Here is a 1,107,387-nt window from a genome sequence, read left to right as displayed (position 1 = left end):
CATTGGGTGAAGAAACATTTTCTCCGATTTGTTTTAAATTTACTACACTGCAGTTTCATCGCATGCTCCCTAGTCCTAGTATTTTTGGAAAGCGTGAACAGACGCTTCACATCCACCTGTTCCACTCCACTCATTTTTAATGCCTCTATCATGTCTCCCCTCAGCCGTCTCTTCTCCAAGCTAAAAAGTCCTAACCTCCTTAATCTTTCCTCATTCCAATTTCCAATTCCGCTATATCTTTCTTGAGATGTGGCGACCAGAATTGAACACAATACTCAAGGTGCGGTCGCACCATGGAGCGATATAACGGCATTATAACATCCTCACACCCGTTTTCCATGCCTTTCCTAATAATACCCAACATTCTGTTCGCTTTCCGAGCTGCAGCAGCACACTGAGCAGAAGGTTTGTGTATTATCGACGACGACGACACCCAGATCCCTTTCTTGGTCTGTAACTCCTAACGTGGAACCTTGCTTGACATAGCTATAATTCGGGTTCTTTTTTCCCACATGCTTCACCTTGCACTTGCTCACATTAAACATTATCTGCCATTTAGCCGCCCAGTCTCCCAGTCTCGTAAGGGCCTTCTGTAATTTTTCACAATCCTGTCGTGAGTTAACGACTTTGAATAACTTTGTGTCATCAGCAAATTTAATTACCTCGCTAGTTACTCCCATCTCTAAATCATTTATAAAAATATTAAAAAGCAGCAGTCCTAGCACAGACGCCTGAGGAACCCCACTAACTACCCTTCTCCATTGTGAATACTGCCCATTTAACCCCACTCTCTGTTTCCTATCCTTCAACCAGTTTTTAATCCACAATAGGACTTTTCCTCCTATCCCATGACCCTCCAATTTCCTCTGTAGCCTTTCATGAGGTACCTTGTCAAACACCTTTTGAAAATCCAGATACACAATATCAACTGGCTCCCCTATGTCCACATGTTTGTTTACTCCTACAAAGAATTGAAGTAAATTGGTCAGGCAATATTTCCCCACACAAAAGCTGTGCTGACTCGGTCTCAGTAATCCATGTCCTTGGATGTGCTCTGCAATTGCCTCTACCATTTTCCCCGGCACCGACGTCAGACTCACCGGTCTATAATTTCCCGGATCTCCCCTGGGATGATTATTTCTGTTGGTGAGCGGTTATATGAGTGTGCCTGATGCAAAGAGCTCCTAGTACTCAGAGAACGGATCCGTTCTTTTGAGGCTAGAGTAGCAGACTTGGCGAAGCTGAGGGAGACAGAGAGGTACATAGAAGAGACCTACAGGGACGTTGTAGAGAAATCCCACCTCCAGTCTGGTAGCCCCTGTGCTACCTTGGAGGAGGGAGGTCTCCTAGAAGGAGAGCATCACCCTGGTGAAGTAGGAAGTACTCCTGTAGCCAGGACCTGCCCACCAGGGGATGTACTATCCTCTCGCACTGAGGATATATCGGAGGGAAGGGTTAGGACAGCTGTTGTAGTTGGTGATATAGATAGCTGGGTGGCTGGTGGACGTGAGGATCGCCTGGTGACTTGCCTGTCTAGTGTGAAGGTGGCGGACCTCACGCGTCATCTAGATAGGATTTTAGCTAGTGCTGGGGAGGAGCTGGCTGTCTTGGTACATATGGGTATCAATAATATAAGAAAATGTGAGAGAGAGGTTCTGGAAGCCAAATTTAGGTTCTTAGGTAGAAAGCTCAAATCCAGAACCTCTAGGGTAGCATTTTCTGAAGTGCTATCCGTTCCACATGCAGGGCCCCAGAGACAGGCGGAGCTCCAGAGTCTCAATGGGTGGATGAGACGATGGTGCAGGGAGGAGGGTTTTAGATTTGTTAGGAATTGGGCAACATTCTGGGACAGGGGGAGCCTGTTCCGAAAGGATGGGCTCCACCTTAACCAGGGTGGGCCAGGCAGCTGGCATTGGCATTTAAAAAGGAGATAGAGCAGCTTTTGAACTAGAAACTGGGGGAAGGCCGACAGTTGCTCAAAAGCACATGGTTCGGAATAAGGTATTTTTCAAAGATATCACCAAAACAGGGAAGATAGGGTATCCTGATAGTGAGGTTGCAAAAGAGATCATAGTAGATCAGATGCCCTTAAATAAAAATCAGACAAAAGATTGCATATTAATACTGTCAGGTTCCGAGCATGATGTAAATATGAACGACAAATATTGTTGGAAATGTCTATATGCGAATGCCAGAAGCCTAAGAAATAAGATGGGAGAGTTAGAATATATTGCACTAAATGAAAAATTAGATATAATAGGCATCTCAAAAACCTGGTGGAAGGAGGATAACCAGTGGGACACTGTCATACCGAGGTACAAATTATATTGTAGTGATAGAGTGGATCGAATTGGTGGAGGGGTAGCACTGTATGTTAAGGAGGGCCTTGAATCAAGTAGATTGAAAATTCTGCAAGAAAGAAAACACATCTTAGAATCCCTATGGATTTATTTATTTATTGCACTTGTATCCCACATTTTCCCACCTATTTGCAGGCTCAATGTAGCTTACAAAGACCTGTTATGGCAACGCCATTCCAAGGTAGAAGATACAATTGGTGTAACAAAAAGATTAAGGATGACAAAAAAGAACTGAGCAGACAGTTGTAGAAAAGACTTTCAGAATAAGGGTGGAGTGTTGAAGTGTTATAACTAAGCTATGGATTCTCGTGGTAGGCCTTGCTGAAGAGAGGTTTTCAGAGATTTGCGAAAGTTAGTTATTTCGTTAATTATTTTCAATTTAGTTGGTAGTGCATTCCACAGCTGTGTGCTCATGTAGGAAAAGCTGGTCGCATGTGTTAGTCTGTATTTTAATCCTTTACAGCTGGGGAAGTGTAGATTAATAAATGTGTGGGCAGATCTTTTAGCATTTCTGGGAGGCAGGTCCACGAAGTCTAGCATGTAGGCCGGGGCATCTCCGTAAATGATTTTATGAACAATCGTGCAGATCTTGAACACGAAAACGTTTTTTAAGTGGGAGCCAGTGTAGTTTCTCTCTTAGGGGTTTTGCACTTTCATATTTTGTTCTTCCAAATATGAGTCTGGCTGCGATATTCTGGGCTTTTTGAAGTTTCTTGTTCTTTGCAGCCAGCGTAGAGTGCGTTGCAATAGTCTAGGTGACTTAGTACCATTGACTGTACCAGGTTGCGAAATATGGATCTTGGGAAGAAAGGTTTTACTCTTTTGAGTTTCCACATGGAGTGGAACATCTTCTGTATTGTATTCTTCACGTGGTTTTCGAGTGTGAGATTTCGATCAACGGTAACTCCAAGAATTTTCAGAGTGTTTGAGACGGGAAGGGAAAAGTTTGGTATGGTTATGGTACTGAACTTACTTGTATTATGTTGTGAGTATAAGACATTGTGCTTTTTCTGCGTTAAGTTTTAGCTGAAATGCATCCGCCCAGGAGTGCATGATTTGGAAGCTTTGGTTGATATTGTTGGTGATTTCCTTTAGATCATGTTTGAACGGGATGGATGTAGATCGTGACATCATCTGCATATATGTATGGATTGAGGTTTTGTTTGGCTAGTAGCTTGGCTAAGGGTATCATCATTAGGTTGAAGAGAGTTGGTGAGAGGGGGGATCCTTGGGGGACTTCACATTCAGGTGTCCATGGGGCTGATATGGCCGTGTTAGCTGTTACTTGGTATGATCTTGTGGTCATGAATCCTCAAAACCAGTTAAGAACGTTGCCTCCAACTCCAAAGTACTCTAGGATATGTAGTAATATTCCATGGTTGACCATGTCGAAGGCACTGGACATGTCGAATTGTAAGAGAAGTATGTTGTTGCCAGTTGCAATTGTTTAATGAATAAATTTAAACAAAGTCACTAGTACTGTTTCAGTGCTATGGTTCAACCAAAATCCTGATTGAGACTCGTGAAGAATTGAGTATTTATTTAGGTAGTTAGTGAGCTGTTTCATCACTACGCTCTCCATAAGTTTGGTTATCAGTGGGACAGATGCTATTGGGCGATAGTTGGTTAAGTCGTTTGTACTTTTCTTTGCGCCTTTAGGTAAAGGAGTAAGTAGAATGTTCCCTTTATCATTTGGGAAGAGACCATTTTGTAGCATGTAGTTCAGGTGTCTCACGAGGTCTGTTTTGAGTTGTTGAGGTGCAGATCTTATAAGGTTGGTAGGGCAGATGTCTAATTTGCATTGTGACTTGGCGTATCTTCCAAGCGATTGGGAGATGTTATCGATCGAGAGTGTGTCAAAGTTGGTCCATGATCGGTCTGCTGGATGTTCCCCAGATATTGGATCTAAACACTCAAGGAGGTTTACATAATCAGTTGTGTTGATAGGTATCATAAGTCGTAGCTTTATAATTTTCTCTTTGAAGTAGTTTGCACGATTTTGTGCTGATGGGGTGTCTTTGTTGTTAGAAGTAACCGGTGTGGTATTTAGTAGTTTGTTTACGAGTTGGAAGAGTTTGTGTGTCCTTGTAACCTGGTCCAATTTTAGTCTTATAATATGATCTTTTAGTTTGCCTGATGGTGTATTTGTATTTTCTTTGTAGTTGTTTCCAGTCGTTGAGTGCAGAGTTGGCTTTTTTTCTTATTCCGTGCTTGTTCTAATCTTCTGACTTGTGTTTTTAATTCTTTCAATTGAAATTCCATGTGTAAAGGGGAAAAGGATAGTGATAGGAGTGTACTACCGTCTGCCTGGCCAGTATGAACAGATGGATGCAGAAAGGTTAAAGGAAATTAGGGACGCAAACAAACTGGGCAACACAATAATAATGGGTGATTTCAATTATCCCGATATTGACTGGGTAAATGTAACAGGGCATGCTAGGGAGGTAAAATTCCTTGACGAAATCAAGGACTGCTTTATGGAGCAGCTGGTACAGGAGCCGACGAGAGAAGGACAAATTCTAGACCTAGTCCTTAGTGAAGCGCATGAACTGGGGCAGGAGGTAATGGAGCTGGGGCCGCTTGATAACAGTGATCATAATATGATCGGATTTATTAGCTTTGAAGTAAGTATACATAGGTAACCAAATACGTTAGCGTTAACTTTAGAAAATGAGTCTATGACAAAATGAGAAGAATGGTGAAGAAAAAACTTAGAGGAGCAGCTGCGAGGGTCAAAAATTTACATCAGGCATGGATGCTGTTCAAACACCATCCTGGAAGCCCAGGCCAAATATATTCCATGTATTAAAAAAGGAGGACGGAAGACCAAACGACAGCTGGCATGGTTAAAAAGTGAGGTAAAAGAAGCCATTAGAGCTAAAAGAAAATCCTTCACAAAATGGAAGAAGGAACCGACTGAAAATAATAAGAAACAGCATATACAATGTCAAGTCAAATGCAAAGCGCTGATAAGGAAGGCTAAGAGGGACTTTGAAAAAAAGATTGTGTTGGAGGCAAAAACACAGTAAAAAATATTTAGGTATATTAAAAGCAGGAAGCTGGCAAAGAATCGGTTGGACCGCTAGATGACCAAGGGGTAAAAGGGGCGATCAGGGAAGACAAAGCCATAGCGGAGAGATTAAATGAATTTTTTGCTTCGGTTTGCACTGAGGAAGATTTGGATGAGATACCAGTGCCAGAAATGGTATTCGAAGCTGACGAGTCGAAAAACTGAATGAATTCTCTATAAACCTGGATGATGTAATGGGCAGTTCTACAAATTGAAGAGTAGCAAATCTCCTGGACCGGACCCTAGAGTACTGATAGAAGTGAAAAATGAACTTGTGGAGCTATTGTTAGTAATATATAATTTATCCTTAAAATCGAGTGTGATACCGGAAGATTGGAGGGTGGCCAACGTAACGCCGATTTTTAAAAAAGGTTCCAGAGGAGATCCGGGAAATTATAGAACGGTGAGTCGGACGTCGGTGCCAGGCAAAATGGTAGAGACTATTTTATAAAGAACAAAATTACAGAGCATATTCAAAAGCATGGATTAATGAGACAAAGCCAACATGGATTTAGGGAAGGGAAATCTTGCCTCACCAATCTACTACATTTCTTTGAAGGGGTGAACAAACGTGGATAAAGGTGAGCCAGTTGTTATTTTGTATCTGGATTTTTTAGAAGGCATTTCACAAAGTACCTCATGAAAGAATCCAAAGGAAATTGGAGAGTGATGGGATGGGAGGTACTCTCCTATTGTGAAGTAAAAACTGGTTAAAAGAGAGAAAACAGAGAATAGGGTTAAATGGTCAGTATTCTCAATGGAGAAGGGTAGATAGTGGGGCTCCCCAGGGGTCTGTGTTGGGACCGCTGCTTTTTAACATATAAATGACCTACAGATAGGAGTAACTAGTGAGGTAATTAAATTTGCTGACGACACAAAGTTATTCAAAGTCATTAACTCGCGGGAGGATTGTGAAAAATTACAAGAGGACCTTATGAGACTGGAAGACTGGGCATTTAAATGGCAGATGACGTTTAATGTGAGCAAGTGCAAAGTAATGCATGTGTGAAAGAGGAACACAAATTATAGCTATGTAATGCAAGGTTCCATGTTAGGAGTCACCGACCAAGAAAGGGATCTAGGTGTCGTAGTTGGAACCTTCTGCTCAGTGTGCTACAGCGGCTAAGAAAGCAAATAGGTATTTTTCGGAAAAGAAAAATGAGGACGTTATAATGCCTTTGTATCGATCTATGGTGCGACTGCACCTCGAATATTGTTTTCAATTCTGGTCACCGCAACTGAAAAAAGATATAGTGGAATTAGAAAAGGTGCAGAGAAGGGCGAAAGGGGATGGGGATGGGGATGGGGATGGCTCCCCTCTGAGGAAAGACTAAAGCAGCTAGGGCTCTTCAGCTTGGAGAAAAGATAGCTGAGGGGAGATATGATAGAGGTCTATAAAATAATGAGTGGAGTGCAAAAGGTAGACATGAAGCATCTGTTTACTCTTTCCAAAAATACTAGGACTAGGGGGCATTCAATAAAGCTTAAAAAGGTTTGGACGGCTTCCTAAAGGAAAAGTCCATAGACCATTATTAAAATGGACTTGAGGAATATCCACTGCTTATTTCTGGGATATAACAAAATATTTAAACACACATGAATACAAGTGTATTGCTTCTTCAGCTTATTGAGAGTGGAGTAGTCTCATATGTAACACACGATAAAGATTATTTGATTTTTCACCCAATGACTGGGTGTATTATCTGTGTGTATTGTCTAATCATTGACTAAACCTCCACCACCCTTTGCTAATCTTATATATGAAGATATATTTCTATTTATCAATATGCTATCATCTAATTTTATGCAGCACTTAGCTTGAACAAGTTGGTGCTCTTAAAACCCCGACAGGTCCCCGTTTCGTGGCTACTTTTTCAAGGGGGAGTCACCAGTTCTAAAACCAAAAACAAGATGCAGCACAAAGTTACTTACAAAATTGTTCTAAAAGGCATATTAGTTGTATAATTACTTGTATTCTAAATAAAAATGCTGATGGCTTACCAAGTAACTGTCTCAAGTGCAACTGCAGCATAACTCTGTCTCTCTCAAAAATGGCCAGGGCGTCTTTTTGTTAGTGCTCAGCCGTGCCAGCTGATTATGAAGCTAACTTCAAAATAAAAGTCCTTAACAAAGACTTCTAACTAAATAAAAGCCCTGTCTGAGACTAGTGTAGAAAACTGCCACTGTTGATATTCATCTTGTATGTCTCGAGCGAACACTCCTTAATTGACCATTTGTTTGTGGCAAAAGTTTTAACATATCAAAAGATTTTTCTATATATTAGGAAATGGAGAAAATTGAAAAACATTGAAAAAAATTATGTTAAACTTAATGCCTATTGATAACTCTAGAACTGATATGGGTATGTTCAAAAACCAGTGTGCGTGTTTATTGTGAACCATCCAACCAGAGACAAGAACTGAATTGCTCACTTCTTATATCAAAAGGGGAATATTGTGTTAGAAAAAACAACTCCACTGTGTGTAAGTGTTCAAACCCCTTGGTTCTATAGTATCCAATGTAAAAATCCAAAAGGTTTCACGCTGTAAAATTTTTCTGTTTAAATCACCTCCTCTAGTGGAGGGAATCACTTGTTCAATCACCATACATTTAAGATCTTCGATGGTATGATTTTGCGATGTCCAATGTTGTACCATAGGTGCTCCAAAATTTTGTGCAGTAATTCGTGAACGGTGTTCAATCAGTCTCTCATGTAATGACCTCATTGATTTCCCAATATAGTATTTGTCGCATGGACATTTGATGTAGTAAATGATGCCCGTGGATCGGCATGTAGTTCTGCACTTTAATTTATAACTCCTGCCGTTACAGACGAAATCTGTCCCTTCAATGGTTGTGGGGCATGTTTTGCAACGAGGTTTCATGCATTTAAAATGGCCAAAGTTGCCTGCGTTGTCAATGGGAACCATAGGTAAAACCGCTGGACTTAAAATTTCTTTCAGATTTTTGGAACGTGAGAATGCCGTCCTGATGTTGTAATTTGTGAACACTGGGTGTGCTTTAATGATGTCCCAATGATTAGACAATACACACAGATAATACACCCAGTCATTGGGTGAAAAATCAAATAATCTTTATCGTGTGTTACATATGAGACTACTCCACTAAAGAAAAAGAAAAAAAAAAAAAGGGGGTTTTAAGAGCACCAACTTGTTCAAGCTAAGTGCTGCATAAAATTAGATGATAGCATATTGATAAATAGAAATATATCTTCATATATAAGATTAGCAAAGGGTGGTGGAGGTTTAGTCAATGATTAGACAATACACACAGATAATACACCCAGTCATTGGGTGAAAAATCAAATAATCTTTATCGTGTGTTACATATGAGACTACTCCACTCTCAATAAGCTGAAGAAGCAATACACTTGTATTCATGTGTGTTTAAATATTTTGTTATATTTTGATGCTCGACAGAGCACAGGCACAATTGTTTATTTCTGGGATAAGCAGCATAAAATGTTTTGTACTTTTTTGGGATCTTGCCAGGTACTTGTGACCTGGATTGGCTACTGTTGGAAACGGGATGCTGGGCTTGATGTACCTTTGGTCTGGCCTTGTATGGCAGCACTTATCTGTTGCAAAGGTGGTTTTTGATGGAAGAGAACTGCTAAGTAATCAGAAGGCTGGGCTTGATGGGACTTATTGTCATCTGTAAGTTGTGCCTGGTCACTAAAGCTGTCTCATGTGTCTTACCTGTCTATGTGCTCTGAACAGAGGAATGGGAAAGAATGAGTTATTGATCCTGGGTGCATTGACTTCTAAACTGAAAGCCTATTGGGGGTACAGTGGCAATACCAGGCTGTATTTACAGACTAGTAAAAAAGCCCCGTTTCTGATGCAAATGAAACGGGGGCTAGCAAGGTTTTCTTCAGAGTGTGCATGTGGGAGTGTGTGTGTCCCTGCCCTCTCTCCCTTCCCCTGTGCTGTCTGTCCCCTCCCCCCTCCGAGTCGAGTCCTTCAGTGTTAAGTTTCCTGCTGTCCTGTGTTTGTGTTACAGAGAGAGTGAGGGTGTCCCACTCCCCTCCCCCCTCTGAGTTCTTCACTGTTACAGAGAGAGCGATTTCGTGCTGTGCTGTTTTCCTTCACTGTTTGTGTTACAGAGATAGTGAGGGCTTCTGCCCTCTCGCCCCTCCCCCCTCTGAGTCCTTCACTGTTACAGAGAGAGCGATTTGATTTCCTGCTTTGCTGTGTTTTCCTTCACTGTTTGTGTTACAGAGAGAGCGAGGGCGGGGCAGACACTCGTGGGGAAACCGGATATCTCTCTCCCTTCACACTTCCGGCTGGAGGCTTCATTTAGAACGTTGGTGGTGCCTTTTATATATAGAGATTGTTGTGCTTCAGGCCAGATCTCCTGTGAAGGCTTAGTTGTAAGCAAGGGACGACTTGAGAACCTACACACCCCCTAGGAAGGGGAGAACTTACCTCTATCACCAGACCATTGCTGAAGTATACTCCCTCTAAAATTCCCAGCTTGGCATGACTTGGTGGTATTTGTCCTCTCAGCAGCTTAGATGGACTTCCCAGGATTTTTTAATTTTTTTAGGTTATGTTGGGTTTATGATGTTAGGAAAGTTTATGATCTTTGGAAATAAGAAGAGACCTTCCAAGGGACTGCATGAAATCTTTGCCTTTGCTTCTAAAGTTAGCAGCCTCAGACCATGAATGTTTAAAAAAAAAAAAGAGAAGTCTGAAAACAAAACAATTCTTATAGTTGAACATCAGTATGTTGGTATTACACTGTGACTGAGGGCCAGATGCACTAAACTTTACGAGGCAATAACAAGCCATTAACAAGCTAGTAGTAAACCCTGGCATGCACTAAATACTTTTTTCCGACGACGGTAGCAGCTAACTCAAACGGAATGTAGATGAGCAAATTGTGTAGAAACCCTATAGAAATGAGATGCACTAAGCTTTTCCGCTTGCCCTAACGCTGGAAAACGCCGGGAAAGCTAACGAGAGGTCTGTACCTCTCATTGGGGCTGTGCGGGCTTCGAAAACTTATAAAATGTAAAAAAAAAAATTGGGAGGGGGCAAAAACGCTCATCAGGAGCGTCCTTTATGGACGTTCTTCACTGTAGGTATTGTTAAAAAAATCGTAGGCATCCGCTGCACCTATGGTACACCACTCGCCCCACCCCCTGAGGTCGTCACCGCCGCCACTCCCCCCCCCCCCCCCCCCTCAGTCTGCCACCGGGCCCTCGCAGCGCCTCTCACCTCCGTGTGAAGGCGCTGCACCGGCAACAACAGCTGATGCCTCTTCGGACTTCACTCCTTTGCTCCTGGCCCGCCCTCGTCTGACGTAAGTAACCTACCAGCCGATTATCCGACAGTTTTACGAAGGGTTAGAGAATGCAAGTGAGCTGCAACGAGCAGCTCATTTGCATTCCCTTTCCTTCATGCATAGCCGTTCCCTACCAATTTGCTATGGAATTTGTTAGGGAAAGGCTCTAACAATGACTTTAGTGCATCCCCCTGTGAGAGTTAGACCCCCACCTCTGCTACTGCCTGCGACTATAGGTAATGCCCCTCCTCCCATGCCTGTGCTTCATATTGACTGGGATTGAGTAAAACCTCCCATATGACTGTTGTAGGAAAAACTTTTCATAGTCTGCCCTTTTTCACTATGTTTGTGCTGGTTCCTGTGTTATGCCAGTGTGTACCCAAGGTCTGGTTCTGTCCTGTAAGCTGAGCTGACAGCACAGAGGCTGCACTAAGCACAGTGTGTGCAGAGGATAGGGGGTGCACAGACCAATGACACAGAGACTTCAAACAGATTTATTACGTTCAGTGACACAGATATGAGAAAGCAACAAGATGTGCACAAGCTGATAAAATATACTTCTTATATATGTTAGCTTTTGTTTTCCAAATATAATCTATTTCTCATTAGGCAAAGTTTGAACAATCTAGTGTACATGTGCAAAGACCGTAAATGCATCTTCTTTTAGGAGGTGTGTTTTCACAGTCACCTCATTCCCTGCATGGTGTCGGAGCTTCTCCCTGTAGAGTGCAAAGCTGTTTCCCCTACACCTCCTCCAGAGCAGGTTATTTGTTAACTGTGAAAACAGCTGTAATGAGGCTTTTTTTTTCACAGTAGCCCCATTTACAGCTCCAGCCAGGAAGCCAAGTGAGGTAAAGAATCCACTTCCTTTTGCATAGATCCAGCTCATGTTCTGGGTAATCTTCAGAATTGTATTTAGTTAATCAGATTGGACTCCACCTCCCCACTGTCCTGTCTCCTAAGGGCTGGCTGATTTTAGGAATTGAAACAGATTCTATGGCTTTACTTCCTGCTCTGCTGAGCTGCGGATACTGAAGATTAAAGATACAAGCTGGACACTTTTCCCCTGTACTACATCAGTGGCAGGTGACTTGGGGTGAGATACTCCACAGAGTTTAACTAGTGCCAGGATGGAAAAGTAAAAAGAGCAATTTCACATACTCTTCTCCCATACCATCAGAAACTCCAGGTGTCTCCCTCAGCCATACCAAGACCAATGTCTCTTTACCTTCCCAGAGCTGGCTCAGATGTTCAAGCTGTCAAGAACTTATGGAAGAAATAAATATCATTTACAATTCATGGGCAGACCAGCTGTAGTCCTCTGTAGCATGTAGTGATGTCATGGTTGTGTGCTTCGGCAGTTGATCCTACGTATAGAGTGCAAGGCCACTGTGCAGCAGCCACGCAGCAAAGAGCTAATGTTATAGATAGGCTGATCTTGTCTGCGCTGTGTGCGGCACAACCAGGCCACTGTAGGTACAACTGGTACCACCACTGCCAGAAGGTCGACAATGAAATGGCGACTCCAATAGGTCTTCGGTGCTGTGCTGGTAGCTTCAGGCCTCACTTCTGCACTTTCTTCCTCCATGGTGCATATGACACTGTCTGGTGAATGTGTGCCAGAGGCAGGCAGCCAGAGGGAGTCATGGTGATTCTTGAAAGTCTCTTGGGGATTTTGGTCACTTATCTCTGCAGAGTTTGTATCGGTATTTGCTGCTGTAAGGTTTTGATTATGGGTGTTGCTGGTGAGACCCACTTCCTCCATTTCTGAGACCCACTTGGCGCTAGTGTTGTTCAAGGTACAGGCCTGAGATTTCTGGACCTTCTGCATAATGTTGCAAGGATTGGGGTGGTACTGCACACACTCTGTTTGCACAGCCTGCTCTGCCATGCAGCTGGCCTGCACCGCAACCTCTGCACAGCTTGGGACCTCAGCACTGCTTCTCTGCAGCTTCTCAGATGTAGAACTGGTGGGAAGCTGGGGACCATGAAGGGACTCATCCTCCAAGTAGCATTCTGTTCCCAGAATCAGTGCACTGCTCCGAGCCAAGAAGTCTGTCTGGTTCAAAGTGTTGTCTGCAGCCACAAAGAAACCGCTGTCTGCTGTGTCCTCTGCTGAGACGCTCTGCGAGTCTCCAGTACTTCGCTCCGTGGTGGTGTGCTCACTCAGTTTTGTGTAGGTGGAGCTACGTGTAAGGGAGCGGGCTGGGGAGCCTCCCACAGATTCTGCTGCTCCCTCATCCCTCAGAGTCCCATTCTGGGCTATTTCCATGCTATGCAGGAGGGTCTCCAGCTTCCGATTCTGGATGTTAATGTCCACAAAGTATTTCTGGATGCCCATGTCCTTCTCTGGAAGGTTGTTCTTCACAGTATCAATGACTTGTTTCAGCTGTTTGATCTCCTTGCGTGCCTCCTTCAGTGCCAGTTGAGCCTCTACACGGTGACACTCTTCTTCAATCCAGTCCTCTTGCATACGTGACAGCTGACTCCGTAACTCTTCAATTTCCATATCCCTACAGAAAGATAACAGATAAAGATAAAGATCATAAATTGAAGAACCCAGTGACTTAAATCATAATGTCTGTCTGAAACACTAATAAAACATGAAGAAAAGACCTCATACACCCAAACGCTTACTATTATTTCAACATCTTACACTGGGGTTGTGTATCTCATTGGTCAGAAAAACCTCGTGATTGTTTGATTTTTTAATATTATTTTAATATATTTTTTAAAGATTTTATGCAACATTTCCATCTCAAATGAATTAGAATCAATCACTTAACTGACACCCAACGGTGGCCAGACACATTTCATTTTAATGGCTTCCTGGGGGGTGGGGGTGTTGTGCCTCAAAAGCTTGATAACAACCAGAGGTTTTATTTTTTCAAATGAAGACCTGCGATTAAGCTTACTGCTGATTCACAACCCCTGAGGAAGTCCTTAAAGTGAAATGGGTCTGGCCACAGTTGGGTGTCAGTTAAGTGCTCAACTCTTTAATTCATTTGAGATGGAAATGTTGCTCAAAAGGAGTATACTGTATTGAATGCTGCATTGAAGATTGTGTATTTAAATCAAATCAAGGACTGAATTTTAAAGATAAGTAAATAGACCAGATTTTTTTCTAAAAAAATATTAATGAAAGAAAATAGAAATGAAAATCAAATACTCATGAGGTTTTTCTGACCGATGATGTGATACATGCGTAAGACCCTGAAATAATAGTATGTGTTTGGGTGTTTGAAACACTTTAATAAAACACGAGGAAAAGACTTCAAACAGACGTTATGACATTATGATTTAAGTCACTGGGTTCTTACATTTATGAACTTTTGATAGACATATTTAGAATCACAGTTCCTTCAATTTATTTGACAGTGTTTTAAAAAAAAAAAAAAATTTGCAAATAAGGCTAGGCCCAATTTTCTCACTAGGTGAAGCAGGTAGTTGTAAAGGGGTGCTGGACTGTAAGAGGCACCAGCCAGTCCTCTGTCCTAGCACCACTTTCTCACAGGCCATTAGTATTGCTGGCCTGCCTTGTGCTTTAAACATGGACTTTTGGGACAGCATGAGGTAGTCTTCTAAGGACATATGTGTTTCTCCCCACCCCCATCCTGTATCTTTGGGCCTTGACTGTTCGAAAGAGAAATGCGGCCCTAGTCAGCATCTGTATTTTTCCTTTCCTTATAGATGACTTAAAGTGCATACATAATCTGCATAACAATCCAGTCCTCAAACAGTTTGTCTGTAGGCCTCAAGGTCCATTCTTATTGAAAATCTGCCCTTCTCTGGGCATAGCTAGCACAGCCTTGGTGCTGGATACAGTGGCAGAAACCTCAGAGTAGGTTACTTTGCTTCTCCCTCTGGATTTCTATCCCTATCCTTCCTTGAGGGGCTCTGTTCTGTCAGTGTTGCTGTTCTCCTGCTTATGCCTCCCAGGTCTGTCCTTGATTCTCACCCTGCTGCCTTCTCTGCGCCCTCCTAATCCCATCATACCATAACACTGCTTCCATTCCTGGTAATTAGTCCCTCACCTCACTGTTGCCACTTCCCCTGTTTCAGTCCAGCCTCTCCCTCATCTATACTGTCATCACTTTCCTACCTCCTCCATCCATCACTGCTTAGAGCCAGGGTATTAGAGCAGTAGAGCTTCACCTGCCACTGTACCTTCCGTTCCTTGGTGAGCCCTATCCCTTATCATTCCATATACAACTCTTATTAACCCCCCCCCCCCCTCATTCTGTGTCTCATCCCTCTTGGAAATCAATCTTGGGCACCCCTTCACACTTCTGCTTCCCCATTCATAGACACCAGGATCCTTGGTCCCCTGCCCACACACATATACACACAGCCTATCTCACCCTTCTCGTCAACACAAACCACACTAGCCTGCCTCCCAGCAATGCTATGCACCTTGACCTTCAGCCCTTCAACAATCCCACTGTGACACTTAGACCCTCCCCGTACCTAACACATGCCAACTCTGTTACATTTATTTCCCACATGCTGCATTCGGCACCTAACTCTTACCGTTCAGTAAATCCAGACTGCCCCAATTTGACCGCCCCTATCGGACTGTCCGTTCACTTGTCTCTTAGATTGTAAGCTCCTTGAGCAGGGACCGTCCCTCTATGTTAAATTGTACAGCGCTGCGTAACCCTAGTAGCACTTTAGAAATGTTAAGTAGTAGTAGTAGTAGTAGTAATAGAACATGGACAGCAGATAAAAACCAAAATGGCCCATTCAGCCTACTTGCTTACTGAATGTGTAAGAATAATAGAGGAAATGGTGGGGAGAGTAAAAGGCAGTGGAGGGGTGAGAGGTAGTGTCCATTATGTAGGGGTAAAAGACAGTGTTGGGGAAGGGATGGAACTTGATATATCGCCTTTCTGTGGTTTCAAGTCAAAGCAGTTTAAATATTGTATAGATAATTATTTTGTACATAGAGCAATGGAGAATTAAGTGACTTGCCTAGAGTCACAAAGCGCTGTAAAGAGACCTGAACCTGATTCCCTTGGTTCTCGGTCCACTGCACTAACCATTAAGCTACTCCTCCACTCCAGTTGGTAAAAGGCAGTGGGGTGTGCAGGAGTAATGATGGTGCTGGGGATATATAAGGCTGTATAATGGTGGATGTGGTGAGCTTCAATGGGGTGTGGAAGTAATGATGGGAGTAGACAAAAGTGTGGGGTAAATAGGATTAATGATTGGGAGGTAAAATTATAGTGTGTGAGGTGTGTAGGAATAATGCTGGGGGGGAGGGGATAACAGACCGGGGTGTGTAGGAATAATGCTGGGGGGGGGGATAACAGACCGGGGTGTGTAGGAGTAACGTGGGGGGGGGGGGGGTAACAGACCGGGGTGTAGTGGAGTAACGGGGGTGTGTAGGAGTAACGCGGGGGGGGGGGTAACAGAGCAGGGTGTGTAAAAGTAATGGGGCCTAACAGACAGGTGTGCAAGAATGCTGGGGGGGTAACGGGGGTGTAGAAGTAATGCTGGGGGCTAACAGACGGGTGTGTAGCTGGGGGGTAACAGATGTGTGTAGAAGTAATGCTGGAGGGTAACAGATGAGTGTGTAGGAGTAATGCTGGGCGAACAGACGGGTGTGTTGAAGTAATGGGGTGTGTGCAGGAGTAATGGTGGAGGTAACAGTGGGGTGTGCAGGAGTAATGGGGGGGATTACAGACCCAGGTCTGTAGGAGTAATGGGGGGGTTAACAGACCCAGGTCTGTAGGAGTAATGGGGAGATGGGGGGGTGCTAATAGACCCAGGAGTATAAGGTTAATGGGGGGGCTAATAGAACCGGGAGTGTAGGATTAATGGGGGGGCTAATAGAACCTGTAGGAGTAATGGGGGAGGCTAATAGACCTGGGAGTGTAGGAGTAATGGGGGAGGCTAACAACTTCTGAAATTGTCATCAAAGCCCCACTCCTGCCCATTCAAATCTGTCCAGCTACAATCAAGGCACAGACTGTAGAATTTTGCCCAGCACTGGCTTTGCTTCCTAATTACTGGCGTTGCCATTAATCACTGTTAAACGTCTTTGGAATCATGCCTTCTAAAGAGGATTCCTTTGTGTTTATCCCACACATTTTTGAATTTTGTTACCATTTTTTCTCCACCACCTCCCATGGGTATACATTCCTGGTATCTATCATGTACTTCCTGACATTCTTGAGTCGGCCTCCCTGCAGCCTCAGTTCATTTCCTCTAGTTCTACCACCTTCCTGTCTCTGGAAAAGGTTTGTTTGTAGATTAATACCGTCCAAATATTTGAATGTCTGTATCATGTCACCCCTGTCTTTCCTTTCCTCCAAGGTATACATGCTCAGGTCATTAAGTCTCTCCTCATATGTCTTGTGACACAAACACCATACCATTTTTCGTTGCTTTTCTCTGAACTGCTTCAAGTCTTTTTACATCCTTAGTAAGATCGGCCTCCAAAACTGAGCACAGTACTCCACGTGGGGCCTCACCAATGACTTGTACAGGAGCATCAACACCTCCTTTCTTCTGCTGGTTATAACCCTCTCTCCTCTCTAAGCAGCCTAGCCTCTTTCTGGCTGAGGCCACCGCCTTGACTTGTTTCATCACCTTGAGATCCTCAGACACCATGACCCCAAGGTCCCCTGTCCTGAGCTGTGCTTATCAATCTCTCTCCTCCTATCTGGTACATCTCCTTTGGATTTCTGCAGCCAAAGTGCATCACTCCGCACTTCTTGGTGTTAAATTTTAACTAATCAAATAACAGGTACAGAATATAATGTTACACAACCATACATACTATTAAACAAAATATAAAGAGTGATTTTGAAAAGTGCTCAGTTCACATGTGCAGTCACCATTAAAATGAGACTAACTGAAGAACAACCATCATCACACTAATCACATTCTCCATCACTATGCAAGGTGCAGAAAAACTGCTCTAACAAACCTTTTAACATTATAGCTTCTAAATAATACTAATGATAACCCACACCTATACATTTATGATCACATTAATACATCACACTGCCATAAAAATGTCACTTACCTATATATTGTAGATGATGCAGATGGATAATTGTGAATGCGCTTCAGTCCCCCATCAAAAATTCAACTTCACAACTGTACAAAGTAACATCAGTCAGACTCCAAAATCCATATTCACAAAATTGAAAATGCTCAATCAAAAATGATGCCACTCCTTTATTTCCTCAACTCGGGCTGAGTTTCACAAATTCTTCTTGAGGAGGAAAAGATATAAAACCTATAAAATTGTATGCTAAGGAGGGCCTTGAATCAAATAGATTGACAATTCTGCAGGAAACAAAACATATCTTAGAATCCCTATGGACTGAAATTTTATGTGTAAAGGGGGAAAAAAGTATAGTGATAGGAGTGTACTACCGTCTGCCTGGCCAGGATGAACAGACGGATGTAGAAATGTTAAAGGAAATTAGGGACGCTAACAAACTGGGCAACACAATAATAGGTGATTTCAATTACCCCGATATTGACTGGGTAAATGTAACAGGGCATGCTAGGGAGATAAAATTCCTTGACGAAATCAAGGACTGCTTTATGGAGCAGCTGGTACAGGAGCTGACAAGAAAAGGAAAAATTCTAGACCTAGTCCTTAGTGGAGCGCACGATCTGGTGCGGGAGGTAATGGTGATGGGGCTGCTTGATAACAGTGATCATAATATGATGAGATTTGATGTTAGCTTTGGAGTAAGTATATGCAGGAAATCCAATACGTTAGCATTTAACTTTCAAAAAGTAGACTATGATAAAATGAGAAGAACGGTGAAAATAAAACTTAGAGGAGCGGCTGTGAGGGTCAAAAATTCACATTGGGTGTGGATGCTGTTCAAAAGTACCATCCTGGAAGCCTAGGCCAAATATATTCCAAGTATTAAAAAATGAGGACAGCTAGCATGGTTAAAAAGTGAGGTGAAGGAAGGTATTAGAGCTAAAAGAAAATCCTTCAGAAAATAGAAGAAGGAACCAACAGAAAATAATAAGAAACAGTATAAGGAATGTCAAGTCAAATGCAAAGCGCTGATAAGGAAGGCAAAGAGGGACTTTGAAAACAAGATTGCGTTGGAGGCAAAAACATATAGTAAAATTTTTTTTAGGTATATTAAAAGCAAGAAGCCGGCAAAAGAGTCGGTTGGAACGCTAGATGACTAAGGGGTAAAAGGGACAATCGGGGAAGACAAAGCTATAGCGGAGAGATTAAATTAATTTATTTTATTTGTTACATTTGTATCCCACATTTTCCCACCTATTTGCAGGCTCAATGTTGCTTACATTGTGCCAGAGTGGTGATCACCATTTCCGGATTGAGAAATACAAAGTGATATTGCATTAGAGTTCATAAATGATAAGGTAGATTACAAAGTAGTGTTGCATTAAAGTTCATAAATGATGAGTAGATTATAGAGTAAGTTAGACAATCAAATATAGAAAGTTCATTTCTTGCATGAGAAGTAAAGTGGTGGTGAGTAATGCATAACGTTCATTAGTGGCAGCGTAAATGAAGCAGTCAAGTGTAGAGAGTTCGGTTTTTTTCTAGTTTTGGTGGAGTTTCATTGTCTAGTATTTAGGATGGATCATTGTGGTATGCTTTTTTGAACAGGTTGGTTTTCAGTAATTTTCGGAAGATTGTTAGGTCGTGCCTTGTTTTTATAACCTTTGGTAGTGCGTTCCATAGTTGCACGCTTATGTAGAAGAAGCTGGATGCATATGATAATTTGTATTTAAATCCTTTGCAACTGGGGTAGTGTAGATTTAAGAATGTGTGTGCTGACCTTTTTGTGTTCCTGGTTGGCAGGTCTATGAGGTCTGACATATAGATCGGGACTTCACCGTGAACGATTTTATGGACCAGGGTGCAAATTTTGAACGCAATTCGCTCTTTTAGTGGGAGCCAGTGTAGTTTTTCTCTTAGGGGTTTGGCACTTTCGTATTTTGTTTTTCCAAATATGAGTCTGGCTGCTATGTTTTGGGCAGTTTGGAGTTTCTTAATGATTTCTTCTTTGCATCCGGCATAGATGGCATTGCAGTAATCTAGGTGGCTTAGCACCATTGATTGTACCAGGCTGCGGAATATTTCCCTTGGGAAGAAAGGTTTTACTCTTTTGAGTTTCCACATTGAGTGGAACATTTTCTTTGTTGTGTTTTTCGCATGGCTTTCTAGTGTGAGATTTCGGTCTATTGTAACTCCGAGAATTTTCAGGCTGTCCAAAACAGGAAGGATGTAGTCTGGGGTGTTTATGGTGGTGGGTTTGTTCGTGTTATATTGTGAGGAGAAGATGAGACATTGTGTTTTTTCTGCATTGAGCTTTAGTTGGAATGCATCCGCCCATTATTTGGAGGCTGTGTTTGATTTCATTTGTGATTTCTGTTAGATCATATTTGAACAGGATGTAGATCATGACATCGTCTGCATAGATGTAAAGATTGAGGCCTTGGTTGGATAGTGATTTGGCCAGAGCTGTCATCATTAGGTTAAAAAGAGTTGGTGAGAGCGGTGATCCTTGTGGTACTCCACATTCAGATTTCCATGGTGATGTATTTGAGTTTGATATCACTTGGTATGTTCTTGCGGTTAGGAAGCCATTGATCCATCTAAGTACGCTTCCTCCAATCCCGAAGTATTCTAGGATGTTCAATAGTATTTTGTGGCTGACCATGTCGAATTGTAGGAGAAGTACACTATTGCCAGTTGCAATTGTTTGTTTGAATTTGGTTAGGAGAGTGATTAGTACTGTTTCAGTGCTGTGGTTGGATCGAAATCCTGATTGTGATTCATGTAGTATTGAGAATTTGTTTAAATAATCGGTAAGATTGCTTGGTTACCATACTTTCCATTAGTTTGACTGCCAGGGGGATAAATTCTTTGCTTCGGTCTTCACTGAGGAAAATCTGGGACAGATACCGGTGCCAGAAATGGTATTCAAAATTGACAAGTCGGAGAAACTGAATGAAATCTCTATAAACCTGGAAGATTTAATGGGGCAATTTGACAAACTGAAGAGCAGCAAATCTCCTGGACTGGATAGTATTCATCCCAGAGTACTGATAGAATTGAAAAATGGACTTGCGGAGCTATTGTTAGTAATATGTAATTTATCTTTAAAATTGAGCGTGGTACCAGAAAATTGGAGGGTGGCCAATGTAACGCCAATTTTTAAAAAAAAGGTTCCAGAGGAGATCCGGGAAATTATAGATCGGTGAGCCTGAAGTCGGTGCCGGGCAAAATGGTAGAGACTATTATAAAGATCAAAATTACAGAGCATATTCAAAAGCATGGATTAATGAGACAAGAGTGGTGATAGGGAAGAAGCTGGAAACTACAGGCCGGTAAGCCTCACTTCGATTATTGGAAAAATAATGGAAGCGATGCTGAAGGAAAGGATAGTGAATTTCCTGGAAGCCAATAAGTTGCAAGATCCGAGACAACATGGTTTTACCAAAGGGAAATCGTGCCAAACGAATCTCATTGAGTTCTTTGATTGGGTGACAGGAGAATTGAATCAGGGACGAGCTATGGACGTAATCTACTTAGATTTCAGCAAAGCTTTTGACACGGTTCCCCACAGGAGGCTCTTAAATAAACTGGAAGGGCTGAAGATAGGACCCGAAGTGGTGAACTGGATTAGGAACTGGTTGACGGACAGAAGCCAGAGGGTGGTGGTGAATGGAATTCGCTCGGAGGAGGGAAAGGTGAGTAGTGGTGTGCCTCAGGGATCGGTGCTGGGACCGATTCTGTTCAATATATTTGTGAGTGACATTGCCGAAGGGTTAGAAGGTAAAGTTTGCCTATTTGCGGATGATACTAAGATCTGCAACAGAGTGGACACCTGGGAGGGAGTGGAAAACATGAAAAAGGATCTGAGGAAGCTAGAAGAATGGTCTAAGGTTTGGCAATTAAAATTCAATGTGAAGAAATGCAAAGTGATGCACTTAGGGAATAGAAACCCTCGGGAGATGTTTGTGTTAGGCGGGGAGATTCTGATAGGTACGGACGGGGAGAGGGATCTTGGGGTGATAGTATCTGAGGATCTGAAGGCGACGAAACAGTGTGACAAGGCGGTGGCCATAGCTAGAAGGTTGTTAGGCTGTAAAGAGAGAGGTGTGACCAGCAGAAGAAAGGAGGTGTTGATGCCCCTGTATAAGTCGTTGGTGAGGCCCCACCTAGAGTATTGTGTTCAGTTTTGGAGGCCATACCTTGCGAAGGATGTAAAAAGAATTGAAGCGGTGCAAAGAAAAGCTACGAGAATGGTAAGGGATTTGCGTTACAAGACGTATGAGGAGAGACTTGATGACCTGAACATGTATACTATGGAAGAAAGGAGAAACAGGGGTGATATGATACAGACGTTCAAATATTTGAAAAGTATTAATCTGCAAACGAACCTTTTCCGGAGGTGCGAAGGCAGTAGAACGAGAGGACATGAAATGAGATTGAAGGGGGGCAGACTCAAGAAAAATGCCAGGAAGTATTTTTTTCACGGAGAAAGTAGTGGATGCTTGGAATGCCCTCCCGCGGGAGGTGGTGGAAATGAAAACGGTAACAGAATTCAAACACGCGTAGGATAAACATAAAGGAATCCTATTCAGAAGGAATGGATCCTAAGGAGCTTAGCCGAGATTGGGTGGCAGAGCCAGCCGGTGGTGGGAGGCGAGGATAGTGCTGGGCAGACTTATAAGGTTTGTGCCAGAGCCAGTGGTGGGAGGCGGGGCTGGTGGTTGGGAGGCGGGGATAGTGCTGGACAGACTTATACGGTCTGTGCCCTGAAGAGGACAGGTACAAATCAAAGTAGGGTATACACAAAAAGTAGCACATATGAGTTTGTCTTGTTGGGCAGACTGGATGGACCATGCAGGTCTTTTTCTGCCGTCATTTACTATGTTACTAAAGCCAACATGGATTTAGTGAAGGGAAATCTTGCTTCACCAATCTATTACATTTCTTTGGAGGGGTGAACAAACATGTGGATAAAGATGAGCCAGTTGATATAGTGTATCTGGATTTTCAGAAGGCGTTTGACAAAGTACCTCATGAAAGACTCCAGAGGAAACTGGAGAGTCATGGGATAGGAGGTAGTGTCCTATTGTGGATTAAAAACATTTTAAAAGATAGCAAACAGAGAGAAGGGTTAAATGGTCAGTATTCTCAATGGAGACGTGTAGTTAGTGGGGTTCCCCAGGGGTCTATGCTGGGACTGCTGCTTTTTAACATATTTATAAATGATCTAGAGATGGGAGTAATTAGTGAGGTAATTCAATTTGCTGATGACACAAAGTTATTCATAGCTGTTAAATCGTGGGAGAATTGTGAAAAATTACAAGAGGACCTTACTTGACTGGGAGACCAGGCATCTAAATGGCGATGTTTAATGTGAGCAAGTGCCAAGTGATGAATGTGGGAAAGAGGAACCCAAATTATAGCTACGTAATGCAAGGTTCCACGTTAGGAGTCACTAATCAAGAAAGGGATCAAAGTGTCGTCGTTGATGATACGTTGAAACCTTCTGCTCAGTGTGCTGCGACGGCTAAGAAAGCAAATAGAATGTTATGTATTATTAGAAAAGGAATTGAAAACAAAAATGAGAACATTATAATGCCTTTGAATGACTCCATGGTGCTACTGCACCTCAAATATTGTGTTCAGTTCTGGTCACCGCATCTCAAAAAAGATATAGTGGAATTAGAAAAGGTGCAAAGAAGGGCGACGAAAGTGATAAAGGGGATGGGATGAATTCCCTATGAGGAAAGGCTAAAGCGTCTAGGGCTCTTCAGCTTGGAGAAGACACGGCTGAGGGGAGATATAATAGAGATATATAAAATAATGAGTGGAGTGGAACGGGTAGATGTGAAGCGTCTGTCTTTCCAAAAATACTAGGAGTAGGGGGCATGCAATGAAGCTTCAAAGTAGTAAATTTTAAAATGAATCTGAGAAAAATTTTCACTCAACGTGTAATTAAACTCTGGAAATCGTTGCCAGAGAATGTGATAACGGCAGTTAGCTTAGCGGGATTTAAAAAAAGGTTTGGATGGCTTCCTAATGGAAAAATCCATAAGCCATTATTAAAATGGACTTGGGGAAAAATCCACTGCTTATTTCTGGGATAAGCAGCATAAAATGATTTGTACTTTTTTGTGATCTTGCCAGGTATTTGTGATCTGGATTGGGCACTGTTGGCAACAGGGTGCTGGGCTTGATGGACCTTTGGTCTGTCCCAGTATGACAATACTTATGTACTTAAAATACACAGTGAATAGGAATACTGATCGCCTACATCCACTATTCACACTCAACATTCACCTAATTAAATCTATGTATAATTATATTAAATACTCTTAACAAGCTGCTCACCTTAGGGTACTTCAAAAGTCCGCGCGTCACCAGCGGTACAAAACTGACAAAAAATACTGAGCATATAAATTCCCTTTCACAACATAAAACGTAATCACATCCAGCCTGCTTTAAACTGTCTCATCCATACACAATCCTCCAAAAATCCACTCCTCACTGCTATTGGTCCCATTCAGCCTCCCTAGTTGGACCACTAGGGTATACCGTATTTCACCTAAACATAACCTGCTGTTCTTTATGGAGCAATATCTGTGAAATATTGCCCTCTTATTCCAAAGTTATTTACAAAAGCACAACAAGCCTTAGATCTTCAAGTTCATGACTGTTACTACTCCAATGAGTTGTGAGAGGAGCTTCCTATTTGCAGGTAAGAATATTAATGTTCTGCAATGCGTTGCTTGATACAGTGGTGTGTTTGGCCAATGTAGTATGGTCTACATGGGCACCGAATGCAATAAACCACACACTTGCTGTTACAATCCATCCTATTATTTAAATTAAATCTTATGGAGGTCACGTGATGTGCTGGGAGCGGTAACAGCATAGAGGCTGAGCTCCGGGTCCCCGCTCCTCACATTTCACGTTAATTACCTGAATACAGCTGCAAAACCGGAATCTAAACTAAGATCCAGACTTTCGGAGTGTGCATGGAACATTTCTTGCTCCCCATGCCAGCTGGAACGTCCAAACGAAGTGTAAAGGTGGAGAAGGGGAAGCTCTCACCCTCTCCCGCGGAGCCCAAGATGGCAGATGGCGGGCGGGAAGTGCGTGATGAATTTTCAGAACGGCAGCTCACCCAGTTGACCACGGCGGTAGTGGCGGCTTTGGAACCGAGATTTCAATCGCTGGCGAATCAGCTGGGGAAGATGGACGCGAACATGGCGGAGCTATCAAAGCGCACCCACGAACTAGAACAAAGGGTATCTACCCTGGAGGACACGTGCAATGTTAACCAGCCGCGAATGGCGGAAATGGAACAGCAGCTCAGGACACAGGCCGAGAAAATGGAAGACCTTGAAAATAGAGCGCGGCGCTCAAACTTGAGGCTGGTCGATATTCCCGAGTCGATTGCCGAGAAAAGCCTGGGTCCTCTCCTAGAAAAATGGTTGCAGCAAGAATTCGCCCTTTCGGACAGCAGTGGGGGTTTCTGCATTGAGAGAGCCCACAGGCTTGGGAGATTACAAGTAGAGAAGCAGAAACCCCGTGTGGTCATCATTAAAATCCATAACTTCATCCACAAAGAAGAGATCATGCAAGGATTTAAATCAAAAAGGGACACTTTACAATATGATGGAAAGCGGATTTTAATTTTTCCCGATTATTCTGCAGACCTGCAGGAAAAGAGAAGATGGTTTCATCCAGCATGTTCTGCCTTAGCGGAGAAGAAAATTTGTTTTGCTCTGACATACCCAGCAATTCTTAAAATTCAGAAAGACGGGAAGTGGAGCTCCTTTACCTCTGAGAAATTGGCTATGGACTATATAAACAGAGAGCTGGGCCAACAAGAGGAGGCTCCATGAAATATGATCTGGGTATGTGACTAACTGGATTTTATTTTTGCTGGGACACAGTGCTCTAAATAACTTGTGGAGACGAAATTGAATATTGGAATTTAGAGGACGGTTTCAATTGAGTTTTGAAAGTTGCAGTAAGCAGTAGGGTTAAAGGGGAGCGGGGACCCCTGCAGAGATGTGACCTCGGTGACGACAAGTTGGCGTCACTCTCTAGCAGCTATGATAGGGGGTTTAATGGGGGGGAAGGGAAGGGTTCAGAACAGGTTACGTTGGTACAGGGAAAGGGGTTAGGGGCGGGCAGCTGGTCGGGTGGGATTGTGGGCTGTTCTAGTTATGAATATGGGATAGGTTTTCTAAGATAACAGTAAAAAGGAGCAGTTGGGTGCCGGGGAAGGACTGGGGCCCTGGCACTGATTTATTTGCAGAAAGGGTACCACTGATGGATTATTTTGTGTGTTGGCTCTTCTAACTATAAAATAATTACATGGAATGTGGGGGGAATTTCCTCCCCAATAAAACAGAGGAAGATCCTAACACATTTGAAGAGGCTAGGAGTGGACATAGCCTGCATACAGGAGACTAGGCTCTCTGATGAAGAACATCAGAAATTACAGAGAGCCTGGGTGGGGCAAATGGATTATGTGTCATCTGGTAAGAGAAAGGGGGGAGTGGCGATTTTATACCGCAAACACCTGGTCTGTACATCTGAGGCCATACTACGTGATGATAATGGGCGCTATCTGTTAGTCAAACTAAATCTACAGGGGTCTGAAATATTCTTGTTATCTGTATATGCTCTACTCCAGATTTCTTTTCAGAGCTATTGCGGGTCCTGTTACCTTATAGGGATAAGAGGTTAATAATTGCTGGGGATATGAATACACTGATGAACCCAAACATGGCCTGTACAGGTAGACGGAATGAAGGGGCGGAGGGTTATGGGGACCGAGGGATCCTTCCGTCATTCGCCACTGATCTTGGGATGGTGGATGTTTGGAGGTCCCTGTTCCCAGAGGTAAGGGACTACACTCACAGATCTCGGGCCCATGGGACCTGGGCCCGTTTAGATTATCTGTTTATATCTGGCCCGCTTTTTTCCAATGTAACAGCAGCTGGCATAGAGCAGGAACTGATTTCGGACCACTCCCCAGTGTGGTTTCAGTTGTCAGACCAAACAGAAAGTCGGACAGCTAGGACGTGGAGATTCCCAAACTATTTAATTAAAGATGTGGATTTCACGAAGTTTTTGCACCAAAAATGGGAGGAATTTTCCTTGCACAATCAACAGCATAAATCTGACCCGATTTTGTTTTGGTGCACAGCAAAAGCTGTAATGAGGGGGGAAGTTATCTCCTATGTAGCGGCGAGGCGGCGGAAAGTAGCAGCTAGTATTATTAATCTGTCGGATCGGCTGGGGGGGGCTAAGCGCACATACTTAAACTCCCCGACTCAAGTTAACAGAGACAATTATGAGGCTCTCCAGGCCACCTTAAATTCGTTAATACACGAGCAGACCCAAAGAGGCCTAATATATCAAAAGTACAGATTGCATAAACACGGCAATAGACAAGGGAGAGTATTGGCGAAACTAGTCCGGCCATGGGCGGGGAACCATACTATCACGGCCTTGAGGAATAAGGTGGGAGAGCTAAGGAATAAAACAACTGACATTTTGCAAATTGTACAGACACATTTTCGGGACCTCTATAATTCAACTAGTTCGTCCCCACAGCAAGCAGTAGAGGCACTCTTAACCAGGGCAGGGATGCCAAAGTTAACACCAGAGGCTCGGGAGCACTTAGCTCAGCCCTTACAACCGAGAGAGCTCCAGAGGGCTATTGGTGGCTTGAAACATAATTCGGCGCCTGGGATTGACGGTTTTTCTGGAGAGTTTTATAAAGCATTACAACTGCCTCTGATTCCGACATTGTTAGATTACTTTCATGAAGTGACAGAGGGAGGGGAGTTCCCGAAACATGAAAACACGGCTCTAATCACGTTGTTACTAAAGCCAGGGAAGGTGGCGTCGGACCCCGATTCCTACCGCCCTATATCGCTCATCAATGTGGATATTAAACTACTTGCCAAGATTTTGGCTAATAGACTGGCAGAACACATTCCAGTTTTGGTAGGCTCCGCACAGGTGGGATTCGTACCCAAACGTCATTCGGTTTTACATGTTCGAAGGATCCTTCTTGCCATGGCTCATTGTAAAAGTAATAATGATCCCCTTATGCTAGTGAGTTTAGACGCCTCCAAGGCATTTGATCATGTCAATTGGGGATATCTGCTACAGTTACTGGAGTGGGTGGGGCTACCGGGAGAGGCCATACAGATCATTCGGGTGCTTTATACAGGACTGGGCGCACAGATCATAGCAAATGGAAATCGATCGGAATGGTTCCCAGTCAAGCGAGGAACGAGGCAGGGGTGTCCTCTGTCCCCGTTCCTCTTTGATCTCTCGTTGGAGCCCTTGATACGGCTTTTGAATGGATCTGGGGAGATTAAGGGAGTGCAGATGGAAGGGGAGGAGGTCAAAACATTAGCTTATGCGGACGATATTTTTCTGGTTTTGCGTGACCCCAGGCCCTCACTGCAATGTACCCTAGAAGTTTTGAAAGAATATGGTGAGTTATCGGGATTTTCTTTAAACCTACAGAAGTCTTGCGCCCTAGCAGTAGATGATACTATACGTGAGAGGTGGCAAGGAATCTTTCCGCTGCAATGGGCAGATCAGGCTTTAAAATATTTAGGAATAATGATCCCACGGGACATGACCTCCCTGTACAGAATTAATGTTGGCCCACTGATGGAAAGTACGAAACATAGATTGTCCCTGTGGCAGACCTTGCCATTATCTCTATGGGGGCGTATTGCTCTCTTTAATATGCTTCTAGCCCCGAGATGGCTTTATCTCTTTCAGCAATTACCTTTGTACTTGAAGGGAAAGGATGAGAAAGCCCTAGATAGACAGATTCAGGGGTTTTTGTGGAAAGGGAAGCGCCCTAGACTGCCGATGACAGTGATTACAACCCCGAGGGAACAGGGGGGGATGGGACTTCTGAGTGTACGGAACCTATCGATTGCCAGTGCGATGCGTCATATCAATGATTGGTATCGGGGTACCCAGGAGTTTTCTGTCACTGAGGTTGAGACTTCTATCTTTCCTCAGATACACTTTAGTTATTTGTTACATTCGGGTAACCGATTACCTACATTAGCATTTCAGAAGCACCCCCTGTTGCATTCACTTAGAAATACATGGCGGTGGGTGTGTAGGAAACATCATTTCACGGCAAAAACCACTCCTTTGCTATCTATTAATAATAATCCTGATTTTCCACCGGGACAGGGTAACAGCATCTTTAGACACTGGGCAACGCGGGGTATCCTTTATTTGTCACATGTAGTTAGTGAAGAGGGGAAAATAAAACCTCTTCCAACATTGGTGGAGGAATTCGGTATACAGGGGAGACATTATTTTGAATATTTTCAGTTGAAGCATTATATAACATCCTTGTTGTGGACCGACCTAACAAAGGATGTAATAGACACTCTGACAGAGACATACTCACTAGATGCTCAGTTATCGGTTCCTCTCAGGTTCCATCACCAGCAATTAAAAGATTCTACCTCTGAAATAGATTATGTGCGCTTGGCCCGAGATTGGTCAATAGATCTGGAAGCTGCAATCACGACCGACATATGCAAGGATTTTATCAAAAAATTATACCGGTTGCAATTGTCGGTCATACAGTGTGAGAGACTATACAGATTTTTATTAAGAACATATATGCCACCTAAGAGGGCTGCACGTGTGATGGAGTCCTGTGATGGGACCTAGATGTGGTGGAGGGGAGGCAAGTTTAGGTCACATGTTCTGGTTGTGCCCCTTAGTAATGGAGTTCTGGGGGGAGATCACTCAAGCATTACAGCAAATGTGGGGGTGCACTGTGGTCCGTGATCCCCTCCTATTGTTTTATAAGTACAAACTTTCGGGATCACCACCTCAGGGGTTCAAGCGTTTTGTGTGTTTGGCGACATTATATGGGATCTCCACCATTTTAAAGTTCTGGCTGTCTGACTTGAAGCCTCCACTGGCCTACTGGAGAACACAGTTACTTTATCAAATGAAACTTGAAAGATGTAGTGTTCACTCACTGGATACTGAATCGGGTGAGAAATTTCGCATACAATGGGAACCTTTGTGGCTGACCTTGCCTTCCAGAGGCCGCAGCTATATTCTGAACATCTGAACAGCTCATAGGTGGGAAGGGGGGACAGTTACATGGGAATGAGTGTTCTATTGTTTGTACAAATTTTAAGGTTAAGATGTATTCCTAGATAAAGCCAACAATATTTTGTTAATTAGTTGGGGAAGGGGCGGGAGAAGGGTAGTTCCGGAAAATGTTAAATGAGATGATGTGCAGACAAGTGCAGATTTTGCTCAAGGTGGTGCTATTGATATTTACATTGTACTTGAAGACTGTATTATTTCCTGTTTGTGCGATGTCATCAATAAAAATTATTAAATAATAATAATAAATTAAATCTTATATTTGAGTGGGGAAGCATGACATTTGACCATTCCCAGGCATTCTGACAGTAGCTGCAGCATTCACATTTAAAAATGGCCTCCAGATGCCTCTAAATGCGCTGACTTGTTTGGAAGCATCTCCCCAATATTCCTACTCGTATAAGCAAACCTAGGAGGTTCACGCTACTGTGGATGAACAATCAGGACACACCAATATTTCTGAACAATGACCCGCACATTAGCTGCAGAAGATGAACAAGGTATTACACATGCTACCAGGTTCTCCACCACTTGCCTCCAAGGAGTCAACCACTCTGTGTGCATGCAGGGCTCGTTTGTATGCTTTTTTAACAGCCACTGAATATCCCCGCTGAATAAAATGATTATACATATACACTGCTTGAGCTTTGAACTGACCTGTGGTGGTGAAGTCGTTTAAGCATAAAAATTGTCCCTCAGGAATATTATTTCTCAAACTTCATTTTTCCTATAAATGTTAGTAGATAACACCCCTTGAGATGAACAAGACACCATAATGTCCAAAAAATTGAAAATATTGCTTTGAAACTTTAGATGAAAATTGTACATGAGGGTCAACTCCACTAATATAGGTCACAAACTCATCAAGTGACTGGTGTGACCCCTGCCATATTATGATGACGACATATCTTTATACTGACAATTATGCACAAACTTATCCTCAACTAGAGTCATGTATAAACAGGCAATAGAGGACGTCACAGTGGCTCCCATTGCGACTCCCTTTACTTATAGATAATATTGACATTCAAACTTTAAATAATTATGGTATTTTTAAATTATGTTGTTCCCTTCTATGTTGGTCCATCAATTTAATATGATCAGTCCAAATTTTAATCAAAATTAGAGGCTTCCTCGCTAGATTTAACAGCCACCTTCTTTTGTTCTATTTTGTTTCTGTATAATGGTCTGAAGGACATCTATAGTAAGGAGCATCAGGTCAAGAGAACATTGAGATATCACTTTATTCCATTTTTCAACATACTCTGTGTTCCCCAGAAATTGCGGCTCCTTAAAAAGTTGACCATTGGGGACTTCCGGTGGAGCTGCCGGTCAAGATGGCTGCCGCATGCTAAGCTCCACAAAGTCACGGTCAGGGACTCTGAAAAACCCGCTGTTTCCAACCCCATTAAGACACAGCTCGATGACAAACACCGGGGCAGGAAACGGGAAGGCGATCCGACCCCCGAAAACATAGCAGCAGCGAAATCGGAGCGGCAAGAATCGGCAGCAGCGGGTCACCCCTCCCCCACTCCATGAGGCGAACGGCCGGCACCTGAGAGATACTGGTTCAGAGCGAGTGGACAGCAAAATAAGGTCGGAAGACAGGGGCAGTACGAGCACTGAATAAGCAGGCTGACAGAGTGAGTCCCTTCTGGTACAAGTGGAAATCGGCAAAGGATGGCAGACCAGCAACTGGGGGAGTAAACAATGGGAGAGTGGGAGCTGCTGCAGGCAGGAAGGGCAGAGAAGGTCGGAGAGACTAACAGAGAGAAATGAATGCAACAGAGACTTTATAATCCCATATCAGCAGAGATAAGAGCTGGTACAGCTGAGCCATACTGTTCTAGTACTAGCAACAGAAGCCGGAGAAAGCAGGGCAAGCCTGTATTAAGAGAGCAGCCTGGAGATTTAAAGAGACAGGCGCACCCTTTTTTTTTTCCTTTTAATTCATCTAACCCCAGTCTAGGAAGAGAGAGGGAGGTCTACAGCACTTTAAGTCCCTGCAGGAAGGTTGAATCGGCGGATCTGAACTTGCCTCATAAAGCATTGAGGAAGAAGGAGTGCTTGGGATGGTATTAGGATCCAAAACAGGCACCTCAAAAGCGCTACTTTATTATACTGTGTATGGTGACCCGAGGATCTAGAAAAGAGCCGGAAAAACCCAAAGGAGAAGGCTCAAAGATGGCGGAGAAAAGCTCACCGCCATCGGTGAGTTCCGCATGGGCCTCAGAAATTGACGGAAGTTAAGATGGCGGTGGAAGAAACTATGAGTCACCAACTTCAACAGATAATAGACAAGTTGGATAGCATGGACCAACGGTTCACAACCTTCACAAAAGACTTTCAAGAGGTCCAGCAGAGACTGGGAGAAGTGGAAACAACGAAGATAAAGTGGACGACTTAGAAAACCGCTCTCGACGGAATAACATCAGACTGGTAGGAATACCAGAAACCATAAAGGAGGGAGACCTGAGAGAATTTCTAGAACCCTGGCTTGCTAAGATATTACACAATGCAAGCACAGCAGGACCTCTCAAGACAGAGCGGGCACATTGTCTGGGGCCCAGGAAAGCTCCCAATGACCGACCGATAAAATGGAGATACTCACAGCTCTCAGGAAAGGAGCAGCACTCGAGATTGAGGGCCACAAGATATTATGCTTTCAAGATTATTCCACTAAAGTCTCTCTTCAGCGCAAACAATATTCACAGGTCTGTGGGAGACTGCACAAACTACAAATCCGTTTTGGCCTATTATATCCAGCGAAATTACGTATCCAGCATAATGGAGCTGTGAAGTTCTATGATACTGTGGAGGCGGCCCAAGCGTTTGTAGACCAGATGGAGAGAGACAGACCGAGTCCTTCTGAAAACAAGTAGACTATGTTGGTGTGATGCGAGTCATGAGTAACTGTGAGAACGATGATAGAAGAGATGAAAATATCTTATGTTGATATTGAGTTAATTATCTCTGAAATGGTTAATGTTGCACTTGCTGTTATGGATGTTATAATTCACAAAGGGGGGGGGGGGGGGAAGACACAAACTTAGGAACACTTGTTAAAGGAGTCCCCAATCGGAGACATGGAGGTTGAGCACCTTAGGTGCCCAGTAGGAGTAGGGGGGAAACAGGTTGGGAGGGGCAGGGATGGGATCAGGGGGGGATACAGAAAGAAGACATAACTTCATGGTCAGGAAGGAGAAGAAGGACATAAGTAATTGGGTACGGGGAACTATGGGAACACTGCCACATAGAATGCTAATAAGAAGAAAGCGAGGGGGGTACTGGCTGGGATGCCCCCATTGCTTATTAAATGCAGGTATCAACTTGATGTACAATATGAAAAATGATTCTAGGTAATGGCATTTAAGATAGTGACTTGGAACGTGGGTGACATCTCGCCGATCAAAAGACAGAAGATACTCCAGACACTCCATAAACAAAAAGTAGGAATAGCCTTACTCCAAGAGACACATTTGAATGCTAAAGAACATGCAAAACTAAGCAAGTGGTGGGTGGGAGCTTATGAGTCCCCGGCACAGGGCAAAAAAGCGGGAGTTATAATATTAATCAAGAAAGGGATTCAAGTCCATACTGATAAGATTGTGGCAGACACAGAGGGCAGATATGTACTAGTGCATTTTACGATAGAGCAACAACCAATAGTCTTGTGTAATGTGTATGCCCCCAACATGTATAATAAAGCCTTTTATAAAAAACTTATGCAACATCTAACAAGTTTTGAAGGAATTCCCATGCTGATAGGAGGGGACTTTAATGCAGTGGCTGATTCAAAATTGGATAGGTCGCATGGGAGGAACAGAGGGTCGGGTCGGATTCGAGAGGAATAACTATGTTAAGTGAGGTCCTTGATTTAGTGGATGTGTGGCGGACTGTGCACCCATTGGAACGGGATTATACCCATTTGTCTCGCGCACATGCTACCCTGTCACGTATAGACTATATCTTACTTTCATGCACTTTATTCGCGAAGATTCGGGAGGCAGAAATAGGTCCCATAAAAATATCCGATCATGCGATAGTACATGCCATCTTGGACCCTCCCGGACCCGAGTCTGGCCAAGTTCAATGGAGATTTCCTACTCGTTTGTATAACGATAAAATATTTTTGGGATATATAACCCAAAAATATAAGCATTTTCAAGAAATTAATCAGGAGCACAGGGGGCACCACAATTCTATATTGGGATACAGCAAAAGCTGTACTACGGGAAGAGATCATAGCATACACGAGTCACCAAAACAAGGTAAGGGAGAGGGAGTTGCTCAGATTGGAAAAAGAAGTAACGAGTAAGGAAGGCATATGGGCGCCATCATAATTTGCAACTAAAAGCCCAAATATTAGACATGCAGCAGGCCTTAAATGAAAGGCTTCATCAAAAGACCCAAAAGAACTATGCTTATTATAGATATCAACTCTATAAATATGCAAACAAAAACAGCAGGATGCTAGCACGGCTGTCAAATCCTAAGCAGGGGCCCAATAAAATAGACGCTCTGTATGCCTCTAGCGGGGCACTGGAGAATAAGGATGCTCAAATCAATAAAATCATGTTAGAAAATGGAAGAAGGAACCGTCTGAAAGTAACAAGAAGCAGCATACGGAGTGTCAAAGCAAATGCAAGGTGCAGATAAAGAAGGCCAAGAGGGATTAACAAAAAAAGATAGCATTAGAGGCAAAAAAAAATAGTAAAAATTTTTTTTGGTATATTAAAAGCAGGAAGCCGGCAAAAGAATCGGTTGGGCCGCTGGATGACCGAGGGGTAAAAGGGGCGATCAAGGAAGACAAAGACGTAGCGGAGAGACTGAATGAATTCTTTGCTTCGGTCTTCACCGAGGAAGATTTGGGTGGGATACCGGTGTCGGAAATGGTATTTCAAGCGGACGAGTCGGAGAAACTTACTGACTTCACGGTAAACCTGGAGGACGTAATGGGGCAGTTCGTCAAACTGAAGAGTAGCAAATCTCCTGGACCGGATGGTATTCATCCTAGAGTACTGATATAACTGAAAAATGAGCTTGCGGAGCTACTGCTAGAGATATGCAACTTATCCTTAAAATCGAGCGTGGTACCGGAAGATTGGAGGGTGGCCAATGTAACGCCCATTTTTAAAAAAGGCTCCAGGGGAGATCCGGGAAATTATAGACCGGTGAGTCTGACGTCGGTGCCAGGGAAAATGGTAGAGGCTATTATTAAAAACAAAATTACAGAGCACATCCGAGGACATGGATTACTGAGACCGAGTCAGCACGGCTTTTGTGTGGGGAAATCTTGCCTGACCAATTTACTTCAATTCTTTGAAGGAGTAAACAAACATGTGGACAAAGGGGAGCCGGTTGATATTGTGTATCTGGATTTTCAAAAGGCGTTTGACAAGGTACCTCATGAAAGGCTACAGAGGAAATTGGAGGGTCATGGGATAGGAGGAAATGTCCTATTGTGGATTAAAAACTGGTTGAAGGATAGGAAACAGAGAGTGGGGTTAAATGGGCAGTATTCACAATGGAGAAGGGTAGTTAGTGGGGTTCCTCAGGGGTCTGTGCTAGGACCGCTGCTTTTTAATATATTTATAAATGATTTAGAGATGGGAGCAACTAGCGAGGTAATTAAATTTGCTGATGACACAAAGTTATTCAAAGTCATTAACTCGCGACAGGATTGTGAAAAATTACAAGAGGACCTTACGAGACTGGGAGACTGGGCAGCTAAATGGCAGATGACGTTTAATGTGAGCAAGTGCAAGGTGATGCATGTGGGAACAAAGAACCCGAATTATAGCTACGTCATGCAAGGTTCCACGTTAGGAGTTACGGACCAAGAAAGGGATCTGGGTGTCGTCGTCGATAACACGCTGAAACCTTCTGCTCAGTGTGCTGCTGCGGCTAGGAAAGCGAATAGAATGTTGGGTATTATTAGGAAAGGTATGGAAAACAGGTGTGAAGATGTTATAATGCCGTTGTATCACTCCATGGTGCAACCGCACCTTGAGTATTGTGTTCAATTCTGGTCGCCACATCTCAAGAAAGATATAGTAGAATTGGAAAAGGTGCAGCGAAGGGCGACTAAAATGATAGCGGGGATGGGACAACTTCCCTATGAAGAAAGACTAAGGAGGCTAGGGCTATTCAGCTTGGAGAAGAGACGGCTGAGGGGAGACATGATAGAGGTATATAAAATAATGAGTGGAGTGGAACAGGTGGATGTGAAGCGTCTGTTCACGCTTTCCAAAAATACTAGGACTAGGGGGCATGCGATGAAACTACAGTGTAGTAAATTTAAAACAAATCGGAGAAAATGTTTCTTCACCCAACATGTAATTAAACTCTGGAATTCATTGCCGGAAAATGTGGTGAAGGCGGTTAGCTTAGCAGAGTTTAAAAAGGGGTTGGACGGTTTCCTAAAGGACAAGTCCATAAACCGCTACTAAACGGACTTGGAAAAATCCAAAATCCCAGGAATAACATGTATAAAATGTTTGTACGTTTGGGAAGCTTGCCAGGTGCCCTTGGCCTGGATTGGCCGCTGTCGTGGACAAGATGCTGGGCTCGATGGACCCTTGGTCTTTTCCCAGTATGGCATTACTTATGTACACGAGTATGTACTCACCCCCTAATCCACCGCCACTGGAAAGCAAGATGTATCTAAGTGGACAAGATATTGTCCGAGTAGAACCGGAGAGTCTAGCCATGTTAAATGCTACCATAACAGCAGACGAAGTATCATGGGCAATACGACAAGGACCCCTGGGAAAGGCCCCAGGCCCCGATGGTTATAGAGGGGAATTCTATAAAATGCTTAAAGAGGAGGTGGTACAACCACTAACAGACATGTTTAATGCCATTGTGCAGGAACAACAAATGCCCCCATCCTTAAGGCTTGCACAAATTATAGTATTACCAAAGCCGGGACGAGATACGAAGAAGCCAGAATCTTATAGGCCGATTTCACTTTTAAATTATGAAGCCAAATTATATGCAAAAGTCCTAGCGAACTGCCTAGCCTGAATACTGCCAGACATTATTGAGGAATCTCAAGTAGGCTTTGTGCAAGCCAGAAACATTACAAAAAATGTTAGGAAGATACTTACAACACTGGAGGTAGTCTCCAATCAGGCAATACCATCTGTGTTAGTCAGCTTCGATGCCGAAAGGGCATTCGACAGAGTGGTATGGGACTTTTTATTTGGGACATTAGAAGCCTATGGAATAAGTGGGTTTTTTCAGGAGGCAATACGGGCGTTATACTATCTTCCCCAGGCCCAGATGTGGGTTAATGGAATACTATCTGCCCCCTTCTCCATACACCGGGGCACCAGACAGGGATGCCCGCTGTCACCCCTATTGTTTGTATTAACATTAGACCCCTTAATCAGAGACGTTCAAAGGTCACCTGATATACGGGGGGGTCAAAGTAGGCGCAGATATGTTCAAGATCGCAGCATTTGCTGATGACTTACTAGCCCATCTAACTTATCCAGGAACCTCGCTGCCAGCTCTATTAGAATGTATGGCAGAATATGGAGATTTTTCTGGTTTTAAGTTAAACCTGGAGAAGTCATAGGCATTGCAAGGTGAGGCGAACCATGAAGAGAGTTGGCAGGGACACGTCCCATTGAAATGGGCAGATGGGTCCTTTCGTTACCTGGGTGTACAGTTGTCTATGGATACCTCAAAATTGTACCAACTGAACATAGAGAAGTTGCTGCAGGATACAGGATGCTCTCTTGAACAGTGGAGCCATCTACCCTTGTCTCTCATAGGTAGAATCAATTTGTTTAAAATGCTCATATTCCCAAGATGGCTCTACATATTACAAGTTATGCCAATATACTTATTAAGCAGGGATATACGAAAATTATATAGAATTTGTAGGAAATTCCTTTGGGGCGGGAAGAAGTCCAAATTGCGTCTAGAATACCTCTATGACAACTGGGCACAGGGAGGCTTGGGACTCCCCAATATACGAAGATATAACCAGGCCTGTCTTATGCGCCACCTTCGAGATTGGCTGTTAGATACCAATCACTTCACCCCGATTAGATGGGAGCGGGCATTGTATAAGCCTTGGCATGTAAACTTTCTTTTGCAAGCCAATTAAAATAGCCTACCGTTAGCATGTAAGAAAAGCTTTTTGCTATGACCTTTAAGACAAGTTTGGCAATACCTAATGGAAGCTTGGAATCAGAACCCAAATGTTAGTGAGCAGTTGCCAATTCGAGGAAACTGGGACTTCCAACCTGGAATGGAAGCAGGGATCTTTAAAAATTGGTCGGAAAAGGGAATCACATTAGTTGAACACTTAGTCATTGAGGATGGAAAGTTATACACATTTCAAGACCTGCAACAGAGGCTTTCCCTTGCCAACAAAGACTATTATGCTTATAGACAATTACATCACTATTGGTTTAGTTTAGACCAAGAGGCCTTGGGAACAAAACTGGGTGAAAAGCTCTGAGACTTCTTAAAGGGGGATGAATATGACTAGGTTTCGATATCTAGTTTACATAAAGCGCTGCTACTGCTTTGCCGCCGCCCCCCCCCCCCCCCCCCCCCCCCCCGTAATTATGAAGCACTTAAAGAGGCATGGAACAAAGAATTGGGTTATGAATTGAAGGGAGTAAATTTTGCAAAATTGATAACAGATATCCCAAAGCAGGTGGAGGGGGGGCAGAGTTGCAGGAGAGTCAATACAGGATAATACACAGGGGATACATGACACAAACACAAGCAGCAACAGCAGGGTGGACACCTGACGCTCAATGTCCTAAATGTAACAGGGGACGGAATACGTTTATGCATGCATTTTGGAGTTGTGATAGAATGAAAATATTTTGGAAGACGGTGCATAAATATTTTGAAAACATTACTGATCAAAGAATAATCCCATCGTGGAGAGGAGTACTTTTAAATAGAAGGGCAGCTTATGGGATCTCCAATAGGAATTTGGAACTATTATTTTGCAAAGCACATGCTGTGGGGAAGAAATGTATACTCAGGCATTGGATGCAGGAGGAACCGCCCTCCTTTTGGTATTGGAGGAATAAATTTCATGAGCTGATGCTCTGGGAGGCCAGGGAAGCTCAGGACACTCCAAAGAAAAGAAAGCGGTTTGTTTCTATTTGGAATAAATATTTGCAAAGTATTTCCCATAAAGCGAGAAGTGCAGTGTTAAATAAATTTTCTACACAATAAAGAAGGAGAAGGAAGAGTCATGAGGGAGAGGGAGTCTCAGGGTATCTTTGGGGGAGGGGGAGGGGGTGAGTCTGGACAGGGAATACAATAGACAGAGAGGATAATGGTACATAGAGCTTTAAGAAGCACCAATAAGGCAGTGTACCTTTACCAACACATTAAATATAGGAAAATGAAGAGGATGGCTATGACTAGACCATGAAGGGATTACGAATGAGCATGGAGTATTTAAAAAGAAGGGGGGGGGGAAGGGGATGAGTGGGAGGGGAGAGGGGAATAATAGTAACGGGGTTCAATCACGGAATAACGTAAGGTGTTACTATTGGAAATTACGGTTTGAGTTTAATGTAACATGCTGACTATATTTCTTTCAGTATGCATGGCAAAAGTGAAGGTAGTAAGGGGGGAGGGGGGATACGAGAGGGTACTGTTACAAAAACTGATGATAGCAACTTAAGATTAATGTACATAAGACCGACAGTTTTACAACTTATGTATGCACTCTAATGGATGTGTTACCAGGTGAAATCATCAATAAAAAATGTTGACACACACAAAAAAAAGTTGACCATTGGGAACACGTTCTACATTGCAGTACTCAACTATTGCTGTAGAGTGTATCAAAGCCTTATTTCGTTTTTGAATTCTGGGCCAATCTCGGAATTGTAACTACCAGACTTCTGACCATTCTTCTAGCTTTTGGAGATCTCTATTCATGGTTTCTACTCCCTCATTGGTACCCACTCTGTTGGCTATCTTTGTGTCATCCACAAAATGTTCCTTGTAATTCTTCAGCAATATCTCTCACAAATATATTAAACAGAATTGGTCCCAGTACTGACCCTTGAGGCACTCCACTACTCACCTTCCTTTCCTCCGAGTGGATTCCATTTACCACCACCCTCAGATGCCTATCGGTCAACCTGTTTCTAATCCAGTTCACTATGGTTCCTAAGTTCAGCCCTTTCAGCTTATTCATAAGTCTTCTGTGATGGGATGATTGGCTGGTCAAGAGCACCTTGCAGGAGGAAGCTACAGAGTCAATGTGCCTAACTATTTGGGTATTGGCGTTACTAGGGTTCGCCATAAACTACTCCAAGTCCCACCTTCTTCTGGTTCAGCGATTGGAGTACATAGGACTCCTAATCAATACATTACAGGCTCAGGCTTTTCTTCCACAAGCAAGAGCAGAGACCTTGACAACTCTCACCTTTCAGGTCCGAAGCAGCAAGCAGGTCACAGCTTGGCAAATGTTGAGATTGATGGGCCACATGGTCTCAACAGTGCATGCCACTCCTTCGGCACGTGCCCATTTGAGAGAGGCCCAGTGGACCCTAGCTTCCCAGTGGTCTCAGGTGGCTGGGAATTTAGCAGATGTAATCCCAGATTCCTCCAGACTTCTCTGGTGGACAATTTGAACAAATTTGACTATGGGACTATCATTCCAAATTGCAACTCCTCAGAAGGTGCTAACAATGGATGCATCAAACCTAGGATGTGGATGGGCTTCACACCCAAGGGACTTGTTCTGCTAAGGAAACAGAACTCCGTATCAAACTCCTCGAGCTGGAGGACATTAATTAGTACTCTACAGGCTTGGCTACAGAACCAAATTATTCTCATTCAAATGGACAACCAGGTTGTAGTGTTCTATGTGAATAAGTGTGTGTGTGGGGGGGGGGGGGGTGCTTGTGAAACAATTAGCTACTTATCTGTCCCATCATGAAATTCTGTATGATTTTCAGAAGCAGCTATAGCACAGAGACAGTACTGGGCGACATTAACAGCGGAAGTTAGGCAAGAGGTTAGTCTAGGTAAGAGAGTCCTCCTAATGCAATTTGATATGTCAAGTGCTTTTGATCTGGTGGATCACGAGGTTTTGTTATCCATCTTGGACTATTATGGTATTGATGGTACAGTTTTAGAGTGGTTTAGGGGATGTTATAGGGATGAAGGGAGTGACATCTGAAAAATGGAACCCGATTTTGTGGGATTCCTCAAGGTTCCCCCATATCACTGATTTTGTTTAATCTGATGATGGTTCCACTGGGACATAAGCTTTCTAGACATAATTTTTGACCATTAATCTGTGCTGATGGTATTACAATGTTTATCTCTTTTGAGGGTGAGCTCTTGAGTATAGTTACTTTCATCAAGCAAGGTTTAGATATACTAGAGGAATGGGCTGCAACATTCAAATTAAAATTGAATTAGGAGAAAGCTAAGTTTTTGGTATTCAGCACTCCTGTTAACCCCATTAATGATAAAGATTTAGACATTGAAGGAATGATCTTTCCCTTGGAGGCCAAATGAAAATGTCAGGGATGATTTTTGATAATTATTTTATATTTGAATTTCAGGCTCAGGAGCTAGCGCGTAGTCTTAAAGATACATTGGAAGCTGAGATGTATAAAGCCAATTTGTCATAAATGTTCAAATTGATTGCTCAGACTCTGGTAATATCCCATGTGGACTATTGTAGTGTAGTCTATAAAGGCTGTGGAAAGAAGATAAGAGAATTCAGACTTTACTAAACAACAGCTTGTCTGATTTTCAAAGTACCAAAATTTGAGAGGGCTGCTCCACTGTTAGTATAACTACCCTGGTTACCAATGAGTGAAAGTGTTATGTTTAAACTGTATTCCTTGGTTTTTAAAGTTCCTCGTTATATGGTGTCTCTTATCAGGAATTCTAATCCTGAGTCTAGAGCATTTTTATTGCTCCATTATCCTAACCCCAAAAGGATTAAATATAAAAATTATTTAGTTAGTACTTTTGCATACCAGGCTGCCACATGCTGGAATAGACTCCCTTGTAATATCAGAGGTCAGGCTAATTATGTCATATTTCAAAAATTACTGAAATCTTTTTTAATTTTTTATTTAGAGGTTACCTGATTTAATGATTGTTATGCTCAGTTTTGATTTTTAATGTGATTTTTTTGTATTAATTTCATATATTTTTATTTTTCTATTGTAATATTCCTGGGTATGCCCAGTCTCTCTCTCGTAAAGCCACATTGAACTCAGGAGGTATATGTGGGATATAAGTGTCATGTACTACTACTACTATTAGCATTTATATAGCGCTACCAGACGCACGCAGCGCTGAACAATTGACCTAGAGAGACAGTCCCTGCTTACAATCTAGGTAAAACAGACAGACAAGACACTACGGGCAAGGGAATTACAGGGTAAAGAGGAACAGGGAGGAGGACAAATGGGTAGTGGCTAGGAGCCAAAGGCAGCAGTGAAAAGGTGAGCCTTCAGCATAGATTTAAAAACAGGTAAAGATGGAGCTAGACGTATGGGCTCGGTAAGGCGGTTCCAGGCATAAGGTGCAGCAAGATAAAAGGAGCGAAGTCTGGAGTTAGCGGTGGAGGAGAAGGGGGACGACAAGAGAGACTTGCTCAGAGAGTGGAGCTCACGGGGAGGAATGTAGGGAGAAATGAGAGAGGAGAGGTAATGAGGGGTCATAGAGTGGATGCATTTAAAAGTCAGTAAGAGAAGTTTGAACTATATACGGAAGCGGACAGGGAGCCAGTGAAGTGACTTGAGAAGTGGGCTAGTGTGGGCATAACGATTCTGATGGAAAATAAGTCGAGCTGCAGAATTCTGGACAGATTGGAGAGGAGAAAGATGATTGAGTGGAAGACCAGTGAGAAATAATGTAATGTAACATACAGCATCCTACCCCTTGTGTCAGGAAGCAGTGAGAATGTAACAGTGGGCCTCCCCTTCACAGAATGGTCCTCTGAGCGTTATACCTAGCAGGAAAGGACAACTGCTTGAAGGTCTGATTGAGCAGGGTTTTGCAACCGCGCGAGTGGTCTCTCAAGATGGATGTAGCCTACAAGATCTTCCGACAGTGGGGCACCCCCTCGGTGGATCTTTTTGCCACTCATCTCAACAACAAGTTCCCCAGTTCTGTCCCAGGCTCAGATCAAATGGCAGACTAGTGTCGGATGCCTTTCTCCTACATTGGGGGGGGGGGGGGGGTCTTTTATATGCATATCCTCCAATATCTCTCATAGAGAAGACGTTGCTAAAACTCAAGCAAGACCAGGGAACTAGGATCCTAATCACCCCTTATTGGCCAAGGAATATCTGGTTTCCTCTTCTTCTGGAGTTGTCAGCTGAAGATCCGTGGAGATTGGAATATTTTTTTCAACCTTCATCACGCAACAAGCAATCCCAGTCTCCAATCCCTGCCCTTCACAGCTTGGATACTGAAAGCATAGAATTCAAATCCTTAGATTTGCCAGAGGATGTCTCCCACATCTTCCTGGCTTCCAGGACAAGCTGTCTGGTGTAAGGGCAAGACCCTGGATCCCTTGCCCTACACAAAAGCTGTTTGAATACCTTCTGCAGCTCTTTGAGTATGGTTTGAAAACCAACTCTGTAAGGGTTCATCTAAGTGTAATTATGCTTATCACTAGGTAGGAGGTAAGCCCCTCTCTGTACAGCCTCTAGTTTTTCACTTCATGAGAGGTTTGCTATTGATAAAGCTCCCTGTCAGACCGCCAGCTGTGTCATGAGATCTCAACATTGTTCTCACCCAGCTGATGAAAGCTCCTTTTGAGCCACTTGATTCCTGTCAACCAAAGTATTTGACCTGGAAGCTGTGTTTTTAGTGGCAGTCACCTCAGCTTGCAGAGTTGGTGAGCTTCAGGCCCTAGCAGCTGATCCACCTTACACTAAATTTCACCACAATTGAGTAGTTTGCACACACCCTAAGTTCCTTCCCAAGTTAGTGCTAGAGTTCTATCTTAGTCAATCATTCTGCCAACTTTTTTCTTGAAACCACATACCCATCCTGGCGTATCTGTACTGCATACCTTAGATTGCGAATGAGCCTTAGCCTTCTCTCTGCAGCGGACTAAAGCCCATAGACAGTCCACCCAGCTTTTTGTTTATTTTGAGCCAAACAGGATAGGGGTTGCCATTGGCAAATGCACAATTTCTAATTCACCAACAGATTGCATCTCCTTTACTTATGCCCAGGCTTGACTAACTCTAGAGGGTCATGTCAAGGTTCATAATGCCACAGCCATGGCTATGTCGGTAGCCCACTTGAGGTCAGCCTCCAGAGAGGACATTTCAAAGTTGAAACGTGGTCATGTTCACACATTCACATCTTAATACTGCCTTGAGCAGGATACCCAATGTGACAGCTATTTTGGGCAGGCAGTCCTGAAAAATATGTCTAGAATCCAACTCCTCTCCCACCCCTCCAGGCCAGTTTTCTTCAGTTAAAGGCTGCACCTTCACAACTAGTATGTAAATAGTTTCAGGTTGAATTTGAGGCCTTGACGTTTTGAGTCTGTTATTCTAGCATTATTGTTTTCAGTAAGCCTGGTAGATAGAGATTCCCAGCTGTCAGAATACAACTGGCCTGCTTGTCCTCAGACAAGCAAAGTTACTCACCTGTAGCAGGTGTCCTCTGAGGACAGCAAGCCCAGTGTATGGCAGCGGCCAAAAAAGCAACAGGATACTAGGAATTATTAGGAAAGGGATGCAAAATAAGACCAAGAATATTATAATGCCTCTATATCACTTCATGGTGTGACCTAACCTTGAGTATTGCATTCAATTCTGGTCACCATATCTCAAGAAAGATATAGCGCAATTAGAAAAGGTGGAAAGAAGAGCAACCAAAATGATAAAGGGGATGGCACTCCTCTCATATAAGGGAAGGCTAAAGAGGTTAGGGCTCTTCAGCTTGGAAAAAAAATAGCTGAGGGGGTGATATGATTGAGGTCTATACAATCCTAAGTGGTGTAAAACAGGTAAAAGTGGATCAATTTTTTTTCATTCTTTCAAAAAGTACAAAAACCAGGACACACTTAATTAAATTAAAAGTAGCACATATGAGTTTATCTTGTTGTTGGGCAGGTCTTTTCCGTCATCTACTATGTTGCTATGTATGTATGTGGAAATACTTTTAAAACAAATAGGAAGAAATATTTTTTTCACTCAAAGAATAGTTAAGCTCTGGAACTCGCTGTCGGAGGATGCGGTAGCAGCTGTTAGCGTATCTGGGTTTAAAAAAGGTTTGAACAAGTTCCTGGAGGAAAAGTCCATAGTCTGTTATTGAGATAGATATGGGGGGAAGCCACTGCTTGTCCTGGGATTGGTTGCATAGAATGTTGCTACTAATTGGGTTTCTGCCAGGAACTTGTGATCTAGATTTGCCACTGCTCAAAGCAAGATACTGGATAGATGGACCATTGGTCTGACCCAGTATGGCTATTCTTATGCTATGTTCTTATGTTAACTGTGCCAGAAATAAGCCCATGCATGTTTGCCCTTGAAGTCTGCTCCAGCCTCTTCCAGTTCCAAAGCGGCCCTGGTCAGACAATCGTCATGGACTTCATTACCGACCTTCCTCTTCCTCAGGGGTGTACTTCACCCCTATGAGCTCCTTACCCTTTGCTACCAACTTGGTCCAGTTCTTTGTTAAAGAAGTCTTCCGCTCCAACAGACTACCTGAAAGTATCGTCAGTGACTGTGGGGTCCAGTTCTCCTCCACTTTGGTGGAAATTATGTGAGAATTTTGGTGTCCAATTGCATTTTTCGTCGGCATATCATTTCCAGTCCACATGGCCAGAGAAAGGGTAATCAGACCCTCAAAAGTTTTCTCTGGGCTTATATCAATGAGCGTCAACCACCGAGGTGGAGGAACAGGAAACACTACGAGCCTAGCACAAGTGATCAAGGAGTAGTGTGAATCAATGGCACTTCCAAAAACATGAGGGAGTTGAAGATATGTCATACACAGAACTTATTCATGCAGTATGCCTTGAAAACTCGACACGGTGCAGTTTCTGTGCTAACTGCACCTGCCTCAGGATTCTAAAAGCAATATGCAACAAAAATATGAACATTCAGAATTAAATTGTAAAACTCAGAAAAAGTATATATAGAATACATGAAAACAAGATATATGCCATATTTAAACATAAAAAAACATACTTTTAAATAATATCAAAGCACTAATGACAAATAAAACAGCGTACTGGTGTTAAAATCTAATAGTAAAAAATTAAATAATTGAACAAATAAGTTGTGGATGGAATAAAAAAATAAATGAATAAGCAAGGCTACGAGAGAGAACATGTAAAATTCAACATAAAATATCCAATTCTAAGTGAAAACTATCATACATATAGGATATGTTAATACAATTTAACTGAGTGAATACAATGAAAGAGAGAAAATTCCAAAGAATTTAAATACAGACAAATATAGCAAGAATGCTATTAATTGTGCAAAATGGGTTCCAAAACAACACAGTGCATGGCTTAAATGCAAAAATCTCATGTGCCGTCTGATACTATTGCATATATATATATATATATATATATATGTGTGTGTGTGTGTGTGTGTATGTCATAAATACAGAGAACGCGGGAACTGTGACACCATGAATGAATTCAAATGTGTCTATGATTGGAGAGTGAACTGGGGAAACAGAGAAAAACTGTTCCAAAGAAAAAAGGTACCTGAATTTAAATGGTAGTAGAAATGCTGTGTATGTTCAAGGGATTTTGAGTAAAGGCTTATATGTGAGAATATACAAGGTTTGTGGTGCAATGAAAAAAATCGTGACAATGAGCAAATCTTTGTGTAAATGTGGTAATGAAACAAAAAGTGAATGGAGAAAAGAGACTGAAATGCAAAAGAGTGAAATCTACTTGGGAACCACTCTAAAACCTATCGGAAGGATTGCAGTAAAACAAGTAATTGAAGAAATAGGTGCATGGAAACAAAAACATTAGATTTACGAACGGAAAAGCTGTATGATGTGCAAAAGCATTAAAATATCTTGCCCACAGAAATAACGCATGGCTAAAAAAAAAAAATTTGCAGCAATCAGCATTAGGAGTTGTGATCAAAAGAGTGAATTACAATCTTACAAAAAGACACAGACCAGACGAAAGAACGCAAGACATGCCTTGTAGTGCACAGTGCAAGAAGACCATCAATCAGTAATCTGAATTTACAAATGAAAAAGCCATGTATGTGACGTGCAAGAGATTAAATATAATTACTCTGTGAACACGCGTAGGTAAAAAAGTTGCAGTGATCTGCCTAGAGTTTGTGACAGAGTGAATGACAATCCTATAAGGAGAGACATGGACAGACTAAACAGTGTAAAATGCAGTAGCAGTGCTAAAAAAGACAAGGCAGTTGGATATATCTTCTAAACGCAGTTGTAGAGATAAGCTGTCAAAAAGTTCAGCTTCATTAAAAAGCAGTATGTCTGCGTGTATGTGGGAGAAGGTATATATCATGGCATCACTCTCTTGTTTGACTCCAAAAATGACATGCAGGTTTCTCCTGCACGGTGATGTAAAAAAAAAAAAGAGTGAGGACACAGAAAATGAAAGGAAACCCAGAAGGCAAAAGGGATGAGGACAAGGGATACCAACAAAAGGAAATGACCACTGCAAGGAAGACTTGGTGAAATGTGCCATTTTACATATGAAAAGTGGGAGGGACTAATAAAGTGCATAAGACAGTGTCAAGGGCGTGAGGATGCTAAGAAGAAAGGAGAGTACTTAATACAGATGTAGATAAATTTACATTTCTTTTGAGATGATAGAACGAGTAAACATTGATAACAACATTTTGTTAAGAAACATGGATCTCGAGGCAATTTTATTAAGTGAATTCAAGCAGTGAAGAGCTGAATGTGGATCTCTAAAAGATGCGGTATGTAAAAGAACATTGTAAAAGGGATAGGAGCATTCTATCTATCTAGGTTCCAAAATTGCTCTACTATCTGAGTGAATGGTAACCAAAAGGTGTTTGTTCATTTCCTTAAAAAAAAATTACTAGGAATGTACTATTCTAGGCAAAGTATAGTGTAGCTAAATAGCCAGCTTAAACCATCCCCACATAGAAGTTTTACCAGTAGACTCTCAATTCTTAAGCGAATCTTCTTTATTGTAGCACTCATAACAAAGAAAATCTAACTTACAGCTCAGTTGCTTAGAAGAGAATTGTTGCCTTCTGCACAAAGTCTGTATCTAGCCACCCCAGAGGCAAGGAGATGACCAGAACCTCAGCCCAGCTGAGAGGAAAAGCTGTAACACTCGAAGGAGAATAAGGGGAGGAAACTCAGAGTAAATACAAGGGGAATAACTTGGGGATATGGTGAAAACTCTTGATGGAATTACAGTTTAGTTGTAGATGTAGCCCAGGATGACTTTACTGTCTGCGTAGAATTTGACAGCATCTGTTGGAATGTCCATTTCATTGAGTATTATTTCTGCTGTCTCTACTGCTAGCACTGCTCCACACAATTGTAAGCATGGAATGGTATTATTGGGTTGTGGTGCTAACTTGGCTTTGCCAAAAATTAATCCTACATGAGACCACCCATCTGTGTCTGTAGCCTTCACGTAGGCCACTGCAGCTATAGATTTTTCAGAAGCATCTGAGAAGATGCAGATTTCTTTGTGAGAGGCAGTACTGAGTGCTGTAGGGTTGCAAGTGTGTGAAATGTATAGTTCAACAGTCTTTAGAGAATCTTTCCATTTCTCCCATTCTTGTTGCACTTCTGGTGGTAATGGAACATCCCACTCATCAGTACTTTGGGAAAGTTCTCTCTGTAGGTATCTTACTTAAATGGTGACTGAGCCACAAACCCAGTGAGTTGTACAGACTATTGCTGTAGACAAGACACGTCCACGTGTATATAGTTTCTCTTGGGAGTGAGAAAGGTAAAAATGTCTCTCTTAGATCCCAATGCAATCCAAGGCTGCTCTGAAGTGGAGGAGTATTCTTTAAATCTTTGGCATGATCCTCTACAGGAAATGCTGTCATTACGTCTGGACTGTTAGAGGTGATTTTATGAAGTCTCAAATTGGCCTCTGCCAGTATAGCTTGTGTTCTCTTTAGCAAGTCAGTGGCTAAGAACAAACCATCGTCTATATAAAAGTCTCTCTCAATAAAGTAGCATCCATGCCATATTCTCTTTCACCTTCTTGGGCTGTCCTGTCTGTAGGTTGCTACTGCAGGTGATGGACTGTTAGTTACCAAAGACATGAACTCTCATTCTGTATTCTAAAATCTCCTGGTTGATGTCATTGTCACAGTACCACAGGAATCTCAAGTAGTTTCTATAGTCTGGGTGCATGACAAAGGAATAGAACATTTGCTGGATATCTGCTGTTATGGCAATAGGGTCCTTTCTGAAACAAATCAAGACACCTAATAGGCTGTTAATCATGTCCTGCCCAGAAAGCAGGACATTGTTGAGTGAGGTTCCTTGAAACAGCATTGGAATCAAACACAATCCTGATCTGGCCTTGTTTTTGTGGGTGATACACTCCAAAGGTAGGTAAATACCAGCATTCCTCATTGTCTTTTAATGGTGGAGCTGACTCTGCATGGCCATTATCCAGGATGTTCTGCATGAATGTTATATAGTGTTATTTTCTCTCTGGTTTCCTTCTCATAGTCTGTTGTGATGAAGTGAGACAAGAGAGGGCTTGCTCTCTGTTGTTAGGTAGTCATGTTCTGAGTGTCCAGAATGGTAGTGAAGCCATCCAGCTATTGGACGTATCCATGTAGAATTCCATATCCATAATTCTCACGAACTCTGTCTTCTACTGAAAGAGTTGGTTTGTCGTTATCCTTGGTGAATTGGAACACCAAGTTCCTGAGATGTTATTCTAAATCTGGTGGAGAGGTCTCCTGACAAATGGTTGAGCAGGGGTCTGGTTCTTCCCAGCTGTAAATCTCATTCACGTGCAGATGGTTAAGACAAGACTTGAACAAGGTGGTGTGCCCCTTTTCCAAGACGCACTTTTTGTAGACATTTACATTTGGTCTCCTCAGTCTGTTAGGCCATAGGCACCTATCACCCATCTCAGGGTGAGTCAGTAGGCGTATGGGGCGTCAAGAGTACCTGCACATAACCCTTGATCAATGTTGGTGCATCTCTTCCCAACAAGAGTAAGATCTTGGTATTTGGATCCAAAAGGCTGCAGATATTCCGCTATAGGTTGGAGATGATGATGGTGTTGCACAACCTGTGGTGTAGGAATTTCTTCTCTGTTATCAGGTATCTGATTACTTTCAATAAAAGTTGGTAGATGGGTACCATCCATTGCTACCATCACACATCCACTTGCTCTTCTCCCCTCCTCTGTGTCCTCCCTGTATAGATCTTTTTTTTTTTTAATAATTCACTTTTTATTAAATTTTGTTTTATACAACAGCATAATAATAACACTACATATCAAACTGTGAACGCTTAGAAAAACAGCCAATACAACTATAACAATAAGAAAACAAGAAGAAAGAATAACAAAAACTTCTCAATAGTGTCAATAGATCCTTTGGAAGAAAAAAATGTATGATAGGAACCCCCCCCCCCCCCCCCCCCCCCCCCCATAAAAAAGGGGAAGGGGGAGAGGAATTATCTGCTAGAAGCATACAGATAGCAACATAACTAATAAAAACATCAGTGAAAAATGGCATGTTAAGTCGAGGAGAATCCTCAGGTGATAGTCTAAGGCAAGAAATGTTATTAAAGGTGTCCATCGCCTCTCCCACTGCTTCAGATGACCTGCAGTATGCTCAAAACCTCTCACCCTCAATAATATGGTGCAGTTTAGTAATCCATTCTAGCACTGTGGGAGGATCTGGTTGCTTCCAACACACTGCTAGGACCAGGTTCGGGCCGTCAAAATTAGGAAAGATGTGTTCTATCCAGAACCTGAATTGTGTCATCAATCTGTATATGCAGCATGGCTATCTCATAACTACGAACCTAGTTAATAGAAGATATACGGTTATCAACCAACCAAACTGTGTCCCATAGGTGTTGAATCTTAGCGCAGTCCCACCACATATGATGAAACGTACCCAGTGCTCCATACTATTTCCAACGTAGAGAGAGCCTCAGAACTAAACTTTTGCAGTTTGTAGGGAGTGATGTATGCTGTACTTAGTAGCTTGTATTGTGAGTCGATGTGAAACTTCAGTAGCCACCGCCTGATGGCCAAAATAATTTTCCCCCACTGGTCTTCTGAGAATGACAGAGCCACCTCAGCTTTCCCATTGTTGGTAAAATGAGTCTTTAGGACTACTTCATCGAATTAGTAGCGCTTGATAAAAGCCAGAAATAAGTGACTTCCATAACGTGAATTCTATAGGATGCAACTTCCGAGTAGAAGCAGCCCGATTAGAGTATAGAAAATGGAGAAGCTGATTGAGGGCAAAAGGGTTCGGGGCACCAAGCAGCACTCCATGATTTAAGCCCTTGTGAGTAGGGACCCATCTTGTAGAAAGTAGATCACTCGTATAAGCCCATTGGCCTGTAACCAGTCAAACCGAGTACCACAGCTCTGAATCGGAGAAAATAGGGAGGAAGTTTGAATGTCCATCAAAGGAGAAAGTTCTGGTCAAATACTGCAATACTTAGTAATCCGGTTCTAGACCTGCACAGTTGACCCCAGGAATAGAATAGCCTGAAAGAAGGTGAAACGTGCAGGATACTTCCATAAAAGGAATAATACTGATGTGCTGAGGCAATACCGATATTAAGATCTTCTTTAATAATGTCCAGAACCTTGGAGTAGTGAGCCTTATAGAGGTGGGGAGACATGAAGAGGGAGAGTAACCCCCAAGTATCGCATGCCTTGGAATTGCCACACAAAAGTTACCAGAGTCTATAGGCACTGAGCATCCACATCTGAGAGGTTAGTCGGCATCAGCACAGACTTAGATATATTCAGTTTATACCCTGAAACAAAACTATATTGTTGGCATAAAGACATAAAAGAAGGGAGTTCAGCAAGTTAGTCAACATCAACATGGCATCATCTGTATACAGAGCAATTTTATGACTCACTGGACCAATGGTGATCCCCTCAGTGATTCTCAGCGCCCAAGCAAACGGCTCAAGGGATATCGCGAAAAGCAGAGACAAGAGAGGGCATCCCTGCCTGGTACCCATATGCAAACTGGAAGTCAAGGTGCCATTAATGCGGAGCTGAACTGTGGGAGCACTGTAAAGAGCCTGAATAACTCTAAGAAAATTAGAGCCACAATGTAGTCGCTGTAAAACTAGAAGTATCTTCATTCAACTCTGTCTAATGCCAAAAAGGCCGCTGGAATGTGCATTCAGGTAGTGTAAAACGTTAATCACTCTGCGGATGCTGTCGATCGTGGCATGCCCTCCTATGAACCCCATTTGATCTCTGTGTATAACGGTGGGTAATAGAGGAGTCAGAAGGTTCGCACAGATCTTAGCTAAAATTTTCGCGTCCGTGTTTATTAATGAAATTGGTCTGTCAGTTCCCACATTGTGTAGAATCTTTTCTGGCTTGGGTAAAACAGTGATCACCACCTGAGAAAAAGATGCAGGCCCCTGACCTGAACAGACTATCTGATTAAACACCTTGGTAAGAAGGGGCACCAACAGTAAAGTGAATGTTTTAGAGAATTCAGGGGGAAACCTGTCAAGACCGGGTGCCCTACCTGCCGGGAGACCACAGATCACCCCATAGACTTTGTTTTCCATGATAACCTCCTCTAATGTGTTTATTGTTCATCCAAGAACGACTCTGCAATATTAGTTTGTAGATAGTCAGATATTTCCCAATCAGAGGCAGTCACTCAGACGAGTATAGGGTATGATAGAATTCAACAAATTGTTCTCAATATTTATTTATTGCATTTGTATCCCACATTTTCCCACCTATTTGCGGGTTCAGTGTGGCTTACAATACATTGTGAGTCATGGAATTACATTGTACAATATGGTTATGGTTATATTGAGAAGAGTTATGGGAAGACAGTCGAAGTCATACATGTTTTGGGAAACAAGTCAAAGTCAAACATAGTTTGGGAATGGAACAGTAGAATGTAGCAATGGGGAAGTGATCGGCGATAGAACAATGGCGAGAGAACATTAGGGTATAACAGTTCCATCTGTGGTAGGGTTTTAAGTGTGGTGAGATTAAGGGGAACAGAGATCAGAAGAGAGTGTATTGCCCTATCTCTGTTAGTGCGTAAGGACTTCATATGTTTTGATTCTTGCCATAGCTTTTCTCGAAGAGGTGAGTTTTCAGTAGTTTGCGGAAGTGGGTTAATTCATAAATCATTTTCAGGTTGCGTGGTAGTGTATTCCAGAATTTCGTGCTTGTGTAAGAGGAGGTTGAGGCATGCAGTGCTTTGTATTTAGGCCTTTGCACTTAGGGAAGTGGAGAGTGAGGAAAGTTCGGGATGATCTTTTGGCATTTCTGGGTGGCAGGTCTATTAAGTCAGACATGTATGCAGGGGCCTCACCATGAATGATCTTGTGGACCAAGGTACATACTTTAAAGGTGATACGTTCTCTGAGTGGGAGCCAGTGCAGTTCTCACGTAAGGGTTTTGCACTTTCGTATTTTGGTTTTCCGAAGATGAGTCTGGCTGCTGTATTCTGGGCTGTTTGAAGTTTCCTCAGTATTTGTTCTTTGCAGCCTGCGTATAGTGAGTTGCAGTAGTCCAGATGACTGAGTACGAGTGACTGCACTAGGCTGCGGAAGACAGATCTTGGAAAGAATGGTTTTATTCTTTTCAGTTTCCACATGGAGTAGAACATCTTTTGGTTGTGTTGTTCGTGTGAGTTTCGAGTGTTAGGTGGCGGTCGATAGTGACTCCAAGGAGTTTTAGAGTTTCTGAGATTGGCAGATTTAGTTTAGGTGTGGTAATAGCGGTGAATTTCTTCGTGTTGTATTGGGAGGTAAGTATGAGGCATTGAGTTTTTTCTGCGTTCAGTTTCAATCGGAATGCATCTGCCCAGGTATTCATGATGTGTAGACTTTGGTTGTTTTCATTGGAGATTTCATTAATGTCTTGTTTGAAAGGGATAAATATCGTTACATCATCTGCGTATATGTAAGGGTTGTGGTTTGATAGAAGTTTTGCCAGGGGAATCATCATTAGGTTGAAAATAGTTGGCGATAGGGGAGATCCCTGCGGTACTCCGCATTCAGGTGTCCATGTAGCAGATGTGGTTAAATTTGATGTAACCTGATATGAGCGTGAGGTTAGGAATCCTTTGAACCAGTTTAGGATGTTGCCTCCTATGCCAAAATATTCGAGTATGTGTAGTAGGATTTCGTGATCGACCATATCAAAGGCACTTGACATGTCAAATTGTAAGAGGAGTATGTTGGTGCTGGTTGCAATCATTTGTTTAAATTTGGTCATCAGGGGTAATTAGTACTGTTTCTCTGTACTGTGGTTTGACCGGAATCCTGATGAGCATCATGTAGTATTGAGAACTTGTTGAGATAGTTTGTGAGTTGTTTGGTTACCATCCTTCGGTTATTTTGGTTATTAGTGGTATAGATGCTACTGGTCTATAGTTAGTTATGTCGCTTGTGTTTTCTTGTGTCTTTGGGTATTGGGGTGAGTAAAATTTTTCCTTTTTCCTTTGGGAAAAGTCCATTTTGTAGCATGAAGTTCACATGGTTTGTTAGGTCTGTTATAAATTGTTGAGGAGCTGAGGTTGTTTGGACAGATGTCTAGTTTGCATTGGGATTTGGCGAAGTTTTTGAGTGTTTTAGAGATGGAGTCTTCTGATATTAATTCGAATTTGGTCCAGATTCTATCTGCTGGATATATTCCGTCTTCAGGGTCTAGGCAGTTTAGGAGTGTGGCGTATTTGATAGGGCTGGTGGGTATTTGAGTCCGTATTGTATAATTTTCTCCTTGAAGTATTTCGTGGGTCGTCGACCCCTGGTGTATCTTTGTTGTTGTTTGTAACTGGTGTGGTGTCCAGTAGTTTATTTACAAGGTAGAAAGAGTTGTGTGTGTCTCTGTAGTTTGGGCCAATCATTGTTTTGTAGTGTAGTCCTTTTAGTCTGTTTTATGGTATATTTGTATGTCCTCCGGAGTGATTTCCAGGTGTTCAATGTGTGTTCATCTTCTTTTTGTTCCATGCACGTTCTAACTTTCTCCACTTGTGTTTATGAGTTCTTTCAACTTCTCGGTGAACCATGAGTTTGACCTTTTTCCTATGTGATGTCCTGGTTTGCATTGGGGCAATTGTGTCTAATGTTGTCTTACATATGTCGTCCCATTCTTGGAGGAATTGAATGGTGTCAGTGTTTGTTGACCATTCATTTTGGTAGACTTGTTGCCAGAATGCTGTGGGTCTATTTTTCCTCTCATATGTATGTTGTTCGTTCCTGTTTATTGGCTGCGTTCGTGCGTATTTTCGCCAGTGGAGGGAGATATATGCTTTATGGGTGGTCTGTCCATGGTGTGGGTGTCCATTTTGTGTCTGTGAGTAGGAGAGTAGAGTCTGGGTCGAATTGTGTGTGTAATAATGTCTAGTGTGTGTCCTTTTTCGGGTGTTGGTTGAGTGTTGGGGGTGCTGTAAGTCCCAGAGTTTTAAGAATTCTTTGCATTCTTGTTGTCCTGTTGAGGTGTCGTCTTCAAAGGTGTAGGTTGATATCTCCTATTATGAGGATGTTTGAGGCAGAGACACATGTGTTTGAGATGAAGTCCATGAGTAGCGTTTGGGAGTCTCTTCCATTTTCCTGGTGGGTCTGTAGAATAGGATTGTGCTAAGGTGTCCTTGTAGTGTCGGATGAGTGATTCTTGTCGAGGCGATTTCGAGTTGTGGTGGTGAACTCCGGATTTGTGAATTATGGCTATTCCGCCCCCTCTTTTTTCCGTTTCTTGCCCAGTGGGTGATTCTGTATTCTGGTGGGCATATTTCTATGATGGCGGGGTCTGTTGGGCTGTGGAACCAAGTTTCCATGATGAATAGAAGGTCTAGATTCTCTGTGGTGATCCAGTCTATTATGTCTATTGAGTTTCTTACTGCTGATCTAGCATTGATGTATCCTATTCGGATAGAGCGGTATGGTTCTGTAGGGAGGTTGGATGTAGTTATTTTTATTAATTGTCTGTTTCTTCGGTGGTTGAATTTGTCATTGTTGCTCTTTTTTTTTTCCTCTTTCTGTTGGTAATCATATGTGAGGATTTTTCCTATTGGTTGGTTGTTGAATTTTTGGTCTGGTGAGTTGTTCATAGGTTGTATATAGAGTTGATGAATTGCAGTTGGGTTGTTTTCGATGTGGGTGGCCCATGCGTGGTAAATTATGGGAATGAGATATGTTTTATCAGTAGTTTGTTAGTGTTCATGTTAGTAGTGTGATGTACTTAGAAACAGTTATGGTGAGGTATTGAGAGTAATGCACTTAGAAACGGTTATGAGCAAGCGTTAGAAGCAGTGCAGTTGGGGACATATAGGTTGGCCAGATTCTGGGTTTGCTTACTACAGTTATTGTGGCAAGCATAGTAGCAATATGAGCCATACAATCAGAGTGTCTATGCATGCAATTATCTTAGTAGTTTTTCTACAATATTGCATTAAACAAACAGGTGGAGAGCGCTAAACTGCGCAGGCATGCAATTGTCACCGGGGCATGCAAGCTATCACCTGGAGTAGCAGTGCAGTCAAGGTAGTTGTGCTAATCAGATTTTTAGGAGTTTCTTGTTACACTGTTTCTGCAGACAAAGTAGCAATACAGTTAGGCATTTATACTTGCTACTTATCATAGAATTCTTTGCTACAATGTTACAACAATAATCGTTTGTTCTTGTAATGTATCACTGTATGAGATGATTTCTTTTTACTTTGCATTTAGATGAGAGCTGCTAGTTTGCCTTGTGTTTAAAGCAAAGCGAGGCAATGGCATTTTTACCTTGTTAAAGGGCAGAGTTAGAGAATAACACTTAGATTAATTAGATTTGGCGGTGCTCATGCTGCAATAAAGGCATTTAGATCATTAAGCATACAGAGGAGCTTTTAACCTTGTTATAGGTCTGCAATAGAAGCATTCAGAATCATTAAAACATAAGCATAGTGACACTGGCGGAGTACTCATGCTGCAATAGAGGGATTTAAATCATTAATGCATACAGAGGAGCTTTTTAACTTGTTTTAGAGCTGCAATAGGAGCATTCAGATTATTAAAACATAAGGACATACAGAGGCAGCTTCCAAATCGGAGCTCTTGTGCTCCTTCAGTCTCTAATTAATTACTATCGGATGTTCATCGGCGGCTTTAGGGCCCGGAATCAGCCGGGGCTCACCTGCCTACCCGTCTGCTTCTGGATATCGTACCAATCTGGGTTGTTGCCGTTCGCTGGCTCGAGCCTCTCTAGCGTCGTTCCTCTGGTCTCATCAACAGAATCCCTCAGGTCGAGCGCTCGTTCACATGCTGCGTTCTTCTCCGGCCGGCCCCTGTTGCTTCTCTGATCCCGTTGGGGCTGCCAGGCCTTTATCAGTGATCGCGGTGGTCCCTCCGCAGCTGTGCTATTCGGGAATCGTGGACTTCGGTTATCGAGCGGCTCTCCACGTGGGAGCCCCGTGTCGTCTATTCTCCTAGTCCGGGTGTCCTTTCGGCGCTCTTTCGCTCGGCCACTCACTGCCTGGAATGTCGGGAGGTCAGGACGGTTTTGGGCAGACCAGCCTCAGCCGGCAATGTTTCCCTCGGTACCACGTTGCCGGAGCGGGGGGCCGTTTGAGTTGGGCAGAGAAATCTCGCTGTTTCCTCCTGGACAGCCGTGGAGGTTGTAGGATGCGGCCCCCGAATCACCCCTGATGTCCTCTCCGTCACTGGCCTCTCCGACTGCTCCTCAAGCTGCTCTTTTCGTCCTCCTCGCTCCGTCCCCCTGATCTCTTGCACCAACTGCAATATCAGACAGTAATCGTTCTGAATATAGGCGACTGGTGTCCAGTGTGCAGGGGTGATCGTGGTCAGGTGAACAGATCGGGGGTTTTTGAGTGCCGTCGGCCAATCCCTAGGGTCGGGTCGGGATGCAACGTGGTCTTGGGTTGTTCACAAGCGCCGGGATGGTCCCACCGATTCTCCCCTGGTGTTCCCGCGACCAGTCAGGTGATCAAGCGCCGGCATTCTGCTTCGCAGCCTCATTCGCTTTGGTCTCCGGTTAGAGCAGGTCAGGCGTGACCGGTCTCGGGCTGGTCCACTGGGTAAGATGGAGCTCGGAGTTAGGACCTCACTCCGTCCGGCCCTCTTCGTCTCTGTCCCCCGTCGGGTCTCGTTGCTCTCTTGTCCCTTAGTACCTGGTCAATGGACGGTCTAAGGGGTAGAGGCGTTCGCAGACCTCTCCGGGACTTCAGTGCGGCCCAGTCGATATTGTTTGCTCACTTTAGGCGTCAGTCGTGTGGATGGAGCCGATCACTGGAGTGTCGCGTGGAGTGGGCCGGTTACTGAGTATCCTCCTGCGTTCCCGCTTGGAAAAGAGGTTATCTTGCCTCTCTTCTGCTTTGAGGATCGCTTATTCGGGTTTTGGCTGGGTTTCGTCTGTAGTTAAATGAGCCCGGATCCCTAAATGCAGTCGAAGTTAAGACTTCGACACGCTTCTTGGTCCGATGTCGTTATCGGAGGGTCAGAGCTCCTCCAGGTAGGTCTTACCTCGGCGCCATCTTACTGCTTTGGAGTGAACCAGGTTCCCTGCCCCATCTCAAATTTGAGCAATAACTGTCTGAGACACCTTCTGCCGCATCTGCGCAGCAAAAAGTTTATCAATTTCACCCCCTTGACATAGTATTTCTGATTGGTTCTTCTGTAAGTGGCAGCTAACTCCTCATCAAAATATTCATGATACCGACATTTACAATACTGTAACTTTAAAGTGGCTGCAGTTGTTTGGGAACCCTTATGATTGTCTTCTGACAGCCTCGGCTCATGTAAAATAATAGTAAGTGTTTGGGCCTTACGTTTTTAAAAAAAAATAGGAACCATACTGAATAAATTTGCCCCTTATTACTGCTTTGATGGAATCCCATATTGTAAAGGCATCCAAATCTGGAGTATCATTAAAAGCCAAATACTCCTGGAGGGTTTCCATGACAGATTGCAAAAATTGAGAATGTCCTAAGACCAAAATATTCATCCTCCACGGTGTGGGACCCGGGGCACTAAGCTTGGATCCCTGCAGGGAAAGCCACATGGGTGCATGGTCTGAGAGAGTAATAGGGTCAATATTACACCTGGAGAGCTTATGGAAAAGCTGAGGTGAGCATAAGAAATAGTCAATTCTGGAATAGGAATTTCTAATTCTGGGGTTCTGCTGCCTCCAGACATCTACCAAAGAATGAGACTGAATTAATTGCTGGAGACCCTCACTACGTTGTCTCATGTTCCAGCGAGGCAGACCCGCCTGCCCAGATCAATCCCATGTTTCAGATATTGCTAAACTGAAATCCCCCCTAGAATTATAAGCAAGGTCGTCCATACAGCTACGCGCCCCAGTAATGTTTTTTAAAAAGTCAAAGTTGTCCACTGTTGGGGGAATAGGCGCAGATTACATAGCATTTAAAAGTACCCAATGCTACCTCTACCGCTACACCCCGCCCTAAATCATCCCTCCAGGAGCGCAACACCCTACCCTTAAACTGCTTATGAATCATAATTAGCACCCCAGTGCTATTGGTAGTCACAAAAGAATGAAAAACTTTACCCGTCCAGAGTACCCTGAGTTGTCCACTGTCCCGGGCCAGCAGGTGAGTCTCATGTATTTTTTATTTATGTTACGTTTGTACCCCACACTTTTTCCCACTCATGGCAGGCTCAATGCAGCAGGCAATAGAGGGTTAAGTGACTTGCCCAGAGTCACAAGGAGCTGCCTGTGCTGGGAATTGAACTCAGTTCCCCAGGACCAAAGTCCACCACCCTAACCACTAGGCCACTCCTCCAGCCTGAGAAAGATATCAGATGCCATATTACCTAGTTCCTTCAGAACTCCATTTATGTATACCCTGCATGCCTCTAACATTATAAGAAATCAAGGTAAAAAGAGCATCTCCTATAACAATATGAATTATGCGTATGACCAGATGGAAAGTAAAAAAACACAACAGGAACGTTAAGGAAACAAGAGGGTCCTAAGTAAAATTTAAAAATAAGGTCACAGAAAATACAGATACATACGAGAGGGTTTTATAATAGGGAAAGAACAACAACAAGCAAACAATGTTGTTATGCACTAGCTGGGTCAACAGAATCGGGAAGCAGATGAGGGCAGCCAACATCGTGGGAGCCCTCATCGCCACAGTGAACCATCAGTTCCCCCGATCTGCAAAAGATAAAACTACCCGGACTGACCAGCCAAAGAAGCAATATCAAATCACACTCTCCGACTAACGTACGGGATCACGGATCCAGAGAACTAGAATCCAAAAGAATTTTAAAAGAAAAAAAAAACCCCAGAATCCAAGAGATGGGTTGGAAGATACTCAACAATAAGTAGAGACTAAAAAAAAAAAAAGATTTTTAAAATGACGGGAAGACCCCTCAAGAATATTGCAGGGAAGAACTTCCCGGCCCATGCAAGAGAAAAAGGGGAGAAAAAAATCCTCCCCTACCGCCCTATGATAAGGACGAGAGAAAGGAAAAATAGTGCAAAGGAAGGGAAGTAGCACAGTACTTCACTTTGCCACATTCAAACTATAGAATGAGATTCCCTTGCCATATCCATGCCAAACACTGTGGAAAATTGCAGGAATCACATTCAAAAGTGAACAACATTGTAAGCAATAGGAAACAGCACCCACTAGTAAGGAAAAATAACTGGTTAATCGAGTCTATGTACTGATTGCTGAGGATCTGAGCTGGCAAACGCTTTTATCACTTTTTGCACCATTAGAGTGTTTTGCCATCACAGTTTATCCAAGTGGCACGGTGGACTCCGCCTGCGTTGGTTCCCTTCGCTGAGAATGTTGGAATGGGGGATCATCCAGAAAACGTACAGTTAAGAATTTCTTGGCCTCCACTGGATCCGAAAAAAAGGTTTTCCCCTATCCACTGAATGCTTAATTTAGCCAGGTAGCGCACGGCCATGGGTATGCTGTGCTTATATAAGCATTGTTCGATATCCTTGTAAGCCATGCGTTCCAATCTACTTCTAGACTAAAGTCTGGGAAGAGCAGTAGACGATGATTTTGCCATAGCAGGGACGTTTGCTTTCTAGTCCAGGACATCAGCAATTCCCTATGGCGAAAGTTAAAAATCTTCACCAGGATGGGTCTTGTTGTTTAGAGTTCTTTTGCGCAGGTTGCACGTAGGCACTCTGTGAGCCCGCTCTATTGTGAAATCCACTGGAAATGCCTCCTAGTTTGTGTTTTTAATTTTTTCAGTTCTTCATTATACCATGGTATAGAGTTTTGTCTTCGTGATGTTCTTGTTTGCAGTGGTGCTATGTCGTCTAATATGCTTCTGCATCTGTTATCTCAATCTATGAAGTAGTGTATCGAGTCCGTTTGTGTTGACTATTCGTTGTTGTATCCCACTTGAATTGTTTGGTAGGTGTCAGCTATGTACCTGTGGTTGGGTCTATGCTGGGGTTTGTCTGGAGTCAAGCATGAAGTGTGGATGGTCAGGTGGCTCTTGCCTAATCACAGGGTGTTTTGTTGGGTGTAACTGCTCAGCTTTTGTCTGAGCCCAGTTCCTGGGTAGTGCAGAGTCTGTGGTTGAAAGGAAGCGTTTCCCTTGGTATGCTTTCCTGGAGCGAGAGCTCATGGTAGTGTATCCATTTGTGTGTGAGCGTGCTGGATCACTGTGGTGGCTTCTCACTTGCTTCTTTTGGGTGAATTAGACTCTGGTGTAAAGGAACATGTTGTTTAGATCTTATGACTCTTCTGAGTTGGATTGTGACTGTATGCTTTTGTGAGCCAGGGTATGAACCTTCACATATTCTGTTGTTTGCTGGTCAGAACCTTCGTCGATGATGTGGCTAAGCTGACTCTCTCTGCCATCCTGCCTTGTGACTTCAAGTGCTGTTACTTGGGCTTTGAGGACAGCTGCTTTTTCCTCTTGTTGCAGAATTTCCAGACATGCATCTCTTTCTTACAGCATCATCTCCAAATTAATGCCCAGTTCGGCCTTCTTTGGCAGCCATTCTAATCTTCTGCAGCTTCAGGGCTGCTTCTTGTTTACTATAAAGAACCTTTGCCCTAGCAGCCACTGCATCTATTTATTTAAGAGCAATACAGCCTGTAGCATACCTGCTGGAATGACTTGTCCAGTGTGATTTTAGGGACCTAGAACTTCTAGAATTTCTAGATCTGTGTCTGGAGTTACCTGAATGTTGACTGATTTTCCCCTACAGGGGTAGCATGTACCTCTGTGCCTTTCATTTCTACTTTAGTTTCATACATCGCTCTGGCTTTTGTAGGCATTTGTAGTCTTCTGGATCTTTCTGACCCCTTTGTCCTCAAAAAGAGGACATGTCCGGGTAAAACCAGACATATGGTCACCTTAACATTGCACAGTTCTTCTGCAGAACTATTTTTCACTTGAGATCACACATTTGAAGCTTTTAAGCAATGCATTTGTGAGCTCTGCTCTTTCACACTGAGGAATGCTTATAATTACTCTGTATGCACATGTCCACTAAAGCCTTTGTCAGTAGAATCCACTGAGTGACCAGGATTTTTCAACCTCCCCCCCTCCAAGATTTTTACTGTAGTGTCCAAGATTTTTCACTGTACGGTTCTAGGCAAAATATAGTGTAGCTATACAGCCAGCTTAAACCATGCCCAAGTAGAAGCTTTACCAGTAGACTCTCAAGCAAATCTTCTTTATTGTAACATTCATAATAAACAAAGAAAATCCAACTTTACAGTTAAGTTGCTTAGAAGAGAATTGTTGCCTTCTGCATATAGTTTGTATCTAGCCACCGCAGAGGCAAGGAGATGGCCAGAACCTCAGCCCAGTTGGGAGGAAAAGCTGTAATACTTGAAGGAGAATAAAGGGAGGAAACTCAGGGTAAATAAAAGGGGAAATGGTGAAAATTCTTGATGGAATGACAGTTGATTAAGGAGGGATCAGCCCTAGAACAGCGGCTGATCAAGAAGCATACTAGCAAGACTGGGCTTTCTCACATAGCCCACAGGGGCAGAGAGAAAGGACTGGCCCTAGCTCAGAGCTAATGGCCAATAGGGAAAGCTCACAAGAAGCCAACCACAGGATACTCCAAACTATAGAAATAGCAGCCCTAAAACAGTGATATCTATACACAACAATGCAATTGAATACAGATAATACGTTAAATATACATAACAATGCATCCTGCCTCCATGAATATAGGGGCAGAACAATGGGAAACTTTGACTCTATGTCTTAAAAAAATTCCTAAATGTACATTAGTGAAGGGTAAACTCTAAAATATTGTGAATAGATATTAACGTAAAAGTAAATCTGTGTCCTAAAAGTTTCTTTATGTGCATCAGTGAAGAGTAAGATCGAAAACTCTTGTCTGAAAAAATGTATGATTCTTCAGTGATCTGGCATTATTGATGCTAGTTTTGTCGCAGGAATATTCTGTAGTCTATGTCCAGATTCAGACCTAAAAGGAGTGAGAATCTGGAAATTGTAGATTAGTTTTTGTTCATGAAGGAATGTGTTTGCATTCTTTATGAGCCAGTTTCCCTTGAAAACTTTAAAAATGAAGGAATTTTAAATCATCCACCAGATCCAACTGACTTCCAATGGCCTACTAGGAGGGCTGATTCATTGCTTCTTTCAATATTGCTGCGGTGTTCAATTATCCTGGTTTTAATAATCCTCTTGGTCTTCCCTATATGGTATGGTCACTGTATGATATAGATGACGTTGGCAGTGTTGCAACTGGATGTATGAAACAGCCTGTAATTCTTATTAGTATGCGGGTGTGTGAAGGAAGCTATCTCCAGTACGTGTCTGTACACGCTGCAAGGTCCACATTTCAAGTGTTCCAAAAAGATCTCTTCTGGATTGGAAGTGAGCAGATCTGGAAGACAGGATGGTACAAGTTTTTCTCTACTCTTGAATATGCTACTATTAACCGTTTGTCTTTGAAACAGTCATGCCCTTCAAAGATTTTACAAGAGTTATATTGACGATATCTTCTTAATATGGAAAGGTGATATTACCTTCTTGGAAAGTTTTCTTTACATGACTAAATACCAGAAATGACCATCTAAAGTTCAAAATGCAATATGACCGACAGGTGATCAAGTTTTTGAACTTTACTCATCACAAAAGAATTGTATCAATTTAATATGTCTCTTTACAGAAAACCCACGGATCACAACATTTTTCTACATTACACCAGCTATCACCACCACAATCTGAAAAAGAATCTCTCATTATGCCAGTTTCTTCTCCTCAGAAGGATCTGTTCAGGTTTTGTGGACTTCAACAAGCAAGTAGCCACCATGTTCCAAAGATTTGCAAGCAGAGGATACACGAAGCAACATATAGCACAAGACTGGGAAGATTTACTTGACACCAGAAGAAAGGAAGATACCCCAGACATTGTGTGCATCCTCAGTTTTTCCCATCTGGCAAGTCAAATCCAAACGTGCATATGGCGCCATTGGCATATCCTTGAAGGGCATGACCATTTCAAAAACAAATGGTTAATAGCATTTTCAAGAGAGAAAACTTTTAGAGAAAAACTTGTATCATTCTGTCTTCCAGAACTGCCCACTTCCAATCCAGAATAGATCTTTCTGGGACACTTGAAATGTGGGTCCTGCAGCATTTGCAAACATGCACTGGAGATAGTTTCCTTCACACATCCACGTAATGTGACGTTTGTGAGCCCCTGGCCCAGAGGTGGCCGCATGAGAATCACCCAACCACCTCTGGGTAGACAGAGTCCCCTCAGAACTAAGAGTACTCCCAAGAACTGGACTGGACCACAAGTGGAGATGAACTGAGGCAGCTTTATTAGTAGCAAACAACACAAGGCTAAAAGGGTAGCTAAATGGCACAGAAAGGAAAACAGGCAGCCTAGCTATACAGTCTAACCTAGCTAAAGCAAGGCAAACATAAACTAAGGTAAAGTAGAACAGCCTAGCTATATAGGGAAATCAAATATAAGCAGCCTAGCTGCGCACCTCAATACTAGCGGACACGATGCAAAGCATAAAGTATACAGTAAAGGTAAAGTAGAACAGCCTAGCTGTATAGGGAAATCAAACATAAGCAGCCTAGCTGCACATCTCAATACAAGCAGAGCAATGCAAACATATGACATACAGTAGAACACAATAGACTAGGCAAAGGGCCCTCCCTAGTGGGACAAAGACAAACAGGTAATACTTGGCTGACAGAGGTAAGACCGTTATAGGTTAAGAAAAGGGTTCATCCTGTCAGTACACTCAGATGAGCAGCAGAACAACCGTATCAAGCTCCCTCAAAAACAGAGTGGAGCAGAAGCAAAACAAAGGGAAAAGTCTCTTAAGGACCTGCACCGCAGGTAGAGGCAAGAACGGGCCACACCGCTCACTGAAGACCAAGGATTTCACCTAAGACAAGCATATAGTCACTGAGGCACCCTAGCTGAATGCTCCCAAGGCAGGCAAGATAAAGCAAAAAAAAAGCCTGAGCCGATGATCACAAGGTAAGCAAGGTGAAGAAGCCAAACCTGAGCTGATGCTCCCAAAGCAGAAAACTAAATGGCCCAGCACAGCAACCAAGGGAAAGGAACACGAGGACCCCTCCATGCTCCAACCACCGCTCCCTTGTCCAGAGATGCCTAGAGACGTGGCCTCAGCCACTGACCTGCAGCACTCCCCGTCATCCAGCCCACACAGTCCCAAACACAGTACAAAGCCACTCGCTGCATACAGCAACCAAGGACTCAGCGACCAAGGAAACTCAGCTGAGGCATGGAAGGCACTGGACTCACAGGCTTGGCAGGCAGGCTTCACTGGACGAAAGCAAAACTTTTACTCCTTAGGACTACAGGCTTCACAGGAACTCAGCATAAGGAGAAAACTATAGCAAAGCTTTACCTCTCAGGACTACCTGGCTTGAAGGCAGGCTTACTACTACTACTACTACCACTGGAACACAGCATAAGGAGAAAGCTGTAGCAAAGCTTTACCTCTCAGGACTACCTGGCTTGAAGGCAGACTTACTATTACTACTACCACTGGAACACAGCATAAGGAGAAAGCTGTAGCAAAGCTTTACCTCTCAGGACTACCTGGCTTGAAGGCAGACTTCCACTGGAACATAGCATAAGGAGAAAGCTGTAGGCAAAGCTTCAGGCCACAGCCTCGCAAAGAAACAGTAGTTGGAACTAGCAGAGCTCTGGGCCCCATCAAGGATAGTTGCCAGAACATCAGAAGCCAGCTTAAGAAGTGCTCAGTGCTGATGACATCACCTGCTTGGCCTCCACCACTCTACAGTGACCCCACAGGTCACTGACTAGAACTACAGGTCATTTTAGTAGGTTTAAAAGGAGGAACAGTGCACTGACAAGCAAGGCACGGACGTCGGCGATGATGACCATGACATGTACCAATAAGAATTACAGGCTCTTTCATACATCCAATTGCAACACTGCCAACATCATCTATATCATACAGTGTCCATGCCATCTATTATATATAAGGAAGACCAAGAGGATGACTAAAACCAGGAAATTAAATACCACAGCAATATCAACAGAAGCAATGAATCAGCCCCTCTGGTAGGCCATTGGAAGTCAATTGGACATACTGTGGACGATTTGAAATTATTCTTTTTAAAAGTTCTCAAGGGAAACTGGCGCATAAAGATTGAAAGGCAAAATATAAATAATGCAATAAATATTGTAAGCCACATTGAGCCTGCAAAGAGGTGGGAAATGTGGGATACAAATGCAATAAATAAATAAATATAAACATCTACAGTATCCAGACCCTCACTCCTTTAGGTCTGAATCTGGACATAGACTACAGACCTTTCCTCTGATAGAACTAGCAACAATGCCAGACCACTGAAGAATCATACATTTTTACACAAGAGATTTTAGATCTTACTCTTCACTGATGCACATTTAGAAACTTTTAGGACACAGATTTAAAGATTATTTTTACATTAGTATCTGTTCAGAATGTTTTTGATTTTACCATTCACTGATGCACATTTAGGATTTTTTTTAGAGCACAGATTCAGATTCCCATAGTATTTGTTCACTTTTAAAAAAACCCAACCAACCAAAAAAAAAAACCCAAACTACTTTTGTTTACCACTCACTCAGATATTGGTGCAATTTTGGAACCTAGATAGGTTGCTCCTATCCCTTTTGCAATGTTTTTACATATCACATCCTTTATAAATCCACATTCATCTCCCCACTGTCTGAAGCCACTTTATAAAATCGTCTCTTATTATAAATACTAGCCTTTGAGCCCGTAAAAACGGGCTATTATAGGAAGGGGGGGGTTGAAAGGCCCGCCCCCGCCGCCGAGTTCGCTGCTGCCCCTCCCCCTCCGAATTCGCGCCCCCCCCTCCCGAGCCGTCACCACCCACCTTCCACCCGGCCGGGCCCTCGCTCCGCTATTGAAACAGGGAGGGTCCGGGAAAGCAGCACTGAGCTCTGCTGAGCTGCTGACGTCGGCCTTCCTTCTTCTTCTCTGCCTGTCCCGCCCTCGTGTGACGTAACGTCGTCGAGGGCGGGACAGAGGCAGAGAAGAAGAAGGAAGGGCGATGTCGGCAGCTCAGCAGAGCTCAGTGCTGCGTTCCTGGACCCTCGCTGTTTCAATAGTGGAGCGAGGGCCCGACCGGGTAGAAGGTGGGTGGTGGGGGGAGCGTTAGACGGCGGTTTCCCTCCCTCAGAAATAAGCAGTACAGACCCTCTCTGTTCCGTCCCCGTCATCACGTATTGATGCGGGGGCGGGGCAGAGAAGGTCTCTACTGCGCATTTGCGAGTACGACACTCACCTTTTATATATATTGATATCCAGGGCTTTTTTATGTGCCAGTATGCACCGGTACAGCGTACCGGCACCTTTTCCCCCTTGCAGCTGGCCTGCACCCTTCCTGTCGCACCCCTCTTTCCCGCAACCCTCCTTTTCTTTAGAGACTCGGCAGCGATTAGGAGAGGCTGCTGGCATCGGGGCTTTCCCTCTGCGAGTCTCGCCTATGCGGAAACAGGAAGTTGAAACAAAGTAGGCAGGACTCACAGAGGGAGGCCCCCGACGCCGGCAGCCTCTCTTAATCACTGCACTGGCTGATGCTGGGGTCCGGACTCGCAGGTAGCGGGAGGAGGATGGACAGAGAGAGCAAGAATCGCTGGACATGGATAGCAGGGGAGGACAGTGGGGGAGAAAAGAATCACTGGACATGGATGGCAGGGGAGGATGGGGGAAGGAAAACTGCTGGACATGGATGAGAGGGGAGGGCAGGGGAGAGAGGATAATCGCTGGACATGGATGGCAGGAGATAGAGGAGAATCGCTGGACAGGGAGGGGAGGGCAGGGGAGAGAGGAGACATGCTGGATATGGATGGGAGGAGAGGGGAGGGCAGGGTAGAGAGAATCGCTGGGCATGTATGGGAGGGCAAGGAAGAGACAAGGAATGCTGGAAATGGATGGAAAGGAGAGCAACAGAGAGAAGAGAATTGCTGGACATGGATGGTTGGAGGGGAGGGCAAGGGAGAGAATTGCTGGACATGGATGGAGGGATGGACAGGGGAGAGGAGAAATGCTGGACTTGGATGAAGGAGAGGGAGAGAGAATTATTGCTTGATATGGATACAGGGGAGGGAAGAGAGAGGGGAAATGCTGGGCGTGGATGGAGGGGAAGAAAGAGAAAAGAAGAAGATGCACATGGATGGAGATGAGGGAAAGGGAAGAGAGGAGAAAAAATGCACATGAATGGAGAAAATAGGCAAAAGCTGGATCCACGTTATACCTCCTCTAGTCAATTCCACGGAGAACCCAGCTTTTACTTATGGATGTAGGGCAACAAATGAAGAAGAAAGGAGGAAAGTAAATAAATAAATGGAAAGGAAGTCCTGGAAATGGAATTAAGAGAACAGATAGAGAGCAGCAGAATCAGAGACTGGGACCAACATGATCAGAAAAACAAAGTCACCAGACAACAAAGGTAGAAAAAAATCATTTTATTTTCATTTTAGTGTTTGGAATATGTCCAATTTGAGAATTTACATCTGCTGTCTTACTTTGCACTGGGTATACAGGAGCTGTAACAGCTTACAGAAATTATTTAGAATGAAAAATCACAAGTTATTTTTTTTCTTCTATACTGGTATAATATTTTCAGTGATGCCTGTTTATATGCACCATGGCTGGTATAAGGAGTGTGGCTAATGGTGTAGCTTTCATAGGGGTGGAGCCATAGGTGGTGACCCCGCCCATAATGAGTACTGTACCTTTTATCCTACCAAAAAGCACTGGATATATCATTTCAGATGTGTGTTTCTTAACAAAAATTTTTAAGAAGAGACAAGTGCTAAATGCGTTAATTTATTTGTTTATGTATCAATGTTTACTCGTTCTATCATATCGTTTATCGTTTATTCATTTACTAGACCGTCACTTATTACAAAGGTAAATTAGTATTTACTCTCCTTTCTTTTAAGCATCCTCACTCCCCTGACACTCTTATGCACTTTTAGTCCCTCCTGTTTTCCATATGCCAATTTTTAGCATTCCATGTGCTGGACCTGAACCAAAATACTGCTAAGTGATTTCTGATTATTTTATTCTAATTTCTCAATGTTCTGGCTATAGGTTTAGCTACCTGATATATCTATTCTCTTGAATGTATTGCTTAATTAATTTGTCCTGTGAATCTGTATTGTGGTGCACTTCTCTGTCTTCTAAGCCTGCCCCCCCCCCAAAAAAAAAAAAAAAACCAACAACAACAAAAAACTCTTTCCTGCCTAGCTCTGATAGTAGAGAGGATAGGTTTGTCCTACACCCTGCTAACTCTTGTTGTAGCATTCTAACTTTGTGGACAGGTTCTGCCAGTCCTATGCAAAAAAAAAAAAGCAGCCTTAGTCTCCCAACTGGTTATAAATTTGCATTTTACATTGATGAAACTGCTATAATTATTGGGAATATTTAGATTTACTGAAGGAAAGTTATATTCTAGTGGAATTTGATGGTTGAATCAACTGAATTTGTTTTATCAGACTTTATCATCACTTGTCACACCTAGAGAACATTTGATACACTACTTTCTGACTCACTGGGACTTACAGTCCCACCCACCCTCCCCATACCCCACCCACTCCAGGGTTTTCCAGTCATATATAGACAAGCCAAAACTCATTAACTTTACTCCTCAGTCATACACAGGCAATCTTGCAGACTGTTAACCCTATCATAGTACACCTGTTCATACCCATTTCAACCAATCATGATGACTTTTGTTCTCTGTAATAATTGTGGTGCTTTAGTTCCAAGGCAAACCATCTGGAGACTTAAGGCTTGTCCTATCTGTCTTCAGACAGAACCCACGAGGGAGGGAGCGACGCTGGCTCTGGTGCTCATAAATGGGGATAGTGTGTCAAATGTCCGAGTGGGTGCCCACCTGGGCAGCAGTGACCATCAAACAATTTGGTTTGATATAACAGCTGAAGTGGAGGGCAGCCACTCAAAACTCAAAGTCCTGGATTTGAAGCATGCTGACTTTAGTAAAATGGGGGAATACCTGAGGAAGGAGCTGATGGGCTGGGAGGACATACGAGAAGTGGAAGGGCAGTGGTCCAGGCTGAAAGAAGCTATAAATATGGCCACAAACCTTTATGTAAGGACAGTAAATAAAAGCAAGAGAAAAAGGAAACCAATATGGTTCTCCAAGCAAGTGGCTGAGAAAATAAAGGCTAAAGAGTTGTCGTTCATAAAATACAGAAAAACTCAAGAAGAGGAACACAGAGAGGAATACCGTATGGAACTGAAAGCCAAGAGAGAGATACGTCTGGCAAAAGCGCAAGCAGAACAAATGGCTAGAAATGTAAGGGAGGGGGCGACAAAAATTTCTTGAGGTGAAAGGAGGAAGACTAAAAATGGAATTGTGTAACTGAAAGATGCTGCAAAACCGCTATGGGGGTAATGATAAAGAAAAAGCAAATTCACTAAACCAATACTTTTGTTCTGTTTTCACTGAAGAAAATCCTGGAGAAGGACCACAATTGACTGGCAAAAGTACATATTAGAACGGCGCGGATATAGCACCATTCACAGAAGAGAGTGTTTATGAACAACTTGAAAATCTAAAGGTGGACAAAGCCATGGGACCAGACGGGATCCACCCCAGGATATTGAGAGAGCTTAGAAAGGTTCTGGCGGGTCCTCTTAAAGATTTGTTTAATAAATCCTTGGAGACGGAGGAGATTCCATGGGATTGGAGAAGAGTGGATGTGGCCCCTCTTCACAAAAGTGGTGATAGGGAAGAAGCTGGAAACTACAGGCCGGTAAGCCTCACTTCGGTTTTTGGAAAAGTAATGGAAGCGATGCTGAAGGAAAGGATAGTGAATTCCCTGGAATCCAATACGTTGCAAGATCCGAGACAACATGGTTTTACCAAAGCTAAATTGTGCCAAACGAATCTCATTGAATTCTTTGACTGGGTGACCAGAGAATTGAATCAAGGACATTCTACAGATGTAATCTACTTAGATTTCAGCAAAGCCTTTGACTCGGTCCCCCACAGGAGGCTCTTGAATAAACTTGACAGGCTGAAGATAGGACCCAACGTGGTGAACTGGATTAGGAACTGGTTGACGGACAGACGCCAGAGGGTGGTGGTTAATGAAATTCACTCGGATGAGGGAAAGACGAGTAGTGGAGTGCCTCAGGGATCGGTGCTGGGGCCAATTATGTTCAATATATTTGTGAGTGACATTGCCGAAGGGTTAGAAGGTAAAGTGCTTTTTTGCGGATGATACCAAGATTTGTAACAGAGTGGACACCCCGGAGAGAGTGGAAAACATGAAAAAGGATCTGAAGAAGCTAGGAGAATGGTCTAATGTTTGGCAATTAAATTTCAATGCAAAGAAATGCAAAGTGATGCACTTAGGGAGTACAAATCCATGGGAGACGTATGTGTTAGGCGGTGAAAGTCTGATATGTAAAGACAGGGAGAGGGATCTTGGGGTGATAGTATCTGAGGATCTGAAGGCGACAAAACAGTGTGACAAAGCAGTGGCTGTAGCCAGAAGGATGCTAAGCTGTATAGAGAAAGGTGGTGTTGATGGCGCTGTACAAGTCGTTGGTGAGGCCCCACCTGGAGTATTGTGCTAGTTTTGGAGGCCGTATCTTGCAAAGGATGTAAAAAGTATTGAAGCGGTGCAAAGAAAAGCTACAAAAATGGTATGGGATTTGCATTATAAGACGTATGAGAGACTTGATGACCTGAACATGTATACCCTGGAGGAAAGGAGAAACGGGTGATATGATACAGACGTTCAGATATTTGAAGGGTATTAATCTGCAAACAAACCTTTTCCAGAGAAGGGAAGGCGGTAGAACTAGAGGACATGAAATGAGGTTCAAGGAGGGCAGACTCAAGAAAAATGTCAGGAAGTATTTTTTTTACGGAGAGAGTGGTGGATACTTGGAATACCCTCCCGCGGGAGGTGGTGGGGATGAAAACAGTAACGGAATTCAAAAATGCATGGGATAAACATAAAGGAATCCTGTTCAGAAGGAATGGATCCTCAGGAGCTTAGCAGAGATTGGGTGGCAGCACTGTTGGTTGGGAGGCAGGGCTTGTGCCCTGAAAATGGCAGGGACAAATCAAGGTCAAGTATACATACTGTATAAAGTAGCACATATGAGTTTATCTTGCTGGGTAGACTGGATGGACAGTAAAGGTCTTTCTCTGCCATTATCTACTATGTTACTATATGCAAAATGGCTCATTTTACCCAACTTTCCTTGCAATGGACAGCTCCTTTTGTTGGTATCCCTTGTCCTCATCCCCTTTGCCTCCTGGGTTTTTCCTTCACTTTCAGTGTCCTTACATTTTTTGATGTCACCACACAGGAGAAGCTTGCACATCATTTTTGGTGCCAAACAAGAGTGACGCCATATCAGCCTTCTCCTACACACACGGAGACATACTGCTTTTTTTTAATGAAGCTGGACTTTTTGGCCGCTTATCTCTACAACTGCATTTAGAAGGTTTGTCTAACTGCCTTGTCTTTTTTAATATTGCTACCGCATTTTACATTGTTTAGTCTGTCTGTGTCTCTCCTTGTAGGATTGTCCTTCACTCTTTCTGTCATGAACTCTAGGCTGATTGCTGCAACTTTTTTAGCTATGCGTGTTCACAGAGTAATGATATTTAATCTCTTGCACATCACATACACGGCTTTTTCATTTGTAAATTCAGATTACTGATTGATGGTCATCTTACACTGTGCACTACAAGGTATGTCTCTCGTTTCTTTCGTCTGATCTGTGTCTCTCTTTGTAATATTGTAATTCACTCTTTCAATCACAAATCCTAAGCTGATCGCTGCAATTTTTTTAGCTATGCGTTTCTATAGAGGCATGATATATTAATGCTTTTCCGTTCGTAAATTCAGATCACCAATTGATGGTTTTCTCACACTGTGCACCGCAAGGTATGTCTCATGTTTTTGTTTCCGTGTACCTATTTCTTTAATTACTTGTTTTACTGCGATCCTTCCACCGTGTTTATTCGCGGTTCCCACTCAAATAGATTTCACTCTTCTGCATTTGTTTCTTTTCTCTATTCACTTTTTAGTTTTATTACTGCATTTACACAAAGATTTGCTCACTGTCACTGTTTTCTTTTCATTGCAGCACAAGCCTTGTTCATTCTCACATATTATCCTTTGTTCACAGATTTAATTTCCCTTATACACAGCATTTCTACTTAAATTCAGGTACCTTTTTTCTTTGGAACACTTTTTCTTTGTTCTGTTTAGTGACACAGTTCCCCAGTTCTCTGTATTTATGACATGCATATATGTGGTTTTATCATTCTGTATACCAGTCTATGCAATAGTCTCAGATAGCACATGAGCCTTTTGCATTTGTCATGCACTCTGTTGTTTTGGAACCCATTTTGCGTAATTAATAGCATTCTTGCTATATTTGTGTATATTTAAGCTCTTTGGATTTTTCTCCGCTTTCATTGTATTCACTCAGTTACACTGTATTAACATTGTATATGTATGTTTATAGTTTTCACTTAGTAATTTTATGTTGAATTTTACATGTTTTTTTTCTTCTGAGCATGAGTCTTATTTATTTTAAGAAATTTCCACTTATTACTTATTTGTTCAATTATTTACTTCATTTTTTTTAAATATTAGTTTTAAACACCAGTAAGCTCTGTTTTTTTTTTTATAAGCCTTTTAAGTGTTTTGAGTTTTTAAATTATTTAATACTATGCTTTTAATGTTTAAATATGGCATATATCTTGTTTTCATGTATTCTATATATAATTTTCTGCATTTTACGTTTGAATTCTATATGTTCATATTTTTCTCCGAGGACAAGCAGGCTGCTTGTTCTCACTGATGGGTGACGTCCTCGGCAGCCCCTCCAATCGGAATCTTCCTAGCAAAGTCCTTTGCTAGCTCTCGCGCGCCCGCGCGCACCGCGCATGCGCGGCCGTCTTCCCGCCCGAAACCGGCTCGAGCCGGCCAGTCTTCTTTCGTCCGCACTCGGTACGGCTGTGTTTTGGTCGTGTCGAGCCCCGAAGAGTCGACCTCGCGCGTCCGTGTTTTATTGACGTGTTTTTTCTTCGGAAAAGTTTAGTATTATCTGTCGGGAAGTGCTCCGAAACCCCCTTGGGGTTCTTTTTCCCCTTCCCGTATTTCCAGTTTTGCCCCGGTAAGTTTTCTTTCGTCGTCGGGGTAGGCCTCTTTCGGCCTCGGTCGAGATTTTTTCTCCCTTAAAGTTTTTGGTGCTCCGAATTCGTCATTTCGGATTTTGACTTCGCCGGCGTGATTTTTCCGCCCATGAATCGACCCTCTTCGGTCTCGGCCCCGAGGAAGCGACGGATGGATTCTACGTCCTCCTCGTCGGTGCCGGGGAGCTCCGGTGACATGCTTCGGAAGAAATCGAAGAAGCATCGACACCGGTCTCCTCCCCATGTCGGCACCGAGAGTTCTGGGTCGCCGAGGGATTCGGCACCCAGTAGGCATCGGCACCGAGAGGACCGCTCACCCTCTGTTCAGGAGGTGTCGATGCGCTCCACTCTGGACAGCCCGGAACAGCCTCCTCGCCCGGAACAGGTTCTGACGTCGACGCCTGCATCGACCTCTCAGCCTCTCTGCAGCCGCTCTGAACGAGAGCCTCCGGGCCGTTCTCCCAGAGATTCTGGGAGAGCTGTTGCGCCCTACCCCTCCGGTACCAGCGGTGCTTGCGCCTTCGGTACCGTCGAGCATGGCGCTGACTGGCCCATCGCCCGGGGTGAGGTCCCCGACGTCGGTACCGCGTGCGGTGCCGGCTGCGGCCACCTCCCAAGAGGGCTCCCCGACTACGTCGGCGGAGGGAGCTTCGCCGATGCGGGCACGGGAGTCTACCTCTCGACGCCCCCATCGTGGACGTGGTTCCACTGAGTCGAGCCGGGCGAGGTTGCAGACACAAGTTCGTGAGCTTGTGTCTGACACCGAGGGTGAGGCCTCGTGGGAGGACGAAGAAGACCCCAGATATTTCTCTGACGAGGAGTCTGAGGGTCTTCCTTCTGATCCCACTCCCTCTCCTGAAAGGCAGCTTTCTCCTCCTGAGAGTCTGTCTTTCGCTTCCTTTGTCCGGGAGATGTCTACGGCCATCCCCTTCCCGGTGGTTGTGGAGGACGAGCCCAGGGCTGAAATGTTTGAGCTCCTGGACTATCCTTCTCCACCTAAGGAAGCGTCCACTGTTCCCTTGCACCATGTCCTGAAAAAGACATTGCTTGCGAACTGGACCAAGCCATTAAGTAATCCCCACATTCCCAAGAAGATCGAGTCCCAGTACCGGATCCATGGGGACCCAGAGCTGATGCGCACTCAGTTGCCTCATGACTCTGGAGTTGTGGATTTGGCCCTAAAGAAGGCTAAGAGTTCTAGGGAGCATGCTTCGGCGCCCCCGGGCAAAGACCCTAGAACCTTAGACTCCTTTGGGAGGAAGGCCTACCATTCTTCTATGCTCGTGGCCAAGATCCAGTCTTACCAGCTCTACACGAGCATACACATGCGGAACAATGTGCGGCAGTTGGCGGGCTTGGTTGATGCTCTTCCCCCTGAGCAAGCCAAGCCTTTTCAGGAGGTGGTCAGGCAGCTGAAGGCGTGCAGAAAATTCCTGGCCAGAGGAGTTTATGACACTTTTGATGTTGCGTCCAGGGCCGCTGCTCAAGGTGTGGTGATGCGCAGGCTCTCATGGCTGCGTGCCGCCGACCTGGAGAATAGACTCCAGCAGCGGATTGCGGACTCGCCTTGCCGTGCGGACAACATTTTTGGGGAAAAAGTCGAGCAGGTGGTAGAGTCTCTCCACCAGCGGGACACCGCATTCGACAAGTTCTCCCGCCGGCAGCCTTCAGCTTCTACCTCTACAGGTAGACAATTTTTCGGGGGAAGGAAGACTGGTCCCTATGCTTCTGGTAAGCATAGGTACAATCCTCCTTCCCGACAGCCTGCGGCCCAGGCTAAGCCCCAGCGCGCTCGCTCTCGTCAGCAGCGTGCGCCTCAGCAAGGCCCCGCGGCTCCCCAGCAAAAGCAAGGGGCGAGCTTTTGACTGGCTCCAGCAGAGCATAGCCGACATCCCAGTGTCAGTGCCGGGCGACCTGCCGGTCGGGGGGAGGTTGATAGCTTTTCACCAAAGGTGGCCTCTCATAACCTCCGATCAGTGGGTTCTACAAATAGTCCGGCAAGGATACACCCTCAATTTGGCCTCAAAACCTCCAAATTGTCCACCGGGAGCTCAGTCTTACAGCTTCCAGCACAGGCAGGTACTTGCAGAGGAACTCTCCGCCCTTCTCAGCGCCAATGCGGTCGAGCCCGTGCCATCCGGGCAGGAAGGGCTGGGATTCTATTCCAGGTACTTCCTTGTGGAAAAGAAAACAGGGGGGATGCGTCCCATCCTAGACCTAAGGGCCCTGAACAAATATCTCGTAAAAGAAAAGTTCAGGATGCTTTCCCTGGGCACCCTCCTCCCCATGATTCAGCAAAACGATTGGCTATGCTCTCTGGACTTGAAGGATGCCTACATTCACATCCCGATACTGCCAGCTCACAGACAGTATCTGCGATTTCAGCTGGGCACACGCCACTTCCAGTACTGTGTGCTACCCTTTGGGCTCGCCTCTGCGCCCAGGGTGTTCACAAAGTGCCTAGCTGTGGTAGCAGCGGCACTTCGCAGGCTGGGGGTGCATGTGTTCCCATATCTCGACGATTGGCTGGTGAAGAACACATCCGAGGCAGGAGCCCTGCAGTCCATGCAGATGACTATTCGCCTACTGGAGCTACTGGGGTTTGTGATAAATTATCCAAAGTCCCATCTTCTCCCAATGCAGAGACTCGAATTCATAGGAGCTCTGCTGGATTCTCGGACGGCTCGCGCCTATCTCCCAGAGACGAGGGCCAACAACTTGTTGTCCCTCGTCTCGCGGGTGCGAGCGTCCCAGCAGATCACAGCTCGGCAGATGTTGAGATTGCTGGGCCACATGGCCTCCACAGTTCATGTGACTCCCATGGCCCGCCTTCACATGAGATCTGCTCAATGGACCCTAGCCTCCCAGTGGTATCAGGCCGCTGGGGGTCTAGAGGACGTGATCCACCTGTCCACGAGTTTTCTCAAATCCCTATATTGGTGGACGATTTGCTCCAATTTGACTCTGGGACATCCCTTCCAAATTCCTCAGCCACAAAAGGTGCTGACCACGGATGCGTCCCTCCTGGGATGGGGAGCTCATGTCGATGGGCTTCACACCCAAGGAAGCTGGTCCCTCCAGGAACGCGATCTGCAGATCAATCTTCTGGAGTTACGAGCGATCTGGAACGCTCTGAAGGCTTTCAGAGATCGGCTGTCCCACCAAATTATCCAAATTCAGACAGACAACCAGGTTGCCATGTACTATGTCAACAAGCAGGGGGGCACCGGATCTCGCCCCCTGTGTCAGGAAGCCGTCAGCATGTGGCTCTGGGCTCGCCGTCACGACATGGTGCTCCAAGCCACATATCTGGCAGGCGTAAACAACAGTCTGGCCGACAGGTTGAGCAGGATTATGCAACCTCACGAGTGGTCGCTCAACTCCCGTGTGGTACGACAGATCTTCCAGGTGTGGGGCACCCCCTTGGTACATCTCTTCGCATCTCGAGTGAACCACAAAGTCCCTCAGTTCTGTTCCAGGCTGCAGGCCCACGGCAGACTGGCATCGGATGCCTTCCTCCTGGACTGGGGGGAGGGTCTGCTGTATGCTTATCCTCCCATACCTCTGGTGGGGAAGACTTTGTTGAAACTCAAGCAAGACCGAGGCACCATGATTCTGATTGCTCCTTTTTGGCCGCGTCAGATCTGGTTCCCTCTTCTTCTGGAGTTGTCCTCCGAAGAACCGTGGAGATTGGAGTGTTTTCCGACCCTCATCACACAGGACGAAGGGGCGCTCCTGCATCCCAACCTCCAGTCTCTGGCTCTCACGGCCTGGATGTTGAGGGCGTAGACTTTGCCTCTTTGGGTCTGTCGGAGGGTGTCTCCCGCATCTTGCTTGCTTCCAGGAAAGATTCCACTAAGAGGAGTTACTTCTTTCAGTGGAGGAGGTTTGCCGTCTGGTGTGACAGCAAGGCCCTAGATCCTCGCTCTTGTCCTACACAGACCCTGCTTGAATACCTTCTGCACTTGTCTGAGTCGGGTCTCAAGACCAACTCCGTAAGAGTTCACCTTAGTGCGATTAGTGCATACCATTACCGTGTGGAAGGTAAGCCGATCTCAGGACAGCCTTTAGTTGTTCGCTTTATGAGAGGTTTGCTTTTGTCAAAGCCCCCTGTCAAGCCTCCTACAGTGTCATGGGATCTCAATGTCGTTCTCACCCAGCTGATGAAACCTCCTTTTGAGCCACTGAATTCCTGCCATCTGAGGTACTTGACCTGGAAGGTCATTTTCTTGGTGGCAGTTACTTCAGCTCGTAGAGTCAGTGAGCTTCAGGCCCTGGTAGCCCAGGCCCCTTACACCAAATTTCATCATAACAGAGTAGTCCTCCGCACTCACCCTAAGTTCTTGCCAAAGGTCGTGTCGGAGTTCCATCTGAACCAGTCAATTGTCTTGCCAACATTCTTTCCCCGTCCTCATTCCTGCCCTGCTGAACGTCAGCTGCACACATTGGACTGCAAGAGAGCATTGGCCTTCTATCTGGAGCGGACACAGCCCCACAGACAGTCCGCCCAATTGTTTGTTTCTTTTGATCCCAATAGGAGGGGAGTGGCTGTAGGGAAACGCACCATATCCAATTGGCTAGCAGATTGCATTTCCTTCACTTACGCCCAGGCGGGGCTGGCTCTTGAGGGTCATGTCACGGCTCATAATGTTAGAGCCATGGCTGCGTCGGTAGCCCATTTGAAGTCAGCCTCCATTGAAGAGATTTGCAAAGCTGCGACGTGGTCATCTGTCCACACATTCACATCTCATTACTGCCTGCAGCAGGACACCCGACGCGACAGTCGGTTCGGGCAGTCAGTTCTTCAGAACCTGTTTGGGCTTTAGGATCCAACTCCACCCCCCGAGGGCCCTGTTTGTTCTGTTCCAGGCTGCACTCTCAGTTAGTTGGTAAATTTTTTAGGTCAATCTCAGTTATGTCCTCGCCGTTGCGAGGCCCTATTGACCATGGTTCTTGTTTTGAGTGAGCCTGGGGGCTAGGGATACCCCATCAGTGAGAACAAGCAGCCTGCTTGTCCTCGGAGAAAGTGAATGCTACATACCTGTAGAAGGTATTCTCCGAGGACAGCAGGCTGATTGTTCTCACAAACCCGCCCGCCTCCCCGTTGGAGTTGTGTCTTCCCTTGAAGTGTATTGTATTGCTACATACTGGACTGGCCGGCTCGAGCCGGTTTCGGGCGGGAAGACGGCCGCGCATGCGCGGTGCGCGCGGGCGCGCGAGAGCTAGCAAAGGACTTTGCTAGGAAGATTCCGATTGGAGGGGCTGCCGAGGACGTCACCCATCAGTGAGAACAATCAGCCTGCTGTCCTCGGAGAATACCTTCTACAGGTATGTAGCATTCGCTTTATGTATATTGTTTTTAGACTCCTGAGACAGGCATGATTAGCACCAAAATACGGTACCGTGTTGAGTCTTAAAGGTGTAGTGCATGAATATCTGTGTATGACATTTCTTTGACTCCCTTGTGTTTTTGGAAGTGCCATTGGTTCACACTACTCATTGATCACTTGTTCTACGTCAGTGAGATGACTAGGCACCTCTTTTTCCTTGGGCTGAATTCTGTTATGACAATCACATAGTGAATCTACAAGATCTTCTCCCATCTATGTGGTGTATGGACAACAACCCTGGATTCCTGTGCCGGTCCACCTCTCTCTTACCACTCCAGTGGTTCAACAGATAGTCAGAAACATCATGGAATTTGGGGCCAGACCTGGCAACTGCTCACTAAAGCCTCAGCTCCCCACAAGAAACAGGCCAATTGCAAACGACGACTGGCTCCAATATTTCACCCCGGGGAGAAGGTGTGGCTCAGTGCCAAACATCTCAGGTTAAGGTGCCATCCCAGAAGTTCTCACCAAGGTTCACTGAGCCCTTCTTGGTACTACATCAGCTGAACCCAGTCATTTATCGGCTGTGGCTTCCCCTTCTATGTGCATCCATAATGCCTTCCACGTGTCCCTACTTAAGCCAGTCGTTCTGTTGGGAGATGCACCCACACCAGCGGTGGCAGCCGATCCACAATTTAAGGTACCAGATATTCTGGACACTAAGATGATTAGGGGAAGACTACACTATTTTCTTGCTTGGAAGGACTTTGGACCTGAGGATAGTACGTGGGAACCTGCTGTTGATGTTTATGCCCATGCACTTATCAGACGTTTTCATCGCCTCTATCCCTCCAAGCCCAAGGGATTGGTGAGGGGGTGCTGTCACGACCCTCACCTGTTTTCAGAAGTCTTCCATGGTTTCCATCATTTTCCTGTGCCTGAAGAATCTGTTCTACTTACTGGAACTCTGAACTTCCTTTTTATACCCCTGCAAGATGGCACTGACTGATGACATTGCACTCTGGCAAGGTATTTAAGGAAGTGCCCTACACTCAACCACTGCCTCGGCAACAGGCTTTCTGGTGTCTTGCAGACTTCACTGTGCCTTGCCATGCTCCAGCATTCTAGCCCTGTCTTGCCTTGCTCCAGCGTTCCGGCTCTGCCTTACCTTTCTCCAGCGTTCCGGCCCTGCCTTGCCTTGCTCCAGCGTTCTGGCCAACTTGTTCCTGCCCGGCCCTGCTCCAGCGTTCTGGCCAACTTGTTCCTGCCTGGCCTTGCTCCAGCGTTCCGGCCAACGTGTTCCTGGACTTTGTCAAACAACTGTGTCAGCAGCCATTAGTGGGAACCTATGCTATACTTGCACCACACAGATGGAGCCAACTTCGCCATGGCCCAAGGCCTCACTTTCCTTGAATCATGAGAATTAACCATTAGGCTACTTCTTCACTCCAGTGTGTAAAAGGCGGTGTGGAGAAGTAATGGGGGGGGGGGGGGGGGGTTAAGAGGTGGTGTGGAGAAGTAATGGGAGGTTGAGACAGTGTAGGAAGTGAAAGAGTAATGAGGGGCTAAGAGGCAGTGTGGGGTTTGGAGGAGTAATGCGAGGGTAAGAGGCATTGTGGTGGTGTGGAAAGAGAATGGGGATGGGATTTGATATACTGCTTTTCTGCGGTTACAATCAAAGAAGTTTGCATATTATGTACAGGTACTTATTTTGTACCTGGGGCAATGGAGGGTTCTCAGGACACTGCACTAACCATTAGGCTACTCCTCCACTCCAGTGTGTAAAAGGCAGTGTGGGTTGTGGATAAGTAATGGGGTGCTGAGTGGCAGTGCATGGTGTGGAGAAGAGAGGGTATCTGAGGCAGTGTGGGTGTATCTGGGCTGGATAAGGAAGGAGACCATTACCTTATTCACAAGACCTCTCTAGCCTCACAACTTCTCACCTGTCCTGCAGGTGATCCATTGCATCCTTTAGTTGAGCTCTCAAGTGTCTGATACAAACTTCTTTCTGCTGCAGGGGTGTTAGATACTGCTCAGGGGTGGGAGGGTTTATTCCATGGTTATCACTACACAAAGTGTATTTCATGGGACGCCTGCAGAAACAAAACACTAATTAACCCAAACATTACCTTACCCATACAGTCCACCCTGGGACAATCCCCCGTTACCATCCCTGCCTGTACTACCCCCATTGTATGTAACACCTCATTATCTAGGCAAGGGCTTTAGTTAGGTGAGGGTGCTGAATGTTAGTCTGGGTGTGGTCAGTCCTCAGGTGAGGGTACTAGGTGTTACTTGGTCATGGCCAGTGTGGTCACTACTCAGGTGAAAATACTGCATACTATCTGGGTCTGACTGGTATGTTCATTACTCAGGTGGGGGTGGTGGGTGTTATCTGGGAGTAGTAGGTGTCATTCAGGTCATAGTACTGGGTGTTATTGGAGTGTGGTCATTACTCAGGTGAGGGGAACTGCATACTATCTAGGCATGGTGGGTGTGATCATTACTCAGGTGGGGTATTGAAAGTTATCCGGGAGGGGTGGGTGGGTCATTAGGTGAGAGTGGTGTTATCTGGATGAAGAAAGCGGATAACAATGGCAACACAAGTGAGGGTGGCCTTATGTAGGGAGTGTGGTGACTGTTCAAATGATGGTGTTCCATGTGGGGAGGGAGGAGGGCAGTGAGGATGTTAACTGGCTGATTGTGAGAAGGTGGTGCTCTGTGGGAATGTTGAGGGCAAGGCTGCTGTTCTCCGGGTATGCAGTCATTAATTGGGAGAGAGTGGTATTATCTAAGCTTGGTCATTACTGAGGAGAATATTGTGCTACCTAGGTATTATCTGGGCCTGGTCATTTCTCCGGTGAAGGAGGTCTCTGGAATTGGAGGGTTAAGAATGTTGACACTGGGAGTGAGATGAGAATGATATTGTCTTGGATGAGAATGGAATGTTGTTGGGGCTCTGAGAGTAATGTTACCTGAGCTCAGTAATATTGGTATGTAAGTATGATAATATTAGGGGTGTAACTTTACTCAGGAAGTGCTGCCATTAGCTATGCAGTGGGGGTTTGGTCACTGCTGTTCCTTGACTGGTGGGGGGGAGGGGAGGATATATTTACTCAGTCAAGAGTGGTGCAAGCTGGGTTTGTGCAGGGGAAGGTTTAGTCATTTACCCAGGCAACAGTGATGTTTCTTGAATTTGGGGGTACACCTGTTACTCAATAGTGTTACCTGAATCTCATCATTAGTTAAGAAAGGGTGGTATTGCTTCCTCTATTTTTGTATAACAGCCAGTTTTCTATCTAATTTGTGTTTAAATGATTTTATTAAACATTCAAGTAAAGATACCCCCCACCCCCATAGTAATAACAGCTTATGCAATATATTAAACAAATCAAAATATACCATCAAATAGGCATCTAAAATGCACATATTTATAATATTATATCAAATGATGGCATTCTTCCTTCCTAATCCATCCATACCTCTATTTCCCATAATCTCCCTCCTAAGAAACAAAAGATACAATCTAACAGAAGAGGTTTTTATACTGAGTCTTGTGAGACTCAGCCTGCTTACCCAGTACATACCCCCTTCTTCATTCTCCTCTTGCTAAAATTACCCTCCCCTCTATAGAGTTGGTCTAAAGAAAAGGCTTGAATGAACTTATAATTTAGACCTCTAACAGTAATGACCATACTTTGCACTTTAGAGGATAATCTCTGAATATATCTTTCCCATATTAACCAAAATTACTTTTTTTTTCCTACGATGACTCAATATTGCTTCCCTAGCTTCCATTACCATCATGCATGCAGGGCATTCTTGCATTCTTCCAATGCCAAAAAAACAGGGGTGAATGAAATTGGTTTCTGTAAAATTTCTATCTAATTTAAAATGGAATTTATATCTTACTTTTTTCACAAGAAATTCAAGGTGGGTTACACAAGAAGTGAAAACAGTTATAAAAATAAAATAAAATATTGAAAGTACAAAACAAAGCTAACAACACACGTCAAATATGCCTAGCTAGATAATAATCGTCTAACTATACCAATATCAACTGCTCCATAGATCTCCCCCCCCCAAAAAAAAAAAAACCCTAAAAGGGCTATAAAACAATCAATCAAATTCTAGAGCAAATGATCCAACTCAACCCATCTACAAATCACCTTCCAAGTTTTCAGCCCTATTCATAATAATGATTTTGTTCCTGTCTCAATTCTCTGGGAAGATGGTTCCATACAACAGGAGCCAGTCCAACAATATCTTTATTTCTGGCCTTTGTTAATTTGTATTTCTTAATAGATGGAATCTCTAAAAGAAGGTCAGGTTCTGAGCATAAAATCCCTCAAGGGGAGTTTGGGATTACCCATCTAGTCAAATATCCTGGGGAATTCCCCCAATTTTACGTATCATACTCAATAATTTAAATTGGATCCTTTGAGGGACTTGCAGCCAGTGAAGTTTTCTTAAATAGTGGAGATGCTCTAGCGCATTGTTTTGCTCAGAAAATAATCCTTGATACAGCCTATAGGTGGCGGTGTGGTCATTACTTAGATAAGGTTGGTGTTACCTGAGGGTGGGGCTGCTGTCACTGCCCTTGCAGGAGCCTGAGTTACTGCTGCTGCTCAGGGATGAAGTGCCATAGGTGTCTCTCATGGTCACAGGTGGGGAGGGCCGCCTGCAGGCAGGAAGAAGAGCCTGTTTCTCAGATGCAGATGATGAAGGCGACTTAAAGAGTGAGGAAAACCTGCTCCTTCCATCAAATGATCAATTAATGCAAAAACACAAAAAGTACAAAATAAAACTGCGCATGCAATCCATACACAGTACTAAACTGTAAGAAAAACAACAACAAACTCTGGTGCTACACCTTCACCCCAAAAGCAAAGCCTGCCCCCCAAACCATAGAATAGAGGTTGGATCAATCCAATCACATCCACAAACACCAAACAGAGGATGGTGCAGGTGCCCCAGGTACCAGATTTTGGAGCGTTCTTGTTTCACAGCTCTCTGCCTCATTAATATGATCCTCTCTCCCCTCCATCCCACGGGCAGGTGGAGAGCAGATATTCTTACCTGGGACTCCTGCCTCTTCTGCCAGCTTTGATCTGAAGTTTGAACACACAGGACCAGAGAGATGGAATCATACACAGGAAGGGAGAAGAGGATCACATTGAATTTTATTTTAATTATATAAAACATTAAAGGAATCCTTCACAGGCTGATTTCCCTGCAGTCCTCCTAGGGGCAGCCCTGCATACAAGTACAGGTACAGAGCCAAGATGAGAGAATACAATAAAAAGAGGAAAGACACAGAGAGGAACCTCCTATGCAAATATGACTGTGGAGAGAAATAAATTGTTAATATGAGAAACAGTTGCATGCCAGCCCAGTGGATGAGTGGTATTGCTGTATGTTGCTATGCAAAAGACCACCAGGCCCAACTTCTATTTCCTGGTGTTAGCTGCACAGACAAGGTTCACAATCCTTGGTGGGACTAGGCGTTCCAATTATCACTTGACAGTGACACCTAGTGGGTGTACCTAGAACCTACAACTGCAGGATGCTGAGGAAAGGCTTGGTGATTTATAGCTTTCAGTTGAGGACAGTCACTGACTGGACTAAACAAGCTGCAAAGGAAATAATAAACTAGGGGAAAAGACACAGATCATTGCACATGGAAGGCTCATGGCACCAAACAGTTGTGCGTGAAGGCTTATGGCACCAGAGCTCGCCTTGATTTGAACTAAGCAGAAAGAAACCAGTGAGTCAAAACAGGACAAATGAACAGCAGCTAAGGATTGCCTCTATCCTGTGCAATCTTACCTTCGAGACGCAGTAGATGGTCTTCGATTACCAGGCAAGGACATGATACTGCTGGGAACCGTCAGTATCAGGAAAGGATGGGAAGTCCTGATTTGAGAGAGAGAAAAAAAGAATTATGACATCAAACCATTTTCCTCCTCCTAAACCTGAGAAAAGAGTGGACCTTGGCAGTTTCTGCAGTGACATAAGAACCAAGCTAGGAAGAACTAGGGGTCACTGTTCTTGAAGCCTGCATGGTATTCAATAGTAGCACAAACAGAATTCTACATCTCCCATTGCCCCACCAAACACTGAATGAGGAGATGGCACCCCTTATAACTTTTTTGGTTGTTGTATTAGGTATTACCACCCAGAAAATGGTCTTGGAGTCATTGTGGATAATGTTTGGAATCCTTGTTGAGACAGTACGCAGCCAGACACGTACAAAGAAACAACACCAAGACATTATATGAGAATACAGCATGTCCGTCCGTCCCCCCAAATACGGCATGAGGAAATGGCACCACCAATTCCAGATACTGTGTGAGAAGGCAGCAGCCCTCCCCTCAATACACTGTGTAAGAAGACAGCTCCCAGACGAGAAGACAGTGTTCTCCTATTCCAGACATAACCTGTGAGACAAGGCACCTCTCTGAAGGAAAGAAGACATCACCCTCTGAAGGAAAGAAGATATCACCCTTCCCCCCCCCCCTCCCCAATAACAGGCTTTACCTGAGTGAAGATATGGGAGTTGAGCTGGATCAAATATGTCCTCTACTATCCTTGCTATCCTGATGAAACTGCCTCTACTCTGATGCCACTTTCAGGCTTGCAGCTTTAAGAGTGGCCTATCATTGCTGGATTGTTGCTGGTACTGATTTGAAGAGGTCCTATATTCCCCTGAAGCAGTTTGTGTAAAGCGAAACAGGAAATACCCTGTCGGGAGACTGCAATGATAGCATGCCGCTATGTTGAAGAAGGATAAGGTAAGTACATGGCTTTAAAAGACATTTGCCTTGATATAAAGAGAGAGTGAACTTTTGGACACAGTTGAAGCACAGTATATTCTCTTAATTTTTTTTGAGAGCACAGTTTATATTTTTGCTTTTCTGTTTTTATGGAAGTGGAGTTTTTTTTTGTTTTTTTTAGTCACCGATGATGATATATGGTCTATTTTTGTTAAAATACGTTTTTAGAGCAGGTTTAATGAGGTTTTTTTCTCCACTTCTTTGAATTGTTCTAGGAGGTTTTTGAATTGAATAGATTGTGCTTTTCAGTTTTTGAGTGTTTATAGTATAGTAATATTTTGAAGCACTCATTCCCCCATTGTGTGGTGGTTATTTACCATTGATGGTGCAATTGTTGAGCTACCTTCGACAGAGCATCTCAGTGGCCTGCCCCTTTAAGAGCATTGGGGAGGGTAATGAGATGGTTATAAAATTGTTTGAGGACTGTATGAGTTGAACTATCCTTTGTATAATTTGAAGTCCTGTAGTAAAGTAAGAGACATGTGTTGGACTGTGTGGGTTGCGTTATCCTTTGTATAATCTGAAGCCCTGTAATAAAGTAAGAGTAAGGCGTGTGTGGGTTGTGTTATCCTTTGTATAATCTGAAGCCATATTGTAAACTAAGACTAAGATGTGTTGAACTGCCTCAAGAAATTCCTGTATATCTAGGAGTGTCTCTAGGGACACTGTCAGGAATCCATGCCATACAAAACAGCTTCAAGCATGGATTAATGAAACAGTCAACATGGATTAGTCAAGGAAAACCTTGCCTCACCAATCTATTACATTTCTTTAGCAGTGGCCTATCATTGTTGGATTTTTGCTAGTACTGATTTGAAAAGGTCCTATGTTTCCCTGAAGCAGATTGTGTAAAGTGAAATAGAAAGCGCCCTGGATAAAGGTGAGCTGGTCAGTACTGTGTATCTGGATTTTCAAAAGGCATTTGAGAAAGTACCTCATGAAAGACTCCGAGGAAATTAGGAAGTCATGGGATAGGAGGTAATGTCCTATTGTGGATTAAGAATTGGTTAAAAGATAGAAAACAGAGAGTAGGGTAAAATGGTCAGTATTCTCAATGGAGAAGGGTAGCTATTGGGGTTCCCCAGAGGTCTGTGCTGGGACCACTGCTTTTTAACATACTTTATAAATGACTTAGAGCTGGAAATAACTAGTGAGGTAATTACATTTGCTGATGACACAAAGTTATTCAAAGTTGTTAAATCGCAAGAAGATTGTGAAAAATTGTAAGAGGATCTTACGAGACTTGGCATCCCAAATGGCAGATGACGATTAATATAAGCAAGTGCAAAGTGATGCATTTGAGAGAGGAACCCGAATTATAGCTCTGTGATGCAAGGTACCACATTAGGAGTCACCGACCAAGAAAGCGATCTAGGTGTCATCATTGATACGCTGAAACCCTCTGTGGCAGCAGCTAAAAAAACCCCTCTCCTCAGTGCGCATCGGTGGCTAATAAAGCAAATAGAATGCTAGGTATTATTAGGAAAGGAATGGAAAACAAAAATGAGGGCGTAATAATGCCTTTGTATTGCTCCATGGTGCGACCGCACCTCAAATACTGTGTGCAATTCTGGTCACAGCATCTCAAAAAAGATATAGCAGAATTAGAAGAGGTACAGAGAAGGGCAATGAATATGATAAAGGGGATGAGACAACATCCCTATGACGAAAGGCTAAAGCAGCTAGGGCTCTTCAGCTTGGAGAAAAGACGGCTGAGGGGGGAGATATGATAGAGGTCTATAAAAAAAATGAGTGGAGTGGAATGGGTAGAGGTGAATTTTGCCAGAGAATCTGGTAAGAGCAGTTAGCGCAGCAGGATTTTAAAAAAGGTTTGGATAATTTCCTAAAAGTCCATAAGCCATTATTAAGATGGATTTGGGAAAATCCACAGCTTATTGTTAGGATATGCAGCAAAAATGTATTTTACTGTTCTGAGATCTTGCCAGGTACATGTGACCTGGATTGGCCACTGTTGGAAACAGCATACTGGGCTTGATTGGACATTCAGTCTGTCCCAGTATGGCAACACTTATGTTCTTATTTCCTCACTCTTTCAAGTCAGGAGTGAAACCAGTAATTAGTTCTAGATTTGAATTGTTTAATGTTTCCTCACAGGAACACCCCACCAGCGCCATTAGGAACATGCAAAGCCTCTCCAAACCCTCCTACACCAACAACATTAAGCTATTATACGCAGGGGACCTTTTACAAAGGCACACTAGCATTTTTCATGTGCGCTAAAAATAAGCACGCACTAAATGTAGAGATGCCCATATATTTCTATGGGTGTCTCTAGCATTTAGTGCGCGCTAATCATTATATACAATATACTTATATACATTGATACAGTGTATATTGGAAATTGTGAGATATAAATGCCTAAATAAATAAATACTAATTCATGATTTACTGATTATTGACCAAAGCTGGTTGACAAATCTACTATTTGTATTGTTTCTCAATCATGCTTGAAATCATTGATTTATCAGTTATCAGGACCTTTGTTGTCTTCACATTAAGGTGCAGGCCTGTTTTGAGACTATTCCTTGATCTGGATAAGCAGATGTTCAGATTGTTGTCACTTTCAGCCAGTAAGGTGGTATCATTTGCTTGGCAAAGTTGAAGGTCAATGCAAAAGGGGAAGACTGGCAATTGAGTAACACAATAATACAGCTATGGAAGCTCCTCTATTAATAATTAGCTGCCCAGTTAGCGCTATTACAGTATGCATATATTTTCAGTATCATTAGCCTGGAGCATTGGCACACTGTTATTCTATGCTAGTATTTCTCTCTCGTGAAAGTGTTCTGAGCATCAGGGCCTGACTGAAGAATGAACATAGCTTAGGACAACTATCCATAGGGTCTCCACGAGTTGACACTGACTCAGTGGTATTTGATTTAAAAATATAATTCTAGAACATGATCTTAAATTATGCTTGACAGAGGCATGGTTGTCAGATAGGGAAGATCTCAGCATTTACTAGGCTTATCCTAAATGATTTTTGTTATCAAAGTTCCAGTGCTAGTGGTAAAGCTAGAGGGTTAGTTACAATTAATGATGAGAGAATCCAAACTATATAGAGAGGAAAGGTCCCACTCAACTTTCTTTCTGAGAAGTTCTAAGAGAAGACTACATCTCTGTGGGTAAGTGACATTATTTTATCCTGAGCTTGGTAACTTAAAGATTAGGGTTTAAAAGAGGAATTGTAGGATATTGATAAACACAGTTAGAATTTTAAAATAAGAAAACAAAGCAAGCACACTTTATTAGTTAGTCTGCATACCCTTTTCCCCATAGTATTAAAACTTGAAGTTGCTGCCACAGCATTAACAGATAGTCTGTAGAAGGCACAGAAGGGCCCAGTTCAGTCCTCATTCCTACTCACCCCTAGCTCAACTCTTTATTTATAGTCCATTATTCTAATTAAGACAACAAGAGGGGAATTTTCAATTTTCATTAGAGTCTGAATTACATTTAATTAGTTTTTAAGAAGCAAACCCTATCCCTAGTACCTTAAGAAGTTTTAATTAAACAAGTCTATAATACTAAGATGCAGTCAGTACTCCAGCAGCAAGAGGGATGATATCCAGCCTTTTGCACTGAGTGTCACATGTATGATTATCTCCCAGTTGGTGAGATGTCATATGTGTGTGCTCGATGCAAAGAGCTCCTAGCTCTCAGAGAATGAGTCCATTCTCTTGAGGCTAGACTTGGAGGAGCTGAAGGACACACAGAGGTACATAGAGGAGTCCTACAGGGATGACGTAGAGAAGTCCCACCTCCAATCTGGCAGCCCCTGTGCTGCCTTGGAGGAGGGAGGCCTTCTAAAAGGAAAGCATCACCCTGGTGAGGCTGGAAGTAATCCTGTAGACAGGACCAGCACACCAGGGAATGCAATATTCTCTTGCACCAAGGATGTGTCTCCAGGAGCTAGTGCCCAGGTTGGAAGGGTTAGGACAGCTGTTGTAGTTGGTGATTCGGTTGTTAAGCATGTAGATAGCTGGGTAGCTGGTGAATGTGTGAGGATCACATGGTCACTTGTCTGCCTGGTACGAAGGTGGCAGACCTCACACGTCACCTAGATAGGATTTTAGATAGTGCTGGGGAGGAGCTGATTGTCTTACTACAAGTAGGTACCAATGACATAGGCAAATGTGGGAGAGAGGTTCTGGAAGCCAAATTTAGGCTCTTAGGTGGAAAGCTCAAATCCAGAACCTCTAGGGTAGCATTTTCTGAAGTGCTACCCATTCCACACACAGGGCCCAAGAGACAGGCAGAGCTCCAGAGTCTCAATGCGTGGATGAGACGATGGTGCAGGAAGGAGGGTTTTATATTTGTTAGGAACTGGGCAACATTCTGGGGAAGGGGGAGCCTCTTCCGAAAGGATGGGCTCCACCTTAACCACGGTGGACCAGGCTTCTGGCATTGGCATTTAAAAAGGAGATAGAGCAGCTTTAAACTAGAAACGGGGGGGGGGGGGGGGGGGGGGGGGAAGGCCGACAGTCGCTCAAAAGCGCATGGTTTGGAATAAGGTATCTTTTAAAGATATCATCAAAACAGGGAAGATAGGGTATCCCGATAGTGAGATTGCAAAAGAGACCATAGTAAATCAGGTGTCCTTAAATAAAAATCAGACAAAAGATTGCAAATTAATACTGTCAAGTACTGAGCATGTTGTAAATAGGAACAACAAACATAGTTTGAAATGTCTATATGTGAATGCCAGAAGCCTAAGAATAAGATGGGAGAGTTAAGAATATATTGCACTAAATGAAAATTAGTTATAATAGGCATCACTGAGACCTTATGGAAGGAGGATAACCAGTAGGACACAGTCATATCGGGGTACAAATTGTACCATAGTGATAGGGTGGATCGAATTAGTGGAAGGGGTAGCATTGTATGTTAAGGAGGGCCTTGAATTAAATAGATTGAAAATTCTACAGGAAACAAAACACTTCTTAGAATCCCTATGGATTGAAATTCCATGTGTAAAGGGGAAAAGGATAGTGATAGGAGTGTACTACCGTCTGCCTGGCCAGGATGAACAGACGGATGTAGAAATGTTATTGGAAACTAGGGAGGCTAACAAACTGGGCAACACAATAATGATGGGTGATTTCAATTACCCCGATATTGACTGGCTAAATGTCAATCAGGGCATGCTAGGGAGGTAAAACACCTCGACGAAATCAAGGACTGCTTTATGGAGCAGCTGGTTCAAAAGCCGACTAAAGAAGGGAAATTCTAGACCTAGTTCTTAGTGGAGCGCATGATCTGGGCTTGATAACAGTGATCATAACATGATAAGATTTGATATTAGTGTTGGAGTAAGTATACACAGGAAATCCAATACATTAGCGTTTAACTTTCAAAAAGGAGACTATAATAAAATGAGAAGAATAGTGAAAAAAAAGTTTAGATGAGCGGCTGCGAGGGTCAAAAATTTACATCAGGCATGGATGCTGTTCAAAAATACAATCCTGGAAGCCCAGAACAAATATATTCCGTGTATTAAAAAAGGAGGGAGGAAGACCAAATGACAGCCAGCATGATTAAAAAGTGAGGTGAAGGAAGCTATTAGAGCTAAAAGAAAATCCTTCACAAAATGGAAGAAGGAACCGACTGAAAGTAATAAGAAACAGCATAAAGAATGTCAAGTCAAATACAAAGTGTTGATAAGGAAGGCAAAGAGGGACTTTGAAAGAAAGATTGCGTTGGAGGCAAATACAGATAGTAAAAAACTTTTTTGGTATATTAAAAGCAAGAAGCCAGCAAAAGGATCAGTTTGACCGCTAGATGACCAAGGGGTAAAAGGGCGATCAGGGAAGACAAAGGCATGGCAGAGAGATTAAATTAATTCTTTGCGTCGGTCTTCGCTGAGGAAGATTTGGGAGAGATACTGGTACCGGTGCCAGAAATGGTATTCAAAGTTGATGAGTCAGAGAAACTGAATGAAATCTCTATAAACCTGGAAGATGTAATGGTGCAATTTGATTAAGGAGTAGCAAATCTCCTGGACCGAATGGTATTCATCCCAGAGTACTGATAGAATTGAAAAATGAACTGGCGGAACTATTGTTAGTAATATGTAACTTATCTTTAAAGTCCAGTGTGGTACCGGAAGACTGGAGGGTAGCCCATATAATGCCAATATTTTAAAAAGGTTCCAGAGGGGATCCAGGAAATTATAGACCGGTGAGCCTGACGACGTGCCGGGCAAAATGGTACAGACTATTATAAAGAACAAAATTGCACAGCATATTCAAAAGCATGGATTAAGTGAAGGGAAATCTTGCCTCACCAATCTATTACATTTCTTTGACGGGGTGAAGAAACGTGGATAAAGGCGAGCTGGTTGATATTGTGTATCTGGATTTTCAAAAGGCCTTTGACAAAGTACCTCATGAAAGACTCCAGAAGAAATTGGAGAGTCATGGGATAGGAGGTAGTGTCCTATCGTGGATTAAAAACTTTTTAAAAGACAGAAAACAGAGAGTAGGGTTAAATGATCAATATTCTCAATGGAGAAGAGTAGCTAGTGGAGTTCCCCAAAGGTCAGCGCTGGGTCCGTTGCTTTTTAACATATTTATAAATGATCTAGACATGACCTGACAGAAATCACCAATGAAATCAAGCTCAGCTTAAACACCATGGCCTCATGGGCAAATGTATTTCAACTGAAACTCAACAATGAAAAAACACATTATCTCATCCTCTCATCTCAACACAATATGAACAAAACCTCAACTATTAACACCCCAGACCACACCCCTCCCTATCTCAGACAGCCTTAAAATACTCAGCGTTACATTCGACCATAACCTTACACTTGAGAGCCAAGTGAACTCCACAACTAGGAAAATGTTTCACTCAATGTGGAAACTTAAGCGTGTGAAACCATTCTTCCCGAGGGACACATTTCGCAACTTAATACAAACAATGGTACTAAGCCATGCAGACTACTGCAATAGAATTTATGCGGGATGCAGTGAACAACTCGCAAAGAAACTCCAGACCGCTCAAAACACAGCAGCCAGGCTGATATTTGGTAAAACACGATTCGAAAGTGCCAATTCCCTCCGAGAAAAACTGCATTGGCTCCCAATCAAAGAACATATCGCCTTCAAAATCTGCACCCTGGTCCACAAAATTATCTACGGCGAAGCCCCAGGATAAATGACAAACCTCATAGACCTGCCAATCAGAAACACAATCGGATTAGCACGAACATAACTAAACCTCCACTACATGACAGGGGCATAGCCATGGGTGGGCCTGGATGGGCCTGGGCCCACCCATTTTGGGCTCAGGCCCACCCAGCAACAGTGCACCTCATAGACACCCAAACCGCGACTTCAGCTTTCCCTCCTCCCAGCACGCCGCAGGTTTTGTTCCCTCCCTGCTCTCTCCCCTGTCATCCCCATCCAGCAGCGGTGTTAGCGCCACTGCTTCAGCAGTGTTAGCTCCGCTGCTTCAGCGGAGCTGCGCAGTGCCGGGGCCTTCCGCACGCTGCTACGAGTGCTTCCTCTGCGCTGGCCCCGCCTCTTCAGAAAGAGTATCGGAGAAGGTGAGGCCGGCCGGAAGGAAGCACTCGTGTAGCAGCAGCGTGCTGATGGACACGGCTCCGTTGCAGACATGCAGAGCTGGACCGCGGCGCCACCCGGCGGAGATGGAAGGGGAGGAGGCCCTGCGGCACACCGGTGGGTGGCTGGAGGTGGGGAGAGAACAAAACTGCAATGGGTGGCTGGCGGGGAGGGGGGGGGAAAAAAGGTTGCAGCATGTCAACGGGGGGGAGGGGGGAGGAAGAGAAAAAACATACAGCATGCTGGTAAGTGGCTTGAGGGGTCAGGGAGAGAGGGAGAGACAGGAGCACTGTTGGGATCAGGGAGTGAGACAGGGTAGTGCTAGGTGGGGTGGAGGAATAATTGTTCGATGTGGGGAGGGATGGAGAGATGCTGCAAGGGGAAAGAGAGGGAGAATTGTTGGATATTGGGTGGGATGGGGAAAGGGAGGGAAAGGCTGCATAGGAGTGTTGGACATGGAAGTGGAAGGAAAGGAGGGAGAGATGAGAGGGGAATGTTGAACATGGCATTGAGGTGAAGGGAAGGAAGGATAGAGAGATGCTGTGTGGCCGGGGGGGGGGGGGGGGGGGGGGGGGAGAATGGAGAGATAGTTAGACCAGGATCTCAACGGCAGTGAGAGGGAGGAAAAGATTGGAACATTGAAGGTGGAGAGAGGAGAGGAAAGGCGTGATGCACAAGCGGGGGAGGGGAAGAAAGAGGGAAGATGGACAATGGCTGGTAGGGAAGAGAAAGGGAAAATGCTGAACAATGGGGGAGGGGAGAGAGATGGGACAGGAAGATGCTGGTGGTGGGAGGTAAAAGGGATAGGGAGATATCAGACTAGAGGTTGAGGATGGGAGAAAGAGGGAACAGATGCTGGGCTGGAAGGGTAGAGGGAGGGGAGACACTGGGAATGGGTGAAAGCATGGGGGAGAGGCCCAGGGAGTGGAGATGGCAAGGAAATAATGAGAGAACAGTGATTACAGGGGTAGAAATATGGTAATTGTGCATAGATTGAAGATGGAAAGGAATGATAGGCTGGGAAGGAGAGAGATGGGGAATGGGAGAGCTAGTGGGTGAAAGGAAATGGAAATATGATAGATATCTGAAAAGTAAAAAGAAGGAAAAGATTTAGAAAGAGGATGAAATTTGTGTACAGAGGCAGAAAAGAAAAAAAAAAAGAAAGATCAATATTTCAGAGGCAGGTGTAGGGAGGAAATGAAATGACAGGAGAAAAAAGACAAATGGACAGCCACTTGAAGAGTTAGCAGAAGACAGGAAAGCGGGAAAGAGAAATTGGAACCAACATGATGGAAAAATAATTATGCCATCACGGCATAATGTAAGCTACATTGAGCCTGCAAATTGGTGGGAAAATGTGGGATACAAATGCTACAAATAAATATCCAGACAATAAAAGTAGAAAAATCATTTTATTTTGAATGTTTTAAATGGAATATGTTAGTTTTGGGAAATGTGCATAGTGGATGTCCTTTTATTGTGTTAAATAGAAAAGGAAATGCGCTTTTGTTTTTTTGTTTTTCTCCAGTGTTGCAGTGCCTGCTGAGGTTCCCAGTTCAATTTTTTCTACATATTTTTATTTCTAATTTGTGATCCCTTGTTCTGTAATTTGTGAGGGTCTGTCAGTGTGACTGTAAAGGCAGATGAAGAGATTGGAGAGGAGAGGGAATTGGGGGAGGAGTTTCTTTATTTTCTGCCTTGGTCACCAGCCTGGTTAACAGCAGCCCTGACCCTTGCTGTGGCTAGTGGGGATCCCCAAGCCCTGCCAGCCTGAGGATCTCTTCCGGGGCTGGCCGTAGCTGCCTTCTGCCGAGCTTGGCAGATGGGGGCAGCATCCTGGAGCCACTGACAACTAAGCATGTATGGGGTGCTGGCATCAGTGGCTTGAGGAATTGCTACTGCCTGCTGGGCTTGGCGGGGAGGAGTTCTGGCTATCTCTGGTGGAGGTCCCCAGCTGATGGAGACTGGGGATCCTCATCAGCTAAAGTATTTTTATTTTTTGAGTTGGGAAGTGCTTGTTATGACTCTGCCCCGGTGTCATGCTCTCATTCATCTCAGCCCCTGGTGGTCAGACCTGGTGATCGCAATGGACTGTCTGTCCGGACTCTCTGTCTGTTGGTTTTCCAGTTCCAGAAAGTCATGCCGGTACCGGTCCGGATTTTCTAGCCTGCCAGTTGGTATTGAGACTTTTTGGAACTAAGCTGTTTCCGTACCTGGTGACCTTCCTGGCTGTTGGCCTTTATTAACCACCTGGAAGCTTCCCTAGTTTGCCTTGCAACAGAGCTCTTCAGAGGTGTGTCTTCTGCGATTGATTGTTGCTGTGCTTCCTTGCTACTTTTCAGTTTCTGCCTATCTCTGCTTTGAACCTTTGCCTGGACCTGGACTTTGCTTGTCGCCTGCCCTTTGAACCTTGGCCTGGATCTGGACCCTGCCTTTATTTGCCTGCTCCACGGCTCTGCTGGGGTTTGTGGACTATCTTCCTGCTCTCTGCTGTGGCTTCTGTTCTGGTCCTGCCGCTCCAGTCCGGAGGGTACCGGTCTGTCTGGATTCCAACTTGTTCCCAGTGGGTGTTCCTCCTGCCGCTGCCACTCCTCGGCAGTAGCCCAAGGGCTCACTATCCAGTGTTTCGTGTGAAGTGTGAGAGTGCTGGGGGAGAGAGGGTAGAGAAAAAATGTTGTGCCCATCCACTTTGTGCTGAAGCCCACCCAAAATTGGTTGTCTGGCTACGCCACTGCTACCTGAACTGCAAAGGACTCAAATACAAATCAACTTATGCATCCAGCTTCTCCTATATAAGCACACGAGTACTGAACGCACTGCCAAAAGCTGTGAAAACAACCTATGACCAACCACATTTCAGGAAATCACTAAAAACCTACCTGTTTAAAAAGGCATATCCTACTGACCCAACGTAAGTGCCAGAACTCTGCAACACAACAAAACCACAACTCATAATGGCTCCCAATCAAAGAACATATCGCCTTCAAAATCTGCACCCTGGTCCACAAAATTATCCACACAATCCTTCCTCTCTTCTATCCCCACTGTGTCCGAAACTCATGAACCTTATTCGACCACATCACCTTGTATTTGTCATCTACCGGACTTGGCGAACGCCTTTACGGTATTATGTAAGCCACATTGAGCCTGCAAATAAGTGGGGAAAATGTGGGATACAAATGTAACAAATAAAATAAATACACATGAACTTTATTTTTATTTTATTTTAACAGATACATTAGGGAATCGTAGAGGGGAAGAGTTAATTTATGACCAGTACGAGCTTTGGTTTCGTTGTGTTGCAGTGTTCGGGCATTTAAGTTGGATCGGTAGGGTATGCCTTTTTCAACAGATTAGTTTTTAGTGATTTCCTGGAAGTTTAGGTGGTCATATGTTGTTTTCACGGCTTTTGGTAATGCGTTCCATAGTTGTGTGCTTATGTAGGAGAAGCTGGATGCATAAGTTGATTTGTATTTGAGTCCTTTGCAGCTTGGGTAGTGGAGATTTAGAATAGGAGAAATCACATGATTTAGAAGAAATGAAACTTATACAGTATATAAGTGCAGAGTAAAAAGTCTAGCTGAGCAGATTTGGCAAATATCTGCCTGAACGTCTTGCTAGCTGTGTGACAAAACTGCCTACAGAGGGCACAATCACTTTTGTACTGTCTTAGCAATATACCAATAAAAGTTTTACCTTGGTTCCCGCTTATCAGAGTCTGATTGTCTCTCTTATTCCAGCCAAAGAGATTTTTCTCTAAGGCTGACGTGTCTTCCCCCTCCCAAGGGGCAAGGGACAGGAATACAATATCCAGAACACTCTCCTGTGACAGGGTCATTTCTGAATTTTTATCTTTCGGATATGGGATCATATCACTCACTGTCATTCATAATTTTTTTTTTTTGGAAAATCATAGACTATAAAATTGAAATGGGAATAGTCACAATGCCAATGATCTGGTCAGATCATTTTTGATAACAATCAGAAAGAAGAGAAATTATTTCAGTCATTTAGGGATATTAAGCAGATCATTCCTTGGTTGATGTGTCTAGGTGGCTGCCTAGACTATGCTCAGGAAAGTTGTACACAAACACAAAAGCAACACTGGGCCTTCAAGACTGGGACAATTAAAGTTCTTTATTGATGACCCGACACGGGCCGTGTTTCTTCAGGGGTTTGACAAATGCAAGAATAAAAAGCAAGCCCATGATATACATGAACATAATAAATCACTTTGAAACATTAAATTTCTGAATAAAAAATAGAAGAAAAAAACGTATATAGATAATATGAACATTATTGCTAAAAACTAGAATAATGCAAAACTCGCATTGCTTACTAAAATAATAATAAATTTTAACATATTAGAACATAATGGCACCCCACAGATAATTAAAGACAATTAAGAATATGTCACATATTGTATAGATGAATGGATTGTTAGATTATAAATTTAAGATAAGGTATGGATGTTATCCAAGAAAATTACAATGATGCACTACATAAATGTTGAAAAATGTCTATACAGAGTCAATGAAAACATAATGATTGAATGAAATAGGTGACATTTAATAATAAGAGCAAGAGTGTATTTAATTCAATAGGATAGTACTGAGATATAAAAGTATTATTCTCACCAAGGAGGTACACAGTGAGATGTACTTGAAGTTAATTCAATGCCTGTGCAAAGAGATAGAAATACATCTTAAATGATAAAACTAAATAGAGTATGAAAGGTCATAAGTGGTGGCATGCTTAGACCAGTGAGGTAACAATCTTTACTAGTGACCTACGAGTGATGATGTACCTAGTTCATGATGGTATTAAAAGCATTGAAATAAAAGTTAAAAAGTATGCTCACCCCGGTACAAACTGAAAAAGCATTGTGCACCGCCATAATTTAATTGGCATGGATATGTGAAATAACCCCAACGAACGTAAAAAACGCCATACTCCGCAATGAAATTATCGGCTTGAAAAGCGAATACTAGAGTATCTAGTTAATAATCATATTAAAAGCATCGGAAAATATTTGCTGACCCCAGCGTGCGGCTTTTATTTCAAGTACATGAGAAGGCTCTCTATAGAGCTGCGTCTTTGCCACCACAGCGAATGGCGTTCCTTTATACCGCATGCTGGGGTCAGCAGATATTTTCCCGATGCTTTTAATATGATTGTTGTTTTAAATAAATGAGTAAATAAAAATGTTTATTTATTTATGACATTTATATCCCGCATAGCCCGAGTAGAACTCAGGTTCAATGTGGCTTTCATAACAATTAGAAAAGCACAAGCATGCTCAAAATATATTAACAGGAAGTAAAATACATCGTATAATGTTACACCAGTAAAACGTGAGTTAGGAACAGATGTAATTAATACGTGGAGGGGCATAATTGAGGACATCCTCGCAAAACGTCCCGATGGAGGGGCGGGGAAACCCGTATTATCAAAACAAGATGGACGTCCATCTTTTGTTTCGATAATATGGTCGGGGATGCCCAAATCCTGAAATTTAGGTCATCCTTAGAGATGGTCATTTCTGATTTTCAGCGATAATGGAAACCAAGGACACCCATCTCAGAAACGACCAATGCAAGCCCTTTGGTCATGGGAGGAGCCAGCATTTGTAGTGCACTGGTCCCTCTGACATGCCAGGACACCAACCGGGCACTCTAGGGGGCACTGAAGTGGACTTCACAAATTGCTCCCAGGTACATAGCTCCCTTACCTTGTGTGCTGAGCCTCCCAAAACCCACTACCCAGAACTGTACACCACTAGCATAGACCTTACGGGTGAAGGGGGGCACCTACATGTGGGTACAGTGGGTTTCTGGTGGGTTTTGAAAGTGCTCACATTTACCACCACAAGTGTAACAGGTAGGGGGGATGAGCTTGGGTCCGCCTGCCTGAAGTGCACTGCACCCACTAAAACTGCTCCAGGGACCTGCATACTGCTATGATGGACCTGAGTATGACATTTGAGGCTGGCAAAAAATATTTTGAAAGATTTTTTTGAGGGTGGGAGGGGGTTAGTGACCACTGAGGGAGTAAGGGGAGGTCATCCCCGATTCTCTCCGGTGGTCATCTGGTCAGTTCGGGCATCTTTTTGTGCCTTGGTTGTAAAAAAAAAAAAACAGGACCAGGTAAAGTTGTCCAATGCTCGTAGGGATGCCGCTGTTTATTTTTTTCCATTATGGGTCGAGGACGTCCTGTGTTAGGCACGCCCAAGTCCCGCCTTCGCTACGCCTCCAACACGCCCCCCCCAACACGCCCCCCCCCCCCCGTGAACTCTGGTCGTCCCTTGGCTCCTCCCACGACCAAATAGCTTGGATTTGGTCGTTTTGAGATGGGCGTCCTCGGTTTCCATTATCGCTGAAACCAGGGATGACCATCTCAAGAACAACCTAAGGACGGCCACCTCTAAGCTCGACCTAAATTTCATTTTTAGGCGTCCCCGACCGGATTATCGAAACGAAAGATGGACACCCATCTTGTTTCGATAATATGGGTTGCCCCGCCCCTTTATGGGGCCGTCCTGCGAGGACGCCCTCATGACAACTTGGGAGCCCCGTTCGATTATGCCCCTCCTAGAGGCATTAAGTAAGGGTAATTCAGTGAGCCTGTTCATGTATATTGGGGCTGAACCATACAAAATTTTGTGAATGAAGGTACATAGCTTAAATGATATTCTATCTTTTATTGGCAGCCAATGCAAATCATACAGAAGAAGAGTTGCTTTGGTGAAGTGTGGTAGCTTGAATATGAGATGTGCGGCAGTGTTTTGTAGTTTTTTGAGGAGATTCCCTTTAAGTCCTGCATAAATAGAGTTACAGTAATAAAATTTTGTTAGTACTGAGGGATTGAACTAGGGTACGGAAGACTGATTTTGTGAAGCATGGTCATAGTCTCCTCAATTTCCATAATGAATTGACGACACTTGAGACCACATTGGAAATTTAGTTATCTAGAGTGAGGAACTGGTCAATTGTAACTCCTAAGATTTTCATAGTTTGAGTCAAGGGGATATGTGATGTTCTCATGGTAATGATTTAAGATTCATAGCGTGATGAGAATTAGTAACTATTAAGAATTTAGTTTTATCGGTTTTGAGATTTAATTTGAATGCCGAAGATTCTATTAGAGAGATACCTAATCTGATGATATGAGTAATTTCATTTACTTCTTTAGTGAACAGAATATAGATAGTGACACTGTCTGCATAATGAATGTTGGGAGACCATTTTTCTCTAGTAATTGCCTAACGGAATCAACATGATGTTAAATAGGATGGGGGACAATGGAGAGAGCCCTGGGGCACTCCACAAACAGGACCACACTGATGAAATTGTACCTGATTCTTTCACTTGGTACGATCTAGACCTTAGGAAGCCTGAGAACCATTTTAACATAGCTCCACAGATTCCGTAATGGTCAAGGATGTTTAGAAGGAAATTATACGGACAGTGTCAAGCGCTGGACATATGAAATGGAGTATTAATATTTTATTACCAAAGCTAAGTTCTTGTCTACATTTAGCTAGGAGGATGGTGAGAACAGTTTCAGTACTATGAGAAGGTCTAAAACTGGATTGTGAGCTATATAAAATGAGTGAAGTTGGAGATAGTCCATTAGTTGGTGCATGACTCCATTACCTTTACCAATAATGTAGTTAGAGACTAACTTAAGCTGGTTTGGGTACTCTTCGGTATGGGAGTCAAAATAATGTTTGTTTAATTATTTATTTATTTGTTACATTTGTATCCCACATTTCCCCACCTATTTGCAGGCTCAGTGTGGCTTACATAGTACCGGAAAGTCGTTTGGCGTTTCCGGTGTGAACAAATACAATGTGATGTTGTGATAAGATGTAATTTAAATGGCAAAGTCACAGTAATAGTCATAAGGTGGGAAAGTAGCGTTGTGTTCATACATGCGTCGGTTTTCCTTGTGTAGCCACGGTCGGTTCTTTACGTTGGATCGGGAGGGTATGCTTTTTTGAACAGGTGGTTTTTTATATTTTCTGGAATTGCCAGTTCTCTAAAAAGTTCTCTAAATAACAACTGCCGCTTCATAGATATGTTGAGGCCCCGAACATTAAGCAGACCTAATGTTATGTCAGACATCTGTATTTAATCTGAAATAAAAAGAAAAGTAAGCTAAGATCCCCGTTGCCACCATAAGCAGCCCTTCGCTTCCAGGCCTGTCACCCATGTAGGACACTAGTTCTGCATTGTACTCTTTCAAGACTCTGGACACCCTATGCCCCCCCACCCATATCCCCAACACTGAGATCCTCTCGTAAAATATCAGAGAGGTATCCAATAAGGAAGCTGAAGCACTCTCCCCACTCCCCCATGGCTCAACCTTGGCTAAACAAGTAGAAATGAAACCATACTATTTCTAACCAACAGTTAACAATACACAGTATTTATAGCAAATCAGTTGAGAGCAGAACAAGATTTTCAAGCATACAATTTAACCTCCATAATAAACAACTCAGGCTCGGTCAAATAGGCTGTCCATCCGATTTTTGCCACTGTGGGCGTGCAGGCAAAGAGGCCGCCCTGAAATTACCTGGGGCTGCAGGAGTCTCCGTTTGATTTTCTTCAGGCAGTGCCACCCGTGCCTCTTCTATGGATTTAATCTGATGTAGACAACCGTCTTTATAAAAAACTAGGGCAAACGGGTGTCTCCATTTGTATTTGACGCCCAGCTCCCGCAACTTCAAAGTAACCGGTTTCAATTCGGCTCTGCACTTTAAGGTGGCCGAAGCCAAATCTTGATAGACTTCAATTCGGTAGGAGTCCCACTTAAAATTCTGAGCCTTCCGCGCTGCCTGCACCACCTGCTCTTTAAGTTTGAAGCCCTGAAAGCAGGCAATTATATCTTTGGAGAGATTTCCTCGTGCGGAGCCAAGAGCTCTGTGTGAGCTCTCCAGTCAAATCGCTGCTGGATCAATAGCCGTTCCTACCTCTTTTAACAACAAACTAACAATTTGCTGTACCACACTTTCGCAATCTTGATATGTCGGCACCTCAGGCAGCCCTCTGAATCTTAAATTACTTCGGTGGCTCAGATTCTTAAGATCTTCAAGCTTTTCATTAAGTATCCGATAGTTTGTCTGCAATTCATTGAACCTCTGATCCATCAAACTGATTATCTCCGCATGCTCGTCTATCCGGCCGTCTACGTCTTCCAGCCGCGTGCCCAGATCCTGAATCTCACCACGCAGATCTGCTCCAAGAGCCGCTAAATCCAAACGAACCGCTTTAAGATTGGCTTTGATCTCTTGTAGCCAATCTTTAAGTTCAGGAATAATGTTGTTTCCGGGATCACTGGATCACCTGTTGATAGAAACATATCCCTCGGTGAGGATCGCCCCGATTTCTGAGACACTCGCAGGGCCTCTATCATGGCGCCTGAAAATCCTTATTGGGATAAATCCGTCTGCCGGTTCATCTTCCAAGGCAGGGAGTCCAAGAAGCCCAATATGTCGATCACTATATACTCGATTACACCACGGATAGCTGAATTCGTTGGAAAATTAAGGCACTTTTGCCAAAAGGGGAGCGGGAGCTCATTCTTCACTTTCCCCCCAGACTCTGGCTGAGTTCTTTCATGATAAGGTTCACAAGATTAAACTTGAATTCTCAATCAGGTCACCTCCACCTCTCCTTCCCTTAGTCCATTCTCTCAACCCTCCAACTCCTGCCTCCTTTTCTTCCTTTTCTGAAATCACTGAAGAGGAAACTACACATCTTCTTTATCTTCCTCGAAACTACCTGTTCCTCTGATCCTATTCCCACCCATCTACTTAACACTATCTCTCCTACTGTCATCCCGTTTTATCTGTCATATCCTCAATCTTTCACTGTCCACTGTGACTGTTCCTGATGCCTTCAAACATGCCGTAGTCATACCACTCCTTAAAAAACCTTGATTGACCCTACCTGACCTTCCAACTATCGCCCCATCTCCCTCCTCCCTTTCCTATCCAAGATACTTGAACGTGCTGTTCACCGCCGTTGCCTTTACTTTCTTTTATCCCAAGCTATTCTTGATCCACTTCAATCTGGCTTTCGCCCCCTTCATTCAACTGAAACAATGCTTGCTAAAGTCTCCAATGATCTGTTCCTAGCCAGATCCAAAGGTCTCTATTCTATCCTCATCCTTCTCGATCTATCTGCTGCTTTTGACACTGTTGATCACAGCCTGCTCCTTGATACGCTGTCCTCACTTGGATTTCAGGCTCTGTTCTTTCGTGGTTTTTCTTTTTATCTCTCCCAGCGTACCTTTAGTGTATACTCTAGTGGATCCTCTTCTACTTCTATCCCACTGTCAGTTGGTGTACCTCAGAGATCTGTCCTGGGACCTCTTCTCTTCTCCATCTATACTTCTTCCCTTGGTACTCTGATCTCATCCTATGGTTTTCAGTATCATCTTTACGCTGATGACTCCCATATCTACCTCTCCACACCAGAAATCTCAGTCAAAACCCAGGCCAAAGTATCAGCCTGCCTGTCTGACATTGCTGCCTGGATGTCTCAGCGCAATCTGAAACTAAACATGACCAAGACTGAGCTTCTTACCTTTCCCCCTAAACCAACCTCTCCTCCTTCCCCATTCTCTATTTCTGTGGATAACACTCTCATCCTTCCTGTCTCATCAGCTTGTAACCTTGGGGTCATCTTCGACTCCTCCCTCTCCTTCTCTGCACATATTCAACAGACTGCTAAAACCTGTCGTTTCTTTCTCTATAATATCAGCAAAATTCGCCCTTTCCTTTCTGAGCACACTACCAGAACCCTCATCCACACTCTTATCACCTCTCGCTTAGACTATTGCAACTTGCTTCTCACAGGTCTCCCACTTAGCCATCTCTCTCCTCTTCAATCTGTTCAAAACTCTGCTGCACGACTAATATTCCGTCAGGGTCGTTATATTCATATTAGCCCTCTCCTCAAGTCACTTCACTGGCTTCCTATCCGTTTCCGCATACGGTTCAAACTCCTCTTATTGACCTATAAGTTCATTCACTCTGCAGCTCCTCAGTACCTCTCCACTCTCATCTCTCCCTACATTCCTCCCCGGGAACTCCGTTCACTGGGTAAATCTCTCTTATCTGCACCCTTCTCCTCCACCGCTAACTCCAGACTCCGTTCCTTTTATCGTGCTGCACCATATGCCTGGAATAGATTTCCTGAGCCAGTACGTCAAGCTCCATCTCTGGCCGTCTTCAAATCTAAGCTAAAAGCCCACCTTTTTGATGCTGCTTTTAACTCCTAACCCTTATTCACTTGTTCAGAACCCTTATTTATCATCCTCACTTTAATATTCCCTTATCTCGTTTGTCCTGTTTGTCCTAATTAGATTGTAAGCTCTGTCGAGCAGGGACTGTCTCTTCATGTTCAAGTGTACAGTGCTGCATACATCTAGTAGCGCTATAGAAATAAGTAGTAGTAGTAGTAGCCATCTCCCTCGATGACCCTTCGGTGGTTTTCTCAAGTCAGGAGCAGACAGTTTCCTGTCAGTGGTCCACTGCTTATGGAGAAAGCTAATCAGCTAGTTGAAAGTCTTGGACTAACTGAATTCAAAGCCACTGTTGGATGGTTGGAAAGATGGAAGGAGAGGAACAACATAAAATTCAAGAAACAGCATGGTGAAAAACAAGACGCTGATGACTTTGGTGCTGAAAATTGAGTTGTTTCAGTTCTTCCTACCATCTTCAATGAGTTTGCACCTCGTGACATTTTCAATGCTGAAGAAAACGGTCTCTACTGGCGAGCGATTCCTGATGGAACACTTGCATTCAAACAAGCCGAAACTACAGGAGGTAAAACTTCGAAGGACCGACTGACGATCCTCCTTTGCTGCAATATGGATGGGAGTGAGTTGGAACCACTCGTCATTGGAAAAAGCAAACAGCCCCGTTGCTTCAAGAATGTTAAGCGACTTCCTGTGTCATACAAGGCTAATGCAAATTCATGGATGACTAGGGAAATTTGGAAGCAGTGGCTAAAGAAGTTAGACACTAGAATGCGGGCACAAAGGCGTCAGATTTTGTTGCTTTGTGATAATTGTACTGCACACAGTGATGATGTCAGGCTGTCTAACGTCAAGGTGGTCTTCCTGCCACCAAACACTACCTCTCTGATCCAACCTATGGATCAGGGCATAATAGCCAATTTCAAACAACATTATCAGGCTCTTGTGCTATGTCGTCTGATGAGCATTATGGATGACCAGACTCGCAAGGATAAACGTGCTGTTGAACTGGCTTGTAATCTATCACTGTTGGATTCCCTACATATGCAGAAAGAAGCATGGAATCATGTTACACAGGTAACCATTGTGAACTGCTACAAGCGGACAAGCTTTGTTAGGGATGTGGAGAGGGACGAAACAGATGCAGCTGTTGCAAATGCGTCAGATGAACAGGCTATTGACATCCCAGCCGGTGTTACTGAAGAGGAGTTTCATCAATACGTAGCTGTTGATTACGATCTACAAACAAATGACGACAGCACTGATGTCCAGATATGCGCCTACACACAGGCAACAACGGCTGATGATGAAACAGATGATGAAATGAGCAGTGAGGCACATGCTGATGAAATTCAACAACCTCCTGTCACTTTTGCAAGACCGCTGGAGAGTGTCAACACTGTGCGGGCCTATCTGGAGGCCACTGGTTTTCAGTGCTATGACAGTTTTTACCATCTGGCAGACGTAGTCTATGGAACTCATAGACCCAATAGTGTACAGAGGATTATGACTGATTACTTCAAGTAAGCCTAATGTCAGTTAACGGAGACTGTATACTGTATGTATAATAAACAATACTGTACATATGTTTATCAGATGTCAAGCTTCTTTGGGTCATAGCGGTTAGGTGTACGCTCCGGTTAACTGCATGTATTTCTTTGGTCCCAGACCCTTGCACATACACTGTATATATAAAGCTAATGCAACTTTCTTGAGGGTTTTAGATTACTGTTCTTTGGCTGTTGCTATTAGAGGGGAAGGGGGGTACCGAACACGTGATGCTGGATGCTTCTGCTTTGAATGAGGATGCTGTGGACTTAGTACACTCCTGTCACTATCCTTTTCCCCTTAACACATGAAATTTCAATACATAGGGATTCCAAGATGTGTTTTGTGTCCTGCAGAATTTGTAGTCTATTTGATTCAAGGCCCTCCTTAACATACAGTGCTACCCCTCCACCAATTCAATCCAACCTATCACTACAATATAATTTGTACTCTGGTATGGAAGTGTCCCACTAAGGGCTGGTCTTAGCAAGTGCGGGGCCCTATGCAGACCAATTTGGTGGGGCCCCACCCTAGCTCCGCCCCCACCCTAGCTCCACCCCATTGATAAGATTATTCCATTTTTAGAATTTTTTTTAATTTATGAAATTTCAAATAAAGACAAATGAAGCTAAACTTGTACAAAAAAACTGATTGAAATAATAAGCACAATGCTATCATGAAACCTCCCCTCCCCAGAAATTATTCAGTTCAAGTCCACTACAATTAGTAGTTCCAATTCTCATAACAAAGGAGAATAAAGGAAAAATATTAAGAAAAGATCCAGTACTTTCAAATTCCCCTATTACTCTGTAACCCATCAAACCAGAGAGGCAAGTAGCCACATCAGTTACTAAAATAGTTTGAACTGATTGTACCTACTTTATATCAGATTTTGCTACTTCATGATTTCCATTCTGATTTTAGCTTAGTAATCTTTTCTTCCTGTGATTGCAGTCTAGCTTCCAAATGATTAATTCGAGGTGTCATATCATTAATTACTGGAAGCAGTGTTTTAGCTAAATCTGCTATTGCCATCCAAATTTTTATCAGGAGAAATATCTGCAGATCTATGTGAAAATAACCCAGATATGTTAGAAACAGCCTCTTCCAAGCCAGAAGATCTTACTTGCTCAGCTTCTCCAGCAACTAATGTTGTTGGGCCAAATTGCTCTCAGGGAGGCAGACATTTCCAACCCTTGCACTGTCCGCAAGCATCGTTAGATAAGAGTGACACTTCTCCTGATCTCCTGCCTGCATGGAATCCAATTTCGATTTGGCATAAGTGCACAACTGTTGGCGTCAGCAACGATGGCTCACCTCACGTCCTCACCACCTCCGACCAGGCTCCAGCTTTTCCCCCTCAGTGACTCCCGCCCTCGCATCCAGAAACAGGAAATACATCAGAAGGCGGAACATTGAGCGGGAAGCTGGAGCCTGGAGGTGAGACGTCGCCCTGCAACTGTCTGTCGTCGCCATCGGGGGCGGGGCCATTGCTGCCTGGGCTGGCTCGCTGGCATCGCTCAGTTAGTTGCCAGGGTCCGGGGACTCAGGAGCTGACGGTGGGCTCAGCGTGCCCAAGCCGGGGGTGGGCACTGCGCCGGTGGTGGCGGGAGCGGAGCGGCTGAGCCGCGGGAATGGAGATCATCTCAGGCGACTAATGCGAGCAGTGGCGGAGGTCAGAGCGGAGGCATGAGCGAGGCAGAGTTGAGGCGTGCTGCGTGGGGCCCCCTTAGGCGCGGGGCCCTATGCGGCCGCCTTGGTCGCCTCTGCCTAAGACCGGCCCTTGTCCCACTGATTATCCTCCTTCCACCAGGTCTCAGAGATGCCTATTATATCTAATTTTTCATTTAGTGCAATAGATTCCAACTCTCCCATTTCATTTCTTAGGCTTCTGGCATTTGCATATAGTCATTTCAAACTATGTTTGTTGTTCCTATTTACATCTTGTTCAGCAGTTGACCGTGATAATTTGCAGTCTTGAAAATCTGTCTGCTTTTTCTTTAGACACCTGGTCTACTATGGTCTCTATTGCAACCTCGATATCTGGATACCCTGTTTTGTTGATAACTTTGAAAGATACCTTGTTCTGAACCATGTACTTTTGAACGACTGTTGGCCTTCCCTCCGTTTCTAGTTTAAAAAGTGCTGTATAAAATGCCTATGCCTACTCCTTATGCCTATGCCAGCAGCCTGGTCCCACCCTGGTTAAGGTGGATCCTATCATTCTGGAATAGGCTCCCCCTTCCCCAGAATGTTGCCCAGTTCCTAACAAATCTAAAACCCTCCTCCCTGCACCATTGCCTCATCCACGCATTGAGACTCCGGAGCTCTGCCTGTCTCTCTTGGGCCTTGCGCATGGAACAGGCAGCACCTGAAAATTCTACCCTAGAGGTTCTGAATTTGAGCTTTCTACCTAAGAGCCTAAATTTGGTTTCAAGAACCTTCCTCCCACATTTTCCTGTGTCACTGGTACTCACATGTACCAAGACAGCCGGCTGCTCCCCAGTACTATCTAAAATTCTATCTAGCTGATGCGTGAGATCCGCCTCTTTCGCACCAGGCAGTGACTAGGCGATCCTCACATCCACCAGCCACCCAGCTATCTACATGCTTAATAATCGAATCATCAACTACAACAGGCATCCTAACCCTTCCCTCCTGAGCAGAAGCTCCTGGAAAGACATCAGTGCAATGGGATATTGCATCCCCTGGTGGGTTGGTCCAGGCTACAGAATTACTTCCAGCTTTATCAGGGTAATGGTCTCCATTTAGGAGACCTCCCTTCTCCAAGACAGCACATTCTAGAACTCATAAATCTATTTTATATTAGTTTCAGTTGTTTAAACATGGGAGTCTTAGTTCGTCTGGTTGCGCAGACTGGGAGTCCTCGAAGGATGGCTTAATTACATGATAAGGGACGTTTTATTAGATCTGAGAAGAGAATGTGCAGTTTTCAAAGAGTTTTTTGCTGAACTCTATTCCCCTCCTGAAGACTTAGGGCTAGATAATACAACAATCAAAGAACGTATCACTTTCAAAATCTGCACAACTGTCCATAAAATTATCTACGGCAAGGCACCAGGATACATGACAGACCTTATCGACCTGCCAACCAGAAACACCACAAAATCTGCATGATCATACCTAAACCTCCACTACCCAAGCAGCAAAGGACTCAAATACAAATCCACCTATGCATCTAGCTTTTCCTACCTAAGCGCACAATTATGGAATGCGTTACCAAAAGCAGTAAAAACTACGCCCGACCACCTAAATTTTCAGAGAGCACTAAAGACAGACCTGTTCAGCAGAGCATACCCCACCGACCCAACATAAGAATACCTGGACACTTGCGACACATTGTAACCAAAGACCGTAACGGACATTACTGGACTCTTCTTCCCCCTTTCCCTCCCTAAGTTCCCCCCAATTGTACCTACCATACATGTACCTCATTCTACCACACTATCACTTTATATTCATTCATACTATGTATTTGTTCAGATCGGAATCGGCTAACACCGCTAACGGTTATATGTAAGCCACATTGAACCTGCAAAAAGGTGGGAAAATGTGGGATACAAATGTAACAAATAATAATAACTTTTCTGTCAGGTCAAGCATTGCCACATTTAGATGCCTCTGAGTGCTTTGTTAAACGCACCAATATCAGAAGATGAAGCTTGCTGGCCATAATTCATAGCCTGTTACATAAAACTCCCAAGGTAGATGGTTTATCTTCGGAATTTTACAAGGTTTTAGCTCCTGAAGTTGTTCCCAGCCTACCTACTCTGTTTAATTCTTTTGCTCATACAGGGACACTGCCTGATTCACTACATAAAGCCAAACGTATAGTACCCTTAAAACTGGGGAGGGATCCTCATTGAGCGGACTCTTACAGACCCATTTGCTTATACACTATGAAGCTAAGTTGTTTGTTAAGGTTTTGGCAAATCATTTTGCTCTGATCCTTCCCCATGTGTTGGCGGATCCCCAGGTACGGTTTGTGAGGTCTCACTCAGTGGTAAAAAAAATCTGAGGAAAATTTTGGCTTCTCTGGAGGTAGTGAGGCATAAGATCAGGGCATAAGATCTAGAGAGCTACTGCGTAAGCAGGTGGAGACAAGTATGGTGTTTTCCCCGAGAGGGCAAGTACACAGAGTTCACGGAGTAAGCTGAGATGCATTTGGAGAGTTGGTTCTTAGTGCTTCTGGGCACTGGTTGATGACGTCTGCAGCTACCCGAGTTCAACCAAGTATCAACTAGTGAATTTGCTGCAGAGGATAAGTTTGAGTCTACAGGATATGTACATTTTTTCTGGTGGAGAGACGTTTGCAATAGTCTTTTCTCAGAGATTGGAGAGACATTTATCACAGACTGGTTTTTTTTCCGTGACCTTTACAGGTCTGCAGGAACTTGGTAACAGGTTTAAAATGGACTGCCTTGAGGCAAAGTTTAGACATTCTAGCTTCTAAGCATTAAGCAGGAATGCAGAGGTTTTTTTTAGAGGCAGTCTGTATGTGTATTAGCCTAGGCATTAGTTTTGTAAATGTATCCTTCAGCAAGTACCATTATATACTGGCACAAAGAGAAGTATGAGTGAGTGAATGAATGCACGGTAACTAGTATTATGCACTTTGATTAGAGAGGAATAAATATAAATAAATTATTTTTGTTTATAATTTGAAAGCAATTGGTAAATTCTTAGAACTGTTATCATTAGTTAAAGGATTATTATTTGTTTATAACAGGACATTAAACGACACTCCAGATTGAGGGCTATATTTGAAACAGAGATATTGGGAATTTCTTCAGTATAGTATTTCAGTTTTGTTTCTTGGGGGGAGGGGTGAGCGGAAGAAACTGAAAATAAAATTCAGCAATCTCATAGGTAATTGGAAGTGAGGTAGGTTGGGTCTCAAATTATACAAAATGGCATGTCTACTTAGAATTTAGGAGACTGGCTTTATCAGGGGGAAGATTATACTACAAGGAAGGAAAAGGCTTTTTGCCATCCATTACACCTACCTTTTTCTTTACATGCAAAAACAAATTGTCACTTTCAGTTTACTTGCATACTAGTATTCTTGTGCAACTGATTAGAGCAGTATTATTATTATTTGTTACATTTGTATCCCACATTTTCCCACCTTTTGCAGGCTCAATGTGGCTTACATACAGGGCTTTTTTGAGGGGGGGGGGTACTTGGGGATACTGAGTTCCGGCACCTTTTCCACTGTCTGCTAAACTTGACCCATGGTTCTCTATTTTAATGAAAGAGCTCAGGTTCTACATACAAATTCTGCCTTGTCATAAATTCTATGACTGGTTGCAGGGGTCCTGGCTATTGTGGGGTGAGTCCCTCAATGATCACTCCACCCCTGAAGGGTGGCCTGGCATTTGACTACCGGCACCTTTTTTGCTAGACAAAATGCACTGCTTACATATAACCGTTAACGGTGTTAGCCAGTTACGGTTTGAACAAATACATAGTATGAATGAATACAAAGTGATATTGTGGTATAATGAGGTATATGTATGGTAGGAAACAGTATATCCAGTATGGCAGGATATAGCCTGGTTATGGGCCTTTGACCCTCACTGTAGTAGTAGCTTTTTTCCAATACAAGGAAACTTTTGTCAGGCATGGAAAATCCTAGATTGGTAAATTGGGTGAAGAAGGGGTTTACTACTTTAAAACATTTCCTTTTGCCCAACGGAGTTCAAACATGCGTGGGATATGCATAGAGGAATCCTGTGCAGAAGGAATGGATCCTCAGAAGCTTAGCTGAAATTGGGTGGCGGAGCAGGTGGGGGGAAGAGGGGGTGGTGGTTGGGAGGCGAGGATAGGGGAGGGCAGACTTATACGGTCTGTACCAGAGCCGGTGATGGGAGGCGGGACTGGTGGTTGGGAGGCGGGAAATACTGCTGGGCAGACTTATATGGTCTGTGCCCTGAAAAGGACAGGTACAAATTCAAGGTAAGGTATACACATATGAGTTTGTCTTGGGCAGACTGGATGGACCATGCAGGTCTTTTTCTGCCGTCATCTACTATGTTACTATGTGATGTGAGGGAGTTGGTGGGTTTATTTACTGAGGTGCTAGATCTGGCAGATCGGTTTGCTTTTCAGCAGCTTTCCCACTGTTTCTTCCATAGGCGTAGTTTGACTGTTTCATTTGGGGGGGCAAAGGATGGGGCGGAGCATATTAGCATATTCATTTGCATATATACATATGCAAATGAATATGCTAATATGGAGGAAGGAAGGAAGGGAAAAAAAGCTGGCTTTTTTTGGGAATAACCATAATGAATATGTATGAGATATCAAGCCAGCTCTTTCTCCCTTCCTTCTTCCACTCCAGTAGTATTTCCCCACCCCTTTTCCCATACCATGCCAGTGTTGACCTTAGAAATGCATAAGCTGTATATATGTAGATCCTTCAAGAGGTAGTGTGTCATGATTTAGGCTCTACACCCTTTCTGATGTTTTGGTGCCACCTCAGTAAAGCCAACACACAATCTCTCCACTGCAACACACTATACACAAACTTGTGCAAAAACACACTCATAACCTTACTAAACCATAACAGCACTAATTCCAAGGACAGGACGAGCTGCAACCTTATGCGTGAAAAGGCAGAACTGTAATTACACCAGGCTCTAAAACACCAATACACTACCTCGTGAAAAACACATGACACAACAGACATGACACAAGGAACTAGAAAGCAAAAAATATGAAGGCAAAATACTGAACTGGAAAGTTAACTCAAGAAGTCAGACTCAGCATGCAGCAATACCAGAAAAATTGAAACTTACATGCAAAATTTCACAGAAAGCTGACATATTCCAATTAATAAATTCTGAATAAAATACTTTTTTCTACCTTTGTTGTCTGATCATTTAGTTTTTCTATTCGCTTTGGTCCCAGTGTCTTCTGTTTTATGCAGTGTCTTCTTTCCATTTGATATTCCATTTAATAGATTCAAAATAAAATACTATTTTGTACCTTTGTTGTCTGGACATTTTACTGTTCAATCATGCTGGTTCCAGTTTCCTCTTTTCCTGTCTTTCTGCTAATTCTCCTTCAACTGCTTGCTGTCCATTTGTCTCCTCTTCTCTCCTGTCTTATTCCATTCCTTCACTACACCTACCTTTGACACATTATTTCTTTTTTAGCTCTTTCCTCTCTGTTTTGTTTCTTTACTGCCTCTCTGATCACTTAAATTTCACCCTCGTCCTCATCCTTCTCCTTTTTAGTTTTCAGCTATCAAATTCCATTTCTTTCTCTCACCCACTAGCTGCCCCATTCCTCTTCTCAGTCCTTCCTCCAAGCTTTCATTTCCTTTCATCTTTAATCAACTCTCCCTTACCACATTTCTGCCCCCCCCCCCATCACTATCATCCTCTCATTTGTTTCCTTCCCACCTCCCCTTTGTCCTCTCCCAAATAGTTCCACCATTTGCAGCATATTCCTCCCTCCAACCTTCTAGCCCAGCACGCCAGCTCCCTTTCTCCCATTGTAGCCTAATATCTCCCTGTCCCTTCCACACACACACCCACACCCCAGCATCTTCCAGCCCCCACTTCCCTGTGGTCCAGCATTTCTTCCTCTCTCTCTTCCCTCCCTCCAATTGTCCAGCATTTCTCCCTCACTCCCTTCTGTCCCTGGATCCACAATCTCCCTCTTTTTCTCTTTCCCCTCTAGTGTATATCTATCCCTCCCTCTCATCCATCCATCCCCATGTACAATCTCTCTTCCCTCCTTCTTCTCTCTCACTGCCCACATCACTCTCAGTATCTCCCTTCCTTGCACCCTGGGCCCAACATCTATCTCTTTCGTTCTCTTCCTTCCCCATACAGCATCTCTCTCTGTCTCCCTCCCTCCCACTTCCATGTTCCAACATTTCCCCTTTTCTCTTGCTGTCCCTCCCTCCTCCTCCACATCCAGTATTATTTCTCCCTCTCTCTCCCCCATGCATCCCCCCCCCCACCAACATTCCCCACCTCTCTCGCTCACCTCTACCTAGCATTACCCCATCACCTCAACAGTGCTCCTGTGACTGTCTCTCCCTGTCTCCCTGCCACCAGCCAGCATGCTGCCTCGCTCTTCCCCGCCGGCGCTGCCTCGGTCCCTGACTCCCTGCAGCATTTTTGTCTTCACCCGTCCTGTACCCGTCGCTGTCAGCGCTGCCATTCATTCTCACAGGCAACCTCGTTCCCGCTCCCCTTTGCCGCGTCCACTCCTCCGACCGGCTCTCTCTGATGCACTTCCTGTTAAACAGGAAGTGCATCAGAGAGAGCCGGAGGACGCGGCAAAGGGGAGCGGGAACGAGGCTGCCTGTGAGAATGAATGGCAGCGCTGATGGCGACGGGTACAGGACGTGTGAAGACAAAAATGCTGCAGGGAGTCAGAGACCGAGGCAGTGCCGACGGGGAAGACACAATTAAGCCCCGCCAGTTCGCGGGGGGGCAATGCCCCCCCCCTCGCCCCCCCCAATCTACGCCTATGGTTTCTTCTCTGCAAGCTTCTTTAAGTATTGATGTAGACTCTAAATTTATGGAATTGTTTGCTGTGTCTTCTGAAGACCTCATTTGTATATCATTATTGCATAAGCGGCTGTTGAGTGTTTGTCCCAGGAGAGATTTAGGACCCCCTGACGATTCGTTGGAGTGAGGACTTGCAGTTCCATATAGGATCATGGGACTTACTGAGATGTATTCCTTGCATACCCTATTAGGTACAAAGGGCTGAGTTAAGGGATTGTCAATTTTGTGTCCTTTTTAGAGCATTTGTCTCTCAATCAAGGCTTCATATGATGGGACACATAGTTTCTTCTATTTGTTTGAAATGGGAGCAGAGCTGGTTTTAGACCTTCTGATGCCCAGGGTAGAAATTAAGAGGGGGCCCCCTCTGATTCCCTCTCCTCCCTGCCCCCCCTCCCCGGATAGTTATAGGGAGGCTGCATGGTAGGGAGAGAGAGGGATGGGTGAAACTATCCAGAGCAGCAAATGACCACTGGTTTACTTCATGCTTTTCTTTTACATGATTCCAAAACAACAACAACAAAAAATTCTGCTTACCCCAACGGTACCAATTTGCGACTACCTGTTGCACACAGGCAAACTGGCACTGTGCTGACCTGTAACAGTACTTTCCTTGACCTTTAGGCGTCAATGCTGCTAACCACTTGGTGACTCCATCCTCCTTGACTGTCTCTGGATATTTTTCTGGTGAGACTGGTGGTCAGGTGCTGGCTGCAGCTGCTTTGGTCTGTGTGCTTTGTGATGGGAAGCAGCCCAGGAAACAATTCAAGCAGGCTGCAGCACAGTGCAAAAATGCATTCCAAAATCACTGCATCACCCTTTTGATCTTCCCGCTGGGCCTGCTTTGAAATTGAAAGTACTCATTCCCCCACCCCCTCCACAGGCACATTGTAGTTCTATGCCTGGGGGAGTGGATGAGGGAGGCAACGAGTACTTTCAGTTTCATAAACGACCAGCAGGCAGGGTTGCCAGATGGGCGGTTTTCCGAAACCCGCCGCGGGAAACTTTTGCCCGCGGCAGGTTGTGGTTTTTGGACTGGTTTTGTTTTTTTGGGGCGGGTTTTGGGGCGGTTTTTCGGCCAGCGGGGGTGGGGCTAATGGTGACAGAGGCGGGGTTTATGACGTTTTGGGCGGGGTTTGCCAACGTATTTGGCGGGACGATGACGGTGGGGGCGGGGTGATGACGGAAGTGGCAGGGTGATGACGGAAGGGGCGGGGTTGATGACGTCGGGGGTGGGGGTGATGACGGAAGGGGCAGGGTTGATGACGTCGGGGGTGGGGTGTGTGCGGTGTTTGGGCGGGTTTTGGGCTGTTTTGGGTGGGAATTTTTTTTTTTTATATGGCAACCCTGCCAGCAGGCCCAGCAGGGATGCGATACCCTCTCGCACCAAGGATGTGTCTCCATGGGTCTCTGCCTAGGAGGGAAGGGTTAGGTTGGTCATTGTAGTTGCAGACTTGAAGGAAGCTGCACTAAAAAATCGTTAGAGCCCTTCCCTTACCGATTCCCTTAGCGAATCGGTAAGGAACGGGCATGCATTAAGGAAAGGGAATGCAAATGAGCTGCTCATTGTAGCTCACTTGCATTCTCTATTCTATCGGTAAACACTCAGCCAGTTGGCCGGTCAAGCATGTGCAGAGCAACCAAGCGTTATGCTGGCTGCTCTGCGCATGCCATGGACGTCCACTCAAAAAACAACAAAAAAAACTCATTCGATCCATTTCAAAGCCTTTCAAACACTCACCCGATCCGTTTCAAAGCCTTTCAAAAGTCCCAGAAGCATGGTTAGCTCCCCCCAGGCAGCTGCTCAGACTGCCTGCCGGGACGAGCTGCAAAGAAAAAAAAGAAACTCTCCTGCAACTTCTTCGCAGCTCAAACGTCTTTTTTGGCAGTGCTTCACTCAGCTGAGAGACCTGGAAGTCTCTGAGCCAATCATCTCGCGTTTAGCTCGGCTAAACGTGTTGTGATTGGCTCAGGGACTTCCAGGTCTCAGCTGAGTGAAGCACTGCCAAAAAAGACGACTATTAATTAAGGGGGTCAAAATGGACGTTTTTTTTTGGATGGGCACCCATTTTGGCCGCCTACCCCCCCCCCCCCCCCCCCCCCCCCACTTGCAATAATAAAAACGTCTTTTTTGGCAGTGCTTCACTCAGCTGAGGGACCAGGAAGTCTCTGAGCCAATCACAGCGCGTTTAGCTCGGCTGAATGCGTTGTGATTGGCTCAGGGACTTCCAGGTCTCAGCTAAGTGAAGCACTGCCAAAAAAGATGTTTGTATTATTGCAAAGGGAGAAGGCGGCCAAAATGGGTGCCCATCCAAAAAAAAAAAAAACATCCATTTTGGCCCTCTTAATAATAAAAACGTCTTTTTTGGCAGTGCTTCACTCAGCTGAGAGACCTGGAAGTCTCTGAGCCAATCACAGCGCGTCTAGCTTGGCTGAACGCGTTGTGATTGGCTCAGGGACTTCCAGGTCTCTCAGCTGAGTGAAGCATGGCCAAAAAAGACGTTTTTATTATTCTGGGGTCCAAAAAAGAGCCTGCAGCATCAGAGCCTGTTTGATTTCTTTTTTTTTTTTTTTTATAGTGAAGAACGTCCATAAAGGACACTCCTGACGAGCACTTGGGCTGTTTTTCGAGTGGAGCATTCCCATAATGGTCATCCATGACGAGCACTTGGCCGTTTTTGCCCCCCCCCCCCCCGATTTTTTTTTTACATTTTATGAAGTTTTCCAATCCCGCGCAGACCCAACGACAGGTACAGACCTCTCGTTAGATTTTCCACCGTTTTCCAGCGTTAAGGCAATCGGAAAAGGTTAGTGCATCTCATCACAATAGGGGTTTCTACACAATTTGCTCATCTGCATTCCTTTTTCGTTAGCTGCTACCGTCGTCGGAAAAAAGTATTTAGTGCATGCCAGGGTTTACTACTTGCTCGTTAAGGGCTCGTTAAGATTAGTGCATTTGGCCTTGATCATTTAGGCAGCTAAATAGCTGAGTGGCTGGTGGCCATGAGGATCGTTTGGTCACTTTCCTGCCTGGTGTGAAGGTGACAGACCTCATGTGGCACCTAGATAAGATTTTAGAGAGTGCTGGGGAGCAGACTGTTGTCTTGGTACAAGTGGGTACTAATGGCATAGGAAAATTTGGGAAGGAGGTTCTAGAAGCCCAATTTAGGCTCTCAGGGCCTGATGATCAAAACTCTGGCACTGCAAGGAGCAGTTTACCGCCACAGCAGCACTCTAAACTAACTCCCTCATGATTAAAGCTAATAGTGTGCAAATGATATGCACGCTATTAGCTTCCATCATGAGGGAGCAAAATGGGTGGATGACGCATGAGTTCAAAAGTTGTGTGTTAAGCACAACGTTTGACCTCATGCCCAGGACCCAGGTTGTCATCTTCCATAGAAGGGAGAAACTTCCCTTATACGGAAGTTAAGCCATGCCCAGTGCATCCCAGGATGGGCAGGGTGCTGCCATTTTGCGGTGGTGCCCGCTGAGGGGGAGTGCTAATCCCCCCTCCTTCAACTTTGAAGGTACTGGGGAAAGGGAGAAATTCTCTCACCACTAGCCCAGTATAGTACAGACAGAGAGGGTAATACAGTATACAATCAGAGAAACAAAAAGAAAAAAAGCAACACTGGGCCTTCAAGAATGGGACAACAGGAGTACTTTATTAGCCAAAGACCCGACACGGGCCGTGTTTCGGCGCCCAAAAGGCGCCTGCCTCAGGGGTCTATTGATAAAAACATATAAATACATCAATAAAAAGTATATAAATACATCAATAAAAAGAATCATCAATAAAAAAGAAGAAATTGCAAAATAGATAATGACAGCATCGTATTCACTTCAAACAGGGCAAGCTTGCGGGGGAGGGGGGATTTGGGTCAGGTCAACCCCCTCTCACGTGTCCCACTGGACCTGCAGCAGAGGCTGGGGGGAGTGAGAGGCAGGAGGACTGGGGTCCTACTGTACCACCAGAGTTTTATGTTTATGTGTGGGTGTCTGGGGATCCACCAGATCCCCAGGGCCTTACCAATTGGGGGGTTCAGGGGTCCACTGGACTCCAGAGCTGGCAGTAGCCCAGGCTACCTGGCCTGAGCAGGGGGGGGGGGGAGGAAGAAGGAGAGGTAGACGTAACCCTAACACCAGCTCCGAGCTGGCATAGAGTTAAAGCAGTAGGAGCAGTTCTCTGATCCTGGTGGGGGAATATCAATGACTGCTATTCCACCTCCTTTTTTTGTTCTTATTGTGGATTAAAAACTGGTTAAAAGATAGAAAACAGGGTAGGGTTAAATAGTTAGTATTCTCAATGGAGAAGAGTAGATAGTGGGATTCCCAGGGGTGCTTGGACCTCTGCTTTTTAAAATATTTATAAATGATCTAGAGATGGGAATAACTAGTGAGGTAATTAAATTTGCTGATGTCACAAAGTTATTCAAAGTTATTAAAATGCAAGAGGATCTTATAAGACTGGGCATCCACATGGCAGATGACATTTAATGTGAGCAAGTGCATTTGAGAGGGGATGGGGGGGGAGGGAGGTTTAAGCGTTAATGAGATTTATGGAATAAAGCTGTGTAAGGTTATGAATTGAGAGGTGTATATGTTGAAGTACAGCAACTGGAGGATAGTACTAGCAGTTGTAATTATACTAGGAATTCATTGTCTTGGTATATTGTTGGGAAGTCACTGTTAAAGTGTTCATTGTTGAAACCTTATATTGAGGGGGAGGGAGGAGGGTTTAAAAAAAGGGGGGGGGAAAGTTTGATGATTGTACGTAGCCAGATGTCTTATTGGATACGAAAACGTATTCACAATATCAATGTCTCTGGTAACATTGTTTTGTGGATTGCTTGAACAAAGAAAAGAAGCAACAAAGAAGGAGGAAGATAACATCTATGCAGCCTTAACCCTTGTCCCTGAGGAAAGAGATTGAAACCCCGCGGAGTCGGGCAGTTCCAGGGAAAGGCAACTGATAAATGTTTTAACAAGGCAAGACAGTTCTGCCTGGGAGGCAAGAACTCAAAAGATAAGTGCACAGTTTTCACCTAGTATATACTATTTTAAAAGTTACAAGTGATTTTATAGCACTGTGGTGATTGGGATGCATAAAAAAATGAGCATATGTTGCTCTCCCCAAAAAATTGTCAGAGTTACCCAATGAAAGAAGTGCTATGCCACTTTTTAGCAGCATTATTGACTGCAGTTACAGTGGTTTATATCTGAGGGTACTCTATACATATAAATTATAGATCTGCCACATTATACTGGTGTGAACTGTTTTGCTAGCACTTTCTTGAAGTTGGTGGCTAAGAGTCCTGGTTTGTGTATACAAGTTATTGGATACGAAAACATGATTGAAGCCATGCATATTGAGAAAATGTACAGTGATTCATGTTCTGCAATGTCATCAATAAAAACGTTGAAACATAATGTGAGCAAGTGCAAAATGATGCAGGACTATGATAAAATGAGAATTGTCAAAAAGGAATGGAAAACAAAAATGAGATTACCTCCAAAGGAAATGGAATGGCGTCAGTCATTTCCTTAATACAAGATGGGAAAGAAAAGTTCTCCGGCGGAGACTGTCTCCTTTCAGGTGATGGGGAGGGCTCGGAGGGGATCCCGTAAAACTCATCTGAGGAAAAGTATCTGGGATCCTCCTCTGATTCCCATGAGTGCTCCTCCTTGGTGTTGGACAGAATCTCTCTATGGGATGTCAGAGTGAACCTGCCTCGATGCCGAGCAGCCATGTTCTCAAGAGCAGAGTTGAGAAACCAGCTCCTGCTTCAACTCTGGCGAAGCTTGGGTGGCAGTCAATACCGGGGCCGCACCGCAGGCTCAGGGCCAGGCAGGGCCACAACAGAAGGTATAGCACCCCCATTACCAATACACATCGCTGCATAAGGCCATCCAGCAAGGCCCGGCTGCGCTCATTGAGGGCCGACACCAGGAAAAGCTGGGGTGCTGTCTGGGGCTGATACAGGAGCAGGATCTTATTTTTTTTATTTTATTTGTACCCCGCGCTTTTTCCCACTCATGGCAGGCTCAATGCGGCAGGCGATGGAGGGTTAAGTGACTTGCCCAGAGTCACAAGGAGCTGCCTGTGCCGGGAATCGAACTCAGTTCCCCAGGACCAAAGTCCACCACCCTAACCACTAGGCCACTCCTCCACTCTTGGCTGCTTGGACCCAATTAGCACCTCCTGTATGGCGGGAGAATGGTCTTCCCAGCGCCAAAGCTTCTCGGGTGCTGAATCCCTTGACGCCCCGGAGCTCCCAGCACTATATAATCAAGGGTGACTGATGATGGTGGCTCCTGGCCTTCACCCGAAGCACATCACCCAGGCACAAGGACAACGTTGAATCCCCACATCGCCTCTTGGTCGGTGCCGGGGGCCCTGCACAGAAGGAGCCTTCGAGACAGATGGAGACCCACTCGATGCCTCACTGCTCCCAGTGTCTAAAGGTCTCAAAGCAGCCATGCTTACCAAGGCTCCCGATGCCGGTGCGATGCTCGTTGATGCCGACGCCTCCAACCTCGATGTTGAGGAACCAGACCTGGCTCCAAAATTCTGCTCTCATTGAGCCTCTCGGGACACCTGGGTCCTCTTCCTCATAGACAGGAAAACCTCACTGGCCAAATCAAATGACCCAATGGTGCCTGAAAAAGGGGCAAAGGCACAAAAAAAGAAGGGAAGAAACCCCTAGGAGTCGGGGCCTAAAGCCGGCACGTGACATCAAAAAATAAAGGATACTTAAACTTATGCAAAACTTGCTAAGAAAATAAAGGGTGGGGGTTTGTGACGTCATCGCACCAAGATGGCTGCCTGAGTGAAAAGCTCCGGCGGTCCCACGTTATATAGCAATAAAAAGAGCATTTACCATGATGTTTTAACATACCTCGGGAGCGAGGGAAGCAGCGGAACATCCAGTGAGTTGGCGGAGCATGGCCACTCGTGCGCCGAAACAATCGTTAGCAAGTTTCGCTTACACAGGCCTAAGCGCGACGAAAGCGCAAGCCGCTCCCGCAGGGAAAAACATGGCGGAGGAGAGAACCCTTGAGAACTCAGCGGTACAGCAGGCGCTGCAAAGCTCCCAGCCGCTCTTCACGCTCGATGAAACACAGGCAGAGGAGACGGAACCGATGATAGAGATTCGGGACTGGTTGAAAGAGCTTACAGGAGAACTTAAGGCAATGCGTACCGATTTAAACACATTGGGAGCAGACCTTCGCGGTGAAATAGCATCACTTGGTCAACGAGTGGCAGACTCAGAGGACCGATTGGATGAGCAAATGGACATGATACAAGCTATAACTGATCAGAAAGAGGAAGTTAAGAAGAATTTTCAACAACTGTGGGATAAGATGGAGGACACTGAGAACAGGAGTAGGAGGCATAATATCAGGCTACGTGGCATCCCAGAAACTCCTCAATATACAGACTGTGAGCAGATAGTACAACAAGTGGCAAGTACCCTCTTGAAAGAATTGCAGATCATAGTAGAACCCACAGAGATTGCAATTGAACGGGCACACAGGTCCCTGGGAACAACTAGAAACAACCTACTAAGGGACATAATTGCCTGCTTCGTGGACTTTAAAATAAAAGAAAAAGTCATGCAGGCAGCGCATGAGCATCCGGAATTCATGTGGGATACGCATCGCATTCAGCTCTATCAAGATTTGGCAAACATCACGCTACGCCGGCGAGCGGAACTTCGCCCTATCACCCAATATCTTCGCTCACAAAATATCAAATACAGATGGGGGAACCCATTTGCATTGCGGTTCTACAGGGAAGGAAAACTCCATCAGATCAGAAGAGCAGAGGAGGCAGCGCTGATTTTCCCAGACCAGGACTGGAACATCATAAATGAGCCGAGGCCTAAAGTGGATATGGGACGCTTGGCAAGACCCAGATGGCAGAGAGCGATAGCGGGGAAGGGCAGACTGCAGCGCCAGCAGTCCGATACCACACTGAGACGCGGAGACTCGGCAAACACTTGAACTTGGACAAACCAGCCAAGAGAAATGGCTCGGATTGTACCTGGCATAACTAAGACTGGAAGCAGTGAGTGGCAATGTCGGCTGCCTCTTAGTTAAGGCGCCTAGGTGGTTAATAGACTGAGTGAGCATGAGTAAATAGATATGTTTAATGTTGACTTAAGTTTAACAGTTATAATGTTTGATGATTTGGAATTGAAGCATAGCTGGATAACACTTGCAAGTTTAATAGATGGTTAAGCGCACGTTATGGAAGTGGGAGGCGGGATTCTCACGAAGACCCCTAATACACCTACCTTTGATATGGAGGGTGTAATCAGGCTATGTGGCGGGACAGGGGGAGGGTGGGCATTGGTTAACACTGAACAAGAGGGATATGGTCTCCTGATATGCGGTCACATGGGGAGGGTACCCTAAGAAATCTAGATGGACATCATTTTCAGGGCACGATGAGTACACTTGAACTACTTACTATTAACGTGAAAGGGCTTAACTCATCGGCAAAGCATCAGCTCCTCTTTAAGGAGGCACTTCGCCTGCAAGCTGATATTATCTTTGCCCAAGAGACACATCTATTACCCATACACGAAACATTTTGCTTGCATGGTCAATATCGGGAAATCTACTTTGCATCAAATTATGAGGAGAGGGAAAAAAAGGGAGTCTTGATAGCCTTGGCAGGGGGGGATACCCTGGCAGGTTCAGCGAGTGGTACGGGATAAGGGAGGGCGCTATATCTTACTTATCGTACAATTGGGTACAGAGATCTTCACTTTGCTGAATATATATGCCCCTAATGAGAAACAAGGATCTTTCTTTGAGGAACTATCAGAAGTCTTGGCAAAGTATATAGCAGGGGAACTGATAGTAGGTGATGATTTTAATCTCACTCCGCACCCACACATAGATAACTCAACTAAAGAGATTCGATATGTACAAACTGATAGGGCAAAATTACATAAATTCATGAGCTACTGGCAACTCATAGATATCTGGCGGCACTACAACCCGCTATCTCGCAGCTATACGTTCCACTCTGTGGTACACGCCTCGCAGTCACGAATTGACCTCTGCCTGGGGGGGCCAAACTTGATACAGACAATACGAAAGGTGTGTATACAGGGTAGAACTTGGTCTGATCATGCACCTGTTACGCTTACATTGGGCTGTGCAACAACAAGGCGCGCTAGGCCATTATGGCGCATGGATGATAGCTTATTAGTGGACCCAAATACACTAAAACAACTAGAAATGGGTATACAAAATTATATCAGAGACAATGACAAGGGAGACGTGACTGACGACGTATTGTGGGAAGGGCTTAAAGCAGTTCTGAGAGGGCAAATTATATCCCTACAAACCTATAGAGTACGCCAAAAACGAATAAAAACACAACAACTACACTCAGAACTTAGACACTTACAACAAATAGGGACTCAAGGACCACATTTCCCAGATGCAGCTCAACGATGTCATCAGATTCAATTAGAGCTTCGCGACCTTCAATTAGCAGAGGTGGCGGAAGCACTTCAAAGAACACAACAACAATATTATGAATTTGGTAATAAGGCGTCACGCTTATTAGCATATAAATTAAAAAAGCAAAAGATGAAAAACCACATACATATAATAGAAGACAGTACAGGGCAGTGGCTAACTGCAACGGAGGACATTAAATGTACTTTCTGCGCCTTCTATAAACAACTCTATTTAGACGATATCCAGCCCGGACCCCAGGAGATTCACTAATATTTAGATAGGATAGATCTACCTTGCATTACCCCCAACCAAGCTGAGGAACTCTCTGAGCCCATCTCCTTAGAAGAGGTACAGTGGACTATTCACAATCTGCCTAACGGAAAGGCCCCAGGACCCGATGGGTTTACAAACAAATTTTACAAGAGTTTTGGGAAAATTTTAGCACCCTTATTGGTCCAGGTCTTAAATGCCATAGAACATCAAACTGAACTACCATATTCATGGCGTTTAGCCCATATAAGTATTCTCTTGAAACCGGGGAAGAACCCGACGCAGTGCGGATCTTATAGACCCATATCATTGTTGGATACGGACTATAAAATCTTTACGAAAATCATGGCTAGACGATTACAGAGACTCATGCCGGGATTAGTGCGGGAGGACCAAACGGGATTTATAGAGGGAAGACAAACATTCGATAATATTAGAAGGGCACTTCATTTGATACACGAGGCCAATTGCACCCAATGTCCAACTATCTTGCTCTCGCTCGACGCTGAGAAAGCGTTCGATAGAGTACATTGGCCGTACATGTTTGGTGTTTTGCATAAGATGGGGATAACGGGTAGGTATATAACATGGCTGCAACAATTATATGATACACCGCTAGCAGCAATAAATATTAACGGTGAATACTCGGACACCTTTCTATTGGAAAGGGGGACGCGTCAAGGGTGTGCACTGTCCCCCCTATTGTTCGCCCTTACGATGGAACCTTTAGCTCAAGTAATTAGGATGAATGAGAATATTCATGGGATCCGCGTGGGCCAAAAAATACATAAAATCATGCTGTTTGCCGATGACATTCTATTGACACTGACAGACCCCTCTGATTCGCTACATGCCATTGAACATAATCTGAGAGAGTTTGGGCAAATAGCAGGCTTCAAAATAAATATGACAAAATCTGAGATCTTAGGACTCAATGTGGGGGAAGAGGATAGGGGTAACATACAAGCCCATCACCCCTTTAAATGGACAGAACGTTTTCTTCGATATCTGGGAGTCAATTTGACACCTAAACTAGAGGATATTTTCGAGGCAAACTTCCCTGGCAAAGTACAGGAAATAATACAAGATTTAGAGAGATGGGAAGGGATGGAATTATCTTGGATAGGTCGAGTACAAGTGATCAAAATGATAGTATTACCAAAGATTCTGTACCTCTTTATAGCACTACCACTCCCGATCCCCAAAAAATTCTTCCGGCAGCTAAAGCGCAAAACATTTGCTTTCATTTGGAAACACAAGCCTCCGAGGGTGCGAGCAGAAGTACTGTACCAACCCAAAAAAAACGGGGGCATGGGAGTCCCAAATTTTTTTTCGATATTTTCAGGCAGCGCAGCTGAGAATCTTGGCAGCGTGGGTTAATGAAGAAGACAAATCATGGCTTCAAATAGAGAAATATTGGATAGGTCTTAATCGCCCAGCGGCGCTGCTATGGCTTCCCCTCAGACGGGTTAGAGCAATGGCAAAACTGCTGCCCATTGCAATTAGATTTCCCCTAATGACATGGAGTATGCTACGGCAACAAAGTTGCCCACAGAAATTATATTTTCGCAAGATGCATATCATCGGGGCGCCGGGCTTTAGTTGGGAAGAGGGGGATAAAGCGAATGCTACATACCTGTAGAAGGTATTCTCCGAGGACAGCAGGCTGATTGTTCTCACTGATGGGTTGACGTCCTCGGCAGCCCCCTCCATCGGAAAGTTTACTAGCAAAGGCCTTTGCTAGTCCTCGCGCGCCCATGCGCACCGCGCATGCGCGGCCGTCTTCCCGCCCGAAACCGGCTCGAGCCGGCCAGTCCAGTATGTAGCAAGACAATACATTTCAAGGGAAGACACAACTCCAAAGGGGAGGCGGGCGGGTTTGTGAGAACAATCAGCCTGCTGTTCTCGGAGAATACCTTCTACAGGTATGTAGCATTCGCTTTCTCCGAGGACAAGCAGGCTGCTTGTTCTCACTGATGGGGTATCCCTAGCCCCCAGGCTCACTCAAAACAACAACCTTGGTCAATTGGGCCTCGCAACGGCGAGGACATAACTGAGATTGACCTAAAAAATTTACCAACTAACTGAGAGTGCAGCCTGGAACAGAACAAACAGGGCCCTCGGGGGGTGGAGTTGGATCCTAAAGCCCAAACAGGTTCTGAAGAACTGACTGCCCGAACCGACTGTCGCGTCGGGTATCCTGCTGTAGACAGTAATGAGATGTGAATGTGTGGACAGATGACCACGTCGCAGCTTTGCAAATTTCTTCAATGGAGGCTGACTTCAAGTGGGCTACCGACGCAGCCATGGCTCTGACATTATGAGCCGTGACATGACCCTCAAGAGCCAGCCCCGCCTGGGCGTAAGTGAAGGAAATGCAATCTGCTAGCCAATTGGATATGGTGCGTTTTCCTACAGCCACTCCCCTCCTATTGGGATCAAAAGAAACAAACAATTGGGCGGACTGTCTGTGGGGCTGTGTCCGCTCCAGATAGAAGGCCAATGCTCTCTTGCAGTCCAATGTGTGCAGCTGACGTTCAGCAGGGCAGGAATGAGGACGGGGAAAGAATGTTGGCAAGACAATTGACTGATTCAGATGGAACTCCGACACAACCTTTGGCAGGAACTTAGGGTGAGTGCGGAGGACTACTCTGTTGTGATGAAATTTGGTGTAAGGGGCCTGGGCTACCAGGGCCTGAAGCTCACTGACTCTACGAGCTGAAGTAACTGCCACCAAGAAAATGACCTTCCAGGTCAAGTACTTCAGATGGCAGGAATTCAGTGGCTCAAAAGGAGGTTTCATCAGCTGGGTGAGAACGACATTGAGATCCCATGACACTGTAGGAGGCTTGACAGGGGGCTTTGACAAAAGCAAACCTCTCATGAAGCGAACAACTAAAGGCTGTCCTGAGATCGGCTTACCTTCCACACGGTAATGGTATGCACTGATTGCACTAAGGTGAACCCTTACAGAGTTGGTCTTGAGACCAGACTCAGACAAGTGCAGAAGGTATTCAAGCAGGGTCTGTGTAGGACAAGAGCGAGGATCTAGGGCCTTGCTGTCACACCAGACGGCAAACCTCCTCCAATGAAAGAAGTAACTTCTCTTAGTGGAGTCTTTCCTGGAAGCAAGCAAGATGCGGGAGACACCCTCTGACAGACCCAAAGAGGCAAAGTCTACGCCCTCAACATCCAGGCCGTGAGAGCCAGAGACTGGAGGTTGGGATGCAGAAGAGCCCCTTCGTCCTGCGTGATGAGGGTCGGAAAACACTCCAATCTCCACGGTTCTTCGGAGGATAATTCCAGAAGAAGAGGGAACCAGATCTGACGCGGCCAAAAGGGAGCAATCAGAATCATGGTGCCTCGGTCTTGCTTGAGTTTCAACAAAGTCTTCCCCACCAGAGGAATGGGAGGATAAGCATACAGCAGGCCCTCCCCCCAATCCAGGAGGAAGGCATCCGATGCCAGTCTGCCGTGGGCCTGAAGCCTGGAACAGAACTGAGGGACTTTGTGGTTCACTCGAGATGCGAAGAGATCCACCAGGGGGGTGCCCCACTCCTGGAAGATCTGTCGTACCACACGGGAATTGAGCGACCACTCGTGAGGTTGCATAATCCTGCTCAACCTGTCGGCCAGACTGTTGTTTACGCCTGCCAGATATGTGGCTTGGAGCACCACGCCATGCCGGCGAGCCCAGAGCCACATGCTGACGGCTTCCTGACACAGGGGGCGAGATCCGGTGCCCCCCTGCTTGTTGACATAGTACATGGCAACCTGGTTGTCTGTCTGAATTTGGATAATTTGGTGGGACAGCCGATCTCTGAAAGCCTTCAGAGCGTTCCAGACCGCTCGTAACTCCAGAAGATTGATCTGCAGATCGCGTTCCTGGAGGGACCAGCTTCCTTGGGTGTGAAGCCCATCGACATGGGCTCCCCATCCCAGGAGGGACGCATCCGTGGTCAGCACTTTTTGTGGCTGAGGAATTTGGAAGGGACGTCCCAGAGTCAAATTGGACCAAATCGTCCACCAATACAGGGATTTGAGAAAACTCGTGGACAGGTGGATCACGTCCTCTAGACCCCCAGCGGCCTGATACCACTGGGAGGCTAGGGTCCATTGAGCAGATCTCATGTGAAGGCGGGCCATGGGAGTCACATGAACTGTGGAGGCCATGTGGCCCAGCAATCTCAACATCTGCCGAGCTGTGATCTGCTGGGACGCTCGCACCCGTGAGACGAGGGACAACAAGTTGTTGGCTCTCGTCTCTGGGAGATAGGCGCGAGCCGTCCGAGAATCCAGCAGAGCTCCTATGAATTCGAGTCTCTGCATTGGGAGAAGATGGGACTTTGGATAATTTATCACAAACCCCAGTAGCTCCAGGAGGCGAATAGCCATCTGCATGGACTGCAGGGCTCCTGCCTCTGATGTGTTCTTCACCAGCCAATCGTCGAGATATGGGAACACGTGCACCCCCAGCCTGCGAAGTGCCGCTGCTACCACAGCTAGGCACTTTGTGAACACCCTGGGCGCAGAGGCGAGCCCAAAGGGTAGCACACAGTACTGGAAGTGACGTGTGCCCAGCTGAAATCGCAGATACTGTCTGTGAGCTGGCAGTATCGGGATGTGAGTGTAGGCATCCTTCAAGTCCAGAGAGCATAGCCAATCGTTTTGCTGAATCATGGGGAGAAGGGTGCCCAGGGAAAGCATCCTGAACTTTTCTTTTTCGAGATACTTGTTCAGGGCCCTTAGGTCTAGGATGGGACGCATCCCCCCTGTTTTCTTTTCCACAAGGAAGTACCTGGAATAGAATCCCAGCCCTTCTTGCCCAGATGGCACGGGCTCGACCGCCTTGGCGCTGAGAAGGGCGGAGAGTTCCTCTGCAAGTACCTTCTTGTGCTGGAAGCTGTAAGACTGAGCTCCCGGTGGACAATTTGGAGGTGTTGAGGTCAAATTGAGGGTGTACCCCTGCCGGACTATTTGCAGAACCCACTGATCGGAGGTTATGAGAGGCCACCTTTGGTGAAAAGCTTTCAACCTCCCTCCGACTGGCAGGTCGCCCGGCACGGACACTTGGATGTCGGCTATGCTCTGCTGGAGCCAGTCAAAAGCTCGCCCCTTGCTTTTGCTGGGGAGCCGCGGGGCCTTGCTGAGTCGCACGCTGCTGACGAGAGCGAGCGCGCTGGGGCTTAGCCTGGGCCGCAGGCTGTCAGGAAGGAGGATTGTACCTACGCTTGCCAGAAGAGTAGGGAACAGTCTTCCTTCCCCCGAAAAATCGTCTACCTGTAGAGGTAGAAGCTGAAGGCTGCCGGCGGGCGAATTTGTCGAATGCGGTGTCCCGCTGGTGGAGAGACTCTACCACCTGTTCGACTTTTTCACCAAAAATATTGTCCGCACGGCAAGGCGAGTCCGCAATCCGCTGCTGGATTCTATTCTCCAGGTCGGCGGCACGCAGCCATGAGAGCCTGCGCATCACCACACCTTGAGCAGTGGCCCTGGACGCAACATCAAAAGTGTCATAAACTCCTCTGGCCAGGAATTTTCTGCACGCCTTCAGCTGCCTGACCACCTCCTGAAAAGGCTTGGCTTGCTCAGGGGGAAGAGCATCAACCAAGCCCGCCAACTGCCGCACATTGTTCCGCATGTGTATGCTCGTGTAGAGCTGGTAAGACTGGATTTTGGACACGAGCATAGAGGAATGGTAGGCCTTCCTCCCAAAGGAGTCTAAGGTTCTAGCGTCCTTGCTCGGGGGCGCCGAAGCATGTTCCCTAGAACTCTTAGCCTTCTTTAGGGCCAAATCCACAACTCCAGAGTCATGAGGCAACTGAGTGCGCATCAGCTCTGGGTCCCCATGGATCCGGTACTGGGACTCAATCTTCTTGGGAATGTGGGGATTACTTAGTGGCTTGGTCCAGTTCGCAAGCAATGTCTTTTTCAGGACATGGTGCAAGGGAACAGTGGACGCTTCCTTAGGTGGAGAAGGATAGTCCAGGAGCTCAAACATTTCAGCCCTGGGCTCGTCCTCCACAACCACCGGGAAGGGGATGGCCGTAGACATCTCCCGGACAAAGGAAGCAAAAGACAGACTCTCAGGAGGGGAAAGCTGTCTTTCAGGAGAGGGAGTGGGATCGGAAGGAAGACCCTCAGACTCCTCGTCAGAGAAATATCTGGGGTCTTCTTCCTCTTCCCACGAGGCCTCACCCTCGGTGTCAGACACAAGTTCACGAACCTGTGTCTGCAACCTCGCCCTGCTCGACTCTGTGGAACCACGTCCACGATGGGGGCGTCGAGAGGTAGACTCCCTGGCCCGCGTCGGCGAAGCTCCCTCCGCCGACGTAGTCTGGGAGCCTTCCTGGGAGGTGGCCGCGGTCGGCACCGCACGCGGTACCGACGTCGGGGACCTCAACCTGGGCGATGGGCCAGCCGGCGCCATGCTCGACGGTACCGGAGGCGCAAGCACCGCCGGTACCGGAGGGGTAGGGCGCAACAGCTCTCCCAGAATCTCTGGGAGAACGGCCCGGAGGCTCTCGTTCAGAGTGGCTGCAGAAAAAGGCTGAGAGGTCGATGCAGGCGTCGACGTCAGAACCTGTTCCGGGCGAGGAGGCTGTTCCGGGCTGTCCAGAGTGGAGCGCATCGACACCTCCTGAACAGAGGGTGAGCGGTCCTCTCGGTGCCGATGCCTGCTGGGTGCCGAATCCCTCGGCGACCCAGAGCTCTCGGTGCCGAGACGGGGAGGAGACCGGTGTCGATGCTTCTTCGACTTCTTCCGAAGCATGTCACCGGAGCTCCCCGGCACCGACGAGGAGGACGTAGAATCCATCCGTCGCTTCCTCGGGGCCGAGACCGAAGAGGGTCGATCCCGGGGGGGCTGTACCGCAGGAGCCCTCAGGGTGGGAGGAGACCCACCCGAAGGCTCACCGCCACCAGCAGGGGAATGGACAGCCCTCACCTGCACTCCTGACGATGCACCTCCGTCCGACGACATCAGCAGACGAAGTCTCGGTACCACCGACGTCGATGCAGTCGCCCGATGCCTCGGCGCCGATGCAGAGGTCCGATGCCTCGATGCAGTCGATGGAGCGGCAGCCAAGGAAGATGGTCCGGACGCTGACGACGTCGATGCACTCGATGCCTCCGGTGCCGATGCCGACGAAGAGCCCGAGAACAAAACGTTCCACTGGGCTAATCTCGCTACCTGAGTCCGCCTTTGAAGCAGGGAACACAGACTGCAGTTCTGAGGGCGGTGCTCGGCCCCCAGACACTGAAGACACGACGAGTGTCGATCAGTGAGCGAGATTACCCGGGCGCACTGGGTGCACTTCTTGAAGCCGCTGGAAGGCTTCGATGTCATGGGCGGAAAAATCACGCCGGCGAAGTCAAAAGCCGAAATGGCGAAAATTGAAGCACCAAAATTTAAAGGGAGAAAATCTCGACCGAGGCCAAACTAGGCCTACCCCGACAACGAAAGAAAACTTACGGGGCAAAAACTGAGAAAAATACGGGAAGGGCAGAAAACCCGAAAGGGTCTTCCGGAACACTTCCGGAGCGCTTCCCGAACTTTTTTTTTTAATGAAAAAGAGTGAAAAACACGTCGAAACGGACGCGCGAGGTCGACTCTCTGGGGCACGAACGGCGTAACACGACCGTACCGAGCGCGGACGAAAGAAGACTGGCCGGCTCGAGCCGGTTTCGGGCGGGAAGACGGCCGCGCATGCGCGGTGCGCATGGGCGCGCGAGGACTAGCAAAGGCCTTTGCTAGTAAACTTTCCGATGGAGGGGGCTGCCGAGGACGTCAACCCATCAGTGAGAACAAGCAGCCTGCTTGTCCTCGGAGAAAATATATAAGCAATGGGGACAGAGGGGGCTATGACAACTGGGTCAATTATGGGAGGAGGGGGCATTGCGCCCATATAGCGAATTGCAAGAAGAATTTGATCTCCCACCACAACACATGTTTTATTACACTAGACTTAGGGATTATATTTTGCGGAAAGCTAAAGGAGAATTACAATTGATTGAAACAGAACTAGAACGAGCAATGGGTGGAAATAGTCATAAAAGATGTGTCAAGAATATATGCGGCATTGCTATCACATAGAAACCCAATACTGGCTTATACACAGAAGTGGGAACGGGATACAGGGACCACTCATGACATGCAGCATTGGTCACGGGCGATGGGGTTTTTGTTAAAGGGCTCGGTGAATAGCTCCATGATAGAAAACGGATATAAGATTCTGTACCGCTGGTATTTTACTCCACACAGAATAGCGAGAATGTTTCCAGGGGCCTCGAATCAATGCTGGAGGGGATGCCAAGTCAAGGGGGATATGATCCGCATATGGTGGTCCTGCCCAAAGATACAAATGTTCTGGCAGGAGTTGCTTGTATTGATGCAGCAGATCTTGGGCAGCGAGTATCCGAGAACTGTGGATCACTGTTTGTTGCAATTCCGCCCGCCAGGCATAACTGTTGCATTCCATAAGCTGGCTTCTGTGGTCTTGGGAACGGCTAAGATCGCGATTGAAGCGGCCTGGAAACAACTGTTGGCTCCTCCACTTGTTAAGGTTATACATAAAGTGGACTATATGTATCAGATGGCAAAGCTAACAGCACTGAAGAATGGCCGGATGATACAGTTCCACAAGGTATGGGACAAATATAAGACCTGGAGAGCTAAGGCAGGGATTGAACTAGACGCCCCACAGCTAGTGGTACCAGCGTTATAGAATCAATTTATAAGCTCGGGTACACTCAGAACGGCCATATCAATTACATAAGTCATACGCGCAGGAGACCTCTAGGAGAAGGAAGGGGGAGGGGGGAAGGGAAGGGGGGGTGATGATAAGATGTAAAATGTGTTATTGATGTATTATATATGCATACTGTATTCGTATTTAAAATAGAGTTCATTAAAAAAAAAAAAATAAAGGGTGGGTGTTAAAGGTTCAAAAAGAAAAACCCACAATGAAAAATAAGAGAAAGCAGCTGAAAGGCACTCAAAAACTATTAGAACCGGGCATGTGACGAGAGATCAAAAAACACAGCTGCTTCTCATGTGGAAAGAAAAGAACTGAGACCACCGCGTTCACGCGGCAGGCGGAAAGACACGCATGCGCAGTGGCGCGCGGCTTGCGCTTCACAAAGCTCTGATTTCTTTACTTTAGCATAAATGCTGGACTGAGTGACACAGATTGGCGTCTACCCACTTGTAAGAATATTGGAGTCTGCTTGTCCTTGGAGAAAGATATGAGGTCTCTGCTCCAGACCTCGTGAAAAATTAAAGTGTATGAAATGCTGTAGGATTCAGCATAATATTGCAGCTCACCTTGTTTGCAGAAAAGTTATTAAATATGTGAGAGAGTAGGCTGGACACAGGTATTTAATAAGCATAAATTAAAAAAAATAAAAGTCAGCCCACAGGGTTTGGTCTCTCCTGCTTATTGGTACTGGAGACCAACGACCTTCGCATGTGGACTGCCAAGATTTGAAACCCACAGAATCCTAAGCAGAGTTTCATTTGCTAAATTAACAATAAAGAATGCTATAATTTATTAAAAAAAACTCTAAAACAGAGGTTCTCAGCACATTCCTCAGGACATAGCCTGCCAGCCAGGCTTTTAGGATATTCACAATGAATATGCATGAGATAGATTTACATACAATAGAGGCAGTGCAAGCAAATTTCTCTCACGCATATTCATTGTGGATATCATGAAAACCTGACTGGCTTGGTGCGTCCTGAGGACTGGGTTGAATACTCCTGCTCTAAAATAATACTCATGTTTGTTTTCTTTAATCCTTCAATAGATTTGAAACAATGTCCAAGCTTCAGAAACCAATAGAGGAGTAACCTAGGCTGAGAACTGATGGGCAGATGATCAAAAACAAAGGAGGGTGCTAGAGGCCAATAGCGCCTGCATTTGCTCCCGCCCAATGATCCGAGTCAGCGAGCACGTGTAACAACACACTTGCCGGCTCTGAATGTGATGAGCATGCAAATGCATGCTAAACAGGGCATTACCTATTCCTCCCCAATGCTCAGCGGGCAAACAAGGGTCCTACTGCCACAACAAACCCTATGCCAGCTCAGAGATGGTGTTAGGGTTGCAAAGCATTGGGGAGGAATGGAGAGCCCTGCCCAACATTCATCTGAATGCTAGCACTCATCCCACTCAGGATACAGGACCTGACACCCCCTCCCCCGGTGGTCTAGCACCTTCCCCAACCATCCCTGAGCACCCCCAACCCCCCCCCCAGAAGCAAACATAACCCTCCCCCAGACAGAGCACTCAAGGGCTGGGTCTACTGGTCCCCCCAATCCCCCCCCCCCCCCCCGTGTAACCTCGAATGACAGAGGAGGGAGTACCACTCCCCTCCTCCTTCCAGAGTAGCCTCCAAAATGGGGGCACCCTGTCTTGCCCAGCACACCGTCACTTTGGAGGCAGCGCTGGAAGGCAGAGGGAGTGCTACTCCTTTGTCTATCATTTGAGGAATATGGGGGAGGGGGTTCGGGGGACACTAGGGGGAGGGCTAGAGGTCCACCAGACCTGGAGCCCTCTCTGGCTGGGGGGGGGGGGATTGGGGGAGCTGGAGGTCCACTGGACCTCTCGTATCCGGGGTGGGACGAGGGACCGCTTTTTTGTTGTCAGCCCAGACTTGTCAAATAACTTCTGCAAGAATTTGTGCCTTGGGTGCATGCCCAGGCACAATCCTCCCACAGAAGTGCCATGGTAATCGAAGCTAACAGCGCACATAAATTTGCATGGTCTTAGCTTTAAGCATAGGGGCACTATTTTTATTTTAGTTACATTTGTACCCCGCGCTTTCCCACTCATGGCAGGCTCAATGCGGCTTACATATACAGGTACTTATTTGTACCTGGGGCAATGGAGGGTTAAGTGACTTGCCCAGAGTCACAAGGAGCTGTGCCTGAAGTGGGAATCGAACTCAGTTCCCCAGGACCAGAGTCCACCACCCTAACCACTAGACCACTCCTCCACTATTACCCCGTTGTGTTCTGGTGCTATTTGGAACAATGTGGCATTTTTGATCATCAGCCCACGACTCAAGGGTTCAAATTCCGCTGACATTCTTTGTGATCCTGGGCCAGTCCCTTTATTCTCCTTTAGCAGGTACCAATTTAGATTCTAAGACAAGTTCTCTGGCACACACAGCTACCTACTGGAACTTAATTTTAACAGCCCTGCGCTACCATTGAAAACTTTTCCAAATATAAATAAAATTAATTCTCCAAAAAAATCTTATAAAAAATGCAGTGGCAGCACGAAGAAATGTCTGTCTGTCTATGTATATATACACATACATAAACAAGCACAACATATCCTTTACCTCAGGCATACGGAGAGTATCTGGAATGAACGAACTAGATGTCCAAACTGGAAACGGACCTTTACAGCATATCTTTTATAAATGCGGTGTTAAAAGGTTTTTGGTCTTTAGACTGAAAATCTGAAAGATGTGGGGGATGGGGCACTCCCTGCCATCCGATCCCTCTGGGGACATGATTCCCTGACATATATAACTAAAGCAAGATTAACCTCGGCTAAACAATAATAACAAACTGTATTCCTTCGAGGGATTCTGCCCTGGGTACGAACGAAGGGATATTCTAGCTCTGACCTTGGCAGCGAGCCGCACCTTCTCCGTGCACGTTGGGGAGCAGTCTGCAATGAGCCACCTCCTTGCGTCATCCCTGGATTCCGTGATGGTGGGAGCTGCACGAAAAGGACCTGCTAGGGAGAGTCAGTCTGGTGCAGTAGCACCGCGGCACAGCTCAGCAGAGCGCCGAGGAGGAACAGACATATCTGACACTTACCTGGGCTCCTGGCCCTGCAAAGCAGGGGGAGCTTCCCCCTTAGGGAGCTGGTTCTGCCTACAGAGAGCCTCCGTGGTTCAGAGCTGTAAGCTATCTCCTACCCGATTGTGTATCATAGTGTGCTGAGGGATGCTGGGGACCCGCAGCTACTGCGCCTCTGCTGCTTCTCAGGCACCTGCGTAATGCAGGCTCGGGCGCTCTTAAAGCCGTAGACGCAGCATTTTAAGGGGCTTCTTTCAGCAACTCTCCTTAATTTAGTGTCCAATCATGTTCCCATAATAAGCCATATGGGAATAGATTGATGGGAACATTGGACACTAAAGGGTTAGCAATGAAAAACGGAATGCACCCCCCCCCCCCCTTATAATAGGCCGTCCCAGAACATCACAGCCGCAAAGGGACATTAGATTGTCCATTTCCCCCCTACAATATCCTTTAATGTAGGTTAACAAAATACACATCTAAGAAGCTTGCTACATTTAAGCATCATATAGAGTAAACACATTTAAAGTAACAAAACCTATAATTGCTAACAAATTAGCGAATGTTCACAATAACATGCACTAAGGAGGTCATTTTGGAAGCATCTTGTAAATATTAGCTTTAAGAAATCGCTATTTACACCAGTAGATGGTCAGAATGCAGAGACTTTGAAAGGGGAGAGGGATACTCTCTTTTTTCAGCTCGGCTTAGAACAAAGAATTAAACAGGTAATTTTCTTTAATCACTTTTTTAAAATTACATTTTCAGACAGGTCGAGGAGAAATAACCTACGGTTTGTGGACTTCCCCAAAACAATATTGGATTGCCAGCTTGCCTAAGTAATGAAGATATGGTTAAAATCAGAATTGGAACTTACCTTGCGTATTGCATTCAATTCTAGTAGCCGTATCTAAAAAAAAAAAAAATAGTTTAATTAGAAAAGGTTCAAGAAGAGTGACCAAAATGATAAACATTTAAAAGTGAATTGATTTTTCATTCTTTCAAACAGTACAAACACCAGGGGACACTCAATGAAATTACACTGAAATACTTTAAAAACAAATAGGGAGAAATATTTTTTTCCACCAAAAGAAGATCTGGAAAGAGGATGTGGCAACAGTGGTTAGTGTATCTGGGTTAAAAAAAAAAAAAAGGTTTGCACAAGTTTCTGGAGAAAAATTTCATAGTCTGTTATTGAGATGGACATGGGGGAAGCCATTGCTTGCCCCGGGATTGGTAGCATGGAATGTTGCTACTAATTGGGTTTCTGCCAGGTACTTGTGACCTGTATTGGCCACTGTTGGAAGCAGGATACTGGGCTAGATGGACCATTGGTCTGACCCACTATGGCTATTCTTATGTTCTTATTTGGAAACCTTTTGCACAGAGTGCACACGTCGCTTGGGATGCAAACAACCTGGAATGGTGAGACCACTGGTGGTGACTGCAAAGTTGTTGAACATTTTATGGAATTACAGAGCAAGGGAGAGCAAATTGACCTACGACAGGGTATCTATTAGGCTCTTTCAGGATTACTCGGCGGAACTGTTGGAAAAAAGGAGGAAGTTTTCTCCCATATGTCAGTCACTCTCTGAGAAGTAATGTTATTTCATCCTATTGTACCGTGTCATCTTAAAAGTTTATACCAATGGGGTATGGAAGAACTTTGACACTATTTCTGTGGCGCAGGATTCTGTCACTACATTTTAAATAAGTATATAAGTATTGCCATACTGGGTCAGACTGAAGGTCCATTAAGCCCAGCATCCTGTTTCTAACAGTGGCCAATCCAGGTTATAAGTACCTGGCAAGATCCCAAAACAGAATATTTTATGCTGCTTATCCTAGAAATAATCACAAAATATTTTATTTTGCTATATAAGCACTGTTGAAACACGTATTAATTTATTGTAGGACACTTATTTTGAGTTAGTTGACAGCACTATTGGTGGTTGGGGGTAGTCAATGATTATAATACAGTCACTAAAGCTGAGGCTTTAAAGAAGCACAAAAAAAAAGTGCCTGTGTGACAGTATGAGACATCTCCTTATCAAACAATAAATAAGTGTGAGCTGCTCCACTGGCAGTTTGTTGTGTATCTTAGAAATAAGCAGTGGATTTGCCCCAAGTCCATTTTAATAATGACTTACAGACTTTTACATAGTAACATAGTAGATGACGGCAGAAAAAGACCTGCACGGTCCATCCAGTCTGCCCAACAAGATAACTCATATTTGCTGCTTTTTGTGTATACCCTACTTTGATTTGTACCTGTGCTCTTCAGGGCACAGACCGTATAAGTCTGCCCAGCACTATCCCCGCCTCCCAACCACCAGCCCCTCCTCCCAACCACCGGCTCTGGCACAGACTGTATAATCTGCCCAGCACTATCCTCACCTCCCAACCACCAGCCCTGCCTCTCAACCACCGGCTCTGGCACAGACCGTACAAGTCTGTCCAGCACTATCCCCGCCTCCCAACCACCAGTCCCGCTTCCCACCACCGGCTCTGGCACAGACCGTATAAGTCTGCCCAGCACTATCCTCACCTCCCAACCACCAGCCCTGCCTCTCAACCACCGGCTCTGGCACAGACCGTACAAGTCTGTCCAGCACTATCCCCACCTCCCAACCACCAGCCCCGCCTCCTGATCTTGACTAAGCTCCTGAGGATCCATTTCTTCGGCACAGGATTCCTTTATGCTTATCCCACACATGTTTGAATTCTGTTACCGTTTTCATTTCCACCATCTCCCGCGGGAGGGCATTCCAAGCATCCACCACTCTCTCCATGAAAAAATACTTCCTGACATTTTTCTTGAGTCTGCCCCCCTTCAATCTCATTTCATGTCCTCTCATTCTACCATCTTCCCATCTCCGGAAATGGTTCGTTTGTGGATTAATACCTTTCAAATATTTGAACGTCTGTATCATATCACCCCTGTTTCTCCTTTCCTCCAGAGTATACATGTTTAGTTCAGCAAGTCTCTCCTCATACGTCTTGTAATGCAAATCCCATACCATTCTCATAGCTTTTCTTTGCACCGCTTCAATTCTTTTTACATCCTTAACAAGATAAGGCCTCCAAAACTGAACACAATACTCCAGGTGGGGCCTCACCAATGACTTATACAGACTTTTATTTTAGAAAGCTATCCAAACCTTTTTTAAACCCCACTAACTGCTTTTACTACATTCTCTGGCAACGAATTCCAGAGTTTAATTACACGTTGAGTGAAGAAATATTTTCTCCGATTCATTTTAAATTTATTACTTGTAGCTTCATTTCGTGGCCCCTAGTCCTAGTATTTTTGGAAAGAATAAACAAGCGATTCATGTCTACCCGTTCCATTCCACTCATTATTTTATAGACCTCTATCATATCTCCCCTCAGCCGTCTCTTCTCCAAGCTGAAGAGCCCTAGCCGCTTTAGCCTTTCCTCATAGGGAAGTTGTCCCATCCCCTTTATCATTTTCGTCACCCTTCTCTGTATCTTTTCTAATTCCACTATATCTTTTTTGAGATGCAGTGACCAGAATTGCACACAATATTTGAGGTGTGGTCACACCATGGAGTGATACAAATGTACTCATTTTTGTTTTCCATTCCTTTCCTAATAATATCTAACATTCTACTTTCTTAGCCGCCACCACACACTGAACAGAGGGTTTCAACCAATCATCAACAATGATGCCTAGATACCTTTCCTGGTCGGTGACTCCTAAGGTGGAACCTTGTATTACGTAGCTATAATTCAGGTTCCTCTTTCCCATATGCATTACTTTGCACTTGTTCACATTAAATGTTATCTGCCATTTGAATGCCCAGTTTCTCAGTCTCTTAAGGTCCTCTTGTGATTTAACAACTTTGAATAGCTTTGTGTCATCATCAAATTTAATTACCTCACTAATTACACCCATCTATAGATAATTTATAAATATGTTAAAAAGCAGCTGTCCCAGCACAGACCTATGGAGAACCTCACTATCTACCCTTCTCCATTGAGAATACTGACCATTTAACCCTACTCTCTGTTTTCTTTTAACCAGTTTTTAATCCACGATAGAACACTATCTCCTATCCCATGGCTCTCCAATTTCCTCTGGAGTCTTTCATGAGGTACTTTGTCAAATATTTTTTGAAAATTCAGATACACAATATCGACCGGCTCTCGTTTATCCACATATTTCTTCACATCTTCAAAGAAGGGCAGCTACAGAAACCTGATATACCTAGTGATATGTCTCTTATTGGTTCCTTACACCAGATGATTATTTGGTGTGGTTTTATATACTATTTATATACTATTTATATACTATTTTGTTTGTTGTTTACACTTGAGTTCTTATTTTGTTGGTTGATACATATGTGATTACTGTATTCTTTTTTTTTTTATTTATAAGAAGTCTTTATTAATTTGTGAAAAATCCCTGTACATCAAAAACTACAATAAAATAAGTAAAGAATTTTCAGCATATACAACTCTGAAAAACAGAACAATAACCAGACAGAGTCCACTGCTATCAGTAGCTTGAGCAATGACCTCATAATTTTAAAGATATTTTAAAGATACCTCTCTTCCCCCCCCCCCCATATCCCTCCCATCTGCATTTGTAGTCCTTGCAACCTATCACTTTCCCCACATAAAAAAACCCCCCAAAAAAACATATAGGTACAGCAAGACTTCATATAACCTCACCCTTACATGCAGTTGCATTTAAAACCATACCTGTCCAATACAACTTAACATCTCTTCTCTGATTACAAAGATTACCCCTCTACCCCCTCCCTCTCCATTACTCTCATAAGTTACACTTCAAACCCGTGTCCAGTAGCTAAAGAGGGGCATAATCGAACAGAAACGCCTATCTCCATGGGCGTTTATCTCCGAGAACGGGTCCGTGAAGGGGCGGAGTGAACCGTATGTTCCAAAACAAATAGACGCCCATGTTTTATTCGCCAAGGTGTGAGCTGGGCGTTTTTGCTTTTCACCGATAATGGAAAATGAAATCGCCCAGCTCAAAAACGAATAACTCCAAGGCATTTGTTCGTGGGAGGGGCCAGGATTCATAGTGCACTGGTCCCCCTCACATGCCAGGACACCAACCGGGCACCCTAGGGGGCACTTTTACAAAAACAAAAAAAAAGGTCAAAGAGCTCCCAGGTGCATAGCACCCTTCCCTTGGGTGTTGAGCCCCCCAAATCCCCCTCAAAACCCACTGCCCACAAGTCTACACCATTACTATAGCCCTAAGAGGTGAAGGGGGGCACCTACATGTGGGTACAGTGGGTTTGGGGGGTTGGACGACTAATAAGATTAAGCAGCACAATTGTAACAGGTAGGGGGGGGATGGGCCTGGGTCCACCTGCCTGACGTCCACTGCACCCCCTAACAACTGCTCCAGGGACCTGCATACTGCTGCTTGGGAGGAGGGTATGACATTTGAGGGTGAAAATAAAAAGTTGTGAAACATCATTTTGTTGTGGTGGGAGGGGGTTAGTGACCACTGGGGGAGTTAGGGGAGGTCATCCCTGACTCCCTCTGGGGGTCATCTGGTCATTTAGGGCACTTTTTGGGGCCTTATTCGTAAAAAAACAGGGTCCAGGAAAAGTGCCCTAAATTCTAGCTACAAACGCATCCATTATCGGCGAAAGGCGCCCATCTCTGTTCGGGTGATAACCATGCCCCAGTTCCGCCTTCACCACGCCTCCGACACGCCCCCGTCAACTTTGTCCGCATCCGCGACGGAGTGCAGTTGACAGCGTCCAAAGTTCGGCTTTCGATTATACCGCTTTATTTGTTTTTGTGAGAAAAACGCCCATCTCCCGATTTAGGTCGGAACTTGGGCGTTTTTCTCGTTCGATTATAAGCTGGAAAGTCTATCAATAACCCATTTCGTAATTATAAACCTAGAGGAGCCCAAATCTTGTCCCATTTGGCCAATTGCTTTTGCTCCCTAGCCAGTAACTTTTCCTTTTCAGCAATGTACCTGAGTAAAGTTTGCCATTTAGTCATGGAAGGACTGTTACTCTGCTTCCAGGATCGAGCTATTATCAATCTTCCCGCACAAAAACTGTGTTTTGCCAATGCCTTTCCCGCCTCTCCAAGTCCCATAATATTTTTATGAAACAAGTACACTGCAGGATCCCATGGTATATCTGCACCCACCCAGTGTTGCACCCTCCCCTGGATTGATTTCCAAAATGCCCTCACTTTTCGGCACGACCACCATATGTGGCCTAGTGTACCTACTCGACCACAATTTCTCCAACACATCGGGAACACTTTGCTAAACATGTGGTTAAGTCGAACCGGAGTTAGGTACCAGCGATACAGTAGTTTAGTGCCATTTTCCTGAATATTTACCGCTGGGGAAATCGTTACAGACATCCTTTCCATTCTTTGCCATTCCTCCACTGGATAACATACTCCCAACTCCTTTTCCCACTGATCATGATGCTTATAGTTTACGGTAGGAGATCTCGCAGATAAGCATATAACAAGGTGATTAGTCCTGTAGTCCCCTGTTCCCTTACACATATTTCTTCCAAAAAAGTGACCTCCCCAAACAGTTTATCTCGCATGCAAGAAGACGTAAAAAAATGAAGTAATTGAGAATAGGCGTACTGGTCTTTCCTAGGCAGATTATATGTTTCAGCCAACTCTGTAAATGAGACGAACATCTCTCCATTCACTAACTGTCCCCATAGATCTAGACCACACTGTATCCATCTAGGTAAGGCCGATGGAGAGCAGCCCAATGGAAAAATTAAATTATATGCTATAGGTGATAACCTGGAATTATAAACTCTCCTTTTCCGTTCCAGTCTATCCCAACAAAAAAGTGTAAAACGAATACTAGGGCTCACGTCTATTCCCAGGAGTCGATGTTTAGGTGCTATCTATAGCAAGTGTCCGAGCTTCAAAGGGCTGTGAATCAAATATTGTTCCACCCTCACCCATAATTTATGTGGGGCCTCCTGAAACCAGTCTATCGCTGCTTTGACTTGAGCCGCTCTATGATACAGCTTCAGTTTGGGAACCCCCAACCCTCCTTTAGCTTTGCGGGCCATGTATGATACAGTACGATGGATTCTAGGTTTACCTCCCTTCCAAATACATTTTTGTAGCCTGTTTTGTAAAGACTGAAGCAACTGATCACCAAGAGGCAACGGTATTGATTGAAAAAGATATAACTAGGTCACCTCCACCTCTCCTTCCCTTAGTCCATTCTCTCAACCCTCCAACCCCTGCCTCCTTTTCTTCCTTTTCTGAAATCACTGAAGAGGAAACTACACATCTTCTTTCCTCCTCGAAACTAACTACCTGTTCCTCTGATCCTATTCCCACCCATCTACTTAACACTATCTCTCCTACTGTCATCCCTTTGATCTGTCATATCCTCAATCTTTCACTTTCCACTGCGACTGTTCCTGATGCCTTCAAACATGCCATAGTCACTGTAGGATATATTACTTCAACATCACGCCACTTCTTAAAAAACTTTCATTAGACCCTACCTGTCCTTCCAACTATTGCCCCATCTTCCTCCTCCCTTTCCTATCCAAGATACTTGAACATGCTATTCACCGCCGTTGCCTTTACTTTCTTTTATCCCAAGAGATTCTTGATCCACTTCAATCTGGCTTTCGCCCCCTTCATTCAACTGAAACAGCGCTTGCTAAAGTCTCCAATGACCTGTTCCTGGCCAGATCCAAAGGTCTGTATTCTATCCTCATCCTTCTTGATCTATGTGCTGCTTTTGACACTGTTGATCACAAACTACTCCTTGATACGCTGTCCTCACTTGGATTTCAGGGCTCTGTTCTTTCCTGGTTTTCTTCTTATCTCTCCCATCGTACTTTTAGTGTATACTCTGGTGGATCCTTCTCCACTTCTATCCCACTGTCAGTTGGTGTACCTCAGGAATCTGTCCTGGGACCTCTTCTTTTCTCCATCTATACTTCTTCCCTTGGTACTCATGGTTTTCAGTATCGGCTCGTAACCTTGGGGTCATCTTCGACTCCTCTCTCTCCTTCTCTGCACATATTCAGCAGACTGCTAAAACCTGTCGTTTCTTTCTCTATAATATCACCAAAATTCGCCCTTTCCTTTTTTGAGCACACTACCAGAACCCTTATCCACACTCTTATCACCTCTCGCTTAGACTATTGGAACTTGCTTCTCACAGGTCTCCCACTTAGCCATCTCTCTCCTCATCAATCTGTTCAAAATTCTGCTGCACGACTTATATTCTGCCAGTGTTGCTATGCTCATATTAGCCCTCTCCTCAAGTCACTTCACTGGCTTCCTATCCATTTCAGCATACAGTTCAAACTCTTCTTATTGACTTATAAGTGCATTCACTCTGCAGCTCCTCAGTACCTCTCCACTCTCATTCTCCCTACACTCCTCCCCTGGAACTCCGTTCACTGGGTAAATCTCTCTTATCTGCACCCTTCTCCTCCACCGCTAACTCCAGACTCCGCTCCTTTTATCTTGCTGCACCAAATGCCTGACAGACTTCCTGAGCAAGTACGTCAAGCTCCATCTCTGGCCGTCTTCAAATCTAGGCTAAAAGCTCACCTTTTTGATGCTGCTTTTTTTTTTGTACCCCGCAGTTTCCCACTCATGGCAGGCTCAATGCGGCTTACATATTATATACAGGTACTTATTTGTACCTGGGGCAATGGAGGGTTAAGTGACTTGCCCAGAGTCACAAGGAGCTGCCTGTTTCTGAAGTGGGAATCAAACTCAGTTCCCCAGGACCAGAGTCCACCACCCTAACCACTAGGCCACTCCTTTTAACTCCTAATCCTCACTCACTTGTTCAGTACCCTTATTTTATCACCCCACCTTAGTAATTCCCTTATCTCTTATTTGTCCTCTTTAGATTGTAAGCTCTGTCGAGCATGGACTGTCTCTTCATGTTCAAGTGTACAGCACTGCGTAAGTCTAGTAGTACTATAGAAATGATAAGTAGTAGTAGTAGTAAGTAAAAAGGTTCAAGACTTGCAATCCCTGATGTTTGAAGAAATTGCTGCTATTACGGAGACGTGGTTCAACAATTCCCATGAATGAGATGTGACCATACCGGGCTATAATCTTTGTAGGAAGGATAGAGAGGGACAAAGAGGTGGATGAGTGGCGCTGTATGTGAGAGACAATATCAGAGCAGCTGAAATGCAGGGAACCTGGGGAAAGGAAGAAGCTTTGTGGATCGTCCTAGAAAGAGAAGATGGAACCTGTATCCACTCAGGGGTTATCTACAGACCTCCGGCGCAAATGGAGAAGTTAGACAAGTATCTGTTAGAACATACAGTATTTAGAAGATTGGTATGAAAGGGGAGGTGCTACTGTTGGGAGATTTCAGTTTGTCTGACGTGGATTGGAACGTCCTGTCTGTAGAATCGGAAAGAAGTAGGGAGATTGTGGATGCCTGTTAAAGTGCCTTGCTTAGACAAATGGTGACGGAACCCATGAGGGAAGGGTCGATGCTTGCAGGGCCAGTCTTAGCAAGTGCGGGGCCCTGTGCAGACCAATTTGGTCCCGCGGGGACGGAGGCAGTTCCTGCGGGGTTCCCGCGGGGATGGAAGCAGTTCTGCGGGGTTCCCGTGGGGACGGAGGCAGTTTCTGCGGGGTTCCTGTGGGGATGGAACCAGTTCTGTGGGCTTTCCATGGAAGTGTAAGCTGCACCTGCACCAGCCTCTCATCTACCGAATACCAATTTATTTGAGTGCTGTCTCCTCCTCCTCCTCCTCTTCTTCCTTGCTTTAACAGCATAAATGTGGAAAGTCTTCCATTAAGGAGGTGGTAGAGTCACAAATGATGACGGAATTCAAAAAGGCATGCTAACCTTAAATGGCTGCATGTGTGCGGATATGTCAAGTGACACTTAGATGGCGACTCTGGCTGTGATGAACTAGAGCTGATACCTGGCAGACTTGTATGGTCTGTGTCTCATACATGGCAATCTGGTGTAGGATGGGCTGGAAAGGGCTTAGACAGCAACTTCAGTGGCTGGAACATGAGGACAGTGCTGGACAGACTTTTACGGTCTGTGTCCCACAAATGATAACATGAATAGGCTGGAGTGGGCTTCGATGGGAACTCCAGCAGTTGGAACATAAGGATGGGGCCAGATAGACTTCTGTGGTCTTTGTTCCAGAAACACGAAAGAAAGACCATAATCATTTATATAATATCACACTTGTTGATTTGATGAATTGATCATGAGTGTGACTATTGGGCAGAGTGGATGGACCGTTCAGGTCTATTTGCTGTCACTTACTATGTTACTATTAATCCTCTTTGCTCCCAGGCTGGTGCACAGACCTCAGCTCTGACACAGGCACGAGAATCAGTTGTCACCTGACCTACTGGCGTGTGCATGTGGCGACCTCTCAGCACACACTGCCAGTGAATCAGAGACAAATCTTACATGTGCGCACCAGAGTGTTCCAAGTTCCAACTTCCGTTCCTTCCTTGCCTACAGTGCTGTGGCTCAAATCCAGAGAGAGACTGAGGGAGCTGACTGGAACTTTCTTTTAAGTACTATTAAATTCTTACGGGGATGGGTGGGGATGGGTTAAATTCTTGCGGGGACGGGTGGGGACGGGTTGGGATGGGTTAAATTCTTACGGGGATGGGTGGGGATGGGTTAAATTCTTGCGGGGACGGGCGGGGACGGGTTAGATTCCAGCAGGGACAGACGGGGATGGGTAAGATTTCTGTCCCCGTGCAACTCTCTACTTTAGAGTCAGAGACTTATCAATGAGGGATACATACAGTGCTATTTTTTCCTGAGGTCCAGCTTACTTGCCTGCTCCCTTCTGTTCCTGCTGTGCTAGACGGAGGGGGGGGGGGGGCGCCAAATGATAGTCTGCAGGGGGGCACCAGAGACCCTAGGCACGACCCTGAGACAAATGAAGCTAAATTTGTACAGAAAAACTGATTGAAATAATAAGCACAATGCTATCATGAAACCCCCCCTCCCTAGAAATTATTCAGTTCAAGTCCACTACAATTAGTAGTTCCAATTCTCATAATCCCGGGGGGGTCAGAGGTGTGGACACACAATCTCTCTACTGCAAAACACTATACACAAACTTGTGCAAAAACACACTCATAACCTTACCAAACTATAACAGCACTAATTCCAAGGACAGGACAAGCTACAACCTTATGCGTGGAAAGGCAGAACTGTAATTACACCAGGCTCTAAAACACCATTACACTACCTCGTGAAAAAAACAAAAACAAAAAGGGCTGCAAATACTACACGCTAGCAGGATACTGCACCTTGATCACACATGAAAAACACATGACACAACAGATATGAAGGCAAAATACTGAACTGGAAAGTTACCTCAAGAAGTCAGACTCAGCATGCAGCAATACTAGAAAAATTGAAACTTACATGCAAAATATCACAGATGCACATTTCCAAAAGCTAAGGAGGAGATGATCCACCAAGGTGGATGAACACTAACTCCCACGAAAAATCAACAGTTAGAGGGAAGTGGGAAGTGGACCAATGACTCCAGGTGGATGTGGTAAATGACAATGTATGTACCTAGGGAGATTGTTGATATATATATATATATATATATATATATATATATATATATAGCGAATGCTACATACCTGTAGAAGGTATTCTCCGAGGACAGCAGGCTGATTGTTCTCACTGATGGGTGACGTCCACGGCAGCCCCTCCAATCGGAAACTTCACTAGCAAAGGCCTTTGCTAGTCCTCGCGCGCTCATGCGCACCGCCTTCCCGCCCGAACCGGCTCGTGTTCGTCAGTCCCATAAGTAGCAAACAAAGCAAGGGAAGACACAACTCCAAAGGAGAGGCGGGCGGGTTTGTGAGAACAATCAGCCTGCTGTCCTCGGAGAATACCTTCTACAGGTATGTAGCATTCGCTTTCTCCGAGGACAAGCAGGCTGCTTGTTCTCACTGATGGGGTATCCCTAGCCCCCAGGCTCACTCAAAACAACAACCATGGTCAATTGGGCCTCGCAACGGCGAGGACATAACTGAGATTGACCTAAAAAATTTACCAACTAACTGAGAGTGCAGCCTGGAACAGAACAAACAGGGCCCTCGGGGGGTGGAGTTGGATCCTAAAGCCCAAACAGGTTCTGAAGAACTGACTGCCCGAACCGACTGTCGCGTCGGGTATCCTGCTGCAGGCAGTAATGAGATGTGAATGTGTGGACCGATGACCACGTCGCAGCTTTGCAAATTTCTTCAATAGAGGCTGACTTCAAGTGGGCTACCGACGCTGCCATGGCTCTAACATTCTGAGCCGTGACATGACCCTCAAGAGCCAGCCCAGCCTGGGCGTAAGTGAAGGAAATGCAATCTGCTAGCCAATTGGATATGGTGCGTTTCCCCACAGCCACTCCCCTCCTATTGGGATCAAAAGAAACAAACAATTGGGCGGACTGTCTGTTGGGCTGTGTCCGCTCCAGGTAGAAGGCCAATGCTCTCTTGCAGTCCAATGTGTGCAGCTGACGTTCAGCAGGGCAGGAATGAGGACGGGGAAAGAATGTTGGCAAGACAATTGACTGGTTCAGATGGAACTCCGACACAACCTTTGGCAAGAACTTAGGGTGAGTGCGGAGGACTACTCTGTTATGATGAAATTTGGTGTAAGGGGCCTGGGCTACCAGGGCCTGAAGCTCACTGACTCTACGAGCTGAAGTAACTGCCACCAAGAAAATGACCTTCCAGGTCAAGTACTTCAGATGGCAGGAATTCAGTGGCTCAAAAGGAGTTTTCATCAGCTGGGTGAGAACGACATTGAGATCCCATGACACTGTAGGAGGCTTGACAGGGGGCTTTGACAAAAGCAAACCTCTCATGAAGCGAACATCTAAAGGCTGTCCTGAGATCGGCTTACCTTCCACACGGTAATGGTATGCACTGATTGCACTAAGGTGAACTCTTACAGAGTTGGTCTTGAGACCAGACTCAGACAAGTGCAGAAGGTATTCAAGCAGGGTCTGTGTAGGACAAGAGCAAGGATCTAGGGCCTTGCTGTCACACCAGACGGCAAACCTCCTCCACAGAAAGAAGTAACTCCTCTTAGTGGAATCTTTCCTGGAAGCAAGCAAGATACGGGAGACACCCTCTGACAGACCCAAAGAGGCAAAGTCTACGCTCTCAACATCCAGGCCGTGAGAGCCAGGGACCGGAGGTTGGGATGCAGAAGCGCCCCTTCATCCTGCGTGATGAGGGTCGGAAAACACTCCAATCTCCACGGTTCTTCGGAGGACAACTCCAGAAGAAGAGGGAACCAGATCTGACGCGGCCAAAAAGGAGCAATCAGAATCATGGTGCCTCGGTCTTGCTTGAGTTTCAACAAAGTCTTCCCCACCAGAGGTATGGGAGGATAAGCATACAGCAGACCCTCCCCCCAGTTCAGGAGGAAGGCATCCGATGCCAGTCTGCCGTGGGCCTGAAGCCTGGAACAGAACTGAGGGACTTTGTGGTTGGCTCGAGATGCGAAGAGATCTACCAAGGGGGTGCCCCACGCTTGGAAGATCTGGCGCACCACTCGGTAATTGAGCGACCATTCGTGTGGTTGTATAATCCTGCTCAACCTGTCGGCCAGACTGTTGTTTACGCCTGCCAGATATGTAGCCTGGAGCACCATGCCGTGACGGCGAGCCCAGAGCCACATGCTGACGGCTTCCTGACACAGGGGGCGAGATCCGGTGCCCCCCTGCTTGTTGACGTAATACATGGCAACCTGGTTGTCTGTCTGAATTTGGATAATTTGGTGGGACAGCCGATCTCTGAAAGCCTTCAGAGCGTTCCAGATCGCTCGTAACTCCAGAAGATTGATCTGCAGATCGCGTTCCTGGAGGGACCAGCTTCCTTGGGTGTGAAGCCCCTCGACATGAGCTCCCCACTCCAGGAGAGACGCATCCGTGGTCAGCACTTTTTGTGGCTGAGGAATTTGGAAGGGACGTCCCAGAGTCAGATTGGACCAAATCGTCCACCAATACAGGGATTCGAGAAAACTCGTGGACAGGTGGATCACGTCTTCTAGATCCCCAGCAGCCTGAAACCACTGGGAAGCTAGGGTCCATTGAGCAGATCTCATGTGAAGGCGGGCCATGGGAGTCACATGAACTGTGGAGGCCATGTGGCCTAGCAATCTCAACATCTGCCGAGCTGTGACCTGCTGGGACGCTCGCACCCGCGAGACGAGGGACAACAAGTTGTTGGCTCTCGTCTCTGGGAGATAGGCGCGAGCCGTCCGAGAATCCAGCAGAGCTCCTATGAATTCAAGTCTCTGCACTGGGAGAAGATGGGACTTTGGATAATTTATCACAAACCCCAGTAGCTCCAGGAGGCGACTAGTCATCTGCATGGACTGCAGGGCTCCTGCCTCGGATGTGTTCTTCACCAGCCAATCGTCGAGATATGGGAACACGTGTACCCCCATTCTGCGAAGTGCCGCTGCTACTACAGTCAAGCACTTCGTGAACACTCTGGGCGCAGAGGCGAGCCCAAAGGGTAGCACACAGTACTGGAAGTGACGTGTGCCCAGCTGAAATCGCAGATACTGTCTGTGAGCTGGCAGTATCGGGATGTGCGTATAGGCGTCCTTCAAGTCCAGAGAGCATAGCCAATCATTTTGCTGAATCATGGGTAGAAGGGTGCCCAGGGAAAGCATCCTGAACTTTTCTTTGACCAGATATTTGTTCAGGGCCCTTAGGTCTAGGATGGGACGCATCCCCCCTGTTTTCTTTTCCACAAGGAAGTACCTGGAATAGAATCCCAGCCCTTCTTGCCCGGATGGCACGGGCTCGACCGCATTGGCGCTGAGAAGGGCGGAGAGTTCCTCTGCAAGTACCTGCTTGTGCTGGAAGCTGTAGGATTGAGCTCCCGGTGGACAATTTGGAGGTTTTGAAGCCAAATTGAGGGTGTACCCGTGCCGGACTATTTGAAGAACCCACTGATCGGAGGTTATGAGAGGCCACCTTTGGTGAAAAGCTTTTAACCTCCCCCCGACTGGTAGGTCGCCCGGCACTGATACTTGGATGTCGGCTATGCTCTGCTGGAGCCAGTCAAAAGCTCGTTCCTTGCTTTTGCTGGGGAGCCGATGGGCCTTGCTGAGGCGCACGCTGCTGACGAGAGCGAGCGCGCTGGGGCTTAGCCTGGGCCGCAGGCTGTCGAGAAGGAGGATTGTACCTACGCTTGCCAGAAGAGTAGGGAACAGTCTTCCTTCCCCCGAAAAATCTTCTACCTGTAGAGGTAGATGCTGAAGGCTGCCGGCGGGAGAACTTGTCGAATGCGGTGTCCCGCTGGTGGAGCTGCTCTACCACCTGTTCGACTTTCTCTCCAAAAATATTATCCGCACGGCAAGGCGAGTCCGCAATCCGCTGCTGGATTCTATTCTCCAGGTCGGAGGCACGCAGCCATGAGAGTCTGCGCATCACCACACCTTGAGCAGCGGCCCTGGACGCAACATCAAAGGTGTCATACACCCCTCTGGCCAGGAATTTTCTGCATGCCTTCAGCTGCCTGACCACCTCCTGAAAAGGCTTGGCTTGCTCAGGGGGGAGTGCATCCACCAAGCCCGCCAACTGCCGCACATTGTTCCGCATGTGTATGCTCGTGTAGAGCTGGTAGGACTGAATTTTGGCCACGAGCATAGAAGAATGGTAGGTCTTCCTCCCAAAGGAGTCTAAGGTTCTAGAGTCCTTGCCCGGGGGCGCCGAAGCATGCTCCCTAGAACTCTTAGCCTTCTTTAGGGCCAAATCCACAACTCCAGAGTCATGAGGCAACTGTGTGCGCATCAGCTCTGGGTCCCCATGGATCCGGTACTGGGACTCGATCTTCTTGGGAATGTGGGGATTAGTTAGAGGCTTGGTCCAGTTCGCCAGCAATGTCTTTTTTAGGACATGGTGCATGGGTACAGTGGACGCTTCCTTAGGTGGAGAAGGATAGTCCAGGAGCTCAAACATTTCAGCCCTGGGCTCGTCCTCCACAACCACCGGGAAGGGGATGGCCATAGACATCTCCCGGACAAAGGAAGCGAAAGACAGACTCTCGGGGGGAGAAAGCTGTCTCTCAGGAGAGGGAGTGGGATCGGAAGGAAGACCCTCAGACTCCTCGTCAGAGAAATATCTGGTGTCTTCTTCCTCTTCCCACGAGGCCTCACCCTCGGTGTCAGACACAAGTTCACGGACCTGTGTCTGCAACCGTGCCTGACTCAACTCTGTGGAGCCACGTCCACGATGGGGGCGTCGAGAGGTAGACTCCCTCGCCCGCATCGGCGAAGCTGCCTCCGCCGACGTAGTCGGGGAGCCTTCCTGGGAGGCGACGGCAGCTGGTACCGCACGCGGCACCGACGCCGGAGACCTCACCCCGGGCGATGGACCAGCCGGCGCCACGCTCGACGGTACCGGTGGCGCAAGCACCGCCGGTACCGGAGGGGTAGGGCGCAACAGCTCTCCCAGAATCTCTGGGAGAACGGCCCGGAGGCTCTCGTTCAGAGCAGCTGCAGAGAAAGGCATGGAGGTCGATGCAGGCATCGATGTCAGAACCTGTTCCGGGCGTGGAGGCTGTTCCGGGCTGTCCAGAGTGGAGCGCATCGACACCTCCTGAACAGAGGGTGAGCGGTCCTCTCGGTGCCGATGCCTACTGGGTGCCGACTCCCTCGGCGACCCAGAGCTCTCGGTGCCGACACGGGAAGGAGACCGATGACGATGCTTCTTCGACTTCTTGGAACGAAGCATGTCACCGGAGCTTCCCGGCACCGACGAGGAGGACGTAGAATCCAGCCGTCGCTTCCTCGGGGCCGAGGCCAAAGGAGGTCGGTCTCGGGGGGGGGGGGGGGCTGTACCGCAGGAGCCCTCAGGGTAGGGGGAGACCCACCCGAAGGCTCACCGCCACCAGCAGGGGAATGGACAGCCCTCACCTGCACTCCAGACGAAGCACCACCGTCCGACGACATCAGCAGACGAGGTCCCGGTACCAACGACGTCGACGCAGCTGTCCGATGTCTCAGCGCCGATGCAGAGGGCCGATGCCTTGATGCACTCGATGCACTGGCGGCCGAGGATGAAGGTCTGGACGCTGAAGACGTCGATGCACTCGATACCCCCGGTGCCGATGTCGACGAAGAGCCCGAGAACAAAACGTTCCACTGGGCCAATCTCGCTACCTGAGTCCGCTTTTGCAAAAGGGAACACAGACTACAGGCCTGCGGGCGGTGCCCAGCCCCCAAGCACTGAAGACACGACGCGTGCCTGTCAGTGAGCGAAATGACCCGGGCGCACTGGGTGCACTTCTTGAAGCCGCTGGAAGACTTCGATGTCATGGGCGGAAAAATCACGCCGGCGAGATCAAAAGTCGAAATGGCGGAAAAGGCACCACAAAAACAAGGGGAAGAAAACTTCGACCCGAGGCCTAAAAGCGGCCTACCCCGACGACGAAAGAAAACTTACTGGGGCAAAAAAGCTGGAAATATTGGGGGAAAAGAGACCGAAAAGTCCCTTTCCACACACAGAATGTTTTTTTTTTTTTTTTTTTTTAACACGAAGAGAACGCGCGAGGTCGACTTTGCGGGGCACGACACGGCGAAAACACGACCGTACCGAGCGCGGACAAAAGAAGACTGACGAACACGAGCCGGTTCGGGCGGGAAGATGGCCGCGCATGCGCGGTGCGCATGAGTGCGCGAGGACTAGCAAAGGCCTTTGCTAGTGAAGTTTCCGATTGGAGGGGCTGCCGTGGACGTCACCCATCAGTGAGAACAAGCAGCCTGCTTGTCCTCGGAGAAATATATACAGTGGGGGAAATAAGTATTTGATCCCTTGCTGATTTTGTAAGTTTGCCCACTGACAAAGACATGAGCAGTCCATAATTGAAGGGTAGGTTATTGGTAACAGTGAGAGATAGCACATCACAAATTAAATCCGGAAAATCACATTGTGGAAAGTATATGAATTTATTTGCATTCTGCAGAGGGAAATAAGTATTTGATCCCCCACCAACCAGTAAGAGATCTGGCCTCTACAGACCAGGTAGATGCTCCAAATCAACTCGTTACCTGCATGACAGACAGCTGTCGGCAATGGTCACCTGTATGAAAGACACCTGTCCACAGACTCAGTGAATCAGTCAGACTCTAACCTCTACAAAATGGCCAAGAGCAAGGAGCTGTCTAAGGATGTCAGGGACAAGATCATACACCTGCACAAGGCTGGAATGGGCTACAAAACCATCAGTAAGACGCTGGGCGAGAAGGAGACAACTGTTGGTGCCATAGTAAGAAAATGGAAGAAGTACAAAATGACTGTCAATCGACAAAGATCTGGGGCTCCATGCAAAATCTCACCTCGTGGGGTATCCTTGATCATGAGGAAGGTTAGAAATCAGCCTACAACTACAAGGGGGGAACTTGTCAATGATCTCAAGGCAGCTGGGACCACTGTCACCACGAAAACCATTGGTAACACATTACGACATAACGGATTGCAATCCTGCAGTGCCCGCAAGGTCCCCCTGCTCCGGAAGGCACATGTGACGGCCCGTCTGAAGTTTGCCAGTGAACACCTGGATGATGCCGAGAGTGATTGGGAGAAGGTGCTGTGGTCAGATGAGACAAAAATTGAGCTCTTTGGCATGAACTCAACTCGCCGTGTTTGGAGGAAGAAAAATGCTGCCTATGACCCAAAGAACACCGTCCCCACTGTCAAGCATGGAGGTGGAAATGTTATGTTTTGGGGGTGTTTCTCTGCTAAGGGCACAGGACTACTTCACCGCATCAATGGGAGAATGGATGGGGCCATGTACCGTACAATTCTGAGTGACAACCTCCTTCCCTCCGCCAGGGCCTTAAAAATGGGTCGTGGCTGGGTCTTCCAGCACGACAATGACCCAAAACATACAGCCAAGGCAACAAAGGAGTGGCTCAGGAAGAAGCACATTAGGGTCATGGAGTGGCCTAGCCAGTCACCAGACCTTAATCCCATTGAAAACTTATGGAGGGAGCTGAAGCTGCGAGTTGCCAAGCGACAGCCCAGAACTCTTAATGATTTAGAGATGATCTGCAAAGAGGAGTGGACCAAAATTCCTCCTGACATGTGTGCAAACCTCATCATCAACTACAGAAGACGTCTGACCGCTGTGCTTGCCAACAAGGGTTTTGCCACCAAGTATTAGGTCTTGTTTGCCAGAGGGATTAAATACTTATTTCCCTCTGCAGAATGCAAATAAATTCATATACTTTCCACAATGTGATTTTCCGGATTTAATTTGTGATGTGCTATCTCTCACTGTTACCAATAACCTACCCTTCAATTATGGGCTGCTCATGTCTTTGTCAGTGGGCAAACTTACAAAATCAGCAAGGGATCAAATACTTATTTCCCCCACTGTATATATATATATTTACATATCAGTGTATCAATTGATACCCCTTTTGTGTGTGTGTGTATATATATATATATATATATATATATATATATATATATATATATATATATACAGAAAAGGGGGCATGAATTGATGCACTGATATGTAAAAAAATAATAAATGTACCCAAAGAAAAGGCATCCATTGATACATTGGTGTATATATATGAATGTACCCAACATATAATTGGAAAAATATGTGAAATGGCATCAATGTAAAAAGCATGATGAATATGTATACCTAGGGAAATGAAGTACATGAATGCTGATGTACTAATGAATCCTGTATGTGATAACAACATAAAGTACTGAATAGAAAAAACGTGGTAGGGCTGAGTAGAACACATGACTGCACTTGATCTGCTGAAAAATGCTGGAAATGCTGTGTGTGCATAGAAATTATGGTTTAGTAGAACATGACTGCACTTGATCTGCTGAAAAATGCTGGAATAGAGATCATGGTTCAGTGTGTTTGTATAGATAAGAATTATGACATTATCTCATCAAGGGAAGAAAAGTTTAGACCAACCTTAAATGATTCTGGTACTCTGACAGTCTGCAGGTTAAATGGTCTGGAAAAAAAATAAACACTGAGAAAAAAGCCATGCGGGTACAGCAGAGAGCAGGGTAGGAAAAGATAAACAAAGAACGTCTGGATAAAAGAGCATGAGTGTATCGCAGAACAAGGTGTGAAAGATCTAAGTGCAATGAAAGAGATTCGAAGGAATAAATGAAACGGGGCATGAACAGAAGCAAATAAACGAAACAGAGCATGGACAGAAGCAAACAAAAGAAATGGAGCAGCATGGACAGAAGCAAATAAAAGTACCAGTGGCGTGAGTGCTGTTGCAGGCAGGCAGCATCAGTGAAAACGCTGTCTGTCTGATGTCCCACCAGCCTTCCCTTCGCTCGTTCGTTCCCTCAGTGCCATGCCTTCTTCTGACATCATTTCCTTGGGGGCGGGACACTGAGAGGGAACGAAGGAGCGAAAGGAAGGCTGGTGGGACATCAGACAGACAGCGTTTTCACTGACGCTGCCTGCAACGGAGGTAAATTTAAATACCGCCGGAGCGAAGGAGGCTGACTGAGGCACGCCGCACGGGGCCCCCTTAAGCGCGAGGCCCTATGCGGCCGCCTCGGCCTAAGACCAGCCCTGGATGCTGGATCTAGTGCTCACGGAGGAAGTGTTTCCAATATCTGGGTGGGTGCCCACCTATGTAATAGTGATCATTACACAATATGGTTTGATATAAGGGTGAAGGTGGAGTGTGGACGCACAAAACTCAAAGTACTGGATTTCAGACGTACTGATTTTGATAAAATGGGGGAATACTTGAAGAAGGAGCTGTTAGCATGGTAAGGTGTAGAAGATGTGGAAAATCAGTGGTCAAAGCTAAAGGCTGCTATAAATATGACAACTGATCTTTATGCAAGAAAAGTAAACAAAAACAAGAGAACCTATATGGTTCTCCAAACAAGTAGTTGAAAAAAATAAGAGGAAAAGAGGCTCTGTTCAAGAAATACAAAAGAACGCAATGAAAGGATCACGGAAAAGATTATCGAATGAAACTCAAAGAAGCGAAGAGGGAAATACGACTAGCGAAAGCACGAGTGGAAGAAAAAATTACTAAAGATGTAAAGAGAGGTGACAAAACCTTTTTTAGATATATTGGAGAAAGGAGAAAAGATAGGAATGGAATTGCAACACTGAAAGATAATGAGAATGGCTGAGTGGAGAGTGATAAAGATAAAGCGAATGTGCTAAACAATTACTTCTCTTCTTTGTTCACGGAGGAAAATCCTGACGAACGACTGTGGCCGGCTGCCGAGGGAATATCTGGGAATGGAGTGGATACTGCGCTGTTTACAGAAGAAAGAGTTTATAGACAATTTGAGAATCTGAAGGTGGACGAAACTTTGGGTCCAGATGAGATACATCCCAGGATACTGAGGGAGCTCAGAGAGGTTCTGGCGGGACCTCTTAAAGATTTATTTATGAATTGATGCGCTCTTTTATGGCCACTGACAGGTCAGTGGTGACCCATGAACTGCATAGCTAAAAGGCTCAACCTTTCTGTACCATTTGCTGAAAGCTGACTTTTTGCTCAGAACTGCATTTCTCTGTACTTTTGCTGAGAACTGTGAAAGCCGGAAATGCAAGGTCATGCTGGCTTTGAGGAGCACTCTTCCCCCCACCCTGGCAGAACTGGTGCCACTGATTCTAATTCACCAAGGACACAAGGATGAATATACAATTTGAAGGCGAAGAGTGTTGAGGGTTAGATAATACTCTGATAAAGACCTGTGTACTGGGTAAATTCCTATAACGGAATGGCATCTAAAATCTTCTGTATAAGAAACCTTGGACTTAATTGTAAGATGCTGAGTTTCATAAACAATGTTCTGTGTTCTGTAAACATTCAGATAGTATGTACCATTTTATGTAAACAATAAGGTGACACAGAAATTAGCTGATGTAACATAGAATTTAGCTGAACTTGCAAGTTGGGAGGGGGTATTGATGCTCCATCCACTGTATATAAGTGGCTGTTGTATTCTATCTAGTCAGAGGAGGAGATGATCAACAGAGAGTAACTTTTTACAGCAGTGGTCTCTCTCCCTCTCGTAACAAATTACTATTCTCTGATTTCTTTGCTCTTTGTTACTTTATCTAATCATTCTGTCTAATTGCCTAATTACCCAATTCCCTCTAATTCCCTACCTAATTCCCTAATTACTTTACCTAATTCCCTAATTACACTACCTAATTCCCTAATTACTTATCTAACTACCTAATTACTCTAATTACTTTGCCCAATTACTTAGCCTGATTACTTCGTCTGATCACCCTGTCTAATTACTTTGCCCAATTGTTTTATTGCCTAATTAGTTTATTGCCTAATTGCTTTATTGTCTAATTGCTTTATAATCTGATTGCTTTGTTATTATCTATATTGGCTGGTCCATTGTATCTGGGGTGGGTGTAAGGAGGTAGAAACCCTATTTGCCCCATACTTCCGAATGGTATATTTCCTATGGTAAGTGGATATATCAGAGAAATAATTAACACATAATCACAGCCCTCACTGATACTAGGTTGTCAGAGGGGGCCCTAACAGACTCCACTATAAACATTTAATAGATCTTTAGAGACGGGAGAGGTTCCACAGGATTGGAGATGAGCAGATGTGGTCTCTCTTCACAAAAGTAGAGACAGAGAAGAAGTGGGAAACTACAGACCGGTAAGTCTCACGTCGGTGGTAGGAAAAATAATGGAGTCGCTGAAAGAAAGGATAGTTAACTTTCTAGAAGCCGAGAGCCAACGGGTTACAGGACCCAAGGAAACATGACTTTGCCAAAGGAAAATCCTGACAAACAAATCTTATTGACTTCTTTGACTGGGTGACCAAAGAACTGGATGAAGGACATGTGCTAGATGTAATCTACTTGGATTTCAGCAAAGCCTTTGATACGGTCCCCCACAGAAGACTCGTGAATAAACTGAAAGGGTTAAACCTAGGACCGAAAGTGATGAACTGGATAGGAAACTGGTTGACCGACAGGTGGCAGAGGGTGGTGATAAATGGAATCCGCTCAGAGGAAAAGAAGGTAAGCAGTGGAGTTCCTCAAGGTTCGGTGCTGGGGCCTATTCTGTTTAATATATTTGTGGGAGATATTCTGAAGGGTTGGAAGGAAAGGTTTGCCTTTTTTGCGGATAACATGAAAATAGCCAATAGAGTGGATACCCCGGCAGGAGTAGAAACAATGAGAAGGGATCTCCAAACGTTAGAAGAATGGACAAGGGTCTGTCAGTTAAAATTTAACACTATTGTACTCTTAATACCAGTATACTATATTATCTACTTTGTCCAACAGATATAATTTTTTATTAAAGTTTTAAATAATCATTGCTCAGTATAGGTTGATGTGCTCAATTACCATTTAACACGGTACCTAAAGGCAGCACAACAACCCTATATCATCATGACACTGGACCTACCTAACCTTCCTATCTGGTTGATGCAATACAACTTCTTTTGTAACCAGTCGGTGTTGAATAAACATCCACAATATGATCAAGTTGAAACACTTATCTTTGAAATCAGATAGGTTTGGTCCAATGATCTGTCGTGTGCTGCTGCTGGTATCCAAACTAGCTGTGCCTCTATGTTCCATCAGTGCTTTAAAATCAAAATGGTTATTCTCTTTGTTGTTCCCAACGTGCAGCCATGTTTCATCTTGACGGCTTCTTCAGGAGAACATACTTATAAACAAAACTCAAAACTAAATCTCGGTCATCCTGGGAGGTGAATCAAAGACAAGCTCCTCCCTACTACCGCCTCCCAGGATGACCAAGATTTAGTTTTGAGTTTTGTTTTGTAAGATGTGCACAATTATGCATGCATGTACTAAGTTTTACAGTCCTGTTGATGAGAAACACCATAAGCTACTACCTAGAACAGGCTGTGATTCTACATTTGTTGTTTATGTGTTAAGTTGCCCTTGTCACAAATTTTATGTTGGAAAACCAATGAGAAGTTTGAAGATCCAACTCACAGAGCATAAGTCATGTACTGCTTCTTCCAAAACAGGAGCGCTTTTAGTTATGCACTGTAAATTGAGAAATCATGTATTACCGATTTAAGATGTTTTGTGATTAAACATGTTAAGCAATTCTAGCGGGGAGGAGATAGAGATTGCCTGTTGAGGCAAAAAGAGCAGAAGTGGATTAAAAGGCTAGAATCTTTGGAATCAAATGGATTAAAATCTTCCATCGAGTAGACGTCATTTTTGTGAAGGTTTCGATCCATTGAAGTTCCCATAGAAAGAGATTTCACAACAACAGCTGATTGGTAGATTTTGAAGTCAGTGTTCTGGTTTTAAACGAGCACCATTTGTGCTGAAATCGGTGTTTGACAGAGAGGAGCCAAAGAAATAGACTGCAAGAAGTAAGCTTTTTCTTTTTAAGAGCTTTGCTGTTTATTTATTTATTGCACTTGTATCCCACATTTTCCCACCTATTTGCAGGCTCAGTGTGGCTTACAGAGACCTGTTATAGCATAAAACAATTGGTATTACATAGAGGTAGAGGAATACAGGTAGGTTTGAACAAGTCATTATTGGAAAATACATTCTGTGTCATTTTGGTTAGGTATTGTGTTGTCATTAGTTAAGGGTTTTCGTGGTAGGTTTTGCTAAAGAGGTATGTCTTCAGGGATTTGCGGAAATTGGTCAGTTCTTTGATCGTTCTTAGGTTTATTGGAAGAGAGTTCCACATCTGCGTGCTTATATAAGAGAAGCTAGACGCGTGTGTTAGTTTGTATTTTATTCCTTTGCAGTTGGGGAAGTGTAGGTTGAGAAAGGTGCGGGTGGATCTCTTAGCATTTCTGGGTGGCAGGTCTACAAGGCCTAGCATGTAGGTCGGGGCATCTCCGTAAATGATTTTATGAACAATTGTGCAGATTTTGAATGTGGTTCATTCTTTCAATGGTAGCCAGTGTAGTTTCTTTCTTAGGGGTTTAACGCTTTCATATTTTGTTTTCCCAAATATGAGTCTGGCTGCGGTGTTTTGGGCTGTTTGAATTTTTTTGATGGTCTGTTCTTTGCAGCCAGCGAAGAGTGCATTGCAATAATCTAGGTGACTTAGCACCAATGACTGCACCAGTTTCATGAAAATGGCCCTTGGGAAGAAAGGTTTTACTCTTTTGAGTTTCCACATGGCATGGAACACTTTCTTAGTTGTATTCTTCACATGGTTTTCAAGTGTGAGATTTCGATCAATGGTTACTCCCAGGATTTTCAAGTTGTCTGATACGGGAAGGGTAACGTTTGGGGTGGTTATGGTGTTGAATTTGTGTGTATTGTGTTGTGAGGTGGTTATAAGGCATTGTGTTTTTTCTGCGTTGAGTTTCAATTGAAATGAATCCGCCCAGGAGTGCATGATTTGGAAGCTTTGGTTGATTTTGTTAGTAATTTCTTTTAGGTCTTGTTTAAATGGGATGTAGATCGTGACATCGTCTGCATATATATATATGGGTTGAGCTGTTGGTTATTTAATAGCTTGGCTAGGGGTGCCATCATTAGGTTGAAGAGGGTTGGTGAAAGGGGGGATCCTTGTGGTACACCGCATTCAGGTATCCATGGGAATGATGTCTCTGCGTTAGATGTTACTTGGTATGATCTTGATGTCAGGAATCCTTTAAACCAATTGAGAACGTTTCCTTCAATTCCGAAGTATTCCAGGATGTGTAGTAAAATTCCATGGTTGACCATATCGAAGGCACTGGACATATCAAATTGCAAGAGAAGTATATTATTGCCTTTAGCGATTGTTTGTTTAAACTTATTCATTAGAGTCACTAGTACTGTTTCTGTGCTGTAGTTGGATCGAAATCCTGATTGAGATTTGTGTAAAACTGAGTGTTTGTTTAGGTGGTTGGTGAGCTGTTCCGTCACTACTCCTTCCATAAGTTTGGTTATTAGTGGGATGGATGCTACTGGGCGGTAGTTGGTTTATGTCACTTGTGCTTTTCTTTGCATCTTTAGGTAACGGTGTGAGTAGTATATTTCCTCTGTCTTTTGGGAAGAGACCCTTTTGTAGCATGTAATTTAGGTATTCTGTGAGGTCTGTTAAGAATTGTTGAGGAGCGGATCTTATGAGGTTGCTAGGACATGTGTCTAGTTTACAATGTGATTTGGCGTATTTTTTGAGTGATTGGGAGATCTTTTCTGTCGATAGTGAATTAAATTTGGTCCATGATCTATTTGCCGGATATTCCCCGTGTCTTGGGTCTAGACACTCAAGGAGGTTTGCATAGTCAGTTGTGTTGTTGAGTATCATAGTTCATAGCTTTGTGATTTTCTCTTTAAAGTATTTCGCAAGGTTGTTTGCTGATGGGGGATTACTGTTGTTAGTTGTAACCGCCGTGGTATTAAGTAGATTATTTACGAGTTGGAAGAGTTTGTGTGTGTCCTTGTATCCTGGTCCTATTTTAGTTTTATAGTATGATCTTTTGGTCTGTCTGATGGTGTATTTATATTTTCTGTGTAGCTGTTTCCATTCGTTGAGTGCAAGGTTGTCTTTTTTCTTAATCCATGCTCGTTCTAGTTTCCTGACTTGTGTTTTCAGATCTTTTAGCTCTTCATTGAACCAGGGTATTGAGTTCTTTCTGTGCGAGGTCCTGGTTTGGAGTGGTGCTATGTTGTCTAATATGGTTTTACATCGTTTGTCCCAGTCATCAAGAAATTGGGGTGAGTTTGATGGTGTTGTCCAATCATTGTCATATATTTGTTGCCAGAATGTTAGTGGGTCTATTTTTCCTCTCGTGGTATAGGTTGATCTTTCTCGTTTTTGCTGTGAATGTTTTATTCATCATTGCAGTGATAGATTCGCTTTGTAGTGATCGGACCATGGTATAGCTGTCCATTTTGTATTTTTTATTCTTAGATTTTGTTTGTGTGCGAATTTGTATGTAATTATATCTAATGTATGTCCTTTAGTATGGGTGGGTTGCATATTTGGCCAATGAAGTTCCCATAGTTGGAGGAATTCTTTGCATTCCTTAACATTTATTAGATTTGTGTCTTCCAGATGGAGGTTGATGTCCCCTAGTATGAGGAGGTTCTGGGTTGAAACACTTGCATTCGATATGAAGTCCATAAAGTGTGTTTGGCAATCTTGCCAATTGCCTGGTGGTCTATAGAACAGGATAAGGTTTAGGTGGTCCTGAAGGTTTGGGTGGTTGATTCTGATTGATTATTGTATTTTGATGTTTAGTTCACAGTTAGCCTTTCTATTTCACTACAGAATGAAGGCACAGTGAAATGCGTTCCCTTGATAAAGCATGAATGCGAAACAGGACCTGTTGGGAATTAGCAGATAAGTGCCAATTATTTTAAAGTTTAGCATTTTTAGAAATAATATGCTTTGAAGGCTAACCTGATGTGAATGGAAAACTTATATAATTGGGAGAATATAGAAGATTAGTGATGAAGAAATGAAAAATAAAATATAAAAAATAAATTACTTGGAGGTTTTTTCAGGCCTATGATGAAGGACAGTTTGTCAGTGCTAAACTTAATCTGGTATTGACCAGTGAAAACGACAGACCTTTGAGGCCTTTTCCCTCATCTTATATTCTGATCAATTAATGTGGAAATAAATTGTATTGCAGCATTTGTTGATTAGATGCCTTTACATTTCACCATATAGAGCATTTAAAGCTTTACTGTAGCCCCATGGTTGTTGTCCTAAGTGCAAGGCTGACTGAGCACACTTCAGCCATATGTTTAGGCACTGTCCTCCAGTATTGCAGTTGTAGTCAGATATATTGAATTTTATCCATCACCAGTGGTGGTGAAAAGTGGCAATACTTCCCAATGTGATGTCTGGTCAATATCGGATAGCCTATCCTATTCCTAGAGGCCTTAAACCATGCTTGGGAAAAACCATATTAATGGTTCAGGAAACCATCTGAATGCTATGGATAAGTGAAGATTATTTACTTATTGCATTTGTATCCCACATTTTCCCACCTATTTGCAGGCTCAATGTAGCTTACATAGTTTAGTAATGATATAGTCATTCCAGGATATCAGGTACAATTAGTAATATGTAGAGATTAAGTAAGGGGAAGAAGAAGGAAGTGATTGGGCGGGTAAGTTTGGAAGGTGGACTTTCATAACTGAATGGATTGGTGGGGCGGATTGTTGGGCTATAGGTTCTCTTTATAGGCCTTGTTGAAGAAGTATGTCTTCAGAGATTTGCGAAAGTTAGTTATTTCCTCAGTGTAAAAAATGCAACGAAGGCTGCTACATTGGAGAAACAAGTCAGATGCTAAAGAAGAGATTTAATGTACATAGACACCATATGAAAAATGCTAGTACCAATAAAGATGTCACGCCTGTGGGGCAGCACTTTACAAAACCAGAACACTGTACCAGTGATTTCATGGTAAGAATCCTGAAAGGGAACTTTAAAACAATACAGGAACGTAAGACTTTTGAAGTGAGAATGATTAAATATTTTGACACCCACCAGACAGGACTTAACAAAGATCTGGGTTTCTAGCCCATTATAAACCATAAAATTGTACTGCTTTGTTGCCCTCCTGTCTCCATGCATATCTCCCTGTCCCTCATCCACCCGACTCTTCCTGTCTCTCACCTATCCACCCTCATCCTGTTAGACTGTCACTGAAATGCTTTGATGTTTCACTTATATATACTGTCATCTACTAACATTTGCTTATTTCCGATCTGACGAAGAAGGGCAACCTTCGAAAGTTAATTAAGAAATGTATTAAGTTATGTCCAATAAAAAAGGTATCATCTTATTTTCTTTTCCATGTTTTATTTCTAGGAATCATTAGGAAAGGGATGGTAAATAAGACCAAGAATATTATAATGCTTCTGTATCAGTCCATGGTGTGACCTCACGTTAAGTATTACATTCAAATCTGGTTGCCGTATCTAAAAAAAAAAAGATATAGCGCAATTAGAAAAGATTCAAAGAAGAGCAACCAAATGATAAAGGGGAGGGAACTCCTCCCTTATGAAGAAAGGCTAAAGAGGTTAGGGATTTTCAGCTTGGAAGAGCCAGCTGAGAAGAGATACGATTGAGGTCTACAAAATCCTGAGTGGTATAGAATGAATAGAAGTGAATCATTTTTTTACTCATTCAAAATGTACAATGCCTGGGGGACACTCACTGAAGGTATATGGAAATACATTTAAAACAAATAGGAGGAAATATTTTTTTCACTCAAGAAATAGTTAAGCTCTGGAACTCATTGCTGGATGATGTGGTAACAGTGATTAGCATATCTGGGTTTAAATAAGATTTTGATAAGTTCCTTGAGGAAAATTCCATAGTCTGCTATTGAGATAGACATGGGGGAAGCCACTGCTTACCCTGGGATTGGTAGCATGGAATGTAGCTATCTGCCAGGTACTTGTGACCTGGATTGACCACAGTTGGAAGCAGGATACTGGACCAAGAACTCTGTGTATGGAAACCATCGAGGTGAGCACCCCAACCTACCATGTGGTGAGGACTTTGTGATGTGGAAAAGGCTGATATGGAAGTCCCCTTGGTGAAATTTTGGGACACCATCTACCTGTCCCATCCCGGGCCCTTACCTGGGGGCCCACAGCGGGGGGCGAAGACCGACGGAGGCCGCAGGATCCGGGGCGGCGAAGACGAACCGCCGACGGGGCCGGCGCTGCCGCGGGCTGCTCCGAGGCCAGTGAACCGCTGGAGCGAGCACCGGCCTCGGAGAAGGGGATACGCCGGCCAAGATGGCGGCGCCGGCGGCGTCGTCTCCCTCGCTGGAGCGGACCAGCGAGCCAGCCCCGCCTACTCACGCCGGATTGGCGCATTGACAAGGAGACCCACCCGCCGAGCAGGCTGGCCAATCCAGGCCTCCCTTGCCTGCCTAGGCCGGGGGGATTGGCTCCAGCTGCCTGAAGGGGATGGACGGGTGGGGGATTTAAACAACGAAACGGGAAGAGTCCAGTGCTTCCATTTCGTTCGTCAGAAGCCCACACAGTGGATCGGAGTCTGTGTCCTCTTTAGCTAGCCGTCCTTGCTAGCCACCTTCAGAGACTGTGTCCTCTTCAGCTAGCCGTCCTTGCTAGCCACCTTCAGAGACTGTGTCCTCTTCAGCTAGCCGTCCTTGCTAGCCACCTTCAGATACTGTGTCCTCTTCAGCTAGCCGTCCTTGCTAGCCACCTTCAGAGACTGTGTCCTCTTCAGCTAGCCGTCCTTGCTAGCCACCTTCAGAGACTGTGCCCTCTTCAGCTAGCCGTCCTTGCTAGCCACCTTCAGAGACTGTGTCCTCTTCAGCTAGCCGTCCTTGCTAGCCACCTTCAGAGACTGTGTCCTCTTCTGCTAGCCGTCCTTGCTAGCCACCTTCAGAGACTGTGTTCCTTTTCTGCGCTAGCCGTCCTTGCTAGCTGCCCTCTAGAGACTGAGTTGCTGACTACCAGCCAAGCCAACCGTCACCCCGCGGTTCCAGCAGTCCTGCTGGCCGCCTGCAGCTGAGGGCTCAACCCTCGGTGAACGGCGGTCGCCGCGGGTGAAGATTCGGGGTGCGCGGCGGTCCTCGGAGGTCTTACCAGGCCTCAGGGAACCTAAGGGCTCACCAACAACCACAACAGGACAGGAAACGGAAGCCATGAGCTCGCCTACGCAGCCCGATCTACGGGACCTGGCCAAGGTACTTCAGCAGCAGCAGGAGCAGCTGAACGCCCTGTCGGGGGCGCTCCAGAACGTATGCTCTCAACTTTCTACGCTTCAGGTACAGAACCAGGCCGCTGCGGTCCAGGGGGACGCAGCGGCTCCCCGTTCGGGAGGGTTCCGCACGGGACCTCGGTTCCCTGAGCCGGCGCGATATAATGGGGCCCCCGGAGGTTGCTGGGGGTTCCTCAATCAGTGCAACTTGGCCTTCCGGATGCAACCGGAGACATTTGCTTCGGACCAAAGTAAAGTGGGATATATCATGGGCTTATGTGAAGGGAAGGCCCTGGCCTGGGTGGCCCCACTTAACGAGCAACAGGACCCCATCTTGGATGACTATAGTGAATTTCAGCGCCGGTTCCGTATGGTGTTCGACCTTCCTGGGAGACCATCTTCCGTGGCCTCGGAACTGCTGCGAATTCATCAGGGTGAGGGAACGGTGGCCGATTATGCCATTCGTTTCCGGACTTTAGCCACGGAGCTCCGTTGGAACCCGGAGTCCTTAATGGCCATCTTTACGGAAGGGTTACAAGAACGAATCAAGGACGAATTGGCAGGGCGAGAGGTCCCAGGCCAACTGGACGCCCTGATTTCGCTCTGTATCCGCGTAGATACCCGGTTCCAGGAGCGAGCGAGAGCCCGGGCGGAACGGCAGAAGTGGGCACGGGGAACGTCCCGGACTACTAAGGGGCCGTCTCCTCGCCGTGGGAACCGGGACTCCAAGGACAATGGGGAGGAGCCGATGGTGATGGGCCGTCAACGACTGGCCCCTTCCGACAGGAAGAAACGCTTGTGGGACGGACTGTGCCTCTATTGTGGTGAGGCCGGACATTTTATTCGAGCCTGTCCCGCCCGGGCGGGAAACGTCTCCCCCAAGGCACCTTGAGGGGAAGGGTCTTGGGGCATTCCGCTCCCCTACCGGATTCCTTGATCACACTGCCAGTAATTCTGCGGTGGCACGAGACCGCTATCCAGACCCGGGCCCTTGTGGACTCTGGGTCGGGGGGCAACTTCATCGGGTACGAACTGCTACAACAGATGGGCTGGCCCACGCTCCCGCGGCGGCCGGCGCTGCAAATCACCTCCATCCAGGGAACTACATTACCACAGCCGGTCACGGAGATCACCTCCTTTTTGGAATTGCAGGTGGGGGAGGATCACCGGGAGGAAGTTCAATTCCTGGTACTATCCCGGACCATTCATCCAGTGGTTCTAGGATTGCCCTGGCTACGGAGTCATAGCCCTGTTATTGACTGGACCAAGGGAAGTATCCAAGCTTGGGGCAGTTCCTGTCGGGAGAACTGTTGTAAGGGTCGGACCGGCAGCTGCCCCGCATTTACTAGTATGCCCGGGGGGGCGTGGATAGAGCTGGGCTCCCTGCCCATGGACTATAGGGACTTTGCAGATGTGTTTTGTCCAGTGGAGGCGGAAGTTCTACCGCCTCATCGGTCGTTTGACTGTGCCATCAACTTGATGGCAGATACCATGCCACCGCGGGGCCGACTGTATGCTCTGTCCCGAGGGGAGTCCAAGGCTATGCAGGAGTACATCCGGGAGAATCTGCGAAGAGGCTTCATCCGGCCCTCTACGTCCCCGGCCGGGGCCGGATTCTTTTTTGTTACTAAGAAGGATGGCTCCTTGAGGCCCTGTATCGATTATCGGGGGTTAAATGCCATCACGGTAAAGGATCGCTTTCCTCTACCGCTCATTCCCGAACTCTTTGACAGGCTGCAAGGGGCCCAGATGTTTACCAAGTTGGACTTACGGGGGGGCCTACAACTTAGTGCGGATCCGGCGAGGGGACGAATGGAAGACGGCTTTTAACACCCACGAGGGACATTTCGAGTATCGGGTGATGCCATTTGGCCTATGTAATGCCCCTGCGGTGTTTCAGCGACTTATTAATTTTGTGCTCGAGGATTTGCTGAACTCCACGGTAATTGTTTATCTGGACGACATCTTGGTGTTTTCCCAAAACCCCACGGAACATGTGGGTCATGTTCGTGCAGTGCTGCAGCGGTTACGACAATACCGCCTGTTTGCTAAGCTCAGCAAGTGCGCTTTTCATCAGAGGTCGTTACCATTTTTGGGACACATTCTGTTACCCGGGTGGCTACAGATGGAACTGGACAAACTCCGGGCAATTCGAGAATGGCCACAACCGCTGGGATTGAAAGCACTGCAACGTTTTTTAGGATTCGCGAACTACTATCGCCAGTTTATTCCCCAGTATTCACAACTGACGGCGCCGTTGACAGCGCTCACTAGAAAGAACGCGAAGGTCCGGGACTGGCCGCCCGAGGCGCAGGTGGCTTTTCGCCAGGTAAAGGAGGCATTCAACTCAGCGTCCATTTTATTAGCCCCGGATCCAGACAAACCTTTTATTGTGGAAGTGGATGCGTCCGCGTTGGGAGCCGGGGCGGTCCTCTCGCAAGTGAATTCTAAGGGCCGGCGCCAGCCTTGCTCTTTCTTCTCTCGTAGATTCTCCCCGGCGGAGTGTAATTATACAGTAGGGGACAGAGAGCTCTTAGCATTGAAATTAGCCCTGCAGGAATGGAGACATCTGCTGGAGGGAGCGGAACATCGATTCACAGTGATCACTGACCACAAGAATCTACTGTATCTACAAGAGGCTCAACGGCTCAATCCCCGACAAGCCCGGTGGTCATTGTTTTTCGCCAGATTTCATTTTCAATTAGTTTTTCGGGCGGCTGCTCAAAATACTCCTGCGGATTCCCTCTCCAGAGCATTTGAGGTTCCAGAGGAGACTAAGGAGACCCATTCCATGTTGGATCCGGCATGCCTCAGCGCGGCCGTGGGGGAGGTGGCTCCTACGAGAGAACTAGTGCCGGCCGCTGAAAGAGCGAAGGTAATGCAATGGGGGCATTCGTCCAGATGGGCGGGACATTTTGGGTATCAAAAGACTCTGCGTCTCATTACCAGACAGTATCAATGGCCTCAGATGAGGCGGGACATTCTTCAATTTGTCACCACCTGTCCTTTGTGCGCCCGGACCAAACCGGTGATCGGGACCCCCATGGGGAAGCTACAACCACTGTCCGTACCGACGGGGCCCTGGACGGAGCTTTCCATGGATTTTATCACCGACCTCCCCAGTTCCCGGGGACATACGGTGATTTGGGTGGTAATTGACCGTTTTTCCCGAATGTCCCATTTCGTTCCCTTGCCGGGACTTCCTTCGGCGGTCGCATTAGCTCAACTCTTCATTCAACACATTTTTCGACTTCATGGGCTGCCTCTTCGGATTATTAGTGACCGAGGCCCCCAATTCACCTCGCGCTTCTGGAGGGCCTTGTGTATCGCATTGGGGGTGAAAACCCATTTCTCATCAGCATACCATCCCCAAACCAATGGCATGGTCGAGAGGACGAACCAAACATTAAAAGGGTTCCTACGAGCATTTGTCAACAAACGCCAAGATAACTGGGTCTCCCTACTCCCTTGGGCCGAGTTTGCATATAATCACAGTGTCCACTCGGCCTCGGGAGACTCCCCATTCTTCTTGGTGTATGGACGACATCCTCGACTTCCAGCACCGTTCCCGTCTGGATCTCCGACCCCCATGGTTAATGAAACTCTGGCAGATCTGCAAAAAGTCTGGGAAACGGCCCGAGAACAACTGCAGAAGGCAGCCACCAAATACAAGACCTTCGCAGATCGGCATCGGAAAACCGCTCCCGTCTTGCAACCAGGGCAGAAGGTATGGTTAAGTACAAAATACCTCCGGCTTCGGGTGCCCTCCCGTAGATTGGGACCTCGGTACATTGGACCCTTTGCAATCCAATCCCGACTTGGAGCTGTGACTTATCGGTTGCGGCTACCTAGTACCCTGCGGGTGCATAACGCTTTCCATATTTCCTTATTGAACAGTTTTCGAGGGTCTCGATGGCATCCTCAACGGCAGGAAACCGAGGATCTAGACGCAGATCCCGATCCGGAGTTTGAAGTGGACGAAGTCCTGGATGCAAAAAGACAGCGAGGAAAGCTATATTACTTATTGTCCTGGAAAAAGTTTGGCCCCGAAGACAACTCCTGGGAACCCGCTGCGAATGTACATGCTCCAGAATTGGTCAAAGCCTTCCACGCCCGGTATCCTTCCAAACCCGGGCACAGGGAAAAGGGGGCATCCGGGGAGGATACTGTCCCGTCCCGGGCCCTTACCTGGGGGCCCACAGCGGGGGGCGAAGACCGACAGAGGCCGCAGGATCCGGGGCGGCGAAGACGAGCCGCCGACGGGGCCGGCGCTGCCGCGAGCCGCTCCAAGGCCGGCGAACCGCTGGAGCGAGCGCCGGCCTCGGAGAAGGGGATACGCCGGTCAAGATGGCGGCGGCGTCGTCATCTCCCTCGCTGGAGCGGACCAGTGAGCCAGCCCCGCCTACTCGCGCCAGATTGGCGCATTGACAAGGAGACCCCGCCCGCCGAGCAGGCTGGCCAATCCAGGCCTCCCTTGCCTGCCTAGGCCGGGGGGATTGGCTCCAGCTGCCTGAAGGGGATGGACGGGCGGGGGATTTAAACAACGAAACGGGAAGAGTCCAGTGCTTCCGTTTCGTTCGTCAGAAGCCCACACAGTGGATCGGAGTCTGTGTCCTCTTCAGCTAGCCGTCCTTGCTAGCCACTTTCAGAGACTGTGTCCTCTTCAGCTAGCCGTCCTTGCTAGCCACCTCCAGAGACTGTGTCCTCTTCAGCTAGCCGTCCTTGCTAGCCACCTTCAGAGACAGTGTCCTCTTCAGCTAGCCGTCCTTGCTAGCCACCTCCAGAGACTGTGTCCTCTTCAGCTAGCCGTCCTTGCTAGCCACCTTCAGAGACTGTGTCCTCTTCAGCTAGCCGTCCTTGCTAGCCACCTCCAGAGACTGTGTCCTCTTCAGCTAGCCGTCCTTGCTAGCCACCTTCAGAGACTGTGTCCTCTTCAGCTAGCCGTCCTTGCTAGCCACCTCCAGAGACTGTGTCCTCTTCAGCTAGCCGTCCTTGCTAGCCACCTTCAGAGACTGTGTCCTCTTCAGCTAGCCGTCCTTGCTAGCCACCTTCAGAGACTGTGTCCTCTTCTGCTAGCTGTCCTTGCTAGCCACCTTCAGAGACTGTGTCCTCTTCAGCTAGCCGTCCTTGCTAGCCACCTTCAGAGACTGTGTTCCTTTTCTGCGCTAGCCGTCCTTGCTAGCTGCCCTCTAGAGACTGAGTTGCTGACTACCAGCCAAGCCGACCGTCACCCCGCGGTTCCAGCAGTCCTGCTGGCCGCCTGCAGCTGAGGGCTCAACCCTCGGTGAACGGCGGTCGCCGCGGGTGAAGATTCGGGGTGCGCGGCGGTCCTCGGAGGTCTTACCAGGCCTCAGGGAACCTAAGGGCTCACCAGCAACCACAACAGGACACTACCACTGTAGGGGTGATATTTATTTATTTATTTGTTTGTTGCATTTGTATCCCACATTATCCCACCTTTTTTGCAGGCTCAATGTGGCTTACAATACATCATGAATAGTGAGAATACATGAGAAAGTATACATTTAGTATAATAGCTGTGGGGTAACTCAAATACAGGTTGAGAGTAATCCTGTGGCTTGGGACAGTGGGAAAGTGTCTTTTGAGGAATTTAGAAGTGGAGTCAAGCCAATGGATTGTTGAAGGCATCTGACAAAGTAGGTGGAGCATCTGACGAGCAGATACCTGTGTGGATTTGGAAATCTGAGCGGAGAGATGCATTAAGTTGTTTGATCTCAGTTGAGGGAGGAAGGCTCGACCCTGAGTAGCGTCTAGGAGAGCCCCAATGAACTGTAAGGTCTGAACAGGTTGAAGACGCAATTTAGGGTAATTTATCACAAATCTGAGGAGTTTCAGGAACTGTATGGTGGACAGAATTGAAGTCTGTGCCGCCTCTTGGGAGGCTGCCTTGATTAACCAGTCATCGAGGCAGGGGAAGACATGTATGCCCCACTTGTGAAGCATCGCAGCTACCACTATTAGGCATTTTGTGAAGACTCGAGGAGCCAAAGCCAAGCCAAGATGAATAGCAGTGATAATGGAGAGCCCCAAAGCAGAAGTGCAGGAACTTTCTGTGGGCAGGGAGGATAGGTGTGTGAGTGTATGCCTCCTTCAGACCGAGAGAGCAAAACCAGTTATTGAGATGGATCATAGGAAGAAGTCCCAGGGAAACCATGCAAAGTTTTTATTTGAGTAGGAATTTGTTTAAATCTTGCAGGTCAAGGATTGGTTGTACTCCCCCTGTCTTTTGCTATGAAAAAGTACCTGAAGTAAAACCCTTGACCCCTCTCCTGCAGAGCAACTGGTTCTATTGCATTCTGCCGGAGGGCAGAGAGCTCCTCCCGAAGTACTATAATTTGGAAGGAGTTGAAACGAGACTCTTGTAGTGGATGGTTGTGAGGTTTTTTTCCCCAACACAGAGTGTAACCGTGCTGTATGAAACATAGCACTCAATGGTCAGAGGTTATGAGCGGCTACCTCTGTTGAAAGAGGATAAGTCGGCCTCCCACGGTAGGTCGCTTAGTATGGACAACTGAATGATGGCAGTGCTCTCTAGGAAGGAGTCAAAAACTGGGTTCTTGTTTGGATTGAGAAGGAGTCAATTTCTGTCTCTGCTGCTGCCATGGACATGAACGTTGGGGTATAGTCTTTTGAAGTGGAGGAGTCGTGGGAGCATAATGATGCTTAGATGTATAGTAAGTGGAGCGTTGAAATCCTCCTGCAAATTTTCTAGGTGGCAGAAATCTGTGGCCTGGTCTGGATAGAGTTTGAATAGTATCTGTGTGCTTTTCACTTAGGTTGAAATGAACACAAAAGAAAATCACTGGAGGGAGGCTGCCTGCTTCTGAAGCTAAGTGCTCTTTTTTTTTTTAAGTAATATTGATTATTAAGATTTTATAAAAATATTACAAAACTGGACCTATGAAGACTGGACGCCTTGCAGAGCTATTCTGAAAATTATGAGCTACCATATCACAATCTGATGGTCCACAAAACTATATTTAGATCCAGCTGTGTATGTATATCTTCAGTGATTTTGTGTTCATTTTGGAGTAATCTCCTGCAGTGATAAACTTGCCTCTTTACCACATTTATGTTTTAATTAGGTCAGCCATTTCCTCAAATTTGTCACCAAACAAGTTATCTCCATGACAAGAGATACTTGCTAGACGCTCTTGGACAGCAGATTTTAGGTTGGAGCCAGGAAAGACATTGCATTGCTACTCCTAAAGCAGAAATGCAAGAGATATCAAAGGCCTGCCTTGCCAGATATAATGAAGATACATACCTGTAGCAGGTATTCTCCGAGGACAGCAGGCTGATTATTCTCATGACAAGGTGACGTCCATGGCAGCCCCTCAGAACGAAATTCTTCCTAGCAACAAAAGTTTGCTAGAGCCTTCGGGTGCGCGCACCGCGCATGCGCGGCCATCTTCATGCCCGTCGTGTGAGAGTCCCGCTTAGATCAATAACAAAGCAAAGAGGAAAAGACAACTCCTAAGGGGAGGTGGGCGGGTATGTGAGAGCAATCAGCCTGCTGTCCTCGGAGAATACCTGCTACAGGTATGTATCTTCTTTTTCTCCAAGGACAAGCAGGCTGCTTGTTCTCACGACTGGGGTATCCCTAGCCCCCAGGCTCCCTCAAAACAACAAAGAAGGTCAATTGGGCCTCGCAATGGTGAGGACATAAAAGAATCGACCTACGAAGAAACATCTAACTGAGAGTGCAGCCTGGAACAGAACAAAAATGGGCCTAGGGGGTGGAGTTGAATTCTAAACCCCGAACAGATTCTGCAGCACCGACTGCCCAAACCGACTGTCGCGTCGGGTATCCTGCTGAAGGCAGTAGTGAGATGTGAATGTGTGGATTGATGACCACGTCGCAGCCGTGCAAATCTCTTCTATAGTAGCTGACTTCAAGTGGGACACTGACTCTGCTATGGTCCGAACATTATGAGCCGTGACATGATCCTCAAGAGTCAGCCCAACCTGGGCGTAAGTGAAGGAAATGCAATCTGCTAGCCAATAGGAAATGGTGTGTTTCCCCACAGCAACTCCCCTTCTGTTGGGCTTGAAAGAAACAAACATTTGGGTGGACTGTCTGAACAGGCTTGTCCGCTCCACATAGAAGGCCAATGCTCTCTTGCAGTCCAATGTGTGCAACTGATGTTCAGCAAGGCGGGTATGAGGACGTGGAAAAACTGTTGGCAAGATAATTGACTGGTTAAGATGGAACTCCGACACCACCTTCGGCAAGAACTTAGGGTGCGTGCGGAGGACTACTCTATTATGATGAAATTTAGTATAGGGAGCATGGGCTACCAAGGCTTGAAGCTCACTGACTCTACGAGCTGAAGTAACTGCCACCAAGAAAATGACCTTCCATGTCAAGTACTTCAGATGGCAGGAATTCAGTGGCTCAAAAGGAGGTTTAATCAGCTGGGCGAGAACAACGTTGAGATCCCATGACACTGGTGGAGGTTTGATAGGGGGGCTTTGACAAAAGCAAACCTCTCTTGAAGTGCACAATGAAAGGCTGTCCAGAGATAGGCTTACCCTCTACACGATAATGGAAAGCACTAATTGTACTAAGATGAACCCTTACAGAGTTGGTCTTAAGACCAGACTCTGACAAGTGTAGAAGGTATTCAAGCTGGGTCTGTGTAGGACAAGAGGGAGGATCTAGGGCCTTGCTGTCACACCAGACGGCAAACCTCCTCCATTTAAAAGAGTAACACCTCTTCGTGGAATCTTTCCTAGAAGCAAGCAAGACTCGGGAGATACCCTCAGAAAGACCCATGGAGGCGAAGTCTACGCCCTCAACATCCAGGCCGTGAGAGCCAGAGACTGGCAGTTGGGATGCAGAAGCGCCCCCTCGTTCTGAGTGTTGGAAAACACTCCAATCTCCACAGTTCTTCGGAGGACAACTCCAGAAGAAGAGGGAACCAAATCTGGCGCGACCAAAAAGGAGCAATCAGAATCATGGTTCCGCAGTCTTTCTTGAGTTTCAGCAAAGTCTTCCCCATCAGAGGTATGGGAGGATATGCGTACAGAAGGCCCTTCCCCCAATGCAGGAGAAAGTCATCCGACGCTAGTCTGTCGTGGGCCTGAAGTCTGGAACAGAACTGAGGGACCTTGTGATTGAGCTGAGTGGCAAAAAGATCCACCGAGGGGGTGCCCCACACTCAGAAGACCTTGCGAACCACGCCTGAGTTGAGCGAACACTTGTGAGGTTGCATTTTCCTGCTCAATCTGTCAGCCAGACTGTTGTTTACGCCTGCCAGATATGTGGCTTGGAGAAGCATGCCATGCTGGCGCGCCCAAAGCCACATCTGGACAGCTTCCCGACACAGGGGGCGAGATCCAGTGCCCCCCTGCTTGTTGATGTAATACATGGCAACCTGATTGTCTGTCCAAATTTGAATAATTTGATTGGACAACCGATCTCTGTGGACAGTGGACAGCTGGATCACATCCTTAAGATTCCCTGCAGCTTGATACCACTGGTAAGCTAGGGTCCATTGAGCCGATCTCATATGAAGACGAGCCATGGGAGTCACATGAACTGTGGAAGCCATATGGCCGAGAAGCCTCAACATCTGCCGAGCTATGATCTGCTGAGACGCTCTGGCCATGGAAACAAGAGACAGAAGGTTGTCTGCCCTCGCCTCGGGGAGATAGGCATGAGCCGCCTGTGAGTCCAGCAGAGCTCCTATGAATTCTAGTTTTTGAACTGGAAGAAATTGGGACTTTGGATAATTTAGAACAAACCCTAATAGCTCCAGGAGTTGAATAGTCATCTGCATGGACTGTAGAGCTCCTGTCTCAGAGGAATTCTTTACCAGCCAATCGTCGAGGTAAGGGAACACATGCACTCCCTGTCTGCGTAGCGATGCTGCAACCACTGCTAGGCATTTCGTAAACACCCTGGGTGCAGAAGCGAGACCAAAGGGCAGCACACAATACTGGAAGTGTTGTGTTCCCAGACGGAATCGAAGATACTTCCGGTGAGCAGGCAGTATCGGGATGTGTGTATAAGCATCCTTCGTCCAGAGAGCATAGCCAGTCGTTTTCCTGAATCATGGGAAGAAGGGTGCCCAGGGAAAGCATCCTGAACTTTTCTTGGACCAGGAATTTGTTCAGGGCCCTTAGGTCTAGGATGGGACGCATCCCCCCTGTTTTCTTTTGCACAAAGAAGTACCTGGAATAGAATCCCAGCCCTTCTTGCCCTGGTGGAATGGGCTCAACCGCATTGGCGCTGAGAAGGGCGGAGAGTTCCTCTGCAAGTACCTGCCTGTGCTGGAAGCTGAAGGATTGAGCTCCCAGTGGGCAATTTGGAGGTCTGGAGATCAAATTGAGGGAGTACCCTAACCGGACTATTTGAAGAACCCACTGCCGATCGGAGGTTATGAGAGGCCACCTTTGTTGAAAAAACCTTAACCTCCCCCCGACCGGTAGATCATCCGGCACAGGTACTTTTATGGCAGCTATGCTCAACCGGAGCCAGTCAAAAGCCCGTCCCTTGCTTTTGCTGGGGAGCTGCAGGGGCCGACCTGGACGCACGCTGTTGACGCGAACGAGCGTACAGGGGCTGAGCCTGAGAAGGCTGTCGGGAAGGTGGAGTGTACCTACACTTATTGTAAGTATAGGGAACATTCCTCCTTCCCCAGAAAAACCGTCTACCTGTTGAGGAGGATACTGAAGGCTCCCAGTGGGAGAGCTTGTCGAGGGCGGTTTCCCGCTGGTGGAGCTGTTCTACCACCTGCTCGACCTTCTCGCCAAAAATATTATCCCCCCGGCAAGGGATATCCGCAAGCCGCTGCTGGGTCTGATTGTCCAGGTCAGAGGCACGCAGCCATGAGAGTCTGCGCATCACTATACCTTGAGCAGCGGACCTGGATGCAACATCAAAAGTGTCATAAGCACCCCTGGACAGGAATTTACGACACGCCTTCAGCTGCCTGACCACCTCCTGAAAGGGCCTGGCATGCTCCACAGGGAGCTTGTCCACCAAGACTGCCAGTTGCTTCACATTGTTCCGCATATTAATGCTCATGTGGAGCTGGTAGGACTGAATTTTGGACACGAGCATAGATGACTGGTAGGCCTTCCTCCCAAAAGAGTCCAGGGTTCTAGATTCTCATCCCGGGGGTGCCGAGGCAAAATCCCTAGAACTCCTGGCTCTCTTGAGAGCGGAATCCACAACCATAGAGTCGTGAGGTAACTGCGTCTTCATCAAGTCAGGTTCTCCGTGAATCCGATATTGGGACTCAGCTTTTTTGGGAATGGTGGGATTAGTTAATGGTTTCATCCAGTTCCTAAGCAATGTCTCCTTAAGGACATTATGCAAAGGAGCAGTGGACGACTCCTTAGGTGGCGAAGGATAGTGAAGGACCTTGAGCATCTCAGTCCTGGGCTCATCCTCAGTGACCGCAGGGAAGGGAACAGCCACAGACATTTCCCAGACAAATGAAGAGAAAGAAAGACTCTCCAGGGGAGAAAGCTTTCTTTCTGGTGAAGGAGTGGGATCAGAGGGAAGATCTCAAGACTCCTCAGACGAGAAATATCTGGGATCTTCTTCTTCTCCCCACGAGGCATCCTCCTCGGTGTCGGACAAAAGTTCTCGAACTGCAGTCCAAAACCGGGCCCATCTTGACTCCAAGGAACCACATTCTCTATGACGATGTCGAGAGGTCAACTCCCATGCTGATGGCAATGAAGCTCCCTCCATCGACGTCAACAGGGAGTCGACCTGGGTGGCATCGGAGACCTCACCACGGGCGGAGAGCCAGTCAGCGCTTCCATCAACGGTACCGAGGGTGCAAGCACCCCCGGTACTGGTACAGACTGATGCAGCAGCCCTTCCAGAAGGCCTGGAAGGATGGCTCGGAGGTGCTCGTCCAGAGTGTCTGCTGGGAAAGGCTGTGGGACCGGTGCAGGAGTCGGAAGCAGAATCTGCAGAGGGCGAGGAGGCGGTACCAGGCTGTCCAATGACTGAAGCACCAACACCTCTTGAATGGAGGGCGAGCGGTCCTCCCGGCATCAATGCTTCTTGGGTGCCGAACCCTTCAACGCCTTGGAGCTCCCGGTACCGTGTCTGGAAGGAGACCGATGGCGATGCTTCTTAGCCTTCGCTCGAGGCATGGCATCGATACTCCTCGGTACCGAAGAGGAGGACGTGGAATCCACACGCCCCTCAGGGTTGGGTCCAAAAGAGGTTGGTCCCGACGGGCCTGTACAGCATGAGCCGTCGAGACAGGTGGAGACCCATTCGATGGCTCACTGCTCCCAGCGTGTGGTGGTCTCCGGACAGCCATTACCTGTGCTTCTGATGTCAATGCCATCTCCAGTGCCGACATCGATGCCGCCGACCTCGGTATCGCTGTCGACGTTGACGCTGAAGTGCCGGGCAAAGCTCCAAACAGACGGTCCCGCTGAGCTTGTCTCGGTGCCTGTGTCCACTTTTTAAGGCTAAGACACAACTTACATGTGTCTGGGCAATGGTCGGGCCCAAGGCACTGGATACACCACGCGTGGGGATCAGTACCTGAGATTGCCCAGCTGCACTGACCGCACTTCTTGAAGCCGCTGGGAATCCTTGATGTCATGGACGGAAAAATAGCGGCGGCAAAGTCAAAGCTCTCGATGGTGCCAAAAAAGAAGGGCACAAAAATGAGAAAGGATCGCGGGCGGCAACGAAAGAATCTTAAGAAGGGACACAACCTAAAATATAAGGGATACTTTTTTTTTTGGAAAACAGCTCAAAAAGAGTAAAAAAGAAAGAAATGAAGAAAAAAAGGCGGAAAACTCGAGAAAAAATGAAGGCTCTTTCACAGGGGCACAGAGAGAGACCAAAAAATAGCCACTCCCTACCGCGGAAAGAAAAAGACTAAATGGGACTCTCGCACGACGAGTGGGAAAATGGCCGCGCATGCGCGGTGCGCTCACCCGAAGGCTCTAGCAAACTTTTGTTGCTAGGAAGAATTCCGTTCTGAGGGGCTGCTGTGGCAGTCACCCAGTCGTGAGAGCAAGCAGCCTGCTTGTCCTCGGAGAAATACGACAATCTAGAAGTTTCCTGTAAAGCTTGAGGAACTCATCAGCCTTTTCAGGAGGAAAGAAATCTGCAAAGGACAGAGTACTCTATATTACACACTTAAAGTAAATAGTGGAATCAAGTTGATAATCTAATATGTGACTGGTTAGCATCGAGGTCTGAAATGTTCTTCTGCCAAAAGAGACTAATATTCTAGCTTCTCTACCTGGAGAAGCAGAAGCATGAGATCTTGCATTGCGAGTATGTTTCAAAACAGATTCCACAACTGACGCGGTAACTGCATTTTTCAAACCCAGTGCATTCTCTATCCTGTACTTTGGAGCAACTTGAACTGTCAGTGGAGTCGTCCAGTTTTTGATCAGAGTATTCTTCATAATTGTATGAAATAGAACTGTGATTTCTTCTTTAGGAGCAGAATCATAATCTATAACCTCAAAGAGTTCTGAACAAGGTTCTCTGTCTCCAACTTGAAAGGTATGGCTTGGGTCACCTCACGAACAAAACCAGGAAAGGATATACTTTATGGAGTTTATGTCTCTCAAGTGGCAGAGAAGGATCAGATGGAATGCTATGAGACTCCTCAGCTGAGAGGTCCTGTGGGTCCTGTTCTGTCTCCCAGGAGAGGTCTTAATCTTCAAAGTAATCCCCCCATCCCGCTCTCTGTTGGAGTTCCTCAGGGATCTGTCCTTGGACTCCTTCTTTTTTCAATCTACACCTCTTCCCTGGGCTCCCTGATCTCATCTCATGGTTTCCAATATCATCTCTATGCTGATGATACCCAGCTTTATCTCTCCACACCAAACATCACTGCGGAGACCCAGGCTAAAGTATCGGCCTGCTTATCTGACATTGCTGCCTGGATATCCAACCGCCACCTGAAACTGAACATGGCCAAGACCGAGCTTATTGTCTTTCCACTCAAACCCACTTCTCCTCTCCCTCCACTCTCTATCTCAGTTGATAACACCCTCATCCTCCCCGTCTCATCTGCCCGCAACCTCTGAGTCATCTTCGACTCCTCCCTCTCCTTCTCTGCGCATATCCAGCAGATAGCCAAAACCTGTCGCTTCTTCCTCTACACATTAGCAAAAGTCGCCCTTTCCTCTCTGAGCACACCACCCGAACTCTCATCCACTCTCTCATTACCTCTCGTCTTGACTACTGCAACCTACTCCTCACTGGCCTCCCACTTAGCCATCTATGCCCCCTTCAGTCCGTTCAGAACTCTGCTGCATGTCTTATCTTCCGCCTGGACCAATATACTCATATCACCCCTCTCCTCAAGTCACTTCACTGGCTTCCGATCAGATACCGCATACAGTTCAAGCTTCTCCTACTAACCTACAAATGCACTCATCTGCAGCCCCTCCTTACCTCTCTACCCTCATCTCCCCTTACATTCCTACCCTAACCTCCGCTCTCAGGACAAATCCCTCCTCTCAGTACCCTTCTCCACCACCGCCAACTCCAGGCTCCGCCCTTTCTGCCTCGCCTCACCCCATGCGTGGAATAAACTCCCTGAGCCCATACGCCAGGCCCCCTCCCTGCCCATCTTCAAATCCTTGTTCAAAGCCCACCTCTTCAATGTCGCCTTCGGCACCTAACCACTATACCTCTACTCAGGAAATCTAGACTTACCCCAACTTGACATTTCGTCCTTTAGATTGTAAGCTCCTTTGAGCAGGGACTGTCCTTCTTTGTTGCTCTGTACAGCGCTGTGTAACCCTAGTAGCGCTCTAGAAATGTTAAGTAGTAGTAGTAACAAGGTTCTCTGTCTCCAACTTGAAAGGTATGGCTTGGGTCACCTCACGAACAAAACCAGGAAAGGATATACTTTATGGAGTTTATGTCTCTCAAGTGGCAGAGAAGGATCAGATGGAATGCTATAGGACTCTTCAGCTGAGAGGTCCTGTGGGTCCTGTTCTGTCTCCCAGGAGAGGTCTTACTCTTCAAAGTACTGTTCATGGAAAGAGAGTGTCAACTAGAGCATCGGCTCTGCTTCAGAATGTGTTGAGGCAGATGAATCTCTGATTCTGGAGAAAGTTCCTCTGCTGATGTAGACACACGCATTGGTCAGGTTTGTGGTGCTCCTGACAGTTTATGCCGAGCTGGTGTGCGGGACCTCTCCCATGGCTGTCTCTCCAGGGTGGGCTGAGGCTGGCATGAGTACCTTGTAAGCCCGAATAGACTGCATATGAAGTAGCCCTCTTTGAGCATAGCCCGGGTTTCCTCCTGTAGAGTAGGCATCAGTACTGGTTGAGAAAGCGGTGTGGACACAGCCTGAGTTCTAGCCTGTGCAGGTGTAGAAGTTCTGGAATACCTCAAAGAGGGGAGAGGAGGAGAGCAGTCACTGCAGCATGGATGCTTCCTGTGCATTGATGCAGGGGAGGCATTAGCAAGTGCCTGGAAGGAGAACAATGGCGGTGTTTCTTAGGTTTTTTTTACGCTGCAGGTCCCTCAATGCATGTGGCACTGACAAAGAGAACATAGTCCTTATGTGGTCATGGTATTGAGTCCTATGTTGCGTTGGTGCACCCGATGAAGCCGATGCAGGTTCTGCGTTAAGTGTCGAATCTTCTGCCACACTCAATGCTGATGCAGAACCAAAACGTTTTTCTTTCTGGATTCTACGGGCTTTACATATCCATGCTTGCATGTGCAAACAAAGCCACACTGTATGTCCTGGTGCTCCAGACCTAACACACCAATTATGGGGGTCTGTGCCTGAAATGGTCCTATTGTATCAAGGACACTTTTGAAGCCACTCTGCACCCTCAATGACATGGAGAGAAAATTAGCATTTGAAAAATCAAAAGGCTCAGTGGTCTGGGAAGCTTGAGTAGTTCTGTACCTGAAAATGGTCAATGCTTCTCAACCAAAAAAAAGGCTCAGAGGGCCCCAAAGGCCGAAAAAAAAAGAAAAAATTAAAAATAATTTGAAAAATCAATACATAGAACAAAAGTAATAAAGAAAACAAAGAATTATGAGGAAAAATATCCCAAAAAAGGGAAGGCACCAAAAAGGGAAAGTTTGACGTGATAAGGAGAAATTAGAAATCCAATCCCTCTGTTCCGCAGACATGCTAGACTGCTGGTCCTAAGCTTGAGCATCGGGTGAGAAGGCACCCACACAAGCGCAGTGGGAACACTGCCTTAAAGTTTTAAAGTGACAGTGCAGTATGTTAGTGTCCGCACCGGTCTCCGTGGATGACATCACCCTCACATGTGAGAATATTATGCCTGCTTGTCCTTGGAGAAAAGGTGATGATTAAAGTTATTTGGGAAAGACAGGAAAAATGTGTATTTATGTACATATGTGGACAGTATCCTGGTCACATATGCACATTCACAGCACCTAAATGTTGTCTTTCTCCTTATAGAACTACCCCCATTATGCCAACCACCATTGCTTAACAAAAAAAAAAAATAATAATCTTACTGCGGAGACCACGTGATGCATTGAGTGAGACGTGCTTGCATTCTCTCTGAAGTTCCCGCTCCCATAATAACCTTACGTTAAGTCAATATCACGAGCAAACGTCTGAATGATTATGCTAGACCTTTCTTAATGGATAAATATATAACGACATTGACGGAAGACATGGTTAGCAAAAGAAACAAAAAGAGAGCAAGAGAGACCTCGAGCAGCGGTGGAAAAGATGGAGGGCCCAGCGCCGCATAGCAGCCAGTCCTTCTCCGCCGAGCAGCTACTGCAACTGACTGCTGCGGTGGAAAAAGCGATAGAGCCCAAGTTAAATCATCTTTCAGAGCAACTGGCTAATTTTGAAAGTATTTTGGCGGACGCAGGTAAAAGAACGGAAGAGTTAGAGCAACGTGTATCAGTGCTAGAAGATGCCTCTCCCCCAGGCAGTGGAGGTAGCGGAAAAACTGCAAAAACACAGTACAGAAACTCACTGAGAAGGTAGACGACCTTGGAGAATCGGTCACGTAGGCGAACTTGAGGATTATCGGTTTCCCTGTGTCGGTCAGTGAGAATGCACTGGCATCCGTGTTGGAACAGTGGCTTACCTCAGAATTTGCAGTGTCAGACCAGAATGGATCGCTGTGCCTGGAGCGCACTCATCACATGGGCCACCAACAAGATGGCCGCCAGACGCCATGTGCAGTAATATTGAAAGTCCATAATTACACTCATAAAGTTGAAATTCTAAATGGATATAGATTGAAAGGTGGTAAGGTTCAATATGATGGACATCCAGTAAGAATTTTTCAGGACTATTCTGCTTCTCTACAGGAACGAAGGAAGAAATTTACACCACTATGTCGTCATCTCCATGAGAAAGGTGTTAATTTTATGCTTATCTACCCAGGCATGGCCACTGGCGCACCTTTGACATGGTGGAAGCTGCAAAGGACTTTGTCTCCAAGAAAATAGATGGACGGGAAGGTGATAAGTAATGTATGTAGATATCTTGGGTTGTCTGGTTATAGAGTTCTGTAAGCTAACATATGCAACAACTACTACTCTCTTATTTAAATAGCTTGTGTGATGTGATAAGTATCATTACTGTGAGTGGGACCTCAAGCACTAAGTGAGTTTCCATATCCATCTTGCTAAAACAGTGTTATATTCGTCAACCCACAGCTGCCGCATATGAAACCCTCACAGCGACGAAGGTAGCACTTAACAGTCTGTTGCATGAACAAATAACAAGATCCTTCCTATATCGCAAATATAAATTTCATAAGTATGGAGAGAGAACAGGGCGAATACTAATCAGTATAATGAAAAGGAGCAGAAAATCACATTTTATTCCAGTTTTACGTGACAGGAATGGTGTAATTACTAAACAACAGGAGGCAATAGCAGAAATATTTAGGCAGCATTTTAATACTCTATATGCAGAGGAAGGAGCGGATATACCGCCTAAAGAGGCAATATAGAAATATCTGTGTAACGCAGGGATGCCTAGACTCCCCCCCTGAGGCAGTGGAATCTCTTAACTCACCACAGTCAGCGCAGGAATTGCAGAAAGCCATTTGGGCATTAAAACTTTATTCAGCACCTGGAGCAGATGGATTTTCAAGTGAGTTTAACAAAATGTTACAGGCCCAGCTGGTGGGACCATTAATAGATTTTTACGAGGCAGTGATCGAGAGGAATAACTTCCCACTATATGCTAATACTGCACTTATAAGTTTGATACCTAAATCTGGGCGGGAACCTATGCGACCAGAGTCTTATCAGCCAATATCGTTGATTAATGTAGCTGTGAAACTTTTGTCAAGGATCTTGGCAGATTGATTAGCACCCTTAATACCTCAAATAATACAAAAAGAGCAAGTTGGCTTTGTACGAGGCCGTCAATCAGTGCTCAATGTGCGTAAATTAATTCAAACACTGCTTCAGGGATGAGATATGGGAACTCCATATTTAATTGCCAGCTTAGACACGGAATGCGCGTTTGATTAGGTATGGTGGCCTTTCTTATTTCAGATCTTACACTGGGTAGGCTTGCAGGGATGGTATGTGCAGGCGATTATGACATTATACTCATCTCCTAGGGCGACAATTCTGGTAAATGGTATAAAGACAGAGGAATTCCCCATAGGTAGAGGCACCCATCAAGGATGTCCCGTCTCCATTGCTGTTTCTCCTCTCGTTGGAACCTCTCCTATGTACGATACGAATGTAGAAAAAGATACATGGAGCAGAAGTGAATGACCACTCAATCAAAATATTAGCATATGCGGATGATCTTTTAATTTTAAAAGAACCACGAAACTCTTTACCAATGGTAATGCGAGCGATTGGGCAATATGGTGCATTGTCATACTTCCACCTATATTTGACTAAATCAGTGGCACTTCCTTCAGCCGATTCCATCAGGGCGGAATGGAAAGGGAATTTTCCTTTTCATTGGGCCTTTCACCAAATTAAGTATTTAGGAGTTAAGATCACACGGGATTTATCACAGCTATATGAAAAGAATGTGCTACCTTTGTTAAATGAGACTAAGCGAATACTGCTGCTTTGGATGGGGTGCCCACTTTCCATATTGGGCCGTATATCTTGGTTTAATATGATGTTAGACCCCGCTGGCTTTATTTGTTCCAAATGTTACCGCTGTATCTAAAAAAGCGGGAAGAACAATTATTGAATAGAGGAATCCAGGGTTTTATATGGAGGGGGAAACGACCTAGGCTATCCATTGCAATCTTGCAAAAGCCGAGGGCTCGTGGAGGTATGGGATTGCTAAGTATACAATACTTGTCAACAGCCTGCTCTATGAGACACATAAATGGTTGGTTCACACAGATGGACACATTCTCTAATGTACACTTGGAATTTCATATGTCTCCCAGGGCGCACATTAGCTGGCTATTGCACACAATACCAGGAAAGACAGATTCTGCATTGCATCATGATCCACTTTTACTTTCAGCAAGAGCAACCTTGCGATGGCTGTGTAGGCGTCACCATTTCTCCGCTGCAGCCACACCTTATTTAGCACTATTTCATAACCAAGATTTTCTTGCAGGCACCACATCTCCGGTGTTTGCTAGATGGAGACAATCAGGAATAAAATACTTGTTTCAATTACTAGATGAGGAAGGTAAATTGAAACCGTTTCCAGAGCTACGACAAGAACATAAATGGCCACTTACAGACCTTTTTGCATATCTGCAACTACGACATTATGTTCAAACATTAGGTTGGATGTACAGGACACTTTGAATACAGCTCTGACCTTGGGAGCACGAACAGTGGTACTTTTACGCTATCATACCTGTTGAATTCCAGAGGATTTGGATTACAGTCAGTTCGCCCAGGAGTGGACTAAGGAATTGGCAGAGGAAGTAACAGCAGAACAGTTTCAAAATTTATATAGAGACACTCTTCTTTTGCTCGATATTGGGAACTACAGTACAAATTTGCACTGAGGCTATACATCTCACCACTCAAAGCATACCGAGCATCATTTGGCACTACAGGGAACTGCCTAAGGTGTAATCAGAACTCTGCAAATGTAAGGCATATGTTTTGGACGTGTTCATTTATTAATAAATTTTGGTCGCAGATTTTGCAGAGCATATATGGACTGTGGAGTCAATGAGTGATACAGAATCCGTTAATGTTGTTTAACGTATTTCAATACCAGGCACCTGCCCTGGTAGGATTTAAACACTTTTTGCACCAAGCAATTTTAGCTGGAAAAAAAGTTATATTTTGCTGTAGACAATTCTAGTGGTCCAACTCTTGCAATGTGGTGCACACATGATTGACTTACTTAAATTGGAACACTTTGACATCAAGGACATTACTTCCAGAGAAGGCGAATCCTTTCAGCGTATCTGGGAGCATTTCTGGGGTACCCTGCACCCTAAGGCAAGAAGCCAGTTGTTGAATCAGCCATAATTATAACTCTTTTAGACTGATATGTTCCTTGCAGTGATGTTTAATATCGTGCATGATAGCTAAGGGAGGGAGGGAGGAGGGGTGGTTGGGCATAAGTGTGGGGGGGGGGGGGAGGGAGGAGGGGGGCTTTATTGATGTTTTGGGATAGGAATAATTAAAAAAAATGCTTACCTGTTTTGGATGTTGAGACCTTGTTTATTCCTACAAGTCATATTTGTAAATGTTGGCATCAGTTTAATAAAGATGATTTAAACATAACCTTACCGCAACAGCTTAATATGTATCTCACAAAGTAACTCTTAGAGTGGTGATCCCCTTTGGATTGCCCCTCTTGAGCAAACCCATCTCTGGCTACAGGTTGCAGCGATAAAGGGATTTGGTCCCATCTCCACTGACATCAGTAGTGACAACAGCCTCCTGGATCCGTGTCCACTCAAGGCAGACTTTGTAAAAGTGTTCTAGTGTGGCCCTGTCTTTTAAAAGGTGGCTGGCTGATAAGTAGTGGGTTCATTTCATTTTAAAATTTGAAGGTAGCTCTGCCAGCAAACAATCTGTATGTCTAGTATGTTTAGTAGGATATTATGATCTACTACATCGAACGCGCTAGACATATCAAACTGCATTATTAAGATCTTAGACCCTATGCTAATTTATTTTCTGAGATTTGATACTAGGGTAGTAAGGACAGTCTCGGTGCTATAGCATGGTCTGAAACCTGATTGCAATTTGTGTAGTAGGGAGAAATGTGAAAGGTAGTCCATAGTTTGTGTTGCTGCTATTCCTTCCATCACCTTTATCATTAAAGGAATTGAAGGTTACTGGCAAGGCCGCTGAGAGGAGGGGGGCAGGGGGGACAAAATTCCCCGGGCTCGGCACTCCAAGGGGAACCCGGCGCCGGGGTCAGGCCACCGGCGCTGCAGTCCCCGGTCTCACCTACCTGCCTCCACGGCTCCGGGCCCCCTGCATTCGAGGCGGTAGTCACAGATCACCTCCCTTTGGGCCTTCCCTCCCTGTGTCCCGCCCTCGCGGAAACCGGAAGTTACATCAGACGAGGGTGGGACACAGGGAGGGAAGGCCAGAAGAGAGGCGATCTGCGACTGCCACCTTGAATACAGGGGGCCTGGAGCCATGGAGGCAGGCAGGTGAGACCGCGGACTTCAGCGGCGGGGGGAGCGACGGGGCGGAGGCGGGGTGGCCTTGCCCCAGGCCCGGCCTAGTCTTTCGGTGGCCCTGGCTACTGGTCTGTAGTTTGTTACATCACTTATGGTGACTGAATTGTTTTTTGGTATTGGTGTTAGGTTAATAGAACCTTTATTATCAGGGAAAGTGCCATGGAATAGTAGGAAGGAGATATGCTGCTGAAGCAGATTAATGATATATTAGGATTGCGCTATATGTTAAAGAGGGAATTAAGTCAAATAAAATAAATATTCCACATGACACAGATAGCAGCGTGGAATCATTATGGTTAGAAATTCCATGTGTGAAGGGAAGGAGTATTCTTGTAGAGCTATACTACCGTCCGCTGGGACAGAACAAACAGACGGATGAAGAAATGTTTACAGAGATTAGGAAAGCTGGCAAATTGGGCAATGCTATAATAATGGATGATTTCAATTACCCCGATATTGACTGGATAAATGTTACATCAGGGAGTGCCAGGGAGTTAAAATTTCTAGATGTGATAAACGACTGCTTCTTGGAGCAGCCGGTCCAGGAACCGACAAGAGGGGGAGCCATTTTGGATCTGGTCCTTGGTGGCATACAGGGCACAGTGCAAGAGGTGGCAGTGTTGGGTCCCCTGGCAAACAGTGATCATAACATGATCAAGTTTGAGCTACTATCTGGGAAGAACCCGCAAAGGAAATCTACTGTAGCTGCATTTAATTTTTGAAGGGTGACTATAATAAAATGAGCAAAATGATTAAAAAGAAACTAAAAGGATCGGCTGCAAAGGTTAGGACACTAAATCAGGCAAGGACGTTATTCAAAAATACCATCTTGGAAGCCCAGTCCAGATGCATTCCATGTATTTGCAAAGGTGGAGAGAAGAGAAAATGTAAGCCTGCATGGTTAAAAGGTGAAGTAAAAGAGGCCATTACAGCCAAAAGATTGTCCTTCAAAGAATGGAAAAAGGACCCAAATGAAGAAAATAAGAAGCAACATAAGCACTGGCAAGTCCGATGCAAAGCATTAATCAAGAAGGCTAAAAGAGAATATGAAGAGAAACTTGCCGCAGAGGATAAAACTAACAGTAGCAACTTTTTCAGGTACATCAGATGCAGAAAGCCTGCAGGGAATCCGTGGGACCGTTAGATCACGAAGGAGCAAAAGGGGCACTTAGGGAGGACAAGGTCATAGCGGAGAAACTGAATGAATTCTTTGCTTCTGTCTTTACGAAAATGGTTTTCAAGAGTGATGATGCAGAGGAATTGAAAGGAAGACTTACTGCGTCAAATTGACAAATTAAAGAGCAGTATTAACTAAGGTGCGCTGAAAAATTGCCTGTGGTAGTGTAGACGCATGTTTTGGGTACATGCAGAATTATTTTTTAGCACACCTACAAAAAATGCCTTTTTAAAATTTTTGCCGAAAATGGCAAAATGGAAATAGCCATGCGTCCATTTTAGGTCTGAGACCTTACCGCAAGCCACTGACCTAGCGGTAAGGTTTCACGCGGTAACCGGGTGGTAATGGTTTACGCGCATCAATATATTTTTCAGACGCGTGCCAAAATTGAAATTACCTCAAGGGCCATGCGGTAACCGGCCGGTAACTCCAATTTGGTGCGCATTGGGCGTTCGTAGACGCCTGCGCGGCTTAGTAAAAGGGCCCCTAGATTTTCAGGAAGCTTTTGATAACGTTCCTCATGAGAGACTCCTGAAAAAATTAAAGAGTCATGGGATAGGAGGCAAGGTCTAGTGTGGATTAGGAATTGGGTATTGGACAGAAAAGAGAGGGTAGGGTTAAATGGTCATTTCTCTCAATGGAGAGTGGCGTGTCGCAGGGATCTGTACGGAGACCGGTAATATTTAACATATTTATTAAAGATATGGAAATCAGAACGATGAGTGAGGTGATCAAATTTGCAGATGATACAAAACTATTCAAGGTTGTGAACTGGATTAGGAACTGGTTGATGGACAGACGCCAGAGGGTGGTGGTGAATGGAATTCGCTCGGAGGAGGGAAAGGTGAGTAGTGGAGTGCCTCAAGGATCGGTGCTGGGGCTGATTCTGTTCAATATATTTGTGAGTGACATTGCCGAAGGGTTAGAAGGTAAAGTTTGCCTATTTGCGGATGATACTAAGATCTGTAACAGAGTGGACACCCCGGAGGGAGTGGAAAACATGAAAAAGGACCTACGGAAGCTAGAAGAATGGTCTAAGGTTTGGCAATTAAAATTCAATGCGAAGAAATGCAAAGTGATGCACTTAGGGAATAGAAATCCACGGGAGACGTATGTGTTAGGCGGGGAGAGTCTGATAAGTACGGATGGGGAGAGGGATCTTGGGGTGATAATATCTGAGGATTTGAAGGCGATGAAACAGTGTGACAAGGCGGTGGCCGTAGCTAGAAGGTTGTTAGGCTGTATAGAGAGAGGTGTGACCAGCAGAAGAAAGGGGGTGTTGATGCCCCTATATAAATCGTTGGTGAGGCCCCACCTGGAGTATTGTGTTCAGTGTTGGAGGCCATATCTTGCTAAGAATGTAAAAAGAATTGAAGCGGTGCAAAGAAAAGCTACGAGAATGGTACGGGATTTGCGTTACAAGACGTATGAGGAGAGACTTGCTGACCTGAACATGTATACTCTGGAAGAAAGGAGAAACAGGGGTGATATGATACAGACGTTCAAATATTTGAAAGGTATTAATCTGCAAACGAACCTTTTCCGAAGATGCGAAGGCGGTAGAACGAGAGGACATGAAATGAGATTGAAGGGGGGCAGACTCAAGAAAAATGTCAGGAAGTATTTTTTCACAGAGAGAGTAGTGGATGCTTGGAATGCCCTCCCACGGGAGGTGGTGGAAATGAAAACGGTAACGGAATTCAAACATGCATGGGATAAACATAAAGGAATCCTGTTCAGAAGGAATGGATCCTAAGGAACTTAGCCGAGATTGGGTGGCAGAGCCGGTGGCGGGAGGCGGGGATGGTGCTGGGCAGACTTATACGGTCTGTGCCAGAGCTGGTGGTGGGAGGCGGAACTGGTGGTTGGGAGGTGGGGATGGTGCTGGGCAGACTTATACGGTCTGTGCCAGAACCGGTGGTGGGAGGCGAGGCTGGTGGTTGGAAGACAGGGATAGTGCTGGGCAGACTTATACGGACTGTGCCCTGAAAAGGACAGGTACAAATCAAGGTAAGGTATACACAAAAAGTAGCACATATGAGTTTATCTTGTTGGGCAGACTGGATGGACCGTGCAGGTCTTTTTCTGCCGTCATCTACTATGTTACTATGTTAAAACACGTGCGGACTGAAATATTGCAGGAAGACCTTAGGAAATTGGAAAACTGGGCATCCAAATGGCAGATGAAATTTAATGTGGACAAATGAAAGGTGATGCATATTGGAAAGAATAATCTGAACCATAGTTACCTGATGCTATGGACCAACTTGGGGGTCGGCGCTCAAGAAAAAGATCTGGGTGTCATTGTAGATAATACGCTGAAATCTTTTGCTCGCCGTGCGGTGGCAGCAGCCAAAAAGCAAACAGGATGCTAGGAAATATTAGGAAAGGGATGGTGAATAAGACTGCAAATACTATAATGCCTTTATATCGCTCCATGGTGCGTCCGCACCTTGAGTACTGCGTTCAGTTCTAGTCACCGTATCTCAAAAAAGATATAGCGGAATTAGAAAAGGTTCAAAGAAGACTGACTAAAATGATAAAGGGGATGGAACTCCTATTGTATGAGGAAAGGCTAAAGAGGTTAGGGCATGCATATATATCTTCGTGATGTACGTATATAAATAAAATATAAAAGAACTAAAACTGTGGCCTATAGGTAACAGTGTATGGAAAGGAGTATGGTATGTAATGGCCTAAAAAATATATTTAATACAAATCTCAAATCTTTTAAAACTGTAACTAATTAGTTGTGGTACGGTCTACAAAAAAGCGAATGCTACATACCTGTAGAAGGTATTCTCCGAGGACAGCAGGCTGATTGTTCTCACTGATGGGTGACGTCCACGGCAGCCCCTCCAATCGGAATCTTCACTAGCAAAAGCCTTTGCTAGCCCTCGCGCGCCGATGCGCATGCGCGGCCGTCTTCCCGCCCGAACCGGCTCGTGCCGGCCAGTCTCATATGTAGCAAGACAAAGAGAAGGGAAGACACAACTCCAAAGGGGAGGCGGGCGGGTTTGTGAGAACAATCAGCCTGCTGTCCTCGGAGAATACCTTCTACAGGTATGTAGCATTCGCTTTCTCCGAGGACAAGCAGGCTGCTTGTTCTCACTGATGGGGTATCCCTAGCCCCCAGGCTCACTCAAAACAACAACCATGGTCAATTGGACCTCGCAACAGCGAGGACATAACTGAGATTGACCTAAAAAATTTACCAACTAACTGAGAGTGCAGCCTGGAACAGAACAAACATGGGCCTAGGGGGGTGGAGTTGGATTCTAAACCCCGAACAGATTCTGAAGCACTGACTGCCCGAACCGACTGTCGCGTCGGGTATCCTGCTGCAGGCAGTAATGAGATGTGAATGTGTGGACAGATGACCACGTCGCAGCTTTGCAAATCTCTTCAATAGTGGCTGACTTCAAGTGGGCTACCGACGCTGCCATGGCTCTAACATTATGAGCCGTGACATGACCCTCAAGAGCCAGCCCAGCCTGGGTGTAAGTGAAGGAAATGCAATCTGCTAGCCAATTGGATATGGTGCGTTTTCCTACAGCCACTCCCCTCCTGTTGGGATCAAAAGAAACAAACAATTGGGCGGACTGTCTGTTGGGCTGTGTCCGCTCCAGATAGAAGGCCAATGCTTTCTTGCAGTCCAATGTGTGCAGCTGACGTTCAGCAGGGCAGGAATGAGGACGGGGAAAGAATGTTGGCAAGACAATTGACTGGTTCAGATGGAACTCCGACACAACCTTTGGCAAGAACTTAGGGTGAGTGCGGAGGACTACTCTGTTATGATGAAATTTGGTGTAAGGGGCCTGGGCTACCAGGGCCTGCAGCTCACTGACTCTACGAGCTGAAGTAACTGCCACCAAGAAAATGACCTTCCAGGTCAAGTACTTCAGATGGCAGGAATTCAGTGGCTCAAAAGGAGGTTTCATCAGCTGGGTGAGAACGACATTGAGATCCCATGACACTGTAGGAGGCTTGACAGGGGGCTTTGACAAAAGCAAACCTCTCATGAAGCGAACAACTAAAGGCTGTCCTGAGATCGGCTTACCTTCCACACGGTAATGGTATGCACTGATCGCACTAAGGTGAACCCTTACAGAGTTGGTCTTGAGACCGGACTCAGACAAGTGCAGAAGGTATTCAAGCAGGGTCTGTGTAGGACAAGAGCGAGGATCTAGGGCCTTGCTGTCACACCAGACGGCAAACCTCCTCCATAAAAAGAAGTAACTCCTCTTAGTGGAATCTTTCCTGGAAGCAAGCAAGATGCGGGAGACACCCTCTGACAGACCCAAAGAGGCAAAGTCTACGCTCTCAACATCCAGGCCGTGAGAGCCAGGGACCGGAGGTTGGGATGCAGAAGCGCCCCTTCGTCCTGCGTGATGAGGGTCGGAAAACACTCCAATCTCCACGGTTCTTCGGAGGACAACTCCAGAAGAAGAGGGAACCAGATCTGAAGCGGCCAAAAAGGAGCAATCAGAATCATGGTGCCTCGGTCTTGCTTGAGTTTCAACAAAGTCTTCCCCACCAGAGGTATGGGAGGATAAGCATACAGCAGACCCTCCCCCCAGTCCAGGAGGAAGGCATCCGATGCCAGTCTGCCGTGGGCCTGAAGCCTGGAACAGAACTGAGGGACTTTGTGGTTGGCTTGAGATGCGAAGAGATCTACCAAGGGGGTGCCCCACACCTGGAAGATCTGTCGCACTACACGGGAATTGAGCGACCACTCGTGAGGTTGTATAATCCTGCTCAACCTGTCGGCCAGACTGTTGTTTACGCCTGCCAGATATGTGGCTTGGAGCACCATGCTGTGACGGCGAGCCCAAAGCCACATGCTGACGGCTTCCTGACACAGGGGGCGAGATCCGGTGCCCCCCTGCTTGTTGACGTAGTACATGGCAACCTGGTTGTCTGTCTGAATTTGGATAATTTGGTGTGACAGCCGATCTCTGAAAGCCTTCAGAGCGTTCCAGATCGCTCGTAACTCCAGAAGATTGATCTGCAGATCGCGTTCCTGGAGGGACCAGCTTCCTTGGGTGTGAAGCCCATCGACATGAGCTCCCCATCCCAGGAGAGATGCATCCGTGGTCAGCACTTTTTGTGGCTGAGGAATTTGGAAAGGACGTCCCAGAGTCAAATTGGACCAAATTGTCCACCAATACAGGGATTCGAGAAAACTCGTGGACAGGTGGATCACGTCCTCTAGATCCCCAGCAGCCTGAAACCACTGGGAAGCTAGGGTCCATTGAGCAGATCTCATGTGAAGGCGGGCCATGGGAGTCACATGAACTGTGGAGGCCATGTGGCCTAGCAATCTCAACATCTGCCGAGCTGTGATCTGCTGGGACGCTCGCACCCGCGAGACGAGGGACAACAAGTTGTTGGCTCTCACCTCTGGGAGATAGGCGCGAGCCGTCCGAGAATCCAGCAGAGCTCCTATGAATTCGAGTTTCTGCACTGGAAGAAGATGGGACTTTGGGTAATTTATCACAAAACCCAGTAGCTCCAGGAGGCGAATAGTCATCTGCATGGACTGCAGGGCTCCTGCCTCGGATGTGTTCTTCACCAGCCAATCGTCGAGATACGGGAACACGTGTACCCCCAGTCTGCGAAGTGCCGTTGCTACTACAGCCAAGCACTTGGTGAACACTCTGGGCGCAGAGGCGAGCCCAAAGTGTAGCACACAGTACTGGAAGTGACGTGTGCCCAGCTGAAATCGCAGATACTGTCTGTGAGCTGGCAGTATCGGGATGTGCGTGTAGGCGTCCTTCAAGTCCAGAGAGCATAGCCAATCGTTTTCCTGAATCATGGGGAGAAGGGTGCCCAGGGAAAGCATCCTGAACTTTTCTTTGACCAGATATTTGTTCAGGGCCTTTAGGTCTAGGATGGGACGCATCCCCCCTGTTTTCTTTTCCACAAGGAAGTACCTGGAATAGAATCCCAGCCCTTCTTGCCCGGATGGCACGGGCTCGACCGCATTGGCGCTGAGAAGGGCGGAGAGTTCCTCTGCAAGTACCTGCTTGTGCTGGAAGCTGTAAGACTGAGCTCCCGGAGGACAATTTGGAGGTTTTGAGGCCAAATTGAGAGTGTATCCTTGCCAGACTATTTGGAGAACCCACTGATCGGAGGTAATGAGAGGCCACCTTTGGTGAAAAGCTTTCAACCTCCCTCCGACTGGTAGGTCGCCGGGCACTGACACTTGGATGTCGGCTATGCTCTGCTGGAGCCAGTCAAAAGCCCGCCCCTTGCTTTTGCTGGGGAGCAGCGGGGCCTTGCTGAGTCGCACGCTGCTGATGAGAGCGAGCGCGCTGGGGCTTAGCCTGGGCCGCAGGCTGTCGAGAAGGAGGATTGTACCTACGCTTGCCAGAAGAGTAGGGAACAGTCTTCCTTCCCCCGAAAAATCTTCTACCTGTAGAGGTAGAGGCTGAAGGCTGCCGGCGGGAGAACTTGTCGAATGCGGTGTCCCGCTGGTGGAGCTGCTCTACCACCTGTTCGACCTTTTCTCCAAAAATATTATCCGCACGGCAAGGCGAGTCTGCAATCCGCTGCTGGAGTCTATTCTCCAGGTCGGAGGCACGCAGCCATGAGAGTCTGCGCATCACCACACCTTGAGCAGCGGCCCTGGACGCAACATCAAAGGTGTCATACACTCCTCTGGCCAGGAATTTCCTGCACGCCTTCAGCTGCCTGACCACCTCCTGAAAAGGCCTGGCTTGCTCAGGGGGGAGCTTGTCCACCAAGCCCGCCAACTGCCGCACATTGTTCCGCATGTGTATGCTCGTGTAGAGCTGGTAGGACTGGATCTTGGCCACGAGCATAGAAGAATGGTAGGCCTTCCTCCCAAAGGAGTCCAAGGTTCTAGAGTCCTTGCCCGGGGGCGCCGAAGCATGTTCTCTAGAACTCTTGGCCTTCTTTAGGGCCAAATCCACAACTCCAGAGTCATGAGGCAACTGGGTGCGCATCAGCTCTGGGTCCCCATGGATCCGGTACTGGGACTCGATCTTCTTGGGAATGTGGGGATTAGTTAAAGGCTTGGTCCAGTTCGCCAGCAATGTCTTTTTGAGGACATGGTGCATGGGTACTGTGGACGCTTCCTTAGGTGGAGAAGGATAGTCCAGGAGCTCAAACATTTCAGCCCTGGGCTCGTCCTCCACAACCACCGGGAAGGGGATGGCCGTAGACATCTCCCGGACAAAGGAAGCGAAAGACAGGCTCTCAGGAGGAGAAAGCTGCCTTTCAGGAGAGGGAGTGGGATCGGAAGGAAGACCCTCAGACTCCTCGTCAGAGAAATATCTGATGTCTCCTTCGTCTTCCCACGAGGCCTCACCATCGGTGTCAGACACAAGTTCACGGACCTGTGTCTGCAGCCATGCCTGACTCGACTCCGTGGAACCACGGCCACGGTGGAAGCGTTGAGAGGTAGACTCCCTCGCCCGCACCGGCGAAGCTCCCTCTGCCAACGTAGTCGGGGAGCCTTCCTGGGAGGCTACCGCAGTCGGTACCGCAAGCGGCACCGATGTCGGAGACCTCACCCCGGGCACGGGGCCAGCCGGCGCCTCGCTCGACGGTACCGGTGGCGCAAGCACCCCCGGTACCGGAGGGGAAGGGCGCAACAGCTCCCCAGGATCTCTGGGAGAACGGCCCGGAGGCTCTCGTGCAGAGCGGCTGTAGAAAAAGACATGGAAGCCGATGCAGGAGTCGATGTCAGAACCTGTTCCGGGCGTGGAGGCTGTTCCGGGCTGTCCAAAGGGGAGCGCATCGACACCTCTTGAACAGAGGGCGAGCGGTCCTCTCGGTGCCGATGCTTACTGGGTGCCGACTCCCTCGGCGACCCAGAGCTCTCGGTGCCGACACGGGAAGGGGACCGGTGACGATGCTTCTTCGATTTTTTGGAGCGAAGCACGTCACCGGAACTTCCCGGCACCGACGAGGAGGGCGTAGAATCCAGCCGTCTCTTCCTCGGGGCCGAGGCCGAAGAGGGTCGGTCTTGGGGGGGCTGTACCGCAGGAGCCCTCAGGGTAGGGGGAGACCCACCCGAAGGCTCACCGCCACCAGCAGGGGAATGGACAGCCCTCACCTGCACTCCAGACGAAGCACCACCATCCGACGACATCAGCAGACGAGGAGGTCTCGATGCCACCGACACCGACGCAGCCTTCCGATGATGCCCCGATGCAGAGGGCCGATGCCTCGATGCACTCGATGCAATCGGGGGAGAGGATGAAGGTCCAGGCGCTGACGACGTCGATGCAGTCGATACTCCCGGTGCCGATGCCGACAAAGAGCCCGAGAACAAAATGTTCCACTGGGCTAACCTCGCTACCTGAGTCCACTTTTGTAAAAGGGAACACAGAGTACAGGCCTGAGGGCGGTGCCCAGCCCCCAGACACGACGCGTGCCTGTCAGTGAGCGAGATTACCCGGGCGCACTGGGTGCACTTCTTGAAGCCGCTGGAAGACTTCGATGTCATGGGCGGAAAAATCGCGCCGGCGAGATCAAAACTCGAAATGGCGAAAATGGCACCACAAAAATAGGGAGAAGAAAAACTTCGACCGAGGCCTAAATAGGGCCTACCCCGACGATGAAAGAAAACTTACCGGGGCAAAAAACTCGAAGTACGGGGAGGGAGAAAACCAAGAGGACTCCTCCCGACACCCTTTCTTCTTTTTTTTTTTTTTTTAGAGAACAAGTCGAAAAACGACGCGCGAGGTCAACTTTTAGGGGCGCGAACGGCGAAACACGACCGTACCGAGCGCGGACAAAAGAAGACTGGCCGGCACGAGCCGGTTCGGGCGGGAAGACGGCCACGCATGCGCGGTGCGCATCGGCGCGCGAGGGCTAGCAAAGGCTTTTGCTAGTGAAGATTCCGATTGGAGGGGCTGCCGTGGACGTCACCCATCAGTGAGAACAAGCAGCCTGCTTGTCCTCGGAGAATATATTTAATACAAATCTCAAGTCTTTTAAAACTGTAACTAGTCAGTTGTGGTACATATATCTGAAAGGTATAATTAGGTACCTGTAATTTATATATATGTGGCAATTTCTGGAAGCAAAACGGTTCCTCAGAATTGTATATCTATCAAAACGGAAGGGAAACAAATGCAAGAAAGCATACAAGAACACCAGATGACTAATGAGGGAGGCAAAAAAGGGGGGAAATAACCACACACCACGGTAATCTCGCACAAACAACGGCAAACGACAAACTCGTGAGACGCTAATGTGACTAAAGCAATCTGTACAGACAACGGCTAATTAGTGGTGAAATAAAAGAGTGGCTAGTGCCACTGGGTAAACTACATGACATATGGTAATATCATTGTTGTGTTAGTTCTTTTATAGTTTTTTTTTATATGTACATTATGTTGATATCTATGTATAAATATGTTTATATCATTGATGTGCAAGATGCGATTCTGTATATGCAAATGTCATTCTTAGATATTAACAACTTTTTTGATTTTTCCACATTCTATGGATGTACATTATTTATGAGATGCTATCATTAGTTTAAACTTTTTAAATCTGTCTTTCCTACAATGTTAGATTAATTTTAATGTTTGTTGCCAAGCCAATGTTTTATACTGTGTATGTGTTTTGCATTATTTAAGGATTCCTGAGGCAGGTCTGAGTGGCCGAAACACAACTCATGTCGAGTCCAGGTTTTAGCAATAAACTTTTGATGTGAACTCTTTGAGTCCATTAGAGTTTTGTGTCATCATCCTTTTTGTCTCCTTCGCTGTGCCTTTTTGCTTTGCTTGACCTGTGTTCTTCTGTATTTGTCAGTTAAAATCTCCTAAGTTCGATTCCCACTTCAGGCACAGGCAGCTCCTTGTGACTCTGGGCAAGTCACTTAATCCTCCATTGCCCCAGGTACAAATAAGTACCTGTATATGTAAGCCGCATTGAGCCTGCCATGAGTGGGAAAGCGTGGGGTACAAATGTAACAAAAATAAATAAAATGATTAATTTTGAAAATTTAGAACTGGCTTCCAGAATCTGTTCATATAAACATAGAAGAAATTAGAGACCAAGTCCCTGGGGCTCGATAAACAATGAGTAAACAAAAAATATTTGTAGATTCAGACAGAGACACCTTTAAAAAATTGCCAAACCTACCCCCCCCCCCCCACCTAGACTCCCTAGATGAACAAATAATCAAATAGCCTGGAGGGCATAAACTTTTAACAACCAGTGTAGAATAATCAGCTAACCATGGGTGACGTCCACGGCACCCCCTCCAATCAGAATCTTCACTAGCAAAGATGTTTGCTAGCCCTCGCGCGGCTGTCTTCCCGCCTGAACCGGCTCGTGTTCGTCAGTCCCGTATTGTGAAGATGAGGCTCTTGTGAAGATGAAGCTCCCACCTCAGGATACCAGGTCCCTCTTTCACTCAGGGTGAGCTGGTTCTCAGTATGCAGATTTTATGCAAATTAGTCTATTGCCCCTTTCTGCTCAGGGTGACCTGCTTCTCAAAAGGCAAACATAGTCAGGTCTCACCCACAAGATATTTCTCATACAAATCTTTTATTCCCGCTTCCTGGGGCACACCTCTTCCAGCTTAAAACACTTTTACAAGCTTAAACAGTTCTTCCAGCTTAAGCATTTCTTCCTACTCAGTTCAATCTTCCAGCTTAAGCATCTGGACACACAGTCCTTCCTTGTAACATACAGGTCTTATACCTGACACTCTAGGGCCTCCTTACCCCAGCCAGCTTCCTTGCTTTGCACACAGTTCACCACCAGTCCAAAGGGCTCAGCCAGTACTTCTCATGGGGATCCTCCTGCTTCAGCTACCAGCTCTCTTCTTTAGCTGCTAGCTCTCCTCTCTCCCTCACCACTCAGGTGGGGTATTAAGTGGTTAATGGCTAAACAGGACCCAGCCCATAACCTGCTGCACCTGTTTCCTCCTCCAGGACTCTCCTCGGTCCTAGCGACCTCCTGCTATACATCCCCTTACTGACTCACCCAGCCCTTCTCCCTGGACATTTTAGGGGAACAGCGCCCTCTAGGGGCTTAACCAGGGTAGGACAGCCTCTTCCTTCTCACATACCCCCACCCTTAAGATAATTGCTGCTCAACCTCAGCAACTCTTTAAGCCTTTTCCACTGAGGAGCAGCAATTCCTCCAAGAGGGCATACCCTTTTCCAGGCTCATCCCTGTTCTATCCCTGGGCCTCATCACCCCATCTAGGCTCCTCATCCCCCTCTTAGCACATCTCATGGCCCGGGCCCTTCCCCTTCACTAGGCCTTGAGGGGCTCTCACTGCAGCGGGCGCTACCTGACCCTCTTCTCCTGCAGCCCCCTCCTACCCCCTGGGCGCCCGGCAATACCATGATCCCTCTGAAGGAGGGGTCACCTAGCTCACCGAGGTCCCTTATCTTTCTCAGCACCTCCCATGGCTCGGGCCCTACCCTTTCCCTGGGCGCCCACCTATACCATGATCCTTCCGAGAAAGGGGTCACCTGGCGACTGTTTTGGGCTTTTTTACATCTGGTTCTATCTGACCCTTATCCCCTGCAAGTCCCCAAAACCTGGTTCTTAATGTCCAGCTTTAATAGATCCTCTCCAGCGGTAATTGACTCAGGTGAGTGCTCTTGCCTTCTCCTCTCCGGCTTGAACTTTTCTCCGGCTTCTCAGGCCTCCATCCTTCCTGGCCGTCTGATGGGGTGCAGCCTGCAATCACACAAAACAAAATCCAAGTGTGGCCTATTTACTCTCCTGGCCCCCTCACTTGTGCTGCACCTCCCTGTGTGTCCGCCTCCCCCCCAAGGGAGGGTTTTGTGGTCCCCCCCCCTCCTGGGAAGGGGCTTGTGGCCTCCTCCATCCCCTACAGCCACTCCCAAGCCTCCAGTTCTCACTTACGTATCCACTCTCACCTCCCCCCTAGGTACCCTTTACCTGGGGTAGGTGAGCAAAGCGCTTTTGCTAGTGTTGGCCCCCTCGACGTCACACTGGAACACAATAAGCCTGCACAGTTCATTTGAACTTTTTAAAAAATATATATATATACATATATATCCTTCTTGCATCCTTCTTGCAGCCTTTTTCAACCCCACCACATATTTACATATCACTTTTTTGATAATTTCTGTAGTACTGAAGCACTTTGACCCCCCCTTCTTCCTTTTTTAATCACTTCCGGTTTTGCCCACAGCGTTTTTTCGGCATTCTGGGAGATAAGTGACTGTCTGATTGATTGTATGTAAGTTTTCAGCTAAAATCTGTTCTATACACACTTTCAACATTTGATTTGTTGTTACTAATGGTTTCTGCTAGGGAGTAGACATAGTGGGACATATATCTTTTTCACGTGGCATTTGTAGTTCTATCGGCACAGCGTTTTTATTCATACTGAACTTATGAGTGACACAATCAATTAGTGATGCCATTCAGGAGTATTGTGAATTTCTTTTTTCAGTTACACACATTTATAATTATGATATTCTGATTTTGGTCCCAGCGTTTTAGATAAGTGGCGATTTGATTGAGTGAATGTAGATCTTTAGCCAATTTTGCTATCTATTTTGCCATATTTCTGGCGTTTTAGGCAAGCTGGGAGATTTGTGGAGACTTTGCTATATACACTCCTATCGTAAGAATTATCGCTATTCCTGCATGACTACATACTTATGAGTGATACTATTTCATGCAGGCTATTGATCATTGGTTTCAACATCTCTGAGAGAGCCGTTTTTTCAAGATATCAACTGTATATGTGAGTCCTTTTTCTTTTATCTTTCTGCTTTCTTCTTCTTTTTTCCATCTTTCATTATTATTTTTCTTCTTTTCTTTTCCATCCTTCATTATTCATTTAATTATTTTGATACCCCATAATCAATTTTTTATTCCATGAGCTTATGATCATTCTATTTTTAACATAATTGTTTTTCATTTTTTTAGTATATCACAGTTGCTTTTATCATTTTACTCCCCCTTTGGTAGTGGAGAAACATTGAAGAGGTGGGTGTCTTATGCATTTCATTCAGTTTTTGTTTGTATTTACAAGCATAACATAATCATGATAATACTATTTAGAACATTGATTTTTTAATGTGATATTTTACTGTATATATATGTATATTTTGATTTATGTGATATTTTACTATATATATATGTATGTTTTGATTTATCTGTTCTTTTATATACATGTAAATTCTGTGGGATTTAGATTGAATTTTTTAATTCTAATTTCAATTTTAACTTTATATTTGACTATTCATTATATATTATTTTGTTTTGTAGCCCCTGAAGCAGCCCAGTAGGGCGAAACACGGCCTGTGTCGGGCTATTGTATGCATATTCTAATTTATTATTAAAATCATTTTTATCCATCAACGATCTGCTTTGTATATTTTCCATCTTGGAGCTTGCAGATCGTCTGCCCCTTTGTTTCCTTAAACAGGACCCAGCCCATAACCTGCTGCACCTGTTTCCTCCTCCAGGACTCTCCTCGGTCCTAGCGACCTCCTGCTATACATCCCCTTACTGACTCACCCAGCCCTTCTCCCTGGACATTTTAGGGGAACAGCGCCCTCTAGGGGCCTAACCAGGGTAGGACAGCCTCTTCCTTCTCACAGTATGTAGCAAGACAAAGACAAGGGAAAAGACAACTCCAAAGGGGAGGCGGGCGGGTTTGTGAGAACAATCAGCCTGCTGTCCTCGGAGAGTACCTTCTACAGGTATGAAGCATTCGCTTTCTCCGAGGACAAGCAGGCTGCTTGTTCTCACTGATGGGGTATCCCTAGCCCCCAGGCTCACTCAAAACAACAAACATGGTCAATTGGGCCTCGCAACGGCAAGGACATAACTGAGATTGACCTAACATCTTATTCAACTAACTGAGAGTGTAGCCTGGAACAGAATAAAAAATGGGCCTAGGGGGGTGGAGTTGGATTCAAACCCCAAACAGATTCTGAAGCACCGACTGCCCGAACCGACTGTCGCGTCGGGTATCCTGTTGCAGGCAGTAATGAGATGTGAATGTGTGGACAGATGACCACGTCGCAGCTTTGCAGATCTCTTCAATAGTGGCTGACTTCAAGTGGGCCACTGACGCTGCCATGGCTCTAACATTGTGAGCCATGACATGACCCTCAAGAGCCAGCCCAGCCTGGGCGTAAGTGAAGGAAATGCAATCTGCTAGCCAATTGGATATGGTGCATTTCCCCACAGCCACTCCCCCCTCCTGTTGGGATCAAAAGAAACAAACATTTGGGCGGACTGTCTGTTGGGCTGCGTCCGCTCCAGATAGAAGGCCAATGCTCTTTTGCAGTCCAATGTGTGCAGCTGACTTTCAGCAGGGCAGGAATGAGGACGGGGAAAGAATATTGGCAAGATAATTGACTGGTTCAGATGGAACTCCGACACTACCTTTGGCAAGAACTTAGGGTGAGTGCGGAGGACTACTCTATTATGATGAAATTTGGTATAAAGAGCATGAGCTACTAGGGCTTGAAGCTCACTGACTCTACGAGCTGAAGTTACTGTCACCAAGAAAATGACCTTCCAGGTCAAGTACTTCAGATGGCGTGAATTCAGTGGCTCAAAAGGTGGTTTCATCAGCTGGGTGAGAACAACATTGAGATCCCATGACACTGTAGGAGGTTTGATGGGGGGCTTTGACAGAAGCAAACCTCTCATAAAGCAAACAACTAAAGGCTGTCCCGAGATCGGCTTACCTTCCACACGGTAATGGTATGCACTGATTGCGCTAAGGTGAACCCTTACAGAGTTGGTCTTGAGACCAGACTCAGACAAGTGCAGAAGGTAGTCAAGCAGGGTCTGTGTAGGACAAGAGCGAGGATCTAGGGCCTTGCTGTCACACCAGACGGCAAACCTCCTCCATAAAAAGAAGTAACTCCTCTTTAGTGGAGTCTTTCCTGGAAGCAAGCAAGACACTGGAGACACCTTCCGACAGACCCAAAGAGGCATCCAGGTCGTGAGAGCCAGAGACTGGAGGTTGGGATGCAGAAGCGCCCCTTCGTTCTGGGTGATGAGGGTCGGAAAACACTCCACGGTTCTTCGGAGGACAACTCCAGAAGAAGAGGGAACCAGATCTGACGCGGCCAAAAAGGAGCCATCAGAATCATGGTGCCTCGGTCTTGCTTGAGTTTCAACAAAGTCTTCCCCACCAGAGGTATGGGAGGATAAGCATACAGCAGGCCTTCCCCCCAATCCAGGAGGAAGGCATTCGATGCCAGTCGGCCGTGGGCCTGAAGTCTGGAACAGAACTGAGGGACCTTGTGGTTGGCTCGAGATGCGAAGAGATCTACCAAGGGGGTGCCCCACACTTGGAAGATCCGGCGCACTACTCTGGAGTTGAGCGACCACTCGTGAGGTTGCATAATCTTGCTCAGCCTGTCGGCCAGACTGTTGTTTACGCCTGCCAGATATGTGGCTTGGAGAAACATGCCGTAACGGCGAGCCCACAGCCACATGCTGACGGCTTCCTGACACAGGGGGCGAGATCCGGTGCCCCCCTGCTTGTTGATGTAATACATGGCAACCTGGTTGTCTGTCTGAATTTGGATAATTTGGTGGGACAGCCGATCTCTGAAAGCCTTCAGAGCGTTCCAGACCGCTCGTAACTCCAGGAGATTGATCTGTAGACCTTGTTCCTGGAGGGACCAGCTTCCCTGGGTGTGAAGCCCATCGACATGAGCTCCCCACCCCAGGAGAGACGCATCCGTAGTCAGCACTTTTTGCGGCTGAGGAATTTGGAAATGGCGTCCCAGAGTCAAATTGGACCAAATCGTCCACCAGTGCAGGGATTCGAGAAAACTCGTGAACAGGTGGATCACGTCCTCTAGATCCCCAGCAGCCTGAAACCACTGGGAAGCTAGGGTCCATTGAGCAGATCACATGCGAAGATGAGCCATGGGAGTCACATGAACTGTGGAGGCCATGTGGCCGAGCAATCTCAACATCTGCCGAGCTGTGATCTGCTGGGACGCTCGCACCCGCGAGACAAGGGACAACAGATTGTTGGCCCTTGTCTCCGGGAGATAGGCACGAGCCGTCCGAGAATCCAGCAGAGCTCCTATGAATTCGAGTCTCTGTACTGGGAGAAGATGGGACTTTGGATAATTTATCACAAACCCCAGTAGCTCCAGGCATCGAATAGTCATCTGCATGGACTGTAGAGCTCCTGCCTTGGATATGTTCTTCACCAGCCAATCGTTGAGATAAGGGAACACGTGCACCCCAAGCCTGCGGAGCGCTGCTGCTACCACTGCCAGACACTTTGTGAACACCCTGGGCGCGGAGGCGAGCCCAAAAGGTAGCACACAGTACTGGAAGTGACGCGTTCCCAGACGGAATCGGAGAATACTGCCTGTGAGCTGGCAGTATCGGGATATGCGTGTAAGCATCCTTTAAGTCCAGAGAGCATAGCCAATCTTTTTCCTGAATCATGGGAAGAAGGGTGCCCAGGGAAAGCATCCTGAACTTTTCCTTGACCAGATATTTGTTCAGGGCCCTTAGGTCTAGGATGGGACGCATCCCCCCTGTTTTCTTTTCCACAAGGAAGTACCTGGAATAGAATCCCAGCCCTTCTTGCCCGGGTGGAACGGGCTCGACCGCATTGGCGCTGAGAAGGGCAGAGAGTTCCTCTGCAAGTACCTGCTTGTGCTGTAAGCTGAAAGACTGAGCTCCCGGTGGGCAATTTGGAGGCATGGAGGCCAAATTGAGGGCGTATCCTTGCCAGACTATTTGGAGAACCCACTGGTCGGAGGTTATATGAGGCCACCTTTGGCGAAAAACTTTCAACCTCCCCCCAACCGGTAGATCGTCCGGCACGGACACTTTGATATCGGCTATGCTCTGCTGGAGCCAGTCAAAAGCTCGTCCCCTGCTTTTGCTGGGGAGCTGAGGGGCCTTGCTGAGTCGCACGCTGCTGATGAGAGCGAGCGCGCTGGGGCTTAGCCTGGACCACAGGCTGTCGAGAGGGAGGATTGTACCTACGCTTACCAGAAGAGTAGGGAACAGTCCTCCTTCCCCCATAAAAACGCCTACCTGATGAGGTAGGTGCTGAAGGCTGCCGGCGGGAGAATTTGTTGAAAGCGTTATCCCGCTGGTGGAGCTGTTCTACCACCTGTTCGACTTTTTCTCCAAAAATGTTATCCGCACGGCAAGGGGAGTCCACAATCCGCTGCTGGATCCTATTCTCCAGGTCGGAGGCACGCAGCCATGAGAGTCTGCGCATCACCACACCTTGAGCAGCCCCAAGAGGCCAGACACGCGCTGAACACCAGCAATAGGGCAGAGGGGGAAACAAAGGACCAGAGCGGGCCACGCCCACGCAGGGGACTAGCGCAGGACAGGGAAACTAACACAGCAACCCCCCCCCCACACACACCCGGGTAGGAGCCCCAGGCAGACGCCAGAGGTACCAAACACAAAAGGAAGGCAGAAAGCCTTTGCCTCAACCCCACTGTAGACAGAGGCACCCAGAACACAAAGGGTTAAGCTTGTAGAGCCAGCAGAGAGAGAGTGCCATAAATCAACAAACAATCAGAGAGAACGCTTCCCCTCCTGAGAGGGAGTGGGGCCCATCCAAACAAACACACTGGCAGAGGCAGGAATACAGTACACACAGTACACAAAGGGTTAAACTCACTGAGCCAGCAGGCCGGGACACTGGGAAGAGAAATCCTTAAAACAAACAAACAAAGGAGAACGCTCTCACTCAGCCCAGAGCCCGGAGGCTGAGCAATGCCCAGCCCCCACTAAACAAATGAGCAGCTGACCCAGATTACAGAGCTACGCACACACACACACACACAGCAGCAGCTAACCCAGAGGGAAGGAAAAGAATACTCTAAATCAACACAGATCCCTGTCAGAACCTAGAGCACATTCTGAGAGAAACCTATCAGGCTTTCCTGTTACCACCAAATAAGTAACGCAAAAGCAGAGAAACTCTTCAGCTGCAGGCTAAAGTACTATCCCCTGACGTCAGCACAACCCCTGGCAGCCAATCAGAAGAGACGTCCCCCCTCCCCCTCAGCCAAACCGGCAGAATCATAACATCACCCCCCCTTCAAGGGCCCCCCCTACCCCGTCCACGAGGTTTAGGTTTGTGAGGGAAAAGGTGATGGAACCGTCTGACTAGGACTGGCGCGTGGACATGAGTAGCGTCCTCCCAGGAGTTGTCTGCCGGTCCATATCCCTTCCACGCAATGAGATACTGGAGATGTCCCCGGAAGCGCCTTGCATCCAAGACATCCCGGACTTCGTATTCCCCCTGGGAGGCTGAGGTGGCTGGACTAGCAGGCAACGCGGGCAAAGCCCCTTTTCTCAGAATCACAGGCTTCAGCAAGGACACATGAAAGGTGTTATGTACCCGTAATGTAGGTGGTAACTTTAGCTGATAACAGACCCGATTCACTTGCCTCACAATGGGATACGGGCCCACAAATCGAGGTGCAAAGCGGGAGGAGGGAATCTTCAGACGAAGATTACGCGTGGACAACCACACCAAGTCGCCAGGCTGGAAGTGCGGTTCCACTCTGTGAGACCGATCCGCTTGGCGTTTCATACGAGCGGAGGTCACTCGCAGCGCTTTCTGAACTGATGACCAAATTGCTTGGAGCGAGGTCACCGCATCGGCCGCTGCCGGGACATCCAAGTTGGTTTTCAAGGGGGCTGGTATCCGCGGATGTCGTCCATATACGATGTAAAAGGGCGAAGCGCCCGTGGCCGAGCTCACTCGGTTGTTATGAGCGAATTCTGCCCAAGGCAGCAGCTGACTCCAGTTGTTGTGGTGCTCATTGACATACATCCGTAGGAACTGCTTCAAGCATTGGTTCACTCGTTCTGTTTGGCCATTGGATTGTGGGTGATATCCCGACGAAAAGTTCAGCTTTATTTCAAGGGCCCGATTCAGGGCTCTCCAGAACTTTGAGACAAACTGTACTCCTCGATCAGAGGTAATAGATTCTGGCAGACCATGGAAACGAAAAATAGAGCTGATGAAATACTGTGCCAGCTTCACCGCTGAAGGAAGGGTAGGCATGGGTATGAAGTGGGCCATTTTAGAAAACCGGTCCACCACTACCAAGACAACTGTGTGCCCTTCAGAGTTAGGCAGATCCGTAACAAAGTCCATGGCAATGTGGGTCCACGGTCTCTCAGGTACCGGTAAAGGCATCAGCAACCCCTGGGGTCTCCGACGGTCAACCTTATGCTGGGCGCAGTCAGGACACGCAGCCACAAACTCCTGCACATCCCGATCAAGTGAAGGCCACCAATACTGCTGGGAGATGAACCGCTTGGTTCCCAGGATCCCGGGATGTCCTGCCATTCGAGAGGCATGCCCCCATTGGAGTGTCTTTTCTCTCAGCCGGGGTGGCACAAAGGTCATACCTGCAGGTACTGCTAGCGTCATCGCGGGCACAATGACATCAGGTTTAATTACATACTGCAGGGGTTCTTCCTTCAGGTCAGCCTCCATGGACCTGGAGAGGGCATCTGCCTTGATGTTCTTCTCCGCTGGACGATAGGTCAGAATGAAATCAAAACGGGAGAAGAATAGTGCCCACCGGGCCTGGCGAGGATTCAGCCTTCTCGCTTCTCGTAAATAAGTCAGGTTTTTATGGTCTGTGAACACCGTGAAGGGCTCCTGCGTCCCTTCCAGCAGATGACGCCATTCTTCCAGGGCCAATTTAATGGCTAATAGCTCCTGATCCCCGATGGCATAATTCTTCTCGGCAGGGGTATACTTTTTAGAGAAGAATGCACATGGAAGAAGTTTCCCACTGGGGTGGGCCTGGGACAGCACTGCTCCTACGCCAACCGATGATGCATCCACTTCCACGAAAAATTTATTTGTCGGGTTGGGATGGCGCAACACTGGAGCTCCAACAAATGCCTGTTTCAGCTTCTCAAAGGCCTGACACGCCTCAGGCGACCAGTTGCGAGCGTCAGCGTTCTTCTTAGTCAAGGCAGTAAGAGGGGCAGTCAGGGACGAGTAATTCCAAATAAACTGCCTATAGTAGTTTGCAAAACCTAAGAAGCGCTGTAGAGCCTTACGCCCCGTAGGTTGCTGCCAGTGCAGGATGGCTGTCAGCTTACTGGGGTCCATACGCAGCCCGTGGTTAGAAATGATGTACCCCAGGAAGAGCAGTTCGGAGCGATGGAATTCACATTTTTCCAATTTCACATAGAGGTGGTTCTCCCTCAACCGCTGCAATACGGTCTTCAGGTGCTCCTGGTGCTCTTCCTCAGCCCTTGAAAAAATCAAAATATCGTCCAAGTAGACCATCACAAACTTATACAGGAGATCCCTGAAGATGTCATTCATGAAGGCTTGGAAGACGGCTGGAGCATTAGCAAGTCCAAAGGGCATTACCAGATATTCGTAATGCCCGTCGCGGGTGTTAAACGCCGTCTTCCACTCATCCCCCTCCTTGATCCGCACAAGGTTGTAGGCCCCCTGAGATCGAGCTTGGAGAAGATCTGGGCCCCCTGGAGGCGGTCAAACATCTCAGAAATCAAGGGAAGGGGGTATTTGTCCTTCCGCGTGATGGCATTGAGTCCCCTGTAGTCAATACAGGGGCGCAACCCCCCATCCTTCTTCTCCACAAAGAAGAATCCAGCCCCCGCGGGTGATTTAGAGGGCCGGATGAAGCCTCGAGCTAGGTTCTCTCGAATATACTTGGACATGGCTTCCGTCTCTGGCCGGGATAGGGGATATACGCGGCCACGGGGAGGTTCAGTGCCAGGTAGTAGCTCTATGGCACAGTCATAGGAGCGATGAGGAGGCAGAATCTCTGCTTGCTGTTTGGAAAAAACATCTCCAAAGGATCTGTAGGGCCCCGGTAACATAACATTGTCTCGATCCAAAGGAAGCGTCACTGGGGCTGGCGAGACCTTATCCAAACAGACCTTCTGGCAGCCCGGGCCCCACGCCGTCAATTCACCCCGGGCCCAATCAATGCAAGGGTTATGCAGGCGAAGCCAGGGTAATCCCAGGATTATGGCCTCAGTGGCCGACGGAAGGACGTAGAAGGAGATAACTTCTTTGTGTAAGACTCCTACCCGTATACTCCCCGAACCAGTCCCCAAGCCGCTGAGACAGTGATGGACTGAGGTAACTCCATCGTAGGAATTTGATGAACCCGCACCAGGTCCGCGCTGATAAAGTTGCCTCCCGCCCCCGAGTCAACTAGCGCCTCAAAACAAGGGGTATCCTTAATCGCCAGTAGAACTGGCACCAAAACCTGCATCCAAGGGGAGAAGGACTTTGGCCCTGACCCGGTCTCCCTAGCCGGTATCAGGGCTGCTGGTTTCCCGACTTCTTTCTCTTCGGGCACTCACGGACAAAGTGCCCCTTCACTCCACAATGCAGGCACAGCCCCTTAGAGCGTCTCCGCTGTCTCTCCTGGGCCGCCCGGTCAACCTGCATGGGTTCAGACCCATCGGGCACACCCAGCGATGGGGAAGCAGGGCTCTTGTGCGAGCTCCTCGAGTTAGCCCCTGCAACCTGCTGACCAGCGCGACGTTCACAGGCCCGCTCCCTGAACCGGATGTCCACCTGGATGCAGAGACGGATGAGGTCATTCAGATCTGAGGGCAGTTCCCGGCCTGTGAGTTCGTCCTTAATGTTGGCCGAGACCCCATGCCAAAATACCGCAGTCAGGCTTGGGTTATCCCAACCTAGCTCCGCGGCCAAGGTCCGAAACTGGATGGCGTACTCACCCAGAGAGAGTCGCCCCTGATGTAGGTTCAACAGCTGAGTCGCCGCCGAGGAGGGCTTCCCGGGTTCCTCAAAGATGAGCCGAAATTGTTTCAAGAACTCTGCCAAATTATCCAGGAGGGGATCCTTCTTCTCCCATAAGGGCGAGGCCCAGGCCAGAGCGGGGCCTGCCAGTAGAGAGATAATATAAGCCACCTTCGCCCGATCCGAAGGAAAATCCCGGGCCTGCAACTCGAAGACAATTTGGCATTGATTGAGGAACCCCCGGCAGGTCTTACTGTCGCCCTCGTACCTCGGGGGCGTAGCCACCCGAATCCCTCGGCCGCATGCGTGGGAACCTGGCGGAGTAGCTGCTGGCGGGACCTCCGCAGCCCCCGTGACAGTCAGCGTGTCTACCCGTTGAGACAGTGCGTTCACGACTCCCGATACCTGTTGTAGCTGAGCATGCAATTGCTGGAGCAGTTGCTTGGGGGATGGATCGGTCGAGCTCATGGCTTTTGCGTTCTGTAATCCGTTGGGTTGGTCGTGAGCCCTTGGGCCCTGGCCGAGGCCAGCAGGGCGCCGACCCAGGCCAAGGGGAGACCGACCCACCACCGCACACCCCAGCTACACAATACCCCCTAAGCTACCCCTCCCCACAGTCCCTCAGGAAGAAGGGAAATAGGCATACAGGCGGGCCTCGCGGCCGAACCGGAACCCACGCAGACAGAGCCACTCGTGCGAGCCTCACGGCTGAACTGGAACCCAATCACACACAGGGAGGGGTGAAAGAACCCAGAGGGCCCCAAGAGGCCAGACACGCGCTGAACACCAGCAATAGGGCAGAGGGGGAAACAAAGGACCAGAGCGGGCCACGCCCACGCAGGGGACTAGCGCAGGACAGGGAAACTAACACAGCAACCCCCCCCCCCACCCGGGTAGGAGCCCCAGGCAGAAGCCAGAGGAACCAAACACAAAAGGAAGGCAGAAAGCCTTTGCCTCAACCCCACTGTAGACAGAGGCACCCAGAACACAAAGGGTTAAGCTTGTAGAGCCAGCAGAGAGAGAGTGCCATAAATCAACAAACAATCAGAGAGAACGCTTCCCCTCCTGAGAGGGAGTGGGGCCCATCCAAACAAACACACTGGCAGAGGCAGGAATACAGTACACACAGTACACAAAGGGTTAAACTCACTGAGCCAGCAGGCCGGACACTGGGAAGAGAAATCCTTAAAACAAACAAACAAAGGAGAACGCTCTCACTCAGCCCAGAGCCCGGAGGCTGAGCAATGCCCAGCCCCCACTAAACAAATGAGCAGCTGACCCAGATTACAGAGCTACGCACACACACACACACACACACACAGCAGCAGCTAACCCAGAGGGAAGGAAAAGAATACTCTAAATCAACACAGATCCCTGTCAGAACCTAGAGCACGTTCTGAGAGAAACCTATCAGGCTTTCCTGTTACCACCAAATAAGTAACGCAAAAGCAGAGAAACTCTTCAGCTGCAGGCTAAAGTACTATCCCCTGACGTCAGCACAACCCCTGGCAGCCAATCAGAAGAGACGTCCCCCCTCCCCCTCAGCCAAACCGGCAGAATCATAACAATACCCCTCTGGCCAGGAATTTTCTACATGCCTTCAGCTGCCTGACCACCTCCTGAAACGGCTTGGCTTGCTCAGAAGGGAGCTGGTCCACCAAGTCCGCCAGCTTCCGCACATTGTTCCGCATATGGATGCTCGTGTAGAGCTGGTAAGATTGAATCTTGGCCACGAGCATGGAAGAATGGTAGGCCTTCCTCCCAAAGGAGTCTAAGGTTCTGGGGTCTTTGCCCGGGGACGCCGAAGCATGCTCCCTAGAACTCTTAGCCTTCTTCAGGGCCAGATCCACCACACCAGAGTCGTGAGGCAACTGAGTGCGCATCAGCTCTGGGTCCCCATGGATCCGATACTGGGATTCTATCTTTTTGGGAATGTGGGGATTAGTTAGTGGCTTGGTCCAGTTCGCCAGCAATGTCTTTTTCAGGACATGATGCATGGGTACTGTGGACGCTTCCTTAGGTGGAGAAGGATAGTCCAAGAGCGCAAACATTTCAGCCCTTGGCTCATCCTCCACCACCACCGGGAAGGGGATGGCCGTAGACATCTCCCGGACAAAGGCCGAGAAAGACAGACTCTCGGGAGGAGAAAGCTGTCTTTCAGGGGAGGGAGTTGGGTCAGAAGGAAGGCCATCAGACTCCTCGTCAGAGAAATATCTGATGTCCTCCTCTGCCTCCCACGAGGCCTCATCATTGGTATCAGACACAAGTTCACGGACCTGTGTCTGAAGCCGTGTCCGTCTCGACACCGTGGAACCACGGCCACGGTGGGAGCGTCGAGAGGTGGACTCCCTGGCCGGCAGCGGCGAAGCTCCCTCCCCCGACGTTGTCGGGGAGTCCACCTGGGAGGCAGCCGAAACCGGTACCGCAAGCGACACCGGTACCGGGGACCTCACCCCAGGCAAAGGGCCAGCTGTTGCCTCACTCAACGGCACCGGTGGTGCAAGCACCCCCGGTACTGGAGAAGGGCGCAACAGGTCTTCCAGAATGCCAGGAAGAATGGCCCTGAGACTCTCGTGCAGAGCGGCTGTGGAGAAAGACTGAGAAGCCGGTGCAGGCGTCGAGGTCAGAATCTGCTCTGGGCATGGAGGCGGTACCGGGCTGTCCGAGGTAGAGCGCACCGACACCTCCTGAATGGGAGGTGAGCGGTCCTCCCGGTGCCGATGCCTGCTGGGTGCCGACTCCCTCGGTGACCCAGAGCTCCCGGTACCAAGTCGGGAAGGTGACCGGTGACGTTGCTTCTTCGACTTCTTCGAGCGAAGCATGTCACTGGAGCTCCCCGTTAACGATGAGGACGTTGAATCCAGATGTCGCTTCCTCGGGGCAGGGGCCGAAGATGGTCGAACCCGGGGGGGGGGGGCTGTACCGCAGGAGCCCTCAGGGCAGGAGGAGACCTACCCGAAGGCTCACCGCCACCAGCAGGGGAATGGACAGCCCTCACCTGCACTCCAGACGAAGCACCACTGTCCGACGACATCAGCACCAGAGGGGGTCCCGGTACCACCGACGCACTCTTCCGAAGCCTCGGTACTGACGATGCAGGAGGAGGACGCCTCGATGCAGTCGATGTCGATGCGATCTCCGAAGACTTCAGTGCTGCCGACGCCGATGCACCCGACGAATCTCTAGATGCCAATGCCGTCGAAGCGCCGGAGAACAGAACGTTCCACTGGGCTAATCTCGCTACCCGAGTCCTCTTTTGCAAAAGAGCACAAAGACTACAGGCCTGCGGGCGGTGCCCAGCCCCCAGACACTGAAGACACAAGGCGTGCCTATCAGTGAGCGAGATTACCCGGGCGCACTGGGTGCACTTCTTGAAGCCGCTGGAAGGCTTCGATGTCATGGGCGGAAAAATCGCGCCTGTGAAATCAAAATTCGTGATGATGACAAGAGGCACTGAGACAAAAGAGGGAAAAAAACCCTGCGGGCGGCCAACAAGGCCGCTCCTGAAAGCGAAAGAAAACTTACGCTGGGAAAAAGCTAGAAATACGGGAAAAAGGTTCCCTCTCTTTTTTTTTTTTTTTGAAAAACATGAAAGACGCGCGAGGGTCCTCTGAGGGGCACGAAACAGCGGCAAAACACGACCGTTCCGAGTGCGGACAAAAGAAGACTGACGAACATGAGCCGGTTTGGGCGGGAAGATGGACGCGCATGCGTGGTGCGCATCGGCGCGCGAGAGCTAGCAAACGTCTTTGCTAGTGAAGATTCCGATTGGAGGGGGTGCCATGGACGTCACCCATCAGTGAGAACAAGCAGCCTGCTTGTCCTCGGATAATAAAAGCTAAACCAAGATCAGCATCTCCAATAAGATCTCTCAGTAGTTCAGTTTTGTTACATACTGATCTAGAATTAACAGCAAAGAATGGGTAACGTAAAAACTGTTGGTGAATTATCAGAAGTAATAGCAATTTTTCTTCAAATTATTTTTTTGACATCCACGTAATTGTTTCTGGCAAGTTGGTCTGTTGCCAGTTATCACTTCAATAGAATTTCCTGAGAACTGTTGACTAAGGTACTAAAATCTCTTATTGATTTCAACTTACTAAATTTTAAAATAGGAACTTCTGGTGGAATCTAGGGAGGAGTAGACAAAGATGCAAAATTGCAAATATTCCTGCTAGAAAGGACCAAAAGGCCAAGTAAAAGCAACCAAAGCTAGGCCATTTCAAAAATATCCTTTTAAAATAAAGTCCAATAATAAAAGTTAAAAATAAGTCCTGTCATCACTGCTCACATTGCCATGCAAGGGAGCGAGCTAAGGAGCGTGCCTTCGTCTTGTGCCTTAGTCGTTGCGCTGACATCAGCATGCCTTCTCCTTTCAAGAGGAGAAGGGCGGCTGATGTCATAGAAGGGGCGGAGCTTGCTCCAACTCCTGGAATCACTGGGTGCAGATGACAGTAGCACAGACCAGCAAGGCAAACAGTGAAAGTCTCTCGGATAGCAGTTAGAGCAAATGATGATTACAGAAAACCTTCATGGTTCTCCTTTCAAGAGGAGAATGGTGTCTGACATCACAGGAGGGGCAGAGCTTGCTTCTAGGACCAGAATCACTGGGTGCAGATGACAGCAGCACAGACCCCTTCCTCAGCTTATCTTAACCATGTCACTTAGCTTTCTAATTTGCTAGACTGCACATAGGCAGCCGACATGGGGCTTTTTGCCTTCCACCATGCCTGATGCCATCCTTGTGGCTCACCAGCCATTTCTGCTGTTCTGGATGAGGTCTGCCTCTGTTGAGCCCTTGCTGCTGACCAATTGTAATGTTCTCAGGAAGGGCGGTATATGAAATTTTAAATATACCATAAATCATAATTGGACCTCAGTCAGTATCACTGCTGAATGCATCAGTAAGACCATACAAGCCAACTATATGTGTGTGCACATTTGCTTTTACTGCTGCTCTTGGCACCCATTTCTTTCTGCTGTCCACTCCTGAGGCTTATGGTGCATGTGTTCTCTGTTGCTGGACCTGTTACAAAATTACACCCATATTTTTATAAGTCAAGCACAAAACTAAAGCAGCATCAAAAACTATGTTTATAAAAGATTTAATCTTTAAAACAAAAACATATAAAAAAAAAACAAAAACACAACCTATGTACATCTCTGCAGTCTTACATTTTTGTGCATTTCATAACCCAGATAACAAGGAAACAAATGGAAACTCAGATTGTCCCAAGAAATGATGGTGTACATATGTAGGTTTAGACCAAAGAGGTACAACAAAGGAAAATGCATCATTTTATGGGTAATGGTCTAGAAGAAAATGAAATATTCATATAGTCTTACCCTCAGGATAAGTGGGAGTTCGGGGCATTTTGTAAACATGCTTGATCATGGTGGGTGTAATGTAAAGTCTCTTATACAATCCTGGAGATACTATGAAAATATAAGAACCTCATAAAAACTTACAACATACTTTGTAACCAACAAAGCATGAAAAAAATAAAATTATGACGAAGTTTCTCCTAAGTCTGTAAACACAGGAAAGCCCTTCAGATCTATTACTAAACCTAGTATCTTACAAAGAAGAAAATTACAAACTATTAGTAAGCAAGATACAGTTATAAAATGGCTCTTAATAGCCAGACAGCTTCATGACAATTATTGCATCAACTATGGATTATCAGAAAACAGCAGGTTCTTTATTCAACAGTCAGTTGTATGACAAAGAGAATATGTTATGAATTCTATTAAGCAGTAATGGGTATACATTCTAGGCAGTGTATATGGATATGGACATATGGAGATAGCACTCTCAGATGATGTAGAATCTCGGCCCTGGAGTGGCTATGATATCAGCATACGGAGTACTCTGGCTAAGTTCAATAGCTAACTGCTTCTTGAGGACCAGGAAGCTGTAGAACTTGGTTGAAACTTGTTTACGGTTATTATTCCTGCAGAACTTCAATAAACTGATGGAACTCACTCCTGCTTCACGAATATGCTGTGGAGAAAAGAAAAGATAGAGCAGTTATACCAATAAAGTTAACAGAGTTGATTTATTAAGATTAGTTTTCCATTCTGTGTTCTGATGGGAAGAGATTTTTAATCAGTTTGTCCCAATGAAATATTACAAGATCAGTCTGAAAGCACATGATCAATTACGTTGTTCTCAGGTAACATGCAGTCCATTATTACATATTTTATACTAATTAGCACTACTAAAAATATAATTTTGGAGAAAGATTTTACTCTGTAATGAAGACAATATGTAAGGAATCTAGTATAGGTGCATGGTATAAGAGGCTTGAGCAGGCTAAGCCTCCCCAGCTACAACCATGTCTTTCCCCATCTCCTTGCTGTCATCTGCACTGCTGATGCTTTTCAAAACCAGCAGCAGCAGCAGCACAACAAAACTGAACAGGCATGGTGCAGCAGTCTCTATGTGCGCAGCTGCTGGGTCTTCCAGTCCCACCCCCTCTGAGGTTAACTTCCTGTGCTGGAAGTGGAGAAACTGGCAGAATGGCAGCCACGCGTTTGGAGAGAGAGGCTCTGTGCTTTTTAATTTAAATTGTTGCTGCTAGTTCAGTCGGGGAATGTGGGGAGAGGGGGGAGAGAGAAGAGACAGGAGAAAGAGAGAGAGAGAGATGCTAGCTGGAAGGAGGGAAGAAATATGGAAGAAATGTTGGATGGAGAGTGTGAAAAGAGGGGGCATACTGAATGTAAATGCTGGCCGGAAAGGGGGCAAAAACAGAGGGAAACACTGGAGGGGGGAGATGTTGGATCTGGGTGTCATCGTGGATAATACACTGAAACCTTCTGCTCAGTGTGCTGCTGCAGCTAGGAAAGCAAATAGAATGTTGGGTATTATTAGGAAAGGTATGGAGAACAGATGTGAGGATGTTATCATGCCGTTGTTTCGCTCCATGGTGAGACCGCACCTTGAGTATTGTGTTCAATTCTGGTCACTGCAGCTCAAGAAAAATATAGTAGAACTGGAAAAGGTGCAGCGAAGGGCGACAAAAATGATAGTGGGGATGGGACGACTTCCCTATGAGGAAAGACTAAGGAAGCTAGGGCTTTTCAGCTTGGAGAAGAGACGGCTGAGGGGAGACATGATAGAGGTATATAAAATAATGAGTGGAGTGGAACAGGTGGATGTGAAGTGTCTGTTCACACTTTCCAAAAATACTAGGACTAGGGGGCATGCGATGAAACTACAGTGTAGTAAATTTAAAACAAATAGGAGACAATGTTTCTTCACCCAAAGCATAATTAAACTCTGGAATTCATTGCCGGAGAACGTAATGAAGGCGGTTAGCTTGGCAGAGTTTAAAAAGGGGTTGGACGGGTTCCTAAAGAACAAGTCAATAGATCGCTACTAAATGGACTTGGGAAAAATCCACAATTTTGGGAATAACTTGTATAAAATATTTGTACGTTTGGGTAGCTTGCCAGGTGCCCTTGGCCTGGATTGGCCGCTCTCGGGGACAGGATGCTGGGCTCGATGGACCTTTGGTCTTTTCCCAGTATGGCATTACTTATGTACTTATGATGTAAAAGGGAAGAAAAGATAAATGTTGACTGGACGGGGGAGAGAGGAGAAGAAGACACTGGCTGGAAAGGGTGGAGAGAGAGAGGGGGAGATACATAATGGAATGGAGAGTAGGAAGGAGAAATGCTGTCTGAAAAGGGGGTAGAGATGCTGGATAGAAGAGGGATGAGAGGAGAAATTCTGGATGAAAGGGGGTAGGGTAGCTTAACAAATCAAGACGTTCTCAATTTTACCTGCACAGGGAAATCTGTTACTGATTTACTGATGGGTCAGTGTTCTTCTGCTGATAGACCATGTCCCCTCCCGTCCTGCTCACTACTGCAATACTCTACCCACCCCCGTCCCCCACCACCTCACCATCTCTACTGTCCTCCTCCTCCTTCCTAGCTCTCAACCTTCAACATCTCCTTCCTGCCATGAACCCTTCCCCATTCCTCTTAAGCGCATTCCGTCTTCGTCGCCCTACCTCCCCCCACCCTCCTCCGCACCCTCTTGCTCCTTCTCCTGCTATCCGCGGGAGACATCAATCCCAACCCAGGTTCCCCACACCTGTCCTCGTCTCATCCATGCAAACGTTTCCGTGATGTCTCCAATCTCATCTCTATTCCCCTCCTCCCTCCCCTTCTCGTGTGCCCTGTGGAATGCCCGCTCGGTCTGCAACAAACTTTCCTTCACCCATGATCTCTTCATCTCCCGTTCCCTTCAACTGCTCACCCTAACTGAAACCTGGCTCACCCCTGACGACTCTGCCTCAGTTGCGGCCCTATGCCATGGAGGTTATCTTTTCTCCCATTCTCCCCGCCCAGTTGGCCGCAGTGGCGGCGTCGGGTTACTACTTTCGCCCTCCTGCAGTTTTCAACCTCTCCTCCTACCGCAGTCTCACTGCTTCTCATCTTTTTGCAGTTCACTCCATCCGTCTATTCTACCCGCTGCCACTCAGAGTTGCAGTCCTTTACCGCCCCCCTGATAAGTCCCTCTCTTCCTTCCTAACCAACTTCGATGCCTGGTTCTCCGTTTTTCTTGAGCCCTCATCCACTTCCCTCATTCTTGGAGACTTTAACATACACACTGATAACCCATCCGACTCATACGCTTCTCAGTTCCTCACTCTAACTTCCTCCTTCAACCTCCAACTGAGCTCCACCACCCCTACTCACCAATCTGGCCACTGTCTTGACCTCGTCCTCTCCTCTACCTGCTCACCCTCCAATTTCTGCGTCTCAGCTCTTCCTCTCTCTGACCATCACCTGATCACCTTCACACTTCATCACCCTCCCCCTCAGTCCCACCCAACACTAACCACTACTTCCAGGAATCTCCAGGCTGTTGACCCTCCCACCTTATCCTCTAGTATCTCTAATCTCCTCCCTTCCATCATGTCCTCCGAGTCTGTTGACAAGGCTGTCTCCACTTACAATGCCACTCTCTCCTCTGCTCTGGACGCCCTTGCACCATCCATCTCCCGTCCCACAAGGCGTACTAATCCCCAGCCCTGGCTGACCCCTTGCACCCGATAACTTTGCTCCTGTGCCCGATCAGCTGAACGCCTCTGGAGGAAATCTCGCACCCATACTGATTTCATTCACTACAAATTCATGCTTTCCTCCTTCCAGTCCTCCCTATTCCTCGCCAAACAGGACTATTACACCTAGTGGCCTAGTGGTTAGGGTGGTGGACTTTGGTCCTGGGGAGCTGAGGAACTGAGTTTGATTCCTGGCACAGGCAGCTCCTTGTGACTTTGGGCAAGTCACTTAACCCTCCATTGCCTGCCGCATTGAGCCTGCCATGAGTGGGAAAGCGCGGGGTACAAATGTAACAAAAAAAAAATTTTGACTAACTCCCTCAGCTCTAACCCTTGTCATCTCTTTGCCACCCTTAACTCCCTCCTCAAAGTGCCCTCCACTCCCACCCCCCCTCACTCTCTCCTCAATCACTGGCTGACTAATTCCGCGACAAGGTGCATAAGATCAACCTTGAATTCACCACCAAACCAACTCCTCCTCTTCACCCTATATCCCACTCCCTCAACCAACCAACCCAGGCCTCCTTCTCCTCTTTTCCTGCTATCACCAAAGAGGAAACCGCCCATCTTCTTTCCTCCTCAAAATGCACCACCTGTTCCTCAGACCCCATCCCCACCAACTTACTTAACACCATCTCTCCTACTGTCACCCCCCCATCTGTCATATCCTCAACCTCTCTCTCTCCACTGCAACTGTCCCTGACACCTTCAAGCATGCTGTAGTCACACCACTCCTCAAAAAAACATCACTTACCTGTCCCTCCAACTACCGCCCCATTTCCCTCCTACCCTTCCTCTCCAAGATACTTGAATGCGCCATTCACAGCCGTTGCCTTGATTTTCTCTCCTCTCATGCCATCCTCGATCCGCTTCAATCCAGCTTTCGCCCCTACACTAGACAGAAACGGCACTTTCTAAAGTCTGCAATGACCTGTTCCTTGCCAAATCCAAAGATCACTACTCCATCCTCATCCTCCTCGACCTATCCGCCGCTTTTGACACTGTCAATCACAATCTACTTCTTGCCACACTGTCCTCATTTGGGTTCCAGGGCTCTGTCCTCTCCTGGTTCTCCTCTTATCTCTCCCACTGCACCTTCAGAGTACATTCTCATGGCTCTTCCTCCACCCCCATCCCACTCTCTGTTGGAGTTCCTCGAGGATCTGTCCTTGGACCCCTTCTTTTTTCAATCTACACCTCTTCCCTGGGCTCCCTGATCTCATCTCATGGTTTCCAATATCATCTTTATGCTGACGACACCCAGCTTTATCTCTCCACACCAGACATCACTGCGGAAACCCAGGCCAAAGTATCGGCCTGCTTATCTGACATTGCTGCCTGGATGTCCATCCGCCACCTGAAACTGAACATGGCCAAGACCGAACTTCTTGTCTTCCCACCCAAACCCACTTCTCCTCTCCCTCCACTCTCTATCTCAGTTGATAACACCCTCATCGTCCCCGTCTCATCTGCCCGCAACCTCGGAGTCATCTTCGACTCCTCCCTCTCCTTCTCTGCGCATATCCAGCAGATAGCCAAGACCTGTCGCTTCTTCCTCTATAACATTAGCAAAATTCGCCCTTTCCTCTCTGAGCACACCACCCGAACTCTCATCCACTCTCTCATTACCACTTGCCTTGACTACTGCAACCTACACCTCACTGGCCTCCCACTTTGCCATCTATCCCCCCTTCAGTCCATTCAGAACTCTGCTGCACGTCTTATCTTCCGCCTGGACCGATATACTCATATCACCCCTCTCCTCAAATCACTTCACTGGCTTCCGATCAAGTACCGCATACAGTTCAAACTTCTCCTACTAACCTACAAATGCACTCGATCTGCAGCCCCTCCTTACCTCTCTACCCTCATCTCCCCTTACATTCCTACCCGTAACCTCTGCTCTCAAGACAAATCCCTCCTTTCAGTACCCTTCTCCACCACCGCCAACTCCAAGCTCCACCCTTTCTGCCTCGCCTCACCCCATGCGTGGAATAAACTCCCTGAGCCCATACGCCAGGCCCCCTCCCTGCCCATCTGCAAATCCTTACTCAAAGCCCACCTCTTCAATGTCGCCTTCGTCACCTAACCACTATACCTCTATTCAAGAATTCTAGACTGCCCCAACTTGACATTTCGTCCTTGAGATTGTAAGCTCCTTTGAGCAGGGACTGTCCTTTTTGTTAAACTGTACAGCGCTGCGTAACCCTAGTAGCGCTCTAGAAGTGTTAAGTAGTAGTAGTAGTATAGTCAATGTCTTTAAACACTGATCGTCACCGACTAAATTAAGAATCCATATAGATAACATTACATACATATATTACCCTGTTCCAATCTATCAGATGACTAGGAAATCAACTTTAGTAATATGGAGCACTGAGCTGACATGCACCCCAGTTATTTCAGACTATTTAAGTTCCTTTCAGTCAAGTTGGTAAAGTATTAAAAACTGGAAGAATGGCTGTCTTGGCTTAGGAAATGCAATTTGAACAGGGTAAAGGGTTTTGGGATTTGATATTCTGCAATTCTGTGGTACAATCAAAGTGGTTTACATTTATTATATGATGGTACTCTTCTCTGTCCCTAGTGGGCTCACAATCTACATTTTTGTACTTGAGGCAGTGGAGAATTAAATCTAGTTCCTGAAGCTCAGTCCACTGCACTAACTGGGGGGAGAGCTGAGAAAGACTGGACCAGAAGAGAGAGGGGGGACACATGCTTGGACCAACAGAGGGAAGGAGAGAGAGATACCAGACCACAAAGGCAGTGGGTGCAGGAGAAAGGGCAGAGAGAAACTGGACATGGGGAGGGACAGGGACACAGAAGATTTGATGGCCTTGGAGGGAACACAGGGACAGGGACATAAAGGGGCAATGGAGGGCACAAGGACAGAGATAGAGACACAGAGGGGCATACTGTCCAAGACAGAGAGAAGAGATACCGTGGGGGTAGAATAGTGACAGGAACACAAGGGGAGACACTAGACAAGATGAATAGCGACATACAGAAAGATGAATGCTAGACAGAGCGAAGAAGAATTGTCAAAAGGACTGGAGACCTTGGAGAGTTAAGAAAAACAGAGCAAAACAGAATTATGACCAAAGCAATGCTCAGACAACAAAGGTGGAATAAAAGTATTTTGTTCTGAATGTATTAATTGGGAGCAATGGTATTATAGGGAGCCTATCTCAATTTTTCCACCTGGAGCCCATTCAGTCCTAGCTATGCAACTGAAATTACAGATCAAGAAGTATTAAAGCCAAAAACTACAAAACATTGGCAGTTTGAAAACAGCACATCTTGAGGATATGTCAGACCTGTGAGTTCTTGTACCAAGTAGAGCACTGCCGAGCCTGGTACTCGGACCAGGTTCTGCTTGGCGGCCGGACAACCCGGGTTTCACCTGTGCTGACCACCGTTCCCCAGAGGTTCAGCCCCTAGGTGCGGGCGGCCTGCAGGACTTATGAGATGGAGCAGGAAGCGGGGTGATGAACGTGATGGCCAGACAGGCAGCAGGCAAGAGAGTGATCCAGGTACAGGCAGAGTCGGTAGGCAGGCAGCAGGTCAAGAGAGTAATCCAGGTACAGGCAGAGTCAGTAGGCAGGCAGTAGACACGAGAGTAATCCAGGTACAGGCAGAGTCAGTAGGCAGGCAGCAGACATGAGAGTAATCCAGGTACAGGCAAGGTCAGTAGGCAGGCAGCAGACACAAGAGTAATCCATCCAGGTACAGGCAGAGTCAGTAGGCAGGCAGCAGACACAAGAGTAATCCAGCAGAGTCAGTAGGCAGGCAGCAGACACAAGAGTAATCCAGGTACAGGCAAGGTCAGTAGGCAGGCAGCAGACACAAGTGTAATCCAGGTACAGGCAGAGTCAGTAGGCAGGCAGCAGACATGAGAGTAATCCAAGTACAGGCAGAGTCAGTAAGCAGAGTGGAAAACAAAACAGCAGATCAATATAACATCCAAAGATTTTATTAATGATACTTGACACAGGCCATGTAAAAATAGACAAACACATAAAATCATGAATATAAAATAATATATAAAAATAATAACATAATATGTCATGCATCATCAGATTATTAAAATATATGTAAATGATAATAATAAATAATGATAATAATCAAAACACATATATAATTATTATTATTATTAGCATTTGTATAGTGCTACCAGACGCAAGCAGCGCTGAACACCTGACACAGAGAGACAGTCCCTGCTCAATAGAGCTTACAATCTAAAAATACAGACAGACAAGACAATTAAGGGCGAAGGAAGTACTGGGTGAGAAGGAACAAGGGGAGGGCAATTGAGTAGTGGCTAGGAGCCAAAAGCAGTGGTGAAAAGGTGGGTTTTCAGCATAGATTTGAAAACAGGTAGAGATGGAGAAAGACGTACAGGCTCAGGAAGTCTATTCCAGGCATAAGGTGCCACAAGGGAAAAGGAACGAAGTCTGGAGTTAGCAGTGGAGGAGAAGGGGGACGACAAGAGAGATTTGTCCAGTGAGCGGAGTTCACGGGGAGGAATGTAGGGAGAGATGAGAGTGGAGAGGTAATGGGGGGCTGCAGAATGGATGCATTTTTAAAGGTCAGTAAGAGAAGTTTGAACTGTATGCGGAAGCGGACAGGGAGCCAGTGAAGTGACTTGAGGAGTGGGCTAGTGTGGGTATAACAATTTTGGCGGAAGATAAGTCATGCTGCAGAATTTTGGACAGACTGGAGAGGAGAGAGATGGCTGAGTGGAAGACCAGTGAGAAGCAAATTGCAATAATCCAAGTGAGAGGTGACAAGGGTTTGGACAAGGGTTCTGGTAGCGTATTTAGAAAGAAAGGGGTGAATTTTGCTAATGTTGTAGATAAAGAAACAACAGGTTTTGGCGATCTGTTGAATATGCGCAGAGAAGAGGAGAGAGGAATCAAAGATAACTCCAAGGTTACGAGCCGAGGAGACAGGGAGGATGTGAGAGCCATTAACAGAGATAGAGAATGGGGGAAGAGGGGAGGTGGGTTTAGGAGGGAAAATGAGAAGTTCAGTTTTAGTCATGTTTAGCTTCAGATGGCGTTGAGACATCCAAGCAGCAATGTCAGATATAATCAAGAGAACCATTCACCACGTCGCTATACCCACTTACAAATCTAATGAAGAATATATATGTATATGGTAGCTCTTAATTCAATGAACTTATAGCAACATATACATGTAATAATAAAACATGAAATTATAATATGTATATAACAAGCAATCCATCTATAACGGAACATATTCATACAAAAATTATTACAAAAGTTATAAAACATGAACATCTAATATATAAACATATTGTATATAACAGGCTATCCATCTACAACGGAATAAATTAAAAAGTAAATTAAAAAATAGGACACGTACCTAAAATAGAAAACTTCCGATAGGAACAACCGTGTAAAAGAATAAAAATATAGACAGATATGAAAAGATAAAGGTAATCTAAAAATGACTAAATAATAAAAGATAATGAAAAAAGTGAAAAAACACTAACAAAGTTCAAAAAGAGATCAGTAAAAACTGGACAACTATAGAGTCAATTACTCACTTGAAATGTTCATAAAAGAAAAAACAGCACATTCAGAAAGTCCCTAAATTGATGAGACAAGGAGTTACTCTCAAGTGATGTTTTATTATTTAATGCGCCATTTAAAAGACACTAGCTGTCAAATATTGTCTTAATATGTAAAATGACAAAGAGGCATATTTTCAAAGCACTTAGCCTTCCAAAGTTCCATAGGGAAAGTGTCCCGAAGTGGAACCTACAAACGGGAGTCCACTAACATGGACAATACATGTGAATGCAAGGATTTCCTCCAACTATGGGACCTCAACTGGCCTAATATGCAAGCAACCCACGTCAAAGGACATACACTTGACCTCATCACACACAAACTGCCCTCAGATTTAAACCTAATACTAACAGACACAAAATGGACAGACATACCATGGTCAGACCATCACAAATTAAACCTAGCCCTACAATGGCAAAAAAAAGGCTCACACCCAGGGGCGTAGCTACGGGTGGGCCTGGGTGGGCCCAGGCCCACCCAATTCCAGCCCAGGCCCGCCCAGCGCCAGCTCCCATTGCCGGCCACTGCTGCTTTTCCTGATGAGCAGCAGGGCCGGCGCGCGGCGCTACAAAAAGAAGCGCTCAGCTGACTGAGCTGAGCGCCAACGCGTCGCTAAGAACAAGAAAAAATGTTTTTAAAAAAATGCGGCACCGCAGGCAGCCTCGAAGCATTGGCTGCTGGCTCTGTGCAGGCTCCTCCCATCTCTTACATCACTGCCCCTGTAGCGAAGCAGGGGCAGTGACGTAAGAGACGGAAGGAGCCTGCAGAGCCAGCAGCCAATGCTTCGAGGCTGCCTGCAGTGCCGCGTTTTTTTTAAAACATTTTTTCTCGTCGTGTTAGCGACGCGTTGGCGCTCAGCTCAGTCAGCTGAGCGCTTCTTCTTTTTGTAGCGCCGCGCGCCGGCCCTGCTGCTCATCAGGAAAAGCAGCAGTGGCCGGCAATGGGAGCTGGGGCTGGTGGGCCTGAATGGGAGAGGGAAAATGGATGGCAGGATGGGGAGAAAGAGGAAAAATGGAAGGATGGGGAGAGAAAGAGGGAAAACAGATGGGAGGATGGCAGAGAAGAGGGAAAATGGAAGGATGGGGAGAGATAAAGAGGGAAAACAGATGGCAGGATGGGGAGAAAGAGGGAAAATGGAAGGATGGGGAGAGAGAGGGAAAATGGAAGGATGGGGAGAGAAAGAGGGAAAACAGATGGGCGGATGGCAGAGAAAGAGGGAAAACAGATGGGAGGATGGCAGAGAAAGAGGGAAAATGGGAAGGATGGGGAGAGAAAGAGGGAAAACAGATGGGAGGATGGCAGAGAAAGAGGGAAAATGGAAGGATGGGGAGAGAAAGAGGGAAAACAGATGGCAGGATGGGGAGAGAGAGGGAAATGGAAGGATGGGGAGAGAGGGAAAACAGATGGAAGGATGGGGAGAGAAAGAGGGAAAACAGATGGGAGGATGGCAGAGAAAGAGGGAAAATGGAAGGATGGGGAGGAGAAAGAGGGAAAACAGATGGGAGGATGGCAGAGAAAGAGGGAAAACGGAAGGATGGGGAGAGAAAGAGGGAAAACAGATGGGAGGATGGCAGAGAAAGAGGGAAAATGGAAGGATGGGGAGAGAAAGAGGGAAAACAGATGGCAGGATGGGGAGAAAGAGGGAAATGGAAGGATGGGGAGAGAGAGGGAAAATGGAAGGATGGGGAGAGAAAGAGGGAAACAGATGGGAGGATGGCAGAGAAAGAGGGAAAATGGAAGGATGTGGAGAGAAAGAGGGAAAACAGATGGGAGGATGGCAGAGAAAGAGGGAAAATGGAAGGATGTGAAGAGAGAGGGAAAACAGATGGCAGGATGGCAGAGAAAGAGGGAAAACAGATGGGAGGATGGCAGAGAAAGAGGGGAGATGGATGAAAGGATGCAGAGAAAAAGGGGAGAGTGGAAGGATGTGGAGTGAGAAGGGACACTGAACAGAAAAGGGTAGAGAGATAGACACTGGTTAGAAGGAGGGAGAGAGACATTAGATGGAAGGATCAGGAGAGAGGGTAGATGGGTGGAAGGATGGGAGAGAAAGAGGGAAGACGCTGGATGGAAGGGTAGGGAGAAGAGGTGACACTGGATGGAAGGATGCAGAAAGAAAGAGGGGAGACTATTGGAAGGATGGGGAGAGAGAGGGGAGACACTGGAAGGATGGGGAGAGAAAGAGGAGAGCTGCTGCATGGAAAGGGGGAGTAGTGAAAGATTGGAGAATAAGAGGAAGGGACATGGGGAGAACAAGGGTGAGAAAAAGATGAAAAGCCATAAGTAGATGAAGGAAATTAAAGAATGGATAGTAAGAATGAATTAAATCTGGACACAGAGAGAGGCAGAAAAATATTGAAGAAAGCAAAGAAAAAGGAGAGAAAAATGACAAATGGCCAGGAAACCCTGGCAGAAGAGACAAGCGAAAACGAAGGAAAGCAAAATCTAGAGACTGGGAGCAACACAATGAGAAAAAGTAAATGGCCATACAACAAAGGTAAAGAAAATAATTTTATTTTTAATTTAAGATAAAGTAATATGGTGTTAATAAAGTTTCAGAGACCGATACTTCCTTCCTTAGGTCAGGAGAGGATACCGTAACAGCATTATACTGACCTGAGGCAGGAGGTTTTGGCCTCTGAAAGCTCACTGAAAAGGGTGTTAAGGCTATTAAATAAATTGTCTGAAATCTGATGCACTGAAAAGCAGAACTTTACCCTGTGTGACAAATGCATCTGAGTGTGACTACATTTTGCTGGGGGGGGGGGGGGGTAGAGAGAAAATTTTGTGCCCACCCACTTTGGGTTCAGGCCCACCCAAAATTGGCAGTCTGGCTACGCCACTGCTCACACCACAAGCAAGAATGCACAACCTACACCACGAGAGGCCAAACTGACCCTGTAACATTCTGGCAACAGATCTAAAAGAACAAATGGATAGCACAAACAGACTCCAAACACTATCTCCTAAATTGGGACAACAGATGCAGGAGCATACTAGACAAAACTGTACCATTCCAAACAAGAACCTCATGAACACACCTCTCGATACCATGGTTTAACGAAGAACTGAAAAAATTAAAAACACAAGTTAGGAGACTCGAACGAGCATGGAAAAAAAATGAAAGATGAATACACACTTAACGCATGGAAACAAATGCAAAGAAAGTACAAATACACAATAAGACAAACCAAAAGGTCATACTGCAAAACCAAAATAGGGCCAGACTACAAAGACACGCACAAACTTTTCCAACTCGTGAACAAACTACTAGACACCACAACGGTCACCACAACCAATACAGACACCCCATCAGCAGACAACCTTGCTAAATACTTCAATGAAAAAATCATAAAACTACGACTCACATTACCACTTAATACCACCGACCACGAAAAATTCATTGATTGTCTGGACCCATCTCCCGATGAATACCCAGCAGACTGAATCTGGACAAACTTCAATCTACTGACCGATGAAACCATCACCCAAGCAATCAACAGATTCGGCAAATCCCACTGCAAGCTGGACACATGTCCCAACAACCTAATAAAATCCGCCCCTCAACGCTTCATAACAGACCTCACGTCACGTCTAAACTACATGTTACAACAAGGATTCTTTCCTAAGGATAAAGGAAATATACTGCTAACCCCAATACCTAAAGACCCAAAGAAAAAAGCAAATGACATAACCAACTACCGCCCGGTAGCATCCATTCCACTGGCAGTCAAACTAGTGGAAAGTCTAGTAACCAAACAACTTACCAACTACTTAAATAAATTCTCAATATTACATGAATCACAACCAGGATTTCGATCCAACCACAGCACCAAAACAGTACTAATCATTCTCCTAACCAAATTTAAACAAACAATTGCCTGTGGTAATAGTGTACTTCGCCTACAATTCGACATGTCCAGCGCGTTTTATTTATTTATTTATTGCATTTGTATCCCACATTTTCCCACCTATTTGCAGGCTCAATGTGGCTTACAGAGTTTTGTTATGACATGTTCAATCCAGGATGTTAGATACACTTAGTATCTGTACATTTACAATTAGTAATGTGCAGAGATAAAGTAAGGGAATGCATTCCACAGCTGTGTGCTCATGTAGGAGAAGCTGGTGGCGTGTCAGCTTGTATTTTAGTCCTTTACAACTGGGGAAGTGTAGATTGAGAAATTTGCGGGCTGATCTTATGGCGTTTCTGGGAGGCAGGTCCACAAGGTTTAGCATGTAGATTGGGGCGTCTGTGTGGATGATTTTGTGTACAATCGTGCAGATCTTGAACGCAATGCAGTTTCTCTCTTAGGGGTTTTGCACTTTCGTATTTAGTTTTTCCAAATATGAGTCTGGCTGCGGTATTCTGGGCTGTTTGGAGTTTTTTGATAGTCTGTTCTTTGCAGCCAGCGTACAGTGCGTTGCAGTAATCCAGATGACTTATTACCATTGATTGTACCAAGGTCCGGAAGATGTATCTTGGGAAGAAAGGTTTAACTCTTTTGAGTTTCCACATGGAGTGGAACATCTTTTTTGTTGTATTCTTCACGTGCATCGAGTGTGAGGTTTCGATCGATGGTAACTCCAAGAATTTTCAGATTTTGCGAGACGGGAAGAGAACAGTATGGTGTGGTTATGGTGGAGTAATTGTTTGTGTTGTGTTGAGAAGTGAGTACAAGACATTGTGTTTTTTCTGCGTTGAGTTTCAGCTGGAATGCATCTGCCCAGGAGTGCATGATTTGGAGGCTTTGGTTGATCTCGTTGGTGATTTCGTTTAGATCATGTTTGAACGGGATATAAATCGTAACATCGTCTGCGTATATGTAAGGGTTGAGGTTTTGATTGGCTAGAAGTTTGGCTAAAGGTATCATCATTAGGTTGAAGAGAGTTGGTGAGAGGGGGGATCCCTGGGGAACTCCACATACAGGTAGCCATGGAGGTGATATGTCCGCATTCGTTGTTACTTGGTAAGATCTTGTGGTCAAGAATCCTTTAAGCCATTTGAGAACTGTGCCTCCTACTCCAAAGTATTCTAGTATATGTAATAATATTTCATGATTAACCATGTCGAAAGCGCTGGACATGTCGAATTGTAGGAGGAGTATGTTGTTCCCAGTTGCAATGCTTGTTTTGAATGAGTTCATTGTGGACACTAGTACAGTTTCGGTGCTGTGATTTGTTCGGAATCCTGATTGAGACTCATGCAGAATTGAATGTTTATTTAGGTATTCAGTGAGTTGTTTCGTTACTATACCCTCCATGAGTTTGGTTATTAGCGGAATAGATGCTACTGGGTGATAGTTGGTCAAATCCATTGTACTTTTCTTGGCATCTTTTGGCAGCGGAGTAAGTAAGATGTTTCCTTTATCCATGGGAAAGAGGCCATTTTGAAGCCTGTGATTTACATGATTCGTGAGGTCTTTTTTGAATTGTTAGGGGGCGGCTCTTATTAGGCTCGTAGGGCAAATGTCTAATTTGCATTGTGACTTGGCGTATTTTCTGAGCCATTGTGAGAATTAATCTGGTGTTATTTTGTCGAAGTTGGTCCATGATCGATCTGCTGAGCATTCCCCAGGTTTTGGGTCTAGACATTCAAGGATGCTGGTGTAGTCAGTGGTGTTGATAGGTATCATGAGTCGGAGTTTTATAATTTTTTCATTGAAGTATTTTGCAAGGTTGGTTGCTGATGGGGTGTCTATATTATTAGAGGTAACTGGTGTAGTATTTAGGAGTTTGTTTACGAGTGAGAAGAGTTTGTGTGTGTCCTTGTAGTTTGGTCCTATTATTTATTTATTTATTTCTTTTTTAAAATATTTTTATTGATTTCAAAAATATACAACTGCTTAATTCTACAAACCAATTGCAAACAGAGTACATCCATATTTCAGCACAATACAGCATGACCATCTCCTATTATCATTTATATGCCTCCCTCCCTCCCCCCAACCCACCTTCTCTCCCTCCCCCCACCTCAGACACAGTTTAGCTTATTGTCTTACAGTCCTCTCCATTGTTCATACACCCCCCAAATTTTTTGAAACATCTGGAGTTGCCCCTTTCGCATTGCTGTCAATTTCGTCATTTGATACAAGTGGTTTAGTCTACCCTCCACCACCTGTACCGCAGGGGTCTCCTTCTGTTTCCAAGCTTTTGCCAGCGCTAGCTTAGCTGCTCCAAATACCTGTATAGCCAGCTTATGGCATTGTATTGGAGCCTTACTGGGCCGTATATGTAGTAGACAATTCTCAGCCTAGCTGGGGTACTCTATCTTGGTCAACTCTCTCACCATTCTCAGGATTTCTGTCCAATATGTTTGGACCTTAGGGCAGTCCCACCAAATGTGCCAAAATGTTCCTCTCCCCCCACATCCCCTCCAACAGTCCGTGGACATTTGTGGGTATATCTTTTGCAGTCTAACTGGTGTATAGTACCACCAATATAGGATCTTATATCCATTTTCAACCATTGGCTGAGCAATGGAGGGTTTCAGCAGATGCCAATAGCTGCTTGCCCACCAGCCTCCCGTATGATTTGCCTGGAGTTCTGACTCCCATCTCTTGATATAGAAGTCCTGGGGGGAAGAGAGCAGCAACAAGGCCCTATAGAGTCGTGTTATGCCCCCTCTACCCCCTCCTTGTCTCATAGCTTTTTCCATTTCCATCTCAGCTACTTCTAGCTCGTCTCGCTTAAATATAAAGTTCCTAAGGCAGCTATAGTACACTAGGTCTCTTTCCTCCAACCCATATTCGTCCTGCAGCTCCTTGAACGGTCGAAATTCTCCATTTGTCCAGATCTGTCCTAATGTATTAAGCCCTCTCTTCGCCCATATCTGATAGATCTTCTCCTCTCTTCCTAGTGGGAACCCCGGAGCCCCTTGTATCGGCATCTGCAAGAAGTAGATTCTATCTGGGAAGATCCTTTTTCTTAATTGAAGCCATGTGTTTAGTATATGACTAAGGCTCACCGGGACCCTCTCTATCAACGCTAAAATGTCGCTCCCTGGTTTCCACAATATGTCTCCCGTATAGCGTGTTCCCATCCATGCTCGTTCCCAGTGCAGCCACTTTTTGGTATTAGCCAAGACTCTCAGCTGTGCTGCCTGGTAGTACAAATAGAAATTAGGTACCCCCATCCCCCCCCCCCCCCCCCCCCCCCCCCCCCCCCCATTTGGCATTTGGTATAGCATGTTTCTACGGACTCTTGGTGGTCTCTTTTTCCAAATGTATGCAAAGACTTTTTTATTTAATTGTTGAAAGAAGGTCTTGGGGATTGGGATCGGGAGGGCCATAAACAAGTACAACAACTTGGGCAGGATCATCATTTTAACAGCATGTATCCTGCCCACCCACGATATTGTGAGACCTTCCCATCTGTCCAGTTCACCAAAGAGTTCCTTAATCTTCCTAGGAAAGTTCTCCTGGAACAGGGTCTCTAATTTTGGGGTGATCATTATGCCCAAGTATCGTATTGCTTTGTGTGCCCATTGGATTGGATACGAGTCCCGCAGTTCTCGGATCTCCCCCTGGGGCACTGTTAGATTAAGTATTTCGACTTGTTGGCGTTAATTTTAAACCTGAGAGTTCCCCATATTGCAATATCACTTCCATAACCTGCTGTAATGAGTGTTTGGGTTGGGTCAGGGTCAGCAAAACATCATCAGCGAACAGCATGATCTTATGTTCCCGTTTGCCTCTGATCACTCCCCTTATATTACTGTGATCTCTAATTGTTTTTGCTAGGGGTTCTATCGAGAGTGCAAATAATAGGGGGGACACCGCACATCCCTGTCTCGTCCCTCTACCCAGGCTTATCGGGGTAGTACATGACCCATTTATTTTCAATACTGCTAGGGGGTTAATATAGAGCAACTGAAGTCACTTCACAATTCTCCCTGCCAGGCCAATTTGGTTCATGATTTCAAATAGAAATGACCACTCTACACGGTCAAAAGCTTTTTCCACATCGACCGAGAATAAAATTGCCGATTCAGATGCATCAGTGACTTGCTGTATGATATGTATCAGACAGCGGATGTTATCAAACGTCTGTCTGCCCTCTGTAAATCCTGCCTGGTCATTGTGTATCACTCCTGGGAGTATCTTCTGTAGTCGTGTTGCCAACCATTTTAGTTAAAAATTTTGTAAGCAACATTTAAGAGTGATATGGGTCAGTATGAGCCGCATTTGCTCCGGGTTTTTGTCTGGTTTCTGTATCAAAACCACCTCGGCTAATCTCCAAGAGTATGGCAGTTCTTCATAACATGGGCAGGCAGCACGCACTCTCGCCCCCCCTCCCTCATCATTATCCCGTCGCCCCACAGACGATACATGAGATAGGTTTTATCTTTGGGAAAATTTGGCCACAGCTTATTGCAAACACATTAACAACAACACCTCTAGGAAGCACCCGAGCCTTAGGTATGATGCTGTAGATGCTCCGGCCCTCCGCCATGCTCTCCAGCTAGAGGGCCCATGTCCCCATTCAGCATTGCGGCCAGCCATGTTCCGCCTCCAGCGTGGCCGCACCTTCATCGGATTTTGGCACGTTGCTCCAGACCAGTGTTCCACCTGCCATGTAAACCAGCGAGGTGAATAGTCTGCCAGCGGTGAGTGCCCCAGTCTCTTGCTAGAAGGTCCGATCTTCCTTCTGTCGTTGTTCATGCACCTCCCAGTATTCCCAGGCTTGGGTGCCTCGCTGCTGTGACAGCATTCATAATTGGCAAAGCCATGCATAACAGGTAGCAGAGGTAAGTCTATTAAGGCATATCATTGACAATCATCTTCACAATAGACACTCAAACTTAACATGGTAAACTTGCCAACAATCCATATCCTATTGCTATAACATAACAAACTAACCGTTCCCACCCCGCATTGTTTAGTACCCCCTAACTGGTCGGGACAGTCATAATGGGTAACATGGGTACATGTATTAATGCATATAAGTGACAAATCATGTATTAATGCATATAAGTGACAAATCATATTCACAATAAAACCCAAACCTAACCTGGTACAACTCGCTAACAATCGGTACCCTATTGGTATTACATAACACACTACTATTCTCACCTCACATTGCTTATTCTAACATAACAGTAAAATTCTCCTAGTGGCCCCCCTCTGCCCGTCTTGACTACAAAACATGCTTGGGGAGGGTGTGGAGGGAAACTCATGTACCGCCCGCTTCAAAAGACCGCTCAGACCCGCTCGGCAGCCTTTTCTCTTGTGTCTGCAGCCCGCCCGCTGTGACCCCGCCCCCTTCCGGCCCCTCCGCCAATGACGCAGCGGGTCACCCGCTACGTCACCTGGGATGGCAGGGAAGCCGGAAGCAGGGGGCAATTCGGACCAGGGAGCGAGCATGCGGCAGCCGCCATGTTATGTCCGGCTGCTCTGCATTCGCTTCGCTTGCCTCTTTTAACATGGGCAGGCAGCACGCACTCTCGCCCCCCCTCCCTCATCATTATCCCGTCGCCCCACAGACGATACATGAGATAGGTTTTATCTTTGGGAAAATTTGGCCACAGCTTTATTGCAAACACATTAACAACAACACCTCTAGGAAGCACCCGAGCCTTAGGTATGATGCTGTAGATGCTCCGGCCCTCCGCCATGCTCTCCAGCTAGAGGGCCCATGTCCCCATTCAGCATTGCGGCCAGCCATGTTTCCGCCTCCAGCGTGGCCGCACCTTCATCGGATTTTGGCACGTTGCTCCAGACCAGTGTTCCACCTGCCATGTAAACCAGCGAGGTGAATAGTCTGCCAGCGGTGAGTGCCCCAGTCTCTTGCTAGAAGGTCCGATCTTCCTTCTGTCCGTTGTTCATGCACCTCCAGTATTCCCAGGCTCGGGTGCCTCCGCCACAACACGGGGGCCTGACAACATGGCCTCCGGGTCCCCCCTTTTACCCTTTAACAATACCTCTCTAGTGCCTCCTGAAAGTCATTGATCAGAAGGTAATCGGCAGCCTCTGAGAGATGCACTCCATCCGGTAAGAAGTACCCGGGGATGAGGGGTGAAGCCCAATGATGCCATATCTTTGCACCACCGAGTTGCTCCACCCACATGCCAACCTGGCGATTGACTTTGGTGACACTCTGGCCCATAGCCTGGAAGCGCATCCACTCCAACGTGGGATGATGTCCGACCAGAGGATGAGGGTCCCGCACATTGCAATAGAGATTTCGTGTAGATCTCGCTTAATTGTGGCAATCAAGCGGCGGCATGGGGTGTGCCCAATGTCGTTGCCCCCAGGTGAATGAGCAATGTGCCGGGTGGTGGAGCATTATTCAGCAAACGGAGGACAGAGGGGAGAAGCTGCTGCCATCGCATGCCGGGATTCCTATCCATGTCAGTGTAACCCCTTTCTTATCCAGCCCCAGGTGCCGGCCTGGCTTCCCATCATTCATGCGCTTGGCAGCGTTGGCGATATAGGAGTGTCCGATGATCCACACCACCCCTTGGTGCGAGATGGAGACCTGCAAGAGGAAGGAGAATGGTTAACTGGGCTGTGCATGTCGTGGGGGAGGAGGTGGTCTGATATAGGTGCGGAATGCTGCTGACTTCCAGCGGCCCAGCTGCTTGATTGTCTGTGCGGAGAGACCGCACTGGAAGGCCGCAGTTGCCGCCCCTATCCGGAACGAGTGCGTCCCGTAATTGTCGGGGTCCTGTCCTGCTTTCAAGGAGAGCTTGCCGGAAGACGGCCGTGAACTGGAATCTTGTGAGGGGGCTGGCGTCCTGATGCATCAAGAGGGGTGTGCCTGCTGATGGTCTGGCCGATAGGTAAGCAACAAGATTGGCTAGTGGGCAGGTCGGCAGATCCGGGACCCCATTGAGTGTGATGGTGTGTCCCCTGCCCATCTGGTCCGTTTTGGACCTGGCGACCCGCAGGGAGACCGAACCTTGTGCGATGGAAACATCAGCCATCTGCAGGCCCCAGTCGGCGTAGCCTTGGATTGTACCGTCAACTCGCTTAGACGCAGTGCAGCGAAGAACGCTAGAGAGAAGGCCGCCCTGAATAACGCAGTCTCATATGCATTCTTGCACACCCGTTCCAGCGCCAACCACAGGTGATGCAGTAGTTCGCACGTGACAGGCCTTCTGGTGTCTGGACGCCTCGGAGCAAACCGAGCCCATCCCTTCAAGAGCGTCGGATCAGGAAGCTGGCCCGAGGGTTTGCCCCAACCGCGCAGCTTGGAGTAGAAGGCGAAGCCGGTGATGTTCGAGGCGACCGCTGTCCGGAGGAACCCGCTTCGAATGCCTCCGTGATGTACCGGGCCATGAGTTGATCTGGGACTGGTCCTCCTGTCCATCCCTGGCCCTGCAGGTGCTCACAGACTTGGCGAAAAGCTCGCCGGTATGTGTATAGAGTAGTCTTGGCTAACGAGCTGGTGATGAGTAGGTGCATGGAGTTGTTGCTAGCTGCCATAGTTGCTCTGGTACTGGAGTGGGCTGCTTGCTTGCTGATGGTGCCAACTGCTGGAAGAGAGAAAAGTGAAAGCGTGAAAGAGCATCAGCTATTCTGTTATCAACACCGGGTACGTGCTTTGCTCGCGCCGTCAAGTTAAGCTGCAAGCAACGTAGCACGAAGTGGCGGAGAAGCGCTGCAGTGTGGGACAACGCGCCGTTTGCCTGTTTATGATTTCCACTACAGCTGCATTGTCTGACCAAAGGATACACATTTATTAGCCAGGGCAGCGCCCCAGACGTTGACCGCAGCAACAATGGGGAATAGCTCAAGGAAGGTGATGTTCTTGGTGAGGCCACTGTGTGTCCACTGCAATGGCCAAGGGGCAGCGAACCAGTCTCCGTTGAAGTAAGCCCCGCACCCCACAGTCCCGGCGGCATCTGTATAGAGGTTAAGGTCTATGCTGGACGTTGGGGCTGATTGGATTAGGGCTCTCCCGTTGAAGTCTTGTAGAAAGCGCATCCAAACGATGAGGTCCTGCTTCATGGGAAGGGTAATGCGCAGATGATGGTGCTTGCGTGAAATGCCTGCAGTGGCTGCCGCAAGCCTGCGGACAAATACCCTGCCCATTGGGAGAACCCTACAGGCAAAGTTGAGGGAGCCAATGAGGGATTGCATCTGGTAAAGGGTGATCTTGGTTGAATGCAGGGTAGCAAGGATTTTTTGTGCTAACCCCTGCAGCTTGTCCTCCGGGAGTCTGGTAGTACGAGTTACCGAATCAATCTCTATTCCCAAGAAGGTGATGACTGTGCATGGCCCTGTGGTTTTGCTATCGGCTATGGGCACTCCGAATTCCCGGGCACGGTGTAGAAGACCTCCATGAGGTCTCTGCATGTGCTGGAGTTGCGGGCCCGACGAAGAAGAAGTCATCCAGGTAATGGACAATTGATGCTCACGGTCGCCCGTTGGGACACCACCCAATGCAGGAAGGTGCTGAAGGCTTCGAAGAGATTGCAGGAAACTGCGCATCCCATGGGCATGAATCTGTCGAAGTAAAACTGGTTCTCATGGGCGAATCCTAACAGCGGGAAACAATCCGGGTGGACCGGCAGGAGGCGGAAAGCAGATTCGATATCGACCATTTGCCATGAGCGCCTTCGGACCTGCCTCCCGCACTAAGTCCAACGCCGATCGAAAGGACATGTACTGGACAGATGTCACTCCATCAGGTATGGAGTCGTTCACTGATTGCCCGGGAGGGTGTGACAGGTTGTGGATGAGGCGATATTTGCCCTGCTCCTTCTTGGGGACGGCCGTGAGGGGAGAGACAAACATTCTTGGGAAAGGGGGGTGCCAAAATGGGCCCGCCACCCGGCCTGCAGATCGCTCGCCCGCTAGTTTGTCTGAAATGATGCGAGCAAGGCGGGGCCTGGGACGCTCTGGTGGTGCCGAGGGGGAGAATGGTATGTCGCCCCGGAACGGTATAGGGAACCCGTCACGGAAGCCACGCAAAAGTAATGCTGCGGCCTGCCGGTTGGGGTACCTCTCCAACCAGGGCACCATGTCATTCAGCCTGATGGGGGTGGGGCCCTGGTGAATAGCTCAAGGTTTGTGCTGGCCTCCTTGCCTTTGCACTGGTTTTCTTGGGCAACGGCAAGGGGGTGCGGAGCTCCGCATGTGGCACACAGGTGCTTGAATTTGCAGTCGTGGATGTTGCAGGTGCCTTTGTTGTACTTCCAACAGACCTCTCGAGAGAGCGTGGTAGGCCTCCCGTGCCTGTTCCCTGCCACGGGTGCTTTGTGCTGGGGGGCACGCCTATGTGCATTGTGTGGTCGCGTGAGGACATTTCGCAGCCACAGGCCGCCGTCGTCTGTATCCCAAGCCATTCTAGGGTTTGCCTCCATCTTGTCCCTAAAGTGCTCGTCATACGCTAACCAGGCATAACCCTCGTGTTCACGGTAGATGGTTAAAACTGTTTCTAGGTAACAGAGCATGGGATCCATTTGGTCACGCTGCTTCCTGTACACGATGCTCATCATGCGCGCATAGGATATTACCCAGCACGCAAGGTTCCGTGGGAGCTCTCTGTTGTGGTCTGGTAACAGGTCTCCCTTCTTTGCTCGTTTCTTCGCATGTCGCCTGCGTCTGCCCTCCGCCAGCTTAAAAATGTCAAATACCTCCGGCGCATGACCTTCTTTCGGAGGGACTTGGGGACTCTCTGCCAAAGCCGCTCTGTGGGGACACCTTGGGTGAAGGCAGGCGGAGGGGCCGTGTGTAGTGCGTTGGCGGCTCCGGTAGGGGAGACATAGGAAGAAGATGAAGAAGAAGACGAGGAAGAAGAGGAGGAGGAGTCAGAAGATGATGTGGAACTGGAGCGACCAGATCGCCTACGCTTCTTACCTTTCTTCTTCCGTTTGACCTCCCGGTGCTTCCGCACTGCTGGGTAGAGGCTGTTGTCTCGGTCAGATAAGGCGTGACCCTGGGATTTGCTCCGGGGGCCACCTGGTGGCTGCTTGATGCCTTCACTACTTCCTGTGTCGCCTCGCGGCTTGGTGTGCGCCGGGGGCCGTGTCGTACCACATGGGCATCGTCAGTCATGGGTCTGCAGTGGGGTGAAGCTGTCGGTCCCTGCTTGTCTCCCTCAGACTGGGCAGCTGTCGTTGGGAGTCCACGATGAGGTGTATGCCCGCAGGGGGCAAAGCAAGTAGGAGGTGATCTGCAATGGTCGTTCCTGTGCCAGGCTTGAAGCTCGTGCCTGTTGTGCGCTGGGTGGTATCCACAGTGGTGTCGGAGGCTGCAGTATGACGGTGATCTACTCCGTCTACGACGGGAGCGGGATCGTTGGCTCCTGGGCCGTTCGGCTGGCCTGCGACTCCCTGTTGCGCTCCTGGATCTGCTGGATCTCACGACCTGACGCAGGTGGGGGGTCTGCACTCGGGGGTGCTGGTCGGTTCGTCGCGACCCATCTGAACTGCTGCTGGAGACGGACCATCTTCTGCGCCGTGTGTCCCCCGCCCGTCTGCTTGGAGATGTCAAGGCCGAATCCGTGTTGTCCATGCCGTGCAGGTCTGGTAGTTCTGGCGAGGACTGCTCCGCAGGTTGTAGTGGTACAGCGGGCGGTCGACCGCGGGCCTCTATAGCTGCAGGCGCGGATGCCCGTGGCAGGGGCAGGTCAGCCGAATCAATATATCTCTCTGGGCGCCTCCTGCGCCGCGTTGATATGCGAGGAGATGTGGCTGCTGTCTCTGGCAGTCCCTCCTCTGCCCGACTTGGGGGTGGCTGAGTAGCTTGCACACGTCGAGGCATGGTGCAAATAAAAGTCTGATGCTCTACCGATGTGGGCTCCTCTAAAGCAAGTCCCACAGCAATGTGCAAAGCCTGCCAACTGCCCACTTGAACAAAACAAAACAAACAAAAAAGAAAAAAAAGAAAAACGCGAGTCTAAGGTCTAGCACGGGCGCAGGGAGCTGGGCACTCAAGAAAACAAAGCTCTTACTTGCTGACCTGCCTCGGGGCTCGGTTAAAACAAAAGCAAAGTTCTTTGCTTGCTGAGCAGCAGGGAAAAGAAACTTTTTTTCTGCCGACCCTGTCTCGGGGCTTGGTCAGAACAAAAGCAAAGTTCTTTGCCTGCTGAGCAGCAGGGAAAAGAAAACTTTTTTCCCGCCGACCTGCTCTGGGGCTCGGCTGAAAATGAAAGTGAAATTCTGTACTTGCTGAGCTGCTGCGATCAATCGATCTGCTGGTCTCACTCCGGTGCTTTCACTGCAGACTGCACGGTCCTAACCGCACGTGGGGAGACAAAGAAAAAGAAGCTGTGCGCCCGTGCACCAAACTCATGTACCGCCCGCTTCAAAGACCGCTCAGACCCGCTCGGCAGCCTTTTCTCTTGTGTCTGCAGCCCGCCCGCTGTGACCCCGCCCCTTCCGGCCCCTCCGCCAATGACGCAGCGGGTCACCCGCTACGTCACCTGGGATGGCAGGGAAGCCGGAAGCAGGGGGCAATTTGGACCAGGGAGCGAGCATGCGGCAGCCGCCATGTTATGTCCGGCTGCTCTGCATTCGCTTCGCTTGCCTCTTTATATCATCAAAGGAGGCTATCGCTTTCCACAGTAACGGTGCTAGCCACCTGGCAAACAATTTATAGAAATGCGCAAGGAATCCGTCTGGCCCCGGTGCCTTATTATTAGGTAAGTTCGTTATCACCTTCTCCACCTCCTCAAGCGTAATAGGGGTGGATAGGGATTCTACCACAGCTTCCGGAAGCCCCGGGAGTTTTACCCCTTGTAAGTAATGCGCGATGTCCCCCCATGTCGCCCTCTGTTCTGATTTATATAATTGGGTGTAATATTCCTGAAATACTTTTTGTATCTCGTTAGTTTGATTGACTGCCTTACCCAAGGCATCATATATAATCGTTATATAGTTTCTTTGGGCCTGCTTTTTCAATTTATTTGCTAGGAGTCTACTGGCTCGATTTCCGAACTCAAAATGCTCTTGTTGTACTTGCTGTAGCTGCCTTGCTATCTCTGACATCTGTATATCATTAAGTTGGGCTCTGCAGCGTTGCAATTTTTTTTTATCTGTCGGATCCACTTTGTGCTCCTGTTCGCTAAGCTCCAGTTTTATTCTGCTTTCACCCTCTTTCGCTTTCTGCGTTTTGGTTATATGGGCCTGCAGTGCTATGAGTTGCCCTCTTAATACTACTTTCATTCCTTCCCAAACACTCATTGGGTGCACTTCTCCCCTATCATTGAAGTCTATGTACTCCCTGATATATTTTTCGATCTCATCTATATTCTGGGGGGTCTAAGAGTAGTGTTTCATTTAACCTCCAATGCGTTCACCTCTCTCTCTAATTCCTCTTCGCAGAGCCAGGACCACCAAAGAGTGATCTGACCAGCTGCAGGGTTCAATTTTCACCTCATCTGCCCGGGCTCTGATCGTCACATCTCCCATCCAGTAGTCTATTTGCGAGTATGTGTGATGTTTGGGGCATAGTGGGTGTAAGCCCTCAGGGCCATTCTATCCCCCCTAGCATATCGGGCACTTCCCCCCGAGTTGTCCAAATTCGGGTCAATCGTCAGGTTCAAATCTCCCCCTATTAGCAAGTGACCCGTGACATATTTTTGCAAAAGCCTCTCCAAGTTCTGTAGGAATAACTTTTGACCTTCATTGGGTGCATAAACACATAGTAGGGTATAGTAAACATTGTTCAGGGAGACTACCATCAGAATGTATCTGCCCCCTACATCTTTAACCATTGTATGAACCTGCCAGGGCTGGGATCGTGAGAATGCAATTAGGACTCCCCTCGTTTTTTGGACCTCTCTATTAGAGGCACAATGTATGATAGGGTAATGCTTATGTCTCATCAAGTGCTCATGGGTCTTTTTGAGATGCGTCTCTTGTAGGAACAGCACATCTGCTTTCTGATGCATGTCCCTAAATACCTGTGTCCTTTTCTGTGGAGTATTCAGCCCTCTCACATTGACCGTGACACACTTAAGCATTATACAATTATGTTATATGTTCTGTCTCTACATACACTTTATCATGTGCTGAGGCTTCCCTCTGTTCCTTCCTGTTCTCCTCCCCTCCCCCCTTCAAATCTATCCCCTCCCTACCCACCCTGGTTCCCCCCCCCTCCCTCGTCCATGTCCCCTGAACCAGAGCACCTTTGCCAGAACCTGGTCGGTGCTGTTCAAGAGCTATGTGACCCATTGTTCCCCAATCATGCCTTTTGTCCAGTTAGACTATCTTCCTTATCAGTTACCCTGCTAGTAAATAGGACATTTCAACATATTTCCCCTCTCAACATTAACACAACCTTAAGAACCAACATATTCAGCTCAGTATGACCATACATACGTCCATACGTCCCTGTGGCACACGAACCCGCAACTGAGCTATCTGGGTCTCATCTCGCCTTGTTTCCCAGTGGCTTCAGGTGAGGGCGTCCTGCAGATTTCTGGCGCTGGAGACGTTTGTGGCCCACTCTCTGCCACTTTGGATGTGTTCGCGAGGTATCTGGTGGCATGAGTCTCTCTGCTGTGGAGGGCGTTGTTAGCGGGCATTCTCCCTGCAGGATCTCCTGTGCCTCTGCCAGCGATTTGATTTGGTACTGCTTCCCATCCTTATAAAATGCCAGCCCAAATGGGTATCTCCATCGATATCGGATCTCCAATTCTCTTAGCATGGCTGTTACCGGTTTTAAGTCTGCACTTCTCTTTAAGGTAGCTGCAGCCAAGTCCTGATAGATATCCACTGAGTAGGTGTCCCATTTAAAATTTTTTGCCTATCTCGCAGCTGACATGACTCGTTCTTTCAGTTTAAAATCCTGAAAGCAGGCTATTATATCTTTATGTAAATTCCTACGATTGGCCCCTAGGGCTCGATGAGCTCTTTCCAGGATTATTTTTTCTGGTGAGATCGGTTCCTCCGTGGTTGCCAACAAGGAGCTAGCGATTTGCTGAACCACGTACTCACTATTTTGGAATGTCGGGGTCTCAGGCAGGCCACGGAAGCGAAGATTGTGCCTCCTGCTTCTATTTTCCAAATCTTCTAATTTGTCATTAATCAGTTGCTGGCCCAAGCGCTCACCCGCTATTTGCCGCTCTAAGAGCCCAGGGATTCCGGATGTGCTCGTCGATTCGGCCTTCCACCTCCTCGACTCTGTGTCCCAGCTCCGCTATCTCGCCCCTCAGATCTGCTCCCAGGGTCACCAGTTCCACTCTCATCGCCTTTAGATCTGATCGAAATTTCTTGGATCCAGGCACATAATTCTGGCAATCCAGCCACCTGGGGTTCTCCTTGGGTCTGCGTGATAAACATATCTCCTGAAGGCTGCAATTCCGCCCTGAGCTGTTCCTCCGTGGCCTCCTTTTTCTCCGGCTGCCATGTTTTTCTTTGCACGTCGCGTTCGTATGCAAACTGGGTCTGATTCGGTGGATCTGCTCGCTTTTGCATGGTCGTCGTGGGCGCCCTCCATTTTACTGCTTCTCCTGTGGCTGTCGCTGTTTTCTATTCTCAGGTGAGATCGAGGAATCGCTGTTTATTGCTGTGGGTATGCGGGAGCACGGTGGTTAAGCAGCCATGCTCACCGATGACGTCACTTCCTCCATGCAGATGACTATTCCGTCCTATTATTTTTTTTGTAGTACGTTCTTTTAGTTTGTCTGATGGTGTATTGTATTTTCTTTGTAGCTGTTTCCAGTTTTTGAGTGTGTGTTCATCTTTTTTCTTACTCCATGCTCTTTCTAATCTTCTGACCTGTGTTTTTATTTCTTTTAGTTCTTCATTAAACCATGGTATTGAGTTTTTTCTATGTGAGGTTCTGGTTTGAAGTGGTGCTATATTGTCTAGTACTGTTCCGCATCTGTTGCCCCAATCTTGGAGAAATTGGGGCGAGTCTGTAGGTGTGTCCATTCGTCGGTATAGAATTGTTGCCAGAATGTTAATGGGTCTATTTTGCCTCTCGTAGTATCTGTAAGTATTTTGTATCTGTAAGTATGAAGTTAGGTTCTGGTGAGAATTTGTGGGTGATGATATCTAGTGTGTGTCCTTTGTTATGGGTGGGTTGCATGTTTGGCCAGTGAAGCTCCCATAGTTGGAGGAAGTCCTTGCATCACTTACATTGCTTGCCTTAATATCTTCCGGTTAAGATTGATGTCTCCTATTATGAGGAGGTTCTGGCTGGAAACGCAAGTATTTGATATGAAGTCCCTAAAGTGCGTTTGTGAGTCTTTCCAATTGCCCGGGGGTCTGTTAGAATAGGATTAGGTTTAGGTGATCGCGTAGGTTAGGGTGGTTGATTCTGACTGAGGCTATTTCAAGTTGAGGAAGCATAGATACTGCTGTTATTGTGACTGTGAATTGAGATTATACATTATTGCTATGCCTCCTCCTCTTTTTCCTTCTCTTGTCTAGTGGGTAATTTTGTATGCTGGAGGACATAGTTCTAAGATTATTGGGTCTTTAGAATCATGGATCCAAGTTTCGCTAATATGTGGGAAATCAAGATGGTCAGCAGTAATCCAGTCAGTTATTATTGTGGTTTTATTAACTGCTGATCTGGCATTAATGTAACCTATTTGTATTAGTGGTGATGTTCAGTTGGGTTTGGGGTAGTGGTGATTTCTATCAGTTGTCTGTCTTCTTGATATGTGAATTTGTTAAGTTCTTTCTTTCCTTTCTGTTGATGGTGTCCATGGATAGTAGGTTTTTTCGTTGCCTTTTTTGGTTTCCTGGATAGGCATGTTATGTATGGGTAGCGTGTGTAGTTTGTGAATTATGGGACTATTGTTGTCTATGCTAGGGATTGTGAGTGTGTGTTGGGTTAGGGTGATACAATAGATAGTTAGGAGTAGTTTACTGGCGTTCATATCAGTATTAGTTTGTGTGTTAGTTTGTGAATTTAGAGCATTAGAGGGTTCGGTTATCAAATCGTAATATTGTTGCTTTAGGTTTAAAAGCAAATTACAGTTCTGAATGCAATAACAAGAAATTAACAGTTCTAGGTGCAATTATGCTATGAGATGCAAATTACAGGTATTTATAGCAAATTGCAGGTATTTAGAGCAGATTACAGGTATTTAGTCACATCTAAGGCATTTAGAACAGTTAAGGCATTTAGGTATTTAGAGCACGGCTTTTCAACATGCAACGTATCCTATCAGATAATCAAAGCATTTAAGGGAGTCCTATAGAGCATTTGAAGCATTGAAGGAAGGAAGGAAGGAAGGAAAGAAAGAAAGAAAGAAAGAAAGAAAGAAAGAAAGAAAGAAAGAAGGTCCCCCGTTCTGCTACAGAGCAGGGGTCTGGATATAGCAGTCAATTAGTCGGGTTTGGTATCGCTCACGAGTGCAGAAGTGCTCCTCTTGTCCGTCTTCTTTCTCCCCGTCGCTTATTCGTGCGGTGCTCCACTCTCCCCCATGCTGGTCGCCTTCCGCCTCAGTCTTCAGGTTCATCGGCGTCGGAGCTGGGTTTAGCAGGGGAACAGCTGGCCCCGAGATGGTCTCTGATTTGTTTCGTTGGACGGGAGGCAGTTGGCAGCTGTTGGAGGTAGTTGTGGAGGCTGTTCACGAGGTGGGCTCCGGTGGGTGGGTGTTCGTCGGCTGCAGCAGCTCTCCGTGGTGAAAGGTCAGCACTGAAGGTACTCTTCGGGGTCTGGCGGTAATCCTGGTCAAGGCCGTTCGATCTGCACACCCAGGTGCGGCAGGTCTAGTTGGCTTAGCAGATCTTCCGCCTTCTTCTGTGCGGTCTCTTTCCATCCACCGCGTGGTTGCGTGGCCAGCTCACCGCCACACGATCAGGACAGGTAGGTCGGTTCGGCAGCAGGGTGGTCGTCCAGATCCGCAAAACGCGACCACGGCTTGCATCCGTTGTTCTCGGGCCATGGTCGTCCGGACGCCCGTAGCTGTTCGATCCTTCCTTGCCCTTCACGCTTCGCATGGTCAGGCTCGCCGCTGGCCACGCTAGATGCGAGGACCAGGCCAGGTTGTGTCGTTTTGGTAGCTGGGGTGGCCGCCCGAAGCCGCAAACTGCGACTACGGCTCACCTTTGTTTGACATGGTCAGCCACAAAATACTATTGAACATACTAGAATACTTCGTAATTGGAGGAAATGTACTTAGATGGCATCAACGGCTTCCTAACCGCAAGAACATACCAAGTGATATCAAATTCGAATACATCATCACCATGGAAACCTGAATGCGGAGTACCCCAAGGATCACCGTTCTCACCAATCCTTTTTAACCTAATGATGACACCCCTAGCCAAATCGTTATCCAACCAAGGCCTCAATCCTTACATCTACGTAGACGATGTCACGATCTACATCCCGTTCAAACATGATCTAACAGAAATCACATCTGAAATCAAACACAGCCTTCAAATAATGAATTCATGGGCGGATGCATTCCAATTAAAGCTCAACGCAGAAAAAACACAATGTCTCATCCTCTCTTCACAATATAACACGTACAAACCCACCACTATAACACCCAGACTACACCCTAGACCTGTTTCGGACAGCCTGAAAATTCTCGGAGTTACAATTGACTGAAATCTCACACTAGACTGTCATGCAAAAAATGCAACAAAGAAAATGTTCCACTCAATGTGGAAACTCAAAAGAGGTAAAACCTTTCTTCCCAAGGGAAATATTCCGCAGCCTAGTACAATCAATGGTGCTAAGCCACCTAGATTATTGCAATGCCATCTTTGCCGGATGCAAAGAATAAATCATTAAGAAACTTCAAACTGCCCAAAACACAGCAGCCAGACTCATATTCGGAAAAGCGAAATACGAAAGAACCAAACCCCTAAGAGAAAAACTACACTGGCTCCCACTAAAAGAACGAATTGCGTTCAAAGTCTGCACCCTGGTCCACAAAATCATTTACGATGAAGCCTGATCTACATGTCAGACCTCGTAGATTTGCCAACCAGGAACACAAAAAGGTCAGCATGCACATTCCTGAATCTCCATTACCCCAGTTGCAAAGGACTCAAATATAAAATTTATGCATCCAGCTTCTACATAAGCACGCAACTGTGGAACGCACTGCCCAAATGTCATAAAAACAATGAACGACCTAACAATCTTCCGAAAACTACTGAAAACCAGCCTGTTCAAAAAGGCATACCACAACGATCCATCCTAAATACTAGACAACGAAATTCTACCAAAACTAAACAAAGCCGAACTCCCTACACCGGACTACCTCACTTACTCGGACACGTGTAACGTGTTATGCACTACCACTTTATTTCCCATGCCGGAAATGAACTTTATTTATTTATTTATTTGCACATTTATACCCCACTTTTTTCCACAGGGGTGCAGACTCAAAGTGGCTTTCTATATTTGACTGTCTAACCTACTCTATAATTTACTCTATCATCTATGAACTTAAATGCAATACCACCTTGTAATCTACTCTATCATTTATGAATCTTTATGCTATACCACTTTGTATTTCTCAGATCCTGAAATGGTGATCGTCACTACAGCATAATGTAATTTACTCTATCATCTATGAATATTAATGCAATACCACTTTGTATTTATCAGATCCGGAATGGCGTTTGTCACTACGGCAAAATGTAAGCCACATTGAGCCTGCAAATAGGTGGGAAAATGTGGGATACAAATGCAACAAATAAATGATTTCGAAAAAAGAAATTATATGCGACACATCTAAAATCATAGAAACTTATAATAAATACATGTAAAAGGTATGAAGGAGCACATAGTATTCACAAAAAACAAATTACCAAAATACCGTGTCTTCCACAAATCGTCAGTCAATCACTCAGCGAAAAGAATTATTAAAGTGGAACCGGTATATAACAAAGTGCCCCAAGGAGAGAACTACAAACAAAAGCGAATGCTACATACCTGTAGAAGGTATTCTCCGAGGACAGCAGGCTGATTGTTCTCACTGATGGGTGACGTCCACGGCAGCCCCTCCAATCGGAATCTTCACTAGCAAAAGCCTTTGCTAGCCCTTGCGCGCCGCGCATGCGCGGCCGTCTTCCCGCCCGAAACCGGCTCGTGCCGGCCAGTCTCATATGTAGCAAGACAAAGAGAAGGGAGACACAACTCCAAAGGGGAGGCGGGCGGGTTTGTGAGAACTATCAGCCTGCTGTCCTCGGAGAATACCTTCTACAGGTATGTAGCATTCGCTTTCTCCGAGGACAAGCAGGCTCACTCAAAACAACAAACATGGTCAATTGGGCCTCGCAACGGTGAGGACATAACTGAGATTGACCTACAACTTAACAATTAACTGAGAGTGCAGCCTGGAACAGAATAAAAATGGGCCTAGGGGGGTGGAGTTGGATTCTAAACCCCGAACAGATTCTGAAGCACTGACTGCCCGAACCGACTGTCGCGTCGGGTATCCTGCTGCAGGCAGTAATGAGATGTGAATGTGTGGACAGATGACCACGTCGCAGCTTTGCAAATCTCTTCAATAGTGGCTGACTTCAAGTGGGCTACCGACGCTGCCATGGCTCTAACATTATGAGCCGTGACATGACCCTCAAGAGTCAGCCCAGCCTGGGCGTAAGTGAAGGAAATGCAATCTGCTAGCCAATTGGATATGGTGCGTTTCCCCACAGCCACTCCCCTCCTGTTGGGATCAAAAGAAACAAACAATTGGGCGGACTGTCTGTTGGGCTGTGTCCGCTCCAGATAGAAGGCCAATGCTCTCTTGCAGTCCAATGTGTGCAGCTGACGTTCAGCAGGGCAGGAATGAGGACGGGGAAAGAATGTTGGCAAGACAATTGACTGGTTCAGATGGAACTCCGACACAACCTTTGGCAAAACGTAGGGTGAGTGCGGAGGACTACTCTGTTATGATGAAATTTGGTGTAAGGGGCCTGGGCTACCAGGGCCTGAAGCTCACTGACTCTACGAGCTGAAGTAACTGCCACCAAGAAAATGACCTTCCAGGTCAAGTACTTCAGATGGCAGGAATTCAGTGGCTCAAAAGGAGGTTTCATCAGCTGGGTGAGAACGACATTGAGATCCCATGACACTGTAGGAGGTTTGATGGGGGGCTTTGACAAAAGCAAACCTCTCATGAAGCGAACAACTAAAGGCTGTCCTGAGATCGGCTTACCTTCCACACGGTAATGGTATGCACTAATTGCGCTAAGGTGGACCCTTACAGAGTTGGTCTTGAGACCAGACTCAGACAAGTGCAGAAGGTATTCAAGCAGGGTCTGTGTAGGACAAGAGCGAGGATCTAGGGCCTTGCTGTCACACCAGACGGCAAACCTCCTCCATAGAAAGAAGTAACTCCTCTTAGTGGAATCTTTCCTGGAAGCAAGCAAGATGCGGGAGACACCCTCTGACAGACCCAAAGAGGCAAAGTCTACGCTCTCAACATCCAGGCCGTGAGAGCCAGAGACTGGAGGTTGGGATGCAGAAGCGCCCCTTTGTCCTGTGTGAAAAGGGTCGGAAAACACTCCAATCTCCACGGTTCTTCGGAGGACAACTCCAGAAGAAGAGGGAACCAGATCTGACGCGGCCAAAAGGAGCAATCAGAATCATGGTGCCTCTGTCTTGCTTGAGTTTCAACAAAGTCTTCCCCACCAGAGGTATGGGAGGATAAGCATACAGCAGACCCTCCCCCCAGTCCAGGAGGAAGGCATCCGATGCCAGTCTGCCGTGGGCCTGAAGCCTGGAACAGAACTGAGGGACTTTGTGGTTGGCTCGAGATGCAAAGAGATCTACCAAGGGGGTGCCCCACACTTGGAAGATCCGGCGCACCACTCGGGAATTGAGCGACCAACTCGTGAGGTTGCATAATCCTGCTCAACCTGTCGGCCAGACTGTTGTTTACGCCTGCCAGATATGTGGCTTGGAGCACCCATGCCGTGACGGCGAGCCCACAGCCACATGCTGACGGCTTCCTGACAGGGGGCGAGATCCGGTGCCCCCCTGCTTGTTGATGTAATACATGGCAACCTGGTTGTCTGTCTGAATTTGGATAATTTGGTGGGATAGCCGATCTCTGAAAGCCTTCAGAGCGTTCCAAACCGCTCGTAACTCCAGAAGATTGATCTGCAGATCGCGTTCCTGGAGGGACCAGCTTCCCTGGGTGTGAAGCCCATCGACATGAGCTCCCCACCCCAGGAGAGACGCAATCCGTCGTCAGCACTTTTTGTGGCTGAGGAATTTGGAAAGGATGTCCCAGAGTCAAATTGGACCAAATCGTCCACCAATACAGGGATTTGAGAAAACTCGTGGACAGGTGGATCACGTCTTCTAGATCCCCAGCGGCCTGAAACCACTGGGAAGCTAGGGTTCATTGAGCAGATCTCATGTGAAGGCGGGCCATGGGAGTCACATGAACTGTGGAGGCCATGTGGCCCAGCAATCTCAACATCTGCCGAGCTGTGATCTGCTGGGACGCTCGTACCCGCGAGACGAGGGACAACAAGTTGTTGGCTCTCGCCTCAGGGAGATAGGCACGAGCCGTCCGAGAATCCAGCAGAGCTCCTATGAATTCGAGTTTCTGCACTGGGAGAAGATGGGACTTTGGATAATTTATCACAAACCCCAGTAGCTCCAGGAGGCGAATAGTCATCTGCATGGACTGTAGAGCTCCTGCCTCGGATGTGTTCTTCACCAGCCAATCGTCGAGATATGGGAACACGTGTACCCCCAGCATGCGAAGTGCTGCTGCTACTACAGCCAAGCACTTCGTGAACACTCTGGGCGCAGAGGCGAGCCCAAAGGGTAGCACACAGTACTGGAAGTGACGTGTGCCCAGCTGAAATCGCAGATACTGTCTGTGAGCTGGCAGTATCGGGATGTGCGTGTAGGCGTCCTTCAAGTCCAGAGAGCATAGCCAATCATTTTCCTGAATCATGGGGAGAAGGGTGCCCAGGGAAAGCATCCTGAACTTTTCTTTGACCAGATATTTGTTCAGGGCCCTTAGGTCTAGGATGGGACGCATCCCCCCTGTTTTCTTTTCCACAAGGAAGTACCTGGAATAGAATCCCAGCCCTTCCTGCCCGGATGGCACGGGCTCGACCGCATTGGCGCTGAGAAGGGCGGAGAGTTCCTCTGCAAGTACCTGCTTGTGTTGGAAGCTGTAAGATTGAGCCTCCCGGTGGACAATTTGGAGGTTTTGAAGCCAAATTGAGGGTGTATCCTTGCGGACTATTTGGAGAACCCACTGATCGGAGGTTATGAGAGGCCACCTTTTGTGAAAAACTTTCAACCTCCCTCCGACCGGCAGTCGCCCGGCACTGGACACTTGGATGTCGGCTATGCTCTGCTGGAGCCAGTCAAAAGCTCGTCCCTGGCTTTTGCTGGGGAGCCGAGGGGCCTTGCTGACGCGCACGCTGCTGATGAGAGCGCGCGCGCTGGGGCTTAGCCTGGGCCGCAGGCTGTCGAGAAGGAGGATTGTACCTACGCTTACCAGAAGAGTAGGGAACAGTCCTCCTTCCCCCCAAAAATCGTCTACCTGTAGAGGTAGAAGCTGAAGGCTGCCGGCGGGAGAACTTGTCGAAAGCGGTATCCCGCTGGTGGAGCTGCTCTACCACCTGTTCGACTTTTTCTCCAAAAATATTATCCGCACGGCAAGGCGACGTCCGCAATCCGCTGCTGGATCCTATTCTCCAGGTCGGAGGCACGCAGCCATGAGAGTCTGCGCATCACCACACCTTGAGCAGCAGCTCTGGACGCAACATCAAAGGTGTCATACACCCCTCTGGCCAGGAATTTTCTGCACGCCTTCAGCTGCCTGACCACCTCCTGAAATGGGCTTGGCTTGCTCAGGGGGGGAGCTTGTCCACCAAGCCCGCCAACTGCCGCACATTGTTCCGCATGTGTATGCTCATGTAGAGCTGGTAAGACTGGATTTTGGCCACGAGCATAGAAGAATGGTAGGCCTTCCTCCCAAAGGAGTCTAAGGTTCTAGAGTCCTTGCCCGGGGGCGCCGAAGCATGCTCCCTAGAACTCTTAGCCTTCTTCAGGGCCAAATCCACAACTCCAGAGTCGTGAGGCAACTGAGTGCGCATCAGCTCTGGGTCCCCATGGATCCTGTACTGGGACTCGATCTTCTTGGGAATGTGGGGATTACTTAATGGCTTGGTCCAGTTCACCAGCAATGTCTTTTTTAGGACATGATGCATGGGTACTGTGGACGCCTTCCTTAGGTGGGAGAAGGATAGTCCAGGAGCTCAAACATTTCAGCCCTGGGCTCGTCCTCCACAACCACCGGGAAGGGGATGGCCGTAGACACCTCCTGGACAAAGGCCGCAAAAGACAGACTCTCGGGAGGAGAAAGCTGCCTTTCAGGGGAGGGAGTGGGATCCGAAGGAAGGCCATCAGACTCCTCGTCAGAGAAATATCTGATGTCCTCCTCCTCCTCCCACGAGGCCTCACCATCGGTATCAGACACAAGTTCACGAACCTGTGTCTGAAGCTGTGCCCGGCTCGACTCCGTGGAACCACGGCCACGGTGGGAGCGTCGAGAGGTAGACTCCCTCGCCCGCACCGGCGAAGCTCCCTCCGCCGACGTCGTCGGGGATCCTTCTTGGGAGGTGACCGTAGTCAGGTACCGCAAGCCGCACCGATGTCGGAGACCTCACCCTGGCAAGGGGCCAGCCGGCGCCTCACTCGCGGTACTGGTGGCGCAAGCACCCCCCGGTACCGGAGGGGAAGGGCGCCACAGCTCTCCCAGGATCTCTGGGAGGACTGGCCCGGAGGACTCTCGTGCAGAGCAGCTGTGGAGAGAAAGATAATGGAAGCCGATGCAGGGTCGATGTTAGAGTCTGTTCCGGCCGTGGAGGCTGTTCCGGGCTGTCCAAAGGGGGAGCGCATCGACACCTCCTGAACAGAGGGTGAGCGGTCCTCGGTGCCGATGGCCTACTGGGTGCCGACTCCCTCGGCGACCCAGAAGCTCTCGGTGACGATACGGGAAGGGGACCGGTGTCGATGCTTCTTCGACTTTTTGGAACGAAGCATGTCACCGGAGCTTCCCGGCACCGATGAGGAGGACGTAGAAATCCAACCGTCGCTTCCTCGGGGCCGAGGCCGAAGAAGGTCGGTCTCGGGGGGGCTGTACCGCAGGAGCCCTCAGGGTAGGGGGAGACCCACCCGAAGGCTCACCGCCACCAGCAGGGGAATGGACAGCCCTCACCTGCACTCCAGACGACGCACCACCGTCCGACGACATCAGCAGACGTGGAGGTCCCGGGTACCACCGACGCCGCGCCAGCCTTCCGATGTCTCAGCCCGATGCAGAGGGTCGATGCCTCGATGCACTCGAGGGCCGAGGATGAAGGGTCTGGACACTGGCGACGTCGATGCACTCGATACTCCCGGTGCCCGATGCGACGAAGATCCCGAGAACAAAACGTTTCCACTGGGCCAATCTCGCTACCTGAGTCCGCTTTTGTAAAAGAGCGCACAGACTACAGGCCTGCGGGCGGTGCCCAGCCCCCAGACACTGAAGACACGACGCGTGTCTATCAGTGAGCGAGATTACCCTCGGGCGCACTGGGTGCACTTTCTTGAAGCCGCTGGGAGACTTCGATGTCATGGGCGGAAAAATCGCGCCGGCGAGATCAAAACTCGTTAATGGCGAAGATGGCACCACAAAAAGAGGGGAAGAAAAAATTCGACCCGAGGCCACAAAAGGGCCTACCCCGACGACGAAAGAAAGCTTAACGGAGCAAAAACTAGAAATACAGGAAGGGAAAAAAGACCGAAAAGGTCTCCCTCGAAATGCTTTTTTTTTTTTTTTTTTAGTAGCGAAAGTCAAAAAAGACGCGCGAGGTCAACTTAAGGGGCGCAAATGGCGTAAACTGACCGTACCGAGCGTGGACAAAAGAAGACTGGCCGGCACGAGCCGGTTTCGGGCGGGAAGACGGCCCGCGCATGCGCATCGGCGCGCGAGGGCTAGCAAAGGCTTTTGCTAGTGAAGATTCCGATTGGAGGGGCTGCCGAGGACGTCACCCATCAGTGAGAACAAGCAGCCTGCTTGTCCTCGGAGAAAGTGGTATGGAGTCTTTATATACGTCATTTCCTTGTTTAAAAAACACACCAAAATTTAAAATCATAAATATATATAAAATATCTAAGGAGCACCAAAAATAACAAAGCATCTTTTGGAGCAACACGTATGATTTACAAAAGTGAAAAAATAATGAAGAAATAATAATGATGAACTGCCTCGGTTATCCCATGTATTGATATCATATCACTCAACCGTAAAAGATTCTTTATTCTGTATCTTACTAATATAAAATGTGAAAAAGTGAAGAACTAGACTATTACATTCGATAAATCCTGATTAAAACACAAATGAAAAAAGTGAGTACAAATCTTGCATCGATAATGAGTAGACAATATGTAAATGACCACCACTTATTTTTCATTTAGTGAATATCAATAAACTAGTAAAAAAACAAATATACTCTTTATTCTAAAATAAATGTGTATGTGAAAAAATATATGAATAAAAAATATAAATATAAAATAACATCTAAACTAGTCACCCTAAATTAATAGTGTGCATGTGTTGGCAAAATAAAAGAGAATTAAGAAAAGTAAAATAAAAAATAATTAAAATTGAAATCAATAATAAAAATTTAAAATGTGAAAAATATAAAAATGAGAAACATCATTTATAAAATGATGTCCTATTTTTTTTAAAGAAATACAGTTAAATCTGTTTCCATATTTAACTCATTGGGTGCAAGGTCTGCAATTCGAAAATAAACTGTTGTTCCTTTTTTAAAAGGAGGGTATCAACCGGACCTCCTCTCCAATTTTGTTTGTGTTGTGATAAAGTCACACCCAGGATAGTTGGGTTAAGGCAGTTTCAGTCTGAACTACAAGTCCCAGAAGGCATTGCAGGCAAGGAGCCAGGGGGGCGAGATGGAAAACCCGGACTGGACTCCTAGCTGCAATAAGGGAGGACAAGGGAAAAAGCTGACAGGATGTGTAGATTGGCTGCCCCTAGGGGGAAAGAGAGCTAGGAAACCCTGTGTGCAGGAGCTCTTCATTAGGCTCATGCTCAACTCAGCTGGTATGGGTGTGTAGAGAAGCTAATGAGTGGAGAATGATTGGTTGTGAAGGCATGAAGGCAGAAGCCAGGGATTGATTAGGCAGGTGGGAAGGCAGTCTCAGGAGTTCAGTTCAGGGAGAGCAGCAAGGGACGTCTGAGAAGTATTTGCAGGCTGAAAACTCTTGGGCAGGGAGGTCCCTAAAGTACTGAAGTCTGAGAGGCAGGTGCAGGCTGAAAACCCTGGGCAGGGAGGTCCCTAAGTACTGAAGTCTTGGAAGTATTTGCAGGCTGAAAATCCTTGGGTAGAAGAAGTCCCTAAAGTATGACCTTACTAGTGAAGCTGTTGCAGGGGGAATCCCTTGGGTGTGAGAAGTCCCTAAAATATGGAGCTCATTATGAGGGTGAAGAGAATAGAAGTATACTGCTGCTTTGTTATTTAACTATGATGATGAATTGAATGGACTGCTGCTGTTTTGGAATTGAACTCATGTTTATGGTGCACTGGATAAAGAGCCTAGACTGAAGCTGACTGTAGCCTATATTGAATCCTGACGTGCTAAGAGCCTTTGGCTTAAAGGGGACTACTGGCCACCCACTTTCAGGTGGCTTATATGTGTTTAAGATTGAAGGTGAATGTTGCTGTTGGAGCTGTGCACTAGAAACCTGCATGGAAATAAAGTCCTGAGTTTTGAAGTTACTGGTGGATATCATATTTCTTCATTGTACTGGGAGCCTGTGGCTAGAGGAGATTGTTCTATCCTTGGCGGCACAAGAGAGGCGCCTGGTTACAGTGTACAAATATAATACAAAGCGTAAATCTTCAAATACAAATTATTGAACACTAGTAAAAAAAGGGCCCGTTTTCTGTCAGAAATGAAACGGGCGCTAGCAAGGTTTTTCCTCGGAGTGTATGTTTGAGAGAGAGAGTGTGTGTGTGTCAGAGACAGAATGAGGAGACAGTGTTTGTATTTGTGTGAGAGACAGAGTGTCTGTGTGTGTGAGACTGTGTGTGTGTGACAGAGAGATAGAGTGTGATAGAGAGTGTATCAGAGAGAGTGTATGTGAGAGACAGAGTGAGTGAGTGGAGTGTTTGCCCCTACCCCCCCTCTCAGGGCTGCCCCCACACCCCCCCCCCCCCGTCAGGGCCCTCCTCTTCTCCACCTTTATGGTGAGGACCCCCTTCCACCCCACACCTTTCTGGTCTCAGGACCCCCCTCCCCCATCCCCTCTCCCTGCCCCCCCTCCAGCCATCCCATTTCCAGTGACCCTCCTCTTACCCTGCCCCCCCTGCAGCCACCCATGTCCAGCGATGCTCTCTCTCCCCCCTTCCCCCCCTCCAGTCACCCATGTCAATGACCCCTGCTATCTCACCTGGCCACCTCAGCCACCCAGGTTGTCGCCCCGATCATCTCGCCCCCGCAAAGGTGTAGCGCCGGCCATCTTTGCCAGAGCTGGTGTCCGATGCGCCCTGATCCTCTCGGCCCCCCGAAGTGGCGCTCCGGCCATTCTCTGGCAGCCCAGTGCTCAGGAAGTCGCCCCAATTCTCTCGCCCCCTGCGAAGTGGAGCGCCAGCACATCTTTTCAGAGCCGGTGCTCCGTAAGCCGCCCCGACCCTCTCTTTCGGTCCATTGGATTTGTGTCGGGAGCTGGGCTTGCTGCTGTGAAGTGGAGCGCCGGCCATCTTGGCAGAGCTGGCGCTCTGGAAACTCGCCCTGATCCTCTCACCCCCGCGAAGTGGAGCGCAGCCATCTTGTCAGAGCCGGTGCTCCGTAAGCCGCCCCGGACCTGTTTTTTGGCTGCTGGATCCTGTCTGGAGCTGGGCTTGCTGCGTGCCTAGCTGGCTGCTGGAGCCCTTGCCCCGCTTCTACTTCTGTGGGTTAGAGCCTGCGGCCGGCTCCTCCTCCTCAGACAGCCCAGCCAACTGGAGGTTCCCTTGCCAGCTGGCTGCTGGAGCCCCCGCCCTACCCTCTTCTCAGAATAATGGCAACGGTGACGTCGGACGTCAGGAACGGTGACTGCAGCCTGACTTGGAGCCTAGACTCAGCAACTCCGAAGGAGCCACGGACACAGCCAGCTACTTTTGTAACGTTGGAGGTGATGAATTATTATATAGGACAAGAGTGCTTAAAAAGAAACGCACTAAAAAATCCATTGGTTGAACATTCTAGAGATTTAGGACACAAATTTGAAGATTTACAAACATTGCAATGTGAGTAATTGACTCTATAGTTGTCCAGTTTTTCTTTAGAACATTGCAAGTGAATAATTGACTCATAGTTGTCCGTTTTTACTGTTCCCTTTTTGAACTTTGTTAGTGTTTTTCACTTTTTTCATTATCTTTTATTATTTAGTCATTTTAGATGACCGTTATCGTTTCATATCTGTCTATATTTTTATTCTTTTACACGGTTGTTCCTATCGGAAGTTTTCTATTTTAGGTACGTGTCCTATTTTTTAATTTTTAAATTTACTTTTTAATATATTCCGTTGTAGATGGATAGCCTGTTATATACAATATGTTTATATATTAGATGTTCGGGGAGTCCACGTGATGCGATGAGCTGAGCAGACGTGCAGTGCTGCAGCTCGTGGGCCCCAACCCGTACTCATAAACAATACTGCTCAAAAGCCATTAACAGAATATCTGTGGCTACAGCACAACTTATGGACAATACTGAACCAAAACCCCGATCGGAATGGCACTACGGACCGGGGAAAAAAAGAGAAAGAGAAGGTCAAGATGGCCTACCTCGATTCTTAAAATGGCGGGCGAACCACAGCAATTCGAGCAAGCATTCTCGACGTCGCAACTAGAGCAATTAACAGCCGCGGTGGTGGACGAGCTGGCAGCCTAATGGGACGCTCTCGAACAAAAATCTATGCTTTTCCCACACTAAGTTGGAGGGACTTGAGACGGCCGAACAGAAGATCTTTCCAAACACGGGTTTCAGGCCCTTAGAAGATGACTCACGAGACCTATAATGTAGGACATCGCCGAAATGTAAGCAACAGCTCGCAGGAGCATTTTGATAACCTAGAGGACCTAGAGAACCGTTCCAGGCGGAACAACGTCGGAATAGTGTGGCATCTCGGGAAAATGTATCGGACAGACATTTAGGTGTCTTGGCTCACTGACTGGTTATCTAAAGAATTGGCCTTTATCGGATTCCCTCGGGCCTTTAGTAATGATATGCGCGCACATTGCGTAGGACGCAAAAACTGACAGTCAAGTGAGCGCCTCGTGTTATAGTGGCGCGATGTGCCTCAATTACCCGCTCTAAAATGGAAATACTGAATGGATTTAAAATCAGGAGGGGAGACCTAACACCATGAGGGCACGCCCAGTTTTGATGTTCCAGGACTATTCCTTGCGCGTCAAGAGCCCCACGGAAAAATTCCATCAGATATGTTCAGTATTAGCACAGAAGCAAGTTCGCTTCAGACTCCAATACCCAGCCTCACTGAAGTTTTGCTACAAGGACAATGGCGTACCTTTAAATCACCAGAGGAAGCTAAAGCGGATTACAGGAGACGGGCATCACTGCAGGAGATTGAGAGACTTATAGTGTTTGCTGTGAGTCAGGCATAATATATATAGAAACAGCAGTAAGTAAAGGAATTTATAAATCATACGGGGGGGAGGGCTCCTCGCCTACTCAGGTCGGTCTCTAGTCGTAACCAGGCACAGGACTTGGCCTGGAAGATGGCAAAGGGTTGGAAAGAGAGGTGGGGGATAAGGGGGGGACTGGGATTTAGGATGTTATTGAGTTTAAAGACCAAGGGTACCAGAAGATTAAAATTGACGTATGTCGGGGATCAATGGGTTAACACGGACACACAGGTGAATCGCGAGTAGTTGGGGTGAATGGACTTGGAGCTGGGGTGACCTTACATTTAGGAGGCAGCGAGAGCTTGTAGAATTGAGGGGCAAGATCACTAAGATTGGGAATTCGGTAAGCATGTCACTCGGATCATAACCTGGAATGTGGGAGGTATCAGCTCCCCCATTAAAAGATCTAAGATCCTATCTGCATAAAAAGACCTAAAGCGATGTTGCATCTTACAGGAAACCCGCCCTCCAGAGAAAGAGCATTTAAAGTTGCAAAATCATGGTTAGTGAAGTATTTGCTGCCCCGTCTCGTAGGCCAGGAGGGGGGGAGTAGCTGTGCTATTTCGGAAAGGCCTCCCTTACAAGGCCACAGTTCTTGGATAGGGGGGATAAAGGAGATTTCATTTTGTTAAGAGTGTGGCTAGCAGGGAGGAACTTCGTTACTGCTGGTATTATATGGGCCAACCAATTTTGATGCTGCCTTCTTTCAAAGATCTGGCTGGGAAGTGTTTGCAGAGTGGGGGGGGAGATTTGATAGTAGCAGGGGACTTTAATGCAGTTATAGACCCCCGCCAAGATTTGCTCTACTACTTTGGCCTCTCACTACCGTGGACGAGGGCACGAGAGTTTCAAATGTTTAATTAAAACACTAGATTTAGTTGACACGTGGAGGGTGCACCATCCGGGGGAGAGCGATTATACACACAGGTCAAGGGCACATGGCACCCTTGCCAGGATAGACTATGTTATGTTGGCCCGTCCCCTGTTCCACTTGGTGGAGGCAGCAACCATAGGGCCCCGAAGAAGTATCGGATCATGCCCTGGTGGTGGGTGACCTTAAGCTTATGTCAGATTTAAGAGGGGGGGCGGGATGGAGATACCCAGCTCATTTGCATCTTGACCTGCACCTGCGAACACACGTGCAGAAGAATTGGGTGCAATACATAGAGCATACTAGCATACATGCAGATCTCCAACCCGAGTTGTTCTGGTCAGCTTCAAAGGCAGTTTTGCGGTGGCGCTATCATTGCTTACTGTAGTTGTTAAGAATAAACGGAAGCAGCTAGCATATTACACTTAGAACGACAGTGAGAGGGCTAAAAAGATACACTTACATCATCCCTCCTTAGTTACTCTGGAAAATTTAAAAGCCACTCAAGCAGCTTTAAATAGTTGCTGCATGAGAAAGAGGTGAAATCTACTCTGTTTTTATATATACAATTGCAGAGGTTTGGGAACAAGGTAGGCAGAATGATGGGACGATTAATTAAAACCGTAGGTGGCCAACGGACAGTAACCTCTCTAAAAAAACCCCAAGGGAGATCTCATAACTGACAACAGAAAGATAGGACAGGCATTTACAGAGTATTTTACTGCTTTATATCAAACACAATCACCCCCAAATGAACATGTAATACGAGATTATTTGCAACAAATAGGCCTCCCCAAGTTAACTGAGGAACAACTAGAAACCTTAAATCAGCCCTTGACAATGTCTGAGCTGCAGAGGGGGATCAAGGCGTGTTAAAATTGCGGGTCTGCACCAGGCCCAGATGGTTTTTCTGGGGAATATTATAAAATCCTGCCTGGTGAAGCCTTAGCAGCACTCCTGGAATATCTCCAAGAGGTTATTGAGGAAGGAGTTTCCAAGATACGCAACACAGCGTTGATAACGCTAATTCCTAAACCTAGGCAAAGTGGAATCTTACCGACCGATATCGCTACTAAATGTAGACACAAAATATTGGCTAAAATGATGGCAGATCGGTTGGCGCAATGCTTGCCCTCGTTAGTAAGCACAGAGCAGGTGGGATTCGTGAAAGGCCGCCAGGCGGTGCATAATGTTAGGAAACTCTTATGGCAATGGCAGCAAGTAGGCAGAATAAAGTGCCCACCCTGATTCTGAGTCTCGACGCTGAGAAAGCTTTTGACCGGGTTGGGTGGGACTTTATGTTTCAAACACTGGAAATGATGGGTCTAGGGGGGTGGTTTATGCAAGCAGTGGAAACACTTTACTGTCAACCCAGAGCGAGTGTATTAGTGAATGGTATTAGAGAACCAGAGTTTCAGATTTATAGAGGTACCAGACAGGGTTGTCCCTTATCTCCTCTGCTGTTTCTATTGTCTCTAGAGCCCTGATACGAATGGTCCTCGCAGCTCCAGACTTACAAGGGGTTACTTTAGCGGGTCATACCATAAAAATTCTGGCCTATGCAGACGATCTTCTGGTGGTGATGAGGGAGCCCTCCAGAACTCTAGGAAGACTGCTAAAGATTATCGAACAATATGGGAACCTCTCTGGCTTCCAATTGAATCTGCATAAATCTATGGCCCTCCCGGTGTTCCGGAGATACGTGCAACATGGCCTGGGACTTTTTCCCCTACAATGGGCGCAGACTTCTCTGAATTATCTGGGAGTCTATATCCCCATGGACTTGTCCAAACTTTATGAACACAATGTGTTGCGGATTTTGCGAGATACTAAAAAACAGTGTTGGCCTGGAGGGCGTTGCCACTTTCCCTAATGGGACGAATCGCTCTGGTTAATATGGTCATAGTTCCTAGATGGCTGTACACATTTCAGACTCTTCCACTCTTTTTAAAGAGGACTGACGAACGGCAGCTGATAAAAATGGTGCAAGCCTTCATATGGAAAGGGAAAAAGCCACGCCTCCCTTATTCTGTGTTGTGCATCCGGCAGAATATGGCGGCCTGGGACTCCTGAACATCAATTTATGACAGTGGCTAGTGGCATGCGTCATGTGAATGATTGGTTCAGAGGAACTCAGGATTTTACAAATACAGCACTCGAACTACAGCTACATCCTGGAATACATTTTAGCAGCTACTTGCATGTAATGGGACCCCAGATACCTTATATCTTGAAAGTTACTGGAATAATGAGGACAGCGAGAATGGTGTGGAAATGGATCTGTAAACTCCACAACTTCTCAGCAAAAACCACCCCGTATCTACCCATATGTGGAAACCCAGCCTTTAAAGCTGGCTTGTTATATCCAGCATTCCAGAGATGGGGGCGCAATGGGATACGATATTTATTGCACGTTATTACCTCCGAAGGAAAACTTAAATCTTTTCCGGAGCTGCAGAAGGAATATACTTTACGCCCTTCGGATGAATTTCACTACCTCCAGCTGAGGCACTATGTGCAGTCTTTGCCTTGGGAGGATTTAGCAGAGGACGTTCAAGAGGAACTAACTTCAGCCTTCTCCCTTACAGCACAACAAAGGGTTCCACTTAAATTTCATCACAGACATATTAGAGATACAGCAGAAGAATTAGATTATGCCAAACTACTGGCCATGTGGAAAAAACGATATACCGATGGACTTGACGGTATCTCAGATTAAGAACATCTGTTAAAGATACGAAAACAATCCACCATGACTATGCATTGGGAACTGCAATATAAAGTGGCACTCCGCCTATACATATCCCCGAGAAGAGCCTTCCACATGGGGCTCTCCTCATGGGGGGAGTGCCCCAAATGCGGGGAGGTCGGAGCCACACTGGGACATATGCTCTGGAATTGCAGGGGTGTAGTGCGATTCTGGACAATACTGATCCAATATTCCTCCGGCCTTTGGTCAGCAAAGTGGAAATATGACCCTGGGTTATTGCTGGGACACCCGAGACTCATCTATCCAGTCCCAGCAGGATTTACAATCTTTGTCCAGAAAACAATCATAGTTGCCAAACAAGTGATCATGGCTGGATGGCTGTCTCGGCGATGCCCCACACAAGCTCAGTGGAGGACGCGCATGATAGCATTATTGAGGTTGGAGAGAGTGGGGATAGTGGATTTTAATTCCAAAGCTGGATTACAGTTTCAAGATGTATGGAGCCCCTTTCTCAACACATTGACCCCGACAGCTAGGAGTAGACTTTTGAACTACTAGTGGTATCTTGTAGTTTATGCATAAATGGGTAGGGGAGGGGGGAGGGTAAGTGGGAGGGAATAGGGGGAGGGAAAGGGGTTGGTTGGGGGGGATGTTTCTATAAAGCAAGTTATGGTTATTGCGTTTCTGTAACAATGTGTTTTTCTTTTATTTGCAATAAAAATGATTTTAACATATATTAGATGTTCATGTTTTATAATTTTTGTATGAATATATTCCATTATAGATGGATTGCTTGTTATATACATATTATATTTTCATGTTTTATAATCTCATGTTTTATTATTACATGTATATGTTGCTATAAGTTCATTGAATTAAGAGCTACCATATGCATATACAGTGGTGGAAATAAGTATTTGATCCCTTGCTGATTTTGTAAGTTTGCCCACTGACAAAGACATGAGCAGCCCATAATTGAAGGGTAGGTTATTGGTAACAGTGAGAGATAGCACATCACAAATTAAATCCGGAAAATCACATTGTGGAAAGTATATGAATTTATTTGCATTCTGCAGAGGGAAATAAGTATTTGATCCCCCACCAACCAGTAAGAGATCTGGCCCCTACAGACCAGGTAGATGCTCCAAATCAACTCGTTACCTGCATGACAGACAGCTGTCGGCAATGGTCACCTGTATGAAAGACACCTGTCCACAGACTCAGTGATCAGTCAGACTAACCTCTACAAAATGGCCAAGAGCAAGGAGCTGTCTAAGGATGTCAGGGACAAGATCATACACCTGCACAAGGCTGGAATGGGCTACAAAACCATCAGTAAGACGCTGGGCGAGAAGGAGACAACTGTTGGTGCCATAGTAAGAAAATGGAAGAAGTACAAAATGACTGTCAATCGACAAAGATCTGGGGCTCCACGCAAAATCTCACCTCGTGGGGTATCCTTGATCATGAGGAAGGTTAGAAATCAGCCTACAACTACAAGGGGGGAACTTGTCAATGATCTCAAGGCAGCTGGGACCACTGTCACCACGAAAACCATTGGTAACACATTACGACATAACGGATTGCAATCCTGCAGTGCCCGCAAGGTCCCCCTGCTCCGGAAGGCACATGTGACGGCCCGTCTGAAGTTTGCCAGTGAACACCTGGATGATGCCGAGAGTGATTGGGAGAAGGTGCTGTGGTCAGATGAGACAAAAATTGAGCTCTTTGGCATGAACTCAACTCGCCGTGTTTGGAGGAAGAGAAATGCTGCCTATGACCCAAAGAACACCGTCCCCACTGTCAAGCATGGAGGTGGAAATGTTATGTTTTGGGGGTGTTTCTCTGCTAAGGGCACAGGACTACTTCACCGCATCAATGGGAGAATGGATGGGGCCATGTACCGTACAATTCTGAGTGACAACCTCCTTCCCTCCGCCAGGGCCTTAAAAATGGGTCGTGGCTGGGTCTTCCAGCACGACAATGACCCAAAACATACAGCCAAGGCAACAAAGGAGTGGCTCAGGAAGAAGCACATTAGGGTCATGGAGTGGCCTAGCCAGTCACCAGACCTTAATCCATTGAAAACTTATGGAGGGAGCTGAAGCTGCGAGTTGCCAAGCGACAGCCCAGAACTCTTAATGATTTAGAGATGATCTGCAAAGAGGAGTGGACCAAAATTCCTCCTGACATGTGTGCAACCTCATCATCAACTACAGAAGACGTCTGACCGCTGTGCTTGCCAACAAGGGTTTTGCCACCAAGTATTAGGTCTTGTTTGCCAGAGGGATTAATACTTATTTCCCTCTGCAGAATGCAAATAAATTCATATACTTTCCACAATGTGATTTTCCGGATTTAATTTGTGATGTGCTATCTCTCACTGTTACTAATAACCTACCCTTCAATTATGGGCTGCTCATGTCTTTGTCAGTGGGCAAACTTACAAAATCAGCAAGGGATCAAATACTTATTTCCACCACTGTATATTCTTCATTAGGTTTGTAAGTGGGTATAGTGACGTGGTGAATGGTTCTCTTGATTATATATGTGTTTTGAATTATTATCATTATTTATTATTATCATTTACATATATTTTAATAATCTGATGCATGACATATTATGTTATTATTTTTTATATATTATTTTATATTCATGATTTTATGTGTTTGTCTATTTTTAGCTCCTGATGCAGCCCTTTTGGGCGAAACACGGCCTGTGTCGGGCATTTTTCTGGTACACAGTATCATTAATAAAATCTTTGGGTGTTATATTGATCTGCTGTTTTGTTTTCCACGTTGGAAATTGCAGATCGGTTGCCTTGTTGTTTCTTTAGAGTCAGTAGGCAGGCAGCAGACACAAGAGTAATCCAGGTACAGGCAGAGTCAGTAACAAAGAACAAAGTAGAGGAGAAGCACACTACTGAGCAAGTAACACCTACCAAAGTAGAAGCCGAAGCAAGGAGTCTAGGGAGAGCTCAGCTGATAAAGTGCTGGTGTCTGACATCAGCAGGGAAAAGGGGCACAGCCATAGGACAAGAGCAGGGGAAGGACTAGGAGGAACCAGAAGACCAATAGGAGAGAAGCAAGGGAAGCCAGGCAGAGGAACAGCAGACCAAGGTGGTTGGAAGCAAAGCAATCAAGGAGCCAGCAGCCAGAGAAAAACCACACACACATGGCTCAGGTCTGTGCCAGTCAAGTGTGCGTGTCGACGGGACCCTGTGCAGCCCAAGGACGTCGCTTTGCGTTGAAGTAGGGGACATGACAGGATAAAAGGACACCTAAGTTAATTGGGCAGGAAGATGCTTATTTTAATCCTACTTTATAGACATGTAGGCCTTATTTTCACGATATCTTCAACTGTAAATAGCAGTTTTTTGCACATGTAGATTGTCATACCTGAGTGAAGGCAATTTTAGAAAGCTGCCATTTACACGTGGCAGGGATCCATGCCACATCTAGCATTGCATGTACCCCTGCCCAGAGCACAAAAGTGGCTGCTAGAAGGGCAGGTGTAAAAGCTGAGACTAGCTCCAGCATGGTCCCCAGGCAGATCCTCCTCCCCCAGCTCTTATTAGGGCGCTATGATCTCTGGTATCCAGTGGGACCAGGAACAATACCCAATCACTCCTGAATGTTCAAAATTGTATCCACCGCTAGGGATCAGGCTTCCAAATAAAGGATTATTGCTAGGGGATACAGGTGCCATTTTGAACCCAGGACATGGAGGCGCAGGAGCAGTAAGAGCCAGGGTAGGGGGACTGGGGATGATCTTCTTTAGGTTGGGGGGAGGGGAGGGTTTGACTCGGATAGCAGAGGGAGATTTCCTATTGCAGGGGTTGGGACTGGATGCTGGGAGGCATTGGCGTAGCTATAAATCTTGGCTCAGGCCTACCCAGCTGCAGCGCCACACTGCTCTCTTCCCCCCCTCTCTTCTGCAGCGTCCTGCAGGATATCCTATCTTTGAATCCTTCCCTCCTCGGTGTCAGTACAGGTGTTCTCCGCGCCTGCAGCGACTCATTCTCGTTGCTTGCGCCGGCCCCACAAGCTTCCATCTGCTGCGTTTTACCAGACAGGAAACAGGCAATGATGTCAGCGAGGGCAGGACAAGGCAGATAGAAACTGGCATGGCCAACGCAAGCAGCGAGAATGAATTGCTGCAGGCGCCAAGGACGCCTGTACCGACATCGGGGAGGGAAGGAGTTCAGAGACAGGAGCACAGATGCCAGGACACTGCAGAGGAGAGGGAGAAGATGTGGGGTTGGTGAAAAAAAAACCCTCTTATGTTCTTACAAAATATCTCCGGGAAGATATTTGTGGTGTGTGGTTGGGAGGTGGGGGAGGGGGCACATGTGCGTGGAAGGGCCCATCCAAAATACTGAGTCTAGCTACGCCTCTGCTGGGAGGGATGATCAGGGTGTGTGTGTGGAGAACAAGCTGCTCCCATACACATGTGGTCTATTAGAGCATCTATTTTTTCCCATATACAGATTTCTAAAATCACTGGTCCTGCCAGACATGGATGTACAACCCTGTATGTTCTTACATGTAGTTTACAAAAGGCTCTGCATTTGGCACAGCCTTTGTAAAATACAGGGGAATTGTGCGTGACCTGACTTGTGCATTTCAGTTTCCATTTCCATGTCCTTTTGGACTTCATGGTGCCTACCTCTCTTTATAAAATAGCAAAACTCCTGCGGAAATTGGGCTCACATTGAAGGCAGAGACATTTTGCCTGTTTGAGATAGGTATAGATGTTCATTTGTACAATATATGCATAAATCATGACTCTGCCCATGCTCTACCCTAAGCTGTCCCTAAGCTTGTCTACTGTACAAGCATGCATCTGCTTACACTACGTGTACATTTATGTGTGAACTAATTTTTAAAAGAGCCCATTTACACTTGTAAAACAGTGTTTATTGCGCAAATATGCTGTATAAAACCATTCTCCTTATGCCTATAGTTTCAAGTTTCCTGAAACTACTGACGAAATAGTCCACAGTGTTCAAAAAATAACTGTGGAACTTTTGTCTACTAGGGATAAATGTAACACAACCTCCTGTGAAACATTCACACTTGCAAAATTTTCTACTGTTATGATAAACATTTTTCCATAATGGAAAGCTCATGCTTACATGTAAGCTCTTTAAAATATGATGTATTCTTTTATTCCACCTTTTCTCCTCAGTGTCTTGCATGTTGTCCATTAGATTCTGCAGAGAAATTAAAATAACACAGAATGGGAAACTAATCTTAATAAGTCAACTCTAGCTGCAACATGTTCCAAACTCAGACAAAATATAATAAAGGGCTCCAATCAAGCAAATAATGTTGAACTGCTAACTCTTTGCTTTTGATGAAACTGACCACAAAAAATGCAGCCAAGATATACTCGAGGAGCTTCACTTTTCTATTCGTTTCCTAGAAAACTCAGATCAAAGGAGCAGAAAGGAGTTGAAAAATTACAAATCTCATACCATATTTTTGAAGTAGGATCTACATTTCAATGAAGCAAACACATTTAATTCATTTCCAGCTTGCCTATTCACTAAGTTGGTACCAATAAAACATACACAATTGCAGCATTTATCAAACGTTTTGTGGCCCCAATCCCATTATCCTAGACACAGAAAGCATGCAGCCTCTCGAGGTGTGGGCCAATGTTTCTATTACAACAAAGCTTATGAAAATATCCACCAATCAAGTTGTTGCTATCTTAAATAGTGTTCACTTCTCTGAGTGAGTCACCGTACTGCCAATGGGAAACAAAGGTTTCAAAGACAAAGATTCCCTTCAGTATGCACATGACCTTGTTTTAGCTGGGTACCAGCTCATAAACAGAAGCTCCTCCTCTACTCCAAGGCTACCTTCAGATGTCTGATTGTTGATAATGGGTGTCAGTAAGTTGGATATTTTATATAGAATACGTCTCACTAAATGTTTTAGCCAAGGATGGGGAAAAGCAGATCTTAAAAGAACCTATTCCAGTATAGGAGAATCCCTGAGGCAGCAGCACAGTAATTTAAATGAGCGTGAAATGTTAGCCATTGTTCGAGAGAAACTGTGGTGTGTATATATATATATATATACACACATACATATTGTGAGGAGCAAAGAAACTACAAAGCCCCGGAGGCAGTGCAGCATCAGAGAAATCCTGAGCAAAGAAACAGCAAAGTCCAGAATGCAGTGCAGCATCAGAGAAATCTGGAGCAAAGAAACTACAAAGCCCAGAAAGCAGTGCAGCAGGGAGAGGGTGACATGCAAGAGAGGGAGGAGACTACAGGTGATTGGGAAATGGAATCAGATGTGGGAGAGGGGAGGAGTTCCTAGATTGAATGGAAGCAGAGGAGAGAATGGAATTGGAAATGGCAGAAGAGGGAGAGAGAGAGAAGGAGATGGAGGTGTCTGCTGAGGGCTCTGAGATGGGAGACTGACCGGTGGAAAGAGAGAAAGATGACAACAGTCTTCTAGCAGTGACCCAGTGGGTGGATGTCAGGAAGTTTTGATGCTGACAAATGAGGGAGGTGGGTCATTAGGTCTAAGAGCCAGGATTTGACTTGGACCTGATTGCTAGTTGAACTGTGTGAGCAGCTTTGCTGAGGTGAATTGCAGTAAAGCTTAATTGAACTGAACTGTGTGAGGAGCTTTGCTGAGGTGAATTGCAGTAAAGCTTAATTGAACTGAATTGTAGGAGAAGCCTTGTTAAAGAGAATTACAGCTAAACTTAAGTGAACTGAACCAGAGGCGTAGCCAGACAACAGATTTTGGGTGGGCCTAGGCAAGAAGTGGGTGGGCACCAAGTGTTCCCTTCACCCCCACCCCCACAAAAAAAAAAAAATATCTCAGCTGGTGAAAAAACGCTGCTTTCCACCTTGGCAGTCTGTAGCAGCCATGCGCTGAAAGCTGAGCAGGTGCTGGTATTGTGGACAGTAGCGTTTTCGTTACCATCAGGGGGAAGTCTTCAGCTGGCGGAGCTTGGGATCCCCACTGGCTACCGCTAAATGTGTGCTAATGTTGGGTGGGCCTGAGACCTAAGTGGGTGGGCCCCGGCCCACCCGGGCCCACCTGTGGCTACGCCAATGAACTGAACTGTGTGAAAAGCATTGCCAAGGTGAATTGCAACTAAGCTTAATTGAACTGAACAGTGGGAGAAGCTTTTGCCAAAGTGAACTGCAGCTAAGCTTAACTGAACTGTATTGGAAGCTTTGCTAAAGAGAACTGCAACTAAGCTGTTTTGAATTGAACTATATTAAAAGCCTGCCTAGGCAAGCTTTGTTGGACTTGATAAGAAATAAATGAGTTAAGAAGGTGGTGGAGCCTTAGGTTATTTCCTGTTCCATGAGACACTATTTGCAGGACAGAATACCTCAGAGAGAGTGGTGTCGGGTGCCAGGAAAGAAGAAGCATGGAGGTGGAGGAGCTGTGCAAGTGCAGAAGGACATCCTGACAACAGTGGCGTAGCCACAGGTGGGCCTGGGTGGGCCAGGGCCCACCCACTTAGGGCTCAGGCCCGCCCAACAGTAACACACGTTTAGCAGTAGCTGGTGGGGATTCCAAGCTCGACCAGCTCAAGATTTCCCCCTGATGGTAACGAAAACACTACTCTCCACAATAATGGCACCTGCGCATGCTCAGTTTTCAGTGCATGCCTGCCGCAGACTGCCAAGATGGAAAGAAGCGTTTTCTCACCAGCTGAGATATTTTTTGGGTGGTGGATGGGGGGGGGGGGGGGGGGGGGAGAACACTTGGTGCCCACCACTTCTTGCCTAGGCCCACCCAAATCTGGGTGATCTTGTGGTAGAATGAGGTACATGTATGGTAAATACAATTGGGGGAACTTAGAGAGGGAGAGGAAGAGTTAGGATATGTCCATTACGGTCTTTGCTTTTGTTATGTCGCAGGTTTTTTTTATGTTAGGTCGGTGGGGTATGCTTTTCTGAACAGATCTGTTTTTAGTGCTTTCTGGAAATTTAGGTGGTCGAGCATAGTTTTTACTGCTTTTGGTAGTGCGTTCCATAGTTGTGCGCTTAAGTAGGAAAAGCTGGAAGCATAAGTGGAGTTGTATTTGAGTCCTTTGCTGCTTGGGTAGTGGAGGTTTAGGTATGATCATGCTGATTTTATAGTGTTTCTGGTTGGCAGGTCGATGAGGTCTGTCATTTTTTAGCCGACGATTGATGGTGAGTATTATTATTTTACTGAAATAACATTTTCAAATATTTTTTTTCAAGAAGTGAACACTATTTAAGATACCATCAGCTTGATTGGTGAAGGTTTTTATAAGATTTGTTGTGGCACATGTTTGCTCTACTTTCCCTATATTTGTCAGTACTAATGTTTCTATTTACAGTCCACCCAGGTCACAACCCTAAACATTGGTGTTGTGACCCCATTTAGGATCGTCATGCAGTATGGGAAGACCTACTACTACTTAACATTTCTAGAGCGCTACTAGGGTTACGCAGCGCTGTACATTTTAACAGAAAGGACAGTCCCTGCTCAAAGGAGCTTACAATCTAAAGGATGAAATGTCAAGTTGGGGCAGTCTGGATTTCTTGAATAGAGGTATAGTGGTTAGGTGCCAAAGGCGACATCGAAGAGGTGGGCTTTGAGCAAGGATTTGAAGATGGGCAGGGAGGGGGCCTGGCGAATGGGCTCAGGGAGTTTATTCCAAGCATGGGGTGAGGCGAGGCAGAAAGGGCGGAGCCTGGAGTTGGCGGTGGTGGAGAAGGGTACTGAAAGGAGGGATTTGTCTTGAGAGCAGAGGTTACGGGTAGGAACGTAAGGGGAGATGAGGGTAGAGAGGTAGGGAGGGGCTGCAGATCGAGTGCATTTGTAGGTTAGTAGAAGAAGCTTGAACTGTATGCGGACCTGATCGGAAGCCAGTGAAGTGATTTGAGGAGAGGGGTGGTGTGAGTATATCGGTCCAGGCGGAAGATAAGACGTGCAGCAGAGTTCTGAATGGACTGAAGGGGGGATAGATGGCAAAGTGGGAGGCCAGTGAGGAGTAGGTTGCAGTAGTCAAGACGAGAGGTAATGAGTGGATGAGAGTTCGGGTGGTGTGCTCAGAGAGGAAAGGGCGAATTTGGTAATGTTGTAGAGGAAGAAGCGACAGGTCTTGGCTGTCTGCTGGATATGCGCAGAGAAGGAGACGGAGGAGTCGAAGATGACTCCGAGGTTGCGGGCAGATGAGACGGGGATGATGAGGGTGTTATCTACTGAGATAGAGAGTGGAGGGAGAGGAGAAGTGGGTTTGGGTGGGAAGACAATATGGGAAGACCTGTCCTATTGCACTCGTATCCCACTTTATTAAACCAATGGATTACCCAAGGCAGCTTATTACAAAATTACATTTCATAAAAATACAGTATATAATACAAATACCCCCCAAATCAGACTTCTTCCATCCCCTACTCTCTCTGAAGAATTCACAGCTGCCAATTTCCCAGTTCCCATAGGGACATTTTAAACCAGTCCTGGACATGGGTAAGTTGGCAGCTATGAAAATGAGCAAAGCTGCATCACATATCCAGTGGTTTTTTTGTGCAGGTATGCGCCGGTACAGTGTACCAGCACCTTTTTTCTGAGGTCCGGCTCACCTGCCCGCCTTCAGCTCCCTGACTTTCCATTCATGCACCCGTGCTCACCTGCGTTGAAATCTTCTGTTTACCCGAAGTCGCAGCGAACCGGCAGTGAAAGCAGCAGGCAGCCAATTGGATATGGTGCGTTTCCTGATGGCGACCCCCATCCTGTTGGGATCAAAAGAAACAAACAACTGAGTGGACTGTCTGTGGGGCTTCATCCGCTCCATGTAAAAGACCAACGCTCTCTTGCAGTCCAAGGTGTGCAAGCTGCTTTTGCCAGGATGGGCATGAGGGCGGGGAAAGAATGTTGGCAAGACAATTGACTGGTTCAGATGGAAATCTGACACCACCTTCGGCAGGAACTTGGGATGCGTACGGACTACTACTCTGTTGTGATTAAACTTAGTATAAGGCGCATCCAGTACCAAGGCCTGAAGCTCACTGACCCTACGAGCTGAAGTAACAGCCACCAAGAAAACGACCTTCCATGTCAAGTACTTCAGATGGCAGGAATTCAGCAGTTCAAAAGGAGCTTTCATCAGCTAAGTGAGAATGACGTTGAGATCCCATGACTGGCAAGATGGTGTCCGGAGAGGTCGTGTATATGTGAGCTCCTGACTTCCAGTGAAAGCTATCGGGGAAGCAACTCTTAAACCCCAGAAACAACATGGAGAAGAGGAAAGGGAAGAGTGGGCAACAAACCTCCTCCAACCCAGTAGGTCCTGCTCCTCGACAACCGACACTTGAGAAGTTTGGGGTCCAGAAACTGGAGCCACAGATGCCCGCGCAGGATAGATCCGACGGGTCTTCAGCCGGATCGCAGCATAGAAGCGGCTTCTTTAAGTCCGCCTTCACTTACAGCTCCCCCGCGACCCGGAAGTAGTCTGTTGGCGGTAGGTTCACAGCAGGAGACGCCGTCCGAAGAGTCGAGCCTCCGAGTAACGGGAGGAGGTCCTACCGCTACTTCGACACCAGAAATGCCTTGAAAGAGGAACATGAGGGTGGATAACCATACTCTTCCTCTTAAGCTGGGAGCTACTTCTTTGGAAACCAGAGGTTACAACAAACCAGCAGTGATAACAATGGAGAACCTGTGGGATGCCATTCAGGGTTTGAACAACTCCCTTATCCAGGTAACAAATTCAATTAAGGAAGAAGTTTTGCTTATAAAACAATCTCAAGATCTTTTAACTGGCAGAGTTCAAATAAATGAAGATAAAACTGAACTATTAAGTCGAGAAATTAAAACTTTGCAAAGCTTAACAGGGACGGTGATTAAGGACAGGGATATTCTGGTTAGGAAACTAGAATATCTTGACAACCAAGGGAGGAGGAATAATTTAAAGTTCCTTTATTTTCCAAAAGCACCCCTGATTCCTGCAACTGATATGCTAAAACAATACCTTGGAGGAGTTTTATCTGTTCCAACAGAGGGTTTTCCACCCATCATTAGAGCTCAATATATAACAGGAATCAAAACTCAGGCCTTGGAACCTCAACCTGAACTTAATATTACTGAATTCTTGGAAAGCTCATTAGAAGTGGTAACACAACGAACAACTCTCTTAGTAACATTTGCACTTGAGCCAGATAGGAATAATATATTTCGACTTGAATGCTAAATTCTTTGGTGAAAAAGTTCAGATATTTCCTGATTTAAATAGACATACACAAAAAAGAAGGTGAGAATTCATGGCTTTAAAACCTAGAATACTCGCTATAGGTGGTACATATGTGTTAAAATATCCTTGTAGATGTCTAGTATCGTTGAATAATATAAATTACGTATTTCTTGATCCAAAGAAAATGCAGGAATATATAATATCTAAGGAAAAGGGAGATGTTTCTGCCTGAATACTCGTACAGGATAATATGCTGTGAAATCCGCAAGCGAGCATAATGTACTCCCCTCTCTGAGTGATTACTCTTTATTTTTCTTATATTTTAATTTTCCTGTTTCTTGCCCTCTCCAAAATGTGGTCAATATATTAGTAATTTTTTCCTAACCTATAGAAAGGAATAATTTTGTTTCCTGTGTATTATATTTCTAAATCCTTGCATTTGTATGAATATGAATGTAATATTGAAAATGCATAAATAAAAAAAAAATAAGAGATCCCATGACTCTGGTAGAGGTTTGACAGGGGGCTTTGACAAAAGCAAACCTCTTATGGAGCAAATAACTAGAGGATGTCCAGAGAAAGGCTTACGTTCCACACGTTGATGACAAGCGCTAATTGCACTAAGGTGAACCCTTACAGAGTTGGTCTTGAGACTAGACTCTGACAAGTGTAGAAGATATTCAAGTAGGGTCTGTATAGGACAAGAAAGGGGATCCGTGGCCTTGGTGTCACACCACATGGCAAAACCTCTCCATTTAAAAGAATAACACCTCTTAGTGAAATCTTTCCTGGAAGTCAGCAAGACACGGGAGACACCCTCCGAGAGACCCAAGGAAGTGAATTCTAGGCTCTCAAAATCCAGGCCATGAGAGCCAGAGATTGGAGGATGAGATGTGGAAGCGACCCCCCCCCCCCCCCCCCCATTCTGTGTGATGAGGATGGAAACACTCTAATCTCCATGGTTCTTCGGAGGACAGTTCCAGATGAAGAGGGAACCATATCGACCAATATGGTGCGATTAGAATCCTGGTTCCTCGGTCTTGCCTGAGTTTCAACAAAGTCTTTTCCATTACAGATATAGCGAAGGATACATACCTGTAGCAGGTGTTCTCCGAGGACAGCAGGCTGATTGTTCTCACACGGGGTATCCCTAGCCCCCAGGCTCCCTCAAAACAACAAAGAAAGGTCAATTGGGCCTCACAACGGCGAGGACATAACAAGGATTGACCTAAAGACCAGAACATCTGACTGAGAGTGCAGCCTGGAACAGAATAAAAATGGGCCTAGGGGGGGTGGAGATGGATTCTAAACCCCGAACAGATTCTGCAGCACCGACTGCCCAAACCGACTGTTGCGTCGGGTATCCTGCTGAAGGCAGTAGTGAGATGTGAATGTGTGGATTGATGACCACGTCGCAGCCTTGCAAATCTCTTCTATAGTGGCTGACTTCAAGTGAGCCACCGATGCCACCATGGCTCTAACAGTATGAGCCATGACATGACCCTCAAGAGTCAGCCCAGCCTGGGCATAAGTGAAGGAAATGCAATCTGCTAGCCAATTGGAAATGGTGCGTTTCCCGACTGCGACTCCCCTTCTGTTGGGATCAAAAGAAACAAACATTTGGGCGGACTGTCTGAAGGGGCTTGTCTGCTCCACGTAAAAGGCCAATGCTCTTTTGCAGTCCAAGGTGTGCAGACATCTGACGTTCAGCACAGCGGGTATGAGGACAGGGAAAAAATGTTGGCAAGACAATTTGACTGGTTCAGATGGAACTCCGACACCACCTTCGGCAAGAACTTAGGGTGCGTGCGAAGGACTACTCTGTTGTGGTGAAACTTGAGATAAGGAGCATGCACTACCAAGGCTTGAAGCTCACTGACTCTACGAGCTGAAGTAACAGCCACCAAGAAAATGACCTTCCAGGTCAAGTACTTCAGATGGCAGGAATTCAGTGGCTCAAAAGGAGGCTTCATCAGCTGGGTGAGAACGATGTTGAGATCCCATGACACTGGTGGAGGTTTGACAGGGGGCTTTGACAAAAGCAAACCTCTCATGAAGTGAACAATTAAAGGCTGTCCAGAGATAGGCTTACCTTCTACACGGCGATGATAAGCACTAATTGCATTAAGATGAACTCTTACAGAGTTGGTCTTGAGACCAGACTCTGACAAGTGTAGAAGATATTCAAGCAGGGTCTGTGTAGAACAAGAACGAGGGCCTTGCTATTACACCAGACGTCAAACTTCCTCCATTTGAAAAAATAACACCGCTACGTGGAATCTTTCCTGGAAGCAAGCAAAACCCGGGAGACACCCTCAGAAAGACCCAAGGAAGCGAATTCTACACTGTCAACATCCAGGCCATGAGATCCAGAGACTGGAGGTTGGGATGCAGAAGTGCCCCCTCGTTCTGAGTTATGAGGGTTGGAAAACACTCCAATCTCCACGGTTCTTTGGAGGACAACTCCAGAAGAAGAGGGAACTAAATCTGATACAGCCAGAAGGGAGCAATCAGAATCATGGTTCCACGGTCTTGCTTGAGTTTCAGCAAAGTCTTCCCCACCAGAGGTATGGGAGGATATGCATACAGAAGGCCCGTCCCCCAATGAAGGAGAAAAGCATCTGACGCTAGTCTGTCATGTGCCTGAAGTCTGGAACAGAACTGAGGGACCTTGTGATTGAGTTGAGTGGCAAAAAGATCCACCAAGGGGGTGCCCCACTCTCGGAAGATTTTGTGTACCACGCCCATGTCGAGCGACCGCTCGTGAGGTTGCATTATCCTGCACAACCTGTCAGCCAGACTGTTGTTTACGCCTCCAGATACGTGGCATGAGAAACATGCCGTGAAGACAAGCCCAAAGCCAAATCTGGATGGCTTCCCGACACAGGGGGCGAGATCCGGTGCCCCCCTGCTTGTTGATGTAGTACATCGCAACCTGATTGTCTGTCTGAATTAGGATGATTTGATTGGACAACTGATCTCTGAAAGCCTTTAGAGCGTTCCAGACTGCTCGCAACTCCAGGAGATTGATCTGAAGACCTTTTTCCTGGAGGGACCAAACGCCCTGAGTGTGAAGCCAATCGACATGAGCTCCCCACCCCGAGGAATGCATCCGATGTCAGCACTTTTTGTGGCTGAGGAATTTGAAAGGGACGTCCCAAGACCAAATTGGGTCGAATTGTCCACCACTGAAGGGAATTGTGAAAATCGGTGGACAGCTGGATTGCATCCTCTAGTTCTCCTGCAGCTTGATACCACTACGAAGCTAGGGTCCATTGAGCTGATCTCATGTGAAGATGCGCCATGGGAGTCACATGAACTGTGGAGGCCATATGGCCTAGAAGTCTCAACATCTGCCGAGCTGTGATCCGCTGAGACGCTCTGGCCATGGAAACTAGAGACAGAAGATTGTCTGCTCTCGCTTCGGGAAGATAGACGTGAGCCACCTGTGAGTCCAGCAGAGCTCCTATAAATTCCAGTTGCTGAACAGGGAAAAGATGGAGTAATTTATAACAAACCCGAGTAGCTCCAGCAGTTGAACAGTCATCTGCATGGACTGTAGAGTCCCTGCCTCTGAGGTGTTCTTCACCAGCCAATCGTCGAGATAAGGGAACACATGTACTCTCAGTCTGCGTAGCGACGCTGCAACTACTGCCAGGCATTTTGTGAAGACCCTGGGTGCAGATGCCAGACCAAAGGGCAGCACACAATACTGGAAGTGCTGTGCTCCCAGATGGAATCGAAGATACTTCCTGTGAGCTGGAAGTATCGGGATGTGTGTATAAGCATCCTTTAAGTCCAGAGAACATAGCCAATCGTTTTTCTGAATCATGGGGAGAAGGGTGCCCAGGGAAACCATCCTGAACTTTTCTCGGACTAGGAATTTGTTCAGGGCCCTTACGTCTAGGATGGGACACATCCCCCCTGTTTTCTTTTGCACAAGGAAGTACCTGGAATAGAATCCCAGCCCTTCTTGCCCTGGTGGAACGGGCTCGACCGCATTGGCCTTGAGAAGGGCGGAGAGTTCCTCTGCAAGTACCTGCCTGTGCTGGAAGCTGAAAGACTGAGCTTCCAGTGGGCAATTTGGAGGCCTGGATATCAAATTGAGGGAGTATTTATTTATTTGTGGCATTTATACCCCGCTCTTTCCCGCTCGATAGCAGGGACTATTTGAAGAACCCACCGATCGGAGTTATGAGAGGCCACCTTTGGTGAAAAAAGTTTTACCTCCCTCCGACCGATAAGTTGTCCGGCACGGACACTTGAACAGCGGCTATGCTCAGCTGGAGCCAGTCAAAAGCCCGTCCCTTGCTTTTGCTGGGGAGGCACAGGGGCCTGCCTTGGTGCAAGCTGTTGACGAGAACAAGCGCACTGGGGATGAGCCTGAGAAGGCTGTCGAGAAGGAGGATTGTACCTACATTTCTTATAGGCGTAGGGAGCATACTTCCTTCCCCGGAAAAAACGTCTACCAGATGAGGTAGAAGCAGAAGGTGCCCGGCGGGAGAGATTGTCCATAGCGGTTTCCCGCTGCGTGATCTGATCAACCACTTGCTCGACCTTGTCACCAAAAATGTTATTCCCCCGGCAAGAGACATCCGCTATCCGCTGCTGGACTCGATTGTCCAGGTCAGAGGCACGTAGCCATGAGAGTCTGCGCATCACTATACCTTGGGCAGCGGTTCTGGATGCAACATCAAAAGAATCGTAAGCACCCCTGGACAGGAATTTCATGCCTTCTGCTGTCTGACCATTTCCTGAAAAGGCTTGGCCTGCTCCGGAGGGAGCTTATCAACCAAGTCCGCCAGTTGCTTCACTGTGTTCCTCAAGTGATGCTCGTGTGGAGCTGGTAGGATTGAATTTTGGCCGCAAACATAGAGGCCTGATACGCCTTCCTCCCAAAAGAGTCCAGGGTTCTAGATTCTCTTCCTGGGGGCGCCGAGGCAAAGTCTCTAGAACTCCTGGCTCTCTTGAGAGCGGAATCCACAACTATAGAGTCGTGAGGTAACTGCGACTTCATCAACTCAGGTTCTCCGTGAATCCAATATTGGGACTCAGCTTTCTTGGGAATGGTGGGATTACTTAATGGTTTCATCCAGTTCCGCATCAGTGTCTTCTTGAGCACATTATGCAAAGGAACTGTGGATGACTCCTTAGGTGGCGAAGGATAGTCCAGGACCTCAAGCATCTCAGTCCTGGGCTCATCCTCAGATACCACTGGGAAGGGAATGGCCACAGAAAAAGAAAGACTCTCCGGGGGAGACTCTCCGGGGGAGAAAGCTTTCTTTCTGGTGAAGGAGTAGGATCAGAAGGAAGACCACAAGATTCCTCAGAAGAGAAATACCTGGGATCCTCCTCTTCATCCCATGAGGCATTCTCATCGGTGTCGGACAGGAGTTCCTTAACTGCAGTCCTAAACCGGGCCTGTCTCGACGCCGAGGAACCATGTCCTCGATGGCGATGTTGAGAGGTCGACTCCCCTGCCAGCGGCGATGAAGCTCCCTCCATCGATGTTGACGGGGAATCGACCTGGGTGGCAGCCAACGCCAATGCCGCAGGCGGCACCGGTGTAGAGGACCTCACCACAGGCATAGAGCCAGCTGCCGCTTCCGATGGTACAGAGGATGCAAGCACCCCCAGCACCAGAGCAGACTGACGCAGCAACCCCTCCAGAAAGAAGGGCTTGGATGCGCTCATCTAGAGTTGCTGTTGAGCAAGGCTGCGGAGTCGGTACAGGAATCGGCGTCAGAATCTGTGGAGGTCGAGGAAGCGGTACCGGGCTGCCCGAAGACCGATGCACTGACACCTCTTGAATGGAGGATGAGTGTTCATCCCGGCGTCGGCGCTTCACGGGTGCCGAATCCTTCAGAGCCCCGGAGCTCTCGGTACCGTGTTTGGAAGGAGACAGATGACGATGCTTCTTCGCCTTCGCTCGATGCATGTCATCGGCACTCCTTGGTACCAACGAGGAGGACGTGGAATCCACATGCCTCCTCGGGGTCGGGTCCGAATCTGGTCGGTCCCGTGGGGCCTGTACAGGAGACTGCGAGACAGGTGGAGACCCACTCGAAGTCTCACTGCTCCCAGCGTGTGGTGGTCTCCGGACAGCCATTACCTGCGCTCCTGAAGTCGATGCCATCCCCGGTGCTGATATCGACTGCCGACCTCAGTACCGATGTCGACGCCGAGGAACCGGTCGAAGCTCCGAAAAGTCGGTCTTGAAGAGCTTTTCTCGATGCTTGTGTCTGCTTTTTCAGGCTAAAACACAACTTACATGCGTCTGGGCGATAGTCAGGCCCAAGGCACTGAAGGCACCACACGTGGGGATCGGTTCCCGAAATCGACCAGCTGCACTGAGCACACTTATTGAAGCCGCTGGGAGTCCTCAATGACATGAATGGAAAAATAGCGGCGGTGAAATCAAAATCTGCAATTGTGGCTCAAGGAAGTGCACAAAACGGAGAAACCACGTATGCGCGGCATAAGAGGGCCACAATGGAGGTGAATGGAAACTTAACAGGTAAAGGGAAAAAAAATTTTTTTTTGTTAAAGGGAACAGGGTAAAGAAATAAAAGACAAAACGAAGTAAAAACTTCAAAAACCCAGCAAAGGCTCGTTCCAAGAGCTGAAGAGAGAGACCACAAATGCAGCCACTCGCTACCGCGGAAAAAAGGAAACTGAGCGGGAGCACTCATGCGATGGGCGAGAAGACGGCCGCGCATGCGCGATGTGTGTGCCCCGCGCGCCAGAAGGCTCTGGCAAAACTTTGAAGATTTTTGCTTTAAAAAATTGCCGTTCCTGGGGCCGCCGTGGACGTCGACCCAAGTGTGAGAACAAGCAGCCTGCTTGTCCTCGGAGAATGGAGGATACGCATACAGAAGGCCTGTCCCCAATGAAGAATGAAGGCATCTGATACTAGTCTGCTGTGGGCCTGAAGCCTGGAACAGAACTGAGGGACCTTGTGGTTTTCCTGAGTGGCAAAAAGATCCACCAAGGGGGTGCCCCATGCTGGGAAGATCTTTCGAGCTGCACCCATATTTAAAGACCACTCATGAAGTTGCATTATCCTACTCAGTCTGAAGGCCAGGCCATTGTTTACTCCCATCAGATAAGTGGCTTGGAGAAACATGCCGTGTTGGCGAGCCCAATGCCACATCTGGATGGCTTCCTGACATAGAGGGCAATATGCGGTGTCCACCTTGCTTGTTGGTGTAACACATTGCAACCTGATTGTCTGTTTGAATTAGAATAATTTGATGAGACAGTCAATCTCTGAAAGCTTTTAGAGCGTTCCAGATTGCTTGGAGCTCCAGGAGATTGATCTGAAGATTCATTTCTTGGAGGGACCAAGCACATTGAGTGTGAAGCCCATCTACATAAGCTCCCCAACCTAGGCGAGATGCATCCATCATCAGCACTTTTTGCGGCTGAGCAATTTGAAATGGAAGTTCCAAGGTCAAATAGGATCGAATTGTCCACCATTGAAGAGAGCGCACAAGCTCACGGGATACTTGGATGACATCTTCTAGACTCCCCGTGGCTTGATACCACTGAGAAGCCAGGGTCCATTGAGCAGATCTCATGTGCAGGTGTGTCATGGGTGTAACATACACTGTGGAAGCCATGTGGCCCAACAAGCTCAACATCTGCTGAACTGTGACCTGCTGCGATGTCCGAACTTTGGACACCAGTGAAAGAAGTTTGTCCGAACACGCCTCCGGGAGGTAGGCTTGAATATTCTTCGTATAGAGCTCCTATAAACTCCAATTGTTGAAAAGGATGGAGATGGGACTTGAGGTACTTGATAACGAACCCTAGTAGTTCCAGCACCCAAATAGTCACCTGCATGGACTCCCGAGCACTGTCGTCGGAGGTGCTCTTCACCAGCCAATTGTCGAGATAATGGAACACATGAACTCCCAGTCTGAGTAGTGATGCTGCAACTACCGCTAGACATTTGGTAAAAAATCTGGGAGCTGACGTGAGGGCAAAAAGCAACACGTGGTACTGAAAGTGATGTGTTCCCAGCCGAAACCGAAGATACTTCCGGTGGGCTGGAAGTATTGGGATGTGAGAGTGTGCATCCTTCAAGTCCAGAGAGCAGAGCCAATCATTTTCCTGAATCATGGGAAGGGTGCCCAGGGAAACCATCCTGAACTTTTCTCAGACTAGGAATTTGTTCAGGGCCCTTAGGTCTAGGATATTGTAATGGAAAGTTTTTAAAGATTGCTTTTCAACTCTGCTTTGGCCGGTACTATCGGCCAAAGCAGAGTTTCTGTTTTTCTGACGTTTCTGTTTTTGACCAAAAGTAACTTTTTCTTGGTTTTCCCTGTTCATGCAAAAAACAAGTTGGAATGTGGAATATAAGACACAGATCTAATTAATTTGGTATGTCCAAGGGGGAGGTGGAGCATGTTTCGAGTTCAGGCTGGCCACCTGGACAGAGAAGCATGTGACCAAATTCTCACGCACATTCTGTAGTTTTCCTTAGCTCTGAGCATGAGTTCTAAGTTTAATAAAAAGGGAAGATTTTGACAGAGAAATCAGAAGCTCACCTATGAGCAGATGTGCTGCATAGGACTGATCGCCTGGTCACGAGACTTCAGATTTTTGCTGAACGGGCTTCCCAGCTGATGAGAAGAGCCTGAATGTGATGATACATGACCAGTGATGTATGTATATATGTCAGGTCTCAAAGCAGCAACTAGGTTGGTGAGTCCTTGGACCGCTGCCAAGGAGCGGCAGTGGCAAGCAAAACCACCCCAACTAGCACTGGGCTAGCACACACACAAAGCAGGGACTGCAGACAGGGATAAGCAAAGTAGGAACACACTGGACAAGGACACTTGGACTGGAACACAGGACTGGAACAAGGCTTCACCTGCACTTGACCACCCTTCCCCAGGAGTTGAGCCCCTGGGTGCAGGTGGCCGACAGGACTTACCAGACTTGGCAGGAACTGGATACCAGCAGGAAACACACAACAGAGTCAAGACTACAAGCTGCCAGGCAGCCACTAAGACAGAAACACAGACAGGAGGGAGTCAGGACTAAAAGCTGCCAAGCAGCCACTAATATATATATATATATATATATATATATATATATAGTTACATTTGTACCCCACGCTTTCCCACTCATGGCAGGCTCAATGCGGCTTACATGGAGCAATGGAGGGTTAAGTGACTTGCCCAGAGTCACAAGGAGCTGCCTGTGCCTGAAGTGGGAATCAAACTCAGTTCCTCAGTTCCCCAGGACCAAAGTCCACCACACTAACCACTAGGCCACTCCTCCACACAGACACAAGACAAGGAAATGCAGACCAGAAACAAGACTAGGAACTAAACAATAAAACCAAAGCTAACAAACAAACAAACAAGAACCAGGCAAGAACTCACAATAAAACTGGACTTGGCAGAAGTGCACAGAGCACACCCACATACCAGGGACCTTAGACGATGCAAAGGCAAACACAGAAGTTTCTAGGTGATTAATAAAGCCCATCAGCTGCTAAAGCTCAGCTGCAGGAATCACAAGGCAACTATGGGTGCTGTTCAGGTACAAACAAGGAAAGCAATTCTGGCAGCCCAGAAGATCTGGACTGAACTAGGCTGAAGTCTGGAATGGGTGACAGTAAACAGACAGTCCATTGCAACCACCAGGTCTGGCCACCAGAGGGCGAGGTGAGCACAGACAAGGAAACGGTCACAAACATGACTATATATATATATATATATATATATATATATATATATATATATATATATATATAATACTTCTTTATTATTGCTCCTCTTTAGTTATATGGCTTGATCATTGTGTATATTTCTTAATCATTGTGTATCTTACACAATAATGACTTATACACTCTCTATTTAAAGTGAACTTCTAATAAGTCTCATTTACTTTACAAATCCAAAAGAATCCACAGTAATTGTTGAGCAGTCTGTGTTAGTGCTGTGTTAGTGATTGATTAGGCAGGCTGTAAAACTAGGGCAGAACATCTTGGCAATGAGGGTGGGATTCGTAGAAGGAATGACACTTTTTAAGAGGAATGCAGGGGACAGTGTTGAAATCCCAGGTTGAGATGGGGTACTATATGGTATTAAAGGCACTGAGTGGTCAAAATGTGCAGGGTTATGTGAGGAGTAGGATTCCTGTTTAAAGGAATCAGAGCCTTTGGATGCAAAAAATTAAAATAGAAAGGGGGGAGGAACAGCACTGCTTATTGGAAAACCCGTTAGAGCCGGGATGAATAGCATAGGGAATGTGCAGAATTGGAATGATAGGTATGTGACTTACACAGTCAAAATGTAATGCTTAATTGTCAGAATAAGTTACTGACTGATAAGCTGGATATATATTAAACCATCACTGAGAGTGCTGCTGTGAGAGTGGCATAATACAAGAAGCAAAAAGGGAAAATTAACAAAAAGAAAGTACATTTATATAATGATTCAAGGGGATACATAGGAGGATGTTTAGACTCATTTAGAGTCATTAATTGCACATTTAAAGGACAAAGGATGGGAGATAAATCTTAATAAGATACAAGGACCATCTCAGACAGTGAAACTTTTAGGCATTGGAATTTGTTCCTCCCTGTAACAAGGAGGAGGCACTATGATTTATTGGATTACTCAGCTTTTTGGAAGCAGCACATACCCCACTTAAGTAAACTTCTAGCACCTGGTAATCAGGAAACAATATGACCTTGATGTGGGGGAAGAAAAACAGGCTTTGGAGGCAGCACAGTAGACAACACAGATTGCATTAGATCTGTGGCCAGTGCAATTAGGAGAAGTAGAATTAAGTGTCTTAGTGAATGAAAATTATGCTAATTAGAGCCTTTGGAAAAAAAAACAAACAAAAGAATCAAGTACCACTAGGGTTTTAGAACCGTAAGCTGCTAGAAGCAGAAAGAAAGTATACTTCTTTTGTGAAACAGCTGCTAGCATATTATTAGTCTTTAGTAGATATTGTGCAGCTGACTATAAGACATTAGAATGCAGTGCAGAAGGAGGAAGTAGTCAATATGCAGAGTTATATCTTGTTTATATGGCTTTGAAAACTGAGAATTTGGGATAATGTCATGTATATACTAACTCATGGTCTGTGCCAAATAGATTAGCCACTTGGCTACCTACTTGGTACAAAAAATAATTGGAAAATTATGCCAAGGATTTGTGGGGAAGAGAATTGTGGCAAGATATTTGGAATTATGTACAAAATACTAATGTTACTGTTTTTCATGTAGATGCCCATTGCAAGGGTGATACTTTAGAATGTCTCTACAGCGCAGTGGTCGATGAATAAAGCGAGGTTACTAACCTGTAGCAGGTATTCTCCGAGGACAGCAGGCTGATTGTTCTCATGATTGGGTGACGTCCACCGCAGCCCCAGGATCGGAAGATCTTCCTAGCAACAGAAGTTTGCTAGCTCTCGCGGGTCCCGTGCGAATCGCACATGCGCGACTGTCTTCCCGCCCGTAGCGCAAGCGTGCTCCTCAGTCAAGTAGAAAGCAAAGACAAGGGAAGACACAACTCCAAAGGGGAGGTGGGCGGGTTTGTGAGAACAATCAGCCTGCTGTCCTTGGAGAATACCTGCTACAGGTTAGTAACCTCGCTTTCTCCGAGGACAAGCAGGTGCTTGTTCTCACGATTGGGGTATCCCTAGCCCCCAGGCTCACTCAAAACAACAAACATTGGTCTATTGGGCCTCACAACGGCAAGGATGTAACTGAGATTGACCTAAACAATTACAACTAACTGAGAGTGCAGCCTGAACAGAATTAAATGGGCCTAGGGGGGTGGAGTTGGATTCTAAACCCCAAACAGATTCTGCAGCACCGACTGCCCGAACCGACTGTCGTGTCGGGTATCCTGCTGTAGGCAGTAATGAGATGTGAATGTGTGGACAGATGACCACGTCGCAGCCTTGCAAATCTCTTCAATAGTGGCTGACTTCAAGTGGGCCACTGACGCTGCTATGGCTCTAACACTATGAGCCGTGACATGGCCCTCAAGAGACAGCCCAGCTTGGGCGTAAGTGAAGGAAATGCAATCTGCTAGCCAACTGGAAATGGTGCGTTACCCGACAGTCACTCCCCTTCTGTCGAAAGAAACAAACATTTGGGCGGACTGTCTGAAGGGGCTTGTCCACTCCACATAGAAGGCCAATGCATGCAACTGACGTTCAGCAGGGCGGGTATGAGGACAGGGAAAGAATGTTGGCAACACAATTGACTGGTTCAGATGGAACTCTTGACACCACCTTCGCAAAGAACTTAGGATGAGTGCGAAGGACTACTCTGTTATGATGAAATTTTGTATAGGAAGTATGGGCTACCAAGGCTTGAAGCTCAATGACCCTATGAGCTGAAGTAACAGCCACCAAGAAAATGACCTTCCAGGTCAAATACTTCAGATGGCATGAATCCAGTGGCTCAAAAGGAGCTTTCATCAGCTGGGTGAGGACGACATTGAGATCCCAGGACACCGTAGGAGGTTTGACAGGGGGCTTTGACAAAAGCAAACCTCTCATGAATCGAACTAAAGGCTGTCCCGAGATAGGCTTACCTTCTACACGATAATGAAAAGCACTAATTGCGCTAAGATGAACTCTTACAGAGTTGGTCTTAAGACCAGCCTCAGACAAGTGCAGAAAGTATTCAAGCAGGGTCTGTGTAGGACAAGAACGAGGATCTTGGGCCCGGCTGTCACACCAGATGGCAAACCTCTTCCATTTGAAAGCATAACACCTCTTTGTGGAATCTTTCCTGGAAGCAAGCAAGACTCGGGAGACACCCTCAGAAAGACCCAAGGAAGCAAAGTCTACACTCTCAACATCCAGGCCGTGAGAGCCAGGGACTGGAGGTTGGGATGCAGAAGCGCCCCCTCGTTCTGAGTGATGAGGGTTGGAAAACACTCCAATCTCCACGGTTCTTCGGAGGACAACTTCAGAAGAAGAGGGAACCAGATCTGGCGTGGCCAGAATGGAGCGATCAGAATAATGGTTCCACGGTCCTGCTTGAGTTTCAGCAAAGCCTTCCCTACCAAGGGTATGGGAGGATACGCGTACAGGAGGCCGTTCCCCCAATGTAGGAGAAAGGCATCCAACGCTAGTCTGCCGTGGCCTGAAGTCTGGAACAGAACTGAGGGACCTTGAGATTGGTCTGAGTGGCAAAAAGATCTATCAAGGGGGTGCCCCACGCTTGGAAGATCTTGCAGACAACTCTCGAGTTGAGGGACCACTCTTGAGGTTGCATTATCCTGCTCAACCTGTCGGCCAGACTGTTGTTTATGCCTGCCAGATACGTGGCTTGGATAAACATGCCATGACGGCGAGCCCAAAGCCACAACCTGAAGGCTTCCTGACACAGGGGGCGAGATCAGATGCCCCCCTGCTTGTTGATGTAATACATGGCAACCTGATTGTCTGTCTGAATTTGGATAATTTGGTTGGATAGCCGATCTCTGAAAGCCTTTAGCACATTCCAGACCGCTCGTAACTCCAGGAGGTTGATCTGAAAACCTGTCTCCTGGAGGGACCAACATCCCTGGGTTTGAAGCCCATCAACATGAGCTCCCCACCCCAGGAGAGACGCATCCGTAGTCAGCACTTTTTGCAGCTGAGGAATTTGAAAGGGACGTCCCAAGGTCAAATTGGAGCGAATTGTCCACCAATGTAGGGATTCGAGAAAAACTGTGGACAACTGGTTGACGTCTTCCAGATCCCCCGCAGCTTGATAACACTGGGAAGCTAGGGTCCATTCAGCTGATCTCATGTGGAGACGGGCCATGGGAGTCACGTGAACTGTGGAGGCCATGTGGCTGAGCAATCTAAACATCTGCCGAGCTGTGATCCGCTGAGACGCTCGTACCCAGGAAACCAGGGACAAAAGATTGTCTATCCTGGCCTCGGGGAGGTAGGCATGAGCAGTCTGGGAGTCCAGCAGAGCTCCTATGAATTCTAGTCTTTGAACTGGAAGAAGGTGGGACTTTGGATAATTTATTACAAACCCTAGTAGCTCCAGGAGTTGAATAGTCATCTGCATGGACTGTAGAGCTCCTGCCTCCGAGGTGTTCTTTACCAGCCAATCGTCGAGATAAGGGAACACATGCACTCCCAGTCTGCGTAGAGATGCCGCCACTACTGCCAGGCATTTCGTGACCACTCTGGGAGCAGAGGCGAGACCAAAGGGTAGCACACAGTACTGAAAATGCCGTGCTCCCAGACGGAATCGAAGATACTTCCTATGAGCTGGCAGTATCGGGATGTGAGTATAAGCATCCTTTAAGTCCAGAGAACATAGCCAATCATTTTTCTGAATCATGGGAAGAAGGGTGCCCAGGGAAAGCATCCTGAACTTTTCTCGGACCAGATATTTGTTCAGGGCCCTTAGGTCTAGGATGGGACGCATCCCCCGTTTTTTTTTCCACAAGAAAGTACCTGGAATAGAATCCCAGCCCTTCCTGCCCCAGTGGCACGGGCTCGACCGCATTGGCGCTGAGAAGGGCGGAGAGTTCCTCTGCAAGAACCTGCTTGTGCTGGAAGCTAAAAGACTGAGCTCCCGGAGGGCAATTTGGAGGTTTTGAGATCAAATTGAGGGCGTATCCTAGCCGGACTATTTGAAGAACCCAATGGTCGGAGGTTACAAGAGGCCACCTTTGGTGAAAAAACTTCAACCTCCACCCGACTGGCAGATCGTCTGGCACAGACACTTTTATCTCGGCTATGCTCGTCTGGAGCCAGTCAAAAGCCCGTCCCTTGCTTTTTCTGGGGAGCTGCAGGGGCCTATGGAGGCGCACGCTGTTGACGTGAACGAGCGCACTGGGGCTTAGCCTGAGCAGGCTGGCGGGCAGGTGGATTGTACCTACGCTTATTATAAGCGTAAGGAGCATTCCTCCTTCCCCCATAAAAAAGTCTAGCTGTTGAAGTAGATGCTGAAGGCGTCCGGTGGGAGAGCTTGTCGAATGCGGTATCCCGCTGGTGGAGCTGTTCTACCACATGTTCGACCCGCTCACCAAAAATGTTATCCCCCCAGCAAGGAGCATCCGCAATCCACTGCTGGACTCTATTCTCCAGGTCAGAGGCACACAGCCATGAGAGTCTGCGCATCACTATACCTTGAGCAAACGGCCCTGGACGCAACATCAAAAGTGTCGTAAACACTCCTGGACAGGAATTTGCGACACGCCTTCAGCTGCCTGACCACCTCCTGAAAAGGCTTGGCCTGCTCCGACAGGAGCGTATCGACCAAGTCCGTCAGCTGCCGCACATTGTTCTGCATGTGGATGCTTGTGTAGAGCTGGTAGGATTGGCTCTTGGACACGAGCATAGCAGAATGGTAGGCCTTCCTCCCAAAAGAGTCAAGAGTCCTAGACTCCCACTCTGGGGGCGCCGAGGCGTAATCCCTAGTACTCTTGACTTTCTTGATAGCCAGACCCACAACTCCAGAGTCATGAGGCAACTGGGTCTTCATCAACTCCGGGTCCCCATGGATCCGATACTGGGACTCAATCTTTTTGGGAATGGTGGGATTACTTAAGGGTTTCGTCCAGTTCGCCATCAATGTCTGCTTCAGGACATTATGAAGGGGAACAGTGGACGACTCCATAGGTGGCGAAGGATAGTCCAGGACCTTGAACATCTCAGCCCTGGGCTCATCCTCAGTAACCACTGGGAAGGGAATGGTCGTAGACATTTCCCGGACAAATGATGAGAAAGACAGACTCTCAGTGGGCAAAAGCTTTCTCTCCGGCGAAAGGGTAAGATCAGAAGGAAGACCACAAGACTCCTCATCAAAGAAATATCTGGGGTCCTCCTCTGCCTCCCACGAGGCCTCACCTTTGGTATCGGACACAAGTTCTCGAACTTCGGTCCGAAGCCGGGCTCATCTCGACGCCGAGGAACTAAGTCCTCTATGGCGATGTCGAGAAGAAGACTCTCTTGCCGCCGGCGACGAAGCTCCCTCCAGCGACGTTGACGGGGAGTCAACTTGGGTGGCAGCGGACGCCGATGCCGCAAGCGGTACCGGCATTGCCGTCCTCACCACGGGCAGGGAGCCAACCGCCGCAGCTGTCGACGGTACCGACGGCGCAAGCACCGGTGGTACCGAAACAGATGGTCGCAGCAGCCCTTCCAGAATCCCTGAAAGTATGGCTTGGAGGCGCTCGTCCAGAGTGTCTGTCGAGCAAGGCTGTGGGGCCAGTACAGGTGACGAGGTCAGAATCTGCCTGGGGTGCGGAGGCGGTACCGGGCTGTCCGGAGAAGAGCGCATTGACACCTCCTGTATGGAGGGTGAGCGATCCTCCCGGCGTCGACGCTTTCCGGGTGCCGATTCCCTCGGCGTCCCGGAGCTCTGGGTACCGTGACGGGAAGGTGACCGATGACGGTGCTTCTTCGCCTTCGCTCGAAGCACGTCACCGGTACCTCCCGAGGAGGACGTGGAATCCACACGGCTCCTTGGGGCCGGGTCTGAAGGAGGTCGGTCCCGGGGAGCCTGTACCGCAGGAGCCCTCGAGGCAGGCGGAAACCTACTCGATGGCTCACTGCTACCAGCGTGGGATCTCTGGACAGCCATCACCTGCGCTCCGGACGTCGATGCACCCTCCGATGCCGACATCGATACCGTCGATGACCTCGGTACCGCTGGCTCTGTCGAAGGACCTGACGGTGCTCCAAACAAAAGGTTCCACTGAGCCGATCTCTGCCTGAGTCCTCTTTTTTAGCTGAAGACACAACGTGCAGGCGTTGGGACAATGACCAGCTCCTAAACACTGAAGACACGAGACGTGCCTATTAGTGAGCGAGATGGTCCGGTTGCACCGCATGCACTTCTTGAAGCCGCTGGCAGGCTTCGAGGACATGGGCGGAAAAATCGCGCTGGCGAGGTCAAAATTCGCGATGGTGCCGAAAAGAAAGGCACCAAAACAGGAAAAAACCCAAACGGGCAGCCAAAATGGCCGCTCACGACACGAAAGGAAACTTACGGGACAAAAACTAAAGAAACAGAGGAAAAAGGAACTTTTTTTAAAAACAAAAAAACACGAGCGAACTCGTGCAGAAACAAGCCGAAAATCGGCAAAAAAGCGGCAAAACCGCTGCGAGGGCCTCTCTGGGGCACAGAACCACTGAAACAGCCGTCCTGAGCTGTGGGAAAAAAAGAGACTGAGGAGCACGCTCGCGATATGGGCGGGAAGACGGTCATGCATGCGCGGTTCGCACATGTGCATGTGAGGGCTAGCAAACTTTGCTGCTAGGAAGATCTTCCGATCCTGAGGCTGCCGTCGGACGTCACCCCATCAGTGAGAACAAGCAGCCTGCTTGTCCTTGGAGAAGTAACAGTTTACAAATAGTTACACTTGTCTCACAGGGCTTCTGCCAGAACAAAATATGTTGGGTATAAAGCTGTCTTTCTACCTCAGCCAAAGAGAACAGATCTGCTTTTAAAACTCATTGTGACCAGAGATCTCTTCTCCCACCATTACTCAGTAAGACCTCCCTTTAGTGGGTTGTAAGCTCTTTTGAGCAGGGACTGTCTTTTCTTCATGTTCAATTGTGAAGCGCTACGTATGACTGGCAGCGCTATAGAAATGATTTGTAGTAGTAGTAGGGTTTCACAAGCTATTCATAATACATTCACTTCATAGATAGGCACTTAATAATCACTCCCTTTTTCCTAATGCAGCATACATACATCATCAAGAGGCTCTGTGAAGTTTTTCTCTTTTTCTTGGGTCAAGGACGTATAAAATAATGAGGAGATTTCCAACAATTGATCACAAGTCCTCAGCTATAAGAAAATGTAACAATTTTTGTTAGATTATATGACACCTCTCAATTATATAACCTTTATTTATAAACTGATGCTCTGCAAATTTATTGTAAGTCACACACGCCATCAGGTTTATAGACCAGTCTCCTTTCAATTCCTGTCCACAGACACAGAGTTATATTCCTGAATAGAGCTCATCTGGTGGCAGGGCCTCCCAACTAGGAGGTGCAGATTTGAAACTAAAACAAGCAGTTATCAATCTCTACATAGAATCTTCATGCTAGCACAATCCTTCACTTCAGTCGCAGAAGCATAACACAGAAGACCCTCGCCAAATACTGAATAGGTGACCCTAAAGTAGAAAATAGAGATGTGCAGACAAAAATGGAAAGGTAATCATTTTTGTGTTCTGGCACTTATTTATTGGTAATTATTGTTGTACAATTTGCATTCTCCACTCTTTTGTCTTAATAGTCATCTAATTGTTTTCAAGGATGTTGTGTGTGTTTTAGTTGTTTAAGCATATTCTGTACACCATTTTGATACTGACTTGAAAGGCAGTATAACAAATGACACTAAATAAATAAATAAACCCTCCAAACTGCATGCAATCCTGAGAAAAAAGGAAAAGAAAACATTTCTCCTATATTGTGCACAATACAAAATACAAAGATGAATATTTCCCAAAGCCAAAATAAAATTAAAAATCTCCCATAAAATAATGAGCAGGAAAAGATTTGTACTGTAGCTTCCTCGTCCCAGAAGGCCCTGCAAACTCTACTATTACCCGTGGCCGAATACCTCAAGCCTGCAGTTCACCTCTGAGCTCGGAGACAATTAAACTAACCTCGCCTCCAAAGTCCTAGACCATGGAAGGGAAAGAAAACTAAAAGGATTTTAAGACCCAGTAACCAGACAGATGGTAAGTACAAGTTACTAGTTGTTTATTTAAACCCAATTTGGGGTATGAAAAAATGATGTTCTTAATACATTAGGTTCTTTGTAACATAAAAATACATTTATACATAAACTAATAGCATAATTTTTTCTTACAGGTGCAGCAGTAGAACAACAGTGAAACCAACAGACAAGTATTAACCAAAGTATCTTATTTGTTCTCTCTCAATCTATAAATTTCCTTTATGTTGTGAGTCTCAAGAATCAATTATTTTGAATTACTTTGTCTTTTAGGTGTGAACACCCAGATTCAGTCTCTACAACAGGTAAGTCAGATTAAACTGTGACCTTTCAGTGTCCTTTTGCATAGGAGTGAAGACTCATCTTTGGCCCTTCTTGAAGCTTCTTTGTTCTTCCCCCTTGTATGTTGGAGCTCAGGATCTTCTCTTCAGTACAGGAACCTACTGCCTCACCCTTTAAATGAAATCAACAAAAAAACCTTCCTTCCTGACTAACAGCACTACTACTACTATTTAGCATTTCTATAGCGCTACAAGGCGTACGCAGCGCTGCACAAAAATAGAAGAAAGACAGTCCCTGCTCAAAGAGCTTACAATCAATAGCAGCAGGAACAGCACTAGCTAGGATTCAGGGATAACTGTGGCTAGCTAACTAACAAAATAAATAATAATTATATAACCTTAATTAGTTTCTCTGTTCTTGTACTGAGTTCCCTAACTAAGGAAAGACACTCTTCATTGGATCTTGCAGTCACACAGCTCTCAGCATCTTTGTCTCTCCAAATTCATGCAATCTTCCACTCTAGTGCACCAGCATGTGAACACACAAACTGCAAGCCTAACCTTAAGCTTGGAGACCAGTTTTCCTAGTGGCTTAAAGCGAATGCTACATATCTGTAGAAGGTATTCTCCGAGGACAGCAGGCTGATTGTTCTCACTGATGGGTGACGTCCACGGCAGCCCCTCCAATCGGAAACTTCACTAGCAAAGTCCTTTGCTAGTCCTCGCGCGCCATGCGCACCGCGCATGCGCGGCCGTCTTCCCGCCCGAACCGGCTCGTGTTCGTCAGTCCCATATGTAGCAAGACAAAGACAGGGAAGACACAACTCCAAAGGGGAGGCGGGCGGGTTTGTGAGAACAATCAGCCTGCTGTCCTCGGAGAATACCTTCTACAGGTATGTAGCATTCGCTTTCTCCGAGGACAAGCAGGCTGCTTGTTCTCACTGATGGGGTATCCCTAGCCCCCAGGCTCACTCAAAACAACAAACATGGTCAATTGGGCCTCGCAACGGCGAGGACATAACTGAGATTGACCTAACAATTTATCCAACTAACTGAGAGTGTAGCCTGGAACAGAATAAACATGGGCCTAGGGGGGTGGAGTTGGATTCTAAACCCCGAACAGATTCTGAAGCACTAACAGCCCGAACCGACTGGCGCGTTGGGTATCCTGCTGCAGGCAGTAATGAGATGTGAATGTGTGGACAGATGACCACGTCGCAGCTTTGCAGATCTCTTCAATAGTGACTGACTCAAGTGGGCCACTGACGCAGCCATGGCTCTGACATTGTGAGCCGTGACATGACCCTCAAGAGCCAGTAAGTGAAGGAAATGCAATCTGCTAGCCAATTGGATATGGTGCGTTTCCCCACAGCCACTCCCCTCCTGTTGGGATCAAAAGAAACAAACAATTGGGCGGACTGTCTGTTGGGCTGTGTCCGCTCCAGATAGAAGGCCAATGCTCTTTTGCAGTCCAATGTGTGCAGCTGACGTTCAGCAGGGCAGGAATGAGGACGGGGAAAAAATGTTGGCAAGACAATTGACTGGTTCAGATGGAACTCCGACACTACCTTTGGCAAGAACTTAGGGTGAGTGCGGAGGACTACTCTGTTTGGTGTAAGGGGCCTGGGCTACCAGGGCCTGAAGCTCACTGACCCTACAAGCTGAAGTAACTGCCACCAAGAAAATGACCTTCCAGGTCAAGTACTTCAGATGGCAGGAGTTCAGTGGCTCAAAAGGAGGTTTCATCAGCTGGGTGAGAATGACATTGAGATCCCATGACACTGTAGGAGGTTTGACGGGGGGCTTTGACAAAAGCAAACCTCTCATGAAGCGAACAACTAAAGGCTGTCCTGAGATCGGCTTACCTTCCACACGGTAATGGTATGCACTGATTGCACTAAGGTGAACCCTTACAGAGTTGGTCTTGAGACCAGACTCAGACAAGTGCAGAAGGTAGTCAAGCAGGGTCTGTGTAGGACAAGAGCGAGGATCTAGGGCCTTGCTGTCACACCAGACGGCAAACCTCCTCCATAAAAAGAAGTAACTCCTCTTAGTGGAATCTTTCCTGGAAGCAAGCAAGATACGGGAGACACCCTCTGACAGACCCAAAGAGGCAAAGTCTACGCTCTCAACATCCAGGCCGTGAGAGCCAGAGACCGGAGGTTGGGATGCAGAAGCGCCGCTTCGTCCTGCGTGATGAGGGTCGGAAAACACTCCAATCTCCACGGTTCTTCGGAGGACAACTCCAGAAGAAGAGGGAACCAGATCTGACGTGGCCAAAAGGGAGCAATCAGAATCATGGTGCCTTGGTCTTGCTTGAGTTTCAACAAAGTCTTCCCCACCAGAGGTATGGGAGGATAAGCATACAGCAGACCTTCCCCCCAGTCCAGGAGGAAGGCATCCGATGCCAGCCTGCCATGGGCCTGAAGTCTGGAACAGAACTGAGGGACTTTGTGGTTGGCTCGAGATGCAAAGAGATCTACCAAGGGGGTGCCCCACACCTGGAAGATCTGGCGCACTACTCTGTTGAGCGACCACTCGTGAGGTTGCATAATCCTGCTCAACCTGTCGGCCAGACTGTTGTTTACGCCTGCCAGATATGTGGCTTGGAGCACCATGCCGTGACGGCGAGCCCACAGCCACATGCTGACGGCTTCCTGACAGGGGGCGAGATCCGGTGCCCCCCTGCTTGTTGATGTAATACATGCCAACCTGGTTGTCTGTCTGAATTTGGATAATTTGGTGGGACAGCCGATCTCTGAAAGCCTTCAGAGTGTTCCAGACCGCTCGTAACTCCAGGAGATTGATCTGCAGATCGCGTTCCTGGAGGGACCAGCTTCCCTGGGTGTGAAGCCCATCGACATGAGCTCCCCACCCCAGGAGAGATGCATCCGTAGTCAGCACTTTTTGTGGCTGAGGAATTTGGAAAGGACGTCCCAGAGTCAAATTGGACCAAATCGTCCACCAATACAGGGATTTGAGAAAACTTGTGGACAGGTGGATCACGTCTTCTAGATCCCCAGCAGCCTGAAACCACTGGGAAGCTAGGGTCCATTGAGCAGATCGCATGTGAAGGCGGGCCATGGGAGTCACATGAACTGTGGAGGCCATGTGGCCCAGCAATCTCAACATCTGCCAAGCTGTGATCTGCTGGGACGCTCGCACCCGAGAGACGAGGGACAACAAGTTGTTGGCTCTCGTCTCTGGGAGATAGGCACGAGCCGTCCGAGAATCCAGCAGAGCTCCTATGAATTCGAGTCTCTGTACTGGGAGAAGATGGGACTTTGGATAATTTATCACAAACCCCAGTAGCTCCAGGAGGCGAATAGTCATCTGCATGGACTGTAGAGCTCCTGCCTCGGATGTGTTCTTCACCAGCCAATCGTCGAGATAGGGGAACATGTGTACTCCCAGCCTGCAAAGCGCCGCTGCTACTACAGCCAGGCACTTCATGAACACTACTACTACTACTATTTAGCATTTCTATAGTGCTACAAGGCATACGCAGCGCTGCACAAACATAGAAGAAAGACAGTCCCTGCTCAAAGAGCTTACGATCTAATAGACAAAAAATAAAAAATAAGCAAATCAAATCAATTAATGTGAACGGGAAGGAAGAGAGGAGGGTAGGTGGAGGCGAGTGGTTACAAGTGGTTACGAGTCAAAAGCAATGTTAAAGAGGTGGGCTTTCAGTCCAGATTTAAAGGTGGCCAAGGATGGGGCAAGACGTAGGGGCTCAGGAAGTTTATTCCAGGCGTAGGGTGCAGCGAGACAGAAGGCGCGAAGTCTGAAGTTGGCAGTAGTGGAGAAGGGAACACTCTGGGCGCAGAGGCGAGCCCAAAGGGTAGCACACAGTACTGGAAGTGACGTGTGCCCAGCTGAAATCGCAGATACTGCCTGTGAGCTGGCAGTATCGGGATGTGCGTGTAGGCGTCCTTCAAGTCCAGAGAGCATAGCCAGTCGTTTTCCTGAATCATGGGGAGTAGGGTGCCCAGGGAAAGCATCCTGAACTTTTCCTTGACCAGATATTTGTTCAGGGCCCTTAGGTCTAGGATGGGACGCATCCCCCCTGTTTTCTTTTCCACAAGGAAGTACCTGGAATAGAATCCCAGCCCTTCTTGCCCGGATGGCACGGGCTCGACCGCATTGGCGCTGAGAAGGGCGGAGAGTTCCTCTGCAAGTACCTGCTTGTGTTGGAAGCTGTAGGATTGAGCTCCCGATGGGCAATTTGGAGGTTTTGAGGCCAAATTGAGGGTGTATCCTTGCCGGACTATTTGAAGAACCCAACGGTCGGAGGTTATGAGAGGCCACCTTTGGTGAAAAACTTTCAACCTCCCTCCGACCGGCAGGTCGCCCGGCACTGATACGTTGATGTCGGCTATGCTCTGCTGGAGCCAGTCAAAAGCTCGCCCCCTGCTTTTGCTGGGGAGCCGTGGGGCCTTGCTGAGGCGCACGCTGCTGACGAGAGCGAGCGCGCTGGGGCTTAGCCTGGGCCGCAGGCTGTCGAGGAGGATTGTACCTACGCTTACCAGAAGAGTAGGGAACGGTCTTCCTTCCCCCATAAAAACGTCTACCTGAGGAGGTAGATGCTGAAGGCTGCCGGCGGGAGAACTTGTCGAAAGCGGTATCCCGCTGGTGAAGCTGCTCTACCACCTGTTCCACTTTTTCTCCAAAAATGTTGTCCGCTCGGCAAGGGGAGTCCGCAATCCGCTGCTGGATTCTATTCTCCAGGTCGGAGGCACGCAGCCATGAGAGTCTGCGCATCACCACACCTTGAGCAGCGGCCCTGGATGCAACATCAAAGGTATCATATACCCCTCTGGCCAAGAATTTTCTGCACGCCTTCAGCTGCCTGACCACCTCCTGAAACGGCTTGGCTTGCTCAGGAGGGATCTTGTCCATCAAGCCTGCCAACTGCCGCACATTGTTCCGCATATGGATGCTCGTGTAGAGCTGGTAAGACTGAATTTTGGCCACGAGCATAGAAGAATGGTAGGCCTTCCTCCCAAAGGAGTCTAAGGTTCTAGAGTCCTTGCCCGGGGGCGCCGAAGCATGCTCCCTAGAACTCTTAGCCTTCTTTAGGGCCAAATCGATCTTCTTGGGAATGTGGGGATTACTTAGAGGCTTGGTCCAGTTCGCCAGCAATGTCTTTTTTAGGACATGATGCATGGGTACTGTGGACGCTTCCTTAGGTGGAGAAGGATAGTCCAAGCGCTCAAACATTTCAGCCCTGGGCTCATCCTCCACGACCACCGGGAAGGGGATGGCCGTAGACATCTCCCGGACAAAGGCCGCAAAGGACAGACTCTCGGGAGGAGAAAGCTGCCTCTTAGGGGAGGGAGTGGGATCAGAAGGAAGGCCATCAGACTCCTCATCAGAGAAATATCTGATGTCCTCCTCCTCCTCCCATGAGGCCTCACCATTGGTATCAGACACAAGTTCATGAACCTGTGTCTGAAGCCGTGCCCGACTCGACTCCGTGGAAACACGGCCACGGTGAGATCGTCGAGAGGTAGACTCCCTCGCCTGCACCGGCGAAGCTCCCTCCGCCGACGTCGTCGGGGAGCCTTCCTGGGAGGCGGCCACAGTCGATACCACAAGCGGTACCAATGTCGGAGACCTCACCCCAGGCAAGGGGCCAGCCGGCGCCTCACTCGACGGTACCGGAGGCGCAAGCACCCCCGGTACCGGAGGAGAAGGGCGCAACAGCTCTCTCAGGATCTCTGGGAGAATGGCCCGGAGACTCTCGTGCAGAGCAGCTGTGGAGAAAGACATGGAAGCCGATGCAGGCGTCGAGGTCAGAGTCTGTTCCGGGCATGGAGGCTGTTCCGGGCTGTCCAAGGTGGAGCGCATCAACACCTCCTGAACAGAGGGTGAGCGGTCCTCTCGGTGCCGATGCCTACTGGGTGCCGACTCCCTCGGCGACCCAGAGCTCTCGGTACCGACGCGGGAAGGGGACCAGTGTCGATGCTTCTTTTATTTTTTCAGACGAAGCATGTCACCGGAGCTTCCCGGTACCGATGAGGAGGACGTAGAATCCAGCCGTCTCTTCCTCGGGGCTGAGGGCAAAGAAGGTCGGTCTCGGGGGTGCTGTACCGCGGGAGCCCTCAGGGTAGGGGGAGACCCACCTGAAGGCTCACCACCACCAGCAGGGGAATGGACAGCCCTCACCTGCACTCCAGTTGAAGCACCACCGTCCAACGACATAAGCAACTGCGGAGATCCCGATACCACCGATGCCGACGCAGCCTTCCGATGTCTCGGTACCGACGATGCAGAGGGTCGATACCTCAATGCTGTCGATACAGTCGATGCCGAGGTCGAAGGTCTTGATGCTGCCGACGTCGATGCACTCGATGACTCCCGTGCTGTTGTCGACGAAGAGCCCGAGAACAACACGGTCCACTGGGCTAATCTCGCAACCTGAGTCCTCTTTTGTAAAAGAGCACAAAGACTACAGGCCTGCGGGCGGTGCCCAGCCCCCAGACTCTGAAGACACGAAGCGTGCCTATCAGTGAGCGAGATTACCCGGGCGCACTGGGTGCACTTCTTGAAGCCGCTGGGAGACTTCGATGACATGGGCGGAAAAATCACGCCGGCAAAATCAAAATGCGTAATGGCGACGAAGGGCACCAAAATAAGGGAGAGAGAAAAAACCCGTACCGAGGCCACAAAAAAGGCCTACCCCGAAAGCAAAAGGAAACTTACGTCGGGGAAACAAACTGGACACACGGGAAGGGACAAGACCGAGATCTTGTTTTTTTTTTTTTTTTGGGAAAATTGCGAAGACGCGCGAGGGTCAACTTTGAGGGGTGCGAAATGGCGCAAACACGACCGTCCCAAGCGCAGACAAAAGAAGACTGACGAACACGAGCCGGTTTGGGCGGGAAGACAGTCACACATGCGCGGTGCGCGTGGCGCGCGAGGACTAGCAAAGGACTTTGCTAGTGAAGTTTCCGATTGGAGGGGCTGCCATGGACGTCACCCATCAGTGAGAACAAGCAGCCTGCTTGTCCTCGGAGAACTGGGATTAATCCACTTCCATAAATCTGTCTTACACAACCTTGCATAGGGTCTCTCCACCACAATCTTAATTGTAAAACTTTTAAACAACACACAAAAAACAGTTTAGTTCTTTCTTTCTCTTGTTCAAATCACCTTCAGCACACTTCACCTGCATCCAGCCAGTGTTTCAGCACTAAACACTAGCAGAGAAATTCCCTTTCAGATACTTAAAGAGTACACAAAAAAACCCATCAGTTTTAGAACTTTCTTTCTCTGCTCAAATCCAACACTTTTCACCTTCAACTCTCTTCACCTGTATGCAGGAATTTAAAGCGCACAGAAAAACTTACTTTCACACACTTTTTTGCCTAGAAATCCTGTCATGCACTCAGAGCTCTCCCAAACACATATTTCGACTCCAGTGTCTTCAGCCCCCTCTTCCACTTCCTGGCAAGGCGTTGCCAAGGGACACTGGGTCTCTGAATCACCAGCTGACCTCTGCTGGCCAATAAGGTGTCAGAACACAGGGTGTTTGCCTCATGGACACTAATTAACATTTTTTCACAATCTCCATTTTGGAAAATAACTTTCCTTAGGAAATAATAGAAAAACTATACTTTCAGACAAAACCCCATAACATTTCTATACAATCAGATCAAAACATCCCACAATCATTGGTGCCCTCAAACTATACATACAGTGTATTTTTTTATGTTTAAACACACATTTAAATACATTTACAGACTTTCGTCCAACACTCAGAGCATTGGGGCAAGCCTCAGACAGAGCAGCTCCATGCAGGAAGTCCAGAACTGCTTCTGGAGTCACAACACTGACCACCAACAATCTCTGGGAACCCAGGTAAAAATAAAAAATAAATATAACCCTATATAGAGTTATATTACTAGTGACTTTTGCCTTTGATATAGATAGGAACAATGTTTTGAAATTGTATTTCCGATATATGGCTGATAGTTTTTTGGGTTCAAAGATAAATATATTTCCTGATATATCAAGGGAATCGCAGACTAGGAGGTGTGAACTCTTGGCTTTTAAGCCAAGAATCATTGCCCTAGGTGGGACCTTCCTAGAGCGATTCCCTTGTAACTGTTTTATTTCCTTATTACTTATTTGTTGAACCCAAGAAATTACAAGAGTTTGTGGAGTTAAAAGAACAGATGAAGAACCCTCTGCAGCAACTTCCTTTAGTTACCATTGTACCGGCTGCAATTACCGATTAACCTTCCTTCCTCAGAAAATATGAATTTGTAAGATTAACCACTTGGTGTTTTTCTTATTTTCTTTGAGATTGTTTTCCTGATCTTGGATCCCCCAATGAGGACAATTATATATATAGTTGAGAGAAAATGTTTTTTCTTTTTCCTTGTATTAATTTCTGTTTTTCCTTACATTTACGTGATAAATGTAAATGTAATTAAGTAAAATGATAAATAAAAAAAATGTAAAGATAAAAAAAAAATATAACCCACCGGGTTGCATTCGTGCCCTCTTTAACCAAATGTTGTCCCCAACATTTCACACAAATATTCCAACTTCAGATCAAAACATGTACTACATTTCTTACAACCAGTTTCATTTCAAGACATAATGTTCGCTGAGAAAGGTAGGACATTTTCCTTTTGTTGACCTGGAAGAACAACGTGTAGGTTCAGTTGTTATCTCACTCACATCTATATCAGTCAGATCAAATTCTGTATCACTTCTCACACTTTCAACATCAGCCACATCAGAATCTATCTCTCTATTCACATTCTCAATTCTAATATAACTATGTATAACATACCATTTTTGTTCAGTGGTTGTTTTTTCAGGTATTACAGTATCTTTTTCAACCATTACAGACGTTTTCTTAGGGATTGCCTTCTGAGGTACTGGGTCATCTAATGTGTCTTCTACATCCCAAGGATACAATTTTAAATGATCCCAGTGAAAGGTTTTTATTTCCCCAGCCTTGTTTCGTAAGCGAAAAACATTTTTATTTTCACCAAATATTTCAATGATCTCATATGGAGTTTCTTTCCATATATCCTGAATCTTATGTCTACTCCTGATGCCCAGTTTTCTGATCAATACCCACTGACCAACTGAAAGAGATTCTCCCTTGGCACGCTGATCATAGTATCTTTTCATCTTTTGGCCACGCTCCTCCGATATGGCTGTTGCAATCCCTTGCAATCCCTTCATCTTTTCTTCGTGTCTTTTTAACCATTCATTGATACTTTCCACTGTTTCTTCGGGCTCTTCTGGAAGGAAAGAGTGATAAGGGAGAAGCGACTCTCTTCCAAGTAAAAGTTGAGTGAGTGTGAATCCTGTGGAACTATGTATACTACTGTTGTAAATTTGATTCAATTCAGGTAGATAGTCAGACCAACTTCTCTTTTTCTTCTCTGCAAAGGTCTTCAATATAGAATGCATCGTTCTATGAAATCTCGCACAGCGCCCATTGCACTGAGGATGGTATGGAGTGGTTCTGGTCTTCTTAACACCATACCATGAGCATAACTCTTTGATCACCTGTGATTCGAATGCCCTCCCTTGGTCAGAATGTATTCTTTCTGGGCATCCGTGAACTGTAAACCAGCGGGTCACTAACATCTTAGCAACTGTTCTGGCAGTCTGATTCTTGGTGGGCACAGCAATGGTGAAGCGGGTGAACATGTCAGTCATGACTAGGACATTTTCAAATCCCTTTGTGTCTCTCTCCAGCACCGTGAAATCTATGGCTAGCACCTCCAAAGGCTGTGAAACTGCAAGGTCTCCTTATTTCTTGGTAACAGTTCCTTGGCATAGAAACAACGTTTACAATTCCTGATCCAATCATCTATGTGCTGTTTCATATCCACCCAGTAATAGGTCTTTCTCGGATTTTTTAAGGTTGTGTCAGCAGCAAAATGTCCTGCATGGTAAGTCTCTAACAACTCTTTTTAAAACTCTTGAGGCACTACAATTTGGAAAACATCAATTCCTGTTCTGCAATCTTCATACTTGCGGAAAAGTATTTCCTTATTCAGCCTCAGTCTCTCTCGTTGTTTCCACAACTTTTTCTCTACTGCAGACAAGGCAGACATGTCTAGTTGCTCTCCAGACTCCAGTGCCTTTATTATTCTGGATAACCCTGGGTCTCTTCTTTGACTGTCTTTCAAATAGAATTCTGCTTTTAAATTATCAGGCAGTGTATCACTTTTTACCCTAGAGGATTGTGACTTTACAGCACCTTTTATTGCATTCTTCTAGACCAAAGACTGTGATTCAGCCAGCATCTCCCAATCAGCATTTACTGGAGGAAGTTGTTGCATCCACCCCTCAGCAATGTTCTCAGGAATTTCTTCAGCGATCACCGCCACTCTGCCTGGTGTCAGCACTTCATTTGGCTTAAATAACTCTGCCACTCTGGTCCTAGCAGGAAGAACAATGTTTTTCTCACTCACATTCATCATTCTCATAGACACAAAGCCTCGATTTGGACTTGCTAAAGCGTTAGCAACCAATACTTTATCTGGCAGGTTAACTTTTCTGGTGGCTGAGACTACTACATTGCAGGCCCAAAATCCTCTTACTCTTTGACATTTTCCTGGGAGGATCTTCTCGGACATGGGTGGGATAACTATCGGGCTTTTGCTAGCTAACTTCACAAAACCCAAGCGTTCATCAGTATCCCACTCATCAAACTGTTTCGCTTCTGCGATGTCTGTCATAATTCTAGAAACTTGACCTGACTTCCCAGTGAAGGACATAATGTTCTTAAACACACCTTCCAGATGCTTGATCACGTTCATATCAAGAATTCCTGGAGCTTCAGTCTCCTCTACTTTTCCATTTCTGAAGTTGTCACGCACTATAAAAATGCAATGTGAAGGAACTACCTGTCCCATACATTGGACATCTGCAAAGATGTAGCCTGGCACTGGTAGTTCTGTGCCATTTGCCACAGACACTGTAATCCAGTTGACTTCCTTGAGCTCAGCAGGGTTTTTGAAATGCTTATAGAAGTGACTTGCATATATGGTAGAAACTGTAGATCCTGTATCCACTACACACAGTGTATCCACTCCATCAATCTTGATGCTTAACTTAGGGCATTCTCCAATCGCTTGATCTCGGAGTTGCTCCCATTCTTCTGCTTCCGGTTCTTCACATGACCCAAGATTTAGGGTTCTTACAAGTGTTTTGCCAAGTCCACCACCTCCAGAGGCACCAGCCATATCAGACACAGTTTTGGGGGATATGCTGTCAGAACTTGTACTTGCCACTTCAGGACCTCTATACAGGCTAGTCTCTCCTTTATCAAGGTCTCTTCTTTGCAACTGCACCCGCTCGCTTTTACATTGCCTGGCAATGTGTCCTGGTTCTCCACACTTGTAGCAAATAAAATCCCTACTTCCATTTCTCAGAGGCTGTCTTCTATCACGGTTACTCACGTAGCCTTGTTGAACTGGCATTCCGTGACTTCTGAAATTGTTCTGTTCTCTCTCTTTCCTTCTCTCTCTCTCTCTCCGTTGATAAGCCCACTCTTCTTCAAGAATTCGAACAAGCTGTCCTATTGCACCCACATCATTTGATTCACCTTGAGATGGTGTTAAGGAATCTCCTGTTCCAGTTTTCCTCTGTAAGACTTGAGCTGGAACTGCTTCTTCAAACTTGTGAGGAACTCTTTTTTCTCCTGCCCACTTAATTGCGGACATCATTAAGTCGGTGAAATCAATACCAGGGTGGTCTTCCATCTTGCTGATCATTTCTCTTTTCAGGCTCTCATCCTTCAGTCCATACACAAACTGTTCCTTGAGGGTCTCTTCTGGTTCTCCCAAACGTCTCTTATTCCTTTTAAGCACCACTTCCAACTTCTCTTGTAACTTGTAAGCAAATACACAAATTGTCTCATTTCCCTCCTGCTTACAGTTAAAGAACTCCTGCATTCGGATAACCAGTGGGACCTTGTCTCCATAAACTTCTTTCAAGGTTTCAAAGATAGATTCAAGCCAGCTGTCCCTTCTGGGCACCATATACTTGATGGTGTCAGCAGCCAAGCCTTTCACCCAGTCACGCACCACCTCCGCCTGATCTTCAGTAGGAACCTTAAGAATCTTCAAGGCAATTTTTACCTTATCAATCCAATCTTCTATGCTTAGGTCTTCTGGCTTGCAAGGAAAGCTATGAAATTCAGGGATTGACTTCTCCTGAGGGATCACGACTGTGCTGGTGATAATTTGTGGTGCCAATCTGTTCTCCATCCAATGTTTCAGCTCCCGAATTTCATCTATCTGGCTCTTTTCTCCTTCTTCATCAGGATTCTCCATCTTCTTGTTTCTCTCCAGCAGTCAGTGGATGCTGATCAAGACAGGGAAACCCCACAGCCCTAGCAAACAAGGCCACTCTCAAAACAAACTTTATTATTCTGGGACTAGAACCTTTACTTGAACCTGCTGAGAAATTTTTCAGGATATAGATCAAACTCAATAGTTCAATTTTCCGGACAAAACGTGAAAAAATTTTAACCCCAGAGGGTGCAAAAGCCCAAAAATCATGCCGACTATGCCAAAAGTACAACCTGGGAGAAAAACAACTGCTAAAACAGGAATATACCCTATCATCAGGCCTGAAACTTACTGGGCTGATTTTATGAACGAATACTTAGCTGTAGCGGTTGACTGAACCCAGGATCTTTGGTTTCTGACAAAATCAAATCTGCAACCAAAATTGGCTGCTTGGTTTCAGCAGAAACTGAAACCATAAATGAAACTCCCCCCATTCCTTTCCTCACATATGAACAAAAAAGTTCCATTCCTGAGCTGATCCCCCAGCAGTGTCCACCCTCTCTCTCCACCTCTGCAGTCACTTCCCCCTCACCCACCTGTAGGCCCTCCTGAAGGCCTGGTGGTCAAGTGGTGTCGTTGGGGGCAGGAACGAACCCTACTAGTTCCTGCCACAAAGCTGCCATTCCATTGCAATGGATGCCAAAGGGAGTCCTGGCAGCCATTTTGCGATTGGAACCAGCACTGACAGGAGCAAGCCTCCTGCCAGTGCTGATTCCAATCACAAAATGGCTGTCAGAATCTCCAATGGCAGTCTTGCAAGCTACTGTAGAAAGTCTCAGCAGCCATTGTGATGGAGCAGCAGCAGCACTGGGCAGAAACAAGTGGGGTTCGTTCCTGCCCTTGAAGACGCCACTAGATCACCAGGCGTTCCAAGATAGACCCAGGAAGGGGGGGGGGGGGGTGAATTTCTGGTTTCAGTTGAAAATGCACAGGCATTTTCATCTGAAACTCAAACCTGGATTTTGGTCCGGTTTTGGTGTTGAATACGAAACACTATCGGCCTCTACTTAGCTGGTTACAAACTTGCTAAATTTAACTTTCAGCTGCAGACTAGCTGGCTAGGTTGTGGCAGAAAATTATCCTACATCTAGTCAGTTCAAGGATAGATGATTCCGGTCTAAGCTTTGCATGTGCTAATGGACAATAATGCACACTAAATGCTGTGCAACACTAACACTACCCCTATCTCCAGCAAAGCCCAAACGTTTACTGTGTAAAATTCTAACCGACAGTCGTAGACACCTGACTTCACTTGAAAATTGATCCTGCTATGCTTAGAGGCAATACTAGGTATCATCTTAGTCTGGGAGTCACACCTCCTTTATCTGGACTTCCATTGTAACCTATGCCCAGTAATGGAAGTCAGAATGGGGCCTATGAGTCAGTGGATATTCACAGGCTCTTCTCCCTCCTCCCACCTGAGTTTCCTGTTAAAGTGGAAACTCACGAACACTGACTCAAAAGCTCTAAACTGACTGTTGCCACCTCTGTTGCTATTGCCTTCCTGCTTTGGATTAGGGGGTGCAACTGAGGAAAAAAAGTTTGCGAAGCACTGTTCTAGTACCTCCATAGGTACTGAATAAATAGTTCAGCATTAGACGTAATCTCCCTTCCAATTTTCAGCCTGTGAGGGACTAATGTTTCAGACTACCAGAGACAATCATCATGGAGAGAGGGAGGGAGAAACCAGAAAAGTCTGGCACCCTGATTCCTAGAATTTAAAGTTGAATTATTATTCTGTCATGATGCAAGATGGAACAATCTGCTTGACAGATGATAATATGTTTGTTACTCTAGACCAGTGATTCTCAACTCAGTCCTCAGGACATACCAAGCCAGTCAAATAGGAATTTGAAATAATTTTCAAGTAAGGAACAAAAACAAATTGTGAGGAAAATATTTGGAAGAGAAATGGAGAATAGTGGAAGCTACCTACTATCATACACTTACCTCCCTTCCCAGAAAGCTAGTCCCACATGGGAAGTAAGCGCCTACCTCTTCCTGCCCTTTATGCTGCCACTAGTCTGATGATCTGGCACATTCCAACGGGTCCACTCTGAATGACCTGCTCTGATTGGTTCCTGTAAAATGCATCTGCTGATTGGCCTCCAGCACCTATAAAACCCTGGAACTCCCTATTCACCCTGTCCTCAGACAGGTCTCCTGAGTATCTTCTTGGAGGATGAATCTTGGTGTTTGCCCTCTGCTAATAAACCTACCCTGACTCTTGCCTAATTTGTCTGTGAACTCTGGAAGATCTTTTGCAAGCAGTTAGAAGCAGAACTGTTGTTTTCCTTGTCTAATGGTCAGACTAAGAGGACTAACCAGATTCTGGAGCAGTTCCTGTGCTACTATAGGGGTGTGGACCAGGAGGAGAGATCAGAGTTCATGGGGAACTGGATCATAAATTGGGGGGGGGGGGGGGGGCACTGCTGTACCTCCACTGAGAGCAGCTGTGCTACTGGATAGTATGGCCGCACCTACCGCCTCCTCTTGAGGTGACAGGAAGTGCAGCTGTGCTATAAGCAGTCATAGTAGCTAGTGTGCAGAACCAAAATAGGTCCTGTCACAGCCAACCACTCCTTCAACCTGCCCACGTCATGCCCAGCTCCTGCCCCTACCATCATTTGCCATTGTGCTACTGGTTTTACTGTGTGGTAGCTGTTAGAGTGGGTCTGTGCCTGTGCCAATGTCTATCATGCAATAAAGTGAAATTACTTACCTGTAGCAGGTGTTCTTCAAGAAGAGCAGGCCAAGTATTCTTACATGTGGGTGATGTCATTTGACAAAGCATGGTGCGAAAGTTGTCTAGTGTGTATTAGCTAAAGACAGTTCCAGCAGCATTCCATTGTGTGAGCTTGGGTGCCTTCCTGTCTAATGCACGAGTGCGGGTCCATCAGTTAGATGGTATAGCTGAAGAAGGCAACTCCTAGGGAAGATGGGAGAATTCTTGACCTGCTGTCCTAGGAGAACACCTGCTACGGGTAAATTTGCTTTCTTTGTGGACAAGCAGGCCAGTTGTATTCTCACACATAGGAATTCCTAGCTACCAGGCTCACTGAAAACAATACTAGGACAATAGGGACTTGAAATGTCGCGGCCTTGAAGTCAATTAATCCAGATTATATACAAACTGGTAGTGAAGGAGCAGCCTGGGACAGAACAAGACTGGGCCTAGGAGAGTGGAGTTGGATTCTAGACACCAAACAAATTCTGCAGGACTGTCTGAACGAACTGGCTGTTACGTCAGGTATTCTGCTCAAGGAAGTAGTGTGATGTAAACAGTGGCGATCCTAGGTCGGCTGCCACCCGGGGCGGATCGCCACTGTGTACCCCCTCCCCCCCGGGTGCAGCGGCGAAAGAAGGCCACAACGGAAACAAAAGGAAACTTAACAGGGGACAAAAACTAAGAAAAGAGGGTTTCCTTTTTTTTTTTGTAAAACTGGAAAAGAAAAAGATAAAAAAAGGCGACATAAAACAAAAAGAAAACGGTAAATACAATATGAAGGACGCCTAAGTTTTTCCTGGGACCTGAGGGAGAGAGACCAACACGCAGCCACTCTCCTCCGCGTAAAAAGAAAAAACTGAGGCGGGAACGGACGCGCGCAGGCGGGAAGATGGCCACGCATGCACAGTGCGTCTGTCCAGCGCACTGGTGGCTGTCGCAAAGCTTTTTTTAGATTTTGCTGGAAAATCTCCGTTCCTGGGGCTGCCGTGGACGCCGACCCACATGTGAGAACAATCAGCCTGCTTGTCTTCGAAGAATTCTATTTGCTTCTCCTGAGGAAGATGCACGAAACATGGTCTCGCACTGGGGAGCACAGGAGCAATTGAGTTCTAACAACTGGTCTAATGGCTGTTGAATAATTGGGACATTTTGTGCCTTTGCCAATTTTGATGTATTCGAAGAACTTGAAGTGAAAGGGAGAACAGAGAAAAAATCATCACTATGAAAGACTGACAATACTGCTTTATGCTTTATGACTGTGAAAATTCAATGGAAGCCTGAAGTTAATGATCGGGAAGCTTCCTGCTATTTACCTGTGGTTCTGGAACTTGGTGTAAAGAGAATCCACGTACGTGGAGAACTCAATAGATCCCACGGCACGTAAAGTGTAAACAAAAAGGTGGGAATATGAGCCAGGCTATCCAATAATTGGACCTGAAGTTAATTTTAAAATAAACAAAATTTAATAATATTCAAACAAATAATAATAACAAAATTCCACATTAAAAATGACTCATTTTTAATGTGGAATTTTGTTATTATTATTTGTTTGAATATTATTCAATTTTGTTTATTTTAAAATTAACTTCAGGTCCAATTACTGGATAGCCTGGCTCATATTCCCACCTTTTTGTTTACACTCTGGAACTTGGTGGACAGAGTGGATTGGATAGCGCTGATTCTTTCTTTGAAAGTGTTATCTTTTGGACCTTTGTGGTTATTTTCAGCAACAATTACACCTGGCTGTTAGTAGTATGATTGAGTGATATGAGTGTGTTAGGAATGAGATTATCAGGCTCATTTTCGAAAGAGAAGGACGCCCATCTTTCGACACATATTGGAAGATGGGCGTCCTTCTCACAGGGTTGCCCAAATCAGTATAATCGAAAGCTGATTTTGGGTGTCCCCAACTGCTTTGCGTCGCAGGGACAACCAAAGTTCACGGGGGCGTTTTGGAGGCGTAGCTAAGGTGAGACTTGGGCGTGCCTAACACATGGACATCCTAGACACATAATGAAAAAAAAAGGCGTCCCTGACGGGCACTTGGACAACTTTACCTGGTCCTGTTTTTCTTACAACCAAGGTACAAAAAGGTGCCCGAACTGACCAGATGACCACCGGAGAGAATTGGGGATGAACTCCCTCAGTGGTCACTAACCCCCTCCCACCCTCAAAAAATATCTTTAAAAATATTTTGTGCCAGCCTCTATGCCAGCCTCAAATGTCATACTCAGGTCCATGACAGCAGCATGCAGGTCCCTGGAGCAGTTTTAGTGGGTACAGTGCACTTCAGGCAGGCGGACCCAGGCCCACCCCCCCTACCTGTTACACTTGTGGTGGTAAGTGTGAGCCCTCCAAAACCCACCACAAACCCACTGTGCCCACACCTAGGTGCCCCTTTCACCCGTAAGGGCTATGGTAGTGGTGTACAGTTGTGGGTAGTGGGTTTTGGGGATGGTTTGAGGGGCTCAGCACACAAGGTAAGGGAGCTATGTACCTGGGATCAATTTATGAAGTCCACTGCAGTGCCCCCTAGGGTGCCCGGTTGGTGTCCTAGCATGTGAGGGGGACGAGTGCACTACAAATGCTGGTTCCTCCCACGACCAAAGGGCTTGCATTTAGTCGTTTCTGAGATGGGCGTCCTTGGTTTCCATTATCGCCGAAAATCAGAAAGGACCAAGTCTAGGGGCACCATCTTTAAGGACGACCTAAATTTCAGGATTTGGGCGTCCCCGACCGTATTATCGAAACAAAAGATGGATGTCCATCTTGTTTCGATAATATGGGTTTCCCCGCCCCTCCATTGGGACATTTTGCGAGGATTTCCTCAGCAAAACATGGGCATCCCTTTTGATTATGCCCCTCCACGTGTACTTATGTTTGTCAATAAATTTGTTTGATACAATTTCATTATTTATCTGGAGTATTTACTTGTGAATATCCAGACAATGCCACTGAAAATACATGTTATCAGTGGCAGTTATCCTGATAACATGTGCTGCTACCTACATAACTGCCTTTGAATATCAGGGCCATCATCATTTATTCAGGTAAATTGTTCTTTGTGAAAAATGCCCTCCTCAGACAGGCTAAAAATATGCATAGACTACCATACCTGGGTTAAAAACAGGAATTCAGCAGCTGAGTTTAGGTCGGACAGTAAACTAGAAAGCACACATTCAATTTTCAAATACCAAAAGCTTCTAGAATGCATATATTGTACCTGCTAATGTTCAAAAGTAAACAATGCAAGTGATTTCCCTTTGAATACTGGCTGCAAAGTATGTACAGTGGGGGAAATAAGTATTTGATCCCTTGCTGATTTTGTAAGTTTGCCCACTGACAAAGACATGAGCAGCCCATAATTGAAGGGTAGGTTATTGGTAACAGTGAGAGATAGCACATCACAAATTAAATCCGGAAAATCACATTGTGGAAAGTATATGAATTTATTTGCATTCTGCAGAGGGAAATAAGTATTTGATCCCCCACCAACCAGTAAGAGATCTGGCCCCTACAGACCAGGTAGATGCTCCAAATCAACTCGTTACCTGCATGACAGACAGCTGTCGGCAATGATCACCTGTATGAAAGACACCTGTCCACAGACTCAGTGAATCAGTCAGACTCTAACCTCTACAAAATGGCCAAGAGCAAGGAGCTGTCTAAGGATGTCAGGGACAAGATCATACACCTGCACAAGGCTGGAATGGGCTACAAAACCATCAGTAAGACGCTGGGCGAGAAGGAGACAACTGTTGGTGCCATAGTAAGAAAATGGAAGAAGTACAAAATGACTGTCAATCGACAAAGATCTGGGGCTCCACGCAAAATCTCACCTCGTGGGGTATCCTTGATCATGAGGAAGGTTAGAAATCAGCCTACAACTACAAGGGGGGAACTTGTCAATGATCTCAAGGCAGCTGGGACCACTGTCACCACGAAAACCATTGGTAACACATTACGACATAACGGATTGCAATCCTGCAGTGCCCGCAAGGTCCCCCTGCTCCGGAAGGCACATGTGACGGCCCGTCTGAAGTTTGCCAGTGAACACCTGGATGATGCCGAGAGTGATTGGGAGAAGGTGCTGTGGTCAGATGAGACAAAAATTGAGCTCTTTGGCATGAACTCAACTCGCCGTGTTTGGAGGAAGAGAAATGCTGCCTATGACCCAAAGAACACCGTCCCCACTGTCAAGCATGGAGGTGGAAATGTTATGTTTTGGGGGTGTTTCTCTGCTAAGGGCACAGGACTACTTCACCGCATCAATGGGAGAATGGATGGGGCCATGTACCGTACAATTCTGAGTGACAACCTCCTTCCCTCCGCCAGGGCCTTAAAAATGGGTCGTGGCTGGGTCTTCCAGCACGACAATGACCCAAAACATACAGCCAAGGCAACAAAGGAGTGGCTCAGGAAGAAGCACATTAGGGTCATGGAGTGGCCTAGCCAGTCACCAGACCTTAATCCCATTGAAAACTTATGGAGGGAGCTGAAGCTGCGAGTTGCCAAGCGACAGCCCAGAACTCTTAATGATTTAGAGATGATCTGCAAAGAGGAGTGGACCAAAATTCCTCCTGACATGTGTGCAAACCTCATCATCAACTACAGAAGACGTCTGACCGCTGTGCTTGCCAACAAGGGTTTTGCCACCAAGTATTAGGTCTTGTTTGCCAGAGGGATTAAATACTTATTTCCCTCTGCAGAATGCAAATAAATTCATATACTTTCCACAATGTGATTTTCCGGATTTAATTTGTGATGTGCTATCTCTCACTGTTACCAATAACCTACCCTTCAATTATGGGCTGCTCATGTCTTTGTCAGTGGGCAAACTTACAAAATCAGCAAGGGATCAAATACTTATTTCCCCCACTGTAGCTTTGATGTGCATGTGCACATACTGCAAATAACTTGGGCTATTCAAAATTTCCCCTTTGTGAACACATGAAGTGCTGACGTGATGCTAGAAAACAGAATGAGGTACTGAAAGTGCTGTTTCCCTACTACCAAGTTGAGATACCCACACAGAGATACATGAAAGTCAAAGGACATAGGTTTCCTGTAAATCCAGAAAATATGAACAGTGTCTTATGTTCAGGTGGAATTACAGAGCTCAATGTAACCTTCTACAGCTTTTTCTCTGCCAACTATTTAAGGCCCTTAGATCAAAAATGTGACAAAAGAGGAGTACCTGGAGTAAAATCTTCACCTCTCCCTTGAAATGGGGCAGGTGTGACTGCTCTGGCCTACATGAGAGATGAGATTTTCAGTTTGAGCAGGTCCTGGTCTTTACCAAGTCTTGCACTAACACCCAATTATAGCCATTAACTAATTCATCTACCCACCCACCCCTAGAGTGACACTTTTTATATAGATTACAATACAATTACAGATTACTGTACATGCTGATGTAAATTCTTAGCAACTTTTGTAGACTTTTACTTACTATTGTTCACATACATAGCAAAAGTCTTTTGCTTTAACTGTAGATTTAAACAGTTACTGAAAAGTTCTACTTAAACACTATTGATTGCATACATATTAAATTGATTTAATATCAAATTTTATTGCCTGTCGTAACACTGCAGACGGCATTTATCCAAGACATATAACAAAATGTTCTTCCTAAATACTCTTATTGCTATCCACTCATTTGTTCTTATCTTTTCAACCTCAAAAGCCCTCCCTCCTGATATCAACTTCATACCAGTTCATCATCACTTTAAAAGATTCAGCAAACCAACCATATCTCAACTACAGAAATGCATTACAGCCTTACCTGACTACATTAGAAGATGAAAATCCAATAAATCCTACAATATTGAAAATACCTAAAATAATTAAAACCAACGTTCAAAAACAAGACAAATCATAAATATTCTTTCATCACTAAATACTATTAAACCTTATTCATCTATACGTATTGGTTATGTTAATGCCAGACGAACAGCCAATAAAACCAAAATTATAACTGACTGGATCAAATCTGACAATCTTGACTTGCTCTTCATCACCGAAACCTGGATCCGTAATTCCATCGACCCCATCATACTTGAACTATGCCCTCCTGGCTACAAAATTGTACATTGGCCCAGAAAAGAGAGAATTGGTGGAGGAATTGCATTAATCTGTAGATCAAATTTTTTGATTGAAACCATCTCAGAATGCATCACTCCTCAACTAGAAATTGTCTCATTTAAAATAACCAACCCTACATTATGTGATTCACTAACTTGCATTCTATTTTATAGACCCCCATGTAACTGGAACCATAATCAATCTACCTTCATGGATTTCATATCTAATTTATGCATCAGCAACCCCAATGTAATTATTTTAGGTGATATAAACCTTCACCTAGAGGATCCCAAGTCTACCCATACCCAAGAATGCATGGATCTTCTCTATCTATGTGACCTCACCATACCTCCGTCAAAACCCACTCACATCAGGGGCCATTCTCTTGACATCATTTCTCATAAATTCTCCTACGACCAATACTTCACTATATCCGACATCAATTGGTATCCCATTCCATGGTCGGATCACTACAAATCATCCTTCACCTTGCAATGGCGCAGAAAAGGTCAGCCCACATCTCACGTTCCTACCACCATCCTTACCACAGGACGGAACGATAATGTCAAATTCTGGCAAAATATCTATGCGAACAATTGGTCAATCCAACCTAATTCAGATCTCTTTCTTACACTTTGGGATAATAGGTGCACAATGATATTGGATGAAATTGCACCTCTACGACCCATGACTACACGTAAATGAAACCCATCACCATGGTTTAACTATTTGCTGAGAAATTTAAAATCTCAAACCAGGAAACTCGAAAAAGCATGGAGCAAATCCAGAGATAATCTTGCCTTTATCACGTGGAAACAATCGCAAAGAAACTATAAATAAGCCATCAAACATGCTAAAAGAACCTATTATACACAAAACATCTCAACGTTTGGCACAGACATGAAGAAACAATTCCAACTTATAAAAAACCTCTTAAACACAGATCCAGTGACATCATCACCTTTAAATCGTCCTTCTGCAGATCAATTGGCAAAATACTTCAGAGAAAAAGTAACTAATCTTCGTAACTCAGTCTCTAAAGATAACTCCACTATTGACACCTTCCTTGACGTACTGGACCCTGGAACTGATAAAACACCTGTTGACCGTTACTGGACTAATTTTACCCCCCTTACTACTGAAGAAGTCATCATAACCATATCAAAACTCTCTCGATCACAATGCCACCTTGACCCCTGCCCCAACTACCTTCTGAAAAGCGCCCCTTCATGCTTTATCTCCGATCTCACCTTCTACTTAAACTTTTTACTTCAAAAAGGCTCTTTCCCCACCAAGCACGGTAACATATTACTAACACCTATCCCAAAGAATACAAAGAAACCTGTGAATGACGTTACCAACTACCGTCCAATTGCATCCATACCTCTAATCACCAAATTATTGGAAAACAGAGTGACCTCACAACTTAATGAATATATTCAGAAATTCTCCATCCTCCACGAGTCCCAGTCGGGCTTCCGACCTGCCCACAGCACTGAAACAGTTCTTCTACATTAATATCTAAATTCAAACTTGAAATAGCAAACGGATACAACATCATCCTCTTACAATTTGACTTATCCAGCGCTTTTGACATGGTTGAGTATTCAATCCTTACCAAACTCTTGGACAAACTTGGGATCGGTGGAAACATTATCAACTGGATTAATAACTTCATTACTACCAGATCCTATCAAGTCAAAGGAGCTACAAATCTATCATCCCCATGGTCATCAGAATGTGGAGTACCACAGGGATCCCCACTCTCCCTGATACTTTTCAACCTTATGATGATCCCTTTGGCCAGAATACTAACCAAACATGGTCTAAATACTTTCATTTACACCGATGACATCACCGTATATATCCCCTTTAAATTCAATCTATCTGAAATCCATGACAAAATCAATACTGCCATTACCACTCTAACCTCCTGGGCTAATGCTTTTAAAATGAAATTAAATAAAGAAAAAACGCAGTGCCTGGTTCTCTCTTCCCAATACTCCCCTTATCTCCCAACTACTCTCAACACCCCTGATGTCAAACTCCCCATAACTGACAACTTAAAGATACTGGGAGTAACGATAGACAGCCATTTATCTTTTGATAACCACACTAAACTCACCACGAAGAAAATGTTTAATGTGATGTGGATATTGAAACGAGTGAAGCCTTATCTCCCACTCAACACTTTCCGGAACCTGATACAGTCTACTGTTATTACCCACGCCGACTACTGCAACAATGCCTTTTTAGGATGCAAAACCCAAATACTGAAGAGACTCCAAACTGCCCAAAATACGGCTGCCAGACTTATTTTTGGCAAATCAAAATTCGAAAGTGCATCACCTCTTCAAACAAAGCTTCACTGGCTCCCCATCAAAGAAAGAATAAATTTTAAGATCAACACAATGACCCACAAGATCATCCACGGTGAATCCCCTGGCTACATGAATGAATTGATCGACCTCCCTGCTAGAAACAGATCTATTTCTTCACGAACTTATCTTAACCTACACCTTCCCAATTGTAGAGGAATTAAATACAAGACCTACTACCAGTGGTGTGCTGGAGCCGGCTCGCACCGGCTCGCAAGAGCCGGTTGTTAACTTTGCTCGGCTCTTGCGAGCCGGTTGTTGAAACACGCGAGCCGGCTCTTCTCCTCCCTCCCGATCCGGTCCTGTCTCTCCCTCCTGATCCCTCACGTCACCGACCCGACCTGACTCTCCGCATTCTTCGGGGCACCCGCTGCCAGAACTGACTCTCCCCCGCTGGCACTGCCGGTTCGCACTTTAAAAATGGCCGCCGAGACTTCCAGAGGCGGCCTCGCGAGACCTCTGCTGAAGTCTCGGCGGACATTTTGAAGCGCGAACCGGCCGGCAGCGCCAGTGGGGGAGAGTCAGTTCTGGCAGCGGGCAGGCAAGACTGCCTGCCCCGAAGAATGCGAAGAGACAGGTCAGGTCGGTGACGTGAGGGATCGGGAGGGAGGGAGGGAGCTGATCGGGAGGGAGGGAGCGGGGAGGAGAATTCGCCAACAACTCAGGAGGGGGTGACAGGGGAGAGAAGGGAGTCGCTGGGCATTTGTGGATGGAGGGGAAAGGAGGGTCACTGAGTATGGCTGGGTGCATGCAGGGCAGGGGAGAGGAGGCAGGAGGGTCACTGCTGGACATGGGTGGATGCAGGGCAGGGGAGAGGAGGCAGGAGGGTCACTGTTGGACATGGGTGGATGGAGGGCAGGGGAAAGGAGGGTCACTGGGTATGGGTGCATGCAGGGCAGGGGAGAGGAGGGTTGCTGGGCATGGGTGCATGCAGGGTCACTGGACATGGGTGGATGGAGGGCAGGGGAGAGGAGGGTCACTGGATATGGGTGGATGGAGAGGGGGGGAGAGAGAAGAAATGCTGAACTTGAATGGAGGGGAGGGAAGAGTGAGGAAGGAGATGAGATGAGGGAAAAGAAAGAGAGGAGAAAAACTGCACATGGGTGAAGAAAATAGGCAGAAGCTGAGGACCAGAAATGAAGAAGAAAGGAGGAAAGGAAAGAAATAAATGGAAAGGAATCCCTGGAAACGGAGTTAAGAGGACAGATAGCAGAAGAATCGGATACTGGGCCAGTATGATCAGAAAAACAGTCACCAGACAACAAAGGTAGAAAAAAAATCATTTTATTTTCATTATAGTGTTTGGAATATGTTCACTTTGAGAATCAGGTGCTCAACATTAAAAATTTATATTTATTTTCTTATTTATGGCATTTTATCGCACATTAAACATGAATTAGATTGGAACCTGGGATCATTTAATTTTTTTTTCCTGGAGTAATGCATTGTCCCCCCCCCAGGCTCTCTCCCCGGCTATAGCCAGCTCTGCAATCTGGGGGGGGGGGGGCGCAGAGGGGGACGAGGGGTGCAGAGGGGGACGGGGGGGGGGGGGGTGCAGAGGGGGAGGGGGGGTGCAGAGGGGGACCGGGGAGAGAGCCTGTTGTTAAACATTTACCAGCACACCACTGCCTACTACGCATCCAGTTTCTCCTTTTTGGGCAGCCAGCTTTGGAATGCTATACCCAGACCAATCTGATTAATAAACGACTTCTTGCCCTTTAGAAAAATGCTGAAAGCTCATCTCTTTAAACAAGCCTACCCAAATGCCCCAACCTAATCTCACCAACTTCCACCCCCAATTCTGTTCTGACTTAAATACCAACCTCCCACCCTTCTCTTTCCATCTCTCTTTAATTTTATCCCTCCTTACCCTTTTCCCCAAATTACACTATCCTATCCTGTCTACCCTCTTTTATCCTAGTCATATATTATCTAGCTCAACTTATCATACACTACTAAGCCCAACTTTACATTGTTTTACTACTGTTTTATTAAAATTCTATTAACTTTGTAAGCCGCATTGAGCCTGCATTGTGTGGGAAAGCGCAGGGTACAAATGTAATAATAATAATAATAAATTGTTTTATGATCCAGCTCTTAAGGGGCAATATGAAAAAAAAAGAAAACTCCTCCCCCTAAAGGGAAATCCTCTGAAAGAGACTCTAGCTCAGTGTTTCCCAAGTCCAGTTCTGGAGTACCCCTTGCCAGTCAGGATTTCAGGATAGCCACATTGAACATGCATGAAAGAGATTTGCATATAATGGAGGCAGTATATGCAAATCAAGTTCATGCATATTCATTACCTCAGGTACAATCTTAGACTGTGCATACTCTGGAAATACAGAAATACCTACTTTACCTGAATGTAATTCATATTTGCTACCACCAAAAAGGTGTGAGCTAAATAAAAATATACATATTACACCCACATAGGGCTTAGGGCTCCTAAGGACTTCATGACAAGGTTTTGAGCCCCGCAATCTGAGGTGAGTAAGCTGGGATAGGTAGGGTCTATGAATTGTTTTTCTGAGGCCACTATAAAACCTCTGAGAGGCAGAGAATGTTTTGTAGGTGGCATGGATAGGGTCTGAAAAGTAGACCACGTTTCCATGTTTATTAAGAATTTGCTATCCCACACATCAAGAAACATATCTGGGCAGTTTATAATCCTAAAAAAAGAGATAGGAAGAGAGCGAAAAGGAAGAAAAGGATTGAGATTGGAAAGACAAGTTGGGGGGGAGGGGAGGGAGAAGAAACTGAACTATACAATAAATGATAGGAGAGATAAGGTAATAGAGGTAAGCAGTATGGGAGGGGAATGTAAGGGACTCATCTGGAGTGTCCGGCAGGCTCATGCTGATCCCGAAGTTTGAAACCCAAAATAAGGTTCATGTATGTGGTTTTGTGCAAGATTGGTAACCAATGTGCAGCTTTAAGGAGGGGATACATGATCAAATTTCCTTGAGCCTATAATCAGTTTAATGGAAGTATTTTGGATCAGTTGAATACACAAGTCTTTCTGAGTTAGGCCTTTACATAATGTGTTGCAGTAGCCTATTTGGCTGAGTACAAGAGAGTGAACCAACATTTGAAGAGCAGATGGGTGGATAAGTGATCTAATTGACTGAATCCTTCACCTTATCTCGACATCTGCAAGTCTTTACTGGACATCCTTACTGAAGGCCCAATGCAGGCAACCATGAGAGCGTGCAGGCAACATCGCTATGGCACAGGCTCTCGATGCCTCTCACAAATCCATACCAGCCTAGGCCCTTTTCAGGATTATCTGCAAGTATCAAATCATGAAACTTTGGTAATAGGTTATATGGGACAGGAGCATTGTATTTTAATAATGCTTCTTCCAAAAAGGTCAAGAATCTGAGAATCACATCCAGAGTTTTCCAAACATGAAATATCAACTTTTTAATTATCCTATTGTGGTGACGTAAATTAAGCTTTTGACATCTGGGTCCATCCTTGGACCAAGGAGCTAAAAAGTATGAGCACTTCTGTGACCACTAGCAACTTCAGTGGGTTTAGTGGCCTTGTCCCAGACACTTACAGCAAAGTCTGTGATGGTCCATACTAGACATCTGTTTGCAACTCATACATAAACTGAAGACACTGGCCTGCTTCTCAGCCAATATGAGGAAAATTGACAAAGCAAAATCAAAGTAATCTTCTTTGCAAAGACAGTCCAAAGAGTAGAAAAAGGTCATCTAGATTGTCTCTTGGTGTGGCTAAGCTGAAGAAAAAACTTTCAGGCTAGTTCAGTGGAACACTGAAGAATAAAGAAAAGTTATAAAATGCTAAAAAATGTATACATAGGGTGATGTTGGGGCTTTTAAGCAGCGTTTTACATTTTATGTAAAATCATCTTCTAGAGCTCTACAGAATAGCAGAGCTGTAATACTATATTAAATATATAAAGGACTATTTTAAAACTATGCAGATTCCAAATCATAGCCATAGGTGGCGATTTCGTTCCTTCACAGTAATATTCCTTAAACAAACAAAAAAATACAAAAAACAAACTTGCTTATTGAGGAAATCATGAAAACTAGACCTGAAATATAGTTTCAGTTTGGGAGTCATTAGTACATGTGGTGTGTAATGTCATTCACAACACTTGCTCATATGGTTCTTTGTAAGGAAAATGATTGTCTAAAGAATTTTAAAAATAGGTCTGAAGGAGGGGTTTGAATTTTCATGTATATTGTCACCTCTGAATAATTCTCATGTTGATTCAATCAAAAGTATCACAATCTGGAAAAAGCTAATCAGACTTCTGCATCATAAATTAAGCAAAGAAGGAGGAGCTGACTTAGCAAAGTCTCATGTTTCTACTTGCACTTTTTATAAATATTCATTTTAAAGTCAAAAATCATTAGGGAGTGTCAGAATCCTAATTCATGCTCTGTATCTCTGAAACCATTAAATATACAGATTTGTTCCCTTCCATAACTGTTCTCTGCTCACCAGATTTTCATTAGCCTGGGATGCCTCTCTCTTCCTGCTGTTTTCATCCATACTGGCCCTGCTTGTTTCTTTCTCTTTTGACTGCTGCAGGTAACTTGGCTCCTCTAAGACTGTCATTTCTGTGCCAACAAGAAAGTGAACTGAAAAAAGATTCTTTTAGGTGTTTGGGGTAGCAATGAGTCTGAATGCATTAGAGCTAACTGCTCTAACAAGTAGGTGTTATAAATAGCTAAAACAAGTAGGTGGTTTCATCTGAAACCACAAAGGACACTAGTTTTGCCACAAGCATGCAAGCTCTAATGTATTAGAAAAGAGGAGGAGAAATTAGGTCTTACCTGTTAAGTTTTCTTTCTTTAAGTCCCACAAGACCAGTCCAGAACCTGTGAGTTGTACCCATTGACCAACAGATGGAGACAAAGGAAAAAAAAAGTCCTGCATGCTGTAATCTACACACAACAGTAAAGGGGTGGAAAGGACCCAAAATCAAATGATCAGTCAACCACACAAGGGTAAGATGCTCCGAAAGAACCCTTTATTCAGACCCAACACGGTCCGTGTTTCGGCTAGAACAGCCTTCTTCAGGGGTCTATAAAATTGTAAACATATAAACAACATATATAAAAAATATTATTCATTTACACAGTTTTAAAAAACATACATTTACATGTTTTAATATAGATTCAAAAGATGTACTAAGAAAACATCACAAATTTAATTTAAAATTTTGAAATACAAATGTCTTGACACAAAAAAATGTTTTAATCAATGGTGGTGGTAACACAGATCTTACATTACTGAGAGCAGAACGAGTTATATATCAATTTGACTGTGTAGCACCGAATGGGTTAAATAAGGAGATTGAATACCTGCATTTTTTATGAGTTTGTTTATGAAATACCTTAAACATATTACATATATATGCATATATATATATATATATATATATTTTTTTTTTAATATATTCATTTTTACTGTTTTATTTTTTTATATTCACATTTTGTTTTTTCACACTATATTTTATTTTCAGTCCATAAATTAGTTTTATTCATACATTTTGGTTATTTGTTTTATTTAAACATTTTGGCTTTTTTTTTGTTTTATCCAAGCTGGCATATTACTCTCCATATTACCACTTAATAATTAATATTTAAATTGGAAATTGTTTATTTCAGCATTGGATATAAGATACATTTGATTTATAGTATCTGTTGGAATGTTTTTATAGAACATATATTTGCACATTTTTATAGAACATATAATTGCACATCTTTTGTAAGAGAAGATAACATTTTATTTCTATACTGGAGGTCTACTTTTTATTTTTTTAATTTTTATATTTTTTATAATTTTTATTATTATTATATTTCTAAAATATTATGGTTAGGTTTTCAAAATGATACTTAATTAGAGTTTCATCTTTAAGTGAATGATTTCAAATTGGACCATCGCTAAACATATATTGGTCTCTTTTCAAATGAAGCTTTTGGTCAAAAAAGGAATAATCACAACTTGAATTCTTAGGACATCCCCATTTTTTATGGGTGACATATATTAAACATTAAACCATCAATTTAACAAAACCTTATTTCAAATAGGATTTTTGAGTAGTCAACTGATGTAGTAAATGGCTTTATATAACTGTCCAGCTTATAATCGAAAGTGATCGCCGGCTATCTTCCAACACAAATCGGGAGATGGCCGGCGATTTCTTAAAAGCGGCGAAATCGGTATAATCGAAAGCGGGACAGCATCGCTGCTTTCCCGGCGAAAGTTCAAGGGGGCGTGTCGGTAGATTAGCGAAGGCGTGGCATGGGCATGGCTACCAGATGGCCGGCTTTCGCTGATAATGAAAAAAAAAAAAGCGGCGTTAAGCAGTATTTCGCCGGGTTTACTTGGTCCTTTTATTTTCACAACCAAGCCTCAAAAAGGTGCCCCAACTGACCAGATGGCCACTGGAGGGAATGGGGGATGACCTCCCCATACTCCCCCAGTGGTCACCAACCCCCTTCCATACTAAAAAAATAAAACTAAAAACCTTTTTTGCCAGCCTGTATGCCAGCCTCAAATGCCGTACCCACCTCCATGACAGCAGAATGTGTGCTATCCTCCGACAGCCTTTCCCTGGTTGCGATGTGGCTCTCGGGTGAGTGTGACACCTTTTTTGTTAGGTGCCCTGCAGAGTCACATTAGCAATGCATTGTGGTGGGTGTAGGGTACTGGGCTCTACTCCCATGGTGCTTTTCCCCCCTGCTAACTGGGTCAGAGTGTGCCCTGTTTTGTTTCCTGTTGTAGTCCATGCAGTAGTGGCCATTTTTGTAAGCCAGTTCTAGTTCCCTTTCCTGTGTTACCCACGTTAGAGAACGTAGTTCTTACCTTGAATGGTGCTGTAAGAGGGCATTGTACACCATTGTGACAGCTCTGACCTACTGCTAATCTTAGTACCAGGGGACTCTGATCTGCAGTTAACTGTGAGTAAACGTGGTTATTTCAAGAAAGGACTTTTTCAGAAAAATTAGTCTTCAGGTGTGAACTGGTGTGCCAAAGTTATACAGCAGCAATAAGTCCTAGAGGCTGTATGCAGGTCCCTGGAGCAATTTTAGTGGGTGCAGTACATTTGTGGGTAGTGGGTTTGGGGGGGGGGGGGTTGGGGGGCTCAGCTCCCAAAGTAAGGGAGCTATGCACGTGGTAGTTTTCTGAAGTCCACCGCAGTGACCCCTAGGGTGGCTGGTTGGTGTCCTGGCATGTCAGGGGGGCCAGTGCACTAAAAATGCTGGCTCCTCCTACGGCCAAATGCCTTGAAGTTGGCCGGGGTTTGAGATGGCCGACATAACTTTCCATTATCACTGAAAAACAAACCCGGCCATCTCAAACCCGGTGAACTCCAAGGCATTTGGTCGGGCTAAACCGTATTATCGAAAAAAAAGATGGCCGGCCATCTTTTTCGATAATATGGTTCCAGCCAGCTGTAGCGCCGCCGCCAACATAGATCGCCAGCGATCTATTTGGCCGGCGACGTTCGATTATGCCCCTCTGTGTCACCCATTATTATTCTTTTAAATTTTCTTAGTGGTATTTTATCTCCATTTAGTTGGTCAAATAAGTAAAAGAATAAATGAGCTGCTAATTTATTTTTTAGTTATAGAATCACTTGTTTATAAGATAACCAAATTAACCAAGGATTTGACGTTAGGGGATTAACTTTTTTCTTTTTTGTTTTTATCAAATGGATTGAGAGATGTAACTCAAGCTCTTGAAATCTATTGATTGGAATTTTTAAATGATCACTAGCCTTACGATCATTAGCCTTACGTTAACAAGAAGAAATTATTTCCCTTGAATCTGTTGAACGGATCGAGAGATGGAGCTCATGTTTTTAAGATTTATTGATTAAAATATTCAATTGATCATTAGCCCAACGGTCATCTTCAATTGATTTCTTTACATTTTATTATAGCTGGATGTTTGAAGTTTTATGGGGATCAGCTATTTATTTGTTTATTTGCCAATCACTACACACCCAATCAGCATCCTTTACGTCACCATACTTTGACATTTATTCTGAGCGTTTTTCCGGCACCACTTTCAATTTTTGCATTTGTTCCGGCAGCACGTTACACAAAAAGCTTGTCAAGGTAAGGTTAATTTCCGTTTGCACAAATGTTAATCTTTTAGATTTGTTGACTAGTGTTCGTTGAAATACAATTTGTTTTTATAAGTTCCTTTGATCGGGTGGTTTCAAATGAACTCAGCTTTCTAAACGAATTCAGTCTTTTAGCTTTGATGCAGTCTTTAGATATCGCTTTAGATATTTTTAAATATCGCTTTAGACTGTTTGCAATATTCTTACAGTCCAGATACTAATATATATACAGAGCATGTGTTACTTTCTCCCCTTTCATTTTTAAATAATTATAAACTAAGGGTTCCTCTTTATTAGGCAAATGCGCTAAGATACGGAGAGCCAATGGTTTTATTTATCAGTTAGATAGTTCCTTCTTAATAATCTCTGTTTTATCATTTATTTCTAATAGACTCATATGGCACAATTATTTCACATCTCCATTTGTCGAATCTATATACCTTATTAGATTTTGTTTTTTTTTTAAATAATTTTTTTAAATGATCTCCGTAAAGTGGTTCGTTTATTTAAAAAGTGTCCTCGGATCAAAATTCTTATATTGAGAGATATGTTTAGATGGTTTTTATTCATCTATATATCTTAGATTCGTTGTTTAAACTTTAATATTGATAACATCCACATATATGTATATTTTTAGACCTTAATAATACCTATATGAAGTAATGTTATCCTCCCTTTTTTTAAATCTGTAATCTTCAAAGGTACATAAGTACATAAGTAGTGCCATACTGGGAAAGACCAAAGGTCCATCTAGCCCAGCATCCTGTCACCGACAGTGGCCAATCCAGGTCAAGGGCACCTGGCACGCTCCCCAAACGTAAAAACATTCCAGACAAGTTATACCTAAAAATGCGGAATTTTTCCAAGTCCATTTAATAGCGGTCTATGAACTTGTCCTTTAGGAATCTATCTAACCCCTTTTTAAACTCCGTCAAGCTAACCGCCCGTACCACGTTCTCCGGCAACGAATTCCAGAGTCTAATTACACGTTGGGTGAAGAAAAATTTTATCCGATTCGTTTTAAATTTACCACACTGTAGCTTCAACTCATGCCCTCTAGTCCTAGTATTTTTGGATAGCGTGAACAGTCGCTTCACATCCACCCGATCCATTCCACTCATTATTTTATACACTTCTATCATATCTCCCCTCAGCCGTCTCTTCTCCAAGCTGAAAAGCCCTAGCCTTCTCAGCCTCTCTTCATAGGAAAGTCGTCCCATCCCCACTATCATTTTCGTCGCCCTTCGCTGTACCTTTTCCAATTCTACTATATCTTTTTTGAGATACGGAGACCAGGTGTTTGATATATTCAGATCTATATTTATGGACTACTTTTTATTTTAATTTTTTTATTATTACTTTTGTTTTTATTTATTATTATTATCATTTTTATTTTTATATTATATATATTATATTCCCCTTTTTACATATATATATATATATATAGCGAATGCTACATACCTGTAGAAGGTATTCTCCGAGGACAGCAGGCTGATTGTTCTCACTGATGGGTGACGTCCACGGCAGCCCCTCCAATCGGAAACTTCACTAGCAAAGTCCTTTGCTAGTCCTCGCGCGCCCATGCGCACCGCGCATGCGCGGCTGTCTTCCCGCCCGAACCGGCTCATGTTCGTCAGTCCCGTATGTAGCAAGACAAAGACAAGGGAAGACACAACTCCAAAGGGGAGGCGGGCGGGTTTGTGAGAACAATCAGCCTGCTGTCCTCGGAGAATACCTTCTACAGGTATGTAGCATTCGCTTTCTCCGAGGACAAGCAGGCTGCTTGTTCTCACTGATGGGGTATCCCTAGCCCCCAGGTTCACTCAAAACAAGAAACATGGTCAATTGGGCCTCGCAACGGCGAAGACATAACTGAGATTGACCTAACAACTTATCCAACTAACTGAGAGTGTAGCCTGGAACAGAATAAAACATGGGCCTAGGGGGGTGGAGTTGGATCCTAAACCCCGAACAGATTCTGAAGCACTGACTGCCCGAACCGACTGTCGCGTCGGGTATCCTGCTGCAGGCAGTAATGAGATGTGAATGTGTGGACAGACGACCACGTCGCAGCTTTGCAAATCTCTTCAATAGTGGCTGACTTCAAGTGGGCTACCGACGCTGCCATGGCTCTAACATTATGAGCCGTGACATGACCCTCAAGAGCCAGCCCAGCCTGGGCATAAGTGAAGGAAATGCAATCTGCTAGCCAATTGGATATGGTGCGTTTCCCCACAGCCACTCCCCTCCTGTTGGGATCAAAAGAAACAAACAATTGGGCGGACTGTCTGTTGGGCTGTGTCCGCTCCAGATAGAAGGCCAATGCTCTCTTGCAGTCCAATGTGTGCAGCTGACGTTCAGCAGGGCAGGAATGAGGACGGGGAAAGAATGTTGGCAAGACAATTGACTGGTTCAGATGGAACTCCGACACAACCTTTGGCAAGAACTTAGGGTGAGTGCGGAGGACTACTCTGTTATGATGAAATTTGGTGTAAGGGGCCTGGGCTACCAGGGCTTGAAGCTCACTGACTCTACGAGCTGAAGTAACTGCCACCAAGAAAATGACCTTCCAGGTCAAGTACTTGGCTCAAAAGAAGGTTTCATCAGCTGGGTGAGAACGACATTGAGATCCTATGACACTGCAGGAGGTTTGACAGGGGGCTTTGACAAAAGCAAACCTCTCATGAAGCGAACAACTAAAGGCTGTCCTGAGATCGGCTTACCTTCCACACGGTAATGGTATGCACTGATTGCACTAAGGTGAACCCTTACAGAGTTGGTCTTGAGACCAGACTCAGACAAGTGCAGAAGGTATTCAAGCAGGGTCTGTGTAGGACAAGAGCGAGGATCTAGGGCCTTGCTGTCACACCAGACGGCAAACCTCCTCCATAGAAAGAAGTAACTCCTCTTAGTGGAATCTATCCTGGAAGCAAGCAAGATGCGGGAGACACCCTCTGACAGACCCAAAGAGGCAAAGTCTACGCTCTCAACATCCAGGCCGTGAGAGCCAGAGACCGGAGGTTGGGATGCAGAAGCGCCCCTTCGTCCTGTGTGATGAGGGTCGGAAAACACTCCAATCTCCACGGTTCTTCGGAGGACAACTCCAGAAGAAGAGGGAACCAGATCTGACGCGGCCAAAAGGGAGCAATCAGAATCATGGTGCCACGGTCTTGCTTGAGTTTCAACAAAGTCTTCCCCACCAGAGGTATGGGAGGATAAGCATACAGCAGACCTTCCCCCCCAGTCCAGGAGGAAGGCATCCGATGCCAGTCTGCTGTGGGCCTGAAGCCTGGAACAGAACTGAGGGACTTTGTGGTTGGCTCGAGATGCAAAGAGATCTACCAAGGGGGTGCCCCACACCTGGAAGATCTGTCGCACTACACGGGAATTGAGCGACCAGTCGTGAGGTTGCATAATCCTGCTCAACCTGTCGGCCAGACTGTTGTTTACGCCTGCCAGATAAGTGGCTTGGAGCACCATGCCCTGACGTCGAGCCCAAAGCCACATGCTGACGGCTTCCTGACACATGTAATACATGGCAACCTGGTTGTCTGTCTGAATTTGGATAATTTGATGGGACAGCCGATCTCTGAAAGCCTTCAGAGCGTTCCAGACCGCTCGTAACTCCAGGAGATTGATCTGCAGATCGCGTTCCTGGAGGGACCAGCTTCCCTGGGTGTGAAGCCCATCGACATGAGCTCCCCACCCCAAGAGAGACGCATCCGTAGTCAGCACTTTTTGTGGCTGAGGAATTTGGAAAGGACGTCCCAGAGTCAAATTGGACCAAATCGTCCACCAATACAGGGATTTGAGACAACTCGTGGACAGGTGGATCACGTCTTCTAGATCCCCAGCAGCCTGAAACCACTGGGAAGCTAGGGTCCATTGAGCAGATCTCATGTAAAGGCGGGCCATGGGAGTCACATGAACTGTGGAGGGCATGTGGCCCAGCAATCTCAACATCTGCCGAGCTGTGATCTGCTGGGACGCTCGCACCCGCGAGACGAGGGACAACAAGTTGTTGGCTCTCGTCTCTGGGAGATAGGCACGAGCCGTCCGAGAATCCAGCAGAGCTCCTATGAATTCGAGTCTCTGTACCGGTAAAAGATGGGACTTTGGATAATTTATCACAAACCCCAGTAGCTCCAGGAGGCGAATAGTCATCTGCATGGACTGTAGAGCTGCTGCCTCGGATGTGCTCTTCACCAGCCAATCGTCGAGATATGGGAACACGTGTACCCCCAGCCTGCGAAGTACCGCTGCTACTACAGCCAAGCACTTCGTGAACACTCTGGGTGCAGAGGCGAGCCCAAAGGGTAGCACACAGTACTGGAAGTGGCGTGTGCCCTGCTGAAATCGCAGATACTGTCTGTGAGCTGGCAGTATCGGGATGTGCATGTAGGCGTCCTTCAAGTCCAGAGAGCATAGCCAATCGTTTTCCTGAATCATGGGGAGAAGGGTGCCCAGGGAAAGCATCCTGAACTTTTCTTTGACCAGATATTTGTTCAGGGCCCTTAGGTCTAGGATGGGACGCATCCCCCCTGTTTTCTTTTCCACAAGGAAGTACCTGGAATAGAATCCCAGCCCTTCTTGCCCGGATGGCATGGGCTAGACCGCATTGGCGCTGAGAAGGGCGGAGAGTTCCTCTGCAAGTACCTGCTTGTGTTGGAAGCTGTAAGACTGAGCTCCCGGTGGACAATTTGGAGGTTTTGAGGCCAAATTGAGGGTGTATCTTTGCCGGACTATTTGAAGAACCCACTGATCGGAGGTTATGAGAGGCCACCTTTGGTGAAAAACTTCCAACCTCCCTCCGACCGGTAGATCGCCCGGCACTGACACTTGGATGGCGGCTATGCTCTGCTGGAGCCAGTCAAAAGCTCGTCCCTTGCTTTTGCTGGGGAGCCGAGGGGCCTTGCTGAGGCGCACGCTGCTGACGAGAGCGAGCGCGCTGGGGCTTAGCCTGGGCTGCAGGCTGTCGAGAAGGAGGATTGTACCTACGCTTGCCAGAAGAGTAGGGAACAGTCTTCCTTCCCCCATAAAAACGTCTACCTGTGGAGGTAGAAGCTGAAGGCTGCCGGTGGGAAAACTTGTCGAAAGCGGTATCCCGCTGGTGGAGCTGCTCTACCACCTGTTCGACCTTTTCTCCAAAAATATTGAACAGCGGCCCTGGATGCAACATCAAAGGTGTCATACACCCCTCTGGCCAGGAATTTTCTGCACGCCTTCAGCTGCCTGACCACCTCCTGAAATGGCTTGGCTTGCTCAGGGGGGAGCTTGTCCACCAAGCCCGCCAACTGCCGCACATTGTTCCGCATGTGTATGCTCGTGTAGAGCTGGTAAGACTGAATTTTGGCCATGTGCATAGAGGAATGGTAGGCCTTCCTCCCAAAGGAGTCTAAGGTTCTAGAGTCTTTGCCCGGGGGCGCCGAAGCATGCTCCCTAGAACTCTTGGCCTTCTTTAGGGCCAAATCCACAACTCCAGAGTCGTGAGGCAACTGAGTGCGCATCAGCTCTGGGTCCCCATGGATCCGGTACTGGGACTCGATCTTCTTGGGAATGTGGGGATTAGTAAAAGGCTTGGTCCAGTTCGCCAGCAATGTCTTTTTGAGGACATGATGCATGGTTAATGTGGACGCTTCCTTAGGTGGAGAAGGATAGTCCAGGAGCTCAAACATTTCAGCCCTGGGCTCGTCCTCCACAACCACCGGGAAGGGGATGGCCGTAGACATCTCCCGGACAAAGGCCGCAAAAGACAGACTCTCGGGAGGAGAAAGCTGCCTTTCAGGGGAGGGAGTGGGATCCGAAGGAAGGCCATCAGACTCCTCGTCAGAGAAATATCTGATGTTCTCCTCCTCCTCCCACGAGGCCTCACCATCGGTATCAGACACAAGTTCACGAACCTGTGTCTGAAGCCATGCCCGGCTCGACTCGTGGAACCACGGCCACGGTGGGAGCGTCAAGAGGTAGACTCCCTCGCCCGCACCGGCGAAGCTCCCTCCGCCGACGTCGTCGGGGAGCCTTCCTGGGAGGCGACCGTCGGGCCCGCAAGCGGCACCGATGTCGGAGACCTCACCCCGGGCAAGGGGCCAGCCGGCGCCTCACTCAACGGTACCGGTGGTGCAAGCATCCCCGGTACCGGAGGGGAAGGGCGCAACAGCTCTCCCAGGATCTCTGGGAGAACGGCCCGGAGACTCTCGTGCAGGGCGGCTGTGGAGAAAGACATGGAAGCCGATGCAGGAGTCGAAGTCAGAGTCTGTTCCGGGCGTGGAGGCTGTTCCGGGCTGTCCAAGGTGGAGCGCATTGACACTTCCTGAACAGAGGGTGAGCGGTCCTCCCGGTGCCGATGCCTACTGGGTGCCGACTCCCTCGGCGACCCAGAACTCTCGGTACCGACGCGGGAAGGAGACTGGTGTCGATGCTTCTTTGACTTTTTCAAACGAAGCATGTCACCGGAGCATCAAGGTACCGACGAGTAGGATGTAGAATCCAACCGTCGCTTCCTCGGGGCCGAGGCTGAAGAAGGTCGGTCTCGGGGGGGCTGTACCGCAGGAGCCCTCGGGGTAGGGGGAGACCCACCCGAAGGCTCACCGCCACCAGCAGGGGAATGGACAGCCCTCACCTGCACTCCAGACGAAGCACCACCGTCCGACGACATCAGCAGAAGCGGAGGTCCCGGTACCACCGACGCCGACTTCCGATGCCTCGGCCCCGACGATGCAGAGGATCGATGCCTCGATGCAATCGATACCGTTGCGGCCGAGGGCGGAGGTGTTGACGCTGTCGATGTCAACGCACTCGATACTCCCGGTGCTGATGCCGACGAAGAGCCCGAGAACAAAACGTTCCACTGGGCCAATCTCGCTACCTGAGTCCTTTTCTGTAAAAGGGCGCAAAGACTGCAGGCCTGCGGGCGGTGCCCTGCCCCCAGACACTGAAGACACGACGCGTGGCTATCAGTGAGCGAGATTACCCTGGCGCACTGGGTGCACTTCTTGAAGCCGCTGGGAGACTTCGATGACATGGGCGGAAAAATCACGCCGGAGAAATCAAAACTCGTAATTGCGGTAAGGCACCAAAAAGATGGGGAGAAAAAAACTCGACCCGAGGCCTCAAAAGGGTCTACCCCGAAAACGAAAGAAAACTTAACGGGGCCAAAAACTAGAAATAGGGGGAAGGGAAAAAGACCAAAAGGCCCTTCTCTGGAATCCCCTTTTTTTTTTTTTTTAGCGAAAAGTCAAAAAGACGCGCGAGGGTCAACTTAAGGGGTGCGAACAGGGCAAAACACGACCGTACTGAGTGCGGACAAAAGAAGACTGACGAACACGCGCCAGTTCGGGCGGGAAGACGGCCGCGCATGCGCGATGCGCATGGGCGCGCGAGGACTAGCAAAGGACTTTGCTAGTGAAGTTTCCGATTGGAGGGACTGCCGTGGACGTCACCCATCAGTGAGAACAAGCAGCCTGCTTGTCCTCGGAGAAATATATATATTGTTTATTTCATATTTCATTCTCGGTATTTTCATTGACAGATATTTAAATGCTTCATCAATCAATCAATATATTACTGAACACCAATAGATTGGTAGGTGTTTCCTCTTTCCTCTTCTCTCTTTTTTTCATTCATTTTTTCTACTTTTTAAACTACCCATTTTGTGTTAAAGATATTTGGTTATATGCGGTGTTATAACATCTATTCACAATCAACTTTGATTTTAATATTTGTTTTTTAGAAAAATTATATTTTTTTAAAATATATATAGGAATGAATTATTGAGCATCACTTGGTGGGACATACTGTTCAAACTGAGTTTTATTAGCTGATGATTTATGCACACATTACCTAGAGAACGGTTGTAATGCATATTATTCAAAAAGTTTTGTTTATATACATATTTTTGTATTATATTTGTATTTTTGTACTTATTTATATATATTTATATATATATTGTTGTATATTTTTCCGTATTATGATATTTGATTTTCACAATTTTTTGAAAGAATGTTTCTTAAAATTTTTTTAAGAAAATTTTTAAAAAAATAGAAATTTGTAAAGTTGAAATTGGTTTAAATATTAAAAATTTGTTTAAAATCCAGTAGGTTAATTCGGATTATACTGATGTTTACATATATGTATGTATGTGTATATATATATGTGTGTATAGATATACATACATATTTATTTTTAATCTAATCTGTGATGTTTTCAGTACATTGATTAAAAAAAAATTTTTGTGTGTCAAGACATTTGTATTTCAAAATTTTAAATTAAATTTGTGAAGTTTTCTTAGTACATCTTTTGAATCTATATTAAAACATGTACATGTATGTTTTTTAAAACTGTGTAAATGAATAATATTATTTTTTATATATATAGGTTAGGGAGCACAGATGGAGCAAAGGACAGACCTAAGAGGAGGGAGCATCAAAAGCCTGAGAAAAAAGGTGAGAAGAAGTGCTTCAAAGGAGGGAAGAGACAGCTAACAAAGCAATTAACCATGTGTTTTTCATTGTACTTGAATTGCGGTACTTAATAATTATCATAACATACTGCTGGGAATAAACACTTCAAAAGATGAAATTGTTGGAGAAAACTGAAGGTTAAAAATGAGGCACATGTAATTGGGGATTTATTTATATACCATCTGCATGCCTGAAAGCTATGGAAGTGGTATACATTCAGGTACACTACATATTTTTCTGCTCCTAGAGAGCACACAATCTGAGTTTGTACCTGAGGGAGTTGATAGTTAAGTGACTTGCTCAAGATCACAAGGAACTACAGTAGGATCTGAACCAGGCTCCCCTGAAGCAGTAGCTGAATTGTGAAAAATTTCAGAGGGGTGAAGGATCAGAATACTATTGATGACACTAAGCTCCTTGCACTACCCAATTGATAGTGATCATCTCTGTCAATAGATTGGAAGGTGATGTTATCATTAATCAATTGGGAGCTGTATCATACAGAAAGCTTAATCAAAGTCACCAGAGCTAAAATTCCACCTTTTCGAAGATGCACACCATCAATGTCTATATGGCTTCTAGTAGTTTCCTGGGAAGAAATCTCTTACCCCCCCCCCCCCCCCCCATCCTATTATTGTAGTTCTACCCTCTATCCTGGAAGTCATGTCTAAACCCCATCTCTCTACTTTCTTATTTCTCCTTTTATTTTAGACTGTAAGCAGCCCAGAAAGCCTTCCATAGGGCAGGATATGAATAATAAACTTGAAAACTTACACTGCACCATGCTGAGAACTCCAAGAGTAGATAAGACTCGTAGCTATAGGAGTGTAATGACTAGCACATGAACAGAGCCCAAGCCTACTAAACTAAAATTATAGATGCTACCATTGATCAGTGGCGTAGCCAGACAGCCAATTTTGGGTGGGCCTGAGCCTAAAGTGGGTGGGCACAAAATTATCTCTGCTCCGCCATACCTCCACCTCAAAATATAAATACTTTAGCTAATGAGGATCCTCAAGCTTTGTTAGCTGAAGACTTTCTCCAAAGGCAATTAATACCAATCGGTCCAGCACTTTTCTCCCTTTCCTGCCTCCAGTCTACGGTCTGGCACCTCTCCCTAGCTCCACCCCATTGACAATTAATACCTTTAATTAAATTTAAATATTAGATATATATCATATGTCAAAGAATTTTAGATATTAGATATGTATCATATGTCAAAGAATAAAGTGGTTGCTCAAAGCATCAATCAAAGAGACAATCGCTCAACTGCAAAACACTATGCACAAATTTGTGCAAAAACACACTCAGAACCTTACTGTACCATAAATATTACACAGGGCAGACCCTAATACACCAATATACCGATACGGAAAATGCAGACCGTCAACAATATGAAACAAGGGATCATATCACAATTATCATGTAGAGCCACAAAACACCTTTTTAGGGTGGATAGTGTTCACAATGAGCTCCTTTTATTAACGACCATATATAGATCCTTCAAGAGGTAGTGTGTCATGATTTAGGCTCTACACCCTTTCTGATGTTTTGGTGCCACCTCAGTAAGGCCAATACACAAATTCTCCACTGCAAAACACTATACACAAACTTGTGCAAAAACACACTTATAACCTTACCAAACCGTAACAGCACTAATTCCAAGGACAGGACGAGCTACAACCTTATGCGTGGAAAGGCAGCACTATAATTACACCGGGCTCTAAAACACCAGTACAAAACCTAGTGAAACAAAAAAAACAAAACAAAAAAGGCTGCAAATACTACACGCTAGCAGAATATTGCACCTTGATCACACATGAAAAACACATGATACAACAGATATGAAGGCAAATTTCTGAACTGGAAAGTTACCTCAAGAAGTCAGACTCAGCATGCAGCAATACTAGAAAAACTGAAACTTACATGCAAAATATCACAGATGCACATTTCCAAAAGCTGACATATTCCAATTAATAAATTCTGAATTAAAAAATGTTTTCTACCTTGTCTGATCATTTAGTTTTTCTATTCGCGTTGGTCCTAGTTCTACTATTGATCGAAAAGGACGACTGGCACAACTACAAACTGGAATTTGTGGTAAAAGCTATAAGGCTTGGACTCCTCCAAAATATTCAGTAGCATTCCAGATTTTCCTTAAGAAACCTCCTGCTTTCAAAGGAAGTCTACTAAGATGAATGTTAGAAAAAGAAACGACAATCCCAGTTTTATATTTTTAAGCCATAATAGATGAGTGGCTGAAAGTATTAGTGGTCAACCTTCTGCAGATCTTGCAAGAAATCACAGAGGACATATGGCACACCCAGACACTCAAATATCCAAGAGTGGTGAGACCAGGCCCTGTTGGATTCAGCACATGCTCAAGTATTAGAAGAGAAACGCTGCACACCAATACATAAGAATTAGGAATCAGATAAAAAGTCTGCTTTAAGGATTCCAGCTAGAAATTCTCCTATCCACTATCCTTTCTTTTGAAATGATGGTCTGTATGTTGGAACCTAGCCATGTAGCTCAGGCAGAATAGAAGATCTCCATTTACTTGGGTACCAAGAATAGAGTGCAGGCCTACTTTCAGAGAAACTTACTACATTTAAATCAGCACCTGAAAGATCCGATCAAAAAGGAGATCTTGCAAGCTCTTAGATGTTTTCCCTGGTGGGTTCCTTCAATAAGGCAGGGCCTGAGAGAAAAAAATCACCATGCTCAAGGATCCCCGTGCCCAGGAATGTACTAAGAGAAGCTCTACTTTCCATAAGAGTAAGACTAGAAAAGGGCCAGTGCTATGTACACCAGGTACACATGCACCTCTAGTAGAGACTCAAATATAGATACTAAAGATTGCATGTAGAGCTCATCACTTCCACTTGCTAAGCCACCTGGTAATCTAAGATTGGAGTGGAAAGACAGCACTTTTATTCTCTGAGCTCCCTCAGATTGCTAAAATTAAAAAAGACGAGCAAGACCTGCCGAATTCCAAAGAGATTGAAATCCCTCCTCCCAGGAATTCTCCCAAGATGACCTGCCTTCAGGAATTAGAAGTGAAAACAGGCAGGTCTGTCTTGGTAGAGAGATCAGAAATGTCCAAAATGGCCAGTGATCCCACGCCTGTACCCACATCCAGAAGATTTGCAAGGCACCACTATGACTTGGTTTTTGGCTAAAAGATAGCTCCCAAGTTGGGTCCTAATTTGTTTCCTGGTTGGGACCCAAACAGAGGCTGCCATGACCAAAAGACTCTGTGACCACACAGAACAAGGTCTGCCAGGGGGGCTACCCCTGAAATGCATCCTAAGGAATGCTTCAGGCGCGCAGGCCACACTAGTACTCGAGCCTGCCGATGCTGGTCAAGACACTTCTCCCACCGCCGGCAAAGGGAGGTGGCTGTAATCTGAGCGCCCACAGGTCAGTAACATCAAAGGATTCCCTCACTACTCATGATACAGGTGGAGGGCAACACCCGAAACTGCAAACAAAAAAAATATATATTTGGATAAGCTTCTTTTCTTTTCTTCAGATTTGAACCTTATAAACTCCAGCAGGAACCCCCCCCCCCAAAAAAAAAAAAAAAAAACAGACCAGCGGTGGGGGTAGGAAACTTAGACTCCTCTGAGTTATCCCCCCCCCCCTCGACAAGGCTTGCATTCAGAAGTGCAAACCAAAATTTATCTCAGGCACACAGGCTGAGGTGGCAGGAAAGGCCTGTGCTTTTGCCTAGACACTCTGAAATTAGCTATACTGCTGGCCCAAACACTCAACCTCTGAAACAAGCTCCCTTGGGACCATTTGAAAAATAGGAAAAAAATCCTTCCTTACAGTGCAGGTGTAAACTCTCACCTATTTCCAGTAACTGGTATTGTAGCCTGAAACAAGCACTACAGAGTTTGAACATAAGTATTGCCATATTGAGACAGACTGAAGGTCCATTAAACCCAGCATCCAATAGTGGCCAATCCAGGTTACAAGTACCTGGCAAGATCCCAAAACAGTACATTTTATGCTGCTTATCCTAGAAATAAGCAGTGGATTTTCCCCAAGTCCATTTTAATAATGGAGCTCTTCTAATGTTCTGAATTGAGGAAGCAACTTCCCATCCAATTAGTTAAACCCCTACCAGTGGAAAGGAAGAAAACTGTGAATAAGGAAAAGGAAGGGGGGGGGGAGAGAAGAACTTTATTTTTTTTAATGAAGATTAAAACATCAGTTGAGGTACCCCTCTCCAACTGGGTCAGGACTTCCTCAGTAGCCAGGTCAGAAGCTACAAATTGCATCCCTTACCATCTGCTGGAGATAAAGACATACTGAGCATCTAAAGATGCACAGTGCCCTTATGGGACAAAGCATGCATGACTTTCCCCCCTGTTTCTAACCACCAGTTGACAGTACAACCCACAGGTTCTGGACTGCTCTGATGAGGATGCTAAGGAGTTTTTGAAACAACTAAGTCTAACAACAAAAAAGAAGGATCATTATGCCCACTAAGCAAATTTTATGAAAGATACACCCCAGGGAATTACTATTTTGTCCATAAGTAACCACAGAACGTATGAGCTTGAATATTAAAATTCCCCATCTGAGCTCCAAGGAAGAAAGCTAGGCATATGTGGAATATGACATATTCAAATTACAAAAGTGAAGTGATTTGGATTTCAAAAGTAAATCAAAAACAAAGAGAGGAACCCGACAAACGTTATCACAGGTGAAACCATTAATACGTGTTTATTTTTAAAGGCTTGCATACAAAAGATGACACAATGTTGAAAAAAAGAGTTTTAGAAGGTATGATACATGGTAAAATTATGTATAATCATACCTGATAATTTTCTTTCCATTAATCATAGCTGATCAATCCATAGACTGGTGGGTTGTGTCCATCTACCAGCAGGTGGAGATAGAGAGCAAACTTTTGCCTTCCTATATGTGGTCATGTGCTGCCGGAAACTCCTCAGTATGTCGATATCAAAGCTCCATCCGCAGGACTCAGCACTTAGAAAATTACACCCACGAAGGGACACTCTGCCCAGCTCACCACCGCCGAAACGGGGGAGGGGAATTAACCCAGCTCATCCCCACACAAGTGGGGGAGGGGAATCCGTCCAGCTCATCCCCGCGGAGCGGGGGAGGGACACCACACCCGCCGATGCGGGGGGATCTGGCTTATCCTGCAACCGCAACCGCGGGAGGAGCTGACTGACCCTAACACCGCCGAAGCGGGAGGGGTACAAAACTGCCCTACAGCCGCACGAAGCGGGAGGGAGTGCCGGCAGAATTTATGTCTCAATCCAGCCCCGTAAAACGGAGGGGAGAGGAATGCAGCAGCTCACTGTAACACAGTCGTCTCAACTCTTGAAGAATCCAAGTGAAAGAAGAACTTGAACACGAAGTCCTCCTGAAGTAACTGAAGGCTAAACTTGAACCTAAAATTCAACCAGAATATAAACAGTACAGATATCTGGGAGGGGCTATGGATTGATCAGCTATGATTAATGGAAAGAAAATTATCAGGTATGATTATACATAATTTTACCTTCCATATCATCAAGCTGATCAATCCATAGACTGGTGGGATGTACCGAAGCAGTACTCACCCAGGGCGGGACATAGAAATCCCTGACCTCACCACTGAAGCTCCAAACCGGGCCTCCGCCCGTGCAGCCACAGTCAAACGGTAATGCTTGGAGAATGTATGAGCCGAAGCCCACGTTGCCGCCTTGCATATCTCTTCCAAGGAGACGGATCCGGCCTCTGCCATCGAGGCCGCCTGAGCTCTCGTGGAGTGAGCCTTCAGCTGGATAGGCGGCACCTTCCCCGCGGCCACATAAGCCGCTGCAATGGCTTCCTGGACCCATCTTGCCACTGTAGGCTTAGCAGCCTGCAGACCCTTACGAGGACCTGCAAACAGGACAAACAGATGATCCGATTTCCGGAAATCATTGGTCACTTCCAAGTATCTGATGATGACTCGTCTCACATCCAGATATTCAAGAGCGGAGTACTCCTCTGGGTAGTCCTCCCTACGAAAGGAAGGGAGACAGAGCTGCTGATTCACATGGAAGCGAGAACCAATCTTGGGCAGGAAGGAAGGCACTGTGCGAATAGTCACTCCTGCCTCAGTGCACTGCAGAAAAGGCTCTCGACATGAGAGCGCCTGGAGCTCGGAAACTCTTCTGTCTGAAGTGATAGCCACCAAAAAGACTGCTTTCAACGTCAGGTCTTTCAGAGATGCCCTCGACAAGGGTTCCAAAGGCGGCTTCTGCAATGCTCTTAGCACCAGGTTGAGATTCCACGCAGGCACCACTGAGTGCAGAGGAGGGCGCAGGTGAATAACTCCCTTGAGAAAGCGCACCACATCTGGCTGCGAAGCCAGGGAAGCACCCTTCAGGCGGCCCCTGAAGCAAGCCAGAGCCGCTACCTGGACTTTAAGGGAACTGAGCGACAGGCCTTTCTCCAGACCTTCTTGCAGGAACGCCAACACTGAAGAAATTGGAGCAGTGAAGGGAGAAAGTGAGCCTGCTTCACACCATGCTGCAAAGATACGCCAAACCCTGGCGTAAGCAGTAGACGTAGAGCACTTCCTCGCTCTCAGCATAGTGGCGATGACCTTGTCTGAGAAGCCCTTCTTCCTCAGACGCTGCCGCTCAATAGCCAGGCCGTAAGACCAAAGGGAGAGGGATCCTCCATCACCACGGGACCCTGATGTAACAGGCCCTGCTCCACTGACAGCCGCAGAGGATCGTCGACTGAGAGCCTGAACAAGTCCGCATACCAGGGACGTCTGGGCCAATCCGGACCCACCAGGATTACCCTGCCGGGATGCTTTGCCACCCGGTCTAGCACCCTGCCCAACATGGGCCAGGGCGGGAACACATAGAGGAGCTCTTGTGTCGGCCACTGTTGGAGAAGAGCATCTACTCCCAGGGATCGAGGGTCCCGTCCTCTGCTGAAAAAGCGCGGCACTTGGCCATTGGCCGATGACGCCATCAGATCTAGGCTCGGCTGGCCCCAGCGCTTCGTGATGTCCAAGAACGCCTGAGCAGATAGTTGCCACGCTCCGGGCTCCAAGGTATGGCGACTGAGAAAGTCCGCCTTGACATTCATGACTCCGGCAATGTGGGCCGCTGAAAGCTGCTCCAGGTTCGCTTCCGCCCACTGGCAAAGACTCATAGCCTCCTTGGCTAGAGGGGCGCTCTGGTACCTCCCTGGCGGTTGATATAGGCCACAGCCGTGGCATTGTCCGACAGGACCCGTACAGGCTTCAACACGAGTACCGGGATGAACTCCAATAACACCAACCGAATGGCTCTGAGTTCCAGGAGGTTGATAGACCACTTGCCTCTGCAGGAGACTAGAGCCCCTGCGCTGTCCTTCCCAAGTAGTGGGCTCCCCAGCCCATCAAAGAGGCGTCTGTCGTGACGACAATCCACTCCGGGGTCACCAGAGGCAATCCTGCAGACAACTTGTCTGTCTGCGTCCACCAGCTCAGCGCCTTGCGCACTGCTGGGTCCACGGGAAGGCGCACAGCATAATCCTCCGACATCGGAGTCCAGCGCAGCAGCAGAGATAGCTGTAGTGGTCTCATATGAGCCCTGGCCCAGGGCACTACTTCCATCGTGGCCGTCATAGAGCCCAACAGCTGCACGTAGTCCCAAGCCCGAATAGGAGAGGCTACTAGGAACTAGTCCACCTGAGCCTGAAGCTTGACAATCCGATTGTCTGGCAGGAACACTCTGCCCACTTGGGTGTCGAATCGAACTCCCAGATACACCAGGGACTGAGTCGGGCGCAGCTGGCTCTTCTTCCAGTTGATGATCCATCCCAGGGAGCTCAAAAGAGCAACTACCCGGTCCATAGCTTTGCCGCACTCTGCACAAGAGGGGGCTCGGATCAACCAGTCGTCCAGATAAGGATGGACTTGTACTCCTTCCTTTAGCAGGAAGGCCGCTATGACCCCCATTACTTTGGAAAAGGTCCGCGGAGCAGTAGCCAACCCGAAAGGGAGGGCTCTGAACTGGAAGTGTCGTCTCAGGACTGTAAACGCAGAAAGCGTTGGAGAGGAGGCCAGATGGGAATATGCAGGTACGCTTCCTTGATGTCCAAGGAAGCCAAGAACTCTCCTGCCTTCACTGCCGCTATAACAGAGCGGAGAGTCTCCATGCGAAAGTGCCTCACTTTCCAGGCCCGATTGACCCCTTTGAGGTCGAGGATAGGCCGGACAGAACCTCCTTTCTTTGGAACCACAAAGTAAATGGAGTAACGTCCCTTGCCAATCTGATTTTTTTTTTGGCACCGGAACGACCGCACCCAGGCGGATCAGGTTGTCCAAGGTCTGCTGCACTACCACAGCTTGACCGGAGACTTGCAGGGAGAGAGTACAAACCCATCTCTTAAGGGTTGGCAGAACTCTAGCTTGTAGCCGTCTCTGATGACTTCCAGCACCCACGCGTCTGAAGTTATAGTGGTCCACTCGCCCAGAAACGAGGACAGCCGTCCTCCAATCTGCACTGGGGCGTGGACCAAGGCCCCGTCATTGGGTACGAGACCCTGGGGGAGGACCGGAGGGAGCACCTCCGGGACGGCGGTCTCTGCGAAAGGAATGCTGCTTGGGGGAGAAATTCCTCTTGAAGGAAGAGGGGGCAGAGGAACCCGACTTGCCCGGGCGGTATGGAGGTATCGGGACGAGTACTAACCCGAGCCCTGACCTCTGGTAATTTCTTGCCCTTAGACGTGCCGAGATCGGTCACGATTTTGTCCAGCTCGACCCCAAAGAGCAGCTTGCCTTTAAAAGGCAATCTAGCCAGGCGGGATTTAGAGGCGTGGTCAGCAGACCAATGTTTCAGCCAAAGCCACCGCCGCGCAGAGACTGTCTGAGCCATGCCTTTAGCTGAGGCTCTCCAGACATCATACAGCAAGTCTGCCAAATAGGCTAAGCCCGATTCCAGGGCCGGCCAATCAGCCCTCAAGGAATGATCCGAGGGGGAAGCCCGCTGCACCATAGTCCGGCACGCCCTGGCCACATAGGAGCCGCAAACTGAGGCCTGCAAACTTAAAGCAGCTGCCTCCAAGGACGACCTTAAGGCCGCCTCCAATCTTCTGTCTTGGGCGTCCTTTAGGGCCGTGCCACCTTCCACCGGCAACGCCGTTTTCTTAGTCACCGCAGTGATTAAAGAATCCACGGCAGGCCACAGATAGGCCTCACGTTCACTCACAGCCAAAGGATAGAGGCGGGACATAGCCCTAGCCACTTTAAGGCTCGTTTCCGGGACATCCCATTGAGCCGCAATTAAGGTGTGCATGGCATCATGCACGTGGAAGGTTCTAGGCGGGCGCTTCGTCCCCAGCATAATGGCAGAGCCAACAGGGGCTGAGGGAGAGACGTCCTCCGGAGAGGAAATCTTCAAAGTGCCCATGGCCTGTAACAACAGGTTGGGCAAATCCTCTGGGCTAAAAAGCCGCGCTGCAGAGGGGTCATCCGCTCCATCCGAGCGGGGATCTATCTCCTCCAAGGAATCCGCAAAGGATCATTGGGAGACCTCAGACACGCTGCCCTCATCTACATCGGAGGAGACAAAAGTCCTCCAAGGCCTGGAAATCAACCCGAGGGCGTTTACCTCTGGGAACCTCAACCTCTTTATCAGAAGAGGGAGCAGGGGCAGCGTTTTGCATGAGGAAAGCCTGATGCAGCAGCAAAACAAACTCGGGGGAGAAACCCCCCAGACTGTGCACTTCCGCAGCCTGGGCAACAGCCCTAGACGCACTCTCAACCGGCGCTCGCAATAGCGGGGGAGAGACATGCTGCGCATCCAAAATGGCGTCCGGCGCGAAACTCCGTGAAGGAGCCGCGCGGGAAGAACGGCGCTTAACTTTAGCCGCTTTTGTGCCGTCGCCCAAATTAAGGGCGTTCATGGCATTAATGTCTCCAACCTCAAGGGCGGCCCCGAAGAAGCCGTCCGAGCCGCGTGGCCGGCCAAGATGGCGGAGGCGAGGAGCGGGGATGGGCGTTTATGGCGGGAAAAAACCGCCACGCCGGAGGAACGACCGGGACATTCATCGGTCACTAAACTATCACCCATCAAGGGCGAATCAGGTTGTAAAACCCCCGCATCCCCTCTAGAAGCGCTCCAGCGATCCGGGGAGCGACCCTTTGCGCCCTCGCCCTCCGACGCCATTGCCACGAGGAGAAGAATCGGGGAACCCCCTGCCCGCTATAAAAAGGTAAAATTACCTGCTTGCCGCTCCGAGCTGTAACGAACTGGTGTCCCAGTGAGTAGCTGCAATGAACGTTTAAAGAAACGTCGAATTAAACGCCTTTAAAGACGTTTAAAAATATTTTTTTTTTTTTTTTTTTTTTTAAACGGAGCCAGCGGGGGGGGGGAGAAAAGGAGGGACCTGGCACCACCAGGTTTGCACTTGCTCAAAAGAGCCCTCAACCCCAGGCCTCAACAAAACCTAAGGATTAGGCTTGGAGGCCTAGCCAGAGCTGCTGCTGTGTGTGACCACCACCTGCTGAGATAGAGAACATACTGAGGAGTTTCCGGCAGCACATGACCACATATAGGGAGGCAAAAGTTTGCTCTCTATCTCCACCTGCTGGTAGATGGACACAACCCACCAGTCTATGGATTGATCAGCTTGATGATATGGAACAGCTGTTTATAGCACTATTAGCTTTAGAAGGGACCTGCAGTCTTAATTTATATAATCATGTACCTTGCTGTCAGTGAAAATGGGAAAACTTCATAAAGACACCCTTTATACTAAAAAAATCCTCCAAATATGAAGTCAAAAATATACAAAACAACATTAAAAAATGTACTTATCTGAAATGTCTCCAAACAGCATTGCTGTGATTTTGGTTAAATCAAATTGAATGCCCCTCTGCAAGGTACAGAACAAATGTTTCTCTTCAAGGTCCAGCCCATCAGAGAAACATCTTTCCCTCAATATTGTAGAGAATCTTTTGTGTGTGTGTGTCTTGCAGAGGCTCATTCAATTTTATTTAATCAAATTCATCACAGCCATGTAGTCATATTTCTTAGCATTATACCTGTTTTGCTTCATACGTCAGGTAATTTTTGTATGAAGGGTGTCTTTATGTGCTTTTGACATTTTCACTAGTACAAAGTTACATGATTATCAGTGCAATTTTTATAGCAAAAAAGGTGCCGGTACTCAAATGCCAGGCCACCCTTCAGGGGTGGGGTGATCACTGAGGAACTAACTCCACAATAGCCAGGCCCCCTGCAACCAGTCACAGAATCTATGACAAGGCAGAATTGGTGTCTTGAGACTGAGCTCTTACATTAAAACTTGTGGTCCATGGGTCAATTTTAGAAGACACTGGAAAAGGTGCCGGTACTCAGAACCCCCGAGTACCCCCTAAAAAAAGCCCTGATGATTATATAAATTAAGGTTGTAGGTTTCTCCCCTGGTTAAATACAGCTTGTTGTGTCATAAATGGCTGAATATATGATGCCTTCTAAAATTGTTCTGTTCAAACATTGTTTCTTCTTACATTTGTAAGCCTTTAAAAATAGACAACTATTATATCTACCTGATAGAATAAACTATATAGAAAGAATTCCTAACATGGAACCTCAGCAGTGTGACTCACAGTACAAACTCAACCAGTGAGATTTACACACTCACTTCTTCATCAATTCTTTAAAATTAAATAATTCATATTTAAATAATTAAATGTTTTATTCATCATATAAGAGTTCTTCAAAAATGTTTATGTGAGGTTCCTCTCTTTGTTTTTGAAGCTGACATACTGACATAGTCTGGTCAGAGGATGAATGAAGTTACACATGCAGAAACCAGAGGAAGGAAAGCAAGGATCTAAGAGTGATAAGTGTGGAGCCTGAGTAGAGAAGAGAGTGTGGAAGCAATTCATTCAGCAAGGTCCAGAGCAGGACTAGAGTGAGTATGGTGCAGGAAACCACAGCAGATTGATAGCACAAACCATAAAAACAGGGAAAAACTTAAATGTTTATTACATAAGCTATAGAGCACTTGGAGGTGAACTATTTATTTATAGCAATTATATCCCACATTTTCCCACCCACAGGCAGGCTCAATGTGGCTTACATCAGTCTGAAAAGGCATACATCAATCCGGTAACAAACAATCAAGTAAAATGAAGTTGAAGAGGTTAGTGAGTAATTACAGAGGAGAAGAAAAGGATAAAGGGTAATAGAGTTCAATATGCCATTACGATAGCTACAGTTCAGGAGTTATGGATACAAGGAGGGACTTTGGCGTAAGCCTTTCCAAATAAGTTGGTCTTGAGTGATTAAAAATCAAAACCCAATATGACCATGTTTCATCTGCTGTACCAGGGGTAACAAAACAAGTGGATGAAAATATTGCTAAGATCAGTTAATAAAATATATGATCTTCTAGATCAATGATGCTAAGAAGCACTCTTCAGAGAACATAAATCTAGTTCATCGGAAGAGGTCCCAAGTAGCTACTGCTATAGTTTTCTACACTTTGGCTCTTGCAGATCTCAGCCTCTCTTGGTTTTCAACCAGAGTGAGTATGTCAAGTTTAAAGCCTGATCTCAAGCCATTCCACTGGCATCCATTTTCTTTTCTTCCTCCTGACTGTGAGGAGGTATTGCCTGAGCCCAGAGCTTGTGAGGACAGGTGGGAGCAAATGCAGGGCATATGGTAACTGCTTAAGTCGGTGGTGCACTAAACAATTTTGTGCGGTCATATAGCTGAAAAACAAGAATTTTGAGATGTTTCTCTTCAAGTTATTGATGTATGTGCACTATTGTCCACTATTGACACTACACCCATGAGCGAAGTGTCCCTGTGAGAGGGTCAACATCCTGACACTTCTTTGACCAGTTATGATAAAGGAAGAGGAAAGAGGTTATGTTAGGACCATGGGATCTGATTGAGGAGGGGGTCTGAGAGTACATGGGAACTTGACTTGAAAGGAGGCTTATGGGGCACAGCAGTAGCTGCAGAGAAACACCAGACACAGAAGTTCAAAGCTGTTTATTCTGTGTTATGTAAATTAATTGGTACACAATTAAAGTATGCTAAGTACCTTCATATGGTCTTGCATAATTTAATACATTTTTTCTGCATATAATTCCTTGGGGTGTAGATCAGTGTTTCCCAAGTCCAGTCCTGGAGTACCCCTTACCAGTCAGGTTTTCAGGATATCCACAATGAATACGCATGACAGAGATTTGCATATAATGGAGGCAGTGTATACAAATCAAGTTCATGTATATTCATTGTGGATATTTATTTATTGCATTTGTATCTCGCATTTTCCAACCTATTGGTAGGCTCAATGTGGCTTACATGAAACAATGGGGCGGTTACAAGGTAATGAGTGGGGTTAACAATTTGACAGATACAGTGAGAGTTTGTAGAGGTCTCTCGCGGAAATATTGGGTTAGGCAACGGTCTTAAGAGATTTAGTTTGGTTTACAAGATTCATTGTTAGAAAATTACAAAAAGAGTCAAATAGGATCACAACGTCGAATAGGGTTGAATTATTGGTCGGGCCTGTAGTTCTTCACAGGGGCGTAGCCACGGGTGGGCCTGGGCCCACCCACTTTGGGCTCAGGCCCACCCAGCAACGGTGCACGCTGCAAGCCTTCTTTCCCTCGGGCCCTCCCTCCCCTTCGGGCAGCGCCGCAGTCTACAGCAAAGCTGCACGGCACCGGGTCTGTCCTGTTGCTACGCTGCTGTTATGTAAGCTCCACTATGCCTCATTGTTAGCCCACACAGGGCCAATTTCAAACCCGTCAAACTGTGTTATCGAGAAGGTTTCCCTGAACAAAACCCTTCATGGAACCTTTCCTGCATTTGTGCTACTGCTGTCATGTGCTCCGTCCTCTCCCGCCCACCTGTCTCGGCTTTGAAATGCTCATTTAAAGAAACAAATAGGCAGATCGAGAAGTGGGAAATTACAGGTTGTTCTTTTTGCACCAATTATTGTTCTGTTTATGAAAATCGGATTAAGTAAAATTATGCACGGGTCTGCCATGCTCTCGGTTTCCCAGTCGTTTCCAGTTCTCCTTGTTTTGATTTCAAGGGGGGGGGGGGGGGGGGTTGTGGCACAGTGCTACAGCTCTTCTACAGTTCCTGGAGGGCAAATGGAAGAACAGACTTGCTCGTTTAATGCTACAAGCAGGCAGGTCTGTAGAGGAGAGAATCCTGCCCATTCTCGGAAATCAGGAGCTCTGTTATCACAGACTGCCGTTAACAGGCTACTACTACTACTATTTAGCATTTCTATAGCGCTACAAGGCATACGCAGTGCTGCACAAACATAGAAGAAAGACAGTCCCTGCTCAAAGAGATTACAATCTAATAGACAAAAAAAAAAAAATAAAGTAAGCAAATCAAATCAATTAATGTGAACAGGAAGGAAGAGAGGAGGGTAGCTGGAGGCGAGTGGTTACAAGTGGTTACGAGTCAAAAACAATGTTAAAGAGGTGGGCTTTCAGTCTAGATTTAAAGGTGGCCAAGGATGGGGCAAGACGTAGGGGCTCAGGAAGTTTATTCCAGGCGTAGGGTGCAGCGAGACAGAAGGCGTGAAGTCTGGAGTTGGCAGTAGTGGAGAAGGGAACAGATAAGAAGGATTTATCCATGGAGCGGAGTGCACGGGAAAGGGTGTAGGGAAGGATGAGTGTGGAGAGATACTGGGGAGCAGCAGAGTGAGTACATTTATAGGTTAGTAGAAGAAGTTTGAACAGGATGCGAAAACGGATAGGGAGCCAGTGAAGGGTCTTGAGGAGAGGGGTAGTATGAGTAAAGTGACCCTGGCGGAAGACGAGACGGGCAGCAGAGTTTTGAACCAACTGGAGAGGGGAGAGGTGACTAAGTGGGAGGCCAGCAAGAAGCAGATTGCAGTAGTCTAAACGAGAGGTGACAAGGGTGTGGATGAGGGTTTTGGTAGAGTGCTCGGAAAGAAAGGGCGGATTTACGGATGTTGTAAAGAAAGAAACGACAGGTCTTGGCAATCTGCTGGATATGAGCAGAGAAGGAGAGAGAAGAGTCAAAGATGACCCCAAGGTTTCGAGCTGAGGAGACAGGGAGAATGAGAGAGCCATCAACAGAAATAGAAAACGGGGGGAGCGGGGAGGTGGGTTTGGGGGGGGAAAATGAGAAGTTCGGTTTTGGTCATATTTAATTTCAGGTGGCGTTGAGACATCCAGACAGCAATGTCAGACAAGCAAGCTGAAACTTTGGTTTGGATGCAAGGTGAGATATCAGGGGTAGAAAGGTAGATTTGGGAGTCATCAGCATAGAGATGGTAGGAAAAGCCATGGGATGAGATTAATGAACCAAGGGAAGAAGTGTAGATAGAAAAGAGGAGGGGATCAAGAACAGAACTCTGAGGTACGCCGACAGGCAGAGGGATAGAAGTAGAAGAGGATCCACCAGAGTGAACACCAAAGGTGCGGAGGGAGAGGTAGGAAGAGAACCAGGAAAGGACAGAGCCCTGGAATCCAAGTGAGGACACGGTATCGAGAAGTATGCTGTGATCGACAGTGTCAAAAGCAGCGGAAAGATCAAGAAGAATGAGGATGGAATATTGACCTCTGGATTTAGCCAGTAATAGGTCATTGGAGACTTTAGTAAGCGCAGTTTCGGTTGAGTGGAGAGGGCGAAAACCAGATTGTAGTGGGTCAAGAATAGCATGTGAGGAGAGAAAATCAAGGCAGCGGCGGCGAACAGCACGCTCAAGTAATTTGGAGAGAAAAGGAAGGAGGGAGATGGGTCGGTAATTAGAGGGACAAGTAGGGTTGAGTGAAGGCTTCTTAAGGAAAGGTGTGACCACAGCATGTTTAAAGGCAGCAGGGACAGTCGCAGTGGAAAGTGAGAGGTTGAGAATGTGACAGATAAAAGGAATAAGAGCAGGAGAGATGGCATTAAGAAGGTGGGTGGGAATGGGATCAGAGGAACAGGTGGTACATTTTGAGGAAGAAAGGAGAAGTGTAGTTTCCTCAATAGTAACTTCAGGAAAGAAGGAAAGGGAATGAGGGGAAGGAGAGAGAGGGGAACGGACTAGTGGAGGGAGAGGTGGTGAGGTAGAGAAAGCAAGGTTTATCTTTTGAACCTTGTTGTGAAAGAATTCAGCAAGGGTCTGAGGAGATAATGAAGGGGGAGTTGGGGGAGGGGGCACCTTGAAAAGAGAGTTCAATGTGGTGAAGAGAAGTCGAGGATTAGAGCCAAGAGAGTTGGTCAGTTGGATATAATAATCCTGTTTGGCACGTAAAAGAGCAGATTGGAAGGAGGTCAGCATGAACTTAAAGTGTAAGAAATCAGCAAGGGCCCGAGATTTCCGCCAGAGGCGTTCGGCGGAGCGGGTACAGGAACGTAGGTAGCGGATATTAGAAGTCAGCCAAGGTTGGGGTTTTGTACGCCTTACAGGGCGGGTCATCAAAGGTGCAAGAGTGTCTAAGGCAGAGGATAGAGTATTGGTGTAAGAAGAAACAGCCTCGTTGACAGATGTGGATGGTGCCACAGTAGCAGTGGCGTAGCCAGAAGGCAATTTTTGGGTGGGCCAACAGGTTGGATGGGTGGGCACTAGAGTTGCCAACTTTTTTGAAAGACAAAAAACAGCAACCTGATGCACCCATGCTCTGTCCCTACCCCACTCCCCATAACTTCAATGAAGGTTGCAGTGCAGGCTTCAGTTGCTGCAGGCAACTTTGGCAAGATGTACATTCCAAATCCAACATATTATATTCACAACATTGCAAATAAAATAATGTTTTATACCTTTTTGTTGTCTGGTCATTTTTTCTCAAATCATATTGGTCCCAGTCTCTGGTTTCTGCTTCCCTCTGTCTTCTCTTAACTCACTTGCCAGGGTCTCCTATTTGACATTTCTTCTTTCTCCATGTTCATCATCTATCTCCCATCTCTGTTTTCCTCTATTTCCTTGTCCAGCATCTCCCCTCTGTTCATATCCCCTCATCCATCATCATTCTTCTGTGCACCTATGCACCCCATGCCCAGCATATCCCTTCTGTGTTCCTATTTCCCCCTTGTCTGGTATCTCTCTCCCCCCCCACCCCCGTGTCCATATACCCTCCTCTCCAGCATTTTATCTCTATTCCATATCCCAGTTCCCCCCCCCCCCCCTTGTCAGGCATTACCCCTCTGTGCCCATGTGCCATCCCCATATAGCATCTCACATTTGTGTCCCTGTCCCCATGCTCCCACCTAATGCCCATCATCTCCCTTCTGTATCTGTATACTTTTCCCCTTGTCTGGTATCTCTCCCCCCCCCCCCCCCCCCCGTGTCCATATACCCTCCTCTCCAGCATTTTATCTCTATTCCATATCCCAGTTCCCCCCCCCCCCCTTGTCAGGCATTACCCCTCTGTGCCCATGTGCCATCCCCATATAGCATCTCACATTTGTGTCCCTGCCCCCATGCTCCCACCTAATGCCCATCATCTCCCTTCTGTATCTGTATACTTCCCTATGTCCCCTTTCTCCCTTCTCCACACCAATGTGTCCCTCTCCTCTCTGATCCCACCCCCCAACCAGCTTCTCTTCCTCTTTCCTTCCCCTTATGCATCTGGCTCTTTCTCCTGCAACCTCTCCCCTTCCTTCCAACCTCCCCTCTGCAAATCCCAAACCTCTCTCCTTCCTTCCAACCTCCCCTCTGCAAATCCAAAACCTCTCTCCCTTCCCTAACCCTCCCCCCCTGGCAAGTCCAGCACCCTTCTGTTCCCTTCAGGCCCCTCCCCTCCCAGCCTCCCCTTACTGGGCCAGTACCCCACTGACTTCCTCCTCACCCTCTCCCACCCCTGCCGCAGCGTTTCATTTAATGCTGTCGGTGCTGCTGTTGCACAGTCTCCCACCCCCGCGGCGGCGCTTATACTTCGCTATGGCGCTGACAACAATGCTACAGATACGTCACCAACGTCTGACGTCCTGCTCCGGGGCCTTCCACGTCCCGCCTCCGTAAACAGGAAGTTACATCAGCGCGGCAGAGGGAAGGCCCTGGAGCACGTCGGATGTTGGTGCCGCATCTGTAGCGTTGCTGTCAGCGCCATAGCGAAGTATAAGCGCCGCCGCGGGGGGGTGGGAGACTGTACAACAGCAGCGCCGACAGCATTAAATGAAACGCTGCGGCGGCAGGGGTGGGAGTGGGTAAGGATCTGCATCTGGGTGGGCGGGCCTGAGGCTAAACTGGGTGGGCCTGGGCCCATCCAGGCCCACCCGTAGCTACGCCCCTGCACAGTAGAGAGGAGGTTTGAAACATGGGAGGATAGAGATGAAGGGTCAATATCGTGAAGATTCCTAGATAAATTAGATAAGATAGGACGGGACTGGGAGGGAGGAGATTTAAGTGTGAAAGTTATAAGATGGTGATCAGAGGAGGGAAGCTCAGAGGCAAGGAAACTAGAGGGTGAACAGTTGGAGGAGAAGATGAGATCAAGACAGTGACCATTTTGATGAGTGGGGGAGATGCAGCATAGTTGGAGATTAAAGGAGGACGTTAAAGCGAGTAACTTGGAAATATAAGAGTTGGAAGGATCATTAGCAGGAATATTAAAGTCACCAAGGATGAGAGAGGGGGAGGAAAGATCATGGAAGAAGGCAAGCCAGGCGTCAAAGTCACTGAGAAAGAATGAAAGGGACTTATCAGGGGGACGATAAATGACCCCTATTCGAAGAGGCAGAGGAGAGAAAAGGCGGATAGAGTGGACTTCAAAGGAGGAAAAACAGTGAGATTGAGGTGGAAGAAGGGGTTGAAATCTGGAGGAGGGAGAGAGAAGTAGTCCAACACCGCCCCCATGGCCAGCAGGGCGAGGAGTATGTGAAAATAGATAACCGCCATGGCACAGGGCTGCGACTGAAGCAGAGTCATCAGGGCAGAGCCCTGTTTCTGTTATGGCGAGCAGATGGAGGTGACGCGAGATAAAGAGGTCCTGGATATAGGCGAGTTTGTTACAGATAGAGCGGGCATTCCATAGGGCGCAAGAGAAGGGCAGAGAAGAGGAGGGGAGTAGAGAAATAGAGATGAGGTTAGAGAGGTCGCGGTGAGATCTGTAGAGTTGGGATAATAGTTGGTGAGGGGGGCCAGGATTGGGATTGATGTCACCGGCTGAGAGTAAGAGAAGGAGTAAAAGAGAACAGAGGAGAGTAGGAGAGGTGTGGCCACGAAGGTGTCGAAGGCCAGAGGTATTTAGGTGGAATGGGGAAGGCAAAATGGACGGAAGAAAGAGGCGGAGATTAAAAGCCAAGAGGGAGGAAGAGGGTAGGAGAGAAGGTGAGGTGATGAAGTCGATGGATGGGCAGTGAGTTCCTGTAGCGGAGAGAGGTAGGGGGTGAGGGAAAAGATTAGGAAGGGACAGGGCTAGGAAGAGAATGTGAATAGGGGCCATAAATGACTGAGGTACTTAAGCAACTGGGAAGAAGATTAGATGTAAAGAGAAAAGTGCCCCACCTAGAGCGGAGGCCCTGAGTGGATCGGAGTGGACCTGGGTGTCACCCCAGAGAAGGTTGTAAGGATATGCAGATGAGCTGCAAGTCCTCCACAGCACCTGAAAGGCAGCCGGTGGTAGAGCTGGGCACCTCTCAGCTGAGGAAAGGCTTACCAGGGGTTAGGCCGAAGCCAGCATTCCTCCCCGAGGGTCGCCTGATCCTAGCCAAAAAGCACCTGGAAACTCTGTGCACTTGGAGTGAGGGCCCTGGGAAGATCGGGGTGGAACTGGAGTCACCCCGGATACAGCTGTGAGGAAATGCAGAAGGGCTGCAATTCCTCACAGCACCTGGTGGGAGCGCTGGGCACCTAGAGCGGAGGCCCTGAGTGGATCGGAGTGGACCTGGGTGTCACCCCGGAGAAGGCTGTAAGGATATGCAGATGAGCTGCAAGTCCTCCACAGCACCTGAAAGGCAGCCGGTGGTAGAGCTGTCCATCCCCCCTCTGCCCCTTCCCAATCCCAAATCAACATATGCCATTGCACCCCTTATCAGCTCGTCTGTGTTTTCCAAATAAATTTTACAGGTAGTTCTCAACAAAGCGTCAGGACTTTTATTAACACCGTCTGTTTCTTTTCTACAGGGAGCAGCTCTTGGGTGTTGCCGATAAGACAAGTTAAAGTTTCATTCCGTCGGCTTCTGTCTGTTTATTTTTTAGAAACTGCCTGCCACGTCGGTAAACCACACAACAGGGCCTAAAGCCTACCGTGTCCCAACCCCCTCCCCCCCAAAAAAAAAGACAAATTGACAGATTTTATTTTCAATATGTAAATGCTGGAATTGGACAGAAAAGAGCATTTGTTGAAAGGGTTGGGATTGAACTGGTTAATTCAGATCAACAGAGAAACATACCTGATTAACTAGTATTCTTTGCAGCTCCAGCAGGAAAGTAGTTAAATGCTGAATGTATGTATCTATTCAGGTAGTTATTACTCAATCTGTATTAACTATCTGCCTGCCTGTGAATGAATGCTGTCATTATATCAGGGATGGAAGGGAAAGTAGATGAATGGGGGAAAGCTAGAACTGAGATTTCTGCTTGTAGTTCCCTGGGAAGGGAATGGAAGGCTGAGAAAGAGAGAGATGGGGAATGGGAGAGCTAGTGGGTGAAAGGAGATGGAAATGTGATAGATATCTGAAAAGTAAAAAGAAGGAAAAGATTTAGAAAGAGGATGAAATTTGAGTGTACAGAGGCAGAAAAGAAAAAAAAAAAGAAAGAAAGGAAAGAGCTAAAATGTAAGGATCAATATTTCAGAGGTAGGTGTAGTGAGGAAATGAAACGACAGGAGAAAAAAGACAAAGGGACAACCGCTTGAAGAATTAGCAGAAGACAGGAAAGCGGGAAAGAGAAATTGGAACCAACATGATGGAAAAATAAAATGTCCAGACAATAAAGGTAGGAAAATCATTTTACTTTGAATATTTTAAATGGAATATGTTAACTTTGGGAAATGTGCACAGCAGATGTATTTTTATTGTGTTAAGTAGAAAAGGAAATGTACATGCTGAGGGTCCCAGTTCAATTTTGTCTATATATTTTTATTTCTAATTTGTGATCCCTTGTTCTGTAATTTGTGAGGGTCTGTCAGTGTGACTTTAACGGCAGATGAGGAGATTAGAGAGGAGAAGGAATTGGGGGAGGGGCTTTATTTTTTGCCCTGGTCACCAGCATGGCTAACGGCAGCCCTGACCCTTGCTGTAGCTAGTGGGGATTCCTAAGCCCTACTAGCTGGGGTCTCTTCTGAAGCTGGCCAGAGATGCCTTCTACTGAGCTTGGCAGATGGGGGCAGCATCCTGGAGCCACTGACAACTAAGCATGTATGGGGTGCTGACATCAGTGGCTCGAGGAGTTGCTGCTGCCTATTGGACTTGGTGGAGAGGAGTTCTGGCCATCTTTACTGGAGGCCTTCAGCTGACAGAGATTGGGGATCCTCATCTGCTAAAGTATTTATATATTGAATTGGGAAGTGCTGGGGGACAGGGGGGAGAGAGAAAATTTTGTGCCCACCCACTTTGTGCTCAGGCCCACCCAAAATTGGCTGTCTGGCTACGCCACTGGTTCTTCAGTGGACGGTGGGTACAAAATACGTAAGGTGGGTAGGGATGTAAGATTGGAGAGTTAAGTGTTTGGGTCCAGGTTGGTTGCTGTGAGCTTGTGCCTTTTCCATTCCATCTGTCAAGTTTATGGGTAGATCTGATTGGTCCACTGGTTGGTTCAGCTGGGATGTGTTTTTTTAATAGAGGGCCTTTAGGTGTTTTTGGAAGTTTAAATAGTTGTCTTTCAGTCTTAGGTCCTTTGGAACTGTGTTCCAGATTTTGGTGCTGATATAGGAAAAACTAGCTGCAATAGAGGGGAATAATCGAACGTCGCCGGTGATCTATTTTGGCGGCGGCGCAACAGCTGGCTGGAACCGTATTTTCAAAAAAGATGGCCGGCCATCTTTTTTTTCGATAATATGGTGTGGGCCGGCGAAATGCCTTGGATTTCGCCGGGTTTGAGATCACCAGTTTTCTTTTTCTGCGATAATGGAAAAAACTACCGGCGATCTCAAACCCGGCGAAATCCAAGGCATTTGGCCGTGGGAGGAGCCAGCATTTGTAGTGCAATGGTCCCCCTCACATGCCAGGACACCAACCAGGCACCCTAGGGGGCACTTCAAACATCTTTTATAAACAACCAAATTAGCTTCCAGGTGCATAGCACCCTTCCCTTGTGTGCTGAGTCCCCCAAATCCCCCCCAAAACCCACTGCCCACAAGTGTGCACCATTACCCTAGCCCTAAGGGCTGAAGGGGGGCACCTACATGTGGGTACAGTGGGTTTGGGAGGGCTCAACATTACCCACCACAAGTGGAACGGGGGGGGGGGGGGGGGGGGGGGGGGCGCCTGGCTCTGCCTTTCTGCAGTCCACTGCAACCAACAACTGTTCCAGGGACCTGCATACTGCTGTCAGGGTGCTGGGTATGACATTTGAGGCTGGCATACAGGCTGGCAAAAAAGGTTTGTATTTTAATAATTTTAGTGTGGGAGGGGGTTGGCGACCACTGGGGGAGTAAGGGGAGGTCATCCCCCATTCCCTCCGGTGGTCATCTGGTCAGTTGGGGGCACCTTTTTCAGGCTTGGTCGTAAAAATAAAAGGACCAAGTAAACCCGGCGAAATACTGCTTATCGCCGGGTTTTATTTTTCCATTATCCGCGAAAGCCAGCCATCTGATAACCACGTCCAAGCCTGCCCATGTCCCGCCTTCGCTTCGACGCCAACATGCCCCTTTCAACTTTTGCCGGCGAGGTGAAGGGAAAGCGGCGAAGCTATCACAAATGTAGCTTTCGATTATACGCTTTTCGCCACTTTTGCGAAATCGCCGGCCATATCCCGATTTGTGTCGGGAAATAGCCGGCGATTACTTTCGATTATAAGCTGGATAGTCACTTTATATTTAATGTATTTAAATGATGGGAAGTGGAGGGTAAGGTATGATCTTGCTGATTTGTTTATTCCTGATTGGTAAGTCTACTAGGTTGGTGCAAAATATCTCGTGGTAAGTATTGTTTAATGTGTTTGAGTTTTCACATAGAGTGGAACATTGTCTTTGTGGTAGCTTTAGCTTGTTTTTCAAGGGTTAAGTCCCGGTCTATGGTGATGCCTAGGACTTTCAGATTGTCTGCGATTGGGAGCAGTGAGCCCAGTGCATTAATAGATTTAAATTGTGTGGTGTTGTATGAGGACGAGAGTATCAGGCAATGTGTTTTTTCCCTGTTTAGCTTGAAGGCAGATGCCCACGCTTCCATGATATTCATGCTGGTTGTGATTTTGGGGTCTATTTCTGATGGGTCATTTTTGAAAAGGATGTATCCTGAAAACCTGACCGGCAAGGGGTACTCCAGGACTGGACTTGGGAAACACTGTGTAGATTCATTAAAATCTGTAACCTAAATTTGTGTATGTTTGTCAATATTAAACTTTTCTTATCCAGCACCCTCCTTCAGCAGACTATGTACATGATGACACAGTGATACACAGCATGATGCTGATCTCTCACCTATAAGTTCTTGTTGTTTGCTCTGATCTAGTTCAGACTCCAGATCATCTCCTTTTCTTCCAGTTTTGAATTTGCAGTGCCCCAAGCATCGTGTAAACAGCTGTAATACACAAGTCTAGTAATGTCTCCAGTTATATGTTCAAAAGATAAAGACAGATCCATGCTGAAAGGAAACTAAATTTATGTATGGGGGTAATTTTCAACACAGCAGAGGCGGCCAAGGAGACCAGTATGCTGCAGGAGATATGTAAATATTTATTCATTAACAGATCTGGTAAGGCTGTGCCTGCATCGGGGTCCTTACATCAAAATTCATGAATATGAAGAGGGCTGAGATCACAATTTATTATAACAGACCCTTCTACTGCAAATGATCATGTTGCAAACCTCTGCCAGCATAATTCAAGCTTGCTGTGCCAAAAAATGAGGGGTGCGCTTACTGAAACCTCCTTACAAGTCCATTTCTTGACTGTAAGCGCCTCTCTGTGATTTTGTAAGGTGGTTTCACTAAGTGTGTCCCACAGCAGTAACTTGTAGCCTTGGGCTAGTCATTTAACCCTCCATGCCTCAAGAGAATGCAATGGGAAACCGCTCCAGTATCATGAGTCCTCTAACTACTGTCATTCAAAATGTAGCTATTAGTTTTCACTTCTTTGCAAATGATATCCTCTTGGTCTTTTATATTTCTTTGCAAAATCTGGACCTCACACTACTCTAAATTCTGTAGTCAACTGATTACATGAACACTGTCTCAAACTTAGCCAATCCAACCATTTGCTGGATCTCTTGCAGCTTAGACCAACCCTCTACTATTCCCTTCCTGTTCAATTCCTACATTTTCCCCCAGTTGATTCATTTAAGTTTTTGAAGGACATCATTGACTATAACCTCTAATTTTCTTCACATATTTCCAAGGTAGTAAAATCAGGTTTTTATGCTTTGCGTCAACTATGTATAGCATGAAGCTATTTCAGTAATGACACCTTCTTTATTTTAATCCATGCATTCCTGATCTCCAAACTGGAATACTAAATTTGGTTCTCGCTGGGGTACTGTCCTACCAGTTGAAGCACTTACAATCACTGCAAAACAGAGCGGCCCATTTTGCATGTCAGGCTAGTAGGTTTGATTCTGCTTGTCTGCTATTGATTCATTTGTACTGGCTTCCAATTTTATATCATATGCAAAACAAAATACTCTTCTTGGTTTTTGGCCTTGCTAAAAGAAAGCCCAACCCTACCTGGCTTCACTAGTTGTCCCTCCAGACTTCTGGACAGTTTGTCTGAGGTATTGTGAGGATTAATCTACTTAGCACCTCCCTTCCCCTTCCCTTGACCTTCCTTCCCATTTATCTTAATTTTAGTATGTGTGTCAGTGGCATAGCTACGTGGGGCCACAGGTGCCTGGGCCCCTTCAAATTTCCTCTGGGCCCCTGGTTTTGCTGGCAGGGGTCCCCAACCCCCACCTGCTGAAGCCTTGTCCAGTGCCAGTCTCCGGTGCCGCCACATTACCTGCCCTGCTCTTTCTTCCTCCTCACGTCCTGCACGCTCCAGTTTCACTAAAAGGAGCGTACAGGACGTGAGGGGGAAGAGAGAGCAGGGCAGCATCGGAGAAAGCTTCAGCTGGCGGGAGTTGGGAACCTCCGCCAGCCAAGGTATTTGCTGCAGCAGTGCGTGGGGTGGGAGTGGGAGGGGGGGCAGACCAAAATTTCCCCCTCCCTGCCTCTGGCCCCCTCCCAGCACGAGGTCTGGCTACGCCCCTGATGTGTGTACATCAATCCTGTCACAAATTGTAGTTCCTTTTTATTTTATTATTTAATCTTTGTAATTCGCTTCAAGCTGTGTACCAGATGAGGCAATATATGAAATCTTAATAAACTAATAAATTCTACACATGTATCTGCTATTTTCTTCTTTAAAAAAATGTGTAAAACAGTTTATGGAGATAAGGAATACTCTAGCTTTGCTGTGTCAGAGGATTTCCACCAGCATTGGCCATTCCCAGATTTTCAGCAGCACTTAATTGCACAATGCACTGAAAATACAGGTGTGACTCTTGTGGCACTTATGTAGTTAACAGACTAAACATATCCACTAAATGGGTAAATCCTAGCATTGCTCCAGCTCCACCCCCACACTAACTGGATAGTGCCACAGCAGTCACACAGGTAGTTAAGTGCTGCTGAAAACCCAGGGATGGCTCACTCATCACAATTTAACCCCTGTTTTTATAATAAATTTTGACATATACGGTGACCAAGTTATGAAGACAAAACTAAATGGTGGGAATGACCAGGTGATGAAACAGGGGAAACAGTTCAAATCTTTATTGCAGGTATCCACAAACAATGTTGACTAATCATTCACAGATAACAAGGACTCTACACAGTCCATGTTTTGGTGCATGCCTTTGTCAGGAGTCCGCGCAGACAAAAAAGTGTGTTAAAAACCCAGTGGAGTATGAAGTCGGTAGGCTATGATAATTTGATCAGTAGGTAAGATTTTGCTTAACTTTCAGAAGCATAGTTATTTTTAATATGGAAAGGGATGGTTTAATACTTTTGCCCTTATTTCTTAGGGGACCTCCTTGAAAAAGCTTGTTGCAAAACATGTGCTGTGTCAGAGCACTATGCCCCTATTGCTGACATGTTCTGAAACTTTCATCATAAGATGAGTATATTGTTAATCGAAAAGTTAAAATAGTTGGACTTGAGTCAATCATAAATGTAAATTTTGTTAAGGGTAGAGGAGGCGGTTAAGCCAATGACGATGCGAGTGCATAAGACTGCTATAAACATGAAAGCAGTGTGGCGTGGCTGAGGTTCATTGTCCTTCACTTTAAAATCTATAAAATTGTGGATTGGAGCTGATTGTGCTTAAAATTCAATAAAGGAATTTTTGGATTTTGACGTATGGTTTTGAGGCACAAGCAGAAATTTTGGCCATACATTGAGTTATTTTCATAAGCTGCATTGGTAACCAGTTATTGCACGATCACATTTTAAATTTTGTACATTAGTCTTTCAGTCTTTGCAGGAGAATGTACCTTCTTATTTGGCAGGCTTTTCCCCATTATTAGGTAGACAGTTGTTAAGAGGGCAAGTTTCTTTACAGTTTCCATCAATTAAGCTGGTCAAATATTTTAGACAAGCCGTTAAGCCCATTAAAACGGGCAAGATTTTTTGCTAATCTCCAAGATGAGTTACCATCGATTCTTATATGTTAAGGCAAGCTGTTAAGCTCATTAAAACGGGCAACATTTTTTATTTGTGAAATTTAATTCCCTTATTGTAATATTTTGTGTGTGTGTGTGTGAGAGAGAGAGAGAGAGAGAGAGACAGTGAGTGTGTGTGAGAGAGAGAGAGAGAAAGTATGTGTGTGTGCGCCTGTCTGAAAGAGAGAGTGTGAGTGAGAGAGAGAGAGAGAGAGAGTGTGTGTGTGAGAGAGAGACAGACAGAGAAAGTGTGTGTGTGTGCATCTGTCTGAAAGAGAGAGTGTGAGAGTGAGTTCAGAGAGAGAGAGAGTGTGTATGTGTGTGTGTGTGAGAGAGAGAGAGAGAGAGCGAGAGAGAAAGTGTATGTATATGCATCTGTCTGAAAGAGAGATGGCCCGTTTCTGACAGAAATGAAACGGGCGCTAGCAAGGTTTTCCTCGGCGTGTGTATGTTTGACAGTGTGTTTGACAGTGACTGTGTGTGAGAGAGAGAAAGAGAGAGAGAGTGAATGTGCGAGTGTGTGTGTGAGAGAGAGAGTGAGACTGTCTCCTTTGTCCCCTGCCCCCCCCTCCAGCCACTCAGTGATTGTTCTCTCTTCCCTGCTCCCCCTCCAGACACCCAGCGATTCTCCTCTATCCCCTGCCCCCCCTGTAGCCACCCAGCGATTCTCCTATCTCCCCTGCCCCCCTCTCCAGCCACCTAGCGATTCTCCTCTCTCCCCTGCCCCCCCTCTCCAGCCACCCAGGGAGTCTCCTCTCTTCCCTGCCCCCCTCCAGCCAGAGAGAGAGAGTGATATTGTGTGTGTGTGTGTGAGAGAGAGAGAGAGAGAGAGAGAGAGAGAGAGAGAGAGAGCTGCTAGGAGTCCCTGTGAAAGTGGAGGGTCAGTTGCTACTTATAGCTAGTTGTTAAGAGGGAGAGCGAGTGTGCATGTATGTGTGTGAGAGAGAGAGAGATATGGTAGTAAGCGCTGCATACAACTGGTAGCCCTATAGAAATGATTTATAGTAGTAGTAGTAGTCCCTGTGACAGTGCAGGGTCAGAGTGTGTGAGTGAGGAGAAGGGGGGGGGGGGGGAGAGAGAGAGAATGAAAAACAGGTGAAGAACTTCAGCTCTGGTGGGAAGCAGGGGCGTAGCCAGAAAATAGATTTTGGGTGGGCCTAGGCAAGAATTGGGTGGGCACCAAGTGTTCTCCCCCCCCCCCCAAAAAAAAAAAATGATCTCAGCTGGTGGGAAAACACTTCTTTCCTCCTTGGCAGCAGGCATGCACAGGTGCCGGTGTCATGGAGAGTAGCATTTTCGTTACCATCAGGGGAAAATCTTCAGCTGGTGGAGCCTGGGATTCCCACCAGTTACCACTAAACATGTGCTACTGTTGGGTGGGCCTGAGCCATAAATAGATGGGCCCTGGCCCACCCAAGCCCACCTGTGGCTACGCCACTGGTGGGAAGGGTGAGGTGTTGTAGTGTAAGCAGCCATTAAAACAAAAAAAAGAAGCCACTGACAGGCAAGCAGCAGACTGCAGCAAAGCAGGGCTAGTTTTTGAGGTGTGTGTGTGAGGAGAGGCGGGGGGGGGGGGGGGGGGGGGGGAAGAGAGAGAGAATGGAAAAAAGGCAAAGAACTTAAGCTGTGGTGGGAAGGAGGAGGTGTTCCACTCTAAGCAGGTGGTGACAGGAAAGCAGTAGGCTGCACACATCTGCCAACTGCAACCTGGGGGAGGAGAGCTGTCCAAAGTCAGATCAAGGCATTTAACGGTTCCCCTGAGGCATCGACAGGCTGAACAGCGAACATTTCAGCAACCCTGCTCCCATTGCTACATTTCAGTACACTCGCAATCATTTCAGCAGCCCCGCTCCTACTTCTACATTTGAGTACACTCGCCTTAGCTCTGCCGCCTCGTATTTTCATGTTCGCCAGCCACTTCGCTCCTCCACTCGTACTTTCCCCGCATATCCCCGCAGCAGGTATTGAGGCACGGGAGATAGCTGTGACGTGCCGCACATGCGCAGAACAGCTTGTACTTCCCCCTCATATCCCCGCAGCAGGTATGGAGGCACGGAAGACAGGTGTGACGTGCCGCACATGCGCAGAACAGCGTGTGGCACGTCGGTCAGCCTTCATTTATATAGTAGGATAGCTTTCTGCCTCAATTCCATACCAGGGTGCTTCATTATAGAATTCTCTCCCGGTATTGAAAAGTGAACTTGCGGCACTATTGTTAGTAATATGTAATTGGAGGGTGGCAAAGTAATGCTGATTTTTAAAAAAGGTTCCAGAGGGGATCTGGGAAATTATAGAAGGGTGAGCCTGACATCGGTGACGGGCAAAATGGTAGAGACTATTACAAAGAACAAAATTACAGCGCATATTCAAAAGCATGGATTAATGAGACAAAGCCAACATGGATTTAGTGAAGGGAAATCTGGCCTGACCAATCTATTACATTTCTTTGAATGTGTGAACAAACATGTGGAAAAAGGTGAGCTGGTTGATATTGTGTATCTGGATTTTCAAAAGGCATTTGACAAAGTGCCTCATGAAAGACTCCAGAAGAAATTGGAGAGTCATGGTGTAGGAGTGGAATGCCGGATACTACTCGAATACTACTGACCAACAGAACAACCTCATGTTTTGTGCATACTGATGGACTTATACTTATGCATACTATCTCTGCTTTTGCCTTTTGGCCATACTTTATGAATGCACTGGACATTTGTGCCTTACCCAGTTTGCTGTTTACTAATGTAAGACAGAATGCAGGGCTATTAGATATATAGCTTGTAACAGTAGTAGCAAGGCTTACACAAGACCAGCTTGCACGTAGGCGTCATATGAATAGATGACCTTGGAGGGTGTAGACACCCCCACCCTGCATCTCTGAGCCTAACGAATCTTATCTCTTCTTGCTAGAAAGGATCATTGTGTGTATGCTAAGTTTCGTTTCCCTAGCCAGTATAATTTCAGTATTATGACGTGTGTAGGTACTGAGAACTACAAATGTTTACTGCGCATGAACAACTGTGATGTATAAGGGGCCCAATGCGCAGGCCCAGCAGGGAAGTATAAATGTAAGTGTCAGATGATTTGTGACACACAGTATCCTGAGAGAAACTCAGTGCTGTTCATTGCTAGCAATAAAGTTGCCTTGCTTTGGAACCAATTTGGCCTTTTGTCTCCTGATTCACTAGCCTGTTTCATTGGCGAGCCAGCCAGGAGTGACTACAAAAGGGAAAATCGGATTATATTCTTTCCCTCCCCCACTGCAGTCGGGTCGGGTCATCGACCCCCTCCCGAGAAGGTGGTGAGTGGCCACCGCTGATTTCAGCGTCCATCTCCCGGAGGAGGGCCGATCAATTCCGGCTGACTGGAAGGGGGGCTGCGTGGTTCCGGCAAGGCACCTTTCTGACTCCGGAGAGAAGCGCACGACGGCGCGGCCTGCGACCCCGGCGGACAGGCGAGTATACTCAGCGTAGTGACCGGCCCAGTAAGGACCGAAGAAGAGGCATGATCACCCTCTTTTAGCCAGTGACTAATACGGACTAGGTCCCGAAACTCACTAGGCTTTTGCGAAGGAACCGAACGGGAGGGTTTCTTGTGGCGTATGAAAATGTAGACTCTCAGGCTTCTCTGAACTGCAGATTCCATGACCTTGTGTACACGAGCTGCATGAGCTGTAGAATGGAATGTGTTTAGATAACGTGCTTGAGAACCAGATAAACTGTTCAGCAGCTGAGTAGTGCAGGGGTTTTTTTGTTGTCTCAGGCTGCTATAGCGTAAAAGCAGTCCAGGGTTTGGGACCCACTCATAAGACCACAGCCGGTGGTGGGAGTGGGCTCGAGGAAATAATTACTCCGGGTGCATGTTAACAGAGTGATATGACCCTTTGAACTTAACTGTTGCATCATGTTAGAAGTTATAAGATACTAGGAAAAATGCCCGTTTCTGAGTGCAATGAAACGGACGCTAGCAAGGGGCCCCCTCCCTCCGTCCCTCGGAGCTACTTGCGTTACTTGTTCGGGGTTCGCGTTTGCCTCGCATTTCGGCCCTCGAGTGTTATAGCTCCGCCCTCGACGTCATGACGTTTTGACGTGTTGCCTTTTACATAGAGAGATAAGATTTTGTTTCTCTGAAACAGGAGAACTATGTATTCTACAGCAGACGGTGCAAGCTTTGTATAGGCAGCACCAGGATTTCGTTGCTGGGGATAATGTTGTTTATCTTTCTTGAATCTGGTTGTTAAAAAGGGTATGACAATTCATGCTTTTCTTTAAGTCTTATGGGTATAGTATTACGGAGTTTAAATATAAAGCCTCCCTTCAGGAATGTAGCCTTGATAGTTTTTTTCCTCCAGCTGTGCTTTTTTTGTTTTGTCACGCTATGTTAACTTTCAACTTTGTGATTTACTGAAAGGTGCATGACGGCATTTTATGAGGCTTATAAGAGAAAAAAAAAAAAAAAGAGAAATAAATAGGAATTATTTAGCTAAGTTTTTGGATTGTGGAGTTATTACAAATTTTATATACCTTGTATACCAGGATTTTGTGCTATCCCAGTGCCCTTCTAGGCAACTGCCTGGGTTGCCTCACTTTGTTTCTCTTTTATTACATTAGATTTAATATTTGTATTCTTATAGCTTCATGCTGCACTTGGGTTCAAAGCACGGTGCATCTGTTGTAATTTACTGTGAGGTTTATGGTATCGTGTTCATTTACTGGCCATAGTCCCTAAAGAATGTAAAGAAAACCACAGAAGGTATCCCACACCCCAAAAGCTAAAACATTGGATTTTAAAACTCAGATTTGTAGCTTATGTCAAAGTTACCGAGAGAGCTTGTTTCCTCCCCGCTTCTGCACAGATACATTCAGTTTAAACAAACCCTGCATTCGGGGGAAAAAAAAAAGGGGGTCCAGTTTGTGCTTTTCTTCCTGAGACATATCAGCTGCCTGTAGCCATGAGCATTTGCCTTTTATGCAAGCCTTATGAGTCTCGTAGGCAGTGCAAATCACAGCTGCTTAATTGTATTGCACTAAATTTGTTTTCCTCCACTGCAGAGGAGGGATGCAAATTCCTAAGTTATTCATGAGACTTGCAGACTATTTCTTGCCTATTCTCTGTACCTACCTCAGTAGGATTTGTACAATAAATGTTTGTCTAGTGAAATATCCCACGTGTATGTTCTGTACCCCAGGTAATTGAGATTTCAGAGAGATAAGTTTTAGGTTTCATGTGGATTTTCATTGTTTCAGTGTTCAGTTGTTTGCTTATGATGTCACTCTTCTTTCTTTTATTGATGACCTGCTCCCTCTGCTGATCTTTGTGTGTATTACATGCACAAGTTGCTTTGGGAAAGAAAGAAGAAAAAAAAAGAGACAGTCCCTGCCCAAAGGAGCTTGCGGTCTAAACCAGGGCAGACAGACAAGACTCACAATTACAGACTTTTGTTTTAATAATGTGATTGATGCAAGGAACCGTTTGTCTACTAAACTACTTAATGTGTTTAATTCATCATGCTTGTGATAAATATATATCTGTGTTACTTTACCTTGGGCAATTGGGACTCCAGAGATATTGCCCCCTCCAGGGTAAAGGAATTTAGCTGAATGCTCAGATTAAGAAGTTGTTAATGTACCTTGAATGAGAATGCTTTGTGCTGCTATAAAACATTTCTAGGCACCTGCCTACTTTGCTGACATCATCCTTGTTCTAACTTTTCTCCATAAATCATATGTCTCATGATTTTAGCTGGACGCTTAAACCTGGTTGTCCAGAGAGGTGAGGTGTACCATGATAAAGATCTAAATGTAAGTTTTAAATCATAGGGAATCACATTGTGAAGAAGATGGAAGCAAGTTCCCATTCATTGAAAGGTTACTGAGATGTTTGAAGCTTGTAAAAGATATACTGCCAATGTGCAAGTTGTGTGAATAGTGTGAATAACCACATGGCAGGAGTACATGATTATGTGCTACGAAAGTACACTTGTAAGTTAGATAGAAGGGTTGTGGAAGTGGATATATGTGGAAGTGTTTGAACAGGACTATACTCTTTGGGGATAGGCCAGAATAGCAATTCATTTTATTCTGTATTACCTATCAAAAGAAGCATGAAATTTGAGTATAGAATTAAGCTAATGGCATTTTGTTAAGGGTTTGACCAGATATTGAGTGAATTATTATCATTTATGCCCTGAGGCCTACATAGAGGCCCTGTTCTGATTAATTGATTTATCGTTTGGAGTCCTCTTTCTTGTTTTTCAGGTTCATCAAATTGTCCTCTCACCTTAGTTGGCAGGCAGGACGTGACATCATTTGACTGTGATCACTGATGGCACCAGTCTGTGTTAAGGCCTGCTGTCTACCATTCCTGAAACAGACCTGGCCACCGCATTCTCCTCTGTTCTCAGGGTTGTTGCCTATTACTGCAATGAACTTTTTAGAATTGTAACCTTTATATCCCAAAACAACTCTGTTAAGGTTGCACCAATGCTGGAAGGAGATTCTGGTTGAACTCATTTTTTTAGATAAACTGCTAAACTCTAGGCCAGCAGTTAACCTGGTGGTCCATATAGGAATATTGCTATACATTCTCAATTGTAATGATTTCTTTTTGCTTACTTGGTATAGGCATCATCAGTAACGCCTCTGAAGCCACTGATTGTTTCCTGTATGATATTGTTTCAAGACATATTTCTATGGTATCGCATGTATTGTCTCATGTTGCAAACACAAGATCCTAAAGTTCATCCAGTCCCACACACAGTATACCCTATGCAGCTCAACATAGCAACCCGCCAGAGATCTGATGATGTGCCAGATCAAATATGGACTAGTTGTCCAGTACGTGGGTGACCTGTTGATTGTGTAGTGTTCGCCTGAAGGTTCTTGACAGCGGGCTGCAAATGTCCCTGAAATCTGTCACCTGCTTGAAGCTGTGTGAAAGCCAAGAAAATTCGCTGTGATGCACTGTAGGGCCCACACAGGGAAGACAGATTCCATAGCCCGGGGCAACCGACGTGCGGACGAGGCAGCCAGGAAAGCCTGTCAAGAACCCTACCCTCCTGAACCTACCCCTTATCCATCTCCCTGAAGAAACCCCCGCATTTGCAGAAACTCCCCCAACAGGGAGTCTTGAAATCTACCAGAAGCCAGGAACCCCCGAGTACCGACCCGTCCAGGACCTGAGGAAAGTCAACAACCAGGTAGCCGACATAGTTGCCCTCGTACCGAACCCCTACTCCATCCTAGCCCAAGTGCCAGCCCAGACCAAGTGGTATAGCGTCATTGATCTGAAGGACGCCTTCTTCTCCATCCCTGTTGCTGTTGACAGCCAGAAGTTGTTTGCCTTCACGTGGGAAGACTTACCGACCGGAAATAAGCAGCAATTCACATGGACCCGGCTTCCCCAGGGATTCAAGAACTCACCTACTCTCTTTGGCGACCAACTCGCCCAGGACTTGAAGATGTATCAGGACGAGTACGGGCCGGTCGTTCAATACGTGGACGACCTGTTGGTGGCCCGTGAAACGTACACGGACTGTGCAGAAGCTACCCTTTACCTCTTGAAAACCCTGGAAGCCCAGGGGTACCGGGCCAGCCGGAAAAAGGCCCAGATATGCGAGATCGAAGTCGAGTACCTGGGGTTTCGCCTCCGAGAAGGAACCCGAAGGCTCGGTACCCCTCGAACCCAAGCCATTCGCAACCAACCCACTCCTGCCAATAAGAAGGAATTGCGGGCATTACTAGGAGCAGCTGGGTATGGCCGGATCTGGATCATTAACTTCGCGGTCCTGACCCAAGACTTGTACGCCAAACTGAAAGGACCTGAACTTGAGGGCCAAAATCTCCAGTGGGAGAAACACGAACTGAAAGCCCTTCAGGACCTCAAGGAGGCCCTTGTGGCTCCACCAGCGCTCGGACTGCCAGATGTGACCAAGCCGTTCCACTTGTTTATCGACGAAAAGAAGGGATTGGCACTTGGAGTCCTTACCCAACTGGTCGGCACCTGGCAATGTCCTGTAGCATATCTCTCTAAGGGCATGGACAATGTGGCACGAGGATGGCCAGGGTGCCTCCGAAGCATTGCGGCGGCCTGTCTACTGATACACGAGGCCAACAAACTCACGTTTGGCCAAACACTCTTTGTGACTACACCCCACACCATCCGCGACCTACTCGAGAGTCACGGGCCTAGATGGATGACCAACTGTCGGTTGGTTAAATACTAGGCCCTCCTGTGCGAAAATCCGGAGGTGCGGATCCTGGACTCAACCAACCTTAACCCCGCTACCCTCCTTCCGGCCCCTGAACCACCACTCCACAGCTGTGAAGAGGTAATGGCCACTGTGCATTCTAGCAGACCTGACCTCAAGGATCAACCCTGGCAAGGGGGCATCACCCTGTTCACCGATGGAAGCAGTCAGGTGATAGAGGGCATTCGAAGAGCTGGCTATGCTGTTGTGTCTGAGGAAAAGTTATTAACATCTACACCGACTCCAAATACGCCTTCCTCACTCTCCAGGTGCATGGGGCCTTGTACAAGGAGAGGGGATGTCTGACAGCTGAGGAGACCCGGGACCCCCTGGAGACAAACTTGGGGTTTTGGCATCGACGGGGCCGGAACAGACCCTATAACCTTTATCACCATCAGCCAGAGCCTGGAGGAGAAGGCACCCACACACTATCAGACCACGGTTGTCGGGTACCAGGACGTATTCGACGAAATTGCTCGCGCTGAGGAAGCAGCGACTAAGTTCCCCATTTCTCCCGAAGCTCGGAACATGTTCCTCAACCTGGCCGAAAACATTGCTCTCTCCCTGGGAATTGCCAACTGTTTCGTCTGTGGAGGCACCAACATGGGTGAGCAATGGCCCTGGGAAGCGAAGGAGATCCGACAGCATATGTGGGACGCTCTCAACACCACCAACATTACCTTTCCCCGGCGTCCGAGGCCCTACGAATGGGCCCTGAGAACCAATATCATAGGCACCCTCTGCGCTAGCCGAGCGCCATCAAAGCGTTATTCTGTACCAGTGGGAGATTCCGCTTGCAAGGGGGTCCTTCAGTTTAATGGAAGCCGAAATACCTGGTGGCAGACGGACAACCTGCCCGCCCCGGAGCCCATCTGGACTGAACCCACCTTGAACACAACATGGACATACGGAGGAAACGCCTCCCTTAAGTGGATAGCCCCGGAGGGCTACTACTATATCTGCGGTCGCAGGGCCTATGAACAGCTCCCGGCCCGCTAGTACGGTACCTGTCTCTTGGGCACCGTCCGTCCTAGTTTCTTCCTTCTGCCCCTGCGCGTCGGCGAGACGTTAGGTATCCCCCTCTACATGGAAAAGGGGCCTGGTAACATTGGCAGACGTAAACAGTCCCCTCCAGACACCAAACCCAAAGTCCAGATAGGAGACTGGAAGGACAACGAGTGGCCGCCAGAACGTATCATTCATTACTATGGACCGGCCACATGGGCTGAAGATGGTACATACGGGTACCGTACTCCTATCTACATGCTGAATCGCATTATCCGCCTACAGGCCGTGCTCGAAATCCTTACCAACGATTCGGCCTTTGCCCTCAACATCCTAGCCCGCCAGAACACTAAGCTCATTACCGCAGTTTACCAAAACCGCTTAGCTCTTGACTACCTCTTGGCCCAGGAGGGGGGGGGTGTGCGGTAAATTTAATCTCAGTAACTGCTGCCTGCAGATTGATGACCAGAGTCACGTTATCAGGGAAATAACTGACCGAATGGTGAAATTGGCTCATGTCCCTGTCCAAACCTGGAACAGCGCCTGGGATTGGACATCCTCCGTAACCAACTGGCTACCGACCTCTGGGAGCCTCAAGAGTATCCTTGTCATGGGTGGCCTGTTTTTGCTGTCCTGCCTATTAATTCCTTTGTCTCTCCCCTTGGTTTTCAGGTGTCTCCGCTCCACCATGGAAAGTATCGCTGACCGCCGGGCTGCTGCCCAACTTATGGCTCTCCAGATGTACTTCCCCCATCCCCCACTCTGATGAAGCAGAATCTTGTGGCTGACGCGGACTTCTGTCCTCCTGAGTCAATTCATGGGCCAATACCCTTGTGCCAGCACAAGACCGGCTACAAAGGGGGGGGGGATTCCATTAGGGACCCTCCGTCTCAACCCCGGCGAAGTAACCAGCGGCTGCGCAAGGGCCTAGGGCTCCTTCTTGCCTCCTTGCTAATGTTTCTTGTCTCTCTTTTCCCTTTCAGGGTTCTGGGAGTGATACTCTCCATCAGAATGACTGTTTTAGTATCAAAAGGGGGGAATTGTAGGAGTGGAATGCCGGATACTACTCGAATACTACTGACCAACAGAACAACCTCATGTTTTGTGCATACTGATGGACTTATACTTATGCATACTACCTCTGCTTTTGCCTTTTGGCCATACTTTATGAATGCACTGGACATTTGTGCCTTACCCAGTTTGCTGTTTACTAATGTAAGACAGAATGCAGGGCTATTAGATATATAGCTTGTAACAGTAGTAGCAAGGCTTACACAAGACCAGCTTGCACGTAGGCATCATATGAATAGATGACCTTGGAGGGTGTAGACACCCCCACCCTGCATCTCTGAGCCTAACGAATCTTATCTCTTCTTGCTAGAAAGGATCATTGTGTGTATGCTAAGTTTCGTTTCCCTAGCCAGTATCATTTCAGTATTATGACGTGTGTAGGTACTGAGAACTACAAATGTTTACTGCGCATGAACAACTGTGATGTATAAGGGGCCCAATGCGCAGGCCCAGCAGGGAAGTATAAATGTAAGTGTCAGATGATTTGTGACACACAGTATCCTGAGAGAAACTCAGTGCTGTTCATTGCTAGCAATAAAGTTGCCTTGCTTTGGAACCAATTTGGCCTTTTGTCTCCTGATTCACTAGCCTGTTTCAATGGGATAGGAGGTAGTCTCCTACTGTAGATTAAAAACTGGTTAAAAGATAGAAAACAGAGAGTAGGGTTAAATGGTCAGTATTCTCAATGGAGAAGGGTAGTTAGTGGGGTTCCCCGGGGGTCTGTGCTGGGACCCCTGCTTTTTAACATATTTATAAATGATCTAGAGATGGGAGTAATTAGTGAGGTAATAAAATTTGCTGATGACACAAAGATATTCAAACTTGTTAAATCGCGAGAGGATTGTGAAAAATTACAAGAGGACCTTACGAGTGGGAGATTGGGCGTATAAATGGCAGATGAGGTTTAATGTGAGCAAATGCAAAATGATGCATGTGGGAAAGAGGAATCCGAACTTTAGCTACGTCATGCAAGGTTCCACATTAGCACCAGGAAAAAGATCTAGGCGTCATCATTGATGACACGTTGAAACCCTCTGCTCAGTGTGTGGTGGCAGCTAAGAAAGCAAATAGAATGTTAGGTATTATTAGGAAAGAAATGGAAAACAAAAATGAGGACGTTATAATACCTTTGTATTGCTCCATGGTGTGACTGCTCCTCAAATATTGTGTTCAATTCTGGTCACTGCATCTCAAAAAAGATATAGTGGAATTAGAAAAGCTACAGAGAAGGGCGACGAAAATGATAAAGAGGATGGGACGACTTCCCTATGAGGAAAGGCTAAAGCAGCTAGGGCTCTTCAGCTTGGAGAAAAGAAGGCTGAAGGGAGATATGATTGAGGTCTATAAAATAATGAGTGGAGTGGAATGGGTAGACGTGAATCGGTTATTTAATCTTTCCAAAAATACTAGGACTAGGGGGCATGAGATGAAGCTACAAAGTAGTACATTTAAAACGAAATCGGAGAAAATGTTTCTTCACTCAATGTGTAATTAAACTCTGGAATTTGTTGACAGAGAATGTGGTAAAAGCAGATAGCTTTGCGGGGTTTAAAAAAGGTTTGGATGGCTTCCTAAAGAAAAAGTCCTTAGACTATTATTAAAATGGGCTTGGGGAAAATCCACTGCTTATTTCTAGGATAAGCAGCATAAAATGTACTGTACTTTCTTGGGATCTTGCCAGGTACTTGTGACCTGTATTTGCCACTGTTGGAAACAGGATGCTGGGCTTGATGGACCTTTGGTCAGTCCCAGTATGGCAATACTTATGTACTTAACTGTTTGCGCGATACCTATTTGTTGTTTTGTAAGTAACTTAAAGCAGTGTTATTTAAGAAAACTGTGGGTTAACTTGCAGTTTAATGTGTTGCATAAACTGATGTATATTCCCAGCTAAATGTGTTTTTTTTTTTTCTTTGTGATTCGCATGGAACTGTAGAGGATGTTGCGGAATACAAGACTGATGTATTGTAATGTAATAAGACACCTGTGCAGCCCATAGCTAGCCAGTATTTCTTAGTCTCCAGCAGAGGGCAACTGTGTGTAAACCTGTGCATCCTAAATCTTTTTTAGGTAGCTCAGGTAGCTAGGAGGTCTGGGTCTCCTTTGGAGCAGGCTGGTAGTTTAAAAAATAAAAGAGAAGAAAAGAAAAGTAAAGAAAGATAATAAAGCAGAATAGACAGATCTTTTGGGTGATTTGGAAGCCGTGTGAGGAGAAGGCTAGGGTCAATGTAGCCTATGCTTGCCTTGGGGTGTCACACCTGGTCGGCTGGATTCCTCTATGTCCCCCCTAAACTTCTCCTGACAGCTCAGCATAGTGGGGGTCCTTCTTCCCTCTTCCCCCAGGTTCTGGGAAAGAACAATTGCATGCCTAGCCAGGTCAAACAGAGGCAGACAAAACAAAGGAGAAGTAGATTGAAAAGGACACTGTAGAACTTTGATCCAGTAGAAATAGCATGCCTGCAGTTACAGTAGACAGAAAAAGGTTAGAAGTAAAAAGCACACGCAAAACAGCGATACTCCAGGGTACAAGGTAACATGAAAATTCAGAACTCAGCTCCCACTCAGATGGTTCTTATCTGAGACAGAGAGAGAGAGAGAGAGACCATCCAATTTTACCCTCATTTTTATTCCCAAGAAACCAAGCACCCACCCACACACACCTCCCTCTCCCACTCCAACCCCTCCCTTCCACAGGTGAGCGAAACCCTAGGGAAGGAAAAGAAGATTAAGTAAATAAATAAAGGGTGCACAAAGTAAGAGCAATATGTCACAAAGGGCCTTATTTAACATGACTAAAAAAACCCCAGGAGTCATTGTCAACAGGATCCTGCAAACCAGATGATATAAGGGACAATAGTTTGTTGCATAACCATCTCTTTGACACCACAGACAGCCCGCCATGATGAGAAAGATACCAGAGTTCATATTGGGTAAACTGATGTAATTGATGCTGCCAATGTTCATATGTTGGGGATAGTTTATCAGTTCAATGTTGCAAAATAAGTTTATGCAATGTAAAAATGGCACATATAACTGCATTTTTTTGGTGGCGGGCACCAGAGAATGATCCTCCCAATTGCCCAACATCAAAAATCATAAGTCCGTATGAGCGCCCACCAATTGCCCCAAAAGAACAAGAACCTTCCATCAAAGTTCATGAAGATGAGGTCACTCCAAAAAGGTATGAATACAAGTTTCCCTCCCAACCTTACTCATCCATCCACAATTGCATTTGACAGCCACGCACTCTGGTAATATAAGCTCAATGACTAATCTTAACGAGTGTATCTTGAAAAGAAGCATTAGTAACCTATGATAGCAGATAAAAACCTGTATTGTCCATCCAGTCTGCCCAACAAGACTGGATGGGACGATACATTATACATGGTATGCGATACTTTATATATATACCCGAGTTTGATTTGTCCTTGCCATTTTCAGGGCACAGACAGTAGAAGTCTGCCCAGCACTCTTCTTGTACTAAAAGTTCTGAAGCTAATGTCGAAACCCCTTAAAATTTACACTCAAGCCCATCCATATCTAATCAGTCATGATCAGGGTGTACACTGTAGAAGTCTGCCCAGCACTGGTTTTGCTTCCCAGTTACCAGCGTCGCCTCCCAATCTCCGCTAAGATTCCGTGGATCCATTCCTTCTGAACAGGATTCCTTTGTGTTTATCTCACGCACGTTTGAATTTCATTACCGTTTTCATCTCCACCACCTCCCGCGGGAGGGCATTCCACGTATCCACCACACTCTCTGTTAAAAAATACTTCCTGACATTACTCCTGAATCTGCCTCCTATCAACCTCAATTCATGTCCCCTAGTTCTACCGCCTTCCTGTCTCCGGAAAAGGTTTGTTTGCAGATTTAATACCTTTCAAATATTTGAACATCTGTATCATGCCACTCCTGTTTCTTCTTTCCTCCAAGGTATACATGTTCAGGTCGGCAAGTCTCTCCTCGTACCATTTGCAATGCAAATCCCATACCATTTTTGTAGCTTTTCTTTGCACCGCTTCCAGTCTTTTTACATCCTTAGCAAGATACGGCCTCCAAAACTGAACACAATACTCCAAGTGGGGTCTCACCAGGAACTTGTAGAGGGGCATCAACACCTCCTTTCTTATGCTGGTTATACCATTTATCACATTGTTTCTTCACCTTTAGATCCTCGGACACCAACACCCCACGGTCTCTCTCCTGAGTCGAGCTTACTAATCTCTCTCCTCCTACCCAGTATCTCTCTTTTGGGTTTCTGCACCCCAAGTGCATCACTCTGCACTTCTTGGTATAAAATTTTAACTTTTTAAATTTTGTTGAGAGAGACCATTTTTTTGTATTTTGAGTTTGATTAAATTTTAACTGCCAGACCCTCGACCATTGTTCTAATGTTTGGAGATCCCTTCTCATTGTTTCTACTCCCTCTGTCACATCTACTACTACTACTACTACTACAACTTGACAATTCTAAAGCGCTACTAGGGTTACGCAGCGCTGTACAATTTAACATAGAAGGACAGTCCCTGCTCAAAGGACTCACCTTATTTCCGGCGGTCAGCTTCTGAGCTGGCTTCTGTCTGTTCTTCCTGAGTTGGTTCTGTCTCTGTCTCTGTGTGCTGGCTGCTTCCAGCATGGCTCTGATTTCTCGACTATACTGTACCTGTGTGTATTAAGCCTCTCTGTGCTTCAGTATGCTTTCTGCCTGTGTCTTGGTTTGTGTTTCTCTTGCCCTCTGGTGGCCAGACCTGGCAGCTGCATTGGATTGTCTGTGTGCTGTTTCCAGTTCCAGACTTCAGCCCAGTCCAGTCCAGTCCAGATCTTCCTGCCTGCCAGACTTGCTTGGCTTGTTTGAGCCTGCACAGCACCTGTAGCTGCCTTGTGATTGCTGCAGTGAATCTCAGCTGCTGCTGGGCTTATTAGCCATTTGGAAACTCTCTGCTTTGCCTTTGCATCGCCTAAGGCCCTGGTATGTTGGGGTGCTGGTGTACTTCTGCCTAGTCCAGTTATAGTCTGTAATTCTTGCCTGATTCTAGTTTAGTCTTAGTGTAGCTTTGTGTTCTGTATTGCTTGTTTACTGTATTGCTTGTTTCCCAGTCTTGTTTCTTGTTTATGTCTTTGTCTAGTTCTTGGTTGCCTGTGGTTGTTCAGTGGCTGCCTCGCAGCTTTCAGTTCTTTCTCCTTATCTATCAGTGTTTGTTCCCTGTTTCAGTGGCTGCTTGCAGCTTTCAGTTCTGTCTCTTGTCTATCAGTGTTTGTTCCCTGTTTCAGTGGCTGCTTGCAGCTTTCAGTTCTGTCCCTTGTCTGTCTGAAAGTCCTAGTTTAGTATTCTGCCTAGCCTCCCTGTGTGTTCTAGTCCCTGTGTGTATCCTGCTGGTGTCCAGTTCCGGCCCTGTCTGGCAAGTCCTGTCGGCCACCTGCACCCAGGGGCTCAACTCCTGAGGAACAGTGGTCAAGTGCAGGTGAAGACTAGCTGTCCCTGTCAGAGGTCTGTCTTATCCCTGTGTGGGGTGGTTTTGCCTGCCACTGCTGCTCCTTGGCAGTGGCCCAGTGTCATAGTTGTGCCCAGGTTCCTTGCTTACAGACATCTCGGCCCCCGGTGGTTAAACCTGGCGGGTGCTGGGAACTGATGGCTTACCATTTCCCATGTTCCAGAAGATATGCTGGTCCGGTACGGATCTTCCAGCCTTCCAGAGTGTTTTGGGAGTTTTTTGGAACCAAGCAGTACCCGTACTTAGTGAACTCCCTTGTAGGTTGCCTTTATTAACCACCTGGGTAGGTCTCTAGTTTGCCTTGCAACAGAGGTCCTCAGATGTGTTTCCTTTGGTGAGAGTTGTTGCAGTGCGTCTGTGCTATTTTTTCCTTTTTGTGCCTTTGACCCTGCTTGTCTCCTGGATTATTCTCCTGCCTTCTGCATGCCCAGACCCGGTTTGTTTCTGGACTATTCTTCTGCCTGCCCAGACCTGGTTTGTTGTTGGATTATTCTCCTGCCTGCTGCCTGCCCAGACCCGGCTTGTTTCTGGACTATTCGTCTGCCTGCTGCCTACTTGGGACCCCAGCGTGTTTCTAGTGTGACCTGCTGTTTGTCAGCCGGCTGCTGTGTCCTGTAGTTCCACCTTCCTGTCTTGTCCGGTAAGTCCTGCCGGCCGATTGCAGCCAGGAGCTCAACTCCTGGTGAAGGGCGGCTAAGTGTAGGTGAAGCCTTGCTCCAGTCCACTGTGTTCAAGTTCCGTTTTGCCTTGTCTTGTGTTTGGGTGATTCTCATGCCGCTGCCGCCTCTCGGCAGTGGTCCAAGGGCTCACTATCCAGAGGTTCGTCGGGAAACCTGACACCCAAGGGCTCATGATCCTAGTTCCTGCTTTTGGAAAAGCCTGACACCCTCTATTGGCTATCTTTGTGTGATCCGCAAAAAGGCAAACCTTTCCTTCCAACCATTCAGCAGTATCTCCCACAAATATATTAGACATAATTGGCCCCAGCACCAACCCCTATGCTCATCTTCCTTTCCTCTGAGCGGATTCCGTTTACCATCAACCCCTGTCACCAGTCGGTCAACCAGTTTCCTATCCAGTTTAGAACTTGTGGATCAACTAGTTTCCTATCCAGTTTATCAATAGAAATCAAACAAAATAAAACATGGAAAAGAAAATAAGATGATACCTTTTTTATTGGACATAACTTAATATATTTCTTGATTAGCTTTTGAAGGTTGCCCTTCTTCCTCAGATCGGAAATAAGCAAATGAGGTAGCAGATAGTATATATGAGAGAAACATCAAAGCATTACTTTGACTGTCTGACAGAGTGGGAGGGTGGGGGTATGCATGGGGACATCAAAGCATTTCATTGATATTCTAACAGAATGGGAGTTGGTAGGTGAGAGGAGGGTAATAAACAGAGAAATAAACAGAGAAATACAGCTTTATATTTTATAATAAGTTAGAAAACCCAGATCCTTATTAAGTCCTGTTTGTTGGGTGTCAAAATATTCAATCATTCTTATTTCTACTACTACTAAACATTTCTAAAGCGCTACTAGGGTTACGCAGCACTGTACAATTTAACATGGAAGGACAGTCCCTGCTCAAGGAGCTTACAATCTAAAAGACAAGTGTACAGTCAATCTGATAGGTCAGGCAGATTGGGGCAGCCTATATGTTCGAAAGGTTAGGTTCCGAAAGCAGCATTGAAGAGGTGAGCTTTAAGCAAGGATTTGAAGATGGGTAGGGAGGGGGCTTGGCGTAGGGGTTCAGGAAGATTGTTCCAGGCATAGGGTGAGGCAAGGTAAAATGGGCGGAGCCTGGAGTTGGCAGTGGTGGAGAAGGGTACTGAGAGGAGGGATTTGTCATGTGAGCGGAAGTTACGGGCAGGAACGTAGGGGGAGATGAGGGTAGAGAGGTAGTGAGGAGCAGCAGAGTGAGTGCATTTGTAAGTAAGGAGGAGAAGCTTGAATTGTATGCGGTATCTGATCGGAAGCCAGTGAAGTGACCTGAGGAGAGGGGTGATATGAGAATAACGGTTTTGGCGGAATATAAGACGTGCAGCAGAGTTCTGAACAGATTGAAGGGGGGATAGATGGCTGAGTGGGAGGCCAGTGAGGAGTAGGTTGCAGTAGTCGAGGCGAGAGGTAATGAGGGCGTGGACGAGAGTTCGGGTGGTGTGCTCAGTGAGGAAAGGGCGAATTTTGTTGATGTTGAAGAGGAAGAAGCGACAGGTTTTGGCAGTCTGCTGGATATGCGCAGAGAAGGAGAGGGAGGAGTCGAAGATGACTCCGAGGTTGCGGGCAGATGAGACGGGGAGGATGAGGGTGTTATCAACTGAGATAGAGAGTGGAGGAAGAGGAGAAGTGGGTTTAGGTGGAAAGACGAGGAGGTCTTACGTTCCTGTATTGTTTTAAAATTACCTTTCAGTATTCTTACTGTGAAATCACTGGTGCAGTGTTCTGGTCTTGTGAAGTGTTGGCCCACAGGGGTGGGGGCCTGACTGGCACTGGCTATTTTCATGTGATGTCTGTGCAGATTGAATCTTGTCTTAAGCATCTGGCCTGTTTCTCCAATATAGCATCCTTCGTAACACGGCTACCACACCTCTCTATCCAGTTTAGAACCTGTCACCCATGCTTCAGGCCAAAGCCAGATCCTGTAATGTCTAAAGCCAGATCCTTAGACCACTCCCGAGCTGCCCTGTCCAAAAGGGTATCTGACTTATAAAATTGCACCTTCCTGTACCACCGAGAAAGTATATTAAAATGTCAAGGGAAGACATGAGAGTCCTCATCCTCCTCAGGTCAACTCAGAGGTCACCCACCTTCTCCTGCTTACCCCACAAGGTAAATAAAATAGTGATGCACCTGCAAGTATAAGAAAAAATGCATAGGAAGTTGCCATTTTTTACTCATTTGAACAAAAGAGGGGAAGGTCTCCGATTCTAACTGGAGACGGCGTGACTTCCAAACCTGAAAACACTCTGGACCAAGACCTGGCTGAAAACTGGGGTTCTCAGTAAGGGCCAAAAAGGGGAACAATTTGGGCAGCGACACCAAAAACACCACCACCAGTTCCACTCCTTACGAAGAGGAATGATAGCAAAAGAAACACCTGGGTGCCACCTGCCCCTACCACTGCCATGAAACAAGGTCCTGGGGTCACATCGATTAGTCAAGACACTGTGAATATTAGAGGGGAAAAACTTCTGATTGCCACTATATAACTCGTGAACCCAGTACATGAGTGTGGCTACATTATACAAATGAATGTCAAGGGTGCCCAAGCCCCACTTTATCCTGAGGAACTGCTAATTTAGCAAGACTGCTTTACCCCACCACAGAAACTGTCGCAATATATTCTTAAAGGAGTAAAAAAGAGAGGGTTCCAAGTACACCACAAAGCCAAACCAAAAAAAAAAAAAAAAAACAGGCCTCCAGGAACAGGACAAAGGTAAACTTAATTGTAAAGACTCGACATGGGCCATGTTTCGGCGTCCAAGAGCCTGTGTCAGGGGTCGCAAAAAAGTCCTATCATGGTACTTATGCAGCAACGCCAGTTTGGCTTTCTTTCAGCTAACACGTTTGGAGTACAGGACTGAGGTCTGTGCATTACAAAGAAGTACTACTCCAAATCTCGGCTATTTTGGTGGGATTTTGCTAGATTTTGAATGTTCAAAAGAGAATCTGGGATTAAAATTGAAGTATCAACAGTAGTGTTACTGCATAATTACAATCATAGGACATTTTTGCGACTCCTGACGCAGGTGGTTGGACGCCGAAACATGGCCCATTTCGGGTCTTTACAATAAAGTTTACCTTTGTTCTGTTCCTGGAGGCCCATGTGTGCTTTTTTCTTGGTTTGGCAATATACTCTTAAACCAGCCCTCATTCTTCCAGATAAGCCAGAAAGGAACCATCTGAAGTGGGTAAAGGAGCTTAGGCAATACCACCATCTTGAATATTGAAGATACTTACCTGTAGCAGGTATTCTCCGAGGACAAATTGTTCTCACAAGTGGGTTGACATCCACGGCGGCACAGGAATTGGGAAAAAGTTTGCAAGCCAAATAATAAAGTCTTTCCAGAGAGTTCCGTCACATGAGCAACACGAACCGTGCATGTGCAAACAACTTCCCGCCTGCCACGCAAGCGTGTCTCTTCAGTTAAATCAAAAAGCATAAAAACAAGAACAACAACAACAACTCCAAAGGGGAGGAGGGCGGGTTTGTGAGAACAATCAGCCTGTTGTCCTCGGAGAATACCTGCTACAGGAAAGTATCTTTGCTTTCTCCGAGGGCAAGCAGGCTACTTGTTCTCACAAGTGGGTATCTCTAGCAACCAGGCTCACTCAAAACAATGAACATTGGTCAATTGGGCCTCGCAACGGCGAGGACATAACATAGATTGACCTGAAACCAAAATCAACTAACTGAGAGTGCAGCCTGGAACGGAATCAAAATGGGTCTAAGGTGGGTGGAGCTGGATTTTAAACCCCAAACAGATTCTGTAGCACCGACTGGCCAAACCGACTGTCGGGTATCTTGCTGAAGGCAGTAGTGAGATATGAATGTGTGGACTGATGACCACGTTGCAGCCTTGCAAATCTCCTCAATGGAGGCCGACTTTAAGTGGGCCACTGACGCAGCCATGGCTCTAACATTATGAGCTTTGACATGACTCTGTAGAGTCAGCCCAACTTGGGCATAAGTAAAGGAAATGCAATCCACTAACCAATTAGAAATTGTGCGTTTTCCGATGGCGACTCCCCTCCTGTTGGGGTCGAAAGAAACAAACAACTGGGCGGACTGTCTGAAGGGCTTTGTCCGCTCCACGTAAAAGGCCAATGCTCTCTTGCAGTCCAAGGTATGTAAACTGCTTTCGCCAAGGCGGGTATGAGGATGTGGAAAAAATGTTGGCAAGACAATTGACTGGTTCAGATGGAACTCCGACACCACCTCTGTTGTGATGAAACTTGATATAAGGTGCATGAACTACCAGGGCCTGAAGCTCACTGACCCTACAAGCTGAAGTTAACAGCCAACAAGAAAATAACCGTCCAGGTCAAATACTTCAGATAGCAGGAATTCAGTGGCTCAAAAGGAGCTTTCATCAACTGGGTGAGAATGACGTTGAGATCCCATGACACTGGTGGTGGTTTGACAGGGGGCTATGACAAAAGCAAACATCTCATGAAGCGAACAACTAAAGGCAGTCCAGAGATAGACTTACCTTCTACATGGTGATGATAACTACTACTACTATTACTACTATTTAGCATTTCTATAGCGCTACAAAGCGTACACAGCGCTGCACAAACATAGAAGAAAGACAGTCCCTGCTCAAAGAGCTTTCAATCTAGTAGACAAAAAATAAAGCAAACAAATCAATTAATGTGTAGAGGAAAGAGGAGAGGAGGGTAGGTGGAGGCGAGTGGATACAAGTGGTTACGATAAGCACTAATCGCACTAAGGTGAACTCTTACAGAGTTGGTCTTGAGACCAGACTCTGACAAGTGTAGAAGGTATTCAAGCATGGTCTGTGTAGGACAAGAAAGAGGATCTAGGGCCTTGCTGTCACACCAGACGGCAAAGTGGAAGATTGGCCTAGTGGTTAGGGTGGTGGACTCAGTTCCTGGGGAACTGAGGTACTGAGTTCGGATTCCCACTTCAGGCACATGCAGCTCCTTGTGACTCTGGGCAAATCACTTAACCCTCCAATGCCCCAGGTACAAATAAGTACCTGTATACAATATGTAAGCCGCATTGAGCCTGCCATGAGTCGGAAAGCGCGGGGTACAAATGTAACAAAAAAACAAACAAAAAAAACAAACCTCCTCCATTTGAAAGAGTAACACCTCTTCGTGGAATCTTTTCTGGAAACAAGCAAGACTTGAGAGACACCCTCTGAAAGACCCAAGGAGGCGAATTCTAAGCTCTCAACATCCAGGCTGTGAGAGCCAGGGACTGGATGTTGGAATGTAGAAGCGACCCCTCGTTGTGAGTGATGAGGGTTGGAAAACATTCCAATCTCCACGGTTCCTCGGAGGACAACTCCAGAAGAAGAGGGAACCAAATCTGGCGAGGCCAGAAGGGAGCTATCAGAATCATGGTTCCGCAATCTTGTTTGAGTTTCAGCAAAGTCTTCCCTTTTAGAGGTATGGGACGATACGCATACAGAAGGCCTGATCCCCAGTACAGGAGAAAGGCATCTGATGCTAGTCTGTCGTGGGCCTGAAGCCTGGAACAGAACTGAGGGTCCTTGTGATTGATCTGAGTGGCAAAAAGATCCACCGAGGGGGTGCCCCACGCTCGGAAGATCTTGTGGACATCCATGTTCAGTGACCACTCGTGAGGTTGCATTACCCTGCTCAGTCTGTCGGCCAGACTGTTGTTTATGCCTGCCAGATAAGTGGTTTGGAGAAACATGCCATGACAGCGTGCCCAAAGCCACATCTAGGCGGCTTCCTGACACAGAGGGCGAGATCCGGTGCCCCCCTGCTTCTTTGTATAATACATTGCAACCTGATCAATATGACTTGGTTGGACAGCCGGTCTCTGAAAGACTTTAGAGCATTCTAGATCGCTCGCAATTCCAGGAGATTGATCTGAAGACCTTTTTCCTGAAAGGACCAAGCCCCTTGAGTGTGAAGTCCATCTACATGAGCTCCTCACCCCAGGAGGGATGCATCCACTGTCAGCACGTTTTGTAGCTGAGGAGTTTGGAATGGACGTCCCAAGGTCAAATTGGTCCGAATCGTCCACCACTGCAAGGAATTTCGAAAATCGGTGGACAGTTGGATCACATCCTCTAGACTTCTCCCAGCTTGATACCACTGGGAAGCTAGGGTCCATTGAGCTGATCTCATGTGCAGGCGTGCCATGGGAGTCACATGAACTGTAGAGGCCATGTGCCCCAGACGTCTCAATATCTGCCGAGCTGAGATCTGTTGAGATGCTCGAACCAAGGACACTAGGGACAGGAAATTGTCTGCCCTCACCTTGGGAAGATAAGTTCGAGCTGTCTTTGTGTTCAACAGTGCTCCAATGAATTCAAATTTTTGAACTGGTTTGAGATGGGACTTGGAATAATTGATTACGAACCCCAGTAGTTCTAGCACCTGAATAGTTATTCGCATGGACTGTAGAGCACCTGCCTCCGAGGTGCTCTTCACCAGCCAATCGTCAAGATAAGGGAACACATGCACTCCCAGTCTGCATAGCGACGCTGCAACTACCACCAAGCACTTTGTGAACACACTGGGCGCAGATGGCAGACCATAGGGCAATACACAGTACTGAAAGTGCTGAGTTCCCAGCCGAAATCAAAGATATTTCCTGTGAGCTGGGAGTATCGAGATGTGAGTATAAGCATCCTTTAAGTCCAGAGAGCATAGCCAATCGTTTTCCTGAATCATGGAAAGAAGGGTGCCTAGGGACACCATCCTCAACTTTTCACGAACCAGATAATTGTTCAGGCCCCTTGGGTCTAGGATGGGACGCATCCCCCCTGTTTTCTTTTGCACAAGGAAGTACCTGAAAGTCCCAGCTCTTCTTCCCCTGAAGGAATGGGTTCAACCATACTGGCCTTTAGAAGGGCAGAGAGTTCCTCTGCAAGTACCTGCTTGTGCTGGGAACTGTAAGAATGAGCTCCCGGTGGGCAATTTGGAGGTTTGGATTCCAGATTGAGGGCGTATCCTAACCGGACTATTTGAAGAACCCACCGGTCGGAGGTTATGAGAGGCCACCTTTGGTGAAAAAACATCAACCTCCCCCCTACCGGCAAGTGGTCCGGTACAGACACTTTTACTGAGGCTGTGCTGAACTGGAGCCAGCCAAAAGCCCGTCCCTTGCTTTTGCTGGGGAGCAGAGTGGGCCTTAGTCGCACACTGTTGACAAGAACGAGTGCGCTGGGGCTGAGCCTGGGCAGGCTGCCGAGAAGCAGGAGTGTACCTACACCTAGAGTAGGAATAGGGAGCACTTCTCTTCCCTCCAAAAAACCTCCTAGATGAGGAGGCTGTAGCAGAAGGTGCCCGGTGGGAGAGAGAATCCATAGCATCATTATGCTTCTTAATCTGATTAACAAGATCCTCTTCTTTCTCTCCAAAAAGATTGTACCCCCGGCAAGGAACATCCGCCATCCGCTGCTGGACAGAATGATCCAGGTCAGAGACACGCAGCCAAGAGAGTCTGCGCATCACTATACCTTGAGCAGCGATCCTGGATGCCATGTCAAAAGTGTCAAAAGTACCCCTGGCCAGGAACTTGCGACATGCCTTCTGCTGCCTGACCACCTGGCGAAAAGGCTCGGCCAACTCCGTAGAGAGTGCATCAACCAAGCTGGACAGTTGACTTATCGAGTCCCGCAAGTGTATGCTCGTGAAGAGCTGGTATGATTGGATCTTGGCAGCGAGCATAGTGGCCTGATACATCTTTTTCCCAAAAGAGTCAAGAGTCCTAGCTTCTCTGCCTGGGGGCGCCGAAGCATACTCCCTAGTACTCCTAGCTCTCTTGAGAGCGGAATCCACCAACATGGAATTGTGGGGTAATTGGGACCTCATCAATCCAGGTTCACCGTGGATCCGATATTGGGACTCAGCTTTCTTGGGAACCACAGGGCCAGACAGAGGAGTGGACCAGTTTCTCAAAAGGACTTCCTTCAGTACCTTATGTAGAGGGACTGTCACAGCCTCTTTAGGTGGAACGATGTCCTCTGTGGCGATATCGAGAAGTCAACGCCCGATCCGACTGCGGCGAAGTTCCACTGACGTCAAAGGGGAGTCGATCTGGATGGCAGCCGACACCGATGCCGCAGGCGGCACGGAACCAGAGACCTCACCACAGGAGAAGGGCCAGACACCGCTACAGCAGATGGCACCGAAGGCGCAAGCACCCCCAATACCGAAGCTGATTGTCACAATAAGTGTACCGCATAGGCCCCTACAGAACTGCTACCTTGCTGAATCCGTAAAAGTTCTCCAGCTGCCGAGGAGGGACGTCCTGGCACATCGAAAACTAACCTAAAACGACAAAGAAACTCCCCCAGGTCAGAGAGTATTGGATCTTGCTGCTCCCAGAGAGGAGAGGCCCAAGCCAGGGCGGGTCCGGAGAGCATGGAAATTATACAGGTAATCTTGAGTCTGTCGGAGGAAAAAGCCCCAGGCTGCATCTTGAAGAGCATAAGGCACTGGTTGAGGAACCCCCGACAAGCAGAAGGGGTACCGTCAAACAGAGGAGGCTCCGGAAGCCGCAACCCAGGAGGGAAAAACAGACCCAGACTAAGCAGCAGATGGTTGGTGCTGAGTTTGGAGAGAGGACATCTGGGAACACACATCCTGTAAGACTCCAGACAGTCAGTTTAACTGGGCCTGTTGTTGCTGGAGAACTTGGGCCAGGTCCGACAGTTCGGGTTTGTCCGGCGAACTCATGGCTTCAGCTTACTGTCAAGTTTGTGAGTTCTTGTACCAAGTGGAGCACAGATGGATGCGATGCTACGCCTCTGGACTCTGCTTGTGGCCGAGCAATCCTGAGGTTCACCTGCGGTGACCGCCGTTCCCCGGGGGTTGAGCCCCCAGGTGCGGGCAGCCGACAGAACTTATGTGGAAGGCCAATGAGAAGGGTGATGAGTAGACCCACCGAAGGAGAGCAGAAAGAAGTGATCCGGGTACAGGCAATGTCCCATAGACCGGCAACAGGCAGAGAGGTAATTCAGGTACAAGCCAGGTCTTCAGGCAGGCAGCAGACAAGAGAGTAATCCAGGTACAAGCAAGGTCTTCAGGCAGGCAGCAGACATGATACAAGCAAAACACAGTGAAGATAATGCTGGTCAACTAGAAACCGAAGCAATGCAGCAGAGGAAGAGCTTCCCAGAAATAGTGCTGGCGTCTGATGTCAGCAGGGACCAGCTGGAGAGGAAAGCATGAGCCCACCTGCGGGTGAAGGCCAATCCCTGCGAAGCAAGGAGACGGGGCCATGGCCCGAGCAGTCCGCGAGACGGGGCTCCAGAGTGCATATGGCACGGATGAAAACGGCGGGCAACCAGCATCATCGGTGCAAGCACAGCGCCAGAGAGGGAGTGTCGGGCCCGCTACGGAGGTGAGGGACATGACATTCTGACACCAGTATCTCTCCCAAATCTTCCTCAGTGAAGACCGAAGCAAAGAATTCATTTAATCTCTCCGCTATGGCTTTTTCTTCCCTGATTGCCCCTTTCCCCCCCTTGGTCATCTCGCGTTCCAACTGATTCTTTTGCCGGCTTCTTGCTTTTAATATACCTAAAAAAAAATTTACTATATGTTTTTGCCTCCAACGCAATCTTTTTTTCAAAGTCTCTCTTTGCCTTCCTTATCAGCACTTTGCATTTGACTTGACATTCCTTATGCTGCTTATTATTTTCAAAAATAAAAAGCACTGTGGTTGTGGAGACAAAAATTCACTTGCTTGAATATAAACAACACACAACCCCCACAAAAAAACCCCAATAAGAACTGTTTTTTGTGGAGGTTGTGTGTTGTTCTTACTATTTTCAGTCGGTTTCTCCTTCCATTTTCTGAAGGATTTTCTTTTAGCTCTAATAGCTTCCTTCACCTCAATTTTAAACCATGCCAGCTGTCGTTTGGTCTTCCTCCCTCCATTTTAAATATGTGGAATATATTTGGCCTGAGCTTCCAGGATGGAATTTTTGAACAGCATCCACACTTGATGTAAATTTTTGACCATCGCAGTTGCTCCTCTTTTTTTCACCATTTTTCTCATAGTCTCCTTTTTGAAAGTTAAATGCTAGCATATTGGATTTCCTGTGTATACTTACTCCAAAGCTAATATCAAATCCGATCATATTATGATCACTGTTATCAAGCAGCCCCATCACCATTAATTCCCGCATCAGATCATGCGCTCCACTAAGGACTAGGTCTAGAATTTTTCCTTCTCTTGTTGGCTCCTGTACCAGCTGCTCCAGAAAGCAGTCCTTGATTTTATCAAGGAATTTTACCTCCCTAGCATGCCCTGTTGTTACATTTACCCAGTCAATATCGGGGTAATTGAAATCACTCATTATTATTGTGTTGCCCAGTTTGTTTGCATCCCTAATTTCCTTTAACATTTCTGCATCTGTCTGTTCATCCTGGCCAGGTGGATGGTAGTACACTCCTATCACTATCCTTTTCCCCTTTACACATGGAATTTCAATCCATAGTGATTCCCAGAAGTGTTTTGTTTCCTGCAGAATTTTCAATCTATTTGATTCAAGACATTCCTTAACATACAATGCTACCCCTCCACCAATTTGCAGATTTGCGGTTATATGTGTCACATCCGTCGCTCCCTCCGGCTGCTCCTCTGCGGGAAGCAAGGGCCGGGAGGAAGGACCCGCAGCCAGAGGGCTTACCCGACGGTTTCCCGGATGGGCGCCGGTTCCGGGTGCAGTCGGGGCCGAGCCGGGGTCCATTACGGCGATGGCTGGCCTTCTTGAGGCCGCGACTGAGAGCCGGGGCTCACTGCAGCGATGGCCGCCCTGTCCGGGGCCGAGTCCGTGGGCTGGCGATCGCGGCTTCCGGGCTCTCGGTCGCCGGCCATGGAGTTTGTGCTTGCGCTAGCAGGGAGGATGGCGCCGAGACGCGATGGCCGGCGTCTCTTCCACATTCGGGCGTGGGAACCCGAAGCTCCGCCTCAGAGGAACCAGATTGGGATGCCGGTGCTGTAGCCCCGCCTGGGAAGCCGGACAGAACCAACCAGAGGGATTTCCTCAGTAGCCGGGTTCCGATTGGCCGGCCATGTCGGCTGGGGCTGGGCGGTTGAATGCTGACTGTATTTAAGGAGTGGGACTGAAACAGGACGTTGCTTCAGGTTCTGTTTCCCTAGGCCAGTCTTTGTGTGTTCTAGTTTTCAGTACGTTCCCTTGCTCTCCTGGTTTGATCTTTGGACTGTTTCTGGACTACTCTGCTAGCCACTTGCCCTGACCTGTTGCCTGTATTTGGACAACGCTGTGAGTTGTCTGCCCTGACCTGTTGCCTGTTTTGGACGACGCTTTGAGCTGCCTGCCCTGACCTGCTGCCTATTATTGGACTATTCTGACTTCCACCTATCTTCCCGCTCCCGATTCCGGTACTGGGTCAGTTCGTCAACCCCACGGTTCCGGAAGTCCCGTTGGCCGCCTGCAGCTGGGGGCTCAACCCCCGGTGAATGGCGGTCGCCGCGGGTGAAGACTTGGGGTTGCACGGCTGTCCTCTGAGGTCCTTCGGGGCCTTGTGGGACCTAAGGGCTCACCTCCTTTCCAGACAAGACAATATGTTGTTTTGAGTTGCATAGGCGCTATATTCTCTAGGACATGCTTACATCGCTCTTCCCAGGCTGCGAGGTAGTTGAACGACGCAGGTTGAAGCACCCAATCAAGATTATAGACAGACTGCCAAAACAATTGTGGATCAATAATGCCTCGAGAGTAATAGGTAGTTGGAGCATTTGGCTTGGATAACCCCAATGTTGCCCAGTGCAAGGTGAACTGCAATTTTAGATGATCAGACCAGGGTACTGTAATCCATCTGATGTTATCCAATTTAAAAATCAAGTCGTCAAGGAATTTAAAAGAGAAAAGATCAAGCGAATGACCTGTCGTGTGAGATGGGTTGATGCTGGGACAAATTAAGTCCCAGAGATGAAGGAACTCCAAAAATTGTTTTGCTGCCAGAGAAGTTGGATCGTCAAGATGCAGATTAAGTACATAAGTACATAAGTAATGCCATACTGGGAAAAGACCAAGGGTCCATCGAGCCCAGCATCCTGTCCACGACAGCGGCCAATCCAGGCCAAGGGCACCTGGCAAGCTTCCCAAACGTACAAACATTCTATACATGTTATTCCTGGAATTTTGGATTTTTCCAAGTCCGTTTAGTAGCGGTTTATGGACTTGTCCTTTAGGAAACCGTCCAACCCCTTTTTAAACTCTGCTAAGCTAACCGCCTTCACCACTTTTTCCGGCAACGAATTCCAGAGTTTAATTACACGTTGGGTGAAGAAAAATTTTCTCCGATTTGTTTTAAATTTACTACACTGTAGTTTCATCGCATGCCCCCTAGTCCTAGTATTTTTGGAAAGCGTGAACAGAAGCTTCACATCCACCTGTTCCACTCCACTCATTATTTTATATACCTCTATCATGTCTCCCCTCAGCCGTCTCTTCTCCAAGCTGTATAGCCCTAGCCTCCTTAGTCTTTCTTCATAGGGAAGTCGTCCCATCCCCGCTATCATTTTAGTCGCCCTTCGCTGCACCTTTTCCAATTCTACTATATCTTTCTTGAGATGCGGCGACCAGAATTGAACACAATACTCAAGGTGCGGTCGCACCATGGAGCGATACAACGGCATTATAACATCCTCACACCTGTTTTCCATACCTTTCCTAATAATACCCAACATTCTATTCGCTTTCTTAGCCGCAGCAGCACACTGAGCAGAAGGTTTCAGTGTGTTATCGACGACGACACCCAGATCCCTTTCTTGGTCCGTAACTCCTAACGTGGAACCTTGCATGACGTAGCTATAATTCGGGTTCTTTTTTCCCACATGCATCACCTTGCACTTGCTCACATTAAACATCATCTGCCATTTAGCCGCCCAGTCTCCCAGTCTCGTAATGTCCTCTTGTAATTTTTCACAATCCTGTCGTGATTTAACGACTTTGAATAACTTTGTGTCATCAGCAAATTTAATTACCTCGCTAGTTACTCCCATCTCTAAATCATTTATAAATATATTAAAAAGCAGCGGTCCTAGCACGGACCCCTGAGGAACCCCACTAACTACCCTTCTCCATTGTGAATACTGCCCATTTAACCCCACTCTCTGTTTCCTATCCTTCAACCAGTTTTTAATCCACAATAGGACATTTCCTCCTATCCCATGACCCTCCAATTTCCTCTGTAGCCTTTCATGAGGTACCTTGTCAAACGCCTTTTGAAAATCCAGATACACAATATCAACCGACTCCCCTTTGTCCACATGTTTGTTCACTCCTTCAAAGAATTGAAGTAATTTGGTCAGGCAAGATTTCCCCACACAAAAGCCATGCTGACTTGGTCTCAGTAATCCATGTCCTCGGATGTGCTCTGTAATTTTGTTTTTAATAATAGCCTCTACCATTTTCCCAGGCACCGACGTCAGACTCACCGGTCTATAATTTCCCGGATCTCCCCTGGAGCCTTTTTTAAAAATGGGCGTTACATTGGCCACCCTCCAATCTTCCGGTACCACGCTCGATTTTAAGGATAAGTTGCATATCACTAGCAGTAGCTCCGCAAGCTCGTTTTTCAGTTCTATCAGTACTCTAGGATGAATACCATCCGGTCCAGGAGATTTGCTACTCTTCAGTTTGCCGAACTGCCCCATTACGTCCTCCAGGTTTACCGTGAAGTCAGTAAGTTTCTCCGACTCGTCCGCTTGAAATACCATTTCCGACACCGGTAACCCACCCAAATCTTCCTCGGTGAAGACCGAAGCAAAGAATTCATTCAGTCTCTCCGCTACGTCTTTGTCTTCCTTGATCGCCCCTTTTACCCCTCGGTCATCCAGCGGCCCAACCGATTCTTTTGCCGGCTTCCTGCTTTTAATATACCGAAAAAAATTTTTACTATGTTTTTTTGCCTCTAATGCTATCTTTTTTTCATACTCCCTCTTGGCCTTCTTAATCTGCGCCTTGCATTTGCTTTGACACTCCTTATGCTGTTTCTTGTTATTTTCAGACGGTTCCTTCTTCCATTTTCTGAAGGCGTTTCTTTTAGCCCTAATAGCTTCCTTCACCTCACTTTTCAACCAGGCCGGGTGTCTTTTGGACTTCCGTCTTTCTTTTCTAATTTGCGGAATATGTATGGCCTGGGCCTCCAGGATGGTATTTTTGAACAGCGTCCACGCCTGTTGTACAGTTTTTACTCTCTCAGTTGCCCCCCTAAGTTTTTTTTTTACCGTTCTTCTCATTTTATCATAGTCTCCTTTTTTAAAGTTAAACGCTAATGTATTTGACTTGCTGTGTACAGTTACTTCAAGGTCGATGTCAAAACTGATCATATTATGGTCACTGTTATCAAGCGGCCCCAGTACCATAACGTCCCTCACCAGATCATGCGCTCCACTAAGGACCAAGTCTAGAATTTTTCCTTCTCTCGTCGGCTCCTGCACCAGTTGCTCCATAGATCTCCTAGTAATAATACATTTGAGTGAGCCAGACATATGGCTGAGATGAATTCCAAAAGGTCTGTTTGGCAGCTGGACCAGGAATTTGGTGGCCTGTAGAATAAGATGCAGACAAGGTAGTGTCGAAGAGTGCAGTAATGAATTTTTACTGCAGCAATTTCAAGGAATGGGGTAAGTAGTTCTGTACAGACCTCGACAGACAAGTAAGATCGATGTATTACCGCTATTCCTCCTCCTCTTCTATCAGTCCTATCCCAGTGCACTATCTTATATCCGTCTGGACAGAGATCTAACACAATTGGATCATCGGGTATTTGGAGCCAAGTTTCAGTTATGAAGAGGAGGTCAAGACCATCTGTTGAGATCCAGTCTGAGATCAATCCAGGCTTGTTCTTTATAGAACGGGCATTAATATAGCCCACTCGAAAATGACGAGAATAATCTGTTTCACTTCTAATCCGATGAACGTTTAAAAGGTATCTCGGAGTTGTTGTAGTAGGCTTTGTTGAATTCTGAGTGAAAGGTTGAGAGAAATGATGAGCTGAAAAAGTCTACTTGTGATGATAATGGGAATGCAATTAGAGTTTGTTTCTTCTGCAGTCAGCATTGAATGTATTAAGATAGAAGCAAAAAGGATTAGAAGAAGAGTTGAGAAGGAGGACATGGTAGATACGACTTAGGGATGTTCGCTGTACTCAAAACTTATGGTTAGAGGAAGATGGCAACATAGGAGGTATGACATCTTGCAGGAAACCCGATGGATGGAGGAGAGATGGTGGATGGCAGCAGTGCAAGGAGAAGAAACAGATACTGTTCCAACTGCAGTAATGAGTAGGCTCCACCTGAGGGCCGTAGGCAGCTGCAATAGGCTGGTTTCACAGAGGGCTGATCCGGTAACACACAGTGCTGAGCTGAAGTGCTCCTCTCCTAAAAGTCCGCAGCCAATCTAGCTCTATGCGCCAGGACACAGTGAAGAGAGAGAGGCTTCCAGAACCTCTCTCCCACATTTTCCTATGTCATTGGTACCCACATGTACCAAGACAGCTGGCTCCTCCCCAGCATTATCTAAAATCCTATCTAGGTGACGTGTGAGGTCTGCCACCTTCACACCAGGCAGGCAAGTGACCAGGCGATCATCACGCCCACCAGCCACCCAGCTATCTACATGCCTAATCATCAAATCACCATCCAGCAACAAAAAATAACCCTCAAACTGACTTAGGAGCCCCAACAACTTAGAAAAGAAAGAGTGACCATACACATTAGGAGCAAGCAACAATTTAACTCTGTAACCTTCCCGGCCACAATTACATATCACCCCTGAACATCCAGCATGACCTTATGGGCCACAAAATCAACTCCTGTCCATAATAAGATAGCCACCCCCCACTGTCTCCTATTAAAGGTAGAGGCCCAAATCTCTCCCATCCAATCCCTACACAACCTTTTGTGTTCCAAATCAGATGGGTGAGTTTTCTGGAGAAAAGCATTCTCCACCTGCTTCTTTTTTTTTTTTAATTTTTTGAAGTCTTTATTAATAGATAATACAAAACATCTGAAACATAGTACAATATGCAAGCCATATTACATGTCATTTATGTAGGCCAAAGTATTCTCAAAAGTTCACGTTTATACAATACAAGTCAAAGTGATTATTGCTCTATGTACCAAAAAGAAAGTAATTCTTATTGCATTGAAGTGTCAAATAAATTATTCAGATTTATGATTCCAAAACTTCACATTTTCAGAGTTTTCATTTATAATATTCTATTATTTACCCATCCCTCCCTCCCTTCCCCTCCCACCCACCCTTCCGGCACAACTTTAACAGAAACCTTAAATCAAATTATACATGAAGAAGAAAAGAATCCCAGATCTGATGCCATCTGCCTAATTGGTTATGCCTCTCTGCTAGAAGTCTTTCCATCTCGCAGGTGTATCTCAGTTTTTGGACCCATCTAGTGATAGGCGGAGTCATGGGCTGCTTCCAACATGCAGCAATTATAACTCTTGCGGCAGTTATGGCCTGTCCCACAAATATATGTTGGTTTCTGGAAAGGTTCACTGCTCCCCCAAAAAATAGAAAGAACATTGGGCTCCATGGCATTGGGCTGCCCGTCCATCCTTGTAACCTACTATGAATCGATCTCCAATAGGCCCTGACCTTCTTACAGGTCCACCATAGGTGGCCAGCTGTGCCACGTACCCCACAACCCCTCCAGCACAGCCCCGTCAATGTGGGGTGAAGACGCTCAGGTGTCAAGTACCAACGATACAGCACCTTCACCGCATTTTCCCGGAAGGGCACATGAGACGACACCCTCACCACTGCCCGCTCCAACCTCTCCCATGTAGCTTCCTCCAGTTCCATACCCAGCTCCCTCTGCCAACTCTTCCTATGAAGTGTATAGCTCGGGGATTGTCTATTAATAATGTGATACAGGCGAGAGACCAGCCCAGTAGTCGTAGGTGGACCTTCACAGATAAGCTCTATCGCTGTTTGTTCTCTGGCCATAACCTCCCGAACTGCCCTTGTCTTAAGAAAGGATGCCAATTGAAAATAGGCGTATCGATCAGATCCCACTATCGGGAATTTCTCAAGAGCTGCAGAATAGGACAACAAATTCTCGCCATCAAATAAATGGCCCCATTGTCGTAGTCCCTCAGTGTACCATCTTGTGAATATTCCCCTTGTCGTACCGGGGTAAAACAAAGGATTATAGGCTATGGGTGACAGACGAGATAGTGTTGTGCGCCGGAGTGTGAACATGCTATCTCAGTTTGAAAGGGTAACATATATTGAAGGACATAATCCTGTTTCCAGGGACCTAAGTGAGCCCGGTATCCACATAAGGGCCCCCAAGGACGTATCACCTAGGGTATATTGTTCAAGCTGCACCCATTGCCTATCTGGGTAGTCCTGGAACCACTCCACTGCTGCGCGTGCCTGAACTGCTCTATAATACCAGGCCAAATTGGGTACTCCCAGCCCTCCCCTCGCCCTATCCTGATACTGAATCATACGTGCTAAGCGTGGGCGTTTCCCTCCCCAGATAAAGCGCATTATACGATCCTGTAGCATTGATAGAAATCTACGTGGCATGTTGATTGGAAGGGCCTGAAACAAGTACAGCAGGCGCGGTAAGACATTCATCTTTACTGCTGCTATTCGGCCAAACCACGAGAGGGTGATATCCCCCCATCTACCCAGATCCTCTGTAATTGCCTCTCCCAAACCTTTATAATTAGCCGAAAAGAGATCTGAGAGATCTGCTGTCAAATTAATCCCCAGGTAGCGAATGCTCTTAGCCGCCCATCTAAATGCGTAGGAAGTCCTCAATGACTCCATAAGCTCCGTCGGAAGGGTTATGTTTAAGACTTCAGATTTGGACATGTTAACTTTAAATCCCGACACAATCGAATATTCCTCTATTTCCCGCAGGAGCCCAGGGAAAGTGGTCAGGGGGTTAGTAACAAATAACAGAACGTCATCTGCAAAAAGGGCTAATTTATGTGTTCTCCCACCCATGGTGAGTCCCGATATATTGGGGTTAGCTCTCAACCTGGTTGCAAACGGCTCCATTACCATTGCAAATAATAAAGGAGACAAAGGGCAGCCCTGTCTAGTGCCTCTATGTAAGGGTATCATCCCTGAGTTACCCCCATTGACACGAACACAGGCTTTAGGGGAGCTATAGAATGCTTGTATCCATCCACAAAACTGTGGTCCTATCCCAAAGGTCTCCATCACCTTATACATAAATGGCCAATGCACCCTATCAAAGGCCTTTTCGGCATCTAAGCTTAAGAGACAAAGGGGTTTCTTCATTCTCTTAGCCAAGTATATTAAATCGACCACTCGCCTAGTGTTATCAGTTGCTTTTCTATAAGGGACAAATCCCACCTGATCAGGATGAATAACAGCTGGGAGCAAAGGTGCTAGACGGTTGGCCAGGACTTTAGCTAGAATTTTGACGTCAGCATTTAAGACAGATATAGGGCGAAAGGATCCACAATCCTTATGATCTTTATTCGGTTTGGGCAGTACTGCAATCCATGCTTCCAACATGGAGGTGGGCAAAGACTCCCCTTTCCCAATCAAATTAAATAAATCAGCCAACAGGGGGGCCAATTCAGGGGCATATTTCTTGTAAAATTCATTCGGGAAGCCATCTAAGCCTGGTGATTTACAGGAAGGTAAATGTTGAATGGCTTTTTGGACCTCAACCGGAGTTACCGGTGCATCTAGGGCTGCCCTCTGCTGGCTGGTTATGGAGGTCAGTTCACTCTCTGCCAAATAATCCAGGATAGCATTTTCAGGTTGGTCTCCTGCGCATATAGTTTCTGATAAAATTCACTAAAGCGTTTCCTTATGGTCTCAGAGGTGTTCAACAACTCTCCTTTCGAGTCCCTAATGTGAGGGACCGTTCGGTCCACTCTTTGCCTACGCAGCTTTATTGCCAGGAGTCTACCTGCCTTATTAGTAAACTCGTAGGATCGGACTTTGTTTCTGGATTGTAACCAACTTAGCTGATCAGAATAAATAGTATCCAGCTGGAGCCTCTGTCCACGCAGCTCCTCCAGAACAGAGGGGGAACCACCTGATTTATGCTGTGCCTCTAGGATCCTAATCCTGTCCAAGCACTGTGCCAGCTGGGCCCTCCGAACCCTCGCTCGCCTACTAGCTAGCTGTATGAAGTACCCTCTTGAGACTGCCTTCATAGCATCCCATACCACGCTAAGGGGGGGGCCCGATTCCATGTTGAACTCCAAATACTCCTTCAGGACCTTCCTACACCCCTCTACAGCCTCCCCCTCCAGCAATAGGTCTGTGTTAAGTGTCCATCTTTGATCTTTGGCCTCAGCTCTGATACTCGACAAGGTTACCCAAACTGGGGCATGGTCTGAAAATGTAATGTTGCCAATTTCAGCTTTCGGGCCCCTCTCTGCTAGTGTAACGTCGAGGAAGATATGATCGATCCGGGAGTATGAGTTGTGTACAGGAGAAAAAAAAGTGTAATCTTTGGTCGTCATATGAGTTAATCTCCATACATCCAGGGTGCCCATTGAACGGACCAAAGAGCCCAGTGCCACCGAGTCCCTAGACGTTGGATGTTGAGAGTTCCCAGATCTATCCAACCCAGGGTCCATAACCTCGTTGAAATCACCCCCCATAATCAAAGAACCCCGAGTGAATGCAGCCAGAGTGTTTTTCACCTTAGTGTAAAAGGACCCCTGATGTTCATTAGGAGCGTAAATCGAAGCAAGCGTGAGATCCACCTGATCCAGGACAATTTGCAAAAGTAAAAAACGCCCTCCCGGGTCTCGCCTAATTTTCTTTACTTGGACTGATATTGTTTTATGGAACAGAATTGCCACCCCACGTTTTTTGGAGTCATCAGCAGAGGAAGCGAAGAAGGAGCATGGGTATTCTGGATGAGCTAACAGCCTCTCTTGTGCCCTACGGAGATGGGTCTCCTGCAACAATACAATGTGCGGCCTAAACATCTGCATCTCTTTGAAAAACTTCTGTCTTTTCTGAGGCATATTCAGCCCCTTGACATTATATGATAAGATTTTTAAGTCTGTATTCATGCCTGGGATATTACATCAGCTTTCTCTCCCTCCAAGAGGGATCCATCCACTTCATGTCTTTGTTCTATCCAATACCAGTTGTGCTCCCTTCCCTCCCTAACCCTCCCTCCCCCTAGTGATGACCCTCCCCCTACCCATGTCCCCCCCATCCCCCCATGTCTAGCACCAACTAACGGGATCAAGTCCCAGTAGTGGGAAGCGAGGAAGTAACCCACCAGCATTCAGGCAACCCAGCCCCCCCTCCCCCCCCAAATACCTATGTCATCACCAATTTTATGGACCCAGATTGAGCAACCTTAATTACCCATCTTCATGATTGGTCCCTGCCCATTGTTCATAACCTTAAATTTCCCCTCCTCTTAATATCTTGTAACTTATGCAACTTCATTCACAAGGAGCCTCACATCCTTAATTACCATTTCCTCCATTAACTATAATATTAAAGTTCACTTTTGCTAAAGGTAGCATTAATAAACAAGGAACAAAACATATTCAAACTTGAGACAAAGAGTAACACCAATAACTCTCTGCAACATTACCAGCCAGGATATCAATTTCAGCCATTTTTCTTCTGGTAAAGTTCAGGTTTCATCCACAGCCACTTTTCTTTTTGGGATATTTCTTTTAGGAGTGGCAGGAATCCTTTGCCACTTTTGAAGCTTTGTCTTCGTGGCTGGGGCCAAAGCGCCAGGCGGTTTATTAGTCTGCACCAGGCCTGCTCCATGTAGGGATTTCCAAGCTTCCATCATCGACGTCACTCTCATCTTGACCCCCTGAATTGAGTAAATCAAGGAAAAGGGGAAGCCCTATCTATATGTTATCTGTTCCTTGGCCAAAATGTCCAGAACTGGCTTCATGAGTCGTCTTTGCTGCAGAGTGAACTGTGATAAGTCTTGATAGACAGACACAGTGGCCCCACCAAATTCCAAGTTAGACTTTTTCCTGGCGCAGTTAAGCAATTGTTCCTTTGTTTCATACCTATGGAATCGGGTGATAATGTCCCGCGCTCTGTTTTCCTGCCGCTGACCCAGGGATCTATGTGCTCTGTCGATCTCAATCTTTACCCCTTCAGCGTTGGCCCCCAGCAAGCTAGCACACAGTGTCTGTACAATTTGAATAACATCCTCTGTTTCTCCACCCTCAGGAACTCCACGGAATCTCAGATTATTTCTCCTTCCCCTGTTTTCAAGATCATCAAGCTTATATGTTAGATCTATTTGTTTTTGATCTAAAGCTTGGAGATTGGTCTCGACTGAGTGTATGGATTCAGAGTGTTCATCCACCTTGGCTTCTACCTCCTCAACTCTGTTCCCCAGCTCACGGAGGTCAGAGCTCAACGACTCCATTCTTTCCAAAATCTCATCCCTCGATTTATTTATATCAGCTTGTATACCGCTTAGGATCTGGCGAAGTTCGCCTGAGATTCCTTTTTTAATATGCGGTTTCCGCGATTCCACTAGTGAAAGCGCTGAGTCAGAGTCAGAAGGAGAGACCGGCGCCATTACCTCGTGGCGCTTCGCGGTTTTGGCCGGCCCGCCGTCAGCTGCCTTCTCCTGCACTTTAGCTCGCGCCGAAGTCGCTTTACTCATCTTAAATTCAATGAGGAGCAGCGGAGAACACTGCAGGCCGATCCAAACAGGTTGGTGATAGCTTTTTATAGCTTTTGTAGTTGTCGAGGAACGGGAGCTAGAACGCTAGGCAGCCATCAGCTTCGGTGACGTCACTTCCTCCCTCCTCCACCTGCTTCTTTTTAAGGAATGTGAGTATTTTAGTTCGTTTGTCAGGAGAATGGATCCTGTCTACATTCAAAGATAAAGCTTTCAAAGAGCCCATAACAGGTCAATATACCAGACTACCCAAATAGGAAAGAAGAAAATCCAGTAGGAAGGCTCCAGCCCAGACCCTCCCACCACCCACACCAAGTCACAGTAACACATCCCCCAAGGCCTCACTCACCAATATCCCTGCCCCCATTAACAGCAAACACCCACACTCCAAGCATGTCATACCAGTTATCCCAAACTCGCACACCATTCACTCCCCCCCTTCCACAACCACATAAATCCCCCACCCTCCCTCCCCCTTCCTCCCCATAAGCAACAAATTCCCAGTGCCTCCCTCATAAACGTAAGGCCCCGGCAGCTCCCCATCCCCCCTACTCCTTCACACAAACAAAACATGAAACTCAAAAAACAGCCCAAAGAACCAAGTGAGGTGAAACATTAGAAGCCATCCAGGTTCCCCACAACTCGCACTAGGAGCGCAACAAGGGTATCAGATGAAGGAGGGCTCATAATGTGCAGGTCCAGCAGTCCCCAAAAGGGGTTAGTACCACATTAGTACATTGAGGGCCCTTCTCTAGCAAGAGACAACTCTCCTCCAAAGAGGCTCCAAAAGAAGATGGCAACCCAGCAACAAGTGATACAGTTCATCCCAACAGGGAAAGTGGGAGAACACTGCTCACGCAGGGTCTTCAAGAAGGTCCAAGGTATCAAGAAAAGACTTCAACTCAGCCACAGTGGAATAAAACTTCACCGCGCCTTGATGGAACACTTGAACTTGTGTGGTATACTGCAGAGCGAACTACACCTCATGGTTCAAGAGTTGGGAACAACAAGGAGCAAGACGAGCCACAACTGTTGCAGAGAAGTCCTCAAACAGCAATACCTTTGAGTTGCGCAGTTCAAGGCCCTTCCAGGTAGGATAGGCTCATAGAATCGCCATCTTGTCAGTATAATTCAGGACCCCAAAAATTACTGGCCTAGGCCTGGTACCCTGAGCCACGTGCAGTCCCAATCTGTGAGCTCACTCCACCACAATGCGACCACTCTCACCAACCAGGCCCGCAGGCAATTCCTGCTCACACAAGGTCCCTATCTGGCACAGATACAGGAAGGCCAATGAGCTGAAGGTTATTCCTCAGACTACAATTCTCTTGTTCATCAATGCAATCTGACAATTCAGCATTATGTCACTGCATCTGTGCCAGCTGTTCTTGAAGTTGATCGGTGGCCATTTCCTGTGCCTCAATGCGATGCGTATTATCAGCAATCTTAGTGGCCTGTGTAGCCAAGTAATCCTTCAGTTCCTATAAAATACTATGAAACTTTGAAAGTTTGTCCTCAAGCACTACCGCGACACACTGCATGAGCTGTTGCACCAATTTGTCCGACATAATAAGAACTGGCTGGTTCGGGCCTTCCGCCATCTTGGTTGGGGTTAGCTTTCCACGCTCCAAGACCAGCCGCCTTGTTTTTATACTCGTCATTCACAAATTGAACTTTCACTGGGTACTCCAGCCACTGCCAGCAATCAAACGCACAAAGAGAAATTGATCCACCACAATCCAATTGGTTTTCCTCTATAAAAGATGGGTTTTAGAAGTAGGAGACGAGGAGCTGCCCTAGGCAGAGTCCGCTCGCTATATGCTCATCACGTGACTCCTCGGCATGCCTCCAGTTCTGTCTGTTTTCCTTCTCCCTGTGGTCACTGGTCACGTGGGAAAAAGAGCAGTGTGGTGTGTGCCAAGGCCACAGTGCTCTTCATGATTGAGAAGCTGTGATGCTGCTGTTCACGCGGTCAGTGGTGGCGGTGGCTCAGGCAGCATCATGGTCCTGAATTTGGTGGAAACCACTGCCATCTTGGATTTGGTGAGTGGAATGGTGGTCCCGTCCCAACTGGAGCTTGTGGAACCTTTAACAGTGCTAAAGGAGATCCAAGATGGCGATTGGGTAGGACGCATGGATGGAACACTCTCCCCTTGCACTAACTAAATTACTCTATTACCTGTTGAAAAATGCCTAAGAGAAAAGGTAAACCAAAGGGATCTCCCCTCCCGAGGCTACAACCTGTCTCTTCTGGTCAGCCTTCCATTGTAGCATATATGGTGTCCACACCGACGGGCGAATCCTTAACCGCGACTGGGAAGAGTCATGGCTTGGAGGGCGAGACTTCGCTCAGCCCATTGGGTCCAGCTACTCCCCCACTGCCACAACCCGACGGCGTTGGAGTTCCGAGTGCGGAAAGTAACGACTCGAAGGGGCGGCAGACCCCGTTGAGGGAAGTGGCGTCAGCTGCTATTGAAGTGGTGGGGGAAAGTTCACCAATCATGGCGGGAAGAGAAACATCAACGGAGGGGAGCCAGATTGCTGACTCCAGAGAGGAAACTTCGCTACAAACCATGATAATACAACCCTTGGTGAAACCCCAAGAGATAACGCTGGAGTCTATATGGTCAGCACTTGAGGCAAAGCATAAGGTCTGTACCGTGTTTATTTCTGCCTCTTTGAACAGTACAACGCAAGTAAAAGAAATAAAAAAGTTTGAAACTATTTCCTCTAAACACAAAGCTTTGGAAGGAGATTTGGCTAAAATAAGGGAGCAACAATCACAGATGGCAGGAGATCAACTATTATATAATAGAAAAATTGAAAACTTGGAGAACTCAGTGAGGAATTTAAATATTCAGATATTAAATTTTCCCCAGACAAGTTATATGTCCGCTAGAGAAATGTTTAACAAATTCCTGAAAGATATATTTAAATATCCAGAACAATCTCTTCCTCCGTTACAAAAAATATATTACCTGGGAGATAAAAAGAAGTCTCAGTTGACTTCCCCACAGGGAGCTGTGGACCAACGGGAGGTTTCTTCTGAGACTTTGGACCTATCAGGTTTTTTAGAGCAATCCACAGAAGAAATTAAAACACGAGCAACTGTAATTGTTACATTCGTGCTTTTGCAGGATAAAGAAGCAATGCTCCGTTTATACTTTAAAAATATCAAACCTGAATTTCTGGGAAGTAAAGTTCTAATTTTCCCTGATATTTCCCGTTGGACACAATATAGAAGGAAGAAATTCTTAGAATTGAGACAAAGAACTCTGTTGATTAATGCTTCCTTTCAGCTGAGATTTCCCTGCAAGTGTTTGATTACCTTTAAAGAAAATAGATATATATTCTATGAGCCAGAACAGTTGTGTGCCTTTCTAGATATGCAAGACACCAAGAAAGACTGACCGATAGAATTAGCTGGACTTTAAGATATAGGATAACCATCTACTCATATTTCCTTTTTATATTTTGCTGTTAAAATTTTCAACTTCCATTGATGAAACCTTGGATCTCTTATTTTTGTGGACTATTAAGATCCAATATTTTTCTTGTATGAATATGATATTTTTGTGTTTATATAACATAGTAGGTTTATGTAATATTGGTATATCAGTCAAAGAGTTATGTCTTTGTAATTATGAAAAAAATCAATAAAGAAATTAAACTAAAAAAAAAACTGTGCTAAAGGAGAGAGACAAAGGGGAGAGGACCTGCCAGAAGGGCTGGTTTTCCCCTACAGTTTATTTTGTCCATGAACCAGGCTTTCTGCCTGAAATAGTCAAAGGGCAAGCTGGTTTAGAAGCAGAAAGGTCTCAGAGAGGTCTTGGGGCTGCTAAACAGCAGTGATTGGACTGTGCATAGGACATTGCAGATGATGGATCAGGTGACTCCTTGGATGACTTGCATGCAAAGGAAAACAACTTGGAGGTCAGAGAAGACCATAGGAGGGCCAGCTAGAGGAGGAGATACCCCCAAGGGAGAATCCATTTGTAGTGATGGTTTTCCACAAGAATGACCTCATGAACTGAATTCACAGGTACTGTCAGTTCTGAAGCTGTCAGAGTGATATCATAAGAATAGTCATACTGATCCATCTAAGTCCAGTGTCCTGCTTCCAACAGTGATCAATTCAGTTCACAAGTACCTGACAGAATCCCAAATAGTAGAAAGATTCATGATATCAATCCCATGGAAAAGCAGTAGCTTTCCCCATGTCCTTCTCAATAGTAGACTATGGACTTTTCCTCCAGGAATTTGTCCAAACCTTTTTTTTTTTTTACTCAGATACAGTAACCGCTGATACCATACCCTCTGGTAACCAGTTCCAGAGCTTAATTATTCGTTGAATGAAAAAATAATTCCTTTTATTCGTTTTAAAAGTAGTACCATGTAACTTCATTGAGTGTCCCCTAGTCTTTGTACTTTTTGAAAGAGTAAAAAAAAATCGATTTACGTTTACCCATACTACACCACTCAGAATTTTGTAGACCTCAGTCATATCTCCCCTCAGCCATCTCTTTTCCAAGCTGTAGATTCCTAACCTATTAAGCTTTTCCTCATATGAGAGGAGTTCCATCCCTTTAATCATTCTGGTCACCCTCCCTTGATCCTTTTCTAATTCTGAAATATCTTTTTCAAGATACAGTGACCAGATTTGCATACAATACTCAAGGTATGGTTGCACCATGGAGTAATAGAGAGGCATTATAATATTCTTAATCTTATTTTCTATCCCTTTCTGAATAATTCATAGCATTCTGTTTGCTTTTTTGGCCACCGCCACACACTGAGCAGAAGATTTCAGCATATTGTCTACTATGACATCTAGATCTTTTCCTTGGATGCTGACTCCTAGGGTGGAACCTATTATCAAATAACTATGATTTGGATTATTCTTCCCAATGTGAACCACTTTGCACTTGTCCACATTAAATCTCATCTGTCATCCCTTTTTAAAAATAGGCGTAACGTTGGCCACCCTCCAATCTTCAGGTATTACAGATGATTTTAACGTGTCACGACTGTGGTCATGACCCCTCTTTGACGCACCTTATTTCCTAATGGTCAGCTTCTGAGCTGGCTTCTGTCTGCACTGTTGTTTCTTTCCTGTGTGTTTCAAACCTCACTTTGGTGTTCAGTGTGTTTCCTGCCTCTGTCCTGTTTATAAGGAAGTGGTAGACTTTCATTCAGGGCCTTTGCAATGCCAAAGGTCTCCAGGTTAGTCCGTGTGCAGTGTAGCATTTCTGCCTTGTTCTTGTCTGTGTGCCTGTGGGCACTTCTGTCTTGATTTCTTGTTGCCTTGTTCATAGTCTGTGTGCCTGTGTGCACTTCTGCCTTGTTCATTGTCTGTGTGCCCGTGGGCACTTCTGTCTTGATTTCTTGTTGCTTTGTTCATAGCCTGTGTGCCTGTGGGCACTTCTGCTTCTGTTCTTCTCTGTTTGTCTGTGTGGGTCAGCTTTGTGTCCTGCCTAGTCTGCCTTGCTTGCTCTAGTCCCCTCTACCTTCAGCTTCAGCCTTAGTTCTGTTGTTTGTCTGTGTGGGTCAGCTTTGTGTCCTGCCTAGTCTGCCTTGCTTGCTCTAGTTCCCTCTACCTTCAGCTTCAGCCTTAGTTCTGTTGTTTGTCTGTGTGGGTCAGCTTTGTGTCCTGCCTAGTCTGCCTTGCTTGCTCTAGTTCCCTCTACCTTCAGCTTCAGTCCTGTTTGAGAATCCTGAATCCTGTTCCAGCTAAGCCTGTTTGAGAATCCTGAATTCTGCTTGAGTATCCTGAATCCTGTTCCAGCCAAGCCTGTTTGAGAATCCTGAATTCTGCTAGAGTATCCTGAATCCTGTTCCAGCCAAGCCTGTTTGGGAATCCTGAATCCTGCTTGAGTATCCTGCATCTTGTTCCAGCCAAGCCAGTTTGGAAATCCTGAATCCTGCTTGAGTATCCTGAATCTTGTTCCAGCCAAGCCAGTTTGGAAATCCTGAATCCTGCTTGAGTATCCTGAATCTTGTTCCAGCCAAGCCTGTTTGAGAATCCTGAATCCTGCTTGAGTATCCTGAATCCTGTTCCAGCCAAGCCTGTGAGTATCCTGAATCCTGTCTAGTCCTGCTTGGGGAGTTTTGCCTCCTGCTACCGCTCGACGACTGTAGGCCAAGGCTCACGTTGTTCCACAGTCCGTGACTGTTTGTTTAAAGCCTGGGACTGTGACATAATGACAGGTTATAGATCAGTAACAGTAGATCTGCAATTTAATATTTGAGTTCTTTCAGTACTCTGGGGTGTACACGATCTGGTCCAAGTGATTTACTACTCTTTAAATTGTTGATTTGGCTCAGTACATCTTCCAGGTTCACCGAGATTTCTTTCAGTTCTTCTGCATCGTCACCCTTGAAAACCATCTCTGGTACAGGTAGATCTCTTAAATCTTCTTCAGTAAAGACTGAGGCAAAGACTTCATTCAGCCTCTCTGCTATGGCCCTGTCCTCCCTGAGTGCTCCTTTTACTCCTTGATGATCTAACGGACCAAAGGCTTTCTGCTTCTGATATACCTGAAAAAGTTACTACTATGAGTTTTTGCCTCCGAGGCAAGTCTCTCTTTGTATTCTCTTTTGCCCTTATCAATGCTTTGCATCAAACCCACCAGTGCTTATGTTGCTTCTTGTTTTCTTCATTTGGATCTTTTTTCCATAATCTGAAAGATGTTCTTTTGGCTCTAATAGTCTCTTATACTTTTCCCTTTAACCATGCTGGCTGTCGTTTGCTCTTCTTTTTACCTTTATTAATATATGGAATACATCTGGTCTGGATTTCCAAAATGGTACTTTTAAACAACACATACAAGAAACAGCGTAAGATGACTCAAAAGTCTCTTGACAATGCTTAGTGTGTCCAAGTTTTATTGTACAACTGTATAGACTTGACATGGCCACGTTTCGGCCAACTGGCCTGCCTCAGAAGTCTGTACAATCTGAGTTCAAACACATATTAATGAATAATGTAAAACAATTAAGCATTGTCTTGATTGTTTTGTATCAAATAAAGTTATCTAATCTAAAAAAAGGGGGTGATCTTAAAAAAAGAAACTCAAATGATCCATGAGCAACATCAAAGGGGTTGCTCATAAATTGTTGAGTTTCTTTTTTTTAGATCACCCCCTTTTTTAGATTAGATAACTTTATTTGATAAAAAACGATCAGGACAATGACATCATTGTTAACGTCATTCTTAGGGTTTAAATTTGGTCCTACTTGCTGATGCTGCTGCATTTACCCTTTTTTATAAGGAGACGTTTGTTTGTTAATCGAGAGCAATGCTTTTGAGCTTTGAAGTGTTTTATCAGGACACTTTAGCTTCATGGTACATAACTAAATTGTCCTTCCTACTTTTAAAATAGTTACATATGATCTTCCAAGTATTTATGTCCTGAAGAATAATACTTTTTTTACAGTTTATATTTCTCACTTGTTTCCCACACAGTGCAGTACATTTTGGCGGTTCCTTCTCTTTCCTGCCAAGTAGAGTGTTTCGCATAACGTGAGTTTACAAATGTTATTTGTATTTTTTAATCTAGCACTATGCTAGATAACACAGTTTAACTATATATTCAAGTGCAGCTTTGCCACGTGATCTGTTTACGTCATTTTGTGCACTACTGTTGCCTAACATTCCATTTAAAATTCCTGATAATATAATGTTTACGTTATTATATGCACCACTACTCTGTTTAACATTCCAGATAATGCAGTTAGTTTCATAGTTGGTGTCAGCAAAAAATCCATTTGTCTGGTTGTTATTAGTTTTTTTTTATGCACTCTCCTTAATACTTGTAGTTTTATTCATAGACACCAGATTCTGGTGGACTATAGACATTATTTTTGATCATACACTTAGCTTACATTGCAGTTTGTTTCACATTATTCACAGTCCAGTTATACAATGTTCACTTTGATCTATTTGATGTACTCTCTCAATGTTCGCTTTGATCCATTTGATGCACTCTCCGGGTTCTTTTTATAGATATTAGTAACAGGAGCACTATATTTATATCTAAATATCCCTTTCACAGGCAGTTTGTTTTTAATACTTTTTAATAGCTGTTAGTGCATTTCTTACCTTTCCACACTGTTCACTGGCACATGGGTACTATTACAGTGGTTTCATTGACACTCACACTATTTCTTTATTTTTTGTTCCTTTCTACATATTCATATGTTTTTTTTACTCGGGGTTCTATCATACCAGTTCAAACACTGGTTTTCATCTTTCATAAGAAATATTGTCCTTTCCATCAAGATGTCTTTGAGAGGTATATATAGTTTATTACAAATTTAGACGTATTTACACATTTTTGTGGTTCTATACTTACTATATATGTTTACAATTTGAATACGTATATGTATTTCTGACATGTATTGTTTGATATGAGATGTGGATTGTTCCACAAATCCATCTTTCTTTATTTATTCCAGATGCACAGCTTAATTATGTCTAATCTTAAACATTTAGAGATTATCTTTGCTCATATAGTTTACAATCTTATAGATGACTGTTAATACAGTCCTACACTTTCAAAATTTGTATGTATCCTTTATTTTAATTTCAGTTTTATTGACGCATACTAGATTTCTTCTCTTGTATCATTTTTGCAGTTCTTCATTTAATTGTATGTACTGCTTTAAATTATATTCTATTCTTAGGTGGGGGGGGTAACGGTTAGAATTAGGAGGGAAGTGGGAAATGGAATCATTTGGAGGGGGCAGAGAGGGGGGGAGGGTAGGGAAGGGTTTGGGGGAGAGGGTTCGAGAAATAAAAGGACAATGGGGTGGAAGCAAGACACAATTGTTCGGGTTCAGGGCGGCAGTGCTGGTGGGTTGGAATGGAGCATGTGGCAATGGAAGGAGAGAAGGCCCCCTAGAGACAGGCTGGGCTCTGGGAGGTCAATAGGCCAAGCATCTGTAAAGTATATTGGCATGAGAACTCATGGCGAGTAATATAGTGCAGCGTATAATTTCATGGAATGTGTCAGGGATATCCTCACCAGTGAAACGTACAAAAATTTTGACGCAATTGAAACGCCATAAGGCAGACATAGTGTGTCTTCAGGAAACCAAACTGTCAGATGAAGATCATAAGAAGCTATGTCGGCAGTGGGTTAGAGAATGTTATTGCTCCTCAGCTGGAAATGGCCGCAGGGGGATGGCTATATTGATTAGAAGAGGTCTCCCTTGTCAGTCCAGATTGGTCTATAAAGACAGGGAAGGATGGATCCTGTTGATTCATGTTACCCTCCATGGGCAATCCTTTTATTTATGCTCCATGTATGGCCCAAATGATCCCTCCCCACGTTTTTTTTCAGGAACTGATAGCGCTAAGATATAAGTATGCCGATGTGCCTTGGGTGTGGGGAGGTGACTTTAATCAGGTCATGGACCCTGGGAAAGACAGATCAGGCAGCAGATCCAGTGTAGGTGTGGGAGTGCATCGGGGACTCTTACATATCAGCAAGGCCTTAAATTTAATGGATGTGTGGAGACTCTTTAATCCCACCACTCGTGACTATACGCATCTCTCTAAAGCACATAAAACTTGGTCTAGGATCGACTACATGTTGATATCCCAGCCCTGGTTCTTTAAAGTAACAGGGGCAGAAATAGGCCCATTAGTAGTAACAGACCACTCGATGGTCTGGCTGGGCTTAGAGTTTGTAGTATCGGGGGGACAAGGGCATGTTTGGAGATTTCCTGCACAGCTATATAAAAATGCCACGTTTAGAGAACATCTAGCCACATCATGGGATCAGTATATAGCCGAAAGTGAAAGTTCTTGTGACTCCCCCATCATATTGTGGGAAGAATCAAAAGCGGTGCTTCGAGGGGGGATTACTGCGTACACATGTGCGCAGGCGAAAAGACAGGCGGCAAGCATACTATGATTAGAGAGGGAATATAGAAGACTGAAGCACTTAAGTATAATCCATCCATCACAACAAAATCAGGAAAATCTGTCGGCCAGTTTAGTGGCATTGAATACCTTAATACATGAGCATACGAAGAAACATTTAATGTTTCGTAAACTAAAATTTCAGAGATTTGGAAATAAAGCAGGCAAATTACTAGCCAATATTGCACGACACTGTGTGGCACAACCATTAATTACGGAGATCTTAGACAATAATGGCAAGAAGATAACCTCCCCAGAGGGGATCTCCCAAATTTTTCATGAATATTTTACTAAAATCTTCTCTAGAGAACAAAAGGGAGAAGGCCCTTCGATAATGGATTATCTCGAGGATGTGGGCCTCCCCAGACTGTCCCCTTTGGCCCGGGATCGCTTATCTCAACCGTTAACAGTGCAGGAATTACAACGAACGATAAAGACGCTCCCGTTGGGATTGACACCGGGCCCCGATGGGCTCTCCAATGAATATTGTAAGATGTTACCACCACAGTTTTGCGGTTGCCTAATAGAGTTTTATGAGAAAGTAGTACAATGGGGGTTTTTCCCCCAGGGTGTAAATACAGCACTAATAACTTTGATTCCCAAACCGGGGAAACCCAGGGAACAGGTATCATCATACAGGCCCATATCCTTGTTAAACGCTGATCTCAAGATTCTGGTTCGGGCCCTGGCAGCACGACTGACACCTTATCTGTCAGACTTGGTGGGGGACCCCCAGGTGGGTTTTGTAAAGGGTAGACATTCCACCTTAAATGTTCGTAAAATACTACTATCCATAGCTCAATGCCAAACAACCGAAACACCCCTGCTACTGGTTAGCTTAGACGCTGAAAAAGCATTCGACAAAGTACACTGGGAATATCTGTTTAAAGTCTTGGAATCTGTGGGCGTGGGAGGATGGTTCCATCAAGCAATCAAGGCACTTTACACAGGCCCCTCGGCGCGATTGTTAATTAACTCGCAGATTTTCCCCCCATTTGAAGTACAGGTAGGGGCCAGACAGGGATGTCCACTCTCCCCATTATTGTTCCTACTATACCTAGAACCCCTACTGCGTACCATCATGAAAGACCCAGACATAGTGGGTGTGGAGCTCCCCTCACAATCGGTAAAAGTATTGGCCTGTGCGGACAATCTTTTGTTAACGCTTACCTCACCTCAGGCCTCGCTACCCAGGCTACTGTCTGTAGTAGATGAATTTGGATTTTACTCGGGATTTAGGCTTAACCTGCAAAAATCTGTGGTGCTGCCTACTCAGTTAGAAATGAAGGAGCAATGGGAGGGTAATTTTCCGCTGAAATGGGCGTCTGATTACATCATATATTTGGGGGTTAAGATTCCTATCAACTTAGATACCCTGTATGCTTTAAACATAGAACCACAGAAGATCTGGGCGGCGGAGACCATGAAGAGTTGGCAGGCCCTGCCACTGTCTCTTTTGGGGCGAGTGGCACTATATAACATGCTACTTTTCCCAACTTGGATATACACATTTCAAATGCTGCCCTTATACTTGCTGCGCAGGGATGAAAGATGGTTATATAAAAGGATAAACGGGTATCTTTGGAGTGGGAAGAGGGCTCGTATGAGCATAATGAGAGCGCAACTACACCGGGCAAAGGGGGGGTTGGGACTATTAAATCTGCGTTTTTTTTTCCATTTCCAGCTGTCTAAGACATTTGTCAGACTGGTTTCGCTCAACATCCCATTTTTCTTGTACTTTAGCAGAAACAAAATTTTTTGGTCCTGTACATTTTGGCAGTTGGTTGCAAGGGAGGGGAGGGCAGGGAGGCATTTTGGGTCCTGCGAGATATATTGTTCGGCCTCTGCAGCAGATGTGGGATTTAAGATCATCCAGTTGATGGTGAGGCCACCCTGAAAGACCCCAGGACCGCCACATGGAGGTTCTGCTGAAGCTTTCCATTGATATTTCAGCCTTGGTCTTCCAGGTCTGTGGGGACTATGTGGCCAGGGATGTGAGCAGACTGATTAGCGCTGTAACATCCACTCTCCACCCCCTAGACACAGCGAATGCTACATACCTGTAGAAGGTATTCTCCGAGGACAGCAGGCTGATTGTTCTCACTGATGGGTGACGTCCACGGCAGCCCCCTCCAATCGGAATCTTCACTAGCAAAGGCCTTTGCTAGCCCTCGCGCGCCCATGCGCACCGCGCATGCGCGACCGTCTTCCCGCCCGAACCGGCTTGTGTTCGTCAGTCCCGTATATAGCAAGACAAAGACAAGGGAAGACACAACTCCAAAGGGGAGGCGGGCGGGTATGTGAGAACAATCAGCCTGCTGTCCTCAGAGAATACCTTCTACAGGTATGTAGCATTCGTTTTCTCTGAGGACAAGCAGGCTGCTAGGGGTATCCCTAGCCCCCAGGCTCACTCAAAACAACAAACATGTTCAATTGGGCCTCGCAATGGCGAGGACATAACTGAGATTGACCTAACAACTTATCCAACTAACTGAGAGTGCAGCCTGGAACAGAATAAACATGGGCCTAGGGGGGTGGAGTTGGATTCTAAACCCCGAACAGATTCTGAAGCACTGACTGCCCGAACCGACTGTCGCGTCGGGTATCCTGCTGCAGGCAGTAATGAGATGTGAATGTGTGGACAGATGACCACGTCGCAGCCTTGCAAATCTCTTCAATAGTGGCTGACTTCAAGTGGGCCACTGACGCTGCCATGGCTTTAACACTATGAGCCGTGACATGACCCTCAAGAGCCAGCCCAGCCTGGGCGTAAGTGAAGAAAATGCAATCTGCTAGCCAATTTGAAATGGTGCGTTTCCCCACAGCCACTCCCCTCCTGTTGGGATCAAAAGAAACAAACAATTGGGCGGACTGTCTGTTGGGCTGTGTCCGCTCCAGATAGAAGGCCAATGCTCTCTTGCAGTCCAATGTGTGCAGTTGACGTTCAGCAGGGCAGGAATGAGGACGGGGAAAGAATGTTGGCAAGACAATTGACTGGTTCAGATGGAACTCCGACACAACCTTTGGCAAGAACTTAGGGTGAGTGCGGAGGACTACTCTGTTGTGATGAAATTTTGTGTAAGGGGCCTGGGCTACCAGGGCCTGAAGCTCACTGACTCTACGAGCTGAAGTAACTGCCACCAAGAAAATGACCTTCCAGGTCAAGTACTTCAGATGGCAGGAATTCAGTGGCTCAAAAGGAGGTTTCATCAGCTGGGTGAGAACGACATTGAGATCCCATGACACTGGTGGAGGATTGACAGGGGGCTTTGACAAAAGCAAACCTCTCATGAAGTGAACAACTAAAGGCTGTCCAGAGATAGGCTTACCCTCTACATGATAATGAAAAGCACTAATTGCACTAAGATGAACTCTTACACTTAACTATATATATATATATATAGAATAGGCTTTCACCTAACTGGATTCATCCACTTATAGAATTGCCCCCAAAGAAGGTAATTCTATAACAGGTACCTATGTGACACCTGTTGGTAATTTTACCAACGTATCCTGGCATTAGCGCACCTTACATTTATATGCCTGCATAACTGGCATAACTATGGGTGCCTAAGTGAGTAATTCTGTAAAGATCACCTAAAGATAAGCACCGAGCTGATGCGCACTAAGCATGAATTCTTTATCAGCAATTGCGCTGTTATGATTTTTTTAATCTGTCGATGAATAAGTCATCAACAGTCTCAGGATTCTGTCTTCTTAGAAGATGTGCTGGTAGCGGGAATGTACAGGATCCCCCATGCAAATTTTGCTAATTGTGGCCAGCATGTTTGCTTGTTTTTCAAAAAAAATCAAAATATCTTCATTTGCATCACTCAAACATAAATAACAGTACAGTTCATTAACAGGCTTCAGGCTATATATATATAGAATAGGCTTTCACCTAACTGGATTCATCCACTTATAGAATTGCCCCCAAAGAAGGTAATTCTATAAAAGGTACCTATGTGACACCTGTTCCATAAAGAAAAGAAGGCGCCTAATACACACAATAATTTAGGTATGAACACTTATGCCAGCCATAGAGCCCAGTGCTTGCACCTAAATGTGAGTACTGCCCATGCTCTGCTCAGACTGTCTATGTGTATGCCCCATCAGTCGAAAATACAAGCTATGTAAAATATGCATGTATTTATTAGAATTTTGGCATTTACGTGTACATGTGGCATTATTCTAACCATTTAACATGTAGGTTTATCACTACATAGACTTTTCTAGTATACAGATGACATCTAATTATTACATAATACAAAAAAATGAGACACTATTACCTTTTGAAGTTTCATGTTAATCATACACTGAGAGGGATTGGATAGAAGATTCTCTACACCTCCTGTCTCCTTCCACATCATTAACTTTCTTGTTGGGGGGGCAATATCCACCGTGCTAATGGTGTCCAGGAAATCAGATAGTTGGCTCCTGATAGTACTGCTACTAAGCTCCTTCTCCACATCAACAAGCAATTTCCTCTTCTTTTTATTCTTCTTTTTCTCTGCATTAGCTAAACATACAAAGCATCATGAATGGGTATTGGTTGAACCAGAATGGGTATTGGTTGTACTAGAATGAAAAGCTACACAGTTAAATAGCCAGACCAGCAATTGAAAAATGCCAAACTATAAGGATCATGTTTTTTATGCATTCTAGCAAATGGAATGTTGAACAGAAGTATATTAAAGGTATCAATGTATGATGAGTGGGGTATAGAGAGGAAGAGGAATATGATTGTATTTCAAATGGGTTGTTATTAATTAAACTTGTAGTCTAATGGTTAATCGATCATCAATATAGGGTTGACACACAAAATCCCTTCTTCCTTAGAAGGTGTAAATTCTGTTGCTATACTAGGTGGACAAAAACTCAGTTTTCTTGATGAGGTTCGTTTAAGAGTTAGGGACTGGGGGGAGGTGTACTGGGGGGAGGTGATAATTAAAAATTTTGAGGAGGGATTTTCTTATTCTGTATTGTTCTGATTGATGTTTACTTAAGTCAAACATATAGAGAATGTCGGAATGTCTCTTTGGTTGATTTCTCAATAAAAAATGTTGAAACATAAAAGGTATCATTGTCTGTCTGACCATAGTCACAAGAATTCTCCAAAAAAGAAATAAAAATGCACCAAATTTGACATACAGAAAGAAATGTTCAGAGTTATTATTTAAAAAAAAAAAAACAAGCATTCAAGAAATCCCCCATTGTTTCTAGGGATGAAGTTAGAATCACAAAATGTTGAGCACCATTTCTTCCAAAATTCTTCCACCAGCCTTCTAGCACAGAGCAACATAGAAACAACAGAATGGTTCACCTGTAATAAATGTTCTCCATAGACAGCAGGACAAAGTTCTAAGAACATGCAGCCCTTCCAGTGCATATTGGTCTCCTCAGTTCCCTCATTTAGTTCCATAACTCAAGTTATTACAACTTTTTTGGGAAGGTGGGAGATATTGTATTTCCGTTAATCTTGCTATCTACAGAGAACACCCAATGCAGATGAGCAACTTTGCTGTCTTCGATGACAAGCACAATTTAATCAGACACACAAATGGGTGACTCCCAAGTTCAGGTCTGCTTCAATTTCTAGATAACTTGTCTACTGAACAGCAGCCTAATAAAATGATGTCCAGTTCCAGAAAATTATCTGTATATTTTTAAGGTCTAGAGACTATTCATGGAACTGAAAAACATAGATGAGCTTCTCTGTTCTCCAGTTCTAACTGCTTAGTATGTGAGTGGATTGAACTTGCATGCAATTATATAAATCACAACGTTCCAGATATGTGCTGTTTCTCAGCATAGTTGAAAAGAACTCACTCCTCTTTGTTTGCTGAGAAAAAAACCAGCAACTTGCTGTCCATCTGGATCAGAAAGGACTAGTCCCAGAGAAGATGGGCAAACACTACAATGGAGTATATCATCACTCTCAATGCCAGACAATTGATGTGGAGGTTTTTTTTATTGTTTGGCTTTTGTCCAAGTACCTCGAGTAATTCAAGAGTCAAGGTGTGCTCCCTAGCTAATGTCGGAAGCATCTATGGTTAGAACACAAAGATGTTCCAAGGAACTCACTGGAACTCACTGCCCACCCATGTCCTCTCCCATCTTGCTCACTACTGCAATACCCTACTCACCCCCGTCCCTCACCACCTCACCATCTCTCCTGTCCCCCTCCTCCTTCCTAGCTCTCAACCTTCAACACTTCCTTCCTGCCATTAACCCATCCCCATTCCTCCTAAGCGCATCCCGTCTTCGTCGCCTTCGTCGCCCTACCTCCCCCACCCTCCTCCGCACTCTCTTGCTCCTCCTCCTGCTATCCGCAGGAGACATCAATCCCAATCCAGGTCCCCCACACCTGTCTTCGTCCTATCCATGCAAACGTTTCCGGGATGTCTCCAATCTCATATCTATTCCCCTCCTCCCCCCCTCTTCCCTCCCCTTCTCATGTGCACTGTGGAATGCCCACTCGGTCTGCAACAAACTTCCCTTCACCCACGATCTCTTCATCTCTCATTCCCTTCACCTGCTTGCCCTAACTGAAACCTGGCTCTCCCCTGACGACTCTGCCTCAGTTGCGGCTCTATGCCATGGAGGCTATCTCTTCTCCCATACTCCCCGCCTAGTTGGCCGTGGAGGAGGCGTCGGGTTACTACTCTCGCCCTCCTGTAGCTTCCAACCCCTCCTCCTACCACAGTCTCACTGCTTCTCATCCTTTGAAGTCCACTCCATCCGTCTATTCTACCCGTTGCCACTCAGAGTGGCAGTCATTTACCGCCCCCCTGATAAATCCCTCCCTTCCTTCCTCACCGACTTCGATGCCTGGCTTTCTGTTTTTCTTGAACCCTCATCTCCATCCCTCATTCTCGGAGACTTCAACATACACGTTGATGACCTGTCCAACTCTCACGCTTCTCAGTTCCTCACTCTAACATCATCCTTCAACCTCCAGCTTTGTTCCACCACCCCTACTCACCGTGATGGCCATTGCCTTGACCTCGTCCTCTCCTCTTCCGGCTCACCCTCCAATTTCCACACCTCAGCTCTTCCTGTCTCTGATCATCACCTGATCACCTTCACACTTCTTCACCCTCCCCCTCAGCCCCGCCCAACATTAACCACTACTTCCAGGAATCTCCAGATTATTGACCCTCCCACCTTATCATCTAGTATTTCTAATCTCCTCCCCTCCATCATGTCCTCCGAGTCTGTTGACGAGGCTGTCTCCGCTTACAATGCCACTCTCTCCTCTGCTCTGGACACCCTTGCACCATCCACCTCCCGTCCCACAAGGCGTACTAATCCCCAGCCCTGGCTGACCCCTTGCATCCGTTACCTTCGCTCCTGCGCCCGATCTGCTGAACGCCTCTGGAGGAAATCTCGCACCCATTCAGATTTCCTTCACTACAAATTCATGCTATCCTCCTTCCAGTCCTCACTATTCCTTGCCAAACAGGACTATTACACCCAATTGACTAATTCTCTCAGCTCTAACCCTCGTCGTCTCTTCGCCACCCTTAACTCCCTCCTCAAAGTGCCCTCCGCTCCCACCCCCCCGTCACTCTCTCCTCAATCACTGGCTGACTACTTCCGCGACAAGGTGCAAAAGATCAACCTTGAGTTCACTACCAAGCCACCTCCTCCTCTTCACCCTTCAACCCTCTCCCTCAACCAACCAACCCAGACCTCTTTCTCCTCCTTTCCTGATATCTCCGAGGAGGAAACCGCCCGCCTTCTTTCCTCCTCAAAATGCACCACTTGTTCCTCTGATCCCATCCCCACCAACTTACTTAACACCATCTCTCCTACTATCACCCCCTCCATCTGTCATATCCTCAACCTCTCTCTCTCCACTGCAACTGTCCCCGACACCTTCAAGCATGCTGTAGTCACGCCACTCCTCAAAAAACCATCACTAGACCCTACCTGTCCCTCCAACTACCGCCCCATCTCCCTCCTACCCTTCCTCTCCAAGACACTTGAGCGCGCAGTCCACAGCCGCTGCCTTGATTTTCTCTCCTCTCATGCCATCCTTGATCCGCTTCAATCCGGTTTTCGCCCTCTTCACTCGACAGAAACAGCACTTTCTAAAGTCTGTAATGACCTGTTCCTTGCCAAATCCAGAGGCCACTACTCCATCCTCATCCTCCTGGATCTATCCGCTGCTTTTGACACTGTCAATCATGACTTACTTCTTGCCACACTGTCCTCATTTGGGTTCCAGGGCTCTGTCCTCTCCTGGTTCTCCTCCTATCTCTCCAACCGCACCTTCAAAGTTCACTCTCATGGATCTTCCTCCACCCCCATCCCCTTATCTGTTGGTGTTCCCCAGGGATCAGTCCTTGGACCCCTTCTCTTCTCAATCTACACCTCTTCCCTGGGCTCCCTGATCTCATCTCATGGTTTCCAGTATCATCTCTATGCTGATGACACCCAACTGTATCTCTCCACACCAGACATCACCGCGGAGACCCAGGCAAAGGTATCGGCCTGCTTATCTGACATTGCTGCCTGGATGTCCAACCGCCACCTGAAACTGAACATGTCCAAGACCGAGCTTATCGTCTTTCCACCAAAACCCACTTCTCCTCTTCCTCCACTTTCTATCTCAGTTGATAACACCCTCATCCTCCCCGTCTCATCTGCCCGCAACCTCGGAGTCATCTTTGACTCCTCTCTTTCCTTCTCTGCGCATATCCAGCAGATAGCCAAGACCTGTCGCTTCTTCCTCTTTAACATCAGCAAAATTCGCCCTTTCCTCTCTGAACACACCACCCGAACTCTCGTCCACGCTCTCATTACCTCTCGCCTGGACTACTGCAACTTACTCCTCACCGGCCTCCCACTTAGCCATCTATCCCCCCTTCAGTCTGTTCAGAACTCTGCTGCACGTCTCATATTCCGCCAGAACCGATATACTCATATCACCCCTCTCCTCAGGTCACTTCACTGGCTTCCGATCAGATACCGCATTCAATTCAAGCTTCTCCTTCTTACCTACAAATGCACTCAGTCTGCTGCCCCTCACTACCTCTCTACCCTCATCTCCCCTTACGTTCCCGCCCGTAACCTCCGTTCACAGGATAAATCCCTCCTCTCAGTACCCTTCTCCACCACCGCCAACTCCAGGCTCCGCTCATTCTGCCTCGCCTCACCCTATGCTTGGAACAACCTTCCTGAACCCTTACGCCAAGCCCCCTCCCTGCCCATCTTCAAGTCTTTGCTTAAAGCCCACCTCTTCAATGCTGCGTTCGGCACCTAACCCTTACCGTTCAGTGAATCCAGACTGCCCCAATTTGACTGCCCCGATCGGACCGACCGTTCACTTGTCTATTAGATTGTAAGCTCTTTGAGCAGGGACTGTCTCTCTTTGTTAAATTGTACAGCGCTGCGTAACCCTAGTAGCGCTCTAGAAATGTTAAGTAGTAGTAGTAGTAGTAGATTCAGCGAAAGATACATACCTGTAGGTATTCTCCGAGGACAGCAGGCTGATTGTTCTCACGACTGGGTGACGTCCACGGCAGCCCCCTCCAACCGGAAGAGTTTCAGAGCAAACTCAAAAACGTCTCGCGGGAGGTCCCGCGCACGGGGCACACCCACCGCGCATGCGCGGCTGTCTTCTCGCTCGTGCGTGACCGCTCCTGCTCAGTTAAATACAATAGCAAAGAAAAGAAAATACAACTCCAAAGGGGAGGAGGGAGGGTAGGTGAGAACAATCAGCCTGCTGTCCTCGGAGAATACCTGCTACAGGTATGTACAGTGGCGTAGGAAGGGGGGGCAGTGGGGCGGTCTGCCCTGGGTGCACGCCGCTGGGGGGGTGTTGGCTTCGCTGGTTCCCTACTCCCTCTGCCACGGAACAGGTTACTTCCTGTTCCGGGGCAGAGAGAGCAGGGAACCAGCGGAGCCGACGCAGCTCCCAGCGACGTGCACTCAGGGCGGATCGCCCCTCGCCGATTCCCTATGCAAATACGAATGCGCTCTGGAGGGGGGGGGGGGGTGCGCAGCGGCGACCCGCCCCGGGTGTCAGCCACCCTCGCTATGGCACTGGGTATGTATCTTTCACTTTCTCTGAGGACAAGCAGGCTGCTTGTTCTCACGACTGGGGTATCCCTAGCTCCCAGGCTCACTCAAAACAACAAAGAGGGTCAACTGGGCCTTGCAACGGCGAGGACATAACAAAAATTGAAACTATGAAGAACAACTGAGAGTGCAGCCTGAACAGAATAAAACTGGGCCTAGGGGGGTGGAGTTGGATTCTAAACCCCGAACAGATTCTGCAGCACCGACTGCCCAAACCGACTGTTGTGTCAGGTATCCTGCTGGAGGCAGTAATGAGATGTGAATGTGTGGACTGATGACCACGTCGTAGCCTTGCAAATCTCTTCAATAGTGGCTGACTTCAAGTGGGCCACTGACGCCGCCATGGCTCTAACACTATGAGTCGTGACATGACCCTCCAGAGTCAGCCCAGCCTGGGCATAAGTGAAGGAAATGCAGTCTGCTAGTCAAATGGAGATGGTGCGTTTCCCGACAGCGACCCCCCTTCCTATTGGGGTCAAAAGAAACAAACAATTGGGCGGACTGTCTGTGGGGGCTTGTCCGCTCCAGGTAGAAGCCCAATACTCTCTTGCAGTCCAATGTGTGCAACTGATGTTCAGCAGGGCGGGTATGAGGACGGGGAAAGAATGTTGGCAAGACAATTGACTGGTTAAGATGGAACTCCGACACCACCTTCAGCAGGAACTTAGGGTGCGTGCGGAGGACTACTCTGTTATGATGACATTTGGTATAGGGAGCATGGGCTACCAAGGCTTGAAGATCACTGACCCTACGAGCTGAAGTAACTGCCACCAAGAAAATGACCTTCCAGGTCAAGTACTTCAGATGGCAAGAATCCAGTGGCTCAAAAGGAGGTTTCATCAGCTGGGTGAGGACGACGTTGAGATTCCATGACACTGAAGGAGGTTTGACGGGGGGTTTTGACAAAAGCAAACCTCTCATGAAACGAACGACCAAAGGCTGTCCAGAGATAGGCTTACCCTCTACACAGAAATGGTAAGCACTAATTGCACTAAGATGGTTCCTTACTGAGTTGGTTTTGAGACCAGACTCCGATAAGTGTAGAAGGTATTCAAGCAGGGTCTGTGTAGGACAAGAGCGAAGATCTAAGGCCTTGCTGTCACATCAGACAGCAAACCTCCTCCACTTGAAAAAGTAACTCTTCTTAGTGGAATCTTTCCTGGAAGCAAGCAAGGCTCGGGAGACACCCTCAGAAAGACCCAAGGCGGCGAAATGTACGCCCTCAACATCCAAGCCATGAGGGCCAGAGACTGTAGGTTGGGATGCAGAAGCGCCCCCTCGCTCTGAGTGATGAGGGCTGGAAAACACTCCAATCTCCAAGGTTCTTCGGAAGACAACTCCAGAAGAAGAGGGTACCAGATCTGACGGGGCCAAAAGGGAGCGATCAGAATCATGGTGCCGCGGTCTTGCTTGAGTTTCAGCAAAGTCTTCCCCACCAAAGGTATGGGAGGATACGCGTACAGAAGGCCGGTCCCCCAATGCAAGAGGAAGGCGTCCAACGCTAGCCTGTCATGGGCCTGTAGCCTGGAACAAAACTGAGGCAGCTTGTGGTTGGTCTGCGTGGCAAAAAGATTCACTGAGGGGGTGCCCCATCCCGGAAGATCTTGCGTACCACATTCGAACTGAGCGACCACTCGTGTGGTTGCATAATTCTGCTCAACCTGTCGGCCAGACTGTTGTTTATGCCTCCCAGGTAAGTGGCCAGGAGGAGCATGCCGTGCTGATGAGCCCATTGCCACATCCCAATGGCTTCCTGACACAGGGGGCGAGATCCGGTGCCCCCCTGCTTGTTGATGTAGTACATCGCAACCTGATTGTCTGTCCGAATTTGGATAACTTGAAAGGACAGCCGATCTCTGAAAGCCTTGAGCGCATTCCAGACCGCTCTCAACTCCAGGACGTTGATCTGCAGACCTGATTCCTGCAGGGACCACAGTCCTTGAGTGTGAAGCCCATGACATGGGCTCCCCACCCCAGGAGAGATGCATCCGTCATCAGCACTTTTTGCGGCTGAGGAATTTGGAATGGACGTCCCAAAGTCAGATTGGACCGAATTGTCCACCAGTGGAGTGAATTGCAGAAACTGGTGGGCAGTCGGATTGCATCCTCTAGGTTCCCCGTAGCCTGATACCACTGGGAAGCTAGGGTCCATTGAGCTGATCTCATGTGAAGATGAGCCATGGGAGTCACGTGGACTGTAGATGCCATATGGCCCAAGAGTCTCAACATCTGCCGAGCTGTGATCTGCTGGGACGCTCGTACCTGGGAGGCAAGGGACAGAAGATTCTGCACTCTGGTCTCAGGGAGGTAGGCATGAGCCTTCTGTGAATTCAGCAGAGTTCCTATGAATTCGAGTGACTGAACTGGGCGGAGGTGGGACTTTGGGTAATTTATCACAAACCCCAGTAGCTCCAGAAGTTGAATAGTCACCTGCATGGACTGAAGAGCTCCTGCCTCCGAGGTGCTTTTCACCAGCCAATCGTCGAGATAAGGGAACATATGCACCCCCAGCTTGCGCAGTGACGCCGCAACCACCAAGGCATTTTGTGAACACCCGTGGCGCAGAGGCGAGCCCAAAGGCCAGTACACAATACTGAAAATGCTGTGTTCCCAGACAGAATCGCAGATACTGTCTGTGAGCTGGCAGTATCGGGATGTGAGTATAAGCATCCTTTAAATCCAGGGAGCATAGCCAGTCGTTTTTCTGAATCAGGGGAAGAAGGGTGCCCAGGGAAAGCATCCTGAACTTTTCTCGGACCAGATATTTGTTCAGAGCCCTCAGGTCTAGGATGGGACACATCCTCCATGTTTTTCCACAAGGAAGTACCTGGAATAGAATCCCAGCCCTTCTTGCCCGAGTGGTACAGGCTCGACCGCATTGGCGCTGAGAAGGGCGGAGAGTTCCTCTGCAAGTACCTGCCTGTGGTGGGAGCTGAAAGACTGAGCTCCCGGTGGACAATTTGGCAGAGTGGAGATCAAATTGAGGGCGTACCAGCACCGCACTATTTGGAGAACCCACTGGTCGGAGGTTATGAGAGGCCACCTTTGGTGAAAAAATTTTAACCTCTCCCCGACCGGCAGATTGTCCGGCACGGGCACTTTTACGTTGGCTATACTCTCCCGGATCCAGTCAAAAGCCCGTCCCTTGCTTTTGCTGGGGAGCTGCAGGGACCTGCTTTGGTCGCATGCTGTTGATGCGAACGAGCACGCTGGGGTTGAGCCTGGGCAGGCTGTCGGGAAGGAGGATTGTACCTACGCTTAGGGTAAGCGTAAGAAGCAGTCTTCTTTCCCCTGAAAAACCTTCTAGTTGATGAGGTAGATGCTGAAGGCGCCCGGTGGGAGAGGTTGTCGAGGGCGGTTTCCCGCTGTTGAAGCTGTTCGACCAATTGCTTGACTTTCTCATCAAAGATATTATCCCCCCCAGCAAGGAACATCCGCCAGCCGCTGCTGGGTCTGATTGTCCAGGTCAGAGGCGCGCAGCCATGAGAGTCTGCGCATCACTATACCTTGAGCAGCGCATCTGGATGCAACATCACAAGTGTCATAAATACCCCTGGACAGGAATTTGCGACATGCCTTCTGCTGCCTGACCACCTCCTGAAAAGGCCTGGACTGCTCCAGAGGAAGCTTGTCAACCAGGCCCGCCAGTTGCTGCACATTGTTCCGCATGTGGATGCTTGTGTAGAGCTGGTAAGTCTGGATCTTGGTCACGAGCATGGAGGAATGATAGGCCTTCCTCCCAAAAGAGTCCAGAGTGTGAGACTCGCGCCCCGGGGGCACCGAGGCGGTATCCCTCAAACTCTTGGTTCTCTTGAGAGCAGAATCCACCACCGCAGAATCGTGTGGCAACTGAGTCCTCATCAACTCCAGGTCGCTGTGGATCCTATACTGGGACTCGGCTTTCTTGGGAATGGTGGGATTAGATAAGGGCTTCAGCCAGTTTCGAAGCAGTGTCTCCTTTAGGACATTGTGCAACGGTACCGTGGAAGACTCTCTAGGTGGTGATGGATAGTCAAGGACCTCGAGCATCTCAGTCCTCGGCTCATCCACAGTAACCACGGGGAAGGGAATGCACACAGACATATCCCTAACAAAGGAGGCAAAGGAAAGGCTCTCCGGTGGCGAAAGCTTCCTTTCCGGTGAAGGAGTGGGGTCGGAGGGAAGACCACAGGACTCCTCGGAAGAGAAATACCTAGGGTCCTCCTCCTCCTCCCCCCACGAGGCCTCCTCCTCAGTGTCGGACATGAGCTCCCTGACTTCAGTCCGGAACTGGGTCCCTCTCGTCTCAGAGGAGCCCAGTCCTCAATGATGACGTTGAGAGGTGACGAAGCTCCCTCCATTGATGTCGACGGAGAGTCCACCTGAGTGGCGGCCGACACCAATGCCGCAAGCGGTACCGGTGTCGACGACCGCATCACAGGGCCAGAGCCAGCCGGCGCTTCCATCGACGGTGCCAAGGGCACAAGCACCCCCGGCGCTGGGAGGGGCTGGTGCAGCAGCCCTTCCAGGATACCTGGAAGAATGGCCCAGAGGCGCTCATCAAAAGCCTCTGTCAGGAAAGGCTGAGGGGCCGGTGCAGGAGTCAAAGATAGAATCTGCACGGGGCCAGGAGGCGGTACCGGACTGCCCAACAACCAACGCATTGACACCTCCTGGATGGAGGGGGAGCAATCCCTCGACACACCAGAGCTCCCGGTACCGTGAGAAGGGGGCGACCGATGACGGTGCTTCTTAGCTTGTTTCTTTCGATGCACGTCATCGGCGCTCCGCAGTACCGACGAGGAGGATGTGGAATCCACACGCCTCCTCGGGGTCGGGTCCAAAAAGGGTCAGTCCCGATGGGCCTGCACAGCAGGAATGTCGAGGCAGGTGGAGACCCACTCAACTGCTCACTGCTCCCAGCGAGGGGTGGTCGTCGGTCCGGTGGTACCTGCTCTCCCGAGGTCAATGCCATATCCGGTGCCGAAGTCAACGCTGTCGGTGCCGATGCTGTCGACGTCGACGCCGAAGGACCAGGCCAAGCTCCAAAAAGACGATTTCACTGAGCTTGTCTCGCCACCTGTGTCCGCTTTTTTAAGCTAAGACACAATTTGCACACTTTGGGATTATGCTCAGGCCCGAGGCACTGAAGATACCAAATGTGGGTGTCGGAAAGTGAGATTGCCCGGCCGCACCGACCACACTTCTTGAAGCCGCTGGGAATCCTTGATGTCATTGACAGAAAAATTGCGGCGGCAAGGTCAAAATTGTCGAAAAGGGCCATAAAAAGGAAGAACACGGACGCGCAGCCAAAAGGGCCGTGACAGCGGTGAAAGGAAGCTTAAAGCGGCCAAAAACTAAAAAACTATGGGAAACAAGTTTTTTTTTAAACTTTAGAAAATAAAGGAAAGAAAGCACGGATGATGCCACAAAACAAAGAAAAAACGAACGAATCGCCAAAACGGTTTCCGAGGGCTGAGAGGAGAGGGACGCAACACGGTTAGCTTGGCAGAGTTTAAAAAGGGTTTAGACGGTTTCCTAAAGGACAAGTCCATAAACCGCTACTAAATGGACTTGGGAAAAATCCACAATTCCGGGAATAACATGTATAGAATGTTTGTATGTTTGGGAAGCTTGCCAGGTGCCCTTGGCCTGGATTGGCCGCTGTTGTGGACAGGATGCTGGGCTCGATGGACCCTTGGTCTTTTCCCAGTGTGGCATTACTTATGTACTTATGAGAAACACCTGGGAGATGCCGCCAAACTTGCTGTGCAGACAGTGGAGCTGACACCTTGGGCTCCAGTGATTCTGGTTGAAGCCCCTTATTTCCAGCTTAAAAGGTTGTCAGTGCTGGTGGTACCTCTGAGAAACACCTGGGAGAACTTGTTGTGCAGGCAGTGAGTGGAGTTAGCATCTTGGGCTCCAGTGACGTTGGTTGAAGCCCCTTATTTCCAGCTTTAAAAATTGTCAGTGCCGTGGGACAAGGCTATGGTCATGTGCCTAAGGGGTTTTAATAAAAGGGGCATGTCTGATCCCTTTAGAGCCATTGAGGAACTAGGAGCTAGCCACGCTACTCTGTTCCAATATGGAAATGCAAAGGAGGTTAGAAAATGGCTCCGGAGGTTACTGTTAAGGGGCCTATGGATTTGCATCTTCAGTCATCTAAGATGTCGGTGAGGCCTCCAAGAAAGACTCTTCACCTCTGAATGCCTTCCTTTCATGCCTCCCCCCAGCAACCTGCTTTAAGGGACAAATTAGCTTGTACTCTAGTTTCTAGGATGTGGTTCTAGAGACATGCTTTGCCCCAGGGGGTGCTGCTGCCTCTAATTCTTCTAATTACATTACAGGATTGTCTATAGGAAAGGTACTTTCAAGTGTTCCATTTACTTATAATTCTTTAGGCACTTCTGCTAAGTCTGGAGAAATATCCCTTAAAGATATCTACAAGCCAATTGCAATTTGTTACTTTAAGTAAATTCACTCAGGATACAGTTGACAAAATTAATAAACAAGACTCTAAGATTTCTCAAGTGGTTAAGACCTTGAATAAGGTGGAATTTCAAATTAAATCCTGTCAATCTGTAGCAGCTACAGCTGTCAAAGACACTTTGATGATACATCTTAGATTAGAAGCTGCGGAAAATGCTTCTAGAGCTTGTAATTTGTATTTGTTAAATTTTCAATGGGCTCATTATCTTTCATCCTTAGAATTATTTAAAATATATGTTAGAGATTTGCTTCAAATATTTTTGATGGTCTGGAAATAAAGGATTTGTACTACTTACCTAGGGCTGTTAGACAGTTATCTCAGGAAGGAGATTTTGATAATTTGAATTCACCTGATAGTTTAGATCTGACTACATTTCTGGAATCTTCTCAAGAGAGTATATCTAAGAGGACTACTTTGTTGGTTGTATTAGGCTCAATGGAGAAGAAAATGATGTTGTGCCTTTCTGTGGATAGACTATATTAACGTTTCCTGATGTGGCCAAATCAACTCGAGACCTTAAGGTCTTTCTCCAGCTCTAGCCTTGCGTCTTGGCTGTAGGGGGTATTTTCTTTTTAAAGTTCCTCTGTAAGTGCCTGGTCACTTGAAAATCATTCATACATTTTCAGTGGTTGATCATTTTTCGGATATGAAATAGTAGTTTTTTTTTAATTTGGGGTTTAAATTTGTATTTCCACACTGTAATATTTATTATGTTATTTTTGAATATTTCTCTTGGCGGTTAATCTTGGATGTTTTTCCTTAATGTGGACTTGATTTTTGTAATGTGACAGAGCTATTGCTTATGTGTTTTTCTGTTTTGAATAATTCTTGTATTTTCTTTTTGTATAAATATCAAAGCTAATAAAAAAATAAATGATAAGTAGAAGTAGTATTTCTTTCTTCTTTTCATAGTTGACCACTATAGAAGAGCTGTATTTCGTTGATTACTGGAGTTGGTTATACTTCATACTTTCAAATCCAACTTCTTAGAAAATAAGCTGAATTATAACAGCAGTTTGCTATATATGGAGAAATGTAATTCTATCCGTTAATTTTCTTTACTTAGGTACTAAACTTAAGTTCAAAACTTACAACCAACAACCAGAGTTATGCGCTCTGACCTAATCCTTTCAGTATTTCATGTGAGCAAGCAATAAACTCTCATTCTTCAACTGGTTTTACTCTATCGTTGCCCTCTTTGTCTTTGTTTTTTGTTGTTGTTTGTTTTTAATGTGTAAATGCAAACAGCAGAAAACAGCAAGGCAAACAATCTGCGAAATCCAACGTGGAAAATGAGCAAGCAGATCAGTATATTATCCAAAATATTTTATTGAAGATACCGTATTTAAGACAGTTGCCTGACACAGGCCGTGTTTCACCCACACTACTTGCTGGTGATTTGGAAGCACAACAGGACACGCTGTTTGTGCTGGGTTTTTTTTTTTTTTTGCATTTCCTTTTTCCTTGTCCTGATATGCAATTTGCAATTGTTCTTATTCTTAGAGATACAGACTAACCCCTGACGCAGCCCTCTTGTGGGTGAAACACGGTCAATGCAAACAGCAGAACTAGAAAATATGAAATTACTGACCTTACAATTTCTAACAGCAAAATAGCAAGAAAACTGTGCAATAATTCTTAGTTTACTGAGATTTGCTTCAGATACACTTCAGATCACACCAGAGTACAAAATCAAAAAGCACAGAAAAGGAAAAGAACTATAATAAGTTGACAGGAAAGCGAAGATACTTACCTGTAGCAGGTATTCTCGGAGGACAGCAGGCTCATTATTCTCACATGTGGGTCGATGCCCGCGTCGGCCCGGGAACTGGCATTTTGCCATTGCAAAGACAAAAAGTTTGCTAGAGTCTTCTGGAGTGTGTGCAGCACGCACAGTGCATGCGCGGACTGTTCCGGGGCAGAGGGAGCTGCAGCGAACAAGCGAAGTTTAGCGAACTCGGAGGAGCAGGCACGCGCCGTGGCATGCACCCGGGGTGGACCGCCCCCCCCTTGGTACGCCACTGACGTTGAGTGAAGAAACATTTTCTCTGATTTACTACTTTGTAAATTTACTACTTTGTAGCTTCATCGCATGCCCCCTAGTCCTGGTATTTTTGGAAAGCATAAACAGACGCTTCACATCTACACGTTCAGCTCCACTCATTATTTTATAGACCTCTATAATATCTCCTCTCAGACACCTTTTCATCAAGCTGAAATGCCCTAGCCGCTTTAGCCTTTCCTCATAGGGAAGTCGTCCCATTTCCTTTATCATTTTCGTCGCCCTTCTCTGCACCTTTTCTAATTCCACTATATCTTTTTTGAGATGCAGCGACCAGAATAACACAATATTTGAGGTGCGGTCGCATCATGGAGCGATACAAAGGCATTATAACGTCCTCATTTTTGTTTTCCATTCCTTTCCTAATAATACCTAACATTCTATTTGCTTTCTTAGCTGCAGCAGCACACTGAGAAGAAGGTTTCAACGTATCATCACCTAGACCCCTTTCTTGGTCTGTGACTCCTAACGTGGAACCTTCCATGATGTAGCTATAATTCGGGTTCCTCTTTCCCACATGCATCACTTTGCACTTGCTCACATTAAATGTCATCTTCCATTTAGACACCCAGTTTCCTAGTCTCGTAAGGTCCTCTTGTAATTTTTCACAATCCTCCCGCGATTTAATGCTTTGAATAACTTTGTGTCATCAGCAAATTTAATTACCCCACTAGTTACTCCCACCTCTAGGTCATTTATAAATACATTAAAAAGCAGCGGTCCCAGCACAGACTCTTGGGGAACCCCACTAACTACCCTTCTCCATTGAGAATACTGACCATTTAACCCTACTCTCTGTTTTCTATCTTTTAACAGTTTTTAATCCACAATAGAACACTACCTCCTATCCCATGACTCTCCAATTTCCTAGCATCCAGGCTCACTCAAAACAAGAAATGTTGGTCAATTGGGCCTCGCAACGGTGAAGACTTAACAAGGTTAAACTGAAACTATATACAGCTAGCTAAGAGTGCAGCCTGGAACAGAATAAACGGGCCTAGGGGGGTGGAGTTAGATTCTAAACCCCAAACAGATTCTGCAGCACTGACTGCCCAAACCGACTGTCGCATCGGGTATCCTGCTGAAGGCAGTAGTGAGATGTGAATGTATGGACTGAAGACCATGTTGCAGCTTTACAAATCTCTTCAATGGAGGCTGACTTTAAGTGAGCCACCGACGCAGCCATGGCTCTAATATTATGATACAACACTCATACAATCGGCAAATCTTTTTTTCTCTATAGAGGTCTTTTGGATACAAACTAATAGTCCAAAACACTTATATTGTATCCCACTATATACCTTCATACATGCCTCAATTCATACAACAAAAATTTTTTTTGAATTTTTTTAAAATTTTCTGAATTTTTAAAATATTTAAATGGCCTCAGCGATGTCCATTGCCATCCAAAATTGTCATAATGGCAACGTTACACGGCAGCCATCATCTTCATAAGCCCACTTAAGTTGCTCTTTATTTATTATTTCAAAAACTATTATTAATATAATGTTAACTTAGCTTCTTTGTCTTAGATGTTCATTTCTTCTAACTCAGGGGGGAATGCCCGACATATGTTTCGCCCGAGACCGAGCTGTCTCAAGGACCACCCCTATAAATACAAAACCTCTTATTATTAAAAGAACCAAAACACCTTATTATTAAAAATTTTTATCCATTGCAAACACCCCAACTCCTACTTTAATGGGACATAAGCATGGAACATAACCTTTAAGACTGACTTACCCTAAGAATTTTTAGCGCCAGCTCTGCCCTGAATTAGTTTGAACAAAGATGGCGACGGCGTCTTTTCTCCTAATTGAAATACCCTCCATCGACGTATATAGCCCCTCTAATATTATGAGTCAGCCCAGCTTGGGCATAAGCGAAGGAAATGCAATCTGCTAACCAATTGGAGATTGTGAGCTTTTCGATGGCGACTCCCTTCCTGTTGAGAATGAAACAAACAAACAACTGGGCGGACTGTCTGAAGGGCTTTGTCCACTCCACGTAAAAGGCCAATGCTCTCTCGCAGTCCAAGATGTGCAAGTTGCTTTCGCCAGGATGGGCATGAGGTCGTGGAAAAAATGTTGGCAAGACAATTGACTGGTTCAGATGGAACTCCAACACCACTTTTGGAAGGAATTTAGGGTGCGTGTGCAGAACTACTCTGTTGTGATGAAACTTAGTATAGGGTGCATCCACTGCTAAGGCCTGAAGCTCACTGACCGTATGAGCTGAAGTAACAGCCACCAAGAAAATAACTTTCCAGGTCAAGTATTTCAGATGGCAGGAATTCAGTGGATCAAAAGGAGCTTTCATCAGCTGGGTGAGAATGACATTGAGATCCCATGACACCGGTGGAGGATTGACAGGGGGCTTTGACAAAAGCAAACCTCTCATGAAGTGAACAACTAAAGGCTGTCCAGAGATAGGTTTACCCTCTACATGCCGATGATAAGCACTAATTGCGCTGAGGTTAACCTTTACAGACTCTGACAAGTTTAGAATGTATTCAAGGTCTGTGTAGGACAAGAGAGAGGATCTAGGGCCTTGCTGTCACACCAGACAGCAAACCTCCTCCATTAGAAAGAGTAATACCTCTTTGTGGAATCTTTCCTGGAAGCAAGAATGACTCTGGAGACACCCTCTGAAAGACCCAAGGAGGCAAATTCTAAGGTCTCAACATCCAGGCCGTGAGAGCCAGAGACTGGAGGTTGGGATGTAGAAGCGACCCCTCGTTCTGAGGGTTGGAAAACACTCCAATCTCCACGGTTCCTCGGAGGACAACTCCAGAAGGGTAACCAAATCTGATGCACCCAGAAGGGTGCGATCAGGATCATGGTTCCATGGTCTTGCTTGAGTTTCAGCAAAGTCTTCCCTTTTAGAGGTATTGGAGCATACGCATACAGGAGGCCTGTTCCCCAATGAAGGAGAAAGGGTCTGATGCTAGTCTGTTGTGAGCCTGAAGCCTGGAACAGAACTGAGGGACTTTGTGATTGATTTGAGTGGTAAAAAGATCCACTGAGGGGGTGCCCCACACTCGGAAGATCTTGCAGGCTATGCCCATATTCAGTGACCACTTGTGAGGTTGCATTACCCTGCTCAGCCTATCAGCCAGACTGTCGTTTACACTCGCCAGATAAGTGGCTTGGAAATACATGCCCTGACAGCGTGCCCAAAGCCACATCTGGATGGCTTCCTGACACAGAGGGCGAGATCCGGTGCCCCCCTGCTTGTTGGTGTAGTACATCGCAACCTGATTGTCTGTTTGAATCAAAATGATTTGGTTGGACAGCCTATCTCTGAAAGCCTTCAGAGCGTTCCAGATCGCTCGTAATTCCAAGAGGTTGATCTGAAGACATGTTTCCCGGAAGGACCAGGCTCCTTGAGTGTGAAGCCCATCTAAATGAGCTCCCCACCCTAGGAGGGATGCATCCTTCATCAGCACTTTTTGTGGCTGAGGAATTTGGAATGGTCGTCCCATGGTCAAATTGGACCGGATTGTCCACCAGTAAAGAGAATTTCGAAAATCGGTGGATCACATCCTCCAGATTCCCTGATGCTTGACACCACTGGGAAGCTAGGGTCCATTGAGCTGATCTCATATGTAGATGTGCCATAGGTGTTACATAAACTATGGAGGCCATGTGCCCCAAGAGTCTCAACATCTGCCGAGCTGTAACCTGCTGAGATGCTCGAACTGTGGACACTAGGGACAGGAGGTTGTCTGCCCTTGCCTCGGGGAGATAAGCTTGAACTCTCTTCGTGTCCAGCAGTGCTCCAATAAACTCCAATTTTTGAACAGGAGTGAGATGGGACTTGGAGTAATTTATTACAAACCCCAGTAGCTCTAGCACCTGAAAATCATCCGCATGGACTCCAGAGCACCGTCCTCTGAGGTGCTCTTTACCAGCCAATTGTCAAGATAAGGAAATACATGCATTCCCAGTCTGAGTAGCGACGCTGCAACTACTGCTAAACACTTTGTAAACACTCTGGGTGCAGAAGCCAGGCCATAGGGCAGTACACGGTACTGAAAGTGCTGTGTTCCCAGCCGAAATCGAAGATACTTCCTGTGAGTTGGGAGTATCGAGATGTGTGTGTAAGCATCCTTTAAGTCCAGAGAGCATAGCCAATCGTTCTCCTGAAACATGGGAAGAAGGGGTCCAGGGAAACCATCCTGAGCTTTTCTCGGACTAGGAATTTGTTCAGAGCCCTTAGGTCTAGGATGGGACGCATCCCCACTGTTTTCTTCTGCACAAGGAAGTACCTGGATTAGAATCCCAGCTCTTCTTCCCCTGGTGGAACGGGTTCGATCACATGGGCCTTTAGAAGGGTGGAGAGTTCCTCTGCAAGTACCTGCCTGTGCTGGGAGCTGTATAAATGAGCTCCTGGTGGTCAATTTGGAGGTTTGGATTCCAGATTGAGGGTGTATCCTAACCAGACTATTTGAATAACCTACCTGTCTGAGGTTACGAGAGGCCACCTTTGATGAAAAAAACATTAACCTCCCTCCAACTGGCAAGCCGTCCGGTACGGACACTTTTACTGTGGCTATGCCATCCACTGCTGGATCGAATGATCCAGGTCAGAGATATGCAGCCATGAGAGTCTGCGTAAAACTATACACTGAGCAGCGACTCTGGGTGCCACATCTAAAGAGTCGTAAGTGCTCCTGGCCAGGAATTTACGACACGCCTTCTGCTGCCTGACCACCTGGTGAAAAGGCTCGGCCTGCTCCGGAGGGAGGGCATCAACCAAGGAAGACAGCTGCTTCACTGAGTTCCGCAAGTGAACGCTTGTGAAGAGCTGGTACGATTGGATACGGACAGTGAGCATAGTGGCCTGATACGTCTTCCTCCCAAAAGAATCCAAGGTCCTAGCTTCTCTGCCTGGGGGCACCAAAGCATAGTCTCTAGAACACTTGGCTCTCTTGTGGGCGTCCACCACCATGGAATTGTGGGGTAACTGAGACCTCATCAACCCAGGTTCACCGTGGATCCGATACTGAGAATCAGCTTTCTTCGGGATCACGGGGCCAGACAGCGGGAACGACCAGTTTTGCATAAGGACTTCCTTGAGTACCTTATGCAAAGAAGCCATCACAGCCTCCTTAGATGGAGAGGGATAATCCAGGACCTCGAGCATCTCAGCCCTGGGCTCATCCTCCACCTCCATAGGGAATGGAATAGCTGTAGCCATTTTCTGGACAAAAGATGTAAAGGAAAGACTCTCAGGAGGAGACAGTCTCCTTTCAGGCGGAGGGGAAGGTTCAGAGGGAATCCCAAAGGACTCATCGGAAGAAAAGTATCTGAGATCTCCCACTGACTCCCACGAACGCTCCTCTTCAGTATCGAAAAGTACCTCCCTAAGGGAACTCCGAGACTAAGCCTGCTGTGATGCCGAGGATCGACGTCCTCGATGGCGATGTCGAGAGGCCGACGCCCACATGGACTGCAGTGAAGCTTCTTCCACCGACGTCGAAGGGGAGTCGACCTGGGTGGCAGCCGACATCAGTGCCAAAAGCGGCACTGAGGACAAGGACCTCACCGCACGTGAAGGGGCAGACGCTGCTGCAGCAGACGGCACGGAAGACACAAGCACCCCCGACACCAAAGCAGACTGGCGCAGCAATCCTTCCAGAAGTTCTGAAAGCAGGGCCCGAATGCGCTCATCGAGAGCCACCATCGGAGAAGGCTGTGGAGTTGATGGATCAGCTGTTGGCAGAATCTGCTGAGGCTCAGGTGCAGGTACCAGGCTGCTAAGAGGCCAACACATCGGCACTTCCTGTATGGAGAGGGGAGCAATCCTCTCGGCACCTACGCTTCTCTGGTGACAAATCCTTCGACGCCCTGGAGCTCCCAGCACTATGTGACGAAGGAGATCGGTGACGGTGCTTTTTCACCTTCGCTCAATGCCCACTGAGGCTTCTTGGTGCAGAGGACGACATGGAATCCTCACATCTCCTTGGAGTCGGGTTCGACGATGGTCAGTCCTGGGGGGCCTGCATAGCAGGAGGCCTCGAGACAGGTGGAGACCCACTCGATGCACCACTGCTCCCAGCGTGTCTTGGCCTCTCAGTAGCCTTCTCCTGACGTCGATGCTACCCTCAATGTCGATGTTGAAGGACCGGACTGAGCCCCACAAAATTTCTCACGTTGGGCTTCTTGAGCTACTTGGGTCCGCTTCTTCATACGAAGACACAGAGCACAAGCAGCTGGGCTGTGGCAAGGCACTGGATACACCAGGAATGGGTATCGGTACCTGAGATGGTCTAGTTGCACCGAGTACAATGTTTGAAGCCGCTGGGTGTCCTCTAAGACATAGAAGGAAAAACGGCTCCGGCGAAATCAAAAGACTCGATTGTGCCAATAAAAAGGGGCACAAAAATAAGGAGAAAAACCCAGCTGCATAGAAAAAAAAAAGTAAACTTAAAATTTGGACAAAAAAAGCCCGAGGATTAATAAAAGGGTAACTAAGCCTTTTTTTCTTTTAAAGAAAATGAAGAAAAAACTCGTGAAAAAAATCACTTTTCTAAACTCTTTCCCAGGCTGGAACAAGGAGCACAGGAGGAACCTGCCACACCTTGTCGCAGAAAAAAAGTAACTGAGGTATGCGCTTGCGCAGCAGGCAGGAAGTCAGTCCGCGCTGCACACACGCCAGAAGACTGTAGCAAAGTTTTTTGTCTTTGCTATGGCAAAATGCTGGTTCCTGGGCCGATGCGGACGTCGACCCACGTGTGAGAATAAGCAGCCTGCTTGTCCTTGGAGAAAGAAATTCACACACACATCATGCTAAAGAGTAAAGATAAGACAGAATAGAAAAAAAAAAGAAATAGTACAAAGCCTGAAAATGGCGGGGGGGAGGGGTGGGGGGGAGAGGATTGTATAGAATGGATAGTAGTATACAGGATAGAGATGGTCAGCTTAGTGGTTACTCCCTGACAGGACCAAACGTGTGGGTAAAAAGCCAGACCTTAAGTCCTGCTTTAAAATTTTTGAATGAAAGATCTGCGCTTAGGTAAAAGGGGAAGGAATTCCAACACGAGGGGGCAGCAAAAAAAAAAAAAATAATAAAACAGAGCAGGTCCTGGACTGGTCTGGTAGGACTCAAAGAAAAGTAGCTGGTAAGGCTTAATTTATCCTTCATTTTTGTCCTCACCAGCTCAGACCAGACCAGAACCTGTGGGAATCTACATCTACTCTAATGACTTCCACACCAAATCTACCTTCTGCTCTTGCCGTTACATCCAGCCTTTTACAAACGTACGCTTGCAGTTCTACTCACAAGGTCGCCTAGTGGAATGAGTCTTTAAAACTTTAGGAGGCTGCTTAAACTTAAGAATGTAAGCCAACAAAATAACCTCTTTGACCAATGAGCAACAAACAGTAGCTTTAGAGCCTGTTACATTTTTCTGCTTCCAGTGAAAAGAACAAATAATGTATCAAACTTCCAAAATTAATTAGTCACTTCCAGATATCTGATAAGTTGTTGGCACTCATCCTATAAATGTAGGATCTTAAATTAAATTCCACATTCTTTCCTTTTAAATTAAGGAAGGATCAAGAACTGGTTCATATGAAATGGTTAGATCATCTTAGGCAGAAAGGACGGCACTGTTTTAATTGAAACCCTGCTTCTATGAAAGAGAGGAAGGGATCTCTACAAGACAGAGCTTGTAATTCTGAAGACATGGTTAGAAGAAAAACCGTCTTTAGTGTCAGGTCTTTGGCTGTTGACTTCTTCAAATAACATGAGGATCAAATAACATGAGGCTTAAGGTTTTGACTACCAACATAAGAATAGCTATATTGGGTCAGACCAATAGTCCCATCTAGCTCAGTATCCTGCTTTCAACAGAGGCCAATCCAAGTCACAACTACCTGGCAGAAACCCAAATATTAGCAACATTCCATGCTACTGCTTCCCCATGCCTATCTCAGTAGCGGACTATGGACTTTTCTACTACTACTACTATTACTACTATTTAGCATTTCTGTAGCGCTACAAGGCGCACGCAGCGCTGCACAAACATAGAAGAAAGACAGTCCCTGCTCAAAGAGCTTACAATCTAATAGACAAAAAATAAAGTAAGCAAATCAAATCAATTAATGTGTACAGGAAGGAGGAGAGGAAGGTAGGTGGAGGCGAGTGGTTACAAGTGGTTCCGAATCAAAAGCAATGTTAAAGAGGTGGGCTTTCAGTCTAGATTTAAAGGTGGCCAAGGATGGGGCAAGACGTAGGGGCTCAGGAAGTTTATTCCAGGCGTAGGGTGCAGCGAGACAGAAGGCGCGAAGTCTGGAGTTGGCAGTAGTGGACAAGTTCCTCTAGGAACTTGTCCATTTTTTAAAATCCAGATATGCTAACCAGTTACCAAATCCTGTGACAATGAGTTCCAGAGCTTAACCACTGAGTAAAAAAATATTTCCTCCTATTTGTTTTAAAAGTATTTCCATGTAATTTCATTGAGTGTCCCCTAGTCTTTGTACTTTTTGAATCGATTCACTTTTACCCATTCTACAACACTCAGGATTTTACAGACATCAATCATATCCCCCCTCAGCCATCTCTTTTCCATGCTGAAGAGCCCTAACCTCTTTAGCCTTTCCTCAGAGGAGAGGAGTTCCATCCTCTTTATCATTTTGGTTGCGCTTCCTTAAGCCTTTCCTAATTCCACTATATCTTTTGTAAGATACAGCAACCAGAATTTAATGCAATACTCAAGGTGAGGTTGCACCATGGAGCGATACAGAGGCATTACAATATTCTTGGCCTTATTTTCCATCTATTTCCTAATAATTCCTAGCATCCTGTTTGCTTTTTTGGCTATCACCACACATTGGGCAGAAGACTTACGAGTATTGTCTACAATGACACATAGATCTTTTTCTTGAATGTTGACTCCTAATGTGGAACCTAGCATCAGGTAACTATGATTTGGATTATTCTTCTCAATGTGCATCACTTTGCATTTGTCCACATTAAATTTTATCTGGCATTTGGATGCTCAGTCTTATTTTGTTATAATGGACTTATAACCTGCCAATTCTCTCAGTTGAGGTTCTAAGTGGGATACAAAAAGAGAACTGATACAGTCTATCAGAATTGATAAAAACTGATCATAAACTATTTCTTAAAAAGACTTAGAGAATGAATAAATCTTCACCATTGTTACGAAAAGAAAAATAACTTCTTAAAGAATGGATCTCAATAGGAAGATCATTCTGTAACTGCACGGCAGAATATATAAAAGAATAAGAAAAATTGCTTTAAATCTCACATTTCTGAATGTTGGAATAGCCAAAGCATTCGATTACAACACCTAGTCACATTCCCAAAATTTTAGAACTCTCTCAACATTAAGCTGAATCCATTAATTTTTCAAAACAAATTTAGAAATATTAAATAAATTCATACCAAATCAGAGAATTTTTGCTTTATCAGCGTTCAATTTAAGACATACTGAATCTGACCACAACCTAATTTTTTCAATGCTATTGTTGATAATTCTAGAAATATCGTGGTCAAAAGGAACAAATACAAAGATGTTGTCAGCATAGGAAAATATCAGCTCAACAGGGTCTAATGAAATTAGACCAAGTGAACTCATATATAAATTGAACAAAAATGGTAAGAATGAAGAACCCTGTGGGACTCCACAAGGGAGTAGACAGGGAAATGAAAAAATTCAATCTTTCAGCACTAGATACTTTCTATTCTTCAAAAAGAAAACAAACCAATGTAAAACAGAGCCTACTAATCCAAATTCAGACAAAAAAGCGAAGATACTTACCTGTAGCAGGTATTCTCCAAGGACAGGAGGACTTATTCTCATAATTGGGTAACGCGATCCCGCATTGTCTGGCTGGGAGCTTTCAACAAGCTTCAAAAGAACTTTTGTGGAGCACAAGAAACGCTTCACTGCTCATGCGTGAGTGCCTTCCTGCCCGCCACAAAAGCGCGGTTACATGTAGTTAAATACTACAGTAAAAGAAGAAAAAAATAGGAGACAACTCCAAGGGGAGGTGGGAGGATTTATGAGAATATAAGGCCTGCTGTCCTCGAAGAATACCTGCTATAGCTAAGTTATCTTCACTTTCTCCGAGGACAAGCAGGCCATAATTCTCACAATTGGGGTATCTCTAGCATCCATGCTCACCCAAAACAACAAACAGTGGTCTATTGGGCCTCGCAACTGCGAGGATAATATGCAGATTAATCTGAAACTATATACAAACTGAGTGAGAGTGCAGCCTGGACCTAGGGGGTGGAGTTGGATTCTAGACCCCAAACAGATTCTGCAAAACTGTCTCACCGAACCAACTGTCACATTGGGTATCCTGCTCAAGGCAGTAATGAGATGGGAACGTGTTACTCGTACCCAGCTTGTGAACCCTTGAGCCCAGGTCCCAAACAGAAAGGAAATCTAGGAAAGGCCTGAGGTAGACCGAACCACAACTAATAAAAGAAATAGCCCACAGGGTACTCACCCAGGACTCCAGCTCCCGAGGAGAAGAGCAGAACTCCTCAAAGGTAGACAACTTCAGGACACGTACGGCCTGCACTAACAGGCTAGGTTGCACCCAGATAGTAGAAGCGGGGCCAGAGGAGCCAACTGGCAACAACAGGTACTCCCCGGGGAAAAGCAGGAACAAAGATACTGGAACAGCTTCACCAGACTTCACCTGCACTTGGCCACCATTCCCCAGGAGTTGAGCAACTGAGTGCAAGCAGCCGGCAGGACTTAGGGCCAACGGGAAGCAGCAGTAGTATCAGGTAAAGCTGAACCAAACTGACAGGCAGAACAGAGCAGACAGAACCCAGCACCAAGCAAAAGGAGTACTGGCCAGAGCAAAGACTTCTGGGCACAAAACTCACACAGCCAGACACAGAAACCAAAGGGTTAACACAGCACACTAACCCCAGAGAAAGAGGTGGAACCACAACAGACAGAAATAAAAAATAAACAAGTTGACACTTCAAAGAAGACACACACTTACCCGTCAACCAGAGCACACAGCCCAGCCGCAGGGGGAAGCCAATTAACCACACACTGAGAAAACAAACACAAAACGGGACACAGAACAAATGCTGACAACCAGCACTAGAGAACATGAAGAGAGAGAGGCAACAGAGTCCTCCCCCCCACAGAGCAACAGCTCTCCAAGCTGAGATAAGATATGAGGCTTACAGCAGGAAAGACCTAACGCTAAAGCAATGTTTACCAGAAGCTGCAGGTAAAAATAAATCCTGGCTACTGACGTCTGAGCTGCAGACGTCAGCTCCTACTCAGCTGACCAATAGCAAGCAAGTCCCACCCAGCTACCCTAGCAGAGAGGTTTCCAGCCCCTACCCAGCCCATAGCAGAGTGGGCTCCAGGCTCTCCTCAGCCTGCTAGCAGAAACATAACAGAATGTATGGACTGAAGACTACGTCTCAGTTTTGCAAATATCTTCAATGGAGGCTGATCGCAAGTGGGATACCGACGCAGCCATGGCTCTAACATTGGGAGCCTTGACATGACCTTCCAGGGTCAGCCAAGCCTGGGCATGTGAAAGAAATGCAATCTGCCAGCCAATTAGAGACTGATTTCTTGATGGTGACCACCATCCTGTTGGGATAAAAAGAAACAAAACGTTGGGAGGACTGTCTTTGGGACCTACAATCGCTCCAGTGCTCGCTTGTAGTCCAAAGTGTGCACGGAGCTCTAGTCAGGAAGGGCATGAAGTCAGGGAAAGAATGTTCGCAAGACAATAGACTGGTTCAGATAGAACTTGGACAGAACCTTTGGAAGATACTTATGGTGCATGCGGAGAACTACTCTGTTGTGAACAGAAACTTGCCACAGAGGCTAAAACTCACAGTACCAGCTGTCTCAGGTACATCAGAAGCAGAAATCCTGCGAAGGAATCAGTGGGACTGTTAGATCACAAAGGAGCAATAGAGGCATTCAGGGAGGACAAGGCCATAGTGGAGAAACTGAATAAATTCTTTGGAATTTACGAAAGAAGATGTAAGAGACCTACCTGTACCAGAAATGGTTTTCAAGGGCAATGATGCAGAGGAACTGAAAGCAAAATTGACAAATTAAGGGAAGGGAAATGTGACTTGATATACTGCCTTTCTGAGGTTTTTGCAACTACATTCAAAGCGGTTGAGGTTTTTGCAACTACATTCAAAGCGGTTTACATATATTCAGGTACTTATTTTGTACCAGGGGCAATGGAGGGTTAAGTGACTTGCCCAGAGTCACAAGGAGCTGCAGTGGGAATCGAACTCAGTTCCCCAGGATCAAAGTCCACTGCACTAACCACTAGGCTAGTCCTCCACTCCACAGTAGTAAATCACCTGGACCAGATGGCATACATCCAAGGGTACTCAAAGAACTCGAGAATGAAATTGCTGATGTGCTACTAGTGATCTGTATGTAACCTGTCGTTTAAATTGTGCATAGTACCTGAAGATTGGAGGGTGGCCTATGTGATGCCGATTTTTAAAAAGGGTTCCACTATTTTGCTTGGCACTGATGTCAGGCTTACTGGTCTGCAATTTCCCAGGTCACCTCAGAACCCTTTGTTTATATTGGCTGTTCATTAATTTTGTTAAAACGTCTTCAACTTGTTCAGAATTCAGCTGCAAGTCCCTTCTGTGGCAACCCTGTATATTTGAGGAAATTTTTTTATGCTATTATAAGCTATGCTACACAGTTCTTCTATTCCGCAATACCAAAAAATAGTTCAGTGTAGATTACAACAACAAAATAACCAAATAAATAATCCGGAAATTTACAAAAAATATCAATGTTACAGGAAATACAATAATTGTAATATAATTACATTATGAAAGGTATCTGATGAAAAAATAAGTTTTAATTTCCTTTCGAAAATGAAATAATTCAATAAACTACAAATCTGTGTTGGTAATGAGTTCCACACCGACATTATCTGATAATGTATTGAAGAGTCAAACACTCACCGTTGTTTAACTTGCTTCACTAAAGGAAAACTGAGTAGCATTTAATTGCGAATTCTGCTACTAATTGTATTTGAAAGAAATATTACCCAATCAGTCAAGTATACTGGGGCATTTCTATACATGATTTTATAGGCTAGAGTACAACATTTAATCTGTACTCTAGCCTGTATAGGCAGCCAATTAAGTTTTTTCAACAACAGAGATGCTGAACAAAAGCTTGTAGCCGAAAATATTAACCTAGCGGCTGAATTCTGAACAAGTTGAAGAGTTTTAACAAAATTAATGAACAGCCAATATAAACAACATTACAGTAATCAAGTCTCGACAATATCAGCGCATGCACCAGTGTTAAACTGTTCGTGACCCTTGTGCCTAGGGTAGACCAAACAGGCAATAAGCAAACCCATGGCCACAAAGCCCCACACACTCAGGACAATCCACTAGCACCACCAGAAAGGGGAGATAGACCACTCAGGCGGGCCTCACAGCCGAACAGGAACCCACTCATACAGAGTCCAAGCGTACAGGCCTCACAGCCGAACTGGAGTCATTCACTAGGGAAGGGAAAAAGAACAACGATGGGTCCCAAAAGGGACTAGAGCACATGCAACGTACACAGCGCTAACTAGTGACACAAGGGAAGGGCGACAGACAAAAAGCTGGCAGGTATAGGCTACGACCAGAGGAAGAGAATGCAAACAAAGGCTACACAGAAACACAGATAGCAGAGGCAAAGCCCACAGGTGAAATAGAAATCCCGAGGACAGAATGGGACACAGACTCTACAAGAGCGAAGCTCCACAGGAATACTCTAGGCTGTACCATACAGCACTCAAATACACTAGGCTGTGCCACACAGCACTCAAGGGAAAAGGGAAGCCACTCATAGGAACACTCTAGCCTGCACCATACAGCACTCAAGGGTAAAGGGAAAGCACTTATAGGAATACACAGGGCTGTGCTACACAGCACTCAAGGGTCAAGGGAATCCACTCACAAGAATACACAAGGCTGACCATACAGGACTCAAAGGTAAACGGAAACCACTCATAAGAATACATAAGTCTGTGCCACAGAGTCAGACAAGAGACAAAGGGGAAACTCAGGGCGTCTTTTACTAAGGCGCGCTCACGTTTTTAGCATGCACAAAAATTGTGGGTGTGCTAAACATTAGAGACGCCCATAGGAACGCATTGGCGTCTCTAACGTTTAGTGCGCCCACAATTTTAGCGTGTGCCAAAAACATGAGCGCGCCTTACTAAAAGACTCTCTCAGAGCCATAAAAAAATATTTTGACCCAGCAGTATTTAGGCTTTTTATTCAAACCTGATTTTGTCAAGGCTTGATTATTGCAATATTGTTTTTGCTGGATGTTTCAAGACCCTTCTTAATAATTTACAAATTATTCAGAATACAGCTGTTCAGCTGACCTTTGGTCTTCATAAATATGATTCTGTTAAAATATTTTATACTAGGTTGCACTGGCTTCCCATAGAAGCTCGGGCACAATTTAAATTATGCATCACAGTTTTGAAAATTTTTATCTGGGTGTGTTCCTTTATATATCCGATTTAGTATCCCTTCGCAAACCTAATATCATACACAACCCTTGCAATACATTTATGCTGCGCTTTCCCATTATAAGTAGGGTGAAATCTGTGAAGAAACTTTCTCTTTCTTATAATATCAGGTGGTGGCAATCTGGAATTTCTTACTATTCATTAATTGATAATTTAGACAATATGTTACGTTTAGGAAAAAACAAACCCAAGTAACAGAATGCTGGGGGGAAAACATGTATATCCAAAAATAGCCCACAGCATATATCCCCGCTTAGGTTTAAGCGGGGTACAAGTTTTAAAAATAAATAAATATCACTGTACAGTGAATATCACATTTTTGAAGTCTTAGATATATAGTATCAAGGAGACCAGCATGGATCAAAAGATTTATAGTTTCATCTGATTCGTCTAATTTTCAGTCATCATCATACAATTCAATACATAAATAGCTCCAAAAAAACTTGTGCATGTCCATCAACTATTACAACCAATGGGTTTGAATTGTGAGATGGAATGGTAGGCATTTTTGCTCTAGTCTTCCGCCTTTTCTATCATTTTTTTTCATCTATTGTTTCTGTTCTTTTTTTAAAAAGTGTGGCTTATTTATGAGACGGCGGAGGCAGCCAAAAGCTTCTTGCAACAGCTGGAAGCTACACCGCCAGATGCCCGCTGAGGAGCCCTTGGGAGGTCAACAATAGAGAGCCTTGCAGGGGATCAGCGATAAGGATCAGCAGGAACCTGTAGATTTTGGTTCAGTTTAAAGCAGCAACCATAGTTCACTAAAGAGATGGACTACCTGGCTACAGATGGACTGTTTTGTTTGACTGCTGCAGTTGAGAAGTTAAAGTTCCTAGCTAATGGAGGAATCCATCCATGGAGGATGTGGATGGAGAGTGGAGTGGATAATGCCCCTGGTGAGGGGGGTATGATATTGTACATACTTGTTCAGTTGCATTTTGGGGGAACTGTTTTATGTTTACTTTTACAATAAGGAGGGAAGAGGGAGGGACGTAAGGAAGTCATGGTTCCAATTCATGGGTCCAGGTACAGAGGGCGGGGGTGGTTGGGAGGGAGGGGTGGGGGAGGGTGGGTAGAGCAAGCAAGAGACGTGCTCCAAGAAGAGCAGCGAGGATTTTTCCCTTTTTTTTGGAGTCTTATATCCCTGGTTTTTATGGAGGGCAATTTGAGGACAGGGGGCAGGTTGCAGCTGGATTGGGTTTCGGACTTAGAGCTCTGGAGGGCAAGTTGGCACCAGGAGGCCGGAAGGGGCAGGGGCTGGGCTGCTCTCTTCGACTACGAACGTAGATTCTCGGGGTACAAACCATTTAATTTTATGTAATACAATAGTAAGAATTATATCATGGAATGTAGGCGGAGTGAATTCACCAGTAAAACGTTCTAAGATACTACAACAGTTAAAAAGGCAGAAAATGGATATTGCAGTCCTACAGGAGATGCATTTGGACCAGATTGAGCATGCCAGCACTTGGTGGGTAGGGGACTGCATAGCGGCGAATGCACAAGGGAAAAAGGGAGGGGCAGCGGTCCTATTTAGAAGGGGCGTAGCCTCTGCGATCAACCCGCTTCTGATTGATGCCGCGGAACGCTACGTCATCCTGGAGGCGGTCGTTGGGAGGCAGAAGCTGCTAATCTGTTAATAGTTATGACCAGAGATTTTTCCAAAATCTAATTAATTTCCTGTTAAAACAGCCGCATACAGCCATGGTAGTGGGGGGTGATTTTAATGCAGCCTGGGACCCCTCTTTGGATAGATCAGCCCCGAGGGTAAACTCCTCCTATTCTAATAACAGGGGCCTTTTGCAGATGAGCCAGTTGTTAGACCTTATTGATGTTTGGCGGGTGTTGCACCCGGGTGAGAAGGATTACACTCACCTTTCACGGGCCCATTCGACTAAGTCGCGAATAGACTATGTTCTGACCTCGCGTCCAATGTTTGGGGAGGTGACCATGGCGGAAATTGGGCCATATGCGGTGTCCGATCATGCCTGGGTTAAGATCGAGTGGATACCCAGGGGTATGGCCCAACAGACGTATAGATGGCAATTCCCTCTGAAGTTAAGTTCAGATCCAGTGCTTAAGGGCCGCTTACATGCTAGCTGGGTAGAATATAATACTCATAACCAAGAACACTTAGATGACCCTGTTCTGTTTTGGGAAGCAGCCAAGGCGGTTCTCAAAGGGGAAATTATTAGCCATGCACATTTTGTAAGGAAGGTGCGGGACAGAGAGACCTTACGTCTGAGTAAACAGCTATGTCAGGCGTGGAAGAAATATGGGGACACACATGCGATAGGTGAACAAGCAACAAGTGCTGGAGTTTCAAGTCGCCTTGAACGAACTCCTGCAGGGGAGGGCGCATAAGTCTCAGACATATTATAGATACATGCTTTACAAACATGGCAATAAAACGGGTTGACTGATGTCGAAACTAATTACTCCTCGGGGTGAGACTCGAAACATCTTAACGCTTCGGCAAAGAGGGGGAGGGCTTCACACAACAGACAGGGCAATTTGTGACACCTTCCAGACTTTCTATAAGGAGCTATATGCCCCTCCGGAGGGAGAGGGCCTTTCTAACCGGATGTACTTAGATAACCTAGTATTGCCAAGACTCATGCCGCAGGAGCTGGATCGCCTTAACCAATTAATAACTGAAGATGAAGTTAGCCTGGCCATAACTCGAAGCCCACGGCTGAAGGCCCCAGGACCGGATGGCCTCCGGGGAGAATTCTATAAATTGATGGAAGGCGATGTTATACCAGCCCTTACTAGATTTTTGAATCACTTAATAGAGAGACAGACAATGCCCCCTAATTTGAACAGAGCCCAAATAATAGTTTTGCTTAAGCCTGGGAGGGACCCTTTAGAGCCGACCTTGTACCGCCCTATCTCCCTACTGAATTATGACGCCAAGCTGTTGGCGAAAATTTTGGCCAACAGATTGTCAAGATTGTTGCCTCGATTGATACATGAAAGCCAGGTTGGCTTTGTGGGGGGTAGGGCAGTGAGTAAAAATTTGAGGGCAATCCTGACATCATTGGAGCAAAGCTCGCAGGGTAACATGGCGTCGTTGCTAGTTAGCTTCGACGCGGAAAAGGCTTTTGACAAAATCCACTGGGAATTTCTCTTCGACACCTTGGAGCGCTATGGATTCTCCGGGCGGTTTGTCGAAACCATTCAAGTCTTATATACCAATCCTAGTGCAACACTGTGGGTCAATGGGCTTGAGTCAGAGAGCTTTCCTATTAGGAGGGGTACGAGGCAGGGATGTCCCCTGTCCCCCCTTCTTTTTGTTTTGGCCTTAGACCCCCTTATTAGGGAAATTATGGAAAATCCTATGATCCAGGGAATTCGTGTGGGGTCTCGCATGTTCAAGATCGCAGCCTTTGCAGATGATATTTTGGTCCACCTCACAAATCCGAGAGAGTCGTTGGCCATGTTATTGGAGACATTTCGTGAATACGGAGATTATGCAGGCTTTCGGATAAACTTGGACAAGTCTGAAGCTCTTGCCTCACCAGCGGTGAATCCGAGGGACTGGGGATCCGGTTTCCCATTGAGGTGGGCCAATGACTCTTTCAAATACTTAGGAATTAGGCTCACAATGAACACCTCTGACTTATACCAGTTAAATGTTAAGATTTTACTCAATCATACCAGGAATAAACTAGACTCTTGGATGAGCCTCCCTTTGTCCCTGATGGGGCGGGTACACCTAATACAGATGGTGCTGTTCCTTCACTGGCTATACGTTTTACAAACATTGCCACTCCGTTTGATGAAGAAAGATTTGAAACGGGTGACGCGACTTTTTAGTCGGTTCTGTTGGGCAGGGAAGAAGCCAAAATTTAGTCAGGACATGCTAGTTGGGAGCTGGAAGCAAGGAGGCATAGGCTTCCCAGACCGGTTCCTATACAATCAGGCGTGCTTGATACGACATCTGGGGGATTGGGTCAACGATACGCAATATTACACACCCCTAACTCTTGAGCAAGCCTTTTTTGCGCCTTATGACGTGTTGGCACTTTTCCACTTGCCATGTAGCCTCATCCCCTCTAAATTTAAAACAAGTATTCTACTTCAGCCTCTTCGAGAGGCTTGGCAATGGTGGATGAGGCAGATGGGGGGCCATCCACACGTTACGGATCAAATACCGATCATAGGCAACCCAGTATTTGAAGCGGGAATAGACAACCCGGTCTTTGGTAGGTGGCAAGGGCTGGGCATCACGAAATTGGAACATTTGCTATTGGAAAGTGGGGAGGTGATGACATTTGATGCTCTTCAAGATAAGGTGGGGACAGCATGGGGCAATAGGTTCGCTTATGCACACACACTATATGAAATACTTGAACCAGGCATCTCTGAAGGGGCGGATGAGTGAAACAATTCGGGTTTTTTTTGAGGAGTTGTTGACGGAGAGGTATTCGGTCTCTGGTCTTTACGCAGCCCTGGTTCGGCATCGACCTAAGCGCCAATATGAGGGCCTTAAACACAAATGGGAACAAGACTTAGGGTCTTCGCTAAAGTCTTGGGATGTGGCAGCTACTTTGAGAGGTATCCGTATGCTAGTTCAAGATGAAAGGCTGAGAGAATGTGGATATAGGATAATCCTTCGGGGCTATATGTCTAAAGCACAGCTGGCTCATGTGTTGGGGCTGGATAGCTCAGCGTGCACCAAATGTAGAAGGGGTCCCGGCTCATTATATCATGCACTATGGCAATGCCCCAAGGTGCATGCGTTTTGGCAGTGGGTAAAGGGGTTTTTGACTCGATTGGGGAACAAGATTCAAGGAACGGAAAGACAGTTTTTGCTCGATCACCCAAGGGCTTTTGCCCCGCTACGTGCCCCTGCTATAAGCTATGTAGGAAGCTGAGTTTGGTGGCTCGGAAGTGCATTATGCAATATTGGACATCCCCGGATAAGCCGGCTTACTGGCACTGGCGCAACCAAGTACACCTTCTGGCCTCCTGGGAAGCTAGAGACTCAAAACAATTGCCCAAACGTAGTGCACAATTCCTCCAGATCTGGATGCCGTACCTGCAAGTTCTTAGCCCACGGGGCCGTAGTTTGCTTCTCAATGCCTGACAAAGCTGAAGGGAGGCGGTGGAGAAATACGGGCTGCCTGGAGCTGAAGAGTGAGACAGGACTGTTTGCTGCTTGCTCGGAGGGGGGGAGGTAGGGGGGAGCAGAAGAGGGAGTAGCTTAGGGGTAGGCTTGGGAGGTAACTGGAGGGTTTGGGGGCTAATGGGTATGGTGGAAGTAGGGATCTGGTATGTTGTCTCTGTCGCAGGGCACCATGGACATGTATTGCTATCTCTCGTTCATGAGACGTTTCTTTTGACAGAGACTGGATATTAAATAAATGGGTGGTTTTCAGATTCATGGAGAACTATGATTGGATATATGTCTCAGTGCATCATACATATTCACTGTGCTCCTGTAGCTGTACTGTTCATGGGGGTGGGGGTAAAAGAATGGGGGAATAATCAATAAAGTTTGACCCTGTTTAACTGTTGGGTGGTTTACGCACTGTACGTTGTAACCGGTCTGTAATACTACCATTTTTATTGTGATGTATCATATCTGGAGGTGTCAATAAAATAGTTGAAACATAAAAAGTGTGGCTTAGTGTGTATATATATTTTAATACTTTTATGTTTTTGAATTTTGGTGCCTTTTCATGCCATTGGATAACGAGTACCCCAACAGTCCAATGATATCACTTTCTCTAGCTGATGTAATTTCCTTTCTACGAGGACAAACAGGCTGCTTGTTCTCACGACTGGGTTGACGTCCACGGCAGCCCCTCAAACCGGAGTAAAAATCTCGTGGGAGATCCCACACGCAGGGCACGCCCACCGCGCATGCGCGGCCGTCTTCCTGCCCGTGCGCGACCGTTCCTGCTCAGTTTTTTGCTTTCCGCGCTGGAGAGAGACGCGTCTTCGTCCCTCTCCGAGTCAGGCCCAGAAAACCAGTTTGCGGCCTAGTCCGCGCTTTTATTTTTCTTGTTGTTGCGCGTTCGCGCCCTTTCGGTTAAAAAAAAAAAAGGTTTGTTTTTTCCTTCCCTTCATCGAGTTTAGTCGCGGGGGTCGCCTCGTCGCGGCCTTGTGGCCGCACGGCCGTTTCTTTCTTTCTTTCCTGGTGTGCTTTTCTCTGCCACCATCGACGTTTTTGATTTCGCCAATGCGATTTTTCCGTCGATGTCCTCGAAGGTCCCGAGCTAATTCAAAAAGAGTGGTCGGTGCGGCCGGCAGATCTCGCAGACCAATCCTCACGCTTGGTGCCTCCAGTGCCTCGGCCCGGAGCATAATTCCAAGGCGTGCACCTTGTGTCTCGGCTTACGGAAGCGGACGCAGGTGGCGAGGCAAGTTCTTCGGGACCGTCTTTTTGGAACTTGCGGCGGCCCTTCGACGTCGACCTCGACAGCATCGGTGTTGACGGCCGGGTCTTCGGTACCGGTACCAATGTCGACGTCTTCGGCGCCGACTATGGCATCGACCCCAGGAGCACAGGTTCCCTTGGCCCGACGACCTACCAGTGGCAGTGGCGGTGAGCGGCCGCGTGGGCAGTCTGCCCTGGCCACTCCCGCTGCTCAGGGCCATCGGGACCGAACCCTGTCGGATCCGATACCTAGAGGCCGTGGAGATTCCACCTCCTCCTCGTCTATGCCGTGCAGCGCCGATGACGGGCATCAGAAGAAAGCTGCCAAGAAGCACCGTCATCGGTCGCCCACGGCGCATGGGACTGGCAGCTCCGGGACATCGAGAGAAGATTCGACCCCCAGGAAGCGGCAGTGCTGGGAGGAGCGCTCCCCCTCTGTCGAAGAGGTGTCGATGCACAGGTCGTCAGGTACCTCGGTACTGTCTCCTGGACCCGGGCAGCTTCCAGTACCGACGCCCCGCACCGGCCCCCCTGCCTCTCCCGACAGCGGGCCTAGACGACTGCCTCCGAGCCATCCTTCCGGGGATCCTGGAAGGGCTGATGCGCTAGGCCCCGCCCGCACCGGGGGTGCTTGCGCCCTCGGTGCCGTAGATGGAGGCGCCGGTGGGCTCTGGTCCGGTGATGAGGTCTTCGACGCCGGCGCCACTTGCGACACCAATGTCGATTGCCACTCAGGTGGAATCCCCGTCGACGTCGATGGAGGGAGCTTCGTCCCCACCGGCTCGGGAGTCCACCTCTCAACACCCTCATCGAGGACATGGTTCCTCGCAGTCGAGACGGGTCCGGTTGCGGTCTGAGCTGAGAGAGCTCATGTCCGACACCGAGGAGGAGGCCTCATGGGGGGAGGAGGAGCACCCCAGATATTTCTCCTCCGAGGAGTCTGTGGGCCTTCCCTCCGACCCCACACCTTCACCGGAGAGGAAGCTCTCGCCCCTGAGAGCCTCTCCTTTGCCTCTTTTGTTCGGGACATGTCTATCAGCATTCCCTTCCCAGTGGTTACTGTGGATGAGCCGAGGGCGGAGATGCTAGAAGTCCTCGACTATCCATCACCACCTAGAGAGTCTTCCACAGTAGCGTTGCACAATGTCCTCAAAGAGACACTGCTTCGGAACTGGTTGAAGCCATTATCTAATCCCACCATTCCCAAGAAAGTGGAGTCCCAATACAGAATCCACTCAGACACGGAGTTGATGCAGCCTCAACTGCCTCATGACTCAGCGGTCGTGGACTCTGCTCTCAAGAGAGCACGGAGTTCGAGGGATACCAACTCGGCGCCCCCTGGGCGGAAGTCTCGTACTCTGGACTCGTTTGGGAGGAAGGCCTACCAGTCTTCCATGCTCGTGACCAGAATACAATCATACCAGCTCTACACGAGCATCCACATGCAGAACAATGTGTGGCAACTGGCGGACCTGGTTGACAAGCTCCCCCCTGAGCAGTCCAGGTCCTTTCAGGAGGTGGTCAGGCAGCTGAAGGCATGCAGAAAATTCCTGTCCAGGGGTATCTATGACACCTGTGATGTGGCATCCAGAGCTGCGGCCCAAGGTATAGTGATGTGCAGACTCTCCTGGCTGCGTGCCTCTGACCTGGACAACCGCACCTAGCAGCCGTGGGGATAACATTTTTGGCGAGAAGGTCGAGCAGTTGGTGGACCAACTACACCAGCAGGAAACCGCTCTCGACAAGCTCTCCCACCGGGAGTCTTCAGCATCCACCTTCGCAGGTGGACGTTTTTCCCGGGCCCGGCAGGCTGCACCCTACGCCTACAGCAAGCGTAGGTACACCCAGCCGGCACGAAGGCCTCCTCAGGCACAGGGACAGTCCCAGCGCACTTGTTCCCGTCAACAGCGTGCGCCTTAGCAGCCCCCTGCACCTCCACAGCAAAAGCAGGGGACGAGCTTTTGACTGGATCCATGGGACCATAGCCGCCATCAAAGTAGCCGTGCCGGACGGCCTGCCGGTCGGGAAGAGGTTGGCTATGTTCCCTGGATTTAAAGGATGCTTATACTCACATCCCGATACTGCCAGCTCACAGACAGTATCTCCGATTCCGTCTGGGGACACGTCACTTTCAGTATTGTGTGCTGCCCTTTGGGCTCGCCTCTGCACCACGGGTGTTCATGAAGTGTCTCGTGGTGGTTGCGGCGTACCTACGCAAGTTGGGGGTGCACGTGTTCCCATATCTCGACGATTGGCTGGTGAAGAGCACCTCAGAGGCAGGAGCTCTTCGGTCCATGCAGTGCACTATTCAACTTCTGGAGCTGCTGGGGTTTGTAATAAATTACCCGAAGTCCCATCTCCAGCCAGTCCAATCTCTGGAATTCATAGGAGCTCTGCTGAATTCACAGACGGCTCAGGCCTATCTTCCCGAGGCGAGAGCTCAGAATCTTCTGTCCCTCGCTTCCCAGACCAGAGCGTCTCAGCAGATCACAGCTTGGCAGATGTTGAGACTCCTGGGCCATATGGCCTCTACAGTCCATGTGACTCCCATGGCTCATCTTCACATGAGATCAGCTCAATGGACCCTAGCTTCCCAGTGGTGCCAAGCCACCGGGAATCTAGAAGATGTCATCCGCCTGTCCATCAGTTGCCGCAATTCGCTGCACTGGTGGACAATTCGGACCAATTTGACCCTGGGACGCCCATTCGAAATTCCTCAGCCCACAAAAGTGCTGACGACGGATGCATCTCACCTGGGGTGGGGAGCTCATGTCGATGGGTTCCACACCCAGGGGGTGTGGTTCCCCCAGGAACAAGATCTTCAGATCAACCTCCTGGAGCTCCAAGCGGTCTGGAACGCACTGAAGGCCTTCAGGGATCGGCTGTCCTACCAAATTATCCAAATTCGGACAGACAATCAGGTTGCAATGTATTACATCAACAAGCAGGGGGGCACCGGATCTCGCCCTCTGTGTCAGGAAGCCGTCAGGATGTGGCGTTGGGCATGCCAGTATGGCATGCTTCTCCAAGCCACATACCTGGCAGGTGTAAACAACAGTCTGGCCGACAGACTGAGCAGATTCATGCAACCGCACGAGTGGTCGCTCCATTCCAGAGTGGTACGCAAGATCTTCCGAGAGTGGGGCACTCCCTCGGTGGACCTTTTCACCTCCCAGACCAATCACAAGCTGCCTCAGTTCTGTTCCAGACTTCGGGCACACGGCAGACTGGCGTTGGATGCTTTTCTCCTCCATTGGGGGACGGGCCTCCTGTACACTTATCCTCCCATACCTTTGGTGGGGAAGACCTTACTGAAGCTCAAGCAAGACCGCGGCACCATGATTCTGATTGCGTCCTTTTGGCCCCATCAGATCTGGTTCCCTCTTCTTCTGGAGTTGTCCTCCGAACAACCGTTGAGATTAGAGTGTTTTCTGACTCTCATTTCACAGAACGACGGAGCGCTTCTGCACCCCAACCTTCAGTCTCTGGCTCTCACGGCCTGGATGTTGAGGGTGTAGATTTTGCTTCATTGGGTCTGTCTGAGGGAGTCTCCCGTGTCTTGCTTGCCTCTAGAAAGGATTCCACTAAAAAAGAGTTACTTTTTCAAGTGGAGGAGGTTTGTTGTTTGGTGTGAGAGCAAGGCCCTAGAACCTCGTTCTTGTCCTGCACAGAACCTGCTTGAATACCTTCTACACTTATCAGAGTCTGGTCTCAAGACCAACTCAGTACAGAATCACCTTAGTGCAATTAGTGCTTACCATTATCGTGTAGAGGGTAAAGCGATCTCTGGAGAGCCTTTAGTCGTTTGATTCATGAGAGGCTTGCTTTTGTCAAAGCCCCCTGTCAAGCCTCCTGCAGTGTCATGGGATCTCAACGTCGTCTTCACCCAGCTGATGAAACCTCCTTTTGAGCCGCTGAGTTCATGCCATCTGAAGTACTTGACCTGGAAGGTCATTTTCTTGGTGGCAGTTACTTCAGCTCGTAGAGTCAGTGAGCTTCAAGCCCTGGTAGCCCATGCTCCGTATACTAAATTTCATCATAACAGAGTAGTCCTCCGCACTAACCCTAAGTTCCTGCCAAAGGTGGTGTCGGAGTTCCATCTTAACCAGTCAATTGTCTTGCCAACATTCTTTCCCAGACCGCATACCCGCCCTGCTGAACGTCAGTTGCACACATTGGACTGCAAGCGAGCGTTGGCCTTCTATCTGGAGCGGACACAGCCCCACAGACAGTCCGCCCAATTGTTTATTTCTTTCGACCCCAATAGGAAGGGGGTTGCTGTCGGGAAACACACCATCTCCAATTGGCTAGCAGATTGCATTTCCTTCACTTACGCCCAGGCTGGGCTGGCTCTTGAGGGTCATGTCTCGGCTCATAGTGTTAGAGCCATGGCAGCGTCGGTGGCCCACTTGAAGTCAGCCACTATTGAAGAGATTTGCAAGGCTGCGACGTGGTCATCTGTCCACACATTCACATCACATTAGTGCCTCCAGCAGGATACCCGACGCGACAGTCGGTTCGGGCAGTCAGTGCTGCAGAATCTGTTTGGGGTTTGAATCCAACTCCACCCTCCAGGACCTGATTTTATTCTGTTCAGGCTGCACTCTCAGTTAGTTATTCTTCGTAGGTCAATTTCTGTTATTCCCTCGCCGTTACGAGGTTCAATTGACCTGGTTTCTTGTTTTGAGTGAGCCTGAGAGCTAGGGATATCCCAGTCGTGAGAACAAGCAGCCTGCTTGTTCTCGGAGAAAGCGAATGATACATACCTGTAGCAGGTGTTCTCCGAGGATAGCAGGCTGATGGTTCTCACTTACCCTCCCTCCTCCCCTTTGGAGTTGCGTTTTTTCCTCAATTCTTTGCTTGTCATTCAACTGAGCGGGAACGGTCGCGCACGGGCGGGAAGGCGGCCGCGCATGCGCGGTGGGCGTGCCCTGCGTGCGAGACCTCCCGCGAGATTTTTACTCCGGTTTGAGGGGCTGCCGTGGACGTCAACCCAGTCATGAGAACAATCAGCCTGCTGTCCTCGGAGAACACGTGCTACAGATATGTATCAGTCGCTCTCTATGGGGGTCTTTTACTAAGCCGCGGTAGTGTTTTTAGCTCACAGTAGAAATCAGCTGGTGATAAAACACCTAGACTCTCATAGGAATAAAATGGACGTCTTGGCATTTACTGCCAGCTGATTCCTACCGCAAGCTAAAAATGCTACTGCAGCTTAGTAAAAGACCCCCTATATAAACAGCATTCATTTTCAAACAGTTAGGTTATTTTTTAAGAACTGTGAAAGAGTAAGGTACCCTCTGTCTTTCTGCATCCATTTTTTTTGATAAAAGATGTTGTGAATTTAGTTTTTGTAATAGTTATATTAAGTTCTGATATACATTTTTTTAGTACTTCTATTTGTCTTTTTGTTTAGACCACACGGGTTTTGTACTACATTAATGAGAACATTATTTATTTATTTATTTTAGTACATTTCTACCCCACATTTACCCACATGAGCAGGCGCAATGTGGCTTACAATAAATCAAGTGGATACAAAACAAGACAATGATGGCCCAGAAACAGAAAGTGACAGGAGGGGTAGGAACAGGGGATAACAAAAGGGTAAATGACAGGGGTGAAGCGACGGCAAGTGGGAGAGGTTAAGCAGTGGAGTTGCCAGTCGAGTAAGCCTTGTCGAATAAGAACGTCTTTAAGGACTTCTTGAACAGTTGGTGTTCGGCGAGTTCCTTAAGTTGTTTTGGTAGGACATTCCAATATTTCGGACTGACGTAAGGGAAGGATGATGCAAAAAGAGTCTTGTATTTAACATTCCTGCAGGCTGGAAAATGGAGAATGAGGTAGGACCTTGCAGATGGTAGATCAATGAAATTGAGTGTATATTCTGGAGCTTCACCATACATGATCTTGTGTGTAAGTGAACAGATTTTGAATGTGATACGGTCTGCAACGGGGAGCCAGTGTAGTTGAAACCGAAGAGGTTGAGCAGGTTCAAAGCGCGATTTCCCCAATATGAGCCTTGCAGCTGTGTTTTGGACTGTCTGAAGCCTTTTCAGTATGTAATCCCGGCATCCAGCATAGATCCCACTGCAGTAGTCTATATGTGATAGGACTAGCCAGTGAACAAGGGTACGGAAAAGCTCTCTGGTTATGAAATGCCACCCTGTCTCCACAGCTGACCACTGACCCTGAGCATAGTGGCTGAGGCAATGAGCCCCCCACCCCGAAAGGCTGGCATCCATGATCACCAGAAGCCATTGAGGGGCTGATAGGGGCATTCCTCACCACAGGTTGTCATCAGAGAGCCACCAAGTCATGCTGTTTCTCGCCGCTGGCACCCAGGGTAGCCAGCGCTGATATTACAGCTTCATAGGTAACCAATGATTCAGCAAGGCAAGTTGGAGCGGCGCATGTGCGCCTTCACCTACGGCACCACCTCCAGGGTGGCCGCCATCAACCTGAGCACTTGCACATAATCCCAAGCACGGGGCTGAGGTAAGTGTAACAAGAGATGCACCTGACTCTGCATTTTGAGCTGTTGGGAAGGAAGACACAGCCCAAGGCTGTGTCGAAGCAAACTCCCAAATATTCGAGAGACTGTGAGGAGATTAGATGACTTTTGGTTAAATTCACGACCCATCCAAGAGGCTGCAGAACTTCGACTACCCGGTCTGTAGCTCGCCAAAATCTCCTGTTCCGAATCCAAATGGATTAGCCAATTGTGTAGGTACGGATGAACTCTGACCCCATCTTTTCGCAATAACGCAGCCACCACCATTACCTTGGAGAAAGTGTGATGCACTGTGGCCAGGCCAAACGGTAAGACACGGAATTGAAAATGCCGTCCCAGAATTGCAAAGCATGATAAACGCTGATGGGGAGGCTAAATTGGGATATACAAATAAGCCTCCTTGAGATCCAGTGACGTGAGGAACTCCCCTGGCTGGACTGCTGCTATGACGGATCTTAAGGTCTCCATGCGAAAGTGCCATACTCTCAGAGACTCATTGATTCTGCGCACCGGTCTGAAAGTTCCTCCTTTCCAAGGATCCACGAAATAGATTGAGTACCAATCTGAACAAAGCTCAGGCTGCGGAATGGATACCACAGCCCCCAAATCCAGCAGCACCTGCAACGTGTTGTTCACAGTAGTGGTGCAGCATGACTTCAAAAAGGCGTCTCCTATGGGTACAGAAAACTCCAACCAGTATCTGTCTCTGATCAAATCCAGAACCCACTGATCTGAAGTAACCTTGGTCCACTCTTCCTATAACAGGGACAAACGGCCCCCAATGTTGGGCACGAAGAATGGACCGGCACCCCATCATTGCGCTGAATGTCCCTGGGTTACTTGTCTTTGGGCGGAACCCACGGATCTCTTGTCTAAGCGAAAGGAGGAACACTGCTGAAACTTGGAATGCTGAAAAGAGCCCGAAACTCGCCATGGATGGTAACGGCGGACTTCCCAAAACTGAGGCTTAGAGGACAAGCCCCTAATCGAAGACTTGTTTGTCCTTAGGGAGATGCTGAGATTTAGAATCTCCCAGATCCTTAACAATGTTTTCCAATTCTTCCTCAGCCTCCCCCGGAATGGCAGTTTCACCAGGCGCTGCTTAGAGGCCATATCTGTCAACCAATGGCGAAGCCACAGCAACCACCTAGCTGTTACCATTAAGGCCATCTGCTTAGCAGATGCCCTTACCACATCATAAAGGGCATCCGCCAAATAGGCTAAACCCCACTCCATGTGAGAAGCCAGTTCTGTTAGAACGAGGGAAATCTCCGCAGACTGCTCCACAGCCTGTTGAAGCCATGCTCTGGCAGCATACGAACTACATATGGAGGCTTGTAAAGCAAGGGTGGAGACGTCAAAGGAACACTTAAGATTAGCCTCCAAACAACGGTCCTGCATATCTTTCAGAGCAACCCCCCCCCCCCCTTCAACAGGGAGAGTGGCTTTTTAGTTACCGCCGTCACCAAAGTGTCCACCTTTGGCAGTGCAAAAAAGCTCCAGATGAGCTTCTGTACTAAGTTGCCCCAGAACACTTCCCCTACCGGGTAAAGGCCAGCCATAGCCCTAGCCACCTTCATGCTCCCATCTGGATCAGTCAACTGAGCCGTAATAAGCTCTTGTATGGCCTCATGCATAGGAAAAGCTTGGGCAGGCTTTCTAGTTAACCGAAGAGGCAGCTGCCACCTCCGGGTCCTCAATGTTTAGAGCCTGTAGTGCGTCAGAAATCAACACAGGGAGCTCATCGTGATGAAAAATGCAGACTGCCTTGGGGCCATCCTGCTCTCCCTCGGGAACCCTTCAGTTCTACCCTCAAAGGCCTAGAAGACTCCCCCAAGCCCCCAAAGATTGACTGGGGAGGAGAATGAGGAGCCAGAGCGCCAGCTTCAGACACAGAAGAAACCCTCCTGCATTTGAGGTCAGGAGGGTCTAAAGGGAGAGCCGGCCCGGCCTCCCCAACAGGGAAGGAGACCTCATGGACCGTGGAGATGGGGGGGGGGGGGGGGGTGGCAGGGACAGATCCTGCACTTTTGGGAGAGACTTCTTCAATAAAAAAGCCTGGTGCATAAGCAGAATAAATTTGGGGGAGAAAAAGTCCCCCTGAGTGTCTGTCCCAAGTACTCTGATAGAAACAGGCCCCCCGAGAGTCCCTCACTGGCAACATGCCTTCAGCAAGCGCCCTTGTTAGCCTCCTGAGCTCCCCAGCCTGTGGTGCCGAGAGCTCCATGTCCCCCGATGAATCCAAGATGGTGCTGGCACTAAGACCCGGTGTGCGGGAAAAGTCCGCGTCGGTAGACACTGCCGAACCTCTCGAGCCCTCTGCACAGTTTGTGCTGCACAGCCCCGCTGCAGTTTGCCTCTTGCCGCAGTGGGAGCATCATTTTACCACTTCTGCTGCCATTAAGATAAACGCTGGAGTAAAGCAAGCAACAAACCCTGCCAGCCGCGGGAACTCCCAGGAGGTGCTCAGGATGGTGATCCAACCTCCAAACACCCGGTCGGGCAGAACTCGGGTCTTATCTCCAGTGTTTCCCCCCCCCCCCCCCCCTCCATTTTTTTGTTTCTTTTGTTTTTGTCTGTGAGGAAAGTAAGAGGCAGATAGAAGGCACAGGCACAGCACACCTTGGGACAATCAGGAGACGGGAAGAGGTGGGGTAAGGCAGGGACCTGAAACCAAGTATGCCTTCAAAGTGGGCACCTTCAGCCACACACCCCATGCTCAACTGGCCAAAGCCCAGGAGCCTCCCACAGAGCCGAACCTAGGAGCTGGAAGAATTCTGTCCACCACCTGCTGGAGACAGAGATATACTGTAGAGGGAAGGAGCTGAACGTCCAGAGTCACTACCTTCTTTCTGTGTTCTCTATCTCCACCTGCTTGTAGGTGGACATAACCACCAGTTCCTGGATTTATCTGCTGCTGGCAATAAGGAAATGTGATTTTTTTGTTTACACATTCTCACAAAGTTCCTGTCTCAGGTACTATTTAACTACATCTGCATTGACTTGGGAACCTAACATACAAGACTTGTTGAGAAGTCCTTGTCAAAATGGCTCCCCAAGCTCTGACAATCCCCAGTGGTGCTCCTTGGTTCACATTCACACAACCAATCTTTAGTTTTTGGTTTGTTTCAGTCAAAACCAGGCAATAAGATTCAGCTGCAGTTTCAGTTTTGGCCAAAAGTGTTTAGACAATTTTGGTAGCAGTTTCAGTTTTGGCTGAAATTGAAAAAAGCAGTTTCGGTCGGCCTCCACTCAGAGGCCTGCCTCAGAAGAATCCCATTCTGTGAAAATTGCCTGGCGAATGGGAAATGCCTTTGAGGGTTTTCTCATCCCCTCTAGGATAGGGTTCCCCATTGGCAGAGCCTCCTCGACAGGTGCCATCAATATACTGAGGGCATCCTAGGATCTTGTGATGAATGCAGGCAGATCTTCTCTTCTGAAGAGACGCACTATAGAGGGATCCTCTCCATCTACAGAAGTTCACCCTTTTCCAAGGGTTCTCCTAGTAAAGCAATCTTTGTTGCCAGAGCAGCCTGATCCAATAGCAGTGCAGGGGCTGTAGATTTGAATGTCCCAGTCTCAAATATGTTCACCCACTGCCTCCTGCTTGCTCTGCTATTATCCACGCTGTGGAGATTGAAAGAGTAATTGGAAGGTCCCGATCTCTCTGAGAAAGCTTATGGAGAAATGCCCCCATGGAGCAATAATATTAACTCTGGAGAGAAAGGAACCTTTGTTCCCAGGGATCCTCCAGAAATCTCCTGTGGCTCCAAGGAATCGCCTCTTGATGAGAAAAGCTGCTGAGGAGGAACAGCTGACAGACGTCCTGTTCCTGTTTCAGGCTTGAGGGGATCCAAACTTAGAATGGCCACCATTCTTACATTTATTGACAGACTCACTCAGGCCTATATAGCTGAATCAGAAAGTACTACCTCAAGAGATGACTTCAGCAGGTAGGATCCTGTCTATTCTCCACAGTCTCCAACTCATCAAACTGTGAGCAAGGAACAGCCTGACAAGCACTGCAGAGTCCCAAAGAACTGCAGCCACTGCCACTAGGAGCAGTATCTTCATGTGCTCTGCCAAGGCCTCCATAGTGCTGCTGACTGAAATAACAGCTACCCGCTACTAAATCTTTACATGAAAGTAAGTGGCTAGGACTAGGACAGCTGACCCAAAATTTGTTTTGGTTCCTCTGCTGCTGTAAGAAACTCACCCCTTCTCACTGGAACAGTTTTCCAACTGGCTCAGAGCAGGCCTCACAGCACACTCCCAGGAGCCTGCACAGTCTGTCCGTCACCATCTGCTGCAGACACAGAAATACTGAGAGGATTAAGCTACACATGCCCTTTATAAGGCAGGGCACATGACTCTTTTGTTCTCTGTCTCCATCTGCTAGTTGACAGATGTAACTCACAGGTTCTGGTCTAGTCCAATGGGGACAAAAAGGAAGAAGCTGTTGCTCTTGCAATAGACCATGTACAGGGACTGCCACATGGCCTTTGAAGCTTCTATGAATTTTAAAACAGCACATACATCAGATCCAAGTTCTGTTTATTGTTTGGAGAAAAAGATCATTCTTAGCAGAAGGCGGGGAAGGGTCGGAAGGAATGCTGGCTTTCAGCAATGACCACCAAACTTGGACAGCCAAATCTAGACAGTGCCACAATATCTGGCTAGCTAGATCCTCCTCCCTCCTGCACTAAGGAGAAAGTTCAGTAATAGAGCCAATGGCTTCCCCTGCCATCCACCCTTCCTCCAGTATAAAGGCAGAAGTTCATTTAAACATCTGACATATTCCCTACTATTCTCCTCCCTTTTACCATCTGAAAAATATTACACCCCCACCCCTCCTTAGAAAAATCCAAAATTTAAAGTCACAATAGAACTCACTCTTGCCTCTTACTGGCTTGGGGGCTGGTATTGAAGGGTTTTGCCAGATAAAATCCAAGATTTGAATTTTTTCTCTACTCTCTGCCTAAATTTGTCTGAGAAACTTCTTGCCTTATAACTTTAGCTAGTAAACAGAGACAAAGATGGGAGCATTTCCAGGGCATGATGAAACTTTATCTAGCCAGCCCTATATCAGCGCTTGCCAGATAAAGGCAAGGAGATATGAATATCTTTCTATAGTTATCTGAATACTCTATCCAATGTAATCAGCAGCAGACTTTTCCGGATCGTCACCATTAAAATCCATAAAAGGTTGCCCAGATAATTTCATGCAAGCTAACTTGACTGCTTACTAAATCTGAGATACTTGGTGTCCAGTATTGCTGTGACTGTTGTAACACTGAATGTCAACCCAGCAGGAATAAATGGGGGCATAGACAGTGCATTTTGAGGGCATACAAGTCTCAGTTATAGACTACTGAAGATATGAGGGCTTAAGTGTACTCCTGCTATTAAGATTTAGGTAATGAAAACAATTAAATTGGCCTATGTCAGAATAGCATTTTTACCATCAACAATTACTAACTTGTCACAAAGTTCATTTCTAGACAATTTTGTATACAGATTCCTGTTGAATACTGTTTAAATGTTCTTAAATTAACATTGTATATCATGCATGCCACAGTACAGTACTGGGATATACATTTGCACCTGTGCCCAAACTAGTTGAAAAACCCCTATCCTCTAAACCTGTAATATCAACTGGTTGAAGAGCAAATTCTTCATCTTCATCCAGTAAAAGCGTAGTTTCATTCAGTAATGTGTGACTTTCTGCTGGAAGAATCGATGCTGCATTGTCTGAATATATTTTCAAACATCTCATCAACAACAAAATATTATTACTCAATGTAATAACAAAGAAATGTTATCAGAAAAGGGGCCCTTTTATGAAGCGGCAGTAGCTAACCACTGCGTTGCCATGCGTTAAATCGGCCCTACTACCGCTTCGATCAGGAGCCCAGCAGTAGTTCCAGCTTCTGGCATGCAGGTAATCAGGCAGCGCTGCATACTACCCAGTTATCGCTGGGCTACCACCAGAGCTCCTACCGCCTCCTAAATAGGAGGTGGTAGGGCTCCCCCAGGAAATGGCCGCACAGCAAGTGTTTATTTTTATTATGAACTGTAAACCGCTCAGGGGTTCATTCCAATGAGCAGTATATCAAACTTGAAATAAACTTGGAAACTTTTTTAACTTACCACACGGCCATTTCCTTTTTTTTTTTTTTAAAGCCTTTTACCAGCAGCAGTAAAGGGGCATCTTTTACCGCCGTTTGGTAAAAGGGCCCCAAACAGCACCAGGTTCATGTGTCTATCTGGTTTTCCTTCCTACTGTAATACTGTGGACATTACTTGGCTCAGGACTTTACCAAGCTTATCTATCATTAAGGACCTTGTAGTTCTTTATGCATTTTAATTTTTTTTATTTTTAAAGTTTATTTATATTTTGTAATAAGACAAAGTAAAACAGAAAAATAGGCATAGTAATCTAGCTTATAACATACTGTGATCCTTCAGCATGTCACCATGAAACATGTGTTCTAAAATATAAACATAAATCTATAATTCAAACCCCTTTACCCCCACCCATTAAATCCCCCTTATCCCCAACCTAAACTCCTAAAATTATATAGAAAGGAGGATCCTAAGGCATTCCCAAAACATCAATATAAAGTAGCTGCAGCCATTGAGTATAAGCGTCCCACGTTTTTTGAAAATTCAGGAGCTTATTTCTCTTAAGTGCATTGAGTTTAGATATCAAACAGATGTGGCTGAGCTTCGCCAATAGCACAGAACATCCTGGAATCTCTGGTTTCTTCTGTGCTGAGGCCAAGACCAAGTGGCCAGCCATAACAACATGATGAACAAAGTTTCTGCTACACAGCAGAAGTTTGCAGAGGCCCTATATTGAGCAAACACTCAGCAATAGTCTTGTCCAACTGTACTTCCCAAAATTTCAGACCACCAAAACCATTACTTTGTCCCAATAATTTGTGCTTTAGGCAAAACCACCAAATATGTAAAAGGTGTCCTATCCTCCACATGTCCTCCAGCAGAGATCATTTCCCTGTCCATACATAGCTTTTAGACGTGAAGCTTTTAGACCACTGATATAACTCTTATAACCATTTTCCACTATGTTAGACGCTATAAAACACCCACACAAACTTTGTATATTCCTCTCCCAATCCTTAGTCTCAAAGGTAGTTCCTATTATGCCCTCCCAAGCCTCCAATATTATATTTCATCAGTAAGGGGACTTGCTCCCACTACCGCTACCCTCTTGTACTGCCCTTTCAAGAAGTGTTTCATTTAGCAACAATTCCCTCCAAGCCCTTCAGTGTATGAAATCAATTACTACTATAGGGAAAAACATCTCTTTGTCCAAGGCTAAACTCATCTCTCAGATCGTTATAATCCACTAGTACATCATCTACAAGTTGACCCAAGGTACAAGGCCTTTCCCTTCCCAAGTTTTATAAATCGCATCCAGTTGCCCTGATGGGAAACCTTCAGCACAGGGAATGGAGACTGCAGAAAAATATGTTCTACCCTTCAATAATTTAAGACAAATTTTAAGCCAAAAAATGAGTGTCAATCACAAAATAGGATTCCCTATGTGTCTCACTCAACTCAGCTAAGACAGGGGATTACTCCCAAGGGAAACCCTCCCCTCCCCCAATCAAAATCTGTTCTATCTGTACCCCGATTTTATGACTATCCTATATCAACAGGGGATATATATTTAAGCTGTGCCACTTGACAGTAAAGCGAATGCTACATACCTGTAGAAGGTATTCTCCGAGGACAGCAGGCTGATTGTTCTCACTGATGGGTGACGTCCACGGCACCCCCTCCAATCGGAATCTTCACTAGCAAAGGCCTTTGCTAGCCCTCGTGCGCCCATGCGCACCGTGCATGTGCGACCGTCTTCCCACCCAAACCGGCTCGTGTTCGTCAGTCCCGTATGTAGCAAAACAAAGACAAAGGAAGACAACTCCAAAGGGGAGGCGGGCGGGTTTGTGAGAACAATCAGCCTGCTGTCCTCGGAGAATACCTTCTACAGGTATGTAGCATTCGCTTTCTCCGAGGACAAGCAGGCTGCTTGTTCTCACTGATGGGTATCCCTAGCCCCCAGGCTCACTCAAAACAACAAACATGGTCAATTGGGCCTCGCAACGGCGAGGACATAACTGAGATGACCTAACATCTTATCAACTAACTGAGAGTGTAGCCTGGAACAGAATAAAAATGGGCCTAGGGGGGTGGAGTTGGATTCAAACCCCACAAAGATTCTGAAGCACCGACTGCCCGAACCGACTGTCGCGTTTGGGTATCCTGTTGCAGCCAGTAATGAGATGTGAATGTTGTGGACAGATGACCACGTCGTGCTTTGCAGATCTCTTCAATAGTGGCATGACTTCAAGTGGGCCACTGGCGCTGCCATGGCTCTAACATTGTGAGCCGAGGACATGACCCTCAAGAGCCAGCGCCAGCCTGGGCGTAAGTGAAGGAAATGCAATCTGCTAGCCAATTGGATATGGTGCGTTTCCCCAAAGCCACTCCCCTCCTGTTGGGATCAAAAGAAACAAACATTTGGGCGGGACTGTCTGTTGGGCTGCGTCCGCTCCAGATAGAAGGCCAATGCTCTTTTGCAGTCCAATGTGTGCAGATGACTTTCAGCAGGGCAGGAATGAGGACAGGGAAAGAATGTTGGCAAGACAATTGACTGGTTCAGATGGGAACTCCGACACAACCTTTGGCAAGAAACTTAGGGTGAGTGCGGAGGACTACTCTATTATGATGAAATTTGGTATAAGGAGCATGAGATACTAGAGCTTGAAGCTCACTGACCTCTACGATCTGAAGTTACTGCCACCAAGAAAAGACCTTCCAGGTCAGTACTTCAGATGGCATGAATTCAGTGGTTCAAAAGGAGGTTTCATCAGCTGGGTGAGAACGACATGAGATCCCATGGACACTGTAGGAGGTTTGATGGGGGCTTTGACAGAAGCAAACCTCTCATAAAGCGAACAACTAAAGGCTGTCCCGAGATCGGCTTACCTTCCACACGGTAATGGTGTGCACTGATTGCGCTAAGGTGAACCCTTACAGAGTTGGTCTTGAGACCAGACCTCAGACAAGTGCAGAAGGTAGTCAAGCAGGGTCTGTGTAGGACAAGAGCGAGGATCTAAGCCTTGCTGTCACACCAGACGGCAAACCTCCTCCATAAAAAGAAGTAACTCCTCTTAGTGGAGTCTTTCCTGGAATCAAGCAAGACACGGGAGACACCCTCCGACAGACCCAAAGAGGCAAAGTCTACGCTCTCAACATCCAGGCCGTGAGAGCCAGAGACTGGAGGTTGGGATACAGAAGTGCCCCTTCGTTCTGGGTGATGAGGGTCGGAATACACTCCAATTTCCACGGTTCTTCGGAGGACAACTCCAGAAGAAGAGGGATGCAGATCTGACGCGGCCAAAAAGGAGCAATCAGAATCATGGTGCCTCGGTCTTGCTTGAGTTTCAACAAAGTCTTCCCCACCAGAGGTATGGGAGGATAAGCATACAGCAGGCCTTCCCCCAATCCAGGAGGAAGGCATCCGATGCCAGTCGGCCGTGGGCCTGAAGTCTGGAACAGAACTGAGGGACCTTGTGGTTGGCTCGAGATGCGAAGAGATCTACCAAGGGGGTGCCCCACATTTGGAAGATCCGGCGCACTACTCTGGAGTTGAGCGACCACTCGTGAGGTTGCATAATCCTGCTCAACCTGTCGGCCAGACTGTTGTTTATGCCTGCCAGATATGTGGCTTGGAGAAACATGCCATAACGGCGAGCCCACAGCCACATGCTGACGGCTTCCTGACACAAGGGGCGAGATCCGGTGCCCCCCTGCTTGTTGATGTAATACATGGCAACCTGGTTGTCTGTCTGAATTTGGATAATTTGGTAGGACAGCCGATCTCTGAAAGCCTTCAGAGCGTTCCAGACCGCTCGTAACTCCAGGAGATTGATCTGTAGACCTTGTTCCTGGAGGGACCAGCTTCCCTGAGTGTGAAGCCCATCGACATGAGCTCCCCACCCCAGGAGAGACGCATCCGTAGTCAGCACTTTTTGCGGCTGAGGAATTTGGAAAGGGCGCCCCAGAGTCAAATTGGACCAAATCGTCCACCAGTGCAGGGATTCGAGAAAACTCGTGGACAGGTGGATCATCCTCTAGATCCCCAGCAGCCTGAAACCACTGGGTAGCTAGGGTCCATTGAGCAGATCGCATGCGAAGACAAGCCATGGGAGTCACATGAACTGTGGAGGCCATGTGGCCGAGCAATCTCAACATCTGCTGAGTTGTGATCTGCTGGGACACTCGCACCCGGGAAACGAGGGACAACAGATTGTTGGCCCTTGTCTCTGGGAGATAGGCACGAGCCGTCCGAGAATCCAGCAGAGCTCCTATGAATTCGAGTCTCTGTACTGGGAGAAGATGGGACTTTGGATAATTTATCACAAACCCCAGTAGCTCCAGGAGTCGAATAGTCATCTGCATGGACTGTAGAGCTCCTGCCTTGGATGTGTTCTTCACCAGCCAATCGTCGAGATAAGGGAACACGTGCACCCCAAGCCTGCGGAGCGCTGCTGCTACCACAGCCAGACACTTTATGAACACCCTGGGCGCGGAGGCGAGCCCAAAGGGTAGCACACAGTACTGGAAGTGACGTGTTCCCAGACGAAATCGGAGATACTGTCTGTGAGCTGACAGTATCGGGATATGCGTGTAAGCATCCTTTAAGTCCAGAGAGCATAGCCAATCTTTTTCCTGAATCATGGGAAGAAGGGTGCCCAGGGAAAGCATCCTGAACTTTTCCTTGACCAGATATTTGTTCAGGGCCCTTAGGTCTAGGATGGGACGCATCCCCCCCTGTTTTCTTTTCCACAAGGAAGTACCTGGAATAGAATCCCAGCCCTTCTTGCCCGGGTGGCACGGGCTCGACCGCATTGGCACTGAGAAGGGCGGAGAGTTCCTCTGCAAGTACCTGCTTGTGCTGGAAGCTGAAAGACTGAGCTCCCGGTGGGCAATTTGGAGGCATGGAGGCCAAATTGAGGGCGTATCCTTGCCGGACTATTTGAAGAACCCAACGGTCAGAGGTTATAAGAGGCCACCTTTGGTGAAAAACTTTCAACCTCCCCCCGACCGGCAGGTCGTCCGGCATGGACACTTTGATCTCGGCTATGCTCTGCTGGAGCCAGTCAAAAGCTCGCCCCCTGCTTTTGCTGGGGAGCTGTGGGGCCTTGCTGAGGCGCACGCTGCTGACGAGAGCGAGCGTGCTGGGGCTTAGCCTGGGTCGCAGGCTGTCGAGATGGAGGATTGTACCTACGCTTACCAGAAGAGTAGGGAACAGTCCTCCTTCCCCCATAAAAATGCCTACCTGATGAGGTAGATGCTGAAGGGTGCCAGCGGGAGAATTTGTCGAAAGCGTTATCCCGCTGGTGGAGCTGTTCTACCACCTGTTTGACTTTTTCTCCAAAAATGTTATCCGCACGGCAAGTGGAGTCCGCAATCCGCTGCTGGATCCTATTCTCCAGGTCGGAGGCACGCAGCCATGAGAGTCTGCACATCACCACACCTTGAGCAGCGGCCCTGGACGCAACATCAAAGGTATCAAATACCCCTCTGGCCAGGAATTTTCTACATGCCTTCAGCTGCCTGACCACCTCCTGAAACGGCTTGGCTTGCTCAGAAGGGAGCTGGTCCACCAAGTCCGCCAGCTTCCGCACATTGTTCCGCATATGGATGCTCACGTAGAGCTGGTAAGACTGAATCTTGGCTACGAGCATGGAAGAATGGTAGGCCTTCCTCCCAAAGGAGTCTAAGGTTCTGGGGTCTTTGCCCGGGGGTGCCGAAGCATGCTCCCTAGAACTCTTAGCCTTCTTCAGGGCCAGATCCACCACACCAGAGTCGTGAGGCAACTGAGTGCGCATCAGCTCTGGGTCCCCATGGATCCGATATTGGGATTCTATCTTTTTGGGAATGTGGGGATTAGTTAGTGGCTTGGTCCAGTTCGCCAGCAATGTCTTTTTCATGACATGATGCATGGGTACTGTGGACGCTTCCTTAGGTGGAGAAGGATAGTCCAAGAGCTCAAACATTTCAGCCCTTGGCTCATCATCCACAACCACCGGGAAGGGGATGGCCGTAGATATCTCCCGGACAAAGGCCGAGAAAGACAGACTCTCGGGAGGAGAAAGCTGTCTCTCAGGGGAGGGAGTGGGGTCAGAAGGAAGGCCATCAGACTCCTCGTCAGAGAAATATCTGATGTCCTCCTCTGCCTCCCACGAGGCCTCCTCATCGGTATCAGACACAAGTTCACGGACCTGTGTCTGAAGCCGTGTCCGTCTTGACTCCGTGGAACCACGGCCACGGTGGGAGCGTCGAGAGGTGGACTCCCTGGCCGGCAACGGCGAAGCTCCCTCCCCCGACGTCGTCAGGGAGTCCACCTGGGAGGCAGCCGAAACCGGTACCGCAAGCAGCACCGGTACCGGGGACCTCACCCCGGGCAAAGGGCCAGCTGTCGCCTCACTCGATGGCACCGGTGGCGCAAGCACCCCCGGTACCGGAGGGGAAGGGCGCAACAGGTCTTCCAGAATGCCAGGAAGAACGGCCCTGAGACTCTCGTGCAGAGCGGCTGTAGAGAAAGACTGGGAAGCCGGTGCAGGCGTCGAGATCAGAATCTGTTCAGGGCATGGAGGCGGTACTGGGCTGTCCGAGGTAGAGCGCACCGACACCTCCTGGATGGAGGGTGAGCGGTCCTCCCGGTGCCGATGCCTGCTGGGTGCTGACTCCCTCGGCGACCCAGAGCTCCCGGTACCCAGTCGGGAAGGTGACCGGTGACGATGCTTCTTTGACTTCTTCGAGTGAAGCATGTCACCGGAGCTCCCCGGTACCGATGAGGAGGACGTTGAATCCAGACGTCGCTTCCTCGGGGCTGAGGCCGAAGATGGTCGATCCCGGGGGGCTGTAGCGCAGGAGCCCTTAGGGCAGGAGGAGACCTACCCGAAGGCTCACCGCCACCAGCAGGGGAATGGACAGCCCTCACCTGCACTCCAGACGAAGCACCACCGTCCGACGACATCAGCACCAGAGGGGGTCCCGGTACCACCGACGCCGATGCACTCTTCCGAAGCCTCGGTACCGACGATGCAGGAGGAGGACGCCTCGATGCAGTTGATGTCGATGCGGTCTCCGAAGACTTCGGTGCTTCCGACACCGATGCACCCGATGAATCTCTCGATGCCGATGCCGTCGAAGCGCCGGAGAACAGAACGTTCCACTGGGCCAATCTCGCTACCCGAGTCCTCTTTTGCAAAAGAGCACAAAGACTACAGGCCTGCAGGCGGTGCCCAGCCCCCAGACACTGAAGACACGAGGCGTGCCTATCAGTGAGAGAGATTACCCGGGCGCACTGGGTGCACTTCTTGAAGCCGCTGGAAGGCTTCGATGTCATGGGCGGAAAATTCGCGCCAGCGAAATCAAAATTTGCGATGATGACACGAGGCACCGAGACAAAAAGGGGGAAAAAACCCGTACGGGTAGCCAACAAGGCCGCTGCCGAAAGCGAAAGAAAACTTGCGTTGGGAAAAAGCTAGAAATACGGGAAAAAGGTTCTCTCTCTTTTTTTTTTTTTTGTGAAAACACGAAAGACGCGCAAGGGTCCTCTGAGGGGCACGAAACGGTGGCAAAAATACGACCGTCCCGAGCACGGACAAAAGAAGACTGACGAACACGAGCCAGTTCGGGCGGGAAGACGACCGCGCATGCGCGGTGCGCATCGGCGCGCGAGGACTAGCAAATGTCTTTGCTAGTGAAGATTCCGATTGGAGGTGGTGCCATGGACGTCACCCATCAGTGAGAACAAGCAGCCTGCTTGTCCTCGGAGAAAGCTTAAAATTAGGCACCGCCATGCCCCCTTGCTGTCTAGGTTGACATAGCATTCGCCTTTGCACCCTAGAAGGTTTCTTCCACCATATATAATGGAAAACCTTCCTATGGAGTTGCCTAAAGAACAAATCTGATAGGGGAACAGGCAAAGCCATAAATAGATGCAATATTTTAGGAAGCACCACCATCTTAACGGCCTTTATTATCCACACTTAGGTGATGTTCAAATAATGCCATCTATAAAGGTCTTCCCACAAGGTTTTCATTAATGGAGGTAATTGGCCTGGTACAAGGAGTCCAACCTCGATGTCAGGTTAACCTCCAGATGGTGTATATGGGAGGAGGCCCACCAAAAAGGCTCTCTTTATAGCTGGCTGATCCTGCTCACTAAGCGATATATTTAGCAACTCAGATTTTGCTTTATTAATAAAGAAACCCGAAACCGCCCCAAATTCATCCAAAATGCTCATCACTTCTGATACGGAGGATTGCAGATCTGTAATAGTAAAAAGTACATCATCTGCGAAAAGCAGAATTTTTTAGTGCTTACCCCTACATTAATGCCCGTAACCTTCTCGCTCTGACGAACAAGCTGAGCCAAAGGTTCCATCGCCAGGGCAAACAAGAACAGGGACAATGCACATCCTTGGTGCATCCCTCTAGCCAGCCCAAAACTATCTAAGTCCCATTAATTCGTAGATTAGCTAATGGGCCTGTATAAACTGTCTGAATCCAGTGCAGAAATCCCTCTGAAATGCCCGCTTTTTCTAGGGTCTTAACAAATAGGGACAATACACCCTATCAAAAGCTTTTTTAGCACTGAATCCTAAGCTCAACACAGAATCTTGCCCTTGTCCAGAACACCAGAGATGATACACTTTTCTATTATCATTATCAAATGTTTGGAGACCTCTGATAAAGCCAGACTGATTGTCATGGATCAATGGTGGCATGTAGTTTTGCAAACACCTGACTAAAACCATAGTGAAAATTCTGTAGTCTGTATCCAGTAGGGCAATTGGTCTACAAAAACCACAGCTATCTGGATCTTTCCATGGTTTTAAAAGAACAGTAATTCATCTCTATCCATATGATCCAGTATCATCTCTATGCTGATGACACCCAACTGTATCTCTCCACACCAGACATCACCACGGAGACCCAGGCAAAGGTATCGGCCTGCTTATCCGACATTGCTGCCTGGATGTCCAACCGCCACCTGAAACTGAACATGTCCAAGACCGAGCTTATCGTCTTTCCACCAAAACCCACTTCTCCTCTTCCTCCACTTTCTATCTCAGTTGATAACACCTTCATCCTCCCCGTCTCATCTGCCCACAACCTCGGAGTCATCTTTGACTCCTCTCTCTCCTTCTCTGCGCATATCCAGCAGATAGCCAAGACCTGTCGCTTCTTCCTCTTTAACATCAGCAAAATTCGCCCTTTCCTCTCTGAACACACCACCCGAACTCTCGTCCACGCTCTCATTACCTCTCGCCTGGACTACTGCAACTTACTCCTCACCGGCCTCCCACTTAGCCATCTATCCCCCCTTCAATCTGTTCAGAACTCTGCTGCACGTCTCATATTTGCAGGCTGCAAAGAGCAAATACTGAGGAAACTTCAAACAGCCCAGAACACAGCAGCCAGGCTCATCTTCGGAAAACCAAGATATGAAAGGGCAAAACCACTACGAGAGAAATTACATTGGCTTCCACTTAAGGAACGCGTTACTTTTAAAGTTTGCACATTAGTCCATAAGATCATTTATGGCGAAGCCCCAGCGTACATGTCTGATTTGATAGACCTACCACCCAGAAACGCTAAAAGATCATCCCCGAACACACCTCAACCTCCACTTCCCTACTTGCAAGGGCCTGAAATACAAGACACTACACGCGTCTTGGAATACACTACCGCGCAACCTAAGAATGATTAACGAACAAGCTTCCTTCCGTAAACTACTGAAGACTCACCTGTTTGAAAAAACTTACGGAAAGAGCCAAAACACATAGAGTCCATACTCACTGTTCATCAATGCAACATACATCCACTTCTGATCCCTCATCCCGTAATCCAGTCAATCATACATTTATTCACGGAACTATGTACACCATATGTCTTTGTGTCTAACACTGCCCTTTTAGCTTCCCATTGTCTCCTTCCAATGTTTCTATGTTGATGTCCCATTGTTACATTCCTAATGATATTCGAATGTCTCGCATAACTCTGTACAATGTAATCCATAACCAAGTTGTAACAAATGTATTTCCATTATTCATATCTTATTGTAAGCCACACTGAGCCCGCAAAAAGGTGGGAAAATGTGGGATACAAATGCAATAAATAAATAAATAAATATTCCGCCAGAACCGATATACTCATATCACCCCTCTCCTCAGGTCACTTCACTGGCTTCTGATCAGATACCGCATTCAATTCAAGCTTCTCCTTCTTACCTACAAATGCACTCAGTCTGCTGCCCCTCACTATCTTTCTACCCTCATCTCCCCTTACGTTCCCGCCCGTAACCTCCGTTCACAGGATAAATCCCTCCTCTCAGTACCCTTCTCCACCACCGCCAACTCCAGGCTCCGCTCATTCTGCCTCGCCTCACCCTATGCTTGGAACAACCTTCCTGAGCCCTTATGCCAAGCCCCCTCCCTGCCCGTCTTCAAGTCTTTGCTTAAAAAGCCCACCTCTTCAATGCTGTGTTCGGCACCTAACCTTACCGTTCAGTGAATCCAGACTGCCCCAATTTGACTGCCCCTATCGGACCGACCGTTCACTTGTCTATTAGATTGTAAGCTCTTTGAGTAGGGACTGTCTCTCTTTGTTAAATTGTACAGCGCTGCGTAACCCTAGTAGCGCTCTAGAAATGTTAAGTAGTAGTAATTCCCACTAGTCTCCGAGTCTGACAGTGCTGTCCCTTCCGCCCAACTATTAATGAGTCTGGTTAAAGGCCTCACTAGATAGTCTTTAAAAATCTTAGCAAACCCATCTAAACCAGGTGCCTTTCCCAGGGGCAAGTCCTGAATAGCCCATCTCATCTCATCCTCCGTGATCAGATGACAGCTGGGTTGCCTCAGCTAGAGACAGGCAAGGCAACTGGATATCCTCCAGGTACTGATCTATAACCAGCTGGTGCGACTTGCTTTTCAGGAGTAAATAAAGTATGATAAAAGTGAATAAAGGCTTGCTGTATCTGGTCTAATGATGTGCAGTCCCTCCCCTGGTGGTCCCTAACCCACAGCACAAAAGTGCACAGCTGCTGCTTTTCTACTACTACTACTACTTATCATTTCTATAGCGCTATTAGACGTATGCAGCGCTGTACACTTGAACATGAAGAGACAGTCCCTGCTTGACAGAGCTTACAATCTAATTAGGACAGACAAACAGGACAAACAAGAGATAAGGGAATATTAAGGTGAGGATGATAAAATAAGGGTTCTGAACAAGTGAATAAGGGTTAGGAGTTAAAAGCAGCATCAAAAGGTGGGCTTTTAGCTTAGATTTGAAGATGGCCAGAGATGGAGCTTGACGTACCGGCTCAGGAAGTCTATTCCAGGCATATGGTGCAGCAAGATAAAAGGAACGGAGTCTGGAGTTAGCGGTGGAGGAGAAGAGTGCAGATAGGAGTTCCCGGGGAGGAATGTAGGGAGAGATGAGAGTGGAGAGGTACTGAGGAGCTGCAGAGTGAATGAACTTATAGGTCAATAAGAGGAGTTTGAACTGTATGCGGAAACAGATAGGAAGCCTGTGAAGTGACTTGAGGAGAGGGCTAATATGAGCTTAACGACCCTGGCGGAATATTAGTTGTGCAGCAGAATTTTGAACAGATTGAAGAGGAGAGAGATGGCTAAGTGGGAGACCTGTGAGAAGCAAGTTGCAATAGTCTAAGCGAGAGGTGATAAGAGCGTGGATGAGGGTTCTGGTAGTGTGCTCAGAAAGGAAAGGGCGGATTTTGCTGATATTATAGAGAAAGAAACGACAGGTTTTAGCAGTCTGTTGAATATGTGCAGAGAAGGAGAGGGAGGGAGTCGAAGGTTACGAGCTGATGAGACAGGAAGGATGAGAGTGTTATCCACAGAAATAGAGAATGGGGGAGGAGGAGAGGTTGGTTTAGGGGGAAAGATAAGAAGCTCAGTCTTGGTCATGTTTAGTTTCAGATGGCACTGAGACAACCAGGCAGCAATGTCAGACAGGCAGGCTGATACTTTGGCCTGGGTTTCGGCTGTGATTTCTGGTGTGGAGAGGTAGATATGGGAGTCATCAGCGTAAAGATGATACTGAAAACCATGGGATGAGATCAGAGTACCAAGGGAAGAAGTATAGATGGAGAAGAGAAGAGGTCCCAGGACAGATCCCTGATGTACACCAACTGACAGTGGGATAGAAGTAGAAGAGGATCCACTAGAGTATACACTAAAGATACGCTGGGAGAGATAAGAAGAAAACCAGGAAAGAACAGAGCCCTGAAATCCAAGTGAGGACAGCTACTACTACTAATCATTTCTATAGCGATACTAGACGTATGCAGCGCTGTACACTTGAACATGAAGAGACAGTCCCTGCTCGACAAAGCTTACAATCTAATTAGGACAAACAAGAGATAAGGGAATATTAGAGTGAGGATAATATCTCCCTCAGCCGTCTCTTCTCAAAGCTGAAGAGCCCTAGACCTTTTAGCCTTTCCTCATAGGGAAGTCGTCTCATCGCCTTTATCATTTTCATTGCTCTTCTCTGCACCTTTTCTAATTCCACTATATCTTTTTTGAGATGCGGTGACCAGAACTGCACACAGTATTTGAGGTGAGGTCACACTGAAGGCAGTAGTGAGATGTGAATGTGTGGACTGATGACCACGTTGCAGCCTGGTGGGCAATTTGGAGGTTTGGATTCAAGATTGAGGGTGTTTCCTAACCAGACTATTTGAATAACCCACTGGTCGGAGGTTACGAGAGGCCACCTTTGGTGAAAAAACATTAACCTCCCTCCAACTGGCAAGCTGTCCGGTACGGACACTTTTCCTCTAGAAACTTGTCCAAACATTTTTTTTAATTCAGATATGCTAACCAGTTACGAAATCCTTTGACAATGAGTTCCAGAGTTTAACCAATGAGTCAAAAAATATTTCCTCCTATTTGTTTTAAAAGTATTTCCATGTAATTTCATTGAGTGTCCCCTAGTCTTTGTACTTTTTGAAACAGTAAAAAAATCAATTCACTTTTACTCATTCTACAACACTCAGGATTTTACAGACATCAAATCATATCCCCCCCTCAGCCATCTCTTTTCCATGCTGAAGAGCCCTAACCTCTTTAGCCTTTCCTCAGATGAGATGAGTTCCATCTTCACAAAAGCGGGGACAGGGAAGAAGTGGGAAACTATAAGCCAGTAAGCCTCATGTTGGTGGTAGGAAGAATAATGCAGTTGCTGAAGGAGAATATAGTTAACTTTCTAGAATCCAATGGGTTTCAGGATCCAAGGCAACATGGTTTTACCAAAGGAAAATCCTCCAAACGAATCTGATTGATTTCTTTAAATGGGTAACCAAAGAACTGGATAAAGAACATGCGCTAGATGTAATCTATTTGGATTTTAGCAATGCCTTTGATACAGATCCTCACAGAAGACTCTTGAATAAGCTGATAGGGTTGAACTTAGAACTCAAAGCGGTAACTGGATTGGAAACTGGTTGACTGACAGGTGACAGAAGATGGTGGTAAACGGAATTCGATTGGAGGAAAGGAAGGAATTCGAACCTCTATATGTACCTGTCTCATTTATATTGTGTACAACTAAGCATGGTATAACTTCTCCTCCACCCCGAGCCCATACGCCGTGCGCCCTCCCTGCCCATCTTTAAGTCCTTACTCAAAACCCATCTCTTCTCCCTTGCTTTTGGCGCCTAACCACCTTCCCCATTCATGATACACTGACTACATAGTTTGTTACCTTTAGATTGTAAGCTCTCTTGAGCAGGGACTGTCCTTCCCCATGTTTTAACTTGTACAGCGCTGCGTAACCCTAGTAGCGCTATAGAAATGCTAAGTAGTAGTAGTAGTAGTAACTGTTTGTGAATATACTGGGCATATAAGTGGGTATCCCTGTGGGTTCAGAATGAAAGGGTCATTTATGGGAATAAATATATGTAAGCACGTAGGTGGCGAACCAATAAATGTAGGTGTAGTGCTCATTGTGTATCGCTGCGTATATACTGCTGAGTGGTAAGAAAAAGTCAGACTAGTAACTGCTATGTGATTTGTATAAGCATGGTATAAGAACAGTTGTTTGTGTAAGTGGATGTAGACTCAGCTGACGCATAATTGAGCTGTTTGAAAGAACAGAGTATGTACATACTTGGAGAGGAATTTGGAACTCCTAATGTGCAATGATGGTTCCATCGATGACTCTGCCACATGTTCCCTTGGGGATATAATGGTTGGAATGGGTATGAACTGAGCACATTATTTTCACAAAAATTTTTAACAAAAAATTATTTTTGTTATTTATAATTACATGGTCTTTGATTTACTACTGAGGATTGTATTGTACTCATTTAATTGAACAAAGTCTTTATTAAGAATTAGGTGAGAAAACACAAACATTTATTTATTTATTTGTTGCATTTGTATCCCACCTTATCCCACCTCTTTGCCGGCTCAAAGTGGCTTACAATACATTGTGAGTAGTGGAAGAATGTTAGTAATATCGACATTTGGTATTGCATGAACTTGGTAAGCATGATGATAGAAACAAAGTAATAGTATACAAGCAGATATTAAGAAACAATTCTGAAATTATATAGGCGAGTTGTGCATATTCACATGGGTTGATCTTTTTGATATGCTCTCTTTACAAGTAACCATTGAAGCAGGATTGAAATCCTTTCAAGTCAAAATGGCGCATAAGAAGATTCTCCCCCAAAGTAGGTAATATTATCCAATAAACTTCCGTATTTGTGCAGTTTGTCCCGAGTACCCCGCCCAACCCGCCAAAAGAAAACATTTTTTAAAAAAAACCTCGCCCCAATTTAGCTGCCAGACCCTTGACCATTCTTCTAACATTTGGAGATCCCTTTTTTTTTTTTTTAATTTGTACCCTGTGCTTTCCCACTCATGGCAGGCTCAATGTGGCTTAGGTACTTATTTGTACCTGGGGCAATGGAGGGTTAGGTGACTTGCCCAGAGTCACAAGGAGCTGCCTGTGCCTGCAGTGGGAATCAAACCCAGTTCCCCAGGACCAAAGTCCACCACTCCAACCACTAGGCCACTCCTCCACTCCCTCAAGGGTATGCACTCTATTGGCTATCTTCTTGTCATCTGCAAAAAGGAAAACCTTTCCTTCCAACTCTTCAGCAATATCTCCCACAAATATATTAAACAGAATCAGCTCCAGCATCCCCTGAGGAACTCCACTGCTCACCTTCCATTCCTCCGAGCGGATTCCATTTACCACCACCCTCTGCCTCCTGTCGGTCAACCAATTTCTTATCCAGTTCACCACTTTTTGGTCCTAAGTTCAGCCCTTTCAGCTTATTCATGAGTCTTCTGTGGGGGACCGTATCAAAGGATTTGCTGAAATCCAAGTAAATTACATCTAGCGTATGTCCTTCATCCAGTTCTTTGGTCACCCAGTCAAAGAAGTCAATAAGATTTGTTTGGCAGGATTTTCCTTCGGTAAAGCCATGTTGCCTCGGGTCCTGTAACTCATTGGCTTGTAGAAAGTTAACTATCCTTTCTTTCAGCAGCGACTCCATTATTTTTCCTACCACTGATGTGAGACTTATGGTCTGTAGTTTCCCACTTCTTCCCTGCCTCCCCTTTGGGAAGACAGACCACATCCTCTCATCTCCAATCTTGCGGAACCTCTCCTGTCTCTAAAGATCCATTAAATAAATCTTTAAGAAGTCCCACCAGGACCTCTCTGAGCTCCCTCAGTATCCTGGGATGTATCCCATCCGGCCCCATAGCTTTGTCCACCTTCAGATTCTCAAGCTGTTTACAAACTCTTTCTTCTGTAAATGGTGCAGTATCCACTCCATTCCCAGATATTCCATCGGCAGCCGACCGCAGTCCTTCTCCAGGATTTTCCTCAGTGAACACTGAAAAGAAGTAATTGTTTAGCACATTCACTTTATCCTCATCACTCTCCACATAGTCATTCTGATTATCTTTCAAAATGCAATTCCATTCCTATCTTTTCTCCTTTCTCCAATACAGCTGAAAAAGGTCTTGTCACCTTGTGCTTTCTCTAGCCGTATTTCTCTCTTCATTTCTTTGAGTTTAATCTGATAATCTTTTCCATGATTGTCTCGTTGCGTTCTTTTGTATTTCTTGAACAAATCCTCTTTTGCTCTTATTTTGTCAGCTATTTGTTTGGAGAACCATATAGGCTTCCTGTTTCTCTTGTTTTTGTTACTTTCCTCACATAAAAATATAACTTAAAATTGTTCTTGCATTGTGATTTCATATTTTTATACTGCTATTGTCTTAAAAGTGCTTTTATTGAACTGTGTTTTGAACTTCTGTGCTAGTGGTTTCATATTTTTATGCTGGAATTCTCTTAAAGGTGCTTTCATTGAACTGTGTTTTGAACTTCTGTGCTAGTGATTTCATATTTTTATGCTGGAATTGTCTTCAAGGTGCTTTCATAGGAATTGTGTTTTGAACCTGTACCACGTGACTTAATCCAATTTGGTTACATAGAATCTGGTGACTCTGGGGAACTGTATTTTGAACTTGTGCCAAGTGACTTAATCCAATCAATTTGATTATATAGAATCTGGTGTCTGTCTTAAAGGTGCATTCATAGTAACATAGTAAATGATGGCAGGTAAAGACCTGTATGGTCCATCCAGTCTGCCCAACAAGATAAACTCATTTGTGTTTTGAATCTTCAGTGCCAGAGACTTAATCAATTTGGTTATATAGCATCTGGTGACTCATAGACTGTTTGCCTCTGGAGGAAGGCAATTGCTTACAGCTGTGTGGTAAAAGAAAAAAAAAAAGCAGAACTTAGTTTACTTTGAGAGTTGCCTGAGCTAAGCTGGGCATTTTCATAGTTTGATTGTAAACTGATGTCACCTGTGTCCTGCTCTTAATATCTTCCTGATAAACTGCTGACTCTACCTCCTTCTATTCTAGCCTACTTAAAAAATGACCTGCTTTTTCACCTGCAGAGGGTCTGACTCTATAGTCCCACCCACCCAACCTCTCCCACCCATCCCTGGGTGAACTCCCTTTATATAGGGCAATCAAGGGACAAATATCTTCATTATACCATAATTGGTCAATCCTACTCCTTGTTATCCCCTATCACAGTTCACCTTTTCACACTTGTGAATTACATCAAAATGAGTTTCATTCAGTGTAATACATATTCTGATTTAATCCTAAGGCAATCTATCTGGAACCTTAGAGTTTGTCCTATCTGTCTCCAAATATCAGCTATGAAAGATGAGATCAACAAACTCAAGAAGGAATTAGCTACAATTAAAGCATCCAGCATTACTCAATTTTCTGCCAACTTACCGCCAGCACTGCCACAGAGAATGAAACAACAGAGGAATAGATGGGTTACAGTAAGCTCTGGTAGACTAAGATCTGTGACACAGAAGCACTCACCCTCTCAACCTTTGGCCCTGTCAAATTCTTTTGCTGTTGCATCATTATGATGCTGAAAAACGAAGTACTGTGGTGGAACCAGAGGCAATGAAAGTAGCACAACCCAAGAAATATCCCCCAATGACATCTTCAGCTACCAGATGTACCGACCAAATACTGAAAGTGATTCGACAAGAGAGAAAAGCTTCAAATACTGATGTTGTAATTCACCTGGGGACAAATGACCTGGCCAACAACAGCAAGTTTACAGCACAGAGAGCATTCCAGAAGCTTAGAGAGGGACTGAAATCTTTGGTTTGGACTGTGGCTTTTTCTGAAGTAATTCCTACATGGGGGAAGGGAGAGGAAAGACTACACAAAACAGTGGAATTCAATAAGTGGTTAGAGTCTTGGTGTAAAGAAGAAGGTTTTAGATACATAGGTGCATGGGGTAATCCATAAAAAACAACAGGCTGTACTGTAATAATGGACTACATCTTTCTGTGATGGGAAAAAGGATCCTTGGGGAGAAATTCAGACAGTATGTTTCTAGACATTTAAACTTGAGGGTGGGGGTAACAAAAGGAAACAAGATAATTTAAAAAGTCACCCCATAATAAACATGATAGCAGAGGGAAAGGTCATGTAAATATAGAAAACCACCTAAACTCACTAAGCGTGTAGAAAGCAATGAGCACAAATGCTCATAGTCTAAGTAAAAAGGTTCAAGACTTCCAAGCCCTGATGTTTGAAGAAAACTTGGATACTGTTGCTATTACAGAGACATGGTTCAATGATTCCCATGAATGGGATGTGACCATACCGGGCTATAATCTTTTTAGGAAGGATAGAGAGGGCCAAAGAGGTGGAGGAGTGGTGCTGTATGAGAGAGACAATATCAGAGCAGCTGGAATGCGGGGAACCTGGGGAAAGGAAGAAGCTTTATGGATCATCCTGGAAAGAGAAGATGGAACCTGTATCCACATGGGGGTTACCTACAGACCTGCAGCACAAACTAAGAAGCTAGACAAGGATCTGATAGAAGATATTCAAAAGATTGGTATGAAAGGGGAGGTGGTATTGTTGGGAGATTTCAACTTGTCTGATGTGGATTGGAACGTCCCATCTGCAGAATCGGAAAGAAGTAGGGAGATTGTGGACGCCTGTCAAAGTGCCTTGCTCAGACAAATGGTGACGGAACCCACGAGGGAAGGGTCGATGCTAGAACTAGTGCTCATGAATGGAAGAAGTGTTTCCAATATCCGGATGGGTGCCCACCTATGTAATAGTGATCATCACATGATATGGTTTGATATAAATGCAAAGGTGGGGTGCAGACGCACAAAACTCAAAGTACTGGATTTCAGACGTACTGATTTTGATAAAATGGGGGAATATCTGAAGAAGGAGCTGTTGGCATGGGAAGGCATAGGAGAAGTTGAAAATCAGTGGTCAAAGCTAAAGGGTGCTATAAATATGGTAAGAGATGTGAAGCAGTTCAGAGAAAAGCGATAAAAATTGTCTGGGGTTTGCGCCACAAGACGTATGAGGAGAGACTTCATGACCTGAAGATGTATACCCTGGAGGAAAGGAAAGATATGATACAGACATTCAAATAGGTGAAAGGTATTAATACACAAACAAACCTTTTACAGAGAGGGGAGGCAGAAGAAGTAGAGGATAGGAATTGAGGTTGCAGGGTAGCTCAATCAAGAATAATGGCAGGAAGTACTTTTTCACGAAGAGGATGGTAGATACCTGGAATGCCCTCCTGCAGGAGGTGGTGAAGATGAAAACTGTAAAGGAATTCAAGTGAGATAAACAAATGAATCCTGCATGCAAAGAATGGAACAAAACAAACTTAGTAGTGCTTAGATGGCAACTCCAGTAATTAGGAAGCAAAGCCAGTGTAAGGCATATTTCTATGGTCAGTGCCCTGATTGTGGCTGGACAGATTTAGATGGGCTGGCACAGGGCTTCGATTACAGCTTCAGTAGCTGGGGAACAAGTGCTGATGTGAGTGACCGGAGGTGAGCAGCTGACTAAGTGACAGACAAGTTCAGGGCTCGGGGAATAGTAGAAAACTTAAGGGAGATGCTCATGGAGAGAGAGGCATGACAGAGGGGGACATGCTCCCTGGACATGGAGGAGAATAGGGAGATTGTAGTAGTGCTTAGATGGCAACTCCAGTAATTAGGAAGCAAAGCCAGTGTAAGGCATATTTCTATGGTCAGTGCCCTGATTGTGGCTGGACAGATTTAGATGGGCTGGCACAGGGCTTCGATTACAGCTTCAGTAGCTGGGGAACAAGGTCAGTGTCAGGCAGACTTCTACAGTCTGTGCCCTAAAAATAGCAAGGACAAATTATGATTAAGTATGCATACGTAGTATTGCATACTATGAGTATGCAATACTACGTATGTATTATGCTATGCTACTACGTAGTATTATGCTATGAGTTTATCTTGTTGGGCTGGATGGACCATACAGGCTTTTATCTGCTGTAATCTATGTTATTATGTTATGTTCTCCTGAGCTGCTGGCTCAAGGTCCAAAACATTTAGCCATGAGAGTCTGTGCATGTTGATATCCACAGCAGAGAGTGTGAACGCCATGTTGAAAGTATCAAAAATGACCCATGTTATATGATTTTCTGCACTCGTTCTACTTATTGGCTACCTGGTGAAGGTGTGTGGTCTGCTCCAGTGGGACAGTATCCACAATCTCTAGCATAGTACTCATCAAAGACTTCAAAGTAGATGCTCATATAGAGCTAGTAGCACTGGATGCGGGAAATGAGCATCAAGCCCTGAAAAAATTTCCTCCCAAAAGATTCCAGAGTATGAGCATCCCTTCCTGGGGGAGTCGAGGCATGGGTCCTCGAGCGGATTTGACCACCACCAAAGGAGAGTTCCTCTGAGTGGGATTTCCTCCTCTCCTGTGGTGGAGAGAGAAATCTGAAGGAAGGCCAAGAGATCTCTCCTTTGAGAATTGCTCTAGCTCCTCTTCAAATGCCTAGGAATGGTTTGACTCAGCAAAGCAGTCATGATGAAAAATCTGGGTCTGTGCCTGCCTTGGCTTGCTGGAAAGTGGACCAGGCCCAGAGTAATGACACCAAGGAATGGGACGTCTCCAGGATTTCAAGGTAGCTTCCTCCCTCAAGAGGCTACCATTGCTCGACATCAAGGCAGGGGGAGGCCTCCTTGGCACTGACACACCACCAGTGTCCATTGCAGCACCAAAAGCCAAGGAGACCGATGCTCTCGAAGCTGATAATGATGTATCGGACTTTCTTGTGTGGAAAATTCTCTCACACATGGTCTCTCATCTTTTGCTTCTTCTTTTCTGCATTTTAGCACAGAGAGAACTATCAGGGGACTTGTCATGATCAGGGACCAGACATAATAGCTACATGTCATGTGGGTCAGTCATAGACATGGTCCCATTACACCATGTAAACCTCTTAAACCCACTGGCAGGTTTTTGGGCATCACAGGAAAAATAGCCGCAGCAACACACAACCTACCCAACATCCGCCCATCTACTACCTCTTTTACATCAGCTTAGGATCAACTGTATTTAAATCATGTACTGATTTTATCATAACCTTTTACATTAGCCTATGATCAACTGTATTTAAAACATGTATTGATTTTAACATAACCTCACTCTGTAAGCCACATTGAGCCTGCAAAAAGGTGGGATAATGTGGGGTACAAATGCAATAAATAAATAAAAATCAAACGGCTCAATGCAGAAATAAAAAAGGGAAGGTAACCCGGCTGGAGCTCAGGCCCAAAAACAGCTGCGAGCCACGAAAAAATGAAAGGAACCATAGGGCCAAAAATCTAATATAAAAAAGGAAGGGAGAAAATATTAACAAAATGAGAATTCCGTGGTACTTAAAAAAAAAAAAAGAGTCAGGAAGGCAAAAAATGAAGTAAACTTCAGAACTTGCAACCGTAACAAAAGTCATGTCTAGTCAGCTCCCCAGAGAAAGTGAATGCTAATCTTTTTCCTCTTTGAAAACCATTCTGGTCTCTTTTTTTCATTTACTCATTTATTTTCTTAAAATAAAGATTTATAGCCTTTACTACACTTGTTCTACTACTACACAAAGATTTTCTCACCCTGCCAATGTCTCTTTAAGGTACTCGAACACTATAACAAATTTAAGTTCTGAAGTCCAGGACCTTGAAATTTAAGTAATCTCTCTCTGCCTTGATTCTTATATTCAACTATACTGTCTGATGATCATGGTAATCCCACTGACAATTTATCTGACCATGAGAAACAATGGAGAAAATGAAACCTTACCTGCAATTTTGCTTTCCTTTAGACTCTCCAGACCAGCCTAAACAGATGGGTTATGCACTCCTACCAGCAGGTGGAGACTGAGAACTATAGACTTCTGGTAGAACCTATAAGTTAGATGTGCAGTCCCTCCTAGAGTCACAGTGTGAATGTAATAAGCAGAAAGAACTAGCAAATATAGTAAGAACCAACAAATCTCTCCCAATCCTTTTCTTCCATGGTTTTAAAGGTTCCATACTATGGGCAGTAACACTGCACTGCAAAGGAAGCAGCTGCGTCAACCGGCATGTGCGGACATGGAAACTCCACTGCCACAAATAAGCTGTACAGGACAAGTTCTCAGGTTGCTTGTATGCTCTCCACGAAGAGAGCTCTCTTCATCTCCTAAAATTTGTATTTATTTTTTTAAAGAGACACAGGGCAGCACCCCATAGGAAGTATACCAAAACTCCCCACTGAGATAACAATGGAAAATGCAGAAGGCAAAGCATACCAGTATTTGTGGGTTGTAGGCTAGTCTGGAATGATTGAAGGAAAGCAAATTAGCAGGTAACATCTAATTTCTCCATCTTCAGTGTCCCTCCAGACTGGCCTAGACAGATGGGAATTATTAAAGCAGTGAGCATCAAGTGTGGGACCCTCACAGCCCCGCCTCCAATATCTGAGCCCCAAACGCTATGCCCTGACGAGTGAGAAAGTGAGAAAATGTACAAGGTATGTCTAGAAAGGAATGCAGAGAAGGCCAGACTGCCGCTTTACAAATCTCTAGAGGCGGCACCAAAGTGCTCTGTGCTACAAAGCTGCTTGGTAAAATGCACTAAGGGAATCTGGGACTGCTGTACCACCAAGAAGGTAAGGCAAAGCACTATGGTAGCCTTAGATGCTGCCAGACCCTTTTGCCAACCAGCTAACACCACAAAAAGATGATCCAAGCAGTGAAACACTTCTGTCCATGCAAGATAAGCCCACAGAGTAGAGAATGGCACAAGGAAAATGACCCTATCTCCGTGGGCTCTGTCCTCATCCCCATCCCATCCCCGTGGGCTCTGTCCCCATCTGCACAAGACTCGAACACTCATGATTTTATATTTAAATCTTTTTTATTAAAGTATAAAAGGAATATTCTGTACCACTATTTATACATCACAAATAGAAAACAATAAAAGCAATGAGCAACTAGTACAACTACCCCCCCCCCCCAAACTCTACCCTTCCAACCCCAACAATATCCGACTTCTACTACCTCAAGGAACCCTAATCTACCCTGTTAAACATAGTAACATAGTAGATGACGGCAGAAAAAGACCTGCACGGTCTATCCAGTCTGCCCAACAAGATAACTCATATGTGCTACTTTTTGTGTATACCCTACTTTGATTTGTACCTGTGCTCTTCAGGGCACAGACTGTATAAGTCTGCCCAGCACTATCCCTGCCTCCCAACTACCAGCCCCGCCTCCCAACCACTGGCTCTGGCACAGACCGTATAAGTCTGCCCAGCTCTATCCTCGCCTCCCAACCACCAGCCCCGCCTCCCAACCACCGGCTCTGGCACAGACCGTACAAGTCTGCCCAGCACTATCCCCACCTCCCAACCACCAGTCCTGCTTCCCACCACCGGCTCTGGCACAGACCGTATAAGTCTTCCCAGCACTATCCCCGCCTCCCTACCACCAGCCCCGCCTCCCGATCTTGACTAAGCTCCTGAGGATCCATTCCTTCGGCACAGGATTCCTTTATGCTTATCCCACGCATGATTGAATTCCGTTACTGTTTTCATTTCCACCAACTCCCGCGGGAGGGCATTCCAAGCATCCACCACTCTCTCCGTGAAAAAATACTTCCTGACATTTTTCTTGAGTCTGCCAGGAGAGAAAATACAACCTGCTTTGTATGCCCTGGCGAGGAAGAAATATGCCCTATGAAGCACTATGATTTTTAAATCTATGGATAAAAAGTCAATAATCTCAGTATTCAGTCTAACTCTCCTGTCTTTCACAGTTCTTCCCATAATAGAATATGTCCGCTCAGAAGATGTGCTGGTAGCAGGAATGCACAGGATCCCCTGTGCAAGTTTTGCCTGTTTTGGCCAACAGATAGTTTCTGAGGATTTGAAGGCGACGAAACAGTGTGACAAGGCGGTGACCGTAGCTAGAAGGTTGTTGGGCTATATAGAGAGAGGTGTAACCAGCAGAAGAAAGGGGGTGTTGATGCCCCTGTATAAGTCATTGGTGAGGCCCCACCTGGAGTATTGTGTTCAGTTTTGGAGGCAGTATCTTGCTAAGGATGTAAAAAGAATTGAAGCGGTGCAAAGAAAAGCTACGAGAATGGTATGGGATTTGCGTTACAAGACGTATGAGGAGAGACTTGCGGACCTAAACATGTATACTCTGGAGAAAAGGAGAAACAGGGGTGATATGATACAGACGTTCAAATATTTGAAAGGTATTAATCCGCAAACGAACCTTTTCCGGAGATGCGAAGGCGGTAGAACGAGAGGACATGAAATGAGATTGAAGGGGGGCAGACTCAAGAAAAATGTCAGGAAATATTTTTTCACGGAGAGAGTAGTGGATGCTTGGAATGCCCTCCCGTGGGAGGTGGTGGAAATGAAAACGGTAACGAAATTCAAACATGCGTGGGATAAACATAAAGGAATCCTGTTCAGAAGGAATGGATCCTCAGGAGCTTAGCCGAGATTGGGTGGCAGAGCCGGTGGTGGGAGGCAGGGCTGGTGGTTGGGAGGCGGGGATAGTGCTGAGCAGACTTACACAGTCTGTGCCAGAGCCAGTGGTGGGAGGCGGGACTGGTGGTTGGGAGGCGGGGATAGTGCTGGGCAGACTTATACGGTCTGTGCCAGAGCTGGTGATGGGAGGCGGGGCTGGTGGTTGGGAGGAGGGGATAGTGCTTGGCAGACTTATACGGTCTGTGCCAGAGCCGGTGGTGGGAGGCGGGACTGGTAGTTGGGAGGCGGGGATAGTGCTGGGCAGACTTATACGGTCTGTGCCTGAGCCAGTGGTGGGAGGCGGGGCTTGTGGTTGGGAGGCGGGGATAGTGCTGGGCAGACTTATACGGTCTGTGCCCTGAAGAGGACAGGTACAAATCAAAGCAGGGTATACACAAAAAGTAGCACATATGAGTTTATCTTGTTGGGCAGACTGGATGGACTGTGCAGGTCTTTTTCTGCCGTCATCTACTATGTTACTTTTGCTTGTTTTTCCAAAATATCAAAACATCATTGTCTGCATCACTTGAACAAAAATAACTGTCCAATTCATTAACAATAGTCTTCAAAGAAGGTATTGTTCCATAAACCCAGAAAACTACTAATATCGGTTTTCATGCTTTTGGAGGGGGGGGGCTCTTCCACAGATGTGATACTTTCTGGGAACGGGGAATGTGGATTGTGGAAGATCCTGAGTTGCTGATGTTGATGAACTCGAGCTTTCTATTTAGATCTGATTTTGGTACAACCTTCTCAAAGACTTGGTTGCAGGGGTGTAGCTAGACTTCGGCGGGAGGAGGGTCCAGAGCCCGAGGTGAGGGGGCACATTTTAGCCCCCCCCTCCCCTCGGCGCTGCCAACACACATCCCCGCCATTGCCGACAAATGGTGTAAAAGCCACTGAGCCCTTGGAATCCCCCAACATTGGCAATGCCACTAACTGATTTACAAATGGATACCACCTTAGGAAGGAAGGCACAGGCCGGAGGACAACCTTCTCAGGGAAAGAAAAATGGTTCTCTGCAAGACAAGATAGCAAGAAGGAAAACTGCCTTTAGAGTATGGTCCTCGATGGTACACCCTGCCAAAGGTTCAAAGGGGGCTTTTACTAATGCAGATAGAATGCACCTGGCTCACCACACGGACGTCGACGAGGGAGGGCAACGACTACGGGGAACTGGACCCAGAGCGGCCACTACGAAAGGCAGAGATAGAGAGACGGGAGAAGCTTCGAGGAGGCTGAAGAACCGCCGAGAGCACAGCCGACGGCACCACGTGCCTCAACGACCAGAGCAGTGGCAACGGTGGAAAGAGTGGAAACAAAGCAGCATAGACCTCCGAGTGCCATCCCCTTGGGATCCAATACAAGGCAGAGAAATCCTGAGGCTACTGCCTCCCACCTCAACATGCAGATGATGATGTTTTGATTTTTTTGGAGAACGAGCGGGCATGATAGCCACAACTGGCGGAACTTGCATGGGGGATCCTGTGCACTCTACTGCCAGCGCATCACCTGGGAGGACGTCTTTGTTGCGAGGGGGACTGTGGGAGACGGGAGAGCTGGACTGAGTTCTGAGATTGCTGAAAACTTACTCATCCACATCATAACAATGCATCATAAGGCAAAGTGCCCAAAAGCACGGAGCCTCAATGCCTTGGACAACATTCCGAACAATTGACTGTGAACTAATTACCCAACTCCACTCAATAAAAGAAGTCTCTTAGAGTCCCCTAGACTTTATCCCAACCAACAGCCTGGTGCCCAGGACTATACAGCCTCTGTGCCTTGGACGCCACCCAGTGAATATTTACTTACCTCCAAACTGACACCAAAATGAATACAGTCAAACTTTTCCTAGCAATCCATTCTCTATCATTGATTCACCTAACACTATCCATCCCACTCGCACCAAACAATATCATACCCATCCTACAAATTCACCAAAGGCTGATCAGAAACTCCACACCTCACCAAATTGACAACCACCAAAACGAAGGAAGAATACCCATATACGGACAATACCAACAAAATGGTAAGAAAGGTCATAATAAGCAAACACTAACTAAGGAAAGATAACTAAAAAAAATCCACACATTACCAATTATTTATTTATTTATTTATTTGCTGCATTTGTACCCCACATTTTCCCACCTATTTGCAGGCTCAATGTGGCTTACGTTATGTTGCAAAGGCATCATTTTTAACATACCAAAAGATTCAAGTGGGCTATATTAATGCCAGATCCATAGTTAACAAAACAACAACAATAACAGACTGGATCACAGCAGAAAACCTCGTTCTAATCTTCATTAACGAAACCTGGATCCACGATCAAAAGGATCCCATAATTCTTGACCTATGCCCTCCAGGATACAAAATCACTCACTGGACCAGAAAGGAAAAGAGAGGCGGAGGCATAGGCCTAATTTACTGCTCCCACTTCAACACTGAAACCACAGCCGAATCCATAACACCCCAACTCGAAATTGCCTCAATTAGAATCCACAACAAATCCCTGCTTGACCACCTGAACTGTGTCTTTACAGACCGTCAGGTAATTGGAACGAAAGCCAGTCAAACTTCATGGACTTCATCTCAAACACTTGTGTAACCAACTCCAATATACTAGTTTTAGGAGATATCAACCTTCACCTAGAAGACCTGAACTCTACCAACGCACGTGAATGCAAGGAATTCCTCCACTCATGAGATCTTAAATGGCCACACATACAGGCAACCCATGTTAAAAGACACACACTTGACCTCGTCTCACACAAATTGTCCACTGACCAGAACCTGATAATAAAAGATATTAAATGGGCAGAAACACCTTGGACCAACCATTACAAACTAAACCTATCCCTAAAATGGCGGGAAAAGGGTTCATATCGCACTCAAGAACAAACAACCTACACCACAAGAGGCCAAATAGACCCGAACACATTCTGGCAACATATATATAACGACTGGACAGCACAGACGGACACCATAAACTTCCTTTCTGAATGGAACGAAAGATGTAGAAACACCCTTACGAACAAGAACTTCACATAGACACAATCCAATACCATGGTTCAACGACAAACTGAAAAAAATTAAAAACACAAACCAGGAAGCTCGAACGAGCATGGATAAAAATAAAAGATGATCACACACTCAACGCTTGGAAGCAAATACATAGAAAATATAAATACGCAATAAGACAAGCCAAAAGGTCATACTACAAAACCAAAACAGGACCAGATCACAAAGACACAAAAAAACTATACCAACTCGTACATAAACTACTGGACACCACCTCGGTCACCACAACCAACTCAGACATCCCATCGGCAGACAAACTTGCCAAATACTTCAATGAAAAAATTATAAAATTACGAAACAGTCTTCCTCAAAACACTGCCGATATTGAAAATTTAATCAATGGCTTAGACCCAACCTTAGGAGAATACCCAGCAGATCGAACCTGGTCAAAGTTCGCTCCCCTCACTGCCGAAACAATGGCCCATGTGATTAACAGAGCCGCCGACACTCACTGCAAACTGGACACCTGCCCCAGTTACCTTTTAAAATCTGCCCCCGATCGCTTCATAACAGATATCACATCCTACCTAAACTTCATGCTCCAACAAGGCCTCTTCCCAAAGGAGAACGGCAACATTATACTCACCCCCTTACCAAAAGATACGAAGAAAAAAACAAATGATCTCACCAATTACCGCCCAGTAGCATCTATCCCACTAGCAGTCAAGCTGATGGAAAGCATGGTAACCAAACAATTGACCAATTACATACACAAATTCTCAATACTGCATGAATCACAATCAGGATTCCGCCCCGCCACAGCACCAAAACAGTGCTAACCACCATCCTGGCCAAATTTAAACAGAAAATAGGCAACAGGCAAAAGCATACTTCTCCTCCAATTCGACATGGTAAAACCATAGTATATACTACGACTCCTAGACTACTTGGGGATTGGCGAACCACACTCAGTTGGATCAAGGGTTTCCTACCACCAGAACATACCAAGTGAAAGTAAACTCTAATATATCATCACCCTGGAAGGCAGATTGCGAGTACCTGAAGGATCACCACTATCACCGATCCTTTTCAACCTAAATGATGACCCCATTAGTCAAGTCCTTATCCACTCAGGGCCTTAACCCATTCATCTATGCAGACGACGTCATCAATATACATCTCTTTCAAACATGATTTGACAGAAATTACCAACGAAATCCAACCTCGGCTTCCATATCATGAACTCATGGGCAAACGAATTCCAACTAAAACTCAATACAGAAAACACACACTGCCCTTTATCCTTCATCCCAATACAACATGAATATACCCACAAACTTAGTCACCCCGGATTACGCCCTCCCCGTTTCAGATAGCCTGAAAATCCTTGGTGTCACAATCAACCGAAACCTTACACTCGAGACCCAAGTTAACTCTACAATCAAGAAAATGTTCCACTCAATGTGGAAACTTAAATGCGTGAAACCTTCTTCCTGAGGGCAACTTTCTGCAACTGATACAATCAATGGTACTAAGCCATGCTGACTACTGCAATGGACTTTACACGAGATACAAAGAACACCTCATAAAGAAACTACAGACTGCTCAAAACAGCAGCAGCCAGGCTTATATTTGGAAATCGCGATTCGACAGTGCCAAACCCCTACGAGAAAAACTTGCACTGGCTCCCAATCAAAGAACGTATTACTTTCAAAATCTGCAACCTTCGTCCACAAGATTAACTATGGCAAAGCCCTGGGTTATATGATTGACCTCATAGACCCTGCGTACAAGTGGTAGCGCTATAGAAGTGATTTATAGTAGTAGTAATAGACCTACCAACCAGAACACACTCGGAACATCACAAACATAACTAAATCTTCACCACCTAGCTGCAAGGGACTCAAGTACAAATCAATTTATGGATCCAGCTTCTCCTACATAAGCACGCAACTATGGAACACATTACCGAAAGTGTTAATATGTGGCCTGGCTTCAGACCTACCACTGGAATAGTGGTGGGCTAAGCTACACAGGCTAAAGCAACTGAAAAGTACCTGAGTAGGCCAAATAACAAGTTAATGATGGCACATTGAGAATCTGTAAAAAGCAGGTCTGAACAATGGGTCTTAACACAACCAGGTACAACTTTCTAATTGAATATAGCACCTATAATGACAGAATAATGGGTAAAAGGAATAAAATGAGGTTCATAAATGGACATATTTTCCATAATATGGCACACAGAGATCATAAGATGTTATGAAAGGTATTGCAAAAGAAAGATATGAACTGGTATCTTAACATAAAGATATTTTAGTAAACGAGAAAAACAATTTGTTCTAAAAACATGTTGACTTTAACGGATATGGGGCAATCTCTTGAAATAGCTAGAACGAAAGACAGATGGTACAGATGCGCATCTGGCCGGATACGAAGTATGATCTCAGAAAATTGAGAAATATTAGAAAAAAATGTACCTCACAATAGACTTCTATTGGGATCTGTGGCTATAAAAGAGATAAGATTTGGAGAGAAAGTTGGAGTCCTCCCCAACGCTTCTTCTCGGACGGCAGGGCCCTGTGCTGTTGAACCCAGAATCTGTTTGATGTCTGTACTTTGAAAAACTTGGTAAGAATAAAGCCTTCTCTCTGAAATCTATCTCTGTCTTTATTTTCAAGTATTCTTCATCTTTCATTGATACTACAAACTAAGCCACGCACACAACTAACACTCAATGTCTATATAAATTACTGTTGCATTTTAATAGAATACATGTAACTACATAGATGACCAAGGATTCACTTAGATCCTGATAGACAGAAGGCCATGGTCATGGACAGTATCCTAGACTTACGCCTTCTGGTATCTACACAAGAGACATATCACTGGGATGGAATATCAAAAGGATTTAGGCAGGCGGCCCAACACATAGTGGAAGCGCAGGCCCTTTGTCCCTGGAGTAGGGTATTCCTGGGGCGCAAAGAGGGCCTTTATAATTTACATTTGGTGACTCCCGATCGCTGACGGCACCGCTTACCTTCCCGCCCGCCATTTGAACGCAAGAGGGGATACCTTTATCTGTGCGTTCAATGCTTTCTTTCTGTCACTCAATATTTCTTCTCTTTTTCTCTCATATTCCCTCCCCCTTTTATCTCCCTGACCTCCCTCTTCCACCTATTACTTGGACCACGTCCCTGTCCTTTTTTCTAATATCTCTATGATGTTCTTTCTCTGCCTTTCCTTAATTTTCTTTTCCTGCCTCTCACGGACATTGCCCATTTGAGGGGTACTGGGCACTGTTATTCTGTCCGTTCTTTTTCTCACCCCTCACCGCAACTATTCTTCTATCTTTCCTGGCCTTCCTCCTCTGTTCCCTTTCTATTTTCTGCGTTCCTTCTCATGTCCCCTGCACGCCTTATTTATTGTGCTGGACGACACACCTGTGTCCTGTTTCCTGTCCTGTTCTGATTCTGTGCCATCTGATAACTGTCCTTATATCTTTTATTATATTTTTTCTGTTATTCATTACCTTTACCTGTCCCTTTTGAGTGTTTGGTGTGGGTAAGGGTATGAATGGCATCTAGTTTCGAGGCTGGGAGACCACGCCTAGCAGATGCTGGCTGTTTTTTTTTCTTATTTCAACCACGATTGTCATTTGCGGTCTTATGCTGTCTATCCTTTGCCTAACGCCTTGACATTTCGTGTCTTACGTCTCTGTCCTCCCTTTGTCTTTCTAGGCTAAGTTATGTTCCTTAAATTCTTGCCATCCCTATCCGTTGCTCATGTGTTCTTTCCTTTCCCTGAAATCTTATATCTCTCCTCATAATTCCATTCTGGTTGTGTGTTTTCTGAAATGTGCATTCATGTGCTTCTAACTAACAGCCCTCTTCCTGCTCACATACTTCAGTGTGTCTATTTCTCTCTGGCCCTTCCCTGCCCTCTAAAAATACTTCGGCTCATTTTCTTTGCGCTACATTGAAACCTCCGATGTGGTTTTCTCCTCATGCCTGTTTGAAACTGTATTGCAGTGCTTCTGTGAAAGATTTATACTTTCAATCTTATGATTCTTTGCAATCTTTTAAGCTCTTATGCACATTTCCTGGTCTTTAATAAAAAAAACTGTGTAGTAACTCTTATTTCCCCTTTGTAACTACTGTTACGGTATGTGCCCATCTTGTTGTCCGTGGGCGTCTCCGCTCCCTCTTGCATCTTTCTATATGTCTCTTAAACCCCGTCTCATTTGTACTTTTTTCCCTTCTTCAGTGAGACTATTGTAAGCTGTTCCACCTCTGCTTTTCTTATTTCTCATCTCAGTAACTGTAGGAAACACCTGGTTCCTCTCACCGGCTATTTAGAGGTTGCCAGTGTTTTGTTAATGTGATTTCTCTTCTTTTCTATATTCTATCCTTGGACAAAAGAAAACCCCATGTGCCATGCTTTCTCAATTTTTAAGGGCGTAATTTGTTCTCCTCTCCTGTGCCATGCTATTAGGACGTTGTCTCCCACTTCCCCAGTTTTCTGCTCGTTCTGCTTTGACTTGTGGGCGTTGCCCCCTATTTCATTTCACGGTTTTCTGCCCTCTTCTTTTTCTTTTAATTAATTTCCTTCAACTAATTCTCTCGGTTAGCAAGTGTGCAGCCGTCTCTCTTCCTCTTCTATGCACAGTCTAGTTTCTGCTAATCTCCTATCTTTGGAATCTATTATTAAATCCTGCTTCTACTCAGTATTGACCTCCGTTGGTTCCTGCGACGGAATATCCCTTTTCTTTTGGGCTATATTTCCTGCTCTCATGTTAGCAAAGTTATGTTCTTGTCTCTGTCACTTCTTTGATACCCTGTGACAGGTCTGTTACTAGTTCTAAGTATTGTCAGGCCCGTGTCTCTACTTTGCAAGTACTTCTCATACTTTGAGAGCTTGCTTGCGGTGCCCATATTTCTGAATCCCCTTGACTTTGAAACACCCCCCCCTGCCCTCATCTCTGATGCTCTCCTCTTACGTAATTTTATTTATTTCCCCCCCCTCCCTAAACAATAGACTGTCTGATACTTTAATACTTTTCACTCTCTTTCTGAGGCAAGATTTAATCCCGAGACAGGTTTTCTTTCTTTCTTTATATACTGCAAGTGGCAGCTTGATTGACCTTATCGTGCTCCACATCGTGGTTACAAAGTTTTAAAAGTGTATTTTCCCTTTATACCGAAATTAGTGTACTTTATCTCCCTCTCATATGCCCGATGGTGGTCATTATTTATTTTAGTATAATGAGTACTTGATGGCATATGTACTTTATTATGTTATTTGTATGGCCCCCCCATATCTCCATTATTTTAAACATTTGGATGTGTAACATTTAGAGATACATGTCTTACTATCCGCAATATGGTCACATTTTCCTTGTTATGATTGATCCGCATGTATTTCCTGTAGAATGATTACGGATAGCATTTCGGATGCCCGTTGCGTAATTAACCACATGTTTTGTTTGCCGTTAAGAAGCTGGTGTTTTTCTCCTTTGTAAATGCTATCATATTGTGCTGGAGTTCTATGAAAAAGGGTATAGAGCATTGTTTTCCAAGCCATGCATTCACCTAGTTTCCTCTCTATATGCGTTATGTTCTTTATTTTTAATAGACACAAGCTCTTCTCCTGCATAAACATTGTGTGCTCAAATACTGTTAGGTTTTACTTTCAGGATGGCAGCGCTGGTTCGCTGCTCACCTATAATCTTCACATTTCATAACACTAATATATAACTCGTTTTACTTTATAAAATCAGTTTATATACTTATCTTTAATTTTCTTCCCGATACAAAGGATGTCAGCCGTACGAGAAAATATTATGCTGCTTGCTTAAGGATCTACAATGCCTGTCCATCAATCTCTAAGCCCCGCTTCAGTGAATGTCACGTATCTCTCAGACTTCTTCTGCTTTGCTCGTTTGCATGATTGGTTCGTACTGCTTGGGCTAAACCCCCTTACTGTCATCTGTTTCGCTCTATTGCTTCACAGTTTGTCTTTCCTTGTCTGATGTGTGGCAAGTGTATTATCTAGTGTATGGTGATTGTACCTTACCCGAAGAGCGTACATGTATTTTTTTATATATATATAAACCTTCTTTTTGCTTGCTACCTCTGCATTAGGTTTCAGGGGTTCTTTCTAAGAACTGCTGCATATTTTTTGTATTTTTATTTTTCTTATTATTTCTTTCTTTTTCCTTTTCTGTTTTTTTTTATTATTTTCCTTTTTTTTCAGTGTCACACTATAACCATTGACTACGATACTGATGCCTGGGGCTTACACCCATTGGAGGGTCACTAATCCTTCAATGGATGACAGTATCTTAATTATTATTTAAAGCAGAATTCCATTCCATTTTCGGAGTGGCCTGCGGATTCGGCATTATGGCCCTTATATGGGTTACTGTATAGATGATCGCCGTGACAATAAAGGGACGCCTAAGGCATTGGCTGAGATTGTGTACAGGTTGACCCGGCGATTCCTAAAATCTTAAGTGTATTTTGGGTTGTTGAATAGAGCAGAATCTTCATTATAAATTTTTAGCTGTATATTAAAATAGCCTGTGAAGGTAGTTGAATTGAGTGGAATCTTCATTTGAATAGAGGCAGAATCTTCCTGACCACGAAAATCCATAGGGTATCTGTTCTCCGAGTTCAGGGAATTTTTTTTTCGCAGCTCCCTGGACCTTTTCATGAGTAGTAGCCTCCCCTCTTTTGAGGGTTCTACCATTGGAGTGAATCATGGCCAATGGAGTTGAATCTTGGCGACCAGTAGAGCAGAATCCTAGTTGTAGAAGCCTACTCTGGAGAACAGTTTTTCTTTTATTAAAGTAGGATATAGATATATTATAGCTGACACCACTCACTCTTGTACAACTTTCTTTAACTCTCCTTTCACCTCTGTGACTTTCAATTGTCTGTTTATATAACCTGCGGCAAAGCATGGAGCTTTCCGCCAATTAGTAATTTTTTGTTCTAGGTTCTGCCACCGGGACGCTCTTGAAGACGCGTGAGTATACAAGTGTTTTGTATACGCATGATGCATGTTAGATAATTTTCCCTTGCACGTTATTGTTTGTATACTTTTGGTGCCCCTGTTATAGATCTTAGAAATGTGACTTAAACCATCACACTTATAGATATTGCATTATATTGAATACAACTTTTCTATGAGTTCCTATGTGGATTGTCTTCCCCCTATTTCAGATCCCACTATGTCCCCCTCCTCATCCCCTAGTCCCCTGGAAAGAGTCCTTATTTCTTTCCCGCTGATAAAAAAGAACTTACCCGTTTATGTCAAACCTGGCATACCGCTTGGTCCGCTAAGGATCAAGGACTGGAATGGCCATCAAAGGGCTCATTGATCAGGGCAAACTCCAAGCCTTGGTCTGCTACAATGAGTCCAACAAAACAGGAAAATCTAGGGATAAACATTTAGCTGCTATTAATAAGTTCATACTTATTGCACGAAACCAGCACGATAGGAGTTTAGGTAAGTCCGACACCGATCAAGCCCCCTACCAAGATCCAGTGACACCTACTGCCCCACCACCTTATGACGCAGCTGCTGCCGCAAGCACTACTAAGCTACTACCATGTGCAGTGGGATATACCCCAATACCCCCAGGATATTGTGATAAACCTATCACTGATCCTCTGCTACAGAATTCCCAGGGATCTCAGACGGAGACCTCCTCATCCCAGGGATCACAAACAGTGACACCTTCGCTGACTGCGGGATCTCTAGCTCTGCGATTTTCGACCCACCTACCACTGTGCATATTGCGGGTGTTGTCGATATATCTCCTCTTTCATCTCAAAGAACACTATCCCTATGTCCCGGGGTTGGCACCAACTCAGCCGCCCATAACCCCCGCAACAATACCAGTGGCTCAGACTATCGCTCAGTCGCCCACTGTCACAACTGCTCCAACGATGCAAGTAACTACTCAGACCCAGACTCTTACCCATAGACAACGTCATGTCTATCGTACTATTGGAGGTTATGAGATTGAGATAACCCCCTCCCATTATTGAACAATATCCTTGTGTCCAGAACCCACCGTTCCGGTCAACATCCAACGCCCAGCTACCAGTCAAACTGACGCGCTGCCCAGACCTCCCCTCTGTCCAGCACTTGGATCAGGGAATGACCTCACACATGACCACCCAAACGACTACTTACCCCATATATGGGACATACAACTCAGACATCACCCCCACCACCACATTTGGACTCCTCTGCTCAAACTGGTCCCTGCCCCCGCCATCATTACCATGCCCTAACTCTGTCTCAGTTACGACAGATGGGTTTTTTTCCATGCAGTCCTGCCACACAGGCACGCGCAATTTGTCAGGAATTATATGATCAGGGTTATGTAAAATTACCCCCTGACTCGGATAATCCATCCATGCCCATTCTTGCACCTGAATGTTCTACTCCCCCCTAGATGGGACACGTTAGGTGCACGGCCAAAGGTTCAGAAACCGCTAAAGAGGGGCAACCAAAGGTAAGAAGACCCTCCCCATTAGAAGCATGGGAAGTTTTAAAACAACAACTCCCAACAAAATCTGACATGGAGGATATTCGAAACGAGCCTCCTCCGATGCTCGATTTTCCTCTCTTCAAGATAGTGAAGCGATCCCTTCCTTTGCAGACGATTCACCTCGTCTCACTTTACCTAACGCCCTTCCCCTTACTACCCAGTCCCCCCGGGAGAACGACCTATGCAATATGGTCATGCATTGGCCAGTATGGGAGATGGCCTCGCGTTTGTTTCAGAAGGACTTCGTTCCTTACGTAAGTTCCTGTCAACACAACCGCGCCCTGATATCCCGGACACTGTTGCATCCGTTGCACTAAGATCCGATTTACCCCAACAACATGATGTTATTTCTCATCATACCAGACAGCGCCACCCTCGAAGTTATCTTACTAATGAGGGATCCAGCCGCTGCCTTGCAGTCATTGACAGTCCCCGTCACCCTATAGGCCCGAATATCAGTGCAGAACCTATCTTATCTAGTCCGCCTAGCACACCTGCCCAATATGTCGCCTTACATGAGAACTCATGGCATTATGTTCAGCCATGGATTGATAACCTTGCAGGATGGTCTGAGGCTCTCCAGCCCCAGTCTGCCCTCTTCCCACGTGAAGGATCCTTGCGGTCTGACAAGCTCTCGCTAGTGCGAGATCTTATTTATGACCACCCTGACCCCCATTGGGATCAGAAAACAACCCTCTACCTAATCCAAGGTCTTCAGGTTTGGAAAAAGTATGAGAATCAATTTCCCCCAACCGCCGCGATCGATCTTCTTACATCTTCATTGGTTAAACCCTTTGAGAAAGTAAAACTCTTTCCCCTGCTAAATAAGATGTCAGGTGGTGTCCCTCATACAGAGTACACCCCACTTTCGGCTGTTGAATTAAATAGCCTAATACTACAACTCCCAGATATTGCAATGGGAGGCAACCGATGGTTAAAGAAATTACAGGACATTACACTGGGTACCACCCTGTCAGTCGGTGATATGAAAGCGCTTTTGGGCAGAACCCCACACGCCAGTGTCACTGACATATTCACTCAATCAGGCTATGCCAAATTTGTAACCGATACCCAGTATGATGGCAACCCTTTAACAGAGATTCAGACTAAAGTATTTCAGGAAATCCGGACCATGTATCCGGCTCTTAAAGATTTTTCAGTTATCCACTTCCCCAAAGATGGGAAATGGATTCAGAGCCTATTGAGGCTTACTTGCTCAGACTCCAAGATCTCTTTAAAGAAGAGACGGAGGAAAAATTTGATTCTGATAATGCCCTTCCAGTGTTCTACCATTTACTTAAGGGAACCTTACCTGCAGAGATTAAGAATAAATTAGAAAACACAGTTGGTCTCCAATTGGAAAAATGGCCAAAAATTCGTGAACACATCCTTCTTCATTGCAGACGGCTTATTAAAAGCAAGCAAGATGAAGCTCAACATCGTAAGACAGTACACACTAACTTAGAAGTGCTACAAACTGAAGATCTCAAAGAGAAAAGAGCCTCCAAGAGCTCTGACACAGATCCCACAGGTCCCAATACCCCCGAGACCTCTCCCCCTGTTATTGTTATGTATGCTGACCAACGCTATGACAATAACACCCGAAATCAGGGCCCACGGCCCTACCGCCCTGACCGTAGAACTGATTACCCTGAAGAACGTGGTCCGCCGTTCTCACCTCAAAGAGGCCCCCCAAGGGGCCCGTCTGATTCCAATAGAAGACCAGAGACTACGTTCCCGACCTAGCCCCGATCGCTATGCTAATATTCAGTGTTACCGGCTGCCAACATTTGTCATTATGCGGCAGAGTGTCCTCAGCCACCGCCCCATAGAGTTGTGAGACAGCTCCGCCAACATCCTCCAGAACGGCAGTCATTCCCATTATGGAACCCGGATCAACGCCACCCACAGTGACTAGGCGTGGTCCGCACTGCAGCAGGACTGGATGATCCTATGATCACCTTGTTAATCTGTGATGTTCCCGTCCCCTTTTTAATTGACACAGGCGCTTCTCGCTCTGTGCTTGCCCATGTTCCACACAAACTGCAGAAGTTTCTCAAAGTTTCCCCAAACAATATTACTACCACAGGATTTGATGGTGTCCCAACGGACACACCACTGCTTGAACCCTTGCCACTAAATATGCCGATCTACAACTATCAGCTCCCTTTTTGTATGCTCCTCTATGTCCTGTCAATTTCACTTGGAAGAGACTGTTGACATTGTTTCACTTTGAAATTCATTTTGATCCTTCCCCTAATGAAAGCACTTCACTCATGATGGCTGTCACTTCTATGGTGGAGAAACAAATAGGTAGCGCTGAATTAGTTGCCGGTTTCTTTGGGCCACACCTGATAAGCCCTATGGTGAAGTTCTCAGGCCCTCCCCATCGTATCCAGCTCTTACCTGACTGCAAAGGCCCCAAAATCGCCCAATATCCACTGAAGCCTGAAGTTATTGCTGGAGCTCAGGAACAATTGATTCCTTATTACAGCAGGTATTATTGAAAAATTAATTCACCATACAACACTCCATTGTTCCCTGTCCCAAAGAAAGAACCTGGCGCCTTCCGTATATACAGACTACGAGCGCTAAATGACCTCACTTACGCTGTATTTCCGAACGTTGAAAACCCAACCACACTTCTCAATAGCACTCCTTGCAGACATAACCATTCCACTATTGATTTATCCAACGCCTTCTGTTTCCATCACTCTCGACCCTGTAAGCCGTCCGCTAACGGCCTTCCAATTCAATAATACAACATATCAGTGGACTCGCCTTCCCCAGGGATTCACTGACAGTCCTACCATCTTTTCCCAAACTCTAGCAGAACACATACAGGAATTTAAACGTGACAGGTATGTTCTCCCACCACATACTTCTATTGTTCAGTATGTGGATGACATGCTTATCACATGCCCTGACTTTGACACTTGTGTTCAAGTCACCTGTGACTTTCTAGGCTTTCTTGCTACGAAAGGCTACAAAGTTAACAGAAAGAAATTAAAAGTTGCTCAGACACATGTTACCTTCCTTGGCCATCACATTGGCCCCCGTCAGAAGGGCCTAGGTCCCGATACCCTGCAACACGTTTCTTCTTTGCGTATGCCCACAACAGTTTCTGATCTCAGAGGTGTCCTTGGCATGCTAAACTTCTGTCGCCTTTGGATACCCAATTATTCCGCCCGGACTCAGCCATTCTACATGAAACTACAAGGTAAACAGAAAGTGAAACATGAACCCTTACACTTTACAGCTCAGGAAACAGCTGATCTTATGGCCCTTGTGAAAGATGTTATGCTTTCCTCACCTTTGGCAACTATTGATGTTTCTCAGGATGTGCACCTTTGGGTTGTGCATACTGAGGATACTTGGTCTTGCCTAATCACACAAGAACATGATGATCTTGCATGTGGTTACCTTTCAGGAACTTTTTCACCCGTTGAAAGAGCATTTGCAACTTGTGAGAAAGGTCTCGTTGCTGCCAGTACTGCTGTTACCAAACTATACAGCTACATTCCTCACCTTCCGGTGATTCTCCACACGTCCCATGATGTTAAATATCTATTGGACAAACAGATTAGTCACATGACTGTCTGCCGTTTGCAAAAGTATCAAGTACTTTTGTTTAGTGTAGTGCACTCCATTCACCCATTAACCTTAACTGACCTTCAACGTCTGGATCCACTGCTCACTGTAACAGAGACAGCACAGAATGCTATATTCCCCCATGAGTGCACTACCCAATTATCTGTACCCGAATCTCTCCATGTGCATTCTGAAATCTTGCAGAGTGGCGAGGTTTGGTTTACAGATGGTTCTCAGCAAAACGGGGTAGCTGGTTTTGCCGCCCTACGCTACACACCCGAAGAACATATACTCGACCCTGTACAATTTAGACTGCCAGAGGCATTCACCGCCCAAACTGCAGAACTTGCTGCTGTTTTATACGTTCTGCTATTCAAAGCACTACACTCAGATTTGAGCATTGTCACTGACTCAGACTATGTTTTTGCTTCCTTGCACTCCCATGTTCGCAAATGGAACCAGAGGGGTATGATTTCCTCAACTGGACAACCCCTAAGTCACTTACCGTTGTGGACTGCTCTTTTTGACGCGCTGCAGCAGCGTCATCAAAAAGGCCTCCGCACCAGTATCTCCTGGATAAAGGCACATCAGGAGACAGTCTTTTCTTTCGCCATCAACGGCAACCATGCTGCTGATGAACTAGCCCGTGAGGTCACTTCCTTTTCCTGTCCTCCTTCCGGTACCGCTGCCGATGCGGCACTTCCGGTCATTGTGTCTGAAGCACCACTTCTTGACACGCCTCCTTCAACCCCTTCCGATTCCACACAATCTGATTCCTCCTCTCCAAGTACCCCACCCCTTTTTCATACTCCTCCCATCATTACACCTCCCTTATCTCCAGTACCGCAGTGTCCTCAGAACGAGCCTACTCCTCCTGTAACCTCTGAATCCCTAACCTCCGACTTCTCTTCTACCCTCACGTCCTCACTGACACAAGCAGAAATCACCTTGTGGAAGCAAGCAGGCTGTTTTCTTAATCCTAATGGTATTTGGACCCATCCCAACGGTCAATTATGTGTTTCACAGCATGTTTTGTCTCTCCTCCTGCATGCCCTCCATTACCCTTTGCATTTAAATGCTAATACATTGTATGATCAACTGTCTTCCAAATTATGGGCTCCCCAAATGATGCCCATGTGTCACACTGTGGTTCATAATTGCTACAAATGTTTTCTGTATACACCTAAACGAGGACCTGTCATTCCTTCAGGTCATTTACCTGTTGTCCAGGGACCTGGCCAACATTGGTATATTGATTTCACAGATATGCTGACACCTGTTCATGGTAAACGGTATCTGCTTGTCTGCGTGGACGCTTTCTCTAGGTGGGTGGAAGCTTTCCCTTGCTCTAGAGAAACCGCACAAACTATGGCACAATCACTGTGCAATGAAATTATTCCTCGATTTGGTATTCCTGGCAAAATAACCACAGATAATGGTACACACTTTGTAAATGAACTGCTGCAGAATCTCCTTCCAGCACTTGGCATTACTCACAAAACTGTCTGTGTCTACAAACCCACCAGTAATGGTTTGGTAGAGAGATACAATGGATTGCTCAAAACCAAAATGCGTCAGCTTATGGCAAATGGGATAAAGAATTGGCTTGATGCCCTCCCACTGGCACTCTTATCACTTCGTGCCACTCCATCCTCTTCCCTTAAACTGACGCCTTTCCAATTATGTACAGGTCGTCCAATGCGACTTCTACCTGGCAATCCAGACACTCAAGTGTCCGATCAATACTCAGTATATTGGGATATCTTGCAGACTATTGTAAGTTCTCTGTCCTCAATTCCACAGGCCATTTCGGACAGAAGAGGGGATTGTGATGCCAATAGATCCCCCCCTTACAAAGTGGGCGATCTAGTGCATCGGCGTTATTACACCCACAAAACTTGGCGAGATCCCATCTACGTTGGCCCCTTCAAGATAGAAGCTCTGTCAGCTACAGCAGCTAAGCTTGAGGACCACACATCCTGGGTCCATCTGAAAGATATACGAGTCTACCCGAATACCGAATCAGGCCTCCTGGATGTTTCCATTGATGTTTCCAGCACAGCAGCCACTGGAGAGACCTGTCCCACCACGAACCCCATCTCCACCGCCACTGAGCCCAAGACCACCGACCCCACATCCAACACTCTTGAACCATCTTGATCTACTCGACCAAAGACTTAACCACTTACAGTAATCAACTTAGACCATCCATCTCCTGAATCGCACCTCCTTGATCTGGCTGACATAGTCATCCAAACCTTCGCTGAATCTCCAGAGTCACCATCTGAACAACCACCTGTATTTGAACCAGCATTTGAGTTGCCTTCCTCACCTCCACCTCCAACTGTTCCAGCACTCCCACTTCCATACGTAGATCTTCACATCCGTCTCATCCGAATCCGTAACCTTGCAGAAGATCTCACCCAAATCCGCAACTTAGCTGGACAGTTGAATCTGGAAGAACAAGAGTCTGTTGCGTCTTCAACAGTACAGAATTTGCACAGCAACATCAGTGAGCTGCTCGACATTCTACATTTGTACTTCCCGAATCAAGCCAGATAAATGACACAGCAAGTTCCGCCGCTGTTCACTCCAGAAGAGCTCATTCCCTTACAGACTATTTCTCTACATAAAGTTCCTATTCCAATACCACCTTTCCCAACCACTCCTGTGAAAGTTTTAATACCACCACCCTCCCCCACTGGTAAAGTTCTCCGCAGGGAACCAACTGCTGAGAACCTTGCAGCCCTTGACGATATCAAGGAACCAGATCCACCAGACCTACAGAACACTGGACTTTACCCTGTTGATAAGTGTGACTCTGAGCAGTTATCTGAAACCAATTCCCATTGGTCCAACGACTTTGACGGCACTTATTTGGAAGACGACACCATACCTGACGACACGGACGGAACCAGCACCCGCCCAAGTATTGTCTCAGCAGCAGTAACGGTGTTACATCAGTACACCCTCTTCTTCTGCTTCCCATCTGCTCGATTGTTTGCTGTTGGACTTGTGTGCATGATCCTACTTTGTATAGGTTTGGTTTTGTTTTTCACTACCCTGTTTACCTATACTGCTGACAGTGACCTCTTAGATCTTTGGATCTCACTCACTGCCTTTCCCACTGGCAACGTTACTTTGCCCGTTGGAAACGCCACGGTACTTGCAACCACTTCGGTACTTGCAACTACCCCAGCGGTACTTGCGACTACTTCAGTACTTGCAACTACTTCTGTACTTGCAACTACTTCTCCACCTACTACAGCAGCCTACACAGAGCCCCAACAGTACACCACATTCACACGCCTGTTTGGACACACATCCCTCCAAACCATCAAAAAGATCAGTCCCTTTGCCACCAGTAATCCCACCTCTTGGTCAGACACATCGGCCACAACAGACTTTTCAACTGGCAATCCTACAGTGCCTATTGAAAACTCTGCAACTACTCCTATCCTCACTAATTCTCCTGTTTTGCATTCTACAAGTGTTCCCAATAATATCAGTAGCTCGGTCCATATTGTCCCCAATCTTACAACTGCTTTTGGGGATAATATCACCCTGCTTGAATCACAACCCACCCCTCCTCCTTATCCTGTGGTTCCTACTAGTGACGTTCCTCCTCCCACGATTAATACTACCTTAGCCACTCCAAATATCACCGTCCCAGCTACTCGTCCTCCCAGATAGCTCACCATCCCAAAGTAGCTATCAATATATGTCCCAGAACAGACCAGATAACCAGCCTTCTCCACCTGATTCTCCCCCACCGTCGCCTTTAAATTTAGGTGAACACTTAATCCCTGAACCCCCAGAGTACCTTTTTGACCCAAGAGAGTTAATACATCCCCATTGGGACCCAGCTCCAGAAGACGATCCCAATTGGGACCCCTTCACACGATATCAAACATTGTGTGAACCCTTATTTGAGAGTTGGACACTAGGTCCTAGTCGAACGGTCACACACACGCTGGTACTGTTAGGAGGAACCTTAGGTTTACAAGTTGAACAAACCGACGACCTCCTAATAAGACCAGAAACTGGTGACGTTGTAGATTTTTGGTTAATCACCTACGCTGTACTGGGCACTGACTGGATACCCTTCCTGTTCATTAGAGAGGTTGGATTGGGACCTTTGGAAGTATATAGCCTTTTCGAAATCCCAGACCCTACTGAAAGAGGAGCTATTAGAATTTACCCACCCTACCCAAATTCTTCCTAATGATATATCAAGCATTGGTATACGTAGGAATATTAATTATAGCAATTGCAGTTCTGGTTAAGACCCTTGGATTAATTTTGTTACTCATTTTCATTAACCGCCAATTGCCTTTGGTACAGTCCAAATCTTACATTTAACATGAAAACTACCAACATGAAGTGCCTAGCCCTTCTGTTGTGTGTGCTCACCATGCCTATGGTGCAAGGAACAAAGCATCTAGAAAGTTTTCTGCAACAGTTTATTACCACCCCTGAAATTACATTACCCACAACTGAGAACACGACCACAATCACCCTTGATGTGTGTGCTTACACAATGTGTGGAGAACATCCTGTACAGCAATATTTGTCAGCCTTTGAGGTATACCTGTGTCCCTTCTCCAATTGCGGAAGTTGGGCACAAGTATGGTGGTACACAGGTTCATGGATTCCCTACTCAGGTAGCGAAATTCCAGATCTCAAAAAGAGCATTTCCATTATGAAATTGCGAGTGACTGGCCTCTGTTCAATGACCAAATGTAATCAAGTGGCTATCACTTTCAGAGGAGTAACGGCTGTTACATACAGAACTTATTCCTTAGGAATTGATGCCTCAGGTAGAGACCCTGTTGGGAAATTTAAGATTGTTCACCCCCAACCCAACCAGAAAATAATCCTTTGATGCCAACAAAATTCCCAGAAGTAAAGATTCCTTACCAGATTGTGCCAATTAATAATTCTAAAGATTTAGTGGCACTAGAAACAGGATTTGGAGAAACAAACCTGTGGCTCGAATGGGCGCATTATACTACAAAGAGTTTGAATGTCTCTAATTGTTATTTTTGTGCCCATGCAAGAGCAGAACCAACTGTAGTTCCCTTTCCTTTAGATCTGAACAATGATCCAGATGGTTTTTGGTGTATGTTAGAGTTATTACAAATGAAAGATGATATCAACCAGACTTGTCAACATCTTAACGAACACCACCCCTACTTACCCCCTCGGCTGAGGGTTCCACCCGCATTCAGGATTCCACATCCTGCTACCAGATATCATACATGTCTGGAACGATATGGGGTGAAGAATACACGGTTTCTAGGAAATTTGACCAATTGTAATACAACCCTAGAAAAAGCGACTCTACGAAATCTAAATCTCACAGACTTTTCACAAGCTAGAGCAGACATATGGTGGTACTGTGGAACCCACACTATCCACCATACACTCCACAGGAGTTGGACAGGCAGATGTGCCTTAGTCAAATTGGTAATTCCAATTATAATAGCATCTTTGCTCCCTCCTCATAGCAGCTCTTCCTCACGAGTGAAGAGAAATGCAATGCCTGGATCTTTGATGACCGGGTCTATATAGATGCAATTGGAGTTCCAAGAGGGGTTCCTGATGAGTTCAAAGCCAGAAACCAAATAGCTGCAGGATTCGAATCAGCTTTCTTTTGGTGGGCTACTATAAATAAAAATTTAGACTGGATTAACTATATATATTACAACCAGCAGAGATTTGTGAACTACACTAGAGATGCAGTTCAAGGAATTGCAACACAATTAGACGCCACCAGCAGGATGACGTTGGAAAATAGATTAGTGCTTGACCAACTTCTGGCAGCAGAGGGCGGAGTGTGCCGGAAAATAGGTACACAGTGTTGCACCTTTATCCCCAACAATACTGCTCCAGATGGATCAATCACCAGAGCTTTGGAAGGCTTAACCTCACTGTCACAAGAATTGGCAGAGAACTCTGGCGTTGACACATCCTGGACTGGTTGGATGGATAGAGCTTTTGGTAAATGGAAGACATTTATCATTTCAGCAGCCACTACTATAATTATAGTGGTAGCAATTTTTGTATTAGTGGGATGTTGCATAATCCCTTGTGCTAGAGGCTTAGTAGAACGCTTAATTGAAACTGCAATAATGAAAAAGACAACAGCAGGACAATATGCCCTGTACGAAAATCTCCTTCCCAACACCACAGGAGATAACACATTGGACTATCTCCCTCTGAGAAGGAGCAATCGCTATGCAAATGCTAGAGACACTAGAGAGATGTCTGCAACTGTATAATCAGGTAATAGCACACAGGGATACAATATAACCATATAAAGCTTTATAAGATGATGTAATACATGAGCAAAATGCCTACATAACCTATGCAAATGTATACTCAAGATATAATCAGTATGTAACCAAAGAATGTATGATTGATAACAATATATACTCACATAGATAAGAATAAGTTAGAACCTGCATATTAACAGGTTGAATTAAAAATATTATTATAGTAATTATAAGTTTTTGTATAACCACAGATATAGATAAGAAGTATTGAAACAATTGAAGTGGTGCCAAGATGGTAATTTCAAACCAAAAACAAATTAGACTGTACCAGTTAACCGTAAGACTCAGAATATTTGATGGCCTGATAGGATACCTTCTGGAATGGATGGTACCATGGTGTATTTACCCTGGTGTCACCCTATGGGATAGGGTGAAGAGGGGAATGTTAATATGTGGCCTGGCTTCAGACCTACCACTGGAATAGTGGTGGGCTAAGCTACACAGGCTAAAGCAACTGAAAAGTACTGAGTAGGCCAAATAACAAGTTAATGATGGCACATTTGAGAATCTGTAAAAAGCAGGTCTGAACAATGGGTCTTAACACAACCAGGTACAACTTTCTAATTGAATATAGCACCTATAATGACAGAATAATGGGTAAAAGGAATAAAATGAGGTTCATAAAATGGGACATATTTTCCATAATATGGCACACAGAGATCATAAGATGTTATGAAAGGTATTGCAAAAGAAAGATATGAAACTGGTATCTTAACATAAAGATATTTTAGTAAACGAGAAAAACAATTTGTTCTAAAAACATGTTGACTTTAACGGATATGGGGCAATCTCTTGAAATAGCTAGAACGGAAAGACAGATGGTACAGATGCGCATCTGGCCGGATACGAAAGTATGATCTCAGAAATTGAGAAATATTAGAAAAAAATGTACCTCACAATAGACTTCTATTGGGATCTGTGGCTATAAAAGAGATAAGATTTGGAGAGAAAGTTGGAGTCCTCCCCAACGCTTCTTCTCGGACGGCAGGGCCCTGTGCTGTTGAACCCAGAATCTGTTTGATGTCTGTACTTTGAAAAACTTGGTAAGAATAAAGCCTTCTCTCTGAAATCTATCTCTGTCTTTATTTTCAAGTATTCTTCATCTTTCATTGATACTACAAACTAAGCCACGCACAACAACTAACACTCATGTCTATATAAATTACTGTTGCATTTTATAGAATACATTTAACTACATAGATGACCAAGGATTCACTTAGATCCTGATAGACAGAAGGCCATGGTCATGGACAGTACCTAGACTTACGCCTTCTGGTATCTACACAAGAGACATATCACTGGGATGGAATATCAAAGGATTTAGGCAGGCGGCCCAACACATAGTGGAAGCGCAGGCCCTTTGTCCCTGGAGTAGGGTATTCCTGGGGCGCAAAGAGGGCCTTTATAATTTACAAAAGCCATAAAGACAATGCAGGACCACCTCAACTTCCGGAAATCACTAAAGACCGATCTGTTCGAGAAGGCATACCATACTGATCCAACTTAAGCGCTTGAACTCAGCAACACAACGAAACCAAAACTTGCAGTGAACATTATATAACTCTTCTTCTCTCGATTCTCTAATGTGTCTGTAACGCATATATCTCATTCTCTATAACATCACTCTGTATTTGTTTCATCACCAGAGGTGGCTAATGCCTCACGGTATTATGTAAGCCACATTGAGCCCGCAAATAGGTGGAAAATGTGGGGTACAAATGCAACAAATAAATAAATAAATATTCTCTGGATGATTTAGAGGCATTAGTGAGGGTAATTCAATGAGTTTGTTCATGATATAAGGGTCGAACAATACAAAATGACAGCGAATGTAAATTGTACAGGAGGGTTGCTTTGGTGAAGCATGGTAGTCTGATATGAGATATGCAGCACTGTTTTGAGTGGTTTGTAGTTTTTTTGAGGCGATCCCCTTTAAGTCCTACGAAATAGACTTGCAGTAATCAAATTTTGTTAGGACTAGGGATTGAACTAGGGTACGGGAAGTCTGACTTTGCTAGAATGGTCTTAGTCCTCCTCAGTTTCCATAATTAACTGAAGACATTTGAGACCACTTTGGAAATTTGGTTATCTAGAGTGAGGAACTGGTCAATTATAACTCCTAAGATTTCATAGTTGAGTCAAGGGGATATGTGATGTTCTCAGTGGTAAATGATTTAAGATTTATAGCGTGATGAGAATTAGTAACTATTAAGAATTTAGTTCTATCAGTGTTGAGATGGGCTGAGAACTGAGGTGAACCCTTACAGAGTTGGTCTTCAACCCAGACTCAGAGAGGTGAAGGAGGTATTCAAGCAGGTTTTGATCTTACACCAGATGGCAGTCTATTTAAAAATATAACACCTCTTATTGGAATCTTTCCTGAAAGCCAACAGGATCCTGGAGAGACTCAGGCAGCTGCAAGGATTCAAATTCTACGCTTTCAACATCCAGGCTGTGAGGGAAAGGGACTGGAGGTTGGAGTGCAGAAGAGCTCCCTCAGTCTGTGTGATGAGAGTCAGAAAGGTCCGGCCTCCACAGTTCTTCAGAGGACATCTCTAGAAGAAGATGGAACCATACTGGCCAGAGACAGAAAGCCACAATTAGAATCATGGTCCCTCGATTCTGCTTGAGTTTCAGCAAAGTCTTCCCAATCAGAGGAATGGGATGATACACATACAGAAGGCCCTTCCCCCAATCGAGGAGGAAGGCATCCAACGCTAGTCTGCTGTGTGACCTGAGTCTGGAGCAGAACTGAGGGACCTTGTTGTTGAGATGAGTGGCAGAGAGATCCACTGAGGGGGGCGCCCCACTCTCAGAAGATCTGACAGGCTATGTCATGAATTTATTTGAGAAGAGTGCTATTCAGCTTGTCTGATAGACTGTTGTCTTTCCCTGCCAGGTATATGGCTTGAAGCACCATGCCATGGCTGATAGCCCAATGTCACATCCTGATAGCCTCCTGACATAAGTGGTATGATCCCAAACCCCCCTGCTTGTTTACCTAGTACATGGCAACCTGATCCTGTTTAAATGAGTACAATTTGGTTCGTCAGCCAATCTCTGAAAGCTTTTAGAGCATTCCAAATCTCCCCTAGCACTAGGAGGATAATCTGGTAACCATGCAGACCAGACTCCCTTAGTGTGAAATCCATTTACATGGGCTCCCCACCTTAGAGTGGATGCATCCATAGTCAGAATTTTCTGGGGTGGCGGAATTTGGAATGGAAGTCCCAGGGTCAAATTGGACCATTGGGTACCTCTTAAATGGAGGTATGCCATGGACGTGACATAAAAATGACATCTGCTAGGTTCCCCATGGCTTGGGACCATCAAGAAGCTAGGGTCCATTGGGTACCTCTTAAGTGGAGGTGTGCCATGGACGTGACATGAACAGTGGAAGCTATATGGCCCAGCAACCTCAACATCTGCTGAGCATACACATTACATTGCATTACATTACATGTCTGGTTTGTATTCTGCAAAAGCCTAAGCTGTTCCATGTAAATCACAATATCAATAAGTAGAACAATTCATTCAGGAATTACAAAATCCATCACCATATCCCATACAACCCACATATTTCCTAAACAAAGATGTTTTTAAGTTCTTTATGAAATGCTAAATAATCCGTTAAAGAGCAAACTAATAGAGAAAGAGTTCCAAACTGAAGCTGATAGGGTAAAGAAGATAACAGTCTAACAGTTTTAACCAAACTCACTGAAGGAAATCTTAATAACACCTGCTCCCAATAATTGTCTGTTTAAAAATGGAAAAAGCCCTACCAAATATGAAGGGGTATTCCCATGAAGGGACATAAAAACTATAGTATATAGTTGAAATGAAATCTTACAACCACTGGTAACCAGTGGAGCTTATGAAAGTAAGGCAAAATTGATTCATCTTTTCGTACAGAGTAAATAATCCTAATCTCTAAATTCAGGATTGTTTGTAACTTTTTCACAATCAGATTTGTGCAACCCACATAAACAATATCACAATAATCTAGGTTTGAAAGTAACAGTGAATGCACCACAAGACAAAAGGAAGATAACTCAAAATATCTTTCAAACAAACCGAACTCACAGAAAAAACACAGAAGCCCAGGACACAAGACTCCACCACAAAGAGCAACAACCTACTATGCACTCTACCAAATACGATAACCAAAGTGAACTGACACCACAATGAATACTGCCAAACCGTTTCTTGTAATCTACTCAATATCCCTGATCCATCTAATACTAACCACTCCACTAGCAGAAATCAACAACATACCCCACATTATACAATCACCGAATACTGTCCAGACTCACCACACCTATCAAACTGACAATAACCAACACAAAGGAAAACACAACATGTGCACAACCTCAACAAAAGGAAAAGAAAGGAGACAAAAAATCCACACAAACCAAGACACGACAACTAAAAAAAAAATTCCATATAACATCGAACGCAGAAAAAAGAACGCCATATCAAACATTCAAGTCGGCTACGTCAACGCCAGATCCGTGACAAACAAACAACAATAATAACAGACTGGATCACGTCAGAGAACTCATCTACTATTCATCACTGAAACATGGATCCATAACCAAGAGGACCCAATCATCTTAAACCTTTGGTCCTCCCAGGATACAAAACCACTCACTGGACCAGAAAAGAAAAAGAAGAGGGGTATAGCACTCATATACCGATCTCACTCACTATTGAAACCATTGCCGAATCTATAACAACCCACCTCGAAATAGCCTCAATCAGAATCCACCACAATGCCCTGCTTGACCACCTAAACTGTGTCCTGTTTTATAGACCTCCATGTAACTGGAATGAAAGCCAAACAGACTTCATGGACTTCTTCTCAAACACATGTGCATCCAATTCCAACATACTATTATTAGGAGACATCAACCTCCACCTAGAAGACCCAAACTCTACAAATGCACAAGACTGTAAAGATTTCCTTCACTTATGCGATCTAACATGGCCGAACATGCAAACAACCCACTCGAAGGGCCAAACACTCGACCTCATGTCATACACACTATCCAATGACCAGAACCTAACCATAACACAAACCAGATGGACAGAAATACCATGGACCGACCACCATAAATTAAACCTATCCTAAAATGGCGGAAAAAAGGCTCTCTCCACACACGAGAACACACAAACCACACCACCAGAGGCCAAATAGAACCGGATACTTTCTGGCAACAGATATACAACAACAACTGGACAACACAAATGGACTCCACTCACTATCTTTCAGTTTGGGACAAAAGATGCAGATACATACTAGACACAATAGCACCCCTAAAAACAAGAACCTCACGCAGACACAACTCGATACCATGGTTCAATGAAGAATTGAAAAAATTAAAAACACAATCAAGAAGACTAGAACATGCTTGGAAAAAAATAAAAGATGAACACACACTCAACGCATGGAAACAGATACAAAGGAAATACAAATATGCAATAAGACAGACCAAAAGGTCATATTACAAAACCAAAATCGGGCCAGACTACAACAACACGAAGAAACTATACCATCTCGTGAATAAACTACTAGACACAACACTGGTCACCACAACCAACACCGACATCCCATCTGTAGACAATCTTGCTAAATATTTCAACAAAAAAATTATTAATCTATGCAAAACCCTACCTCTGGATAACACGGTGTTAGGACTTGAGTAGTGAGCCCTTGTGCCACGACTGAGCACGGTGGATGAAGAGTAGTGCTGCACTCGATGGGAATGCCTCAGGTTGGAGTTCGAATAACATCTGACATTGGTTTAGGAACCCCCGACATGCCGAGGGGGTTCCGTCAAAATGGGGCGGCTCTGGGAGTCGCAGACGCAGAGCAGGAGCCTCCGCCCTAGGGCCCGGAGGAGACGCAGGACGTTGCTGCTGGAGCGCGGGCAGCTGGGCACAAACATCCTGGAGCACGCTGGACAGGCGATTCAACTGGGCCTGCTGTTGGTGTAGTGCCTGAGCCAAATCAGAGAGCTCGGTCTTGTCCGGCAAGCTCATGGCTTTGGCTTACTGTTAGGACTTGAGTAGTGAGCCCTTGTGCCACGACTGAGCACAGTGGATGAACAGCAGCGCCGCACTCGGTCAGGCAGCCGGACAACCCCTAGCTTCACCTGGGAAGCGACCACCGTTCACCAGGAGTTGAGCCCCCAGGTGCAGGTGGCCACCAGGACTTCGGGATCCGGATGGGGTTGGGCAGCCAATGACCTAGCTAGTGATAAAGGCGGGCGTAACTCAGCAGGTAATCAGGTACAGTCCAAAGATCAAGGCAGGCAGCAATACAGTGGATAATCAGGTCCGGTCCAAAGGTCAAGGCAGGCAGCAACACAGCGGGTAGTCAGGTCCGGTCCAAAGGTCAAGGCAGGCAGCAACACAGTGGGTAGTTAGGTACGGTCCAAAGGTCAAGGCAGGCAGCAGCACAGCAGGTAGTCAGGTCCAGTCCAAGTAGTCAGGTATCAGCAGACAAATAAGCAGTGAAACACACGATGCGAGCACCAAACCTCTATAATCATAGAAGCCGAAGCAAAGATGGTGGCTCAGGCCAGCTCTTAAATAGGCCTCCAATCAGAGGGACCTGGTCTCAACTGTGAGGCAAGAGCTCCCATAGAGCATGCCCAAAAGAACTCAAGATGGCTGCCTCCTAGTGAGCTACCTAAGATGGCTGCTCCTCAAATGATCCTTCCAAGATGGCTGCCCTTCAGATGATCTTCCCAAGATGGTTGCTGCTCAGATGATCTTTCCAATATGGTTGCTGCCAGAAGACCAAGGTAGGGTTGCAACACACGGACATAGAAAACGTCATAAATGGGCTGGACCCCACCCATGGCGAACACCCAGCAGACCGATTATGGACAAACTTCGCTCTCCTCAGTGCCGACATAGTTACTCAGGCGATAAAAAAATACTCCAAAAGCCATTGTCAATTGGACATCTGCCCCAGCTACCTAATACAATCCGCCCCCCACCGCTTCATAACAGATCTCACATCCCATCTAAATTTCATGCTTCAGCGGGGTATTTTCCCTAAAGAAAAAGGCAACATCCTACTCACCCCAATACCAAAAGATACCAAGAAAAAAACAAACGGCATCACCAATTACCGCCCAGTAGCATCCATTCCATTAGTAGTCAAACTCATGGAAGGACTGGTAACCAAACAACTCAATGACTACACAAACAAATTCACTATACTACGAGTCACAATCAGGATTCTGACCACAACATAGCACCGAAACAGTACTACTCACTCTCCTATCCAAATTCAAACAGGAGATAGCTACAGGCAAAAGCATTCTCCTCCTTCAATTTGACACGTCTAGCGCATTTGACATGGTTAACCATGATATCTTGCTAAGACTCCTAGACTATTTCGGAATTGGTGGTAACACTCTCAACTGGATCAAGGGTTTTCTAACCACCAGAACTTACCAAGTGAAATCAAGCACCAATATATCGTCACCCTGTAAACCAGACTGCGGAGTACCACAAGGATCCCCACTATCACCGATCCTTTTCAACCTCATGATGGACCCACTAGCCAAAGCCTTATCTACACATGGCCTCAACCCATTCATTTACGCTGATGACGTCACACTATACATCCCCTACAAACATGACTTAGCAGAAATCACCAATAAAATCAGTTTAAACATCATGAACTCATGGGCAAACACATTCCAACTACTCAACACAGAAAAAACACACTGTCTCATCATTTCATCCCAATACAACGCATACAAACCCACAAACATTAACACCCCAGGATACACCCTCCCTATTTCTGACAGCCTGAGAATTCTCGGAGTAACAATAGACCGCAACCTCCAACTACAGTCCCAAGCTAAACTCACCATAAAGAAAATGTTTCTCTCAATGTGGAAACTAAAACGTGTGAAACCATTCTTCCCGAGGAAAATATTTTGCAACCTTGTACAATCAATGGTGCTAAGCCACGCAGACTATTGTAACGGAATCTATATGGGATGCAAAGAACAAATTATAAAGAAACTTCAAACTGCCCAAAACACAGCAGCACGGCTTATATAGTGGAGGAGTGGCCTAGTGGTTAGGGTGGTGGACTTTGGTCCTGGGGAACTGATGAACTGTGTTCGATTCCCACTTCAGGCACAGGCAGCTCCTTGTGACTCTGGGCAAGTCACTTAACCCTCCATTGCCCCATGTAAGCCGCATTGAGCCTGCCATGAGTGGGAAAGCGCGGGGCACAAATGTAACAAAAATATATATGGAAAAACACGTTTTGACAGCGCCAACCCACTCCGAGAAAAACTGCACTGGCTTCCAATTAAGGAACGTATCACATTCAAAATCTGTACAACAGTTCACAAAATCATCTACGATGAGGCACCAGGATACATGACAGACCTCATCGACCTACCACCCAGAAACATCATAAAATCAGCAAGATCATACCTAAACCTCCATTACCCAAGCAGCAAAGGACTCAAATACAAATCCACCTATGCTTTTCTTACCTGAGCGCACAATTGTGGAACGCATTACCAAAAAGTAGTAAAAACCACACTCGACCACATGAATTTCCAGAAAGCACTAAAAACAGAACTGTTCAGAAGGGCATACCCCACCCTGGACATCTGCGACACAACTTAACCAAAGATCGTAACAGACATATCCTAACTCTTCTTCCCTCTCTAAGCTCTCCCCAATTGTCTTTACCTTACATGTATCTCACTCTACCATAGTATCACCTTGATATTAATCGCAACTTGTATTTGTTCATACCGAAATTTACGGTACCATGTAAGCCACATTGAGCCTGCAAAAAGGTGGGAAATGTGGGATACAAATGCAACAAATAAATAAATAAATTGATCTCAATTGCCTCAGCAACAGAAAAGAGCTTTTTACTATTTTATTTACTTGGTTTATCATAGTAAGTTGACTATCCCACCTCTACTTTCATCTCAGCACTCCACAATTCCCCCATCTAATCTCACCATCTCCGGCACTACAATCCCCATTTCTGAAAACCTGAAAATCCTTGGAGAGACACTAGACAGCCACCTCTCCCTCGACAATCACGCCATATCCACCACAAAGAAAATGTTCACAATGATGTGGATATTGAAACGCGTAAAACCATATCTACCCCAGAAAACATTCCAGAATTTAGTGCAATCCATGGTACTTACCCATGCTGATTACTGCAACAGTATTTTCTTAGGCTGCAAAGCCTATATCCTAAAAAAACTTCAGACCGCCGAAAATACAGCAGCAAGACTCATCTTTGGCAGATCACGTTTTGAGAGTGCAACTCCTCTCCGTGCAAGACTGCACTGGCTCCCAATCAAAGAACGTATTAATTTCAAAGCCCAGACTTTAATCCACAAGATAATACACGGAGAATCTCCGAACTATATGATAAATCTGGTCGACCTTCCAGCAAGAAACATGTCTGTATCCTCACGAAAGTACCTCAACCTACACTACCCCAGCTGTAAAGGTCTCAAGTACAAAACTTATTATGGATCCAATTTCTCCTTCCTGGGCAGCCGTCTATGAAACGATCTCCCTAGACCTATCCGAGCAATCCATTACCACCTACCATTCAGAAAAGCACTAAAAACCCATCTATTCAAACAAGCCTACCCAAAAGACCCAGATTAATCTCATGAACCCATCTACCTTACATATACTGAAGAGAAAACGACATTGACCCAGAATCTATCTCCCACCTTACCCTCCTCTCTCTATCACCTGTCTCTACCTACCTACCCATCCTACTACTACCCATCCATCCTTCTATTATGTTATACTTAATTTCCTACTTTACATAACAAAATTCTGTGTTACCTATTACTATCCAGCTTATAATCGAACGAGAAAAACGCCCAAGTTCCGACCTAAATCGGGAGATGGGCGTCTTTCTCACAAAAACAAATAAAGCGGTATAATTGAAAGCCGAACTTTGGACGCTTTCAACTGCACTCCGTCGCGGATGCGGACAAAGTGGACGGGGGCGTGTCGGAGGCGTGGTGAAGGCGGAACTGGGGCGTGGTTATCACCCGAACAGAGATGGGCGCCTTTCGCCGATAATGGATGTGTTTGTAGCTAGAATTTAGGGCACTTTTCCTGGACCCTGTTTTTTCACGAATAAGGCCCCAAAAAGTGCCCTAAATGACCAGATGACCCCCAGAGGGAGTCGGGGATGACCTCCCCTGACTCCCCCAGTGGTCACTAACCCCCTCCCACCACAAAAAATGATGTTTCACAACTTTTATTTCACCCTCAATGTCATACCCTCCTCCCAAGCAGCAGTATGCAGGTCCCTGGAGCAGTTGTTAGGGGGTGCAGTGGACGTCAGGCAGGTGGACCCAGGCCCATCCCCCCCCCTACCTGTTACAATTGTGCTGCTTAATGCTTAGTCGTCCAACCCCCCCAAACCCACTGTACCCACATGTAGGTGCCCCCCTTCACCCCTTAGGGCTATAGTAATGGTGTAGACTTGTGGGCAGTGGGTTTTGAGGGGGATTTGGGGGGCTCAACACCCAAGGGAAGGGTGCTGTGCACCTGGGAGCTCTTTTACCTTTTTTTTGTTTTTGTAAAAGTGCCCCCTAGGGTGCCCGGTTGGTGTCCTGGCATGTGAGGGGGACCAGTGCACTACGAATGCTGGCTCCTCCCATGACCAAAGGGCTTGTATTTGGTCGTTTTTGAGATGGGCGTCGTCGGTTTCCATTATCAGCGAAAACTGAGGTCGTCCATCTCTAAGGTTGACCATCTCAACATTTAGGTCGACCATCTCTTAGGTCGACCTAAATTCTGAGATTTGGGCATCCCCGACCGTATTATCAAAACGAAAGATGGACGCCCATCTTGTTTCGATAATACGGGATACCCCGCCCCTTCGCGGGGACATCCTCAGAGATGGGCGCCCTTAGAGATGGGTGTCCCTGTTCGAAAATGCCCCTCCATGTAAGCCGCATTGAGCCTGCTTTTAGTGGGAAAGTGCGGGATACAAATATAATAAATAAATAAATAAATAAAATACTACTAGAATACGTGAGGAAAATTCAAATTTAAATTTAGTATTTCCAATTAGAAAAATTTCTTTACACATAATATCCTTGGTTGGACCTAACCATAAAAAGTTTGCTTTTTCCTGACTGAGTTTTAACCAAAAATGCATGGCTCAGTGTTCTATAACCTCAATGCATTGCTGTATACCTCTTAATATTTTGATATTATTTTTTGGTACTGGTATTAATACTGTAATATCATCTGCACAGATAAATGAATATAACTTTGATCTATCAAAAGCCTTCCCCAGGGGCTGTAACAAAAGATTAAACAGAACTGGTAAGAGCGGCAAGCCCTGCAGTACCACACAGATATTGAACCTGAGTGGCAATGGTCACTAGGGCCTCAGCACTTGCCAGGGGCAGATAGGCCCGAGCATGTACTGTGCTTAGCAGGGCTCCAATGAGCTCCAACCATTGAACAGGGAGCAGATGGGAATTCAAAAAGTTGACAACGAACCCTAGCAGCTCCAACACTTGAATAGTCTTCCACATTGACTCCGGAGCACTTTCCCTGGATGTGTTCCTAACCTGCCAATCAATGGTCCAGGTGGTAAAGCACATGGATTCCCAGTCTGTGTAGCGACACTGCGATTGCTGCAAGACACTTTGTGAAGACCATGGGAGTAGGCACTAGACGAAATGGCAGGATGCGATACTGGTTGTAGTGTTTTCCTATTCAAAATCTGAGATACTTCCTCTGACCTGGGAGTATCTGAATGTAGGTTTAAGCATTCTTCAAGTCCAGAGAGCATAGCCAATCATCCGTCTGAATCATGGAGAGATGGGTACCCATGAAACCATCCCAAACCTTTCCTTGACAAGGTATTTGTTCAGGGCCCTTAGGTGTAGGATGGGATGAAATTTCCCCCCCTCCCAATTTTCTTGGGAATCCCATTCCCTCTTCTCCTTGTGGACCCTACCCAGACACTTCAGACACTCATCATAGGGGTCGGTGTCACGACTGTGACTGTATTCCATGCCTGCGCTCGCCTTGCCTCCGGGGACCAGGTTCTATGGTTGCGGTGGACTGTTTTTTTCGGTTTCCCAGATGGCTTCCAGGTCCCATTCCGATCCTGATGTTCCAGCTCTCCCGACTTGCCTTGGTAGTTCTGCTGCCAAGCCTCACCGGTGACATCATCTGTAATTGCCTTTATTAAGCAATTATATCTGGGAACTTTCAGGCTTTGCCTTGGCAACAGAGGTCTTCAGATGTGCTTTTGTCTGAGAGTGTTTGTTGCTGCTCTAGCTCTTTTAGTATCTGCTTTGTGTGTCCTTAGCTTTAGTTTCTTCTGTTTGTTTTTGCCTTGTGTGTCTTTAACTTTAGTTCCTTGCTGCGGTATCTGCTCTGCCTAGCTTCAATTCCTTATTGTGTCCCTGATCTGTCTGTCTTCTGCTATAGTTCCCTGCCTGCTAGCTTGTTCCACCCTGGTTGTCCTTAGCTTTAGCCCTTCCCCGTTCGTGTCTGCCTTGCTCGAGTACTTCTATCTGGTTCCAGTCCAGCCAAGCCAAGTCCACTCCAGCTTGTGGTTCCAGTCCAGCAAAGCCAAGTCCACTCCAGCTTGTGGGTCCAGTCCAGTCAAGCCAAGTCTGCTCCAGCTTGTGGTTCCAGTCCAGCCAAGCCAAGTCCGCTCCAGCTTGTGGTTCCAGTCCAGCCAAGCCAAGTCTGCTCCAGTTTGTGGTTCCTGTCCAGTCTGTTGGTGTAGTCCATGCTTCCTTGTAGGGAGGTCTTCCTGCTGTTGCCAGTCTCTGGCAGCAGTCCAAGAACGTTGGCAGTGGTGTGACAGTTGGTAACCAACATGGTCTGAGTACATAAATACATTTCTAAAACCCACTGGCACGTCTCTGAGACATCGTGGGGAAGATAACCACAGTGAAATCAAATGACTCAATGGTACAGAGGGAAAAAAATAGAAACAGACCCCTCACACAAAAGAAAGTAACCCACTGGGACCTCAGGCCTAAAACTGCCGCAAAATATATAAAATCAAAGTGTTGAAAAGACTAAGGAAAGGGGGGAGATGGCAAAACTCCCCAAATAAGAGGAAGAAAGAAAAATTAAAAAGGCAATAAACCTGTAGTGAATTGCACCATGAAACGGACAAGTCCTGTCAGCTCCACAGAGAAAACATGACTGGCGGTCCTACGTAACTCCAGCAGGTGGGAAAGGCATACATGTGCAGTGTAGGCCTACCAAAGGCTTCCTAATGTCTTTTTTGTAATACTTTATTTATTATATGGCAAGAATACAAGCATTTCAATAAACTCAATAAAACCAATGCTAATATAACATCAACTAATCACTATAAAATAAAATAACTGTGCTAACCAAATATATATAACCAGTAACCAGTGCAGAGACAGTAAATTGAGTATGCTTTTGTAATTCTATCTGACTAGGATTTTTTCTTTTTGATAGGTCTGTAATCCACTTTGCACTGTTTTGGTTAAAGGCGGAATAGAAATCACATAATACAATACAATAACCTCCAAGGTAGCGAATGATACACACCTGTAGCAGGTGTTCTCCGAGGACAGCAGGCTGATTGTTCTCACGACTGGGTTGACGTCCACGGCAGCCCCCTCCAACCGGAACAAAAATCTTGCGGAGGTCCCGCACGCAGGACACGCCCGCCGCGCATGCGCGGCCGTCTTCCCGCCCGTGCACGACCGTTCCCGCTCAGTTGAATGACAAGCAAAAGAATGAGGAAAAAACGCAACTCCAAAAAGGAGGAGGGAGGGTAGGTGAGAACAATCAGCCTGCTGTCCTCGGAGAACACCTGCTACAGGTATGTATCATTCGCTTTCTCCGAGGACAAGCAGGCTGCTTGTTCTCATGACTGGGGTATCCCTAGCTCTCAGGCTCACTCAAAACAAGAAACCAGGTCAATTGAACCTCGCAACGGCGAGGGCATAACAGAAATTGACCTACGAAGAACAACTAACTGAGAGTGCAGCCTGAACAGAATAAAATCGGGTCCTGGAGGGTGGAGTTGGATTCAACCCCAAACAGATTCTGCAGCACCGACTGCCCGAACCGACTGTCGCGTCGGGTATCCTGCTGGAGGCAGTAATGTGATGTGAATGTGTGGACTGATGACCACGTCGCAGCCTTGCAAATCTCTTCAATAGTGGCTGACTTCAAGTGGGCCACCGACGCTGCCATGGCTCTAACACTATGAGCCGTGACATGGCCCTCAAGAGCCAGCCCAGCCTGGGCGTAAGTGAAGAAAATGCAATATGCGAGCCAATTGAAAATGGTGTGTTTCCCGACAGCGACCCCCTTCCTATTGGGGTTGAAAGAAATAAACAATTGGGCGGACTGTCTGTGGGGCTGTGTCCGCTCCATATAGAAGGCCAACGCTCGCTTGCAGTCCAATGTGTGCAACTGACATTCAGCAGGGCGGGTATGTGGTCTGGGAAAGAATGTTGGCAAGACAATTGACTGGTTAAGATGGAACTCCGACACCACCTTTGGCAGGAACTTAAGGTGAGGGCAGAGGACTGTTCTGTTATGATGAAATTTAGTATACGGAGCATGGGCTACCAGGGCTTGAAGCTCACTGACTCTACGAGCTGAAGTAACTGCCACCAAGAAAATGACCTTCCAGGTCAAGTACTTCAGATGGCATGAACTCAGTGGCTCAAAAGGAGGTTTCATCAGCTGGGTGAGGACGACGTTGAGATCCCATGACACTGCAGGAGGCTTGACAGAAGGCTTTGACAAAAGCAAGCCTCTCATGAATCGAACGACTAAAGGCTCTCCAGAGATGGCTTTTCCCTCTACACGATAATGGTAAGCACTAATAGCACTAAGGTGATTCCTTACTGAGTTGGTCTTGAGACCAGACTCTGATGTGTAGAAGGTATTCAAGCAGGTTCTGTGCAGGACAAGAACGAGGTTCTAGGGCCTTGCTCTCACACCAAACGAGAAATCTCCTCCACTTGAAAAAGTAACTCTTTTTAGTGGAATCCTTCCTAGAGGCAAGCAAGACACGGGAGACTCCCTCAGACAGACCCAATGAAGCAAAATCTACGCCCTCAACATCCAGGCCGTGAGAGCCAGAGACTGAAGGTTGGGGTGCAGAAGCGCTCCGTCGTTCTGTGAAATGAGAGTTGGAAAACACTCCAATCTCCACGGTTCTTCGGAGGACAACTCCAGAATAAGAGGGAACCAGATCTGATGGGGCCAAAAGGGCGCGATCAGAATCATAGTGCCGCGGTCTTGCTTGAGCTTCAGTAAGGTCTTCCCCACCAAAGGTATGGGAGGATATGCATACAGGAGGCCGTTCCCCCAATGGAGGAGAAAGGCATCCGACGCCAGTCTGCCGTGTGCCTGAAGTCTGGAACAGAACTGAGCCAGCTTGTGATTGGTCTGGGAGGCGAAAAGGTCCACCGAGGGAGTGCCCCACTCTCAGAAGATCTTGTGTACCACTCTGGAATGGAGCGACCACTCGTGCGGTTGCATGAATCTGCTCAGCCTGTCGGCTAGACTGTTGTTTACGCCTGCCAGGTATGTGGCTTGGAGAAGTATGCCAAACTGGCGTGCCCAACTCCACATCCTGATGGCTTCCTGACACAGAGGGCGAGATCCAGTGCCCCCCTGCTTGTTGATGTAATACATTGCAACCTGATTGTCCGAATTTGGATAATTTGGTAGGACAGCCGATCCCTGAAGGCCTTCAGTGCGTTCCAGACCGCTCGGAGCTCCAGGAGGTTGATCTGAAGATCTTGTTCCTGGGGGGGACCACACCCCCTGGGTGTGGAGCCCATCGACATGAGCTCCCCACCCCAGGCGATATGCATCCGTCGTCAGCACTTTTGTGGGCTGTGGAATTTTGTATGGGCGTACCAGGGTCAAATTGGTCCGAATTGTCCACCAGCGCAGCGAATTACGACAACTGATGGACAGGCGGATGACATCTTCTAGATTCCCAGTGGCTTGGCACCACTGGGAAGCTAGGGTCCATTGAGCAGATCTCATGTGAAGACGCGCCATGGGAGTCATATGGCCCAGGAGTCTCAACATCTGCCGACCTGTGATCTGCTGAGACGGTCTGGTCTGGGAAGCAAGGGACAGGAGATTCTGAGCCCTCGCCTCGGGAAGATAGGCCTGAGCCATCTATGAATTCAGCAGAGCTCCTATGAATTCCAGAGATTGGACTGGCTGGAGATGGGACTTCGGGTAATTTATCACAAACCCCAGCAGCTCCAGAAGTTGAATAGTGCACTGCATGGACCGAAGAGCTCCTGCCTCTGAGGTGCTCTTCACCAGCCAATCATCGAGATACGGGAACACGTGCACCCCCAGCTTGCGGAGATACGCTGCAACCACCACGAGACACTTCGTGAACACCCGTGGTGCAGAGGCGAGCCCAAAGGGCAGCACACAATACTGAAAATGACGTGTCCCCAGACGGAATCGGAGATACTGCCTGTGAGCTGGCAGTATCGGGATGTGAGTGTAAGCATCCTTCAAATCCAGGGAACATAGCCAATCGTCTTTCTGAATCATGGGTAGAAGGGTGCCCAAGGAAAGCATCCTGAACTTTTCTCGCACCAGATATTTGTTCAGGCCTCTGAGGTCTAGGATGGGACGTATCCCCCCTGTTTTCTTTTCCACATGGAAGTACCTGGAATAGAATCCCTGCCCTTCCTGCCCTGGTGGCACGGGCTCGACCGCATTGGCACTGAGAAGGGCGGAGATTTCCTCTGCAAGTACCTGCTTGTGATGGGAGCTGAAGGATTGAGCTCCCGGTGGACAATTTGGTGGGGTGGAGACCAAATTCATGGTGTATCCGCACCGCACTATTTGGAGAACCCACTGGTCGGAGGTTATGAGAGGCCATCTTTGGTGAAAAACTTTCAACCTCCCCCTGACCGGCAGGCCGTCCGGCACGGCTACTTTGATGGCAGCTATGTTCCCATGGATACAGTCAAAAGCTCATCTCCTGCTTTTGATGTGGAGGCGCAGGGGGCTGCTTAGGCGCACGCTGTTGACGGGAACGAGCACGTTGGGACTGTCCCTGAGCTTGAGGAGGCCTTTGGGCCGGTTGGGTGTACCTATGCTTGTTGCAGGTGTAGGGTGCAGCCTGCCGGGCCCGGGAAAAACGTCCACCTGTGGAGGTGGATGCTGAAGGCGGCAGGTGGGAGAGCTTGTTGAGAGCGGTTTCTCGCTGGTGTAGTTGGTCCACCAACTGCTCGACCTTCTCGCCAAAAATGTTATCCCCCAGGCAAGGGACATCCGCCAGCCGCTGCTGGGTACGGTTGTCCAGGTCAGAGGCACGCAGCCAGGGGAGTCTGCGCATCACTATACCTTGGGCAGCAGCTCTGGATGCCACATCACAGGTGTCATAGATACCCCTGGACAGGAATTTTCTGCACGCCTTCAGCTGCCTGACCACCTCCTGAAAGGGCCTGGACTGCCGCACATTGTTCCGCATGTGGATGCTCGTGTAGAGCTGGTATGATTGTATTCTGGTCACGAGCATGGAAGATTGGTAGGCCTTCCTCCCAAACGAGTCCAGAGTGCGAGACTCCCGCCCAGGGGGCGCCAAGGCGGTATCCCTCAAACTCTGTGCTCTCTTGACAGCAGAGTCCACGACCGCCGAGTCATGAGGCAATTGAGGCCGCATCAACTCTGGGTCTGAGTGGATTCTGTATTGGGACTCCACTTTCTTGGGAATGGTGGGATTAGATAATGGCTTCAACCAGTTTCAAAGCAGTGTCTCTTTGAGGACATTGTGCAACGGTACCGTGGAAGACTCTCTAGGTGGTGATGGATAGTCGAGGACTTCGAGCATCTCCACCCTCGGCTCATCCACTGTAACCACTGGGAAGGGAATGCTGATAGACATGTCCCGAACAAAAGAGGCAAAGGAGAGGCTCTCAGGAGGCGAGAGCTTCCTCTCTGGTGAAGGCATGGGGTCGGAGGGAAGGCCCACAGACTCCTCGGAGGAGAAATATCTGGGGTCCTCCTCCTCCCCCCATGAGGCCTCCTCCTCTGTGTTGGACATGAGCTCTCTCAGCTCAGACCGCAACCGGGCCCGTCTCGACTGCGAGGAACCACGTGTCCTCGATGAGGGTGTTGAGAGGTGGACTCCCGTGCCGGCGGGGACAAAGCTCCCTCCATCGACGTCGACGGGGATTCCACCTGAGTGGCAATCGACACCGGTGCCGCAAGCGGTGCCGGCATCGAAGACCTCATCACCGGACCGGAGCCCACCGGCGCCTCCATCAATGGCACCGAGGGTGCAAGCACCCCCGGTGCAGGCGGGGCCTGGCGCATCAGCCCTTCCAGGATCCCCGGAAGGATGGCTCGGAGGCACTCGTCTAGGCCCGCTGTCGGGAAAGGCAGGGGGGCCGGTGTGAGCGTCGGTGCTGGAAGCTGCCCGGGTCCAGGAGACGGTACAGAGGTACCCGACGACCTGTGCATCGACACCTCTTCGACAGAGGGGGAGCGCGCCTCTCGGCACTGCCGCTTCCTGGGGGTCGAGTCTTCTCTCGACGCCCCGGAGCTGCCAGTCCCGTGCGCCGTGGGCGACCGATGACGGTGTTTCTTGGCAGCTTTCTTCCGCTCTGCGGCAAAGATGATGAGGAGGTAGAGTCCCCACGGCCTCGAGGTATCGGATCCGACAGGGTTCGGTCCCGATGGCCCTGAGCAGCAGGAGTGGCCGGGGCGGACTGCCCACTCGGCCGCTCACCACCGCCGTCGCTGCCAGGTCGTTGGGCCTAGGGAACCTGTGGTCCTGAGGTCGATGCCATAGTCGGCGCCGACGCCGTTGACAGCGGTACCGGTACCGAAGACCCAGCCGTCGACACCAATGCCATCGAGGTCGACGCCAAAGGGCTGGCGCAAGTTCCAAAAAGACGGTCCCAAAGAACTTGCCTCGCCACCTGCGTCCGCTTCCGTAAGCCGAGACACAAGGTGCACGCCTTGGAATTATGCTCCGGGCCGAGGCACTGGAGGCACCAAGCGTATCGGTCTGCGAGATCTGTCGGCCGCACCGACCACACTTTTTGAATCCGCTCGAGACCTTCGAGGACATTGATGGAAAAATCACGTCGGCGAAATCAAAATCATCGATGGCGGCGGTGAGCACACCAGAAAAAGAGAATAAGGAACGACCGTGCGGCCACAAGGCCGCGACAAGGCGACCCTGCGACTAAAGAAACGAGGGGAACTCTTTTTTTTTTTTTGAACGAAAGGGCGCAAAGCTACAACAAGAAAAAAAAAGAAATAAAGAAAATAAAGCGCGGACTAGGCCGCAAACTGGTTTTCCGGGGCTGACAAGGAGAGGGACGAAGACGCGTCTCTCTCCAGTGCGGAAAGCAAAAAACTGAGCGGGAACGGTCGCGCACGGGCGGGAAGACGGCCGCGCATGCGCGACGGGCATGCCCTGCGTGCGGGACCTCCTGCGAGATTTTTGTTCCAGTTGGAGGGGGCTGCCGTGGACGTCAACCCAGTCATGAGAACAAGCAGCCTGCTTGTCCTCGGAGAAAGGTGCTAGTGCTCAATAAACCTATCAGTGGGCTCTTATCTGATGGGTTGAACAAATAGATCCTACGTTTCGCTGAGATTTAACCGTAACCCCTCCCTTATTCAGCATCCATACAATAACTGATTCCAAACCACACATACGCTACTCTCCCTACACCCAAATCCTTGACAGGGTCTCTAATCCTCTATAGTATATAAGGAAACAATCCAATTAAGTTCAATCCTCATCTCCCACTTTGCCCACATTTTGGCCATATTTACGAAGAAACTTATTCCACAAAGCTGAGTATGTTTGCACCCAAGGTTTGGAGTTGCGTTCGTATGCATGCAACTTAAAAGAACCCAATCTAACTATCCACTGCTCCCAAATGTTTGGGTCAGGTGTGCTATCTGTAATCCATTCCTTTAAAATTAACTTCTTAATAACAAGAGTGTATACAGAATACTGTAAATTTCTTTTGCCCAACTGAAATAACTTGCTCTTCTTCCAAGCCCTCTTCTGATGGGAGTAACTAGTGAGGTAATTAAATTTGCTGATGACACAAAGTTATTCAAAGTCGTTAAATCGCGGGAGGGTTGTGGAAAACTACAAGAGGACCTTACGAGACTGGGAAACTGGGCATCTAAATGGCAGATGACGTTTAATGTGAGCAAGTGCAAAATGATGCATGTGGGAAAGAGGAACCTGAATTATAGCTACGTCATGCAAGCTTCCACGTTAGGAGTCACAGACCAAGAAAGGGATCTAGGTGTCGTCGTTGATGATACGTTGAAACCTTCTGCTCAGTGCGCTGCTGCGGCTAAGAAAGCAAATAGAATGTTAGGTATTATTAGGAAAGGAATGGAAAACAAAAATGAGGATGTTATAATGCCTTTGTATTGCTCCATGGTGCGACCGCACCTCGAATATTGTGTTCAATTCTGGTCGCCGCATCTCAAAAAAGATATAGTGGAATTAGAAAAGGTGCAGAGAAGGGCGACAAAAATGATAAAGGGAATGGGACGACTTCCCTATAAGGAAAGGCTAAAGTGGCTAGGGCTCTTCAGCTTGGAGAAAAGGTGGCTGAGGGGAGATATGATACAGGTCTATAAAATAATGAGTGGAGTTGAACGGGTAGATGTGAAGTGTCTGTTCATGCTTTCCAAAAATACCAGGACTAGGGGGCATTCGATTAAGCTACAAAGTAGTAAATTTAAAACGAATCGGAGATAAGCAGTATAAAATGTTTTGTACATTTTGGGGATCTTGCCAGGTATTTGTGACCTGGATTGGCCACTGTTGGAAACAGGATGCTGGGCTCGATGGACCTTTGGTCTTTCCCAGTATGGCAATACTTATGTACTTATGGTTCCCAATCTCCAACAAAAGCAACATATGTGTGTAAAAAATACTTATGCCCTAAATGTTCCCACGTGTGGCCAATACAAACCCCCCAAAATTACACAGGATAGTGCATTCTAAAAAGGGTGGATCATAGTTCCTCTTCCCCTCTTACACTTTAAGCAAACATCGTGTCCAAAAGTTTCAACTAATAGCCCCTGTGCCTGGTGATATAAACTATGCAAAACTTTTAAAAATGTTTGCAGAGGCACAGAAGAGATCAGCTTATAACCTTCCTCCCAATAGGTACTAAGATTATTAACATCCATACCTAGTTCCTCCGTCCATACTCTCGGCAATGTGGTTAAAAGAGAAGTACAAGTTATATTTTTATGCCAAAAGGACAGTCTATTAAATTTAGACAGTAAGGACCTGAGGTCTTCATCAACTTAATTCCAACACATACTATTCTCCGCCTTCTTTTCCAATCCCAGTGAGTAATGTCTAATCTGTAAGTAATGGATAACAGTTCCTGTGACCATCCACATTGCCCTTTTGTGGCATATGCAGAATTGTCATACAATCCCAATGTCATGCTATTATTCGGAGAAAATATTTCTTCACGCAACGTGTAAATTAAACTCTGTAATTCATTGCCAGAGAATGTAGTAAAAGCAGTTAGCTTAACGGGGTTAAAGAAAAGGTTTGGATAGCTTCCCAAAAGAAAAGTCTATAAGCCGTTGGGGAAAATCCACTGCTTATTTCTAGGATAAGCAGCATCAAATGTATTGTACTGCTTTTGGATCTTGCCAGGTTCTTGTAACCTGGATTGGCCACTGTTGGAAATAGGATGATGGGCTTGATGGACCTTCAGTCTGTCCCAGTTTGGCAATACTTATGTACTTATGTAGCTCCTCAGGTCCCATGGTATAATAAGGAACTTGCAGAATTAAAATGGTCCTGTTGAAGACTGGAACATCTATGGAGAAAAACTAAAGATTCAGCTGCAAAGCAGAATTGGAAGATAGCTTTTAAGCAATATAAAACATCTATAGTCAGCAAACCACATTTATTATGCAGCCCAGATTGAAGATCATTTGCTGTATCAAAAGAAACCTTTTAAGCTTTTTTTAAATTAGTTTGAATAATGATAACCTACATCTCTGTCCAACAGCTGATAATGTAGCTCACTATTTTTTATGAAAATCAGAGCTGCTATTCTACCTGATTTGGATTATGTTATACGTCTTTTGAATCAACATGAATCCACTGTTTGCCCCGCTGATAGGCTTTGGACTAAATTTCCTTCTATTACGACTTCTAAAGTCAGGATGTTATTACGTCAATTGTCCAAATCAAGTTATTTGCTGGACAGTTGTCCTTCATACCTTATGGTAAATACTCTAAAGTCTGATTATAGATTGGTTCACTTTCTTTTTAAAATACTTTTTACTGAAAGGCTCATTTCCACTAAAGTTAGACAGGATTATTTTAATACCCATTCTTAAAAATGCAAAATTTGAAATAAGTTAACCTCCTAGTTACAGACTTGTAGCAAGCAGCCCACTTTTGGCCAAATTATTAGAAGCTAAAGTTGCTGAACTATTGCCAGACTTTTTAATTAAATTTGATTGTTTGCATCCTCTACAATTTGAATTCAGATCTTTTCATTCTACTGAGGCAGTTTTGTTGGCCATTATTTCGTAGGCTAAGGCTCTGTTTGCTCAATGTAAAGCAGCATTGCCTTTGCAATTCGATCTCACAGCTACATTTGACATAGAGGGGCATAACTGAACGGGGACGACCATCTCTAAGTGCGTCCATCTCTAAGGACGTTCCGGTGAAGGGGCGGGGAAACCTGTATTATCGAAACAAGATGGACGTCCATCTTTCGTTTCAATAATACAGTCGGGGACGCACAAATCTCAACATTTAGGTCACCCTTAGAGATGGTCGACCTAAATGTTTAGATGGTCGACCTTACAGATGGTCATCCCTGGTTTTCGGCCATAATGGAAACCGAGGACAACCATCTCAAAAATGACCAAATCCAAGCCCTTTGGTCGTGGGAGGAGCCAGCATTCGTATTGCACTGGTCCTCCTCGCATGCCAGGACACCAACCAGGCACCCTAGGGGGCACTGCAGTGGACTTCACAAATTCTTCCCAGGTGCATAGCTCCCTTACCTTGGGTGCTGAGCCCCACAAACCCCCCATAAAACCCACTACCCACAACTGTGCACCACTACCATAGCCCTTAGGGATGAAGGGGGTCACCTACCTGTGGGTACAGTGGGTTTTGGGTGGGTTTTGGAGGGCTCACATTTACCACCACAAGTGTAACAGGTAGTGGGGGATGGGCCTGGGTCCGCCTGCCTGAAGTGCACTGCGCCCACTAAAAACTGCTCCAGGGTCCTGCATACTGCTGTGATGGAGCTGGGTATGACATTTGAGGCTGGCATAGAGGCTGGGTGGGAGGGGGTTGGTGACCACTGGGGGAGTAAGGGGAGACATGATAGAGGTATATAAAATAATGAGTGGAGTGGAACAGGTGGATGTGAAGCGTCTGTTCACGCTTTCCAAAAATACTAGGACTAGGGGGCATGCGATTAAACTACAGTGTAGTAAATTTAAAACAAATCGGAGAAAAGTTTTCTTCACCCAACGTGTAATTAAACTCTGGAATTCATTGCCGGAAAATGTGGTGAAGGCGGTTAGCTCAGCAGAGTTTAAAAAGGGGTTGGACGGTTTCCTAAAGGACAAGTCCATAAACCGCTACTAAACGGACTTGGAAAAATCCAAAATCCCAGGAATAACATGTATAGAATGTTTGTACGTTTGGGAAGCTTGCCAGGTGCCCTTGGCCTGGATTGGCCGCTGTCGTGGACAAGATGCTGGGCTTGATGGACCCTTGGTCTTTTCCCAGTATGGCATTATTTATGTAAGATTGAGATTTATATAATCCAAATCCATTATTTATATAATGGTCAGTTCGGGCACCTTTTCGAGGTTTGCTCGTGAAAAAAAAGGGACCAAGTAAAGTCGACCAAATGCTCGATGCCCTTCTTGTTTCCATTATCGGCCAAGGACGCCCATCTCTTAACCACGCCCCCGTCCCACCTTCGGTACACTGCCAACACACCGAACTTTGGTCGTCCCCGCGACGGAAAGCAGTTGAGGACGCAAAAAATCGGCTTTCGATTATGCCGATTTGGGCGACCTCGGGAGAAGGACACCCATCTCCCAATTTGTGTCGGAAGGTGGGGGCCCTTCCCTTTCGAAAATAAGCTAGATACTGGACCATAATCTATATATATAAAAGGCACCTCCAACGTTCGATGAAGCCTCAAGCCGGAACTTGAGGCGCCTGAGATATCTGGTTTGGCCTTCAGTGTCTGCCCCGCCCTCACGTCACAACGTGATAACGTGATGACGTCGAGGGCGGAGCAAAGACACTCGACGAATCAAGGAAGCCCAGCTCTGTTTCTACTCACCACGAGGTTCGTCACCTCCTCTCTCCACCCCTGCCCCAAGTACGCAGCTTCCCCGCCCTCTCCACTCGCCCACGAGGTCGCCGCTTCCCCTCTCCACCCCCTCCCAAGGTCACCTCTTCCATTCTCCGCCCCCCCAGTTCAACGCTTCCCCTCTCCATCCGCCCGCGAGCGACATCGCTGCTTCCCCTATGCTATGCACCCCCCCCAAGGTCGCCTCTTTCAAACTCCACCCCCCCCGAGTTCGCCGCTTCCCCTCTCAACCCCACCCCCTGAGGTCACCGCTTCCCATATCCACCCTCCCCCCTCAAAGATCGCCACTTATCGTGAAAAAAAAACAAAAACAACAGAAACACAGGCAGCCTTCAGCCATTGGCTGTCTGCTGTGCAGCCACTCATCTCTCCTCTCACTGGCCCTGGAGCGCAGGAACAGGAAGTTCAAAACAACTTCCTGGTACCTGCGCTCCTACAGGGACAGAAAGAGGAGAGAGGAGCAGCAGCACAGCACACAATCAATGCCTCAATGCTGCATTCAGTGCCTGGGAGCAAAGAACAGGGAGGGAGGAGGGCTTGGGGTGAAGAGGGGGGGAGGGAGGGAGGGCAGACTGGAAAGTTGACGGTGAGCAGAGGGGGAGGGGGAGGAACACAGAAGGGGAAGGGGAATGCACCACCTGCTTAAAACACTCACACATATAAACACACACACTCTTTCAAACACATACAGTCACTCTGAGGGGGGGGGGGGGGTGGCCTGGAACTTGGAGGGTGACTGGGGCGGTGAGAGGAGGGGGAAGAAGAGGGGCATGGTAGGGGGAGGGGAATGCACCACCTGCTTAAAACACTCACACATACACAGAAACACACACACATACGCTTTCAAACACACACACTCTCTCCCTTAATCAATCACTCACTCACTCACACAGTCTATATATATCAAACGCACACTCATTCTTTCTCACACACACACTCTCATTCTCACACAGCCTCATTCTATGTCACACACACTTGCACATTCACTCAGTCTCTCTCACACAGTCACTCTCACACACACACTCTCTCAAACATACACACTACCGATGAAAACCATGCTAGCGCCCGTTTCATTGCTCTCAGAGACGGGCCTTTTTTACTAGTAGTATATAAACTAAGTTCCTAAAGTTCACAACTACCTGCACAAATTAGAAATACTCCGTGGATATTGTCAACAGAGGAATTTGTTGTTATACGATGGTGTACCTATACAAATATACCATGATTACTTGGCAGCTCTACAGGATCACCGCAAAAAATTCACACCTATTTGCACTGCATTGCATGAAGCAAGATGCTGATTTATACTGTTGTAGCAGGATATCTTAAAGGTCTGCATTAATGGCAGATGGAATACACACTACTCTTCCGAGGCTGCTAAAGTGTGTCTAGAAGCAATAGGATACATTCCAACCAACAGAGACATGATTTCATTGCTTATACGCTGTTTTGCTCTGCTTGCAATTTTGTCTTGTTTAGCGAATGTATGTTCAATCTGTCCTAAAGTGGTTGAATGCATTATTACATAAAATTATGCATACGCCATGTTCTAGGCATTTCCAAGGGTATTTGTAGGATTGGGGGGAGAGGGCACAGGACCCTACGATTCCTAACTGGTCTGCCCCTTTCTCATTGCACTCTGTTGTGGCAGAGAGATATGAGGGTTAACTTTCAAAGGCAAGGGGCAGGGAAAGGGTGGGTTTTTCTGGGGGAATATTCACATTTATACAGTTACTGAATTGTTTTTTTTCTTGAATTCTATTTGGGGGGAAGAAGAGCACGATTCAGGGTTGGGTTTTCAATATGGGGGGATTCCACACACACATACTCAGGGAGGATATTTGTGTCAGCAAGAGTAGGTATACTACAAGGTATGTGGCTTTTGTCTCTGGGTCTGGGGTGGAGGCTGGGCACCCTGATCTCCTTATTTTATATATAATGAAGATACATACCTGAAGCAGGTATTCTCCGAGGACAGCAGGCTGAATATTCTCACAGATTATCACAGATGGGTCGTCGTCCGCGATGGCCCAGGAGACCAGAACTTTTTAGAAAAAACTAGAAGTCTGTAGAACGATCCAGCGCGCGGGCCGAGCACAGTGCGCATGTGCGAACAGCTTTCCTTCAGTTGAATAAAAAGCAAAATTGAAAACTAGGACAACTCCAAGGGGAGGAGGGAGGGATTGTGAGAATATTCAGCCTGCTGTCCTCGGAGAATACCTGCTACAGGTATGTATCTTCATTTTCTCCGAGGACAAGCAGGCTGAATATTATCACAGATGGGGTATCCCTAGCCCCCAGGCTCACTCAAAACAAAGAACATTGGTCAATTGGGCCTTGCAACGGTGAGGACATAACAAAGATTGACCTAAAAAGAAATACAACTAAGAGTGCAGCCTGAAACAGAACAGAAATGGGCCTAGGAGGGTGGAGTTGGATTCTAAACCTCAAACAAATTCTGTAGCACCGACTGCCCAAACCAACTGTTGCGTCGGGTATCCTGCTGAAGGCTGTAGTGAGATGTGAATGTGTGGACAGATGACCACGTTGCAGTCTTGCAAATCTCTTCAATAGAAGCTGACTTTAAGTGAGCCACTGACGCAGCCATGGCTGTAACATTATGAGCCGTGACATGGCCCTCCAGAATCAGCCCAGCTTGGGCATAAGTGAAGGAAATGCAATCTGCTAGCCAATTAGAGATGGTGCGTTTTCCGATGTCAACTCCCCTCCTGTTGGGATCGAAATAAACAAGCAATTGGGCGGACTGCCTGTAGGGCTTTGTCTGCTCCACGTAAAAGGCCAATGCTCTCTTACAGTCCAAGGTGTGCAACTTGTCTTCACCAGGGCGGGTATGTGGACAGGGCAAGACAACTGACTGGTTCAGATGGAACTCCGACACCACCTTCGGCAAGAACTTATGGTGAGTGCGGAGGACTACTGTATTATGATGAAACTTATATAAGGAGCATGAACTACCAAGGCTTGGAGCTCACTGACTCTACGAACTGAAGTAACAGCCACCAAGAAAATGACCTTCCAGGTCAAGTACTTCAGATGGCAGGAATTCAGTGGCTCAAAAGGAGCTTTCATCAGCTGGGTGAGAATGACGTTGACATCCCATGACACTGGTGGAGGTTTGACTGGGGGCTTTGACAAAAGCAAACCTCTCATAAAGCGAACAACTAAAGGCTGTCCAGAGATAGGCTTACCCTCTACACGATAATGAAAAGCACTAATTGCACTAAGTTGAACTCCTACGGAGTTGGTCTTGAGACCAGACTCGGACAAGTGCAGAAGGTATTCAAGCAGGGTCTGTGTAGGACAAGAGCGAGGATCTAGGGCCTTGCCATCACACCAGATGGCAAACCTCCTCCATTTAAAAGAGTAACACCTCTTTGTGGAATCTTTCCTGGAAGCAAGGAAGACTCGGGAGACACCCTCAGAAAGACTCAAGGAGGCGAAATCTATGCTCTCAACATCCAGGCCATGAGAGCCAGAGACTGGAGGCTGGGATGCAGAAACGCCCCCCTCATTCTTAGTAATGAGGGTTGGAAAACACTCCAATCTCCACGGTTCTTCGGAGGACAACTCCAGAAGAAGAGGGAACCAAATCTGACGCGGCCAGAAGGGAGCAATCAGAATCATGGTTCCGCGGTCTTGCCTGAGTTTCAGCAAAGTCTTCCCTACTAGAGGTATGGGAGGATACGCATATAGCAGGCCTGTTCCCCAATGAAGGAGAAAGGCATCGGACACCAGTCTGTCGTGAGCCTGAAGTCTGTAACAGAACTGAGGGATCCTGTGATTGATCTGAGTGGCAAAAAGATCCACCGAGGGGGTGCCCCACGCTTCGAAGATCTTGCGGACAACTGCCCTGTTGAGCGACCACTCGTGAGGTTGCATTATCCTGCTCAACCTGTCGGCCAGACTGTTGTTTACGCCTGCCAGATACGTGGCCTGTAGAAACATTTCGTGACGGCGAGCCCAAAGCCACATCTGGACAGCTTCCCGACACAGGGGGCAAGATCTGGTGCCCCCCTGCTTGTTGACGTAGTACATGGCAACCTGGTTGTCTGTCTGAATTTGGATAATTTGATTGGACAGCCGATCTCTGAAAGCCTTTAGAGCGTTCCACATCGCTCGCAACTCCAGGAGATTGATCTGAAGACCTGATTCCTGAAGGGACCAAGCTCTCTGAGTATGGAGCCCATCTTCATGAGCTCTCCACCCCAGGAGGGATGCATCCGTAGTCAGCACTTTTTGAGGCTGAGAAATTTGGATCGAATTGTCCACCACTGAAGGGAATTGTGAAAATCGGTGGACAGCTGGATTGCATCCTCTAGATTCCCTGCAGCTTGATACCACTGGGAAGCTAGGGTCCATTGAGCTGATCTCATGTGAAGACGTGCCATGGGAGTCACATGAATTGGGGAGGCCATATGGCCTAGGAGTCTCAACATCTGCCGAGCTGTGATCTGCTGAGACACTCTGGCCAAGGAAACCAGCGACAGAAGATTGTCTGCCCTCGTTTCGGGGAGGTAGGCATGAGCCACCTGCGAGGCCAGCAGGGCTCCTATGAACACTAGTCTCTGAACTGGAAGAAGGTGGGACTTTGGGTAATTTATGACAAACCCCAGTAGCTCCAGGAGTTGAATAGTAATCTGCATGGACTGCAGTGCTCCTGCCTCCGAGGTGTTCTTCACCAGCCAATCGGCGACATAAGAGAACACATGCACTCCCAGCCTGCGTAGCGACGCTGCAACGACCGCCAGGCATTTGGTAAACACTCTGGGCGCAGAAGCAAGCCCAAAGGGACTTTGTGTTTGAACTGAGTGGCAAAAAGGTCCACCGAGGAGGTGCCCCACTCTTGGAAGATCTGGTGAACTACAATGACATTCAGGGACCACTCGTGAGGTTGCATAATACTACTCAACCTGTCGGCCAGACTGTTTTTACGCCTGCCAGATACGTGGCCTGGAGAAGCATGCCGTGATGGTGCGCCCAAAGCCACATCCTGACGGCTTCCAGACACAGAAGACGAGATCCGGTGCCCTCCTGCTTGTTGATGTAATACATCGCAACCTGATTGTCTGTCTGAATTAAAATGATTTGGTTGGGCAGCCGATCTCTGAAAGCCTTGAGAGCGTTCCAGATCGCTTGTAATTCCAGGAGGTTGATCTGAAGACCTGTTTCCTGAAAAGACTAAACTCCTTGAGTACGAAGCCCATCTACATGAGCTCCCCACCCCAGGAGGGATGCATCCGTCGTCAGCACTTTTTGCGGCTGAGGAATTTGGAATGGACGTCCCAAGGTCAAAATGGATCAAATGTTCCACCACAGAAGGGATGTGCAAAACTCGGTGGAGAGATGGATTACATCCTCTAGATCCCCTGTGGCCTGACACCACTGAGAAGCTAGGGTCCAATGAGCTGATCTCATATGTAGGCGTGCCATGGGAGTTACATGAACTGTGGAGGTCATATGTCCTAAGACTCTCAACATCTGCCGAGCTGTAATCTGTTGAGATGCTCGAGCCATGGTCACTAGAGCCAGGAGATTGTCTGCCCTTGCCTGGGAAAAATAAGCTCGAGACGTCCGTGTGTCCAACAGAGCTCCAATGAACTCCAATTTTTGAACCGGGATGAGATGGGACGGGATAATTGATCACGAATGCCAGTAGCTCCAGCACTCGAATAGTCATCCGCATGGACTGTAGAGCCCCTGCCTCCGAGGTGCTCTTCACCAGCCAATCGTCGAGATAACGGAACACATGCAGTCCCAGTCTGCGTAGCGATGATGCGACAACTGCCAAGCACTTTGTGAAGACCCTGGGTGCAGAAGAAAGGCCAAAAGGTAGCACGCCGAGTTTCCAAGCGAAAATGAAGATACTTCCTGTGAGCTGGGAGTATCGAGATGTGGGTATAGGCGTCCTTTAAGTCCAGAGAGCATAGCCAATCGTTTTCCTGAATCATGGGAAAAAGGGTGCCCAGGGAAACCATCCTGAACTTTTCTTGGACTAGGAATTTGTTCAGGGCCCTTAGGTCTAGGATGGGGCGCATCCCCCCTGTTTTCTTTTGCACAAGGAAGTACCTGGAATAGAATCACAGCCCTTCTTCACCTGGTGAAACGGGTTCGACCGCATTGGCCTTTAGAAGAGCGGAGAGTTCCTCTGCAAGTATCTGCTTGTGCTGGGAGCTGAAGGATTGAGCTCCCGGTGGGCAATTTGGAGGCGTGGATAGCAGATTGAGAGTGTATCCTAACTAGACTATTTGAAGACCCCACCTGTCGGAGGTTATAAGAGGCCACCTTTGGTGAAAAAATATCAACCTCCCCCCGACAGGCAAGCCATCCAGCACGGACACTTTTACCGAGGCTATGCTGCACTGGAGCCAGTCAAAAGCCCGTCCCTTGCTTTTGCTGGGGAGCCCTAGGGGCCTTAGGCGCACGGCGTTGACGGGAACGCGCATGCTGGGACTGAGCCTGAACCGGCTGCCGGCGCCTGTTATAGGAATAGGGAGCACTCCTCCTCCCTTTAAAAAACCTCCTGGATGAGAAGGCAGTAGCAGAAGACGTCCGGCGGGAGAGAGAATCCATGGCATCATGATGCTTTTTTATCTGATCGACCATGTCCTCTACTTTTGCTCTAAAAAGATTATCTCCCCGACAAGGAACACCCACCATTCACTGCTGGGTCTTCTGATCCAGGTCAGAGGCACGCAGCCATGAGAGTCTGCGCATCACTATACCATGAGCAGCTACTCGGGATGCCACATCAAAAGTGTCGTAAGACCCCCTGGCCAGGAATTTGCGGCATACCTTCTGCTGCCTGACCACCTGGTGAAAAGGTTCAGCAAGCTCCTGAGGAAGTGCTTCAACTAAACTGGACAGTTGCCTCACCATGTTCCACAAGTGGATGCTCGTGTAGAGCTGGTATGTTTGGATCTTGGCGGCGAGCATAGCAGCCTGATACGTTCTCCTCCCAAAAGAATCCAAGGTCCTAGACTCTCTGCCTTGGGGGCACCGAGGCATAGTCTCTAGTACTCTTGGCTCCTCTGAGAGCAGAGTCCACCACCATGGAATCGTGAGGAAGTTGGGCCTTCACCATTACAGGCTCTCCATGGACTCTGTACTGGGACTCGGATTTTTTGGGGACAACTGGGTTAGAAAGAGGGCACAACCAATTTCGCATAAGCACTTCCCTGAGTGTATTATGCAAACGAGGCCGTAGCAACCACTGTGGGCGGAGAAGGATAATCCAAGACCTCGAGCATCTCGGCCCTGGACTCATGCACAACCTCCACAGGAAATGGAATGTCCTTAGACATTTCCCTAACAAAAGATGAGAAAGAGAGACTCTCAGGTGGAGACATTCTACTCAATTGGCGGAGTAGGATCAGAGGGAACCCCACAAGACTCTTCCTCCGAAAAGTATCTGGGGTCTTTCTCCTCTTCCCACGAGCGCTCCTCATCGGTATCAGACAAGAGCTCCCTAAGAGCAGCCTGAACCCGAGCCTGTCTCGACGTTGAGGATCGACAAACTTGTGGGGGGTGTCGAGAAGTCGACCGCTGCCTGGACTCCGGCGAACCTTTCTCCACCGACGTAAAGGGGGAATCAACCCGGGTGGCAGCCAACACGGGACCTCCTCACAGGCGATGGCCCAGATGCTGCCTCTGCAATCGGTATGGAATGCGCAAGCAACCCCGAGACCGAGGCAGACTGGCGAAGCAACCCTCCCAGAAGCTCCAGAAGAAGGGCCCTGATATACTCGTCGAGGGCTTCCATCGGTAAAGGGTGAGGGGCCGGTGCAGGAGTCAGTTGCAGGATCTGAAGGGGCTCGAGAGCCGGTACTAGGCTGCCAGATGACTGACGCATCGGCACCTCCTGAATGGAGGGTGAGCGGTCCTCCCGGCACCGATGCTTCTCGGGTGCTGACTCCCTTGGCTCCCCGGAGCTCTCGGTACCATGCATGGAAGGAGAACGATGACGGTGTTTCTTAGCCTTCACTTGACGCCTGTCTTCGGGACTCCTCAGTCCCGAAGAGGAGGACGTGGAATCCTCACACCTCCTCGGGGCCGGGTCCAATGCAGGTCGGTCCCGGGGGACCTGCATAGCAGTAGATCTCGAAATAGGTGGAGACCCACTCGATGCCTCGCTGCTCCCAGCTCGATGCAGTCTTTCGGCAGTCATTACCTGGACTCCCGATGTCAATGCTTTCCTCAACGTCGACGTTGTCGACCTCGGTACCGATGCAGACGTCAAAGGACCGGACCGATCTGGAAAAGGTTTCTCACGCTGAGCCTCTTGAGCCACTTGGGTTCATTTTTTCATCAATTTACACAGCTTACAAGCAGCTGGGAGATGGTCGGGCCCAAGACACTGGAGACACCACGCGTGAGGGTCGGTACTTGAGATGGTCCGGTTGCACTGAGTACAACGCTTGAAGCCGCTGGGTGTCCTCGATGACATGTAGGGAAAAATGGCGGTCGCAAAATCAAAAGGCTCGATGGTGCCAAGAAAAAAGGGGCACAAAAAGGAAAAAACAGCCCGACCGAGCAGCCTAAAGGGCGGCCGCGTCGAAAAAGAAGGAATCTTAAAAGGAGGAAAAAAGAAACTAGAAATACAGGAAAAAACGACTTTTTTAAAAAATGTTTTTAATTTTTTGGGAAGTAAACTAATTAGTTGAAAAAAGAAAAACAAAAAAGAGAAGCGATAAACGCTAACCTGGGTCTCCTGAGTCCGAAAAAAGAGAGCGGTAACAAAGACGTGTCTCTTCAGAACGCGGATCACAAGAACTAAAGGGGCACACTCGCGTCGTGCATGCACAGTGTGCTCGGCCCGCGCGACGGAGCGTTCTACAGTTCTAGTTTTTTCTAAAAAGTTCCGGTCTCCTGGGTCGTTGCGGACGACAACCCATCTGTGATAATATTCAGCCTGCTTGTCCTCGGAGAATTCTATGTCACTTAGCTTACTTTTTAGTTCTAAGAGATGTCGACCCTTAGTTGCAGGATAATTACGTGGAACACGTGACCTCCACCATGAAACATACCAAAATCCTAATGTAGCTGCAGCGTCAAAGGGTGGACGTGGCTTGTCTGAAGAGACAAACCTGACAGACATAGAACACGCTAAGTTACAACGAAGCTGGGTGGTAGAAGTTCACTTTGCGTCTTCGACAAGGCGTAGAGGGGGAGTTGCTGCTCTGTTTTATAAGTCTTTGGCTTGTACAGCAGAGACTCTGGTGAAAGATCCATCCAGGCATTATCTCTTATTATGACTTTGGCCGTAAAGTCGTGAATTATATCTCTTAACAGTTTATGGCCCAACCCCACATGTCAAATCCTTTACTCATCCCTGTTGCGGCAGATGCTTCCATACATGGATAAATCTATTACAGTAGTTGGAGATTTCAATCTCCTTATGGACCCCGAATTGGGTGGTACACCTTAAGCAGACCTAGGAGAGGAGTGTTGCCAACATTTTGCGAATCTCTTAATCTTGTAGATACATGGCGCCTATTGCACCCATTAAAGGAAGACTATACACACACCGGTCACGGGCCCATGACTCCCATTCGCTGTTGGACTACATACTTCTGTCAAATAACCTTTTTCCACATGTCACGGAAGTTGTTATATGACCAGAGAAGGTCTCAGATCATACTCCCGTATGGATAGACCTGGAGGCCCCTGTGTAATATAAAATCAAAGCAGGGTGGAGATTTCCTACTAATTTAGTACATGATTCTGAATTTTGGGCCTATCTTACCCATAAATGGGAGGATTATCAGCTATTTAATAATCAACATCTACATCATCCAGACCTCTGCTGGACTACAGCTAAAGCTGTGATACATGGCAATATAATTTCATACACAGCAATGTGGCATAAAAACTAGAGGCAAGCATTAGGACCTTAGAAATGCAACTCAAATGGGCTAAGAAGGATTATCTTAGAACTCCCACCCCATAAACAAGAGAGCTCTATCACTCGACACAGGTAGCCCTTAATTCATTCATGCACAAACATATCAAAGTATTGTGTACCAGAAATATAGATACGACAAATTTGGTAACATGCCTGGAAAATTACTGGCACATATTGTTAAAACCTGGTGGGGGGGGGGGGGGGGGGGGAGGGCAACAGAACAATTACTTCTCTAACAGACACCTTGGAGCAGATAGTTAATGCTCAAGAGGGTATTTCCCGCTTGCTACAAGATCACTTTCAGACCTTATATTCAAAACCACCAGATGTAGACACCACACTAATCTCTCATTTCTTAGATAAAGCAGCTATGCCATGGCTACTGGAGGAAGTCACCTGTTAAACTCACTTATATAGGCAAAGGAACTCCAATCAGCAATTAAAAAATTGAAATCATGTTCAGTGCCTGGCATTGATGGCTTTAGCGGGGAATTCTACAAGATGGGTCTGTTCTCTTGAGGCTAGAGTAGCAGACTTGGTGGCGCTGAGGGAGACAGAGAGGTACATAGAGGAGACCCACAGAGATGTTGAAGAGAAGTCCCATCTCCAGTCTGGTAGTCCCTGTGCTACCTTGGAGGAGGGAGGTCTCCTAGAAGGAGAGCATCACCCTGGTGAAGTAGGAAATACTCCTGTAACCAAGACCTGCCCAGGTAGGTAGTCCACCAGGGTGGAAGAACACAAAACCAGGGGATGTACTATCCTCTTGCACTAAGGATATCAGGCTCATTTTCAAAGCACTTAGCCTTCCAAAGTTCCATAGGTTTCTATGGAACTTTGGAAGGCTAAGTGCTTTGAAAATATGCCTGTATGTCTCCAAAACATAGGTACTATTTGACTCATTTGACTCCCACTGCATGACTGAAGCAGATTCCACCCAGCCCATTACACTCACCCCTTGGGACCCTGCCCCTGACGACAACCCATCTTGGGACCCCATAACTAGATACCAAGTATTGTGTGAGCCAGTACTTGATCCCTGGACCATTTGCCCAGACAGACACGTGATCAACCTTTTTTCTATATTCCAGGGAAGTGCAACAGTAAGAGAACAGACAGACGCACCACTAATTAGGTCCGAGACTGGAGAAGCAGTTGATTTTTGGTTTGTCACATATAACCTCATCCACACTGGTTGGAGACCTTGGTTATTCTTGAGGAAAACAGGGGTTAGACACCTAGAAATTTACTCTCTTTTTTCTGTTGGTGAGGGAAACCTTGCCGTTATTAGGCTCTATCCAGAATACACCTTTGATTGATGCTTTACCTCTACCTCTATTTGATTTTCATTGGACTATTGGTCTTCCTGACTTCTGTTCTGGTTGAAACAGTTTACCTATTCATTTTTCTTAGGATTTTTCCTTTCAGCTTTTATCTAACAATCAACCCTAGCAAATTCTATACCAGAATCCCCAACATGGCTACTATCTTCTTTCTGTTCTGTTGTCTTTCCACCCTCCTTATACCATCGGAATAAGTTTTACCCAGCATAGACATGTTTACCTCCCAAGTACTTAAGTTGGCTCTTACTAATAACACAGTTATAGTTACTCTTGATGTTTGTGCCCTCGCAAAATGTGGTGACTTAAGTTGGCAAAAGTATTACTCAGCCTATGACATTTATATGTGTCCATACTTTTCCTGCGGAGTTGGAACTAGCTGGTCTGCTGTTTGGTGGTATGCAGGCCATGGCCAATATCAAGGTAATGATAACCCCCCTTAGAAAAAGTATTACCATTTTAGAACCAAGGGTTAATGTTCATACTTGCCAACTGGGTAAATGTAACCCTATTGCTATCACCTTTAGAGGCGTGACATCAGCTACCTATTGAACCTATTCCATCGCAATAAATGCTCCTAACCGAGATCCCATTGGCACATTCCACATTGCTCCTACTTCCTAAGTTTACCCAAAACCCATTGATGCCAACCAAAATTCCTGAAGTCAAGATTCCTTATCAAGTCCAACAAGTCAATAGTCCAAATGATTTAGTGGCACTAGAGACTGGATTTGGTGAGCACAATCTATGGCTTGAATGGGCCCATTATACCACTGCTAGTTTGAATGTTTTCAACTGTTATTTTTGTGCACAGGCTCGAGCAGAACCCATTGCTGTTCCCTTTCCCTTTGATCTAACAATCCAGATGGTTTTTGGTGTATGATGGAGATACTCCAACCTCAGGAAACCATAAACCAATTTTGCCAATATCTTGCCAAACATCACCCTTATCTACCCCCATGATTAAGGGTACCCCCTACATTTAGAGTTCCAGACCCTAACACTTTATTTCAAACATGTCTGGCCAGGTACTCAAATAAGAATCCACAATTTAGGTAATTTGACCAATTGCAACACTACCCTAGGCAGAAATTCCCTACGGGGTTTAAATTTGACAGACTTCTCTCAAGCCAGAGCTGATATATGGTGGTATTGTGGAACCAACACTCTCTACCATACTCTTCACAGAAGTTGGCAAGGAACTTGTGTCCTGGTAAAGTTGGTAATCCCAATTGTCATTGCTTCCATGCTTCCTCCCCACACCTTCTCCTTGCGCCGAGAAAAAAGAGCACTCCCAGTGCCTGGCTCCTTTGATGACCGTATCTATATAGATGCGATAGGAGTCCCAAGAGGGGTTCCCGATGAATTTAAGGCTCGCAATCAAATTGCTGCTGGATTTGAGTCTGTTTTCTTTTGGTGGGCCACAATAAACAAAAACGTAGACTGGATCAATTACATATATTATAATCAGCAGAGATTTGTAAATTACACCAGAGATGCTGTTCAGGGTATAGCAGCCCAATTAGATGCCACTAGTAGAATGGCCATGGAGAACCAAATGGTTCTTGACGTGATGTTGGCCTCAGAAGGCGGAGTTTATAAGAAAATAGGCACTCAATGTTGTACCTTTATCCCAAACAATACTGCTCCAGATGGTTCAATTACCAGAGCCTTGGAAGGCCTCACTTCACTGTCTGAAGAACTTGCCGCCAACTCTGGGGTTGACACTTCATGGACCGGATGGATGGATAAAGCTTTTGGTAAATGGAAAACTTTCATTATCTCAGCTGCAATCACTATCATTGTTATTATTGCCATTTTCGTTCTTGTAGGATGTTGCATTATTCCATGCGCTAGAAACCGCTATTAGCAAGAAAGAACCGGCAGGACAATATGTCTTGTATGAACGTCTCATGACAAAGCTTGCCAAGGAAACAGAACCAGTAGATTATCTTTCCACTATTTAGCAGCATTATATTCATAACCTTGCTATTGATGTTTCCATAGGAGTAGATAAGTAACTTTGCTACACAGCTTGGAATATGCCTTATAATGTTGTATTAGTCAAGAATTAATCATGTATGCTTAACATATGTAGTCTAGCTGGTTGATTTATACTATTCGACTCAATTTTGTTCGTCTCCAGGTTTGGCCCAGCCCCAAGAGGGGTGGTTATAACATGTATATATATGGCACTGTGGGTTTGCTATCCTAAAAGGGGAAGCCCCTTCTCCCCCATTCTTTTTGTATACATCCCAGCCTTGGCATGATACTTCTCACGGTGGCCTTGACACTAACTAAATTGAAAACACAGGATTGCCCCTTATGCTATGCCCCCTCTCAGGAACCTCTAGGTGCTTTCTGGAATAGATGGCCACATACCAGAGATCCTACATGTGCTGGCCCTACCTATAGGCCCAGCAAGAGGGGAGATGTAGAAAACTGATGTTACTTGCCTTTAGGGGAAAAGCAGGTCAAGGGTTACTTTTTGATAAATAGGCCTTGATAAAAGAAATCCAATAGCCTGTCTGACTCAAAAGTTACAGCAGATTGCAGTTACACAAGTTATGACAGCCTGAGGCAGTTACTGAAAATGGGCACTGATGAAAGAATTGGCAAAGAGGGTGCAAAACACCAGGTGGACAGGCCGAAACGAGAAGTTTGTGGTTAACGTTTTCTGTAAATGAGGGAAAACAGTGGCCAGGTGCAGAGAAAAGCAGAAGTAAAAAGGGAGTGGACCGAAACCTGTGGTTAGTAACGAAATTGCGGTCGAAAGTAAGAAATGCCAGCCTATTTACTGTAATTGAAATCAATAGATATAAATGTAATGAAAAGAGTATTTAAGACTGGCAGCTGAATAGTTGTATGGAGTATCTTGTACATGTGTAAACTGCTTGTTACGCTGTCGGGTCTCCCATATGAGAAATGCTTGTACAACTGATGTTCCTATAACTGATCTTGTACCTTTTGCTTGTGGTAAGTAGCTAAATAAAAGAGGAGTTGCTTTCTCATATTTCCATCTAGTTTATGGTCTTCTTGTTTATTTAGAGAACTCTGGGGGAATTGAGTCAGAGAAATAAAAAAAAGTAATTTACTATTGCAGCCTAAGGGTAATCCTTTCTTTCCTGAATAAATAGTGGCAGGACCACTACAACGGGAAGACTGGAAATACCCTAAAATAATAGGGAAAATTCAAAGGACAAGGTCTAGAATTTTTCCCCCTCTGGTTGTTTCCTCAACCAGCTGCTCCATAGAGCAGTCCTTGATTCCATCTAGTAATTTTACCTCCCTAGCATGCCCTCATGTTACATCTACCCAGTCAATACTGGGATTCTTTAAATCACCCATTATTCCTGGGATACCCAGTTTGTTAACTTCTTCAGTTTTTGATAACATTTCTGCATGTTTGTTCATCCTGGCCAGGTGGACAGTAGTACACTCCTATCACTATCCTTTCCCCCGTGACACATGGAATTTTTATCCATAGAGATTCCAAGATGTCTTTTGTGCCTAGTAGAATTTTTAGTCTATTTGATTCAAGGCCCTCTTTAATGTATAATGCTACCCTCCACCAATTCGATCCACTCTATCACTGTGATATAATTTGTACCCTGGTATAACAGTGTCCCACTGGTTATCTTCCTTCCACCAGATCTCAGAGATGCCTATTGTATCTTTCATTTAGTGTAATATATTATAATTCGCCCCTCTTGTTTCTTAGCCTTCTGGCATTTGCATATAGATATTTCAAACAATGTTTGTTATTCCTATTGAGAACTTGCTCAGCAGTTGACAGTGATAATTTGCAACCTTTAAAATCTGTCTACTTTAAATTTAAAGATACCTGGGGGCTCAGTTTCAAAGCACTTAGACTTACAAAGTTCCATAGGTTACTATCAGGCTTATTTTCGAAAGAGAAGGGCGCCCATCTTCCGACACAAATCGGGAGATGGGCGTCCTTCTCTCAGGGTCGCCCAAATTGGCATAATCGAAAGTCGATTTTGGGCGCCCTCAACTGCAGTCCGTCACGGGGATGACCAAAGTTCACGGAGGCGTGTCGGAGGCGTAGCGAAGGTGGGACTGGGGCGTGCTTAAGAGATGGGCGTCCTCGGCCGATAATGGAAAAAAGAAGGGCATTCCTGACGAGCATTTGGTTGACTTTACTTGGTCCATTTTTTTTCACGAGCAAGCCTCAAAAAGGTGCCCAAACTGACCAGATGACCACCAGAGGGAATCGGGGATGATCTCCCCTTACTCCCTCAGTGGTCACCAACCCCCTCCCACCCTAAAAAAAAGATTTAAATTTTTTTTTGCCAGCCTCAAATGTCATTCCCAGCTCCATGACAGCAGTATGCAGGTCCCTGGAGCAGTTTTAGTGGGTGCAGTGCACTTCAAGCAGGCGGACCCAGGCCCATCCCCCCTTACCTGTTACACTTGTGCTGGTAAATGTGAGCCCTTCAAAACCCACCCGAAACCCACTGTACCCACATGTAGGTGCCCCCCATTCACCCCTTAGGGCTATGGTAGTGGTGTACAGTTGTGGGGAATGGGTTTTGGGGGCTCAGCACCGAAGGTAAGGGAGCTATGCACCTGGGAGCAATTTGTGAAGTCCACTGCAGTGCCCCCTAGGGTGACCGGTTGGTGTCCTGGCATGTAAGGGGGACCAGTGCACTACAAATGCTGGCTCCTCCCATGACCAAATGCCTTGGATTTGGTCGTTTTTGAGATGGGCGTCCTCGGTTTCCATTATGTCCGAAAACTGGGAATGACCATCTCTAAGGTCGACCATCTCAACATTTAGGTCGACCACCTCTAATGTCAACCTAAATGTTGAGATTTGGGCATCCCCGACCGTATTATCGAAATGAAAGATGAACGCCCAAATTGTTTCAATAATATGGGTTTCCCCGTCCCTTCGCCGGGACGACCTTAGAGATTGGCGCCCTTAGAGATGCCCCTCCCCGTTCGATTATGCCCCTCCACGTAACTTTGTAAGTCTAAGTGTTTTGAAAATATGCCTCCTGATCTACTATGGTCTCTATTGCAACCTTGCTATTGGGATGCCCTACCTTCCCTGTTTTGGTGATACCTTTTAAACATACCTTATTCCGAACCAGCGACTGTCGGCCTTCCCCCAGTTTCTAATTTAAAAATGTTGATGCCAACAGCCTGGTTCCACCCTGGTTAAGGTGGGGCCCATCTTCCGCAATAGGTTCCCCATTCCCCAGAATGTTGCCCAGTTCCTAACAAATCTAAAACCCTCATCCCTCCTGCGTGTAGAATGGGGAGCACTTCTGAAAATGCTCCCCTGGAAGTTCTGGATTTCAGCTTTCTACCTAAGATCCTAAATTTGGCTTCCAGAACCTCCCTCTGACATTTTCCTCTGTCATTGGTACCCACATGTATCAAGACAGCAGGCTCCTCCCCAGCACTGTCTAAAATCTTATCTAGGTGAGGCGTGAGGTCCGCCACCTTTGCACTAGGCAGGCAAGTTGCCTAAGTCTTTGAAGAGTTTACCATCTTATGTACTTTTTAGGGAGGCTTTAAAAACCTTTCTATTTGATAAGTTGAGAAAATGATTTTTTTTAATGATAATTGATCTTTTCCATTTCCTTCACTGTAACGAATCTCTTCTTTGTTAACTGCTATGAATGCATGTTGGAACAACAAGTGGTATATAAGACCATGATAGAATAGACGCAATTCTCACATCCATCAGCCACCTAGCTAACTACACGCCTAATGATCTCCAACTACAACTGCTGAACTAACCCTTCCCTCCTGGGCAGATGCCTCTGGAGACACATTCTTGGTGTGAGAGGACATTGCATCGCCTGGAGTGCAGGTCCTGGCTACAGAATCACTTCCTGCCTCCCCATGGTGATGCTCTCCCTTTAGAAAACCTTTCTCCTCCATTGCAGCACAGAAGTTGCCAGACTGGAGGTGGCACTATGTTCCTGTAGGCCTCCTCTATATACCTCTCTATCTCAGCTCCTCCAAGTCCGCTAGCCTCCAGAGAAGGATCAGACGTGTTCCCTGAGTGCTAGGAGCTCTTTGCACTGAGTACACAGATATGACTTCTCACCAACAAGGAGATAATCCAACATGTGACACTCAGTGCAAAAGACTAGATAAACCCCATCTCGCTGCTGGACTGCTGCCTGCATCTTATTATTGGAGATTTCTTAATTAAGTTGCTAATGGAATGGGAATATGTAAACTAAAGTCACCTAAGATTGCTATTTATATGCTAGGCTATGCTAATATTTATTTATTTATTTATTACTAGTAAAAAAGGCCCGTTTCTGTTAGAAATGAAATGGGCGCTAGCAAGGTTTTCCTTGGAGTGTATGTTTCAGAAAGAGCGTGTGTGAGAGATGGAGCGTGTGTGTCAGAGAGAGAATGTGAGAGAGAGAGAGAGAGAGTTTATGTGTTTGTGCGAGAGAGAGAGTGTGTGAGAGACAGTGTTTGTGTTTCTGTGTGACACTGTGTGAGAGAGAGGGACAAAGACAGTAAGTGTGTAAGTGAGAGTGTATGTGGCAGACAGAGAATGAGTGACTGCGTGTGTGGTGTGAGGAACCCCCTCACCCCCTCCCTCCCTCTCCCCTGCCCCCTTGCAGCCAGGCATGTGCAGCGACCCTCCTCTCCCCGTGTTCCCCCTGCAGCCACCCATGTCCAGCATCCCCCTGCAGCCACCCATGCCCATCAACCCTCCTCTCCCCCTGCTGCATCCTTCCTGTCTCCCCTGCTCCCCCTACAGCCACCCATGTGGTCTCAGGCCCCCCCCCCCCTCAGCATCCCTCCTGTCCCCCTGCAGGCACGCATGTGCAGCGTCCCTCCTCTCTCCCCTGTCCCCCCTGCAGCCAGCCATGTCCAGTGACCCTTCTGTCCCCCTGCAGCTACCCATGTCCAGCGACCCTCCTCTCCTGTGCAGCCACCCATGTCTGAGGACACTCCTCTCCTTTTTCCCTGTTCCTTCCCTGTGGCCAGCCATGTCCATCGACCCACCTGTCCCCCCTGATGACCACCAACCCTTCTGTCCCCCTGCCCGCCCTGAAGTGTCCGTCCTGTATCCCCTGTCCCCCTTGCAGGCACCCATGTGGTGTGTGGAGCCCCATCCCTATCTCCCTGTTCCCTGCCCCCCTCTGCAGCCACCCATGTGCAGTGACCCTCCCCTCCCCCTGCTTCCTTCCAGCCACCCATGTCCAGCGAGACCCCCCTTCCCCCCCAGCCGGCGCAGCACCCAAAGAAAGCCCCTTGTCCCCCCCCTTCACGCATCACCCGACCCCCCCACCGTGGCACATCACCAAGCCCCTCCCCCCCTCATCAACCCCCTCACCACCCGCAACCGCTAATAAAAACAGTGTCTGGCGGCTGCTGCTTCTGCTATTCAGCAGCAGCAGCCCGTACATAAAGAAAACCAAAAAAAAAAAATCCTCCTAAAACGCACCTCCGTTGAGAAGCATCTCACATTGGCTGAAGTCTCAGCATGCGCTCCTCCTCTCCCCTCTGATGTCTCGGGGTTTCTCCGGGGTTTTCCAGCAGGGGCACTGATGTTGAGGGGAGAGGAGGAGCGGCTGCAGAGACGTCAGCCAATGTGAGATGGTTCTCCACGGAGGTGCGTTTTAGGAGGTTGTTTTTTTGTTTGTTTGTTTTCTTTATGTACGGGCTGCTGCTGCTGAATAGAAGCAGCAGCAGCCGCCGGACAGAGTTTGTATTAGCGGTCGTGGGTGGCGAGGCGGTCGATGTGGGGGGGAGGGGCTTGGTGAAGCGGCAGGGGAGGGGTTGGGTGATGCGGCGAGGAGGGAAGGGGGGTAGGGGCTTTCTGATGCCCCGTTGCACGGGTTGTTGTGGCGATGCGGCGGGGGGGGGGCACTTAGAGGTGCACCGTCGAGGCTGTTTGTGTGTGTGTGTTTGTTTGTGTGTGTGTTTCTGTGCGTTTGTGTGTGTGTTTGCGTTTGTTTGTGTTTGTGTGTGTGTGTGTGTGTGTTTGTGTTTGTGTTTGTGTTTCTGTGTTTTTGTGTGTATGTTTTGTGTGTTTGTGTGTGTGCATTTGTGTGTGTGTTTATGTGTGTGTTGTGTGTGTGTGTGTGTGTGTGTGTGTTGTGTGTGTGCGTTTGTGTTTGTGTGTTTATGTGTGTGTATGTGTTTGTGTGTGTGTTTATGTGTGTGTATGTGTTTGTGTGTGTGTATGTGTGTGTGTGTGGGGGGTTGCGGGTGGCTTTTGTGGTCGTGTGGTTGGGGAGTTTGCCAGCAGTCTGTAGCGATTCCTAGGCAGGGGGAGGAGTACTGAAACACTCCCCCTGCCTGGGTCGTTGTTTGTTGGAGGGGGTTGCCAGTTGGTAGGGGTACCTTTATGGATCCCTTTACTCTCTGTGTTCCGCCCTCGAGGGCGGGGCAGAGAGACATGGTGAGTTGGATGGCTTCACTACCATGAACTTACGAACTGTTTAGGGATTTTGCAGATGGCTTCAGCAGATTGTCTTCAGAATGTTGAGGTAGCGTTTTATGTACAGATGGGGCGTGGCTGAGGGCGGGTCTATGAGTGAGGGTGACTGGTCCTAGCCTATGAAGACTACAGGATTTTTGTGCTTCTCTGCCTTGGAGTGAGCTTCTCAGCCTTGGAGTGAGCTTCAGAACGTTCAAGGTGGGATTTATTAATATAGAAGATTATTTTTTTAAATGTTATTAGTAGGTTCCCCTTTATGGATTCTAAGTAGACTGTATCTGTATGAGCTAATTAGATCTGATAAAGATGCCCTAATTAAATTTGTAACCTCCTAATTGGTTCAAGGGCCTATAAATCAGAGATCAGGACAGGAGTGGGCAGGAATTAAAATCTAAACTGAGACTTTATACTAACACCATGGTAGCCTTAAAATAGCCCCCTTAAATGCTATCCTGTTGAACTGTAAAAAAGACATTATATGCTAAGAAAAACTATTCCTTAAATTTCTTTGCTGAGGGGGCAGAGTAACAAAGTCCCTGAGGTTACCTATTTAATTCTAAACCTACCTTTCCCCAAGTTTAAAAGCAATTTCCCAGCAAATTCTTACCAGTATAGTTCTCCCTTTCTCTGGGAAGTCCTCTCACAGCACCCATGAGGTCCCATGACACAGGAGGTTTGATGCGAGGCTTTGTCAACAGCAAACCTCTCATGAGCAGAACAACTAGCAGCTGTACAGAGACGGAATTACCCCCAAGGCAGTGATGATAAGCACTAATTGCACTGAGATGAACACTTATACAGTTGGTCTTCAAACCAGACTCAGAGGTGAAGGAGGTATTCAAGCAGTTTTTGTGCAGGGCAAGAGTGGGAATATATGGCCAGTGACAAACCTCCTCCACTTAAAAACACATAGCACCTCTTAGTGGAATCTTTCTTGAAAGCCAGCAGAATCCTGAAAACACTCTCAGGCACAGCTACAAAGAATCAGATTCTATACTCTTAACATCCAAGCTGTGAGGGCTAGGTACTGGAGGTTGGGGTGCAGACGAGCCCCTTCATTCTGCATGATGAGTGTCAGAAAGCAGTCTAGCGTCCATGGTTCTTCAGAAGACAACTCCAAAAGCAGAGGGAACCATATCTGCCTTGGCCTGTAAGGGACAATGAGGATCATAATCCCTTGATCCTGCCTGAGTTCCAGCAAAGTCTTCCCAAACAGAGGAATGAGAGGATGCACATACAGAAGACCCTTCCCCTAATCAAGGAGAAAGTCATCCAACACTAGTCTGTCCTATGATCTAAGCCTAGAGCCGAACTGAGGGACTTTGTTGTTTAAGTGAGTGGCAAAGAAACCCACTGAGGGGGTGCCCCAATTTCAGAAGATCTTGCAGGAAACGCCCGTGTTGAGAGACCACTCATGTAGTTACATGACCCTGCTTGTTTTGTCTGCCAGACTGTCTTTCCCCACCAGGTATGTGACCCGAAGTACCATGCAGTGACTGATGGTCCAACACCACATCCTGACAGCCCTCCTAACACAAAGATCCCGTACCCTCCGGTTGTTCACAAAATACACGGCAACCTGATTGTCCATTTAGATGAGAACAATTTGGTTTGTCAGCCCATCTTTGAAAGCTGCTAACACGAAGATCTCGTACCCTCCAGTTGTTCACAAAATACATGGCAACCTGATTGTCCATTTAGATGAGAACAATTTGGTTTGTCAGCCAATCTCTGAAAGCCAGAGTGTTCCAAATCGCCTGTAGTTCTAGAAGACTGATCAGTTAACTGTACACCTGAGCAGACCAGACTCCCTGAGTGTGAAGCCCATCTACATTGGCTCCCCAACCTAGAGCAGACACATCTTTAGTCAGAATTTTCTGGGGTGGAAGAATTTGGAATGGAACTCACAGGGTCAAATTGGGCAAAATGATCCACCAGTGGAGTGACAAGGTAAGCTCTGGGGTTAGAGATATGACATCCGCTCAGGTTCCTGTGGCTTGGGTCCACTGAGAAGCTTGGGTCCACTGGGCACCTCTCAAGTGGAGGTGTGCCATGGACATAAACAGTGGAAGCCACGAGGCCCAGTAACCTCAATATCTGCTGAGCGGACACTTGTTGGCTGTCTCAAACCTGAGTGGCAATGGCCACTAAGGCCTTGGCAGGTGCAGGATGCAGGTAGGCCTAAACATTCACTGTGCCTAGCAGGGCTCCAATAAACTCCAATCATTGAAAAGGGAGCAGATGGAACTTCAGGTAATATATAATGAACCCTAGTAGCTCCAACACTCAAATAGTCTTCCGTATTGACTCCTGAGCACCTTTCCTTGATGTGCTCTTGACCAGCCAATTGTCCAAGTAGGGAAACACATGAACTCCCAGTCTGCACAGCGATGCTGCAACTACTTCTAGACATTTATGAAGACCCTGGGAGCAGATGCGAGGCCGAATGGCAAGACGCAAAATGGTAATTGTGTTTCCCTACTCAAAATCCTGTGAGCTGGGAGTATCTGAATGTAGGTGTATGTACCCTTCAAGTTCAGAAAGCAAAACCAATTGTTCACCTGAATCATGAAAAGAAGGGTGCCCAGGAAAACCTTCCTGAACCTTTCCTTGATGAGGTATTTTTTTTTTTCAGGTTCCTTAGGTCTAGGACGGGACAATATCCTCTTGTTTTCTTGGGCACAAGCAAGTACTTGGAATAGAATCCCATCCCTTCTTCCCCTGGTGGAACAGGTTTGATCACATAGGCCACAAAAGAAGGGCGGAGTATTCCTCTGTGAGCACTGCCGGGTGTCGAGTACTGAGGTTTGACGTTTTCGGTGGGCAATTTGGAGGTCTTCATTGCCAATTGAGTGTGTAGCCACCCGAATTATCTGAAGAACCCACCGGTTTGAGGTTATAAGGGGCTACCATTCCTGGTAAACATTCAGTCTCCCTCATACCGGTAGGTTGTCCAGACCTGTACAGAGAGAGAACTGCCAGTTTCCTCTTCCTTCTGTATTTTGGGAGGAGACTACTACAGCAGCAAAAGATCAAATGCGTAGCTTGGAAGTTTTGCTGGATGCAGGTTTATTTCTCAATTGGTCTCTACTTCATTTTATTACTTGTGTCAACTACGTATGATTCAAGGTTATTTTACAGAATCTGATTTTGCCCAATTGCATTATGCCTATGTAATTTCACATATGGCGAGAGCTACATACCTGTAGAAGGTATTCTCCGAGGACAGCAGGCTGATTGTTCTCACATGTGGGTGACGTCCATCACCAGCCACATATCGGAGATCTTCCTAGCAACAAACGTTTGCTAGTCCTCGAGTGCGCATGCTCGAAGCGCATGCGTGACCATCTTCTCGCCCACACGAGAGCGTGCTCTTCAGTCCAGTAAATAGCAAGAAAAGGGAAAAGACAACTCCAAAGGGGAGGTGGGCGGGTTGGTGAGAACAATCAGCCTGCTGTCCTCGGAGAATACCTTCTACAGGTATGTAGCTCTCGCTTTCTCCGAGGACAAGCAGCCTGCTTGTTCTCACACATGGGGTATCCGTAGCCCCCAGGCTCACTCAAAACAACAAACATGGTCAATTGGGCCTCGCAACGGTGAGGACATAACTGAGATTGACCTACAACTTAACAATTAACTGAGAGTGCAGCCTGGAACAGAATAAAAATGGGCCTAGGGGGGCGAAGTTGGATTCTAAACCCCAAACAGATTCTGCAGCACCGACTACCCAAACCGACTGTCGCGTCGGGTATCCTGCTGGAGGCAGTAATGAGATGTGAATGTGTGGACGGATGACCACGTCGCAGCCTTGCAAATCTCTTCAATAGTGGCCGACTTCAAGTGGACCACAGACACTGCCCTGGCTCTAACACTATGAGCTGTGACAAGACCCTCAAGAGTCAGTCCAGCCTGGGCGTAAGTGAAGGAAATGCAATCTGCTAGCCAACTGGATATGGTGCGTTTCCCGACAGCCACTCCCCTTCTGTTGGGATCAAAAGAAATAAACAATTGGGCTAACTGTCTCTGGGGCTTTGTCCGCTCCAGGTAGAAGGCCAATGCTCGCTTGCAGTCCAATGTGTGCAGCTGACGTTCAGCAGGGTGGGTATGAGGACGGGGAAAAAATGTTGGCAAGACGATTGACTGGTTCAGATGGAACTCCGACACCACCTTCGGCAAGTACTTAGAGTGAGTGCGGAGGACTATTCTGTTATGATGAAATTTGGTATAAGGAGCGTGAGCTACCAAGGCTTGAAGCTCACAGACTCTGCGAGCTGAAGTGACTGCCACCAAGAAAATGACCTTCCAGGTCAAGTACTTCAGTTGGCAGGAATCCAGTGGCTCAAAAGGAGGTTTCATCAGCTGGGTGAGAACGACATTGAGATCCCATGACACTGTAGGGGGTTTGATGGGGGGCTTTGACAAAAGCAAACCTCTCATGAAGTGAACAACTACTACTATTTAGTATTTCTATAGCGCTACAAGGCGTACGCAGCGCTGCACAAACATAGAAGAAAGACAGTCCCTGCTCAAAGTGCTTACAATCTAATAAAGGCTGTCCTGAGATTGGCTTACATTCCACACGGTAATAGTATGCACTAATTGCACTAAGGTGAACCCTTACAGAGTTGGTCTTGAAACCAGACTCAGACAAGTGCAGAAGGTATTCAAGCAGGGTCTGTGTAGGACACGAGCGAGGATCTAGGGCCTTGCTGTCACACCAGATGGCAAACCTCCACCATAGAAAAGAGTAACTCTTCTTAGTGGAATCTTTCCTGGAAGCAAGCAAGACACGGGAGTCACCCTCGGAGAGACCCAAGGAGGCAAAATCTACGCCCTCAACATCCAGGCCGTGAGAGCCAGGGACTGGAGGTTGGGATGCAGAAGCGCCCCCTCATTCTGAGTAATGAGGGTCGGAAAACACTCCAATCTCCACGGTTCTTCGGAGGACAACTCCAGAAGAAGAGGGAACCATATCTGACGCGGCCAAAAGGGAGCAATCAGAATCATAGTGCCTCGATCTTGCTTGAGTTTCAGCAAAGTCTTCCCCACCAAAGGTATTGGAGGATAAGCATACAGGAGGCCCTCCCCCCAATCCAGGAGAAAGGCATCCGACGCTAGCCTGCCAAGGGCCTGAAGTCTGGAACAGAACTGAGGGACCTTGCGGTTGACTTGAGTGGCAAAGAGATCCACCAAGGGGGTGCCCCACACCTGGAAGATCTCACGTACGACTCTGGAATTGAGCGACGACTCGTGAGTTTGCATTATCCTGCTCAATCTGTCAGCCAGACTGTTGTTTACGCATGCCAGATATGTGGCCTGAAGAAACATGCCGTACCGGTGAGCCCAAAGCCACATTCTGATGGCCTCCTGACACAGGGGGCGAGATCCGGTGCCCCCCTCCTTGTTGATGTAATACATGTCAACCTGATTGTCTGTCTGAATTTGAATAATTTGCTGGGACAGCCGATCCCTGAAAGCCTTTAGAGTGCTCCAGACTGCTCGCAACTCCAAGAGTTTGATCTGCAAACCTTGTTCCTGGAGGGATCAACTCCCTTGGGTGTGAAGCCCATCGACATGAGCTCCCCACCCCAGGAGAGACGCATCCATAGTCAGCACTTTTTGTGGCTGAGGAATTTGGAAGGGACGTCCCAGAGTCAAATTGGATCGAATTGTCCACCAATGCAGGGATTGGAGAAAACTCGTGGACAGCAGGACTACGTCCTCTAGGTCCCCGGCAGCTTGGTACCACTGAGAAGCTAGGGCCCATTGAGCATTTGAAGGTGGGCCATGGGAGTCACATGAACTGTGGAGGCCATGTGGCCGAGCAATCTCAACATCTGCTGAGCTGTGGTCTGCTGCGAAGCCCGCACCCAGGAAACGAGAGACAGGAGATTGTTGGCCCTCGTTTCGGGGAGGTAGGCACAAGCTGTCTGAGAGTCCAGCAGAGCTCCAATGAATTCTAGTTTCTGTACTGGAAGAAGATGGGACTTTGGATAATTTATCACAAACCCTAGTAGCTCCAGGAGTCGAATAGTCATCTGCATGGACCGTAGAGATCCTGCCTCTGAGGTGTTCTTCACCAGCCAATCGTCAAGATAAGGGAACACGTGCACTCCCAGTTTGCGTAGAAACGCCGCTACAGGAGCCAGGCATTTTGTAAACACCCTGGGTGCAGAGGCGAGACCAAAGGGTAGCACACAATACTGAAAATGCCGTGTTCCCAGACGGAATCGAAGATACTGTCTGTGAGCTGGCAGTATCAGGTTGTGAGCGTAAGTGTCCTTTAAGTCCAGAGAGCATAGCCAATCGTTTGCCTGAATCATGGGAAGAAGGGTGCCCAGGGAAAGCATCCTGAACTTTTCTCGGACCAGATATTTGTTCAGGGCCCTTAGGTCTAGGATGGGACGCAACCCCCCTGTTTTCTTTTGCACAAGGAAGTACTTGGAATAGAATCCCAGCCCTTCTTGCCCTGGTGTAACAGGCTTGACAGCATTGGCGCTGAGAAGGGCGGAGAGTTCCTCTGCAAGTACCTGCTTGTGGCGGAAGCTGAAGGACTGAGCTCCCGGCGGAGAATTTGGGGGTTTTGAAATCAAATTGAGGGAGTATCCCAGCCGGACTATTTGGAGAACCCATTTGTCGGAGGTTATGAGAGGCCACCTTTGGTGAAAAAATCTTAACCTCCCCCCGACCGGCAGATCGTCCGGCACGGACACTTTGATTTTGGCTATGCTCTCCTTGGAGCCAGTCAAAAGTCCGTCCCTTGCTTTTGCTGGGGAGCTGCCGGGGCCTGTTGAGGCACACGCTGTTGATGGGAACGAGCGCGCTGGGGTTTAGCCTGAGCAGCAGGCTGGCGAGAGGGAGGATTGTACCTACGCTTATTAGAAGAATAGGGGACAGTCCTCCTTCCCCCATAATACCGTCTACCAGTTGAGGTAGATGCTGAAGGCGTCCGGTGGGAGAATTTGTCGAAAGTTGTGTCCCGCTGGTGGAGTTGCTCTACCACCTGTTCGACCTTCTCTCCAAAAATATTATTCCTCCGGCAAGGAGCATCTGCAATCTGCTGCTGGAGTCTATTCTCCAGGTCGGAGGCACGCAGCCATGAGAGTCTGCGCATCACCACACTTTGAGCAGCAGCCCTGGATGCGACATCAAAAGAATCATAAATACCCCTGGCCAGGAATTTACGACATGACTTCAGCTGCCTGACCACCTGCTGAAAAGGCTTGGTCTGCTCAGAAGGGAGCTTGTCCAAGTCCGCCAACTGCCGCACATTGTTCCGCATATGAATGCTCGTATAGAGCTGGTATGACTGGATTTTGGAAATGAGCATTGCAGAATGGTAGGCTTTCCGCCCAAAAGAATCCAAGGTTCTAGAGTCACGGCCCTGGGGCGCCGAAGCGTACTCCCTAGAACTCTTGACCTTCTTAAGGTCCAGATTCACCACACCAGAGTCATGGGGCAACTGGGTCCTCATTAACTCTGGATCTCCATGGATCCGATACTGGGATTCAATTTTCTTGGGAATGTGGGGATTAGATAACGGCTTCGCCCAGTTCGCCAGCAATGTCTGTTTGAGGACATGATGCATGGGTACAGTGGACGATTCCTTAGGTGGCGAAGTATAGTCCAAAAGTTCAAACATCTAGGCCCTTGGCTCATCCTCCGTAACCACAGGGAAGAGAATGGCCGTAGACATTTCCTGGACAAAGGCCGCAAAAGACAGACTCTCGGGAGGAGAAAGCTGCCTTTCGGGAGAGGGAGTAGAATCAGAGGGAAGACCGCAAGACTCCTCGTCAGAGAAATATCATGTGTCCTCCTCTGCTTCCCATGAGGCCTCACCATCGGTATCGGACACCAGTTCGTGAACCTCAGTCCGAAGCCGGGCCCATCTCGACTCCGTGGAAACGTGGCCACGGTGGGTACGCCGAGAGGAAGACTCCTGCACCGGCGGCGATGAAGCTCCCTCCATCGATGTCGTCAGGGAGTCAGCCTGGGAGGCCAACGAGACAGGTACCGGAGACCTCACCACGGGCGAGGAGTCAGCTACCGCCTCTCTCAACGGTACCAGCGGCGCAAGCACCCCCGGTACCGGAACGGACGGGCGTAAGAAGCTCTTGCAGGATCCCTGGAAGAATGGCTCGGAGGCTCTTGTTCAGAGTGGCTGTCGAGGGAGGCAGTGGGGCCAGTACAGGCGACGAGCTCAGAATCTGCCTGGGGCGCGGAGGCAGTACTGGGCTGTCCGGGGCAGAGCGCATCGACACCTCTTGGATGGAGGGTGAGCGGTCCTCCCGGCGTCGACGCTTAGCGGGTGCCGAATCCTTTGGCGTCCCGGAGCTCTCGGTACCGTGACGGGAAGGTGACCGATGACGGTGCATCTTCGCCTTCACTCAAAGCACATCACCGAAGAGGAGGACGTTGAATCCAAACCCCTCCTCAGGGCCAAGTCCGAAACAGGTCGATCCCAGGAGGCCTGTACGACAGGAGACCTCGAGACAGGCGGAGACCTACTCGAGGGCTCACCGCTACCAGCAGGGGAATGGACAGCCCTCACCTGCGCAAATGATGACAATGCACCTTCCGACGACATAGATACCTCCAATGACCTCGGTACCGCAGACGTCGAAGTACCGGACGAGGCTCCGAACAAAAGGTTCCACTGAGCCAATCTCGCTGCCTGGGTCCTCTTCTTCAACAGAAGACAGAGAGTGCAGGCTTGGGGACGATGACCAACCCCCAAACACTGAAGACACGAAACGTGTCTATCAGTGAGCGAAATCGTCCAGCTGCACCGCGTGCACTTCTTGAAGCCGCTGGCAGGCTTCGATGACATGGGCGGAAAAATCACGCAGGCGAAATCAAAATTCGCGATGATGCCAAAAAGAGAGCACCAAAAAGAGGGAAAAACCCGTACGGGCGGCCAAAAAGGCCGCTTTCGACGAACGAAAGAAAACTTAACAGGAAAAACTACGGAATACAGGGAAAAAGTTTTTTTTTTTTTTTTGGGAACAAGAACACTAACGGAGTAATCCAAACACTTTCTGAAAGGAAAAACGCAGCGAAACACACGCGAGGGGTCTCCTTGAGGCATAGACCGACCGTAAACAGCTGTCCTGAGCCGCGGAAAAAAGAAGACTGAAGAGCACGTTCTCGTGCGGGTGGGAAGACGGTTGCGCACGCTCTCATGCGGGCGGGAAGACAGTTGCACATGCGCGTTGTGCATGCGCACTCGAGGGCTAGCAAACGTTTGTTGCTAGGAAGATCTCCGATATGGGGCTGCCGATGGACGTCACCCACATGTGAGAACAAGCAGCCTGCTTGTCCTCGGAGAATGATTATCGTTTATCGTTTATTTATTTACTAGACTGTCACTTATTACAAAGAGTAAATCAGAACGGTTTACAATATAATATAACAATAAAATCAATGTTAAAATACTATAACTGAAATCACCAATGATATAAACCAAAGCTTCCAAATCATGCATTCTTGGGCGGATGCATTTCAATTAAAACTTAATGCAGAAAAAACACAATGTCTCATACTTACTTCACAACATAACACAAGTAAGTTCACCTCTATAACCACACCAAACCTCTCCCTACCCATTTCAAACACTCTGAAAATTCTTGGAGTTACCATTGATCAAAATCTCACACTTGAAAATCATGTGAAGAATACAACTAAGAAGATGTTCCACTCAATGTGGAAACTCAAAAGAATAAAACCTTTCTTCCCAAGGATCATTTTTCGCAACCTAGTGCAGTCAATGGTGTTGAGTCACCTAGACTACTGCAATGCACTCTACGCTGTCTGCAAAGAGCAAATCATTAAGAAACTTCAAACAGCCCAGAACACCGCAGACAGACTCATATTTGGAAAAACAAAATATGAAAGTGCAAAACCCCTAAGAGAAAAGCTATACTTGCTTCCACTTAAAGAACAAATCGCGTTCAAAATCTGCACTCTAGTTCATAAAATCATTCACGGAGACGCCCCGGCCTACATGCTAGACCTTATCGACCTGCCACCCAGAAATGCTAAAAGATCCGCCCTCACATTTCTTAATCTACACTTCCCCTGCTGCAAAGGTTTAAAATATAAACTAATACACGCAACCAGCTTTTCCTACATGAGCATGCAGCTATGGAATGCTCTGCCATGTAACTTAAAAACAATTTACGAAATTACTAACTTTCGTAAATCTCTGAAGACCTTTCCCTTCAACAAGGCATACCACATGGAATAATAGTTTAATTATAACATCAACACCCCATCTATGTTCTGACTATTTTCTTCTGATATCTGTTTGCTTATTTCCAATGTGTCATCCTGTTCTCTATGCAACACCAATTGTATCTTTCACCCTGGAATGGCGATTGCCATAACGGGACTTTGTAAGCCACATTGAGCCTGCAAATAGGTGGGAAAATGTGGGATACAAATGCAATAAATAAATAAATACACACTTTGAAATCCATTTCTGATAGAAAAGCACAACAAAACCAATGAATTGTTTGTGGGGCTAATAAAAAGAGTGTGAAGTGACTCCAATGGGTCTACAATGCGGCTCCTAGACTTTTTTAAAAAATGTAGGCATTTGAGATCATATTATGCCTATTCTTTTTGCATTGCAGGCATAATATAATTGCAAACGCTCTGTTTTCTAAATATTGGTATTAGCATTCAGGGTATTCTATGGTATGGCTCCTAAATATGTTTGTTATAAGCTACCAAGCTTTGTTCCTAAGCGACTGCTTCACTCCCAGCGTGAGAGACTGTTTGCTTTGCCCTCTGCTAGAGCTTTTCTATTAGAGTGTGCTCATGCCTACTACAATTTTCTGATTTGGTTATGGAATAGGTTGTCTTCTTTACTGGGTTTTCTGAAGGCTGCAAAATCAATTTTTGAAAGACTATTAGAACTTATGTTGAGGAAAAGTTGCTTTCCACTGCTTTCTGTCAATTGAAATTGTTTAACTGTTTTTACAATGTTAAGTATCATTTTGTGTTTTATTATTATGAATGTAATTTCTGTAACCCATTCTGGACATGATTGGGAGGATAGGCAAAAAAATTGAGTAAATAAACAGCAATGTTTATAATCTCCTGGAGCCTGTCAAAAAATCACCCCCTGCTTATGCTGGGGAGCTTGTTGGGACTTTTGAACCCGCTGTTGCCGTGGATGGGAGCGTTGAGGCTGAGACTGCTGCTAAGAACGAGAAGCAAGAGTGTACCTATACCATTGAGAGTAGTAAGAATTCCTCCTACCCCCGCCATAAAACCTCTCGAGAGGTAGAAGGTGCAGAAGGAGGGGGCAAGAAATAGACTGAATGGTATCAGAATGCTTCTTGATGAGGTAAGCAACCTCTTTCATCTTGTCTCCAAAAAAGGTTATCATCCTTGGCACAGGACATTGACCAACTGCTTCTGAATTGCAGGTTCTAAGTGTGAGACATGGAGCCAGGAGAATCTCTACATTGCGATACTTAAGGGGGAGAGTTTAGACACCACGTCAAAGGAATTAAAAATTCCCCTAGCCAGATGTTTTCTGCACTCCTTCTGCTTACTGGCCAACTGGTGAAGTTGAGTAACCTGCTTCGGAGGGAGCATGTCCACTAATTCTAGCGCACTGCCAACCAAGGACCTCAAGTACATGCCATGTAGAGCTAGGAAATGAGCATTGTGGCATGAAGAGCTTTCCTCGCAAGATTCTAGGGTTTGAACATCCTCGCCTGGGGGGAGCTGAGGCAGGGGACTCCTAGTCTTCTTGAGAGCAGATTCGACCACCATGGAATAACAGCTGCACTTTCTCAAATCCAGGAGCCTTGTGGACTTGATATATTAAGTTAACCTTCCTCGGAATCATCTGCACAGAGAGAGGGGTTTCCCAATGCCTCATCTGTGTATCCCTAAAGATGTTGTGAACAGGAACCTTCACGGCATTCCTAGGTGGCTAACATACAAGAATCCCTTATACCCTTGTTGAGAATATTGGATGAATAAGCCAGGCAGTCAGGTTTTCAACTACATCTTCAGAAGTCTGAGGCACTTCCAATTATTCATAGTGTAAAAACAAATTGGAGGGGCCCCTTTCCTTTGTAGCTGGGCAGATGACATTATTAAGTATTTTGGCACCCTTATACCTACCAATTTGACCATGCTGTGAATTTAATGAAAGTTGGCATTGTGGCAAACATTTCCAGTTTCTATGATGGGGAGGGTGCATTTATATAATATAATGATTGTACCTAAATGGCTATATATATATATATTGTAAAGTGGATCCTCTTTTCTCAGCGGTTGCAGCTCTCCACAACCTGACGAACACCTTCCAGCACTGCTCCTTTTTTCCTCCCCCCCGATGAAGCTTTTTATTGCCTAGGAGGGGCTTCCCTCCTTCCCTCAGTTGTGGCACCAAAAACACAAAACAAAGCACAGTTATCGTTCACCTTTTTCAAGCCGGTTAGTTGCCCAGTCCCGGCTTCCACAGCTGCTTCCTCTCCCTCCCTCCTGGGGGAGAGTAGCAGCAAATAATAAAAAAGAAAAAAAAAACCCTGTTCAGTTCTAGCCAAGCTTTCAAAACACAGCTCAGTTTAGCCAGGCTTTCAAAAACACAGTTCAGTTCTAGCCAAGCTTTCAAAACACAGCTCAGTTTAGCCAGGCTTTCCAAACACAGTTCAGTTCTAGCCAAGCTTTCAAAACACAGTTCAGTTCTAGCCAAGCCTTCCAAAACACAGCTCAGTTTAGCCAGGCTTTCAAAACACAGCTCAGTTTAGCCAGGCTTTCAAAACACAGTTCAGTTCTAGCCAAGCCTTCCAAAACACAGCTCAGTTTAGCCAGGCTTTCAAAACACAGCTCGATTTTAGCCAAGCTTCAAAACACAGCTCAGTCCAGCTAGGCTTTTCAAAACACAGTTCAATTTTAGCCAAGCTTCAAAACACAGCTCAGTCCAGCTAGGCTTTCAAAACACACAGTAATGGCTTGGCGCGGGCTCAAAGCCTAGGGTCCCACCCTCTTGGTCAGTCATACTCCTACCTGACCTCCTCCCGCTTGACCCGGCTTGGCCACGCTACTCCCTTGGCTTTCGCTGAGCCAGAGCTGAAAAGTCCATCGGCTCTTCCAGGGCGCTCTCCGGTTCAGTCAACTCCATAGGGCAAGGCTCACTCTCTCCCTCTCTCTCCTCAGGAGCCCAATCCATATTCTCCTCGCCCCGCCCTTCTCCCAGCTGCTCACCCTTTCTTTCATTAAAGCTTTTTGGTGTCTCTTCTTTCTCCACCCACCTGTTCCACCACCTCTTCCTCCAGGTTGGAGAATCAGCCTTACTCCTTCCCCTGCGGCCCTCCTCTGGAGACTCCTGGGAATGCACATAGTTTCTCTTATCCCCAGGCTCCTTTGGGGCATGCTGGGAGTTGTAGTTCTTTATTTCTAATTTTTTTCTGGGGAATGCCTGCCCATAACGGGGGTATTCTGGCCTATCCCAGGGTTCCTTTGGGGCCTTTCCTACATACTCTTTACAATATATATATATATATATATATATATATATATATATATATATATATATAAATCAGATACTCCCTCTCTATTTGAGGTGGATCCTCTTCTACTTCTATCCCTCTGCCTGTCGGCGTACCTCAGGGTTCTGTTCTTGGTCCCCTCCTCTTTTCTATCTACACTTCTTCCCTTGGTTCATTAATCTCATCCCATGGCTTTTCCTACCATCTCTATGCTGATGACTCCCAAATCTACCTTTCTACCCCTGATATCTCACCTTGTATCCAAACCAAAGTTTCAGCGTGCTTGTCTGACATTGTTGTCTGGATGTCTCAACGCCACCTGAAATTAAATATGACCAAAACCGAGCTTCTCATTTTCCCCCCCAAACCCACCTCCCCACTCCCCCCGTTTTCTATTTCTGTTGATGGCTCTCTCATTCTCCTTGTCTCCTCAGCTCGAAACCTTGGGGTCATCTTTGACTCTTCTCTCTCCTTCTCTGCTCATATCCAGCAGATTGCCAAGACCTGTCGTTTCTTTCTTTAAAACATCCGTAAAATCCGCCCCTTTCTTTCCGAGCACTCTACCAAAACCCTCATCCACACCCTTGTCACCTCTCGTTTAGACTACTGCAATCTGCTTCTTGCTGGCCTCCCACTTAGTCACCTCTCCCCTCTCCAGTCGGTTCAAAACTCTGCTGCCCGTCTCATCTTCCGCCAGGGTCGCTTTACTCATACTACCCCTCTCCTCAAGACCCTTCACTGGCTCCCTATCCGTTTTCGCATCCTGTTCAAACTTCTTCTACTAACCTATAAATGTACTCACTCTGCTGCTCCCCAGTATCTCTCCATACTCGTCCTTCCCTACACCCCTTCCCGTGCACTCCGCTCCATGGATAAATCCTTCTTATCTGTTCCCTTCTCCACTACTGCCAACTCCAGACTTCGCGCCTTTTGTCTCGCTGCACCCTACGCCTGGAATAAACTTCCTGAGCCCCTACGTCTTGCCCCATCCTTGGCCACCTTTAAATCTAGACTGAAAGCCCACCTCTTTAACATTGCTTTTGACTCGTAACCACTTGTAACCACTCGCCTCCACCTACCCTCCTCTCTTCCTTCCCGTTCACATTAATTGATTTGATTTGCTTACTTTATTTATTTTTTGTCTATTAGATTGTAAGCTCTTTGAGCAGGGACTGTCTTTCTTCTATGTTTGTGCAGCGCTGCGTATGCTTTGTAGTGCTATAGAAATGCTAAATAGTAGTAGTAGTAGTAGTAGTAGTACTGTGATGAATTAAAGATTAATAGGTGGCTTCAGCGTTACATGTGGAGAGGGAAGCGACCTTGGCTTAGGGTAACAAGCAAGGAGTGCTCTTACAGTTTTAAATACATTTCATTACCATCTAAGAAGGAAACACTAAATAAATCATACAATATACTATATAAACTAAGACACTTTTATATTAGGCTAATATCCTTAATACTGTAGCAAGTTTTAAATTATTGAAAAACTCAAAAACACTAAGATGGAGTCAGCAGTCCAGCAGTGAGAGGGGTGCTATCCAGTCTCTTGCGTTGAGTGTCGCATGTATGATTATCTTCCAGTTGGTGAGATGTCATATGTGTGTGCCCGATGCAAAGAGCTCCTAGCTCTTAGAGAACGTGTCTGTTCTCTTGAGGCTAGAGTAGCAGTCTTGGTGGAGCTGAGGAAGACAGAGAGGTACATAGAGGAGACCTACAGGGATGTTGTAGAGAAGTCTCACCTCCAGTCTGGTAGCCCTTGTGCTACCTTGGGGGAGGGAGGTCTCCTAGAAGGAGAGCATCACTCTGGTGAAGTAGGAAGTACTCCTAGACTTGGTCCTTAGTGGAGCGCATGATCTGGTGAGGGACGTTATGGTACTGGGGCCGCTTGAGAACAGTGATCATAATATGATCAGTTTTGATATCAACCTTGAAGTAACTATACACAGGGAAGTCAAATACGTTAGTGTTTAACTTTAAAAAAGGAGACTATGATAAAATGAGAAGAACGGTTAAAAAAAACTTAGGGGGGGCAACTGAGAAGGGTAAAAACTGTACAACAGTCATGGACACTGTTCAAAAATACCATCCTGAAGGTCCAGGCCAAACATATTCCGCAAATTAGAAAAGAAAGACGGAAGTCCAAAAGACAGGTGAAGGAAGCTATTAGGGCTAAAAGAAACGCCTTCAGAAAATGGAAGAAGGAACCGTCTGAAAATAACAAGAAGCAGCATAAGGAGTGTCAAAGCAAATGCAAGGCGCAGATAAAGAAGGCCAAGAGGGATTACGAAAAAAAGATAGCAGTAGAGGCAAAAAAACATAGCAAAAAATGTTTTGTTATATTAAAAGCAGGAAGCCGGCAAAAGAATTGGTTGGGCCGCTGGATGACAGAGGGGTAAAAGGGGCGCTCAAGGAAGATAAAGACGTAGCGGAGAGATTGAATGAATTCTTTGCTTCGGTCTTCACCGAGGAAGATTTGGGTGGGATACCGGTGTCGGAGGTTATGAGAGGCCGCCTTTGGTGAAAAATTTTTAAGCTCCCTCCGACTGGCAGATCGTCCGGCACAGATACTTGTACAGCGGATATGCTCAACTGGAGCCAGTCAAAAGCCTGTCCCTTGCTTTTGCTGGGGAGCTGCAGGGGCCTGCCTAGGCGCACGCTGTTGACGAGAAAGAGCGTGCTGGGGTTGAGTCTGAGAAGGCTGCCGAGAAGGGGGATTGTACCTACTCCTATTGTAAGCATAGGGAGCATTGCTCCTTCCCCTGAAAAACCGTCTACCAGTTGAGGTAGATACTGAAGGCGCCCGGTGAGAGAGTTTGTCGAGTGCGGTTTCCCGCTGGTGGAGCTGTTCTATCACTTGCTCGACCTTCTTGCCAAAAATATTATCCTCCCGGCAAGGGACATCCGCAAGCCGCTGCTGGGTCCGATTATCCAGGTCAGAGGCACGCAGCCATGAGAGTCTGCGCATCACTATACCTTGAGCAGCAGACCTGGATGCAACATCAAAGAGTCGTAAGCACCCCTGGACAGGAATTTACGACACGCGTTCAGCTGCCTGACCAACTCCTGAAAAGGCCTGGCGTGCTCCGGAGGAAGCTTATCCACCAAGTCTGCCAGTTGCTTGACATTTTTCCGCATGTGGATGCTCGTGTAGAGCTGGTAAAACTGGATCTTGGACATGAGCATGGAGGACTGATAGGCCTTCCTCCCAAAAGAGTCCAAGGTTCTAGATTCTCGCCCTGGGGGCGCTGAGGCAAAATCCCTAGAACTCTTGGCTTTGAGAATGGAATCCACAACTATAGAGCCGTGAGGTAACTGCGACTTCTTCAACTCAGGTTCTCCATGAATCCAATATTGGGACTCAGCTCTTTTGTGGATGGTGGGATTAGTTAATAGTTTCTTCCAGTTCCTCAGCAATGTCTCTTTAACGACATTATGCAGAGGAACAGTGGAAGATTCCTTAGGTGGCGAAGGATAGTCAAGGACCTTGAGCATCTCAGTCCTGGGCTCATCCTCAAGTACCACAGGAAGGGAATTGCCACAGATATCTCCCGGACAAAGGAAGAGAAAGAAAGACTCTCAGGGGGAGAAAGCTTTCTCTCTGGCGAAGGAGTGGGATCAGAAGGAAGACCACAAGACTCCTCGAAGGAGAAATATCTGGGATCCACATCTTCATCCCACGAGGCATCCTCCTCGGTATCGGACAAGAGGTCTCGAACTGCAGTCCGAAACCGGGCCCGTCTCGACGCCGAGGAACCATGTCCTCGATGGCAATGTTGAGAAGTCGACTCCCACCCTGGAGATGGTGCAGCTTCCTCCAGCGACGTCGACGGGGAGTCGACCTGGGTGGCAGCCGATGCCACAAGCGGTACCGGTGTCAGAGACCTCACCACAGGCCCCAAGCCAGCTGCCGCCTCCATCGACGGCACCGAGGGTGCAAGCACCCCCGGTACCGGAACAGACTGACGCAGCAGCCCTTCCAGCAAACCTGGAAGAATGGCCCAGATGCGCTCGTCCAGAGCCGATGTCGAGGAAGGCTGTGGGGTCGATGCAGAAGCCGGTATCAGAATCTGTGAAGGCCTGGGAGGCGGTACCAGGCTGTCCGGAGATCGAAGCATCGATACTTCCTGAATGGAGGGTGAGCAGTCCTCCCAGCGTTGATGCTTCACGGGTGCCGAATCCTTCAACGCCCCGGAGCTCTCGGTACCGTGCTTCGAAGGAGACCGATGACGATGCTTCTTCACCTTTGCTCGAAGCATGTCATTGGCACCCCTTTCTACCGACGAGGAGGACGTCGAATCCAGACGCCTCCTCGGGGTCAGGTCTGACAGTGGTCGGTCCCGGTGGGCCTGCCCAGCAGGAGCCTTCGAAACAGGTGGAGACCCGCTCGACGGCTCACTGCTCCCAGCGTGCGGTGATGACCGGACAGCCATTACTTGCGCTCCCGATATCGACGCCGCCAATCACGGTACCGATATCGACGCCGAAGAATTGGCCGAAGCTCCGAAAAGATGATCCCGAAGAGCTCGTCTCGACACTTGGGTCCGCTTCTGCAGACTCAGACACAACTTACACGCGTCGATGTTCGGGCCCAAGGCACTGGATGCACCACGAGTGCGGATCAGTATTCGAGATGGACCGCTGGCACCGACCACACTTTTTGAAGCCGCTGGGAGTCTTCGATGACATGGCGGAAAAATCACGTCGGCGAAATCAAAAGGCTTGATTGTGCTAAAAAGAGGGCACAAAAATGAGAATTGCGACGAGAGACGGCAAAAAAAGTAACGAAATAAGGGGGTTTTTTTTAACTTGGAAAAAAGAAGGGAAAGCGGCGCTTTAAAACAAAAAGAAAGCGCGACTGTGCGAACACACTGAGAAGGTTCTCTAGGCCCTGAGGGAGACCGATACGCAGCCACTCTCCTCCGTGGAAAATAAGAAACTGAGGCGGGAACGGCCGCGCGCGGGCGGGAAGACGGCCGCGCATGTGCAGTGGGCATGCCCCGCGCTCCGGATCCTCCCACAAAGTTCTAGTATACTTGGAAAGTATTTCCGGTTCCTGGGCCGCTGTGGACGCTGACCCATCAGTGAGAACAAGCAGCCTGCTTGTCCTCGGAGAATGATAGAATCACTGGCTGACAGGAGCACATAAAAGGAGATAATTTCCTTGTGTAGGACTCCAACCTGTATCTCATCATAGACACAGTCCTGGTGTGTAAAACTCCTTGAACCAGTCCCAATGCCGCTGAGACGGAGATGGGGTGGGGCAAGCCTTCGGTAGGAATTTGATGACTGCACCAAATCCTCGCTGATGAAGTTGCCCCCTGCACCAGAGTCGAATAGACAAAGGGTTCCCTTGACAGACAACAAAACTAGAAGCAAGACTTGCGTCCAGGGAGAGAGAGAGACCGGCCCTGATACCGTCTCCCTGGCCGTGATCAGGGCTGCTGGTTTCCCGATTTCCTCCTGTTCGGGCAACCATGGACAAAGTGTCCCTTGACTCCACAATAAAGGCAAAGCCCCTCGGAGCATCTTCGTTGCTTCTCCTGAGCTGAAGTAAACACACGGTCAACCTGCATTGGTTCTGACCCATCTCGCAACACCAGAGACTGGCCTGAAGGGCCCTTATGTGGTATCTTCGAGTCAGCCCATCCTAACCGCTGACTGGTGCGACGCTCACAGGCACGCTGTCTGAAACGAATATCCACCTGGGTGCAGAGACGAATGAGGTCATCCAGGTTGGAGGGCAGCTCCCGACCCTTAAGTTCATCATTGATGGTGGGAGATACCCCATGCCAGAAGGCTCTGATTATCCCATCCCAGTTCTGCTGCCAGGTCCGGAACTGAATGGCATACTCGCCCAGGGAAAGCCGACCCTGATGCAGATTCAGAAGTTGAGTTGCCGCTTAGGAGGCCTTCCCGGGTTCTTCAAAGATCAGCCGAAATTGTTTCAGGAACTCTGTCAAATTTTCCAGTATAGGGTCTCTCTTTTCCCATAAAGGGGAGGCCCAGACTAGGGCGGATCCCAAAAGCAAGGAAATGATATATGCCACCTTCGCCCAATCTGAGGGAAAGTCCCGGGCCTGCAGCTGAAAGACAATTTGGCATTGATTTATAAAGCCCTGGCAAGTCCTGCTATAACCATCACAATGGGGAGGCTGAGCTACCCGAATACCTAGGCTCATGGGTTCCAGTGGTCTAGGAGCTGGAGGACCCCCACTAGCCCCAGTAGTAGTAAAAGTGTCTACCCTTTGATTCAGCGCATCACCAGCTCCTATAACTTGTTGTAACTGAGCATGCAGTTGCTGGAGTAACTGCATAGCAGAGGGTTTGGTCAAGCTCATGGCTTTGGCTTTCTGTTAGTCTGGTTGTGAGCCCTTGAGCCCCGGCTGAGGCCTACATTAGGCGTTAGGCCAAGGCCGGGGTGTACCGAGCAGGCGCTATACACTACTCCAGCTACCAAGTCCTGCACACACACGCAGCAACCAACTTGCACCTCCAGAAAAGGGAAGATAGGGCATTCAGGTGGGCCTCACGGCCAATCGGGAACCCATTTACTCAGAATTCAAGCATGCAGGCTTCACGGCCTAACCGGCGGAGAGGGCACTCTAAGGAGACTGGATCTTCACTAACCTAGCCAAGGAAAGATAGATCCAGCTTATGCGAGAGTCGAAGTGCACCCCCAGATATTCCAGGGTCTGGGAAAGGATCAGATTGCTTCACAGAAGTGAAGGAATTTTTGATGACACGCCCTTATGGGAATATGAAGATAGGCCTCTCTCAGATCCTTGCCGAGCTGCACCATCATGATGACTGAGTGCAGCATCTCCATTCAAAAATTGAGGATCCTGAGCACCCGATTTACTCCCTTGATGTCCAAAATGGGGTGAAAAGTGCCCTCCTTCTTTGGGACCACAGAGTAGATGGTATAGTGCTCTCTTCTGAGCTTGCAGGGAGAAACCAGGCAAACTGCCTGAACCAACAGCCTCTGTAGGGTCCTCTGGACCACTCCCAAGGAGACCAACTGAGAGATTCCATAAAGGCCTCCCACAATGAACACGCAAACTCAAGGGCCTAGCTGTCGCAGATGACTTGAGGACCCACTGGTCTGAGATAATCTGGGATCACCTCCCATAAAAGTCCTGCAAGTGAGCTCTGACCACCACCAGGGGTTGGGCCCCAACACCTTCATTGGGTGCCACATCCCTAACCAGAAGAGACCAGGCCAGAGTCCCTGCCCCTGTGATGGCCTCCGTGAAAAGTTCGATCTCTGGAAATAAAGACTATGCTGACCGCCACCAGCTCTACCCAGTCTAAAATGACGGGTATCCCGAAAACGCCCCCTGGCAGTGGACCACCAACCAAGTCCCTTGGGGTGATTGTCAGGCAACCAGAGAACCTTTGACTCACCAAGACTCTTTACCAACTTGTCCAATTTGTGCCCAAACAAGATCCTACTAGAGAAAGGAAACCTGCTGAGTTTTGACTTAGAGGATGCGTCCATCAGTCAACCTTGAAGCCATAAAGACCTCCTGGCTGCCATGGTCTTACCGTGACCGCCCTGACCCCATCAGAACCCAGCGGCAGTGTCCTCCTGCACCCGCCCTACACTTGGGGTGCACACACATGCACCATGGCTCACCAGATCAGACTGGCAGAAAGACGTCGGGAGCCTTGCTCTTGGTTCCTGCAAAGCCTGCCTTGTTCTTGGCTCCTGCTAATGTGAAGCTTCTGAGTTCCTGCCTTGCCAAGCACCTGAGTTCCTGCCTTGCCTAGCTGCAGAGTGCAGCAGTGCCATGTTCCAGGGTTCCAGCCATATTAGTTCCCTGCTTTTGCCTCTCTTCCTAGGCCTTGGGGGTGATCTGTGTGCTGCAGTCAGGCCTGCGACTGTGGTCCAAGAGTTCACTATCACCAAACAAAACAGTTTGCAAAGGCCATGAGCTTGACAGAATCACCAGCCTTACAGTTGTTACAACAGCTTGCGCTCCAACTGCAGCACCTATCTGGAGCTGTACAAACTCTGACCTATTGGATGGACAATCTTCAAGGACCAGATGTAGCTCCAGCACCAGCCACGCCTCCTGTTGCAGAACCTAGAGCAACCGCTTCCCCTGGTGGCATAGGAATTCATGCCACCCACCTCCCCAGTTTGATGGAAACCCCAGGACGTGCCAGGGATTTCTGAATCAATGACAAATCGTATTTGAATTACAGGCTAGAGACTGTGCATCAGATAGAGCCAAGGTGGCCTATGTCATTTCTCTCCTTACTGGTCCTGCACTTGCGTGGGCCTCTCCTGTCTGGGACAGAAAAGACCCCATGCTGAATAACCTGATGGAATTTCTGACCTACTTTCTTAAGATTTTCGAGGAGCCTGGTAAGGCCACTTCAGCGGCCACAGAGATACTGAACCTGCAACAGGGATACAAAACCATCCGAGATTACGCTATTTGAGGCCATAACTGCAGCAGAACTGGAATGGAACGAGAGAAGCCTAACTGCCATGTTTTGGTAAGGGGTGTCCTCCCCGATTAAAGATGAATTGGCTGGTCGTAAACTACCCACGAACCTTAATGATTTGAGTCTCCTATGCAGAGTGGATATTCATTTCCGTGAATGAAAGACCCTTTTGGTTGGCACTCTCCTCACAGCCTTTCCCCTCTGGGAACAATGAGGAACGAATGCAAGTGGTTTGAGCGGGGCTTTCGGACTATGAGATGAAACGGAGAAGAGCAAAGAATTTGTGCTTACGTTGCAGAAAGGACATTATGCCTGCCGATGCCCAAAGAAGCCAGGAAACTCGCAAGTCTAGTCCTGCTCAGGGAGGCAAGACTAAGACCTTCACCACAAACGCCCCACTCACAACTACTGGTTCCAGTCGCCATCAATTTGGAACCCAAAATTTTCACCGAGGTATTTATAGACTCTAAAGCAAGAGGCAACTTTCTTGATGAGGTCTTGGTTTGTCATTACCATATTCCCATACAGAAGTTACCTTGTCGTATTCCAGTATCCTCGGTCTATGGGCACATCCAGGGAATGCTTGACGCCAAAACCCTCCCACTCCACCTTCCTACACAAAGAAGCTATAACTCTATATATTCTACAGACAGCCATAAACAGCACAATCCCCAGATCGATTGGGAACAAGGCCAGTTAACTGCTTGGGGCATATCCTGTAGGAGATTCTGTTTGGAATCTGTCTCACTTCCCAAACCAGTGGCCATCCACACGCTAGAGGTCAGGCAAACCTGACCTTGGGCCTACCAAGAATTTGCAGATGCCTTCTCTAAGCAATGGGCAGAGGCTCTTTCACCTCCATGTTATGACTGCCCCATTGAACTGGTGCCTGGGGAAATACCACCCTAGGGCAAGGTTTATCCACTCTCGCAGTCAGACACTGAAGCCACGTCTGCCTACATCAAAGACAATATGCAATGAGGGTTCAAACGTCCCTCCAAGTCTCCAGCTGGAGCTGGATTCTTTTTTGTGAGCAAGAAGGACAGGGGGCTGCACCCGTGTATCAACTACAATGGCCTAAATGCTATTACTGTAAAGAACAAGTACCCTCTGCTGATCATCTCCAATTATTCAACTGACTTCAGGGAGCCTGTATCTTCACCAATTAGATCCGCAAGGCGCATATAACATTATCTGTATCAGGGAGAAAGATGAGTGGAAAACTGCCTTTAATATAAGGGATGGGCACTACTAGTATTTTGTTGTGCCCTTTGGCCTCATAAATGCTCCTGCTATTTTCCAGAATTTCATCAATAACATCTTCTGGGACCTGAGTCGACTCTAAGAGACACTCCAGCTCGTCCTGGAGGCCCATGTTCTACCTATCAAGTGGTTGTCAATGCCAGTGCCCCGACAGGTGGCAGAGCCAGCACAGTCCAAATGCAGTTACACACTCCAGCCCATTGGGGTATGAAGCTGCCTCGGAGAGCAGAAGGGCGGCTGCACTTCAGCGCCCACGTGCTTGGCCTTATGATGCCAGTAGATTGAGGCAGGTACATAAGTACATACAGTGGGGGAAATAAGTATTTGATCCCTTGCTGATTTTGTAAGTTTGCCCACTGACAAAGACATGAGCAGCCCATAATTGAAGGGTAGGTTATTGGTAACAGTGAGAGATAGCACATCACAAATTAAATCCGGAAAATCACATTGTGGAAAGTATATGAATTTATTTGCATTCTGCAGACGGAAATAAGTATTTGATCCCCCACCAACCAGTAAGAGATCTGGCCCCTACAGACCAGGTAGATGCTCCAAATCAACTCGTTACCTGCATGACAGACAGCTGTCGGCAATGGTCACCTGTATGAAAGACACCTGTCCACAGACTCAGTGAATCAGTCAGACTCTAACCTCTACAAAATGGCCAAGAGCAAGGAGCTGTCTAAGGATGTCAGGGACAAGATCATACACCTGCACAAGGCTGGAATGGGCTACAAAACCATCAGTAAGACGCTGGGCGAGAAGGAGACAACTGTTGGTGCCATAGTAAGAAAATGGAAGAAGTACAAAATGACTGTCAATCGACAAAGATCTGGGGCTCCACGCAAAATCTCACCTCGTGGGGTATCCTTGATCATGAGGAAGGTTAGAAATCAGCCTACAACTACAAGGGGGGAACTTGTCAATGATCTCAAGGCAGCTGGGACCACTGTCACCACGAAAACCATTGGTAACACATTACGACATAACGGATTGCAATCCTGCAGTGCCCGCAAGGTCCCCCTGCTCCGGAAGGCACATGTGACGGCCCGTCTGAAGTTTGCCAGTGAACACCTGGATGATGCCGAGAGTGATTGGGAGAAGGTGCTGTGGTCAGATGAGACAAAAATTGAGCTCTTTGGCATGAACTCAACTCGCCGTGTTTGGAGGAAGAGAAATGCTGCCTATGACCCAAAGAACACCGTCCCCACTGTCAAGCATGGAGGTGGAAATGTTATGTTTTGGGGGTGTTTCTCTGCTAAGGGCACAGGACTACTTCACCGCATCAATGGGAGAATGGATGGGGCCATGTACCGTACAATTCTGACTGACAACCTCCTTCCCTCCGCCAGGGCCTTAAAAATGGGTCGTGGCTGGGTCTTCCAGCACGACAATGACCCAAAACATACAGCCAAGGCAACAAAGGAGTGGCTCAGGAAGAAGCACATTAGGGTCATGGAGTGGCCTAGCCAGTCACCAGACCTTAATCCCATTGAAAACTTATGGAGGGAGCTGAAGCTGCGAGTTGCCAAGCGACAGCCCAGAACTCTTAATGATTTAGAGATGATCTGCAAAGAGGAGTGGACCAAAATTCCTCCTGACATGTGTGCAAACCTCATCATCAACTACAGAAGACGTCTGACCGCTGTGCTTGCCAACAAGGGTTTTGCCACCAAGTATTAGGTCTTGTTTGCCAGAGGGATTAAATACTTATTTCCCTCTGCAGAATGCAAATAAATTCATATACTTTCCACAATGTGATTTTCCGGATTTAATTTGTGATGTGCTATCTCTCACTGTTACCAATAACCTACCCTTCAATTATGGGCTGCTCATGTCTTTGTCAGTGGGCAAACTTACAAAATCAGCAAGGGATCAAATACTTATTTCCCCCACTGTAAGTGTTGCCATACTGGGAAAGACCAAAGGTCCATCAAGCCCAGAATCCTGTTTCCAACAGTGGCCAATCCAGGTCGCAAATACCTGGCAAGATTCCAAAAAAGTACAAAATATTTTATACCGTTTATCCCCAAAATAGTGGATCTTCCCCAAGTCCTTTAGGAAGCTGTCCAAACCTTTTTTAAACTCTGCTAAGCTAACCGCCTTTACCACATTCTCTGGCAACGAATTCCAGAGTTTAATTACACGTTCAGTGAAGAAAACTTTTCTCTGATTCGTTTTAAATTTACTACTTTGTAGCTTCATTGCGTGCCCCCCAGTCCTAGTATTTTTGGAAAGTGTATACAGACACTTCACATCTACCCATTCAACTCCACTCATTATTTTATAGACCTCTATCATATCTCCCCTCAGCCGCCTTTTCTCCAAGCTGAAGATCCCTAGCCGCTTTAGCCTTTCCTCATAAGGAAGTCGTCCCATCTCCTTTATCATTTTCGTTGCCCTTCTCTGTACCTTTTCTAATTCCACTATATCTTTTTTGAGATGCGGCGACCAGAACTGAACACAATATTCGAGGTGCGGTCGCACCATGGAGCAATACAAAGGCAATATAACGTCCTCATTTTTGTTTTCCATTCCTTTCCTAATAATACCTAACATTCTATTTGCTTTCTTAGCTGCAGCAGCACACTGAGCAGAAGGTTTCAACGTATCACCAATGACGACACCTAGATCCCTTTCTTGGTCTGTGACTCCTAACGTGGAACCTTGCATGGCATAGCTATAATTCAGGTTCCTCTTTCCCACATGCATCACTTTGCACTTGATCATATTAAATGCCATCTGCCATTTAGACGCCCAGTCTCCCAGTCTCGTAAGATCCTCTTGTAATTTTTCACAATCCTCCTGCGTTTTAATGACTTTGAATAACTTTGTGTCATCGTTTATCATTTATTTACTATACCGTTACTTCTTACATAGCAAATCAGAACAGTTTACATCTTTAAAATATAAATGACATATAATAATATCTTTAAACTACAAATAACATACAACAATATTCTAACATAAGAGAAATCCATTTGTAATAGGACAGCCCTAACAGAAACTTCCATACCAAAGAGAACAAACCAATTACATATATCGCTCATACATATCACATCATATAATGCTGCTACCTTAAAATAGTATATATTCCTTCACTAGTTACTCCCATCTCTAGGTCATTTATAAATATGTTAAAAAGCAGTGGTCCCAGCACAGACCCCTGGGGAACCCCACTAACTACCCTTCTCCATTGAGAATAATGACCATTTAACCCTACTATCTTCCTATCTTTTAACCAGTTTTTAATCCACAATAGGACACTACCTCCTATCCCATGACTCTCCAATTTCCTCTGGAGTTTTTCATGAGGTACTTTGTCAAATGCCTTCTGAAAATCCAGATACACAATATCAACCGGCTCACCTTTATCCACATGTTTGTTCACCCCTTCAAAGAAATGTAGTAGATTGGTGAAGCAAGATTTCCCTTCACTAAATCCATGTTGACTTTGTCTCAGTACGACACTCGATTTTAAGGATAAATTACATATTACTAACAATAGCTCCGCAAGTTCATTGTTCAGTTCTATCAGTACTCTGGGATGAATACCATTTGGTCCAGGAGATTTGCTACTCTTCAGTTTGTTGAACTGCCCCATTACATCCTCCAGGTTTATAGAGAATTCATTCAGTTTCTCTGATTCATCAACTTCGAATACCATTTCAGGCACCGGTATGTCACCCAAATCTTCCTCGGTGAAGACTGAAGCAAAGAATTCATTTAATCTCTCCACTATGGCTTAATCTCTCCACTGAGCGCCCCTTTTACTCCTCGGTCTTCTAGTGGTCCAACCGATTCTTTTGACGGCTTCCTGCTTTTAATATACCTAAAAAAATGTTTACTATGTGTTTTTGGTCTCCAACACAATCTTTTTTTCGAAGTCCCTCTTAGCCTTCCTTATCAGCACTTTGCATTTGACTTGACATTCCATATGCTGTTTCTTATTATTTTCAGTCGGTTCCTCCTTCCATTTTCTGAAGGATTTTCAGTTAGCTCTAATAGCTTCCTTCACCTCACTTTTTAACCACGCTGGTTGTCATTTGGTCTTCCGCCTCCTTTTTTAATACGCGGAATATATTTGGCCTGGGCTTCCAGGATGGTGTTTTTGAACAACATCCACACCTGATGTAAATTTTTGACCCTTGCAGTCGCTCCTCTAAGTTTTTTTTTTCATCGTTCTTCTCATTTTATCATAGTCTCCTTTTATAAAGCTAAACGCTGACGTATTTGATTTCCTATGTATACTTACTTCAAAGCTAATATCAAATCCAATCATATTATGATCACTGTTATCAAGCGGCCACAGCACCATTACCTCCTGCACCAGATCATGCGTTCCACTAAGGACTAGGTCTAGAATTTTTCCTTCTCTCGTCAGCTCCTGTACCAGCTGCTGCATAAAACAGTCCTTGATTTCGTCAAGGAATTTTACCTCCTTAGCTTGCCCTGATGTTACAGTTACCCAGTCAATATCGGGGTAATTGAAATCAACCATTATTATTGTGTTGCCCAGTTTGTCTACATCCCTAATTTCCTTTAACATTTCTGCATCCGTCTGCTCATCCTGGCCAGGCGGATGGTAGTACACTCCTATCACTATCCTTTCCCCCTTTACACATGGAATTTCAATCATAGTGATTCCAAGGTATGTTTTGTTTCCTGCAGAATTTTCAACCTATTTGATTCAAGGCTCTTCTTAATATACAATGCTACCCCTCCACCAATTCGATCCACCCTATCACTAAGATATAATTTGTACCCCGGTATGACAGTGTCCGCACTGGTTAACCTTCTTCCACCAGGTCTCAGAGATGCCTATTTTATCTAATTTTTCATTTAGTGCAATATATTCTAACTCTCCGATCTTATTTCTTAGGCTCCAGGCATTCGCATATAGACATTTCAAAGTATGTTTGTTGTTCCTATTTACATCATGCTCAGTACTTGACAGTATGAATTTGGAATCTTTTGTTTGATTTTTATTTTTATTTAAGGACACCTGATCAACTACGGTCTCTTTTGCAACCTCACTATAGGGATACCCTATCTTCCCTGTTTTGGTGATATCTTTGAAAGATACCTTATCCCGAACCATGCGCTTTTGAGGGCTTATCGGCCTTCCCCCAGTTTCTAGTTTAAAAGCTGCTCTATCTCCTTTTTAAATGCCGATGCCAGCAGCCTGGTCACACCCTGGTTAAGGTGGAGCCCATCCTTTCAGAATAGGCTCCCCCTTCCCCCCAATGTTGCCCAGTTTCTAACAAATCTAAAACCCTCCTCCCTGCACCATCGTCTCATCCACGCATTGATACTTCGGAGCTCTGTCTGTCTCTTAGGCCTTGGGCGTGGAACGGGTAGCACTTCAGAAAATGCTACTCTAGAGGTCCTGGACTTGAGCTTTCTACCCAAGAGCCTAAATTTGGCTTCCAGAACCTCTCTCCCACATTTTCCTAAATCATTGGTACCCACATGTACCGAAACAGCTGGCTCCTCCCCAGCACTTTCTAAAATCCTATCTAGGTGACGTGTGAGGTCCGCCACCTTCACACCAGGCAGACAAGTGACCAGGCGATCATCACGCCCACCAGCCACCCAGCTATCTACATGCCTAATCATCAAATCACCATCCAGCAACAAAAAATAACCTTCAAACTGACTTAGGAGCCCCAACAACTTAGAAAAGAAAGAGTGATCATACACATTAAGAGCAAGCAACAATTTAACTCTGTAACCTTCCCGGCCAGACTAAACTAGATCTTGTAGTGCCTGCTAGAGTCTATCTGTTAATGCTGTGGTACAAAGTTCAAGTTTTAAAACTAAGGGGAAAAGACTATGGAGATTAGTTGATAAAATTTGCTTTTTATATTTTTATTTTGCCTATCACTAACCTCCTTTAAACCTCAATCTTTAAGTTCCCACAGCACAAAGCAAAATTGTGTTCACTTACCAGAGAAGTGTCCTCTTCCCTCAGAACTTCTCAGAATGAAAGTTTGAATCTAAGGGGCCTTTCTTAAACAGGCTCTTTGAAGCTAACTCAGCAACCTATGCAAATATTCTACTTCCCCACACCTTAGTTAACACCTTATTTAGGTCACTGGACGTGCTACCTCTCCAGCAACCAAAGAACAAAAAATAACTGCCTTTAATAACAAGAGTTTTTGGCTGTTAAGTTTCTACCTCTAGAAAAGGTTTCAGTTTAAAACTATGGGGAAATGCCTATTTCTAGAGAAAATTTCAGTTTAAAACTATGGAAAAAGGGTTCTACTCTATAGCAACTAGTTAATAATGCTTGCTTTTCTCTCCCTCTCTTTCTCTCTCTTTTTATTCCTCCTTAATGCTAAACTAGGTCCTGCTTGCTTTTCCCTCTCTTGTTAAATAAGAGTCAGAAAAGTACTGGGGCAGGTTAAAACTTTAAAAAAACAGTGCCAATATCAGTTAACTCTATTTGGAAAAAATTGCTGTTCTAAAATTAATCAGATATCTTATTCTAGGGCTGCATATTTAATGTGTTTTAAAAATGAGATTAATTAAATTGTTAACTCATGTTAATTTTAATATGTTATTCGCATTACGCTCCCTGCTCCTTGCCCGCTATATGGGTCTCTCTGTTTCTCCCTTTGACCTCTTCTTTCAGCTTCCTTCTTCTGGTATCTTCTTCTCCTGCTTCTGCCTCCACCCCTCCTCCTCCCCCCCCCCAACCACATACATGAATGCACGTGCTCTGGCATCTCCCTCTCCCTGGTGGTCCCAGCTTGCCTTTATTGTCTGCAGCACTAGATTAATGCTACTTCTTTTGAGCAGGGAGCACTCCCTCTGTAGCATCCTGCCGACAGGAAACAGGAAGTTCCATCAGAGGAGGCAGAAGCTACAGAAGGAGGGCTCCCAGCTCGTGAGAAGTAGCTTGCATCTAGTGCTGCAGACAGTAAAAGCAAGCAGGGAGAATTGGGGAGAGTTAGAGCCTAAGTGCAGGGGGAGAGAAGAGGCAGATAAAGATGCTGGAACTCACAGGAGAAATAAATTAAACAGATTGACTCGGGGTGGGGAAAGGGAGGAGGATAGTGTGAGATGCCAGAGTGCATACAAAGTAGAGGGGAAATAAAGCTAAGCCAGACCAGGCAGAGATGCCAGGATATGAAATAGGGGATGGGATAAACAACAAGGGAGATGGTGCCCATGGAGGGGAGGAGAAGGTGCCCTTGGAGGGGAGGGGAGATCGTGCCCTTGGTGGGGAAAGGGGTTGGCTACAGAGGGGAGGAGAATGGAAGAGAAGAAATGGTGCTCATGGAGAGGAGAGAAGGGGAAGAAAGAATGAGGAGATGGTGCCCATGGAGGGGAGGGAAATGGAAATGAGACAGGAGCAGATAGTGCCCATGGAGAGGATGAAGGGAAGAGAGATATGGAAAACTAGACAAATTTCAGGAGGAAGAAAACTAGAAGAAAGCTGAACTTGAAAGATGGATACAGGGCAGGAAGTGAAGAAGAGAAGAAAGAAATAATGAATTGATAGGATGCCCTGGAAACAGAGTTCAGAGCACAGAGAGAGAAGCAGAACCAGAAGCAGGGAACATGTGATCAGAAAAAAAGTCAACAGACAACAAAGGTAAGAAAAATTATTTTATTTTCGGTTTAGTAATTGAATGTGCCGGTTTTAAGAATTTACACCTGCTGTATATATTTTGCACTATACAGGAGGAAATGTGCTTAATCATGCGATTAAACATTTTAATCGATATGCAGCCCTACTTTATTAACTCTAATCAACTTAATTTTCAAAATCACAGACTTAACCTGTTAAATCTTTGAATATCTAGTCCACCAGTAAAACTTACCTGCAAACCTTGTCTCAATACAGAGAAGTTAAAGTTTGTCCCCGATTACTCAGGCTATGAGTATTTATGCTCAGAACCTTACGTGTACTTCCCATTGCCTTGTCTTTTCTCTGTTTAGCCTTGTAGCTGTTCCTTTTGTCCTCCCTGTTACTAGTTTTTTGCCTTGTGAGAGCATAACTTTTGTGCATGTTTTCCACTAAGTTTGCTTGTCTTTCAGGTGTATATTTAACAAATGTTTACAAAATAAATGTGTGTCCCTTCTGTGCTGTTTATAAAATTAAAGTATGTTAGTCTATTATATGTACTCATCTCTGAAGTAAACATCTTAAGTCCTTAAATCTCACATCATACTGTGTAATACATGCCTTATACCATATTGGTAGCTCTTTCCTGGATTATTTCTACTCTTATCTATATCTTTTCAGAGGTGTATTATTCAGAACCAGTCACAATACTCCACACATGCATTCAAGAATGATTTGTAATGAGGTATTTTGCATAAACAAATATATCCCCACTTACCCATAGAATTGTTTTCAAAAGCCGGAGGAAGAGGAATTTCTTTACTTATGCCCAGAACATCTTCTGTTAGTACATCTTGTTCAGTACTTAACAAATTGTCTTAAAAAAATACATACTATATTAGTGATGAGCAGCAAATAGTAGTCCCACTGTTACTGTAGCTGTAATCTCCAGATCTTGACAATTTTCACGTGTGGGGGGGGGGGGGGGGGGGGGGGCATTCCAATACAAAGGAAAGCCAGCATGAGATCATGTTAGCTGCTTGTAAATGGAAACAATACAATAAAATAAATCAACTATTAATAATTCTGGAAAAGAGAGGAGTGTAGTGATTACCAGAATTAAATTACAGGTTAGAAACAGATGAACACATAAGATTTCTCCTGTTATATGGACATCTATATACACAGTCTTCAGTTTCTTCACATGCCACTATGTACGTACCCGGGTATCTGAAGAAACATTTCTCTACATTCTTATATACTAGAAGGCCGATATTTAGCTTGTGATTTGTTGTGATTGTCATGCTACTAACCAGTGCAAGCAGAACTTGACCCAGATATTCAATGCTGGGCCTAATCTCGGCACTGGCATGGAATATCTGGGGTTTGCATGGCTGCTTACAGTTATCCAGTGCAGGCTGTTATTCAGACCAGAGCCCAGATAAAGTCTGGACTGTGTTTTTTTGCTGTCCTAACTTCATCCACTTTGTTATTTGTTTAGTGGTATGAATATGACTGGATAAACTCTGGCTTCGCTTGACTCTGCCCACAGACCACCCCTGGCACTGCTGCAGTCTCCTCTGATTTTCCGCAGCATTATGTGGTTATGTGCCAATGAAAATCCAAGGATCACCTGGTCAGCAGAAGATAACTGGTTCACCATCAATAGCCTTGGGAATGCAGCCACATAAATGGGTGACATCATCTGGACAGGTCCCAGTGGCGGTGCTCTTCCATAGCTCAGGCGAAAGGTTCCCCAGAGCATGCACAGGGGCTCCTGTGCTGAAAACCAGCTACCCTCCTCCTCTGAGCTTAATTGTTTTTTCCATTTCCAACAGTTGGCAGCTCACCCTCACACAAACAACAAAATAAATAAAGGAACTAATTAAACTGGACAGAAAGAAACCAAAGCAGTATACCAAACAGCTAGGGGCCTGGATTCAAACAGAACCCCCCTTACAGCAGGAACTCTGACCCCTCTCTGTTCCAATGGACCTGAAACTGGCACTTGCAGGATCCAAATTGCCAACTTCTGTACAAGTGCCATGAGCACCAGCAGACCAGTTGCTGAAACCATGCTGGCTCCTCCATGAAGGAGAAGAGGGGGAAGTCAGCTCCATGTCAGCACAGCTGTGCTCCTGTACTGACCCTGCTTTGCTCAGCCAAGATCTCCTTGAAGCTGGAGTCTGTCACTGGCATAGTACCCCCAAGACACACGCTGGAAGAAAAGACCAAAAACCTCAGTTCATTGCTGCCTCCAAGGCTGGGCAGGCCACCCTGGCTCCCACTGTGGCCTGTTCCCCGGCAGATCGCAGAGCAGCAAAAATTTCAAAGAGACATGTCCAATTCCTTTAAAGACACAGCATTTGCCAATGCATCCCCAACATCCACTGCAGCTCCTGGACCCATAGAAACTGGCATTAGAGGAATCAATGTTGATGGTTTGGACTTAAAAGCACTAAAAATTCATTCACACTGTTTTTCTTGACTAAGACCTCTCTATGACATCTGTCATCACAAATTACAATGAAAGGGCTTGTGGTTGGCCCCAGGCACTGCAAGCACCAATTATGGGTATCCATTGTTGATATGGTCTTGCCACATTAAGTGTACTTCTTAAGGCTAATGGGAGCTTTTTTTCTGAGACACAACACTACAGTGAAATCAAAAGACTTATTTGTGAAAAATCACACCCAACTGGGGCACCATATCCTAACTATGTGGTCATGAAAAAAGAAATAAAAACTGGTTGAACAGCCAAAAATCTACTTTAGGAACTATGAGGACACTGGGAACCTACAAGACTGACAGGATATAAAACCAATTTACTTCAAGTTTAAAAAAAAATACATGTTGAAAAGGAACTACAGTGACATGTCTGACGAACTCTGCAGAAAAATTAAGACTAAATCGGCCTATGCATGTCAGCACAGGAATCTTTTTAAAAGAAGTTCTCTCATGCCAGCCTTTGCTGGTGATATCACCCATCTGTGAGGACTTGTCATCCTGCTTGACTTTGGAGAAAGGAAGTTTCTGGTGAAATTCACTCTGAACTTTCTAAGGTGCAAAGGTTTGATTGGAAATGGACAAGATCTGAAGAGTGGTCTAATTGTGAACCTCATGAAGATCTATCTCCATCACCTGACCCCCAAAACTGGTTATTCCCTGTGCCTGACAAGTTTTTTTCTAAAGTCCAACATCTACAGTTAAGTTATTTTGCAGGTGTCAGTGGCCATGGTGAAGGCTTTGACATCATCCTGCATTAAGTAAGGGGTCATATAGGCCATGCTACTCCCCTCTTACCATAACAAAATATATTCCCCCTGGTTCTCTTGAGGGACAGAAAAAGAAAAAGACTGTATTTTATGATTATATTTATTTAGATTTGATATACTGCTTTTGCCGACAGGCAGATCAAAGCGGTTTACAAATAAAATAATTAATGTAGAAAAGAATGTCAAAAGTTTAACAGGAAAGAATCATTCAGATATCTTTATTCAGTTAACTTTAATCACCAGAAGGTGTGCAAGTAATCTACAACACGGAAATTTTGAAAAGACAATCCAATAATGCACGCACCTTAGGCTTCATGAACACTTAGTGAGCAGGTGTGTCAAGGGCACATGAAAAGAATGAGGCAAGAACTCATGCTGTAGCACAAATCGGGCTGTTATCAAAAGTTATTATTAGGAGAGCGACACATTTACAAGAGTAGAAAACAAATGTAAGGAAAACTGAGAAGTAGCATGGCCAGGAGCTTTTCCTACAAAAGTATGGAAGTCAGTAAAATAGAATCATATGACCATCTGTGAGGCTGACCACATCTGATACACAGAGAATAAAAGGTTCAGAATGATAATTTGTTTATATCTAAATTGTCTATTTATTACAGTAACATTAAATCCAAAGCTGTCATATATCTGGATATTAACTTTATTTACTTTCCTTTCCAAATCATATCTTAAGATTAATTACAAATTATTCTTACAGTTAGAATATAAATGGGCCAATATTCAAAGCAAAGTTATGTGCTTGCCAGTGGGCAGGGAATGCATAACTAGCATATCCCTAGATTTTTAATTTATACGTATATCAGTTTGTACAAATCGCTAAACGGCCAGATAATATCCCTATAATTAAGAAGAAATTAGATCTTACCTGCTAATTTTTGTTTTATCTTTAGTCTCACCAGATCAGTCCAGAACTTGTGAGTTGCTTACTATCTCTGACCAGTAGAAGGAAATAGAAAACAAAGAATTGTGCTTTGGTCTTAAAGACTCCAGTATTTGGACAACAAAGAAGTGAAAATGTTCAAAACAGACATAGGAAACCAGAAGAACTTAAACTCGAATGTAGGAGACAATGCATAGAAATAACCAAAAACATAGCTGAGAGTAGAAAGAAGGATGGGTATCTAGACTGGTCTAGTGGGACCAAAGGAAAAAAAATTAGCAGGTAATATATAATTTCTCCTTTCTTAGCATTCCCCAGACCAGTCTAGAACTTGCAGGATGTCACAAAGCAGTCCTCACAATGAGTGGGAAACAGCTGCTGCTGCCCATAACAACTGACACCCTAAAACAAGCATCCTCCCAAAATAAGCGAAGATACTTACCTGTACCAGGTATTCTCCAAGGACAACAGGATTCACAATCCATGTCACCCAGTCTGGTATTTTGCCAAAGCTAAAATGAGAGCTTTGTGGACTGCGAGCCACGCTCCACCGTGCATACTAAAGTGCTTTCCCACCCATCTTGCGAACATGCGTGGGATAATTCAAACATGCGTGGGATAAATTCAAACATACGTGGGATAAACACAAAGGAATCCTGTTTAGAAGGAATGGTTCCATGGAATCTTAGCAGAGATTGGGTGGCGATGCCGATAATTGGGAAGCAAAACCGGTGATGGGCAGACTTCTACGGTCTATGCGCTGATTGTGACTGAATAGATAGGGATGGGCTGGAGTGTAAATTTTAAGCTTCAGAACTTAGTACAAGAACAGTACTGGGCAGACTTCTACGGTCTGTGCCCTGAGAAAGGCAAGGACAAATCGAACTCGGGTATACATATAAAATATCACATAACATATAAAATGAGTTTATCTTGTTGGGCAGACTGGATGGACTGTACAGGTCTTTATCTGCTGTCGTTTACTATGTTACTATGAACGCGGTCTCATCAGTTTAATACTAAAGCAAAAAATACAAGTAAAACTAACAAAGGAGACAACTCCAAGGGGAGGTGGGAGGGACTATGAGAATATGAAGCTTGCTGTCCTTGGAGAATACCTGCTACAGTTAAGTATCTTCGCTTTCTCAGAGGACAAGCAGGCTTATCTATTCTAACAAGTGAGGAATCCCTAGCATCCAGGCTCACCAAAACCAACAAACGCTGGTCAATTGGGCCTCACAATGGTGAAGACATAACAGAGATTAACCTGAAACTATATACAATATAACTAAGAGTGCAGCCTGGAACAGAATAAAAGGGACCTAGGAGGGTGGAGTTGGATTCTAGACCCCAAACAGATTCTGCAACACTGTCTGCCCAAACTGACTCTCAAGTCAGGTATCCTGTCAAGGCAGTAGTATTATGTGAAAATGTGGACTGAAAATCACGTTGCAGCTTTGCAAATTTCCTCAATGGAGGCTGACCTCAAGTGGGCTACCAATGCAGCTATGGATCTGACATTATGAGCTGTGACATGACCCTCCAAGGCCAGACGAGCCTGGGCACAAGTGAAGGAAATGCAATCTGCCAGCCAAAATGAAATGGTGCGTTTCCCGATGGTGACCCCCATCCTGTTGGGATCAAAAGAAACAAAAAGTTGGGCAGACTGTCTGTGGGCCCTTGTCCGCTTCATGTAGTAATGCTCTCTTGCAATCCAAGGTGTGCAAGCTGCTTTCGATAGGATGGGCATGAGGTCAGGGAAAGAATGTTGGCAAGACAATTGACTGGCTCAGATGGAAATCAGACACCACTTTTGGAAGGAACTTAGGATGCGTGCGGAGGACTACTCTGTTGTGATGAAACTTAGTATAAGATGCATCCATCACTAAGGCCTGAAGCTAACTGACCCTACAAGCTGAAGTAACAGCCAGCAAAAAAATGGCATTCCAGTTTAAGTACTTCAGATGACAGGAATTCAGAGGATCAAAAGAAGCTTTCATCAGCAAGGGGAGAACGACGTTGAGATCCCATGACACTGGAGGAGGTCTGACAGGGGGCTTTCACAAAAGCAAACCTCTCATGAAGTGAAAAACTAAAGGCTGTCCAGAGATGGGTTTACCTTCTACACGTTGATAAGCACTAATTGGACTAAGGTGAACCCTTGCGGAGTTGGTCTTGAGACCAGAGTCTGATAAGTGTAGAAGGTATTCAAGCAGGGCCTGCATAGGGCATGTAAGGGGATCTACGGCCTTGCTCTCACACCAGACGGCAAACCTCCTCCATTTAAAAGAATAACACCTCTTAGTGGAATCTTTCCATCCAAAAGACCCAAGGAAGCGAATTCTATGCTCTCAACATCCAAGATGTGAGAACCAGAAACTGGAGGTTGGGATGTAGAAGTGACCCCTCGTGTGATAAGGGTCAGAAAACACTCCAATCTCTATGGTTCTTCGGAGGATAATTCCAGAAGAAGAGGGAACCATATCTGTTGCAGCTACTACGGTGCAATTACAATCATGGTTCTGCGGTCTTGCTTGAGTTTCAACAAAGTTTTTCCTACTAGAGGTATTGGAGGAAACGCATACAGAAGGCCTATCTCCAATTGAGGAGGAAGGCATCTGACGCTAGTCTGCTATGGGCCTGAAGCCTGGAACAGAACTGAGGGATCTAGTAGGTTGAGCTGAGTGGCAAAATGATCAACTGAGAGGGTGCCCCAGCTCGGAAGATCTTGCTGACTATGCCCATATATAGAGACCACTCGTGCGGTTGCATTATCTTGCTCGGTCTGTCGGCCAGGGTATTGTTTGTGCCCTTTATACAAAATTCAGTACAGGCTGTAATTCCAAAGGTAGGTAATCAAATACTATACACACTGAAAAACAGCCTAGGCCGTTTTTCAGTGTGTATAGTATTGTTTATGCCCGCCAGATAAGTGGCTCGAAAGAACGTGCCATGTTGGTGAGCCCAATGCCACATCTGGACAGCCTCCTGACACAAAGGGCGTGATCCAGTGGCTCCCTGCTTGTTCGTGTAATACATTGCAACTTGATTGCCTGTTTGAATGAGAACAATTTGATGAGATAGCTGATCTCTGAAAGTCTTTAGAGCGTTCCAGATCGCCCAAAGCTCCAGGAGGTTGATCTTAAGATTCGTTTCATGGGAGGACAAGCTCTTCTAGTGTGAAGCCCATCTACATGAGCTCCCCTTCTCAGGAGAGATGCATCCGTTGTCAGCACTTTTTGTGGCTGAGGAATTTTGAATGGAAGCCCCAGAGTAAAACTGGAACAAATTGTCCACCACTGAAGAGAGCATACAAGCTCCGGGTACACTTGAATAACATCTTCCAGACTCTGCATGGCTTGATACCACTGAGAAGCCAGGGTCCATTGAGCTGATCTCATGTGAAGACGTATCATGGGTGTAACGTACACTGTGGAAGCCATGTGGCCCAGCAATCTCAACATCTGCGAAACTGTGACCTGCTGAGAGGCACAAATCTTGGACGCCAGTGAGACAAGATTGTCTGCTCTTATTTCAAGGAGGTAGGCTCGAACCCTCCGTGTGTCGAGCTGGGCTCCTATGAACTCCAATCACTAGACAGGGTGTAGATGGGACTTAGGGTAGTTTAAAATGAACCCTAGTAGCTCTAGCACACAAATAGTCATCCACATGGACTCCCAGACTTTCCTCCCTATGAGGAAAGGCTGAAACGACTTAGGCTCTTCAGCTTGGAGAAAAGATGGCTGAGGGGAGATATGATAGAGGTATATAAAATACTGAGTGGAGCAGAACGGGTAGATGTGAATTGCTTGTTTAATCTTTCCAAAAATGCTAGTAGTGGGGCACGCAATGAAACTACAAAGTAGTAAATTTAAAACGAATCAGAGAAAATATTTCTTCACTCAACATGTAATTAAACTCTGGAATTCGTTGCCAGAGAATGTGGTAAAAGCAGTTAGCTTAGTGGGGTTTAAAAAATGTTTGGATAGCTTCCTAAAAGAAAATCAATAAGCCATTATTAAAATGGACTTGGGAAAATTTACTGCTTATTTCTGGGATAAGCAGCATAAAATGTATTGTACTGTTGTGGGATCTTGCCAGGTACTTGTGACCTGGATTGACCACTGATGGAAACAGGATACTGGGCTTGATAGACCTTCGGTCTGTCCCAGTATGGCAACACTTATATACTTATGTACCAGTCAATCATCGAGATACGGGAACAACTCCCAGTTTGTGTAGCGATGCTGCAACTACCACTAGACACTTGGTAAAGACCCTGGGAACTGACACGAGGACAAAAGGCAACACACGATACTGAAAGTAATGTGTTCCCAGGCAAAATTGAAGATACTTCCGGTGGACTGGAAGTATCAGAATATGAGTATATGCATCCTTTAAGTCCAGAGAGAATAGCAAATCATTTTTCTAAATCATTGGGAGAAGGGTGCTCAGGGAAACCATCCTGAACTTTTCTCAGACTAGAAATATCTTCAGGGTCTTTAGGTCTAGGATGGGACGCATCTCCCGTCTTCTTCTGCACAAGGAAGTACCTGGAATAGAATCCCCGCCCTTCTTCCACTGGTGGAACAGGTTCAACTGCATGGGTCTTTAGAAGGGCGGAGAGTTCCTCTACAAGTACCTGCCTGTGTTGAGCGCTGAATGAATGAGCTCTCAACAGGCAATTTGGAGGTTTGAGATGCCAATTGAGGGTGTATCAGAGACAATTTGAAGGACCCACCAGTCGTAAGTTATAAGAGGTCACCTTTGGTGAAAAACATTTTAGCCTCCCCCAACCGGCAAGTCATCCAGGATGGACACTTGAACTGCAGCTATGCTCTGCTGGAGCCAGTCAAAAGCATGTCCCTTGCTTTGACTGGGGAGCAGCAGGGGCCTTAGGCGCACGCTGTTAACATAAACAAGCGCACTGGGGCTGAGCTTGAATAGGCTGGCAAGCTGAAGGAGTGTACCTACGCATAGAACAGTAGTTGGGACCACATCTTTGGCTTGCCAAAAACCCTCCTAGTGTTATGATTCTGCCGGATAGGCAGAGGAATTTTTGGGACTCACTCCTGATTGGCTTGTCAGGGGCTGAGCCAGCAGAACCTTGATCCATTTAAGCCTGCCATTTCCCTGCAATCATTGCTTTGGCGTTGATTGCTCTGATTGATTTGCTGAAGCCAGCCTGTGCATGGGCGCTTGCGTTCACACTGGAGTTTAGCCTTTCTCCTCGTGCTGGGTATTTCCAGCATGAACCTGATTGCCTCACTCCCCACACCTGGTTTGCTTTCTCCTGCTCTAACGTAGTACTGTCTGGGGTAAGCTTGTGCCTTAAGTCATTTCAGTTTGATTGTTTAACTTTCTCTCCCTCGGTGTTCCCTTTGTTGTGCTGAGCTCCTGCTCTGCTCCCTGTGGTTCTGCCTCTCCCTGTCCTTGTATTTTGCTCTTGTTTGTTTGTTTTAGTTCTCTTTGTTTGCTGTAGCTATCTCTTGTGTTTGGGGAGCAGCGTTCCTTTTCTGGTCTGTGTGTGTCAAGGCAGCTTCCTGTTTGCTTACTCTCCCCTTTATCTTTGTCTGCTGAGTAGCTTTGCCCTGTTTTTTCCCTTTAGCAGTTCCATTTTTCCCTTGGGGGCTGTGGGGCCAGCTTTGTGTATTCCTCAGGTAGTTCTCCCTTTCCCTTTGTATGCTGTATTGTCAGCCTAGTTTATTCCCTTGTGGGGGCTCCCTATAACGTTGTATGCTGTAGGTACAGCCTATTTCCTTTGTGTGCTGAATGGTTCAGCCTAGTGTGTATTCCTTAGGTAGTTCTCCCTTTCCCTTTGTATGCTATATAGTCAGCCTAGTGTAATCCCTTGTGGGGGCTCCCTGTATTGCTGTATGCTGTAGGTACAGCCTAGTTCCCTTGTTTGCTGAATGGTTCAGCCTAGAATGTATTCCTATAGTTGGTTTCCTTTTTCCTTGAGTGCTGTGTTGTATAAGCCTAGAGTGTTTCCTTCTGGTGCTTCCTGTATTCTTGTTCGCCTGTGGCACAGCCTTGTATACCTTTAGAGGCTTCTGCCTCTCACCCTTTCCTTTGTGACTCTACTCTGCACTGTGTGCGCTGCTTGTGGCCCAGTTCCGTGTTGTTCTTTCTTCCTTCCCAGAGTGTGACTCGGTTCCCGGTCGGCCATGAGGCCTGTTTGCTTGGTCTCTGCGTGAGTGGGTTCCCGATCAGCCGTGAGGCCTGCCTGAATGCTCTATTTCCCACTTTCTGGTGGTGCCTGTTGGCTGTTGTGAGTATCAGTGGTTTGGTGGCTGGGGTGGTGCATAGGGCATGTTCGGTCCACCCTAGGTCTTGGCCAAAATCCTATACTAGGCCTCAGCCTGGGCTCAAGGGCTCACGTCCGGAAAACTACCTAGCTGAGGAGGTAGATGCAGAAGGCGCCTGGAGGGAGACAGCAGAGATTGTATCAGTGTGCTTCATGATTTGGTCAGCAACTTCCTCAACCTTCTCTCCAAAAAGGTTATTCCCCCTGCAAGGGGCATCTGCTAACCGCTGCTGAACAAAGTGTTCCAAGTCAGAAACACACAGCCATGAAAGCCTGCACATTGCTATATCTTGAGTAGAGATCCTGGATGCCACATCAAAAGTGTCGTAAGTGCCCCTTGGCCAAGAACTTTCAACACACCTTCTGCTGCATGACCAACTGGCGGCTAGGCCTGCTCCAGAAGGAGCGCATCCATGAAGTCTGAAAGCTGTCGAACCAAGTTTCACAACTAGAAACTCATGTAGAGCTGGTAGGATTGTATACAGGAGATAAGCAATGAAGCCTGGAACATCTTCCTCCGAAAAGAATCCAGGGTTCTAGCTTCTCTGCCTGGGGGCACTGAGGCATAGTCCCTAGTATTCCTGGCTCTTTTGAGAGCAGAATCCACCACCATGGAATTGTGAGGTAACTGAGGCCTTACAACAGGTTTACTGTGGATCCGATACCGGCTGTCAATCTTCTTGGGAACAACAGGGACTAACAGAGGGGACTCCCAGTTCCTGACGAGGACTTCCTTGAGAACCTTGTGGAGAGGGGCAGTCACAGACTCCTTAAGAGGAGATGTGTAGTCCAGGACCTCAAGCATCTTGGCAATGGGCTTATCCTCCACTTCCAAAGGAAATATAATGGCATCAGCAATTCCCTTAGCAAAAGATGGAAATGAAAGGCTCTCCAGTGGAGACTGTCTCCTTTCAGGTAGATGGAACGATTCAGAGGGGATCTCGTAACACTCATCTGAGGAGAAGTATCTGGAAATCCTCCTCTGAATCCTATGAGCGCTCCGCTCCTCCCCATTGTCGGACAGTATCTCCCTATCGGATTGCCAAGACTGAACCTGCCTCAATGCCGACGAACCACGTCCTCGAGAGCGGCGTTGAGATGTCATCTCCTGTGTCAACTCCGGGGAAGCTTCCTCCACTGGTGTTGAGGGGGTGCCGGATTGGGGGCATTTGACACTGGGACCACAAGTGACGCAGGCGTTGGAGGCCAAGCTGCAGGCTGAGGGCCAGGCGGGGCCGCAACAGGAGGTATGGTAGGTGCAAGCATCCCAATACCACTGCACACCGCTGCATGAGGCCATCCAGCAGCTCTGGAAGCAAGGCCCGGACACACTCATCGAGGGCCGACACCAGGAAATACTGGGGTGCCAGAACCACTGGGATCGATGCGAGAGCAGGATCTTGGCTACTTAGAGAAAGGCGTGTCAGCACCTCCTGTATGGAGGGAGAGTGATCCTCCCGGCGCCATACCTTTTCGGGTGCCAAATCCTTCGACACCCCAGATCTCCCAGTACCATGTGTCAAGGGTGACCGGTGACAATGCTTCTTAGTCTTTGCCTGAAGTGTGTCACCATGGCTCGTGTCACTAAGGCTGCTCGGTGCCAACAAGGACGACGTTGAATCCTCACATCATCTTGGGGTCAGGACCAACAATGGATGGTCCCAGGGGACCTGCACAGCAGAAGGCCTTGAGACAGGTGGAGGCCCACTCAATACCTCACTGCTCCCAGTGTATAAGGGTCTAGAAGCAGCCATGCTTACCGATGCTCCCAATAGTAGTGTGATGCTAAACCTTGATGCTGACGCCTCAGACTTGGTTCCAAAAATCCTCTCATTGAACCTCTCGGGAAACCTGGGTCCTTTTCGTCATACGAAGACAGAGAACACTTTTAGCAGGGCTGTGGTCGGGACCAAAACACTGCAGACGCCAAGAATGGGTGTCCTTTCCGGAGATAATCCAATTGCACTGGGTACAGTGCTTGAAGCCAGTGGCGTAGGAAGGAGAGGGGGCGGGGGGGCGGTCTGCCTCGGGTGCACGCCGCTGGGGGGAGGGTGTCAGCTCCGCTGGTTCCCTGCTCCCTCTGCCCCGGAACAAGTTACTTCCTGTTCCGGGGCAGAGAGAGCAGGGAACCAGCAGAGCTGACGCAGCTCCCAGCGACATGCACTCGGAGCGGAGCAGCCCTTCTGCCCACCCCCTTTGGTAAGAATGTGTTCCGGCGGGGGGTGCGCCGTGCTGCACCCAGGGGGGAGGTGCGCAGCGGCGAGCCGCCCTCGCTACGGCACTGCTTGAAGCCACTTGGAATCTTCATCAACTAAATTAATCAACTTGATGGTGCATGCAAAAGAGGCAAGATATGGAGAAAAAGGAAAGACCCAACCAAAGTCAGGGCCTAAAAATGGCCAATGACGACAAAAAATAAAGAAAACAAACCCGAGTAAAATAAAACTAAGAAAAAGTAAAGGACAGGTTTGTAAGAACTAAGAAAAAGAACCACAACAGAAGCTGAAAAAAGACAAAAAGGAACTAACATCTCTAAAAAAACAAACAAAAAAACACGGCAAGTGAGGACAAAAAAAAAAACGTACCTTCTCCTCACACAGGAAAAAAAAAGAACTGAGGAGACCGCGTTTGTATGACGGGAGGGAAAGCACTGGTGCATGCTCAGTAGTGTGCAGTTCGCAATCCACAAATATCTCTTTTTAGCTTTGGCAAAATGCCAGACTGTGCAACGCAAATCAGCATCACCCACTTGTAAGAAGATAGAAGCCTGCTTGTCCTCAGAGAAAGTGAAGATACTTACCTGTAGCAGGTATTCTCCGAGGACAGCAGGCTGATTATTCTCATATGTGGGTCGACGTCTGCATCGGCTTGGGAATCGGCATTTGCCATAGCAAAAACAAAAACTTTGCTACAGCCTTCTGGTGCACGTGCATCGCACACAGCGCATGCATGGACAGACTTCCCACCCGCCACGCGAGAGCGTACCTCAGTTAAGTCTAAAAGCATAAACAAATAACTCCAAGGGGAGGTGGGTGGGATTGTGAGAATCAGCCTGCTGTCCTTGGAAAATACCTGCTACAGGTAAGTATCTTCGCTTTCTCCGAGGACAAGCAGGCTGAATCATTCTCACACGTAGGGTATCCCTAGCATCCAGGCTCAACCAAATAACAAACATTGGTCAATTGGGCCTCTCAACGGCGAGGACATAACGTAGGTTGACCTGAAACTATATACAGCTAGCTAAGAGTGCAGCCTGGAACAGAATAGAACGGGCCTAGGTGGGTGGAGTTGGATTCTAAACCCCAAACAGGTTCTGCAGCACCGACTGCCCAAACCGACTGTCGCGTCGGGTATCCTGTCAAGACAGTAATGTAAAGTGAATGTATGGACTGACCCCGTTGCAGGTTTGAAAATCTCTTCAATGGAGGCTGACTTTAAGTGAGCCACCGATGCAGCCATGGCTCTGACATTATGAGCCGTGACATGGCCCTCCAGAGTCAGCCCAGCTTGGGTATAAGTGAAGGAAATGCAATCTGCTAGTCAACTGGAGATTGTGCATTTCCCAATGGCAACTCCCCTCCTGTTGGGATCAAAAGCAACAAATTGAGCGGACTATTTTGTAGTCCAAGGTGTGCAAGCTGCCTTCACTAGGGTGGGCATGAGGACGGGAATAAATGTTGGCAAGACAATCGACTGGTTCAGATGGATCTCCGACATCACCTTCGGCAGGAACGTAGGGTGCCCACTCGATGCCTCAATGCTCCCAGCGTGTCTTGACCTATCAGTAGCCATTAGCTCTGCTCCTGATGTCGATGCGTCCCTTGATGTTGTCCAAGGACCAGACCTAGCCCAAACAGTTTCTAGCGTTGGCCCTCTCGAGCTACTTGGGTCCGTTTCTTCATACAAAGACACAGAGCACAACTAGCTGGTCTATGGTCGGGTCCAAGGCACTGGATACACCAAGAATGGGTATCAGTACCTAAGATGGTCTGGTTGCACCAAGTACAATGTTTGAAGCCGCTGGGTGTCTTCAATGACATAGAAGGAAAACGGCACTTGAATAAGGAAAACACACTCTTTTTTTTTTTTTTTAAACTAAAGAAGAGGGGAAAAACACATGTGAAAAAAATTGCTGAAAAAGAAAGCTCTTCTTCCCGGGCCAAAATGAGGCGCACAAGAGGAATCTGTTGCACCTTGTTGCGGAAAAAAAGAAACTGAGGTACGCACTCACGCAGGAGGGTGGGAAGTCAGTACGCGCATGTGCGGTGCGTGCTGCATGCGCGCCAGAAGGCTCTAGCAAAGTTTTTGCTATGGCAAATGCCGATTCCCGGGCCGATGTGGACGTCAACCCACATCTATATAAATAATTCTCACCTCCAATTCTGAAGCTCACTGTGTGGCAGGGAAACACTGAAGCCCTGTACTGTTGTAGGCTGTCAGCACCACTCACTGTCACTCATACACCCGCCCTCAGCCACGCCCCATCTGGACATAATTCGCAACCCCAACGTTCTAATGAAACCCCAAGCTCCTCCCACTTCCGTGAAGAGTTCTCGTTAGTTTGTGGTGGTGAAGCCTCTCCACTGACCATGTCTCTCTTACATGCCCTCGCGTCGAACGTGATGACTTTGAGGGCGGAACAATTTCGATGACCGAAAGGAATGCAACGGAACGCCTGCCTGACACTCAGCTGCCAGTGCGCCGACGAAACCAAAATGGCGCCCAAAATGACCGTACAAAAACGCCACAAAACCAATTCGGGGGGGAGGCAGGCAGCCAGAGACTCAACGTCTGAGGGTGCGAGGGAGGGACTTATACTCATGCCGTCCTGCCAACACCTCAACGACAACATGGATGCAGCACCTCACAGGTTTGCTTTCTTTTGAGTGTATGGCGATGATGGCTGCACGGGGCAGGGGAAACGGAGATTAACCAAATTGCCTTCCTTGCTTACACTGCACTACATAGCCTTACATGTCTACAAACAGAGGGGAGGGAGGACCACATGCAACTCGGAGGGGACACAGGGAGAGACCGGGGAGGGGGGGAACCTTGCTAGCGCCCGTTTCATTTCATACAGAAACGGGCCTTTTTTACTAGTGTGAGAATAATTCAGCCTGCTTGTCCTCGGAGAATGCAATCTATATTGTTTAGAAAACATATGCAACAAGAACCACATAACTGTTTTACAAATATCCAGTGGTGAGACCGCCCAGGAAGTTTCCTATTCCCCTAGTGGAGTGAGCTTTAAAGAACGCTTTTGATAAAGTTCCTCACGGTGTGGATTAGGAATTGGTTATTGGACAGAAAACAGAGAGTAGGGTTAAATGGTCATTTCTCTCAATGGAGGAGGATGAACAGTAGAGTGCCACAGGGAATCAGTTCTGGGAACGGTATTATTTAACATATTTATAAATGATATGGAAATCAGAACGACGAGTGAGGTGATCAAATTTGCAGATGATACAAAACTATTCAGCGAATGCTACATACCTGTTGAAGGTATTCTCCGAGGACAGCAGGCTGATTGTTCTCACTGATGGGTGACGTCCACGGCAGCCCCTCCAATCGGAACTTCTCTAGCAAAGGCCTTTGCTAGTCCTCGCGCGCCGATGCGCACCGCGCATGCGCGGCCGTCTTCCCACCCGAACCGGCACATGTTCGTCAGTCTCATACAGTGGGGGAAATAAGTATTTGATCCCTTGCTGATTTTGTAAGTTTGCCCACTGACAAAGACATGAGCAGCCCATAATTGAAGGGTAGGTTATTGGTAACAGTGAGAGATAGCACATCACAAATTAAATCCGGAAAATCACATTGTGGAAAGTATATGAATTTATTTGCATTCTGCAGAGGGAAATAAGTATTTGATCCCCCACCAACCAGTAAGAGATCTGGCCCCTACAGACCAGGTAGATGCTCCAAATCAACTCGTTACCTGCATGACAGACAGCTGTCGGCAATGGTCACCTGTATGAAAGACACCTGTCCACAGACTCAGTGAATCAGTCAGACTCTAACCTCTACAAAATGGCCAAGAGCAAGGAGCTGTCTAAGGATGTCAGGGACAAGATCATACACCTGCACAAGGCTGGAATGGGCTACAAAACCATCAGTAAGACGCTGGGCGAGAAGGAGACAACTGTTGGTGCCATAGTAAGAAAATGGAAGAAGTACAAAATGACTGTCAATCGACAAAGATCTGGGGCTCCACGCAAAATCTCACCTCGTGGGGTATCCTTGATCATGAGGAAGGTTAGAAATCAGCCTACAACTACAAGGGGGGAACTTGTCAATGATCTCAAGGCAGCTGGGACCACTGTCACCACGAAAACCATTGGTAACACATTACGACATAACGGATTGCAATCCTGCAGTGCCCGCAAGGTCCCCCTGCTCCGGAAGGCACATGTGACGGCCCGTCTGAAGTTTGCCAGTGAACACCTGGATGATGCCGAGAGTGATAGGGAGAAGGTGCTGTGGTCAGATGAGACAAAAATTGAGCTCTTTGGCATGAACTCAACTCGCCGTGTTTGGAGGAAGAGAAATGCTGCCTATGACCCAAAGAACACCGTCCCCACTGTCAAGCATGGAGGTGGAAATGTTATGTTTTGGGGGTGTTTCTCTGCTAAGGGCACAGGACTACTTCACCGCATCAATGGGAGAATGGATGGGGCCATGTACCGTACAATTCTGAGTGACAACCTCCTTCCCTCCGCCAGGGCCTTAAAAATGGGTCGTGGCTGGGTCTTCCAGCACGACAATGACCCAAAACATACAGCCAAGGCAACAAAGGAGTGGCTCAGGAAGAAGCACATTAGGGTCATGGAGTGGCCTAGCCAGTCACCAGACCTTAATCCCATTGAAAACTTATGGAGGGAGCTGAAGCTGCGAGTTGCCAAGCGACAGCCCAGAACTCTTAATGATTTAGAGATGATCTGCAAAGAGGAGTGGACCAAAATTCCTCCTGACATGTGTGCAAACCTCATCATCAACTACAGAAGACGTCTGACCGCTGTGCTTGCCAACAAGGGTTTTGCCACCAAGTATTAGGTCTTGTTTGCCAGAGGGATTAAATACTTATTTCCCTCTGCAGAATGCAAATAAATTCATATACTTTCCACAATGTGATTTTCCGGATTTAATTTGTGATGTGCTATCTCTCACTGTTACCAATAACCTACCCTTCAATTATGGGCTGCTCATGTCTTTGTCAGTGGGCAAACTTACAAAATCAGCAAGGGATCAAATACTTATTTCCCCCACTGTATGTAGCAAGACAAAGACAAGGGAAGACACAACTCCAAAGGGGAGGCGGGCGGGTTTGTGAGAACAATCAGGCTGCTGTCCTCGGAGAATACCTTCTACAGGTATGTAGCATTCGCTTTCTCCGAGGACAAGCAGGCTGCTTGTTCTCACTGATGGGGTATCCCTAGCCCCCAGGCTCACTCAAAACAACAAACATGGTCAATTGGGCCTCGCAACGGTGAGGACATAACTGAGATTCACCTAACAATTTTTCCAACTGAGTGAGAGTGTAGCCTGGAACAGAATAAAACATGGGCCTAGGGGGGTGGAGTTGGATCCTAAACCCCGAACAGATTCTGAAGCACTGACTGCCCGAACCGACTGTCGCGTCGGGTATCCTGCTGCAGGCAGTAATGAGATGTGAATGTGTGGACAGATGACCACGTCGCAGCTTTGCAAATCTCTTCAATAGTGGCTGACTTCAAGTGGGCTACCGACGCTGCCATGGCTCTAACATTATGAGCCATGACATGACCCTCAACAGCCAGCCCAGCATGGGCGTAAGTGAAGGAAATGCAATCTGCTAGCCAATTGGATATGGTGCGTTTCCCCACAGCCACTCCCCTCCTGTTGGGATCAAAAGAAACAAACAATTGGGCGGACTGTCTGTTGGGCTGTGTCCGCTCCAGATAGAAGGCCAATGCTCTCTTGCAGTCCAATGTGTGCAGCGGACGTTCAGCAGGGCAGGAATGAAGACGGGGAAAGAATGTTGGCAAGACAATTGACTGGTTCAGATGGAACTCCGACACAACCTTTGGCAAGAACTTAGGGTGAGTGCGGAGGACTACTCTGTTATGATGAAATTTGGTGTAAGGGGCCTGGGCTACCAGGGCCTGAAGCTCACTGACTCTACGAGCTGAAGTAACTGCCACCAAGAAAATGACCTTCCAGGTCAAGTACTTCAGATGGCAGGAGTTCAGTGGCTCAAAAGGAGGTTTCATCAGCTGGGTGAGAACGACATTGAGATCCCATGACACTGTAGGGTTTGATGGGGGGCTTTGACAGAAGCAAACCTCTCATGAAGCGAACAACTAAAGGCTGTCCTGAGATCGGCTTACCTTCCACACGGTAATGGTATGCACTAATCGCGCTAAGGTGAACCCTTACAGAGTTGGTCTTGAGACCAGACTCAGACAAGTGCAGAAGGTATTCAAGCAGGGTCTGTGTAGGACAAGAGCGAGGATCTAGGGCCTTGCTGTCACACCAGACGGCAAACCTCCTCCATAGAAAGAAGTAACTCCTCTTAGTGGAATCTTTCCTGGAAGCAAGCAAGATGCGGGAGACACCCTCTGACAGACCCAAAGAGGCAAAGTCTACGCTCTCAACATCCAGGCCGTGAGAGCCAGAGACTGGAGGTTGGGATGCAGAAGCGCCCCTTCGTCCTGTGTGATGAGGGTCGGAAAACACTCCAATCTCCACGGTTCTTCTGAGGATAACTCCAGAAGAAGAGGGAACCAGATCTGACGCGGCCAAAAAGGAGCGATCAGAATCATGGTGCCTCGGTCTTGCTTGAGTTTCAACAAAGTCTTCCCCACCAGAGGTATGGGAGGATAAGCATACAGCAGACCTTCCCCCCAGTCCAGGAGGAAGGCATCCGATGCCAGTCTGCCGTGGGCCTGAAGCCTGGAACAGAACTGAGGGACTTTGTGGTTGGCTCGAGATGCGAAGAGATCCACCAAGGGGGTGCCCCACACCTGGAAGATCTGTCGCACTACCCTGGAATTGAGCGACCACTCGTGAGGTTGCATAATCCTGCTCAACCTGTCGGCCAGACTGTTGTTTACGCCTGCCAGATATGTGGCTTGGAGCACCATGCCGTGATGGCGAGCCCAGAGCCACATGCTGATGGCTTCCTGACACAGGGGGCAAGATCTGGTGCCCCCCTGCTTGTTGATGTAATACATGGCAACCTGGTTGTCTGTCTGAATTTGGATAATTTGGTGGGACAGCCGATCTCTGAAAGCCTTCAGAGCATTCCAGACCGCTCGCAACTCCAGGAGATTGATCTGCAGATCGCGTTCCTGGAGGGACCAGCTTCCTTGGGTGTGAAGCCCATCGACATGAGCTCCCCACCCCAGGAGGGACGCATCCGTAGTCAGCACTTTTTGCGGCTGAGGAATTTGGAAAGGACGTCCCAGAGTCAAATTGGACCAAATCGTCCACCAATACAGGGATTTGAGAAACCTCGAGGACAGGTGGATCATGTCTTCTAGATCCCCAGCAGCCTGAAACCACTGGGAAGCTAGAGTCCATTGAGCAGATCTCATGTGAAGGCGGGCCATGGGAGTCACATGAATTGTGGAGGCCATGTGGCCCAACAATCTCAACATCTGCCGAGCTGTGATCTGCTGGGACGCTCGCACCCCCGAGACGAGGGACAACAAGTTGTTGGCTCTCGCCTCTGGGAGATAGGCACGAGCCGTCCGAGAATCCAGCAGAGCTCCTATGAATTTGAGTTTCTGCACTGGGAGAAGGTGGGACTTTGGATAATTTATCACAAACCCCAGTAGCTCCAGGAGGCGAATAGTCATCTGCATGGACTGTAGAGCTCCTGCCTCGGATGTGTTCTTCACCAGCCAATCGTCGAGATATGGGAACACGTGTACCCCCAGCCTGCGAAGTGCCGCTGCTACTACAGCCAAGCACTTCGTGAACACTCTGGGCGCAGAGGCGAGCCCAAAGGGTAGCACACAGTACTGGAAGTGACGTGTGCCCAGCTGAAATCGCAGATACTGTCTGTGAGCTGGCAGTATCGGGATGTGAGTGTAGGCGTCCTTCAAGTCCAGAGAGCATAGCCAATCGTTTTCCTGAATCATGGGAAGAAGGGTGCCCAGGGAAAGCATCCTGAACTTTTCCTTGACCAGATATTTGTTCAGGGCCCTTAGGTCTAGGATGGGACGCATCCCCCCTGTTTTCTTTTCCACAAGGAAGTACCTGGAATAGAATCCCAGCCCTTCCTGCCCGGATGGCACGGGCTCGACCGCATTGGCGCTGAGAAGGGCGGAGAGTTCCTCTGCAAGTACCTGCTTGTGTTGGAAGCTGTAAGACTGAGCTCCCGGTGGACAATTTGGAGGTTTTGAGGCCAAATTGAGGGTGTATCCTTGCCGGACTTTTTGGAGAACCCACTGATCAGAGGTTATGAGAGGCCACCTTTGGTGAAAAACTTTCAACCTCCCTCCGACTGGCAGGTCGCCCGGCACTGACACTTGGATGTCGGCTATGCTCTGCTGGAGCCAGTCAAAAGCTCATCCCTTGCTTTTGCTGGGGAGCCGAGGGGCCTTGCTGAGGCGTACGCTGCTGACGAGAGTGAGCGCGCTGGGGCTTAGCCTGAGCCGCAGGCTGTCGAGAAGGAGGATTGTACCTACGCTTACCAGAAGAGTAGGGAACAGTCTTCCTTCCCCCAAAAAATCGTCTACCTGAAGAGGTAGAAGCTGAGGGCTGCCGGCGGGAGAACTTGTCGAAAGCGGTATCCCGCTGGTGGAGCTGCTCTACCACCTGTTCGACTTTCTCTCCAAAAATGTTATCCGCACGGTAAGGCGAGTCCGCAATCCGCTGCTGGATCCTATTCTCCAGGTCGGAGGCACGCAGCCATGAGAGTCTGCGCATCACCACACCCTGAGCAGCGGCCCTGGACGCAACATCAAAGGTGTCATACACCCCTCTGGCCAGGAATTTTCTGCACGCCTTCAGCTGCCTGACCACCTCCTGAAATGGCTTGGCTTGCTCAGGAGGGAGCTTGTCCACCAAGCCCGCCAACTGCCGCACATTGTTCCGCATGTGTATGCTCGTGTAGAGCTGGTAAGACTGAATTTTGGCCAGTTCGCCAGCAATGTCTTTTTGAGGACATGATGCATGGGTACTGTGGACGCTTCCTTAGGTGGAGAAGGATAGTCCAGGAGCTCAAACATTTCAGCCCTGGGCTCGTCCTCCACAACCACCGGGAAGGGGATGGCCGTAGACATCTCCCGGACAAAGGCCGCAAAAGACAGACTCTCGGGAGGAGAAAGCTGCCTTTCAGGGGAGGGAGTGGGATCAGAAGGCAGGCCATCAGACTCCTCGTCAGAGAAATATCTGATGTCCTCCTCCTCCTCCCACGAGGCCTCACCATCGGTATCAGACACAAGTTCACGGACCTGTGTCTGAAGCCGTGCCCGGCTCGACTCCGTGGAACCACGGCCACGGTGTGAACGTCGAGAGGTAGACTCCCTCGCCCGCACCGGCGAAGCTCCCTCCACCGACGTCGTCGGGGAGCCTTCCTGGGAGGCGACCGCAGTCGGTACCGCAAGCGGCACCGATGTCGGAGACCTCACCCCGGGCAAGGGGCCAGCCGGCGCCTCACTCGACAGTACCGGAGGTGCAAGCACCCCCGGTACCGGAGGGGAAGGGCGCAACAGCTCTCCCAGGATCTCTGGGAGGACGGCCCGGAGAATCTCGTGCAGAGCGGCTGTAGAGAAAGACATGGAAGCCGATGCAGGTGTCGATGTCAGAGTCTGTTCCGGGCGTGGAGGCTGTTCCGGGCTGTCCAAAGTGGAGCGCATCGACACCTCCTGAACAGAGGGTGAGCGGTCCTCCCGGTGCCGATGCCTACTGGGTGCCGACTCCCTCGGCGACCCAGAGCTCTCGGTACCGACACGGGAAGGAGATCGGTGTCGATGCTTCTTTGACTTCTTCAAATGAAGCATGTCACCGGAGCTTCCCGGCACCGACGAGGAGGACGTAGAATCCAGCCGTCGCTTCCTCGGGGCCGAGGCCGAAGAAGGTCGGTCTCGGGGGGGCTGTACCGCAGGAGCCCTCAGGGTAGGGGGAGACCCACCCGAAGGCTCACCGCCACCAGCAGGGGAATGGACAGCCCTCACCTGCACTCCAGTCGAAGCAACACCGTCTGACGACATCAGCAGAAGTGGAGGTCTCGGTACCACCGACGCCGACTTCCGATGTCTCGGCCCCGATGCAGAGGGTCAATGCCTCGATGCACTCGATGCAGTCGCGGCCGAGGACGGAGGTCTTGACGCTGCCGACGTCGATGCACTCAATACTCCTGGTGCCGATGCCGACGAAAAGCCCGAGAACAAAACGTTCCACTGGGCCAATCTCGCTACCTGAGTCCTTTTCTGTAAAAGGGCGCAAAGACTACAGGCCTGCGGGCGGTGCCCAGCCCCCAGACACTGAAGACATGACGCGTGCCTGTCAGTGAGCGAGATTACCCGGGCGCACTGGGTGCACTTCTTGAAGCCGCTGGGAGACTTCGATGACATGGGCGGAAAAATCACGCCGGCGAAATTAAAACTCGTAATTGCGGTAAGGCACCAAAAAAGAGGGGAAGAAGAAAAAAAAAAAATTCGACCCGAGGCCTCAAAAGGGCCTACTCTGAAAACGAAAAGAAACTTAACGGGGCAAAAACTGGAATTACCGGAAGGGGAAAAAGACCGAAAAGGCCTTCTTCCGAAATCCTTTTCCCTTTTTTTTTTTTTTTAGCGAAAGAGCCAAAAAGACGCGCGAGGTCGACTTAAGGGGCGCGAACGGCGTAACACGACCGTACCTAGCGCGGACAAAAGAAGACTGACGAACACGAGCCGGTTCGGGCGGGAAGACGGCCACGCATGCGCGGTGCGCATCGGCGCGCGAGGACTAGCAAAGGACTTTGCTAGAAAAGTATTCCGATTGGAGGGGCTGCCGTGGACGTCACCCATCAGTGAGAACAAGCAGCCTGCTTGTCCTCGGAGAATGTTGAGTATAAATGTCATAAATAAATAAATATCCCCCAATGAAGTTTGAAGGTGGGCTGGTGGGGATGGATGTCTTTAACTTACACTGGTCAGCAGTGTTGTGGCCCCACATGAGAAGATATTTGGCAGCTCTCCTTCAGCTCACTACAAGCCAAAGTGGCCCCAGCATGAAGACCACTGCCCTAGGAGTAACCTTAAGGCCCACCATAATTGAGTCTCCCTGGACCAAAGGACATTGAGCAGAAGAGAGAACAATATCTAGAATATGACCAGAAAACGAATGTTCTCATATGTGGAACCTTAACTCTTTGACCGATGAGCTCCATAATGCTTCTTCTTATTTTAGCTTTTGTAAATTTTTAAAAACTTGCTGGGTGACATTCAAAGCAATTTAAGTAAATAGGAGCCTCACCTGCCTGGTTAACTCGCTTACCACTACTTAAGTGGTGATATTAAGTGGCACTTAACTGGACAGTGCCGATGAACATCCCCAAAGACTGCCCAACAAAAAAGTGGGCAGGTCAGGGGCAGTACAGAGGGCAGCATTGAGGAGGAGCAGGGAGTTATACAGAACACGAGTAGCCATACTGGGTCAGACCAGTGGTCCATCTAGCCTAGTATCCTGTTTTCCAAACAGTGGCCAAGCCAGGTCACAAGTACCTGGCAGACACCCAAATTGTGGCAACACTCCATACTACAAATCTCAGGGCAAGAAGTTGCTTCCCATGTCTGTCTCAATAGCAAACTATGGACTTTTCCTCCAGGAATTTGTCCAAACCTTTTTAAACCCAGATACACTAACCACTATTACCACATCCTACGGCAAAAAGTTCCAGAGCTTAACTATTCGTTAAGAGAAAAAATATTTCCTTTGATTTGTTTTAAAAGTATTTCCATGTAACTTCCTCGAGTGTCCCCTAGTCTTTGTACTTTTGGAACGAGTAAAAAATCGATTTACTTCTACTTGTTCTATACCACTCATGATTTGTAGACCTCAATCATATCTTCCCTCATCTGTCTCTTTTCCAAGCTGAAGAGCCCTAACCTCTTTAGCCTTTCCTCATACGAGAGGTGTTCCATAGAGGTGCTGGCAATATTCAGTGCGGAGAAACACATAGGTAAGCGTATGAATTTAGCACTGAATATCAGCCAGGACCCCCATAACTGGCTTTGAAGGTCAAAATGCTACCAATTTCCCCCATCCTACACCTCCCTCCCCCAAGTGGCCAGACTCAAAATCCACCCCCATCCTCCCCTCCTGGATCCAGCCCTCCCCACCCCCATCCCCCTTGAGGTCTATGTCATTAAGGGCAAAGTCCCCTTGCGACTGCCATCTGCCCACTAGGGCCACCAGGGATACAGGCATGCCTGGGCTTTGGGGGGGGGGATTTGAGTCTGGCACGCTGAAGGAGGGGGATTGTGGATTCTCAGAAGTTAAAAACTGGTTAATTTGGGTCTTGGTTGAAGATCAGCTGGGACCTGCATAGGCTTTACTAAGGGGCTAATATGAATATAGGGGCTAATATGGCTATATTAGCCCCTATATTCCGGGCAAGTGCCCGGATATGACTTGGCACTGAATATCCAAGGCTAATCTAGCCGACGATGATCAGTGTTTAAAAAAATGCAGACTGCCACCAACTGAATATTGGCTGGTTCATTGTTTTAATTAATGTTGTTTTTATTTTCTGGAACTGAATGTTTACTGCATTTATGTTTAATAGTAATTATTTTTTGTAAACCACGTTAACACTACGGTAGAAATGCGGTATATAAAATTAATAAATCCAATTCAATCCAAAATTCAGAGACCTTGTAATTAAAGCTGGTAGTTCCTCCTTATGAAACAATCTGAGCACTTTGAGAAGATCTCTCTCCTTCCTCCAAGAGGTCCTTCAGGAGGGAAGATCTGGATACAAAGGAAAGGGCATCTACAGATAAAGTAGCCAAGTGCACAGATTCCAAGTCACTCACATCTAGCTGTTCAAGGCGGATTCTCTTAAGTGCTGAAGATTTCGGTGGCAAAGGAGGAGGAAGAGGAGGGTCCTGGGAGAACTGACCACACTTCAACATATAAGCCTGGTACAGAAGCAGAACAAACTTGGACAAAAAAAGAGAAGTAGCTTCTGAGACACCCAGAATTAACTGCTTGACTCACTTTCTGTAGATCCAGCACCACAGAATCCATGGCAGATGTCACTGTAGCAGTACTAGAAGTGAAGCAAGTTTCTAAGATGGCTGTCAATCCTGTAGGTTTCTGCCACATAGCTGCAAGTTACCTCAGTAGTTCTCTAAATGTTGCAAGTCTCTTCAAGAGTTCCCCAGTGTTCCTTCCTTATGGATCTCAGCGCAATTTTGATGGGTTCAGATGACCTAGCATGAGGTGCACTGCAGTGCCTCAATGTGGCCCGCTAGTGTCCGCATCAGAAACCGTGCTTAAACAACTCTACCAGGGATTTATTTCTTCTGTCGTATCAATTACTGACTTTCTTTTCTCTTTCCATGGCTTGATTTTAATGTAAACCACTATGCTGTAAATTACGAATGGTGGTATATAAAATAAAGTTGTCACGACTGTGGTCTTGATCCCTCTCTGACTCACCTTATGTCCGGATGGTCAGCTGCTGAGCTGGCTACTGTCTGCATTGTTTCTTTCCTTGTGTTTCAAGCCTCACTTTGGGTTCAGTGTATTTCCTGCCTCTGTCCTGTAGGGTCTCCACTTTCTGCGTGTTTCAAGCCTCACTTTGGGTTCAGTGTATTTCCTGCCTCTGTCCTGTAGGGTTCCACTTCCTGGGTGTTTCAAGCCTCACTTTGGTGTTCAGTGTGTGTCCTGCCTCTGTCCTGTTTATAAGGAAGTGGTGCACTTTCATTCAGTGCCTTTGCAATGCCAAAGATCTCCAGGTTAGTCTGTGTGCAGTGAAGCACTTCTGCCTTGTTCATAGACTGTGTGCCTGTGGGCACTTCTGTCTTGATTTCTTGTTGCTTTGTTCATAGTCTGTGTGCCTGTGGGCACTTCTGTCTTGATTCCTTGTTTAGGGTGCCTGTGTGCACTTCTGCTTCTGTTCTTCTCGGTCTGAGTGCTAGGTTCAGCCTTCAGCTATAGTTCTGTTGTTTGTCTGTGTGGGTCAGCTTTGTGTCCTGCCTAGTCTGCCTTGCTTGTTCTAGTCCCCTCTACCTTAGCTTCAGCCTTAGTTCTGTTTGTCTGTGTGGGTCAGCTTTGTTTCCTGCTTGTGTCTGCCCTGTTTGTCTTCAGCTCCAGTCCCCTTCCTGCTTGTCTCTGCCCTGTTTGCTTTCAGCTTCTGTTCCTGCCAAGCTTGTTTGAGTATCCTGAATTCTGCTTGAGTATCCTGAATCCTGTTCCAGTATCATGTATCCTGTTCCAGCCAAGCTTGTTTGAGTATCCTGAATCCTGTTCCAGTATCCTGTATCCTGTTCCTGCCAAGCTTGTTTGAGTATCCTGAATCCTGTTCCTGCCACGCTTGTTTGAAAATCCTGAATCCTGTTTGAGTATCATGAATCCTGTTCCTGCCAAGCTAGTTCCAGTATCCTGAATCCTGTTCCAGTCAAGCCAAGTCCGGTCCTGCATCCGGTTCCTGTCAAGCCAAGTCCGTCCCAGCATCCGGTTCCAGCCACGTCAAGCTTGTTAGTCCAGTCCTGCTTGGGGGGTTTTGCCTCCTGCTGCTGCTCGACGACAGTAGGCTAAGGGCTCACGTTGTTTCAGAGTTCGTGACTGTTTGTTTAAAGCCTGGGACCGTGACAGATTGCAAAGGCCATGAGCTCAGCAAAATCATCCTTCCAGCTAGGCTTCCAGCCCATGACTTTTTTCTCTGTTGGCAATCCGGTCTCAGCCCGGGTTCAGGTCCTAGTTCCAGTTCGGATTCCGGTCCCAACCAGTTTCTGCTCTTGATTGTTTTATGATGCTCCAGAATTACTGCGATAAACTTTGTTCTGACCCAGCCTTGAAAAATACTCCTGAAGCTGTAGCTGAGAGAAGGCATGTCTGGGGGCTTGGGTTCCTTATAAACCCAGTTTCTGCTATTGATTCTTCTATCACGCTCTTAGACTACCGCTACAAACTTATCTTGGATCCAGCCCTGCGGGATACTCCTGAAGCCGACGCTGAAAGAAGGCGTCATAGAAGTCCCGAGTTCATGGCTTGCCTGCGGTCTTTTTGGAGCCTCGGTTCAGTTTCTGATTCCAGTCCGGGTCCCAGTCCTGGTTCGGCTCCTGATTCCAGTCCAGGTCCCAGTCCTGGTTCAGCTCCTAATGCCAGCCCGGGTTCCAGTCCCGGTTCAGCTCCTGATGCCAGACCGGGTCCCAGTCCCGGTTCAGTTCCTGATTCTAGTCTGGGTCCCAGACCCGGTTTGGCTCCTGATTCCAGTCCGGATACCAGTCCCGGGCCAGCTCCTGTTCAGAGTTCCAGTTCCAGTCAAGACTCTGATTCCAGTCCGGGATCCAGTCCCAGTTCAGCTCCTGTTGCCAGTCCGGGTCCCAATTCCAGTTCCTGTTCAGAGTTCCAGTTCCAGTCAAGACTCTGATTCCAGTCCGGGTTCCAGTCCTGGTTCAGACTCTGATGCCAGTCCGGGTCCCAGTCCCGGTCCAGCTCCTGATTCTAGCTCGAGTTTCTGTCCTCAAGTTCCAGATTTGCTTGTTACTTCCAGTCTAGTAATCAATGTTCATGTTTTGAAACCCATCAGTAGGTTTCACCACAATTACCCTTAGAAACCTGAATCTCCCATGGGGATCACAGGAGCCTTGAGGGGGAGATACTGTCATGACTGTGGTCGTGATCTCTCTCTGACTCACCTTATGTCCCGATGGTCAGCTGCTGAGCTGGCTACTGTCTGCATTGTTTCTTTCCTGTGTGTTTCAAGCCTCACTTTGGGTTCAGTGTATTTCCTGCCTCTGTCCTGTAGGGTTTCCACTTCCTATGTGTTTCAAGCCTCATTTTGGGTTTAGTGTATTTCCTGCCTCTGTCCTGTAGGGTTCCACTTCCTGGGTGTTTCAAGCCTCTCTTTGGGTTCAGTGTATTTCCTGCCTCTGTCCTGTAGGGTTTCCACTTCCTATGTTTTTCAAGCCTCACTTTGGGTTCAGTGTCTGTCTTGCCTCTGTCCTGTTTATAAGGAAGTGGTGCACTTTCATTCAGTGCCTTTGCAATGCCAAGGGTCTCCAGGTTAGTCTGTGTGCAGTGAAGTACTACTGCCTTGTTCATAGTCTGTGTGCCTGTGGGCACTTCTGTCTTGATTTCTTATTGCCTTGTTCATAGTCCGTGTGCCTGTGGGCACTTCTGCCTTGATTTCTTGTTGCTTTGTTCATAGCCTGTGTGCCTGTGGGCACTTCTGTCTTGATTTCTTGTTTAGGGTGCCTGTGTGCACTTCTGCTTATGTTCTTCTCGGTCTGTTTGAGTGCTAGGTTCAGCCTTCAGTCATAGTTCTGTTGTCTGTGTGGGTCAGCTTTGTGTCCTGCCTAGTCTGCCTTGCTTGTTTCTAGTCCCCTCTACCTTAGCTTCAGCCTTAGTTCTGTTGTTTGTCTGTGTGGGTCAGCTTTGTATCCCTGCTTGTGTCTGCCCTGTTTGTCTTCAGCTCCAGTCCCCTTCCTGCTTGTCTCTGACCTGCTTGCTTTCAGCTTCTGTTCCTGCCAAGCTTGTTTGAGTATCCTGAATTCTGCTTGAGTATCCTGAATCCTGTTCCAGTATCCTGTATCCTGTTCCTGCCAAGCTTGTTTGAAAATCCTGAATCCTGTTCCTGCCAAGCTAGTTCCAGTATCCTGAATCCTGTTCCAGTCAAGCTAAGTCTGGTCCTGCATCCGGTTCCTGTCAAGCCAAGTCCGTCCCAGCCAAGTCAAGCTTGTTAGTCCAGTCCTGCTTGGGGGGTTTTGCCTCCTGCTGTCGTTCGACGATAGTAGGCCAAGGGCTCATGTTGTTCCAGAGTTCGTGACTGTTTTTTTAAAGCCTGGGACCGTGACAAAATTTTAACAATAACCATGAAGAGCACAAACTCTTCCACTAGCTAAAGAAGTTGTACCTAAAGTCATACAGTGGAGCGGTGGCGGAGAACGGCAGTAAGTAGTGAACTCCAGAAAGCACTCACCAAAGCTTTCTCCTTCCCCTCTGAGACAGACAGTAAAGTGAAACGTGTCTTACCTGAAAAGTATTCTATCCCCAGTTTGCAGCTCTGTTTGAAAACCAAGTTTGGTTTATTTTCTTTTTTTGCTTTCTTCACTAATCTTCTCATCATGTAGGCAATAGGAGGAGAGCTGAGCGGTATGCAGAATCCAGAACCTTTAGGTATTCTAGTCTAAGTATTTTTATCCTGCCGAATGTCAATAAAGTAGATTCTGAGCAGTTCATATCAACATGAGATTAGCATATAAGAACATACGAATAGCTATACCCAAATAGTAGCAAGATTCATGCTACTGATCCAAGAGACAAGAAGTGGCTTTCTCTATGTCTATCTCAATAACAAACTATAGATGTTTCCTCCAGGAACTTGTCCAAACCTTTTTTTAAACCCAGATACGCTAACCGCTGTTACCACATCCTCTGGCAATGAGTTCCAGAACTTAACTATTCGTTGGGTAAAAAAATATTTCCTCCTGTTCATTTTAAAAGTAGTACCACAAAACTATCTTGAGTGTCCCCTAGTCTTTGTACTTTTAGAAAGAGTAAAAAATCGATTTACTTTTACCCATTCTACACCACTAAATATTTTGTAGACCTCTATCATATCCCTCCTCAGCCGACTACTTTCCAATCACAATATAAACATAATATTCATAACATTTAGGGAAAAAAAAGAAAGGATTTTAGATTCTTTCAAAGAAGCATGTATGACATCGACACTTGCAATGGAAGACTGTTCCAAAATTTAACTACCTGAAATGAAAATGTACTATCCCAATATATTTAAACTGGATTTGCTTTAAAGAAGGATATATTAAGCTCAAATAGTTTTGAAGAATGTGACTGACATCTATCAGCAGAATAGGCAGGACCGGTCTTAGGCCGAGGTGACCGAGGTGGCCACATAGGGCCTCGCGCCTAAGGGGGCCCCGCGCAGCGCGCCTCAGTCAGTCTCCTCCGCTCCATCCCAGCGCTCCGGCGGTATTTAAATTTACCTCACTCCAACGTTGCAGCTGTGCAGCGTCAGTGAAAGCGCTGCCCGACGTCTCTAACCTTCCCTTCGCTCGTTCGTTCCCTCTCAGTGTCCCGCCCTCGAGGAAATGACGTCAGAAGAAGGCGGGGCACTGAGGGAACGAACGAGCAGAGGGAAGGCTGGTGGAGACATCAGACAGCTCTTTCACTGATGCTGCGCAGCTGCTGAAACGGAGGTAAATTTAAATACTATAGAAGAGAGAAGAGGGCGGGCAGATGGGGAGAAAGGAGCATTGATCGATGGACATGGATGGGAGGCCAGGGCCCAGGGAGAGAGGATTAATTGCTGGGCATGGATGGGAGGGAGGAGAATTGCTGGATATGGATAGATGGAGGGGGGCAGGGGAGAGAGGCGCATCGATGGACATGAATGGGAGGGCAGGGCCCAGGGAGTGAGGAGAAATTGCTGGACATGGAAGGGAGGGAGGAGAATTGCTGGATATGGATGGATGGAGGAAGGAAGGGGAGAGAGGAGCATCAATGGAGAAGGATGGACATGGATGGGAGGACAGGGCCCAGGGAGAGAGGAGAAATTGCTGGACATGGAGGGGAGGGCAGAAGAGGGAGGAGAATTGCTGGATATGAATGGATGGAGGGGGGAAGGGGAGAGAGGAGCATCGATGGACAAGGATGGACATGGATGGGAGGGCAGGGGCCAGGGAGAGAAGAGAAATTGCTGGACATGGAGGGGAGGGCAGGGGAGAGAAGAGAAATGTTGGGCAGGAATGGAGGGAAGGAGATGCACATGGATGGAGGGGAAGGGAGAGAGGAGAAATGCTGGACATGGATGTAGGGGAGGGGAGGAAAGTAGATGCACATGGATGGAGGGGAGTGAGGAGAAATGCTGGATATGAATGGAGGGGAAATTGCTGAATTTAAGGGCTGGATCGGAACACTTTGAAGGCAGATGCTGAAACTGGAGAAAGGATAGGAACAGGGCTACAGATGGTAGACAGGACACAGAAGGATGGTGGACATGGTGAAAGAAAAAATATCAAATGGAAGAAGACACTGCATAAAACAGAAGACACTGGGACCAAAGTGAATAGAAAAACTAAATGATCAGACAACAAAGGTAGAAAAAAGTATTTTATTCAGAATTTATTAATTGGAATATGTTAGCTTTTGGAAATGTGCATCTGTGATATTTTGCATGTAAGTTTCAATTTTTCTAGTATTGCTGCATGCTGAGTCTGACTTCTTCAGGTAACTTTCCAGTTCAGTATTTTGCCTTCATATCTGTTGTGTCATGTGTTTTTCATGTGTGATCAAGGTGCAGTATTCTGCTAGCGTGTAGTATTTGCAGCCCTTTTTTTTTTTTTTTTCACGAGGTAGTGTATTGGTGTTTTAGAGTCTGGTGTAATTACAGTTCTGCCTTTCCACGCGTAAGGTTGTAGCTCGTCCTGTCCTTGGAATTAGTGCTGTTTTGGTTTGGTAAGGTTAAGAGTGTGTTTTTGAACAAGTTTGTGTATAGTGTTTTGCAGTGGAAAGATTGTGTGTCCGCACCTTTGACCTCCCCTGGGATTATGAGAATTGGAACTACTAATTGTAGTGGACTTGAACTAAATAATTTCGGGGGGGGGGGGGGGGTTCATGATAGCATTGTGCTTATTATTTCAATCAGTTTTTCTGTACAAGTTTAGCTTCATTTGTCTTTATTTGAAATTTCATAAATAAAAAATTTTCTAAAAATTGAATAATCTTATCAATGGGGTGGAGCTGGGGTGGGGGCAGAGCTAGGGCAGGGCGAGGCTAGGATGGGGCCCCACCAAATTGGTCTGCACAGGGCCCCGCACTTGCTAAGACCGGCCCTGAGAATAGGTACTAAGATGAGTGAGTTCATCAGGATACTGAACTTGCAATATCTTATAAACAAAACAAGCAGCTTTGAACTTAACGGGCCAAAAATGAAAGCCAATGAAGATGATGTAGTGTATCTAGATTTTCAGAATGCTTTTGACAAAGTCCATCAAGAGACACTCCTGAGAAAATTAAAAAGTCATGGGATAGGAGGCAATGTCCTTCTGAGGATTAGGAATTAGTTATTGGACAAAAAACAGAGGGTATGGTTAAATGGCCATTTTTCTCAATGGAGGAGAATAGTGGAGTGCCGCAGGGATCTGCACTGGGACCGGTGCTATTTAACATACTTATAAATGATCTGAAAATCAGAACAAGTGAGGGATTAAATTTGAAGATGATATAAAACTGTTCAAAGCTGTTAAAACATATGCAGACTGTGAAAATTTGCAGGGAGACCTCAGGAAATTGGGCACATCTAAATGGCAGATGAAATTTAATGTGGACAAATACAAAATGATGCACATTGGGAATAATCCAAATCATAGTTACCTGATGCTAGGGTCTACCTTGAAAGAAAAATCTAGGTGTCATTGTAGGCAATACTCTGAAATCTTAGGTTACTACACAGAACTTTGTAAGTCTAAGTGCTTTGAAAATACGCCTCAAAGTATTACTAAACCAAAGCTGTTTTGTTTTGGGTTTGTTAAGCTTCAAAAACTGTCTCTGAGCCCATTTATCAACAAGATCAATACATTCTTTCTAGAGCTGTCCATTTAACGCGTTAAATGCATAATTTGCCAACAAAATTAAGTCTCCACCAGGATTTACAAGCAATCCCACCCAGTCTCCAACCAGTTAACCAGGGGGTGCACAAACTCACCCCCTCCTGACAGAGACAGATGGAACACTTTTAACCCAATGACAGAGGAGAGCCTTGACAAAATCCTAAGAGACCTTCAACCCCTGCCCATCAAAGATAGTGCAGCAGGCAAGTATGGGCCTCATAGAAAGTGTCACAAAAATTGTGAACACCTCTCTTTCTAATGGGCAACTACCAACAGCATTAAAAAGGGCAGTGGTTCGCCTTTTGCTAAAGAAAGATAATCTTGACCAGGACAAACTTGAAAGTTACCAGCCAGTATCCAACATCCTATTCCTAGGGAAACTTATAGAACAAACAGTCTGTGCTCAACTTAATGATTGGCTAGAAGAGAGAAACTGGCTAGATCCATGTCAATCTGGATTCAGACCCGGTTATGGAACAGAAACGGTTCTCGTATCCCTACTAGATGATCTTCACAGAAACCGAGAAAGGGGATTCGCCTCGGTGTTAGTACTACCAGATTTCTAGTTTTTGACACTGTGGATCATATCATGCTAGCATAACTGACAGAAACAGGTATCAATGGAACAGTACTTGCCTGGTTCAGATCCTATCTATCAGACAGGCAACAAAAATCCATAATGTTTGGCAGCAACTCATCACCACCATGGACACTGACCTGCGGAGTACCACAAGGATCGATATTGTCACCTATTCTGTTCAATATCTATCTCAAGCCACTAGCTGAGCTGATTCAGTCAGTGGACACTCAGTTCTACATCTATGCGGATGATGTGCAGCTACTCATATCCATTGAACATGACTTATCTACAGCCTTGAATAAACTGATTACCTGTCTAACATCAATTCAAGAATGGGCTAAACACAACAAACTTTGCCTGAACCCAAGTAAAACTGAGCTTCTCTGGGTCCCTAACACAAGTGGATACATACCTGACATCAAAACCCCTTTTAGAAAGTACAAACTCCCCTCAAATCACAAGTCAGGAACCTTGGAATACAGCTAGATTTAACACTTACTCTGAAACCCCAAATCCAAGCAACCATCAAGAGCTGCTTCCACTATTTGTGACAGCCTCTCTCCTTACATCGAGAAGGTAAATCTTATCCCAGTTGTGCATGCCATGATAACATCAAGACTGGATTACTGCAATGGTCTGACTACAAATGGCATGCACCAGCTCCAGTTAATTCAGAATGCAGCAGCAAGACTCATAGAAGGTTGCAAGTGATGTGACCACATGACACCATTTTTGCAAAAACTTCATTGGCTACCAGTACAATACAGGACTAAATTTGAAACTCTATGTCTGATCTTCAAGGCCCTTAAAGAAAATGGCCCTGAGCACCTGAAGAATAGTGTAGGCGTCCTTTAAGTCTAGAGAGCATAGCCAATCGTTTTCCTGAATCATGGGAAGAAGGGTGCCCAGGGAAACCATCCTGAACTTTTCTTGGACTAGGAATTTGTTCAGGGCCCTTAGGTCTAGGATGGGACGCATCCCCCGTTTTCTTTTGCACAAGGAAGTACCTGGAATAGAATCCCAGCCCTTCTTCCCCTGGTGGAACGGGTTCAACCGCATTGGCCTTAGAAGGGTGGAGAGATCCTCTGCAAGTACCTGCTTGTGCTGGGAGCTAAAGGATTCAGCTCCCAGTGGGCAATTTGGAGGTTTTGATTCCAGATTGAGATCGTATCCTAACCGGACTATTTGAAGAACCCACCTGCCGGAGGTTATAAGAGGCCACCTTTGGTGAAAAAATGTCAACAGGTAGATAGTCCGGCACGGATACTTTTACCACGGCTATGCTGCTCTGGAGCCAGTCAAAAACCCGTCCCTTGCTTTTGCTGGGGAGCCGGAGGGGTCTTAGGCGCACGCCGCTGATGAGAGCGAGCCTGCTGGGAGCGAGCTTGAACAGGCTGTCGAGAGATAGGAATGTACCTATGCCTATTATAGGAATAGGGAACACTCCTTCTCCCTCCAAAAAACCTCCTGGTGGAGGAAGTAGTAGCAGAAGGCGTCCGGCGGGAGAGAGAATCCATTGGATCATGATGCTTCTTGAGGGTATCAACCATATCCTCAACCTTCTCTCCAAAAAGATTTTCCCCCCGGCAAGGAACATCCACCAGTCGCTGCTGGGTCTTCTGATCCAGGTCAGAGACACGCAGCCATGAGAGTCTGCGCATCACGATACCCTGAGCAGCTACTCAGGATGCGGCATCAAAAGTGATGTAAGACCCCCTGGCCAAGAATTTGCGACACGCCTTCTGCTGCCTGACCACCTGGTGAAAAGGTTCAACGAGCTCCGGAGGAAGAGCTTCCACTAAACTGGACAGTTGCTTATCTGAGTTCCGTAAGTGAATGCTGGTGAACAACTGGTATGTTTGGATCTTGGCAGCGAGCATTCCAGCCTGATACGTATGCCTTCCAAAAGAATCCAAGGTTCTAGACTCTCTGCCCGGGGACGCTGAGGCATAGTCTCTAGTACTCTTGGCCACCACCATAGAATCGTGAGGAAGTTGGGCCTTCACCATCACAGGCTCACCATGGACTCTGTACTACTACTACTACTACTTATCATTTCTATAGCGCTACTAGACGTACGCAGCGCTGTACACTTGAACACGAAGAGACAGTCCCTGCTCGACAGAGCTTACAATCTAATTAGGACAGACAAACAAGAGATAAGGGAATATTAAAGTGAGGATGATAAAATAAGGATTCTGAACAAGTGAATCCTAGGCACAAAGCAAAGTAACAATGAAGTGATTCAGAAGAAAGTGAAAGTTCGAGTAACCCAGTTGTAGTTCACAGATCACAGTAGTTCACAGTTCACAGTTGTAGTTCACAGATGTACTGAGACTCGGACTTCTTGTTGACAACTGAATTAGAGAGAGGGCAAGATCAATTCCGCAACAACACTTCCCTGAGTGTATTGTGCAGGAGGGCCGTTGCAACCTCTGCAGGCGGAGAAGGATAATCCAGGACCTCGAACATCTCAGCCCTGGGCTCATCCAGAGCCTCCATGGGAAATGGAATGTCCTTAGACATTTCCCGCACAAAAGATGAAAAAGTAAAACTCTCAGGTGGAGATTGTCTAACTTCAATGGGCGGAATAGGATCAGAAGGAAGCCCCTGGGAGTCTTCTTCAGAAAAATACCTGGGGTTTTCCTCCTCTCCTGATGAGTGCTCCTCTTTGGTATTGAAGCTCTCGAAGAGCAGCCTGAACATGAGCCTGTCTCGATTTCGAGGGTCGACGTCCTCGTGGGGGGTTTCGAGAAGTCGACCCCTGCCTGGACTGCGGCAAAGCTTCCTCCACCGACGTCGAGTCAACCCGGGTGGCAACCGGCTCCGATACCGCAAGCGGTACCGAGGGCAGGGACCTCCTCACAGAAGATGGGCCAGACGCCTTCTCAGCAGTAGGTACGGGAGGCACAAGCACCCCCGGTATCGAAGCAGATGGATGGAGCAGTCCTTCCAGAATTTCTGGAAGAATAGCCCAGAGACGCTCATCGAGACCTGCCATCAAAAAAGGCTGTGGGGCCGGTGCAGGAGGTGGTGCCAGAATCTGAGGGGGGTCGAGAGCCGGTACCAGGCTGCCGGACGACCGACGCATCGGCACCTCCTGAATGGAGGGTGAGCGGTCCTCCTGGTGCCGACGCTTCTCGGGTGCCGACTCCCTCGGCTCTCGGTACCGTGTCTGGAAGGAGATCGATGGCGATGCTTCTTAGCCTTCACTCGACGCCCATCATTGACACTCCTCAGTACCGATGAGGACGTGGAATCCTCATGTCTCCTCGGGTCCGGGTCCGACAACGGTCGGTCCCGGGGGGCCTGCATAGCAGTAGGCCTCGAGCCAGGTGGAGACCCACTCGATGCCTCGCTGCTCCCATGCTCTAAGTGGTCTCTCGGCAGCCATTACCTGGACTCTCGATGGTGCTTCCCTCAACGTCGACGCCGCCAACCTCGGTACTGATGTCGATGCTGACGTCAAAGGACCGGACCGATCCAGAAAAAGCGCTTGCTCTAGCTGGGTCCTCTTTTTCATCAACTTGCACAGCTTACAAGCAGCTGGATGATGATCGGGCCCAAGAAACTGAAGGCACCACGCGTGGGGGTCGGTACTCAAGATAGTCCAGTTGCAGCGAGTACAGTGTTTGAAGCCGCTGGGAGTCCTCGATGACATGGGCGGAAAAATAGCGTCCGCGAAATTAAACGGCTCGATTGTGCCAAAGGAAAGGGCACAATAAAAAAAGGGGGAAAAAATGCGTTCGCAAATGGAAAAAGAAAGGAAACTTTCAAGCGGGAAGAAAAAAACTAGAAAAATAGAGGAAAACTAACTTTTTATTATTATTATTATTATGAACGAGAAAAGAGGAAAAAAAGAAGAAAAGGGGCGCGTAAAATGCAAAAAAACACGGTCTCCTGAGCTAAACGAAGGAGAGCAGCTGAAAACCAACTCTCCTCAAGCACATAAGAAAAGAAACTGGTTCAGTCACGCTTGCGTTGCGGGCGGGAAGTGACTCGTGCATGCGCGGTGCGCTCGGGCCCGCGCAGGCGAGCACTCTACAAACTTCTAGTTTTTTCTAAAGAAAAGTTCTGGTCTCCTGGGCTGTCGCGGATGACGACCCACACGTAAGAATATGGAGCCTGCTTGTCCTCGGAGAAAGCAATTTAGGGAGCAAGATCATTTTGACTGCGCTAATGCGACCCAACCACGAGATCGTCAAGCCCTCCCCATGATTCAATTCAGAGAACAGCTCACGGACATTAGCTGGGAAATTAGCTTCATAAAGATTCGTTACGCAACATGTCAAGTTAACCACCAAATATCGAATAGATCTCAACGCCCAACGAAAGGGGAAACGAGCCTCTAATAAAGCTATTTGACTGTCGAGAATAGAAACATTTAAGGCCTCTGATTTACTCATATTGATCTTAAAGCCAGAGACCTGACTATAATCATTCAACAGTGAGGCCACCACAGGAAAAGAAGTACAAGGATCTGTAAGCGTAAGCAATATATCATCGGCAAATAGAAGGATCTGAGACTCAATCACCTCCAACCTCAAACCTCCAACCTCTGGGTGTGTGCGGATATAAATAGCCATGGGCTCAATCGCTAGTGCAAAAAGAAGAGGGGACAAAGCAGAGCCCTGTTGTGTACCCTGCGACAAAGGAAACGGGGAAGAGCGCTGACCATTAACCTGAACCAAGGCACAGGGATCCGTGTAAATAAGATGAAGCCAATGAGCAAAGCTACCCAATAAACCCACTCTCTCCAAAATAGCAAATAGGAACAGCCAGTGTACCCTATCGAACGCCTTCTCTGCGTCAAGGGAAAGCAAACAAAGGGGGATCCTCTCAGACTCAGCAGCGTATAAAAGGTGGAGCGCTCGACATATATTATCAAAAGTTTGACGCCCATGGACAAAACCAGCTTGGTCTTCATGAACCAAGAGTGGAAGGTAGTGTTGCAAAGGAGAAGCTAAAATCTTAGTAAAGGTTTTATAATCAACCCCCAGCAAGGAGATTGGATGGTAAGAACTACATAATTGAGGGTCCTTACCTGGCTTAGGTATAACTGTTATAACCGCTAAGTTCCACGTCTCGGGAAGCAACTGGCCTGCCCTAAAAGAATTAAATACCTTCAAAAGCAATGGGGCTAGGAGCTTGCCAAAAGTCTTGTAAAATGTATTAGTAAAGCCATTGGGACCCGGGGCCTTACTAGGGGCCAGCTCATGAATTGCTTGCAGAATCTCATCTAATTCGATAGGTCTAGAGAGTTGCTGCTGAGCCACATTGGGTAAACTAGGCAAAATAACCTGATCTAGAAAAGTGGAAATATCCTCCTCTGATGGATCAATATCTAGAGTGTAAAGCTTCTCATAAAACTCCTGAAACAACTGCTGCAGTTGCTCTGGGTCTGACCACACCACTCCATTCTCAACATTAAGGCTTACGGCATGCGTCCAATTACACTGCTGTTTAAGCTTATATGCCAAACGTTTACTCGTTTTATTGCCAAACTCAAAATGGGTCTTGTGAACTCACTGTAACTGCTCAGAAATATCAGCTAATTGTACCTCATAAAGTTCTTGACGAAGTCTATACACTCGATCTAACAGTTGGGAGGGAGGCGTCGAAGCCCGTTGAGATAATAACTTCTCCACCCCCCCCCCCCCCCATTAGGTGCTTTCGAAGCGAGTCTTCCATCTGATGCCGTTCCACTCTGCACATGGGTCCACAATGCGATAAAATGACCCCGCATTACTGCTTTAAAACCATCCAATAAGGTACCTGATGAAACTTCTCCATTGTCATTAAATTGAATATATTCTTTAATTCGACTTTCAAGTTGAAAAAGGTACATCACATCTGTCATAACATAAATGTTCATGCACTGGTTTCAAATGAGTCTCCTGAATCCGGGCAATATCCACCTTCAACCGCAGTGACTAGGGCATCTACTTTAGGCATTGCAAAGCGAGCCAAATGCTCCTCACGCAGAGGGTATAATTGCCCCATAGCCCTGGAAACTTTCAAAGGTCCCTCGGGGTCAGCCCACTGAGCGGAAATAAGCTCTTGGATGGAGTCATGCAAAGGAAAGGCTCGAGCAGGCTTTTTGGTACTAGCCATCCTAGGATTCACAGAGGAGGGCCGTGCCACTGTCAGGCTCTTCAATAGAAAGGACCTGTAGGGCATCTGAAATAAGCACTGGCAGCTCATCACGGTGGAAAATCCTTACCGCAGAGGGATCATCCAGATCCTGTGGTAATTCTGCACCTGACTCTGGCTCCTCAGACCACGAAGGCCTGCCAGAACTCTCCGAATCCTCACAGCCCGACCACAGGGGGGAAAAAGGAGGTGCACCACAATCTGAAGGGGAATTAGCCCTTCTACGCTTTACTTTATGCCAATTATCAGGGAAAATAGCCTCAGCGGGCAGTCCCAGGCCAGAATCCACCGGGGGGGGGGGGGGGGGGGGGGGACAATAGAAGGGGCCTCAGACGACCCTTGAGGGAGAGCTCTTTTCAGCATGTATGCTTTATGCAATAATAACACAAAATCAGATCCCATCCGGGGCTAGCCGCTCCCTGAATAGCCTCAATTCGAGGTCCCCCCCCCCCCCCCCCCGGGCTCAGGGCTGGCATTTCAATGGACTATTCAACCCCCTCACATTCAAGAGCACTAATGAAATGTCAGACATCAAAACAATAGTGCAAAAAGAAAAGCTTTATCATCAGACCCTATGTACCAACCCACTCTCCATATCACTCTCCCAACCTCCTCCCCCCTCCTGAATCATAACACAACCTTAACACCACCCCCACCCTATTTCTCTTGCCCACAACATTACAAGATCCTCCCCTAACCAGAGAAGAAGTATCATGTAGAGGAAATGTATCGCAATCCCCCACCCACCACTCACATATGCTAACATAACATAAGATTGAGAATTCCCCAGCTAATAACCCAGTAACACAAATACTAGCGGGAAGGTTCGGACCCATAGTCCAGTTTATAACTTCAGACTATCAGACAATAACTAGTGCTCTCCTTCGAGGCTAGGCCAACTCATAGTGTTCAATCAGATGGTGCATATGATAATACAGCAGTAAGTCATGGGAGCTGGCTCGCAGATTGCCGACGCTGCAATCGCTTGTGCCGCTTTTACGCACTTTTGGTGCGCTGGTGTGATCGCAGCAGATCGCACTTTACTCGGAGTCACCAATTCAAGTGTGTAGTCGGATCTCCTTCTGGTAAAACCTCCCGAGCTTCAGACACCGATCTAATCTGGTGCATTCGGCCATCTTTGTAAAACACTAGAACAAATGGGTGCTGCCAATGGTAGTGGATACTCAACTCGCGAAGCCTGTCACTTTAGGGAAGCTGAGGCCAAATCTTGATAAATTTCTACATGGTAGGAGTCCCATTGGCAGTTATTGACCTTGTGGGCCGCCTGTAACACACGCTCTTTAAGTTTGAAATCTTGAAAGCAGGCAATAACATCTTTAGACAGGTTGTTTCTTGCGGGGCCCGGGGCCCTATGGGACCACTCCAAAAGAACCACAGTAGGATCAGTAGGTGTTCCAGCCTCAGTCAGTAATTACTTTTATTTATTTATTTTTTTTAATTTATAAATTTTTATTGAACATCAATCAATGTAACAACAGTTTGGAGCCCATGACTCCCCCAACTTTCCAACCAGGTAAACTTCAGTCCAGTTCCACAAGTGTTTTCGCCCTCCCCCCCCACCTTTCCCTCCCCCCCCCCTTCCCACCCTTCAAAACTGTAGCTTAAACAGCCCTACTCTCTATGCTCCCAGTAAAGAGTGTCTCCAATTGTATCCATTCATCAGCAGTGGAACAATATCTCCCTCTACGCCTGTCCGTCATCTTTTCCATAGCCGCTATTATCTTAAGCCTCTCCACCCAATCCTTCCCCGTGGGGCCCTTTGTTTGTTTCCAATTTAAGGCCACCATAGCTTTCGCCGCAGCCATACCCATTCGTTTTAGTCTGCATTGCCATCTCTTCCCCCTCCTATTGCCCCAACCCAACAAGCACCACTTAGGATCACATGGAACCGTATTGCCCAACATTGTAGTTAGTGATCCTGTTACTTCCCCCCAAAATACCTGTAGTACCGGACACTCCCACCAAATATGGAAATATGTTCCCCTCCCATTCTTACATATCCAACATGTGTCTGAGGCATCTGGAAACATTGCTTTTATTTTATCCGGTGTGAAGTACCATCTGCTTAGTACCTTATACACATTCTCCTTAATAAGAACACATATAGATGCTTTCTTGGCCTCTAAGCAAATTCGCCTCCAATCTATTTCAGTCAATTCAGTATCCAGATCCCTCTCCCACGCCTTCATGTACGGTAATTTTACAAAGTCCCCTCCCCTAATATAATCATAAAGTTTAGATATCCCTCTCCCCTGTAGATCTATGATACCCCACAAATTTTCAAATTTTTCAGTTATGGTTGGATCCTCTTTCATCCCTATCTCCCTACACATATAGTCCTTCACCTGCATATATGCAAATATGTCTGACGCAGGCAGATCATATTCCCTCCTAAGTACCTCAAAACTCTCCCATTTTCCAGAAGTTCCCGAAACCGAATCAACCCCTTTTGAAACCATGTGAGAAACACCCGATTTTCTTTCCCTCCCATAAACCCTGGCTCTTGTGTTATCCAAGCGTATGTGGATCTATTCCGGGTTTTCCTCAATCTTTTCTTAAGAGCTCCCCATATTCTCAGCAAATGGGATACAAAGGGATTCAAGGCCATCCTCTTATACTCTACCTCCGGGATACAGCCCCTCAAAAGTGCATCCAAATTTCCCCCCTGTACAAAGATCTGCTCCAAATTGGTTATTGGTGAGAGGTCCACTTTACTCCATAATCCTATCTGCTGCAATTGGGCTGCCCAATAATACCACAGGATGTTCGGCATGCCCCTTCCTCCCTGTTCCACAGTCCGCCACATGAGTCTCCTAGACAAACGGGCCTGTTTCCCACCCCATACGAAACCACCCAGCTCTAATTGCAATTTACACATCTCCCCTTTAGGGACTAGAATAGGCAATGTCTGAAACAGAAATAGCAACCTAGGGAGGATATTCATTTTTATGGCTGCTATCCTACCCCACCAGGACAACCAACCCTGCTTCCATCTATATAAGTCCTTTCTGATTTCTCTAAAGAGGGGTAGATAATTCAGCATATATAAGCTATTAAGATCTCTCGAGATGTTAATACCTAGATATTTAAAGCTAGTGGCAGTCACCCTGAAATCAAAATTACTCCCCAACTGTTCCATCTCTGGTTCTGATATCGTGATGCCCATTAATTCGGGCTTATCCAAGTTTACCTTAAAGCCCGATAGGATTCCAAAAGACTTCAATTCCCTCACTATTATAGGTAACGTCAGGAGCGGGTTGCCCACATAGAACAATATGTCATCGGCAAATAATGCCATTTTGTGGTCTCTCCCCCCCATATGGATCCCCTTAGCATCTCTTAGCTTTCTATTTCTTTGTGCGAGTGGCTCTATAGATATAGCAAATAACAACGGAGAGAGGGGACAGCCCTGCCGCGTTCCTCTTTGAATGGCAAATGAATTTGACCAGCCCCCATTAACTTTGATCCGGGCCACCGGAGTCGTATACAGCCCTTTCACCCACCCCACAAACAGATTTCCTAGCCCCATTTCCAGCATAGCCTCCCATAAGTACTCCCATTCTACTCTGTCAAAAGCTTTCTCAGCATCGACCATGAGCAGCGCCAAAGAGTCCCCCCTTTTCTGTGCTCCCCAAATGATGTTTAAAGTGCGCCTAATATTATTGCTCACTTGTCGATGCATTATAAAACCTGACTGGTCTGTATGTATAAGCGAGGGGAGCAATACCTTCAATCTCTCCGCTATTACCTTTGCTAGAATCTTAACATCAACATTAAGCAGAGATATCGGTCTATATGACCCACAAACCGTAGGGTCCCGTCCCTGCTTTAGTAGCACCGAGACCCCTGCCTCCCGCATGCTCAGTGGCGGATTGCCTTCCACAAAACATACATTCCCTACCCTTACCAAAAGTGGCCCTAGTTCCTGCTGAAAGATCTTATAGAATTTGGCAGTATAGCCATCCAATCCCGGTGACTTCCCGCTCTTCAAACCTCTTATGACTGAAAGCACCTCCTCTAATTTAATTGGGGCTTCCAGTTCCGCCCTCTGCTCAGCTGTTATCTTTGGTAGGTCTAACTCCTGTAGGAACTCATGGATCTCATGCTTTTGAGACCCTGCTCCCTTAGCATACAATTTAGCATAGAAGTTCACGAATTGTTCTCTAATTTCATCATCCTGGTAGTAGAGCACATCTTTTACCCCCTTAATTTTTACAATTGTATTTTTTATCCTTCGTTCCCTAAGCCTCCTTGCTAGCATGTTTCCCGCCCTATTACTATATTCAAAAAAATTCTGTTGCATTAAGCTTCTATGAAACTCCATCCTTTTCATCTGAATAGTCTGTAATTCCCTTCTCCACTTCAGGAGTTCTTCCAAATACTGAGCTCCCCCTATCCTCTGGTGTCTAGCTTCCTGTCTTGCCAGCTCTTTCCGCACCTGTAGTTCGTGTTGTTCTCTTTCCTTTTTCCGAAAAGCCCCTTTTCGAATAAGGTGTCCCCGGGTCACCACCTTCAGTGCATCCCACAAAGTTCCCACCCCCACCTCTCCGTTGTCATTAAATTCTAGATATTCTTTAATGACTTCTCGAATTTCCTGACAGTCTGCCGTTTTATCTAGTAATGTTTCATTGAGGCGCCACAACTTTCCCATACCCTTGCGTCCCATCCCCTTCAGTGCGATCCAGACTGGGGCATGATCTGAGGCATGAATGCTCTCAATCTCTGTCTGATGGATTGCGCCCCATAGCTCTCTACTACCCCATATCATATCAATTCGTGCATAGGAGCTCTGAGCATGGGAATAATGGGTATATGTTCTTTGGGCTGGGTGCACATCGATTAGATCTAATTCCCTCATCAATTTACGCAGCATACATCGATTAGCTCCCCCCTCCACCCACTCCTCTTTTAGAATGGTCAATCTCTTCTACCGTGTAATTAAAATCCCCCCCCCAGGAGAATCTTCCCCTCCACGAAGCTCGCTAGTTCTTGCCTAAGATGGTCATAAAACCTCCCCTGACCTGCATTGGGTGCATAAACATTAATTAGTGTGAGTGGGCCCTCCTTTGTTCTCCCCTTAATGGCAATGCATCTCCCTTCCCCTTCTTTATAGATGTCTTCTTTAACAAATTGCAAATGATCCTTCACATAAATTGCCAACCCCCCCGTTTTGCTCCCCTTGGGGGTCTGCCAGCGTGTAACCTTCTCCCATACCTTTGTTGAGTATTAAGTGTGTATCTTGCGACCTGATATGCGTTTCTTGTAGGAAAACTATGTCCCAGTTCATTCTGCGCAGCTCCCTAAAAATGATGCTCCTCTTATTAGGACTGTTCAAACCATTTATATTCCATGACCCCACCCTTAACCCCCCTCCCCTGGTTCCCTCCCCCCGACCTCCCAATTATGGGCCTTGCCCTCAACTGGCCATCACCCCCGTCTGCCAGTTATGCCCCTCAGGAAGTGAGCCCTCCCCAGAGGACCGCTTAGTAACAATTAACTCAATCAGCAGCATTCCCCGACCTTTCTTCCCCCCCTGCAACACTATCCCATAATACAACAACTGATAACAACCTACAGGTCACCCCGTTTGTCTGTCTTCAGACCAAAAGTCAAACCAAAAAGTCTAAACTTGACTTTCTTCAGGTGCCGTCTTCATTTTCAAGCTCCGATCGCCCCACGGACTGTGATCGGTATTCCTTCTGTCTGGTAACCTTCTGCCATCCGTTCTGCTCCTTTCGAACCGGACTACGCAGCTTCTGCAGCTGTGTATCCTCCACCTCTCTCGGTAAATCTGTACATCCCATGTCACGCAGGAGTTTCCATGCCCCCAGATGAGTTTGTAGTCTACGGGTGTTATTCCCAACTGTAATTTGTATTCCAAAGGGATGTAGCCACCGATACCTCAGACTAGCCTTCTGAAGGTATGATGTAACTTCTTTGAAGTCTCTCCTCCTTTGTAGTGTTTTCTTTGCCAAATCCTGGAACACTTTAATCTTCCCATTTTTCCATTCTATTTCTCCCATATTTCTCGCTTTTCGCCACACCGCTTCCTTCACAGTAAACTTGTGGAAGCAAGCTACTATGTCTCTCGGCATTCCACCTCGTTGGGGCCCCAGACTCCTATGAGCCCTCTCGATTTCCACCGGCTCCCCCCTTACTTTTTCTTCAGAGCTTGTATCTTGCTGTAATAAGACGGCACATATATCCTTAACCGTCTGGGCCGCGTCCCTAAATTGGTCTTCCTCCGGGACCCCCTTGAATCTCAAATTGCACCGCCGTGAGCAGTTCTCCAAGTCCTCCAGCAACATCTCCATCTCTTGCTTAGATTGCTGTTCCAATTTGAGAGACTTCTGCAGTTCCCGAACCTCTGCTGAGACAGCTTCAGTCTTTTCCTCCGCTTCCGCCAGCCGATTTCCGACCTCCTTCATTTCCTCCCGCAACTCCGCCACTGCTGTGTGCAGGCTGCGCCTAGTTGTTACCAGTTCAGTCTTTATCTCTTTAAACCACCTTACAAAATCCTGTTTGCAGATTTCTGTGTCACTTGCCCTGTTCTCCTCGAGGTCCGGGTCGGATTCGTAGTCCTCGACCGCCATTTTGGAGCCTCGTGTCGTCGTTCACGCTCCTGCACTCCCGCTCGTTTTCGGAGCCTCTGACGCGAATTTGAATTTGGCCAGCTTCTTCTTCGCCACCATAGCGCTTGCAATTTCGTTTTTTGAAGACAGATCTCCTCGATTTGAGTGGGGAATAGCTTATTTTTGCTCCGGAGCTAACAGAGCTCTATAGCTAAGCAGCCATCTCCGTGAGCTGACGTCACTTCCTGCTCCTCAGTCAGTAATTAACTAACCAGGCGCTGCACAAGTGCCTCGCAATCCAGGTATGCCAGGGTTTCAGGTAAGCCCCGGAAACGTAAATTGCGCCGGCGGCTCCGGTTCTCTAAGTCCTCTATCTTGTCTGCTAACTGCTGGTGTCCCATTTGAAGATCAGGGAACTGCTGGTCCATGGAGCTCACCACCTCGACTTGCTCTTCCAGCCGCCACTCCATCTCCTCTATCTGATTACCAAAATCGCAAATCTCTCCACGCAAATCAGCTCCTAAAGCTGCCAAATCCGTGCGGACCACTTTAAGATCAGTCCTAATCTCCTGAAGCCAGTCTTTAAGCTCAGGAAATGGCGTCAACTCTGCCTTTTCAGGTTCCTCTCCTGATTGAAACAAGTCCTGGAGAGATGATCCCCTTGATTGCTGGGGAGTGTGCGACACCCCTGCCATCGGGTCAACCACGCGGTTCGCGGCCAAGCCGCTCATGAAAGCATACTGGGAGAGATTCGCCTGCTTACTCATGGCTGACCAGATTCACTTCGCCAGGTCAGTTATTTCCACCCAAATAAATCTGCAAATATTGTTAAAAGCTGAGGAATCGCTTATAAAATAGACTGGGTGAGCGGAAGCTTACTCTTCAAGCAGCCATGCCACTCGGTGACGTCACTTCCTCCAAATAAATAGCTTTTTAACGCAGTCATCCCTCCCTCACTAGCCTCTCCCAGTACAGCACTCCAGTGGCCTCCTTTCTCCTCTGCTGCTCCTTCTCCCTGCTCCTCACAGCTGCAGTGGAAACAGTGCTGCTTCTCACCCTGCCCGCAGTATCTCTCTTTAACAGGAAGTTCCATCTCAGAACTTCCTGTTTTACAGAGACACTTCAAGTTGGGTGCGCCTGCAGCAGCGAAGAGCACTGAGGCGGAGCTGCCACAGCAGCGGCGGAAGGGGGTACAGAAGAGGAAGCAGAAAAAAGAAAAGAAGACAGCGAAATATGCAGACCACGGCAGGGGCGGGGAAGGGGGCACGGGAGAAAGAGGAAGCAGAAAAAAAGAAAAGAAGACAGAGAGAAAGATGCGTGGGGGAGGGGGGAGGAAAGAGAGAGATGTGGTGGGGGGTGGGAAGGATGCTGGAAATAGGGGATGGAAGGATCAAAGATGGGAGGGGAGGAAAAAGAAAGGAAACAATGGTGATCATCAATGGAGGGAAGGGAGGAGATGGTGCCCATATAGGGGAGGGGAGGGTAAGGGAGTGGATGAGATGGGTAAAAGTATCCCAAAATCTGTGCACTGGTATATCTTTCAAAAAGGTGTCACTGTAGAACTCACAATTACGGGACTCTTATTGAGCAATGGCTGTATAATTTGTTCTACTTTACCTATAAAATATTGAGCTAACATATTAGCAGTTGGTTGTAGCTCAAGAGAAAAGAAGTAACATTTAAAGTGGATAGTACAATTTTGACTTACCTGATAATTTTCTTTCCTTTTGTCCCACCAGACCAGCCCAGACTAATGGGTTATGTACATCTACCAGTGGAAGGAGACAGAGAAAAATAGTTCCAAGTAATTCGCTCCTTAAGGGTATCATGGAGCCTGGAAAGTTCAGTAGTTTGAATAGCCAAACAATGGTGCTCAAGATATCCAACTGACACACAGATATTTCATCAGGTCAGTAAATGTAGGCTGAGCTGTAGAAGGTATCTTGGCTCAGACTGTACTGACACCCAGCCATGACACTGAGTTAGGCAATGAGTCAAACTGTAATATGTAGCATGATACATCCTCAACTGACACACAGATATTGCACTGAGACAGGAGATGCAGTGTAAACTGTAATATGCAGCATGACTCATACTCAACTGACCTACAGACCATTCACCGAGGCAGATGCGTTGTCAAATGTAAAATATAGAATGGGTCATTGTCAGCTGTGATCTACAGATATTGCATCAGTCAGGAGTAGTGTGACATGGAAGGCATCAACATGGCATGCCAAATGAGTGACAACTGCATGCAAATATAGGACCCAAGGAAAAGTAGAAAGGGAGGGTGTCTGGACTGGTCTGGTAGGACTAAAGGAAAGAAAATTATGAGGAAAGTCATAATTTTACCTTCTTTTTCGTCCAGATGTAGCAAAACAGTTACTCTATTAGAGCGGGAGAACCAGAGAAGAATTGGGAAAAGAAGAGTGCATCTGCGGTAGGGAAACCCAAGCCAGGATATGAAAGGTGAAGAAATAGGAACCCCACTGGAAGATGAAAAGCTATAAAGTAGAGAGCTAACAGAACAAAGCTGCATGAGCATCTTTGTGTGTGAAAACAAAATGGAAAACCTGCAAGGCCACTAAGAAGCAACCTGGGAGAGGAGTTACCGAAATACCCAGCAATGTCAAGTCAAACAGTGCACTAAAGCTAGCATTCACCTTAGAGAATGTAGAAGCAAAGATATACTATTGATGTAGGTTTGAAGGCAATAGCCAAAGGGCAACTGGCACAGGTAGGATTATAGAGGCAGATGCAGTAGTTGCAAACATGGATACCTCCTCAAAAAGTAGCTCCAACCATAGACCTCAGCAGTTGAGTCCCCCAAAAATGGAAGGAGATTAGCATGAGTATAAAGGGGCCAGGCATAACCGAAGATACTATAGTGGAATTCCCCGAAGTCAGAAATGTCTTCTGAATTCCAGTACATAGGCAGCTGCTACTGCATAACATAATAAAGTAGAGCAACTGGTGGCACACCAGCAAAGTCAACATCTGATGCAGGATGGCGTTGTATGTCAGTTTAATAAGTACCTCCAACTAAAGCACTTCTGTAGCTAGCACTCCTGAAGCTACGCTTGAGTATGCAGCAGGTGAGATGGTTTATGGTTGGAAGTCCAGATGCCCTTCAAGTGTACGTTGCATTTGAGCCAGTCCTGTGAATGCTGCTGTCCACTGGATAATGCATAAACGATCAGTAAATGAGGAAGATAGACCTGAAGGCATGCCTGAGGATGCTGACCTACCAGAATCCTGTGGATGAATAGTTGTTGACTGAGACAGAAGGTATAGGAGCTACCTGAGACCCACAGGGAAAATCGAAGAAGGATCTCCGATACCAGAGTCCCGGATCCGCCATCAAAAATAGCCAAGCAAAGGCAAAGCTCTAGAACAGAACAGACGACTAAGGGAGCCATGGCCAAAGTCCAACTACCTCAGAAGCTGTAAGTATAGCAATCCAGGTAGCGAACAGAAAATACGATGGTAAGAAGAGTACTTCGAAGCCATAGGCCTAAAGGGAGGTGATGAAGAAATGAATGAGGTAGGAGACCCAAAATATATCGTGATTAGTGAAGACAAGTGGAAACATAAAAATCCCAAGGGTGCAGTTGTTGTGAATTATACAGTTCTGAATTCCACAGGAGGTACAGTCCTCACAGTACATAAGAGAAGTCCCGGCCGGAAAAGGTACTACCAAGCCATACAGGAAGAAAGTGCTACTATGCAGAGTAGAAGGTAGAAAACATGTCAGGCTACACCACATCTGTGAAGAAGATAAGGCTATACAGAACAAGAAGCCACTTACAATTCAACCCAGCAGACAGGGCCAGAAGGGAGTCAAGGAGGGAGCCAAGGAAATTGCCACCCTAGACAGCTTGGGAAGCTTCTAATCACCGATAGCCTAGAAGGCCGAAGGATCTATTGAGAACTGAAGGCTGTTATTACTAGGTAGCCGAGGAGTCTGCCACCACTGGGCATCCCAACTCAAAACAGCCCCGAAGGCCACTCTCCCAAGGCAGCCTAGAAGGCTGACAAAACATGGCCACCGAGAAAGCCGCTATTACACCCCAGCCTCTTTAACATGACCACTCAGAAGGCCACCCTCACATGTAAGCCCACTATCATCAGGTGGCACAAAAGGCTGAGATTGTTAGGCTGTGAAAGAGGCAGTTGACAAAACAGGTCAGGAACTGATGATACAGTACAGCCTGGGAAGCTTACATCATAATGGTGTTGCAACAAGGTAGCCATGCCTATCACTAAACTGCAGTGTTACCCCATGACTGCAGTGAGGCTGTCCAAAATGCAGCTATGGAGGCTGCTACCCTTATGAAGACAGAAGGTTGAAGCTATAGCATATGCCCCGAAACAGCCTAGATATCCGCAAACCCTGCACAATATAGGAAGCTGCCACTAAACTGCCACTACAAGGCTGCTATTGTGGGAAAAAAAGCAAAGATACTTACCTGTAGCAGGTATTCTCCGAGGACAGCAGGCTGATTGTTCTCACATGTGGGGTCGATGTCTGCGGTGGCCCAGGAATTGGCAAAAAATAAAGCAGCGCGAACTGCGCATGCGCAAACGACTTCCCGCCCGCCGTGCGAGCATGCCTCTTTAGTTTAATCAAAAAGCATACAAACAAATAACTACTCCAAAGGGGAGGAGGGCGAGTTTGTGAGAACAATCAGCCTGCTGTCCTCAGAGAATACCTGCTACAGGTAAGTATCTTCGCTTTCTCCGAGGACAAGCAGGCTGCTTGTTCTCACATGTACACTGGCTCCCACTAAAAGAATGTATTGCATTCAAAGTTTGCACCCTGGTCCACAAAATCGTTCACGGAGAAGCTCCGACATACATGTCAGACCTTATAGACTTACCTATGAGGAATGCAAAAAGATCATCACGCACAGTCCTTAATCTCCATTATTCTAATTGCAAAGGGCTAAAATATAAATCCACATATGCAACCAGTTTCTCATACATCTGCACGCAGCTATGGAACGCACTACCGAAGGCCATAAAAACAATGCAGGACCTAACCATCTTCCGAGGAGTACTGAAAACATATCTTTTCAAGAAGGCATACCATAAGCATTGATTGTAAATACTAAAAAAACAACACCATACACGATATATACAAAACCGAACTTTTATCACGACTGATTAAACTCTCTGAAATTAATGAGCAAGCAATACCACTTTAAACCGTATGATGAATAGGGACTCTATATAGTCGAAGACCCAATGTATGTTACAATCCAATTCACTACTTAGGAACCTTCAAGCAATACCATCATGTATTATTCTTTACCATGTATGTATGCACATGATGTATATATACAACATGATCTGTTCTTATTATGTTATGCACATGACTTACATATGCAACTTGATCCATTCTAACTATGTTATGTTACATGTTTAGTACCAAGTATGTATGCACCTTAACGCAATACTATTTGTAACTCTGTTATCCGGAAATGGCGATGGTCTGCAAGGCAACCGCCATTGCGGTAAATGTAAGCCACATTGAGCCTGCAAATTGGTGGTAAAATGTGGGATACAAATGCTACAAATAATAGCCATGGATAAAACTTTAATTATGAACAAATTCTTTAAAAGTAGAGAGAAAGATTTCCTAGGACTTAAGGTCCGTATATTTCCGGATGTATGTAAAGATACCTAAAAGAGGCGTAAACAATTTCTTTTAGCCATGGATAAAACTTTAATTATGAAAAAATTCTTTAAAAGTAGAGAGAAAGATTTCCTAGGACTTAAGGTCCGTATATTTCCGGATGTATGTAAAGATACCCAAAAGAGGCGTAAACAATTTCTTTTGTTAAAACCAGGGGTGCTTCAACTGGGAGCTACTTTTATATTACGATTTCCTTGTAAATGCATAATTTGTCATCAATCGGTTAAATATGTTTTTTATGAATCTGTTCAATTATCTGAATTCATAGCCGGCAGAAGTTCTATGAGGTAAAGCTCTTAAATGAAAAAGGACACCGTCAAATAGACCGGCTCTTTTTTTTTCCTCTATTTAATTTAGTTGTAATCCCTCTTAGTAGTAAATCTTGGATTAGACGTTGTGGACTGGAGTGTACTTAGTCATAAAGTTAATTTGGAATGAGATTTCTTTGTAAAATTGACGAAGGTACCTTTTCTGTTTCAAATGTATTATTTGTTAAAATTTTTTTGAAACTAATAAATAATTAAAGTAAAAAAAAAATAATAATAATAATGTTTGGTATCCCTAGCAACCAGGCTCACTCAAAACAATGAACACTGTCAATTGGGCCTCGCAACGGCGAGGACATAACATAGATTGACCTGAAACCAAAATCAACTAACTGAGAGTGCAGCCTGGAACAGAATCAAAATGGGTCTAAGGGGGTGGAGTTGGATTCTAAACCCCGAACAGATTCTGCAGCACTGCCTACCCAAACCGACTGTCGCGTCGGGTATCCTGCTGAAAGGCAGTAGTGGGCATAAGTGAAGGAAATGTAATCTGCTAGCCAATTGGAGATTGTGCGTTTTCCGATGGCGACTCCCCTCCTGTTGGGATTGAAAGAAACAAACAACTGGGCGGACTGTCTGAAGGGCTGTGTCCGCTCCAAGTAAAAAGCCAATGCTCTCTTGCAGTCCAAGGTATGCTGCAAACTGCTTTCGCCAGGGCGGGTATGAGGATGGGGAAAAAATGTTGGCAAGACAATTGACTGGTTCAGATGGAACTCCGACACCACCTTAGGCAGGAACTTAGGGTGCGTGCGGAGGACTACTCTATTATGATGGAACTTGATATAAGGTGCATCCACCACCAAGGTCTGAAGCTCACTGACCCTACAAGCTGAATTAACAGCCACCAAGAAAATTACCTTCCAGGTCAAGCACTTCAGATGGCAGGAATTTAGTGGCTCAAAAGGAGCTTTCATCAGCTGGGTGAGTACGACACTGAGATCCCATGACACTGGTGGAGGTTTAACTGGGAGCTTTGACAAAAGCAAACCTCTCATGAAGGCTGTCCAGAGATAAGCTTACCTTCTACACGGCAATGATAAGCACTAATCGCACTAAGGTGAACTCTTACGGAGTTGGTCTTGAGACCAGATTCGGACAAGTGTAGAAGGTATTCAAGCAGGGTCTGTGTAGGACAAGAAAGAGGATCTAGGGCCTTGCTGTCACACCAGACGGCAAACCTCCTCCATTTGAAAGAGTAACACCTCTTGGTGGAATCTTTTCTGGAAGCAAGCAAGACTCAAGAGACACCCTCTGAAAGACCCAAGGAGGCAAATTCTAAGCTCTCAACATCCAGGCCGTGAAAGCCAGAGACTGGAGGTTGTGATGTAGAAGCGACCCCTCGTTCTGGGTGATGAGGGTTGGAAAACATTCCAATCTCCACGGTTCCTCGGAGAACAACCCCAGAAGAAGAGGGAACCAAATCTGACGCGGCCAGAAGGGAGCTATCAGAATCATGGTTCCGCAGTCTTGTTTGAGTTTCAGCAAAGTCTTCCCTATTATAGGTATGGGAGGATATGCATAGAGAAGGCCTGTTCCCCAATGCAGGAGAAAGGCATTTGACGCAAGTCTGTCGTGGGCCTGAAGCCTGGAACAGAACTGAGGGACCTTGTGATTGATCTGAGTGGCAAAAAGATCCACCGAGGGGGTGCCCCACGCTCGGAAGATCTTGCGGACTACACCCATGTTCAGTGACCACTCGTGAGGTTGCATTACCCTGCCCAGTCTGTCGGCCAAACTGTTGTTTATGCCTGCCAGATAAGTGGCTTGGAGAAACATGCCGTGACGACGTGCTCAAAGCCACATCTGCACGGCTTCCTGACACAGAGGGCGAGATCCAGTGCCCCCCTGCTTGTTGGTATAATACATTGCAACCTGACTGTCTGTCTGAATCAATATGACTTGGTTGGACAGCCGATCTCTGAAAGCCTTTAGAGTGTTCCAGATCACTCGCAATTCCAGGAGATTGATCTGAAGACCTTTTTCCTGAAAGGACCAAGCTCCTTGAGTGTGAAGTCCATTTACATGAGCTCCCCACCCCAGGAGGGATGCATCCGTCATCAGCAATTTTTGTGGCTGAGGAATTTGGAATGGACGTCCCAAGGCCAAATTGGGTCGAATCATCCACCACTGCAAGGAATTCCGAAAGTCGGTGGACAGTTGGATCACATCCTTTAGACTTCCCGCAGCTTGATACCACTGGGAAGCTAGGATCTATTGAGCTGATCTCATGTGTAGGCGTGCCATGGGAGTCACATGAACCATGGAGGCCATGTGCTCCAGAAGTCTCAACATCTGCCAATCCGAGATCTGTTGAGACGCTCGAACCATGTACACTAGGGACAGGAGGTTGTCTGCCCTCGCCTCGGGAAGATAAGCTCGAGCTGTCTTTGTGTTCAACAGTGCTCCAATGAATTCCAAATTTTGAACTGGGGTGAGATGGGACTTGGAGTAATTGATCACGAACAGCAGTAGTTCTAGCACCTGAATAGTTATTTGCATGGACTGTAGAGTGCCTGCCTCTGAGGTGCTCTTCACCAGCCAATCGTCGAGATAAGGGAACACATGCACTCCCAGTCTGCGTAGCGACGCTGCAACTACTGCTAGGCACTTTGTGAACACTCTGGGCGCAGACGCCAGACCAAAGAGCAGTACACAGTACTGAAAGTGCTGAGTTCCCAGCCAAAATCAAAGATACTTCCTGTGAGCTGGGAGTATCGAAATGTGTGTGTAAGCATCCTTTAAGTCCAGAGAGCATAGCCAATCGTTCTCTTGAATCATGGGAAGAAGGGTGACCAGGGAAACCATCTTGAACTTTTCTTGAACCAGATATTTGTTCAGGCCCCTTAGGTCTAGGATGGCATGCATCCCTCCTGTTTTCTTTTGCACAAGGAAGTACCTGGAATAGAATCCCATCCCTTCTTCCCCTGGTGGAATGGGTTTGACCGCACTGGCCTTTGGAAGGGCGGAGAGTTCCTCTGCAAGTACCTGCCTTTGCTGGGAGCTGTAAGAATGAGCTCCTGGAGGGCAATTTGGAGGTTTGGATTCCAGATTGAGGGTGTATCCTAACCGGACTATTTGAAGAACCCACCGGTCGGAGGTTATGAGAGGCCATCTTTGGTGAAAAAAACACCAACCTGCCCCCTACCAGCAAGTCGTCCGGTACGAACACTTTTAGAGAGGCTATGCTGAACTGGAGCCAGTCAAAAGTCCGTCCCTTGCTTTTGCTGGTGAGCAGAATGGGCCTTAGCTGCACGCTGTTGACAAGAACGAGCGCGCTCCGTTGAGCCTGGGCAGGCTGCCAAGAAGCAGGAGTGTACCTACGCCTTGAGTAGGTATAGGGGGCACTCCTCCTCCCTCCAAAAAACCTCCAAGACAAGGAGGCAGTAGCAGAAGGCGCCTGGTGAAAGAGAGAATCCATAGCATCATTATGCTTCTTGATTTGATCAACTAGATCCTCTACTTTTTCTCCAAAAAGATTGTCCCCCTGGCAAGGAATATCTGCCATCCGCTGCTGGACAGAATGATCCAGGTCAGAGACACGTAGCCATGAGAGTCTGCGCATCACTATACCTTGAGCAGCAATTCTGGATGTCATGCCTTCTGCTGTCTGACCACCTGGCGAAAAGGCTCGGCCAGCTCAACCAAGCTGGATAGTTGACGTATTGAGTCCCGCAAGTGCACACTCATGAAAAGCTGGTATGACTGGATCTTGGCAGCGAGCATAGCGGCCTGATACGTCTTCCTCCCAAAAGAGTCAAGAGTCCTAGCTTCTCTGCCTGGGGGTGCCGAAGCATAGTCTCTAGTACTCCTAGCTCTCTTGAGAGCGAAATCCACCACCATGGAATTGTGGGTTAATTGGGACCTCATCAATCCAGGTTCACCATGGATCTGGTATTGGGACTCAGCTTTCATGGGAACCACACAGCCAGCCAGAGAGGTGGACCAGTTTCGCATAAGGACTTCCGTCAGTACCTTATGCAGAGGGACTGACAGCCTCTTTAGGTGGAGAAGAATAATCCAGGACCTCAAGCATCTCAGTCCTGGGCTCATCCTCAACCGCCACAGGGAACGGAATAGCCGTAGCCATTTCCCGGACAAAGGAGGAAAAAGACAGACTCTCGGGTGGAGATAGTCTTCTTTCCAGCGAGGAGAAGGGTCAGAGAGAATCCCAAAGGACTCATCAGAAGAGAAGTACCTAGGATCTTCCTCTGATTCCCATGAGCACTCCTGCTCAGTGTCGGATACAACCTGTGTCAAGGTACTCCGACACTGCACCTGCCTCGACGCCGAGGAACGATGTTGTGCTCTGTGGCAATGTCGAGAAGTCGACGCCCGATCAGACTGCAGCAAAGTTCCCTCCACTGACGTCGAAGCGGAGTTGACCTGGGTGGCTGCCAACGCCGATGCCGCAGGCACCGCAGTCGAAGACCTCACCACAGGAAAAGGGCCAGACACCGCTGCAGCAGATGGCACAGAAGGCGCAAAAGCACCCCCAACACCGAAGCTGATTGTCGCAGTAAGCCTTCCAGAAGTTCTGGAAACAAGGCCTGGATACGCTCATCGAGAGCTGCCATCAGAGAAGGCTGCGGGGCCGGTGCAGCAGGTGGTGTCAGAATCCATGAAGGCTCGAGAGCAGGTACCAGGCTGCCAAGAGACCAACGCATCGGCACTTCCTGTACCGAGGGGGAGCGGTCCTCTCGGCACCGACACTTCTCGGGTGCTGACTCTCTCTATGCCCCGGGGCTCCCAGTACCATGCGTCGAAGGAGAATGATGATGATACTTCTTAGCCTTCACTACCAGGTACTTCTTAGCCAGGATCAGGTGACCCTCAGGGGGAGGAATGCTGGCTTCGGCCTAACCCCTGGTAAGCCTTTTCTTGGTTGAGAGGTGCCCAGCTCTCCCACCGGTTGCCTTCTCAGGTGCCGTGGAGGACTTGCAGCTCATCTGCATATCCTCGGAGCCTTCGCCAGAGTGACTCCCAGGTCCGTTCCGATCCACTCGGGGCCTCTGCTCAAGGTGCACAGTGCTCCTACCAGGTGCTGTGGAGGACTTGCAGCGTTCTGCATATCCTCACAGCTGCATCCGGGGTGACTCCCAAATCCACCCCGACCTTCCCAGGGCCTTCGCCACAGTTACCCAGGGCTTTCGCTCCACCTACCCAGAGCTACCAGGTACTTCTTAGCCAGGATCAGGTGACCCTCAGGGGGAGGAATGCTGGCTTCGGCCTAACCCCTGGTAAGCCTTTTCTTGGTTGAGAGGTGCCCAGCTCTCCCACCGGTTGCCTTCTCAGGTGCCGTGGAGGACTTGCAGCTCATCTGCATATCCTCGGAGCCTTCGCCAGAGTGACTCCCAGGTCCGTTCCGATCCACTCGGGGCCTCTGCTCAAGGTGCACAGTGCTCCTACCAGGTGCTGTGGAGGACTTGCAGCGTTCTGCATATCCTCACAGCTGCATCCGGGGTGACTCCCAAATCCACCCCGACCTTCCCAGGGCCTTCGCCACAGTTACCCAGGGCTTTCGCTCCACCTACCCAGAGCTACCAGGTACTTCTTAGCCAGGATCAGGTGACCCTCAGGGGGAGGAATGCTGGCTTCGGCCTAACCCCTGGTAAGCCTTTTCTTGGTTGAGAGGTGCCCAGCTCTCCCACCGGTTGCCTTCTCAGGTGCCGTGGAGGACTTGCAGCTCATCTGCATATCCTCGGAGCCTTCGCCAGAGTGACTCCCAGGTCCGTTCCGATCCACTCGGGGCCTCTGCTCAAGCTTTCCTTCTAATAAGTTCTGGGAGAAGAGGATATTTCTCTGGTAAGTGAACAAATTTTGCTTGTGCTTTCGGAACTTGAAGATTGGGGTTTAAAGGAGGAACTAGTGATAGGCTGATATCCTTAATACTTTAGCAAGTTTTAAATTACGGAAAAACTCAAAAAACACTAAGATGGAGTCAGCAGTCCAGCAGCGAGAGGGGTGCTATCCAGTCTTTTGCGTTGAGTGTCACATGTATGATTATCTCCCAATTGGTGAGGTGTCATGTGTGTGTGCCCGATGCAAAGAGCTCCTAGCTCTCAGAGAACGTGTCCGTTCCCTTGAGGCTAGAGTAGCAGACTTGATGGAGCTGAGGGAGACAGAGAGGTACATAGAGGAGACCTACAGGGATGTTGTAGAGAAGTCCCACCTCCAGTCAGGTAGCCCCTGTGCTACCTTGGAGGAGGGAGGTCTCCTAGAAGGAGAGCATCACCCTGGTGAAGTAGGAAGTACTCCTGTAGCCAGGACCTGCCCACCAGGGGATGTATTATCCTTTCGCACCGAGGATATATCTCCAAATGTTGCCCGGGAGGGAAAGGTTAGGACAGCTGTTGTACTTGGTGATTCGATCATTAGGCATATAGATAGCTGGGTGGCTGGTGGACGTGAGGATCGCCTGGTGACATGCCTGCCTGGTGCGAAGGTGGCGGACCTCACGTGTCACCTAGATAGGATTCTAGATAGTGCTGGGGAGGAGTCCGCTGTCTTGGTACATGTGGGTACCAATGACATAGGAAAATGTGGGAGAGAGGTTCTGGAAGCAAAATTTAGGCTCTTAGGTAGAAAGCTGAAATCCAGATCCTCCAGGGTAGCATTTTCTGAAATGCTACCTGTGCCACGCGCAGGGCCCAAGAGACAGGCAGAGCTCCAGAGTCTCAATGCGTGGATGAGACGATGGTGCAGGGAGGAGGGCTTTAGATTTGTTAGGAACTGGGCAACATTCTGGGGAAGGGGGAGCCTATTCCGAAAGGATGGGCTCCATCTTAACCAGAGTGGGACCAGGCTGCTGGCATCGGCGTTTAAGAAGGAGATAGAGCAGCTTTTAAACTAGAAATGGGGGGAAGGCCGACAGTCGCTCAAAAGAGCATGGTTCGGGATAAGGTATCTTTCAAAGATATCACCATAACAGGGAAGATAGAGTATCCTGATAGTGAGGTTGCAAAAGAGATTGTAGTAGATCGGGTATCTTTAAATAACAATAAAAATCAGACAAAAGATTGCCAATTAATACTGTCAAGTACTAAGCATGATGTACTTAGGAACAACAAACATAGTTTGAAATGTCTATATGCGAATGCCAGGAGCCTAAGAAATAAGATGGGGGAGTTAGAATATATTGCACTAAATGAAAAATTAGATATAATAGGCATCTCTGAGACCTGGTGGAAGGAGGATAACCAGTGGGACACTGTCATACCGGGGTACAAATTATATCGTAGTGATAGGGTGAATCGGATTGGTGGAGGGGTAGCATTGTATATTAACGAGAGCCTTGAATCAAATAGATTGAAAATTCTGCAGGAAGCAAAACACTCCTTGGAATCACTGTGGATTGAAATTCCATGTGCAAAGGGGAAAAGGATAGTGATAGGAGTGTACTACCGTCCGCCTGGCCAGGACGAACAGACGGATGCGGAAATGTTAAAGGAAATCAGGGACGCAAACAAACTGGGCAACACAATAATAATGGGGGATTTCAATTACCCGCATATAGACTGGGGTAATGTAACATCTGTACACGCAAGGGACATAAGATTTCTTGATGAAATCAAGGACAGCTTCATGGAACAGCTAGTTCAGGAGCCGACAAGAGAAGGAAAAATACTAGACTTAGTCCTTAGTGGTGCTCATGATCTAGTGCAGGGGGTAACGATACGAGGGCCGCTTGATAACAGTGATCATAATATGATCGGTTTTGATATTGGCATTGAAGGAAGTGAAACTAGGAAATCAAGTACGCTAGCGTTTAACTATAGAAAAGGTGATTACGACAAAATGAGAAAAATGGTGAAAAAAAGACTGAAAGGAGCAGCTCGCAGAGTAAAAAACTTGCATCAGGCGTGGATGCTGTTTAAAAACACCATCCTGGAGGTTCAGGACAAATATATTCCACGTATTAGGAAAAAGGGAAAAAAGACTAAACGTCAGCCGGCGTGGCTAAACAGTAAGATAAAGGAAATCATTAGAGCCAAAAAACAATCCTTCAGAAAGTGGAGAAGAGAACCAACTGAAAGTAACAGGATAGATCATAAGGAATGCCAAGCCAAATGCAAAGCGGAGATAAGGAGGGCAAAAAAGGACTTTGAGAAGAAATTAGCGTTGGAAGCAAAAATACATAGTAAAAACTTTTTTAGATACATTAAAAGCAGGAAACCGGCCAAAGAGTCGGTTGGGCCGCTGGACGAAAATGGTGTTAAAGGGGCGATCAAGGAGGACAAAGCCGTAGCGGAGAAATTAAATGAATTCTTTGCTTCGGTCTTCACCGAGGAGGATTTGGGGGGGACACCGGTGCCGGAAAGAATATTTGAAGCGGGGGAGTCGGAGAAACTAAACAAATTCTCTGTAACCTTGGAGGATGTAATGGGTCAGTTCAGCAAGCTGAAGAGTAGTAAATCACCGGGACCTGATGGTATTCATCCCAGAGTATTAATAGAACTAAAAAATGAACTTGCGGAGCTACTGTTAGAAATATGCAATCTGTCCCTAAAATCGAGTGTAATACCGGAAGACTGGAGGGTAGCCAATGTTACTCCGATTTTTAAGAAAGGTTCCAGAGGAGATCCGGGAAATTATAGACCGGTGAGTCTGACGTCGGTGCCGGGCAAGATGGTGGAGGCTATTATTAAGAATAAAATTGCAGAGCATATACAAAAACATGGACTGATGAGACAAAGTCAGCACGGATTTAGTGAAGGGAAGTCTTGCCTCACCAATCTAATGCATTTTTTTGAGGGGGTAAGCAAACATGTGGACAATGGGGAGCCGGTTGATATTGTATATCTGGATTTCAGAAGGCGTTTGACAAAGTGCCGCACGAAAGACTCCTGAAGAAATTGCAGAGTCATGGAATCGGAGGTAGGGTATTATTATGGATTAAGAACTGGTTGAAAGATAGGAAGCAGAGAGTAGGATTGCGTGGCCAGTATTCTCAGTGGAGGAGGGTAGTTAGTGGGGTCCCGCAGGGGTCTGTGCTGGGTCCGTTGCTTTTTAATGTATTTATAAATGACCTAGAGATGGGAATAACTAGTGAGGTAATTAAATTCGCCGATGACACAAAATTATTCAGGGTCGTCAAGTCGCAGGAGGAATGTGAACGATTACAGGAGGACCTTGCGAGACTGGGAGAATGGGCGTGCAAGTGGCAGATGAAGTTCAATGTTGACAAGTGCAAAGTGATGCATGTGGGTAAGAGGAACCCGAATTATAGCTACGTCTTGCAAGGTTCCGCGTTAGGAGTTACGGATCAAGAAAGGGATCTGGGTGTCGTCGTCGATGATACGCTGAAACCTTCTGCTCAGTGTGCTGCTGCGGCTAGGAAAGCGAATGGAATGTTGGGTGTTATTAAGAAGGGTATGGAGTCCAGGTGTGCGGATGTTATAATGCCGTTGTATCGCTCCATGGTGCGACCGCACCTGGAGTATTGTGTTCAGTACTGGTCTCCGTATCTCAAAAAAGATATAGTAGAATTGGAAAAGGTACAGCGAAGGGCGACGAAAATGATAGTGGGGATGGGACGACTTTCCTATGAAGAGAGGCTGAGAAGGCTAGGGCTTTTCAGCTTGGAGAAGAGACGGCTGAGGGGAGATATGATAGAAGTGTATAAAATAATGAGTGGAATGGATCGGGTGGATGTGAAGCGACTGTTCACGCTATCCAAAAATACTAGGACTAGAGGGCATGAGTTGAAGCTACAGTGTGGTAAATTTAAAACGAATCGGAGAAAATTTTTCTTCACCCAACGTGTAATTAGACTCTGGAATTCATTGCCGGAGAACGTGGTACGGGCGGTTAGCTTGACGGAGTTTAAAAAGGGGTTAGATAGATTCCTAAAGGACAAGTCCATAGACCGCTATTAAATGGACTGGAAAAATTCCTCATTTTTAGGTATAACTTGTCTGGAATGTTTTTACGTTTGGGGAGCGTGCCAGGTGCCCTTGACCTGGATTGGCCACTGTCGGTGACAGGATGCTGGGCTAGATGGACCTTTGGTCTTTCCCAGTATGGCACTACTTATGTACTTATGTACTTATGACACTCATCATCGAGACTCCTCGGTACCGATGAGGAGGACGTGGAATCCTCATGTCTCATCGGGGCCGGGTCCAACAAAGGTTGGTCCTGGGGGGCCTACATAACAGGAGGCCTCGAGGCAGGTGGAGACCCACTTGATGCCTCACTGCGCAAGTTGGTCTCTCAGCAGCCATTACCTCTCTCCTCAATGTCGATGCTCCTGTCGATGTCGACGCTGCCACCACTGACCTCGGTACCAATGTTGATGTCAACGTGGAAGGACTGGACTGAGCCCCAAAAAGCTTCTCTCGTTGGGCCTCTCGAGACGCTTGGGTCCTTTTCTTCATACAAAGACACAGACTACAAGTGGCTGGACTATGGTCGGGCCCAAGGCACTGGATACACCAGGCGTGGGTATCTTTACCTGAGATGGTCCAGTTGCACCGAGTACAACATTTGAAGCCACTGGGTGTCTTCGATGACATGGAAGAAAAAACGGCTTTGGCAAAATCAAACGACGCGATTGTGCCAAGAAAGGAAAAGCACAAAAAAGGGAAAAACCTGACCGCGCAGGCCAAAGGCCGGTCACGTCGAAAAAGAAAGGAAACTTTAAAGGTGGACAAAAAATAAGAAAACTACGAAAAAACTACTTCTTTTTTAAAATTCTTTTAAAAAAGAAAATAAAAGCGAAAATAAAGCGAAACTCAGTCGCGAAGAGTAGTTCTCTTCCTGGGCCTGACGGAGTGCAGAGGAAACACTGCCGCACCTAATCGCGGAGGAAAAAAGAACTAAAGAGGCACGCTCACACGGCGGGCAGTCGTTTGCGCTGCCCATGCAACGGAACACTCTGGAAAGACTTTGCTTTTATTTTGCTTTCAAAATTTTTTGCTGATTCCTGGGCCACCGCGGACGTCGACCCACATGTGAGAACAAGCAGCCTGCTTGTCCTCGGAGAATCTATCTTGGAAATATACTTATTAACATAGTATTAGTGTTATGCTAGAATTTAGTAAGGTACTACTACTACTACTAACTAGCATTTCTAAAGCGCTACTAGGGTTACGCAGCGCTGTACAATTTAAACATAGAAGGACGGTCCCTGCTCAAAGAGCTTACAATCTAAAAGACAAGAGAACAATCTAAAGACAAGTGAACAATCTAGAGGACGAGTGAACAGTTAATCTGATAGGGTGGATAGATTGGGGCATTCTATCTATCTCGAGCGGTTAGGCGCCGAAGGCAGCATTGAAGAGGTGAGTTTTAAGCAGAGATTTGAAGATGGGTAGGGAGGGGGCATGGCGTATGGGTGAAGGAAGATTGTTCCAGGCATAGGGTGAAGCAAGGCAGAATGAGCGGAGCCTGGAGTTGGCAGTGGTGGAGAAGGGTACTGAGAGAAGGGTTTTGTCCTGTGAGTGGAGGTTACGGGCGGGAACATAGGGGGAGATGAGGGTGGAGAGGTAGTGAGGAGCCGCAGACTGAGTGCACTTGTAGGTAAGGAGGAGGAGCTTGAATTGTATGCGATATCTGATCGGAAGCCAATGAAGTGATTTGAGGAGAGGGGTGTTATGAGTATATCGGTTTTGGCGGAATATAAGACGTGCCGCAGCGTTCTGAACTGATTGAAGGGGGGATAGATGGCTGAGTGGGAGGCCGGTGAGGAGTAAGTTGCAGTAATCAAGGCGAGAGGTAATGAGAGCGTGGACGAGAGTTCTGGTGGTGTGCTCAGAAAGGAAAGGGCGAACTTTGCTGATGTTGAAGAGGAAGAAGCGACAGGTCTTGGCAGTCTGTTGGATATGCGCAGAGAAGGAGAGGGAGGAGTCGAAGATGACTCCGAGGTTGCGGGCAGATGGGACGGGGAGGATGAGGGTGTTATCAACAGAGATAGAGAGTGGAGGAAGAGGAGAAGTGGGTTTGGGAGGAAAGACGAGGAGCTCGGTCTTGGACATGTTCAGCTTCAGGTGGCGGTTGGACATCCATGCCGCGATGTCGGATAAACAGGCCAATACCTTGGCCTGGGTCACCGCAGTGATGTCAGGTGTGGAGAGGTACAGCTGGGTGTCATCAGCATAAAGATGATACTGAAAACCATGAGACGAGATCAGCGAGCCCAAGGAAGAGGTGTAGATTGAGAAGAGAAGGGGTCCAAGGACAGATCCCTGGAGAACTCCAACAGATAGTGGGATGGGAGTGGAGGAAGATCCATGGGAGTGTACCCTGAAGGTGCGGTGGGAGAGATAAGAGGAGAACCAGGAGAGGACAGGGCCTTGGAACCCAAAAGAGGATAGCGTGGCAAGAAGTAAATCATGGTTGACAGTGTCAAACGCGGCGGAAAGATCGAGGAGGATGAGGATGGAGTAATGACCTCTGGATTTGGCCAAGAGCAGGTCATTGCAAACTTTAGAGAGTGCTGTTTCTGTCGAGTGCAGAGGGCGGAAAACCGGATTGAAGTGGATCGAGGATGTCATGAGAGGAGAGAAAATCAAGGCAGCGGCTGTGAACGGCGCGCTCAAGTAATTTGGAAAGGAAGGGTAAAAGAGAGATGGGGCGGTAGTTGGAGGGGCAGGTAGGGTCAAGTGAAGGTTTTTTTGAGGAGAGGTGTGACAACGGCGTGCTTGAAGGTGTCAGGGACAGTTGCAGTGGAGAGAGAGAGGTTGAGGATGCGACAGATGGCGGGGGTGACAGTATGGGAGATAGTGTTGAGTAGGTTGGTGGGGATGGGATCAGAGGAACAGGTGGTGCATTTCGAGGAGGAAAGAAGGCGGGAAGTTTCAACCTCGGTGATCTCAGGAAAGGAGGAGAAGGAGACCTGGGTAGGTTGGTTGAGGGAGAGGGTTAAAGGGTGAAGGGGAGGTGGTGGATTGGTCGTGAACTCAAGGATGATCTTTTGCACTTTGTCGCGGAAATAGTCGGCCAGTGATTGAGGAGAGAGAGAAGGGGGAGTAGGAGCGGGGGGCACTTTTAGGAGGGAGTTAAGGGTGGTAACCTATATATGACCCTTTGCTGACTGTGCATTACCTCACCATCATAAACATGAACAACTGGGTATACTGTTATTTGACACAGAGACCTTTAGGAAAGGAAAACATTGTAAGTTATCTTGACTTGTGAGCAATTTGCAGCTCCAAAATATAATGGATAATCTGATGGTCAAGGGGTGGAGGTAAAAACCACATGTAAGCAGTCATTAGTAAGCTAACCTATGCTCCTGCAATAATGAATCTGTTTTATGTATTCATTTGATCCTTTGTGTTCAAGATACCAAATTCCCTATATCAGGAGCTGGCCTCTGTTCAGAAGTTAGAATATACTTTGTCTATCCTTAGACCTGGTTTGACCTCATATGTTGACAATCGGTCCAGCTTTGGGACCCCAAGCAGCCTAAGCAAAAATCGCTACCATAGAGCTGGAGGGTGAGCTCTAACAGTATAGGAAGAGAGAATGCTAATATCACGTAACAGAAGAATGGTCCACAGCCGAGCTACAAAAAAGCTGTGACTACAGAGAGCCATAGATTCCCCTTTCAACCAGAAAGTAACCCAACAATCCTAGGCTAGAATGCCTCACAGGAGGTTGCTGCCAGTCAAAGTACAAGGGCTACAGTATATGTGCAAAATCAGGGATTGCCAAGATAAATGAGCTGTTACTATACAGCAGAATACTGGCACAGCTCAATAAAAAGAATGAGGCTCCAAGTGGTAGGAAATTGGAAAGGGGGGTTTATATTTAAAAAGTGTTCATTGTCATTCTGTTTTGAATGCAACTGCTGTTTGCTATTTGTTATATTTGGCTTCTGTAAGAGTGTTTTGAGCTATGTCAGCGGAAGATGACAAAGACATTTAAACACAAAAAAGAAAGAATGAGACTCGGCAATTGAGTAGCACAAATTAAAGGAAGTAGCACTGCACAGATGGCTGCCCGGAAAGGGATACAGAAACTGAGTGCAATGAAAAGCACCCAAAACGGAAGTGGGACCCTTATGAAACCCCAGAAGCAGTGTCTTATAAGATCTGTTCAAAACAGGAGATAGAACAATTAGCCAAGTTTTTTTTTTTAATAAGTAACCAATAACTCAACTGCAGACAGTGACAGCATCGAGACTGAGAGGTAAGGAAAAAGCCCCACGGCTGTAATGAAGCTCATCACAGAACGAAACAAAGGGAAATCTTGCCTCACCAATCTACTACATTTCTTTGAAGGTGTGAATAAACATGTGGATAAAGGTGAGCCGGTTGATATTGTGTATCTGGATTTTCAAAAGGCATTTGACAAAGTACCTCAAGAAAGACTCCTGATGAAATCAGAAAGTCATGGGATAGGAGGTAATGCCCTATTGTGGATTAAAAACTGGTCAAAAGATAGAAAACAGAGAGCAGGGTTAAATGATCAGTATTCTCAACGGAGGAAGGTAGATAGTGAATGATACATACCTGTAGCAGGTGTTCTCCGAGGACAGCAGGCTGATTGTTCTCACGACTGGGTTGAAGTCCACGGCAGCCCCCACCAACCGGAACAAAACTTCGCGGGCGGTCCCGCACGCAGGGCACGCCCACCGCGCATGCGCGGCCGTCTTCCCGCCCATGCGTGACCGTTCCCGCTCAGTTGAATGACCAAGCAAAAATGATCAAACGCAACTCCAAAGGGGAGGAGGGAGGGTAGGTGAGAACAATCAGCCTGCTGTCCTCGGAGAACACCTGCTACAGGTATGTATCATTCACTTTCTCCGAGGACAAGCAGGCTGCTTGTTCTCACGACTGGGATATCCCTAGCTCTCAGGCTCACTCAAATCAAGAACCCAGGTCAATTTAACCTCGCAACGGCGAGGCATAACAGAAATTGACCTACGAAGAACAACTAACTGAGAGTGCAGCCTGACCAGAATAAATTCGGGTCCTGGAGGGTGGAGTTGGATTTACACCCCAAACAGATTCTGCAGCACCGACTGCCTGAACCGACTGTCGCGTCGGGTATCCTGCTGGAGGCAGTAATGTGATGTGAATGTGTGGACAGATGACCACGTCGCAGCCTTGCAAATCTCTTCAATAGTGGCTGACTTCAAGTGAGCCACCGACGCTGCCATGGCTCTGACACTGTGAGCCGTGACATGGCCCTCCAGAGTCAGCCCAGCCTGGGCATAAGTGAAGGAAATGCAATCTGCTAGCCATTGGAAATGGTGCGTTTCCCGACAGCGACCCCTATCCTGTTAGGGTCGAAAGAAACAAACAATTGGGCGGACTGTCTGTGGGGCTGTGTCCGCTCCAAGTAGAAGGCCAATGCTCTCTTTGCAGTCCAATGTGTGCAACTGACGTTCAGCAGGGCGGGTATGCGGTCTGGGAAAGAATGTTGGCAAGACAATTGACTGGTTAAGATGGAACTCCGACACCATCTTCGGCAGGAACTTTGGGTGGGTGCGGAGCACTACTCTGTTGTGATGAAATTTGGTATACGGAGCATGAGCTACCAGGGCTTGAAGCTCACTGACCCTACGAGCTGAAGTAACTGCCACCAAGAAAATGACCTTCCAGGTCAAGTACTTCAGATGGCAGGTATTCAGTGGCTCAAAAGGAGCTTTCATCAGCTGGGTGAGGACGACGTTGAGATCCCATGACACTGCAGGAGGCTTGATAGGGGGCTTTGACAAAAGCAAGCCTCTCATGAATCGAACGACTAAAGGCTCTCCAGAGATGGCTTTACCTTCCACACGATAATGGTAAGCACTAATCGCACTAAGGTGATTCCTTACTGAGTTGGTCTTGAGGACAGACTCTGATAAGTGCAGAAGATATTCAAGCAGGTTCTGTGCAGGGCAAGAACGAGGTTCTAGGGCCTTGCTCTCACACCAAACGACAAACCTCCTCCACTTGAAAAAGTAACTCTTTTTAGTGGAATCCTTCCTAGAGGCAAGCAAGAAACGGGAGACACCCTCAGACAGACCCAACGCAGTGAAGTCTACGCCCTCAACATCCAGGCCGTGAGAGCCAGAGACTGAGGTTGGGGTGCAGCAACGCTCCGTCGTTCTGCGAAATGAGAGTCGGAAAACCACTCCAATCTCCCACGGTTCTTCGGAGGGACACAACCCAGAAGAAGAGGGAAACCAGATCTGACGGGGCCAAAAGGGCGCGATCAGAATCATGGTGCCGCGGTCTTGCTTGAGCTTCAGTAAGGTCTTCCCCACCAAAGGTATGGGAGGATAAGCATACAGGAGGCCGGTCCCCCAATGAAGGAGAAAGGCATCCGACGCTAGCCTGCCGTGTGTTCTGAAGTCTGGAACAGAACAGAGGCAGCTTGTGGTTGGTCCGAGAGGCGAAAAGGTCCACCGAGGGGGTGCCCCACTCTCGGAAGATCTTGGCTACCACTCTGGAATGGAGCGACCACATCGTGCGGTTGCATGACTCTGCTCAGTCTGTCGGCCAGGACTGTTGTTTACAGCCTGCCAGGTATGTGGCTTGGAGGAGCATGCCGAACTGGCAAGCCCAGTGCCACATCCCGACGGCTTCCTGACACAGGGGGGCGAGATCCGGTGCCTCCCTGCTTGTTGATGTAATACATTGCAACTGATTGTCTGTCCGGATTTGGATAATTTGACAGGACAGCCGATCTCTGAAAGCCTTCAGTGCGTTCCAGATCGCTCGGAGCTCCAGGAGGTTGATCTGAAGATCCTTTTCCTGGAGGGACCACAGTCCCTGGGTGTGAAGCCCATCGACATGAGCTCCCCACCCCAGGCGAGATGCATCCGCATCAGCACTTTTCGGGGGCTGTGGAATTTGGAATGGACCGTCCCAGGGTGTCAAATTGGTCCGAATGGTCCACAGTGCAGTGAAGTGCGGCAACTGGTGGAGGAGGCGGATGACATCTTCTAGATTCCCGGTGGCTTGAAACCACTGGGAAGCTAGGGTCCATTGAGCAGATCTCATGTGAAGACGAGCCATGGGAGTCACATGAACTGTGGAGGCCATATGACCCAGAAGTCTCAACATCTGCTGAGCTGTGATCTGCTGAGACGCTCTGGTCTGGGAAGCCAGGGCCAGGAGGTTGTTGGCCCTCGCTTCGGGAAGGAAGGCCTGAGCCGTATTCAGCAGAGCTCCTATGAATTCCAGAGACTGGGCTGGCTGGAGATGGGACTTTGGGTAATTTATCACAAACCCCAGCAGCTCCAGGAGGTGAATAGTGCACTGCATAGACCGGAGAGCTCCTGCCTCCAAGGTGTTCTTGACCAGCCAATCATCGAGATATGGGAACACGTGCACTCCCAGCTTGCGTAGATACGTAGCTACCACCACGAGGCACTTTGTAAACACCCGTGGGGCAGAGGCGAGCCCAAAGGGCAGCACACAATACTGAAAGTGCCGTGTGCCCAGGCGGAATCTGAGATACTGTCTGTGAGCTGGCAGAATCGGGATGTGAGTGTATGCGTCCTTTAAATCCAGGGAACATAGCCAATCGTTTTTCTGAATCACTGGCAGAAGGGTGCCCAGGAAGCATCCTGAACTTTTCTTTGACCAGGAATTTGTTCAGGCCTCTCAGGTCTAGGATGGGGCGCATCCCCCGTTTTCTTTTCCACAGGAAGTACCTGGAATAGAATCCCTGCCCTTCCTGCCCGGGTGGTACGGGCTCGACCGCATTGGCGCTGAGAAGGGCGGAGAGTTCCTCTGCAAGTTCCGGCTTGTGATGGGAGCTGAAGGATTGAGCTCCCGGAGGACAATTTGGTGGAGGGGAGGCCAATTTAGGGCGTATCCGCACCACACTATTTGGAGAACCCACTGGTCGGAGGTTATGAGAGGCCACCTTTGGTGAAAAAATTTTAACCTCCCTCCGACTGGCAGATCGTTCCGGTACGGACACTTTGAGGGCGGCTATGTTCCCATGGATCCAGTCAAAAGTCCGTCCCCGGCTTTTGCTGTGGAGGCGCAGGGGGCTGCTTAGGCGCACGCTGTTGACGAGAACGAGCGCGCTGGGACTGTCCCTGTGCCTGACGAGGCCTTCGGGCTGGCTGGGTGTACCTACGCTTGGTAAAGGCATAGGGCGCAGCCTGCCGGGACCCGTGGAAAAACGTCCACCTGCTGAGGTGGATGCTGAAGGCGTCCGGTGGGAGAAGCTTGGTCGAGAGCGGTTTCCCGCTGATGCAGTTGGGTCCACCATCTGCTCGACCTTCTCGCCAAAAATGTTATCCCCCCGGCAAGGGACGTCGGCCAGTCTCCTGCTGGGTGCGGTGTCCAGGTCAGAGGCACGCAGCCATGAGAGTCTGCGCATCACTATAACCTTGGGCCGCAGCACGAGATGCCCACGTCACAGGTGTCATAAATACCCCTGGACAGGAACTTCTCTGCACACCTTCAGCTGCCTGACCACCTCCTGAAAAGGCCTGGACTGCTCCGGCGGGAGCTTGTCAAACCAGTGTCCGCCAGTTGCTTCACATTATTCCGCATGTGGATGCTCGTGTAGAGCTGGGTAAGACTGGATGCGGGTCACGAGCATGGAAGATTGGTAGGCCTTCCTCCCAAACGAGTCCAGAGTGTGCGAGACTCCCGCCCCGGGGGGCGCCGATGGCGGTATCCCCTCGAACTCCGTGCCCTCTTGAGAGCAGAGTCCACGACCGCCGAGTCATGAGGCAATTGGGGCCGCATTAACTCTGGGTCCGAGTGGATTCTGTATTGGGACTCTGCTTTCTTGGGGATGGTGGAATTAGATAGTGGTCTCAACCAGTTCCGAAGCAGTGTCTCTTTGAGGACATTGTGCAACGGTACCGTGGAGGACTCTCTAGGTGGTATGGATAGTCGAGGACCTCGAGCATCTCAGCCCTCGGCTCATCCACAGAGACCACGGGAAAGGGAATGCAAATAGACATATCCCGACAAGGAGCAAAGGAGAGGCTCTCAGGTGGCGAGAGCTTTCTCTCTGGTGAAGGAGTGGGTCGGAGGGAAGGCCCACACTCCTCTGAGGAGAATATCTGGGGTCCTCCTCCTCCCCCCACGAGGCCTCCTCTTCGGTATCAGACCATGAGCTCGTGCGCTCAGTCCTCAAACCGGGGCCGGCTCGACGTCGAGGCCCGAGGCCTCGGTGGCGTCTCGAGCAGTGTACTCCCGCGCCGGCGGGGATGAAGCTTCCCTCCATCGACGTCGACGGGGACTCCACTGCGTGGCGGTCGAGACCGGCACCGCAAGCGGCGTCAGCGTTGAAGGCCTCGGCACCGGGCTAGAGCACGCCGGCGCCACAGTCAACGGCGCCGAGGGCACTAGCACCCCGGTGCCGGCACAGTCTGGCGCATCAGCCCTTCCAGAATCCCAGGAAGGATGGCTCGGAGGCACTCGTCCAGGCCCGCTGTCGGGAAAGGCGAGGGGGCCGGTAGGGGCGTCGGTGCCGGAAGCTGTTCGGGTCCAGGAGACTGCACCGAAGTGCTGGGACCCTGACGCGGCGGTACCTCTACTACAGAGGGGGACCTCTCCTCTCGACGCTGCCGCTTCCTCGGCGTCGACTCATCTCCGGCGCCGGGAGCCGGATGCATCGAGGGCGACCGATGACGGTGTTTCTTCGCCTTCTTGCGGTGCCCGTCATCGGCGCTTGGTGGAATTGAGGAGGAGGTCGATCCCCCTCGGCCTCGAGGGACCGGGTCCGACAGGGTTCGGTCCCGAGGGCCCTGGGTAGAGGGAGTGACCGGGGCCGATTGCCCACGCGGCCTCTCACCCCTGCCTTCACCGGACCTGTGCTCCTGGGGTCGATGCCATCGGTGCCGATTTCGTGGACATCGATACCGGTACCGAAGAACCGACCGTCGATACCGATGCCGTCGAAGTCGACGTCGAGGGGCCGGCGCAAGTTCCAAAAAGACGGTCCCGAAGAACTTGCCTCGCTACTTGTGTCCGTTTCCAGAGACCGAGACACAAAGTACACGTCTTGGTATCGTGCTCCGGCCCGAGGCACTGGAGGCACCAAGCGTGAGTGTCGGTCTGCGAGATATGCCGGCCGCACCGACCACACTTTTTAAATCCACTCGGGACCTTCGAGGACATCGACGGAAAAATCGCGTCGGCGAAATCAAAGTCGTTGATGGTGGCGGTAGAAATCACACCTCGAAAATAAATCGACCGCGGCGGCCACAAGGCTGCAACGCGACGCCCCCAGCTAAAGACGAGGGAAAAACCAAGTTCAGCGTTTTGTTTTTTTTGTAAAAGAACTAAATAGAACGCGAACAACGAAAAAATAAGAAGATTCGCACGAAAACGTGATCCGGTTTCCGGGGCTGACAGAGAGAGAGACGAACACGGCTCTCTCCAGCGCGGAAAAGAAAAGACTGAGCGGGAACGGTCAGGCACGGGCGGGAAGACGGCCGCGCATGCGCGGTGGGCGTGCCCTGCGTGCGGGACCGCCCGCGAAGTTTTGTTCCGGTTGGTGGGGGCTGCCGTGGACGTCAACCCAGTCGTGAGAACAAGCAGCCTGCTTGTCCTCGGAGAAAGTGGGGTTCCCCAAGGGTCTGTGCTGGGACCGCTGCTTTTTAACATATTTATAAATGATCTAGAGATGGGTATAACTAGTGAGGTAATTAAATAGCTGATTACACAAAGTTATTCAAAGTTGTTAAATCGCAAGAGGATTGTGAAAAATTGCAAGAGGATCTTACAAGGCTGGGAGAGTGGGCATCCAAATGGCAGAAGACGTTTAATGTAAGCAAGTGCAAAGTGATGTAAGTGAGAAAGAGGAAACCAAAATACAGATATATGATGCAAGGTTCCACATTAGGAATCACTGCCCAGGAAAAGAATCTAGGTGTCACTGTTGATGATACTGCTCAGTGTGCAGTGGCAACTAAGAAAACAATAGAATGTTTTGAATTGTGGAGTGGAGGAGTGGCCTAGTGGCCTAGTGGTTAGGGTGGTGGACTTTGGTCCTGGAAAACTGAGGAACTGAGTTCAATTCCCACTTCAGGCACAGGCAGCTCCTTGTGACTTTGGGCAAGTCACTTAACCCTCCATTGCCCCATGTAAGCCGCATTGAGCCTGCCATGAGTGGGAAAGCGTGGGGTACAAATGTAACAAAAAAAAATCAACCCATATCAAAGGTCATGCACTTGACCTCATTACATACAAATTTAGGAAAGGAATGGAAAACAAAAATGCAAATGTTATAATGCCTTTGTATCGCTTCATGATGTGACCGCACCTCAAATATTGTGTGCAATTTGGTCACCACATCACAAAAAAGATACAGCAGAATTAGAAAAGATAGAGAGAAGGGTGACAAAATGATAAAAGGGATGGGACGACTTCCCTATAAGGAAAGGTTAAAGTGGCTAGGGCTCTTCAGCTTGGAGAAGAGACAGCTGAGGGAAGATATGACAGAGGTCTATAAAATGCTGAGTGGAGTGGATCAGGTAGAGGTGAATTGCTTGTTTACCCTTTCCAAAAATACTAGGACTAGGGGGCACACAATGAAGCTACTAAGCAGTAAATTTAAAACAAATAGAAAATATTTCTTCATTCAACGTGTAATTAAACTCTAGAATTTGTTGCCAGAGAATGTGGTAAAAACAGTTTAGCTTAGCAAGGGTTTAAAAAAGTTTTGGATAATTTCCTAAAAAAAGCCACTGCTTATTTCTAGGATAAGCAGCATAAAATCTGTTTTACTGTTCTGGGATCTTGCCAGGTACTTTTGAATTTGATTGGCCACTGTTGGAAACAGGATACTGGGCTTGATGGATCTTCGGTTTGTTCCAATATGGCTACGCTTATGTTCTTATGTAAAGCCACAGCACAAAAGCATGGCTATACTGCACAAACAAAAACTAGGTAGGCAGGAAGGAAAATACAGTCATGCGAAAATAAACAGGAACAAAACAGAGCAAACTAGCCTGCTAAAAACAAGAAATACTGCCTCCCCCCAAAAATGTGTCAGAAGCATAGAGGCTCAAACAGAAAATTTCCCGCCACCCATTAACTGTTGTACAACTGCAGAGACTCCATGACACCTAGATAATAAATACCACTTACCTTGATGAAAATAGAAGCAAGACTGCGTTCTTGCCAGCAGTCCCACAGAAGGTCAAATAAGGCCAGAAATAGAAGCCTCATTTCTACTTCAGCTGCCTCACAGGAATAGAGTGGAGCTGGGGAGGGACCCAGCTACACCAGGTGTCACCTAAGCTGGAGGATGAGGAACCCAGCACCACCATGTATCATCCTGGCTCAGTCATGGGTGAGGCAGTATAGAGCCCAAGTTTACTAGTGTTAACTCCCTGCTCAACTGGCACCTGGAGAACCCGGGGCAGGAACTGAAGAACAAGCACCAAGGAGGAGGAAATAGACTTAGGAAGAATCTAAGAAAATACTCTTTCACAGAAAGGGTGGTGGAGCTCGTAGAGACGAAGACTGTGTCAGAATTTAAGAAAGCATGGGACAGGCACGTGGTCCCTTAGGAAAAGGAGAAGTTAGTGGTTACTGAGGAGGGGCAGACCAGACGGGCCATTTGGCCCTTATCTGCTGTCATTTTTCTCTGTTTCTATCCACCATCCATTAAGAGACAGAGAAAAATACTGAACACTCCAGGCTATATGATACCCTTAAGGTGCAAATTACTTGGAACTATTTTTCCCTGTCTCCTTCCGCTGATGGATGGACATAACTCATTAGTTCCTTCCGCTGATGGATGGACATAACTCATTAGTTTGGACTGGTCTGATAAACAATCTAAAAAGCAATTACACTTGAAGTGCTGCTATTTGCTATGCTCTATCACGAGCCAACTGACCAACTGGACCAAGAGCAGGCCTGCAGACAGACTAGGCACTGCAGAGTACACATTCTACCACCTTCTAGAGACAGAAAAATACTGAATTGCTGGAGCTGAATTAACTATCCTTAAGACTACAGCACAATTCTGTGTTTGCTATCTCGCCTGCTGGTCAATGGACTCAACCACCTACAAGTTCTGGATTGGTCCAGGGAATGCTAAGGAAGGCTGCGTTAAGGGAGGGGTGGCGGCAGTGTCAGAAATTAGCAGCATTATTCAGCTGCTGAACAGAAAGCACTGGTACAGTTGCTGCTGAGTATGTATTTTCAGTGCTACTATTTATAATGATAGCGGGGTTGAATATATGTATTAAGTTAAGTTCTAGTGCCAGCACTTAAGACAGTGAATGCACTGGCTATTAGGACCAGAGCTTTTTGGTAAAAAGAGAAATAAGATTTTTTTTAATATATAAATTACATTTTATATCTATTAGAACATAATTCAAAAACATGGGCAAGCTGGTAGCTCTTTCCACAGCTTGAACTGCAATCTATTCCTGTCTCAGGTTGGCAAGAAATGATCCCCTTGATATTCAGCCTGTGACACTAAGCAGTTTTAAAGCTGCTGACAGCCGGATATTCAATGCTGTGCCGTATCCAGTCACTGCCATTAAATATTTAGGTCAGCCATGGACCCAGAAGTTATGTACATGCTGTCCAAGATTCAGTGCTGGCACCTGCATAACTTACTGGGCAAAGTTAGGACAGCCTTTGTACAATTCAACTTGCCCACTTAGCTGTGCAGGCACCTGCAATGAGTATCACCAGAACCCGCATAACTGCTGGCTTTGCTCCAACTCCACCGGCAGACCGTCTGGGTTCTAACTGCACAGGGCCAAGGCAGTTAGAGGTCATTCAACAGTTCTGTGTGGTTAAGAGCCACTGAATACCCAAGGACGACCTGCCAATCTTGATTTAAGAGGGCTGGAGCCTTTCTTGTACAGTTAAAGCTCTTTGAAACCCTACCCTGATGTTTCTCTGTAGGGCAATGATTAGAATTAGGAGAGAGATACAAAGCTTAGACAACATCATTCCATAAAAGCTAGCTAATTTGAGACATACCAAGCATATCACCAGCCACACCTTCATCTCCAAATCCATCAAGAATGAACAGGAGTCTGTTGTCATAAATTACTCCCTGGTCTCCAGCGAGAAATGCAGAATTGTGCTCAGGTTGTAAACTGTTGCTGGTGCTTATTAGCAGGGTCTCATCCAAGATATTACCTTGTCTGAATATTTCATTTTCATTACCTGAATACAGACAAACTTGTTTAATACCTCCTTAGTTTAACAAGGTACATGCATAGTAACATAGAGGACATATTATCCGTATTATCGAAAAAGATGGCCGGTCATCTTTCGTTTCAATAATACGGTTGGGGCCGGCCAAATGTCAGAGATGGCTGGGTTTGAGATGGCCGGCATTGGTTTTTGCCGATAATGGAAAACGATGCCGGCCATCTCAAACCCGGCCAAATCCAAGGCATTTGGTCATGGGAAGGGTCAGCATTTGTAGTGCACTGGTCCCCCTCACATGCCAGGACACCAACCAGGCACCCTAGGGGGCACTGCAGTGGACTTCAAAAATTGCTCCCAGGTGCATACCTCCCTTACCTTATATAAGCACATAAGCACCTCCACGCTGGGAAAAGACCAAAGGTCCATCAAGCCCAGCACTCTGTCTCCGACAGTGGCCAATCCAGACCCCAAGAACCTGACAAAAAACCCAAAATTTAATAACGATCAATGGACTTTTCCTTCAGGAATCTGTCCAGACCCCTTTTGAACTCAGCAAGGCCAGCTGCCGTCACTACCTTCTCCGGCAATGAGTTCCAGAGTCTAACTACGCGCTGAGTAAAGAAAAACTTTCTCTGATTTGTTTTAAACCTACCACATTCTAATTTCATCTTGTGTCCCCTGGTTCTATTATTGTTAGAAAGTGTAAACAAATGTTTCACATCTGTCCGCTCTACCCCACTCATTTTGTAAACCTCTATCATATCACCCCTCAGCCGCCTTTTCTCCAGGCTAAAGAGTCCTAGCCGTCTTACCCTCTCCTCATAGGGTAGTTGTCCCATCCCTTTTATCATTTTTGTCGCCCTTCTCTGCACCTTCTCCAATTCCTTTATATCTTTTTTGAGATGAGACGACCAGAACTGAACACAATACTCCAGGTGCGGTCGCACCATGGAGCGATATAACGGCATTATAATATCCTCATGCTTGTTTTCCATCCCTTTTCTAATAATACTCAACATTCTGTTCGCCTTCTTAGCCACCGCAGCACATTGAGCTGAAGATTTCAACGTCCTATCAATGATGATTCCCAGATCCCTTTCTTGGTCCGTAACTCCTAAAGCGGAACCTGCATAACATAGCTGTAATTCGGGTTCCTCCCTCCCACATGCATCACTTTGCACTTGTCAACGTTGTGTGCTGAGCCCCCCAAATCCCCCCCCCAAACCCACTCCCCACAACTGTACACCACTACCATAGCTCTAAGGGTAAAGGGGGGCACCTACATGTGGGTACAGTGGGTTTTGGGGTGGGTTTGGAGGGCTCCCATTTACCACCACAAATGTAACAGGTAGGAGGGGGGATGGGCCTGGGTCCGCCTGCCTGAAGTGCACTGCACCCACTAAAAACTGCTCCAGGGACCTGCATACTGCTGTCATGGAGCTGGGTATGACATTTGAGGCTGGCATAGAGGCTGGCAAAAAAATATTTTTTTTGGTGGGAGGGGGTTGGTGACCACTGGGGGAGTAAGGGGAGGTCATCACCCATTCCCTCCGGCGGTCCTCTGGTCAGTTGGGGCACCTTTTTGAGGCTTGGTCGTGAACAAAAAGGGACCAAGTAAAGTTGGCCAAATGCTCGTCAGGGCCGGCTTTCTTTTTTCCATTATCGGGCGAAGCCGGCCATCTCTTAACCACGCCCCCGTCCTGCCTTCTGTACCCTGCCGACACGCCCCCTTAAAGTTTGGCTGGCTCTGCGACAGACTGCAGTTGAGGCTGGCCAAAATCGGCTTTCGATTATGCCAATTTTGCCGGATTTGAGAGATGGTCGGCCATCTCCCGATTTGTGTCGGAAGATGGCCGCCCTTCTCTTTCGAAAATAAGCAGGATAGTAAGTGATGGCACATAAAGACCTGAATGGTCCATTCAGTCTGCTCAACAGTCTCATTCATTCTCAATTATAGATTGAATCAAAAATGAAAGTGATACTATATACTTGCTCATGGTCTTTCTTTTTTTTTTTTTTGTTTCAGGGATATAGACCATAGAAGTCCACCCAGCTCTATCCTTATGTTCCAACTACAGGAGTTGCCGTCAAATTCTATTCAAATCCATCTTGTTTTTTGTTGGACACAGACCATAAAAGTCTGTCCGGCACTGTCCTCACATTCCAAATTACTGGAGTTTGTCGAAGCTCTCTACAGCCTAACCAAAGCCGGACTGCTATATGAAGGACTCAGACCATACAAGCCAGCCCAGCACTGGCCTTAGGTGATATAGCCAGAGTTGCCATCTAAGCACTACTTGACATGCAAACACATATGCAAATCTTTAAGCTTTGTTTTTTATACCATTCATTTCCTAATTAGAGATCCTTTGTGTTCACCCACACCAACTTGAATTCCGCCACAGTTCTCTTCTCCACCACCACCCTTGGGAGGGTATTCCAGGTATTCACCACCTTCTCTCCATGAAAAAGAATTTTCTGATATTACTCCTAAGTCTACCACCCCGAAACCTCAAATCATGTCCTCTAGTTATACTTTTTTGTCTTTTCTGGAAAATATTTGTTTTTATATTAATACCTTTCAAAGATTTAAACATCTGTATCATATCTCCCCTGTCCCTCCTCTCCGCTAGGGTATACATATTCAGGTCTTCCAGTTTCTTCTCATACGTCTTTTGGTGCAAACCCCATTTAATTTTTGTCACCTTCCTCTGGGCCGCTTCAAGCCTTCTTACATCTTTAGCAAGATAGGCCCTCCAGAACTGAACACAATACTCCAGGTGGGGCCTCACCAACAACTTGTACAGAGGCATGAACACCTACTTTCTTTTGCTGGTTACACCTCTCTCTATACAGCCTAGCATTCTTTTGGCTATGGCCACCGCCTTGTCACACTGATTTGTCACCTTCAGATCCTCAGATACTATTACCCCAAGGTCCCTCTCCCTGTCAGTGCATATCAGCCTCTCACCACCTAACACATGTCTCCCTTGGATTTCTACTCCCTAAGTGCATCACTCTGCACGTCTTTGCATTGAATTTTAATTATACTATAGCACTAAAAACTCCAGTAGTATAACAAAAGCTCCAGTAGTATAACACTCTGGTATTAATTCATTATCCCCTATTGTTTGGATTTAATTTTAATTGCCAAACATTAGATCATTCTTCTAACTTTTGCAGATCCCTTTTCATGCTTTCCACTCCCTCTGGGGTGTCCACTCTGTTACAAATCTTGGTATCATCCACAAAAAGGCAAACCTTACCTTCTAACCCTTCGGCCATGTCACCCACAAATATATTGAACAGAATCAGCCCTAGCACCGATCCTGGTATACCTCTAGCAAGACTTGTAGAATAGGCTTACAAAAGAAACACTGTTCTTGACACCTCTGAATCTCAGTTTCAAGTGTACTTTTAAAACACAGAGTACCGACAATACAAAGTATTCACTAAGAAAAGGTCTTACCAAAGCTATCATGAAGAACATCCTTGCCATAGTCATCTCTCACAGTGATATCTTCCACTCTGCTCTGGTTCAGTGTGAAATGTTCAGCAACATCAATGGCACTATAAAGACAGAGAAAACACTATGCAATTAAGCTGTACCGTTCTTCTTTTTGGCTAAACTAGATACCTGAGTTACAGATGGAAAAATGGAAAAAATTACAAGAAACAAATTATTTTAGATTTACTGTTATCATAGAAGAATATGTAAAACTTATTTGATTAAAATTATGTGTTCCAGTTTCCAATAAAGTTTAAATTAAAAGAAAACCACACAACTTGTGGCAATTGCTTTTGGTCTTATAAATTATGTATTGCATTTAGTATAATTCTACAGGTCAAAGACAACTCATGACAATTTCTGTGAACAAAGACAGAAGACTACGATGTGCTGACTACTCCAAAGGAGTAACTTAATTCTCCTGCTGTACTAAAACAACTGGAGACATATCACTTGGCAGAGTAGCAACAAATCCTACATGGAAAGTTAGAGACATGACCAGAGATTGACAGAGACATGCTGCTGAAAAGGTATAAAAAATTGTATTAGACAAGGAAATGTAAGAATCATCATAATCACCATCATGACACAAGTGTGGGTGTAAACATCTGAACTCCCCATCCCCTAAAATCTACATGAAGTGGTTGGATAACTACTGTCAAGATAATTGGCAGAACCTGAGATTCAGTGACTGCAATTGCAAATATAATAAACTGATTGTTATAGCCAGTACAACACAGTATTTGCCCACCCCAGGCCCAAGTTCCTTAAAAATAGCCCTCACCCCACAGGTCCCCTTCCCAAGGCTTACTGGGATCCCTGGTCTCTTTCAGACATTTAAATGGAGCCATTTATACATGGAGATGCTTCTAAAATAACCACCCAAAGGAAGAAGTTTATTTATTTATTACATTTGTATCCCACATTTTCCCACCTATTTGCAGGCTCAATGTGGCTTACATAGTACCGTCAAGACGTTTACCCAGTCAGTTCATAGCAAAGGTAAAATTATGTATCATACCTGATAATTTTCTTTCCATTAATCATAGCTGATCAATCCATAGACTGGGGGGTTGTGTCCATCTACCAGCAGGTGGAGATAGAGAGCAAACTTTTGCCTCCCTATATGTGGTCATGTGCTGCCGGAAACTCCTCAGTATGTCGATATCAAAGCTCCATCCGCAGGACTCAGCACTTAGAGAATTACACCCACGAAGGGACACTCTGCCCAGCTCACCACCGGGCCGAAACGGGGGAGGGGAATTAACCCAGCTCATCCCCACACAAGTGGGGGAGGGGAATCCGTCCAGCCATCCCCGCGGAGCGGGGGAGGGACACCACACCCGCCGATGCGGGGGGATCTGGCTTATCCCTGCAACCGCAACCGCGGGAGGAGCTGACTGACCCTAACACCGCCGAAGCGGGAGGGGTACAAAGCTGCCCTACAGCCGCACGAAGAGGGAGGGAGTGCCAGCAGAATTTAAATCTCAATCCAGCCCCGTAAAACGGAGGGGAGAGGAATGCAGCAGCTCACTGTAACACAACTCGTCTCAAACTTTGAAGAATCCAAGTGAAAAAACTTGAACACGAAGTCTTTCTGAAGTAACTGAAGACTAAACTTGAACCTGAAATGCAACCAGAATAAAAACAGTACAGATATCTGGGAGGGGCTATGGATTGATCAGCTATGATTAATGGAAAGAAAATTATCAGGTATGATACATAATTTTACCTTCCATATCATCAAGCTGATCAATCCATAGACTGGTGGGATGTACTGAAGCAGTACTCACCCAGGGCGGGACATTGAAATCCCTGACCTCAACACTGAAGCTCCAAACCGGGCCTCCGCCCGTGCAGCCACAGTCAAGGCGGTAATGCTTGGAAAATGTATGAGCCGAAGCCCAAGTTGCCGCCTTGCATATCTCTTCCAAGGAGACGGACCCGGCCTCTGCCATCGAGGCCGCCTGAGCTCTAGTGGAGTGAGCCTTCAGCTGGATAGGCGGCACCTTCCCCCGCGGCCACATAAGCCGCTGCAATGGCTTCCTTGACCCATCTTGCCACTGTAGGCTTAGCAGCCTGCAGACCCTTACGAGGACCTGCAAACAGGACAAACAGATGATCCGATTTCCGGAACTCATTGGTCACTTCCAAGTATCTGATGATGACTCGTCTCACATCCAGATATTTAAGAGCAGAGTACTCCTCTGGGTAGTCCTCCCTACGAAAGGAAGGGAGACAGAGCTGCTGATTCACATGGAAGCGAGAAACAATCTTGGGCAGGAAGGAAGGCACTGTGCGAATAGTCACTCCTGCCTCAGTGAACTGCAGAAAGGGCTCTCGACATGAGAGCGCCTGGAGCTCGGAAACTCTTCTGGCTGAAGTGATAGCCACCAAAAAGACTGCTTTCAACGTCAGGTCTTCAGAGATGCCCTCGACAAGGGTTCAAAGGTGGCTTCTGCAATGCTCTTAGCACCAGGTTGAGATTCCACGCAGGCACCACTGAGTGCAGAGGAGGGCGCAGGTGATTAACTCCCTTGAGAAAGCGCACCACATCTGGCTGCGAAGCCAGGGAAGCACCCTTCAGGCGGACCCTGAAGCAAGCCAGAGCCGCTACCTGGACTTTAAGGGAACTGAGCGACAGGCCTTTCTCCAGACCTTCTTGCAGGAACGCCAACACTGAAGAAATTGGAGCAGTGAAGGGAGAAAGTGAGCCTGCTTCACACCACGCTGCAAATATACGCCAAACCCTGGCGTAAGCAGTAGAAGTAGAGCGCTTCCTCGCTCTCAGCATAGTGGCGATGACCTTGTCTGAGAAGCCCTTCTTTCTCAGACGCTGCCGCTCAATAGCCAGGCCATAAGACCAAAGGGGGAGGGATCCTCCATCACCACGGGACCCTGATGTAACAGGCCCTGCTCCACTGGCAGCCGCAGAGGATCGTCGACTGAAAGCCTGATCAAGTTGCATACCAGGGACGTCTGGGGCCAATCCGGACCCACCAGGATTACCCTGCCGGGATGCTTTGCCACCCGGTCTAGCACCCTGCCCAACATGGGCCAGGGCGGGAACACATAGAGAAGCTCTTGAGTCGGCCACTGTTGGAGAAGAGCATCTACTCCCAGGGATCGAGGGTCCCGTCCTCTGCTGAAAAAGCGCAGCACTTGGCAATTGGCCGATGACGCCATCAGATCTAGGCTCGGCTGGCCCCAGCGCTTCGTGATGTCCAAGAACGCCCTGAGCAGATAGCTGCCACTCTCCGGGCTCCAAGGTATGGCGACTGAGAAAGTCCGCCTTGACATTCATGACTCCGGCAATGTGGGCCGCTGACAGCTGCTCCAGGTTCGCTTCTGCCCACTGGCATAGATTCATAGCCTCCTTGGCTAGAGGGGCGCTCTTGGTACCTCCCTGGCGGTTGACATAGGCCACAGCCGTGGCATTGTCCGACAGGACCAGTACCGGCTTCAACACCAGTACCGGGATGAACTCCAAAAGCGCCAACCGTATGGTTCTGAGTTCCAGGAGGTTGATAGACCACTTTGCCTCTGCAGGAGACCAGAGCCCCTGCGCTGTCCTTCCCAAGCAGTGGGCTCCCCAGCCCGACAAAGAGGCGTCCGTCATGACGACAATCCACTCCGGGGTCACCAGAGGCATTCCCGCAGACAACTTGTCTGTCTGCATCCACCAGCTCAGCGCCTTGCGCACTGCTGGGTCCAAGGGAAGGCGCACAGCATAATCCTCCGACATCAGAGTCCAGCGCTGCAGCAGAGATTGTTGTAGTGGTCTCATATGAGCCCTGGCCCAGGGCACTACTTCCATTGTGGCCGTCATAGAGCCCAACAGCTGCACATAGTCCCAAGCCCGAAGAGGAGAGGCTACTAGGAACTGGTCCACCTGAGCCTGAAGCTTGACAATCCGATTGTCTGGCAGGAACACTCTGCCACTTGGGTGTCGAATCGAACTCCCAGATACTCCAGGGACTGAGTCGGGCGCAGCTGGCTTTTCTCCCAGTTGATGATCCATCCCAGGGAGCTCAAAAGAGCAACTACCCGGTCCACAGCTTTGCCGCACTCTGCATAAGAGGGGGCTCGGATCAACCAGTCGTCCAGATAAGGATGGACGTACTCCTTCCTTTCGCAGGAAGGCCGCGATGACCACCATTACTTTGGAAAAGGTCCGCGGAGCAGTAGCCAACCCGAACGGGAGGGCTCTGAACTGGAAGTGTCGGCCCAGGACTGCAAAACGCAGAAAGCGTTGATGAGGAGGCCAGATGGGAATATGCAAGTACGCTTCCTTGATGTCCAAGGATGCCAGGTACTCCCCTGCCTTCACTGCCGCTATAACAGAGCGGAGAGTCTCCATGTGAAAGTGCCGCACTTTCAAGGCCCGATTGACCCCTTGAGGTCGAGGATAGGCCGGACAGAACCTCCTTTCTTTGGTACCACAAAGTAAATGGAGTAACGCCCCTTGCCAAGCTGACTTTCTGGCACCGGAACGACCGCACCCAGGCGGATCAGATTGTCCAAAGTCTGCTGCACTGCCACAGCTTGACCGGAGACTTGCAGGGAGAGAGTACAAACCCGTCTCTTAAGGGTCGGCAGAACTCTAGCTTGTAGCCGTCTCTGATGACTTCCAGCACCCAAGCGTCTGAAGTTATTGTGGTCCACTCGCCCAGAAACGAGGACAGCCGTCCTCCAATCTGCACTGGGGCGTGGACCAAGGCCCCGTCATTGGGTACGAGACCCTGGGGGAGGACCGGAGGGAGCACCTCCGGGACGGCGGTCTCTGCGAAAGGAATGCTGCTTGGGGGAGAAATTCCTCTTAAAGGAAGAGGGGGCAGAGGAACCCGACCTGCCCGGGGCGGTACCGACGGGCTTCCTGAAACCGTCCTCTGGAGGTACCGGGACGAGTACTAGCCCGAGCCCTGACCTCTGGTAACTTCTTGCCCTTAGACGTGCCGAGATCGGTCACGATTTTGTCCAGCTCGACCCCAAAGAGCAGCTTGCCTTTAAAAGGCAATCTAGCCAGGCGGGATTTAGAGGCGTGGTCAGCAGACCAATGTTTCAGCCAAAGCCACCGCCGCGCAGAGATTGTCTGAGCCATGCCTTTAGCTGAGGCCCTCAAGACATCATACAGCAAGTCTGCCAAATAGGCTAAGCCCGATTCCAGGGCCGGCCAATCAGCCCTCAAGGAATGATCCGAGGGGGAAGCCCGCTGCACCATAGTCAGGCACGCCCTGGCCACATAGGAGCCGCAAACTGAGGCCTGCAAACTTAAAGCAGCCGCCTCAAAGGACGACCTTAAGGCCGCCTCCAATCTTCTGTCTTGGGCGTCCTTTAGGGCCGTGCCACCTTCCACCGGCAACGCCGTTTTCTTAGTCACCGCAGTGATTAAAGAATCCACAGTAGGCCACAGATAGGCCTCACATTCACTTTCAGTCAAAGGATAGAGGCGGGACATAGCCCTAGCCACTTTAAGGCTCGCTTCAGGGACATCCCATTGAGCCGAAATTAAGGTGTGCATGGCATCATGCACGTGGAAGGTTCTAGGCGGGGCGCTTCGTCCCCAGCATAACGGCAGAGCCAACAGGGGCTGAGGGAGAGACGTCCTCCGGAGAGGAAATCTTCAAAGTGTCCATGGCCTGTATCAACAGTTGGGCAAATCCTCTGAGCTAAAAAGCCGCGCTGCAGAGGGGTCATCCGCTCCATCCGAGCGGGGATCCGTCTCCTCCAAGGAATCCGCAAAGGACCGTTGGGAGAACTCAGATACGCTGCCCTCATCTACATCGGAGGAGACAAAGTCCTCCAAGGCCTGGGAATCAACCCGAGGGCGTTACCTCTGGGAACCTCAACCTCTTTACCAGACGAGGGAGCAGGGCAGCGTTTTGCATAAGGAAGGCCTGATGCAGCAGCAAAACAAACTCGGGGGAGAAACCCCCCAGACTGTGCACTTCCGCAGCCTGGGCTACAGCCCTAGACGCACTCTCAACCGCGCCTCGCAAGAGCGGGGGAGAGACATGCTGCGCATCCAAAATGGCGTCCGGCGCGACACTCCGCGAAGGAGCCGCGCGGGAAGAACGGCGCTTAACTTTAGCCGCTTTGTGCCATCGCCCAAATTAAGGGCGTTCATGGCATTAATGTCTCCAACCTCAGGGGCGGCCCAAGAAGAAGCCGTCCGAGCCGCGTGGCCGGCCAAGATGGCGGAGGCGAGGAGTGGGGGATGGGCGTTTATGGCGGGAAAAACCGCCACGCCGGAGGAAGGACCGGGACATTCATCGGTCACGAAACTGTCACCCAACAAGGGCGAATCAGGCTTTAAGACCCCCGCATCCCCTCTAGAAGCGCTCAAGCGATCCGGGGAGCGACTCTTTGCGCCCTCGCCCTCCGACGCCATATGCCATGAGGAGAAGAATCGGGGAACCCCCTGCCCGCTATAAAAAGGTAAAAATTACCTGCTTGCCGCTCCGAGCTGTAACGACCTGGTGTCCCAGTGAGTAGCTGCAATAAACGTTTAAATAAACGTCGAAATAAACGCCTTTAAGGACGTTCAAAATTTTTTTTTTTTTTACGGAGCCAGCGGGAGGGGGGAGAAAAGGAGGGACCTGGCACCACCAGGTTTGCACTTGCTCAAAAGAGCCCTCAACCCCAGGCACTCAACAAAACCTAAGAATTAGGCTTGGAGGCCTAGCCAGAGCTGCTGCTGTGTGTGACCACCACCTGCTGAGATAGAGAACATACTGAGGAGTTTCCGGCAGCACATGACCACATATAGGGAGGCAAAAGTTTGCTCTCTATCTCCACCTGCTGGTAGATGGACACAACCCACCAGTCTATGGATTGATCAGCTTGATGATATGGAATATGAGGTTGTATAGTGATCGAATGAGGTATATGTGGAGGGTCGGACACAGACGTGACACAGGATTATATACGTGTCCATGAGCGGCATGAGATGAGTGTGGAATGTATCTTTACAACAGTAGTGAACCCCTGAAGCAGCGATAGCGAAACGGGGATTCCCTGTTGGGTTTTGATTGGTGCGACGGAGCCAACTGCATAGGAATTAAGATAAGTCACCAGCAGTATCAACACATTACTATATTATAAAGTACTGTATATATGGAAATCCTGTAATTAGGGATATATGAATGTGCTCATCAGTAACATTTGAGAACATAAATAGATTGGAGATTGTGGAGTTTTTTTGGCGAAATGATGGTGCGCCGGGCCCATGCCTTGTAGTCGGATAATATCTGGCTGGCTGGGTGGCAATACTGAAGCCTTTTTTCTCCACTTAAATCTATTTAAATTGATAGCAATTGAGATAACAGCTCTTCCTTATATCCATTAAGTTACACAGTGAGTGTGAGGCTGTGTTTGGGAGTTTCAAATTAATAATCAATAATAAGCGTGAGTGAATCAATAGTCATTAAATTTTAACTATCAACCTTTGAAGCACTCCTTCCAAACATATATTGTTTTTACAATTTTTTTCTTAAATTTTTATTTGTGTATGCTATTGTACAATATAAACCATTTTATTACAGCACTCCTTTCATCCGCCCAACATGCGCTCACAATCACCCAATTTACCCCCTTACTTTTTCCAATCATATCATGCAATGATAGAACACTGCTAATACAAATTCATCATCTATACAAATTCATGAATCTTCTCAGCTGTAATCTCTCAGCTACAGAGCACCATCAGGTTCTATGCGTAGCACTTAATTAGTGCCCAAAAGGCATGTCTGTTATGCAGCAATGTCCAAAACGTCATATAAGGTAGGTACTTATAATATAACCTTGGGTGAGAGTACTGACTCTTCTTCTCCCCAATTCAATGACTGTTCATTGACAACCATGCTGTTTCAGGCTGAATGAGGCTACTGAAATAAGCATAAATTTTCGTTCACCATCTCTTCCTTAACCACCACTGGTCCTCCTGCGGGAGGTGGTGGAGATGAAAACGGTAACAGAATTCAAACATGCATGGGATAAACATAAAGGAATCCTGTTCAGAAGAAATGGATCCTCAGGAGCTTAGCCAAGATTGGCTAACAGAGCCGGTAATGGGAGGTGGGGCTGGTGGTTGGGAGGCGGGGATAGTGCCGGGCAGACTTATACGGTCTGTGCCAGAGCCAATGGTGGGAGGCGGGGATAGTGCTGGGCAGACTTGTACGGTCTGTGCCCTGAAAAAGACAAGTACAAATCAAGGTAAGGTATACACAAAAAAGTGGCACATTTCTTGGGCAGACTGGATGGACCGTGCAGGTCTTTTTCTGCCGTCATCTATTATGTTACTATGATATAACCTTCTTCAGGAGAACCAAATCACCCGTTCAGTAAATAAACATATATAACTTTCTAACATGCACAAATATATTCAATCACTTCAACTTATCATTCACATTATTAAACCTTTAAAACTATTCACTGCTGCTTGCCCTCGGGACTACCATCCCAGACCGGGTTACCAGAAATGATGTCAAAACATTATAACGTGCTAAACTAAGCACAGCTTAAATATCCCCTTCCATATCGTCACACTTAATTATAGCCACTCAACTTCCAGATTTAACCCCCTAGGAGCTACAATATTCCACTGGAAAATATACCGTTGCTCCAAATTAAATAGTTGAGTGCTGACATCACCACCCCGTTGTATTAATGCCAAACATCTAAGGTCATCGATCTTATGATTACAACTTATTTATTTATTTATTATCTCATTTATACCCCACATTTTCCCAACTGTGTCCAATGCAAAACCAGTGGATTATCTTTTTTCTGGGTCTTCAGATTGCTAACATGTTCTGCTAGCCTGTTTTTCAATTTTCGTTTAGTGTGCCCAATGTAATACTTCAAACAGGGACATATAATGCAGTATACCACTCTCTCGCTGTTGCAAATAGTGGTAGACTGAAGATAAAAATACCAATTAGACCCAGGAACCTTAACACTATTTGTGATAACCGCATATTTACAATATACGCACCTACCACACGGGGAGTGCTGTCCCTCATATCTATCAGTAGTAGATTTTTTTTACTAATTCACCAATACCATAAACACCCCAGAGTACGCCCTTCCGGTCTCAGACAGTCTGAAAATACTGGGAGTCACAATTGACCGAAATCTTACACTCGAAGACCATGCGAAAAATACAGCAAAGAAAATGTTTTACTCAATTTGGAAACTCAAAAGGATTAAACCTTTCTTCCCAAGGGAAGTATTCCGCAGCCTAATACAATCAATGGTGCTAAGCCATCTAGGTTATTGCAATGCCATTTATGCCGGATGCAAAGAACAAATCATTAAGAAGCTTCAAACCGCTCAAAACACAGCAGCCAGACTTATATTTGGGAAAGCGAAATACGAAAGTGTCAAACCCCTAAGAGAAAAACTACACTGGCTGCCACTAAAAGAACGAATTGCGTTTAAAGTTTGCACCCTGGTCCACAAAATCGTTCACGGGGAAGCCCCGGCCTATATGTTAGACCTTATAGACTTACCTACTAGGAACACAAAAAGATCAGCACACTCATTCCTCAATCTCCACTACCCTAACTGCAAAGGGCTGAAATATAAATCCATATATGCAACCAGTTTCTCCTACATCTGCACGCAACTATGGAACGCACTACCGAAGGCAATAAAAACAACGCAAGACCTAACTATCTTCCGAAGACTACTGAAAACTGATTTGTTCAAGAAGGCGTACCAATAACATCCATCCTCAATACTAAATAATGATGACTGCAAATAAATTAGAAAAACCGAACTTCGATCAATTGACTGATCAACCTCTTTACTATCAATGATCAAGCTCTAATACTTTAATAATTATGTCGAAGCTAAGTTATCTATAGTCGATGAATATCACAATCCAATCTTTCACTTAAGAACCAATATGCATTACCATAAATTATTCTTCTCTTACATGTATGTATTCTTCTCTACCATGTATGTATGTACTTTAATGCAACACCTTTTGTAACCCTGCTACCCGGAAATGGCAATCGCCATGACGGCAAATGTAAGCCACACTGAGCCTGCGAATCAGTGGGAAAATGTGGGATACAAATTCTACAAATAAATAAATAAATTGGCTTTGCGGCGATAAGCCACTTTGGAGTGTCTTGGAACTCTGAATGGACTGACAACACGTGCCATAATTTATGAATTAATTGTCCAATTCTGGGAGCTTGGTGAGAAAATGGTACGTTTCACAATTTTTTATTGATGGTAACAAAGATAGAACATTACAAACTTTTCATGTTTAGCCTATTGGTCCAAAACAAAAAGTGCAAGAAAGGAAAACAGGCTGGTCACTAATTAGGTTTGCGTTTTTCCATCAATTAGTTTTGTTTAACCATTAACTCCTCTTTCCCCCATATATAGTAACAGAAGCTCTAGTAGAACCATCACAAACCTACACAACATTACTCCTTAAAGCTCATTAACGCTTAGACCTCCCTCCCCCCTCCACCCCACCTCTCCTCCCCATCCCTTCTCTAAACCCCTCCCTCCACCCCACCCTCCCCTCCCTTGCCTGATTCCTCCACCTTTTATTCGGCATGCTTGCCCAGACCAAGCTATTCCATACCTCCTTTAATGTCCCATGGCAACCGGTTCAAGATCTGGCTGCGAGCTCTTGGGGACATTTTATTGATGTATTGTTTCCAAATGCCCAGGAACCTCTCTTGTCGTTTTGGCGACACCCGTGCGTCCCTAGATTCCCAAAACATTAGTTGGTGGAGTTTATTCCTCCAATACCAATATGATGGAGGCATGAATAACACCCAATGATTAAGAATACATTTCTTCCCTACTATACATGACTTACTGAGCCACATTCGTTCTCCCCGTGTATCTCCTCCCCATTTCCCCATGGTAGTAAACATCATTCTTTCAAAGGTAAGGATGACCGGGTACCCTAGTACCATGCTTAGGAACTGCCTTACTCTCTGCCAGAACAAATTGATGTATCTACACTGCCACATGCAGTGTACAAAGGTTGCTCCACCCTGCTTGCACTTTTGGCATTGATCAGTATCTATAACCCCGGCATGAAATGCTCTTTGCTGTGAGAAATACGCTCTGTGCACCACCCTGAACTGGCATTCCCGGAGTTCCGTACAGTGGATAACCATTGGTATCTCCACCAGAGACCTCCTTATAAGTGTCTCAGCTATAGGCGTCTGCCTGTCCTGACTCCATCTCTCTGATACTTCCGTTAACTTTCTTACTGGTTGCCCCTCCCCAATTCCCTACAGAACCAGGAAACCGATACTTGCCCCACTGCATCACCCTCTAAAAATTCCCTCAAATGTCTGCCAAAACTTGGGGCTTGGCCAGCCCATGGAAGACTCTGCACATAATGGGTCAGTTGATGATACACCAAGACCCCCATTGGGCCCCCTGTGCAGATATTCATAAAATTACTTGCTGAAATCAAGGAGCCATCCTCTTGGATAAGACTCTCTATCAATGTTACTCCCTTATCTTGCAGCCTACGATAGACTATATTTTCCTTTCCGGGTAGAAAATCATCATTGCCTTGCAGCGGCAACAAGACACTACAAGACGGGTCCTGCCTCCATCGTGATAGTAACTCCCTCCATGCATGCCATAAAGGCCCTAGGAGCACACTCTGTTTAATCCTTTCAGGCATCTGCTTCCGTTTCACGTGCAACGAATAATTTACATGCCACGGGTAGAAGTATGCCCTTTCCAGGGCCATATCTGTATAAGTGTTAGTGCCTAGAATCCAATCTCTGAGGTGACGTAGCAAACATGCTTGATTATATGCATGTATGTCTGGCAGACCCAAACCTCCCTGCCTCTGGGCCCCAACTAGGTGTTGCCACTTCATTTTAGGCTTCCTTCCTGCCCAGCAAAATGATACCACCAACCTCCTAAGCCTTGTCAAATCCTTCTTCAACAGCCTAATTGGAAGGGCTTGCAATACATATAACCATCTAGGAAAGATTATCATGCGGTATATATGTATTCTGCCTGTCAATGATAGTGGGAGTGAGGACCATTTTAACAGTTGTTCCTTTGTATTCTGCAATAATTGGGTGACATTCAGTTCGTACAGTTTACCTGTATCCATCGTTAGCCTACTGCCTAGATATCGGAAGGACCCATGTGCCCATCTAAGTGGAAAACTATCCCCCCATTCATTTTTAAGCTCTTCCCTGCTGGCTAATGCTTCTGATTTTTGAAAGTTTAATTTGAGGCCCGAGAAATTCCCATACTCCCTTAGGCTTTCCATAAGGTGAGGCAATGACTGCTGGGGTTGTGTGAGCAGTACTAATAGATCGTCTGCAAAGGCCACTGTCTTAAACGTTATGTCTTTAATTTGCACCCCTCTAATGTCAGTGTTGCTCTGAAGCTCCCTCAATAAGGGGTCCAGCGTGAGTATAAAAAGGAGTGGTGATAGGGGACACCCCTGCCGTGTTCCTCTATGTATCGGGAACCATTCAGAGAGATGGCCATTGGCATAAACCTATGCCCTAGGTTCCGTGTATAACACCTTAACTGCTTGTGCAAATAACCCAGTGATACCATAGGCCTGCAAGGTCCCAAAGAGAAAACTCCAGTCCACGCCTTTTCAGCGTCGAACCTTATTAACAAAGCTGGAGTCTGCTCCATCCTCACCTTGTCCAATGCTACCCATATGCGCCTCAAGTTCTTTGCTATCACTCTGCCGCATGTGAAACCCACCTGTGGTTCTAATATTAGGGACGGAAGGAATCTCACCAGTCTGTTTGCCTTTAGCCAGGAATTTTGTCTCTACATTTAGTAGAGAAATTGGCCTATAGGAATCAGGGCGGTCCGGTGATTTACCCGGTTTTGGGAGTACACTAATCTGGGCCCTGTTTAAGTGGGTAGGCAAGCTACCTCGCTGGAGGGAGACATTAAAGACCATTGTAAGCACTGGGTATATTTCTTCCCCCAGGATTTTACAGAACTCAGATCTCATCCCATCTGGACCTGGGGCCTTATTCAACTGACTTTGTTTAACCACCCATTCTACCAGCGATAGGCGCATTTAATATCTCCAGCCCTGCCTCTGATATTTGTGGGATATCGACACTGGAAAAATATGCCTTGCTCGGCGTCACTAGGTCGTTTTGTGGTGTATACAGTTTTTTTTTAAGAAATTGGCCAATATTGCGTTTATCCCTGTATCTGTATGGATCCGTTCCCCCTTCTCATCTACCATTGTAAGTATTTTCCTGGCTCTGGAATGTTGCTTAGCCAATCGAGCCAGCAGTCTTCCGCTTTTATTCGCAAACCTATATAATTGGTATTTATAATACATATTTGATTTTTGCGCTCAATCTTGCAATAATTCATTTAGGGCCTGCTGTGTCTCTAATAATTGTGTCCTAATGGCTCCCGAATGCCCTTGCCCGTACTGCTTCCAAAGCCTTGTCACCCGTTTCTCCAGCTGTATCACCTCTCCGTCTCTGGCCCTCCTCTGGAAGGCTACATAGGAAATAATCTCCCCCCTGAGGACTGCCTTTACTGCCTCCCAGAATAGAATCGGATCCGCCTCGTGCTGCTCATTATTGGTTCCATATTCTTGCCATTTATTCACCAAAAAGGGTATAAAATAACTGTCTCGATAGAAGGCTGGAAAACGCCATGTTCCTCGCACAGAAGGACCCTCCCCCCACCTGAATTGTGCCCGAATCCAAGCATGATCAGAGATCATTATTGGCCCTATCTGAGCTTCTTCCACTTTGGTGAATAACTCTGGAGAGGACAATATGTAATCTATTCGAGACATCGTTAAGTGGGCCCTGGATATGTGTGTAAAGTCTTTCTCCACAGGATGTATCGTTCTCCACACAGCCACCAGATCTAAAGCAGTACATATGCTATCGATTCCTCTCCCCATCCTAGCCAATTCTCTCCCCGTTGACTTAGACCTATCTAAGGTGGGGTCTGTCACATCGTTCATATCTCCTCCCATCAAAATTGGCAACTCCACTAATGCATGTATTTTGCGAATGACTTGACTAAAAAATTGTTTGTCATAACTATTGGGGGCATATATGTTACATAGAATCACAGGCTGACGCTCTATCACCACTGAGGCTAGCACATACCTCCCTCCTGCATCCACCTCCACCCTCCTCACCTCCACATTTAGCCCTTTCCGAATCAAAGTAATTACTCCTCCTTTTTTTCCCACCGCAGGAGCAACAAACCACTCTCCTACCCACCATTTTTTCAACTTGGCATGCTCTTCCCTAGAGAGGTGCGTCTCTTGCAGGAACGCTATTGACACCTGTTTGTCATTTAAGGCTTTTAATATCTTTTGCCTTTTAATCGGGGAGTGTATACCCCCCACATTCCATGTGAACACCTGCAATATATTCATGCTATCCCGCTACGCAGTCTATATAGCTTAGCTTACTTTGTTGATGTAAAACTCTATCTTTAGACCCAGCGAGTAGCCCAGCCTCCACTCCCCGGGATGTTGTTCCAAATGAAGAGACCACTCTGAGCATCAGCCTTCTAATTTGTTCCAAATGACCACATTCACAGCATGCACACAGAACATTCTTTTCTCCTTCCCCCCTCCCCTCATCTCCCAACTCCCCAGCCCATTCCTCCCCGAACCCCCACCCTTCCCCCCCACTCCAGTCATCCCTGTTCATTGGACCTCATGCTACTGATGATTGATGTACTACAGGAGGAAATAGCCGGACAGAATGAGGAATTACAATTTAAGATGGATAGGATTAATCAGGTTCATGATAAATCCACATTTGATAAACAACTAGAGGATCATAATGCACAGTACATTTGAGCACCATCAGTGCGTTTCATACTAAAATCGATAATAAGCCAATTTCAATTCATCCCTTGATAGTTAAACATAGAAACATGACAGCAGATAAGGGCCAAATGGCCCATCCAATCTGCTCAGTAACCACTAACTCTTCCTTTCCTAAGGGATCCCTCATGACTGTCCCATTCTTTCTTAAATTCCGCCGCATCTCAAAATTAGAAAAGGTGCAGAGAAGGGCGACGAAAATGATAAAGGGGATGGGACGACTTCCCTATGAGGAAAGGCTAAAGCGGCTAGGGCTCTTCAGCTTGGAGAAAAGGCGGCTGAGGGGAGATATGATAGAGGTCTATAAAATAATGAGTAGAGTTGAACGGGTAGATGTGAAGCGTCTGTTCACGCTTTCCAAAAATACCGGGACTAGGGGGCATGCGATGAAGCTACAATGTAGTAAATTTAAAACGAATCGGAGAAAAGTTTTCTTCACTCAATGTGTAATTAAACTCTGGAATTCGTTGCCAGAGATTGTGGTAAAGGCGGTTAGCTTAGCGGAGTTTTTAAAAGGTTTGGACGGCTTCCTAAAGGAAAAGTCCATAGACCGTTATTAAATGGACTTGGGGAAAATCCACTATTTCTGGGATAAGCAGTATAAAATGTTTTGTACATGTTTGGGATCTTGCCGGGTATTTGTGACCTGGATTGGCCACTGTTGGAAACAGGATGCTGGGCTCGATGGACCTTTGGAGTTTCCCAGTATGGCAATACTTATGTACTTATGAAGGTTTTAAGAGCGTTTCACACTGTTCACAATTCCAGGAGGTCGATATGATGTGTTTTCTCTTGTAGGATCCAAGAACCTTGTAAGTGGAGATGGTCAAAGTGTGCTACATAGTGAGGACCTTGTGATGTGGATGGGGTTGGAATGGAAGGACTTGGGTGACACTGTGGGACACCATATACCACTAGAGAGAGTGGTGTAGCTGTGGAGTTATTTGAATTTGAGTGGACAGTGAGCCTGTAACTTGGGATCATTAGGAGAGTGTCCATTGCGGCATTTGGAAGTGAAAACATGCCAATGGCATTAAATGGACTGTTCAAGCCATGTGACCGAAAAGGCGGAGCATCTGACGAGCATATATATGAGACGACTTGGATACCTGAGTGGCGAGATTTAGTTTAAATCTTTTTTATTGACTGAAAGAGCAATGCAAACCAACATTAACTTCCACATTAACATTGTACAAGTATCAATTAAAAAGAAAAAAAAACAAAAAACAAAATCTTCTAACATTCCAGTCAATGAAGTTTTTCTTTTAACATTCCAGTCAATGAAGTTTTTCTTTTATCCCCCCGCCCCCCCTCCCCTTCCCTAAACCCTCTGCTTTATAGTTCAACATTTTATTTGTGACCATGCATAATTCTCCATTTATTCATAATTCCCATTACCTATTCATCCTCTTTCAATACCGTCCTCATTCCAATCTCTTATGGTCCCACTAGGAACAAATATTATAATAATAAAAAAAAATAAAAAAAAAATCTCCCTCTTTACAGTCTATTCAACAGGAAACTGCGGGCTCTTGAGGATAATGATTGTATGTACATTTCCCAGATTCCCAAAAACACCTTTCTTCTCTTGGGGGAAGATCCCACCACCCTTCTTTCCTGCAAAAGCAAGTTGAGTGGCGAGATTTAATATATTTTTCAACCTTGGCTGAGGAAAGCGAAGATTCTTACCTGTAGCAGGTATTCTCTGAGGACAGCAGGCTGATTATTCTCACAACTGGGTCGACGTCCGCGTAGGCCCAGGAACCGGCATTTGCCATAGCAACAAGAAAAACTTTGCTAGAACCTTCTGGTGCACATGCAGCGCGCACTGCGCATACGTGGACTGACTTCCCATCCGCCGCATGAGCGCTTACCTCAGTTAAGTCTAGAAGCATAAACAAATAAACAACTCCAAGGGGAGGTGGGGAGGTGGGTTTGTGAGAATAATCAGCCTGCTGTCCTCAGAGAATACCTGCTACAGGTAAGTATCTGTACTTTCTCAGAGGACAAGCAGGCTGGATTATATTCACAACTGGGGTATCCCTAGCATCCAGGCTCAAGCAAAACAATGAACACTGGTCAATTGGGCCTTGCAATGGCGAGGACAAAACAGAGATTAACCTGAAACTATATACAACTAGCTGAGAGTGCAGCCTAGACTTCATGCTTCCTCCTTAAATTCCCTATATACTTAGCATTCATAACCCTATTCTACCATAATAACACCTTGTATTTGTTCATACCGGAACTGGCGAACGCCATTACGGTACTGTGTAAGCCACACTGAGCCTGCAAATAGGTGGGAAACTGGGGGATACAAATGCAACAAATAAATAAAAATGGGCCTAGGTGGGTGGAGCTGGATTCTAAACCCCAAACAGATTTTGCAGCACCGACTGCCCAAACCGACTATCGCATTGGATATCCTACTCAAGGCAGTAGTGGGATGTGAACATGTGGACTGAAGACCACGTTGCAGCTTTGCAAATCTCTTCAATGGAGGCTGATTTTAAGTAAGCCAATGACGCAGCCATGGCTCTGATATTATGAGCCATGACACGGCCCTCCAGTCAGTCCAGCTTGGGCATAAGTGAAGGAAATGCAATCTGCTAGCCAATTGGAGATTGTGTGTTTTCCGATGGCAACTCCCCTCCTGTTGGAATCAAAAGCAACAAACAAATGGGCGGACTGTCTGAAGGGCTTCATCCGCTCCAGGTAAAAGGCCAATGCTCTCTTGCAGTCCAAGGTGTGCAAGCTGCTTTCAACAGGGTGGGCATGAAGAAGGGGGAAAAATGTTGGCAAGACAATTGACTGGTTCAGATGGAACTCCGATACCATCTTTGGCAGGAACTTAGGGTGCGTGTGGAGGACTACTCTGTTATGATGAAACTTAGTGTAAGGTGCATCCACTACCAAGGCCTGAAGCTCACTGACCCTATGAGGTGAAGTAACAGCCACCAAGAAATGAGCTTCCAGATCAAGTACTTCAGATGGCAGGAATTCAGTGGCTCAAAAGGAGCTTTCATCAGCTGGGTGAGAATCACGTTGATATCCCATGGCACTGGTAGAGATTTGACTGGGGGCTTTGACAACAGCAAACCTCTCATGAAGCGAACAAATAAAGGCAGTCCAGAGATAGGCTTACCTTTTACATGTTGATGATAAGCACTAACTGCACTGAGATGAACCCTTACGGAGTTGGGTCTTCAGACCAGACTCTGACAAGTGTAAAAGATATTCAAGTAGGGTCTGTGTGGGACAAGAAAATGGATCTAAGGCCTTGGTGTCACACCAGATGGCAAACCTCCTCCATTTAGAAGAATAACACCTCTTTGTGGAATGTTTCCTGGAAGACAACAAGACCCGGGAGACACCCTCAGAAAAACCTAAGGAAGCAAATTCTAGGCTCTCAAAATCCAGACTGTGACAGCCAGAGACTGGAGGTTGGGATGCAGAAGCGACCCCTTGTTCTGAGTGATGGGAGTTAGAAAACACTCCAATCTCCACGGTTCTTCGTAGGACAACTCCAGAAGAAGAGGGAACCAAATCTGACGTGGCCAGCATTGCGCAGTCAGTATCATGGTTCCGCGATCTTGCTTGAGTTTCAGCAAAATCTTCCCCATTAACGGTATGGGAAGATACGCACACAGAAAGCCTGTTCCCCAATATAGGAGAAAGGCATCTGACGCTAGTCTGCCGTCGGCCTGAAGCCTGGAACAGAACTGAGGGGCCTTGAGGTTTAGTTGAGTGGCAAAAAGATCCACAGAGGGGGCGCCCCACACTCGGAAGATCTCACGGGCTACGCCCATATTCAGCAACCACTTGTGAGGTTGCATTACCCTGTTCTTTATGCCTGCCAGATAAGTGGCTTGGAGAAACATGCTGTGACGGCGTGACCAAAGCCACATCTGGACAGCTTCCTGAAGCACAGGGCGAGATCCACTGCCCCCCCCCCTCCCTGCTTGTTGGTGTAGTACATTGCAACTTGATTGTCTGTTTGAATTAAGATAATTTAGTTGGATAGTTGATCTCTGAAGGCCTTTAGAGTGTTCCAGATTGCTCGGAGCTCCAGGAGGTTGATCTGAAGATCTGTTTCCTGGGGGAACCAGGCTCCCTGTGTGAAGCCCATCTACATGAGCCTCCCACCCCAGGAGAGATGCATCCGTCGTCAGCACTTTCTGTGGCTGAGGAATTTGGAATGGGCGTCCCATGGTCAAATTGGATCAAATCGTCCACCACTGAAGAGAATGTGCAAAGCCGGTGGACACACAGATGACATCTTCTAGGTTCCCCGTGGCATGATGCCACTAAGAAGTTAGGGTCCATTGAGCAGATCTCATGTGCAGATGTGCCATGGGCGTAACATGGAGGCCATTTGCCCCAAGAGCCTCAACATCTGCGAGCTGTGACTTGCTGAGGCGCTCGAACTTTGGACACTAGGGAGAGAAGATTGTCCACCCAGGTCTCGGGAAGATAGCCTCGAACCGTTCTCGTGTCAAGCAATGTTCCAATGAATTCCAATTTCTGAACCGGAGATGGCACTTGGGGTAATTTTATTACAAACCGTAGTAGCACCTGAATAGTCAAACACATGGACTCCCGAACAATGTCCTCCGAGGTGCTCTTCATCAGCCAATCGTCAATATAAGGGAACACATGCACTTCCAGTCTGCGTACCAACGCTGCAACTACCGCTAGGCATTTTGTGAACACTCTGGGAGCAGACACTAGGACAAAGGGCAGCACGCGGTACTGGAAGTGATGCATTCCCAGCCAAAATCGAAGATACTTCCTGTGAGCTGGAAGTATCAGGATATGAGTATAAGTGTCTTTCAAGTCCAGAGAGCATAGCCAATCATGTTCCTGAATCATTGGAAAAAGAGTGCCCACGGAAACCATCTTGAACTTTTCTCGGACTAGGAATTTGTTCGGGGTCTTTAGGATGGGAAGCATCCCCCCCTGTTTTCTTCTGCACAAGGAAGTACCTGGAATAAAAAAATCCCAGCCCTTCTTCCCCTGGTGGTTTGACTGCATGGGTTCGGAACTGTAACACATAGGCCCTACGGACCCGGTTCCCTGATGGATTCGTAGTAATTCCCCCGCGGCAAAGGAGGGCCAACCGGGAACATCAAAGACCAACCGGAATTGTCGCAAAAATTCCCCCAAATCAGAAAGCACGGGATCTCTCTGCTCCCACAGCGGAGACGCCCAGGCTAAGGCAGGACCCGAGAGCAGTAAGATGATATAGGTGATCTTCACTCTATCAGACGGGAAGGATCTAGGTTGTAATTCAAATAACATCTGGCACTGGTTTAAGAACCCCCGACACGCTGCTTGTGTCCTGTCGAAACGGGTGCTTCCGGGAGCCGCAAGCCAGGGGTAGGAGACTCAGCCTTAGGGCTAGGAGCGCTGGCGGAAGGCTGATTCTGGAGAGCGCGCATCTGGGCGCAAACATCCTAGAAAACACTGGACAACCGATTCAGCTGGGCCTGTTGCTGCTGCAATACCTACGCCAGGTCAATCAGCTCGGTCTTGCCCGGCGAGCTCATGGCTTCAGCTTACTGTTGCGCTCCTCGGTAATGAGCCCTTGTGCCCTGACTGAGCACGGTACAGAAGAGTTACGCCGCACTCGGTCGGGCAGCTGAACAACCCCAGCTTCACCTGGGAGCAACCACCATTCCCCAGGAGTTGAGCCCCCAAGTGCAGGTGGCCACCAGGACTTCCGATACCGAACGGGGTCAGATGGCCGCCGGCCGTGGCAGGCAGAGTAGACAGGAACAGACAAGCAGCGACCGCTACACAAGACCAGGCAGTCAGCAAAGCAGGGCAGGGTCATGTCCAATCCAAGATCAAGGCAGGCAGCTAGGTAAAGCAAAGTCAGGTCCAATCCAAGATCAGGGCAGGCAGCTAGGCAAAGCAAGGTCAGGTCCAATCCAAGATCAGGGCAAACAATCAGGTAGAGAGAAACACAATTCAACACACCAGACTTCTAAACAGAAAGAAGCTGAAGCAAAGATGATGGCACAGTGCTGCTCTTAAGTAGGCCTCCCATCAGAGGATCCCGGTCCCAGCTGCGAGGCAAGGGATCTCATTGGGCACGCCAATGAGGAAGGTAATCAATATGGCTGCCTCGAGCCTTCCAAGATGGCTGCTTCTCAGACAATACTCCCAAGATGGTTGCCTCTCAGATGATCCTACCAAGATGGCCACCGCCAGGAGTACAAGGTAGGGGTGTAACAGTACCCCCTCCGGAAGACCCCCCCCCCTCACCGGCTCGGTCCGGGTTTAGAAGGATAATGAGAGTGGAATTCATGGGTCAGGTCTGGGGCATGTACATTACCCGCCGGCTCCCATAAATTGTCCTCCGGGCCAAAATGCTTCCAAGCAAGTAAGTAAAACAACCTTCCTCCACGGCCTTTAGAGTCCAGTATCCGGTCCACCTCATATTCTGGGTCGGGTTCGCTCTCAGGCACGGCCTCTCTCCGAGGTTCCGGATGCCATTTGGACCTGAGGAAAGGTTTGAGCAGGGAGATATGAAAAGTGTTATGGATGCGGAGACTGCTAGGTAATTGCAGTCGATATGTCACTGCTCCCACACGGGATTGGACGGCGAAAGGCCCAATAAATCTCGGAGCAAATCTGAGGGATGGCAAACGGAGCCGTAGACGTCTGGTGCTCAACCATACCTTTTCTCCTGGTTGAAATACAGGCGCGGCTCGCCTCTTGAGGTCAAACGTGTGTTTGGTTCTAGCCGCTGAACGTTGCAGTTGCTCCTGTACCTTCCTCCAGATGTCCTGGAAGGTGATGACCGTAGACTGCACTTGAAAAGGGACTTGAGTAGGCGAGATAGGTAGGGGAAGATGAGGATGCCGTCCGTAAATGGTGAAGAATGTGGAAGTCTGAGAGGCAGAATGTAGACTATTGTTATAGGCAAACTCGGCCCAAGGTAACAAGGTAACGCAGTCATCCTAGCGGCGGTTCGTATAAACCCGTAGGAAAATCTTCAGGGTATGGTTGACTCTTTCAGCCATGCCGTTAGTCTACAGATGGTAAACCGATGAGAAGAGGGTAGTTACCCCGAAGACAGAGCATAACGCCCTCCAGAAACAGGAGGTGAACTGTGAGCCTCTGTCACTGATAATCCTCTGAGGTAATCCATGGAGGCGAAAAATGTGCAAAATGAAATTAGCAGCAACGGTAGTAGCGGTAGGTAGGGATTTCATCAGGATAAAATGGGCCATCTGGGAAAAACGATCGATTACCACCTATATGACCGTGTTCCCTTGGGATGGAGGCAGATCTCTGATGAAATCCATGGATAGATCTTGCCAGGGCTGTTGTGGTACCGGCAGGGGCTGCATCAGCCCCCATGGTTTGCTGTGTGATGATTTGTTCCATGCACAGACAGGACAGGTGGTGACGTAGTGGAGAATGTCCTGCGCCATCCGGGCTCACCAGTAATAGCACGAAACCAGGTGCAGGGTCTTCTGAAAACCATAATGCCCCGCAAACGCGGAGGAATGTCCCCAGCGCAGCACCTTCCTACACAGACGTGTCGGAACCGCCGTTCTGCATGACGTGGTGGCTCCCGGAATAGAAGGAATGCAGGCTGGATTGAGCATAGGATATGGTTCCTCCTGTTCTTCGGGAGCCTCAAACACTCGGGATAAAGCATCAGCCTGTATTTTCTTCTCCGCCGGACGGAATACCAGGCGAAAGTCAAAGCAGGCGAAGAACAGACACCACCGAGCCTGACGCAGATTTAACCTCTTCGCGTTCTGTAGGTACAGGAGGTTCTTGCGATCAGATATCACCGTAACCGGGTGCGTGGCTCCCTCCAAGTAACGTAAAACAAAAAAGGTGGGAATATAAGCCAGGCTCTCCAAAGAATGGAACCAAAAATTGTTTAAAAATCAAAGTTTAATATTTTCAAACAGATAAATATACCAATAATGCATAAGAAATGACTCGACACAACGTTGTGTTTCGGCCAAGGAGGCCTACATCAGGAGTCTAAAAACATAAATACACAAACAAAATATAAAAAATGATAAATGACTAAATTAATAATAATATATAGCAATAATTGTATTAAAAGAGGAACAAATATATTTTTTCAAATAAATCAAGGAACGATGTAAATACAAAAAGTAAAATAAAATACTGTTAGCAAAAAGAACTGAAAGATATACATATATATATATATGTCAAAATAATATATTAAACAAACAATATGCTAAATAGCACTAAAGAAAGAAACATAATGTATAGAAAAAACGAGAATGGAGATTAAATAAAAACAAAATGTATACATACATGGGAATTAATAAGAAGACTGACCTTATGGAACTGGTTAAAATAAGATGTCAAAGGAATCTCAAATAGTAAATAGAGGATTCCAAAGGATCTTGCAAAATAAATATATAGAAAATATATAGTCTGCAAAGAAATGGAAAAAGATATTGTATTCACAAGTGTAATGGACATACAGAAGGCGAATAAATATATATAACCCTAGGGATACGTGAAACAGTTCAAGGGAAAAAAATATAATAATGAATGCATGAAGAACGACCAAACAAAAAAACAGGGGAAACGATTAGACTATTGAGTCTTAACCAGCGCTGTCTTGTATTTAAAACAATCATTTAGCTAAGGAACCGGCAGAAAACAAATTAAAAGGTAATCCAAAAAACGCGCAGTATATTAATAATGAAAATAATGAAAAAATGGCTGAATTACAACATCGCTAGGCTGTTGGAGAGTTAAATATAAAAAATGCGCTGCATATTAATAATGAAGAAAACCGCGCTAAAGTAAAACAAAAATGCTAATATGCAACAACACTACGGTTGTAAACCGCATGTATTTGAAAGAAACGTGAAGCACATACCTTAAAAAAGACCGTTGTACAAAGTGAGCCGTCTGACTGACGCAGTGATTTCAGCAGTAAAAGTGAAAGTAAAAATCAACTGCGGGACAATTCAAATAGCCAAAAGAGCGCGAAAACGCGCGAAATTAAACCGCCACAAGTATCAGCTGATCCAAAAGATGATAAATGAAGCACTGGGTGGCCATACGTGCGTGTTGCGCACGTAGAATAGACGTGAACACGTCACTACGTGGTATAGAAAAATATATATGGAGGTACGTCACTGCGTGGCTTAAAAAAACTATATATATATTTATATCTTGAAGGCATACGGAGGCACGTAAATTAAGTGGAGATACTGCATTCTATGGTACAAAAAATGCTTTTTAGAGCTAAACACAATGCAAGGGACATGGAGATTAAATGATGCATTAAAATCAACCTATGTAACCAAAATATAAATAAATTAATAAAAAATATATATATAGAAATATATATATATATAGAAACAACATACATATATGTATGTATGTGTAGTATGAGCAATAAAATGTAATAAAATGAGATGTGAGTCTTGAAAGTTTACTAATAAATCCCATGTGTGTATACTAATATAAGTAAAATTAAAAAATACATATAATAATTAATCTTTTTGAAAAAATGATGAAATGAAAATAATGTCAGAACAAGTCACAAGGATATCAAAAAAATACTATATAAATGTACAATGTATAACAACAAAAAAAATATATAAATAAATAATTTGTACAGTGTATATATGATGAAATAATAACGATAAAGTAAATATATTAATACAAAAACTGCTTGTATGTATTTACATATAAACCAACTTTTAGATTAAGGAGTATTCGTGCTATGGAAAATTAAATAATTTGTGTAAAGAAATGCAAACATTTAATTTAAAGGAGTATAAAAATTACAAGAATGGGCGAAAGTCTATCTCATTGTTTAGGCCATTAGGACTCATGGTATTTAAGTCATAAATTAACCTTTGTTCTTCCTGAAGTATAAGTTTATCAAGGTCACCTCCCCTCCACCTGCTGGTGAATGTCTTGAACACCAAATACTTGATATCTGCTGTAGTATGGTTAGCCGCATGCCAGTGTTGAACCAGAGGTGCAGATTGGATATTTCTAGATATGCAACTTCTATGTTCAATGATTCGTGTTTTAATGGATCTGATGGTCTTACCAACGTATAATAGAGAACATGGGCATTGAATAATGTAAATCACATGAGTAGTGTTACAATTTGATGAATGTTTTAAAATGAAAGTTTTGTTGGTAATTGGATGAATAAAGCAAGTTGTCTCTATACAGAGGTTGCACACACTGCATCGTCCACATCTTCTATGTCCTAAATGGAGGTTTTCTAAAGGTTCTCTTATATCTGGTAAAGTAGAAGGTACTAAATATTCTTTTAGATTTCTGTTCCTAGAATATGCAATTATTAATTCTTTATTATTGAAGCAGTCGAGACCCTCCAATATGTGCCAATGTTTGCGTATGGACTTAGCAATGTGTTTGGACAAAAAAGAGTACTTGAGTGTACAAACGATATCTGGTTTCTTCTTTTGTCGATTAGGTTGAAGAAGTTCTTCACGATCCTGAGCTAAAGCTTTGGAATAGCCCGCTGCAATATGTTTCTGAGGATACCCTCTGGCAGAAAATCTATTTCCCATAGTGGTTGCTTGTAGATTGAATTCCTCAAAATCTGTGCATATCCGTCGAAGGCGGAGAAACTGGCAAAAAGGAAGATTGCTTTTCAATTTAGGGTTATGATAGCTGGAGTAGTGTAGAAATGTATTTCGATCAGTTGGTTTCTTATATATGGTTGTGTTGAATAGATAATCATCTTTCCGAATAATAAGATCCAGGAAATTGATCTGGTGTTTATTATAGTCAGATTTAAATTTAAGATTGGGGTCCTGAACATTTATCCAATCAAAAAAAGTGTGTAGAGTGTCTTCACTCCCCTGCCACAGAATGAAAATGTCGTCTATATATCGACGATAAATCTTAATGTATTCTTTGAATGGATGTGATGTCAAATATTTTTTCTCAAAGTCTCCGACATAAAGATTGGCTATGTCGGGAGCCATACTTGAACCCATGGCTGTGCCCTTGATTTGTTGGTAATAATTCTTTTCAAAACCAAAATAATTCTGGGTGAGTGCAATTGTTGCACATGTCAAAATTAAATGATTAGGAATGCGCCTATGTGTTGTTCTACCCTGTAGTGTGTGTTCAATAACCCTTAGAGCCTCCATCTGTGGAATATTAGTGTATAGTGATTCAATGTCCATTGTAACCAGTATAGTATCTATAAGTGAACCCTCATAATCTTGCAGGATATTAATCATATGAGTGGTGTCTTGGATGAATGATGGTATTAATGGTACAAATGGTCTCAAGAAAAAATCTACAAAAATGGACAGGGGTTCTAAAATCGAACCGTTGCCCGAGATAATGGGTCTCCCCGGAGGGTTAGTCAGTGATTTATGTATTTTTGGCAATACATAAATAGTTGGAATGGTCGGATTTGAGACCTGTAAAAAGTCCTTCTCTTTTGATGTAATAAAGCCCATTCTGGAAGCAATATCAATAAGTTCTTTAATATCTTTTTGTATATCCACTGTAGGATCTTTATCCAGGGGTACATAGAACTCACAATCCTCCAGTTGCCTCTTGATTTCGTTGATATAATCGGACCTGTTCATGACTACAATCCCTCCACCTTTGTCGGCGGGCTTGATGACAATATCATGATTATTTGCTAACTCTCTGATAGCCTGATGCTCAGTTGTGCTGATATTATAGTGGCGAGGTTTTTTATTCCTTTCAAATTTCTTAATATCTTTTTCTACACATGAATTAAACGCTGTTATAAGGGGATGCATTTGACCTGGAGGTATCCATGTTGATGTTTTTTTAACCACAGATATATCCTGGTAAGGGGTTGTTGATTTGGAAAATGACTGTATAATCTGTAATTTACGTTGAAATTTGAAAAGGTCAACACGCGTATTAAAAGCATTGTATCCGGCTGTAGGGACAAATGATAGTCCTTTCTTGAGAATACCTTCTTCAACACTTGTGAGATTATGTTCAGATAAATTGAAAATGGGAGTAGATTCTTCTAATATCGGTTGTGAAACTGATTGTGAGATGGATTCCTGTGTTGGAAACGCTGGGGTGGATCCAGTCTTCCTCTGCCTCTGCCTCTTCCTCTTCCTCTTTGGGATGACCTGTTCTGAGACATTCTTTGTGGTGCAAAATTGTTGTCTTTCTTCCAAAGTTCTTCTAAAAAAAGATCATTCTTGGAAGGCTAACTTGAGAGCCAGCAGTTCCCGGTCTCCGATCGTGTAATTCCGCTCAGCCGGAGTGAATTTCCGGGAAAAGAAAGAGCAGGGATGTCTTTTACCCGAAGTTAGTGTTTGGGACAACACTGCCCAGCCCCCAGGGAGGAGGCATCCACTTCTACCAAAAAAGGGTTTGTCAGATCCGGGCTGTGGAGAACTGGGGCAGACAAGAAGACGTCCTTCAATGTGGAAAAAGCGGCAAGTGCTTCAGGAGGCCAGTTCTTAATATCTGCTCCCTTCTTCGTGAGAGCAGTCAGAGGTGCAGCTACCAGCGAGTAGTTCCGAATGAACTGCCGGTAGTAATCGGCAAACCCCAGAAATCATTGCAAGACACGGAGTCCCTGGGGTACCGGCCAGTTGCGGATAGCCTGCAGCTTGGCTGGATCCATCTGCAGCCCGGTAGCTGAGACAATGTATCCCAGGAAAGGGAACCTCTGCTGGTTGAAGGAGCACTTCTCAAGTTTCGCAAACAGGCGGTGCTCCCAGAGTCATTGCAGGACGGTGCGGACCTGGAGAAGATGTTGCTATAGCGACGTGGAAAAAATCAGAATATAAGTACATAAGTAATGCCACACTAGGAAAAGACCAAGGGTCCATCGAGCCCAGCATCCTGTCCACGACAGCGGCCAATCCAGGCCAAGGGCACCTGGCGAGCTTCCCAAATGTACAAACATTCTATACATGTTATTCACGGAACTATGGATTTTTCCCAAGTCCATTTAGTAGCGGTTTATGAACTTGTCCTTTAGGAAACCGTCTAACCCCCTTTTAAACTCTGCCAAGCTAACCACGTTCACCACGTTCTCCGGCAATGAATTCCAGAGTTTAATTACACGTTGGGTGAAGAAACATTTTCTCCAATTTGTTTTAAATTTACTACCCTGTAGTTTCATTGCATGCCCCCTAGTCCTAGCATTTTTGGAAAGCGTGAACAGACGCTTCACATCCACCTGCTCCACTCCACTCATTATTTTATATATCTTTATCATGTCTCCCCTCAGCTGTCTCTTCTCCAAGCTGAAAAGCCCTAGCCTCCTTAGTCTTTCTTCATAGGGAAGTAGTCCCATCCCCGCTATCATTTTAGTCGCCCTTCGCTGCACCTTTTCCAATTCTACTATATCTTTCTTGAGATGCGGCGACCAGAATTGAACACAATACTCAAGGTGCAGTCGCACCATGGAGCGATATAATGGCATTATAACATCCTCACACCTGTTTTCCATACCTTTCCTAATAATACCCAACATTCTATTCGCTTTCCGAGCCGCACCAGCACACTGAGCAGAAGGTTTCAGTTTATTATCGACGACGACACCCAGATCCCTTTCTTGGTCCGTAACTCCCAACGTGGAACCTTGCATGACGTAGCTATAATTCGGGTTCTTTTTTCCCACATGCATCACCTTACACTTGCTTACATTAAACGTCATCTGCCATTTAGCCGCCCAGTCTCCCAGTCTCGTAAGTTCCTTCTGTAATTTTTCACAATCCTGTCGCGAGTTAACGACTTTGAATAACTTTGTGTCATCAGCAAATTTAATTACCTCGCTAGATACTCCCATCTCTAAATCATTTATAAATATATTAAAAAGCAGCGGTCCTAGCACAGACCCCTGAGGAACCCCACTAACTACCCTTCTCCATTGTGAATACTGCCCATTTAACCCCACTCTCTGTTTTCTATCCTTCAACCAGTTTTTAATCCACAATAGGACTTTTCCTCCTATCCCATGACCCTCCAATTTCCTCTGTAGCCTTTCACGAGGTACCTTGTCAAACGCCTTTTGAAAATCCAGATACACAATATCAACCGGCTCCCCTCTGTCCACATGTTTGTTTACTCCTTCAAAGAATTGAAGTAAATTGGTCAGGCAAGATTTCCCCACACAAAAGCCATGCTGACTCGGTCTCAGTAATCCATCTCCTCGGATGTGCTCTGTAATTTTGTTTTTAATAATAGCCTCTACCATTTTCCCCGGCACCAAAGTCAGACTCACCGGTCTATAATTTCCTGGATCTCCTCTGGAACCTTTTTAAAAAACGGGCGTTACATTGGCCACCCTCCAATCTTCCGGTACCACGCTCGATTTTAAGGATAAATTGCATATCACTAGCAGTAGCTCCGCAAGCTCATTTTCCAGTTCTATCAGTACTCTAGGATGAATACCATCCGGTCCAGGAGATTTGCTACTCTTCAGTTTCATTACGTCCTCCAGGTTTACCGACTCGTCCGCTTGAAATATCATTTCCGACACCGGTATCCCACCGAAAGCTTCCTCGGTGAAGACCGAAGCAAAGAATTAATTCAATCTGTCTGCTACGTCTTTGTCTTCCTTGATCGCCCCTTTTACCCCTCGGTCATCCAGCTGCCCAACCGATTCTTTTGCCGGCTTCCTGCTTTTAATATACCGAAAACATTTTTTACTATGCTTTTTTGCCTCTAATGCTATCTTTTTTTCGTAATCCCTCTTGGCCTTCTTTATCTGCGCCTTGCATTTGCTTTGACACTCCTTATGCTGCTTCTTGTTATTTTCAGATGGTTCCTTCTTCCATTTTCTGAAGGCATTTCTTTTAGCTCTATAGCTTCCTTCACCTCACTTTTCAACCACGCCGGCTGTCTTTTGGAGTTCCGTCTTTCTTTTCTAATTTGTGGACTATGTTTGGCCTGGGCCTTCAGGATGGTATTTTTGAACAGCGTCCATGCCTGTTGTACAGTTTTTACCCTCTCAGTTGTCCCCCTAAGTTTTTTTTCCACCGTTCTTCTCATTTTATCATAGTCTCCTTTTTTAAAGTTAAACGCTAACGTATTTGACTTCCCTGTGTAGTTACTTCAAGGTTGATATCAAAACTGATCATATTATGATCATTGTTCTCAAGCGGCCCCAGTACCATAACGTCCCTCACCAGCTCATGCGCTCCACTAAGGACCAAGTCTCTCGTCGGCTCCTGCACCAGCTGCTCCATAAAGCTGTCCTTGATTTCATCAAGGAATTGTACCTCTCTAGCGTGTCCCGATGTTACATTTACCCAGTCTATATTTGGATAATTGAAGTCCCCTATGATTATCACATTGCCTATTTTGTTTGCGTCTCTGATTTCTTTTATCATTTCTGCGTCTACCTGCTCATCCTGGCGAGGCAGACGGTAGTACACTCCTATCACCGTCCTTTTCCCTTTTATACATGGAGGCATATTTTCAAAGCACTTTGGGAGGCTAAGTGCTTTGAAAATATGCCTCATAGAATTTCAACCCACAATAATTCAAGGGTGTGATTTGTGTCCTGCTGAATTTGTAATCTATCTGAGTCAAGGCTCTCGTTAATAAACAATGCTACCCCTCCATCAGTCCGGTCCACCCTATCACTACGATATACTTTGTACCCTGGTATGACAGTGTCCCACTGGTTATCCTCCTTCCACCAGGTCTCAGTAATGCCTATTATATCCAATTTTTCATTTAGTGCAATATATTCCAACTCTCCCATCTTATTTCTTAGACTCCTAGCATTTACATATAGACATTTCAAAGTATGTTTGTTGTTCCTATTTGCATGATGCTTAGTACTGGACACTACTGATTTGCCATCTTTTGTCTGATCTTTAGTTGTATTTAAGGGCACCTGGCCTACCACAGTCTGTTGCGCAACCTCACTATCCAGAAACCCTATCTTCCCTGTTTGTGAGGTATCTTTGCAAGATACCTTATCCCGAACCATGCGCTTTTGAGTGACTGTCGGCCTACCCCCAGTTTCTAGTTTAAAAGCTGCTCTATATCCTTTTTAAAAGCCGACACCAGCAGCCTGGTCCCACCCTGGTTAAGGTGTAGCCCATCCTTTCAGAATAGGCTCCACCTTCCCCAGAATGTTGCCCAGTTCCTAACAAATCTAAAACCCTCCTCCCTGCACCATTGTCTCATTCATGCATTGAGACTCCGGAGCTCTGCCTGTCTCTTGGGCCCTGCGCGTGGAACGGGTAGCATTTCAGAAAATGCTACCCTAGAGGATCTGGATTTGAGCTTTCTACTTAAGAGCCTAAATTTGGCTTCCAGAGCCTCTCTCCCACATTTTTCTACGTCATTGGTACCCACATGTACCAAGACAGCCGACTCCTCCCCAGCACTATCTAGAATCCTATCTAGGTGACGCGTGAGGTCCGCCACCTTCGCACCAGGCAGGCAAGTCACCAGGCGATCCTCACGTCCACCAGCCACCCAGCTATCTATATGCCTAATGATCGAATCACCAACTACAACAGCTGTCCTAACCTTTCCCTCCCGGGCAGCACTTGGAGACATATCCTCGGTGCGAGGCGGTATATAGCAGGTTGTGAAAGATGAAGTTGACAAAGTTCTGAAATACCGCAGGGGCATTGCACAGGCCAAAGGGCATAACGAGGTATTCAAAATGCCCTTCATGGGTATTAAACGCCGTTTTCCATTCATCTTCCTCCTGAATCCGCATCAAGTTGTAGGCTCCTCGCAAGTCCAATTTCATGAATATTTTGACCCCCTGTAGCCAGTCAAACAGTTCCGGGATCAGAGGGAGTGGGTACCGATTCTTGACAGTAATCTTGTTCAACCCCCGATAATCGATACAGGGCCATAGGGACCCATCCTTTTTGGTGACGAAATAGAATCCTGCCCCTGTGGGAGAGGTGGAGGGTCTAATGAAGCCCTTCTGCAAAGTCTCCTGGACATACGTGCGCATGGCCGAAACTCCTCTCTGGAAAGGGTATACAACCGTCCCCTAGGTGGAATAGACCCTGGGATTAGGTCAATGGGACAATCAAATGACCGATGAGGGGGCAGAATGTCAGCCTCCTGTGCACTGAATACATCCTGGAACTCCTGATACTCCTCTGGTAGGCTAGCCTGCTTAGCCTGTGGGACCCTGTGGGACCCTGGGGAGAGCTGTGCATGCCTTAATGGGCGGCCTGACTTGAGGAAGATATTCTTTGAAACAGTAAGAACTCCATTGTCCGATCTCCCCCGTGGACCAGCCGATAGCGGGTGCGTGAAGACGGAGCCAAGGCAGTGCCAAGATTACCGGGTGAGTGGCTAGGGGAAGCACTAGGAGCTGGATCACGTCTTGGTACAGAGCACCTACTTGCATACGTAGGGGTGAAGTGGTTCGTGTAATGGGCCGAGGGAGCATGTCGCCCTGCACAGCATTAAATTACTTCAACTTTCAATCCCCTTAACAAGCCTAGAAGTACATATGCAAACATGCAGAAAGCAAAACAATGTCTTACTTACCCAGCTGGAGATCCTCTTAGCGAAACTGAGACGAGCTCCCCAAATGTCAGCAATCGTTGTCTAGGGTTGGACCCTGGTCCAGTTCGCAGAGGCAGTGGGTTCTCAAAGAATACACAATCCACACGGGTTTGGATATGTAAAGTATATTATATTTTTGCAGATATGTATATGCTCACAGCAGGATAGGTAACGGGTGCAAGGCTGTCTCTGGGTGTGTGTTTGGAGAGAGAAAGGATAGGGTGTTTCTGTTCAATATATTTGTGAGTGTCCTTGCCGAAGGGTTAGAAGGTAAAGTTTGCCTATTTGCAGATGATACTAAGAACTGTAACAGAGAGGACACCCCGGAGGGAGTGGAAAACATGAAAAAAGATCTGAAGAAGCTAGAAGAATGGTCTAAGGTTTGGCAATTAAAATTCAATTTATTTCAAACCAGCTCTAGTAGTAATTCAAAAAACTTTTAATGTTGTTTTCAATGTTGTTGTAAATGTTGTTTAGAACAGCATAGGGCAAGAAGTCAGCGATAATGATTAGAGAATCATGTTTTAATGTAATTATAATAATTAAAAGTTTTTTGAATTACTACTAGAGCTGGTTTGAAATAAATTGTGATTTTGGCTCTGGGATTAGTAATATAGTCCCTATTTGGATATATAATTAAAATTCAATGCCAAGAAATGCAAAGTGATGCACTTAGGGAATAAAAATCCACGGGAGACGTATGTGTTAGGCGGTGAGAGTCTGATAGGTACGGACGGGGAGAGGGATCTTGGGGTGATAGTATCTGAGGATTTGAAGGCAACGAAACAGTGTGACAAGCCGGTGGCCGTAGCTAGAAGATTGCTAGGCTTTATAGAGAGAGGTGTGATCAGCAGAAGAAAGGAAGTGTTGTTGCCCCTGTATAAGTCGTTGATGAGGCCCCATCTGGAGTATTGTGTTCAGTTTTGGAGGCCGTACCTTGCTAAGGATGTAAAAAGAATCGAAGCGGTGCAAAGAAAAGCTACAAGAATGGTATGGGATTTGCGTTACAAGACGTATGAGGAGAGACTTGCTGACCTAAACATGTATACCCTGGAGGAAAGGAGAAACAGGGGTGATATGATACAGACGTTCAAATATTTGAAAGGTATTAATCCGCAAACGAACCTTTTCCAGAGATACGAAGGCGGTAGAACGAGAGGACATGAAATGAGATTGAAGGGGGGCAGACTCAAGAAAAATGTCAGGAAGTATTTTTTCACGGAGAGAGTGGTGGATGCTTGGAGAACTCTTTTATTGATAAAACGGATAACAAGAATAATAACAGTAGTATCAAAAATTACATCACAAGAGTATCAACATATGTACATATATACAGCCCCCCCCCCCCCCACCACCACCCAAATAAAACCCTAACCCCACCAAACAAATTATTTATGGTGGTTTTAATCTTACATGTTTCCACCACCGAGCAGCAGCACCAACCCCCACCCTCACCCGCTCCCACCTTTCCACCTCCTGGACTGCCCTAACCACATCCCAACTAACCCGTTGCACAGACCTATAATCCTGGCGCAGGGAGACCCCGCAATGCGCCATCCAGAGGTGGAACCTGATGACAACCAAGGTGGTGGAGATGAAAACGGTAACGGAATTCAAACATGCATGGAATAAACATAAAGGAATCCTGTTCAGAAGAAATGGATCCTCAGGAGCTTAGCCGAGATTGGGCCTAGTGGTTAGGGTGGTGGACTTTGGTCCTGGGGAACTGAGGAAGTGAATTCGATTCCCACTTCAGGCACAGGCAGCTCCTTGTGACTCTGGGCAAGTTACTTAACCCTCCATTGCCCCATGTAAGCCGCATTGAGCCTGCCATGAGTGGGAAAGTGCGGGGTACAAATGTAACAAAAAAAAAAAAAAATTGGATAACAGAGCCGGTAGTGGGAGGCAGGGCTGATGGTTGGGAGGCGGGGATAGTACCGGGCAGACTTATACGGTCTGTGCCAGAGCCAATGGTGGGAGGCGGGGATAGTGCTGGGCAGACTTGTACGGTCTGTGCCCTGAAAAAGACAAGTACAAATCAAGATAAGGTATACACAAAAAAGTGGCACATCTCTTGGGCAGACTGGATGGACCGTGCAGGTCTTTTTCTGCCGTCATCTACTATGTTACTTTATTTTTGCAGGTATGTATATGCTCACAGCAGGACAGGTAACGGGTGCAAGGCTGTCTCTGGGTGTGTGTTTGGAGAGAGAAAGGATAGGGTGTTTGTTCAGAGGAAGAGAGAAGCCTTGGAATAGGGCTGTCTGAGAATGGGGGAAGCAGAGCCAGGTGCTCTGGTAGCTAAAGATGGAGGTGTGCAGAGAAAGAAAAAGAAGAAACAAAGGCAGCCCAGCAGAGTCCTGTGCACTCTGCTGCAGGGAGAAAGAAAGAGAGAGGCGTAGTGCCCAGGACACAGAGAAGTGCCTGGGACAGAGAGGGGGGGGGGGGGGGGGGGAGAACTCTCTGAGCACCATGTGCTCTGTTTTTTATACCTCCAAAACCAAGAGATCATAAAACTTATCTTCCTTCCCAGTTATTTCCTTTACAAAACTCCAGATACCTCTTTGAAGTCCCAAGTCATGGAGCCTCACTGTCTGGCTTCCATTGTTCTCAGAGCTCTGGTCAAAAGGTATGTTAATCAGGAGCAATAAAAGGGCTATTTAGGCCATTTGATCCATGTCATCCTCAGTGGTTCCTGAGGGGGAGGAGGGAAGTTCTCAGAGGTCAGAAGCTGGTTTAATATTATGTCAAGCTGGTTTCATATTAATATAAGTATGTCCAGCAATAACTTTGACTTCCAGCAATCCTGATGTTGCAGGAATTGATGCATGAATTACCCCTATTGTTAGCAGAATCTGTGGTACTTCAGGAGTCAGACAGCACACATCAAAATGAGAGAGAAATCTTCTTTATTTGCCAGCAAACAAAGTAGAACATCAGCATTAAGTCTCTTCTTCTCTTTCTCAGCTCTCTGTGTCTTTGTGGCTTCTGTCTCAGCTGCTTCTCTTCTTCTTCTGTCTGTTCCTTCTGCTCTCTTTCTGACGTAAGCTGCTTCTGCTCCCACTTAAATACAGTCCTAAGCCCCCTCCTAGCCCCCCTTACTTTCCAGATGGTAAAGAATAGATTGGTTACCTTGCCTCAGCCAATCATTACTTTAAAAATATCAGTTACATAGGTTCGATATTTCCTAAACTGACCTATGACCTGGGCCCCTCACACCAGACATTTGGGCTCCAGAACTCCTGCATGTCATTATGATTAATTTCTCATATTCCTAGTACTAACTGCTAACTGAACTCTGGCATTCATTAAAGGGTCAAGGGCCAATCTTACTTAATAGCATACAGCTATAGTTTGTTATTATTTTCAGGACCATTCCTATACTTAGCTAATCAATCAAGACTTTTCTTGACCCTTTTCACCCATCAGCTCCATACACAGAACTAGCTAGGACTATGGTTAAGTCAAACCATATGCTGATCTTTTCACTGCAGCCCTACTCAGAACGTAAGGCAAAGAGTTGAAAAAACATTAAATTTACACAGAATACAGCATATTCTAAAGTAAGCATCCTTATAAGACATATTCTACATACTTATAATGGTCTCTATATCTATATCTAAGCTATCTCCTTATAACAAAATCTACATATCAAGAACTTCTAAAATTATTTCAGCTTTAAACTACTTTTAAACTACAGCATGTCTGGCTCATGCTTTTGTTCATTCATAATAGTTTACAGCTGTGCCAGCATTTAGCAATCCATCAATCACAAGGGACAGAGTTTCATTTCTCACTGACCTTTCTAACCTTTAGCTTGGCAAACATAATCTAAACCAGATGACATTCCTCCATCACTTGCAGAACTGAAAAAGTTGAATTCAAGCACCAAGCTTTAAACCCCAATTAATATGATTTCTCAGAATTAATCAATTTCTTTTGACCACTGCCTCATTCCCCCCTTTGAGACTAAAATCAGCTTATGCAGAGATAAGTCTCACAACTCAAACTCTGGAGATTATAGTGATCCTAACTAAGAATAGGCTTGTGAAAGCGAATGCTACATACCTGTAGAAGGTATTCTCCGAGGACAGCAGGCTGATTGTTCTCACTGATGGGTGACGTCCACGGCAGCCCCTCCAATCGGAAACTTCACTAGCAAAGTCCTTTGCTAGCCCTCGCGCGCCCGCGCGCACCGCGCATGCGCGGCCGTCTTCCCGCCCGAAACCGGCTCGAGCCGGCCAGTCCAGTATGTAGCAAGACCATACACTTCAAGGGAAGACACAACTCCAACGGGGAGGCGGGCGGGTTTGTGAGAACAATCAGCCTGCTGTCCTCGGAGAATACCTTCTACAGGTATGTAGCATTCGCTTTCTCCGAGGACAAGCAGGCTGCTTGTTCTCACTGATGGGGTATCCCTAGCCCCCAGGCTCACTCAAAACAACAACATTGGTCAATTGGGCCTCGCAACGGCGAGGACATAACTGAGATTGACCTAAAAAATTTACCAACTAACTGAGAGTGTAGCCTGGAACAGAACAAACAGGGCCCTCGGGGGGTGGAGTTGGATCCTAAAGCCCAAACAGGTTCTGAAGAACTGACTGCCCGAACCGACTGTCGCGTCGGGTATCCTGCTGCAGGCAGTAATGAGATGTGAATGTGTGGACAGATGACCACGTCGCAGCTTTGCAAATTTCTTCAATGGAGGCTGACTTCAAGTGGGCTACCGACGCAGCCATGGCTCTAACATTATGAGCCGTGACATGACCCTCAAGAGCCAGCCCCGCCTGGGCGTAAGTGAAGGAAATGCAATCTGCTAGCCAATTGGATATGGTGCGTTTCCCTACAGCCACTCCCCTCCTATTGGGGTCAAAAGAAACAAACAATTGGGCGGACTGTCTGGTGGGCTGTGTCCGCTCCAGGTAGAAGGCCAATGCTCTCTTGCAGTCCAATGTGTGCAGCTGACGTTCAGCAGGGCAGGAATGAGGACGGGAAAGAATGTTGGCAAGACAATTGACTGGTTCAGATGGAACTCCGACACGACCTTTGGCAGAAACTTAGGGTGAGTGCGGAGGACTACTCTGTTGTGAAGAAATTTGGTGTAAGGGGCCTGGGCTACCAGGGCCTGAAGCTCACTGACTCTACGAGCTGAAGTAACTGCCACCAAGAAAATGACCTTCCAGGTCAAGTACTTCAGATGGCAGGAATTCAGTGGCTCAAAAGGAGGTTTCATCAGCTGGGTGAGAACGACATTGAGATCCCATGACACTGTAGGAGGCTTGACAGGGGGCTTTGACAAAAGCAAACCTCTCATGAAGCGAACAACTAAAGGCTGTCCTGAGATCGGCTTACCTTCCACTTGGTAATGGTATGCACTGATTGCACTAAGGTGAACCCTTACGGAGTTGGTCTTCAGACCAGACTCAGACAAGTGCAGAAGGTATTCAAGCAGGGTCTGTGTAGGACAAGAGCGAGGGTCTAGGGCCTTGCTGTCACACCAGACGGCAAACCTCCTCCAATGAAAGAAGTAACTTCTCTTAGTGGAGTCTTTCCTGGAAGCAAGCAAGATGCGGGAGACACCCTCTGGCAGACCCAAAGAGGCAAAGTCTACGCCCTCAACATCCAGGCCGTGAGAGCCAGGGACTGGAGGTTGGGATGCAGAAGAGCCCCGTCGTCCTGCGTGATGAGGGTCGGAAAACACTCCAATCTCCACGGTTCTTCGGAGGATAACTCCAGAAGAAGAGGGAACCAGATCTGACGCGGCCAAAAGGGAGCAATCAGAATCATGGTGCCTCGGTCTTGCTTGAGTTTCAACAAAGTCTTCCCCACCAGAGGTATGGGAGGATAAGCATACAGCAGACCTTCCCCCCAATCCAGGAGGAAGGCATCCGACGCCAGTCTGCCGTGGGCCTGAAGCCTGGAACAGAACTGAGGGACCTTGTGGTTCACTTGAGATGCGAAGAGATCCACCAGGGGGGTGTCCCACGCCTGAAAGATCCGTCGCACCACACGGGAATTGAGCGACCACTCGTGAGGTTGCATAATCCTGCTCAACCTGTCGGCCAGACTGTTGTTTACGCCTGCCAGATATGTGGCTTGGAGCACCATGCCCTGACGGCGAGCCCAGAGCCACATGCTGACGGCTTCCTGACACAGGGGGCGAGATCCGGTGCCCCCCTGCTTGTTGACATAGTACGTGGCAACCTGATTGTCTGTCTGAATTTGGATAATTTGGTGGGACAGCCGATCTCTGAAAGCCTTCAGAGCGTTCCAGATCGCTCGCAACTCCAGAAGATTGATCTGTAGATCGCGTTCTCGGAGGGACCAACTTCCTTGGGTGTGAAGCCCATCGACATGAGCTCCCCATCCCAGGAGAGACGCATCCGTGGTCAGCACTTTTTGTGGCTGAGGAATTTGGAAGGGACGTCCCAGAGTCAATTGGAGCAAATCGTCCACCAAAACAGGGATTCGAGAAAACTCGTGGACAGGTGGATCACGTCCTCTAGACCCCCAGCGGCCTGATACCACTGGGAGGCTAGGGTCCATTGAGCAGATCTCATGTGAAGGCGGGCCATGGGAGTCACATGAACTGTGGAGGCCATGTGGCCCCAGCAATCTCAACATCTGCCGAGCTGTGAATCTGCTGGGACGCTCGCACCCGCGAGGCGAGGGACAACAAGTTGTTGGCTCTCGTCTCTGGGAGATAGGCGCGAGCCGTCCGAGAATCCAGCAGGGCTCCGATGAATTCGAGTTTCTGCACTGGGAGAAGATGGGACTTTGGGTAATTTATCACAAACCCCAGTAGCTCCAGGAGGCGAATAGTCATCTGCATGGACTGCAGGGCTCCTGCCTCGGATGTGTTCTTCACCAGCCAATCGTCGAGATATGGGAACACGTGCACCCCCAGCCTGCGAAGCGCCGCTGCTACCACAGCTAGGCACTTTGTGAACACCCTGGGCGCAGAGGCGAGCCCAAAGGGTAGCACACAGTACTGGAAGTGGCGTGTGCCCAGCTGAAATCGCAGATACTGTCTGTGAGCTGGCAGTATCGGGATGTGTGTATAGGCATCCTTCAAGTCCAGAGAGCATAGCCAATCGTTTTGCTGAATCATGGGGAGAAGGGTGCCCAGGGAAAGCATCCTGAACTTTTTCTTTTACGAGATATTTGTTCAGGGCCCTTAGGTCTAGGATGGGACGCATCCCCCCTGTTTTCTTTTCCACAAGGAAGTACCTGGAATAGAATCCCAGCCCTTCTTGCCCGGATGGCACGGGCTCGACCGCATTGGCGCTGAGAAGGGCGGAGAGTTCCTCTGCAAGTACCTGCTTGTGCTGGAAGCTGTAAGACTGAGCTCCCGGTGGACAATTTGGAGGTTTTGAGGCCAAATTGAGGGTGTATTCTTGCCGGACTATTTGGAGAACCCACTGGTCGGAGGTTATGAGAGGCCACCTTTGGTGAAAAACTTTCAACCTCCCTCCGACTGGCAGGTCGCCCGGCACTGACACTTGGATGTCGGCTATGCTCTGCTGGAGCCAGTCAAAAGCTCGCCCCTTGCTTTTGCTGGGGAGCCGCGGGGCCTTGCTGAGTCGCACGTGCTGACGAGAGCGAGCGCGCTGGGGCTTAGCCTGGGCCGCAGGCTGTCGGGAAGGAGGATTGTACCTACGCTTGCCAGAAGTATAGGGAACAGTCTTCCTTCCCCCGAAAAATCGTCTACCTGTAGAGGTAGAAGCTGAAGGCTGCCGGCGGGCGAATTTGTCGAATGCGGTGTCCCGCTGGTGGAGAGGACTCTACCACCTGTTCGACTTTTTTCGCCAAACTGTTGTCCGCCCGGCAAGGCGACGTCCGCAATCCGCTGCTGGAGGTCTATTCTCCAGGTCGGCGGCACGCAGCCATGAGAGCCTGCGCACTCACCACACCTTGAGCAGCGGCCCTGGACGCAACATCAAAAGTGTCATAAACTCCTCTGGCCAGGAATTTTCTGCACGCCTTCAGCTGCCTGACCACCTCCTGAAAAGGTTTGGCTTGCTCAGGGGGAAGAGCATCAACCAAGCCCGCCAAACTGCCGCACATTATTCCGATGTGTATGCTCGTGTAGAGCTGGTAAGACTGAATTTTGGCAACGAGCATAGAGGAATGGTAGGCCTTCCTCCCAAAGGAGTCTAAGGTTCTAGAGTTCTTGCCCGGGGGCGACGAAGCATGCTCTCTAGAACTCTTAGCTTCTTTTAGGGCCAGATCCACAACTCCAGAGTCGTGAGGCAACTGGCGTGCGTCCATCAGCTCTGGGTCCCCATGGATCCGGTACTGGGACTCGATCTTCTTGGGGATGTGGGGATTAGTTAGAGGTTCGTCCAGTTCGCAAGCAATGTCTTTTTTAGGACATGATGCAATGGAACAGTGGACGCTTCCTTAGGTGGAGAAGGATAGTCCACGGCGCTCAAACATTTCAGCCCTGGGCTCGTCTCCACAACCACCGGGAAGGGGATGGCCGTAGACATCTCCCGGACAAAGGAAGCAAAAGACAGACTCTCGGGAGGAGAAAGCTGTCTCTCAGGAGAGGGAGTGGGATCAGAAGGAAGACCCTCAGACTCCTCGTCAGAGAAATATCTGGGATCTTCTTCTTCTTCCCACGATGGCCTCACCCTCGGTGTCAGACACAAGTTCACGGACCTGCGTCTGCAACCGGGCCCGGCTCGACTCCGTGGAGCCACGTCCACGATGGGGGCGTCGAGAGGTAGACTCCCTCGCCCGCATCGGCGAAGCTCCCTCCGCCGACGTAGTCGGGCGAGGCCCTCCTGCGGAGGTGGCCCGCAGTCCCCCGGCACCGCCCGCGCGTTGTTTTGGTGGCCCCGGGGTACCGACGTCGGGGACCCTCACCGGGCGATGGGCCAGCCGGCGCCCGCTCGGACGGTCCCGGAGTCGCAAGCACCGCACGGTACCGGAGGGGGTTATAGGGCGCAACAGCTCCCCCAGAAATCTCTGGGAGAGAGAGAAACGGCCGGAGGCTCTGTTCAGACGCGGCCTGCCAGAGGAAAGGCATGAGGTCGATGGCAAGGCGTCGACGGTCAGTACCTGTTCCGGGGCGTGGAGGCTGTTCCGGGCTGTCCAGAGCGTGAGCGCATCGACACCTCCTGAACAGAGGCTTGTGAGCGGCCTTTCTCGGGTGCCGATGCCTGCCTGGGTGACGACTCCCTCGGCGGACCCAGGAGCTCTCCGGGTTGCCGACGCGGGGATTGGGACCGCGCGTGTCGATGCTTCATGTCGATTTCTTCCGAAGCATGTCACCGGAGCTTCCCCGGGCCACCGCCGAGTGGAGGACGTCGAATCCACCCGTCGCTTCCTCGGGGCCGAGACCGAAGGGTGTCGATCTCGGGGGGGCTGTACCGCAGGAGCCCTCAGGGTAGGAGGAGACCCACCCGAGGGCTCACCGCCACCAGCAGGGGAATGGACAGCCCTCACCTGCACTCCACCCGATGCACCACCGTCCGACGACATCAGCAGACGAGGGTCCTGGTACCACCAGACGTCGATGCAGCTATCCGGTGTCTCGGCGCCGATGCAGAGGCCCGATGCCTCGATGCACTCGATGCCGGGGCGGGCGAGGAAGATGGTCTGGACACTGACGACGTCGATGCACTCGAAGATCCCGGTGCCGATGCCGACGAAGAGCCCGAGAACAACACGTTCCACTGAGCTAGTCTCGCTACCTGAGTCCGCCTTTGAAGCAGGGAACACAGACTGCAGTTCTGAGGGCGGTGCTCGGCCCCCAGACACTGAAGACACGACGAGTGTCGATCAGTGAGCGAGATAACCCGGGCGCACTGGGTGCACTTCTTGAAGCCGCTGGAAGGCTTCGATGTCATGGGCGGAAAAATCACGCCGGCGAAATCAAAAGCCGAAATGGCGAAAATTGAAGCACCAAAATTTAGAGGGAGAAAAATCTCGACCGAGGCCGAAAAGAGGCCTACCCCGACGACGAAAGAAACTTACCGGGGCAAAAAGCTGGAAGTACGGGGAGGATTGACACGAAACCCGGTGGAGGGTTTCCGGAGCACTTCCCGACTTTAGAAAGCTTTTCCGAAGAAAAAAACACGGTCAAAAACAATTTGGACGCGCGAGGTCAACTTTCCAGGGCCCGACACGGCGAAATACGACCGTACCGAGTGCGGAAAAAGAAGACTGGCCGGCTCGAGCCGGTTTCGGGCGGGAAGACGGTCCGCGCATGCGCGGTGCGCGCGGGCGCGCGAGGGCTAGCAAAGGACTTTGCTAGTGAAGTTTCCCGATTGGAGGGGCTGCCGTGGACGTCACCATCAGTGAGAACAAGCAGGCCTGCTTGTCCTCGGGAGAATCACCATTACCTTACTTGTTAAGGTCCGACGGCATACTGCCGAAGCACATGAGGCCATGAAACAAAACAACAACCCTGCTAAAACTAAGACTATTAGGGAAATAAACAAAGGACGTATCCAGGAGGTCAATGACCACCACCAGGAGGTAAGGTCTAATCCTCCTCGTAATCCTCCACATTAAGACTGGCCAACTGTAGGACTTTATCCATAGCATGCCTAACTACATGCGTCCTATTTATGACAATGGTACAGCACTCTGAAGAATTTAGCACTGTGCAGAGGCCACCCTGGGCTGCAAAGAGATAGTCAAGGCCCATAGGTTATACCGAGAAACTATACTTAATTCATTAATTTGATCCTGCAATGCATTGACTACCACGTTCAGCTCATGAACTAAAACATGGAGTAGGGACTGAGTCTCCGGTAGCCATACCTAGTTCAGTAATACCCGCTACGGGCCCCCAATTGGAATCCAGGCCGTGGCAGAAAGGGCTACAAGTCTCTTTTTAGTCAGAGGATAAGTAGAGTTAATATACTGGAGAGCTAATTCAATCGCCTCATCCTCTGTGGCAACGGAGGAAGGTAAGGACAAAGCCTCTCGCTTAGAGCGGTGCGGGGATGGTGGCTTGAGGAGAGGAATAACTTTAGGAAAATAATTCAAAGTTACCAATACACAAAAATCATATGTGGGGGAAGAATCATGTGGAGGACATTATCACAAAGCCAGTAATGACCAAGGAGAGGGCGAGGAAAGTTCCCAATAAATGTTGGCACAGGATGGACACTAGGATGCCCATAATGCGAGCCCCTATCCCAGGGGGAACTAAGAAGAAATGGTAGACTTTGTACACCATAGGTGCCAATCCCCCAATTGTGACAGACTGCTCATATGTTGCAACCCTTTCATACCCCGGGGACTTATGAAAGTAGAAAATAGGCCGGGACACTATAGTCTTCTCAGTAGTAAGGTTAGGAGCCAGATAATCACCTTGGTCATAATCTACAGGTATGGTAGTAGGGCACTAGGAGTACCTGGAGAAATACCCACACAGATTCCCCTTTTTCTGGGAGAACATTAGTATAGTTACAGGGAATGGGAAGAACAGTTGAGATGGTCTCTTGTTAAACCAAAACCCTCCAGAAGCTGGAATAAGGAGATGTAAAGACTGGCCTTAGAGAAGATTCAGAGGGGAAGTAGCATTATAAAAGGACCACCAAGTATAATCCTGGTCTCCAAGGGCCTGAACTCGAAAAGTAGGGAGGTATAAGAGCTGGGAGCTGCACAGGGACAGGGAACAGCTGGGACATCTGTAGTATAAGGAGGAAAATCGGGAACACACAATACAAGGGGAAGTAATCTTTGCCTGGCTAATTAGTTTCCTGGACTGAATGTAACCAAAGATTGGAGCGATGTTGGGGTATTAGGAACAAGGAGGCAAGGAGTAGAAAAAACAACAAAAGCATCCAACTACTAACATTTTCTTTCTTCCTAATCTAAAACAAATACAGCAAACTAATTAAGCAATAATATTTCAACAGTCTGTGCTAATCACAGATTACTCTCATATAATGTTCTCAGTCCTTTGAGTTCTTATACCAGTTGGGATAAACCCTCAACTGACAAGGATCAAGCTCTCAAATTCCAAGAAAGCCAGAATCTGGACAAGAAAGAGTCTCAGTGTGAAGCCGAAGTTCAGCAGCTCCTGCAGTATGCAGTTGACCCTTCTTTTCAGCTAGTAGATTCTTTGGTTCGGGTCAAGCGCAACTTCAATGGCTCCGCTGGATCACTTTCTGCTCTCCACTGTTTAGGCTCCGTCTGATCCGTGCTGGGCTCAGTCTGGTCAGCAGACTTAATTCGAGACCAATGGACCCATGGAGTTATCCCTGCGACCTTCACAGCTGTAGGGGTAGAAAGCAAAACAGTAAAAGGTCCTTTCCATCGGGGCCCCAAAGGCTGGAGCCTCCAGTCTTTCACCCCAAACTCTATCCCCTGGCAGGAAGGAATGTACCTGAGCCTGGAAGGGGACAGGGTTTATTTCTTCTCACATAAGACTGAAGCTCAGAATTATCCTGCCCAAGAGGGGCTACCTGCTCCTGCACCTGGGCAGACCCTAAATCCCTATGTCTCACTTAATTCCCTGCAAAATGGCTGGGGGCTTCCCATACACAATTTCAAAGGAGAGAGGGCTGTTCCTTTAGTTGGGGTGAATCGGAGGCGGAAAGAGGGCTCAGTGGCAGTGCACTGTGGCCATTTCAGTGGGTTCCTGACAAATCTTTGCTAGGCTATTTTTCAAGGTTCTGTTTGCCCGCTCAACTGCCTGAACTCTGGGGCCGATAGGCACAATGCAATTTCCAGGTAATGCGCAATGCGCGGGACAGGGCCTGAGTGTGGCTTCAACAAAGGCGGGACCATTATCTGAACCTATGGCAAGGGGCCAGTCCATACCCTGGGGATGACATCCCTAAGGAGGGCTCGAGCTACTTCTGTGGCTTCTCTCAGTGACCTGTAGGATATGCTTCACCCACCCAGGAAAAGGTACAGACCAATGACCAAAAGGTATCGGAGCCTACCGCTCCGGGCATTTTCTGTTGAAGTCTATAACTAGAGACTCAAAGGGTGTTAGTCCTCTAGACTGAACTCCTGGTGGAATACGGGGGTCCCTGACGAGCATTATTCTGGGCACAGAGAGTGCATCGGGCAGAAGCAGTGGCAACCAGACTATCCAATCCTTCCAGCACCCACTACTCGACTGAGTAGGCGGGCTAGTGCTGTTTTCCCTAAGTGTGATAGGTCATGGAGCTTGAGCACTACAGGCCAAGCCTAGGTGGCGTGGCACCAGAACTCTGATCAGGGAGATGTAACCCGCCATCAGGTCTCCTTACTGTACTTCCTCTTGAGCCCATTTCTCTTCCGTTTGGGTATACATAGGCGTCCATTCTTGCAGTCGAATTTGGAACAGGGGAGTCACAGTACTTGCTAAGGGTCCTCGAGCAGCTTCCTTGGCCACCCGATCAGCATGGCGATTCCCTCGGGCTACTGGAGTATCTATCCTTTGATGTCCCCTGCAGTGAATGACAGCTACCTTCTTAGGGCCCAAACAGCCCTCTAGCAGCTGAAGTATTTCAGGTCCATACTAACAGGTTGGCCTGCGGCATTTATAAGTCCCTTTTCCTTATACAAAGCTCCATGAGCATGTAGAGTTGTGAAGGCATACTTGGAATCAGTATAAATGTTAGTTACCAGTCCTGCTGCTAGCTCTAGAGCTCGTATGAGGGCCACAAGTTCTGCTTTCTGAGCTGAAGTTCCTTGGGGCAGGGCTCTTGCTTCTATCACCTTGTCCTCTGTCACCACAGCATAGCCTGCCAATCGCTTGGAGTTCTCCACGTAACTGCTTCCATCTGTGAAATAAATTACATCTGGGTCCCTCCAAGGAACATCTTTAAGATCTGGTCGACTGGAGTACACTTCATCCATGGTTTTGGATACAGTCATGATCCGGTGGTCCCTCAGATGCTGGCAAAAGAGTGGCAGGATTTGAATGTAGCCACTGTTTCCAGGTGTATCCGTGGATTCTCACACAAGCTGGCTTGGTACTAACCATGCGGTATTTGTAAACCAGTGGTTGCCCTTATACTCCATGAGGGTGAGAACTGCGTGGGGGACTTTAACAACCAGTTCTTGCCCCAAGGTCAACTTATCAGCTTCCTGGACCAGTAAGGCTGTTGCTGCAATGGCCCTCATGCAGGCTGGCCATCCTTTAGCCACTCCATCCAGCTGTTTAGACAGGTATGCAACAGGCCTCTGCCAGGATCCCATCATCTGGGTCAGCACACCCAGAGCAACCCCCTGTCACTCATGGACATACAATGAGAAAGGTTTCTCCACATCAGGAAGGCCTAACGCAGGGGCTTGGAGTAGGGCTTTCTTTATGGCAATGAAGGATTGTTGAGCAGTAGGTCCCCATTCAAATGGTTCCTTTTCACCCCCCTTTGTGGCTTGGTAAAGGGGTTTCGCCATCAATGCAAAATTTGGAATCCAAATTCTGCAGAATCCGGCTGCTCCCAGAAATTCCCTAACTTCCCTTCTGGACTTGGGTTGGGGAATTGCAGCAACTGCTTGCTTCCTACTAACATCCAATCTCCGACTTCCCTGGGAAATACAAAAGCCCAGATACTTCACTTCTGACTGACAAAGTTGGGCCTTTGAGCGTGAGACCTTATAGCCTGCATCCAAGAGTAGCTCCAGCAATTCTCTGGTAGCCTCAAAACACTCTTCCTGAGTCACTGCTGCAATCAGGAGATCATCTACATACTGGAGTAAAACTCGCCTGGAAGGCTCAGATTTAAAGTCTTAAGGTCTTGTCCTAGGGCTGTCCCAAAAATGGTGGGGGAGTTCTTGAACCCTGTGGCAGGCGGGTCCATGTATACTGAAGCTTCCTTCCTGTTACTGGATTTTCCCATTGAAAGGCGAAAAGCAGTTGACTGGCGGGGGCCACCCGAATACAAAAGAAGGCATCTTTTAAGTCTAGTGTCGTGAAATGGGTAGCTCCAGAAGGTATCAATCCCAGCAGGACATATGGATTAGGCACTACAGGGTGTAATGAAATAGTGGATTTGTTGACCACTCGTAAGTCTTGGACTGGCCGGTAGTCCTCAGTCCCTGGCTTCTGAACTGGCAACAGTGGCGTATTCCATGGAGACTGACAAGGTCGAATAATTCCATGAGATAACAGACGATTCAGATGTGCTTGAATCCCTTCCAAAGCCTTTCGGGGAATTGGGTATTGGCGAAGATGGATTGGCCGGGCACTTGGAAGTAAATCTACCTGGACAGGAGGAATATTTCGGGCCAACCCTGGGGGATTATCTTCTGCCCATACCCCACTGACCTGAAAGCTGTCTGCCAGGGGTAGGTCAACTTGGCCATGCGACTGATGCAGCCGCCATTCTTCTTCAAGGGGGCAGCAGAAACTCAATATACCCTTAGGGCTGGATATCGGGGGCCGAAAGGAGACTGAAGTCTGGCCATCAGAGTCAAAGGAAATTTGGGCCCTAAGCTTGGACAGCAGGTCTCGACCTAACAAAGGGATTGGACAGTCTGGCATATAGAGGAATTCATGAGTGACTGTGTGTGAGCCTAATTGGCATCTACGGGTCGTCAGAAAGGGCCTCCGGTTCTGCACCCCCGTGGCTCCCACCACTCGGACAGTTTTTCCAGACACAGGCGCTAATCGCTCCGTCACAACAGAATGTTCAGCTCCTGTATCAATCATGAATGGAATTGAGCGGCTCCCTATAGTTAACTTGACCATAGGTTCCTGGGAGCCCAGTTTGTAGGAACCCGGTCTGTCCTATTCGTCCCATTCTGCCATCTCGGCTATCCCGATGATGTCAGATTCAGGAGGCTCATATCTTCCCTCTCGAACTCGGCCTCGGCTTCCTCGATCTCCTGGTCCCCTTCTCAGTCCCTGGCGCCTCTGGGGGCATTCATCTTTCCAGTGCCCTCTTTCCTTGCAGTAGGCACACTGGTCCCTCTCCAATCTTGGTCTGGGATTCTCCCCCCTTGGCCGGGATTGATTGAAGGAATCTCGGGGCCTGGCTGGCGGTCCGGGGTCCCACTTTGGCTTCCCATTAGCTAGAGGTCGACCTCGGTTAAGGGTGGAATTAGTAATGGCTGCCGCTAAAAGGTCGGCCTTCTTCTGCATCTTCCGGTCAGCCTCTCGGCGCACCTCCTGATCCCTATTAATGAAAACCTTGGTTGCGATCTCAATTAGCTGGGTGGTATTCATCCCTGCGAATCCCTCCTGACGCTGCAACTTCTTCCGGATATCTGGCATACTCTGGGCCACCAATGCACTATTCACCATTCTCTGGTTTTCTAGGGCTTCAGGGTCAAATGGGGTGTATGTTCTGTAGGCTTCAATTAGTCGCTCTAAAAAGGCCCCAGGGGATTCAGTTGCCCCTTGGAGAATTTCAGAGACCTTTGCCAGATTAATGGGCCTCTTTATGCCTTTCCTCATACCTTCCAGCAAGTCCCGGCAATAGCCAGACAACAGTTCATATTGCTGCTCATTATTTGGATCCCAAGCTGGAGCTGCGCGAGGGAACCGAGTTCTAACCCAGTCCTCTAGGTCCGGTGTCCTCTCGGGGGCACGCGCTCGCGTGATGGCCTCAGCATTTTGTAAAATCTTCCGCCTCTCCTCAGTTGTGAAGAGGGTCAGGAGAAGTTGTTGACAATCAGTCCAGGTTGGGTTATGGGTGGCCATAATGCTAGCCACTAGGTCCACCACTGCCTGAGGCTTTTCAGTATAAGAGGGGTAATGCGTCTTCCAATTCAGGAGATCGGTGGTTGTGAAGGGTACATACTGGTAGGCCTGTGCCTGTATAACCTGACCCTCATTATCAGGATCCGGTCGAGTGATGGTTACCTGGCGGAGTGGCAGAACTCTCGAGGAGGTGGGAATGGAACCTGAGGTAGAGCTAGGAGCTACCCTCCTATCATGCTCAAAAGTGATTGCAGCAGGTCTAACCCATTCAGTGGAGGTGTGTTGAACCCCTGAGGGATGGGGAGGGGTACTCATAGACTGAGAGGTGGTCACAGGTGATTCAGTCCATTGAAAGGGATGCCGGGCCCCTGATGAGTGGGGAGGGGTACTAGAGGGAAAGGCTGGGCTATCGGGAGTTGAGGAGTCAGGGGGTGCAGCCCAAAGCGGGTCTTGGGAGGTTAACAGGGGAGAATGTGGCAAAGGAGGGTAGAGGCCGGATGAAAGGTCCACCCTAGGATGTGACGGGGTTTGCACAGAAGAGGAGCTATCCGGAGAAGCCTGTGCTGGAGAAGCTTGGGCTGGGCGGCGTGGATCTCTAGGGGTGGCACGGAACCCCAACAATGGGCCATAAGGTGGTGGCTCAAGATCTGAGGGGTCATCAGAGAGTATGGGTTTCTCGGGCAGGGTAGGGGCGGAAGCCACCGATTGGGTGGTAGGCTTCCTAGGGCTCTTTCCCTCTTCTAGTTTAGATTTTTTAATCTTTCTTTGAACACGGCCTAACATGAATTTTACTGGGGATCCCATATAAGTTTTCAACCAAGAGGGAGGGTCAGTCACAAGGCTGTCCCAGGAATCTATATAGGGGAGTTGTTCAGAATATTCTGGTTCTCCTACAATTATGCTGTAGACCTTCCGAATTACTTCAATATCTAAGCTGCCACTAGGGGGCCACCCCACTCCCATAGATGGCCACTCAACTTCACACAAGGTTCTTAGAGTACTTGAGCTTAAAGTCTGTCCATAATCATTAATTAAAAATCCTTTCTTGAAGTTCTTAAGCATACAATCTAGGGGAGTATCAATTTGTCTAGACGATTTCCCTCCCATAATGCTTACAGTTACAACACACAAAAGGGAAGGAATTTTTGAGAGTGCAGTAAGGGGTCCGCACTCTCGAGACACTAGGTAGACAGACAACAATCGCTTCCTTCGGTCACTGGCCAATTGAACTCGCGTTAATTGGAAACGCAGTTATAAGAAGTCCGCACTCATTAACATTCACGCATCACACATTCCATACAGAAAATCCCACCCAACAATTTCAAATTTCTCAGATACAGATAAGCTCAAGCGGTTTCGCTTCTAATCTCCACTAGACTAAAAGCTACTAAGGCCTTCGCTGAGAGTTGATCAGACTCCCCTTCCCTCAATTTGTGAGGGGCTGGTTTACAGTTTCCTAGCTAGGATTACAATACAGAATACAGAATACATACCCGGCGAATATTCTCCAGTCAGCTGAGTGCTGGGATTAATGCAGGATTCAGAATCCCACCGCTGCCACCAAGAATTGTTGCAGGAATTGATGCATGAATTACCCCTATTGTTAGCAGAATCTGTGGTACTTCAGGAGTCAGACAGCACACATCAAAATGAGAAAGAAATCTTCTTTATTTGCCAGCAAACAAAGTAGAACATCAGCATTAAGTCTCTTCTTCTCTTTCTCAGCTCTCTGTGTCTTTGTGGCTTCTGTCTCAGCTGCTTCTCTTCTTCTTCTGTCTTCTTCTTCTTCTGTCTGTTCCTTCTGCTCTCTTTCTGACGTAAGCTGCTTCTGCTCCCACTTAAATACAGTCCTAAGCCCCCTCCTAGCCCCCCTTACTTTCCAGATGGTAAAGAATAGATTGGTTACCTTGCCTCAGCCAATCATTACTTTAAAAATATCAGTTACATAGGTTCGATATTTCCTAAACTGACCTATGACCTGGGCCCCTCACACCAGACATTTGGGCTCCAGAACTCCTGCATGTCATTATGATTAATTTCTCATATTCCTAGTACTAACTGCTAACTGAACTCTGGCATTCATTAAAGGGTCAAGGGCCAATCTTACTTAATAGCATACAGCTATAGTTTGTTATTATTTTCAGGACTATTCCTATACTTAGCTAATCAATCAAGACTTTTCTTGACCCTTTTCACCCATCAGCTCCATACACAGAACTAGCTAGGACTATGGTTAAGTCAAACCATATGCTGATCTTTTCACTGCAGCCCTACAGAACGTAAGGCAAAGAGTTGAAAAAACATTAAATTTACACAGAATACAGCATATTCTAAAGTAAGCATCCTTATAAGACATATTCTACATACTTATAATGGTCTCTATATCTATATCTAAGCTATCTCCTTATAACAAAATCTACATATCAAGAACTTCTAAAATTATTTCAGCTTTAAACTACTTTTAAACTACAGCATGTCTGGCTCATGCTTTTGTTCATTCATAATAGTTTACAGCTGTGCCAGCATTTAGCAATCCATCAATCACAAGGGACAGAGTTTCATTTCTCACTGACCTTTCTAACCTTTAGCTTGGCAAACATAATCTAAACCAGATGACATTCCTCCATCACTTGCAGAACTGAAAAAGTTGAATTCAAGCACCAAGCTTTAAACCCCAATTAATATGATTTCTCAGAATTAATCAATTTCTTTTGCCCACTGCCTCACTGACAGAGGTGACCTGGAGGGATGATTGACAATAAACGGTTGGCCCTCCCAATCGAGACAGGAGCCCAGCATCGATAAAGTTTCCCCTGGATTCTGAGTCTAACAGCGCTATAGTCCGAACCTTGAATCCTTGCCCCTGTAGCAGGACAGGAACGGACAACAAGTTGTCAGGAAGGGAAGACGACCGACCCAGCGCCACTCCCTTCACGGGGCCGGGGCATTTCTCGACTTGTTAGGACAGGATGCAGCGAAATGTCCAGATTGCCCGCAGTACCTACACAAACGATTCTTCCAGCGATGCACTCTCTCCGCTTCAGAGAGTCGGTGTCGATCCGCCACCATGGGCTCTTCCTCGGTCTTAGCCGGAACCTCGCCGGAGGCTCTTGGTGGCCCTGGTCGGGGTGGTCAGAACATGGGTCTCTAGCCTGGGTTTTAAACGTCCCGCTCCTGAGCTCTCTCCTAGAATTGGATATCAATCTGGGTGCAGACGGCAATGAGCGCTTCCAGGGTTGTGGGAATCTCCCTCCCGGCTAATTCATCTTTTATTCTGCTGTTCAGACACTGCCAGAAGATGGCCATTAAGGCCTCCTGGTTCCACCGGAGTTCTGCGGCGAGGGTTCGGAACTGTAACACATAGGCCCTTCAGACCCGGTTCCCTGATGGATTCATAGTAATTCCCCCGCGGCAGAGGAGGGCCAACCGGGAACATCAAAGACCAACCGGAATTGTCGCAAACATTCCCCCAAATTCCCTCTCTGCTCCCACAGCAGGGTTGCCCAGGCTAAGGCAGGACCCGAGAGCAGTAAGATGATATAGGTGATCTTCACTCTATCAGACGGGAAGGATCTAGGTTGTAATTCAAATAACATCTGACACTGGTTTAAGAACCCCCGACACGCTGCTTGTGTCCTGTTGAAACGGGGTGCTTCCGGGAGCCGCAAGCCAGGGGTAGGAGACTCAGCCCTAGGGCTAGGAGTGCTGGCGGAAGGCTGATTCTGGAGAGCGCGCATCTGGGCGCAAACATCCTAGAGAACACTGGACAACCGATTCAGCTGGGCCTATTGCTGCTGCAATACCTGCGCCAGGTCAATCAGCTCGGTCTTGCCCGGCGAGCTCATGGCTTCAGCTTACTGTTGCGCTCCTCGGTAATGAGCCCTTGTGCCCCGACTGAGCATGGTACAGAAGAGTTACGCCGCACTCGGTCGTGCAGCTGAACAACCCCAGCTTCACCTGGGAGCAACCACTGTTCCCCAGGAGTTGAGCCCCCAAGTGCAGGTGGCCACCAGGACTTCCGATACCGAACGGGGTCAGATGGCCGCCGGCCGTGGCAGGCAGAGGAGACAGGAACAGACAAGCAGCGACCGCTACACAAGATCAGGCAGTCAGCAAAGCAGGGCAAGGTCATGTCCAATCCAAGATCAAGGCAGGCGGCTAGGAAAAGTAAGGTCAGGTCCAATCCAAGATCAGGGCAGGCAGCTAGGCAAAGCAAGGTCAGGTCCAATCCAAGATCAGGGCAAACAATCAGGTAGAGAGAAACATAATCCAACACACCAGACTTCTAAACAGAAAGAAGCTGAAGCAAAGATGATGGCACAGTGCTGCTCTTAAGTAGGCCTCCCATCAGAGGCATCCCCGGTCCAGCTGCGAGGCGAGGGATCTCATTGGGCATGCCCATGAGGAAGCTAATCAATATGGCTGCCTCCCCTGATGAGCCCTTCCAAGATGGCTGCTTCTCGGACAATCCTCCCAAGATGGTTGCCTCTCAGATGATCCTTCCAAGATAGCCGCCGCCAGGAGTACAAGGTAGGGGTGAAACACTGAGAGCTCAATGAATGAGTTCTCAGTGTACAATTTAGAGGTTTGGATTCCAGATTGAGGGCGTATCCTAACCAGACTGTTTGAAGAATCCACTGGTCGGAGGTTATGCGAGGCCACCTTTGGTGAAAAAACATTAACCCCCCCCCCCCCCCACCGGCAAGCAGTCCAGCATGGACACTTTTACTGTGGCTATACTCTCCTGGGGCCAGCCCATCCCTTGCTTTTGCTGGGGAGCAGCAGAGACCTTGTGCGCACACTGTTGACGAGAACGAGAGCGCTGGGGCTGAGCCTGAGTAGGCTAGCGAGAAGCCGGAGTATACCTACGCCTGGAATAAGAATAGGGAGCACTCCATGACCCACAAAAATACATCCTAGGTGAAAAGGTGGTAGCAGAAAGCACCCGGCAGGAGAAAGAAGCCATAGCATCTGTGTGCTTCTTGATCTGGTCAACTAGATCTTCCACCTTCTCACTGAAAAGATTATCCCCCGGCAAGGAACATCTACAATTATCTGCTGGACCGAATGGTCCAGGTCAGAAACATGCAGCCATGAGAGTCTGTGCATTGCTATACAGCGAATGCTACATACCTGTAGAAGTATTCTCGAGGACAGCAGGCTGATTGTTCTCACTGATGGGTGACGTCCCTCGGCAGCCCTCCAATCGGAATCTTCCTAGCAAAGTCCCTTTGCTAGCTCTCGCGCGCCCGCGCGACACCGCGCCGCATGCGCAGCCGTCTTCCCGCCCGAAACCGGCTCGAGCCGGCCCAGTCCAGTATGTAGCAATACAATACACTTCAAGGAAGACACAACTCCAACGGGGACGGCGGGTGGGTTTGTGATGAGAACAATCAGCCTGCTGTCCTCGGAGGAATACCTTCTACAGGTATGTAGCATTCGCTTTCTCCGAGGACAAGCAGGCTGCTTGTTCTCACTGATGGGGTATCCCTAGCCCCAGGCTCACTCAAAACAAGAACCATGGTCATAGGGCCTCGCAACGGCGAGGACATAACTGAGATTGACCTAAAAATTTACCAACTAACTGAGCGTGCAGCCTGGAACAGAACAAACAGGGCCCTCGGGGGGGTGGAGTGGATCCTAAAGCCCAAAACAGGTTCTGAAGAACTGACTGCCGAACGACTGTCGCGTCGGGTGTCCTGCTGCAGGCAGTACTGAGATGTGAAGTGTGGACAGATGACCACGTCGCAGCTTTGCAAATCTCTTCAATGGAGGCTGACTTCAAATGGGGCTACCGACGCAGCCATGGCTCTAACATTATGAGCCGTGACATGACCCTCAAGAGCCAGCCCGCCTGGGCGTAAGTGAAGGAAATGCAATCTGCTAGCCAATTGGATATGGTGCGTTTCCCTACAGCCACTCCCCTCCTATTGGGATCAAAAAAAACAAACAATTGGGCGGCCTGTCTGTGGGGCTGTGTCCGCTCCAGATAGAAGGCAATGCTCTCTTGCAGTCCAATGTGTGCAGCTGACGTTCAGCAGGGCAGGAATGAGGACGGGGAAGAATGTTGTGCAAGACAATTGACTGGTTCAGATGGAACTCCGACACGACCTTGGCAAGAACTTAGGGTGAGTGCGGAGGACTACTCTGTTATGATGAAATTTGGTGTAGGGGCCTGGGCTACCAGGGCCTGAAGCTCACTGACTCTACGAGCTGAAGTAAACTGCCACCAAGAAAATGACCTTCCAGGTCAAGTACTCAGATGGCAGGAAATTCAGTGGCTCAAAAGGAGGTTTCATCAGCTGGGTGAGAACGACATTGAGATCCATGACACTGTAGGAGGCCTTGACAGGGGCCTTTGACAAAAGCAAACCTCTCATTAAAGCGAACAACTAAAGGCTGTCCTGAGATCGGCTTACCTTCCACACCGGTAATGGTATGCACTAATCGCACTAGTGAACTCTTACGGAGTTGGTCTGAGACCCGACTCAGACAAGTGCAGAAGGTATTCAAGCAGGGTCTGTGTAGGACAAGCGCGAGGATCTAGGGCTTGCTGTCACACCAGACGGCAAACCCTCCTCCACTGAAAGAAGTAACTCCTCGTAGTGGAATCTTTCCTGGAAGCAAGCCAGATGCGGGAGACACCCCTCCGACAGACCCAAGAGGCAAAGTCTACGCCCTCAACATCCAGGCCGTGAGAGCCAGAGAGACTGGAGGTTGGGATGCAGGAGGCCCCTTCGTCCTGTGTGATGAGGGTCGGAAAACACTCCAATCTCCACGGTTCTTCGGAGGACAACTCCAGAAGAAGAGGGAACAGATCTGACGCGGCCAAAAAGGAGCAATCAGAATCATGGTGCCTCGGTCTTGCTTGAGTTTCAACAAAGTCTTCCCCACCAGAGGTATGGGAGGATAAGCATACAGCAGGACCCTCCCCCCAGTCCAGGAGGAAGGCATCCGATGCCAGTCTGCCGTGGCCTGAAGCCTGGAACAGAACTGATGGACTTTGTGGTTCACTCGAGATGCGAGAGATGTACCAAGGGGGTTGCCCCCACACCTGGAAGATCTGTCGTACCACACGGGAGTGAGCGACCACTCGTGAGGTTTGCATAATCCTGCTCAACCTGTCGGCCCAGACTGTTGTTTACGCCTGCCAGATATGTGGCTTGGAGCACCATGTCGTGACGGCGAGCCAGAGCCACATGCTGACGGCTCCTGACACCAGGGGGCGAGATCCGGTGCCCCCCTGCTTGTTGACATAGTACATGGCAACCTGGTTGTCTGTCTGAATTTGGAAATTGGTGGGACAGCCGATCTCTGAAAGCCTTCAGAGCGTTCCAGATCGCTCGTAACTCCAGAAGATTGATCTGAGATCGCGTTCTGGAGGACCAGCTCCTTGGGTGTGAAGCCATCGACATGAGTCCCCATCCCAGGAGGGACGCATCCGTGGTCAGCACCTTTTGTGGCTGAGGAATTTGGAAGGGACGTCCCAGAGTCAAATTGGAGCAAAATCGTCCACCAATATAGGGATTTGAGAAAACTAGTGGACAGGTGGATCACGTCCTCTAGACCCCCAGCGGCCTGATACCACTGGGAGGCTAGGGCCATTGAGCAGATCTCATGTGAAGGCGGGCCATGGGAGTCACATGAACTGTGGAGGCCATGTGGCCCAGCAATCCACATTGCGAGCTGTGATCTGCTGGGACGCTCGCACCGCGAGACGAGGGACAACAAGTTGTTGGCCCTCGTCTCTGGGAGATAGGTGCGAGCCGTCCGAGAATCCAGCAGAGCTCCTATGAATTCGAGTCTCTGCATTGGGAGAAGATGGGACTTTGGATAATTTATCACAAACCCCAGTAGCTCCAGTAGGCGAATAGTCATCTGCATGGACTGCAGGGCTCCTGCCTCGGATGTGTTCTTCACCAGCCAATCGTCGAGATATGGGAACACATGCACCCCCAGCCTGCGAAGTGCCGCTGCTACCACAGCTAGGCACTTTGTGAACACCCTGGGCGCAGAGGCGAGCCCAAAGGGTAGCACACAGTACTGGAAGTGGCGTGTGCCCAGCTGAAATCGCAGATACTGTCTGTGAGCTGGCAGTATCGGGATGTGAATGTAGGCATCCTTCAAGTCCAGAGAGCATAGCCAATCGTTTTGCTGAATCATGGGGAGGAGGGTGCCCAGGGAAAGCATCCTGAACTTTTCTTTTACGAGATATTTGTTCAGGGCCCTTAGGTCTAGGATGGGACGCATCCCCCATGTTTTCTTTCCACAAGGAAGTACCTGTAATAGAATCCCAGCCCTTCCTGCCCGGATGGCACGGGCTCGACCGCATTGGCGCTGAGAAGGGCGGAGAGTTCCCTCTGCAAGTACATGCCTGTGCTGGAAGCTGTAAGACTGAGCCCCGGTGGACAATTTGGAGGTTTTGAGGCCAAATGCGGGTGTATCCTTGCCGGACTATTTGTAGAACCCACTGATCGGAGGTATGAGAGGCCACCTTTGGTTGCAAAGCTATCAACCTCCCCCCGACGGCAGGGCGCCCGGCACTGACACTGGGATGTCGGCTATGCTCTGCTGGAGCAGTCAAAAGCTCGCCCCTTGCTTTTGCTGGGGAGCCGCGGGGCCTTGCTGAGGCGCCCGCTGCTGAACCCGAGAGCGAGCGCGCTGGGGCTTAGCCTGGGCCGCAGGCTGTCGGGAAGGAGGATTGTACCTACGCTTACCAGAAGCATAGGGACCAGTCTTCCTTCCCCCGAAAAATCGTCTACCTGTAGAGGTAGAAGCTGAAGGCTGCCGGCGGGAGAACTTGTCGAATGCGGTGTCCCACTGGTGGAGAGACTCTACCACCTGCTCGACTTTTTCCCAAAAAATGTTGTCCGCACGGCAAGGCGAGTCCGCAATCCGCTGCTGGAGTCTATTCTCCAGGTCGGCGGCACGCAGCCATGAGAGCCTGCGCATCACCACACCTTGAGCAGCGGCCCTGGACGCAACATCAAAAGTGTCATAAACTCCTCTGGCCAGGAATTTTCTGCACGCCTTCAGCTGCCTGACCACCTCCTGAAAAGGCTTGGCTTGCTCAGGGGGAAGAGCATCAACCAAGCCCGCCAACTGCCGCACATTGTTCCGCATGTGTATGCTCGTGTAGAGCTGGTAAGACTGGATCTTGGCCACGAGCATAGAAGAATGGTAGGCCTTCCTCCCAAAGGAGTCTAAGGTTCTAGGGTCTTTGCCCGGGGGCGCCGAAGCATGCTCCCTAGAACTCTTAGCCTTCTTTAGGGCCAAATCCACAACTCCAGAGTCATGAGGCAACTGAGTGCGCATCAGCTCTGGGTCCCCATGGATCCGGTACTGGGACTCGATCTTCTTGGGAATGTGGGGATTACTTAATGGCTTGGTCCAGTTCGCAAGCAATGTCTTTTTCAGGACATGGTGCAAGGGAACAGTGGACGCTTCCTTAGGTGGAGAAGGATAGTCCAGGAGCTCAAACATTTCAGCCCTGGGCTCGTCCTCCACAACCACCGGGAAGGGGATGGCCGTAGACATCTCCCGGACAAAGGAAGCGAAAGACAGACTCTCAGGAGGAGAAAGCTGCCTTTCAGGAGAGGGAGTGGGATCAGAAGGAAGACCCTCAGACTCCTCGTCAGAGAAATATCTGGGGTCTTCTTCGTCCTCCCACGAGGCCTCACCCTCGGTGTCAGACACAAGCTCACGAACTTGTGTCTGCAACCTCGCCCGGCTCGACTCAGTGGAACCACGTCCACGATGGGGGCGTCGAGAGGTAGACTCCCGTGCCCGCATCGGCGAAGCTCCCTCCGCCGACGTAGTCGGGGAGCCCTCCTGGGAGGTGGCCGCAGCCGGCACCGCACGCGGTACCGACGTTGGGGACCTCACCCCGGGCGATGGGCCAGCCGGCGCCATGCTCGACGGTACCGAAGGCGCAAGCACCGCCGGTACCGGAGGGGTAGGGCGCAACAGCTCTCCCAGAATCTCTGGGAGAACGGCCCGGAGGCTCTCGTTCAGAGCGGCTGCAGAGAAAGGCTGAGAGGTCGATGCAGGCGTCGACGTCAGAACCTGTTCCGGGCGAGGAGGCTGTTCCGGGCTGTCCAGAGTGGAGCGCATCGACACCTCCTGAACAGAGGGTGAGCGGTCCTCTCGGTGCCGATGCCTACTGGGTGCCGAATCCCTCGGCGACCCAGAGCTCTCGGTGCCGACATGGGGAGGAGACCGGTGTCGATGCTTCTTCGATTTCTTCCGAAGCATGTCACCGGAGCTCCCCGGCACCGACGAGGAGGACGTAGAATCCATCCGTCGCTTCCTCGGGGCCGAGACCGAAGAGGGTCGATCCCGGGGGGGCTGTACCGCGGGAGCCCTCAGGGTAGGAGGAGACCCACCCGAAGGCTCACCGCCACCAGCAGGGGAATGGACAGCCCTCACCTGCACTCCTGACGATGCACCTCCGTCCGACGACATCAGCAGACGAAGTCTCGGTACCACCGACGTCGATGCAGTCCGATGCCTCGGCTCCGATGCAGAGGTCCGATGCCTCGATGCAGTCGATGTAGCGGCAGCCAAGGAAGATGGTCCGGACGCCGACGACGTCGATGCACTCGATGCCTCCGGTGCCGATGCCGACGAAGAGCCCGAGAACAAAACGTTCCACTGGGCCAATCTCGCTACTTGAGTCCGCCTTTGTAACAGGGAACACAGACTACAGTTCTGGGGACGGTGCTCGGCCCCCAGACACTGAAGACACGAAGAGTGCCTATCAGTGAGCGAGATTACCCGGGCGCACTGGGTGCACTTCTTGAAGCCGCTGGAAGGCTTCGATGTCATGGGCGGAAAAATCACGCCGGCGAAGTCAAAATCCGAAATGACGAATTCGGAGCACCAAAAACTTTAAGGGAGAAAAAATCTCGACCGAGGCCGAAAGAGGCCTACCCCGACGACGAAAGAAAACTTACCGGGGCAAAACTGGAAATACGGGAAGGGGAAAAAGAACCCCAAGGGGGTTTCGGAGCACTTCCCGACAGATAATACTAAACTTTTCCGAAGAAAAAACACGTCAATAAAACACGGACGCGCGAGGTCGACTCTCCGGGGCTCGACACGACCAAAACACAGCCGTACCGAGTGCGGACGAAAGAAGACTGGCCGGCTCGAGCCGGTTTCGGGCGGGAAGACGGCCGCGCGGGCGCGCGAGAGCTAGCAAAGGACTTTGCTAGGAAGATTCCGATTGGAGGGGCTGCCGAGGACGTCACCCATCAGTGAGAACAAGCAGCCTGCTTGTCCTCGGAGAACTTGATGTATCCTGGATGCTACATCAAAAGTGTTGTATGCACCCCTGGCCAAAACGTTTCAACATGCCTTCTGCTGTTTGACCCGCTGGCAAAAAGGTTCAGCCTGCTCCGGAGGGAGGGCAATGACCAAACTAGACAGCTGCCGCACCGAGTTCTGTAACTGGATGCTAGTGAACAGCTGGTATGATTGTATATGGGCAGCGAGCATGGCTGCCTGATACATTTTCCTCCCAAAAGAGTCCAAGGTCCTAGCTTCTCTGCCTGAGGGCACCGAAGCATAGTTTCTAGAACTGTTGGCTCTTTTGAGGGCAGATTCCACCACCAAAGAGTTGTGGGGTAACTGAGACCTCATCAACCCAGGCTGCCCGTGAATCTGATATTGAGAATCAGTCTTTTTCGGGACTATGGGGACCAACAGAGGGGACACCCAGTTTCGCATAAGTACATCCCTGAGGACCTTATGCAAAGGAGCTGTCACTGCCTCCCTAGATGGAGAGGTGTAGTCCAGGACCTGGAGCATCTCAGTCCTGGCCTCATCCTCCACATCTACAGGAAATGGAATGGCCTGAGCCATTTCCAGCACAAAATATGAGAAGAAGAGGCTTTCAGGAGGAGACAGTCTCCTTTCAGGTGGAGGGGAAGGTTCAGAGGGAATCCCAAAGGACTCATCAGAGTAGACATACCTGGGATCTTCCTCTAACTCCCAAGAGCATTCTTCCTCGGTGTTGGAGAGCACTTCCCTCAGTGACTTCCGAGACCAGACCCGCCTCGATGCCGAAGACCAGTGGTCTCGATTTTGCTGTTGAGGGGCTGACCCCCCGCACGGACTGCAGTGAAGCTTCCTCCATCGACGTTGATGGGGAGTCGACCTGGGTGTCAAATGATACAGGAGCAGCAAGTGGTAACAAGCTCGGAGACCTCACCGCAGGTGGAGGGCCACTAATAGCTGCAGAAGACAGCAAGGTAGGCGCAAGCACCCCCAACACTGGTGCAGTTTAGAGCTTCAGGAAGGAAGGCCCGAATCTACTCATCGACATCCACTGGAACAGGCTGTGGGGCCAGAGGAGCAGTCGGTGGCAGAGCTGCAAGGGGTTCGGGAACAGGACTGCTGGGAGACTGACGCGCTGGCACCTCCTGTATAGAGGGGGAGCGGTCCTTCTGGCGTTGACGCTTCTCGGGTGTAGATGTCCTCGGCTCCCCGGAGCTCCCGGCACCATCTATCGAAGAAGAACGGTGTCATTGCTTCTTAGCCTTCACTCGATGCACCTCACAGAGGCTCCTCGGTGCTGACGTTGAATCCCCACATCTCCTCGGGGTCGGGTCCAACGATGGATGGTCCCGGGGGGCCTGCATAGCAGAAGGCCTCGAGGTGGGTGGAAACCCACTTGATGCCTCACTGCTCCCAGTGTATCAAGGTCTCTCAGCAGCCATGCCTACCTCCACTCTCGACGTCGATGCCTCCATCGAAGCTGACATCGCTGACCATGATGCCGATGTCAAAGGACCGTACTGAGCCCCAAAAAGTTTCTCTCTCTGGGCTTCTCAAGCTAGTTGAGTCCTTTTCTTCATACGATGACAAGGGGTACAATGGGCTAGGCTATGATCGGGCCCATGGCACTAAATACACCACAAATAGGTATCAGTGCCTTGAAATGGTCCGGTTACACCGAGAACAGCATTTGAAACCACTGAGAGTCTTCAATAACATGGAAGGGAAGACTGCCCTAGCCAAATCAAAAAACGCGATTGTGCTGAAAAATCCACACAAAAAGGAGAAGGCCGAGCAGGCCTAAGGACGGCAGCAACTAAAAAAAAAAAAAGGAAACTTGACGCGGGTCAAAAAGTAAACCTAAGAATTAAAAGGAACTACTTTTTTTTTAAACAATACTAAAAGAAAGAAAAGAAAGGCAAAAAGCCATGAAAAAGAGGCACTGAAGTCTCTCCTGGGTGACAAAGCGGAGACAGGAGAACAGCTGCCACTCCTCACGCAGAAAAAGAGTAACTGAGGAGCGCGATAGGCGGGAAGGCACTCGGCGCATGCAGAGTTGGACGCACAATGTGCTAAGAAGGCTCTAGCAAACTTCTTTTACTATTTCAAATGCCAGTTCCCAGGCCGGTGCGGATGGCCGACCCCACTTGTGAGGATTACTTCAGCCTACTTATCCTCGGAGAATACTAGGACTAGGGGGCATGCAATGAAGCTACAAAGTAGTAAATTTAAAACGAATTGGAGAAAATGTTTCTTCACTCAATGTGTAATTAAACTCTGGAATTCGTTGCCAGAGAATGTAGTAAAAGCAGTTAGATTAGCGGTGTTTAAAAAAGGTTTAGATGGCTTCCTTAAAGGAAAGGTCCATAGACTATTATAAAATGGACTTGGGGAAAATCCACTGCTTATTTCTAGGATAAGCAGCATAAAAATGTATTGTACTTTTTGGGGATCTTGCCCGATACATGTGACCTGGATTGGTCACTTTTGGAAACAGGATGCTGGGCTTGATGGACCTTCGGTCTGTTCCTGTATAGCAATACTTACGTACTTATATGTACTTATGGGTGGGTGGCCACTTAGGTAATAGTGATCATCACACAATATGGTTTGATGTAAGAGCAAAAGCAGAGTACAGATGCACAAAACTCAAAGTACTGGATTTTAGACATGTTGATTTTGGTAAAATGTGGGAATACCTAAAGAAGGAGATGATGGCATAGGAGAAGTGGAAGGGCAGTGGTCCAAGCTGAAAGCTGCTATAAATATGGCAACAGATCTTTATACAAGGAAAGTAAATAAAAACAAGAGAAACAGGAAGCCTATATGGTTCTCCAAACAAATGCTGAAAAAAATAAAGGACAAGAGAGGCTTCGTTCAAGAAATACAGAAGAATGCAGCAAGAGGATCATGGAAAAGATTACTGGATTAAACACAAAGAAGCAAAGAGGGAAATATGGCTAATAAAAAGCACAGGCAGAAGAAAAAATGGCTAAAGAGGTGACAATACCTTTTCATATATACTGGGGAAAGAAGAAAAGCTAGGAATGGAATTGTAAGACTGAAAGATGCTCACAATGCCTATGTGGAGAGTGATGAGGATAAAGCAAATGTACTAAACAAATACTTCTCTTTGGTGTTGATGGAAGAAAATTCTGGAGAAGGACCATGGTCGGCTGCCGAGGGTATATCTGGAAATGTAGTGAATATTGCATCATTCACAGAAGAAAGCATCTATAAACAGCTTCAAAATCTGAAAGTAGACAAAGCTATGGGGATGGTTGGGATACATCCCAGGATACTGAGGGAGCTCAGAAAAGTTCTGGTGGAACCTCTTAAGGATTTATTTAATAAATCTATAAAGACGGGAGAGATTCCACAGGATTGGAGACGAACTGATGTGGTTCCTCTTCACAAAAGTGTGGACAGAAGAAGTAGGAAACTACAGGCTGGTAAGCTTCATGTCTGTGGTAGGAAAAATAATGCTGAAGGAAAAAACTGCTAACTTTCTAGAAGCAAACGGGTTGCAGGATCAGAGTCAACATGGCTTTACCATAGGAAAATCCTGCTAAATGAATACGATTGATTACTTTGACTGTCTGACCGAAGAAATGAATAAAGGACATGCACTTGATGTAATCTACTTGGATTTCAGCAAGGCCTTTGATAAAGTACCTCACAGAAGACTCATGAATAAGCTGAGAGGGCTGAACGTAGGACCCAAAGTGAACTGGATTAGAAACTGGTTGACTGACAGGAAACAGAGGATGGTGGTAAATGGAATTCGCTCATGGGAAAGGAAGGTGAGTAGTGGAGTACCTCAGGGGTTGGTACTGGGGCTGATTCAGTTTATTATATTTGTGAGAGACACTGCTGAAGGGTTAGAAGGAAAAGTTTGCTTTTTGTGGGATGACACAAAATAGCCAATAGAGTGGATACCCCTAGGGGAGTAGAAACCATGAGAAGAGAGCTCCAAAAGCTAAAATGGTTAAAGGTCTGGCAGTTAAAATTTAATAACAAGAAATACAGTGTAATGCACTCGGGGTGCAGAAATCCAAAGGAGATGTACCAGATAGGGGGAGAGAGATTGATTAAGCAAAGCTCAGGAACGGGACCTTGGGGTGATGGTGTCTGAAGATCTCAAAGTAACATGTTGGTGGCCATGGCCAGAAAGGTGCAAGGCTGCATAGAAAGGGGTATAACCAGAAGAAAAGCGGTGCTGATGCCCCTGTACAAGTCATTGGTGATGCCCCAATTGGAGTACTGTGTTCAGTTTTGGAGGCTGTATCTTGCTGAAGTGGTTCAGAGAGAAGTGATAAAAATGATATGGAGTTTGCATCATAAGACGTATGAGGAGAAAATTGAGGACCTGAACATGTATACCCTGGAGGATAGGAGAAACAGGGGTGATATGATACAGACATTCAAATATTTGAAAGGTTTAATCTAGAAACAAACTTTTTCTAGAGACAGGAATGTGGTAGGACTAGAGGACCTGAATTGAGGTTGCAGGAGGGTTAACTCAGGAATAATGGCAGGAAGTACTTTTCACGGAGAGGGTGGTAGATACCTGGAATGCCCTCCTGTGGGAGGTGGTGGAGATGAAAATGGTTATGAAATTCAAAAATGCGTGAGATAAACACAAAGGAATCCTGTATAGAAGGCATGGCAAGCCTCTTATGCTTGCTTTTAAGTGCCAGAATCCCTCTGCTCCTGCTTATTTACATAAACTCTTTGTTCCTTACACTTCGTCAGGCTCCCTCTGATCTTCTTCAGCTAATTTTCTTTGTGTTCCCTCACCTACTGCTCTTCACATCTCTCTCTCTCTCTCTCTCTCTCGTGATTCCTCTTTCAGTTATTTAGGGCCCAGGTTATGGAACAATGTTTCCCCTTCTCTTAAAACTGATATGCTTCTTTCAAAGCCCTTTTGAAAACTTTCCTTTTCTCCTCTGCTTCTTGGTCTCTTTTTTTTCCTTCTACACTCACCCTCAGCTACAGAAGAATAATTTTGTTTTTATTGTTGTAAACCGCTTAGTCGCCTATATAGGCAGTATATCAAATGCCTGGAAATAAATAGATAAAAATAGAACCAAACATGCTTAATAATGATTAGATGGCAACACCAGTAATTGGGAAGAAAAGCCAGTGCTGGGCGGACTTCTACGGTCTGTGCCCTGATCATGGTTGGACAGATAGACAGTGCTGGAAAGACTTCTATGGTCTGTGCCCTGAAAATGGCAAGGACAAATCAAGATCAAATATACATATGTAGTACCACATCATACCTTATGCTATGAGTTTATCTTGTTGGGCAGTCTGGATGGACCATTTAGATCTTTATCAGTCAGTACCAGACTGGCTAATGTACTAAAAAGGACTTTAAACTAAATTTGCTTGGGATGGGTGAGAAAAGCCCCAAAGTCAATAATAACCTTCAGGAAGGTAAGACACTAAATACCCTTATAGAAACAGAAAAAAAGAGTAACATCTGGAGAGCCTTGTATGCCAATGCCCATAGTATGGGAAACAAATGTCTAGATCTAGAGGCTGTAATGATAGAAGTGGACTTGGATTTAGTGACGGTCACAGAAAAGGGGTTCACGGAGAACCATGACAGGGATATAGTTATACCTGGCTATAATCTATTCAGGAAGGACAGGGCAGCAAAAAAGGGTGGAGGAGTGGCATTATATGTTAAGAATAATATAAAAGTAACAGAACTGAAGGACATATGGGGTAAGAAAGAAGCACTGTGAGTTAAACTGGTAAGAGGAAAAGGAAAATATATTTATATTGGTGTAGGGAAAGGGGATAGGGAATAGGACGATACACCAGCTGTGATTTTTTGCAACTACATTCAATATATAGGTCACCTTCACAGTCAGAAGAATTGGACAGCGACTTAATTGAAGACTTCCACAAGATAGCTAGGAAAGGGGAAGTACTACTAATAGGTGATTTTAATATGCTGAACATCGACTGTGGCACCCCTGCTACAGGGTCGTCTAGAAGCAAAGGGATCTTTGATTCTCTACAGGAAAAAATGTTTCAGCAATGAGTAACGGACCGACACAGGATGGAGCTATTCTAGACTTGGTGCTTACAAACGGGGACAATGTTTCTGATGTCATGGTGGGAGATCATTTTGCATCTAGTGATCACTATTAAGACAAAGGAGGAGAGGGCCTATTCAAGATTAAAGGTCCTAGAATTCAAAAGAACTAACTTTGCAGAGATGGGGGAATTTCTCAAGGAAGAGTTAGTTGGATGGGAATAGCTGAAGGAAGCAGAAAAGCAGTGGACAAAACTGAAACGAGCCATCTTAAGGGCAACAAATCTTTATGTTAGAAAATTACATAAAACCTAGAGGAAAAAAAAAGACTGCTCCAGTTCTTGAACGTAGTAGCTGAAAAGGTAAGGGAAAGATTAGCCTTTATGCGTTACAACAGGACTCAGAAAGAGGAAGACAGGCAAAAATACCTAGAAAAGCTAAGAGAAGCAGGAAAACCTGTTAGGAAAGCACGGCAAATGGGAAAAAAGATAGCCAACATGGTAAAACTGGGGGACAAGATATTTCTCAAAAATATAAGTGAAAGGAAGAAGTGCAGCACATAGCTATTGTTTGGGTTCCCCTTTCCTACGTGCAACACTTCACAGTTGTTCATATTAAATGTCATCTTCCACTTGGATGTCTAGTCTCCCAGTCTCATAAGGTCCTCTTGCAATTTAACAACTTTGAATAACTTTTGAGTTATCAGCAAATTTAACTACCTCACTAGCTTATTCCCATCTCTAATCTCTAATGATTTATAAATACACTAGTAAAAAAGGCCCGTTTCTGGAACGAATGAAACGGGAGCTAGCAAGGTTTTCCTGGGAGTGTGTATGTTTGAGAGAGAGAGCCAGAGTGAATGTGCGGGTGTGTGACAGAGTGAGACTCTCTGTGTGACAGTGTGTGTGTGAGAATGAGAGTGTGTGACAGGACCCCCTCCCCTGTTCCTAATGCCCCTCACCCCGTTCCCTCCCCTCCTTTTCCTCCTCCTTCCCACACTTTGGGTTCCTTAAGGCTTTCAAAAGTCTATGTACCCCTGTGGCCCTAACGCCCAGTATCTGGATACCCCACCGCTTTCCTCCTCACCCCTCCCCCAAGATGTAATACTTTCACGTCCTTCCTTTTTTTTTTTAAAGTGTCCTATCTACCCTGTGTCCAAATGCCCAGCATTCAGATTGTGTTCCTCTCGTAAATTTTCATTTCTTTCATTCATTCAGAACTTGCCCCCCACCCCACCCCCGAACACTTTTGGTTCCTTCAGTCTTTTAAAACTCTCCTATGTACCCTGTGTGCTAATGGCCAGCATTGAGATTGTTTTCCTGTCCCAAATTTGCATGTCTTTCAGTCATTCACAACTCCCCCCCCCCCTTCTCCAGTTTAACACTTTGTTTCGTTCAGTCTTTTAAAACTCTCCTATCTACCCTATGTCCTAATGGCCAGCATTCAGATTGTTTTCCTTTCCCAAATGTTCATGTCTTTCAATCGTTCAGAACTCCCCCCTCCCCCCATTTAACACTTTCGGTTCCTTCAGTCTTTTAAAACTCTATCAACCCTGTGTCCTAATGGCCAGCAGCACTCAGATTGTTTTGCTTTGCCAAATTGTCTGTCACTGATGTCACTGAGGTCAGCGTGTGCCTGCCTAGCAGACCACTTCCGACAGGCACGGTCCCAGGCACATCCTGTTGGAGGTGAGAATTATTATATAGGATTACAAAGCAGCAGTCCCACATTGACGTTGAAGGAAGAGAAAAGATATAACAGAACCACCTCTGAATCTTTGCCAGCATCTAGTCCTTATCTATGATCCACCAGGAACATTAAAGCGGATTCTGTACCATAACTTAGATGGAACCTTAATTGGCAGGGATAAAAATATTTATTTTCCAGCCACTGCCCACAACTGATCCTCTATTCCTCTCTGTCACTTCTATCCTCTTCCTTCTCCTCCAACTAACTCTTCCACCTTATTTTTGCGTAGTTGCTCACTCCTACTTTCTCCTTTACTCCCTGCCTTTTTCTCTCCTCCTGCTCACATACTCTAAACCTCCTACATTTCTAATTTTACGTACCACAATCCTAACCTTTCTCTCAGCTCTCACTCAAAACCAAACTTACACTTCCCTAATGTGCTCCATACATAAATCTGGTGTGCACACCTGCTCTGCTCTTTAAAAGTACAAAATTCAAAGACTGACAAGCAAATTCTTCCACACAATTCACACAAATAAATAAGTATGTGAAACAAGGTCAAAAGTGCAAGACAGAAAGACTTAGCAATCAGCAATCACAGAAACACCAAGAAACAAATACCTCTCTTCTCAAAACTAAAGATGTCTGTGGGTGAGGACTTCACACAGACATCTTTAGTCTATTAGTGGCAGCGTGGAGCCAAAGGAACTTCTGAGCATATCTGGTTGGTATGTCCTAAAGCCAGAGCTTCCTGGAAAGCGAAAGCTACATACCTGTAGAAGGTATTCTCCGAGGACAGCAGGCTGATTATTCTCACATATGGGTGACGTCCACGGCAGCCCCTCCGATCGGAGATCTTCACTAGCAAAAGCGTTTGCTAGCCCTCATGTGCGCATGCGCGACCGTCTTCCCACCTGAACGCGAGCGTGCTCGTAAGTCCAGTAAATAGCAAAGACAAGGGAATACACAACTCCAAAGGGGAGGCGGGCGGGTTGGTGAGAACAATCAGCCTGCTATCCTCGGAGAATACCTTCTACAGGTATGTAGCTTTCGCTTTCTCCGAGAACACGCAGGCTGCTTGTTCTCACATATGGGTATCCCTAGCCCCCAGGATCACTCAAAACAACAAACATGGTCAATTGGCCTCGCGACAGCAAGGACATAACTGAGATTGACCTAAACTTATCCAACTAACTGAGAGTGCAGCCTGGAACAGAATAAAAATGGGCCTAGGGGGGTGGAGTTGGACTCTAAACCCCGAACAGATTCTGCAGCACCGACTGCCCGAACCGACTGTCGCGTCGGGTATCCTGCTGAAGGCAGTAATGCGATGTGAATGTGTGGACAGATGACCACGTCGCAGCCTTGCAAATCTCTTCGATAGCGGCTGACTTCAAGTGGGCCACTGACGCCGCCATGGCTCTAACACTATGAGCCATGACATGACCCTCAAGAGTCAGCCCAGCCTGGGCGTAAGCAAAGGAGATGCAATCTGCTAGCCAATTTGAGATGGTGCGTTTCCCGACGGGCACTCCCCTTCTGTTGGGATCAAAAGAAACAAACATTTGGGCGGACTGTCTGTGGGGCTGCGTCCGCTCCAAGTAGAAAGCCAATGCTCGCTTGCAGTCCAATGTGTGCAGCTGACGTTCAGCAGGGCGGGTATGAGGACGGGGAAAAAATGTTGGAAAGATAATTGACTGGTTCAGATGGAACTCCGACACCACCTTCGCAAAGAACTTAGGGTGAGTGCAGAGGACTGCTCTATTATGATGAAATTTAGTATAAGGAGCATGAGCTACCAAAGCTTGCAGCTCACTGACTCTACGAGCTGAAGCAACTGCCACCAAGAAAATGACCTTCCAAGTCAAGTACTTCAGATGGCAGGAATCCAGTGGCTCAAAAGGAGGTTTCATTGGCTGGGTTAGAATGGCGTTGAGATCCCATGACACTGTAGGAGGTTTGATGGGGAGCTTTGACAAAAGCAAACCTCTCATGAAGCGAACAACTAAAGGCTGTCCCGAGATCGGCTTACCTTCCACACGGTAATGGTATGCACTAATCACACTAAGATGAACCCTTACAGAGTTGGTTTTAAGACCAGAGTCCGACAACTGCAGAAGGTATTCAAGCAGGGTCTGTGTAGGACACGAGCGAGGATCTAGGGCCTTGCTGTCACAGCAGATGGCAAACCTCTGCCATAAAAAGAAGTAACTCTTCTTAGTGGAATCTTTCCTGGAAGCAAGCAAGACTCGGGAGACACCCTCGGAGAGACCCAAGGAGGCAAAATCTAAGCTCTCAACATCCAGGTCGTGAGAGCCAGGGACCGGAAGTTGGGATGCAGAAGCGCCCCCTCGTACTGAGTAATGAGGGTCGGAAAACACTCCAATCTCCACGATTCTTCAGAGGACAACTCCAGAAGAAGAGGGAACCAGATCTGATGCGGCCAAAAGGGAGCGATCAGAATCATGGTGCCTCAATCTTGCTTGAGTTTCAACAAAGTCTTCCCCACCAAAGGTATGGGAGGATAAGCATAAAGGAGGCCCTCCCCCCAATCCAGGAGAAAGGCATCCGACGCTAGTCTGCCGTGGGCCTGAAGTCTGGAACAGAACTGAGGGACTTTGTGATTGGCTCGAGTAGCAAAAAGATCCACCAAGGGGGTGCCCCACGCTTGGAAGATCTGGCGTACCACTCTAGAATTGAGCGACCACTCGTGAGGTTGCATGATCCTGCTCAACCTGTCAGCCAGACTGTTGTTTATGCCTGCCAGATATGTGACTTGAAGAAACATGCCATACCGGCGAGCCCAAAGCCACATTCTGACGGCCTCCTGACACAGTGGGCGAGATCCGGTGCCCCCCTGCTTGTTGATGTAATACATGGCAACCTGATTGTCTGTCTGAATTTGAATAATTTGTTGGGACAGCCGATCCCTGAAAGCCCTTAGAGCGTTCCAGACCGCTTGCAACTCCAGGAGATTGATCTGTAGACCTTGTTCCTGGAGGGACCAACTCCCTTGGGTGTGAAGCCCATCGACATCAGCTCCCCATCCCAGGAGAGACGCATCCGTGGTCAGCACTTTTTGTGGCTGAGGAATTTGGAAGGGGCGTCCCAGAGTCAGATTGGACTGAATTGTCCACCAATGTAGGGATTGAAGAAAACTCGTGGACAGTCGGACTACATCCTCTAGATCCCCAGCAGCCTGGTACCACTGGGAAGCTAGGGTCCATTGAGCTGATCTCATGTGAAGGCGAGCCATGGGAGTCACATGAACTGTGGAGGCCATGTGGCTGAGCAATCTCAACATCTGCCGAGCTGTGATCTGCTGAGATGCCCGCACCCAGGAAACGAGAGACAGAAGATTATCGGCCCTCGCTTCCGGAAGTCCAGAGAGCATAGCCAATCATTTTCCTGAATCATGGGAAGAAGGATGCCCAGGGAAACCATCCTGAACTTTTCTCGGACTAGAAATTTGTTCAGGGCCCATAGGTCTAGGATGGGATGCATCCCCTCTGTTTTCTTTTGCACAAGGAAGTACCTGGAATAGAATTTCAGCCCTTCTTCCCCTGGTGCTTGTAGAGAGAGATCCTGTGCTGGGAGCTGTAGGATTGAGCTCCGGTGGGCAATTTGGAGGCTTGGATTCCAGATTGAGGGTGTATCCTAACTGGAGAATTTGAAGAACCCACCGTTTGGAGGTTATAAGAGGCCACCTTTGGTGAAAAAACAATAACCTCCCCCCAACCGGCAAGTCGTCCGGTACGGACACGTTTACTGAGGCTATGCTGAACTGGAGCCAGTCAAAAGCCCGTCCCTTGCTTTTGCTGGGGAGCCGCAGTGGCCTTAGTTGCACGCTGTTGACGAGAATGAGCGCGCTGGGACTGAGCCTGGGCAGGCTGCCGAGAGTGTACCTACGCCTAGCTTAGGAATAGGGAGCACCCCTCCTCCCTCCAAAACATATCCTAGATAAGGAGGTAGTGGCAGAAGACGCCCGGTGGGAGAGAGAATCCATAGCATCATTGTGCTTCTTGAGCTGGTCAACTAGATCCTTTACTTTCTCACCAAAAAGGTTATCCCCCCAGCAAGGAACATCCACCATCCGCTGCTGGACCAAATGATCCAGGTCAGAGACAGGCAGCCATGAGAGTCTGCATATCATTATACCTTGGGCAGCGATCCTGGATGCTACATCAAAAGTGTCGAACGTACCCGGGCCAAGAATTTTCAACACGCCTTCTGCTGCCTGACCACCTGGTGAAAAGGCTCGGCCTGCTCAGGAGGGAGTGCATTAACCAAGCTAGACAGTTGCCTCACCGAGTTCCGCAAGTGGATGCTTGTGAAAAGCTGGTATGTTTGGATTTTGGCAGCAAGCATAGTGGCCTGATACGCCTTCTCCCAAAAGAGTCCAAGGTTCTAGATTCTCTGCCTGGGGGTGCCGAGGCATAGTCCCTAGTTCTCTTGGCTCTTTTGAGAGCGGAGTCCACCACCATGGAATTGTGATGTAGCTGAGACCTCATCAATCCAGGCTCCCCGTGGATCCGATATTGGGATTCAGCCTTTTTCGGGATCACGGGATTACACAGAGGGAATGACCAGTTTCGCATAAGGACTTCCTTCGGTACATTATGCAAAGGAGCCGTGCAGCCTCTCTAGGTGGAGGAGGATAATCCAGGACCTCGAGCACCTCAGCCCTGGGCTCATTCTCAACCTCCATAGGGAAGGGAATAGCCGCAGCCATTTCCCGGACAAAGGAGGTGAAAGATAGATACTCCGATGGAGAAAGTCTCCTTTCTAGTTGAGGGGAAGGTTCAGAAGGAATCCCATAGGACTCGTCTGAAGAAAAGTACCTGGGATCCTCCTCTTCCTCCCACGAATGCTCATCTTCACTATCAGAAAAGACACCTCTCAGAGCAGTCCAAAACTGAGCCTGCCTCGATGCCGAGGAACGACGTCCTCGATGGTGGTGCGAAGAAGTCGACGTCCACCTGGACTCCGGTGAAGCTTCCTCCACTGACGTCGAAGGAGAGTCGACCTGGGTGGCAGGCGGCACTGAGGTTGGAGACCACACACAGGCGAAGGGCCAGATGCCACTGCAGCAGATGGTATGGATAGCGCAAGCACCCTCGACACCAAAGCAGACAGGCAACCCTTCCAGTAGCTCTGGATACAGAGCCCTGATGCGCTCGTTGAGAGACGCCGTCAGACAAGGTTGCGGGGTCGGTAAAGGAGCTTGTGGCAGAATCTGTCAAGGCTCGGGAGCAGGTACCAGGCTGCTAGACTGATGCATCAGCACCTCCTAAATAGAGGGAGAGTGATCCTCTCGGCGCCGACGCTTCTCGGGTGCCAAATCCCTCGATGCCCCTGAGCTCCCGGCACCGTGTGTTGAAGGAGAACGGTAACAGTGCGTCTTCGCTCGATGCCCGTCATCGAGACTTTTCGATACCAATGAGAAAGACATGGAATCCTCATGTCTTCTCGGGCCGGGTCGATGAAGGTCGGTCCCAGGGGGCCTGCATAACATGAGGCCTCGAAACAGGGAGAGACCCACTCGATGCCTCACTGCTCCCAGCACGAGTGGTCGTTCCGCAGCCATTACCTTCGCTCCCCGACGTTGATGCGTCCCTCGGTACCGATGTCGAAGGACCGGACTGAGCCCCAAAAAGCTTCTCTCGTTGGGCCTCTCGAGATGCTTGGGGCGTTTCTTCATGCGAAGACACAGACTGCAAGCGGCTGGGCTATGGTCTGGCCCAAGGCACTGGATACACCAAGCATGGGTATCGGTACTCGAGATGGTCCGGTTGCACCAAGTACAACGTTTGAAGCTGCTAGGTTGTCTTCGATGACAGGAAGAAAAAATGGCTTCGGCAAAATCAAAAGACACGATCTTGCCTGTTAAAAGAAAAAAGGCGATGAAAAGAAGGAGACAACCCGGCGTCGAAAAACAAAGGAAACTTTAAAAGGGCAAAAGAAAAATAAAGAAAACTATGGGAAGTTTCTTTGTTTTTTTTTTTTTAAACTGTAAATATCTAAAAAAGAGAAGGAGGAAATGACGTCACGCACCAAAGTGGAGGTCTAACCGAGGAGCTCCGCCGGAGCTGCTAAGAAACGGCGCTTAAAAACTTACCCTGACACCGAGTGAAAGATCGAGAGGGAGGGAGGGCGTCTCCCTGGGTTATGCCACCTAAAAAGACGCTGGAGCGTTTTCGCTTCACCCCGGAACGCCGCGAAAAAAGCAGGAGAAGTGAAAGCGGGACCGGAGCTGCGAGGAGCCAAGATGGCGTCGGGACCGCGCATTGCCGGAAGGCAGCGGTAAGGAGCGACGAGGAGGCTGTAGCTAGCAGCATGCTGCAATCGGATGTAGTGGGGATACTACAAGACTTAAAAGCGGACTTCGCTGGGATTAGATTGGATGTCCAAAATGCTCTTAAAGAAATAAGAGCAGAGATTCATGAGTTGGGGTCCCGCGTGGGAGAGGTGGAGGAGGGGTTGGTGGCCCTGCAATCCGAGGTGGATACTATGAGGCGGAAAGGGACTGAAGACCAAGGGGAATTGAACCAACTCAGAGATCAAGTTGAAGATCTGGAGAACAGGTCTAGACGTAATAACCTCAGATTCAAAGGCATCCCTGAGCTGGATATTTTTACTAACTGTGAAGTGGTAATAAAGGAGCTCTGTCAACATATTCTGATGCCTGGCTCGGAGGCCCAATCCCCTGAAATACATTTGCAACGGGCGCATAGAGCATTGGGACCACGCAGAGACCATCAACCCCGAGATATTGTTGCATGTTTCCTTGATTTTCCTATAAAGGAACGGATTTTGCGTCAGGCCCGAGAGAGCAAGGAAATCATTTGGAAAAACTATAAAATAGAAGTCTTTCAAGATTTGGCCCGCGCTACATTGCTGAAACGTGGAACCTTCAAAGATGTTACCAGGTTTATGCGTTCCAAGGAGATTCGTTATAGATGGCTGTTTCCCTTTGCGGTGTGGATTTCAGTGGATGGGAAGTCACGGAAGGTCGTAACGCCTGAGGAAGCGTGGTCGGTTTTGAGGGCTTTGGGCTGCAAAGATGTCCCACCTCAGAATCTAGACCTGCAGGCTCCGGCTGCCCCTAGACGGGATTCTGCCTGGCAGGTGGCGGTTGGGAGAGGAAAGAATAAGGATAAACAGGCGTCTTGAAATGTTTCATGTTGCGGACCCTATGATTGCCTGGGAATCCCGATTGGCAGCATGGAGCGGAGGAACCAACTTGGTTCGCTAACATATGAGGAGTGGTAAACATGTGATGGAGAAGGAGACTTCTCATCAGAATACTATTTGTGTTAACTGTTAAAAACTAGAATTGGACCCAATAGACAGAATGGTGCTCGGAGAGGAGGTTGTTAGAGCCTGGGTATCAAGGCGTAATGCGTGGCCTGGTACAGAGACGGCCACCAAGTTGGGCCTGAGCCCCAGCTTGAGATAAAAGACTTTAAATAATGTTTATGTTTAATGTTGTTGTAAGCAAGAGGGCAGGAGGTGGGAGGGTAGAAGGTGCCTCTCTCTTAGTGAAAGAGGTAAGCTAAAATAAGGATTTGGGACTTGGGAGGGTAAACGGGAGGGTATGTGACCCGGGAGGGGTGGGGAATGGGGGAGTTTTGGAAGGATTTTGGAGACCAAAGCTCTGGTTTAGTGCGTTTAATTTCCTACCATGGCTGGTCTTTCGAGTCAGGGATCAGCAAAGGGTGGGGGGGGGGAGGGTGGGTCGGGTGAGGGCAGGGTTAACAGTGGGGTCGTGGAATATAAATGGTCTCAACCATCAAGGGAAGCGATGTCGAGTATTTAAAGAGCTGAACAGGCTAAAATGGGATGTGATAATGTTGCAAGAGACGCATCTAAGGCCGAGAGATGTGCACTTGCTGAGACATAGATCCTATGGGATCACTTTGACACACCAGGGACGGGAACCTAGAAGGGCTGGAGGGGTGGCTATTTTGGTGCGGCACACCTGTGGGTTGCGCATACAGGAGGAGTTTCGAGACTCAAGTGGTCGCTGTGTGGGTTTTAGGGGGTTCCTACAGGATAAGGAAATCACAGTTGTCAATATTTATGCCCCAAACGACGGTCAGAAGCAGTTTTTTGATTCGCTGAAGGGAGAAATCCAGGGCTTCCTTAAAGGTCAAGTAATAATAGGAGGGGACTTTAATATAGCCCCGGATGCGGACCTGGATCACTCCAAGGGGAGGGGTGGGGCAGGAAGATCGGGGCGCAAAGCATTACTATCTTTCTTGAAGGGGTGTGAAGTGGTAGATGGATGGAGATTGTTGCATGGAACTCAAAGAAATTATACATATTATTCGCATGCCGCCCAAACATATGCCCGATTAGATAGTATTTGGGTACATCGCAATAATTGGCATCTGTTAGAAAAGGCAGAGATAGAGCCATGCCAGGTCTCTGACCATGCGGCGGTCTGGATAAGGCTGAAGGGGCTGGAGGGTAGAAGGAGGGGAGGGCATTGGAAATTAAACGAAACACTATTGGGAGATGAAACAGTGAGAGAAGAGGTACGGGGAGCTATAAAGGAATTTTACAAGTTTAATGATAATGGGGAGGTAGCAGATGGGTGCCTCTGGGACGCTATGAAAGCTGTGGTGAGGGGAGTCTTTATCAAATGGGGGGCTCGGAAAAAAAGGGAGAGGGGACGAAAATCCCTGGAATTACTTACACGCCTTGGGCAGCTGGAGAAGCAACATAAAAGACGACCCACCAATAAGTTGGGGGAGGAGCTCAAAAAGGTGCGGGGAGAACTGGCACAACTGCAAATGATAGATATGGAGTACATGCAAACTAAGTTAAAACAGAAAACTTTTGAATTTGCAAATAAATCAAGTGCGCTCCTGGCGCGCAGGTTACGGGCTAGGAGGGTCAAGGCACTTATCCAAAAATTGAAAGATGGTAAAGGTGGGTGGTATTATGATGATAAAGATATAGCAGAAAGCTTTAGACTGTTTTATGAACAATTATACACGGCTGAGAGGGGCATAGACAAGGGAGGAGTGGGGCTATTTCTGGACCAGATACAGTTGAGCCATCTAGATGCAGCTGAACAAGCGCGACTGGAGGAGCCGATCCGATGGGGGGAAGTGAAGGGGGTAATTAAGAATCTTCCTAATGGAAAGGCCCCGGGGTTGGACGGCTTCACTGCGCGATTCTTTAAATGTTATGTGGAAGAACTAGGGCCACAGTTGGTTCGCCTAGGGAATGGAGTTCTAGAGGGAAGGGAGTTGGCGACCTCAATGATGGAGGCAGGGATCTCTCTGATTTTGAAACCAGGTAAGGATCCCACTAATTGTGGGTCCTATCGTCCTATTTCTCTGCTGAATGTGGACGCCAAGATAGTGGCCAAGGTGCTGGCAAACAGATTGGGGCGGGTTCTGCCGGGTCTCATAGGGGAGGACCAATCGGGGTTTATACCGGGCCGACAAGTGGGGGATAATGTACGACGTACCCTGCATTTACAGTGGGAAGCACAACAGCGGCACCCGGGAGCCCTGATGCTGGCGATAGACGCTGAAAAAGCGTTTGACAGGGTGGAGTGGGAATTCTTGAGGGAGGTGATGCGGCGTATGGGTATTGGAGAAAACTTCAGTAGGTGGATAACAGCTCTCTATAGAGCCCCGGTGGCCTGTGTGCAGATCAATGGCCGGTATACACCATTTTTCAAGATAGGAAGGGGAACCAGGCAGGGCTGCCCCCTGTCGCCATTACTGTTTGCCATATATGTAGAGCCTTTGGCTGAGATGATACGTACACATCCTGAGTTCAGGGGCATTAGAGCGGGAAAGAAGGAACATCGCTTGGCCTTATATGCAGATGATCTGTTACTTTATGTGACACATCCAGGAAGGACACTTGAGGTGGTGGAGGAGATCTTGAGGGAGTTTGGAAGGTATGCAGGTTTGCGAGTTAATATGGAAAAATGCGAAGTCTTGGGGATCTCGGTGCACAGGAAGAGGAAAATAGTTTGCTAAGTAGGTTTGCTTTTAAATGGTCAAAAACTTACATTAGATACTTGGGGGTGCTTATTCCCAAGATTTAAACCAACTTTTCGTTCTTAATTATGGGAAACTAATAGACCGCATTCAAATGGAATTATCTCATTGGAAGGGAATTTGGCTGTCCTGGTGGGGGAGGATGGCGGTCATTAAAATGAATACCCTACCAAAGCTATTGTTTTTGTTTCAGTGCCTGCCGGTGGCAGTGCCTAAGGGGATGCTGCGGAGGTTACAACGTCAGATTCTCCAATTCGTCTGGGAGGGTAAGCACCCCCGGCTAGCAGGGAAAGTACTATGGGGGGAAGTAGAAAGAGGGGGAAGAGCAGTACCGAAGCTAGAATGGTATTATCAGGCGGCACAGGTTAAATGATATTGGAGTGGGAACGGGGTCATTTAAAACCAGCAGCCCAGGTGGAGCAGGAGTACTTTCCAGGGCGGCGGTTAAACTCATTACTATGGACTACAGAAGGAATGGGGGATAGGCTGACGGGGGTGGATAATCCATTCTTGAGCATCTACTGCAGGTCTGGGAAGAGTTTAGGCGTCAATGGGGACAAGGAGAGGGGGTATCTACTAGAGCGGGTATTTGCTGGGAGCCGAGATTTGGAGCAGGGAGGGATAATAGAGTCTTTCGGAGGTGGGACCGCTTGGGTCTCTCGAATTTTCGGGACCTGATTCGGGGGAATCAGATAAAAAACTTTGAGGAATTGCAACAACAGTATGATCTCCCGGAGGGAGATTTTTTTTCCTTTGCGCAGGTCAAGTTATTTATGGGTGCAATGGGTTGGAGGGGGAGTGGAACACAGGAGAAGGAGAGCTTGGAGAATTTATGGGGAATACTACAGAGGGTGCCCAGATCTATCTCAGTTCTTTATAGATTTATCAGAGGGAGTGATCCAACTCCATTTCGTTTTCAGGGGGCGTGGGAATCAGATTTAAATTGCAAATTCAATGATCAGGATGGGAAAAGATATGTAGGGAGGTGCAGCAGGCCTCCACATGTGCTTTAGTGCAGGAAAATGCGTATAAGGTACTCTCACGGTGGTATTACACCCCTGAGAGGATTAAGAAAATGTACCCCACTGCTTCTGACCGGTGCTGGAGGTGTGGACAAGATAGGGGTACCTTTATACATATTTGGTGGTCCTGTGCACGACTGCTGCCTTTTTGGGTGGCGGTGATAACAGCGATGGTAAAAATGACCGGGGACTCCATGGTGTGCAGCCTGCAGGTGTGTTTGCTTGGATTGCATAATGACAGAGAATCTTGGGAACGGAGTAAACTAGTACGGTGGGGCCTGGCGGCGGCTAAGTGCTTGGTCGCACGGAAGTGGAGAGACATCAATCCCCCTTCCATGGGCGAGTGGAGGGGGAAACTTGAACAATTCATAATGATGGAGAGACTCACGGCATATCGCAGGGATGGTGAGCTGAGGCGCAGGAGGGGATGGGCTCAGCTAAAAATGTGGGTGGAGACAATACAACCATAATAGGAGGTGGGAGGTGGGTAGGGGGGGAAGGGGGAAGGGAGGGAGGGGGGAAGGGAAGGGAGGGAGGGGGGAAGGGTAGGGAGGGAAGGGAGGAAAGGGAATTTGAGTTTGCTTGTATGGTTAGCTATTGTGATATTGTGGGAGCAATAGTGCGGAACAAATGGGTTGATTTTGTGTTAAATTCTAAACAGCAGTTGATGTTCTATATGCATTTTGGTGTATATGTTTTTTCAAGCTTACTTAATAAAAATGTTTAAAGTGGAAAAAAAAAAAATATATCTAAAAAAGAAAGAAAGATGGCACAAAATGAAGAAAACTCTTTCCTGGGCTTGAGAGGAGCGGGGAAAAAACTCGACCGCACCTCAATGCGGAGAAAAAATAACTGAGCGGGAATGCTCAGGCGATGGGCGGGAAATCGATCCACACATATGCGCCAGATGACTCCTGCAAGATTTGTTTATATTTTGATTGCAAAATGCCGGTTCCTGGGCCAACGCGGACATCGACCCACATGTGAGAACAAGCAGCCTGCTTTTCCTCGGATAAAAAGGTTTACACGACTCTAAAACCTGGGATGTCTCTAATGAATAGAATAATCCCAAGGGATAGAAACAGGCATAAATTGAATTAACGTAGCACTGCTTGAACACAGCTAAATTGACTTTGGCAAGATGTTGGAAGTCGGTGGGAGTTCCCTCATTACAAGCCTGGCGTAGGAAGTTGAGTCTCATTTACATAAGGAAAAATTGATAGGTTTTTGAAGAAATTTGTTGGTGAAATGGTAGGAGGTGTGGAGTCCATTTAATGAACACAGTTTCATTTATATGTTAGGGGATAAGTTGGGGGGGGGGGGGGAGGGGGTTGGTACTAGCAGGGAGGGAGGGAGTGGGAGAAGAGTGTTCACTATGTTAAAGAATTTTTACAACCTTTGGGATCTTTTTACTAATCTGCACTAAGCACTAATGTATGCTTACCATAGCAAAACATTCCTTCAAGTGGGGCACACTCAGGTATCCTGCAGTAATTGTGGGATTGGCACACACTACCCATGCAGGTTTGGGGTGACGTCTGGGCATATTCTGCACAAATCGGTTAGCGCAGCTATATTGCCGTGTGCTAACCGATTAGCTTGTGAGCTCATACCGCCTACAAAATAGGTGGCAGTACGGACTCACAAGCTAATGTGAAAATTAGCATGTACCCATTAATCCTGCAAATAGAAAAATCGGCCAATTTACCCCATGGTAAAAATAGCCTGCATAAAAACACATTGCGGCCACTTTTTACTGCAGTTGGTAAAAGGGCCCCCTTTATATTTTAAAAAGTGGAAGTTTCTAAAGCAGATGTTTTTATTGTTTTTACAAACTGATATAAGCAGTACATATACTTTTGTTCTCCATAGACAGTTGTCAGAATGTGACCTTATACTTTATGGAAAAATTAATTACCTGGTAAATTTCCTTCCTTTACTCCCAAAGGATCAGTCCAGACAAATGGGTTGTGACCATCCGACAGCAGGTGGAGATAAAGGATTCTAATGAGTTGTGCTTCATAAGCTCCTGCACTTAGCAACCAAGCCAGTATTCAACAAAGCAGTGAGAGTGACTTCCAGAGAAAAAAACTCCAGCAAATAGATAGAAAAACAACTAAGAAAGAAATGGCAAAACTCATGCCTTAGAAATAACAGAACCAGACAATATAAATACCAGAAATAACATAGAACCTGGAAAAACCAAATCCATCACAGAAGGGCGGGCTCTGGACTGATCCCTTAGGACTAAAGAAAAGAAAATTATCAGGTAATTAACTAAATTTTTCTTCCATTACGCTCCAAGGATCAGTCCAGACAAATGGAATGCACAAAAGCAATCCTTAAGAGGGGAGGGACTGTGATATCCCTGCAGTGAGAACCATCCAAAATGGTAATACTTAACAATGGAATGAGAAGACGACCACGTCGATGACCGACATCTCTGCCAATGAAATTGCCCTAGACTCTGCCAAAGAAGTCGCCAAAGACCTGGTAGAATAAGCTTTGTTGTGCATGGGCGTAGATCTACCTTCTCAGAGTGTAAGCCGAAGAAATAGTCTCCTTAAGTCATCGAGCCACTGTCACTCCTTTAAGGGGTCTCGCAAAGAGGACAAAAAGATGATCAGACCGCAGTAAATCACTGGTAGTGGTAAGATACTGCATAAGGACGCGCTTCACATCCAACAGTCACAGGGAAGTGTATTCTGCAGAAAAGACCTCCCTAGAAAAAGAAGGAAGAAACACAGTTTGACATGTAAAGGGGATACAATTTTCAGCAAAAAGGATGACCTGTCCGTATGGAAACTCCCAAGTCAGAAAAGTGGAGCAAGGGATCCCTGCAAAAGAGAGCTTGAAGCTCTGAAACTCTCCATGTCGACGAAATGGCAACTAGAAATACTGCCTTTAAAGTAAGACCTTTGATAGTTGCCAAAAGGGGTCAAAGGAGGCTGACTGAAGAGCCTTAAGAACCACTTTGAAGAATCCACTGAGGACAAATATTGTGGAGAGGGGGATGCAGATGAGCGACTCTCTTAAGGAAATCACACAACATCAGGGTGAGCAGCCAATGAGGCATTCTGTATCTTGTCTCTATGACACGTCAACACTGCCACCTGAACCTTGAGTGAATTGAGAGCCAAGCCTTTTTTGAATCTCTCCCGAAGGAAGGATAAAATCGGAGACAAGGAAGCACGAAATGGAGAAACACCATTCTGTGCAGACCAGCTCTCAAAAGTTCTCCACACTCTAGCATAAGAAGCAGAAGTGGACCGCTTTCGGGCTTGCAGCAAATAACATCATCCACCTAACCCTTCTTTCTCAATTGTGTCTTCTCAAGGGATAGGCCATAAGATCAAAGTGGGAGGAATCCTCCACAAGTACTGGCTGAACCTTGGAGCAATAAGCCCGTCATAAGTACATAAGTAATGCCATACTGGGAAAAGACCAAGGGTCCATCGAGCCCAGCATCTTGTCCACGACAGCAGCCAATCCAGGCCAAGGGCACCTGGCAAGCTTCCCAAACGTACAAACATTCTATACATGTTATTCCTGGGATTTGGATTTTTCCAAGTCCGTTTAGTAGCGGTTTATGGACTTGTCCTTTAGGAAACCGTCCAACCCCTTTTTAAACTCTGCTAAGCTAACCGCCTTCACCACATTTTCCGGCAATGAATTCCAGAGTTTAATTACCCGTTGGGTGAAGAAACATTTTCTCCGATTTGTTTTAAATTTACTACACTGTAGTTTAATCGCATGCCCCCTAGTCCTAGTATTTTTGGAAAGCGTGAACAGATGCTTCACATCCACCTGTTCCACTCCACTCATTATTTTATATACCTCTATCATGTCTCCCCTCAGCCGTCTCTTCTCCAAGCTGAATAGCCCTAGCCTCCTTAGTCTTTCTTCATAGGGAAGTCGTCCCATCCCCGCTATCATTTTAGTCGCCCTTCGCTGCACCTTTTCCAATTGTACTATATCTTTCTTGAGATGCGGCGACCAGAATTGAACACAATACTCAAGGTGCGGTCGCACCATGGAGCGATACAATGGCATTATAACATCCTCACACCTGTTTTCCATACCTTTCCTAATAATACCCAACATTCTATTCGCTTTCCTAGCCACAGCAGCACACTGAGCAGAAGGTTTCAGTGTGTTATCGACGACGACACCCAGATCCCTTTCTTGGTCCGTAACTCCTAACGTGGAACCTTGCATGACGTAGCTATAATTCGGGTTCTTTTTTCCCACATGCATCACCTTGCACTTGCTCACATTAAACTTCATCTGCCATTTAGCCGCCCAGTCTCCCAGTCTCGTAAGGTCCTCTTGTAATTTTTCACAATCCTGTCGCGAGTTAACGACTTTGAATAACTTTGTGTCATCAGCAAATTTAATTACCTCGCTAGTTACTAAATCATTTATAAATATATTAAAAAGCAGCGGTCCTAGCACAGACCCCTGAGGAACCCCACTAACTACCCTCAGTGGAGGAAGAGTGAACCTAGGAGCAATTTGATGAGGTCCGCATACTAAGGATGTCTGGGCTAGTCCGAAGCTACAAGAACGACCTTCCCGGGATGATGCACAATCCTATGCAACGTCCTTCCCACGAGAGGCCACAGAGGAAACACATAAAAGAGGCTGTTCGACGGACAAGGCTGTACCAGTGCATTCATTCCTAGGGAGTCTTTCTCCCTGAAGTGGCTGCCATGAGGTCCAGAATCAGAAGTCCCCACAGTGTGGAAATGAGGTGAAATGCAGTCTTTGACAGTTGCCATTCCCCTGGGTCCAGAGACAGTCTGCTGAGGAAATCCGTTTGCGAGTTCAGTGAACCCTCTATGTGAGACAATAAAAATCATCGGAATGTTCAATTCCGCTCACTGAAAAAGAAGATGCGCCTCCTAGGTTAGAGATACACTCTCTGTTCCTCCTTGTCTGTTGATGAAAGACATGGCTGTGACATTGTCTGACAGCACGCGCTACAGCCTCCCGCGAAGAAGAGGTGCAAAGGCTTGTAGAGCTTTCTGGACAGCTCGTCCAATCTGTTGATGGACCAGGATGCCTCCACTCTTGACCAGCAGCCCTGTGCAGAGTAGTGGAGATAATGGGCTCCCCATCCAAAGAAGCTGGCATTGGAGGTAAGAACACTCCAACTGGGAGTCTGTAAGGGCAACCCCACCTGAGTGTGTGCAGGGAGAAGCCACTGTCAGAATACATCTGGCTTGAGGCGTCCACAGCACCAGCTGGTCATAAGACCAAGAGACCGGAGACCACTGTCTCAATAGGGACAACTGAGGGGCCGCATGTAGAACTTCGCTCAAGACAGAACATCCAAAGTGGATGCCATAGAACCAAGAACCTGAGCATAATCCCACGCCTGCAGGCAGGGAAAAGAGAGAAGCCTGAGAATTTGCTGTTTGCGCTGACAATGCAGAGGCACATTCCCAGCAACTCCATGGTTTGGGTGGGGGGTGAGATGACTCTTGCTATAATTCACCTCCCAACCCAGCACAGAAAGAAGAGACAGGACTGCCTGTGTACTGCGAAGGCTCTCTTGATAAGAAGGCGCCCAAATTACCCAATCATCCAGGTAAGAATGTACCTGGATCCCTTGTCAATGAAGAAAGGCTACCACCACCTCCATAGCTTTTGAAAATGTGCGAGGTACAGTGGCGAGGCCAAAAGGAATGGCCTTGAATTGAAAATGATCTCCAAGGATCGCAAACTAGAGAAATCTCCTGTGAGGAGGCCAAATTGGGATATGAAAATAAGCTTCCCTGAGGTTCAAAACACCTGGCTAGACCAAGGCTATGAGAGAGCGAACAGTCTACATGCAGAAGTGCAGCACTCTGAGAGACTTGTTCACCCCTCTGAGATCCAGAACCGGGCAAAAAGAGTCTTCTTTCTTTGGGACGACAAAACAGATGGAATATCAACCTGTAACCCCTCTCTTCCAGAGGAACAGGCTGAACGGCCCCCAGTCACCTTAAAGAGGCTAAGGTAGTTAGCACTGCCCGACTCTTTGCAGAGCTGCCACAAGGGAACAGTATGAAAAGAACTGCAAGTGGCTTTGAAAATTCTAGCTTGTAGCCATGGTAGATGATATTGAGGACCCATTGGTCTGCAGTAATGGTGGTCCACTCCTTGTGAAAGCGGGAAAGAAGCCCACCTATTTCTACATACAAGGAGTGAATCTCCTCCCTGTCATTGCTAGGGCTGCTAAGAGAGATTCTTGAGGAAGCAGAAAGAAAGACCGAGTCTGAGGAAAGTGAGGTTTTTGAGTGGAAGCACTAGTGTTCCCTGCTCTACACCTCTGTGCTTCTCGAAAATCAGTCTTAGCTGCCCAGAAATGAGGCCTAAGCTTGTCCTCAAGTAGCCGCTGAACCTTGGAATCTCCCAAGTCTAACATCGTCTCCAAATCCACACAAAGAGTAGTTTCCCCCAAAAGGGTAACTTGGCCAGATGAGATTTGGATGCCAAATCAGCGGCACAATGCCTCAACCATAGCCAGCATCACACCGAAACAGCCAAGGCCACCCTTAGCTGACACTCGGAGAATATCATAAAGAATGTAAATTGGACAACCCTGCCTCAAGGGTAGTGAGAAACTGAAGGTGAGTTCAACATGGACAATTGATGAATCCAGATAAAGAAGCCTTGGCTACTAAAGAAGAAGAAATTGCTGCCTAAAAATTTAACGCACCTAGTTGAAAGACAAGCTTCAATGAAGCCTCAAGCTTGCAGTCATGCATATCCTTTATATGCCTTCAACAGGGATAGTGGTATGTTTAGTAACCGCTGTAATAAGGGCATCCACCTTAGGCAGAGCAAACTACTCTAAATCAGATGGCAGAAGGGGATATAATGTAGACACAGTGCGAGCCACCCAGAGGTTAGAATCGGGGGTCTCCAACTGAGCTGCAATAAGCTCTTGCATAGCGTCATAAGTATGGAAAGATACAGGAGGTCTCTTAGTTCCTGACACAATAGATGGAGCAGGGCCAGAGGACTGAAAAGCAGGGGAAGAATTGTTTAAAGCCTCCATAGATTTTGTTATCAACAAAGGCAACTCCTCTCTCAAAAACAACCTAACTACAGTAGGACCCCCATCTGCCTCTGAAATGCCCAAGTCAGGGCCATCAGCAGATTTAGGACAGGCAGAATACACAGATGAAACCTCCTCTAAGTCCCAAGGAGGAACATTCTCCAAATCCTGCGAAACAGTTTTAGTTTCTTAGGAAGCCGCTTCTCAAAAATAACGTGGGGGGAAGAAAGACAGGCAGCTGGAGCTGACTTTAATAAAAAGGCCTGATGTAATGAAAGAACAAATTTAGGCGAAAACGTATGGGCAGAGAGTTCTACCCCCACAACACCAACATCCCGGGACACGGTAGCGGGCAAGGAGCCTGCTGATAAAATAGCTGCTGAAGATTCGCTGAGCCTGCCAAAACTGCCAGCGGTCTGAGGCCACACTGAACTCCTGGAAAGGGAATACTGATGGCCAAAGTAGAAAAAAGCAGCATCTCCAAAGAAGTAAAGCAAAGCATGCAGGAACCAGGAGCTGAGCATTTACCCCTGTAGCGCACACAAGATTTAATAGGCTCAGGTATAGAGAATAATAAATATACTCACAGAAAACAGCCAGTCTCATGACCTCCAAGGGACTGAAGCCCCACAATCTTCCCACAGCTTAAGTGCTCTCAAAAAGAACTACAGTTGTTGTTGTTTTTTTTTTTTTTTTTGGATAGACACAGAAGAAAAAGAGAAGGGAAGACTGAGGATAAAGAGGCAGGAAGTGGCAATGGGGAGCAGGGAGAGACAGGATATTCTCAACCCCAAACTCAACTGAACCTGCAAGCAGAACAGGAGGTCACCGGGAAGTCACCATAGCGCACAGGAGCTGCTAACCCGCCTGCAGGAGATAGAGAATGCTGGCTTGGTCGCTAAGCGCAGGAGTAGCCTAGTGGTTAGGGTGGTGGACTTTGGTCCTAGGGAACTGAGGAACTGAGTTCAATTCCCACTTCAGGCACAGGCAGCTCCTTGTGACTCTGGGCAAGTCACTTAACCCTCCATTGCCCCATGTAAGCCGCATTGAGCCTGCCATGAGTGGGAAAGTGCGGGGCACAAAAGTAATAAATAAATAAACTTATGAGGCACAACTCATTAGAGTTCTCTATCTCCACCTGCTGGTGGATGGTCACAACCCATTTGTTTGGACTGATCCTTGGGATTTAATGGAATGAACTATTTTTAATTACATGCTGTATTGATGTTTTGTTAGTTAATTAATTAATTATGCATTCTTGTATCCCACTATTATCCAAAAACAAGTTTTGGTTCAAAGTGGCTTACAATTTACATTATTGTGGAGTTACAATAGTGTTGTGCAATGTTGAGAGGAAATCTATAGTTTGTGTGGTTATTAATAGAGTTTTTGAAGAGATAGATTTGAAGTGGAAAAGGTAGTGGTAGCTTTTGTGTTCAATTTTAGAGCTTTGGTGATATTTTTTATATAGTTTTTAAAGAGGTAGATTTGAAAGGAAGGTGACAATATCTTTGTGATTAGCTGTAGAATGTTTTGAAGAGGTAGGTTTTCATTTCTTTTCTGAACTGGAGGAGATTTGTGATGCTACTTATGGTTTTTGTTATTGAGTTCCACCATTTGGTACCCAGATAGCTAAATCCTTCTGTGTAGATAGTTTTGTAGATGGTGTTTTTGCAATTGGGTAGTTGTAGGAGTAAGTAGTTTCTGTTTTCTGGGCTGGCATTTCTTGAGGATAGTTCAATCATGGTAAGCATTTATTTGGGTACCATTCCAAATAGTAACTTGAAAATTAGGGTGCTTGCTTTGAAAAATATTCTTGCCTTGACTGGTAGCCATTGTAGCGTTTTCGAGGAGTGGGGTTGCTCTTTCATATTTCGATTTCTTGAAAATCCGTCTTGCTGTTGTGTTTTGGACAGTTTGCAGTGATTTTAGTGTGCTTTCCTTCCACCCTACTTATGATACATTGCAGTAGTCTAGTTGTGATAGTATCGTTGATTGGACCAGTATTCAGAAAGATTGTCTAGGGAAACACTCTCTTATTTTTCTCAGTTTCCATAGTGTTCTAAAGCAAGTCCTCTAATGCTTAGGTGCAGAGTAGAGAGTGACACGGGAACAGTTTGTCCCCGTCCCTGTGGGTTCTGTCTCTGTCCCCGTATGGTCTCCATGGGCCCTGTCTCCATCCCCACAGGTTCTGTCCCAGTCCCATCCCCGTGGACTCTATCCTCATCTGCAGAAACCTCAAACACTTATGATTTTATATTTAAATCTTTTTATTAAAGTATAAAAAGTAACAATATGCTGTGTGACTATTTGTAAATCACAAATATAAAACAATAATAAAAATAAGCAACTATAACACCCCTCCCCCTACCCTTCCAACCCAACAATAGCTAACTTCTATTACACCAAGGAATCATAATCCATCCTGTTAAAATGTCTATGGGGTATAAAATACAACCTGCTCTGTATGCCCTAGCTAGGGAGAAATATGCCTTATGAAGCACTGTTATGATTATTTAATCTGTGGATGAGTAAGTAATCAACAATCTCAGGGTTCAGTCTAGCTCTCCTGTCTTCCACAGTCCTTCCTGCAATAGAAGATATATTCTTAGAAGATGTGCTGGTAGCAGGAATACACAGCATCCCCCATACAAATTTTGCAAGTTGTGTCCAGCATATTTGCTTGTTTTTCCAAAAAATCAAAATATTGTTGTTTGCATCACTCAAACATAAATATCAGTCCAGTTCATTAACAGACTTCAAAGTAGAAAATGACACAGGGACAAAGTCTGTCCCCTCCCCAAGGGCTCTGAACCCATCCCCATGGTTACTGCAGGTCCCTGTCCCCAAGTCATTTTCTAGTGCAGAGTTCACAGACATCTTATTGTGTACAATGTGAAGTTGTGTCTTAAAACCAAGAAGAAAAGCAGTGCTCCACCAATCACAACAGATTTCTTTTGGTCACACTTACTAGTCAACTGGAGACAATGTAGTGGTTTGACTGAAGGAATAAACGTTGCATTATTTTCTTTTGCCAGTTGTTTCACATTTCTCTGTATTTTGAGTTTACTTGTGTTTTGTGCCCATTTTGAACAGCATATTTATTAAACACAGTAATAATTTGATGCCATTAGCTAACTGCATTGGAAGTTAACTCATTTTTAACACGAGTAAAAAAATGTGTGCTAAAATTTAGCACACATTTTTTTTACCTCAGCTCTCATGGAAATAAATATTGCAAAACTCATGGGGAGCTGTCAGCAAGCAATGGAAATCATTAGAGAATACAGTAAGAAGTGGACATGTAATACTTCAAGTCTGGCAGCAGATGCATGTCGAAATCATGAAATTCTTCTGGCAATGTTATGGCATTGTAAGTGGCTTCTAGATTCTCTTCTGGAAGATCAACAATACCTGAAGGAAAATAAACAGTATAAGAAGAAATACAGTTAAACTAATGACTCACCACACAGTCAATAAAAGAAGGGGAAAGGAAATGGGTTAAAATGCCTAAATATGCCATGTAGAATTTGCCCAGGTGAATGATCCATTGGGTCAATATTCAAACGATTTATCCAAATAACTTCTACAGTTAAATAGATAAGTCATTTGCTTTCAAATTCCTGCACCTCTGAATAGATTGCTTTTGGTCGCATCAGTTGATATATAGTCAAAATAACATGGAAAAGAGTGGATCAGGATTAGTGGTGCCAGGAACAGAATCAAAAAGTTATTTGGATATCAGCAATTGGGTTGCTATCTTGTTAACTTATCTGTAAAAGCCTGAATACTGAAATAGCAGTCCTAACTTTATATGGATAACTTACTCTTATAAAGGTTAGGGCTGATTATGGGCCCTGTTTACTAAGGTGCGTTAGCATTTTTAACTCACCTACAATCAGCATGTGCGCTAACCTTGTAGGCTCCTATAGGGATAGTGTAGGCGCGTACATGGTTAACACATGTACATGGTTAATGCACGTTAAAGACATTAACGTGCCTATAACGCAGCTTAGTAAACAGGGCCCTATAAATAAAGATATACAGATATTGTTACTGCTGCTATTTTATGTTTTCTATTTCATATCCTGCCTTGAGCATGCTCAAAAAGACAGGTTAAATATCGAAATAAATGAAAATAAAAATGAAATGAAATGGATAATCTTTATGTGGTCAACAACCTGCTGAACATAACTCTTCATGTTCATAAAAAAAGAAAAAAATTCAGACATCTACACAGCTGTTCTTGGATGGTAATTTTCAAAGTCATTTCTGTATTGTTTTACACATAGAAATGGTTGTTTTTTTTAAATAAAACTGCCCCACTCTACATGCACAACAAGCCAATGTAATAAGGCTCTGTTAAAAATCAGCATTTGATTTTAACACATTTTACTTCCGAATTAAAACTTAACTTCCAATATAATAAACTCATGATACACAAAAATTACTGAAATAAAAAAAATATCTGCACTAAAGTAGAAGAGAAATTATGACTGACAATTTTCTTTCCTTTAAGCAGATGAATCCAGAGACCCATGAGCTATGACTATCTACCAACAAGTGGAGATAACATAAGAACATAAGAGTAGCCATACTGGGTCAGACCAATGGTCCATCTAGCCCAGTATCCTGTTTTCCAACAGTGGCCAAGCCAGGTCACAAATACCTGGCAGAAATCCAATTATTAGCAACATTCCAAGCTACCAATCCCGGGCAAGCAGCTGCCTCCCCATGTCTGTATCAATAGCAAACTACAAACTTTTCCTCCAGGAACTTGTCAAAACCTTTTTTAACCCAGATACGCTAACTGCTGTTACTACATCCTCCGGCACAGAGTTCCAGAGCTTTACTATTTATTGAGTGAAAAAATATTACCTCCTACTTGTTTTAAAAGTAGTTCCGTGTAACTTCCTTGAGTGTCCCCCTAGTCTTTGTACTTTTGGAACGAGTAAAAAATCGATTTACTTCTACTTGTTCTACACCACTCAGGATTTTGTAGACCTCAATCATATCCCCCTTCATCTGTCTATTTTCCAAGCTGAAGAGCCCTAACCTCTTTAGCCTTTTCTCATATGAGAGGAGTTCCATGCCCTTTATCATTTTGGTTGCTCTTCTTTGAACCTTTTCTAATTTAGCTATATCTTTTTAAAGATATGGCGACCAGAACTGAACGCAATATTCAAGGTGAAGTCACATCAAGGAGTGATACAGAGGCATTATAGTATTTTCGGTCTTATTCACCATCCCTTTTCTAATAATTCCTAGCATCCTGTTTGCTTTTTTGGCTGCCACCACCACCACACACTAAACTCTTTCTTATAAGATAGTATGCTCCTTAGTTAGTCAATATTTCTCTAACAAAGTAAAAGGAATAAAGAGGCATAATAGATCCCCTTCCTCACAGAGGAGAAGCATTTACAGTAGAAAACAGCAAAAACTTTGAACACCAAAAGAGTCATTACCATAAACAGAGAAATGAACAATGAGAACAGAGCCTCAAAGAAGGATGGGGTTCCGGATTCATCTACTGCAGTTAAAGGAAAGAAAACGATCAGGTAAGTCATCATTTCTTCTTCCTCAGCACCTGCAGCAGATGAATCCAGAGACTTCTGGGATATAGCACAGCAATCCTCATGTAGGGTGGGAATCTGAAACTCCTGTGGAGAGCACCAAACAGCCGAAAGAAGAGTTTGCTCAAGTCACAACATCTAGATGACAATGCATGTAGAAAGTATGCAATGCAGATCAAGCAGCTGCTCTACATTTGTCTTTGAGGGGAAAAACTTGTGATTCTACCCAAGAAGCTACTAGGGTCCTAGCGTCCTGAAAGAGAAGTCAGTAGTGCTTGATGCAAAGAAGGTCTGCAGAGGCAATAGCCTCCTCAATCTAGTGAGAAATAGTCACCCTAGATGCTGCATGATCCTGATTCAGGCCCATAAATAGAACAAAAAGATGATCAGACCACTTGAGAACATTGGCAGCTTGCAAATACCAGAGAAGCACTCAAACATCTATGCAACGGGGCAAGTAAAATTCCATCTTGCAATCCCCTTCCTTAAAAGAGAGCAGAAAAAAAGAGGCTAAGATGAAAAGCAACCCCCCCCCCCCCCCCCCCCCCCGGGAAGACAAGAAGGAAAGATATGAATAGTCAAACCTGAATCCAAGAAAGGAAGGAACTGATCTCTGTCAGACAGCTTCTGCAACTCAAACTCTCCGAGCTGAAGCAACAGGTCAGATTTGAGAGCAAGATCTTTCAAAGTAGCCTGTTTCAGAGGTTCCAAGGGAAGACTTTTTCAGAGCCTGCAGAACCAAACTAAGGTTCCACTTGGGACAAAGACAATGAAGGAGGCCTAAGACAACTAGCCCTTTCAAGAAATGAACCACATCTGGAGGAGAAGTCAAGGAAGAATCGTGACCCCAATAGCAAATAAGAGCCGCCACTTAAACCTTAAAGAGGTGTAAGAAAAACTTGTCTAAAACCAACCCACAAGAAGGCTAAAATGTGCGGCAAAGAGGACTCCCTGAAGAACTGGTCCTATTAGAGGCCACAGCGGGAACACCTAAAGCAGGGCGACTCTGGTCAAGGTTGAGGAGGAGCATATAAGCCTGCTGAACCGACCTTCCATCTTCTGCTGAAGAACCTGGAAACTCTTGACAGTGTGACGTGTTGCCACAAGATATATTAAAGGGAGTGCCCCACATCTGAGTTACCAGCTGAAAGTGCTAGCTTCCCATTCCATTGGGCTCAGGGAGTTCCTGCTGTGGAAACCCACTTGCCCATTGAGAGTTTCCACTAGGTGGGTGGCTGAAACCTCCTGCAAATGTTTTTCCACTCAGTGAAATTGAAGATACACTTCCGTTGAAAGAGGAAGGTATTGAGTGCCACCCTGCCTGCTGATGGAAGCCTTTGCCATCATGGTGACTGAGTGTAACTATACAACTGTATGTAAATCACCTCGAATCAAGCTCGAAAGAGGCGGTATATCAAATTAATAAAATGATAAACCTGAGCCGGTTTCCCTTCCAGAACAGACTGAAAGGCTTGAAGAGAGTTGTGCACCACTCTAAGCACCAGCCGATTAGACTGCCCCAGCATTACCATGTGGCTCCGTAGAACTCGGGCAGTGTGTGGATGACAGTGGGCTCCCCAACCTCTCAGGCTGGTATCTGTAAATACAGCTATCGAAAGAGGAGATACCAGAAGCCACCCCGCCATACTATACTTCGCCAGAGGTATCCACATGAGACGCTAATTGTAGCACTGAGAAGCCAGTGACCATAATCCCAAGCTCAGGGATTCAGAATTCACAACAAGCAGCACATTTGCTCTTGAAACTCATGTCATCTCAGTTCTGGGAGAGACCTGGCCCAGATCACAACGAATGTAACAAAAGAGAGGGAACAAAGTACAAACTAAAGTCCAAACAAAAAAAAAAAAATCAGCACCACGGGCCTTTAAAAATGGAACACAGTTCTTTAATGAATGAGCCTTGACAAAAAGACCCGACACGGGCCGTGTTTCGGTGACTAGCACCTGCGTCAGGGGTCTACATAGAATACAAAACATAGAAATAATATATTTTTAAAAATTTTTTAAAATATAATGAGTAAAACCAAAGATTAATATTTAGACTCATCAAGCCCTGTTAACCCTTTGTCACTATTTAAGATGCCATTTGTATAATTAATTGTGATTGGCAGATAACAAAATAAATGCAAATTTTAAAGGTATTTTGTCACTAGCTAAAATACTATTAGCAGTTACAAATAAAATTTACATAATTAATTGTAATTGGCAGATAACGAAACAAATATACCCAGAGCTCCAAAAGATAATAGAAGCCCTGTTAATGCTATAATATATGTGTATATGTGTGTATGCATGCACACACATGCATGTGTATATATATATATGTGTATGTGTGTATGTGTATGTGTGTATGTGTGTGTGTGTGTGTGTATATGTACACATATACATATAGTGACAAAATGTTGTCTTTTTAAAATTAAGATCAATTAATGCCACTAGATATTATAGTTTTGGTTTTTTATATTTGAAGATGTATATATTTATTCATTTCTGTGCTGATTTGAATGTTTTTGAAGGTTTATGATATTATCAGTGTAATGTTTGAAATTTATTGTATATTTTAAAATGTTTTAAAAAATTATTTTTGACCTGTTAGTTTAAGCTTTTATGAATATGAAATTTAGTTATAGCCAGTATTATATAATATGACCTTTTTATAAAATATATTATAAATAATTAAAATGTGTTTTAAACATATATTAATATATGAAAAATTTTTTGTCCAAAAGTAAGGAATAATATATTGTAGAGGAATATATTCGAGTTATTCCCCAAGTTTTCCACGTCATCACTGTGGTGAGTTACCATTTTTGTTTTGATTAATTATCCATTTATTTTTAAATTACTATATAATAATATATGAGAATGTTAAAATATTAAATGCTTTAGGTGTTTATATAGACTTATATATGTATGCTTGATGAGTCTAAATATTAATCTTTGGTTTTACTAATTATATTTTAAAAAAATTTTAAAAATATATTATTTCTATGTTTTGTATTCTATGTAGACCCCTGACGCAGGTGCTAGTCACCGAAACACGGCCCGTGTCGGGTCTTTTTGTCAAGGCTCATTCATTAAAGAACTGTGTTCCATTTTTAAAGGCCCGTGGTGCTGTTTTTTTTGTCCAGATCACAACGAATCATACTCCCAGACGTAAAATCCGCCCCTTTCTTTCTGAGCACTCTACCAAAACCCTCGTCCACACCCTTGTCACCTCTCGTTTAGACTACTGCAATCTGCTTCTTGCTGGCCTCCCACTTAGTCACCTCTCCCCTCTCCAATCGGTTCAAAACTCTGCTGCCCGTCTCGTCTTCCGCCAGGGTCGCTTTACTCATACTACCCCTCTCCTCAAGTCGCTTCACTGGCTCCCTATCCGTTTTCACATCCTGTTCAAGCTTCTTCTACTAACCTATAAATGTACTCACTCTGCTGCTCCCCAGTATCTCTCCACACTCGTCCTTCCCTACACCCCTTCCCGTGCACTCCGCTCCATGGATAAATCCTTCTTATCTGTTCCCTTCTCCACTACTGCCAACTCTAGACTTCGCGCCTTCTGTCTCGCTGCACCCTACGCCTGGAATAAACTTCCTGAGCCCCTACGTCTTGCCCCATCCTTGGCCACCTTTAAATCTAGACTGAAAGCCCACCTCTTTAACATTGCTTTTGACTCGTAACCACTTGTAACCACTCGCCTCCACCTACCCTCCTCTCCTCCTTCCTGTACACATTAATTGATTTGATTTGCTTACTTTATTTCTTGTCTATTAGATTGTAAGCTCTTTGAGCAGAGACTGTCTTTCTTCTATGTTTGTGCAGCGCTGCGTGTGCCTTGTAGCGCTATAGAAATGCTAAATAGTAGTAGTAGTAGTAGCAGACATTCCAAAGTCTGCGTCAGGACCAGATGACTCTTGTGCAGGTTGATAACCCAACCTCGAGACTGCAAAATGCCATGACCCGAGTAGCTACTTGACTTGCCTGATCCAACAAGGCCCTGAACAGCAAGTCATTCGGAAAGGGATGCACTCTGATTCCCTCCTTATTCAGGAAGACGGCTACCACCACCACAACCTTGGGAAAAGGTTCTGGGCATCATAGCTAACTCAAATGGCATCGCTCAAAATTGAAAGAGATGCCTCTAGCATTGCAAGGTAAAGAAAACGCCAGTGCGGGGAAGGGCTAAAGAGGAACAGGCAAGTTGGCCTTCTTGAGGTCCAGAACCACCAGATACAGCCTGGCGACACCACTCCAGGGACAGGTCTGCTGGTGGAGGATCCACTTCCACTACCCAGGGGTTGGCACCAGCTCCAGCGAGGGCCGGGTATTATGCCTTCCTACCAGCAGGGAATTTAATTCTTCTCTGAATGGACTGAGAGAGAGAAGACAGGATTCTAACTGCCAATTTGTCCTGGCAAGAACAGTGTGTGAGTGCAATGTATCCAATGTATTCATTTTTAAAATGCTGGTACTGTCTTAAAGGTACTTTTAATGAACTGTGTTTTGAACTTCTGTGCCTGTGATTTCAGATTTTTATGCTGGAATTGTCTTAAAGGTGCTGTCATTAAAACTGTGTTTTGAACCTGTGCCAAGTGACTTAATTTAGTTATACAGAATATGGTGACTCTGGTATCCTGTCTTAAAGGTGTGTTTATTTGAATTGTGTTTTGAATCTTCAGTGTCAGAGACTTAATTCAATCAATTTGGTTACATAGCATCTGGTGACTCATAGACTGCAAACCTCTGGAGGACGAGCAGTTTGTATACAGCTGTGTGGTAAAAGAAAAACAGAACTTACGTTTACCTTGTGAGCTGTCTGAGCTATGCTGAGCATTTTCAGACTTGGTTCGATTGTAAACTGATGTTACCTGTGTCTTAATATCTTCCTGATAAACTGCTTCTATTCTATCTTATTTTTAAAAACAAAACAAAAACTGTCTTTTCACTTGCAAAGAGTCTGACTCTTTAGTCCCACCCACCCCTAAGTGAACTCCCTTTATATAGGGTAATCAAGGGACAAGTATCTTCATTACACCATAATTGGTCAATCCTACTTCTTGGTATACCCTATCATACTTCACCTTTTCACACTTGTGAATCACATCAATATGACCTTCATTCAGTGCAATACATGTTCTGATTTAATCCTAAGGCAATCTATCTGGAACCTTAAAGCTTGTACTATCTATCTCCAAATATCAGCTTTGAAAGATGAGATCAACAAACTCAAGAAGGAATTAGCTACAATTAAAGAAGCATCCAGCATTATTCAATTTCCAGCCAACTTACCACCACCACTGCCACAGAGAATGAAACAACAGAGGAATAAATGGGTCACAGTAAGCTCTGGTAGACTAAGATCTGTGACACAGAAGCACTTACCCTCCCAACCTTTGCCCCTGTCAAATTCTTTTGCTGCGTTGCATCATTATGATGCTGAAAAAAGAAGTACTGTGGTGGAACCAGAGGCAATGAAAGTAGAACAACCCAAGAAACATCCCCCAAACAATGACAGATTAGTGAAAAGCAAAAACTCTTACTGCTCGGAGACTCCATTATCAGAGGCATTAACTTAGGAACACAGTTCAAGGGTTCCAACCTAGTGAAATAGCTTCCAGGATCTTCTGCTACAAGATGTACCAACCAAATACTGAAAGTGATCCGAGAGCAAGATTTAAATTACTGATGTAATTCACCTGGGGACAAATGACCTGGCCAACAATAGCAAGTTTAAAGCACAGACAGCATTCCATAAGATTGGGGAGGGACTAAAATCTTTGGTTTGGACTGTGGCTTTTTCTGAAGTAATTCCTAAATGGGGGGAGAGGAAAGACTACGCAAAGCGGTGGATTTCAATAAAATCCACAAGTGCCTAGAGTCATGGTGTAAAGAAGAAGGTTTTAGATACATAGGAACATGAGGTAATACGTGGAAAAACAACAGGCTGTATTGTAATGATGGGCTACATCTTTTTGTGATGGGAAAAAGGTTCCTTGGGGAGAAATTCAGAAAGTATGTTTCTAGACATTTAAACTAGAAGGCAGGGGTGACAAGAGGAAACAAGGGAATTTAGAAAGTCACCCCCAGAATAAATATGATGGCAGAGGGAAAGGTCATCTAAATATAGAACACCATCTAAACTCACTAAGCACATGGAAAGCAATGAGCACAAATGCTCATAGTCTAGGTAAAAAGGTTCAAGACTTGCAAGCCCTGATATCTGAAGAAAACGTGGATATTGTTGCTATTACAGAGACATGGTTCAATGATTGCCATGAATGGGATGTGACTATAGCAGGCTATAATCTTTTTAGGAAGGATAGAGAGGGCCAAAGAGGTGGAGGAGTAGCGCTGTATGTGAGAGACAATATCAGAGTGACTGAAATGCGGAGAACCTAGGGAAAGGAAGAAGCTTTATGGATCGTCCTGGAAAGAGAAGATGGAACCTGTATCCACACGGGGGTTATCTACAGACCTCTAGCATAAACGGAGAAGCTAGACAAGGATCTGATAGAAGATATTCAAAAGATTAGTATGAAATGGGAGGTGCTACTGTTGGGAGATTTCAACAGTGTGCTGCTGCGGCTAGGAAAGCGAATAGAATGTTGGGTGTTATTAGGAAGGGTATGGAGTCCAGGTGTGCGGATGTTATAATGCCGTTGTATCGCTCCATGGTGCGACCGCACCTGGAGTATTGTGTTCAGTACTGGTCTCCGTATCTCAAAAAAGATATAGTAGAATTGGAAAAGGTACAGCGAAGGGCGACGAAAATGATAGTGGGGATGGGACGACTTTCCTATGAAGAGAGGCTGAGAAGGCTAGGGCTTTTCAGCTTGGAGAAGAGACGGCTGAGGGGAGATATGATAGAAGTGTATAAAATAATGAGTGGAATGGATCGGGTGGATGTGAAGCGACTGTTCACGCTATCCAAAAATACTAGGACTAGAGGGCATGAGTTGAAGCTACAGTGTGGTAAATTTAAAACGAATCGGAGAAAATTCTTCTTCACCCAACGTGTAATTAGACTCTGGAATTCGTTGCCGGAGAACGTGGTACGGGCGGTTAGCTTGACGGAGTTTAAAAAGGGGTTAGATAGATTCCTAAAGGACAAGTCCATAGACCGCTATTAAATGGACTTGGAAAAATTCCGCAGTTTTAGGTATAACTTGTCTGGAATGTTTTTACGTTTGGGGAGCGTGCCAGGTGCCCTTGACCTGGATTGGCCACTGTCGGTGACAGGATGCTGGGCTAGATGGACCTTTGGTCTTTCCCAGTATGGCACTACTTATGTACTTATGTACTAATGGAACGTCCCGTCTACAGAATCAGAAAGTAGTAGGGAGATTGTGGATGCCTCTTAAAGTGTCTTGCTCAAACAAATGGTGACAGACCCCACAAGGGAAGGGTTGATGATAGATCTAGTGCTCATGAATGGAGGAAGTGTTTCCAATGTCCAGGTGTGTGCCCAACTATGTAATAGTGATCATCAGACAATATGGTTTGAAAGGGCGAAGGCAGAGTGCGGACACACAAAACTCAAAGTACTGGATTTCAGACGTACTGATTTTGATAAAATGGGGGAATATCTGAAGAAGGAGCTGTTGGCGTGGGGAGGCGTAGAAGTGGAAAATCAGTGGTCAAAGCTAAAGGCTGCTATAAATATGACAACTGATCTTTATGCAAGGAAAGTAAACAAAAACAAGAGAAACAGGAAGCCTATATGGTTCTCCAAACAAGTAGCTGAAAAAAATAAGAGCAGAAGAGGCTTTGTTCAAGAAATACAAAAAGAACGCAATGAGAGGATCATGGAAAAGATTATCGGATTAACTCAAAGTAAAGAGGGAAATACGGCTAGCGAAAGTGCAAGCGGAAGAAAAAATGGCTAAAGATGTAAAGAGGTGACAAGACCTTTTTTTAGATATATTGGAGAATGGTAAACGACAGGAATGGAATTGCAAGACTGAAAGATGATGAGAATGGCTATGTGGAGAGTGATGAGGATAAAGTGAACATGCCAAACAATTATTTCTCTTCGGTGTTCACAGAGGAAAATCCTGGTGAAGGATCGCGGTTGGCTGCCGAGGGAATATATGGGAATGGAGTGGATACCGCACTGTTTACAGAAGAAAGCGTTTATAAACAGCTGGAGAATCTGAAGGTGGACAAAGCTATGGGGCTGGATGGCATACATCCCTGGATACTGAGGGAGCTCAGAGAGGTCTTGGTGGAATCTCTTAAAGATTTATTTGATAGATCTTTAGAGACAGGAGAGGTTCAGCGAGATTGGAGACGAGCGGATGTGGTCCTTCTTCACAAAAGTGGACATAGGGAAGAAGTAGGAAACTATACACCAGTAAGTCTCACGTCAGTGGTAGGAAAAATAAAGGAGTCGCTGCTGAAAGAAAGGATAGTTAACTTTCTAGAAGCCAATGGGTTACAGGACCCAAGGCAACATGGCTTTTTCAAAGAAAAATCCTGCCAAACAAATCTTATTGACTTCTTTGACTGGGTGACCAAAGAACTGGATGAAGGCCGTGCGCTAGACTTAATCTACTTGGATTTCAGACGGGAAGGCAGTAGAACTAGAGGACATGAATTGAGGTTGAAGGGGGGTAGACTCAGGACTACTGTCAGGAAGTATTTTTTCACAGAGAGGGTGGTGGATATGTGGAATGCCCTCCCGCAGGAGGTGGTGGAGATGAAAACGGTAATGGAATTCAAACATGCATGGGATAAACACAAAGGAATCCTGTTTAGAAGGAATGGTTCCATGGAATCTTAGTGGAGATTAGGTGGCAACACCGGTAAATGGGAAGCAAAACCGATGCTGGTCAGACTTCTACGGTCTACGCCCTGATCGTGACTGAATAGATATGGATGGGCTGGAGTGTAAATTTTAAGGGGCTTCGACGATAGCTTCAGAACATAGTACAAGAACAGTGCTGGGCACACTTCTACGGTCTGTGCCCTGAGAATGGCAAGGACAAATCAAACTCGGGTACACATACCATGTAAAATGAGTTTATCTTGTTGGGCAGACTGGATGAACCATTCAGGTCTTTATCTGCCATCATTTACTAAGTTACTATAATATCCACATATATATATATTTTTTTTTTGGTGCTGAAGGGAGGGGTGGGGAAGGGAACAGAATATGTAAAATGCTCACTGACAGAAAGGCTGACAGACTGAATGAGCCACGTGTACACACTATTTAAAAAAAAAAAATAACCCAGTACCCCTACTCAGCTGCTGGCTCTAAAGACTATGCAGCATGTGCCGTCAGCATGCTGTACCCCAGGGCAGATATGTGCTGGTCTACCTGACTGCTCCAGCCTACCTTCGCCTGGGGATCCAGCATCTCCACTGTCCCCAGCTCTCTGAGTGCACCTAGAAGGAAAATCCCTACTTAGTACTTTACAAAATCATTAGCCCCTGACAAAGGGCATAATGGTACTGTCTTTTCATGTTAATTTGTACAGCGCTGCGTAAGTCTAGTAGCGCTATAGAAATGTTTAATAGTAGTAGTAGTAGTAGTAGCCAGGCCAACTGAATTAACTATTAATAGTATTATCATTATTTGGTATATGTGTTTCTGAAGGGAGCACATTTGGAAAGCCTGGGAGCAGTGGCATTCGTAGGGTGGCTGACACCCGGGGCGGATCGCCGATGTGCCCCCCCCCCCCGGCAAAAGGACACCCTCTCACCGGTGCATTTTTACCTGCTGGGGGGGGGGGGGGGTGCCGCACGCCTGTCTGCTTCGCTCGTTCCATTCTCCCTCTGCCCCGGAACAGGAAGTAACCTGTTCCGGGGCAGAGGGAGCACGGAACGAGCGGAGCAGACAGGCGCGCGGCACCCTCCCAGCGGTGTGCACCCAGGGTGGACCGCCCCCCCCCCCCCTTGGTATGCCACTGCCTGGGAGCTGTGCAAGGGGAGCTTGTGAGGAATACACCAAGAGTAAACAGGGAAAAGGAGTGGGGGGATGGGGACCAAACCCCTCAGGCAAGGCCCTGCAGGACTCAACCAAAGCCTCCCACAGTGGTACTAAGAAGTGCGACTGAGGGCTGCAGCGCCAAGTTCAACCAGATATGGTACTGAGACTGCGACCTGGGAGCGGCCATTAGACTCGACCATGCTGTGCGGCCATGGAGAGCAGAGCAGGGAGCTAGGCCAGGGACAGGAGCAGGTCAAGAAGACCCCAATGTCCCATCCTGCACATCCTTTGAGGCCATTCCACCCCCCCCCCCCCCCCCCACCACCACCACCACCACCACAAGGGTGAGGTTTTTTGTTCTGTTTTGCTCATGCAGCCAAAGAAGAATCAACTTAAGGTAATGCAGGCCTCCCAAGATCATCTGTGAGTTGTGGCGCAGACCACTCTGACACTGGAATCTGAACCGAAATGAGCATGCACATAGCCTCATGTACAGGGAACACACTATGTGGTTTACAGAATGCTATCCATTCCAGGAGCAGAGACTGAGTGACTCTGAGCTATAAACATTCAGAGCCTCAACAATAAAGGACATTATTTCCTCTTTGGGGAAAAAATGTTAATTGCTGTAGGAACATCCTCCTTATGAGCCAGAATCACTCCCTCCTCAACTCCCTCAGAAAAAAATAGAAAATAGGAAAGTTGCTACCAAGCCTAATTCAGACTGAGGAAGGAGCCAAAGAGCCTGCCACAGAGACAGGTTCCAAACATCTCCCTTCACTCTCAGAATCCAATTGCAAAGGTTGCCACTGAGAGAGACAGGCAGAAGACCATGCATGCTCCCACTTCGAGAGACCCGGGACTACCTGGCCCAGATTGATCTACTCAGGCTCTTGCAGCTCCAAGGGGATGTTCTCTCACAACTATCACTCTAGATGAAGTCACCTAGGCTATAAAAGATTTACCTAATGGGAAGGCCCCAGGACTGGATGGCTTTATCAATAAATTCTACAAATGCTATAGAGAGCTCCTTGCCCTGCTTCTGGTCTGAGCCTTCAATAAATTAGAGCTACAGGCTGAACTGCCGTACTCCTGGCGATTGGCAAATATCACCATTTTGATGAAACTGGGAAAAGACCCTCAGAACTGTGGATCATATTGCCCGATTTCATTGCTGGGGCCGGACTATAAACTGTTCACCAAAATACTAGCAAGAAGACTTCAACGAATAATGCCACATCTGGTACATAAGGACCAAGCTGGCTTCATTTTGGGATGCCATACGTTTGATAATTGAGCTTATTGCACCAGATAAAAGATCTAATTAAAGAAGGAAACAGCCTTTCATCCCTCTGGGTAACCCAGATTGGAACTCTCTGCAAAGGATACAAAAATTTAGGAAGAAAGATCATTTTCACCAATGCACTCTACCCAAAAGGGAAATTGGCAAATCCTTCCAGTGCCAACAAAGCTGCTTAACCTTATCCAAGGGATCCAACACATAGCGAATGCTACATACCTGTAGAAGGTATTCTCCGAGGACAGCAGGCTGATTGTTCTCACTGATGGGTGACGTCCACGGCAGCCCCTCCAATCGGAACTTCACTAGCAAAGGCCTTTGCTAGTCCTCGCGCACCCATGCGCACCACGCATGCGCGGCCGTCTTCCCGCCCGAACCGGCTCGTGTTCGTCAGTCCCATATGTAGCAAGACAAAACATGGGAAGACACAACTCCAAAGGGGAGGCGGGCGGGTTTGTGAGAACAATCAGCCTGCTGTCCTCGGAGAATACCTTCTACAGGTATGTAGCATTCGCTTTCTCCGAGGACAAGCAGGCTGCTTGTTCTCACTGATGGGGTATCCCTAGCCCCCAGGCTCACTCAAAACAACAAACATGGTCAACTGGGCCTCGCAACGGCGAGGACATAACTGAGATTGACCTAACAATTTATCCAACTAACTGAGAGTGTAGCCTGGAACAGAATAAACATGGGCCTAGGGGGGTGGAGTTGGATTCTAAACCCCGAACAGATTCTGAAGCACTGACTGCCCGAACCGACTGTCGCGTCGGGTATCCTGCTGCAGGCAGTAATGAGATGTGAATGTGTGGACAGATGACCACGTCGCAGCTTTGCAAATCTCTTCAATAGTGGCTGACTTCAAGTGGGCTGTCGACGCTGCCATGGCTCTAACATTATGAGCCGTGACATGACCCTCAACAGCCAGCCCAGCATGGGCGTAAGTGAAGGAGATGCAATCTGCTAGCCAATTGGATATGGTGCGTTTCCCCACAGCCACTCCCCTCCTGTTGGGATCAAAAGAAACAAACAATTGGGCGGACTGTCTGTTGGGCTGTGTCCGCTCCAGATAGAAGGCCAATGCTCTCTTGCAGTCCAATGTGTGCAGCTGGCGTTCAGCAGGGCAGGAATGAGGACGGGGAAAGAATGTTGGCAAGACAATTGACTGGTTCAGATGGAACTCCGACACAACCTTTGGCAAGAACTTAGGGTGAGTGCGGAGGACTACTCTGTTATGATGAAATTTGGTGTAAGGGGCCTGGGCTACCAGGGCCTGAAGCTCACTGACTCTACGAGTTGAAGTAACTGCCACCAAGAAAATGACCTTCCAGGTCAAGTACTTCAGATGGCAGGAGTTCAGTGGCTCAAAAGGAGGTTTCATCAGCTGGGTGAGAACGACATTGAGATCCCATGACACTGTAGGAGGTTTGACAGGGGGCTTTGACAAAAGCAAACCTCTCATGAAGCGAACAACTAAAGGCTGTCCTGAGATCGGCTTACCTTCCACACGGTAATGGTATGCACTGATTGCGCTAAGGTGAACCCTTACAGAGTTGGTCTTGAGACCAGACTCAGACAAGTGCAGAAGGTATTCAAGCAGGGTCTGTGTAGGACAAGAGCGAGGATCTAGGGCCTTGCTGTCACACCAGATGGCAAACCTTCTCCATAGAAAGAAGTAACTCCTCTTAGTGGAATCTTTCCTGGAAGCAAGCAAGATGCGGGAGACACCCTCTGACAGACCCAAAGAGGCAAAGTCTACGCTCTCAACATCCAGGCCGTGAGAGCCAGAGACTGGAGTTGGGATGCAGAAGCGCCCCTTCGTCCTGTGTGATGAGGGTCAAAAAACACTCCAATCTCCACGGTTCTTCGGAGGACAACTCCAGAAGAAGAGGGAACCAGATCTGACGCGGCCAAAAAGGAGCAATCAGAATCATGGTGCCTCGGTCTTGCTTGAGTTTCAACAAAGTCTTCCCCACCAGAGGTATGGGAGGATAAGCATACAGCAGACCTTCACCCCAGTCCAGGAAGAAGGCATCCGATGCCAGCCTGCCGTGGGCCTGAAGCATGGAACAGAACTGAGGGACTTTGTGGTTGGCTCGAGATGCAAAGAGATCTACCAAGGGGGTGCCTCACACCTGGAAGATCTGGTGCACTACTCTGGAGTTGAGCGACCACTCGTGAGGTTGCATAATCCTGCTCAACCTGTCGGCCAGACTGTTGTTTACGCCTGCCAGGTATGTGGCTTGGAGCACCATGCCGTGACGGCGAGCCCAGAGCCACATGCTGACGGCTTCCTGACACAGGGGGCGAGATCCGGTGCCCCCCTGCTTGTTGATGTAATACATGGCAACCTGGTTTGATCCCAAAGGGTAGCACACAGTACTGGAAGTGACGTGTGCCCAGCTGAAATCGCAGATACTCTCTGTGAGCTGGCAGTATCGGGATGTGCGTGTAGGCGTCCTTCAAGTCCAGAGAGCATAGCCAATCGTATTCCTGAATCATGGGAAGAAGGGTGCCCAGGGAAAGCATCCTGAACTTTTCCTTGACCAGATATTTGTTCAGGGCCCTTAGGTCTAGGATGGGACGCATCCCCCCTGTTTTCTTTTCCACAAGGAAGTACCTGGAATAGAATCCCAGCCCTTCTTGCCCGGATGGCACGGGCTCGACCGCATTGGCGCTGAGAAGGGCGGAGAGTTCCTCTGCAAGTACCTGCTTGTGCTGGAAGCTGTAAGACTGAGCTCCCGGTGGACAATTTGGAGGTTTGGAGGCCAAATTGAGGGTGTATCCTTGCCGGACTATTTGTAGAACCCACTGATCGGAGGTTATGAGAGGCCACCTTTGGTGAAAAACTTTCAACCTCCCTCCGACTGGCAGGTCGCCCGGCACTGACACTTGGATGTCGGCTATGCTCTGCTGGAGCCAGTCAAAAGCTCGTCCCTTGCTTTTGCTGGGGAGCCGAGGGGCCTTGCTGAGGCGCACGCTGCTGACGAGAGCGAGCGCGCTGGGGCTTAGCCTGGGCCGCAGGCTGTCGAGAAGGAGGATTGTACCTACGCTTACCAGAAGAGTAGGGAACAGTCTTCCTTCCCCCATAAAAACGTCTACCTGTGGAGGTAGAAGCTGAAGGCTGCCGGAGGGAGAACTTGTCGAAAGCGGTATCCCGCTGGTGGAGCTGCTCTACCACCTGTTCGATCTTCTCTCCAAAAATATTGTCCACACGGCAAGGCGAGTCCGCAATCCGCTGCTGGATCCTATTCTCCAGGTCGGAGGCACGCAGCCATGAGAGTCTGCGCATCACCACACCTTGAGCAGCGGCCCTGGACGCAACATCAAAGGTATCATATACCCCTCTGTCCAGGAATTTTCTGCACGCCTTCAGCTGCCTGACCACCTCCTGAAATGGCTTGGCTTGCTCAGGAGGGAGCTTGTCCACCAAGCCCGCCAACTGCCGCACATTGTTCCGCATGTGTATGCTCGTGTAGAGCTGGTAAGACTGAATTTTGGCCACGAGCATAGAGGAATGGTAGGCCTTCCTCCCAAAGGAGTCTAAGGTTCTAGAGTCTTTGCCCGGGGGCACCGAAGCATGCTCCCTAGAACTCTTAGCCTTCTTTAGGGCCAAATCCACAACTCCAGAGTCGTGAGGCAACTGAGTGCGCATCAGCTCTGGGTCCCCATGGATCCGGTACTGGGACTCGATCTTCTTGGGAATGTGGGGATTACTTAGAGGCTTGGTCCAGTTCGCCAGCAATGTCTTTTTGAGGACATGATGCATGGGTACTGTGGACGCTTCCTTAGGTGGAGAAGGATAGTCCAGGAGCTCAAACATTTCAGCCCTGGGCTCGTCCTCCACAACTACCGGGAAGGGGATGGCCGTAGACATCTCCCAGACAAAGGCTGCAAAAGACAGACTCTCGGGAGGAGAAAGCTGCCTTTCAGGGGAGGGAGTGGGATCAGAAGGAAGGCCATCAGACTCCTCGTCAGAGAAATATCTGATGTCCTCCTCCTTCTCCCACGAGGCCTCACTATCGGTATCAGACACAAGTTCATGAACCTGTGTCTGAAGCCGTGCCCGGCTCGACTCTGTGGAACCACGGCCACGGTGTGAGCGTCGAGAGGTAGACTCCCTCGCCCGCACTGGCGAAGCTCCCTCCGCCGACTTCGTCGGGGAGCCTTCCTGGGAGGCGACCACAGTCGGTACCGCAAGCGGCACCGATGTCGGAGACCTCACCCCGGGCAAGGGGCCAGCCGGCGCCTCACTCGACGGTACCGGTGGCGCAAGCACCCCCGGTACCGGAAGGGAAGGGCGCAACAGCTCTCCCAGGATCTCTGGGAGAACAGCCCGGAGACTCTCGTGCAGGGCGGCTGTGGAGAAAGACATGGAAGCCGATGCAGGTGTCGAAGTCAGAGTCTGTTCCGGGCGTGGAGGCTGTTCCGGGCTGTCCAAGGTGGAGCGCATCGACACCTCTTGAACAGAGGGTGAGCGGTCCTCCCGGTGCCGATGCCTACTGGGTGCAAACTCCCTCGGCGACCCAGAGCTCTCGGTACTGACGCGGGAAGGAGACCGGTGTCGATGCTTCTTTGACTTTTTCAAACGAAGCATGTCACCGGAGCTTCCCGGTACCGATGAGGAGGACGTAGAATCCAGCCGTCGCTTCCTCGGGGCCGAGGCCGAAGAAGGTCGGTCTCGGGGGGGCTGTACCGCAGGAGCCCTCAGGGTAGGAGGAGACCCACCCGAAGGCTCACCGCCACCAGCAGGGGAATGGACAGCCCTCACCTGCACTCCAGTCAAAGCACCACCGTCTGACGACATCAGCACTAGTGGAGGTCCCGGTACCACCGACGCCGATGCAGCTTTCCGATGTCTCGGCCCCGACGATGCAGAGGGTCGATGCCTCGATGCAACCTATACAGTCGCGGCCGAGGACGGAGGTTTTGACGCTGTCGACGCACTCAATACTCCCGGTGCCGATGCCGACGAAGAGCCCGAGAACAAAATGTTCCACTGGGCCAATCTCGCTACCTGAGTCCTTTTCTGTAAAAGGGCGCAAAGACTACAGGCCTGCGGGCGGTGCCCAGCCCCCAGACACTGAAGACACGACGCGTGTCTATCAGTGAGCGAGATTACCCGGGCGCACTGGGTGCACTTCTTGAAGCCGCTGGGAGACTTCGATGACATGGGCGGAAAAATCACGACGGCGAAATCGAAACTCGTAATTGCGGTAAGGCACCAAAAAGAGGGGGAGAAAAAACTCGACCCGAGGCCTCAAAAGGGCCTACCCCGAAAACGAAAGAAAACTTAACGGGGCCAAAAACTAGAAATACAGGAAGGGGAAAAAGACCAAAAGGCCCTTCTCCGAAATCCCTTTTTTTTTTTAAAAAGTCAAAAAGACGTGCGAGGGTCAACTTAAGGGGCGCGAACGGCGCAAACACGACCGTACCGAGCGCGGACAAAAGAAGACTGACGAACACGAGCCGGTTCGGGCGGGAAGACGGCCGCACATGCGCGGTGCTAGTGAAGTTTCCGATTGGAGGGGGCTGCCGTGGACGTCACCCATCAGTGAGAACAAGCAGCCTGCTTGTCCTCGGAGAACAGTATTTAAACTACATGAGACAAGGACGGAAAGGGTAATGGGGAAAATTAAGGACCACTCTGGGCAGCTACTAAATAAATCCTCACACATCAGAGCTCACTTTAAGGACTTTCTGCAGGAGCGCCATACTCAAGATGCCACTATTTGAGACTATGACATTCCTGGTTATACAGACACATTAGATTTAACCTCTGTAACTGCAGCACAACAGTCCCAACTAGAGGTCCCTGTAACAACTGATGAAGTACTAAGTGAGACTAGATCCTTGGCCTCTGGGATGTAACCTGGCTTGGATGGCCTTCCAATTGAATTTTACTTAGCTTTGGTCTTGAATTATCCCCACTATTAGCTCAGGTTATGAATGTGGTCTGTGTAGGGGAACAGATCCCACCTTCAATTTTGAGGCCTGGATTTCTGTCATACCAAAGGAAGAAAAAGAAAACACAGAATGTTAGTCCTACTGCCCAATATCTGTTCTAAATGCTGACATAAAGAATATGGCCAAAGTTTTGTCGACGAGGCTTGGTGATGTGCTGCCTAATTTGATGCATCCCAACCAAGTGGGCTCTGTGTCTAGACAGCAAGTCATAAGAAAAGTACATAAGAATAACCATATTGGGTTAAACCAATGTTACATCTAGCCCAGTATCCTGCTTCCAGGAGTGGCTAATTCAGGTAACAAGTACATGACAGAATCCCAAATATTAGCAAGATTTATGCTACTGATCACAGGGACAAACAGTAGTTTTCCCCATGTCTATTTCAATAGCAGATTATGGACAGTTGCTCCAGGAACTTGTCCAAACCTTTTTTAAACCCAGATATACTAACCTAGGGCTCAACAAATCCCAGGCGCCAGGTCACCATGGTGCCTAGAAATTTCATCCTGGCGCCCATGATTTTATACCTCCGATATGGTTTTCTTTTTTCCCTCCTCAGCGCTGTCTCAGACTCCTTCTCTTCCCCTGCATGGCAATTGGGCTCTGCAGATACTGGAGCCACATAGTGCAGGAAGTTGGGAAGTCTTGTGAGACCTGAATCCATGAGACTTCTCCAACTTCCTGCACCATGTGGCTCCAGTATCTGCAGAATCTGATTGATGTACAGGGGAAGAGAAGGAGTTTGAGGCAGCACTGTAAGTAATGGCTGGAGGAGGGCACAAGAGAGAGCCTGGAAAAAGGCTGGAAGGGGGTCACAAGAGACACTGGGGAAGTCTAAGGAGGGAAGCATGAAAGGCTGGTTAAAAGCTGGGGAGGGAGGCATGAGGGAAACTGGGTGAGGGATGGGGAGGAGGCCACAAGAAAGGCTAGGTGAAAGCTGGAGAAAGGGCATGAGAGGCTGGGAAGGGGGCATGAGACAAAGTAAAGGCTGAGGAGGGGGGCATGAGAAAATGGGTGAAGGTTGGAGAAGGGGCATGAGAGAGACAAGGTGAAGCTGGGGAGGGGGCACAAGGGTGAAGGCTGTGGGGCAGAGAGAGGAATGAGAGAAACAGTTTGGGTGAAGGTTGTGGGGGTTATATGAGAGAAAGAGAGAGAGACTGTATGACGGCTATGGGAGGAGGGGTATGAGAGAAACAGACAGACTGGGTGAAGGGTATTGGAGGGGGTTGTGAGAGACAAGTTGATAGGGACCCAGTCAATGGTGATTGTTGAAACAAGGAGACAACTGCCTCATTACTTCGTCCATCTAGACTAAAGGGTACTTTCACACAGCTAACAACATGCTTTGGGAAGGGAGACTATTGACTTCTGCAATGATTAACATAGGTACCTTAAAGAAATGATTTACTAAAGTTTCGCTGCCCACAGACACAAAATAGAGGGGAGGGTAAAACCTTAATAAGTCAACTTCTAAAAGAGCTACTGCTAATCTGGGATGGGATTCCAATACCCCCCCCCCCCTAAAATTTCACTGGAGACAATGATGGAAGGGTGGGGAAGGAGACGCGATTAGACGCTGGCTCCAAATTTTTTTGAGCTGGCTCCTAGATTTAATGAAAATTTGTTGAGGCCTGCACTAATCGCTGATACCACATCCTCTGGCAACGAGCTCCAGAGCTTCACTATTCATTGAATAAAAATATATTTCTTCCTGTTCATTTTAAAAGTAGTACCATATAACTTCCTTGAGTGTCCTAGTCTTTGTACTTTCTGAAAGAGTAAAAAAATCTATTTACATTTATCCGTTCTACACCACTAAGTATTTTGTAGATCTCTATTATATCTCCCCTCAGCTGTCTCTATTTCAAGCTGAAGAGTCCTAACCTCTTAAGCCTTTCCTGATAAGAGAGGAGTTCCATCCCCTTAATCAATCTGGTCGCCCTTCCTTGAACCTTTTCTGATTTTACTGTATCTTTTTTTAAGATACAACCAGAACTGCACACAATACTCAAGGTGTGGTTGCGCCATGGAGTGATACAGAGGCATTATAAAGTAATATTCTTTGTCTTATTTTCTATCTCTTTCCTAATAATTCCTAGAATCCTGTTTGCTTTTTTTGCTGCCGTCAAACACTGGGCAGAAGATTTCAACGTACTATGATGACACCTAGATCTTGTTCTTGGATGCTGACTTCTAAGGTGGATCTTAGTTAGCATCAAGTAACTATGATTTGCATTATTCTTCCCAATGTGCATCACTTTGCATTTCTCCACATTAAAAAATTTCATTTGCCATTTGGATACCCAGTCTTCCAACTTCCTGAAGTCTTCCTGCAATTTTTCACAATCTGAATAGTTTTGTCTCACCTGCAAATTTAATCACCTCACTTGTCATTCCCATTTCCAGATCATTAATAAATATGTTAAACAGCACCGGTCCCAGTACAGATCCTCGGGGCACTCCACTATTCACCCTCCTCCACTGAAAGAATTAGCCATTTAATCCTACCCTCTTTCTATCCATCAACTAATTTCCTAAACCACAACAGAACAATGCCTCCTATCCCATGATTCATTTTCTCAGGAGTCACTCATGAGAGACTTTGTCAAACGTTTTCTAAAAATCTAGACACATTGACCAGCTCCCCTTTAGCCACATGTTTATTCACACCTTCAAAGAAATAAAGCAAATTGGTGAGGCAAGGCTTCCCTTGACTGAATCCATGTTGACTCTTTCCCATTAAACCATGTTTGTCTATGTGTTCAGTGATTTTATTCTTTATAATAGTTTCCACTATTTTGGCCAACACTGACATCAGGCTTACTGGTCTGTAATTTCCCGGATCACCCCAGATCCCTTTTAAGAACAGGCGTTACCATTGGTCACCCTCCAATCTTCAGGTACTACGGACAATTTTGACAACAGGTTACAGATCACTAACAGCAGATCTGCGATTTCATATGAGTTCTTTCAGAACTCCAGGGTGTATACCATCCAGACTATGTGAATTACTACTCTTTAATTTGTCGATTTGGCTCAGTACATCTTCCAGGTTCACTGAGATTTCTTTCTGCATCATCATCCTTGAAAACCATCTCTGGTACAGATAGATCTCTAGTGCTGGGCAGACTTATACGGTCTATGCCAGAGCCGGTGGTTGGGAGGCGGGGCTAGTGCTGGGCAGACTTATACGGTCTGTGCCCTGAAGAGCACAGGTACAAATCAAAGTAGGGTATACACAAAAGTAGCACACATGAGTTGTCTTGTTGGGCAGACTGGATGAACCGTGCAGGTCTTTTTCTGCCGTCATTTACTATGTTACTATGTTACATCTTCTTCAGTAAAGACCAAGGCAAAGAATTCATTCAACCTCTCTGCTTGGCTCTGTCCACCCTGAGTGCCCCTTTTACTCCTTGATGATCTAACGGTCCCATGGATTCCTTCATAGGCTTTCTGTTTCTAACATATCTGAAAATGTTATTGCTAAGAGTTTTTGCCTCCGAGGCAAGTTTCTCTTCGTGTTCTCTTTTGCCCTTCTTTATCAATGCTTTATTTATTTTTTATTTTGCTGCATTTATATCCCACATTTTCCCACCTATTTGCAGGCTCAATGTGGCTTACAATATAATACAACTACAATCACATTGATGGAATAGAGAATCAGAGCATATATAACAGATAAGATGCATAGGAATATTATGGCAATCATATTAACGGAGAAGAATTTCAGAATTATTGCTATTAAGGTTCATACGAAAATTATGTTGATTAAGAAGTGGGTAAGTGGATAACAACATAATATAATGATATCAGGACAAGGTATAATTGTCAGTAATTAGGATAAATGGATAACAACATAACATAATAATATCAGGACAGGGTATAATTATCAGTAATTAGGGTGTAAATAAAATAGGCAAAATAAAAGAGTTCCAATATAAAATTGTGTCTGGTGTAGTTTAGGAGTCAGATCGTTATGAGGGATCCATTTTGTACGCTTTTTTGAACAAGTAAGTCTTCAGTAGTTTCCGGAAGGTCATCAAGTCACGTGTTTTTCTTATAGTGGTTGGTAATTCATTCCATCATTGTGTACAGATGTATGAAAAGCTAGATATATGTATTGATTTGTATTTAAGTCCTCTGCAATTGGGATAATGGAGGTTTAAGAAAGTACATGATGAACTTTTATTGTTTCTCTCTGGTAGATCTATAAGGTCTGACATGTAAAATGGGGCATCTCCATAAATAATTTTATGAACTAAGGTGCACATTTTGAATGTAACTCGATCCTTTAGTGGAAGCCAGTGTAATTTTTCTCTAAGGGGTTTAACACTATAGTATTTCGCCTTTCCGAATATCAGTCTGGCTGTGGTGTTCTGGGCAGTCTGGAGTGTCTTAATGGTTTGTTTTATTTCAATTTCTGTTTATTGTGAGTCAGATAGTCAATTACAGCAAAGTAAGTATAGAAATAAAGCATTATACAAAATTTGAACTTGTTGTAACAACCAGTGCAACTTATGTTGGGAACATTTTAAACTCTCACATATCTACCAACTCTGCCAAATGCAAGGAATTTGCTCACATTTTCTCCCTCCCTACCTCCCCCCTCCCCCCTTAATAGTGAGATACTTGTTAGCAAACATATACATTAATTTCTCACAGGGTTTCACATGTTCATAAGGTGTCCTTTCCCCGCTGGCGTGAGCGTTTGCCAAAAGGGTGTCCAAACACGAAAGAAGGCAGATTCTGAAAACTTGGAGTCAGACCTAGCCTCTCTCCACTCAAACTTCATATAGTCAATCATTTTACTGCGCCATTGTTGGATTGTAGGACTTTTGGAGGAAATCCATTCTTTCAATATGACTGCTTTGGCTGTTGTAGTTGCTCTGCGTACAAATCCTTTATATCCTGCTGGTATGGGGGTGGTCAGGAATGGTTTTCCAAACAATAGAAGGGGAGTGCGTTTCCATGGTGTGTGCCACAATGTCGAAGTATACTTTAATAAATTAGTCCAGAAGGCTGTTATCTTGGGACAGGACCAAAACATATGGCCCAGAGTAGCGCCCTGGGCCAGACACTTAGGGCATGCTCCGTCCGGGGACACTCCTGCATGGAATGCCCTTCGAGGTGACATATGTATCCTCATTATAAACTTATAATCCATCTCTTGATACGACACCAATTTTGAGGAACTCTGAATACTGCGAACAAAGTCTTGGAGAGCTGGCCTTGACACTGACACCGACAGCTCCTCACTCCAAGACGCTGCCAGTGCCATATAATTGGGTTCCTGTACTGAGTCTCTAATATGTCTGTGATGCATTCGCATTGGCACTTTTGTTTGTGATTGCAAAGAAAAGGCGGAGGACAGCTCTTCCTGCACATCTTCTGTTAGCGTTGTCCATGGGATGCTATGGACGTAGTGTCTCAGTTGGTAATAATGGAAACGATCCGAGGGTAGTAGTCTGAATTGATTTTGTAACTCCTCGAACGACCGCATCTGACCCTCTTCTGTTAGTACATGGACTAAATAGATTAGCCCGTTCCTCTGCCATCTGGCAAAAGCAGGATAGATATTCCCTGGGGGGAAGCTAGGATTACCACAAATAGCCATAAATGGAGTCGTTCTTGCTGAAAACTGATGGTGATGACAGATCCACCTCCAGGTTGCTTTTGCCGTGGGGAGGATATATGAGTCAGTTAATATGGGTGGTAATGGGCCCCCTCCCACATGGAGCAGGCAACTAAAATGAGTATCCCGGGTGAGAGTCGTCTCTATTTGAGTAGCCGAGAATACCGAGGTTGAACGAAACCAGTCTGAAATATGTCTCATGCTACTGGCTATAGTAAGGTAAGGAATACTCAGCAGTCCTAGCCCTCCATGCTCCACCGGGACACACAAAGACTTAATGGAGAGTCGGGCCCGCTTTTTCCTCCATAAGAAACATTGTAGGTGCTTATTCAGTTTCTTCTCGTCTTCAGGCCTGAGGAAGAGTGGCAGCGTCTGGAAGATGTAAATCCACTTCGGCACCAGCAGGATATTGTACAGCGCTATTCTTCCTAGTAGAGACAGGGGGTAATCTGTCCACAACTTCAACCTTTGACAAGTCATCTCCATCAAAGGAGTTACATTCTCATGGTATAGTCTTGTCATATCTTGAGTTATATACGTACCCAGGTATTTAATTCTATTCTCCGCCCATGATAAAGGAGTGCCCAATTCCTGTACGCCCTCAGTTGTGGGAAAAACCCTGAGGCCTATCGATTTATGCACATTTAAGATAAAACCTGACATTCTCCCAAATTCTTGAATCATATCCAGCAACTTTCCCAGAGTAGTCTGCGGCTATGTGGTAATAATCATGAGGTCGTCTGCAAAGGACAAGGCTTTAATTGTTTCTCCCCCCACTCGCACCCCTGGGATCTCTCCTGAGTGTTTAATGGCCCTCAACAGGGGTTCCATAGCCAGTATGAAGAGTGATGGTGAAAGAGGGCAACCCTGTCTAGTACCCTTTTTTATGTGAAAAGATTGGGACTGTACTCCATTAATTAGCACTGCTGCTTCCGGGTCTGAGTACAGAGCTCTTATGGCCCCAAAAGTCCACCCACCAAGCCCTATGTGTGTCAACACAGTAAATATGTATTCCCATTCGATCTTATCAAATGCTTTTTCAGCGTCGAGGGAATACATACAAGTTGGAATTTGGTGTTGTTGGCTAGATGCCATAGCCAGTAATAATCTACGAACATTACTAGTCGCTTCTCTGGTTTTGACGAAGCCCACCTGCTCCTCCCCAACCAATCTGGGTAGAATGTTTGATAGTCGATTCGCTATAATTTTGGCTAGGATCTTGAGATCGACATTAATTAAGGAGATAGGTCTATAAGAGTTAGCCTGATCCTCCGGACGGCCTGGTTTATGAATTAACGTAATAAATGCCTTATTAAAGTATGATGAAAATTTACCCTCCCCAATGATCTGTTCATAAAATTTGTGTATCCTAGGGTAGAAGGAAGGGGGTAACAGCTTATAAAACTCCCCGGAGTATCGGTCTGGCCCTGGTGCTGATCCAACAGGTAAGGATTTGATCACATCTTGTATTTCTTTAAGATTTAAGGGGCGTTCTAGGTCACCCTGCTCCTCTTCTGTCAAGTGTGGTAGGCCTACCTGATCCAGCAATTGAATGGTCTCTTTGCTGCCCGCTGTCTGAGACGACTCATATAGGGAGCTAAAGAAGTTCTTAAGGATTCCAGCTATCTCCTCACTCTTATTATGGATTTTCCCCCTATGGTCTCTAAGGGTAACTATTGGTTTCCGCAGTCCCCAAGATTGAGTCAATCTCGTTAAAAAGGCCCCCGACCGATCCCCATATCGTTGAAATTTATATTTTTGATATGCCATGAAACGTCGGGCTCTTTGATGTAACAAGGAATTAAGGGCCACCTGGACTGTGTGGAGTTGTTCTTTTGTGGATGCAGTAGAGTGTTTAAGATGTTGCTTTTTGGCTCTATTTAGGTCTTTTTCTAACTTTAATATTGCTGAGGCAATTTTCTTGTTATGTGCTGAGGCATAGGCTATAATATCGCCTCGCAGCACTGCTTTGGCAGTTGCCCAGAATAAGCCCGGTTGATCTTTATATTGATCATTATTGTTGGAATAATCCTCCCATTTCTGAGCTAAATATGATCTAAAATCTTTATCTTGGGACAGGTGAACTGGGAACCTCCACCTCCTCGCCTGCTGATAGAACCCTAGGGATTCCACATCCATCCACACAATAGAGTGGTCCGAGATCTCCTCCGGACCAATTTCCACATTCAACACCCATGGGAAGGTGGTATGAGAAACTAATATATAATCTAGTCGGGAGAAAGTCCCATGGGCACGAGATTCATGGGTGTAGTCTCGTTCTGTTGGATGGAGACCACGCCATGTATCCACCAAATTTAGTGTTTGCATGAAATGAGATAGGGCATGTGATCTCGGACCTCCTCTATATGCCGAACGAGGGTTAGAACAATCATATTGTGGTTGAGACACCAGATTAAAGTCACCCATCACCATGAGCTGCTTCAAGAGGTAGGGCATACACACTTGGATCAACTGGGCAAAAAATTTTGGATCATATGTATTTGGGCCATATAAGCCCAATATCACAAATTCCCTATCTTGTATCCATACCCGAATCAAAATATAGCGCCCGTCCTGGTCCACTGCAATTACCTCAGACTTGGCCGCGAGCCCTTTCCGAATTAATATGGCCACCCCACCTTTACGGTCTCCAGATGCGGATGAGTGTACTTCTCCCACCCACTGGTGTTTTAACTTTGCGTGTTCTGCCACTGAGAGTCTAGTTTCTTGTAAGCAACCCACATCTGTTTTATGCCTATTCAGGGCTGATAAAATTTTTGCTCTTTTAATCGGGGTTGAAATGCCTCCCACGTTCCACGTGGAGAAACGTATGGACTTAACTTTTACATTTGTGTAACTTATCCGTCGCTGATTCTAAAGAATTAACACCATTCCTCGAGCGCCCAGCCTCGCTCAAGGAACCCTGTGATCCAGTTCGCCACCTTATGTGTATATCCCCCATTATTATATAGATGTCCCATGTGAGCCCAGTAAGTCCCGTACAATGTGCATAAATCATGTATCTCAACCTAGCACCCTTCCCAACCCAGCCCCCCTCCCCCCTTCCCTGACCTAATCCCTTATTCAACCTGTTACTAACTATTAACCAAACTATAATTCTTATGGAAATCAATGATGGCGACCTCCCCTCTCCCCGGCACCCCAAAACAGCAGCTTGTTTAACCTTAATTACATTGGCCCGTTCCATTAAAATACTCATTGCTCCAACAATTAGAGCTCTTTGTCACCCAGATCTCTCTGGTTGTCCAAGTTTCATCCTCAAGGAGGAAGGGATCTAAGTAATTCTGCTGGGACCTCCTGTGGCGCTCTGTAGGTCTGCCATTTCTCCTGGTGATATACTTTTAGGATCACAGGATATATCAAGGCAAATCTTTGTTTAGTGAGAGCTAAAGATTTACATATAGGCCCAAATGCTCGGCGTCGTTCTTGTAGTGCAGCAGAAAAGTCTTGAAATATTTTAACAGGAGTACCTTCAAAAACTAAAGAGTCTCTTTTCTGCCGCATCCCATGTAAAATTTCCACTTTATGGATGTAATTGTGTACTTTTATCATAATTACTCTTGGCCTCTGATTTGGGCCTGTCTTGCGTCCCACTCGATGGGCTCTTTCAAGGCACAATGGCTCAACACTATCCGACAAGGCGAATTCCGACTTTAGCCACTTCTCTAGTACTTCTGGTAAGTGGTGTTCCGGAGTGGATTCCGGGAACCCTATAATCCGCAAATTATCTCGCCTCGATCGATTTTCCAAGTCGTCTACAAGCTGGGAGTGTTTCTGCACCAGCTCTGTGAGTTCCGTCAACCTCAACGATATTCCGGCCTCCTCATCCTCCACCGCCGACATTCGCTGTTCTAATGCACCCGTTCGCTTTGTAGTTTCCGCTAATAGCGATTCAAAAGAGGTGAGCTGGCCCGAGAGTTGCTGGAGTTGGTGAAGTTGTGGTTCCATTGCTGACTTGACCACCACAGTCAGTTGCTGTAACTGTGCCTCAGTGAACTCCGCAGGGGTTTTTTCTGAGGTCGAGTTCGCGGACATCTTGGAATCGAGCGGTCTAGTCTTCTCCTCTTTCTTCCCGCTTTTTGGAGGCATGCTGGACTCTGATCGAGTGACAAACTGGTCCATAAAGTCCCTTTCACTCTCCTCCTCTTGGGGTGGTGATTTGGAACCGTGGCCCTCGCTGCCGGGTGCGGGTGGGAGGGCGAGGTCTCAGAGGAGAGCTACCACACGTCTGCTCTCTTCAACTCATCACATGATCTCCGTGTCTTAATGGTTTGAACTTTGCATCCCGCATATAAGAAATTGCAGTAATCCAAATGGCTCAATACCAGTGATTGCACTAGTTTGCGGAATGTCTCTCTTGGGAAGAAAGGTTTTATTCTTCTAAGCCTCCACATTGCATAAAACATTTTCTTTATAACATTTTTCACGTGGCTATCTAGACTAAGGTTACGATCGATTGTTACACCTAAGAGTTTCAGGTTGTCCGCAACAGGAAGAGTGTGATTTAGTATATTTATATTTGGTATAGTTGATTTTATTATGCTGCGATCATAATATAAGGCATTATGTTTTTTCTGCATTGAGTTTCATGAATTCATAACTTGGAAGCTGAGATTAATTTTATCTACAATTTCAGACAAGTCATTTTTATATGAGATATATATCGTCACATCGTCAGCATAAATATAAGGGTTAAGGTTTAGGTTGGATAAAGATCTGGCTAGTGGTAACATTATTAAATTAAAGAGGATCGTGGAAAGCGGAGATCCTTGTGGCACACCACATTCAGGTCTCCATGGCGATTATATGATCGATTCAGATATTACCTCCAATTCCAAAATATTCAAGAATGTTTAATAGGATACCATGGTCAACCATGTCGAATGCGCTGGACATGTCGAATTGTAAAAGAAGAACATTGCTACTGTTTGCAATAATTTGTTTAAATTTGGTCATGAGTGTTAAAAGAACTGTTTTGGTGCTGTGATTGGCACGGAAGCCAGATTGGGATGTGTGCAATACTGAGAAGTTGTTCAAGTAGTTGGTAAGTTGTTTAGTTACCAGGCTTTCCATCAGCTTGACTACCAATGGGATGGATGCCACTGGACGATAATTAGATATATCATTTAGTTTTTTCTTCTGGTCTTTGGGAATTGGTGTTAGTAGGATATTTCCTTTATCCGTGGGAAAGGATCCATGTTGAAGCATGTGATTCAGGTAGGAGGTGAGATCTACTATGAAACGCTGGGGGGCAGATTTTATTAAGTAGCTAGGGCATGCGTCCAGTTTACAGTGGGATTAAGCCTGCAAAGAGGTGGGATACAAATGCAACAAATAAATAAAATAAATAAATTTGGTGAATTTGTTGATCTCTTGGGCAACAGTATCTTCCGTTAGTGAATAAAAATTTGTCCAAATTCGATCTGCTGGATACTCATTGGTTGTTGGGTCTAAGTCGTCAATGAATTTTACATAGTCGGAGGAGTTAGCTGATGTGGATCTTAGTTTAATGATTTTCTCATTGAAGTAAGTAGCTAGTTTATCTGCTGATGGGGTATCCGTGTTAGTTAAGGTAACTGGTGTGGTGTCTAGAAGATTATGTACAAATTGGAATAACTTGTGTAAGTCTTTATGGTTTTGATCTATTTTGGAATTATAATATGACCTCTTGGATTGCCTGATGGTATATTTGTATTTTCTTAACATTAATTTCCAAGCAGTGAATGTTTGTTCATCTTTCTTTTTGTTCCAAGCACGTTCAAGTCTCCTTGTTTGGGTTTTTAGTTTTTTCAATTCGTCATTAAACCACGGGAGTGAGTTTTTTCTTTGTGATATTCTTGTTTGTATTGGTGCTACTGTATCAAGTATGCTATTGCATCTTGTGTCCCAGTTTAAAAGATATTGATTGGAGTCTGTTTGTACTGACCATTCATTCCTGTGGACCTCTTGCCAGAATAATACTGGATCAATGTGACCTCTTGTGGTGAAAGTTTTTCCTTCTTGATTCAGGCTCAAATTTATTTTTATTCTCCATTGCATGGATATTTTTAGTTTGAAGTGATCTGACCAGGGTACTTGTGTCCAATTGATATCTGTTATTGTAAAGGTTTGATCAGGAGTAAATTTGTATGTAATGAGATCAAGTGCATGACCTTTGATATGGGTTGATTTTTTTTTTTGTTACATTTGTACCCCGCGCTTTCCCACTCATGGCAGGCTCAATGCGGCTTACATGGGGCAATGGAGGGTTAAGTGAGTTGCCCAGAGTCACAAGGAGCTGCCTGTGCCTGAAGTGGGAATCGAACTCAGTTCCTCAGTTCCCCAGGACCAAAGTCCACCACCATAACCACTAGGCCACTCCAAATGAAATCCCAAAGCTGGAAAAAATCTTTGCATTCTTGTGTTATTTTAGCATTATAGTTTTCTAGATGCAAATTTATATCTCCTAGTATGAGTAGATTGGAATTAGATAAACAAGAATTCGAGATGAAGTCCATAAGATTTTGTTGACATTCTTGCCAGATTCCTGGCGGTCTATAAAACAGAATAATGTTTAGGTGGTCAGATAATGTAGGATGGTTAATATTAAGTGAGAAAATACTCTAAATATCAAATATAGGGAAAATCCAAAACCCGTAAATGTAAAATTCTAAAATCAACCAATGGTTTGGAAAACACGATATGAAAAAAGGTGTGTCACCACTCTTGACTTTAAGATCCAAAATCAAGATCTACATTAAATCTTAACAAAGGAACCTCAAACCACCTCATGGACACCCATTGCTAATTAAGCTTGGTTTGCCATTTAAATGAGGCATAAATTACTATCACTGGTTCAGGTGGGGAGAATAGGAGAAAAAAAGCCAACCGAAAAAACTCACATATAATTGAGAAAACCGGATGGTCTAAAAACTCCTAACCTCTCCACTATTAGCAAAAGTCAAGATAGGTGCACCTCCCCTATCGTGTACACCCCCCACCTATTCTTCTATACAACCGCCCGAACATTTAACACTCAACCTGCTCTGCCTACTAATATAATACTAACCTCATATAGAATACTAATCAAAAACGGTTCTTTATAGCTAAATGATTACATCTCATAGCATAGAACTCGATCTCTATTGTTCTTTTGAATCAGGATTTTATTCAACAGTCACTTATCTGATTGTTGTAAATGTAGGACTCCTTGGAAACGCTGTTTTCAGGCTGGAGACAGTCGAAAGTGGAGCTGGTGCTGGTGCTCTGCTATCCAGTTACATAACACACCTTCCGTGTCTCATCCAGATTAAAGAGACACCCTCCGTGTCTCTAACAATCACTCTTCCCACTCTTCCGACAAGTGCGCCTTGTTTCGCCACAATCTGGCTGCTTCAGGAAAATTTGATTACTGGGATCCTCCCATGGACCTCGAGAAAACCGGACTTCTTCACAGTTTAAATTCTCAAAATGGCGCAAAGGAACCGATCGCTTACCCGGAAATATAAACCCTGCCGTGTGACAGCTACAAAATTGGAACGCCCCGCCCCATACATGCTGCTCCAATCAGTTTATTTCGCTACTGAGCAGTGGCCAATGAGCTCTAATAGTAGGCATTCCATTCAATATTGCGGTTCAAACCTTGCGGTTCGACTGTTTCAAACAGTCGAACCGCAAGGTTTGAACCGCAATATTGAATGGAATGCCTACTATTAGAGCTCATTGGCCACTGCTCAGTAGCGAAATAAACTGATTGGAGCAGCATGTATGGGGCGGGGCGTTCCAATTTTGTAGCTGTCACACGGCAGGGTTTATATTTCCGGGTAAGCGATCGGTTCCTTTGCGCCATTTTGAGAATTTAAACTGTGAAGAAGTCCGGTTTTCTCGAGGTCCATGGGAGGATCCCAGTAATCAAATTTTCCTGAAGCAGCCAGATTGTGGCGAAACAAGGCGCACTTGTCGGAAGAGTGGGAAGAGTGATTGTTAGAGACACGGAGGGTGTCTCTTTAATCTGGTTGAGACACGGAAGGTGTGTTATGTAACTGGATAGCAGAGCACCAGCACCAGCTCCACTTTCGACTATCTCCAGCCTGAAAACAGCGTTTCCAAGGAGTCCTACATTTACAACAATCAGATAAGTGACTGTTGAATAAAATCCTGATTCAAAAGAACAATAGAGATCGAGTTCTATGCTATGAGATGTAATCATTTAGCTATAAAGAACCGCTTTTGATTAGTATTCTATATGAGGTTAGTATTATATTAGTAGGCAGAGCAGGTTGAGTGTTAAATGTTCGGGCGGTTGTATAGAAGAATAGGTGGGGGGTGTACACGATAGGGGAGGTGCACCTATCTTGACTTTTGCTAATAGTGGAGAGGTTAGGAGTTTTTAGACCATCCGGTTTTCTCAATTATATGTGAGTTTTTTCGGTTGGCTTTTTTTCTCCTATTCTCCCCACCTGAACCAGTGATAGTAATTTATGCCTCATTTAAATGGCAAACCAAGCTTAATTAGCAATGGGTGTCCATGAGGTGGTTTGAGGTTCCTTTGTTAAGATTTAATGTAGATCTTGATTTTGGATCTTAAAGTCAAGAGTGGTGACACACCTTTTTTCATATCGTGTTTTCCAAACCATTGGTTGATTTTAGAATTTTACATTTACGGGTTTTGGATTTTCCCTATATTTGATATTTAGAGTATTTTCTAATAAGTTTGAGGGAACATGGCGCAAAGTTGGAACAGCAGGAAAAGATTCTCTGCGGATGAAAGGTCCACTATACTACAAGCTCCTACACTTTCCCAATTAGGGTCAGACGTGGGTTTTGAACAAGAATGGATTGATCTATTGGGGGAGTTTAAGGAATCAATCAGATTGGAATTACATAGTGCTACACTTGTAGACTATTGTAAGAAAGAAATTATACCACGTGGATTGCGAATGACTAAGGCTCCCAAATTATTCCCTGAAGACACAGAGTTTGTCACACAATGGAACAGTATTTTAAATCACTGTTCCTTTGATTTGATGTTGTTGCTTATTCAAACTATTCAAACCAAGTTGACATTCGATAGACCTAAGTTAGAAGATAAATTAGATCATATGAAATCTCTGGCTGAATATGACAAATGTAAAGAGGAATTTGATTTGAAACTTGACAGATTTAAGAAAGAAATTAAGACTACCAAGTTTAAAAAGATTCAACGAGATCAGAAAGATTACAGTGAGGGTTATGTCTACAGTTGGCAGAAACCTAAGAATGTTGAACAATCAATTGAGAAAAATAAACGAGTGGGTTTTCAACTATCCACTTCATCAAGCGGTGAGGATGAGAGAGGTGATCAAACGGAGGGGGAACGAACCCGAGGGGTAACCACCAGACGTACCAATCAACGAGGACGAACAAATTGGAGAACAAGAAACCGGGGGGAAACGAACTACAGAGGAGGAATGAGAACACGACGACGGGACGACTCGCTGTGATTAATTTATCGAAATATGCATTAACAGTAGTTGAAGAATCGGTATTATCTCACGGGTTGTCCTTTGTCCCTACCTCTAAACATTTACCTTTTCAATTCCGTTCTGAATTTGAAAAATTTATTCGATGTCTCCAATTAAAGATCTTTTTTAATGAATCTCAGGAAGGCAAACGTGGTTTCTCGGACTGTGTAGCAAAAAGTAAATGGATTCCCCCTGGCCCTCTCAATCCAGCTATTGCGATTTTTAAACAACTAGTGTTAAGAGATGTGGCTACAATGGAGACTATCCAGGGAAACAATAGGAACAACATGACTAGTGAAGAGTTTAAAGCGATACAAAAACTTAAAAAGGAGAGCACTATAGTTATCAGAAAAGCTGACAAGGGAGGAGCGGTGGTGGTGTTGGACAGGGACTATTATATAAATGAAATACAACAACAATTATCAGATGAAAAAACATATAGAAAGTTGAGTCAAGACCTTACGTATGATTTACTTAGGAAGCTACAAGAATTAACAAAAAGAGCTGAAAACGAAGGTTTCTTGACCAAAAAAGAAAGACAATATCTTTGTCCTTTACATTCAGTAATACCGATTTTCTACACGGTCCCTAAAATCCACAAAAACCTTGCCTCTCCTCCGGGTAGGCCTATCGTTTCTTCAAGAAATTCCTTACTGGAAAGAGTGTGTAAATACACGGATTGTTTCCTAAGAGCATTAGTACACAATATACCAGCTTTCATTAGAGATACTTCCCATTTTTTGCAAATACTAACAGGGCTGAGTGTCAATGAAGAGACATTGTTAGTTACCTTGGATGTACATTCTCTTTATACCGCAATTCCTCAAATAGAAGCCGTTCAGGCAGTTGAAAATGCACTAGAGGGTCGCCCTCGTCCACACACAGTACCTACTGAGTTTATAGTACAACTAGTCGAGATTGCTCTATTCAATAATCATTTTATTTTTAACAATGATTTATATTTACAAATCTCAGGCATAGCCATGGGTGCTCATTTGCTCCCTCAATAGCAAATATTTTATGGGTCAATATGAAAAACAATTGTGTATACGCAACAAGGATATGCGAAAGTCAAATACTGGGGTAGATATATCAACGATGTTTTCCTTCTCTGGCAAGGTTCACAAAAGGAACTGGATGAGTTTGTTAATTGTTTGAATGGATGTCATGCAACGATTAAATTCGAAAGTAATAGCCATCCAGAGTCGATTAATTTTTTGGATGTTTTCATTAAAAAAGACTGTGAAGGTTTAAGAACTGATGTTTTTGTCAAAAGTACAGACAGAAATTCATTATTGAGATATGACAGCATGCATCCCTATCATCTAAAACAAAGCTTACCGTTTTCCCAGTTCCTTCGTTATCGAAGGATTTGCGATACGACAGAGCAATATCAGGAATCCTCTAAGAAACTGCAGATGAAATTCAAGGAAAGGGGTTATCCTGACAAATTGATTAAACATTCCTTCAAACGTGCTCTATACAATCATAGAGAATCTTTATTATCTCCAGAGACACAAAGTCATGCGGACACACGGCAACAAGGGGATTCACAAGTAACGACTTGTGTTTTGAAATTCACTAATCGTTCTCCGCAAATTGCGACTATTTTAAGGAAGCACTGGAATATTATGTCTACACAACCAGCATTTTTTGATCATCATCTAATGATGTCTTTTTCACGCAATAGAAATCTTCAAGATCAATTTAGCTACGCAGATGTGTGGACAGAAAAACAACATACAGTAGGACGCCATAAAAAGTGCGGACACTGCTCGATTTGCTCAATAACTAAGGAAGGTTCGGTTTTCACTTCCACAACTGGTAGAGACTTTCATCTGAGACACAATACCACATGTGAATCTGTCAATGTGGTTTATGTGTTCTGGTGCCCGTGTGGCTTAATGTATGTGGGGTCACACTACACGCCAGTTCAAAACTAGGGTCATCGAACATAGACATTGTGTAACTAAACTTAAGCTGGAGGCACCAATGACTCGACATTGTGTGCATTTCCAACACCAATTTGATCAATTAACCTGCATGGTCATTGACCAAGTTATATTGGGTAAGAGAGGGGGGGATATTAAAACTATATTATGGAGAAAAGAACAGTTTTGGATCTATCTTTTACAAACAGTCGAACCGCAAGGTTTGAACCGCAATATTGAATGGAATGCCTACTATTAGAGCTCATTGCCACTGCTCAGTAGCGAAATAAACTGATTGGAGCAGCATGTATGGGGCGGGGCGTTCCAATTTTGTAGCTGGTCACACGGCAGGGTTTATATTTCCGGGTAAGCGATCGGTTCCTTTGCGCCATTTTGAGAATTTAACTGTGAAGAAGTCCGGTTTTCTCGAGGTCCATGGGAGGATCCCAGTAATCAAATTTTCCTGAAGCAGCCAGATTGTGGCGAAACAAGGCGCACTTGTCGGAAGAGTGGGAAGAGTGATTGTTAGAGACACGGAGGGTGTCTCTTTTAATCTTGATGAGACACGGAAGGTGTGTTATGTAACTGGATAGCAGAGCACCAGCACCAGCTCCACTTTCGACTATCTCCAGCCTGAAAACAGCGTTTCCAAGGAGTCCTACATTACAACAATCAGATAAGTGACTGTTGAATAAAATCCTGATTCAAAAGAACAATAGAGATCGAGTTCTATGCTATGAGATGTAATCATTAGCTATAAAGAACCGCTTTGATTAGTATTCTATATGAGGTTAGTATTATATTAGTAGGCAGAGCAGGTTGAGTGTTAAATGTTCGGGCGGTTGTATAGAAGAATAGGTGGGGGGTGTACACGATAGGGGAGGTGCACCTATCTTGACTTTTGCTAATAGTGGAGAGGTTAGGAGTTTTTAGACCATCCGGTTTTCTCAATTATATGTGAGTTTTTTCGGTTGGCTTTTTTTCTCCTATTCTCCCCACCTGAACCAGTGATAGTAATTTATGCCTCATTTAAATGGCAAACCAAGCTTAATTAGCAATGGGTGTCCATGAGGTGGTTTGAGGTTCCTTTGTTAAGATTTAATGTAGATCTTGATTTTGGATCTTAAAGTCAAGAGTGGTGACACACCTTTTTTCATATCGTGTTTTCCAAACCATTGGTTAATATTAAGTGAGACAATTTCTAGTTGTGGAGACATGGATTCTGCTATAGTTGTTACTATGAAGTGAGATTTATATATAAATGCAATGCCTCTTCCTCTTTTTCCATTTCTAGGCCAGTGAATTATTTTGTAACTGGAGGGCAGAGATCTGTTAGTATTGGGTCATTTTGAAAATGGATCCAAGTTTCATTAATGATTAATAAATCCAGATTATCATCAATGATCCAATCTGATAGAATTGTTGTCTTGTTGACAGCTGATCTAGCGTTTGTATAACCAATTTGGACTTTTTGAAAGGGATCAGATATGTTAGGAATTATATTGATTTTTCTTAATTGTCTATTAACTTGTTGTAAAGGTTTATTGTGATTATTATTTCCTTTGTTTTGATGATGTTCAGTTGAGGTGATGATTCCATTGTTTTAGTTGTTATTATTACTATAGCAATGAGTATTGTATTTGGATGGTCAGTGAGGCATGCAAATTGTAGGAATAATATTAGTTTCTGGTAGGGGGATGGAAAGCATGTGATGAATTAGAGTGATTGAGTAGATGATGAAAAATAATGTGTGATACAAATTTGATAATATAACTTGTGAGTGTAGAATTCGCTAGGATTGTCATTTGCATTTAACTTGCATTTAACTTGCCAGTACTTATGTTGCTTCTTCTTTTCTTCATTTGGATCTTTTTTTCATATTCTGAAAGATGTTCTTTTTGACTCTAATAGTCTCTTTCACTTCTTCCTTTAACCATACTGGCTGTCATTTGCTCTTCTTTCCAGTTTTATTAATACTTGGAATATATCTGGTCTGGGCTTACAAAACAGTATTTTTTAAATAACATCCCTGTCCGATTTAAAGTACTAACCTTTGCAGATAAGCATTCAGTTTTTTTTTAAACCATTTTCCTCATTTTATCATAGTTACCCTGTTGAAAATGAAATGCCACTACTGTAGATTTCCTTAGTGACTGCATTCCAGTTATTAAGCCAAATTTGATCACCACCGTTTCCCAGTGGGCTTAACACTGTTATTTCTTGTACTGAGTCCTGCATTCCACTAAGGATTAGATCTAAAATAGCTCTCCCTCTTGTCAGTTCCTGGAACAGTTGCTCCAAGAACATGTAACATGTAGATGACGGCAGAAAAAGACCTGCACGGTCCAATCCAGTCTGCCCATCAAGATAAACTCATATGTGCTACTTTTGTGATACCTACTTTGATTTGTACTGTCCTCTTCAGGGCACAGACAGTATAAGTCTGCCCGAGCACTATCCCCGCCTACGCAACCACCAGCCCGCCTCCCACCACCGGCTCTGCCACCCAGTCTCGGCTAAGCTCCTGAGGATCCATTTCTTCTGAACAGGATTCCTTTATGTTTATCCCACGCATGTTTGAATTCCGTTACCGTTTTCATTTCCACCATACGTCTTGTAACACAAATCCCATACGATTCTCGTAGCTTTTCTTTGCACCGCTTCAATTCTTTTTACATCCTTAGCAAGATACAGCCTCCAAAACTGAACACAATACTCCAGGTGGGGCCGCACCAACGACTTGTACAGGGGCATCAGCACCCCCTTTCTTCTGCTGATCACACCTCTCTCTATACAGCCTAACAACCTTCTAGCTACGGCCACCGCCTTGTCACACTGTTTCGTCGCCTTCAAATCCTCAGATACTATCACCCCAAGATCCCTCTCCCCATCCGTACCTATCAGACTCTCACCGCCTAACACATACGTCTCCCGTGGATTTCTATTCCCTAAGTGCAACACTTTGCATTGAATTTTAAATGCCAAACCTTAGACCATTCTTCTAGCTTCCTCAGATCCTTTTTCATGTTTTCCACTCCCTCCCGGGTGTCCACTCTGTTACAGATCTTTGTATCATCCGCAAATAGGCAAACTTTACCTTCTAACCCTTCGGCAATGTCACTCACAAATATATTGAACAGAATCGGCCCCAGCACCAATCCCTGAGGCACTCCACTACTCACCTTTCCCTCCTCTGAGCAAATTCCATTCACCACCACCCTTTGGCGTCTGTCCGTCAACCAGTTCCTAATCCAGTTCACCACTTCGGGTCCTATCTTCAGCCCGTCTAGTTTATTTAAGAGCCTCCTGTGGGGAACCGTGTCAAAAGCTTTGCTGAAATCTAAGTAGATTACGTCTATAGCTCGTCCCTGATTCAATTCTCCTGTCACCCAATCAAAGAATTCAATGAGATTCATTTGGCACGATTTCCCTTTGGTAAAACCATGTTGTCTTGGATCTTGCAACTTATTGGCTTCCAGGAAATTCGCTATCCTTTCCTTCAGCATTGCTTCAATTACTTTTCCAATAACCGAAGTGAGGCTTACCGGCCTGTAGTTTCCAGCTTCTTCCCTATCACCACTTTTGTGAAGAGGGACCACATCCGCCGTTCTCCAATCCCTCGGAACCTCTCCCGTCTGCAAGGATATATTAAACAAATCTTTAAGAGGACCCGCTAGAACCTCTCTGAGCTCCCTCAATATCCTGGGGTGGATCCCGTCCGGTCCCATGGCTTTGTCCACCTTTAGCTTTTCAAGTTGTTCATACACACTCTCTTCCGTGAACGGTGCTCTATCCACTTCATTCTCATTTGTACTTTTTCCAGTCCATCGCGGTCCTTCTCCAGGATTTTCTTCTGTGAAAACAGAACAAAAGTATCTATTTAGCAAATTTGCTTTTTTTCATCATTATCCACATAGCGGTTCGCAGTATCTTTTAGTCTCACAATTCCCTTTTTAGTCATTCTTCTATCACTAATATACCTGAAGAAATTTTTGTCACCCCTTCTTACATTTCTAACCATTTGTTTTTCTGCTTGCGCCAGACGTATCTCTCTCTTTGCTTCTTTCATTTTGAACCGGTATTCCTCCCCGTTTTCCTTTTCTTGAGTTTTTGTGTATTTCTGGAATGCCAACTCTTTAGCCTTTATTTTCTCAGCCACTTGCTTGGAGAACCATATCGGTTTCCTTTTTCTCTTGCTTTTATTTACTTTCCTTACATAAAGGTTCGTGGCCCTATTTACAGCTTCTTTCAGCCTGGACCACTGTCCTTCCACTTCTTGTACTTCCTCCCAGGCCATCACCTCCTTCCTCAGGTATTCCCCCATTTTACTGAAGTCAGCACGCTTGAAATCCAGGACTTTGAGTTATGAGTGGCCTCTCTCCACTTCAGCTGTTGTATCAAACTAAACTGTTTGATGGTCACTGCTGCCCAGGTGGGCACCCACTCGGATATTTGACACGCTATCCCCATTTGTGAGCACCAGATCCAGCGTCGCTCCCTCCCTCGTGGGTTCCATCACCATTTGTCTGAGGAAAACACTTTGGAAAGCATCCACGATCTCTCTACTTCTTTCCGATTAAGCAGATGGAACCTTCCAATCTATAACCATCAGATTGAAATCTCCCAGCAACAGCACCTCTCTCTTGTTTCCCAACTTTTGAATATCTGCGATCAGGTCTTTATCTAATTCCTCCAATTGCGCCGGAGGTCTATAGACAACACCCACATGGACAGAGGTTCTATCATTTCTTTTTAAGTGATCCATATCGCTTCTTCCTTTCCTCAGGTCCCTGTTATTTAGGTCGCCATGATATCATTTCTCACATATAGAGCTACTCCTCCACCTTTACGACCTTCTCTATCCTTCCTAAATAGATTATAGCCTGGTATGTTTGCATCCCATTCATGGGAAACATTAAGCCATGTCTCCGTGATTGCAACAACGTCTAAGTCTGCCTCCAACATCAGGGCTTGAAGGTCATGAACTTTATTGCTTAGACTGCGAGCATTTGTGGCCATCGCTTTCCATGTACATTTCCTGGTATGTGCTTTAACATTTGTGATTTGGGGTTGTCTTTTCTCTTTGGGTACCTTCTTATCCTTTTGCTCCAACTTCATTGCTTTCTCTGCTGCCTCAATTCTATTTTCAGGATCATTTTTTGCACTCCCTGATGTAGCATTTAACCAGTTAATATTGGGGTAATTAAAATCACCTATTATTATACTGTTATCTAATATGCTAGCTTTTCTCATTTCTGTCTATCGTTCTGGCCTGGTGGACAGTAGTATAGCCCTACACGTATATTCTTTCCCTTCAAGGATTCCATATTGCTGTCGGTCATGCAGATTTTTTATTTTTCTTCACTTAATTCCCTATTTAGCATACAGCGCAACTACCCTCCAATTTGATCCACCCTATCATTGAGATATAATTTATACCCTGATAACACAGAGGCATATTTTCAAAGCACTTAGACTTACAAAGTTACATGGAGGGTCATTTTCGATATAATGTACAAACGACATCAGAGATGTTTATCGGAAAATGTCCATAACAGGGTTATAATTGAAAAAATAAACAGTTTCAGAGAAAGCGAATGCTACATACCTGTAGAAGGTATTCTCCGAGGACAGCAGGCTGATTGTTCTCATAAATGGGTGACGACCACGGCAGCCCCTCTGATCGGAGATCTTCCTAGCAACAGCGTTTGCTAGTCCTCGCACACGCCCGCGATGCGCGCATGCGCGGCAGTCTTCCCGCCCGAAATCGCTCGTGTTCGCTAGTCCCATACCAAGCAAAAACAAGACAAGGGAAGACACAACTCCAAAGGGGAGGCGGGCGGGTAAGTGAGAACAATCAGCCTGCTGTCCTCAGAGAATACCTTCTACAGGTATGTAGCATTCGCTTTCTCCGAGGACAAGCAGGCTGCTTGTTCTCACAAATGGGGTATCCCTAGCCCCCAGGCTCACTCAAAACAACAAACGAGGTCAATTGGGCCTCGCAACGGCGAAGACATAACTGAGATTGACCTAAACCTTTCCAACTAACTGAGAGTGCAGCCTGAAACAGAATAAAAATGGGCCTAGGGGGGTGGAGTTGGATTCTAAACCCCAAACAGATTCTGCAGCACCGACTGCCCGAACCGACTGTCGCGTCGGGAATCCTTCTGAAGGCAGTAGTGAGATGTGAATGTGTGGACAGATGACCACGTCGCAGCCTTGCAAATCTCTTCAATAGTGGCTGACTACAAGTGGGCCACTGACGCCGCCATGGCTCTAACATTATGAGCCGTGACATGACCCTCAAGAGTCAGCCCAGCCAGGAAATGCAATCTGCTAGCCAATTGGATATGGTGCGTTTCCCCACAGCCACTCCCCTCCTGTTGGGATCAAAAGAAACAAAAAGTTGGGCGGACTGTCTGTGGTGGGCTTGTCCGCTCCAGATAGAAGGCCAATGCTCGCTTGCAGTCCAATGTGTGCAGTTGACAGTTCAGCAGGGCGGGTATGAGGACGGGGAAAGAATGTTGGCAAGACAATGACTGTGTTCAGATGGAACTCCGACACCACCTTCGCAAAGAACTTAGGGTGAGTGCGGAGGACTACCCTGTTATGATGAAATTTGGTATAAGGAGCATGAGCTACCAAGGCTTGAAGCTCACTGACCCTGCGAGGCTGAAGTAACTGCCACCAAGAAATAAACTTCCAGGTCAAGTACTTCAGATGACAGGAATCCAGTGGCTCAAAAGGAGGTTTCATCAGCTGGGTGAGAATGACATTGAGATCCCATGACACTGTAGGAGGTTTGAGTGGGGGCATTTGACAAAAGCAAACCTCTCGATGAAGCGAACTACTAAAGGCTGTCCAGAGGATCGGCTTTACCTTCCACATGGTAATGGTATGCACTAATCGCACTAAGATGAACCCTTACAGAGGTTGGTTTTAAGACCAGACTCAGATAATGTAGAAGGTATTCAAGCAAGGGTCTGTGTTAGGACAAGAGTGAGGATCTATGGCCTTGCCATCACACCACACACAGCAAAACCGGTCGCCAGAGGAAGAAGTAACTCCTCTTGGTAGAATCTTTCATGGAACAAGCAAGACACGGGAGACACCCCTCTGACAGACCCAAGGAGGCGAAGTCTATGCTCTCAATATCCAGGCCATGAGGGCCAGAGACCGAAGGTTGGATGGAGAAGCGCCCCCTCGTTCTGCGTGATGAGGGTTGGAAAGCAGTCCAATCTCCACGGTTCTTCGGAAGACAATTCCAGAAGAAGAGGGAACCAGATCTGACGAGGCCAAAAAGGAGCAATCAAAATCATGGTTCCCCTGTCTTGCTTGAGTTTCAGCAAAGTCCTCCCTATTAGAGGAATGGAAGGATACGCGTACAGGAGGCCTTCCCCCCAAAACAGAAGGAAAGCATCCGACGCCAGTCTGCCGTGGGCCTGCAGCCTGGAACAGAACTGAGGGACCTTGTGATTGGTCTGAGTGGCAAAGAGGTCCACCAAGGGGGAGCCCCACACTTGGAAGATCTCGCGAACCAGTCTGGCATTGAGTGACCACTCGTGCGGTTGCATGATCCTGCTCAATCTGTCGGCCAGACTGTTGTTTACGCCTGATAGATACGTGGCCTGGAGCCACGTGCCGAACCGGTGTGCCCAATGCCACATGCTGACGGCTTCCCGACACAGGGGGCGAGATCCGGTGCCCCCTGCTTGTTGATGTAATACATCGCAACCTGGTTGTCTGTCTGAATTTGGATAATTTGATGGGGCAGCCGATCCCTGAAAGCCTTCAGAGCGCTCCAGACCGCTCGCAACTCCAGGAGGTTGATCTGTAGACCTTGATCCTGGACGGACCAATTCCCCTGGGTGTGGAGCCCATCGACATGCGCTCCCCACCCCAGGAGTGACGCGTCCGTGGTCAGCACCTTTTGTGGCTGAGGAATCTGGAAGGGACGTCCCAGGGTCAAATTGGATCGAATTGTCCACCAATGGAGGGAGAGGAGAAACCTTGTGGACAAGCAGACCACATCCTCTAAGCCCCCAAGGGCCTGGCACCACTGGGAGACTAGGGTCCATTGAGCTGATCTCATAAAAAGGCGGGCCATGGGAGTCACGTGAACCGTGGAGGACATGTGGCCGAGCAATCTCAACATCTGCCGAGCTGTGATCTGCTGAGACGCCCGCACCGAGGAGACAAGGGCCAGCAGATTGTCGGAGAATCCAGCAGAGCTCCTATGAATTCGAGTTTCTGAACTGGAAGAAGATGGGACTTTGGATAATTTATCACAAACCCTAGCAGCTCCAGGAGTCGAATAGTCACCTGCATGGACTGCTGAGCTCCTGCCTCGGAGGTGTTCTTTACCAGCCAATCGTCGAGGTACGGGAACACATGCACTCCCAGCCTGCGTAGAGAAGCCGCTACTATGGCCAGGCATTTGGTGAACACTCTGGGCGCGAAGGCGAGCCACAAGGGTAGCACACAGTACTGAAAATGCCATGTTCCCAGACGAAATCGAAGATACTGCCTGTGAGCTGGCAGAATCGGGATGTGCGTATAGGCATCCTTTAAGTCCAGAGAGCATAGCCAATCGTCCTGTTGAATCATGGGAAGAAGGATGCCCAGGGAAAGCATCCTGAACTTTTCTCGGACCAGATATTTGTTCAGGGCCCTTAGGTCTAGGATGGGACGCATCCCCCCTGTTTTCTTTTCCACAAGGAAGTACCTGGAATAGAATCCCAGCCCTTCTTGCCCCAGTGGCACGGGCTCGACCGCATTGGCGCTGAGAAGGGCGGGGAGTTCCTCTGCAAGTACCTGCCTGTGCTGGAAGCTGAAGGACTGAGCTCCCGGTGGGCAATTTGGAGGTTTTGGAGCCAAATTGAGAGAGTATCCTAGCCGGACTATTCGGAGAACCCACTGATCGGAGGTTACAAGAGGCCACCTTTGGTGAAAAAATTTTAACCTCCCTCCGACCGGGAGGTCATCCGGCACAGATACTGGGACGTCAGCTATGCTCTGGAGGAGCCAGTCAAAAGCCCGCCCCTGACTTTTGCTGGGGAGCTGCAGGGGCCTGAGGCACGCGCTGCTGAGAGTGAGCACGCTGGGGCTTAGCCTGAGCAGCAGGCTGGCGAGAAGGAGGATTGTACCTACACTTGCCAGAAGAATAGGGGACTGTCCTCCTTCCCCCGTAAAAACGTCTACTACCCGAAGAGGTAGATGCTGAAGGCGGCCGCGGTGAGAACTTGTCGAAAGCGGTATCCCGCTGGTTGGAGCTGTTTCAACCACCTGTTCGACCTTCTCCCCAAAACATTGTCCCCCCGGCAAGAGGCATCCGCAATCCGCTGCTGGATTCGATTTTCCAGGTCGGAGGCGCGCAGCCATGAGAGCCTGCGCATCACCACACCCTGCGCAGCGGCCCTGGATGCTACATCAAAAGAGTCAAAGACCCCCCTGTCCAGGAATTTCCTACACGCTTTCAGCTGCCTGACCACCTGCTGAAAGGGCTTGGCCTGCTCAGAAGGAAGCTTGTCCACCAAGTCCGCCAACTGCCGCACATTGTTCCGCATGTGTATGCTCGTGTAGAGCTGGTAGGACTGGATTTTGGTGATGAGCATTGCAGAATGGTAGGCCTTCCTCCCAAAGGAGTCCAAGGTTCTAGAGTCTTTGCCCGGGGCGCCGAAGCATAGTCTCTAGAACTCTTGGCCTTCTTGAGGGCCAGATCCACCACACCAGAGTCGTGTGGCAACTGAGTCCGCATCAACTCCGGGTCCCCATGGATCCGATATTGAGATTCGATCTTCTTGGGGATGTGGGGCGTAGTTAAGGGTTTCGCCCAGTTCGCCAGCAATGTCTTCTTGAAGACATGATGCATGGGTACTGTGGACGATTCCTTAGGTGGCGAAGGATAGTCCAAGAGCTCCAGCATCTCAGCTTTCGGCTCATCCTCCGTGACCACAGGAAAGGGAATTGCCGTAGACATTTCCCGGACAAAGGCCGCGAAAGAGAGACTCTCCAGAGGAGAAAGCTGTCTTTCAGGCGAGGGAGTAGGATCAGAAGGAAGACTGTCAGACTCGTCGTCAGAGAAATATCTGACGCCTTCCTCTGCTTCCCACGAGGCCTTCTCATCAGTGTCGTACACCAGCTGATGGACTTCGGTCCGAAGCTGCGCCCGCCTCGACTCCGTGGAAACACGGCCACGGTGGGAGCGTCGAGAAGAGGACTCCCGTAGCGGAGACGATGGAGCTCCCTCCATCGACGTCGTCGGGGAGCCCTCCTGGGAGGCAGCCGGCACCGCAAGCGGTACCGGGGCGGGCGTCCTCACCGCAGACGACAGCCCAGCCGTCGCCTCACTCGACGGCACCAGCGGCGCAAGCACCCCCGGTACTGGAGGAGAAGGGCGAAACAGCTCCTCCAGGATCCCCGGAAGGACGGCCCTGAGGCTCTCGTTCAGAGAGGCTGTGGAGAAAGGCAGTGGGGCCGGTATCGGCGACGAGCTGCGAATCTGTTCCGGGGATGGAGGCGGTACCGGGCTGTCCACAGGAGAACGCATCGACACCTCCTGAATGTCGACGCTTGGGTGCCGGCGGTACCGGCGACCCAGAGCTCTCGGTACCACGCTTAGAGGGTGACCAATGCTGGTGCTTCTTTGCCTTAGCACGACGCACGGCCTTGGTACCCCCCGGTACCGAAGAGGAAGACGTCGAATCCAAACGTTTCCTCGGGTCCGAAGAGGGTCGATCCCGGGAGGGCTGTACCGCGGGAGCCCTCGAGACAGGCGAAGACCTGCTCATGGGCTCACCACCACCAGCAGGGGAATGGACAGCCCTCACCTGCACTCCAGACATCGAAGCACCCTCCGACGACATCCTCACGAGGAATGATCCCGGCCTCGCAGCTGCACCAGACGATGACTTTGATACCGAAGGCCTCTATGTCAATGCCGGTACCGATGAACGCGGTACCGAAGTCGATGATGGGCGCGGTACCGAAGGCTCCGATGCCGAGGACCACGGAACGGAGGATGTCGACGTGCCGGATGAAGCCACTGGGCTAATCTCGCTGCCTGAGTTCTCCTCTTCAAAAGAAGACAGAGATTACAGGCCAGGGGACGGTGCCCGGCCCCCAGACACTGAAGGCAAGAAGCGTGCCTATCAGTGAGAGAGATTATCCGGCCGCACTGGGTGCACAGTTTGAACCCACTGGAAGGCTTCGATGACATGGACGGAAAAATCACGCCGGCAAAATCGAAATCCACGATGGTGAAAAAAGGCACCAAAAACTCACCAAAAAGTGAACGGGCGGCGAAAAAAGCCGCACTCGACCACGAAAGAAAACTTACGGGCCAACACTATAAATAAAGGTAAAATTTAAAAGAGAAAAAAGACCGCGAATCGCGAGGGATCTCCTAGGGCTGCGGAGCGACCGAAAAAACAGCCGTCCCGAGCCGCGGAAAAAAGGAGACTAGCGAACACGAGCGATTTCGGGTGGGAAGACGGCCACACATGCGCGCATCGCGGGCGGGCGCGCGCGAGGACTAGCAAACACTGTTGCTAGGAAGATCTCCGATCGGAGGGGCTGTCGTGGAAGTCACCCATTTGTGAGAACAAGCAGCCTGCTTGTCCTCGGAGAATCAAAAATATCACAATTAAACATATACAAGTAATATGTCCTGGAAGAGAAGCAAAAAATGTCTCCACCGTTCAAAAATAAACCACGTAAAACATCCAGCTGAAAACATCAGTGAGATATTCCGTCAGTGGCGTGTACACATTCCTGTGATGTGCAATATGTCTATATATAGCTCTGCTGGTGGAAGAACGTTCCAGACAGAGTAAACATGTCCCACAGGAGAAAGCCAAATTACTCTGTCCAAGAGAAACAGCTTCTGGTGTGCCCATGCCCGAGGCACAGGAGGCTCCTATTCAAATATCACCACCTCCTGCCCCCCAGAAATGTCTCCCTGCAAGCCTGGAGATTAAAAGATATCTTGGCAAGTAAATGTCCACATTGCCCCCCTGAAGCACAGCAGCATTCATATGCTGTACACTGGTTGCAATACATATTTTTGCTGTCTCAACAATGCAATACATTGCAGTATTTCCCATACAGCATTAATCATGTGACACCATTTAAAATGTGACATCAGAGAAATAATGAATTGAGGAAAAAAGGAATTGCTAAAATCTGAATGTATGTCACATCAAGTCCATAAGTTATAGCCCCCCAACCATGCAAAGCTATAACAAGGGACTGTACAGATGTATACCCCTTCTCCCCTTTATCCTGGCCCCTGCCTTCAGTGCTGGGACTGTTGGTAGCAGTTCCCTAAAGTACAGTCTGATGGCCACATGCTGCACAGAAAGGCCAACATGCAATCCCCTGTCCCCATGGCCACCTCAGCTCACATAACACCTTTACCCATGTAATGCATCCCACCCCCATCTGCCTGCTGCCATCTGTCATCACCTACACAATGAGCATTACACAACTGGTATGAAAACAAATAATGTAGGGAAAGGCAAGAACATCTCTCATCTGAACCCTTTCTATACCTACTTATGTGCTGAAGGCATTTTGGAGTGCACTGGGATATTGAATCACTCTGCCACTGGTACAGGTGCATCTGGCACGAAAGCCCTGTGCTGATCTGGTGCATGAGGAAGCACCTCCATCACTAAAGGAAGAGTAGCACAGCCAGAGCATCCCTATAACACCTCTTCTGAATCAAGAACTGAGGATGCAGCTACCCTCAGAGTGAGCCCATAAACCCCAAATGTGTTGCACCCAACCCAGATGACATAGCAAGGAAGGGGGGAGAACCCTTTGCTCACTATCCACCAACCATCAATAGCAAAGGGCTCAGTGTGGTACACACAACAGCAAACTGAAAAGCAGGTGCGGGGCGGCTGGGCTGCTTGGTATTATCACAGTGATAATGCCGAGGAGCAGACCGGCCACCCCGCGCCTGCTTTTCACTATGTGATTAATTTAACGTTATGTTCCACCATCCCCCCCCCCATTAGATACTGTATTGGATGCATGTACATTCCCTGGAAACAGTTTGTATCAGTATTACAGTCCACTGTATCAGAGGCCAATGTAGTCCCTGGTGTTCCTGTTGATCAGCTCCAGTGCTCTATCCTATCCTGCATCCAGTTCCTGCAAAAAGCAAGGATTACATGGTTAGCAGATACATAGGGCAGAGCATGCCTCAGGTCAGCTTCCTAGCAGAAGGGGAAGGGTTGGATGAGAGGTCTGTGCTTACCTGTAGATTATGGCAAAAGCAGAGCCCATCTGGCTGAAGGCTTCCTAGGTGCAGCTAGCTGATCCTGAAGGGAAAAGAACGAAGAGGCAAAGTGTCAGGTATGGAAAGATCAGAACTGCTGAAAAGCCATCTCCCACTTTGGAACTGTCATACAAAGGGGGACATCATCCCAAAATATTTCTACCTCAGAGAAATAATATCTCCCCAAAACATCTACACATGTAGCCCATTGTCAAATCCCAATGTCTACCTTCTGGAAGCGACTATTAAGATCCATAAACGAAAAAAGAATGCTCAGCTCCTGGAAACATTTCCAGGTGTGGAACATAATCAAAAATAAACCATCCATCTCCCAAACATCTATATGTGGCCTATTCAGCATGCTTCTGGGGGTGTATTTATAAACAATCATCTCAGGATTTTCAAACCTTTAGCCACTATTATAATGGCATCCAAGAAGCAGGCCACCAGCTGAAAGGAAAACTTCTCAGAAGGCAATATAGAGCTCCTGATGAGGGAGATCAGCAAAAGAAATGCCAATCTGTTTGCCCCCAAGGGCCACAGAATTACTGCAACCACGAAGGGGAAAGAGTAGCAGGCTATGTGGAAACACATTAATGCGGTCTTCCACTATAACAGGGACAGTGAGGACTGTAAAATAAAGCAACGCCAGCTGAAGCAGAAGGTCAGACACAAGGCTGGTGCCAAGGCCAGGACACTACCAACCTCACCCATGTGGAGCGCACAGTCATACGCTCCTCCCCCAGAGGGCATCTGCGATGTAGGAAGCTTGGACACCTCCGCACAGCCTGAGTCAGGTAAATGTGGCACTAGCAAACTGTGCAGACTATTCAGTGTCACCCTTTCTTCCACAGATGGGGTGGGGGCGGGGGGGGGGGGGGCATCATTGATTCCACTCCCATGTGTAGGCCTGGTTCACAGGAAGTTGGGAGAGGGGTTGAGAAGACACACCAGAAGACATGGTGGAAGGTTAGTTATCAGGGACCATCACCCAACAATTCAACAGGGAGTAGCAGTTCATGGGCAGCTAGGGATTCACTCAGCTAGGTAGTAGGACGGCCCCTGAAACAGACATCTTTTAGTTCCTTTTGCCCCCCCCCCCCCCCAAATCTTGTCCCATCACCAAACACTGCGTATATGTGCTCTCCGCACCTCTTGTGTTCACGTCACTGAGCCCTCCGCACCCCTTACACAGTGCTTATTTGTCTACACACTTGCCTATGTGATTGTCTGACATGTTGGTCTCTGACATACCCATAAAAACATAAGAACATAAGAATAGCCATACTGGGTCAGACCAATGGTCCATCTAGCCCAGTATCCTGTTTCCAACAGTGGCCAAGCTAATCACAGGTACCTGGCAAAAACAGTAGCAACATTCCATGCTACCAATCCCAGGGCAAGCAGTAGCTTCCTCATGTCTGACTCAATAGCAGACAAACCTACATCCTCCTTATTCCCTACACAAGTGATGACAGCGACTCAGAGGCCGAGGCAGGCCCTAGCAGCCATCAATCATAGGCAGTAGCCACAGACGCAGGGCTGGACCACTGTCAGCTGTGCCATCACTGGAGGGTGGGGGGGGTGAAGGGCATGGAGGTGAGGTGTCCCTTCAGGGGTCAGGTACAGGGGAGGAGACCCTGGAGGCCCACAAACAGACTTGCTCCCCTCCCCCCCAACGGGAATTTGCTAATGGTGCTGAAGAGGCCCATGAAGAGCTACAGTAGTTCTAACGAGAACCACTGCATCAGAGACGGCAGTTGCGCCAACTGGCAACTCCTACAGGAGAGTGTGGCAACCTAGCAGACATGTATGGAGCTGTTCTAGGAGAGAATGCAGGGGATACATGAAGAGATTAAGGGCCTGCACCATGATCTGCAGGCCCACACAGCTGCTTGCACCTCTGCCAGTACCACAAAGCAGACACCTGCAGCTCCACCTGCACTAGATGATGTCACCAGGCGCCCACTGCAATTTCCACCATCAACATGTGCGACTTAGCAACCACGATCAATGAAGCAGCGGAGGCTGGGAGGACATCAGAATAGTGGCCACGCAGTACTCTGGGGTTCTATATGGAATGTTGCTACTATTTGGGATTCTGAATGGAATCTTGCTACTCTTTGGGGCTCTACATGGAACGTTGCTACTATTTGGGATTCTGTCAGGTACTTGTGATTTGATTGACCACTGCTGGAAGCAGGATACTGGGCTAGATAGACATTGGTCTGACCCAGTATGGCTATTCTTATGTTCACCCTCCGGCACTGCAGAGTCAAAAACCCTCGGATGAGTAACCAAAGCACACCCAGGATCACAGGCAACTAAGGTGGCATGATTTTCAGGGAGCGGTAAAGGCAGCATGCTGCCTTGTTGACAGGGAGGACACAGATAGCCCCATGGGGGATGAGACAAACGAGCTCTGCTGCTACAAGATCCGGGTCGGGAGAGGTGGCAGCCAGCAGGGGAATGGGAGGGGGAAGGGGAAGTAGGCCTGTTGTGTACCCATAAATATATAAGTGCATAAGTATTGCCATACTGGGACAGACTGAAGGCTCATCAAGCCCAGCATCCTGTTTCCAACAGTGGCCAATCCAGGTCACAAGTACCTGGCAAGTTCTCAAAACAGTACAACACATTTTATGCTGCTTATCCTAGAAATAAGCAGTGGATTTGCCCCATGTCCATTTTTAATAAAGGTCTATGGAATTTTCCTTTAGGATGCCATCCAACCCTTTTTTAAACCCCCATAAGCTAGCCGCTTTTACTACATTCTCTGGCAATGAATTCCAGAGTTTAATTACACATTGAGTGAAGAAATATTTTCTCTGATTCGTTTTAAATTTACCACTTTCTAGCTTCATTGCATGCCCCCTGCTCCTAGTATTTTTGGAAAGCGTAAACAAGCAATTCACGTCTACCCATTCCACTCCACTCGTTATTTTATAGACTTCTATCATATTTCCCCTCAGCCATCTTTTCTCCAAGCTGAAGAGCCTTGTTGTTTTAGCCTTTCCTCATAGAGAAGTCATCCCATCCCCTTTATCATTTTCGTCGCCCTTCTCTGTACCTTTTCTAATTCCACTAGCTTTGTGTGTGGTGGGCTGTGCTGGGGGGAGGAGTATGTGCAAGGAGAGTGTGATGGGGAAGGGGTGTGTGTTGGTGGTGGGTTTAATTAATAATTAAATGCTACTTACATTCACTAAAAGTTTCTCTCAATGAGTCTTTCCCTGGTTTGGACCCCCAACTGGTGTGCACTCTTCTCTGCAGGCAGGGGGTGGAGGGGAGGCTCCTCATCATCATTGTCATGGGCCTGTTGCTATGGTTTATCTGGAAGGGCCTGGTTATGCAGCAGGCCATGAAGATCTTGGCGACCTTTTTGGGGCTATAGAGGAGCTCCCCTCTGGAACGATCTAGACATTGGAATCTGTTTTTGAGCTATGCAAAGGTGTGCTCTATGAAGCCACATGTGGTCCAATGTCTGCTGTTATAGTCATCCTCCGCCACAGTTTGGGAGTGCACTAGTGGGGTTATGCGCCAGGTCCACTATGGGTATCCTCTGTCACCTGTGGGAGATGCAGAATGAGAGACATGAGTGTGTATTGGCTGGTCCAGGTACCTTGTGCAGATGTGCTGGGAAGTGTGGGGTGTGGAGACACCTGGAGGAAAGTAGTGCTGAAGGTTAGTGGGATAGGGGGTAGAGGGTTGGCATATCCCTGTTGTGCTTACCTAGGAGCCAGCCGTCAGTATCTCCCCTCGGTTCCAGATTCCAGAATGCTGTAGTATGTAGGCATCGTGGACTGAACCTGAGTATCGGGAACACACATCCACAATCTCCCCCTGGGCATCACACACAACTGAAGGAAAACAAAAAGTGAGGAGAGTGGATGAGGATACCAACAATTATATATTTATTTACTAAAAAATTAAAAATTAATAATTAAAAAATAGCAATGTACATAAAAACGTCGTTTTTATGTACATTGCTATTTTTTAATTATTAATTTTTAATTTTTTAGTAAATAAATATATAATTGTTGGTATCCTCATCCACTCTCCTCACTTTTTGTTTTCCTTCCCACGGTTCCGTGAGGGTTTTCACCTCCTTTTTGATTTTGCATCACACACAACTTGCATATTCCTAGAGTGGAATACTTTTCTATTCCTTTGTGGCTTCTCATGCCCAGGAGGGGGGGTCTGAGTACGATGTGTGTGCTGTCTATGATGCCTATGATTAAGGGGAAGCGAGCTATGGCATAAAACTGAGCTATGTTGTTCTGCAGGGCCTAGTGGTTTGTGGGGAAGGTGATATATTCTGAGGTGTGGGTAAGGAAGACATCAAGGAACTGGGTAAGGCAATTAGAAATGGCGGGCTGGGTCAGACCTGTGTTGACAGAAAGAACAGACTGGAAGCTACTGGTGGCCAGGAAAGAGAGGGAGGCTGTGACCTCCAGAGATGGGATTGCTCCTATGAGTCCTGGGCTGCAGAAGGGGTTGGAGCTGGTCACACAAGTGCTGAATGGCAGCCCTGTCAAAGCGGTACCTATTGAGACATTGCTGGTCAGTAAGGTCCAGGAAACGAGTATAGGGCCTGAAAACTCTGGAATGTGGGTATCCTCCTGTAGGGCCTCCTGCCAAACTCCTGAGCAACTGTCGGCTTTCCTCCCCGTTCTAATTTGAAAGCTGCTCTATTTCCTTTTTAAATGTTAGTGCCAGCAGCCTGGTTCCATCCCGGTTAAGGTAGTGTTCTAGGGGTATCCTCTGTACCTCATCTTTTGTAGGACTGCCTGAGGCCTGAGTAGGCCATGAACCATCTTTTCTGAACCATTCTATCATGAATTCTGCATGATTTCCTGGCAGCACAATGCTAGCTGACATCATCCAAGGATATGCAGTCCACCTGCAGTGGCCCTCCAGTCTATCTCATGGAAAGCTGCGGAGCAGAGAGTTTCACAAGAACACAGAGCCCTCCAGTAATCTTGTGTGAAGCTGTGGAGGAGAGAGAGTTACACAGAAAGCCAGGGACAAGGTCATGCTTATTTAACTTGTTGGCAAACCCCAGTGCCAACCCTGGGCTTGAGAGAGAGTTGTGGGGGGGGGGGGGGGGGGGGGGGGGAGAGGAAAAGTGAGGAAGATCTGATGGTGTATATATATCTGTCTAAGAAGAGGGACTGAATTGTCAGTAACATCTATGAACCGTATCTTTCTGGGCTAAGGACAGCACAAAGAAGGATCCAGGAGCTGTTTCACAGCTGCTACCAAACTATTATGACTACTACTAATAATAATCATTTTTATAGTGCTACTAGATGTACACAGCACTGTACACATTATCTGCAGGTACTTTCTCTGTCTCTAGAGGTCTCGCAATCTAAGTTTTTGTGCCTGGGGCAATTGAGAGTTAAGTGTTTGGGCTGGTGTTTGGGAGGCGGGGCTAGTGCTGGGCAAGACTTCTACGGTCTGTGCCCTGAAAATGGCAGATACAAATCAAGGTAAGGTATACACAAGAAGTAGCACATATGAGTTTATGTTGTTGGGCAGACTAGATGGACCGTGCAGGTCTTTTTCTGCTGTCATCTACTATGTTACTATGTAAGTGACTGGCCCAAGGGTCACAAGGAGCTGCAGTGGGAATCAAACCTAGACCATAATTAAAGTCCACTGCACTAACCATTAGGCTACTCCTAACCCAGTTGTCTTTGCAGGGCAAGGATTTGTTGAACAACCTCTGTTACCTATAGGGAATTTGCTGGGGAACCAGCTCAATCCCTGAAGAGGAACCAATTCATCACTCAACGGATTCTGAAGCTGTGGACCTCTAACGGTGAGAGAAAGGGATTTCCTTTATGTTTCAGGGTTAGCCAGCTACTGGTCTTTTGCTAGCAAAGGATTGGTTATTACTCAGACACATGGTTTATAGCCTAATATAGCTGCTAAGTTGTAATTTCTTCTCAGGATAATAATGTAGTTGTGTAATCACACGTATATTTATAGCCAGATATCTATTTTGTGTAATCCTTAGTATATTTTTGTATCTTGCTTGCCATATTTGCTTATTTTTATTATACATAATAAGTATTTCCACCTTGGCATTATTCCTTCATTGGTGACATCTCAGCTAGGACCTTAGGGCCACCTTAAGTGATGTCATACCTCTTGCAATACAAGTCTTGAGTAATTACTATCTGCATGATTTTCTGTTATTGAACATGCACCATCCTTTCAGAACAGGCTCCCCCTTCCCCTGAATGTTACCCAGTTCCTAACAAATTTAAATCCCTCCTTCCTGCACATCATCTCATCCATGCATTGAGACTTCAGAGCTCTGCCTGCCTTTTGGGTCCTGCATGTGGAACAGGGAACACTTCTGAAAATGCTACCCTGGAGGTTCTAGATTTTAGCTTTTTACCTAAGAGCCTAAATTTGGCTTCCAAAACCTTCCTCCCACATTTTCCTATGTTGTTGGTACCCACAGGTAGCAAGACAGCCAGCTCCTCCCCAGCACTGTCTACAATCTAATCTAGGTGACATGTTGAGCCACCTCCGCACTAGGCAGGTAAGTATCCAGGCGATCCTCACATCTACTAGTCACCCAGCTATACATGCCTAATGATTGAATCTCCAATTAATACGGCCATTGTAACTCTTCACTCCTGGACAGAAGCCCCTGGAGGTACATCCTTGGTACAAGAGGATATTGCATTCCATGGGGGGGCGGGGGGGGGGAGGGGCAGGTCCTGGCCACAGGATTCTTCCTGCCTCTCCCAAGGTGATGCTCTCCCTTCAAGTGACCTTTCTCCTCCATGACAGCACAGAACTTGCCAGACTGAAAGTGGGACTTGCCTACTATATCCATGGGAGGCCTCCTCTATATACCCCTCTGTCTGCCTCAGCTCCTCCAAGTCTGCTACTCTAGCCTCCAGGGATCAGAGCAGTCCTCTGAGTGTTAGGAGCTCTCTACAACGAGTACACACATATGACCTCTCACCAACTGGGAGATAATCAAACATGTGTTGTTCAGTGCAAAAGATTGGATAGCCCCCATCTTGTTGCTGGACTGCTGTCTGCATCTTATTATTGATAATTTCTTAATTAAGTTGCTAATGAAGTAGACATTTGTAGACTTAAAAGTCCCTTACAACTGATAGTTATATTTTAGGCTATGCTAATATTTAGGGGGGTTTATTATTTTTATTTTTATTGTTATTTTCAGGTTCCCCTCTTATAGACCTAAGTAGACTACTTCTAAGAACTAATTAGTGGCTGATAGAGATGCCTTAATTAACTTTCTAGCCTTCTAATTGGTTCAAGGGCTTCTAAATCAGAGATCAGTCCAAGGGTGGGAGGGAACTGAGGTTTCCTGTGACTATCAGCTCTGCTCTACACTGATGCTATAGAATAGCCCCTTAACTGATGATTGTCTATAAAACTGCAATAGAGACTTTAAATGCTAATCAAACAAAAAAAAAACCTAATCCTTAAACTTCCTTTGCTAAATAAGCAGAGTAATTTAAAAATAAAGACAATGAGATTACCTATTTAACCTACTGAACTCTAAGTCCACATTTCATGAAGTTTAAAAGCAATTTCCCAGCAAATAACTTGCCAATGAAGTTGTACTCTCTGGAAGTCCTCACAGCACCTCTTCTTGACCTCTCCAAGCCTGCCATTCACACAGACTTGGAGAGGTGGAGGGGTCTTTACTTCACATAGTTTGGTAGAATTGCTAGGATTAAGATGAATATTCTACTTCGACTCCTCTACCTTACTAGAAGCAATACCTAGGAAGTTCCTTAAATCGCTTCAGGAACTTATGTTTAAGTTTATTTGGGATGTTAGGAAACCCAGGCTTTCTAGGAAAGTCCTTTTTTAGAGATTCCTATAATGGAGGTTTAGGTGTTCCTAATCCATTGATTTATTATAGAGCTGCCCAGGCCCAAGTGGAAGTGGAATGGTTCTAAAACCACCCTTATAAGTTGTGGGTTGGTATAGTGCAAAAATCAAGTGGGATCAGTACCTCTTTTAATGTGGCTTCCTAAATGCCATCGCCGACTCCCAGCAGGGAGTCAAACACACCTTTAGACACTGGGATACTATCAGGCTTATTTTCGAAAGAGAAGGGCGCCCATCTTTCGACACAAATCAGGAGATGGGCGTCCTTCTCTCAGGGTTGCCCAAATCGGCATAATCGAAAGCCGATTTTGGGAGTCCCCAACTGCTTCCCGTCGCGGGGATGACCAAAAGTTCCCGGGGGCGTGTCGGAGGCATAGCAAAGGCGAGACTGGGGTGTGCCTAACAGATGGGTGATGTCTTCGAGCGGTAATGGAAAAAAGAAGGGCATCCCTGACGAACACTTGGCCGACTTTACTTGGTCCATTTTTTCATACGACCAAGCCTCAAAAAGGTGCCCGAACTGACCAGATGACCACTGGAGGGAATCGGGGATGACCTCCCCTGACTCCCCCAGTGATGACTAACCCCCTCCCACCCTGAAAAAAACTTTAAAAACTTTTTTTTTGCCAGCCTCAAATATCATACTCAGGTCCATCGCAGCAGTATGCAGGTCCCTGGCGGAGGAGGTTTGTGTGTGTCAACGGAGGCATAGCAAAGGCGTGGACGTCCTTCTTTCAAACATTTTAGACATCCTGAACTGCCCCCCCCCCCCCCACAGGGCGGCCAAATTTCAAGGGAGTGGAGGAGTGGCCTAGTGGTTAGCGCACTGGTCTTGAAATCCAGAGGTGGCCAGATCAAATCCCACTGCTGCTACTTGTGATCCAAAATACAAATAAATAAATAAAGGGGGTGTCGGAGGCATAGCAAAGGCATGGAAGTCCTTCTCACAGAAACATCCACATTTTGGACATCCTCAACTGCCCACACTTGGACGTCCTTCACCCATACTCAAAAAAAAAAAGACGTCCCTGACGAGCACTTGGACTTTTTCACCTGGACTTAGATTTTTAAAGATTGTAGACGGCTATTGTTACACGCGAGCTTGTCTGCGTTGTATGAAGCCATCTTTGGCATGCCGCAGAAGCAGCCACGCATAACGCTTGGCTGCTCTGCACTGGCTTCCCATCCTTAGGAAGGAAATTGTGTGCAAATGAGCTAACAGTGAGCAGCTCATTTGCATGCGATTTCCTTCATGCATGCCCGTTCCTTTCCGATATCGCTAAGGGATCGGTAGGGAAGGACGTTTCCATTATCAGTTAGGGCATCAGTTAGTCCACTGCAGTGCCCCCTAGGGTGCCCGGTTGGTGTCCTGGCATGTCATGGGGACCAGTGCACTACCGAATGCTGGCTCCTCCCACGACCAAATGAATTGGATTTGGTCGTTTTTGAGATGGGCGTCCTCGGTTTCCATTATGGCCGAAAACCGGGGACGACCATCTCTAAGGTCGACTATCTCAACATTTATGTCGACCATCTCTAAGGTCAACCTAAATATTGAGATTTGGGCGTCCCCAACCGTATTATCGAAACAAAAGATGGACACCCATCTTGTTTCGATAATACAGGTTTCCCCACCCCTTCGTGGGGACGTCCTGCGAGGACGTCCTCAGGAAAACTTGCCCCTCTATGGGAACTTAAGTTAGATTTCTAACTGTCCCGTTACCCCCCATTTGTTGCAATCCTTTATTTCCTCCAGGGATGGTGTCTTCAGTGTACAGAATTAGGAAACATCAAGGCTTGCACAGATGGGGTCAGCTATTTGATAAGGACTCATCAGTCTCTTGTCAAACTTTAGCTCGCGATTATGACCTTCTACAAACTCATAATTATACTTATTTGCAATTATCCCATGTTTTATTTTCAGAACCGATTAAAGAGCATCTAACCGGTGACTATACTTTTTTGGAGGATGTTTGTGAAGATTTTCAGTTTACTAAGTATTTAGTGGGTACACTCTACCTTAGGAATATGCTTCCATTTGAACTGAAAAGACCCTCCACAGCCAACAATACTATATACCAGCCTTATTATATCGAAGAATTTGTTTGAAAAGAAGAGTAATGTTTTTCACATGAAAAGCGAAGTTACTTACCTGTAGCAGGTATTCTCCGAGGACAGCAGGCTGATTGTTCTCACCGATGGGTGACGTCCAATGGCAGTCCCAGGATTGGAAATCTTCCTAGCAACAAAGCTTGCTAGAGCCCTCGTGCGAACATGCGTGCACCGCAAATGTGCAACCGTCTTCACGCCCATAGCGCAAACGTGTCTCAGTCAAATTACAAGCAAAGACAAGGGAAGACACAACTCCAAAGGGGAGGTGGGCGGGTTGGTGAGAACAATCAACCTGCTGTCCTCGGAGAATACCTGCTACAGGTAAGTAACTTCGCTTTCTCCAAGGACAAGCAGGCTGCTTGTTCTCACTGATGGGTTATCCCTAGCCCCCAGGCTCACTCAAAACAACAAACAGGGTCAATTGGGCCTCGCAACGGCGAGGACATAACAAAGATTGACCTAAAAAATAACAACTAACTGAGAGTGCAGCCTGGAACAGAACAAAAATGGGCCTAGGGGGGTGGAGTTGGACTCTAGACCCCAAACAGATTCTGCAGCACCGACTGCCCAAACCGACTGTCGCGTCAGGTATCCTGCTGAAGGCAGTAATGAGATGTGAATGTGTGGATTGATGACCACTTCGCAGCCTTGCAAATCTATAGTGGCTGACTTCAAGTGGGCCACTGACGCTGCCATGGCTGTAACACTACGAGGCGTGACATGACCCTCAAGAGTCAGCCCAACCTGGGCGTAAGTAAAGGAAATGCAATCTGCTAGCCAGTTTGAAATGGTGCGTTTCCCGACAGCCACTCCCCTTCTGTTGGGATCAAAAGAAACAAACATTTGGGCGGACTGTCTGAATGGGCTTTTCCGCTCCAGATAGAAGGCCAAAGCTCGCTTGCAGTCCAATGTGTGCAACTGACGTTCAGCAGGGCGGGTATGAGGACGGGGAAAGAATGTTGGCAAGACAATTGACTGGTTCAGATGGAACTCCGACACCACCTTGGGCAAGAACTTAGGGTGAGTGCGGAGGACTACTCTGTTATGATGAAATTTAGTATATGGAGCATGAGCTACCAAGGCTTGGAGCTCACTGACTGTACGAACTGAAGTAACAGCCACCAAGAAAATGACCTTCCAGGTCAAGTACTTCAGATGGCAGGAATTCAGTGGCTCACAAGGAGATTTCATCAGCTGGGTGAGAACGACATTGCGATCCCATGACACTGGTGGAGGTTTGACAGGGGGCTTTGACAAAAGCAAAACTCTCATGAGACGAACAACTAAAGGCTGTCCAGAGATAGGCTTACCTTCTACATGGTAATGATAAGCACTAATTGCACTATGATGAACTTTTACAGACAAGTGCAGAAGGTATTCAAGCAGGGTCTGTGTAGGACAAGAGCGAGGATCTAGGGCCTTGCTGTCAAACCAGACGACAAACCTCCTCCATTTAAAAGAGTAACACTTTTTAGTGGAATCTTTCCTGGAAGCAAGTAGGACTCGGGAGACCCCCTCCAACAGACCAGGCCATGAGGGCCAGGGACTGGAGGTTGGGATGCAGAAGCACCCCCTCGTTCTGAGTAATGAGGGTTGGAAAACACTCCAATCTCCACGGTTCTTCGGAGGAAGAGGGAACCAGATCTGACGTGGCCAAAAGGGCGCGATCAGAATCATGGTTCCGCGATCCTGCTTGAGTTTCAGCAAAGTCTTCCCCATCAAGGGTATGGGAGGATACACATACAGGAGGCCCTTCCCCCAATAAAAAAGAAAGGCATCTGACACTAGTCTGCCGTGGGCCTGAAGTCTGGAACAGAACTGAGGGACCCTGTGATTGGTCTGAGTAGCAAAGAGATCGACCAAGGGGGTGCCCCAGGCTTGGAAGATCTGACGTACCACTCTCGAATTGAGAGACCACTCGTGAGGTTGCATTATCCTGCTCAACCTGTCGGCCAGACTGTTGTTTACACCTGTCAGATACGTGGCTTGGAGAAACATGCCATGACAACGAGCCCAAAGCCACATCTGGACAGCTTCCTGACACAGGGGGCAAGATCCGGTGCCCCCCTGCTTGTTGATGTAATACGTGGCGACCTGATTGTCTGTCTGAATTTGAATAATTTGATTGGACAGCTGATCCCTGAAAGCCTTTAGAGTGTTCCAGACCGCTCGCAACTCCAGGAGATTGATCTGAAAACCGGTTTCCTGGAGAGACCAACGTCCTTGAGTGTGAAGCCCATCGACATGGGCTCTCCACCCGAGGAGAGCCGCATCTGTTGTCAGCACTTTTTGTGGCTGAGGAATTTGAAAGGGACATCCCAAGGTCCAATTGGATCGAATTGTCCACCAATGTAGAGATTTGAGAAACCCCGTGGACAGCTGGATTGCGTCCTCTAGATCCCCGGCAGCTTGAAACCACTGGGAAGCTAGGGTCCATTGAGCAGATCTCATGTGAAGATGGACCATGAGAGTCACATGGACTGTGAAGGCCATGTGGCCGAGCAATCCCAGCATCTGCCGAGCTGTGGTCTGCTGAGACGCTCGGACTCAGGAAACAAGAGACAGAAGGTTGTCTGCCCTTGCCTCGGGGAGGTAGGCATGAGCAGTCTGGGAGTCCAGCAGAGCTCCTATGAATTCTAGTGGGACTTTGGATAATTTATCACAAACCCTAGTAGCTCCAGGAGTTGAATAGTCATCTGCATGCTGTAGAGCTCCTGCCTCCGAGGTGTTCTTCACCAGCCAATCGTCGAGATAGGGGAACACATGCACTCCCAATTTGTGCAGCGACGCCGCTATAACCGCCAGGCATTTTGTAAACACTCTGGGCGCAGAGGCGAGACCAAAGGGTAGTACACAATACTGAAAATGCCGTGTCCCCAGACGGAATCGAAGATACTGCCGGTGAGCTGGTAGTATCGGGATGTGAGTATAAGCATCCTTTAAGTCCAGAGAGCATAGCCAATCGTTTTCCTGAATCATGGGAAGAAGGGTGCCCAGGGAAAGCATCCTGAACTTTTCTCAGACCAGATATTTGTTCAGGGCCCTTAGGTCTAGGATGGGACGCATCCCCCCTGTTTTCTTTTGCACAAGAAAGTACCTGGAATAGAATCCCAGCCCTTCTTGCCCCGGTGGCATGGGCTCGACCGCATTGGCGCTGAGAAGGGCAGAGATTTCCTCTACAAGTACCAGCTTGTGCTGGAAGCTGAAGGACTGAGCTCCCGGTGGGCAACTTGGAGGTTTGGAGATCAAATTGAGGGAGTATCCTAGCCAGACTATTTGAAGAACCCACCGATCGGAGGTAACAAGAGGCCACCTTTGGTGAAAAAACTTTAACCTCCCCCCGACCGGTAGATCATTCAGCATGGACACTTTTATAGCGGCTATGCTCGCCTGGAGCCAGTCAAAAGTCCGTCCCTTGCTTTTGCTGGGGAGCTGCAGGGGCCTGTTGAGGCACACGCTGTTGACGTGAACGAGTGCGCTGGGGCTTAGCCTGAGCAAGCTGTCGGCAAGGTGGATTGTACCTATGCCTATTAGAAGCATAGGGAGCATTCCTCCTTCCCCCATAAAAACGTCTACCTGATGAGGTAGATGCTGAAGGCGTCCGGTGGGAGAGTTTGTCGAAGGCGGTGTCCCACTGGTGGAGCTGCTCGACCACCTGTTCGACGCGCTCACCAAAAACATTATCCCCCCCCCTCCCCGGCAAGGAGCATCCTCAATCCGCTGCTGGACTCTATTTTCCAGGTCAGAGGCACGCAGCCATGAGAGTCTGCGCATCACTATCCCTTGAGCAGCGGCCCTGGACGCAACATCAAAAGTGTCGTAAGCACCCCTGTACAGGAATTTTTGACACGCCTTCAGCTGCCTGACCACCTCCTGAAAAGGCTTGGCCTGCTCCGACGGGAGCTTATCGACCAAGTCCGCCAGCTGCCGCACATTGTTCCGCAAGTGGATGCTCGTGTAGAGCTGGTACGACTGAATCTTGGAAACGAGCATAGCAGAATGATAGGCCTTCCTCCCAAAAGAGTCCAGAGTTCTAGACTCCCGCCCCGGGGGGCACCGAGGCGTAATCCCGAGAACTCTTGGCTCTCTTGAGAGCAGAATCCACAACGCCAGAGTCATGAGGCAACTGGGTCTTCATCAACTCTGGGTCCCCGTGGATCCTATACTGGGACTCAATCTTTTTGGGGATGGAGGGATTAGTTAATGGCTTCGCCCAGTTCGTCAGCAATGTCTGTTTCAGGACATTATGCAGAGGAACAGTGGACGATTCCTTAGGTGGCGAAGGATAGTCCAGGACCTCGAACATCTCGGCCCTGAGCTCATCCTCAGTAACCACAGGGAAGGGAATGGCCGTAGACATTTCCCGGACAAAGGAAGAGAAAGACAGACTCTCAGGGGGAGAAAGCTTTCTCTCTGGCGAAGGACTAGGATCAGAAGGAAGACCACAAGACTCCTCATCAGAGAAATATTTTGGCTCCTCCTCTGCTTCCCACGAGGCCTCCCCTTCGGTATCGGACACGAGTTCTCTGACTTCAGTCTGAAGCCGGGCCCATCACGACGCCGAGGAACCATGTCCCCGATGACGATGCCGAGAAGAAGACTCCTGCGCCACCGGCGACGAAGCTCCCTCCAGCGACGTCAACGGGCAGTCAACTTGGGTGGCAGCCGAGGCTGATGCCGCAAGCGGTACCGGCATCACAGTCCGCACCACGGGCAGGGAACCAACCGCCGCATCTCTCAACAGTACAGACGGCGCAAGCACCACCGGTACCGGAACAGATGGACGAAGCAGCCCTTCCAGAATCCCTGGAAGGATGACTCAGAGGCGCTCGTCTAAACTGTCTGTCGAGCAAGGCTGTGGGGTCGGTACAGGCGACGAAGTCAGAATCTGCCTGGGGCGCGGAGGCGGTACCAGGCTGTCCAGAGAAGAGTACATCAACACCTCCTGTATGGAGGGTGAGCAGTCCTCCCGGCGTCGACGCTTCACGGGTGCCGAATCCTTTGGAGTCTCGGAGCTCTTGGTACCATGACGGGAAGGTGACCGATGACGATGCTTCTTTGCCTTCGCACGAAGCACGTCACCAGTACCTCCCGGTACCGACGAGGAGGACATGGAATCCACAGGTCTCCTCGGGGCAGGGTCTGAAAGAGGTCGGTCCCGGGGGGCCTGTACCGCAGGAGTCCTTGAGGCAGGTAGAGACCCACTCGATGGCTCACTGCTGCCAGCATGAGAAGGTCTCTGGACAGCCATTACCTGCACTCCTGACGTCGATGCACTCTCCGGTACCGACAAATACCGTCCCCGACGATCTCGGTACCACTACTGACGTCGAAGGACCGGGCACGGCTCGGAACAGGCGCGCCCACTGAGCCAATCTCGACGCTTGTGTCTGCTTTTTTAGGCGAAGACACAGAGTACAAGCGTCGGGGTGATGACCAGCCCCAAGACACTGAATACACGCTGGCGATCTTTGAGGTCATGGACAGAAAAATCGCGGTGGCGAAGTCAAAATCCATGATGGTGCGAAAAGAAAGGCACTAAGATATAAAGGAAAAAGTTAACTCTTTTTTTTTTAAAGAACGAAAAAACACAAGCGACTCGCTCAGAAAACAACAAAAAGCGGCAAAAACTGCAAAAACGCTGTGAGGGCTCTTTCTGGGGCGCAGAACAGCCGAAAAACAGCCGAACTAAGCCTCGGAAAAAAAGAGACTGAGGCACGTTTGCGCTACGGGTGGGAAGATGGTCGCACATGTGCACGCAAGGGCTCTAGCAAGCTTTGTTGCTAGGAAGATTTCCAATCCTGGGGCTGCCATTGGACGTCACCCATCAGTGAGAACAAGCAGCCTGCTTGTCCTCGGAGAATGCAGTTATACACTTAAAGAAAAAGTTTAAAAAAAAAAGACTTAAGGATCAGTGATGACAATGGGTGAATCCAGAATGGAATAAACAATGAACAGTCTGATTCCCACACTGAAGTCCAAAAAAATTTCACTACAAGTTGTTTAGATACAAGCTACTTTATAACTTTGATTGATTTAAGCCTGTTGAGCTTGTGAAGTATTTTTTTATGGTTGCTCCTTTTGAACTGGGCCATAGACTAAAGTGAGAATGGTGTATTCTTTCCAGGTGAAAACAAAAAAAGGGGTAGGGAAAAAAGGCTCTATTCAAACAATGGGGCAGACGTATAGATTGCTCAATAGATATACCTGACCCAAAACCCAGGTTGCCCTGATTAGACAGACATCTGTTGCATACAGCTAAATTGACACTAGCAGAAGCCTGGGAAAGGTCAGGTGTACCCTCCTTGTGCAGGTGAAGAGTTATGCTGTTTCATGTATACAGAATGGAAAAACTGATTGCTATTAGACATAACACTGTTGAGCATTGGAAGAAAACCTGGAATTGTTTTGAGAAATGTAAGTTGTCTTCAGTGTGAGAGATCTGTTTTGCATGCCTAGGACCTGGATTTTATAACTCTAGTGGAATGATTTCCCTCTTTTCTTTTTCTGTGTGATGGGTGGGGGCGGTTTAATATTTTCTTATTATTTAAAACATTTTGAAAACTTGGGAGGTAACTTATAGTGACAAACTCTTCAAATCTCATTGTATTGCTGTAATGTTTTGAGCTATGGTAGCTTTATTAAGGTTTGTAATCTTTGTTTTCAATAAAGACCTCTTCTTAAATTAAAAAATATATATATATTATGGGGCTCTTTTACTAAGCTGTGCTAAAAAGTGATTTATGCTATGACTAGTGCATGGATTTCATGAATTGATAATGACTGTGAAAGTTGGGCAGACTGGATGGACTGCTCAGGTCTTTACCTGCTGTCACTTACTATATTACTTTTAGCACGGCTATAAAATGAGCGCATTTCCTGACTGGTAGCGCTATAGAAATGATTTGTAGTAGCAGTAGTAGTAGTATTTCCGACATTAATGGCTACACGCTAATTTCCCAATTAGCACATGGTCATTAGTGTGGGAGCCCTTACCAACACTTATTTTCTTGACAGTAAGGGCTGCTGTGCTAACCACAAGCTAATCAGTTGGTGCACAGCAACGTAACTGCACTAATCGATTAGCACTGGGCACAACTACTCTCCACCTTCAAACACGCCCAGCACGCGGGAAACGCATGCCGATCCGAAAACTACCACGGGATGCTTGAGCACACCCCGCAGTAGTGGATTTTAACCTGTGGTAAACACGCATTAGTGCTTACCACAGATTAGTAAAAGGGCACCTAAAATTGTTAATGACAGGTTTAGCACTTTTTTGGTAGAGACTGGCATGAAGAAAGTTTATAAATTTGACAAAGAATTTTTATTAGTTTTTAATATGCAATTAGTATGAGGTAACAGGGCAGCTATTAGTTGTATTTCATTATTTTATACATGTTTGTTTATATTTTTAACTTCTTTCTTTGTTAACAGCCATGTTATTTGTGAAGTGCTGTACAATATGGACTTGCAACTCAGAATGATGTTTTAATGATGTTTAATTACCCAACGCGTAATTAAACTCTGGAATTCGTTCCCGGAGAACGTGGTGAAGGCGGTTAGCTTGGCAGAGTTTAAAAAGGGGTTAGACGGGGGCGTGTCAAGATGGCTGCCTAACCGGTTGGATGGTAGAGAGCTCCGAGCGTTTGGGGAGGAAATTATTCTTCTTTAAAAAAAAAAATGCCTCATTCTAAAAGAAAGGGGAAGCTAAGGTTAGTTCCTCAGCCTACCTTGATGTCTTCCCCAGCCCAAGCGTCTCTCGAGCGGTACTTCTCCGGTTTTTCCAGGTCCCAGAGGGAGGAGGATCCCATAGCGGGAGTTCCCGGAGAAGCGCGATCCCTGCTGGGAGAAGAAACCTCCCTTTCACCACCATCTACGCTGCTGATTCCTCCGTGTCCAGCGTCGACGGCGTCCCTGGAGGGAAACCCCGCCGATCCCAGAAGTGTATCGGTACGGGCAACCAGCGAGGACCCGGGCATGCAAAAATCGACTCTGAAGCCTGAAGGAACTTGGTTTCCTTCAGTGAAAAACCCGGAGGTAACGCTGGAAACGATTGGGGTGATGTTGGACTGGATGAATACTACACTGCAAAAAACTTCAGGTGACGTGGTAAATTTAAATGCCAAGTTTGAAGAGCTAAAAGCAACTGTTGAATCTGTTAAAAAGAACTTAACAAAGCAAGTGTCTAATCTTGGAAAAGAAGTACAATCGTTTAAGGAGTTTAAGGTTATGTTTGTCAAGGATAATACGGATATGAGAAGAAAAATTGAACAATTAGAGAACTATAACAGACGGCTTAATCTCCGTCTGTTAACTTTTCCTAAACTATCGGGGGTAACCCCGATAGATACATTTAGAAGATACCTGAATGAGATTCTCAAAATTCCCCTGAATGCTATTCCTCCGGTGAAAGCGAATGCTACATACCTGTAGAAGGTATTCTCCGAGGACAGCAGGCTGATTGTTCTCACTGATGGGGTGACGTCCACGGCAGCCCCTCCAATCGGAAACTTCACTAGCAAAGTCCTTTGCTAGCCCTCGCGCGCCCGCGCGCACCGCGCATGCGCGGCCGTCTTCCCGCCCGAAACCGGCTCGAGCCGGCCAGTCCAGTATGTTACAAGACAATACACTTCAAGGGAAGACTCAACTCCAAAGGGGAGGCGGGCGGGTTTGTGAGAACAATCAGCCTGCTGTCCTCGGAGAATACCTTCTACAGGTATGTAGCATTCGCTTTCTCCGAGGACAAGCAGGCTGCTTGTTCTCACTGATGGGGTATCCCTAGCCCCCAGGCTCACTCAAAACAACAACATTGGTCAATTGGGCCTCGCAACGGCGAGGACATAACTGAGATTGACCTAAAAAATTTACCAACTAACTGAGAGTGTAGCCTGGAACAGAACAAACAGGGCCCTCGGGGGGTGGAGTTGGATCCTAAAGCCCAAACAGGTTCTGAAGAACTGACTGCCCGAACCGACTGTCGCGTCGGGTATCCTGCTGCAGGCAGTAATGAGATGTGAATGTGTGGACAGATGACCACGTCGCAGCTTTGCAAATTTCTTCAATGGAGGCTGACTTCAAGTGGGCTACCGACGCAGCCATGGCTCTAACATTATGAGCCGTGACATGACCCTCAAGAGCCAGCCCCGCCTGGGCGTAAGTGAAGGAAATGCAATCTGCTAGCCAATTGGATATGGTGCGTTTCCCTACAGCCACTCCCCTCCTATTGGGGTCAAAAGAAACAAACAATTGGGCGGACTGTCTGGTGGGCTGTGTCCGCTCCAGGTAGAAGGCCAATGCTCTCTTGCAGTCCAATGTGTGCAGCTGACGTTCAGCAGGGCAGGAATGAGGACGGGGAAAGAATGTTGGCAAGACAATTGACTGGTTCAGATGGAACTCCGACACGACCTTTGGCAGAAACTTAGGGTGAGTGCGGAGGACTACTCTGTTGTGATGAAATTTGGTGTAAGGGGCCTGGGCTACCAGGGCCTGAAGCTCACTGACTCTACGAGCCGAAGTAACTGCCACCAAGAAAATGACCTTCCAGGTCAAGTACTTCGGATGGCAGGAATTCAGTGGCTCAAAAGGAGGTTTCATCAGCTGGGTGAGAACGACATTGAGATCCCATGACACTGTAGGAGGCTTGACAGGGGGCTTTGACAAAAGCAAACCTCTCATGAAGCGAACAACTAAAGGCTGTCCTGAGATCGGCTTACCTTCCACTTGGTAATGGTATGCACTGATTGCACTAAGGTGAACCCTTACGGAGTTGGTCTTCAGACCAGACTCAGACAAGTGCAGAAGGTATTCAAGCAGGGTCTGTGTAGGACAAGAGCGAGGATCTAGGGCCTTGCTGTCACACCAGACGGCAAACCTCCTCCAATGAAAGAAGTAACTTCTCTTAGTGGAGTCTTTCCTGGAAGCAAGCAAGATGCGGGAGACACCCTCTGGCAGACCCAAAGAGGCAAAGTCTACGCCCTCAACATCCAGGCCGTGAGAGCCAGGGACTGGAGGTTGGGATGCAGAAGAGCCCCGTCGTCCTGCGTGATGAGGGTCGGAAAACACTCCAATCTCCACGGTTCTTCGGAGGATAACTCCAGAAGAAGAGGGAACCAGATCTGACGCGGCCAAAAGGGAACAATCAGAATCATGGTGCCTCGGTCTTGCTTGAGTTTCAACAAAGTCTTCCCCACCAGAGGTATGGGAGGATAAGCATACAGCAGACCTTCCCCCCAATCCAGGAGGAAGGCATCCGATGCCAGTCTGCCGTGGGCCTGAAGTCTGGAACAGAACTGAGGGACTTTGTGGTTCACTCGAGATGCGAAGAGATGTACCAAGGGGGTGCCCCACGCCTGGAAGATCTGTCGCACCACACGGGAATTGAGCGACCACTCGTGAGGTTGCATAATCCTGCTCAACCTGTCGGCCAGACTGTTGTTTACGCCTGCCAGATATGTGGCTTGGAGCACCATGCCCTGACGGCGAGCCCAGAGCCACATGCTGACGGCTTCCTGACACAGGGGGCGAGATCCGGTGCCCCCCTGCTTGTTGACATAGTACATGGCAACCTGATTGTCTGTCTGAATTTGGATAATTTGGTGGGACAGCCGATCTCTGAAAGCCTTCAGAGCGTTCCAGATCGCTCGCAACTCCAGAAGATTGATCTGTAGATCGCGTTCTTGGAGGGACCAACTTCCTTGGGTGTGAAGCCCATCGACATGAGCTCCCCATCCCAGGAGAGACGCATCCGTGGTCAGCACTTTTTGTGGCTGAGGAATTTGGAAGGGACGTCCCAGAGTCAAATTGGAGCAAATCGTCCACCAAAACAGGGATTCGAGAAAACTCGTGGACAGGTGGATCACGTCCTCTAGACCCCCAGCGGCCTGATACCACTGGGAGGCTAGGGTCCATTGAGCAGATCTCATGTGAAGGCGGGCCATGGGAGTCACATGAACTGTGGAGGCCATGTGGCCCAGCAATCTCAACATCTGCCGAGCTGTGATCTGCTGGGACGCTCGCACCCGCGAGACGAGGGACAACAAGTTGTTGGCTCTCGTCTCTGGGAGATAGGCACGAGCCGTCCGAGAATCCAGCAGGGCTCCGATGAATTCGAGTTTCTGCACTGGGAGAAGATGGGACTTTGGGTAATTTATCACAAACCCCAGAAGCTCCAGGAGGCGAATAGTCATCTGCATGGACTGCAGGGCTCCTGCCTCGGATGTGTTCTTCACCAGCCAATCGTCGAGATATGGGAACACGTGCACCCCCAGCCTGCGAAGCGCCGCTGCTACCACAGCTAGGCACTTTGTGAACACCCTGGGCGCGGAGGCGAGCCCAAAGGGTAGCACACAGTACTGGAAGTGGCGTGTGCCCAGCTGAAATCGCAGATACTGTCTGTGAGCTGGCAGTATCGGGATGTGTGTGTAGGCATCCTTCAAGTCCAGAGAGCATAGCCAATCGTTTTGCTGAATCATGGAGAGAAGGGTGCCCAGGGAAAGCATCCTGAACTTTTCTTTTACGAGATATTTGTTCAGGGCCCTTAGGTCTAGGATGGGACGCATCCCCCCTGTTTTCTTTTCCACAAGGAAGTACCTGGAATAGAATCCCAGCCCTTCTTGCCCGGATGGCACGGGCTCGACCGCATTGGCGCTGAGAAGGGCGGAGAGTTCCTCTGCAAGTACCTGCTTGTGCTGGAAGCTGTAGGATTGAGCTCCCGGAGGACAATTTGGAGGTTTTGAGGCCAAATTGAGGGTGTATCCTTGCCGGACTATTTGGAGAACCCACTGATCGGAGGTTACGAGAGGCCACCTTTGGTGAAAAGCGTTCAACCTCCCTCCGACAGGCAGGTCGCACGGCACTGACACTTGGATGTCGGCTATGCTCTGCTGGAGCCAGTCAAAAGCTCGCCCCTTGCTTTTGCTGGGGAGCCGCGGGGCCTTGCTGAGTCGCACGCTGCTGACGAGAGCGAGCGCGCTGGGGCTTAGCCTGGGCCGCAGGCTGTCGGGAAGGAGGATTGTACCTACGCTTGCCAGAAGTATAGGGAACAGTCTTCCTTCCCCCGAAAAATCGTCTACCTGTAGAGGTAGAAGCTGAAGGCTGCCGGCGGGCGAACTTGTCGAATGCGTTGTCCCGCTGGTGGAGAGACTCTACCACCTGTTCGACTTTTTCGCCAAAAATGTTATCCGCACGGCAAGGCGAGTCCGCAATCCGCTGCTGGAGTCTATTCTCCAGGTCGGCGGCACGCAGCCATGAGAGCCTGCGCATCACCACACCTTGAGCAGCGGCCCTGGACGCAACATCAAAAGTGTCATAAACTCCTCTGGCCAGGAATTTTCTGCACGCCTTCAGCTGCCTGACCACCTCCTGAAAAGGCTTGGCTTGCTCAGGGGGAAGAGCATCAACCAAGCCCGCCAACTGCCGCACATTGTTCCGCATGTGTATGCTCGTGTAGAGCTGGTAGGACTGGATCTTGGACACGAGCATAGAGGAATGGTAGGCCTTCCTCCCAAAGGAGTCTAAGGTTCTAGCGTCCTTGCCCGGGGGCGCCGAAGCATGTTCCCTAGAACTCTTAGCCTTCTTTAGGGCCAAATCCACAACTCCAGAGTCATGAGGCAACTGAGTGCGCATCAGCTCTGGGTCCCCATGGATCCGGTACTGGGACTCGATCTTCTTGGGAATGTGGGGATTAGTTAATGGCTTGGTCCAGTTCGCAAGCAATGTCTTCTTCAGGACATGGTGCAAGGGAACAGTGGACGCTTCCTTAGGTGGAGAAGGATAGTCCAGGAGCTCAAACATTTCAGCCCTGGGCTCGTCCTCCACAACCACCGGGAAGGGGATGGCCGTAGACATCTCCCGGACAAAGGAAGCGAAAGACAGACTCTCGGGAGGAGAAAGCTGTCTCTCAGGAGAGGGAGTGGGATCAGACGGAAGACCCTCAGACTCCTCGTCAGAGAAATATCTGGGATCTTCCTCTTCCTCCCACGAGGCCTCACCCTCGGTGTCAGACACAAGTTCCCGGACCTGTGTCTGCAACCTCGCCCTGCTCGACTCCGTGGAACCCCGTCCACGATGGGGGCGTCGAGAGGTAGACTCCCTTGCCCGCATCGGCGAAGCTCCCTCCGCCGACGTGGTCGGGGAGCCTTCCTGGGAGGTGGCCGCGGTCGGCACCGCACGCGGTACCGACGTCGGGGACCTCAACCTGGGCGATGGGCCAGCCGGCGCCACGCTCGACGGTACCGGAGGCGCAAGCACCGCCGGTACCGGAGGGGTAGGGCGCAACAGCTCTCCCAGAATCTCTGGGAGAACGGCCCGGAGGCTCTCGTTTAGAGTGGCTGCAGAGAAAGGCTGAGAGGTCGATGCAGGCGTCGACGTCAGTACCTGTTCCGGGCGTGGAGGCTGTTCCGGGCTGTCCAGAGCGGAGCGCATCGACACCTCTTGAACAGAGGGTGAGCGGTCCTCTCGGTGCCGATGCCTGCTGGGTGCCGAATCCCTCGGCGACCCAGAGCTCTCGGTGCCGACACGGGGAGGAGACCGGTGTCGATGCTTCTTCGATTTCTTCCGAAGCATGTCACCGGAGCTCCCCGGCACCGACGAGGAGGACGTCGAATCCATCCGTCGCTTCCTCGGGGCCGAGACTGAAGAAGGTCGATCTCGGGGGGGCTGTACCGCAGGAGCCCTCAGGGTAGGCGGAGACCCACCCGAGGGCTCACCGCCACCAGCAGGGGAATGGACAGCCCTCACCTGCACTCCACCCGATGCACCACCGTCCGACGACATCAGCAGACGAGGTCCTGGTACCACCGACGTCGATGCAGCTATCCGATGTCTCGGCGCCGATGCAGAGGCCCGATGCCTCGATGCACTCGATGCAGGGGCGGACGAGGAAGATGGTCTGGACGCTGACGACGTCGATGCACTCGAAGATCCCGGTGCCGATGCCGACGAAGAGCCCGAGAACAACACGTTCCACTGGGCTAGTCTCGCTACCTGAGTCCGCCTTTGAAGCAGGGAACACAGACTGCAGTTCTGAGGGCGGTGCTCGGCCCCCAGACACTGAAGACACGACGAGTGTCGATCAGTGAGCGAGATAACCCGGGCGCACTGGGTGCACTTCTTGAAGCCGCTGGAAGGCTTCGATGTCATGGGCGGAAAAATCACGCCGGCGAAATCAAAAGCCGAAATGGCGAAAATTGAAGCACCAAAATTTAGAGGAGAAAAATCTCGACCGAGGCCAAAAAGAGGCCTACCCCGACGACGAAAGAAAACTTACCGGGGCAAAAAGCTGGAAGTACGGGGAGGATTTACACGAAACCCGGCAGGGGGTTTCCGGAGCACTTCCCGACTAAGAGAAACTTTCCCGAAGGAAAAAAACACGCTCAAATAAATTGGACGCGCGAGGTCGACTTTCCGGGGCTCGACACGGCGAAAACACGACCGTACCGAGTGCGGACAAAAGAAGACTGGCCGGCTCGAGCCGGTTTCGGGCGGGAAGACGGCCGCGCGGGGCGCGCGAGGGCTAGCAAAGGACTTTGCTAGTGAAGTTTCCGATTGGAGGGGCTGCCGTGGACGTCACCCCATCAGTGAGAACAAGCAGCCTGCTTGTCCTCGGAGAACAAAATTTACTTTATTCCTAAACCAAAAGGGGAATTGCGAGGAACGGAAAACATTACTCCTGATTTACAAAACATCTCTGACATATTGGAACAATCTTCAGAAATAATACTTGATAGAGCTACATTGTTAATTTCCCTTGTATTTGAACAGGATTATAATAACATATTAAGATTATATTTTCGCAATGTTAAGGCTCCATTTTGTGGATCTAAGGTCTGGATCTATCCAGACGTGACTAAACAAACACAACAAAAAAGAAAAGAAAAGCATTTCTTGCTTTGAAGCAGAAGACAATTGATATTGGTGACTCTTTCTTCTTGGCATATCCATCTAAGTGTGTAGTTAAGTTAGGTCAAAACAAATATACTTTCTTTTCACCAGAACAACTGAAATTGTTTCTAGAAATGAAGCAGTTGAAGTAATATAAATAACCTGGAGTATAAGACAGCTTTTACTTAATAATATTGTTTATTTTCTTTGAAACTTCTCTGACTCTATCACTCCCCACTATTGGGGTCTAAGAAAGGTTAAACTATTTTCTGTCTTAAAGTATAGTTAATTGGTTAACTTTCTTGTCCATTGTAGGATTTCTTTTTTTTAATGTTTTTCTTCTTTGGTATGAAACTGGTAAAGCATTGGATGAGAACGTTATGATGTATATTATTTGCCTGTGTTTCTAAGCAAGGATTACCTTGTTAATTGTATAATAAAATTATAAATAAAATAAATAAAAAGGGGTTAGACGGTTTCCTAAAGGACAAATCCATAAACCGCTACTAACTGGACAATTCCAGGAATAACATGTATAGAATGTTTGTACATTTGGGAAGCTTGCCAGGTGCCCTTGACCAGTATTGGCCGCTGTCGTGGACAGGATGCTGGGCTCGATGGACCCTTGGTCTTTCCCAGTGTGGCATTACTTATGTACTTATATTTTCTCTGGAACTCTTTTTTTATTCATTTTCAATGCTCTGATAAGCGTAGAAGGTATTCAAGCAAATTCTGTGTAGGACAAGAAAGAGGATCTAGGGCCTTGCTGTCACACCAGACGGCAATCCTCCTCCATTTGAAAGAGTAACACCTCTTCGTGGAATCTTTCCTGGAAGCAAGCAAGACACGGGAGACACCCTCTGAAAGACCCAAGGAAGCGAATTCTAAGCGCTCAACATCCAGGCCTTGAGAGCCAGAGACTGGAGGTTGGAATGTAGAAGCGACCCCTCGTTCTGGGTGATGAGGGTTGGAAAACATTCCAATCTCCACGGTTCCTCGGAGGACAATTCCAGAAGACGAGAGAACCAAATCTGACACGGCCAGAAGGGTGCAATCAGGACCATGGTTCCGTAGTCTTGCTTAAATTTCAGTAAAGTCTTCCCTTCTAGAGGTATGGGAGGATATGCATACAGAAGGCCTGTCCCCCAATGCAGGAGAAAGGCATCTGACGCTAGGCTGTCGTGAGCCTGAAGCCTGGAACAGAACTGAAGGACCTTGTGATTGATCTGAGTGGCAAAAAGATCCACCGAGGGGGTGCCCCACGCTCGGAAGATCTTGCGGGCAACGCCCATGTTCAGTGACCACTCGTGAGGTTGCATTATCCTGCTCAACCTGTCGGCCACACTGTTGTTTACGACTGCCAGATAAGTGGCCTGGAGAAACATGCCGTGATGGCGCGCCCAAAGCCACATCTGGACGGCCTCCTGACACAGAGGGCGAGATCCGGTGCCCCCCTGCATGTTGGTGTAATACATGGCAACCTGATTGTCTGAATCAATATAATTTGGTTGGACAGCCGATCCCTGAAAGACTTTAGAGCATTCCAGATCGCTCGTAATGCCAGGAGATTGATCTGAAGACCTTTTTCCTGAGAGGACCAAGCTCCTTGAGTGTGAAGCCCATCCACATGAGCTCCCCACCCTAGGAGGGATGCATCCGTTATCAGCACTTTTTGTGGCTGAGGAATTTGGAATGGACGTCCCAAGGTCAAATTCGTCCGAATCGTCCACCAACACAGAGAATTCCGGAAGTCAGTGGACAATTGGATCACATACTCTAGATCTCCCGCAGCTTGGCAACACTGGGAGGCCAGGGTCCATTGAGCTGATCTGATGTGCAGGCGTGCCATGGGAGTTACGTGAACTATGGAGGCCATGTGCCACAGGAGTCTCAACATCTGCCGAGCTGTGATCCATTGAGGCACTCGTACTAAGGACACTAGGTTGTCCGCCCTTGCCTCAGGAATATAAGCACAAACTGTCTTTGTGTTCAACAGAGCTCCAATGAATTCCAATTTCTGAACTAGGGTGAGATGGAACTTGGAATAATTTATCACGAACCCCAGAAGTTCTAGCACCTGAATAGTCATTCGCATGGACTGCTGAGCGCCTGCCTTCAAGGTGCCTCTTCACCAGCCAATTGTCGAGATAAGGGAACACATGCACTCCTAGTCTGCGTAGCGATGCTGCAACTACCGCCAGGCACTTTGTGAACACCCTGGGCGAAGATGCCAGACCAAAGGGCAGTACACAATACTGAAAGTGCTGAGTTACCAGCCGAAATCGAAGATACTTCCTGTGAGCTGAGAGTATCGAAATGTGTGTGTAAGCATCCTTTAAGGCCAGAAAGCATAGCAAATCGTTCTCTTGAATCATGGGAAGAAGGGTGCCCAGGGAAACCATCCTGAACTTTTCTCAAACTAGAAATTTGTTCAGGCCCCTTAGGTTTAGGATGGGATGAATCCTTCCTGTTTTCTTTTGCACAAGGAAGTACCTGGAATAGAATCCCAGCCCTTCTTCCCCTGGTGAAACGGGCTCGACCGCACTGGCCTTTAGAAGGGTGGAGAGTTCCTCTGCAAGTACCTGCTTGTGCTGGGAACTGTAAGAATGAGCTCCCGGTGGGCAATTTGGAGGTTTGGACTCCAGATTGAGGGTGTATCCTAACCGGACTATTTGAAGAACCCACCGGTCGGAGGTTATGAGAGGCCACCTTTGGTGAAAAAACAACCACCTCCCCCCTACCGGCAAGTCGTCTGGTACGGGCACTTTTACTGAGGCTATGCTAAACTGGAGCCAGTCAAAAGCCCGTCCCTTGCTTTTGCTGAGGAGCAGAATGGGTCTTAGTGAAACGCTGTTGACGAGAACGAGCACGCTGGGGTTGAGCCTGTACAGGCTGCCGAGAAGTAGGAGTACCTACGCCTAGAATAGGTATAGGGGGCACTCCTCCTCCCGCCAAAAAACCTCCTAGATGAGGAGGCTGTAGCAGAAGGCGCCCTGTGGGAGAGAGAATCTATAGCATCATTATGCTTCTTGATTTGATCAACTAGATCCTCTACTTTTTCTCCAAAAAGATTGTCCCCCCCGGCAAGGAGCATCCGCCATCTGCTGCTGGACAGAATGATCCAGGTCAGAGACACGCAGCCACGAGAGTCTGCGTATCACTATACCTTGAGCAGCGATCCTGGATGTCATGTCAAATGTGTCAAAAGAACCCCTGGCCAGGAACTTGCAACACGCCTTCTGCTGCCTGACCATCTGGCGAAAAGGCTCGGCCATCCTTTGTCAGCTAGAGAGGGAACCTCCATTGTGGAAGGCCCCCATGCTGAGGCCCAAGCCGCCACTCCATCCATACCATAGGGTCCAAGATCTCACACGGTCCTATTTCCACCTGCTGCACTTAAGTTAAAAGGGTATCTGATATCAAAAGATAATCTATCCGTGACTGAGACGAGTGCACAAGTGTATAATTTTGGTCAGATGGATGCAGAACTCGCCAGATATCAAGAAGATTCAACATCTGACATAAGTGGGGCAGGCCCCAACAAAAAAGTAGACAGTCCCCCCAGGAATGGTGAGATCTGTCCAACTGTGGGTCCCAAGCTATACTGAAATCATCCCCTACCACCATGGGCACCTGGACATAAGGGAACAGACGGGCCAGCAGAGATTTATCAAAGGCCTTATTGAACTGACTAGGAGCATAAACATTGCTTAAGACAAAACACTGCCTACGAATGGTGTCCTTACATAAGACTACTCGGCCCGCCACATCTTTGTAAATGGTCCAAAACCCCCCTATGAAAAAGGATTGCAATTCCCCCTTTTTTTGTTAACGGTGGAAAAGGCTACATAGTCTGTCACCCACCAACATTTCAATTTGGCATGTTCAGTATTTGTCAAATGTGTTTCCTGTACCAGTGCAATATCTACATGGTTCCTCTGCAGAACATGCAATATTTTAGACTGTTTAATGGGAGAAGAAATACCCCCTAAATTCCAGATAGCTATCTTAACCATTAGGTTACTCCAGTCCGCAGAGCATATCTCAAAGAATAGAACTGAGAAAAAAAATAATAGCAGGCTGTCCCAGCCACTATTCCACTAAAACAACAGGGTACATAACACAGGAAAAATGGTCAGAACAGTACTCAAAGAGTAAACCACTACTCTAGCTCCTAGGTAAAGATATTCCAAGCCCCCCCCCCCACCCTATCCCCCTACCCTCTCCATCCCATAACGCCACCAGTCATAGCCCAGCAAATCCCCAATATAAGAAAAAGTCTCACAAATGAGACTGATCACAATCCAACATCCATCTACCCTGACACATCCACGCCCTCACCAGAAAACACATCAAACCGAAATCACACCAGCAGCTTGTTCGCCAGTTACAACCAGCCATCACCCAATCAAGGCACGAGGCACATAAAATCCCAATCCATTAATAAAAAGGGGGGTAGGGCCCAGCCATCCCGTCCTCCATCACCCAAATACTAACAAACAGAGCAGGAGAGTACAGCAACAGGAGTTCTTCTCAGGCTCAACAGCAAATGATAGTGTTCCTTAGATAGTGAGAGACAGGTGTAAACAGACCAATTCAGTATCCCACTGACCTAGCAAGAATCTCAAACAGCCATGGCTGATGGTCATTCAGCAGACACCCTCTCAAAAGAAACCTAGTGGAGAGGAGGGAGGAAAAAAAAAGAGGGTTCTCTTCTGTTTCCAGTCACAAGAGCACATTGTTCAAGCAAGAGCCACTCAAGTGCAGTCAGTACTTATTTATTTATTTTAAAACTTATATACCACCTATAACTAGGTGGTTTCCATAAAAACATTCATAATCAACCACAAATGCAAAAACATTACTCAGCATCAAACAGCAGACTCGTATATATAGTAACATAGTAGATGACGGCAGAAAAAGACCTGCACGGTCCATCTAGTCTGCCCACGATAAACTCATATGTGTATACCTTACCTTGATTTGTACCTGTCTTTTTCAGGGCACAGACCGTATAAGTCTGTCCAGCAGTATTTCCCGCCTCCCAACCACCAGTCCCGCCTCCCATCACCGGCTCTGGCACAGACCCCGTATAAGTCTGCCCTCCCCTATCCTAGCATCTCAACCACCAACCCCTCTTCCCCCCGCCACCCAAGTTCAGCTAAGCTTCTGTATATAATTACCAAAACGCAGAAACATATATATATATAATTACCAAAACGCAGAAACAAACAGTTTTATTTTCAAAAGTTTTAAAAACTGCTTAAGGTCAAAGCATTGCCGAAGCTGGCCAGATAATTCATTCCACAATGAGATTCCAGCTGACACAAAAGTTGAAGTTCTTGTATCAGCATATTGCAATTCCATTACTGAATCAACAGAAATATGCATAGTGGATTCTGATCTTAACATACATTTGGGATGGTACACCTGCAGTGCTTGCTTCAGATAAAACGGAGAAGCAAACAACGCCTGACGAATAATTGCCAGCGCCTTAAAATGACAGGTAGGAAGGTAGGCCAGGGTGGCAAGGCAGTCACTGCTTGGATGTAAATAAAGGCATCTGAAAACAAGTGGTAAAAAGGAAACCTCAAAGAGTTCCCTAGTCACCAGCCTCTCCCAGCCACAAAGAACACACTGTCCAAACAAGAGTCACTCAAGTAAATTCAGTAGAAAGACAGGTCAGGTGAGATGGTCAGTGTAGAAATATGCTGTCACTTGCTTTCAGTGAAATACAAGCCAAGGGCTCAGGCCTAGGGCTAAGAGCTAGGCCTCTAAGAATCAAAGATCACCTCTGACACAGATACATTTCACTGCAGCAAATGCTGAAATGAGGTCATTGAGAACAGACAGAAGGAGGGTGAATCTGCTCTGTAAATAACAGCTGGATTAGCGCTAGAAAGAAAGTCATAGGCATGGATGTGGTGGCTAGTGGAAGATAGTAGTGGGTCAGATGCAAGTAGGATGAGAACATCCAATGTGTGTGTGTGGGGGGGGGGGGGGGGGGGCTGGAGGAAGGCTTGGGAACATGTGAAGTCATTAATTAACAGATGTTGACATGAACATCATTTGTTGATACTTAGAATTTGGAAACATGTGAAGTCATTGCTATCACCCAATAACGGGGAAAGACTTCTGGTGAGAAAGTTAGGGTCCATAGGAATAAATGGAATGAGAAAGGTATAAAAAGGGCAGTCTGCAAGGGTATCAGAGCAGAAGGCTGAAGAGAGAAAACAGAATACACCTGCTGTGTGTCGTGAAGCGCTGTTCCACCATGTTCCAGATATGAATGCCTAATTGCCTGTACTGCCTTGGGTGAGATGCTTAATAAAACTATATTATTATATCCACTGAATCCCAGGTGTCCTTCTGATTATGGAGCTCGTTAGTGCCCAGACTGTGTAAAACAGTCTGAGCAGATTCGAGGTCAGAGTAATTAATCATGGTATGGGAACATGCCATTATTTACATTCTGGTGACCCTCCGACCGTGCCTTAGGCTTTGGTAAACGCTGGGATGTGTTCTATATTTTTATTGGGCTTTCCGCTTTGTTCTAGGAGGTGGGGATTTCTTGTAGCTTTTCTAACTGTCCGAGCTACTGGACGCATCCCCTGCTACTAGAACAGCAGAGGATGGTTATTAAAGGGTTAATTACATAGAGTCTATTGTGCTTCGCTTGTTCCTCTGGGATTAAATTAATAAATGGGTCTGCCACCTTTAAATACAATTTTTTCTTTCTAAATTTAAGTAAGACGGAGCTCAGCTCAATGTGCAAGGTTCTTTCTTCCGGAAAAGCTGCCAAAGCGAGATTGTCTATGTTCTGTAAGCACAGATAACATGAGCAATTCAAGCCTCTGATGGTCTGAGCCGCTGAAGCAGCATTGCCACAGTTAGTTTAAAAGTAATCCTGGGGTCTGTTCTCTATTTTTTTTGTGTGTGTGCCTTACGCTCTGTAATTAGAGAGCCAGCAATGTTCTGTTTCTTTTCTTGTGATTTTCCTGCTGTGCACTGTGAAAGGAACAGCTTTTCCATAGACCTGCTCTGTAATCAGAGCTAGGTATTTTCTGTCAGCTAGCCTTACATTATTTTTAACTATGAGAACGCTGGTTTGCTCTCACTTCCACCTAACCCTTGCTTTCTGAAATAACCAGCAAGACTCGCTTTTCTGGCTTAAATCTGCATTCTTTTTGTTAGACAGTATCCAGTTAAGAGAACAAAAGAAAAAAAAAAGAGGAGTGTTGCGGGTCAACTTCCCTTTGCATCTGAAAATTACGTTGTTTTTTTTTTAGAGGTTTGAAGTTTACCAAACTGTGTGTGGTAAGGGCGTTTTTGGGCAGCCGTGTCTCAAGTTTCTTGTAATGGCTCCTGGTAAAAAAGGATTTAATTAGTGGACGCATTAATTAGTCTCAGGTTTAGAACGCAGGGTTCGCTCAGTCCCTTCACTAAGTATAGATATTACGATATTACCGTGTCTTGTCCCAGTAAGCCGACGTTGAAGTGGCTCTGCGAATTACCGTGGGCAACCCACTCTTCTTACTCAGACGCAATCGTAGGTTGCCTGGGTAAACGCGGGGTTTCTGATTAGCTCCCTTTTGTGAGCCCTCCCTAAATTGCAGTGTGTGTGATGCAAGCCTTGGAGGAGTATCTCTGGATGAGTGGAGAGTTTTGAAGAGAGAAGTATATAATTCACTTTATTTTTTTTGGATCAATTTGTAATGCAGATTTAGATATAGTGCCAGCCTTGTTGCATTTTCATTTAGTACTAGTTAGTCTGCTAAACTCCTTTCACACTATAATATAGTTAAGCACATAATTACATAACACCATTTGTGCCACTCTTTGAGCCATACACTTTTCTGACCTTGGCCACGCCCCTAGAGACTGTTCTAAAGTTTTTTCCTTTTGATAACCACCTTAATGTGATAGATGAATTTTTCCTTATTAGGGAGCAAGAAGGCAATTCCACATCTCTACTCACCTCCCAAAACCTGGCACATCCACCTTTGGATGCCACCGCACCTATAGCTCTACCTCCATATGAGCCAGGGTTCTCCAACGAACTTTTAACCTGTGGCGTTGCCGTTGGGTATACACCTCCGCCCCCGCATCTCCTGAACCCCACAAATTCACATCCCATCACTCTTGATAAACCCACTTCTGTACAGATTGCCGATACTGTAGATCTGTCACCTGTTCCCTCCAGTCTGGAACCCGTTCCAGGTGCTGCTACCCCTTTAATCCCTCAGCCTATACCCCTGTCCAGGTTCCCTACTACAGCTATCCCTTCCATCCCTGGACCAGGATCCCTGCTCCAGATCCGCCCTTCAGTCCCCAAATCCGTAACCCTTAATCAGCCCTCTAAACCAGTGAACTCCCAGTTATTCCCCATCCCTTCAGGCAATGCTTATCCAGGTCAGTCACAAGTTGACGCTATGACTACCATTGACAAAATAGACCAGGCTCCCAGTGTTTTGCGGCATCCAGAAGTTGCTAGCCCAAATCGTCGCGCACATATTAAGTGCTGGTGCTGGCGTTGCCATTGGCTAGGTCATTTTGCTGCCGAATGCTGCCAAAATCCACAGTCCTTTCATAGGCATGCCCTGCGTAATAATCCCCTGTCCAGCAATCGTTCCCCTTGTGGAACCCTGACCAACGCCGTTCTCAGTGACTAGGCTTGGTCCGTACCTGAGCAGATTATAAGGACCCTATGATCACTCTGCTCAACTGTACTGTTGTGAAGCACAATGCTTAAGCTATTAGATTGAAGATTAGGAGTTATCCTGAGTGTGTTTAAAAATCTTTATCCATGTGAACTAGTTCTTACTTTTTGTGCTAGTATTATATTTTTAGAAGTCTCCCCTGACATAACTCTATAGTGGTTATTCTTTTAAAAATGAAACAGAATGATCTTGTGTCCATCTAGTTTGAGCCTGCCAAATTGTTAATTGAAGACATTCACACTGTAGCCACTTACCATTTGTTTAGATAACCAATGCTATGTACACAACTTCTTTGTGCCCCCTTATGCCCCATTAATTTGTTAGGATGCGATTTACTTACACAATTCGAGTTTCAAATTCAAAAGTGAGTTTAAATGTAATTTTTCACTAGCCACAGATCAAAGCAGTCTGTGTGTTGCTAAGCAGTTTTCAGATAAGCAAACTTCAGATAAGCAAACTCTGTTAACAAGATAAATTCATTATTTCTTACTTTTGGTTATTAACACCCTGCTTACAGCACGGTAATGATTTTGTTAAACTGTATTTTATTACCTTTAGCTCCTTGGTTGAAACAGAATTAGAAGGCACTTTCTTCCCTAAAGCCACCGGGAAGCTCCTTGTCTGCTTCTTTAAACATTCACTTTGAGCTCTTGCAAACCAGTGATTTACAGATAGTACTTTGCTGTAAATTGTGCAGACGGGATTTCCATTTAAATAGCTTAGTGCAGGCTTCTACCAAAACATAGAGCTAGCTACTCTGTTACAGCCATACACTTAGATTTTTCCTTACCTTATTACTCCCAGATTGAAAAAATCTATAGATTTTACAATGGTTTTGCCTTGTGCTGCAGCTGGATATAAACCTGACTGCGATCCTTTGTTTTTTCCCTCCCACGTTTCTTTTCTACTTTTGGTTAGAACATATCTGTGAGCAGTTTAGCATCTTGTCACATTAAATTATTACTGCTTGCTTTGAATAAGTGCCTGATTTATTGCGTTTTTTTAGTGACGTCACTTTTTAGTGAAACGAAGAATTTCTTTTTTATTACAAACAGTCTGAATAATAAAATGCTCACCGTTCACTGCTTTCTGTCCAAGTCTCTTTTGATTACAAACAGCTGTATTTCCTTTTTCTGGTACAGGAGAAATTAAAGTTTTTTTCCCTTCCGTTTGCTCTCCTGCATTACTGTGTGTAGGTGTGTGTCAAGATTTCTGAACCTTATTGTACAGCGATCTTGACATAGACTGTACTTTATTTTAGCCTGTGCAGATTTGTCTGCCCATAAATTATGTCCTGATAGTTTTTTTTTTATCTTACTCATGTTTTACGACTGTCCCTATTACGGCTAATTCAATTGCATTTGTATACCTCCCAACTGCTTTCTGTTTCACAGCTCGCTGATTCACAGGATGGAGGAATATTTAAAATGCAGTACAATTGTGTTTATTCTATTACAATGTGAACTTTTTTACAGCTAAATTTTATTAGCTTGGGTTCCAAGCTTGCCATTACTTGTTCTACATATATATATATATATATATATATATATATAATTCTGCAAAGTGGTAAGCACAGTATGTGCTTTCTCTGACACTTTTTTGTGCTGCTCAGTACATCGTCTGTTTACTCCTGCATGCCTACCCTTGTTTTTCTGCCCTATTGTGGAATTGTATTCTCTTTAATTACATAAGAGATCACTTGTTCCGGAAATCTGATTACATACTTTTCAACTTTATTTTTTATTTTTCTAAATTTGAAAACTTTTTTCCTCCTTATTTTAGCCACCAGAGGGGGCTACCATGCTACAGATTTTCAGTTATGCTTTGATTTGTAGGAGGTTTCATAAGAAAGTAAATGGATGAAAGATTCCCATTCATTTTTGGGTAATTACATGTCAAAGGATACACAGAGATGGTATTTGTATGTGAAAGGTTTCAGAAATGTTTAAGTTTAGCTGTTCATGTGTAATTTGCATGTACTTTTTACAAGTGCATATTTTTGGAAAGTCACATGACAGAATATCTAGAAAGTACACTGCACGTTGATTGGATGGTCAGAGCACGTGATTGGTGGTGTAGAGTACGTTGCAATGTTTGAATAAGGAAATGTATATGGCATCCTCTTTCTAGTATACTATTTTGTTAATAGGCTAGAATAGTAAAAGATTTATTATTCCAAATTAACCTCAACTAGATTTGCCCATTATAGACACCAATTCGGTCCTGCCTTCTCTGCTTTATTTTTCCCTTATTTATTCTACGTTGGCATCCTTTTGAAGCATGCTGAGACACTAGTCTCCCAACAGTGCCACCTATGGCTGCATTATTGGAAGGAGAAATTTTGGACTTATTTATATGATCTAAGACCTGCTCCACTTACTGGACCTTTACCCATTTTTTGCTTTTATGCAATTTCTGTTCCAGGCTTTCTGTCTGCTTATTGGATGTGCAAGCATATGTTTACGGTTTGATTCATGTTTCATAATGTTTTTGGTCACCCAATAAGCAGTGTTCTGTCCATTTCATAGCCAAATGTTTTTGTTTCTATTTTTCTGTATATGCCCTCTTATCATTCCACTACTGGCTGCTTTCTTAGGCAGATTGCCATTTGTAAGTAGCTGTACATATCTCATTTCTTTAATAAATGCCTTTGCAGACACAATAGTCAGAGACTCTGCAATAACTGTCCCTTTACATGATAGTCTTTTTCAGATAGATATCAAAGTACCCTTCCTGGATCCGGCACTGTCTGCCGCTGCTGTAAAGCTGCAAAAATCATACTTCCTGATTCAAATAAGTGAAGTCTGCTGCAAAACCTGACTCAGCCATACTTCATGCTGTGTGATTGGTTCTAGATTTTTCATGTATTTCTTTTTTTTTTTAATTGAAAATTTTTTTATTCAACATTCCAATAACAGTCCAGTATACATAATATTAGCCACCAGGCCTCATAACTCTCACATACAAATCAGACCTGTATTCAACTTACACACAGAAATATATTGTTTTCTCCCTACTTCCCCCTTCCCTCCTCCCCCTCCCTCCCCATCTTACCTCCCCCCTTCCCTACCCCTTCACCTTCATGGCTTTCCCCCACTGTGTTCCATTTGCAATGTTCCATGCACGTTCTAGAAGTATCCATTCTGTCGCGTCTGGTTTGTATCTTCCACCTCTCCAATCTGTCAGTTTTTCTAAATTTGCCAAGACCTGGATTTTCAATTTCCAATCTTGAATAGTGGGTCCAGCACTTTGTTTCCAGTGTGCGGCAATCACCATCTTGGCTGCCGCCAGGCATAGTCTTTTAAGTCGCCTCTGCCATTTCTGGCCTCTTTTATTTCCCCATCCTAGCAGGCACCATTTTGGTTCTTTAGGAAACTGAGTGTCCAAGATTAATGTCAGGTTACAAGTTATTTCCTCCCAAAATGTCTATAAGACCGGACAGGTCCACCATATATGAAAAAAGTTACCTATTCCCACTCCACATCTCCAGCATTGGTCAGATGCGTTCGGATACATAAGTTTCACTCTGTCTGGGGTATAATACCATCTGCTTAGTACCTTGTACGCATTCTCTTTTATTAGAACGCACACTGATGCTTTTTTCACTTCCATGCACATCCGTTCCCATTCTTTCTCACTCATTACATTATTCAAATCGTGTTCCCACGCTCTCATATATGTTAACTTGGTCATTGTTCCCCCTCTGTGTCGATAAATTTTTGAAATGTCCCTCCCCCTTATTTCCAGGATTTCCCACATATTTTCCAACACTTCCTTTTCTCACGGGTCAGTCTTAAGCCACCCCAGCCCTCTTATGTAATTCCTGGCCTGTAAATATGCATAGTAGTCTGTCTCTGGAATCTTATACTTCCTCTGTAACTTCCCAAACTCCTTAATTTTCCCATCAGTCATAAGATCGTGGAACTTCCGTAGACCTTTTCAGTTCCACTCCTTAAATACTCCCCCCTCTTTCCCCACTGGAAACTCAGATTCTTGTGTGATATGCGTTAATGTAGATGTCCCTCGGTCTCCCCTGAGTTTGCGTTTTATTGTACCCCACAATCTTTCTAAATGAGCTACAAAAGGATACTCAGTCCTACGTTTGGGACTGTACATTGGTCTGGATGCCCACAGGCCCCCCTCTAAATTACACTGTGCTTCAAAATTTTGTTCTAAGACCGCCACTTGTGATGTCCCCTTTACTCCATTCTGCTACCTGTTTTAATTGCATTGCCTGATAATACCAAGTAATGTTCGGTAATCCTCTCCCTCCCTGTTCCACCACTCCCCACATAATCCTTTTCGATATCCTAGCCTGTTTTCGGCTAGGATTGCATTCTGTTAATTTCACATGCCGGGATACCCACCGGGAGGGTTTGGAAGAGGAACAGCATCGTAGGTACTAAATTCATTTTGACCACTGCTACTCTGCCCCACCATGAAAGCCATCCACTTTTCCACCTGCTCATATCTTTCTGAAGTTATCTAAACAGTGGAACATAATTTAGCCCATATAATTGTGCTAGGTCCCGGGGAAACTGTATGCCCAGATATCTAAAACTGTTCTTCGCCATTTTAAAAGAAAAATTATGTAGCCCTTCCTCTAGTTCTGGATTGGATACCGTTATCCCCAATATTTCTGACTTATCGTAATTAACTTTAAAGCCACACACCTCCCCAAATACATTAAGCTCCTTGCATATATTAGGTAGTGTCTCCTTTGGGTCTTTCACATAAAAGAGGATGTCGTCCGCAAACAGTGCTATCTTGTGTTCCCTCTCCCCTAATCACAGCCCCTTTTATATGGGGTGATTCTCTAATCTTTTGCGCTAGTGGCTCAATCGCTATAGCGAATAACGATGGTGAAAGAGGGCATACTTGCAGAGTTCCCCTCTGAATACCAAATTGTTCTGAATATCCCCCATTTACTTTAATCCTTGCCACCAGAGCGGCATATAGCCCTTTCAACCATCTTAAAATTCCTGTACCAAAACCCATTGTCCCCAGACCTTCCCATAGATAGTTCCATTCTACCCTATCAAATGCTTTTACAGCATCAGTTGTAAGTAGTGCAAATGCCTCTCCTTGCTGCTGGGCTCCCCAGATGACGACATTCAATGACATTCAATATTATCAGCCACTTGTCTTTGGGAAATAAAACCTGATTGGTCCGCATGGATTATTTGGGGTAAGAACGTATTTATCCTCTCCGCCATTACCTTAGCTAGAATTTTAATATCAACATTTATTAGGGAAATTGGTCTATAACAGCCACAAACTGTTGGGTCCCGCCCCGGCTTTGGAATGACCGATATCCCCGCCATATGCATACTTATTGGTAGCTTCCCCAATTGAAAACATTCATTACCTACCCTTAGCAATAGGGGTCCTAGAACCGTCCCCAACAGTTTATAAAATTTGGCTGTGTACCCGTCCAATCTTGGTGCTTTGCCCCCCTTCAAACCTTTTATTACCCCCTCTACCTCATCTAATGAAATAGGCCTGTTCAACCTTGCTCTTTGAGCTTCTGTCAATTTTTTAAGGCCCAATCCAGATACATAGCTCTGTATCTCTGAACTGGACACAGTTGTTTCTTTTGAGTATAGAGCTGAATAATATTGGGCAAATTGATCCCTTATATCTCTATCTTGGTGTAGCATCCTATCCCCTGCTCCCTTTAAGTTAGTAATAGTGTTACCAACTTGTCATTGGCGTATGCTACATGCCAACATTCTACTAGCTTTGTTGCTAAATTCATAGTTTTGCTTAACTAATTTTCTATGAAATCCCATCTGCTTAATCTGTATTTGTTGCAGCTCTATTGATTTTTCATGTATTTCATTGTTTGTCATTATTCTCACTGCCTTGTTTGCAACACTTTTGTTGATAAGCACAGAATTTACATTCTGTATTGTTCTACATTTTAACCTTCTTTTGTTTTGCGCTGTTTGAAATTGTTCACACACAAATCCACTGGGGGAGGGCCATCCCTTTACCACTTCATTCTGTTTTTCATTTTCTGTTTGTTGGTCCACTAGTGTCCAAATATCCTCCACCTATTGAGCTTGGTAAAGTCCAAGCAAGAGACTGAGTCCTGATCAGGTCATCAACAGGTCTAAGGCAACCTGAGTAGACCACCTTCTTGCAAGGGTAAGCCCGGCTACAAAGGGGGAGGTGCTTCAAAAGAACCCTTATCTCAAAAACGGTGAAGAAAATAATAACCCAAGCAAGAATTTAGGGTCCAAATGGAGGCCTTGACATCTGATACCAGATGACCCACGTGAACAATTGACACAACAGTGTGGACTCCTCACCAGTTTGGCCTGCTCCTGTCTCATCTGGACACTTTTGCATTTGGCCTCTTACCTCTACATCTCTTCCCTTCAATGACATTCTCCTGTAAAAATTTTGGACTTGCCATAATGAAATATACTAATGAATTGTTTTTCTCCTATTTCTGTTGCCTAGTTTTCTACTACTTCGTAGCATAGGCTGTCTACTGCTATACTGGTTAACTCTTCTGGTTAACTGTACTGAATTCTTTATTATATATTTCCTTTCCTCTAAAGGTCAACACTTAGGTCAGATAGTTTCTTATGTGACCACTATTCCTTTTATTCTATTCGTGCTGTTTTCCTCTATGGATATTTTATCTTGTCTTTATGACCTTATTTCAGTCCTCAGGCATAAATAGATTTAGTTTGGGTTTCCTTCATTTTCAAACTGTTTATACCCATTCATCACTTGGCCACCCCTGCGGATTATTATCTGTACAGGTGATGATTTCTCAATCATCAAGATGGGAAGGAATGATGTGCCCCTTTTCATGACCTATGAACTGTATAGCTATAAGGCTCAAACTTTTCTGTTAAACTATTTTACTCTTTTTTCTGTATTTGTATTTTCCCTAATTTGTTTTTTAAAGTTGCAGAAATGTTTTGAGAAGGTCTGTTTGTACATATAGCTTGAACTGTGCAAAGAATGAAATCTGAAGAACTCCCTTAAGTTAATGGCATGTTACTAATGAAGTGGACAACTATTATATGGACTGTTTAACTGGCTGGAAACCATGAGATGCTTTCAGTAGAAGTCTCCTAGATGCAAAATGATGTCTTCCATGTGAACCCTTGCCTGCCTGAGTAAATCTTTCAGCAGTATACAGACTGCTGTTTCATAATACCTGAACCACCTACACTGACTTATAAAATCCCTCTGATGCCAAAATTGTCTACTTATTCAGATCAATGAAATTTAGTGACTTTGAATTACATTTTAAAGCTACACATCATGGACATTTCCAAAGATTTACTGAAATGATCTCTTTATATCACAAGCTGTTTTATGCCGGCTAATGTTATACAAATGTTCACCATGCTAGGGAAATCTTTATACTTCTCAGTTGCTGTAAAACACCCTGTATAGCGAATGCTACATACCTGTAGAAGGTATTCTCCGAGGACAGCAGGCTGATTTTCTCACTGATGGGTGACGTCCACGGCAGCCCCTCAATCGGAATCTTCACTAGCAAAGGCCTTTGCTAGTCCTCGCTGCGCCCATGCGCACGGCGCATGCGCGGCCGTCTTCCCGCCCGAAACCGGCTCGTGCCGGCCAGTCTCATATGTAGCAAGACAAAGAGAAGGGAAGACACACATCCAAAGGGGAGGCGGGCGGGTTTGTGAGAACAATCAACCTGCTGTCCTCGGAGAATACCTTCTACAGGTATGTAGCATTCGCTTTCTCCGAGGACAAGCAGGCTGCTTGTTCTCACTGATGGGGTATCCCTAGCCCCCAGGCTCACTCAAAACAACAACCATGGTCAATTGGGCCTCGCAACGGCGAGGACATAACTGAGATTGACCTAACAACTTATCCAACTAACTGAGAGTGTAGCCTGGAACAGAATAAAATTGGGCCTAGGGGGGTGGAGTTGGATTCTAAACCCCGAACAGATTCTGAAGCACTGACTGGCCCGAACCGACTGTCGCGTCGGGTATCCTGCTGCAGGCAGTAATGAGATGTGAATGTGTGGACAGATGACCACGTCGCAGCTTTGCAAATCTCTTCAATAGTGGCTGACTTCAAGTGGGCTACCGACGCTGCCATGGCTCTAACATTATGAGCCGTGACATGACCCTCAACAGCCAGCCCAGCCTGGGCGTAAGTGAAGGAAATGCAATCTGCTAGCCAATTGGATATGGTGCGTTCCCCACAGCCACTCCCCTCCTGTTGGGATCAAAAGAAACAAACAATTGGGCGGACTGTCTGTTGGGCTGTGTCCGCTCCAGATAGAAGGCCAATGCTCTCTTGCAGTCCAAAGTGTGCAGCTAACGTTCAGCAGGGCAGGAATGAGGACGGGGAAAGAATGTTGGCAAGACAATTGACTGGTTCAGATGGAACTCCGACACAACCTTTGGCAAGAACTTAGGGTGAGTGCGGAGGACTACTCTGTTATGATGAAATTTGGTGTAAGGGGCCTGGGCTACCAGGGCCTGCAGCTCACTGACTCTACGAGCTGAAGTAACTGCCACCAAGAAAATGACCTTCCAGGTCAAGTACTTCAGAAGCACCCCTTCGTCCTGTGTGATGAGGGTCGGAAAACACTCCAATCTCCACAGTTCTTCGGAGGACAACTCCAGAAGAAGAGGGAACCAGATCTGACGCGGCCAAAAAGGAGCGATCAGAATCATGGTGCCTCGGTCTTGCTTGAGTTTCAACAAAGTCTTCCCCACCAGAGGTATGGGAGGATAAGCACTACAGCAGACCCTCCCCCCAGTCCAAGGATGGAAGGCATCCGATGCCAGTCTGCCGTGGGCCTGAAGCCTGGAACAGAACTGAGGGACTTTGTGGTTGGCTCGAGATGCAAAGAGATCTACCAAGGGGTGCCCCACACCTGGAAGATCTGTCGCACTACACGGGAATTGAGCGACCACTCGTGAGGTTGCATAATCCTGCTCAACCTGTCGGCCAGACTGTTGTTTACGCCTGCCAGATATGTGGCTTGGAGCACCATGCCGTGACAGCGAGCCCAGAGCCACATGCTGACGGCCTCCTGACACAGGGGGCGAGATCCGGTGCCCCCCTGCTTGTTGATGTAATACATGGCAACCTGGTTGTCTGTCTGAATTTGGATAATTTGGTGGGACAGCCGATCTCTGAAAGCCTTCAGAGCGTTCCAGACCGCTCGTAACTCCAGGAGATTGATCTGCAGATCACGTCCTGGAGGGACCAGCTTCCTTGGGTGTGAAGCCCATCGACATGAGCTACCCACCCCAGGAGAGACGCAACCCGTGGTCAGCACTTTTTGTGGCTGAGGAATTTGGAAAGGACGTCCCAGAGTCAAATTGGACCAAATCGTCCACCAATACAGGGATTTGAGAAAACTCGTGGACAGGTGGATCACGTCTTCTAGATCCCCAGCAGCCTGAAACCACTGGGAAGCTAGGGTCCATTGAGCAGATCTCATGTGAAGACGGGCCATGGGAGTCACATGAACTGTGGAGGCCATGTGGCCCAGCAATCTCAACATCTGCCGAGCTGTGATCTGCTGGGACGCTCACACCCGCGAGACGAGGGACAACAAGTCGTTGGCTCTTGTCTCTGGGAGATAGGCACGAGCTCCTATGAATTTGAGTTTCTGCACTGGAAGAAGGTGGGACTTTGGATAATTTATCACAAACCCCAGTAGCTCCAGGAGGCGAATAGTCATCTGCATGGACTGTAGAGCTCCTGCCTCGGATGTGTTCTTCACCAGCCAATCGTCGAGATATGGGAACACGTGTACCCCCAGTCTGCGAAGTGCCGCTGCTACTACAGCCAAGCACTTCGTGAACACTCTGGGCGCAGAGGCGAGCCCAAAGGGTAGCACACAGTACTGGAAGTGACGTGTGCTCAGCTGAAATCGCAGATACTGTCTGTGAGCTGGCAGTATCGGGATGTGTGTGTAGGCGTCCTTCAAGTCCAGAGAGCATAGCCAATCGTTTTCCTGAATCATGGGGAGAAGGGTGCCCAGGGAAAGCATCCTGAACTTTTCCTTGACCAGATATTTGTTCAGGGCCCTTAGGTCTAGGATGGGACGCATCCCCCCTGTTTTCTTTTCCACAAGGAAGTACCTGGAATAGAATCCCAGCCCTTCTTGCCCGGATGGCACGGGCTCGACCGCATGGCGCTGAGAAGGGCGGAGAGTTCCTCTGCAAGTACCTGCTTGTGCTGGAAGCTGTAAGACTGAGCTCCCGGTGGACAATTTGGAGGTTTGGAGGCCAAATTGAGGGTGTATCCATGCCGGACTATTTGAAGAAACCCACTGATCGGAGGTTATGAGAGGCCACCTTTGGTGAAAACTTTCAACCTCCCTCCGACTGGCAGGTCACCCGGCACTGACACTTGGATGTCGGCTATGCTCTGCTGGAGCCAGTCAAAAGCTCGTCCCTTGCTTTTGCTGGGGAGCCGAGGGGCCTTGCTGAGGCGCACGCTGCTGACGAGAGCGAGCGCGCTGGGGCTTAGCCTGGGCCGCAGGCTGTCGAGAAGGAGGATTGTACCTACGCTTACCAGAAGAGTAGGGAACAGTCTTCCTTCCCCAAAAAAATCGTCTACCTGTAGAGGTAGAAGCTGAAGGCTGCCGGCGGGAGAACTTGTCGAAAGCGGTATCCCGCTGGTGGAGCTGCTCTACCACCTGCTCGACTTTCTCTCCAAAAATGTTATCCGCACGGCAAGGCGAGTCCGCAATCCGCTGCTGGATCCTATTCTCCAGGTCGGAGGCACGCAGCCATGAGAGTCTGCGCATCACCACACGAGCAGCAGCCCTGGACGCAACATCAAAGGTGTCATACACCCCTCTGGCCAGGAATTTTCTGCACGCCTTCAGCTGCCTGACCACCTCCTGAAATGGCTTGGCTTGCTCAGGGGGGAGCTTCTCCACCAAGCCCGCCAACTGCCGCACATTGTATGCTCGTGTAGAGCTGGTAAGACTGGATTTTGGCCACGAGCATAGAAGAATGGTAGGCCTTCCTCCCAAAGGAGTCTAAGGTTCTAGAGTCCTTGCCCGGGGGCGCCGAAGCATGCTCTCTAGAACTCTTAGCCTTCTTTAGGGCCAAATCCACAACTCCAGAGTCGTGAAGCAACTGAGTGCGCATCAGCTCTGGGTCCCCATGGATCCGGTACTGGGACTCGATCTTCTTGGGAATGTGGGGATTACTTAGTGGCTTGGTCCAGTTCGCCAGCAATGTCTTTTTTAGGACATGATGCATGGGTACTGTGGACGCTTCCTTAGGTGGAGAAGGATAGTCCAGGAGCTCAAACATTTCAGCCCTGGGCTCGTCCTCCACAACCACCGGGAAGGGGATGGCCGTAGACATCTCCCGGACAAAGGCCGCAAAAGACAGACTCTCGGAAGGAGAAAGCTGCCTTTCAGGGGAGGGAGTGGGATCAGAAGGAAGGCCCTCAGACTCCTCGTCAGAGAAATATCTGATGTCCTCCTCCTCTTCCCACGAGGCCTCACCTTCGGTATCAGACACAAGTTCACGGACCTGTGTCTGAAGCCCTGCCCGGCTCGACTCCGTGGAACTACGGCCAAGGTGGGAGCGTCGAGAGGTAGACTCCCTCGCCCGCACCGGCGAAGTTCCCTCCGCCGACGTCGTCGGGGAGCCTTCCTGGGAGGCGACCGCAGTCGGTGCCGCGTGTCGGAGACCTCACCCCGGACAAAGGGGCCAGCCAGGCACCTCATTCGACGGTACCGGTGGCGCAGCACCCCCGGTACCGGAGGGGAAGGGCGCAACAGCTCTCCCAGAATCTCTGGGAGAACGGCCCGGAGACTCTCGTGCAGAGCGGCTGTGGAGAAAGACGTGGAAGCCGATGCAGGTGTTGATGTCAGAGTCTGTTCCGGGCGTGGAGGCTGTTCCGGGCTGTCCATAGTGGAGCGCATCGACACCTCTTGAACAGAGGGTGAGCGGTCCTCTCGGTACCGATGCCTACTGGGTGCCGACTCCCTCGGCAACCGAGAGCTCTCGGTGCCGATACGGGAAGGGGACCGTTGTCGATGCTTCTTCGACTTCTTGGGACGAAGCATGTCACCGGAGCTTCCCGGCACCGATGAGGAGGACGTAGAATCCAGCCGTCGCTTCCCTCGGGGCCGAGGCCGAAGAAGGTCGGTCTCGGGGGGGCTGTACCGCAGGAGCCCTCAGGGTAGGGGGAGACCCACCCGAAGGCTCACCGCCACCAGCAGGGGAATGGACAGCCCTCACCGTGCACTCCAGTTGAAGCAACCGTCCGACGACATCAGCAGAAGTGGAGGTCCCGGTACCACCGACGCCGACGCAGCCTTCCGATGTCTCAGCCCCGTTGCAGAGGGTCGATGCCTCGATGCACTCGATGCAGTCGCGGCCGAGGACAGAGGTCTAGACCGCTGTCGATGCACTCGATACTCCTGGTGCGATGCCGACAAAGAGCCATGAGAACAAAACGTTCCACTGGGCCAATCTCGCTACCTGAGTCCGCTTTTGTAAAAGGGGCGCACAGACTACAGGCCTGCGGGCGGTGCCCAGCCCCCAGACACTGAAGACACGACGCGTGCCTGTCAGTGAGCGAGATTACCCGGGCGCACTGGGTGCACTTCTTGAAGCCGCTATGAGACTTTGATGACATGGGCGGAAAAATCACGCCGGCGAAATCAAAACTCGTAATTGCGGTAGGCACCAAAAAGAGGGGAAGAAAAAATTCGACCCGAGGCCTGAAAAGGGGCCTACCCCGAAGACGAAAGAAAACTTACCGGGGCAAAAACTGGAAATAGCGGAAAGGGAAAAAAGACCGAAAAGTTCCTTTTCCAAAATCCTTTTTTTTTTTTTTTTTTAGCTAGCGAAAGTCAAAAAGAGATGCGCGAGGTCGACTTAAGGGGCGCGAACGGCGTAACACGACCGTACCGAGCGCGGACAAAAGAAGACTGGCCGGCACGAGCTGGTTTCGGGCGGGAAGACGGCCGCGCATACGCGGTGCGCATGGGCGCGCGAGGACTAGCAAAGGCCTTTGCTAGTGAAGATTCCGATTGGAGGGCTGCCGTGGACGTCACCCATCAGTGAGAACAAGCAGCCTGCTTGTCCTCGGAGAACAAAAGTTTAGTACAACAGTTAATTGCAACTGCTTTAGTAAGAAAGAACCTACAGGCCACTATGTCCTGTATGAACACCTTATGGCTGATACCGAGCTTATTGCTGGAACAAAGGAAGAAGAAGATTATGTTCCTATGTATTTTCCAAAAACGCTATAACTCAACAGTGCCTTCATATACGATCTAGATCTATTACACTCAGAGTTTTGCCATTGTCTTGCTCATAATTATAAGACTGCTGTTTAGCCTGCAGTGGTTATTCATTATTTGGCCAATATTAACCCTTCTTTAATGCTACAATGAAATATTTCTTCCCTAATAATACTAGTTTTTTAGCTATATTTATACAATCAAAATTTGACTTATGATTGGCTCTGTAATAATGATATATTAGTTGATTGCAATTATATGTACTTAAGCTTGTTGATTTTATTGTATGTCAAATGGATCTAGTTGAATTCTTGTGTTCCCAAGTTTCACTCTGCCCCAGATGAGTAATTGCAGGATAGTTAGGCCCCCTTGGGTTGGTTACGGTAAAAGGGAATCCCATGTTGCATCTCATTTAGCATATATCCATGTGCTCACATAATTCTTGCTATGGTCTAGTCCCTCACGATGTCAGAGCACCCATGTCACCATCAGATATATATATGTCCTCACCAGGCTCTAGGAGCCCTCTGGAAAGGATGGCCACATACTAGAAGTCACATGTGCCGCTTCCCCCCCCCCCCCCCCCCGGGAGCCCGGCAAGAGGGGAATGTAGAAATATGCTGTCACTTGCTTTCAGTAAAATACAGGCCAAGGGCTCAGGCCTAGGGCTAAGAGCTAGGCCTCTAAGAATCAAAGATCACCTCTGACACAGATACATTTCACTGCAGCAAATGCTGAAATGAGGTCATTGAGAACAGACAGAAGGAGGGGGGAATCTGCTCTGTAAATAACAGCTGGATTAGCACTAGCAAGGAAGTCATAGGCATGGATGTGGTAGCTAGTGGAAGATAGTAGTGGGTCAGATGCAAGTAGGATGAGAACATCCAACGGGGGGGGGGGGGGGGGGGGTGAAGGGGGGGCTGGAGAAAGGCTTGGGAACATGTGAAGTCATTAATTAACAGATGTTGACATGAACATCATTTGTTGATACTTAGAATTTGAAAACATGTGAAGTCATTGCTATCACCCAATAATGGTCAAAGACTTCTGGTGAGAAAGTTAGGGTCCATAGGAATGAATGGAACGAGAAAGGTATAAAAAGGGCAGTCTGCAAGGGTATCAGAGCAGAAGGCTGAAGAGAGAAGACAGAATACACCTGCTGTGTGTCGTGAAGCGCTGTTCCACCATGTTCCAGATATGAATGCCTAATTGTCTGTACTGCCTTGTGTGAGATGCTTAATAAAACTATATTATTATATCCACTGAATCCCGGGTGTCCTTCTGATTATGGAGCTCGTAAGTGCCCAGACTGTGTAAAACAGTCTGAGCAGATTCGAGGTCAGAGTAATTAATCATGGTATGGGAACACGCAATTATTCACATCAATAACAGCTTGAAAAAAGGTAAAGGCATCAAAAAACCTCAAGAAGGTCCCATCTCCATCTTCTGATACTACCCGATTAATCTGATTCAAGAAGGCTTGTGCCTCAAGCACCGCATTAAGAGCAAAGTCTTTGCCTGATTGAAGACCTTCAATCTTGCAGAGTAAAGCAGTGCAAAACTAATATTTATTTCATATAGACTCAAGCAGATCGGTGCAAGGTCCACCGCTTCGCCACCAGTGGCAGAATAATCCTGGAAACATAACACGTGGGTCCCCTCATAGGATTGGTTTTTACCACACGGAGTGCTGCCAATATCAGCTCTTTCTGTGCAAAGCTAAGTAAATGCATAATCACAGGCCTGAGTCAAGTACTGGATGTCTGATGGGTCCCAAGTAGAGAGCTGCACGGGAATGGGGTTTGCGGGATTCCCGCGGGGATGGAAGCAGTTCTGCGGGGTTCACGTGGAAGTGTAAGCTGCACCTGCACCAGCCTCTCATCTACCGAGTACCAAGTTCTTTGAGTGCTGTCTCCTCCTCCTTGCTTTAACAGCACAAATGTGGAAAGTCTTCCATTAAGGAGGTGGTAGAGACACAAATGATGACAGAATTCAAAAAGGAGTGGGATGAACACAGAGGATCTCTAATTAGAAAATGGAAGTTATAAAAAACCTAACTTAAATGGCTGCATGTGTGTGTATGTGTCAAGTGACGCTTAGATGGCGACTCTGTCTGTGATGAACTAGGGCTGATACCGGACAGACTTGTATGGTCTGTGTCTCATACATGGCAATCTGGTTTAGGATGGGCTGGAAAGGGCTTAGACAGCAACTTCAGTGGCTGGAACATAAGGACAGTGCTGGACAGATTTTTACGGTCTGTGTCCCACAAATGAGAAGACAAATAGACTGGCATGGGCTTCAATGGCAACTCCAGCAGTTGGATCATAAGGATAGGGCCAGATAGACTTCTATGGTCTATGTTCCAGAAACACGAAATAAAGACCATAATCAAGTATATAATATCACACTCGTTGATTTAATCATGAATTTATAATGAGTGTGACTATTGTGCAGACTGGATGGACCATTCAGGTCTTTATTTGCTGTCACTTACCATGTTACAATTAATCCTCTTTGCTCCCGGGCTGATGCGCAGACCTCAGCTCTGACACAGGCATGAGTATCGGATGTCACCTGACCTACTGGCACATGCATGTGGTGACTTCTCAGCACACACTGCCAGTAAATCAGAGACAAATCTTACATGTGCACACCAGAGTGTTCACAAGTTTCAACTTCCATTCCTGTCCTTGCTTACAGTGCTGTGGCTCAAATCCAGAGAGAGACTGAGGGAGCTGACTGGAATACCCTTTTATGTACATTAAATTCTTGTGGGGACGGGTTGGGATGGGTTAATTTTTGCGGGGATGAGTGGGGATGGGTAAGATTCCAGTGGGGACGGGTAAGATTCCAGCAGGGACGGGCAAGGATGTGTAAGATTTCTGTCCCCGTGCAACTCTCTATGAGCACGCTCTATACAAAGTGTCTCCGAAACAGCTGGTAACAGTAGTTCCCTCATGAGCCAAGCTTTCAGCGTGCAGGCCAGGTCTCACACTCCAAGAGCCTCCCAAAGGCCACTCAGCCAAGGTTATTTCGCCTAAACCTATTTTCAAGGTTCTCTATTTTCTCTTCCAAAGCCGCAAGCTGAGATTGAAGGCAGGCCTGGTTGTCAGTCAGCCTCTGCATCTGGGCTTTGAGAGCACTGGTGCGTTGCTAGAATACGACAAATTTCTGCCAAATTCATCCAGCTTGACTTCCACCCATTCAAATTTAGCCTCAATAGGCTGCAACGTGTTTTTGCCAGGATTGCTTCTAGAGCTGCAGTGACCTCCGTGGTATCTCCATGGCCCATGCTGAACTCACCAATGAGATGGAAGACCTAGCGGGTGCCGCTATCTTGGTCTCTGTGAGCCGACCGCAGTTTTTGTCCTTCCAGACAGATTTATTCGTGATTCAGTGAGGGAAAAATTACTGAAGGTCAGTCCACCATACCACAGTGATCAAAATGATTATAACTGGTTGGAGAGCTAATAGGCCAGGGTGAAGGCAGGCGGAAGCTCAGATCAGCGTCTCTCCTGCAACATGATGTCATGTGATCCTCCTTATCTAAAAAATTACTACCCGCACTAACCACAAAATCTAGGTGAAGACAATTAAACATACAAATATAAAACAAATAAAACAAGATATTGTGCCAGTGTCAACCAACTCTCAGTCATATAGTTACAAAAGAACAGTGCCAGAGCTAAGCACAAAATCCTTACTACATGGGAAACTATTTCAGCACATGAAATATCTGTGCTAACCAGGAAGTAAATAACTGCACTAAGGCCTCTATTTACAAAGCCGCACTAAAGGCTGACGGTTCAATACTGCCAAAACAGCCCATTCATTTGAATGTGCTATGTCAGCAATGCTGAGCAGCTTTTGTAAACAGGGGGGGGGGGGGGGGGGGGGTTTAAATGTAGCAAAGTCTATTACATCAGCTTAATAGTGCAATTTCACACGTGCATTTACTTGATAGGGTAGAGGAAGAAAATCCTGAGGATAGGGCTGAGGCAGAATTTGGAACAACATACATATACTTCAGTATTTTCAAACGATAAACTAATTTTTAATCAAAAGTACCTGCACAAATTAGCAGGTTATAAATTTACTGAGATAATTTTCCAAATTGAAAATATGCACATATTTTTACTTGAAAAACCTTGGGGGATGGTTATGGAATTTGAAATACCTCCTTTCTGTGGTTACAATCAAAGTGGTTACATATTATACGCAGGTACTTATTTTGAACCTGTGGCAAAGCGAAGATACTTACCTGTAGCAAGTATCTCTGAGGACAGCAGGCCATTAAATCTTACATGTGTATGTGTAGGTACCTTATTGTTGTTTATCTACGGAATCGTGTTTCTAGAAAGTATAGATTGTGTTTGTAGACATTATGCGATTCCTCTACAAGGGGAGTATTAAGACAGGAAGTCATTGAATCTGTTATAAGAACATATCGATATCTGTGATGGGAGAGTGAGAGATAATGTGGAATACTTGTTCCAATTGTTCAATTGTTATATTGTTGTCATTAATAACAATAAAATTGTGTAAACATAATCTTACATGTGGGCAATGTTCATCTACGGCACCTGGTGCAGAATACTAGCCAATGTAGTACATCTTTAAGACCAAGTCACAGCACTCCCACTGCACATGCACGAGTGCCTTTCAGCCAACCGCGCAAGCACGGGACAATCAGTACAATAAAGCGAAGATACTTACCTGTAGTATGTATTCTCCGAGGACAGCAGGCTGATCATTCTCACAAATGGGTCGACGATCCACGTCGGTCCGGGAACCGGCATATCGAATAGCAAAAATGAAATATTTGCTACAGCCTTCTGGCACGTGTGCTGCGCCGCACCTTGCATGCACAGAGTGCCTTTCCACCCGTCATGTGAACTCCTGGTGGAGGTGGGCGGGATGTGAGAATGATCAGCCTGCTGTCCTCGGAGATTACCTGCTTAATCCGAGGATAAGCAGGCCGTATCATTCTCACAAGTGGGGAATCCCTTGCATCCAGGCTCACCCAAAACAACAAACATGGGACAATTGGACCTCGCAACGGCAAGGACATAACGTAGATCAACCTGAAACTATATACAAATTAGCTGAGTGAGCAGCCTGGAACAGAACAAAATGGGCCTAGGAGGGGGAGTTGGATTCTAAACCCCAAACAAATTCTGCGGCACCAAATGCCCAAATCGAATGTCACATTGGGTAACCTTCTCAAGGCAGTAATGAGATGTGAATGTGTGGACTGAAGAACACGTCACAGCTTTGCAAATCTCTTCAATGGAGGCTGACTTCGAGTGGGCTACTGACGCAGCCATGATTCTGACATTATGAGCAGTGAGGTGGCCCTCTAGACTCAGCCCAGCCTAGGCATAAGCGAAGGAAATGAATCTACTAGCCAACTGGAAAATGGTGCATTTACCGATGGCGACTCCCCTCCTGTTGGGATCAAAAGAGACAAACCAACTGGCCGGATTGTCTTCGTTCAATCCATGAAAAAGGCCAACGCTCTCTTGCAATCCAAGGTGTGCAAGACGCTTTCAACAGGGCTTGATGGCGGGGAAAAAATGTTGGCAAGACAATAGACTGGTTCAGATGGAACTCCGACACCACTTTCGGCACGAACTTAGGGTGCGTACGGAGGACTACTCTGTTGTGATGGAACCTAGTATAAAGATGCATCCACTACTAAGGCCTGAAGCTCACTGACCCTATGAGCTGAAGTAACAGCCACCATGAAAACAACCTTTCACAAGTCAATACTTCAGATGGCAGGAATTCAGTGGCTCAAAAGGAGCTTTCATCAGCTGGGTGAGAACGATGTTGACATCCCATGACACTGGAGATTTGAAAGGGGGCTCTGACAAAAGCAAACCTCTCATGAGGCGAACAACTAAAGGCTGTCCAGAGATAGGCTTACCTTCTACACGCTGAAGATACGCACTGATTGCACTAAAGGTGAACCCATATGGAGTTGGTCTTGAAACCAGGCTCTGATTAAGTGTACAAGGTATTCAAGCAGGGTCCGTGTAGGACAAGAAAGGGGATCAATGGCCTTGCTGTCACACCAGACAGCAAACCTCCTCCATTTAGAAGAGTAACACCTCTTAGTGGAATCTTTCCTGGACCGCCAGCAAGACCCTGGAGACACCCTCCGAAAGACCCAAGGGAAGCGAATTCTAGGACACGAGGGACAGCAGGTTGTCCGCACATGTCTCCGGGAGATAGGCCTCGAACAGCCCACGTATTGAGCAGGGCTCCTATGAATTCCAATTGTTGGACAGGAGAGAGATGGGACTGGGGGTAGTTTATTATGAACCCTAGTAGCTCAAGCACCTGAATACTCTTCCGCATGGACTCCAGAGCACCGTCCTCTGAGGTGTGCTCTTCACCAGCCAATCGTCAAGATAAGGGAACACATGCACTCCCAGTCTGGGAGCTGATGCGAGGCCAAAGGCAACACATGGTACTGAAAGTGATGTGTTCCCAGCTGAAACCGAAGATACTTCCTGTGAGCTGGAAGTATCGGGATGTGTGTATATGCATCCCTCAAGTCCAGAGAGCCTAGCAATCGTTTATCTGAATCATGGGAAGAAGGGTGCCCAAGGAAACCATCCTGAACTTTTCTCGGACCAGGAATTTGTTCAGGGCCCTCAGATCTAGGATGGATGCATCCCCCCTGTCTTTTTCTGCAGAAGGAAGTACCTGGAATAGAATCCTTGCCCTTCTTCCCCTGGAGGAACGGGTTCGACCGCATGGGCCCTTAGAAGGGCGGGAGAGATCCTCTGCAAGTACCTGCTTGTGAAGAAAGCTGAACGAATGAGCCCTCAGTGGACAATTGGAGGTTTGGATAACAAATTGAGGGTGTATCCTAACCGGACTACTTGAAGAACCCACCAGTCGGGGTTATGAAAGGCCACCTTTAGTGAAAAAATTTTAACCTCCCCCCAACCAGTAAGTCGTCCGTCATGTACACTTTTATGGTGGCTATGCACTGCTGGAGCTAATCAAAAGCCCGTCCCTTGCTTTTGCTGGGGAGCAACAGGGGCCTTAGGCGCCCGCTATTGACGAGAACGAGCGCGCTGGGGTGTAGCTGAGCAGGCTTGCCGAGCCGCCAGGGAATACCTACGCCTTTAATAGGCGTAAAGAAGTACTCCAGGACCCACCAAAATACCTCCTAGATGAGGAAATGGTAGCAGAAGACGCCCCAGCGGGAGAGAGAAGACATAGCATCGGTATGCTTCTTGATCTAGTTAACCAGTTCTTCGACCTTCTCTCTAAAAAGATTATCCCCCCTGGCATGGGGCATCCGCCATCCTCTGCTAAACCGAATGGTCCAGTTCAGAGACACGCAGCCATGAGAGTCTGCACATCGCTATACCTTGAACAGAGATTCTGTATGCCACGTCAAAAGTGTTGTAAGTGCCCCTGGCCAAGAACTTGCGACACGCCTTCTGCTGCTTGACCAGCTTGTGAAAAGGCTCTGCGTGCTCCAGATGGCGTGCATCGACCAAGTCAGACAGCTGCCTCACCGAATTCCACAAGTAGACGCTCGTGAAGAGCTGGTATGATTGACTACGGGTGATGAGCATCACAACCTGATACATTTTTCTCCCAAAAGAATCCAATGTTCTAGCTTCTCTGCCTGGGGGCGCCGAAACAGTCTCTAGCACTCTTGGCTCTCTTGAGAGCGGAATCCACCACCATGAAGTTGTGGGGTAACTGAGACCTTGCCAACCCAGGTTCCCCATAGATCTGATTCTGAGTGTCAATTTTCTTGGGGACCACAGAGACAGACAGAGGGGACGCACAGTTCTGCATGAGGACTGCCTTGAGTACCTCATGCAGGGGGGCTGTCACTGCCTCCTTAGGTGGAGAGGTATAGTCCAGGACCTCGAGCATCTTAGCCCCTGGGTTCATCCCCCACTTCTAATGGGAAGGGTATGGCCTCAGCCATTTCCCGCACAAACAAGGTGAAAGAAAGGCTATCAGGAGGTGATAGCCTTCTCTCAGGTGGAGGGGAAGGTTCTGAAGGAATCCCACAGAAATCATCAGAGGAAAAGTATCTGAGATACTCTTCAGAATACCACGAGCACTCCTCTTCGGTGTCCGACAGTACTTCCTTCAGGGATGTCCAAGACCAGGCCCACCTCGACTTTGAAGACCCGTGGTCTCGAGAACAGCGTTGAGAGGTTGGTTCATGCCTGGACTCTGGTGAAGCTTCCTCCACCGACGTCGGAGAACCGGCCTGGGTGGCAGTCAATACCGGAACTGCAAGCGGTGCTGGTGTCGGAGGCCGCACCGTGGGCTGGGGACCAGGTGGGGTCACAGCGGAAGGCATGGTAGGCGCAGGCACCCCTGATGCTGATGCACATCACTGCATAAAGGCCTCCAAAAGCTCTGGGAGCAAGGCCTGGAGTCGCTTGTCAAGAGCCGCCATTCGTAAAGGCTGTGGGGTCAGTGTTGGTTCTGGTTGCCTAATCTCCTGGGGTGCGGGAACAGGATCTCGGCTGCTAGGAGACATGCGCACCGGCATCTCTTGAATGGAGGGGGAGCGCTCCTCCCGGCACTGACGCTTCTCGGGAGCCTGATCCCTCGACGTCCCAGAGCTCCCAGAACTGTTGCGTTGAAGGAGATCAGTGTCGGTGCTTCTTGGCCTTCGCCCGATGCACTCACCGAGACTCCTCGGTGCCGACGTGGAATCACAACGCCTCGGGGTCGGGTCCAATGATGGTCGGTCCTGGGGAGGGGGCCTGCAAAGCAGGAGGCCTCAAGACAGGAGGAGACCCACTTAATGCCTCACTGCTCCCAGTGTGCTGGGATCTCTGAGCAGTCATCCCTACCTCCACTTCCGATGTTGATACCTCCCTCAATGTCAACATAGACTCCGCCGACCTCGATGCCGACATTGAAGGACCGGACCGGGCTCCAAAAGGTTTTTCTCTCTGAGGCCTTTCAGTCAATCTGTGTCCTCCTCTTCATACGAAGGCAGAGGGCACAACTCACCGGGCTATGGTCGGGCCCAAGGCACTGGATACACTAGAATGGGAATCTGTGCCTGAGACGGTACGGTTGCACTGAGTACAGCGTTTAAAGCCACCTGGGAGTTTTTGATGACATGGAAGGGAAGACCGCTCTGGCTAAATCAAAGAACGCGATTGTGCTTATAGAAATAGCACAAAAAGAAAAAAAGGGAAGAGACCCGGCCGAGCAGTCCTAAGGACGGCCGTGACTAAAAAGAAAGGAAACAAACAAAACAAAAAAAGAGGCAAAAAAATCTTGAAAAGGCACCAAAAAGGTTCTTTCCCGGTGTGAAAGAGGAGACACCACAAACACTGCCGCTCCTCATGTGGAAAATAATAATTGAGTGCAATCGCGCGACAGGCAAGCACTGTAGTGCAGCATGCATGCCATAAGGCTCTAGCAAATTTTTTTCTTTTTTTGCTATGTGATATGCCAGTGAGAGAATGTTTCAGCCTGCTTGTCCACGGAGAATATAGGTATACAAGACATCTCCAAGGTGAGGTGAGGGTATTGAGAATTAATGGCCTGCTGTCCTTGGAGAATTCCTTCTCCAAGGACAGCAGGCCAGTTAATTTTCACCTGTGGAAATCCCTACCTACCAGGCTCACTAAAAACAACATTACAATGCTGGGGATGTGAATGTGTGGACTGAAGACCACGTTGCAGCCTTGCAGATTTGTTCTAGAGGCTGGTCTCAAGTTGGATACCGACACCCCATGGCTCTGACATTATGAGCCTTGACATGACCCTCAAGAGTCAGCCCAGCTTGGACATCAGTGAAAGAAATATAATATACCAGCCAACTGGATTGTGCTTTTCCCAATGGTGGCCCACATCCTGTTGGGACCAAAAGAAACAAAAAGCAGGATGACTGTCTGGTAGGGCTGAATTTGTTCCAGATGAAAGGCCAATGCTCACTTGCAGTGCAAAGTGTGCAATGCGTTTTTGCCAGGGTGGGAAATGAGGTTTGGGAAAGAATACTGAAAGAATGATAGACCGATTCAGATGGAACTCCGACACTACCTTAGGAAGAATGCGTGCAGAGAAACTACTCTGTATGATGAAACTTCGTGTAAGGTGGATCCGCTACTAAGGCCTGAAACTCACTGACCCTGCAAGCTGAAGTAACTGCCACCAAAAACAAGACCTTCCAGGTCATGTACTTCAGTGGACAGGACTCAAGTGGCTCAAAAGGAGCTTTCATCAGCTGGGTGAGGATGATGTTGTGGTCCCATGACACAGTCGGAGGTTTGACAATGGACTCTGTCAAAGCAAACCTCTCAAGAAGTGAACAGCTAGAGGTTGTCCAGAGATAGGCTTACTTCCACACGGTGATGGTAAGCACTAATTGCACTGAGATTGACTTTTAAAGAGTTGGTCTTAATATCAGACTCAGAAAGGTGTAGAAATATTCAAGCAGGGACTGTGTAGGGCAAAAAAGAGGATCTAGGGCCTTTCCCTCACACCAGATGGCAAACTTCCTCCATTTGAAAGAACACCACCTCTCAATGGAATCTTTCCTGGAAGCCAGCAAGATCTGGGACACCCTCTGGTAGATTCAAGGAAGCAAATTCTAAGCTCTCAACATCCAGCCTGTGAGGGCCAGAAACTGGAGGTTGGGATGCAGAAGAGATTCCTCATTCTGCATTACAAGGGTCAGAAAACAATACAATCTCCAAGGTTCTTCAGAGGATAACTCTAGAAGAAGCGGGAACCAGATTTGCCTGGGCCAATAGGATCATGGTTCGTGGGTCTTGCCTGAGTTTCAGCAAAGTCTTCCCCATGAAAGGGATGGGAGGAAAGGCATACAGAAAGCCATTCCCCCAAAGAAACAGGAAGCCATCCGACACTGGAACAGTACTGAGGGATTTTGTGATTGTAAGGAGTGGTAAAGAGATCCGCCAAGGGGGGGGGGGGGGGGGGGGCCCACACTTGGAAAATCTTTCGGACAACATCTGTGCTGAGTCACCACTCGACTCGTGTGGTTGCATTATCTGGATCAGTCTGTCAACCAGACTGTTGGATTTGCCCACCAGGTATGTGGCTCTGAGAACTATCCCATTCTGAACAGTCCATTGCCACATCCGGATGGCCTCCTGACACAGAGGGTATGATCTGGTACCCCCCTGTATGTTGGTGTAATACATTGCACCTCATTGTCCATTTGAATGATACAATTGTGGTTTATCAGCCAATCTCTGAACAGTCCTTACAGAGTTCAAGGTTGGCTGTAGCTCTAACAACCTGACGAAGCCACTGAGTGGGATGCATCCGTCATCAGCACATTCTGGGGCTCAGGAATTCAGAATGGAAGTCCCATTGTCAAAATGGATCTATTGTCCACCAGACGAGGGACTGAATCAATTCCGGGGTTACTCGGATGATACCCACTAGGTTCCCGAAGGCTTGACACCACTGGGAAGCTACGGTCCATTGGGAAGTTCTCATGTGGAAATGTGCCAAAGGGGTGACATGCACAGTGGAGGCTATATAGCCTAGCAACCTCAACATCTGCAGAGCTGTGACCTGCTAGCAGGCTCGAACCCATGGTGAGGGCAACTAGAGCGTTCACCCACAGCACAGGGAGAAAGGCTCATGCTTGCTGTTTGTCTAGCAGAGCTCCAATGAATTCCAATTGCTGAACTGGGAGAAGGTGGAACTTGGGGTAGTTTAAAACGAACCCTAGTAGCTCTAGCACCCAAATCGTCCAAATAAAGAAACAGATGGACTCCCAATCTGCGTAGCGACGCTGCAACTACCACTAGACATTTGGTGAAAACCCTGGGAGCTGATGCGAGGCTAAATGGCAACATGCGGTACTGGAAGTGATGTGTTCCCAGCCAAAATCTGATACACCTCCTGTGGCCTGGACATATCGGCATATGTGGATAGGCATCCTTTCTCCAGAGAGCATAGCCAATCTTGTGCCTGAATCATTGGAAGAAGGGTGCCCATGGAATCCATCCTGAACTTTTCTTTGGCTAGGAATTTGTTCAGGGCCCTTAGGACTAGGACGGGATGCATCCTCTCTGTCTTCTTTGGCACAAGGAAGTACCTAGAATAGAAATCCTTCCCTTCTTCCCCTGATGGAACGGGTTCGACCTCATGGGCCTTTAGAACTGCTGAGTGTTCCTCTGCAAGAACCACCTTGTGAGAAGAGCTGAAGTAAGATGCTGTTGGAGGCCAATTTGGTGGTCTTTGATGCCCATGCAAGGAGTAACTGAGAAGGACTATTTGAAGAACCCACTAGTCAGAGGTTACAAGTGGCCACTTTTCATGGAAAAAACTCAGCCTCCCCCCCCCCCCCCCAATCGGTAGGTCATCCAGGACGGTTACATGTACAGCAGCAATGCTATGATAGAGCCAGTCAAAAACTTGTCCCTTCTTTTGACTGGGGAGCCAGCTAGGCCTTAGGCGCATGTTGGGATGGAGCCTGCTGAGGGCGGTGAGGAAGAGTATACCTATGCCTCAGAGTAATTGGAACCTCTCTTTGACTTGCCCAAAAACCTCTTGGATGAGGAAGGTGCAGAAAGCGAATGATACATACCTGTAGCATGTGTTCTCCGAGGACAGCAGGCTGATTGTTCTCACGACTGGGTTGACGTCCACGGCAGCCCCCACCAACCGGAACAAAACTTCGCGGGCGGTCCCGCACGCAGGGCACGCCCACTGCGCATGCGCGGCCGTCTTCCCGCCCGTGCGCGACCGTTCCCGCTCAGTTGAATGACAAGCAAATGAATGAGTAAAACGCAACTCCAAAGGGGAGGAGGGAGGGTATGTGAGAACAATCAGCCTGCTGTCCTCAGAGAAAACCTGCTACAGGTATGTATCATTCGCTTTCTCCGAGGACAAGCAGGCTGCTTGTTCTCATGACTGGGGTATCCCTAGCTCTCAGGCTCACTCAAAACAAGAACCCAGGTCAATTGAACCTCGCAACGGCGAGGGTATAACAGAAATTGACCTACGAAGAACAACTAACTGAGAGTGCAGCCTGACCAGAATAAATTCGGGTCCTGGAGAGTGGAGTTGGATTTAAACCCCAAACAGATTCTGCAGCACCAACTGCCCAAACCGACTGTCGCGTCGGGTATCCTGCTGGAGGCAGTAATGTGATGTGAATGTGTGGACAGATGACCACGTCGCAGCTTTGCAAATCTCTTCAATAGTGGCTGACTTCAAGTGGGCCACCGACACTGCCATGGCTCTGACACTATGAGCCGTGACATGACCCTCAAGAGTCAGCCCAGCCTGGGTGTAAGTGAAGGAAATGCAATCTGCTAGCCAACTGGAGATGGTGCGTTTCCCAACAGCGACCCCTTTCCTATTGGGGTCGAAGGAAATAAACAATTGGGCGGACTGTCTGTGGGGCTGTGTCCGCTCCAGATAGAAAGCCAAAGCTCGCTTGCAGTCCAATGTGTGCAACTGACGTTCAGCAGGGCAGGTATGCGGTCTGGGAAATAATGTTGGCAAGACAATTGACTGGTTAAGATGGAACTCCGACACAACCTTCGGCAGAAACTTGGGGTGAGTGCGGAGTACTACCCTATTATGATGAAATTTTGTATAAGGAGCATGAGCTACCAGGGCTTGAAGCTCACTGACTCTACGAGCTGAAGTAACTGCCACCAAGAAAATGACCTTCCAGGTCAAGTACTTCACATGGCAGGAATTCAGTGGCTCAAAAGGAGGTTTCATCAGCTGGGTGAGGACTACGTTGAGATCCCATGACACTGCAGGAGGCTTGACAGGGGGCCTTGACAAGAGCAAGCCTCTCATAAATCGGACGACTAAAGGCTCTCCAGAGATGGCTTTACCCTCTACACGATGATGGTAAGCACTAATCGCACTAAGGTGATTCCTTACTGAGTTGGTCTTGAGGCCAGACTCTGATAAGTGCAGAAGGTATTCAAGCAGGTTCTGTGTAGGACAAGAACGAGGTTCTAGGGCCTTGCTCTCACACCAAACGACAAACCTCCTCCACTTGAAAAAGTAACTCTTTTTAGTGGAATCCTTCCTAGAGGCAAGCAAGACGCGGGAGACACCCTCCGACAGACCCAACGAAGCAAAGTCTACGCCCTCAACATCCAGGCCGTGAGAGCCAGAGACTGAAGGTTGGGGTGCAGAAGCGCTCCGTCGTTCTGTGAAATGAGAGTTGGAAAACACTCCAATCTCCACGGTTCTTCAGAGGACAACTCCAGAAGTGGAGGGAACCAGATCTGACGGGGCCAAAAGGGCGCTATCAGAATCATGGTGCCGTGGTCTTGCTTGAGCTTCAGTAAGGTCTTCCCCACCAAAGGTATGGGAGGATAAGCATACAGGAGGCCGGTCCCCCAATGGAGGAGAAAGGCATCCGACGCTAGTCCGCCGTGTGCCTGTAGTCTGGAACAGAACAGAGGCAGCTTGTGGTTGGTCTGAGAGGCGAAAAGGTCCACCGAGGGAGTGCCCCACTCTCGGAAGATCTTGCGTACCACTCTGGAATGAAGCGACCACTCGTGCGGTTGCATGACTCTGCTCGGTCTGTCGGCCAGACTGTTGTTTACACCTGCCAGGTATGTGGCTTGAAGAAGCATGCCGAACTGGCAGGCCCAACGCCACATCCCGACGGCTTCCTGACACAGGGGCGAGATCCGGTGCCCCCCTGCTTGTTGATGTAATACATTGCAACCTGATTGTCTGTACGAATTTGGATAATTTGACAGGACAGCCGATCTCTGAAAGCCTTCAGTGCGTTCCAGACCGCTCGGAGCTCCAGGAGGTTGATCTGAAGATCCTGTTCCTGGAGGGACCACAGTCCCTGGGTGTGAAGCCCATCGACATGAGCTCCCCACCCTAGGCGAGATGCATCCGTCGTCAGCACTTTTGTGGACTGTGGAATTTGAAATGGACGTCCCAGGGTCAAATTGGTCCGAATGGTCCACCAGTGCAGTGAATTGCGGCAACTGATGGAAAGACGGATGACATCTTATAGATTCCTGGTGGCTTGACACCACTGGGAAGCTAGGGTCCATTGAGCATGTCTCATGTGAAGGCGAGCCATGGGAGTCACATGAACTGTGGAGGCCATGTGACCGAGGAGTCTCAACATGTGCCGAGCCGTGACCTGCTGAGACGCTCTGGTCTGGGAAGCAAGGGACAGAAGATTCAGCGCCCTTGCCTCGGGAAGAAAGGCCTGAGCCGTCTGAGAATTCAGCAGCGCTCCTATGAATTCCAGAGATTGGACTGGCTGGAGATGGGGACTTCGGGTAATTTAGCACAAACCCACAGCAGCTCCAGAAGGTGGATAGTGCACTGCATGGACCGAAGGGCTCCTGCCTCTGAGGTGTTCTTGACCAGCCAATCGTCAAGATAAGGGAACACATGCACTCCCAGCTTGCGCAAAGTACGCCGCCACCACCACGAGGGCACTTTATGAACACTCGTGGCGCAGAGGCAAGCCCAAAGGGCAGCACACAATACTGAAAGTGCCGTGTTCCCAAACGGAATCTGAGATACTGTCTGTGAGCTGGCAGTATCGGGATGTGAGTGTATGCATCCTTTAAATCCAGGGAACATAGCCAATCGTCTTTCTGAATCATGGGTAGAAGGGTGCCCAAGGAAGCATCCTGAACTTTGACCAGGTATTTGTTCAGGCCTCTCAGGTCTAGGATGGGACGCATCCCCCCTTTTTTCTTTTCCACAAGGAAGTACCTGGAATAGAATCCCTGCCCTTCCTGCCCGGGTGGCATGGGCTTGACCGCATTGGCGCAGGTACTTGCGGAGAGTTCCTCTGCAAGTACCTGCTAGTGATGGGAGCTGAAGGATTGGGCTCCCGGAGGACAATTTGGTGGAGTGGAGGCCAAATTCAGGGCATATCCGCACCGCACTATTTGGAGAACCCACTGGTCGGAGGTTATGAGAGGCCACCTTTGGTGAAAAACTTTCAACCTCCCCCCGACTGGCAAACAGTATGGTACGTAGAAATAAAAGGTCCAAAAATTTCCACAAAAGTTCAACACAAAAGAGAAGCAAGTGGAAACACAGTTTCAAGAGATCAAGCCAGGATCAGGGGTGAGATGCTCCAAAAAACTTTATTGAGGACCCAACACGGTCCGTGTTTCGGTTTTTAAAAAAACCTTCATCAGGGGTCAATCAGTAGTAGCACAGGGAATATACTGTTGGTACGAGGCAACACTCTTTTATTTCATTCAAGAGACTACATTTTTACAAGCTCCTTTGTCTGTCAGTATATCCCCTGTGCTACTACTGATTGACCCCTGATGAAGGTTTTTTTAAAAACCGAAACACAAATAGTATGGTACGTACACTTTGATGGCGGCTATGTTCCCATGGATCCAGTCAAAAGCCCGTCCCCGGCTTTTGCTGTGGAGGCGCAGGGGGCTGCTTAGGCGCACGCTGTTGACTAGAACGAGCGCGCTGGGACTGTCCCTGTGCCTGATGAGGCCTTCGGGCCGGCTGGGTGTACCTACGCTTGTTGAAGGCATAGGGCGCAGCCTGCCGGGCCCGGGAAAAACGTCCACCTGCAGAGGTGGATGCTGAAGGCACCCGGTGGGAGAGCTTGTCGAGGGCGGTTTCCCGCTGATGTAGTTGGTCCACCAACTGCTCGACCTTCTCGCCGAAAATATTATCCCCCCGGCAAGGGACATCAGCCAGCCTCTGCTGGGTGCGGTTGTCCAGGTCAGAGGCACGCAGCCATGAGAGTCTGCGCATCACTATACCTTGGGCCGCAGCTCAAGATGCCACATCACAGGTGTCATAAATACCCCTGGACAGGAACTTTCTACATGCCTTCAGCTGCCTGACCACCTCCTGAAAAGGCCTGGACTGCTCCAGGGGGAGCTTGTCAACCAGGTCCGCCAGTTGCTTCACATTATTCCGCATGTGTATGCTCGTGTAGAGCTGGTAGGATTGGATGCGAGTCACGAGCATTGAAGATTGGTAGGCCTTCCTCCCAAACGAGTCCAGAGTGCGAGACTCCCGCCCCGGGGGCGCCGAAGCGGTATCCCTCAAACTCCGTGCCCTCTTGAGAGCAGAGTCCACGACCGCCGAGTCATGAGGCAATTGAGGCCGCATCAACTCTGGGTCTGAGTGGATCCTGTATTAGGACTCCGCTTTCTTGGGGAGGGTGGGATTAGATAAAGGTCTCAACCAGTTCCGAAGCAGTGTCTCTTTGAGGACATTGTGCAACGGTACCGTGGAGGACTCTCTAGGTGGTGATGGATAGTCGAGGACCTCGAGCATCTCGGCCCTCGGCTCATCCACAGAGACCACAGGAAAGGGAATGCAGATAGACTTATCCCTAACAAAGGAGGCAAAGGAGAGGCTCTCAGGTGGCGAGAGCTTCCTCTCCGGTGAAGGAGTGGGGTCGGAGGGAAGGCCCACAGACTCCTCTGAGGAGAAATATCTGGGGTCTTCCTCCTCCCCCCACGAGGCCTCTCCTCGGTGTCGGACATGAGCTCCTGTAGCTCAGACCTCAACCGGGCCTGGCTTGACTTCGAGGCACCGAGTCTTCGGTGGCGGCATCGAGCGGTGAACTCCCACGCCGGCGGGGATGAAGCTCCCTCCATCGACGTCGACGGGGACTCCACCTGCGTGGCAATCGAGACCGGCGCCGCAAGCGGCGTCGGCGTCGAAGGCCTCGGCACCGGGCTACAGCACACCGGCGCCTCCATCAACGGCGCCGGGGGCGCAAGCACCCCCGGTGCCGGCACAGTCTGGCGCATCAGCCCTTCCAGGATCCCCGGAAGGATGGCTCGGAGGCACTCGTCAAGGCCCGCTGTCGGGAAAGGCGAGGGGGCCGGTGGAGGTGCCGGTGCCAGAATCTGCTCGGGTCCAGGAGACGGCACCGAAGTGCCGGTGCCCTGACGCAGCGATACCTCTACCACCGAGGGGGACCGCTCCTCCCGCGCTGCCGCTTCCTCGGCGTCGAGTCCTCTCTGGAGCCCGAGCTGGAAGCCACATGCGCCGTATGCGACCAATGACGGTGCTTTTTAGCCTTCTTCCGGTGCCCGTCATCGGCGCTCGGCGGTACTGAAGAGGAGAAGGTAGATCCCCCTCGGCCTCGAGGGATCGGGTCCGACAGGGTTCGGTTCCGATGGCCCTGGGTAGAGGGAGTGACCGGGGCCGATTGCCCGTGCAGCCGCTCACCCCTGCCATCTCCGGAAGACCAGCGGGCCAACGGAACCTGTGCTCCTGGGGTCGGTGCCGTTGGTGCCGATTTCGTGGACATCGGTACCGGTACCGAAGATCCGGCCGTCGACACCGATGCCGTCGAAGTTGACGTCGAGGGGCTGGCACAAGTTCCAAAAAGACGGTCCCGCAGAACTTGCCTCGCCACCTGTGTCCGTTTCCGTAAACCGAGACACAAGGTGCACGTCTTGGTATCGTGCTCCGGCCCGAGGCACTAATCGTGAGTGTCGGTCTGCGAGATATGCCGGCCGCACCGACCACACTTCTTAAATCCACTCGGGACCTTCGAGGACATCGATGGAAAAATCGCGTCGGCGAAGTCAAAGTCGTCGATGGTGGCGGTAAAAAGCACACCCGAAAAGAAATCGACCGCGCGGCCACAACGAGGCGCCCCCCTGCTAGACATTTACGAGGGGGGGGGGGAACAAAGTTTTGTTTTTTGTTTTTTTTAAAAGAAAAACAGAATAAAAGAAAAACAAACGAAGAAGAAAAAATTCGCGGCTAAGGCGCGATCCGGTTTCCGGGGCTGACAGAGAGAGAGAGACGAACACAGCTCTCTCCAGCGCGGAAAAGAAAAGACTGAGCGGGAACCGTCGCGCACGGGCGGGAAGACGACCGCGCATGCGCGGTGGGCGTGCCCTGCATGCGGGACCGCCCGCAAAGTTTTGTTCTGGTTGGTGGGGGCTGCCGTGGACGTCAACCCAGTCGTGAGAACAAGCAGCCTGCTTGTCCTCGGAGAAAGTGCTCGCCCCAAGAGAGTATCAATGGTATCAGTACGTTTTTCAATGAGGGTTGTGACCTCCTCCACCTTCTCTCCAAAAAGAATATCTCCTCAGCACATGGCATCCATCAAACTCTGCTGGACCACTGGGTCCAAGTCAGAGACATACTGCCATGAGCGCAGAAATTCTGGATGCCACATCAAAAGTATCGTAACATACATAGTAACATAGTAAATGATGGCAGATAAAGATCTGAACAGTCCATCCAGTCTACCCAACAAGATATACTCATTTTACATAGTATATGTATACCCCAGTTTGATTTGTCCTTGCCATTCTCAGGGCACAGACCGTAGAAGTCTGCCCAGTACTCTTCTTGTACTAAAAGTTCTGAAGCTAATGTCAAAGCCCCTTAAAATTTACATTCAAGTCCATCCATATCTACTCAGTCATGATCAGGGCGTAGACTATAGAAGTCTGCCCAGCACTGGTTTTGCTTCCCAATTACTGGTGTTGCCACCCAATCACTGCTAAGATTTTGTGGATCCATTACTTCTACACAGGATTCCTTTGTTTTATCCCACGCATGTTTAAATTCCATTCCCGCTTTCATTTCCACCACCTTCCCCGGGAGGGCATTCCACGTATCCACCACCCTCTCTGTGAAAAAATACTTCCTGACATTACTACTGAGTCTGCCCTCCAACTTTCATATATTTGAACGTCTGTATCATGTCATCCCTGTTTCTCCTTTCCTCCAAGGTTTACATGTTCAGGTCAGCAAGTCTCTCCTTGTACAGTTTGCAACGCAAATCCTATACCATTTTTGTTGCTTTTCTTGGCACTGCTTCCAGTCTTTTTACATCTTTAGCAAGATACGGCCTCCAAAATGGAACACAATACTCCAGGTGGGGCCTCACCAATGACTTGTAGAGGGGCATCAATACCTTCTTTCTTCTGCTGGATATACCCCTCTCTATGCAGCCTAGCATCCTTCTTGGCCACGGCCGTCGCCTTGTCACATTGTTCCTTCACCTTTAGATCCTCGGACACCAAAACCCCAAGGTCTCTCTCCTGAGTCCAGCTTACTAATCTCTCACATCCTATCTGGTATCTCTCTTTTGGGTTTCTGCACCCCAAGTGCAGTGCTCCTGTCCAAGAATTTACAACACCTTCTGCTACTTGGCCAGCTGGTGAAGAGATTTGGCCTGCTCTGGTGGACGAGAATCTGCCAAATTAGTCATACTGCACTACAAGTTCTGCAAGTAGAGGCTCGTGTAGTGCTGCTATGACTGTATAAGGGATAGGAGTATTAAGGCCTGATACATCTTACACCCTAATGAGTCTAGAGTTCTAGCTTCTCTGCCAGTGGGCAACGAAGCAAAGTCTCTGAAACTTCTGCCTGTATGAGAGCGGATTCCACAACCAGGGAATAATGAGGCAACTGTGGATTATGAAATCCAAGTGAACTCTGGATCTGAAACAAGGTGTCTATTTTCTTTGGGGAGAACAGGGACAGACAAATGGGACTCCAAGTTCTTCACCTGGACATCACGCAGAATCTTGTAGTCCAGGACCTCAGCCCTGGGCTCAAGTTCTGTCTCCAAATGAATTAGGATGGCAGCTGCCATCTCCTTCACAAAAGCGGGAAAGGAGAGATTCTCTGGTGGACTTTCTCCTCTCCTCTGGTGAGGAAGGGTCTTATGGTACAACATAGGACTCTTCCCCTCCAAGAAGTAGCTTGGATCTTCATGAGATGCCCATGAGCAGTCTATATCAGTGTCAGCAAAAAAAAACTCATGGGCGAGCCAAAACCAAGCCTGCCTCGAACAGGAGGAATAAGGTCCTTGCCTTGAGGGGCATCGAAATGCAGGCTCCACTCTCAACTCCAGTGAATCTTCCTCCATCGACATTGAGGAAGTACCCACATGGGCAGCTATCAATCCAGATACAACTGGGACCGGTGTTGGGAGACCTCACCACAGGCTGAGGTCCCTACAAGACAGCAGGTAGAAGCATGGATGGTGTAAGCACCCCTGATGCCAATGCATTCTGCTGGAGAAAGCCTCACCAAGTGCTCCTGGAGCATGACCGGATCCGATCAACAAGGGTTGACATTGGGAAAGGCTGGGGCGTCAGGTCAGAGACAGCCTGATGAACCGATGGTGTCGACTTGGGTATCTGGTACTGGCTGCATGGAGACTCCTGCACTGGAACCTCCTCAATGGAGGAGGAGCAATCTTCCCAGCACTGATGCTTCTCAGGTACTAGATCTCTCTGTATGAGTCTGAGAAAAATGAAGAAAACTTAAAAACAGGACAAAAGAAACTAAAACTTTAAGAGAAGAAAAGAAAAATATCCTGAAGACGGAAAATGGCAAAATAGAGCAAAAAATACCCAGGAGGGAAGGCACAAAAAGCTCTCAAGAAAAAAGCATGCAGACGCTGTGAGGAGTCGCACCAAAGGCAATTGTCTAGCACTCACGAATGCGCAGTGGGAGCATTTCGCACCAGGCACTGTGGATGATGTCACCCATATGTGAGAATCAACTGGTCTGCTTGTCCTCAGAGAAAGGAGGGTTAAGTGAGTTGCCCACTGTCACAAGGAGCTGCAATGGGAATCAAACTCAAACCTGGTTCTCAGGCCACTGCACTAACCATTAGTATAGGTTCTATGCAGTAAAAGTACACATTTCCTTATTCATACCAGATCAGTCCAGAGAAGTGAGTTACATCCTCCTGCTAGAAGACAGAGACATGGAGACACAGATAAAACTCAGAGCTGACTTCACTCCTCTAATAGGGGGCTGGTGCTGTCTTCCACTCTTTAGCATTTCTCTGTCTTCAGCAGATAGTGCAGACAGGTGAGCTTACACTGCCATTCTTATGTTAAGGATGTGTAAGTTTTTATAGCTTTAACTCAGTCTTTTCTCCCCTTCATTAGACTTGTTCTAACCATCAAACTGCTACAAACTAAGTCTGACTTCCTTTTAGGAGAAGCAAATGTTTGGATTCTAAGTTTAGACAATGAAATCCAAACATGAAGGGAAAGGGAAAATGCTAGGAAAGGATATAAATTAGGTTGATCAATACATAGCTCCTTTGTTAACAGTTACAGCCTCTCTATACTGTTAAAAAAAGGTCCTTTTTTGAATATAAGTGGCGCAATTGATATCCAAGTTTATTTTGGCCACTAAAAAGTTAACAGGCTATGTTGATATTCAGTGCTAACCAATTAACTTTTTAGCAGTGAAAGGCCTGCTAGATAAGCGGCCTACTTTGACCACTCAACATAGCCAGTTTGGTGCTGAATATCCGCACCTAACCAGTTATGTCACGCAATATAGCCGAGGATATTCAGCGGGAAATAACCTGTTATGTCCTGCTGAATATCCACGGTTAGGTGGTTAAATAGTTTTGAATATTGGGGGGGGGGGGGGGGGGGGGGGGGAGGGAACGTTTGGGTTTCTTATCTGTCTCTACTCTAAAAGTCTCAGGTCATACTTACTAGTTTATTTTATTTAAAAGTTTTATATACCATTTTACTTATGAAGGTCAACATTCAAAATAGTTCTCTAATTCAAATAATTATATTAATAACAAATATATACTTCGTTGAAGCTGCATGGAAGACCTTACATGCTGATGTGATGTACATGCTGAGTTGGGAAGAGTACAGCAAATTACTATGTGCCATCGTATCACAACAGACTTGTCAGAACTGGGCTGAGATATTACTTCATTCCAATTCCCAAAGTAGTGGTTAGGGTTCTAAAAACAAGTATTTTTATGTTATGTTCCCTGGAAGTTAATTTAATAATTACTCAAATAAAGCTTTCTCTGATGGTTACAATGTGGTACAATAAATATTACATCTAGATTGCTGTGTACCTGGACGAAAGGCAAACTTCATTTTAATCAATGCTTCATTGCAGTCTGCTAAAAGGTACTTAGCCTTCCTGCTGTAGATTCTGACAACTCCCAGCAGCAAGTGTCCTGATGTACGCAATGCAACTGTGACCTTTGGTAATTTAAAAGTATTAGTGTTAATATGTGTATTTGATATAGCAACAGTTATTCAAAGTATGAACATAAACCCACAATATTAAAAAGTACATTGGGTGGTGGCTGTTCAGTCTCTGTCCTTTGAGTCACTAACTTGTATTTACATTTGTATCTTTATTGTATTTTACTAAATTGCTTGGGATAATATTTCCAAATGGGTTAGTTTTGACATGCAACACAAAGAAACAGGAGACAGCACTCTGCAATAGGAACACAGGCAACAACAAACAGCAGAGGTGGTGGTCCAGAGAAGAAGAAAACCATTAATTTGCCATATATACTTTTATTGGCTATTGACCCTTGGATAATGACATACCATGACGGAAATGTGCCAGGGTATGTTGGAGATGATCTCAATCTATCAGATTTAATGCTTGTCTAAATGCTTGCATTGTGACAAAGACAGTCTGCTTCTGGCATTCACAAAAGTGTACTAAATACAAGCAACATATCAAGATGCAACTGGAAATTATGTTTGATCATACCAGTGGCACTCTATACAATTGAGACAATTTCTGTGTCTTTCCATCACTCTTTCTTGGTCTCTGTTGCATGTTATACTGGTTTTATTTTTAAGTACTATATTTCAAGTTCAGCATTAGTGGAAGAGGTGTGTGCCAAGTAAAACTATATGCACACTTTTGAATTTTCAACAATATGCTCATAGTGTAAGTATGTACTGGGACTTTTCCTAAGATACTTTTCAAAGTACAAATCCTTATTATTCTGCTACACTAGTCCAGATGCATGAGTTTATGATATCCTGCCAGTAGACAGAGAAACACAACTTGTTCCAGTGACATCATCACTGCTATAAGGAATGATGCAGGCAAAGGCACTTGCTGGACTGGTATAAGATATCTGGAAAGATTCCATAGGCCATGCTCTCGTCTCCCTGATCAAACTAGGCTGCCCTTGCTCCCAGGCCAATAGGTGTTTCCCCTGGATGAGCAGTTTGGCTGGTCAGTGTTTCAGCAGGTTGCTTCGCTGACAAGCAGGACCCACAGGTTAAATCCTAAGGCTTGGTTCTTCTGGTTGAGTGTGAGTGTAGGTTTGGGTATCTATCTAGACAAAGCCTGACCACCCTGGTGTTATCTTTCTACCTGCCTAGTCTATGTCCCTCTAACCCTGCAAGGTAGGTAGCTGATAGTTGAATTTCTTCAAAAAGACAGTAAATCGTAATAAACAAATAAATAAATACTGGGAAACTAATATAGACTGCAGGGAAGCTGAACAAGGGAGTTTCCCTCAGCAGTCTGTGCTTGGCAACATTCACATTCATGGAATTCAATGGCTGCTGATTCGAAAGGGGGTCCAACTCCTCCAAAATGATGTCTGAATATGATCAGTACTGTAGGAGCCAGCAACCTAGCAATGCAGCTAGGTTCTACTGCCTCACTGTGATTCTATTATTCGACTCAGTTTGTCCACCAGACAATTGTTTTTCCCTCTCAGCTAAGTGGCTCTGAGCACCATCCCATGGGGAAAAGCCCATTTCCACATCCCAACTACTTCCTGACACAGGAGGTACGATCCCATGCCTCCCTGCTTGTTGACACAGTACATTACAACCTATCTGTCTGAATTGATTCAACCAGCTGATCTCTGAAACTTCAGAGCTTAGCTCTAGAATGAGCAAACCACTAACCCTAGGTGTGAAGCCCATCCTACATGAGCTCCCTAGCCCAGGATGGACACATCTGTCATCAGTGTCTTGTGGGGCTGTGGAATTTGGAACAGTAGTCCCTTGTACAGAATGCTGTGAAATAGCCACTAAGACAGAGATTCCTTCAGAGATGATGTGACAGTGATGACATCCTTGGCATGAGTTTATTGGGAAGACAGGGTCAACTGGACTAGACTCAAATTGAGGCATGCATGAGGATGGCATGGATTACAGGCCATGTGGCCTAGCAATCTCAATGTGTGCTGAGAGGAAACAGCTGGCTTGAGTCATGTCCAGCAGGGCTCCAATGAATTGAAATTGTTGGGACAGGCTGAGGTGGGATGTGGGATAGTTTATGAGGAATCCTAGTTGCTCCAGCATCCAAATGGTTCTGCGCACTGATTCTTTTGCACCCTCCTCTGAAGTACTCTTGACCTGCCACTTCCAGGTAGGGAAATACATGCATCCCCAGTCTGCGTAGTGATGCTGTGACTTCTAGACATTTTGTAACTGACATGAGGCCAAATAGCAGAATGCAATACTGGTAGTGGTGTTTTCCCACTCAGAATATCAAATAATTCCTGCAACTTAGGTATAGGCATCTTTCAAGTCCAGAAAGCATAGCCAATCTCTTTCCTGAATCATGCAGAGTAGGGTGCCCAGGGAAACCATCCTGAACTTTGTTTGGTCAGGTTTTTGTGAAGGGCCCTTAGGTCTAGGATGGGTCAGAATCCACCAGTCGTCTCAGTGATCAGTAAGTACTTGAACTAAAATCCCTTCCCTTTTTCCTCTGGTGGGACAGGTTTAACTACATTGGCCTTGAAAAGGGAAAAGTTCATTTGTAAGTGTCACAACTGTGAGCCCTTGTGCCCAGACAGAGCACAGCGACCAGGTGTTGAGCTTGTGCTCAGTCAGGCAGCCGAGCAACCCCGAGGCTTCATCTGAGAGGGCCACCGTTCCCCGAGGGTTGAGCCCCCAGGTGCAGGTGGCCAACAGGACTTTGGATACGGACAGGGGTCAGATGGACGCAGGCAGCAGGCAATGGTAGATTAGCTCCAGACAATAGCTAGGGCTAGACCAAGTAGCAAGCAGAGGTCAATTCTGACAGCAAGCAGAGAGTAGTCAGGTTCCAAGCAGAGGTCAGGTCAGGCAGCAAGCAAGCAGAGAATAGTCAGGTTCCAAGCAGAGGTCAGGTCAGGCAGCAAGCAAAGAATAGTCAGGTTCCAAGCAGAGGTCATGTCAGGCAGCAAGCAGGGAGTAGTCAGGTTCCAAGCAGAGGTCAGGTCGGGTCAGGTCAGGCAGTCAAGTGATTAGCAAACCAAGAATCCACTACCAGCAGCAAACCTACTGAAGTAGAAGCCGAAGCAAAGACGTGGTGTAAGATTGCCCTTTAAATAGCCCTCGGTATCAGGGGAAGTAGGATCAGCTGGAAGGGAGAACTCCTCGCCCCCCACCATCAGAGAGAACGGCATCAGCTGGCAGGGGAAGGCTCTCATTGGCAGCCAGCCAACAGTGCAGGAAGAACCGGAGCTAATCCCGAGGAGGAGGCGGGGCAACACGGAGGCAGAGCAAGGATCGGTCTGCTGGCAGGAGGAGGCGGAGTCTAGCCGCCCATGGCCAATCCGGGGGACAGAGGCGTGATCCAAGTTCCCAGGCCTCCGCGCTTGGATAAGGAGAGACCCTCTCGGGCCGCTGTGGTAGCCAACATGGCCGGCATTCCTGGAAGCGGGAGCACTGCTTTGGCCCCACCAGGACGGCCAGCGAGGTGAGCTGTGAGAGGCATGGAGCATGGGAGCGTTGGTCCTGGCCAGCATGGCCGACGCTTCCCTCTACCGAGGCGGAGCCGGGGAACGGATTGGCTGCAAAGAGTGCACCACAGGTGAGGGGCGTGACAGTAAGCAATTCTGGTGCTAAAAGATTAATTTTGATGTTTTCAATGGGTATTTGGAGGAAAAAATCTTTCCAACTGGATTATGTAGCTTGTCTGGACTATTTTTGAGAACCTATTGGTCAGAGGTTACAGGGGGCCACTTTCCTTGAAAAAAATTCAGCTTCCCAGAAGGTCGTTTGGCATAGTCACAGGAATTGCAGCTATGCTCTCCAGGAGCCAGTCAAAAGCTCATCCCTTGCTTTGATTGGGGAGCTAGCTAGGTCTTTTGGGCACTCTGCTGCTGTGGACAAGAATGAGATCCTTGGTTATTCGGGGGGGGGGGGGGGGGGGGTCAAGAGGGGAGAGGGAGCAAATGTCTTTGTGAATAGTAGGTCCTCCATTGCTCTCCAACCAAATACCTCCTGGATGTGGAGGCCAAGCCAGGAGTGGGCCAGGAAAGTGACTTGATGGTCCATGTTTCTTGATGAGGTCTGCGACCTCCTCTACCCTGTCACCAAAAAGACTGTCCCCTCAGCACGGAACATCCACCACCTTCTCCTAAACAACTAAGGCATACAGCCAGCTGAATCTGCCCAACCCAATACTCATGGTGGAAGCCCTAGATGCTGTATCAAAAGCATTATAGGTTGCTTGGGCCATGTAGTTTTTACACTCCTGCTGTTTGTCTACTAGCTGACGGAGTTCATCAGCCTTTTCCCAAGACAGTGTGTCTGCAAACTCCACCAAACTGTGTACAATGTTCCGCAAGTACATGCTCATTAACAGCTAGTAAGAAGCTATGCAGGAAGCGAGCACAGCATTCTGGTAAAATTTCTTTCCAAAAGACTCAAAAGGTCTGAGCCTCCCTCCCTGGTGATATCATGGAATGGTGGAGAAGCTGAAGCTATATACACAGAATGTTTATGCTTATTTAAAACTTGGCATATTGCCTTTACATAGCAATAGGTCAAAGCGGTTAACAATAAAATATCAATATACAATCATGAAAGGAACGTCATTCCAATAGGAAAGAAAACAACCATTCAAACACAAGTTAAAAGGAGTAAGAATACAAAACGAAAATCACAAAAACACAGTTAAAAATCGTCAGTCATAGTGTGTGCAATCCAAATCAGGAAATACAATTATTCAGAATTAGTTTGAAAAGTCAATTGAGAGAAGTGAGTCTTTAAAAGTTTTCTAAACTTTGGAAGGGAAAGTTCCAATTGGATATTCACTGGTAAGTTATTCCTTAAATGTGGTGCCAAAAAATAAAATGCAGAATGCCAAGTCAACTCATATCGTGCTTCTTTAGGCGATGGGAGCAACAAACAATTAGCATCAAGCAAGCGGAGAGAAGGAATAATCAAACATGAAGAATATACAGGACTATAGAATAGAGCGTCTTAAAGGTCAAAAGCAAAATCTTAAACCAGATACAAAACTGGCAATCAATGAAGTTCATAAAATAAAGGAGCAATGTGATCATAATGTTTTGCAATAAAGAACAGACAAATTGCAGTATTTTGAAGGGTCTGGAGTCAAAGATTGAACTAAGGAAGATCTGCATAAATAGAGTTGCAATAATCTAAATGGGAGATAACGAAAGCAGTAAGCTGTGCATGAATCAACCTTCTTATTGACCTGCTGTACAGAGAAGAGTCTCCTACTGCTTCATCTGTACAAAGTTAAAGATTCTGTGTATGGGTGTCATGTTCATGAGCTCTTGTGCCGACGGAACACAGCACCGAGGGAAAGAACTTGTGCTCTGCCGGGCAGCCGAGCATACCCCAAGGCTTCACCTGAGAGGACCGCCGTTCCCCGAGAGTTGAGCTCCCAGGTGCAGGCGGCCAGCAGAACTTCCAGATATGGCAGGGGTCTGACGGCCACAGACAGCAGGCAACGTGAGACTGAGCTCCGACAGAAGCTTGAGTAAAATAGGATGTCCAGCAAGGGGAAGCAAGGATCAAACAGTAGCCAGGGTAAGCGGCGGACGAACAATCAGGGACAGGACTCAGGGCAAGCCGCTAGCAGAGAGAACTCAAAATAGGGATTTGGTCGGCCGATGAGCAGGGAGTAGTCGGGTTCCAAGCAGAGGTCAGATCAGGCAGCAAGCAGAGAGTAGTCGGGTTCCAAGCAGAGGTCAGGTCAGGCAGCAAGCAGAGAGTAGTCGGGTTCCAAGCAGAGGTCAGGTCAGGCAGCAAGCAGAAAGTAGGCGGGCTCCAAGCAGAGGTCAGGTCAGGCAGCAAGCAGAAAGTAGGCGGGCTCCAAACAGAGGACAGGCTAGGCAGCAAGCGGAGAGTAGTCGGGTTCCAAGCAGAGGTTAGGGCAGGCAGAAAGCGGAGAGTAGTCGGGTTCCAAGCAGAGGTCAGGTCAGGCAGTAAGCAATAGTAGACAGAGTCACATGGGAGCACAAGCAATCTACCAAAGTAGAAACCGAAGCAATCTCTGTGGGGAAAGGCTGCTCTTTAAATAGCCCCTACAATCAGGGGCACAAACATCAGTTGTCAGGAGGCAAGGAGATAGGAGTCAGCTGGCTGGGAGACTAGATGACTGGCCCGTAGGAGGAGGCGGAGTCCTGACACGAGTGGCCAATTCCGGCATTGGGGGCATGGCCAGAGTTCCCGGGCCCCGCACCCGGAAGAGAGGTGCACGTCCTGGGATGCTGGCGTTGCCCAACATGGCCAGCATTCCCAGCAGCAACGGGGGGCAAGAGCATCGTGCCAGTGCCGCCCCAACGGCCGGCGAAGCAGGTAGGAAGAGGAGCGGGACCGTGGAGCGCCGACCCAGCCAGCCTGACCGACACTCCTCGCTACGAAGGTGGGACCAGGGAGCGGCTTGGCCGCGGGGAGCGCGCTGCAGGTGAGGGGTGTGACAATGGGCACTTTCATAGCTTTCCTGGGGGGTGTCATGCACCTGAGTTACCAAGTTTGGAGCCAAGCCTTCTCCCCTCAAACAAACTTTATACTGCCCTTCTGACTGCTACAGTTTGGGCGTGCCTACACTGACGTCAGACGCCTTCACTTTAAAACCAGGAACTTCTCCCTACTTCATTGCCTCAGCTACAACCTTCTTCATGTCTGGTGCGTTTATCTTGTTGCTGTTCTGTCTGACCTGACTACTACCAGGACCTGACCTCTGCTGGATCGCTGCCTGACCTGACTACTGCCTGGACCTGAACATTGCTGGATCGCTGCCTGACCTGACTACTGCCTGGACCTGACCCACTGCTGGATCACTGCCTGACCTATTGTCTGGACCTGACCACTGCTGGATTGCTGCCTGACCTACTGCCTGGACCTGACCACTGCTGGATCGCTGCCTGACCTGACTATTGCCTGGAACAGACTACTGCTGGATCGCCGCCTGCCTTGACCACTGCCTGGTACTGACTTCTGCTCTGTCTTCGCCTCCTTTTGTCTGAGCTGTGTCCTCTTCCTCACCCGACTTCCTAAGTCCTGTTGGCCACCAACCGCTGGGGAACGGTGGTCGCTGCAGGTGAAGCATTGGGTTTCTGACTGCTGGTCCTTGGATCAGAACAATGGCTCACTTCTACTCCTGACATTGTGATGGGGGGGGGGGGGGGGGGGGAGGGACATCAAATTAAAGAATGTCCAATGTCTTAGCCCTGGGCTCATCCTCAGTTTCTAAAATCAAATGGGACAAACTTGGCCATCTCTCATACAAAGTCAAAGAAGGAGAATTCCTCTGGGAACGACTGTCTTTTCTTATGAAGGGGAGGGGTCTGATGGAAAACCAAGGGACAACCTCCTACATGAGGACCTACGGTGCATCCTCAGCCAGAAGCAATCCAAATCAGATTCATAAAAGTACTCCATTGGAAACGTCCGAGTCTCTGCTTGCATCTCTTGTCTAAGATCATGGTCAGGCCTGACCCAGGGGTGTAAAGGTACCGATGTGTTTTGTTTTTAACTTTAATTCTTTATTCAAATTTCAGTGGAATACAATAGGTAAACAATTGAGATGACACAGATACAAAATGCTCACCCCATATAGCGAATGATACATACCTGTAGCAGGTGTTCTCCGAGGACAGCAGGCTGATTGTTCTCACGACTGGGTTGACGTCCACGGCAGCCCCCACCAACTGGAACAATACTTTGCGGGCGGTCCCGCACGCAGGGTACGCCCACTGCGCATGCGCGGCCGTCTTCCCGCCCGTGCGCGACCGTTCCCGCTCAGTTGAATGACAAGCAAAAATGAGTAAAAACGCAACTCCAAAGGGGAGGAGGGAGGGTAGGTGAGAACAATCAGCCTGCTGTCCTCGGAGAACACCTGCTACAGGTATGTATCATTCGCTTTCTCCGAGGACAAGCAGGCTGCTTGTTCTCACGACTGGGGTATACCTAGCTCTCAGGCTCACTCAAAACAAGAACCCAGGTCAATTGAACCCCGCAACGGCGAGGGTATAACAGAAATTGACCTACGAAGAGCAACTAACTGAGAGTGCAGCCTGACCAGAATAAATTCGGGTCCTGGAGGGTGGAGTTGGATTTAAACCCCAAACAGATTCTGCAGCACCGACTGCCCGAACCGACTGTCACGTCGGGTATCCTGCTGGAGGCAATAATGCGATGTGAATGTGTGGACAGATGACCACGTCGCAGTCTTGCAAATCTCTTCAATAGTGGCTGACTTCAAGTGAGCCGCCGACGCTGCCATGGCTCTGACACTATGAGCCGTGACATGACCCTCAAGAGTCAGCCCAGCCTGGGCGTAAGTGAAGGAAATGCAATCTGCTAGCCAATTGGAGATGGTGCGTTTCCCGACAGCGACCCCTTTCCTATTGGGGTCGAAAGAAACAAACAATTGGGCGGACTGTCTGTGGGGCTGTGTCCGCTCCAAATAGAAGGCCAACGCTCGCTTGCAGTCCAATGTGTGCAACTGACGTTCAGCAGGGCGGGTATGCGGTCTGGGAAAGAATGTTGGCAAGACAATTGACTGGTTAAAATGGAACTCCGACACCACCTTTGGCAGGAACTTAGGGTGAGTACAGGACCACTACTCTGTTATGATGAAATTTAGTATACGGAGCATGAGCTACCAGGGCTTGAAGCTCACTGACCCTATGAGCTGAAGTAACTGCCACCAAGAAAATGACCTTCCAGGTCAAGTACTTCAGATGGCAAAGAATTCAGTGGCTCAAAAGGAGGTGTCATCAGCTGGGTGAGGACGACGTTGAGATCCCATGACACTGCAGGAGGCTTGACAGGGGGCCTTGACAAAAGCAAGCCTCTCATGAATCGAATGACTAAAGGCTCTCCAGAGATGGCTTTACCCTCTACACGAAGATGGTAAGCACTAATCGCACTAAGGTGATTCCTTACTGAGTTGGTCTTGAGACCAGACTCTGATAATTGCAGAAGGTATTCAAGCAGGTTCTGTGCAGGACAAGAACGAGGTTCTAGGGCCTTGCTCTCACACCAAACGACAAACCTCCTCCACTTGAAAAAAAGTAACTCTTTTTAGTGGAATCCTTCCTAGAGGCAAGCAAGACACGGGAGACTCCCTCACACAGACCCAACGAAGCAAAGTCTACGCCCTCAACATCCACGCCGTGAGAGCCAGAGACTGAAGGTTGGGGTGGCAGAAGCGCTCCGTCGTTTCTGCGAAATGAGGGTCGGAAACACTCCAATCTCCACGGTTTCTTCGGAGGACAACTACAGAAGTAGAGGGAACCAGATCTGACAGGGCCAAAAGGGCGCTATCAGAATTCATGGTGCCGTGGGTCTTGCTTGAGCTTCAGTAAGGTCTTCCCCACCAAAGGTATGGGAGGGATAAGCATACAGGAGGCCGGTCCCCCAATGGAGGAAGATCTTGCGTACCATTCTGAATGGAGCGACCACGCGTGCGGTTGCACGACTCTGCTCAGTCTGTCGGCCAAACTGTTTTACCCTGCCAGGTATGTGGCTTTGGAGAAGCAATGCCGAACTGGCAAGCCCAACGCCACATCCCAACGGCTTCCTGACACAGGGGGCGGATCCAGTGCCCTCCTGCTTGTTGATTGTAAAGCGAATGCTACATACCTGTAGAAGGTATTCCTCCGAGGACAGCAGGCTGATTGTTCTCACTGATGGGTGACGTCCACGGCAGCCCCTCCAATCGGAAACACTTTCTAGCAAAGTCCTTTGCTAGTCCTCGCAGCGCCGATGCAACACACGCGCATGCGCGAACCGTCTTCCCCGCCCGAAACCGCTCGTGCCAGCCAGTCTCATATGTAGCAAGACAAAGAGAAGGGAAGACACAACTCCAAAGGGGAGGCGGGCGGGTTTGTGAGAACAATCAACCTGCTGTCCTCGGAGAATACCGTTCTACAGGTATGTAGCATTCGCTTTCTCCGAGGACAAGCAGGCTGCTTGTTCTCACTGATGGGGTATCCCTAGCCCCCAGGCTCACTCAAAACAACAACCATGGTCAATTGGGGCCTCGCAACGGCGAGGGACATAACTGAGATTGACCTAAAAAATTTACCAACTAACTGAGAGTGCAGCCTGGAACAGAACAAACATGGGCCTAGGGGGGTGGAGTTGGATTCTAAACCCCGAACAGATTCTGAAAGCACTGACTGCCCGAACCGACTGTCGCGTCGGTATCCTGCTGCAGGCAGTAATGAGATGTGAATGTGTGGACAGATGACCACGTCGCAGCTTTGCAAATCTCTTCAATAGTGGCTGACTTCAAGTGGGCTACCAACGCTGCCATGGCTCTAACATTATGAGCCATGACATGACCCTCAAGAGCCAGCCCAGCCTGGGCGTAAGTGCAGGAAATGCAATCTGCTAGCCAATTGGATATGGTGCGTTTCCCACAGCCCACTCCCCTCCTGTTGGGATCAAAAGAAACAAACATTTGGGCGGGACTGTCTGTTGGGCTGTGTCCGCATCCAGATAGAAGGCCAATGCTCTTTTGCAGTCCAATGTGTGCAGCTGACGTTCAGCAGGGCAGGAATGAGGACGGGAAAGAATGTTGGCAAGACAATTGACTGGTTCAGATGGACTCCGACACCACCTTGGGCAAGAACCTAGGATGAGTACGGAGGACTACTCTGTTATGATGAAATGTTGGTATAAGGAGCATGAGCTACCAAGGCTTGAAGCTCACTGACTCTACGAGCTGAAGTAACTGCCACCAAGAAAATGACCTTCCAGGTCAAGTACTTCAGATGGCAGGAATTCAGTGGCTCAAAAGGAGGTTTCATCAGCTGGGTGAGAACGACATTGAGATCCCATGACGCTGTAGGAGGTTTGACAGGGGGCTTTGACAAAAGCAAACCTCTCATGAAGCGAACAACTAAAGGCTGTCCTGAGATCGGCTTACCTTCCACACGGTAATGGTATGCACTGATTGCACTAAGGTGAACCCTTACAGAGTTGGTCTTGAGACCAGACTCAGACAAGTGCAGAAGCAGGGTCTGTGTAGGACAAGAGCGAGGATCTAGGGTCTTGCTGTCACACCAGACGGCAAACCTCCTCCATAGAAAGAAGTAACTCCTCTTAGTGGAATCTTTCCTGAAAGCAAGCAAGATGCGGGAGACACCCTCTGACAGACCCAAAGAGGCAAAGTCTACGCTCTCAACTTCCAGGCCGTGAGAGCCAGAGACCAGAGGTTGGGATGCAGAAGCGCCCTTTTGTCCTGTGTGATGAGGGTCGGAAAACACTCCAATCTCCACGGTTCTTCGGAGGACAACTCCAAGAAAGAGGAACCAGATCTGACGCGGCCAAAAAGGAGCAATCAGAATCATGGTGCCTCGGTCTTGCTTGAGTTTCAACAAAGTCTTCCCCACCAGAGGTATGGGAGGATAAGCATACAGCAGACCCTCCCCCCAGTCCAGGAGGAAGGCATCCGATGCCAGTCTGCCGTGGGCCTGAAGCCTGGAACAGAACTGAGGGACTTTGTGGTTGGCTCGAGATGCGAAGAAATCTACCAAGGCGGTGCCCCACACCTGGAAGATCTGTCGCACTACACGGGAATTGAGCGACCACTCGTGAGGTTGCATAATCCTGCTCAACCTGTCGCCAGACTGTTGTTTACCGCCTGCCAGATATGTGGGCTTGAGCACCATGCCGTGAACGGCGAGCCCAGAGCCACATGCTGACGGCTTCCTGACACAGGGGGCGAGATCCGGTGCCCCCCTGCTTGTTGATGTAATACATGGCAACCTGGATGTCTGTCTGAATTTGGATAATTTGGTGGGACAGCCGTCTCTGAAAGCCTTCAGAGCGTTCCAGACCGCTCGTAACTCCAGGAGATTGATCTGTAGACCTTGTTCCTGGAGGGACCAGCTTCCCTGGGTGTGAAGCCCATCGACATGAGCTCCCCACCCCAGGAGAGACGCATCCGTGGTCAGCACTTTTTGTGGCTGAGGAATTTGGAAAGGACGTCCCAGAGTCAAATTGGACCAAATCGTCCACCAATACAGGGATTTGAGAAACTCGTGGACAGGTGGATCACGTCTTCTAGATCCCCAGCAGCCATGAAACCACTGGGAAGCTAGGGTCCATTGAGCAGATCTCATGTGAAGGCGGGCCATGGGAGTCACATGAACTGTGGAGGCCATGTGGCCCAGCAAATCTCAACATACTGCCGAGCTGTGATCTGCTGGGGACGCTCGCACACCGCAAGACGAGGGACAACAAGTTGTTGGCTCTCGTCTCTGGGAGATAGGCGCGAGCCGTCCGAGAGTCCAGCAGAGCTCCTATGAATTCGAGTTTCTGCACTGGAAGAAGGTGGGACTTTGGATAATTTATCACAAACCCCAGTAGCTCCAGGAGGCGAATAGTCATCTGCATGGACTGTAGAGCTCCTGCCTCGGATGTGTTCTTCACCAGCCAATCGTCGAGATATGGGAACACGTGTACCCCCAGTCTGTGAAGTGCCGCTGCTACTACAGCCAAGCACTTGGTGAACACTCTGGGCGCAGAGGCGAGCCCAAAGGGTAGCACACAGTACTGGAAATGACGTGTGCCCAGCTGAAATCACAGATACTGTCTGTGAGCTGGCAGTATCGGGATGTGAGTGTAGGCGTCCTTCAAGTCCAGAGAGCATAGCCAAATCGTTTTTCCTGAATCATGGGAAGAAGGGTGCCCAGGGAAAGCTCCTGAACTTTTCTTTGACCAGATATTTGTTCAGGGCCCTTAGGTCTAGGATGGGACCAGCCCCCCTGTTTTCTTTTCCACAAGGAAGTCCTGGATAGAATCCCAGCCCTTCTTGCCCGGATGGCACGGGCTCGACCGCATTGGCGCTGAGAAGGTCGGAGAGTTCCTCTGCAAGTAGCTGCTTGTGCTGGAAGCTGTAAGACTGAGCTCCCCGGTGGACAATTTGGAGGTTTTGAGGTCAAATTGAGGGTGTATCCCTGCCGGACTATTTGGAGAACCCAGCTGATCGGAGGTTATGAGAGGCCACCTTAGGTGAAAAGCTTTCAACCTCCCTCCGACTGGCAGGTCGCCCGGCACTGACACTTGTATGTCGGCTATGCTCTGCTGGAGCCAGTCAAAAGCTCGTCCCTTGCTTTGCTGGGGATCCGAGGGGCCTTGCTGAGGCGCACGCTGCTGACGAGAGCGAGCGCGCTGGGGCTTAGCCTGGGCCGCAGGCTGTTGAGAAGGAGGATTGTACCTACGCTTGCCAGAAGAGTAGGGAACAGTCTTCCTTCCGAAAAAAATCTTCTACCTGTAGAGGTACTACTACTACTACTACTACTATTTAGCATTTCTATAGCGCTACAAGGCATACGCAGCGCTGCACAAACATAGAAGAAAGACAGTCCCTGCTCAAAGAGCTTACAATCTAATAGACAAAACATAAATAAAATAAGCAAATCAAATCAATTAATTGTGAACGGGAAGGAAGAGAGGAGGGTAGGTGGAGGCGAGTGGTTACAAGTGGTTACGAGTCAAAAGCAATGTTAAAGAGGTGGGCTTTCAGTCTAGATTTAAAGGTGGCCAAGGATGGGGCAAGACGTAGGGGCTCAGGAAGTTTATTCCAGGCGTAGGGTGCAGCGAGACAGAAGGCGCGAAGTCTGGAGTTGGCAGTAGTGGAGAAGGGAACAGATAAGAAGGATTTATCCATGGAGCGGAGTGCACGGGAAGGGGTGTAGGGAAGGACGAGTGTGGAGAGATACTGGGGAGCAGCAGAGTGAATACATTTATAGGTTAGTAGAAGAAGTTTGAAACAGGATGCGAAAACGGATAGGGACCAGGTGAAGGGTCTTGAGGAGAGGAGTAGTATGAGTAAAGCGACCCTGGCGGAAGTATGAGACGGGCAGCAGAGTTTTGAACCGACTGGAGAGGGGAGAGGTGACTAAGTGGGAGGCCAGCAAGAAGCAGATTGCAGTAGTCTAAAACGAGAGGTGACAAGGGTGTGGATGAGGGTTCTGTAGAGTGCTCGGAAAGAAAGGGGCGGATTTTACGGATGTTGTAAAGAAAGAAACGACAGGTCTTGGCGGTCTGCTGGATACGAGCAGAGAAGGATGAGAGAGAGAGTCAAAGATGACCCCAAGGTTTCGAGCTGAGGAGACAGGGAGAATGAGAGAGCCATCAACAGAAATAGAAAAACGGGGGAGCGGGGAGGTGGTTTGGGGGGAAAAATGAGAAGCTCGGTTTTTGGTCATATTTAATTTCAGGTGGCGTTGAGACATCCAGGCAGCAATGTCAACAAGCACGCTGAAACTTTGGTTTGGATGCAAGGTGAGATATCAGGGGTAGAAAGGTAGATTTGGGAGTCATCAGCATAGAGATGGTAGGAAAAGCCATGGATGAGATTAATGAACCAAGGGAAGAAGTGTAGATAGAAAAAGAGGAGGGGACCAAGAACAGAAACCCTGAGGTACGCCGACAGGCAGAGGGATAGAAGTAGAAGAGGATCCACCAGAGTGAACACTAAAGGTGCGGAGGGAGAGGTAGGAAGAGAACCAGGAAAGGACAGATCCCTGGAATCCAAGTGAGGACAGGGTATCGAGAAGTATGCTGTGATTGACAGTGTCAAAAGCAGCGGAAAGATCAAGAAGAATGAGGATGGAATATTGACCTCTGGATTTAGCCAGTAATAGGTCATTGGAGACTTTAGTAAGCGCAGTTTCGGTTGAGTGGAGAGGGCGAAAACCAGATTGTAATGGGTCAAGAATAGCATGTGAGGAGAGAAAATCAAGGCAGCGGCGGTGAACAGCACGCTCAAGTAATTTGGAGAGAAAAGGAAGGAGGGAGATGGGTCGGTAATTAGAGGGACAAGTAGGGTCAAGTGAAGGCTTCTTAAGGAGAGGTGTGATCACAGCATGTTTAAAGGCAGCAGGGACAGTCACAGTGGTTGAGAATGTGACAGATAAAAGGAATAAGAGTAGGAGAGATGGCATTAAGAAGGTGGGTGGGAATGGGATCAGAGGAACAGGTGGTACATTTTGAGGAAGAAAGGAGAAGTGTAGTTTCCTCAATAGAGGCTGAAGGCTTCCGGCGGGAGAACTTGTCGAATGCGGTGTCCCGCTGGTGGAGCTGCTCTACCACCTGCTCGACTTTTTCTCCAAAAATATTATCCGCACGGCAAGGCGAGTCCGCAATCCGCTGTTGGATTCTATTCTCCAGGTCGGAGGCACGCAGCCATGAGAGTCTGCGCATCACCACACCTTGAGCAGCGGCCCTGGACGCAACATCAAAGGTGTCATACACCCCTCTGGCCAGGAATTTCTGCACGCCTTCAGCTGCCTGACCACCTCCTGAAATGGCTTGGCTTGCTCAGGAGGAGCTTGTCCACCAAGCCCACCAACTGCCGCACGTTGTTCCGCATGTGTAGCTCGTGTAGAGCTGGTAGGACTGAATCTTGGCCACGAGCATAGAAGAATGGTAGGCCTTCCTCCCAAAGGAGTCCAAGGTTCTAGAGTCCTTGCCCGGGGGCGCTGAAGCATGCTCCCTAGAACTCTTGGCCTTCTTTAGGGCCAAATCCACAACTCCAGAGTCATGAGGCAACTGAGTGCGCATCAGCTCTGGGTCCCCATGGATCCGGTACTTGGACTCGATCTTCTTGGGAATGTGGGGATTACTTAGAGGCTTGGTCCAGTTCGCCAGCAATGTCTTTTTGAGGACATGATGCATGGGTACTGTGGACGCTTCCTTAGGTGGAGAAGGATAGTCCAGGAGCTCAAACATTTCAGCCCTGGGCTCGTCCTCTACAACCACCGGGAAGGGGATGGCCGTAGACATCTCCCGGACAAAGGAAGCGAAAGACAGACTCTCAGGAGGAGAAAGCTGTCTTTCAGAAGAGGGAGTGGAATCAGAAGGAAGACCCTCAGACTCCTCGTCAGAGAAATATCTGATTTCTTCTTCTTCTTCCCACGAGGCCTCACCATCGGTGTCAGACACAAGTTCACAGACCTGTGTCTGCAACCGTGCCCGGCTCGACTCCGTGGAACCATGGCCACGGTGGGAGCGTCGAGAGGTAGACTCCCTCGCCCGCACCGGCGAAGCTCCCTCCGCCGACGTAGTCGGGGGAGCCTTCCTGGGAGGCTACCGCACATCGGTACCCGAAAGCGGTACCGATGTCGGAGACCTCACCCCGGACAATGGGGCCAGCCGGCGCCTCGCTCGACGGTACGGTGGCGCAAACACCCCCGGTACCGGAGGGGTAGGGCGCAACAGCTCTCCCAGAATCTCTGGAGAACGGCCCGGAGGCTCTCGTGCAGAGCGGCTGTAGAAAAAGACATGGAAGCCGATGCAGGAGTCGATGTCAGAACCTGTTCCGGGCGTGGAGGCTGGTTCCGGGCTGTCCAAAGGGGAGCGCATCGACACCTCTTGAACAGAGGGCGAGTGGTCCTCTCGGTGCCGATGCTTACTGGGTGCCGACTCCCTCGGCGACCCAGAGCTCTCGGTGCCGACACGGGAAGGGGACCGGTGACGATGCTTCTTCGATTTTTTGGACCGAAGCACGTCACCGGAGCTTCCCGGCACCGACGAGGAGGACGTAGAATCCAGCCGTCTCTTCCTCGGGGCCGAGGCCGAAGAGGGTCGGTCTCGGGGGGGGCTGTACCGCAGGAGCCCTCAGGGTAGGGGGAGACCCACCCGAAGGCTCACCGCCACCTGCAGGGGAATGGACAGCCCTCACCTGCACTCCAGACGAAGCACCACCGTCCGACGACATCAGCAGACGAGGAGGTCTCGATACCACCGACGCCGACGCAGCCCTCCGATGTCGCCCCGATGCAGAGGGCCGATGCCTCGATGCACTCGCAATCGGGGGCGAGGATGAAGGTCCGGCGCCGACGACGTCGAAGCAGTCGATACTCCCGGTGCCGAGCCGACGAAGAGCCCGAGACAAAACGTTCCACTGGGCTAACCTCACTACCCGAGTCCGCTTTTGCAAGAGAGAACACAGACTACAGGCCTGAGGGCGGTGCCCAGCCCCCAGACATTGAAGACACGACGCGTGCCTGTCAGTGAGCGAGATTACCCGGGCGCACTGGGTGCACTTCTTGAAGCCGCTGGAAGACTTCGATGTCATGGGCGGAAAAATCGCGCCGGCGAGATCAAAACTCGAAATGGCGAAAATGGCACCGCAAAAATAGGGGGAAGAAAAATTTCGACCGAGGCCTAAATAGGGCCTACCCCGACGACGAAAGAAAACTTACCGGGGCAAAAACTAGAAGTACGGGAAGGGAGAAAACCAAAAGGTCTCCTTCCGACACCTCTTTTTTTTTTTTTTTTGAAGAACAAAGTCGATAAACGACGCGCGAGGTCAACTTTGGGGCGCGAACGGCAAAACACGACCATACCGAGCACGGACAAAAGAAGACTGGCCGGCATGAGCCGGTTTGGGCGGGAAGACGGCCGCGCATGCGCGGTGCGCATCGGCGCGCGAGGACTAGCAAAGGACTTTGCTAGAAAGTGTTCCGATTGGAGGGGCAGCCGTGGACGTCACCCATCAGTGAGAACAAGCAGCCTGCTTGTCCTCGGAGAACTTTGTATATTCATGTCCACAACCACAAAGTTCCAAAGTTAGCTTGTCAAATAATTGGTGTTCTCTTAGGATCCCTCACCACAGGCCTGAGTGATCTTTCCTTGTTTTGGCAACACCCATTTTTGCAGCCAGTATAAGCAGAGGAGATACTCCTTCGGGTGACCCAGTATCGGTGGACCAATTTGGTAACAAACCTAACAGGCATGCATATTTATTCAGAGCCCAATCCTTATCAGTCTAGGCTATTAGATTGTCCCATATCAATCACCATACTTTGGATTTTTGGGCAGTCCCACCGTAAGCATTCAAATGTACCTTTCTGTTCACATTGTTTCCATCCAGCATTGTCTCTTACTTCCATCTCCTCCTTTCTTCCCCTTAATGGGGGCCCAATAAATTCTATGATTTGAAAGTGTTATTGATCATAATTAGTAACCATAGTGTATTTATGGGCATATTGATGTATACAAACCCATTCATTACCACTGCGAGGGTTGCCTAACCACTCTTCCAAGTCTTTCTTTACAGAAGATTAGGTAAAATTTGTCTAGTGATGCATATACCTTAGAAAGTAATTTCATACATTGAAGGGATTTGAAAAAAACACCTCCTCTCTACTGGAATCCCCTTGCAAATTGTCTTTAGCATCTTTGCCCAGTAGAAAATCTCTGCCTTGGAAGCATTGATAAAATGGGATCTTCCACTGCAGGATTTCTTGCAACTGATTTAAGGATAACATGAAGCAGTCTATACAGAGCCTAAAACCTATCCCCTCCAATCTATCTCAAAGAGAAGTAAAATACCCTGTAGACCACGGATGATAGTTCTTAAGTGCACTAAATGGGTGCATTCTACCTGTCATCTGACAAACCCTTTTCACTGGGTCCCAAGTATTCTACAGAGATTGAAGAAACACATGCTCACTAATCCTATAATCTTTATCATTTCTATCTGTACTGTGTACTTTCTTAAAGTCAAATACAGAGTAGGGATGTATGCAATGTTTGTAACTCAACACATTGGGTTCAACTGGAGATTCTACATAGTGGTCTCTAATAGCCTTTATTATGGCAGCTTGGTGGTACCTCCAAAAATTAGGAACCCCCAAACTGCCCAACAATTTATCTTGTTGAAATGTAGTCAACACTGAGCCGGCATGCGGGACCTCTCCCATGACTGTCTCTTCAATGTATTGATGGGCTGGGCTGAGGCTGGAGCAAGCACCCTGTAAGCCTGGATAGATTGCAAATGCAATAGACCTGAAATCTCCATGTAGAGTGGGTGTCGGTACCAGATGTGAAAGCGATGTGAACACAGCCTGAGTAATAGCCTGTGCAAGTACAGAAGATCTTGAAGACCTTGAAGGAGAGCAGTCACTGCGGCATGGATGCTTCCCATACATCAAAGGCGTTGATGCAGGGGATGTGCTGGCAGAGTGCCTGGAAGGAAAACAATGGTGATGCTTCTTAGGTTTTAAGCTGCAGGTCCCTCAATGCACGCAGCACTGACGAAGAGGATGTAGAGTCTCTACACTGTCACAATACGGACCCTCGATGTTGCATCGGTGCACCCAATCTCGATGCCTACACCAATGCAGGTTCCGCATCAAATGCCAAATTCCCTACCATGCTCAATGAGGATTCTGATGTTGATGTAGAACCAAAAGGTTTTTCATACTGGACTCTGGACTTTAACGGTTCTAGCTTGCATGTGCAGGAAGAGGCTACACTGTATGTCCCGATGCTCTGGACACAAGCACTTTTCAGGCACCAGTTATGGGGGTCTGTGCCTGAAATAGTCCTATTGTATCGAGTATACTCCGACACAATGTCATAAGGTTCTATAGCCCAGGGAGCTTGAGAAGTCACATACCCAAAAACGGTTGATGTTTTCTGGGCAAAAGATGAGCTTCAGAGGCCCCAAAGGCTAAAAATTGAAAAAATAAGAAATCTTAATAAATTAGTATTGAAAAAAGAAGACACCTTAATACATTAGTATTGAAAAAAGAATATGAAAAAAAATTATCCCAAAAAAGTGAAGGCACCAAAAAGGCAAAAGTTTGACACGCTGAGGAGAGATTAAAAAAACCACCTCTCTGCTCCACAGATAAATGATAAACTACTGGTCCAACTCTCAAGAGTCAGGAGGGAAGACACCCCCACGCATGCGCAGTGGCACTGTCTCAAAGATTTAAAGTGACAATGCACTTGACAGTGTCCGCACCAGGCTCCATGGATGACGTCACCCATATGTGAAAATATTATGCCTGCTCAGCCTCGGAGAAACAATTTTCACATTTGCAGCCAATATTTTGTACATTTACTATTATGTTAACTTATGCACATATGCGATTTCTCTGAAAAAAATACACTTCTATCAAACTTCAACTGAGTATCTTCTGATAATGATGTAGCAAATAAGTTTTGGTTTAACCGACAAACGCTCTTCTTTAATATTCATCTAAATCTTGGTGCTTCAGTTCTTTGGAATCAAAGACACTAGTGTTTTATATAAAAGACAAAAAATTGGAATCAGCAATGATCTTTTCACATAGGACCTCTAGAAAACACCCATATGTTTAAAACTCAACCTGGAAGAGGTCACGTGATGCACTAGAGAGTGAAGGACGTGGTTCTGTGCTCTCTTAGGCCCATTCGCCAAATTTATGCAATTTTCGATTGCAAAGTGCTGAAATCGAGTCCTAAAATCGATACTACAAGAAGCTGAGGGTCCGATGGATAAATTTGTGGAAGCGCAGGGTAAAGGCTTGCCGACCCGCAGCGGAAAACGCGAGAAAGAAAAGTTGAAAACTCCGAATGGAGAAGACGGGCCGGCAAAACGTGAAAGTTTCATCTTCACGCCGGAACAATTAAAACAAATCACGGAAGCAGTGAGTCTAGCGCTGGAACCGAGACTCGCACAGCTGTCGGCACAAATCGCCACACTTACATCTTCTTTGTCTGAAACCACAGCACGGACTGGCGAAACAGAGCGTCGTGTTTCTGAGCTGGAAGACATGTGCGCTCCAATGGCGGCGCGGATAAAACAGCAAGAAACCACAATTGAAAATCTACTGACCAAAGTTGATGATCTGGAGAACAGATCACGGCGAGCAAATCTTCGCATTGTGGGGCTTCCAGAATCGGTGGGCGACAGAATCCTGGCCACGGAACTGGAGCAATGGCTTAAAAGAGAGTTCGCCCTCTCAGACAACATGGGCCCGCTGTGTTTAGAGAGGGCACATCGAGTGGGCCGACTACAAGATGGCCGCCAGTCACCGCGAGTAGTTCTCATAAAAGTGCACAATTATATCCACAAGGACGAAATCCTGAGGGGGTATCGTCAGAAGAGAGAAACGACAAAATATGAAGGGAAACTCATACGAATCTTCCAGGACTATTCAGCTGGCTTACAAGATAAAAGGAAAAAATTTAACCCAGCGTGTCAACGCCTGCATGCTTTACAAGTTAAATTTATGCTTCTTTATCCTGCAATTTTGAAAATCAAAAACGGCAATGGATGGAAGGTTTTTTCCAATGCTGCAGAGGCGGATGCCTATGTAAAAAAATTGGATGATGTTCAGCTAAATGCGGAAGGAGCAGATGCAGCCACTTGAAAGTCTGGGACTCAAAGAGAGTGAAGGACTAATATATTAATGTCTGTAACAGGTATTTGAATTGTTGTAAGCATTACCTGAGGTATGGGCTTGTTTTTGGCATTACTTGTTTGTATATGGCGGGGGGGCCTTAGCATGGAAGTGACCCATTCCCGTGGTAAAAGACGGGAACGACTTGTGTAGGTAGGGTAGGGGGGGTTAGAAGGGTGGGAAGGGCAAGAAGGGGAGGGGGGGTAAATTGGGGGGGGGGGATAATAGCCTCAGGAATATGGGTAGTTTACAATCAGATTGCAGCTGGAGTGTGCACTCGCGGACTGGAGACTTGATTTCCCCGGGGAGAAGGGCTGGGCTCCCGGGGGAGGACAAATGGTGTAACGTGGACATGCCTAGATGCAGCGGGAAACTCTGATAGAGCGCGCATGCGCCTGATGTCCTGGAACGTGTCGGGAATTTCATCCCCGATTAAGCGGGCCAAGATATTGGCGCAACTGAAGCGGCACAAGGCTTCAATTGCCTGTCTTCAGGAGACGAAACTGACTGATCTGGAGCATGAAAAGCTTAAGCGTCAATGGGTGGGAGAGTGTTTTTATTCTTCTTCGGGAGCCAAAAGAGGTGGAGTAGCGATTCTGATTAGGAAGGGGCTGCTTTGTGACCCCAGGTTGATATACAAAGACCAAGAGGGTAGGGTGATTCTTTTGCAGCTAACTCTATCGGGGACAAATTGTATCTATGCGCTGTGTATGGCCCAAACTCCCACTCCCCTATATTTTTTAAGTCCTTGATATCCCTGGGTCTGCGATACTCGGACGCCCCTTGGGTGTGGGCCGGGGATTTCAACCAGGTCATGGACCCAGGGGTGGATAGGACTGCCGGACGACAGCGGAGTGAGGCACGGGGGGGAGGGGCACTCCAATCCCTGTGTCGTTCCCTGGACCTGATTGATCCCTGGAGGTTACTTCACCCATCAGAAATTGACTATAATCAATCTAGAGTACACCAATCATGGTCGAGATTAGACTACATTCTGATGCACCACTCATTATTTACCAAAGTCACTCAGGCCGAGATAGGCCCCATGGAGGTTACCGATCACTCGTTGATTTGGGTGGATATGAGGTTCCCGGCCACAGGTGTGGGGAGTCCTACTTGGAGATTTCCATCCTTCTTATATCAAGATCAAAAATTTAAAGAATATATCGTAGCCCAATGGGAACAATATGTAGAATTTAACTTGGAGTCCTGTGAGTCCCCCTTAATTTTTTGGGAAGCGTCAAAGGCAGTGATGAGGGGGGCTACGATAGCGTACATGAGTGCCAGAAATAAGAAACTTTCAACAGGTATAGTTCACCTAGAACGTCAGCTACGCCAGGCCAAAAAAGGGTGTTTACTAAGACCCTCACCGGAGACCCGTGATCTTTGGTCTTCCACAAAGGTGGCCCTGGACTCCCTAATCCATGAAAAAACTCAGAAAAGTTTCACAGCAAGAGGGTTCAATTTCCGCAGATATGGAAATAAGCCGGGTAGGCTGCTGGCCCAGATGGTGAGAATCCGAGGGCGGAGAAAACTGATCACGTCAGTGACATCCCCCGGGGGGACCAGAGTTAGTACCACGGAAGGGATTGTAAAAGAGTTCCACGCCTATTTTTCTAATTTATACTCTGGGAAGGGGGACACAACTGACATGGCAGTGGAGGACTATTTGAAGGACGCTGGGCTCCCCCGGCTTTCCATGTCGGCCAGAGAGGCGCTTTCAAAACTGCTACAGGCCCAAGAAGTACAGAGAGTATTAAGAGCTTTACCTCTGGGGTCGGCGCCGGGGCCCGACGGGTTCTCGGCCGAATACTATAAGAGTCTCCCACCACAGTTTATAGGCCCTCTAATTGAATATTTTGAGGAGGTGATAGAACAAGGGGAGCTCCCAAGGGGGGGTAACGAGGCGCTAGTGACGTTAATTCCAAAGCCGGGCAAGCCGGGGGATAGGGTGGAGTCATACCGCCCTATCTCCCTGATTAACGTGGATCTTAAAATTCTGGCTCGAATCTTGGCAGATCGCCTCACACCCTGCATGGGGACGTTGATTGGGGCACATCAGGTAGGCTTTCTGAAAAACAGGAACTCAGTGATTAATGTACGGAAAGTACTTTTGGCCATCGCACACTGCCAAGCAAGGGATCGGGACCTCTTACTGGTTAGTTTCGATGCCGAAAAGGCGTTTGATAAAGTACAGTGGAGGTACCTATTCAAAGTATTAGATTACATAGGCGTGGGAGGATGGTTTCTAGATGCGGTAAAAATACTCTATAAGGACCCAGTAGCCAGAATTTTAGTCAATGAGTCGAAATCCCCTCCGATTCAGATAAAAGCGGGAACGAGACAGGGGTGCCCCCTTTCCCCCTTTTTATTTCTGCTGTATTTGGAGCCTTTGTTGAGGACCATCGAGGTCGACCCGGATATTGAGGGAGTCCAATTGCCAAATCACTCGGTAAAAGTTTTGTCCTTCGCAGACGACATATTTTTGACCCTGACTGATCCCCACAATTCTTTAAATAGAGTCTTAGCAGCCATTGACGAGTTTGGGCTATACTCGGGACTCTCGCTGAATTTAAAGAAATCTTTTGCCTTGCCCTCAGCGGAGAGGATACGAGGGAACTGGGGGGACTCTTTTCCGCTTCAGTGGGTGCGGGAGGAGGTGACGTATCTGGGTGTGAGGATTCCAATTGACCTGGGCTCTTTATACGAGAGAAACATGGTTCACTTAAAAAAGAGGGTGACACAATCGTTGGTGAGTTGGCAGGATTTGCCCATTTCTCTGATGGGCAGGGTAGCACTTTACAATATGGTATTGTTTCCTGTCTGGATTTATGCTTACCAAACTCTGCCCATGTTCCTGACCTCCAAAGATGACAAATGGCTGAGGTCAAAATTAAATGTGTTTTTGTGGCAGGGAAAAAGGGCACGCATGACAATCAACAGGGCAATTCTCCCAAGAACACAGGGTGGGTTGGGATTGATGGATCTACGTATGTTTTCGGTGGCTAGTGGTATGCGCCACATTTCAGATTGGTTTCGGGCCACTGAACATTTTTCCCTCACGGCTGCTGAGACGAGCTGGGTTGAACCTTTGCATTTCTCCAGCTGGCTTCATCAGGTGAGGGGGCAGAGCCCGAATTTGGGTGTGGCTTCGGCCATACTCGGTCCCTTGAGGCAGACGTGGAGGTGGCTCTGTAGGTTTTTCACTCTGAATAAATCGGTGTCCCCATTGCTGCCTATAAGAGGTAATCCGGAATTCCCAGTGGGTGACTCCTCTGGGACTTTTAGAGACTGGAGGGCCAAGGGTGTCACTTATTTGAGACATGTGGTGTCGGAGCAGGGAGGGATGAAAACTATGTCTGATATCAGTGGAGAATTCCACCTGGGAAAGAGGGATCCTTTTGCATTCATACAGTTAAGCCATTATGTTAACTCATTACCTAAGAATGATTTGTCTGTAAAGTTTGGGAGTGTTTAAATGCAATGTTGGCGCTTGAGGCACAGGGAAAGATTCCGCTGAAATACTTCCACTCGCTCCTAAGAGAGCACCTACAGTCCACAGACTTCACCCGGATGGCACAACAATGGACGAAGGAGCTGGCCTTTTCGGTGAACTCGGAGAGTATCAAAAAGGTATTGAAGGACACATACAAACTGACAGAAAATGCCTGCTGGTGGGAATTACAGTATAAGTTTCTGTTCCGTCTTCATGTGTCGCCAAGAAGAGCGTTCCGAGCTACCTTGCGAGACTCAGATGTATGCCCTAAATGTGGGAAAGACAATGCAAATTTGGGCCACATGTTTTGGAACTGTATATGTATTCAGAAGTTTTGGAAGTCACTGGCGCTGCAAATCTCCTCGATGTGGAACACAAAGTGGCGCATTTCTCCAGGCCAACTGTTTGGTATCTACAATATACGAGGAGCGGCCAGGACAGGCTCTCGAGGCTTTCTGCACAGAGCTGTGTTGATGGCAAAAAAACTAATTTTACAACTGTGGTTGACCCCAGACATTCCAACAGTATCGCATTGGCGATCGGCGATGATTTACATGTGCTCATTTGAACGTAGTGGAATTACGGATCTGGCAGGGACCAGGGGGGACAAATTCTGTTCTGTCTGGGCACCGTTCTGGGACACTTTAACTCCAGTGGCTCGCAGTAGAGTGCTAAACTCCTGAGGTTGGGGGGGGGGGGGGGTAGGCGTTGGGGAAGGAAGGAAAGAGACGGGAGATGGGAGGAAAATGTTATAAAATGTTTAAGTTGGCGGTTTGGAATGAATAAGGATATGTGTAGCACTGTTTACATTGTACAATGGATCAGAACAGTATCCTGGTTGGTGTATTATGTTCAATAAACATGAGATATAAAAAAAAAAAAAAAAAAACTCAACCTGGAAAACCTATTCTTTCAAAATATTACGGTATACAGTTAAAATGTACATGAAGCATATTTAGTCAAGCGCAGAAATATTATACTCTAGTTAAATATTTAAAAATATTTACACACTTGGATCTAATTGCATATGACAATGATTTCAGTAGTTACATACCTTTGGTAAGGTAATGCTTTCAATAGCTCTTTCTAAATTGCATTCAAATATATGAGCTTTTGTGAGTTTTTTCTCCCAGTGCGCTGCAAGCCATATTTTAGCTAATGGCCCTCGCTTGCTCAAAAGCAAATGTGCATAAAACATATTGTCTGTCTTGTAGCCGATGTCAAACTAGAAAGAAAAAAAATATAAAAATAATCCTACATCTTGTATTTCCTTTATATGATATTAAAAATCATTTTTACAATATAACTATGTTCACACATTTCTTCTTAGGGCCTCTTTATACTAAACTGCAGTAGCTGAATGGGCTGCACCACTTGTCACACGGGAATCAGCGCAGTTTAGTAAAAGAGGCACTTACGGGTCCTTCTACTAAGCCACATCTAAAAGTGGCCTGTAGTAGTTTGGGTGCGTGTTTTTGGTGCGCATTGGGTCAGTTTTTACCGTGTCTAGGAAAAAGGGCATTTTTTCAATGCGCCGGGAAAAGGGCTAGTGGTATAACTGAAACCAGTGCGCCTATTTACGGTCTAAGCCCTTGTCACCCACTGATCCAGCGGTAAGCGCTCACACACTACACACGTGGTGACAGATCAGCGAGCACCAACTGCCGATTAACGCCAGAAACACTGCATGCGGTAGGAAATTTAAAAAATTGTCCCAGCAGTATAGGGGCACGCCAAATCCAAAATTACCGCCGGGGGTGAATGCTAGCCTCGTGGTAGTCTCATTTTGGTGCACGTTGCATGCACGTAGTGCCTACCAAGTCTTTGTAAAAGGACCCCTTAGTGTCTTTAGTAACAGATCTGAAATGTGTAATGTTACTTTTTAATCAGCTTTAAGCTACCAGTAGGAATGTACATAGAAAAAAAATTTGATTCACTTTTGGGTCACTGTTGAATACTTTCCACGATTATCAGATTTTTTGATTTGTTTCACATATTTGTTTTAATAAACTTTTTAGAATGCATTAGAATGTTTTAATGCATGTTAATCAACAATGCATATTAATATGTATTAAAAATACAACACAGAGATCGACCACAGGAGTGGAGAAACAGGGACCACTACGAACTTGAGAAGTCAAGCAAAGGAGTAGTGTGGTCAACAGAACCTATCCAATAACACTCAGGAGTGGTCATATGCAATTTATTCCATAAAACTGATGACTCGACACGGCATCTTGTATCAATCAGCCAGATGAATGCCTCAATTGTAAAAAGGTTTCACCAAGCTGCTAAAAGTGGATACAGTCTATAAAAAAAAAAAGCTAGAAATCCAAAAATCTAACAAACCAGCGTTCTGCTATGACTCGGGTGCAACCGTTTCAACAGTTCTACCCGAGTCATAGCAGAATGCTGCTTTCTTAGATTTTTGGATTTATAGTCTTTTTAAGACTGTATCCACTTTCAGCATCTTGGTGAAGCCTTTTTCTATCTTTGGGCTTTTCATCTATATACAGACTCCTGAGGCAGGCATCTGGCCGAAACGAAGTGCTGTATCGAGTCATCGGTTTTATGGAATAAATTGTGTATGACCACTCCCATCTCCCAGGTGTTATTGGATAGGTTCTGTTGACCACACTACTCTTCTGTTTGATAAAGTGAAGATACATACCTGTGTAGCAGGTATTCTCCGAGGACAGCAGGCTGATTGTTCTCACATGTGGCTCGACGTCCGCGTCGGCCCGAGAATCGGCATTTTGCAAGCAAAATATTAAAAATGTCTTGCTAGAGTCATATGGCGCACGTGCAGCGCGCATGCGAGGAATGATTTCCCGCCCGTCACATGAACGCGTTCTGCAGTTAAATCAAAAGCATAAAAAGAAACAATAACAACTCCAAAGGGGAGGTGGGTGGGTTTGTGAGAACAATCAGCCTGCTGTCCTCAGAGAATACCTGCTATAGGTATGTATCATCGCTTTCTCCGCGGACAAGCAGGCTGCTTCTTCTCACATGTGGGATATCCCTAGCAACCAGGCTCACTCAAAACAATGAACAATGGTCAATTGGGCCTCGCAACAGCGAGGCCATAACAGAGATTGACCTAAAACCATAAACAACTAACAGAGTGCAGCCTGGAACAGAACAAAAATGGGTCTAGAGGGGTGGAATTGGATTCTAAACCCCGAACAGATTCTGCAGCACCAACTGCCCAAACCGACTGTTGCGTTGGGTATCCTGCTGAAGGCAGTAGTGAGATGTGAATGTGTGGACTGATGACCACGTTGCAGCCTTGCAAATTTCTTCAATGGAGGCTGACTTTAAATGAGCCACTGACGCAGCCATGGCTCTAACATTATGAGCCGTGACATGGCCCTCTAAAGACAGCCCAGCTTGGGCATAAGTGAAGGAAATGCAATCTGCTAGCCAACTAGAGATTGTGCGTTTTCCGATGGCGACTCTCCTCCTGTTGGGATCAGAAGAAACAAACAACTGTCTAAAGGGATTTGTCCACTCCATGTAAAAGGCCAATGCTCTCTTGCAGTCCAAGTTGTGCAAACTGCTTTCGCCACGGCGGGTATGAGGATGGGGAAAGAAAGTAGGCAAGACAATTGACTGGTTCAGATGGAACTCCAACACCGCCTTTGGCAGGAACTTAGGGTTCGTGTGGAGGACTACTCTGTTGTGATGGAACTTGATATAAGGTGCATGCACTACCAATGCCTGAAGCTCACTACGAGTTGAAGTAACAGCCACCAAGAAAATGACCTTCCAGGTCAAGTACTTCAGATGGCAGGAATTCAGTGGCTCAAAAGGAGCTTTCATCAGCTGGGTAACAACGACGTTGAGGTCCCATGATATGGGTGGAGATTTGACAGGCGCCTATGACAAAAGCAAACCTCTCATGAAGCGAACAACTAAAGGCTATCCAGAGATAGGCTTACCCTCTACATGGCAATGATAAGCACTAATCGCACTAAAGTGAACTCTTATGGAGTTGGTCTTGAGACCAGACTCTGACAAGTGTAGAAGGTATTCAAGCAGGGTCTGTGTAGGAGAAGAAAGAGGATCTAGGGCTTTGCTGTCACACCAGACGGCAAACCTCCTCCATTTCAAAGAGTAACACCTCTTCGTGGAATCTTTCCTGGAAGCAAGCAAGACTCGGGAGACACCCTCTGAAAGATCCAAGGAGGCAAATTCTAAGCTCTCAACATCCAGGCCGTGAGAGCCAGAGACTGGAGATTGGGATGTAGAAGCGACCCCTCGTTCTGAGTGATGAGGGTTGCAAAACACTCCAATCTCCACGGTTCTTCAGAGGACAAATCTAGAAGAAGAGGGAACCAAATCTGACGCGGCCAGAAGGGTGCAATCAGGATCATGGCTCCGCAGTCTTGCTTGAGTTTCAGCAAAGTCTTCCCTACTAGAGGTATGGGAGGATACGCAAACAGAAGGCCTGTCCCCCGATGTAGGAGAAAGGCATCTGACGCTAATCTGTTGTGGGCCTGAAGTCTGGAACAGAACTGAGTGACCTTGTGATTGATCTGAGTGGCAAAAAGATCCACAGAGGAGGTGCTCCACGCTCGGAAGATCTTGTGACTACGCCCATGTTCAGTGACCACTCATGAGGTTGCATTATCCTGCTCAACCTGTCGGCCAGACTGTTATTTACACCTGCCAGATAAGTGGCTTGGAGAAACATGAGGTGATGGCGAACCCAAAGCCATATCTGGACGGCTTCCTGACACAGAGGGCGAGATCCGATGCCCCCCTGCTTGTTTTTGTAAAACATGGCAACCTGATTATCTGTCTGAATTAAGATTACTTGGTTGGACAGCTGGTCTCTGAAAGCCTTTAGAGCATTCTAGATCGTTCGCAATTCCAGGAGATTGATCTGAAGACCTTTTTCTTGAAAGGACCAGGCTCCTTGAGTATGAAGCCCATCTACATGAGCTCCCCACCCCAGGAGGGATGCATCCGTCGTCAGCACTTTTCGTGGCTGAGGAACTTGGAATGGTCGTCCAATTGTCAAATTGGATCGAATCGTCCACCACTGAAGAGAATTCTGAAAGTCAGTGGACAATTGGATTACATCTTCTAGATCTCCCGCAGCTTGATACCACTGGGAAGCTAGGGTCCATTGAGCCGATCTCATGTGTAGACGTGCCATGGGAGTCACATGAACTGTGGAGGCCATGTGCCCCACAAGTCTTAACATCTGCCGAGCCATGATCTGTTGAGACGCTCGAACTATGGACACCAGGGACAGAAGGATGTCCGCCCTTGCCTCGGGAAGATAAGCTCGAGCTGTCTGAGTGTTGAACAGGGCTCCAATGAATTCCAACTTTTGCACTGGAATGAGATGGGACTTGGGGTAATTGATTACAAACCCCAGTAGCTCTAGCACCTGAATATTTATTTGCATGGACTCCAGAGCACCCTCCTTCGAGGTGCTGTTCACCAGCCAATCGTCGCGATAAGGGAACACATGCACTCCCAGTCTACAGCTAGGCATTTGGTAAATACTCTGGGCGCAGACGCCAGGCCAAAAGGCAGCACACAGTACTGAAATTGCTGTGTTCCCAGCCGAAATCGAAGATACTTCCTGTGAGCTCGAAGGATCAAGATATGTGTGTAAGCATCCTTCAAGTCCAGAGAGCATAGCCAATCGTTCTCTTGAATCATGGGAAGAAGGGTGCCCAAGAAAAACCATCCTGAACTTTTCTCGAACTAGAAATTTGTTCAGGCCCCTTAGGTCTAGGAAGGGACGCATCCCCTCTGTTTTCTTCTGCACAAGGAAGTACCTGGAATAGAATCCCAGCCCTTCTTCCCCTGGTGGCACAGGTTCGACCGCTTGGGCCTGTAGAAGGGCAGATAGTTCCTCTGCAAGTACCTGCTTGTGCTGGGAGCTGTAGGACTGAGCTTCCAGTGGACAATTTGAAGGTTTGGATTCCAGATTGAGAGTGTATCCTAACCGGACTATTTGAAGAACCCACCGGTCGGAGGTTATAAGAGGCCTCTGTTGGTGAAAAAATATCAACCTCCCTCCAACCGGTAAGTTGTCTGGTACGGACACTTTTATTGAGGCTATGCTGAACTGGAGCCAGTCAAAAGCCCGTCCCCTGATTTTGCTGGGGAGCAGTATGGGCCTTAGTCACACGCTGTTGATGACAACGAGCTCACTGAGCTTGAGCCTGGGCAGGCTGTCGAGAAGCAGGAGTGTACCTATGCCTAGAATAGGAATAGGGAGCACTACTCCTCCCGCCAAAACACCTCCTAGATGAGGAGGCAGTAGCAGAAGACATAGCATCATTATGGGAGAGAGAATTCATAGCATCATTATGCTTCTTGATCTGATCAACTAGATCCTCTACTTTTTCACCAAAAAGATTATCCCCCCGGCAAGGAACATCCACCATTCGCTGCTGGACAGAATGATCCAGGTCTGAGACATGCAGCCATGAGAGTCTGCGCATCACTATACCTTGAGCAGCAACTCTGGATGCCACGTCAAAAATGTCAAAAGTACCCCTGGCCAGACACTTGCAACACGCCTTCTGCTGCCTGACCACCTGGTGAAAATGCTCGGCCAGCTCCATAGGGAGCACACCAACCAACCTCGACAGTTGCCGTATCGAGTCCCGCAAGTGCACGCTCGTGAAGAGCTGGTAAGACTGGACCTTGGCGGTAAGCATAGCGGCCTGGTATGTCTTCCTCCCAAGAGTCAAAAGTTCTAGCCTCTCTGCCTGGGGGCACTGAAGTATAGTTTCTAGTACTCCTGGCTCTCTTGAGGGTGGAGTCCACCACCATGGAATTGTGGGGTAACTGAGACCTCATCAACCCAGGTTCACCGTGGATCCGATACTGGGATACAGCTTTTTTCTGGACCACGGGGCCAGACAGAGGGGCTGACCAGTTTCGCATAAGGACTTCCTTCAGTACCTTATGCAAAGGAACTGTCACAGCCTCTTTAGGTGGAGAAGAATAATCCAGGACCTCGAGCATCTCAGTCCTGGGCTCATCTTCAACTTCCACAGGGAAGGGAATAGCCGTAGCCATTTCCCGGACAAAAGAGGAAAAGGACAGATTTTCCTGTGTCTCTTTTCTGGCGGAGGGGAAGGATCAGAGGGAATCCCAAAGGACTCATCAGAAGAGAAGTACCTGGGATCCTCTTCTGACTCCCACAAATGCTCCTGCTCAGTATCGGATAGAACCTGAGTTAAGGTGCTTTGACACTGAACCTGCCTCAATGCCGAGGAATGATGTCCTCTATGGCAATGTTGAGAGGCCGATGTCCGGTCTGACTGCGGTGAAGCTCCCTCCACCGACGTCGAAGGGGAGTCGACCTGGGTGGCAACTGACGTCGATGCCACTACTGCAGCAGCAGGTACAGAAGGTGCAAGCACCCCCGACACTGAAGCTGACTGTCATAGCAGTCCCTCCAAAAGTTCTGGAAATAAGGCCCGGATGCGCTCGTCGAGAGCAGCCATCGGAGAAGGCTACGGGGTCAGTGGAACAGGCGGTGTCAGAATCTGTGGAGGCTTGGGAGCAGATACCGGGCTACTAGCAGACCGACACATTGGCACCTCCTGTATCGAGGGGGAGCGATCCTCTTGGTGCCGATACTTCTCGGGTGCCGACTCTCTCAACGCCCCGGAACTCCCGGTACCATGTGTCGAAGGAGAACGATGACGGTGCTTCTTCGCCTTTTCGCTCGACGCCCATCATTGAGACTCCTCGATACCAATGAAAACGTGGAATACTCACGTCTCCTCGGGGCCGGGTCCCAGGGGGCCTGCATAACAGGAGGCTTTGAGGCAGGTGGAAACCCACTCGACACCTCACTGCTCCCAGCACAAGTTGGTCTCTCAGCAGCCATTACCTTTCTTCCTGACGTCGGTGCTTCTGTCGATGTTGACACCGACGCGGCCAACCTTGGTACTGATGTCGAAAAACCGGACTGAGCCCCAAAAGGTTTTTCTTGTTGGGCTTCTCAAGATGCTTGGGTCCATTTCTTCATACAAAGGCACAGACTACAAGCGGCTGGGCTATAGTCGGGCCCAAGGCACTGGATACACCAGGCGTGGGTATCGGTACCTGAGATAGTCCTATTGCACCGCGTACAACGCTTGAAGCCGCTGGGTGTCTTCGATGACATGGAAGGAAAAACGGCTTCGGCGAAATCAAACAACGTGATTGTGCCGCTGAAAAGAAAAAAAGGGCACAAAGAAAGGAAAGAGCAAGGCCGTGGGGCCTGAAAGTCGGCCGCATCGAAAAAGAAAGAAAACTTATAAAAAGGGGCTAAATATAAGAAAATACGGAAAGAAGTTTTTGGGGGTTTTTAAAGAATGACGAAAAAATAAAAGAAAACTAACATGAATTAGTTGGCAAGACTCTATTTCCTGGGCCAAAAACGGAGAGAGGAGCTGAAATGCTGTCTCTCCACCGCGGACAAGAAAAAACTGAGGAAGCACGCTCACGCAACAGGAAGTCGTCCGCGCAATGCGCGGTGCGTGTGATTTGAACGCTAGAAAACTCAAGCAAAACTTTGTTTTTATTTTGCTGGCAAAATGCCAGTCCCTGGGCCGACGCGGACATTGACCCACATGTGAGAACAAGCAGCCTGCTTGTCCTCAGAGAATAACAATTAGAGTGGAACTGAGAAATTGGAATAATTGTACAATTAGGGGTTTAAAATATCGTCACCTTTTCAAGACTTAAAAGACATGGCTGTTCCATAAAGTGAAGATACTTACCTGTAGCAGATATTTTGTGAGGACAGCAGGCCTTATATTCTCACAAGTGGTACTGCAAGCCACGTTGCCCATTCCGGGTCTTATGACAAGCATAACAAAAGCTTTGTGGAGCGCGAGAGAGGCTCCACCGTGCATGAGCAAGTGCCTTCCCATCCGCAATCGAAAGAGGTCACATCAGTCAAGCATAACAGCAAAAAAGAAAAATAATAAAGGAGACAACTCCAAGGAGAGGTGGGAGGGATTGTGAGAATGTAAGGCCTGCTGTCCTCGGAGAATACCTGCTACAGGTAAGTATCTATAAGTTCTCCGAGGATCAGAGGACAAGCAGGCCTATCTATTCTCACAAGTGGTGAATCACTAACATTCAGGCTCACCAAAAACAAACAACATAGATCAACTGGGCCTCGCAACAGCGATGACATAATGCAGATTAACCTAAAACTACATACAATCTAAATAAGAGCGCAGCTTGGAAACACTGAAACACTGTCTGGCCGAACCAACTGTTGCGTCGGGTACCCTGCTCAAGGCAGTAGTACAATGTGAACGTGCGGACTAAGTTGAGCCTTTCAAATTTCTACAATGGAGGCAGACCTCAAGTGGGCTACGGACACAGCCATGGCTCTGAAATTGTGAGCCGTGACACGACCTTCTAGGGCCAGCCCAGTCAGGGAATAAATGAAGGAAATGCAATCTGCCAGCCAATTAAAAATGTTGCGTTTCACGATGACCCCCATCTTATTGAGATCAAAAGAAATAAAAGGTTGGGCAGACTGTGTGTGGGGCCTTGACCACTCCATGTAGTTGGCCAAAGCTCTCTTACAATCCAAAGATGTGCAAGCTGCTTTCAACAGGATGGGCATGAGGTCGGGGAAAGAATGTTGGCAAGACAATCGACTGGTTCAGATGAAACTCCACCTTCGTCAGGAATTAAGGGTGAGTGCACAGTACTACTTTGTTGTGATCAAACTCAGTATATGGTGAATCCATCACTAAGGCCTGAAGCTCACTGACCGTGAGCTGAAGTAACAGCCACAAAGAAAACGACCATCCAAGTCAAGTATTTCAGATGGCAGAAAATCAGTGGCTGGGTGAGAACGACATTCAGATCCCATGACACAGGCAGGGATCTGACAGGAGGCTTTGACAAAAGCACCCCTCTCACAAAGCAAACAACTACAGACTGTCTAGAGATAGGCTTACCTTCTACACCCTGATAAGCAATAATTCCACTAAGATTCAGATAGCTGTAGAAGGTATTCAAGCAGAAACTGTGTAGGGAAAACAAGAGGATCTATGGCCTTGCTCTCACACCAAACCTCCTCCATTTGAAATAATAACACCTCTAAAGTGGAGTCTTTCCTGGAAGCCAGCAAGACTACTACTACTACTAAGCATTTCTAAAGCGCTACTAGGGTTACGCAGCGCTGTACAGTTTAACAAAGAAGGTCAGTCCCTGCTCAAAGGAGCTTACAATCTAAAGGACGAAATGTCAAGGTGGGCAGTCTAGATTTCCTGAATAGAGGTATAATGGTTAGGTGCCGAAGGCGACATTGAAGAGGTGGGCTTTGAGCAAGGATTTGAGGATGGGCAGGGAGGGGGCTTGGAGTATGGGCTCAGGGAGTTTATTCCAAGCATAGGGAGAGGCGAGGCAGAAAGGGCGGAGCCTGGAGTTGGTGGTGGTGGAGAAGGGTGCTGAGAGGAGGGATTTGTCCTGTGAGCGGAGGTTTCGGGTAGGAACGTAAGGGGAGATGAGGGTAGAGAGGTAATGAGGAGCTGCAGATCGAGTGCATTTGTAGGTTAGTAGGAGAAGCTTGAACTGTATGCAGTACCTGATCAGAAGCCAGTGAAGTGACTTGAGGAGAGGGATGATATGAGCATATCGGTCCAGACGGAAGATAAGATGCGCAGCGGAGTTCTGAACGGATTGAAGGGGGGATAGATGGCTAAGTGGGAGGCCAGTGAGGAGTAGGTTGCAGTAGTCAAGTTCAGGTGGTGTGCTCAGAGAGGAAAGGGAGAATTTTGCTAATGTTATAGAGAAAGAAGCGAAAGGTCTTGTCTATCTGCTGGATATGCGCAGAGAAGGAGAGGGAGGAGTCGAAGATGACTCCGAGGTTGCGGGAGGATGAGGGTGTTATAGACTGAGATAGAGAGTGGCAGGAGAGGAGAAGTGGGTTTGGGTGGAAAGACAATAAGCTCGGTCTTGGCCATGTTCAGTTTCAGGTGGCAGTTGGACATCTAGGCAGCAATGTCGGATAAGCAGGCCGATACTTTGGCCTGGGTTTCCGTAGTGATGTCTGGTATGGAGAGATAAAGCTGGGTGTCATCAGCATAAAGATGATATTGGAAACCATGAGATGAGATCAGCGCGCCCAGGGAAGAGGTGTAGATTGAAAAAAGGAGGGGTCCAAGGACAGATCCCTGAGGAACTCCAACAGAGAGTGGGATGGGGGTGGAGGAAGATCCATGGGAATGTACTCTGAAGGTACGGTGAGAGAGATAAGAGGAGAACCAGGAGAGGACAGAGCCCTGGAATCCAAATGAGGACAGTGTGGCAAGAAGTAAATTGTGATTGACAGTGTCAAAAGCAGCGGATAGGTCGAGGAGGATGAGGATGGAGTAGTGACCTTTGGATTTGGCAAGGAACAGGTCATTACAGACTTTAGATAGTGCCGTTTCTGTCGAGTGTAGAGGGCGAAAGCCGGATTGAAGCAGATCGAGGATGGCATGAGAGGAGAGAAAATCAAGGCTGTGAACAGCGTGTTCAAGTATCTTGGAGAGAAAGGGTAGAAAGAAAATGGGGCGGTAGTTGGAGGGACAGGTAGGGTCTAGTGATGGTTTTTTTGAGGAGACCCGAGAGATACCCTCCAAAAGATCCAAAGAAACAAATTCTAGGCTCACAATATCCAAGCTGTGACAGAAACCAGAGGTTGGGATGTAGACGCAACCCCTCATTCTACGAGCTGACAATCTCCAAAGTTCTTAGAAGGATAACTCCAGAAGTAGAGGGAACAATATCTGCCATGGACAGTACGGCACAATCAGAATCATGGTTCCGCAGTCTTACTCGAGTATCAACAAAGTTTTCCCCACTAGAGATATGGGAGGATAAGCATACAGCAGACCTGTCCCTCAATATAGAAGGAAGAAACACAATGCTAGTCTGTCTTGGGCCTAAAGCCTGGAACAGAACTGAGGGACTTTGTGGTTGATCTGAATGACAAAAAGATCCACCGAGGGGGTGCCCCACGCTCAGCAGATCTTGTGAGTTAGGCCCAAATTGAGAGACCACTTGTAACATTGCATTATCCTGCTTAGTCTGTCGGCTAGAATACCATTTTTGCCTGCACATAAGTGGCTCGAAGGAACATGCCATGTTGGCAAGCCCAATGCCACATCCAGACGGCCTCCTGACACAGAGGGCATAATCCGGTGCCCCCCTGCTTGGTGGTGTAATACATCGCAACCTGATTGTCTGTTTGAATAAGTACAATTTGATGATACAGCCAATCTCTGAAAGTCTTTAGAGCATCCCAGATCACTAGGAGCTCCAGAAGATTGATATAAAGATGTTTCCTAATTAGAACAAATACCTAGGGTTTGACGCCCATCATCTACATGAGCCCCCAATCCCAGGTGAGTTGCATCTATCGTCAGCACTTTCTGTGGCTGAGCAATTTGGAATGGAAGTCCAAAAGTCAAATTGGATTGAATTGTCCAGCACCGAAGAGAGGGAAGAAGCAGCTCTGGGGACACTTGGATGACATCCTCCAGGCTTGCTGTAGCATGATGCCACTGAAAAGCCAAAGACCAATGAGATCTCATGTGAAGATGTGTCATGAGTGTAACATACACTGTGGAAGCCATGTGGCCCAACAATCTCAACATCTGCCAAGTTGTGAAATGCTGTGAGGCTCAAACCTTGGAAGCAAATGCGACAAGAATGTCCGCTTTCATCTCCAGAAGGAAGGCTCGAACTTTCTGTGTATTCAGCAGGGATCCTATGAATTCCAATCGCTGGAGAGAGTGAAGACGGACTTGGGGTAGTTTAAAATGAAGAACAACCAGTGACTGCAGTATATGCTAGAGCTATCGCAAAGTAAACTAGTACTGAAAAACACAAACTCTAGCTTGTCATTTACACAAAGGTAGTTCAGTGACATTCAGTTCACTGAACAATATTCTTTCTGGACTATTCATTATTTAGATGTAGAAGTTTCTATTAGTAGCAATACCTTCACAACTAAGGTCTACAAGAAAAACACTGACTACAATACTTTTCTACACAACTCTAGTTGTCATCCGGTGCTGAGACTCAGAAGAATCTGCACTGACCTTTGTGCTTTTAAACAACAAGCCAAAGCACTGATGAGTGATTTAGAAGAAAGAGGTTACTTGAAAACACTTCTCAAAAAAGCATATAGAAGAGCTAAATTTAATAACAGAGAACTACTTTTATCCAGCACCAACAGAAATTTAGTAGATGATGTTTTGACTATGGTTATGCAATACACTGAAACCAGCTCTCATATAGTCATGAAACGGTGGGACATCATGCAATCCATCCCTACTTTTCAAGATACCAAGTTACGCATTGCATTTTCAAGAGGCAATAACATCAAGAACATTGTGAGTCCTGCAGAAGTAAAACTAAGAAAGAAGAGTAATGCTAATCAGATCTGAGGTCATTATAAATGTGGAACATGCCAGATTCGCAAGATTACAAGACAAACTAAGGCATTTTTCAATCAACAAACTAATAAGACATATGATTTGCATCATTTCACTAATTGTCTGTCTGACCATGTTGTCTATTCGATTAGCTGTCCCTGCAAAAAAAACCTATATAGGAATGACAACTAGACCCTTAAAAATCAGGATTCTTGAACACAGATCAAACATCAGAAGAATGGTTCACAAAGAACCCCTTGTTGAGCACTGTTTAGAAAAGAAGCACAAGTTTGAGGATCTGGAGTGCTTCGCTACAGACAAAGTGGATAAACTGAACAGAGGTGGTAATTGTAAATTACTATCACAAAGAAAGGAAGCTAAGTGGATCTTTAATTTAAAAACAATTGAACCATTTGGTTTGAACAGCTCTCTTTTATTAACGCATTTAAGTATTAATTATATCAGCTACTTTATGTAACTCCTTAAGAACTTAAATGAGGAGCCTATATAAATCAGCTGTTCAATGTATGATGGCGAGGCGCCATTTTGTATTTACAAAACGCTTTCCTTATAAGTGAACGTTCGGGTTGTTGTGTGTGCATAATTTACTTCAATGTTTAAAACATTTAACAATTAATTCTTGTTTCTTCAGACCCTCAGCATTATCATTCAGCACTTCGTTCCTGAGGAAGCCTTTTGCCGGGGTGAAACGATGGCCCCCGTTGAACGCTTAAAAGACAGTGCTGCATTCAGAAAACTAAGCTAAATGCAGACTTCTTAATGATTACAAAGTCTGCTGCTGGGAGGGTTATTTTTCAACTTAACTAACAGAAGTAAATTTAAAATCTTTAAGAAAAAAAATATACATAAATAGAAAATTCTCTTTGGAGTTTTTGTCGCCCTATGATAGAAATCAAGCATCTTTTACATTCAAGTTCATACAACGTAACAGCGTTTAAAACCTTTGGCAACTTGCCTCCGGTTTCTGAGGGCTTTTCTCCAGATAACGACTTAAGCACTACCTTTGTGTAAATGACAAGCTAGTTTGTGTTTTTCAGCAGCTGTTTAAAATGAACACTATACCTTATAGGCCAGTTTGGCAGATTGTCGGGTTTTTCACTAAATTTACAAAAATCTTGCGCCCTGGCAATGAATGAAGATTTATAGCAGTTGTGGAGGAGGCAGTTTCCTCTGAGATGGGAGGATACGGTCTTAAAATATTTGGGGGTGGTTTCAACGAGAAATCAAGACGCTCTTTACACAGCTAATGTTCACCCATTATTAAAAAAGACCAAGCTGAAACTGGGAATCTGGCAAGCCCTTCCTTTGACTTTATGGGCTCGGATCGCCCTAGTTAACATGATTCTGGTCCCTAAGTGGATCTACGTGTTCCAGCAACTACCTTTATTTTTATCCCGAAAGGATGAGAGGGAGCTGGATCAGCTGCTCCAGTCCTTTCTGTGGAATGGGAAACGCCCTAGACTTCCCATGAGGGTGTTGGTGGCACCAAGGGAGAGTGGGGGGATGGGCTTATTGAGTATAAGGGCACTTACAGTGGCTTGTGCGATGAGGCACATAAATGATTGGTTTAGGGGCACAACTGAATTTTCCCTTACACCTATAGAGACCTCGCTATTCCCAGGGACCCATTTAAGTTGTCTACTCCATTCAGGAGGGAGGCTACCCAGGCACACCTTATGAAGGCATCAGTTTACTGGGTGCAATGAAATTGGCCTGGTGGTGGTTGTGTCGCCGGCACCACCTCTCGGCGGGCAGCTCTCCCTTACTCTTGATTTGTAGTAATCCAGCCTTCCCCCCCGGGCCTGGGACCTAGTGTGTTTAGTTCCTGGGTTAAGAAGGGGGTCATTTACCTCACTCAGGTACTAAATGAAGAAGGACAGGTTAAACCTTTTGAGGAAATAGTTAAGCTTTATGGGATTCCAACAGGGCAGTATCTATTACGGCACTACATTAAGTCTTTAATGTGGACAGATTTAACAGAAGATGTCGTGGATGTACTGTCAGAAACTTTCTCATTGGGTTCGCAGCAATCAGTGCCGTTGAAGTTTCATCATCAACAACTAAAGGACACCATGGTGGAATTGGAATATAATACATTAGCCGGTAAATGGTCACATGATCTGGGCTGTGACCTTTCCACAGACATGTACATAGCTAGCATTAAAAGAATATATGCCCAAAGGTTATCGATCCCCCAAAGGGAAAAACTTTACCGCTTCCACCTCCGGCTATATATATCTCCTTATAGGGCCCTTCGGGCGACAATAACGGAAGTGGGCTCATGCGTAAAATGTGGGGGAGCTTGGGCAACACTGAGGCATATGTTCTGGTCCTGACCAGCTGTGAGTCGCTTTTGGAAGTGCCTTTTGGGGGTAGTGGAGAATATGTGGGGGTGTTCATTGGTATGGGACCCGTTGCTTCTTTTTAACAGATATAAATACAAGTCGGCTCCCCCAGTAGGATTTAAGGGGTTTATAGATATTGCTATATTTTCGGGAATAGCAACTATTCTAAAGTTTTGGCTCTCCTCTTCTGGCCCAGCCATGCAGTGTTGGAGAATGCAAATGATTGGTCAAATGAAGATGGACAGATGTGAGGTAAAGAATATGGATAGCACTCCAGGGACTCGGTTTTATTTATTTATTGCATTTCTATCCCACATTTTCCCACCTTTTTGCGGGTTCAGTGTGGCTTACAATATGAGTTAAATGTTGGAAATACAATTTGTTACAGATTGGTTATGGATTACATTGTGCAGAGTTATGCGAAACAATTGAGGTGTCGTTAAGGAATGTAACAATGGAACACAAACATTGAAACTTTGGAAGGAAACAATGGGAGCTTAGAGGGCGATAAAAAGGCATGAAGACATATGGTATATATCTTTCTGTGAGTAAAGGTATGATTGATGTGATATTACGGGAATGAGAGTTCAGAGGTGAATGTATGATGCATTAGTGAACAGTAAGTGTGGACTTTATGTGTTTTGTTTCTTTCCGTAAATTTTTTCAAAAAGATGGGTCTTCAATAATCTGCGGAAGGAAGCTTGCTCGTTGATTGTTCTTAAGTTGTGCGGCTGTGTATTCCAAAACTGCGTGCTCATGTGAGAAAAGGTTGAGCGTGCAATTGGGGAAGTGGAGGTTAAGGAAGGTTCGGGATGATCTTTTGGCGTTTCTGGGTGGTAAGTCTATTAACTCAGACATGTAGGCTGGGGCTTCACCGTGAATGATTTTGTGGACTAATGTGCATACTTTAAAAGTGACGCGTTCCTTGAGTGGAAGCCAGTGCAGTTTCTCTCGTAATGGTTTTGCACTTTCATATTTGGCTTTCCAAAGATGAGTCTGGCTCCCGTATTCTGGGCTGTTTGAAGTTTCCTCAGTGTTTGTTCTTTGCAACCTGCGTATAGTGAGTTGCAGTAGTCCAGATGGCTGAGCACGAGGGATTGCACTAGGCTGCGAAAGACGGATCTTGGGAAGTATGGTCTTATCCTTTTCAGTTTCCACATGCTGTAAAACATCTTTTTAGTTGTGTTGTTAGCGTGAGTTTCGAGCGTTAGCTGGCGGTCGATAGTGATTCCAAGGTTTTTAGCATTTCTGAGATTTGAAAGTTCAGGTTTGGTGTGTTTATAGCTTTGAATTCTTTTGTGTTGTATTGGGAGGTGAGTATCAGGCATTGAGTTTTTTCTGCATTTAATTTCAGACGAAATGCATCTGCCCATGTGTTCATGATGTGTAGGCTTTGATTGATTTCGTTGAAGATTTCGTTAACGTCTTGTTTGAAGGGGATGTATATTGTCACATCATCAGCATATATATATGGGTTGAGGTTATGGTTTGATAGGAGTTTTTCCAGAGGGTTCATCATTAGGTTGAAAATGGTTGGTGAGAGAGGTGATCCTTGTGGTACTCCACATTCAGGTGTCCATGCCTTAGACGTGGTCGAATTTGATGTGACTTGATACGAACGTTGGGTTAGGAACCCTTCGAACCAATTCAGGACATTTCCTCCAATGCCAAAGTATTCGAGTATATGTAATAGGATTCCGTGGTCAACCATATCGAAGGCACTTGACATGTCAAATTGTAGGAGGAGTATATTGTTGCCACTTGCAATTATTTGTTTAAATCTAGTCATAAGGGTGACTAATACTGTTTCTGTGCTATGATTCGACCGGAATCCTGATTGGGCGTCATGCAGTATTGAGTGTTTGTTTAGATAGTTTGTGAGTTGTTTGGTTACCATTCCTTCGGTTATTTTGGTTATTAGTGGTATGGATGCTACTGGCCTGTAGTTGGTTATTTCACTCGTGCTTTTCTTTAATCAATGAGAACCCTTTTGGGTTACCCTTCCCTTGAAGCAGAGTGAACCATAAAGGTATAATAACATAAACTTTCCTCACAGTGAACAAACGCCCCAGAACAGGAGCAATAACCACACAAAGGAGGGACGATGTCAACCTCCTGTAGTAGAACATCATGGTAAAATTATGTATCATACCTGATAATTTTCTTTCCATTAATCATAGCTGATCAATCCATAGACTGGTGGGTTGTGTCCATCTACCAGCAGGTGGAGATAGAGAGCAATCCTTTTGCCTCCCTATATGTGGTCATGTGCTGCCGGAAACTCCTCAGTATGTCGATATCAAAGCTCCATCCGCAGGACTCAGCACTTAGAGAATTACACCCACAAAGGGACACTCTGCCCAGCTCACCACCGCCGAAACGGGGGAGGGGAATCAACCCAGCTCATCCCCACACAAGTGGGGGAGGGGAATCCGTCCAGCTCATCCCCACGGAGCGGGGGAAGGACACCACACCCGCCGATGCGAGGGGATCTGGCTTATCCTGCAACCGCAACCGCGGGAGGAGCTGACTGACCCTAACACCGCCAAAGCGGGAGGGGTACAAAGCTGCCCTACAGCCGCACGAAGCGGGAGGGAGCGCCGGCAGAATTTAGGTCTCAATCCAGCCCCGTAAAACGGAGGGGAGAGGAATGCAGCAGCTCAATGTAACACAAAATCGTCTCAACTCCTGAAGAATCCAATTGAAAAAACTTGAACACGAAGTCCTCTTGAACAGGAACTGAAGACTAAACTTGAACCTGAAATGCAACCAGAATATAAACAGTACAGATATCTGGGAGGGGCTATGGATTGATCAGCTATGATTAATGGAAAGAAAATTATCAGGTATGATACATAATTTTACCTTCCATATCATCATGCTGATCAATCCATAGACTGGTGGGATGTACTGAAGTAGTACTTACCCAGGGCGGGACACAGAAATCCCTGACCCAAACACTGAAGCTCCAAACCGGGCCTCCGCCCGAGCAGCCACAGTCAAGCAGTAATGTCTGGAGAAGGTATGAGCCAATGCCCAAGTTGCCGCCCTACAAATCTCTTCCAAGGAGACGGACCCGGCCTCTGCCAGAGGCCGCCTGTGTTCTAGTGGAGTGAGCCTTCAGCTGGATAGGTGGCACCTTCCCTGCGGCCACATAAGCCGCTGCAATGGCTTCCTTGACCCATCGTGCCACTGTAGGCTTGGCAGCCTGCAGACCCTTACGAGGACCTGCGAACAGCACAAACAGATGATCCGACTTCCGGAAATCATTGGTCACTTCCAAGTATCTGATGATGACCCGTCTCACATCTAGATATTTGAGAGCAGAGTACTCCTCTGGGTAGTCCTCCCTACGAAAGGAGGGTACACAGAGCTGCTGATTTACATGGAAGCGAGGACCAATCTTGGGCAGGAAGGAAGGCACTGTGCGAATAGACACTCCTGCCTCAGAGAACTGCAGAAAGGGCTCTCGACATGATAGTGCCTGGAGCTCAGAAACTCTTCTGGCTGAAGTGATAGCCACCAAAAGACTGCTTTCAACGTCAATTCTTTCAGAGATGCCCTCGACAAGGGTTCACAAGGCGGCTTCTGCAAGGCTCTTAGCACCAGATTGAGATTCCACGCAGGTACCACTGCGTGCAGAGGAGGGAGCAGGTGAATAACTCTCTTGAGAAAGTGCACCACATCTGGCTGCAATGCCAGGGAAACACCCTTCAGGTGACCCCTGAAGCAAACAAGAGCCGCTACCTGGACCTTAAGGGAACTGAGCGACAGGCCTTTTACCAGACCTTCTTGCGGGAACACCAACACTGATGAAATTGGAGCAGTGAAGGGAGAAAGTGAGCCTGCCTCACACCATGATGCAAAAGTACACCAAACCCTGGCGTAATCAGTAGAAGTAGAGCGCTTCCTCGCTCTCAGCATAGTGGCGATGACCTTGTCTGAGAAGCTCTGCTTGCTCCGACGCTGCCGCTCAATAGCCAGGCCGTAAGACCAAAGGGGGAGGGATCCTCCATCACCACGGGACCCTGATGCAACAGGCCCCGCTCTGCTGGCATCTGCAGAGATCCGTCCACTGAGAGCCTGATCAAGTCCGCATACCAGGGACGTCTGGGCCAATCCGGACTTACAAGGATTATCCGGCCCGGATGCTTTGCCACCCGGCCTAGCACCCTGCCCAACATGGGCCAAGGCGGGAACACAAAGAGGAGCTCCTGTGTCGGCCACTGTGGGAGAACAGCATCTACTCCCAGAGATCGAGGGTCCCGTCCTCTGCTGAAAAAGCGCGGCACTTGGCAATTGGCTGAAGACGCCATCAGATCTAAGCTCGGCTGGCCCCAGCGCTTCGTGATGTCCAAGAACGCCTGAGCAATATTCATGACTCCCGCAATGTGGGCCGCCGACAGCTGTTCCAGGTTTGCTTCCGCCCACAGGCATAGCTTCATGGCCTCCCTGGCTAGAGGGGCACTCCTGGTACCTCCCCGGCGATTGACATAGGCCACAGCCGTGGCATTATCCGACAGAACCCGTACTGGCTTCAGCGCCAGGCCCGGGAGAAACTCCAAAGGCACCAACCGAATGGCTCTGAGTTCCGGGAGGTCGATAGACAATTCTGCATCTGCAGGGGACCAGAGCCCCTGCGCTGTCCTTCCCAAGCAGTGGGCTCCTCAGCCCCACAAAGAGGTGTCCGCCGTGACGAAAAACCCATTCCGGGGTCACAAGAGGCATTCCTGTGGACGGCTTGTCTGGCCTCGGCCACCAGCTCAGCGCCTTGCGCACCGCTGGATCCTCCGAAGCTGCAGCAGAGAGAGCTTTATAGGTCTCATATGGGCCTTGATCCAGGGCACTACTTCCATCGTGGCCATCATAGAGCCCAACAGCTGCCCATAGTCCCAAGCCCGAAGAGAAGAGGCTGCTAGGAACCTGTCCACCTGAGCCTGAAGCTTGACAATCCGATTATCTGGCAGGAACACTCTGCCCACTTGGGGGTCGAATCGAACTCCCAGATACTCCAGGGACTGAATCGGGCGCAGCTGGCTTTTCTCCAAGTTGATGATCCACCTCAGGGAGCTCAAAAGAGCAATCACCCGGTCTGAAGCTCTGCCGCACTCTGCATAAGAAGGGGCTCGGATCAACCAGTTGTCCAGATAAGGAAGGACTTGTACTTCTTTCTTGCGTAGGAAGGCCGCGATGACCACCATAACTTGGAGAAGGTCCGCGGAGCAGAAGCCAACCCGAAAGGGAGGGCTCTGAACTGGGAGTGTCCTCAGAACTGCAAAACGCGGAAAGCGTTGATGAGGAGGCCAGATGGGAATATGCAAGTAAGCTTCCTTGATGTCCAAGGATGCCAGGAACTCCCCTGCCTGTACTGCCGCTATAACAGAGCGGAGAGTCTCCATCCAGAAGTGCCGAACTTCCAAGGCCCGATTGACCCCTTTGAGGTCGAGGATAGGCCGGACAAAACCTCCTTTCTTAGGTACCACAAAGTAAATGGAGTAACGTCCCTTGCCAGGGTGATCTTCTGGCACCGGAACGACCGCACCCAGGCGGATCAGATTGTCCAAAGTCTGCTGCACTGCCACAGCTTGACCGGAGACTTGCAGGGAGAGTGCACAAACCCGATTCTTAAGGGTCGGCAGAACTCTAGCTTGTAGCCGTCTCTGATGACTTCCAGCACTCAAGCGTCTGAAGTTACCCTGGTCCACTCGCCCAGAAACGAGGATAGGCGTCCTCCAATCTGCTCTGGGCCATGGACCAGCACCCCGTCACTGGGTACGAGACCCTGGGGGAGGACCGGAGGAGGCATCTCCGGGACGGCGGTCTCTGCGAAAGGAATGCTGCTTGGGGGAGAAATTCCTTTAAATGGAAGAGGGGGCAGAGGAGGTCGACTTGCCCGGGCAATACCGACGGGCTTCCTGAAACCGTCCTTTGGAGGAACCGGGGCGGGAACCATTGGCCCGAGCCCTGACCTCCGGTAACCTCTTGCCCTTAGACGTGCCGAGATCGGTCACAATCTTGTCCAGCTCGACCCCAAAGAGCAGCTTGCCTTTAAAAGGCAACTTAGCCAGGCGAGACTTAGAGGCGTGGTCAGCAGACCAATGCTTCAGCCAAAGCTACCGCCGTGCAGAGACTGTCTGAGCCATACCTTTAGCCGAGGCTCTCAAGACATCATACAGCCAGCCTGCCAAGTAGGCCAAGCCCGATTCCAGGGCTGGCCAATCAGCCCTCAAGGAAGGATCCGAGGGGAAGCCCGCTGCGCAAGCGTCAGGCACGCCCTGGCCACATAGGAGCCACAAATTGAGGCCTGTAAACTTAAAGCAGCCGCCTCAAAGGACAACTTTGGAGCCGCCTCCAAACTCATGTCTTGGGCGTCCTTTAGGGCCATGCCACCTTCCACCGGCAACGCCGTTTTCTTAGTCACCGCAGTGATTAAAGAATCCACGGTAGGCCCAAGAAAGGCTTCCCGTTCACCTTCAGGCAGAGGATAGAGGCGGGACATAGCCCTAGCCACTTTAAGGCTCGCTTCTGGGAAATCCCATTGAGCCGAAATCAAGGTGTGCATTCATGCACGTGGAAGGTTCTAGGCGGGCGCTTAGTCCCCCGCATAATGGCAGAGCCAACAGAGGCTGAGGGAGAGACGTCCTCCGGAAAGGAAATCTTCAAAATGCTCATGGCCTGCACTAACAGGTTGGGCAAATCCTCTGAGCAAAAGATCCGTGTTGCAGAGGGGTCATCCGCTCCATCTGAGCGGGAATCCGTCTCCTCCAAGGAATCCCCAAAGGACCGTTGGGAGAACTCAGATACGCTGCCCTCATCTACATCAGCCTCTAGGGCCTGGAAGTCCACCTGAGGGCGTTTGCTTCCGGAGGCCTCAGCCCCTTGATCAGAGGGGGGAGCCGGGGCAGCGTTTATCATAAGAAAAGCCTGATGCAGCAGCAAAATGAACTCAGGGGAGAAACCCCCTAGACTGTGCACTAATGCCACCTGGGCCGCGGCCCTAGACGCACCCTCAACCGGCGCTCGCAAGAGCGGGGGAGAAACATGCTGCGCATCCAAAATGGCGTCCGGTGCGAAACTCCGAGAAGGAGTTGCTGCCTGGATGTCTCAACGCCACCTGAAATTAAATATGACCAAAACCGAGCTTCTCATTTTCCCCCCCAAACCCACCTCCCCGCTCCCCCCGTTTTCTATTTCTGTTGATGGCTCTCTCATTCTCCCTGTCTCCTCCGCTCGAAACCTTGGGGTCATCTTTGACTCTTCTCTCTCCTTCTCTGCTCATATCCAGCAGACCGCCAAGACCTGTCGTTTCTTTCTTTACAACATCCGTAAAATCCGCCCCTTTCTTTCCGAGCACTCTACCAAAACCCTCATCCACACCCTGTCACCTCTCGTTTAGACTACTGCAATCTGCTTCTTGCTGGCCTCCCACTTAGTCACCTCTCCCCTCTCCAGTCGGTTCAAAACTCTGCTGCCCGTCTCATCTTCCGCCAGGGTCGCTTACTCATACTACCCCGCTCCTCAAGACCCTTCACTGGCTCCCTATCCGTTTTCGCATCCTGTTCAAACTTCTTCTACTAACCTATAAATGTATTCACTCTGCTGCTCCCCAGTATCTCTCCACACTCGTCCTTCCCTACACCCCTTCCCGTGCACTCCGCTCCATGGATAAATCCTTCTTATCTGTTCCCTTCTCCACTACTGCCAACTCCAGACTTCGCGCCTTCTATCTCGCTGCACCCTACGCCTGGAATAAACTTCCTGAGCCCCTACGTCTTGCCCCATCCTTGGCCACCTTTAAATCTAGACTGAAAACCCACCTCTTTAACATTGCTTTTGACTCGTAACCACTTGTAACCACTCGCCTCCACCTACCCTCCTCTCTTCCTTCCCGTTCACATTAATTGATTTGATTTGCTTACTTTATTTATTTTTTGTCTATTAGATTGTAAGCTCTTTGAGCAGGGACTGTCTTTCTTCTATGTTTGTACAGCGCTGCGTATGCCTTGTAGCGCTATAGAAATGCTAAATAGTAGTAGTAGTAGTAGTAGTAGAGCCGTGTGGGAAGAACGGCGCTTAACTTTGCCCGCTTTCTTGCCGTCGCCCGAATCAAGGGCGACCATAGCATTAACGTCTCCCAGCTCGAGGGCGGCCCAAGAAGAAGCCGTCCGAGCAAAGTGGCCGGCCAACATGGAGAGGGCGAGAAGCGGGGGATGGGCGCTTATGGCGGGAAAAACCGCCGCACCGGAGGAAGAACCGGGACACTGACCGGACTCCAAACTGATGCCCAACAAAGGTGATTCAGGCTTTGAAAACCCCCGCATCCCCGCTAGACGCACACACGCGGTCCAGGGAGCGAATCTTCGCGCCCTCGCCCTCCGACGCCATAGGCCACGTGGAGACCGAACGGGGAACCCCCTTGCCCGCTATAAAAAGGTAAAATTACCTGCTTCTCGCTCCGAGCTGTAACAAACTGGTGTCTCAGTGAGCAGCTGCAATAAACGCTGAAATAAACGTTGAAATAAACGCCCTTAAAGGACGTCCAAATTTTTTTTTTTTTTAAACGGAGCCAGCGGGAGTGGGGAGAAAAGGAGGGACCTGGCACCACCAGGTTTGCACTTGCTCAAGAAGAGCCCTCAACCCCAGGTACTCAACAAAACCTAAGAATTAGGCTTGGAGACCTAGCCAGAGATGCTGCTGTGTGTGACCACCACCTGCTGACATAGAGAACATACTGAGGAGTTTCCGGCAGCACATGACCACATGTAGGGAGGCAAAAGGATTGCTCTCTATCTCCACCTGCTGGTAGATGGACACAACCCACCAGTCTATGGATTGATCAGAATGATGATATGGAAGTAGAAATTCTGAGAACTGGTTTCCAACTTCACCCAATGAGATGTATATCTGCATGAAAGATCTGAACAAAAAACAAAGTCAGACAGGGAGGGATCATGGATTCATCTGCTGTGACTAAAGGAAAGAAAATTACCAAGGTAAAAACCTAATTTTCCCTTCCTTGTCATCAGAAGCAGATGAATCCATTAACTGATGGGATGTACAAAAGCACTCCCTAAATAGGGTGGGAACAAGCCACACTGCAAGCACCTGCGCTCCAAAAATAGCATCCTGGTTCGCTGCAACATCCAGCCTGCAACATCCAGCCTGTAATGCATGATAGAGGTATATAAAATAATGAGTGGAGTGGAACAGGTGGATGTGAAGCGTCTGTTCACGCTTTCCAAAAATACTAGGACTAGGGGGCATGCGATTAAACTACAGTGTAGTAAATTTAAAACAAATCGGAGAAAATGTTTCTTCACCTAACGTGTAATTAAACTCTGGAATTCATTGCCGGAAAATGTGGTGAAGGCGGTTAGCTTAGCAGAGTTTAAAAAGGGGTTGGACGGTTTCCTAAAGGACAAGTCCATAAACCGCTACTAAATGGACTTGGAAAAATCCAAAATCCCAGGAATAACATGTATAGAATGTTTGTACGTTTGGGAAGCTCGCCAGGTGCCCTTGGCCTGGATTGGCCGCTGTCGTGGACAAGATGCTGGGCTCGATGGACCCTTGGTCTTTTCCCAGTATGGCATTACTTATGTACTTATGGACAAATAAGAGCTGAGAAGCCCAAGTAGCCGCACTACAGATCTCTTGAAGACAGAGTGCACCCGTTTCAGCCCACGAGGAGGAAATCGCTCTCGTGGAATGCGCCTTAAACGCTTCAGGCGGAGACCGACCTAAAAGCAGATACGCAGAAAAAATGACTTCCTTGAGCCAACAGGCTATAGTGGCCTTAGACGCCGGGCCTCCACGCTGAGGACCTGACAAGACAAAAAGGCGATCAGAAGTCCTGAAGTCATTTGACATCTGAAGATACTGCAAAGCGCCCTGCGGACATCCAAAAGATGTAACTGCCCAAAGGAGTCCGGGAACTCTTCCCTAGAAAAGGAAGGAAGAAAAATGGGCCGGTTCAGGTGAAACGCTGAAACCACCTTAGGCAGGAAGGAAGGCACTGTACGTACCGTTACTCCGGACTCCGAGAATTGCAGAAAAGAGTCCTGACAGGACAGCGCCTGCAGCTCAGACACGCGTCTAGCCGATGTAATGGCCACCAAAAAGACTGTCTTGAGAGTCACATCCTTCTCCAAAGCTCACTTAAGTGGCTCGATGCGCAAACACTGGAGAGCCTTCAAAACCATCCCCAGGTTCCAGGCCGGACAGGGCAACCGGATGGGAGGACAGAGCCTAAGCACCCCCCTGAGAAATCGGGCAATATCCAGATGAGCAGCAAGGGACAAGCCAGCAACTTTCCCTCGATAGCATGATAATGCTGCCACTTGCACCCGCAGGAAATTGTAAGCCAGGCATAGGCGCCTGGTATAAGAGGCTTGGAGAGGCTAAGCCTCCCCCCTGCTGCAGCAGAATGGATCAGCTGTGGAGTCCAGCTGCTCTGAGGGGATTAAATTGTTGATTTACCTCCATCCTCACAGCAGGAGCTGCAGTGAAAGCCCTCTAGCAGTTGTAGAAATTGGTTTATGGTTTGTTTACTTTACTGCTGGGAAAGCAGGGGGGGTTGGCTGGAGGTGTCCTGGGTTTCCAGGGAGATATTTAACGAGGATGACTTCCTGACCTGCACTGAGGACAGATAGCAGCAGAACGGATACTGGGCCAGCATGATCAGAAAAAGTCACCAGACAACAAAGGTAGAAAAGATCATTTTATTTTCATTATAGTGTTTGGAATATGTCCACTTTGAGAATCAGGTGCTCAACATTAAAAGTTTATATTTATTTACTTATTTATGACATTTTATCCCACATTAAACATGAATTAGGGTGTTTTGTGGCTCTACATGAGAATTGTGATGATATGATCCCTTGTTTCATATTGTTGACAGTCTGCATTTTCCGTATGGGTGGTATATTGGTGTATTAGGTCTGCCCAGTGTAATATTTATGGCACAGTAAGGCTGAGTGTGTTTTTGGACAAAGCTGTGCATAGTGTTTTGCAGTTGAGCGATTGTGTTTAGAATATGCTTTGAGCAACCACTTTATTCTTTGACATGATACATATCTAATATCTAAATTTAATAAAAGGTATTAATTGTGATTTTTATTTTTATTTATTTTTTCTGCGTGTTATCAGACAATTATGGATTTAAGCTCCACCCCTGGTCCCACCCCTAACCCCGCCCCCTTTAGCCTCCCCAAACAGTTGAGCCACTGACAGCCTATGAAGCCATCCTGCAAAAAAGTCCAGCACTGTCGAGACTGTAGCCCGCGTGGGTGTGATCGCCTTTGAAACACCCCACACCTCAAACTTGCGCCAGATCAGAGCACAAGCTGTGGATGTGGACCGCTTGCGGGCCTGCAAGAGAGTGGAGATGACCTTGTTAGAGTAGCCCTTGTCTCTCAATTGCGCCCTCTCAATAGCCAGGCCGTAAGACCAAATCGGCAGGGATCCTCCATAGCCACCGGACCCTGAACCAACAGGTTCGGCACCAGGGGCAAATGAACAGGAGCATCCACCAGCATCTGGACGCCTTGGCCAATCTGGGGCGATGAGAATCATCAGACCTCGGTGCTGTCAAATCCGCAGTAGGACTCGTCCTATCAAGGACCAAGGAGGCCAGAGGGCCAGGGTTCAGCCAGAGCATCCAACCCCACCAAGTGAAGATCTCTCCTTCTGCTGAAAAAGCGAGGTACTTTGGCGTTTGCACTTGACACCATTAGATCCATTCCGGGAGTCCCCCATTTGGCAAAAATCTGAAGAAAAACTTCTTCTGCCAGTTCCCATTCCGCCGGGTCGATTTGATGCCTGCTGAGAAAATCGGCTTGCATGTTGCTCTGACCTGCTATGTGAGCTGCCGACAGAAGCTGCAGGTGTAGTTCGGCCCAGTGGCAAATCTGAGCGACCTCCGCGGCCAGGACCCTGCACTGAGTGCCTCCCTGACGATTTATGTATGCCACCGCTGTTGTGTTGTCTGACAGAACCCTGACAGCAAGCCCCTCCAGAGTCTTTTGAAAGGCCATAAGAGCCTGGAATATCGCTCTCAGTTCCAAGCGATTGATGGACCACCTCGCATCCATGGGTGTCCACAGACCCTGAGCATAGCTTCCCTGGCAATGCGCTCCCCAGCCCAAAAGGCTGGCATCTGTTATCACCAGGCACCAAGAAGGAAGCGCAAGAGGCATTCCTTGGCGCAGCATCCTGTCAGAGAGCCACCACTCCATACTGAGCCGGGCCGCAGGGAGCAATGTTAGTCTGCGTTGATATTCCTGGGACATCGGAGACCATTGTTGAAGCAGGGCAATCTGCAGAGGCCTCATATGCGCTCTCGCCTAAGGAACCACCTCCAAGGTGGCTGTCATCGACTCCAGCAGCTGGACAAATTCCCAAGCTCGCGAGCGAGGCATCCGCAGAAGCAGACGGATCTGATTCTGAAGCTTGCACCGCCTTTGGTCAGGGAGAAAGACAAACCCCGAGGCCGTGTTGAACCGGATCCCCAAATACTCGAGAGACTGAGAGGGGGTCAGGTGACTTTTGGGTATATTGACCACCCAGCCTAGCGCCTGCAGGACTGTAACCACTTTGGTTGTGGCAAGACGACTCTCGGTTGCCGAATCCGCTCTGATGAGCCAGTCGTCGAGATAAGGGTGAACTCTGGTACCCTCTCGCCTGAGACAGGCAGCTATGACCACCATTACCTTGGAAAAGGTACGGGGAGCTGTGGCTAGGCCGAAAGGCAAGGCCCAAAACTGGAAATGTTTTCCCCAACACTGCAAAGCAGAGGAACCGCTGGTGTGGAGGCCAGATAGGAATGTACAAATATGCTTATTTTAGGTCCAGAGAAGTAAGAAACTCTCCTGGCTGTACCGCTGCAATGACGGAACGCAGGGTTTCCATGCGAAAATGTCGTACTCTGAGGGCCTCGTTGACTCTTCGTAAGTCGAGGATCCCCGCCTTTTCGAGGAACGAAAAAATAAATGGAATAGCGGCTGCAGCCGCGTTCGGCGGAAGGCACCAGGATCACCGCTCCGAGGTGCAGCAAGACTTGTAAGGTCTCCTCTACCGCCGCCCGTTTTACGGCAGTGCCGCATTGGGACTCCAAAAACACGTCTCTCACCAGGGCACAGAATTCCAGTCGGTAACCTTCTCTGATCAGGTCCAGGACCCACTGATCCGAGGTAATCTTGGTCCACTCCTCTAGAAAGAGGGAAAGACTTCCTCCTATTGCAGGCATGGAGGAGTGGACTGGCGTCCCATCATTGTGGAGGATGCCCCTGAACTTCCTGGCCTTGAACCGGCCCCTGTGGAACATTTGTCCGAGCGAAAGGAGTTCCTCTGCTGAAAACGGGCACGTTGAGAAAACCCAGCAATGCGCCCCGGGCGATACCTGCGAGCTTCACGGAAGCGAGGTCTGGAAGAGGAGGGAAACACAGAACCCTTGGAAGAAGGCCTCGGCCTATCCTCAGGTAACCGCTGGGATTTAGATTCCCCCAGGTCTTTCATAATCTTCTCCAATTCCTCTCCAAATAACAGGAGACCCCGAAAGGGTAATCTCACCAGCCTTTGATTAGAAGCCATGTCAACCGCCCAATGCCGCAGCCAAAGAAGGCGGCGGGCAGACACCGCTACAGACATCTGTTTAGCCGAAGCTCTGACCAGATCATAAAGGGCGTCAGCCAAAAATGACAGGGCCGACTCCATCCGCGCGGCAACCTCCAAAAGGGGGCCCCGCACCATCGGTGGGCTGTTCCACCGCCTGCTGTAGCCAGGAATGACATGCCCGGGCTGCGTAGGAACTGCAAATAGACACCCTCAAGGCAAGGCCCATAATTTCAAAGGACCGCTTCAGCGCGGACTCCAGCCGCCAGTCCTGCATGTCTTTCAAAGCGACCCCTCCCTCTACTGGGAGAGTGGTCTTTTTTGTCACCACCGTGACCAACACAACCACTTTAGGCATCCCCAAAGGGGCCAAGTGCTCCTCACTCAGAGGGTAAAGCTGACCCATAGCCCTGGCCACTTTCAAAGGCCCATCGGGGTCAGACCATTGAGCAGAAACAAGCTCTTGGATGGAGTCATGCACCAGAAAGGCCCGAGTAGGCGTCTTAGTACTCGCCATCCTAAGATTAACAGAGGAGGCCTCGCCTTCAGCAGGATCATCAATCGAGAGGGCCTGCATCAGTAATGAGAGCTGGCAGCTTATTGTGATGGAAAATCCGGACCACATTGGGATCATCCAAATCCAGTGGCAAACAGGCACCCTCCTCTGGATCATCCGTCCCTGAGGGCCTGCCAGACCCCTCAGACTCTCCACAGCCCGACCACGGGGGGGGGGAGGGGGGAGGGGAGTATATGCGCCACTTTCAGACGGGGAATTTACCCGTCTATGTTTAGCGTGTTTCGAACGCTCAGGGGAGGAAATAACATCTGAAGCCATCGCCGGGGCCTCAACACCCGGAGGGAAGCCAGGATGCAAGGCAGTGTCAGACACCTGCGGCAGAGCTCTTTTCAGCATGAAAGCCTTATGCATTAAAAGCACAAACTCAGGGGAGAAAAACTCATCTTGACCCTCGGCCTCCAAATTAGGAGAAAAGGATGTAGGAGCTCCTCTAGCAGCCTCTAAACGAGGCGTCCCCCTGCCCTCAGATTCCTCTGCAACCGTGAGGGCCGAGACATGCGGCGCTTCCAAAATGGCGCCCGCTGCCAGCTTCATCGAGCGGGAAGAAACATCGCTCGCCATGCTCATACTAACGTGAGCGTCTAAGGAGCACGTTTTACAGAGCCCCGCTGCTGATCTGCGCTTACCACAACGGGGGCAGCGCTTAACTCCCTCAGCAGCCATTGCCTGACTGGAAGGAAATAAGGCAATAAAATGGCAGCTTCGCGCCAAAACTTACCCCGTTCAGAACGGCATCCGCGGGACCTCCCCAGAGGAGCTGGGCACCACTCTCACCTCAAAAGACCGAGTCAACGAGCTCCAGTCAAGCTGCACAGAACCAGAATCTCTGGAAAAAGCCTCATAACAGCCACGCAGTAAAAGTGCGCTTTTTTTTAATGCTGTGAGGAACGTTGCAGGCAGCAACAGAGGGACTCTGGGAGGCAGGGGGAATGGGTAAGGCAGGGAAAGGGCGAACCTATAGGCCTTTAAAGTGGGCACCATCAGCCACAACACCCCTGCTCAACTGGCAAAGCACAGGAGCGACCCCAGGCAGTCTGAAATCCAGGAGCTGATCAAGCTATGTCCACACCTGCTGGGAGATAGAGAAATACTGAAGGCAGTTGGGGGCTAGCCGTCCAAGGGTCACTGTGGTTTTTCAGTGTTCTCTATCTCCACCTGCTGGTAGGCAGATACAACCCATCAGTTAATGGATTCATCTGCTGCTGACAAGGAAGCTTGACTTTCTTTGTTTTCTAATATTTTAAGAACTTCTATTCGTTCAGCCAGTGTTACAACCTTACAGTTCCGCCGCCGCGACGACGACCCTGGTGCATGCTCCAACAACATTCTTTCCCCTAATCTGCCTGGAGCAGTTGAAGAGGCGGTAAATTTGAAATCTCGGTAGTCACGCGCCAATCAGCTTCCATATTCCATGCACGCGCTTATGCGGAGTCTTTCCTGCAGAGGAGCGGTCTTGAACCATGCATATAAGCGAACCTTGCACTTAGTGGTGCGCTAAAACGAAGTTTGTCCCCATAGAAATTGATGGTGCCAAAAACAGGACCGAAGTACGGCATGCAGTTAAACAGAGCATGCTCTTATCCGACGTGCACTGTATATATATATATATATATATATATATATATATATTTTATATACATACATATATATACATACATACATTATACTTTATATTTTTTATTAATTTGGATTCTGATTTTTGAAATATTTTTTTTCTGTGTGTGGCATGGCATGCTAAAGGTAATGTTTGGAGGGTGGGGGGGGGGCAATGCCCCCCCCCCCACCACCAAATGAGCTGCTTGTCTGGAAGGGTAAAGGGAAGGTAAAATTATGTCTTACCTGATAATTTTCTTTCCTTTAGCTGCAGCAGATGAATCCAGCAACTGGTGGTTGTCCATCTACCAGCAGGTGGAGATAGAGATTACTGACTTCAGTGAGTGGTATTGGACTACCAGCCCCTCTATAAGCTAGTATATGTCTCATCACAAAGCAACAGTAGCTCCAGACAACCAGAAAACCTTCCTCACTCAAAGAGAAACAACATCAGAACACTTCATAACAAATTGAAGATAAAATTGATTCCAAATGTATAACTTGCATGAAAACTGGAAAAACAAAAAACATGTGGGACAGAGAGGAACAACAACAACGTCCCCGAGTGAACAGATCAAAAAACTGCGACGGTAAAATCAGGGAGGCATGCTGGATTCATCTGCTGCAGCTAAAGAAAAGAAAATGATCAGGTAAGACATAATTTTACCTTCCTTAGCGCAGGCAGCAGATGAATCCCATCAACTGGTAACTGGTGGGATGTATCAAAGCAGTATCTAAACAGGGAGGGAACCCATCGCCCCCCTAGTCAAAACTGCCGACCCAAAAGCAGCAACGGATCTGGCTGCCACATCCACTCTATAATGCTTGGAAAACGAGTGAACAGAAGACCAAGAAGCTGCCCGACAGATCTCTTGCAAAGACAACACTGACGACTCCACCCATGAAGTCGCTTGCGCCCTAGTAGAGTGCGCCCACAAAGGCGTAGGCGCAATCCGACCAACTAACAAGTACGCTGAGGAAATAGCCTCTTTAAGCCATTTAGCAATAGTCGGCTTAGAAGCCGCTAGGCCACGATGAGAACCAGAAAGAACAAATGGTCTGTGCGTCTAAAATCATTAGACATCTCCAAGTAACAAAGGAGGACGAGACGCACATCCAACAAATGAAGCTTCTGAAACGTCCCTGGAAAATCCTCCTCCCGAAAGGAAGGCAGAAAAAGAGGCTGACTGAGATGAAAAACTGAGATAACCTTCAGCAAAAAGGAAGGCACAGTGCGCAGCGTAACTCCCGCTTCCAAGAATTGTAAAAAAGGGTCTCGACAAGAGAGGGTTTGAACCTCGGAAATCCTCCACACCAAAGCAATAGCTACTAAAAATACTGCCTTTAAGGTGAGGTCTTTATCAGAAACCATATGCAAAGGCTCAAAGGGAGAGTTCTGCAACGCCTTCAGAACCAAATTGAGGTTCCAAGCCGGACAGGGCTGACATAAGGGAGGGCGCAGATAAAGAGCCCCCCGCAAAAAACGAACCACATCCGAATGCGCCGCCAAAGGGGAGCCTGACACTCTACCCCGAAAACAGGCCAGGGCTGCAACCTGCACCCGGAGCGAGTTATAGGCTAGACCTTTCTGTAATCCGCCTTGCAAAAAAGCCAAGAGCTGAGCCACCGAAGCCTGAAAAGGAGACCACGCGCGCTCGTTACACCAGGCCACGAAGGTGCACCAAACACGGGCATACGCCGTGGAAGTGGATCGCTTACGAGCCTGTAAAAGAGTAGCTATAACAACATCAGAATAGCCCTTTTTTCTCAAACGTGACCTCTAAATAGCCAGGCCGTAAGACCAAAGTGGTAGGGATCCTCCAAGTTTACTGGACCCTGATGAAGGAAGCCGGGTAGGACTGGAAGCTCAAAGGTGGCTCCTCCAGAAGCTGAACTAGATCCACATACCAAGGACGCCGAGGCCAATCTGCAGCCACCAGAACGACCCAACCCGGGCGCATAGCAATCTGCAGAAGAATGCGCCCGATTAATGGCCAGGGAGGAAATATATATAGTAGATCGCTGACCGGCCACTGTTGAAGAACAGCGTCCAGCCCTGCAGATCTGGGCTCCTTCCTTCTGCTGAAAAACCGGGCTACCTTGGCATTGCTCTGGGTCGCCATGAGATCTATCGTCGGCGTCCCCTAAGTCCGACATATCAACTGAAACACTTCCTCCGCTAACTCCCATTCCGCTGGATCCAGGACGTGTCGGCTGAGAAAATCTGCCTGAACATTGCTGCTCCCTGCAATGTGAGCCGCCGACAGGCACTCCAGATGAGCCTCCGCCCATTGAAGAAGTTGGCCGCTTCTGTCGCCAGAGCCGAACTCCTGGTGCCGCCCCGACGATTGACGTAAGCTACTGCCGTCGTGTTGTCCAACAAAACTTGGACCTGCTTCCCCTCCACTAAGGACTGAAACTGCAGGAGAGCACAGAAAACTGCTCTGAGTTCCAGGCAATTGATCGGCCAACCGGCCTCGATTGATGACCATGTCCCCTGGGCACACCGTTGCAGACAAAGAGCTCCCCAACCCAACAGCCTGGCATCCGTGACCACTACAATGCACTGAGGCATTGCCAGAGAAACACCCTTCCGCAAATGAGGACCGTGGCACCACCACGTCAAGCTGCACTTCACCCTAGAAAGCCAAGGGAGCCTGCGCTGATAATCATGAGAAACCGGGGACCACCTGCACAGAAGGGAAGACTGAAGCGGTCTCATGTGAGTTCTGGCCCAAGGGACCACCTCCAAGGTCGCCGCCATGGAACCGAGAAGTTGAACATAATCCCACACTCGAGGACTGGACAACTGGAGAAGACCGGATACCTGAGAATGGAGCTTGAGAACACGCTCCTCCGGAAGGAAGACACGTCCCAACGCCTTGTCGAAGCGAACTCCTAGGTATTCCAGCTGTTGAGAAGGTACCAGCTGACTCTTGGGCAGATTGCTCACCCAGCCTAACGACCGCAACAGACAAATGACTCTGTCGATTGCTCTGTGGCTTTCCCGAGCCGAATCAGCCCAAATCAACCAGTTGTCTAAGTAGGAATGAACCCTGATCCCTTCCTTTCTTAAAAATGTTGCCACAACCACCATGACCTTGGAGAAAGTCCGAGGAGCTGTAGCAAGGCCAAAGGGAAGCGCCCTGAACTGGAAATGATGTCATCGTACGGCGAAGCGGAGAAACCTTTGATGTGGCTGCCAAATAGGAATGTGAAGATAGGCCTCCTTGAGGTTCAAATCTGTGAGAAACTCTCCTGGCTGAACCGCTGCTACCACGGACCACAACGTTTCCATGCGAAAATAATGCACCCTCAAGAACTGATTTACCTTGCGGAGATCGAGAATGGTCCGAAAGGAACCTCCCTTTTGAGGTACCACGAAATAAATGGAATAACGACCCGTCCGAATCTCGGAAGGTGGAACAGGAACAATTGCCCCGAGATCCAAAAGGGAATGAATAGTCTCTTGCAGCGTTACCCGCTTGGCAGAAGATACGCAACGGGATTCCAAGAAAAGTTGCTTACGGGAGAAGAAAACTCTAGCTTTTAACAGTCTCTGATAATATCTAGTACCCAAAGGTCTGAAGTAATGTTGGCCCACTCTTCGAAGAACAAGGTCAGCTAACCTCCAATCTTTGGAAGAGTGAATCTGTGCCCCATCATTGTGAAGGACGTCCTGCAGGCCTGGGACGTGAAGAGGAGGCTGCAGAGCATTTATCACTGCAAAAGGAAGAACGCTGCTGAAGCGGCTCTGCAGAAAATTAGAAGCTGGACAACCAGGACGATTACGGCGTACCTCTCTGAACCAAGATCAAGCAGAAGAAGAATTAGAAGAGGGCCTCGCAGCAGACCGAGCTCTATCCTCAGGGAGACGTTGACCATTCGAGTCACCCAAATCCTTGACAATCTTCTCTAAATCTTCGCCAAAGAGAAGTCTACCTCAGAACGGAAGCCGACTAAGTCTCTGCTTAGAGACCAAATCTGCTGACCAATGGCGCAGCCACAACAGGCGGCGAGAAGACACCGTCAGAGCCATAAGCTTAGCTGAAGAATGAACCAAATCATAAAGGGAGTCAGCTAGATAAGCCAACCCAGATTCCAAATAGGCCGACACAGATTCTAAACGAGAACCTTCCTCCAGATCTTGCTCTTGCACCTGATGAAGCCAACTAAGGCATGCCCTGGCTGAATATGAACTACAAATAGATGCCTGAAGAGCCAAAGCAGACACCTCAAAAGAATGCTTTAAAGAAGCCTCTAGGCGACGGTCCTGCGTATCCTTCAACGCAACCCCTCCTTCAACTGGAAGAGTTGACTTTTTTGTGACTGCGGTCACGAAGGCATCCACAGTCAGAAGAACATACTTGTCCGCCTGATCCGAAACCACCGGATAAAGGCGAGACATTGCTTTGACTACCTTAAAACTCCCCTCAGGATCACCCCATTGAGCACAAATGAGCTCCTGAATAGCCTCATGAACTGGAAATGCCTTAGAAGGCTTATGGGTACTGGTCATCTTAAGATTGACCGAAGAGGAGGACATAGACTCTGGATCAGCAATGTCCAACGCTGCCAACGCATTAGAAATCAGCGAAGCTAGCTCATCCTTATGAAAAACCCGCAACACAGTGGAGTCATCAGGCTCTTCCTCTTTAACTCCCCCTCCACAAAATCTTCTGTTCTAGAAGAATGAAGAGAATCCCCTGACAGAGCAGCCAAGGAGGGCAAAGAGGACCCAGGTCCCAAAGAAACTGCCTCAGAAATAGAAGCAGCTCTCCTCTTAGAAGGGAGAGAATCCTGAGCAGATAATAAATGCTCAAATCCTGCCGCCGAGGAATGAACAAGGTACACAGGAGCCTGAGGAACAGGCTGAGAGGCAGCTTTCTTTAACAGGAAAGCTTGATGCAACAACAGAACAAATTCTGGCGAAATGGATCCCCAGAACGAGATAGGAATCCTGACAACGTGCTGGAGCTGCAGGAAGAGTCTCTGACTCAGCCGCCAGCAATGGCTCCAAAACCGCCATCAGCTGACTGGTGGGAGCTGCATCGGCGGGGAGACAAAATGGCGCAAGCCACGCTCTCAGCACGGGAAGCCGACAGTTCTACAGCCGCAGCATCAGCCGGCACTGACTTGGCGCAACCCGCTACACAAAGCCCCGCTGCGGATCTCTTTTTACTGCAGCGGGAGCCGCGCTTGACAACTTTGGCAGCCATATCGAATCACCGTATGAGTCCGAGTGGGGAAAAAATCAAAGCACTCACCAGCGCTGAAATGAGGCTCCCTCCGACGAACACTGACAGGACAGCTCAAACGGAGAGCCGGAGTTCCCACTGTTCAAACAACACTGAAAATGTCTCTATTTATTTATTTTAAACACAGTTCCTGTAGCTGTTTCCCATTAAATCTTTTTTTTTTTTAAGGTGAGGAAGGTTACAGAGGAAAGCAAGACAAAGCAGGAAGAGAGACCGATGTGGGACACAGGGTGAGGCAGAGACCCCCAAAAGTGGTATGCCGCCAAGGGTGACACAAGTGCCAACCGCCCCCACACTCAACTGGCTAGCAAACAGCAGCCCAGGAGGAGTGCCCAAAGCAGAAAATCCAGAAGCTGGTAAGGAGACATCCACCACCTGCTGGAGATAGAGATATACTAGCTTACAGAGGGGCTGGTAGTCCAATACCACTCACTGAAGTCAGTGATCTCTATCTCCACCTGCTGGTAGATGGACACAACCCACCAGTTGATGGATTCATCTGCTGCCTGCGCTAAGGAAAGAGATAGATTCTAGACTGTGTTGCTTCATGATTGTTAAGGGTGGGAATTGTTCTCCCTGGAGCAGTGGTAATTGGTTAGGTGGTAACTAACCTAGGTGGCAAATTTCCAGATGGGAATTGGTGAATGGGAATTGGTGAGTGGGAACTGTCCTTGAACCCCTACATACATATGGATTTCTGATCATAGGGCCCACTATTTTTTTTTAAATGACACACCACTTGCACACACATGGATTTCTGATCATGTGATCCACTGCTGGAAACACCTGATCCCAGAGGCCACAGAAAAAAGATACCTTTTGTTCCATAGCAAATGGGAAAATTAGGTTCTTACCTTGGTAATTTTCTTTCCTTTAGTCATAGCAGATGAAGCCATTACGTATGGGTTGTGTCCATCAACCAGCAAGGGGAGACAGAGAGCACTCAACTTTTCACAGTGCCTAATGGCCAGCCAGCTCCACTGCCTCTTCAGTATTTAAAGCTTCCAAAGCAGTATGGCAAACCGCAATGGGAATACATGAACTTTCCTCACAGCGACGATGGCCCCTTAACAAGGGCATGAACTCAAAAGGAGGGAATAAACTCGTCCTCCTTATTGTATAACTGGAGGGGATACACGCAACCTCCTGGAGGGAATAAACTCATCCTCCAAAACATAACCTGGAGGAATGGACTCATCCTCCTATAAGTGAACATGAATCCTGAAGACTGTCTTCCAACTTTCTCCCAAGGAAGGAACTTCAGGAAACAAGAACAGAACCTGAAACAGATTCACAGCATACAGACAATCATACAGGGAGGGCTCATGGCTTCATCTGCTATGACTAAAGGAAAGAAAATTACCAAAGTAAGAACCTAATTTTCCCTTCTTTGTCATCAAGCAGATGAAGCCATTACGTATGGGATGTAACAAAGCAATCCCTATATAGGGTGGGAACAGGTCACACCACGCGCTAGCACTTGTGCTCCAAAACACGCATCCCTTCTAGTAGCCACATCCAGCCTGTAAGTCGGGCAAAGAGAGCTTAGAAGCCCATGTTGCTGCACTGGATATCTCTTGACGAGAGAGTGCTCCAGTGTCAGCCCTAGAGGAAGAAATTGCTCTGGTAGAATGCGCCATAAAGGCTACAGGCGGAGACCGGCCGGCAAGCAGATAAGCTGAAAAAATAGTTTCTTTGAGACAGCGGGCAATAGTGGCTTTAGTCACTGGAGACCCTCTGCGAGGACCTGATAGCAAAACAAACAGATGATCATAGATCCTGAAAGAGATAGTAACTCGCAGATACTGCAGCAGAGTCCTGCGCACATCCAACAGGTGCAACTGCCCAAAAGATTCTGGAAACTCCTCCTTATCAAAGGAGGGCAAGAAAATAGGCTGGTTTAGGTGAAACGCTGAAACCACCTTAGGCATGAAGGAAGGCACGGTCCGAACCGTGACCCCGGACTCTGAGAATTGCAGAAATGGGTCTCTACAGGACAGCGCCTGGAGCTCTGACACCTGTCTCGCCGAAGTAATGGCCACAAGAAAAAACGGCCTTTAGTGTCAAATCTTTCTCTGATGCTCACCGAAGCGGCTCAAAAGGAGAAGCCTGCAGGGCCTTCAAAACTAGCCCCAGGTTCCAAGCTGGACAGGGTGCTCGCACGGAAGGCCGGAGCCGAAGCATCCCACTAAGAAACCGTGCCACATCTGGATGAGCAGCTAAAGACACGCCTTCAACCTTACCACGAAGGGAGGTCAACGCTGCCACTTGCACCCGCAGGGAATTATAGGCCAAGCCTATTTGTACACCATCCTGCAAAAAGTCCAGAATCGGCGAGACAGGAGCCCGCATGGGTGTGATCGCTTTTGAAGCACACTAAGACTCAAACTGGCGCCAAATCCTGGCATAAGCCACGGAAGTGGAACGCTTGCGGGCCTGCAGGAGAGTGGAAATGACTGTGTTTGAATAGCCTTTGTCCCTCAATTGCGCCCTCTCAATCGCCATGCCATAAGACCAAAGCGGCAGGCGTCCTCCATGGCTACCGGGCCCTGTGACAACAGGTTCGGTACCAGAGGTAAAGGAAGGGGAGCATCTGTCGGAGGTCCGCATACCAAGGCCTCCTGGGCCAATCCGGGGCGATGAGAACCACTTCTCCTGGGTGCAGCCGAATCCGCAGGAGCACGCGCCCTATCAAGGGCCACGGAGGGAACACATATAGTAGGCCCGGAGGCCAGGGCTGAGTCAAGGAAACCAACCATGCCGAACGAGGATCTCTCCGTCTGCTGAAGAAGCACGGGACTTTGGCATTTGAACTTGTCGCCATAAGATCCATCACGGCTTGCCCCATTTGGCACATATCTGCAGGAATACTTTGTCTGCTAGTTCCCATTCTGCTGGATCGATCTGATGCCTGCTTAATCGGCTTGCACGTTGCTCTGACCTGCAATGTGAGCTGCCGACAGAAACTGAAGATGCAGCACGGCCCAGTGGCAAATCTGTTCGGCCTGCACGGCCAATGCTCTGCACTGAGTGCCCGCCTTGTCGATTTATGTAGGCCACTGCTGTCATGTTGTCCGACATCACTCTGACAGCCAATCCTTCCAGGGTCACTTGAAAGGCCAGAAGCACCTGAAACACCGCTTTCAACTCCAGGCGGTTGATGGACCACTCCGACTCCGCGGGTGTCCATAGACCCTGGGCATGCTTCCCCTTGCAATGTGCGCCCCAGCCCTTCAGGCTGGCATCTGTCACTACTAGACACCAATCGGGGAGTGCCAGCGGCATTCCTCGCCGCAGCATGCTGTCTGAGAGCCACCACCATGCTGAGTCGGGCCGCAGGGAGCCTAGAAAGTCTGCATTGATAATCCTGAGAAACTGGAGACCATCTTTGAAGTAGGGAATACTGTAGAGGTCTCAGATGTGCTCTCGCCCAGGGCACCACTTCCAATGTGGCTGTCATCGATCCCAGCAGCTGGACAATGTCCCAAGCTCGCGGGCGGGGCATCCTCAGGAGCAGACGGACCTGATTCTGAAGCTTGCATCACCTTAGCTCGGGTAGGTATACATAGCCCGAGTCTGTCTCGAACCTGGCCCCCAAATATTCTAGAGATTGCGAGGGGGTCAGGTGTCTTTTGGCCATATTGACGACCCCGCCTACAGATTGAAGTACTGAGACCACTCTGGCTGTAGCTTGATAGCTCTCTGTTACAGAGTCTGCTCTCATGAGCCAGTCGTCTAGGTACGGGTGAACCCTGATACCTTCTCGCCTGAGCAAAGCAGCTACTACCACCATTACCTTCAAAAAGGTTTGGGGAGCTGTGGCGAGGCCAAAAGGCAAAGCCCAGAACTGGAAATGTTTTCCCAACACCGCAAACCTCAGAAACCTCTGGTGCGGGGGCCAAATTGGTATGTGCAAGTAAGCTTCTTTCAGGTCTAGAGACGTGAGAAACTCTCCTGGCTGTACCGCAGCAATGACGGAGTGCAGGGTTTCTATGTGGAAATGCCGCACTCTCAGGGACTTGTTTAATTCTTTTAAGTCCAGAATAGGGCAAAAAGACCCACCTTTTCGCGGCACCACAAAGTAGATGGAGTATCGGCCGTAGCCATGTTCGGCGGGAGGTACCGGGGACACGGCCCCTAACTGAATCAGACCTTGCAAAGTCTCCTCTACCGCCGCCCGTTTGGCGGCAGAACCGCATCGGGACTCTACAAACACGTCTCTTACTGGGGCGTTGAATTCTATTCTGTAGCCATCTCTGATCAGGTCCAGAACCCACTGATCTGAGGAAATATTGGCCCACTCCTCGGCAAAGAGGGAAAGACGTCCTCCGATGACAGGAAGTGAGGAGGGGGCCGGCGCACCATCATTGAGAGGGTCGCCCCAGTAAGACCTGCAATTTCAAAGGACCGTTTAAGTGCTGCTTCCAGCCTACGGTCTTGTATATCCTTCAGGGCAACTCCTCCTTCCACAGAGAGGGTAGTTCTCTTTGTCACCGCAGTGACTAGGGCATCTACTTTAGGCATTGCAAAGCGAGCCAAATGCTCCTCACGCAGAGGGTATAATTGCCCCATAGCCCTGGAAACTTTCAAAGGTCCCTCGTAGTGATAGGGTGGACCGGACTGGTGGAGGGGTAGCATTGTATATTAACGAGAGCCTTGATTCAGAAAGATTACAAATTCAGTAGGACACAAATCACACCTTTGAATCATTGTGGGTTGAAATTCCATGTATAAAGGGAAAAAAACGGTGATAGGAGTGTACTACCGTCCGCCTCGCCAGGATGAGCAGGTAGACACAGAAATGATAAAAGAAATCAGAGACGCGAACAAAATGGGCAATGTGATAATAATGGGTGACTTCAATTATCCAAATATAGACTGGGTAAATGTAACATTGGGACACGCTACAGAGGTACAATTCCTTGATGAAATCAAGGACAGCTTTATGGAGCAGCTGGTGCAGGAGCCGACTAGAGAAGGAAAAATTCTAGACTTGGTCCTTAGTGGAGCGCATGATCTGGTGAGGAACGTTATGGTACTGGGGCCGCTTGATAACAGTGATCATAATATGATCAGTTTTGATATTGACCTTGAAGTAACTGTACACAGAAAGTCAAATACGTTAGCGTTTAACTTTAAAAAAGGAGACTGTGATAAAATTTATTTATTTTTGTTACATTTGTACCCTGCGTTTTCCCACTCATGGCAGGCTCAATGCGGCAGGCAATGGAGGGTTAAGTGACTTGCCCAGAGTCACAAGGAGCTGCCTGTGCCGGGAATCAAACTCAGTTCCCCAGGACCAAAGTCCACCACCCTAACCACTAGGCCACTCTTCCACATGAGAAGAACGGTTAAAAAAAAACTTAGGGGGGCAACTGAGAGAGTAAAAACTGTACAACAGGCGTGGACGCTGTTCAAAAATACCATCCTGGAGGCCCAGGCCATACATATTCCGCGAATTAGAAAAGAAAGACGGAAGTCCAAAAGACAGCCGGCCTGGTTGAAAAGTGAGGTGAAGGAAGCTATTAGGGCAAAAAGAAACGCCTTCAGAAAATGGAAGAAGGAACCGTCTGAAAATAACAAGAAGCAGCATAAGGAGTGTCAAAGCAAATGCAAGGCGCAGATAAAGAAGACCAAGAGGGATTACGAAAAAAAGATAGCATTAGAGGCAAAAAAGTTAAAAAAAATTTTGGTATATTAAAAGCAGGAAGCCGGCAAAAGAATCGGTTGGGCCGCTGGATGACCGAGGGGTAAAAGGGGCGATCAAGGAAGAAAAGACGTAGCGGAGAGACTGAATGAATTCTTTGCTTTGGTCTTCACCGAGGAAGATTTGGGTGGGATACCGGTGTCGGAAATGGTATTTCAAGCGGACGAGTCGGAGAAACTTACTGACTTCACGGTAAACCTGGAGGACGTAATGTGGCAGTTCAGCAAACTGAAGAGTAGCAAATCTCCTGGACCGGATGGTATTCATCCTAGAGTACTGATAGAACTGAAAAATTAGCTTGCAGAGCTACTGCTAGTGATATGCAACCTATCCTTAAAATCGAGCGTGGTACCGGAAGATTGGAGGGTGGCCAATGTAACGCTGATTTTTTAAAAAGGCTCCAGGGGAGATCCGGGAAATTATAGACCGGTGAGTCTGACGTCAGTGCTGGGGAAAATGGTAGAGGCTATTATTAAAAACAAAATTACAGAGCACATCCGAGGACATGGATTACTGAGACCAAGTCAGCACGGCTTTTGTGTGGGGAAATCTTGCCTGACCAATTTACTTCAATTCTTTGAAGGAGTAAACAAACATGTGGACAAAGGGGAACCGGTTGATATTGTGTATCTGGATTTTCAAAAGGCGTTTGACAAGGTACCTCATAAAAGGCTATAGAGGAATGCCTGGGTATACTTAGAATGGGAGCTGGGAATAAACCAACACAAGGGGAGCTCTTGGCAATTTCCCTTAGACCTAGCAGGAGATGACATCTTCAGAGCTAAACTAAAAGAACGCTGGGAGGAATATGAAAGCTTGAATCAACAACACATAGGAGATCCAGTTCTGTTTTGGGACGCGGCAAAAGCAGTGATAAGAGGAGAAATAATCAGTTATTATCACCACATTAGAAAGACGCGAAATAGAGAAATATTGCGTTTAAGTAAATTAGTGTGTAAGGCACGCCAGACATATGGAAGGACACATCTAGAAGCCCACCGCAGCAACCTTTTAGAAGCCCAAGCCTCATTGAATATGCTTCTACACCAAAGGGCCTCTAAGTCCCACTTATACTACAAATTCCAGCTACACCGCTTTGGAAACAAAGCAGGGCGCCTTCTGGCACGCCTAGCTAACCCGAGAGGGAATAAAAGACAAGTATTGCAAATCAGAGGGCCCCAGGGGACAATAGAACGTGCAGCTGATAAAATCTGTGAGACCTTTGCAAAATTCTATAGCGAACTGTATGCGCAGCCAGGGGAACAGGTCATGCCGGGATCCCTGTACTTAGATAATTTAGATCTTCCAACTCTTAGTCAACGAGATAAGGATAAGTTGAACCAACCAATTACAGCTGAAGAGGTATTACTGGCTATTAGGCAGGGTACCCCTTTTAAGGCGCCTGGTCCCGATGGCATGCGCATAGAATTTTATAAAATGATGGGAGAGTTCATTGTACCGACCCTCACCAAATATTTTAATACAATGGTGGATGCAGAACGCGTGCCGGAGGTTTTGTCTGTAGCGCAAATAGTGGTGCTCCCAAAACCAGGTAGAGACCCGCAACAACCAGAATCATATCGCCCCATATCACTTCTTAATGTGGAAATTAAATTATTAGCTAAACTTATGGCCAATCGAATGAAAAAAGTACTACCCCAGCTAGTGCACGAAGCGCAAGTTGGATTCGTGGAGGGCAGAGTTATAGCTAAGAATCTAAGGAAAATAATCGGGGCATTGGAGACGAGACAGAAGAAAGACACCCCCTCTTTACTTATAAGCTTTGATGCAGAAAAGGCTTTTGATAAAGTGTATTGGCCATTTATGTTCTCCACACTAGAAAAATATGGGTTTGATGGTAGATTCCTGTCAGCGGTCCGGGCTCTCTATTGTAATCCAAAAGCACGGGTGAAAGTTAATGGGATGGAATCAGAGGAGTTCCCAATATGCCGAGGAACTCGGCAAGGGTGCCCATTATCCCCGTTACTCTTTGTCTTGTCACTGGACCTGCTGATTCGAGATATAATGGCTAGCCCAACAGTGCAAGGTGTCCGAGTGGGTCGGACCATATTTAAATTAGCGGCCTTTGCGGACGACCTATTGGTATTGTTGACGGAACCCCGGACGTCTTTTGCGGACCTCATGGAACTGATGAAAGAATACGGTGACTATGCAGGATTTAGCTTGAATTTGACTAAGTCGGAGGCCTTAGCTTCCTCAGCAACAGTGAAATCACTATGGGATCAAAGTTTTTCACTAAGCTGGGCGGAAGGATCTTTTAAATACTTAGGGATAAAATTGACTATGGAATTGGAGAAATTGCATGACTTAAACATTACCACTTTGTTAGAAGGGACAAGAACCAAACTAGAGGGGTGGGATGGCCTACCATTGTCCTTGAGGGGCAGGATAAATCTAATCCAAATGGTGATATTTCCTAAGTGGTTATACCTCATGCAAACGCTCCCCATTCGATTACACCGAAAAGACTTGGCGAAACTCACAAAACTTATCAGTAGATTCTGTTGGGGAAAAAAGAAGCCCAAGATACAGTTTAAAGCGTTACTGGGAGGATGGCACCGAGGGGGGATGGGATTGCCTGATATAGCCTTATACAACCAGGCCTGCCTGCTGAGACATATAGGAGATTGGATAGGCCAATCAAATATATTTACACCAATAGAGGTGGAGCGAGAATATTTTGCCCCCTATGATGTTCTAACCCTCCTACATCTCGATCAGAGACAGGTTCCGACCCAGTTCAGATGGTGTCGGCTGTTACAACCCATGCGCATTGCTTGGAGAAGGCTGGCTACCAACATGGGGGGCATGCCGACAACGTTGGAACTGTTAGCACTCAGAGGAAACCCGAATTTTGAGCCAGGGCAGAGTAATGCCACATTTATAAGATGGGGAAATAAAGGAATCACAAGGGTGGAGGACCTGATGGGACCAGAAGGGAACCTCCTAACATATGAGGAATTACAAGATAAGATAGGGAATACTTGGGGAGACCGCTTTGCCTATGCTCAGGTCAAGCATTACATTCTACATCTAAATCAGCATGCCCTAAGACGGAAACTTGGACATCTGGTCAGCACATTTTTCCAAAACCTAGAGATAACGGGAATGACAGTTTCCACTTTATACAGAGCGCTTGTGTCCCACTGCCCCCCAAAAATACTTGGGATATATCATACAAAGATGGGAAAGAGATTCGGGGAGGTCATTAAGAGGATGGGACATTGGGGCAACATTGAGACGCATACCGTCACTCACCATAGATGAGAGATTAAGGGAGTGTGGGTACAGGGTGGTCATGAGGGCATATATGTCAGGGCAACAATGGGGACATATGAGGGCCTCAAGTGATACTAGGTGTGTAAAATGCAATCAAGCCCCACACAACTTATATCACGCTTTCTGGGGCTGCCCAAAGGTACGTGCTTTTTGGAGACAAATCCAGAGTTATCTAACTAGAATAACACAGGTCCCAGTAGGTGGGACCTGGGATCATTATGTCTTAGACACACAAGCAGCTTTCGCGACCCAGGCGAAAGGAAATAGAATTTGGTGTCGCAAGGTATGTTTAGTGGCCAGAAAGACTATTCTACAGAAGTGGATAGACCCGGATCCACCGGTGTATTGGCACTGGAGAAACCAGATACATGAGTTGGCCACCTGGGAAGCCAGAGAGGCGAAGGGAGCCCCGAAAAGGAAAAAACAGTTCATGTCCATATGGGGCCAATATATACAAGGAATTAGTCCACGGGGGCGAAGTTTGCTCCTCAGTCTATTGTGAAATGCCTTGGCAGTATACATGGTATGTACGTTTAAACCCACTATCCCCAATATTGATTGGCTTACACAGAAACAAGGGGGGAGGGAGGATGGAAGAGAGGGGAGGGAGGGGGGGGGAAGTACATAAAAAGTTGATGATGGTCTGTTTACTACTTATATGTGAAGATCTATCATACCGTTGCAGTTTTATATTTTATGGTATTTGTTACACCATGTTATTTCATCATCAATAAAACCGTTGAAACATAATTATAATAAATCGCTGAAATATAAACAGTTGTAAGGAGGGGAGGGGGGGGGGAGAAAATGGAAAAAAGTGATTGACGAGGTTGAACATGTTTTTGGAATGTCGATTTGTATACTGATCCATGTTGTATGAATACTCCAAGCTGAATTGTATTATGCATATTGTCAATAAAACAGTTTAAACATAAAAGGCTATAGAGGAAATTGGAGGGTCATGGGATAGGAGGAATGTCCTATTGTGGATTAAAAACTGGTTGAAGGATAGGAAACAGAGAGTGGGGTTAAATGGGCAGTATTCACAATGGAGAAGGGTAGTTAGTGGGGTTCCTCAGGGGTCCGTGCTAGGACCGCTGCTTTTTAATATATTTATAAATGATTTAGAGATGGGAATAACTAGCGAGGTAATTAAATCTGCTGATGACACAAAGTTATTCAAAGTTGTTAATCGCAACAGGATTGTGAAAAATTACAAGAGGACCTTACGAGACTGGGAGACTGGGCGGCTAGATGGCAGATGACGTTTAATGTGAGCAAGCGCAAGGTGATGCATGTGGGAAAAAAGAACCCAAATTATAGCTACGTCATGCAAGGTTCCACGTTAGGAGTTACGGACCAAGAAAGGGATCTGGGTGTCGTCGTCCATAATACACTGAAACCTTCTGCTCAGTGAGCTGCTGCGGCTAGGAAAGTGAATAGAATGTTGGGTATTATTAGGAAAGGTATGGAAAACAGGTGTGAGGATGTTATAATGCCGTTGTATCGCTCCATGGTGCGACCGCACCTTGAGTATTGTGTTCAACTCTGGTCGCCGCATCTCAAGAAAGATATAGTAGAATTGGAAAAGGTGCAGCGAAGGGCGACTAAAATGATAGCGGGGATGGGACGACTTCCCTATGAAGAAAGATTAAGGAGGCTAGGGCTATTCAGCTTGGAGAAGAGACGGCTGAGGGGAGACATGATAGACGTATATAAAATAATGAGTGGAGTGGAACAGGTGGATGTGAAGCGTCTGTTTACGCTTTCCAAAAATACTAGGACTAGGGGGCATGCGATGAAACTACAGTGTAGTAAATTTAAAACAAATCGGAGAAAATTTTTCTTCACCCAACGTATAATTAAACTCTGGAATTCGTTGCCGGAGAAAGTGGTGAAGGCGGTTAGCTTAGCAGAGTTTAAAAAGGGGTTGGACGGTTTCCTAAAGGACAAGTCCATAAATCGCTACTAAATGGACTTGGGAAAAATCCACAATTCCAGGAATAACATGTATAGAATGTTTGTGCGTTTGGGAAGCTTGCCAGGTGCCCTTGGCCTGGATTGGCCGCTGTCGTGGACAGGATGCTGGGCTCGATGGACCCTTGGTCTTTTCCCAGTATGGCATTACTTATGTACTTATGGGGTCAGCCCACTGAGCAGAAATAAGCTCTTGGGTGGAATCATGCAAAGAAAAGGCTCGAGCAGGCTTTTTGGTACTAGCCATCCTAGGATTCACAGAGGAGGCCGTGCCACTGTCAGGCTCTTCAATAGAAAGGACCTGTAGGGCATCTGAAATAAGCGCTGGCAGCTCATCACGGTGGAAAATCCTCACTGCAGAGGGATCATCCAGATCCTGTGGTAATTCTGCACCTGACTGGCTCCTCAGACCACGAAGGCCTGCCAGAACTCTCCGAATCCTCACAGCCCGACCACGTGGGGGGGGGGGGGGAAGGAGGTGCACCACAATCTGAAGGGGAATTAGCCCTTCTACGTTTTTCTTTATGCCAATTATCAGGGAAAATAGCCTCAGCGGGCAGTCCCAGGCCAGAATCCACCGGGGGGGACAATAGAAGGGGCCTCAGACCACCCTTGAGGGAGAGCTCTTTTCAGCATGTATGCTTTATGCAATAATAACACAAAATCAGGGGAGAAAAACTCACCCTGGGCACCCAGATCCTGTCCGGGGCTAGCCACTCCCTAAATAGCCTCAATTCGAGGTCCCCCCCCCCCCCCGGGCTCAGGGCTCTCCGTCTCTACGGAGGCCGCGCCATGCGGAGAATTCAAAATGGCATCCGCTGCCAGCTCTGAGCAGGAAGAATCATCGCTCGCCATGCTCGGGCCGGCTCTAACACCTGTACAGCACGATTTACAGAGCCCCACTGCTGATTTGCGCTTGCCACACCGGGAACAGCGCTTTACAATCTCTGCAGCCATTGCCGAAAACGGCTGGAAAATTCAAAATGGCGGTTTCACGCCAAAAACGCCCCGATCGCGGGCCCACCCCAGAGGAGTTAGAAAACACTCTTACCTCACCGGACCGAGTATCACAGCTCCGGTCCCATGGAAGAATCAAAGGAAAACCTCTGTTCCATTTTTTTTTTTTTTTGCTGTGAGGAAAGCAGAGGTAATAAGAACTCCGGAGGCTCAGATGAGTGGGAAAGGCAGGGAAAGGCGAACCAATGTGCCTGCATCCACTGAGTGGGAAAGGGCAGGGAAAAGCAAGCTAATATGTCCACATCCACGGGGGCATGGGTAAGGCAGGGAAAGGGCTAACCTATGTGCCTTCAAAGTGAAGCTGCTATAGCCTCTAACACCCCGGCTAACAACTGGCAAGCCAGGAGCCACCCTCAGGCCGATTTTTGATGGAGCTCGAAGAAGCCACCCTGCTTGGGGAGATAGAGAATACTGAAGAGGCAGTGGAGCTGGCTGGCCATGAGGCACTGTGAAAAGTTGAGTGCTCTCTATCTCCCCCTGCTGGTTGATGGACACAACCCATACATAATGGCTTCATCTGCTTGATGACAAGGAAATGACTAATAAAAAGAATAAAAACAAAAATTAAAAATATGATAACAGCTTATTTGTGATTAAAACAACAATCCAACACTCGTTAGTAAACTGACATTTGGGGAGTGGGGGGAGTTATCAGCATAGGCTACCTTTAAAACGGGTCATTTTACCACATGTTGTGCTACTGCCGTCAAAGCCCACTCTAGCACATTCTGATCTGGCTTACCACACACAGGACACAGACGTTGCAGGCTTTTAGCACACCTTATTTTACCATGGGAGTGACTAACCTGCAGTAACTTAATGCCACAGGTTAGTCACTCTCATGATATATGAACAACACAGCTTGCTACAAACCTTGCAAGCTGCAATGTGCATAGTGTCCATGAGCACTGGGTGACAAAGCTGTGGACCAATGCTCCCAGGCACTATTTAAAGCAGCCAGTGTGGCTATGTCCTGAGCTGCCCCATACCTCTAATGGCCCCTCTCAAGAATATACCCTCCCCCCCGCCAACTCCCCCCCCCCCCCACATCAAGAACCCTCTTGTAAAGCCCCTCCCCCAAGTCAGCCCCACTCCCAGCCCACCCCCAAATCAGGCCTCCCTGGCATAATCCCTGCCATACATAGCTTGACCCCTAGCAATAGTACCACAAGACTAACACTACAGGTCATCAGTGCCATTTGATAATCAGGTGCCGGCAAGGGGCAGTAGTGACTGAGGATTGCTTCTTCTCAACCTCATTAGAAACCAGGGATTATACCACATAGCCCCATTGGCAAGGGGGCCTACAGGAGGGCCTTATGCTGATTGGAGGCCTTGTAAGTAGGGTCTTGACTTGTGGGGAGGCTTCAGCTGTCCTGTTAACTATTTTCCTTTTGAGGTCTGTTTGTAATGAGCTAAGTTATGTGAACTGTTTAACACATACTGTGAATGGTCACATGGAAGGAGTGTAGGCTAGTAGAACAACATATATAGAAAAGATATTGCAAGTTAGCTAGAAGGAATAAGAGACGTGAATATATATGTGGAAGTTTCTTTTAACAGAATTGTATAAGGATTGTACCGTTTCCAAACAGTGACCCCTACAGTTGCATTGTCATGGAGGGATATTGTTTCATGTTTGATAATGCTTCTGTTTACATAATCAGATTTTTACATATACCTTGAACTGTGCAAAGAATGAAATCTGAAGAACTCCCTTAAGTTAATGACATGTTACTAATGAAGTGGACAACTATTATATGGCCTATTTCACTGGCTGGAAACCACGAGAAGCTTTCAGTAGAAGTCTCCTAGATGCAAAATGATGTCTTCCATGTGAACCCTTGCCTGCCTGAGTGAATCTTTCAACAGTATACAGACTGCTGTTTCACAATACCAGAACCACCTACACTGACTTATAAAATCCTCTGACGCCAAGGTTGTCTACTTGTCAGATCAATGAAATTTTAAGTGACTTTGAATTACCTGATTTCTAGTTGCTTACATTTAAAAACTACACATTATGGACTTTTCCAAAAGATTCTATTCTTTTTACTGTATTATCCCTTTATATCACAAGGTAAAATTATGTATCATACCTGATAATTTTCTTTCCATTAATCATAGCTGATCAATCCATAGACTGGTGGGTTGTGTCCATCTACCAGCAGGTGGAGATAGAGAGCAATCCTTTTGCCTCCCTATATGTGGTCATGTGCTGCCGGAAACTCCTCAGTATGTCGATAACAAAGCTCCATCCGCAGGACTCAGCACTTAAGAGAATTATACCCACAAAGGGACACTCTGCCCAGCTCACCACCGCCGAAACGGGGGAGGGGAATTAACCCAGCTCATCCCCACACAAGTGGGGGAGGGGAATCCGTCTAGCTCATCCCCGCGGGGGAGGGACACCACCACGCCGATGTGGGGGGATCTGGCTTATCCTGCAACCGCAACCGCGGGAGGAGCTGACTGACCCTAACACCGCCGAAGCGGGAGGGGTACAAAGCTGCCCTACAGCCGCACGAAGCGGGAGGGAGCGCCGGCAGAATTTAGGTCTCAATCCAGCCCCGTAAAACGGAGGGGAGAGGAATGCAACAGCTCACTGTAACACAAAATCGTCTCAACTCCTGAAGAATCCAACTGAAAAAGCTTGAACACGAACAGGAACTGAAGACTAAACTTGAACCTGAAATTCAACCAGAATATAAACAGTACAGATATCTGGGAGGGGCTATGGATTGATCAGCTATGATTAATGGAAAGAAAATTATCAGGTATGATACATAATTTTACCTTCCATATCATCATGCTGATCAATCCATAGACTGGTGGGATGTACCGAAGCAGTACTCACCCAGGGCGGGACATAGAAATCCCTGACCGCAACACTGACGCTCCAAACCGGGCCTCCGCCCGAGCAGCCACAGTCAAGCGGTAATGCCTGGAGAAGGTATGAGCCGATGCCCAAGTTGCCGCCTTGCAAATCTCTTCCAAGGAGACGGACCCGGCCTCTGCCATCGAGGCCGCCTGAGCTCTAGTGGAGTGAGCCTTCAGCCGGATAGGCGGCACCTTCCCCGCTGCCACATAAGCCGCTGCAATGGCTTCCTTGACCCATCTTGCCACTGTAGGCTTAGCAGCCTGCAGACCCTTACGAGGACCTGCAAACAGGACAAACAGATGATCCGACTTCCGGAAATCATTGGTCACTTCCAAGTATCTGATGATGACTCATCTCACATCTAGATATTTGAGAGCAGAGTACTCCTCTGGGTAGTCCTCCCTACGAAAGGATGGGAGACAGAGCTGCTGATTCACATGGAAGCGAGAAACAATCTTGGGCAGGAAGGAAGGCACTGTGTGAATAGACACTCCTGCCTCAGTGAACTGCAGAAAGGGCTCTCGACATGATAGCGCCTGGAGCTCGGAAACTCTTCTGGCTGAAGTGATAGCCACCAAAAAGACTGCTTTCAACGTCAGGTCTTTCAGAGATGCCCTCGACAAGGGTTCAAAGGCGGCTTCTGCAATGCTCTTAGCATCAGATTGAGATTCCACGCAGGTACCACTGAGTGCAGAGGAGGGCGCAGGTGATTAACTCCCTTGAGAAAGCGCACCACATCTGGCTGCGAAGCCAGGGAAGCACCCTTCAGGCGGCCCCTGAAGCAAGCCAGAGCCGCTACCTGGACTTTAAGGGAACTGAGCGACAGGCCTTTCTCCAGACCTTCTTGCAGGAACACCAACACTGAAGAAATTGGAGCAGTGAAGGGAGAAAGTGAGCCTGCCTCACACCACGATGCAAAGGTACGCCAAACCCTGGCGTAAGCAGTAGAAGTAGAGCGCTTCCTCGCTCTCAGCATAGTGGCGATGAACTTGTCTGAGAAGCCCTTCTTCCTCAGACACTGCCGCTCAATAGCCAGGCCAGACCAAAGGGGGAGGGATCCTCCATCACCACGGGACCCTGATGCAACAGGCCCTGCTCCGCTGGCAGCCGCAGAGGGCCGTCCACTGAGAGCCTGATCAAGTCCGCATACCAGGGACGTCTGGGCCAGTCCTGACTGACCAGGATTACCCGACCGGGATGCTTTGCCACCCGGTCTAGCACCCTGCCCAACATGGGCCAGGGCGGGAACACATAGAGAAGCTCCTGTGTCGGCCACTGTTGGAGCAGAGCATCTACTCCCAGAGATCGAGGGTCCCATCCTCTGCTGAAAAAGCGCGGCACTTGGCAGTTGGCCGATGACGCCATCAGATCTAGGCTCGGCTGGCCCCAGCGCTTCGTGATGTCCAAGAACGCCTGAGCCGATAACTGCCACTCTCCGGGATCCAAGGTATGGCGACTGAGAAAGTCCGCCTTGACATTCATGACTCCGGCAATGTGGGCCGCCGACAGCTGTTCCAGGTTCGCTTCCACCCACTGGCATAGATTCATGGCCTCCTTGGCTAGAGGGGCGCTCTTGGTACCTCCCTGGCGATTGACATAGGCCACAGCCGTGGCATTGTCCGACAGGACCCGTACTGGCTTCAACGTCAGTACCGGGAGAAACTCCAAAAGCGCCACCCGAATGGCTCTGAGTTCCAGGACGTTGATAGACCACTTTGCCTCTGCAGGAGACCAGAGCCTCTGCGCTGTCCTTCCCAAGCAGTGGGCTCCCCAGCCCGTCAAAGAGGCGTCCATCGTGACAACAACCCACTCCGGGGTCAAAAGAGGCATCCCTGCGGACAACTTCAGTCCTCAGCCACCAGCTCAGCGCCTTGCGCACCGCTAGGTCCAAGGGAAGGCGCACAGCGTAATCCTCCGACACTGGAGTCCAGCGCTGCAGCAGAGAGTTGTAGTGGTCTCATATGAGCCCTGGCCCAGGGCACTACTTCCATCATGGCCGTCATAGAGCCCAACAGCTGCACATAGTCCCAAGCCCGAAGAGGAGAGGCTACTAGGAACTGGTCCATCTGAGCCTGAAGCTTGACAATCCGATTGTCCGGCAGGAACACTCTGCCCACTTGGGTGTCGAAACGAACTCCCAGATATTCCAGGGACTGAGTCGGGCGCAGCTGGCTTTTCTCCCAGTTGATGACCCACCCCAGGGAGCTCAAAAGAGCAACCACCCGGTCTACAGCTCTGCCGCACTCTGCATAAGAGGGGGCTCGGATCAACCAGTCGTCCAGATAAGGATGGACTTGTACTCCTTCCTTTCGTACGAAGGCCGCAATGACCACCATTACTTTGGAGAAGGTCCGCGGAGCAGTAGCCAACCCGAACGGGAGGGCTCTGAACTGGAAGTGTCGGCCCAGGACTGCAAAACGCAGAAAGCGTTGATGAGGAGGCCAGATGGGAATATGCAAGTAAGCTTCCTTGATGTCCAAGGATGCCAGGAACTCCCCTGCCTTCACTGCCGCTATCACAGAGCAGAGAGTCTCCATTCGGAAGTGCCAAACTTTCAAGGCCCGATTGACCTCTTTGAGGTCGAGGATAGGCCGTACAGAACCTCCTTTCTTTGGTACCACAAAGTAAATGGAGTAACGTCCCTTGCCAAGCTGATCTTCTGGCACCGGAATGACCGCACCCAGGCGGATCAGATTGTCCAAAGTCTGCTGCACTGCCACAGCTTTGACCGGAGACTTGCACGGAGAGTGCACAAACCCGTCTCTTAAGGGTCAGCAGAACTCTAGCTTGTAGCCGTCTCTGATGACTTCGAGCACCCAAGCGTCTGAAGTTACCCTGGTCCACTCGCCCAGAAACGAGGACAGGCGTCCTCCAATCTGCACTGGGCCATGGACCAGGGCCCCGTCATTGGGTACGAGACCCTGGGGGAGGACCGGAGGACGCACCTCCGGGACGGCAATCTACATAAGTACATAAGTACATAAGTAGTGCCATACTGGGAAAGACCAAAGGTCCATCTAGCCCAGCATCCTGTCACCGACAGTGGCCAATCCAGGTCAAGGGCACCTGGCACGCTCCCCAAACGTAAAAACATTCCAGACAAGTTATACCTAAAAATGCGGAATTTTTCCAAGTCCATTTAATAGCGGTCTATGGACTTGTCCTTTAGGAATCTATCTAACCCCTTTTTAAACTCCGTCAAGCTAACCGCCCGTACCACGTTCTCCGGAAACGAATTCCAGAGTCTAATTACACGTTGGGTGAAGAAAAATTTTCTCCGATTCATTTTAAATTTACCACACTGTAGCTTCAACTCATGCCCTCTAGTCCTAGTATTTTTGGACAGCGTGAACAGTCGCTTCACATCCACCCGATCCATTCCACTCATTATTTTATACACTTCTATCATATCTCCCCTTAGCCGTCTCTTCTCCAAGCTGAAAAGCCCTAGCCTTCTCAGCCTCTCTTCATAGGAAAGTCGTCCCATCCCCACTATCATTTTCGTCGCCCTTCGCTGTACCTTTTCCAATTCTACTATATCTTTTTTGAGATACGGAGACCAGTACTGAACACAATACTCCAGGTGCGGTCGCACCATGGAGCGATACAACGGCATTATAACATCCGCACACCTGGACTCCATACCCTTCCTAATAACACCCAACATTCTATTCGCTTTCCTAGCCGAGCAGCACACTGAGCAGAAGGTTTCAGCGTATCATCGACGACGACACCCAGATCCCTTTCTTGATCCGTAACTCCTAACGCGGAACCTTGCAAGACGTAGCTATAATTCGGGTTCCTCTTACCCACATGCATCACTTTGCACTTGTCAACATTGAACTTCATCTGCCACTTGCACGCCCATTCTCCCAGTCTCGCAAGGTCCTCCTGTAATCGTTCACATTCCTCCTGCGACTTGACGACCCTGAATAATTTTGTGTCATCGGCGAATTTAATTACCTCACTAGTTATTCCCATCTCTAGGTCATTTATAAATACATTAAAAAGCAACGGACCCAGCACAGACCCCTGCGGGACCCCACTAACTACCCTCCTCCACTGAGAATACTGGCCACGCAATCCTACTCTCTGCTTCCTATCTTTCAACCAGTTCTTAATCCATAATAATACCCTACCTCCGATTCCATGACTCTGCAATTTCTTCAGGAGTCTTTCGTGCGGCACTTTGTCAAACGCCTTCTGAAAATCCAGATATACAATATCAACCGGCTCCCCATTGTCCACATGTTTGCTTACCCCCTCAAAAAAATGCATTAGATTGGTGAGGCAAGACTTCCCTTCACTAAATCCGTGCTGACTTTGTCTCATCAGTCCATGTTTTTGTATATGCTCTGCAATTTTATTCTTAATAATAGCCTCCACCATCTTGCCCGGCACCGACGTCAGACTCACCGGTCTATAATTTCCCGGATCTCCTCTGGAACCCTTCTTAAAAATCGGAGTAACATTGGCTACCCTCCAGTCTTCCGGTACATAAGTACGAAAGGAATGCTGCTTGGGGGAGAAGTTCCTCTTGAAGGAAGAGGGGGCAGAGGAGCCCGACTTGCCCGGGCGATACCGACGGGCTTCCTGAAACCGTCCTTTGGAGGAACCGGGGCGAGCACCACTGGCCCGAGCCCTGACCTCTGGTAACCTCTTGCTCTTAGACGTGCCGAGATCGGTCACAATTTTGTCCAGCTCGACTCCAAAGAGCAGCTTGCCTTTAAAAGGCAACTTAGCCAGGCGAGACTTAGAGGCGTGGTCAGCAGACCAATGCTTCAGCCAAAGCCAACGCCGCGCAGAGACTGTCTGAGCCATACCTTTAGCTGAGGCTCTCAAGACATCATACAGCAAGTCTGCCAAATAAGCCAAGTCCGATTCCAGGGCCGGCCAATCAGCCCTCAAGGAAGGATCCGAGGGGGAAGCCCGCTGCACAATCGTCAGGCATGCCATGGCCACATAGGAGCCGCAAACTGAGGCCTGCAAACTTAAAGCAGCCACCTCGAAGGACGACCTTAAGGCCGCCTCCAATCTTCTGTCTTGGGCGTCCTTTAGGGCCGTGCCACCTTCCACCGGCAACGCCGTTTTCTTAGTCACCGCAGTGATTAAAGAATCCACGGTAGGCCAAAGAAAGGCCTCCCGTTCACCTTCAGGCAGAGGATAGAGGCGGGACATAGCCCTAGCCACTTTGAGGCTCGTTTCTGGGACATCCCATTGAGCCAAAATCAAGGTGCGCATGGCCTCAGGCACGTGGAAGGTTCTAGGCAGGCGCTTCGTCCCCAGCATAATGGCAGAGCCAACAGAGGCTGAGGGAGAGACGTCCTCCGGAGAGAAAATCTTCAATATGCTCATAGCCTGCACTAACAGGTTGGGCAAATCCTCTGAGCGAAAGATCCGCGCTGCAGAGGGGTCATCCACTCCATCCGAGCGGGAATCCGTCTCCTCCAAGGAAACCCCAAAGGACCGTTGGGAGAACTCAGATACGCTGCCCTCATCTACATCAGAGGAGACAGAGTCCTCTAGGGCCTGGAAATCCACCCCGAGGGCATTTGCTTCCGGAGGCCTCAACCCCTTTATCAGACAGGGGGGCAGGGGCAGCGTTTTGCATAAGAAAAGCCTGATGCAGCAGCAAAATGAACTCAGGGGAGAATCCCCCCGAACTGTGCACTTCTGCAGCTTGGGCCACAGCCCTAGACGCACCCTCAACCGGCGCTCGCAAGAGCGGGGGAGAAACATGCTGCGCATTCCAAAATGGCGTCCAGCGCGAAACTCCGAGGAGCCACGCGGGAAGAATGGCGCTTAACTTTAGCCGCTTTCTTACCGTCGCCCAAATCAAGGGCGACCATAGTATTAACTTCTCCCAGCTCGAGGGCGGCCCAAGAAGAAGCCGTCCGAGCAGAGTGGCCGGCCAACATGGAGTGGGCGAGCAGCGGGGGATGGGCGCTTATGGCGGGAAAAACCGCCGCACCGGAGGAAGAACCGGGACACTGACCGGACTCCAAACTGAAGCTCAACAAAGGCGATTCAGGCTTTGAAACCCCCGCATCCTCGCTAGACGCACACACGCGGACCGGGGAGCGAATCTTCGAGCCCTCGCCCTCCGACGCCATAGGCCACGTGGAGACCGAACGGGGAACCCCCTGCCCACTATAAAAAGGTAAAATTACCTGCTTCTCGCTCTGAGCTGTAACGAACTGGTGTCCCAGTGAGCAGCTGCAATAAACGCTGAAATAAACGTTGAAATAAACGCCCTTAAAGGACGTCCAAATTTTTTTTTTTTTTAAACGGAGCCAGCGGGAGGGGGGAGAAAAGGAGGAACCTGGCACCACTAGGTTTGCACTTGCTCAAGAAGAGCCCTCAACCCCAGGTACTCAACAAAACCTAAAAATTAGGCTTGGAGACCTAGCCAGAGCTGCTGCTGTGTGTGACCACCACCTGCTGAGATAGAGAACATACTGGGGAGTTTCCGGCAGCACATGACCACATATAGGGAGGCAAAAGGATTGCTCTCTATCTCCACCTGCTGGTAGATGGACACAACCCATCAGTCTATGGATTGATAAGCATGATGATATGGAAGCTGTTTTATGCACTGCTAATGTTATACAAATGTTCACCATGCTATGGACAACTTTTATACTTCTCAGTTGCTGTATAACACCCTATATCAAAAGTTTAGTACAACAGTTAATTGCAACTGCTTTAAGCAAGAAAGAACCTACAGGCCACTATGTCCTGTATGAACGCCTTATGGCTGATACCGAGCTTATTGCTGGAACAAAGGAAGATTATGTTCCTATGTATTTTCCAAAAACACTATAACTCAACAATGCCTTCATATACGATCTAGATCTATTACACTCAGAGATTTGCCATTATCTTGCTCTTAATTATAAGACTGCTGTTTAACCTGCAGTAGTTAATATTTGGCCAATATTAACCCTTTTTAAATGCTACAATGAAATATTTCTTCCCTAATACTACTAGTTTTTAGCTCTATTTACACAACCAAAATTTGACTAATGATTGGCTCTGTAATAATGATTAGTTGACTGCAGTCATATGTACTCAAATTTATTGATTCTTAATTGAATTCTCAAGTTTCCAAGTTTCACTCTGCCCCAGAGGGGTAATTGTAGGATAGTTAGGCCCCTTGGGTTGGTTATGGTAAATGGGGAATCCTGACGCTGCATTTCATTCAGCATATAGTTATGTATCCACATGCTGACTCTTGCTATGGCCTTGTCCCTCACTATTTCAGACCACCCATGTCACCTCAGATATATACAACTCCCCACAGGACTCTAGGAGCCCTCTGGAACAGATAGCCACATACTAGAAGTCACATGTGCCAGCCCCCTTCCTAGGGGCCCAGCAAGAGAGAAATGTAGAAATATGCTGTCACTTGCTCTCAGTGAAATACAGGCCAAGGGCTCAGGCTAAGAGCTAGGCCTCTAAAAATCAAAGATCATCTCTGACACAGATACATTTTACTGCAGCAAATGCTGAAGAAAGCAACTGAGGGTAGATAGAGGGAGGGGGAATCTGCTCTATCAACAGTGGTGAGACTGGCACCAGCAAGAAGTCATGAGCAAAGATGTTTTGGCTAGTGGAAGATAGTAGTGGGTCAGGTTCAAGTAGGGGAGCTGGAGGGAACTTGGAAGCATATCACATCATTTGTTGATACTTAGAGTTTGGAAACATGTGAAGTCATTGTTATCAACTGATAAGGGCCAAAGAGTTCTGGTGAGAAAGTTAGACTCCATATGGATGAATAGAGCCAGAAGGGTATAAAAAGGGCAGTCTGCAAGGGTATCGGAGCAGAAGGCTGAAGAGAGAGGACAGACTGCACCGGCTGTGTGTTGTGAAGCGCTGTTCCACCATGTTCCAGATATGAATGCCTAATTGCCTGTACTGCCTTGGGTGAGATGCTAATAAACTCTCTTCTTGTATCCCAGTGTGTCTTTCTAATTGTTGAGAGCATTTATACTCACGCTGTGTAAAATCCTATTGCTTCCCCTGCCCAAAGCCTTTTTATAGCCCCTAAGATATTCAATCTCCACTTAGGGACCTTTAGAGTGATGCGTATGTGATAAGGGATCAAGCGGGGGGAGGGGGACTGGGCCAATTCAAGACATCATGTGTCAGCTTTGCAGCCCCATGCTACTAGAATAGAAAACCAGTACACAACTTTTGCTGCAAGCCCTATTATTCAATTTATATAGTAATGAGCTGTTTTGCATGCATTGCATCTTGTGACTACATAACCCACAGTACCTCACATTAATGTGGGTTAATGAGCGTTATTTGCCCTGTAATGCATGTTAAAGAGCAATAACGTGCACTAGTGCCCTAATGCACCTTAGTAACTATCCCACTTAGTCCAATAAAAAAATTATCACCTTATTTTCTATTTTTTGTTTTTATTTATTAACCTTGAAAGTGATCTAACAGTTACCAAACTACTTTAGTGAAAAGATGCAACATCAAATAAAATCAACACAAATGATAAGGAAATTCCTACACCATCAAGCTTAAACAAAATGTAACGACAACACGTGTATATACAGAGGTACAAACACATTTAGGAAACTTAGGCAAATTTCAAAAATTATTAGGTGCCAAGGAAAATACTTTCTTCACTTTTTTGTTTCACTTTTGCTCAGTGCTGTTGCTGGTTTGTCTTTTTTCTTTCTCAAATGTTTCATTCTTTTTGTTAAGAGGTTTTCCTTTTCTAAACTTTAGGTATCATGCAAACTTTAGGCATCTAGATAGTCTTATGCCAAAGATATCAGCTTTCTGTATTCCTACATATTTAAATATACAACTCCAGGAAAACATAAAACAACTAGTGTGAAAGGCCCGTTTCAGAGAGGAATGAAACGGGTGCTAGCACCACTCCCCCCCCCCCCCCCCCGATGTCTGCGAGTGTGTGTGAATGACTGTGTGACACATAGAGAGTGAATGTGATACAGTGTGAGACATAGTATGAGAGAGGAAGACACTGTGAGAGTGTGTGTGTGTGTGACAGAGATACCTGTCCCCTCAGGACCCCCTCCCCCCTCTCAGGTCTCAGGACCCCCTCCCCCTCTGCATTCCCCTCCCCTCCCTTGTGGTCTCAGGACCCCCTGCCTCTCCCCCCCCCCCCCCCTGTGTGGTTGGCAGCACCGTGTGTGTGTGTGTGAGAGAGAGAGAGAGATTGAGTCTAGATGTGAGTGTGTCTGTAAAAGTGAATGTGTGTGTGATTGTTATCTCTCCCCTGCCCCCTCCATCCGCCCAGCTATTCTCCTGTCTCCCCTGCATCCCCTCCAGCTACCCAGCGATTCTCCTCTACCCCTGCCCCCCCTTTTGCCATCCATCGATTCTCCTCTCCCCTGCAGAGTGAATGTGTAGAAAGAGTGTTGTTGGCTTCTGAAAGTGGCAAGCCTGTCTGAGTCCTGCACTTTATTTTTAACTGGCAGCAGCAGCAGCAGTCTGGAAAATAGGGGATACAGAAGAGGTCAGTTGTCAAGAAAAGCATCAAGTAACTCCCATTTCTCTGTACACCAGTTTTACGATTTCTACTTGCAAGGGCTATTTAATGCTAGTTCTCCGGGGAAGGAAGAGAATAAGCTGAGAGAGGCAGAGATGCAAGTCCCTGGTGTTGCTTTAAATGTAAAGGGAGGGAGGGAGCGGTTGACCTTCCCTGCACTCATTTTCTCTGACACAGCCATGCTCTGACGATACAGCGGGGGGAGGGGAGCAACCCGGGCAGCAGAGTCAGCAGGAGAGGAGCGTGTTTCCCTACTCCTTAGTCCTGCCTGTGATTCGTGAAACCGGATATCTACACCACCACGCAAAACAGAAGTGAGGCTTCATTAGAACGTTGGTGGTGCCTTTTATATATATAGATAACACACAGCCTGACAAAATTACATAAGACACTTGATAAATAGCTGAAAAGCCTAAACTCTGTATGCATAATAATAATCAAGAATGAAGCTGTAACATACGTGAAGGGGCATTTTCGATATGACGTCTAAGTTCGACTTTGGATGTTTTATTAAAAACGTCCAAAATCTAAATAGAAAAGGTCATTTTCAAAAAAGAAAAACGTCTATTTTTTTTTCCCGAAAATACTGTTTTGAACAAGGTTTTGTGATCTGGACATTGTTTTTTTAGGTCCATTAAAAAAAAAAAACGTCCAAGTGCAAAACGCACAAAATCAAGCCATTAGGAAGAGCCAGAATTTTTAGTAGACTGGTCCCCCAGACATCCCAGAAGATAAATGGGGCACTGAAGTAGACTTCAAAAACATGCTCCCAGTACACATCTCACCGTTGCTCCCTTATTTGGTCTGCTAAGCCCCTCCAAAACCCACTACCCCCAACTAAACACCACTGCAGTAGCCGTTATGGTTGAAGGGGTCACCAATATGTGGGTACAGTGGGTTTCTGGTGAGCTTTGGAGGGCTCACAGTTTCCACCACAAATGAGACAAGTAGAGGAAGATAGGGAGCTCAGTTTCCCATGCCATGGGGCACTGTACTGACCACTACACTACTCCAGGAACCTGCATGCTGCTCTAATAGACCTGGCTCTAACATCTGAGGCTGTCATAGAGCTTGTAAGTCATATTTTTATTCACATTTTTGGGGGGTGAGAGGGGATCAGTGACCACTGAGGGGGGTATTGGGGAATCACCCGATTCCCTCCAGTGGTCATCTGGTCATTTAGGGCACCCTTTTGTGCCTTATTCGTTATAAAGACAGGTCTAGCTCAAAACATCTTAGTTTTAGTCCTGGACAGTTTTGTTTTGTTCCATTATGGCTGTAAAACATCCAAGTCTTAGGAATGCTCAGATCCCGCTGCTAACCCACCCCCTTGTGTTTTGAACTAACTTATGACAGACTTCATAGAAAAACGTCTAAAAATTGGGTTTGAAAATACTGATTTGGACGTTTTTGTGAGAAAAACGTCCAAATGCTGCTTTCTGCCACTTCTTAGACGTTTTTCTCTTTTGAAAATAAGCTCAATAGCAAACAATGGCAGATAAAGAACAAGCCTGGGTACATTTAATTCAATTTCCATATTCCACAACCTATTATAAGCTCAGGGGGGGATTACAAAATTGAGTTAAAACATTATAGATCCAACTCCCATATGCAATCTGACACCAACTCCCCTTTCCCCCATGTCTTCCACTGAAACTTAAACCTTCTCCTACCTCTTTAAGAAGTCTGGGTTTTAACCGTGTTCTGTACATACAGGTTACACCAGCCTTCCTGAAAATCCAATGCTATTGCATCACTTCTATTTAGTGTTATAAAAGTCATTATGGACTGTATCTGCTGCTTCATGCACACTACCCTGACATTTTCATGGAAGCACAATAGAGTCATACTGCAGTTTTTAGTACTGTTGCTGAACGCAGGTTACATCAGTGATTCTTGCCACCAGGGATCCTTTATTTATCTCATGCTTGTTTTGAAATCCATTATTATTTTTGACTCAACCATCTCCTCTGAAAGGGCATTCTAGGCATCCACATTTTGGAGGTAATTTAATTGTGCGGGGTTTTACATGCTGAAAGATCATGTTTTTGCACAGACCATCCACATGCACATTTGTTTCTACAATATGCAAGCACAAGCCTAGAGTACACACACACACAACTCTGAAGTAGGTGTAAATGTGTGTGCTACTACTACTACTACTTGACATTTCTAAAGCGCTACTAGGGTTACGCAGCGCTGTACAATTTAACCTAGAAGGACAGTCCCTGCTCAAAGGAGCTTACAATCTATAGGACAAATGTACAGTCATTCAAATAGGGGCAGTCTAGATTTCCTGAAAGGTATAAAGGTTAGGTGCCGAAAGCAACATTGAAGAGGTGGGCTTTAAGCAAGGATTTGAAGATGGGTAGGGAGGGGGCTTGGCGTAAGGGCTCAGGAAGTTTATTCCAAGCAAAGGGTGAGGCGAGGCAGAATGAGCGGAGCCTGGAGTTGGCGGTGGTGGAGAAGGGTACTGAGAGGAGGGATTTGTCCTGTGAGCGGAGGTTACGGGCGGGAACGTAAGGGGAAATGAGGGTAGAGAGGTAATGAGGGGCTGCAGACTGAGTGCATTTGTAGGTAAGAAGGAGAAGCTTGAACTGTATGCGGTATCTGATTGGAAGCCAGTGAAGTGACCTGAGAAGTGTGCTACTGGGGGACTGGTTCTGGGTGTCTGTTTTATAAGGACATATATAGTTCCTTCACAAAAATAAGAATACGTGCCCTTTTGGACTACCCTGAGCCTCTTTTCATGAAAAACAAAAACATTTCCTATGGTTGTGCCCACGTCTTCCCACCTTCTAGTTTCAGACCATAACCTTTAATTCTGTAGCCCACTGCTCCCTCATCTCCAGTACATATTATTAGATTGTAAACGCTCAACTCATATGACTTTTGATGTAAATTCACCCCATTCTGGTCATTTTTCTCTGAACCACCTCTAAAATATCTCCACCTTTGCATGTAATAATTTTTTTAAAAAGTGCCCCTGCGTATGATATATACTGTGATATACATACGCAGGGCATTATGTCTATTTGCTCATTAGTATTTTTCTAGGTATCACTATGCAAGATTCTAATGTACATGATGTTACTTATACAGCTTCATTGGTTTTATGCTCAATTCACTCCTGGAAGTTTGTACACTCATTTTACATCTTGCCCTACTTGATACAAATCCCAAGAAAAACAAAATACATAGAATAGTCTCAGTGGTGGTTGTTTAAGCCAAAAACAGTAACAGAGTTTATAAAAGCACCAAAGGGCCACAAACAATCCTTAGTTACAACAATAAAGCAGGTATCACATGTGGTTTACCTACTGCAAAAGAAACTAGACACTTCATTTCATTCTACCATATTCTGTTTCAGTGACTATTAATATTGGTCCCTGTATTCTTCCCCATGTGCTCTGAAAGTTCAGTGTTTTCCTGAACGAAATTAAACAAGGAAACAAGTGCTACACAAAGGACCCACCAAATAGCAAACAAAAAGTAAATACCAAAGGAATTTTTGTTATTTATTTGGTAGTACTTTTGTGAAACATTTGTTTCTAACTTCTTTGTTGATTTGCTTCGCTTTTAATTTTTGATCAATTTAAACTCAGTTTTTAATTAAGTTAATTTCGTATACCTAAAATTGTGGTTTCCAATCTTTGGTGTTATGTTGCTGAAGATGTCTGATAGCTTACTCCTTTTGGGTCTTATTCCAAATGGACTTTTCCCCATTCGGTGCCTATGGAAAAAATAGTGTACTGAATAATACTTTTAGCACCAGATGTACTAGGGTTTTTTTTTTGTTTTGTTACATTTGTACCCCCGCGCTTTCCCACTCATGGCTGGCTCAATGCGGCTTACATGGGGCAATGGAGGGTTAAGTGACTTGCCCAGAGTCACAAGGAGCTGCTTGTGCCTGAAGTGGGAATTGAACTCAGTTCCCTTCCCCAGTACCAAAGTCCACCACCTTAACCACTAGGCCACTCCTCCATTTTGTGTTTCGGGGGGGGGGGGGGGATGATACATCTACCCTCAGAAAGTTTACTCATAGTTTAACCACACCTGATTCCATGTAATTTAATCTCTTCAGCAGCAAAATAGTCTTCTATTGATGCCTCACTTTCTTGTCAATTTCCTCCCAGCTTCTGCTTTACGCCAATTCCCTGAACTGGGTACCAAAAAAGGCCGGCGATGCTGGCATAGACAAACAGAACCAGCTCTTTGGCGGCCCAGGGAATCTGTGAGATGCAGAGAAATACTTTCCTGCTCTGTTCGGCTCTGACTGTCACTGAGAGTGTCCACGCGACTCAAAGGCGCACAAAGGGATTTTGTCCAACTCAGAGGAATGTCGAGGGGGTCAACCCGGTTCCGAATTAGCCCAAGAGACTCAACCTGGCTCCGGATCACACCAAGAGGTTCCCCACGCCGCCGGATCACGTCGAGGGGCTCCTTCCTGTTAATCCTAAGTGGCTCTTTTCGATTTAGAGCAATACACAGGGGCTCTTTCCTGATTAGTGAAATCCCCAGCGGTTCCTTTCTGTTGAGAGGAATATTAAGGGGCTTTTCCCGGCTAAGGGAAATATTAAGAGATTGCTTTCTGCCTAAAGAAACCGCCAGAGGCTCTTTCCTGGACAGAGAAACTCCGAGGGTCGCCCTACGATTTAAGGAGACGGCGAGAGGGTCTTTCCTCCTCAGGGAGATGATGCTATCATGCGACTCTGACCGGGAGGGGACGGGCTTCAACGGGAGGCAACTAGGGGCCGCGCAAGCCCGCTCCCAGCTCCGTACGCGCGACAAACCTAAGGGCTCCTTCCTGCACCGAGGGACGCTCAGGGGTTCGGCCCGAGTTCGGGCCACGCTCAGAGGCTCGGCCCGGGTGCGGCTCACGCCAAGCGGTTCGGCCCGGGCCCGGCTCACACTCAGGGGGTCTCTCCTGGTTCGGAAGATGTTGAGAGACTCGGAGCGAGGCACACAGGGAGGCTGCGGCCGGGGCACACCAAGAGGCTCGGCCCGGGGCACACACGACTGCTGCGTCCGGCTCTGGATACCCAGCGGCTCTTTTCTGCTAAGGGAGATACCGAGGGACTGACTGCGGTTCCTGGACACTGCCAGAGGCCGAGGTCGGCTGAGTGAGATACCGAGCGGCTCTTTCCGTCGAAGGGACACCCCAAGGGCCGCTTTTCTGTTCAGAGAGACCCCGAGCGGTTCCGACTTGCGCAAAGAAATTCCGCGCGATTCCCCTTGGCTCTGAGGGGCTGTGAGGGGCACCGGGAGATTCCCGGCGACTCCCCGGGAGATGCCGGATTTCGGCGGGGGATACCCGGGGCCTCCGGCCGGCTCCAGCTCTGCGGCTCCCACCTCTCACTTTGACGCCTTCACGCGCTCCGGCGATTGCGCACAGCGGCAGGCTGGCCTGGCAGCGTGACGCGTGCTTCCCAGACAAAAGATGCGCGGAGCAACGGTTGGTGAGGCCCCTGGCTGCGCGAGGCGGGAAAAGGGCGGGATGGAGTGAGTGAGCGCGTGGTGACCCAGCGTACAGATTGGACACCTGGTGCGGGGCCTAGCTGTTCCGGACCGGTGTGTGGAAGGACTGATGGGGTAGGCGGCACCTTCGGGGCGAGTAAGTCAGGTTCGTATGAGAACCGCTCCTCCAGGGCTGGACTTAGGCATACCTGAAAGATGAACTATAGTCCAACTGCTTCTAGGAGGCGTGGGCCTGACCACTGGTACTTTAGCGGCCCTGCTTCCAAACATAGGTGCCAACTGTTCAAAATCATTGTGAGTACTAAACACAACGCAAATTACCCCTCACCTGACACAATGAAGGCATTTGCTCAATATTGGATTGCTCAGCACCCATTGCACACACAGACCTGGATCTGCGGTTCCAAACTTACTAGGAGTTATTGTCATGAGGCAGACTATAAAGGATAACGTTTGTAGTGAGTGGTCTCTTCCCCCCCCCCCCCCCCCCCCCCCCCCTCCTATCCACCATTTCTTGCCTGTTTAATAGGGAAGAAATGAAAGCCACTGCTAATACAGAAGGAACCTTTGTCAAGTCCTGAAAGGAATATTGGAACAGAGTGTTGAAATTCCCATCAGTTAAGGTGCCATGACCAGAAAAGAAGTATTGACTGTGGAATCTATTGTGGAGCCTGTGGAATTTGGGAGTTGTTTACTGTATATGTCTTCAGTAAAATGGGTGATTGATATAAAGAATTTAAAGATTAACTGATCCTAAGGTTTGGATCCAAGTGAGGGCAGTGCTGCTGTGAAAGAGGTCCAGTAGAAGACCATGAGAAACTAGAGAAGTTTCTGTTAGTGAGTTCTGGTAGGAGACCAAGGAGAAGTGGAGAGTTTGTGTCAGTGTTTTAAAAGAGTTATTACATTCTTCTTTTGAAGAGAGCTGTAACTTTGGAGGGAATGAGCTGTGAATATTATCTCTTATCTGTAATTGCTCAACCAGAATGTACTATACAGGACCTTGAGCCTAGACATGAAACCAGGCAGAAGGGAGGAAAGGTGTGTGTAGTGTAGCCAAAGAAGATGTATGCTGTAAATATTGCAAGCAATGTGTGAGAAAGAGGGAAGTATATTGTTTTTTTCGAGAACAAGCAGGCTATCGTGTTCTCACAGCTGGGTGACGTCATCTGACGGAGCCTGTTGCAGGCACTGCTGGGTGACGTCATCTGACGGAGCCTGTTGCAGGCACTGATTTCACGGTCCGGGTAAGGTGAGCCCTTGTGCTGTTCCTAGAGCAGAAGTATAGGCCAGCAGGCGTCATGACCTCGGTTCCAGGAGGAGCTGTCCATAATCCCAGTTCTTCGCCTGTGGTGACCGCCGTTCCCCAGCGGTTGAGCCCCTGGGTGCTGGTGGCCGGCAGGATTTATGGATGCCAGGACAGGAAGCAGGAACAGACTTGGCTTCGCAGGAACATGAACCACAAACAGACTAGGCAGCTAGCGCAAGAAGGTCGGTCAGGTCCAGACAGGTAGACACCTACCTAGCAGAGGTAGGGTCAGGCTTCAGATCCGGGCAGGTGGCTAGCAGAGGCAATGTCTCTATTTTATTTTTTATATTTTTTTAAATACATTTTGGCTGGAGAAAGGAAATTTTATCTCCCCTGAATAACTCTCCTCATGCTCTGTGATTGGAACTTGAAGAGGAGAAACCAATCTGGCTGCTCATGGTATACAGAGCACCTCACAACAACACATCTGTGCAAGAACTCCCAGACCTGATTACTTAAGTGACCATGAATTACCCTAGGCTGGTGATCATGGGAGACTTCAATCTACACATCAAAACCCCAGATACCACCACTACAGCTGCCTTTCTGGACACGATGACAGCACTAGGATTTACACAGATGATCAATTCTCCAACCCACGAAAAGGGTCACATACTAGACCTGGTATTCTACAAAGGGGTGGATATCCCAGAATTCTGAGATAAGATTATTGAAATAACACCCATATCATGGTCAGACCATTTTCTAATTAAATTCTCCCTAAGTGACCACACGAAACAAATGGCACCTCCCAGAGTTTGGAACAAGATCAGAGACAAAAGAAAGCTGACCACTGAGAATTTCCTAGAGGCCTTGGACTATCCACATGTAGAAGAAAAGACAACAACAGTGTCAGAACAAGTTGACATCTGGAATACACACTTAGCCAACACTTTACAGAAAACAGCGTTGCGTACATCTAGTAGCGCTATAGAAATTATAAGTAGTAGTAGTAAAACAGCACCACTAAAATAAGGTCTAATGCCCCACTCACAAACTTTCACCTTTGTTTTCTCCAGAACTTCGGATCCTTAAACGCAAAGGATGAAAACTGGAAAGGAGATGGTGCAAATCTCGCCTGGATGAAGACAGGCTAAACTGCAGGAAGCACATGGCAAAGGACCGCCAAGCCTTAACAGCAACCAAAAACAATATTTCTCTCAATGCATTGCACAGGCTGCCAATTCAACCAAGCAGCTGTTCAGTATAGTAAACAGCCTACTGCAACCGTCACAACAGAACCAGCCTGCCCAGTCTAAACTGAGCTGCAATGATTTTGTTGCCTATGTACAGCGCTGCGTATGCCTTGTAGCGCTATAGAAATGATAAATAGTAGTAGTAGTAGTAGTATTTTGCCAACAAAATTAAAAGTCTCTGCCAGGGTTTACAGGCAATCCCACCCAGTCCCCAACCAGTCAACCAGGGGTGCACAAACTCGCCCCCTCCTAACAGAGACAGATGGAACACTTTTAACCTAATGACAGAGGAGAGCCTTGACAAAATCCTAAGAGACCTTCGACCAATTGTCACGCTTCTCATGGAAGCACTGGGTTGTGAGCCCTTGGACCACTGCCGTGCAGCGGCAGTGGCAGGCAAAATCACCTCCAAACCAGAGACAAGGCAAAACAGGACTGGAACCCCGTACTGGAGTTGCAGCAGAGGCAAACAAGCTGGAACAGGCAGAGCAGAAACAGCTAGACCTCACCTGGTTTGACTGCCGTTCCCCGAGAGTTGAGCCCCCAGGTGCAAGCAGTCGGCAGGACTTTCAGGACAGGGCAGGAACTGAAGTGGAGGAGTGGCCTAGTGGTTAGGGTGGTGGACTTTGGTCCTGAGGAACTGAGTTCGATTCCCGGCACAGGCAGCTCCTTGTGACTCTGGGCAAGTCACTTAACCCTCCATTGCCTGCCGCATTGAGCCTGCCATGAGTGGGAAAGTGCGGGGTACAAATGTAACAAAAAAAAAATACCAACAGGAAACCCACGGGATCTAGAATACCCAAGGGAGGCTAGGCAGAATACTAGAGTAGGACCCTCAAACAAATACCACACTAGGTAGAAGCAGACAGGGTTAGAATCAAGACAGGGTTGCAGGGCTATGGCTGGAGCTCCAGTAGCGGAGAAGTATAGGCAGAGACCAGGACCATGGCTGAAGCTCCAGCAGCTAGAAATACAGGCAGGGAGCAGGGCTATGGTTGGAGCTCCGGTAGCTGAGAAATACAGGCAGAGGACAGGACTATGGCTGAAGCTCCAGCAGCTAGAAATACAGGCAGGGAGCAGGGCTATGGCTGAAGCTCCAGTAGCTGAGAAATACAGGCAGAGGACAGGACTATGGCTGAAGCTCCAGCAGCTAGAAATACAGGCAGGGAGCAGGGCTATACTGAAAGCTGCCAAGCAGCCACTAATAAAGAAACCCAAGCCAGGAATACAGACCAGAGGCAAGACTAGGAAATAAGCAATAGAACCAAAACTAGCTACACACAGACTAACTAGAATTAAGCTACACACAAGCTAACTAGAATACAAGCAAGAAACTCAGACTAGAACTGGACTAGGCAGAAGTGCACAGTGCACTCCAACATACCAGGGACCTTAGACAATGCAAAGGCAAAGCAGAGAGTTTCCAAATGGCTAATAAGCTCAGCAGCAGCTGAGATTCAGCTGCAGCAGTCACAAGGCAGCTACGAGTGCTGTGCAGGCTCAAACAAGACAAGCACGTCTGGCAGGCCGGAAGATCCGGACTGGACTGGGCTGAAGTCTGGAACGGGAAACAGCACACAGACAATCCAATAAAGCCACCAGGTCTGGCCACCAGAGGGCAAGAGGAACACAAACCAAAACACAGGCAGAAAGCATACTGAAGCACAGAGAGGCTTAACACACACAGGTGCAGTATTGTGGAGTAATCAGAGCCATGCTGGAAGCAGCCAGCACACAGAGACAGAACTAACTCAGGAAAAAACAGACAGAAGCCAGCTCAGAAGCTGACCACTGGAAATAAGGTGAGCCTGAGAGGGGTCACGACCACAATTGTGGCAGCCACCCAATACCACTGACCTCTACCCACGCCACACCACTCCTCCCAAAAGTGAGGTTATTCTGAAGGTACATCCACCAATTCATGACACTTGTACCACCTTCTGTGAGACATTTAACAGGGTTTTTCACACTCCTATTACAGCTGGCTTCAACAGAACTGCTTCTGTCTGTGACATTTCACTCAGTCTGCCACTTTCCACTGGCTGCACTAGGTTCATGAAGTACCCACGCTAATGGCAAATCATACGCTGGCCCAACACTCAAAATATGCTACCTAGCAAACAAATAAGACTCTGTTCATATGCAAATGTACAAGCCCTCCGGTTGAGCCTGCTACACACTGGTGTTTTAACTGGGCAACAACATTTGTTATCTTCCTTCCTGTTAATCTGCTCGTGAGCCCTTAGGAAGGACGTGGGCCAAGACCTAGGGTAGACCAAACAGGCACTAAGCAATACCATGGCCACAAAGCCCTGCACACTCAGGACAATCAACAAGTACCACCAGAAAAGGGAGATAGACCACTCAGGCGGGCGTCACGGCCGCTCCGGAACCCACTTGTACACAATCCAAGCGTACGGGCCTCACGGCCAAACTGGAACCGAGTCATACACTAGGGAAGGGAAAAGAACAGCGAGGGATCCCTGAAGGGACTGGAGCTCATGCAACGCACACAGCACTAGCTAGTGACACAAAGAAAGGGAGACAGACAAAAGCTGGCAGATACAGACTACGACCAGAGGGAGAGAATTCAAACAAAGGCTACACAGAAACACAGGTAGGAGAGGGCAAAGCCCACATGGAAAAAGGGAAAACTGGGGACAGAATGCGACACTGTAGACACGGACTCTACAAGAGCGAAGCTCCACAGGAATGGCTAAACAGGGAAAAACAGGCTGAAGGAAAAGGCTGCTCTCAAATAAAGACAGGAAAGAAGCAGGCACACAAGAGTATCGAAAGGGATAAGGCAGACACCAGAGAAAGGCTGCCTAGCAGAGGCAGGGCTTACAGAAGGCAATACCAAGCTCTGCACATAAAGGGTTAACACTGAGGAAAGGGAAACAAACAGGAACGATTACAACGGACAGAGAGGCTGCCTAATAGAGGCAGCACTTACAGAAGGCAAATACCAAGCTCTGCACATAAAGGGTTAATACTGAGGAAAGGGGAACTAAACAAACAAAGCAGGGACGAGCTTACCACGGACAAAACAACACCAGAGCCAGGCAGAGAACAGACCCAGGTGCAGTGTAGTGAAGCAATCAAGCACATGCTGGTAACAACCAGCACAAACAGAAACCACAAGCAACGAGAAGAGCAAACAAACTCCAAAGAATACACACTGTGCCACAAACAGACTGAATGAGGGAATCAGGCTCAGCTGACTGGAATCAACGCTTTATAGCATAGGCTGTAGGGAGAGGTAAATTTAAATAGATCTGACTTCTGACGTCTGCTGCTTCAGACGTCAGCTCAATCCCTGACAGGCCGATCAGAAGCGAGTCCCAGTCATTCCCCATGTCTCAGCAGAATCATAATACTTCCATTAAAGGGAACATTGTATTCACTGTAGTATACACACCCCCCTCGGAGAAAAACATCGGAGGGGACCCTCTCTACCTACCTCCTAAGTTAACCTTCTGGAATAGCGGCCTACTGTCTTATAACAGCAGGCTCAAAACTGGAGAAGCCAGAGTTCAAGTCCTGGGGCTCATACCCCTCACTTCCTAGGCAATTCCTAGGCCTCCTTTTATTCCAGGAGCAGATATATTGAGCATGCCAACCCCTGACACATTATTTCCTGATCAGATTGTGAACTCCAATGGTAAAAATGATGCTGTTCCACCCTCAGCCATCTGTTGCACTGATCAACCACTCTCTCAAACTAATTAACACAGTTCCTGCATTGTTATACCATAGGTGACAAAGGACTCCCAGGATACCTTACGACTCTACACACATGGTATATACCAGAGCCAAGTAGCACTGGGCAAACCCTGTAAGACGTGCTCCATGCACTTGACCGCTGGTCTTTCTACTGCCCTTGCTGACAGGGTTGTCCCCTTACACCCACATCAGCCCCCATCTCTATCTCCCCTATTCACCCATTCCTGAGCTCCATCCTCTAGGTTGAGCACAAATGACTCCACCCCTTCAAGGGGAATGAGGCTACTAATACCTAAGCTCTGGTCAAAAATGCCAAAGCCTTGGGTCCTGCCATGCAAACACACTAGGTAATAATTTTTTCTCTCAGAAGGGAGGGTGAATGGTTTCTTGATATAGCCACTTCTCCCCTCCCTAGGGGCTCTAGCCCAAGCGTTTGGTTTTTGGGATACTTTAACAGATGTCTCACACTGCAAGTAAAATTCATTCCCTTTGACCATGACACCAGGGGCTGTGGACCCACTTTTACCTAATGCCTGAAACTGGTCACTGGGCTACTGAAAAGGCTTGCCCCAGTGCGTCAAATCTCTGCTACACCCTAACCCCTTTTCATTGGGGGCCATATTACAGCACAAAACCAGGGCTCTTATGTGCATCAGTCCAGGGTCCACAGGCAGTGAGCCTTTCACCCTAGGAAACAACTATGGCTCTACTATCAGTCCACAGCCCTGAAACCAGGGGTGGCCAGGTTTGAGCTCACATGAAGAAACTCTGTAGGAAACTCAAAACAGCATGGGTCAAAAACAAAACAGATGTAAACAAAACCATATGGAGAAAAGCCATAAGAACATACACAAACAGCATAGAGAAAGTGAAAGAAGAATACTATAGTACATATATGAACTTCAACCAGAACAATACGAAAAAAATATTCAAACTCATAAACTTCTGAAAACCCAGAACATATTTGCGACAACTGAAACACTACCAACTGCAGACATGCTTGCACAATACTTCAAAAACAAAAAACAAGCACAAGATCAAACCTTGCATAAGCATAAATAAATGTCACAGACTACCTACAGGACTGCAAAACACACAATAACCACAATGCAGCAGACAGAATATGGCCCAGGTTCAAACCACCCCAACTAGACACTGTAAAGACACTACTGACAAAATACACGCATGCATACTGCCTACTTGACAAATTCCCCAACTACATGATGAAAAACCCACCAGACTGATTCATCAAGTACCTACCAAACACATCACATACACGTTTGAAAGAGGTCAATTTCCAACAGACGAAGGTGACATAGAGGGGCATTTTTTAAAGGGACGACCAAGTTGCAATTTGGACATTCTTGCAAAACGGCGAAATCCAGGGGCAGGGAAACCCGTATTTTCGAAACAAGATGGACGTCCATCTTTTGTTTCAAAAATACTGTCAGGGACATCCAAATTCTTAAATTTGGATGTCCCTAGATTTGGACTTCCCTAAACATGGACGTTTCTGACTTTCGGCGATTTTCGAAACCAAAGACGTCCATGTCAAAAACGTCCTAATGCAAGCCATTTGTGCGTGGGAGGAGCTAGCATTTGTAGTGCACTGGTCCCCCTGACATGCCAGGACACCAACTGGGCACCCTAGGGGGCACTGCAGTGGACTTCATAAATTGCTCCCAGGTACATAGCTTCCTTACCTTGTGTGCTGAGCCCCCAATAATCTCCCCCAAACCCACTACCCACAACTGTACACCACTACCATAGCCCTTACGAGTAAAGGGGGGCACCTAGATGTGGGTACAGTGGGTTTCTGGTAGGTTTTGGAGGGCTCGCTGTTTCCTCCACAAATGTAACAGGTAGGGGGGGTATGGGCCTGGGTCCGCCTGTCTGACGTGCACTGCCATACCCACTAAAAGTGCTGCTGGGACCTGCATGTGCTGTCATGGACCTGAGCATGACATCTGAGCCTGGCAAAGAGTCTGGCACGACATATTTTTAAAGATGTTTTTTGAGGGTGGGAGGGGGTTAGTGACCACTGGGGGAGTAACGGGAGATCATCCCTAATTCTCTCCGGTGGTCATCTGGTCATTTTTGGGCACCTTTTTGTGCCTTAGTTGTAATAAAAACACGTCCGGGAGAAAACATCCAAGTGTTTGTCATGGACGTCCTTGTTTTTTTCGATTATGGGTCAAGGACGTCCAAGTGTTAGGCACACCCAAGCCCCGCCTTCACACGCCTACGACATGCCCCCTTGAACTTTGGCAGTCCTTGTGATGGAGTACAGTTGGAGACGTCCTAAATCGGGTTTCAATTATACCGATTTGGATGTCCCTGGGAGAAGGACATTCATCTTCCGATTTATGTTGGAAGATAGATGTCCTTCTCTTTCGAAAATGAGCCCAATAGTACTCACACATATCCCCAAACACATTACCAGCAAGATCAGCGATATCACAAATTACAGACCAGTAGCTTCAATACCACTACTGACCAAAATGATGGAAGTTCTAGTAACACAGTAACTAACAGAATACTTGTCAAAATTCTCAATTTTTTCATAAATTCCAATCAGGATTCAGACCTCAACACAGCATTGAAACAGCCATAACCACCCTGATAACAAAATTCAGAAGCATAATATGCCAAGGAATAAATGTATTACTACTACAATTCCACCAAAACAAATAGGGGAATTTTTACTCAAAACATTAGATGAGAGAGATAGATGATTTCCATTGCAAGGTAATTCCCATCCAAACACAAAACAATACAGGAAACATTTTCAGTATTACTAAGATATTTCATTCAATCCATTTGAACAACACATACCCTCTATATCTAGTTACATAGGAACATGCTCATATGTTTTGAGAGGACAAATGCAGATTCAAAAATCTTCAATGTTGTCCAAGCTTATAATCATAGCATGATTTTTTGTTAGTTTTCAGACACACTTTCACTTAACTTACAAATTAGAAACGGGTCCCTATATAACTAGATATAGGGGGTATGTGTTGTTCAAATGGATTGAATTAAATATCTTAGTAATACTGAAAACGTTTTCTGTATTATTTTGGGTTTGGATGGGAATTACCTTGCAATGGAATTTTTACTACTACAATTCGACATGTCAAGTGCATTCAGCCTAGTAGACCACACCACCCTAATGACACTGCTTCACAACATAGGAATCAGCGGTGCAGTGACAACATGGTTTAATGGCTTCCTAAAGACCAGATCCTACATTGTAAAGATGTCCAACCAAACATCAGCCTTATGGATCTCTGTGTGCAGAGTACCACAGGGATTGCCAATATCACCTATACTGTTCAATGTAATGATGGCACCACTTGGAAAAAAACTGGAATTAATGGGTTTCAACCCATTTATATATGCAGATGATGTCACCATCTTCATCGTAGAAATAAAAGGTCCAAAAATTTCCACAAAAGTTCAACACAAGAGAGAAGCAAGTGGAAACACAGTTTCAAGAGATCAAGCCAGGATCAGGGGTGAAATGCTCCAAAAAAACTTTATTGAGGACCCAACACGGTCCGTGTTTCGGTTTTTAAAAAAACCTTCATCAGGGGTCTAAAAGATAACAACCAAACATATATATGATTAAATAAAAACAAATTGAATCAAATACATTACAACAAATATAGAAATGTAAAAACACACCATATATAACAAACATAATGTATAAATAAAAATAATTTTTTAAAAATTTCATTCTTATTATGAATCAAATTCACTGATCAAGAATCTGAAATGTCGACTCATTCAGCATATTATTGCCTTTTCTTAAATACATGGCATTATTGCCTTCTATTAAATGCATGACATTTATATATATTTTTGTTCTTCCATCTATAGACATCTGTTCTGTTATATATCATACACAATTCACATACTGTATTATGGGTTTTTAAAAAAATTATTTTCATATTTATATTTAATAAAATTATTTTAATACATAATATTTTTAGAAACGGGTTTTATAATGTTGGTTTAATTATATATAATCGATTTACCATTTGTTCCCTAAATTAATTATATATAATCGATCTACCATTTGTTCCCTATGATGTTCATTTGATGGTATAGTAACAATATATGTATTGATTCAGTCGACATTTCAGATTCTTGATCAGTGAATTTGATTCATAATAAGAATGAAATTTTTAAAAAATTATTTTTATTTATACATTATGTTTGTTATATATAGAGGCATATTTTCAAAGCACTTAGCCTCCCAAAGTTCCATAGAAACCTATGGAACTTAGCCTCCCAAAGTGCTTTGAAAATATGCCTCATGGTGTGTTTTTACATTTCTATATTTGTTGTAATGTATTTGATTCAATTTGTTTTTATTTAATCATATATATGTTTGGTTGTTATCTTTTAGACCCCTGATGAAGGTTTTTTTAAAAACCGAAACACGGACCGTGTTGGGTCCTCAATAAAGTTTTTTTGGAGCATCTCACCCCTGATCCTGGCTTGATCTCTTGAAACTGTGTTTCCACTTGCTTCTCTCTTGTGTCACCATCTTCATACCTTTCCAAAACAATATCACAAACATACAGGACAAAAAAAAGGGATTGGATCTCATGGAAGAATGGACAACAACTTTCAAACTAAACAGAGACAAAACCAAATTCCTAGTACTATCTGTTGGAGTTCCTCAAGGATCTGTCCTTGGACCCCTTCTTTTTTTCAATCTACACCTCTTCCCTGGGCTCCTTGATCTCATCTCATGGTTTCCAGTATCATCTTTATGCTGACAACACCCAGCTTTATTTCTCCACACCAGACATCACTGCGGAAACCCAGGCCAAAGTATCGGCCTGCTTGTCTGACATTTCTGCCTGGATGTCCAACCGCCACCTGAAGCTGAACATGGCCAAGACCGAGCTTATTGTCTTCCCACCCAAACCCACTTCTCTCCCTCCACTCTCTATCTCAGTTGACAACACCCTCATCGTCCCTGTCTCATCTGCCCGCAACCTCGGAGTCATCTTCGACTCCTCCCTCTCCTCTGCGCATATCCAGCAGATAGCCAAGACCTGTCGCTTCTTCCTCTACAACATTTGCCCTTTCCTCTCTGAGCACACCACCCGAACTCTCATCCACTCACTCATTACCTCTCGCCTTGACTACTGCAACCTACTTTTCGCTGGCCTCCCACTTTGCCACCTATCCCCCCTTCAGTCCATTCAGAACTCTGCTGCACGTCTTATCTTCCGCCTGGACCGATATACTCACATCACCCCTCTCCTCAAATCACTTCACTGGCTTCCGATCAGGTACCGCATACAGTTCAAGCTTCTCTTACTAACCTACAAATGCACTCGATCTGCAGCCCCTACTTACCTCTCTAGCCTCATCTCCCCTTACGTTCCTACCCGTAACCTCCGCTCTCAAGACAAATCCCTCCTTTCATTACCTTTCTCCACCACCGCCAACTCCAGGCTCCGCCCTTTCTGCCTCGCCTCACCCCATGCTTGGAATAAACTCCCTGAGCCCCTACGCCAGGCCCCCTCCCTGCCCATCTTCAAATCCTTGCTCAAAGCCCACCTCTTCAATGTTGCCTTTGGCACCTAACCACTCTACCTCTATTCAAGAAATCTAGACTGCACCAACTTGTCATTTCATCCTTTAGATTGTAAGCTCCTTTGAGCAGGGACTGTCCTTTTTGTTAAACTGTACAGCGCTGTGTAACCCTAGTAGCGCTTTAGAAATGGCAAGTAGTAGTAGTAGTAGTACTATCCAGCCCACACAACCCCACGTCCTACCAAAAAATTCACAATCAACCAACAAACATACCATATTGAAACACAAAATACTAGGAATCATTCTCGACAAACACCTGACAATCAAATATCAGTAATATCAAAATGCTTCAGAACACAATGGAAGCTGAGAAGATTAAGAAACTTATTTCCCTAGACAATCTTTCTGAATACTTGTCCAATCAACGATACTATCGCAACTAGATTACTGCAATGCAGCATATGTAGGGTGCAAGGAAAACACACTAAAATCGCTGCAAACAGTCCAAAACATGGCAGCAATACTGATTTTCAAGAAATTTAAATATGAAAGAGCAACCCCACTGCTCGAAACACTACATTGGCTACCAGTCAAGGCAAGAATATTTTAAGCGAGCACCCTAATTTTGAAGATACTATTCGGAATGGCACCCGAATATATGCTTAACATGAATGAACTATCCACAAGAAATGCCAGCCCAGAAAACAGAAACGACCTACTCCTACATCTACTCAACTGCAAAAACATCATCTACAAAACTATTTACACAGCAGGATTTAGCTACCTGGGTTCCAAATGGTGGAACTTGATACCAAAAACCATAAGAAGCATCACAAATCTCCTCCAATTCAGAAAAGAAATGAAAATTTACCTTTTCAAAACATTCTATAGCTAATCACACAGATATCGTTGCCTTCCTTTCAAATCTACCTCTTCAAAAACTATATGAATAAATATCACCAAAACCCTATAACTGAACACTACCTTTTCCACTTCAAATCTATCTCTTCAAAAACTCTATGAATAGCCACACGAACTATAAATGCCCTCTCAACATTGTACAACACTATTATAATGCCAACAAAATGTAAATTGTAAGCTACTTTGAACCAAAACTTGTTTTTGGATACTAGTGGGACACAAAAATTATAAATAAATAAAATAAATGAATACCTAGCTTCTGTGTAGACAGATACCATCACAGACGCATATCTACCTGTAAATATACTGGCAAACCAACCAGAATTGTTTAAAGTCAGGGGGCTAACCTGAAGCAGTGCCAAAGTGGTCCTTGCCTTTGGAACTGCATTCATATTGAAACCAGTTTGAATTGTTTACACTCAATGGGCTAACACTAACCAGTGCCAAAGCAGCCTTCACAGGGAAATGAACTGGATTTGTTCAAAAGGAGCTAAGCAACACCAAAGAGGCCTTTTTTTTGCAACTACATTATTATTATTATTTATTGCATTTGTATCCCACATTTTCCCACCTATTTGCAGGCTCAATGTGGCTTACAGAGTTTGTTATTACATAGTCATTCCATGATATCAGATACAGTTAGTATTGTATAGAGATTAAGTAAGGGAAGAGAGAAGGAAAGTGTTAGGCAGGATAGTATGGAAGGTGGACTTTAATAATTGGAAGGATTGGTGAGGTAATTTTGTGAGGCTATCCAGCTTATAATCGAAAGACAAAAACGCCTATATTGCGACCTAAATCGGGAGATAGGCGTTTATCTCTCAAAAACGAATAACGTGGTATAATCGAAAGCCGAACTTGGACGTTTTCAACTGCACTCCATCGCGGAAGCGTACAAAGTTGACGGGGGCGTGTCGAAGGCGTGGTTATCGGCCGATCAGAGATGGGCGCCTTTCGCCGATAATGGAAAACAAATATGCGTTTTTAGCGAGAATTTAGGGCACTTTTCCTGGACCCTGTTTGTCCACGAATAAGGCCCCAAAAAGTGCCCTAAATGACCAGATAACCACTGGAGGGAATCGGGGATGACCTCCCCTGACTCCCCCAGTGGTCACAAACCCCCTCCCACCACAAAATATGCCGTTTCACAACTGTTTATTTTCACCCTCGAATGTCATACCCACCTCCCTGGCAGCAGTATGCAGGTCACTGGAGCAGTTATTAGGGGGTGCAGTGGACTTCAGGCAGGTGGACCCAGGCCCATCCCTCCCCTACCTGTTACAATTGTGCTGCTTAATGCTTATTAGTCGTCCAACCCCCCAAACCCACTGTACCCACATGTAGGTGCCCCCCTTCACCCCTTAGGGCTATAGTAATGGTGTAGACTTGTGGGCAGTGGGTTTTGAGGGGGATTTGGGGGGCTCAACACCCAAGGGAAGGGTGCTATGCACCTGGGAGCTCTTTTACCTTTTTTTTTGTTTTTGTAAAAGTGCCCCCTAGGGTGCCCGGTTAGTGTCCTGGCATGTGAGGGGGGACAGTGCACTACGAATCCTGGCCCCTCCCACGAACAAATGCCTTGGATTTATTCATTTTTGAGCTGGGCGCTTTCATTTTCCATTATCGCTGAAAAACAAAAACGCCCAGCTCACAAATTGTCGAATAAAACATGGACGTCTATTTTTTTCGAAAATACGGTTCGGTCCGCCCCTTCACGGACCCGTTCTCGGAGTTAAACGCCCATGGAGATAGACGTTTTCGTTCAATTATGCCCCTCCACGGGTTCTCTTTGTAGGCCTTGTTGAAGAGATGTGTCTTCAAAGATTTGCGGAAGTTGGTTATTTCGTCAATAGCTTTCAGGGCTATAGGTAATGCATTCCACAGCTGCGTGCTCATGTAAGAGAAGGTGGTGGCATGTATCAGCTTGTATTTTAGTCCTTTACAGCTGGGGAAGTGCAGATTGAGAAATTTGCGGGATTATCTTATGGCGTTCCTGGGAGGCAAGTCCACGAGGTTTAGCACGTAGAGTGGGGCGTCTGCGTGAATGATTTTGTGTACAATCGTGCAGATCTTGAACGCAATGCGTTCCTTGAGTGGGAGACAGTGAAGTTTCTCTCTTAGGGGTTTTGCACTTTCGTATTTGGTTTTTCCAAATATGAGTCTGGCGGCGGTATTCTGGGCTGTTTGGAGTTTTTTGATAGTCTGTTCTTTGCAGCCAGCGTACAGTGCGTTGCACTAGTCCAGATGACTTATTAACGTTGTACTAGGGTATGGAATATGTATCTCGGGAAGAAATGTTTTACTCTTTTGAGTTTCCACATGGAGTGGAACATCTTTTTCGTTGTGTTCTTCACGTGAGCATTGAGTGTGAGGTTTCAGTCCATGGTAACTCCAAGAATTTTCAGATTTTGTGCAACTGGGAGAGAGCAGTATGGTGTGGTTATGGTGGAGTAGTTGTTTTTGTTGTGTTGTGAGGTGAGTACAAGACATTGTGTTTTTTCTGCGTTGAGGTTTAGCTGGAATGCATCCGCCCAGGAGTGCATGATTTGGAGGCTTTGGTTGATCTCGTTGGTGATTTCATTTAGATTGTGTTTGAACGGGATGTAAATCGTGACATCATCTGCGTATATGTAGGGATTAAGGTTTTGATTGGTTAGAAGTTTGGCTAAAGGTATCATCATTAGGTTGCTACATTGAACAGCAGTTGATCCGCTGATGCACTGAAAAATACTTCAATGAGGATCCTAGGTTTAGAGACATATATCTAGGATATAGAAATTCTATATCTGTGGCATAAGGGGGTAAGGAGACAACAATCGGTTTAGTTCTGTGAGCATGCAGTAGCACAGCCCCACATCTGTGGATACAGAGACAATCTGGATTTAGGGAACCCAGCATGATGGGCAGTGCCCAGACACCTCCTGCGCTACCCCCCAGCGCCACCCTCTAGCTCCCTCAGATCTCAGCTTTTGAGATCCTATGACTATCTCCGAGATGAGACAACCCCCCCACCCCCAGCCTTTAACCCTTCAGGACCACTTCAATCATGCACCATACTCTTGCAGTGACCCTCTGTTTTCTGGGCCCCTCCTTCACAGTCCCTCTACACTCACTACCATCACTCATTCTGGTTATCCTCACACAAAGGTGGCACATGGACTTTGATTTACCAGTTCTAGCAATCTTCATTGCGAGGTACCATCATTCAGACTACAAATCTGTAATTTTCCTGTCCCACTTTTAATGTATCACTACCATTGGCTGCCATCGTGATACAGACTGGTAGCCTGCATTCCTACTGCCTTCCACATATTGGTATGATCTGTCAACAGTTAATACACACAAACTGTGTCCTACGTGTCAGTATACCAATATCAATACAGCATGTATTAACCGCCATTGCCCAATATGGGTTCAATACACTGTACAATAGAAAACTCATTACATAAAATATCATAAAATGCAGCACTCATGAGCACAATATACACTGAAAGCAAACAAACATGGCCTCTTTCACTCCCGGCACCATCTGTACTGGACCGGACTCTCCGACCTCAGCATCTGTTTGGATCCAGCACTAACTCCACCCAGAAGGGTTGCACCCCCCCCCCCCCTGGATCCAGCACCCAATATCCCAAAAAGGATTCTATACTTCTGGATCCAGCAGTGTTTTATAACAGAAGGGCTGCATCTACATGGATCCAGCACTGTTTATCAGAAGAGCTGCATCCACCTGGATCCAACATTCATTCTCCCAGGAGAACTGTATCCCCCTTGATCCAGCATTCATTCCCACCAGAAGGGCCCCATCCCCTTGGATCCAGCACTATTCCCACGCCAATGGGTTGCTTTTCCCTGGATTCAGCACTCCTTCCCTCCATGAAGGGCTACATCTACCTGGATCCAACACTGTTTTCTCTCAGAAGGGCTGCATCCTCCTGGATCCAGCACTCATTTCCCCCTGAAAAAAAGCTGCATCCCCCTGAATCCAGCACTCATTTCCCCCAGAAAGGCTGCATCCTCCTGGACGCAAAATTCATTCCCTCCATAACAGTTGCATCCCCCTGAATCCAGCACTTCCGCCAAACAGAAGGGCTGCATCCCCCAGAATCTAGCACATTATCCCCAGATGGGATCTATCCTCCTGGATCCAGCAGTGTCTTTTACAGAAAGGCTGCATTTATATGGATCCAGCACTGTTTCTTGCCAGAAGGTTTGCATTCACCCGCATCCAGCACTTATTCCTCCCAGAGGGGTAAAAGGAGCAATCAGGGAAGACAAAGCCATAGCGGAGAGATTAAATTAATTCTTTGCTTCGGTCTTCACCGAGGAAGATTTGGGAGAGATACTGATAACAGAAATGATATTCAAAGCTGATGTCAAACTCTCAAGGAAAATCTGGACTCGTGAGCCCTTGGGCCACTGCCAAGGAGCGGCAGCGGCAGGAGAACCACCAAACAAGAAACAAGGCAGAAAGACGGACTGGTAGAAACAGGACTGGAACCTCCGGACTGGAGCTGCAGCTGAGGCAAAGCAGGCTGGAACAAGCAGGGCAGGAACAGCTAAACTTCATCTGCGCTTGACCGCCGTTCTTCAGGGGTAGAGCCCCTGGGTGTGGGCGGCCGTCAGGACTACGGGACAGAAGGGAAAAACAGAACTGCAGGGTCCAGCAGGAGGTCAGCAAACAAAGAGCGCAGGAAACAAGCAGGAACAAAGGCAGGCAGTAACAGTAGAATACTCCAGGAACCAAACACGGTCAAAGGCAGGCAGCAAACAGTAGAATACTCCAGGACCAAGCAGGGTCAAAGGCAGGCAGCAAACAGTAGAATACTCCAGCATACAGGCAGGGTCAAAGGCAGGCAGCAAACAATAGAATACTCCAAGAACCAAGCAGGGTCAAAGGCAGGCAGCAAACAGTAGAATACTCCAGCAAACAGGCAGGGTGAAAGCAGGCAGCAAACAGAATACTCCAAGAACCAAGCAGGGTCAAAAGCAGGATAAGAAGTAACGGTAGCACTGCAACAACACTCACCGACGAGAAGCTCATCAGACGACCTCTGTTGCAAAGGCAAAACTAGAAGGTTCCCAGGTGCTTGATAAAGGTAGTCCCAGCTGAGGTCACGAATAAGGGTGAGGCTTGATTGCAGGAACAGCAGAGCACGGCTTGACAAGAACAGGATCCAGGAACGGATTTGGCTTGACTAGAATGGGATTCAGGATTTTCACCCAGGCTTCAGGATTTTCAAGCAGGCTTGGCTTGGCTGAGGAACCCCAAAGTAAGTCCGGCATGGAATATAGTCACAATCGTGACAGCTGATGAGACGGAGAAACTGAATGAAATCTCTATAAACCTGGAGGATGTAATGGGGCAATTTGACAAATTGAAGAGTAGCAAATCTCCTGGACCGGATGGTATCCATCCCATACTGATAGAATTGAAAAATGAACTTGCGGAACTATTGTTATTAATATGTAATTTATCTTTAAAAGTGAGCGTTGTACCGGAAGATTGGAGGGTGGCCAACGTAACGCCGATTTTTTTAAAAGGTTCCAGAGGAGATCTGGGAAATTATAGATCGATGAGCCTGACGGTGCTGGGCAAAATGGTAGAGACTATTATTAAGAACAAAATTACAGAGCATGTTCAAAAGCATGGATTAATGAGACAAAGCCAACATGGATTTAGTGAAGGGAAATCTTGCCTCACCAATCTATTACATTTCTATAAAAGGGTGAACAAACGTGGATAAAGGTGAGCCAGTTCATATTGTGTATCTGGATTTTCAGAAGGCATTTGACAAAATACCTCATGAAAGACTCCTGAGGAAATTGGAGAGTCATGGGATAGGAGGTATTGTCCTATTGTGGATTAAAAACTGGTTAAAAGATAGAAAACAGAGAGTAGGGTTAAATGGTCAGTATTCTCAATGGAGAATGGTAGTTAGTGTGGTTCCCCATGGGTCTGTGCTGAGACCGCTGCTTTTTAACATATTTATAAATGACCTAGAGATGGAAGTAACTAGTGAGGTAATTAAATTTGCTACGACACAAGGTTATTCAAAGTTGTTAAATTGTGAGAGAATTGTGAAAAATTACAAGAGGACCTTACGAGACTGGGCATCTAAATGGCAGACGATGTTTAATGTGAGCAAGTGCAAAGTGATGCATGTGGGAAAGAGGAACCCGAAATATAGCTACGTAATGCAAAGTTCCACATTAGGAGTCACCGACCAAGAAAGAGATCAAGGTTTCATCGTTGATGATGCGTTGAAACCTTCTGCTCAGTGTGCTGCGGCGGCTAAGAAAGCAAATAGAATGTTAGGTATTATTAGGAAAGGAATGGAAAACAAAAATGAGGACGTTATAATGCCTTTGTATAGCTCCATAGTGCGACCACACCTAGAATATTGTGTTAAATTCTGGTCACAGCATCTCAAAAGATATAGTGAAATTAGAAAAGGTGCAGAGAAGGGCGATGAAAATGATAAAGGTGATGGGATGACTTCCCTATGAGAAAAGGCTAAAGCAGCTGGGGCTCTTCAGCTTAGAGAAAAGACGGCTGAGGGGAGGTATGATAGAGGTCTATAAAATAATGAGTGGAGTGGAAAGGGTAGACGTGAAGCGTCTGTTTACTCTTTCCAAAAATACTAGGACTAGGGGGCATTCAATGAAGCTACAAAGTAGTAAATTTAAAACGAATCAGAGAAAACATTTCTTCACTCAACGTGTAATTAAACTCTGGAATTCGTTGCCAGAGAATGTAGTAAAGGTGGTTAGCTTAGTGGGGTTTAAAAATGGTTTGGACGGTATCCTAATGGAAAAGATCCATATAGCATTATTATAATGGACTTGGGGAAAATCCACTGCTTATTTCTGGGATAAGCAGCATAAAATGTTTTGTACTTTTTTGAGATCTTGTCACGTATTTGTTACCTGGATTGGCCACTGTTGGAAACAGGATGCTGGGCTTGATGGACCTTTGGTCTGTCCCAGTATGGCAATACTTATGTACTTAAGGGCTGCATCTCCCGGGATCCAGCACTCATTCCCCCCAGAAGGGCTGAATCCCCCTGGATCCAGCACTCATTCTCCCTAGAAGAGCTGTATCCTCCTAGATCCAGCAGTTATACCTCCCAGAAGGGCCATATCCCCCAGGATTCAGCACTGTTTCCCACCAAGAAGGACTGCCTCTACCTGGATAAAGCACTATTTTCTTTCAGAAGGGATGCATCCACCAGGATCCAGCACTTATTCCCCCCAGAAGGGCTTTATTCCCCTAGATCTAGCACTCTTTCCCCCTAGACGGGCCCCATCCCCTTGGATCCAGCTCTCCTTCCCTCCAACAAGTGCTGCATCTACCTGGATCCAGCACTGTTTTCTCTCAGAAGGGCTGCCTCCACCTGGATCAGGTACTCAATCCATACAGAAGGGCTACATCCCCCTGGATCCAGCACACATTCCCCTCAGAAGGGCAGCATCCCCTGGATCCAGAATCCATTATCCCCAGAAGGGCTATATCCTCCTAGATCCAGCAGTTTTCTAATCGAAGGGTTGCATCTACTTGGATCCAGTATTGTTTCTTGTCAGAAGGGCTGAATCCACCTGGATCCAGAACTCATTCCCCCATGGAGGGCTAAATTCCTTTGGATCCAGCACTCATTCCCCCTAGAAGGGCAACATCCCTCTGAATCCAGCACTGATTTCTCTCAGAAGAACTGCACCCACCTGGATCCAGCTTTCATTCCCCTCTGAAGGGCTGCATCTTCCTGGATCCAGCTCTCATTCTCTTTAGAAAAGCTGCATCCCCCTCGTTCCACCAAGAAGGGCTTCACCCACCTAGACCTAGCACTTATTCCTTCCAGAAGGGCTGCATCCCATTGGATCCAGCACCCATTATACTGAGGGTATCAGGCGAGTTCCCATCCACCAATTTCCCCCCGAAACAATTCCCACCTAGGACAATTCCGCCCTGGACAATTCCCACCAAGGACTTTGCCCCCTGGTCATTTCCCACCCTCCCTAGACTTTTTTTTTTACTGATCATAGCTTCTTTCTTGTGTTGGGTCCTGATGGTGCTATTTTTTTAATGACGTCAGGAACAAGGAGGTTAGAGCAGCATACGGATGTACACAATGGACGTATAATAACAGAATAACTTTTCATAGGCAGAGTAGTAATTTGTTATAAATCGTAATCAGTGTGTCATTTTGAGGGGCTGAATTAGGTTGAAACCTAGTTTGGGGGTGTGGGGGGCATTGCCCCCACCCCATGAACTGCATGTCTGGAAGGGAAAAGGGATGTGTAAAAGATAATGTTGTGAGGGGGTACTGCCCCCCCCCCCCCAAACACTCTGGAAAAGAAAAGGAAGGGAGATAACTTGCCTTGTGTGTTTTGTATTTTTTTGGGTCATGGGTGGGAATTGTCCTCCCTGGTGTGGTTGGAATTGGTTCAGTGGGAATTGTCCACAGGTGAATTAGTGGGTGGGAACTGTCTGGTGGAAACTGACCTAGAACCGTGGAAATCTGTTTTTATTGATTTTTCTGTGTACTGTACCAAAGTTTTATTAAGATGTACCATATTAAAAACTTTTTGAATAAAATTTATAGTTAAAAAACCCTATAAAGTATTATTCTTAATAGCACATACTTCTGCCAGAAGAGTAAGCGAAATTCAAGCCCTTGTGGCAGACCCACCTTATACCAGGTTCTACCGCAACAGGGTTGTACTCCGAACCCACTGAAAATTCCTCCCTAAAGCAGTATCAGAATTCCACCTCAGACAGTCCATTATACTTCTTGTTTTCTTAAGCCACACTTTCATCCTGGAGGCGTAGTTTGACTGTTCCATTTGTGGGGGCAAAGGGTGGGCTCTGACATATTAGCATATTAATTTGCATATATACATCTCATACATATTCATTATGATTCATATTCACATTTGTGATATATGCTTTATGCAAGGAACTTAGCTTATCAAAACCTTGTCCCAAGGACTAATGTTATAGATCCTTCTATCACTTATCCCTACAGTGGCATGCCATTTTGCTTTGTGGCTTCATCAGGAGACATATGTATGACAACTAAGACATTCAACAGCATACTCATTCGTTGAAATTTAGATACTTTTGCCACTGGGTAAAAGTTTGACAGCCGAAAGTGTCTACATTTTTTACTGTATTATCTGTATCAATTGTATCTAATGGTTAGAGCAGTAGGCAGCCAACCAGTAAAACCAGGGTTCAAATCCAACTGCGGCTCCTTCATTTCTTGGACAAGTCACTTAACACTACATTGCCTCAGGTACGCATTTAGACTGCAAGCCTTCCAAGGAAAGGAAATAACTACTATACCTGAATGTAACTTGCCTTAAGCTACTACTGAGAAAGGCATAATCTAAATTCAAATCCAAAATCCAGTATCGGGTATATTTTAAATAAAAAAAAAACCCTGCAAATGTCACTCAGGAACTATAGAGCAATTCTATCATACCATAATAGCACTAATTTCCAAGAGTCACACAAGAAGGGCCTACCTAAGATGTGGTGGGCACTAGAACATCAATATACCTATTGGAAAACTAAATAAGCCAGATTTGTACAGATTGATCCTGCACAGACATTCAACACAAATAGAACATCTGGTTTCTTCCACACACATTAAATGCAAATAGATCCTCGCCAAATATGGAATAAGTAACTACAAACTAAAATTAGAAATATGTAGACAAAAATTAAACTGAACTCCCAACAAGCCAGACTTCGCATACAACAGCAGACAAACAGTAGTATGTCTCCTCATACTGTGCAAACTGTAAAGATAGCAGGTGTAAATTTCAAAACCTGACAAATTTCAAATACTACATTAGAAATTAAGGGGTTATTTTACTAAGGTATGTTAATGGATATCACGCTAACAATTAGCACATGGTAAATGCTAAGAAGCCCATTTAGGGGGTCTTTTACTAAAGCTTAGCTCAAGTTATCTGCAGCAGGGCCAATTTTATTCCTATGGGCCCTGCTATAGATAACTCAAGCTAAGCTTTAGTAAAAGACCCCTTTAATCATTAGAACACCTTAGTAAAAGAACCCCTTAATATGGTATACTGTCCTAACCAGTGGAAGGTGGTTTTGACCTCTGAAAGCTAACTGAAAAATGAATGAACTTCGTCCAATAAAAAGCTATCTCCTTATTTTCCATTTTTAATTTATATTTAATTTGTAATATACTGTTTGTAATATGCCAGTTTTTGAAATGTACACCTATTTTGATATTTTCCACAGTACAGAGGGACATAAAACACTGTTTCTCTTTCTGTGGTGTTGCACTGTGTGTTGAGCTTAAGGATTCAGTTTAATTTTTGTCTACATATTTGTTTTATTTTTATATATTAACCTTTAGAGTAGGATACCTGGCTATGACACTACTTTATCCCAAATTAAAATTATTTTTTTCTACCTGTGTGGTCTGGTCCTTTAATGTTTTCTAATTGTGTTGATTTCAGTCTCTGGTTTCTGCTGTCCTCTCTCTTCTCTTAACTGTCTTGCCAGGGTTTCCTTTTCCATTTGTCGTTTTCCTCTGTCCTCCTGTCTTTTTCATTTCTGTTATTACATCCAGCATTGATCTTTTCCTTTCAGTTTCTTCCATTTATTTTTCTGTCTCTCTGTCCAGGTTTCATTATTACTAACCAGTCTTCAATGTCCCTCTTTTTACTGCATCTACCTGCAGATTTCCATCTCTTTTCCTCAACCTCCTATTCCCCTTCTTCATATTCCCCAGACTTTCACTAACTCTGTCCTCTCCTCCTACCATCCTCTTTCTTCCTATTCCATTCCATGTCTCCTTCCTTCCCCTCTCTCTCCCCCTATTCCATCCAGCATCTTTGCTCTTTCTTCCTCCCCCTTCCAACCTGTCTCTCATCTTCCCTTTCCATCCAGCATCACTCATCTCTCTCATTCCCTTCCATCCAACATCTTCCCCTCCCATTCTCTCCCCTCTCTCCACTTTCATTCAGTGCCTCTCCTTTTCCCCTTCCTCTTCCATCCAGCATCCCCCCTTCCATTGTCTCCCCTTTCCATCCATTATCTCCCCCTCTCTCTCTTCTGCCATTCAGTGGCTCTCCTTTCCCCCCTTCCAACTAGTGTCTCACCCGATCTATCCAGAATCTCCTCTCTCACTCCCCCTTCCCTGCTACAGCCATCCAGAACATCCTATCACGCTCACTCCCTTCCAGCCTACCTTGCCCTGGGCATCCAGGATCTTCTCTGTCTCTCCCTCTCCCTCTTATGCCCCCACCATCCAACATCACCCCTCTGTTTCTGTCGCCCCCCACCATCACCCTTCTGTCTATCATCCCCCAGCACCAAGCATTACCCTGTCTCTCTTTTCCCTCCATTCAGCATAGCCCATCTTTCCCCAATACTAATGTCTCTTTTTGCCTTCCCCCATCATGCAGCATAGTCCCATCTCTCCCTCAACCCACCATTGTCCCATCTCTCTCTCTCACTCTCTCTTCCCACCCTGTTCCCTCCTGGTGACTAATTAAAACATGTTGCGTAGGCACCTGCCTGGAGGTGAGCTTCCCTGCCCTGCTTCTTGATCACTCCCCATTGTGCAGCATAGTCCCATCTCTTTTTCCCTCAACCCACCATTGTCCCATCTCTCTTCCTCTCTCTTTCCGCCCTGCTCTCTCCTGGTGACTAAATAAAGCATCTTGAATAGGCAGCTACCTGGAAGCAAACTTCTCTGCCCTGCTGGTTGCTCACTCCCCTCCCCATTGTGCAGCATAGTCCCATCTCTTTTTCTCTTACCCCACCATTGTCCCATCTCCTTCCCTCTCCCCCTCTCTTTCAGCCCTGCTCCCTCCTGGTGGACTAAAAACCTTTTGAGTCTGCAGCTTCCTGGAGGCGAGCTTCCCTGCCCTGCTTCTTGCTCACACCCCTCCCTTCCTCCCTCCCCCGGGGCAAAACAAAATGAATTCCCTACAGCCCTTCCTGGGCGGAGGTAAGGGCACAGGTGCCCAGACACTGACTTCCTCCCAGGCCGCTACTGTGGCGGAATGGAGGAACCATCGGTCACTCTTCTCTCCAACTCTTGCGCTGGTGGCGGCAAAACAAAATGAAACCATTGCCAGTTTCCTTCTTACTCCCTCCCCTCATGATGTAACTTCCTGTTTTGGAAAGGGAGGAAGGAAGAAGGGAGCTATGAGCGGCATGCACATGACTACGGCCTGCACACGGTTTCATTTTGTTTTTTGTTTTGCCGCCACGAGCATGAGGGTCGGACTCGGAGAGGAGAGCAAGCAAGCAAGCATGAGAGAGACAGGGCAGCTTGTGGTTCCTCCAGACCGCCGCAGTAGCAGCCTGGGAGGAAGTCAGTTTCTGGGTGCCTGTGGCCTTACCCCTGCCTAGGTAGGGGCAGCATGTTTGGGGGGGGGGGCAATGCCCCCCAAACTACACCCATGTGCATACCTTAGACTATACACATGCTTTAGCTTATTATCTGGAGCATACAAAACCTCATAGGATGTCCTCTCAGCTTTTTGTATCCTTCAATTCTAACAGATTAGGGATTCCCATCACCAAACATACTATCTCAACTTGGCTGGCTGACTGTATCTCCTACAGGCATGCTCAGGCTAGACTGACCCTTCATGGCCATGAAACTACTCACAATGTAAGAGCCATGGCAGCTTCAGTAGCCCATTTCCACTCTGCCTAACCTTCACTGCTCTATCCAAACTCTATCCAAACCTTCACTGCTCAGTACTCTCTGGAGCAGCATTCAAGGTGGGATAGCCGGTTTGGGCAAGCAGTCCTACAAAATCTTTTTACTACTTAAAAATCAAATCTGCTCTCCGGCCCTTTTTTTCTGCCTCACTTTCTACTTAGTTGCCAGGTTCATTATCATATTTTGAGCCTGGCAGCTAGTGAGCCCCCACATCTAATATAATAAAACGCACCGTGAACGTTCTGAAGACAACATTCTGAAGCCACTCAAACACTCCCTGGCTGTAGGGTTCGTGGATTCATGGTGTGAAGCCAGCCAGGCTGCCAGCCGTCTCTGCCCCGCCCTCGCGTCAAACATCATGACGTCGAGGGCAAACGTCATGACGTCGAGGGCGGAAAAAAAAACAAACAAAGCGCAGCGTCAGGGAAGGAGGCAGCGCTCCCAACGTCTCTAGCCTTCCCTTCGCTGTGTTCCGCCTTCTTCTGACGTCAAGGATGACGTCAGAAGAAGGCGGAACACAGCGAAGGGAAGGCTAGACGTCGGGAGCGCCGCCTCCTTCCCTGACGCTACGCTGCCGGAACCGCCGCCACGGAGGTAAATTTAAAAAGAAAAAAAAAAGGGATGTTGGGGGGAGAGAAGAGGGTAGGAAATTGAACAATGGGAGCGGGAGGGCAGGGGAGAAACGACAGCAAGGATGCGAAGGGGGGGCATGGATGCGAAGGGGGGGAGAAGAGGGCGGGCCAGGCTGGGACATGGGAGAGAGAAGAGCATGGATGCGAGGGGGGGTCATGGAAGGGAGAGAGGGGAATTGCTGGAAAAGGATGAATGGAGGGGGCAGGGGACAGAGGAGCATGGATGGGCATGGATTGGGATGGCAGGGCTCAGGGAGATAGGGGAATTGCTGGAAAGGGATGAATGGAGGGGGCAGGGGACAGAGGAGCATGGATGGGCATGGATTGGGAGGGCAGGGCTCAGGGAGAGAGGGGAATTGCTGGATAGGGATGAATGGAGGGGCAGGTGACAGGAGCATGGGAGGGCAGGGCTCAGGGAGAGAGGGGAATTGCTGGATAGGGATGAATGGAGGGGACAGATGGCCATGGATGGATATGGATTGCAGGGCTCAGGGAGAGAGGGGAATTGCTGGATAGGGATGAATGGAGGGGGCAGGTGACAGAGGAGCATGGATGGGCATGGATTAGGAGGGCAGGGCTCAGGGAGAGAGGGGAATTGCTGGAAAAGGATGAATGGAGGGGGCAGGGGACAGATGGCCATGGATTGGGAGGGCAAGGCTCACACTCTCTCTCTCATATACAATGTCTTTCTGACTCTCACTCTCACACACTCTGTCTCACACTGTATCACATTCACTCTCTATGTGCCACACAGTCACTCACACACTCGCTTGGTCTCATACACTCACTCTCACAGAGGATCTGTGTCTCACACACACTCTCTCTCTCTCGCACACACACACACTCACTCTCACACTGTGTCTCACATACACACTTGCACACACTCTCATTCTCACACACACACTCTCACAAACACACTCACACCCAGACTCTCTCTCTCACACACACACACTCACACTTTCACTCTGACTCTCACACAGTCACTCTCACATACACTCTCCCAAACATACACACTCCGAGGAAAACCTTGCTAGCGCCCGTTTCATTTGTGTCAGAAACGGGACTTTTTTACTAGTGTGAGAATATTATGCCTGCTTACATTTTACTTAGTTGCCAGGTTCATTATTATATTGTGAGTAGAGAATGACACAGGGACAAAGTTTGTCCCCGTCCCCATGGGTTCTGTCTCCATCCCCACCCTGTCCCTGCAGGTTCTGTCCCCGCCCCGTCCCTGTGGGTTCTGTCCTCATCTACAGAATGCTTGAACACATGATTTTATATTTAAATCTTTTTATTCAAGTATAAAAAGGACCAATATGCTGTGCAACTTTTGTGTATAAATTACAAATAGAAAACAAAAATAACAATGAGCAGCTATAATAACCCTCCTTCCCACCACCACCATCTACCCTTCCAACTAGAAAATGACACTGTCCTGATTCTGCTATAGGTGAGCCCTTAGGTTCACCAGGGGTTGAGCCCCCAGCTGCAGGCGGCCAGCAGGACTGCTGGAACCGTGGGGTGACGGCCGGCCTGGCTGGTAGTCAGCAACTCAGTCTCTAAAGGGCAGCTAGCACGGACGGCTAGCACTGAAGAGGGACACAGTCTCTGAAGACAGCTAGCAAGGGCGGCTAGCACTGGAAAGGAACACAGTCTCTGAAGACGGCTAGCAAGGACGGCTAGCACTGAAGATGGACCCAGTCTCTGAAGGTGGCTAGCAAGGACGGCTAGCACTGAAGATGGACCCGGTCTCTGAAGGTGGCTAGCAAGGACGGCTAGCACTGAAGATGGACCCGGTCTCTGAAGGTGGCTAGCAAGGACGGCTAGCACTGAAGATGGACCCGGTCTCTGAAGGTGGCTAGCAAGGACGGCTAGCACTGAAGATGGACCCAGTCTCTGAAGGTGGCTAGCAAGCACGGCTAGCACTGAAGATGGACCCAGTCTCTGAAGGTGGCTAGCAAGGACGGCTAGCACTGAAGATGAACACAGTCTCCGACGAGCAACACTCCGAGATCCACTGTGTCGGCTTCTGACATCTGAAACGGAAGCACTGGACCCTTCCAGTTCCGTTGTTTAAATCTCTCGCCAGTCCGTCCCTTCCCTGGAAGAGGAGCCAATCCCCCCGGCCCTGGCAGGCAAGGAGCGCCTGGATTGGCCAGCCTACCTTGCAGGCGGAGTCTCAACTTCGACGCGCCAATCCGGCGCGAGTAGGCGGAGCTTCCTCGCTGGTCCGCTCCGGGCCAGGGAGACGTCGACGCCGGCGCCGCCATCTTGGCCGGTGTGCTCCCTTCTCCGAGGCCGGCGTTCGCTCCAGCGGGTCGCCGGCCTCGGCCCGACCCACGGCAGCGCTGGCTCCGGCGGCGGCTCGTCTCCGCCGCCCTGGACACCGGCGAGCCCCGCCGACCATCGCTCCCCCCCGTGGGAGCACAGGTAAGGGCCCGGGACGGGACACACAAGGACAAATTTTGTCCCCGTCCCAGTGGGTTCTGTCCCCATCCCTGCCCCATCACCCTGGAATCTGTCACTGTGTCCACCCCGTCCCCGTGGGATCTGTCCCCGTCCCGTCCTTGCAAACTCTGTCCCCGTCCCCATCCCCGCGGTTACTGTGGTTCCCTATCCCCGTGTCATTCTCTAATTGTGAGCCTGGCAGCTAGTGAGCCCCACATGTGAGAGTATCATGCCTGTTTGTCCTTGGATAAAGCAAAGTTACTTACCTGTAGCAGGTATTCTCCAAGGATAGCAGGCATTTATTCTCACATCCCTTCTGCCTCCCCTCGGAGTTGTCTTCTTAGCTCAAGCGTCGGTCAGGAAGGCACCGGTGCATGCGGAGTAGGGTCCATGCGATGCACTATGGCCAGTGTCCACACCGGGCTCCGTGGATGACATCACCCACATAAGAAAATATATGCCTTCCTTCCTTGGAGAACACCTGCTATAAGCAAGTAACTGCTTTCTGCTTATTCCTAGGCAAATCACACTTCATATATATATAATTTCTAAGTAACATAAAAACAAAAATACAATTCATATAAAGCAAAGTTACTAACCTATATTGTGTTCTCCAAGGACAGCAGGACTAGTATTCTCACATGTGGGTGACATCCCTGATGGATCCCCAGTGCAGACGCTACCCAGTGTTCATATCTCTTTAAGAAACCTTTGGTAGGACTGTACCATGCATACACAAGTGCATTCCTGCCAGCCCGAAGTGTGCAGGACCCTCAGTCGGATCAAACAGCATACTAAAAAATGCAACTCTTAGGGGAAGTGGGAGGGTATGTGAGAATACTAGTCTTGCTATCCTTGAAGAACATCTGATACAGGTGAGTAACTGCTTTTTCAAAGAACAAGCAGGACTTAGTTTCTCACATGTGGAATCCCTAGCCAAAAGGCTAACTGAAAACAACAAACCATGGTCAATAGGGTCTTGCAATGGCAAGGCCAAGCAGAGCCAATAACACTAACAAACAAAACAGAGCTATTGTGAAGGTGCAGCCTGGAACAGAAAAGAATAAGCCTAGGAGGGAGGAGTTGGATTGGATTCTAGACACCAAAGTCTGCAGGACTATCTGACCAAACTGGTTGTTGTGTTGGGTATGCTGCTCCAGACAATAGTGAGATGTTAATGTGTAGATTGAAGACCATGTTGCAGCCTTTCAAATCTCTTCAATAGAGACTGATCTTAAGTGGGCTACTGACGCAGCCATGGCTCTGATATTGTGATCTGTGACATGACCAGCCTGGGTATAAGCAAAAGAGATGCAGTCTGCTAGCCAATTGGAAAGAGTGCATTTCCCAATTGCTGCCCCCATCCTGTTTGGGTCACAAGAAACAAAAAGACTGCTCCAGATAGAAGGTCAAGGTTCATTTTCAGTCCAAGGTTTTGGGAAAAATCTTGGCAGGATGATCGACTGATTAAGATGGAACTCCGACCCCACCTTAGATAGAACTTAGGGGGGAGAATTCATCAAGGTGCAGTTAATGATTGCCCTTTACTGCACCTTTATTTCCCACACGATTCAGCAACCTGTTAAAGACCATTGATAGTCCAGGGAGGACCCGGAGGGGAGTGGTCATCTGGGGGTCCGAGGGGAGTCCAGAGGGTCTTCGGCTGGAGTGATGCCCAGTCACTCCTGCCCAGTCTGCCATTTTGCTGAAAATAGTGCCCCTAGCAGTAGTCTTGTGTGACTACCACTAGGGGCACCATTTTTAGCAAGGCGCCGAACTGGGCAGGAGTGACTGGGCCTCGCTCCTTCTCATAGACCATTCTTAACCCCCTGGATGACCCCCTCTAGACCCCTGAACAACCCCTCCTGGATCCCCTCTGGGCTACCAATGATCTTTAACAGGTACCTCCTGGGGGGAGGGGAGAGGACTTGTGTGGGGGTGGGGTTTATATTGGGGGATGCAGGCAGGGCTGGGGAGACCCTCTCCATGCAGCCTGGGAGCATTGCCAATGGTTATTTTACCATTATTTTTGGGCCCTAAAATATCACCGTATTATTTTAGGTCAGGCAACATTAGGGCCTTTTAAATCACGTTAAGGCCCAAATAACGAAACTTAAGGCCCTAATAGTGCTTAATAAATCCCCCCTTAGTGTGCATGTGGAAAACTACTCTGTTATGATAAAACCTTGTGTAAAGTCAATCAGCTACTAGGGCCTGAAGCTCACTGACACTATGAGCTGAAGTGACCACTACCAGAAATTAGATCTTCCAAGTTAAGTACTTCAGATGACAGGAGTCAAGTGGCTCAAAAGGAGACTGATGTTGAGGTCCTATTACACGGTTGGAGGTTTGAGAGGGGACTGTCAACATCAAACCTCTCATGAAGAGAACAACTAAAGGCTGTACAGAGATGGGCCTACTTCTCACATGGTGGTGATAGGCACTGATTGCACAGAGGTGAACTCTTACAGAGTTGGTTTTCAAACCAGACTCAGAGAGGTGCAGGAGGTATCCCAGCAGGTTTTGTGTAGGTAAAGAGAGAGGATCTAGGGCCCTGCCCTCACACCACACGGCAAACTTCATTCATTTAAAATATTAACACTTCTTGGTGGAATCTTTCCTGGAAGCCAGCAAAACCTTGGAGACACCCTCGGGAAGCTGCAGGGATGCAAATTCTAGGCTCTCAACATCCAGGCTGTGAGGGCCAGAGACTGGAGGTTGGGAAGCAGAAAAAAACCCTCGTTCTGCATGATGAGAGTTGGAAAACAGTCCAGTCTCTATGGTTCTTCAGAGGAAAGCTCCAGAAGAAGAGGGAACCATATCTGTCTCAGCCAGTAAGGCATGATCAGGATCATGGTTCCCTTGTCCTGCTTGAGTTTCATCAAAGTCTTCCCTACCAGGGGAGTGGAAGGATACACATATAGAAGACCCACCTTCAGTGAAGGAGGAAAGCATCTGACGCTAGTTTTTCATGCAACCTGAGTTTGGAGCAGTACTGAGGAACTTTGTTGTTGATATGAGTGGTGAAGGGATCTACCGAGGAGGTACCCCACTTGGAAGATGTTACAGGCAATGACCACGTTGAGAGACCACTTGTGTGGTTGCATCACCCTGCTTAGCCAGTCCACCACACTGTTGTCTTTCCCCACTAGGTATGTCATTCTGAACACTATGCTATCGGCAGTGGCCCAGTACCATATCTCAAATTCCCCCTGACACAAGGGGTAGGAATCTGTACTCCCCCCCCCCCCCCCACTTGTTCATATAGTACATGGAAAACTGATTGTCCAAATTAGCACAATTTGGTTCAACAGCCAATCTCTGAAAGTCCTTAGAATGTTCCAGATTGCCTGTAGCTCTAGAAGGTTGATCTGAAGCTCAATCCCCTAAGCTGACCAGGTTCCTTGGGTGTGAAGCCCATCTGCATGGACTTCCCAAACCAGAGTGGATACATCTGTGGTCAGTACCTTCTGGTGTGGGGGAATTGGAATGGGAGTCCAAGGGTCAAATTAGACCAAATTATCCACCAGAGAAGTGAACGAGCCAACTCTGGGGTGACCGAGATGACATTCACAAAGTTCCCAGCGGACTGACTCCATTGAGAATCTAGAGTTCATTGGGTGCTCCACAAATGGAGATGTGCCACGGGAGTGACATGCAATGTAGAGGCCATGTGACCCAACAACTTCGACATCTGCCGAGCTGTGACCTGCTGGCTGCTCCAAACCTGAGTAGCGAAGGCAACAAGTGCATTTGCCCATGCCTGAACTGTGTCTAGCAGGGCTCCAATGTACTCCAATCACTGAACCGGAGCTAGATGGGATGGAACTTGGGGTAGTTGATGACAAACCTTATTTGCTCCAACACCCAAATTGTCCTCCGCATGGACTCCTGAGCACCATCCTTTGATGTGCTCTTGACCAACCAATTGTCCAAGCAGGGAAACATGTGAACTCCCAGTCTGCGTAGTGATGCATCAACTTCAGCAAGGAACTTTGTGAATATCCTGGGAGCAGATGCAAGGCCAGATGGCAGGTAATGGTGTTTCTCTACGCAAAATCCCAGATACTTCCAGTGACTTTTGAGTTTCTGAATGTGAGTATAGGCATCCTTTAAGTCCAGAGGGCATAGCCAATCATTTTTTTTTGAAACATGGGGAGAAGGATACCCAGGGAAGCCATCCTGAACTTCTCTTTGACAACATATTTGTTCAAGGCCCTTAAGTCTAGGGTAGTATGGAATCCCCCCCATTTTCTTGGGCTCCAGGAAGTACCTGGAATAGAATCCCTTCCCTTTTTCCCCTTGTGGGACAGGTTTGACCACATGGGCCTTGAGAAGGGAAGAGAGTTCCTCTGCAAGCACTTTCCAGTGCTGAGAGTTGAGATATGAAGCTCTTGGTAGGCAATTTGGAGGTCTTTGTTGCCAATTGAGAGTGTAGCCCACTTGGACAATTTGGAGTATCTACTAGTCTGAGGTTACAAGGGGCCACCTTTCTTGGAAAGGTTCAGCTTCCCTCTCACCAGCAGGTCATCTGGGACAGCTACTTTTATGGTGGCTATGCTCCTGTGGAACCAGTCAAAAGCTCACCCCCCTGCTTAGACTGAGGAGCTGGCTGAGCCTTCTGGGTATGCTGCTGCTGTGGGTGGGGGTGAGCAGGCTGAGACTGTTGCTGAGGACGAGAAGCAGAAGTGTACCTACACTTTTGAGAGTAGTAGGAAGATCTCTGGTTCCTGCCAGAGAACCTCCGAGATGCAGAAGGGGCAGGCCAGAAGAGGGATTTGACGGTGTTGGACCTCTTCTCAATGAGGTTTGCCACTTCCTTCACCTTGTTCCCAAAAAGGTTGTCCCTTCGGCAAAGATCATCCGCTAGGCTTTTACCATTGGTTCCAGGTCTAAAACATGCAATCATGAGTGTCTGTGCATTCTGACATCCAAGTTGGAGAGCCTAGATGCCACATCAAATGAATCAAAAGTGCTCCTAGCCAAGTGTTTTCTGCACTCCTTCTGCTTGTTGGCTATCTAGCAAATTCGAGCATACCACCCACCAAGGACTTAAAGTATAAGCTTGTGTAGAGCTGGTAAGATTGGATGCAGGAGATGAACATTGAGGCCTGAAAAAACTTCCTCCCAAATTAATCCAGAGTGCAAGAATCCTTGCCTTAGGGAGCTGAGGCATGGCCCTTCAAACTTCTGGCTCACTTGAGAGTGGATTTGACTACCATGGAGTGGTGGGGCAACTGGGATTTCTCGAATCTAAGAGCTTTCTGGATATAGAGTCCACCTTCTTAGGGTAACCTGCACAGAGAGAGTGGACGCCCAATTCCTCATCTGTGCATCCCTGAGAACCTCATTAATGAGCACTGTCACTGCCTCAGGTGGAGAATCATAGCCTAGGATTGTCATTAGCTATGCCCTGGGCGTGTCTTCTATCTCCAATTGGAATGGCCTCTGCCATCTCCCATTAAATTCCTACAAAGGAGAGGTCCTCAGGTAGGGACCTTTGTGATAGGGAGTGGCCTGGAGGAAGGCCCAGAGACCTCTCCTCTGAGAAGTCATCAGGCTCCCCCTCAGACACCCAGGAAAGGTCCAACTCTGACATCATGAGACATCTGAGTCTGCACCTGCCTTGGCTGACTTTCAGGCCCAGACCCTGGGTGAAAGTGCTGAGGCACAGAACCCATCCATGTCTCAGAGACAGTTTCGTTCCCTGATGGGCTGGAGATAGTCACTGTATCAGACAGCACTGGGATCAGCAACTATCAACTAATAGACAGAGCATGGGCCTTCAGGGTGGTCTGGACTGTGTCCAGAAGAGGTGTAAGAGCCCTTGATGCCTCAGCAATATGCTGTCATAGGATGCACCCCAGCTCCTCCTGGAGCATGGCCTGGAGCCATTTCTTGAGGGCAGGCATCGGGAATGGTGAGGGCAGTGCCGGAGTGAGGACAGCCTGCAAGGTTTTCTGTCAAATCGAGAGCAGGGTCCCGATTTCAGGGAGACTGGCACATCAGCACCACCACCATGGAGGGGGAGCAGTCCTCATAGTACCGATGTTTCTCAGGTGCTGGTGAAACTGACACCCCAGAGCCCCTGGCACCATGTATCAAAGGGGACTAATGCCAATGCTTCTTTCCGTATGCTCAGTGCCTGGCACTGGGATCCCTCGGTGCTGAAGAGGATGCAGAATCCAGGTGCCTCCTCAATGTTGGCTCCAAGGATGCTTGACCTGTAGTGCTGCTACCAGTACTCGATGTTGAGGCAGGTGGAGACTTCCTCAATGCTGATGTGCCACCAGTGTCTGATGCCAATCTGAAGGCCATGAGGATCGATGCTCTCAATGTCAATGTAGAGAAATCAGATTTCTAGGTGCCAAAAAGTCATTCACTCACCACCACTCTGGATTTCTCTTCTGCATTTGAGCACAAAGAGGACAGTTTAGAGAGTCATGATCATGGCCCAAGCACTTCAAGTACATATCATGTGGGTTGGTCACAGAATTGGTCATGTGGAGTGGAGGAGTGGTCTAGTGGTTAGAGCACCGGTCTTGCAATCCAGAGGTGGCTGGTTCAAATCTCACTGCTGCTCCTTGTGATCTTAGGCAAGTCACTTAACCCTCCATTGCCTCAGGTACAAACTTAGATTGTGAGCCCTCCTGGGACAGAGAAATATCCAGTGTACCTGAATGTAACTCACCTTGAGCTAATATTGAAAAAGGTGTGAGCAAAATAATAAAAAAAAATATGGTCTGAATGCATCAGGAACACTTCTTAAATGCACTGGAAGGTTTTGGGGGAAGAAGATAGCTGCAGAAAAACAAACAGCTAAAAAAAATAAAATAAAAAGAAACCTGGCCAGGAGCCCAGGCCCATAATGGACAGGGGCCACAGAAAAAGAAAGATAAAGGAAAAAAAAAATCCAACAAGAACTAAGGAAGGGGAAGGGAAGGAAGAAAAGTACTTGCATAGAATATGTAAACCACTAACATTCCATAAACAATAAATGTTGTCTGGTGTTTCCTTATGAATTAACATAGGGTTCCTTTAACTAAGCTGCGTTTAGGTGCTAATGCATGCCTAATATAGCAAAAATGGAGTACTCTGGGATGTGCTCAGGCATCCTGTGGTAACTTTGCAATCTGCATGTGCTTATTGTGTGCTAAATTTTATTTTTATGTGAGAGAGCATGTCAGGGGCAGAGAGTGGGTTTTCCTGTGCTAACCAGTTAGTGCTTCCATGTTACCATGTGCTAATTGGTTAGTGAACAGCTAATACTGAAGCCCATGCATCTTTCCTCTGCTGCACCACTGTGGAAACAGGAAGTTATGTCAAAAGAGGGGCTGGGGCGTGGCAGAAGGAAGACACAGAGGCACTGATGCAGGTAGTGTTAGATGAAATGCTGTCTGTGTTTGGGAGGGGGAAATTACCTTTAAAGGTAGGAGAAGGTGACCTGAGACAGAAAGAGGAAGGGGGTTGCCAGCTCTTCTTTTTCCCTGCAAATGCAATGCCGTCAGGTAAACTCTGGGCCAACTTAACCTATAGGGCCAGTGACATCACAGGCTCAGGCGTTTTGGGCCAGAGTCTCACCTGGTCCATAGGTAAAAGCAGCCCTGAATTTAACCCTGCCAAGGTTAAAAATGCAAGATAATTTTTAAAATTTCACTCTTGTCACCACTGGCAACCAGTGTAAAACCACAAAAAAAGGTTGTGATTCTGTCCTATTGGCTACTGGAGAAAGGGTTTCTGCAATGGATTTTACAAAGGCATTGCTTCCTCGTTTTTACTGCTGGCTGAATCTGTTACTATATAGTATACACCATAGCATCCCCTTATCTTTTTTTGTGACCCGGCCATCATCAGACACGATCACCCCACAATTCCTTTCCTTCTTGGTACATAGTAGTACCTCTTTTTTTCATCAAGCACTGCTATCATGTTTTGTTGTGTGTCTTTTCAGTTATTTTCAAAAATCTGTCCGGCCTCTTTTCGGTTCTCCATATACTGGTGATGCTGCTCCTAGTTGTGGTGTAGGCAGGTAATCACTAGAAAAGTCTGTAGGTGGCGCTACAATCCAATAAATGTAAGCCAGTGGTGGTTCTCAACCCAGTCCTCTCGATTCACCCAGCCAGTCAGGTTTCAAGATACCTACAATGAACATGCATGAGATAGATTTGCATACAATGATGGCAGTGCATACAAATTTATCTCATGCATATTCATTGTGGATAGCCAGAAAGCCTAAATACTACTACTACTAATGGCTGGGTGTATCCTGTAGGACTGAGTTGAGAGTCCCTGGTATAAGCCTATAGGCTGGGCTCCTAGGATGAACTGCTACCAGGGCCTCTCCTGCGCTAGCAACTCACGAGTTAAACATCTAAGTTAGAAGCGCTAGTCAGTCGGGAATATCAGATAAGTCTGGGGTAGATTCATTATGGGCAGCTGTGGCTCCTGGGAAGAGCACAGGAAAAGGACAGCTGCGATTAAAAAGGGCTTTCCGCTGCAGCGTGAGCTGCCTGATGCTAAATGAAAAGGCGTGGAATTACAGAAGCAGGTTCCACGGACTCCATGTCTATTTGCTTTCTTAATCTGAAAAGCCTTCTTTTCATTGTTTTCTGTTTTGATCTTATCCATTTTCACTGACTGCGATCTAGTTTCTTGTGCTGATCCCTGATGTGCCTATGGCTCAAGATTTAGCTTACAGTCTTTCTAAATTGCTGCCAGCTTCTTCTCCCGCTGCATCCCTCTCCAGTACTGCGGAGACTGCAGATGCACTCCCAGGTATGTATCTTCCTAGTCCTCCTCATCCCCCTTGGACTCTCTTTTGTAGGCTTTTTTCCCCCCTCAATCGGTCACTACAACTGACCTAAAAGCACGACAATTTTTGTTCTTTTCGGTTCATGTTTATTTTTTGATGGAAGCAGTTCATGATGTATTTAATCTGCAAGAGCAATACTGGTAGAACCTGTTCGCTCAAACTAGATGGTAATGTTGAATCCTTTTCCACGCTAAAACGGCATATTCCACACTGAGATTTAAAAGGAGACAGTTCAGCAAGGGCAGATTGCCAGTCTCCTCCAAGAGATGGCATTGGAGAAGGAGGAGGAGGAGGGCTAGTAACTTCTGCACTTGACATTGTTCATTACTTCGAGTCTGGGTGTGGGTTCCAGCAGGTAGAGGTGAGGAATGACGCTTTGTTGATAGATTCAGGGCAGCGGGTATCATGTATATATGTGTGGATGGTAATGTATGAGGTAATGGCGGGGGGGGGGGGGGGGGTAATTGCTTGACAATTCCCTACAACAAACGCCCCTGAAAGGACAGCTTCTCGTAAGCCTCCTGAAATCTGGCCTAGTATCGAGCAGAAGGTCACTAGGACTGGACAAAAGCATTTGACGTGCTATACTTGGCAAGGCCTAGCAATGAATTACCAGGCACTGTTCATCCTGCTCTTCTGCACCGAGATCTTACAACCCTCTTCCAGGAGCTGTTTTGTATGCACGCCCAAAATGGCAGGTAGCTGCAAATCATTTTCTGTAGTTCTCAGAGGAAAACATCGTAGTGCATAGTGTGTACTGCCCATTAAAACAACCACCCTCCATTTCCTAGGGGGAGGGGGCGTGAATGGGATGAATTTGTAGTATCAGTTAATTATAATTCTGGAATGAGCATTTTTGTCTGCACTTTAGTCTAAAAAAACTGTTGTTAGTAAAATAGCTTAATACAAGCTATTTAAAATATTGTAGCAGCTTTTAAAATATTGTATCGAAAGGGATACACGTTTTTAGAAGTAGGAAACATACTGACCGTTTTGCCTTTCCAGGCAAATTTCTTATCAGATGTATGTATATATGTAGAAACCAACCCCTGTTTATTCCTTGGTGGTTAGGAAAGACAGCACATTAGATGAGGTTTCTCATAGTGCTCTTGTCTTTCTGCAGCTACCCCGTTACCGACGATGAGCAAGAGAGCTGCCAACCAATGGCGTCTTCATATGCTTTGCAGCTAGGACAGCTCAGAAATGCATCCTGTGCAGCACCAGAGAATGAGGACAGCTCCTCAGCACCTTGTGTTGGGATAGAGAACGTCTCTTTCCAAGAGGAAGAGCAGGAGACTAGCTTCACGGCCTCCCAGGACACTGTACCTAGCCAACCGGTAGATGCCGAAAGCAGGACCCGGAGGGAAGACTTTTCTCCGAGGTCAGAGAACGGCTGCGGGACAGAGTCCAGTAACCATTCTGTGGACTATGGTTTCATAGCGGCTTTGATCTTGCTAGTGAGCGGCATCTTGTTAGTGGTGATCGCGTACACCATTCCCAGGGAAGCGAGAGGCATCAACCTGGACATGCTGACGGCCAGGGAGATGGAAAAACTTGAGATGTATTATGCTCGCCTGGGCTCCCATTTGGATAGATGCATCATTGCAGGGTTAGGCTTGCTGACGCTGGGAGGTATGCTGCTCTCCCTGCTGCTCATGGTGTCCATATGTAAAGGTGAGCTGTACAGGAGGAGGACTTTCATGGTTTCTAGAGGACGAAGGAAAACATACGGCTCAACAAATCTGAAAATGAGACAGATGAACGGAGGAGGGCAGGCCTTAGTAGAAAGTGAAGTTATCCAGATGGTAGACACTGCCACACACAGCAGCTAGCAGTTTTCGATACAGGGCTTGAGATATGTCATGTTTATATTTAATAAAACAGCGGTTGGTTGGTTGTTTTTTTTCTATTACTTACAAATCATAGATAGTTTTCTGGAGGTAGGAACACACAAGCCAGAGATCTTATTATTAAGCAGACCAAAGTACGGTCCACTTCTGTGCAAGTACGGTTGTCTTCTATAGATGACCAGAATCCAAGAAAGCCTCACTTCCCGGCAGTGTTTGACGGGCCATGTTAACTCCAGTGCACTATTCTTTTGTTGGCTTTGCAGCGTCCAATTACTCCTTTGCAATAACCTTCATTGATTCTAGAGCCGCTGAAGTTGTAAACATCCAATATAGCACACAATTAGCTACAGCTCAATTTGTACATTGCGATTTCTTGCAGTGATTTAGCGTTAGCAAATGTCACTTAAGTGCTGCAAAATGTGCTAGAAATGGATTTGAGTTGGAATTGCAAGGTGTTCTGAAAATCGAATATTTGGAGGTCACTACAGAAAGAAACAGATCAAAGTAGCACAGATTTAAACTGGATCTTGTGCCAAACCTTTAAATCTGGCACACCAGACACGCATCCTGGAATGGCCTAGTGGTTAGAGCACCTGTCTTGCAATCCAGCGGTGGGCGGTTCAAATCCCCCTACTGCTCCTTGTGATTTGGGGCAAGTCACTTAACCCTCATTGCCTCAGGTACAAGCTTAGATTGTGAGCTCTCCTGGGACAGAGAAATATCCAGTGTACCTGAATGTAACTCACCTTGAGCTACTACTGAAAAAGGTGTGAGCAAAATCTAAATAAATAAATATCTGCCAAGGACTGGCAACTCTAAAATCAACTGATCCATTAAGAACAGAGTATAACTACACCAAAGGCTATGTACTCCAATATCTTGGCATGCATTATCAATTCATAATTATAATGGATACATGGCCTGTAATATACAAAGGGGGTTAGGTATTCATCCCATATCACTCCCATATTTATAATCATGGGTCCAAGACGTTTTTGAAGTCCAATTCTTGCTAATACTCCTTGTTCACAGTACAGAATGTGCCAGCCACATCATCTGGAGGCTTTCTTCCCCCTCCTCAGTGTTAGTATTATGTCACTGACAATCACCAGTTGATTGGCAGTCAAATACAGCAGCCTTGTTCCTTAAAGACTGTACAGATGTTTCACAGCAAGGACCTTGTTTTCTTCTCTTATATAGTCCTATTGTCAAGAATATAAGAGATATATTGACCCCTGGGACAGGCCCTAATGCCCAAACACAGGCGTGTCAGGTCATTTTATGCTGGTCAGAATTAGACTCATTGAACAGCCTCCTTGAGTTTCCCTCACTTTGTTCTCCTGTGAAGAACAAGTATTGACAACAACTGGACTAATAAAACCTCTTAGACCCATAATTATAAGTCTTGGAGTAATGGTTAGTGTAGTGAGGTATTGGAGCACATCTTGTAAGGAACTGAAATTGGCATCAAGGTTAAGTGCTGACTCTCTAAATTCTCCATGTTCACACGAACCTGCCAAAAAAAGTTAAACCTTTAATGATTTTAAAAAAACAAAACATGTGAAGATAAATAGAATTTCATACAAATCTCCGTGTTTCTGTTTGAGTAAATGCTCTACTCCTGGTAAGAAGATTGTTTCTAAGATGATACTGCAAGGCAACAAGACACCAAATCTACAAGCCTATCTTGTAAATAAAATAAACAAAGCAGATTACTTATAAACCCGGGGCCATATTTAAGAATGAGTCCTGTAAGGGCATATGCTGATACCACTAGGAAACAGCTAACTTGTTTACTTAGGGGGTCTTTTTACTAACCTGTGGTAAAAGTGGCCTTAGTGCACCCTTCCATGGGTTTTTCCTATGTGCTGAGGTCATTTGTACTACAGCTGTAAATATGGCCTTTTTGTATTTTTCATATTAATGGCTGTGTGCTAACGTTGCCATTAGCGTGCAGCCATTAAAAAAAATGTTATCGCATGAGCACTTACTGCCACACATTTTGTAACTGTTGGACTCACACAGTGTTCCTGCACTAACCAGTTACTGTGTAGTAATGAAACTGCGCTAACTGATTAGCGCAAGAATGCCCACTCTCTGCCTCGATACACCTCGAAAATTTTTTTTAGCAAGTGGTTAACACGTGCTAATTTGGTAATTACCACAGGATACCTGAGCGCACCTCATAGTATTATATTTTAAGCCGTTAGGCATATGTTAGCACCTAACACAGCTTAGTAAAAGGGCTCCTTAATGTACTAATATCCTGCAACTTCAGAAAAAGCAAATAGTAGCAGAGTAATAGCTGGTATAAAACACTGTGGGGCTTCTGCTGAATATTAGGATCCTACAAAATGATCAGGGAGTTTCATACAGGGTTTTGTCTATACAATATTTTTCCTTTCTAAAATTGTAGAATTGGCCCTAAAACGTGCATTATTTCAAAATTGTGCAAGCACATGAATTTGCAACCTATCAAATTATTTTTCCCAATCCTTATATCTTCCCAAAGATCCTTGCTAAACCAATTGTACAAGGCACACCACAGAACATCAGTGCTTCAGGAATGATCAAGGCACCCAGGATTATTAAGCTACCTTATTGCTTCTCAGGGAAGGAAGATGATGGAGCACATCCTGATGGTAGTAGACATGTTGCAGTTTAAAAAACATTTAAGTTTCCTGCTTACATGTCAGGTCAGAGCTGAGCTATATAAGCTTGGTCCTCAGGGTTTTTGGGATTTCCACATTAAGGGGTCCATTCACAAAGGTGTGGTAAAATCTGAGCTTAATGCGTTCTAATGTGGGACTTTCCCACACCCTAAGCACAGATTTAATGCAGCATTTTTGTAGGGCATTTCCTATTTTTGCAGGTTGTGCAGTAATGTCCCCATTAGCATACAAAACCTGCAAAAATTAATGCAGGAGCACTTGGGAGGTACTAAGTGCTAGGTTAATATTTAAAAAAAAAATATGCTTGGATCATATAAGGCCCTTGCTGGGTGCATTGCATTGGTTGCCTGTAAAGACTTGACATTTTTTTAAAGGCACTTTGTCTTGTATTTAAATTTTTGGAAAGTACTGACCCTGACAGTGGATCTCAGCTGGTGACTCTGTTAAAATTTAGGACAACCTCTCAAAGATGTAATCACTTGTTGTTAGCTTTTCCCTCAACTAAAAATATACAATTTAAAGCTGTCTTTTCTCAATCATTTTTCTTCTTAGCTGTTCATTACTGGATTAATCTTCCCTCTAAACTACACTTGATGGGAAGTTATATATTTTTTTATTTTGCATTGCAAAGCCTTGAAAATATACTTGTTTGTTAGACCTGTGGGGGTTTTAATATTATTGGTTATTTTATTATGTAATGTTTTTTTATTAATGGTGTCATTTCTGATGTTTGTTGTCAGTCTCTTACTTTAACTAATTGTAACTCACCTTGAAATCTTATATTAGAGAGCTGGCAAGAGATAAGTTCCTGATGCAAATAGGTGGGAAAATGTGGGATACAAATGTAACAAATAAATAAATAAATAAATATTTTTTTAAAAATAGGTAATGCACAAAGCAAAAACTACATACCTGTAGAAGGTATTCTCCAAGGACAGCAGGCTGATTGTTCTCACTGATGGGTGACATCCACGGCAGCCCCTCTGATCAGAGATCTTCACTAGCAACAGCGTTTGCTAGCCCTCGCGTGCGCATGCACCGTGCGCATGCGCGACCGTCTTCCCGCCCAAACGCACTCGTGTTCATCAGTCCAGTACATAGCAAAGACATACAGAAGGGAAGACACAACTCCAAAGGGGAGGCGGGCGGGTTAGTGAGAACAATCAGCCCGCTGTCCTCGGAGAATACCTTCTACAGGTATGTAGCTTTCGCTTTCTCCGAGGACAAGCAGGCTGCTTGTTCTCACTGATGGGGTATCCCTAGCCCCCAGGCTCACTCAAAACAACAAACATTGGTCAATTGGGCCTCACAACGGCGAGGACATAACTGAGATTGACCTAAACTTATCCAACTAACTGAGAGTGCAGCCTGGAACAGAATAAAAATGGGCCTAGGGGGATGGAGTTGGATTCTAAACCCTGAACAGATTCTGCAGCACCGACTGTCGCGTCGGGTATCCTGCTGTAGGCAGTAATGCAATGTGAATGTGTGGGCAGATGACCACATTGCAGCCTTGCAAATCTCTTCGATAGTGGCTGACTTCAAGTGGGCCACTGATGCTGCCATGGCTCTAACACTATGAGCCGTGACATGGCCCTCAAGAGTCAGCCCAGACTGGGCGTAAGCGAAGGAGATGCAATCTGCTAGCCAATTAGAGATGGTGTGTTTCTCGACAGCCACTCCCCTTCTGTTGGGATCAAAAGAAACAAACAATTGGGCGGACTGTCTGTGGGGCTGCGTCCGCTCCAGATAGAAGGCCAATGCTCGTTTGCAGTCCAATGTGTGCAGCTGGCGTTCAGCAGGGTGGGTATGAGGACGGGGAAAGAATGTTGGCAAGACAATTGACTGGTTCAGATGGAACTCCGACACCACCTTTGGCAAGAACCTAGGATGAGTACGGAGGACTACTCTGTTATGATGAAATTTGGTATAAGGAGCATGAGCTACCAAGGCTTGAAGCTCACTGACTCTGCGAGCTGAAGTAACTGCCACCAAGAAAATGACTTTCCAGGTCAAGTACTTCAGATGATATGAATTCAGTGGCTTGAAAGGAGGTTTCATCAGCTGGGTGAGAACGACATTGAGATCCCATGACACTGTAGGAGGTTTGATGGGGGGCTTTGACAAAAGCAAACCTCTCATGAAGCGAACAACTAAAGGCTGTCCCGAGATCAGCTTACCTTCCACACGGTAATGGTATGCACTAATCGCACTAAGATGAACTCTTACAGAGTTGGTCTTAAGACCAGACTCAGACAAGTGCAGAAGGAATTCAAGCAGGGTCTGTGTAGGACAAGAGCGAGGATCTAGGGCCTTGCTGTCACACCAGATGGCAAACCTCCACCATAGAAAGAAGTAACTCTTTTTAGTGGAATCTTTCCTTGAAGCAAGCAAGACCCGGGAGACACCCTCGGAGAGACCCAAGGAGGCAAAATATATGCTCTCAACATCCAGGCCGTGAGAGCCAGAGACCAGAGGTTGGGATGCAGAAGTGCCCCCTCGTTCTGAGTAATGAGGGTCGGAAAACACTCCAATCTCCACGGTTCTTTGGAGGACAACTCCAGAAGAAGAGGGAACCAGATCTGACGCGGCCAAAAAGGAGCGATCAGAATCATGGTGCCTCGGTCTTGCCTGAGTTTCAACAAAGTCTTTCCCACCAAAGGTATGGGAGGATAAGCATACAGGAGGCCTTCCCCCCAATCCAGGAGAAAGGCATCCGATGCTAGTCTGCCGTGGGCCTGAAGTCTGGAACAGAACTGAGGGACCTTGTGGTTGGCTTGGGTAGCAAAGAGATCCACCAAGGGGGTGCCCCATGCTTGGAAGATCTTGTGGACCACTTTGGAATTGAGCGACCACTCGTGAGGTTGCAAGATCCTGCTCAACCTGTTGGCCAGACTGTTGTTTACGCCTGCCAGATATGTGGCCTGAAGACACATGCCATATCGGCGAGCCCAAAGCCACATTCTGATGGCCTCCTGACACAGAGGGTGAGATCCGGTGCCCCCCTGCTTATTGATGTAATACATGGCAACCTGGTTGTCTGTCTGAATTTGAATAATTTGGTGGGACAGCCGATCCCTGAAAGCCCTTAGAGCATTCCAGACTGCCCGTAACTCCAGGAGATTGATCTGTAGACCTTGTTCCTGGAGGGTCCAACTTCCTTGGGTGTGAAGTCCATCGACATGAGCTCCCCATCCCAGGAGCGACGCATCCGTCGTCAGCAATTTTTGCGGCTGAGGAATTTGGAAGGGACGTCCCAGAGTCAAATTGGATCGAATTGTCCACCACTGCAGGGATTGAAGAAAACTGGTGGGCAGCTGGACTACATCCTCTAGATCCCCAGCAGCTTGGTACCACTGGGAAGCTAGGGTCCATTGAGCTGATCTCATGTGAAGACAGGCCATGGGAGTCACATGAACTGGGGAGGCCTTGTGGCCGAGCAATCTCAACATCTGCCGAGCTGTGATCTGCTGAGACGCCCGCACCCAGGAAACGAGGGACAGAAGATTGTCGGCCCTGAAAGGACAGGCACGAGCTGTCTGAGAATCCAGCAGAGCTCCTATGAATTCGAGTTTTTGAACTGGAAGAAGGCGGGACTTTGGATAATTTATCACAAACCCTAGTAGCTCCAGGAGTCAAATAGTCATCTGCATGGACTGTAGAGCTCCTGCCTCGGAGGTGTTCTTCACCAGCCAATCGTCAAGGTGAGGGAACACGTGCACTCCTAGTCTGTGTAGAGATGCCGCCACTACCGCCAGGCATTTTGTGAACACCCTGGGCGCGGAGGCGAGACCAAAGGGTAGCACACAATACTGAAAGTGCCGTGTTCCCAGATGAAATCGAAGATACTGTCTGTGAGCTGGCAGTATCGGGATATGAGTGTAAGCATCCTCTAAGTCCAGAGAGCATAGCCAATCATTTTCCTGAATCATGGGAAGAAGGGTGCCCAGGGAAACCATCCTGAACTTTTCTCAGACCAGATATTTGTTCAGGGCCCTTAGGTCTAGGATGGGACGCATCCTCCCTGTTTTCTTTTCCACAAGAAAGTACCTGGAATAGAATCCCAGCCCTTCTTGCCCCGGTGGCACGGGCTCGACGAATTGGTGCTGAGAAGGGCGGAGAGTTCCTCTGCAAGTACCTGCTTGTGCTGGAAGCTGAAGGACTGAGCTCCCAGTGGGCAATTTGGAGGCTTTGTGATCAAATTGAGGGAGTATCCTAGAAGGACTATTTGAAGAACCCACTGGTCGGAGATTATGAGAGGCCACCTTTGGTGAAAAAATTTTAACCTCCCCCCGACCAGTAGATCGTCCGGCACGGACACTTTGATTGCAGCTATGCTCAGCTGGAGCCAGTCAAAAGCCCGTCCCTTGCTTTTGGTGGGGAGCTGCAGGGGCCTGTGGAGGCGCACGCTGTTGACGAGAACAAGCACACTGGGGTTTGGCCTGGGCAGCAGGTTGGCGAGGAGGAGGATTGTACCTATGCTTATTAGAAGAATAGGTAACAGCCCGCCTTCCCCCATAAAAACGTCTACCAGTTGAGGTAGATGCTGAAGGCGTCCGGCGGGAGAATTTGTCGAAAGCGGTATCCCGCTGGTGGAGCTATTCTACCACATGTTCGACCTTTTCTCCAAAAATATTATCCCCCCGGCAAGGAGAGTCTATCCGCTGCTGGAGCCTATTCTCCAGGCCTGAGGTGCTCAGCCATGAGAGTCTGCGCATCACCACACCTTGAGCAGCGGCCCTGGATGTGACATCAAAAGTATCGTAAACACCCCTGGCCAGGAATTTACGACACGCCTTCAGCTGCCTGACCACCTGCTGAAAGGGCTTGGCCTGCTCAGAGGGGAGCTTGTCCACTAAGTCCGCCAACTGCCGCACATTATTCCGCATATGAATGCTCATGTAGAGCTGGTAGGACTGAATTTTGGAAATGAGCATAGCAGAATGGTAGGCCTTTCTCCCAAAATAATCCAAGGTTCTAGAGTCTTTGCCCGGGGGCGCCGAAGTATACTCTCTAGAACTCTTGACCTTCTTAAGGGCCAGATCCACCACACCAGAGTCGAGAGGCAACTGAATCTGCATCAACTCCGGGTCCCCATGGATACGATACTGGGATTCGATCTTCTTGGGAATGTGGGGATTAGTTAACAGCTTCGCCCAGTTTGCCAGCAATGTCTTCTTGAGGACATGATGCATGGGTACTGTGGACGATTCTTTAGGTGGCGAAGGATAGTCCAAAAGCTCAAATATTTCAGCCCTTGGCTCATCCTCCATAACCACAGGGAAGGGAATGGCTGTAGACATTTCCCGGACAAAGCCCGCGAAAGATAGACTCTCGGGAGGAGAAAGCTGTCTTTCAGGAGAGGGAGTGGGATCAGAAGGAAGACCGTCAGACTCCTCATCTGAGAAATATCTGATGTCTTCCTCTGCTTCCCACGAGGCCTCACCATCGGTGTCGGACACCAGTTCATGAACTTCTGTCCGAAGCCGTGCCCGCCTCGACTCCGTAGGAACATGGCCACGGTGGGAGCATCGAGAGGAAGACTCCTGCACCGGCGGCAATGGAGCTCCCTCCATCGATGTCATCGGGGAGTCCGCCTGGGAGGCAGCTGATGCCGGTACGGGAGACCTCACCACGGACGAGGGCCCAGCCGTCGGTACCGGCGGCGCAAGCACCCCCGGTACAGGAGGAGTAGGGCGCAACAGCTCTTCCAGGATCCCTGGAAGGATGGCCCTGAGGCTCTCGTTCAGAGTGGCTGTCGAGAGAGGCAAGGGGTCCGGTAACGGCGACGAGCTGCGAATCTGTCCAGGACACGGAGGCTGTACCGGGCTGTCCACAGGGGAGCGCATCGTCACCTCCTGAATGGAGGGTGAGCGGTCCTCCCGATGTCGACGCTTGGGTGCCCCAGAGCTCTCGGTACCCCGTCTGGAAGGCGACCGATGATGATGCTTCTTTGCTTTCGCACGAAGCACATCACCGGTACCTCCCTGTACCGAAGAGGAGGACATCGAATCCAAACGTCTCTTGTGGGCCGGGTCTGAAAAAGGTCGATCCCGGGGGATCTGTAGCACAGGAGCCCTCGAGGCAGGCGGAGACCTACTCAAGGGCTCACTGCCACCAGCAGGGGAATGGACAGCCCTCACCTGCACTTCGGAAGATGAAGCACCCTCCAACGACATCGATACCACCGATAACCTCGGTACTGGACGCTGGATCACCGGCAGAAGAGCTGGGTACCGCAGACTTCGATGCACCCGACAATGACCTCGGTACCGAAGACGTTGAAGCACCGGACAAGGCCCTGAACAACAGATTCCACTGGGTCAATCTTGCTGCCTGAGTCCGCTTCTTCAAGAGAAGGCAGAGAGTACAGGCCTGGGGGCGATGCCCGGCCCCCAGACACTGAAGGCACAAAACGTGCCTGTCAGTGAAGGAGATAGTCCGGCTGCACTGGGTGCACTTTTTGAAGCCGCTGGTAGGCTTCGAGGACATGGGCGGAAAAATCACGCCGGCGAAGTCAAAATTCGCGATGATGGCTAATGGCACCAAAAAATTTAGAAAAAACCCGTACGGGTGGCGAAAAAGGCCGCGCCCGACAACGAAAGGAAACTTACGGGAAAAAACTCGACGTAAAGGAAGTTTTTTTGTTTAAACTAAGAGACACACACGACAGAAAAAGAGAAAATCGGGCACTTCCGAACGGAAGAACGCGGCGAAAAGACGCGAGGGGTCTCCTTGGGGCACAGACCGACCGAAAAACAGCCGTCCTGAGCCGCAGAAAAAAGAAGACTGACGAACACGAGCACGTTCGGGCGGGAAGACGGTTGTGCATGCGCACGCGAGGGCTAGCAAACGCTGTTGCTAGTGAAGATCTCCGATCAGAGGGGCTGCCGTGGACGTCACCCATCAGTGAGAACAAGCAGCCTGCTTGTCCTCTGAGAAAATGCTTTAATACTAATCACACGTTAAGGGCTTAACCTCCTTTAGTGAACCAGGTTGAATTTGTTTGGTGAGAAAAGAACGAGCTTGTGCACCCCTGTGTGAATAGCATAATTTCCATCTACAAGCAAGATCAGAGCAGCAGGACAGAACAGGGTTCCTAGAGTTCAAACCTAGTATAAAGTTCTGAGCATGCACTTCTTTTCACATGTACAGAAATGTGCTGTTTTTTTCTGATCGTTGTACAGGTGTGAAAACAAAGCTCTCCTTTAATTTTTCAAGCGTTTTTCTCTTTTGTCATCTTCAATGACTTCAAAAGTCCAGCTCTAAAGGAGCAAGACACGAGTCTCACCTGAGACTACTCGACCTAAAATGAGATGTCTGACAATTGCACAGGTCTGACCATAAAGAAATCTCTGAACTACAATCTAAAGCAGTGTTTCCCCAAGTGCGGTCCTGGAGTATCCTGTGCCAGTTGGGTTTTCAAGATATCCACAATGAATATGCATGAAAGAGATTTGCATATAATGGAGGCAGTGTATGCAAATCAATTTAATGACTATTCATTGTGGATATCCTGAAAACCCAACCGGCAAGGGGTAGTACAGGACTGGACTTGGGAAACACTACTATAAAGCAGTAGTCTTCACTACTTTTCAAGTGTGGGTCACTTAGAATTCAAATGAGCTGAAGTAGAGATGCCAACTATCTTCCCATGCAGCGTGGCCATTCTTCTAAGAATGCTGCTAGACGTCCTTGACCCTGCTTTTTGACATTCATATGTTGGGTGTTCCAGTTTGTAAAATGGCTGTTCATGCTGGACATTCTCAGCACACAGATGTCCATTTCACATATTTTTGAACAGCACTGATGTAGGTCTCTTGCCATCACTGCAGATGAGACCCTTCCAATGTAGACCAGTGCTAGTGCACATCAGTTGGAGTTCAATGTGGCACCACTCCTTTCGTAAGTACATAAGTGTTGCTATACTGGGACAGACCGAAGGCCCATCAAGCCCAGTATCCTGTTTCCAACAGTGGCCAATCCAGGTCACAAGTACCTGGCAAGATCCCCAAACAGTACATTTTATGCTGCTTATCCCAGAAATAAGCAGTGGATTTTCCCAAGTCCATTTTAATAAGGGTTTATGGACTTTTCTTTTAGGAAGCGTTCCAAACCTTTTTTAAACCCTGCTAAGCTAATTGCTTTTACCACATTCTTTGGCAACAAATTCCAGATTTTAATTACACGTTGAGTGAAGACATATTTTCTCAGATTTGTTTTAAATTTACTACTTTGTAGCTTCATTGCGTGCCCCCTAGTCCTAGTATTTTTGGAAAAAGTAAACCAAGCGATTTACGTCTACCTGTTGCAGTCCACTCAATATTTTATATACCTCTCTCATATCTCCCCGCAGCCGTCCTTTTTCCAAGCTGAAGAGCCCAAGCTGTTGCAGCCTTCCCTCATAGGGAAGTCATCCCATCCCCTTTATAATTTTTGTCACCCTTCTCTGTACCTTTTCTAATTCCACTATATCTTTTTTGAGATGCGGTGACCAGAATTGCACACAGTATTCAAGGTGCGGTTGCACCATGGAGCGATACAAAGGCATTATAACATTCTCGTTTTTATTTTCCATTCCTTTCCTAATAATACCTAACCTTCTATTTGCTTTCGCTGCTGCTGCTGCTGCTGCTGCTGCTGCTGCTGCAGGAGCACATTGAGCAGAGGGTTTCAAAGTATCATCAACGATGACTCCTAGATCCTTTTCCTGGTCGGTGACTCCTAACGTAGAACCTTGTATCACGTAGCTATAGTTTGGGTTCCTCTTTCCCATATGCATCACTTTGCACTTGCTCACGTTAAACGTCATCTGCCATTTGGATTCCCAGTCTTGTAAGGTCGTCTTGCAATTTTTCACAATCCTCTTGCAATTTAACAACTTTGAATAACTTTGTGTTGGTGGCAAATTTAATTACCTCACTAGTTATTCCCATATCCAGATCATTTATAAATATGTTAAAAAGAAGCTGTCTCAACACAGACCCCAGCACAGACATCATTTTGTTTCCCAATTATAGTGTAGTGTTTCTCAACCCAGTCTTCAGCACACACCCAGCCAGTCAGGTTTTAAGGATATCCACAATGAATATATATGAGTTAGATCTGAATACCAAAGAGGCAGTGCATGCAAAATATCTCTTGTGCATACTGATTAGGAACATTCTGAAAATCTGCTTGGCTGGTCCTCAAGAACTGTGTTGAGAGCCACTGCTCTACATTACCCTCCCCATCTTCCATTCATTCTCCAGATGGAATGCCTTTGGCATTAACTACACTGCTAGGGGCAGTAGCAGATGAATCCTCCCTAATGGTGTCTCTATCTCTTCCAGAGCAGCAACATTCATTCTTGCAGGTATACATTATTATTTATCACATCATACCATATGTAGAGTTTATCTTGGGCAGACTGGATGAACCGTACTGATCTTTATCTGCTGCCAGCTACTATGTTACTATGTTTGCAAAATATGTTCAATGACTTTGTCAAAGGATATTGAATCAATATTGATTCTTTGGGTGTAATATGTTACACCCAAAGAATCTTTTGGGTGTAAGATACTATAGCATGGGTCTCCCAAGCTACTGGGGTTCCCTTGCATGGAGAAAGATGCATTCTTCCCAAGATCCAATAATCTTTCTTTGATTCACTTCAGATTTCGAAATTCAAGGATGTGCTTTACCTCCTTTATTGGGTCTCAGAACTTCCGGTGGCCTGTAAGATTGTCTTGATCCCCATTCCTCATACATTTGAGAGGGACAGGAATTTCCTGCAGGGATCCTTCCAGGCCTTCACCTCCTGCTTAAAATCAATCTCTTTAAGATGAAAGAGAGTTTTTCTGAATGCATGTACTGGAGATTCCCTTTTCTTTATGGACTTATGAAGTTCACAGAAGCTCCAATGGCCATAGTGGCTGTGTAACAGTTTTTTATGTGGCAAACTCCTACATCTCAAAAAGTTGGATTTGAAATAAAGTATAACTAGTGTCAGGATTCAAAGTACAGGTTTCTCCTGTTTGTGATGCCTGAATCTACAAGAAAAAAAAAATTAAGGAACTGAGAGAAGATGGTCTTTCCTGTGAACCCATACCAACTGGACAAGATGCAGGGGCAAGATGGCATCCTAGAGAGCAGATGAGTGCTCAGGTCTCCCCGTTTCTTCCATGGAAAATGCCTACGAAGAGACTGAGGAAAGTTGCCCCCATAAGTTCTAGAGTAGTAACTTGTACTCCGGTACTCACCCAACGAAAAGTTTCTGAGTTCGCTGAGCGTTTAACATCTACTAGGGTAAGCCCGCTTGGATTCTGGCAGGGCAAAGCTCAACCTTCCTCATCCTTGGGCAGTAGTGATTCGCTCATCCTTGCCACTTAATCCAGCACTGCAGCATGCAGGAAAGTCTTGCAGGTACTGAACAGTCATTCAACAGGAGTCATACTGGGGTTTCCCAGGGGCAACAGCAGTCAGCTATGGTGTCCAATTTGCGGGATGCAGCCCTGTTGGGGCTGGTAGGAGATAATGGTGGAAGTGGTACCATCATTTCTGGTGTTCAGATGGAGGCGTCGGGCTCCACAGGATCAGTAGTGCGGTCTGAGGTACCCAAGTTCTCTGGATTTGAGTCGGTAAGACCTACATATTTTACCTTAGAGGAGATTTGGAAAATGATAGTGTCTCTTGGACAGATAATAGCACAGAATTCAGTTCAAGTTAAGAAAATAAATACTATGGAGCAAAAAGTTCTGGAACTGGAACATAAGGTGGAGGCTCAGGAGTCCCAGGTGAATGCGTTACAAAATTTAGTGGAAAAGCAAACTACCTCTTTTCAACAAGTTGATACTGCAGTTTCTACTGTGATTAAAGGACAATCAAGGATGGAACTTAAATGTGAGAATTTGGAGAACCAAGTGCGCAGGAGGAATCTTCTTCATTAATAAATTTCCCAAGGATACAGGGAGTTTCTGCTCAGGAAATGTTTAAAAAAACATTTAACTGAGATTCTTTCTGTTCCTAAAGATTCAAGACTCCCTGCCTCTAGGGTATTTTATCTTCCTTCATTTAAGAAAAAAGTAGTAGGAGAGATGGATCACTTGTCACCTATTTCAGAGGATAGTCTGAGTGTAACTGCTTTTCTTGAATCATCTAAAGAGGCTCCTATAATTCCAGGCACACTGGTGGCTTCCATGGCACTGGATTATGCTACAGACTGGCTTCTGAGGCTTTATTTTTGACATAGAGATACTACGTTTTTGTACTTTGAAAGTTCATTTGTTTCCAGATGTGGCCAAAATTACTCAGAGAGGTCATAAGCAATTCCTGCTTTTGAGACCTAGGGTATTGGCCTTGGGGGCTCTTTTCCTGTTGACTTTTCCTTGCAAGTGTATAGTTAAATATAAGAATTATAATTATATTTTTTATGATGTTTCTCAGTAATAAACAGTAGATCAGGGACAAGTTGTTGCTGTCTCTTCTTCTTTGCAGGGTCAGGGTGTATAGATTTGAACTTCCTTCTCTAATTGATTGATTATCTGCACTCTAGGATATTATTGTTTTTCAATTTTAATCTTTATTTCTACTATATGGTTTTATCTCTTGTCCTCTGATAATTGTGAACTTTAGGAATAGTACGTTATTAGATTTCTTGATTCTTTATTTGTATAATATTTTCGGTAATACTATTTCTTTTCTATTTCAAGGTATGTTCTTGATTTATATTTTATAAACTTAATAAAAATAAAAGTTAGAAAAAAAAAGAAAAAAAAGACTAAAAATTATTAGGAAAGGAATGGAAAACAAACCCGAGAATATTATAATGCCTTTGTACTGCTCCATGGTGTGACTGCACTTCGAACACTGTGGGCAGTTCTGGTCACTGCATCTAAAAAAAAAAAAAAAAAAGAAGATACATAGAGGAATAAGTAAAAAGATATAGAGACGGGTGAAAAACGGAAAGGCTAAAGAAGCTATGGCTCTTCAGGTTGGAGAAGAGACGGCTGAGGGGAGATAAGATAGAGGTCTATAAAATACTGAGTGGAGTGGAAAGGGTAGACGTGAATCACTTGTTTACTCTTTCTAAAAATATATGGAATAAAAGGCATTCTAAGTAGTAAACGTAAAGCAAATCAGAGAAAATATTTCTTCACTCAACGTGTAAATAAACTTGAATTCGTTGCCAGAGAACGTGGTAAAATCAATTGCTTAGGAGGGTTTAAAAAAGGTTTGGATAATTTTCTAGAAGTCCATATGCCATTATTAAGAAGGACTTGGGAAAGATGGCTTTTCCCAGTCTTGGGAAGCAGCATAAAATATGTTTTGTTTTGTTTTTTGATTTTTAGAAGATTTTATTGATCATTGCATAGGATAACCAGTCCAAACTCAATGAGAGAACTTACACTTTCTTAACACAATATGAATCTAACATTGGGTATCTAGTAAAGAAACGCACCATCACCAACACAATGCTTTAACAGTAGCTTATGTTACTTCTATCATTTTTAATTTTATACAACAGATCCTCCCTCCCTTCAAGCATAAAATATGTTTTACTCTTTTTGGGATATTTCTAGGTACTTGAGACCTGGATTTGACACTGTTGGAAACAGGATACTGGGCTTGATGGATCTTCGGTCTGTCCCAGTATGGCAACGCTTATGTTCCTATATGTAGAAATGTTTCCAAACACATAAAAGATGCATGTGGCTAGATCACTTTGGAAATAAATTGTTCCAGGGAGCCATGTTAACCCACGAATTGCAGCTCATTATGTTTATGGTTATGTTTATTGAATTTTCTTAATCACCTTTTGAAAATGACATGAAAGCAGTTTATAACATCGCCAAAGGCTTGCTCAAAGAAGCAGGCTTTCAGTCCTTTCTTGACTTTCTCTGTGGAGTCTTAGATATGGGGTAATTTATTTCCTAATGCTGGTGCAAGATTTAAAAAATCTACCTAAATATAACTCACCTTTCAACTACTACTGAAAAGGTGTCAGCTAAATGCAAATAAAACTTCTCCAGGCAGCTCTGTGCTTGTATTGGATTAACACATAGCAATAACAGATGCAGCAAGTCTAATACTCCAATTATACATTTAATATACACAAACTTGGCCCACTGAATTAAAAATATTATACAGATCACTGTTACACAAAACTCAAGACACTTTCCAGTTTTCACATTCTCTTTAGTTAGAGATTCTTTTACTAAGACTCAGTAAAAAGCGGCTGGTGCTAGGTTTAGCGCATGGGTTTCCTGTGACCCAGCCACTTTTTAGCATGGCTCTAAAATGACCAAATTTCTATTCTGCCATTAATGGCCACATGCTAATTTCCAAATTAGCACGCAGCTATTACCGCCTGAGCCCTTACTGCCAACTATTTAGAAGACGGGAAGGGCTCATGTGCTACTCGCGGTAATCAGGCAGTAAGCTGTACCCACGCTGCCCAATTACTGTTGGGCACACCTACTCCCTGCCCCCCGTGTTAGAAGATTTTCTAGTGTGGGAAACGGCACACAGCAAAAGCAGAACTACTGCAGAACACCTGGGCATGCCCGGCAGTACTGCTGTTTTGTGGCACCCAACCGCACCTTTGTAAAAGGGTCCCTTAATGTCATAAATCAATTTATAAATTCAAAAATGTGAAAACAGGTCTTCTGTTTCCTGCAATGAAGACACAACAAAAGTCTCCTTGTAGGTGGTAATCAGTCAGAAACCAAAGCCCTCAGCAAGGTGAAAAGTATAAAACATCTGTGTCAGAGTTAGAGAGTTACATAACATAAAAAAATTAAAATAAAAAGCAAATCTTCTTTAGCTTGTCGGAAAAAGAAGGGTGGGCAATCAATCAGATCAAAGTTTGGCTCCCAATACACGTAATCTCTGATTCCATACTGCCAGATACATAGCATCCTGGAACCTGGTAGAAGCTAAGGGACAATGCATGGCAGATGCATGGGCTAAGGCAGGCTTTCTTTTGGCAGCAAAATTGTAAAGAAGGGATGGGCCAATTGGGCCTTACCTGCCATCACCTACTATGTAACTGTGTATTACTACCAAACTACACAGCAAAGAATTTCAGACCTGTTTTAACAAGCAACCACTGTGCATTTTCTTGCTTAAGAATATTATTTTAAATGAACCTGTAATCACTTGCCATAAAAGGATGGGAATTTGGAAACATTTATCTGTTTTAAAAATCAGTTCTCCCTTCTGAATGTTTTTGCATGGTGCTTGCAATTTATTCCAAAAGGTCAACACAAGTTAGAACCAGCATCTATGTCACTGCAAAACGTAGCTCTGATGTCTCTTCACCCAGGCCATGATAAAACATCACCAGAATTAGAAGCCAAAAAAATACTATTTCCAAAAACACCAATTAGTGTTTATTCACAATATCAATTCTTAAAGAAATAAGTACAAGAGTTCTTGCTTAGTCCCTGTGGGAGAAGAGAGTGTAACTAGTGAAGTGGCTTCTCTTTAGATCTATTGGCTCTTTTCTCAGCTGCTATGAAGCCATGAACCAGTTCTGAGGCATCATACATTTGCAGCATACTAATCAAATCCCATCGCTGCTCCTCCTCCCACAATCACATTCTTTCACTCCTTTTGCTTGTTGCAGATTTCAAAACCTGGAAGATGATGGGGAACTCAGTCACATTCATTCCAGCCTGGGCAATTATGTCCTCACATAAACATATCATCATATCCTGGAGGGGGGAGATGGTCTGGATCTGGTCTACAATGAAAATAGAGTCAATAAGAAAAATTGTAAGCTTGGGATGAGTCACTCAATCATTTACTATGAATGCATCACAAAAAACAAATTCCCTGCCATTTGGTTAGGGCTTCCTTAGAGACACAAGGAAGAAACCCCAAAGCTGATAAGGAAGCAACACTGGCTGCAGCAGAACAATGGCCAGAAGCAAAAGGAAGTGCTCATTCCCATGTACACCCACCACATGCCTCCTTTCCAAATGAGGATAGCACTGGCAAGGAGGAAGCCACAGAAGCATTTGCATGCTAGTGGGGCCTTTTACTAAGCTCAGTAAAAAGTGGCCTCAGCTCGCCCTTATGCAGGTCTTTCCCGTGCACTAAGGCCATTTTTATGTGAAATCTATTTTATTAAACTTGATAACCACTCAGGAAAAAAACTGAACGAAAACATGACACATTATAAAAACAAATACACTGAATATTTCAAGTGCTTTTAGTACAACAATTAATTCCTCCACCACCACTACATATAAAACCTACTCAATCACATAACTAAAAGGGCTCATTAAAAGAAAGAAAAGAAAAACAAAAACAAAGAACGCCCAACAATGTCCATTATACAATAAACAAAAACAAATGCTTTGAGGGGTTGGGCTCTTATAACCCCTCCCTCCCCCCCCCCCCCCCCCGGTCAACTATAAAATTGGGTTAGGATTCCAAAATAGAAGAGCTGTCTCCCAAATGCATCAAAATATAGTCTCCCCTTCCCACAGACAGTGACAAGTCAAAGTAAAACAACCTAACATGCAAGAAACAACAACAACAACAAAGGAATTATTATTATTATTTTGGATTTTGCTCACACCTTTTTCAGTAGTAGCTCAAGGTGAGTTACATTCAGGTACACAAAGTATTTCCCTGCCCCTAGAGGGCTCACAATCTAATTATGATAAATGAAGACTAAGATAGGGACACCCTTCTTCCATCCAACTAAAATGAGTTAAGAATTAAACTACGTGCCTTATGAGTTAAATGATTGTATATATGTTCCCCAAACTAACAGGAAGCGCTTTTTCTGTTTGATAAATGATTTAGCTTGACATTGCTCCAGAAGTATAAGCGTAAGGAGTCGATTCCGCCAAGTCCAAAAAGAGGACACCCCAAGTACATATATTTTTTTTTTTTTTACCAATGGCACCCACCTTACTAAGTAAGAGGCAGTGACCTTGATTTTGGACTCTAAATTCCACATATTTGTCTAGGAGCAATCCAGCAGGCGAGAATGAGAGTTTGACCTACCAATTTTTCCAAATAACACATTATCGCTCACCTGAAAATTTTTAAGGGCATGTCCAAAAGGCATGGAAAAATGTGATGTAACAAACAAGTCTGATTTAAGAGGCGTCTGTTTTTTTTTTCCAGCCCAGAAAAATCTCGAAAGTAATTTATTCAGTTGCAAAACATCTTTCTTCAAAATCCGTAATAGTAAAAAGTTGCATACTATATAGCCACTTGGAAAATAAAATCATATTAAATAAACAAACTTTACCATAAAGTGAGATAGGGAGATTGGTCCATCTATTAAACAAGTTCTTAGTAAAGTCAATGATTACTGAGAGATTAGTTCTATACAATGCTGAGGAATGACCTATGAGTTGTATGCCCAAATAACAAAATGATGTAGCCACACACTGTAATGGAAAGGGACCTCTCCAATTCCCGTGAACTGTGTTAGAAGTAGGCAAAGCAAGAGATTTAGTTAGATTAAGTTTGAGGCCCAAGAAATCCCCTTATTCCTCAAAACTTTCCATTAAGGCCACCAAAGAGTTCTGAAGTTCCAGTAAATGAACTAATAAGTCACCTGCAAAAGCAAATTCTTGTTGACCAAGGCACACCCTTTATATCAGTGTTACCCATAATTTCTAGAGGATTGAGGGTCAAAATAAAAAGGAGTGGAGATAAAGGGACACCCCTGATGGGTTCCTCCCTGTATGAAAAATGGTTGTGAAAGTAGCCTATTGACCCAAAGCACAGCCTGAGAGGCCAACTATGGTGTCCGTATGGCCTCCAGAAAAAAACCTTGAAATCCATCTCTCTTGTTTCAAACAGAAAGTCCCAAGACACACAGTCAAAGGCCTTCTCTGTGTCAAAACTGATAGCAAAGACATCTCACACCATGCAACCTGCTTCAAAGAGGTAAATATTGTCCTCATATTTTTGGTTGCTGTTCACCGTCTGACAAAATCTACTTGAGGGTTGGCCACAAGGAAAGGCAGAGTCTGAGACAAATGGTTAGCCAATATTTTTGCAAACAATTTTATTTTGTAAGTACATTAGTACTGCCATACTGGGACAAACCGACGGTCAGTCAAGCCCAGCATCCTGTTTCCAACAGTGGCCAATCTAGGTCACAAGTATCTGGCAAGATCCCAGAACAGTAAAATAGATTTTATGCTGCTTACCCTAGGAATAAGCAGTGGATGTTCCCAAGTCCATCCTAATAATGACTTATAGACTTTTCTTTTAGGAAATTATTCAAACCGTCTTTAAACTCTGCTAACTGCTTTGACCACATTCTCTGGCAATGAATTCCAGAAACTTTAATTACTTACTGAGTGAAGAAATATTTTCTCCGATTTGTTTTAAAATTTACTACTTAGTAGCTTCATTGCATGCCCCCTAGGTTCTAGTATTTTTGGAAAGAGAAAACAAACGATTCATGTCTACTCGTTCCACTCCACTCAGTATTTTATAGACCTCTATCATATCTCCCTTCAGCCATCTCTTTTCCAAGCTGAAGAGCCCTAGCCGCTTTAGCCTTTCCTCATAGGGAACTCGTCCCATTCCCTTTATCATTTTGGTCACCCTTCTCTGTACCATTTCTAATTCTGTGATCTCTTTTTTGAGATGCGGTGACCAGAATTACACACGGTATTAAGTGTAGTCGCACCATGGAGCGATACAAAGGCATTATAACATTCTCATTTTTGTTATCCATTCCTTTCCTAATAATTCCTAATATTCTATTTGCTTTCTTAGCCGCCACTGCACATTCAGCAATGACGACACCTAGATCCTTTTCATGGGTGGTAATTCCTAATGTGGAACCTTGCATCACGTAGCTATGGTTTGGGTTCCTCTTTTCCATACACATCACTTTTCACTTGCTCACATTAAACATCATCTGCCATTTGGATGCCCAGTCTCGTAAGATCCTCTTGCAATTTTTCACAATTCTCTTGCGATTTAACAACTTTGAATAAAGTTTTGTCCTCAGCAAATTTATTTATTAGGATTTATTTACCACCTTTCTGAAAGAATTCACTCAAGGCAGTATACAGTAATTACCTCCCTACTTATTCTCATTTTTGCTACTGTTGTCTGAATGATTGCCGATTGCCTTAATAGATGCTCTCTCTCTGACCTGTTTCAGGAGTGTTGTCGAGTTAGTTCCCGATGTGAATCTGTGACTTCTCCTGACTCTGATCCCATCAAGTCATGTGACAGCCATGTAAGCATTGACCCAGAAATTCTGGATATACTGAATTGACCCATAGCATTCTGCACCATGGCGGCACGCACTGAAGGAGCAAGCACAAGAAGCAGGTCGTGCTCCTTGGATGAGCTCCTTGGGGCAAACTCCGGGGGCAAATTATCTATCAACTTTTCCTCTTTTTTTGTTTTTGTTCTATTTTTTCTTCTATTTCTTATTTCAATATGATGATACTTTCTCTTCCAGCCTTTGCAGACAGATTACTGCCGATTCCCGTCCATTGGGGTCATAGGGTAGGGTTTGATCCTTCATTATAATCTTCTTTATCAGTAAAGGTGAGTTATAATGTTGCTTCTTGTTCTGCTTGTTGTTTGACTCTGTGTGGTGCTCCTTTAGTCATGAACAACATTACTGATGCTCCGCTATGTGGTGCTCCGGTTCAGTTAGGCTTGGTTAACGTTAGGTCACTACATGCTAAAACTGTGCAAATCTCTGACCTCTTTTCCTTAGATAAACTTGATGTTTTATGGAAATCTGGCTGCGTGACAGTGAGGAAGCCTTTCTTTTTCAAATGTCTCCCTATAGGTTTTAAAGCATTTCATTCTGCCAGAGCTTCACGAAGTGGTGGAGCTGTAGCAGTTTGTCTTCCTTCTTTATTCTCTGCCTCAGAGCTTTCTTTTGACTATCCTTATTCTGAACTGCTTTTGATTAGAATCACTGCTCCATAAACTAACTTTATTGGTCTGTTACCTTCCTCTTCTCCTCTTACTTGGGATAATTTTATCCAAACTTTGGCCGATGTCTCTGCCCAATTTTGAAATCTGCTTATTGTGGGAGATTTTAATGTACATGTGAATGTATATCTTTCTTTTAAATCTTCTAGTTTATAATCTTTTCTCTCTGATATGCATCTTATTCCTTTGTCTATGGACCAACTCATATTGCTGGGCATACACTTGATCTTAATTCTTCAGCAGGATAATCTTGCAGTTCCTTTTTCCTGTTCACCAATTCAGACAGTTCCTTTACCATGGATCATTTCTTGTTGTTGACATCTCTCATATTTCACGTTGTTAATAATAACACACTAACACATATTAATTCGAACCTTTATTTATCCCGCAAGATCCTACTACCTGTAAATCTTTGTTTGTTTGCCTCAAAATTTCCTTGAACTTTCTTTAGATGAGATGGTGCTGAACTGGGACTCTTCATTCGCTGCTCAGTGTAGACGTTCTGACCGGGCGTATTCTTCCTCAAACTTTGCACAACATTCTAAAAGTAGTCCGTGGTATCATAGCAATCTTACCTTATTAAAGCAATAACTGTGTACAGCTGAATGCTGATGGAGGAATAACAAAGCTAGTAAACCTCACTACTCTGAGTTTAATAGACTAACCAACCAGTTTAGTTAAGAACTAAAAAAGGCAAAGATAACACTTTATTCTAAAACGAAAAATTGTTTCAAAACTTTGTAGCACACACTTTGATCTCTCTGGTTCCAAATCACCACAGAATTATTTTTCTCCTCCTGTGGACTGTCTGGCCTTTCATTTCTGTTATAAAATCCTGAACCTGAAGAACAAGTTTACTAATAATTCTGCCATTTCTACTTTGCTATTATCACCTGAAACGGACATTTCAAACCACTGACCTGTTCAGTCTCCTAGGATATTTTTCTGTACCATCTCTCACTGTTTTGAAGCCAATACTTAAGGATACTTCTGGCAATCCATTAGATCTAAAGAACTATCGCCGTTTCAAATCTCTGTATAGCCCCTAAGATTGCAGAAAAAATTGTTTTTGATCAATTCTACTCCTTTACCGAAAACTTTCATGCCTTGCATCCCTGACAGACTGGTTTTTGTACTCACTATAGTACAGAAACAACTATAACTGCAATACTCAGTGAACTACATTCAATTCTTGAAAAAGGTCATATTGCTCTTCTGATTTCATTAGATTTACTGGCCACATTTGATCTCATAGACCATTCACTTTTGCTTTCTTGTCTTCAATCTATCAGACTGTCTGGTCTTACTCTTGCTCGGATTACTTCCATTTTGACTAATCACATTTATTCTGTGTCAAATCAGGGTACTTGTTCTGTTGATATCCCTCTTCTTTGTGGGGTTCCCCAGAGGTCTGTTCTATTTCCTTTGCTATTTAACATTTTCCTCAGTTCCTTAGCTTTGCTACTACAAGATCTCAACATTCAGTTCTTCATTTATGCAGATGATATTCTGATTGTATATCCCACTTCTCCATTTTCTCCTAATTTAATTCCTCTCCAAAATGCACTAGTTGCTCTCTCACAGAGGTTGGATGGTCACAAACTGGTTCTGAATCCTTTGAAAATAATTGCATGTTGGGTAACTGGTTCTCTAACTCCCCCCAGTACTCCATGTCACCATAGGGTCTATCAGTTAATCCAGTTTCCTTCTTCTGCTATCTTGGGATTATTATGAATTAAAGCTTTCCTTTGATAAACATATTTCTCAGGTGGAAAAAAAAAGGCTTTCTGGTTACGTCAGATTCATTCTGTTAGATGTTACTTTAATTTTGCTTCTGTTCACACCCTTCTATATGCGTTTGTTTTATCATGACTTGACTATTGTAACACTATCTATGTTGGACTTGCCAAACTTCAATTACGGCATTTATAAACACTCCAAAATACGGCACCTAGAATGTTTCTCAGGGCTAGACGTTTTGATTCAGTCACTCCTCTTCTCTCAACTACATTGGTTGCCATTGCTTTTTCATATTCAATTTAAAGTCCTTCTTTTGACAAAGTTCTTCATGCTGAGAACCATCTTATTTGTCAAATATGGTTATTCCATAAACCCCCTCTCGTAATCTTCGATTTCTAGACTCTAATCGTCTTACTTTACCTTCACCCAGATATGCTTATTTGGAATCGACCAGATCATCTGCTTTTTTCTTTTTGTCACCAAAACTATGGAACAATCTCCACTCCCCTCCCCCCTCCCCAATATTTGAAATTAAATATCTTTAAACAACCTTAAAAATTAAACTAAAAACTCTTTTTTTCAATTGGCTTTTGTGAGTCCTAATGCTGTAGAGATCTCCTGTGGTGGGTTTAGAGAGCTTGTATCTATTTATTTTTGTTTGTTTAACCCTTTAGTGTCCAATGTTCCCGTAATAAGACATATGGGAACAGATCGATGGGAACATTGGACACTAAAATTAAGTAATATATATTTCTCAAGTTTGAATGTAGTTATTCTTTCCTATCTATTAATGGTGTTCTTTTATATTTATTTTATTGTATTTTTTGTACCATTGTAAACCACTTTGATCTTGATTGAAGTAATAGTGATATATCAAGCTTGAATAAACAAACATCTCTAGATCATTTATAAATATGTTAAAAAGCAGTAGTCCCGAGGAAGGAAGTGACGTCACGAGGTTGAATGGACGCCTGAGTCCTTAACTCCTGCACTTCCCTGCACTTAACTTGCCACATCTGCCGCCATCCGTTCCCGTTTTCCTCTCTGACTGACCAGTGGGACTCGCGATGAGTCTGTGATTGAAATGAGCAAAAATTCAGCGTCACAGCTCAGGGAGGGCGAGCGCTGCTCGACAAGGCAGTTAGCGAATGGCCTTTCATGACACGTGTCTCCTGCACCGGGCCGCTCATCTGGATCGGATTCAGCCTCTTCTCAGGTGGATTTAAGACACCCGATCCCTAAAAAAGGTTTCCCGAAGGATTTGGCAAAATGTTTGGAGGAGATCAGAGCGGACATTAAGGCGTCCAAGCTTCAGATCTTAGAACATATGGACGCCATTAGAATTGATCTACGCGAGCTAGGGGGCCAGGTTGAGGTTCTGGAGGAGCACGCAGATGAGCAGGCTGAGAGATTTGCTGCGGTAGATTCCCATTTCTTGCAGTTGTCAGAACAGGCGGAGGAGCTGCAATACAAAATCGACGATTTGGAAAATCGCGGTCGGAGACATAATCTCCAGTTCTGCGGGGTTCCGGAAAATGATAACATGGAAGATGTCCCAGCAGTCGTGCACACGCTATGCACGAAAATCTAGGTTGAGATATTATAGTGTGATTCTCTTCCTATGCCTTTAAGGAGAAGTTGTGGTTGACAGCGCGCCAATTACCACCCTTGGATTACCATGAAGCGAAGGTGACGGTTTTTCAAGACCTGCCGCTGTTCACCTTGGCCCAGCGGCATGCAATTAAGCCAGTTCTAGAGATCCTGCTAAAAGAAAAAATTTCGTAAAGATGGAGTTTCCCTTTCGCACTGTGTTTTGCGATCAGTGGTCAGCAGGTCAGATTCCGCAGCTCGCGGAGGCTTGGAAGTTTTTGCATGAGGCGGGTCTGACCACAGCGGTTGTACTACTGGGTGACATGGCTCCTTCGACGAGGGCACAGTTGCAGAAGTGGAAGAGAGTTCCCCAGAAGGCCAAGAAGCAGCGGGACCACACTTGACTTTATTTTCTTTAGTTTCTCTACCTGTTTGTGTTAGCTATTAAGGTGACATGGTTGTTGTGGAACAATATCTATATTTTTATGGGTCATTTGCCTTCGTGGGAAGAGGGGTGATGCGTGGGTTCTGGAGTGAGGGCAAATGGTACACTTGCTGGTGAATTAAGCGTGAGTGGGGGTGTGTGGCTGGGGTGAGTATGAGATGTGAGGTGGTCTGTTTGGCTTGCGGGGTGTTCTTTCTGTGTTTCCCATTCAGGACCTAATGGTGCTGTCTGGTGGTGGTATGAGTGGGGAGAGGGTTGATGAGGGGGAAGGGGGGGCTGGAAGAGGGCGAGGTCATGGAGGGGGGATCTTCTGGGATCTGCTGGGGGGGGGGGGGGGGGTTGGTAGTGAAAGTGGCTATAGGAGTCTCCCAGGTTTGGAAGTATGTGATGTACGCTTGCCTGTTAGTTGTTTGATATGACCAAGGACCTAAAATTTTTGTCTTATAATGTGAAAGGCCTGAATTTTCCACAAAAACGCCAAAAGTTGCTTAAAGAACTAACCTATTTTCAACCACAGGTGGTATTTCTCCAGGAAACACACTTGAGAAGGGACCATGAAAAGTTTTTATCCCATCCTCAATATCCCTTCGTTTTCTGTGCGTCTGCGTTAGATGGGTCTATGAAAAGGGGGGTGGCCATTTTGCTCCATTCCTCACTACAGTTTCAGGTGGTGAAAATGAAGCGAGATGGAGAGGGGTGATTTTTGCTTTTGAGTGTACTACTGGGAGACCTGGCTGTAACACTGGCTTCAATCTACACTCCTAATGAAGCGCAGAGAGGGTTTCTGACTAAACCGGCGGGACACTTTACTTCCTGCCCTCCGGGGAAATTTATTGTGTGTGTGTGTGTGGGGAGGACTTTAATGCCACGCAGCACCTGGCACTGGATAGGTCGGGCTTGCCTTCTGGTGTCGATGTCATGATTTCCCAAGCCTTGAACAGGTTTGCTAGAGATTTGGGAATATCAGATGTATGGCGTGTTTCCCACCTGGGGGTCCGGGATTATTCGTTTTACTCCCATTGCTTTTTAATGTATTTATAAATGACCTAGAGATGGGAATAACTAGTGAGGTAATTAAATTCGCCGATGACACAAAATTATTCAGGGTCGTCAAGTCGCAGGAGGAATGTGTACAGGACCTTGCGAGACTGGGAGAATGGGCATGCAAGTGGCAGATGAAGTTCAATGTTGACAAGTGCAAAGTGATGCATGTGGGTAAGAGGAACCCGAATTATAGCTACGTCTTGCAAGGTTCCGCGTTAGGAGTTACGGATCAAGAAAGGGATCTGGGTGTCGTCGTCGATGATACGCTGAAACCTTCTGCTCAGTGTGCTGCTGCGGCTAGGAAAGCGAATAGAATGTTGGGTGTTATTAGGAAGGGTATGGAGTCCAGGTGTGCGGATGTTATAATGCCGTTGTATCGCTCCATGGTGCGACCGCACCTGGAGTATTGTGTTCAGTACTGGTCTCCGTATCTCAAAAAAGATATAGTAGAATTGGAAAAGGTACAGCGAAGGGCGACGAAAATGATAGTGGGGATGGGACGACTTTCCTATGAAGAGAGGCTGAGAAGGCTAGGGCTTTTCAGCTTGGAGAAGAGACGGCTGAGGGGAGATATGATAGAAGTGTATAAAATAATGAGTGGAATGGATCGGGTGGATGTGAAGCGACTGTTCACGCTATCCAAAAATACTAGGACTAGAGGGCATGAGTTGAAGCTACAGTGTGGTAAATTTAAAACGAATCGGAGAAAATTTTTCTTCACCCAACGTGTAATTAGACTCTGGAATTTGTTGCCGGAGAACGTGGTACGGGTGGTTAGCTTGACGGAGTTTAAAAAGGGGTTAGATAGATTCCTAAAGGACAAGTCCATAGACCGCTATTAAATGGACTTGGAAAAATTCCGCATTTTTAGGTATAACTTGTCTGGAATGTTTTTACGTTTGGGGAGCGTGCCAGGTGCCCTTGACCTGGATTGGCCACTGTCGGTGACAGGATGCTGGGCTAGATGGACCTTTGGTGTTTCCCAGTATGGCACTACTTATGTACTTATGTACTCATGATACTTATTCCCGTATTGACTATATTTTTGTAGATGCATCATTGACTCATGCTGGATGGACATCAGATATTGGAACAGCTACCTTGTCGGATCATGCACCGGTCTGGGTTAGTCTTCCTTCGCTCTGTGGGGAGGAGAGGGAGAAGAGATGGTCATTGAATACTACTCTGCTAAAGGAGGAGGAAATCCTAGCTGGCTATAGAAAGATTCTACAAGATTATTTGGAGCTTAATGTGGACTCGAGAACCTCTCTGGGGGTTGTCTGGGACGCGCTTAAGGCGGTCTCTAGGGGTTATTGCCTCCAAAAGGCCAGCTTTAGGGCTAGACAGCAAAGGGCGGAGGTTGCTAAGTGTTTAACACAATTGAATCTTTTATCAGAAAGACATAAATATTCTCACTCTGTAACAACTTTGAGGGAAATTCAGGCGTTACGCCTGAAGTTGGACCAGATAAAGTTCTTCGATGACCAGCAGAGGCACTCACATTTTGTCTTTAGAAATAAACCGAGTAGGGCCCTGGCGGTTAAACTGAGACAGTCAAGGGTAGACAGGACTATTCTTAAAGTGCGAGACAAGGCGGGTAAGACGGAGACCAACTCAAAGCAGATACGGGAGAAGTTCCAGTTGTTTTATCAATTGCTTTACACTTCAGATACTGCGCCTAACCCTGAAGACACATAAATTCTTGTTGGCATGCTCTTTCCCTACACTTACAGCAGCTCAGCGGGAAGCATTAGACGGGCGGGTCTCAGTCGAGGAGGTTGCTAAGGTGATTAAGGCTCTTCCAACTGGGAAATCACCTGGTCTGGATGGGTTACCCAATGATTTTTATAAGGCATTCCAGGGGGAATTGGCTCCCATCTTGAAAGAGATTATAAACAAGATCTTAGTGGGAGATGAATCTCCTTCTTCTATGATGGAAGCCTGGATAGCGGTTATTCCTAAGCCTGGCAAGGATACGACTGAATGTGCCTCTTATCGCCCCATTTCTATATTAAATTCTGAAATAAAAATTTTAGCAAAGGTCCTGGCCAACCGTCTTGCAAAAGTTATGCCTGATTTAATACATCCAGACCAGACAGGTTTTATTCCCTATAGACAGGCAATGGACAATATTCGCCAAATGGTTAATTTGCTTCACGTCTCTAAGAAACTGAACCTTCCCGTTTATTGGGACTGGACGATGAAAAGGCCTTTGACAGAGTCCATTGGCCTTTTATGTTCCAAGTGTTGGATTGTTTTGGAATTGGTTTGGGCTTTTGTAGATGGATTCGAGCTCTGTATACTTCACCTAGGGCCGGTGTTCGGGTTAATGGCGGTAATTCTCCGATGTTCTCCTTGTCCCATGGGACTAGGCAGGGATGCCCTCTTTAGTCACTGCTATTTGCATTGGTTAAGGAACCCCTTGAGATGTACATTAGGTCGGACCCTAATATATCAGGTATTCAGGTTGGTAATAGGGAATACAAGTTGGCGCTTTTTGCTGATGATGTGCTTCTCTCTTTGACAAAACCATTAATCTCATTACCAAACCTGATGAAAGGCTTGTCGTTATATTCAGCAATTTCAGGTTTCAGATTAAATGTGAGTAAGTCAGAGGCTCTTGCGATTGGACTCTCTCGACCGGTTTTGGAGTCACTCCAGCAATCTTTTTCTTTTAAATGGGTAAAGGGAGGTATAGCTTACCTGGGGGTCACTATTACTTCTAATTTCTCAGAGCTGTTCTTGGCCAATTACCCGCCTCTCTTGAAGGCTATCTATAGAGACTTAGAGAGGTGGGATATTACAGACCTGTCTTGGTTGGGTAGAACTGCGGTATTGAAGATGAATGTATTACCGTGCTTGACGTACCTTTTCCAAGTTCTTCCTATTAGGTTTTCCAGGGGCTCCCTGGCAGATTTGAAGGACAAACTGGTTCGCTTTGTTTGGGCTAATAAGCGCTCTCGATTGCCTAGGGCTTTATTGTACAAGGATAGGAGGAGGGGGGGTCTGGGTGTCCCAAATGTTTTGTGGTATTACAAGGCGGCCCAAGTGCGAGCGGCTTTTGAGTGGTATCAGGATCATCCTCATAAGTTATGGGTGAAATTGGAACAGGCTGAGGTAGGCTCTTGTTCGCTTCATGCCATGATGTGGCTTCCCTGTAAACATAGGTCTTTGCGTAAAGACCTGTATCCATCGATCTTGTCTACATTCTTTTATTGGGATGGGCTGTTCGCTAGGCCGGACGAGGTGTTATCTAAATTATCACCGATAGCAAACAACCCACTCTTTTCTCCTGGTGTTTCCCCAGGGACCTTCTACTGGTGGCGACCTTTGGGTCTAGTATCCTGGGGTCAGTTATTTGATGAAGGCCGTCTACTTTCTTTTGATTCTCTGAAAGAACAATACCCTATTTTACCCAATGAGTTGTTTGCTTATTGTCAGTTAAGACATTTTCTTAGCTCAAAAGAGATCCAGGCCACCATAGTGCATGAGAATACGTTTATTGAGGACCTCTGTGAAGACTACAAAACTACCAGGGGTCTTATTACATGTACTCCTTTATACGTGGACAGTTGGGTCCTAACCATGTTCATAGGGAGCGGTGGCAGCAGGAACTGGGGGTGATTATTGACGAGGGTGATTGGTCCTTCTTTGAGAATATTTGGTCCAAGATTTCTACTTCAGTTCCTTTTCAGGAGAATGTAAAGTGCTTTACCGGTGGTATTTGACTCCAGCTAGGTTACACCATATGTTTCCTGAAGTTTCACCAATGTGCTGGCATGGCTGTGGTCAGAGGGGTATGATGGGTCATATCTGGTGGACTTGCTTTAAAATTCAGGCCTATTGGAAAGCAATACAATATAGACTGCAGCATTGGATTCAAAGGCCTGTTAAGTGGTCCCCTGAGTTTTTTATATTTGCAAAAAAAACACCAGGACTTACTAAGTCTCAGGCTTTGCTGACCAGGCAAGCAATGGTGGCGGCGAGAGTTGTGATTGCTGGGTATTGGAAATCTACAAATGTCCCTCCTTTGATGAGATGGTTAAATAAATTATGGTTCATATGTGAAATGGAGAGACTTTGGCTGTGCGAGGTCATACGGAGGCGAAGTGGGAGGCAATATGAGAGCCCGTTCTGAAACACTGTGAATGTTAGGGGGAGGGGCGGGATGGTATAGTTGGGTGGGATAGATGGGTGTTGAGAGGGGGGGAAGGCTACTTTGCTAAAAATTCAAAAATTTGGAGTCACTGTTTGTGCTGTTGGCAGAGTTGGAATTCATGTTATTGTATTGTTGCAAAGTAACTTCATGAGGGTTATGCTGGGGCTATCTTGTTTATATTTTCTTGTACGACTGTACGCTGTTTCTTCCTCATGTAGTATCCCTTTGTACAGGGATTTCTCAATACTCAATAAAGACTTCATACAAATTAAAAAAAAATAGCAGTGGTCCCAACACAGACCCCTGGGAAATCCACCTATCTACCTTTCTACCCTGCTCTCTGTTTTCCACCCTTTAGCCAGTTTTTAATCCACAAAAGGACATTACCTTCTATCCCATGACTTTCTAATTTCCTCAGGAGTCTTTCATGAGATACTTTGTCAAATGTCTTTTGAAAATCCAGATACACAATACTGACCGGCTCACCTTTATCCACATGTCTATTTACCCTTTCAAAAAAAAATGTAGTACATTGGTGAGGCAAGATTTCTGACTAAATCCATGTTAGCTTTGTCTCAGTCCAATCCATGCTTATGTATATGCTCTGTAATTTTGCTCTTTATAATAGTCTCTATCATTTTGCCTGTCACCGATGTCATGCTCACCAGTCTATAATTTCCCGTATCACCTCTGGATCCCTTTTAAAAAATTGGCATTGAACTGGCCACACTCCAATCTTGTGGTATCATGCTTGAATTTAAAGAGAAATTACATATTACTAATGGCTCTTCAAGTTCATTTTTCAATTTTATCAGTACTCTGGGATGTATACCATCCAGTGCAGGTGATTTGCTACTCTTCAGTTTGTCAAATTGCCCTATTACATCTTTCAGGTTTACAGATATTTGTTTCAGTTTCTCTGACTCGTCAGCACTGAATAATGATATAGGATGATAAAAAGCAGGTAGCACAGGAACCTTCCAGGTTTCAAAAGGACTATAATTTGAGCCAATTGAAGCAAATCCGGTAATTCACTTTTTGTCACAAAAAAATTAAATGAAGAAGTCAGGGTGGGAGTGATAGCAGGCTGTAAGTTTATAAAACTCGTCCCGAAGCCCATCAGGGCCTGGCACCTTTAGAAGGTCAATTTGCTAGAGGACAAGAGTCACCTCATCTGCAGAAATTGGAGCATTAAGCTTGCTCCTATCTGCCTCTGAAAAAGGCTCCCCAAGTAAGTTTCACTACTTAGCGTGTTCAAGAGGTTGAGCATAAAGACATTGATAATATTTTGTAAAAATATCATTCATTTCTATCAGTTCTCACCAACGTGCCCCTACCATTATCCAATTACAAAATTGTGGTTTACCTTTTAGAATTTGTAACCACTTTCGCTAACAAATTTGCCATTTTTACCACCATGCAGGTAAAGCTGATTCTTATATTAAATGAACGACTTTAAAATTACGAGTGTGCATCAGTTTGTTATTTACAATGGGGTGTGGGATGTGCCCCGAAAAGCAAATGATCTGATCCAACTTGTTTCTTGAGCTTCATAATTTCCTGTTCTCTTGCCCTCCTTTTAAAGCTAGTATAAACTATGAAGTCTCCTCTTAATACAGTCTTATAGCTGCTTCTCAAAATAAATGGGGTTATCCTGATGTTCTATGTTATGGGTTTTGCACTCAGACCATTTTTAAAGCACAAAATCCTGAAAGTCCTGATCCCAATACAGCTGAGAAGGGAATTTCCATTGCAAAGATCTCTGTGCTGCAACTCAAACCTCTATCGCAATCCACAGCATGGCATGATCAGAGACATAGGTCAATTTCAGCTGTGTTAATACCAGAAAAAAAATCCTTTGAAACAGCTAATAATCAATGTGAGACTGATGCATGCACTCTCAACAGATGTGTATAGTCCCTCTCACCCCCAGTATGCAACATTCTCCAGACATCGATGAGGTCTAGAGTGGTGCATAACAACAGTAACCCTCTATTTAAAGTAAGTTTCTCATGTGGCAGGGGATGTGATTTATTTATGGTTGGGTAATAAATTCTATTAAAATTCCTTCCCATGAGGACTGGAAGATTCTGCTGGGTAAATAAAACATTTGTATCAGAAAGAAAAAAAAATAATCAAAAATATTGGGGGGGGGGGGGGGGGGAAGGAGAGGGCATATACATTACACAAGATTATCATCTTACATTTGAAAGTAACTTTAGCTATGACATATCTACCTGTAGGATAATAACATTTAGACTGCTCCAAAACAATATTATCACCCCAGCCTTACAATGTATTGTTGGGGATTCTATGTCATCCACCCATTTTTTTAACTTCCCATGCTCTAATTGAAACAAATGGGTCTCTTGTAAGAAAATCAACACATAATACTTATTGCCTACCTTAATAGCACTTCAAAAGTAACACAGAAAAAAAAACACAAAATGAGTGGAAAAAGCCTCAATGAACCAAACCTCCAATGCTTTGCTGCTGTCATTCACTGGCTACATTATCATCACTTGCATAAAAAACCTCTCATGTGCATTTCTGTACTTTTTATTTTTCTTCTGGGAATTGAACCCAGGTTGCCAGGATCAAAGCCCGCTGCACTAACCATCAGGCTACTCCACCTATTTTACATACTTTTGAGTAACAATACCATACCCTATATAATAAAACGCGCCTCCAACATTCTGAAGCCGAGAAAGTGAAGCCTTCGAGCCTTGAAGCATTCCTGCAACGTTCCGGCACTACATGTCATCAATTGAGGAGATGGAGCCTTACAGAGCGCACGAATGCTTCAAGGCTTCACTTTCTCACACACACACACTCACTTCTTTCTCACATACACTCTCTCTCACACACAGACTCACACACACATACACACTGTCTCTCACACACACTCTGTCTCTCTCTGACACAAAAACACACACACACACTCTGTCTCTCTCTCTCTCACTCATTCTCTCTCGCACATACACACCATCCCTCACCCACACACTCTCTCAAACATACACACTCCGAGGAAAGGGGGGCATGGAACACGCTGGGGAGGAGAGGGAGGGGGGCCAAGAACTCGGAGGGGAGGAGAGAGAGGGAGGGAGGAGGACCTGGAACTCGGAGGGGAGGGAAGGAAGGAGGGGGTCATGGAATTTGGAGCCCCACACACACACACTCACTCTGTGTCTCTCACATACACTCTCTCTCTCTCTCACACACACACACATACACTATCACACACTCACTCTCACACTCTGTCTATCACACTCTCTCTCTCTCTCTGACACAAACACACACACTATCTGTCTGTCTGTCTGTCTCTCTCTCTCTCACTCACACACACTCCATCTCTCACACACACACTCTCTCTCTCTTTCAAACATACACACTCCGTGGAAAACCTAGCTAGCGCCCGTTTCATTTGTGTCAGAAACGGGCCTGTTTTACTAGCCTACAATAAAACGAAGGTATTCTTCGAGGACAGCAGACTGATTGTTCTCACATATGGGTGACGTCCACGGCAGCCCCAAGTCCGGAAAATCTTCCTAGCAGCAAAAGGTTGCTAAAAGCCTTCGAGCACGAGGGAGCGGGCACCTCACATGCGCGGCCGTCTTCCCGCCCCATCGCGCGAGAGTCCCGCTTCAGTCAACTTATGAAGCAAAACCAAAGAAAGGAACAACTCCAAAGGGGAGGCGGGCAGGTTGGTGAGAACAATCAGCCTGCTGTCCTCGAAGAATACCTGCTACAAGTAAGTAACTTTGCTTTCTCCGAGGCCAAGCTGGCGGCTTGTTCTCACATATAGGTATCCCTAGCCCCCAGGCTCACTCAAAAAAACAAACAGGGTCAATTGGGCCTCACAACGGCAAGGACATAACAAAGATTGACCTACGAAGAAACATCTAACTGAGAGTGCAGCCTGGAACACAATAAAAATGGGCCTAGAGGGGTGGAGTTGGATTCTAAACCCCGAACAGATTCTGCAGCACTGACTGCCCTAACCGCTATCCTGCTGAAGGCAGTAATGAGATGTGAATGCGTGGACTGATGACCACGTCGCAGCCTTGCAAATCTCTTCAATAGTGACTGACTTCAAGTGGGCCACTGACGCTGCCATGGCTCTAACACTATGAGCCATGACATGGCCCTCAAGAGACAGCCCAGCTTGGGCGTAAGTGAAGGAAATGCAATCTGCTAGCCAACTGGAAATGGTGCGTTACCCGACAGTCACTCCCCTTCTGTCGAAAGAAACAAACATTTGGGCGGACTGTCTGAAGGGGCTTGTCCACTCCACATAGAAGGCCAATGCATGCAACTGACGTTCAGCAGGGCGGGTATGAGGACAGGGAAAGAATGTTGACAACACAATTGACTGGTTCAGATGGAACTCTTGACACCACCTTCGCAAAGAACTTAGGATGAGTGCGAAGGACTACTCTGTTATGATGAAATTTTGTATAGGAAGCATGGGCTACCAAGGCTTGAAGCTCAATGACCCTACGAGCTGAAGTAACAGCCACCAAGAAAATGACCTTCCAGGTCAAATACTTCAGATGGCAGGAATCCAGTGGCTCAAAAGGAGCTTTCATCAGCTGGGTGAGGATGACATTGAGATCCCATGACACCGTAGGAGGTTTGACAGGGGGCTTTGACAAAAGCAAACCTCTCATGAATCGAACTAAAGGCTGTCCAGAGATAGGCTTACTTTCCAAACGATAATGATAAGCACTAATAGCACTAAGATGAACTCTTACGGAGTTGGTCTTAAGACCAGACTTTGACAAGTGCAGAAGGTATTCAAGCAGGGTCTGTGTAGGACAAGAGCGAGGATCTAGGGCCTTGCTGTCACACCAGACGGCAAACCTCCTCCATTTGAAAGAGTAACACCTCTTTGTGGAAAGAGGTGGGAAAATGTGGGCTACAAATACAATAAAAAAAAAAAAAATAAAATAAAATAAGCAAGCAAGACTCGGGAGACACCCTCAGAAATACCCAAGGAGGCGAAATCTACTCTCTCAACATCCAGGCCGTGAGAGCCAGGGACTGGAGGTTGGGATGCAGAAGCTCCCCCTCGTTCTGAGCAATGAGGGTTGGAAAACACTCCAATCTCCACGGTTCTTTGGACGATAACTCCAGAAGAAGAGGGAACCAAATCTGACGCAGCCAGAAGGGAGCAATCAGAATCATGGTTCTGCGGTCTTGCCTGAGTTTCAGCAAAGTTTTCCCTACTAGAGGTATGGGAAGATACGCATACAGAAGGCCTGAACCCCAATGTAGGAGAAAGGCACCTGAGGCTAGCCTGTCATGGGCCTGAAGTCTGGAATAGAACTGAGGGACCTTGTGATTGATCTGAGTGGCAAAGAGATCCACCAAGGGGGTGCCCCACGCTCGGAAGATCTTGCGGGCAATTGCCCTGTTGAGAGACCACTCGTGAGGTTGCATTATCCTGCTCAACCTGTCGCCCAGCCTATTGTTTATACCTGCCAGATACGTGGCCTGGAGAAACATGCCGTGACGGTGGGCCCAAAGCCACATCTGGACGGCTTTCTGACACAGGGGGCGAGATCCAGTGCCCCCCCTGCTTGTTGACATAGTACATGGCAACCTGGTTGTCTGTCAGAATTTCGATAATTAGATTGGACAGCCGATCTTTGAAAGCCTTTAGAGCGTTCCAGATCGCTCGCAACTCCAGATTGATCTGAAGACCTGACTCCTGAAGGGACCAAGCTCCCTGAGTGTGGAGCCCATCTATATGAGCTCCCCACCCTAGGAGAGATGCATCCGTAGTCAGCACTTTTTGAGGCTGAGGAATTTGGAAGGGACGTCCCAAGGTCAAATTGGAGCGAATTGTCCACCATATCATGGAATTGTGAAAAGCGGTGGACAACTGCACTGCATCCTCTAGATTCCCAGCAGCTTGATACCACTGGGAAGCTAGGGTCCATTGAGCTGATCTCATGTGAAGACGAGCCATGGAAGTCACATGAACTGTGGAGGCCATATGGCCCAGAAGTCTCAACATCTGCCGAGCTCTGATCTGCTGAGACGCTCTGGCCAAGGAAACCAGCGACAGAAGATTGTCTGCCCTCGCTTCGGGAAAGTAGGCATGAGCCGCCTGCGAGTCCAGCAGGGCTCCTATGAACTCTAGTCTCTGAACTGGAAGAAGGTGGGACTTTGGGTAATTTGTGACAAACCCCAGCAGCTCCAGGAGTTGAACAGTCATCTGCATTGACTGCAGAGCTCCTGCCTCCGAGGTGTTCTTTACCAGCCAATCGTCGCGATAAGGGAACACAAGCACTCCCAGCCTGCGTAGCGACGCTGCAACGACCACCAGGCATTTGGTGAACACCCGGGGCGCAGAGGCGAGCCCAAAGGGCAGTACACAATACTGAAAGTGCTGTGTTACTAGACGGAATCGAAGATACTGCCTGTGAGCTGGCAGTATTGGGATATGTGTAAGTCCAGGGAGCATAGCCAGTCGTTTTCTGAATCATGGGAAGAAGGGTGCCCAGGGAAAGCATCCTGAACTTTTCTCGAATCAGATATTTGTTCAGGGCCCTTAGGTCTAGGTTGGGACGCATCCCCCCTGTTTTCTTTTGCACAAGGAGGTACCTGGAATAGAATCCCAGCCCTTCTTGCCCCGGTGGCATGAGCTCGACCGCATTGGCGCTGAGAAGAGCGGAGAGTTCCTCTGCAAGTACATGCCTGTGCTGGAAGCTGAAGGACTGAGCTCCCGGTGGGCAATTTGGAGATCAAATTGAGGGAGTATCCCCACCGGACTATTTGAAGAACCCACCAATCGGAGGTTACAAGAGGCCACCTTTGGTGAAAAAATTTTAACCTCCCCCCCAACCGGTAGATCGTCCGACACGGACACTTTCATTGCGGCTATGCTCGCCTGGAGCCAGTCAAAAGCCCGTCCCTTGCTTTTGCTGGGGAGCTGCAGGGGTCTGTCGAGGCGCACGCTGTTGACGTGAACGAGCGCACTGGGGTTGAGCCTGAGCAGGCTGGTGGGAAGGTGGATTGTACCTACGCTTATTGTAAGCATAGGGAGCATTCCTCCTTCCCCCGTAAAAACATCTACCAGATGAGGTAGATGCTGAAGGCACCCGGTGGGAGAGTTTGTCAAATGCGGTTTCCTGCTGGTGGAGCTGCTCTACCACCTGTTCAACTCACCGAAAATATTATCCCCCGGCAAGGAACATCCGCAAGCCACTGCTGGACCTGATTGTCGAGGTCAGAGGAATGCAGCCATGAGAGTCTGCGCATCACTATACCCTGAGCAGCGGCTCTGGACGCCACATCAAAAGAATCGTAAGTACCCCTGGACAGGAATTTACGACATGCCTTCAGCTGCCTGACCACCTCCTGAAAAGGCTTGGCCTGCTCTGAAGGGAGCTGATCGACCAAGTCCACCAGTTGCTTCACATTGTTCCACAAATGAATGCTCGTGTAGAGCTGGTAAGACTGAATTTTGGAGATGGGACTGGTTGGCCTTCCTCCCAAGAGAGTCCAAAGTCCGAGCTTCCCGTCCCAGGGGCACCGAAGCAAAATCTCTCGTACCTTTGGCTCTCTTGAGAGCGGAATCCACAACCCCAGAGTCATGAGGCAACTGGGCCCTCATCAACTCGGGGTCCCAGTGAATCTGATACTGGGACTCAACCTTCTTAGGAATGGTTGGGTTAGATAGTGGTTTCATCCAGTTCCTTAACAATGTCTGTTTGAGGACATTATGTAGAGGAACAGTGGATGACTCCTTAGGTGGCGAAGGATAGTCTAGGACCTCGAACATCTCGGCCTTGGGCTCATCCTCAGTTACCACCGGGAAGGGAATGGCCGTAGACATTTCCCGCAGAAAGGACGAGAAAGACAAACTCTCCGGGGGAGAAAGCTTTCTCTCTGGCAAAGGAGTAGGGTCAGAGGGAAGGCCACAAGACTCCTCAGAAGACAAAATTTCTTGGGTCTTCCTCTGCCTCCCACGAGGCCTCTCCTTCGGTATCGGACAGGAGTTCTCTGACTGCAGTCCGAAGCCGAGCTCGTCTCGACGCCGAGGAGCTATGTCCTCGATGGCGATGCTGAGAAGTTGACTCTCATACCGGCGGCGATGAAGCTCCCTCCATCAATGTCGATGGAGAGTCAACTTGGGTGGCAGCCGAGGCCGACGTCAAAGGCCTCACCACAGGCGGGGAGCCAGCCGCCGCATCTATCGACGGTACCGTAGGCACAAGCACCCCCGGTACCGGAACAGACGGTCGCAGCGGCCCTTCCAGGATCCCCGGAGGCGCTCGTCAAGAGCGTCTGTCGAGAAAGGCTGTGGGATCGGTGCAGGAGTCGAGGCCAGAATCTGCCAAGAAGGCGGTACCGGGCTGTCCGGAGACCGGCGCATCGACACCTCTTGTATGGAGGGTGAGCGGTCCTCCCAGCGTCGACGCTTCACGGGTGCCGAGTCTCTCGACGCCCCGGAGCTCTCGGTACCGTGACGAGAAGGGGACCGATGACGGTGCTTCTTTGCCTTCGCTCGAGGCACATCACCGGTATCCCTCAGCACTAACGAGGGCGTAAAATCGACACGCCTTCTTGGGGTCGGGTCTGAAAGGGGTCGGTCCCGATGGGCCTGTACCGCAGGAGCCCTCAAGGCAGGTGGAGACCCACTCGATGGCTCACTGCTGCCAGCGTGTGATGGTCTCTGGACAGCCATTACCTGCGCTCCTGAGGTCGATGCACTCTCCGGTGCCAACATGGACACTGTCACCGACCTCGGTACCGCTGTCGCCGTCGAAGTACCGGGCAAAGCTCCAAACAGGCGTTCCCGTTGAGCTTGTCTCGACGCTTGTGTCCGCTTTTTAAGGCTAAGACACAACTTACACGCGTCGGGACGATGTTCAGCCCCAAGGCACTGGATACACCACGCGTGAGGGTTGGTGCCTGAGATTGCTTGGTTGCACCGAGTGCACTTCTTGAAGCCGCTGGCGATCCTCAATGTCATCGACGGAAAAATAGTGGCGGCGAAATCAAAACTTGCGATGATGCCAAAAGAAGGGCACAAAAAAAAAGGGAAAAACCCGTACGACGGTCAAAATGGCCGCACACGTAGACGAAAGGAAACTTACTTGAGGGATAAACTAAAGAAATAAAGGAAACTTTTTTTTTTTTAAAGAAAACCGGAACAGCTCAAATGCGAGCCGCACACGAACAAAAACGAAGAGAAAATCGGCGAAACAGCCGGCTAAGTGAAGGCTCTTCTTTTTCTGGGGAACAGAACCGCCGTAAACAGCCGCTCCTGACTGCGGAAAAAAGAAGACTGAAGCGGGACTCTTGCGCGACGGGCGGGAAGACGTGCGCGCACCCGTGCGCTCGAAGGGTTTTAGCAACCTTTGCTGCTAGGAAGATTTTCCGGACCTGGGGCTGCCGTGGATGCCACCCATATGTGAGAACAAGCAGCCTGCTTGTCCTCGGAAAAAATCAACATACAATGAAAATAAAAAAGCAATACAAAAATACAGTAACAAATGTTCTAAAAAGTAATGCAGGGAAAGGAGAGAAGGGAAAGAAGGGAAACATAAGCAGGAAGACATGAAAAAAGCAGGAACAAGAGGAAACAGAAGGGGGAGCGGGAGAGGACGCAGAAAAATAAGGAAACAAGATTGTCTACCTCCAAGAAATTTCTGGGAAAAAAAATGAACCAGAGAAAATAATCAGTGATTTCTACTCTATTCTACAGCAGCCTTCACTGCAGCTGAGCCAGAACTAGCCAGTCACTACATCCAGTGGTGTGCTGGTAAATTTTTTAACAACAGGCTCTCTCCCCGGTCCACCTCGGCGCTCCCCCATTCACCACTGCGCCCCCCCCCCCCCCAAAATTGCAGAGCTGGCTATAGCCCGGGGGGGGGGGGGGGGGGGTCAATGCATTACTCTCTCCAGGAAAAAGAAATTAAATAATCCCAGGTTACAATCTAATTCATGTTTAATATGGGATAAAATGCCATAAATAAGTAAATAAATATAAACTTTTAACGTTCAGCACCTGAGTCTCAAAATGGACATATTCCAAACACTATAATGAAAATAAAATTATTTTTTTCTACCTTTGTTGTCTGGTGACTTTGTTTCTCTGATCATGCTGGCCCAGTATCTGATTCTGCTGCTCTCTATCTGTTCCCTTGACTCCATTTACAGGGCTTCCTTTCCATTTATTTCTTTTCTTTCCTCCTTTCTTCTTCATTTCTGGTCCTCCGCAGACTTGACTGTACAGTGGATCCCGCTTCTGCCTATTTTCTCCATCCATGTGCAGCTTCTCTCCTCACTTCCTTTTCCCTCATCTAATCTCCTTTCTCTATCTTCCCTCCATGTCCAGCATTTCTTCTCTCTCCCTTCCCTCCCCTCCATCCTTGTCCAGAATTTCTCTTGCTCTCCCCTCCATCCATGTCCTGAAACTCTCCTCTCTCCCCTGCCCCCCTCTATCCATCCATACCCAGCAATTCTCTTCTCTCCCCTGCCCCCCTCTACCCATCCATGCCCAGCAATTCTCCTCCCTCCCCTGCCCTCCCGCTCCCAAATATGTCCAGCGATGTCCTTCGCCCCCACCCTCCCCTCCGTCTTTTTCTATTACCTCCCTGCTTGCTTCGTGATGAGTTCGTTCCCTCAGTCCCGCCTTCGCGGAAAAAGGAAATGACGTCAGAAGGCGGGACTAAGGGAACGAACTCATCACGAAGCAAGCAGGGAAGGCTGGAGACGGGCAGCAGGGCTTTAAATAACGCGGTACTTCGATGGAGGTAATAGAAAAAGACAGATGGGAGCAGGAGGGGAGGGTGGGGGCGAAGGACATTGCTGGACATGTTTGGGAGCAGGAGGGGAGGTAAGCATGGCCTGTGATGGTGCCCTCCTGCCATGCTTACCTCGTGTAATGGAGCCGGCTCACCCCGAAGAACAACCGGCTCGCAAGAGCTGTCAAAATTTAACAAGCGGCTCTTGCGAGCCGGCTCCAGCACACCACTGACTACATCTCTCTCAAGGATAACCCTCCAAATGCAATGCAGACAAATTACGAGCCTGCCTGGACCACAAAGTATTAAATATGTGGAATGTGCTGCAAGTGAAAGTAGGTCAGTGCTGAAGAAAACATTTATAAATGTCGTATCTAGGTTTAAAAGGGATCTGGCTAAAATTACTGAAAAAAGAAAAGTCCATTAACAAATACTAGCCAAGTGGACTTGGGGAAGCCATCATTTACCCCCCAAGTTAGTAACAAGGAAGGATCTACTGTTTGGGATCTGCTGTATGCTTCTTAGAGTCCTCGACTAGTCATGGCCACAGAGAGGGATGCCAGGCTAGATGGACCCTTTATCTGCCCTAGATTTTACTATATTTATTTATTTTTTATTATTTTTGTTACATTTGTACCCCGCGCTTTCTCACTCATGGCAGGCTCAATGCGGCTTACATGGGGCAATGGAGGGTTAAGTGACTTGCCCAGAGTCACAAGGAGCTGCCTGTGCCTGAAGTGGGAATCGAACTCAGTTCCTCAGGACCAAAGTCCACCACCCTAACCACTAGGCCACTTTGTCTTTTTCTCCTTGAGAACATTCACCAGTATACTCACCCTGGACGGCTAGAACTCATAGGTCCAAATGGATCGAATCTGGCTCCAGGAGGCACTGCTCCTGGTGGAAGATGACCTGGTATGCCGGATGAAGGATTAAATCCAGCTCGTGGGAATCCAGATCTCAGGGGATCAACAATCATCCCACCACCACCTCGACCTCTAGGAGGAGGAAAAGCACAGGGTTAGGAACTCCCCCCCCCCACACACACACACACTATGCTTGGAAGGGGAAAGAAAGGGGAAATTTGGATTTACCTGTTAATTTCATTTCCATGAGTCCTGCCAGACCAGTCCAGAAGAATGGGTTATGTACCCTTCCAGCAGATACAGCCAGAGAAAAACAACTTAGAGCAGACTTCATTCCTCTTATAGAGGGCTGATGCTGCCTTCAGCTCCTCTGTATCTTATAACAAAGCTAGGACTACTATGTTTTGGGTTTCTAATTCACCTCAAAGCCAAGCCTGGTGCAGTCAAAACTACTTCAAGGTCCTTAACTAAAGGATGAGAATTCCATACAGGGGATGGTAGACCCAACACATGGAGATTCAGTCTGCAGCCACTGCCCGGAATGAGAGAGACTCAAATCTTTTCACCATGGAGGTTTCGGAATACTGTGCTTCCCTCTAATTGTGGTTTTACATAAGGACAATCCCCCTACAATTTATGTATTTTTAACACAAAGCGGCAATAAAAAGGCTGGTGATCGCATCAAACAGGAGCGCTGACCAGGTCTTACTCCACTTACACCGCATGGGCCACAGCTCAATCTGGGGAACCTCTCCAGCTTTGCTTCTGGCTGAGTACTAAACCTGCACAGGTTGTACCTATTGCCTTGGTGCCTGTCTGTCTGCTCCCAAGCCAGGCCAAAAACACCAGCTAATATTCTGAACTCTCATGACCTGTAGTGTACCACCTCCTTTTATTTCCAGACATACTGGAAGCAGGTGAAGAGAAAGAGGGGGAATGTGATTACTTCAGACACTCTAAGGCCAAGATGCACTAAAAAATCGTTAAAGCCCTTCCCTTACCGATTCCATTAGCAAATCGGTAAGGAACGGGCATGCATCAAGGAATAGGAATGCAAATGAGCTGCTTGTTGTAGCTCACTTGCATTCTCAATTCCATCGTTAAACATGCCAGGGACGTCCTATATGGATATTCTTCACTATATATAAAAAAAGACGAGCTGTGCCTATGGACGTCCTTTATGGATGTCCTTCGCCCCCCCCCCCCCCCCCCCCCGAGGTAGCCGCTCCCACTCCCCCCTGCATTGAAATGACAGCTTCCCGCAGCCCCGGCCTCCCCGCCATCCTCCGCTCCCCCGTGGCCCCACTCCCGCCTGAGGTCGTCGCTGACGCTGCTCCCCCCCCCTCTACCTGCCACCGGGCCGGGCCCTCACAGCGCCTCTCACCTCCGTGTGAAGGCGCTGCAGCAAGCAACAGCTGATCGCTTCCCTTCAGACTTTCCTCCTTTCCTCCCTGGCCCGCCCTCGTCTGACGTAAGTTACTTACATAAGTTCCTTAGGTCAGACGAGGGCGGGCCAGGGAGGAAAGGAGGGAAGTCCGAAGTGAGGTGATCAGCTGTTGCCTGCTGCAGCACCTTCACACGAAGGTGAGAGGCGCTGTGAGGGCCCGGCCCGGTAGCAGACGGAGGGGAGTGGGTGGAGGGGGAGAGCGGTGGTGGCGATGACCTCAGAGGGGGCGTCCATATAGGACGTCCTTGGCATGTTTAACGATGGAATTGAGAATGCAAGTGAGCTACAACAAGCAGCTCATTTGCATTCCTATTCCTTGATGCATGCCCGTTCCTTACTGCGGGCTGCGGGAAGCTGTCATTTCAATGCAGGGTGGAGGGGGGGAGTGGCGGCAGCGACCTCATGACCGGCGTCGTCGTCATCGTAAGGGAAATAAAAAAGCCAAGTGCACGTCAGGGACGTCCTTGAAGGACGTCCGTGTTAGGCACTTTAGAAGGACATCCCTGACGAGCACTTGGGACACGCAGCTTGTTCTTTTTCTACATGGGTGTTAGGCGCTTTCCCACTGGTCTCCATGGGTCCGTTCATAGCAGCCCCAGCCTAACGAGAGGTGCAGACCTCACGTTAGGTTTTCCACGGTAAGGGGAATCAGTAAATGTTAGTGCATCTCATAATAGCCTTTGGATCATTTGCATTCTGTTTTCATTAGCTGCTACCGTGATCAGAAAATGGCCTTTAGTGCATGCCAGGGTTTACTACTTGCTCGTTAAGTTTAGTGCATCTGGCCCTGAGACCCAATCCTAAAGAGCACCACAGCACAGCAGGAGGCAGGCTGGGAAAAGGCTACACTGAAGGTTTTTATTTTCTTGATTGGGAGGGAGGCCAGAGGGACGGACCCAGAACCACCAAGTTTAGCACCCCTGGGTTGTGTGTAGGTGAAATACAGATAATATTCTTTTTGGGGTGCTGCTGGGGTACCTAACATAGGTAGATGACAGCAGAGAAAGACCTGTACGGTCCATCCAGTCTGCCCAACAAGATAAACTCATAAGTGCTACTTTATGCATTTACCTGACCTTGACTGTATCTGCCATTTTCAGGACACAGACCGTAGAAGTCTGCCCAGCACTAGCCCCGCCTCCCACCACCAGTGCTGCCCCCAATCTCCGCCAAGCTTCTGAGGATCCATTCCTTCTGAACAGGTACAATTCCTTGATGAAATCAAGGACAGCTTTATGGAGCAGCTGGTGCAGGAGCAGACGAGAGAAGGACGTTATGGTACTAGTGAGGGACGTTATGGTACTGGGGCCGCTTGATAACAGTGATCATAATATGATCAGTTTTGATATCAACCTTGAAGTAACTATACATAGGAAGTCCAATACGTTAGCATTTAACTTTAAAAAAGGAGATCATGATAGAATGAGAAGAACGGTAAAAAAAAAAAAAAAAAAAAAAAAAACTTAAGAGGGGCAACTGAGAGGGTAAAAACTGTACAACAGGTGTGGATGCTGTTCAAAAGTACTATCCTAGACGCCCAGACCAAACATATTCTGCGAATTACAAAACAAAGACGGAAGTCCAAAAGACAGCTGGCGTGGTTGAAAAGTGAGATGAAGGAAGCTATTAGGGCTAAAAGAAACGCCTTCAGAAAAAGGAATAGGAACCGTCTGAAAATAACAAGAAGCAACATACGGAGTGTCAAAACAAATGCAAGGCACAGATAAAGAAGGCCAAGAGGGATTACGAAAAAAAGATAGCATTAGAGGCAAAAAAACATAGTAAAAAATTTTTTCGGTATATTAAAAGCAGGAAGCCGGCAAAAGAATCAGTTGGGCCGCTGGATGACCAAGGAGTAAAAGGGGCAATCAAGGAAGATAAAGACGTAGCGGAGAGATTGAATGAATTCTTAAATTCAGTCTTCACCAAGGAAGATTTGGGTGGGATACCGGTGTCGGAAATGGTATTTCAAGCAGACAAGTCAGAGAAACTTACTGAATTCACAGTAAACCTGGAGGACGTAATGGGGCAGTTCAGCAAACTGAAGCATAGCAAATCTCCTGGACCGGATGGTATACATCCTAGAGTACTGATAGAACTGAAAAATGAGCTTGCGGAGCTTCTGTTAGTGATATGCAATTTATCCTTAAAATCAGGCATGGTACCGGAAGATTGGAGGGTGACCAATGTAACACCGATTTTTTTAAAAAGGTTCCAGGGGAGATCTGGGAAATTATAGACCGGTGAGTCTGATGTCGGTGTCGAGGAAAATGGTAGAGGCTATAATTAAAAACAAAATTACAGAGCACACCCAAGGACATGGATTACTGAGACCAAGTCAGCATGGCTTTATTGTGGGGAAATCTTGCCTGACCAATTTACTTCAATTCTTTGAAGGAGTAAACAAACAAACATGTGGACAAAGGGGAGCCGGTTGATATTGTGTATCTGGATTTTCAAAAGGCGTTTGATAAGGTATCTCATGAAAGGCTACAGAGAAAATTGGAGGGTCATGGGATAGGAAGAAATGTCCTATTGTGGATTAAAAACTGGTTGAAGGATAGGAAACAGAGAGTGGGGTTAAATGGGCAGTATTCACAATGGAGAAGGGTAGTTAGTGGGGTTCCTCAGGGGTCTGTGCTAGGACCGCTGCTTTTTAATATATTTATAAATGATTTAGAGATGGGAGTAACCAGTGAGGTAATTAAATTTGCTGATGACACAAAGTTATTCAAAGTCGTTAACTTGCGACAGGATTGTGAAAAATTACAGAAGGACCTTACGAGATTGGGAGACTGGGCAGCTAAATGGAAGATGACGTTTAATGTGAACAAGTGCAAGGTGATGCATGTGGAGAAAAAAGAACCCAATTTATAGCTACGTCATGCAAGGTTCCACGTTAGGAGTTACGGACCAAGAACGGGATCTGGGTGTCATCATTGATAATACACTGAAACCTGCTCAGTGTGCTGCCTAGGAAAGTGAATAGAATGTTGGGTATTATTAGGAAAGGTATGGAAAACAGGTGTGAGGATGTTATAATGCCATTGTATTGCTCCATGGTGCGACCGCACCTTGAGTATTGTATTCAATTCTGGTCGCCACAGCTCAAGAAAGATATAGTAGAACTGGAAAAGGTGTAGCGAAGGGCAACAAAAATGATAGCGGGGATGGGACGACTTCCCTATGAGGAAATACTAAGAAAGCTAGGGCTTTTCAGCTTGAAGAAGAGACGGCTGAAGGGGACACATGATAGAGATATATAAAATAATGAGTGGAGTGGAACAGGTGGATGTGAAGCGTCTGTTCATGCTTTCCAAAAATACTAGGACTAGGGGGCATGCGATGAAACTACAGAGTAGTAAATTTAAAACAAATCGGAGAAAATCTTTCTTCACCCAACGCATAATTAAACTCTGGAATTCATCACCGGAGAATGTAGTGAAGGCGGTTAGCTTTGCAGAGTTTAAAAAGGGGTTGGACAGTTTCCTAAAGGACAAGTCCATAGACCGCTACTAAATGGACTTGGGAAAAATCCACAATTTCGGGAATAACTTGTATAAAATGTTTGTACGTTTGGGTAGCTTGCCAGGTGCCCTTGACCTGGATTGGCCGCTGTCGGGGACAGGATGCTGGGCTCGATGGACCTTTGGTCTTTTCCCAGTATGGCATTACTTATGTACCTATCCCATGCATTTTTGAATTCCGTTACCGTTTTCATCTTCACCACCTCCCGCGGGAGGGCATTCCAAGTATCCATCACTCTCTCCGTAAAAAAATACTTCCTGACATTTTTCTTGAGTCTGCCCCCCCTTCAACCTCATTTCATGTCCTCTAGTTCTACTGCCTTCCATTCTCCGGAAAAGGTTCATTTGCGGATTAATACCTTTCAAATATTTGAACGTCTGTATCGTATCACCCCTGTTTCTCCTTTCCTCCAGGGTATACATGTTCAGGTCAGCAAGTCTCTCCTCATACGTCTTGTAATGCAAATCCCATACCATTTTTGTAGCTTTTCTTTGCTCTGCTTCAATTCTTTTTACATCCTTAGCAAGATACGGCCTCCAAAACTGAACACAATACTCTAGGTGGGGCCTCATCAACAACTTGTGCAGGGGCATCAACAACTCCTTTCTTCTGCTGGTCACACCTCTCTCTATACAGCCTAGCAACCTTCTGGCTAAGGCTACCGCCTTGTCACACTGTTTCATCGCCTTCAGATCCTCAGATACTATCATCCCAAGATCCCTCTCCCTGTCTGTACATATCTGATTCTCACTGCCTAACACATATGTCTCCCGTGGATTTCTACTCCTTAAGTGCATCACTTTGCATTTCTTTGCATTGAATTTTAATTGCCAAACCTTTGACCATTCTTCTAGCTTCTGCAGATCCTTTTTCATGTTTTCCACTCCCTCCTGGGTGTCCACTCTGTTACAAATCTTGGTATCATCCGCAAAAAGGCAAACTTTACCTTCCAACCCTTCGGCAATGTCACTCACAAATATATTGAACAGAATCGCCCCAGCACCGATCCCTGAGGCACTCCACTACTCACCTTTCCTCATCCGAGTGAATTCCATTAACCACCACCCTCTGGCATCTGTCCATCAACCAGTTCCTAATCCAGTTCACCACGTCGGGTCCTATCTTCAGCCTGTCAAGTTTATTCAAGAGCCTCCTGTGGGGAACCGTGTCAAAAGCTTTGCTGAAATAGCACGTCCTTGATTCAATTTTCTGGTCACCCAGTCAAAGAATTCAATGAAATTCATTTGGCATGATTTACCTTTGGAAAAACCATGTTGTCTCGGATCTTGCAACTTATTGGCTTCCAGGAAATTCACTATCCTTTCCTTCAGCATCGCTTCCATTACTTTCCCAATAACTGAAGTGAGGCTTACTGGCCTGTAGTTTCCAGCTTCTTCCCTATCACCAGTTTTGTGACGAGGGACCACATCCGCTCTTCTCCAATCCCACGGAACCTCTCCCATCTCCTAGGATTTATTAAACAAATCTTTAAGAGGACCCGCCAGAAACTCTGAGCTCCCTCAATATCCTGGGGTGGATCCCGTCTGGTCCCATGGCTTTGTCCACCTTTAGATTTTCAAGTTGTTCATACACTCTCTTCTGTGAACGGTGTTATATCCGCTCCATTCTCATATGTACTTTTGCCAGTCAATCGTGGTCCTTCTCCAGGATTTTCTTCAGTGAAAACTGAACAAAAGTATCTGTTTAGCAAATTTGCTTTTTCTTCATCATTATCTACATAGTGGTTCGCAGCACCTTTCAATCTCATAATTCCATTTTTAGGCTTCCTCCTTTCACTAATATACCTGAAGAAATTTTTGTTGCCCCTCCTTACATTTCTAGCCATTTGTTTTTCAGCTTGCGCTTTCGCCAGACATCTCTTTTGGCTTCTTTCAGTATCATCCGGTATTCCTCTCCGTGTTCCTCTTCTTGAGTTTTTCTGTATTTCATGAACGCCTTTAGGCTTTATTTTCTCAGCCACTTGCTTGAAGAACCATATCGGTTTCCTTTTTCTCTTGCTTTTATTTACTCTCCTTACATAAAGGTTTGTGGCCATATTTATACCTTAGTATAAATTTTGAAAGGAATGGGTCCCAGACAAGACCAACATTAGTAAAGGAAGTGTCAGAGGCAAACATATTGTCCTTATCCTTACATCCAAGCCCACTGTGCCAAAATAATAGAAGGAACTAACTCTACACCCAAGTATTATAAAAATAGGGCTATTATTAATTACAATAGCAGCAAACATGGTACAAGACAGACAGAAATGAAAACAAAGCCAATCCCATTACAGAAATAATTTAGAGTAAACACACATAAATCTCTAACTAGACTCTGACATGCAAAGAGTCACTCTAACCCACAGAGCACTACAAAAGTACATGGCACATACAACCTGATGCAGACCTTCAGATGTCAGTAGTCCCTCAGATGGGCAGGCAGGTTCCACACAGGTCTGCTCTTCAGGGTGAGATGTTGACACAGCCCCGATCTCTAATAAGAGCCCCTATTTATAGAGAAACCAGAAGCTGTAGTCTGTACTGCTGACGTAGTTTTTGTCCTTGGCAATCCCAGCTATGATATCAGCCTGATTGCCCTGGAACACTGGGAACTAGATCAGCAGCTTCTGTCCCAAGTACAGTAGACAAAAGTTGGTTGTTCTTACATTAGTCCTGATGTCTCCGCATTGTCCTAGAGGCTTTACAGTTTGCATATTGTAATCAGATTTTTAATACTGGATAGTGCCATTTATATATGAGACTATATATGTTGCCATATAGGTACATGCAGGGCTGGGCATATTGCTCATAGTGCTTGTTTTGCTCCTACATGTGAACTGCCTACGCCAATCCTAGCTCTTTGATCTGTTCCTAAGGGGAGAGGGAAATTATCCCTAATATACTGCTGAAACATACCTCCGACTCAGTCTGTGCTCCACTTGGAATCTGGCCTACAGCCTTCCTGGGAGTAGCCTACTTACAGTTGCTGCACCAGGCCACATCTGCATTGTCTGCTGGAATCAAAGAAATACTGAGGAGCTGCAGATGGCACCAGTTCCTGACCTGTTTTTCTCTGGCTCCATCTGCTTGCAGGGGGACACAACCCGCTTGTCTGGACTGGTCTGACATGGACGATAAGGGAAGAGTGAGTTTAGCCTCCCTTCCCCAACAATTCCTGGGAGTGTGTGGAAGAGAGCAGGGTTAGACTCCCTCGGGTGAGATAGGAGCAGGACTGAAGAAAGAACAAAGATAACAAAATATGTCTGCCTATGCAGCCTCCAAAGTGCTTCACTATCAGCCTTATATTAAACCACATTCTCATACCCAAACCCACTCATCTGTCTCCTGCTGCTTCTTCTCCATTTCCTCATTATCTGCCTTCTGACCCTGAATGTGTCCAACATTGCAAGTCCCCAGTTTTGTAGGAATATCCTGGCACGTCTGCTGTCCTTATACTCACCCAAGAGGATCCAGGTCTGTTCCGCCAGCAGCAAAGGGTCCCAGAGGATCAGGCCTGGAGGAAACCAAGATAAGGGGAATGACAGGATTAGATCAGGGTTGGGAATCTTGGTCCTCAACCCAGTCAGATTTTCAGGATTTCTCTAATGAATATGCACGAGATCTATTTGTATACAATGGAGGCAGTGCATGCAAACAGAACTCAATGCATATTCACTGGGGAAATCCTGAAAACCCGATTGGGTTGCGGCCCTCGAAGACTGAGGTTGCCCACCCCTGGATTAGATGAAGCAGCTGCAAAGACTTTTTCCTACCAAATTACTATGATCACCACCATTATCAAATTGTTTCGAGTGCAAAACTGTGGTTAACTGTATAATTCTCAAGGGAGCCTTCATTTTAGTCATTCAGAGTAGTCGGTTTTTGTTCAGATTTACATTACCACCAAAGGACAAGTAAACACTCTGATGAACACAAGAAGTGAAGAGATTTAAAGCCACAAAACCATGTGGTGTCAACAGAGCATTCACTTAAATACTCAGATACATAGAATACAAAGCAGACACTTGGGCAGAGGGTAAGCGGAGGTACTGGGCTGGCATGGTTATACAGAAAGTTCTAATTTCACTCACCAGTTTGGCTGTGGGTTAGTGTGTGGACGATAGGGTGGGATTCTGAGGGGGTCATGACTCTGAGGGCTCTCTCGCATTGCTCTGGGTTTCTCCTTGGAACCTGTGAAAGGGGAGATTATTCTGGAAAGCAGTAGAGCGCTGAGCTCTGCACTGTTCTTGTACACCCTGCAAGAAGGGGAGAAGAAAGGACAACTTCTCTGAGAGTGCCCATCACGATTAGGGTAAATTTTTTTTTTTTAATTTCTTTATTTATCATTTTCATTAATTTACAAGAATATATCTTGAACAAGTAAAGCAGTTTAACAGGTTACAGGCAATTTTCTTTAGAGAAAAAATTAAGTAAGGAAAATATAGATTATCAACTTGTATTAGACCCCAAATTAAAGGGGCTGGAACTTAATACTACTCAGGAGATTAGTTTCAAATATCTTCCAAAAATAAAAGGTAAAGGCTTAACAGTATATACCGCGGTTTTTTACTTTTCCATTAGTCTCTTTTTCAAAGGCTAGTCAGACCTACTAAACTCCAACATAAATTATAAAACCTTTTTCTGTGTAATAAACTGTTTCAGATGCTCAGAAAGAAAAAATACATATTTAACCCCTAAATATTTCACATTGCATTTACATGGGTAATTAAGATTAAAAGAGGCTCCCAAGGCTAATGTTGCGGATCTTAATGCCAGAAACTCTTTCCTTCTAGCCTGAGTCTGTTTAGTGACATCTGGAAAGACTAGTACTTTTTTCCCATACAATGGGGTTTGTAAGTGCTTTAATGCAGTTTTTCTAACCAGTTCCAGGTCCTGTTGAAAAATAAAAGATACCAAAAGAGTTTGTCTTTCAGTTATTTCAGTCAAAGAAGATTCTAATAGTTCCGAAACATTTAAATCAGGTTCTATTTGTGGTAGTTCTTGGGGGCCATCTTTCAATTTTCTTGCTGGCAAATAATATACTTTATTGAGTGGAGGTATTTTATCTTCTGTAAATTTCAAATTTTCCATCAAATATCGTTTGAAAATTTCCAAAGGGGAATAAACTAAAGTTCTTGGAAAGTTCAACAAACGCAAATTAAGCCTCCTATTGTAATTTTCAAAATACTCCAATCTGCTATGAATCAACGTATTGTCTTCTATAAGCTTTGCTGAAATTTCTTTCATTTTTACGTTTTCATCAGATAAGTGATTTATTCTTTCTGAGACTTCATTTTTCATTGCTGTAAGGTCTTTAGACAAAGTCTGAACATTACTCACAAGAGAGTCAATCTTGCTAGTTGAGGTTAAGACCGTCTGAAGTATCTCCCATATAGCCTCGAGTGATACCGGCACTTTCTGGGCCTTAGATGAAGATGAAACACAGGCATCGACTGGGGACATCGCTATGGGGCCCAGTTGACTCACCGCTTCGCCGTCGTCGCGGTTTTGCGGGTCGCCTCCATAATTGGCCCCAGTCGGTTGTGGCGGTTGAGATCGCGTTGGAGGGGACAACGAAATATCCTATCCCAAGAGGTCAGCCTCTCCTGGCACTGTAAACTCAGCGGGACCTCCAAACGCCGTCGTTGCGGTTCTCGCGAGAAAACTATCGAGCGTCTGCTGGGTGGGTGTAGAGGTTAGAGCTGCCTGGGCCGCAGCTCTAACAAACGCCTTTCTCTTTGTATGCGGCATATTTCCTTTCAGGTAAAACAATTTTTTAGGTAATAGAGAAAGGGTTTGTACTCCTGCTGACTCCTCGAAGTTACTCGCGGGGTGATGTTACTGCCGCCATCTTGCTCCGCCCCTCTCTGTTCGATTAGGGTAAATTTTGAGTCAAGGTTTTAAAATTGTGGCAATTCTGTTGCAGGTTTATAAAAACTCACATTTTTTTATTCTTTACAACTCAATAGTATGTTGGAGAGAAATTATACATAGTGGCTCAAAAATCTGACATTCTGATAGGGCAAAATAACTGAAAACTTAACAGTATGGGAACAAATTTAGCAGGGCAGAAGATTTGAAAGAAAGGACATCTCCAGTTTAAAAATGGGCTATATTGAACCACGGGCACCAGAGAAATAAAGTCCCTAAAAAATGGTCTAATGCATTTCTATGGGAGGGGCAGTTCCAGCAGCTGAGGCATAGAAAACATAGCAGTTTAGGAAGTGCCTTTCCCCTCTCCTCTAAGTTCCTGGTCAGACACACCCAGCCAACACAGGTATAGGTACACAAACACACACACCCCCTCCCCCCCCCACCAAAATACACAGAGAAAGTCACGCACACACTGAACAATTAATTCCATAAGGCATGTTCTTTTCAGATCGCATTTGGCTCAACTGCAGCTTCTCCCTGTCCTGTCTCCTACGATGTCCCTCAGGGATCTGTCCTATTTCCACTATTGTTCAACTTATTCTTAAGCCCACTAGCCACTCTGATACAATCCACTGGCATAGTGAAGATACTTACCTGTAGCAGGTATTCTCTGAGAACAGCAGGCTCATTGTTCTCACATGTGGCTCGACGTCTGCGTTGGCCCAGGAATCGGCATTTTGCAAGCAATATATAAAAAAGGTTTTGCCAGATTCTTCTGGCGCGAGTGCAGCATGCACCGCGCATGTGCGGACTGATTTCCCGCTCGTCGCGTGAACACGTTCCCTCAGTTAAATCAAAAAAAGCATAAAAAGAAGCAAACAACAACTCCAAAGGGGAGGTGGGCGGGTTTGTGAGAACAACCAGCCTGCTGTCCTCGGAGAATACCTGCTACAGAAAGTATCTTCGATTTCTCCGAGGACAAGCAGGCTGCTTGTTCTCACATGTGGGGTATCCATAGCAACCAGGCTCACCCAAAACAACGAACACTGGTCAATTGGGCCTCGCAACAAAGAGGACATAATTTAGATTGACCTGAAACCATAAACAACTAACTGAGAGTGCAGCCTGGAACAAAAATGGGTCTAGGGGGGTGGAGTTGGATTCTAAACCCCGAACAAATTCTGCAGCACTGACTGCCCAAATTGACTGTCACGTCTGGTATCCTGCTGAAGGCAGTAGTGAGATGTGAATGTGTGGACTGATGACCACATTGCAGCCTTGCAAATCTCTTCAATGGAGGCTGACTTTAAGTGAGCCACTGACGTAGCCATGGCTCTAACATTATGAGCTGTGACATGGCCCTCCAGAGTCAGCCCAGCTTGGGCATAAGTGAAGGAAATGCAATCTGCTAGCCAATTGGAGATTGTGCGTTTTCCGATGGCGACTCCCCTCCTGTTGGGATTGAAAGAAACAACTGGGCGGACTGTCTGAAGGGCTTTGTCTGTTCCACGTAAAGCTGCATTGAGCCTGCTTTTAGTGGGAAAGTGCGGGATACAAATATAATAAATAAATAAATAAAAGACCAATGCTCTCTTGCAGTCCAAGGTATGCAAACTGCTTTCTCCAGGGCAGGTATGAGGATGGGGAAAGAATGTTGGCAAGACAATTGACTGGTTCAGATGGAACTCCGACACCACCTTTGGCAGGAACTTAGGGTGCGTGCGGAGGACTACTCTGTTGTGATGAAATTTGATATAAGGTGCATGTACTACCAAGACCTGAAGCTTACTGACCCTACGAGCAGAAGTAACAGCCACCAAGAAAATGACCTTCCAGGTCAAGTACTTCAGATGGCAGGAATTCAGTGGCTCAAAAGGAGCTTTCATCAGCTGGATGAGAACGACGTTGAGATCCCATGACACTGGTGGAGGTTTGAAAGGGGGCTTTGACAAAAGCAAAGCACTCATGAAGCGAACAACTAAAGGCTGTCCAGAGATAGGCTTACCCTTTACATGGCAATGATAAGCACTAATCGCACTAAGGTGAACTCTTACGGAGCTGGTCTTGAGACCAGACTCTGACAAGTGTAGAAGGTATTCAAGCAGGGTCTGTGTAGGACAAGAAAGAGGAACTAGGGCCTTGCTGTCACACCAGACGTCAAACCTCCTCCATTTGAAAACGTAACACCTCTTCGTGGAATCTTTTCTGGAAGCAAGCAAGACTCGAGAGACACCCTCTGAAAGACCCAAGGAGGTGAATTCTAAGCCGTGAGAGTCAGAGACTGGAGGTTGGGATATAGAAGCGACCCCTCGTTCTGAGTGATGAGGGTTGGAAAACACTCCGATCTCCATGGTTCTTCGGAGGACAACTCCAGAAAAAGAGGGAACCAAATCTGACGCGGCCAGAAGGGTGCAATCAGGATCATGGTTCTGCAGTCTTGCTTGAGTTTCAGCAAAGTCTTCCCTACTAGATGCATGGGAGGATACGCATACAGAAGGCCTGTCCTCCAATGTAGGAGAAAGGCATCTGAAGCTAGTCATCTGAAGCCTGGAACAGAACTGAGGGTCCTTGTGATTGATCTGAGTGGCAAAAAGATCCACCGAGGGGGTGCCCCACGCTCGGAAGATCTTGCGGACTACGGCCATGTTCAATGACCACTCGTGAGGTTGCATTATCCTACTCAACCTGTCGGCCAGACTGTTGTTTACAACTGCCAGATAAGTGGCTTGGAGAAACATGCCGTGACAGCGAGCCCAAAGCCACATCTGGACGGCTACCGGAAACAGAGGGTGAGATCCGATGCCCCCCTGCTTGTTGGTGTAAAACATGACAACCTGAATGTCTGTCTGAATTAAGATTACTCGGTTGGACAGGTGATCTCTGAAAGCCTTTAGAGCGTTCCAGATCGCTCTTAATTCCAGGAGATTGATCTGCAGACCTTTTTCCCAAAAGGACCAGGCTCCCTGAGAGTGTGGAGCCCATCTACATTAGCTTCCCACCCCAGGAGAGATGCATCCGTCGTCAGCACTTTTCGTGGCTGAGGAACTTGGAATGGTCACCCCACAGTCAAACTGGATCAAATTGTCCACCACCAAAGAGAATTCCAAAAGTCGGTGGACAGCTGGATTACATCTTCTAGATCACTCGCAGCTTGAAACCACTGAGAAGCTAGGGTCCATTGAGCTGATCTCATATGTAGACGTGCCATGGGTGTTACATGAACTATGGAGGCCATATGCCCCAGAAGTCTCAACATCTGCCGCGTCGATACCTGCTGAGACGCTCAAACCATGGACACCAGGGACAGAAGGTTGTCCGCCCTTGGCTCGAGAAGATAAGCTTGAGCTGTCTGAGTGTTCAGCAGAGCTCTAATGAATTCCAATTTTTGGACTGGGGTGAGATGGGGTAATTGATGACGAACACCAGTAGCACCAGCACCTGAATAGTCATTCGCATGGACTCCAGAGAACCTTCCTTCGAGGTGCTCTTCACCAGCCAATCGTCGAGATAAGGAAACACATGCACTCCCAGCCTGCGTAGCGACGCTGCGACTACAGCTAGGCATTTTGTAAATACTCTGGGCGCAGACGCCAGGCCAAAAGGCAGTACATGGTACTGAAAGTGCTGTGTTCCTAGCCAAAATTGAAGATACTTCCTGTGAGCTGGAAGTATCGAGATGTGTGTGTAAGCTTCCTTTAAGTCCAGAGAGCATAGCCAATCGTTTTCCTGAATCATGGGAAGAAGGGTGCCCAGGGAAACCATCCTGAACTTTTCTCGGGCCAAGAATTTGTTCAGGGCCCTTAGGTCTAGGATGGGATGCATCCCCCGTTTTCCTTTGCACAAGGAAGTACCTGGAATAGAATCCCAGCCCTTCTTCCCCTGGTAGAACGGGTTCGACCGCTTGGGCCTGTAGAAGGGTGGAGAGTTCCTCTGAAAGTATCTGCTTGTGCTGGGAGCTATAGGACTGAGCTCCTGGTGGGCAATTTGGAGGCTTGGATTCCAGATTGAGGGTGTATCCTAACCGGACAATTTGAGGAACCCACTGGTCAGAGATTATAAGAGGCCACCTTTGGTGAAAAAACATTAACCTCCCCCCAACTGGCAAGTCGTCCGGTACGGACACGTTTACTGAGGCTATGCTGAATTGGAGCCAGTCAAAAGCCTGTCCCTTGTTTTTGCTGGGGAGCCAATGAGGCATATTTTCAAAGCACTTTGGGAGGCTAAGTTCCATAGGTTTCTATGGAACTTTGGGAGGCTAAGTGCTTTGAAAATATGCCTCATAGTGGCCTTAGGAGCACGCTGTTGATGAGAATGAGCTCGTTGGGACTGAGCAGGCTGCCGAGAAGCAGGAGTGTACCTATGCCGAGCATAGGAATAGGGAGCACTCCTCTTCCCTCCAAAAAACCTCCTAGATGAGGAGGTAGTAGAAGAAGACGCCCGGCGGGAGACAGAATCCACAGCATCATTGTCTTCTTGATCTGGTCAACTAGATCCTCTACTTTCTCACCAAAAAGGTTATCCCCCCAGCAAGGAACATCCGCCATCCGCTGCTGGACTGAATGTTCTAGGTCAGAGACACGCAGCCATGAGAGTCTGCGCATCACTATGCCTTGGGCAGCGATCCTGGATGCTACATCAAAAGTGTCGAATGTACCCCTGGCCAGGAATTTGACACACCTTCTGCTGCCTGACCACTTGGCGAAAAGGCTCAGCCTGCTCCGGAGGGAGTGCATCAACCAAGCTGGGCAGTTGCCTCACCGAGTTCCGCAAGTGGACGCTCGTGAAGAGCTGGTATGTCTGGATCTTGGCAACGAGCACAGCGGCCTGATACGCCTTCCTCCCAAAAGAGTCCAAGGTTCTAGATTCTCTGCCTGGGGGCGCCGAGGCATAGTCCCTAGTACTCTTGGCTCTTTTGAGGGCGGAGTCCACCACCATGGAATTGTGAGGTAGCTGAGACCTCATCAATCCAGGCTCACCGTGGATCCGATATTGGGATTGTTTTTTCGGGATCACGGGATTAGACAGAGGGAACGACCAGTTTCGCATAAGGACTTCCTTTAGTACATTATGCAAAGGAGCCGTTGCAGCCTCTCCAGGCAGAGGATAATCCAGGACCTTGAGCATCTCAGCCCTGGGCTCATCCTCAGCCTCCATAGGGAAGGGAATAGCCGCAGCCATTTCCCGGACAAAGGAGGTAAAGGATAGACTCTCCGGTGGAGAAAGTCTCCTTTCTGGTGGAGGGGAAGGTTCAGAGGGAATCCTATAGGACTAGTCAGAAGAAAAGTACGTGGGATGTTCCTCTTCCTCCCACGAACGCTCATCTTCAGTATCGGATAAGACATCCCTCAGAGCAGTCTGAAACTGAGCCTGCCTCGACGCCGAGGAACAACGTCCTCGATGGCGGTGCCGAGAAGTCGACGCCCGCCTGGACTCCGGTGAAGCTTCCTTCACCGACGTCGAAGGAAAGTCGACCTGAGTGGCAGCGAGACCGATGCCGCAGACGGCACCGAGGTCGGGGACCTCACCACAGGCGAAGGGCCAGATGCCACTGCAGCAGACGGTATGGAAGGCGCAAGCACCCCCGACACCGAAGCAGACTGGCGCAGCAATCCTTCCAGAAGGTCTGGAAGCAGGGCCCTGATGCGCTCTTCGAGAGCCGCCATCGGATAAGGCTGCGGGGTAGGTAAAGGAGCCAGTGGCAGAATCTGTCGAGGCTCGGGAGCAAGTATCGGGATGCCATAAGACCGACACATCGGCACCTCCTGAATAGAGGGGGAGTGATCCTCTCGGCGCAGACGCTTCTCGGGTACTGATTCCCTCAACGCCCCAGAGCTCCCGGCACAGTGTGTTGAAGGAGAATGATGACTGTGCTTCTTCACCTTCGCTCGATGCCCGTCATCGAGAGTCCTCGGTACCGATGAGGATGTGGAATCCTCACGCTTCCTAGGGGCCGGGCATAGCAGGAGGCCTCAAGGCAGGTGGAGACCCACTCGATGCCTCACTACTCCCAGCGCGAATTGGTCTTTCAGCAGCCATTATGTCCGCTTCTGACGTCGATGCTTCCCTCAATGTTTATGTCAACGCTGCCGACCTTGGTACCGAAGTCAAAGGACCGGACCGAACACCAAAAAGCTTTTCTCGTTGGGCTTCTCGAGATGCTTGGGTCCGTTTCTTCATACAAAGACACAGAATACAAGCGGCTGGGCTATGGTCGGGCCCAAGGCACTGGATACACCAGGTGTGGGTATCGGTACCTGAGATGGTCCGGTTGCACCGAGTACAACATTTGAAGCCGCTGGAAGTCTTCGATGACATGGAAGAAAAAACGGCTTCGGCGAAATCAAAAGACGCAATTGTGCCTGCTAAAAGAAAAAGGCACAAAAATAAGGGAAAAAAACCCCGATCGCGCGGCCTGAAGGCGGCCACGTTGAAAAAGAAAGGAAACTTTAAAAGGGAGAAAAACTAACAAAAGTAATAGGAAAAAGGAGGGGGGACTTCCGGTTTGGAGCTCATTGGGAGAGGTTACCAAGATAAGCTTTGCTCCCAGAGTAAAAAGTGGCAACTAAAAAAAGTTAACATGCCAAAAAGGTGGTGAAGGGGAAAGCTCCAAAGACCATTAAGATCTATGCAATTAAAGCAGGCTTGAAGGAAGTAGCGGTGGATCTGCTTGCAGAGCTATAAAGACCATGAGAGAGAGGGCGAGGGTGAGGATGCTGAGATTGGCTCAGAAGGTGAAGATGGATTCAGCATGGTTTTGAGAGAAATGAGACAAGAGAGGAAATTTTGCAAACAGTACTGGCAAAGTTTGATGAAACAAGAACAGTGGGTCTCAGCTCTAGAAGACTGGATGGAAACAGAAAGCTCCTCGAAAATGGAAGAAGAAACAGTCTGAAAATAACAAGAAGCAGCATAAGGAGTGTCAAAGCAAATGCAAGGCACAGATAAAGAAGGCCAAGAGGGATTATGAAAAGAAGATAGCATTAGAGGCAAAAAAACATAGCAAAAAATGTTTTCGGTATATTAAAAGCAGGAAGCCGGCAAAAGAATCGGTTGGGCCGCTGGATGACCAAGGGGTAAAAGGGGCGATCAACGAAGATAAAGATGTAGCGGAGAGATTGAATGAATTCTTTGCTTTGGTCTTCACCAAGGAAGATTTGGGTGGGATACCAGTGTTGGAAATGGTATTTCAAGCGGACGAGTCAGAGAAACTTACTGACTTCACGGTAAACTTGGAGGACGTAATGGGGCAGTTCAGCAAACTGAAGAGTAGCAAATCTCCTAGACCGGATGGTATTCATCCTAGAGTACTGATAGAACTGAAAAATGAACTTGCGAAACTACTGTTAGTGATATGCAATTTATCCTTAAAATCGAGCGTGGTACCGGAAGATTGGCGGGTGGCCAATATAACGCCGATTTTTTAAAAAGGTTCCAGGGGAGATCTGGGAAATTATAGACTGGTGAGTCTGACGTCAGTGCCGGGGAAAATGGTAGAGGCTATTATCAAAAACAAAATTACAGAGCACATCCAAGGACATGGATTACTGAGACCAAGTCAGCATGGCTTTAGAGTGGGGAAATCTTGCCTGACCAATTTACTTCAATTCTTTGAAGGAGTAAACAAACATGTGGACAAAGGGGAGCCAGTTGATATTGTGTATCTGGATTTTCAAAAGGCGTTTGATAAGGTACCTCATGAAAGGCTACAGAGGAAATTGGAGGGTCAGGAGGAACTGTCCTATTGTGGATTAAAAACTGGTTGAAGGATAGGAAACAGAGAGTGGGGTTAAATGGGCAGTATTCACAATGGAGAAGGGTAGTTAGTGGGGTTCCTCAGGGGTCTGTGCTAGGACCGCTGCTTTTTAATATATTTATAAATGATTTAGAGATGGGAGTAACCAGTGAGGTAATTAAATTTGCTGATGACACAAAGTTATTCAAAGTCGTTAACTCGCGACAGGATTGTGAAAAATTACAGAAGGACCTTACGAGATTGGGAGACTGGGTGGCTAAATGGCAGATGACGTTTAATGTGAGCAAGTGCAAGGTGATGCATGTGGGGAAAAAAAACCCCTGAATTATAGCTACGTCATGCAAGGTTCCACGTTAGGAGTTACGGACCAAGAAAGGGATCTGGGTGTCGTCGTCGATAATACACTGAAACCTTCTGCTCAGTGTGCTGCTGCAGCTAGGAAAGCGAATAGAATGTTGGGTATTATTAGGAAAGGTATGGAAAACAGGTGTGAGGATGTTATAATGCCGTTGTATAGTTTCATGGTGCGACCACACTGAGTATTGTGTTCAATTCTGGTCACCGCATCTCAAGAAAGATATAGTAGAATTGGAAAAGGTGTAGCGAAGGGCGACTAAAATGATAGCGGGGATGGGACGACTTCCCTGTGAAGAAAGACTAAGGAGGCTAGGGCTTTTCAGGTTGGAGAAGAGACGGCTGAGGGGAGACATGATAGAGGTATATAAAATAATGAGTGGAGTGGAACAGGTGGATGTGAAGCGTCTGTTCACACTTTCCAAAAATACTACGACTAGGGGGATGCGCCAAAAGCAAGGGGAGCACAAGAATCAGTCTGGTTCTAAGGAAGCTGCACAGATGTAGAGTGTGCTAGGAGATCATCGGGACCGACAGCAGAGAATATGGATGCTGGTCCCAAGGAGCTGGACCAACCCAACTTAGGCAACAGCTCGAAAGACTTTGTGTTAAGAGTCCTGAGGTGCAATTGCATCCTCTGACATAGCCCAGTCAATCTCCAGGAGACTGTAGTGGCTGAATGAAAGGAAAACATATATAATTTTTTTTATTATGGGAATTGTGAGCAGCGGTGGGAAGGGTTAAACAGACTATGTATGTATGGTGTTATGATTGGGGTCTGAACCCCTCTCAAACTTACCTCTTTCCTGGGGGTCAGCTTCTTAGCTGGCTTCTGTTTCTTTTCTCTGTCCTTTCTGAGCTGGCTCTGTCTCTCTGTGCTGGCAGCTTCCAGCAGCATGGCTCTAATTGTTTCACTACACTGCACCTGTGGGTATGTTGCCTGAGTTGCTCTACCTCTCTTTGGGTGTACTGGCTTCAAGTGTTTCACAGTTTTGCATTGGTGTGGGTTGGGCCTCTCTGGGTCAGTGTGCTTTTGCCTAGGTCTAGGGAGTGTGACATCATCAGGGAGGGCCTTGATAAGGAAGTGGTCTTGTTTCCTTCAGGGCCTTTGCAACAGTTGTGTTTGCTTTAGGTAGGGTGGTGCAGTGTGCACTTCTGACATTGTGTCTAGGGTCCCTGCTTGCTTTTGCTAAGGTCCAGGTTAGTGTTAGTGCAGTGTGCACTGGTGTCTATGTGTTTAGCTTTCCTGCTTTTCCCTTTGGTTCCCCTGCTTTTCCCTCTTGGTTTTGGAAGCATTGCTATGTGTAGGGCTTTGGAAGCTCTGTTGCTATTAGAAGTACTCCTGGGTTTGGTGTTGTTAGGAACACTGCAGAGTTTGCTGTTAGAAGTACTTCTGGTGTTTGTGCTATTGGGAGCATTGCAGTCTTTGCTGTTGGTGTTTGGTGATTTAGAATCATTTTTGGCTTATGTGTTAGCTTCACTGCTTTTTCCTTGTGGCTCCCCTGTCTTCCCTTTTAGTGCTAGGAGCTCTTCTGGTTGCTTGCCAGAGTAGTGCTTAGGAAGCACCTTGTTAGTTGTATCTAGCTTGCTAGAGCAGTGCTTAGGTAGCTGGTTAGTTCTGTGTTTAGCTTATTAGTGTAAAGATCTGCTTGTAGCTTGGTGCTTAGTAGCACCTGTGTTAGCTTTGTGTTTAGTTCCCTGCTCTGTTAGTCTAGGGCTGAGGAAGTCCCTTTCTTGAGCAGGGATTAGGAGCTCCTGTTTAGTATAGGGCTTAGGAAGTCCTTTTGTCAGTTTACGGTTAGGAACACTCCTGCTGGTTTAGGGCTTGGGAGCACGTAGATCAGTTTAGGGTTAGGAGCACTTCTGTTTCCAGTCCTGGTCCCTATGTCATCCGGTATCCAGTAAGTCCTGTCGGCTACTCGAACCCAGGAGCTCAACTCTTGGGGGGCTTAGTAGCTAAGTACAGGTGAAGCTGTTGGACCAGTCCAGTGTGCTCCAGTCCCGTGTTCCGGTCCTGTGTCCTCCAGTCCGGGGGACCAGTCCAGGGTGTTCCAGTCTGGTGTGCTCCAGTCCAGTGTGTTCCGGTCCGGTGTGTGTTCCAGTCCTGTGTCCTCCAGTCCGGGGGATTCCAGTCCATGTGTTCCGGTTCGCTGGGCAGTGCCTGCAGTCCCTGCCGGTGTGCTTACCCAGTGTTGGTTGGTGGGTTTTGCCTGCTGCTGTCGCTCCTCGTCAGCAGCCCAAGGGCTCACGTTTGCTCCAGAGCCCGGCCCCGCGGGCTCTGAACCTGAGAACCTGACATATGGAGAGCTATTTTATTGAATTGAGATGGTTAATTGTATCTCTGCTTACTGAATATGACTGATAGAGAATTTTGGGAGGGAGGCAGATGAAAGGGATAGAGGGAAACATATAATCATTGTTTCTTTGTTAGCATGTTTCTACATTTGGTGGGTGACAGTGAGAGGGATAAAATTGTGTGCTCATGAATTTTCTTAGTGGAAGGGGGAAGAGGAGAGAGGTGGGTGGTGGGGTTGTAGGAGTGCCTGGATGGACGGAGTGTACACTGAAGCAATGGGGGTTATAAATGGGACTTAAAATTCTTAACCTTGCGAAGAAATGACATCACAGCTCTGGAAGGCAGCTTAATCCCTCAGCTCCTGCTTCCCCAAAGTTGATTAATCGCTTGCCATTCACCTTTGCATTAGCCTTACCTGTGCTTCTGAAGTGTTGGAGAGACGATATTATAGCTTCCTGAACTAAGTCTGCAACTAAGGTGGGCGGTAAGCTCCCCCATAAGCTGAGATCCAAACCTTCCTCGCGTCATGCATCCCCATGCCCTGTTTCCCTGAGTTCAAGTCTTTGCAGTTAGTGGCTGAACATTACGAAGACGCCTCCTCTCGCAGTGTGTCTTGAGGTTTTAAGCACTATTTCATGGAAATGCACCAAGAGTTGAAAAGCATGTGGGATGAAATTTTGGAAAAAAACTGATTGTGTGCAAGCACCTTAAAGATTTGGATGCAAGGGTGGAGGGACTTGGAGACCTGCACTGATAAGCATACTGAGGCCCTCACTCAGACGGGACCTCTTTGTATGCAATATGAAGATATATTGCTTAAACTTGATGATCTGGAGAATAGGGGGTAGGGGAAAGATCTGAGATTACATGGAGTGCCTGAGGTGACAGGAATGGAGGATGTTCCTACCATTGTACAACTGCTTTGCACTCAGCTTCTTTGCAGAGATGGGGATGCAGCCCCGGTTGAACTTGAGCGTGCACATCATGCACTGGGTCAGTCTGGATTTGCATGGTATGCTGTGAAGGGGCGCATTTTATCAGAAAGCTCGTCAAAAGGGCACTTTACATTATCAGGATGCTCCGATCCATGTGTTCCAGAATTTTTCTGTGCTTACTTTGCTTAAGCTGAAGGATTTAAACCAGTGTTGGAGATTTTACAAAAAGGAAAAGATTTCATACCATTGGAACTTCCCCTTTGCCTTGTCTTTTGCGTTTGCAGGCAAGACTCACAGAGTGAAAACCATCTCTGAGGCTTGGTGGATCCTGCAGGGGTTGGAGGGCGTTCCTCCCTCATCGACATCATCTTCATTGGCGGTGGCTCCAATTACTTGCGCTAAACTTCAACAGTGGCAGTGAATCCCGCTGCGGCGGTTCCCTTCTGCTGGGATCCCTGAACTCTGACTTCTCTGTAATGTCAATACATCTTGATATCTGTTGATTGTTAAATTTGGACCTGCTGCTTCTCATCTTTGAAGTGACATCCTTCTTTGCTGGGGTGTAGTTTTACTATTTGCAAAAGTGGGCTTGAGATCTAGCTTCAGGATTGCTTTCTATTGTATTTAATTATATACACTGTTGTAAAGAAGTATGTGTGGCTGTGTGAATTGCTATGTTATTTGAACTCTATGTTCTGTCCAAGGAATTTATTTTGCTTTGTTTTCCTTCTTGCATTGTGGGTGGAGGGGGTGGGGGCTGGTTGGACTGGGGTTGTGGGTATCTATATCTTTTTTTTTTTTTGCTTCTTATGTTTGATGTATATTGCCTTTTCTTTGTAACAGTGACTTGAGCTTCTAATACGACCTCTAAAAATGTAAAAAAAAAAAAAAACCTAAAAATTCTTACCTTTAAACATCAGTGAGCTCAATAGTTCAGTAAAACATAAAAGAATTATGCAACATATGAAGAAACACAGGGCGCCCAAACATGTGAAGTTATGCACTAGCTAGTGCAGGAAGATTATAGCCTCTTTGTTCACAGTGAAAAAGCACAGTGTAGCCATATTACTGTAAAAAAAAAAATCTCTTTTGTGAAATATGAGGGAGGGATTGAATGAAACAGGGTACTTGGGAGGTGTCACTCCTATCAAGGAATATACACTCCTTGGATATGTCTTTTTCTTATATACATTTCTGTTACTCCATTCCAACAGAGGTTCTGTTTAGAGTAGATGAAATGGGCTCATGTTGTATCGGTGGATGTGGGGGAAGAATATTCATGGGAAATTTATTGTGTCTATTACCAAATTTGAAGGAATTCAAATGGGAGAGTGACATGCAGTTTCTTGTCAGAGTGTATCAGAGTTTGGGTATTGTTAAATTGAGGATGTGAAAGGTGGAGTGAAGAGTGAAAGTGAGTATGTTCTTCAATGAAGAGTGGCTGTTATTGGATGATTCTGATTTTGAGACAACTTGATTTCATGTAAAGTCTAAAAGCACTGTGCATTTCTTTTGTCACAATTGATATGATGAACCCAGATATCCACATTAGCAAGCCCTAAAAAATGTTCACTCATTCCTGTGCTAATAATCCTCCAAGTTATTTATGGTAACTAGTTGTGAGTTTACTATGTTTATATTTGCTTTAAATGATTCTCTCAATGTTTAGATAGATTATACATATATTAAAGTTCTTGAGATTCCTTATAAGAGGAAGTCCATATTGTCAGCATTATCTTATGCTGTGCAAGGCCCTAACCCCCGAAAGGTAGCCTGAGGCTTCAGGACCTACTCTGAGTGTCAGCCAAAAGCCTCTGGGAGAGCAGCTCTGACATTATTCCATTCCCCCCCCCCCCCCCCCCCCCCCCCCCAAAAAAAAATTATATCACAGGATGGTTCATGGGAAAAGAGTTCAGTTAAAATCTAGAGAGGGACAAAAAGAAAAAGGACACACACTCTCCCTTCTGCCTGCAGCCATTCCACACACATTCCCCTTCCCTCAGCCCTGACAGGACAGACTCTCATCCACTGACAGATACACACACAGAAGCAGTGCTGAATTATCTTTCTGACCTAAGTGCTGTCCTATTTCTAGATAAAATACCCTTTTCCAAGCCACACTTGTGTATTGTATTATTGTGCTACCAAACCCACTGCCCCTAAGAAGTGGACCCGGGACCAGAGAAAGAAACCCAGAACCAGGCTAAAGCCAAAGAGGACATCTGACCTCTGGGGTCATAATGGACATCTTGGGGGCTCGTCTCAGGTCTCTTAGGGGATCTCCAGGTGGGTAAGTACACTTTATTTATGTATTTATTTTTGTACACTAGGAGGCGTATTTTCAAAGCACTTAGCCTTACAAAAGGTTACTATGGAACTTTGTAAGGCTAAGTGCTTTGAAAATGAGCCCCTAGGTATACTGTTTGCTGCATAGACAGGGTGAAATTATATAATCGAGTCCCTGTGCAGCCTTGTGGATATGGATTACAGACAGGGTGAGACAGGATAATCAAAAGACCTTGTGAACCTCGTAAAAGTTTGGTTATAGCCTGGATAACAAGTAATCTGGTGAAAAAAAGGTCTCTGTAGTTAGGCAGAGTGATACTGGGTAGTGAAAAGCTCCAGTGATATCTTTGCAATGTGGGTTTAGACAAGGTGAGTTTTTCATAGTCACAAGGCTCTGAAATAATCCTTGATTTTATTATTCATCTAGTGACATTACCGGGAGTGGTTTGTATATGAACTTATAGGTTTGGTAGGGTGGATTTAAGTCACAATAACTGTGTCCAGTGTTTGAGCTGCCAAAAAACAAAACAAAACTGAGATTTTCCAACTTTGTTTTGGAAGTGGTACTAAGAGGCATATTTTCAAAGCACTTTGGGAGGCTAAGTTCCATAGGTTTCTATGGAACTTTGGGAGGCTAAGTGCTTTGAAAATATGCCTCTAAGTGAAACAGTCCCTGCCATGAGTGTGAAAGCGCGGAGTACAAATGTAACAAAAAAAAAATTTAATACACCACACATCTTTCCCTGGTAACCCAACTTCATATATTGTCACTATAAACTTATTTCTTAATTTCAGTCAGTATATATCTCGGTGGCTGCGTAGGTGGCTCGCTTGAAGTCAGCCACTATAGAAAAGATTTGCAAGGCTGCGACGTGGTCATCGATTCACACATTCACATTTCATTACTGCCTTCAACAGGATACCCGACGTGACAGTCGGTTTGGGCAGTCGGTGCTGCAGAATCTGTTCGGGGTTTAGAATTCAACTCCACCCCCCTAGGCCCATTTTTAATCTGTTCCAGGCTGCACTCTCAGTTAGATGTTTCTGGTTTTAGGTCAATCTCAGTTATGTCCTCGCATGCTTCGAGAACAGTGACGCTCACACTCTCATCCAGAAGCTCAGAAGTTTCTTTCTCCATTTTCCTAAGGTGTTGTTAGAGAAATCCAGTGTTTGCACAAGACTCTCCTTATGAGAACCAATAGCACTTTGCCATACAGGGACTCCTGAGGCAGGCCTGAACGGCCGAAACACGACTCATGTCGAGTCCAGTTTTTTTAAGAACAAACTCTTGCTGTGAACTTTTTTCTGAGTCCAGTAGAAGTTTGTTTGGCGTCATCCATCTTGTCACCTTCGCTGTGTTCTTTTCTTGGTTTTTCCATTGCGGAGGTCCGCTTTCTTCTGTGTTTGCCATTCATTACAGGAACTATCATACGAATATGCACAATTGGTTGGGCCAACTCCACAGATGGGCTATATCGCTATCAAGAGATACCCCTACCTTTTCCTAAAGGAAAAGACCTCGTTATCCAGAGTTTCTGTACTGTACAGAAAAAGCCGGTACTCTGTTCATTAACCATGACTAATGTACAGTGAGCATCATCGGTTTCCACTTCTCTAGAAAGAACACAAGAATTGAAACCACATCCTGAGCAGTACTTTCTAGGTCCTCCCAGTGCATTTTTTTGTAGTGAAAAAGGTGCCGATACTCAAATGCCAGGCCACCCTTCAGGAGTGGGGTGATCACTGAGGGACCCACCCTACAATAACCAGGCCCCCTGCAACCAGTCACAGAATCTGTGACGATGCAGAATTGGTGTGTAGAACCTGAGCTCTTTCATTAAAACTTGGGGACCATGGGACAAATTTAGCAGACAATGGAAAAGGTGCAGTAAACTCAGTACCCCCTCAAAAAAAGCCCTGGGTCCGCCTGTCTTGATTCTGTATGATATTTCCTGGCAGGATAAAGGTTTCTGGGAGATTACTTACACATGGGTTCAAAGTAATCAACAGCACATTACAGAGACTACTTTCCCCAGCCCTGGCTGACATCCGATACCTTCGCTCCTGCGCCCGATCGGCTGAACGCCTCTGGAGGAAATCTCGCACCCATACCGATTTCATTCATTATAAATTCACGCTATCCTCCTTCCAGTCCTCCCTATTGCTTGCCAAACAGAACTATTACACCCAATTGACTAATTCTCTCAGCTCTAACCCTCGTCGTCTCTTCGCCACCCTTAACTCCCTCCTCAAAGTGCCCTCCGCTCCCCCCCCCCTCACTCTCTCCTCAATCGCTGGCTGACTACTTCCGCGACAAGGTGCAGAAGATCAACCTCGAATTCACCACCAAGCCACCTCCTCCTCTCCACCCTTTAACCCACTCCCTCAACAAATCAACCCAGGCCTCCTTCTCCTCTTTTCCTGATATCACCGAAGAGGAAACAGCCCACCTTCTTTCCTCCTCGAAATGCACCACCTGTTCTCTGATCCCATCCCCACCAACTTACTTAACACCATCTCTCCTACTGTCACCCCCCCCAATCTGTCATATCCTCAACCTCTCTCTCTCCACTGCAACTGTCCCTGACACCTTCAAGCATGCTGTAGTCACGCCACTCCTCAAAAAACCATCACTAGACCCTACCTGTCCCTCCAACTACCGCCCCATTTCCCTCCTACCCTTCCTCTCCAAGATATTTGAACGCGCTGTTCACAGCCATTGCCTTGACTTTCTCTCCTCTCATGCTGTCCTCGATCCGCTTCAATCCGGCTTTCGCCCTCTACACTCGACAGAAACGGCACTATCTAAAGTCTTTAATGACCTGTTCCTTGCCAAATCCAAAGGTCACTACTCCATCCTCATCCTCCTCGACCTATCCGCCGCTTTTGACACTGTGAATCACAATTTACTTCTTGCCACACTGTCTTCATTTGGGTTCCAGAGCTCCTCTGTCCTCTCCTGGTTCTCCTCTTACCTCTCTCACCGTACCTTCAGAGTACATTCCCATGGATCTTCCTCCACCCCCATCCCGCTCTCTGTTGGAGTTCCTCAGGAATCTGTCCTTGGACCCCTCCTTTTTCCAATCTACACCTCTTCCCTGGGCTCGCTGATCTCATCTCATGGCTTCCAATATCATCTTTATGCTGACGACACCCAGCTTTATCTCTCCACGCCAGACATCACTGCAGAAAACCAGGCCAAAGTATAAGCCTGCTTATCCGACATTGCTGCCTGGATGTCCAACCACCACCTGAAACTGAACATGGCCAAGACCGAGCTTATTGTCTTTCCACCCAAACCCACTTCTCCTCTCCCGCCACTCTCTATCTCAGTTGATAACACCCTCATCCTCCCCGTCTCATCTGCCCGCAACCTCGGAGTCATCTTCGACTCCTCCTTCTCCTTCTCTGCGCATATACTACTACTACTTGACATTTCCAAAGCGCTACTAGGGTTACGCAGCGCTGTACAATTTAACCTAGAAGGACAGTCCCTGCTCAAAGGAGCTTACAATCTAAAGGACAAATGTACAGTCAGTCAAATAGGGGCAGTCTAGATTTACTGAAAGGTATAAAGGTTAGGTGCCGAAAGCAACATTGAAGAGGTGGGCTTTGAGCAAGGATTTGAAGATGGGTAGGGAGGGGGCTTGGCGTAAGGGCACAGGAAGTTTATTCCAAGCATAGGGTGAGGCGAGGCATATCCAGCAGATAGCCAAGACCTGTCGCTTCTTTCTCTATAACATTAGCAAAATTTGCCCTTTCCTGTCTGAGCACACCACCCAAACTCTCGTCCACTCTCTCATTACCTCTTGCCTTGACTACTGCAACCTACTCCTCACTGGCCTCCCACTTAGCCATCTATCCCCCCTTCAATCCATTCAGAACTCCGCTGCGCGTCTTATCTTCCGTCTGGACTGATATGCTCATATCACCCCTCTCCTCAAGTCACTTCACTGGCTTCCGATCAGGTACCGCATACAGTTCAAGCTTCTCCTACTAACCTACAAATGCACTCGATCTGCAGCCCCTCATTACCTCTCTACCCTCATCTCCCCTTACGTTCCTACCCGAAACCTCCGCTCACAGGACAAATCCCTCCTCTCAGCATCCTTCTCCACCACCGCCAACTCCAGGCTCCGCCCTTTCTGCCTCGCCTCACCCTATGCTTGGAATAAACTCCCTGAGCCCATACGCCAAGCCCCCTCCCTGCCCACCTTCAAATCCTTGCTCAAGCCCACTTCTTCAATGTCGCCTTCGGCACCTAACCTTTTACCTCTACTCAGGAAATCTAGACTACCCAGCTTGACATTTCATCCTTTAGATTGTAAGCTCCTTTGAACAGGGACTGTCCTTCTTTGTTAAACTGTACAGCGCTGCGTAACCCTAGTAGCGCTTTAGAAATGTTAAGTAGTAGTAGTAGTAGTTCTTCTTTGATGTACCTTGCTTACTGGTGAACTGGATAGGAAACTGGTTTGACTGACAGATGGCAGAGGGTGGTGGTAAATGGAATCTGCTCGGAGGAAAGGAAGGTGAACAGTGGAGTTCCTCAGGGGTCGGTGCTGGGTCCTATTCTGTTTAATATAGTTGTGAGAGATATTGCGTAAGACACGAAGATAGCCAATAGAGTGGATACCCTGGAGGGAGTAGAAATGATGAGAAGGGATCTCCAAAAGTTAGAAGAATGGTCAAGGGTCTGGCAGTTAAAATTTAATCTAATAGATGTCCTGGGTTTTAATTAGTTCTTCGGTTTCTTAAGAATAACCATAAACTTTATACAGAAACCATTAGTATTGAGAATGGGCCAACTCCACAAATGGGGTATATCACTATCAAGAGATACACTCACCTTTTCCTGAAGGAAAAAACCTCAATACTAATGGTTTCTGTATAAAGTTAAAATTTAATGCCAAGAAGTGCAGAGTGATGCACTTGGGGTGCAAAAACCCAAGAGAGCTATATACCGGATAGGAGGGGAGAGATTAGTAAGCTTGACTCAGGAAAGAGACCTTGGGGTGTTGGTGTCAGAGGATATGAAGGTGAAGAAACAATGTGAAAAGGCGACGGCCGTGGCCAGAAGGATGCTAGGAAGCATAGAGAGGGGTATAACCAGCAGAAGAAAGGAGGTATTGATGCCCCTCTACAAGTCATTGGTGAGCTCCCACTTGGAGTATTGTGTTCAGTTTTGGAGGCCGTATCTTGCTAAAGATGTAAAAAAAGACTGGAAATGGTGCAAAGACAAGCTACACAAATGGTATGGCATTTGGGTTGCAAACCGTACAAGGAGAGACTTGCTGACCTGAACTTGTACATCTTGGAGGAAAGGAGAAACAGGGGTGACACGATACAGACGTTCAAACAAACTTTTTCCGGAGACAGGAAGGTGGTAGAACTAGAGGACATGAATTGAGGTTGAAGGGGGGCCAGGCCAGACTCAGGAGTAATGTCAGGAAGTATTTTTTCACGGAAAGGGTGGTAAATACGTGGAATGCCCTCCTGCGGGAGGTGGTGGAGATGAAAACAGTAATGGAATTCAAACATGTGTGGGATAAACACAAAGGAATCCTGTTTAGAAGGAAAGGATCTACAGAATCTCAGCAGAGATTGGGTGGCAACGCCAGTAATTGGGAAGCAAAACGGTGCTGGGCAGACTTCTATGGTCTATGCCCTAATCAAAACTGAATAGATATGGTAGGCTGGAGTGTAAATTTTAAGGGGCTTCGATGTTAGCATCAGAACTTTTAGTACAAGAACAATGCTGGGCAGACTTTTACAGTCTGTGCCCTGAGAAAGAGAAGGACAAATCAAACTAAAATATACATATAAAGTATCACATATCACGTAAAATGAGTTTATCTTGTTGGGTAGACTGGATGGACCATTCAGGTCTTTAACTTCTGTCATTTACTATGCTACTATCTACCATTCCTCCTCCCTTCTCTTCCACCACTTCAGCTCCTCCTATACTTTACCTCTCTGATATTGATCCATTTCAGGAAGGACATCCTTACAGATTAAATATGATGCACCACATGATGTTTTATATGATGTAGAATACCATTTTCTCACTTGGCATCTATTTCCTAAATTGTTTGTTACTCACAAATATCCAAATTGCTCTCAGTTTGTTGCTAACCACGTATATATGCTCAATGATATGCAATTAGTTAAACCCCAAGCCAAGTAATCTCGACACAAGCGTGAATTATTGGATACAATTTTAGGTGGCACAGGAACTACATTGGGGGCCCTTAATTGATATAGAGATGCTCAATAATAAGATGGGATCCACATCTCAACATGCTTCAGATGGGTTTACCTCACAACATATTATTAATGAGGCATCCTCTAAACTATCCAATGCAATTGTAGATACCTCTACTCTTATATCACCCACTATAGAACAGAAAATTGTGACCTTAGCACATGAAGAATATAGGTTGGGAAAGAATATTTCATGGGCTATGGCCTGTGATCAAGTACAGATCAAGCTTATTACTATCTTAAAGGAAATTCTGACCACTGTTAAATTAGGCCACTGGCCACCATCTCTTGTTCAGATGGCTAGCACCAAATTGTCTGAATTTGCTGTAGCTTACCTTGATTGGTGGACAGTTAGTGTTCCAATCTGTTCACCACAAGGATGCTCTATCTGTACTTTGATCTCATGGTCAGGACAACACACTTATTTACCCTGTTAACACTGGTATACAATTTGATAGAATGCTAATGTATCATTTGGACCATCTCGCATGGGTGCAGTCACTGGATGATAACTGAATTTTGTTTACGCCTATGGATCCCAGTTTGTTTGAGTACACACCCTTTCATTTCCAGCATGAACCTCATCAGTTTACAGAGGCTGACAGCTCCTGCAGGAATAATTTTTTTCTCCTGCTCCCTGACTGCTAAACTCTCATACTCACCGACTACCTCACACATTTTGTACTACTTCGGAGCAGGACACATTTGTTTTCATCTGTTCTCTCCCCAAAATAAATCCGTTTTGATTGCTCCCTGAGTACATGACATCCACCTTCCTAAAAACACTGTGCTGTACAGTTCGAACTATTTACCGAACACCTAGTGCAGTCATACACCTCTGGTCTCCATGGGACAACATATTTCACATCTCTGGTTACCAATGACTCTATTGACATTCCAGACTTTATACCATATGCTGTGCATCCATTACCTCTTGGCATGGGAGAACAAACTTTATACAAACTGCCAAACTTTACAGGACTCCATGTCTATATTGATCACCTTAAGACAACCTCCAAAGAAGTGAATCATACCATCACTTATCAGAACGGACAGATTCAACATACTGTTGAAATTTTGCTACAAGATGCTCTCGTCTTTGTTGGGGAACTTTTATTTGGGTATTCATCTACTGCTGATCATGTCTTAAATGTTCTTATTCACCCTATCATTATTTTAACTGTTGTACAAATTTTGTTATGCATTGTCATAATCTTCCTGTGCTGTAAAATGAGACACATGTACATCTCCTTGCAGCGCATCTCCTACAAAATACCATCAACATTTTAAGGTAGCTACACATACTTTTTCCAGCACCTTTCTCTGAAACAGTTTAATTTGGCTTTTTCTACTGCATTGCACCTCATTCTCTCATACCTTCACTCATGGCATCCTGGTACCTTTAAGCCTTAACCTCCTCAGAAATTTCTGCATCCCTTATGCACTGTTCATTCTATGACGGACACAGAGGTGGCATATTGGGTTTCCCTGTCCAGTAGTGGCTGCCCTACCTAAGGCATGAGGTTTGGACTCATAATGGGACTTGCTTATCTCTGTAGCTATGGAGACAATACTGGGGACAGGGAACCTGCTGTAACAAGCAGAAGTACTATTACAAGTCTATAAGGCTCACAAGTATGGCACGCGGGCCACTGCTGAGTAAAAAGCAGTGGTGGATGTGAATGCTTTATCAGGTACCCAGGTTCGATTCTACCATTTCCCTACAAACAGAAAGAACAAAAAAGTGGACAGATGTCAGCATTACCTTATGCTGTGCAAGGCCCTACCCCCAAAAGTTTGCCTAACTGAGGCTTTAGGGCCTATTCTGAGTGTCAGCCAAAACCCTCTGGGAGAGCAGTTCTGACATTCTCTCTCCTTCTCCTCTTAGGCCCAGATGCACAAAACTTTAACAACCCTTTAACCACCCTTTATTGAAGAAATTGCCAACTGTTTCATGTACTAAAGCCCATTTTTCGAGGACCGTAGCAGCTAACGAAAATGGAATGCAGATGAGCAATTAGTGTAGAAACCCTTTTGAAATGACATGCACTAACGTTTTCCGATTGGTTTAACGAAGGAAAACGCCGAGAAATCTAACGAGAGATCTGTACCTCTCGTTAGGGCTCTCCGGCTAAAAACTCTAATGTAGAACTAAAAAAAAAAAAAAAAAAAGAACAAGGGGGGTGAAAACACGCGCCAGGGGCGTCCTTTATTGACGTCCCAGGTCGCCGCTGCTCCCCGCTCCCTCTGCAAGCAGTCCAGAAGTTAAAAAATAAAGGACCGGGAGGGGGCAAAGGCGCTCGTCAGGAGCGTCCTGTTTGAACGGCCTTGCCCCCCCCACCCCGTCCGAGGTCGCCGCTGCTCCCCGCATTATAAATTTAAAAAGCAAAACAAAGAAATCCTTACTTTAGAAGCCCCGGCCGGCCCCCCTCCATTCCTCTGTACTCTTCTGTCAACCCCACAGCTCCGCCTCCTGACTGATACCCTCCGCCCTGTGCCCCGCCTCCTCCACGGGTCCTCGCCGCCATTCCCCCCCTCCATCGGGCCCCCCTCCCTCTTACCGGGCCCGTGCAGCGCCTCTCACCTCTATGTGAAGGCGCTGGACGGGCAAGAATATCAGCTGACGCCTCTGTCTTCCATTCTTCCTTCGCGTCTCTCTCCTTTTGGGCTCGCTCCCGTCTGACGTAAGTAACCAACGTCAGACGGGGGCGGGCCCAAAAGGAGAGAGACGCGAAAGAAGAATGGAAGACAGAGGCGTCAGCTGATCTTCTTCCCCGTGCAGCGCCTTCACGTAGAGGTGAGAGGCGCTGCACGGGCCCGGTAAGAGGGAGGGGGGCCCGATGAAGGGAGGGAATGGCGGCGAGGACCCGCGGAGGAGGCGGGGCACAGGGCGGAGGGTGTCAGTCAGGAGGCGGAGCTGTGGGGTTGACAGAAGAGTACAGAGGAATGGAGGGGGGCCGGCCGGGGCTTCTAAAGTAAGGATTTCTTCGTTTTGCTTTTTAAATTTATAATGCGGGGAGCAGCGGCGACCTCGGACGGGGGCCAAGAAGTGGGCCCAGGACCAGAGAAAGGAACCCAGAACCAGGCCAAAGCTAAAGCTGACATTTGACTTCTGGGGTCATAATGGACACATATGCCATTTCAACTTTCTTTGTATACTGGAATTGTGAAGCTATAAAATAAAAGATAAAAAAAAACAAACAATTGATATGTATCATTACTTCTTTGGTGTTATACTCAAAAATGGATTGTGGGGAAAAATATAGATAAGGGAAGCAATGGTAGGTACCCAAAGAGCAGGTGGCTAATCTCCCATGATTCTGCAGCAAACCACAAATGCCACAGCATTTCAGCAGCTGCAGAGTCACAACAAACTGTGACCTCAACCACGTTCCCTAGAAACTCACTTTTCAAAACTGTCCAAACAATCACTATTCACATAATCTGCAACCTTCAGAGTCACATCCACCACCTGTTCCAATCTGGGGTCCTAAGGGGAATAAAAAAAGAGAGAACTGCAATTAAAGAGGGTAGCAGGAAAGAGTCTGCTCTATGTTTTAGTAGGGGAGAGATCGAAACACAGTGCTTAGGGAGAAAATCAAGTCTCACTGAAAATCTGGATAGAAACAGAAAAATTAAAGCAGATAAAGGCCATATGACCTATCCAATCTGCCCACCCATACGATCTACTATCTCTCCCTCTCTCTTAGAGATCCTCACCACCCACAGGAGACCATGAGGCTTATTTTCAAAGCACTTAGCCTCCCAAAGTTCCATAGAAACCTATGGAACTTAGCCTCCCAAAGTGCTTTGAAAATATGCCTCTAAGTCACCTCAAAAGTACCACTACAGAGGATGACCTTCTCCTCCTACATTTCAATCAAATGCCTGCAGAGTTAGTAAATACAGGGACAATTCACCCTGCAACCTTAAAGTATAAGCAGCTACATAACTCAATCTTCAATATTTCTCACTTGCCACTTTGGCAAAAAAAAAAAAGTCTTTAATACGAGAGCCGAGACAATCATCATCACCACACAAAGCAACCTGCTCCCTGGGCAAGTCAAGGTCACCTTCCAATGAGGTGGCTGGCCCAGCTGCCCAAGTGTACCTAGAGTGACTCATTTAACCAATATTATACCCTCCCCCAACCAGGGCCGGTCTTAGCAAGTGCGGGGCCCTATGCAGACCAATTTGATGGGGCCCCACCCTAGCCCTGCCCCCACCTAACTCCGCCCCCACCCTAGCTCCAGGGCCGGCTACCCCTCCCTCTGAGTTCCCGGGCTGCTCCCTCTGAGCTCCAAGCCCCCCAGCTCCAGGGCGTCCCCCCCTAGGGCTCCCAGCTCCAAGGCTCCCCTCCCTCCCGGTCATTTTTTAACACCCCCTCCAAAATCCAGTACTAGGTATGCCGAGAATACAAAACACTCTAGGACCTATTGAGCAATTCTACCATACCATAAGCAGTCATTTCTACGAATCACACAAAGAAAAGGAAAACATCTTAAAACACTACAGTGAGCACTAGAACATCAATTCACCTATTGTAAAATGAAACCTGACAGAATAGTACAGATCGTCAATCCTGCACAGTCAATGCCAACTGAAAGCCATGTCTTTTTCACAAACACAGATACACCCTAATCCACTATAGAATAAGTAGTAATATTTAAACTTTCTATTTAGACAAAAATTAAACTGAACCCCCAAGATGCCAGACTCTGCATACAATTCAACACCACAGAAACAGAAAATGACCCCTAGTACTGTGCAAAATATAAAGACAGCAGATGTAAATTTGAAAAAAACTAACAAATACCAATCACCACTTTACAAATTAACAAATAGAAATAAAACAAATACAGAAAATAAAATAATCCCATTTTATTGGACTAATACATTTGGCTTCCAGAGGCCAAAATCTCCTTCCTCAGGTCAATACAGTATAGTACTGTTACAGTATCCTATCCTGACCTGAGGAAGGGGGTTTTCTTCTCTGAAAGTTAAGTCGAAATGTATTAAAATTAGTCCAATAAAAAGATTACCTTATTTACATGTTCTATTTATAAACATTTATTAACACAGCTACAATACTATATCCTAAAGCAAAAAAATAAAAATATATATTTTATTTACAGTTTGTTGTCTCTGGTTTCTGCTTTCCTCATCTTCTTTTCACTGTCTTCCTTCCATCCAGCATCTGTCATCCAGTGTCTGCCCTCTCTGCTGTGCCCTCCATCCAATGTCTGCCCTCTCTCCCTGCCCCTTCCATCCACATCTGCCCTCTATCTCTGCCCCTTCCAAGATCCATCCACCATCTGCCCCTGTCTGCCCTCTCTCTCTCCCCCATCCATTCACTGTCTGCCCTTTCTATCCCTGCCATCCACTGTCTGCCCTCTCTCTCTGCCCCTTCAATCCACAATTTGACCTCCCTCTCCCATCCATCAGGGGTTTGCCCTCCCTCTCGCTACCCCATCCAGGATCTGCCCCTCTCTCCGCCCCTTTTTCAGTCCCCAGTTCCAGCCCCACTATCCCACCAGTCCCCCATTTCAGCCCCAGCCCTTTTCTCCCACCAGTCCCGAGCTTCAGCCCCCCAGCCACTTCTCCCTATCCCGTTTTCAGCCTCCAGTCCCAGTACTAGCCCCCTTATCCCCACCTACCCTCCTTTTCAGCCTCCAGTTCCAGCCCCCTTCATCCACATGCCTTGTATTAGGGCCCCCTTTTCAGAACCATTCTCCCACCTGACCCACGCATGCCCCATTTTCCCACCAGCCCCAGGCATGGCCCCCATTTTCCCATATGGCCACTTCTCAGACCCCAGTGCCTGCCCCCTTCTCCCATCCGAGAAGCCCCTCCCCAGTCCCCTTCTCCCATCCAAGAACCCCAGTCCCCTCCCCACCCGTCCCCTTTAACCATCCAAGAACCCCCTTCTCCCATCCGTGAACCCCCTCCCCACCTCGGTCCCCTTCTCCCATCCAAGAACCCCAGTCCCCTCCTCACCCGTCCCCTTTAACCATCCAAGAACCCCCTCCCCACCCCCTTCTCCCATCCATGAACCCCCTCCCCACCTCGGTCCCCTTCTCCCATCCAAGAACCCCAGTCCCCTCCCCACCCGTCCCCTTTAACCATCCAAGAACCCCCCCCCCCCACCTCAGCTTTAGAAATGTTAAGTAGTAGTCTCCTTCCCATTTGAGAACCCCCTCCCCACCCTTCCCCCCACCTGAGAACCCCCACCCCACACACCCTTCTCCCATCTGAGTCCCCCCCCCCCCCCAACCTACCTACTAGCTTTGTTCTCCGGTCCCCACCACCCTCACTGGCTTTAAAAAAAGAATATGGAAGCGCCAGAGGGACAGGCAGCACCTCGTGTCTGCCCTCCCTGCTACTAAAAATGTCTTCGACGTCATCATTGGGCCTTCTCACATTGAGTCCCGCCCACCCTCGCGGTAATTGGAAGTTACCTCAGAGAAGGGCGGGACTCAATGTGAGAAGGCCCAATGACGACGTCAAAGACATTTTTAGTAGCAGGGAGGGCAGACACGAGGCACTGCCTGTCCCTCTGGCGCTTCCACAGTCTTTTTTTAAAGGTAGGACAGGATGGGAGCAGCGGGTGCAGGGCACCCCCCACCCGCTGACAGCCGGGGCGGACCGCCCCCACCACTCCGCCGTCGCGCGCCATCCGAGGGAGGGAGGACTGGAACTCGGGCGGGCGGGGCGACCTTAGGCGCGCCGCGTGGGGCCCTATGCGGCCGCCTCGGTCGCCTCGCCTTAAGACCGGCCCTGCCCCCAACAGTTACCTAATACTCATTCTCTCTCCCATCCTGGCCAGTGTCAAGGACCTCTACAATCAGTCTCCATCATCCTGTACCCATCTATATCCCATCCAATCTGTCTCTCCTCCCCACTCCAAGTTTAATATTCTTGTCACTTTCATTAGAGGTTTGTAGTTAGTGCTGTCTCCAGAACAGCTGTTCCTTTTTTCTTTTTACTTATTTTCTAAATAAACTAGATCCTGTCCAAACTTCAAACGTTAATCTATGTTGTGCAGAAAGTCAATAAAATGTGCTTGAGAACACAGCAAGGATGTTATTTTCTGGATGTAACTATATAGTGAACACCATCAGGCACAGACATTTTGCTCTTTGGACTCACCATGGCATTCAATATCATGGTGTTCTCCACCATGATAGACTTCAGAAGAATGTGACTGGTGCCATCCTGTGATCTGTACCGCAGACTGTAGAGCTCCTTATTTGAGTTCCACCCTGCAGGAAGTTTTTCTGACTTCCTATCATTCTCACCAGGCTGAAATGCAAACAATAGGCTTCAAAAAAAGATTCCCTAATCACATCAGGTAACTGAACATAAAAGAGCTCCAAATAAGAGCACCAAGACCACCATTATTGCAAATTTAATACTGGCAACTGCTTTCTTTCTAGTGAAGTTGAAGCAGAAAAATAAAACAGATTTCAAAAGAAAAAAATCAAAACAGACTCTGTTAGACATGAACATGTAACATGCTAACATTTAAATTTAACAGTTATACTCTGCCTTTCATTTCAACCAAAAGTACAAGCGGATTCCACCAATTTCAAGTCATACAGGTCATACAAATATTCACATACACAAACATCACAAACACATCCAATGCAAAATAATAGCCCGACATCATCTGCTCTCATTCTTTTCCTAGCTTTCCATGCATCCAAGGTTTCAGCCTCTGTGAAATTTCAAGTAGTCAGACATTCTTTTGAACTGTATTGGTATCACCCCAGAAAATGTCCTATTCCCAATTTTAACCGTCCCTATATTCATACTCCCTGGAATCACCAAGGGGCCCTTTTACTAAGCCGCATAGGCGCCTATGCTGCCCAACATGCGCCAAATTGGTTACCACCTGGCTCTTGCGACAATTTCAATTTTGGCACACATCCGCTATGCGCCTCTGAATAATATTTTTTATTTTCTGATGCACAGCAGCTAAGCACATCAAGTGGAATTTGACGTGCATAGACCATTACTGCCCGGTTACCACGTGAGACCTTACCGCTAGGTCAATTACGGTAGGGTCTTAGATCCAAAATAGATGCGTGACAATTTTCATTTTGCTGCACGTCCATTTTCGGCAAAAATTTAAAAGAAGCATTTTTTGTAGGTGTGCTAAAAAATAATTCTGTGAACGCCCAAAACACGCGTCTACACTACCACAGGCCATTTTTCAGCGCTCCTTAGTAAAAGGACACCCAAATTCCTTGACTGGCTCAATCTAAGTGGCTAACAGGGACTATTACTGTAACTACCCCTTACAATATAATGGCTATAATAAGCCCTAAATGCCAAATATAAGAACTTTAAATGTATCCTTAGGTTCACCAGGAGCCAATGAAGTGATATTAGAAGCATGGTAACTTTCCTACTGAACACTATGAGTTACCAACTTTGCTGCTGTATTCTGAATCCTCTGTATCTTCCCCACTTATTCTTTAGGAAACCCAACATAAATAGCAAAGAAACCAGTTGGATAACTAACCACGATTTACCCCAGAATAACCAGTCACAGTTGTTACTTATGGTTCCCAAAACATTTCAGTATCACTCCCAAATTCTTAAGGAGATACTCTATTACATTGACATCACCAGCAAGTGTGCCTGCATCCCCCCTGCTTGTGTCTCTGGAGTTTACTGTCTGATATGCCTCTGGATTACTGTAAAGAATTTAATATGGCATTTTACCCTGCTTAGCCAATTTTACATAGTTCCACTCACTTTGTCTCCAGTTCCCAGACACTGGTAACCATGAACCACCATTTCCCAGTGTATAAAACACAGCAGAGCATCCTGCGGTGCAGACAGGCTCTGTGCAACGGACGTGTATAGCAGCTCCAATCCTGCAGCCATAGCTATGAGTAGAGGCAGCTCCCTAGGAAAACAAGAAACACAGAAGTCTAGAGTGACGAGAAAGGGAGAAAACCAGAAAAGTGCAGAGTGTGCGTGGGCATGAAGGGGAGAGAGAGGGGACTGTATATAAGACTAAAGGGAGAATAAAGAATAAAATTACTGAACCCACAAACAAGGTAAAATTAGGTCTTACCTGATAATTTTCTTTCCTTTAGTCGCAGCAGATGAATCCAGGACCTGGTGGGTTGTGTCCGCCTACCAGCAGGTGAAGATAGAGATCACTGAAAAGATAGCAGTGACCCTGGACGCCCAGCTCCCTATCACCTCAGTATAGGTCGCATCCCCAAAGCAGATATATAATAAGTTATAGATTAGATTTATTTTTTGAGTTTCTTCTGGATTTGTACATCTCAACAGTATGTATTGACTTCTATTTTTGTACGCTGTCATTAATTTGATTTGGATATAGGTGGGTTAAAAGTGGCTTGAATAGAATAGATTGGAAAGTGATTAAAAAATAGAATGTTAGGAAAGGAATGGACAACAATCAGTCCATGGTGTGACTGCACCTCAAATATTGTGTTCAATTCTGGTCACTGCATCTCAAAAAATATATAGTGGAAATAGAAAGGTGCAGAGAAGGGCGACAAAAATGGTAAAGGGGATGGGACGACTTCCCTATGAGGAAATGCTGAAGTGTCAAGGGCTCTTCAGCTTGGAGAAAAGACGGTTGAGGGGAGATATGATAGAGGTCTATAAAATAATGAGTGGACTGGAATGGGTAGACATGAATTGGTTGTTTTCTCTTTCCAAAAATACTAGGACTAGGGGGCATGCGATAAAACTACAAAGCAGTAAATTTCATACGAATCGGAGAAAATCTTTCTTCACTCAATGTGTAATTAAACTCTGGAATTCGTTGCCAGAGAATGTGGTAAAGGAGGTTAGCTTAGCAGGGTTTTAAAAAGGTCTGGACGGCTTCCTAAAGGAAAAGTCCATAGACCATTATTAAATTGACTTGAGGAAAATCCACTGCTTATTTCTGGGATAAGCAGCATAAAATGTATTGAACTTTTTTGGGATCTAGCCAGGTATTTGTGATCTGGACTGGCCACTGTTAGAAACAGGATACTGTGCTTGATGGACCTTTGGTCTGTCCCAGTGTGGCAATACTTAGATACTTATGTAACCCTTTGGGCCCTGTTTACTAAGCTGCACTGTAGGCGCGCTAACCTTTTAGCGTGCGCTAAAAATTAATGCATGCACTAACAATAGAGACATCCATTATATTCCTAAGGGTGTCTGTAGCATTAGCGTGTGCTAAAAAGTTTGTGCGGCTTAGTAAGCCGGGCCCTTTATGAGAGACAGATTAAATTTCTGCTCTTGTTCCCAGCAGTTCTTAAGACTTACAGCAACAGTAGCTGGAGTACTTTTATACTGTCAAAGCACTGGGCAGGGCTGGGCGCCGCCATTTTGTGGCGTCGAAGGAAGAGGAGGGAGGCAGGCTGCGTCCCTCCTCCAACCAAGGTAGGGGGGCGGGCAGAGAGGGAGGGTGGGCGTCGGATCAGAAGGCAGAGCGGACCCTTGCCAATGCTGGGGGTTGGGTTGGGGGGGCCGTGGCAGCCACTAGACCACCAGGCAGAGACCATTTTCAGGGGTTTGGGGGGGCTGGAGACCCACCGGATCTACAGCCCTCCCTGAACCTGGAGGGGGGGGGTCGTCGTGAGGGACCAGAGGTCCGCCGGATCTCCAGTCCCCTGTCGCTGGGGGGGGGGGGGGGGGGGGGTTGGTTTGTGTCGTTGGGGGGAATGGGGAATGGGGGCCTGCCAGCATGCAAATGCATGCTGGACAGGGCTCACCATTCCTCCCCAATGATCTGCAAACCCTAACGCCAGCTCAGAGCTGGCATAGGGTTTGCCGCGGCCAGCGACCCAACATTTGGAATGCTGGTCGCTGATCATTGGGGATGAATGCATTAAGCGCTGATTAGTATGCATTAGCATGCTACTTGCGCTAAGAGCCCTCGAGTGCGTTGTTTAACGTGCTCGAAGGCTCTGATCATGGGGCGGCAGCAAACGCCGGCGCTAGTATGGCGTTAACAGCCTCTAGTGACGGCGTTTGCTTTTGATCGATCATGATCAAGTTGCCTTTAACCCCTCCATTAGTGCTGCTCACTTATCTCCAGTTGCCAGGGCTTCAGTACCTGGGTGCAGCTCCTTGGCAGTGAAGAGCTGGCAGTGTTCTGCAAATCTGCAGTCAGTCTGCAGGAAAGCCTCCACGGAACTAAGCCCTCTCTGCCCGGGCTGATGTAGACTCACACATACACACATGGGCCAGCCCAGCAGCATCAGAGATCACCTATGGGTGCAAGTGTTTGGGGACCTCTACATGTAGCTGAGCAAATTTTCCAGACTTCGATGAGCAGCCAGAAGTAGTAGTGCTGCTCACCCACTGCCTGCAATGAAGCATTAGCCACTGCTACTAACTAGTAGTCAGCTAGCTCTCAGACTCAGAGTCTTCACTGTGTGCTCTACACTGCAGCAGTCAGGTAAGTTATTTTTTGCTATAGCAAGCTAAGCAATCAGCCCACCACTGAGCCATGAGAGAGCTGACTGGATATTTGCAGGTACCATTCCCTGACTTGTCTGACCTCTTTAGGGTTGCAGAGGAGGTGGGGAAGGGGGGGAGGGGAAGCAGTATGCACCAGTGGCTTTGTCCTCTTGTTCTCTTGGATAGGGTTTCCCTTTCCCATCCTGTCTTGCTAGTTTCCCACAGGAAAGCTTATCATGGAGGTGATTAAAAGACAAAACATTTACAAATGAAAGTTAATCTACATTTTAAAAAGCTATGCATACATTTTATAGCAGCAATCATTTCAAAAATGTAACACACAAAATTCCTTCCCTCTTCCACCATCTCACTAATAAATTTAACAACCTTGTTAAAAAGGTATTTAATTTACATTTGTAATTTATTTAGTTTCTGTTCCATTGTACCCACAGAAATCTAGACTGATTAGAAGTTGATAGGTACATAATCACAATACAGTATTGCTTGTAAACATATTAGATTCTATGTTTCAACTTGTTAAGAATACTTTTTACTTTGTAATAAAAAAAAAGTCGTTTTAAGAGCTGTACTTTTTTACTTTTACTTGAGTACTTTACTCGAGCATTTTTTTAAAATAAGACTTTCTACTTTTACGTCACTACTTTTGAAGCCAGGACTTTTACTTAAGAACTTTTAAAAAGTAATGATCCCATCTCAGCATTTATTCATACCCCTCCCTCAGTCGAGATGCAGCTCTGGAACCTAATGTCATGGGCAAGTTGGATTGCTGGGTTATTAAAATATTCTTTTTCAAGACTTTAACCATGAGTACTGAAAATCTGTGGGTGGGGTCTCTAGGGGACATACTATAGTTTTCAACAGGCTAAAAGGCAACCCACCAGTTGCTTCAGGCCTACATAAGAACATAAGCGTTGCCATACTGGGAGGGACTGAAGGTCAGTCAAACACGGTCACCTGCTTTTTGCATGATGCTAAAAAGTATGACATTAATTCGTTGCTCCACTCCTTACATTGGTTACCACTTGAATTTCGTTTCCGCTTTAAAATTTTGTGTTTGGTTTTTAAGGCTTTTCATCTAGGTTCTCCCAAGTACCTATCTAATCTGGCAATTCATATACTCCAGCAAGATTGTTATATTCCCTAGATAGTAATCATTTTCTTCTTCCTGCCCCTAAACTGGCTCGGTACAAAAGTACCAGATCGTCTACCTTCTATTTTTTTTGAAACCCAAATTATGGAATGATTTGCCCAAATTAGATTAGAACCGAGCTTTCCTTTAACCAAATTCAAAACAATTCAAAACCACTATTTTGAACTTGCTTTTGGTTCAGTTAATTCATAATGCTATGCCTGGTAGACAAGTAACCGGTCTCTGCTTGACTCCTTTTTCCTTCTCTATCCAATTTCCCCTTTTATACCTTGTTTTCCTTATCTGATAGGTATGTGTGTTATCTTTCCTGATTATGCTGGCACCCCTCTTCTTGAGTTTTGGATTATTGTAGTTATTGTAAACCGCCTTGACCATATTTGAAAAGGCGGTATATCAGGATGCAAATAAACAAACAAATATCAAGCCCAGTATCCTGTTTCCAACAGTGGTCAATCCAGGTCACAAGTACCTGGCAAGATCCCAAAAGAGTAAAACAGATTTTATACTACTTATCCTGGAAATAAGCAGAGTATTTTCCCAAGCCCACCTAAAAAAACAGTGTATAGACTTTACTTTTAGGAAATTATCCAAACCTTTTTCAAAACGTGCTAAGTTAACTGCTTTTACCGCATTCTCTGGCAACGAATTCCAGAGTTTAATTACACATCAAGAGAAAAATATTTTCTCTGGTTTGTTTTAAATTTACTACTTAGTGGCTTCATTATGTATCCCCTAGTCCTTGTATTTTTAGAAAGCGTAAACAAGCGATACACACCTACCCGTTCCACTCCACTCAGTATTTTATAGACCTCAATCATATCTCTCCTCACCCATCTCTTCCCCAAGCTTAAGAGTCCTAGCTTTTTTAGCCTTTCCTCATAGGGAAGTTGTCCCATTCCCTTTATCATTTTTATCACCCTTCTCTATACTATCTTTTTTTGATATGCAGTGACCAGAACTACCCACAGTATTCGAGGTGCAATCTCACCATGGAGCAATACAAAGGCATTATAACGTCCTCATTTTTGTTTTCCTTTCCATTCCTAATATTCTATTTGCTTTCTTAGCTGTCACTGCACACTGAGCAAATGGTTTCAATTTCTTATCAATGATGACACGTAGATCTTTTTCCTGGGTGGTGATTCCTAGTGTGGAACCTTGTACTGTAGCAATAGTTTGGGTGCCTCTTTCCTACATGCATCACTTTGGCACTTGCTCACATTAAATGTCATCTGCCATTTGGATGCCAGCTTTTGCAATTTTTCACAACCCTCTTGTGATTAAACCAACTTTGAATAACTTTGCATCATCAGTAAATGTAATTATCTCACTAGTTATTCCCATCTCTAGATTATAATATATGAAAAGCAGCAGTCCCAGCACAGACCCCCAGGGAAGCCCACTATCTACCCTTTTCCATTGAGGAATACCGACCATTTAACCCTACTCTCTGGAAGTGGCTGTTTTTGGAGCGATCTGAAACCTGCAACCACTGAAATGTTCATCAATCTGTACTAAAACTATTTTAAATGACTTGATAGTGAATAATTCTTAATACTTTTTTGTGCTATAAACATTTTGGTTAAGGAATGTGGATATGGTATTGTTAATGCAATTATGCCCTCCTGGTTATACTGCTATGTTTCGAACTTGACCATCTGAAAAGAGTAGGGGTGGTTACAATTTTTAAGGAATAATATAAAATTTGTGATGTTTCCCTATAAATACAGCTTGATGAAATCTGAAGTTTAGAGGTAATACTTGATGCTGAACTGATCCTAGGAAAAGATCTCCTCTATGAAAAAGGCTAAACAGGTAAGTGAACGGTTGCTTACCTTTTCAAATAACAGTAGGACAAAGAGGGTGGCAAAACCAGGTTTCTCGTATGTACACTGCTCTGGGTCATCAGGATTTCTACTTCTTTCTAACTTTAAGATTAAAAGACATTATGCTCAACAGCATGTGGTAGCCGAACAGTGCTGCCAGAACTGAAGGGGTTAAGTCCTGCTGTTCTGAGGCAGCAATGTCACCTGCTAGTAGCTGGAAAAGACAATTCAACCCTCACAGTTACTAAGGATCTTCTGAGAAAAAGAAATAAGTTACCAATGCAGCTGAATGAGGTCAAGGAACTCTGCCAAGGATATCTAAGGTGATGTTTATGTTTATTAGACTGTTGATATATTGTCTTTCTGTGATACCTGTTACTGAGAGGGCACAGGGTTTAACTCTGAAAACAAATGCACTGGTTAATATTCGGGTGAGATGCATTTCATGTTGCATCTTTTAAAACCTTTACGTTCACTGTTCATCCTATTTAATAACAGATTAGTGACCCAGTCCAGGATCTCAGGACTTTTTGTACAAATGGTACTTTTCTTTCTCCAGAAACGAGCACATCAGTACACTTACTGGTGATGTCTTCTGGATACATCCTGTGTGTTGATGCTCTCCCCTAGCTAAGTAAGCCTTTTGGCTTATTGGGCATGTGCAAGAGTTCCTATGCTAGGCACAGCTCCTCCTATCTGCTTGTTTTATTTTCTCCAGTTCCTGACAAGTCATAGCCCTCCTGACTTTAAAATTAGACACAATAGCAATGCTATTCCAGAACCCTCAATTAACCCCCCCCCCCCCCCCGTTCTGCTGCTGAACCCAGAACAACAGGATGTCTCAGCTCCACAGCAGTCCAACTCCATCATCATACTGCAGGATCATACCTATATAGCTCCACAAGGGCAACCCTGTACACAATGCACCGTCTCAGAGCCTGCTGACTGAGACTCTGCTCAAACCCCTCTTCATAGGATCACAACACCTACCTGAGGAGAAATGGGGACCTCTCTCCATCAGCTTATTCCTCCCCAGATCATGTTTCATCTGTTTACTCAGATAACCACATGTCTGACCACAAAGATGCCCTAGAATCCCCAATGTAGGTATCAGGAAAGCCTGAATCTTGCAACCCTGCCCCCAACAAAAACCACTAAACCTCCTTTGCCCAACCAGCTGGAGGCCCACTCATATACCCGCTTCCTACAAAAGCTAAATAGCCTCCTGCAGCTCTCGACAGGTTCTGAGCTGCTCAACAAAAAAGAATTCCTGGATATCCTCAAATCTTAGGCAGAACCCAAGAATCCTATCCTTGACCTCCCAGTTCATCAGGTGCTGCAAGATCTACAGGTCACCAACTGGCTGGCGCCCTTCACTGTATGAAGTGGATAGAGCACCATCACGGAAGAGAGTGTGTATGAACAACTTGAAAAGCTAAAGGTGGACAAAGCCATAGGACTGGACGGGATCCACCCCAGGATATTGAGAGAGCTCAGAGAGGTTCTGGCGGGTCCTCTTAAAGATTTATTTAATATATCCTTGCAGACGGGAGAGGTTCCGAGGGACTGGGGAACAGCAGATGTGGTCTCTCTTCACAAAAGTGGTGATAGGGAAGAAGCTGGAAACTACAGGCCGGTAAGCCTCACTTCGGTTATTGGAAAAGTAATGGAAGCGATGCTGAAGGAAAGGATAGTGAATTTCCTGGAAGACAATAAGTTGCAAGATCCGAGACAACATGGTTTCACCAAAGGGAAATCGTGCCAAACGAATCTCATTAAATTCTTTGATTGGGTGACAGGAGGAATTGAATCAGGGACGAGCTATAGATGTAATCTACTTAGATTTCAGCAAAGCTTTTGACACGGTGCCCCACAGGAGGCTCTCAAATAAACTGGATGGGCTGAAGATAGGACCCGAAGTGGTGAACTGGATTAGCAACTGTTTGACGGCAGATGCCAGAGGGTGGTGGTTAATGGAATTCACTCAGAGGAGGGAAAGGTGAGTAGTGGAGTGCCTCAAGGATCAGTGCTGGGGCCAATTCTGTTCAATATATTTGTGAGTGACATTGCCGAAGGGTTAGAAGGTAGTTTGCCTATTTGCGGATGATACAAAGATCTGTAACAGAGTGGACACCCGGGAGGGAGTGGAAAACATGGAAAAGGGTCTGAGGAAGCTAGAAGAATGGTCTAAGGTTTGGCAATTAAAATTCAATGCGAAGAAATGCAAAGTGATGCACTTAGGGAATAGAAATCCGCGGGAGACATATGTGTTAGGCGGTGAGAGTCTGATAGCTACAGACGGGGAGAGGGATCTTGGGGTGATAGTATATGAGGATTTGAAGGCGATGAAACAGTGTGACAAGGTGGTGGCCGTAGCTAGGAGGTTGTTAGGCTGTATAGAGAGAGGTGTGACCAGAAGAAAGGGGGTGTTGATGCCCCTGTATAAGTCATTGGTGAGGCCCCACCTGGAGTATAGTGTTCAGTTTTGGAGGCCGTATCTTGCTAAAGATGTAAAAAGAATTGAAGCGGTGCAAAGAAAAGCTAAGAGAATGGTATGGGATTTGCGTTACAAGATATATGAGGAGAGACTTGCTGACCTAAACATGTATACTCTGGAGGAAAGGAGAAACAGGGGTGATATGATACAGATGTTCAAATATTTGAAAGTTATTAATCCGCAAACGAACCTTTTCAGAAGATGCAAAGGCGGTAGAACGAGAGGACATGAAATGAGATTGAAGGGGGGGCAGACTCAAGAAAAATGTCAGGAAATATTTTTTCACGGAGAGAGTAGTGGATGCTTGGAATGCCCTCCCGCGGGAGGTGGTGAAAAAGAAAACAGTAACAGAATTCAAACATGCGTGGGATAAACATAAAGGAATCCTGTTCAGAAGGAATGGATCCTCAGGAGCTTAGCCGAGATTGGGTGGCAGAGCTGGTGGTGGGAAGTGGGGCTGGTGGTTGGGAGGCGGGGATAGTGCTAGGCAGACTTATAAGGTCTGTGCTTAGCCAGTGGTGGGAGGCGGGGATAGTGCTGGGCAGACTTACAAGGTCTGTGCCCTGAAGAGGACAGGTACAAATCAAGGTACACACAAAAAGTAGCACATATGAGTTTTATCTTGTTGGGCAGACTGGATGGACCATGCAGGTCTTTTTCTGCCGTCATCTACTATGTTACTATGTACCACCTCTCTCTAGGCGGCTTGAACTAAAATACAAGTACAGAAGGCTCAGAGGCATGACCAACCCTCAGCTTTTGCATACTTCTATGGTCTCTGAATCCATTCTCAAAAAATGCAAATCTTTATACTTCCATGTACTCACAGGCCAAGAAACCTAGATTCCTTAACACTACTGGTAGTAAAGTCTACCAAAGTGCTATGCTTGCTATGAAGACTGAAGCCCATCAATTTCAGATTCTTCACTATCAACATCTTACAACACTTGGAAAAGGCCACAGCCGCTCAATCAGTCGACTGCAAGGATACCATTGTAACAAGGAATAATTTATACTTGGGGATAGCTAGAGCACTCACTAATATTTATAAGTTTTGATATATATATTATAATTCTTCACCAGTTGCCTATTAAAGCAACAAGATTCACAATTGCAGTATTCTGTACTGCAAGATTTAAAAGCATCCACTTTGGACACAAAAGACCATATATTTAGCTTCAAAAAGGGTTTATTTAAAATACAAATCATGTAAATAATATTGCAATGAGAGGTAGTTCTTTTAAGAGATCTTACAGAGAATCTGTACTTCAAAGTAAGGTAGCAGGTCTAGATCAAAAGTTATGTTACTTACAAGCCCTTGTTACAAAGTATGAACAGCATGAGGTAAACACATGGTTGCAGGAGAGGTCCTCATAGCAGGCAGGTGAGCTGCAGGTCAGGTCCCAATAGCAGCAGGTTCCCAAGAGAGAGCAGCAGGTCCCAAGAAGCTTTTAGAGCTGGGCTTTTCCAGGCTTTTATACAGTCTGTTTGCAGGAAAATATGAGTGCATGTCCTGTGTGCATTTGCTTCCTGGTTTGCACTCGACCCTGGGCATTTGCAAAGCATTGTGGTATCTTGGTCTCATGTCTTATGACATCACAAGACTTCCTGTCTGGATTTTGCTGACAAATGGTCTTTTGAAGTGAAAAGGCTTCCTGCTCAGTCTCTGTAGCAGATACACATTATACTTTCCTTTTGTCAATAGGTGTGTGGATTTCACAGGTTTTCTGTCTCCTTGCCTCTTTGATCTTTGTTGTGTTGATCAGCCAGGCTTTTGATCAGAGGAAGAAAGTTAAACCTTTGAAGCAGCCTCTTACTTGTTTGTCCTTTTGTTAAGTAGTAGAGGTGTTAATGGCTTTTAGGTGAACGCCTAGCCAAGCTTTTATTAACAGTCCTTCAAGTGGGAGGGGGAGAGGAAGTTTGAAGACTTCTGAAGTAGTGCCTTTTGTCCTTTTAAATGTTCCCAAAGGGAGGGGGAAGAAGGGCTTGAACTGAAAGCCAGTTTCTGCTGCAGTTTCAATAAGTCTTTTAAAATTGTATTTTTGTTATATATTTTTATCTGATCCAACACAACATCATGCTACATATATTTCAATAATCCTGACAATTAAACTGATACCATTACACCATCATCCAGCTTCACGTAGCTCTGTAACAGGCAACCTATCACCTTATCATGACTATTTATGATGCTTAAGACACTTCTCCTAGATCTGAAGCTATAGCTATTAGCATCCACCACCTGGCCTAGCTAAAAGCCTCAGACCTGCGGAAAGACTGTCTGGGAGACACTCTTTTTGGAAACAAAGTTAAGGATGTTGTATCAGAAATTAAAGACAACTGCTCCACAATGAGAGAACTCTCCTCTCAGCTTGAGCTGCAGGAACAAACCTCTCAATATTTATCTAAACAGTCCTTTTATCATAGTACTACAATTATCAGTTCTTCAATTAGTTCTACCCCAGATGGTGCTATGCACCCTACAGCAGGCCCGCCGCACAGCACCAGAATCAGCATCATTACCCACAAAGGCACAGTCCCAGAGAGCATAAGCAAGCCAAAGGCACTCAGGTTACCTCCCTGAAAATTAACCCTAGTTTTTGACATGCTGCCGATCAGAGGGACACTCAGCCACTCCCAGCATGCCTGGCAGAACATCACATTCGAACAATGGGTTCTCAATATCATTTCTATGGGATATCGACTGAACTTCCAAAGCTACCCACCCGACGATTACCTCCTATCTGCCTCCACCACGCTGCACCATCACATACCTGTCCTAATGGTGGAACTGAACAGCTTGCACTGGAGGAAGAATCCACAGAACATCGGGGCACAAGATTCTACTCTAGGTTTTTCCTCTTTCCCAAGTCTGGTGGTACATAAGTATTGCCACACTGGGACAGACCAAAGGTCCATCAAGCCCAGCATCCTGTTTTCAAAAGTGGCCAATCCAGGTCACAAATACCTGGCAAGAACCTGAAAAAGTTCAATTCATTTTATGCTGCTTATCCCAGAAATAAGCAGTGGATTTTCCCCAAGTCAATTTAATAATGGTCTAAGGACGTTTCCTTTACGAAGTCGGCCAAACCTTTTTTTAAAACCCTGCTAAGCTAACCACCTTTACCACATTCTCTGGCAACAAATTCCAGAGTTTAATTACACGTTGAATGAATAAAATTTTTCTCCGATTCATATTAAAATTTACTGCTTTGTAGCTTCATTGCATGCCCCCTAGTCCTAGTATTTTTGGAAAGAGTAAACAAACAATTCACATCTACCAATTCCACTCCACTCATTATTTTATAGACCACAATCATATCTCCTCTCCGCCATCTTTTCTCCAAGCTGAAGAGCCCTAGACACTTCAGCCTTTCCTTATAGGGAAGTCGTCCCATTCCCTTTATCATTTTTGTTGCCCTTCTCTGTACCTTTTCTAATTCCACTATATCTTTTTATGAGATGCGGTGACCAGAATGGAACACAATATTTTACCTCCCTAGCATGCCCTGATGTTATATTTACCCAGTCAATAGTGGGGTAATTGAAATTACCCATTATTGTGTTGCCCAGTTTGTTAGCCTCCCTAATTTCCGATAGCATTTCTACATGCGTCTGTTCATCCTGGCCAGGCGGACGGTAGAACACTCCTATCACTATCCTTTTCCCCTTTACACATGGAATTTCAATCCATAGGGATGCCAAGATGTGTTTTGTTTCCTGCAATACAATAATAATATGAACCCTGATGGACCCTCATTAGATATGAGGGTCCATCAGGGTTCATATTATTATTCTGTGGTAGAGCTCTGAAATGTATTTGCTAAAGTTCATCATACAATATTTTTAAGAAGAGATTGAAAACATGGTTTTTCAATAATTGTTTAATGATCACAATGTGTTGTGTAAATAATTGTTTAATGATCAGAATGTGTTGTGCATTATGAATAGTGCTATGCATATCTTTTTTTTAAATGTGTCTAATGTAACCCACTCTGAACCAGTATTTTAGAGATTTTGCAGGATACAAGACTCTAAAAGCATAGCAAAGTGGGTGGTTTCATCCGTGGGCGAGTGCCTGCTGGCGGTCATCTGGCAGTTGGTCATTGCTGATGTGGTGTCCTTGAATTATGCCATCCGGTTCAAGAGATTTACTACTCTTTAATTTGTTGATTTGGCTCAGTATGTCTTCCAGGTTCACAGAGATTTTTGCAAGAAATTGTTTGCTTGTTGCCATGGTGGGGAACTTAACACATTCGTAGCCATGGCAATGTGTGAAAAAAAACAGGTATCATTTTTTGTGGGGGTGGCAGGACTTACAGGGCCATCATGGTTAGATTAGGAGGCCCCAGGACTTTTTCTTGAAGATGGAGTATTTGATCCCTGGTGGGTCAGCAGCACCACCCCCTGTCGCAGCACACTGCACAAATGGTTAAAAAAAGGCTCTCAGGGTGAGAGGCCTTAATCCTCTGGTAGGCCCCCCTCCCCATCCCAAAGTGTTAGTGGTCAAAACTACCCATAAAACCCTACCCCCTCTAAGCTTCTTCTCCCCTACCAAAAACTACATTGAGGGCCAGCAGCAAACCTTCCACCCTCCCTTTGGATCATGACTCATCTGAGGGGTCTAGGAATTTGGGGGGGGGGGGGCATAAGTGATCCCTACCGCTCCGCCCTGGTGGCTGCTACTGGGTAAATGGGTATTGTCTCACCTCAATAGTCTCATAGTACTACCACTAGAACAACAGTAGCCAGTAGAGCAGGAGCAAGTGGGGATGGCACCTTCCCACAAGGTTGCCCAACCCCCTCAAGTGAGTTGTTCATTGGAGGGGCAGATGAGGGAAAGCAGCACAGGTCCTCAGTTCACTTAATGGCAAGGGTGGAACTGGGACTTTTCAGGGGTAGCTATGACCATTAATGCTCCAAGCCCGGGCTGGGGAGGTTGGGGCCCACTAGACTAGTGCTTCTCAACCTTTTCCTGGAGGCACACTTATATAGTGGGGTTTTCAGGAATTATGCAATGAATATGCACGAGATAGATTTGCATATCATGTCTCTCCAGTATATGCAGATTCATTGTGGTAATGCTGAAAACCCAGTTGGCTAGGTGTGTCTTTAGAAGATTGACAAGCACTACCCTAGATTACCAGAGCTTGAGGTCTGCCCTGGTGTAGGGGTCTATGGAAATCTTTTAAATTTTTCTGTGGAAAAAATATGTAAGCCCTGTATTGGGGCTGGTGGGGGGGGGGGGGGGTGAGCTGTTCGGGGAGCTAAATTTTGAGAAGGATACTGGGGTTGGTGGGGGATGTGAGCTGTTGGGGAGGGGCTAAATTTGGGGAATAAAGGAGAATAAACAAAACAATGTATGTTACTTTCAGAGGTGTAGTTATTTTTCTTGTGAGAGCCTTTATAGCATGTTCATTTTCACTGGGTTTGCTATTAATGAGCTGCTACTTTGTATTAATTTGCATTGCAGCAGCTCATTCATGCCAATTAAAACTTTGTTTTAATTCACTTATCCAGTCCTCACATGCACACGGTTTTGCTTACCCAAAGGTGAATCCTTTGGGTAACAAAGGAACAATTAGGTATAAACTGTGTTGTTTCTGACTTTACTTGTTTTGGACTGCTATGGGTCCTGCTGATTTGTAGATCTGCTTTCTGGAATTTTGGAAGATGGAAATGAGGCAATAAAAATTAAGTTTTGGATGTACTCTGTAGAAGTTGTTGTTTACTTTTCCAATATGTGTACGGATGCCTATTCTATTCTAACCATGTGGCATTTAAAGGACAAACGTTTAAATGCCTAGTTGGGCATATATACTAATCTCAACTTTGTTAAATGTTTCTGACATATCCATCTATTTGCTCCCATGATATAACTGAATTCTATTATTCTGTCTCACTATATTTTCAAATGTAAGACACAATGAACCCAACTTTGCTTGGATAATGTGTAATATAAATATAGATATAAAAAAAAGATATCCTTTATCCTCCACCTTTTACGACACTGCCTATTCAGCTGGATGGTGATGGCACAAGGAAAGCAAGTATGGTCCAGTAAATAACCTGTTTCTTAGCTGGGCCCTAGTATTACCATATTGAAACCATGCCTCTGTGGTTATGGTCAATATCACAATTCTTCATGTACAGCCACAAAACAACCTTTTAGGGTGAATAGTGTTCAAAATGAGGTCTTTTTTATTATCGGATAGCGATAACACTTTCCAGTTTTGGCAAAAACAAAATATAAGAAAACCAATGGACTGCATTAGGGGCCTAAGCCCATTTAGTTATGTTTAAACAAAAGAGATCTGCATGAAACAAAACATTTCATTTGACTTATAAAACCACTTGCCCATGAAATATGTTCCAAAACAGAATAATCCATTTGTGATCCAAAAGGTAAACTTTTACAAAACAGATGAAGATGTGATTCCATGTGCCCCAATGAGAGTTTAATTTTACTTTCAATTTCAATATATTCCATCTTTATGACACCAGGCCTCCCAAGGCAGATTACAACAATTAAGATGAACCCATCAGGAAACGGGATATCCTCACTGAAATGTGGACATTTGTATTGTATAAAACAGTGTAGAAAAATGAGCATAGTATACAGAGTTTATAAGTGCTGTTTCTACCAGCTACAATAATTTTTTAAGCTGTTTTAGTGATATTAAATTTTTATTTCATGATATAAGTAGATATGGGAAGCTTTCAAATAAATGAAAAAGCTGGGGGGTCACGTGATGACTGCTTCCTGAGTAGCAGCGGGAAGGGAGAGCTCCCCAGATTTCTTTGAAAAATCGGCTAAAAAAATCAGAAGATTATACACCCCGAAGATCAGCAAGAGTGACGGAAGGGGTAGAGCACAAAAAGAAAACATCGGAGGAAAAGCTGGGCGAGGGACTGGTCGGTATGTCCACAAGAAATCAGGGTGGACCAAAAAATAAAGCCGCACCAGCGTGGAAGGCAAGTAAGATGGCGCTAACTCCTGAGCATGCAACCGGCGCGGAGAAAAGTGCGGGTGACTGGGCCAGAGAAATATCATCGACAGTAACAGCGGCGCCGGAAGACCGCCTAAATAAAATTCACTCCGCAGTCGAAGAAATTAATGAAAAATTCGACGCACAGGCAAACAGACTAACGGAAGTGGAGAGTCGCGTAATGGTGCATGAGGAAACAACGCAAAGTATGGCAGCCCAGATTGTAACCCTGAAAAAAGAAGCGGCGGTGCTTAAAGAACAAGTGGAAGAGCAAGAAAATCGAACTCGCCGCAACAACTTACGGGTGGTGGGTTTGCCCGAAACGGTAAAAGATGCAGACCTGTATACATTCTTTAGTGAGTGGCTGCCAACACAACTGGGCCTTGTCGGGAGAGAGGGAGCCTGGCAATGCGACCGGGCACACAGAATCGGAGCCCGAAGGGAAGGAGAAGGGAAACCCAGAACAGCAATCGCGCATTATATCAACTGGCGAGAAAAGGAAGCCCTGCTGAAACAAAGCCGTTCGGGACATTCACAGCTGCAATATGAGGGGTAAAAAATCTTGTTGTTTAACGACTACTCCTCCTCGGTGGCGCAACTGAGAAGAGCAATGGCCCCCACATGCACCCAACTGTACCACAAGGGCATCAGATTCTCGCTTCTTTTTCCAGCAAAATTGAGAGTGTGGCATGGAGGGAAGACTTTGGTGTTCTCGGGACCGTCGGAAGCCAAGATGTTTATGGACGGCTTAAATATGGAGATTCCACGAGAGCAAAATCAGTGAAAGAAACCCTTTACAGTGGAAGAGCGAATGGACGTTGCTCCGATTTGGGTTACAACTAGTTTCAACAAGGCCTAGTTGGAAGGGCCTGGCAAGGATGCCTGGTGATTCTCTGATGCAGAGCAGCTCAGTGGGGATAACAGACTAGTCACAGGTCAACTTTTAATGGAGTTAACCATGAAGGGGATGGGGAAGCACGCTGCCGATCTGGTGCGGGCACACAACAGACGTTATGTTGGTGATACACTGAGGAGAAGATTACCCCATTTATATATTAACAATCCATTGATGCAGTGCGTTGACTCCTACACTACAGATGGAGACATCAGAATCGTGAGACTTGAATCTGCAGAGTCATTGGAAGTTCACAAGAACACTATGTATCCGGTTGTTTGGTTTGTTTAGATTGTTGTGGGGGCTTAATTTAAATAGATAAGGGGTGGGAGCAAGGGTAAAGAATGAGGGGGGATCTTTAATGATTGCTTCCTGCTGTTTGACGAAGGGAAGGGGAAGGTTTGATGAGGAGGATGTTTCTGTTGGTTTATAGGGGAGAGGGAGAGGGGATGGGCAAGGGGGCAAATGGGAACTACGAGCATCGAGGGGGAGGGGTTGGTAAAGGGGGGAGGGGAGGGGAAGTACAAGGGGAAGGGGCAGGGGGGGCTAGTCTGCAGGGTAAGTGTAAGGGATGTCAATTCTCTAGTGAGATAGCTCAGGTGATAATGGCTTCTGGAGGGCCCGGCTGGGAGGTCCTCTGGGAGGTAAGTCTAGGTTCCATGAGGTACATAGGCAAATGCATATGGGATGGTTAATCTAAAGATTATATCTTTGAATGTGGATGGCATTCATTCTCCAGTCAAACGTACCAAAATATTATCTTGGATAAGAAGGGAGGGTGCGGACATCGCTTTTCTTCAGGAAACGCACTTGTCTAGCTTAGAACATGAGAAACTGAAGAGGGGGTGGGTGGGAGAAGTGGTATATTCTTCCTTTACCAGCAGGAAACGGGGAGTGGCCGTACTTATCCACAAACAACTACCTCTAAACATTCATAAAGTGTTACAGGATAAGGAGGGCAGATATGTCATCATCATGGGAGAACTTTGGGGACAGAAATTGAGTTTTGGTAATATCTATGGTCCTAATGTGTATAATCATAAATTTTTTTCAGATATCGTAGCAAGGGTGGCTGCTTATCCAGAGTACCAATTGATCCTGGGAGGGGATTTTAATTTCCTGGCAGACCCCACTATCGATTGTAAACCAGTAAAACCAAAAAGTAAGGGCTGGCAACAAAAGGGGATAAATTTTTTGACGTATCATTTAGAGCTAGTGGACATTTGGAGAACACTACACCCTCAGGAGATAGATTTTACATTTTTCTCTAACCCACACAACACATATTCCAGATTAGATTATTTTCTTATATCACAGTCCTTGTTTCCGATAGTGAAGACGGCGCATATACTTGATACCACATTATCTGACCATTCGGCTATATCAATATCCCTGGCATACACAGCAGGAGGTAAGGAGAGGGTGTGGAGGTTTCCCCCTTCTTTGTATAGGGATGTCAAATTTAGAACCTATTTGAAAGAGAAATGGGATGAGTATCAAAAGTTTAACGATACTCCGGAGGTGAACCCAACTATATTCTGGGAGGCTGCTAAGGCAGTGATGAGGGGTCATGTTTTGGCTTACACCGCTGGAAAAAAGAAAAAAACGGAAGAGGAATTGCTAAGGCTTTCCACTGAATACCAGACAGCTCGCAGACAGCATATGGGAAGCGTAACCATAGAGCATAAGGAAAAGCTGATGGAGTTACGGAAACACATTGATCAGCTGCTTAACACGCGGGCTGAGAAAGATATTTATTATCAAAGATTTAAACTATTCCAGTGGGGAAATAAGGCTGGGAGGCTCCTGGCTAACTTAGTGAAACCCTACAGAAAGAGACAGGTTGTAACCTCAATTCGAGATGGGGAAGGCCGTTTGTATCATCAGGAGGCCCAAATACAGAGCCAATTTGTACAATATTACAAATCTCTTTATGCTGAGCGGGAGCTAGACACAGGACAGAGGGATTCTTTTTTTGAGCATCTTCAGATGCCCACATTCACAGATGATCAAGTGCAAAGGTTGAGCGCCCCAATAACACCACATGAGGTATGCCAGGGAATAAAGGCGCTGAAATTAACTAAAGCTCCAGGCCCGGATGGCTACGGCCCAGAATACTATAAAATGTTAATGGAGAAGGTGTCTGGACCCCTGGCGGGTATGTTTAATAGTTTGGCCGAGGGGGGTTACAGAGGGCAAACTAACCCAAACCTTGCACATATTATATTATTACCTAAACCAGGAAAAGACCCTGGGCAAGTGGGATCCTATCGGCCAATTTCATTATTAAATCAAGATGTAAAGCTCCTAGCAGCAATATTGGCGAAAAGAATGAATCTATCTTTAGCTGGGATCATCCAGGAAGATCAGGTAGGCTTTGTACCTGGCCGTTATGCCTCAATGAACCTCATTAGAGCATTGGCGGCAATACATACATACAAAGGAACCGGAGGGAGAGAAGCCATAGCTGGTTTAGACATGGAAAAGGCCTTTGACAGTATATCGTGGCAGTATTTATTTTGGGTGATGGAAAAATTTGGGATAAGAGGTAGATTTATTGAATGGGTTAGGAATTTATATGCCAAACCTAAAGCTAAGCTCATGATCAATGATTCATTAACAGAAAGCTTTGATTTACAGAGGGGAACGAGACAGGGGTGCCCCTTGTCGCCGCTACTGTTTCTTATAGCTATTGAACCCTTGGCGATAAAAATCAGACAGAGCGATAAGATTAGGGGGCTTCAGGTGGGGGGGAAGGAGATCCGAATAAATTTATTCGCAGATGATATCTTGCTTTACTTGCAGGATGCTTCTATCCACCTGGACCAGGCACTCCTTTTAGTAAGGGACTTCGGAGGGATATCAGGCCTGAAAGTAAACTGTGATAAATCGGAATTACTTCTATTATCAGACGGTTCGCACAGCGTAGGGCATGGGAACTTTCCTATCCCGCCAGTGAAACAGTCCAAGCGATATTTAGGTATACATTTGAGCACTAATGTACAAGTGGTGTACAAGAAAAATATACTGGACCATATAGATAAGATTAAACAACTATGCGAGAGATGGAAAGATCTCCCACTATCCCTGTATGGAAGAGTAGCATTGGTTAGATGGTCTTGCTGCCGAAATTATTATACCCAATTCAAGCAATGCCCATTTGGATTAAAAGGCGGGATGAAAGGTCCTTCAGATCAACCATTCGATCCTTTATATGGAGACAAAAGAGAGCTAGAATAGGACACTATGTGCTGATACGTAACAAGGAAAAGGGAGGGCTCAACCTACCTGATATTCGTCTGTACAATGTGGCAGCATTAATGCGCTTTATCTTTGAGGGTATTGGTGGACAGGCAAAATTTACGCCGACCCAATGGTGGGAGGGTTGGTGTTCACCACATACATTTATAAACTTATTACACACGCCTCCAGGGATGGGCACAATTGCAAACAGACAGTATAGCTTTCTGTCTCCGATATGCTCAGCCTGGAAATGGTGGAGAAGCAGGCAAGCAAAAAGCCCGAGGGCATCGCCCTTCCTAAAGATGGTGGGATTAGTGGATTTCCCGGCAGGCATGGGACCCTCAATATTTAGGAGATGGGCAGAGAGTGGTTGTATGACATGGGGGGATTTAGTATCTCCAGACAGTAACACCTTTTTATCTTTTGCACAGGCGAAAGAGAGATGGGGAGTCCCTAATGGTCATATGCTACAATACATGCAAGCCCGGCACTACTGGCAGACGGTGTGGGGGAAGTATGGGGATCAATGGTCATATGGTACTCTGGATAGGATGATACTAGGTTTGCCCCCTGAAGGAAACAAATTGTCTAACTGGTACAAGATGGTGAAGCTGACTATACCAGCAGTGAGAGAGGATAATGTGGTTTCTAGATGGAATAGGGACTTGGGCACACAGTATACCCAGACCCAATTTAATGTTTTTTTTGTGATTTTAGCTGAAATGGTTAAATCTGCGGAATTGCAGGAAACCCAATTTAAATTACTACACAGGACCTATATTACCAGAGAGAGAGGGATAATAATGAAATTATGGGATTCGGATCAATGTACCAAATGTCAGGCCAGTGTGGGTACCTATTTGCACACTTTTCTGGAATGTCCTAAGCCGACCCTGTGGAATGAGATCTTTAAGATACAAAATAAGGTGCTTCAAACCACAGTAGTTTGGTCTCCCCAATCCTTAATGCTGGGAGATCAGACAGATCTGATTGAGCAGGGGCTTTCTCAACCACAAAGGAGATTCTTGTATATGACTGCATTGGCAGCTAAAAAAGTAATACTGCAGTTTTGGACTAGTGTGGAACCGGTGCCGTATCACTGCTGGTTGAACAAAATATTAGAATTGGCACAGCATGAGAATTTACTATATAAACACTCACAGATAATAGGCAATACGCACAATTGTGGCAGAAACTTGAAGAATTGATATTACACAACGCTTCAGGGGGGGACTAATTTCACTTGCAGACGGGAAGGGAGGGAGGAAGGGAAGGGGGGGTTTGGAGGGGTGGGCAGGGGAGAAGGGACATATTTGGATGCTACTTTTCTTTTTTTTTTTTTTACCCTTTGAATGGTATAACATATAAGGAATTGAGGGGGGATCGACACAGTTGGGAGGGGGGGGATATTTAAAAAAAAAAAAAAAAAAAGTCAGTGCAGTCCTGAGTGAGGGAGGGGACTTGCACATCTTTATTCAGAGTATAAATGTTGTTCAACTCACTGGTGTTACTTTTTGTATATAAATGAACAGAACATATGGTTGTACTGCACTGATGCTAATAAAGATAATTCAAAAAAAAAAAAAAAAAAGAAAAAGCTGTCAGATATGTAAAAAAATAAATAGACAAAATCTTTTGTCCTCCACCTTTTAAGGCACTGTCTATCCAACTAGAACAGCTTTAGACTTTTTACAGATGAACTAGGCATTGGCAGTCTGTTATTTCTAATAATCTTTTGCTGTCGCTTTAAATAGTGTTTACTGTTGTTTTGGGTGTACTAAAACGGCAGCAAGCTCCGCCTACTAGCTTCAGCCCATACAATGGACCAAGGCGGTTATTTTCACCCGGTCTCCTGTTTTCATCCAACCTCCTTGCGGTGAGCCCACCTTACAGATACCTAAGCTTTCTAAAAACTCACATACTATGCCAAAAAAATTTAGCATTTCTTCTGAAAATGCATGGGAAGATGATACTTGTGAATATTCGTCAAACAATGGTCTCTCTTCCGGTTAAATGGTCCAACACCCTCCCTCTCCTATCACTCAATCTTTATATTTCTTACAACACAGAGCTCATTGGACTGCTATTAAATCCTTTAAAAGTAAATTATCTCCCAATGATTTATGCTGTTCTTCTTGCTCCAATCAGAAGGGTACACTTAAACATATATTGCTTGAATGGAATAATGCTTATACATTTTGGCTGGTTATTTGGCCTAAAATATTAGATACCTTGCAACTTTCTAACTGGTTACCTATAGAAATCAAACCAAATAAAACATGGAAAAGAAAATATGATGATACCTTTTTTATTGGACATAATTTAATAAATTTCTTGATTAGCTTTCGAAGGTTGCCCTTCTTCGTCAGATCGGAAATAAGCAAGTGTGCTAGCTTATTTCCGATCTGACGAAGAAGGGCAACCTTCGAAAGCTAATCAAGAAATGTATTAAGTTATGTCCAATAAAAAAGGTATCATATTTTCTTTTCCATGTTTTATTTTGTTTGATTTCTATTGATAACCTTAAGAGTGGACTAACACGGCTACCACACTCCTCTACTTAACTGGTTACCTAAAATCATTTAACTACTACTACTACTATTTAGCATTTCTATATAAGCATAAAGTTTGGAAATCTATTGCCCTTTCAAACTCTGATAGATGCTTCTTTATTTGATTTTTAAAATTTCTATTGATCTTAAATTGATCACAACACTGGAATCCAATTTCATGTGGTGGAATACTGTTTTATTATTTAAGAAAAATGAGGATATTTCATTAAAAGATTTTCCTACTACATGTAGACGTTAACGCGGGGTAAATTAGATCAATATTTATCTGTTTCTTTATCCATTGATGAAATATTTATAATTTATGCTAAAACATTCTGCTCAGACATTTTGTCATGTTATGTTCTGTTCATTGTGCTCTCGTTTGAAGCACATTTCATTTATGGTTACAATTCGGCTTACCTTATTACAAAATTTTTGTACAAAAACTCAATAAATATGACTTAAAAAGAAAGAATTCACAGGGAAGGTCTGGGCTGACCTGCAGAGGGCGCTAGAGAACAAACCCTACTGGGCACACTGACAGGCCCAGACGCCAATATGACAGGAAGGAAACTAATACGCACCACGTTTTACACAAAATCCGGATGTTAGCGCACAACTGAGCTGTGGAAATGCAGCCAAAACAATGATAAGGGAATAGACACGTTCCCGGGAGAGAAGAGCCGAGATACTGAAAAAATCAGCGTCGTCTGGCATCTATCCTCATTCTCCGCATCCGCGATCCAGCATCTCTCTCTCAATCCCCCACGCTTGTCTGCACTGCAGTCGGCGACATCTCTTCCCCCTTCTCCTTACCTTTACAATTGTCTTTACCGCTAGAGGTCGCGACAAGGAGTCACAAACCGGTTGCCACTGCCGCTTCTTGCCCACCGGAAACAGGAAATTGCTGCAGAAGGAACCAAAGCACTTAGATTGAGACAGGGAGGTAGGAAAAAAAAGCAGGAGCCGGGATGACGTCACAAAGTTGAAGACAATTTGGTTGGTCGCTGTTTCCCATTCTCCGTGCGCAGTCGTCATCTAGTACACTCTATGAGCTGCTGCATTCTTGTCGTTCTTTATTGTTGGTAGCATTTTTATGTAATCTCATTTATATTTTCAAACATACCGGTTTATGCAGCATACGGATGTACACAGAGGAAGAATAATAACAGAATAACTTTTCATAGGTATAGTAATTTCCAGGGCTTTTTTGAGGGGGTACTTGGGGGTACTGAGTACCAGCACCTTTTCCACTGTCTGCTAAACTTGACCCATGG

At 46.7% G+C, this 1,107,387-nt stretch overlaps 4 protein-coding genes and 1 long non-coding RNA gene across 8 annotated transcripts; 2 read left to right on the top strand and 3 right to left on the bottom strand.

Moving 5' to 3' along the window:
- Positions 1-11,247: 11,247 nt before the first annotated feature.
- On the bottom strand, positions 11,248-137,611 carry SNPH (syntaphilin). 3 transcript variants are annotated; one of them, XM_030213212.1, is made up of 5 exons: positions 137,519-137,611; positions 85,966-86,052; positions 84,710-84,892; positions 82,080-82,229; positions 11,248-13,253 (listed from the first exon to the last, which is right to left on the bottom strand). In XM_030213212.1, exons 2-5 carry the CDS (start codon positions 86,007-86,009, stop codon positions 12,080-12,082), a joined length of 1,551 nt encoding a protein of 516 aa, XP_030069072.1. In that variant the 5' UTR covers positions 86,010-86,052; positions 137,519-137,611; the 3' UTR covers positions 11,248-12,079. The 3 variants fall into 3 exon arrangements, with proteins under 3 accessions (XP_030069072.1, XP_030069073.1, XP_030069074.1); XM_030213213.1 differs by having other exon boundaries at positions 84,710-84,886; XM_030213214.1 differs by having other exon boundaries at positions 84,710-84,817.
- A 43,576-nt stretch (positions 137,612-181,187) lies between these two features.
- LOC115475472 lies at positions 181,188-201,745 on the top strand. Its single transcript, XR_003943037.1, has 3 exons — positions 181,188-181,199; positions 195,998-196,006; positions 201,610-201,745. It is a non-coding gene; the product is annotated as an uncharacterized LOC115475472 (long non-coding RNA).
- Positions 201,746-217,955: 16,210 nt separating this feature from the next.
- Positions 217,956-962,626, bottom strand: RAD21L1 (RAD21 cohesin complex component like 1). Its single transcript, XM_030213443.1, has 16 exons — positions 961,954-962,626; positions 961,529-961,630; positions 897,709-897,879; positions 871,847-871,976; positions 752,330-752,432; positions 662,893-662,966; positions 659,220-659,408; positions 583,523-583,621; positions 461,384-461,491; positions 413,953-414,182; positions 358,334-358,433; positions 322,699-322,817; positions 293,415-293,510; positions 271,954-271,956; positions 269,646-269,723; positions 217,956-218,698 (listed from the first exon to the last, which is right to left on the bottom strand). Exons 3-16 carry the CDS (start codon positions 897,850-897,852, stop codon positions 218,510-218,512), a joined length of 1,662 nt encoding a protein of 553 aa, XP_030069303.1. The 5' UTR covers positions 897,853-897,879; positions 961,529-961,630; positions 961,954-962,626; the 3' UTR covers positions 217,956-218,509.
- Positions 962,627-964,673: 2,047 nt separating this feature from the next.
- Positions 964,674-1,002,529, top strand: TMEM74B (transmembrane protein 74B). The gene is made up of 2 exons (XM_030213441.1): positions 964,674-964,882; positions 1,001,821-1,002,529. Exons 1-2 carry the CDS (start codon positions 964,674-964,676, stop codon positions 1,002,527-1,002,529), a joined length of 918 nt encoding a protein of 305 aa, XP_030069301.1.
- Positions 1,002,530-1,019,423: 16,894 nt separating this feature from the next.
- On the bottom strand, positions 1,019,424-1,107,030 carry PSMF1 (proteasome inhibitor subunit 1). Of its 2 annotated transcripts, none has more exons than XM_030211344.1 (8): positions 1,106,927-1,107,030; positions 1,084,256-1,084,409; positions 1,082,642-1,082,794; positions 1,078,900-1,078,982; positions 1,053,825-1,053,989; positions 1,053,194-1,053,247; positions 1,044,727-1,044,888; positions 1,019,424-1,019,944 (listed from the first exon to the last, which is right to left on the bottom strand). In XM_030211344.1, the coding sequence occupies exons 2-8, from the start codon at positions 1,084,385-1,084,387 to the stop codon at positions 1,019,893-1,019,895; spliced, it is 801 nt and encodes a 266-aa protein (XP_030067204.1). In that variant the 5' UTR covers positions 1,084,388-1,084,409; positions 1,106,927-1,107,030; the 3' UTR covers positions 1,019,424-1,019,892. The 2 variants fall into 2 exon arrangements, with proteins under 2 accessions (XP_030067204.1, XP_030067205.1); XM_030211345.1 differs by lacking the exon at positions 1,106,927-1,107,030 and adding an exon at positions 1,106,695-1,106,914.
- Positions 1,107,031-1,107,387: the final 357 nt, after the last annotated feature.

Source organism: Microcaecilia unicolor, chromosome 8 (assembly GCF_901765095.1).
Source record: "Microcaecilia unicolor chromosome 8, aMicUni1.1, whole genome shotgun sequence".
Lineage (NCBI taxonomy): Eukaryota > Metazoa > Chordata > Amphibia > Gymnophiona > Siphonopidae > Microcaecilia > Microcaecilia unicolor.
This window is presented reverse-complemented; position numbering and strand designations above follow the sequence as displayed.

Bases quoted from the DNA above. Each gene is read 5' to 3' on its own strand.
- SNPH (XM_030213212.1), bottom strand. From the start codon at position 86,009: ATGTCCTTGCCTGGTAATCGAAGACCATCTACTGCGTCTCGAAG. The intron at 84,893-85,965 runs GTAAGATTGCAC...ATTTGATGGAAG, and splicing joins CCATCTACTGCGTCTCGAAG to GAGCAGGTTTTCCTCACTCT. The intron at 82,230-84,709 runs GTAACACCAACC...TTGTTTCTGCAG, and splicing joins GACAGCAGCCCCACCCTCAG to GCGTCCCATGAAATACACTT.
- TMEM74B (XM_030213441.1), top strand. From the start codon at position 964,674: ATGACCTCGGTTCCAGGAGGAGCTGTCCATAATCCCAGTTCTTCGCCT. The intron at 964,883-1,001,820 runs GTAGACACCTAC...GTCTTTCTGCAG, and splicing joins GGTCGGTCAGGTCCAGACAG to CTACCCCGTTACCGACGATG.
- RAD21L1 (XM_030213443.1), bottom strand. From the start codon at position 897,852: ATGTTTTATGCACATTTGCTTTTGAGCAAGCGAGGGCCATTAGCTAAA. The intron at 871,977-897,708 runs GTATGTAACTAC...AAATTACCAAAG, and splicing joins AAAGCATTACCTTACCAAAG to GTCACAGTTGCATTGCGTAC. The intron at 358,434-413,952 runs GTAATAGTGTCT...TGTGTATTACAG, and splicing joins TTAACATGAAACTTCAAAAG to CTGTTTACACGATGCTTGGG.
- PSMF1 (XM_030211344.1), bottom strand. From the start codon at position 1,084,387: ATGGCTGCAGGATTGGAGCTGCTATACACGTCCGTTGCACAGAGCCTG. The intron at 1,078,983-1,082,641 runs GTGAGTCCAAAG...TATTCCCCTTAG, and splicing joins CCATGATATTGAATGCCATG to GACCCCAGATTGGAACAGGT. The intron at 1,053,248-1,053,824 runs GTGAGTGAAATT...GGTTTCCTCCAG, and splicing joins ACTAACCCACAGCCAAACTG to GCCTGATCCTCTGGGACCCT.